At 38.8% G+C, this 1,153,433-nt stretch overlaps 12 protein-coding genes and 3 long non-coding RNA genes across 37 annotated transcripts; 8 read left to right on the top strand and 7 right to left on the bottom strand.

Annotated features, from left to right (window-relative positions):
- Nucleotides 1–13,174: 13,174 nt before the first annotated feature.
- LOC140003191 (PHD finger protein 7-like) lies at nucleotides 13,175–17,491 on the bottom strand. Its single transcript, XM_072042490.1, has 4 exons — nucleotides 17,284–17,491; nucleotides 16,813–17,169; nucleotides 16,440–16,556; nucleotides 13,175–16,235 (listed from the first exon to the last, which is right to left on the bottom strand). Exons 2-4 carry the CDS (start codon nucleotides 17,091–17,093, stop codon nucleotides 15,911–15,913), a joined length of 723 nt encoding a protein of 240 aa, XP_071898591.1. The 5' UTR covers nucleotides 17,094–17,169; nucleotides 17,284–17,491; the 3' UTR covers nucleotides 13,175–15,910.
- Nucleotides 17,492–20,776: 3,285 nt separating this feature from the next.
- On the bottom strand, nucleotides 20,777–22,930 carry LOC140003192 (PHD finger protein 7-like). The gene is made up of 4 exons (XM_072042491.1): nucleotides 22,729–22,930; nucleotides 22,258–22,614; nucleotides 21,885–22,001; nucleotides 20,777–21,680 (listed from the first exon to the last, which is right to left on the bottom strand). The coding sequence occupies exons 2-4, from the start codon at nucleotides 22,536–22,538 to the stop codon at nucleotides 21,356–21,358; spliced, it is 723 nt and encodes a 240-aa protein (XP_071898592.1). The 5' UTR covers nucleotides 22,539–22,614; nucleotides 22,729–22,930; the 3' UTR covers nucleotides 20,777–21,355.
- A 3,298-nt stretch (nucleotides 22,931–26,228) lies between these two features.
- Nucleotides 26,229–28,375, bottom strand: LOC140003193 (PHD finger protein 7-like). Its single transcript, XM_072042492.1, has 4 exons — nucleotides 28,174–28,375; nucleotides 27,703–28,059; nucleotides 27,330–27,446; nucleotides 26,229–27,125 (listed from the first exon to the last, which is right to left on the bottom strand). The coding sequence occupies exons 2-4, from the start codon at nucleotides 27,981–27,983 to the stop codon at nucleotides 26,801–26,803; spliced, it is 723 nt and encodes a 240-aa protein (XP_071898593.1). The 5' UTR covers nucleotides 27,984–28,059; nucleotides 28,174–28,375; the 3' UTR covers nucleotides 26,229–26,800.
- A 3,372-nt stretch (nucleotides 28,376–31,747) lies between these two features.
- SPSB4 (splA/ryanodine receptor domain and SOCS box containing 4) lies at nucleotides 31,748–174,137 on the top strand. Of its 13 annotated transcripts, XR_005267862.2 has the most exons (4): nucleotides 86,398–86,723; nucleotides 108,767–109,622; nucleotides 129,419–129,582; nucleotides 172,833–172,960. XR_005267862.2 is itself a non-coding variant. In XM_038183759.2 (3 exons), exons 2-3 carry the CDS (start codon nucleotides 108,929–108,931, stop codon nucleotides 159,079–159,081), a joined length of 918 nt encoding a protein of 305 aa, XP_038039687.2. In that variant the 5' UTR covers nucleotides 31,748–31,862; nucleotides 108,767–108,928; the 3' UTR covers nucleotides 159,082–159,262. The 13 variants fall into 13 exon arrangements, 12 of the variants coding, with proteins under 12 accessions (XP_038039687.2, XP_071898491.1, XP_071898492.1 ...); XM_038183759.2 differs by lacking the exons at nucleotides 86,398–86,723; nucleotides 129,419–129,582; nucleotides 172,833–172,960 and adding exons at nucleotides 31,748–31,862; nucleotides 158,858–159,262; XM_072042390.1 differs by lacking the exons at nucleotides 86,398–86,723; nucleotides 129,419–129,582; nucleotides 172,833–172,960 and adding exons at nucleotides 43,412–43,432; nucleotides 158,858–159,262.
- A 103,152-nt stretch (nucleotides 174,138–277,289) lies between these two features.
- LOC106017895 (uncharacterized) lies at nucleotides 277,290–494,243 on the top strand. 2 transcript variants are annotated; one of them, XR_011811570.1, is made up of 8 exons: nucleotides 277,290–277,734; nucleotides 282,030–282,118; nucleotides 341,228–341,308; nucleotides 410,202–410,338; nucleotides 411,037–411,264; nucleotides 416,807–416,887; nucleotides 442,073–442,133; nucleotides 442,641–442,998. It is a non-coding gene; the product is annotated as an uncharacterized lncRNA (long non-coding RNA). The 2 variants fall into 2 exon arrangements; XR_011811569.1 differs by lacking the exon at nucleotides 442,641–442,998 and adding an exon at nucleotides 490,997–494,243 and having other exon boundaries at nucleotides 277,291–277,734.
- On the bottom strand, nucleotides 337,038–345,674 carry TRIM42 (tripartite motif containing 42). The gene is made up of 5 exons (XM_013102106.4): nucleotides 345,201–345,674; nucleotides 342,580–343,286; nucleotides 340,465–341,288; nucleotides 339,532–339,759; nucleotides 337,038–337,288 (listed from the first exon to the last, which is right to left on the bottom strand). The coding sequence occupies exons 1-5, from the start codon at nucleotides 345,551–345,553 to the stop codon at nucleotides 337,202–337,204; spliced, it is 2,199 nt and encodes a 732-aa protein (XP_012957560.1). The 5' UTR covers nucleotides 345,554–345,674; the 3' UTR covers nucleotides 337,038–337,201.
- On the bottom strand, nucleotides 402,185–750,746 carry CLSTN2 (calsyntenin 2). Of its 3 annotated transcripts, XM_072042760.1 has the most exons (18): nucleotides 624,177–624,313; nucleotides 623,847–623,928; nucleotides 604,436–604,558; nucleotides 484,255–484,450; nucleotides 482,222–482,430; nucleotides 475,954–476,103; nucleotides 465,578–465,763; nucleotides 461,337–461,585; nucleotides 460,940–461,061; nucleotides 429,888–430,050; nucleotides 418,816–418,982; nucleotides 415,195–415,343; nucleotides 413,572–413,795; nucleotides 410,436–410,606; nucleotides 409,675–409,820; nucleotides 408,165–408,288; nucleotides 406,365–406,549; nucleotides 402,185–405,584 (listed from the first exon to the last, which is right to left on the bottom strand). In XM_072042760.1, the coding sequence occupies exons 4-18, from the start codon at nucleotides 484,413–484,415 to the stop codon at nucleotides 405,375–405,377; spliced, it is 2,616 nt and encodes an 871-aa protein (XP_071898861.1). In that variant the 5' UTR covers nucleotides 484,416–484,450; nucleotides 604,436–604,558; nucleotides 623,847–623,928; nucleotides 624,177–624,313; the 3' UTR covers nucleotides 402,185–405,374. The 3 variants fall into 3 exon arrangements, with proteins under 3 accessions (XP_071898861.1, XP_038039863.2, XP_038039864.1); XM_038183935.2 differs by lacking the exons at nucleotides 623,847–623,928; nucleotides 624,177–624,313 and adding an exon at nucleotides 750,494–750,746; XM_038183936.2 differs by lacking the exons at nucleotides 604,436–604,558; nucleotides 623,847–623,928; nucleotides 624,177–624,313 and adding an exon at nucleotides 570,515–570,658.
- A 13,513-nt stretch (nucleotides 750,747–764,259) lies between these two features.
- LOC106019823 (uncharacterized) lies at nucleotides 764,260–800,916 on the bottom strand. Of its 2 annotated transcripts, none has more exons than XR_005268048.2 (3): nucleotides 800,763–800,916; nucleotides 778,739–778,853; nucleotides 764,260–764,722 (listed from the first exon to the last, which is right to left on the bottom strand). It is a non-coding gene; the product is annotated as an uncharacterized lncRNA (long non-coding RNA). The 2 variants fall into 2 exon arrangements; XR_001194978.5 differs by lacking the exon at nucleotides 800,763–800,916 and adding an exon at nucleotides 799,686–799,968.
- Nucleotides 800,917–865,511: 64,595 nt separating this feature from the next.
- Nucleotides 865,512–895,218, top strand: NMNAT3 (nicotinamide nucleotide adenylyltransferase 3). Of its 5 annotated transcripts, none has more exons than XM_027464400.3 (6): nucleotides 865,512–865,647; nucleotides 874,239–874,340; nucleotides 876,570–876,702; nucleotides 886,434–886,617; nucleotides 890,756–890,865; nucleotides 893,706–895,218. In XM_027464400.3, the coding sequence occupies exons 3-6, from the start codon at nucleotides 876,588–876,590 to the stop codon at nucleotides 894,113–894,115; spliced, it is 819 nt and encodes a 272-aa protein (XP_027320201.1). In that variant the 5' UTR covers nucleotides 865,512–865,647; nucleotides 874,239–874,340; nucleotides 876,570–876,587; the 3' UTR covers nucleotides 894,116–895,218. The 5 variants fall into 5 exon arrangements, with proteins under 5 accessions (XP_027320201.1, XP_027320200.1, XP_038039862.1 ...); XM_027464399.3 differs by having other exon boundaries at nucleotides 865,528–865,639; XM_038183934.2 differs by having other exon boundaries at nucleotides 865,564–865,639; nucleotides 874,271–874,340.
- A 1,700-nt stretch (nucleotides 895,219–896,918) lies between these two features.
- Nucleotides 896,919–914,506, top strand: RBP1 (retinol binding protein 1). The gene is made up of 4 exons (XM_013107826.5): nucleotides 896,919–897,000; nucleotides 897,610–897,788; nucleotides 910,893–910,994; nucleotides 914,243–914,506. Exons 1-4 carry the CDS (start codon nucleotides 896,928–896,930, stop codon nucleotides 914,294–914,296), a joined length of 408 nt encoding a protein of 135 aa, XP_012963280.1. The 5' UTR covers nucleotides 896,919–896,927; the 3' UTR covers nucleotides 914,297–914,506.
- A 16,735-nt stretch (nucleotides 914,507–931,241) lies between these two features.
- On the top strand, nucleotides 931,242–941,381 carry RBP2 (retinol binding protein 2). The gene is made up of 4 exons (XM_005028587.6): nucleotides 931,242–931,380; nucleotides 935,037–935,215; nucleotides 939,270–939,371; nucleotides 941,068–941,381. The coding sequence occupies exons 1-4, from the start codon at nucleotides 931,308–931,310 to the stop codon at nucleotides 941,119–941,121; spliced, it is 408 nt and encodes a 135-aa protein (XP_005028644.1). The 5' UTR covers nucleotides 931,242–931,307; the 3' UTR covers nucleotides 941,122–941,381.
- A 17,942-nt stretch (nucleotides 941,382–959,323) lies between these two features.
- Nucleotides 959,324–973,755, top strand: COPB2 (COPI coat complex subunit beta 2). Its single transcript, XM_027464164.3, has 22 exons — nucleotides 959,324–959,489; nucleotides 960,166–960,303; nucleotides 960,948–961,034; nucleotides 962,993–963,119; nucleotides 964,087–964,235; nucleotides 965,096–965,242; nucleotides 966,329–966,428; nucleotides 966,564–966,706; nucleotides 966,927–967,126; nucleotides 967,699–967,809; nucleotides 968,079–968,167; nucleotides 968,256–968,362; nucleotides 968,650–968,793; nucleotides 969,430–969,560; nucleotides 969,857–970,064; nucleotides 970,296–970,406; nucleotides 971,203–971,417; nucleotides 971,668–971,760; nucleotides 971,841–972,021; nucleotides 972,160–972,228; nucleotides 972,879–972,971; nucleotides 973,410–973,755. The coding sequence occupies exons 1-22, from the start codon at nucleotides 959,487–959,489 to the stop codon at nucleotides 973,503–973,505; spliced, it is 2,742 nt and encodes a 913-aa protein (XP_027319965.1). The 5' UTR covers nucleotides 959,324–959,486; the 3' UTR covers nucleotides 973,506–973,755.
- A 198-nt stretch (nucleotides 973,756–973,953) lies between these two features.
- Nucleotides 973,954–979,459, bottom strand: MRPS22 (mitochondrial ribosomal protein S22). Its single transcript, XM_027464165.2, has 8 exons — nucleotides 979,298–979,459; nucleotides 978,961–979,115; nucleotides 978,204–978,368; nucleotides 976,864–977,007; nucleotides 976,298–976,381; nucleotides 975,605–975,750; nucleotides 974,349–974,457; nucleotides 973,954–974,125 (listed from the first exon to the last, which is right to left on the bottom strand). Exons 1-8 carry the CDS (start codon nucleotides 979,425–979,427, stop codon nucleotides 974,033–974,035), a joined length of 1,026 nt encoding a protein of 341 aa, XP_027319966.1. The 5' UTR covers nucleotides 979,428–979,459; the 3' UTR covers nucleotides 973,954–974,032.
- Nucleotides 979,460–1,065,401: 85,942 nt separating this feature from the next.
- On the top strand, nucleotides 1,065,402–1,126,380 carry LOC106019814 (uncharacterized). Of its 3 annotated transcripts, XR_002406057.4 has the most exons (4): nucleotides 1,065,402–1,065,615; nucleotides 1,094,667–1,094,802; nucleotides 1,113,131–1,113,367; nucleotides 1,113,640–1,117,231. It is a non-coding gene; the product is annotated as an uncharacterized lncRNA (long non-coding RNA). The 3 variants fall into 3 exon arrangements; XR_011811410.1 differs by lacking the exons at nucleotides 1,113,131–1,113,367; nucleotides 1,113,640–1,117,231 and adding an exon at nucleotides 1,125,436–1,126,380; XR_011811411.1 differs by lacking the exons at nucleotides 1,113,131–1,113,367; nucleotides 1,113,640–1,117,231 and adding an exon at nucleotides 1,107,183–1,110,125.
- Nucleotides 1,126,381–1,145,684: 19,304 nt separating this feature from the next.
- Nucleotides 1,145,685–1,148,177, top strand: FOXL2 (forkhead box L2). Its single transcript, XM_027463986.3, has one exon. The coding sequence runs from the start codon at nucleotides 1,146,128–1,146,130 to the stop codon at nucleotides 1,147,049–1,147,051; it is 924 nt and encodes a 307-aa protein (XP_027319787.1). The 5' UTR covers nucleotides 1,145,685–1,146,127; the 3' UTR covers nucleotides 1,147,052–1,148,177.
- Nucleotides 1,148,178–1,153,433: the final 5,256 nt, after the last annotated feature.

Below are 1,153,433 nucleotides of genomic sequence, written 5' to 3'. Positions count from 1 at the left end.
CACTAAGGTAAGAAGAATTTGTTTTCCAGACCCAAGCCTGGAACATATTTTTGTTTGTTTGTTTTTGTTTTGTTTTGTTTTAACTGTTTACTGGTCCTAGAAGTATTTAAAGCAACAAATCAAAGTGTTTCTAACTGTGACATGTTGGAAGGTACCAGGTCATAAAATTCTTTATTTTGACAACTGTTTTTCTTTTCCTTGTATTCTCTGGTTTGGTTTATAAGTCTTACTATACGTAAGGTTTATTATGTAGGCTTATTTTATTGTGTGAGTTTAGCAACTGCTCATTAAGCAACTTAAATTTATGCATTAAACCAGTGTAAAGCACAATATTTTAGCTTTCAGGCAAAATAAAGCATTTGGGTCTAACTTTGAACTTCATTCGTGAGTTATGAACTTTTAAATTATCAGTGCTACATCCATTTATCTTAGAGGCTTTTTCATCATTAGGTCTGTAATCTCAGATTTTAGACCAATAAAACTTGTTAGTCTCCACAGACAACCTTTATGAGTAGTTTTGGATGCCTGTTCCAGATGCTGTGAAGCAGGTGAGAGGGATCTCCAGATCAGAGCCTGTGTCCAGAAGGAATCAACTCCCGACGAGATGCGTCGATCCTGGGGTTTTAGATGGTTTGGCTGAATCACTTTAAATTCCCTCTTAATAAGTCTAAATTAGAGTGGTGTTCCCCGGGTTTATATTAATTTTTAAAGTACAAACAACTTTAAATCCACAGCATGGTACACACATAGGGATTTAACAAACTCACCATTATATGTATTTGCCTAATTAGAAACATTGTAAATTTGTCTACCTAGACAAGTCTGCGTGTTCTGGTGGTGAAAAGGCTGACGCCTGTTAAAACTGATAAAGCTTTTCGCAACTTCCTCAAAGTTCCTGTCTTGAAGCTTGCTTGTTGGCCATCTGTTAAACAGCTGTAACACAGAATTATTTAGGCAATACTAAGTGTAAAGAACAGTTGATTTTACTTGGAACAGGGGTGATGTAAGTATTGCAGTATATACACACACAATGGTTTTGCTTCCTGAGACAAGCACTGCTTGTGTTCAAGGCCCTGTTTTTAAATGTTTTGCTGGGCATGGTTCTTGTTTCTTTCATATTTGTCTTGTAATAATCATGTGAATTTTGTGTTTTGAATGAAGTTACATTTGATCTTCACTTAACCGAATTCTTAAGAGAACTTCTGCTTTAGGTCCCTTTTCTGTGAGGCAGACTGTTAAAATGTATGCAGATACAACTGTGTCTGTGACACAGTTAAGCATGGTGTATGCCTGCGGCTTTTCCTTTGGAAAGCAGGCGAACTGGCTTTCTTTGGTTGCTGTGAAGTATCCTGGGTATGCTTTGGTGCTGTGATCTCATTAATAAAGTAACAGCAAATACCCACTGTGTTCTTCCCAAGCATACTATTCCAATGTAAAGAGTCCTTGTTCTCAAACAACATTAAACCCAGTAAGTTGGTAAGTCTTAATGTCATTTGTAGACCTCTCATTTTCAAGGTTTTGTTTAGTGTGGCCATTGCATTAAGCTGCAGCAAGGAACAAAGATTACAGTAGACTCTTCACAGATTATTCTAGATGCCTCTTCTGGTGCATTTCAGTAGTCTTGTAGCGTTGTATCTCTCTTGACTTTTTTGGCATGCTCTGTTATATGCCTCCTACACTCAAAAGTGCAATTTTTTGGTAAAAGTCTTCTATTGTCTATTTATAAAACTGCCCTTTAAAACTCTGCTGAGAAATGGTCTAGTCACAGAGTACTAGTGAATAATCAGCTTTATAGTCTTCAAATGCATTTTAAACATCTGTTGGACAAAAGAAATATGGAACTCATCAGTTACGGCCAAACATGCCCTAGATATTGCCTTTTTGCCCTTGAAGGAAGCTATCTTTTTTTAGTCTTTCAGTTTTGAGACAAAGGATCAAAATCACTTTATTGGACTACAGTTATCATCTATTCTAACAAATGCTGTGAGTTCCTGAAAGACCAATTAACCTTAATATAAACCGTCTGTGCTGTGTTGCATATTGCCCTTTGGAAGCTTTGTTGAAGTTTGCTAATGTTTACAGTGGCTGCTCACAATGATAATTAGATGCTAAAGTGATGATCCCTGGAGAGCCAAGAGGCTATAAAGCATTCTCAAGGGATCAAGGCCCTGCAGAGGGAAAGATGATAACCTGCAATCTGAAGGTGAGGTCAAGTTGTACTTAACTGATACCTGTCATTTTTCTTTTGCTGGCTGAGAAGAATATCCACTTTAAAAACAGCTGAATACCCCCTGACAAATGGAGAATGCATTTTTAAAAGGTGGTTAATTCAGTATTGTATGTAATTGCTGCTCCTGGAAGAATGAAGGCTGGAAAGATGGGAAAGATTCATTTTCCAGTTGTGTACTCATGAGGCTTATTGTTCCTTATCCTTCTGACCTTTCTTACTGTTATTATTTTTTAATTAATAAGTTAATAAGACAATTGTATGTCTATTCTATTAACAAGGCTTTCTGCTTCTTATCTGGCTTAGTTTGATCAGAGCTTATTGCTTCTGCCATTCATGCAAATGGCACAGATATATTTGTCCTTCCCTTAAGATCTGTTATAACTTCATTTTTTGGTATACGTGTACCTGAACATTTGCTTAGTTCCCAGAAAACGTGCATGAAAGTTGATGGGCCAAGGAATTCAGCTGTTGTCTTTGCTGGCAGGGAGCCTGACCGTCAGGTCAGAAATACAGTCAAGGGTTTAACGCTGGGGGCAGAGTTTCCTGTGAGAGCAAATGCTGTTCAAATCGTGTCTCTTCAAAATTCCACATTATGAAATTACAGCTGTAATGATGTTTACTTCTGCCTGTAAAGTCAAATAACGTGCTATTGACTCTTCCTGAGTAATTCCACAGTTTTCTCTTCCTTTCCCATATCTTACCTAGGCAGCTGAAAGAGTGGATGCTTTATCCAGTTGTTTGCTCTGTTGAAAGCAGAGGTGACACCTGCAGAAGAAAATTAGCTGGATTCACTTTCATCACAGAGAAATACCATCATCCTTTTTTAGTTCCTCTGACATTTTCTGCAGGTAGGTGGGTTTTGTTGTGGTGCTGCTGCTGGTGGTTTTTAATAATAAATGAGAATAAGAAGTTAAATCAAAGACTAAATACCCATATCTGGTTTTAATGTTTTGGTTAATATTCAACACTTGGTGCACGTATCTCTAGTTAAATGTGTGGAAGAAACAAACTGCCTGGGAATTGCCAGGTTTCAGGTGTTTTCCTTCACATGGTGCTGGCTACTTGTGACTATGTGAGCAAGTAAAACTTTTGCCCGCAGCAAACTGTGTGGTCAGTGGATTGCATGTGCACCTTTCAACCTGCAATTTCTTAAAATTGTTTGTTTTACTTTGTTACTAAAGTGTTTTTTTGGGGGGTGTCGTGGTTCTGCTCAAGTGGGCAGCCGAGCTCCACCACAGCCGCTCTCTCACTCCCCCTCCTCAAAGAGGAATGGGGAGAAAATATGATGAAAAGGGCTCAAGGGTTGAGATAAGGACGAGAAGATCACGCAGTAATTATTGTAACGGGTAAAACAGACTCAGCATAGGGAAATAGTACGATTTATTGCTTATTACTAACAAGCTAGAGAAGTGAGAAACAAAGGAAAGAAACCAAAAGCACCTTCCCCCCGCCATCCACCCTCTTCCACCTCCTCCCCCTGAGCAGCGCAGGGGAACGGGGGAATGGGGGTTATGGTCAGTCTACAGCACTTCTTCTCTGCCGCTCCTTCTCGGTCACTCTTGTCCCCTGTGCTGTGGGGTCCCACCCACGGGATGCAGTCCTTGATGAACTGATCCGGCGTGGGCTTCCCACAGGCAGCAGCTCTTCCAGAACTGCTCCAGATATGGGTCCGTACCATGGGGTCCATCCCTCAGGAGAAAACTGCTCCAACCTTGCTCCCCTACGGGCAGCAGCTCCTGCCAGGTCACCTGCCCCTGCGTGGGCTCCTCTCCACAGGCTACAGGTCCAGCCCGAAATCTGCTCCGGCAGGGGTCTTCCACAGGTGGCAGCCTCCATCGGTGCAGGGCCACCTGCTCCACCGTGGTCTCCTCCACGGGCTGCAGCGTGGAACCCTGCTCCACCGTGGTACTCCATGGGCTGCAGGGGGACATCCTGCTGCACCATGGTCCTCACCACAGGCTGCAGGGGACTTCTGCTCCGGCGCCTGGAGCACCTCTCCCCCTCCTTCTACACTGACCTTGGTGCCTGCAAGGCTGTTTCTCACTCCTCTCACTCTTCCAGCTGCTGTGTGGCGCAGCGTTTTTTTTTCCCTGTCTTAAATCTGTTCTCACAGAGGTGCAAAACAACATCGCTTATTGGCTCGGCTCAGGTCAACAGTGGGGCCCTTACCAAACATGGGGCAGCTTCTAGATCCTTCTCACAGAAACCACCCCTATGGCCCCCTGCTACCAAAACCTTGCCACATAAACCCACTACAGGGGGACAGACATTTAATTAGACATTGACATAGCCATCTGTATCTCCATTATTTAGACAGAAATCTCTCTATGTGCGTGCACGCCCACAAAGCCTACATAACATTTATTATATAGAAGCTTTCAAAATCTGTCATTTGTTCTCACACGGAATGTCTGCAAAATGTGTTTCTGTGCAATAGCACCACTTCCTGAGGCATTCCGATACTATTGTCACTGCTCTTAGAAGTTTGGTTCCTCAGGAATCTGTATGTGCTTACATTTAGGCCCAGTGAGATGCCAGAGTGGCTCTGGTGTCTTTAGCGACAAGTGATTGTCAGAGTGTTTGAGTATGGAGTTACGCAGGTATAAATTTTGTACTAATGAAGATAGTAGTAATATCATACATCTATTTATGGCAGGGGAACTACCTGCAAAATAAGCTATTTGTGCACCAAGGTATTACAGTACGTGAATAAAGCTGCTAAAGTCTTGTCAGTTAAGCGTGAGGGATGTAAGAATTATGAGTTAATATTCAGAGATTAAAGTATGTGAAGATTTTGGAGTTCCAACAAATTACCTGATGGTGCATTTAGAGAAATATGAATGTGCACATTTATTTATTCCAGAAATAGCTGAGCATTCAGATGGAAAGGACCTTTCAAAAACATAATATAGAAAAACTTAATGAAAGTAAAACATTCACTTCTGAAAATTGTACCTCATGAAGTATGCGATCTGTAGAACTTTGAACATAGTTTGAAGACCTTTCTGTTGCAGACCTTGCAGCTTGATGTCTGCTGATTAACCTTGGAATGTAATTATTTGACATAAGCAGATAGCATTATATTTTGGCATAGCAAATATGTTAGGCTTTGACTAAAAGGTTATTTCATAAAGGTGAGGCTGTCCTGCAAGCATCTTGTGTGGTCTCTGCTGGTGGCGTAGGATGAGAACTGGAAAAGTACATTAGTTTATTTTTCTTTTTTTTTTTTTTTTTTTTTTTTTAGCAGATATTTTCATCATGTGAAACAGTTGAATACTTTGGATATATTTGGTATCTCACCCTGGTTTTGGCTCTGTTTCTTACCACCTCTTAAAATTTTTAATGAGATTAATTTTGCTCTTTAAAAATATGCAATTATCTTAATTTTGTCTGGATGCAATTTTTTCAGACGCAAGTGATACTTTAGACTGGTATTAAATAGAGACATTAGTCTTACCTGATCTCTTTTCTTTGCTTGTCAGCTCAATTACAGGTTGTCAGTACCAAAGAATACACTCTTGTCAGTGGGGTGAATAGAGGGACAGGTTAGCACCTGCTTGCTGCAGTTCCCGACCTCTTCCTACTGCTGCACACCACTGTTTGGTTTTAAGGCTGATCTACATCAAATATTACTTCCTCCCACTTCTTTAAAACTAATTCAGTTCAATGTATGCACTTCATGCACAGTAAGTAAGATGTTTAATCACAGTTTCATGTATTTTGTTTGGTTGTTTGGTGATGTCATCTTTGTTTTTTCTTCTCATAACATCTAGATTGACAACAAAGTGTACTGAAACAGAAATATTCTAGGAATGCATTTATTTTGCTTCTCCAAAGGAAGTTCCAGTACAGCTAATTTGTAAATGAATATATTTTAAAATTATTCTATTTAAATCTTGCAAGTCTAAGAGCCAAGTCCTTGTTCAAGGTATTCTTTTGAACAAGAAGGAAAAGTGAAGAGACAGTAATTGCAACAGTTGTGATTTGTGGTTAACTTTGAAACACTTCCAAAAACACCCTAAAGTGTTCTGGAAATCAAGGGGGTTTGGGGATAAAGTACCAAAGTTACAGAATCACAGAATCACAGAATTTCTAGGTTGGAAGAGACCTCAAGATCATCGAGTCCAACCTCTAACCTAACACTAACAGTCCCCACTAAACTGAAAATGGCACTTAGGAGCCTGGGACATCTGGAATGCAGATTGCTGAACGTGCTTGTACAACCTTCAAAGTGGTTTTCGCACAGAGTTGTGAAACCAGAATTAATTTAATCAACTCTAGCCTCTAAAATCATTTGTACTTTCCTGGGGGGGGGGGGGGGGGGGGAAGTATAAGATGTACAACGTAAACTCTGTTGTCTCTGTGTGTCTTTGCTTCAGAGCTGTCTAGGTTTGGACCATGGATGCCTTTAAAAACACCAGTGTTCAGTGGCTTTGGGGGGTTTTGTAGCAGAAGGAAAAGAGAAAGGAGTTTACATATATATATATATATATATATATATATATATATATATATATATATATATGTATATATTTTTGGTCATGTTCTCTTGTTCCTCATGAAGCTTCTTTATCTTCCGACAAGCATCTTAAACTGAACATTCCTAATGAGCTGACAGAACCTCATACACTAGGCGCTGCGATGGCTGCTGGAGAGCCTGGTTCCGTTAAGTAGTCTGAAGAAGATAAGTAATCTTGTCTGTGGACTGTGGTGAGACTGCTGTGGGAGTTCATCTTGAGTTCATGCAGTTCATTCAGTTAAGTTCATTCAGCAAAAGCAAAGGAACCAAATACATAATAATTCTGAGCTGTTTGTGGCCCAGAGCTGAAAAAAGACATCATTATTCATTTTTAAAACAAATATCAAATGTATTATTTTATCAGAAAAACAGTAATGTCCTTAGGAAAACGAAAGTGTGTTTATTGGAGATGAGTGAGTCAGTGAAATTAAAGCTAGCTCCATTTCACGTTGTTCATCTAGCAAATTTTTAGTAACTGTTCATGCTCCACGGTGGAAAAGAACAGCAGTGCATATGGTAAGTTCCTGTTATCTTGAGATGCATTTTAAAAATAAAGGTTATTTTCACAAAACTATAAGGTTTTATAATCCATATATTTGATCATTTATTTTTAATGAAACAGATGTGCTGTGAATGCTTTGCTATGAAAGTGGTGATATTAAGACAGCAGTAATTTTGGTGAGTTCTTACACGTGTGTATTAGGGCAGAAAATGAATGTGTTCACAGAGCATGCTGTATCAGTTCCATCTTCTTGGCTACCTGCCTCAGACCACTTTCATCTTTAAAAGCGGGTGAGGGGACTTTGCACAGAGTGTTAAAAACCAAGTGCTGATTTTGGTCTTTCCTTTTCTAGGGCATATATGATAGCTTCTATAGGGTCTGGCCTGTTTCTTTCTTGTGGGTCTTTTCAGTCAGTTTTAAAAATTGTATTGGGAGTTTGGGGTTAACCCAAGTACATGGGAGAGAACTTGAGGATGGGTATTTGCAATTGGGTATGGAAAGACTACTTATACAATGGCTTCAAATGTTACAGGCTTTATAAAGTTATGCATTTATTAACAGAAACAATATAGCAGGTACTGTTTTGTTTTGCAGACTCTTTCATTGATTCTCCTGTGTTTCCTTCTATTCCCTTTGAAACAATAAAAAAAAATAAAATCTGTTACTACATCAGTATCTTTTTTCACTTTGCTTACTACATATGCATTTATTATACCAAAGCAAGAAAAATCCCTGTTGTAGATAAACAGTGGCGTAACATAAATGTAGTAGAAGAAAAGCAGCTCAGTTATCAAATATGTCCTCAGCCATTAGTATTCTAGTGCCTGCCTGTCATTGCAAGACCTTCTGTGGTGAAAATACTGTTCTTTCACTTTAAAGTTATTTTCCCCTCGCCTTCAGTATAAATATGGGCTGTTATTTGATGTAATCTTCTCATTTGTGAATTTATTTTCTCTTCTTAATAATGAATTGTTATCCTGAAAAATCATTAGGCTAATATAGATCCTTCTAAATTCAAGTAAGCCATGCTAAAATATGAATCTTTATCACTTCCAAACTGTCACTTCCATTTATGAAGGAAATCAAGATATCTTTCATTCTCACCAAGGAGGTAACGATATTGAGCTGTACTTGTCTGCTAGCTGAAGCTCTCAGCTATATTTGTGTGAAAATCATTGTGATTGTCCCATAAAAGTTCCTGGTATTTCCAGTAAAATCAATGCATCCAAGACATCCACTACACACATCATTGAGACATGAAATATCCATCCTCTCTTCCTTTTTCTCGTTTTGTTGACTTTATTTAACATGGTCATGAAAACACAAGGTGGGTTGCAAAACTGATTGTAAATAATTATGTAAGTAGCTCAAAATCAGTTTCATCCACAGCAGTAATAAAGTGCTGTCAACCCACTGGACTAACTATTGATCCTGATTTTAGATACCAGACAATTTTCCCTCTTATTTTGAGGCCTTGGAATTGTATCTGCAACTATTTGCAGGTGCAAACAGCACTTATCCAGGAAATTGTTGGTTTTTTTTTGTTTGTTTTTTTTCAGCAGCACTTTGATATATAGGCCTTATCTCAACCCTGCAGAAATCAATAAGACCTTTTTCAGCTGACTTCAGTAGGTATTGGATTGGCCATAATTTACACTTGCAAATATTTGTGGGCACAAAATTACACCTGCAGAAATGGAGGCAATTCCTCAAGTCCAGGCCAATGTGTGCTTGTGAGGTTTTTCAGAAGGTAATTGGCTGTGTTTTTTCTCTTATCCTCGGAGGCTATCAGCAACACAGCAATTTCTGGGCATTGTCTGATCGTGGTGACATGATACGTGGCTGCCTTCTCGACAAGGAAGCTTTCTCTGGTCTTAAGTGGGTTTCTGCTCCGTTGTTCCTGTATGATGAGTCACAAAGTCCTGCAGCAAGGAGAAATTGCTATTTTATGATAGATGTGTGCATTGCTCAGGGCTTGCTTGGGTTTTGTCTTTGCATATTTACCAGTCCACAAAGCATTTGATTCTCTGTAGCAAACAGCAGTATGATTAGCTCAGGTGTGATCAAAGTTTTAAGGCAAAACTGGCTTCTACATGGAAGAGCTTAAAAAGGGGTGGTGTTCTTTCATCCCTCAGTCCCTAAATTCACTCTTGGAAATGTAACTGTGTTGGTGGGTAGTGGGTTTAGCCAGCAGGTACCAAATATCTGCAAAAACAAAGCCTCGGTGTAGTGATTTGCACCTTTGTCAGAGTGAAAATTCAGCCTGTTTCCAGTACATTGTTTACCTCAGTTGAACTGGAAAGTGACAACTTGAAGGCGTCCTCTGGACAGTATCTGAAGTATGTCTTTATTCTCAAGTAGGACTTATTTAGACAGGCCTACTGGTTTAGAAACTTGGGAATTTATAGATGACCTTTAAGAAAAGAACACGGTGTCAGTGCAAGAGAAGAATGATTTGACTTCTCTTACGTGCTGGAGTGGAAGTAATGATAGTTAGACAAGCTGCAGCTTCCCTGTGTGACACTAGTGGGCCTGAAGCTGGAAGGAGGCATTCTGACTGTAGTGGTAGGACCGATCCTTTTCAGGGTACTGCATCCTCTTTTTTAACATTATAGTTCAGGAGAAATTCATAGGGAAATGTTCATCCTCTAAGGTGAACTATGAATGACATATTTAAAAAAAAAATCGTCTTCTAAGTCAGGGGAAAGAAGTTAAAATATCCTTAAAGGATAAATGTCTGAAGTTGTCTTCGTGCTGTCTGCCTGTATTAATTTAGGCAGGTAAGAAAAGTGGCGCTACCCACTTTCCTGTGTAGAGGACAGATAGCTTTGTCAGTGTTACAGCTTTCTCAAGATTTCTTTTCTCTGCAAATACTCAGTGTTCGTGAGCATTTAACTGGAACAATTTTCATCACACTTCGTGTCTATCAGCTGCTCTGTAATTATTACTGGCTAGCCTCAGGATAAGGTCCCTTTGTACCTTTGCTGATGCATCTCAAATTCTGCTTTGCTGTGGACTTTGAGCATTTTTGTGTTGCCCTTTGCCTGTTCACAGCTGTGAAAGATGTAACCTTGGAATTAGTACAGAGATTGTTCATGTTATGGCATAACGTGGCTTTCACCCTGAGCATGTTGGTGAGGACGTTAATACCTACAGAACATTTGATCTGTGACTTCTGTCTCAGCTTTCAAAGGATCAATTACAATTTCATCTATCTTCAGTTGTGGTAATAAGTAAAAATGATATATTCATCACTAATTGCAACTTGTCTGGAAATGTCACTTTTCAAAGTAAACTAGGTAGGAATACCAGTCTATTTAAGTGTTATTAATATGTGAGACATAAATTAAAGATGGCTTCTTCCCTAACTAACACCCAAATGAAGGAAACCAGAGCAGCCCTGCTGGATTGGCCCATGACATCCAGCTCTAACTCTGTCAGGGAAGTTAACTGAGTTTGCCAAAGGAAATGAATTGTTTCCTGCACTGTTTACTTGTTTGGTGGAGGTTGATCTGATGCAGGGAGTGGATTTTTTAATTTTTTTTTTTTTTTTTAAATCTAGTGAGGAGTCATACCTGCTAAAGAAGCAATATTTCAAACAAAAGTACTCTGTCAGTTTTGTCTTCAGAGCACAGCAAAATACTGACTTAAAGGCATTTCTGACAGGTAACTCTACTGTACCCACCACTATCTCCCCCCAGTTTGGAAAAAGATGCTCACCTGTGAGAGGAGAACTCCATGAGACTACTTAATAGCTCAAGAAAACTGAACAGAGCCGATTTATATTGTCTCCTCTTCTATATGCCACTGCTAGGAATAATTCTGGGAATCCATTCATGGATGAAACCAGTGTATCGTTAAATTCCCAAACCATTTTAGACGCTCCTCGTGGTGCTTACAGGAATGGATAAGACAATCCTTGGCTGCCTTTGGAATGGAGCAGAAGAGTTTAGGGACACTCCTGAGCTGTCTCCGAGCTCTCCTTGTAGCTTGTCCTTTGCTGCAGAGAAGTGTGGTCTCAAACACAGACTGCAGCAGTTCACAGAGGGAGCCTGCACTCAGCATTTAAGCGTGCTTCCCTCCCTGCTCCTTGTTTTGAATGGGAAAGTAATCAGCACAACTTTTTCTCTTTTTCTGTTTCTGACTGTGCACAGTTAAGCTCGTCTGTAGAGGGTATGTCTGGCAGGTTGGCTTCCTGGGGCAGAACTAATCCAATAGTTTACGAGTTCAGCAGATGTTTCTGCTTTTTAGGCCAGGTGTAATCTTGTGAACCATTTTTTTCCTTCTTCCCTGGAGTAAATGTTATCTGGGCTGATGGCCAAAAATTTAATTACCTTTTTTTGTTTCCCTTCTAGATGTGTGCAGTGTCACCTTACATCAGACTTCCTCTCTTTTAGGAAGCATATGATGCTTGTGCTCATAATTCTGGCAGAAAATAACCACTGGTTGCTTAACCTTTAGATGTTCAGAGATGCATGAAGGTATTTGGGATATCTGGAACAGCTGAACTGGTGATTTTTGGTGATAGAAGATATGGGTTATATATCCTATACTTATATATATATCATATTTAATTTTATTTATTTAATATATAGTTATTATATTTGTATTGTATTTGTATTATATTTATTATATATCCTTTTAAAAAAAAAAAATAAATCCTGGCTTTACTCTCAAGTCAGTGGGAAACTAAGGCCACAACCAGGCTAGGTAAGCAAAACATTGGGGCTACAGAGACTTAAGAAATACCCTTGTGATATTGCTCTTCCTGTAGGTCCATGTTCCCCTCAGAACCATTTGCTCGTACCCTTCAGGGCAACGTGGCTGCATTGCTACTGAATGACTGTACAAGTAGTCTGACCAAAAAAAAAAAAAAAAAAAAGAAAAGAGTGAAGATAACAACAAAAATATTGAACTTTAAGGAGGCAGGAATGGTACCTTGGGGACCATGGTTAGGTGTGGATTTATGAACTGTCTTGTGACTTACCTGGAAGGAGAAAATGGATTGCCAGTAAAGCTTATAACAGACATTAAACTGGAAACAACTATGCACCATGCAAAGGTTAGAATACGGACAAATGATAAAGTTCCACAAAACTCACAAAACATGAATATGGTGCTGTGGGGGCTAGAAATCCTCTGTTAATCTCCCTCCCTCCACCATACCTTAGTTAGTTATAAAAAATAAATATTAGAGACCAATATCTGTCAACTTTACTGGCAGGAAAAAACAGCCAGTAACATGAAGAACTGTTTAATTTCCTAAATACTGAATGTGAACTCTTTGCTACAGGGCTTTTCTTTCAGAGTTGTAGTGGTTGAGGGAAGGATTTTTCGACCCTGACTATCGTGACTGTGCATGCAGAAGCATTGGATGTAGTGGTAATTACTCTAGCCAAAGTTGGTCTTTTGCCAATACTGCTTATTTTGTTAGAGAGAGGTAGTACATGCACTCTGCTGGCAATGGTATTGCCAATAAAAACTATTACTTTGGCAGAAATAAACAAAAACAAACAAACAAAAAAAAAACACAGTACTGTCATACTGGCAAAATGATTCTTGCACAAGCCTGGCCTTTGTTGGGTTAAGAAATTAATTTTGGGTAATTTGAATCACTGCTATTTGTAACTAATTTTACATAACTAACTGCTGTCTAAATTAAAATCTTAGTTGTTCTGGACACAGAAGAGAGATGCCTTCCGAAGCTGGTTCAGCATTTGGTTGCTCTAGATCCCTCTCTGTTTGTAATTGATGTTCAGCCATGTTCGTTAGGCACTTCAAGATAGGCCATGTGAAAGAGCACATCTAGATTTTAAGCTGAAGATGTGCATACGGTTCATTTTAGTTTGCAGCTGTGCTCTCCTAACCAGCTGCTGTAATATGAGGCAGTGTCAATGCCTGTCAGCTGATGGAGGGCTGCAGCTGCCTGTTCGGGTTAATAAGGGAGGACCAGGCAAAACCATACAGATGTGGGATGGTGCTCCAACACCCGGTAGAGTTTATTCTTATTGACAAGCCTAGTATCCATATTTCTAACATTTTTAACCATTGTGAATCCTAGCCCATATGTTTTCTAAATGAGAACAATTTTGAAGGTGGTTGTTGTTACTATGGGTCCTCAGCATACACAGCAGTATGGCTTCAGGGTGTTTTATATGCAAGAAAATTCATTGCCTGTGCTTGTGTAAATTTGCAGGATGTGTGGCATTTTAAAATGTCAGTAAGTTAAGTGGGGTCTGTAAACATTTCTAAGCAGATTTTGATTCCTTGGCTAAGTATACATTTACTGTTTGAATGCTCTGAATAGAAACATGCATGTGTTTTTATTACATCAGGACTTGATTAATTGCAGCCAGTTGACCACTAAATTACAAGTACTGAGATTCCTGAACATCAAACAGTTTCTAGGAGAGAGAATTCTGAATACTGCCAGGATTAAGTGTTGCATTTTCTGATTAAGATTGTTATGATACGGATGCTAATGCTGCTGCGGATTAAAACAAAATGGAAATAACGCTTGTAGAAAATTCTCTGAAAGTCACAATTGCCTTGCTCGTTGTTTTCATGGCTGTATGTATCCATCTTAAAGGACACTTGAAACCCCTGTAGCTGACAACAAAAAAATAGGAGCTGGAATAAATCACTGCTTAGTCAGTGCCTTCATTTCTTTAGAAGCCAGAGTCTTTAAGTTATGGCATGCTCACAAAATGCATAAGATCCTCTTTTTGTGAGTCCTGACATTGTTTTTCAAAATGCACCCCAGCTTCAGTGAGCATTAGCAGTACCTTTGAGCAACTCAGCCTATTGTCGTAGCTCTGCAAGGGAGCCTGGCGCTCCGTAACTCTTCACCACTCTTTGTTACTAGATCCTGGGCTGTACCTCAGCTGCTACATTCATGGAGAGTAAACATCCAAGTATGGGTTTTATCTCACTGATTGGTGCCAAGTGTTATAAAAAGCTTGTCAGAAAAGTAATAGCTTTAAGCTGACATTTGTTTGAAAGGGAATGAAGATTATGTGGGTGTGTAATCGAGAAAATGTTGCATCATTCCTGAGCAAGAGTCAAAAGAGGAGGAAAAAGCCTCAGGTGTAGTGGCTTCCATTAAAGTCTTTATGTTCTGCATTATCTGATAATTAATGGTTCTGTGCAACTCCCCATACCAAGTATAATTTAGTAATAATAATAAGGTTAGGAGTAAAATGGTTCAGTTTCAATAGCAGCCCTATAAAACGAGTCACTGATCAGGTTAATGTGTGATACTAGTAAACTGTCAGGTGTTCAAATGAACACCATAGCTCTCTTGGTGAGGGGAGTCTTAACCTTTCTGTGGTATATAAATGGTGTCCAACTTTGTGTAATTTTTCCATATGCATGAATCTCAATATAATTTCAGCATCTACGGCCTTGGGAAGTGCAAGGGTTAGCAGTTGGTAGTGGTAGCCTGTGGTGCCTCAAATGCAGAATACAAGGCATGACATGTTCCTTGAAATCCTTGAAATGCAAGGATTTGATCAAGCCCACTGAAATCATGCCAATGTTGAAAATCAGGCTGTAAAGAAACTACCCTGTTGCTGTGTCACTTGTCATGTACTGAGACAGGGTTCTCCACCAGCAACAAACTTCTTGTTGGTTTTCTGGAGTAGCAGAGGCTTAAGATACACTTTAATAGAAAGATAAATTTAAGTCATGCGTGTATGTAGTTGTGCTATTTTGTCTGCCTTGATTCAGGTGTTCCCAATATAACAGTCAATTTTAAGTTTAGTAGAGGTAACAGCTAATGTCTTAAATGCTTTTCTTCCATGAATAACAGCATTGTCACTGTGTTTCTGAAGTTATGAAAATTCTTAACTATGCTGCTTTGATGTCTAATATTATTTTCGTGATGTCTAATATTCGAATTCTGAAGTTATGAAAATTCGAGGGAGAAACCCTCGTGGCTTGTGAGGAGGGCACAGGGAGATGGCTCACGGGCTGCAGGAGAAGCAGAGAAGTGAGAAACAAAGAAACAAAAGGAAACAACAACAACAACTATCTATCCTATCCTTCTATTTGCAGCCAGACCATTGCTGCAACTTGTTTGGCTTGAACTCTCTTTGCTGGAGCCCCTTCACAGGACACCGTATTTCAATCCATAATGCTGAAAGGAGAATATTGCTGTCTTTGGGTGGTAACTCTGCATAGAGCCTTCTTCCAAAGCGGAGGCTGAGCATCGGCTTCTGGTAGGAGAAGGTAGCTCGAGGCCACAACCACTTTTAAGTTATTCTTTAATAAATACATTCCTTTAATGATAGTAAAACCAAAAAAGTGTTGGGCTAAATGTTTGTGCTCCAGTCCTGATTTGGTTGGTCTGTCTCTGCCTTGACTCTTCTCAGAGTTGTTCGAGTGCCCACGTGCTGAGGCTCTGCTTCTGCTCAGCACAGCACTGGGGGTCAGCTTCCTGCTTGGTGGTCAGGTCTGCTTTGTTAAATAGCAGTGCCTCCTTTCTTCTTTTTTCTTTTTTGAGGGGTGGGTGTTTTGCGTGTATTTATGTCTTAGTCTGAGTGTCCAAGAAGCGATAATCATATAGACAAAAAACCAAAACCACTTTATTTGTACAGGCAAATGCAAGCGAGCCGCAGCACACTGTGCTCCCCCTGGAGCATCTGTCCCCAGGCCGGGATCAGGGCTGTGGCCGGCTGTAGGGGCTGTGGCGCTGGGGCAGCACCCTGCCACGGCCGGCTCTCCTCTCCGGTGGTGAGGGTGAGGAGCTGGGAGCTGCAAGGGGAGGCAGGAAGGTCAGCGGATCTGCCCACCCTGCCTGGCCTGCAGAGGGCACGGAGGGCTCTGCCGCCCCGAGCCTGAGCACGCCGTGCCCCTTACCAGTGCCAGTGCCCGGGCCAGCGCAGCCAGCGCACTCCCACTGCTGTGTGGTGTCCCCAAGGCCGGAGCATCGGCGGTGGGTCCCGCTGGCGGCACAGGAGGAGCAGAGCAGCAGCTGCCAGGGCCTGGGGAAGAAGTTGTGCTGGTGAGCACGCAGAGCCCAGCAGGCAGTGGCGCCACAAAGGCCCCCAAGGCTCCAGAACCATTGCTCACGGTGCCCCAGCAGAGGGGAAGGTGCCTGGGCAGAGCCCCAGCAGCCACTGCACGGCTTGCTGGAGATGTGGCTCACAGCCCCCAGCAGCCGGGGAGCTGCTGCTGTGGATGCTCACCCTTCCTCTTGCCACTGCTCGCGGCCTCCCCTGTACAGGCACTGCCTGGCATCGCAGCGGCCATACAGCTGTGGCAGTGCCGGCTCCTCCTCCTCGTCTTGCTCCCAAGCCGGCTTTCTTCAAGAGAAAGTAGGAAAGAAAGGTCACGAGCTCCTGGGGCACTCACTCAGCAAGTGTCAGTGATGATGCTGGGACAGGGCTCAGGGGCATCCCTGGCAGCAGGCCAGCATCCTCCTGTCCCCCAGGCAGGCAGCCCCTTTTGTTGGGGACAGTCTGCCTGGAGGGATTAGGGCCTGGGGCTGTGCCCTCTCCTGCCTTGAGTGGGGTGGGAAGGAAGGAAGGAAAAAAGGAAGGAAGGAAGGAAGGAACGCACTTGTTGGGCACGCGGATTCCCATCTGCAGCATCTCAGGGACGAAGCGCTCCCGGTCCCGGCAGTGAGGACACGCAAAGTGCCTGAGGCCCGCCCGAAGCGCCTGTCCCTGTGGAAGAGAGACTCCCCGTGTGAGCAGGACGCCGCTGCGGGCGCATGGTGTCCCTGCGGGCTGGCAGAGGGAAGGGCCTCCTACCTGGATGCAGCCCCGGTGGAACCAGGCGTGCTTGCAGGAGGGGCACACCATGGTGGTGTAGGAGAGGCTGTCCTCCACCACCTCCATGCAGATGATGCACGTGGTGTGCCCCTCCTGCAGCGTCTCCACGCTCTGCTGCGGGCGGTGCTCCCAGCAGAAGGAGCTGCGTGAGGACGGAAGAGTTGAGTGAGGCCAGGGACCACGCGTGCCACACCGGGGACTCTGCCTGCAGGGCGCAGGCTGAGGGGGCTGCAGCCCAAGCTAGGGCAGCTCGTACCTGTACTCCCCAAAGAACTGCGAGATGCAGCCCCGCTGGGAGCTGCAGGGCAGGTGGAAGCGGCGCGAGCACCGCTTCTGCCAGCAGGCGACGGTGGCCCCCTTCTTGCGGCAGACGCAGCAGTGCTGCAAAGAGCACAGCAGCCCCGTCAGGTACGTGGCCGGGGCCACTGGCACTTGCCCGGAGCTTGTCCTCGAGGATTTCTTTGCCAGGGCTTGGGCTCAGCTGCCACAAGCCTCGTCTGCTCCAAAAAAGCCCTCACCTTGCGAGCTGCCCGACCCGCTACCCGCCTGATATCCGCGCAGAGGAATCCGAAGATTCCTTCCCCTTCAGCGCCTCGCTGGTACAGGCCCTGGGCTGGAAACTGGAAGACAGCAAAGCCCCGCAGCTGCTCAGGGCAAGGAGATAGGGACCATGGTGGGGAGGCTGTGCTGGCAGTGCAGCAGGAGGAGGTGACAGCCAGCGAGCAGCGCGCTGGGGATGCCACAGTCCTGTGGGCTCCAGGTGCCAGGCAAGGGCTTGGGGAAAGGCGCGGGCAGCCGCGGGGAGCTCACCAGGCAGTGCACGTGGGCGCAGACCCCGTCCACCTGCAACATCGGCCCGCAGCCATCCAAGCTGGTGTCCGAGCGGTGGCACAGCACGCACTCTGGGGGAGGCAGGGCGGCAGCCATGGATGAGAGCATCCCCCCACTGAGCACCTGGCAGGTGTCCCTGAGGGACGCCCGCAAGGGCCTGCTCGGGGGCTCCTGGCAGGGCGTCCCCGGGTGTCCACAGCCCAAGCGGCTCTGCACAGCCCCAGGGGGTGCTCAGGGCCCTCCACCTCCAGGGAGCTGCTGGGGCATCTGCTCTCACCGTCCTCCTGTGCCTCAGGGGCCTTCTCCTCCTCTCCGGCAGCCATGCTGCGCAGCAACTCCTCGCCTCGCCTGGCCTCGCCTCGCTGCCAGGAGCTGCTGCCTCCACGCCTGGCGCTCACCAGAGACGCAAAGTCCCCCCCAGACTCGCCTGTGTCACTGGTGTCATAGTGCTCCCTCCGTGTCACTAGGAGACCATGGAGTGGTGGATGATGCGGCAGGGCCCAGGAGCTCCCCCAGCCTCACAGACACCCCCTGGGCTTCCAAGCCCACGGTGCAGCCTCTTCATCCCCATGAATGGCCGTGGTGGCTTGGCCTAGGCTGGCGGCCAGGTGCCCACCCAGCTGCTGTCTCGTTCCCTCCTCAGCTGGGGAAGGGAGAGAAAATTCGAGGGAGAAACCCTCGTGGCTTGTGAGGAGGGCACAGGGAGATGGCTCACGGGCTGCAGGAGAAGCAGAGAAGTGAGAAACAAAGAAACAAAAGGAAACAACAACAACAACAACAACACCTTTCCCCCACCCGTCCTCTTCCCCCTCTTCCCCCCGAGTGGCGTAGGAGAATGCGGGAATGGTGGCTGCGGTCAGTCTGTAGCACTTGGTCTCTGCCGCTGCTTCTCGGTCACTCTTGTCCCCTGCTCCAACGTGGGGTCCCTCCCACAGGTGCCGTCCTTCCCAAACTGATCCGGCGTGGGCTTCCCACAGGCAGCAGCTCCTCGAGAACTGCTCCAGTATGGCTCCGTCCCACAGGCTCCATCCCTCGGGAGCACACTGCTCCAGCCCGGGTCCCCCCCGGGCAGCAGCTCCCCCTCCATCCCCTGCTCTTGCATGGGCTCCTCTCCACGGGCTCCAGGGCTGGCCCAGAATCTGCTCCGGCAGGGGTCTTGCACAGGCCACAGCCTCTGTCACTGCAGGGCCACCTGCTCCAGCGGGGGCTCCTCCACGGGCTGCAGCGTGGAGCCCTGCTCCACTGTGGTACTCCATGGGCTGCAGGGGGACAGCCTGCTGCACCAGGGGCCTCTCCACAGGCTGCAGGGGACTTGGGCTGCGTGCCTGGAGCACCTCTCCTCCTCTCTCCTTCTTCACTGATCTTGGCGCCTGCAAGGCTGTTTCTCACTCCTTTCCCTCTCCCAGCTGCTGTGTAGACATGTTTGTTTTGGTTGCTTGGTTGGTTTTTGTTTTTTTCCCCTGTCTTTAATACGCTCTCCCAGAGTCGTTGCTTGTTGGCTTGGCTCTGGCCAGCAGCGGGGCCCTCATCTAACATGGGGCAGCTTCTAGAGCCTTCTCACAGAAGCCACCCCTACGGCCCCCTGCTACCCAAACCTTGCCACAGAAACCCACTAGAGATGCGAGGCTGGGACACGAAGTAGCAACAATGTCACGTCCAGGCCCAGTCCTGCCCAGCCTCTTCATGAATGATCCGCAGGGCGGAGCAGGCCGTGCCCTCAGCAAGTCTGCTGCTGATCCAAGCTGGGAGGAGATAGGGATGCACCAGAGGGTGGTGCTGCCCTCCAGAGGGCCCTGGGCAGGCCGGAGAAATGGCCTGGCAGGATCCTCCTGGAGTTGGCGCCAGGGAAGCTTGAAGCTGAGGCCCTGGGGAGGAAAGCTGGAGAGCCCGAGGCTTGTTGGAGTTGCCCCAGCTGGAGGCCTGGGTCCAGTTCTGGGCTCCCCAGGACAGGAGAGCCATGGGCCTAGTGGAGGGAGCGCAGTGAATGGCAGCCAAGCTGGTGGCAGGACTGGAGCATCTGTCCTCTGGGGAGAGCTGGAGAGAGCCGTGACTGCTCGTTGTGGAGAAGGCCTGTGGGGATCTGGCTGAAGGACCTCAATATGTGAAGAGAAGGTGCAAAGGAGATGGAGCCAGGCTCTTCTCAGTGGTGCCCAGTGTCCACGTGGCTGCAGGTGGCCCTGCTTGAGCATGGGGGTTGGAGCAGGTGACCTGCAGAGGTGCCTTCCAAGCCCGAGCCCACTGTGTGTCCGGTGGTTTTGCAGGGACCTGAACCAAAGCGCGGCCATTCAGCCAGGCCCGAGCAGCGGGGCAGCTGTGAAGGAGGCTGCCAGGAGGCTGCCGTTCTGGATTTGCAAGGTCTTCTTGCATTGAAGCTTTTCCTCCGTTTTTCTTGCTTCCTCTTTCGTTTGAGGGAAGGAGGGACTGAATGGTTCCTGACAGACCTTTTCTGTCCTCTGCAGACGTCTCTGGTTTGATGCTTCCTTAATCGCTCCACTGATGTGTCGTGTTCTTGTCCCTTCCTTCTTTCTGGGCATCCTCTGCCTCCCTGTAGCATTCTCAAGGGTTAGTAGTGGTGGGAAGAGCAAGAACAGCCTTTTCTGCAAAGACCTGTGCTTGCGATGGGGCTGGGCCTGGCACTTGTAGTCTTGTGAACCTGGTGTGTCTTCGTGGGCACCTGGCCCTTTCCTCTGCAGCTGGGAGTGCTTGGGGGTGGTCCTGAGCAAGGAAGGGGCTGTGGCCTCCTGTGTAGGGAAAGCTCCAGGCTGGCTGGTGACTGCAAGGGAGAGCTGAGGCGAGGCTGACCTCCAGACCAAGCCAGGAGGTGTTGTGTCAGTATGGGAGGCGGGGAGGCTTATATTGATGAAGTACCTTCTATCTATCCTTCTATTTGCAGCCAGACCATTGCTGCAACTTGTTTGGCTTGAACTCTCTTTGCTGGAGCCCCTTCACAGGACACCGTATTTCAATCCATAATGCTGAAAGGAGAATATTGCTGTCTTTGGGTGGTAACTCTGCATAGAGCCTTCTTCCAAAGCGGAGGCTGAGCATCGGCTTCTGGTAGGAGAAGGTAGCTCGAGGCCACAACCACTTTTAAGTTATTCTTTAATAAATACATTCCTTTAATGATAGTAAAACCAAAAAAGTGTTGGGCTAAATGTTTGTGCTCCAGTCCTGATTTGGTTGGTCTGTCTCTGCCTTGACTCTTCTCAGAGTTGTTCGAGTGCCCACGTGCTGAGGCTCTGCTTCTGCTCAGCACAGCACTGGGGGTCAGCTTCCTGCTTGGTGGTCAGGTCTGCTTTGTTAAATAGCAGTGCCTCCTTTCTTCTTTTTTCTTTTTTGAGGGGTGGGTGTTTTGCGTGTATTTATGTCTTAGTCTGAGTGTCCAAGAAGCGATAATCATATAGACAAAAAACCAAAACCACTTTATTTGTACAGGCAAATGCAAGCGAGCCGCAGCACACTGTGCTCCCCCTGGAGCATCTGTCCCCAGGCCGGGATCAGGGCTGTGGCCGGCTGTAGGGGCTGTGGCGCTGGGGCAGCACCCTGCCACGGCCGGCTCTCCTCTCCGGTGGTGAGGGTGAGGAGCTGGGAGCTGCAAGGGGAGGCAGGAAGGTCAGCGGATCTGCCCACCCTGCCTGGCCTGCAGAGGGCACGGAGGGCTCTGCCGCCCCGAGCCTGAGCACGCCGTGCCCCTTACCAGTGCCAGTGCCCGGGCCAGCGCAGCCAGCGCACTCCCACTGCTGTGTGGTGTCCCCAAGGCCGGAGCATCGGCGGTGGGTCCCGCTGGCGGCACAGGAGGAGCAGAGCAGCAGCTGCCAGGGCCTGGGGAAGAAGTTGTGCTGGTGAGCACGCAGAGCCCAGCAGGCAGTGGCGCCACAAAGGCCCCCAAGGCTCCAGAACCATTGCTCACGGTGCCCCAGCAGAGGGGAAGGTGCCTGGGCAGAGCCCCAGCAGCCACTGCACGGCTTGCTGGAGATGTGGCTCACAGCCCCCAGCAGCCGGGGAGCTGCTGCTGTGGATGCTCACCCTTCCTCTTGCCACTGCTCGCGGCCTCCCCTGTACAGGCACTGCCTGGCATCGCAGCGGCCATACAGCTGTGGCAGTGCCGGCTCCTCCTCCTCGTCTTGCTCCCAAGCCGGCTTTCTTCAAGAGAAAGTAGGAAAGAAAGGTCACGAGCTCCTGGGGCACTCACTCAGCAAGTGTCAGTGATGATGCTGGGACAGGGCTCAGGGGCATCCCTGGCAGCAGGCCAGCATCCTCCTGTCCCCCAGGCAGGCAGCCCCTTTTGTTGGGGACAGTCTGCCTGGAGGGATTAGGGCCTGGGGCTGTGCCCTCTCCTGCCTTGAGTGGGGTGGGAAGGAAGGAAGGAAAAAAGGAAGGAAGGAAGGAAGGAACGCACTTGTTGGGCACGCGGATTCCCATCTGCAGCATCTCAGGGACGAAGCGCTCCCGGTCCCGGCAGTGAGGACACGCAAAGTGCCTGAGGCCCGCCCGAAGCGCCTGTCCCTGTGGAAGAGAGACTCCCCGTGTGAGCAGGACGCCGCTGCGGGCGCATGGTGTCCCTGCGGGCTGGCAGAGGGAAGGGCCTCCTACCTGGATGCAGCCCCGGTGGAACCAGGCGTGCTTGCAGGAGGGGCACACCATGGTGGTGTAGGAGAGGCTGTCCTCCACCACCTCCATGCAGATGATGCACGTGGTGTGCCCCTCCTGCAGCGTCTCCACGCTCTGCTGCGGGCGGTGCTCCCAGCAGAAGGAGCTGCGTGAGGACGGAAGAGTTGAGTGAGGCCAGGGACCACGCGTGCCACACCGGGGACTCTGCCTGCAGGGCGCAGGCTGAGGGGGCTGCAGCCCAAGCTAGGGCAGCTCGTACCTGTACTCCCCAAAGAACTGCGAGATGCAGCCCCGCTGGGAGCTGCAGGGCAGGTGGAAGCGGCGCGAGCACCGCTTCTGCCAGCAGGCGACGGTGGCCCCCTTCTTGCGGCAGACGCAGCAGCGCTGCAAAGAGCACAGCAGCCCCGTCAGGTACGTGGCCGGGGCCACTGGCACTTGCCCGGAGCTTGTCCTCGAGGATTTCTTTGCCAGGGCTTGGGCTCAGCTGCCACAAGCCTCGTCTGCTCCAAAAAAGCCCTCACCTTGCGAGCTGCCCGACCCGCTACCCGCCTGATATCCGCGCAGAGGAATCCGAAGATTCCTTCCCCTTCAGCGCCTCGCTGGTACAGGCCCTGGGCTGGAAACTGGAAGACAGCAAAGCCCCGCAGCTGCTCAGGGCAAGGAGATAGGGACCATGGTGGGGAGGCTGTGCTGGCAGTGCAGCAGGAGGAGGTGACAGCCAGCGAGCAGCGCGCTGGGGATGCCACAGTCCTGTGGGCTCCAGGTGCCAGGCAAGGGCTTGGGGAAAGGCGCGGGCAGCCGCGGGGAGCTCACCAGGCAGTGCACGTGGGCGCAGACCCCGTCCACCTGCAACATCGGCCCGCAGCCATCCAAGCTGGTGTCCGAGCGGTGGCACAGCACGCACTCTGGGGGAGGCAGGGCGGCAGCCATGGATGAGAGCATCCCCCCACTGAGCACCTGGCAGGTGTCCCTGAGGGACGCCCGCAAGGGCCTGCTCGGGGGCTCCTGGCAGGGCGTCCCCGGGTGTCCACAGCCCAAGCGGCTCTGCACAGCCCCAGGGGGTGCTCAGGGCCCTCCACCTCCAGGGAGCTGCTGGGGCATCTGCTCTCACCGTCCTCCTGTGCCTCAGGGGCCTTCTCCTCCTCTCCGGCAGCCATGCTGCGCAGCAACTCCTCGCCTCGCCTGGCCTCGCCTCGCTGCCAGGAGCTGCTGCCTCCACGCCTGGCGCTCACCAGAGACGCAAAGTCCCCCCCAGACTCGCCTGTGTCACTGGTGTCATAGTGCTCCCTCCGTGTCACTAGGAGACCATGGAGTGGTGGATGATGCGGCAGGGCCCAGGAGCTCCCCCAGCCTCACAGACACCCCCTGGGCTTCCAAGCCCACGGTGCAGCCTCTTCATCCCCATGAATGGCCGTGGTGGCTTGGCCTAGGCTGGCGGCCAGGTGCCCACCCAGCTGCTGTCTCGTTCCCTCCTCAGCTGGGGAAGGGAGAGAAAATTCGAGGGAGAAACCCTCGTGGCTTGTGAGGAGGGCACAGGGAGATGGCTCACGGGCTGCAGGAGAAGCAGAGAAGTGAGAAACAAAGAAACAAAAGGAAACAACAACAACAACAACAACACCTTTCCCCCACCCGTCCTCTTCCCCCTCTTCCCCCCGAGTGGCGTAGGAGAATGCGGGAATGGTGGCTGCGGTCAGTCTGTAGCACTTGGTCTCTGCCGCTGCTTCTCGGTCACTCTTGTCCCCTGCTCCAACGTGGGGTCCCTCCCACAGGTGCCGTCCTTCCCAAACTGATCCGGCGTGGGCTTCCCACCGGCAGCAGCTCCTCGAGAACTGCTCCAGTATGGCTCCGTCCCACAGGCTCCATCCCTCGGGAGCACACTGCTCCAGCCTGGGTCCCCCCCGGGCAGCAGCTCCCCCTCCATCCCCTGCTCTTGCATGGGCTCCTCTCCACGGGCTCCAGGGCTGGCCCAGAATCTGCTCCGGCAGGGGTCTTGCACAGGCCACAGCCTCTGTCACTGCAGGGCCACCTGCTCCAGCGGGGGCTCCTCCACGGGCTGCAGCGTGGAGCCCTGCTCCACTGTGGTACTCCATGGGCTGCAGGGGGACAGCCTGCTGCACCAGGGGCCTCTCCACAGGCTGCAGGGGACTTGGGCTGCGTGCCTGGAGCACCTCTCCTCCTCTCTCCTTCTTCACTGATCTTGGCGCCTGCAAGGCTGTTTCTCACTCCTTTCCCTCTCCCAGCTGCTGTGTAGACATGTTTGTTTTGGTTGCTTGGTTGGTTTTTGTTTTTTTCCCCTGTCTTTAATACGCTCTCCCAGAGTCGTTGCTTGTTGGCTTGGCTCTGGCCAGCAGCGGGGCCCTCATCTAACATGGGGCAGCTTCTAGAGCCTTCTCACAGAAGCCACCCCTACGGCCCCCTGCTACCCAAACCTTGCCACAGAAACCCACTAGAGATGCGAGGCTGGGACACGAAGTAGCAACAATGTCACGTCCAGGCCCAGTCCTGCCCAGCCTCTTCATGAATGATCCGCAGGGCGGAGCAGGCCGTGCCCTCAGCAAGTCTGCTGCTGATCCAAGCTGGGAGGAGATAGGGATGCACCAGAGGGTGGTGCTGCCCTCCAGAGGGCCCTGGGCAGGCCGGAGAAATGGCCTGGCAGGATCCTCCTGGAGTTGGCGCCAGGGAAGCTTGAAGCTGAGGCCCTGGGGAGGAAAGCTGGAGAGCCCGAGGCTTGTTGGAGTTGCCCCAGCTGGAGGCCTGGGTCCAGTTCTGGGCTCCCCAGGACAGGAGAGCCATGGGCCTAGTGGAGGGAGCGCAGTGAATGGCAGCCAAGCTGGTGGCAGGACTGGAGCATCTGTCCTCTGGGGAGAGCTGGAGAGAGCCGTGACTGCTCGTTGTGGAGAAGGCCTGTGGGGATCTGGCTGAAGGACCTCAATATGTGAAGAGAAGGTGCAAAGGAGATGGAGCCAGGCTCTTCTCAGTGGTGCCCAGTGTCCACGTGGCTGCAGGTGGCCCTGCTTGAGCATGGGGGTTGGAGCAGGTGACCTGCAGAGGTGCCTTCCAAGCCCGAGCCCACTGTGTGTCCGGTGGTTTTGCAGGGACCTGAACCAAAGCGCGGCCATTCAGCCAGGCCCGAGCAGCGGGGCAGCTGTGAAGGAGGCTGCCAGGAGGCTGCCGTTCTGGATTTGCAAGGTCTTCTTGCATTGAAGCTTTTCCTCCGTTTTTCTTGCTTCCTCTTTCGTTTGAGGGAAGGAGGGACTGAATGGTTCCTGACAGACCTTTTCTGTCCTCTGCAGACGTCTCTGGTTTGATGCTTCCTTAATCGCTCCACTGATGTGTCGTGTTCTTGTCCCTTCCTTCTTTCTGGGCATCCTCTGCCTCCCTGTAGCATTCTCAAGGGTTAGTAGTGGTGGGAAGAGCAAGAACAGCCTTTTCTGCAAAGACCTGTGCTTGCGATGGGGCTGGGCCTGGCACTTGTAGTCTTGTGAACCTGGTGTGTCTTCGTGGGCACCTGGCCCTTTCCTCTGCAGCTGGGAGTGCTTGGGGGTGGTCCTGAGCAAGGAAGGGGCTGTGGCCTCCTGTGTAGGGAAAGCTCCAGGCTGGCTGGTGACTGCAAGGGAGAGCTGAGGCGAGGCTGACCTCCAGACCAAGCCAGGAGGTGTTGTGTCAGTATGGGAGGCGGGGAGGCTTATATTGATGAAGTACCTTCTATCTATCCTTCTATTTGCAGCCAGACCATTGCTGCAACTTGTTTGGCTTGAACTCTCTTTGCTGGAGCCCCTTCACAGGACACCGTATTTCAATCCATAATGCTGAAAGGAGAATATTGCTGTCTTTGGGTGGTAACTCTGCATAGAGCCTTCTTCCAAAGCGGAGGCTGAGCATCGGCTTCTGGTAGGAGAAGGTAGCTCGAGGCCACAACCACTTTTAAGTTATTCTTTAATAAATACATTCCTTTAATGATAGTAAAACCAAAAAAGTGTTGGGCTAAATGTTTGTGCTCCAGTCCTGATTTGGTTGGTCTGTCTCTGCCTTGACTCTTCTCAGAGTTGTTCGAGTGCCCACGTGCTGAGGCTCTGCTTCTGCTCAGCACAGCACTGGGGGTCAGCTTCCTGCTTGGTGGTCAGGTCTGCTTTGTTAAATAGCAGTGCCTCCTTTCTTCTTTTTTCTTTTTTGAGGGGTGGGTGTTTTGCGTGTATTTATGTCTTAGTCTGAGTGTCCAAGAAGCGATAATCATATAGACAAAAAACCAAAACCACTTTATTTGTACAGGCAAATGCAAGCGAGCCGCAGCACACTGTGCTCCCCCTGGAGCATCTGTCCCCAGGCCGGGATCAGGGCTGTGGCCGGCTGTAGGGGCTGTGGCGCTGGGGCAGCACCCTGCCACGGCCGGCTCTCCTCTCCGGTGGTGAGGGTGAGGAGCTGGGAGCTGCAAGGGGAGGCAGGAAGGTCAGCGGATCTGCCCACCCTGCCTGGCCTGCAGAGGGCACGGAGGGCTCTGCCGCCCCGAGCCTGAGCACGCCGTGCCCCTTACCAGTGCCAGTGCCCGGGCCAGCGCAGCCAGCGCACTCCCACTGCTGTGTGGTGTCCCCAAGGCCGGAGCATCGGCGGTGGGTCCCGCTGGCGGCACAGGAGGAGCAGAGCAGCAGCTGCCAGGGCCTGGGGAAGAAGTTGTGCTGGTGAGCACGCAGAGCCCAGCAGGCAGTGGCGCCACAAAGGCCCCCAAGGCTCCAGAACCATTGCTCACGGTGCCCCAGCAGAGGGGAAGGTGCCTGGGCAGAGCCCCAGCAGCCACTGCACGGCTTGCTGGAGATGTGGCTCACAGCCCCCAGCAGCCGGGGAGCTGCTGCTGTGGATGCTCACCCTTCCTCTTGCCACTGCTCGCGGCCTCCCCTGTACAGGCACTGCCTGGCATCGCAGCGGCCATACAGCTGTGGCAGTGCCGGCTCCTCCTCCTCGTCTTGCTCCCAAGCCGGCTTTCTTCAAGAGAAAGTAGGAAAGAAAGGTCACGAGCTCCTGGGGCACTCACTCAGCAAGTGTCAGTGATGATGCTGGGACAGGGCTCAGGGGCATCCCTGGCAGCAGGCCAGCATCCTCCTGTCCCCCAGGCAGGCAGCCCCTTTTGTTGGGGACAGTCTGCCTGGAGGGATTAGGGCCTGGGGCTGTGCCCTCTCCTGCCTTGAGTGGGGTGGGAAGGAAGGAAGGAAAAAAGGAAGGAAGGAAGGAAGGAACGCACTTGTTGGGCACGCGGATTCCCATCTGCAGCATCTCAGGGACGAAGCGCTCCCGGTCCCGGCAGTGAGGACACGCAAAGTGCCTGAGGCCCGCCCGAAGCGCCTGTCCCTGTGGAAGAGAGACTCCCCGTGTGAGCAGGACGCCGCTGCGGGCGCATGGTGTCCCTGCGGGCTGGCAGAGGGAAGGGCCTCCTACCTGGATGCAGCCCCGGTGGAACCAGGCGTGCTTGCAGGAGGGGCACACCATGGTGGTGTAGGAGAGGCTGTCCTCCACCACCTCCATGCAGATGATGCACGTGGTGTGCCCCTCCTGCAGCGTCTCCACGCTCTGCTGCGGGCGGTGCTCCCAGCAGAAGGAGCTGCGTGAGGACGGAAGAGTTGAGTGAGGCCAGGGACCACGCGTGCCACACCGGGGACTCTGCCTGCAGGGCGCAGGCTGAGGGGGCTGCAGCCCAAGCTAGGGCAGCTCGTACCTGTACTCCCCAAAGAACTGCGAGATGCAGCCCCGCTGGGAGCTGCAGGGCAGGTGGAAGCGGCGCGAGCACCGCTTCTGCCAGCAGGCGACGGTGGCCCCCTTCTTGCGGCAGACGCAGCAGCGCTGCAAAGAGCACAGCAGCCCCGTCAGGTACGTGGCCGGGGCCACTGGCACTTGCCCGGAGCTTGTCCTCGAGGATTTCTTTGCCAGGGCTTGGGCTCAGCTGCCACAAGCCTCGTCTGCTCCAAAAAAGCCCTCACCTTGCGAGCTGCCCGACCCGCTACCCGCCTGATATCCGCGCAGAGGAATCCGAAGATTCCTTCCCCTTCAGCGCCTCGCTGGTACAGGCCCTGGGCTGGAAACTGGAAGACAGCAAAGCCCCGCAGCTGCTCAGGGCAAGGAGATAGGGACCATGGTGGGGAGGCTGTGCTGGCAGTGCAGCAGGAGGAGGTGACAGCCAGCGAGCAGCGCGCTGGGGATGCCACAGTCCTGTGGGCTCCAGGTGCCAGGCAAGGGCTTGGGGAAAGGCGCGGGCAGCCGCGGGGAGCTCACCAGGCAGTGCACGTGGGCGCAGACCCCGTCCACCTGCAACATCGGCCCGCAGCCATCCAAGCTGGTGTCCGAGCGGTGGCACAGCACGCACTCTGGGGGAGGCAGGGCGGCAGCCATGGATGAGAGCATCCCCCCACTGAGCACCTGGCAGGTGTCCCTGAGGGACGCCCGCAAGGGCCTGCTCGGGGGCTCCTGGCAGGGCGTCCCCGGGTGTCCACAGCCCAAGCGGCTCTGCACAGCCCCAGGGGGTGCTCAGGGCCCTCCACCTCCAGGGAGCTGCTGGGGCATCTGCTCTCACCGTCCTCCTGTGCCTCAGGGGCCTTCTCCTCCTCTCCGGCAGCCATGCTGCGCAGCAACTCCTCGCCTCGCCTGGCCTCGCCTCGCTGCCAGGAGCTGCTGCCTCCACGCCTGGCGCTCACCAGAGACGCAAAGTCCCCCCCAGACTCGCCTGTGTCACTGGTGTCATAGTGCTCCCTCCGTGTCACTAGGAGACCATGGAGTGGTGGATGATGCGGCAGGGCCCAGGAGCTCCCCCAGCCTCACAGACACCCCCTGGGCTTCCAAGCCCACGGTGCAGCCTCTTCATCCCCATGAATGGCCGTGGTGGCTTGGCCTAGGCTGGCGGCCAGGTGCCCACCCAGCTGCTGTCTCGTTCCCTCCTCAGCTGGGGAAGGGAGAGAAAATTCGAGGGAGAAACCCTCGTGGCTTGTGAGGAGGGCACAGGGAGATGGCTCACGGGCTGCAGGAGAAGCAGAGAAGTGAGAAACAAAGAAACAAAAGGAAACAACAACAACAACAACAACACCTTTCCCCCACCCGTCCTCTTCCCCCTCTTCCCCCCGAGTGGCGTAGGAGAATGCGGGAATGGTGGCTGCGGTCAGTCTGTAGCACTTGGTCTCTGCCGCTGCTTCTCGGTCACTCTTGTCCCCTGCTCCAACGTGGGGTCCCTCCCACAGGTGCCGTCCTTCCCAAACTGATCCGGCGTGGGCTTCCCACCGGCAGCAGCTCCTCGAGAACTGCTCCAGTATGGCTCCGTCCCACAGGCTCCATCCCTCGGGAGCACACTGCTCCAGCCTGGGTCCCCCCCGGGCAGCAGCTCCCCCTCCATCCCCTGCTCTTGCATGGGCTCCTCTCCACGGGCTCCAGGGCTGGCCCAGAATCTGCTCCGGCAGGGGTCTTGCACAGGCCACAGCCTCTGTCACTGCAGGGCCACCTGCTCCAGCGGGGGCTCCTCCACGGGCTGCAGCGTGGAGCCCTGCTCCACTGTGGTACTCCATGGGCTGCAGGGGGACAGCCTGCTGCACCAGGGGCCTCTCCACAGGCTGCAGGGGACTTGGGCTGCGTGCCTGGAGCACCTCTCCTCCTCTCTCCTTCTTCACTGATCTTGGCGCCTGCAAGGCTGTTTCTCACTCCTTTCCCTCTCCCAGCTGCTGTGTAGACATGTTTGTTTTGGTTGCTTGGTTGGTTTTTGTTTTTTTCCCCTGTCTTTAATACGCTCTCCCAGAGTCGTTGCTTGTTGGCTTGGCTCTGGCCAGCAGCGGGGCCCTCATCTAACATGGGGCAGCTTCTAGAGCCTTCTCACAGAAGCCACCCCTACGGCCCCCTGCTACCCAAACCTTGCCACAGAAACCCACTAGAGATGCGAGGCTGGGACACGAAGTAGCAACAATGTCACGTCCAGGCCCAGTCCTGCCCAGCCTCTTCATGAATGATCCGCAGGGCGGAGCAGGCCGTGCCCTCAGCAAGTCTGCTGCTGATCCAAGCTGGGAGGAGATAGGGATGCACCAGAGGGTGGTGCTGCCCTCCAGAGGGCCCTGGGCAGGCCGGAGAAATGGCCTGGCAGGATCCTCCTGGAGTTGGCGCCAGGGAAGCTTGAAGCTGAGGCCCTGGGGAGGAAAGCTGGAGAGCCCGAGGCTTGTTGGAGTTGCCCCAGCTGGAGGCCTGGGTCCAGTTCTGGGCTCCCCAGGACAGGAGAGCCATGGGCCTAGTGGAGGGAGCGCAGTGAATGGCAGCCAAGCTGGTGGCAGGACTGGAGCATCTGTCCTCTGGGGAGAGCTGGAGAGAGCCGTGACTGCTCGTTGTGGAGAAGGCCTGTGGGGATCTGGCTGAAGGACCTCAATATGTGAAGAGAAGGTGCAAAGGAGATGGAGCCAGGCTCTTCTCAGTGGTGCCCAGTGTCCACGTGGCTGCAGGTGGCCCTGCTTGAGCATGGGGGTTGGAGCAGGTGACCTGCAGAGGTGCCTTCCAAGCCCGAGCCCACTGTGTGTCCGGTGGTTTTGCAGGGACCTGAACCAAAGCGCGGCCATTCAGCCAGGCCCGAGCAGCGGGGCAGCTGTGAAGGAGGCTGCCAGGAGGCTGCCGTTCTGGATGTGAAGGAGGCTGCCAGTTCTTTGCCGTTCAGGCAAAGAACTGCGAGATGCAGCCCCGCTGGGAGTCTTATGAAGTCTTATGTAAGACTTCATATGTCCATACCATTGTACACACATCTAACTCATGAGTCTCCAAACATCCTAAGAAAAGAAACTGGATTAATATCCCAGGTGTGCCACTGTATTAGGATGTTGTCAACATGTGTTAGTAAATCTTCTTTTATTAGTAACTCCTTTTTCTTTTTCATTTTTATTCATCTTACCCTGGTATAGTTTTATATCTTTAAGTTTTCCAAAACATTAAATTCTAGGAGACACTAACCATTACTAGATTATGCTGTGTTGGTAATTTTCTCTCTCTCTCTCTCTCTTTTTTTTTTTTTTTTTCCTTAAGATATTGCTCTTAGGTTTTAACTAGAAGGGATTTAATATTTTGGTGTTGTTCTTTCACCATGTGGCTTATTGAAATTACTTTACAGGATTATTTTCATAAGTGATCACATGCTGCTTCTAGGCCCAGGTTTATAAAACCCTGGTCTGCAGATTGCAAAGCCATTGCAAATGGTCTGCAAAGACAAATGTTCCACAGGACCTGCTTGTTACGGGTTTGATTATGGGAGGGCATAGTCATTTAGGAAGGACAGAGCTGTCAGAGGAAAATGTTAAGGCAGCACTTGGATAGTTAAGCTAATGCATTTTCTTTATTTGGTTTCCCATGATCAGATAACGTTTCCTTAGCTTCGCTAATGTTTGATAACTTGCTAAGGTATAGTAAATGCCTACCACTGTATGCCAGCTGTTGTGTGTGTGCATGTTTGTTTGTTTTTATGTTGCATCAATCTCTGTTGTAGACCTACCAAATCAATCTGTGAGACTTTCCTAGTACTCTTGCCATGGAAATAACATATTTGCTTCGATGCCCAGATTTGGCAGTTTCTTCAAGGTGTTTCTTTCCCTCATCTTCTTTACAGAAGACAGTCTTAATTATGCTCAACACACTTCATCTTTTTTCTTTTTTATTTGTAAGACAGAATCTGGCACTAAAGTCAGCATGAGGTAACTATTTCAGTGGAATTTTAGTTGAATTTTTGTTATTAGGTGAACATTCCGTTCAGAAACTGCCATGACTTGACTTTCTATTCAATTTTTCTCTGAGAAAGGTAGCTTTAATTTCCAGCTCCTACCATCTCATTTGTCAAGGTTGCTTATCTCCAGCAGGTGAAGAATAGCATGCCAGGCAGCATTTCTGTAGCATGTAGCTCAATGTACATTGCCTGCAACACAGGGAGGAGGAGGAGAACAATGTCTGTTGTACTTCATGTTCCTGATTATGGAGAGCAATGGGAGAAGCACCAACTAAACTGGAGGTGCTTTAGTCCAGTCGTCTGTCACTTGGCAGGTCCAGGTGTATCTTTTATCTGGTTTTATTATTACAACTTAAACTCCCTATTTTAATGATGTTCTTCTACCTAGATGAAATAAAACCTTTGCAAATTCCCACAAAAGCTATAATAGCCCTATTTCAAATGTATCATTTTGGTCTGTTTCTGGTGGCAATTTAGAACATATGTGAGGTCCTTTTATATTTCCCATCCTACCAACTGACAGGAATTAGTACAAGGTAGCCTTTTACTCTGTATTCTATTAACTGCTTTTGCTTTATTTCCTACCTCATTTTTTCTTGAGGTCTGTGATGTGCTCTGAGCCTCTCACACCTTACAGGAAAAGGATTTACAAAACTTTTTCCTCCATGAGAAAAATGGTATACTGCAGCTGCACTTCCCAGGCTTGTTAATAGATCTTTTTTATTGTCTTCTGTGCAAGTGCCTGAAAACTTTTGTCAGGCAATCCATAGTGATTGATTCTGGGGAAACAAAACACCGTTTCTTCCTGTTTTCAGTCTTCAGTCACGTTGTAGCTCTTGTTAAAGGCACAAAGCAGCCAGTCAGGTTGTTTTTTTTTTTCCCCAGCAATTCCAGAATTCCTGTGCTTCTTGTCTACGTACAGCTGTACAAAATAACTGGAAGTAACTTTCAGTTCTGGCCTTCATGACTAAAAAAGATATTTCAGAGACTGAAAGAAACGGCCTGTGATCTTAATGGAATTCATATAGGACATATAAGCCATAGCCCAGTTGATGGAGTTCCTGCAACTCTTTGTCTTCCACACTATTATTTTGATGTGTGCTCTAGTGCTATGTGGAATTACCTTGCATGATTATAATTGTTGATCACGGGTAACAGAACTTGTAGTTGAGCATTTGAAGAGAATATGAGCAATGCTCTTTCTGCTAGCAAAGTGCATAGGACACCGCAATGGTTTCTTAATAGGAGCAGCAGCAGAAGTATTTTTGATAGCAGACCATTGCTCCTATTCACATATGTAAGGGTGTTCTCCTAGTTAACAACATAAAATAAAAATGAGGGCTATGTAAGGGCCAAAGGGCCAATGAATTATATCTTATGCAACTTCTACTTAAGCTTTGCTGTTGAATTTACTACAGCTAATTGTGAAGTACCATATGGAAGTGTAGGAATATAGAAAATGGCTCATGGTAGAATACAATCCTAAAAATAAATAAAATAATCTGGTTCCATAGATATTACAAAACATGGCGTTACAGATTCTTTCATGTCTTCATGCTGTAATGTAAGTACCCGATTATATCATAACTGATTCTTATTTGGCAATTAGCTGCATTACTTAAAATGAAATTGACACATTTTTTCCTCCCTGAAACACTGATTTTTATTTTTATTTTGATGTTCTCGGAAGTTTTCTTCTTGTTTTTATATGACTTCTTTTTTTTTCCAGAGTTGATGCAATTTCACAAAGCTTTCTGCCTATGATAAATCTGTGACCTTTCATAGAATATTGTTCCACTGTGTAATTTGCTTTTCCTATTTGTTAATGATTTGAGATTTTGTAGAGAATTTGTATAACAGCAGAACAGGAGATCAACAATAACCTACATCCTCATTAAATCTTCAGTATTTCTGTTTTGTTGGACTTTTCATTGGGAGAGAGAACTAATCCATTAGTCAATGTTACTGGAATCAGAATTTTCCATAAGTTACCAAATGCCTACTGTACTTCTTAAATTGCTTTTAGTGAAAGCATTACATAGTGGTATTATCTGGAGCTTAGTGTAACAGCTAGTAAGCATTTTTATTTTTTTCCACTTTGAAATGTTTTTTTTTCCTTCCAGGTTCCTCTGATGGGAAGTAGTTTATGCGTCCAAACAGTCTAAGAATAGCCAATCATTTTTTATCAGTTTCGATGTAGCACATTCTTACACCCGTTTCCCGTTGTTAACCCACTATTTTGTCTCTAACTTGATATAAACTGGTATCAGAGGTTTTTAGAATACTGCGTGAAGTTCTGTCCCTTGGTAGTTTTTCCCCCTTTTGGAGTACTTTTTGGATACTTTGTAGTATCTTTTACTGATTTCTGCAGCGTTTTTGAATTGCTGTTTTTCTTCTCCCATGCTTGTTCCCCATACTTTTCTGCCCCCCTCCCCCCCCCCCCATTTTATCTTATAACTTAGTGTTGTTTTTATTCTTGAGCTTATATTATTGAGCTGCTGTTGATCTTGCTTTTTTATATAAGCATAAATATGTAAATTTTTTTTATCCAGAAGTGGAGTTGCTTGTTTGCAGTAAAATCATTGTTTGGGCAATATTATAAAAGTATTGAAATTGATATTAAAATGTCTTCTCATATCATCCCGCACTTTTTAAAGTGAAGTGTCAGACACTGAGAAAGCTGAATTCAAATCTTAAGTGACATGTACCAATGTATTTAACATATGGCAGTAGCAGCTTTGCTTTTTCTGGCTGTTATACACACATTTGAGTCTCCATTCTTGGTTCTTTGCTCATTGAAACTTCCAGTCACTTGGGGTGTATTTAAGGAAAGGCCATTAAGTAGTAAATGGTAAAATAATGATTAGTGTAAAGAAAAGTGCATGAAATATAGTCTAAACTGTGTAGTTAGCTGCTTGCTGGTACTCTGTCTCTGGATCATCAACACCATTCCAGCAGGATTTTTATTTTATTTTTAAATGCAGTGCTACATTGCTTTGTGAAAACAAATGAAACAGTTTTAAAGGTTTTCTTATTCATATCTTAAGAAATCAATGAAACATTGGTATGAATATGTCGTGTGCAGTCACTGTGTAATGCCGCTTTATGATTAGTAGATGTATTGAATTGTTTATGGCATCTAGATCACTTGTAGGATTAGGGCAATGGTTAGTCCCTGTTTGCATGTAACTTTGTTCATGATCATGACAGCATGACAGTTCATAAGTGCTTTCTATTTTTATGAAGATTAATTTCTTTTCTCTGTAAAAGAATAAGCACTATATATTAAAACCCCTTTTTGAAGTTCAAATATTGCATTCCCATTTAGAGTGAAGCACTGCTGTGTTCTTAGGATATGCCCTGTGTTTTTATTTCTGAAGTTTATTTCTCAAGGTCTGTCTTGAGTTGTTGTTTTTGTCTTTCTGTTCCTTAGGCAACGTGTTCGAGCTGCCTGATGCACACATTCACCTCAATCCCAATGTCAAACGGGATTGTCTTAAAAAGATCCACTGACAGAGTGAAAAGGATCAAACAAATCCGTCAGCTTGCTAAAATGAGGGTTAAAAAGCCTGGAAATGTTAGCATTTAAATTAGAAAATGTTGATCTCCTGCCAAACCTCTACTTTCTCTGCTCCATTCTTGGGAACTGGTAGGATATCAAATTAGGCAAGTTAGCCTCTTGAAGCTATTAGAGGGAAGCTGTCTTGTCTCCTTCAGTTCCCTGCTGACTCAGGAGAAAGGAGCTATCAGGCTGAGCTATGAAGTGTGTATTTTAAGTGGGCAGCTTTCTCAAGTTTATTTTTCATTCCAGTTCTGCTGAAAAGATTGAAAAATAAGTTTTAGGTTCTGATTTTGAAATAATTCTTCATGCTATATGTAGCCCACTGCTCATACGTAAAAAAAAAAAAAAAAAAAAAAAATTGCTTCTGATTTATTTAAATGTTTATAAGCAGAGGAAGGTCATTTATGCAGTGTAGGCTGTTAAACTTGACAGTATCAGTATTTAAATAACCAGGTATCCAAAGAACAGGATGCTCAACTGAAAATCATGAGAGGAGAAGCTGTTTGTTATTTTGAGTTGTCCTTTATTTTGTCAGCCATAGGGATTATTTTAAAGCATATCTCTTCAGTCATGAGAGCTACGGGCCCCACTTTAGAAACTGGGTCAGGTAAATGCTTAATTTCTGCATCATGCCGTCCTAGAAAGGCACTTAAAATATAATGAGAACCCCTGCAGTTACTGGGAGCTGGCAATACGAATTTCTAACTGGGTGGGGAGGAACAAGTGCACTTGCCTGCTGGGACAAGCTTTCTGTCTGTGAGAGCAGAGTTTGGTACCTGCTCAGAAACAGAAGAAATTAATGGCCACTTTGAATATGTGGTTTTAAAGACCGTTCCCCTTAAGCTAAAGAATGATTTCCTTTTCTGCACGATGCTAGGATCTGACTGTCTTATGGTCAGAAAAGAAACATCTGTCTTCTGTACAGCCAAAATGGGGCACGGTGAACAGGTAAATTGGTAGTGTGGTCAAGGTGCTGGGTATGTGTTAGTATGTAAAGTGCAGTGCTGAGAGGAGACACTGCAAGTCTGTGATAATGCAATATGAAGCATTCATAGAAAAAATCATATTGCTCTGGAGATAAGCTACTTCCTTCTTCCTCCAGCAAAATAAATATTTCAAGATGTCGCACTTACATAGTAATTTTGGGAATAAAAATAGTATGTGTAATATCAAGAAAAAATGGGAACCTTTTAATGATTGCTTTCTTTTTTACTCTTCAAGGAAATCTACTTCTGTCTTGCAGGCCCTTTCAGCTGCAGAGACCACTGCATGGAAGGTGAAGTCAAACAACAGTGCTTATTTTAGTTATAATTTCTTCTGTCTCACACCTCTTGGAGGTACCTCTTAAGAAATCAGAGAAGGTAAACCAGTTTGAGGGAGAGTAGTAGTACATTTATTCAGAGTTTTGGGTTGTCATACACTTTAAAATAAGTTCTTCAAATGAAATCTATTAAGGAGCAGTCTTTAAGCAGAAAGATAAACTAATGATAAGAAATTTAACTCTGAGTGGAATCCAATTATGTTACCAAGGTGACCTTTTGGCTTTTTAGCAAAGATAATCTGCCATCTTTGTTCAATAGTAAAACCCTTCAGTATATTAACTCACAGTATTATTTCAGTAGCCTCTATAAAAATCATTAGGAGGGAAAATGTAATATGAGTTGCATAATGGAGTTGGTTTTACTTCAGTATAAGAGAGTAAATGAGATGGATGGCTCTATTTTACATTTCCTCAGTTGAGCTCTAGCAAGTTGCTGCTCAGGATGCTGAGTGGGCAAAGCTGCTGCTTCTCTGTGCTGTATCATAGCTCGTTTTGTTCTGTTCTTTCTTTGACCACCTAATTGTGGTTTGCCTGCAGAAGGGAACAGGATGATCTATGATGAGTGTTGTGCCTTTGACAGATGGGCATTGCTGTCATACTCCTGGGCTTTCATTTGCATGTTTCTTCCATCTCTCTGTCAAAGATCCTTAGAATACATGAAAGCTTCAATTATTTGTTACACAGCAAACAATTCTTAAACTATATGTAAGATTTTTTCGCATTTGGTCAAGACTTAACTGTTTTTCATTGTAAATGAGAGCAGCCAGTGAGGACACCCACAGGCAGTCTAAAATCAACCTGTTTGTGGCAGGTTTCTACCTGGGAGCTGCCCAAACTCCCAGTGCAATGAGCACTTTGTCCTCTCTAACCCACAGCTGCTGCAGTGAAGCTGAGACTTTCGCAACTAAAACGTCTCTGAACTGAAACAATGTATGCTGCTAGGTTTTAGGGTGGAAATGGCATGTAACAGGAGGGGAGGGAAGGGTAAAATGAACTTTGACTTGAGTGACTATTCGAATTCTGCTTCAAGGCAAATAAACATTGAAAAGATACGACAAGCTTATTTTAGGAATAGTTTTATTTTCATCTTGAATTCAGTGATGAGAACACTGAGGTCTCTTATTTGTACTTATTTTCCTTTCCCTTCCTTTTGCACCCCTTGTTTCTGCTAAGCCTTGTAAGTCTAAAATCTGTTGTGCCTTCACATCTGTCTAAACACAAATGGTGGTTCTGATGTTTTTAGCGCCCTGAGGGAACGCATAAACTCTGACCCCAAAGCTGATGCTAATGGCTCTGACTGCCGGTGATTTGTTTTGGACGATTTGCCCTTTAAATGGCTGCTTACGGTAGCCCTGATGTAGGCAGCTCAGACACCAGTTTCAATTGCAGGATTTAAGAAATAAGTGGCTTAAAGATGAATTTTCTTTGAAGTTAACAATAAAATAGACTGGCAAGCGCACTGCTTCTATGCATGTGACTATAAATAGCAAATTTTCTTTTTAAACTTTGATAAAGTCTTGAACCAGTTGAAATGCCTGCTTTCTTATGTTCCAGCCACTACTAATGAAATGGCTTTAATATTTAAGTAACTGTTTTTATGAGGCTCTGTTAGGCTTTAATAGGTGTTCCTGGAGTGCAGCTGACTTGTTCTTTATTGGTTAGCTGACAGAAAAAGCTTTTATTCTTTTCCAGCAGGACCCTGAGGGTGTCATTCAACACCCAAGGGCAAGATGTGGAGCCAAACTCAGTAATAGGAGGTGATGATAAAGCTGGATTTGAGGGAAATGTAGCAGGTTACATCTCAGCTGAAAATCTCAATATCTACCTTTTTGCTAAATTCTACTTTTTACACATCCAAAACATAATCAGATGCTATTTCCCACTGCTTATGTTTGGAAGATGTTTACTAGTGCAAAAGAATTTCTGTCAGTGCTTCAGGCTGGACTGACTTGTTTGGAAGATGATTTTGACAAATCATCTTGCTGTACCTCAAAGACAACTTTGTCACTTTGAAAGAAATATTTCAAAGGAATTATGAAAGATGATAACAAAACCAAAACCCATAAAATGTTATGTCTTATGTCATAGTAGGTTTTGTACTTACTGTCCTGCAATCCTAATCCTGCTAAGCATCACCTTCAGGAGTGGCAGAAAAAGATTTTCACATTCAACTGGGAAAACAAAACAAACTGTCACTTTCACTGGTGTAATGTTGAGTCATTTATATTTTATAGTGGCATTCTTTTGTGTTTGCTGATAGGTTTGGAGAAATTAAGAAACTTTTGATGTGTTTTAAGAAACAAACAAACCCCTACCACCTACAAATAAGGAACAAAGCACCAATGATTTCTGTCTCGGGCTGTTGAACCTAGTATTTTATGTTTGGGCTGGTCACTTAAATTCAAGAAGGAAGGCATATTTAGATTCTGTCCTAATCTGTAGGATCCCCATTTTCTAGTTAAACGGTGCAGTCCAGTAAGGAGCGCTGAGACATCATTAGTTCACACTAGGGCGTTGCAGCTCCGGGCCAAAGAGGAGTGCTGCCACCGGGACTCAGGCGAAAACCCCACTGGAGGGAAGGCCCACTAACTCCTCATGCAGTACAATAAGAGGAACTGCCAAGGCTGGTCTGTGTTCTGCTTACAGGCAAAATGGAATTTTGGAGATGTTTATATGTACTGGAGCCTTCTAATAGTATGATGCCCAGTCCTGGGACAGACAGTTGCTTGTAATGAGTATTCAACATTTTAGTCAATACTGTTTAAATAAATTTGTGTATTCATTGGGAGGTTTTCAACATAGGAAATAGGTTAGTGAATAATTGCAAAACCTGTAGATTTTAGAGAAGTATATTTACCAAGTGACTGTTTTATATTCATCATTTTTACCACACAGATGCAATTCAAATGGAAGCTACCTGCAAAAAATATATGCTTGACGCGTTGTTCCATGATCTAAGGAAAATTAATGTAACTTCAGAATTGAAATTATAAAAAATAAAAGCAATTCAGAGGAAAAAATCTCTAATGTTTAATTGCTAAAAACCTAAAGCAGTGAAAAGGTCAATATTGGATGAGAACACCTGATGTGTCTTTGAAACATTTTCTTAAAGTATCTTAAATACATTTACAGTTACAAGTCTTCTTTCAACTGATTTTGTTGAAAATATGTAAAAGAAAAGTACTGTCTTTGACCTAAGATTTGGCAGAGACACATCTGGAAAGGGCATATTTTAATAGAAAGTTATAAGTGCATTAATATCAGGTTATAATAAAGTAACTACAGTATTTGCTGTCAAATTAATATTCAAGGCTATTAAACAGTTCAGAACTTAAATCTGTACATATTTTTCCTCAGTTTTCACATTTTTTTTTTCTGTTGCTTTCAGCAACTACTGTTGTCAGCTGAGTGCTTATGATATTTTTTCTTCTGCGCAGAAGTGTTGATGGGTTGTAAACACTGCTTTAGGGTTAATTTTACAAGTGATGTTATGAAGTGTAGTTATTTTTGTAAGTCACTAGGCAGAATAAAACAGGCAAACTAGCAAAAAGTGAAATATTAGGGTTTCTGGGGATGGATTGAAGGCTAAATATAATTAAATTGAAACAACAGGATGAACAATGTCAAGCTGAAAATAGAACCCATGATATTTACAGTCCAGTTTGAAGCTCTTAGTCTTATTTTTGTGGCTCTAGGACATGGAGCAATGAACACTTAGTGGTTAGTATTTTTCAATATTACTAGAACAAAGTAAATGTAAATGAAAAATGATAAAGCTTAGTATAGAGGGTAAATAATGCGAAGCTCTACTTGCAAAAAGAGCTCTGCGTTTAGCTAACTCCTTTAAAAAAAATAAATATGTTTGCACCAAAGACAGGTGGAAATAGGTTGTCCATTTCAATATAATTGTTTCTAGGAGGAAATCATGGAAGCAGCATTCTGATTTCTGAATGTAATTTCCCCAAAATACTTTCTAATCCCCAGATCATAAATCCTAGTGGCATGAGGGGACCTTTTTTTTTTTTTTTTTTTTTTTTTCTTTTAAAGCAAAATGTCTGTGTGACTTCTCTGGCCTTTGTCTGATTCTGGCTCCTTTGCTCCATGGTACATTGTCTTCTCAGCAGTGGCTGCCTGCCTGTATTTAAGGGATCTCTCAGGTGAGGATGAGATGTGGAGAACATAGTGCCTGGATCCCATTGTGTATTAATCAAAAACTGAAGAAATGGAGAATATTTATTGTTTTCCTCATTCACACATGAGGACAGCTTTTCTCATTCGATCGATCCCTCACTGCAGTACATTACTGTGTCCTGGATGAGGCATTTCACTGCTAGAGAACTGCAGAAGTTGAGCCCCAGCAATGGAGGCTCACGTCAGGTGCACTGTCCCTGTGGCTGAATGGGAGAGAATAAGCTTCAGTTATAAGAGTTGGTATGCTACTATCTTTACTCCCAGAAATCGTTTCATTTAACTATTGTATAGGTAGGCTTTTTTGTTTGTTTTCCTTTTTGTATTATTTTCTTCCAGTTTTCTCAGATTTTTTTTTTTCCAATACTGAAATTAGATGGTATATGAAGGCAAAAAGCAGTTCCTCCTGTGCTAGGTATGGGGTTAGGATACTTACTCTTTTTAAGACGTGTCAGTATTACAGTGTAAATCAGGCATGATCAAAGTAGCTGCATTTGCATAGGGATTTGCTCTTCCTACTCTCTAATGGGGCAGTTGTACGCTGCTGCGACGCATGCAGCCTTGTGTAGAAAGGATGACATACCTGAGCATTTGTTGAGCTTCATCTTTCTGAAAGCCCATTTCTCTCTGGTTCTTCCCACCTTCAGTCTGATCCTCTTCCTAGCTGTGGTGGTAACACAGGGCAGCTGATCCCCAGGAGCTAGGTTTACAGCTGCTTGTCATGGAGGCTTGACTTTCACCAAGCTGTACAAGGAATTTAGGATCATCTTGAGCTGTCCAAAGTGCATTTACCTGTAAATATGAAAGGTGACCAGTATAAGTTATCTTGCAATAAATGAAACCTTTTGCCTACCATTCCGAAGTTAGGAATCTGATAGGTTTTATGTGTGTACATATATACACATAATTATTACATTTTGTGGACATTTGTATGCATATTTGTGTGTGTATATGTATTTGTATGTATACAGTTGTGTTTTTTTGTAAAAGAATTACAAGAAACAGTTGACTAGCTGTTTTAAAAAAAAGGAAATGGATGGAGAAAACTCTAGAAAGTTGGAAGGGTTTGTTTGGCTTTCAGCTAGAATAAACATGTCAAGTTAAACATCCTAATCTAGGCGATTTGGCTCAGCTCTGACATTTTTGCCTTAGGCAGTGATTGGAAAATTGTGGTTTATGTCACAACCAACCAGCTAGACTGCCTAATTTTGATCATGAAATTTCCATAATCAACATGTTTTGCTTTTTTCTTTGAAATTGAAACCTTTTTACTCTGACTGTTTTTCAGCTAATTAATATTTTCCACTTTTCTAAAATGTTTATACTTACTCTTAAGTAATGAGAAATTGGCCCTTCTGAAAGGTAAATGCATTTTATAGTGAACACTTTTTAAGACAATTTTTTCATAAATACTGTAGTTTTTATTCATACTTCCTATTCTAAGTTGAAGACCTCTCCTGGAAATCTGTCCTGTGTCTTACTAACCATTCACAAACTTTGAGGAAAAATAGCATGCCTTTTTTTTATGAGGCACCATGCTTTTCACAATGGTGCAGAGTGAAAAGATGAAAAATAATGACCGTAAGCTGAAACAAGGGAGATTTAGATTAGATAAAAGTTGAATTTATTTTTAACCATGAGGACAGTTAAGCTGTTGCACAGGTTGCACAGACGGATTTTATAGTCTCCATCTTTTGAGGGTTTCAAGATCTGATTTCATAAACGATAAATAACCTGATCTGACCTCACAGCTGACCAAGGTTCAGGCAGGAGTTTGGACTGGAGACTTCCTATGGTCCCTTCCAGCATTCTCATTCTCTGACAAGTCATCCACTTGCTCTGCCAAACATGCAAAATCAGACTTTTTTGTATGTAAGGAATATTTACATGTTATGTATGAAACACTTGGTCTGAAATTTAAAATTGCTGAAAACAAAGGTGTACCTGAGACATTTCACTAGAATGGGCAGTTAAAATTCTACCTATTTAGAAAATACTTCTAGCAGGCACCTTCTTCCCTCTACTGCCATCCACTCTCAGAAGCTTTTCTGCTTTTTCTGCCTTAAAGACAGTTGTCTTATTTTTCTTCTTTTCCTTTCTTTACCAGATGTGGAAGCACCGATCTCAGAATTGGTTGCTATTTGACAGCATATTGCAACTTAAGGCTCCTTTCTTGTTGTGTGAGTATGTTAAATAGATATTCTGGGATATGCCTGAGAAATTAAATGTATGTGTTGAAGCTGGATCTCTTTTTCTTCTGTGAATGTCTGTAAAAGTCTGTTTGAGGTGAAAATGTACAATTTTAATAGCAGAGAGGTTTGACATCTGTTTGTGGAGTGAGCTACTATGTTTATTGATATAGGACCTACTCAGGCATGCACTTCTAAGGAATGTTCTTTATTCTCATTTAGGGCTAAACAAGCTGAATGAGGATGGATTTAGGTGTGTGCAGACCACTTAAATTACCACACAATGGCTATATCCTATCACAATCCCTAAACCCTTGGGGCTTCTGGTCATGTTGGAAGGCAATAGATATTGTATAATCAAGCATAGCTTGGTGTGCTGAGTGGTATCATGCAGCTGCTTCTTTCTTTGCTCTCTTACATCTTCTCTCCTTCCCTTTCCCCAGGTCTGTTGCACAGACCTGCCAGTCTGCTGCTTCTGGCACTGGGGGTCTAGAAGAAAAGAGGCAGCACTGTCATGCTGCAGCCACATATGGTGTGGGCACCAACACAGGAGTGTGAAGTGAGGACCAAGAAGTGAGGCTCAATGTGTGAAAGCTAACAAATTGCATGCATTAACTGGGGCTCTGAACAGATTCTGAAATGTTGAAGGGGGAGGAGACGGGGACTGTTCCTGGTAAAATGCTGAATTACTTTGGTAGCTGCATGCGATTGCTTAGCATTATAAATGTGAAGAGACAACATTTAAAGTTCTTATACCTTGGACATGTATTATTTTATACAGAGGCCAACTGATAACAAAACAGTACCCTGTCTGCCTCCATTACTGACCTGTGCACCCAGTAAGGAAAGAATTACCAAACTCACAGAGAAGGATGAGAGATAAAATTGCATGATAGGATGATTACAGAACAGGAAAGGAAGTAAAGTGAAACTGAAGCTCCTCTTTACTAGGAGGGATGCAGCCTTATTAGTGTGGAAGGGTTCAGCTCTAATTCTTAAAGCTTTGCACTTCTTGGCTTGCTTGGAAATGATGCCTGTTCTATTCATGCAGACCCCTTTCTTCCTCTAAACTGGAGCTCTGTTCAATCCTTTGTCTGTTAGTCCGATGACTTTTCCTCTTCCCCAGATGACTATACTTTTCAGCATAATTGCTGTATTATTTTTTTGAAGTCTCATTTGTGATTGAAATTACACAAGAAAAGTTCAGAGATATTTCTCTGAGCTTTAAACTTCAACTGACGAGAAAAAAAAAAGTAGCCATACCATTTCTTCCTTCATAATGTGATCAAGTTATTAAGTGTTTTAAATAGATTCTTACCTTCCTTTTAAAGTTTAAGAAATTTAATTAAAAAAAAAAAAAATCTCCATAGGAATCTGCCACAGAACCTTTTGGAAAAGTATGGTGACATCAAAAGAGGCTTAAACTTAATCGGTGGTTTTCTCAGCTCTCACTCCTGGGTGTAGGGATACAAAGTCTTTAGCTAATGAGTGTGTGTGTGTGTATATATATATATATATATATATATATATATATATATATATATATATAAAATGAAAATATATTTTCCCCTGATAGAGTATCAAAATGAAATTCATGCTGTGAACACATTTTCTTTAGTTTATTGTTATTGCTTTTACTTACCAAAGAAAACAACTGAAACAAATTATAGTTTACTCATCAGTGAAGTTTGTTTCAAGGGTTTTGGGTGGTCAGTGTTATTTTAGACGTTACATGTCTCCAGTCATTATTTCACAGCAAGGTCCTACAAGCCACCTTTTTCATTGTTCTGGCTCTGCTGCTACGGGGAGAGCTGAGCTAAGGGACGCTGCTGTGAGAAATCCTGTTTCTGAACTTTTCTACAATGTAGGGAAAGCAAGTACATTCACTAGTAGGAAAGAAGATGAGGGGGGAAAATAAGTGTGGTGATTCTGGCTCCCAAGGCCATTTGTTTGCAGTGCACACTTGACAACTTCTTTTTCCAATTAAAAAAAAAAAAAAAAGCTTGAAAACAGAGTTCTCCAACAGTCAACACAAAACCAAGTATCCAAAAAAAAAAAAAAAAAAAAAAAAAAGACCACTTAAAAACAAAACTGTGTTTCTTAGTGCTCTTTTGACCCAGAGCAGCTGCAATGGTAATGAGAAGGCTCCATGGAGGCTTGGCCTCTGACTTGCATGAATGCTTGCTGCACAGGGAATAATACTGAAGGAAACCTGTCCCTCTTCCTGTCTCTGAAATCTCTTGTTTAACTTTGTTAGGACTACATATTTATATATATAATCCCAAACTCAAAGTTTGTCCTAATAAGAAATATTTGCTATTGCACCATGAACAATCCTCAAACAGTGTTGGCATCTCCAAGTAGAATTTGTTGTGTGGGCTATATATGCTTTAAAGTATTTATTCTTACATGAAGTAAGCCTTTGTTTCAAGAAAATCCTGCCCCTCCTCTCACATGCATGTGTAAGGATGTTCTGAACTCTCTTTAATTGCTGAGCAGGCTGAGACCCCCATGGTTTGTTGCTAAGTGCACTATAGAAGAACCTTGGTAGCCTGCAAAATGAAATCTGAAGCCTGGTCGCACAGTTCCGTGAAGTTTTTCTCAGGCTGAGATGGCTTCTGTGTCACAGCTTGTTTCAGCCCCTTCCCATGTTTGGCCCTTTATTGTGGACTAAGTCATCTGCTCTCTTAGCAGAGTAATTATTCCCAAGCAAAAATTTCCTTTTTTTGTCAGAATTAAGTGCTCTTTTACCATAATAAAATGATTATATGAACAGTTGGGAGAGGGAGGCTCTCCAATGTGCTGGAACTGTGTTGAAATAGGCAATCTCCAGCAAGTATAGGCCCTTTCTATACGCCAACTCTGTAGAACAGGGCAAGAGAATTGGGTGATTACTTTAATTTACCTGTTTATTCGATGTAGGTAAATTTAGAATAGAGCAGAACAGTTTGGTTGGAAGGGGCCCTCTAGCCACCTGCCTGACCACCTCAGGGCTCCCCAGAAGCTGACACCTGTCAGTGTGGCACTTCTCCAACGCCAACAGGCCTGGGGCACCAAGCACCTCTCTGGGAAGCCTGTCCCGGTGTCTGGTCACCCTCATGGTGAAGGGATTTCCCCCAGTGTCCAGCCCAGCCCCCCATGGGCCAGTTTGGGCCATCCTCTGGGCCTGCCTCTGCCTCCCCTCCTCAGGGAGCTGAGGGAGCAGCGAGGCCGTCCCTTGGCCTGTTCACCTTCAGCCAGGGACCTGGGGGCCTCAGCCTCTCCTCACAGGACATGTCCTCCTGCCCTCCTGCCAGCTCTGCTGCCCTCCTCTGGATGCTCTTGAGAGCCTCAACATCTTTTTGATGTTGGGGAGCCCAGAATTGCCCACGATATTCAAGGGGAGGCTGCACCAGCACTGAGCATGGTGGGATGTGTAGTGTAGCAGCTCCCCAGTCAGTCCAGATGCAGAGTTCTCTACAGTATGTCCTGGTTCTGTACATAAGAAGCTGAGACTTCTTGGACTGAAGAACCAGCTTTGAAGAAAGCAGGTATTCAAAGTGATTGGAGCTCTGTTGAAAACATTAATCTCAACACACAGTTAATGATTGTAAAATGAAGCAATGCCAATAGTATGGAAAGGGAACATGCATGTTGGATGAAACAGAGTTCAGATCCCTGTATTTCTTAAAATATCCAGGATATCACTGATATATAGCCATATTTGACATCTCAGCATCTTTCAGCTCTAGATAGAACTTACTCTTATGTTTTGAAGATGTGAAGGCCTCACTAAGCTATATTAATGGAAATACAGAAAGCAGATGTATCTGAATTGTCTTCCAACATGTGGGAAGACTAGATCCAGTTCTTCACACTAATGTTGTTACCTGTGTTCACCTGAACGTGTCAGATCCTGTGCCTCGTGTTTTGTTCTCACTTTCAGGGGTGAGAATCATGTTGTACTTTCCATTTCTCTGTTGTGAGCACTTCTTTTGCTGGGTCTCTTTCACAATCCTTTTGTTTTGCCCTTCTTAGGCTGAAGTATTTTATTTTATTTTATTTTTTAAGTATTCAACATAAAATAACGTACTTTATAGAGAAAGAGTTTTCTACTTATTCAAACTTTATAGAGTTATCTCAAGGCCAATTGAAAAGGTCTACAAAAATTTTACAACTGCTGCATCACCTCTGCCTTTCTGTGTGATTTCTATTTGAGCTTCAGGGAAAGATCATCCTTTCTAATCTGTGTTTGCCAAGCACCTCTGGGGTCTTAATATTGTATGGCTGGGACACATAGATAATATGTAGGCTTATTAGGCATTATTATCAATGTAGGCATTATTATCAATGTAGGCTTATTATGTCGTACCAAGGTTCTGGGCTTGGAGTGTGGATTGATGTACAGTATTTCTGTTTTGTTTGTGAGAGAACATTCTTTATGCTCATGTTTAACTTGTCAGTAGTGATTAGACATCTTGTAGGATTTGATCCACACCTTACATATATGTCACTACTGTGGTTGTAATTACATAGAAGTGTGAAGAAAAAAAGCTTTGTGCTGTTTGATTTGAGGATAATTTGATAGAACATGACTAAAGCACAATTGTGCTGGATTTTTCTTATAAACTTCCCTGAGCTGTCCACAGTGTTCTTTGGGAAATGCAGGATGCAACGCTGAGTGTGCCTGAAGAACACAAAAGGGAAATAAGCTATTAATCCTGAGAAGACAGAGAGAAAAGGTTGCAAAATTGAGACTTTTTTCTATTCTGCTTCTTCAAAGTGACTCATCTTTATGCCATCTGATGTAATTTTAGTGCTGGCTTGAGGTGGCGTTTCTAGCAAACTACTTCGCTCTGTGTTTTGTTTTCCTCTTTTTCATGTCTGATTGACAGTCCCACCAAGAAATAACAATGAAAAATTCATGAGGTCAATCCCCAAGTGATTCAGAAAGGACTTTCATGGGATTAGGCAGTGGCAGTTAAATTTCCTGGGGCACAAGTGTGTTTTAAAGAAAGGGATAAAAGTGTGTTATTCTCTGGATAATCCTGGCTGAAATATAAAGGGCCGGTTTTGGTGAATAATTAGAGAAAATGTCCCCAAACCATCTTTAATTGGTATGGCATAAAAAGCAGTATTAATAGTATTATTTCTGTTAATAATGTGTATTTTCCTTCATTTTCTTCCTCTATAGGGAAGGGTGTTTTCTTTCTTTTTGTTGTTGTTGTTTTGTTTTTGTGTTACATAACAGCTGACAAGGAAATATCAGAATGATATTGTTGTATTTGTGATCTGCATTTCTAGGAGATAAAAAGCCTTTTGTTCCTGTCTATTGGGAAGCATGCAGAATTATAGTTACAGAAAAATTAAGCTGCATTAACTTTCTGATTATAATTCATAGTTATGTGCTGGCATCAAATAGAGGGCTCAAGCTAGCAGGTGGTAAACACACATCAAGAAGTGAAATTTCTGTGATGATCTGCTGGTGCTTTTGAAGGGACTTCCTGAGGAGGACAGAGGCAAATAAATTTAAGTGCTGTGGCAACTTGCGCCCAGAGAAAAGCTGGTCCATGAGCTCTAGGAATAACCATACAATCTTTCTCATAATGCATTTTGCTTTCAACCTCTGCTCTCGGATATCGAGAGACCACCTGCACCAAACCTTGCAGCATGCCCAAGGGTCTGGCCAGGATCCTTGCATGCAGGGCAAGGGTGCTGGGTGTTAGGTCCTCACTATGGCTTTAAGATTCCTTTGGGTGGTGATAATGAAGTGGGTTTTGGCAGATCTTTTATGTCCTTTAGGATATAGGTCAACCGTTATGGTGTGAGATTTGCTTTAATCTCACTTTATCCTGCATATGTCTTAAGCTGCCCATTTTCTTGGTTTCTCTGGTTTGTGGTAGCTTTATGGCTGCAGTGTGCCCTGCTGCTGTGAAAACAGAAAAAGAAATTACAGAGGCTGCCTGATCTTGATGCAGGCATCATACTCTGATGTATCCCAGTTCACTGGAAGCAGGCAAATCGTTAAGAGTGCTTAGAAGAAATGTATGTTTGATCATAGAGAATTAAGTTGAATTGTTAGGTTAAAAAGGCATTCACCTCTTTTAAGCCCAGTACACATTGATGGCACCTGTTAGCAGGATTTTACTCATTCTTAATATCTGTAGATTTGGAGAAACTTTTATCAAACCCCGTAATGATTTGGGCAGCTGCCTTGGTGTAGTTGTGCGGGTCTCTGTGCCCAGTGCTCAGTAAGCTGCTGGCATCAGGAATGTTAGCAGAGTGAAGGAGCATGAGGAGCTGTGAAGAATCACTCCACTCTTGCCAAGTCCTCTTTCATCTTCCTGCCTTCATTCATCTCAGCGTCATATTTCAGTTTTACAGTGTGGATGAGATATTTTTAAACAGGAGATGCAATTTGCTTCTTCAGAATCACTGTGATTAGAGAGTTTGTTGCCATGATGGCTGTAAACCTTTACAAACGGCTTTGCCCAGAGGAAAAATGTAGCTTTTATATGGAGAATTCATGTGGAAAGTAAGTGTTGTGTTTTGTTGGTTTTGTTTTTTAGATCTCTAGTGTTTGACAGCCCAAACTAATTTTGAACAGTTAGGATGTAGCAAAGTAATTGCCTGAATGTTAGCACTTTCTTTGCGTTTTACTTCTGTGTATATATACATTTAGTTATATACTTGTTAGAGCAGAAATAGGTTTTGTGTCATTCAAGTCTGGGTTTGTTAAAGAAAGCATTTCCTTGGGGGGGGAGGAGGGAGGGAATTATCCCTGCTTCTGATCACTTGGCAGTGCATGTGCTCTACCCATCTACTTCTCACTAAGAATCATCCTTACTCTTCAGCGTGGCTATTTTGGTTCTGCTGAGGTTGCTTTTTTCAAATAAGCAATATATAAATAACACAGAACAAACTTGCTGGTTTAGTTTGTTTTTTGAAAACTTGGAATATACTGAAAGATAAAGTTACAAAAATGAATTTCTTGTTATCACTCGTGGCACTTAGGGTTTCTACTACTGTTTAATTTAATTAGATCTACAGGTAACATACCCCCTGATTAATTTTTTTATGATGAGTTTTTTCCTTGTAGTTCTCCAAATGTCTGGATTGCCTGCTGTCATTTTTATCCAAATTTATTTTTCACTTTCCATGCTTGCTTTTCATCTCATTCATTACAAGGAAGAGCTGAATACATTTATTTACCTTTCTCGAAAATGAGAGGAAGTGGAGGGTATGAGCACTGTGATACTCATGAACTCAGCTGTTTCACAGAAAGCCTCCGGAGAGGTGTTGGAAGTCTGAGGGGTCCCACAGTTGGGTGGTCTGCAAAACAGCCCACCTCGAGTCTGGGTGAGGTACGAGAGGAAAGAATGCAATTACAGGCTAATTAGAAATCCAGATTCTCTTCTGCAAAATATGAAGTTGCCTTTTCTGCCTCAGAAGTGAAACAGACTTTACCAGCACTTAAAAACAAACTTGCCAGCAAAGAAATGACATAGCCCAAAATACCCAGCAACCAGTGATTAGACTTTCTGCTCAATTCATGTCTGCAATCTCTAACTACTCACCTGCTGGCTGCTCTGATGGGAGAACAGAGCCCTGTCACAAAGAGTCTCTCCCACAGAACCTTCTTAAAATGGGTACATTCCAAGGAAAAAACTTTTTTTCTCCTTTCTCTCCAACCCCCAAAAGTATTTTCTGAGTAATAGACGTTTTTCTGAATATTCCTAACACCTGTCACTAATGTCCACTGAGTACATTTTTTGCTGTTTTTCCTGCACTGCAAAGAGGTGAAATAGTGTGAGCTGAGCAATACGGCAACTGGCCTTTCTAGAAGAAAGGCAGTTGCTTATGGACATGATTAATGGCAAATCCATGCTGTGAGGCTGGCTTTGTGCTTGCTTTGGGTGGTGTCTAAGGATTTTATTAGCACATAAAAACAGTTTGCAGAAAGATCAGTTTACTGAATGGGTCTAGCAGAATTTTTTCTTCAGATTTATTAGATATTTTTGGATTGGAGGAAAGCACCGCTCTTCAAATGTGTCATTAGATTCCTAGTGGAAATATTTGTCAAATGTTCACATTCAGCTTCCATACTCAATTTAATGTCTAGGTAAATGTTAAGTAAATTTTATTGATTATGTTAATTATACAATCAATAACCTTTTAAAATGTCAACTCTCTAATTGCACAGTTCTCAGATCATTTAAAGCTTAAATTGGTGTGTTAATTTGAAAAAACTTCCCTTGATTTAGTCATCTCTCTTGAATCCAACCAATGAATGTAGAAAGCAGCAGTACCATGTGTGTATCATGTGTGAATCATGAACAGGAAGCAAAATTTGACCTTGGGGTAACTTTCCTTCACTTCCTATTTTTCTTTCACTGTCAAGAGATGAATTATCTGAGTCCTGTTAAAACTAAGTTGTGGATAATGAATTTCCAGAATAGAGAATGATTCAGTAACTCCACTGGCTGACAGAATAAAGAGCATATCGAAGGTCTCAGAACAAATGAGGAAGGTCTGTTTGAAGGCCTAATCTTTCCAATCTGAATCAAACAAGTGTGCTTGGCTTGGGCTTCCATGTCAGTATCTTGCAAATTAATCTGTTTTTCTGCCAAGCACCATCCCGTTGATGTTGTTTACAGTAATGTAAGCAGATTGTGTGAGATGGGCCTTCTCAACGAAACCGAGCCATGGAAAGGTCCCAAACTGAACTGAGGTACGGGTCCTACTTTTGTGTATTTCCTTCCTGGAAGTTTTGCAAGAGCAAGTGACCAAATGCCAGCGTTTATGTAAAATATTTTAACTTAATTTCACACACACTATGTCCGTGATTGATATACTCCATATTAGTAACTATTTTTGAAAGAAAATTGAGCAGCTTAAAAAATTTAAAGGTGGTTAATGCACAAAGATGAGGATGTCATGTGGATGCCACCAGGGCAGGTTGGGAACAGAGTAGACGGGAGTCCTGAGCCATAGCAGAATCATGAAGAACGGGGCTGTACAGGACTTTGAGAAGTCATCTAATCCAGTTCTTTGCCCCAGGGTAGGACCGATTGCATTTTGTGGAGTCTCAGACAAAATGTTAAGTAAAATGTTCATTTACACTGCCAAGCATAGTTTCTGTCACCTGGACTACGGAAGAAGCTGGTGTATTTATGGCCTGAGGGAATGGGGAAACTTCTGCTCAGAGAACTCGCCTGGTGTTTGATATCTGCAAACCTAATCCTGGGATCCATCAGATGCTTTTGGTGATCCTTTCTATATATCGTACTGCACAGTGTTATGAAAAGGACTGAACTAGCTGTGAGCACCCCTTAGGTTTGCCCAGATGAGTGGCCACACAAAGGCCAGGAGGCTTTTCATCCTCTGAAAGACAATGGAGTCCTTGGTGGTGTCTGTGGCCTACTAAGGTTTGCTGATGTGACTATGCTGCTTTGTTTTGCACAATACTTATAACCTATGTGTCTTTGTACTGCTCTTTAGATCACAATGCAGGTATGTTTTGTGCAGTATTGGGAAACTCAGTATGACAAGGTTAATAGGATCTTACATCACTTCCATCAGCTCATACATATAGGCACCTATATGCACAGCTCCTTGTTAATCCTTGTAGGTACCCACAGATCCCTACATACATTAAGTCCCTGAACTTAGACATTTAGGGGGTGTTTTTCTCCATTCTGCTGGATTTTTGTTTTATCCAAACAGCTGTCCCACCTGTAAAACTCAAATAGCTTTTTCATGCCTTGTTATGGTGATTGTCAGGTACCTGGTGACAGGGAGTGTAAGGTGACCCCGGGACAAAAGTTTAGAATATCTTTACCAGCGTAAGTGTCACTTGTTGGCCCTTTGCTTCGCCAAAGCTATTCCCGGTCAACACGGTAGAATAATGAAGTGTCGATTGAAAATAGCAGGTAGATCTCATATTGTTGAAAAGAGTCTTGAAAATTCAAGCTGTGTATGTACACAAGCTCTCATACAGTTAAATCCCAGGCAGAGCCATGCAAATTATCACAATAGGAGTGTCCTGTTTCGCTGGTGCCATTGTTGCCTCTCTAACTCATCACTGGATTTATTTTGAAATCTTAGGGTGAGGTTTGAGGAGTGTTTGATCTCTCTTTCAGTGGCCCTTTCCCTAAGGCTATTACTAGAAGCACATGAAGGCATCTGCTCCTCAGTAACACGGGCAAGCAGCGTGGTTCCTTGCTAGTTAGCACCTGTTAACAAGGACAGTGCTCATTTGCATTTCTAAGGGTAAATGGGAAGAGCTGGGTTTGAGGTTTGTGCACTGTGGGGTTTATTTGTTTGGTTTTGAATTCTGTGCACGTAGTAGCCTGTTCTAGCTTCTTTATGTTGTTTTTTTTCAGCAAATGAGCTAAAACGATATCGAACTATTGACCAGGGTAGTTAAACTGCTAAGCAACTTTTACTGTTTTTGATGAAGTCTACTCAGTATAGCCTGAATCAGAGACCTTTCTGTGCTAATTCAAGTTATATTTAATTAATACGTTTTTTTTTCCCTCTTGTATTCACTTGTTTTAATTTCTTGCTAGTAAAGTGTTTTTATATGTACTATGTCAGACCCTATGAATAGCTCCTTTAGCGAGTTTTTCAGAGATGGCATTACAGGTTGAAGCTATTACCTGTAGTATGGCTTAATTACATTTTCCCCTTTTCTCTTTAATAAGCTGTCACGGGATTTGCTAGATGGTCAGTTTAGTGTCACCATTTGTCTAGAAATCTGCCTATGTTGCTCTTTATCCTCTGCTCCTAAATCAGCGAACCCTAATGGAAGAGCTTCTCTTCTGGTGCATATTTAAGTAATTGCCTTTTAAGGGTATTCTATTTTCCAGCATTGTGTCTTGCTTGAAAACAAACAAAAACTAACCAACTAAACTAAACAAAAAGAAAAACAAAACAAACAAAACCAAAAACACAAACAAACACAGTGGTGGTGATGGCCCATTAAGCAATATGGACACCAGTAAATGCCAGCGGTACTGCAGCTATTTCCCATTGTAATGATATCAGGATTTGCTAGCCCCATCAAAACACAGATGTGTGCTTTTCCTGTTATTCACCGGTGCTGAATCCCTTCTCAGCCTGAATTCAGGTGCCTTCTTGTATCTTCTCTCGTTTCATCCTTTTCAAACAGGCACCGTAAGGCACATTAGTAAATGGCTTTCTTTACCACTTCCATTGTTAATGAGCGCAGGGCAGATCGGTGAGTTCCCTAAAAGCTCAGTGGTGAATTGATTTCTTCCAGTCCCATTTGAAAGAGATTATTTTGTTACTGTGCTAACAGGCATCTCATTCTGACAAATTTATGTAAGCGTGGTGCGATTCATGTAAAACACAGATCCTCAGCTTGGTAGATAGATTGGCGTTCGTAGTAATATTATCAGGCTCATTTGAAGTAACTTAAATTCTGATACTTTATAGAACTGTGAGAGAGCAGATTTTGCCCCGGACAAACCAGAACTGTGTGTCACAGCAGTAATTAGTGTTGTCCCCTGCATTTCAAGAAATCACCCATGGATGATGACATGTTGTTTTATTATTTTTTTTTTTAAGTGTACTGTAGAAGTCATTACTTTTGAGCAACATATTCAGATATTCTTTAATGTACCTCCAGTAAAAAAAAAAAATAATAATAATTAAAAAAAAAACAACACTTCTAAGATATTCTGTATGCATACAAAAGGTGTTTATGTGGATCTTGTTTTTGGTGGGAGGAGTCATTTTGTTAATAAATCTGTTAAAAACTGAGACAGTAGCATTTTCTCTTTTAACTGTACACCAAAAGCAAATCTTGGAACTTGAAATCAGAGAGAATTCCCATTTCTTTTGCTCCTTCTCATTAGATTCTAGGAGTTCAACTAATCAGAGTACAGTAGGGAAGCCAGCAGAGAGCACTGTTCAAAACCTAGCTCTCAATATGTCCGAATGAATGAGATTTAAAGTTTTCAACCTTATTTTTTTAATGAGTGAGACTTCAAGATTATTTTATAATAGAGGAAGGTTTTCTATTCTCTATGCTCATAGTATCTTTTTATTTTTATATCAGCACAGTCTTGACTGTTACTTCCCCTTAACTCAGAATTGGTGATTCAGATCATGTTTGTTTGCTTGCAGACCTCATGAATTTAAATCTTTTTTTAAAAAATAATAAAATAGCTCCAGGCTAGTAAGAGACTACGGACCTTAACTATAATAAAAAATAAATGAAAACAGTAAAAAAAAAAAAAAAAAAAAAAAACAAAACTCTGCCTTCCTACTTCTGTGCTGTTGAAAATGAATGATATGAAATAAAAGTAAAAAATATTAAAATAAAATAAAAAGTTCAACTTGGTTGTTTCTTTGTAAAATCTGAATACTTGTTAAGGTCTCATGGAATATGTGCCCTGACTCATAATTTTGAACATCTGGGTTTGGTGGTACTAACCTCCAACACTTGCTGACAAATCCAAAGATGACAAAATGTTTTTTAAAAAACTGTTTTGCAAAGGAGACCAAGTAGAGACTTCCTGCCCCCTAGCTTTTTACCCTGAATATTCGGATGTGCAGTTTGCTGTGGGCTAAACCACATTAGCTAGTAGCTGTAGGAACTTTCACTGAACTTTCACTGAACTCAAATACAGTCAAGAGCAACAATTAAATTCCTGTAAAATACAGATTAATTCTTATTGACTGCTCTAGTTTGAGAGCGCCTAAGGATTGAGGAGCAGTTTTACCCTGTATTCAGTCGTGCCCATGGATATCTTCATCTTATGACAAAAATTCATTTTGTCCTGTGGCTGGGTACAGCACTGATATTTCTCAGCATGCTAAGGTAAGCATCTGCAATATTAATAAGAAAAAAACACATTAATGTAATGGAACAGATTCAGGTAAGAGAATGGTTTAGTCTTTACCACTTTTGGCGTGTGCTAAGGCAAAGCCTGTTAGTTGGTATTTCTTTATTATGCTCTCTCAGTGATTCCAAAGTAGAAGATGCAGAAATGTAACCATCTGTAGTTAAAGCAAATTGTCTTAATTGCTGTTTTGGAATGATACACCTGCAGATTGCTGCTGCTGAGGGCTGCAGCGCGATGATTTAGCAAATTGGCTGTCTACGTGCTGCTGTGTTTGGCTGCGTGCTCATCATGGAAGGAATACAACCACAGACTGGTTATGTACTGTGGGAAAATGTGTTTAATGGAAAGTTTTCAGAGTTACAGAATTTTGCCTTAATAATATATAAGGAGACTTTCAATCTCATGGTTTCTTCCAAGAAAGTTATTTGCAGTTTAAGTCTTGGCATGTATTAAACCAAGGAAAGAAAATGAAGGAATAGGTGAAGGGAAGGTAGGATTTCTTAAAGTAAGGAAGAAAATTATTTTTGTGTGTGTGTGTGTGTATAAACTCTTTGTTTTATTGTTATTTGCTTTGTAACAAGCAGTTTTATAAGAAGCTTGTCCCTGACATATTGCAGGGACTGAGACACTCAAGATGTCGGTAAGAAATGAAACAGCCACAGTGTGCCCTTGCAGCTGAAATCTTACTGGCTAGGTAGAAAACTGAGCTGGAAGTAGCTGTGTATTTTCATATGCTCCTCCACTGCCCAGATGCATGTTTTGGTGATTATTAACACCAGCCTAGCAGTCAGATAAGACATGCTGCATAGCTTTTTGCTTAGTTATAATGCCTTTCTCTGTTGAACAATGCAGTGTCTGTAGTAGTAAATAGCAACTTCCTAATTAACTTTGCTGACCAGTTTGTTCACAAGTTTATTTCCAAAAAGATCCAAACTTCTTCAGTAATTTTTCTGTTACTCAAGTGGGGTATGGACTGACTCCAGCTGTGCCTCCTGGGTTACTCAGCATTGGGCTGTTTGCAGAATTTTCCATGCAGAAGGAACTCAGAGGAAACATTTTCTTCTTTTTTGAACCTGCCTATATCCTAAGACTTGCATGCTTAGGAACCACATATTAAGTGAGAAATAAATGCTAGGAACAAATCTAACTTTAAGATTGCTTTCAAGAATGCATTTACAAACATCAAGAATAAATGCAAATTCTTCCTGAAGGCGTATTAACTTTTCGTGTTAAATTACTGGGGAACTCAGAATTGCTGCGAAAACATAACTGCAGTTGGTGGTGCAATCTACAACTGATAACAACTGATTTGACAGTACATTTAAAGGGACTCTGAGAAAGAAGATGGCCACATGCATCCCTTTATGCACGTAAAAGTGTATAATGATTAATAGTTGGTGCAAACTCTGGATTTGTTGCTTTCTAAGAGTACTTGAGAATATATTTTATAGTAATCATATGACGTTACAATGATTTTTTTTCCAGTAACTGTTAAGAGGAAATGCCTCAAAATTAAACAATGTTTGAAATACTGAAACTGCTACTATGCCCATCCTTCAGTATCAATTTTTCTACTCCTCCTGTTTGTACTTAAGTGATATACATGTTTGCAGGCTCCTGTCTAATGCCTTTATCTTCAGGGGTTGACTGTCTGTGTGTTAGGGGATGAGTTCTGCAATGGAAGACTAATCTTCAGGCAGTTTTCTTTCAGAAAAGTCCTATAGAAGTTGTCTTAATGAAAGCATTATAGTAAGGTTGGAATTTAGTAGGAGTTCCTGATGCATTTAGAAACAATATTGTTCTCTCCTAGAAGTTTAAAATTTTTCCAGATAAAATGCATTTACACTACAGAATCCTAATACTTTCTATAGGATAGTTTTGAAGTAATACATAAATCTACTTTATTTTTGTTCAGTTTTGATATCATACACTTCTCCAGGGTTTTCAACTGATGAATTCAGAGTTATCCGTGTTTCAGATTCATGCACTGCTTGTCCTTTTAATTCATTTAGTATTTAATGTCGTTCTTGCCTTTTAGTGAAAGTAACACAATAACTTGTTATTTCAGCCACAGTTTTAACGAATATTAGCAGAAAATAAGGATCCTGTAAATATCTATGTACTTGAGTCCCCCTGGACCCTGGAAAATCATTTGTGTAGAATTGCTCAGGTAATGTTAATGTGTGAAAGATTCAATCAAAGGGGAAAATAAATTAACTGTAATCAGCAATTGCGCCAAAACCTCTTTTTCTTTTCCTTTTTTTTTTTTTTTTTTTTTTAAACAGTGCATGGTGAACTTAAATATTGTGGGTATGTTGTAGTTACATGACATCATTTAGTCATTTAAAAGTATTTTTAAAGGAATCTTGTAAATCTTTGCTTTTATACCATGGACTTTTAATTTGTTTATACAAATGTTGAAAGTGTAGGTTCAGTTCAGCTGAAGGTGATGAAAGTTGTGGGTCTCTTGTGAAGCATTTCCTTAATGGCCTCTTTTTTTATATGAAGTAGATATCTTTAAATTATTTAAGAATTCAATCTAAAATGATTTTTTTATATATATTGTGAATGATATACAGTGGTACTGATTGTCTAATCTGGGATGCTATTGATTGTACCCTGATGCTGACAGAACTGTTTTGCTTCCCTTTGTGGTTTTTTCACCTTTAGAGCTCGCACAAGGTGATTCTGATTTCTGGAGCCATGTTCAGTGATATAGAAAATGGATGAATTATAGATCACCAAGCACAGTCTTAAACTGTAATTACAAAGAAATGGGTTTTCACCCAAAGTTTGTGGATATTCACAGGCAGTCAACACCACAAGCCTGATTTGTAAAATTCTGCAAAATTTATCATGTCTAAAGAATGACCAAGGAAGTAAGCAACTGTTTAAGCTTTTTCCCATCCTGTAGGCAGTCAGAGATACTGTTCACGGAGAAGTCCTCATTTGGATTTCTTAGTTTGTTGAAAGCAATAGGAGTTATTTTTAGCATTCCCATGTAGCTGCATGCTTCTGGCCCTGCCGGAGCAAGGTACGCACCAGAGCTGCTGGGTGTGCCTTGCTCCATGCGAGCTACCCAGAGGTGCTGCTGCCCAGCATATCCCTGCGGCCCAGCACAGAATCAGGAGCTGCTGCCACCACTGTCATTGTAGGTAATCAATCCTGCTGCCCAGTGTGAGAACTTTGTCCCTTGTGGGAAGGTTTTGCCCCCTGTTTAGTTGTTGGTTTATTAACTGACCTTCAAGGCACTATTTTGATTGAGAGATTGCTTAACTTTTTCTGTTAAGAATTAGAGATCTGTCTTTAGGTTTTACAGGAACTCACGATTTGCAGGAATGCCAGGTCTGGCATAACACAGAGTATACATAACTTGAAAACAAATTCTAATGTTTATTTTCAGGCTTATGCCAATTACTTTATTACTTAAATATATGCAATGTTATTAGGAGATGCAGCCAGCACAGTCTGCAAATATACAACTGAAAATCCTTTACTTGGCCCAAATTTTTAAAAACAACAAACAACTTGAAGTAAACAACCACTTGATCCAAACTCCTACAGCCATCTGCTTGGACTACTATATTTGAGATCTACGGGATGGGAATCACCAGTATTTGCTTTTCAGACTAAAACCAATGTAAGCCAGTGAAGAGATCACTAGCTGTGAATTAATTAAGGGAGTTGCGTGCTTTATTTTTCTTTGGATTTTGTTTTCAAACAGATTGTGGACTTTTTTTGTTTTGTCTTCTGCTTGTTTGCTATTCACATGTTATTTCAGCAAATCATTTCTGGCTGGCAGGTCATTTGAGTCCTTTGCTGTGAAAATTTGTTCTTCATTTTATGGTGGTTTGGGATTCTGTTCTGCAGTCTGCATAGGGTCTCATTTAGTTTAATGTTCTTATGTGGAATTCAGGAGTCATAGAGTGAAGTGGGAATAGAAACAAATGAGTATCTCAAAACTGTCAGGATGGGGGTATATTTTGATGTACATTGCATGGTCTTTATGTAACTTGTACCTTTTTGAAAGAACTTCACTTCATGTAGCCAGTACAAAATTGGAGGCAGGAGTTGTTAGAGAAAAGGAAATGATGCAATAATTTTTCCTGTGTATTATTCTCATTAACTTACAGTCTGAACTATTTTGGAATTGTAGGCTAAAAGACATAGAAAGGCTATAGAAATAAACTGTACAAATGAAAATGTAGAAATGCCATCACAACTCTTTTCTGATCATTTTCTATTTGGAAATTGCAAGAGAATGTTTTACATCACTGTGTCATGGGCTTTACTGAGTGTGTCTGCAAAGAGTGGGGCAGCTGGCACTACAGGTGTTCCAACCTAATAGGTGTGCTCTGTATTGCCTAGCAAGCACCCTGCCTATTCAGAGTGTGATGGGAAGGGAAAGAGCTTGATGGAGCCTTAACAGGCACTACAATGTGTTTTGTAGCCTGCTTGTAATCAACTTTTTTTTTCTATAGCACATCAGGCACATGATCAGTTGTCTTTGCCTTTTTAAGGAAATTGCATTTTATGTTTTGATTTGTAATCTGCTTGCATGAAGCAGATGAGTGCCTTTCACTTTATAGGCAGATAAATATGATTGAAATTATGGTTGTTTTTATTTTTTCCCCTTCTTTGCAGAAGGTATAATTAAGATGTAGCTTTTTCTTTTTTTTTTTTTTTTTCCTCCTACTAATTTATTGCTACCACTTCCAAAAAACATCTGAATTCCTGGGGAAGAAAGAAGTGACCTACACAAAGCCTCTTAAATTATGGGGAAGCATTATAATCCTCCCCCTGGGGATGGTAGGAAGGCATCAATGTTACACTGCAGTTGGACTTGACATAGGGCACATTGGTTATACATGAAACATCAAATGTAAAAAAAAAAAAGATTTCACAAGTCCACTTTCCCATTCTATACTCAGAGATCAGTCAATAAATGGTGTTGTACTGACAATATGTTTTCAGTACGTAGGTAGATGTGTAAGTCGCTTTTAACTGCACTTTGGTTATGCTGTGCAGAGCTGGCGTGCTGTTTGTTTTACTACTCAGGTTGTTGTAGAGCTAAATCCTGTGTTTGCATTTCTGAACTAACCAGTGGTAAGATATTCTCTGCTCGGTATCTTCTCTTACAAAGCCAGTCCAGGTTTCACACTCTTATCTGGGGTGTAGCTGGTAGGGCAGTTTGCATGCATACTAAGAAAATGTTTACATTTCTGAGGACTGAAAAAGTTGTTTAAGACTAAGTGGCTGGAAAAATGAAATTGGTTAATGCCTCTGCAAAGAGTCCTACACTTTCTAAACATTTGAGAAACGAGGATTGGCAGCACTTGCATAGATGTTAAATAGTATGTATGATTCATGGGAAGATCGCTATCAGAGGCAAGGCAGGAGCTCTGTTGTTGCCCTTTAGACTCATCTGTTCGGATGGAGCAGCCACCGAATCTCTGCAACTCACAGCTGCTTGCAAATAGGATTCTTTTTTTCCTTAAGACAAATCCTCATGTTAATGTTTCAGAATTTCATTCTGCTGTTACATCTGAATAGTTAGTAGTAGTGTATGTGTGTGTGTGCCCTTTTTATGGTATGGATGTCTAATACGTGTCCAGAAATAACATTTATTGGAACTGATGAGTAGCTGCTCTGGGGAGTAATAAACAGTGACTAATTTCCTGTTCCACATAGCATAGCAGTGGCATCAGGTTATAAAAAATACTTTGGAATTACCAAAGTATTTACCAATTATCTTTCTATGTCTGTCTTGGTATTATAGAAATTAGCTTATTGGGGGTTGGTTTTGCCTTAAAAACAAAACAAACTAAACCAACGTTAGCCCATAAGGAATGCCCATTATTTGCATTTACCTCTTGATTTTTCAACTCTCTCAGTAGCATAACCTGGGTGGATTTTTGAGGAAACAAATTCCAGCATGTTTCAAGTTCACAAAGTCATGATGGTGAAGGTGAAACGTTTGTAAATAGTGTCTGCAAATATGTCCCATGCCTACAGGTTATGTTAGCATCACCAGGTGTGACCAAATACCATGAAACTTTTGTTTTCTCCCCTTTTTGTGGTGATATGGTATCAGTCTTATGCGTGAGGAGTATTTGTCAGCAGTAAATGTGGCTCACAGAGGCCTCATTGAGTTCTCAAGTAAATTAGATTGCCAGATCTAACCTACTTGTGCCTTTTATTCAATATGTCAGTTGTACATGTTATGTTCTAAAAAACTCTTCTGTGATTATGTGCTCGTGAGTTGAGAGTTAGGTGAAGATTAGGGAGAACATCAAAGCTACAGTTAAGCGGAAGAAAGATGAGTTAAAGCCAAGTCATTAGAGATCCCTTTGAAGTGTTTTCAGATTAAGACCTCTCTTTTAAGTGGGATACTTACCTGCCTTTCAATATTTAAATAATAAGACATGACAGGCAGTGCTTTTCTGAAGGATTATTGTACGCTATGGTGTGTTGTAGAGGCATGAGGCCAAAGGCAAGTGACTTCAGTGGCGGAAAGACTGTAGTAATCCTTTCAGTTGGTGGCTAGGATCTTTCTGCCAGTGCTAAGCAGACATTTAGAAGGTGAGAAGACCACACAGGGTATGCACTTTTAAATGAGTCTTGCAGATGATAATGTGACATTGGCTAGAGATGAGGATGGCTGTGATACTATGTTATGTTTCAGCATAGATAATGGATCTTCCTGTAAGATGCTGTAATGACAGTTTACAAGAAACAGATTTATTATCCCTTAATCAAATTAAAATGCTGCCTGTTCCTGCTACCTGTGCTAATCCATTTTGGCCCTGTCAAGCTTAATACAACATTTAAAACAAGCACGGGAGACCTGGTGGATGGTGATCATGTATACATTAATGCAAATGAAGGCAAACTGAGTTTGAGAGTGCTTTTCTGTATGGAAGGTGACAGCTGGCTTTTTGTGTGTGTTTGTGAATACCTACATATTCAGAGAACTCCTGACATTTCCCCTAGTAATTCTACATATTCATAGCCATACCCAGAATTATTATTTTTATAGTGTGAAATTAAACCTGGTGTTGTTTTGGTCTCTGTACAAAGAGCTTTTTCCCCAGAGAACCTGCAAGACAAAGCTCACGGAATCATGCAGTGATTTATGTTGGAGGGACCTTCTGGAGGTCATCTGGTCTAGCATCCGAAGATGAAATACTGCAGAAGAGACAAACAGGAAGCAGGGATGGAATAGTTAACATAAATGCAAAAAGTGTGCAGTGAGCATCTAGTTCCAAATAGGTCTGCTCCCCGTCTGTGAGCTGGTAGATGCAGTCATCTCTGTATGAGCACACCGTGGGGAGTTTTGGGAAGTCTGTTGAGCGACAGCTGAATTGGAGATGTACTGATCAATGATTGCACTGATAGAGAAGGGTAGGGGAAGGTGCTCCCGTGTCTGTGTTCCTGTGTGTACTGGAATAGGATCTTCAGTTATGTCAAGTAATGACATTTATCAGGAAAAAATAATCATAACAACGGCTGTGCATAACTGCAACAACTTTTCATGCAAACATTGTATCCTAGACAAATATCTTACCTGCAGTCATATTACCATGTGTGTATTTGTCCTTTCCCTTGAGAGCTGTTGCTTATCATTTCTGTTAAGTCACCTCACAGATGGTTGTAGATGGGAATGTGTTAAAGGTGACAGTAATTGGTTTGCTAACAGGAGATTGCATTAGAGAGGCTGCTATCTTAATCTAGGTTGGGGGAAACATGTTTCAGAAATAGTAATCGTAAAGTAAAGCTTGCTGTGTCTGAGAGAAGCTTGAGTATGTGCATCCAGCTGTAGTGGGCAGACATCCACCCAGCTGCTTGTCAGCAGAAACTTGGTTGCACAAGAATCTCTTTTTCTAAGGCTCATAAGCTCATTTTTCTGATGATGCAAAGACCAGGATCTGATGTTGCTAAGCAGCTGGCATGCTCCCTTGATTTCAGAAGCCTTTTCAAGGGAATTTAGTACTACAGATCATTTACCTGTAGGCCTTGAGGACTTGTTCCTCAGTCCCAGGCCTGCTAATGTGAGCTTTCAGGCTCCATTTGTATCTTGTTTTTCTGGGTCACTTTCCATAAAAACCTCCATTACACAACTTTTTTTTTTCTATTTCATGTTTTTTTCAAGCGCATTTCAAGGTATAAACAGAAATTTCAATTTCTCTTTTTATGGAAGGGAAATATTTATTTTTAATGTGGTGCCATTCAGTCCACTTCTGATGACTTTTTTAAATTTTATTGTTTAAGCTGCAAATCATTTTTCTGCATTGATAATGAGAGGAATATCAAATAGCATTTATTAAGGCTGTCATTGTTGGAACTGAGGGTTCTTAATTGTAACGCTTTTAGCGTGATGAGGAGTGGCCCCCCTCCATGGTGCGTTGTTGCCATTTTCTACAAAGATGTTTCTGAATTTATGTCAGGGGCTCTTGAAGCAGCTTCCTAGTTCAGAGAGAGACTTAATATCTTACCTGTTTCATGTTTGTTCTCATATAAGGGAAAGTAAAAAAAAAAAAATTACACAGGAACATGATTAGCAAATGATGTGTATTAAAAGCAGTCTGTCTCTCTGATAATCCTCAAGCTCTCTAGGAAAAAGTCAGCAGAACAGCCCCAGTGACCTGAATCAGCAGCTGAGATGTGCAGGCAGTGCCTGCTGCACACGTGCAGGTTGTGGTGCTCTGCAGAAACTGCACCAGTGGTTCCAGTCACACCGCGTGAGGCTCGTACTGGGGATGCTTCAGGCTCGCTCTCCTCGTGGAAGCCACAGCGCAATGTGTGCACCTCTGTTCCTTTGGGAGCTCTGGCCCTGTGTGGCTGTAGCCCTGGAAGTGTGGGTTTTGTTTGTTTTTATTTCTGGAGATACTTCAGTTTTACTTGAAATTAATATTTTCAGTTTAGTAAATAGTTTTGCTGAAAGGTTCAAGCTAAATTCCAAACCAAATTGCTAAATTGTGATGAACTCCCCTACAGTTTACTGGCATAACAGTAGCTGTGGGATGGGCAAATGCTTTCCTGTGTACAGAAGGTCATTCTTCGGTAGTGTGTGTGACACACAATTTTCAATTTAATGCAGTTTCCTACTTGCAGCAATTAAATGCACAATATTTGGCAGCATTCCTCCAAATGAATAGAAACTTAGGAGATTGCTTTTCCGTGGTTTCTTTACAATTAAAAAAATGTGTTTGGATCACAAGTTAAACAAAAATGTATCTCTATAACCTACCTGTAGAAACACAGATAAAACCCAGACACAAACTTCCAGCTTATTCCTGTCAATGCAAGAGTACCGTGCAGTAGGTTCTGTTACACGAAGGAAGCAGATAATGCAAAAATTGCAGAATTTTCATGGCTGTTTAAAAGTGAATTGAAGTCATTGTTTTACAGTTTTATTGGGTATTGGGGCATCTTATTGTACCTTACGTGAAATGTTTTCCCCTAATGTGAAGATTACCATCTGTATCACATAATATAAAAGCTTATTAATTATTCATGAAACTTTTATTGACTGTTTCTAAATGTACCTTAATTTATTACCAAGAAGACACGGGCAAAATAATTCTGAAGTCAGTAATTTATGGAGAGAATTCCTTTTTTTTTTTTTTTTTCTCATGCAGGTTTTAAGATTGCTGTAAGCTCCCCTTGTTGAATGGACAGCTGAATGTCTATTGGGCCTTTTCCTGACAGGTAGTATTTTCAGTTTCCATTCTTTTTTTTTTTTTTTCCATTCCTCCCCCAAATAGTCAGTATGTTTTGGGGTTTTTGTTTGTTTTTTAGTGGAAAGCAGAAAAGCGCGTGTGTTTTGTTGTGTTTCATCGCTGGGTTAGGTGGGTTGGTAGATGCTCGTTATATGGTATGTGATGAAAGTCCACACGCTGTCTTTCTGGGTGACAAAACTGGAGTCTGAGCCCCCTGCTCTCGGCTGGGATGTGTGGGGGGCATGGGACGCTCATAGCTCAGGGCTGGAAGAGGAGGAAATAACTGGTGAGCTCAGCTCTAATGCAGCGTGGGACAAGGGGGCCTTCCACGTTGGCCCGGCCAAAGTGTTTGGGTGGGAGACCACTTGCTTAGAAGCTGGGACTGTTGGGCTGGGTTTAGCAGAGTTTCTGTTTTAACTTGCTCTTTTTTACTGTTCAATTATATAACAAGATGTAAGTGAGGAATGCTGTCTGTCTGTATTCCAGTTCCCAATCTGTTCGCAATTTAGCTGTTTGGGGAACATACAGTAGATGGTGTTACTTAAATAGAAAGTTTTCCTCCTTTTAGTACCCCGTGTTACTCTTGTTGTTTTGGGACTAATGTAGAATGCCACTTACTGGTCTGGAGCTTTCCCTTCCAATTATATTTTTAAAACTGAGTTTTACAAACATTTCAGACATAGTATATACACAGTAAAAACTGTTCCCTCAACTTACAACTCATACAACTAAAATAGCTGGCTCTCTCAGTTATATTTCATCTGTCTGCCCTATTTGTTTCACTTGGCAGATAGAAGGTGGTAAAAAAAGGTTTTAGGGTAAATCTTTGGATTGGAGTTGTCAGAGCAGCCGAAAGAAATTCAGGTGGCCAAACCCCTGTCCCAGCCAGCAGCTTTACCACTATTTTATTCCTGCCTATCAGCTCATCAGCAATGATGTGGGCAGATTAAGTCTTTCTATTCAATCCGTTTTTGAGGGATAATGTTTACTAAGTGTTTGACACTGAGCCACTGGCTTTTTTCTGCAGCACCTGCTGCTACACCCCAGGGGTTGCCCTTGCAATCCCAGCCCTAGGCAGGCCCCGCTCCGCTCAGCTGCAATGCCAGGCACGTTCAGCCTGGCATATGATTGCCTGTATAAAATACAATGTCCAGAAATGCTCGGGTTTGGTAAAATTGAATTTTCCACTATTGATTTTTATTGTAATGAGGAATTGTAGTACCTAAACACAAGCTGGTATTGGCTTAAATAAACTCATTTTTGTCTGGCTTATATCGTTCAGGATTGTGTCTATCAAGGTTTTTATTGACTAGAGCATTGCCGTTATCTCATTAAAAACATCCGTCATTGCACATTGCCATCTTTATTGTGTAATAAAACTGCAGTGCTACATAATGTTGGATTTTTTTCATCCTAATGTGGTATAAAGCTAAATCCTGCTTTCCTTTTGAAAGGTAGATAAGTAGTTTTGTACTTGGGATATTACTGCTAAACGTTACCAACCTCAGCCACATTCCACAGGGGAAGATGAAACAAAATTCAGGGAGATTGTTTTGAGGTGGAATTCCTCTTTTTAGTTGTAGTCTCTGCCATCCGATAGGTAGTTCAAGGCAGGAAGTCTGTTAACTGACTCAGAAGAAAAAGAACTGGCTGATTTAAATTTAAATTGTATTGTTCAACAATGTTGTGTAATTAGATGGGAAAGCAGGAAAGTCCTTTTATTAGAGATGTCTTTGTAGACAGTAGCCATGAAAGCCACAGTGGTTGATGCTAATTACCATATTTTGTTTAAACTTCCATCTAAATGAAAGGATCATTCAACTCAGAAGCTGCAGCCATACAAAAACCACAAGTGCAGTTGAATTGCTGCTGCCAAGCAGATGGGGCTTTGATCAGAATAAGTTGTTTGCAGCTTTATTGTCTGGCTGCCAGGGTGGGGCTTGCATTGAACCCCCTCGCGCAGAAGGGAAGGGGAGGAAAGGGGCTTGCTGATCCCAGATAAGTTCGTGGGAGAGTTTTCCCATTCTTAGTTTATTTTTGCGGATGAAAATAAAGACTTGCAAAGAAGCAGTAAGGTACACGGTATTGGGCTGCTCTAACGTGTAAGTTGGTTTTGTAGGAATATGTTGGCATGTTTCTTTTAATTACGGTATGGGAAGAGGGGGCACGGGGAATGCTGAGCACAGCTGGCTGCGTATTTTTCCAAGGTTGGTTCTGCCTAAAGTATATGAGGAAAAACTTGCACTAATATACACTTTTATTGGCACCACTCATACTGTTTGTGACAGACAAAAGCTTAACAGCTTTTCAGGACTGAGGTACTTTCTGCATATCCAGTGTTGTAAACTGGCCAATTTACAAAACCATCAGGACAGCAGGATCGAGGCAAGTGAGAAAGGAGGCAGGAGAAGGGACAGCAACGTGTAGAAAATAGCATTGGGTAGCATTCCTGGGATGACTTTTGATTAAGGCCATTTAGACCTTAAGGATTTAACAGCGTTTATTGATGCAAAAACTAATTTCCGACATAGACTGGAGAAGGTAGGTAACAGTATCTGGTTCTGTGTGGATCTGAGGTGAAAAATCTGTATAAATGGGATATACCAAAATCTGTATAGATGGGATATACCAAAGAATAGAAGTAGAAACAGCCACTATAAAACAGCACTAGCCCGAGATAATTTCTTTTCTATTTTTAAATTATGTGGTCTCAGACTTTTCTTCCAACGAAAGTGAACCTCAAAAAGTGAGAATCAATAATTGTTTCTGTGATCTTGTTGGTCAAAAAAGGCTGGCTATGAACATGCTCTTATTTTGACCTGTACCTTAACTGTCTACTTTTGGGCATTGAAGCTTTCTCAGGCATAGGAGGTCTTTCACATGCAAAGATGGGAAGGAGAGAGGGGAAACAAAAGTCAACCACAAATCTGGTAGCACTGTACTTCTTCAGGGCTGCACTACAAACACTGTAGCAGAACAGTTTTAATTCCAGACAAATAAAATTGGGAATATTTGGAGGCTACTTCAGAATAGTTTTTTCTTTCTCTTCCCCCCCAGATGACAGTCCTGTTTGTGGGCATGTTAGCACATGCTGATGCTCCAGCAGTTGAAGTGGATTGGAAATGTGTCTTTAGACTTACTGAGACTGAATTTAATTTTCACTTACTAAATACAGATAAATAAATCACCCCACCCACACACTCCCAACTAATCTTCCCGATATATTTTGCATTTTGGTTTCATTTTCTTAAAGCACTTTCTCTTTCCTTTATGATATCTCTTCTTGTCATCTCTCTGGGAAAAAAATAAAATAAAATCTCCCTGGTGCTTTATACATCAGAGGGTTTCAAAAGAAAGCCAGCAATCTAGTCTTTGTATCAGACTATCTTAACAAAAGCATAGTAAAGTTTAAATGCAAAGGCTAGTTCTTAGCACTTAGAAGTTTTAATGATGTTTTGTAAGTCAAACTTTGCTTTAGAAGCACGGCAATGCAGGTGTCTTTGTTCTAAGTAAATTGAGTGCTCCTCCTAAAATAAATAAATGAAAACAGTTTTTAATACAGTAATAAAAAGAAACGCAGATTTGAAATGCTGAGTTCAGCTGAGCTGGTTTCAGGTGCAAATTTCTAAACTCAGTCCAGAAGACTTACTTCCCTTGTCTCCCAGATGAAACCATAACTGAGAATGTGTATCAATATCTTACGCAGTAGCCTTACCATTAGCAATCTGCTTTTCTAAGCACTGTGAATGTGGAGTTAAAGGAAATTTGAAGAATGTCCCACTGTCATAAGTAGTAGGGCAGTATGTGAATGAGACACCCAACAAACCTCCAGCTCTTCTGCAGAGGTGACATGCAACAAATATCCACGTATCAGTAAGGCATTCAAATATGCGGTCCAAGATTGTATTCTTCAGATTTCCTGAAAGATCTTAGAGGATTTTGGAACCTCTCAAATTATGAGAGGAAAATGTATGGAAAGTCTGTGAAACAGTAGGACAGGTTTTTTGTTTGTTTGTTTTTGTTTTGTTCTGTTTTTCCTCTGAAAGAGTAGTAGAGTGGCTGAGGGAGCTGGGCTTGTCCAGCCTGGAGAAGAGGAGGCTCGGGGCAACCTTATTGCTCTCTACAGGTACCTCAAAGGAGGCTGTAGCGAGGTGGGGGTTGGCCTGTTCTCCCACGTGCCTGGTGACAGGACGAGGGAGAATGGGCTTAAGTTGCACAAGGGGAGGTTTAGGTTGGAACTTAGGAAGGACTTCTTTACCGAAAGGGTTGTTAGACATTGGAACAGGCTGCCCAGGGAAGTGGTGGAGTCACCATCCCTGGAGGTCTTTAAAAGACATTTAGATGTAGAGCTTAGGGATATGGTTTAGTGGGGACTGTTAGTGTTAAGTCAGAGGTTGGACTCGATGATCTTGAAGTCTCTTCCAACCTGAGTGATTCTGTGATTCTGTGGATAAGCAAAAACGTTTTGTCATTTTTTTTGGCAGTAATGTAACTTTTTTAAAAGAGAGAAAAATCCTTTAAAAATCTACTTAGAAGGCATCAGTGGTGATGGAGAAAGAAAGCATTGGTAGCAGGCAAAGAGTAGAGATTCTGAGAGGGTTTAGATTTCACTCACCTGTACCGTTTGGTCTGACAAGAAGTTATGGGTTAAAGGCTTGTGTTTTGATCGTACACAGCTCAAATTCAGCGTCCTGCCAGCATAACGAAAGAGCTTTGTCATGCTGCACTTGAGACACATATGGTGCATGTGGATAAGCAGGCTGTGCTGAGCACTGCGGCTCAGGGGCAGATAGATGTGCTTGAGTTGTTCCAGGAGAGGAGCCTGCTGCTTCCCACTCTGTTACTGCCTCATGCCAGCGAAATAATGCCTGTGGATTGGGGTATATGCACAAGATCTCACCTGTTGGCTCTTGTGGATTTCGTCACAACATCAGAGAGCGTTTCTTTGCTCAGTGAAAACTTTTCATCAGTAAAATACCCTAGATGCTGTCCTGGTTCCACTGATCCTGTGCATGAACCTAAGGATGGACATTGCACTTTATTAGCTTGACAACACCATGAAAGTTGCACCCATTACACATTTGCACTTTTAGGACTTAACAGGTGAAGCGATTAAGGACGTGATAGAGATCATAATCTACATAGGGTAAAAAGGACCAGGACAGAGTTACCACGTTTCATTGGATCCAAAAAAGGCATTTGTTTGGCATGGTTCTCATACTTCAAATGAGCTGAAACAAATGCAGAACGTCTGGGAAAAGCATGTTAATAAACAGAGTGTTTACCATAGATGTGCACTTACCACCAAGCTATGTTATCGATATATGTGCTATAGACCAAGGTACATCTTTTTGCTACCTTGTATCTTTTTCTGTTTGGATATTTTTACAAGAATAAAGTAAAAAAAGGATTAGCTAAAAAGCACCATACTTATATATAGCTTGTTTTCCTTTTGTTTTCTTTTTTGAAAGTTCAAGGTATTTTGTGAACCACTGTTGCAATGGCGTTTTGATTCACAAGTTTCTGTTCTTATTAGCAGATAATTTAGAAATATAAGGTGACAGCTGTGTGGTTGCTATAGTGATGGTTTGAAAATAAGAAGTGTGGAGTTTTTTTAACCAGCAAGTAGTAAAAAGCAAACCAAATTCCTGATCATGTGTAAATAATCTAAAACTGGCAGCAGTTCGGACAAGAACTTCCCAAACTGTTAGGCGTGGATTACAGCCATTTGGCATGTTCTGCTCAGTTGTGCAGTGTCATGTAGTACAGTAGCTGGATGACTTTCCCATATTGGGAGGCTATGTAAATACTTGAAAGCTTTCATGTAGTCACTTCAGTCTTTTCAGCTTCTCAGGAAATAGTTCTATTTTTGAGTAATCCAGTGTAACCAGTGTCTGTGAAAACCATTACGGAGCAGTGAGCTCTCGGTTATGGATTTCTGTTCCTCAGTATCTGCAAAGGAGTTGATACATTTTGGGACGGTTTCTGAGGACTGATTTATTTGGGGAAATGAATGTTCCATAGGTTGAGGGAGAAATTATGCTGTATTCATGCTGTTGTGCATAGTTTCTATCTTTAGCCTTCTACTTTGGGCTCTAAGGTTTCCTGTGTAACTAAAAGACAGACACAGGTAACCCCAGCAGGTGGTTTTTAGCTGTAATTATAAAAGAACTCATTTCTCTGGGGGAGTGTGCCTGTGTCTGTATCGGAGACACCCTACATGTGTCTTGGGGTGGGGCAGAAAGGAGAGGAGACTCCTAACTTAGGTACGTAAAGTTAAATGTCTGGAATAAATACTGTAAATATTGTGCTTTGTGCAGGGCATGTTAAATGACATCATATCATGTTTAAAGAACAATCTCTGTCAGTAAAAATGTTCCTCATGGCAAACTTGCCACTCGTTTCAAAGTGAGCCTGCTTATAAAACAAGTACAGGTGTCATTAAGGAAACGGTTTTAAAAATGCCTTGCCTGACAGATAGCATTAATTGTATCAAGTTTTATTAAAATTTGAGAAAACTTTACAGGGGAAACTTCACTGGGCATCAATGTAGGGTTGTGTGGCAGATTCATGAAAATTCATGGGAGTCTAATTTTTTAATTTTAGAAACAAAACTTAAACTTCCTTGGATTAGGATCTGTTATTTTTCCTTTGTATTACTAAAAATAATTTGTTTCAAAGTGTGTTTCCAGGTGGGTTCACTAGAGAACCGAATAGTTGTAACTGGTCCTTTTTGCTCTGCTCTAAGGAAGTGTACGTGGTTAAAGAATTGCAGTTAACTGATACATTAAGAATTGCTTTATTACAGAGAGAACCTAATTGTGCGCTTGAACAATTTCCTTAGTTAGAGCAGAACTTCACTTTTGCAGAAGTTATAGAAGAGGCTGGAGGGACAGGCTATAAAAGAAGCTGGGAGAGCTTCCTCTGAGTTGTTTTGGTAAGATGGTTTTTCCCTTATAAGACTTATTCATCTCTGTTGGCTTGAGGTCAGCCAGTGACTTTCCTGGCTCACTTGAAGCACAGCAGAAACGAGAACACATTTTTTGAAATGTCTTTGTTGTCTGTTGCCCTTGGAACTGGTCCTTAAAAAGGTTTTTGTCCTTGAAAGTGTGGAGGAGCAGCATTCCACCTCAGCTCAATTTTCACTAGATTCATAGTTTCTAGACCGGGGGACTGCATAAGTTCCCTATGCTCCCCAAAGATTTTTGCCTCATCTCTCCACTCCTTTGCTGACCTTGCAGAGGTATTTTGGCTGGAGCTAGAGCTGCAGTAGTGATGGCTGATACACGTTAATGGAAGGGAGAGAGATAGAAGCCTGAACTGCACATCTATTAAAGCTGTCCTTCAGTATTTGCCAACCTTATTTCTACTGGAGTTTTGCATTAAATAAGACTTCAGTACATTGTCTTGAAGATTAGATAATCCTGACATTGTATTATTGCTGTTTACTAATGCAATTTGCAGGTATTAATTGCTTTTTTCATATATATTTTTAAAAAGTACATTGTCTTGAAGATTAGATAATCCTATCATTGCATTATTGCTGTTTACTAATGCAATTTGCAGGTATTAATCACTTTAAAAAAAACAATAATAGAAATTCCATACTAGCTCACTTTCAAAAGCATCTGTCCTGAGCTATACCTTTATAGCAAGGTCATGCTGAATGTAGCTGTCTGTATAGTTCTGCTAGGATTGAAAAGTCCACCACTGAACTGAAAAGGCTTAAAGGGACCTAAAAATTGATATGAAAATTATCTTTGTAACATCTTCTAGGTATCTGGAGTGAATCTTGCTTTTAAATTTTTGTGTTCTCAAAGTAACACTACTTCAAATTTTTAGTTCATTTGTTGGCAGCATGAATTAATTTAATCAATCAATCTTCCTCTAGATAGTAATTTTCTAGAGACTGCATTTTGCTGTGATGTAATGAAAATAAAGTTGATGACTTACTTGGTTAAATGATGGTGAAGATTTTATGTATGTAGTTTAGCTTTTTTTCTATTTTTCATGTCTGAAATTGGTTATGAGTTATACATATAACGTTTCTTAATTATTTTCCATCAGCATTGCAAGCTACATGTCTCATAGTCTCAATGTTATATAATTCAGATCTTATTAATAAAAAGGCTCTTAAAATTGTTTAATTCAAATTTGGATAGCTATGTTTAACATCTTCGTTTTAGTAACTTCATAAGGAGATTGTCTTTTACTGAGGAACCAAAAAGTATCTGTTACTTTTTTGGCAAACAGTCTGTTTGAATTTGGCATCATTCTTTAGCTAGAATTTTACAGGGTGTTATTTTTTGTTCTGAGGACGTATATATATATATTTTTGTATGAGGACAAATGTCAGCAATTTTCTTTATTTTTCTTCCTGTAGTGAAAATCTATAAATATATGTATTTTTTCTTAACATTTAGAAACATTGGTTGAACTGTATTTAACTTCGATCATTTGGATCCTCTATCAGAAAAGAACTGAGAACATTCTCAAAAGTTCTTTATTCAAAATTGAGTGAAACTACCTAGCAGTTCAGAGAGAAAAGCATTCACACAGAACCATGTCTCAATAGCAAGATTTCAATGTTTCAAAAGCAAAGAAAAAAAAAGCCATCAACCCACAATTATATAAATAATAAAGCAGACACCTGCTCCTTAAAAGTCCAAAGCAAAGAAAATCCAAGAAAACCCCGAAAAAAAAAAAAATATCCAGAAACCTGTTGTTTGGAAGTTTGGAAGTAAATTAATTACTGCCTTATAAGTTTGCTTCAGTAAAAGCTTACCAGTTGAAAAAACAGAGTTATGTTTATAGTGTTTGCTTTAAATAGATGTTCTTTGGTGAGTACCTTTTTTACTGAACATGCTTTTTGCTGTTTCTAGTTTTTTCTGTAGCATCCTTTCATCTTCTAGATTTTGAATACATTTTGACAATATGATATAGGTTTTGACCAAAAAAAAAACCACACCACCAACAACAAAACACCTCTATGCATCTTGTATGTGAGACTCTTTTTTAACCTAAGAAAATTGTAAAGGATATTATCAAAGTTGACTTCTTTGTGTTGATCTAAAGGGCTTGAGTTAAAAGCTTTCTGAAGCGTGTTAGTAATTTATATGGATGGCAGATCAGAGCTATATAATAAATAGCCAGCGGAATGTATATAGCTTCTAAAAGCCTGTTATCTTGTCCATTAAGTAACTTAAAAAAAAAAAAAAAGCTTCTTATAAACCTTATAGTAATATTGTGGTATGATTAAGGGAAGTTCAAATTAAACTTCATTTATTTGCCAATGTGAGTGTTATTTTGGCAACATACTGTTTAACTCCATCTCTGAATCGAGCTTTCTGCATTGTAGTAATATTATTAGTTTAATGATATACCTGCTGACTTGCAAGTTGACTAACATGCAATTATAAAGCTTCCCGAGCAGCCTGCTCCTCATCCCAGCTCCCTGGTGAGAGGCTTCCATGGCCGACTGCCCCGCTCTGTGCTCGTGGTTCACCTCAGCATCCCGAGGGAGAGGGAGGCCTGTGTACCTCACCTATTTCTGGAGGGAAGGATTGAATATTCTGCTCCTTCTCTATTATATTGGGTTGTAACAGGGAATAGTGACGTGCTAAAACTAACAGCAACAGAGGAGTCTTCCTCCATCCCCACCTGCCCTGTGCCACTGCCTCCTTTGCATGCTGAAGACCCGACTTACCCTTTCTCTGTGTTATGCAGGTGGAAAGCAATCACGTTAATCACTCCTTGTCTGTAGGAAAAGGTGCTGGTGAGTGCAGCCCCATGCTCCTCTCACCTGCCTGACTCGCAGCGCTCTGACAGGGCTGGCTCTCCTTCCTGCCCTGCTGTGGCTGGGCCAGTGGAGCTGAGGGGCTGCGCTGAGCTGCTGAAGCCCTGCAGGGGTTAGTGTCTCGCTGGGTGTCTGCATCCAGGTGTGCCAGCTCCTGCTGGAGGTATCTCGAGGTTCTGGTGAGCTTGTGCCCAGCCAGTACTGAGGGTTTCCAGGGTGTGCTACTGGGACAATCCCTCAAGCTGTCTCTGTATCTAATGCTACGCTGCTGAGCGTGGCTATTTCAAGCCATACTCAAACGTGAGCTGTTTTTTTTTTTTTGATAAAGTAGCTATGGAGTAGATCACTGAACATCACCTGAAATTTAGAATTTACAGAGAATCTCTAATTTTGTGTTTTGGGATTGGACTGATTGCTACAGGATATGAGAGGGAACAAAATTGGTTTGAACCCTCCTTTCAGAGGTTGCGTTCAGAATGGGCTTCCTCCCTTAGAAGAGGATTTCTCTTAATTTAAGGGGTTCTGGCTCCCTCAGTATGTCAGTCTCAAAGCTACACGTTGCCATTAACAGAATATAGGTGCTTTACACAAAGATTTGGAAGAAGTTTTACATAGGATAGATTCCTGACCCTTGCCTTTAAATGAAAGAAAGCTCTTGCAGTAGAAGATGTCAGAAGTTAAGTGCTAATTTAAGGCTAAGATTTAGTTTCCTAACCCACTAATGAAATAGTTGTCTTTAATGCTCTCTGCTCAGAGAAAAATCTGACAAAAGTAGTTAAGCGTATGATCTCCAGTAACATACTGGATGTGTAATTTTGGTTTGGCTGATGCTGACGGTGTTCTATCTACTGAGAAAACAAGGAGAGGTGACAAGGTGACAATCTTTCTTTCCATTTACCTGGATGAAGAGGATATTTTTAACATGTGTTTCATAAAAGCCTTTTAGGTCCCTTGTCTTTTCTCATCAAATGTTCAGTCGTGCTTTTTTATGTCTGAAATAGTTTGCATATTTAGTTTGCAAGGAAAGCAACTGCCTGTACAGAGGGGATATGAAAACATCCTTCTGGCAAAAGTGTTCTAGAAATTGGGCTTAGAAGTGTTCTAGAAATTGGGAAATTGGGAAATCTAGAAATTGGGAAAGTGCATTTCTGTGAGTGTGTGCTGGGATATATTTAAATACACACACACACACACATATATATATTTAAAGACCATCAATGATGTACATATGTGCTTTGAAAGGTCTGCTGGTTTGTTTTACAGCCATACAGCTGTTTTACAGCTCGATGTGTAGCTACTGTGAGAGACGAGCGTGGCCTTGGTGGCTGAGAGGGGCCTGTCGGACCTGGGCAGCACTGGACAGAACCAGGTAGCACTGAACTGTAACTTGTTCTGCTTAGATGGAATGAAATGAACCTTTGGGAGTATAGTAGCACTTTTGTGCTGAGTTTTTTTGGTATATGGTACCATACAGGTTTCTAATAAAACAGAAAGGGAGCCTGTAAGTAGTGTCAATTATCTCAATTATCCACAAATATGTTGCCAAGTGAGCTTGTTTGCTTTTTTGTTTGTTTGTTTTTAGAGGGAGATTCTGATGAGTTTTAGTGTTCTGCATGTCTTCAAGAAAGGTTTTATTGTTCTGGCAAGCTACAGTCATGGGTGATGGCTTGAATAAGCTATTATTATCGGTTAGCTTTCTGAACTCAGACAATGAAAACCACAAGTTTTCTCTTACATCTTCTTTTTCCTTTCTTGGCTGAAGCCCAATTCTGTCATATGATAGAATTGGGAAGAAGTTTCTGTTCAGACATAACCATGTTTCTTAACAGAACAGCCTGCAAATGAAGATATTAAATGTTGCATCTCATAATATATGGAATGCATAAGGTTAAAAAGTAAAAAACCAAAAAACATTTCATAATGTATTTTGGAATATATGCTTGGGGTATAGTTCACTTACAAAGCTCAACAGTGATTGATTTGTTTCCATTAAAGTCTTTTCATAAGTGAAGAAGATGTGGCTTCCTCCAAAAACAAACAAACAAAACAGCTGGAAGGTACCAACTACCAGAATGCCATTCAGTTATAATTTTATACATGAGATAGATAATCTTCCGAAGGAAAGGAGGTCTTGGTGTTTCCAATTGCATGTCCTGGCTATGCTTCCCGGTGTCACTGACCTTGGTGTGTGACAGCACTTTTTCCAAACAAGCATGTCTTGTGTTAAAGTGTTTGGATCGTGGCATCCAGGAAGAAATCAATTAGAGGTGAAATCACATGGAGGTAGGAATGCTGTGTTACCATGTGTTGATCCAATTAACTGGCAAAAATTAAGAAAATGAAAGGTTATGAAGTCATCATTAAATGTCCAGCACAGAAAAATGTTATTTTTTCCTCTCTCCTCAGTCTCCATTAAATGTCCTTAGTTCTAGTGAATTCAAGGAAACTCAGACTACTAATCAGCTTCTAGAATGGTGCTTGAAGCACGATGGTGTTTCTCTCAAGCTAAATATCTGCTAAAATTTGGGAAGTGAGCTCACCTGAGAGACAACATATACACTAGCAATAACTCCTAAGAAAAATAGGTTGAGAGGAGATCCTGCCTGGCTCTCATCTACATCCGTATGAACAGTAACGTGTAGCTTATGACTTCATGTTATCCAAAATTGGAGAAAGGAAACGGGAGGAGAAAAAATAAAAAGAGCACACCTCCAGCTGTGTGCACACTTTCATTTTCAATTTTGAGGACTGGAGTACTGTGATAGATATATAAAAGAAATGCTGGGTCTCAAGATATAGGTTTTTTACGTCAAAATGGCTTTGTTTGTTTTAACAAAGGAGACTGTATACTAGTCCTGAACAGCTTGTCCCTCTTTTCCTAAATAAAACTACATAGGTTAGATTGATTACAGTTTTACATCTCTAAGTATGCATTGTGTCTTCTCTGCACTGATACAGCAGTGGGACATTTCTAGGTTTGCTCATCTCAATCTGACTGCGAATAATTCACATGCTTCCTCGATATTAGCTCTCCTGGCTTTATCCGTCCTCCTTATTCTTCTGTGACCTGCTGTACTTGTCTGAGCAGCTGTTACTACTGCACTACCTTTTCCCCCATCTGGAAGGCAGATGGACTAATCCTCAAAGAGCCAGTATTTGTTCATGGATCATTTTCAGAGAGTCTGAAGTGAACAACTGACAGCCTTCCCAAAGATGCTGAACATGTCCATGCCTGGGCAATGTTCTGCAAAACCAGAGAAGTCGTTCAAGAATGTAAATATATTTAAGTGCGTGCGTGCACATTTGTGTGCCTGTATACACATAGGAACAGGACGACAGACCACGGAATTTTTTTTTTAATTAGAAGACTAATCTGTACACACCTTTATGCAAGTCTCTGCATTTTAAAATTTCATTCTATTTTAAAGAGAAAATGTTAGAAACAGAAAAATGAAGGACTCTTTTCTTAGACAACAGCAACTTCAATAGTGAAAGTATTTTACAAATTCAGCAAGGATGTGTTCATATCAGAAGACTGAAGCTTGTCTGTATTAACCTATAATTTGCCATTTTCCAGTTTTCCTACTGACATCCTGCTTTTTATTTAAATATTTGGGCTTTGTTGCCAGGAGAGTCACTATATCCTTGCTGTTTAAATACAATATAAAACTATCTTATCTCCTCTTCTCAGAAACTTTGGAAAAGTGCAAGATGAGCTAAAAGTACATTTAATCTTTCAGAGTTTTGTTAGCAGCAGGATGTATACCGTACTATAGCCGATATCATGTAAACTGTGTATACACTACCATACGGAAAACCTCTGTCCAAGAGTAACTTGTTTCTTTATGCATCCTATTTTTAAAACAATTGCAACTTATTAGATGGACAAATAAGTGAATAATAGTTTTCAGGTATATCTTGTGTGAGTGAAATGATGAGGTCGTTTTCTTTGTCTGCTCAGCCTTTGAGTTTCTGTTCTGAAAGGCAGTCAGTGGGATGTGCTCCCCCGACCGACGATTGCTCCGTGCTGGTATCTCCATGGCAGTAGGCGTTGATTGCCTACGCAGGGACCCGCGCGTGGTCCCAGTTAGCGCAGGTAATGCTTCAGGGGGGAGATCAGTGGTGAGTCTGTGTGTACCGTGTGTTACTGGACGGCAGCCTGTAGTTGTGAGAGTGCCCTAAAGAAAAGGACACGCTCTCACTTCATGCTATGCGCTGCCACAGGAGCTGTACCACGCTGTCGCTGCGGCATGGAACTGCTCGCTTGTATGAAGCGGCCCGTGCGCATTGTGTGCTTCTCACCTTTGTTCGCCATCTGTCCTTGCTGGAGCTGACGTCCGCCATCTGAGGGCTGCCTCCCTGATGCTTAATTCTCTGATTAGATGCTTATGGCACCCTCAAAAAAGCACGAAACCAAAGACAACTGGGTGTCTTTGTGTGGTACACACTTCCATATCCCCATGGCGCTTTTGTGCGTGCACCCTTACGAACAGCCTTTTGTGTGTCCAGACCCCAGATGGTTGCCTGCAGTCACAGCCTTTAGTAGAAGAATCATATTCAAATTGTCTAATGGATAATAAACTGTACTGACTTTGCTTTTGATGTGAATGGATGTTTTCAAGTTGAAGAAACAAAAGATCTCCTGGGGAAAACTGCCAAAGATATGTATCATTGTAAATCTCGAAGGGGGTGGGGGACAAGCTGAATAAATTGCAACTGCTTAGTGGGTTTGCTGAGAAAACAAGCAGTGCAAAGTTAAAAAACAAAACCCAGAAAGTAAGGTATAATTAACAGAATCTCTCTTAAATCCTGTTGTCTAAATTATTGCACCTAAGCAATTAACACAGACTTTTTGCCTGTGTGTTTTGAATTCACACAGGCCATATGTGATGCCTGGAATACTTAGCGGTGTAATTTTACTGAAATGAAATGCTTTCAAGACAAAGACTTCACAGTTGCAAGAGCATTCCCAGAAATTTGCAATAGCTGAAAACCTTTGAGGCTCTCTCCCCTCCCCTCTGCCCTTCAAGTCAGGGAACTGAAATATGTGACATATTCTAAGAGTTTCAGATGGAGCTTCCTGGAGTTTCAGATGTTGGTAATCAGTCTGAGCAGAAAGAGTCCAAATGGATATTAATCAAGCTTAAGTGATATCTTTGAATAAGTATTCCAGGCCTGGGAAGACAAAGGGCTCAGTGGCCTATTTAAAAAAAATAAAAATAAAAAAAATATATAGAAATGTTAATATTTTTTAGCTCTGAAGCACATTGCTAAAACATGATACTTTTCTAACAAGAAAACTGTTGTTTTTATGGAAGTAGCAATTGACACAGTTTTTTTTTCAACTTAGAAACAGTTAAACTTGTAGTTATATCTAATATTTCACAAATATTAGCAATATATAACAAAGTTGAATGTCTAGAATATACTGGGTAACAGTAGTAATGTATTTATATAGGGTGGATGTGAATAAATGTGTCTTTGATATGGTATCGTTTCCAAAAGCTTTAGAAAATGTGGTTACTAAATGTGGAAAGTTTTGAGAAAAAGTGGTTGCTGTGTGAGATACAGATTTTCTGACATGCATCATGTTGAAATGAGGGTGACAGATCTACCTATGTCAGCTCCTCATGACAGATAAGTGAATATTTGAGATAGTATCTAATATGCTATGGATTTGCACTCTACAGTTCCCTGTGATCCAAAGTATGCATCTTTTGGTTTTCCATAAGTAAGCATTTTGGGATGATGTATTAACATTAAGAGATGGGAGAGAAAGATCACTGCAGCTACTTCTTGCTAACTGTAAGGTCAAAGCTTTTCCCAAAGGGTACCATAAAGACCTATTTTTTCACTTGACTGGTTCAACGGACAAGTACAGCTATTATCAAAAGCATCAATAACATCTGAGCTGAGTTTCCTTTGCATATGTCATTGCTGATGCAGCAGAATGTATACACAGTGACCCACTAACTCAGGGAGTTTGGATCAGTCATGATTCAGCTTAAATCAAGCTAAAATGATACTGATGCAGTGAGGAGACTCGATTGAGGAGCTCCTTGGACCTCAGTTCACCATCTGCAAAAACAAAACCAAACAACACATTATGTACTGCAACCTCAGCAGTCTTGTATACTAACTTGGTTTTAGATATTCCTGTGACAGCCGCTGTCCCAGACTCCATATCCATCTCTTCTACTGAAATTTTTGTGCTTGATTTCTCTTTCTAAAGGACTTTTTAATAGCTGCATATGTTTGCTGTAATGTACTCTGGAAAGTGCCATACAGTAATGCCATGTGAAAATTAAAACTAGTGCAAAATATGATTGCATGCATTAGTAGATTTCAAAGCCGAGACTACAATGTCAGATTTCAGTGGTGTGAATGAGCCTCTAGTCAGTTTCAGTTGGGGTTTGTGACATTGCAATGACTTTAAAGGGTTTCATGTAGTTTCAAAGCAAGTTCAAAGAACCCACCTCTTGGTACTGGCCTGCGGCAGCTGCTGGAGGTGGGCTCTCCATGTCCCAAACAGGAACTGCGTCCTCAGAGATCCTTCTCGGAGGCTTCTTCTGCTTTGGAATTTAACCACTACAGTTTGCCCTTTTGGTCTTGCACAACCTGGAATAAGCAAGTAGAATGAATTTTGGATTGTTCTCATTATTGTAACTACTGCCATTGCTTATCACTTGATTCTTTTGTGTCTTCTGAGATGTCTCTGTCTTGTTCACAGCTGGCACAGGACAAGTAGTCAGCGCTGTTTAAGAAAAAAAGCCTCCCTTTTGACTGTCTTACTTCTGTTTTGATGGAAACTTATGGCTGCCTATGTCCAACTAAATTTTGCATGATGTTAAGACTTGAATACCAACTCCACAGAGAAATCAGTTACTTCAGACAGTCCTTGAGACTTGGGGGTGGGGGGGAGGGGAGCTGCTTTCGTATTACATTAAAGTATTATGCTTCTGTAGTCTAAGAGTAGTGCTTTTGTTTTGTTTTCATTTGATGTGTTTGAGAAAGAGACTTGACTATGTTATAGGGTATGAGGTATACAGTAAGCTATGAAAATACATTTGAGAGCACGGGTGGCTCTGCTTTTGGATAGACTGACTTTTGACATTTTAAAATAAGCTGCTTTTGCAATGTTAAGTGTTTCTGAATGTCAGCCTTATTTCTCAGATGGGACATGCAGGATCTTTATCCTCTGTTTAGAATCTTCATCCTCTATTTAGAATCTTTGAACTGAGGATACATTTTTGTAAGTGTTGATTTCCTAACCTCTGTGGGCTTTCATCGTTGTGGTTGTATCAGGTTGTACTCTGAGAAATAAATTCTAACTTCTGCCCAATGACCTAAGAGAGCAGATCTCAGTCTAATGTCTTTTCACGTGGATATCTAAAATCTGTGAAAATAGTTATTCATCATCATTCTCAACTTTTGCTCCACTGTAAGAATGATGGTTCTAGTATTGCCATACCTAAGGAGCTGTTAGAAATATCACAGGTTGTTTAAGCACCTTAAATGGCAAATGTGATGCACTGTTCTTGGAATTCTTAAATCTCAGGTCTGTGCTTTTTGCCATCTTGTGGACTCAGAGAGGGCCTTTGCCCATGCTGTTCCTTCTGCTGATAACTCTGTGTGTGTGGCCTTGCTCATCTCTCCCTTCTTCCCTTCTCTGGAGGTTGCCTAAAATCCTGACCTGCATTTAGGCCTGCATCCAAACAGGAGCAACTACTGGGATATTGAAACGTGTGTTACGGAGCAGTGCCTTTGTTATAGCTCACTCTGCCTGTGCTGCGAGGCCGCCCTGACCTGCGAGCTGGGCTGTCGGCAGAGCCAGCGCCCAGAGCAGCCACTGCCATCCCGAGTGTAGCAGTGCCCAGAAAATCACAGTGAGTCAGCTTGTTATCTTGGGAGATCGTAGGGTCAGGACTCAGTGGTTATTATATGTGTGTAGGAAATGTCTCCTAATTATTTTCAGGTGAAGTTGAGGGTGGGCGAAGGTTCGCCATGCTGTAAGCGTCGAACTCAACATGAAGGTTAAGTGTGTATGGGAAGAGCGAAGTTGGGCAGTTCCCTCTTCGTGGCCTGTATGCCAAGCTCCAGTGATACACCTGGTATAAGAAAAGGTATATAAGGTGTATTTGAAGATACACCTTCAAATTGTGATTCTTGTGTATGATGTAAATAGAAAGCAAAATGTTGCTTTCTCTCATCTAAATGGACTTTATTTACTTTTTTAATTAACTGCACTTACTCCTTCCTGGGCAGCAGCGGGCAGTTTTTGTTCTGAAATGCCTGCCCAGCAATTCCGAGCAGACAGGAGAGGCAAAAGGTTCCTCACCTGCACCTCACCACCTCACAGCACTGTTCCCTGACATTCTGGGAAATCATGTATATTATTCTTAAGCTTTATTCAGCCTTGTATATTATTCTTAAGCTTTTCTTTCTGATTGTGGTTTTTATTTTGTGAGGTAAATCAAACAAGTGGAAGGTGTGGGTAGTGTCAGTAAGGCACGATGTTTATGGCACAGTCTGGGTCCTGTCCTTTGTGCCGTGCGGCTCCAGGAACTGCACCAAAGGGTTGATTTTGTTGATTTTATGCTTCACAGAGTTTATCTTGAAAGGTTCATAATGCTGTTATACAAACCTGTGCCTCCTCTTCTCCTCCCCATTACTGTATGAGATCAGCTCAAAAGAACCTGCCATGCCTATAGTGTGTTCTAACTCTTTTAAAATCGTGTTAGTATTTAAAAAATGTGATTATTTCCTATTGTTTTAATGAACCTTGTGGAGAGGTGTATATATGCATTCTTGTCTACATACAAGTAGCACGTTCTAGCCTTCATTAATCAAAATGACACTTTCTCCACCCTCAATTGTTTTCACATTTGCACATGAAGTGTGTTCCCAAACTTGGTTCTGCCCGATTGATCTTTTCATTGTTCAATTTTCAGCCCTAGGTGTCTAAAGCTAGCTGGAAAGATACAAAAGTCGACTTCTAATGTGATTTCTTTAATCTCCTGTTGTAGAATTAGTATTCCAAACTCTGTAGAAAGACTTTCCAAGTTTGCTTTCTGCATTGAGCTTGGCACAGACGCGAAGGACTGCATCCCATCTTATGCTGAAAAACTTACTGCTAACTGCCAAAAAAAGTGTTAGGAGACACTGCTGCACTGAGAAAGTGTTTGAGAAGTAAGTCTGTAAAAAATCTGAGGAGAAGAAACCAAAACATTCGTCAAGGCACAGGCTTGCCCCCCTTACAAACATAGCCCGTTCTCAGGCTTCTCTCCCACGTGATAGCCACGGAGTAGCTGTTAGCTGCTGCTCAAATCCAGGAGAAGCGTGAGATTTAAATTCAGTAACTTGACCACTAGGAAAGAAGAGCGAAGACGACATGTTCCAAGATTTCCAGTCATGTGCATGTAAACCAGAGCAAGACTGCCTGAGGGTATGTGAAGCTGCAGAAAGCCTTTCTTAGGCTTAAGGAACTTCGGAACACGCAGAAAAGTCCCGTTCATCCTCTTTTCTGTTTAACGTACAGGATGTGTCCCTGGAGGTCTTTAAAAGACGTTTAGAGGTAGAGCTTAGGGATATGGTTTAGTGGAGGACTGGTTAGTGTTAGGTCAGAGGTTGGACTCGATCTTGAGGTCTCTTCCAATCTAGATGATTCTGTGTTATCCCCCAGGCTGAGGGACGGGTGTGAATGCGGGGCCAGGAGGGGGAACTTGAGTTTGGTCCTGTTTCCTCAGTCGGGTCGGCAGCTGTGTGTGAGCCCCAGAGGCATCTCCATGTCCCCCAGGAGGGGCACTGCCATTTTCTGACGCTTCTCCTGCCTGTGTGGCTTGCGTGAAGCACCTGCTCGTTTTACCCACAGCCTGCACCGAGGGTATCTTGACTGAAGGCTCACAGAACCTGCAGCTCCAAGGACTGAGAGAATCTCCTCAGCATTTTTTATGGGGTAGGCATGGGCGTTTCTCCTGCCCAGTTTCTTGAACTTGTTAAAGTCTGAAGACTTCAGTAAATGAAAAATGGTGTAGAAGTAAGCATCACCGTGAAAGCTGAGGTAAAATATCCTTGCCCTCTCCATCCCTAGAAGTACAGTGCGTAGGCAGAGCACTAGAACTCGAGGGAAAAATACTACAGGGAAAAAAACCTAAGTTTTTCACCTCTGTAAGCTTTTACTGCCTCATCCCACGCGAGGCAGCTATTTTATGCCACCTTTACGGAGCGCTGTAAGGTCTCTGTGAGGTCCATCTGCGCTGCTTCCCTCCCCGGGACTGATCTCGGTTTGGGGCAGGAGGAGAGGCAGCGGCTGCAAGGAGAGCGCCGGGGCGGCGGGCGAGGGAACGGGCAGCGTCCGTGTGAGGTGAGGGAAGGGAAGGGAAGGGAAGGGAAGGGAAGGGAAGGGAAGGGAAGGGAAGGGAAGGGAAGGGAAGGGAAGGGAAGGGAAGGGAAGGGAAGGGAAGAGGCGTCGCCTCCCCTGGCGGCTCCCCCGGCCCTTTGGAGTCGCGGCCCGGCGCCGCCATGAGCCCGGCGGCGTCGCCTGTGGCGGGGGGGGGGGGAGCCCGGCGCGCCCCGGCTGCGCCGCCTCAGGCAGCCGCCGGCCGGGCGGGCGGCGCTCGGGGGCCGGTAGCGGGCGGCAGCCGCCTCCCCGGGCACCGCGCACCGGGCGGGGCTCCCGGGCGGCCCGGCCCGGCCCCGCCGAGCAGCGCCGAGCCCCGGCTCCCAGCCCCGGGGCGCCTCCGTGCCGGGGCCGCGGCTCCGGCAGCTCCCGGCCCGGCTGTCCCCGCTCCCGTCCCCGCTCCCTCCCCGCCTCCCGGCGGCGCTTCCCCTTTCAGCGCTGCGCCCCGGCGGAGCGGTGCCGGGCTCGCCCTGCCCTGCCCTGCCCGGCCGTGCCCCCGCGGTGCCTGGCGGTAAGTTCGGGGCCTCCCGGGGCGGGGTTCCGCGGGGATCGGGGCTGCTCCCGGCCGGGCTGCCGGGCGGGGAGGCGCCCTTCCGAAGTGTTTGCCCAGCGCGGCGTTTAGAGAAGGAGATCGCTTCCCCGAGCCGTGGCGGGGATTACTGCTGGGTGTCGGCAGGGCTCGCTCGGGGCTCTGTGGGCAGCGCTCGGACCGATCCCAGACCCGGAGCGGAGCCAGGAGCCAGCCCCGGGTCCGGGCGTGAGGCTGGAGCTGCAACAAAGCCCGGCACTGCCCGGCGCGCCCCCGCCTCACTCCTGCGAAGTCCCCTCGGTGCCCCGGGCAGGCTGCGGGGCCGCTCCGTGCTGCCGCCGGGTCCCTGCCCCGCTCTGTGGCCGGGGCTCGCGGCTCGCAGCGCTGCGGGACAAAGCGGCCAGCGGCACCATCCCCTCCGTGCCGGAGCCGGGGCTGGGGCTGTCACGGCGCTCCGCTCGCCTGCGGTGACAGAAGCGCTCCCTGAAAGCCGGGTCCTCCTCGGAGAGCCCTTGTCCCCCCGGGAGAAACCAGCCCCGAGAGGGGCTCCTGGCGCTTGCGGCTGAGCCCTGCCTGGCTGGCGGAGCTGCTCCGAGGGATGCTGCGTTGTTAGTGCTGGCTCTGTAAGTAAAACAGCCCGTCAGGGCCGCGGGTATCTCGTCGCTATTACATTGTTCGGGGCTGCTGACAGAATAACGCCAGATGCCGTGCGTTCTCGTAACAACAAGTGGGAAGTTTGATAACTGGCATTGGGAAGAGAAGCGTGGGTTTCTTGCTAGCTAACGTGCCTCGGTGTCCCGCTGCCGGCTGGGGATGACCTTGAGCGACCATCCTGTGCCTCGGTGTCTGCCGGGGCTCTGCCACATCCCTGCCTCACGAGAGGACACAACTTCACCGCTCTGGGTCCTGCCGGGGCCCTGCCGTGGCTCTGCGAGCATGGAGTGGCACCGCTGGGCTGGAGAGCCCTGGGCTCGCAGCGATCCCACCTCTGGCCCCAGCGTGCTCACTGCGCTTCTGTTTGACTTTGCAAGTGCCACCTAAGCCAGCTTAGAAACGCCAGGCTTTATATTCAACAGGCTTTGAGTATGTAAAGCCTTGGGGCTTTGGTATAATCAAGCGATGCTGCCTTTTTGCAAGTGGCCCTTCAGGTTTGTGAGGGTTTTGCCCGCTTGGTTGTGGTGTTTTTTTTGTTGTTGCATAGAGGCATCAAAAGACAACCAAACAAGAAAACAGCGAAGTACTATTGAAATATCTTGCTGCTTAAAAGAAACGGAGCTGGTGATTTTTGGTTTGGCCAAATTACAGTCACCTTTACGACTCGTGCTTTGTGCAGCACAGGAATTTCTGAGCGATGGGCTGTCTCTCCTGTGACTCCCCATGCAGCAGCTCATTAACTTGTCAGGCTTCGTTGTTGCTGTGTAAACTTCTGTAATGGATTTTCCATGTACCAAGAAAAATCGAGCAAGCTATTTTTGTCTCCTTTTCCTTTACAATCACCATTTGCCCCTTGTTTGTGGATAGGTCACTGTCCTTTTTCTGGGGGGAGGGAAAATACTTTTCCCAGTGGAACTCAGTGCAGTGCTCCAGAGCCATGTGCGATGGTTACTTTGTGTGTGGGGGGTGGTTGCTGTTTTCATTCAGATGTTCAGAGACTTTTCCTCTGGGGAGCCTTTTTGCTTATGTGTTTGAGGCATAATGGCAGCAATTGAAGAGGAAAGCAGAATGTGGTTTTCTAAGATGTTGTTTATTAAAACTACTTGATTAAAGTGATGAGCAGCAGTGTGTTACATACCCAGCTGTCCTACCCTTGTAATTCTTCCTGGCCAAGAACAGAGTGGAAAGAAGCTGGAGGGATGCCTCTACTGGGCTAAAAGTCTGTAAGTCAGGTTGCGTTGTGGCTGCTCACTACAGCTCACTGGCATCCTTTACTTGCAGCTTTTTGCGCTGCGGCAACATCTCTTCAGTGCAAATTTGAGGCTTTCAGAGTGCTTCTGGGCGCTGTACATCCCAGCTTGAATGATGGTAATGTATAGCAGCGTTGCTAGTCACTTCCATTTCTTCCCTCAGCCAGCGAGGATAAATGCGCTCTTAATAGAATATACATGTAAAGGAAATCTAGATGGGTTTTCTTTTTAGCGGGTCGACCAGGATGGAGGCTTGATGTAAATGTTTCTGGACTTCGTAAGGCTTGGCTGAAGGCCAGAGGTGGTGGGGAGGAGCGCTGGCTGGCATCGCAGCGGTGGGCAGGGCTGGCCTCGTGGCTCGAGCTGCGAAGGGCTCCGTGCTGGAGGAGCTCTGTTCAGATTGCTGTGGCTAATTTTGTTTATTCTCACTGGGCTGTGGTGTAATGCAGTGCACAACTCGAGGCTAATGGAAATGTAGGCCACGCGTGTTGTCCTGGGGTCTTAAAGTATTTGTTAAGCTGGTATAGATCCGTTTTCTGTGATGAAAGCAATGCTTAAGGCTGCCCATTGAATAGCTAACCACATTTTTTTAAAGTCAAAACTCAATGTAAAGTTGCTCTGCGTAGCTAAATATTTGCTGGTAATTCTGTAAATTACTGTTGTTGGACTTGCTGTTTGAAAATAAACATGTGCTGTGGACTGAAACTTGCCAGACCAGATAGGTACCTCACCCACGTGTATTTTTCATGGGATTGTGTACATGCTGGTGAACCTGCATTGCTCCCTGCAACACGCACATCCTTCAGGGATGGCTTTTCCAAAATGCAGTTTAGGTTACTGACAACTCCGGCTAATGTACAGTATGCTATAGGATAAGGTGTTAATGTATCATGCACTTCGTGGAAGAGTTGTTCATGCCTTTAAGCTTTTTTACTTCACTCAGCTTATGCTTTTGTGGGAGTTGTTTGTTTGGAATGTTTTGCTTATCGGCTTTGCAAAGCTGCCTGTGGTTCACTGATGTAGTTGGTAGACCAGGTACTGCAGACACACTAGGGTGCACTCGCCTACGTTCTGCATGAATCCAGAGTTTCGTAATAACTAGCAATCGACTGGTGTCATTTACTGTGAGAAAGCTTTTCCTATTACACTGCTCAAGGTACTGCTGAAAGCAGACAGCTGTGTGCATGCCCTGCACGCTCTCCACAGTACATGGAGTTGAAATGGTAGGTGCTCTTTGAAGTCTGTTTTGAGCTGATGTCCAGCATGATGCCAGGAAATGCCTTTGTTTTGCTTTAGCTATTTGTACTGCTTCATAGCCCACAGTCCTTTAGATTGCATGGTGATAAAATTGGTTTTCTTTTTTTCTTTTAAAATTGAAAGCTGACAGATAATCAGTAGTTTCTACTAGCTACCAAGGAAATATCCTTGCCCTTAGGAGTCTTTATTTTAAAGCAAAGTTTAAAGAAAACAGGGATGTCCCAGCAGCATGGAAAACTCCATTAGACAGGGCAAGAAGAAATGCATTTGATGTGGCAGCGCTGTGTAACAGCACGTGACTTGGGGCTAAGAGCTGCTGTTGGAATCTGATTGGCAATATTTGCTTTAAAGCTAATGGCTATACTTTAGCTACCTCTGCCCTACTAAAGACCGGGCCTGCCCATCGACAGGGTTGGGAAGAGGTCAGTTCTTTCCTTCCTTTGGCTGCTTTTGGACCAAAGATGGAGAAGAGACAGATTCGTGTGTGTATATATATGTATATGCGCATAGATACCTATTTATATATATATATGTAATATATATGGGTGTATGTGCCTTTTTTTTATTATTATTTTTTAAGGGATGTCATCTTTCGCTCAGAGGTGAGCGCAGTGCACCCTGCCTGTTCTCTTCCTTAGTAAGAGGTTGGGTGCCCAGCCTAAGCATGGGTGCTCAGCTTTGACCCAAATCTGCTCACAATGAAGTCACTTGAATTTGAACTAGTGCTGAGCAACGTCTTGTGCAGCTGTATTTCCTTCTCTCTGCTTATTTTGCATATCTTTGGGTCGGACACCGCAAGCAAATCCTGCTTGCTATTGGCAGCAGCTGATGGGTATGACTGTCGCGCTACAAAGCGACGGTGACTTCGCAGCTTTATCTTTGAGGATTTGTCAGCGGCTGAAGTGACAAGTTAGCTCTGGTGTACAGCACAGAACGTGGCAATGTATGAAATCCATCTCGGAGCTGACTGCAAGTAATTCTTTCAGAGCCATGCAGCAGGTTCTGAAGGTGTTCTCTTTCTTGTGCGTTTCCAAAAGCTAGTTCCAGCTAGCTAACGCCAACTTTCCTGTCTATCACCAAAGTCTCGAATGCACTTGTGTGCTCTCAGGCTGGGTAATCCCTTTCCATGTTAACAATTACCAATGAAGATCTCCCCAAAGGGATTTTGGGAGATTCCCCACCTTTATGGTAGGTCCATGTCCTGGGATGTAACCAGGGTCCAGACTGCTCTAGCTCTGTCTTCTGAAGCTTCTTTGCAGGGTACCTGCTGAGCTTTCTCAGCAGCTAGATGCACCAGAAAGCCTGAAACTTTTCTGTCTTATGTCTGTGAAAAAGGGTTGTCATGAGGACATTTGACTTGGACTTTGCTATTGCCATTTCCTTGGCTTTCAGTATGACTGGTTTCTGGCGCTGATGACATCTGGGTAATATTAATTGCAATTGTCTCGCTTCTAATTCAGAGTGTGCTGATCAGTCACTAAATATTTATATAGTCCTTGTTTTTGAAGTTGCAAGATGAAAAGGGTGTGTTTTCTATCATCTTTCCTATTCAAAAGCAAATAATGCATTGAAGCTGCTGATTATTTAAAATGATCAAAATATCAAAAAAAAAGAATTTCCTTTGTACTTGGGTCCGTGCTGACATAACTGTTTCGTAGCTCATTGATGACTTGTGTAGACTGAGATTCAGGGTTGTAAGCGCCGTGATCATCTGCCGAAGATGTGAGAATGCGCTCAGGAAGGATTTGTTACAACATGTGTCGTATCTTATCTGTTGAGGTTTAGATATAACAAGATATATTAAACAAGCACCAGCATGAGACCTGGAATACATACCGGTTATTCCTAAGTTTCTTAACATTCATATTAACAGTATTTGAAGCAAAGCGTGTGGGTGGGGAGAAGGAAGGGGAGAGGAGCTGCCTGTGCAACCAGTCTCTGAGCAGCTTTGTAGTGAAGTGTGGCAGTGGCAGGAGGGCAGGGAGAGGAACCATCGACAGCACACGTGCTTGGATGGGCGCCTGGAGAAAAGGCGAGGAGCTCACCTTCAGTAGGTACTGAGCCCAACTATTCACCAGTATGTAAAAATGAAATGGGGAATGAGAAAAGGTCTCAGGGGCAAGGCACACGTGAAATTATCAGTTGCTATGGGATTCTTGTGCGATGCCTGAGCTCCTTCCCGCGAGGCTCAGCAGTGGCGTGGCAGCGTGCCTTCCTTGCCTGCTGGAGCGCTGGGAAGAGAGAAGGTGCCTGAGATTGCTGCCTGGAGTTCATGTCTAGGAGTAGAGTGGTCTTTGATTTTACAGTATTTTTTTTTCCAGAAGGCCATCTACACCATTGATAATTGGCTTTTGTGCCCTTAGACTCTGTAACAAGAATTAACAGTTACTTGCTCATACTCACCTCGTTCTAGCAAAGTTGAATGAAAGTGCAAGAGAAGAAGAAATCCATACGTGCCAGGACATCACAGTTTGACCGCTGGAAGAAAACACCAAAGGGAAATTCAAGCTGAAATGTATTGACACTCCAGGGACGTGAGACTGACTGATCTGGCTTTTACTTCTGTACTCCATCCGTGTTCTGCTAATTGAGGAGGCTGGAGCAGGAAGTCCTAATGAAGGCAACCCATTCCCTTTGCTCCATTTATTTTTAGGTTTTACTTTTTCTCATGGTGAAATAGCTTGGAACTCAGTGGACCTATGCCCAAGGTGGGTAAGAAATGTTACTTAGTAGTGAGTGCAGACTGGTGTGTAATTATTCAGGAGAAGAAGAGACTATTTCTCTTTCCCTGCAGCTAGAAATTGTTGAGATTGATTGACTGTTGGTGTAGCATCCTACAGTGCTCTTCCAGTGCGTGGAGGTCTGTCTACTCCTGCTTCTGCAAATGAAGATAATGAATTAATGCAGAAGTGTGTGTGTGTATATATATATAAATATATGCACATATATATTAATGTTGGGTGTTAGAAAGGGTGGGTGGGAAGTCTGCTGCCTAAGTCTGGCATGTAAATGTAGATGTCTGAATTAGTAATGCAGGAGCCATAGTAGTGAGTGTAGCAAGTAGCTCAGTTTGCCAGGAGCACTGATGGCAGTATAGACAACCTGGGTGCCTACTGTGCAGGCATCCAAACTGTGCAGAGCAGGCTTCTGTTTACACCCATTATGAAAAATGTGGGAGGGATGCTTCCTCTGGATATCCTTACACCAAGCCATGACTGACATCTAATACTACTTTCTTCACAGAGTTCCCACGTAAGTGGCCCTCACAAGGGATGTTCTGCTTGTTCTTTTTTTAAGCTGAATATTTGTACGTGGTAGTTTTTGCTTCCACAGCTGTTTTCTATTTTGTTTTAAAATGCTGCATTAAGAGATAAAGCAGTTTGGCAGGACCTAAACCCCCTTGCATTCCCGCTTGTCCTCAGATATCAGAGCGTTTGGGGGTGCCTGGGCTTAGATTCTGAGTGATGCCCAGTTCAGCTGTAAAGTCCAATTGCATTCAATCTATTAATTTACTACGCTCATGGCTGCACATTAGAGCAATGCACCTTTAGTCTAGTAGCTTAACGACTGGTGTAGTTTGTCAAATCAACAGAGTACAGGTTCTTTTGGGTTGTCAATGATAAATACACTTCCTGCAAAGCACGTGCAAATACCACGAATATGACTAATGCAACCAGCTCCATGTAAGTTAACTCATGAAACAGCTCTATAGAGACAGGTTTCCTGGGGAAGCACTCAGTATAACTGAGGGTTTGGATCTCACCCAAGAGGCATCCCTGTGGGGAAAGCGAGGTTCAGCCCTTCAGCTGATCCCAGAAGTCAGCAGTCTCCTTCTGACTTGTCTGCAGTGCTATCTTCCCTATCATTTTTTCTCTCTTGAGCTGTTTTTATGCTGTTTTCTTACTTCTAGCTGAAGCTTGAGTGACTGTAGTCATATGTATCTTCCTTATTCTTGGTGTAAAATCTTGGTTTTGCTTTAAAGGTATAGGCTCAGAGAAATGCAGAGCGAATGCTCAGCAAGGGTTGGTCGCATCGTGGAGGTGGGTAGCCTTTGGGACGGAGGTTTGTTTGGCATCATAATGAGATTATCACGAGCAAAGTTCACCCAGAGGTCATCTTTTGTTTATCAGTTTGGCTCAGGGCTGGCCAAGCTGCCTATCAGTCCCATAGTACCATAAGGTTCCCCATCCCTGTGGAGATCTCACAGCCTCGCCGTGGGGTCTTTGCTCCACTCCACCCTCCGTGCTATTTCTCTGAGCACACCAAGCTCCCCTGGTGCTGCCAGCACCTAAGGTTGCAGGTTATGTTGCCAAGGGGACTATCATGGAGCACATTCCTTACATATCTGCTGCATCTCACCCTGGAAGTTTCCTCAGCCTTGAACCTTCTCTTCAGATGTGGACATATCGTTAGTCTCAGTAAGTCACCTCCAGCAATTATTCCCCACCAAAGTGGTAAGAAACGTGGTGTGCCAGAATCAAAGCTGAGCCTGATGGTCTATTGCAGAAATATAATTGTAAGGGAAAATTCAAGCAGTCGCTGTATGACAGAAAAGATGTGTGGGTTGATGAGCTTAGTAGAATGCAGTTCTTGCACTTAGGTCTCTTATAGTGCAAGAAGATATTTTTTATTGTATGTAATAATTAGCTTTTGAAATGAAGGGGATTATCTTTCAGTTTAATCACTCTGCCTTAATAGCAGGGGAGAAAAATTACTGTTTTGTAAGACTTTCAGCTCTGTTCTCAGTGTTTTCTAGAATGACATTTTAATTGAATTTGATATTTATGGTACTGATAATTGTTGTTCTTGTGGCTTCCTACCTGTTCTTCACCATATACTAAGTAGCTGTATTTTTAAAGATTGTGTTCTGCTCATCCTCCCAAACAAATATTATTTCTTTTTGTGCGTGTGAGGAAATTATTACTTTCATTGGTTATTTTTAATGTCTAGCTCTAACATTCAGCTACACTTCTCTCGTTAACACAAAGCATTATATAGTTGCTTCATATCCAGTACATGAATAGCTTGTACATAAATAACAAAAGTAGGTTTAAATTTCATGTCTGTACTTAGCAAAACTAATGGATGGTAATCAGCCTAATGGCTGATGATAGATTGTGCTGTGCCAGCAGGGGAGCTTGCGCCCAGGAAGAGTAACACAAGATCAGGAATGGCTAGAGAATAGTTGGTGAATTTGGTGCTTTTTTAATTCCTTCAATTAACCTGATTAAGCAGCTTAGCTTAAATGAGCAGAACGTGCGGGTTGGAAGTTCTCCCATGTAGTATTTTCCCCCTGCTTTAGGAATTAATTCCTTTAATATTTTGTCTGTAGAAAGCAGGCAGCCTTGGTTGCTTCTGTGGCTTGCACAGGCATGAGACACCCTATGCTTAGTATGAGAGGCACACACAGGCTTATTTTCCTCTGCAATTGGATCTAGGCAGAAGTCATAAATCATAGTGATTTCTGCACAGTGCAGTTGAATGGAGACTGACTACCCTATTTTATTAATATTGAAAGTTCACTCTGCTTACATCACTATTAATTCTTCCTCAGAAAGGAATGTGCTGTTTTTTTCCTTTGCCTTTTGCTCAGCTTCAGAGATGTGTTTTGCAGTGCAAGATCAGCTCCAAATGCCATCCTCTGGTACCTGAGGCTGGTTTGTTAGGGTGTCTGTGGCAGAGCCTCTCCAGAGCGTTGACTGAGCAGATTTTGGACATGGGCTTCTTTGTTCAAGAACGTTTTGTGCTGTGCTCCAGCTATAGCATTGAAGCTGTGTGTTCTCATTGCTCTTGGATGTCTGTGTTGGCTGCAGCTGTGGCAGACTTCAGCAGATATTTTTCCTCCCACACTTGCCAGCCCGTTGCCTGCCTGCTCTTTTGTTCTTCCGACCCCTGTTTCAGGGCAGCGGTTCCCAAATGAGGGAATCCCAGCAACCATTTTGGGACAATACCTAAGATTTCTAGTTGTGCCACCAGTGTACTTTCCAGGTAACCTGGTGCGTCCTCTTTCCTCCCCAGTCTTTATTTTCTTAGTGTCAGGTAGGGAATTGGGTTGGGGCTGTTAGATGGTAGCACAGGGTTCCACCTCCCTTTGCTTCTCCTGAAGATGTCTTTTCCCTTTCTAGTAAGAGCAGTGGCTATGTCAGAATATGGTGTAGTATCTTCTCAGAGCACAGAGAAGCAGCCTCAGGCGGAACCAATTTGTGTATCCTACAGACCCTGAAGATACCAGGGAACCTATCTGTTAGAAACTACTGCAGCATCACTTGGACTGGGACTGACCTGTGGCATCGTGGCAGTCTGGAGCTCAGTGTGGCTAATCTCTCCTCTTTTCAGCTGCTGGCCTAACAAATTGTTGATTTCCTAATTATAGGTCTTTCCATCTACTGCTGGCTTGTCCTCTCAGCAGGAATATGCCCTCAGTTACACTAATATGTGGCCACGGATTATTTTGAACAGTTTTCTGAACAAATTCAAGTATTTTTGCAGTATTAGATGTTGTGATTTCTTACACAGGGTATCATTAAACCCAAGTAGTAGCTTTGGAAATTGGGATCTGTGTTTATATCATGTTTTTCTGAAAAGAATTTCAGAGAAGATATTGACACTATTGTAGCCTTTCTACTCCTCTGTATTATATTGGGCTAACTGAAAGCCTTGACATCAAGTATTGCTAATTACTAGTGAGTCTGTATATTTGCATTGAACCAGGTCAGGTGTCCGATGCCTAAGGAAAGGTTGAGGGGTGAGTGTGGTTCTGTGATCTCTCTTTTCAGTCGTGCCAGGTGGGCTGCACTACCTGTAAAAGCCTGTTCTGTGGTGTTGGAGGTAAACATCTTAAAATGATACTAAGAAATAGGAAAGACGTCTGGTGGTCTTCATATGCATCAGTGTCTTCCCCTTTCTCTTTGTTGATTATGAGGAGAACATTAAATGAGTCGGTGTGTTGGTTCTGGAGCTGTATGAGATGAATTCCTCTTTTTTCCCTTCTAATTGTGGAGAAGATGGACTTTTTTGTTCATTCAAAAATGGACCTTTACAGGCCTTTATTCTATCCCAGTGATGAGCTCATCCACATCAGAGAATCCACATTTTGTCAGGGGAATTCCACCTGTGGGTCAGGTTAGTATTCACAGCTGGCTTTATCATTTGGAAACAAGTGCTGTTTTAGGAGCTGAAGTGGGCCAGTGCCAGTGGAGAAAAATAGAAGCAGCATCGTCTGGTCATTGACTGAGATGATGAAGTGTGTGAAGGGAGCTCAGGAAGGCTCATACTGAGATGTGGGCACAGGGGGCAAAGCTGTAGTTACTAAGAAGGAAAATTCCCGACAGTAAAAACTAACACACAGAGCAGGTCTTTCCCTCTGTTACACTACTGGGATGAGGTTGGGGTAGAATCTTGTCTGAGTGGCTAGTGAAAGCTGGTTAGTTTTTATAAACCCTCTTGTGTAGTTGTAATTATTTTGGGGATAATTCAGCTTTCTGTGACTAGTTGAGTCCTAATACAAGAGCAGATTAAAGTCCGTCAGGAAGGCTGTGTGAGTAAGCAAGCCATTTGGGACTTCCCAGAGCCCTCAGGAGAAGGATGGAAAGGAGAGGAGGGCTGTGGAAAGACAAGGATTGTAATGGCAGGGCCCTTTGCCATAAATCTGTGATGGAGATTATATGCAGTGGAATCGAAAATACCCGGTTTTTATTCCCTCTGTCGGCATAGGGGAAGATACCTGTTAGTGAGAGAAATTCCTTAGGTAATTAGAAGTATTTGTAAACTCCCGGATTTTAACACTGCATTTAACTTTCATACTGGATAAATCTTCATCTTTGTTGTGAACTGTAACAGTTTGAGAGGTAATGATAAATACAAAAATTCCCGACCACTTTTGATCCCGTGATTCTAGCAGCAGTTTTAGTGCCTGCTCGATGTTTTGGGGCAAGGTATATAACAATTTGTCCTTTGAAAGAGTGCTTGAAACCTAAACTCCTCAGATTTCTAGTACCTAAAAAGATAACCCTTTTTTCTTAGCATGTTGGCCAAGGGCTAGCTTTCCTTTACTGTGAAGTAATTTGTACTGTTTGTACAGTATCCGACACAGCTTTACATTCAGCAGCAGGGTGGTTTTAAAGTGACTTCCAAGTCTGTAGGAGTAGTAAACCACAGTTTGCTCGATAAAAGCAAATTTCAGTTTTGCTGGCATGAATACCTGGGCTGCATGTCAAATGATGCTGGAATAACATTCATGGTAACAAACTCGGTTCCCTCCTATCTGTGCTGTTCTTGAACGTGATAAAATAAACCAAGTCCAGCTCTGATAAAGTTGAAAGACTAAATTTCTCGGTATTTGTTTGGGAATGTAGGCTGTATTGAGTGTGTTATGGTTCCATAGTTTGTTTATTTATTTATTTATTTTTCTGTAGCCTCATATTTTTAAAGATATTTCTAAATGTCACTGTTATTCTTTGCTATGCTTGAAATCAAGGTGTCTGCATATCGTATTGCAGTCTAGGGTTTCGCTGATTTTTCCAAAATTTAAAACTAAAAGTGTGGGGTGGGGTGTTCTGTTTTTTGTTTTTTTTGTTTTTTTTTTTTTTTAATATATTGCACCTGTTGCTGGAGTTCAGCTTGTATTTACTGTGCTTTCTCCTTGTATATAGTGCTGCTGAACCAAATTTAGACTGAATGTATTCTCTCCAGGGCAAAACAGAGTCCTGCCTGAATTATTGGAGGACTGGTGTCCAGCAAGTTTCTATGATTGCTTGAAGATTCTCTACAATCATATCAAATGTGTGTTTTCATGCCAAGTTACTGGGCATTTTTGTATAACTTTGGCAAGACTTTTGGAATACGATGCTAATTCTTTTACTTCATTGACAGTACACCTAGACACTGAGTACTGATCCCTTTTTATTCCTATCAGAAATTGGATCATTGTAGAGCTTTCTTCCAAATAATTTGCATTTTTTTTTCTTTCTTTCCTTCCTTTTCCCCCAGTACGTTCAAGTATGAAATATAATCAGCAGTAAAATGGTGCTCAAAAGAAAATTCTCTGCAGAAGGCTACTATGCAGCAGGAACTTAGGTATGAAGGTATTTTGAGAAACGCAGACCTTGCATTTGAGCTTACGGACCAGAGTCTGATTGGGACTCCTGTAGGTATGCACAAAGCTTATCAAAGCTGATTTATTTCCATCCGTACCTTTATTAGGAAGTCTCGTTTTTAAGTACTTCCCTGTGGTTAGAAATATCTGGAATTGTTGGCACTCATAGCATGGCATTCTTTTAGGATGTGTACCGTTAGGTCAGTAATAAAGCAGTGTAAATGCTACTCAAAGTGACAACTTCTTTCACCATGTCTGTTCCTAGCTGGAGGCCCTCTCTGATTTTAACACTGGAAACAGTCTGAGTAACGTGGATGTTTTCTCCTCTGAAAAGTGTTACTTGTTTGCAAAGGCAGAGTTTCTTCTTCATCTGGCTCTAGGGAAATGAAAGATCCATAAAGAAAATAACGCCCTACTAGCCTTGACAACTGTAAGAGGTGTCTGGCTCCACACACACAGGTATTCCCATGTGTCTTCAGGAGTAGCCGGATTCTTGTCTTGGGGACATCACTGACACTGCATCTTTAACTCTTTAAATCCCTGTGGCCTTTCCCAGTTTCCCCAGCATTACTAAATGCTCCATTTCCTTAATTAATAGCAAACACAAACAAAGTATTAACCTGTAAAATAGGGAAGCTTTTATGTGTATAAGGCAAATCAATTTTGTTGCTTGGAGCTCAGGCAGTTTGTTTCTATGTTATTACTTTCTTCTTCATTTCCATTTGTCTGTGCAATTGTTCTTTACTGACAGATGGGCTTTAGCAGAGGCGTGTTTAAAACCAATGAAGTTCACTGCTGTAGCTCAAAGAAATGTGTTGGGATTTTTTGTTTGTTTGTTTGAGAAAATATTTGTTTACGGACTAGGAAGTTGTTTTGTCTCTTTGTTAGAGCTCAAAAGCTCTGTGTAACTGCATTTGTAACCTCACTGGGGAAATACCAAATCAGCATAAATCAGTTCATGTTCTGAACTTCTGATGGTGCTTCCTTAAGATGTGTGAAGTCTGTTTACTTCACTTCTGTTCTTTAAAAGAAGTCACACTAGAGACTGCAGGACTAATGAAGTGTTGTTTCCTGCTCCCTTCAGGTCTTGTGGCTTCAGGTCTGTAGGATGCTTTGCCTGCAATTACAGCTTTTTAGTAAGCTCATTTTCTTCTGTGTTCCTTATAAGACGTGGGCTTGCAGTCCAACCAGATCTTCCACGTGGTTGCTTCCAAGATGAATGTCCTCTCCCCAGCTGGCACGCAGTCATATTGGCGCCCGCTACTGTTCCGTCAGGTCTGGCCGAGGGGAACTGCTGGCTGAAAGAGTTAAGGGGGAAGGGTTAGGAGGGATGCAGATGGTGCAATTGTGTAAGCCTATTTTCCTATTAAACAAAAGAATACGCTTTTGTTTGGGACCAAACTCGTTCTGTGCGCTCATCCCCTCCGTGTCTGTGCGTGCACAATGGCTGCTGCCCTGCGGCCGCAGCCCGGGCCTGGCCGTGTTGTGGCTTCCCGAGGCCTCGCTCCCCACAGCCCGTCCGGCACCGCTGTGGGGGGCAATATCCACGGCTTTCGCCTGTTGTGCTTGGCCTGAGGCACAATATGTTTCTGTCACTGGAGTTTGGCAGCTCTGTTGGAAGCATTAAAGCCATCCAGGTCAGGCCAGGAGCTGCCGCTGATGGGCCGCTTCAGCTGGAGCCTCGGCCGCGTTCGCCTCTGGGCCACCAGCATCTGACAGGTGTTGTTCGTGCGCTGCTGCTGCAGCTCCTACCAGGATTAAGCAGCACAAGGCTGCAAAAGAAAACAAGCAGACAAAAGTAGTCTGGTCGTTCCAGGAGAATTGCAACTTTTAAGCTATCAGTGAATTTCTTTTAATGAGCGGCACAGAGACTAAGAACTTGGCTTGTCCAGTAACTACAAAATGTACGTATAGGCATTGTGAGGCTGGAGAAATCTCTTTTACAGTGCTAAGTCTGCAGCAGCTTTGGGATTAAAAGAGAAGAGCTGCTGTTAGTGGGTGTTCTTCCTTAGTCCCATCTTTATCGTGGTGCTGCCCCTCAAAAACCAGCTGTAGGCCTCGGCTTCATCCCAATTTACAAAGACTCACCAGGCTCGGGAAACATTGACACACAGAGTGACTGACTGGCCCTTGAGCTGAGGGGCTGGGTTTTCACTGGAGCACGTTGTTTTGCTTCCTGCAATTGCAATAAAGTTCTGGTGAAAAGCTGTATTGAGCTAGGGGAGCTCTCGTTTGGCTGACTGTCACATTCTGCCATCCTTGGACCTCCCCTCAGTCTGCGTGGGGAGCAGTTTTGGCTCACCCCCTGTGATCTGTAGCCAGCTACACAACTGGGATGATGCTTTCCAGTGGCCTTCTTCTCATCTCTGACTTCCTAACTTTTCTTCCATTTTGAAGGCCAACTGATTGTACTGCACCTTACAGCAGCAGAAATGCAGGGAGTTGGAATGTATTCGGCCACATCCATGGTCATATTTTTTTCTGTTTTGAAACAAGAGCTTATAAGGGCATTGTTCCTGTACAAAGCTGTAGAGGTAACATGTAAAATAAATTGCCAAAAATGTGTTAGGATGGTTAAAAGTAGCAATGACTGGAAAGAAATTGAGATATTAAAACTTAATTATTCTTTGGGCTTTAAATCTCTTGTGTTCTGACACTTATTGGTATTACTTATTTACTTGGTGAAGCACAGCTGAGTAGAAATGTAAAGTGGCAAATGATCCTGTATAATGCAAAATGGAGCAGAAAACATAATTCTCAATTTGGTGTTAAGCCTTATTCATGTGTTAATTTGCTTTTTTAATATAAGCCTGACACTTGAACATTCAAAATGACTACTTCAGCCATTCAGGAGGGAGAGGAAGGTATTTACCATAATGGAAGGGTGGCTGCTGGATGAAAGATGCATGATTTCTTGTCAGGAGGGTGAGGGAGCTGAAAGCTCATGACTTGAATTTAGACGTAAAGTTCAGCTGTGCCCCTTGGGGCAGCTTGAAGTTACCGTGGAAATTCACTCCACTGTTTTGGGCTGCTGCTTAAATAAATGGTTCTGAATTTCAGATTTTTTTTCCTCCCCCTTTTGCTAAGCCAGAGCAAGTGTTTACGTGACTGTCTGATATGCCAGATCAGAGGGCTCATACACCTGAAAATAACCCAGCAATATGAAATAGTAGATTTTACCCACTTAAGCTTTCTGAGGCCGATCCACCTCAAGGGGCATTAGAATGCAGGTGGCTGCAAGACAAAAGGGAAGGAACAAATGGGTAGAGGTGGTGGAAAAGTGGCAGCTTGAACACGAGTGAGCTTATGGTAATCATGGAATCACATGTATTCCTGTTAAATACCCTGAAACAAAAGTATGTTTTCTTTCAGTAATTTTCCAGTGGAATGTTGCAGCAATAAGTAGGACTTGCATAGCAAAAATAATAATAAAAAATTGCATTGTGTTACTATATTTGTTTTATAAATTACATTGCTATATTCTGAGAAGTCATTATGCAAAAAACATTTACAGAATAGAACTGTTTTTGTCATCTTTAATGTTTCTTTGGAAAATTAATCTTTGTGTCTAAGACCGGCTTTCAGTACCAGAGAGGCGTGTTCCAGAAACCTGCAGAGATATGGAAGGCTTACAAACAAACCGTAACTTCAAAACAGCTCGGCTCCAAAGTACAGTAGATGGAAGTATTTAAAAATATACATTCCACTGTATTCAGAGCTACTCAAGATTCCTTTTGAATTCTTCATGATCTTACTAAACTGCTTCTAACTCTGGCGGTACAGATGGTGTGGTATTTCAGATTATTCTAATTCCAAGCAGCTAAATGCACAGTCTATTTTAACAACAAGCTTATCTTGAGTTTTGAAACAATTACATTTTTGTAACATTACAAAACAAGTCACCCTTTATGGATGAATGTCCTTGGGATTTCCATGATCTGCATTCCTTTTAGGAATTGAAGTTATGACTTACTGCTGCAGTGTTCATCCCACATGTGAAATGTTTGGTAAGTGCGCACGCAGCGCAAAGTTTTATCCGTAGCACACAATTGTATAGGATATCCAAGCATTTCTGGCTGGCTGCATTCTTGCTGCGTATTCCATTTGACAGAGAAAGCCAACATTGTTCAAGATATACAATAAATCAACGATGTTGGATACCAGGACCTATAGTTGAAACCAAGCTGGCCAATCTTTTTAGGATGCCAGGAATGTGTTTAGTTCATTGTCGCCCTCAGAACAGTGTTGTCGTGATTTCATGGCTGTTTGTGCGCTGCAAACATAGGCCCTAGACATTGGGTCTTGTGCCTTTACGTTTTCTGTGTGGAGTTGAAAGTCCTTGTTCATAAATGTGTGAAATGCTTTTCACTGACTTGTCCAGCACAACATGGCCTGCATTTCTCTTCTTCCTATCCCTCCTGAAGAGAGGGCAGGACTAGGGTTCGATTCAGAGTGCTCGAACATTTTGGGTGTCTGTTCTGTTCAGGCATCTGGAGAATGAACAATTTTCCTGCCCACTGAGAAGAGGCTTCTGTGGCAACTCCTCCTTGCTGTTCAGGAGTCCTGGCTGATAGCAAAGCCCATGCCAGCTGGGAAGGTGGCAGCAAGGCCTGGGTGCATGAGAGGAGAAAAAAAACCATGACCAGAGTCGATAGCATAAAGCATCAGAACTGTCTGTTTGAATTGCTCATAGACAGAGGGGTCACCTTCTTGGCTTTTTTGGATGGATAATTACAGTATCATTTGTAGGGAATCACATAGCTTCTTTACGCTTTTTGGTGTCACTTTAGTAGAATTAGCACAAGCCTTAGCATGTTGTTCCTGTAGGTTTGAATTGTTTCTCTGGTATCATTTCTCATCTGTGTTTTTCAAGTTTTCTGCATGTCTGGTTCCTAGTAATCCACAGGGAGACATAACCATGGATGCTGAAAGCTGACTTTGCAGAAAGCATGTTTCTTTTATCAGCAGTTATGTTCTACTGATGCCAACATACTGAATTGCTAAAAATGCACTGTATTTAATTACAATGAAGTGATATCCCAGCAAGCCTTTCTCTGGTAAGTATAATTTGTGTTTTTATTGTGAATAATTTCCCTAAATATTTTGGCAGTCTGCATGAGAACACAGCTAAGCGACGTTGACGCACTTTTCCTGTTTGGAGTTGGCTTGTTCTTGTACAGTATGCTTAATCTAATCATCATACCCTGACAGAGCATGGCATGAATGTGAAACTGTGAGACAGAAATCATTTAGGTCACACAAATTAGCAGTCTTCTCAGCCAGGGCTTCCCAGTTGCTAAAGGACTGCACTAGTGCCGTTTGTTTTCTCTTTCCATGAAAATAATACTTTTTTTCCACAATATCTTTTGTCACATGGATGGATGACTGATGAAATTTAGTGAAATTTAGTCTCTAAACAGATATGCTGAGAGGTTGTGTATATTATGCCAAACTGAAATATTTTCCTTTTTCCTAAGTGCTGTGGTGGTTTGAAAATGCTAGAGGAGTGAAACTCTGGGAAAGCAGTGTTTTCAAAATCAAAATTGACATTTAATTTGCATTCAATGCAAAACTGTGCAATGAAAATGCATCTTCCTCTACTTTCAGAATACTTAGATGCCTGTGTATGTTGTTCCTGATACTGATTTTTAACCGCAAGAAGATGCAGGCAAGGACCTAAGTTTCTCTCAGTAAGGTAGTATGAGTGGCGGGAGTTGAATGATGGTGCTGTGCTTCAGCAAGATTTTGTCAGTTTGTGGGATGGTGAGAAGGCTTTATTTATTTATTTATTTATTTTGACCAAGCATTTCTGTACATGTGTTGAGTACACCTTAATCTGAAAGGAATAATCTTCCATCCTACTGGTTCACCCACAATTTATACTAATCCTGTGTTGTCTAGCCATTCAGTCCTGCAGAGAAAAAGCCAATTTTGTGCTACCTCTGCCAGAAAAATTGTTAGTAAATCCTCTTCCCCTTTTGAGCTTTGTGCTTGGTTTCCCTAACAAGCTCTGGTGAGCAATAATTGCGTATCTCTGTGGGGAGATGCTGACGGCAGCGGTGAGTAGGGCATTTCCAGGGCTTCTGCACTGCAGGTGTGGAAGGGAAGTAGGGAGGGGATGTTTGTAGCTGGAGGGAGCAGCCAGGCATCCTCCCCGCGCTGGAGCACAGAAGGCTTCACTCCTCTGACAGCAGCTTCTGACAGGGATGAAGGACAAGGGGATGCTTCTGCTGCTGTTCTTGCTTCAGAGCTGGTCTCTGCCATCTGTTTGGTGTTAAACAGGCAGGATGCAGACAAGGAAAAGGATTAGACGGTCTTGGCTTTGAGACAGGATGGTCCTGCAAGCAACCAAAGGGCCTGTTGTGAGCTGCCAGGAGGACTGTCTGCATGAGTCGCTCCCTGCGGGGCTCAGGTTAATGGTGCATGGGTTGTGAGCAGAAGGCATGCACCGCAAGCCCTCGCTGCCACCTCATAGAAAGAAGTTTTCCCATCAGCTCCCACTAAACACCAGTGATCAGAGCTGTCAGGGAACAGCTAGAATGGGGTTACACCTGTGTTTCTGTAGTGGTGCAAAAGATTAAGTGTTGGCTTTGTTTTTGCGTGTTCTTGCTCAAGCCCTGTGATAGCTGAAGGACACAGCTGTGGTGGTAGTTGGCCTTCTGGCAGGTTTTTGATGAAAGGCAGCTTTTGAGCGCTAAGAAGCTGTCTTACCTTTAATGCATCAGAAATTGTAAGATTTTACATTACTGTTCAATCCTGTGTCCGTACAAAGCTATTGGGCAAAATGTTGCAGGATGTAATGAAGTTGTTTGGTAGCATCTGTATACAAACACAGGCATTCATCTCTCTGGACTAACATTGTAAGATACGGTTTCAAACCAAAATAATTACTGAGCACATCCCAGAGCAAAGACACAATTGTGCTTGTATCAAGGTGCTTATAATGATGCATTTTACTCTTCTGAATTACTGATCTAGTTATTAGCAACCTATTTCTGTTACAGCTTGGGGCATATTAGCAGCAGTGTTTGTCTGTGGCTTGCCAAGTCACTTCCTTTGGTGTTTATTAATCTCCTGGTAGTTTGCCAGGTAAATCTCAGTGCCAAGATCAGTTTCTTATGTGATCAGGAAGTGAAACATGAGGATGCTCTCAGGACTTCCCCGGCCATCTCCCCTCAGCACGCTAACAGGAATGTAGCGATTGTCTTGTGCTTTAGAGATGAAATTTTCAGAGGCACATAGAGCTCAATCTCGTACAGGAATCACTGGGGTTCCCTTTGAACATCTGACATTTTTCCTCTTCATATCCTTCCTTCAAGCTCAAATAATCAAACATCTTTTTTACAAGGAACTACCCAGTTACTGATCATTGTCCTCCTAGGAAAATCTGATTATCTGATGGTATTTACTCCCTGTCACTTCCCTGTGTGTTTATTAGTGTCAGTGTTTCGTTGCCCCCTGAATAATTAGCGTGGAATAAAGTATTGACCTTGCTTCAGTGGGCCACATTTGCCATCATACCCTGTGAAATGACCTGTGAGCGCTTCTGCAGTAGCACAGTGGCAAATGTCAGGTTAAATGTAGTTACTGTTTGGACTTTCAGATTCTTTTTACTTGGTTTGGAAAGAAGGGAGGAGTCTTTCAAGCTAATTTCAGGTGGGGTAATTTTCAAGTTGTGGCTCTGTTTCAGTGAGAAGAAGCTCCTGGGAGACATCTGGAATCCTCATGCAAGCAAGATATGAGGGGTTTGGGTGCTTATGTTTCATTTTGATTTCAAATTGTTGAAATAGTTTTTTGATTAATATTAGGTGCAACGAAGCTTTTTGGCGTTATGCACTTGTACAAATACACCTGCATGGGACTGACTTTCTAACAGCTACCAGAAAGTAGCATCTTTATACGGTACCTTAATTGTTATATGGGTTTAAAAATATATTTTTACTTCTTTGTTTTGGAAAGGAAACTTTCACATAACACAGTCACTGGTTTGCTTACTCTCCCCACTTTCCCCGTACCCCTTTTGGAAGTGGTAGAGGTAAGATTCGTCTCTGTCAGAGGCACCTGCACGCTTTGCTAAGTTCCTGTGTCTTTCAGGTGGGCGAATGAGTATGGCTGTAACACCAGCTTCATGTCTTCTGTGTCTGGTTTTAGGGGGTGGGGGGGAAGAGGCTGTATCTCAGCATGCTTTTCTCAGCGCCACAGCTTAGTTCTTAAGTAAACTTGATGTATGCCTACAAGTTAACACAATTTTACAGATTTTTTTACAGTTCTTGCAAGTTACATTGAAAGACTGTTATTTGTATGCCAGCCATGTATGAGGAGGTGCTTGTAGATATTTGTCAACCTTGAAGACTGTACCTTGGAATTTTTCAGTAAGATAATTTAGGTTTTTAATACATGAAGGAAACACTTTCTTTAGTATTAGACATTGTAAATAATTTAGAGGCTTTGTTCAATTCTAAAACATGGCAGCATGGATGGTAAATTTTACAGGTGTTCTTTTCATAGGCATGTATTTTTGTTCCTTCCACTGTGAGTACATGTTTCTTGCTCGTATTCTTTCAGAAATGATCTTCGCAGTGAGACAGTAAATTTGGGGTAGAATTTCTTAAAAGAAAACAAAGCTCTGGACCTGTGGCTTACCAAGTACAGTCTTGCAGAACATTTTTTTGCAAGACATTCATACCCCTGCCTGGTTTTGGTGCTTCATGAAAAGCAGCTGTCACTGAGATTGTTCATGCTTTTGCGAGTTTGGTGGGTTTTGCTGCTTCTTAAAACACTTCATCTCTCCGGCAGTGAAAAGCAACAGGGGGGCTGCTCAGCCATAGGTGGGCATGCCAGGGCTAGGCACTTCGGAGGCCTGGCTGCAAAGGGTTGGACACAGCTTCAGAAACATCTTTCCTGGGTGCTTTTGACAACTTCCAGCAGAATTACCATGTTGTCTGTGGAAGCACAGAAATTACACATTTCAAAATTATCTGCTCCCGTTAACATGTCTTATTGTCTTCCAGTCCTTCTGATCAGCCTAACACCGCAATATAGAAAATGTGGGTTAGCTTGCTCTCCAGTACTATGAGCAATCTGTGCTCTGGCAGCAGCTGCCCATTAGAAATGTCTGCCAGAGAACTGAAATTGCCCTTCTTCATTTGTCCTTCCATGCCTCCTATTCTCTCATTTCCCTTGTTTTTTATCTCTCTTATTAAAAAGAAATATATATTTTAAATTACTTAAGGGCAGCGCACACTAAAATAAACGTTTTAGATGTTGCTGTTTTTGCCATTTGCTGTTGGCTGCGTTTCTTCTGCTGGCAGCGTGGACGCTGAAGCCCTGTGTTGCAAGGGTCTGGGGGAGAGAGCTGCTGGGAACGGAGGGAGACGGCTCCTGAGAGAGTGAAACAAAAAGGTGGCAGTGAAAGTGAAGCTACAGCTGAACGTACAGTTTATTGCTGTTGCTGGGGAATACTGTACGCCTGTTTCAAGACCGCTGCAAACCTGGCCAGACAAAATGGGTGGAAGGGCAGAAGGTGGGGAATGTCTGTATCCGATTATGAATTGGAGGAAATGACTGTCTGTGCTCTGCGCGCTGGTGGGCTCGGAGCACGCCGCCGGCAGGCTGCTTAGCGTTGTAGGGTACCGAACAAAAAGTGGTGAATCGTCAGCTTTTGTGTTTAAAATAACTACCAGGCTTACAAGAAGTTGTTCCTTAAAAATATGTTGTGGGTTTTCTGTTGGCTTTCTTAAACTAACTGGAAACTTTCTGCTTTTTTTCAGGAACGTTTTTTCTCTGAAAACATTGCTGCTAAAAAGCTCCAAACAGGAGAAGTAAATCCAGTCAGCTTGTCAGGTCACTGGCTCAGTGTAAAAGTGCTTTCATGAGGTAACGTTGGGCCAAAGTCAACTTTTCTTTCTCCTTTGTAAATCTGCAGCCAAGCAATGGGCCAGAAAATCTCAGGGAGCATAAAGTCTGTGGATGTGAGGGAGCCCCCTTATAGACCTGTTAAACGAGAGCTGAGAGGCCCGGATTTTTGCAAGCCCGCCCGGCTGGACATGTTGTTGGATATGCCCCCTGCCAAGCTGGAGGTCCAGTACAAACACGCTTGGAACAATGAAGATCGCTCTTTAAATATATTTGTAAAGGAGGACGATAAACTGACTTTTCACAGACACCCAGTGGCCCAAAGCACAGATTGCATCCGGGGCAAAGTCGGCTACACGAGAGGCCTCCACGTCTGGCAGATCCACTGGCCCACGAGGCAGCGGGGCACTCACGCTGTGGTGGGCGTCTCCACGGCCGAAGCTCCGCTGCACTCGGTGGGGTACACGTCGTTGGTCGGTAGCAATAGTGAATCGTGGGGCTGGGATTTGGGACGCAACAAACTCTATCACAACTGTAAAAACCAGCCTGGGGTCACGTATCCGGTCTTTTTGGAACCAGACGAGTCTTTTGTACTCCCAGACTCCTTACTGGTGGTGTTGGATATGGACGAAGGGACGCTCAGCTTCATGGTAGATGGACAGTATCTTGGAGTGGCCTTCAGAGGACTAAAAGGGAAAAAACTTTACCCCATAGTCAGTGCAGTTTGGGGGCACTGTGAAATTACAATGAGATACATCAACGGACTTGACCGTAAGTGTTAACGCGTTTCTTCATTGCGTTGTCTCTCAACTCTTCTCATGTAGGATTTATTTTCTTTATCTTTTCATTGTGAACCGAGTGTACTGGAGGAGGACTCTCCACCGTGAGTAAATTGCAACCTGTAGTTACTGCACACAGCTAACAACGGTATGGATTGTATCAAAATATTTTCTGTTGTGAGAATTTTCTGTTTCAGCGAGCAGAGTGGCAGGAAATCTGTGTCTAAAGAAAGTGAACAGACTGAGGGGAAAAAAAAATCTTGAGAAACTTCCAGGGTATATTTAACAGTAAAACTCTCGTTTACTTGAGGATGTGTTTTAAATCTATGGTTTTCAAATAGGATTTGTGAATCCTATAAAACTTTATGGTGGTATTGGGAACTCTTGCATGGTGTGTGCAAACAGGCTTGAATTCAGACCAGTGGGCTTGCTTGTCTGCAGGACCCTCAGAAGCAGTGGTGGATCCTCAAGAATCTGGGAACTCAGGTCAGATACTGTTTTCAGCAGTTTTTCTGAAATTGAGCCCTTCTCCTTGGTTCATTTCAGAAGGTGCTGTTCTTCGGAAACACGGTTCATTGGATAAACTTTAGCTATTTTTGATATAAAGGGACAAATCAAATGCCTTTGGTAGTAAGGAGCAGCATGTTGCTGCTGTGTCTCTAAAGTAGCCCACCAGAAGATGCTCTGCAGAACTGGGTTTTGTGCAGCTCTTCTCAGTGTTTGGGAAGGAGTGTGCTCTGCCAGAGCCACTTCTGCAGCACAGCACACGTTGGGCTGTGCCCAGCTGCCCACACGCAGCTTCTCTGCTGCTGGGCACTGCGGGCGGCATGGCTGAACGAGGTAGCAGGGAGTGGGACCTTGTCAATGCTTTGTTATCTGATCCACAGGATGAACTGGGAATGGAAATACAGAGATTTAGCAAAAGCACATGGCTGGACTAAACTTTCTTTGTTTTTTGGACTTCATGAATGGAACTTGTTTGTATAAAAAGGGACTAATAGCAAGTGTGCAACACCTCTGCCTTTCAGTTAGTGATAGTTAAAGGAATTTACAATTCTTTTCAATTAGGTTGGGATGGTCTATTTTTTTCCCCATCAAATTAATTCTCTGCTCATTAGCCTCGCGTCTGACATACAAAGTAGAAACATAATTAAAGAACTTGACCCTGTTTAAGATTGCTTTTTCATAAGCATCTGTAATAGGCACTGGGGGGAAGAGTCTTTATCCACAGAAGCCCTGCAGGTTATTAGAGCCAAATGCTAAATAGCTTCCTGAGTGCTTTCATACAAGGGAATATCAGAGGATCGTAAGTATTTTGCAATCACTCAGACGTTGCAGAGTTGTGTGCTGACTGCTTGCTACAGACTTTTTTTGGAGGCTGGTGGGGGAGGGATGCTTTTGCAAACTGGGTATTTGTGTGCGAAAGCAGTTTTCATAATGCTGGGAATATCTGCCAAGCTAAGCAAAGTACTGCTCGGCTCGCTCCACCACGTCCTCAAAGGGAGGCGTTCTGCCTTCCTGCTGTACCCTCTGCAGGGCTGCTCGAGGGAGCCCCAGGAAGATGAAAAGAAGGGACGAGGATGTGAATGAGTTTGGTAGGAATTATAAAATAAAAGGGGCTAAGTGGGGAAGCATAGCTGTGGTCTGTGAGACGGCTGAGAGAAAAATTCCCATCCGGTCTCTTGTGGGATAGTTTTGCTGGAAAAGGCAGGATGGCTTCCTTAGATGATCCCAGAGGAAGGCAAAACAGTCGTGCTCAGGCATGAACCCATGGCTAGGAGTAAACTTGTAAACCAAGCTTTTATGTCGGCCTGAATGCTGACCTGATCATGTGAAGAGGAAGTGTAAAGGCACTTTGCCGTGAGGCACTTTGACATCCTGGAGTCACGTCATTTGTTATCACATGGTCACTGATCCCTTGCTGTCCTGCAACAAAAACAGCATTCATAAAGCAGAGCAGCTCGTCTCGCTGGTGCCCCGAAACAAACACCTTCTCTTCTCCGCCAAAAGCCTTTCTATCCAGCCCAGCATATGTGTGCTTGGAGGTTGTTGGTGGTGCTGCTTGCCCACTTCTTAACCTTACAGATCCTCAATTTGTCCTGCAAGTATCTCATGCTGCTGATTGCTGCTTTTGGTAGATCTGGCAGTCGCAAGTTAGTTGTTCCTGAAATTGTGCTGTCCAACAGTGACCGTAGCTGGCTGTTTAATGACTGATTGACACTTCTCAGGGCTATCTGTGTGGTGTCTCACAGAGCACATGGACACCTCGGCTGCGGGGATTTCAAGCATTTTCAGTGCTTACTAATTAAACAGAAGACCTCTCAATACTTAAAGGCCTCAAGGTTAATTCTTAAAGGTTTTACAGGGTTGTAAACTTTGCATTTCACCTTGTTTTCAGAAAGCAATTCAGTGAAAATGTAAGAGATGCTCTGTTTATATGTATTTTAGACTACAGAAGTCCAGAATACAGAATTGTCTCATACCTATTGTGTAATTCTGAAGATCTTGATGCAGCATGTTCTGATGGCTGACTGGTAAATAGAAAACATACCTGAGATGCTGCTGCTTCTTGAGCAGAGTTTTTCAAAATATTTTATCTAAAGTAAAATACTTCTAATGACTCTAAATTGCTTTTTTTTTTTTTTTCCTATTTAAAAAATTTATTATTTCTTTATTTTAGAAGCATAGCTGTAAGAAGTCCTGCATAGCATACCGTAGTGGTTCATAGGGTCTCTAGAGAGCTGGTGAGGAATTCTGCTTTTCTTTCTGAACAGTTTGCATGTGTCGGGTATAAGAAATTGTTCAGGAGGTGAGCGATATTACTTCTCCTTCAATAAACATGAAGTGAAAAGAGGTGTACCCAAATCTTATTCAGGATCTTCAGTTTTCAATTTGACCTTTATCCTGCTTTTCTGACAAATTTTGGAGGCAGCCTCCCTTTTTTTGTTAGCTGTCAAGAAGCGTTGGTACCTTCTGAGTGGTGTATGTCACAGGTAGAACAGTATTTTTGTATCTGTATGCAACCACTTCTGTGGTGACTTAAATGGGTATCAGATCATATTTTTGTTTATTTTGACTGTCGGTACTGCTCCTGTGTGGTAAAACTGCTACTTTGATAAAGAGCATGCCTAACTAAAGAACTGAACATTGTTTTTTTTGTTTATTTGTTTGTTCTAATGAGGAGTGGACAAGTAGAAGTCTTTTATAGCCTGAACGTCTGTAATGTACCTGTTTCTGTGCAGAAACACACTTCCTAAGCAGTCTTACGGGTCTGTGGGGAATCGTCCGAGCCTAAAATAGATTCAGGAGTGGCTTAGTGTTGCAATGAACTCCTTTCTTCAGGCAGTTTTGGGGTGTAGAAGGAAGCGTTGGTTTTGTTTTTAAGTTGTGAGCCTGGAGCTGCAGTAAGGAGGCTGCCCCAGGGTGGTCGTCGATGTTGGCAGCGGCAGTGAGGTGGCCCTGGGACAGAGATGGCTGTGATGCACGGGTAGGGAACAGTGAACAGCAGATTGAGAATGGGTTAGGGGGTGGTGGAAAACTAAGAGAGCTGCTGTTTGTGTGGCAGGGGTGGTTGGGCGGCTGTAAAACACAGAAGGGAAAGCAGAGAAGAGGAGAGGGTTAAGTGCTACGGAGCTAAGTGGTAATTTTTGTGTGCTTGGGGATTGTCTCCTTGATAGTTCCAGCAGTGAAGAATGAGGTCCTGCTGTTTTTTTTAAATCTTCTCAAGGCTGAGGTTCAAGCCAAGAGTTGCACTTGATATGAAACAATAATATTTGAAAATCCATCTGAGTTACTGATGGGTTTGAACAATGTGTGTCATTTAAAAAAGCAACTTTAAAAGTTCTTATTTAAAGCCTTCCACGAGCTTCAGAAGCTACTTTGAGCATCACGTGGAGGCAAGCAGTGACCTTCACGAGACAGTCTTTCACTCCTGTTTGGGAGACCCGGAGCTGCAAATGTGTGTCAGGGTTTGGGAGGGAAGGGAGCAGGGCAGGATGGAGAGTGCTCGGTATAACCATGTTCAGTTCTTCCCTGATCTTTTATCATCTTTTAGCAAATGCTATCAGTATTTATCATGCTGGTGTTTTCTCAGTATCAATTTTATATCAGATTTCTGACTCATTGCTTATTGCTATAATAAAAAAAAGAAGCACGAATGCACAGCAAAGGCAGTCTATGTTGTTTTTCAGATGCTTTTTTCATCAGGGTATGTGTGTGGTTAAAAACCAGCTAGGCTATTTATGTCTGTTGTCTGATGAGGAATCCTGAAGACTATTTATAGCCTGGAACCCAGAAATAGAGAAATGCTTTGTGCACTGCTGATCGTGGCCGATACGTTGATACTTGTGTGTTTCATCAGTGGTGGGAGGACAACTGAACAGTGCTGTGCTGGGAAACCTGCTCATTGAGGAAATGAATTGAGCATGGTGGTTTGTTCTGATCCTTAAAACTACCCAACAGAGCAGTGTTTGAGATCCAGCAGCACGTTACAGGTCTGGCCCTGCCCTGCTCTGTGCTGGTGCGGAGGAACACGCAGAACACAGCCCGTCTGCACTGACAATGCAGGAGCCACGCACACGGAATTGAATTATGTGACTAATAGGTACAAAATTGAGAACTGAATGTCTTCCTAGGCAGAGCGGATGCAGAGAGGCTGCAGGAAGGTTTTCCAGCCATAGCTGCGCAATGCAGAACTGGTGGAAGCAAAACTGTGTGATCCCTGGGGCTGAGAGCCGGCAGGGTGGGTGGGGGAGCAGCTCTGTGTGTCCACGGCAGCACAGCGTGCCTGTGGATGCCGTGGAGAAACAGCTGTGGATGTGCATGAGTGCTGGCCTTCTGGCCACATCTCAAAAGACCTCCTGGTGTCACTTTCAGATTTCTTCTTCCTGCAGAGCGCTCTTACCCTGGCTGCATGGTGCAGGCTGCTGCGGCTGCTGCTTTGGAGGGTGCTCGCTGCTTGGGATATGCCGTGGGATGTGTCCTAATTAGAGGCACTTTCTCCATGTGATCCAGACAATTTTAAAGAAAGCTTCAGCATGTTTAAATGAGCTTCAAAAGTCTTGAAATTGCACATGGAAGGAAAGAATCCTGACATTTTTATTACAACATATTGAGTAAACTATAAGAGCTGAAGATCAGAATCCCACACCCCTCCCCCCCCCAATTTGTATATTTCTAGTTATATATCCTTAAACTATTTCTTGTGATTTGGCAAGATTTGGGGCTAATATGCCCAGCCAGCTGTCTGGTCGTAGTGTCTGATGTTCAGCAGAGCCAGGCTTTTGCTCCTAGAATTCTTCTGCCTTTTGAAGTTCCAGAAAGAATAACTCATGTTTAGATTGAAAAGAGACTGTAAGACTTTATAATAGAAACAACAGTATCCTAATAACTTCTTTCTTCTCTTCTGTTCAGAATTTAGCCGTCTTGTCTTAAACTGATGTTTTCATAGATCCAAGAATTACATTTATGAGACATTTGGGATACTGGCTGCTTTTTATGCCTAAATCTCTTGCTTCTAAAATTAGGAGTTTTTATTTTAAAACAGTAACTTTGGCTTTCCCTTATATAATAGTATAATTGTTTTGAAATATGTTACAGCAGACAGCTAATTTTCCTTTGTGTGGTATTTACGGTTCGTCGTGCTGTTTCGGCGTGGAAGAATGCTTCTGAAGCTTGATGGCCCACTGCAGCTCTTGTGTTAGACCTCATGTAGCCCTTACACAATCCTGAAAACAAGCCTGACTATCTGGAGTTCAGAGAGATGGAAGCATTTACAGCTCGGAAGAAAAGACAACTTGCCTACGAGTGTAATGCCAAGTTACAGAAAACATCAGCGTGTACAAGTGCAGGTGCTGTTAACCTACACGTCCTTGTAGTGATCGGTGCCTGACAAAATGCCAAGGCTTTCTCTAAGCTGTTACTCTCCATTAGCCTGCAGCCTACTACGTTGCTTTTTAAAAAGTATCTCTACCTATTTACATCCACAGATGAAGCAGAAGTATTATTAAAAGTACGTGCTTCAAACACCTACATCAAAGAGGTGACTTTCTGGCTGCATTTAGTGTCGGTGCGGCCCCACCTTGAATATCGTGGGCAGTTCTGGGCTCCACGACATAAAAAAGATGTTGCTGTTGCTGGTGAAGTTGCAGAGGTTTTGTGGCATGGGATTTGTTCGAACCTTGTGCTCCTAGCCTCAGAAGACCATGACTTAACCCTTGAGTTCTTTCCAGACCTTGGCTTGTGTGTTTCCATTGTGCTTTGTGAAACAGGGGACTATGCATCTCAGCTGAAATAACAATTTTGGAGCTCTGGGCTCTTCTTTCCTATTATTTTAACTCACACTGGTTTGTCTGTAACGGATGACAAATGGCAATTATAAATATGGACTCTTCACCACAGAGGCCCTTTTATTACAAAGGAATCTAAGTCAGAACTGCAGAATTAACTATCAGGAGAAATATATAGTTTCTCATCAGATGTGCTGGGTTTTCCCCCAGATGGTTTTCAATTAAAATTTTTAAATGAATATGTTCTTTTGTTTAGATAAACCTGTTTGTTTTATATGTTATTTAAATAATTTATTACTCTGGAGGTTGCGGTGGAAATAATGCACTCTGAAGATGCAGTATTGCTAGATCTTAGGGAGAATTTTCCCTGCAGATATGCAATCAGAGGATGAAGTGGTAGTAATTAAGCAGCTAATGCTGTGAAGAAGGAATCTTTAGTTTTCAAGATAATTTAACAGGAAAAAGCTTTTCAGTTCCTGCTTTAGGAATCAGGTGCCTCATTGTTGGGGCTTTTTGTTTTCCTTGGCATACCTACCCCTTTCCTGGGGTTAAGCACGTTTCTTGTCCTCTAATCCTAATTTGTTGATGTTTTCTAATTGACTCTTAGCCTTTTCTCAGCAGCTTGAAACCACTGCATTGTCACTCGAATATGCCACTCTGTTAATTGGCTTTCTGCCCTGGTTGCCTCCTGCCCCGTCCATCTCTCTCTGAGCTCTTCTGGTGTTTTTTGGTCCTCCAGCTTCTTTTGTCCTTTCCCCAGATAAATTTGTTTCTTCTGTTGTTACTGTGCTGCTATTAAGAATTAATTCTTACCTAACTTTGCTGTTGTTCATAACTTCAGGCAGGCTGCTTTATTAATAACTGTGGGCCATCAGGTGCAGCATCACTCTTCCAAAGGATGGAAATGCCAGATCTAAGTGCCTGCCTTCAGTTGTGATGGTGAATGGTCTTTGAAATGGTCTGTTGGGGTGAATGTTGAATATTTATATATATTTTTTAACTTGTATAAATTAATTGTAATTATGCAGAAAATCCCCAGATTACCTGAAGTTGATAGTAAATAATTGATCAATGCATGTAGATGCAAAGACTGTCTTAAGCTTCTATTCTTGTAAGATTAGCTACATCGTGTTTTATGCAGCTTTGACTTAGTAAGACCTACAGTGATAGAGACTCCCCAGGCAATCTAAGGCACTTATTAGCTTTACAAGTAACAAGGTTTTCTGCTTTGAGGTCTAGTCCAGTCTATTTATTTAGCAGGGAATGCAGTTGTCATTGACCTGAAACATGTGACGGTGTTGGCATAATTTTAAGTTCAGTAGCTCCCTGACTGCCTGTGCTGTTTCTTCCCATTGTCGCTCATGAATGTAGCATGGCAACTGTCAAATCTTCAAGTTTCAAGGAAAAAAGGAAAATTGTGCTGTATTCACATTTCTGCTGATTTCCCTGTGTATCTGGTTTTTAAGGAATAAGAACCTTGAAGAACAGCAACTGCATCTCTGTTCTCAAAATTGAAGTGAATGTTGTAATCTAAAGATACACTTTGAATATTGTATTTAGTACTCTAAAATAGCAATTAAAATTTCAAAGCCTTGCTTAATCCTTTTCTGAATTTGCTGGAGCTGCGATGCTGGAATTGCTCAGCAATGTGTACTGATTCTCACAGGTTTGTATGAGAAGTCGAAAGGACGTTTGTTTTCAGATTTGCTCTATCTGTATTGCTGTCAGGCACAGTACAGCATAAATCCAAGCTTCAGTACAAATAATTATGCTGGGCAGTAGATTATCCTTTGATATATTTATTTTGTTGCCAAAAATGTGTGTGCTTTATCGATGGTGACTATGATTTCATATGAATTTCCTCAAGAACTATATTTCTCCTTAAAATATTACTTTGTGTATGTCTACAGCCTTGGGAGTTTCTTCCCCTCTCTCCTCACAAGCTCTGTGTGCAGATGGCTTTATTTTTCTTCTCCTAAAGGCAGTGTAGATGAGGAGAGGCAGACAGCAACCTGATTTCCATCCGGGGTGGTGTTTCACTCTGTGAATGGTGGTAAGGTCTGCTGCAAGTCATCATTTTGTGTTCCATTTCTCCCAGTACTTTGGCCTTGGGTCTCTTCTCCCCAGTGCTCCGGGGCTGCCAGCAGTGGTGCATCTTGTGGTTTCCAGGGGACAGGCACCTGGCAAAGCCCTGGCAGAGCCCGGGCCCTGTGTTCAGGTTTGGTTCGCTGCTGTCTTTTGAAGAAAGATGAAAAGCCCTGCTAGTGGTGACAGGACTGGATCAAAGCTCCCCCTTGCCTTGCTTGATTCGTGTATACGCAAAGAATGTAAATAACCTTAGCCTTTCACTTTCAACTGTTTTGGGCTGGGACTGGTTAATCAGATCTGTCTTCAGGCCTGTTACCAAAACGGTGATCCATTTATTTGAAAAACCTCCAATACAGAAAGTTCGAAATGAGACATTTCAGTCATCAGCACTGAAATTCTGGGTTAAAGCAGGGGAGATGCGACTTCAGAAATTACTGACACAACTGCACTTCATCTACAGAACTGTGAGGGTTCTTTCAGCTTAAACATTATTTTTAAATGTTAGTTGGTGGTGAAATAGAGAAGATAAAATGCTGATGCTCGTTCCAGGATTTTATATGATATTCTGAGTATTGGCCAGTATTCTGTAGGGCTGGTTTTGAGTTACAAATCTTCAGCGTTGGTGCCACTGGTTCTCTGTTGCAATGGGAGCATTACTCACTAGGAGCATTGGATAAAATGTTTTTGGTAATTCTCATTTGGAGTGGACTTAATAACAAAGCAATTAAGTGAGGCAGGTGTGCAGTGTTACTTTATATCAGCTAGTCAAAGCTATACCTATATTTTCATGCAGACATGCCTAAAAAAACCCCACAAATTCCATAAATTTGTCAAACTCCTGTGATGAATAACATAAGAATATTTCCATGCCTTATGTGAATATTACTTTCTAGAAGTAATGAATTTCCAGACCTGGCATATCTTCAGGGTGTCTCTTTTCTTAAAGAGGAGATTATTTATTAGCTCTGTGTCTGCCAATTTCTTTGCCTCACTGGATGATTTTCTTCATAGTTTTATGTTTGTTTTCTGAACAACACAAGTTGGTTTGATGTCCAAGGCTACAGATGCATTTCCAGTGTCAGCTTCCTGGAAACAGTTGTGCACGGCCTACCAGTGAATGAAAATATAACTGTGTCTCTAAGCAGCAACCTAGGAATGCTGTATGTATGACAACCTTATCTGTTGAGGGAAGTTAGTTTGCACACAGATTTTAATTTGACATTTTTTGTCCGTATCCCAACAGGCACAGCTCCCATTAAGCACGTAATACAGCAGATTTTACCAAAGACTCTAATAAGACACTAATCCTATTCAGAAGGACTTGACTTGAGTAGTCCTGCAGCCTGGGCATTGATATTTTCAGGATCTAAATGCTCTGTAACCAGTGTTACAGAGCAATTTCTCCCTTGTTTGGCTGTATCATTGACTGGCAAACCAAATGATCTTGTTCTACAGAAACAATTTGTATGAAACCAAAATGTATTTCGAGCACAGAAATAGGTAACATTAAAAAAAGGATAATTTTTCTTTGAGGTTCACAGTTATCTTTTCTCAGAACAGGCAATTTTACAGAAGAGCACAGTGCATCTCCTATGCGTATGGATGTTTGTCTGCATGTGTAGTGTGGGCATGAAATTTAAAGAGGATAGTTTATCGTTTGCAATAAAAAAACAACTGTAAATACTTAAAAATCATTACTGGGTATGTCACTGATTTTTCTTTAAAGCCTTCATACAGCATCTTGAAGATAAATTTTTTCCTCTCCTCTGGTTTCAGCAAACTTGACAGCTAAAGTGTATTTAACTAAGGCAAGGTGATTAGTTTCTTTCAGATCCCAGTGATTTTCCTTCTTTCTTGCAGTTACTGCATTTTACTTCTTTTGGCTTTCCCTTAAGCAGAGAGCATGTAACTGCTCTCAAAAAATACATCCCTCTGTCCACTAAAACAAAACAAAGCATAGAGTTATATTAATACCCAGTTCACGCTTCTAAAATCAAAGGGCTTCATGTCCCTGAATTCCAAACCATGCCTATTATGTGAAATATGCTACTTGAAGAGGCTTTTTAAAAGATCTTTCCCTATAGAGGTTTAAATAATTTGAAAGGCTTGGAAATGAAGGATTATTTAAAACAATTATTTTTTAATAAATACATTTTAGATTTAAAGCTAGTGCAAATTACCGAGGAAATAATGCATTTTCATCGACCAAAGAACTTCTTTCTCAGCGTGCTGCCTCTGGTGAGATGCCTCGTCCGGCCGTGGGCACCAGAGCCTGCCTGGTGGTCAAATAAACGCAGCCCACGGCGCGCCTGGAGAGCAGAGCGCCTGCCTTCAGCTGCTCCTTCAGCCTCGTTTTGTAAACTTGTATATTCCTTGCAGTATTTACTGTCATAGTGCTGAAGCTGCACTTAAAAATGTATAAAAACTTGACACTGATGATATCAAAGACTCCCAGTTTTTCTGAAAGAGCACCACTATTGTTGGCGAGTGCCTTGGGTTAGGCTGGTTGGAACATGTGTTTTGGCTTCTGAAGAAATGGCGATTAATTCCTTGCTTCATCCTGATTTTCTCTGCACTGCAAGGTCTCCTGATCACATATGGACTCGCTGTATGTTTGTTATTTTAACTAAAGTAATTGCTTTAATGTGCTTTGTATGGTTGTAGCCTTGACTGCATTTCTGCTTGATGTGTGCTTGCCATATGTGTAAACAATTTGCTGATTTTAGTGGTATGACCTCTTGGCCTCTGCCTGTATAAACAAATGAAGGCCAAAGTTCAGAGAGATCAGAGGGGGAACTTTAAACATCCTGCAAAACCTGCAGTCCATTAAGTGTACATTAGTATTTGGTTACAGCCGTTCTTTTGTGCTTCCAAGTAATTTGTTCATAGCGCATTTGGGAAAGCAAGATAGCTTCGTCTGATGCATGGGTACTTCTGGGAACGTCTCCCCCTGCTTTGCTTAAAGGAGCTTCGTTGGCTGAGTGCTGTTCAGCAATAGTATTTCTGTTATATTCGGAAATACTGTTTTGAGTGCAGGGAGCAGTATTTCTGTGGCTCCAGGAGCTGCGGAGTGTCTGTCCTCAGGCTGAGGATAAGAGGGCTGAAGCCCAAGTCTGGGACTCCCACGTGCTTAGAGGCCTCACATGTATTTGCATTTCCATGTACATTTGGTTCTGGCCCTTTGTTTAATTCTGTCTTATTCTAATGATTTCTGTACCTCTGAAGCCATGGACAGGCAACAATTAATAAAGCAATAAAACCAGGGAGGTTAGCTTAGGTGGAGCGCTTGGCACTGCTGGTCTGCTGAGCTTTGTGTTGGTCTTCATCAAGTTGTTTCAGGTGGCAGCCATTCAGGGCTGGTGAAGGCACGTCTAACTCGGTCTGCTCTCTTCAGACACCGAGCATGTAGCTCTGATGGCCTGGCATTTGTTAAATACAGTTGTGAGTATTGGAAGTAGTTGCGCAGAGGGCAAAAATAATCCAAAGCATTAACTGTTTGTGAAATTTAGCTGTTCTAACACTCACGTTTTTGCCTGATGATGTTGTAATACGCTTTGATTGCCTTTACTAGGAGGTTGCTTTGGATTCTCCTTTTAAGGGACAGTAAAGAAGACTGCATTGCTGTGTCAGCATCAAAAGTCTTACACTTCCCAGCTTGGGAAACCCTCTGATCCTGCTAGCAAATTGAAAATATTTTGCTAATGAGTCACAAAGTTCTTTCAGTTTCTTAATTTCCATTCAGTTTCTCTATCCTGGAGTTCCAAAGGTGGTTTTGGTTGATTTTCTTTCCTGTGCCTAACTACACTGTAGGCTTGTAGAATAAATAATGCTGTATGAATAAGCAGAACGGAAAGAGGGCTTTCAAAATCTAGTATTTTTTTTTTTTCTGAAAGTACTTTTGGGTACTTCTGTAGCCTCTGGACAGCAGTGCTACCAGCTTAATTAGAGATGTAAGTACAGATATACAGATACTCCCTTTGATGTGGGACTTTCCCATCTGTAGATTCCTTGAAAGATGTCAGCTTTGTCAAGTGATGCAACTTCATTGGTGTTACGTTAAGAAACCAGCTTTCAGTGGCTTTTCCTGAGTCAGAAGTAATGCTAATGTGCTTCGCTTTTCATTTAGAGGTTTGGATGTTAAAGCTGGGGAGACAGGCAGTCGGAAGAGGACCTGTCGTGTGCAAAGAGTGAACAATAACACAAGAGACAGATGAGCCACGTGCTTCAAAGAAACGTGTGTCAAGGTAGAGAAAGTGACAAGTGCCAGCAAGATCTAGCAAGAGATACTTGAACGAGGAAAGGTGAAGCAGGCACTGGTGCTTGAAAGAAAGAGAGAAGATGGAGAAGTACAGCATGGATAAAAAGAGCAAAGATGGCAAGATTTTGATGGAAGAAGTCAAAATGCAGCCTTGATGCAGCCAAACAGCACCCAGAAAAGTCAGACTAGGGCTATGCAGGTTCTGAACAGCCCTTCACTTTCTTCGTCAGTTTTTCTGTCAGGAGCTCATATTGCAACCCCAGCTTTATGGGAGGGAGTGGAAATTCACCTGGGTTCTCCTGGTGTTAAGCACAGGCTTGCTGTGCTTTCCTGACCACCAAGAGCCGCTTGGTTTTGTGAGTAGAACTAAGCCTATAAAAGTCAAAGGACTGGACAAATGTTTGCCGTGGTTTTCAGTACACACTTCTCAGGAATCTCTGTGATGCTGTTGGCATGTAGCTGGGTCTTTTGTCATTCATGTCTTTACAACTCAACTTTTCAGTTGGAGTAGGAATGAATGAACTATTAATATCTCTGGATCTGAGAGGATGAATTAACCCTGCAGATTTTTCTGACTTGAAATATTCTTATTTTATTACAAGCTTTTATTTCTAAAGTTCTTTTTTATTAATTTTCTGGAGACTTACTAAAATTTAAAACCTGTTTTTTTCTGTGTAACACAAATTTTCTGTCCCCAAAAGAATTTTATGAGTTTCCATGTTCACCACGTTCACCAGTAAGAAGTTTAAGAGTTTTTATAATTTCATTGACAGAGAAGAATGCAGAAGCTAAACTGTCCGTGACACAAACATTTCCAAAATCCAGCATGTAACTTGATGTACTTCAAACACAGGAGATAAGTTGCCTCTTATCATCTTCCAGGGCAGCACTTCTGAAATGAAACTCTTCTGAATTGTGATACGAACAATGCCTGCACATACGTGCAAACAGTTCCCTCAGAACACAATTTTTTTCGAAGTCACTTTTGCAAAGGAACTTTCAGGTTTCCTCTGGCCCATTTTTTCCCCAACAGCTTTACATGCTTAATATGGGTAAATATATGTGCTGTAATTGTAAAATGTTAACGAAAACAAGTTTGCTTTTAAAGCAGACTGGCGATGAAACACATGCAAACATTTGGCTTTGTACCAAGTAGGGCTGTGCCCTGTCGGAGTTTCTCTGGTTGGGAAGCAGCAGCAGCTGAGCTTTTCCTTGTCATCCATTTACTGCTTCTCTGGTGTTCCGGCCACACAGTGCGGTATGGAGATGCGAGATCTGAGAACTCACCTGGTTGTGAGGGTATGTTGGAGGTGGTGCTCACATGAGCAGTTAGTGCCTGAATGAAAGCTCACAGCTAACAGGAGTTGTAGGAGAAATGTCTAGAGACTGCCTGTTTCCAAAACAGCCTAAAAAAGCATGTCTGTTTTTGCTGGGGGGGGAGGTTTTCCACCTAGAGAGACCTCCCCTGCAACGTTTTGCTGCTGTCACTAGAGGTTTGTTACTGGTGAGTACACAGGTGTGTCTGTGGGCCATCATTCTGCGTACAGGGCTGGTTTCTGAGCAGGAGAACCCCAACACTCGTGGAGGAGGAGTTTCTCAGCAACCCGCCTGAACGTGCTGACCATCGAATCCCAGAGCTGCCGGCAGCTTCTCATCAGAGGGGTGGCTGCAACCACTGCTGGTTTCTGTTCCCCAGATTGCCCTGCTGACAGAAACCTGCTTCAAACGTCAGCATCAGAAAGGAGCGCTTGAGTTATGGAACATGAAGGGACATAAAATCTAAATGTCACTTTTAACGTAGTTTACTAAATGACTTGTTCCCCATAATTCTGAATTACTGCAGTTTTTGTTTAACAGAAATTCATACTAAGTGTACCAGTTCTAATTTATAATTGTCTTAATAAACTACTATATTAAGCATGTTACATTACGGAGGGAAAAGTTTTGCTTTTCCAGGTAGTAAGTAACAAAATACTGTCTCTGGTAAAGGGGGCAGTTTTCTTTCATACAATCTGAAGAGAACAGGTACTTGCTGGTCTGCCCTATTGTATGTTTAGTCACCCTTATAAACAGAATAAGCTATAGATTCAATCCCCACTATTTTTTAATGTCTGGATACATTCTCTCTTCAGTACCCAACTGCCTTTTCGGTATTGAATTTTTGCAAAAGAGATTAGGCTTTTAAATTGGAGCTTTTAGGTAACTCTACATGGTTAATATTTGAAGAAATATAAGGACGTGGGTATTTGAGGCGAGCTGACCTGCTCATACAGCAGGTGAAAATGGCAATCAAAGGTTCTCTTTGGGAAGAGACAATACAGCCGATGATGAAGAAAACCATATACATTTCTATAACCAATATGAGAACGCACATTAAGTGGATAAAAACTTTTTTTGCAAGCTTTTAGGATTAGGATTTCGAGCCAAAGAAGCAGATGGTACGTGCGTTTCCCAATGCTAATCTGTCAGTAATGTCCTGTTCCTCTGTGGAGCTAGCTCAGTAGTGCTGCATGCTTGTCTGACATCCACAGGCTGCTGGTAAAGGCTATCTCCCTGTGCAAAAGGGCTACCTCCCTGTGCAAAGGCTTCTCTGTTGTTCTGGCTTGTGCTGCACTAGCAGCACTAGCAAGCAGGTACGGCTAGTGCTGTCTCCCAGGTTTGTCTGTAGTGAGCATTATAGAGTACAGGGCTTGCTGGAGGAAGGGAGAGAGAGGGCTGTGTGGTCCTTTTCTGGGTGGAAGGTTACGAGTCATTATCTGTGCTTTCATTTTTATTTTTATTTTTCTCCTTCGTCTGTGGATGGTACTATCTCTGTTCCTACAGATTTGAAAAATGGTCTCTGTTCAGCTGATTCAGCCAATTGTTTTGCAGAAACACTGCTGAAAAATAGGCTTTGTGTGTATGTGAAAGAGAGACAGACTTTGAAGAATTTGGGGTAAGCCAAATGAGTCACAAAAATGCAGATATTTTTTGAATGCATTTAATTTTGAATTCATTCTGGGGATGGATAAGCTTTATAATTTCTGTTTCTTACAAAAAGAGTTTTTTCTTTTTCTGTCAAGAAGTCATTAGTTGTGTTTAGTGTTGAAAATTACAATAAAACCAATTTGGTTGTTAAGCACTCACTTAACCTTGCAGATGAAGAAGAAGCCAAAGAGGGAAGGGTTTTCAGCCCAAAGGTGGGGGAGGCGCCGACTGAGTGCCCTGCTGGACCTTCTTCCTGCCAGCACTGAGGGGTGGCTGTTTGGCTTCCCTCTCGCTGTCAAAGTTGGTCTCAGTCACAGGATTTCTTAAGGGCTCTTTGACTTTGTTTGGCAGAGCCTGCATAGCTTGCTTTTCTTCTGCTTTGCTCAGAGTGCAATAAATCGGCAAGGAAATGGAGCATTTTTATATAAGGCCTGATGTTTGCTGTTACACAATATTTTCAAAGAATGAGATGTTCTGGGTTAAGCAGGATCAGGTTTGTAATTTTTCTAGATCTTTACCTGTGTTTTTTTTTTTTTTTTTTTTTTTTTTTTTTAAGGTATTGACTTCCACATTTGGCTACATTATAATTTTACAAATAAAACTCTGCAAACAAAACCAAAGTGTCCATACCCCGTATGGGCCATCCATGACGAATGACTATCTATGTATAAAATGAATTTTTACCCATTTTAGGGCTTACCATGAAATTCTCATAAAACACGTTCAACTTTTTGAGAAAGTAAGCAACTGCTTCACGAAGCACACAGCTGTGTGGTGCAGGCAGCAGGCTCTAAAGACGTTACTATCCTTTTTGCTAGGTAATTGTAGTAGGGAATTCAGGGCCCTCTAGGGCACTTCTGCTATCCGTCTCCTGTTGTTTCCTGCCTCACAGGAAAAGAGACAAACAGTAAATGATTTCTGGTTTTAATTAGCTTGACAAAGATGCGTGCCCTGAAGTGCACTGGAAGGTGCTCTCGTTAAGTGTGGTGTCCCTGCAGGCATTTCCTGGGTGTCCCTTACAGCTGCTTGTACCCAGAGATTTGCTGCTCAGCGGGCTGTGAGGGCATGCATGCCTCTTTTTTGACTCAGCCTTGCACTAAAATGACCTCTCGGGGGTGATCGGTGCTGCCTGCTGGGGGCTGTTGCTCTGGTTTTGAGCCGGGGCAGCCCTGGCAAAGCCCCCGGTGTGCTGCTGCAGGGGCTGGGGTCCCCTCGCTGTGCCCCTCGCTGCTCCGAGGCCGCCAGCCTGAGCCCCCGACCTTGGTGCAGCTACAGGAAAGCAGCGAGAGTGCGGCCCAGAGCTCTAATCCGCTTTGCAGGGAGACAGCAGCTGGTTGGCCCTGAAAGCAGTGTTACATCGACCTTCTCCTGGCTCTTTGGAGTCCAGGGGGTTATTTTTATGGCGTATTTACTGCTAAAATTTGTATTCAAATGATAGTTTTGAACAAAAATAACTGACGGCCGGTTATTTAGGCTGGTCACACAGAGGGCCTTGTCAGCCACTGCGCATTTGGGAGCCCATAAAACTGGAACTTCATCGTGGAGTGGTGACTGCAGCACTTCTGCTGGGAGCTCTGTGCCTGGAGCACAGACATTTCCATGTTACTAACATTACATTGAGGCCTCAGACCTACTTCTGCAATGCTTTTCAATTTATCCAGATGTTCCAGTTGAGAAGACAAGTATATTTTCAATTATCTAATTAGCATTGTGAACAACAGATTCCATTACAGAGGACAGTTTACGTAGTTTTTGTCTCTCATTGAATCAGGCAGGAGATTTAGTGTTCAGATTAAGGTTAAATTAAAAATTTAAGGATTTGGGTTTCTGTTATTAGAAACTGTAATAAAGACTAGAATTATTAGGCAAGAGAATATATATGATGATAATTGCAGTCGTTTCATGGAGGAGAGTTAATGTGATGCTTTTCAGAGCTCTCTGAAGGTGGCGATGCGTGTGGGAATGATGGCAGCCCTCTAAGGTTTGAACACCCAGATACTTCAGAGAACCTTATGAAAGGTTGCCTTCCAAAAGACTTGTACACCATTAAAGTTGGGGAACTTGATTCTTTAGAAAATTGTTAAAAAGACAGGAAACAAAAGATAGAAGCAAATGGTTGGACTCTAAGATGGAAGATTATTAGTAGGGTCTCTGCTGTGATCATTCTGCTCACTACATCAATAATGAACTAGAAAAGAATGTGAAGTAATAATTTATATAAAATTTTTCAAGGTAGACTAATCTAAATTTGACTCCAAGAAGAGTTGTAAGAGTCCTGCAGCACTTAGCAACTGGATAATAAAGTTATAGGTGAAATTAAGTCAGTGATGTTATGTGCCCAGCAATGCGTAGTGAAGGAAATCAATGTGTTTGTACATCGTATGTACAAGAGCTCATGAGCATAATGAACCACTGCCACCTGGGAAGAGATCTTGGGGGCACTGCACGTAATATTATGGAAATACCAGTAACGGGGAGTGATCCAAAGGGTGAACATGTTATTGTGAACTGGAACAAACCAGGAAGCTTGGTTATGTTACTCTGGCCAGCTTATATCTTGAGTATTACCTGCTCTTGTGGCTCTTCCATGTCCTTCTCTTCCCCTTCAACGCAACTGTAAAAATATTTAAATAAATTCTAAGCTAAATAAATACTAAAAACTTAATAGGCTGGATGAGAAGGAAAGAATGGCTTCTGCACAAGGAAAGAATAAAGAAAAACCTGTAAAAGCATCTGTGTTGGGTCTGACCAAAGGTCTACGCAGCTCAATGTCCTGTAAGTGCAATTACAGTTGGCTAAGGGACAGTGTGAGAACTGGTGAGCATATTTCAGCCCATAACCTCTAACCACGCTGATTTCAGTGACTTACTTAGCCACATATATATTTGTTTAGTAACTCTCGATAGTAAATTTCCTAAACTCCCCAGTCTCTTTTAGTGGAGCTGTGTAAGCTTTTTGCATCCAGAGCACGTTGTGGCAGTTTACAAACGTGTTATGTGACAAACCACCTCCTTTGGTTTGTTTTGGCTATATTCTTCAGTCTCTAAAAGAAATTCCTGCAGGGAATATAAAAATAAATAAATAAATAAAAATCTAAGCATTCATAAATGGTATAGGAAGAAAAGACTGTGGAAGATCTTTTGTCGAAATCTGAAAACCGAGGTGTTCAAATGCAATATCGGGTGCCTTCTTTAAAAAGTAAATTTAATACATTGAAAAAGTCTGTCATATAAACCAATGCAATAAGATTATGTGGAAACAAAAGGTATAAATGGGTTTAAAAGGGGATTACTGAGGAGCCATTGGTGTTGGATGAACATGTCTGTCCAGTTGCATCTTTAACAACAGGAAACCTTTACATTGCTGATGGTCAGAAAATTGAAAACAACATAATTTTATTACAGTTCACTTAAAATTATCTGCTAATAAAAAGTTGAAATTTCATATGGTGCTTTCTTACACCACTTTAAAATAAATATGTGATTTAGCTACATTTACTAAAATTAAAATGCTGGAACGTAACGGAGGGAAGTTGTGGCTCAACATGTAATGATCTATGATAGCAGCAAGCTCATATTTAGTACTGTACTTGTATTTACTAAAATGTCAAGTAATTTTAAAGAGCACTGAAGCTCTTCTGTGAGTTACAGAGGGGATTACAGGATTGGTTTGTCTGGTCATATAAGGTGAATTCCATTCCTATTTTGCCTCTATGAATAAGATTAAAGCAAAGTATGGGAATACTAATGTTAGAATTATTTGATATTTTGTTACTCACATGTGTTTCCCATTACCAACTAAATGCTTAAAATAGTTCCAGGAGACTAAAAACACATTTTTGTCAGTTTATAAAATACTTTCAGCAACTTGAAATGGAAATAGCTTAAAAATGGATTATTGTAGTTAAGCCTAAAAACTGCCCTCGTTAAAGATTAGACCATGACAAAGTTCCTGCTGTTGCTCGATAGTGGAGTTAATTCCACCTTTTTCTTGAGCTGAATATGGGTATCTATTCAAATGCAGATAACCTTTAAACCTAAAAATAAGCTGCATGTATTGTTTGCAGGTATCCTTAGAGCCAGTTAATGCTTCGTTCAGAACTGTTCATCACAAATACAAATGTACTGTAAATACAAAACCTCCCTTTTGAGGAAAAGAGCAACTATTTTGCATTCTGTATCTCTACAGAAAGCAGATAGAGCCCAGGCTGAGAAGGAAATGTACCATTTAGAATGAAGTACCGTACTAGAGCTGACCTAAAATCCAGCTGTTACTCAAACCGACCGCCAGTGCATCAGAAAATACTTCCTCCTGACAGATTTTCTATCTGATTAAAGACAACTTTATGAAAGGTATGTTATCAGGTTAGCACTGATCAAGTAACTATTTGGTGCACTATCAAAAATAGAAGTTACATTCTCAAAATGGGTAAAAAAGTGAGTTTGCTGATATGTGCTCTTGAAATGGTTTCCTTTGTCAGTGGGTTTGTCCAAGCTCCCAGCAAACTTGCCCTTGTATTTATGTTGCTGGGTTTTTTATATCCTATACATTTGGTAAATGATAGTAGCCCGCTCTGTCATATTTCTTCATATATTCGGAGAACAGTGCTCTGTAATACGTCCTTTTAACACTACGTGGTATGTGACAAAAGCTGCCTCTGACCTTGTGTTGTGCACTATGAGTGTGAGCACCAGTGCAAGTTTGGTGTTGGTGGGCTGGCTGTGGAATACAATTGCTGCAAGCAGGCAGGAAGGGATCAGGATACCTTTTTGGCAGTCAGTGAGGTTGATGCAAATCTGTTGCAAATATTCACTTCCCCCAGAACATCGATAAAAAATGCGTCACCAAGATAGTGTCCCAGATAAGCTGCCAATGAACAACACTGCTGCTTTATAAAGAGGTGGATTATAAGAAGAAGAAGGCATGCATTTTCTACTTTGTTTTCTTTCTAACCCCGAGGAGTTTATTGGAAAAGATAGTTTTTAGAAAAAAAAATTAGTTACAGATACATTGAATCATTGAACAACCTTGGAGTAGTTCAATTGCAGATTGACTCATCTGCCAGCAAACTTAATCTATTTGACGTGCATTGATCCAGCCCGTGGAAGAAGGTCGCGTTCTCATTATTCCCTGACTTGGAGTGCAACATCACAGACTGCCCGGCTTTGGCAAGGTCTTATGTCAGGTAACCCAAGTTGTCTGCCAGCCCAGAATGCCAGCACCATCACCTCCTGCCTTGTTTCTTCCATGGTGTATCCTTCAGTAGTACCAGGTGGCCAACAAGCTGATGTTTTCTGCAAACCTCATGGGGCTATTTAGTGTAGGGCAATTGCACAGGAGTGGAGGGAAGGTCAGCAGTTGACCTATTTATAGAAAAAAAGAAAAAAAAAAAGGCATTAAGGCATTTAATTTTCCTCTAAAATCGATTTCTTTTAGTGACACATGAAAGTTGTGTGTATTTTTAATGTTTAATTTTCTGTGAGAGAATAAGTGAACCAGGGCTGTTTTGTTGTTGGCATGTAGTGGTAAGTTCTGAAACAAATTAAATTGGCTCTTAAATTCATTGCGTGGAAAAAAACTGCTGTAGCTTCTGTGCAATGCTTTAAAACCATACTGGAAGGTTATATTTTATTTTATATTTTATTTTATTTTATTTTATTTTATTTTATTTTATTTTATTTTATTTTTATTTTTATTTTTATTTTTATTTTTTTTTTAAATTAAGTATTCTGTTCACTTTCAGCTCTAGCACTTTTTCTGCTTCCAAGATGCAGATGCAGTGGGCAGCCCTCTTGATTGCTGTAAATCAGTGTGAGGCCTCTGAAATGAGTGCGCTAAGCCAGCCTCTGTGCTAGGTGAGAATTTGGCCAGCTGTCTGTCTGACTGGTTTTTCTGTTAGCTCACGTTTGTGTAGTGTTGCACAGGCTAGGGCATAAAGATAAATTCTGCTTGGTATCTGGTTCACCCTTGTGGCTTTTCCACTCCTTTAGTTAAGCTCATAAATCTTAGCTTTCACTATTAAGATCTATTTTGGAGCTAACTGTGTTCTTCTAAAGGGAATTACCTGAACTCAGTAGTTTTTTATTTTATTATCTTTGTCTCATAAATGCTCTTTTCTTTCAAGTGTTATTTAAAATACAGGACAGAACTTGACAATATTGTTTGTACAGTCCTCCCACTACGCTCCCAGCCCCTGCTTTATTAAGAGAAATCAACATCTTCAAACTTTGCAGCTTAACAGCACCATGGTGATGTTCCAGCTTTGACATGTTTAATGTTCTTTCCTGACATCAAGGTCCCAGTAAGGTGCTAAAAAAACTGAGGAAGGGAATTTGTAACCTGTTGTGCATAGCAAAGGACTTGGATACGGAAAATGTTTTCCTTTTGGATGTTAATGTTTTGCGTTTATTGTCTGTCTTTTTAGAAATCATGTCATTAGTTGTCTGGGTTGATTAGCCAAGGATTGATGAGGGTTGAATCTGACCAAGACAGTCACCTGCAGCCAGCCCAGGGCACCTTAGCACAGCAGAGGTGCAGTATGATGATATTGCTCTTTTTTCCTCTTTGCCCCCCTTCAGCCCTCATTTGTGCGACGTGTAATTTGGGGTCACTTTTGGTATTCCAGCCATTCTAGTTCATGGTTTTTAGACTTCACAAGAGCATGTGAAACCTCACAGGATAGTTCTTATCTAGAAAGCTCTTGTCCTAAAGTCTGTAGGTGGTGTAATGTGGAATATTTTACTGAACTTGTTGTGAATCCTGTGCTGAAAAGAGAAGAGGGTTGCTTGATAGGATAAGCAGTATTGTGCATAGGATGGTTTGGAGGATAGGCTTATTAAATTTGATTTTATTAAGGAGAGATTATTTGATCTTTAGGTTGGGATTGACTTGTATTCAAATAAACATCAGCACATTTTTAAATGTTCTGTAAGAAAGATGGAAAAGGGCCGTGAGAGTTTGTTGTGTAGGAATTCATTTTATCAGATGTGTACATTCATGTACTTTTAATTTCTGAAGCATTTGTTTGTTGCATAAGCTCTTAGTGCAAAGTTTTATTTGCTGTTAAGTTTTATTACAAAAATCTTTTTACTAGAGTACAACTGTATTAGGAACATACCCTCTATTATTTCACTTCCTCCTTGACATTGCTTTATTACAAAGGAACGTTTTGTGGGGAAAATGGTTCCGTCTGTCTTGCTTCAGGGAGCTGCGATTACTGCGGAGTTAAATGGCCATGTGCTGCTCTAAGGCTTCTAAGGCAAGGGGAAAAAGGTTGGCGCTTTTTTAAGCTGGAGAGCTTGTGTTGGGATGAGGCCAAACCAAACACCAGTACCTCTTTGGTTTATGATTTGCATCTTTTCAGCTGCCGGGTTCCTTGGTTGCAGTGATAGTTGGGCGTCTTGCTGCTCAGGGTCCGCCTGCAAGCAGAACTGCTCCCGTTATTGTGTACAGCAACGGCGTGGGGCACATCCAGGGAGAGAGAAAATTTCTGGTCTTTGACTTTTTAAAGAGAAATTTTACTGTGTATCCCCTGACAAAAAAATTCCTGGAGATGAGTGATTATCGTTTTCCATGAGAGGAAATTTTGTAAATACGTGGTTGTGCTGTCACATTTTCCCAGTACAGTTTAGATGTATGCTTTCCATATAAGATTTTACAACTGTGTTTGAATTCAGTATACCAATGCAATTGGTATACCGAAAGCCTCCTTTGAAACTTACTGAAACTTAGAGAAATTAATATTTTTCTTAAAACCACTTTTTTATATTTGTTTGCTTGATTTTGTTTAGAAATGTTTAGAAACGTTTTTAATCAGAAAATTCCACATCAACTCCTGAATCAGGCTTTCCTGTGTGTGTGTACAGCTACCTGTCTGTATTGATTTAAATGAATAAACCAGGAAATTCTGGAGCTTGGAAGAGCGACCTTCTGTCTTGCCTGTCAGAGAGGAGGCTGCATGGTTCACTGCTCCTCGCTCCCTCAGCTAGGAACTGCACCACGGCTGGGAGCTGGTATTCAGGAGAAAGCTGACGATAAAGAGCTCTTTCAGTTAGCATGCACGGGCCCCAGAAGGATCCCCTGGTTAGAAGGAAAATATGAACTGGAGGTAAGTTGCAAGTTTTAATAGTGAGGGTAATTTATAATCCCTTCGAAGGCTTCACCAGGAGACAAAAATTCCCTTAGCTGCAGGGCTTTTTTTCATTTGGGTTCAGCTGCTGTGATACAGATGTATTCCATTTATTGGATCTGATGGTGGGATTGCAGGGTGACATGGTATGGCTGTCACTCGGCAGGGTTACTGCTGGCTGGTTTTGATCCTGCTGGCTGAACGTGAGAAGCTGAGATTCATTCAGTCTTAACCAAAACGCTGGTTTAGTTTTGTGCCCCTACAATCAGGGGCTGCTCTGCTCCTGGTTTTCCAAAAGCACCACTGAGTGCCTTTGGAAATGCCACCTGTAGTCCCGTGTCTGGTTCTGTAGCTGGGGCAGCAGAGGGTATCACCGCTTGCTACTGGGAGCAGGCTTGTCGCTTTGACAGGCAAGGTGCTCCCTCTCAGGGAAGGAAGAGGCTGGCTTCCCCTCTGCCCTCGGGAGCAGCGAGGCATCCTCTAGTCTTTCCCTTCACGTAAGATCTGGAAGCTGAATGTTTTCAGGAACCTGGATGACACAGTAACCTTTAGTACTTGGAGCTTTACATGGCCAACTGGATAACGCACAGATGTGACAGTTTCTTGGTCTGCACAGCCTCCGAGGTCCTTGAATAATGCATGGCTGGCTGGCTGGCAGCAGCTTAGCAGACTCCTTGTCAAGACGAGGGGCTGGCTGCTCTGAGCGGGCTCCTCTCCGAGAGAGGCACCGCAGGGTTCTTTTCTTTTTGCCATTACATATCCTGTACTTACCAACATTTCTTTTAGACGGCAGCTAATGGGATTATGGATATTTTATGTCATCTCCACATCAATAATGCAGTATGGGCCACATGAGCAATTGATTCGTTTTGTTTGGGAAGGGAAGTGGAAAGGTATCTTAACTCTAGGCAGTAAGGGATTTCTTTTAGGAACTCCAGCTTTGATGTGAGTTCGAGTCGTGACCTTAAGTTGCACCTGGAAGCAAGGAGGCTAATAGCAAAATTTTGTAACTGCTTTGGGTTACTCCTAAATGATAGCCATGCAATGAAATCAGTATTCCCTGGAGCAAAAGCAAGTTGTGCTATGGCGGCAGGTTACTGCATAGGAGCATAGTGGTTGTATTGCTGAGCTCAGTATCAGAATTGTATTGTGTTCAAAAACACAATTTTTGTGTTTGCTTTTTCCTTTGTTGTTGTTTTTTCTCCGTGGGGTAGCTTGTGAGAAATGTTGATTCTTGCTTGTGCTATTTCTGTGCGTGTTCCCCTTCAGTCAGAGAAAATCAGTACTTCTGTTTGCTGGTGCCAAGTTTGCTGTGTCCTCAGAGAGGATCAGTGGAGTTGTCCCAGCTGCCTTCTGGAGGGAGGAGTCCTGTTCTGCCTGCCTGTGCACTGCAGGTGGCAAGGAAATACCGTGAGTTAGCAGGAGTGATCCAGGTCAGGAGCATCTTAAAGAGCGGCTGGTGGTTCCCCAGCACTGCAGAAAGCTCTGGGAACATTTGCATGTTGCAGATAAGCAAGAAGAACCTGCTTGGTTTTGTTTACCCTGGGTGTTAAATGTTGAAATAACATTATTGACACATTTATTTCTGTAATTGGATTTTTTTAAAAAAAACACTATAAATGTATATTCAAGTATTTGTAGCAAACTTGTGTTTGGGGAGATGATGTATCAAGAACTGTTTTTTTTTTAAACATGTAATTACATTTTTATTTATTTTTTAATGAGAAAAGGATCTTTAAATGAAGCTTTTGCTCATCTGTGCGGTACTGGAGGCTTTACGTTTGACATGCAGTATTCCTCTGTAGCAAAATCTTCAAAACTGTTATTACAGTTATTGCTAATCCATAGTTTTAACAGAGTGCTTTGCGTGTTGATATTCCTAACATAAATTGCATAGTCATCTTTATATAAAGGATAATGATTTATAGGCATGGTCTTCCCCTAAAACTGCTAAAGGGAAGCCCTTTGGGCACTTGTTCTCTTCAATTTATGCAATATTAAAAGAAACACATCCTCATTTTCTTAAATCTCTTTTCTTAAGACTCGAGATTAAACCTTTTTTTTTTTTTTCTTGACACTTCAGTTCCTTACACTCTGAAGGAAAATAATGTTTGTGAAAGCTTCTTTTATTTTATGCTTCCAGGCTGACTCTGGCAATTTTTATTGCTCAGATCTGCACCAATCAGGCTGTAAGGTTCCCACAGCTGATGAGAGATGAGTGTGGCTATGCCCAGCAGAACACAAGGCCAAGGGATAATTAGTTGGAAAAAAATTCAAGCATGTTGTTCCTACCCAGCAGGTCATTGTGGAGCATGTAGAAGAGGAAAAAACAGCTAAATTTGTGTAAACTCCTGTTTTGTTGATGCAAGAGATGTTCCAGGTAGCGTTTCCTGATTAAATACCTGGCTTCTCTCTTTGTTGTATAAGGCAAGGTGATGAAGTTAGGAGAGAATTTTTTTACATGTTGTTTTCTAGTGGTTTCTGAGTAATTCCTTGAACTGTCAATTGAGGAACTAAGAAATGAGGAAAACCATTCTGGTGATGAAAAAAAAACACATATATTATTCATTTCAAGAGAGGTTTTTTTGGTAGGCTAACTCTTTTGTCTTGATGGAATAGCTTAGCGGCTCTATTTTGACTTCAGACAAAGGCTTAAGCCATAAACAAGTGAACTTTATGACTGAAGAACAATGTGATCAATACTCATGCAGCGGATGCCTTTTATAGAGCACACAATACTGTATTTTCTTTTATTCTGTCCGATAGATTCTAGTTCCATATTGTGCTTCAAACCACTCTGGTGCTTCCTCGTATTGCTCAAGAAGAATCATACAGAAACAGCTTCGGTGTTTACCCAGAAACTATTCATCCAGTTGTTACAGGCACTGGTACAGTACAGAAAGCAAACTTCAGTGTCCTTGTGTTCAGTTCAGCTAAGGCAAGTCCGGGTAAGTGAGAAAAGCTGAGAGTGGCGATGCCATGGTTGTGTGTTGAGCACCAGTCCTAGTTTAGTAAATCATTTCTATTTAGCAAATTTTCAAATGTGTGCCTAAGTTCCTTTGAAGTCAATGGCATGTAGGCAAATGCATAAATGTACTTGAGGGCCAGGCACCAGAAAGTCTCAATCTATACAAAAGAGAGCAATTTCCCAGTGGCAGAAGTTGGTTATGTGCACATCTTACCAAGGCAGCTGATTCATTAGTACCAACTAAGCTTATGAAAGATTTACTCTTCTGTTAGTACATAGTACATTAAAATAATCAGCTGTGATTATAGAACAGCTCATTTGGTTTAAAAAACAAATAAACAAACAAAAGAAATCCCCCATAGACTCTTTTCAGTCTTTCATCAAATAGTATTTTGCTCATGTTGACAGAAATGAAAGGCAGGCGTGCTATGAATACACTTACTCTTTTAAATTTGTCATTGATAATAAAAGCTCACATCCTTCCCCACTGACACGAAGAGCACTGCAGACAAGCTGAGTTAGCAGTTTGGCTCTGTCACTCTGTCTGTGCTACCAGCCCATCAGTTTTTCACTTCATTCAGCTGGCAAATCTGCAGCATCCAGATAGCTGACGTAAAAAGTCTGGTTTCGATAGTACTTTTGTTCCTACTGACACTTCATCCTGCTATGATATGTATAGGTTTCTGATCATTGATTTTCAATTTCTTGTACTCTGTTTAACTTGGCTGACAAGGAGAAGTGTGCTTGTTACATTGGGTTATTTGCCTTTGCAAGCACACTGTGGTATTATTACATTTACTTCAATACGTGTTTATTGATGGGCTTGCGTACACTGAAATCTTAAATGATCTGGGATTTTTTTTTATCATCACATATGCTGGTAGGGACTTATGTTCCAATGTATTTTAAACGCTGAGCACAGTCCTTGTAGGCTCACCTCTCCTTGTGAGTGGGTTTTTGCTGCAGAAGGGAGCAGGCGCAGGCTGGATGGCTACCCTGCTCCCTCGGACTGTCACCATGGCTCTGTGCTGCTTTTAGTGATTTCAGCTGAAGGGGAAAAAAGGATGAGTCATCCATCAGCTTATTCTAAGACAGTGTAGACAGTTGTAAATATATCCCGTCTGGAGATTTGGTTCCAGTAATCAGCACAAAATAACCATTGACATCACAAAGCGTAACTTGCAGCCCTTCTTGCTGAAAAAAAAACCTTGGGGGGAGAGAAAGGGATTAATGTTGCTGAAAGAGCAAAGCAAAACGTTTGTTGTTTACAATGTGCATTTTTTTGTGGTGGTGTTCATTGCCTTCCGCATCAGTGGAAACAATTAACTCGCAGACTATTGCTCTGGGGCTAATATCTTCCAGTTTAATACAGCTTACTTAAAAATAATAATTTAAAAATCCTAAAACAATACAAAATCTGAACAGAGTACAGGCTCTCAGAGTACAGGCGCTTCTGTGCCTGGGGATAAACTCGTGGCATGGGAAACGAGTTTCTCACAACACATTTCATTGCTGTAGACAACTTGAGGTGAAATCTTGCATTTAGCTTGCAGACAAATTCGAGAAGAATGTGGCTGCAATGGATGCGTATTTAATTTTCCTGAGTATGGCCTTTGTATTTCTGTTGATAAATGCTTACAAATTGCATGTCTCCATTTAAACTTTGGAATAAATGGAAGTGTGTGAAGTGAAGCAGTTTGCCCTGCATATCTTGCGTTTGTTTATTTGTGCTGAAATCTTCAAAGGCGTTAAAGCAGTAAAGCTGCCTCCAAAAGCAGACCAGGAAACGTTACCAAAAGTAAGGAATAGCCTGAAGGTTTGATGTTGTTTTCTGCATGGTTGCACAACAGCCAACAAATGCATGTGGAAGGGTGAATGAGGAAGAGATGATAACACTGTCAGTATACCCATGGCCAGCTGTAGTTTTCCTTCAGAACAGGATTTTAGCAGTTTGGGTGTTGACTAAAGCTCTTTTTTCTTTCTAAACCTGTTAGTATGGTTGGCCTCACTCCATAATAACCCTGTCCAAAACAGCAGTTAACAATGATATATTTTCTTTTATCCAATATTTTGAATTTCTTAATCTGTTTAATATGTTCACAGTGTAAATTAGAGATGTTGAATTTGAAAAAGGCTAATTTGTAATGCCTCATGCAAATCAACTCTTTAGCAAAAAGCCCCGGGGAGCACATGTATACTTTGTTTGCACGTCTTTATCAAATGAACCCGTAGGTTGGAAGCTTTCATGGTGCAGAACAGAAGAGGCAGGTTGCCTCTCTGCCTGGCATATGGAAATGAGATTTAAGAAATAATTCAAACAGTGATGTCTAGATTTGCTGCTTTGAAATGGAAATTGGTTGCAAAACAAAGATGTTGCTTTTACGTGGTCTGTGATAGTCTTGCTAGTGCTGCTGCAGGAGGCAGGGATGAAATGTGAGGCATTAAAATAACAAATCCGCCAGCCCCTTGTTTTTTCCTTTCAGCCTACTTGTACCTAGTCCGTGTTCAAAGTGTAGTTCAGTCTGTCAAAAACTTCTCAAATAAACATGAAGTCTGCGACTCTGCTAAACAAATGTTTAAAACGTTCACAACAAACACAGGCACAGCAGGACCCACGCACGCAGGTCCGGAGGTGGATAGCTTAAAACCCTGCCTGATGTGTGGCTCCCAAGGCTGCCATGCCTTTAAAAGCCCCTGAATGTGGTGAAAAGAGATGAATGGTTGGGGACTCTGGCTCAGGCCCCACGTGCTGAACACGAGTCAAGGCAGGCAGGAAACTGAGGATCCTGGAGTGGGGTTTGGAGATGATGAATGCCACGGAAATAATGGGTGTCTGTGTGGGAGCACGTGAGTTAACTGGTGCTGCTGCACATACGGGTATGTGTTCCCTTGTTCACTTCTAAATTTTTTGAACCTACTGTTGTAAAAGGTAATTTTAGGTGTTGTAGTGGTGTGGCGGGATGTGTGACACAGCCCTGCGTGAAGCAGGAGCAGCTCTGGAGTGCCCCTGAGGGAAGTGCTGGTGCTGGGGATGCACGAGGGGTGACTGCAGCCAGCAGGACGAGTTACACGAGTAGTGCCATTAATAAAGAGCAGGACTCGAACCTGCCAGAGCATCAGTCCTCTGGCATACAGAAAGTGCAGGTAATGAAAAGTTTCCTGCTCGGACTCGTAACAGTATTTTTCAGGCATTAAAATAGTGAGAGGAGGGTGCTGGCTGTGTGTGGTCTCAGGAAATAGAGTCGCAAGTTTAATCTTGAAAGATGTGGGTTAATTGCTGAATCATCCTCTCAAGGATCCCTTGCACTTGAATGTAGCTGAAAAGAAGTGAATGTACTTTTTGGTGCAGTATGCCATAAGCACGGTATCTTTCTCTAATAGCTGAGAATTTAACATGAATTTTGCTATTTGCCCCTTACAATTTATTTAGAAGTTTATAAAGAAGCAGCACTGACCAGTTAGTTGTTGGAATTAGCGTGTGAGAAATGAATGCCGTTTCCCAGAGGGGATTCTCGCCTGGCACGTTGAAGTTTATTCTCTCTGCAGCTACCTACTTTTTTTTCTGACGACCTGAAAGGCTGCCAGCATCTCTGCTGATTCAGAACAAGCTGACAGTGTTCTCACTCGCTGCTGCAGAGATAGCAGTGTCTTTGGTAACTGTCCTGAATGAATTAATGCAATGTTTATGGGTTGGAGTCAGTGAAGCCAGTGTAGAATAATTTTGGGAGAGCCATAGTCGCTTTTGATGTAAAAGGAGACAAATGAAATGCCCGACCCCTGCCTGAAATAGCCAGGCAAGACTTCAGTGAATTCGTAGACAACAGAAAGTGTATTTCATGTGCTTGCAATTAGGAAATTTCAGTGGGGCACGTGGCAAATGTTACTGCTGGGAAAGGTCATAACTGGATGGCGATCAAGAGCTCAGTGGTGTGTGTGTTTCCAGTAACCCGTGCATCAGCTGGGGCTGCGGGCACCGTGTTACCGTGGCCTGTGCGTTTCGCTTGGCTGCTGACAGCCAGTAGTCCTGTATCAATGCCCACTTCTATTCTGGAAACAGCTTTAACGTGCATGAGAATATGCAACAAGTTATTTCAAACAATTATATGAAATTTGAGATATTCCATTCTTCTTTTTCTGGACTGAGATGAGTGATTTACACTGCTGTGGTCTACTTGTTTTAAAAACCCACGTATGAGTTACAGTCAGAAGCACAGCACAACATGTGTGGTTTTGTTTCCTGGTGGTTTCATTCGGGAGGTAATCCTGCTCTCCTGGATGTCAGCAGGATGCAGAGCAAGTGCCACAGATGTGTTTCAAAGCTGCTTTCGTTAATTACTCCACCAGCTCTGGGCCTGGCATTTCTTCTTCCTTGGGAACACATTACCCTTTTGCTTAACGTTTGCAACCCCTGGATCTGTTGGGTTCAGCTGATGTGTTGTAGGTCGCCGTGTAGGAGTACCAGGGGCCAGGGATATCCTCTAGCTCCCCGGGGTGTTGCTGTAGCTGTGGATAGCCATCATCCTTCCGAAATCCCAGGAAATGCATTGAGAAACTTGGAATCGTATCACCTGCAAATGTGCAAATTTATCTTTTTTCAATGTATATCAATCCCTTAGAGTTAATGTAAATCTCATATATGGATTTACAGGATATTTTTTGAAACATATTTCTTTCTGCTTTTTTTTTCTTCTTTATTAAAAACCAGGCTAGGACTGCAACACTCTTATTGATACCTGTTTGCATTTAATTGTTGTGGGCTTTGAAATTTATGACTAGCCAGTCTGTTTTAAAGTGGTTGGTATTTAATTTGTGCTATCAGTGTGCAGTCATGTATGCAACACAGCTGGTATGTATTTATGTTGGATTTGGATCTTCCAGTGTTGCGAAATGATGTTTGCTTCAGCAGCAGAGCTGTGCCCTGCAAAGTGAGTTTGCACAGTCACATGCTACAGAGTGATAGACTTCCTGCAAAATTTGCATCTTGCTTTTTTCTATTCAAATGTATCACACCAGATTTATCAGTGTAGTCTGATAGCAATTCAGGATGCCTTTGTGGCAAGTTTGGAGAAACAAGCAAAGGCAGCAACATGCAACAGGTGAAGACGCGGGTGCAGTCTGTGCAGACAAGACTGGTTCGTGGGCAGCGATGTGCTTTGTGACTAGCTCCATCCAGAGTAGTTGCGATCTTGGGTGGTGGACGCCCACTGCTGTATGACTGCTTTTTTTGTCTTAAAATCCTGGGAATAAGAGAGTGAGCAGCAGGAATCCAATCCAGATCGTACTTGTATCTGTGGATGAACAGTCCTCAGCAAGATGGGCTCAGAGAATAAATCTGTGGTGTTTTTTTCCAAGTTAGCACCTGTTGCTGTTCCTGGAAGCGATAAGCCTGGAGCAGCTGCTGCTTAGGACCAGCGGTGTCAGATCTCCGGGCCCTGCTGCTAGTGCCGCGTGTTTCAGACCCTGTGCGTGGACTCGCTGATCTGCTTCCCATGATAAACACAAGTGGCACTTGCGCTGCATGGTCTGACAAATGGCAAGGTACAGAAGGCTCCTTGGGGCAGCTCAGCAGAAGTTCCTGGGCCCCCTTCAAGAGGCAACATCGGCTGTCAGCAAGTGGCACCTGCCCTCGGCCCAGGCGGGGTTTTCCTGGGCTGGGCTCTGCCTGCTTCTGCCTTTCCCTTCTGAGCTCTCCAGAGGACCACAGATATGTGTTTTGGAGTGAATAAATGTATAGATTTCTTTCTTGAATTTGATTATTAAAACATCACAGAATAGAAAATGGCCAACATGCAAAAGGCTGCCAGTGTGCCTTGGTTTCTCAGGAGCCAGATCTTTGCCACCTGCAGGAAGCTGTACTTACAGGATGCTACCTTTAAAGCCGCAGATGACATAAGGGAGGGGGTCTGTGTTTTGCTTTGTTTTGTTTTGTTGTGAATGGTACTTTCTGTGTGTTTTTTTTGTTTTTTTTTTTGGGGGGGGTATTTTTTAAAAAATCTGGATATCCCTATAATATATGAGAAATCACGTACTTTATCTACATTTATCAGTGTGTTTCTTAAAAGTTGGGAGGGAGAAAAGAGGAGAACAAGCATGGACTGTTACATGATGATGAGCTGTAGCACACAACCATCTCTACAGATGAACAAGCATCTACCCATGCCTCTTTTTTTTTTTTTTTTCTGTTTAAAATACAAAAGGCAATTCTTTAAATTCTTTTTGTTTCTGGCTTTTGGGGGGAGGGGAGGATGGATGACACTAAGATATTGTTTGTGAAGCTCAAGCGAGCGTGGAAAATCCCCTGGCAGGTGCTTGTATTGGACTGCTGGGCAGTGCCTGCAGAGCGCTTAGCTGCGGGGCCAGGCACTGAGCACTGCCAGCCCCAATGAGCTGATAAATCCTGGTAGCCCAGTGGAAGGTGGGTCTGCTTTCTGAGTTTGTGAAGACAATGAATATGTTTATGGCATAAAATGTAATTACAGTATTTTCAGGGATTTAATACCAGTTGTATGAGTTTTCTTATTATGCCTCATTTATTTGTTGGGTTTTATTTGGAAGCTGTCAAAAGAAATCTTGCTAGGTTGTGCAGCATGGCAAATTGGTTTTTCGGAGCACAATTTAAAATTGATGCATGTCTAAATTCCCTGCATTGCTTTGAAAATGGGATTATCTGCAATCTGTTCAGTGGTCTGGTTACCAAGTGTCAGGCACCTTAAATAAAAATGCATAAATGCTATTTAGGTAGATAAGGAATACGTAGCCGCAACAGAAGTAAACACACTTCACCTGTGTTGTCAACTGTCCTTTTCTCCTGGTTGTGTTTCTTGTGACGAGCTTGACGTGCAGATGTTGTAGGGCTCGGAGGAGGATCATGCGTTTGCCAAGTTGGTCATCGAGGCGCTTTGCGTGCAGCAGAGCTGCCAGCTCGCTGGTGCTGAATCACCAGTTCCTGTACCTGGAGGGGAGCCGGGACATTTTTTGGAATTGCTGGAAAAAACAGCGCAGGGTGAAGTGCCAGAAGCTCTCGGGTACTGTTGTTGCTGAAGCAGCCGAGTGTGGGTCTCTTTCTTTCTCGGCTTCCCTTGGTGTCTCTGCAGGGCAGTCGGCACTCGGGGCACTGGCTGGGGCTCTGCGGGGTCGGGCTCTCCAGATGCTTTGCGCACCAAGCGCTGGGGTTGTTGGTCATTGCAGAAGCCAAAGGGGAAAAATTCTTATTCTTCCCTTGTTGCCTTGACTGTCACAATGTGTGTCTTGTTAAGATGGAGCTTGGCATGTGTGTTGATAATGGTATATACAGTACTTCTCTTTTTAGCAGTACAAGTGGTTTTCTGCCATTATTTAGCAAAAGCTAATATTTATAACCAGAATTCGGGAATGAATGTTGTGATTATTCCACGCTAAACTATTTCCTTCCACACTGTAACTTCATTGAAGCCAGCTCAGATGACTCTTGTTTTTGTAAAACATGAGCCAAAGTGTATTCCCGAAGATGTGTTGTGTCCTAACAGAGCAAAGTGCTCTACAATTTGTAATCATCTCTACCATTAATAATACTTCTTGAAGACTGTTTTCTGTGGGGGTTCTTTCATCCAACATCAGTGATTACTCTGAAGCATAAGCAGGATGTAAACTGTTGAAATAAATACATCATTTCTTCAGTCTAAATTGGATGGAAATCCTTGCGTGGAAGTTGGGTGAACCTCAGTGTTTCTGTAATTCGGGATGTAACATATTTGTCAGTTTTTCAGGATGAAGCATACATCACAGTGCCATCAGTCCTAAACAGTGATTGAAACAACAAACTTTGGAATGTGCATAGATGAGTAATCGTAGGCAATGCTCAGATTACATCAGGAAAAAAATAAGATTCATAGTTCAGAAAGTGGAGTACTTCTGGTCAGAACTGGTAGGAAAGACTGTTGTTTCAGTGTATGGAACAAGATCTACCATCACCTTCCTCTTGAGACTTCTAAAAGAAATGGTTGTCTCTGAAAACCCTTTTGAAGAGTTGGCAATGCTGTGGGAGGAAGGAGAAACCTAATGTCCATTCTTATGTTACCAACATGTATTTATTTTTTCTTAAATAGGAATAAGGGGGTAAACCATTTCCAGTGTCTGTGTTGCTGTTGAAATTTTATTTAAGATTTCTAAATGCTCATGGAGGTGATACACAGACAAATGTACGAGACTTTCAAAAACCATCTTTGAACAGAAATTCAGTCTCTTGGAAGTGATCTGTGCATCTCACCCTGTGAGACGTGCCCAGCACACCCTGCCTTCAGCGTGGCCTTGACAGAGAGGACTTTTCTTGTTGGAAAGGTTAAGGGGGTGGGTGCACCTCCCGAGCCTAAGAAGCAATGGAAAGATGAGGCCACTTTTCACACAGCTGTTTTGTGGGTATCCTGGGTCTATGTTTGCAGAGGATAAGCCTTTTTCAGTGTCTGCTGTCAGGAAATTCAGGGGAGTTCTGCTGACTTCAGTAGCAGCAGATCGAGCCCCGCCGTGTTCCTAACAGCTGTGGCACCCATTGCTGCCTCGCTTCTCAGTCTGGCAGCATCTGGTGAGCATCTGCGTGCGTTGGGTTGGAGCCACAACAATGAGGCTTTTGTTGCAGTGAGTATTTTGGAAGAGGAGGATGCTGTGTGAAAGTTAGTTTTGGGTAATAGGTCATTACTGTTAGCGTGCTTCCCATCATCCTGTGGTTGGTGCTGTTGATGCAGCAGTACGTTGCCTGGTGAGGAAAATGTGAGCAATTTTTTCAAAATGGAAATTAAACGGTTTCCCGGAACTGTTTGTGTTACGGAGTTCTCCTCTCCAAATTGGAGAAATACAGGTGATGCAGTGAAACTCTTTCTGCCTTTGATCTCTGGTAGCTTATGATTCAAATAATGTTTTTTGCATTCAGTTAGCTAACGTAGTCTGCTCCTGCAGCCAGGTTTGGAGACATTTGCTGATTAAATTATTTAGTAGTAATAGGTCTGAAGCACTCACATGAATTTACAAGAATAATAAGTCAAATGCTATTCCAGCTGGGAAATAATATGTGGAACTGGTGATTTATAGTAACATGAGCTATTACAGCTTTCACAGAGCTGGAGGAGGGGAGGTAGTCTGGAAATACAAACTCTCCATGCCAGGGTTATTGCTTGTTGTTGTTAATGTTTATATACTGGCGGTATTACCAGGTCCCGTAACTGTGCTGTGCAGTCAGATTCATTCCTTCTGCTTAGCCAGAAGAGTGGAGCATCTGTAGGGATCAGAAGGCAAGACACAAAAGAAATCCATTAGAAGCCTGCATGTGTTTGCTGCCAGCCGGTTGTTGATTGCAGACAGGGCCCAAAACTGTGACCTGTGATGGTACCTGCTTTTTTGTTCTGTTAGGTGGGCAATTTATTTATTTATTTCCCCCAGATCTTACAGTGGAAGGCGCGTACACTATAAGGCATGCAAATAAGCCATGAGGGCAATCGGGGACCTCTGCACCAGCAGGTCATGCTGCTGTCCCCTGTCCTCCCTCAGTGGTTCTGTGCCCACCTGATCCCCTAGTCCAGTGCTCAGTTACAGATGTTTTTGCATGCCTGTCAAAATTTACTCTACATGAATTCAGCTGCTAAGCAGTCAGTACAATTTCTCCATCTAAATGTGATTAACAAAGTTGGAAAAGACAAAGAAATAGTGTTTTTGTGCTGAAGGTTGAGCAAATTCTACCAGAAGTTGAGAAGGTATGATGAGTGATAACACTGCATAATGCATTTATTCACATTTTCCTGAATGTTAACAGATGTTTTTGTTTTGTTTTGCTTTTAAAAAAGGGAGTGACTGGGCAGGCAGTGTGAAGACTATTTTGCTTGATCTTGGGGTTGCACCCTGCCATCACATGAGACCCTGGGGAGGAAAGGATTGATGATTCCTTCCTAGAAAGCAGCTCTGTGTGCTTGGCCAAGGGGGATTTTTGGAAGGATTTTTCTAGGGAGAGACAAGGCCAGAAGCGAGCCTGAGCGCAGCAGGACTTGAACGGCTGTCGGGAGGAGCAGGAAGCTGACACACGGCCAAGGGTCTGTGTCCCTGAAGGGGTGGAAGAAAGCTTCTCCATGGATGTGCCGGGCTTAATTCGTCCTGACCCAGAGAATGGCTGAGTTGATGAGCTCAAAGCAAGCCAGAAGGAAAGGACCTGCACTGCCAGGCCTTGGCAGGAGGGAAAGAAGCTTCTTTACAGGCCTTTTAACTTAAGTTCTGGGCAGTGCCTCACCCTCATAGTAAAGAATTTATTCCTTTTACCTACTCTAAATCTACCCTTTTTTTAGTTTAAAGCCATTACCCCTTGTCTTATTACTACTCTCCCTGACACAGAGTCCCTCCCCAGCTCTCCTGCAGCCCCCTTTAGGCACTGGCAGGCCTTGGTGTCATTTTACCTATGAGCTGAATTCCTTTATTTATTATCATTTTGTTCCAGTTTGTTGTGATGAAATGAGGCATTGAGATTTTCTGTGGTATTTTGGGGGTGCTTGCTTTAGGGAAAAGGTTCGGGAAGATTTTTCCCAGCATACTTGCTGAGTTGCACAGCCTCTTCTGGGGATGACAGCCCCTATTTGAATAACTGACCAAGGGTTTTGCCCATTTAGTTTTGCAATTAATGTTTCTAACAAAGCAAGTATTTCTGGGTTCTGTCTGAAAAATGCCTGGATGAAATTCTAATACTGTTAAGCTCCATGGGAGTTAACTTGGGACCACAAATTGTCCCCTTCTTTGGTCATTCATTTGTTTTTATAAAACTTTTTTCTTTTTCACATGCTGACTATTTTATTGTGTTCTCATACTACCCAGGATTTTGGGTAGTGCAAATGCTTTTTTTTTTTTTTTTTTTTCTTTTTCCCTGTGATAAATTGAAGAACATTCCAGTATTTCTTTTTTTCTAAATAGTAGTGTCAGATAAACTTTCTACATGAGCTAGTCCTGTATATTGCCACTCTGTTTAAAATCCACTCCTTTAATACTGCGGTGGTTTGGAGTAGAACAGGTGTCCAAAAGAAGAAAATAAAATCAGATTTCAGCAGGAAGATATGAGAGCCACTAATTTTTACCCCGAGGTAAAGATGACAGCAGCGGTTGATTTTACCTTCTTCTTTGTCTCCATTATCTACTCTCAAGGACTGTGCTAACACATTATTTATCATGTGATAGCAGTGTCACTTGTTGCAGCAAGGTTGATGGAGCATGCTTACCAGCTGGAGGGTTGCTGGGAGGAATCCCACACTGCCCCTTTCCAAGCAATTGACACTGTACTTCCAGGAAAAAAAATATATATATATATATATATAAAATAAAAAAGGTTTTAAAAGTATTTTGCAATAAGCAACAAACAAAATTTAGGAATGACTAGTGTTCACACTTCTGTTTTTATGACAATAGTGATTTTTTGGGGGAAAGGTGCTAATGAGGAACCAGTTACTGTTTTCAGTCCTCCAAAACTAGATAAATTTTTCAAACTTTCAAAATATTTGGGTATTAGGTATTACTCAGATAATATTCTTTCCTAACTGATCTTTAGGCTCCAAGTATTAAGGAACAAGTAATTTTTTAAAAGCTAGAATCCAATAGCTGGTATACAATCCAATACCCACATCAGCAGCCTTTTGTTTCTTATTTAAATTCAGTTGGTTTCATACATTGAGTAATACATGAGAGATAAAGGATTTACTCCAGATTATGTGAGATCTGCAGAACAGGCGTTGTGTATGTAACAAATCGGTTGGCTTAGCTGGGCTATGGTTGACTATTGCAGAAGAAATTGCAAGTGTGGTGTTTGACTGAGGTCACACTCACTAATGAGTCTGAAAGCTCAAAGTAGAGGTTTGTCATCGGATTTAGCATTTGTGTCCTCCAGAGAGGAGGGCAGGGATTTGTGAAGGCAAAGTAGGCTGCACAGGGAAATGGGAAGGAGATCTGAAAGGTCTGTGGCGGTGCCGTAGTGAGGCAGTAATTCATCCGTCTGGCCGTCAGCAACGAGAGGATTTGGGGGGAAAACTCTTGGCTGAAATGATGTATAGCAGCTGTTAAGTGCAGCTTTTCTGAACGTGTACAGAATAATAGAAACATTTTACTTGAGAACTAACTCTTAACTTTTATATCTTGGTTAAACTTCTTCTACTCCAGCAGCTCTGTGTGGATCCACCAAGGGCATCAGTGGCGTCCTCTGTCTGGCCGCCGTGCTGTGCGGGCCCTTCACTACCTGCAGCACTGTCAGTTCAGTAAAGGAAAGGCTGCAGCGAGGGAAAGGCCAGACAGATTGCTTGTGAACAGTGAAACTGTAAATCTCACTGGTTTTGCCATGAGGAGGCTAAAACCATGACCCAGTCTGGGACGCAGCACACTGGGGTGGCTGCTGGCTGCCTTATGCCTTGTTGGCTTGTAAGCGCAGTGCGGGGCGGCTGGTGGGACTGGAGCTGCTGGTACAGGCAGTGCCCTGGCAGCCTTCGCAGGAAGGAGAACGGAGATGTTGCATGTAGAAAAACAAACAGGCGGAGGCTTGGGCAGTCTCAGGGAGGCTTAGGTATTTTCCTCATCTGGCTGAAAGGAATTGTGCTCGTGGTTTGGAGTTTTTAAGGAACGAGAGAAATCAGTCAGAATGTAGTTGCAGAGTACAGTAAATACTACTGTTGACTAACAAACCAAGCAAGGGCTGAGGGCAGTTTTTCCCCTGCAACTATGCTGTGTAAATCTCAGAAAGCAGGGAGGTTCCTTTTGTGGTGGACTGTTGTAGGGGTGAGGAATACTCGGGGCTGCAGGATCACACCTAGTGGAGGGCAGGAGGGGACAGCAGTGCCAGCATGCAGGAGGTGCTGGGAGGGAGAATCACATCCTTGGCAATGCTCTTTCCATTGCAGAGTGCAGATCAGTGCTGTATCCTGTTTTTCTGTCAGGTACCCACCATGGGGACAGACCAGCAGCTGTTTGGGTACAGAAGGGCATGGCTGAACTGGGGAGGAAGGGTGAGCTTGTGCCCTGCCTAAGGCTGTATAGACAGGGGTATTCAGAAAGTGGAGGAGGGGCATGCATAACCAAAGCAGAAAATGGGCATAGAAGGAAAGAATCAATAGTTCATTAGATTGGTAGAGTGGAAGAAGGAGAAAAAGGATCAATAGTTCATCAGATCTGGAGACTCAGCTTGTGAGATGTGGTGGTTTAACACACAAGCGTTTTACCAGAGTCATTGTTCATGTTCCGTATTTCAACTAGTGCACGTCATGTAACAGCTGATATCAGTATAAAGAATATAGAATAAAAGTACAGTATAAAAGAATAAAGGAAAAGTAGAAATTGAGGGTAGAAAGCTTGTAAATCCTATTTTAGGGGAAGGCTACCTACCCCTTAAAGAGATCCTGTGGACAAACATGAAATAATTCAGAGAGGTTCTCCTTCCCTCCTTCGCCACTGGTGTCTTCCCCATGAATAGCATTGCTCAAAATTGTGAAGTTTTCAATTAGGATTTTAGTGAATGTGAGTTTTGTCTGCAAGATTTGGCTTTGTGGTTTTAATAGTTTACAACCCAGGTGAAAAGTAAATACTGTATTATAACAGACAGATTTCAGACCTGGGTGTGAAAGTTTCTACAAAATGAGCTCACTTATTTAACACGTGTGGGCTAGAAGTAGTGCAGTCATGCAGTTTCCGTGATTACGCTGTAGAGAAATAACAGCTATTAGAAATAAATACACCATAAAGGTGTATTTTTAGAAAGAAGGTTGCAAACGTGCAATATTAGTTTGGCCTAGCACTTCTTGGTAGACGTAAATAGTTTAACTGAAAGGGTCTACTTTTAATACAAAGTAGCTATTTTCTGTGTTCTTATTAATTTAAAAGATCGTGTATTAGCCAACATTAAATGGTAAAGGTTTCATTGGGGTCCATGAAAGCATGCAGTACAGTATCTATAGCCATCTGATAGGAACACAAGAATTCTTTCTTCCATTCAGGAATATCAGTTGGCTTAAGTATTTCTCAGTGTTCCCCTGGGTGTGGGGGAGAGCAGCCCAGTGCTGTGTGTTAGCAGCAGCAGGAGCTCCCACAGTGTCCGCAAGAACTGTAAGCCACCCCTTTGCCTACGTGGGGCTCTGTGAGAAATGCAGCAGTTAACCTGCCAGTTGCTTTCAGATAACATAGTGCAGCCTTCTTAATGGCTACAAATGGCGAGAGCTTCCGATGGGGAGTTCCCTGGAGCACTGAAAGCTGATGGGTGTACTCCTGTCCTCCGTGCATGAATAATGCATGACCTTGCCAGCTTCAGCAAGATACCAGTTAATTCTTCTGACCTGCAAGGGTTTTTTTTTTCCTTCTAATTATTACTTATCTGCCATCCTGTTTGAAGGGAAAGAGTTAACCACAAGTCTACAAATGCCTGTGAATATAGGAGACAATTACATTGTATAGGTAAAGCTGGTGAATATAGTAGACAATTACATTATATAGGTAAAGCAGATCCACTTTTGAAATTCTTCTGCAGATTTGTCTTCCTAGACTTAATAGTCTCTCTTGTGCCATGGGCATTGTTGGTGTACTAATATTCCTAATATTCAGATAATTTTGTCTTTAGAGCTACTGTGTGCCTCTCACACCCCCTGTATTCCCTGTCTTAGGAAGGGAGTTGCTATTTAGAGTGCTTTTTCTTTTTGTGTCTTTCCATGCCCCTTGTGGGGCTAAAGAAAAAAATAATAATTGCATGTTGTATGTTTGATATCATTCCTGAATGGGTCCAAAGCTAGTGTTGAAACACTAATGTACCCTTCCTTGGATGGCAAAGGAACAGAGGCTTGCATTTCTGTCTTTGTTTTTCCTGATTGAATATCCTTTTGAATGTTTTAATTAAAGCTTAAATCTGTTCTTCTTCACTTTATCCTGCACAGCTGTGGAGAGATTTTTGGCATGCTGTTAATTTTAGCAAGATATTCGCTTGACTTTGAGTAGGTAAGGCAAAATTTGAGAATGGCTGCGATTGACAGTGCACCTGCTTAAACAGACTGCTCTTTATAATCTGTAATTCAAATGTTTGTTTTAAAAGAAAATACTTTGCTTGGCAGGCTATATGAAGTGTGTGATGATAGCTGAGTAAGCCTAAGCCTATCTAGAAAGCAGGAGGTAGAACTGGGTCGTGACACCTTGTGCTTTTTCTCAAGGTGCTATATTCAACAATTTTTCAGCTAGTTAACTTGATTTGCTGACCCCCATAAAGAATAACTGAACCCTAACACAATGATTTTTGATTCATCATGACAAGCTGTCGCTGGACTGGAGAATCGGGAACATTAAAATTCTTTTGTAGTATCTAGTGACATTTACGTACAGTCTTAAAATAGTTGAGAATAGGTGAGATATATTGCTATGATAACATGCTAACAGCTCAGTGCTGGATCTTAGTTTTTATTCATTATATACTATATTGCAGCCATTTATCATTATTACTATTATTGGCAGGCACGAGATGAAGGGCTGGCTTCTCGTCTGGTGTGGAACAGTGTAACTTTGGCTTGATCATGCTGTTGCAACAAAAGCTTAGGCAATAAAACTAAGAATTTCACGCCATGTAGTCAGACTCTCTCTCTTGCATCTAGTCTGTCTGAATAGTTCTCAGGCTAATAAATTGTTCTACTTGCATTGCTGCTGCCTTCACTTCTGCTGCCACGTTTGTTACATCCAGGATCAAATCACTCTCTTCCACTGTTTGCTCTCAAGTCGAGGTATTTGTAGACATTGCTCATGTAGAAAGACCACGTAACATCAGGAGCACACGCTGATTTTTAGTAAGAGCAACGGGTAGGATGAGTAGACATTAGGGATGCTGTACTAACAAAACTGTCCCGTGTATTAGATTTGAAATGTGATATTGCAGGTTGGCCATAATTCAGTCACTTTATAATATTCGTCACTATTATGCTAAAAGCATGTAAATAGCAATAAATTATGGCATCAACTAATTTAATAGTTCATAGGTGGTCATTCCTTGGAAATTCCACTTTAGTAAGGCAATGTCGTAGGTGAAATCAGAAAGGGGTGTCATTTACGTTATTTTGTACTGCAGGAAGAACATCGGAGACAGATGTTTGGTGGTGGCAGAAGCAATAATTTAGGCTGACAAAATTATGTGTTGTTTGTTGTGCCTATGCTAATCAACATTTTTTCAAGGAAAGTAGTGTTGTTAGAAAAGATAAGAAATCCACAGGTGCTGCATGCTATATGCTGTATATCTGGTTTAAATTTTTTATAGTTCTACCAATTGTTTAAAATTATTGTGCATAAATTACTTACATTTCTTATTCTTCTCCCTGACAATGTTCCAATGAATTTTGTAAAGACTAATTACTGTGGTCCCGGCTAGAGATGCTTTTTTACATCAGTGTTCATTCACAACTTGCTAGATGCCTGCAGCTACAAATCAGTCATTTGAGCAACCCTGGGAAGTGTTTTGTCATTTATTTTTCACATTATACATCCCATCTGGTAATAGAAGAAGCTAATAGTTACAAGCACATTATCAACTTGAAATCAAGCCATTTTTGAACCGCTGTAATTACCAGTTCCTTCAGCCACTACAGTTGACTCTGAGCATGCACACATGTGTTGCTGTGTGCCTATACAAGACAGGGGCTTTTTCGTCTTCGTTCTTTGCCGCATAAAAGACTTCCAGACGGAGAAAAAGTCTAATAGTGGCCTTCCTACATCTGGGAAGCGCAGTGCCATTTTCTCATCCTGCCAGCTGCAGTCTGTAGATGCAGTCTCGTGTGCACTGCTGATGGTGCTGCTTGTTGAGATGGCAGCGTCAGTTTGCAGTCCCAGAGAGCAGGCAAAAATGGTTTAATAAGCGTCCAGTTATTTAAATGGCCTTTGAGCAGAAGCCAACAAACAGCATACTGCAGAAATGCAGAGCAACTCTTTTCTGTAGGTGAGATGAAGCTTAGGCGGCTCATTCAGTTAATGATATGGCTCAAGCAGTCAAATTTCCATACTCTGATTTGGGAGGTTATTCCATAGCTCGTTTCTGATACTCATCCTAAACTACTTTTATTTCTGAAGTTGTACAGCTTTCTAAGCAGTTGCTCTCTACACAGTTACTGCCTTTGATTATTGCCTGGCCCATCCTCTCCCCTCTACTGCTTTCATTCTAACAAGTCCTGTAGTGTGAGTTCTTTTAATCTATTCTTCCAAGCTAAATTCAGTCAATCTTAAATCAGGCTTAAATGTTGAATTAGTGCATCGGAATGTTAGAAACATTAGAATTGCACTAATGCAGTCTGCTCAGTTACTATATAGTCTAATTGAATGATTCTGTAATAGGAAAATGGATTAGGTATTTAAATTGCATCAGATCTGAGAAATTGAAGTGTGCTTTTTGTTAACTTTTGCTACAAACTGGAAGGAGCTGAAGGTGTGATTGAGCATTTGCCTTTGACACGTGCCCCTTAATTCACTGCTGAAAGACACTTGCTGGGTCCATCCCCTTGCCGCGTTCTGCTGCCCATTTCCAGAATAAGCCATCTGTTGTGTTCTGAGTATATTTCACAGTCAGTTTTGTTCAAGTGTGCTGAAAGCTGCTGAAGGAAGAGCTTTTTTTTCAGGCTCGTAAGTATGACTAAATGGAATGACTGACGTCCAGGTCTCCTTGAGACTGAGGAGTTCAGTCATGGAACCAGGCTGGGCGCATCCTAGCCGGAGCTCCGATACCATTCCTGCCAAGAAGAGCCACTGTGATTCTTTCCAACTTGTCATGATAAACTAAACCAAGAAGAGAGTATTCATCATGAATAATTAATATGACAGGCATTTTTGCTACTAACTTAACACTACAAATTTTGCCAGCAATACTCAGGCTAACTCTTGGTGTTGGCAAGTGAGTAACCTCATCCCTGGGCTTATTTGCAGCAACTGCAGGCACTGAGGTGATTTTAATCTTCGTATTTTAATCTTTTAATCTAATCTACTTCAGAAAAATGTTCCCAAGTCCCCTTACTTTTTTCACTTTTTTTTTTTTTTTTTTTTTTTCCCAGTTATGATTCAAAGGCAGGGATGCTGACAGAGCGATGGAGAATTGTTGGTATATAATTTAGGACAAGGTTCCACTGGCTCTTTAAAAGGCAAAATATGAATAGGGTGAGCAGTGACTGGTAAGCACGGCGAGTTGCCAGAAGGTGCCCACACTGCGTTGGTGCAGAGCGAGGCCGTTCGGCAGCACGGTCACTGCGGTCATCGCACCTGTGGGCAGCATCGTGTGTCATATGCCATCCATCCAAGCAGCCTCACAGGATGAACATCCTAAACTCTGCAGCTCTTCCAGAGGCAATAAGATGTTCCAGTTCATTTGTCCAGCTTAGATATCCTAGCACATTTCTGTGTATTCTTGAGAAATAAAGAAGCATTTGGGTCTCAATCACTCATTTTTGTCTGTAAAAGAAATAAGCGTGTGGTCTTAATGCATCAAGTGCCTCCCTCCCCTTTCCTCCCGAGTGGCACAGCTGGCTCCTTTTCAGAACTTCTTTCCCTGGTGCTGTTTTTTAACTGCACAAACTTTGTTTCATGTTGAAGGCTCTGCAAATGCTCACTCTGTTAATACCTTCAGAGATTTTCTCACTGTGTGAAAGCTGCTGGAATGGAAGCCAGCCTGGCAGAAAGGTCACCTCCTCTTAATGAGTTGCTTTTTGCTTTCCTTTCTCAGTAATAGCAATAGGAAAACCTAAAATTCTTCGGATATTGGACTTTAACGTATGTGCTTTGGAAAGGAAATGATTTTTTTTTTTTTCCAGTGAGGAAGGCAGATAATGATGATGCATTTTCAAATGTTCCTAGCAGAGGTCTGCTCAGAGCTATACATTCTGCTGTCAGTATCTGTTAGACTATATTGCTATACTGCAGTACGCATTTTCTGCAAAAATCCCCCCAAAAAATTGTAAAAACAAGATCTTTTTTTTTTTCTTTTTAAATGTGGCTTTGTGAGGCAAAAATTGTATTAAAGCAAAAACAAAGGGTGTGCATGAGGGGGTTGGGGGTATAAAGACCAGTACAGCTTTCTTGTTGCCATTTCTCTGTCCTTCACTGCTGCAGTTTGGCACCACAGGAACCCTGCAGAGCCCCTGTGAGGCGGAGCAGCCTTGCTTCCTTTGCAAGCAGCGGTGACTTGCCTGTACCACACAGGTTGCCAGTGCCAGAGGGAAATGATGGCTCTGTCTGGACTCAAGTGGCCTCAGGAGCAGGTGATGCGCAGATCAGCCGAGGTCCTCACAAAGCTCTGTGAGGGTGCTGTGTTCAGGACACAACTCTGGACGTACTTCCTATCAGTTGAGTTTATTATGGTAATACATAAACGTGGCCTTTCATCCACACAGGGATTTCCCAGCTAATCAAACCCGTGTCGCAATATTTGGCTGGGGTCTACCAGGTTCTGTTGTGTCATGTCCAGCACTGTCCCTTCGTTCTCAGTGTGGGCCGTAGCAGGACGAACACTGCAGTTGTATCAGCCTTGTGAGATGGATCTCTGCTGCTTTAGCAGTGACGCCTGCATCTAAATAGGTAAAATAAAATCGTCTCAATTCCTGGGCCCTCCAAGATTCTCTTACAAAGAGACGTGGCAAAGACATAGCGCAGCTGATGTAGGGCTCCTCCAAATTCCCGAACAGAGTGCCCTGAGGAACATGTCAAATCTAAGTGCAAAACAAGTGTGCAGTTGAGACGTGGCTGCTTGTTGCCCTGCAGCGGGACGGACATGGGCTGGCTCGGTGTGTACGTGGTGCTTGCACGGTTACGCTGACCTGAGCGATTTGATCAACATCGTGTAGGAAACACATCAGAGGCAGCAACGTGACCTTTGTGATTGCCATGTTTTCACATCTGCTGTGCTTCAGTATTCACAAAGCCTCCAGATTCCCAAAAAGCACTGTGGTTCTTTTAATAGTGTTGAAATTTTTTTTATTATTTTTTTTAGTGTTTTGTAGGCACTGGCTAACCAATCTGGCTAAGTGTTTACACTAGTTTGTTGACTTCCTACCCCAGTGTTGAATTTATTAGTTAGATGCGTAGTTTTAAGTTGATGACACTTTATTTTTTTCTTCTTAAAGATGTGAGCAATAACTTCTCAGTGCTCTTTCATTATCCATGTCATTTCCAAAGAAAGGTATCTGAAAGTTTGCTGAAGTCTCAACAAAGCAGTCTCTGGATCAGAGTGAGCATGGCTCTGCCCTGTGCCTTTCATGTTATTTCCCTGATTTCTGTCACCACTTAGAGGAGACTGAAATGCCCCTGGATGTGTAAGTCACCCCTGGGTGGTACTGGAACCAGTCCATTCGTGGCTGTTGGCCGGAGCTGCTCTGTTTGAGTCTCGGCTGTAGTGGTTATGAACTTGGCATTATGAACTGGGCCTGTGTCCTGAGCTCAACCTCTGCAGAAACTTCCGCTAGCGATGCAGCCTTGCCATCGTGCTTAAACTGCTCCTTCTTTTCTATAACATCTTTCTATAAATACTTCAAAGGCATTTTAATGCATTATTCTTAGCCTACAGTGACCTTCCTGGAACAAAAGGTTTGATTAAGAGTTGTTTATGCGGAAATATTCACAAACCAAAATTGGAGGATGCGTGCATAGGAGAAGCTCTTGAAGGACAATGAGCACACTTGCTGTCTTGTACTGGGGCTCCAGCAGTTTTAAAGGCACTGCCTGTTGTATGGCCGTAGGTCAGTTCTTCTTATATTCAAATAAAAAAAAATAATAATTTTGATGTTATTTGACAAGCCATTTTGCAGCCAAGTGAAATAATCCTTGTATAGCATTTTGATGTATCCCACAAAGCTTGGTTCAGTCCTCGTGATATTTATTCTGTTTCAGATATAGCAGTTTTCCAAAATAAGGGCTAATTTAACTTCCTGTTACCATGGCCTTCAACCCCTCTAACAAATAATTAATATAGAAAAAGCAACATGTAATTTGCTTCTGCAGATAACCCACACCATTTGATTTGTAAAAGGCCAGTAATACTTGATGGTTCACCACTTAGGAACATATCTTAAATGTTCAGAGTCCATGGTATTTCCCCGGAGTGATTTATAATGCAACAAGAAATGGAAAGCTTAAGAAAGGGGAGGAGGGTTTGGATGGGAACACTTAAAATTTCTTGGCAGAAGCTTACTGCTAGGGAAGCTTTGGTGTCTTGTTTTTTTGTTCGATTGTTTTGGTTTGTTTTGGTTTTGATTTGGTTTGTGTTTTTCCCCTTTCCTTTTGGGAATGAGAGATTTCAAGGAGGAAATGGCTGATCCGAGTTCCTGAGAGTGCTTTCTGAAGGCAAGTTGAGAGACCAACCGCATTTACATCACAGACCACATCCCTGTGAAAAATGTAGCATGCACGCTTAACCTGCTGGACTCGGCTGGTGATCCTGGGAGCAGAGCCACAGCTGCTGAACAAAGGCGGCTGGCACCGCAGCCCGGATGCCGCTCCCTCATCTGCACTGCAGAAAGCTCCTAGCTGAGCCGTAATAAATTGCCTTTTTCCGCTGGAGAGAATGGAGTCACATAGGTGCAACCATAAACCTACCTTCTTTCTGAAAGCGAAGATTAAAGGCCTACATAAACCATAAAAGTATTCTGGCATTGCATGAACAAAGCGCTATTGGATGAATATCAAGTTTTAGCAAATTGTAGATGCTAAGGTGGCATCATAGTTGTTACACTTCCCCAAAATGCCAAATTTCCAGCATAATGGGTGTTACTTTCTTTTGAGGAGAGTTTCCATAAACTTGTTTATTGCTGTGGCACATAGAGCTTTGCTGAGACTCCGCAGGATTAAGACCACGCACTGCACTGTGCCTGCGGGGCGACCTGCACAAAGCAAGGGGCGGCTTTTGGGGATCCCCAAAAGAGTCAGAGGCATCGGAGAGTTTAGGTTTGCTTACTTTTTTGTATTCTGTGTCATTCCTTCAACTTCCCTTCTTTGTGGGCTCTAGATTACTTCTTGTGTACACATGTAATTAGATTGGACATCAATAGTAACATTTTCAGTGATGGCCTGTAAGTTTATTACAGATGCTTAATATGTATGGCAATGGATTTAGCTGTAGAGTAGCAGTGTGTTTGTAGCCCTTGTTGTAACTGTTGTGTGCCTTATGTGCCACTTTGCACAAGATGCACGCATAGAAAAATGGGAAAATCAATAGCGTGGCAGATACGGCTGACTTTGAACCCCAAATAAATTTGGTGTTGTTCTTTTGGGACTTTCTACATGACGATCTTTGGCACTCAGCTTTTTCTAGGAGAGGCAGTGGAAAACAAATGCAGAAAGTGAGAACTTTGGCTTGAATTGGGGTTTCAGGAATGAGGCAACCAGCAGCTACTGGGAAGGACAGCGCTGGGAGGCAGGGGTCTGTGGGGAGCTGGCTGCACCCACAGGCATTGGGAACTGACTGAGGACAGAAATGCGTGCGGGCTCATTCTCAAGTCCTTTTCTCTGATGGTTTGTTAAATGCCTTACTGCCCCTTTCCTTCCCCCTCCTGTGCATTTGTTTCAGGAGGAACCTTGAGCCCCAGGCTTGGTCGGAACTTCTGTGGGCAGCGGCGGGGTTTGGCTCGGGTAGCCTGGGGAGGAGCTGCATCACTGCTGGCCGGGGGTACACCCAAACCTGAAACAAGGAAAACGCCCACACAGAGCTGTGTCTTCAGTGTGAACAATTGGGAGCGTCCTGCTATTACAGAGCAGAGAGCTTTAAAGGAAGACAAAGTGTTAGTCAAATAACTTTTAGAAATGGTACGTGCTGAAACAAATTTTCAGAGCAAGCTTTTAAAGAAGATGGGATAGACACCAGAAGATGGCAACTGTATGTGAAGACAACTTTGGTCTGTTCTATGTTTGTTGTTCCATGACTAACAGACAGCTGAACCTTTTCAATTTCCTGGATTTGTGTGGTGTTTTTTTTTTTTATTATTATTATTATTTTTATTATTTGGGAATGTGTTCTCATTTCAGGACTTCTTGGAAGTGGGTTTCTAACTAATAAAATTCTGTAACCAGGGTATCTCCATAAAGCACTTCCTGAAAGGAAGCTATTTCATTGAAGAGAGATTTCCTTCAGGAATCCTAAATAGTGTTAATGCAAGGCAATTTTTGTGAGACATCCATCTTTGAATGGACCGAGCTGAATCTTTCATCGGAACTGGACAAAATCCCTGAGGAAAAATGCACATGAAATGAATTGAGCCCTACATATTTGAAAGCAAGGATTCGGTCCTGCTGTGACTGCTGAGCACAGAAGTGGAACAGACGGTTTTGGAACAGGCCAAATTGTGTGACCTTTTCTGTCAATAGTAATTGCTAAATCCATATGGATCGTCCCAAGCATGAATGTGATGAAATAAGAAATACTATGCACAACTAGCTTTTTAAAGATGTGATGCATCTAAGAAACAAGTAGATGAAGCCTTTTTTTTTTTTTTGTCTTCACATTGTGCTCTGTTATGAAGGTTTTCAAGCAATGATGCAAATTTCTTTCTGTGAAGTTTGCTTTTGCTCTAGTGTACAGCTTCTTGTTCAAGGCTGCACGGCGGAGACAGTGGTCCAACTGCTTTAAACAGTTGTCACTTGGCTTTGATGTTTTAAAGGGAGGAGTGTCCTGGAAGCCCAGTCTTAATTGGTGTTACCAAACAAGTAAAAGGCAGTGATGAATAATGTATAGTCCTGCTTTTGTCTTTGGAATCAACATCAATAAGGCAAATCATACGGAAACATTGCCTGTTTTGATTCAGCTGGGAAGTTACCTCAGAGACTGTGACATGCATATTTCAATCCGAACCGGGATCCCAAATGGGCAAGCCCCAGAATTCTGATCGGGCAACAACACGTATCAGCACTTTGGGAGATGGTTATAAGTGGGTCAGGTTACCCTGTGCTCCTAAGTTGTCTTGACTCTAGGTTTCTTTGGGCTTGGGGGTTTTGACTGTGGTTGAAAAGGACTGCAAACAAGCACAAGGTCTTGATCTCTCCTCCTGGAGAAGGGAATAGAAGCATAACCAACGTATGGTGACTCACCAGCACAGTGGGTTTAGAGAACAGGTTAAATTGAACGCTTCCCGGGAAGTCTGGTCTGGGAGGCTGCACCTACTGCTGAAGAGAATGATTTTGGAAAGCTGTGTGTAACTTTTTACTCAGTTTACGTGATTCACTTAATTAGTTTAGAAATATCTGTGACATCACAACGGCAAGGGCATATTCTTATGCCTGAGGGGTCAGTGTTTATCTCAAAACTGTGAGTACTTAGGGGGAAAAAAGTATATCCATTTAATCTTACGGGCAGACTGACAGCAGAAAGGACTTGGCAACAGGGGGGAAGGCCAAATATCTGTGGATAGGGGACCCCATTTAGCAGTATTTACCCTGGCAAAATTCCCTCTGGCTTTGCTGACAATGCTGATGGAGTGAAAAAGGCTGAGTCGACACAAAGCAGCAGGAATTCAGTGGGAAGCATTCTTTTGGGCTGTGTGTAATTCTGAATGTGTTTTTAATATTTTGGGGTTTTGTACTCTGGATTAAGTACTGAGTTAAAGAATTTGTTTTGATAATTTAGCATTTCATCTGTTGCACCATCATCGTACAGATTTTAGAACAAAAAAAAAGCAAAATATATCACTATGCCTGATGTACCTGGAGGCATAAGGGTATTTCACTATTAAACCCCCGTTTCCTGAATGACACTGTTTGCTATGAGAACAGGAGCACAGAAGAAAGGGAAGGAGACAGCTGATAAGAGGAAAAAATAAGACAGAGTTAAATGGCTTCTTAGGTCAGGAAATTTGGTTGAAAAAACAGTTACGGTGGAATGAACATATACATTAATGAACGTATACCTAAACATATGTATATATGGTTAAACATGCAACAGGTGTAAATGAGACTGACATTTTTCTCACTTTTCTTTTTAAACCACATGAAAATTAGTGTTCAGAATTTGAGGCTGGTAGTAAAGGGACCTATGTCCAGAACATAATGGGAAGTAAGCATAATAAAACATACCGGGAATTAAGCAGCAAAGTGATATTTCACTAACCAAACACACCCACCCACTCTTCCCATTTAGTTGCATGTGTGAAATTTTAGATCAAGTTGTGATTTTGAAATTTTTCTATCCCAAACTGTAAATAAATATTGAAGAAAAAGATGACCAGAAAACAACAACAATAAAAGGCCATCCCTTCGTTTGGGCTGGAAATAGCTTTTTTGTCTTCACTAAGGTCTGCTCCTTGCCTGACAGTGTGATGAATGAAATCCTGCACTCAGGTATCCAAGCATTGGCTTACACAAACAGACTTACTCTTGAAAACCTTAACCTTCACATTTGCCAATTCCCAGATAAGAAAATATATGCTCTTGTAGCTAAAACCATGGTGAAATTAGTTGATATTTTTGTACTGAGAAATTACAATACCGAATACTAGATTTTTTTTTTTTCTGTGCTATTAATCAAAGCACTTTCCTTAGCATACGTAACTTAATTCCAGCACATAAAAAATAAATAAACAATATAAGTAGGAAGGAGAGGGTTTTTCAGATGTTTCTCTGGTGTTCATCTCTGCTTATGTTCTTGGAAATGTACGTGTATACATGTATACGTCATACATATAAATATATATTGTATATATGCACACGCACACAGAGTGGTAAGCTGAGTGCCTCAAACTACTTCTTAAATCTCTTTTGGAAGCTGTGAAAACACCAACATAGAAATTATTTTAAGAATTCTAGTAGAGGCTCTATTTCTTTCCTTCTATTTTTGTATTTGTTAGAGGGATGATGGCATGCTCCTTCCCACAGAAATGAGAGGTGTACAAGTACATAAAGAGGTGTGTGAATTGCTCACTTGGCTTTGTTGTTCCCAGATGCGAAGCTTTTCTTAATTGCCAGCCTTACAAATTGACTTTGGGATCTGAAAATCCAGATAAATTTTTGTTCATTATAGCTTCTCTGCAGGCCAAATGATGCTCACCTGTGCAACTGCATCAGCCAGATGGCAGTGAGGGGTGGAGGGAGCTGGAAAAGGCCGTTTGCAGATGAAGCGTATTTGGTGATGAATCAGTAAGAAGCAATAAAGTCAGGCCCTTTGTGCTGTTTTATAGTTGCTTCCAGAGTACAGCCACGCTGCTTGGTTGGTCAGCAGTACTTGTTTTTCTCCTCATTTTGTCTGACATCAATTATGTCCTGTGCAGATGGTGATCATAAAACCATGGGTGGATAACAAAGCATGGGGACAGAAGGACAGGACCAAATGTGAAGCTGGGAGGTGTGTGTGGAGATGACCCAAACAGAAGTCAGTGTTCACATTTTTGCTGTCCTTCTGTTTGCGTCTTAATTCTCTTGAATAGCAAGTCAACACTACCAGGGGAAGAGGCCTTATGTGGAGTTTGAGACATCCAAAGAAACTGCGTGAGCTGGGCCTGGTGACCTCAAGGAGGATGGGAAAGGGAAAGGGGCCGTGGCTGGTATGCTGCTCACCCATCCCTTTACCCTCAGCACATTTTGTGCTGGTTCTTTAAAGTCTCCAGGTGTGATAACAACCTAGAGCAGTTGTAGGAATGCATAATATGGAAATCAGCTCTTCACACTTATTTCTCACAAAGTGGCCATTTTTAATACTAGCGCTGTAGGCAGTGGCACAGCAGTGTGAAATTTCAGGCAGAGCTTTCCCAGGGTTGGAGCATGGTAACAGGACCTTGTGAGGAGGAGAGCTGAGCAACGGTGAGTAAAGGCAGCCCTGTGTGCTCCACCTGGTCTGTGAGAGCGTGTTTGTCTTCAGGATGAATGCTTTAGAAATGTCTTCAGAGAGCATCAGCTGTGTTTGCATACAAAGAACAATGACAAATCCTAAATTTGGTATGAAAATCATTCAGATTGTCTCTAGTACCCATTTCGTGCCAAAGAAGATTATCGTACTTAAGGAAAAAAAATCAATTTCAAGAAACGGAAATATAAATGGTATTGAAATAACAGGATCAAATTGATATATTGAGCCTAATTTGCAACTTAATTACTCCAGATTTATTTTAATGTAATTCTATTAATATCTAAACTGTTGTAACAAAGTGGAAAATCAGGTCTGTTGTTTGTGGATCTCCCCTAGAGATCATTAGCATGTATACAATTGCATTAAAATTTAAACGATACACTGCTGATACAAATCCTTTTCACTTGGTTTGAGGAAACCTGCATACGTTCGAGCCTCTGGGTAATTGAAATTGAAGCAGTTGAGAAGATGTCATGTAACAATGGTACAAGGAGTGTAGTCAAATTTCATTGTCTCTAAACAGCTCAGCAGTGTGTGTAAATTTAAGCAGGATAGTCATCAATTCTGTCACCCTGTTAATTATGGCAGAACTGTTAAGAAAGTGGCAATGTAAAACTTAACAGTGTTGAATATTAGAATATTCTAATCAGTGTGATCAGGTTTCTCATCAAGAAATCTTGTCTTCTTCTGTAATACTGTTAGGGCAGGAATGTGCCAGTGAATTGAGGGATAGGCAGAGATTTGCTCAAAAACTGTCATTTTTTTTCCAAGAGCATTAAAACTTGTTCACAACCATAAAAGTTGCTATAGGTGGGTACTTGTGCAGGGGTATTTTATATGCTCATTTATGAATAACTTTTCATGAAGAGCTAAAAATGCAAGACGTTTTCAGAATGTTTCAGTCATCGTGTTGTGTATTATTTGCACTGTCTGAATTCCTGTTGCAGGAGTTGTCTGCAGTGGTTCATCCTTGAAACCTGAACTTTCCTTCAACTTTCTCAGTTATTACTTTGCCTATAAATCTGTCCATAACCCCCTGAACAACGTTGTCTTTGAACTCCAGTGCATCTACTCGGTGAAATTCTCATCCAAGCTTTAATCTTCTCGCACCTCGATATGTTTTAAGTTCCATCTTTATGGCCTGGCATGCACAAGCTGAATTTAATGGTGATAAATGCGCTTCTTGAGAGTAAAAGCTATAAAGTGTGCATTAGAGATTAATCTAAGCCAAATCCTCGTTCCCAACATGCTGAACTCGTGTGAGCTTGAACTGGGAGGCGCTGAGGAGCCCATGCTTGTAGCTTAGGCTCATCTCTAGTATCAAGCGCTTCTTTTTGCTGTTGTTGGTTTTAAAACAGAGTGTATTTATGTTAGATGTCTTCTCTACTAGAAAATATTTAGATCATCACTGGAGTTAAGTGTCTCAATTTACCTTCATATTGTGTTTGGGAGCAAAGTGAAGGGTTGTTTTATGGAAGTATTTGAGGGCAGGAGAAGAACAAACAAATCAAGATCAGAAAGCAAATCTTTTCCATCCTTACTATTTATGTTTTCCTGATACCCACAGGGAATGAAATCATAGATGCGCTTCCTCTTTCAGAAGAGAAGTGGCCGTGGTGTTCTCTCTCTTTCTCTTTTTCTCAGAGCATGCAAATCTATCGAGCTGTAACAAAAACAGCTTATTACAGGGCTTTGCTCCATTCATTTGCTAGTAAAATTCATTATTATCTGGATCTATTTTGCAGCTTCTGAATAACAGTGCAGCGCTAATAATCCGTAAGCTGGATGAATAGTGTGTTAAAATGTTTTCAAATACAAATCAGAGCTGTGATTTTTATTACTGTAAATGGAATTATTATAATGCACATGTGCATTTAAATTAGCTTCCCTAATTCAGAAAATGGAGCTTTTCAGGAGAGTTTCCACTTTGTTGTGACAGCGCATCTGTTTGTAGATTTGGTCCAGGTTTTGGCCCAGGGCCAGACTTGGGATTGCCCCATGCTGTCAGCGTGCTTCATCTAGAGCTTTTTTAAGGTGGATCGTAGGCCCACCTGGAGGCGAAGAACTGTGCTGAACTGCTGTTCAGGCAGACGCTGAAGTCATGACGATGATCTAAAAAGGCCCTCGAGGCATGGCTGAACACTTATTTTTGAAGCAGTGTAATAATACTGAAAATTCGGATGAAGATCCAGCAGCTCCACGGACGTGTCTGCTCCAGAAGAGCTCACAGAGCCCAGTGCTGCCAGTCTGGCATCTCACCGGGTCGCGAGGGAGATGGCAGCAGCCCAGTCCTGCTGGAGCTGCTGTGGCCTGCCCTGGCAGCTAGTGCTGGTAACCTACAGGCTGTCTCACACCTCTCTCCTTACATCTGCAAGGTGTTTGTGTTGGTGTAGAGTATTTTGGGTTGTCGCAGACCTGCCAGCATTGTTGTGTTGGAGCCTTCATTTTTACATCTACCAAGTGGGCAGCACGCCTCTTGGGTGCAGTCCCACAGCAAATTGCTTTACCTCAGCTTGCTGTCCTGTCTTTAGCTCCCACTGCTCTCAGTTCAGGCTGGGAAAGAGATCAGTCCCTGGGCCAAGGCATTTGTTCTTCTTTGTTTTAGGGGGAGGGAAAGGGAGGACAAAGGAGCACCAGCTCTGGTTAGGGAGTTCCCTGTGGTGACGGACAGTACGCGCCTGGGCCCTCTCAGCTCCGCAGGGCTCGCCTCAGGAGCTGCAGTGTAAAGTCCTGCTGCAAACTTCCTGTGGAACCTCTGGACAAGGCATTTACCCACTGTTTATCGCTGTCCTTTCATTATTAAAATAAATACTGTGTTAACAGACTGCTTTCTACGTGCAGGGACCAACCTTAGGTTAGTTCTTGTAGAGTTCACTCAGCTCCCTAAAAGAGGGGTGCTGCAGAGCATAGCTGTGCCTCTCAGCACACAGCCCCCCTACAACTGCTGACAGGCAAATTTCTTTCCTAGGGAAAGCACTCCTGTAAACCACGTGCTTCAGGCATCTGTTTAAGACTACTAAATTGAAATCGTTACGAATAATTTTTGAGCTTGGATTTAGGCATGTGCTGTGGTGCTTTCAGAGGCAGGACCCATCGTCTCATCTTCCTCAAAGCAGATTACAAATAGCGAAATCTGAAAAAGAAATTGCAAGGAGGTTCACACTAGTGCTCAAATGACACATTCTTCATCAAACCTCGAAAAGCGGCCACTAGTTTGGGGGAATTTTGTTTGGTTCATTTTCATTATGGTCTGCTTTTCAACTCCTTTCCTCTCAAGAAAGCACAGCTGGAGAGGATTAACTGAAAACAAATGATACTGCAGAATATCTGCTTGTTCATTGCTGCTCTTTCAGCTTACTTCTGCTAATTGATGCCTGATTGAAGCTCTAAGCAGTGTGCAACTGTGTCTTACGCTTCCATGCCAAAGGTATCTGTAAACCAATTCCCCCACCCCACATAAGACAAGGGGGGCAGAAGTGTAACCGCGAGTCATTTCTCTCTTCAGACTTCTGTACCTTCCTTGCCCCCTTCAATATACTGAATTTCAAGTGCCAGGTTTTTGGAGGTTAGCTGAGATACAGGGGTTGTTGATGTTATTTTTGTATATTTACTTCTTTTTGCCCAGTCTGCTAAAAGCAAGGTGCTGATGTGGTGCTACATAAGGCTTTATTTGTCCTAGAAGACAACTGCTGGAGATGCTGCTTATCAGCCTTGACTGATAACAAAATCTCACCATCTGCTGCCCGTTAGGCTGTCAAAGAAGGAGCGCGATAGCTTGCAGCTGTACGTGGGAGCGCTGCGGGGGGGTGAGGTGCAGGCGGCGGGGCTCGGGAGGCTGTCACTGTCCCCAGCCGTCTGCTGGACCCCCTGCTCTCGGGCAGGCCCTTGGGGGAACACGAGAAAGGTGACAACGCTCCCTGGTGCTCCCTCTGCACCAGCAGAACCCCAGGGAGGGGTTGTTGTCCCGGCCCACCTGCGCCGTAAGGAAAAGGCGATGTTCCACGTGCACGGTTTGCAGGGGTAGGCTGCAGAGCTTATAGGCATCTGTGGGAAAAACTGATAAGTGATTTCTTCAATCCTGTTATGCTTTGACTGAATTTTCATTGCTGTTAGGAGATTTATTAGTATTTTTTATGACCGGTCATAGCCTGTGTTCTTTAAAATATTATTTGCAATTTCCTTTCTCTAGAATGTGCCATTTAAGGAACATAAGTCAAATTTTCCATCGGTTGCATCAGGGAAGTTATAAATATGTCAAAGGGGGTGTATTTATGTATCGTATTATGTGGGAGAAAGAATTTGGCCTGTACTGTGTAAAATTAAAACAATAATTAAGCTCTGGCAGGAAGGTTGGAAGGCAAAGTGCTGGCTTATATATATTTGTATGTTTATTGTACGTGATAATTAAAGAGTAGTTATAAATTCTCATATACTCTAATTCCTCCTAATGGAAATACTTAGGTCACGTTACCCCTTGGCAGGTGTTTTCGTATCTGGAGGAAGAGGGAAAAATCAAGAAAAAGATTAAAAAGGAGTGCTTTGGTCTCAAGTACGGTGGGCACGCTGGTGCCCTGATGGGGCAGAGGGTTGTCCCTCAGGACGGGCAGGCAGCAGGAAAGAACTTCAGGGCTGGGACTGGAGTGGTGCTCAGTTCCTGGTGGAAAGGAGAGGGCAGGAGTGGGAGGCCAGCAGCATCCACCTAGTACGTAGCATTTACAGAAAACATGATGCCTAAATTAAGGTATGAATGGAGGCATCCTGTATTTCCTCAGTTTCCAAGATTCTTCTGTGCATCAGGCTTTCGCACAGAGGCTGTTTGCTTTCTCTGTCCGTGAGGTGGTGTGTCTGCACCTGGTTCCTCTTGCAAAGTGACGTGTATTTGAGAACTAGCACGATGATGCAGTGGTTGCCTCATTACTGAGAATTGTTCACTCGTGGCGCTACCGCTAACACTGCGATATTAGGTCTAGGGAGATGCCATCTGCTCATTTTGTGATGTGTGATTGCGTCTGTCTTGTCACACTGCGCTTTTTCTTTCTTCTTAGCCTTTTAAAGCTGCCTATCAGAGTTGGAAACTAACGTGAATTGCTGAGTATAAGTGCTTTTTATTAGTATTTTAAGACCAAAAATATCAAAATATAAGTAATTTAGTGTCATTGGTAGACATCAAAACAGGCTTTAAATAAATTCTTTGTAATTCTTTCTAATTTTTTGTGGCAATGATTCTCACCAAACCTTACTTCGTTTTTCAACCGACTTTAATTTTGCTTTTCTTAAGGCTATTTTTATTTTATAAAATAAAAGTGTTCTTCACAGATCAATGAAAGCCACGAACGCTACGGGTTGGCTTAGCTTTAAAAATTTGTTTCAAAAATGATTATTGTCATTTGGCAAATAACTGTCCTGTGCTAAAAGCTCCTCTCTTGTACAAGCATTATGTAATGTCACAGTTAATAGCATTTAACGTTATTGGATGCGAAATGACTTCAGTATCTCGGCTATAAAAGCCTGTTTACAGAGACGAGGCATTCTTGTTGGAGCGCCAGATTGTTAAGTAGCTACAAGTTGCCAAAACTCAATGAACTTCCAGCCGGTAATGATGTGCGAATTGCTATCAGGGCTGAGGATTTATTGGCAAAATGCTCGGGAGCGCTGCTGGTTCATAGCCCCAGTCGGGGCTTTACCCTTGTCCTGAAACCATTGGCAAGGCCGCTGGGATGGGTACATCCAGGAGCAGCTGCACCTCGCGCACGGCTCCTCGCAGAGAAGGGCTCGGGGGATTGTGGCCCTGCCCGAGCAAATGTCCAGTTATTTATTGATTTATTCGTTTATTTTAGATGGGCCTTCTTTGTAAGCTGGCGGTACAAAATGGGGAGGTACAGGAGCTAACCTCTGCCACGCAAATTGAGCGGTGTTAACTTTCTCACCATTCTGTTTTCCTGTTAAAAAAAGTTTTCTGTGATGTCGCAGCCATGAGAAGCTACCTTTGGATAAAGAGGTTTCATAATAAACCATAAAGGAGAAGATTCCTGCAAACCCGTTCAGAGACGTGACGGGAGCCTGGAAGGAGGCCGCGGCCCGGCCATCCGCAGCTGAGCTCTGCTGGAGCCCGAGAGGAAACGTCGGGCTTCCTGTGCACAGCTCACGGCGGCCCTGCAATATCTCACTCCAAATTTCTTAGCGTGGTCGGGCATTCAGTACAAAGAGCCATTCTTGTGAATCTTGTTTTTTTTTTTGTGTGTGTGTGTTTTTTTTTTTTTTTCAATTTTGTATTTCAGCTTAGTGATTGATTCCTTTTTTTTTCTAATGGACAGAGTGTTACTGGAGTCCACATAACTTCAGTGAAATGAACGGGTGTGTGCTTTTCGGGGGATTGAGTCCCTCCAATTCCCTTCTGTTGTGGGCTATTCCAAAAATACATTTCTTTAGACAAAGGATGAAATAAAATGCATACTGGGTGTAGTAAATACTGTGATATTCTGATTTATTGTTTTCTACTCTTGCTATGGACATCAACCAGTTAATATCCCTGTATTAATATATATATATATATATATATATATCTCCTAGGTAAAAAGTTAGTGTTGTAGAAGAAATATGTCTTGTCAGTAGCCAAATTTACAGATAGCCATGTGGCTTCAGAATACCCACCTTGCCATCTTTTTCGTGTTACAATATCCTCTTCTCACTTTCACTGCTGAGTGTTTGGGAGGCACAAGGTTCTTGGGTGTGCTTCAGGTGGGGTGCGCAGCAGGGCATGCTCAAGATGGTTGAACTTTTCCTTTCTAGAAGGATGGAGTTTCTCATGATGGTTTTTGTTCCTGACTGAATTTCCATGAAAACAAAAAGCATTTCTGGTATTTGCATGTGAGTGAAAGAGGCAGTTGCACGCTGGTGTGCCTTTGCCCTGCCAGTTTCCGAGGTGGGGGACCTGCTGGCACCCTTCTAGCCCAGGGTGCTGGAGCAGGGTCCCCAGCGGTGAGCGGGCCCTCCCAGTGCCAGGCAGGGCTTCAGCCGGAGCTGGAAGGGGTCAAAGACAGCTGTGCACAGTCCTTACAACTTCTCCTGCCCTCTCCCCATATCAGTACAAATGGCACCACCTGGAACTTGCCCAGTTTTCAGAATCTAACTTGTGGTTCTTCAAACCCAAGCTTTCTTCCAAATGATCCTCATTTGTAAAATACGTAATAAAAATGTGAGATGGGAGAGTGCTTGCACTGAGGCACGTAGCAAATGTTTAATGATCTTCTGTTGAGAAACTCTGCCTGAAAATTTTCTGTCTTTAATCTTAAAAAGCTTTACGGTTATATAAACTATTTTAAAACCTAAGATTTCTTCTTCTGAATTTAATTTTTGATCATTTAAGACTATTCACAGCTGCAAGAAGTTTTTTATTTACAATGTGATCATTATAATTTTTTCTTGAGTTCTTAAAGCCAGCACCCCAGAAAATAGAACATCTATTTAATATTGTAGGACAAGCCTGTAATAGTTTTTGTGTGCATGTGTGTGTGGGTATGTTTTTTGTTTTCCCAGTTTGAAGTGCTCTTGAATAGAAAGGAGAATAAAAAGAATAGAGTTAAATTTTCAGGCTGCAAAACCACATTCAGTGTTTGCAATTGAGCAGCTGTTGCAAACACTTCGGGACATTTTCTTTAGCATTTGAACATTCCCTGTAGAAGTGAGAAAAGAGACGCTCACTTAGCATTTCAAACATGAAAAATATTTTAACCTTTCCTTAAATTGTGCTTTAAAGTTTAGAATTAACTCTGTCTGGCTGCACAGATGGCTACGTTTTGCATTTTCCTTTGTCTAGGAGAAAAGGAGACCATGTGATCAGTTAATGGCTTAAAACAGTTAGTCTTTATTTTATACGTTCTTTATGAGACCTCAGGGATTCAGGGAAGATACTTGGAAAGTTGTTGTTTATGGTGTAAGACCTGTGATATGTGTTGTACTCTGTGTCCTGGAAATCATGAGCTATTTTTGCTCCTACTTATTAATCCCGGTTAATGAATTTTACAGCTTCGTCCCTTAAGAATTAACATTCATCATTCTGGTATGTAAAAATTAAAACTCAGATCACCAGTATATAGAAGTTTCTACTTTGTTACTGGAATGTGTGGACTCTTTATTTATTTATTTATTTATTTATTTATTTATTAACTTCTAGTAACCAAATTCTATGTGAACTAGAAGTGGATTTTAAGGAGTGTTTTTAAAGATAAATGCACTTTTTAGTCTTTCAGCATACCACAGAATGCTTTGTAAGCTTTTTCCCTGGACAATTTTGGGAAACAGCTTAACGAACTGTGGACTCTACAAATCAAATGTGGTGCTGGGATAAGTGACAGAAAATCCATGAAGTTAGTGGTGTGTCAATTTTAGTATATAAAACCAAATCTGGTATTTTGTGCCTTGTAATGATTTTTTTTTTCAAGTAAATTTTAAAATTATAACAGCTGAAGGATTGGTAGATTAACATGTAGATGTGCAGATCTACGTATGTGGCACATACAAGAACTCCTGACAAATCCCATGGGAGCTGAAGAAATTTGAGGGCTTGTTAAAAACAAGTTTATGGAATGCTCTTGCTGTAAATATAGGCACGTGATAGATTTTTTTTTTCTTCCCATTTGGAAGTATTAATATGGTTTTAAAGGCTGCTACTGTTTTTATCCTATAAAGATAAAAAGTTTCCTGTGGTCTTTTCTTTTTAGCTCTTACCCTTGTAAAGCAACACATGCAACCAGACGCATCTGGTTGAAGTTGTTCTGGAAGAGGGGCATAACTGGGTAGAGACTTTACAACTTTATTCCCATTCCTGCTGCAAAATGACTTCCATTGCAACCCCCACAATCAGAGAGGTCATTCACGTTGCTGTCAGATGGAAATGCTGCCATGTCCCTGCAGTTCCACGAGATGTGCAGATCAGGAGAGGAGATCAGGGCTAGATGGATCGAGGTGCTGTGATCACTGTTTGGGCCTCCAAGCTTCAGTGCTATCTACCAGGCATTTCTGGCAGATACTTAACTCATTTCTATTGAACTAAGAGCAGATACAGATATTGGTTTTTGTGTTTTGGGAGTGTTTGTTTCTGTCTGAGAACACACACAAAGTGGCTTCCAGTCAGCTGAATCCTTCTCGTTTATTCATGGGGTAAAGGTTGCATTTCCTCGAGTTTTTTTGATGGTGTTTCATTTATTTTTTTTGCTTCCAATGACCTTCCTAGAAAGAAAGGCTAAGCAAGTGTCGCAGGAAACCTAGTGTTTGCTGAGAAGCTTGGTTACCCTTGAGTACCATTGCCGGTTCCTAAGGCACAGAAGGAGCTGGTATGCAAGGTCGGGAGTTGCCAGCTTAGTTCATGTTAACACAACGTGAAGAATGGGGTGTTACTGTGTAGAAGCTCTTTGTCTTGTTAGAAATCTGGAAATGTAATAAACTTGTTAAGCTGCAACCTTAGAAGTCTGAAGCGTGGTTCTGAGTTATTATTTTAAGCCTTACAGATAAGGAAGTTCTGATGGGTGAAACGGGTGAAATCCAAGCACAGAACTCAGTCTTTGCTTCTCCTGAGCATCTTAGTTGCCTCATGATTGTCAGGTTTTCCCAATGCTATTATCTTTTTGACTGCTTAATACAACACAGAATCTATGTTAATAAAACGCTGAGTCTAATTGAAGATGCTGAAAAATTATTTTATTTTTTTTTCCTGCAGCGGAACCCCTGCCTTTAATGGACTTGTGCCGAAGATCAATTCGTTTTGCTCTTGGCAGAGACCGCCTGCATGACATAGAAATTCTACCTTTGCCTCTGTCTCTGAAAAATTATTTACAGTATCAATAAGATGTCTAGAACCCTCTGGCCTCACATTGGACTACATCAATGCAAATGGCAGAAAATTGTTTACAGCAAAATATAAATCTTCGTGATGGACACTCAAGTGTTATTTAATTTTTAATATATATATTTTTTCTGAATCAGTGGAAGCAGATCACTGCGGGGGACTACTAAAGAATGTGAAAACATTGATTTGATCAAGATTCATGTATTATCTGTTGCCTGTTATGTTTACAGTCATGAAAGCCATTATCTTCAGCTGTCATGTATTGGTTTTTCATTGATGTCTCTGATAAATGCCAAGAGAAAATCTGACCTGCAAGATCTCCTGTCATGCAGAACAGAGCATTCTTCAATAATATATATTTTTTTCTTTGTCTCTCCTAAACCCCAGCCCAATAGATATAAAAAGTTAGCAAAGGAAAAAACAGTAACTTTTGGAAAATGCTTAAATCATACCTTAAATCCCCAGAGCTGTGAAGAGCTTTGAGTGCTCTGCACTCAATATAATCAGGCCTACAATATCTGAAAGTTCTGACATTCAACAACAAAAAAAAAATCTAGGCAGATTGTCTAGAAGAGTCTGTGATTTAAAAACATGAGAGGAAAAACTGGTATGTGTGTCTGAAAGATCAACTTTTGGACGTGGTAAGTGAAATGAAGTCTATTGTTTTCAAAACCAAATCTAGTCCCTCCAAAGTTTTGCAGTTTCTAGCAAAGTGCTAATTAGCCCAAGAATTTAGGATATTTGTATTTTAGAAAGCTTGTCACTTTTTTATTTGAATAAATTTATAATTTTTATGTGGTATGAACTCTAAATACTTGGTTCTCTTTTTAATGTATGTGTGGCTATAATGTTTATTTATCTGTTTAGAGTCTGTGGAGTTCTCATTTAACTGTTACCCATCTTGGGGTTACTGATTTTGTTGTTTTTTTTTCCCCATCTCCACCTGAAATGTATTAATTTTTCAGGCTCATCCTGTTTTTAAGATGCTGCTTTCTATTTGCATTTCTTACATGTTTCAAGTTATCTGCCCGATCAGTTATCTAGTTTTTAAACTGGAAGTTGTTGTTATGGCAGGATGTCAAATGTTTAGACTGAGCTGCCTTCAGCATATTTTAATGTGAATTTACTGATGAACGAGGAGAAAATTTCTAATAAAGTCTACTGTCCAAAATACAACTTGTCTCCTTTGATGAAGTGTTAAATAACATAAACTTCAACTCTGTATGCAGTGCTGGTTCCTCCTGCAGCTTTGTAAATGTTTCTGTCCAGCACAATTTTGGAATTGCTGCTTTGGGTTCACGTGTGAGTGAAGACCATCACATCGCAGGCAGTGTCCTGTCCCACTCCCTCTGAGTACACTTGTACTGAAGACTTGTGCTTTTAACACTTTTCTGGCCGGATTCCTCTAAGCAGCACCTCAGCTTAGTGCTGAATTGCACTTTGAGACTCCATGATTGAGGTAAGTTGATGATCGACCAGCACGCATGGGTGATGCAGGCACATACGCTGCCAGATGCCGATGGTTGCCCTTCTCTCAGTCACCTCAATGAGCAGAATTAACAGATTCCATCAGAAAAGAGAAACGAGGTTAAAAAGCTAGAGCAACATAAGCAAGAGTGGGAGCAGCAAGGGCAAGGTAATGTAGGGATGTCAAAAAAGAAATAACAAGGATTTGCCTCTCTGGGCTTAACAATGCAAGTCGATGCATGTTTCAGCACCAACTTATTTTTGGAAATGTTTCAGGTAGGGTGAGGGGTGCATGCTGTATTCCATACTTTAGTCTTACAAAGGGGAAGAAGTTACACCTGTTGTCTAGATTTATTACTTTTCCCATTTGCTTTGTTTAATTTGAACCTTTTGTCTTGCTAGGTACAGAGGAGGAAGGAGGTATAACAACGTACCCAAAATGAAAGGTAGAGCTGTATCAGGTGATCTTTCATAAACCAGGCAAGCAGCTGTTCAGAAATGGCTTCGTAGTCCTGGTATACCTTAATTTTTCTCCTCAGAAATCTATTTTAGGTAAGCATTTCCCAAAATTAGTGTCATAGTGTCTCTAACTAGACTTCATGTTCCTTTGAATAATAGCAGTGGCACACACTGCTGTTGAAGTGTTGTCTTCCCCTTTGTTCTTCAATTGACCCAGGCTAACAGCTTTTTAATGTGACAGTGAGGTGGGAACTGATACCACGAGACACTGAATGGTGTCTCTCTATGTTAATTAACCCAGTTATTTTACAGTAGGATTGAAATTGCAGTTGGTGTCTGTGATGGTGATTCCTTTATACCACATGTCCTTATTTTAACTTCCAAATGTTTTTTCCCTAACAACTGTCACGCAGGAGTACTAGCTTCATTCTTTTCCTGTCCCCTGGACGTGCTGTTGTGATTCTGTGGATGGTAGGTACACCTTTTCACATAGGCGTAGGGCCCTGTTTTGAGGGGCCGAAGTCTTTTTGGTTTAGTTTTCTTGGTCGACAGAAAACTTCTGAAGGAGGATATACTATGGAAAATAATGATACTTCAGTGTTCGTGCTAAACACCCCTTTGCAAATACATTTTTGTCCAAGAAGGCTATAGGGAAGCCAGAGTGCCTGTCTGCATTGCTAAGACTGAGCCAAGCAGAGAGGCTAAGCAAGCAGTTGGCATACCTGCCCACAGAAAGCACCGGGGAAGCACGTGTTCTCTGCCTCGCGGAATTCCAGCCTGGGTGGTGTGTTTCCAGGCTCCATTTTTAAGGCTCACATTACTGGAATGCAAACAGTGTTTACTGTCTGCTTCAGGAGTGACCTGAGCAATAATTTATAAGGCGATGATGCATTGGCTTTCACCCTGAACAGAGGTCATACACTAAATTACAATGCAGTTGGAACTTCTTAGTCTCTCTGTCCTGGAAAGATGAGTGTGCCTACCGGGAAGTCCACCCTCCGGCATACCGAACAGAGAGGATGATTGCTTATTGTAATGCTGTGCTACTTCCAGATTTGCTGTAAGAGCTCTCTTGTAGCTGTGTATTTGGATTTCCAACTGCTTTTGGCTTCCATCACACAAAGAAACATAGGCAGTAGGTGCATGGATTTTCAGCTTTTACGTCCTGTCTGTGCAAGAGGAATATAGCTTTCTGAGACATGATCTGGAAGTGTTCCCATGGCTGATATGCCAAGACTAATAGAAACTATTTAGAGCAAAGCACATGAATCTTTACTGTGGAATTTAAAGAAAAAGGGCATGTGTATGGGAGCCGTAACCAAATTGTGTCCTTTGTGATGGGTACGTGATAATTAGTGCATTGTAATAGGAAGAATTTCACCTGCTGTTGGGCTTTGGGTCTTTTGTAGAGCCCCTTCATAGTTCTGAAGTATTGGTAGTGCAGAATCCTTTACCTTAAAGCTGTGGTTGAGATTGTGGATACCTTCATCAGCTTCTCTTCGTTATTTTCCAAGCATTGCCTTTCTTTATCAGTTTACAATCGTTGTGGGGAAGGGGAATGAAATTATCCACCTAGAGATGTTGCTTTTGTGATCGCAGTTCACAAGGGCTGTAATCTCAGTGATGTTATGTAGCACTTGACTTTTAGACTTAAGAAAGTTGTAATTTCATCATACCTGAATTTGGGGTGCAATTTGAGAAGCTGTTGTCCTTTCGTATAGCAACTGAATGTTGCTACCACTAGCCCAACAATGTCAGTACTGTGAAGGATTTATTTGTACTTCAGATTGACCAAGCAGAATATACTGAAACGTCTGTGTTCTAATCCAGAGGTAATCTAATACCATCTGTAGAAAAATCATAAAGCTTAATTTAAGATTTTACACGTGGTGTTTCTAGTGTTCCACATTTTTATCTCAACGGATTTACTCATACTGTTCCCGTTGAGGTAGGATCTGACTTTGCAATAGCTTCTCAGTGTTCACTTGAAGCTGGGAAAAACTGTTACAGAAGCAGATTTCTATGAATCATTTGGGTGTTTCTGTTAGTTATAAAAGAGCAGCGCGCCAGAAATGCTATAAAATTCCCTTCTCATCCCCTTTACAGTTGGTATTATTAAACTCTAACCATATGTTCTCACGTCACTCAGCGGCAATCACTGTGCAGCAAGCTCTGTATCAGATCCAGCAGCACTCAGTCAGGTACAGTTCCCACTGACATCGGCGGGGAGATCTGCCTGAGTCAGCACTGCTGATTTCGGTTCCCATGTAAAGATCTCCAAACATTTCCAATACATTGTATTGAGTGATACTTTATTATATGTAAGCAATGTCAAGCAGATGGTTTCTGCAGAAGTTTTTCTAATTTGGCAAAACATGCTGGCAAGTGCAGTTAGGTGAATGTTGTGAGAAAGTTGAACAAAAAAATGTGTCTCGTTGAGGCTGAGAGCGATACTCAAAGGGGAAGCTAGACTGTTTGGCTCCTTGATGGTGACTTTCAAAAGCATGTTAGTTTATAAACCTCACAGTGGTTTTAATTCTGCATGCTTAAAGGAATTTAGGGTGTTTATTCATTCCTGTTTATCTCACGTGGGAATGTCTGGTGATCATGAAGTGGAAATCCTACAAAAAACACAAACAAAACCTTCTTCCTTAGGAAATGTTCTTTATAGATATAGAGTCATGAGAAATATACAACACACATTGGCCAAAATGAACCCCCTCACATTTCCCTTTTTTCTTCAGGTTGCAATTTTCCTTCAGAGAAGTTCTTCAGAGAAGAACTGCAGCATTTTTTTTGCAGGAATGTTTAAAATAAGCTGTTTTGAAGCTTCTACAAAGCAGAATGCCATCCAACTGAAGGTACATTAGAGCAAAGTTGATGTACTATGGTATGCTAACTGCATATCATTCATGGGAATTAATAGGATATGGATCCCGCTGAGCTAAATATTCTATTAGGGCTTGTTTAGAAATGGAACAAAGCAAAACCAAGCTCCTCCATGTAATCAAGCTACCTGGGTAAAGCACAGCCTGGCATCAGATGCTGTGGCTATTAAAATGTTTGCCAAGTTCTGCTGCCTACTTGCATAAATAAACCCCCATTGGAAAAATCCCTTTAAAAAAGGAAAGGATGTTTTGAGTATTAAATTGGCTTCCAGAACACCTAAGTTGAAATCCCAGTTCTGCCAGAAACTGTTATGTTGGTGACTTGCTGATTTTTTTTACATTGTTTCCTCATGTACATCCAAAACAGTTGTCATTTTTCTTCCAATTTTATAGCTCATGTCTCTGTAGTTACACATAAATACACAAGGGAACACTACCAGTACCAAATCTGCAATTTACACACCTTTTTACATGCCTGTTCAAGGCCAGGTTGGATGGGGCTTTGGGCAACCTGGTCTGGTGGGAGGTGTCCCTGCTCATGGCAGGGGGGTTGGAACTAGGTGATCTTTAATGTTCCTCTTTAAACCCAAACAATTCTATGATTCTATTAATTTCCTGCATTTTGTTTACCTGTTACATGCAACTTTTATTGGGTCTTTAACTTGGGTCTTCTACTTCACTCTGGGAGAACCATTATGGGTGCTTTGAATTCCTGTCAGCTTAGTTTAATTTGTCTTCTCAGAAGGATCAGCAGTGCTTCAAAAATAATTTGTTTTAGCTTGAAGTTCTTCGCGCTGTCACAAGAGTATTTCAGAATAAATATGAATTTTAATAATAATTGCTTATTGTTGTGTTTAAAATGATACACTTTAGTACCTCTCACATCTTTAACTCTCCCCCATTAACGAATATTATTCAGAGCTTCATCGTCAATGACCACTCTGACACTTAAAAAAAAAAAAGAAAAAAAAAAAAAAAAAGAAAAAAAAAAACTCCATAGTTGCAATTCAGAAACTTCCTCTTGTGTGAGATCCATGACCTCCAGCTTCCTGCTGAATCTAAGCTGGAAAACAGAGGTCTGGAGAGCCTGATGTCTTACATTACTTGGTATTCCCATCACCCACAGAAGTGGAAACGAGAGTTGTTAGTTGTCAAATAAGGGGTGATAAACAGACACCAGTAAGAGAAGCCTTTCCTAGGATGTTGTGTCTTTTGTATTGGAAGCTGAAATGAGTGATGTTTTATTTTTTTTCCCCCAATAAAGCTTCTTCTCTTTGGAAGATCTCCTAAATACATATTTTGCAACCACGTGTGGCTCTTTGAGCATAAGAAGATGCTCCTAACCATTTCAAAATACTAGTCTTCTGGATCAAGGAACTTTTCAACTTGCAAAAAGGAAGGACACACAAGAGGCCTTGCCCTCTTCTTATTTCTTATTCCTTAGTTATTTTTTAATTAAGGATGTAAAGGTTTCTGTTTCCTTTCTACTTCTGGAATTTTCTTATTGAACATAAATGTTGCTGAATCCAGGGGAAGAAGTAATGTCTGTTATGAGACCTTGAATTGCAAAAGAACAGACAAACTTTCAGGTACTTTTTTCATGCTTCTTATTATCTACTGAAGTATAAACACCAGTTTTCAAAGTTAAATTCAGATAAAGAACTGTTTAAACTTGATTATACTCTTCATTACAGTGCAGGAGACAGAAGAAGTGATTCTGCTACACAGCAATTTTAGGATCAATAATTATATTGGTTCTGTGCCATTTTATAATTTTTGATATTCCTAAACCTTCCTCAGTTTTTGTGAGAAAACACACAATTCCCCTCTCTAATAGGAACTAATGAATTTGCAAGTTTCTACTTCTTAGCATTATTTGCCTCCCTCAGTTGCAGGCACAATCTTCTTTTATGGTGTAGTTTGTTAACTTGCAAAAGTTAAGCTTGAATCACTAGTTTCAAGTTATGTTTTACTGTGAGGATCGAAGCTTCAGCCTGCATGTCCTGAAAGCTGGTCTGTTTTTTTTTTTTTTTTTTTGTTTTTTTTTTTTTTGTTTTTTTTTAACACTATAGCATTAGTCCCATTAAAGATACTATCTCTGCCTGTAAATCCACTCCTACTTACATCTTGCAGTGATCACGCCTATATTTACTAGGCAGGTGTCATATATTTAATCAAGATCTTACCCTTTCATGATTTTCCTGTTGAAAGGAAACGAAGATAAATGAGTTCTGAGAATTTCACTTTTCTGTCATTTGCACAGGGCTCCTTTCTGAGTGTTGCCATAGAACTTCATATACTTTGCTCTCAGGGAAAAACATGGTAGGTGCTTGCTATAAATTTCTATTCTAGAGTAAAAAAAAAAAAAAAAAAAAAAAAAAAGGAAGAAAACAGATGTCCAACACTTTTTTTTTTATATAAGAAAATAAGTAGTCAAAGCGCAATTGCTCTCATTCTGTTCTTACCAATGAGGAAGCTGATAGTGAAGCTACAATTTGAGTGCAGTAGTTCTATCTTCCATTCTACCAGTCTTGCAAGGTGAATGCTTCTATGTTACTTGTCACACAGCTCCCTGTTTTACCCACAGATTTTAAAATATTCAGTAAAAGGCCCTTTTCTACATAGTAGTCTTGTTCATGCTAAAGCACCATCTAAAGTCTTGTGCCTCGCTTGACCTGCATAGGCCAACACCATCCATGTTAGACTACGCTTCTTGGCTGAAATTAGTCTGCAATGGAACTGGGAGCCTTCTGCTTACAGGTCCTCATGGCTAAAGCTAATTTCTAACTCATTGAACTCTCTGGAAACTGTTCCAGGATTTCACCTGAGAAGTACTTCTAGATTTATGGTTCTTTCAGTAGAACATGCAGTACTGAAAGCAGCCTTTGCATGAGTTTTCTAAAAAAGTTGCTCCTCATTTTGGATAACACAAAAGAAGTAGAGAGATAGATAAAACAAACTAAAACCTAAGGGTATTTCTAGACCGTACTTTCCTTCCCAGCATCAGTCATGAACAGTTGTGAACAGTTTTTTTTATTATTTGTTGTTTTGTTTTGTTTTATTTGTTTTCATTTGCTTGTTTTCAGTTTAAGCTGGAGTGTTTGGGTTGTCCTGATATCTGCATATCAATGCTTTTATTTCAATCTGCAAAGCTTTTCTGTTAGTCAGCATCCAGCTTTTAGTTAGAAACTATCTCCTGGTTCAAAAACATGCCCTTATTGTTCCTCTCTCTTATGCTGTCAGTTCCTGGAATTTAAACATTAATTCACAATTATTATTATTATTTATTAATTCTTGAAAAACTCCCTTTGTTCTAATCCTCTTCTGCAAGAAATCAGGATAAAATTGTTGCCTCCAGGCTTACATGGAGGTGCTACTCCCTCTATTAGCTGAAGAGTTGTGGGATGGCAGGAAGAAAGCCAGGAGAATGCAAATAAGCCAGAATTTACAATTTACGGAGATGGGTTCTTCAAGTCAAAACCTCTGTATATCTTGGCAGGCTAAGTTGGATCAAAAGTCCAATTTCACCCTTAATAGGAATTGCTAAGCAATACTGAGAAACACAGCTCCAGCACACGTCTCTGAGCTCTGTCAAACTCGAAGCAGATTTTCAGATGTCAGTGGTTCCTAATTCAAGAAATTCTAGGCAAATGAAGCAGCTCTTGGCCACCTGTGGCTCTCCCAAGGTCTCTGTGCCAGATGTTTGCTCTGTCTCTGGAGCACAAGCAGAGCAAGGAGGTCTCAGAGCATTGTTATCTGCAATACACATTAAGCAATGCAAAGAAAAAATGTGGGTTTTGGCAAGCTGTTAAAAGCTGTGCTGCCTGCCCTTGCTGATGAAGGGAGGGATGTTGATGGAAGATTTTCTTGAGAACATTTTTTTTTTTCCACAGTGCTCATATGGAAACAGGAAAAAAATAATCAGACATTAAGTCTAGAAAACACTGTTAGCTCATTTAGTATAATAGTTTTTATAACAAAGGTCATAACATTGCACTTTAGCAACTCAAAACCCTTCCGTTTGACTATGATGCTTAGTTGGAAGACAATAAATGTTTTCTCATTCATCGTTTCTTATTATATGTTGTTCCAATTGCACATAACAACAACAATTACTGCTGAGAAATTAAGACTTCTTTTCCTCAACCTAAAGTGATCTACCTTGAGCTGATAGCCACTGGTGTTCTTGTAACTTCTTTGTTTGGAATTAAAGAACAAGGTAGCACTCAGTTTTGTTTTTTCAAGTTTTGCAATGCATGTGCACTGTAAGCAAGTCACAACTCGATCACCTGTTGCTGAGCTAATCTCATTCGAAGGAAGCAACTCCATCTTCTAAGAAGGCACAGACCCATCTCCTGCCTACATGCCAGACACTGCTTCCTCTTAAAGCTGTTTTTGCAGTCAGTGGTCTACAGACAGGTTAAAAATAATAATAATAATAATAAAAATTTATCTCACCCTGTTCCCCACTTCATTATTTATGTGAGGAACACACTATCCTTGCTTTTTTTCCTTCTTTGTTTCATTTTCTATGGCATTGCTTTGCAAACTGATATTTTAGCTGTATGTTTGTTGTGACCCTTACGTTTTAGCTGCTACTTCCTGAAATAGGCTCTCCCGTCTTAATTAAAACCTGATGTGTTGTTCTTTGATATCTGACTTTGTTTGGTTTTTACATCAGCATTGAGTTTGCACGTGTCTAATTCTTTAAGTGATCTAATTTTTTTCTGTGCAACTGACTGTTTCTCCCTTGTTATCTATCACCCCATCAGTCCTTTTGTAACCTAAAAATTTGACAAACTGTGATTTGATAGTTGCAATCAAATCACTAAGGATGCTTCAGATAGCACCAAAGTTGACTGGAAATACTTTTCCGTAATGGCCACATGTGGACAGCCTCTTCAGGGGGCTGTCAGCCAGCCGGTGCTTAGCCACCCAATGTGCACACTGCTGAGGGTGCTGCCATTTTCTAAAATAAGGCATCATGTATGAGGTAAACTGTTCATCAAATTATAAACGCTGCCTTTGCTTTAGCAGCTTAAAACAAAGTGCAAACTTATATATGAGATTGGTAAGACTGGCAAAAAAGTGCTTGTTCATGAAGAGAACCAAAGGAGAGAAGGTGGTGGGGGAAAGAAGAGAAGAGCTTTCTTACTAAGTAGAAGTATAGAAAAATCTCCTGTTGACCCTGATCCAACGATCTAATGCAGTCATTAGGATGATCTCTGGAAAATATTGAGCTGCAAATGGTTCTTTGAGGCTAAGTGGCAGTTTTAAAATTTTGTTTTCCTAGCAGTTTGTTTTTCACAAATTTTCATTTCAGTCATGATCTTGCTGTCAATGTGCACTTTTCAGTGTTGTCTAGTACATTGATTTATTTCTATTGGAGTATGCATTTTCTGACTGAAACAGTAAGGTATTGTCAATTCACATCCATTTGATGATATTTCATGAGTATCTTTACGAGTACTACACCAGAAAGCTATCTTGGCCAGTCCTGCATTTAGAGATGTTTATATGCAGTCACTAATTGCCAGGAATTACGTGAAAAATAGCCTGCTGGAACCATCTGGGGCCTACTGCCTCCCAAACCCTGCCCAGGCCTTGTCTCAGGAAAGCCATACTTGGATGCTTCCTAACAAGTAACTAACAATCTTAGGAGGTATTAGTGGGAGGGAGGCCCTGTAGTTGTTACCATAGGGCCAGTAAGTTTAACATTGTGGCAAGGGGAAAGCAGGTTATATAGAATCAATGTGTTGATACTCAAATTTAGGGAAGGGAATTTGATGAATTATGGGTGTTGTATGTACCATTTTCACCAATGACCTGCAGAAGAGAGTTAACTAATGTGACCACCTGTGCTCAGATGCTATCGAGCTTTTTCAAAATATCTAAATACCTCTGGCCCCCCACAACACTGGGATAAAAGGCAGCAGGGAAGATTTGGCATGGGTAATCATAAAGAAATTGATCTACGCTAAACTCAAAAGGTTGGGAGGGCATATGGAGTTTCTGGGCCACTGACTATCAGGACGAGGCAACCTGAGGCGGCCTCTGTCAGTGCTGGGGAGCAGGGGGTTCTCCAGAGGCAGGAAAGCTGTCGCTCTGTTGAACCTCAGGGAGGAAGGAAGGGCAGGATTTGCTCCAGGTGTGTCTGCATGTGGGGATGGGGAAAGCAGCCCAAACGGGGCCTGAGTCTTCCAGAACACACTGAGGGGAGCTCCCTGAAGTGCCAGATGGCCAGGGAGGGAAATGCAGCTTTTAAGGTGAAAAAAAAAAAAATAAAAAAAAATGTTTTCCTAGTGAGGAGTAACACTGCAGATACTCCTGAGGTAGAAATTGGCTGGGATTTTTGTCAGGTGCCTGTGAGGGAAAGGCTGCCCTTCAAGCTTGAAAGACTGCTGCAGGGGGTTACAGATACCCCTGTAACACTGTTGGAGACATTTGGCCTCCCCAGGTACGTGTGTGAGTTCTCCCTGAACCCCAGGGAGGGTTTGGCTGAGCAGTGGGTCACGCAGTATAAACCACATTCAGGTTTGGGGTATAATTTGTTCCCTTGGTCTGGTCACACTCCTTGGACTAAGTCAACATCTCAGGACAAATTCGAAGGGCGATCTGTATCCCTCAGCATGGACCAGGCATAGTTTTCATCTGTCCTTTTCCACAGTTGTTTTTAATTTCTCTAATCAGCTTCTTATTGTATTAAATGCATTATGAAGAAGTGGGAAACTGGATGATTGCTTTGGAATACTGCATTTAATTGCTATGTTTTTGTGGAGTGTCCATAGGATCCAACCCATATTGTGGCCAGTGGCATCGTCTTCAAAGTTTTTTTCCTGAGACCATGAACTGCTGTTAAATAATCCTAAATTTACTCAGAATGATCCATTTTAGTGTATAATACCTGAAGAGATCATGGCCCGAGCTAACGTGGCAGGAGGCCACGAGCCCATCGGCCGGTCAGAGGGAGGCCGGCGCTGTTGGCGCGCAGCGCCAGCTGTCGGCCATTTTGGTAATCTGCCGCCGCCCCCTCAGGCAGACTGACAAATACTGGGGTTTTTCTTCTTATGGCGTACTTTTCTAATTTCCCTGCAGAGGCTGAGCTAAGATAATTGTGTGGTATTAATTTTTGCCTAAGTGCATTGCTATTGTGTATTTGGCTTCATGTTTTACAACACACTGTACATAAATTACTGCATCATGGTTCATGTCCTGTTATGTCTGTTGTATTCAGAGTAATTAACTCCAAAGAGGGACAGGCAGCATGTATTCAACGCTTTTTGCACATAAAGTTTGTGAATGCACTGAGCCGCTTGTCTTGGAAGACTGCCTTCTGGTGCTCGATAGCTTGTGGCCTACTTGATTGCAACTTCTCTACCTGGGTGTTTCAGGCTACTCATAATTCAGAATAGTAGGAAAGATTAGAAAAAAATTGGGTTATTCAACGATTTTACTTTCCCAGGTTTTCTATCATAAATTACTTAAAGAGCCTGTAGCTGCTGCTGAAAAGGGCAATCCCATATTTTCCTCATACCCAGGAATGATTGTGCACTGCTTTCCTTGGTGACTAGCAGTTGTGTGGCCATGCAGGCAACAGGAGGAAGACAAAAAATAACTTTCAGCTGTATCAGCAACTTCATCTGGCTTGCCACGTACCAACAATTTCTAGTGGTGACACAAAAAAGGGCAGGGACGTACAGATGTGAGTGTGGGTTCAGATGCGTTTAAATTGCACATAAGCCCACATCTTAAGCAGCAGCATAAAAGGAGGAAGGATTACTCTTTCATGTAGAAATACTGTATCTTGAAAGAGACTTCTGTTTTGCTTTTGTCTTTCTAGCCTGTGGATTTTTGCACCCAGCCATTTGTTACCACTTTTCTGTGTACAATGTGCTGCAACTTCTTCCCTGCTTTCAGATTTTACTTTTTTTTTTTTTTTTTAATTAGCTATTTGCAAACAAGACATATTTTCTGTTTCCACATTCAATTTTTAAAAGTTCCTGTTGTGCTGTTTAAGCCAATAATCCTCAATACAGTGTAGTATTTAACGAGCAGAGGGAAGTGTGCAAACTGAAGAACTGCGAGCTCATATTTGAATTCCTTTTTGGTAACACTAATATTTCATCCCAATGTGTTTTTGTGTTCTTCCTGATTTCGGTTGATCACAGAAGGTGGGTGGATAGGTGTTACTAGATTATGAATGGTAGCCCATTATGTCTATTTTGGGCTCTCATTAGTGCAATTTATATTAGTTATAAAATTATACTATGTCATAATTATATTAAATTAACATTATATACATAATCACATATTAATATATTAACATGCAACATATAAAACAAATTCATATAAATATATTAACATATCCATATTTGTATTAATAATATAACATAAAATTAATATTTGCATTAATATATAAATATCAACACATTACATTGATATTATATTAATATTAAAATATTGTTATATATTATATTATATCACCTTAGTGTAACTACTTAATCTGTTAGCTTGGTTGAAGTTTTCACTTACTTTTTTGACTTGTGTATCTGAAGTTTGGTCTGTGTTTCTGGTATTTAATAGAGGTAATTAATAGTTCTCTATGTCGTTTTTTTTTTTTTCTGTTTTTGCAGCATTATTGGAAAGCTCAAAAAACCCCCACACTTAAGGTTACTATTTGGGGCAATTATTTTATTATAGCTGTATATAACAAACACAATATGTGTTGCTGATATTCCTCAGTTCCAGAGCTTTCTTCAAGAAGATTTTATTTAGTTAGTTATTTTTATATATTCACTTGGTGTATTGAAAGCTGTTGGTGGTGGTGTGTTTTTTTTTTTTTTTTTTTTTTTTTCCCCACAATATCCATCTTACTGACACATTGATTTATGGTCTTTCAGTTTTTCAGGAAAAGTCCTATATAATCTAACAGACAGCCACAAACTTTCTATGAATTTTCTTAAAGAAGCTAAAGGTTTTCTAACCTTCTCTTAAACGTGGTATGTATTTAAGATACATATGCAGATTCCTTACTAAATCCTTTGTATATGAAATACTGTAAACAGCTAACATGGCCTGGACACAGTACAGTACCTCACCACGTGTTCTCTGATAAAACATGTCTTTTGAAATGGGGATATTTGGTTGGAACGCTCATGTAGTTTCTGTGACATTATGAATTCAGCAAAAGACTGCATGGATTTTCACTTTGTTTTTGCCATTGTTTTCCTTACACTGCCTCTCAGTGGTCAGTAATATGTCATCTGGAGATTCCAGCTTCTGATAGCTGAAAAATTGCTATCCCAAATGTTCAGCTCTTTGTTTTGGGAGTTCTTATTTCATGATAGGATCATACTACAACTAAGTCTCAGTGTTCAGAGTAAGCCTTGCTCCATTGCCAGATGAAAGCTTGTTTAACCACAAAGCTTTCAAGCAATGTGACTGAATCTGGTGCCAAGAACTTGCTGTTCGGCCATAGTTAAATAAGACCGTATTCCCATTTAGAGAAATGAGAACTGTGAAAGAGCAAATAGGTTTGCTTCGTTTTTTAATTCTCCTCTTATTAATGTTATGTATGAATCTTGAAATCTCGTCCAAATTAGATAATTAGATTCATCTGCTCAAAGACCAAGGAAAAAATGGGAACATGTAGAGGACAATTCATCCTAGCCTTAAGTCATTGCAGTGAAATGAAATATAAAGGTTTCTGGGAGGTGTAAAATGAAACATTTTTCATATCAAAAAATTTAGTCATGCAGTTTAGAATTGTGATGTTTTGAAATTTAAAAATTCTAATTACAGCTATATTACATAAATATTCTAATTAATCAAATACATTTGAATGGAAAATATTATTTTATAGATACTCTAAGTATTCCAATGTTAACGTTTTCCTAATTGTTTTAATTTTTGGATTAAATACATTGCAAAATGGTGAATGGTTTTGATCAGTAGCCATCCAGAATACTTTGCTCTGCTTTGTTTTCCAGAACTATTTCATCTTCCATATTCATTTGATATGTAGTGGAGACTTTACAGGATGTTGCAGAACAGAAGTAGCAATTGATTTTTAAGGGAAAAATCACAGACGAGGAACTGTTCATCATAGTTTTGGCATGAGTGATGAGATTAGTGGGACCTATCTGTGGTCCGTTTTTGAGCTGAAGATACCTGTGCGTTCTCTAGTACTTTTCTATGAACATTTTTTCAGGCTCTAAACTCTTTGAAGCAGATGCATTTTGTCATTAAAATTCCCGTTCTTTGGTTATCTGCATCTCATGAAATCATTTTCCAGTCTCTGATTGAATAATAGTGGTCATGTTTTACAGCATGTAAATTATTAGCTAGATAACTTGGAAGTCAAATGCATGCTGTTAAAAGATGTTTCTGCAATTAAGGTTGCTTGTGGAAATAATCTGCAGGAGACTCATCAGGCTGGCCTAACAGTAGGGCATATAGCATGCATAGTCACCAATGAGTTGTGCCTGGATTTTCTCTGTGTCTTTCAATTAGGAAAGGTTATAGATGCTTATATAAAGTTTAAGCCCGTGGTGGTAATGCAGAAATGTCAAAACTGTTTTCTCTGGAGCTAAAGGAGCAGTTTGAATGCTTCCATCTCACAAGACATCTTTCACTGGCTACATATTACTGATGGAGTTTGCAGGCTAGGGATGCAGAAGGCTCAGTAAGCAGATATCCAGGGGTGAAAACAGGAGGTAGCCTTCTGACCGAATCTCAGCAGCCAGATGCATCCAAGGCAAGAAAAGTAGCACAAAATTAAAGTGTTTGTAAGAGGAGAGAGATGTTTGAGAAAGTAAAAGTGATGGACATGAAGAACAGCAATCAGTCTCTGACCTGGAAGAGAATGCAATTTGTTGTAGGAAAAAAAAAAAAAAAAAAAAAAGAAGAACATATTTACTATCAGTAGCAAGAGAGATAAAGGGAAGATGAGAATACAGTTTATTGAATTATACTGGTCAAAGATGCAGAGAAAGGACAGAGAAGGCAGCACTTTGTGGTGGTGTGTGCTTATCAGAACTGCTTTTGGCTGCTTCATGACAGGAAGGACACAATCTGTGGGAGGCTGTGTTGTTCAGCAGTTAGGATGAAATCCAGTCCCAAGACATCAAGTTAAAGGAATGTTTAAAAGAAATGCTACTTTTTTTTTTTTTTTTTTTTTTTTTTTTTTTTTTTTTTTTATCCCCTGCTAGACAATATCCTTCAGGGATACACTGGATGTTTATGTTATGGAAGGAGAGGATGAAGCAGGTGGAAGCAGATGGCTTGTGGTGGTTACCAATAGAAATGTGAGAGAAGAAATGTGAGAGCCAGAAATAAATTGGAAGCTTGGACTACGCATTTCTATGCTGAAATAGATGAACAGAATAAGGCTGCAATTCAGCAAAGCTTTTCAAAACCATCTTCAAATCCAGCCTAGTTCAGCAATAGCGTAATTTTTCAAAAATGCCAACCTGCAAGTGAACAACATTTGGTCTGCTAAATTAATTTGAGTGCCCTTGAAAATCTCACACCATAACGTGGAAGTACTGACTGAGGAAGGCATCCTAGTGAGGGCCATCTTTCAACAAGGGGTTATGTCCATTTCTGAATTGGGGCTGTTAATGTTACCTCTGTGACAAATTGGTGTTCACAAAGCTTAACAACATGTTTAAATTTAAAAAAACAATTAAATGGTTGCTTGAATTAGGGCCTTGCTTAGCAAAAGGAAACAGCTGAAGCAAGTAAGAATTCATTGAAAACATCTAGAAAGTGTTTTGGGAGCAATGACTGAAAATCAGGAAGATGAGCTTAAACTAAAAAGGATTGATTTAAAATCTTGAAAATGTGTGCTAATTCAGGCTTTTTCCTTTACCTTTTCTCTTGTGTCATGAGCAGCTACAGAAAAAAAAAAAAAAAAGAAAAATCAGCTGAGTTTTGCACCTATGAGATAGAAAATACACAGGTCCTGAGGACGGGGAGCGTTGTGCAGCTGTCCTTGGAAAACAAGCTTCTTGAGGCCAGAATAACCAACAGGGTAACAGAGTGGTGGTGTCAGTGTCTTAGAATCCTGGTGGTGCTCTTCATTTAAAGCTTTCTTGCCTATTAATCATCCAAATCAGTACAAGCTATCTTCTCTCAAAGTTTAAGCTTTCACAGTTCATGAAAATATGAAGTTAGTCAAGCAAAATAATTCTGTCACCACTCTGTAACAAATCTTTAAGGTTTATTGAATGCATTTGAAAATATTCCAGGAGAACAGCTGCATAGGATTAATCATTTTCAGGGCAAAAGCTAAATTTTCCAGACGTTTGCATGCACTTCGCAGTCTCTCGGAAGAAAAGCCTGTTCCCATTAAAAAGCTGAAACAAACAAATCGGCAATTAATTTTAACAAATTTGTTGCCTCAACTAAGCAATCAACTAACAAGAGTCTTTGGCAATGAGCAGCTGAGTTACATGTAGGACCCTTTTGAGTATGGGCTTTTATTGAATTCCAGCCCCCAAGCCGTACCTTCTGATGGACGTTCGGTCCTGCTGTGAAGCCTGGCTGGGCTCGGTCCCTGCTCTTCGCATGGCAGTCAGCACCCCAGAGCCTACCCAGCTGGTTGGCTTTGTTGTACGTGGTGGTGAAGTGGGGTGAGGACCAAAGGGCTCCCTGCAAGGGCCTGGAAGGGGTTGTGGAAGGAGCATACGTTGTTACTGCTTACCTTACATCGACTGCATGAATTTAACAGATGTCTGCTGTCTCCAGGGTTACCAACTGCGTATTTCTAAGTTCATACACATGCCAAAAATAACAGAAGTAGTAATTTGTTTTTATTTCATCTGCTTTTGTTTTCTTTAAGCAAAGGGAAGCAAATAAAGAGTTTGTGACAGGAGGAAATAATCTGTTTGCAAAAATTCTACGGCCCCAATTGCCTTCTGGTTTACCACATTCAGTCCAGGATGAGAGCTTCCTGCTAGCCTCTTCCCCAGCTCTATCTGTATCACTCTGGGACAATAGGGATGCTGAAGTCTGTGGGGCAAGAGCTGCCATGCTCTTGCATGAAACAGCAACCTTGCTTTATGGAATTGTTTTTCAGCAAGTCAGTGATTTCTCTTCACGTATTAACATCAGTTATATTTTCCATTTCAAATCTAGAAAATTGATTACTTTTTCTCATTGTAAGCATTCTGATCTTGTGTGTGCCATTGTGAGCAGCTCCAGAACTAAACAGGGTGAGATCTGAATGAGAACCCAAACTCTTCTGGTACCATAGGTCTGGAACAATTTTGTGTAGACTTTTTTAGATAGCTGATTTCTGGAGGTGCACAGAGGTCACCACCTAGCAAGGTAATCTACTGAATTTTGCAAAAATAAAAGAGAACAGCTTCTGAATACCTGAGAAATAGAGATCACAAACGTAAATCAAACTTTTCTGACATTTGAGCTTTCTACCTACATGAATTATAATGTTTATTTCACAGAAGCCTATGGAATAGGATATATTTATAAAGGCTGTCTGGTGATGCACACTGATTTTTTAACAGGCATGAGCCAGCAGTTCGGAGAATGCCAGAAGGAACAAGCATTCAGTGGAACATACTTTACTTGTACCTTCTCTTTAGAAAGCTGAATTCCAAGTATCTGATAAACCCAAAAGCATGATGGCTCCCATTAAGAACTTTTACGAATTTTTAAGAACTTTTGATAGACAACCCCTTTTTGGTATTTGCGGTAAATAAGTAGCTAAGGTGCCTAAGAGATAACATGAACCACTTTTGCCAATATGTTTAGCCAGACAGTACAGTGCAAGTAAACTAGCAAGGACAAGACACGGTGGTTAGCAGCTGGTGACATGGTCTGTTATTCTGTACTGCAGCTTGGAGGATATTCAAACTGGAAATGGCATTTCTTGTGATGCAGGTCAAAAGCCTTGAATTCCATTCTGTATTCTTAGTTATTAATAATCAGATGTGATGTACTTTTGCAGACGACACCAAGCTAGGTGCATGTGTCGATCTGCTCGAGGGTAGGAAGGCTCTGCATGAGGATCTGGATAGGCTGGGGCCACCGATGGGCTGAGATCAACTGCATGAAGTTTAACAAGGCCAAGTGCCGGGTCCTGCACCTGGGGCACAATAACCCCAAGCAGAGCTACAGGCTGGGAGATGAGTGGTTGGAGAGCTGCCAGGCAGAGAAGGACCTGGGAGTGATGGTGGACAGTCGGCTGAATATGAGCCAGCAGTGTGCTCAGGTGGCCAAGAAGGCCAACGGCATCCTGGCTTGTATCAGAAACAGTGTGACCAGCAGGGCTAGGGAGGTGATCGTCCCCCTGTACTCAGCTCTGGTGAGGCCGCACCTCGAGTACTGTGTTCAGTTTGGGCCCCTCGCTACAAGAAGGACATCGAGGTGCTTGAGCGGGTCCAAAGAAGGGCGACGAAGCTGGTGAGGGGCCTGGAGAGCAAGTCCTACGAGGAGCGGCTGAGGGAGCTGGGCTTGTTCAGCCTGGAGAAAAGGAGGCTCAGGGGTGACCTTATTGCTCTGTATAAGTACATTAAAGGAGGCTGTAGCGAGGTGTGGGTTGGTCTGTTCTCCCATGTGCCTGGTGACAGGACGAGGGGGAATGGGCTTAAGTTGCGCCAGGGGAGTTTTAGGTTAGATGTTAGGAAGAACTTCTTTACCGAAAGGGTTGTTAGACATTGGAACAGGCTGCCCAGGGAGGTGGTGGAGTCACCATCCCTGGAGGTCTTTAAAAGACGTTTAGATGTAGAGATTAGGGATATGGTTTAGTGGGGACTGGTTAGTGTTAGGTCAGAGGTTGGACTCGATGATCTTGAGGTCTCTTCCAACCTAGAAATTCTGTGATTCTGTGATTCTGTACTCTTCCGGCTTATTTCAAACTTCAGGAAAAGGAAGGATCCTTGAGTAAGAAAGTAGTGTGTGAGCATTGCTCAAGCAAGCTGGCTAGACTTTTCCAACCGGAGTGAATCCAAGAACAGCAGAGATCACATTAGAATAATTGAAGGTCCTGCGTGCCATTCGAGTGATTCTGGCATTCAGTAACCACAGTGCACCTGGCGCCAGACAGTGTCTACATGTTCAGAGTATTTCTCTGGATAAGAATGATCCAGCTGTCAAATGATGAGTCTGGAGAACTAAAAGATGAGCATGATACAGATGTACAAAACTCTCCTGTCAGATTATGTTTCTGAAAGAGCAAAGTTCAAAAGGAATTCATTAAAGAAAAAAAAAAAAAAAAGAAAACCACTATTTTTTCATGACAAACATAAACAAAATCATGGCAGGGGATAAGTCAAATACTAAGTAGGAGACAAAGGCATATCTTTAGGAGTAAAGAACTGAGCTAAAACAGGGTTGCATGGAACTGCACACAAACATGTAAATTATTAAAATCTGTTGCTGCTATTACTCAGATGCTCAGTAGGAAGAATTAAAACTTGCCTGCAAGGAACTAGGCAGGAATTCTTAACCCTACTGCTGCTGTTTTTAGCCTGTGCTCAGTGCTTATGCCTTATATGTCTGGAAAAGGACTAGTATTTTTGCTGTTACATGGAATTTACTTCTAAGGGAAGTGCATTAAATCAGTGACAGCAATTATAACAATATAATTATTATTTTTTAAATAGTCATTCAATCCAGTGAGGAGCAATGTTCTGCTGTCCAGCGTCATAGCCCTTTGTAGCCTGAATCTTGCATAATAGTATCCCACTATTTTATCCTCTGCAACCCACCATCAAAATGGTGCCAACAGAGAGTAAGGCTCTTTCCTTACTCTCCAAAGAGTGACAAATGCTAATGTTCATTCTGATATAGTAGTTTTTATTTGGTACAACTGAAAGTACTTTTCATGGTAGTTACATACGCGTTACGTCGTTGGGGATGTTGTGGCTGGTTGGCTTCCCCAAGGCCAACGCAAGAACGAACAATCTCTTGATAGTTAGCTATTTCCATGCTGTGCTTCTCGCTGAGTAGGGTGCACATCTCTGAGTATGACAGGGGCGTTTCGGGAAGAACTGAGCACATTGAAGTTCTAAAACACAGTTTTACAGCAATAGCAAGAAGACAAGAGAAGGCCGAGGACTATAACAGAATGTATGTGATAGGCAGGTTCAAATTAATTTTCATTCCCTGCTTATCATTTATTCAAATAAAATCTTTGGCAACTAAAATAAGTGAGAGCTGGAGGCACTGCATTTAGAAAATGAGGTGAATTTCATCTAAAAGAGCACAGAACAAAATATTCTTTAAAGACTAATTTATGTGGAAAGCAGATATGCAAACTTTGCATTGATTTTAAGTTTTAATACATACTAATAAGTTTGAAATGTTCATGACTCACTGAGAGATTGCCTTAAATAATTTAGACTAGTGTTTGCTATGGCTATGCCAACCAGAAAATAAATAGACACACAATTTGATGCAGATGTAGTAACCTTTGTCTGGCTATAAGTCTATTTACATTCACAATTTTGAGTTGTGTTGTTCATAGTATGCCTGTAGAATATTCAATACAAGGAGAGAAATAGTAGTGGCTGCATGAAATGCCAGATTTTTGTGTTAACCTTTCATAGGTAGAATATATATCTATATGTATTTTTATATAATGCATTATATATCAATATTTTCTTTATCTCTTTATGTTATTCAGTTTCTTTACAAACCACACCTGGTTTTGCTTTGTTTGATTGTGGTGATGGTTCTTATTTATTTATTTATTTAATTGTGTGAAAACCTGCGGAAGCCATTTGCCTTGTGAGTTTGGAGTGCTACCTATTTGTGATAAAGTGAAACTATGAATATCCCCGCTGGTATGATCAACAAGAGCCTTGCTTTCATTCTTCCTAAATGAAGGCATCTACTCATACCAGCCCTCTAGACTTCCCTTTAACCAATGGGAAGAGAAAGTTAGACCGAATTATGATTTCTCTCACATACCCTATATAACTGTTTTAACGTGTGAATAGTAAATTATTTTGCATTATCTTAGCCATGCTATTGGGCCATGTAGCAAAATGATAACTGGCTCTTACAACAGCCTGTAGCTGCCAATAGAAGAGTGTCTGAGTAGGCCTGAGAGCCCACTTAGAACCACATTATTGGTTCTTTAACATACTAAGAGGTATTTTCCCTGGTTTATTTCAGTTTGTCTGAAATCAATATACTTGGTTTACTCTTCTCTGATTATTGCAAATTAATTTAAAATGTCATTAAATAAGTAAGTATGAGAGTTTCCATGCAGAAAGTAATAGCTTCCATTTCTTTTTGGTATAGTATCCAAGTGATAGTACTGGGAGCTTTTGAATAACTGAGTTAAATGTCTTGTGTTAGGGGAGAATGTGTTGCCTATGCTTTTGTAATGTGTTTTCCTTTTTCTGTTCTCAAAAATACCTTTGTAGTTAAGTGAGTAATAAGATTAAAATACGTTGCAGGATAGTTTCACTGAGCAGTTCGTATGTCTAGATCCTGTGGTTAGCTGTGCACTTCTGACCTCTGAATTATGCATTTAAATATTTGATTGCAGTCTAAGATTGAGCCTTTGCAATTTTAAGGATTTCTGCTCTGTCATCTAAGTTAACAGGAATTTCTTCCCATCTTGTGTGATACCTGGACCCGTGTTTAGAACACAGATGGTAGGAGCTAAATGTACTTTGCTTGCTGCTGCAAATCTCTGGAATGACAAAGCAAGTTTCTAATATGGAATCCCTGTTTTCTGGAGGGTTTTTATTTTCAGAAAGATGACTGACTGTTGGAAGGTAAAGCTAGATTCATGATAGCCAGCTTCAATCTCTTGCTTTCCCAAAGGCATTCAATGTGACCCTGAGTGAAGTACGTCATCTCAGGTGACAAAAGGTACATCTGAGCACGTGAGCAAATTAGGATCGTGTCACGTTCTACTTTATTTCATTGCCTTTCCCATTTATTTCAAGGAAAGGTTACGAACATAAATTAAGTAAAGGTATTGTGGTGCTCAGATATTACTGGAAAGGGAGTTATGAAAGAAAGCAAAATTATAATTCTTTTCTTCACAGCCCTAGACACAATCCTCACCAATTTCCCTCACAGTGTCATTGTGTGTAACTAGTCTCTAATGCAGAGCATTTTGCTTTATTATTTAAAAATCAGTGACGCTTTTCAACTATAGCAGCATCACGAGCCATGCAAACTGTTATCAACATTAGCAAAATGCCACTTTCGTCACATCCCGCCACCCCTCCCCCCCCCCCCCCAAAAAAAAAAAAAAAAAGGCCCCAAACCCAAGCATTGGCTATTAGCAACAACCTGCCTGCCTGCCAATGCATTTAGTGCATTCTCTGCACAAATGGAGATTTGTGCTCTATACGATGGAGACATCCTGGGAATACCTATAAAGGGCTCAGTACAAATGTCATCTCACTGCTTTTCAATGTGATGATAAACCACTGTAGAGATGACAATCCAAGAAAATGTTATCCTTTGCCAAAGCTGTCAAGTGGAAGCTAGGTATTTGTTATTGAATGAGAGGTGATGTGCTTAATTTTTTGTACCAAATTTCCAAGTAAATTCTATGAATGAATTTGAATGATGGCCCAGATGTTACCTCAAGCAGGTGAGCTAACTTCTGTGTCAAAGAAAAGCATAAATCAAACAAGTGTAAAAGCTCCTGAGAAATGCTATGCAACTGGTACTGCCAGTACACAATAGAGTAGCTGTACAGTAGGCATTGTCCAGTATGAATATTTTCTGATACTAGAAAATGAAAGTTTACTTCGAAGTGAATATTTAAGTTGATAAAGTAAAACTCTCTCTATTGAAATTTACTGTCAACAATCTGGTTGTTGGGTTCCATTTTATCCCTTTACAACCACATATAAAAACTGTTACCAGCCCCATCCTTCATAAAGCTGAGCATGAAACACTAATGAAAAACAAGGTAAAGAACTGTTTTCTACAGACATGCTAATGACAAGGAATAGAGTATTACAAGAAAAAAAAAAGGGAAACCAACAAGGTTGGAGGAGGCAGAAAATACTGTTTTGTTTTTTAAATTATTGTTTCTCTTTCTTTATCTCTTCCATTTCCCTGTCATTACTGGTTCCATCTAATGTGGTAACTGGTTATCTGAGGGTATCTGAGAGTCATACTCATGATGTTTTGATAAAGTGTTAATTTCCATAGTAATGTCCTTCATTTTTCCTTCCATATTCCAGAATTAGCTTTGGCATTCTCTGGAGGTACTTCAGAAGTGTGAAGGTTGGAAATGAATCAGTCATGCATTAGTCACATTTTATCCTCTTAAGTAAAGCAGTGGTGGACTGGGCTTCAGGTTCCAGTGCTACAGGTAATTCTCTTAACACATGTAACTAAATCACAGTAGGGTAGTATGGTTGCATGAGAACAGAAAGTGAAGTCCCTTAAGTGACTGAGATCTCCAGTGTATTTGCAGGAAATAACAAAAAAAATAGCTGGGCTAAAAATTTTATTTTATTTTTCTAATAAATTGAAGTGAGAAGTTAGTTAAAACATGATTTTTGTATCTCATATTACATGATATACAATATATTTTTTCATATTCATAAATATGGACAAGTGAGAAGACTATAAATGCTGTTCTTTGATTAGTGTTATGTCATCATCTCTACCATCGGTATTGCTTCTTTGCTCATGCCAGTTTCTGCTGCTGTCGAAATAATAAGCTACACATTTCAATCATTCTGGATTACACTGGTGTTCTGTAGGCTCAAGCTATTATGAAACAAAGTGGAATTCTTGTCTGTAATGGGCTTCCGTACAGCTGAACTTTCTCTGTCGACTTCATCTTTCATCTACTGCTCATATTTACAACCATTGCCTGAGAGGACTGAATTGCTTGCTGTCTGATTTGTTTTTGCCCTTTTATGACACAGATGAGTTCACAGCTGTGTGACTTACCTTTGATTTTCCAAATGGCAAGCATAACACTTCAATTTCTAATAAGGTATAATGGGCGTGAAGTTTGGTGAAAATGAATGCAATAGCAGCTGTTATTTGGTACAAATATTTAGTTTCAAAGCAATACACAGGTTTTGAACCACTTCTGTCTAGCATTATGTTCCAAATATACAATAGAGACATCGTGGGAATACCTATAAAGGGCTCAGTACAAATGTCATCTCACCACCCAACCTGCAGTGGCAATGGGGAAAAGGTGTTGTTGTATTTGCACACTTCAAGGTCGTGGTTATGAAGTTTCTATATGAGAATATATTCCATGACAGTCCTGGGTGAATAGCTAAAAACATGACTAAGGCTAGTTGTAATAGTCCTTTCTTCCTTTAAAATATTTATGCAACAAGTTGCTGTTGCCCTTACAAAACTTTTTTTTTTTTTAATTAATCTTTCATATTTTATTTAAAAAGCCAAGGAACAGCTTTAATACAGATGCATGCATCTTGTTAGAAACAAAATCAATACATCAGAGTAAATGGTTTTACTGAGAAATTTAATCTACAAAACAATAATTTAGTCCAATTGTATTGTCTGATAGCATGATGTATTTCTGTGAAAAGGAGGAAATGCTAATGAACAGGTATATTTTCTCATGAGAGTGAAGGAACATAGTGTAACTGTTGCCTTGTCAGAGCAGTGTAGATAAAAAGAATGACTACCAGAAACTCTTGTTTTTATCCTTCTGGAATGGACATGGGGGACTATCCTACTCCATAGCATGGTTAACATCGAGTTATGCTTTGAGGTTTCAGAATCTGGGAAAGTGTGAATACTGAAGATATGTCTCAAAGCCAGAAGAAGCAAATTCCACGAATCTCTTCCATAAGAGATCTCAGAATCCAGGAACCCTCTCAGACTTTCCATATTCCCAGTCTGCATTTGTTGTGTATTTTCAGATGTGATACCTTTAACAGCTACAAATTCTTAGCATTAAAAATAAATAAATAAATAAATATCTAGTAAATAGTGAGAATGTTGTTTCATAAGGATTAGTTTTCATGCCTTGATTGTCTTAAGATAGGGCAGTTAAGTTGTGGAGATCCCTGCCCATCTCAGCTGGTATGGAAAGATGTGATTTACCCCGTGTTGTTCCCTTGGTCATTCCCTATCACTACTGTGTTTTGTGTCATCATATATGTATGATTTCTTGGACTTTGTTGTCCAAAGAAGGACTTTTCACAGCCAGCTGAGGTTGTACTTCATTGAAAGGAGATTCTTTTGTCAAGCTTTGCTGGGGATAGTACTTTCCTCTACTTACCTCAGGTGCAGACCATAGATTCAGCAGTTTCCAAAGAGATGTTCATTTTATTTCAGTGCTTGAATGTAATTTCTTCTCATTTTTCTCTAATGTTGTAGCCTAAAAGAGCTCTCTAACAAGAATTGATGAAATTCTCCTTGATTCCTATTGCTTTAATAATCTAATGTGCCACTGTGATTTCCAGTGTTATCCCTTTGGGCTTACTACCATGTTAGCCAAGTTCTCCACCATGAAGCTTTCTTTCAACTATGCTTTTAACTATATGTTGTTCTGAGTTCGTTTTAAAAATATTTAGTCATTACAGTGGCCTAGTGGTCACTGTGGCTCGTTGACTCCAGCTTGTTTCAGGATAAGAAAGCCCTGATTTGAAGATAAGAAATACCCTTTCAAGAAGATGAAAATTAAATCCAATTGCACAAAAGAGATTAGAAAAGCAGTAAAATGTGCATACTTGTGCTACCTTGATTTAGCTAAATCTAAGAATAATAGGTTTCTGGCTGTTTTAGCTTCCCCTTAACTAATAAAACAAAGACCATAAAAGATAACAGAATAACATCTATCTTGAACTTGGCTGCTCTGTAGCAAAAGCTTGCAGTGAACTACAGAGAAGGAAGAGATAAAAGTGTGAACTGCTGACCTAGATGATTGTTATTAAAAACTAATAATGTTTGGAGATAGAATAACTAAATAAGGAGAGAGGGAGAAATTGTGTAACTCCCTTGACATGATAATGTAAAGATTTCCTAATGGTTTCCACCACAACTCAAAATTCCAGGCAGCTGGAATTTTGCCATTTCCATATTGCCATATTCCATATTTCCCTGTCAAACAGCAAAGCCTCCATTTAGGATGCTTCCAAAGTAACTTTTCAGGTTTATAGAAGTGTAGAAGAGATTGTGCTGTAAAGCCACCAATTTCTCTTTCTTAACTCTCAGTGGTAATTCCACCTCTCCTAGGAGGATGCACTCAATCATAGAAAGTATTTCTTTAGTGTTTCTACTTCCACTCAGATTTTTGGCTAACAAAATTGTTTATTCCAACACTAAAGTTTTATTGCAGTCTTTACAAGTCAAGCAAACACCCAATTACAGTCATAGTTGAATTAGTATTTCAGAAGCTACTCTGATAGTTCATCTGAATCATTGAGAACCACTGTTAGCTCGTGTGGGTGTTTGGTAAAAGTGAAATGATCTTTCAGACTCACTGATGCTTAAAGGAATCATTACTTATCAAGATTTATATTTATTTATATTTCTAGATCATAGTGTCCATAATGTTCCTCTGGCTGGTTTGATCTATTGACCTAGGATGGAAGGAGAAAGCATTATTCTGGGTTGTTTCTATGCAACATAATTTTCTCCTGTCTTTGAGTTGACTAGTTCTAGGACTGCACTGTTTTATTCTGAAGCTGTTGTAAATTACACATTTCACAGTTTGTTCTAAAGTCCCTGCATCATTTACTAGATTTATCACCACTTCTGATTTATACCAGTATAAATGAAATGAGAGTCAAGCTTCTGACCACATCTTTTCCTTTTCATTTGAAGAAGGTGCTGCTGGGAAAACCATACTCTTTCCAGAGTTCTCAAATGTTCTGAATCCCATCAGTTTACCTTCATGCATAAAAGTTCTCTCTACCCTTTACATGCACACTTTTAGTACTGTCAAATAAAGTATTAAAACATCAGAGGAAGGCAAAAACTGTTTTGTAGAGCAGTTCTGTATCTGTGGTCCTGGCTTGACTTTGTCTTCCTAGGAAAGAGGTCAAAACAAATTAAATAGGATTGCATGTTCTGTGTTACTTTAGCACTTTCTTTATATATATATATATATATATATATAATTTTTCTACTGGTTTAATTAAAAGAAAAGAAAAGATCTCAGAGTGTAATTCAATGTTTATCCTAAGTCAAGTTGTTAAAGTAAATAATCAGCATTTTCCTAAAATTAACATGTATTATTAAAATCTTGAATGAATATAATGTGGATATAATGTGGCCTAGAGGGGATTATCAGCATTGCAAAAACATTTTGTAACAGCTGTGTTTGACATCATACTGTCTTGATACGGGCTACTGCAATGTTATTTTGAAGCTTTGTCTCCACATTTACTTTTGTGGGTAGGGTCACAGGGTGGCAGCAGGGATGCTGTCTGGAACTCATTTGGAAAATGAATTCTATGATCAATCCTGAGACATGAAATCTGGTCAGGAAGCTCTGACGCTGGGGAGGGTGGAAAGGAAAAATATTCTGACGCCTTTGGTGAATACTGGCTATTGTTGAAACGATCCAAAATGAACTTCAAATAGAATGCAACAAGTAAAGATTTTTCAGAACAGGTTCATGTATGGTGGACCAAGGGAAACCAGCTGATGTGATTTTTTTGGACTTCAGCAAGGCTTTTGACACGGTTTCCCATAGGATCCTACTGGACAAAATGTCCACCATACAGCTAAATAAAAACATCATACGATGGGTGAGCAATTGGCTAACGGGCAGGGCCTAAAGGGTTATGGTGAATGGGGCTGCGTCAGGCTGGCGGGCGGTCACCAGTGGGGTCCCTCAAGGCTCCATTTTAGGGCCGGTACTTTTCAATATTTTTATAAACGATCTGGATGTAGGAATAGAAGGCATTTTGAGCAAGTTTGCTGATGACACCAAACTTGGAGGAGTTGTGGACTCGAATGAGGGTGGAAAGGCCTTGCAGAGGGATCTGGATAGGTTGGAGAGCTGGGCGATCACCAACCGCATGAAGTTCAATAAGAGCAAGTGCCGGGTCCTGCACCTGGGAAGGGGAAACCCTGGCTGCACGTACAGACTGGGCGATGAGACGCTGGAGAGCAGCCTAGAAGAGAGGGATCTGGGGGTCGTGGTAGACAGCAAGTTGAATATGAGCCAGCAGTGTGCCCTGGCAGCCAGGAGGGCCAACCGTGTCCTGGGGTGCATCAAGCACGGCATCGCTAGTAGGTCGAGGGAGGTGATTGTCCCGCTCTACTCTGCGCTGGTGCGGCCTCACCTCGAGTACTGTGTGCAGTTCTGGGCACCACAGTATAAAAAGGACATGAAACTGTTGGAGAGTGTCCAGAGGAGGGCTACGAAGATGGTGAAAGGCCTGGAGGGGAAGACGTACGAGGAACGGCTGAGGGCACCGGGCCTGTTCAGCCTGGAGAAGAGGAGGCTGAGGGGAGACCTCATCGCAGTCTACAACTTCCTCGTATGGGGGTGTCGAGAGGCAGGAGACCTTTTCTCCATTAACACCAGCGACAGGACCCGCGGGAACGGGGTTAAGCTGAGGCAGGGGAAATTTAGGCTTGACATCAGGAGGGGGTTCTTCACAGAGAGGGTGGTTGCACACTGGAACAGGCTCCCCAGGGAAGTGGTCACTGCACCGAGCCTGTCTGAATTTAAGAAGAGATTGGACTGTGCACTTAGTCACATGGTCTGAACTTTTGGGTAGACCTGTGCGGTGTCAAGAGTTGGACTTGATGATCCTTAAGGGTCCCTTCCAACTCAGGATATTCTATGATTCTATGATTCTATGACTGTATTTTCATCAGGGGAAAAAATAATAAATAAATAAAACTAAACCAATATGTATGTATATATGTGTATATATATATATATATATATATATATATATATATATATGTATAAAACTTCACTATAAAAAATTTCAGTTTTACAGAAATAGCAGTGAAACTCAGAAGTACTGTATTCTGGAAAGGTTCTTCTGCAGCCTTCTATTACAGAAAACTCCCCTAATTTACACAGCTTAGTCCTTGAGTTCAATGATTAAAACTGATCCTCTTTTTCTGTCATTCTTTGGAAAGGTGAAGGAGCTTTTTCCATGTGGCGAATGGGAAGCAGGTCTGACTGGGATGTAACATGCCATCTTCTAAAGTAACAAGCATTTTATCCCCCTAGAGTCTCCCTGGAGGTACTTTGTTGCATCACCATTAGTCCATACAATTTCTCATCCAAGGTATAATGGGAGAATATAATATGTAATTGACTAATAAAATATAATTAATCAGCAAAATCACTTTTATAGTCTCGAGAAAGAGATTTCCTTCCCACTACCTCACTGTTCAGTTTTCCCACCTCTATTTATTTATTTATTTAGCAAAATGCCCTACCACCTGGGAATTTCGGTGAAGGAGCAGGTTGCATATGTCAAAGAGAGCGAGTTCACTCCAGTCACAACCAATTAATCCCTGTTAAATAAATAAGTGCCTTCAGAGGGAATGAGGAATTCTTTGGGAGATGAAGCTCTTTCAGCAGTGCCTCAGTTCTTGCAGAGAGCAGAATTTAATGTTTTCTGTGGGAAGGTCACCTGCTCTATTTCCCCAAGTGCATACATCAGCTGGTTTTGAAGATCACACATTACTAATTGCTAGTGATTGTCCTCCTTGCAGAAGTAGGTATTAGACAGAGCTTGTTCTTCAGTTTGATCTAATTACTCTATGTTCATTCTATGTCCTACTTACCAGTATGTTAACTTGCAGCACTGATTCATTAAAGGCATAATTGATCATTATATTTATTTAACTACTACGTTATTTTCCATAGTGAATGAATATACTTAGCAGGTGTTGGCAAAAAAATTGTTAATCTGATTAAAAACGACACACATTTGAGGTTTATAGGCTTATTAGGAATGCATAATGGGTTGAGAAGTAAGCTTTTTAAAAGCATCATATTGTTAACATTGACCACGCAGTATTTTTTCTGCAGTGTAACTTCCTCTTTATCAAATGGAAATGTCAGAAATGAACATATCCACGAATCAGGGGCTACTGATCCAGGCAAGCTACAACTGACTTCTTTATAGCAAAGATAAGAAAAAAATGTTTTATTATTTTATCTAAGCATTTCATGTAGACTACCCCTGTGTTTAAATTATAGGAGTTGTGTTTTCCCTTTTTGTTTCTCACGGAGTATCAGATTTTACATTCACTCACCATGAAAAAAGGATTGTTTAATAATATTTAGTACTTTATACAGACATATAATATTTATACTTAGTTAAATAAAAGCCTTAAATACCTGTATCTGTAGGAATAGAATATGCATACCGTGTATGACTACAGTCACTATTTTTATATTTAATATGAAAAAAATGTAGTAACTTCATAACACTGGAGCTTCATACGATTAAAAAAAAAAAAAAAAGGAAGTAAGGAACTTAATTTTGTCCTGCAGCTTACACTTTAATGACTGTGTAGTGAGTTTCTTTTACTGAGGAAAAAAAAGCAAGGACTGAGAATCAGGTGCCATTGCTCCTCAAGGCCTGCAATGCTCATTTTATTTGGTTCCAGTGCTGCAGCAGTAGTATGTTTTAAAGAAAATTTTGAAAATTTGCCTAGAGTTTTCTCATCAGAAAGCACCATCTAGTGTTAGCTATTACAAAAAAAAAAAAAAAAAAAAAAAAAAAAAAAAAAAAAAAAAAAGCTGAAAATATAAAGAATGGAAAAAAAAAAAAGCCAACAAACACAAAACACTCTGGATTTCACTGTAAAATAAATGAAAATAATGACACTGGCTAAATGATTTGCAGTGTTGATTCATGGGACTAGATAACATCAAGATTTTCTTGGCACTCAAGAGTAATAAGTTCACTCTAGGGTCATCCCAAAATGTTTTGAATCACATCTCACCCACGTGTATTTTTGATTTCTTGCATTCCAACATTGATTGGGTTGTTGGGTAGAAATATTTACTTGTTACCTAGAAGCTTGTAGAATGGTTTATTCATTTAGTAAAATGGAGTAGTTCATATGGAGTATGAGGGAAATGACTTCATTCACCAGACAGGATTCTTTCGTAAAATCTGGATTTTGTTTTTTAAGTATGCTTGTTATTGTGATGGTTACAGCTGTTTTATTTATTTATTTATTTTATTTCTAGTTTGTGTTCTATTGTTTAGACTTGAATCTAAACCCACTTACCTGTCTGTGGCACTCAGCAGTGACAGTGTTTGCACCAAGCCTCTCGGGTAGCTTCGCTTCTTTGGCAACAGCAAACCTCAGGTGATTAATCTCCCTAGCTTGTGTGATTCAGATGCAAGTTTAGGTTTAGACGAAAATGAGCAGTAGGGACATAGAAAGGGGATGCTTCCTTCTTTTCAGCTCCTTGTCTTCAGCCTAGGACTCTGCAGAACAGGATGCCTGGTCTCTCTCCTGCCCCAGAGAGCATTTTGTATTTATCCCCATAAAGCATCTCATGTAGGGTGTTAGAGTTTCAGCAGACGCTGTTGAGAAAGAGTTGCCATCGTGTTCCATCTAGCCCCTCTGATGAGGGTGAAAGCTCGTCAGCATGTTTTAGCTAGTAGGGAAACCAGACAACTTTCTGCTGAAAGGACCACAAATTGGGTGAATGTTTCTCAAAGGCACAAAGAACCCAGACTCATCTTACTAGAAGCTCTAAATTGCTAATATAAAAAACATGTATTGTGACTGCTGTAAGGAAAATGTCTTAGACATGCTATAGCAAACATGACATAAAGTTATCTGCTTTGGAAAAATTATAGAATTAAATTTGAGGTTTAGCTGGAAGAAGAACAGAGGAGTGTTTAACCTGCCAGACATGTTTTGAATGTGTAATGTTTAATATGAAGTGGAATTTTAATTTTTAGGCCCCGGAGACTAAACACATACATAGTAATAGTTATCAAGAATCTAATCTAAAACCCATCGGAGTCTAGGAAACATTTTCAGTGGCTCTGCTGAGAATTTTATATCTGTCCAAAATTAATCTGATTAATAAACTGTGTTCTGAAGAAATCAAAGGCTCATAAATAAAGCGCTGTCTAATAGCTAGGGCAGCCTTAGCAGAATTCCTCATCAGTATTTTTATCTTTTAAAGTTAAAATGAAGTCTAAAATTTTAGAGAACCAAAGAGTTGTTTTTCATATGTGGAAAGATTTCGGCTCCAGAGAAAAAGGATGAAACAAACTGATTGATGCCCTATGGAATCTGAACAAAATAAAAGAATCCCAACAGAACAAATGGGCTAGAAAGAAATGAAATATAATGGTTTGACAACCAGAGGCAAGAGAGATGATGTAGAAAATATTTGAATCATGGGGAAAACTCTGTATAATGACATAAGTTTGGAATTTAATGAGTACAGAGAAATTCAAATTTACTGGAGACACTAGTGCTAGATTAATTGCTATTGTTAACTTTACTGTGATAGTTATTGCTTTTATAACATATTTTTTACTCTGGAGCTGAAAAACTTCAGATTCATTTAGCATGTAATAAACTGGTTGAAAAAATATGTGAAAGCAAGTTGTATTGGTTTAGACCAAAACAAAATTGAACTATAACATTGAAATGTAATGGTTTAGATTTTTTATTTTTATTTTTGAACATGAAATATTATCTTGTAGGGAAGAGGAGAAAATGGAACATCTTGTTATTTATCCAGATAAGGGCATCTATTACTAACTCATGGTTTATTACATTGAAAGATTCCTTAACTATCTAGTTTTTGGGGCAGTCCCTGAAACGTTAAACTTGAGCAATACAACATGACCATGTTTTTAAACTTGGTGAGTTGACCCCATATCTCCCAATACAAAATAGCTTTCTTAACCCTACATGTTCATGAATCAAAAGGTTGTATAAGGATCATAGATGTGTTTTTAATTTTCGTTGTTTTCAAGGTAGCAGAAAGTCCTTCAAAAATATGAGCTTCATGTATTTAGAACTCAGAAGATACCTGAAATGCCTGCTCCCCAAACTGTTAATATATTTAGACAACTTCGTGATCTTTGTAGCTGGATTTGTTATTGGAATATTGTAAGTAATGTGTGCAGGGGAAAAAGAAAAAAGAGTCTATTACACCATGTTTTCTGCTTGCTTGCAAGCCCATTCTTATTTTTTATTTCAAGGCTGCAGTTGAATTTTATATATGTATACATGCACATACGTATACTGCTCTACTACATATATATATATATACACACACATATACATACACATATATTTGTGTATATATATAGGTATACAATGATTATCAATATTCTTTGATGTTTTGACCAGTTAAATTTTCCAGGAGAAATGGAGTACTGAATTTAGGATCTAAGACTATTGAGAGTGAATATATTTTTTTCCTGACATTTCTCAGTCCTTCTAGAAATAGTTCATGGACCCACAGACACTTGGGATCCCGATTGTGACCTACTTGTTTAAATACAAATGCATGTGGTTCCGTGGTATGATCACCAGATGGCAATAGAATGACGCTGGAAACATTTCCCTCAGTGTGCTCTTCTGCTTTTAATTCGGTATACTGGAAAAGTGAAGGTCATGCTTTGTCCATGTTGTCTGAAATGTTGGTTCGTAGGAATAGCTATTCCACACAACGAAGTATGATTTTTCTATTGAGGAAGGCCAGAGATTTCATAGATGATAGGTTTTGAGAGTTGAATTAGAAATTGTCTCAGGCGACTCTTTGTTTAAACCTGAAGATGCAAAAATAAAATTCGTAAAGCATCAGTAGCTGCATTAATATTAGTGGGAGACTGTAGACCTTTGCACAGTGTCAGGAAAACATGAAACCATGTCAGCAAGTCCACTCTGCTCATGGGAGCGCAGTGAAGATATCCCTGGTCTGGTACTGTCCTGGCCACGCGAGGTAAATAGCACAGCATGCACAAGGACACCTGAGCAGCTGTGAAAGCAGCAGATGTTAGTCTAGGAGTGTCACTAATGTCACTAGAACATTTCTGGTTTCAGCATTAGCTAAGCAGACTGGGTTCATCTCACACGTCCCGCTGCATAGTATGCATGGATTTTTTATTTTTTTGTGTGTGTGTGCACTTATGCTAGGGGAGCCTGGTGACTCTAGCAGCTTTCTGAAAGAATTAGATTCATCTTCAGTCAACAAGATGCTTTCTGCCAGTGAAAGTCTGAAAAAGCCAAAGTGACACTTGCTAAATTGTTCTCACCATCCAGTTGAAAAATAATTTTCTTTTTCAGTGCTGGTCTTCTAATTTTTGTCTTGCAAAAGATATTTCCTGGTTGTGTTACTTAAAGAAATGCAGGAGAGTTTGGCAACCTCATTTAATTTTTGCTACAGCTAAAATGATTTTTCACCCACAAATCTCATGCTGAAAGTGAAGAAATATGATGTTTTTCAGTGTATCAAAATATGTTGCAGCTGCAAGCTTTAATCAAAACTAGGGTAAAGATTTGCCTATTATTGTATTTAATATTGAAAAAGTAATCAGAGAGCTCCAAGGTGCATGAGCTAAAAGAGCAGAATGAAGGTTTCAACCATGCTGAACTTCAACCATGAATTAATACAATAGTTTTTGATACATGTAGTCATACATTGATGTGTGTGTTTGTGTACATAGAAATAGATGCACTGGTACACATCTCAATGTAGAGAGAAGTGATATATTAATAACTAACGTGAAAAAGTCTGCAAGGTGTTCATATAAAACTAGTAGCAACTGTTAATTGATAACATCTTTTCAAAGGAGACATCTGGGTGCAGTAGAAAGTTACCTTGAGTCTATAACAGCATTTAAGATCTCTGATTTGTTTAACAGATGGCAGACAGAAAGCTATGTGAATAAGAGTGAATCAAAATGCCTAGTATCCCATTTGTTTCCTCTAATAATCTGGAAGACCTTGGTAGAGGTCTGAAAGCTCATTTGATTGCAGTGAGGCTAGGTGATATATTCCCTAATGTACAATAGAGAAGACATTTTTCAGCCTGCCACAACAGTCACATTAAGAAGGAAATAACTAGGCAAACTCTGAATTTGGACACTGGTGTATATTTGATGTACAAAACTCTGCTTTCCTGAAAGCTCTTCTGGCCTAAACTCAAGCTGTAGGGACTTGAATCTCTCATGCTAGGTATACTGCTTCTTATCTGCATGGTGAGATAGGGAGAAAGTGAAATTATTTTCCTTTCTTTCCATTTATACTAAATTTTTTATGCAGAAGATGGAAACACCTGATTTACAGTGAAGCATTCCTTTTTGAAGTTTTAGTTTTCATACTAAACAGTCACTTTTAGTGCAAAAGGAATGAGAAGAACTAAAGGAAGAGAATCCCTTACCTTTTTATAAATCAAGTGTTCCTTGCTAGTTCTGCATGGAAACTAATTACATTCATTGTTTTTTATTTTATTTTTTTCCATTTGGCCATAATGGATTTGACATCGAGGCACTTAGACTGAATAGGGAGAAGAAGGAGGGTCAGATTTGCTGCTCAGTTCTCTCTTTTCATTTTGATTTCTCTCTGTTTTTACTCTTTCTAGTACAGGTAATTCTTGGTCTGTGGATTGATTATTGTCAAAGGCCTAAAAGTTTTCTGAACCCACTGTTACTAGACACATCTATTATCCTTGTAGCAGTCTGAGAAATGTATTTTCTGGATTGTTGGTGATCTTTATTAAATGTGATAAACTGAGTTCAATTTGAGAGCAGAAAGGGAATCCCATTTTTATGGAGTCATTCCATGGCCAGTGCTACTGTGTGAACAATTTGAAAAGTTTTGCAGCGGTTTAGGAAACTCCATTTAACTTTAAAAATGAGGAGGTAAATCTTCACTTTAGCCACAGAAGGGCTATTCTCTCCATGCTCTCCTCAACGGATTTCCAGATTCAGGGCTCTCATCAATGCCTCTTCTCGTCTTCCTTCATCTTCATTGTATATAGTCTGAATGCAAAGAGTTATTTTTGACTTCATCTTTATTTTTATTCTCTGTTTCTTATTCTGACCATTATTCTTATTATTGCTTATTCTGCATTAACTTGTCCACAGTTCCAGCCAATCTCATGGACTTGCCAGGTGACAACAAAGGACACTGGAACAGAAGAGTCATAGCAAATAAGACAATTCAATATAAAACCTAACATAAAGAAATAGAGGTGGACATCATTTCATGTAACAGCTTTACATACAGTGTTCCTTCAGATCTACCTTCTCTCTGGTCTACTTTTGAATTTGTTTGACCTGTGGTGTATCAATACAGTCTGATAGAGATGTACAAGCTAACATGCCTAGAACAGCAAGCTACCCAAAGCATTCTAGATCAGACGACTCTAATTTTGACTTTGTCAAATGAAGTCTTTAAAATCTGAATTTGCAAGGTCCTCTTTTCATTTAGAAAGCTACAATGGCATTATTCTGTCAATATGAAGATCTGAAAAACTTCTGTAGGCATTTGCTGCTCAGGTCGTGGTCATCTTCAAAAAATAAGTATTACTTTCATTTTACAGATGGTAGTGTGAAACAGCTTTCCTAAGGTTGCATTATTAACTGCAAAGCTGGGCCAGAATGTTACATACCTAATGCAAATAGCTTTTCATTTACATAATAGCTGTTCATTTCTCACAGCATGTCTGCTATTTTAAGCATTTCCAATGATACCAAGAACTTGACATTAGAATTAAGAAGGTATTTAAGTACCCAGAAAATCAGTTTGCCATGTTTGCTTGTTTTTCTCTGCCATTCTGTGTAGCTCTATGTTTTGGCACAAAAAGGCTTTACTTCATAACAACTGAGCCCCAGATCATGATGACTCAGTATTTCTAAACTACCACAACACAGGTCTCTGTGATCCGCTCAGCCTTGTTATTTCAAGTAAAATAGTTTTAAGTAAAAATTTCTTTGCATAGCTGTTTTTTTTTTTTTTTTTTTTTTTTTTTTTTTTTTTTAAATAAAGTGTCTAAAAGGAAATGTTTTAAATGATATAAAACATTCAGAATATTTTTTACTTAGTCTTCAATGAAAAAAAATCCAAAAAATAAACCATATTTATTTTCTCAAAGTCCTTGAAGAGAGCATTATTACTGCTTATCCAGTTAACAAAAGTAATATATACATATATATAAAAATATATATGTACATATATAAGTTTAAGGGAATTATATTACCTGAGCATATGTTTAGTAGGTAGTAGGTAATGACAGATACATAAAAAATGTGAAAATTCTAATTACTTGTCTCTGAGGTAGCACAGTTTACCAGACAAATAAGTGAAAGGAGATTAACCTTTTTCTAGGTTTTCCTCAACATTTTTCTTGTCGATTCCTGTATTTGCACTTAGAATACATTAGTTAACAGTCCAGGGTTGGACTGCTCAAAATAAATGTGTTTCCTTATACAACAGCAAAGTAATATCTTCACTGGGAAAAAAAATACGATTAACATTTCCTTCAAGGAGCCACCTTGATCAGTGGCTTTAAGAGCCTTAACTAAGTCAAGGCAGGAGCGTTCACCTGTGCAGGAGTGTTACAGTAACACAGACACTGTGAGTGTTGCCTTTCTGTTGTTGATAGGAAGGTGAATTGTTGTGAAAGTTATGAATTTAGGCTGCACTGCGTTCTTAGATGTAGAAAAAAAGTAGAGCAAGGTGGGCAGGTGCCTTTCAGTGGGGCATAAGGTGTTTGTTAGCCCCCTGCAAAGTTGGGTGTGATAAGACATGGAACAGAGCTTTTATAGGGGATTTCCCCTTAAGGAGCATGGGCCAATGTCTCCCATGCAAGGAGGGATGGCTGAGGATGTACCCTTTGATCCTCAGCAGTGCCTGAAGTGTCACTGTGAAATGCAGCCTTATGTTAGCTCTGCACTTCAGAGACACACTTTGAATTTTCTGCTAGAGGCGAAAGTCATAGCAGATATTCCTTGTGGAACTGTGTATTTCTCTTTTTATCTTGTTTTCATTTCTTAGCATGCCAAGGAGCTCCAATTGTTTAGTTCTTTAAAAATCAGCCATTAGAGCTTTTACTTGTCATCCCTCCCGCTCCCCAAGCTGTTAGTCACAAACACGTTGGTTTCCCAACACTAAGTCTGAGCTACTTTACACATTTCTGCCAAACTCAGCTAAAAATGGAGCATATTTAGAGCCTTGTGCAGGGAAATAGGTATCATTACCAACTAGAATAGATCAAAAAAATGCCTGAGAAGATCTCTTTGCATGTGTTTGCATTAAAATCTGAAGATGTTAGAATTATGCATGATCACCACCATAGAATCACATGGAGTGTGCATGTGTATCTTAACTGTGTTAAGGAGATCAACATAACCAAACACTGAAGGTAGAAGGGCTACTCGAGCTGTTGTGACTTGCATGTTTTGAGCTTTCAGCCCTGAGTTTTCTAAGTGTCTCTCTTATCCCAAAGTATTTTTGATAAATGAAGCACACATGGACTGGATGTTTTCATTGGGACTGATTTTTATTTTTGTCAGGTGTTGTTCCTTCCAGAGGCTTAGTGGTCCATTATCTACCATCTCTTGGCAACTTGAAGGCATTTTGAAAGCAAATAACAAATGCTTCAATTTTTGAGTCAAACATTTTTATGGAGAATGTTAAATTTCTGATAACCTGCAACGTTATCAGTTTTCAGGTGTTGTTATTATGATGACCATTCTTATTGCCTGACATGATCAGTGGCATCACACCACACATAACAATTTGTAGTTTTCATTGATGAAATATTTGCTTGTTAGCTTTTTGTTGTTGTTGTTGACCAGGATTACTGTGGAGGAGAAGAAAAAAATCCCATAATGAATTCTATACTTTGTAGCCAATGCCTTTTATGTGTACCAAAGGATTTATTGTGCAGTTAGATGAAAACTAGTTGGAAAGAATGAGTGAGAAGATTATATTAAGGAATAGAGGGTAAGGATATTGTATCCCAGAGCTAAATTTACAACGTAAACCCAATACTGTACATTGATAGCACCTATGAGTAATGTATGTGCCAGAGAAAATTATATTGCAATATGCCTTGATTACCATCTGCTCGATTTTAATTAATTTCCTTAATTGGAGAACAATGCATTTTCTAATTACACATGAAAACACTGCTAGCAATAGCAGAGTCTTTATCTACTGCAGAAACTCTCCTGGTAGACCCACTCCCTGCCTAATTTATACAGGCCTCGTCTCAGTGAACACGGGCTGTTCAGCAGACTCTTGACAATTACTCAAACTAATCACATGTGAAGCAACATTCCAAACTTGTAATTTAGGTGCAATAAAATTCTAACTGTGAATAACTCATCTCATACAGATACCGGGGTGAAATGTCCACCGGAAATGTAATTAGAAAGCAATACAGTGGGAGCTGGAATCAAATTTAAAGTGAAATGTACCATCTGAATAAATGCATTGGAGATAATGGCTTTGACCACAAGGATGAAAATTAGTTAGCTTACTTTAGACAAAAAAGGTAATGTAATATAAAATTAACTTAGCAGGTAAATAATCAAATACTTAAGCCACAAAATCAAGACATCAGTCCCAGGGGACAAATTTATTCTGTTTATAGTTCTATTGCGATCTAACTTAGTTACATCCAAAATAAAATTGGCTCAGTGATTTAAACTAGAATTTCTTCACATTACTGTCCCTCTCTTCTGCAGTCTAATGAAATAAATCCATCAAGATATGTCTATCTTGCAGCTTAATCTTCTCTGGGATATAGTCCATCGCAGTTCAGTAAGGTACCCTTTCATAGATTTCCATTTCTCTGGCTGAGGTTCAAGAGAGTCCTAAATAAGATCAAGGAGGCTTGGTTCTTATCTGACTTATCACCTGCCTCATTTCTGCAAGATTAATTCTATGCCAGCTATTTGCCTTTTCATAAAATGGGATCACATTTAGCTTTATTACTCGAACCTGTCTTCAAGGGCAAACTGTAAAAAATGGACAGTGCCTGGTCTGGTTAGAGGAGGCAGTGGTTCAAAGACAAAGAATTGCAAGGGTTTCCTTTTTACCTTGGAGGAAAGTACTTTGCAAAATACTGCCCTTATGAAGATATGCTATCTAGTTACTCGTTCTGACACATCCTCTATATGGTCTTTGAGATCAAATTTGTTAAGAGACACATTTCTAGAATTCTGAAAATAAAGGGGAGTGGGGGAAGGGGGGAAAGGAGGGAGCAGATACATTCTTCTTACTTTACAGATCAGGGTCTCTCTTGATACATGATTAAAAAGTTCAGAGTCTCACCCAGAACCCAGCCCTACTTTTTTAGTGTGTTTGACCAGTACTTTACTGGACATCAGATAAAGTTTCCATGCATGATTTTGATGAACTAATGTCTTTGTTTTTGACAAAATACAAGGTGTGATCTTTACATCCATGACAGGCACTGTCAATCTTTGAATTAGGCTGAACAATATCTGTATTTTTACATCAGGCTTTGCCTCAAGTCAAAAGAGTTGTACTGCTAGGGGTCATGGAGTCTTTCTGCTTTAATACTGTGATGAGATTAACAAAACTTGCACAGGATAGGGTTAACTTAGATAAGAAATAGGGGAAAATAAATCTAGTTGCAGCATATGCAAGTGCTGAAAGAAGTATCAGATGAGGTAAGTCAGGAAAATAGGCAGAGGGCAACTAAAAAGGGCTTACTTTCTAAGGAGAGTCTGAACAAGGAATGTGGGAGGAACATTTAAAGACCAAACCTGGTGAATGATTACCACACACCAAGAGCAGAGGAGAGGGAAAGACTGAATGACTTTGTTCTGCAGTTGTGTCCCTGGCTGAGGTGGGAGTTGGGAAAGCTGACCTGTTGTAAACTATGTAAAGTTTAAACAGCAAAGCAGATACTTAAGTGTTTTCCTTCCTTCCTTCCTTCCTTCCTTCCTTCCTTCCTTCCTTCCTTCCTTCCTTCCTTCCTTCCTTCCTTCCTTCCTTCCTTTCTTTTTTTCTACACAAGTATGTTATTTAAAGAAAAAAAAAAAAGAAAAAAGAAAGAAAGAAAGAAACGACATAACGATAGAAAGCATAACAAAAAATCCAGAGCAGTCTTAAGATCATGATCTACTTTGCTTGGGTACAATGTGTTTGGAGGCCTTCCATATAATTCCTGTGCAAGTTTAAATTTCTCCACAAGTATTCTCTTGTCTCCATTTCATGAGATCTGTTTATGTGTTTTTAAGTTTGACCAAAGTTTTGCCAAAGAAAAGTAATGCTTGCTTTGACTCTTGATGTGCTTTTTGTATTACTTTCAAACTATAAAACATTTCATTAATCTGCTCAGCATCTGCTTGCCAGTGACACCAGTCACCCGAGTGCCACTCATTTTAGAAACTTAAATGGAGGTCTTCGAATGTGTCAAAATGTTTTCAGTAGCTCAGTATCAGGAAATCTACAACAGTATATGCAATTGATCATCAGAAAAAAATATCCTGAAGTAAAAAAACATCTTGTGGTCTATTCTTTCAAGTCTCAGGTCAATACCATAGTCACAGCCAAACCTTTTGTGTGATAGGATACCCACCCTTCTGCTAGTACACAGACTAGGCGATAGTAATGTCTTAATTATATAGCTGTACCTAATTTTGGCATTTTAAGGGAGATATAAATGCTTTGGCACATATGGTAGCACTTCCCAGTAGAGAAATTTCAGTCAACATAAATATCTTACTTGAATATGCAAATATGAAAATGAGGCTATTGGAAAACTATATAGCTTTGATATATTTCACACTTCTGAGAAGACAGTAGCTAGTTAATTAACGTGCAATAATTTTCGGTAAATATGTAATAGTGCATCTAGTTGCAGTGTTTATTGTACATCATTAAAATCAAATAGATCAACAGGCAAGTTTTTCAGTTTCTTAGCTGCATAGCAAGCTATGAATCTGAAATGTGGCATCCCTAAATGTGTTTCATCAATCATTAACATGTTTATTTTAAAATCCTAATCACCTTCCAAACTTTGGAATAAATCCTTTTTAAAGACACTAGACTGGGTTTACTTCATATTTCTGCTGGTTTCATTACTCAGAACAATGAAGTTGTGTAAAGTCACTTTGAATATTGTACTACAGCTGCGTAGGAAAGTATGGCCAGGGTTCTCTTTGGGGGTGCTTGCAAAGGATGTACTTTAAGGCTTACTGACAAATAATCACACGTTTTTATGTGAGCTTTTTCATTCTTAGTTAGTGACTAGAAACTGCAGGTTTCTAGCAGCTGTTACCCAGCCTTCTTATTTTCCTTCTATCCTGTAAGTGTTCTGTTTTGACTCTGTTGTTCACGTAAATAATGGCGACAATTTTCTGAAGTCTGAGACCTAATTCCACATTAGAAATGCTCATAATGGTCAAGCAACAATAACCCCTTTAGGTAATTCTTCTGTTTCTGAAGTACAGAAACAGCTCAGGATACAGAATGTTATTATCCTAGCTGTAATCATGTGCCTCAAGCACCACTGGGAACTAGGAAGATACTCCAACTCTCTCCTCTCCTCTATTGCCTGTGAGGATTGCTGTTCAAATGTGTCACAGTTTTCAGGAAGCCTTCACTGGGACAGTGTTAGCTGGTACAAATGTTTCAGTCAGAAAATATCACACTTCATTTGACTGCTACTGATAATATAACTTCCAATTAATGGATAACATTTAAACGTGAGCTCCCTGCAACCTTCTGCGTCGCTCTGTCCCTGCCTGAGCACACGCTCTCACAGACTCGTGCCTTCTGTCCTGGGGCATTGCAGCAGGTGCAGGCTGTGCGTGGGATTCCTGCCTGCCGTGCTGCCTGTGCTTTGCCACTCTCTTGGTCTGTACATGAACGCTGAGGTTTCACCAGGTCTGTTGTGAGAAAGAGTGTCAAAGCTCTGTTACTCTTTCTCCCTTATGGGCTCTGCACATCCCGAACCTACATGGCACAGCTGAGTGAGTGCCGGGTGAGAGGTGACATGGTGTCTGGCACACCAGGAGTCAGAGACTCACTTTCTCTTACATTGGTGTAATATCCTACACTTGTAGGAACATTGGTATAATATGCTATACTTGTAGGAACAGGAGGAAAGTATTTAACCTGTCTAGCTTGCTTAGCCTACATTTCTCAGCAGAATCCTTTCTGCTTACTGCTGAGGCAATTCTACGCTATTGAGAAGTGCCAAGCCTGAATATCCACATCTGGAAAGCAGCTTTTATGAGAATGCAGGTGAAACTCAATGGATGATTTATGCAGTCCATGATCAGAGTGCTATTCTGAGACACTCTTAAACTTGTTATTGGTGTATTGCAAAGGCTTATTTGATAATACTGTCAAATTAGAGCATTCTGTACCAAACTATAAATTAAACTGGGGCAGAAGGCTACGTTTTTTTATACACTTACACTTCTTAATTACACTTTTTATAGCAGTAGCAGTATTCTTCAGAAAAATAGGAATAATTGATCTTAAAGGAATAGAAGTGTGTTTAAGGTGGTCCAAGTTAACACACTGGATGTTAGCATTATCTCTGCTTCCATTCCACTATTTTTTTTAAATTTAGAAATGTGACCAGTGATCATGCTGTATCTGACAAATGGTCAAGTTCTTGCTATACCGTGAATAAATACTCAGATCGAGACTGGACACTTTTTTTTTTTTTTTTGAGCTGAAGAAAGAGGTGGACAACACTATCCAACAATGCTGCTGTGTATCATATAGAAAATTGTTTTAGTTTCTTCCCACAAAAATGACATAGATATGCTTGGGGTACCAATGCAATGTAACACCAGGGAAATAATTTATTTAACAGCTGTGCCTATGATTAAGTCCCTGTGAGAACATTTGAGGGCTGTCCTTTCCCTTAGGATGTTTTTGACAGCATTTGATGGAGTATACAATTTTCTTCCCTTCAGGTGACAATTGTCTTGATGCATTTTTGACAAGATCCTGCTACTCTTTTGCTAATGACTTGCAGGAATACAGTTAGATGGTATTACAGCAGGAGGTTATTGCTAACTGACTTAGATGGGTGGTCCTGAAACAACAGTCTGTAAGTAAGAGCACTGTTGTTTAGAACCATAATACCTTTGATGATCTGTGGGCTTTGGTGAGAGATTTTTTATTTTGTCAGATGGACTTGTGCAATTACCAAAGCCATGCTAACTTTCACAGCAAAATTACAAATAAATATCTCTACATTTATTTATTTATTTATTTTTTTGGATGACATACCAGTGCATCTTCAGGAGAACTGATCTCATGAGATTTAAACTGAAGACAATAATTACAGAGTAGCTATATTTTAAATAGGATAATTCTAAATCACTTTCTAGCAGATTTTCAAGAGTGGTTTTGCAACGTTCAGAATATTGTCTATTCGCTTTTTTCTCTGATAGTGCCTTGGGTTTCGTTTCTAAGGTCAGTGTCTTTCAAAGCTTTGCTGCCAAACTATTAAACTTTCTGACTCATTTCTCTCTGAAGGAACAAAAGATAAAATTCAAGGGTAGACTGTAGAAGGGCTAAATTTCCAGAGAGCAAAGAGTAATGATGAATTGCCTGTAAAATGACACTTGTACTCCTGCACCCTTCCCTCAGCAATTTCACTCAACTGTCTGGAGGTTACTTCAGTTTCCTGAAACTATCCTAATATCAAAAAAGAGGAAACTTTTCCAGCCTGGAGGTATATGATATTTCATGAAAACAACAGAAGAAAATGGATTGACATGATTAGCTACTTTTTATATCCAGCAAGAATTTGCCAAGAAGATTCAGAATGTTATTGATGATCAATTAATCTTTTATTTTTGAAAGCCTAGGATGGGAAAAATCTCTTTAGGGTTGATTTGCAGGAACATATAGGCAGTAAATCCTCTTTTAGATGCCAGTATTTAGATGTCACTAGCATTCACAAAAATCTCTACTCAGCTCTTAACTGACGATGGAGGCAGCTCTCTCAGCAGTGAAGCTTTAGCTTGTGAAGGCCTTATAAATATTATTCTGCTGAATGTGTGTGAAATTAATTGATGATGCTGCCATAGTCCGTACCTGAGTCCTGGCAGTATTCACCAACAATATGTTGTATCTGTATCCAGAGGCTCTTTATCCTGGTGGTGCAATTTCTGCCTCATGCACAGTAACTCATCTGGAAAACAGATGAGAGCAGTCCTGCCTGTGAAGTGGGGATTTACATGTGGATCCTCTGCTTCTGACAATTTCTAATTTCTGATGCAGAGTGTGTTCTGGAAATAATCCCAGTTCTCTGTCCTTCCCCTGCCTCTTCTTCTAGTTTATGTATAAATTTAAACATTACTTAGAGCCTGCTTCCAGCTGAATTAATCACCAAACTGTAAAGTTGTTCTCACTTTGCCACTAGACTCAAACATGTTTAAGAAAGACAGATATAATTTGGGTGGGACAAACCTGTCACATCTCTGCTTTTGACAAAGAAATTTAGAGATGCAGATAATCATTTGCTGTCCATCTTCTATTGAGCCAATTTAGTTGGACGTGGATTTAAGGGCTCATTGGACTTTGTTAGAAGAAGACAGATTATCCCTTAAAAGCAAAGCTGCATGAAAACAGAAATACATTGTAATTGCATGGCAAAACACGGAAGCTGTTTCCAGTTCACTTATCTTGAACAAGCCCATTTTTAATGTTTTTGACAACATTTTGTGGAAGTCTTGCATTATGAAAATCATTTAATAACAAGGATTTCAATACTAAAAATTTTCTAAATGATTTACAGAAAGTTGTATAATATTGTGGAAAGTGTAGTAAATCTTTTAAAATTATGCAATTTTCATCTTGAGAAAAATCTGAACTTATATATAAAACATTTTGGTTAGGTCTAAGGAACTGATACTAACAATGTATGTCCATGGGTTATGATGGGGCATCCTTGTGCTTTCAGAGTATGGCAAGGATTCATCAGCTACTCAAAATAATACAGTGGCTATGGATTGTGGATTAATATGGATTATTATATTATGGATATGAACCTCATATCCATAATTCAGGGAAAGAGTCCTAAGACTTGTATCTGGTATTAGGGCTGGGAGTCAAATACTTTTACAGCTATAAACTAATTATATTGTTCATGTATGGAAGTTGCAGCGCTGTGAAGGAGAAGGTAAGGATGTCTAACCTGAAGGCTAACACTGTTGGTAAAATATTTTACTCAATGTAAATTTAAGCCAAATATTAGGCTTTATGTATCTCTTTAATATTTCATGTTTTATTACGAAAAATATGCATTTCCTTTATGAGAAATGCAGATGGCAGTGTTGAATAAATTACTGGGACTGTGTCTTTGCAGAAAAAGTGACAATTTTAGCTTATTTGAAGGATACTGTAAAGCTGAGTGACTGTCTCTCTTATTATTCAGCCAGGTCGGTGACCACCTCATGGTATTACCATAAATGATTAAGAGGGCGAAGCTTCTGCTAATACTAAAGAACAGCAAGGGCTTTATACTTTGTGTAAATTGAGCACGACTGAAGTGTTTGCCAAGTTGTTAATCAAAGTAAAAGGCTGTGTTTTGAATCTAGCTTTTTAGTTAATCTAAAATGGTGTCATTCTGTGGAATACATTGAAATTACGCAAATTACCTCCACTGGGAATTTGTTTATTGGATTTCTTCCTAGAATGGAAATCTCTTTTAAACAGAATTATTTTGTAATAGTTATTACCTGACCTTAAAACCATTAAAGGAACCGGGTAGCTTCCCGTATATTTAAAAGTAGGGGCTGATACTGCAGCACTGGGTGCTATGGATGTGAGGCTGGAGTAAACGGCATATAAAAGTACCAGTCCCTCTATATGATGGTCTCACTAGCTGTGGCTGCCAAGGGCCCTGCACAATTATAGGATGAATCCTGCTGAGTTCGTGCTCTGAGTTCAAAGGTTGTTATCAGTGCTGTCAAGGAACTGGATGATTTTTTTGAGCTATGAATTAGGGAGCCTGGTTTCTTCTGGATTTGTGCATTGTAGCTGATTTTCATGTTACAGAAACCCTGACTGAAGTCTATACCAAAGTAAAGATAGACATGAAGAGCTTTATTTTGTGTGGGTACTCTGGTGTATAGCATGGTATATTTTTATCTTCTATCATGTGGTTGAATTTCGGGGAAATCAGCCAATGGCTGACGCAGGCTGACAGGTTTTTGTGCACACAGTAGGAAAGACCCAATTTCCAAAGAAGGAAACGGTGTGTGTGGGTGAGGAGAAATGTCTGGAGTATGAGAGGGATCAAAACTGAAACACCTCTGGTACACTGAGTGGCTTTAGCTACAGGGGTAACTTTCAGAGGTATGAGAAGTCTGGATAAGACAGACCATGCTTACAACAAGCATCCCCACAGAAGCGACAGCTTCCCTTCGGCTGGTTTAGGATTCCCATCTCTATCACCACCAGATACAGTTTCTAATTCTGTGGAAGATCCTCCTTGTGTGTTTTGTTGCCATATCACAGGCATGCAGGCAAGAGGCAGGTAAACTAGTCAGTAGGGAATGCCACATGTCTATTACCATCACCTCTCTTCTGATCTCTAAGCACCTTCTTCTGTATGACTGAGATGCTTGAGATGATATAAAATTGAAAGAATTGAATAACTTCTTCAACATAAACAAAACAATGTATTTTCCTCTAATTTTATTTTCAAAGTTGGCTGAAACAATTATGCTAAGGTGTTCCCAAAATATTAATTTTGAAGTGGAGCCAGAAATCATCTGTCAAATTAATGAGGGAAAGTACTGTTCAACTTTTAACATAAACAACATCATTTGCATGTTTAAGAAACGAGTCTAAGCATTTGCAAAAGAAAAACTATCAGTTAAAGGAAAACATGCATATACTTCAGAGACATCACACCTTAAACTGCCATAGATCAAGGGCTTTACCCTGTGAAATCCACAGTTAAACTGGAAGTATGTTAATGCTAGCAGAAGTACAGTACTCTACATTCTGTTCTTCATTTCATTTATCTTTCTCACTTCTGAGCCTATTAGTCTTATCTGAAGAATCTGAGTTGTGCTAGAGTGCCTTATCCTCAGATGAAGTCAAGGAAAAGCACATAATTCCACCTCTTTGTCAGGATGTGCTAAGTTCAGCAAAGTCAGTTCACACTCCCAAGGAAAAGACAAAGAAAACAAGAAGAAACAGTGAAAATGTCTTTCAGTTATGAAAACGAGTGTTTTGTGTTTAGTTCTATAAAGAAAGGTGAGCAGAAAGGACAAGAAAAGGACGAATGTTTTCTGTTTACATGAGGCACTACTGGTAAAACACAAACCTTTGGATTATTTACCTGTATCCCATGGAGCACCTGTCTGGGGAGATATGCACAGATCAAAGCACTGTGATTTTTGTATGCAATGTTTTCTCAGAAAAAGTTTTTTGTTTTCCTTTATAATTGCATATGTTGAATAACACAGTGGTTAACATGCTGGGTCACCAGCAAACACCATCACTGTCACTATCACAGTTAGATAAAAAGCAAAAGGCTTTATTCAAGTCTACAGAAAAGCTTCTTTACTCTGCTCTGGTGTTTTAAAGTTGCAGTAAATATTCTTCAAGTTTCTTGACACCAGTGGGATGGAATAACAAGACCTTACTGTATATGAGAATCTGGCATATAACATCCCCTAAAATACTTACACCTAGGGACAAGTCACATTATGCAGAGCAAGAAAATAGAATCTAATAGGGGTCAGTATTTTTTGTTTGTCTCTATAACGATGACCTTTACCTTCATCTTTAATCTAGATGACTCCTTGTTCTCTCAACTCCTCAGAGTATTTTTTTTTTAATTTTTTTTTCTTCTTCCCCAAGGCATAGTAATAGAAAGAAAGCTGTAGGCTGGCTGTGAAAAATCAGTCAGTTCAGAGGTTGCTTGCTGTGTAAGTAGGAGCTTGGCTGAGGGAAGAGTATGCATGCGTAAGCTGACAAATGGGCAGATGAAACTGGCAGCTATGCCCTTAAAAGTATGCTAGAAAAGTTGCACATGTTCAAGGAGATGCTCTGGGAACTGTGAGTGTGTACTGCTTTGTTTATTCCTGGAAATTAAAATGGAGAAGAAGATGCTATGAGCAGCTGGATATGGTTATGATTTGTGATATGCTGCAGGACTTAAAATCACTTGTGACTGTGACCTTAAGTACTAATGAGTAAATGCTTCCCTTGGTTACACCTGTGCTGCTCCACGGACTCCATGGACCTGTTACCCAAACTGGAACAAAGCAGTTAAAATTCACTGCTGTCACTGAACCACTGATCACACAGTAATTGTTTTTGGAGGAAAAAATGCAAGATAAAGGTACTGTCGTGTTGTTTGTAATGTTGTTTTACTCTCTACTTTTCTTCTTTTTAAATTAAAAAAAAGATAGGTTTAGATTAGATATAAGGAAGACATTCTTTCCTATGAGGGCGGTGAGGCCCTGGCCCAGGCTGCCCAGAGCAGCTCTGGCAGTGCCCAAGCCCAGGCTGGGTGGGGCTGGGGGCAGCCTGGGCTGGTGGGAATTCACCTGATTACAGAGGTGAATTCACCCTTCGGCATAGCTGAAGTTGGCTGACATTGCTGCTTGGTCTCTGCAGAATGAATAAAATGGTTTCTGGTGCTAAATGTCCACAACTCTTGGTCCATTTCTGGCATTATTTGTAACCACTCTGGTAGCAGTAAGGTTGTTGTAATACGTTAGTAAGTAACAAGGTAGTAATGAGACTGTCGTATTTAATTAGATATGAATTAGTATGGTGAGTGAAAAGCTATTCCTGGCACTGGAAGCAGCTGCTCCAGAGCTGGACAGAAGCACAGCAGTAGGCAGGAGCTGCTGTTGCTCTTTGCTGTTCTTCTGATAAAAGAGGAACTTGGATCCCAATATTGCCAGCCTGGCACTTTTTGCAGGAATGAACAAAACAAACTTGGCACAGGGAACATGCCATATTGAAAGGAGTTTGTTGTATTATGCATTTTACAGAGCTGGGGTTGTGGCTGATAAGGAAGTCACTTGCTGAGTTAGTGCACTGTGTACCTGTGCTATTACCGCTCAGTCCACTTGATCTGCTATATCCCCTTATCAGATAATTCCCCACTGAATTGAGTATATTTTCTGTCAACTCCTGGCTTTAAGATAATAAATCAAAGTTGCTTGCAGTTAAAGTAATCACGATGAAATCAAATGGTTTGATGGGCTGTGTAATTTTTTGATGGATGTATTATTTATAAAGTAAAATGCTCCTGTTTGGGGCACCCTGGCATCATGTGAGTGCCAAGGGCACTCTCATTTTCCCCAGGAAGCACAAAACTGAGCTGCCTGAAGTTACAGACTCCCATCTACTCTGGACATTGCTATCCATTTACATTTGTGTGTTACTCTTTGATTAATGCTGCAGGACTTGAAGCCAGTTCTGAGAAAAAAAAAAAAGTATGTGGAAAGAGAAATTCTAGGACTGCATTGCTGACAACAGTGTGTTCAAATTTTGATAAAGAAGCAGTGCTGTATTTCCTGACTCTAGCAGCTTCACTGCCTTTGCAGTTCTAGCTCAAGCAGTCTTAGCATAGGAAAATTTTAACCACAAGTGTGTCTGACAAGCGGAGTGCTGCAACAGAAATGTCCCGAGGTTTATTTCAATACGGAATTCTGCAGCTGTAGTAGCATCGAGTGCAGGTGCAGAACATGTAACAGCTGTATTCATGTGTGCTAGTGCACAGATGCAGTAAGCACATTGCGTGAGCCAGAGTATGAATTCTCCTGAGTGCTGAAAGCAGCAGCAGTGTCTCTTGTACAGCTTCCTTTATAAGATCTTGTTAGCAAAGGGTTTGTTCAGGTGCAGAAATCTTCCAAGGGCACAGTCAAAGGAAAGAATACAAAGAGAGTCAGTCAGGTAGCATGGGATAAGTCACTGCGATCGAAACCCCTGATCCCCAGGCAATGGCACAAAGGTGCACTTCAGAGGCAAGATAGGCTTTCTACAGGAAAGATGGAATGTATCAACTTTGTACATCCCCAAAAAGACAGCTAAAGGAATTCAACTCATTTCTCTCAAGAAAAGATCTTACAAATTGTGAAATGCTAAATGAATACTACTCATAAGAACCTTAGGGGACTCTGCTGTTAAGCTACTTTTGGAGGTGTGTTCTTGCTAGTAGCACTAATGTTTTGGTAGTAGTATTAGGAATCTCATGCTCTAAGGGTTCCCAATTAAGTTTTTAATACTTCTGGTCTGAACTCTTGCATTTTAGAAAGTACTTGAAGTTTTCTTTCTTGTTAGCTTGGAAAGTCCTTAAATTGTCCTTTAGAAGTCAAGGTGGATCTTTACATACAGAAAAGTGCCAGTCCTCAAGGATTTGTCTCTAGAAACACAGGACAACAGAGAGGCTGACATAACTTTGAAAATCTGTGCAAATACTGAGAGTCTTTTAACGATATACAGTAGATTGAATGGGACTAATTAATAGTTATAATAATAATAGTTATAAATTATTATTAACTATTAATTCAAAGTTCTTTTTAGTTCTCTCTGTTTCTAAAAGTTCTTTCAAAATGTAGTTAGCAGGTGGGATTCTCAAAGCTGCTCCAGAACACTCAGTGCTCGGTTTTCATTAGCAAAAACAGTCTCACATCTGCAGTCTGCTTTTCATATACATATATATATATATATATATATTTTTTTTTTCCCCACAGCTGGAGATTGAAAAAGAAATGTTAAAGACTAAGGCATTAGAACAAAATGAACAAGATTTTGGGTATGTCTTGAAGTTTTTATAGTAATATTTGCTCCTTGACATGGATTGTTATGAAGAGTAAAATACAGACCCACCTTCTCTTCCATGCTTATTTGACTTCTATTTCCATCTCACTTTGGGAGATGGTGCATTTCAACTGGTTTCACATATAATTTTGAGTTTAGATGACAGAAGGATACATATTTTACAAGTAAGAGTAATAGAGGCATTCAGATGCTCTGAATGAGCAGTAGTGCTGAAAACTTGACAATACAAAAATCTCATCTTTTCAAACTCTTATGGAAGAAATAATCCTGGTCACTTTCTATTCCTTGCAATAACCGCTCTTCTCTCATTTTTTATTTCAACGTGATTTCCATGTTGAAGAACCACATATTTGGATCAGTGTCTGACACAAAAGACTACTGCAGTTGGAAGTTTTAGAAGATTGTAAATTTAATTGAGTAACTCTTTGTCTTCCCAAGGAAAAAATATCCTGTTTGAAACTGATTTAAAAATTTAGCTTCAGACTTATTTTTACTCTGTCCGCAGAAAAAGAATACCGTTTTTCTTTCAGTAATGAAATAAATTTCCCATAGATGAATTACTAGATCAATATTGCCTAGAAATGATCAGATATCATCCTTACAAAGTTCTTGTTGGGTAGAAGTTGATTACTTCTGAATTGAATCCATTTCACTTTATAGCTAGAACATTTCAAATGCATGTTAATTGGGATATATCAAATGAGCCGTTGGTTTCTGTGAATGTGTTAAAATAAAAATGTATTCAAGAAATAAAATGCCTTATGTCTCCCTTTCTCTGTCATAATGTCTGCAATTTCCTAATATTTTATCCTTTTTTTTCTTTTTTTTTTTCTTTTTTTTTTTTTTTTTTTTTTCCCAGCATTTTTTCCAAAGCTACTACAGATAATGCTGGTGATAAAGGCCAGCCTCTTTTAGTACCTCTAAGTGCCTCTGATGGTAATTTCACATACTAAAACTGTGCAATTTAGGTTCAGAGTGAACTAAGTTACCTTTCCACATTTCTATCACTTAAACACTTTTCTGACTAAAAGATAAATTAATCTGGTAATTAGTGCCTAGTTTAATACAATTGCTTCTGGTATTTGGACTAAAATATTAAATTGATCTCAACTGGAAACCACAGCAGACATGAAGCTGAAATTAGTGCCAGTACACAGAAGTTGATACAAGGACAGATGAGCTCCTTGCAAAGAACTACTACTAGGACCAGTCTGCAGATGCAGTGAAAGTACTCTGTCCCTAGCAGGTGTGGTGGTAAAAGTAGCCTGACTTTAGGGGGAGGACAGTGTGTAGTTACACAGAAGCAGTTCAGCTGTTTCGGTTGTTCTTTTTAATATTTCAGAAAGGAGGCAGTGTGTGCCTAGTTTGCTAGATGGGTAGTCCTGGAGACAAAATCTTTGGTATGTTTTGTGACATGGTTGATACTAGGATTATTATTATTTTTTTTTTTTTTTTTTTTTTGCCATTGTTACATTGTACGTCCCACCAGTTTTCTGATGGCATCTAGAGAAGGTAAATACTTCAGTGGTAGTATGTGCTTTCATTTGTTTGTGAAACTTTCGCTGACGATCTCTCTCTATATAAATGGGAGTGAAGAAGGAGGAGAAAGTACATTTGTTTTTGTTTCTAATATCTGCTAGAACTTTCATGGAAGTAGGTAACTGCTTCTGGAGTCCTCACTCTCGCATTGCTCTGTGTTTCAGTGGTCTTATAACGTGTCTTGTTATCTCAGTTGTGAAATATTCCATTTTCTGCTGTCAAACAGTGCAGGGGAGAAGGAGCATGGGGCTGTGGTCAGCTCATAGTGCTTCAAGTCTGCCACTCCTTCCTCCTTTCCCCTGCTCCAGCACTGGTCCTTCCCACACATTGCAGTCTTTCAGGACAACCCATCTCCTGTGTGGGCTCTCCCTGTGGGTACTTGCAGCCTCTGCCAGACCTGGTTCAGCCCCTCAGCGACCTCCCGGGGGCTGCCTCTGTGTTTTGCAATTGATGACCGGCATGGCACCCTGCAGTTTGGAGGTGCAGTGCAATGTGCTGCTTTATCCTGTCTGGTTTCCCAGAAATTAAATCCTTTGACCACCTACTGAAGTTTAGGCTTGTGAGATGTCCTCCTGCAACCATGGTTGTTTTCCAACCCACTGCAGACAGGATGGAAGCAGACCTTATCTCCTCAGAAGATAACTGAACAGCCAGTCAGCCCCAGTAACAGAAATGGCAACGTTCCCCTTTGGAAGAATTTTCCCTCTTTTGGGGGAGAAGTCTTGAAGTGTTGGCTTGGTGCTTGGAGCACAGGGGAAGCACCCAGAACAGACACTCCGGTTCTTCAGTGCCTGCTGTGAGGCTTTAAGGGTTATTGGGTCCCACTTGCTAAGAAGAATGATGTGCTACAAATCATGGACACATAACCCAGCAAGCTGAAGAGAGAATGCAGTACAACTGAAAACCTGTAACTCAGCATATAAAATACCTTTTTTTATCCTGAGTTCTGGATTAATTTATATGTTCACAGGACAGTACAGGGTAAGGAAAAGGAGTTCTCTAAGCCTTTTGCAAAAAGTAAGGAGTTGTCCTTACTAAATAAGGAGTTAATGTCAGTTATGCATTAAGTTAATTTTTACAGTATACTAGACATTCACTTTTGGCACAGTAATGTTAGAAACACCAGTGTTGCTTACACATCAAAAAGGAAATCAACAATTTCCTTGAAATTAAGTTTTAGCATATTTTTTTTTATGATCGATAAAGTAATGCAATGAGATTTCCTGTATACACTTAAGTTTTATACCTTTTTAGCATATGATGGCCCTCTTTAGATTTTAATTATCTTTGTCTTCGATGCAATTAGTCACAGTGGTGGTTTACTACAAGAGATAGGATGGACTGTTTGGTAGAGTGCATAATTATGTTATTTCTCGGGGAAAATATAAAGCAAACATTTTATATGTTCAAAAATCTAAGACTGATAAAATTTATGCGTGGAATTTAGTGCATATTGATCAAATTTGTAAGAAAAACTTAGGAAGAAAGTGGCAGGCAATACAGTTGATGTTTGATCTTATGATGTAAAGCTGAACAGAGGATTGCTGTATTTAGAAGTATAATTGTTTTTTGGGGGATAGTTCAGCCAAAGAGATACCTGAGGGATTCTGTGGAATAAGAAGACAAAATACTGAGAAAGAAGAACTACTGTACCCTGTTTTTATGCTGTCATTATATCTAGTATTTCACCTTCTTTGGCATTTTTGCTGATGGAGTTGGGATAGAAGAGGTACATATACCAGGTAGACTACTGATTAGGATGGTGGACCATTTTGTCAGGGTATTAGAGCAGCTCAGGGTCTCTTGTCACAAACATTTATAATGACGAGACACAAAGAGAACAATTGCCATTTACCAGGCAATAAGCTGGCAACATTTAGAAAGTGGTAAACAAAAGTGAGTGGAGTAATATATGAACTGGGGCAACATCCGCAAAACCTATCAATGCTAATTAAAGACTTGGTGTACCGGGTGATCATTCAGCAATTATTTGCAACTCCTGTGCTTTTTTTTTTTTTTTTTTCCCTCTGTCCATGAGAATGCAACCATCAGTGTGGGACCACAGTTGTTCCCTTATGTTCTCCTACAATGTGCTTGCACTACTTCCTTTTGCTCACAGATGTGTCTTGAAATGACAAAATACATGAAAACACACGAAAACTGTCTGGTCTTGCAGTAAGCCAGTTGCACCTCATCAGGTTTCCTACAAGGATGAAAATGGCTCTATTAATAATTGATATACATGCTTGTGTTTCTAATAGGAACAATAAGAAACAGTTCTAATAGGGAATTATACACAGGAAACTTGAGATTGGTTCTTAGCTCTGCCAGATTTTGTGTCAATATTGGATAGCCTGTTCATTCTTACACATCCCACTTCTAAAGGGGGTGAATATTGCTATGTGAAGGTAGTGAATGTGCTTCTGATTGAAGCCAAAGACCTCATTTATAAGGTACATATAAATAACAAGAATAGATGTGATATTTTTAGACCATCCTGGTCAGGCTTCTGCTTAAAGCCTGGCTTATTTGTAAAACCAATATATTACAATACATAAATAAATGCATACGTTTTTAATAACTGTTTAAAAAAATAACAAAACAATTTTCAAGTATGATATTGAGTATGGCAGTCATTCTATTAGACCTCTGAAGCAAAACGTTTCCAGAGAACTGAGCACTTCCACTTTTAACTGTTTGTTTGCATTCTCTCCCGTGCAGAAAAACTCCCATGAGCTGTGCACAGGGAAGTTTGAGCACACCAGCAGTCCCACTGAAATCAGAGATCTGCATCTCTTCATCCACACTAGACTAGAGCTGTTAGGAAGAGGGGACACAATTTGTAGAACTCCTGTGGTGTGTGTGGTTTTTTTTTCCTTTGTTTTGTTTTTCTCTAGTTTTCTGGCATTTTTGCAACATTTTTTACGTGGCATTCACTCCCCTATAAAATGGGGAGGATGGTGGCAGTATTGTAACTGTTTCAGATTTGTACTCTTGCATGTGATTTAAACAAACTCATTGTTCAAGAGGAGCATTCACAGGGTGAAAGAAGTATAGTTCAAGCTGGATATTATTTATTTATTTATTTATTTTTTATTTGGTGATTTATTTTCAGACGTATTTCTCTTTAATGACTGCAGTACTGTAAATTATTTCTGAAGGTGAGCTTAATGTTCTCATACTTTAGTACATTTTTTCCAAATTATAGATGTAATGATGCTAGTGAGAATGCTTTATCTTGAAGAATATCAAGTAATACTCTGGTATGTTGCACTTCAAGTCTCATAAAAAAACAGCATGGTGGTCTGAGCTCTGTCATTGTGTAATGCTTCCCTTCTTTTGTAGTCCAAGGCCAGCCTTTCTCCCTAATAAATGCAACAGAGGCTTGCTTTCAGATGTTCCCCTCATCCTTGGCTTTTGTATCTCACTGGAATCTCTCTGTAAGACCATGATCTAATGTATGGCATGTGATGTGATTTGGCCAGTTTCATTACCTTTATTATTAAGCCTAATCCTGGACATCAGCATCTGTAGCACTTACCTGCACAATTTACTGAGGAAGCTGGTGCTGCTGAAGAGCTGAAGTATACTCCTAAAAAGAATGGTCTAGAGGAAAGGAACGAGGGTGAAACCTGGTTGTTTTTAGAAAAGACAGTGAGAGTGTGAAGGGAAAGGAGAAAGTTCAGCAGTGAGGAACACTGGAGTCTTGTAGGACCTCTTTAAACAGAAGCTCAGAAATTTTCTTCTGCTATATTTAGCAAATTTTGTTATGTTTGCACTGTAATTCGTAGGCTTCCCCCACAAAGCCTTGGTGCTGCTGTGTTAATTGCAGTTGTAGCCATCCAGCAGATTAGTCCTGCATACGCCTTGAAAATTGCATGTCATGTCATTAGACGAGTATATGCTGGGCAGTTTGTTGCAGAAAGTTAATCATCTCAGCCTTCTCCAGATCCTTGGGGAGCCATGAGGCAAATTATACTCCTTTACCTGTTTTTCAGACTGTCAACTGCATTTTATTTTTCTGATGCTGGTAAACGTGCATTAAATTCTCATGGTGTTACCTTTTTGCTTTTGATATTCCGTGACCATCACAAAATATGCAGCATCAAAATCCATCAAGAACCAAAGCTGCTAGATTCTGCAAGAGCCGTATTTTGTATCCATAAAAATTTGCTATTAACATTTCATGAACAGATTAATAAACCATCACACAATTAAATATTTCATATTACCAATTGCGGCTGATTAGCAAGCTCATGAATAGTGTGGAAAAATATGATTGGCTTAACAAACTTCAGTATTATAAGTGACATTGGAAGGGCAAACCTATTGCTTTTCTAATTCATGGTTGATGTACTGCAAATCACACATTTATTTTACAAGTTTATTCTTTAACCAAGTCAATCATAAATAACTGTGTAATGCCACTACTTGTCAGTAAGCTTCTAATTAACTTAGTTTGATGTGCAGCAAGTTTAAATTCACAATGGGTTTATTCCTGTATTATTTATTTAGATAATTTTCATTAAATATTTCTGCCAAATGAGGGGATTTGTTTGCAGGAAGATAGTATTTACTACATGTGAAAGCATTTTATTCATATATTCTCTCTTCAGAAGACCTATTCAGAATAAGCCTAACTTTTAAAAGTATTTATGTGTCAATTACATGGCATTCATTTATGCCCTTATGCTCCAAAATAAGGCCAGTCTGTAGATGGCGAGCATTCCTCACCAGTCAGGCTGGTGAGGAATGCTTGCGAGGAGTGGGCTCAGCAAAGACAATCTGACACTGTTAATGTCACTTCCAAAACTTCTCCTGTCCCCCAGTGCTAGAGATTTTTTCCCCTTTGTCTCCATTTGGCTGTATTTTGGCACTGGGAAGTGTCTAGTAATAAAGAGTTGTAGTAATTAAAGCACAAAATACCCGAAGGTAGTTCTTTGAAAAGCAATCATCTGGGAATATCTAAATGGAAAGACCTGTTTGAAAGGGAGGATAAGCAAACATTTACATATGAAATAATCACACTGACTAACAGCACAGTAAGAGGGCTCATCTGCATTTAGGAGATTGCAAGAAAAGAGAAAAAATTTTTTTACATAGGAAAACTATGGTAAGTGCAAACAGAAAGGGCCAGAATTTACTGAATTTGGATGTCAGAAATGAAGTGAGGGAAAAAAAATCAACATTTTTTGAGTGATGCTATTACAATCAAGACTTTCTGTGCACATACAAAACCATGTTTGTATGTGCACATACAAAAATTCATACTTGCAAAAATACAATGTGTAAGTATGTGTTTGTATATGAAGATGTCTGCAAACATAGGAGACCATTTGAAGGAAGGTTTAGAAATTAACAAATTTAGATTTAGGCCTAAAATAAAAATCAGTGAAGATGTATATTCTTTGGTTCTCTTGGGTTTCCAGTCCTACGTAAACTATTTGGATGCTGAGGTAATACTGTCTAGGTGTTTCTTTTGTCTGTTGCCATCTCAGGAAATCAAATATATGCTGAACTTCCAAGAACTTCAGTGTGATTTTGCTTGCACTCAAGCATGTACATGTGCTTCAGTGCTTTTCTGCAATAAGCATGCTTGGTTTTGTCAGGATTTCTGAATGTTTATTGCTCTCTGATTTACAAAGATAACTTTTTAAATATCCATTTGAATAAGTAATAGCAAACAGTGAAGTACCTATAAAGAAACCTTGTTGGATGTTAGAATATCCATGTTAATTCAAAATATAAGGCTTTTTTTTTTTTTAATTTATTTAAAATTGTGGAAATATTTCAGTGATTAACAAGATTTTGAAGCTAATCCACTAATGTTTGTTTCCCTTCTCAAATATATTTGTTAACTGGGATTTCATTAATTTAAAGTGATCTTGTCAAATACACATTTCTTTTTTGTATCAAAAGACACTTTTTAGAGCTGGTTAGAATTTTCTAGTACTTAAATTCTCTACCACCCTTTTATATTCAGTACTGTGCTTAAACCTTTTTTGTTTCATTCTTATCAGAACTAGAGAAAGGCTTTCATATAGCTATCAAGCATTAATCATTTCTTGACGCTGGCAGCCTCGTTCAGATTTGTACTACTGACCTACCGCTGAATGACACCATATCCAGTAGAGCTGGCTAAATGCCTGCAAAAATATTAATCATATAAATGATTGATGAATTTTGCTATTCTTCACTGAATAATTTATTTTCATGACTGGTATTCAATAAACTCTACACCTAGCCTTATACCTGCTTTAATAACTAGATATCATCTATCACCTGCCAATGAGCCATGCAGCCTCTATGCCATTCAGATTCAATAATTCTCCCTTTTAAGAGGAAAAAAATGGTAAGTATGGCTGCTTTTTCTCAAAGTCTTTAAAATATTTTTAGAAGGATGTTTGTGTTAACCCTTATGACAGTTTCTTAGTCTTTGCAATCCAGGTTGCACAATTCTGCTTCAATGGAGACATGGCAGTTAATGCTGCTTGACAGTATAGTTTATCACCAGCTGTCAGGAGGTGGTGCTTTTTTGAGACTGACAGTATTAAAGATGTTTTGATTCAGCCCATTTGGAAGCTGATCTTTGGCAGCAAGACTGTACACCTAGTTACCCTCCTCGGAAAGCTGTATCCTGATGTGGATTTTGCCACTTACTGTATACCAAAATGGAATCCTACTCCTGTATGTCCTGTGTCTGACAAAGTAGAGGTGATCTGAAATTCTCCTATCTGACTTCCAATATAAATTTGGTTTATTTGTGTATTTTCAAATGTCAGTGATAACCCTCATGTAGGCATTCTTTTCAGTATCTGAGACAATGTGTTGTTGAGACTCAAGTTCTCCTATGAAAATTCAGGAAGAACGAGTCTGGGGTGCGTGTGTGGTAGTATTTACCCAAATTCATGATGGTGTATCACTTTGTGCTAATTATAGATTCAAAGACTGTTATCTTGCCAAAATATTCTGAATGATTTTGTGTAGCTTGTTTTGTTTAATTTGTAAGCAAAAAGTTGAGTTCAGTTATAGTCTTTAATTTTGGTTTTCTCACATAATCATCTCAAACAGCTGATGAGCTGGTACTTATAAACTTTCCCTTACTTGAAGAGTTCCAGGTTTTGAAGATATGCAGGTAGATTTTCCATGCTATGTGCTAAGTCATCATCTGGACACAATCTTATGTGATGTACTTTCTTCTCTACTTTGAAATCTCTTTTCTTCTTTATGCCTTCATATAACTGTTGGACATTCAGACCTGGACAGCTAATGTCTTCTTTATAACATGGTGCACATCCTGAACTGAGAGGTGGAAGATAGGATATAATGTCCAAGAGAATCATGGTACATTTGTATGCTTTTCGCTTCTATTTATATAACTTATTTTAACTTATTGGCTTGTCATTTTTAATGTGTTAGTATATGTTGTTCAATTGATAGGAAGAATCTTGACATTCAGACTAAAATGATTGATAAGAATATCAGTTTTAGTATTTGAATGAATGTTTACTTTTTTTTGTGTGTTTTTTTTTTTTTTTTTTTTTCTGTAACTGGCATTTTTAGTTAAAAGTATGTTCCTAGAAATACAACAAGAAAATTTACAAGAAAGATATGTATATATCAAGGAAAGAAGAGTGGTTATATAACACGGTAACATCGTACTAAGACATGTCATTTCTTGTTAAACTGTATGGATTGGATAGTTCTATAATGCTGTAAACAAACTATTTAAAAGCAAGAAGTGACTGAGGGTTACTAGCAAAGAAACCTTTTGAATGACTTTGAGATGCAAGCAAGAATGTGAAAAGGATAGCTGGATAGTTTTTTTCTGTTGCTCTTTTTCATGGCAAGAGAGGATATAAGGGCAGTAACAAAGCCATCACAGTACCACTGCACAGGTGGAGATGGGAATACATTTGATTGCATAGTTTACTAATCCTGGTAGTAATGACTGTCAGAGAATTTTTCCCAGAATGTGAAGTGCTGTTGCAAGTCCACATGTACTTTTCATGATCATGCAGAGCCTGCATTAGATCAAAAAAGGGAGCTGTATAAGAGACTGAACCAAAGTTCAGTGTCTATCTCAGAATCTGTATACAGAATGTAGATCTATGTTCATTGAAATAGTTAACTGTGAGTTATTTCCTCTTCTGCAATTTTTCTTCTTGTAAACATTCATTAGAGTTTATGCTTTCCATTTTCTTTGAGCAAAGTATTCATCAATTTCCAAATGTAATTTCCTCAAATGGAATTTAAGAATGCAGTCCTTTTAAACATATAGTAGCCATTCTAATTTGTGACCCAGTCATACCTCTTGCACATCTTTATACAGGTGTTTTTGATGAATCTCTGACATCTTCCTAAGAAAATGTGCCAAAAAAAAAAAAAAAAAGCTTTATGTAATTAAAAATCTTTAACAGCTTATTATTAATTGCTGCTGGACTGCCTCTGTACCTTCGAGCTGTATCTTAGATTTATAGTTTTACTGCTTTAGTGCAATAGTGCAATTTCCTGCTATCTGATCTTTCAAATGTATTAGAAATAGAAAATATTTCTATTAATGCAAATGCCACTGTTGTAGTTACTACTGGTTTGAAAAGCTGAAGTATGTTGCTGCTGTTCCGAAACCTTTTATAATGAATTCTGGTTCAAACTTCTTGATTTTAAGAATTTTCACTTGACTTAGAAGGAACACCTTGTTAGACCTTGAGGTGCCATATTTACATGATTTCCCCATAGCTTTTGACCCTTGGCCATGTTTCATTTTCAGCGTAGCTTCCATGTTTTCCACTGATGCATTGTCCTGACTTGAAGTGATGGATTCTGTTTCAGGTCTGCCTTTAGCTTATTCGCCCAGCTTCAGAACTATCTTTAATGCAAAGCAGGCTATATTGTCGTCTCAATTATAGTAAGGCCAATCCAGTGTAATTTCAGTAGATTTTATGTTGCCTTGAAATGTTTTTCGTTAGTTATATATCAAATTGACTATCTGGAATGTTTTTATCATTTTTATTGCTATTGCATTTGTATATTGATTTGTTCGTATAAAGAGATGTTTTTGTCATGAAATGTGCAATATCCCCCATACTGTGGAAGGCCATAAACATTTGTTAACTGCTTAGACCAAAGGTAGGTAGTCTTGGAGTAGATCATGGTTCTTTTTTTCGATACAAAACCAATTTTGTTTTCTTCTGCTCAACTGAGTTTTGTAAAGGCCATGAAATGTTGGTAGTACACAAGCTCTTCCTCTTGATCTTGGGACAGCTGGCTTGCTAACATGGGGCTGGCTCTCTTCAGCAATAGCCTGCTGAATGTCCATGAAACACCTAAGGGTATCTGGAACATCGCTCATATCGTTTTGCCATGGGAATGTATGACTTTTATTCATAGATGAAAGTGGAGGTAATTCGCGTGATTGCAAAAGCTCCATGAAGGATGGTTCTTCCATGATACTTCCATGCTTGAAATAACTAGCAGTGTTGCTTAGATGGATTGTGATGCTTATTAGCATTAATTGAAAGGCCCAAAACAGAAATTTGATTTTATTCCTAGGAGAGAGAAAAAAAAAAAAAAGTAAAACTAAAAATATCAGCAACTTTTCATTCCCTAGCTTTCTGAGAAGTCAAATGAGTTCTTTCTATAAAATAAAAATCAAGTATTCTTTTGTGCATTCAGGTGTTTTTGTTTGTTTTTCTCAGGTATGGACAACAGGAATTTGGCAGGTCAATAGGCAGATAAAATCCCCATCAGCCAGATATGAGGAGTCTAGATGAGACTCCTGGCCTGCCCAGTACCTGTGTGAGCCATTAACTGAGTGAGAGGAAAGAGCTAATGGGCCTGCTGCCCTTCCTTAAATATTGTCTTGTTCTGCCATATCATGCAACGTTGAAGTGATTTTGTGTCCCATACAGCTAGAGCAGAGCTGGATCTGACTTCCAGGAACTTTAAGCTACTTTTAACAATAGTTGGCCCTGACAGCTCATTTCTAAGAAGAAATTTGATGCAGCATTAATGTTAAAATGAACTGAAATGACAGGACACGGGACAAAATATGGAAAAGATGCAGCATTGCCCTGAAATATGTTTACATACTCTTTACTCTATTATTCACGATATTCAAATATGACTTATGAAAAACTTCATCAAAAGTAATTCTGTATTTAACTTGGGCTTTGCAGAATTCAGCAGTGATGTCATGCCATATAATACACAATCATATTTAACACTACCTATTTTTTTTTTTGTGTGTGTTTACCATTCACCAAATTGAGGGAAAATGCTGTTTTCTATAAATAGAATATGTTTGTTATATTTTCTCATGTTTTGGACAAAGTTGAAGAAAAAAAAAACACCACTTAAATGGAATATTGACTGCTTTCAAAGGCTTTAATGACTACTCAAATTTACTTTCCAGGATTGTGTGAAACAACAAAGGATGCTTACCACAATTACTTATCTTAATATTCATTGATATCCCATGCAATTATTTCATATTACTCTCACAAGCCTGACACGTTGAATGTGGGTCTTCATTCGTAGTTAGAATACTTTTCCTGGTTTTACTAATAAAGTATTACTTTTCTCATTCTTTCTGTACAAGAACCATACGGTTTATCTCTATCCACTTCAAGAGATTTCCAAGGCAATGACCAGTTTCAGTTAGAGAAGGGTCAAAGCCTCAAAGATAATTAAATTTTACAGATGCCATAGATACAGTTGGATAGACAGAGATAATAGTCAGTTCTGTAACTGCAGAAGTGATAGCATGGATATATCCTTTCAACATCAAAAAAAATCTTCAGAAACATTACTGTGCATTCATACTTAAACAAGTATTCATGTATCAACTGTTGGAAGTACCTCAGGGAGAGCTTGCACTTTGTTAGGAAAAAATAATCACAACTTGACATCGATAGTGATCAGATTTTCAAAGAGATGTCTTGGATTTTTTTATCCCTAATTTCTTTTAACACTCTAAATTAGGGGCAAAATGTTAATAGAATAAATTAAGCTGGAAGGCATGTCTTAAGGCTATTTGGTCCGACCTCTCTCAGAGCAGGGTCAATTTTGAAGTCTAGTAAGTGATAAGAGATAGAAAAGTGATTAGAAAAGTAATTCTAATGTGATTGTGTAGTAACAGGTTTAATGCAGATTAGAGAAGGTGTTTTTGTTTGTAAGATCTTTGTTTTGGATGGTCATGGCATTGGCTTATCTGCATGACTGAGGATTATTAGAATCATACAGATGATCCTTTGCATCTGGTCATATTATGACAGAGTTCTGTAAAACCATGAAGATTGGGAGCAGATTAATAGAGATTGAGTATTCACTGCTCTTAATTAGTTTAGACCTAAGGGACACCTGAGAAAGAGGATAAAGGGTGAGTTTAGAGACTGTTGAATCTGTTAAGGTGGTCAAAATGCAAGTTAGGAACAGACAACGTTATTCTGAATGATTACATTAGAAAAGGGAAGTCCCAAATGCCAAGTGGCAGACAGCAATGGTGCAGGCACTAAGTCACGTCAGGTTGTCAGACAGTGAAAAATTTACCATTTCCATTACCTAATCTTCTAAATCCTTTTCTGATGATGTTACAATCTACAATTCTAAAAAAGAGATGAAGGAAAAAAATGTTGATCTTTGAACGTAACCTTATTCAAAGAATTTCATTTGAAACAATCTGTGTATCCTTTGTTTGCTTATACCTGTATTGGAAGCCAGCTGGCATCGTACCCAAGCATACGTAGATCTGCCACATCAGCTTCGTTCAGTGAATAAGCTTAACTAAGTTAGTGATACCCACTAACGCCTTATACACCTAAGTGTGATCACAGCTGTTTGTAGCATAATAGTCTATGTTATCATGCAGATGCTTTTTGTTTGAAATGTAGTTTATAGCTTGTAAATGAGAAGAATGTATACAATAAAAGTGCTGGCAAAACTTTGTATTCAGGTATCAGATGGATGAAGATCACAAAAACCATGGTGACACGCCCAGCTTGGCTTCACAGGCTCTGAGTGTCAAATACAGTATAAAGTTTTCCCTGATTTATCTGTTTTTAATGGCTTCATCTTGTGGCTTCATACTGTATAATCACATCACATTCCAAACATGATGTAATGAAATTCACTTTTTTTTTTTTTTCTGCCTCTGACTAAATTAACGATGAAGAAGAGGTATGGAAAATGCTCTACAGAATAGCTTAACCACTTTCACCTTCTCCTTTCTTTATTTTTTAAACCTTTGCAAGATTACTTTTGGTTTTCCTTATACCTAAACAGCTTGCTCCCTTGAGCCATTTCCTCAGGGATTTTCTGTCTTTTTGCCTGTGCGTTTATCATTATTAATCTCTTCATTTGCAATTTCTTTTGCAATTTCTTTTTCTGTTCCATTTGTTCTTTATATCTTTGGTTTAGGGTTTTTCTTTTCATTTTCAATTTATTCTTAGTTAGAGTTACCCTTTGTAGATTTAATTATCTTTGCCAGACATGGCAATATTTTATGATAATCGCTCTTCTTTTCTTCTTGGAGATCATTCATGGTAATTCCCATAGCTCCAATCTCAACTGACTGACTAATGTTTTGATCACTTATTCATTACTTTTTTTTTTCTTTATATTTCACTGTATTATTCTGTTCTGATTAGTTTCTGTGTATATCTTTGTTTTGTTTTCCACTACCGCCTCCTGTGACTGTATAGTCTACGCTCCCTCTTGCATGCTCTGTCATTTCTTAAAATTTCACAAAGTAGAATTACTGACCTGTAGCCTTTTAAAAATATATATATCCCAGATGGTAGCCAATTATAAATTCCAAAGTTGGCAGCTGTTAATATGACCACAGTGCCTTCTGCTGTTGTCTGCAGTTTGACACTTCTAACTGCAGATTGATTTGCCATACAGGTTACTCAGCCACACATGCAGGCAAACTCACAGTGAAAATACTGATTACAGATAGACACATAAAAACTTTCTGGAGATTTGAGGGACAAATTTTGTAATGTTTAATAAAATAACTTCTGTTATAAAGAACTTTATTGGTGCTAACACATTTGTTATTAAATTCATATCAACAAGGACCTTCAAATATGCAAGAACTAGTCAAGTACTTGATGAGACTTAATGAGTTTTGTAGCCTTCTGCTAAACTGGTGCTGTAGTACTTGTGCAAGTATTGGTAGCTGCACTATATATTTATGAACTGTTTAGGTGGTGGAGTAGCTTATTTTATTTTATGTTACTTTATTTTATCTGTCTGGTTGGTTGGAAACTGAATCATTTAGAAGTTTTTGGGTTAACTTACCCAGGTAAGTGATTCTAAAAGAATACAGATTTTATGTTCATTTATTCCAACATAATTCAGATTCCCTTGATTTTGCTGATAGAGCTCATAGAACTTACCCCCTCTTTTCTCTCTGAGTTCTGCACTTCCTCTTAGTTTCAAATCACACATAGTCATCTTTATTGTTTTTACTTCTAGCCAAACATGATAATATTACAGTCAACATAGTTTTATGTTCTCCCTCTGCTTTAACAGTATTTCACTATTGCATTAGAAGCAGAGATCTAGCACATCTGAAAATATTTCTGTGAATTTTCTCCCTGACTGATTGAAGATCCTCTTTTCAGCTTGATTAGAAAAATTGATAAATGGGGGAAAATGGAGCTGGGTTTAAGAGTTTAATGAAATATGACCATTAGGTTATTTTAATTTTCTTTACATGACGGTAAGGTGACAAATCATTTTTATTTGTACAGAATATCCTGTTACTTTATTCCATACTTGTCTGTGATGAGTTTTTAAGATATCTGAAATACTAAGAAGCGTTATATTGTGGTGAAAACTCCAGTTGTAGACATGCATTTGACATATTCTGAAGAAGTTACTAAACTGTAAAGGTAATTCTTTATACAGTACCATGATTATTAATTACATCAATGGTCCCTAGTATGGAACAATATTGTCAAAAATTTTCAGTCCATACTGACATTGCTGAATGAATAATCTGAGACATAGACAGTCTTTTCCACTTGTTCATTCAAGGTAATTACCATATTTAACTTTAAGCATGTGAATGCTGTTGACTTCAGTACTCTTCTAAGATGGTAGGAACTATTCATGAGCTTCAGTTTCTTGCTTAACAAGGGCCATATCTTTAGATCCTCAAGAATGAATTTCAATATATACAACTGGATGTCTACACCTGAGACACCTGGTCTACATTTACTTATCATTAGGGATTTATTTCAGTTGATTATAATCACTAGAAATAATCTTTTTTAGATTAAGTGTCAAATAATTGTAAAGAATAATTCCCTTCTTTGCCTATCTGTTTTACAGCACAGATGAAAACGGGAACATGAATTCATGCAGACACCTCAGTTCACATTGCTGGGCATATTTACAAGTGTTCAGTGGCACAAAAGCTCTAAAATTGAACAGACATAACAGTAAAAGTAGATTGTTGATCAAAAATGTAGTTTAATGTACAGCCTTTGTGACGATTCTGCTAAACTCCACAATGTCTCATTGCAGAGCTTAGTTACTTGAACCAAGGAAAAATAATGAATCCATTTCCATTTTCTTTGGTGGCTTCAATTTCTTTTGTAGCAGGTTTCCTGTTTTGTCTTGGTTTTAAGAAGCAAATGGATGATCGTTTTCACACAACTGCTTGCCATATCTAACTACCCAACTGCTCTAAATAATCCTGGTTTGTTTTTAGGACACGTGTTGTGAAAAAAAGGTCCAGGAATATCATATGCAAATGAATAGAGAAAACAATTCCTTACCATTTCCCTTGGACAGTTATACCTTGAAAAGCAAGTGTAGGATTTCTGGTTGCTCATCTAGCTGTAATGCCCATACAAGCACTTTCGTAATGCAAAATTACGAAATAATTACGGAATAATTCTAAAGCTGTAAGATTTCGATACAGCTATCTGAGGTTAGGACAGCCTTCTCTATAAGATTGCTTTTGAAAACTTAGATGTCTTCCTTGGCCTGAAGAATGTTGTTAAAGTCACTTTGAAAAAGTAATCTGTTGCTTATGACTCCTTATTTTCTTTTTAGAAATAATTTTAGAAATAATGGATTACTGACTATTTTCGATTACTTTAACATCATACACTCTTTGAAATCTAGCTGACAGAACTAGTGCTTCAAGTTTTCATTTAATGTAGCCTCCGACCTTTAGAGAGAACTTGGCGGTCCTTCTTTAAACTAGTCTGTGTTGCTTTGGCACAGTTCCCAAACTGCAAGCTGCACTCCCACTGTGCAGTGGGATTTTTCAATAGATGTTAAAGGAAATAGATGCCTTCTTCCTCCTTCCATTGAATTACAGTGAGTGTTAAGTATCTTAAACTTTTTTGAAAATAAATTTATGATGATACTAATTTTTGTAACATTGTTTTTCATCCTTGAGGCATATGTGACCGTGAAGTTCATTTTGGAAGCTGGGGTTTAATTTTTACCCCAGATAGGATTTAATTAATAAAATTCCAGTCTGGGACAGTCTTCTCTGGCCTTAAATTTTAAAACCCAGTGTCCCCTACCTCAGACTTACTGTCCTTTTTCTTACACAGGGAAGTCTAGCTGAGGACTGATCTATGTCAAGTACCCCTATTCTTTCATAAGCAAACCTTTTTGATCTTGCTTACATTTTGCATCTTGATGAAAAGTTAGCAAGTAACAGCATGTAGTTAATCACAGACAGAAGTTATTTTGACAGTGTTTTGAACAAGTGATACCATAACGGTGTTGTGAGTTAATTCTGGTAGGCAGCTGACCCCCACGCAGCCACTCGCTTGTTCCCCCCAAGATGGATGGGGAAAAGAATCTGAAGGGTAAAAGTGAGAAAACTCTTGGTTTCAGATAAAGACAGTACAACAGTTAAAGAAAAAGTTACATATGCAATCAAAGCAAAATATTGAATTAACTCACTATTTCCCATCAACAGGTAGATGCTCAGGCATTTCCAGGAAAGCAGGGCTCCATCACACATAACGATTACTTGAGAGGATAAAGGCCATCACCCACAACATTCTCCCCTCCCTGTCTCTCTCTCACCCCCACCCTTCTTTCTCCTAGCTATTATTGCTGAGAAAAATGTCGTATGGTATGGAATATCTCTGCTCAGTTGGGGTCAGCTGTCCCCCTCCATCTTCTTGCTTGTCCCCAGTCTATTCACACAGTAGTAGACAGCGTGTGAGCAGAAAAGACTTGTCTCTGTGCCCACTGCTCAGCAATAGCTTAAACATTGGTGTGTTACCAGCACTATTTTGGTCACAAATCCAAAACATATCACCATAAAAGCTACTTTGAAGAAAATTAACTCAATCCCAGCCAAAACCAGTACATTTTGTGAAGAAAGGTGCTTCTTCTTAACATCCTATTCCTTTTGTAATGCACATTTGTTTTCAGGTGTTAGACACTTGGTGTATAACAAGGAACTGACATGATAATTATGTATTTTTTTTAATTCTGTAGCATACTCTGTGTATTTTCTAACCAGAGATGAGTGTCTTTGGAGATAAATATGATCCATAGAAGAATTTAAAATCATGTCTTATGTTTTAAAGTCAATATTTAAAATAAGATTCTGTCTCTTATAACAGTATCATGATGACTTTAATTCTGGTTTCAACATTTCTTCTTTCAATTAAGTATTGCTTCTGAATTTTTCTAATCAATGTTCAAATGCCTTTGGAGGCTTTTGCTAATGTGTACATAGAAGTAGAGTAACTTTTTTTTTTCTTCTTTTAATAATATGTGTGCAAGTGGGCATCCTTCATGTTTCTGACCTAGTCCACTTTGTTCCTGACATAGATCCTATCTGAGTGACAATGTCTAGTCCTGTGGATAATTGGTTTAAATCTTTCTGTGCAAATGATGAATTCTTCAAGATGACAAAAAGATTTGGACTTTAAAAAGAGGATCTTTAGGAATATTTCAGAGAATGCTTTGATCATACCAATATAAAATTCAGATAACTTGAGGCATTCTTATGGTTAGCTTGATACAATGAGGAAACTATTAACAATAAAACCAAGGGTGAGAAGAATCATGACAGTGGAAATATAAAACTACTGGGAAATACTGAAAACCATGTTTGTAATCAGGTTACCTTCCTGGATGTGAAAACAGAAAGAAATTCAGTATGATCAGAACAGAATAAAAAACATAACCCAATTTTCAAATAATTATTTTCAGCTCAGAGTACAGTATTGTGCACCCTTGAACCTCAATAACTTCCAGAAGCTGCTTATAAAAAAATGTAGTAAGAGAAATTCTTTGCTTGTAGCAATTTTGCGAAGCTCTCTCAGATTTAATGTGTCTGGGCCTTTTTACATTGGTAGTTTTGTCCATTTGCAGTCCAAGTATTTGCAGTAACTGATGCATGACGTCTATCCTAGATAGTGTGACACAAACTTTAGCTCTGGGATTAGGCATGAGCACAGAACAGAAATTATTACTGATGACCCGCTTTCAGCAATTAAAGCTACCCCCCTGCAAGTACCATAAGGTGCTTATTCCCTGCCTCTCCCACCTCCCAAATATAGCGATAATGAACAACTTCTTTCTTTAGCTGTCTTCAGAAGCAGAGGGACAAGTGCTTTGATTTTTGTTTGTTTGTTTGTTTTCCTGGTTAGCTAAAACATAGGACTTTACTGCAAAAACTAGTTGAATGAATATTCATTGATCTTTGTTTTGTAGCTTTTGCTTATCTGTAGATGTTAAAAGTCCCATATCAGTTCCAGTGAACAGTGGTAGGAACTTTTCTATCTACGTGTTTTTTAAGTTGAAGGGTTTTTTTGTTTGTTTGTTTTTTTTTGTGTGTGTGTGTGTGTGTGTTTTTAAGGTAAATGAAATAATGAAATAAAGTATTTTGATTGTGCATCCAAATATTTCACTTCAAACTGGTACAAGAATGTGTTGCAAGATTTCAATGTGCTTTCCCGGGGCTAGGCTGCCTGGACAAGGCTTGTCCTTCCCCATCAATTAGTGCTGCCCAGTGAGGGGCACCTGTGGCATCAGACACACCTGGGAGCTGAGAGCTCTACACCAAGGAGAAGGGCAGGGGAAAGGCACCATAGCAGGGAGCTGCTTAGAAATAAAGTAAGTTGGGATAATTCAACAAAATATAGCAAAATATATTTTGCTGGGTACAGTACAGATGCTTTGTTTAAAGTGTGATAATGGTTTAGAATATAAATTTATTTTTCTACAAATAATGGTGATTATGATGACTGCAAGAAAACTGATGGCAGCTTTAATGATGTAGGAGTACCTGGAAGAGGAAGATTTATGTTTTTTACATGGTCAGATGGCACTGATGTTTTCCTTAGAAATACATGATTTGCTTGTGGTGTTTGTGAAGCATTTCTACATTTTGCTGTTGCCATAATATGTGAGAAATAACAGCAATTTTTTACCCTATTGGTTAGAAGAGGTGGGAAATAAAAGCAGAATATCTTAATAGGAACTGCCCTATTCTAACTTGCTTTCCAGAATGTTCTGTTACTGACTCAGTTTTATACTTTGTAAATCATGTAACTAATTTATAAATCAATGATATCAGTTATGAAATTGCTGGATAATATATATTTTGTGCATGACTAAGAAGTTAATTATCTGGTCAATAAATTACTATCTTGATTTATATTCAGTCATGTATTATAAAAATAACTTCTGTGTTGTATGTGCTAAAAATTTATAGCTTATAAATCAGAGCGTGATAAACTGGGGCACATAAAAAGAGGAAACCATTGCATGTAAGTCATCCTCCATCCTTGTGTATATTTGTTCAGTACTGTAAGGAAATGTAGAAATGAAAGACAAAGACAGTTACTAATTCAGTAATAGTGTTATGCTGAAGGTAGAACAAAAAAAGTTAGTGGCTTCTATAAGCTGATTAATGGTATGTATTTCAGTGCTTGTTGAGCTGGGTGGTACAGAAATGGCATATGGTCACCTATTTGCCATTCCCCTTCCCCTCAATTTGTCCAATCTTTTTCCAATAGGTCTGCCTACATTAAGTCTTAGGAAATGTCTTTCTTTTTCTGATAACGCTTATTCCTTGCAATGCCTTATTAACACAATTACTTCCTGTTCTTGTTCCTTGAGTTTTTCTGTGACGCTTTCCACTAAAAAGCATTTTATCAGCCTCGCCCATATCACAGATTTCATATTAAAATATTCAGTCTTCCCAGTGCCCAAGGCTCTGGCAGCAGCACAGAGGTTTCTGAGTTCCTGACACATGGTGCATGCTCAGCTCCATTATGCAAAATAGATTCAAGTGGCTCTTTGTAAACTGTAACTGTAATAAGAAAATATGAAAACACGTTGATTAGCACCATCGTGGCATACCAGTAACAGACTAGTATTAAGTGAGAAGAAAAGGAATCCTTAAAGAAAGGGTTGAGGCATGGAACATCTCACCAGCTAGCCCATGAACAGTTTATCCTGGTTGATCTGCAGAAGGACTCAAACCTGCCTACCTTTAGACGTGCAGTTTCAGGCATGTGTAATTGGGGTTACTCTCATTTGTAATATTGCTACGTGTTCTCTGAGCTGTGTAGCTGTGTTTATGCTCATAGCTTGTACGAATGAGGGGAAGGAGGGAAAAGTTGTGAGTCTAAGCAGCTTCAACAAGATTTATGTTCATCCTATGCAAGTTTCATACTGATTTAGGTGAAAGTATTTCATTTGACAATTACATGTATAAGATGGCAATTTACTGAAAATAATAGAAACTGATCTGAAGTATTTCCTGGCTCCTGGTACAGGTGGAATCTACTTCACATAATTTAGGTGAATTTAATACTTCACATAATTTAGGCCCTTAATTTAGGTGGTGAAGGACATTTGGGTTCTATTAGCACCTGTGGGTACCTGTGGTAGGCATCTTCCATTGGATGACATTGGATCATCCTCCAAAAGTACTATTGCATGTAGAGGCAGCCAAGATGAATATCTTTGAGTAGATCCTGACTTTTAGACAGCTGATGTATGTGAGAGGACTTCAATTCTAGAGAGATGAGCGCTGTAGGAACATGTCTGAACATGCCAGCTATAAATAACATTTTTCTTTTCAAATAACTTATTCAGCCTACTCATCTGAAGGAATGCAAACTGGTAAAATACCCTATAAAGAGATCAAGTTCTTGGAGGAAGTCCACAATTTCTGTTTGCCCCTCTCCCCCCGCCCCCCCCCCCCCCCCCCCAAAAAAAAAAAAAAAAAAAAAAAAAAAAGCAGCTCTTAAATGACAGATACAGAAAAAGGTTAAAATCAAACTTCTGTAGAAGTCGTGACTGGCTGAATTGTACAAAAACTCTGAAACTTTTGATCCAAGCATAAGACTCTTACAGAAAGTTTCAAGCAACTTTTTTATGTTCTAAGTGTATGTGAGATGCTATACAATGTGATGTTACTCTATCCCCAGCACATTTTCAGGGGTAGGGTGTATTTCAAAGAGTGTATTTTAAAAGTGTTCCAGTGAAGAAGGTAGCATTGTTAGATTCTGTTAGAAAAGCCAGTTCATTAGATTATTAATCAGAAGTGCAATTGGTCTCTTAAGCTTCTAATTGCACGTGGAATCACAGAAATTAATTTTACACGACTTAATAATAGGAAATGTGTATGTCATTAAACATCCAGAGGAGTCTGCCCAAGGATTTTGACTGATACAAACACTTATTGATGGGATAGTAGGCATCAGGGTATCAATACCCTTCAAATGTTCTTCCAATCACCACTAGCCATTTATATAATACAGAATATCCATTGTGCCTTAAGGTGTGTATGTGTAATGTGTATGCATTTTTAAAAAAAGATACAATTCGATGCATTTCTTCCTACTGTGTTAATGTGTTAATGAAATATTTATCAGAACTCTTACAAGATAAGTGAATTATATAAATACTATTTGAAGTAGCTGTCATCAACTGCATATTGAGGCACATTTTAGAATTTGGGGGTGATTTTTAAGTGTGCAGGTGACTATTTGCTCTTCAGTATGTACAATAAACACAAGCCTCTAAAAATAAGGAACATTCCATGGAAAGAAATAGCAACTTCTTTTCCTCGGATGTAATGGTCAAAAATGGGTAGCAACAAGCAGACAATATGTCAATATGTTGGGTCATATGGAGATGTGATCGATTCCTTCTATAATAGAGCTTGCAAGGAACTGCAGCGAACTTCTGCCTAAGTTAAACTTTGCTTGTAATGACAAACTATTATACGCTCTGCTGGTGTAGAAAATGGCATTTTTCTTTGAGCTGAGTTACTTCTGAAATTATTTAAATAACGGTATACTTGTACATCCAAAATCAATTTCTTATTAGAATAACCCTGTGCTTTTGAAACAAAGTTGTCTTGTATAAACATGTTTAGTCATGATTGAATTTTATTCTCCCATTTAACAAATGCTGTTCAGTCATAGCGTTCTATAGCTAAATTAATTAACGTGTCTTTAGCTCTAATTGTGTACATGTCAATCAAAATCAAAGGAAAAATATGACAATGAATCTGCCTGGCAAAAAAAATAGACTTATTATAGGAAATGAAAATAAATTGAAAAATGAAACAGGATTTTTATCCACAGAAGAAGGGAGTTCTGTTTCTATTTTTTTCTCCCCGCTGTGCTTCAATTAATTTTTTTAAATGAAATGTGCAGTTTTTTAAATATTACAGGAACTCTTCAATGCTTATATTTACTGGTCTATTGGTCAATCTGTGTCTGATACTATGTTCATAATTCAACATTCTCTACCCCCTGATTTCAGTTATAGCAGGGACATAGTCCTATGTTTTAGAAACTGAGGTAATTCTAAATTCCCAGAGATGAGATTTCTTCTCCAACATTGTGTGATTAATTGTACTTATTTATGTATACATCATGGGCAGGGAGAGAACTATAAACAAAAATCTTTCCTCATAAATCCCCAAAAAATTACTTAATGAGGGTTTTCATCAGACTCTCCTAAATCTTTTTTAAATCTTCTTGCATCTCAGTTGAATTTGCTATTTCATATAATTATTTTTTTTACCCTCTTCTCCTGTCTTGTCTGTACTTCAAGGGTGTACTGACAACATGATGCCTATCTTAATACCATGTCTCAGAGACAACCCCAGAACCAGTCATGAAATAAATCCTTATATGGATTTGAGTCCCTTTTGAATATACTGCAGTGGGTTCAAAAAATTAACAATCACATCATTACATTCTATTCACTTTGCTCAGGCTGAAAATCTTCCTCCACAAATAGTTTTACAGAAGTAAGCAAGACAGTTTGGTGTGAAGGATTTGCAAAGCGAGAGGATGAGTAAAGCACCTAGCAGCAAAATTAATTTGCACTGTAAATTATTTTAATGCCTCTGAAAGTTGTCTCACTGTATTTTCATGCGGCCTATGCTAGATTAAATGAAATATCTCAACATAGTGCAACACCCCACCCCCCCATGGTATTGGAACCTGTACTCTTGGTCTTTTCATCATTGTTGATACATGACAGATCCGGGAAGAAATAAGCCAGAAGCATGGGCAAGAAAGCAAGCAGTTCTGCAGAACATCATATTTTATTACTCGTAAATACAGCGCTATATCTTAATTTTCACATTTTGCAATTGAGTCTAAGTTATTTATCGGGCCTGACTACTGTAAGCAAATAGTATTTTTATTTTTTAAATGAGTGTCTGTGAACAGCGTCTCCACCATGCAGAAGAGCTGTGGAGATAATTGTAATTCCATGGAATGTGGCTGAAGTCACAGAATGACTGGCATTCTCAGTTATGGTGACCTCTGTCTCTTGCATAACACTGGAACGTTTGCAAAGCTGCAATAGAGCCATTACAATGTAAATTAGAATCTTTCATGAAATGCTCCACGTAACCTTTATAAAGTCATTGGCAATAACCCATACAATTTATACCACATACAGCCTAATATCGCATATCATTTTAGTGTGAAGTTACCCCGAAAGATGCTCTAAAATAAATTAAGATTACAAACTAAGTAGACAGAAGTAAAGAACCAAAAGGCATGTGGATCACTCAATATTCAGATGTCTTTCACAGAGACAGTGTGCATACTTCGGGTTCTCTGGAGGGATGGAGCTTAGTTAATGCCTAAAAAATATCACAGAAGTTTGAATTGAACTGCAGTGTATAGTGAAGCTTTGCTTGTGAAACTCAATCTTCTTTGGGGCTGATGTTGTTCCATCCACAAGTTAGACTGCTGTTCTGCCACTGCAGCTCTTCAACTGTGTGACAGCTCTCAAGTTCCTCCTGTATCTCACATGGAGTGTGTAGGCACTTCTGTAGTGTCACCATGTGTACAGACTTCATTCTTTTGTATGGGCTTTACCCATGTATTAATTTTTTTAAGGAAATTCAGATTCAACAGCAATCTCAACTATAGCCCCCTAAATCAAATATAACTCTGGATTACCCACTACTGTGGTTGCTTCTATGGAAATATTTGTTAGGAGTATGATAGGATAATGCTATGGAAATATTGGTTGGGAATATTCTAACTGTTTTTGTTTGTTTTGGTATTTCAAAGAAACTCCACAAAAGCTGAGATTTAAACAGACTACTGTGAGGAGGTCTGCTATTTTATTAGTGATCTGTTGTAAATTTGAGCTGTGATACTGAAAACAGATATTTGACTTCAGTGTCTTAATTTCATGTGTATTCTTGGATCCGTGTTGTAACAAGATGATATTTCTACAACAAAGGAAAGTAATTTTGGCATGAGTACAGATTGCCTCAAAATACTATACCTGAGCTGAGGGATTTTTCTTCTGAATTAGTCAATCCTGTGATGAGAAAATACTCATTGCCACCTACCAGTTTCCAACTTCTCCAAGAATCAAAAAGTAAAAATCATCTTTAAGTGAACAAGAGCTAAAATGTTTCATTACCATGGAACAGCATGCATGTAGACAGCTTAGTGAGAGTACTTTAGCCCTGCTGGTTTTAGAATCGCAGGTAATATTAACAAAGTCATTCTGAATATTTGAAAATGTCTTCAGCATTTCCATAGTTCTTGATTTTAATTTAGTTCAGCAACTCCGTCATTCAAACATGGTAAAGTCAGGAACAGAAACCAAGCAAAAAGTATTTACTTCTATGTGTTGCTGGATTTACTTCAAACTTTTCTGTATCATAGCCTCACAACTGTAAGAATGAGGATAGTTGAGGATAATGGCATTTTACTTGCTCTATTTGCAGTTTTGTTTATTCTGTGGTATGTTTCATAATTTTCAGGGATTTAATATATTCCATTATTGTTAATGCACTACTTTCATTGTCATTGGACAAACCTTTGAGAACTGTATTCTAAATACCAATCTGTTTGTTTGTTTTGTGAACTTCCAGGGTCTTTCAACAAGATAAGCACAATAAAGGGGAGCAGAACTAGGTAATGAGCTTACTGGACTTCATTGAGACTGGAAGAAAAATAAGATTGAATGAGTATTTAGAAAGTGATAAGCACGTATATAACAATTACTAGGGAAAATGAAATTGCTATTTATGTGAGGAATTGTATTTGCACTTACCAATATTACTGCTCTATTAAGTAGCTTCTGGTGCAGCCTAGGACAAAAATTCATTTAGTGTCAACCTCTCATTTGGTGACGTTAATACATTAGATCCTCAGTTCATGCATTTTTGGAGTACACTGATATTCAGTATAACTCTTAGTTGAAAACTGTGGAACAAACCTGAGTAGCATATACACGTAATGTATTTATGACACAGGGTGAAACAAAAACAAATCTGGTCGAAACTTTGCATATTAGGAAGTTCTGGTTCAGTTTTTTATTTTGACCACTTGTACATAGTACAAAACTATTTTGACAGAGCTAGTCAAATAAGTTACAAACAAGATGGCCTTGGTAATAAAATCTACATGGGCAAGGTATTCCACTGGTGTAATATTCCCTGCTTTTCTGCACTGTGCCACATAGACCTCCTTTGTGTCTGGGTTTGTATTTGTATTGTTAAATAAAAACTTTATTTAAGAAATGGAAGCTGAGATAGCATTTATCCTGTGTCTATTACTCATAACAGACCAAATATGGATGGTGACTGACTTGAATTTGAAGTGTAATAGTATTTATTCTTCCTAATCATAAAACAGATATTTGCAGTAAATAAAAGATTGTATTCTTTCCCTCTGTGCTCTTACAAGAGCAAATAAAAGTTTAAAAGGTGCTGGCAAGTCCATAAGATGAATACATAAAATGAATAATGTTTAAGCTTACATGCATATCTAACCAGGGCTGCCAGATTGTGAACTATCAGAACTTGATATAACGACCACGTGTCTGCAGCTTTCTATGAATGAAACACTGAGTCTGCATGAAAGACTTACCATATTTTCTTTGATATATTTTTATTACTAATTAATATTTATTTCAACATACTTTTGAAAAGAAGTGGTATTTACATCTCAGCTGTGTAAATGCTAATGTTTTCATCTTTTCTTTGTCATCAAACAACCTCATTGTCAGACCTGCAAAGATAGCACAGTTATTTTCCTTGCTTGAAAGACAGGATATTTTCACTTGTGACAAATAATTTAACTGTGCAATTTCAAAAATAATACTGAAACTGTTCATTCAAGGTCCCCTGTATTCCGGAATATGAGTGAAGTCTCATTATATATTCTAAGGATTTCTTTATTCCTCTCTGTTTTCCAGAACTGGATTCTTTCTCTGTATTGCCGCTATCAGTTCTTGCCCTCTGGCAATGAGATCAAAATGGAAGTGGAATAAAAGGGAGTGGAATAAGAATAGAAAATGTTAGAACGCAGAATAAAAAGAGACTGGGAGAAGGGTAGATGAAATGATTAAAGAAGGGGAAAAGTATGTGACAGATGTGAAGCTGATACATAACCAAGTTATGAATATTTTCACAGGATTTAAAGGATGTAACCAAATAAGTTTATTTTGTCTTCCTTGAAATTGTGTGCATGCATTGATTCAACATATTGAGAGTAGTGAAATGCTCATTATTTTTCAATAAAGCTCACATTTATTGAATTATATGCAGGAAAGTCACAAAATAGCTTCTCAAGGAGGAATATACACATCCATTGCTGAAAAGCAACAGGCTTCAAGGAGCTTCTCTCTAACCGTCTGACTGTCCTGGATTTCAAATGTTTAAAAGATGAATGGGTTTCTTTGGAGGACAGGACAGCATGGTAAAGATATTAGAAATTTTTTGCAGATCTTGGTTGCTGCAGTGAGTGTCGCAGATGATCCCTGCTCCTTCCCCAGAGTGAGCAGACTGGGGGGGCTCAGACACAGCCCAGCCCCGGGGCTGTGACTCACGCATCCCTGGAGATGCAGATGCAGTGCACAGCACAGAGCCTGGGCTCTGTCAGTGTCACACGGTCTGAGTTGAGGTGGGTGTTTCCTGGAGATGGAGAGAGCACTGTCTGGATAGCTAAGGATTTTGCAGAAATTAAGGCAATGCAGTAGCTATTCCTGTTAGGAGCACTCTGAATTAACAGGGATACTGTTTTATGGGAGTGCTTTCTTTGGGTGACATAGTTAATGAATTTTTCACTGTATCAGATTAGTTATATTAATCTGAAAGTGGAGTTGGAGATGTGTTTCTGTGGGAAGGTTTAGACTCTTCTTTAAGACAGCTGATCCTCAGTGCACCACAGAAAAACAGAGAACTCTTCAGAGAGCCTTTCTGGAGATGCAAAGTCTGAATACCAGATGTGTACTTTCAGAAACTTGTAGTTAAGTCATTCACTTTTTTTTTTTTTTTTTTTTTTTTTTTTTTTTGACTGTTTTTTAAAAGATTGGTCCCGGTCTAATGTGAAGTAATAGTTCCTGTATTTTGAGGAATATCACTTAAAGAGTCTGTGGGAGATGACTTCATTATCAGTGCATATTATATTCTCTCTCTCGTGTGTGTGTGTGTGTGTGCTGCTGTTCATTAGGTTCAACCTCTGACAGGCAGCTCTGTGCTGCTGAGTCTGCTCATAGGTAACTATCTCTGGTGAAAGAAATTTCAGGTAAAGCCAGGAGCAGCCATGAAGGATGAGCATAACTGTATTGACAACAGAGATAAAATGGCATGACTCTTGTCTTCACATAGAAAACGGATTTCATCTTTAGGCACTCATTCCTGGTTTAGTAATAGTAATGGCCATTGCAGTGCCTCTTACTGTCACTTCTGGCTGATGTTTTGTAAACTTTATCCGTTGGCAGCTCCTTTGTTCAAGAGGGAGCAAAAGAATAGGATACTTCTGGTGTTTTAGATTCTGATGTGCACAGGCAAACCGGTGTGCTGAAACCTGAACAGCTTTCACATGTGACCTGCAATGCTACAAAATAAGAAACTCTATTTTTCAGCTCTGTTTTACAGACAAAACAAGAACAAATGTATTGGTAACAGCATTACAGCAGCAGCTGAATACAAGATGAAAATAGATGATTTATAAGATTGCAAGAAGCTTGTTAACCCTTATGGATAGCATCTTTTTTTCTTTTTCCTTAAGAGGGGGCTGGTGAGAACAAAAATCAATCAGGCTCATTTTTAAGCCGGTTTACCAAAAAAGAAGAAAGGGTTTGAACGTTTGTTAGCTGCACCTGTAAGCTCAGTACTTGAACATGCAGAAAGCAGTTAATTTATGTTAACGTACAAGTGAGTGTTTATTAAAATATGCACCCTAGATGTTAGTGGTAGAAAAAGCATGATGGACTTTTTTTTTTTTAAATCATGTATTGTGGATTCCCTAGGAGAAGAACTTATTTTAATATTAATTGAGTTATTTTTCTTTTATGTTGTTGTTTCTTTCAGTATACCGTGCAGATTTAAAACTCAGATTTAAATATCCATAGGTACTACCTGAACTGTGAATCGCCAACCTTTAATTCTTTTCTTGCTTATTTGGACTCTTAAATTCTGCTTAGCTTAATTTCTTGAGTCGAATGGAAAAAAGTCTTTTGATGGCAGAAGTTAACTTCTACTATCACAACCCATCAGCAACTTCACACATTCCAGTGTTTGCAAGAACTTGTTGTTCTCTTATGCTAGTCTCCAGCAGAAGTGCTTTCTCTCTGCTGTAAGGCTGATTCCCTCTGCATCTGCAGCTATTTGTAGTGTTTTGTGGGAAGTAAATCCAGGCACACAGGAGCAAATCCAACAGTTTCACTGGCAGAGCCCCAGTAAGCCTGAACAACGGTGTGTAACAGCTGCACGCCTATTACCAATTTTAGTCAAGATGCTGGGTCCTGAGCTTTACCTTCATGACCTTAAAGCAGTGTTATACCCACTTGCTTGTCATTATGTTCTAACGAAGAAACAGCACAATAACAACTGCAGAGAGATTATAAGAGGAAGAAGAATCAGTTATGTCCAGCTCTTCCCTCTGTCACCTTGGGAACAGGGAATTGATAGCTACAGTTAATCAGAGACGTGGCTCATACCTCTGTAATGATGACCTATTAGCGATAGTCCGTGTTTTTATCACACTGAGATAGGATTACTGTAATTTCCTTTCCTGGGGATAATGGTTAAGGGTGCTTGGACTCTAATGTACATTGCTGATTTCTAGGATGGTAGGAAAGAGCTTGTTTCTTATTTTTAATTTTCTGTGTTTCTAATGTCAGTGTTGTGCAGATATTTTGGCAACTATAACCTTGTAGATAACATAGCTAAATAAGTAGGCAATTAGTGATATGAACACTGAAATATGAATCCCTGAGGTGTTTGAGCACCTGACAAATGGTGTAGCTTCTGATACAGCAGGATGGTGTCTGTGTTTCGACACTGAAGCAGTCTTCATTATCTCACATTCTGGCTGGTTTGTTCTGGTGACTACAAGCCCTCTGCAGGAGCCTGTTGTGCTCACCTGCATCACCTTTTACCTACAGCAGTGGAAAATGTGCTGTTCTTTTTCTGAGTTGATACAGTTGGAAAACACAGAACATTACTTTTCTGTTTGTTTTTCACACAGCTTGGCAAATACACTGTTTACCAACCAATGCTTCATTTTCCATTCAAGATTGCTTTAGATGGAAATTAGTCAAGCAGTTCTGAGATGTTGCTCTTTGCAACTTGAATTGATAAAGTAGGAACTGAAAATGGTGTGGCAAATTAAAATTATTTCTATTACTTCTTAAACAGTTACCCACCCCCCCGGAAATAACCCATTTCCTGTGTCCATATGACTTCAAAGAGAAACTCTCTAGGGCTTTGTCAAGATAATTGCATTCTTACAAGAGAAGTCTAGCCCACAGTTTTCTGTACTGTACATTATTTGAGAGAGATTTTTCAAGATTTTTCCCTAGTAATACAGAAAGCAGTTCATTTTTTTTTTTTAATGTTTCTCCAGTCCAGCAAATCAAGGTACAGAACGTACTAACTTCTCACCAGTTATATACATCAAAGATATAGTACCTGTGTCCAGCTCTTATGTCACTTGCAGTTATACCAGTGAGGATGAGTGAAGTTTGAGTACTTGATAGCCAGCACAATGTGATTAGGATTGTATCCTAAGAAGGTAATTTGGTTTGTTATCTGCTCCTGATTTTACTGAGAACAGCAAAGCCTGGCTCTGACAGCTTAATACATTAATCTGTTACTCATCAGCTAATAAGAAGCTGAACGTGATTTCCAGAACTGCTGAACTCTTGCAACTGCAGTTCAGGTAATTTACATCTGAGGCACTTAGTGCCTGTGGAGAAATTAGCATTCAGCTTTTTAATGTTGCTTTGTGGAGGTCTTTAAAAGTTTGACTAGTTAGATTGGAGCAGACCAGTCAGATCAATGGTTCAGTGCAAGCACCAGAACTGCTTGCAGAAGCACTTGTGGGGGTGAGGTGGCTGTTACGGCAGGCCTTTGCAAAGCAGCATCCGTTTCTTAGAAGAGAAATGAGATGACCTGACATTATTTGGTCTGAATAGAGTGAGTGGGCAGCAGAGGTGCCTAAATAGCACAGAGCACAGCAGGTATAAAATATAGGATAGCATTTATTGTAATTTAAGCACATTTTACTTAAGTCTTAGTATAGCATTCAAACGGTTCTTAAAAAGAAGTATTGTTCTCAGGGGAGCTGCAAAATATTTGTCAGAGAAGCATACTGCAATTCTAGGCAGAAGATCATCCCTGCTAGTCTGCATCTAGAGGGAAAACCACTTCACTGTATGGCCACCTGACTGGTATTCTGTTTTACTTAAGTCTTAGTATAGCATTCAAACGGTTCTTAAAAAGAAATATTGTTCTCAGAGAGTCAGGATCCTCACTTCGCATTACCTGGTAAGAATGAGTATGAACACTGAGACACTGACCAGTTAACAGCATAAACCTGGAAAGGCTCTTACTATTTTTTTAGTGAGTTAATGCAATGCAACTGAGTGACATCTGTTTGCAGTCATTCTGTGTCTTGGGTAATGTGTGGACATGCTACAAAGAGTCAGCACAAGCGGATCCCTCCTGTGCCAGATCCCACTTGCCAGCAGAGCTGATCCCTGGTGCTTCACAGAGCGGGCAGCAGGAGGCCAGCTTTTTTTTTTTTTTTCTTTTTTTTAAACTGTTCACTCTCTAAGCTTATTTCTCCTTTCCTATTTCATCATTCCTTCTTTTTATTGATTTTCTTTTCATGCTTTCATTAGTCTTTATTTGATAAGGAAATATATCTTCCAGGGACTCTTCCTTTGTGTATTTGTTCACTCTCTTCCTATGGTTTTCTTCACACACATTCTGTGAAGTCTCCCATTTTCTTTTTCTCGCGACCAATGTTTTCTTCTTTCTCCCTCTCCACCTTCTCTCTCCCTCCCTCCCTCTGTAACACACAAAAAAATAAATTCATTTTCAATCCCTTTTAAAATCTTTGTTGTTCACTTCATTTCAGATTTTTTTTTTTTTAATCTGTTTAGTACTCATGATCTTTTTGTCTCTCCTCCTCCTGCTATGTGCAGGGATGTACATTTATTTAAAATACAGATAAGTGTATTTAATGTTATGTTCATCTGAAGCCTTGTCACTTACCTCCTTCATACTGAAAGTGTGATATATGAAAGCATCAGTCCTATTCATTATGCCCTTAAACAGTGAAGCAGATTTTTCTTCAGTAAAGTAGATTTCTTCATTAGCACGAGTGGAATCTTTTCTCTTTCCACAAAATGCACATAGGGAGCCAGATTTCAAAGGCTGTTATATTGCTGCATAGCAGTAGTCATGAAGAGAGTTCATCCATCTCCAATTCTCTTTATGGTCAGGATCACTCTCGGGGCCCTTTCTAGGAGATACATGACTTAGGTGTAATTTCTTGAATGAAAAAAAGATAAGATGTTTCAATTAACACTAAGTATTGCTTTGAAATAATAATGAAAGAAGGTTAATAGAATCCTTGAATGATCTTACTATGTAGTATCAGTATGATTATGTAAAATCCTTGTTATCACTGAAATCAATTTTCTAAAATATTAGCATAAATTATGCTTCAGTGGAACAGCAGCTGTGCTCTAGGCAGCCATATGAGCTGCCTGTGGGATGGCCTGCAGTAGTCCATAATAATAAAAGCCATGCAGGAACTAACACCTAAGCCATATTTGGAGAAATTCTGTAAGAGCTGGCACATTTTGAAGAACTTTAGGCAAATGTTAAAAGTAAGTAAGTAAATAAATAAAAGCTATGAAGAAACATGAAAAACACTTGCCCAAATAGAAGAAATTGAGCTGCCTTTCTCTGACCTTATTTACCACAGCTTCATTAAGCCTATGAATTTGACAGCTCCGAGCTGTCAATTTTTTTTTCTTTTTTCTCTGTTGGGCACCTTTACAAAAACTTATAACTAGTTCTAATAATTCCTGAAGTACCCTTGTTAAAAATAAATACTAATATTACATAAGCAAGGAACTATACATATGCCAGGCAAACTGTATCTGTAGCAAACACTGGTCATCTTACTGTGTTAAGTAACCTAGGAAAATTACTGTAAGCCACATATTTTTTGGGAGTTCCAAGACTTGTTTCACTGTTGAAAATTAAAATAGATGCTTCACATTTCTTCTTTGCATATTTGTGCAATGATGATTATGGTATGACTATAAAATACGGTAATTTGGCCAGTAGAGAGAATGGAGTGATACATTTAAGGTTGAATATAAGGTTTGCAACGCATCACATCATTTTCAGATTATCTGTTTTCTGCTTATGAATAAATATCTCAGCTTGGTTGGTTTTGGGAGTGTCATCCTTCCCCTGTTTAACCCTGCTCATCTCATCACTCCTTTCTGCCTTCCAGGAAGAGGCCACTGACTTTCTGTCTCAAGGGAACTTCACCATCATCTGTTTTATCTTCAGAACACTTGTGTACTTTGTCCTGTACAAAGACACGCTGATTGTACATTTAGAGTTGAGAGAGAGGCTGTAAAGTCATGCCAAATGTAAATGATACAAGGGAATAAAAACAAGGTCTAATGACTTATTTGGTGTGTTTCATGGAAAGCTGAGCGTTTTTTAATAACTATGTCTTTCAGTGATCCACAGCTTATACCCTTCCTTACTCCCTAAACAGTGAATGTATTGAGCCTTTCTTTAAAGGTAAAATAGAAGGTGCTAAACTGCTTTTGTTCATATTAATATTTCTAAATGATAATGTACTCAATCAAACAGCTGGTGTTTACAGAGCAATGCTGTCTTAGGTTTTGTGCCTTTTATCTTAAACAGAACAATTATTAAAAAACAAACAAACAACAACACAACAACAAATTTGGGTAGCTGCTGTGGTTTATAGACTGAAGGAATATTCTTGCATTTAGCTTTATAAGAAATTACATACTTCTACAACTATATTAATGTTATGAACTTTTTAGAGAATGGCAAAGATGGTTAATAATGTGCTTGAAGGTGAAAAGTTGAATGAATATATTCAATGGAAAAAAAAGGCAAAGCTGATGCTTCTGCAATAAAAAATGTTTTTAAGAAATCTTTTGTGATTTTATAAGGGTTTTAATGTGTCTTTTGTGACTTAATTCACAAAGCAGAGATCTGTACTCTTGCATATTTGAGTTCTTTAATATTCATAAATAGATGCATTTAGACAGTGGTCATGACTTTTTTTTAATTATGACAAAGCATCTCTCCTATCCTATTAATATAAATTCCACTACTCTGAAAAATAAAATTAGTCAGTACTATGGACAGAGTCCATTCTGAGTCATCTGAACTAAGGAAAGCACCTAAGCATAAAAAGAGACAAAGTGAAGACATTACAACATTTTAGTATTGTAGCTGAAATGGGCTAGATGTGTTTCAGATGCCGTTGTTATTACGAGTCTTGTCAGGTGAATAGATTGACCTGGTATGAAGTCCTTTGTTCATCATTAACTTCAGTGCAGGGATGAAGCATCAGAATTTCAAAATAGGGTTCCCATTATGACGTATAGTGATTTTTTTATTTATTTTTTTAGTTCTTTGAAATTTAATTTTAAATTTCTGTTTGGTTTGACTGGTTGGCTATTGTTGTCTATGTTACCTGCAGTTTAGTGAGCATGAGGCATAAGAGAAGAACCTAAATAGCTATGGCAGCAAATGGAATTACAGCATACTGAAAAGGTCAAAGCAATGCAGCTCACAACAATAATTTACAAAATGTATAAGGCATTCAATTTCAAATCCATCACTTTTCTGACAGAAATTGCAAAGAGCACAGAAAATGACAAGAAATGAATCTACAACTGTTGGAATGAAACTGGGTAAAAGTTCAGACTTAACAAGTTCCAGATTAAAAAATAAGAATAAAAATAAAAATAACCGTTTGAGTATTATCCTCAACAGCTGCACTTGAATTACAGGGAGAGTTAGTTCCCCACAGTAGAGCTATATATTTGTCCTCTTTTCAGCGCTAACAGCCTTCCTCCTATCTTGTCATGTTATACTTGAGTAACCGCAGAATGTGTGTGCAGCAAGGGTATTTTAAAGGTGGAGGAAATTGCTCCAGAAGCGTAGATTGTGTTCACATTGGAACTTGATTAATCAGGGAAAACAGTGGTAAACCATTTATTGCTATACAAAGAGAAGAAACTGAGCTCTAAATCCAAGGCTGATAACCAGAAGCAGATCTCGCAGACCATGCTATAATGCTGACTGATCCTGTCATTTCAGTGGCCTACCTGTCCCAAGTAATCTTTGGTATTCATGCTATTTTCCTGCACGGCTCATCTTTGCATGACTGGTGAAAACACATGAAGTGGAAAATGTCTTTTCCTTTTGGGGATACTTAACTGCTACAAACAGGAAGCGATAAGGTCAAGGAAATACCATGAGCCAAATTGTTACAGGGAGAGAGCTGAGAAGCAATGCCGAGTTGGTCTGTCACGAGCCATTATGCTTCTATAGCACATAACATCTCCTGAGGCAGTGAACTAAAGGCTGTTGGCCAGTAGGGACTGCTAACTTTTAAAATATGTAGTGAGGGCTATGTGCAAGCAGAAGTCTCCTTTCAATGTTGTCTAATGCAGAAGGACAGAGTGTTTCAAGGAGCGATAATTGGCAATCCCTTGTGCTCCTAGTGCTTAAAATGAAATGGTGCCTTCGAAGTGAAGCACATCAAAGCATCCCTTTGCATTTAATTCACCTCATCTGTCTTGACTGCAGTTGTCAAAACTTTTGCTATCAATGGCGTATGATTATCAGCTTACTAGTGATATAAAGAAGGCAGGGATAGGTGATGTTTTCTAATCCTTGTCTTTTGCTAAAATTTATCAGATGGACAGCTTTTTTTTTCCTGGGAATACATAAGCACTAAGCATGTGTGCAAAGGTATTAAGTGTGCACTAATATTGCTCATCTTTAGTGTATGATGATGCTATGCTTGACCTGCTCAGCAGCCAATGAACTGATTTTTCTGTGTAGGCACCCAGAGATTGATAGGATGTGGTGGCTGTTGGGTCAGACTGATTTCTCAGGGAAACTTTTCCAGGTTGCTTATTTTCCTAATAAAAACTTTATCTGTTCTGTATTAAAACTTCAAGACTGCTTGTAAGCCAGACACTTTCTGCTAAGGTATTCCTAGATTAATTTCTGTTACTAAAACTGTTGTGTGTGTTTGTTAACTTGTCAGATTGCTTTTATATGCCAATGACTTAACACCTGAATCCATTCTGTGATTTACTATTTGAGTTCTGCTTCCAAATAATGTGTCTTGGAAATGCAGCTAAATGGCATAAGTTTGCATAAGTTTGAAAAGTGCATTCTGTATACACATTTTTTTGTATTGCTTTTCAGTGTTAAAAGTGGTTTATAGAGATGTAATTTTAGATATCAGTTACTTCATCAAACTTGCACTGCTATTGCTTCTATTGGAAAGGCTCCTTCTCCATTCTCCAATTACTCAACCACAGGGAATGAACTGATGCTAAATTGTTGTGTTAAACTGAACACAAAGGATCACCACCTGGAGTACTGTAAATTGCTCAATACATCTCTCATTATTATTAAAATTAATGGCAATATGTAGATAACATTGCATTGTCCTCATTGTTTACTTTTAAAAATATATATTGCAGTCCTTACACCTGAGGTATTAAAATTTGAAAAGATAACTCGATGCTTATTTTACTTAAAAAATAATAATAATAATAATAACATAAGCTTATCATTTTAAAGAATAAAAGAAATAAAAGCTTTACATTCAATAGCTGGAGGTTAACTATACTTATTAGCATTTAAAGTAGCTATTCCTAACAAAGATCAAGACAGTACAAAATGCTGTTGCTGTTATTTTCTAAAGATAAGGAACTGTGGTCTTATGGTGTTTGAAAACAAAGGGAATTTTCATGGCTAGATATCCTCATATGTAGAAAAGTCAATGAGGTTTTCCATTACTGTCCCTAAAGAAAAGAATCTTGCATGAGACATTCAGCACTGATTCAGGAAAAAGAGAACGCTGAACCCTGAGATATTTCCATTCTGTCTTCATTATCACGAAAAAATAATAGGTCTCCATGACCACTATCTTCTTCAGCTTGTCATATATATAAATACCCCTGAAACTGTTGAATTTACCATCACAGAATGAGCAACAGCTCATCATAGCCCACCTTTCTGCCTGCAGGCAGGTTAACCTATACCCAGAATACCTTCTTAAATGATGTTTAGCTAACCATTTTACAAAAATCTGTAGCAATGGAGATGTAGCAATCAAGGTCAATGCTTAAGCAAAAAGTTTTTGGGGGGTATTTAAACCAAGACTTTTCCTCCATAAACCTATTACGTATTGTCCTTTCCCCTATGGACAGAGGAGAACAGTTTATTTTCCATGTTCTTGCAGCTTCTTCTCTCTTTCTTCCTCCTCTCTCTTCCTTTTTTTTTTTTTTTTTTTTTTTTTTTTTTCTTTTTTCCTTCAGGCAAACTGTTAGGAAAAGGAAAATGGGAGTAAGTAGGTGCTGTCCAATGCATTGTGCTTCAAATTTTTTGTTTGAACCTTGTTGGAACTCTTGTTTGAAGCTTGAAATCAAAGTGGATCTTTCTGGTTTTACATCAGTATCATAATGCTACAGGGTTGCTTGAAAGTACACTCTGAAGGGTGGAAATCTTTCCACAAATAACTTGGATGGAAGGTGTATTAAAACTCAAAATTGTCCTAACAGAATTCTCAGATCCAAACCGCCTTCAAACACCTGTCTCTGGGACTAGAATTTAAATGCCATGAAAGGAAGGGGGCAGACCTTGCTTTTTTGTGTCTGTCTAGAGAATAAAAGTAAATTTGTTTGAAGAAAAAAAAAAAAAAAAAAAGGTTATGTTGGCAGCTTTTTCATTAGTATACACAACAGAATTTATTCTAGAGTTACCTAGGGGACCTATATTTTGAAATTTGTCCTGGTCTATCACTATGAGGTAGCACATGATGAACTTTTAAAATAGTTTGTATTTCAATTAATGTAATGGTGAGCAGAGGCCATTTCTACGTTATGTATGGCAGTGCCTCTGGAATACCATCATGGAATAAAGACAGAAAGGAGTGCAGAGAAACTGAGAAACTGGAGAAATTGTCATGCCCACAAGTCAGGATCAGGTCTGATTTGGTTTCCTTAGTTCAGTATCAGAGGATTGTTCCGATCTCTTCAGCTGAGCCAGTACAAACACAGTATGGCCCTCATTCGGAAGATACCTTTGGCAAATAATAGAGAACTATGTATTTCAGTTCAAGGCAATCATCTGACCTTGAATATGGATTTCAAACGTGATTTGTAGGCCTCCTTTTTAATTGGAAGCATCTTTCACTAACATTTATCAGTGGCTTTTTTAGCCTGTCAATTTCCACTTTTTTGTACATAGGTTAGTAGGAAAAGTGAATAAATTATTTGTAACCAAATTGTCTGTTTGTGGACCTTTATTTAAAGGTGATCAGTACATGATTTTGATCCATATACTGCCAAATCTGTCTTTAGCAACTAATTTGTGTCTATATTTTAGGACTTCTTAAATAGCATTAATATCAATTAAAGGTAACGGTGAGATGGAATGCCCATTTACTGACGCATACTTACATCTAAAACTTTGCTAAATATGTTAATAGCAAAACATTCTTCACTCTGTCTTTAAGTTCAGGTGTTTGGGTTCACTCTAGAAATAGCACAATGAATAGGAATGGCAATCAACCTTTATTGATTTTTCTCCTGTTTAATAAAAGGGAAAACAGTCTCATCTAAATGATTTCATTAGAGAGAGACTTGATGCAAGTAATTTTGTTCTCATCGCTCAGTACTGCCAGCTCTCTGTTGAAGAGAGAGCAGCTTTCCTCATAATTCTGCCAGCCAATATCTCTTCTGCTTAGGGAAGTATATGGTCCAAGCAGTTAATAAGCCGAGGGAGCTTACATTGCAGTATCTGAGGATGATGGGGAGCCAAGAGAGTTCAGCTTCATCTAATAAAAAAAAAAAAAGGGTGACAATCCCAGTATATTTAGCAATCAAGGGAGAAGCTGTGTTTTTCCCCATTCCTCCTCACATTACTAACCATGGGTCAACTTTGATTTTCTGTGATTTTGCTGTGCAGATTTGGGCCCTTGTTTACTGTCTATGAAGTCTTGTCAGTTCAGGACTGACACACAAAAATAGTGAAATTATCTCTCTCATTTGCTTTGCCCATCTTATCTGAGTTTAGGAAGCCCATTATGGAGGAACATATTATTTTTATATTATTTTTAATTTCTAAGAGTTCTATGAAAATATCTCATCAGTGCTGGTTCGGGTTCATCTGTCAAGCTGAATTTTATGCAGTCAGTGCAGTGTTCCGTGCAGTGGATGGTCTAAGCTAAAGATACTGCATTACCTTGGAAGGATTACAAAATATTTCATAACCTACATAGACAGAATTCCAAGATAATATATGTTGTTCCCTCTGAGGCAATATTAAGTTTCCTCTTTTAACTGTGGAATGATGGCAGTGGTGACCCTTCACTTAATCCTTTGATGGACAAATAAATGGAGGTAGTTTAAAGTTGAAGAGGCAGGCAACAATGTTTTTTTTTTTTTTTTTTTTTTTTGTGGCAAATGTGGCAGTTTAGAAAGTATGAAAAGCATCAATAGGTCTCTCTGGGCATACAGTGATGGCAGAGTACTCCAAACTCCACGAGGACCATTCCAGTCATTATATCTATAATGCACATTTTAATAGCTGCTAAATTATACATTTATTCGTTTCGGTGAGTATTTAATTGTCTATTGAGTGATTAACTATTTGCTTGAGAGATCATAATGCTTCTGCTAATGGGGTAAATAGGTGATATGGGAGCTTTTGAAAGTATATGTTAGAGGTTATATATATAAATACACACACATTTCTGTGTGTATATATTGGGAATTAAGCAGGAAGGAGGCTTGGCTGCAGAATGCTCTAGGAAATGTTTGTGGTGCTGGGCTCTGACTTGTTACCTGATAAAGGAACTTCAACACAGAAGCGTTGCTAGCAGCCTTCAAGTGCTGTGCAGTTGGATGTTCAAGTCCCTGGAGATGGCTGAAGGCCACTGACTTGTGACAGGGGCTCAGAGAAGCTAGGGTTTCTCTTGGCTGACAGATTTCCATGCCTTTCGTGCTCTTTGGACAGGACAAATGCATCTGTCTCTTGTGGGTCAGTTGCCTCTGTTCTTCATCAGTGCTGTTCTGTAGCAGCAGTAGATAACAGTCCTAAAAGTTACTGGCAGGAATGGCTGAGATTCAGGTGCTTCTGAGTCTCTTTCCTTTAAATGATAAATAGGACACAGCCACCTTTTCCCTAACATTTGGAGTACAGAAGCAAATGTTTACATTAAGCAGCAGATACTGGCCTTTGAAGTGGAAAATTATTTCAATATGCTTTGAATGTGATATTTCAGTGTGCCACAGAAAAGCTCCCTCTTCCTTTTTTGCAGCTTGTTTTGCAGAAATGTCCTCCTTAATATTCAGCAAAAAGTCGATTATTTCAGCAGGGAGTTCCATTTTCCTTGTTCTCAAAAGGCTTCATCATGCTCCTAAAATTGCGCAAATTATCACTGTTGTGGCTAAATTACAGAATAAGAAACTACAAAGAAAAAATCAAGCATTTATTAAACCAGAGCATGACCAAGTTTATGCAACTGTAATAAAAGAGTTTTGTTTAGAACTTTCTTTTAATATATTTAATCCCCTATGGTAAACTTTCTAATGTATATATTATCACCTGTTGTAATGTTTTCACAAGGTTGAATTTGCACCCTGTCTGAGAAAAATCAATGTTTGTTAACAGATGCTATTGTTTGTTGATACTTTGCTTTGTTGTCAGCTAAACAACCTGCATGGAAGCTGGAGCAGTTGAATTTTTATTTTTATATTTTTTTAATTTTTCTTCAGTCTATGCATGAGTAATATCAGTCTATGCATGAGTAATAGTTTATCTAAACTGGGAGATCATAAAAGGAAATGAACAAAATAGTATCAAGTAATGGGCAGCAAAAATTAAAAACAATTCTGAATTCTGTTAGCAATGTGAGACATGCAACATTTTTTGTTTGTTTGATTCATGAAAGGAAGCTCTGAAGCAGTGGTAGAACAGGACAGCCGGCTATAGCATAGCATGCTGAACCTACCTTTTGAAATGCTGGCTGACCAAAGCAATGTTCCTCTCATCCTCCTTCCTGGGAGAGATGTGAGGGAGATTACTAAAGGTTCTTGTTGCTGATAAACTAGTCAGGGACTTGTCACAGTTAGTTTCCATGGCTTATTTCCTGATTGTAATTCTCTGCTGCTGCACATCCTATCTAGTCTTTGCCAAGAAAGACTGCTATTGTCAGACTCATTTTGATGGTTGTCTTTAACTGGTCCAGCACTGTGGTTTCCTTGAATTTTCTGTTTTCATATTTATTGTTAAATATTTTATGCTGTCAAAACACTCCATGTGTTAGATGATAACTTTTACAGAGTAATGGTTATCGGCGTGTTGTCTGGAACAAAATTCCTGTTGAAGACACAGCTCAAATGAGCTGCCAATTGCTTTTCAGTTTGGACTCCCCTAGGCTCCAAACATGGCTTTTGGCTGTCCCTTCTCCACTCTGCTACTTGATGTATTTGACAGACTATTGTCCTACATTCTCCCCTCACTCTTCTGTTTTTGAGTCCTGTGTGTATATTTAACTTTGTACCTGTTCTGTAGTGCTTTCTTAAACTGGTTGCTAAACACTTCTGAATTTCATATTCTTTTTCATTTAATGTTTGTTTGTTTGTTTGTTTGTTTGTTTTCTTAAGAAAGAGAGAGAGGCTAGGGAACGTGCTGCCACTTGGTTTCCTTCACTTTTGCTTACTATTTTTGCTACATAAATGAATGTGAGTTGACTAATGCTTGAGATTGATGTCTATAGCTAATTAATAGGACAAACTGTAGCAACTCATTAGCTGAACTGTTAACTGCCTTTGTGTGTACTACTTCTGCGGTCCCTTTAGCAGTTGCTGTGTTAGTAGTGATGGTCAACAAATGAGTCTTAGCAGGTGTTGGTGTAAATTCGCATACATGCTTATAGATTTGGGATGTACTAGGAAGGATGTACTTTTGTGTGCTATTTTCCTCATCTCCATCACCAGTAAATGTGATAGTATCTGCTTAAATGATTCCTTCATTTGCTAAAAAAATCCTGTGCATCCAAGAATACAGGAATGTTTCTGTGCTTTATCTCACTTAATAGCACTGTGGTGCACGTAGCCTACATACTAACTTGGTGTTGTATTTCATTCTAAAAAGAACATTCATTACTGAAATGCCAAAGTTTTCACTGCAGTAGCTCCAATGAAAGGCATTTCAAGCTGTTTTATGGAGAGGAAATGTGAAATGAAGAAAGATGATAGGCCTCAGCATTATCTTTATTTCACTGACAAGGAAACCTTTAATATTCAGCTACAGTCGTAAATGGAATGTGAAAGTTGCTTCATGAATAAAGGATACATAAATATTCACTTGAATTTGGACGTTAGTTTTTTTTAAACATTGCTGCATGTTTTGCATTTAATGGAGACTATTATGCAATTATAATATAGCTCTGACATCACATTAAAAATACAGTTCAGTAGTAAATGGGGAATGAAAGGAAAGCTGCAGCCTATAACCATAGTTTAAAGTTCAGACAGTTGATATTTCTATTTTTTAAGTCATTTCGTTACATGAGAAATATATTTTTCTCTGATGTTTTTCACAGAGAATGCTCAACAGCAATAAACAGGTTGGGGCATTTTGCCAAACAGTACTTCTGAAATAATTAACCAAAATTTTGCCACATTAACACGTGTGGTCTTTGAGATGTATTTTCACAGTACAGTACAGTGCACCTTAGTGTATTTCCATAGCACAGTACAGTGCCACATAGAACTATTTACTGGATGCTGGAAGTATTTTGTTGTTGTGGTGCTGCAGCTAAAGTTAAATCTCTGATGTATTTTTGCTGATGATGTAATTTTAGTACATCTGATCCCACAACTACAAAGCAAACCCAAACCTCCATCCAGTGTTCCAGGGAATATTGTAGATATGCCTTCAGGCAGAGATTACCTTTTTTTTTTTTTTTTTTCCCAGAGATTTCAGGGTATTCACTGATGTAGCAAAGCTCCTGGTAGATTAAAAAAAAAAAAAAAAAAAAAAAAAAAAGAGCTGAAGCAATTTTTGTAAGCAACAAAGTTTTTCCCAGCAACACTTAGCTTTGACAATCACTTAAGTGAAACAAAACCATCCTGCACCATGTAGAGGTGTTAGCGCAGAGAGGAACTTGCACACTATGAGAGCTTTCTGGAGGGACTGGGATAGTTATAATGAAATGATCATGTGGGATAAATATGTACACAGGTAATGTTTCTTAAAGGTACTGACTTTTAAGTCCAAGTGATATCAGTACACCAGATAAAGCCCTTTGAGTTAGTCTGAGTAAAATGGCTGAAAAAATACAGAAGCTCTGTGTGAAAGCTGCCTTGGTATATTTAGTGATTGAGGAGAAAGAGCCCCTGGATCTAAGGCTGGGTATATTTATGTGGTGGTGATAGGTAGATAATGCTGCTAATGGGACATTTCTTTCTAGTGGGATGCTTAAAAAAATATGTAATATGCACTTATAATGACACTCAGCAGCCAAAGAGTTGAAACTCCACAGTAGCCAACTTCTGGAAGAACAAGGAAACAGAAATTCTTAGACAACAGGAAATTACATAATTAGATTTGTCTGCCAAGACTCATCACCACTTCTGCCTGTGTGTGTGTTATAGTGAAGATTTTTATTCCATTTCTCTTCACACTTCTGCTTGCTCTTAGAGTCCTACAGGTCAACAGTAACATCCTCCATGCAAAACGAAGGTAAAAGATACACAGTATCATGTAGTCTATCGAGTATCCGCAGTTTATTTTTCCCCCTAAAATCGCTTTGAAACATAAGAGTTGAGTCCGTGCCACAGAGCTTCTCATGGTGTGTTATTGCCAAAGACAATTCCAAAAATAAAATTGGACATATGGAATTTGGTAATAATGGATGAGCATCCAGCATTTCAATTTGGTTTCCGTAAGTGCTCAGAAATCTGTGTGTTTGTCCAAAAGAGAATTAGGAAGACAGAAAATGGGCTGTAAATTTTCCCTTGGTGAACTGTATCAGAGATCAGAGATTTTTAATCTTTTCTTAGGCTTGCTAGGAAGGGAGTCTTTTATTTGGAGATCTTAAATAACAATCAGCTTGTGTTTTGATTTTCACTTCCTCTTATTGAACTTTGAGCAAGTTACTCTTCTGTTATCTTCACCTCATCTATTTTTAAATAGCTAATGTATGCTTTGCTTCATGGGATCATTATTAAAGACAAATCTAAAATCTAAGAGCAGCAAAATATACTAAATTTCTGTAGAAGAGAGTGGACATTTCATCTCTAATTTGATACGAATTGTTTTGAGAACATTAGTTTTATATTATAGTATTAGCACAGGTTTCCAAATTCTAGTTTTTCAAAGACTCACACTTTCTAGAGTGAAGTGAAAGAAATTAAGATAAAATAAATCAAGCCACTTCTGTTAAACCTTTTAAGAACCTGTGGCTTATTCATGGCTGACACTTATTTAATCCAAACTAGCTTTTCTTTCTGAAATGTTAGGTGAATACCAATCGAGTGATTTAAAATGTTTTGTTAGCTTCTTATACCATACCCTGTACTTGATGTGGTTATATATCCAGGAAATCCTAATATGCACCTGCATGTTTCCAAAACAGTATTTTAAATTTGATCAGGGATTTTCCCATTATAATGTTCAAAATTATACATATATGATATGCTACATCTCTCTGTGTGTATATATATATATATATATATATATATATATGCACAAACACATTTGGGAATATGAGTAAAGGGAGAAAGAACATAAAAGGTCAGCATCACTTTAGTTTTTCATTCTGTATGAAAGGAATTGATAAAAAATAAAACCAAAGCATGTTCCAAGAGTTTTACATAAATGCATCAAAAGAACTGAGTTGAAAAAAAAATAAAATTACTAACAACTTGAAGTTAGCAGCTGGTCTACCGTATATAGCAAAATATAGCCAATGAATGAGGTGATGAAGGCAAGCAAATATGGATTCTAATTCTCACTCTAATGTATCTCTAGAAAACAGAATGGTAATATCATTAATAATCACTATTGTTTCTTTCTGTCTTTGAAGGATTTAGTTGACCTGATGGCATCAACTAGCTTGCAGTTCATCACAAGGAAAGATCCATTCATTACTGAAACTAGAATCAAGTCCTTAGAGAGCTGTGTTAGCTTTTATAGTCTGAACCAAAATAACCAATGCCATGAATGTGGGGTCTGATGGGAAAAGTAAGATATTAATGTCATAAAAGGAATGTTAGAGAGTAATTAAATTCTGACATTATGAAAATGCTGTTAAGAGCTTGTGACTTTTTTCTTTATGCTAGCAGTGATTTTCAATGTAGGGGTCAGTTGTGGTATTTCAGATTTAGTTTATATATATATATATTTAAATTGAACTGTTGGAGATTTTTCATTTTGCTAAGCTAGAGATGTGCAACGCCCAATTATTATGTGGAAATTAGATCCTGCTCACATCTAAGGTCACAGAACCATGTGAATAGTTGTAAATGCAATTTATCATTAAAAAAAAAAAAGTCACTGTCTTGTTATTTTCCTAGTTATATTTAAGTTTTGATTTATAGAAGCTGTTGAAGGTATTTAATTAGAACATGACTCAAAGTAATGTCAGTTTAAATTGTTAGTGTTTATCAGAAAATCTTATTGCATAACAATCTATTAGGCTAATTTAGAAAATAAAATTTATAATCATCTGTTGTGGCCCTTGGAAGTAGAAATAACCAATAACTGATCCTTCTCAAACCTCCTGCTTAGTTTAAAATATACATCAGTTGTAACTATATTGGCTAACAAGACATTACTTCACAAACACTTAATTCATTGAAAATAGGTGAAATTATGTCGCTTTTTGAAGTGTAATTACGTTTATTCTCATTGTTTTTCTCCGTTTCTTATTAGTCTGTGATACAGAAAAAACACAAAATCTTTGAGGGACAAATGCAAATACAGTTGGCATTCAAAACAGTAATGCATGACTTTTCATTTATCCTAGTTTAGATTCATATAGGAAAGCAATACAAAAATAGAACGTAGCATATCTTTGTGGGATAGATAGTGTTTCTGTGCCCCCTGGATAATTCATTTACTGTCATACGTCAACAAGCATCTGATACTATTCTCAGTAGGGTTTTTTAACCTTTCTAGAGGAACATGACTAGAGACTTTAATGTATAATATTAATCCTTAGGCTTCCCTACAATATGTTGCATTTACCTGTTAACAGATGAGCTTTTCTGCTGTTACCTTACAGTTTCCTTAAACAAATTTACCTTGAGTTTAGCAACAAAATTCAATGGTGAGAGAAGATTCAAAATCGTAGCATACATTTCATATTATCAGGCATCTTGGAGGACCTGCTTGAAGCTCATATATATCATTTTTAAGAATAAAAACAAAATGAAACAAAAATGTGGAACTTCTCCAGTATTAAGTTATAGCAGCATTTTTGGTCAGAGACTTTGTGTTTGTTTGTTTTTGAACAACAGTATAGACAACATTCTAGAAGACAGCGACAGAAACCTTTTTTTTTTTTTTTTTTTTAATGTTTATTATCAATCACACCAAACTGCAAACACTGACAAAAGAAGTCAGGGCTTCACTAGGTAGATCAAACACTTTTCCATCCCATTAGACAGTGGTCTTCTTACCCTCTCCCCCTGCCAGCCTCCTTCAGTGCTAGAGGAAACATGCTATGGAAAGGTTCCAAAAGGCTTCAAGACTAATGCTTTGGGCTATGAGTGTTAAGTGAAATATATATCTTCAGGAATGATACTTCCAAATGCTTCTTTCCAAATAAATTGCATTGAAACTGACCTTTTAAATCCTTGTTTACATTAATTGCTGAAAAAAAATCTGTCAGTTTGCACAGGTCTGTTTTTAGTGAGATACATGACAAAGCCTGTTTTGTATATATGAGTAACGTGTCAATGTGTTTGAAGGAATAATTATTGCACTCAATAATTATTATTTAATATTTATCAATTCCTCAATAATTATTGCACTTTTTTTTTTTTGGGGGGGGGGGGGAGCAGGGGACAGCTCTGTTGAGAGAAACTGTGCCTTTATTCTCTGTAACAGGACATAGCCTATTATCAGTAAACCACCAAAACACTGTAAGAGAAGCTGTCTTAAAAGCCAACAACCATAATAAGATGAAACGCCAGGGGATTTACAGACATAGTTCAGTCAGACATTTTTAGAGTTACAATCATAAGAAATTCCTGAAAAGCAATTATTAAGTTGGACAGTGATTAATGTATGTGACATATACTATGTAAAGAGAAATTAATTAGAAATGTATTCACATCTCATTTCTCAGCTATGAGTCAATGTTATTAGCTTATATAGCAACATAAACTTTGTGTTTTTTTAAGTACTAATTTGCTATTTGAGTTAATTGAATCAAACCAGAATGTAGCAGCCCAAGTTAGGTGAAAGCTGAATATCACTGCAGTCAGTGGGTGCTTCTTAATTTGTATGTGTATGTACAAAAATTCACTCTCTTCTTTTAGCATGAGCATCCATTGTAAGCATGCTATGTACCCAATTAGTAAATAGTAGATGGGTACAATGCTATGCATACAAAAACAGGCCCACTCTCTTGGTACTGAAACAGAATGGAGCAGGTACTTTGCTCTTGGGTGTGCAGTCATATACTTCTACTACAGGCACAGAGTATTGTGACAAGCTCTGTGGCTTGCACAGTTGCCTGGTGTGTAGAGGATACTTCGACATTTCAGTTACTTCTGATATCTGATTATTAAAACAAGCAAAAAAAATGGAGTGGGAATGGAATGCAGTGAAATCAGAAGACAAAAATAGAAGCTCCTTAGACGTAGAGTGTGTTTCAAGCAGTGGAGATCTTATTCCAGTTACAGAACTGTAGTTCCTGCTGCACTAACTCCATCAGTTAGAGGCTTAGCTTTAATTTTTTGTATCAGTAGCCATTAAACTAAATTCGGATGGTTGTGCAAACATGCTATCATTGAGGAAATTAATCTAAAGCAGCAAATAGATGACTTGAATGATTTCTGTAACCAAGACAGTTGAATTCTCAGTTTCTGTGTGCAAGCAGATCTCTGGTATCATCCTGTGGCTAACAAGATTTATTGCCTTTTTTTTTTCTTTTTTTTTTTCTTTTTTTTTTTTTTTTTCTCCCCATGATTACACAAATCAAATAGTTTGCTTGGGAATGGGTTTGTAAAGGAGAGCAAAAGCTGTCAGTATCATAAACTAATGACCAGCACTGCAACAGAACTCTGTTGCAGTAAACACTAGCTGGGTGTTTACCATCATGAATGGATATATCCTTTCGATCTGCTTTTGAAAGAAACCAGTGGAAAGGAAAAGATTAAGGCAAGAACTGGCTTATTAAATCTAACTCCTTCCACTTCATTCTTTGCAATCCACTTAGAGATGAATGCTTTGTTTGCCTTTTTTATTTATTTTTTTCTTCCTACTGAGAAAAGCCACATTTTAGAATTCATTCTATGATTCTAAGACACAACCACACTGGGTAAATAGCTGACAATTTTTTAGGGTGTATTTCAACACTCATAACTCTTTGTAGTAGTGTCTGTCTTTATTTTGTGAATCAATATCTTAGAAATACCACTCCTTTCCATAGCTCCCAAATTTCCTTTTACCAAAGCCTTATTTCAATTACTCAAAAAAAAATTAAAAAAAAAATAATGCAATGAACACATGGGGTTGGGATGGAATACAGGATAACTCACTGGAGTATGTGAATGCACTGAGGGTGTTTTATTTTTTCAGACTCCTACATAAGGGATCTCTTCCAATTTCAGATCTGGAATCTAAGTCAAAATGAGCATCTCAGTTCACAAGTATGAAATTTGCAGAGGCTTCTGATATTTGTAACAAAAAAAAAGAAACAACAACAACAAAAAAAAAAAACAACAGACAAACAACAACAAAAAATGAATTTCCTTGTAATCTGTTATATAAAGGTTAAAGCAAGGGAGAAAATGAAACCACACTCTGAAGACAGCCATTAATTTGGGAGAATACAGCACTCTCCTCAGAAAGACTTGGGCTGGGGCTTTCTGTTTTGTGGCATTTTTCTGCCGCTTGCTGTTCTGAGCTCTGATCAAATAATTGTGTAGTCCACTGTTGGAATCTGCACTGCTTCTTTCCAGTGTGGTCAACAGTAATGAAGAAATATCAGCTAGAAAGCTGATCTTATCTGTAAGTAATAGTAGCAGAAGGTGCAAAATGCAGCATTTAGAAACTCCTTGAAATTTTTGATTTTGCAAAATGCTTACTAGGCTCATTATTTGCAAATCTCCTCATGCTTCTAGGAGTAATAAAGGAAAGAATGACATAGCTGTACTACGTGCAAGAATCCAATATTCTAATTTTCTATTCAGGTTTATAAACTTCATCAACAATGTACTGTGATATTTAATAAATATTTATTCAGGAAAATTTATGGAAACTAGGTATGGAACTTTGCCTATTTTTGAAAACTATCACACTGTCAACTTGAGGTAATTCACCAGTATTTATGTGCTATTTGCCTGCTCCTCCTTACATAGTAGTCTGATGACTTTCTCAGCTATAAGATCACCTTTTCTACTTACTGAAATTTTAACATGGGGGAATTCTGTTGAGAAACAGCTTTCTGCTTCACTCATGTAATACCTGTCAAAATTGTACCTTGTCACATTGAAAAGGCATTGCCAAAAGTTATGCCCCTTTCACATAGCAAACTGTTGCAACTCAAAGAAAGGGTTTCAGCTCTCGGATATGAGAAAACCCACTGTTTCACTGACTAATGGATGGCAACGCAGCAGAGCTTTGTTAAGGCAAATAGTTACTGTTCTGTTACTGTTACTGTAGACAGTACACCATTGTCTACCAGACACAGGATGTTGTGGGAAAAAGATAAAATTAAAATAGAAAAAAAAATATCAATGTGCAATAGTAAAGACATTGACTTCTAAGACATGATGCATTTTTTTCTAAAAAAAAATAATCAAATAAAATATAATTGTGCATAATAAGAAACAATACACAGCAATAGAGACAATACAGAAACCATAGTTTAATAAAAGGTAAAGGCAGAATCTTAGGGACGAGTGTCAGGACAATCATCTAAATGGCTGAGAAAGGTAAGATTATTCAGGTAATTCTGCTTTTTCTTATTGATTTTAAAATGTGTTTTTTTCTTAACAAGCTTCATATTAATATCTTCTCCACTTCTCATTTTCCAAATGCTTCCACTGTCTATCATCTGTATGCTGCTGAGAAGGGTCTCTTGTTACTTAACAGTACCTACAGCTTGAAAAGTTTGTGTTGACCAGGCAGTTACTGGGGAGAATTAGTTAGTGTATGAACTTGCTGATCGTTATCATCAGCTGATTGCTAGCATTTCCTGATACCCTGTAAAACAGAGGAAAGATATCTTCCCTGATTTGTCTTGTTTCTCACATTAAATGGATGATGAAACCGCAAGATAGTGGTTACTGTTGTCCTACAGAATTACCAAGCCATTTTCTGTTCATGACCTGCTCTTCCCTTTAGTTGTGAAGTATGCGTTTGCTTATCCTTAATGTCCCCACACTTCTGCCATTCTCATCTCTTGTCATGTAGCTTTTTTTTTCTAACAGCTTGAGAATTAATGATAGTCAGAAGGCAATTAATGCCATTGCTAAGATTTGTGACTTTCTGCTCCTAAAGCAGCTAACCACACCTTTACTGACTGACTGAGAGAAGAGGAAAAGTAAAAATTTGGGGATATTTAAACTCATTAAGTTTTAAAGACAGCTTTAAAATGAGTTCAACTGTGCTTTTACTGAAGGAAGCTCCTTTTGGTCAATACCGGTACAGTGAGAAATTACTACTAAATACGGCTCTGTGATAGTTTAGTAGGTTTGTGGCAGGTTCACCTTTGCTGGCTGCTGGGTGAACACCCAGCTGCTCTGTTGCTCTCATTCCTCAACAGCACAGGTGGCAAAAATGAGAGGAAAAGCTCATGGGCTGACATAGAGACATGCTTACCAATTACTATCAGGTGAAATAGGCTCACATTGGGGAAAATTAATTTATTTCTAATTAAAATAGATTTTGATAGTGAGGAAAAAAAGACAAGAGAAAACAACACCAACCACCCTCAGCTCCTCTGCCCCCATGCTTATACCGAGGCCCAATTTTGTGCCCTCACAGCTGGGCCATTTTGGCTTTTTCTTGTGTTCATTTTCCTTGAGGCCTGGAACCAGCCAGAACGTTCCGGAACCGGCCGGAACTGGCCTCTCCTCACTGACACCCCACAGCCCCCGCTGCAAAGTTGGTGCCACAGACATCGTGCATAGCTGACAGTCACTTGACAAGATTAATTATTTGGGGTGTTTTAGTGGTGTTTGTGAGGCCCTGGCATGCAGATTAATGGCATGGTGCCAGGTGCCATGCAGGTGAGCCTCACCTCAACACCTCACGGTGAGTGCGAGGAGTTAGTGGGCTCGGCTCACCTGGTGATTTCTTCAGGAGTCACCTGCAGTCTGAGCAGTTGCTGCCTTGGGATTTATAGCCGTGAAGTGTCTCCTACCCATTCTTAGAAATGAAGTTAAATGCTAGTGACACATTGGTAAGTAATGCAACTCAACATTTCTTTTGTCTGCGTTATCTGGTAATTCGTAGCATCATTTTAAGTATCAGAGGAGAAGCAAGGACTGCGTGCCCGAAGGGTTATGCAGCAGTTGGAAAGCACTAGAATGCTTTTAGGCTTATCTTTCTAGCCACAGGGTGCCACCATTGCTCCAGCAGATCAAAACTGTTAGAGCAACAGAGAATATCACCTGGAAATTAATATAAATATGAACTACTTCAGTCTAGTTTTCAAGCTAATGTTTATGCATTGATATATTAAAATCACCCACTACTAATCTTCTACCTTGGAGAAGCTCTAAAAGATTTGCAATCTACTTCATTTAGGGGAAGCAGTCCCCAGAGAGTTTAACAATTCTCAGAAACCTGTCTCCATACTTCCTAGCATCTCCTAGCACTGAACTGTGGCTGTGTCAACCATAAGAGCCACAAGATTTTTCACACAAATAAACAGGAATTTAAGTACATATGTTCTGTTAAGTCACTGTGGTGAAGGAGTAGGTGCATCTCTGCACGTGTTCACATTCCATAGGCAATAATAGCTGCTGGACTTGCAGGAATTTGTTTGAAATTTGTTTGGAAACTCATCAGTGAGGTAAGCTGTAAACAGAAGATAAATATTGCTTCAATAAAAGTAGATCTTCACTGTAGCTGGTGGTATTCTGAAGAAATAAGCATTGTTTTCAGGTGTACTGAGGGCTGAGTCATTTTCCCTCTCTGTTTTAGTAATGTTAATTGTGAATGAAGCTAATGGATCAGTCTAAGATTAGCTTAAAAGGAAAAATTGTTCTATAAGACAATTAAAATTGGAAAAGTGGATGGTAGCAGTGTTGACAGCCATGCAGCTGAAAGAGTAAGGGAATGGAGGAGTTTTTTCTGGATTTCAGAGACTATGCTTAAACGTTTTTCACTTCAAATTCATTGGATTGCATGCTAAAACAGCATAGGCAGCCAAAGTTGGAGCTCAGAACAATTCCAGGGAAGTCTGCTGGAAAAAGCATTTTATAGTTTATTTGGGTTTAGGCCCCTTGAGCCTTCTAATTTCTGGTCTAGCTTCATTTAAAAATAATTTGCTGATAAAGATATTTGGTATTCATTCTATAAATAGCAAAACTGATGCTTGTTTTTTAGGGTAATACATCTGAGAACAAGGTAAAGAAGCACACATAGGTTGGATGATCAGACAGTGAAAATGGTGAAAAACCTTAGGTTTGTTACCTCAGGTTTTATCACATGGTTCATTTTCTTTTCTAATTCCTGATACTTACATTGGAGGATAGTTTTCTAGGAAATATTCCGTACGTTTTAGATACCTTACAAGTTTAAGTCTGCAAGAAGCTTATGTGTTTTATTTATTTATTTATTTATTTTGTTTGTTTGTTTGTTTGTTTGTTTTTCTGTTAGTGTGTGTAGGGTATAAAGTAAGGCGAAGTAAACTGATTAGATGCAAAATAAAACAAATGAAACTATTGTTTAAGGTGTAACATAATGCCAGAAATCTTAATGGCAGAGTTGTACCTACAATTTCAGGTCTGGGATTCTGGGTTCTGTTTAGTTTGCAGTGGTTTGTGAGGTAAATGCTTTGCACAGGCATAAGACTGGCAGAATTGACCGATGAAGCACAAAGATGTAGCAGACTGGTGATAAATTATTACTGGAGAGAAAACTTAGATGACGCTTTAACCAGAAACACTGTAGTGCTCTGACCAATAAATAGCCCCGTATAGCCTCTGAAGGTGCAGTTCAGTCCTTAGCAAAGCTCTCCTCTTAGGTAGAATTCAGCCTTAAAATCCTTAACATTACTGCTGTGCTTCAGGAAGAATTTCTATTTGATTTTGTTCAATCTAAATTAGTTTCTCTGCTGGAGGCAGGAATCGCCCTGCAGGCAACCTAAAAATGAGAAGTTTCATAGCACTCATTTACCTCATACTCAGAAAAGACAGCACTGATGTCAATATTATTATTATTATTTGCTGTTTTGAAAGAATATTTAAGTGCCTTTTCTGCCACATTAGACCACATGTTGGATGGCCTTAAGTTTATGTTTGGACAAATTATGCATAGAAAAAATGTATTAAAAAAATATTGCATATTCTGACTTTTTTTTTTTTTCCCTAAAATTTATGATGTCTGAAGTAACTGTATATGCTGTGTGAGTCTGAAGGAGGAAGTCTTCAGCTCTCTGGTTTGGTCCCACAAATCGTAGTAAGGTTCTGTGTGGATGGGAGAGAGGCTTGGTATGAACATTACGTGCTGAACCTGAGTCTGGCTTTAGAATCCTCAGCTCTGTATCTATCCCACAAAACTGTCACAAAGACCAGTAAGGGTAAACAAAACAAAACAAACAAACAAACAAAAAAAAATGAAAGCGTGGGAAGTTTCTGTTTAGTCTGGTGTTCCTTCAGGCTTACTGTAAAATTTCAGGTTGTTTCAGAAGAAATGTGAAGTGGCTGCAGAAGACTGTTGTGGTCCACCCTGCTGGTGTTTACTATTTGGAGGCAGGTCTGGGATCAAGAAAGTGTTTATGCATTTGAAAGTTTTAAAATGCAGTTATTTTTGGTTGCAGGATTGGTAGATGTGCAATGAAATTTATATAGTTTCTTTTTTCCAAAACATCTTTTTTTCAATTGTATGGCTGTGAAAATGAGATTTTGTGTCAGGCCTATAAGCACTGTATTTTCTGAGTCCAGAGTTGTTTGCATAATTGTGTGTGTAAATTTCAGATGAAGTGAGAGCGATTCTAGAAAAATTACACATTAACAATTTCATTGGTTGCCTGTCTGCTGCAACTGATTTTGTTACTGAATTTCAGTTGAGAAATATATTTTTTTTTCCTTGTAATTTCTACTAATCTTCTTAATGTCTGAACCAGATTTCAGACTGGCAGAGAGAACCTGAGTTTTTAAGTTAAGCCTCCACAGTAAAAATTCAGCCTGAAGGAATTTTTCATGGCCAAATTATAAAGTGCTAGAAAATAAATTTCATATTAAAACTGTGGATTCAGCCTTCAGTGCCACAGTACTTTGCTTTTCCCTTTAATAATGTAATGACCTATATGTGCAAAGTTTCTTAAAGTGTTTCTTGAGGCAAATTTTTTTTCTCCTCTGGGTATGATGGGATTTATTATTTTATATAACTGACTTGCCTTCAGTAAACTTTTTATTTAAAGACTTTTGTAGTAGTAGTTGATGTTCAGGAAATAGAGTTGATAAAACCAGGTAGTTCTAGAATTTCATGAAGTTTAAGCAGATGTTTAATCAATTCTGGTGTGCATCCATGTTAACTTCCATTATCGTTTGTTTCTGTATTTTTTAAATGGCTCTAAAGGGAGTAATGTGTTTTCTGTAGGAGGGGAAAAAAAAAAGTAATCTCTGAATTATGTAGAATGTAAACTTATTTGAGACTTGCAGTGAAGATATAAATCACTCAGTGATGGGATTCACCCCGTGGGAATGGGCTAGGTCAGAATAACTGTTTCCACATTATATGAAAACAAAAGTTAAATTGTTCATTGTTTTCTTCAAGTTCATATGGACTGCAGGAAGGTAAAAATTTCCATACTCCTTTATATGCGTTCATTTATCACCTTACATATGTAGCTCATTGACATCAATAAGAATTTCCTAACTGATTCAACCCGTTATGTTTAAAATAGATGTATCTATTTCCTTTAAGGCAACTCCAAAAGAGTAGGGTGCATGCTGTAAATACAGGGTGATAATGTGTAATGAATTGTTGCAGCTAGAGGCTCTTGCCTGTGTAGTTAGTTAGTTCATCCTGGAAATGATGAATCAAAAATGGAGAAGTCATTTCATTGCTTAAAAATGAAAAGAAAATCTGTTTTTAAAATGTCAAGTTCATGATTTATGAGCAGGATTGTCATAATCAGTCATTCAGAATGAATTGGATTATTTAGGATCTATTTACAGGCAGACAAGCTGAAAATATTTTTACGTATAATGCTGAGGAAGTTTACACTCTCTCTCACATCTAAATTGCTTTTCCACCCTACGCAGATAGAAACACAACACAGATTGTTAGTGCTGAGTTCCCTTATGAATTAGTTATAAACTATGACAACAGTGCAAAATACCAAGAAGAGGGAGTGCTGTGTCCCCCCCCCTATGGTATCGTCAGTGGTTGCAGCTCTACTGAAGATAATGGGATAATAAAAACTTTTATAGAATTGCCCTAGACAACATTTTCCAGCAGCATTTATCACTAATAATAGGCACTAACAAGTTGTCTTATGAGTCTTATTCTTCAATTATTTAGGAATATGGGAATTTTGACATTGGCTTCTGTGAGAGTTGGCGAAGAGAAGGAGGTGGGCAAAACTCAACCAGAAGGATGCATCTGTTCAGGTATGCTGAATTAACTTTTGATGTTTTGTGGAAGGGATTTTTCTTAATTCTGTCTTCTGCATGCAGCAGTCAGTGGGGTCCACAATGGGGATTCCTATGTGCTACTGTAGTGTGGTATAGCAATTAAAATGCATGTAATAAAGTAAATACGTAAGTAACAACTAAAAGTGTTGTAAACTGTAAAAAAAAAAAAAAAAATCAAAAAAAAAAAACAGTCTCAAGCTGCTAGAACATGTACAGCTGCATTGTCTTTCAAAGCATTCTTATAACAGAGTTTTTCCTTATCTTTTTATTATTTATTTTGACCTTTGGCATGGAATTTTTTTGTGAGCTGTGTCCCCAGCTCTCTCTTCCCAGTCAGAGGTTCCCAAGACTGAGGTTTCTGCACCTTAGTAGGATAGGAATTACTACAGGCCAACACAAGGCAGTGAAACAGAATGACAGCTCCATCTATGTTTGTCAAAAATCTGTTTCAGCTTGTGTATCTCACCAACTGATAATTCAGAGATAAAATTAATAACATCATCCTACACACATTTTCTGTGTAAAGAAATTAATGGCACAGGAATGAAGGAGGCCTGAGACAGCAGGGTTGTGATGATGTTATAACTTCCCAGAGAAGTCTATGTGAGGACAATTTTGAGCACAAATTTCTGGCTTGTGTAAGTGGACACTAAATACAAGTTCCAAATCATGTGAAAGGTGAGCCCAAGAAGGGGTGTACATGAATTTGATCTTAATATAAGGCAGGAGATATAAGAGATGAGAAAGCAGGGAGGAGGATGGAGGCTGAATTTGGGAACGTCATATTCTTGTCTGCTTTTTAGATTTAATACTCTTCTGTTTAAAGGGCTTCACTCATTCCTTCTGGAGGAAGTCTGTTATATTCTGATGAAGTGCTCTGTGGCCTGTTTTCTGTTAATGGTTCTTCTGTCACGTGTTTGATCACCCTCATTCCTGAGGCAGTTTGATCCCTTCTCTTTCACTCAGTGATAGTTATCCTAGTGTAAGGACCTTCTGAAGTCCTTCTTAGTTTTTCTTCAACTTAAGGAGACTAAGAATATCATTGTTGAACTGTCTCTTACACCTTATCAAAAAAGTCTGAGTTCCCACTGTTTGCTTCTATTAGAGGGATGCATTGGACTAACGATGTTAAGAAAAAAACAGAATAGCTAAAATGTTCCTGCTTCTACCTTTACTATCCTGTGGGATATCACAGTCAGTGGGCAATCAGGAGAAATTGTTTAGATTTTAGACTTAAAATAATTTGAATTATTCACTCAAGCTATAGTAAAACTGCTCCTTAGTAACAAACTGGGCTGATGCACAAGGCCATCTGAAAGTTGGTGAATGAATTGCAAGGGCTCAGGAAAGCTAATATTTCAACAACAGGAATCACCAATCTTGCTACAGGTTTGAAGGAAACTGTAAAAACAAAACCAAATAGAACTCAGCAGATAAAGAAAAAGTGGGGGGATGGAATCTTGGAGTATCACAGCAGACCTCAGGGTGCTGTCACAGCCTCCTCTTCGTAGGGGAGACGATTGGGAAGGAGATCTGTCTGAAGTGAATGAACTCATGCTGAGGATACGCCTATTCTAAGCTCAAACTGTAGATCCATACAGTAGTCCCTGTCCTGAAGTGACAAAATTCCAGGGCAAATGCTACCACTTCTCCCTTTCTGAAATGGGATCCTGCACAGAAGAAAGGTAAGTTATGTGGCAATGAGAAATAAATTTATTTCCCTCTGTATCATTCAGCACAGCTGTGGACCACTGCGCACACTGTTTCTTTACCTGCAGTCTGTGAGTGTGCTGCAGGTCAGGTTAGCTGTTTTGGACATTGAGTTGCTCCCTTTCTTCCTACTACAAGTGACCTTTGCTTTCCTTCCCTCTGCACCCACAAAACAACAACAAAAAGTGGGAGACTATTTCTTTTTTTGCCACAGAAATATATCTAATGGTTGAATTTATTTTATTTATATATACACACACACACACACACACACACACACACACACATATATTCTTTCCTTCAAAAATAGGCAAACTGATTTTCATTTGTGTACAGCTATGGGGCTTGCATACATGCCTAAACTGCTTTAGAATCAGCCTGCTGAGCAGTCCTTAGAATAACTACCTACTTAAGGCTCCTTTGCACAACTGTTATGATAGTGACTTTTAAGTTCAAGCTCTTTTAGCCAGGTACTCAAACTTTCACATTATTTTTATACTTTTATCCCTTTTAAATTAGTCAAGAGTGCTTGTGTGGATCTTGTTGTGCTGGATTGTTAAAATACTTGCATTCTTCTACATGGATGTAGGACTGTTATAATATTCCAAAGTTTACTGTAAAACCTGGGTTGTGTTTGAAGCTAACAAGCCAGAACTGCAGTCTTGTTGGTTTCATTCTTTGTGAAGAACAGCAGTCAACAATTCTGCATGAATGATGCTATCTAAGACAAATAGTATGTGAAGCTCTAGAGCATCTTATGTTTGTTGCCAAGACACTGACATTAGAAAACAACTGGCAAGTCAGATGCAGTGTATTTAGGAGCCTGAAAGTATGAGCCCATGACAGCAGCATGATGTAGGAGCTCAGTTTGGGTTCATTTGTACTGAGGAACAAAAGACAAAACAGCAGCACCTTGATAGAGCCTTCAACTGAGTATAGGAGAGAGAGGCAGCAATCAAGTATAGGGTGGGAAGAGGGAAGGAATCACTGGCTTTCAAAAGCCTTTTAACCTCTGACTTCAGAGAATAATGTATGTCAAATCTAATGAAACAAGGAGACAGATCTGGAAGAGCCTAATGGTGACACTTTTACAAGACAGCAACTAAAGAAGCTGCCTTTGCTGGATGGAAGCTGACAGTAATTTTTCTTCTCTCATGAAAATGGCAACTTGGAGCAGAAAAAAAAAGGTAATGTGTAGATGTATATACATCCCCAACTCCTAAAGCAGAATACTAGAAAATGCTAATGCCGGTGGCTTCCCATCATTTAGTAAGTCTGTCCACACTTGTTTCTTTCTTTTTTTTTTTTTTTTTTTTCCCAGCTAACTGGTCCCTTTTATGCAGTACTTCCTTGTCATAAACTAGCTGAGCAACTCCTCAGAAGAGAGGAGCTAATGTTATAGAATATATTGCTTGTTTTAAGCCAACAGAGATATAAGTTGGTCATTTAACCTACAGAAGGCGGTCCGTTTACCTATCCTTCACCAGCTGGGCTTTTTCTTCTCAAAAAACAATTTTGAAACTTTGAGCCTTAATACTCAACTATTTTTGCTGCTCAGCTGGTGTTATAACCCAATTTAGTTGTGTAGCTGGAAGGTAATATACTTGGGGAAAATGTTTTCAGTTTGAACTGGTAGAAAATTTCTCAATTAAACAGAAAAATCACCAGAAAACACTGTAAAACCTGAAATGTTTTAGTTGAAACATATCTCAGTGACATGAATCCAAGGCAAAGTTTTATGGGAACTATGCATTTGTAGCGTATTGATTTGCCTTGAAATTCCCTGCAGATATCAGCAACATCAATTTATCTGAACAACTTCATGCTCTCAATAGCTTTGTGTTTACGTCAGCTTTATTTTTATTGATAAGCTGCACTAGATTATAGAATAGCAACAACATTTCTGCTGAACTCAGTTGAGCATCACTTGTTTTTACCTCCTCTGTTCTGGGAAGATGGGCTAACAAAGTCCCATGTAGAAATTAGAAGGAAATAGCATGTGAATAATTATAATTCAGACTTCATTTTTTTATGTGTTGCATATTTTCTAAATAAAATAAAGTGAGATAAGAAGTGAGCAAGGGATATGGTCCTTTGTGATACAACTAAAATACTTTGAGTGTAGAAATGATTGAGCCAAGTTTAATTGGGAAAGGAGGAAGCATCTGGGTATTAAAAGAACGTAGGTAACACTGCTATAAGGTGTACATGTAAATCCACATCCTCGGCTTTTATTTCACTTAGCAAAAATAACAATATATTGCAACACAAAATATGTGTGGTAACAGAAGAATATGCTGAACCAATCCAAAAGTGCTAGACTTCAAAGGAGGGATTTACCCAGAACTGGAATAATGTCTCTTGTTACTGTATTAGAATAATCCAAGTGCTTTAGAGTTTGACATGCTGGTATTCTTTACTTTTTGTTGCTGACTGAACTGTAGAGAAATCAGGCTTCTCCCTCTGGGAGTGTGCGAAATAAGCGGAGAAGCTCCTTTTACTGAGATTTATGAGGAGTTAATATTAATTTGGATACTGTGGCTCTCATACCTTCTTGATTACACCTTCTGGGCTGTATTAGAAGAAGCTTAACCAAAGCCAAACAAGAAGAGGCAAGTGTTATTGATACAGGGATGCTATCAAATTATGAGTACTGAGCTGAGGTATCCACATTCTCAGAAACAGAAATTGGAAAGGGACCACAAGACAATAAAGTGTGTATCTCATGCAAGTCTTCTGGTAGTAGCCTTGATTATTTTCTCCCTTACAAAAGTGAGCTGTAATGTTACTGGGATTCATCAGATGATGCTATTGTTCATTTACAGTATCTTGTTTCTTGTGTGCCTGTTTTAGATCCTGGGGTAAATATTTAATTGTTGCTTATGATGTATTTTTATTATTGTTAGTTTTTGCTGTAACATGCTTTTTTTAATCATAAAATGTGCGTCATAAGGTACATCCAGATGTCTTCTAGTACATTCCCCTGCTCAAGCAGGTCTAATGAGATCAGGTTGTTCAAGTACTTGTCCAGTTTAGTCTCGAAACCTCCAGGGATGACATTATGAAATCCCATAGCCTTTCTGGGCAGCCTGCTCCAATATTTGACTATTTTCATAGCAAATAATGATAATAAAAATCCTTGTGTCTAAATGGAATTGTGTCATTGGAATTTCCCACTTCTGTCCATTGTCGCTTCTTGTTCTGTTGTGCACCACCAGGTGTCTGGCACTCTCAATGCCATAGAACCAAACCCTTTCAGCAAGTCCCTGGTAAACATGGGCACTCTGAGTTGCTAAGAGGATTAGCTCCATCTAACACAGTTAACAGTTACTGCTTCTCACTTAATTAATATTTAGATGCTAGTGTTGTTGCTTTCATCTTGTTTTTTTTTTTTTACTTTCTGTCTTTTATCCTGGGACTGGTTTCCTCTCTTGACCTTTAGTTTCTGTTTTGACTCCTGTTCTTGCACTGATGCCCTGGTACGTATGATGGTTCCAAATCTTGGAAATTGCTGGTCTGTCTCCCTTGCACGTGAGGTAAACAAATATGATATTGAAAAAGTGAATTCAGAGTTAAATGTAATGCTTACTGTACACAAAAGACAGGCAAAGCCTCCATTAACATCTGAAGAATCAAAACACTCTTATTCCCCCTTATCTTGTAGATCTAGTAGGAGTTTTGCTTAATCTTCTTTCTATAGCAAGCTTTCCAACTAAATGTATGACACTCTAATCAGAAGTGTATTTATCTTAAAAAAAAACACTCAAGATTTAGGAAAAAATTCTGAAGACAGATTAAGTAGTCACCACAATCCTGGGATTTATAAACTACATGAAGTCACAAAGTGTTTTTTTTTGTTTTTGTTTTTTTTTTTTAAGTGCTGGAAAAAGATGTTAAGAGAGTTGAGAGGACAAGTTGTCCTCAATTACATGTACACCTGCCTGCAATCAATTCTCAGTAGACCTTTCTGTAAGTGCATAATGTGCTTAAGAGAATGTAGCCTTTTAACTGTCAGCATGAATAAGAAGAAAAGTATCAGATATCCTGTCAATCGGCAGATAGTTTGAAATCCTGCATCCTTTGATCCTCAAGAAGAGAGATTTTTAACTTTTTCTTATTTTAATCTCTCAAATCTCTGTATGCAGATTGGCAATGTAGATGGCAGAATTATCTGATGACAGGATGGTAGGGGTGAAAGATTCTTGGGTATTTATGGATAGAGGCACAATACGATATGTATTCATACAATGGCACAACTCTTAGAGGGCTATCTCTATCAGGAAATATCCAGGATTTGTAGAGCTATGAAATAGTAAATTGAGCATATGGAATAGCAATGAGGTTTTCAAAGCAAGCGAGACTGTTGCATTGACTAAGGACCTAAGAATGTAGCTTGAAATGAGAAACCGCTCCCTGAATGTACCCAGTTAATTGCTGTTGATGTCCCTACCTGCTGCCATTTGGATATGCTGAAAGTTTTGGAAAACACTATCAGCATTTGTTAGTGACAAGTGTAAGTGGGGATTCTTGTCCTGACTCTTGACAATGTGCTTTTGTAAAAACTATTTAAGCTTCAAAGAGTATTGTGCTTGAGGAGAGAACAATGATAATAGAAGCAAAGTGAGGGACGTTGCTCCATGAAAGATAAAACAAGGAAAGAGTTTTTCAAGAATGCTAGTCAGTCTGCTTCTAAATCTCTTTGCTTTTGTGATTTATGCTCCTAAATCTAAACTTCTGAAAATCTCCCCTTCTCTTATATTGCATCCATCATTTGATACATTACCAACTGTGAAGGAAATGAAAGGGAAAATCCTGTTCTGTCAAATGAGTGATTATCTGCTGAGGCAGATAAAAATGTGGGTTTGACTGTTACTGCATAATATGACTCTTGACTCATAGCCCAAGTTGCAGGCTATCTGAACCCTCATACTGTGTATTCAGACATCCTTTCCAATTTTATTTTTTTAATATGTATTAACTGTCTTAAACATTTTGTCTATATAAATGCTTGTTGCCACTTCTGGTTGTAAAGGTCAGGAAATCCCCACAGTGATCAGTTACTCTAATTACACATTCTACTAAAAAGTATTTGATCAGATTTTTTTATATCCTTTTTATTGCATGTTCATTTATTTCTTGCTTTATAAACATACAGAAGAAAGTTCTCTAACACAGCGCCTATGCAATACCCTTCCTGTTTGATTAAGCAGATGTTGTGCCTGCCAGCATTGCAGGGAGTAGAAAAGAAAGATGCAATGACTTTTTTTTGTATTTCCAAGGTGCCATGGAACAGGGGTATTCTAATTTGCTACAGCTATTCTACAACAACAGGAAAAAGAGTGAGGAGTGGAGTCCCTCTTTTCTGTTATCTTAGGCATTAGTATTCATGGCACTTTATGATTTGTGATTATTATGTACTTTCCTGCAAACGAGTAAACAATAGTTTAAACAAAAGACTATAATTACTACTCTTTGATACTTTTTCATTGCCTTTTTTTCTAGTTACACAGGGCAGATTTGACATGATGCTGGTTATTGTTGCATTGGCACTATACTAGTAAAAGCTGCTATTTAAGGAAAATAAAAAATGTGTGTAAAAAATCAGATAACTCATGAATTCTTCATGAAAATAACTTCCACTGTGAAACAAAAAAATGTCTCGTAACACAACTCTTTTCTGTCCTGATAGACACCCCTATTCATTTCCAGTTGACCTCTGTTGTGTGTTTTGTGTATTCAGTATCACAAGTAATCTCTTTTCAGCAGTCCCTCTCTTTATTACAAGATTAGCTTCTAGCAAAACTAAGCTGAGAAAATAAAGGCAAATTTAGAAGTTGGAAAGAGTGCAGTTGACTGTGGCAATAGTGTTATTCTTTTAGGCTATACAGATATACACCTTCAGTCAGCACTGTTCCAGAAGGAGCTCCACGTTCTCCTATCTCAAAGGACCTCATAGTACAATGTCTTACAAGCTCTATTTTAATCCCCACTCTTACTGCAATTTGCATGTGCATTACCAATTAATTTATCTTTTAAAAGAATATTTCACCTAAGAAAGTAGTTTGGTCTGATATTTGGAAAATACCCTGTGCTTTTTTGATTGATATTAGAACCCAATAAGAATGTCCTTGATGGATAGACTAAACTCCTGTTGTCCACACCATGTCCTTCACACTCCTTCACAATGTTCTCCAGCACATGCCCTACATTTTGTTCGATACTTTCCTCTTCTTCTTGTGACCCACATTGTTTTATGGGCAGGATACAGCTGTACTCTGTTAGAGTTATGCATGTGCTGACAGGCCAACAAGTAGAACAAATTGAACAGTTGATCTTACATTTCACATTTCTTCCTTTTATCCATCTGGAGGATTTAATAAAGTTCCACCTTCCCCACCCTGCCCACAAAAAGAATTCTTTGTGTCTGAGATCTCTTTCAAAGTTTGTGATTTGGCCATTAAACTAAGAATGCATAACTGTGTGGCAGATGAACAGATGATGTGGTTTGTACGAGTCTGCTTTCATTAAGAAAACGGGGCTGAAAAGTTCTGGTGGAGACTTCCATATAGCTGACATGCTGCTGGAACTTCTCTTCCACAGCCTGGCTTGGTCTAACAGACTCTAAAGGCTCTTTCAGGCCTCTGACTCTGAGACAGCCAGTTGACCTTTTGTACAGAACATGGAAAAGTATTGAATTTTTATTTTAAATTAGAGGAAAACAATTTTCAAAATTCTCTTTGGAGCCTGGATGTTATTCTGCATGTTTTCTGAAATTTTGTTTTTTGAAAAATCTTTGTTTATTGTCACAGAAAGCAAAGAGATGGGGTACAAATGAAATTCTGCCAGTTTATAATTTTGAGAAAACTGTGCTGAGTTCAAGGTTCTCTAAGGTAATCCAAATAGTGTGTCTGAAATCTCAAAAGAACAACAAATATCCATAACTAATATAATTTAAATGACTTTTTTCATTTCAGAGGAGAATTAGTAAAGTTTAATTTTTTCCTTAATTTTTGTTAAGTGCTTTCTTTTACGCTAGTAAAACTCAAGATAATTATCAATCAAGTAACTCAAGATAATTATAAGAAATCTAGAAGGAATATTTTTAGTTTTACTTCTAAGCTTTTATCAGTATTACAGTATTTTAAGACAGGTCCTGTTACTTGCAGTAGTAATGTCCTAAAAAGAGGTCACGCAAATTCAATCTCATCAAACTTGAGCATAACACTTTTTCATAGATAGTCTTTGGATGGTATCTGGGAAACTTAATTTACCTGCTGGGCCAGATACCATCATTGTGGCCCATCTCTTTTGGGCCTTCTCACTGTTGATATACGTACATGTATTTCATTTTTCGTGATGTGATCAAAAAATTACAATAGGATGCGTAATCTTTACTCCTTGCCCTCTAACACAAATTGCCTTCCATTTTCATGCTTGTACCTCTGAAAGGTCAAAGCATCTATAAGGATGTGAGCACAATCATTCACACTTACCCTGATGTTTGTAATGGAAGAGAAGATTGTGATTTTTTTATTATACATATAGACAATTCTATAGTGCCTGAAAGTGCTTCATACAGGTCGTCCTTATTGTCTCACCCTGCAGTAGTTACCTAGCACAAAAAAAAAGAGCAAAGAAACAACCTCAGATGTCTGTGTGTCGCATCTTACATAATTTGTGATATGTATGGAGTAACTCTGTCATTTCTTCTGCGGCAAATATTATTCATATCTCAGCATCTTAATTTAAAGTAGCTTGCAAAGAGAGCAAAAAATCTTCAGCACAGCTAAAAAGCTTTTTATCTCCCCATAGCTTTATTTTTATTAGTTTTTTATCTCTTCTCCTTATGTTTCTATATATCAGCAGTATTGAATAATAATGGTAAATAACGTAGACCCAGCCAGCACTGTGTTATGAATGTAGATGGTAAGCTCCTGAACAGTAGTGCTGTGTATGTGCGTGCACACAGGTGTGCACATGGGTGCCTAGGAGACCAAGGTACTTTTTTCTAATTATTTACAGGCCTGTTCTACTTCTTGCAGCTATGAAAGTTAAGTCAGTTGTGTCTGATTCTTGGTAGCTGGCTGGTAAAGTCAGCTCTGCTGGTTGGCAAAAACACAGGAAATTAAGGTTTTATGGTAGTGGAAATGACTGGGTTTCGATGTGAGCTTATATTTATCTGTATGATTGCTCTGATTTGGTAATAACCCGCATGTGTCATGTTAATAGAAGCATAGATAATTAAATGGGGATTCATTTAGACAGTGGAAATTGCCGTGTTAACTTCATAAAAGATCTTTATTTTCTGATGTATTTTCTCCCCCTGTAAAAGTCTTTGCAGATGGTGCCTACGAATCACCAAGAGATGATTCTGCAGCAATGGATTTAAATTTTCTTTTGAGAAAACAAAATTCAGCACATGAGGGAAAGCAAGGAATGTTAAAGTCTTTGCCCTCTGTGCTGTTATTGACATCTTCTGTTTATGGACAAGGCATTCGCATTTTCTCACATGATAGCTCATTCAATGACCAGCTTGTGAAACTGGGCTTAGTTGAGCAAATACTGCTAATGATTGTAGTTAAATTTTGCAAATAAGAGAGGAATTTAGCATTGTATTTGCAGAGCACTTAACAGAACACAAGGAGATACATGTATGTGTTACTTTGATTATTTTTGTGTTAGAGAGGTTATACGTGGCCACTGCAATTCCTTCTAGTAGTAAGATTCGGATAATTAAGTCAGAACTGTGGGAAGTATTTGGAAAAGAAAGTCAGGCAAGTGTGGGGTAACATTTTTGTTTCCCTATTAAACTTTAGATTGTATTGACTAAGCTCTGATTAAATAACACAGTTGCTCAGTGCATGATTACATTTCATTGTATCTTAGCCTCCCAGAATTTGTTAGCATATTTAGCAATAGATTCCTTCAATTGCAGACGGGGGGGAAAAGTCACAATAGCTGCACTATGTAAGGATGTCTGAATTCAACATCAGGCAGTAATGAAATGACAGTATTCTTTGGGATTAGCACATCCCCAAACAGTTCTAAGACCTCCTAAAGCATGTAGAAATAATAGTGATTATAAGAAAATTTGGAGACAAATATGTGCAGTGCTTCTTTTTCACAAATAACTTCTGTTTGGTGTCAAAAGTATTCACCAGGAAAGTAGAGAAGACAGATGGCCTGAACTGCTTACTGTTCTATGTTGGTTTACACTAAAAACAATACAGATTTTTTTTCCTCTTTGTTCTGTGATCTTGACTGTACGCTATCTATGGGAATTAAACTAGAAGAATTCCCATAAGGAGTCTAGGATGCTAGTCTGGCTGTTTGGTGAACTGAGATAGGGATTTTTGTCTGCGTATGCTATGAAGATTGCTAGAGTACTCATTATGGATAATGGAGTCACTATATCCAAATTGCTCCTCAACAAAACTTGTATGATCTCCTTTGAAGGAAAGCTTCCCCATGCAGGAGAGAATCCTGCAGTTAGGGTAATACAGGTCCAAGCCACACTTGCCTTTTTTATTCCCGCCTCTCCATTCTGGAAAGAAGAATTTGTCCTTTGATGCTCCGTTCACCTGGCCCCTTTCCGGGCATGATGCCCTCCCCAGGCATTAAATTATTCCCCTCTGCCATAAATGCAGTGCCAGCGTAGGACAAGGATAGCCTGTGAGTGGGTCACTGTATGGATGAGAAAAAACATGAATAACTGTATTGATGTTCAGTCCTTATTTACGCTCCTTGAATGTCAATACATTTGCTCATGGTATTGGATTTGTTATTAAAACGTGGAGCTCTGGAAGTGCTCAAGAATAACTTTGATGTGGTCACTGACATTGCCAAAACTGAAAGGCAGATGCAAAAATTTGTTTGGATGTATTACAAATACTCATCAGAAGCCATCCATGGGTTTTTGTCTGGCTTATAAATGCATCTGATAAGCTACAGCTATAAAATTGGGGGGAAAAAAAATCACTATCAGTGTGAACTCACAGCTTTGTGATTAAAAAACAAACAAAAAAAAACAACAAACCAACTAATTCTTTCAGGATTATTCTCTGAAGTGAAGGTGTTTGTTATTGGTCATAAGAGCAGCAGCAAACTGGACCCAGCATTTTCAAACTCAGACTGTAGTGATATTACAGATTTTGTACGTATACATGAGTGTGTATATATGTATGTGTATAGAGAGAAATTGCAAGTCAGGTATAGACATTTAGTGAAGGATGCTTCAGGTACGCATATCTGAGAAAGGGCAAGAAGTAGAAGGTGAAGGGCTGCAGCTGTTTGAAATAAGAACTGTAAATTCATAGGTGCTTATTGTTCATTCCTCTGGTCACCCTTTTCGCTAGGTATTCAGGAGTTTAAAACTCAGCACCCTCACTTCTGGTGATGCTTGCCTTTGCTTATATTAGGGCTGTGTGGTATATGTGAATCTGGGTTTAATTTGGATCAGGATTTATGTTGCTGAAGAGAATGCCCCAATTATCTCCCTTGCTTTTGTTTCAGAGCAGGGCAGCTGGTTTGCTCTCAGGTAAACTGAACTAGAAGTTTTGCTCAAAGGGCCCCCCTAATGAGCCCCGACCATTAATGAGCATTCAGTCCATGGACTCAGGTTAGAAATATTAAAAAGTAAAATCCCTAGAACACCCATTATCTGGACACTGCATTCTCAAGGCCAACTAGTGAACTCTACAGGCCTTCTGCAGTGATCTGAACTGATATGGACATAGACTAATTGATGGACTACAGGCAGTGAAATTTAAGTGTTCCAGTATGTGAGGATGCAATATGGGGGAAGTGAATCTTTTACTTTTTTTTTTTTTTACTTTTTTTTTTTTTACTTTTTTTACTTTTTTTTTTTTTTTTTTTAATTTAACTAGTGTTTTTGCTTGCAGAGGGTTCCTGTTTTCTTGGTGGGGATGAATGTCTTTCACGTCCAATTAAAAGAGTGTGGGTTGAATGGAAGTATTTGAAAAACAGGAACTTTATTTCTGTCCAGTTAATGTTTGGCTGAATTATGCAGCATGGTTTCTGTGTATTAATTGGATTATGGAGGCTTTTATATTTTTGAGAAATTACACTAGGTTATCTCTTTCTTCCACCAATGAATACAGAGGGTCAAAGTGTTTGAGTATTTCTCCTATTTCCTGCCTAATTTAATCTGCCTAAATGTGTCACCTTTTCAAAAAATTCTTTAAGTTTAATTACAAATGAGAGCTGTGGGGTCATGTTTTGATAAGTTTGAATCTGTCTTAGAGGCAAGTCTTGAAATTCATGATTGCTAAAGTCCACAAAGTTTTGAAATAATCTTTAAACATATCCACACTTATTCAAATTTATTACATTTTAGTGATAATAATGAAAAAAAAAACACAAACGCAACTTCTTCAAATTTAAAGACTTGTTACAAGATTTTCTCTTGATATTTGGCAAAACAGGATTGCCATCATAGCAGTCAATGAAATTTTTCCACTAAATGAAGGGAATATCATGAACAAAAAGATTTTTTTTCTCCCAAATCTTAAAGAAAAGGCCCAAATTCAGAATTGACTGGATTTTTAGCAAGAATTGTTGTATATAGGATGCCACCCAGACCAAGTTTGTGTTTCTTGCAAACATGAAGAGTTTGTCTGGGTTATGATTTTTTTTTTTTTGCCTTTAGTGTTTTGTGAAGGGAGTTGGCAATGCAATGGTAATTTTAGATTAGTACCGAATATGGTAGGCATCAGACATGATTGTTTTGGTTTTAATATTTCTTTCTTGAGTTTTTGCTTATTTTAGTACTGAAGTCGAATGCCCAAGTCTTTTCTGAAAGACTCTGAAAACCAGTGTTCATATTCTGGAATGATCTGCTTGATATTCTGCTTAGTTTGGGTATCCCAGGTTCAATTTTTAAACCCTGAAGCTAACACGGTCTTGTCCAGTCCATCCCACAAGCTTAGCTAATTAAGCCAACTACAAAAATAAGGGAGAGTTACAGAGAGCTCTTAAAAACAAATGAAATTTCACATGAATGAATTCCAGAATTGTCAAAAAGTGAGACTTCATTATAACATTTAAGTGGTAAAGCTTAATGGTGGTAATTAACTGGCTTTTAGAAGTCTCAGTATACCATCACCAATATTATCATGTTGTCATTACCTCCAAAAATCAGAATTATATTTCTAGTTGTAACACATTTTGTTGTCCTGAATATTTATCTTCTAAAAAGAGGCAGCATTTGCTTTTTATGTTTGCTTTAAGAACTTATTTTAGAGTGTGCATATGTGGACTGTATTTTATGGTGTGTACAGCTATTACAAAAGTTGTTGGTTTTTTTTTGTCTCTGGTAAACAATATATTCCAAGTTCAGAGAAAAATATGCTATTCAAACATTTCCCAAATCTCTCAAAGAGTAAGAGTAGAATGAAGTTATAAACTAGTCACCTAAAATAAATAAATAAATAAATAAATATATATATATATATATATTTTTTTTTTTTAAACAAAATAAAGCAACTCCTGCTTTCTTTGGTACTTCCTTACTATTCTGGATTAAACCTCTTTAACAAAATGCCAATTACAGTTTATCAGAATTGCTGAGTGATTGCAAAGTCAACTAATGCCACCAGTAAATATTCAAATGAAATAATAAATGAATCATAGTATATCCCTCCTATTATGCTTTCTTATTAGAGTTGTAACCTTGAATTTTGCTGGCCTATCTGTAACAGTACTGAGAAGGTAATGTGCTGGAGATAGATGCAGTGTACTCTCTCTCCTTGTCAGGCTTAACTGTTGCTTTTTGATTTTCCATATCCTGAAGTAATGTGAGAGGTTCTTGCAGAACACATTGTCAGCATGTCCTAAATTGGTGAATGCTGCAGTTGGTTATCCTTCTCTGATGGTGGTATTATTGCCATTTAGGAGACTGGAAGAAGTCTGTGCATGAAGGGTGAGCTCTCTGGAGATTTTTGTCATTTCCAAATCATTTCCAAGTGCCCATGAAGCAAATCTGTAAGCAAATTCAAGTAGGCAGCTGCAGAGAGAGGTCTAAAACACTCTGTGACTTAGCCCATATTATTCACTCATCCTTTGATAGGTAGTGACTGTTATTTTTCACGCATCCCATCAACAGACAGCATGTAACAGAAGTAGAATCTGAAGGTGGGGAGCAGCCATATTCCAATAAACACCTTGTGCAGCTTTTTACTGCTATCAATAAATTAATTGCCAAATCATCATTTTATTTATGTTATAAACATAAATAAATTCTCTGGTTCATCAGTAAAAAAACTTCTTCTGTCCTTTAATAATTATTTTACATTACCATAACTCCAGTTTAATTTTATGAATGATTGCAGAGAGAGATCAATACTAATATTGCAAACCAGACATAAATGAATCACCCAGATCATTGTTTGTGAACTGAAATTCTTGATGAAGGTCATAACAAAGATAGTCAGCCTCTTATTTTTATTTCTTACTCACTTCAGTATGCAACCTGGTCTGGCAAGGAAAAATTAAATGTGTAGGGAAACCAAAATTACCATATAGATCTTTTATCAGTCTGGCACCTCTCTGATAAATTGGATAAATCCAAAATATCATATCTATTCCCCTCACTACTGAAAACAAGCACAAGGTAGTCTGGTTGAAAACAATCATATGAATTATAAGTGAAAAACCTGCACAGGGATACTTTTAAGGCACTTGAAAACTATAACAATGAAGTAGAAAGTAATATTCTCAGTATACAGCAAGAATGAAGTTAAGCATTCCCATTTCACAGAATCATAGAATATCCTGAGTGGGAAGGGACACACAAGGATTATCCTGGCTCCACACAGGTCTACCCAAATTTCAGACCATATGACTGAGAACATAGTCCGAATGCATCTCAAACTCCTACAGGCTTGGCGCTGTGACTCTGTCCTTGGGAAGCCTGTTCCAGTGCACAACCACCCTCTCAGAGAGGAACCTTTTCCTGATGTTGTCGCGTTAAAGGGGTGTAGCTGATTAACCGTTACGGGCCCGTTTGGATTCAGAGTACTGAACCAGTCGGACATTCACCAAAACTGGGGGTCCGTTCGGACATTCACCAAAAACGTAATAACCACCTGGGGGTCCGCTCAGACATTCACCAAAAACGTATTAACCACCTGGGGGTCCGTTCAGACATTCACCAACAATGCATTAACCGTCTGGGGGTCTGGTTAGATTCAGAACACTGAACTATCACGGATAACCACCCTCTTGGGTTCTAGGTGTGGGTTCTAGGTGTGGGTTCTAGGTGTGGGTTCTAGGTGTGGGTTCTAGGTGTGGGTTCTAGGTGTGGGTTCTAGGTGTGGGTTCTAGGTGTGGGTTCTAGGTGTGGGTTCTAGGTGTGGGTTCTAGGTGTGGGTTCTAGGTGTGGGTTCTAGGTGTGGGTTCTAGGTGTGGGTTCTAGGTGTGGGTTCTAGGTGTGGGTTCTAGGTGTGGGTTCTAGGTGTGGGTTCTAGGTGTGGGTTCTAGGTGTGGGTTCTAGGTGTGGGTTCTAGGTGTGGGTTCTAGGTGTGGGTTCTAGGTGTGGGTTCTAGGTGTGGGTTCTAGGTGTGGGTTCTAGGTGTGGGTTCTAGGTGTGGGTTCTAGGTGTGGGTTCTAGGTGTTCTAGGTGTTCTAGGTGTTCTAGGTGTTCTAGGTGTTCTAGGTGTTCTAGGTGTTCTAGGTGTTCTAGGTGTTCTAGGTGTTCTAGGTGTTCTAGGTGTTCTAGGTGTTCTAGGTGTTCTAGGTGTTCTAGGTGTTCTAGGTGTTCTAGGTGTTCTAGGTGTTCTAGGTGTTCTAGGTGTTCTAGGTGTTCTAGGTGTTCTAGGTGTTCTAGGTGTTCTAGGTGTTCTAGGTGTTCTAGGTGTTCTAGGTGTTCTAGGTGTTCTAGGTGTTCTAGGTGTTCTAGGTGTTCTAGGTGTTCTAGGTGTTCTAGGTGTTCTAGGTGTTCTAGGTGTTCTAGGTGTTCTAGGTGTTCTAGGTGTTCTAGGTGTTCTAGGTGTTCTAGGTGTTCTAGGTGTTCTAGGTGTTCTAGGTGTTCTAGGTGTTCTAGGTGTTCTAGGTGTTCTAGGTGTTCTAGGTGTTCTAGGTGTTCTAGGTGTTCTAGGTGTTACAGGTGTTACAGGTGTTCTAGGTGCGCAGCCTAGAAATAAACACGTTAAAAGGATCAAAGACTCTATAGAGATTTATAAGCAAATATTCAGATCTCACCCAAAGGCGTCCCAATGGGGGGGGAAGAGAGGCTCAGCCCGTCGACTGATCCCAGGAGTCAGGAGGTCCTAAGGATGTTGTATGTCCTTGGGATGGTATCTCCCCTGACGATGGTACCTTCCCTAACATCCCCTCTCTCTTGGGCCAATTTATATTATTTTCTATCTTTTAGGTGGAGCTTGAGTGGCTCTAGTCAAGCATATCTTAGTTATGATTGGTGTAAAGTTTTCCCGTTTCCGTTTAAAGTAATAGGCTCCGAGAAATTCAGAGCGCATGCTCAGTGAGGGGTGGTCGCACCTTGGAGGCGGGTAGCTTTTGGGATGGAGGTGTGTTTTGGTATTATAATGATATTATAATGAGCAAAAAGTACACTAGGGTACAGCATCTGTCAAAACATGACAGGTCTTTGGCTTAGGGTGGCAAAAAGTGCAGCTTTGTGCACAAGAACAATCGAGGCCCCACCTGATTACAGAGCCTAGCCGTGGTGTCTCCACTCCACTCCACGCTCCGTGGTGTTCCTTAGAGCTAGCACACCAAGTTTCCCCAGCGCGATAGCATCTAAGGTTGGGAGCCTAGGGAATGCTCAGATAATGCAGTTATGCCCTACCCTGAAAGCCTCTTCAATGCTGTACCTTTTCCTTAAAAGTGTGAATGTTAGTTTTATTTTCCTAGTTACTTCAGGCATTTACACCACAGATGTCCAACCTGAATCTTCCCTGTCACAACCTGGCTCTGTTCCCCTGGATCCTATTGCTGGTCACCAGGGAGAGGAGATCAGCACCCGCTCCCCCTCATGAGGAAGATGTAGACCATGATGAGGTCTCCCTTTAGCCTCCTCTTTTCCAGGCTGAACAAACCAAGCGACCTCAACCACTCCTCGTATGTCTTCCCCTCTAGGCCCTTCATCATCTTAGTAGCCCATAAAGATTACAGCAAATGGTTCTAAGCATCACAAAAAACAATTCAGGCTCCTTACCTATTTGCTGTAATAGCACCACAAGTAGAAATACCCTATACTGTTTATCAGGACATGTAGTCTACAGATAACACTATCACAAGCAACAGCAGAGATGTATTCAGGCACTGGGATGTTTCTGTATTACATGATCCTGCTATAATACAGGACAACAATCCCTTTAGACTATGTGTGGTAAATCTGTGTAGGAATATACTGATTTGCAGGAATGTAGAGCTTTTAGTCCCTCACCCTATATGAATACTAAACCAAATGCCATGCCTTGAATCAATCAGCTTGTTTACTGAGGTATCATTGCATTGAAGTATTATTCCATGGGTCAGCCAGGATGGATGTGTTCCACTTCTAGGTCAGCTGCATACCCCTATTTAGAAACTACTCTTTGAATTGCAGAATCGAACATGATCATGTCCTTGGGTACAAGCTGGGCTCTCAAATTCAGACTCTTGACTTAGGCTGCCCGCTGAACTACTAAAGAACAGATCAATTGCCCAGAACTAAGGTGAGACACTATTGTGTGGGTGGGGGCATGTTTGCTTTCTGTGGAATGTCAACATCTATTTGAAAGGAGCTGTCATGTCTACTCTTTGTGTTTGTAGAACCCCAGATACATGTGACAGGATGCACCTCCCAAAATTAACAGGGTAAATAAATATATTGGTGGTGGCGTTAAATGGCTTAAGCAGTCATTAAAATCATAAGTGCTGCAAGATTCCAGGCACTTTTCAAATCATAAAGGTGCAGCCCAGTGAAAAGGAAACTACCACAAAGTTTCCATGCAATAAAATATCTCCACAGGACAGAACCTCCAAGAAATAAAGCAAAGAAAATAGTTTAGCCACCTGTTTTTGGTCCCTCTTTCCTGGCAGTTTTTGCCCTGTTGCATTCTATTGCAAATACTGAAATCCTTTCTTTCCAGTGTTTATCACATCTGTCACTCAGAGAGGAATTGTGAATACAGTGCTGAGACAAGAGAATAAATCCTTGAAAGGGCTGGAAGTCAAGATGCAGCTGGGTTTTCGCTATTCCTTAATGTCAGTTTGAGGCTTAGTGTAATATTAGACAAATGTTTGCCACTACTGGGCCCATGCATTCAGTTGCTGAGACCTGAGCACTGCAGCATCCAACATGTTGCTGACTAATTTTCATGCTTTTTTATTGTAAAAGATTTCATGCTCTTGCTTTAGTTGCTAGTACATTATGGATACTTGAGCAAAATGCCAAGTATAATCTAAGAACAAACTTGAATGAAGACATTGCGGCATCATGCTGTTCTTCAGCACGGCCAAGTCTACTGAAGACTAAAAGAAAATATTCATCTGGATATGTGGCAGAAAACAATTAATTTAATGTGCTTCTGAGCTCATGTCAGCTTGCTGTAGTTGAGCAAATTCCTCAATCATTTGCACAGAAGTTCCAAAGAACAGTGACTTAGGTATAGAAAGGATGAGTAATGTGCCACACCTCTATAAAAGGGACACTATTCAATGCTTCTCAGTGGGAGTCTAATAATCAACTTTAGACTACTTCCACTGCAGTGTAAATCAGATTATCTGTTATCAGAAAAATGCTGTGAGGGTACAGCCTCCCAAGGACACTAAAAATGTGTGCTACATGTATATCATTTAAGGGACAACCTTCAATCATTCGTGGCCTGGAAATTTGTACCAGTAAAAAGTTTTCATCAAGGAAACTTCAAAAGCTACAGAATGTTACTGTAACTGCTGCACACGCTGAGGGGGTTATTTCACCCTCCTGCTCCCTTGATGATCAGCTATTCAGATAGCGTCCTGCTGCCAGCTCCTGCATGCGATCGCTTGTCTGCTTTCTCGCTCTTAAGTATTTACTATGTATTCCACTTCCCCAGCGCCATCCATTCAGCAGTGCTGACAAGAAAAATGCTCTACCACAGCAGACATCAGTGCCTTAGGAAATATCCTTTCAATTAACCCGCGTCATGGTCTGATTGTGTTTATTCTAGGTATAAGTAATCTACTGTTGATAAATGGCTTTTAAACAAGAATTCACAGTAAGAAATGACTGGGTGTGGTATTTTGCCTTTAAGCCAGTATCATATAAATAAAAAGGGACATCTGTCCTGAAAAGGTAGGCTAGGCTTCTGGAGAAGAATTTTCTTTCCTCTGTGCTGTTCTCTTGATGAGTTTGAGCAATTACCCAACCAAAGAAGGGTGAGCCTACTCAGAATGTAGTAGGACTGTCCTCTAATACTATGTATAGTGAATGCTAGATTTAATTTTCTGTAATACATTTATTTAAAGGTCAAAACCACTCTGAGTTACGGTACTTACTGAGAAGAATCCACCCTGTGGCCGACAGCTGTGGCAGCTTAGGGAATGGGAAGTGGAGGTCAGCTGCTTATAGCCACGAGTGTTCTGCAGATAGAATGGAAATAAAAATAAATAGAAAAGCATTGGATGAATGATAGACTGGTTATGAAGGATGGCAATTAATTGGGAACAGTCCTGGAAGAACTAAGATATCAAGCACTGATGTGCACTGTAACTGATTTGTTCCTTGATCTTTCATCAGTTTCTGGGTCTGTTTTCAGAGAGGGGGACATAACACTCAGTTGCATAAATTTTTCTGGCTGTTTTAATGATCACATAGTTCTGGGGTCCGTTATATGGACACTTTCTGACTTTCTAATGAAAATCAACAGAGGGGTGTCAGTTTCTTTTGCTCTAAGTATGCACTCAGTATCTCTTAAAATATAGCATATTTGCTATTGCCTAACATTTGCATTAGTAATAATAACCACAACAAACAATCTCAGGCTATAAAACAATTAGAGGAACATCTGCCAGAAATGCTTCCTGTGTGTTCCGTTCTTGTAGTATCAGTAATAAGCACTCCATGGTAACACTGGCTCACAGCAGACACGCTGGGTAACCTGTGATGCACTGTTACAAAAACTCTCAATAGAGCTTTATTTCATAGAGGTTAAAGCATAATATCCTTAGCTTTATTAAGTATGTTTCTCCCTTTAAATTTTTTATTTATTTTTAAATGGAACACTTCCCAACTTGTAGCTCTTTTGTAGCTCTTTTTCAGACAGGACTTCTTTAGATAATCCAGCAGGTTATTTAATGTAAAGATTAATTTACAAGGCATGCTGAAAAATCTAGATCTTGCTTCTTTGCTCTGTCTCATGTGGTCCTTGTAGTCTTATGCTCTCTCCCTAGCTTCACTGGTCAGCATTTTTCACCTACATGTTACCATATTTCTTAAAAAAAATTACTGTGTCTTTGCAACAATTTCTTTCTATATTTTCTGTGTTGAACTCAGAAATGTTTCAACTATGAAATCGTTGAACTGAAAACTATTTCTTATGAGATTAGCGTTCTTTCAGATTGTAAAACAATATTTTATAGCTTGTAGAAGTTATTCGAACAGCATGAGTTGTGCATTTAAAAATTAGTTTCTTCATGTCTATTGTCACACAAATGGTAGCACTGTTTTCACTGATTTGCATCTGAAAACATCCTAAGAAAGGTAGTGATGATGCTTCTGTTTTTGAAGATGTAGGCCAACTTGTAAAGATGAAGTGCTGGCTATCAGCTTTCTACATCTACAGCATGTCAAGGCAGTGACAGGTAGTGCATGTCTTCTACTGTAACTACAAAAAAAAAGTAGATGAGATTCATGCTTTTTCTTTGGGTAAAAGCATGATACAAAACAATTTATACTGACATTTCTTCATGCAAAAGTATTAACTTTTAGATGATATCTGACAGTGATTTTTCTTGTGTTCATATGAGTGGAGAGGGTAGTGTCTTAATACTATTTTGCCTTTAACTGCAATATATAACATTTCAGCATTTGGAATTTTGAACATTGTAATTTCATTTGATATTTCAAAAGGAGCATATCAGCAATATGCTTCCCAGTGACTTCATAGTAAGGTTGATGATTACTTGTCTGTAATTCCAACCATAGCTTAGAAAGGATTGTGTGTATCTCTCTAATATGAAATACTTCATGAATTACTGTATGCATCTTTAAAATCTTAGTACCCTTTTCTCACACGTGATTTTAAGCAGATACAATGTTAAAAAAAAAAAGAAAAAAAAAAGACTGAGAAGTTTACATAGGGTATGATATCTATTAGAGATAAATTGGGGCTAAAATATGAATTCTGTGCTTTGTTGATGACTTTTTTCCCAGTTTCTGCTAAGAGTTACTGTGAAGCGTCATTATCAGTTTTCCTCAATCCAGCTAGAGTGACATTTCACGTTCTGAAGGCTGCATCGTACATTAAGGCTGCATAGTTAAAAGTAGCACATTCAGAGCAGCTGGCTGAGTACGGCAATGTATTCTGATTAGTTCGTATGGCTGGGTTTCTACAGGAATTGGAAGCATTTTATATATATATATATATATATATATATGTGAGATTTAGTTGTGTATTCATATTTAGGCAAACATAGTGCTCTTGCTTTATGACCACGAATGTGCTGCACCTGATCTTTGAATTTCCAGAGCTCCAATCAGAGTATCCAGGTACTGTACAAGAATCAATGCATCATGTTTAGGATAAAGAAAGTTGAGATACAGCAACATAAAGACAAAAGGTGGAATCTAAAAAACAAAAGGAAAACACACTTCACTCTTTCTTTAAAACATCCAGCAGTTTCTGCAACTTTAAATTGTAAGATTGTTTATATATTTAACTAAAAAAGATGTTCTTAATTGCAGGTTTCTTACAGTCCACAAAAATCTGTTTGATTTATAGGACTAGAATTATTTAAATGCAATAAAAATGTAACAATAAATGCAATAAATAGCTATTTTAAATATCTAATAACCAATTCCACCAAGTACCGTGTAAACTATGGTAGAATATTAGGATTTGGCACCTTTATATTATTCTTATGCTTGTATAAATTTATTCAAAATGTAGAATTAATGGAAAGAATTACTTGCTGACAGCTCTGACATATAATTTGTCTTGCACATTATGGAAAATAAGTGTTCTTTTATCTTTTTTAAATGGATTTTATGTCCTTTAAAGAAAGAAAAACTTAACACAGAAGGTGCTTTTTTAATTTATTATCAAAATAACATTACTTTCCAAGGAGGAATTTCAGAGTGAACAGTTCTGCCAAACGAATGACATTTTTCAACAGTCACTGTATAGGAGACACATTTTTTGATGTACTTTATTTTCAGCTTGGGAAAACCAGCATGGGTGAAAAGAAAGAATGTGACTTCTTTTGTTTACCAAATTTATCTCCATCTGACAATGCTTCTGTCATGACTTCTGGCAATGATAGCCTTTTAAATTCACTTCAGTTCTTCTTGGACAGCAGTCCAATCTCTCTGTGATTGAAGAAACAAGAAAAGAGAACTGATCTTCTTAAAGGTTTCTTAAAGACATGCTATATTTAAAGGTTCTGTGCTTGTTAGTTGCAAAGATTTTTGGAACGCACAGATGGAAGACCTTTCAACCCTAATGCATGCAAGTAAACAAGTACACTGACTATAAGGCTACGAGGAGGAAGAGAAAGAAGAAATGTGTGTGTATGTGAGGGGGGGGAGGGGTGGGGAACAAAGACAAAAGAGGAAGAATATTACAAAAATATCCTGAAAATAGAAAACTTGATTAGTGTAAAAATTTCTTCCTGCTCTGTGATCCCTGAATCTCATGGGCATTTTCTTCTTATTGGAGAAGAATATTACAGGGAGGTATCCACCACAGCAGGGTGCCACTCCAGCAGAGGTCTCTCTCTGAACTTAGTGTTCTGGGTAGGCAGGCTTTTTTTTTTTTTTTTTTTTTTTTTTACTTTTTAAAATTTCATCCATTTACTGCTTACTGCAGTAATGTTACAAAAAGAGTATGAAACTGATGATAGCGATAAATTGTCCTGTCTTCTCAACAGAATCTGATTCAAAATTTCTCTCTAACTTACAAGAAAAATAGTTCTTATGTGGTATATGCTCTTTAGTCAAATTCATCAATAACAGTTTGAATCACACAGTGGTAGGAGCTCTCTATTGAATTCCCAACTGGGATTTTTCCTCAGGCATGGATTATTTCATGGTATTGTAATTTTTGTTGGTAGAACTACTCCTTATATTAGTAGAATGAAAACAAAGCTGTTCACATTTTTTTATTTGTAAGACTGAAAAAAATTAAATCTTTTGTATACCTTTTGTGACCTTTTGTGTACCTTTTGTGCATAGAAAGTTGAATCGTCTTGAGTCATATTCACTGGAATCTTATCTGAAAGATAACAAAGCTCTTCATTCTTCTTTTTAAAGAACTTTGGAAATTTGAAGTATACAAATAATAATTTTAACTTCTGGAATAGGAGATCTGTTATCCTCTTGCTTAGAGACATAAAAATAACTCATTGAAGTTAGCACAAGGCAAAGAGTTCTTAAAGAGTTCATTTTCTGATTGTTTTAATTGTGAAATTTTTGTTTTGCAATTTTTCTTTTTAGATGTTGACAGTTTCAGATCCCAGTTATGTCACTGGGCTTTGGCATACATACTTTGAGTGGCAGAATAAGCACATTCTAAATATTTTACTGGATAAACAAAGCCCTCCTTTAGGAACAAGAAACCTGTTGCACTAGACATTGACAAACTTGAGCCAAAAAGTGATCCATTCCACCCTCCCTGCCACAATTACTCAATGAAAGGTGGGATTTGCTTAATACCCTTTATTCATATTTCCTCAGTGAACTAATACTACCTGTCTGCATGCCTACTGCTTAAGTTAGAATAAATAAAGCTTAATTCTAAGGTGATATTGTAGAAAACAGAAACTTCTTGTTTGAAAGGAATTTAAACTCCGTAAATACAGCTAATCTGTCTTCTAACTCTGCCTCCTTGTTCCTAGTCATTCCTAGTCTATCTCTTGTGAGGACTTCTGTTTTGTTTTGTTTTCTTGTCTTGTAATTCCACCCCCACCCTTCTTCCCCCCAGTATAATTACAAAACAGAATTTTACCATCTGGTCCAGCGCAGCAGATCTATCTGTAGCACAGCATGCTGCCACTTGCAGGAACTTTGTTTGAGCCAAGTTTAGTGGTGTCATAAATGGTGTAAATTATATGCCAGTAAATCAGTGCAAGTGGGCATTATGGTAATTTGGATACTAGAAAGTGTAGGTTATAATAGGAAAGAATCCAATTTAGATATATAATAGAAGGGAATGTTGTGTAACTGATGACTTTTTAAAGATATATGTTTAGGCTCTAAAACTATTGTTTGGGAGGCTGCATCCAATGGCATTCAACATTACAAAAGATTTTCCCTACAAAGCCCCTTAAAGGTCCACAGTAGGAAAAAACAGTGACTTTTTCTGAATTATGACTACAATGACAAGCACAAAACAAGGGAATGCAAAGGGAGCTGAATGCTCAGTGTGTGAGAGAGATGGGAAATATTGTTACATATGTTATTTTTAAAATTCAGCAGATGGTTTGACAAAGCTAATTTGCTGATGAGTTATGCTTTTCATTTCTATTTGTGAACTGTGTCTCAGGATAATGCTTTATGCTCTTAACTCCCCCAAGTAAACACATCACTTTGGTGTATTACATGTAAATTAAAAAGTTTTAAAAAAAGTGTGTGTGTATATTTATAGAAATATATAGGTTCAGTTGGTCAAACTAAGAACACAATGTTAGGATTCAACAGTCCACAGTTCAGGTTCTGCAAAAGGTGGACTTATTTCACTGGACTTTAGTTGTCTATTCTTTCTGTCAACCCTGGTGGGAAACACGTGCTTCCTGAGGGTGATGTATTGATGTATCCCTTCCTACTGTAGTTTTCTGAAGCAGCCCTTCATGTGACTGAACCCAGTATTCTCTCTCTATTAGCTAGAAAAGGTGTGATTGCTCCTTAAAACGTGTGCCTGACTGTTTGAGGGGTCTTTGTTGTTGCCAGCCTGGAACAGCCTATGCTCGTTTAGTTTATGATAATCTATTCCATAGCTAATCTTGAAGTACTGGTAGATAACTATGCATTAGAAAGTTGTTAGGCTTGGATTTACTTCATTCAGCCAGGGCTCAGAAGGATGGCAGAGGCTGTGTTCAGCATAAATGTGACAAAGTATGAGCAGATCTGTTGAGTGAAGCTGCTGGTACTGAGGACCCAGCGATCACAGCATATGCCTTTTGTAAGCCTTTCTCTGGCAGCTATTGTGAACCTCAAACACAGTTGGTGAGGGCTGTGCAGATGATAAGGCAGCTTAACAAGAGCGGGTGATGCTGTGATTTGGTAGGTTACACTTAAGATCAAGCAAGTGCATCATCAATGAGTATTTCAGTAGGGTTAGGACTGAAGCTATGTTGTAAATGTCTTCTAATGCAGTGGGGAGCTTGTATAATCCTCTTGATGAAGAAAAGTTATTGAAATTTCCTTCTTTGGATGGTTCTCACTTTGATAAGGTGAATACTTTGTAAAACAGCATTGCCTCCTACTTGTACTCATGATCAATGCTGTTCTTCTAAGTGTGGGTAGCAGATATTACCTCCATTTTGTTTTGTGTCTCTGTTTCAGATGCTATTTGATTCTTGACAAACACAAACTTTGCTTCTCAAGTATATGATTTAGTACTTAGAAATAGAGATAAAAGCCTGCCCTTTCAGCAGCCAGCTGAGAAGGGATTATCCCAGACAACAGTTTGGGAATTACTAACATATAGAAACAGTATTTATTTTCCCATAGTAAATTTTAATGTCACTTATTCTCATCACAACTGTATAGCAGCATAACAGCCCAACTTCAAGGAATTTATGTTAAGTTTTAAATATTCAGCAACTTTTCAGATTCCTTCTAAGTGGTATCTTGAGCAAATTGCTAGGCAGGTACTCTGTTTATGACAAGATGATGGAAGAGGAACATGGTTAAAGCCAAATGACAGCAGGCATCCACCTCGGGTGTCATTGTTGTATGTCTGCCTGGCTACCTAGTCAAAAAGCCCCATTCACTTCTGGCAGTTAGCTCTTCTCTGCGAAAAGTCTGTGTGAGCATTCATGATAAATGAGGCTGAGGTTTAACAAATGTTCACAAGGGAAAACACAATCTTGTGAGTCAGGTGAAGGTCAAGGAGGAAACGTGCTTTGTTCTGAGAGCTTTCATGGGTTGACAAAAAAGCTGTATGGTCTGTAGCAGTTAAACTTCATGATCTCTTATGTGTCTTCCCCTGTTCTGTCTTCATATTGTGTCTGAGGGTGTTCTAATTCTAATGTGATTTAGGAGAGAAATATGGGGTTATTATACAGCAGAGAAAGCATTGCTGCTTAGGAAAACAAACAAACAAAACCCCCACAAAGGAACAGAGAGATAAGCGTGGTTTCTGTAGCACCAGATTGCTTTCTGTGATTCAAAATGAGATGAAAACAGAAGACGACAGCCCTGGACAGAGGTATGATCAAGGTGTTACTGCAGGGAGAGTAACACTGGCTTTAACCACTTGGCCCCATTACTTCTAACTTTACAAAATCACTGAAAAGATCTTGTTTCCTTCTGCGGTACACATGGGCCTGTGATATCTATGAATAGCTATATTCATTTCTTCAGTGTAGCTGCCTCTTAGATAAAAACAAAACATCCAGGACGTAGGGAAAAGATAGCTGGGGTATTCTGGACAAAGATAAGAGCAGCCAGGGTTAATGCTGCTTTCTCCCCAAACCAAGTTTTTGTGTAAAACTGTTTCAAAGGTCCTTGGCAAAATGGTTGTATTTTCTTCCACTGTACCAATGTTTCACCTGCTTTTGGTACCTTTTTTGATACTGTTTTCCATACTTTTTTCTTTAACGTGGGATGAAAATCATAATATCATCAGGAAAACTCTTTTAGATTATGCTGACAGCTTTCTTCTGGGCAACTCAAAATGTATCTTATCAGCTTATTAATATGGAAAATTGGATTTCAGTTATATTTTCAGTCTTTTTTTTTTTTTATAAATATGAACAGTGATTTTTGAATGATTCAAAACAGACAAACATTTTAAACCAATACTACTGTGCTATTTATATCACTGAGTGCTAATTCTGATGTCCTAACTTGTACGTTTATCCAGCTATGTGCCATTCATTATTTCAATAGAAATGAGGTTTGGCTTGAAAAAGATTGTTTAAGTTAGTGGAAGATGCATTTTCAGTGCAATCATAGGAAAAATGGATGCTTTTATAATTTGACAACAAAATTATCACTTCTCTCCCAAAATACGGAATAACAGAATGGAGACTTTGACCAGGGTCTTTCCTTGCTTACCAGACTGCTGCAACTATTAAAACTTCTGTTTTGAATGTCTTTCTGTTCCAGTGAAAAGTCTGTCAAAACTGATAATACTTCCTTGAAATACTTGAAGTTCAATAAAATGTCATATTTTGGTAATGAAATGCGTTGTTCAAAAAGCCATCTATTAATGCAGCAGAAAAATACCCATGATTGTCAGAACTACAGTTGTATTTACAATCTGTATTTTTTCACACTTTCAAATTTGTATACCACATGTTAAGAAGTTGGTGAGGATTGAGCTGAATTTTCCTCTGTTCCATTTCTGATTTCACAAGTCAAGGGTTTAACTGATTTAAATAAATAGAAGGATTAGCTGAAGGCCTCATGCTGTTCTGTAACTTTTCAGAGTTGCTTGTGATTGATCCCTGAAATCATCTCAAGTAGGTCGCACTGGCCTTTATCTTCCTCCTTGTGCTGCATCTGTTGATAATAAAGAACTTATCTGGGGATTTTTATAAAGGAAGTCATAGTGTCCTGCATTTTAAATGTCATTTCTATATCTGACAGTCAGTCTTTCAATTGCTGATCAATATTTGTATGTATGACCTGGACTGAAAAAATTTATAGCCTAATAGAAATTACGTGACTGTCTCAAGGAGAAATTTTGTTTTTCAACTGTGTCAATTCCTGTATCTAATTTTCCGGTGAGGTTTGCTGGAAGATGTTACACTCTATTTATGCATGATTAAAAGCCTAATCCTGTTGCCCATTTTCTTCTTATGCTGGAAGAACGCGGGTTGCTACTGCTCAGATCTTGTGTGTTCAAAGAATTTTACTCCTGAGCGCTGCATAAATGTTGTGAACAATCTGCATTGTTTAAAGGTCATGGTCCAGGGTTACAGTGCTGAATGCTATATATTGTAGCACCATTTAATTTACATTGATTTAAATGGTTTATTATTTATGGTTTATTGAACACTCTTTACACATTTAGCATTTGCTTTTTGGCTTATTATTAATTTTTAGCCACTGTGCTGAAAGGCCCTGTAATTGGTTCAGTCACATGCTGCCATTTACAGAAATGAAGTAAGTATGCAGGACTGTCATGAATAAACAAGCTTATTAGCTTTAGCATAGAATCAAAAGAATATTTTTTCCTATAAGAAGCCTAAAATCCTTTTTTTTGTTTGTTTGTTTGTTTGAGAATCAAGCAAAACAAAACAAAGTCTACTAAAAATGTAGCTAGGAATACATGAGTTCTTCAAGCACAAGTTAAACAGTACCGGTTAGGAATGACAGATTTTGTTAATCCTTTGATGAAAATCATGAAGTAGGTGAACTCTGAGGTCCTTCTTAGGAAGCTACTTATGTTTGATACATATATTTGTGGGTAGGGCATTACACTGATGTTTTAATATTTCTAAAGGTAGTATTTCTGGAGTCTGAAAAATAAGGTTTCTGATCCTATTCTATTAAGAAATATAGAACTCTTTAACACACTCAGAAATGAATTTAAAATGAATGAGCTGAGAGAATTAATCTCTCGTCAGTCCTGTCACAAAATCTAAATATGAGTACAATGGATGCTTTTTTTTTTTTTTTTTTTTGGATAAGGAGATGCAGAAATCAACCCAATGAAATGATATATATCAGATACTGCTGTCTTATGTATCTCTAGTCGTATAAGTAACTTTCTCATTTCTAAATATTTTAGCAGAAAAGCAAAAGCCTAAAGTGATTGAACAGAAATTAACCCTAACAGATTAAGTGTGTGTTGGAAAACAAAATTTTGAATAGATGATTCTCCCAAACATGTAGAGCACCAGGACAGAGAAAAAAGGTTAGAGTTAAGGACAAATTTAAGAACCATTCTTAAATTTATTTCTGCAATTGCAACCCAATGAAGTGATAATAAGAGTTTGCACAACTCTAAAAATTTGCAAGGGGTTTAGCCATAAATGATGTATTCTTCAGACAGTACTTGCCTGTGTACAAATAAAACAATAGTATTTCAACCAAATTAACTCCTTTAATATGGTTACTGCTCACAAAGCCAGATATGCCTTTGGTTTTTATAATGTGAATGTTTATCCAGTAAGGGCTAGGCTGAGGTTGTTAGCTAATCGTATACAATAATTACAGAACTCTGAGACAGTAACAGCTGCTACTTCTGATTTTACCAAACTCTCCACAGATACATGGTGAAAACAGTTTTCTTCCACAAAGAAACTAGACTTTTTGTTTTGTTTTGGTTTTGCCACAGTGTATGGGAAACTTGAGGAATGTTGAAGTTTTAATTATTTTTCAGTGAGCGTGATACCCAGTACTTTTCAAAAAACAGCACTCTGCAAGTCTTGATGATAAGTAAAATTGCTGGCTTAAATTTTGATATGGTGCTACATGTCCAGACAGGTATGTCATTTAAAAACCGTAAATGCAGCATGTATTTCATGTGTTTGTTCATGGTCATTTGGGTAGTCATCATAGTTTACCCTCTCGGTCTCTTGCTCTCTGGATATGCATGGTTTACTTCTGCTTTCAGTTTTTCATCAGTGACAACAGCTATTACATTAAGGTGCAGAATAACTTTGTTAGTTCATTTTGCTTTTCCCAAGGTCTATTAGAACATCACTAGTCTGTGTGTTTGATGCTTCAGTGATGAATCCTTTTCCTGGGAGGAATTTGTAATAGTATCATTGTTATGTAAGAAATGGGTTAGCTTTTCTTGTTGAATACCTCAGTGAAGTCAGATGCTGAGTTCTGGCATCATATTGAAGTGTACTGAGATAAAACAAAAAATCTGACTGTGCTTCTAAGAGAAAAGAACGTGAAAGTAATAGTATTCTACCAACTGAAATATTGAAAGGTCTAAAGTTATAAAAGCTTTGGGGTTGGTACTGGCAATGTGTCCCTCTGTGAAGTATTCCAGAGATGCTGGAAATGATATTCCTGGAAATAACCATACTGTAATGTTAAAATTTTCTTCTGTTTTCACATTTTAGCTCCTTGGATGCCACTGCAGTAGGAGATATGAGTGGTTAAAGAAGGAAGTAACAAAATGTGTACTGCAACTCCATGTTGTAATGATTTTCTTTGAAAGACTTGGTAGTGTTCATATTATTATTATTATCAGGGTTACTCTGGGCAACTGAAATGCACCGACAGCTCAATACCTGAGTAGGACACCTTGCAGTTGATTATGCCTTCTGTCGCTAGTCTTAGCTGCGCTGGTTTCTCAGAGAAAGAATACCGATCTTAGCAGTGGAATCTCTTCTGGTTTTCTGCAGTATGGATGCAAGTCGAGTTTAACACCCTTGATTACCAATTAGTGGTTGAAATACCTTGCTAGGAAGTTGTCAGTGGCTTCTGTTTTGAAGGTGATTTCATTATCTACAAAATAACTTTTAAAACTGGAGACATGGTGACCATTTGGATAGAGAAACTTTATTCTTTCTCTGAGTGTCTGTTTTGCAGACATCCTGTTTCTGCTGCCTGTTGTAAGAGCTGCTGTCTGCCTGAGCAGCAATCAGATTAGGAAGTGTAATACTGTTGTGCTGAGGCCCAATGAGGGTATTTTGTGGAAGTTCCTAGAAGAATGAAAATTCAGCAAACCAGCAAGTTACACAGCTCAAATCACAAATGAACATATTCTCAAGTGCTCATAGATGCTGCTGCCTGGCTTCCCACTGAACAGTGTATTACTCACTGAAATTCTACTTTCACATCACACTTTGATATGCTTCCCTTTTCATGTCTGAATAGTGTTTGCTGTTCCCTGTTTTCTCAGCTGAGCCTAACCTCTGAAATCTTTTATGCAGTAGTTCTCGCCTTTCTCAGGAAATATACCTCCTAGGTGTTAACTGTTAATTCACACAAAGCCCTGGAACCTATCTGTGCTCTCACCTCAGTTGTGTGAATTTTTCTGCCACTATAAGTCTGCAAGTGCCACACCAGCACTGCAATGTCTGAAGTTGCAAATTTACCAGACCTCCTATTTACCAGGTAGTTTGCTTAATTAATAATAATTTATTTTACCAGAGTCCTATAACACCATGCCACTCCAGCATCTTCTAGAAAACTACTCTAAGTGGCTGTGGAACTCTCATCAGATTTGATGGTGTGACACAAACAGCTGCATTCCTTGCTAATACTGCCTGCATTAGTTATTTTTTTCCTTAGGGCTACAGTAAGGACAGTGTTACACCATACACAGCTACAAGAACAATTAACTGCTCACCAGATTCTAGTTCGCATGGTCTGTGAAAACCTTATTCTCTCATCTGCTTTTTTAAAACTTCCAGCTTCTCTATCATTTCTTATCTGGTAGATGAGTTTTGCATATCAGTCTGAAAATATATTTTACAAGGAAAGCTAATAAGCACACGAATGGGCTCATTTATGCTGCCATGCATGAGGCAGAGCAAAGCCATGAATTATCTCTTGAGGACTGTGCAAAAACAATTTATAGTTCAATGTGCTGGGCCTTATAAATAGTAAAACTGAAACTAGTTATAAATGACTTTAGACAAGACACCCCATACAGATCCATTATACAGTGTGAAAAAACATCTTCCTAAAAACCCAGCAAAGTTCAGCAGAATATGTTGTTGATGTGTACTGATGCACGGCTCTGCCACTGCAAATGAAGTCTCCTTCAAAGCATTCAGTCAGCATTGCCTCAGCAAGTTACAGCTTTGAGTTTACACCCTACAGCACTTGAAGAAAGTGAATATTTAGACAAAGACAGAACAGCAAATTCACATAAGCAATTTCATCTAAGGTACCAGATTTGCTGATTTGTTAATACTATTTGCCCATAGCAATTCCATTCTTGGGTTGTCGAGCACATTTGTTACGTATGTTCAAGAAAAAACTGTATTAATGAAAAATACCTTATCCTGCAAGTTTTTCCATCTCTTCAATTCTGCACTTAGAGCTGGAGCTTTCACATACCACCAGTAATCGTTGCCTTGCTTTTAGCATTTTTAACTTCTAGATATTCGAGATTCACAACAAAGGATAGCAATGTTACTAAAGGAAGGAGAAACTAAGGTTGTGAGACAATGGTTACAGGAAAAGGCAGTGAAGGAGGGAAAAATACAAATCTAGGAAAGGGGAAAGCAAAGAGGAATAGGTTCTCAAGTTGGCATAAAGGTTGTGGAGGACATGGGTGTCCCAGTTCATAGGAGTGCTATATAAATTTATAAGAGAAAAATATAATCAAATTCCAATGGCAAGAGTTAAGAGTTTGGAAAATTCCAGATTTTGTGTTCATGAAATCCTAATGATGTCCATCCTTGTATTCAAAATGAAATGCATAAGTTAAGGATCTAATGGAGAAGAAGCAGACTTTTAAGCTAAATTTCATATGGAATTGTATCTAAACATTGGCCGTTTTGAATGTAATGATACATGAGCTAAGCCTTCATTGATGTCTGAGAATTGGTAGGAAAGGAATCCGTAGAGTTGTGTTTAGGCCATCTATTGATGCAGCAGAAACAAGCCAAGATTGTTAGTAATACATTTATGTTTGCAATCTGCATTTTTTTCACATTTTCAAATTTGTATGCTGGATGTTAAGAGGTTGAAGAGGGCTGAGATGAATTTTCCTGTGTTCCATTTCTGATTTTGCAAGTTAACATTGGTGCGATATCAACATTCTTCTAGCAAGTGCAGAGCATAAGGCTGTATGGGCTGCTGTGGGGAAAGCTAACTCCATCCCAGCTGGACCCAGTACAGCCTTTCATCTCCTTTACTGGTACATTCCCAGGGTGCTGCCCTCACAGAAAGTGAGGGGCTTCTGTGGTCATTGTGAGCCAGAGATGTGCAAGGAACTCTACCTATTCCTGTCCTGGCAGTAGCCAGGAGACATTTGTAGAAACACACCTTCTTTTTTTTTTTTTTTTCCAGGTTGGAAGAAGACTTTGTGGAATAGTTTGTTCACACACTGATAGAATTTTTCTAAAACTTGACTTATCCTGTCTAACCTGGTTAATACAGACCATATGTATTTTTTAAAGTTTTTTGTTTTTGTTTTTAATGTCTAGCAGCTAAGTATGGACCTAGAGATAGGTTGAAATTAGTTGAGCTAAAACAAACCTGTTCCACTTAGTTCTACATTATAAACACTGAAAATGAAACAATATGTATATATATATTTAAAAAAGACTCACTAATGGATAAATAGATTCAAGATTCAGGAGAAATTATTTCAGCTCCTTTAGCTCAGTCAATTGCTTCTTTTTTTTCTGTCTCTTCTGCAGAAGTCTTGAGGTTCATACTATGCCAGGAGTGCAAACTGCCTCCAGTATTCAGCACTGAGGTACTTTTACCTTTCAGAAACTAGTATGTGCAAGTAAAAGCCTGCTTTGAAAGCAGATATTGTTACTGACTGATGTTAGTAGTTTTAAACCTGTAGTCTGTACTTTAAATGGCACAATAATAGTGCCACATCTGCAGCAAAGCAGCAAACCAATGTCTTGAGAATCAATGATATACTATAGTCAGTACATTCTTGATGCACTGTTTATTTATTTATTTATTTAGACTAAAATAGCCATTTGAAAAAATGTTGGACCCAATTCTCAGCTGGTGTTTTTAAGCCCTATTCCATTGATTTTGAGCTCTCAAAGGGAATGGAAGCTCTGAGATACTGACAATACAGATCACGGTGTACAAAGAATACTTCAGATGTAACAGGCTGTAAAACAGCTGTATTAAATCTTATATACAGTGGTTAATGATTCTGTTTGAAAATTGCATTGTATCTTAATGTGCTCTCTCCTTTGCTTCTTCCTTTTGAACCACCCAACAGCCACAATAAGCCACCTGTGATTGCAGTCTCATAGAGTCAGGATAATTGCCTAGATCAATAGTTACGGTCAACCTACAGACAAATAAGAAAGGAAGGTGAAAATTTCTGACAAGTGATTTAATGCTTCACCTTTTCATAACTCTTTGCTGTCTGCTTCGTGTGGCACTGGGTGACTGTAGCAGCTTAGAGCAAACTCTGAGGAAGGGGATGGAGAATGGAGGGTGGGGAGCTCTCTCTCTTAGCCTTTGATCTATGGAAGAACATTAAGGCATGCCACAGGAGACAATTGTATAACTGCCTTTTTCTGGTACCATTTAACTAGTCAGGAGGGTAAGATAAAATATTTGTTCAATGCATCTCTAGCACTGCTCCATATGCTGTCTTTGAAGGAGACACTTTTTTTTTTTAGATCCACCTACTTTGACAGTTAATATTAAAAAACATAATCTGGAATCTATCAAATGAAGTGTAAAGATATCTGACATTTCAGCATGTATTCAAATGAGATCCAAACGCAGCTGCCTGAGCATTCATTGGCATGATCAACTGCCATTTTTCAAAGAAATTTGGAAAGGGTTAGAAAATTCTTTCTTTCAGTATGACTAATCATGTAAATATTCTCATCTACAAATGTAACAGGAAGGGGTTTTAAAAATCACAACCCAAGCGATACCGTTTTCTAATATGGCATTAGTGATATTTTAGAATATGAGATAAATGTTGCATTGATCAAGCAATCGTCCAATCTGCAGCCTCATCATTTTTGGTGTGATGAACCATTTGTTTCTGGGTGTAGGACCTACATCAAATGCAATTATCACTTAATCAATCTTGAACAATATAAATACATGAAGGTTTACTGGATCAATTAAGAAGTTAGATCACTTCATCAGTAAAATAGTACAAGATTATTTTAAAAATGGATCTCTCTTGTTTTATACAATCAGTTTCGTATATCTGAGGCAAAGATGAGGGCAGACCTAAATTACACATGCAACTATTTTATTATCAAAACAGCAGTCCTAAGATTGAAATCAGGTTATTACTGAGTCAGTTAAATAAACTGCAACAATATAAATAAATTCCTGGGAACAGTGCCATTCTTTATGCAGTATTTACATCAAACATTTGTTTGTTCTAATTCATAAATAAATTCTAGGTAATTGCCTGGTACTGAAATTCACCTTTCTTATCTAGAGTTTCACCCCTTAATTTGCATAAATGCAGTTTATCAAAGGGTGCTAAAGCAGTCCATTGCTATGGAAACTAAGTATCAATTGTTGGTGAATTAATTGAAAGAAGATATCTACAATTACAGAACATATTATGGAAATTTTCAAGTGAATATAATGTTGGGTGGAAGAAGAGCAAATCATTTTGGAAAGGGAGAAATTTTAAATTAATGTTTTTAGTGGCCTTTGAGATTTCTACAAATAAGTTCTTGAATGGCTTCTGGAATTATTGGCAAGACATGGTGTGTTTTTATGTGATGTGTTAACTGTAGTAACTACTCTTATTTTAAAATCCCCGGATAACTTTTCTGATGGTTCTCACTTTGAAGTAACTGCAATGACACTTTTTTTTAATGATAAAACATTTAATTAAATGCAGTGAAATGCACAGCATATATAACTGAACACATGCACAAATGAACCTGAGGGAAAACATGACAACTTTGACATAAGCTAGTAAAAGCTGGGGTAAAGAATCAGTTGAGCCATCAACAGCTGTTTTCTTGACAAGTAGCATGGAATGAAATAGTCAAAAAGCAGTTTTAGTACCTAAGGTGCTATTCAATGAACGTGATTGAAATCCTATTTATAAGACAATGGGAATCTTTCCATAGACTTCCAGCTGGCTATGAATCAGATCCAGTAAGTTTTGTTATGTTTTTCATCGATTGAAGTGTTCTCTCCTGTGCCATTTTATCTCATTTAACAATTTTTCTGCAATATAAAATACATCTACAATATAAAATATAATTCCTATCTAAATATAATTAGGCCTGTAACAAGTCTAGCACATTTTTGTGTTAGAAAAACCTCACAGAACAAAAAAATTAATAGTAGTAGTATTACAGATAACCATCCCAAATTATTTTAAGATTTACATGAATTCTAGCATGAGTTTCACATATGACCTCTGTAGTCCTCATTTTATTTCAACATATAAGTGATGTAGACAGTAAGAAAATACTTCAGGTTTTTGGATTTCTCATAAAATTTTATTCTTTCATATGAGTATGTAAGGGCTTTTAGTAACTGTATGCCTAAAAATGGAAAGTTTACATAGAGGGTTGCTTGATTTATCTATTTTTATAATTTACAGTAATGTTATCTTTCAGTAAATATGGCAAATGTAGGTGCTTGATCTCAGAATCATCTTGAAAGCCACTCTTTTGGGTGCAATTCCATTCAAAATCTTTTGCAAATAATCATTTACCTGCTCAAACCTGATGACTTTCTCCAAATTTCTACTTTTTTTTTTTTTAAAAGCTTTGAATTTAAATCATTATTTGATCCTCAGAAAACATTTTTTTTTCCTTTCTCCAAAAACAGCTGCAGTGGATGAAAGCTTTCTTCTCTCTTGATTGCTAGCTAGCAAGCAGCTGTAAAGTTCTGCAGCAGGAGGGCAGGGGAAATCATTTAGAAAGAATTCACATATTTGAGTCTTCTTGTAAAGTACAGATTTTTATCACAACTGTTGCTAATAACATAACATCACAGGCACTGCACAGTAAGAACTTGGGAGATTTGCCAAGAGGGGTAAGAAAAGTTGGTTTAGTATGCTACATACCAGTATACAAAGGAGATGACCAGTGTAAGCAACTATATTAATAACTTGTATTTAAGAAGACCTGTTTGTTGTCAGGATGAGCAAGACAAGTAGAAAATTAATTTTATGGTATATGCACTCCCAGGAGAGTGAAGAGATAGTTTATAGTTCCTGTATTTCCTTCACAATTCTGTCTGAAGTGGACGGAAGAAATTTCCTTTATATATGTTGTTGCAGCATATAATGGTCTTTGTATTTAAAAATATGTCTTAGAAGAAAGGAAAAATGGACACAAGTTAGGGGATCATTTGAAAGGTCAGGTGAGTCAAGTAACTCTTCTCAGGCAATATGTGATGCTAAGTGATTTCTGCCTGAGGTATACTTGAAGAAAGTAGAAATGAGCCCTGCTGTCAGGTTGAGATGGGAATGATATTTCATATACTCTGTAAAACAATCAAGTTGCTTTTTCAGTTTTATACCCAAAAACCTAACTTTGAAGCTTGCTAAGTAAATCTCATCTCTGTTTTAGTACTACACCTTTCTGTCACTGAGCTACTCTGTTGGATGAGGGAAGCTGGCCATTCAGAGGTGTGAATTCAGCACATAAACTTGCAGCCACTTCCAGAGCAGAGAGAGCTGGGACTGGGGCATGTGGAGGGAAACTGGGGGTTGATGGTCTTCCTTGTGCAAGCTCAGTAAGCTTATGCAAGGAAGTATAGGTACTCTTTGCTTCCTAGGGAGCCCCAAAACATTGTGGCCCCAATAAAAATATTAGTAATTATTGAACAAGAGGAAGTTGTTGCAAATGTTGGTACATACAATGAGAGCCAGAATTACTGAAAACTTCAATGTGAAAAAAGGTAAATATGTGAAAATGTGAAAAAAGGTGAATATGGCACGTAAGGTGCCATGTAACCATAGTTTGTAGTCGGTTGTATGCACTTTTTATGTGAACAGAATGTTAAAGAAGCTAGGCATATTTGATAAGGAAAAGTGGCATGGCTTTTCTGACAAGGAAACCAAAAGGAGTATATGTAAATAATCACTAATATTAAATAGAAACAGAATTAATTTAAAATAATCTCATGTGTCTGTAATAAAAATATAGTTACCCAGCAGCATAATGCTTCAGAAAAATTGGTATTTCTAGACTGCAGAAAAAAAAAGCCAGTTGAGTTCAAGGTTTAATTAATTTTATATGCTGATTTATGCTTACAGAAATATATTCACAAAAATGCAAAACCCTTTTCTTTCTAGATTGCAGTGAAATGAAAGTATGACCTGCCAATTGATTTGGAAAATTACTGAAGGAGTAGAATATTGAAAGTATCTGTATTTCAGAATAAAATATTTCTCTAAAGATTTAAAATGACAGTAGCTTCATTTTTGAATCATGCTATCACTGCCAATATGAGTCGATTTATCTGTAGATTCACTATTATCAGGAACATTTCAAAGATAAATACTTGGAAGAAAAAAACACCCTGAATCTTAAAATGAGAAATACTACATATTACATTTAGTTTATCAAGGAAATGATAATATATCTTTTTTAGCTCAAAGAAGTAAAGTGATTAAGTGATTTGAACAAGTAGTAGCAATATCCATCCTAACTACTTTCCTTTTGATTACATAGTATTTTCTGAAATCATAGCCTTGCTCATAGCAAAATACAAATGTCATCATTGACATTTTTGATGCAGGACAGCAAAGTTACCTAGGCAAATGGCCTGGTTCCTAAAGGCTGCATTAGAGGTTTTGTGCATGTGTATCTGTTCTTACAGCATCGCTTAGGAAATATATCTTCCTCTCTCTACTTAGAAGAGTCAAATTTGTCACTAGGAGGGATGATTTTTACAGGTGAGTTCTATAGTCACAGGCAGCTTTTGAAAAATCTTTTCTCTTTTTCTCTAACAGAACAGTCGAAAAAAGGGATCAGTAAGGGGATTAGTAGCTTCATGTTTGAAAGTGACATTTGCTAAGCTGAAAAATCGAGGTAGGGGGTTCCTTTTTTTTTTCTTCCCCTATAAAAGCTTCAGGAATAAATGCTGTGAAGGTTGAAGAGCAATTTAAGAAGATTAAAGATGCTGGCATAAGAAAAATGAGTATACACTGCCTGTGAATAACTTTATGGTGGAAATTAAGGAGAACTATGCATGGAATGATATTCTGGAGCAGCCATCCCCAGGAGCAGAGGGGACATGAGCCCATTTGTTGCTAGGATGAAGTTCATTATAGTCAGAAGGAGTTGCTTGATGTGCTTGTCTGCAATAACTGATTGGATGACTCTTCTATGTCTGATGTGCCTTAGCCTATCCATTCAGCTTCATTTTGCCCAAAGAAAGTAGGTGCCTTGGGAGATGTAAGACGGGAGATGGCGGCAATTTTTTAGCTAGTTTGAACTTAATGATCACCACTGTGATGAAACTTTGGATTTAATCTAATATATGATAGGTAAAGGATGACATGATTTAAACATCAAAGCCATGCATGCATTCTGTGACAAGTATTTGTTGATGGGTATGTTAGGATATCAGTCATGGGAAAGATGATGACTTTGATCTTTCTACATAAAATTCACAACATTTTGTAGCTAAGCATTGAAACTTTATCAAGCTTGCTGTCAGTAGTAAATGTAATTAAACACTGAAAATGTTTGGCAATTGAAGGATCCCACAGAAATATTAAAAAATAAAAACTGGTACCAAAGAAAATTTTGGTGCGTTTTTACAGACTTTGTACAGAGAAGGTCAGATGAGACAGTTATAGCAATCACTAGCTCCTATGAGTCTTTAATGTTGCAGTGTTTGTGAATGTTTCTTGGTACAATACATTGCTAAAATAGGCATTTTAGTAGAATTTCTAGAATTTTATCTGGTACTGAGATAGTTATATCCTAATTATGTGAAAGTTTTAAGTTTGGAGATTTGTTTTTGCCTGAGCATTTTATTACCTACTATTTTCACAAAATTCAATAAAAATATTGCTGGAAGTGTATAGAAATTTCAGTATTTTGACCACCTACTGTTGTATTCATGATATAATTCCATAACTTCTTCTAAAATAATAGTGGAATACCTGAAGCAGATTAATTGAATTTACTGATGTCTGGTTTCTTTAAACATTTATAGTGCTATACTCTTCATTTGATTCAGAAGTATTATAGAGAGCCTCTAGGTAGTATACAGCAGAGAAAAAAGCACCAGTCTAAAAAGTATATGGTTTTCAAAAATGCAAATAGGGTGCAGTGAAAAAGTTATTCTATTTGGTAAGTCATGATAGTACTGGCTTCTGTGAGGTTTTGATGTCTTTCTGTAGACCCTGTATAGAAGCAAATATTAGGAGATTATATAGCTTCTACATACTTTCTTTTATTTGAAGCAAGATTTTCACTGAAGGGTGACTTTTCTTATAGCTGTATTACTCTAGGCCTAGTGGATTAATCCAAACTACCTCGGTACGTTCATAAATGTCATTTGAATTGTGATGAAATTAATTAGTACTGCATGTCAGACTGTAATGAATTGCTGTGTTTATCTAAAACTGTAGAATTTCTTTAAGCTTATAGTAAATAGAGGAGTTTGCTTAAACTAGAATTTCCATTGAATTCTTACCATAATTCAGGGAAGTACTCACTGAGGGACCTTCTTTTATGATAGTAGATGGATCCATTGATTTTTATTCAGTGTTATAACCCACTGCCCATGCTTGGTCTATAGTTACTGCAGCTACCATCTTTTACAAGTTTTTCTTCCTATTATTCATGGAAGACTTTAACAAAATTGAGGTCACACACCAAGATTCACCTGGACTTCTGAGAGATCTCATGGGATAGTGCTGGTGGCGGTGAAGAGAGCAAGGAGATCAATTTAGAAGCTGCAAAGTAGTTTATGCAATATAATTAATTTACATACTGCAGATATCACTATTAAAAAAGATACAGCTGGACTATGAGAACATTTGGGAGTATTTTGGTTGCATTTTTATTTGCAGAAATTTGGATTTTTTTTTTATAATCTATTTAAATATGAGACAGGTAAAGTAGAATAATAAAAAAAAAAGTGGTTACTTCGTACTGTGTCAATTGCATATACATGTTGCCATGCATGAAATAATGTAGAATTTGAGACATGAGCTATATGACTGGGTGATTTAATCTATATTCAATAAATTCTCCAAACCCAATTTCAACAAAGAAAGTCTATCTTAACAGGACTTCTATTTGAGAAAAAGGGTAGTGAAGTTATTCCTTTTTATATATGCTATTTAAAAATTGTTGTTTACAACCTACTGGCTGTTAAAGTAGACAGCCCACTATAAAAGTAATGCAGTATGTGAAATAAACTGAGGCAACTTGTAGGTGATACTTCTAAAGGCAAGGTGAAGTTACTAGTGGAGGTTGTATAATTCTAGTTTAAGACAAAGTAAATAAAGAAGAATTAATATGAGGTTATGTGGAATGCTACCAAAATCCACAGTGGCTGGAAGTCATGCAATTGTCCTTTTAATTCAGCAATGCTTTCTAAGGACTAAGATACTAAATTCAGTTAATTTGTAACAGAACCATGTGTGTAGGCTGTAAAATTAATTATGAAAGCCAGTTCTATGAAATTTACTACAGAAATGCATAAATTCACAGTGATTTTTTTTTTTTCTAGAATGAGTTTCTAAAGTTAACGGTTCAAGTTCTTATTTGGCAGCAACCCAGGGACAGAACTAAATGAGAAATTGCTAGATCTTTAGGATGAACTGAAGTGTTGCTGAGATGTATGCAAGCCTTGGAAGGTCTTAGGGATCCATTGGTTGATATAGGTATCATTGTAAGAGTGGGATAGCCTACTCGTCTTAATAACCTAACAAATTACCTAACTGTAAATGCATTTAGAGACTGCAGCTTACGGTACCTGTATAACATCAACAAGCCTTTCCTCCAGCATGTTTGCTCCCAACCTGTCATGCAACAAGATGTGTCCTTGCTCAGATCATGTTTCCTGTGTGATTGAATAGCTACACATTAAGTGGTATTTTGTTACGGATAGAGAGAATTAACCCTTAGTCTAAAGAAGAAGAGAAACTGTATCTCCAGCTAATCAGTAGCGTTCCTGTGTGGCGTGATCTAGGTGTTCCTGCTCCGGCAGGGGGATTGGACTAGATGATCTTCTAAGGTCCCTTCTACTCCCTAAAATTCTGTGGTTCTGTGGAGCTGGGTGAGTGGTTGGTCTGTTCATTGATGTTTGGTGTCCAATTGCTTTCATGTAATATACTTCATAAATCCAGGTCCTGCCACCTTCTCCATTGCTGACTGCTAGAGAGTAGTTTTCCTACCCCTCTCTTTGTATGCTGGTGTGTGCGATTGGTCCATTACATCAATGTCATCTGGCTCTTTGTTGCAAAACAGCTTAAGTATCCAATTCAGTGGTTGTTGCTTCAGCCTTATTTGCTGCTGGGAGTGGCTCAGAGAGGGGCACGTATGGAGCAGTAAGTGGAGCTGGAACTGATTGGGTATCTGGTCAGTATTCTGAATTATACAGGCACTGCACTGAGCTGAACTCTGTAGTCTAAAGAGGACCTGTTATTATATATTTATAATCTCTAACCAGTGAAAAATTTGCTTGGCAACAGAGCTATTGTTGTCTCTGTAAGACCAGTCGATGGCATTACTAGTCAAGGGATAAACCTGATTCAAAAATTTAGCTTTTTGTTCCTATTTTGTTCCTTAAGTTTGAAACACAAAGAAATTCAGCTGTTGCAACTGGCAAGTCCTTCTCTGCCCTCCCACACAGTGCAATTAAAAGCTCTGAATAATATTCTAGTTTGTCTTTTTAAAACTGTTAAAACAAAACTAAATGCTTAGGGTTTGTTTCTCAGAATCATCATGAGAGCAGTAGATACTTAAGTTAGCCAGTAGCAAATGGTGAGGAGGTGGATGATCCTGCCAGCCATGCAAAGAATAAAGTGCCTGATACTGATGAAAAGATTGCAAGTTTGGCTTCTGCCTGGCTTGAATAATTTGTACCTAGGAGTAACTTGGCACCTCAACTCAGAGCTTTTGAAAAGAAAGTCTCTTCAGATGTGCATCTCTGGCAAAGCATCCTTTTCCCTTTAATCAATAAAAAGAACAATTTGATTACATTAGTCGCATCTGTTTTGAGATACTTTTTCTGAATGTTTTTGATTAAGAATTTGAAACTCAATAATATGGTATTCTTCATAGAATGGCTCGGGTTGGAAGGGGCCTCAAAAATCATCCAATTCTAACCCCCCGTGCCACAGGCAGGGATACCACCCACTAGATCAAGTTGCCCAGGGCCTCATCTAACCTGGTCTTGAACATCTCCAGGGATGGGGCATCCACAACCTCTCTGGGCAACCTGCTCCAGGGCCTCACTACCCTCTGAGTGAAGAATTTCTTCCTAATCTCCTGACCTAGAAACTGATCTGCCTTACTTATGCAAAGTATCTGGTTCTTAACTGTATCTAATTAAACTGATGTTTAACCTCATACAAGAATCTTTTTTATGTGGTTATGTGAAGTAAGGCTGCCGAACTGTATGTAGTGATGTAGTTCAGTATCTGGAAACTCCTTCACCTGGGCTTTGAATATTGTTTTTTTTATTATTATTTTTAAATTTATTATCATTATTATTTTATTTTTATTATTATTTTGTTGTATATTATTATTTTCTATTATTATTATTATTATTATTATTATTATTATTTTTCATGCAGTGGAATTAAGAGCAGATGTCATGTTAGCAGGGTTGGTTTTATGTCTCTGTAGGAAATGCCTCATTCTTGAGAGGCACACAAAACACTGCTTCTCAGAGGATAATTACTGTTTTGTTGGAAGAAAGGGTAAAATTCAATGCTGGTTAAACTGAGGTTTTAAAAATAAAATGTAAGACTGAGGGTAAAGGTGAGCTGCTAGTCCCGTGAAATGCTTGTTAGGGGAGCCCTGAGTGCATGGAAAGTTTTGTTTCTTCATGCTTTATCTCCTTCCACTGGGTGTCCCTGATGCTGCAAAATTAATTTGGTTTTAATTTAAAGACTAATATTGAGGTTGAAATGCATTGTGAGCTCTCGGAATTATTTTCCTCCTTGAAGTTATGGTCATTTGCCTTCTAGAAAGGAGTGATGCAATTTGAATTCCAATGCATGTCACCCTGAAATAATGTTGCATGGTAGATTACTCCTATATGCATTTAACAAAGTTGTCACATATCATACAACCTGGGAAAGAGACTATAATAGGAAGGTTGCAGATGGTAGCTTATTAAAACATATTCTGTAGCAAGCCTGGCTAGTCAATGAAACTGAGTCAAGCAGCACTCTTAGATTTTTTAGCTGAAGTTATTTACCTTTGAAAGTACAAAGTTATGGGAGCAAGTAGGTTATGACTACCTCTGGAAAAGAAAGCCACGCGATGCTTTTTTTTTCTTTTTTTTTTTCTTTTTATTTTCTCTTTTTTTAAAAAAATATTTATTTATTTTAAAACCCGGATGTTTTATAGAAGTGGTGCAGGTATTGCAAGATCTGCTTTTTAATTACCCCACGCCCAGCAGTGTATATTCCCCTATGTAACCTATAGGCAGGAATTAAGAGCCTGAGGTCAAGAGGAATTTGTGAAATAGCCAGGAGGTATACATTATACAATAATATATATATTATGCTTTCATCAGGTTTTATGTGATAAAGAAAACAAAGGTCTGCTATCTCATCTCTTTTTAAATGAAACATTCAACATAATGTGATCACTTGCTAGACAAATACAATTAGTTATCAATTACCACTAAATTGTCATTCATTTCCTTTCCAAATCTCTAGTACTTTGAGTTCCTTCAATGAGAATTGTGCTGACTAATCTCACATTGGCAGGAGGTGATAAAACACCCCTTGAAATAAGAATTATTCTTACTTGCTGAACACCAAGGTTGGCATTTGAAATTGGACTAATGGTACAGCATCAGGTGGCTAGAAATTGTTTGTTGATGATGAACTGAATGCTATATACATTATTTTCAACTCCTTCCAGCTCTCTGCATGTTGCAGGTTTTCTAACAGATATGTTGTCCTTAGGTTTGCTCAAGATCTATCTTGAAAATGCTTTTCACTGAAAAATGCTGGGCTTTACAAAATGTCCTTAGCTTTCCAGTTGCATTTCTGTCTCTCCAGGAAAGGAAATTGAAACAAGGGAAATGTGACTAACATGCATAAAATATTTTTATTTCCTTTTTGTATAAAAAGGAAACCAGTAGGTCTCAGTGGAAATTTGTAAACACACAAGTTGTATGGACTTACCTGAGGTAAGGTGGCTATTCCATAATTTTACAGGGTCATATTTGCTCTGCTCTCTGTGGAGATAATGATAAGGAAGGATGTAGAGATCCTACTCTTCCTCAGTAATTGTTTCCACTATAAAGTCTAGCAATGCTTCTCTACTTTTGAAGTCTTGAAATGTGAGACTTTATGGAATGTGTTTCTTTCTTTGTTATGATGAGAAGGAGTAGCATTGTAGAAGTTAAAGCATCCTGAAATAATCAGAAAAAATGGTATTGTAGTACCTATAATTGTCAGGTTTCTCTTTATTATATATTTTTTTTTATTTTATTTTTCCCCAGCTCAGGTCTGGGCAACAAGAAATAAGAAACTCTTGTGTTTTTGTACTATGTATATTTTTCTTGTCTCCATGCTCAAATATGTCACAAGAGGCTTGAGAGAGACAAGGTCTGAGCAGACACAACCAAACTTTGCCATTTTCCATATTAACAAAATGTTGTATGATTGCATTGGCATAATACAGACTCTAGAAAATCCAGTTCACTAGGCTGGTTTGTAAGCCAAATCTTAGTCTTGTATTAACAGAGTGGCTCCAAGGACAATAAGAATAAATGCACTTCTGCCCCAGTTACACACGATTATCAAATTCTGCTCTCTTCTTAAATATCCCTTACGGCACCTTGGAAAGGTGCTATCCTATAGCTGTGTTTTGGCAAGCCCTTAAACCTGCAGTACCTGGGACAGAAAAGCCTTATACTGTAGTCCTCAGCTGACCATATTCAACTGCCACATTAAATACCATGGATGCCTGTGTTTGTCAAATACATTTGCCTGTAGGGAACAGAAAGTGATTTTAGTTTGAGAGAGGGCAAACATTTCCAGCCTTTGGATATATATATTAAAAACTTTTTGGAGTTTTTAAATCAGTCTCTTTCACACTCAAGAGCTCATTTTTTGCCTTTGGGGTAAATGATTCAGAAGAGGCTAAAGAGGGAAAAAAAAAAAAAAAAAAAAAAAAAAAAAGACAGTAGGTGAATTTTCTTTCTCTGACCATCTAGACAAGAAACCCCATGTGGAAACATAAAGCTATGCATTTCTGTTGCTGGACAAAACTTGTGGATTTCTGAATGATATGCAGTAATCTAATCTGGAAGTTTCTGTAGCCCCAGAAAGATTCCTGCAGTGTGTAGCATAGTTGCTCTGTTGTGGTTAATTAAGAATAAACTCAGCTGAGACATGCACCCACCTATCTTCCCTTCACCTTCTGCCCTCTACCCCCAACCCCCTGCCCCATTTTGTATTGTTTTACCTAGTTTTAATGTGTTTAACTAACTTATATTGAACTAACTTGTTATTGACAAGTACATGTTTATTTGTTTGGCTGGATAAGCTTGTGTTGTGTTTTCTAGTTTTATAACAACACTAGGAATTGAACTGTGAGACCATTTAAGCTTTGTTCCTCAGTGATAAATTCACTAGGAAAAGGTTTGATGAGAAAAGAGCACTGCAAGGGAAAATTGTCTTCATCTGCTTCTAATCTCCTAACAGAAAGCACCCTTAGGAGCAAATGACTTTACAGAGCTTAGCTAGGCATTGGTGTGAAACCATCACAAACTGCAGGATATCAGTACTTTGTCCAGCTCAACTCCCTGATGCTGCTCCATATTTTGTCCTCCAGGCAGAACATTACTTCATTTTTTCCTGGTGACTAAAATGGATGATGAATATCATTCACTAAAATAAAACTTTTTAATTTAACAGGTAGAGATAATTTGTATTGCAAAGTTCTAAAACAAAACATTTGCCTAAAATGTTTTCTTTTCCATGAACCTAGTTCAGAATAAACCTTGGGAAGGTATAACTGCCCAAAAGAAAGCTAGGCATATGCTAATATTTAAAATATTTTAATATAACACATGCAAGTGTGCATGGACACAAACCCAGGTAAATAATGGAAAAGCCTAACTCCTAAAAACAGTGTTGTTTTCCCTTCAGGTTTCCAAATATTATCCCTTACAAGTTTTTAATAAGAGTTTCATGTAGATTCACTTGGTGCTACTGTTAAAGATTCTCTTCATAGACGTCTACAGTACTGTGTGAGTTATCTTTTGCAAACATATATAGATATATATTTTTACCTGACTGTAGACATTGATAGAGATGTTAGGCGATATTACATACTTTCTCTGATGTAATGAAATTTTAAACACAGCTGACATGATGAAGTTCTAAAGTCGGGTTTGATTTTACTACTGAAGAGGGTGAAACTCCTTGCCCTGGAGGAATGTAATGCAGGCAAGAACTTGAAAGGGTCTCAAGCTGGGAGTGGCCAAATCCAAAGGAAGAAATAACTGTGAGCTATTGGAGACTACTCATGATTGAATTAACTCTTATCCCACACTTTATGAAGCCCTGCAGAATGTCACAGTTCTTATACTCTTCTATTTGCTGGTGGTCACTGTTAGAGACAGTGGGTAACAGCCAGGGCAGAGCTTTTATCTAACCTGACTGTTCTTGGGTAGATCACTTTGTGAACTGTAATACATGTAGGAGACCATTCAGCACACCTACTGCAGTGGGGTCTCTTCTACTGCTTCTTTAGCTTGAGTTCTTGGACTGCATCGTTAGTTTGTATCATCTCATGAGGTTCAAAAATTACTTTGAAAGATTGATTTCTGGATGGTTAGGTTTTCTTGTGACCCCCATTTTGACTTCTAACCTTCATAAAAACAATCCTGGGAGAATAAGCGCTAGCCCATTCAGAGCTGTCTGTGCACATCAAGAATATATTCAGTAACATTAAAACAAAGAAATAATACTTTCTGTGCAGGCTTTCTGATGAAAAGCTGAACATTTCTAAGGGTGAAATTGCCAGCAAATGCAATGTCATTTCTGCTCAAAGTGTTTGTTGGAAAAAGAAAAAAATAAAATAAAACCAGGGAAATCACAGTGTAAATGTCTGAGGGGTTGTCCAGTCTAGCGAGTAGAAGGCTCTGGGAAGAACTTACAGCAGCCTTCCAGTACCTAAAGGGGGCTGCAGGAAAAGGGGAGGGACTCTTTGCCAGGGAGTGCAGTGATAGGATGGGGAATAACAATTTTAAGCTAAAAAAGGGTAGGTTGGATTAGACATTAGGAAGAAATTCTTTACTATGTGGGTGGTGAGGCCCTGGCCCAGGCTGCCCAGAGCAGCTGTGGCTGCCCCATCGCTGGCAGTGCCCAAGGCCAGGCTGGATGGGGCTGGCGGCAGCCTGGGCTGGTGGGAGGGGGCCCTGCACATGGCACAGGGCTGGAGCCAGGGGGTCTTTGAGGTCTGTAATGCTCTGTTCAGTAGGGTTGCTAAGAGGCATTCCAAGAGACAGAGTGGTACAATGAAGTAATGACACATCTAATATTCAATTACATATGTCTTTTATTTGTTTGCCTTTGTACCCTGCCCAGCACAAAGAGAGGCTTATTGTTCCTTAAATTACACGGGTTCTACAGGCAGGGATATTCCCACTGCTTTGACTCACAGCAGTACAATTAGTTACTTGATCTAGGTTCACTAAGATTTGTTTCCCACCATGAGCTGGTTAAAACAAGTAATGCAAAAATACCATTGTAATGAACACATTTATAAATGCAAGGGCACATCCAGGAGATTTTTATTTGTAGATTGAAATCTCAGAATTTATAGAGTCTGTCTTAGTTACTATTGTGGAGAGGGAGGGAAAAAAAAAAAACAAAACCACAACAGTGAACTCTATTAAAAAGATTGATGCATGGCTGGGAAAGCTCTTGACAATCACGATTTCTCTCGGAAGGGTTGTTTAACATAGGTATGGCAAAAGAAATGCTGGGGAAGGATGCAAATTTTCTTATAAATTTTTGAAGTACTTTGTACCTAGGAAAATAATGAAATGATTGAAACAAATTCTATGTAGCAACAAAAACATCCATGTTTAAAAAGCTAGAATTCATTCTGGGAAGCAGAAGTAAAATATTTCCTAGATATTTCAGCTATAGGTAGTCTGTACCACCATGATAGGCTGCATTTTCTGTGACCTGAACGTACCAGTAAATGTCCTTTGGAAGAAGTCCCTTCTCTTTTCCATAATCTGAAACGTACTTTACTGGATGAGAAACTTTACTACATGAGAAAGTATTCCTCTTAGTTGTTTATACCTTTCAGGTATATTCAGGTATATACCTTTCTGCTATATTCTTCCTTTGCTGCAATGTAGCTCGATATTGAATGCATTGTTCTCTTACATACATTAACATTCCTGATAATATTACTTCTGATTCTGTTTTCCTGTGGCAGGATCAACTACCCAAGACCTTACATTTATGGAGATTTCTCTCTGTCATGCATTTATTAACATCTACCCTGTCTTTTATTATAAAAATATTTTTTAGCTCTACCGATATTTTCAAATTTTCCTTTGTCCAGATAATTTTAACTTCAGAAGTGGGTGACTAAAAGGTGTGCATTTGGGTTTATGAGATATAGAAAGGGCTTGGTTCAAACCATTCTGTGGTTTTTTTGTTGTTTGTTTGTTTGTTTTTTGTTTGTTTTCATTTTTGTTCCTTCTCCTAATTTCAATCGGCAGCCTCGTAACTTTCAGGATACATTTCTCAGCAGCACTACATTACAGTTTTACAGTCCAAAACAGAATAATTGTAACAGGCTACTTTTACATTTGCTTATATTTTGTTATTCTGTTTTATTTGCTTAAAATTGTGCAACTTAAAATAATACATGTAGTTGTGTATTTCAGAGTTTTATATCAGCTATGAAGTAACTTTTATGTGTTGTAAAGAGATGCAACGTGAGTCTGCTTGCATTAGGAACGGTAACAATGTCAAGAAACATTGGGAATACTTCCAGTCAGAAGTGTCCGGTCAGCGTTTAGGCCTCTGTTATAAATGGCTCAGGATTCAAATTAGGATTAAATAAAAAAATAGGATTTATTAAAAGATTATAAAGGAATAGAGGTAAGCAAACAGCGCTGGGTGCACCGGGAGTCTCCGCTCCACCAGGACGCACACCAGTTACATCAAGCAGCTGATTTTTATGCACCTATACTAATACATATTCATTACTACTTCTAAAAAAAGAGATTATTAAAATTAGCTTCCGGGGTCCAGTTCCTCCTACTGGAGCACGCGCATCAGTCTCCTCTGGGGGTCTCTAGGGGTCTTTCATGCTGAAGGCTCGTAGTCTTCCTCTCACCCTTTGTACTTACTTGGCACTATTCCAAGTTTATGGAACACTCTCTGTACACTCTCCACAGGTCTTGTCTCCCAACCGTCCTTCAGCTTCTTTTTTCTTCCTCTTAATCTCTTGGCCCCCCTGGCCAGATACCAAGGATCCTCATAGTATCCCATAACAGTCACTAGTTGTTATCAGTTGTTCTGAAACTCCCAGACATCAAACACAAACAGCTTTCTTATTTGACGCTTCACGAGTAATTAAAACATTCTTCCCCAGCCATTCACAGACACATCTATAGCAGTGTTAAGTTAATCTCGAAGAAGACAGGAAAAAAGGCTGTAACTGTTAGAACTAGAAGTCAGGAATAACAAAAGCAAACAGGTTCATAAATTTAAGGAGTGTTTTCTGAAGACGTGATAAATTGACTGGAATGAGGGGGAGACTGGGGCACACTGCATCTGTGGTTCAAGAATTAAACTGCCATTGCAGGGCCCAGAGGCAGACAGGATTCAAACAGAATTATTCTTTATGGACACGAATTTATGGACACGAATTGGAATTGTTAAAACATTCCTCACACCTCCAAAGCCCTCTTGGACTTGCTGTTTATCAGTCGTGTCTGACACTGAGACCAATGTTCTCCACAGTTCTGTGATCATCTTGGAATTATTCTTGAGGACACCACAGACCAAAGCTCCTTTGAATTATATTGATGCTAATTACTTCCTGATAGTTTATACTATACTATGGATGGTAAAAGTTTGAAATACCTTGACTTACTTTTAGATGCCTCATATCTAGGGGCTTTGCTCTGCAGGGTGGGTTGGCTAGTTGGTTTGTGGCAACAAGCGCTAGCCAGCTACTCCTCCAACATATCTACTGTCTGTCAGCCTCTCTACCATTCAGGAAGACAGAGATGCCACTGGCTCAGTCTGTATTTTAGACTGAAATTGATCTTGATTTTGTCACTTAAAGTGAGTAGCCACCATCCCAGAATGTTTGCTTTAAAATTGTCATTATTTTCTTCAGGCCTGCTGTTTGTTTTGGTAAATGTATGGTTTTAGAGGAGGTGATCTGACAGCCACCTTTATTTTGTGATATTTTGTTCAGCAGGGTTGCTTAGAGATATTCCAAGAGACAAATGGTGGAGAAATGAAATGATGGCTCATCTAATATTCAATTACATATATGTCTTTCATTTGTTCACCCTGGCAACCTGCCCAGCACAAATAGATGCTTATTGTTCCTTAAATAAATTACCCTGGTTCCAAACTGCTCTGCAGTTAGGTACTTACAAGAGTTCTGGGTTTATTTGCTGGCACAGGCTGCTCTAAAGATACTCAGCCTTCTGTGTTTTGGCTTCTGTTACACTCATTACCTTGAAAAGTAATTATGCAAATATCACACAGCGTTAGGTTCAGGCAGGCTTTTATTTATTTATAAACACCTCAAAATTTCAATTTAAGGGCATGCAACTGAAAAATGTCTGCACAGGGTGAGAGATGGTGCTGCCTCCCCACCAATTGCTGCAATTCAGCAGCAAGCAGTAGATAAGCAATGCTGTCCCATTCTTTGCCTTGTCTGCTTATTGAAAGAAGAAGTGCAGTAAATTGGGCTGTAGACATCTAGTCATCATGGGATTTGGCTGTGCTTATAACAGGCAGGCACTGAACTGTATGTGAAGAACTTAATGCATTTTTTTTTTCTCATGAAAATAAAAAGGCAACCCTGGAGAAAAATGAGCTGAGATAGAGATGTCTGAAAGGTAACGTGTTTGAAAAGAAACAAAGGTTTCCAGCAGCCCCACAATAATTAATAAAAACCTTAAAGCTTGCAGGGTGGGACTGATTCTGATCTCTTGGTGATATTGATAAGATATTGCCCTATACAAGTGATCAGAGTCGCTGTTTACTTGAAATGCGAATTGAAGCTTTGCTTAGATGTTGCAGAGAAATGTGTACTGCAAATTGAATCTCTTAAGAACTGCTGGGTACGGAAGGCTGCTGTTACCAATGGGTAGCCAATGTGTGCAAAGGGATTTTATACAGTTGATCCAAACTGCATTCTTATTCATCTACAGAGAAATATACCAAGAGGAATGCCAGATGGGTGAGCTTCTGGGGATCTATAGACCATCAGTAAAAACTCACGTGTCCTTGAAATAGGTGTAAAATCTCACTGTCTGGGGAAGAGTTCTAAAGAGCCATGAGTATTGAAGGAATAATTAGGTTTTACTATCAGGAGAGCTCAAATGTTTAGATTTCTGCAAAAATCAAGCAGAATTTTTTAGACTGTGAATGCTATTCGTGTAAGAAGATAAGGCCTCTTTTAAAGTGTTCAGAATAAGCTTCTTAAAATCAGGTACTCCTATTATTGCTTGAAATATATTTGAAAACTATTTCATAATATGTTTGAAAATGCAGTCCTCTTTTACCTTCAATGGCTTTTGCCCTTATGTAGTGACTTCATCCAAAGAAAAGTATGCTGTCAAGGAAAGACTGCACGGGGATCCTGGCAAGAACATGCGTGTCACTTGAAGCATCACTAACAGCTCAGTGGCTAGCACAAGACAGAGAACTAGGTGCTCTCAGAGTTCAGATTTTGGCTATGTAGCTGATGTTCCTTTTTTGTTTAACCTCTTCCTTTAGCATGTTATCCATCCGTAAAGTGGATAGACTGTCACTACACTGCAGGAATTATGTGAAGCTGAAACAGAGCTTCAGAAATGAGAGGTGCCATAAAAAATATACATTAATAATAAATATACCTAAGTTTTCTTATTTGCCTTAAGGAAAGAAGCAGAAGGTCCAGAAAATCCTGGATAGTACCCATGACGTGTAATTTTCCATAAAGGGTTTCATTCCATGCTGAAGGTAAGACACAAACGTGGATGCACAGCAAGGGCTTAAAAGAGCTAGTAATGGCCCTAATCCTATTTACTATCCCAAGTAAATGCCTTCCTTGAAGGGACTGGAAAGGTAGTTATAAATGTGCTTAAATACTTATGTGTATGTGTGTATAAAAGTATATATGGAGTGAAATGTGTGTAGATACACATACCTGGGTGGTATGGCTGAAGTTAAAGGGACCATGGAAGATCATACCTGCACAAATTAGGACATTGAGTATTACTCTTGATCATCCGAACACAGGGATTTGCTGTGGATCCAGTAACTCCTGCTCGGTGGACTCCTGCTGTGACTTCTAATTTTACATGCAGTCACTTTAAATACATTAATACTCTGTGTCTCACGCAGGGTAACCTTCACAGCAGTCAGGTAAACCTGGCTATCATTTAGTAAGTGCATAATGTTATAAAGTTCTGTCTGCCCTCATTTTTGTGTTTGTCCTGCCTGTTGCATGCTTCATTATATGCATGTATGCATATTCTACTTCAGCTGAGTAAGGCTGAGACCAAAAATGTGTACATACAGAGTAACTAGTTCTGTACTTTAAAAATATGCAAAACCCAATACAGGCTCCTGCAGCTCTCTGTTAACTGGTATTTGAGTGGTCTCAGAGGTAATAATGATTGTAATGTTACCTTACAATGCAAATATCTCATTTATTTCCTCTGAAGCTGTGAAAGTCCTCCAAGTAGACTAACGGGTTTTATACTATATTTTTATGCATGGCATAGCTTTTTTCTTAGGCCTCGCTGCTACATCTGGAAAAAGAAAAGATAATGAAAAGGCTGTATTTTATTTTTTTTTATTATTATTTTCCAGAAAGCAATAATAGTCTGAACAGTTCACTCTCAGATCTCTGGCTGCTGACTTGAGTGGGAAAGGGGGCATTACATAAGAAAGCATTCACATTTTCCAGTTCAACAACAATAGCAACAGAAAGAATCCTGCCTTCATTCGTTGTCTATCATTTCAGTGTATGCAGAGCACCCTGCATACTCTTCTGAATCCCCCATCTGTCTTGAATTATTCTGTGTTCATCTGAAGTGGTTATCTGCAAGTAAAATGTATTAAAGTACAGATTTTGTTATTTTGGGAATCAGATTTAATTAGTGTCTGTTTTCAAAAGAACTTGCTGCTTACACGTATATTTTCAAAGTGGCTAAGAGCCCATTTTATCTATGTTAAGCTTTGGAAAGTCTAAATACTTTTGGAGGCAAAATAGAAATCGAACTCTTCTAAAAATCTTATATCAAAAATGAGCAATTATCTAATGGCTTGCATTGTAACTAATACAAATACAGCAGTACAGTGATTGATACAAAATATCAGGTTTTGGCAAGCTTTTCATTTAGGGAAAGTGTTTCAGATATGACCGCAGGGTTTAGAAGCCCACATCCTATTGAAAGTAATTTTTTATTTGGCTTCCAAAGTGGTTTCGAAAAAGTCTCCTTCCAACAGTTTCATTGACAAGAATCTGATGAAGATTTAAAAATGCCTAAATAACATCAATATTATCTCAGTTTATGTGGTTGACAGTCCCAAGAGACAAGTTAAGGAATGTGAATTCTATCAACATTCATGTCAGGTTACGGAGCAGCTGCAGGCTTCTGCTGTCATTGAGAAGAAGGGGTGGGTATGTAGAGGAGCTCTTCCAAGAGCAGCAATACTGGCAGCAGCAGAAGCAGCAGTTGAAGAGTTCCAGCATTTACCCTTCATGGTTTTCTAACTGCCTCTTTTGTGCTCTTCATTCGTTCTCCCGTGGCAAAAGCAGCCAAATTCTTCATCACTGAAACAACAAATTTTTGCCTACTCTGTTGAGACATCTCCAGGGAGCCATGGATTTCATCATTTGCTTTGTGGTGCAGATCTGCATGGTTTGCTAGGGCAGTTAATGCAGCAGTTCGGTTCACAAGTAAATCATCAGTTCCTGTCATTCATCTTCCCCAACCTTAACACATACTCAGAAATCACAGAATCATAGAATATCCCAAGTTGGAAGGGACCCATAAGGATCATTGAGTCCAACTCCTGAAAAAAAATAATCCACTATATTGTTCATTCCCTTATCCAGGGAGGTATAGTGGAATTCCACTCATTGACTTCTAAACTAGGATCCAGTTGCCCAAACAATGAACATCTTGTGCCAGTTCAACGGTGACCTGCCTTCCTAGCTGCTACCTCTGAAGTGCGTCTTCCAAGATGCATGCCATCTGTCAGCTGCATGCAGTTGTTATATACCTTTAGACACTTTCTGTGGCATTATGAGTTATGTTGAATCAACTGTATTGAACTTTTCTTAGGGAAAAGGGTTGTGCCTTATAAATTCATACAGCTATATATAGTGTTTTCAGTGTTTTGAGTATAGGAGTGGAGCAGTCCAGGAAGGTATTATTTATCATTAGAACTTGGTAAGTGAGTAGGATGTCTGAACACTATTTCAAAGTTGAGATTTTATTCTCCAAATGTGACAAAGAACAAGAGGCCTAGAAGGTGCAATGAATATAAGGAAAAGTCTGTGAAACGTGTTTGGAACCTAAGAATGGCACCTACCCTTCTCAGGGAATACATCTGCATTTTATGCACTACCACTTGGCAGCACACTCTTTACTGAAAGTTTATCAAGGAAAAAGCATGAATTATGTATTTTTTTTTTTTTCTGCAATCTATGAAAAAACTAAAGATGACTGCAGCTAGAGACTTGGGATGCCCAAAGGGTGTTAAATTTAGTTCATTAAATGTCTCAACTTTTGACACCTTTTTGAAAACCTTCCTATTCCTTTTAACTTTTATCTTTTCAACACTTTTCTTCCTCTTCTAAAACCACAATAAAGGAGACTTATGGCCAAAGGTGTCAAAGAATATTCTTAAGTTTGTTTGCTTCCTCTCTCATTTAATTACTGCCTTCTTGTTCTAGCATGAAAGTTTTTGTGATCTGACTCTTCATATTCTTACTCTGTGTGTTCAGAGAGATTAGTACAAAGGCTGTCTCAGGCCTAAAGTAATATGAATATTACAGTGACTTGGCTGATATAATCATAACATAGAATTCCTGCTAGGAAAAAAAAAAAAAAAGAGAGAGAGAGAAACGTTCTACATAGGACAAGCAATTGCAAACTGTGGTAGAAAGAACATGTGGAAAAATCCAGTGTAACTTATTAGCAGCACTTACCTAAATAAGTGAATAGTAATCTTCTATTTAAGTAGTCTTCCTCATAAATAGATGGGGGAGAAGACAAGTGCCAAGGCAAGAAAGTTAACACGACTCTCTAAAAATATGTGAAGAATATACAGTACCTTACAGATTTCACTCCATTCTCCTTCACCACTTCTATTGACAGCACGGACTTTAAAAAGGTATTCTGTATTTGGATCGAGATTACGTATCTCAAGGTTCTGCTGTTGTATTTTACTTAGCTGTCCATCTAGTTGTGTCTGGACAATGTTATCAGAACCAATGCCAACAACTTCATAAAACTCTACCTCAAAGAAATCTACATCTTCTATTGGACAAGTCCAGTAAATCTGTGAAGAGAAAAAAGAAATATGTAGTGCACAATTATATACTCTCTATTTTTGCTTATTTTCATTTTTACTTGTTTGGAAGGCTCCAGTTTGGCAAATTTTAATTTTTAAATGCCAAAACAGATGAAATACCAACCATATCATGAAATATATAAGAAAGGTATGCAATTTAGAGTCTTGGAAAATGCTAAGCTTCTTGCCATGAATTTCAGAGTACTCTCTTTTAACGTGCTAAGGGTAATGCAAGCTGATAACAGTCAGTGCTTTTCAATGTGCACTTTGGATCTTATGCAATTGACATCCTATTCTTGTTAACATCTCTGAAAAGAATAATGAGGAAAATTACACAGACGTGATATTGTCACATTGAAGACCAAGACTAGGATCAAATTATTTGATCTGATGTATAGAAATTTAAATACAAACATAGTACACCTGTTTATTTCTGCATTGGACCTTTCCATATAATATATTTCTGACATAAATAATAATATAACAAACTTACTGAATATGATAGGAAAGCGCGAATCAATTTATGCTTCAATTTATCTAAAAAGGCAAGTTTGAAAAGCATTGCCCGCTACAAATAACGTATCTGAACTGATATTGTAGTAAGACTCCTTAGGTACGAACTCTGAATGAGTGTGAAAACATAATGGTAATAGTAAATCTTTTACATATATTTAGAATTTGTTAGTGTCTTACTTTGGCAGACCTTGGGTAGACAACAGTCTGGTATATAACAACATGTCCTGGCACTGGGACTAATAATTTTTCTATAGGTTCTGGACTTGGAAGGTTAACAAACTGATATTTTCTTTCTTTTGTTGGAGTTTCACACGCTGCATCCCAAAATGCACACATGTTATTACTCTGTGTAGAATGATGGGGAGGCATAGAGCTTGGTTGTCTTCCAGGAGTGTTCTTAATCATCGTGCCTGATTCGAACACAGAATTTAAAGAGGTGCTTCGGAACAATGTTGCTTGTTTGTCTTCGTGAGTGCTTGAAACATGCATTGGAAGCATTATTTCTGGGTTAAAAAGATAGGGATTCTTTTCTGCCTTACCGTCTGATTGGTTTATTTCACAAAGGGATGGGACAAGTCCCTGTAAAGTAGCGAAAAGTTCATCAAAGTTGAGTTGAAGTTTTCTTAAAGGATCTTCCCTGAGAAGTGGACTAGGATGGAAAATGGAAGGAATTGCGTCTTCTATTTCTTTCACCAAGCAGTGTGCAGATTGTAGAAACACAATTTGACTTTCCTCTTTAAGAGCCTCTTCAGCGTACTGAATAAGGCCATCCATATATGACAGCTGACTGGATGTGTAGTTTACATATTCTGAAATTTCCTTCTGTTTTTTAAGTTCAATGTTCTCAAGCAACTCCATCATCTCTTTTTCTTGTTCATGAAGAACCATACGTAATTTTAAGAATCCATTTCTGATCTCCTTCCTTTTGGTGTCCTTGTAGGTCTGGAAATTATTTTTTAAGAGGATAACTTCCATTAGATCATTATCAACCCCTTGGCGTGCTGTAAAAAAACCAACTCAGGTCAGTAGTTCCAACTTCATATTAAAATGTACAGGTTACTAGAGGCAGAATGATAGGTTGTAGTTTAAAAAAATTTCAGGTTTGGTAGAACATGTCACAAGTGAGAATTTTAATAGTTTGCTGTCATCTCTGCTGCTAGTGAGTCCTGAGGGAAGTTGTTTGGGTTAAAATGTTCACATTTGAGTGTATAAAGTTAGGCAGCTCATTGCTACTTTATTATTATTCCCTCATTTACTCAAATTTATCTCCCCCCAGATGGAATTGATGATTTTACCTCGTTACATGGGAAATCATGAAACTTGTAGCTCTATATTATTTTTTGGAAATTTATTATATCAGTATCAAGTTACAGTAATGGTAGCAAATGCTCCTGTATAGACCTGGTTATGACTGTGGCTGACAGTACTTTTCTCTGATGGCCATTATGTGAAGGTGTCATTCATTCTTCTGCCACAAAAATTGAGAACAGTGAAGAAACAGAATCAAAAATACCAGAGGCTGATAGTAAATTTTGTTAGAATGCAGTAACATTTTGAAATAATGTCACATTACAAAGTCCTGTACAAATATTTTCTTTTATTTTCTCTCTTTTGAAATTGAGAATATAACACTTCAAGTTGTTTCTCATTGCATGAGGTTTACTTCTACTTTTCTGAACATTATTTTCCATGCAATTTCATTTTGTCCCCAACGTTTGTGATGTTATATGCAAAGATCAAAATAACTAAAAGAAAACCCTAAATTCCTAAAACCCCAGTCTCTGTTCAGCCACTTAGTTGCTATGGATGAAGTATTAGATAAAAGAAGTGACACTGCTGGGCTACCTGAGACAAATGTGGCCATCTTGCCTCTTAGTCTACATAGACATAAGCATAAAACTGACTGAAGAGAGACTATTCATAATTTGTCTGCAGGGAAAGAAGTTCCTCTTCAAACATGTGAAACTCAGAACATTTAGTATTTAAAAATAATTTGCAGATATATTTGGTGTTTATTTTACTCTGGATCCTGCAGCTTGGAATGGAGTTTCCCATAGCTAAATGTACATTTCTATTCCTATCTCACACAGATCCTTTGTTCCCTAGTAGCTAAGAGTTTTCTCACAGTGCCATGCAATTATGGGCTTGTTCCTTTTGTGTTTCTGCAGTGGGAACACGTCACCTTTCTGACTCTTGTGCTGTGTGGAGAATCAGTGGGGCTTATCAAGCATATGTGCAAGTTGCCTTCCTGAGCGGGCATGGGGAAGTGTGAGATGCAGCATGAATACAAACCTTGTTTAAATTTTACAATTGTGCTGGAGAGGGAAGTGGCCTCTTTTGAACATGCAGCTGCCAAGGGAATAGTCTCGTGATTGTTGTGCAGTGAGTTCTTGCAGAACCTGCAGATCAGTTTGTGGTCATCCAGGCAGTATTCAGAGAGGTGTGAGTTGCAGTGTAGCAGGCAGGGCCACTGTTCATTATCTGCTTGGTCTGCTTTGGTGAAGATGTGGTCTTGAGCATCATTCTCACTATGGTATAAATGCAGACATTCATTGCACATGTTAATTCCGCATGTTTTACATCTTTTGGTTGCCATTCTTCTTCCCTCCCTGCAGATATCACAGTGGACTGGTCTTTCACTGTGGTCAAATCTCCACCTCAGAATGCCGTGTCTGCGCATGTATTTCTTGGCTAGTTTTGCTCTGAGGTAATTCTTCCTCAGCTGAATTTTATTTGTGTAGGGGAGACAATGTGCTTTACTACATACTGGGCATACAATGATATAAAAGTTGTCTGTTGCTTCAGCTTTGGTCTTGCTTTTAGTTATGCACTTCTCACAAATGCAGTGATTGCATGGCAGCATGAATGGCTGGAGAAACAACTGCTTGCACAGCGGACAGGCAAGCTGGTCACGGAAGGCATTGTTAGAGGCATTCCTTTCTGGTGTATTGACGAATGCATTATTCCTAGTTCTGAATCTTGACATGACATCTTTTGACCTAAATAAAATCAAAGAAAAAACAAAGCAACAAAAATATGACATCCGAATGTTAGGGTACCATCTAAGAAACAAAACGGATAGCATAAGTAGTTCTGCTTTGCATGCCAACAGTCCTTCTATTCTGACTGGATATTTTATTTAAACAATTGGGTTAACATTTAAGAATCCATTTTCTTTTCATCTTCATAACTATTTCACTATATGTTGAATGCTGTCACCAACAATGGTGAAAAGCAGACATTTTAGTCACTGCAGGTCTGTCTAAATTTGAGTGGTGGACTATTTGTATATATATAGCTTGGTTTACTATAAACTGAAATGTATTTTGTTTCCTTTTCTTGTCTGATTAATTTTAAAAATGAAAACAACAAATACCTAGAGTGAAGAAAAAATTTTTCTGCAATTCATATGAAACCCTTTGTTTTGTTTCAGAGGGTGTTGGTTTCTTTTACAACGACTTCTGTAAGATTTTTAGAATGTTTTATTTTTAATGAAAACTGTAGACAATAAATGTCAAAATGTTTCAAATGGAATATTTCATCAAGAAAGTAGCACGACTAAGCATTTTGCCACTTCTAAAATAATATTAAGGCCATTTCTGCTTAGCATAGCAACCTACATCTACATACGATCATCCTAATTTTCAGGCATTTAAAAATCACTTATTTATGACTTATTTTTGATTTTAAGAATGAATTAACATTTTTCTTAGTTTTAGTAGCAGCCTTATCATTGATTCTTGTATATTAATTGCCAAAACTTTCAGATGTGAATAATTTTATTTAAATGATTGTAATCATTTTAGAAAAGGACCGATTATTCAGGACATGCTAATCGCTTTTCTCTTCAAATCTTGGTTGTCCTAACCTGCCTCTCAGCCTGTGGACATTATTGTAAAAATACAGCATTACTTTTATGATGGCTTTACTATTTTCTAGATCTTTGGTGTGAGCTCCGTTATTTAGGATGGACCCCTGGTTCTAGGGCACTACACTCTGGCTTTCTGCTGTGCCTCAGTGTATCATATGTGTTGCTATTACTTTCCTTCTGACCTTTTCTTCCCAGGTGTTCAACCATGCTATCTGTTCTTCTTGGCACTCTAACAACAGGGAGAGGGAGAAAAAAAACAGTAGTAAACTAGAGAGAATAGAATTTCCTGTTGATGTGAGGATTCCTTCTGATCTCTCTGAAGTTTACAGTTTACTTAGGTAGGAATGCACTGTGCATTTCCAGAGGTCATTTCTTCTCTGTCTGCTATTCTTCTAATCCAGTGTTCTTTTGCCAATTGTTCTCCCCCCCCCCCCCACCCCCCCACCCCCACTGAATACCATTTTTGTTGAGTGCTCTCTAGTTTAGCATTTCTGTATTTAATAATCAGCCCCTCCCTTCTGATTTTGTCTTCTAATATTACTATGCTCTCTTTCCATTCTGTGCGACATTTCTTGAACTTTTACAATTGTCTTTTGTGTGTGTGTGTGTGTCTTGCTTTGATTAGAACTGCTTCCTTTCGTTGCCAGTTAACTGCAGTTTTATTACTGTTTGTTTTAATCCATTTTTCCTGTGTCCTTGGCTTGAAGCCCCATGCAGCAAACATATTCCCTTTTTCCTCCTTGTTTTAAGGTTCCCTGTATATCCTCCTCCTTGTCCCTACATAGATTTTCACTCTGTGGGAAGTACAGTGATGTTCTGGAGTAGCCTTTGCCCCAGTTAATGGCAAGCATAACATTTCACTAATATCAAGATAAAACTACATTTTCTGATTGTAAATAGAAAGATATCCTGTGTTTTGTGTTGTTTTTTTTTTGTTTTTTTTTTTTTGGAATTGCTCCAATGAACCAATGGGTCGTATGTTCCTAAATGGAAACTAGAAAAACAAAACCCCAAGAAATTAAGACCCCATGACTCCACTTACTGAAAAGTTGCTGATAATCTTGACTGTTCTCGACTGATGGGATTTCTGCAGCATTTGCTTGCATAGTACTGACATGCTGAATTCTCTCCGCTGCAGCAGCAGCATTTGCAGTCTGGGTCATTTGAACAAGAGCAACAGCACCACCAGCAATTTGCATGCTCTGCAGATGAGCAGTGGCAGCACTGATAAGGTTTGTCTTCTTCATATGGACATGGGAAACAGGTGCAGTTCTGCTCGCTGGTAAATAGGAAGCGCCAACATAAGCAGCATTCTTTCTTTCTGCTGTGGCAAGTCAGGTAAAAGCAATTTGAGAAGCATGGGCAAATTGAAAAGGAACATCCATTTTCATCCATCCCTTTATCAGACACCTGGAAAAAAATCCATTGACACTTTAAGCTTCTCTGCAAACTACAGCAATAGAGCTCCAAAAAGGCATGAGCTCTGACTGGTGGGTCAGGGTCTGTGCTGTGGCAACACACGTTGTTCTATATGGAAGCTGACATCACAGCGACATTCAAATAAGGGCACAGGCAGAATTCTATACACATGTACCTGATATGCCATATGTAGCTATCTAATAGTTTTTCTGAAATTTAGCAATTCATTTTGTGTTAATAGGTTAATCTATAATTGGAGCTTACTAAGATGGTCTTGGCGTAGTTTACTGTAACAGCTCCTTTAAGCCTTTTGCTCAGTCTGTTCTAAACGTTAATTAATTGAGAGCCCTACAGACCACAACGTCTGTGTCATTTTATGCAACCAACTGCATGATGAGCTGTAATGGGTTCTTTGAAATGGTTGAGTCTATTGTGTCAGTCAAGTTTTCATTCAGAAGCTCTAGACCTGTGTGCTGAACAGCTTTCCACAGTATAACTTGGACCTTTACTGGATGGTATTTATGCCACTTGTCTTTCTAGTTTAATCAACTGTAATGCTTTTTTTATTGTGCATAGTTAATTTTGGGAGATCAAAAGACTTTTGCATCGATAAGTAGAATAAATGTTTATCTGCTTTTCTTTTGCAAAATGTTCATGATGGCCAGGTGTGCAGTAAGGAGAGAAAAAAGTATTAGGCCTGTGTACCATGTGCTAATACCTTGACAGACTTTTCTTTTTTGACATAATGCAGAGGTTAAATAGCAACTTGTACACATTTTTAGCAACACACAACTTTTTCAAGGATTCCCTGAGTTGTGCTTTTCTATTGAGTACTTGGACTTAGTCTGCACTGCCCCATGTAATTCCCCTAAACAGTCTTTATTGCTCCAGTTTTTGCTTTACCGAAACTACTTGCATTGACAGCCTCATTCCTGTGCTGCTCTGAGTATAGGTGGCTCTCTTTAACTCCATGTGGACATGCAGCCAGTTCTAAGGGGGTCCCATTTCATGAATATGTTTATTCTCCTCTAACAGATATTGAAAGATCAAATCAGACTGGCTGCTAGAGAAACCAAATTAGATGCAGTAGCTGCAACCAGACTTCTAATAGCATTTGCAGACATGTTTCTCCATGCCCAAGCCTATGTTGTGGTTTGATCTGATTGTCACTTTCATAATAGTTCTCATGATAACCAGTGTGTGATGTGTTTGACTTCATCAAAATAAGCCTGACCCTGAAAGCTTTGAGGATTTTTGGACATTTATGATGCGTGGCTATCACCCTAGGAGAAAAAAAGGGGACGCTCATTCTCCCAGCCTGATGTCCAGCTGAGCACTGTGTGTTAATATATAGATAGAAAGGTATCTAAATAAAAATGTGTTCATAAGTTGGCTATGATTAAAAGGAAAAACAGCAACAGAATTCACTCTATCACACTGCTTAAGGGAAGAGGAGAAATGCAAGTGAGGCAGGTCAAGATAGGAAAAAACTCTATGGATTTAGGCATAGTGAGCTAAAGATGTCCTAAGCAGAACTTCCCCACAGATGGGGAAAGAATGAAGTTTCTCTTTTACTCCTAAGAAACCATCTGACAAGGTTTATAATAAATGTAAAAAAATAAAAATAAAATAGGTGCTTTTTAAAGAACTTGTGAGGAGGAAAATTAAATAAATAAATAAAATAAAAATAATTTTTATAAAAACACCTCCTTGCAAGGAAAACTAGAAGTGTAAACACTTAATCTTTAATTGAAATCTGATGACAGCGTTTGCTGCTTATATGCCTCTGCAGAGAAAATGGGGAATATGCATACCCACATGTACTGCAGAGGTGAAAAATCTTGAGCAAATTTGCTTCCTCTGTGTCTGCTCTTGCACATGAATGAGTGCTTTTTATCAAAAATGGAACGATTGCATCACCGACTGCTAACTTTCACTTCTACTTTCAAGTTTTCAGTTGTTTACTTTTTACTTTTCTTGAGGTCTCCACACTTACAACATGCTTACCTCTTTATGAGACTGCCAAAGAAATATTTGTGTCGGGATATGGGACTCATCTTTACCAGTTTTCTCATAAGTTGGAATGTTCAGGACGCATAAGTCCAATGAAAAGTACTTAACACTGGAAATCGTACTTTTTGTAGCCTAACAGACAGTTCCTTATGCTGTTTCTTCTTTCCCCAATTTATTTTTTAGGTATTTTTCTGGCGTTTTGGAGATGCATAGGACTCCTTTATAAAGAGTCTTCTCCTATCTTACATAACAAGAGAGTATAAAGTTTTCTATTGTTAAAGGTTTTCATTCAATTATTTAAGAGAGAGTGAGAGAAAGAGAATTCTTCTGCCTAAATTCTTAGGTTTCTATACCAACTATTTAAATTATTTCTTCCCTAAAGGTTTTTTTATTATTGTATTACAGCGGGGGACCTACATGCATCAGTGCTGTTGCTAAGTGAAAAGTGATACATCGTTTGCAGTCAGGCTTATGATTTGAGGTAATTGTAAAGAAATTAACTGGAACTGCTGTCTCATTGTTGGCTGCAGAAAATCCCATGTAGTTAGTAGCTAGTGGGCTCCATCTCTGCCTCAATGCTTGATCCACAGATGATGCAGACCTTTCAGTTTTGTGGTTGCTGTTGATTCTTGAGGATTTTAGCCTATAAATAGATCAAATGTATAAGATGATGTAAGTCATTCTATGCACTAACAGGGGTTCATATATTGAGATCTAAACGCTGAACTTCCATCCCTTGGAAAATTACTTTGCTTGGAAGTAAACATCAAAGAATTGAGCGTGTTTTCTGAAAGACATTTTACTAGCTTGCTTAAATAAAAGTAGTGCTCTTTCTTAGAAGTAATGGAAGGAATCCACTTTTCTTTAAATTAATTTGTAAGAATTTGCCTAAAGGCCTACACAGTGAACTTCTGTCTATACTATATCCTCGAACTTGTAGCAGGCACTACTTGTGATAACGTATAAGAGTCACTTAAATCATAGTTTGTTATTTTCTCCTCTCTTGTCTGTCTGCACAATTAAATTTTTAAAGAAGGAAAATGAATTTGCCATTTTCTAAATAAATGAATGATCAGTAGCATAAAGTCTGGCTTAAACAGGAACCTGTTCTGGTGCAAAAGGAGGTATTTCTGGAACATCAGGTAAATCACAAACACTGCATTGAATGATAATCATGCATAAAACAAATTTACATTTTTTTTTTTTCCATTTGATTCATACATTGCAAAACCTCCTAGGACAGTTTTTCTGGACTGCCACCATATTCTCACTGAAATGGCAATGATGATAGATATGGCTTCTTAGATGTGTTGACTCATTAAGATTACAACAATAGGAAGAAACTGGGTTTAATTTGATCTCAGTACCATCTACAATATTTTACTAGGAGTACAGTGACACTGAGATGGAACAGCTGAGGAAAATGAATAACAGGAGACTAGTCTTCTGTAAAGCTTTGTGAGTACAAAGAACAGTGTATAGCTGAAGCATTTAAAGAAAAGTACTGGAATAACAGCTGGATTAGAAATGAAAAAATATGAAACAATGATCTATCCTCTTATGGTTAACTGCTCAGAAGTGCAAAATGAGCAATTGAAAAGCAAACTACAGATCGATCCATCATTCCTTCTTTCTATATCTTCATATTCTACATAAATCCCATTAATTGGTAAGAAAAAATAACACAAAAACAAGCAAACAAACAAAAAAAAAATCCACAACCCCACAGGTTTGGGACCAAGCTGAAACTGTCGTGTGAGTTAAAGGGCTAAGTTGCATTCAGTGATATGTAGCATATATCCCAGTTCCTTTCCATGACCACTAGACCCTTTATTTTTAGCAGTGATGATCCTCTCTTTGTTTTCCACTTTTCTTTGTTCATCTGTCTTTTCTTGCAAACAATTGTAAATTATTGGTACGCAATTCTTATAAAGAATATGGCTGATGACAGGAATCCCAAAGGAGCAGAGGATGAAAGACAGTATACTTTTGTTGCTAATAAGGAAAAAAATGTCTCCATGTTCCCTGCTACTACTGAACCTGCAGCTTTGTTCTTACAGGAAAAGTAGCTCTTGGCCAAACTTTTTCATGTTCGCTGACTGATGTGAAAAAATCCATCAACCAGTAATAAATGAGTGGAGATTAAGCAGAAGAGGATAAATAGCATGAAGTTCCCATATGTTGTAGAGTTTTAAGGGGGGGGGGGGGGAGGGGGAAGAAGAAATTAAACCGACAAAAACAACAAAACTTTGGGTAAGATGTTCTGAGCTAAGGGGTTTCTCTGCATTCTAGATTTAGCAATGGTTTGTCACCAAATGAAAAAATACAGTGGTGTTTAGGATGGATATAATTTCTGAACAACAGAAACTTTACAGTTCTTACACAAGTGCAACACTGAATGACATAGGCTAAAACTGTGGAGATAGCTGGGCAGCCACTAGTAAATTCTAGTGTATTTGTGTAGTGTGTGAAACATAAAACAGTCCTTGTGCTAGTGTATTTTCTTAGGCGTTGAGAGTATCCATAGATTTAACTACAAATCTCTTACAACAATGTATGCATTATGCAGGGAAGGCAGAATGTTTTTTTGTTTTTTTTTTTTTTCCCCTCGAAACTGTATAGAGATGTGCTGCTGATTTCTGTGGACTTACAATTTTGTATACCACTTCAGAAAGGTGAACATTTTAACACACTGACCTATGACAAGTCTGTGATAAAGTCTAACACTTGTTTTTCAGCTTTCTGTTGGACAAAAAAAAAAAAAAAAAAAAAAAAAAAGCTAATATTTTATTAATTGAAAACAACAACAGAAAATCTTTTTCTAGATTCCCTAAAAAGAAGGTGCCCTTAGGCTATTGGTAAAGCAGCATTTAAAATAAGGATCTGACATCCCCAAGATGTGTTTCTTTCATTTGATCTCTCTTCAAGCTTTCAGACCAAGGAAGCAAAATGACTTTTTTGGGCCTGAAATATCTTTATGAAAATGTATATTACAGAATTAAGCAATATACATTAGTTCATAAAGAACTGTGATGTTTGTATTGATACAAATGTTTAATCTTACGCTGGGTTTAGTATTTTATTGTTGACCCATTTTTGCAAATAATTTTTACACATTCCATTCATTAAAAGCACTTTGTCACCAGAATAGAAGATCAGGTGTGGGGGGGAACTAAAGTTGAATCAAACCATATGGTTTCCTTTTATGTCACATGAGAATACTGGTATGCATAATAGTTACATGCCAGAAACACCAATGAATTGTGATTTGATGAAAGTGAATCCATTTGACAGTGGCTGATCTGCACAAAAAAGTTTTTATGAACTTGCTGTGATCAGCCCACAGCTTAGAAGAAAAATGTTATCTTTATAGGACCTTGTGTCTTAAAAGCTTGACAGGAACAACAAACCCATGCTATTTCACATACTGCTGTCAGACACCTTTAGGAGATTGAAGACTATGAAAGAAACAACTAGGGAGGAATGAAGCCTGATTTTCCTGAAGCCAATTTAGAAGCATCCAAAAGCCAAAATTAATATCAGGGAAGTGATTACCACTATTTATTACTGGATGTGGTTGCAGGAAGCAGGAAATAACAGATGGTTTGTGTATTTGGAGGTGGTGGCTTTTATTTTGTTCTGCTCTGCAGTTAAAGCCCACTGTTGGGTTACTGTTCTTTCCATGAGCTTGCCTTGGGTATTGATGAAAGGTGAATTCCCAGCTACTGTGATCACAGGTACTTTTAGGGCAAGATTTGGCATAAGCTTTTCAATGAAATGTATTCCAACCATCTGAGAAGAAAATTGCCATGTGTTTGTAACGGAGGAACTCCCTTGCCTGCGATGTTTGCTGGCTTGTCCCACAATGCCTGGGAGCTCACGTTTGCACCTGCTGTAACAATTGGCATGTTGTGTAAATGTCTACCCAGGGTGACAGCCAATATGAAGAGTCAATATAATCTTTTGGCGGCTTAAGCCAGGACCAAGGACAGGGTGCATGTTCTGCTCATTAGCTTTTAATGCTTCATTTATTTATTTACCTCCAGCCCCCTATTAGTGTGGTTAAACTGACGTACATCTGGCTGAAGGTGAGAAAGAACCTGCTTCATTTTCAGATTTAGTCTTTTATGTTCCGCTTCTGACTGAAAAAGAAATTATTTGAGATACTGCACAGAGTATTAATTATTTAACTTCGGGAAAATCTTTTCCCCTGGCAACACCTGAAGATCAAAGAACATCCAAGGGTCAAATAAATCTTCAACAATATTTGTTCCAGTGTTTGAGGCTTAGATAAGTAAGATCTGTATAGGATCAACACCACCTGCCCCTCCCAAACCAGCTCTCAGTCTTAAGTATACAGTGATGAGGCTGGGGTGAAGGAAAGGTAACACTATTTTCCCTGTTTTGTAACAAAGTCGAATGAGAAGTACATAACTTGTACAAGGTTATGTAAGCAGTCTGCAGCAGATCCTGGAATTTAAACCACCTTTACTCAGTGTCAGCCTAAAACCATAAACAGTAGGTCTCTGGAGACCTACTACAAACCACAGTGTTTTATCAAGCAGAAGAGTAGGTGGGAGATTTTTATTTTATTTTATTTTTTAATTTTTTAATTTCTTAAAAACAGCTAAGGAGAAATAGTTGTCAGATCTTAGATGTTAACAGAAGACTTTGGCTTCCTTCTCTCACTTGATCAATCTAGTACCTTAAGGGGAATGGAAGAGACTGAAGCTATAACTATGAAGTTTTTTTCCCAAAATTTTACAAGTGGAGGTCCAATATTTCTGCAAGTAAGGTCTTCTGTTTTCCTTTTTTTTTGTTTGTTTGTTTGTTTTTTGTAGATGTAACTTTAAAATAACATTAGCTCATTTGTAAATATGCTATAGTAACATGTTGTTTTTTGTAATATGTTGGTTTTTTGAAATAGAGATGATATGAGCAATACTGGAACCATGTACTACCAGATGTCTTCAACAACTGACATTTTCAAGGAACCTCATACCTGAGACTTCTTTTGCATTATGATGCTTTGATTTATTTTATTGTAAGGATTTTGCAAAGATTTCCATATCAAGAATGAAAAGCCTCTTTCTCTCCCTCCTTCTTTCTTTTCATATGTGGCATAAATAGATTAATAGGCTCTACAGTATCTGGGAAGGAAAAACTTAGAAGATTTATTGTTTAGGATACAATTTGTAGGGAATATTTTATCATGGTTCGAGTTCCAGTGAAAATCATGATAATGAAATAAATACTGCTTTTGTCTGGATCCTAAACTTCCACATACAGTATTCTTACATGTACATGTTTGCTCATTTTGTAATCGTATAACAATGAATCATTATGTTTAATGAATAAGTTTCAGGACCCTCCTGCTCTCTCAGCTTCTGTCTGCAGTTTTGTTTCCCTGTTCTTAATTCCTCTTCTCTGCTACAATACTTCCATTTAATACATTATGACAAATTCTGATATTACTTTATTCCAATTAAGAGCAAAAAGATTAACTTTCTTCTGAAGCCACCAGCTACTGCTTGTGCCAGACATCTTGGCACTTACATCCTACCATAGAGAGGGACTACCCTTTAAGGAAGTGCAAGTAACTGTGAGGTGTAAACCACTTTGTTTTGCAAATGTATCTGTTACACATAATCGTTTGTATAACAAGAAAGTGTAGGGAGCCCAGACGTAGACTAGAATATTGTATGAACCTAGACTTAATTCAGAACTAAAAGTGAGTAAATGAAATTTGGATTGATTGTGAATTAACAAAAAAACAAAGTTCTGAAGGTCTTGCCAGTGGAGAGGGTGGTAGTGGACTAGTGGTGGTAGTGTCATATTTCATATTTGCTGATGATGAACCTTTTTCCATTCAGAAGTAATGCGAAGTTCAAAGACTTCAGTAATAGGTCATCTGACTGATAAATCCTTGCTGATGTAAAAAACAAAAAATACTGTCCCTAAAACACTATCTGCACACTTTTAATATTACAGTGCAAATAAGTGAGATTACAGGTCAAGTTTTCTTTGTTTTCAATAATATTATGACTTTTTATTTATTTTTCTCAGCTTTATTTAGGAAGATGCTTAGAAAATTATGAAGCCTTTTTAGATCAGGAAACAAGCTTAAAAAGTCTCTTTATTTGTATCAAGGTTGGACCAATTTTGCCAGGTGTTTAAAAATGAGAAGACTGACTTTCCAAAGGATTTGTAATCTAAATATAACTGAATAAAATTAGTACAGGTGGTAGGCAGATACAGTAGGCCTAGAGAAAGCTATTTCTTTGCTTCAGCAATGAGGCAGTTTCATATTTCTGACAGCTTTGATTTCTTGCCCCCTGAATATGATATAAAGGGGTAGGTGACCTGCAGAGTGTTTCAGAACAGTTCATAAAATACAAGCACAGACCCAGGCTCCATTATATCTAGAGTGTCATGGACTCTTCATCTTGACTGCGTTTAGATACTAAGTTGTCTGGGTAGACTGAAGCCTGTTCTAGTAACTTTAAGGGAAGGAAGGAGGCCTAAATAACTGCGCTGCTCTTACTGACACTGTTGGGTCTACTTTTTGACTACAGTATTTGCTTTATCACATACTTTAATTGGAAAGTTCCCACTTTATGAGCACATTTTCTTCTAATGAATTCTTGTTTTGCATTTTATGTTAATATCCTTTTATTTTTATGAACATCAATAACTGTACACTGAACTTCTCATCTTGTCACAATATTTTAATTAGTTTTACTTCTAGGCTTGAACAGCTGCTACCCAACCACCAGAGGGTAGAGCTGTCTGTTGCTGAACCAGATCACGTACCATCACTTCTCCTCATCTCTCTTTTATATTGTCTCAGATAGCGTATAGTACTGAACAGTGAGCCTGGGCATCAGCATCTTACTGATTGCCATCTTGATGTTGCTCATTAAAGCAAATGAAGAATCTCTTTTTGTTTATAGGCGTCATTTGGAAACACCAGCTAACACACACCTCTTTCTAGGAGCAAAACTGATAATTTACAAATTCACTCTTTTGTTATCCTTAATATTTTCTTAAAGACTAGACTGTGATTAGCAGTGAATACCCAATCTCTATATCCAGAATGAATGCTGGTCATCAAAGTAGTGCAAAATCAGAGTAATTCTGTTCAGAAATAGGAACCTGGCAATGAAATATCTGAAAAGACTGCAAGGAAGAAACTGTATGAGCTTTCTGCTATCTCATTCAACTGACTTGAAAGATCTGTAGGGAACCAGAATCAAAGAAACTGAAAATACTGTATTGTGTGCCTTTTCATAACAATCAAGAGGGGAAGCTTGCAAATTACATTTTATTTTTTATTTTTTAAGTGAAATACAGTTTTTAGCCTTAAAATTAGTTAATTGTGTGTGTATGCACACACATGCATGCATATACACATATCTGTATAGTGGAAATACATTTTTAACGGTCCACTTAGTTCAAAAAATGTTAGGGTACATTATGAGGGAAGAGAAAAAAAAAAAAAGAATCCAAGAATAGAAGATTTCAATATTCAGAGTTATTAGTGTGACAGACTTCCTAAATAACAGAGGTCTTAGGAAGGCGTAACAGAACCTATAAAGCATTTGTGGAATTCAGTGGCAGTGAAAACTGTAACTGCTGATATTTCAGGCAGAAGCATACCTTTTTACAGAAGACGACATTTTTATTGCAATTGCAGTCTGTAAACATTGTTTTGTGTAAAAAAAAAAAAAAAAAAAAAAAAGCATATATATCTATAAGAAAAGTATAAGTCTTCATGACTACACTAGAAGATACAAAGCATTATTTTTATCTTACATACTATGGATACAAATATATGTCGACGTAGGTAAGGTATAAAATAAAGAATGGTCTAAATCAGGTTCATTTTAAACTTAAAGTGTGAAATGTTCACATTGTACTGTTCAGTTGTTCAGAAGTTTTCCTGGTACAAAAAAAGAAGTTTGCAGTACAAAAAGACGGGGATCTCCTGGAAAGAGTCCAGCAGAAGGCCACAAAGATGATATGGGCCCTGGAGCATCTTCCCTGTGAGAAAAGGCTGAGAGACCTGGATCTGTTCAGCCTGGAGAAAAGAAGATTGAGAGGGGATCTTATCAATGTTTATAAATACCTGAGGTGTGGGAGTCAGAGGGATTTGACCAACCTCTTTTCAATGGTTTGTGGGGACAGGACAAGGGGTAATGGCCACAAAACTGAGTACAGGAAGTTCCACACCAACACCTGAAAGAAATTCTTCACGGTGAGGGTGAGGGAGCACTGGGACAGGCTGCCCAGGGAGGTTGTGGTGTCTCCTTCTCTGGAGATATTCAAGGCCCGTCTGGATGCCTACCTGGGCAACTTGCTCTAAGGAACCAGCTTTGGCGGGGGGGTGGACCCAATGATCTCTCAAGGTCCCTTCCAACCCTACAATTTTGTGATTCTGTGATTTGAGAAACAGTTTAGAAGAGCTTTTTCTGAGTAGTCAAACAATATTTGTTGATATACATCATTAAGTGATTTTTCACTATAGATTGTTCCTGAAAAATAGCCTCTCTATTAATCTCTATTTCTTACTCGTTTTTTTTTCGGTAGAAAGTGTGTATATCAGTGACAAAAGTCCTCTAAATCATTCAATTATTTCCTGCAAATCCATATATAGCTTGCTCACTGTTGCACATGAACTTACAACCATGAGTGGCTACAATGGCTAATTGCTAATAACTTGGAAACAGTCCTCCAGCCTGTTCCACGTGGAAATTATTAGTGCCTTGTGTGAATCCTGTTCCACCCATGTAGAAAACATTTCAGGAGATGGTGTCAAGATTCAGATAACAGGTCACTTTCCCAAGCTCAGGTGAGGATGGCTATGTACAGTTTGTCAGATTGCTGCTGCTGAACATGTAATGCATTAAATGGCCTGACCCACACAACACTTGCTTTGAGTAACGCAATACTCAGATAAGTGTAGAGGACTGAGTTTCTTGCAGAAGTCTGTTAGCCTGATAATTAAAGAAATATTCATACCCTTCAGGAGAACTTATAAGAAATAGGAAGAGGTGAAGGAGAAACAGTTTGGGTAATGTCAAAGATACCAGTATTTGAAACACAGTTCAGGAATTGGCAAATCATCTTCACCATCCTGAAGCAGCTCCCTGGCTTTTGTCTTAAGCCTTTTTTCTCTTCTATTGCTTCTAAGTTCATCTCATTTCCTTGCTGTGTAAGTTTGCAAGGCTTGTCATTTATTTTGTATTTTCACAATGCCTTATACCATAAAACCTTCACCATGGGTGGGATCACAGTGTACCTCTTAATTTTGTTTTGGCACACAGTAAATATGGCTTTTTTACTGAACAGTACCAGCATGCACCAGAGGGGTAGAAATACAGGGTTGCAAAAACATGCTGATTAAAAACAGTGGACTTTCCTTCCAAGTGCTCTTTTTTCAGGCTTAACAAGAACATTCAAGTCCTTCTACCTCATTGAAAGGAATAGCACAGATTTGGACATGGAAGGTAAATGGCAAAAGTAGAACCAGGAGAAAGTAAAGGCAAATAGGTTACCTAGAGTTGTAGTACTTGGCCATACTTTGTGAAGACTGTGTGGACTGCATAGTTAAAGAAACAAAGTCTGCATGCTCATTTGAGGAAATAAACTGTTAGTTCCTATTTTCCCTATTCCTCTCTCTTCCTCTCTTCCTTTGTTTGTTTGTTTTTGTTTCTTCCTATAAAGAGTGGTAAGAACTGTGTAGAAAAATGGAAGTGCTGACTCTTCTAGGGACACATTACACAGCCTTTGGCTGCCTTCATTGTATTCTTACGTGCCTACTCATTGCTTCTCTCAGCAGGAAATTCACTACAGCATTTGTACAACAGAGTAATGACACAAGTTTTTTGTTTCTTTGTTTTTCTTTCCTTACATTAGAACTAATAAATAATAGCTATTATTTTTAACAGTAAAAGGAATGAAAGAAGGTTGGTAACATCTTTCAATAGTCTGTAGTCTATATCTAGCTGCAACAAAACCTTGAGGTGAAAACTAGGTTATTTGCTCCCTAATCCAAATTCTGTTTTATTTGGTTTAGAAAATATTCCTATTGTTTTGATTTGCCTTTGGTAGCTAATCTATCAGTGGGAGACATGCAGGCAGAAGAAAGGATAACATTGACCTAACCAGGGCATATGCACAATGAAAAGAAAGCACAGAGGTCAGCTTGTGGTGACAGCAGGGGGAAATGATAGATCACACAGAGATGTGCCTTTTATTCTCTAAGAAAATTGTGTCCTTTTAGCTCTTGCCTTCTATTCCTAACCCTCTTGCCCTGTTCTGCTCCCTTGTGCTCCTACTTGTTTCTTACAGTGGCAGTGCAACAATATGGATTTTATTAACAGCAATGTTAATATTACTGGGTTCTACAGCTACAGAGTTGTGTGAACGGGAGGGCAAATAGATCTGGTAATCTGTTTTCTTGCCTTGCAAGGTGAAGGGATACAAGATCTAAATGCAAAATATGCAAAAGAAACTCAAAATATAGTTGAATAAAGCACAGAACACCAAAAAAACATTTTCTCTAAGTGCCTAAGAATTCCAGCATAGAAATATAAAATATTTTGAGTTGAGCACTAATGTTGTAGAATCCATGATGCAGGAGTTCCATAAATTCCATAATTTCATAGGGGAAAAGTATGGAGAAAAAAAAAAGCAAAGAAAGAAAAGAAATCACACTGATTTCTAACATATTCTTTCATGACTAGTTTAAACTAAGATGCACGATCTTGCATCTCAAAGATATAGTTAAACAAAAATCAATCATACCCATTGATGAATTTTCTGAGACTTTCACTATATTTTGATTTATATCAACGTAGCATAACTTGTTTTCTTGTCTGTGTAAAAAAGACCAATGTAAAGTCACTATGACAAAGATTTATTCATGTCTTCACAATAGTTTCTGTCTCCTTAATTAAATCTATTGTATAAAAAACAAATTTCAATTGGTGCAAAGTCTGTGCACAAACTAGCTAGAAAGTGCTGTATCTGCAGTACTGTTTAGTTATAAGCATCTATCGGTGGCATTCCTAAATGAGGTGATTTTGTAAACACACTTCTGAGATTTCCTTAGCAATGATAATGTCATTTCAGATGTCCTTAATGCTGTAATCATTATTATTTTTTTTTGTTTGTTCGCTGATTTCCTTCTTTCCCTGCCCCCTTCTGGGGGTTTTCAAAATAATACAAAGCTGAAAAAAGTCACACACTTTTCTTCCTCACAGCATCGTAGTCTAAAGAAGAACTTTGAAAATAAACAAGATTTGCCTAAAGAAAATTAAAAGGTTGCCTATGTAAAGTCCTTGATAATGAAACAAAGATGAAAGCTTTCAATTTCAATGATTTCTATTCACTTTCTAAAGTCACTATGATTACATGAGTATGTGTTACTATGTAGTGAATCATTTTGCAGGTGAGAGGAAAGATGGGTTAGAGACAGTAGGTGTCATAGTTCCCTGCAACAAGAATTACAGTAAAATGTGCTAAACTTTATTCTTCTTGTGTGTTTGTGTTCTGTTGTGTTCCAATAAATTAATGGTTTTGTATCCAGTTCAATCATTTTCTTGAAGGGAAACAAATGTAGCTAACAGCTGTATACATACCAGACATATATCTATTTTTTCTTTTATTCTTTTAAGAGTATTTTTCAAAGCCCTATTTCTATCTACTTTTTCACTAATCCTGAAGAACATTATGGTGGTTGCTACCCCTATTCTTCAAAAGGATCAATGTGCATCTTCATCTAGTTGATCAATAACTGAGCAGTGAAAGTACAAGGGTATAGCATTTTTAGCAAAATGTAATGCTGCTGCAATTGAAGCAGAAGAAAATTATTGCCTATGATATATGTAGTATATTTATATTTGTGTATCTCAATTTACTCTCCATTGAGTGTGAATTTTACATATATAAATATTTTCTAGGAGTCTTGTAAAGCTTAATACATTTCTTTCTGTATGGGAAAACAAAACTTACACAAAAGTAACTTCTTCAGAATTCTTTATGTATGTATGTGTGTCTTCATTTCCATTATCTGTCTGAAACAATAAATTAGTACAAAAGATCATTTTGGCCAATACACATTCTTAGGTATTCATGTACCCTGCCCACTCATAAGAAGTTAGAATATCCTCACAAGTAGACCCTATCTCCCTGTTTTATTTCACATTGTTATAACGGTAAAGATTCTCCTTTTCATTCTCAAAAGTCAGTAATTACACTTTCTGCTGCTAGTGTATTCAAAAGGGAGTCTCAAATAATTGATTTAAAATGTTCCATTTCAATTAAGTTAGATGTATGAGTATTTAGACACTTTACATGGTTGCTGCTCCCAAAATCATGAGAAGATGACAAACTCTACAAACGTGCAGCCCGGACCACTCATTTAGGAGTTTATAATCTAAGCAAGAAGTGAAGGGAAGAAATGTTTATTACTCAATGAAAATGAGTGGAAAAACTGTTTAATAGCTACATAGCTTTGAGAAATTTCATGTTAAAGGAATACATGGCTTGCCAGTCACCTGAAGGAAGTTAGTGATGTTTTTGTTCCTTACATTAGAGGTGTCTGGGACTAATTGCAAAATTTTAGCTATGCTACAAATCTCTCTTTCAAAATGATAGCATTGCCTAAAACATAGATTACTTATCCTTTGCATTTTTATTCTTCTAAAAGGAAAATGAAACTTCTATTTGATTTCCTGTCCAGAATGTAGAAAACCAAAGTCTTGCCAACACTATCCGTAGTTAAGTATCCACTCCAATTCTAGCCATTAGGCAAAAACCTTCCAGACAACATACCTGCAGGATTTTTTGGTTTGAGTAAGTTCTGTATTGTTTTACACAATGCACAGTCAAACACAGGACTATACTGTTTTGGAAACCAATCTGAGCTTCCTATTTTAAGGATACTTTGGCTTAATTGCAGTGAACGCTGGGATGGAATTAACATTTTACAGCTGTAGCAGAGCAGCACAGTAGAGTATCATGTTTCTCCTTTGCTTTTCAAGTTAAGCTATCTTGCATCTTGAGATCAATTGCTCCTCAGCCTTTCTATGTGTTTTCCTGGCTTATCCATTGCCCTTCTCGCTAATTTCTTCAGGTCTGAAGCAAGGATATATTTTTGGATCTTGATGAAACACTGTCATGCATGATGGAAGCTGAGCTCATGACAATCTAAAGCAGAGTGATTGTGCACAGTCAGTACTTTGTGTAACACAAGTTAGTAATTTGTGTACTGCTACTACAGCAGTGTGAGAAACAAAGGTTGGTGGGTTGTTTTTTTTTTTTTCTTTTTCTTTTTTTTTCTTTTCAGTAGAATGTTTTTGCAGTGGAAAATTCTGCTAACCTTGCATATTCAAATGTGATCGTGCAGGATGACAGTGGCATAGCAGTGGGGAGTATGCTAAGCAAATAAGGGGAAGGTTCCACTGTCCCAAAATAGGGAGGATAGCTAAGAAAAACAGGATGAGCAGTGCGAAATCAGTAAAAACAAAAAATCACGGGCCCTCTAGTCATGATAGAAGAAGGGGGAAAAAAAAAGGAAAATAAGAAATTAATGGTTGGTCAAATAAAATTTTACACATATGGTATAGTAATAAGTGTTGAGCAGCTTGCAAACCTGCAGTACTCAGCCAATGAGGAAATGGAAGGAATCGAGCATAGGTAAGAGGGAATATAAGGTCATGATATACTTTTGGTGGGCACTCCTGTTTGCAGGATGTTTGCCATTGCAATTGTGAATAAAATAGCTTCACAGAAGACCCTATCTAAGAAAATTATTGAGGTATTTCTCACAGCCGGAGACATGATGAATATCCCTGTAGCAGTAGTTAAAACGTTGCAGCAGCAGTATTGAGCAGGATCTCCTGCATACAGCTACTGTGAGACACAAGCTTTCTGCACTGAACCTGAGCGAGGCTAGAGAATTGAGGAGATGAAGCAGTTTCTTTGTGGGCCCAACTGAAATACTTTGTTTTCCTTGTGTCAGCTGCAGCACATTCTGTGGGCTGGAATGTGGTCATTGGCATAGCAGAGAAATACATTTTAATTCCAAGTATGTTCATCCCTTTTCTCAAACATAAATATTTATTAATTTAAGGAGAGGCACACAGCTCTTTTTAAAATCATCTATTACAATTGAAGCTTTGTGATATGAAAGGAATTATTAATCTCCATAAATGTGTCAAGTTTCAGTGTAGGTTAAGGAGGTTTTTGTTGTTGTTGTTGTTGTTTTTTAGCACTGAATAGTTGTCAGTAGGAAAAAATTGAATTTTTTATTTGAGTAAAATCCTGTTTGTGAGTGCAAGAGCTCCTGCCCTTTTCTTGACTACATCACTTGAGATCATAGGAACTGCCATATTGCATCAAACCAGTCATCTGTCTGCTGCAGCACCCTCTTGCCAGCAGTGACCAACACCACATGCTTTAGAAGATGGTGAGGGAAACCTGCAAGGAGGTCAGACTGAGAAACACTGATCTTGAAAAAAGCATTTTTTTTCTTTCTGGTTTTGTTTTGTTTTGTCTTCAACTCAACAGGAAAGGTTGAAATAAAGACCATAACTATTTGTTTGTGATGAGATTTTAAGTTTTCCCTTCTGAAAATTCATAGCAAGACAACAAAGCCTAAATAAGCTGCTTAAATAAGAAAGCAGAGAAAAAAAAAAAAGTCCAGCTGCATTATAATGGGTATCTAATGTCATGTAAAAGAACCTAGTCTTGTTTACACTAAAAAGAAAATGTGTTTTGTTGCCTCTACTTCCTGCTGTGTAGCTTACATTCATCCAGCTGACTTCTTCCACCATTTGGAAATTTGCGCATTTTTCACTGTTCTTTAAAGATACACCAAGATTCTGCTTCCCCTAATTCCCAAAGGGAGATATTTCCAGGAATGCAGTAATCTAGGGATTGTATGTTGCCATAAGTACTAAACATATCTTGTGATGAAGAGCCAGCAGAGAAGGTCAGAAATTTTCCATCAGCAGTGCTGAACTATTTGTTGAAAGGTGATGATGACAAAATACTTGGCCAAAAAAACAAACAAACCATAATTCTCTTACAAAACTTTTTTCTTCCATTCACTCTGAGTTTTTATTATCAGATTTCCAAGTTTTTATGGGACTAAGCAAACCATTGATTAAAATCTCTGAATAGAACCTAAATGACAAAACAGGAACAAACAGCACATTTTTTCCCGGAACAAGTTTCATAAAATTGATTTATAGATGTGGAAGACAGGAACAAAAAGTGGCTAATAAATCCCTTTGGAAAAGGAATGGGGTCTTTGCAGTTTTGATCACTATTATTTCTGCTCTCTCATCCATTACCTGTGGAGCAAACTTTTTTTATTTTTTTTATTTTATTTTTTTTTAACAGCAACTAGTTTCAGGTTAGCTCTTAAAAGATGATATTCAGTTGCCTGGAAAACTTTAGATGAAAACCATTTTTTAATATATGGTTTGTTTCCCTGGATGGTGACTGTGTAGATGGCATCCCAGTTCTGTATGCATCACACTGGCATATTTTACGGTTCTTTGTTGCACCCAGTCTCTGTATTTTACATATTGGGAAACAGTAAAGGGTTTTCTATTGTAGACCATATTTTAAGAGTTGTCCTCATTACTGTCAGTTAAAATCTCGATGTAATACAGTGGAGTTTTAAGTACGAAATGAGCAGTGGAAAGGTTGATTGATTGACTAGATTGCCAGCTAAAGATGAGAAGAGAGACATGACTAAAAGAAGGGGTTACACATGCAAACAGCTGGGAAAACAAACAAAACAAAATACAAGAATGAAAAGCAAAACAATATATTCAGGCTAAAGCACCATAATACAGAGAAATACAGTACTGGTAATGACTTGCATTTCTGCAGCATCTTTCATCCAGAGTTGTCTTCAGACATTACAGAGATCTCATCATTCATCCCTCTAAAAGCCATCATCTTGCAGGTCAAGGTGAGAAAAACAGGTTAGAAAGATATTGAGAAGAAAGCTAAAATCTAGGAAAAGAGAGGCAGAATAGGCAAACCAACTTTTCAAGAAAGTTTTACAAAGAATGCTCCTCAAAATCAAGTCATGGCTCTCCACTGCAGACATGGATATTACTTGATAATATTTTATTCCTTGATGTTACCTTGGGACAAACATGTTGCGCTCTGAGCTACATTTAAACTGGAAGACCTAGCTTGCTCTCAGCTATATTTTGGGGCTCTTAACTGCCACTTGCAGGCATCATCCCCTGATCATGCCCTGGTTTCTCCAGGGAGGACCATGAGGGATCTTTGATAACTAGCTAGTCCTTGTTTTGGACTAGGGTTATAACATACCACAAAGGAAATTCACAGGTTGCTTCAAATAAAAATATCATTTCAGATATAGTTGAGGACTTAAAGCATTGTGGTACTCTCTTTTAAAACAGGAAAATATATTAAGGCAGCACCAAATTCTACCAATTGTTTCCAAGTTGATAAGAAATTTGGCAGACTTCTGGGTTGGGAGATTTAAAGTTGGTTCTTCATGCTGGAAGTTCAGGGTCTTTCCAGTCCATCTGCAGCCTGAAAATGCAGTGAGGGAATTGCAGATATAAGCAGTCCTGTTTTGAAAATAGTGTGTTTATCTCATTGTATGTACAGTCATACCCACAATTCCTAAACACAAGCACTAGGACCCTTATTTTCTCTCCTCTTCATATATTTCATGTTCCTAAAGCATATAAATTTATTTTGCAATTGGGAAGTCAAAGTCATCTTTGACTGTATGAAAGAGAGATACTTCTAGCTCAGGGAATAGCATTTCTCTACATGTCATTGAATTTGATAATTTAATTAGGAGCACTGGCAACTTAATACATATTCAACTGGGTAGTGTTGAATGCAGCTGTGCTGTGCCACATGGTGGCAAAAGAAGGGGCAAGAATTTGATCTTCAGCTTTGCTGATTTTTGTATTCATCATGTGCAGTGTGCTGGGTGTGCGTGGGCAGCTGGAGAAAATTCTATCCGAGTTGTTGCATGGCTGTGTCTGGATGCTGACTGATTGCACCTGCCACATTTCATTTTTAGACTGGTTGATATTAACCTACTATACTTCCAAACGTAGTCCTCTTTCACAGTGCCTCAGAGTTCCTAAGAAGACACCTTGTGTTCCCACCCTTAACAAAAGAATAAAAATAAAAAGAGAGAGAAAAGGACATTCCATAGCAAAGCAATGCCAGAGGATTTGAATCTTCTCCATGTCTACTTGTTGTCTCTTCGAGCTACCATTCTTTCATCATTGAGATGTTCTGGTGTGTAATTCAGTTTTGCGTAGAAGCTGCGTAGTTCTCCTATATCCCTATCTATTGGTGCATGAAATAAAGATCCATGTACAACCCAGGAGACACAGGCATAGTCCTTTGCACCTGAGAAAAGCAAGTAACTTATGCCCATGGAATGATTTAAAAATCCTTACTCTTTCTCCCAAATTTCGTTTCACTCAATGCATTCAGATTGAACTTCTCCCTTCTTGTTGATTCTGTTTGCATAACTACACACTTGGCTTAGGTCATCCGGGATGTTTTTTGGCTGAACACTTTGTTTTCACTTTGCCTTCTGATTCTGAGATTTATTCTATTATCTCCATGCCTTTGGTTTGATAATTGATACTCTACATCATCTAAGCTGGCATTCAATTTCTTTATAGTATCGCATTTTACTGACCATTCTCACCAATGTGTTTAAGTTCTTAACTTAGAGTTTCTATGACAAAATTAAGCCATAACATTTTTTTCTTAGTTATAAGAAAAGGCGACATCAAAATGTGAGATGCAGGTCATCAACACCTGACCAAAGTAATATATGTACGTCTGATGATGGATGCAGGTTCCCAGATGGGAACTACAGTACAGAAAATCTGTAAGAAACTGAAATAGTTATTCCTTGTTTGTGTTTGTCTTGTGAGGCTTCTGTAAAAACAGCAGAATTCTTGTTTTTCCCATGCCATGCACCAAGTCTCTCACTCAAAGATATAGCTTTTGGCTATTTTTGTCAGTGAGGCCAGTTCCAAAGGAGAAATCAGCTTGTCATTTTACTTTTACCCAAACGCAAGTCATTTTCTGTATCATGTACGTCTTCTTAAGTGCAGCCATTACTTGTAATGTAAAGCTACTCTATGATGCAACAGCTATAATCTAAGTCTTTATCCATCAGTTCTGCACAGAATACTGAATGATCTAGTATTCATCTCTGTACTGGGTCTGGCTAGGATGTTAACTTTCCCTGCAGCAGCCCATACAGTGCTGTGCTCTGCACTTGTAGCTAGAACAGCAGTGGTATCACACCAGTGCTGTGTCTGCTGCTGAGCAGTGCTGGCACAGCATCAGGACTCTCTCTAACCTTCCTGGGGGGTGGGCAAAAAAGCGAGAAAAGAAACATCACCAGGGCAGCTGACCTAAACCAGCCAAAGGGTATTCCATACCATATGGTGTCACACTCAGCAGTAAAATGTGGAAACAGGAAGAAGAGGGGAGGGGTGGGCTCTCATTGTCAAAATGTTGGTTCTCCTCCCAAACCCCGGCTACGTGCGTTGAGGCCCTGCTTCAATGACATGGTCAAGCATCACTCATCTGTGGGAAGTAGAGAATAATTTCTTTCCTCTGCACTTCCACATAGCCTTTATTTGTTTTGGTTTGGTTAGGTTTTTCCTTTTTTCCTTTCCCCCCTCCCTTTTCCCCTTTCCCTTTTTTACTCCCTTAGTTAAAATGTTTAGTTAATAATAATCTTTCCTTAATAATAATAATTATTATTATTTCCTTTTAATTAAATTGTCCTTATCTCAACCTGTGAGTTGTTCTTTACTTTACTTCTTCCCCTCTTCCCCTCCTCATCTAAGGAGGGGGGAGTGAGAGAGCGGTTGTGGTGTTTAGCTGCCTAGCATGGTAAAACCACCACAATCTCACAGAGCAACTTGTTGCTATCCTTAGTTCTCCGATTATTACAGTTTTGATTTTTCCTCCTCTCTTTCTTTTAAGTATATTCTAAAGCATATAAGAGTCTGTCCTTTAGAACAGTAAAACTTCATCTTTGTTCTTTACTTACAAACAATTTTGTTCATTCAAATGCTTACCAGGGCTCTTTTTTTAACAAGGTGAAAAAAATGACTGGGTGAAGTTCTCCAGATGTCAGTGAAATGACAACGTTGCTGTGGCAGGAAGAGAAACGATCTCTCTCTACTACTGGTACCTTGAACTAAAATGTATATATATTATATATTTCTGTAGGAAGCAATTTTTAATTATCTTTTATTATCTTTGAGTATAATTTTGTAATCATAAGCTGCTGGATTGGAGGTAGCAGTGAGCATCAAGTTGCCAGCCTTGTCAATGGACTTAATTTATTAAAGGCAAATAATTAACATTTATCAGGGCAGATGGAAAAAGCAGGTGAATATGGTGACAGTAGTAATAATGAAAAGTCAAAAGGAAGGATTGATTCTAGTGTATCTCAGAATATCACAGGAATAATATTGTCTTACAGTAGTGCAAGAGACTTGGTTTTAAAAAAAAAGGAAAATTAGAGGGGAAAGGTATTTTGTTTGTCTGGTTTTTGTTTGTTTGTTTGTTTCTGACAGTCATCAGTCCACTACTCTGTGAATGTGAATTGAGAAAAATCTGATAATTTCAGTGTACAGACAGGGCTTGCTAAATCTGCATAACGATCGAGAATCAACAAATTGTCCTGGGGCAATAAATATTACACCTTAAGAGTAGTTTGTTTTAATTCCTGAAAATCAAGCTGTTTTGTTACAATGCTTCTAGAAAAATTCAAAAATATATCCATCAGGGACTTGCTCCTCTAGCCCATCAAGTCTTATTTGGGCCTTATGGTGATCTTTGCTGGGTCAGTCATGTGTCCCAGCAAAGATCAGTCAGCTTGGCATGTAAAGCTGGCACAATGATTGATATGGGGGCAGAGATGGTATTTTTTACCAGTGCTTATCTGCAAAAGTGCTGTTCTGGGGATCCATGTAGTGGGAAGAAAAGTAATTTGGTTTGAAGCTACATTGTGTTTTACCAGACCTGATACTTATCATGGGGAAAACCTGCTCAATTCACATGGTTTTAATCGAATCAGGTTCAAAACAGTTGATTGATTTATTAATGAGAATAATTAACCAGCAATCAATGAACTATGCATTCAGGATCAGCATTACACCATAATAAAACAATACTAGAAGCTTACAAAATGTTAATTAATAGATTTCTCAATACCCTTCTATATCTAATCAAAGCAATAAGGGAGATGGGAATGCCAGCAGAGCAACTTCTGGTGGTGTCAGTCCAAATTTTGATGCTGCTCTTTTCCCTCTTCTCTGTCCCCACTGTTAAAGATTTTCTTCTTTCACATTTCTTTCCAGGCTGACTCCTCATTTGTTTCAAAAGTATCTCCATTGCTGTTTAACATGGATGATCACTGTCTTTCTCAGTGTTGACAGTTTTAGGGCAAAATGACCTCTCAGACAGCTTAGGCTCTGTTTTCAGACAAACTGATTACACTCGTGCTTGAGATTTACCTGTTTTACCGGCCATTGTTCCAAAAGGGAGGTTCTGTGAATTTGCCCTCAGTGTGCTGTAAGACTGGGTGATACCAGTCCCAGAATCAGGATTCAATTCTACTTTCTGACCCCAGAATAGAGAAGGTACATAGAGAAAGGCTAAGAAAGTATAAGGAACCAGACTGGGTTTTTCCTATTTTTCCTCTTTTTTTTTTTTTTTTTTTCTAAATGCATTTTCACAGCTTTGTCTAATTTATTCTGTGTCAGTGGAAAGTATTAAATATTTTTTTCTCTTTATGATGTGAACCTTAAAAATTATAGATGATTCTATTTCCTGGATAGATATTATTGAAGAGTAACAAAGCTCAAACTCATCACTCTTGTGTAAATGTTCTCAGGGATATGGCCATGAATGATGAGTCTTTGTTGATGACCCATAAAATTTCTGAAAACTAGGGACTAGAGATTTATATTCCATTCTTGTGCACATTGTCTAATTCACTTTTGCCTATAATTCTCTATTACTGTGTATGTGCTCAAATATCAATGTATCTAAAAGCTTTTCCTTCTAAAGCAGTCTTAGTTCATTCCTTCTTTAAAAGGCAATTTAATCTAAACAGCTTCCTCATATTATCAGATTATGAGAAGTTCTCTGAACATGTGTGTGTGTTCAGTGTAGAAAAAGTAATGTTCATGTTTAGTATTTGATTAATTATTAATTAGTTACTTGCAATATTTACCCATATTTTTGAACCATCATGTATCTGACATTTACCCCTATTTGTAATAAACTGGTGTGTTATTGTGTAACAGGATTTGGAGATTTTATTTTTCTGCCTGAAAAAGGAAAACAAAGTTTTCAGAACAAACACACAAGCCCAAATTTTCACATTTGATTGTTGATTTCAGGTGTCCTACTTAAGCATCCAATACAGATCTGGTCTGCTGGGAGTACTGAACAGCTACCCTGTAAAAATTGATTACTTTTGTAGTGACTATGTCTTTTTTTTTAAAATCCCTAGCTCATTATTTCATGATTTCTTTACCTTTCAGTAAGAAATACAAATGCTGGGATGACTTTTAAAGTCTGTCTCCTTCTTTTATTTTTATTGCTTTCCTCTCAGTAATATACTGTCACCCTATTCATTTTTGAAGCTGGAAATAATCAAAATGAAACAGAAAGTAAATAGTAAAAATTCTCTCTGGCCAAACTTTTTCAAAAGGGATGTGTCATTTCTTATCCATTCATTTATCAATGTTTTCACTACCTAAGCTGCAATTCTGTGTTTTGAAATGTTAACAAGGTAAAGGAAAATCCTGTTTCCATTATTCTTAAAGAGGATAGGCTGTTGTGGGTCCAGATATTAAATATCATGCACAAACAAAAAAGTAAATAATGCCTCTGTAGTTGTGGGCAATTTGTATTTGAGGTAACATAACTATATATAAGATGAAAATCACACTCTGGTCCCCATACACATGTAAGTCACGAACTGTACCCAAATATGTACAGTTCTGTTTTTTTTTTTTTTTGTTTGTTTGTTTTTGGTTTTTTTTTTGTTTTTTTTTTTTTTTTGTGTGTGTGTGTGTTTGTTTGTTCTAATAAGGCAAAGACAAGCTTTTTTTTTTTTTCTTCCTGTGTTACAGCCAGCCAGACACATCATACGTTAGTCTCCACTGCTGTCTCCATCTTCTTTAGACAGAGCCCAGATTTTACGGAGACTTTTATAGAGAAATGTGTCTGCAATGTTCCTCAGGTTATTCCATGTACACCATCAAGTTGATGTGAAACTTTTCAAACATTTTTTTCTGATATATATTTTGGAAATAAATATATATTTTGCAAATGCATCCTTATGCATCACTGGAGTCTTGACCAACTCTAAAATATAATAAAGCTTGGGAAACACTTCTCTGCTAAGACCATGTGCTTATCTATTGATCTGTTAATGTATTTATCTATTAAATCTATGCAAGTGGTTTTGCAAATGGCATGGGATATGGCTTGGTCCTGAAGATTGCACTTAGAACAGGAGAAAGCTCTAAAGGTTATAGAGATGCCTCTTGTTGAAGAATAATTTTGGTGAAAAATCCCTAGAAAAACAGACAGTCTTAACAAGGAGGTGACATGAAGTCTAAAACAGGTGACAGCAGAGCACTATCTATACAATGTCTGTCCCAAGAAACTTGTGAAAAGTCATCAGTGTAGTGGTAGAGTATAATAGCATAACTGATTTTGTTGCTTTTAATCAGGGTGCTGACTGGAAGAAAGATTCACACGTTCCTCTCTTATAAAGACTTATTTTTACTGGCAGGGTTGAAAAGGACTCACGTTTCATCTGGCAATTTGTGCGGATATACTAGCTATGTGCAAAGTAAAAACTTCCTATGAATAAGACAAGAAACAGTCATGGTTTGGGAATTTTCATTAGCATTTGCAGGACCAGAAGATTTTAATATAGTAAGTGTTCATCTGATAAATGTGTTTAAAGAAAAAGAGTAGGTGTTTTATGAGTGAACGGCAGAATCAATCTTTCTATAGCGCATATGGAAATATTACAGTTTTGGATGTTGTAACTATTTGCAGTGCTGCCAAACTGCCATGAAAAAAGGTCATAAGTCACATTACAACAAAAATATATTCCTAGTACACATTCCTTGTAGTGAAGGCAAAAATAAGTTCTGAAGCACGTCATACATTTTGTCAGCTTTGGCTGTATACTCAGTGTGAGAGATTTCAGTCAGGAAAAAATTCCTGATTTCTGCCTTGCCTCTGCATTCACTGTGACAGGAGAATATGAGCACTGAACTGAACAGAGAATCAGAAGAGGAGTTTAGCAAATGGACAGTTGGACAGAGAGGAACCTCATGAGTTTCAACGAGGGCAAGTGCAGGGTCCTTCGTCTGGGGAAGAATAACCCCAGACACCAATGCAGGTTGGGGGCTGAGCTGCTGGAGAGCAGCTCTGTGGAGAGGGACCTGGGGGTTGTGGTGGACAAGTTAAACATGAGCCAGCAGTATATGCCCTTGTGGCCAAGAAGGTCAATGGGATCCTAGCCTGCATCAGGAGGAGTTGGAAAGCAGGTCAAGAGAGGTGATTCTGCCCCTCTGCTCATCTCTGGTGAGGCCACACCTGTTGTGTACAGTTCTGGGCTCCCCAGTACAGGAGGGATGCAGAACTCCTAGAGAGGGTCCAGCGTAGAGCCACAAAGACGATTCAGGGATTGGAGCGTCTGTCCTATGAGGAAAGACTAAGCAAGCTGGGCCTGTTTAGCCTAGAGAAGAGAAGATTTAGAGGTGATCTCATCAATCTCTACAAATACTTGAGGGGACCATGTAAAGCAGATGGGGCCAAACTTTTCTCAGTGGTGGCCAGTGATAGGACAAGGGGTAATTGGGTATAAATTGAACCACAGGAGGTTTCATTACCATATGAAGGAGAACTTCTTTATGGTTCAGGTGACAGAGCACTGGAACAGGCTGCCCAGAGAGGTTGTGGAGTCTCCTTTGGAGATACTCAAAACCTGCCTGGATATGATCCTGTGTAACATTCTCTAGGTGACCCTGCCTGAGCAGAGGCTTTAGACTGGATGATCACTGGAGGTCCCTTCCAGCCTCAACCACTCTGTGATTCTGTGAAATGATCACATATACTGAGATCTCCTGGTTGCAAAGAAACAGGTATTGAAATCGTATGTTGGTGTCAATTTGTTTAATGCTTTTAAATACCTTTATTGTTAAGCAGTTGTGGGAAATTTGTCTGTTAGAAGTAAAAAAATGGAAAATGCACTGATTTCATTTACAGTAGGGGGTGATGTCTTAGGCCATTTACTGTTGCACCAGGATGTGTAGCAAGCTCCTAGATGATTTGGGTTCTGCCTCTGCAAGCTACTGTGCATTCATGTAATAGAAATGGTTCATCACCCATTGCATGACAAATATAAACAAATGAGACTGCAGTCCAGCAGGATGAACTGGGACTTTTCACATCCTACAGCAAGTTATTGGTAGTGTATTGTAGAGATCTAGGCTGTTTGTTCTGGTCCTATCTGCCTAGATTAATAACATCAGCATAACTGATTGGTTCTGTGTTGGTAGCTGGCTGGCTTTCTGATATTACAACTGTGAATTATAATGCTTACTAGCTTTGAAGTAACTACTACTTAACTAGTTGTTAGCAGCAACTACCTTAAATACTGCTAATAATAGAGGAGAAGCTACGTATAGATTTCCAAACACAGCATTTGAAAGATATGTTCCTGAAACCTTACTTCAATTCTATTTGTGTAAACCTAGACAAGTCTTTCACTGATACAAAGCAGTTATCAATTATGATTTATAGAAATATGATTTATACTATATATATGATTTATATAATATATATGATTTATAGAAAAGTCAAGAAATTAAGTATTTTTTCCAAGTTGTAGGAGATGTGCTTGACTTTTTGTCCTTGGACAGTAGTGCACCTGGGAGAAGTTAGTCTATTACTGCAGGAAATAAAATTGCAAGCAGAAGTACAGGTCCTAAACACACCAATTATTAAAGTAAAATATTAACAGAAAAGTCTCAAAGTTACTGATGATCCCTCTTCTTGAGTATAAACAGATTTCTGTAGAATGACGGATTTTGCCTTTCATTTAAACTGCTGTTTATCACAGCACCATTTTCATTATCAAATTCCAGCAGACTGCAGTGTTGGCTCATCAGCACATCTCCTGGGTATTTCTTGGCCATGTGTTCAAACAAAGCATATTTCCTAACTTAGCTGCTTTTACATCACCTGAGGTGTCATTCTTTAGAGCTGTATTCTAGGTTGCAAGTTGAGTAGAGAAAGGTTTCAGCAGATGCAGAGCAACATAGCTACCTTGACTTTGGCTTCAAGGATAAGGTATTGACTTGAAACCAGTCAAACCAGCAGCAGTGTTCTCACTGTGCCTTGTCACTCCATTTTGTGTGTAATTTCTTAACCAAGTACCTCCCAGCTGAGGGGAAATCCTGAAATGGAAAGTTTGAAAACAATGTAAGACTGAGTTCACTGCCTACACATATCCTAATGAAAATTTACTTTATGGTAATTTTACTGATCATAAGTTCTCTTTCAATTGCATTTACTTTCTAAGGTTTACAGACATAATTGCTGTCCTCATTTAGTAAAGTGTGTACACATTCAAAGCACTGAAGTAGCTCTATACAAAATAAAACTGTCACAAAAATGTTGACTTCCTTTTGCATTGTATCCACATTCATTACAGTTTACAACTCAAGTAGGAAAGCAGAAATGAAATAAATAAATAAATAAGACTATTAAACTAAACATTATATAAAAGTTTGCAGTCCAGCATAATCATACATGCTCCAAACATATATGCCAGAAAATAAATGCTCCAAAACACTGGCAATATTTGTGTGCTGATGAAGATATGACAGGAAGTTCTTATGCATACCTTTGGGGAGAAAAGTGTAGTTCAAACCACCCTATACAGAGTAGAAATTTGAATTGAAGTAATTGAGCCTATCGTTTCTGTATAATGACATGTTCTGACTATCCAGAAGAGATTTCCTTGTCTGTTTCATAAAACACTATCATAAAGATAACACATAATAAACTACATGGAGCATTATGAAGATAAACCTCCTCATAGAGCATTCAGTCTGTGCATAAAGCAGGTAGTAAAGGGTGTTTTATATAATATTTGCTTGACATAGTAGACTTTCAAAGGCTTAAATTCAAAGAGGAAAAAAAGTGAAGGAAGGAGAGAAGGGAATTGGTTCTTCATAGAATGATTAGATATTATAATTTGTCTTAAAAGATCTTTCCATCAGTTATATCCTATTCATGTTTTTCAGTGAGGACGGCTTGGTTTTGCTAGTTTTTTTAAGAGGTAATTTTGGTCAGAAACTTTGTTTCCATCTGTTCTTGTGTTCAGATCTTTGTACATGCCTCATATGTCTGCCTCATACATGGCTTCTCTGCTTACTCTCATGGAAACATGGATGTGAGAAGCTGGATGACATGCTTTCTATGACCTTGTGTTGCTCTTCTTTAAGTGGAGGAAAGATGGTATTCTTACCCCACATCTGATTCTCTCTATTCTTGTTATCATCTTCTACTGCTCAGGTTCTCAGTCTGTACAATGAAACTGGTTTCATGGAGCCTCAGTATTGGCACATAGATATTTCCTACAAGAGACCAGAAAGTCTGGCTTGGTTGCCATCTACTCTCCCTGATCTGGAATCTGTTCTGTAGTAGAAGGTAACCCTCAGAGATGTGAATGAGTTTTTTACAAATTTTTGAAGATATCAGAATGTTGTACTCTTGTTATTGAAACAAAACCAATATATTTACCAGTCTCATTAACTGTGACAAGCATTAAGCCTTGCAAATTACAGAGAACACCTGCAGATGTCCTCAAAATATAATCTGTCAACTTTTTATTGTTAAAGGAAATTGCAACAAATCCTGAATTGTGTGAGAACCTGCCTGAAACAAAACCAATGAAAATATTTGCTCATGCCCTTGGGAATCAAAACTGCCAGATTTTATGCAGATCCAATTAAAATACTATCACACAACAGATGCTCAGGTTCAAAAAAAAAAAAAAAAAAGTTAGTTTCAGTACTGGTTTAACACAGTATTCATCCTTCAGTGCTGGTGTATTCATGAATCATGGATGTTTTACTTTTCATTTAGATAAACAATGTTGTGTCTGCACCATGTTGTCCTGCTGTTGGTAGAGATTGTGAGATGCCACACATACCACACAAAGTTAAAAAATAATCCAGGTTACCAAGGAATTCTGACATCTGTAAGAATGAATAGGAAAGCTAATGTGGGGAGAGCTTCTGAGGTACATCTGCTTCCAGGCTTTGGGGTTAGCAGCAGCTTTGGTATCACGTAAGTATATTCAACACTTTCTTCTCATCTAGAATCCAGAATTCAAATAGAGTTGCAGAGGAATTTTCGCTCAGTTTTCTCTTTGGTTTTGAAGAAAATGGTGCCTACCACCTTCTGTCTGTCTTTTGTTAAGCTTATGCATACACTCTTTGCCTGCATGCTTTCAAGCTAGAAGTAACATGTTAAAATGGATCTTAGAAGTTCTCTCCTTTTCTCATTGCTCTTTCCATAAAAATGTTAGTGAAGTTGTGTACATTGTAATCAAACCACTTATGAACTTGGAACAAAAAACTTTTTCAGAAACATCTCAAACTTTATTGAATTAGGATTATTGCATGTGGTAAAGTCTTCTACTGTAGAAGCAGAGATGAGCTGTTTGTTTTCCCAGGGTTTAACAGTATTTTTATCAATGTATTTTTAACTGTTTTTGTAAGTGAGAAAGAAATGAACTTGTACAGTTTCTACAGGCTTCTGAAAGCCTGGATTTTGCAGAGGATATGTCTGCAAAGCAAAATGTAGGCATGACTGGAGAATGAAACCTAGCCAGAATTGGTAGCAGTATCAGCGTAGATGTAAAGGTGAGAATCCTAGTGTGTGTTAGCAATTTTGTTGAGAGCGCTGAAGTACAGAGACCATGGTTGCCAATACATCTTGACTCTCTGTTCATTTATCTTTATTGATCGTGTCATATATACAGAGAAGTACAGAGTAAGTAGCATGTGTTACTGTCCATCTTCAGGTTGTTGTGTAGACATGCTTCTGACTGAAATTTTAGGTTTCCTGAAAAGTTTAATTAGTTTGAGTGCAGAATTCCCAGAAGTTTGGCCCAACAATCCTTTGGGCCTTAGTTCTGTGAAACAGGATTAATCACAGCATTTTTTAAACCTAGATTTCTCATTAGTCTTTGTGTCAGGGAATATCTTTAACTGAGTTGTGGTGTTAGTGAAAATATTGAGATGCCACTTAGATAGCTATAATGGGTAATAATAATAAACACAAATGTCTCTTGCAACTTTCTTTTCAGTTCAGCAAGGAAGGCATTCTCTCCCACGTTTCACTATCATTGTTGTGGAAGAGATTATGTTTTCATTTCTGTAAATAAGGGATTTCATTTCTATAATAAGGGCTTCACCACAAGATTTTTTCTGTTACAGTTTTGTTGACACTATTACTCTAGTATATTCCAAACTGCTTATACTTTTTTTCCTTCAGAGAGAAACAAAATCAAGTTTACATGTAGTAAGTCAGAGCAAATTGACTGGAAAATATCAGTTGCTGCTATAGTTAAAAGTAATACTATATTGTTAGAGCAGTAAAAGGTAGAAAAAATATTCATATAACTGAAAATCATGTCCCATAAAGAGCTGCATGAAGTTATGCAAATGGCATTCCAAATATAAGTCTGATATCTTTCTTCAAATGTACATCTGATTTTCAAAATTCATTTTTTATTAAAATGATAAGTAATGCCATGACATACTCATTAAAAAGTGATTTGTTTTCCTAAGAAGCTTGAAATTAATTTTATAGGACATTATTTTTGGTTTTGGTCTGATGCAAACAGGGTGATTCTAGCTTTATACTTTTGTTATACGGAACAGAATGTAGCTCTATAGCAACCAAACATCTTGTGTTCTAATGGAATCGAACAAATATATACCAGAAACATTCTTTTTTGTTATTGCTTTTTTTTCAGCAGTAGTTGTCATATGCAGACATAATTTTTATTTGCTTTTCTCTCTGAAAATTTCTGATCTCCATCTCTGGGGAAATAAGAAATACGGTAAAACAATATCTTCACATTTTAGAAGCTTGGGTCTGTGAGAAAGAGGGAAATACAGATTTTCTTCTACTGGCTTAGCCAGCAAATCTACTTCTTCTGTCATATTTTTTTTTTTTTCCTGATTCTCTGAAGTCCTCTGTTTGCCTGCTGTTCCCTTGGTTTTCTGGCATGGAACCCCCACAAAATCCATCATTGCAATATGGAGGGATCATCTCCATATCCATTTTCTCATGGTGAAAGAGCACAATGAGATGTTCAGGGAGCAGGCAGCATGTTTCTCATTCCAGAAGCCTCACTCTCTTAGTGAGAAGCGTTGGCTTCCTCATTCCAAGGGCACACAAGTAGTTAAGCCAGCAGAAGATGGCTGCAACTGTTGGACATAATTAAGTCAAATGGTACCTTAACTCTTGCTTGATTTGATGAATGCGTATAGATTATTTCTAGGGCAAAACTATGCATGTACAAGTTTAAACTTTGGATTCTGTAAGTATTCATACCAGTGACATTTCATTCTGTTTGACTGCTGGGAAATCCTGTTTTGATTACAAAGGACGTATAAGAAAAGACCAGTAGAGAATTCATTTAAAATATGACATGAATATTAATGGTGAAGTCCTTAATCCACCTGCAGTTGTACAGCACTGCCTTTACATAGGGTTTTACACTTTTTGCATTAATGAAATGATAACTGGCAGTTCTGTTTCTAATAAACACATTTTAAATACTAAGTTCTACTTGCCAGCTATGAATTTACAGATGCACAAGTCCACCTGTAATTATATTTTTCTGGCAACAGAAAAATAGAATAGAAAGAGAAAAAATTGAAAAGGAAGCAAAATATAATCTGGACCTTTGAGCACAAACTTTTTCCACAGCTGCAGTACCTGAAGGGAAGATGAAACTAGCTGCATGTCCTCCATCTTCCATTCTTCTAGTCCAGAATTGGCACTTTGCAAAATATTTTGAATCTTTAAATGATTCAAAGAAGCATTACTTGACTAAAAAGTAAAAATAAAATAAAATAAAATGGTATTGAGTCTGCTTGACTCTGTCAACTTTAGATTGCATTAATAAAGCAGTTTGCTAGGAATAGTTGGTTATAGTAACAGCACTACAGAACACTCCTGGTGCTACCTATAAACAAGATCCAAGGGGAAGCAATCGAAAAGTTTTTCAGTGCAAGCTGTTTAAATCCTAAGTTCCTTTCTAAAATGAAATATAATAAGGTAGCCTAATGTAGTGCATAATAAGTGAATAGTGCTAGTGACAAAAATCCTTACAGTTAGGCTATAGTATATTAGACTCCAAATCTCCTGATTTTAAGACAGTTATATAGCTGAAAATCAAGGAGGTACAAAATTGGTAGGGAGTTTTCCTCCAGCCAGGGTGAAATTAATCAGGTTACTTTGAGAGCTGTTTGAAACCATAGGTTTAATTAATTAATGGCTTAGAGCACAAGACTTCTGATAAAGCAGACTCTATGTGGAAACTATAAAGAACAATAATAAAATGAATTTTTATTTTCCAAAGAGAATTAATCAAATACTGGTTGCTTTTAATGGGTTTTGCCCCTGCTGCCTTGCCCACCCTTACCCGATTTGCTAATTAGACTACATGTCATCAAGACATGATCAAGTCTGCATGTAAAAGGTGTCCCTGCAGAGACTGCCTGACTGCCTTAAGCTGGAATTTTTCAAAAACAGTCAGGGAGAGTGAAGCAAAACAAAAAGAACAGATCTGAGGAGAAATGAATGAGCACAAAAAGGACATGGATTTTCAAGCAGTTCAAGTACTAAGATGTATCTATAAATGTAATGTTTTATTAACCTCCTTACTACATAGTGTGTTTTCTTTTTCCTCCTCTTTAAAGACACCAGTGTGTTCACTGAAGTCAGTGGATTAACTTTCATGGGCCAAATTTGTAAAGGCGTTTTTATGGGTAGGTTCCTGTGGTCATTAAGTTCCTTGATGCTATTGAAAACCTCACTAGGTGCTAATCTACATCCCTAAGCAGTTTTAAAAGTCATGACATAATCATTTTTTTAGGTCTGTGGTCAGGTCTTGGTCATCCAGATGAAGGAGAAGAAAATTTGGAGTTGGATAAAGCACAGAACCTATGCAATTTAGACAGTAAGAACACAGTGAGAGCAAAATGCAGAAAATAAGAATCTATCACAATAATGCAAAAATCCTTGAGCTCCCAAACCCCCAATGCGTTCTGGTTCAAGAAGTCAGCCATAGTGTTTAGTTGGATGATACGTACCAAGATTCTTTGGAACATTAAAATAATTCCATTTCTAAAATCATTCAAGTTTGTTTTCCTGCACTAGTGAAGAACTGACTTAAAATAAACCTGATCCATAGAAATTTAGCACCCACAGTGGCTGCCAAATAGGCTTCCATCTGCAGCAGATTCTTGTGGGCAGAGCATTGGGTGGGAGCAAAGGAAGGCTGAATGCTGTTTGTGCTCCGTCACTCAGTCAGTAGGAACTGAGTATTCAAGTAAGTGCTTCCCATAAGATCATAAAGAAAAGTCATGTGTGAGCAGCGTACTATTTGGTTGTGTGTATTCTGTCTTAGGTATTAGCCAGCACTATAGGGAAGAATATAGGAACAGTGCAAATGCGTGGTTTCTCCTGAATAACCTTCAGCCTGGGGAAATTTACAAACTAAAAAAATTCCTGAACTGAAGAGAGTATTTTTCTAATTAATGGCTCTTGATGAATATTTTTCTATCTACGGTTTGTTGAGTTTCTTTTTGAGATCAGAGTTTTTCTGTGTCTTTGAAAATCTCTGCTGTGGAATTACCACTGGCATAAGCTTTTGCTCTGATAGTAGGAAGACAAAACACAGTGTTACAGCCATCACATGAGTGACCAGGGAGAACAGGAAGGGGCTGAAACATCTGCTTCACATAGGGTACTTGTGTTCTGCAATCTCACAGCAGCACTCTTTGCCACAGACTTCTACTGCCTACGGTTTTCTTTTACTTGGATGCACACTGCACATCCCTCTGTACCACAGTAGAGTCAGAGAGACAGGTCAGGATATAATCTCCAGCAGCTTGATCTTTGTGACTGCTACTAAAAAGAGATATTCTATAGAAGTAGTGCTGGACTTGATCACCTCCTAGACAAATGAAATTAAAACTTTATTGAAACTCCCTGGAAGGTGAGATTAAACTTTTTCTATTAAATTAAATTCCTTGGTCAGAGAAATGGAAGACTTGAAGCAGACACTGTATCAGTGGTTAGAGAAGATAATTATCCTTGCAGTAGTGAGAGAAAAATCATAGCAATTGAAAATTGGTACCCAAGAGGACAAAACTTTTCCTATTAGAAAATCTTTTAGTAGGCCCCTAGAGATTAGAAAAATCAAGTTCAAATACTGAATAAAGATGGTCATCTGTTCCTCTGCAGTGTTTTATTGAAACTTTACTGTGTGATAGTTTGCTACCTTAACTCTTTTTTCTTGTGGGAAAAGTGGTGTATGCTGGTCTGTGACCTGTTATTGAAAGGGACAAAGAAAGTATCAGGCATACAGTTTTAGTGTTCTATGTTCACATAAAAATGTCTGTCCCTCTTTCCTGTAAATCGAGTTTCAAGCTAGTGCTAATGTAACTGACTTCTCATTACACATATACAGTGATGCTTACTGCTCTGAAGCACATATATAAGAGGAATATCAGAGAAATGCAGGCAGTTTTGTCCATGTAATAAAGTCTGCTACCTTTACTTTGGTTAAGCTGTTTTTCCCACTAGAGGTGATCACATTCAGATATGGTTTGAATATACTGGTCCTGACTCTCTGCCTCTTTGTTCTAATTTTATACTGGCAATAACAAAGCGATGCTGCCACACTGCTGGCATGCTTCCAAGTAAACATTCTTGACCCCGTGTTAACCTCCCATTATTGATGAGGAACTTTTACTTTTGTTTCTATTTAAGTTTCTTTGCTGATGACATCATCATGTCAAGTAGCGTCATTTGCATTGAAAGGCTGCTCCTGGTCAAGCCAGTCTGTCAGTTGGTTTCAGTTGTTTCACAGGGCACTTCCATTATTGATCAGTCTGTGGACTGGATAGGCAATTCAATTACTGTAGCTTAAAAAGCTGGCTAAGGTACATGAACATATATCCATATGCATGTTTTTAGCATTTAGCATTCTGGTTATTTTACTCTGCAGCTGACGGCTGGCAATTTGATGGTTGTTCTGTCACTTTGGATCGTGTGACTTAATGCCTAAAGAAAGAAGCAGGAATCAGGTATCTTGGAAATTAATATCTGCAGTTCTGTCAAGATCTTCCTCGACAGGCGGCATTATTATCCTATGAAATGCAAATTTATACCTCTTACTTCCTTTTGGTATGTCTTTATGCCAGGACTTAAAAAAGGAATAACAAAGCTGACATCTGGTCTTCCTGGATATTTTGTTTGGATCCAGAACTTCAGAGTCCTTTTAGGCAAGTCCAGCCCTTTATGGACTCAAACGCTACAAATGGAAGTATAGATCAGACTAAGTTTCAGGGATCTGCTAACAGGGAGGGTGTCTGCCGTTTGAGTTAAACTGTGGACTGGTTGCAGTTTCTGCAGGTAGCCACTGGACAAACTTGGTGTTTGGTTGTCATGAGAAAATAGGAAAAATGATAGTTATTTAATTTTCAGACCAAATTGAGGGAAATATGAAGGAAAAAAAGTGATCTTGGTACTCAGTATAAAAGGGGGAGGTGTCTGCAAGATTCAATTTTCCCTCTCAAAACAAATAGTTCCAAGCAAGCATAATAAAAATGAGTGTGAGCTATGGAAATGATGAGATCACTGTTGAATTAATAAGGAGACTCTTTGCCTGTAAATTTCTTTTTCTTGTGTTTTCATTCTTTCACTTACAAATCTTAGGATGCTTGTTACATATTCCTTCACTTCAAGCACAAGGAGCTTATCAGATACCATGTATAAGATACTTATGAGCTTCTTGTGGTCTTTTCTCCATCTGAGGCTTAGCATAAGAAATGTCAAAAGAAAAAATGCTTTACATTAGACTTAGAGCTAGAAATGTAACAGGTTTTCAGTAATGATGGATGATCAGACTTATGCAAACATGATGAAAAGATCTCAGTGGAATTTTGCTCAAAAAAAAAAATATTTCCCTTATGGGAATATCTTATGAAACCAATTAAAAATAAAAAACAGAGGGTTCCATTCAATTTGTTCCAAACAGCTACTGTATGTAATAAAGCACAATTGCTTTTTTTTCAGATTTTTTTTTTTATATCATTCTTCATAAGACCATGCATAATTATATCTCAGCTAGAAAATCTCAGAGGCTAGTTTTAAAAATCTGCACAAAAGTTCCTGAGAGGAATTAATTGCTGTCCATTTGTTCATTATGAATGTATTGTTTAGGGCAGTTTACTCATTTCTGTGTGATACATTCAAGAATTGAGTATTTTCACATGGGCTAGCCAAACTTTGATGTAACAGAGCCACATGCTTTCAAAATTTGGTTACTTCACGCCTATAATTGAAAAAGTCCCCTCTACTATATTGCACACCAAAAAAATTGCCTAGATTAAATCTAAGAAGATGATGGGCTAACATTGTTTTTAATTGTCTAGAAATTTCTAGTATATCTGAAAAATTGTTTGTATTCATCCCTCTTAGATGTTTGATATAACTTGTGTGCTGTGTCTGTTCTCTTATTAGAATTTTGCACAGAACAGTTCAGATCTATGCATAACATAGAAATTTGTTAATTAGCCCTGTGATGGAAGTTTTGTGTAGGCAAGCTAATTTGTTCAGGCTGGTTCAAATAGCTCCCCACAGCACTCCATTGTGTCATGTAAACATAGAGCTGAGTCGTGGATTGACTTCCATGGCCTGTCACTTGTGGGCAGCAAAGCAGTTTTGACCAGCACAGCAGAACTTGAAAGGTCATTGGTAGCAGCACCTTGTTCTAAAATATTTGAATGTGTAGAGTGATACCTGTGTTTTATAGCATACAGAAAGATGTCCCTGTGCTGTGCCTAAACATTTCAAAATCGATGTGCTTCATAATACAGAAGTCTCATGGGGCAAAAGGGTTAGATGTTTCTCTGATGGTTAATAGTTCTTATTTGGAAATTCAGTAGAAGGAAGGAAATATTTAAGAAGCAGTAGCTCCTTGTGCAGGAGAGGAGGTGATCTATCCTGAAGGGCTAGTTTTTTTCTCCTGACATCACTTCCTGCATATGTTTTTCCCAACTGGTTCTGTTCTGCTCCTTGAAAGTTGCACAGAACTTTCAATATTTGTAGCTTATTACTTCTCTCTGCTGAGTTAAGGATAATTTTCATGTCTCTAATAAAACTTGTTCTTTATACAGCCTGATGTGGATAAAATGCACTATGAGGGGACTCCTGTCTAGCTTTGCTGCAGGGCAACTGGGGTTTTGAACATCCTATACAGTCACGTTTTGAATCAGAGTACTTCTTTGGAAAATGTAGGTAGCTGTAGAGTTAACATTGGAGGTCTACACAGAGAACAAGCTGAATGGAAGACTTAGTAACGTGAAGGGATTGTGGAATGAGTAGCATACTATCATCACAAGACCATCACAAAGATCATAGAGAATTGAAATATTCCTGGACTATCTGCCTCATTCCTGTACAGTGAGGGATGAAGACAGCTGTGTCTTAGAGCATTTACGTAGCTGAGGAGCATGACTGGAGGTACAGGTGACATTTGCCTAACATGAGAGAGGACTAAGTCAAACAGGCACAATCAGAACAAATGCATGATACAAGGAAGACAAAAATATAATTTTGTTACAATTTGGTACACGATAATGAAGCTATTTGGAATCTATGTATCTACAGAGTAGATCAGATGATACTGATCTTTTAGCCACTAAGGGTCAAGAAAACAAAGTAAGACTGCTTTCAGTTAAGTAAAGTTAGAACTAATCTTTCTTTCCCTGGCTTGGAGAAAAAAAAAAAAAAAAAAAAAAAAAAAAAAAAGGACATATCTCATAGGAGTCTCATTGTTTTTCAAACATTTGCAAAATATATTGGCATTTGGATAGCCTCTTTATGTTAGTCCCTAAAATAAGTTACAATTCCTTCATGCCAGAGTTGCACAAAATGAATGCATTTAAACAAGCATCTGGTGCCTGCCATCCCCCATCAGGCAGCAATGATCAGAGTCTTACACCACACAGCACTGGTTCCCATGCTGGTGCAGCCAGTTCAGATGAGTTCATATGCAGACCCAGTCATATGGAAGTTGCACCTGGAAGTGCAAAGCAAGTTAGAAGGACTGTCTTTAACTAGCCATTTATATGCTATGGACTTATAAGAAAAAAATCATGAGCCTGAGAATAGTTGTGTATTTCAGGACAGTATTCATTGTCCTCTTACCTAAGACTGAAACAAGATAAGTTTATTTAAAGAAAAAGAAAAATCAATCTGTGAGGATATTATCATTCTAAAAGAGCCACCTCGTTCTGAGGTGGACAAATGCTCTTTTCCGTCCTGCTGACACCTCTAGGAATAAAAATAGTTGTTCTGTTTGTCCTTCAGCACTTTATTGAACCAGGACTTGAGAGCCTGGTTCACTTCGAATTCATGCTTAATGAAGCATAAGTTGTATTAATAGCAGCTATTAAATCTAGATAGCGTAATAGATATTTCAACTCAATACAGAGAATCTGACAGTGGCTCAAGTAGCAAAGACTGGCAACGCTGAGCTCGTGATGCACTCCAGGGTTTTCAATTCAGTTCCTAATGACACTGTCCATGAATCACTGTCCACATAAGCAGAAGCCTTTTTCTGGATAAGAAAACCCCTTTACAAGAGACAAAGGAGGTTTCAACAGTATCAGGGAGGCACAATGCTTTCAGAGAAGCATGGTACAGATCGTGGAAGAAAAATTTCCAGCTAGTGTTAGAGGCCAGCCTGCCAGCTTAGAAAAGCTAGGAGAATATTTTTAATAGCCTGAGAATGTCAGTACTCCAGGGGCTTGCATTGCCGGGGAGAGCAATGCAAAAGCATACAGAGAGGGGTAATGAAAAGGACTCAGAGGAGCCAATCCTCTCTGACTGCAGACAGCACTGAGCCTGAGCTAATATGCTGTGTGAAACACAAGGTAGCGTGGGGAATGCTGCGTGGAGATACCCAGCCTGGCTTTATACCTAAACCAGCTCAGGCACAGCAGCCTTGAGTAGTCTGAATTCTGCATTCTGCAGACACATCCGCTCTGCTTCTTTGCAGACCAGGGAGTTACATTTGTTTGGCATTGTGCCTGTGTTTTTAAGCCCTGTGCAGTCCAACTGCCTTTGCCTCAAGCCATCATGGGAGCTTCTTCACCTATGGCACTGTTTATTCACAGATAAACTGCTAATAGATAATCTGTGTTGAATGTACTTGCCAAGTCAGAAAGGCTAATGAGTGTCTTACAGTCCCATCTCATTCTCTGTACCAGAAGATCCAAAATACTTTATGGAATTAACTAATCAATATATAAAGTACATTACACAAGCAACACGTGTAGTTTCATCTGGTTATTGATCTTTGCTTGTTTACCAAATGAGAGCCTGTGTTTAACTCTAGATATTTAATAACTATGGGAGAAGGGAGGAGTACTATATAGAGAGACCAAAATGCTACTGATGTAGGTAAGCAGCATCTGCTCCATCCAGCTGATACACTGCTTAGTTTGTTTTTTCATTATTTTTTTAAAGCCCAGAAATCCAGTAGAGAAAAATAAGATTCTGTAATGAACATAATGCTTATATACACATAATACCTGTGTATAGATGTCACATAAATGCAAAGTGGTCTCAGTTGTCACACATAATATATAGTGTTGCCAGTCACTCTGGACTAATGTGTACCAGCCACCTCTCTTGCTCTATGTATAGACTAATATACGCCAAGTGCAAATAATCCCAAGGTGAACAATTGCTTTCTGTGACTGTGCATAGGAGTAAAGCCTGATTACTTGAATATTGCAAGTGGCTGTGACTTGGAGCTGAATAATTGCATTTTCAATTGTAGAAAACTTTCAGTTAATGTAACTTCATATCACCAAAAATAAGTACAAAAGAAGGCAGCAGTCTTCATATTTAAGACACTTTTTTCTGTGACTCCAGAAGGTCCTGAGAAAGTGGAGTCCAACTAGCAAAGCTTATTTTTAACCTGTTATTGTTATTAACACTTGTATTAATCGTCATGCCCAGCATCAAAAGCAAGTCTAACTCTTGTTCCTTAGCTCTCCAGTGAGTCATTCCTTCCCTTTCCCCCTAAAGACTCTCAGTAACTTATTTTTTTTGTTTCTTTCTTTAATGCCCCCTCATCCATCTCCACAATATAGCCATGTATTCAGCAGTGTTCCCTCTGACAGTCTGGATGAAGGGTTTGTAAAATCTGGTCACTGGTCCTGAGTCTTCCTCCAAAGTTCATAGTGCCGCAAGCGGTGAGATAGCAGTGTTGGGGCTGTCTCAGTGTTTATTCTGTATGTTTTCCTCCAGAGTTATCAGGTTTTCTGAGAAAGTAGTAGTCTGTGTGTGTGTGTGCGTGGGTAGTAGGTACTGGTTTCCATCACACAGGTTTTCTGAAGCAGCTGTTGAACAAAGGCTGACATTTCTGGAGGAGACAGGAAAATGAACCTATTTTTTGGAGAGTGGTCGTTCAATATCTTTTGAAAGCCAAACCAGATGGAAGTGCACCAAAATGCAACCCCTTCCAGCATGGCTAAGCAGATGTATTTTGAAATCCTAACTACTTCTTGCTGTCATCCTTAAATGAGAATGGTATTTTGGGTGAACTCTCCCTGTGGTAGTTATTCCACTCAAAAGGGAGGTATTCATGAGATAGTACAATGAACATGTCTTGACTTCACTAAAAGCTAGCAAACAAAATAACTTCTGTGTACTCTAGACTTTGATAGTATAAATAATATTGATGCTTGCATCTTTAATAGACTTTATCTTAACATTTATTTTGGCTAATTCCTCAGCTTTTCCTTGGTATTTACCTAAGCAATAGAGAACTAATACTTTGCATCCTATTATTTTAGACCTCTTAATTATTGTTCTAAATGGAACTGAAACCAGCCATTCAGGACAGATAGCATTTATTTATTGTGAAAAGAAACCTAAAAATGACAATGCTGCCATTAAACTGGAGAAACGTATAGGATACATCCCTTGAACTCAGCTCATGGTAATGTCAGGAACTTCTACGCTGCTTTCCTACTTCCCAGTCTCTCACCAGCTATGTGGTTATTGTTGTCTCCTGAACATATGTATGATGGGAATGTAATGCTGATGGCTGACAGTTTTATTCTTAGATGGAAGCTCTGATTCTTCTGTTTTAACTGTCTCTGGTACTACTGTAGGTCTAATTGAAAAAAAAAAAAATCCCATTCACTGGAATAATGAGGTCTTGTTTGTAAAGAAAATCACCTTGTCAGAGTGAAAGCTTTAGTTAGGATATAGACTTTTAAAAACATAATGTGATACAAGAAGAAGCTATGAGAATTGTGCGCTTCAAAACTCTGATTGTTTTTCTGCATGGATCTCACTGCTTGTTACACTGCTTGATTTTGTCACCCCAGGAGGTATCTCTCCACTAATATTATATTATTTTGAATTCTTGTTTGTGTAGAACTGGAACCTCTGCTATTTATAATGGAATTTAGAACCATAAAGTTAATTAATATAAGTAATGTGGTAGAAATAATGTCTAGTTTGTTAAATATTCTGGGGGAAGTTTGTTGTGACACTTTATAGAAAAGCAGACCTATCATCAGCTGAAATGCTTTATTAATATGCTGGTCAATATTTGGCAAATGTAGAGCAGTGTATTCTATCGAATTTCTACTGCTGTGTTACACCGCTGTAGACCTGGGCATAAAGTTTATAAGATCAGAGATTTCTATAGCCTTGCAGAATCAATGTTTTTTCATATTAAGCTTTAACATGTAGGGATTGCCATATCCTTATTTGTCATCTGCTTAACAGAAAAAAATAATCAGTATAAATAATGAATTTCATTGAGATTTGACTGTCACTACTACAATTATCTTCTTTCCCTTAGGCAGCTGGATGTCACTGTCAGATTCAGCTTGCAAACAAGCACTGGTAGAACAAGATTCACTTACAACAGCAGTATTTATGATCGGTGGTAATCATATTAGGATAGTTACTTTTCTATGTAAGCTTTTATGTGGGACTTAGCACCAGCAGGGTTTACCATACATTAGAAAAGATAACTAGAAAAGTTTTGTTAACTCCATTTTACAGGTGGGGAAAGTGAAGTAGAAAGGAAGGTGATGTGTATTTTGAAGATGGTGAGCAAAAAGGGTAGGAAAATAGTCTAGGCTCACTAACTAGACTTTAGGCCTGTCTCTTTATCTAGTCTACCATGTAACATTCCAAGTAGAATTTAAAATAATAATTATTGTTACCCATCCCATGTGGTACTGTTCCTGAGATTACATCCAAGAATCATCCATGCTACAGGGTACAAAACATACAGTAAAAAAAGTCTTGCAAGCAAAGTATTAAACAGGGGACAACAGGCATCTGAGCACCAGACAGACAATGGAGGGTGATGAGACAAAGATAAGGAACTATCCTAAAACAGCAATTATCTAAGTAACCTTCTGCAATTTCTGTGAAACTGTGGAACACACGGTATTTCTGTAAAGAGCATGTGCTCTGAAATGGTTATCTGCATCCTGGAACAGTCAGGGCAGGAGCATTCCACAGTGTGGCTCAGACTTCTGAGACTACAGATTAAGAGCAAAATTATGCTTAAGATCTATATAGAAAGGCATTGCAAAATAAATTGCATCAAAATCCAAGTCACCCATGGTTATTGGCTTTTTGATGTCTTGAGTACTTCCTGGAAACCTGAAGCCACATTTTAATTCCTCCCCACTCCAATGACTGTATATGATCAAGTAAAGACCTCACCATCACACTTTAGTGGGAAGGATGTTGTATCCACGTGGCCATATAACCTGTGCATTTTCATGGAGGGCTCTGTAAAGTAGATGGACAGGTATGGTGAGAAAATACCTCTCATTTTCTTAATATCAGACTTGAAGGTGTAGATAGAGATAAATGTGTGCTTTGTGCACACACACCTAAATGGTGTTTGTTTGTTTGTTTTAAGATGTGTTTATCTTTGAAGATAAGATTATCTTTCTTCCCTGTGTCTTCTGTCCCAATCTGTCCCACTTGGATGAAAAACATCGGGCTATAACTTCTTACTTGGAGAAAGTGGGAGAATAGGCAGGAAGACTGTGAGTACTGCAGATCTGGTCACATAACACTGCTGGAGCTAGGAGAAAATATTTGGCCATTGCTGTAGTATGGCTGCCACAGTGTTTTAGGAGGCAGCAAACCTCCTGCATGTTGTAGGAGGCAGCAAACCAGGAAGACTCTGGATTCTGCTGCTGGTCAAAGTTCAGCGAGCTTGTTGCAGTTGAACCTGAATAACAGTAAATCACTAGACCACTAAGGCTTTTGTTGGCTCCTGTATTCTGCAGAGTAAACTTCATCATGACATGAATGGAAATACAAATCTGCTGTTCCTAAATCTGGTCTGCTTACTTTTTTGTCTCATAATTCCCTGTGCAATAGCAGATCATTTGACCAACTACATTTTTTAAAATGCATTAAAATATATGAGTTCTTGACTATACATGAGCCATCAATATGTGCCACATAAGAGCGAACTATTAACCTCTGTTACTATTCTGTTTTAGCTAACTTTTAATTTCAAATTTTTCATGCTGGTGTGTCTTGATCATAGAGCTAAGAAATAAAATGCTGGGAATTCTTGTGCCTGTCTTAAGAGGTTTTCAGCTTCCTGGATTGGGAAAGCTTCATTTGCATTATTTGACTACTTGCGATGTCTTTTTGGACTGACTAAACCAGTAAGCTCTACTGAAGGTTATTCAAAGCCTTTCAAGAAGGAAGATCACAGATGCCATAAGAGTTTCCACAGAGACAACAAAGATTTTGAATTATGTATAGAATAAAATAGAAAATATTGCCTATTATATCATACGATAAAAGAGTTTCTTTTCATAAAGAGTTACAGAAACCATAAAGCTACACTAGCAGATATTCACATTGATTTTTCAGAAGCTCTTCAAGAAATCTCTCAATTAAACATGACAACATCATAATTTATTTGTTAGGAGACAATGTTTTCTAATATTTATTTTGGAATACTCACATATGGTGGGAAGTTACAGGTTTTTTTCTGGAGTGCCCATAACTAATTTTGTTTTCTTTCTCTAAATCACTGCAATTTCATTGTGATTGATTAGGTCTAGACTCAGAACTTTGGAAAGGCCCATCCTGAATTATTGGTAGGTGTTACAACCCTTTAAATTGCTAGAAAGAAAACGTTGGTCAAAATCATCAGTTATTTGCATATCTTTTTAGCTCATTGCATAGTAGACCTATATCATAAATTAAGAGAGAATGCCAGCAGTTAGTGGTTACTTTGATTGGAACTAGTGTGTGATATAAGTTTTTGTGGTTTTTCTTTAAATAATAATGATAGAAAAAAGTTTAAAAGCAGATTGCTTTCAAGGATGAGAGGAAGAGAAAGACAGGCAGGAATTGCTCTCTAAGGAGGGAAGGATAATTAGTTTTTAAAAACTATTATTATTTTTTTCTATTAAGAAAACAGGCCTTGGAGCTTTGCAAACTGATGATGGGCCTGGCCTTCCCTGGGTGGTGCAGTCAGCACAGCAACTCCTAAGTAATATCTCAGACCCTCAGGAAGCTTTATTATTAAAAAGTGGAAATGATCATATTTAATTGCATGTTGTGCTAGAGGGAATAATCTTTCAGGAGTGCAGGAAGGATTATTTAAATATATCTTGTTGTCTCTCTTTAGGTAAAGAGCAAAATGGAACTTTATACCAAATGGAACTTTATACCAAAGCCAAGTTGATGTGAACTAGTGTATGAGGGATTTACAAAGCCCTGGCTACTGTAAAACTTGCTCCTCCTGTAGGCTGGTAACAGTGAGGATTTAATTGTGGACCAGTAGACTTTAAAAAGTAAGTGTGAATACTGCTTAAAGTAAAGGAATGAGGCATTTTGTCAACCAGAATAACTGCTGTAAGCCTTGTAAACTATTACCAGCATAGCATCAGAGAAAGTTAGGTTGGGACTGACCCCTGCAGGTTGTGTGGTCCCACCCTTATCATCTCCCTGCTTCTAAGCAGGCCAAGCTTCAAAGTTAGACCCAGCTTAAAAGTTAGGTTGGGCTGCTCAGGGCCTCAACTTTTTGAGTTTTGAATATCTCTGTGGATGGAAATTCCCTAGCCTCTTTGTGTCCCTCTCCCAGTGTTTGGCTGGCCTCATTGTGAATTTCTAATTGCAATTACACTTGTTGCAACATCCATCTGTTGCCTCTTGTCATTTTGGTAGTGTCTCTAAGAAAAAAATTGCTGAGGACAGCAATTAGAACCTTCCTCAGTTTCCTCCAGGCTGAGCAAATACAGCTCTCAGCTTTTCTTGATACATTTGGTACTCCAGATCCCTTACAATCCTGGTGGGCCTCCACTAGATTACCTAGTTTGTCAATGTCTTGTACTGGGGAACCCAAAACTGGACACAGAGTTTCAGATATAACCTCAGTAATGCCAGATACAGGGAATAATCACTTCTCTTAGCCTGCTAGTATGTTCTTACTAATGTGGCCAGTAAGTGGTTGTGTTCACCAACAAAAGAGTGCACTGCTTACTCCTGCCCACCTTGACCACCTCGCCCCTCCCTCCCCACAAGTCGCATGCCAAAAAGCTGCTTTCTACCTCTTCAGCCTCCAACCTGTACTGTTGCAGGGGCTTATTCTGTCCCAGGTGTCTTCATGTTTGCCATTGCTAAAGTTTTGTCAGGCTGTTTCTGCAGCGTGGTGACATCCCTCGGAATGGTAGCTTAGTCCTCAGCTGCTTGCCCCATCGCTTTGCTGTCACTCCTGTACGATGTGCCTGCAGAGTGAGGCAGACCGAACACATACACCTGCTTGCAAGGTTCCTTCTGTGTGACAAAGGGAGACACAATTAGGACAGGATGGGATGTTAATGAGATTTGGCAGGTTAGGTTTTAGTTTTTCCTTAAGTCAGAAAACACTGGCTGGCAAACCCCTTCAGCTAACACGACTGGTGACTGCATTTAGCTCAACTTTTGCAATAACACAGCTATGCTTTTTTGTAAACTCAGAAATTGTGAGGAAGCAAAAGAGGACTAAGTCTAAGTTACTATATGTTTCTCCTCTTATGTGTAAGATGAATTTTATTATGCAGCCTAAATAAGAATAGATCAATAAATGCTAAAAATGAATATCTATCAACTGTTTATATGCAGTTGCTCTGAACAAATCATTACATATTTTAACTCAGAAAAAGGCCACATTTATTAGGTCCTGTAGGCTATTGCACTTATTTACAGATAAATATGATAATGTTTTATGGTATTATATGACATTGACCTTCATAAATGCAGGCATCTTTGGTATATATCTTAATTGTATAAGCAAAGCCATTTTCACAGTAAATACTGTATCCATTCTATATACTATATTAAATAGCATTCATAGAAAATTATTTACTTACTAGTTTTTTGTTTTGTTCTAGTTCTGTATGTCTAAATTGTCTGATGTTTAGCCTTCTCAGTATTGCTGCTTAGATATACCAGATCTGGCTAAACAGTGTGAATGGATTTCTAAGGCTACGGTGACAGGCTCCATTGTCTGGATGTGAGATGCAGAAAGCAGGGACTACCTGCTGCTTGAAATCTGTACATCCGTAATGCTGCTCTGTAGCCATGACAAACAGGGTTAGGCTCACTGCCTCTTGTTCGTAGTATATAGGCAAGATTTTCCCTGAGAGATTTTTCCAAAGCTGAGGGATGCTGTTCCACCGAAACCAAAAGTGCAACATCTTTCAGCATGACTTGTGGATCCAAGTTGGGGATGCCCCATCCCTGGAAGTGTTCAAGGGCAGGCTGGATGGGGCTTTGGCCAACCTGATCTAGTGGGTGGCATCCCTGCCCGTGGCAGTGGGGTTGGAGTTGGATGATCTTCAAGATCCCTTCCACCCCAAGCCATTCTGTGATTTTATGTTGATGACTTCTCATGCCCAGCATGACCCAGCTAAGACTGGGGACAGTGATTAGTGGTTCAGGTTAGGCTTTTACCTTCGCTGAGGCTTCAGAGGTGGGACTTAGACTCTTCTGAAAATTCAACCGAGATGAATTGTGTCTTAGTTTTCAGATGTTGGGTACTTAACTGAGAGCTGCTAATTAAATACATATGTTGAGTTTCTATTGTATTGTGATGCAATTAGTGTATCATCTCGTTAAAGAATGATATTCAGTCTGACGAACCAGTGGTGAGGAAAGCTCCAGGCAGAGCACAAGGCAAAAAGGAGTCAGGCATATTCCTGCCCTCCTGATCAGCACACATGTATCACCTGTGTGAGTGTAATTTTTACTCAGATGACTCCAAGTTATATTTTTCACATTTTACTATTTGACATATTGTGTAAAATATTGTATAACCAGTTTTTTCTTTAATATTATATCATATTTTGTCAGACTGAAATGCAGTATGAAAATAGATGACTTTAAATGTAAATAATAACAAATTTTCAAAAGGTTCCCTTCCCATACTCTCAGAAGAAGGATGAAAAGTTATTTAAATGTTTTAAAACTGCATTGAGTCTTTTGGCACATGACTTATTACTCCCCAGGAATCAGAAAATTTGTGGACAGTTACCAGATATTTAACCTCTGCCACCAGAGGTGTTAGTGTTTAAGAGATCTTGTTCAGGAAATGAGAAAATCTCAATAGTTGGTGAAATGAAGATTACAGAACATTATCTTTTATGTGAAATTCTAAAATTATATTTATTGGCCAATTCACGGAAAGTGCCATAGTGACCACAAAAATGTATCTGTTTTTATACACGTACAGATGTACAGGCCAACTTTTAAAATAACAGATCTATTTCCATTATGCATTTTGCAAATTATGTGGAAAACATCAGGATATTAACAATCTCAAATGCATAAAAAACTGCAAAGTGACATGTTTGTTTTTTTAATGAAATACACCACTATGCCATGGGGGGACAGACGGGAGGAGGGTTGCACACAACTTATTCCCAATCTATGTAAAGTTAACTTTCATGTATGTTACTACGTGTCAACATTTACTGTACATCTTCATAAAGAAAAATTTTCTTTTTAAAAAAGCAGATTTTTTTTCTGTGTTCAAAAATCATTTTAAGTTCATATTTTTATTTTTCATTGCATATAGTCATTTAACTCATCATCCTGCATAAATTGTATATATTCACACTTTCATAAATGTATTTAGCATCTGCAACAAGACATTTCAAGATGTGTTTTATGATTGTTTCACATACACATTAAGGTATTTTATATAATGAGTATCTCTCCTGGACTGAAGAGATTGTTGGTTTGAAACACAGTCACAACCATAGAGCTGGTCATCCTCTATGGTCATAACCATAGAGTATGTGTTCATTTGAATCCCATCTGGCATATTTTTTATTGTCAATAGAAGTGGCCACAATTACACAGAGATCAGACTGTCTGCTAGGAAACGATCCCAAGCTACAAAAGAGACACTACCAAATGCAGTTACTGCTTCTCAACAAGAACTAATGCACTGATACAGAAGCAAATCTGGGAAATGATGAACTACATGTGAAAAGTTCTACATTTTTGCAATTAGATGAAGTAACACTTTTACTGTCAAGCTACAATGAAATGAGAGGCTGAATTGCCCCAGCCAATTAGAGCCCAGAGCTGTTACACTCTGTATGAGATTATTTTTCAGCTCTTCAAATTCTGCAGCTTGAATAACATGTAAGCTATTTCATAACTATCTGGACAATTATAACCAGAAACAACCCCTTTTACCAAGCTCCAGCAACATTGAGGTGAATTTCTGATTCCTGCTCTGCTGCTCATCACATGATAAGCCATATTTCATAGTTCCTTGCTCAGGAAGTCTTTTGTCTCCCTCTGTGTTGCAACCTCAACTTGCAAGACTTAATTGTCTCCCCATGTAATCTATTAGACTTAATAATTTATTGAATTATTCATGCCATGGCTCATTTTTGGAAACGTGGTCTGGGGATTGATGGGCATCTGTAGTGACACAGGTTTTTTAGAGAATGGAAAGACATTTCTGCTAACTTTTCTCATGCCTTTTATTAGCCAACTTCAAGGAAGTCATCTGTTTGATTAGGTGATGGCAATTAACATTCCATATAATATCATCTGTACAGTGCTAGATGATGAGGCACAGAGATGTGCCGAGGGAAGTCAACCCTGGAAGGCAAAGTGTGCCTGCTCTCCTGTTTGCGCTACTTCTTTTAAACAGAGCAAGTGAGGGAGATGGTTTAACTTCACTCAGGTTATAGTGAGATGGTGATGCAAGAATCCCCACAGCCTTTGAGCACGAGGACCTCAGTTATTTTGGCTTTCAGGTACAGTCAGGTGGAGTAGAAGAAGGAAAAATACCAAATAAAAGAGCCAAGCTGACTGTGTACATCCTAGGTGGCTGCCTGGGTAATCAGGCTTCTGAGCCAGAGAACAGAGATTTGCTTGGGGCATGCTTGAAAACTAACCATATAGTCATCGTGACAGCCAGAGACCATATGTGCATTGCAAATCTGAAACATAATGTTAGGCACAGCAGTGCTGAGAAAGGTTGGCACGACTCTGTTTCACTGCAGCAGTTAACGTGAGGCTAGAAATCATTTTAGAAAGTAGGAGCATTCTACCAGTCAGATCTGAGGAGAAACAACATACACCAGTCTGTCTTAAAGAAACGTATTGGTAATGATTACCGTTTAATGCACTGAAAAGCATGGGCACGTGAAAATTTCTGTTTTCATACTAGTAACAACCATTTAAATTTTAACAAATTGCTACTTTGTTAAGTAGGTACTGTTTGTTTGGCTCTAGTGCTTATTGGTTGGCTTCGTTAAATCATACTGACATAAAAGACACTGCCACAGTCATGCTGCATCTGAACTCTTCCACACATTACTGCAAAATGTGTTTAAAATCAGGCCTCGACATAAATTTTAGGAAATAGGATTTTTATTTATTTATTTATTTTGTAATAGATGGAATTCCATGAAAAGTGAACAGAAGATGAGACTGAAGAAATGAATTGGGGGTGTTGGTGAGGTGATTCATAGCCTCTGTAACAAATAAGCAAAGGCAATGAACTTGATCGCTATTTAAAAGTATTGAAAGGATATACATCACAGTTAGAAGAATTATTTTGGGTGGTGCAAAAGGGTGTAACTGGGACTAATGAGATAAAAAATTAGAAAAAGGGTTATTTAAATTAATTATCAAGAAAAGCTTTCTATGCTGATTTTTAGTAGACTCTAGAATACTCTCCCATGAGAAGCAGTAGAAGCCCCAGGCTTAGAAACCTATAAGAAACACTCCTCTCCCCATCCCTAACACTAGAAAATATATTCTAGGGAACAATTCTGCACTCTTAGCTTAATATGCTACCTGTACTACTTTTTCTTTATATCTAATCTTTATTTCTAAGATTTAGTGAGTCTAACAGCAACTTGCACACACACTGAAATTTAAATGAAACAATTATCAGCGGGAACGTGAACCCCAGTGTTTACTAACCTGCAAGCAATAACCCAGCCTGGTACATTTATCCTTGCTGTGAGGACTGTTCGAACAGAACTGCCTGTTGACCATAATCAGGCATTTATTTGAGATTCTACCAGTGCAGTATTTACAATGATATAAAATATTTTGAGATATCCTCTTCATGTTTTGGATTGCTTTGTGGAGAATCTAACAATAAACATGCCAGTGTTTGATTCTGAGAATGGAGATAACAGCTTCAGCTCTCAGAATTGGACAGGGATTACTATTATCCTTGATTTTTTTTTTTTTCATTTTGTGTCTCTTCAAAATCAAGGTTCCTAACTATATGTACAGTTAAGAAATTGGATTGTGACAATACATTTACCTAAGGACCTTTACAACGTGGAGTACAGTCTTTGTTGGGTGTTCCCAGTTCCTCCTCCAATCTATGGAGTATGTTGGTTGCACAAACTCTCTAAAACTTAGCAACACAGTTGTTGTGCAAAAGTTTCATTTCACACTTCAAATTAAAACGTGTGATAACTACCATTATATTTGAGTCACTGCAGACCAAATGCTTTGGCTCAAATCACCATTGGCCAGCCTTAGCCATACAGCATTTCCTACTTAATGCAGGCATGGTGCAGTAATATTTGTCATGGTCTTGCTCCCTTCCCAGCTCTGCTGGAGGTGCTGTAACTAATGAACCAGCTATGGGCAGCAACAACCATTTCAGAATACTTCAGGTTCTAGTTCATTACCACAACTACCTCCATGCTGGGAATGATGAAGTAGTATTAGGCATTTTTTAAATATATATATATATATACACACACACACACACACCCCATCATCTCAGGAACCTGTCAACATCCTGTATTCAGTTCTTCTTGTTGACTGCTGATAACTGTCAGTTCTGGACATGCAGATGGCATGTTTCCATTTTATTACTGTTTGACACTCAAGCTTTTAGTCCCTCTAGTAAATTCCAGGGTTGGTTTGTTTGTTTGTTTTACATCAACTTCAAACCTTAACTCTCTCTGTTCATTATTCATGGATTATTCTTTCTTCCCTCTTTTGTTCACTCTTGTCCAAATATAATTCAGTTTTTAAAAAGAACTGACTGCAATTAATCCAATCCACATTCCAAAGAACATGCCCAGTTAAAACCATCCACCTCCTCATGTCAGTATGTGCACATTAACAGACCATAGGCAAAAATCTGCTGCCAGTTTCAATACTGATTTGTATATATAGCATATAGTAGCAGACTTGGTCAGGGTTATCTGGTCTAATCTTTTACAGTCATTTATACATTTAAGGGAGAAAGAAATATAAAGAAAAGAAGATGTAATTTTAACAATTTGTATAGTTTTTTTTTGTTCATATATACTGAAAAATTAAGCTAGAAAATAGTTTATTTGTTAATAAACCTAAAGGAACCTGAAAGAATTTTATATCTAGCAAGGAAGTTAAACTCTGAAAATGCAAAACTGTATCCAGAGTTATAGAAAGTAGGGCAGCAGAAAGCCTTTACTCCCACAAAATTTCTGGGTTTCGGTAGTATACAGATGTAGTGTTATAGTACTATTGTAAAACTTTTGTCCTACATTTGGAAACAATTTTTCTTTGCCTTTGGCAGGCTTTATGCACCTTGCCTAGTGAAAGCTGCTCTCCTTTATCAAACAATGTACTTAGCTTTGAAAAAATTTCTTCTGCTTCTTTGCTCTCAGCAGAGGCATAAATACTGACAGTACGTGGCCCTGTAGCTTCTACAGCTGATGAATGCAGAATTTCCACGAGTTACAGAACTGAAAATAGGAATGAGGGCTTTTTCTGAACGCTCTTTTAAATGTTGGTAATGTTTCAAACTATTGTGGCTGTTTCCTCCTAAGCAATAACCAAGGAAACAGGAGTCTCAAATTTTTGACTGTAACCATTCCCATTCATTTTGTGTGTCTAGGATGCTCTGCAATGGAGGTCTGTAAGTAGTGCTGCAACAAAATTATTGGATTGTAATGCCAGCAAGCTCTTTGGCAGTGCTTTTCAACTACGGGGCTCATAGTGCTTTGCAAAGTATTTCGCTATCATTATTCCTATTTACAAGGAGAGAATGGAAACTGTAACTCTAACTATTGAATCACTGTCAATAACTACTCAGAAGGCAGCAAAATTTCCCCTTGGGAAACAAGAAACCTGATCTAGAGACATTCATCGCCAGGAATTAAATTAGATATGAACATATATCACCTCCTGGCTTCATTGTCCTGTGTCAACCTTCAGTTGTGTGGGTGTAAGAATATATATATATATGTGTATATATATATATATATATATATATATATACATACATATTTAAATCATTTATTAGACATAAGTTTGTGTAGAAAAAGTCCATGTCCATGCATCCCTTCCCCTTTTGCTTAGTTTGAGCATTCCAAATTTCTGTTTTAAGACTCTCTTCTTTAGGGGAAAAAAATAAATTAAAAGAAGTCCCTAAAATATACCAGGCTTGTACCCTGTTACATATAAAAGGCAATGAAGTTTAGTTACCTGCTGAGACACCTGTAGAGTAATCTTCCTGATATATTTTGCAGAAATATTTTGTGGTTTTGGGTACATTAACAGACTACTTGGTTTACCCTGCTGTAGCATTAGTGTTCATCCTTCAAATGTGTCTTTATTCTCTAATAAAAAAGAATCTGGCTCCCAGGAGAAACTAATCTAAAAAAATACGCCAAACAGCAACAAAAAAGACCCCAGTGCTAAAGCAAACAGTCTGATCTGATCACAGGATACACCTGAATTCATCTGTTGATTCATCTGAGTCTCTCATCATCTCTTTTACCGGGAAGCCGAACACATTCAGTGACCTGAAGTTTTTCAGCTTAAAACACACCCAGCACTGGTTGTTATGTTCTCCTTTCGTCTCTTCTCCTTTTTCTTCTCATTTCTTCTGTTTTCTTATGTTTTTCTAATTCTCAAAGATTGTGCAGGATCACTGTTTGCTTTTGGGTGCTGTAAAAAGTGTAATATCTTATGAAGTATGGATTAGCCAAAAGGACTGAGGTGTTTTGTTGGCAACACCTGCATCACTTTTGACCCTATGAGGTCTAAAGAATCTGGGCTTTGATGATGTGGCCTGAACAAAGCCTGCCATCTTGCTTAGGTTAGCATGAGGAGGCAGAAACCCAGTATTATTATATGATTGTTGATACTGACTGAACCATGAGGAAAATCATATTTATGTAACAAGCATTACATACAATTAGTATTTTCAGAGGCATTTTTACTTTTGATCTATTTGACTGTCTCGCTCTTTTTTTTTTTTTTTTAAATTATTTCTCTCTTTGCCTTAGCTTTGTGTGACTGGTGTGTGCAAACCTCCTGAATCAGATGCTAAGGAAAGGTTAGCAGTGACAGAGATCATGCAGGGGTGCACAATCCTAAGGTGTACCATCAAAAGCGTGTGACACATCAAGCTGAGGCTGCTTTACTACACATTCAGCCCTCCCCCCACCCTCCCGTAGCCAGTATTTCCATTTTTTTTGTTAGTAATTTTACCAGGGCAGAAACAGAGCTCATTGGTGATTTGTCTCTGATTTTCAAGTTTCCAGAAGTTGACTAGTATGAGACTGGAATCCTCAAAAATACCAAATTGGCATATTGTAAGGGCACAGACTCTATGTACTTTGATTCCAGCATTTTCAGCTATTCTTCATCTCTAGATGTGCTGCTTGAATCTATACAGCTTCATAGAAAACCCTGGAGAAAACAAGATGTGTATTTCCAAGCTAGGTAGTATATTTCTATACAAATAGGTTAAATATTTTAAGTCACATATATATGCATGCAATATAGTATCAGTTTGTGTGTGTTTTTCAAACTTCTACTTGTATCACTATGGTTTCTTGCTCTGAAAAACTGTCAGTATTTGTCAAAAAAATTACTTCATTTTTTTTTTTTTTTTTTTTTTCCAACACTGGGATTTTATCAAGAAACAAAAGACAAATAGCTAACTATATTGAAAATACCTTTGTATAAATTATGATACCTTCATTTTTTGTCAAATGAGGTGTTCTCTTACTGTTGCTGTTGAATCTGTGGGGACTTTTTTAGGAGTAGTGCAGAAATAGTATACATCCAGGAAACAACTACAAAGGTGAAACAAATTTGCTGCTAAATAAATAAAATTAAGGTGTTAATCATGATAGTATCTGGCTCCTTTGCTACCAGCTATATTCCTGGAAATATTTCATATGGACGTTGTATTATGCTAAGAGGTGTTTATTGTCATTTTCACTACACATACAAAACCTGGTAGTGCTATACTGGTATGGGTATACTTAATCTAGTCAGCATTCGGAATTAAGGAAAGAAGAGAGGTTTTCAAGCACTGGAGATGTCCTCACAGTTTAATTTCCTCTCCCTAAATAAGTCAATACTAAATAACTATCCACATGCTCCTACAACCCTCCTTAATTTTGGTATATTGTATATTCCAGAACACCAGCAGCAGCTTGTTGGGGCCACCCCATTGGACTTTTACCTGCTGTCACCTCCGTAAAGCATGACATTTTCCTCATCTGCTAAGCATGGATGGCAGTGGAGATGATGGGGGTGGTGCACATGCTGGCACCAAAACTTCCATTAGAGGCAGCATTATCTCACAGCCTGATGGGATCCCCACCAGGTAAAAGCATTAGAGTTGCCTCTTGGGTTAGGGAAAGAGACACAATCAGTACGCACAGGATTCAGAAAGTTTGCTGAAGTAAAGTTAGGGCTGCTACTTGAATTATCTTCTGGCCATTCCTTATCCTGGGGCTGCTAATGTCCTATGGCATCATGTTCACCTTTGCAGAAGGGGCAGCTTGTGTGATGGGAACAGTGGATTCCATTCCTACCACATAACCTTTATCACCCTCTGACCCTTTCTGAGTCTTATTTTCCTCCTGAATGAAGCACAGATGGTGCACGTTCAGAGCAAGCCCAGCACAACACACCAGGAAGGGAACTAGATTGCACCTGTACAGTAGCCCTTGGAAGGGGAGGTTCTCATCAGTTTGAAAGCAGCTGAGCCACCAATGCAGGACACTACTGCTTTTTTGAATGACCAAATATTTCAGCACAAACAACATTTTATTTTAATTAGCATTAAAGATGTCACAAACCTTACGTCTATTTCTAATTTGAACTGGTGTCAGCCAATGCAGTACAGACTGAGATTGATCTCAACAACTGTGCATCTTTAGGTCTGCTTCTGTTTGCAAAGATAAAATATCCATGGAGGGGAAGGAAGTGAAGAAGAAATATGATCTAGTCATCACAAAAAAGCAACTTAGACTGTTACATTAATGCAGATAACAGTGTATCACCATCTTAACGTTTGTAGGTTTGTTTGTTGTTTTTTTTTTTTTCTTTTTTCTCCCAGCCTTGAGTTAATTTTGTATAATTTTGTAATTTTAATCCTGTAATTTAAAAGCATTCCTTAGTCTGATGTCATTTTAAATCTCTGGAGTCACAGATGTCATTTATTACAGGTACCTTTTCAGGGATGTTTTTTGGATGCACTTGTTTACTGCTACTGTAAAAAAAAGAGCCACCTTTCTGTGTGTGTGTGTGTGTGTGTGTGTGTGTTGATAGCACAACCTTGCAACTGGGGTAAGGATGAACATTACAACTTGACACGTCAGACACTGCAGTTGCCCTTTCAGAGTTTGCAGCGTAAACACTTTTTTTCTTTTAATGAAAGTAGAGTATTTTTGGCTTTTAAGGGAGATCTGTGCATGTGCTTGCATGCCTGTATAGATGTATGCGTTCTTGCTTGGTTTCTAAGCACCTAGTTTATGTCCAAAAAATTAATGGAGAGGAGGCAATATTGTTAAAATTAGTTCCAAGTTCCATATTTATATATTATTCTACTAGTAGGCTTTTGCTAATAAAGCCATTCTTGTCAAATTCTACACAAATATGCTAAGGTCCATTTCGTGAAGAAATAGCTTATTCTCACTAACATTTTGGGAAAAGGATTTTTCTGTTCACCTGAATGAAAAATGCTGTATAAGCCACCCCAACTAGCAATCTAAGATATGTACAGTGATACATTCTGAATATTTTGTTGCAAACCAAATTCTAGTGATAACACACATTCTTGTATTACCATGCTTAGGTCTAAAAAGGTAGGTTTATTTACAGTAGAGAAAATACGTCATGTTTGCTTCTTTTGTAATGTACCAGCATGACCTGAAAAGATTTGCTTCCAGTAGTAAAAAGACAAAAAAAAACAAAACACAACAACACACTAGATGAACAAATACACCTATATAGAAACAAATTTATAAAAGAATTAAAGGCAGATGTCAGATTCTAAATTGCTGTTTTTAAGTTGCCCTAACGTTTGCTGTGATAACAACAATAATAATAACTAGGAACAACAGAGACTTTAAAAATAATTTAAGTCCACTTTTAAAACTGAAATTGACATTTACATATCTACTTTTAATTTTAGATCTCTCCTTTTTTTTTTTTTTTCCTGAACAGAAAGATTTGCTAACAAATGTGCTGATAACAAGCATCATGAAGGGCCTGCTTCTTGTCACTAACAAAAAAATTAACACCAGGAAATGATGTAGGGTGCTAGGATGCTAGGAAATGTTTTAACATAAATCTTTCTGTTCTGGTTAGATGGTACATAAACAGAAATTTTAGTTCATTTTATATGATCTTTATTCCTGCAGATAATTTTTTATGTATCTGGGCTCAATTCTGCAAATATTATTTTAATTCATGTAAAAGACCAGTACAAAAATCAAATAGGACTACACATATAAGAAAACTTGTGTATTGCCAGTCTTAACAACAACAAAAAACAGCATAAGGATATCAAATTTTAAAATATATTTAGGGTTCTTTTCATTTACTTTCCAGTTATTAAACTACAGTGACCAGTTGAGGTCCATCTTTCCTTACAGCTATCAGATGCAGAAGCTGTAATTAAAAAACAAACAAACAAAACCAAACCAAAACACTGATGATAAATTAAAAACAAAACAAACAACAACAACAACAAAAAAACAATACATTCTCTATATTCTAAGACCAGTTTCTAATAAACAGAAACTATTGAGGGAGGTAGATACCCTCAAAATCGCTTAGGTTATTCTTTGTGGGATCAGCTACCATTCATGAGTGCTCAAGAACATCCTATTGTGGCAAGACTGATTGCTTGTTTCTTTGGGAGAGAAGAAAAGAGTAAGTAACTCATTTGAAGTAGCAAATTACAAATGCTAAAGTCAGCAATGAAGTAATAAAGAAAAGGAACTACTTGGGAAAGGAGCAGAAAAGCCACTAGGCAGCATTCACTTCCATGCCATTTGTTGTTTGTTTTTTTTTTTTTTTATATGCATTAGAACAGTTATCCTAGCTAGTGCTGCATCATTTGGTATGCAGAGCATTTGAAGATACAAAGACTATTAAGGAAAGGGGACGGAAAACACACCACACAGACTTACCAACACATTTTACGTAGCCTTTTTTTTTTCCTTTAAACAGTGTATAAGAAAAATATGCTGTGTTACCATAACAAACTAAAATACTCTCTCAACCTCTTAGGATTTTTTTTTTCTCTTCTCTTCTTTTGGTTCCAGGTAGGTTTTATTTGTTCTTGTTCTACTCTATAAAACCTTTTGTCAACAAAAATGGCTTCAGGAAGAAGAAATGCGGGCAAATTATGAGCACAAGAGGGCTGATAGATGTATGTTTCTCTTGTGCCACTCATGGGTGGTAAGTGTACAGAAGAAACAGGGCATAATGTTTTACAGAATGAAGCCATACAGGAATTCCAGCTGGCATTCAATAAAGCAAAAGGGAACTTTTTCTTCATGTAAAAATCATTGTTTAAATCCCAACTGTACATACCTGTGGAATAATGGGGTCACTTATTTTCCTCTACTTCAGTAAGATACTGCAGCAAGCTAATGATTTTACGAGACAGACGGTTAAAGCATTGATTTGCTGCAAATTGTTCAATCCATAACTAATGAGCAACTCTACAGGTTTTCAGTATATCAATTCCATTAGAATTTACAGTTTCTGTAAGATCATATTAATTTGTGGATATACAATGGTTTATTTTATTTTTTGTAACCTTCAGCATCCCCTTGTTGCTGGTTTGTTGCTTTTTTTTTTTTTTTTAAACTTTCTTAAGCCTCAATGGGCAAATTGGATAAAGTCCCTGTCTTCAGGGTTCTGACAGCATTCCTGAAAAATACACTGTCCATTTTTACATAGGCGCACATGCATCCCAGGTCAAGTCCTAAATATTCCCTTGTAGAAGACAGTTAATATCCAAGATGGCAGGAAGAGACGACAAATGGAATACAGTCTCTGTCACCTGTAGCACTAAAACTGTCCTAATTTGAAATAGAATTATATTTTTACACCTGTAAAAGTGTGAAGCCAAATGGCTGCTGTGTTATTTGGACCCATATAGATAAATCTTCATAACAAGCTGAAATCTCTCCTGTATGAAAAAAATAGCAAAGGCAAAAACCGCTATGGATTGAGTGACAGGACTTTCGTCAGAGGCCTGTGGTACAGAAACAAGAAATTGAAGCCTATACTTGCTAACAGATCACGTTCTAGATTACTCTATTACTGGTGATGCCAGTATTTTTGCACCATGCATTCTCCAAGCTTTGTAGGAAAAGGTTCAGTTCTATCACCAATTACTACAACAAGATCATTTTAGGCAAAACAACAGTTATAGGCAAGCAGAAGTTCAAATCCTGTCAATGAATTCATAGACTCTGAAAAGCATTGTATTGGTGGTTACAAAAGGAGCAATGTGGCCAGAGTATGTACGTTAGTATGGCAGTGTTGAATCATCCCACTCCAACTGCTCTTGCCTGGTGGCATTCTGTTTGTCTCCCTTTTGAACAATCACGTCTTCCTCTTCCTCCTCCTCCTCCTCTTCACTTTCATCGGATTCAGCACTGGTCGTGTCTTCCTCTTCATCTTCTATGTCTTCTTCCTCCTCACTCTCCTCTTCTGCCTGGTGAGGCTTTTCATATTTCTGTAACATATTCAAAGAAATGGAAGAGACAGTAGAAGAAAAGAGCTATTCTTGCTAGCCAGTGGCTACGAGAATGTGAACCCTTACTCCATATCATTTAGAAATGTTTGCATGCTGGGAAAATCTGCTTTCCACCATTTGTGGGTATTAGACATCAAATGAATACCATTCAGTAGCAAATACTCAAAACCTACTGTAACAGGAATGGAATATTAATAAGTGATACCTTTGGCAGTCAAGTGATAATAATCACTTAATAATAATAACAATCACTTAACAATCATTTATAATAATAATAATACTATAATAATAATCACTTATAATAATAATAATACTATAATAATAATCGCTTAATAATCAAAAGGGATACCTTTGGCAGTCAAGCTGCCAAAATTTAACCCGTCAGTGTCAGTTTCTTTGACTTGATGATCATTTCTCCTTCTTTAAGTGTATTAGTGTTTACAGTTAGAAAGGTTAAAAACAATTTAACTCCATCATCTTGGGTGCCTGGTGTGCAAAGATGGATGGCGAAGTGGTGGTGTACCCAGGAATTCTGCACAATCCTATTTAGCAATTACTTACTTATGAAAACAAATATTACCATGGTGTGCAGAGTTCAAAACTAAGCTGGGATCCTCAGTGTGTGTACACACAACTATTCTGCCAAGCCTAAATAAATGTCCTCTGAAGTAGGCTTTAAACTTACTGCTAAGCAAGCTACCAGTCCAGACAGTATCTCCTGGTATTATCATAATGTAATAATATGCTTCAGTGATGTACCTCCATGGGGTTGACAGTAATAGTCAGAGCAGAATCATCCCAATCCATTTCATTTTCTTTACTTCCTTCATTGTCTGTAGAGCTGTGCTGATGAGCTGTCCGAATTCTATAGATCCCCAAGGCTATGATGACAATAAGTATGCTCACACAGATCACAATAACAATAGTAGCCACACTTGGAACAACTGGAACAAAAAGTGGAAAAGCAATAGGCTTATATCTATGGACCAAATTGCCTACAAAACACTAAACACATTGTCTATTTTTTTTTCCTTCTCAGCACCTGTTCCTTCGGCTTGAGACTCTGGCCATCTTTCTGACATCTGCTTAGGATTACAGAAAGTAGTGACATGTGCCCACCTCCTAGGGCATAGCATACATGAACAGCATTTGCAGACACCTACTAATGAGTATTACAAACCTTTACTAAAAAGCGATCATGCCTAATGTTTACTTTTTGAGCCACTTCATTATAGATGACAGGCAGTCAATCAGTTCAGTATCAGTTAGTTTCAGAACAACTGTCTTTGCAGTTGGGGTCAATTAACCCTACGTTGTCTCCTTCTGATTATAGGTAAGTGAAGCATTAACATCACTTGTGAGAAAAAGTGTATCTCCAAGTTTTTATTTTAGACGGTTTCAATCACTTCCATCACTTCAAGGCACTTCAATCCCCCCAAACTAAAATAAAGCATTGCCACTCTGTTTCCATGTATTACGGCCTTGCTGGGAGACTCTTGAGGATTCAAGATATTTTTCCTCACTGTTCTGTTGCATTCTGAGAAGCCTCTGTCTTCAGCTAGACACAGGAAGGTATCTCTCTGAACTATTCTTATGTTATCAGCTTCATAACTGTATGTGTTAGTGGAGAAGTGCTGCCACTTTTATGTACCTTTGCTACCTAGGCACTGAAGTTCCAGGAGCTACAGTAATTCTGTACCCTATTTTGGTGCCTTGCCTGTAGGAATGCTGAAATCAAAACAAGTAAAAAAAGAACTAGTTTGCAAAATTCATTTTGCAATAGCAGAATATCCATACAAGTTTACAGAAAAAAATCAGTAATTTTCTAACCATAACTATCTGTAAGTACTTATTATTACCTGCCCTTTACATCAGCTTTACTTCCTTACACATGTATCATTAAGCTAAAAGTATGTCAGAATCCAGCATTGAAACAGATAGCTTTGGCCTGGGTTTAACTTCACTGAAAAGGTAGGGCAGATATTTTAACTTAGACAGCCCAAAAATTCAGTTCAAATTCTGTATTTAATGTATACTAATGCTCCCTGTGCATGCCTAGGAGCAATTCTGCATAGAGCTCCAGACCAAGGCCTGGACAGCAGCTAGCAGAAGCACTGCACAAGTTATTGCTTATATATATGTATATTTAGTTATATTTATACTTATATTTATATATAAATTACTTCTATTTGCCTAGGAACAGATCTACAAAAATTAATATGCCATAGAAATACAGATGTATAAGGACAATATAAGCATGAATGTTACCTGTCATACCATTCAATACTAGAAACAAGACACTTTGTTAACTGGGTGGGTCAGACTACATAACCTTTAAAGTAGACTTAAAAATGGAAAACAGTTTTTGATTCCAAAGCACCTCCTCAGGAGGAGAGAATTCAATGTTGCCATCTGTCATAGCTGTGCAATAATCAGGGTGAGGTTTCACAAAGTGTAACTATGGACTTCAGAGCTTCATTTGTTGACTAGTTTGAATCACAAGGGAAATACTGATGTACCAGCATCATTATGAGCAGACTCTGAAAAGGCATCACATACCTGAGTTGTGAACAGTACTTATGCTTCCCTCTGGATGGTGGACAGACTGGAGAAACTGCGGCTGTACTATCATATGGTTTACATGATCCATAAAGTTGGAGTTTGAGCTGTGTAGAATATTAACCTGGCACAAGTGAAGAATAAGTGATCAGATACTAAAAGGAAGAGCTCTGTATTCCAAGACAGCTGGCTCCATAATACATTATATTGTACTAAGAGATTCATCAGCAGATAGGAACATTATTATATATCCCTTAAAGGTCAAATTCATTCTTTTAGACCAGAGAAAAATACTCAGGTTAGCGTATTTCTGATTTCTAGCATTAGTGGTCCTTCAGTTGAAGACTTTGAAGTGGCGCGGAAAAGGAATCTCTTTTTTGAGATCTGACAGACAATATATCAAACCTGTTGAGATTAAAACCAAAGAGAGAACTAAAAGAGGTTTCAGCTATTCCTGAGTCCCTACTTTCAGAGGGTAACTTTCTTTGAAGGTACCATTCATTCTCCTCTGTCTTACTCATAGTTACATTATAAGCACAAACCCTGAAGTCATCGTCAGGGCTGCAGAATGCTGAAGTAAGAAGAGATTTCAATAGGACTTAAGTATGCACAGACCTTCAAAACCAATTGTTAAATTTTAGGCGTATTGGTAAGATGTTCCCTTCTCCCGTAGTTACTTGGTACCTGGGTTACAGGCTAGGTAACAGATTTATTCAGGCTGGGTACATGATTCCTGCTAAGATGCATCAGCAGCAACTCTCTGTCAGTGGAGCCACTGTGATGCACTGGACTTAGTATCAGCAAAAAATAAGCTCAAAAGTGCTAGTCAAATTTTCCTGTGGCAACTGACCGTGTCTAGGTAGTACGAACGACGAAGTCTACCCTAAGCATTCATTACCTGTATATTGACTTTCCTTCTCAAAGGAACCTGAAATCATGTAAGTTACCAGGAATAATCTCCATCTAATGAAGTACAAATTATAAAGCTTATTATAAGGAGGTAGTGCTTGGCAAAAATGAAAAGGGTGAATACTTCAGGAAAGACAAGTGTAATGGGTTAAATTAAAAAATAACTAATGTAAGAAAAATTATGAGGCTGTGATGATTTACTTCTAAGCAGGTGTACACATCTTCAAAACAAACACCCCCACCCCAAACAAAAAAACACCTGTAGGAGATTTCATGTGACAGTTAGGTTATGGAGAACTAATGATGATGACCTTATCCTCCATTCCAATTGAGAACGAGTAATTCTCTCTTAGTGGATTTCAAGAGACGCATCATCTTCTCCTCAAATATGCAGCTAACTAGACAAACCCACACTGAGGAGTGCTGACAAATGTCAATGTCCTCTTTGTACAGAACTTAAAATGTTTCCTCTATATGATTATTGATAACAGAACTTGTCACTCATTCTACAGATTTTAGCAAAAAGTCAGTGTCATTGACGATGAGGCTAGTTCTCAGCTGCAGAGCTAGAAAAGAAAGGCTTAACCTGGTTATTGCTTACCTCCAAGATGAATTCATTGCTGGTATAACGCCCATTTAGCTCAGAGCACTTGACTCTGAACTTTCTGTCAAAGGTGGCAGAAGTGTACCAGTTACGATATCGAATCTGCTGAAGAACCAGCTCATAGTTGTGCATGGAGTCCACACCTGAAATGGTGGCAGTGAAGAAATAATCACAAAATGCTGTGCAACAAATGCTCTGTGCAGTACAGGAGAAATCAAAAAGCCACAAAAAATACAAAATGGTCTGAAAATGGCAGTGAATCAAATATTCCCTAACAGCAAAACTGCTTTTGGAAAAGAATGTAGGTCCATAATGGAGAAGAACAAATGTATCCATAAAGAATTAGAATAAATTACTAAATACCTGAAATAAATAAATAAATAAAAGGCCAGTGAGTTACCAGCACTGAGTGGAGGAGCACTGAGGAAAGATCCATACATCCCTTATCCATACATTACACTGTTATGGTATGCCAGAACCCTCACACTATTTTATTTTTTATTTTTTGCTATTTTTCTTTTTAGGGGAGTAGCAGGAGGAGTGAAGAGATGAGACAAAGCTGTGCTGTATTCATGGAGGACAATGGATAAACACACCACACCCAGAGAGCAAGAAGTAACTGTGCTTTTTGAGACAGAATCTTTCCTGGAATATTTTAAAGGTAGCACACCTCAGCTTTCTTTCAGATTAGTCCTTTCATTCCAAAGATTTACCTGTTGGTGGGAAGAAATAAGGGAAGGCAAAGTCCACAAACATACCATAGATCGAATATCCTGCTGTGGAATTTGTAGCATCTAGATGTTTTCCTTGAAGCACCGCATGATCTAGTTCTAAACACTCTTGTTCAGGATCTAGTTCTGCACCACTGACCAAAATATCACAGAAATCCAAGTTGTGGAGCACTTCCTCTAATTCCACTGGCTTCTTGACTGTGAACACATAGCATATACCAAGAAAAGAAAAAAAAAAAAAAAAGGAAATGAAGAAACTAAGAGAAATGCTCACAGAATCCCAGAACAGCTCATCAGCTCATTCATTTTATGTGCTTTGCATTGGGGCTTTCAGTTTTTGCAAAGATGGCTGAATTTTCTTTACTCAAATTAAAAACAGTGCACTTGAAGCAAATCAAAAGAGAAGTGTTGTGACTGTTCAAATGCTGTCATGATGAAGGCCTACAAATAAATACTGAGATAAAAGATAAATTGCTCTTATAATAAAACACATTCAAGAACCATACTGTAAGCAGAAAACTGGTATTTGACCCTGGAAATAAATTCAGGTTAACAATTCTGATTTTTCGGTACAGTATTGATCCCAGATTGGTACCGTAAGTTCGTTCTTTTTTTTTTTTTTTTCAAGGAAAGTTGGACTGGAAAAACATGTCACAAATACATCAATGTTTTGACGACTCGCTCAGTTATTCTATGACCCATAAAGAATTTGCACTATAGCAAGAACACTATGCCATACATAGCAACACTATAGCAAGAACGCTATGCCATCAATCCAAGAACATGGTATCACCATAAATTGGAAGAGCCTGTGTGGTGTGACTTGGTGAACATGAGTTCTGCACTGACTACTTCAGTAAGTATGACTTTTTAAAAAAAAAAAATAAAAGTTTGCCCCAGAAGAAAAGTACAATATCAATTTATTATTTTTAAGTGGTGGAGTCACCATTCCTGGAAGTCTTTAAAAGACGTTTAGATGTAGAGCTTAGGGATATGGTTTAGTGGGGACTGTTAGCATTAGGTCAGAGGTTGGACTCGATGATCTTGAGGTCTCTTCCAACCTAGAAATTCTGTGATTCTGTGATTCTCTGGTAAATGTAGCCCAAAGGGTCTGACAAGACTGTTTAACCAAGCTCTCTGAGGATACCATAGGCACAGAGACTGCAGTCTTGGAAATTAACACCCATTTTGTGACTTTCATTTTGGGGGAGGGTATGGGGAAGCAACGCATAGCCAGAGAAGTCTTAGGCCCTGGATTACCAACTCCTGGTACAATGAATTTGAGTATCTGAACTCAAGGTACAGCTGGAAACAGCTTTAACTTATGCCAAAAATGTAGAGTCATCTCAAATTTGCAGGATAGGCAAATCTGAATATCGCTAAGCCTGATGAGTCGGACTATTTCTTGAGAAGTTATGACAGGCAAGAGCTGGGTCGCAGAGCAGCTTTGCGGTTCCTTCTACCACTGGGCAAACAGGAAAGGGAGGGATGGCACTTCTGGCTGCTGGCAGGTCACACTGATTTCTCTGCTGAGGCAGGACAAGCAGCACTTTGGCATTGCAGGGGTCCCCTGCAGGTAAAGAAGGCCTCAGAGCCATAGTCATGCTGCTGCCTGTGGCAACTGCCTGCTCTACTTTTGATGAGCAACAAACCTAACTTGTCCTGTGACTGGGGAATACATGGTGACTAAATCAGCCTCCTCAGCCTTGCCATGTCATGTGCATCTCTCCTACAGTTATAATGATCAAGTTATGTAACTTCCCAGTAAGTGGAAAAATAGGCACAGCTAGATACAGGTGAAGATTTATGGCTGTCTTTGTTTTGTACTTTGGTCTGTCAGATAATATCGGGGCTGAGAAAAATAGTTCAAGCTGTATAATGCAGGAATGGAGAAGCAGAATTCAATAATCTTTTGCAAAACACAATTACTCCCCTAACCAATTATTATCTGTCCATTTTAACTACTCTTAGTGGATATAAACAAGAGGTGGCACATTAGGAGGTACCTGACTTCTAGGCAATTAAACAGTAGTTTAAGAAATGCTGCTATGTTCCATCTGAATGTGAGACTCGGGCTTTTTAGATTGCAAGGTAATTGCAACAGTAATTATAGAAAAAAAAATTAGGAAAAATTGTGATACACAAGATTTAAAAACTATACTGAAGGGCAGTAGCTCCTAATTCACTGAGCAGTTTTGGAGTTGTCATAATATTTAAGGACATAGAGCATCATAAATACAGTGCCTCTAAAGTGAAGGACAATGATCACTCTTTTCTACAAAAGAACTAATTTTACATACCTTAATTGTATGCAGTTGATATTGTGATATAATGCACTTTCCAGCCTTCAGAGGACAGATGTATTTTAAGGCAAGCGATAAGCAGCATTATTACAGGGAATACCTTCAGGGAATCTATGCCCCTTCACTTGCACATCATTAATGATTTTATCTTTTCAAGAGATGTACATCTAGTAGCTCCTTATACTAGTCCAAGAAATACTGTTTAGAATGATGCCTCAGATTACTAAGCTTTTCACTTACTTTGCACAGAAACATCCAAAAGAACAATTCCTTTAGACAGTTAAACCTTATTTATATATTTGAGTATTCACCTAGTGTCAAATAATACTACACACATTCTTCAACTATCACAATAAATTGTCATCACAACATCTTTGCAAGTAATTATATTTCCATTATATAGGTGGGAATCTGAGGCACAAGATGACTACATTACTTAAGTATCACCCAAAAGTCTGCAGAAGATCTGGAAATGTAAGAACAGACTAAAACAACAACCATAGTCAATTGCTGCTTTGCTCTGTATTAGTACAATTAATAAAATTCTATTACAAAATCTAATAAAAACACATTATTAAACAGAGTATGTACAGAAGAGCGGAAACAAAGTAGTCCAAAGTACGTGACACTAAATGGGAAAGCTGACCTTTTTGAAGCACACCTTGATCTATCAAGCAAATAGGGATTTATTCACTTTTAAATCTAAGTGAATGTCTTCAGTACAGTGTTAATGTTGCCTAACATGGAATAACTTAATTTGTCTGAAAAGACTTTGTGGTACTTTTTTGCACTACTTTTTCAAAAAAAAGGAGGGGTTATGTTACACAGTAAATAATAATATTTAAAATGAATCCACAAACCTCCATCATTTTCTTTTAAGTCCACTGGATGCTCCATTTTAGTGACTGTGCTGACAATCCTTATGTCAGGTAACAGAGTAACACCTCTTTCACTTTCAAATTGTGCAGCTGGTCTAGCAAAGTGGTCCATCCCACTTATTGTAATCTTGGGCTCATTGGCCTGAAACACCATTACATACGCATCGATATCTGGGATACTAATGCAGATATCTTCACCAAAACATCTGAAAAATACATTATTCATTAACTGCATGTAACACATTACATATCAAAGGTGTGTGACACTTCCACTGTCCAAAGCCCACTTGATGCATCTGATTCTTTTTTATTTTCTCACTTCAGTTTGTTCCATAGTTTGACAATGCCACACATAAGGTCATGCATCTGTATGACCACACACAAAGGCTAGCAGTGACAGTAACAGCTCTATTCCTCTCATCCCCTCCTACATTCACAACTACTGAATTTATGTAGGGATGGCATAACAATTAGCACCATGACAAACTTGATCTTTAGTAAGGTCACTATGAGAATAGTATTTTGATGTTTAACTGACATTTTACAAAGTAGTGCATGGATAAAATAATAATAGTTAGAGGATGACAACTAAGTGTAGTAAACCTAATATTCAATTCTTACAGTCATATCTAATGAACGTAATGGGGTTATCTTTTCACAAGTGAGTAAAAGGGCCTAACTATCCATTTAAATCAGACCCATCATGAATTATTTCTGGCATTCCCTAGTATTTAGCAGGGCCTACATTAACATTTCTATTTGAATCAGCACTGTGCTTTTGAAGTCGACCTCCTGACACTCTACCTTACAGCAAGCATCTTGGCACATACCATAGAACAGCCTTGGAGTGTGCAAACTGATCTCCTTCCATTGAGACTAAATTGGAAGATGCTCTCCAAGTGTGGTCAACCCACAGCACTAAACTAAACCTAGTACTGTACACAGGGTGGATGAGGGATCCTATCACGAACCGTTTTACTCTCAAAATCTGCTCTCACTGCTCTGTACAACTTGCTGTAACAGAGAGGTACCCCTTAGGATGCTCAGGAGTGGCAGATGGTTCTTTCTTTATACAGAACTGTAAACGTTATAGTGTAGATTCTTTCAATATTATTGCATGACAATGGAAGGAAACAGATTTCTATTTAACGCCAGTACTTTGGTAATGACAGCCATATAAGAATATAAACAGACGATTTCAAGCATACTTCAGAATGTAACTGTTCTTGCAGCCATATAGTCTGTTAGAAGTAATAAGCCTCATTTAAAAAGTCATGGCTGTAAGTGTATCAGAAGAAACTATAAGTTTTTAAATGAACATTAAAATAAGAATGCAATAAATGCATATGCTGTCCAGTCAAGTCCAGACTGTGTGTTCCAAACTATAAACAGAATGCAAGCAAATTGCAGTCACAAGAGAAGTTTCTTAAAAGGAGAATAGCAATGCAAAACCTAAAAATAATGAAATTCATACTTTTTGTTCAATAACATAAAAGAATGATTTGGCAGTATAATTTAATCAAAATTATTCTTTTTACTTCCCCAAAGAAAAAAAATAATTAAACATATTCCTAATCTAATCAGTTTAGCTGAAGTACAACTTACTGGACTGTAGATGAGACTTTGAGACGTCGTACGCCTGCAGTAGGAAACTGTCTAGAGTTGATGTATGAGACCTTTCGGAGAGCTTGATTTATATTCTCAATGTCATCTCCTTCCATGACAAGGACTGACTGGGAAGGGTTGAAGTGATACTGGGGGAAATGCATACAATTAGTATTTAAGGTACCAGGTACAGAGTACAAAAAAAGACATTTTAAAGTAATGTTGCACAGACATAAGTTTAAAATCTAATGATTTAAGAAAAAAAATCTTAGTGGCTATTGTTGGCTGAATCCATATGTTGTTCCTTCCAAAATGTCTCATGTCAGTCATCTATTTCATATCTTAATAATTACAGTTATAATTACTTTTATAGTAAATTAATCCAGATATTGTAATTTTTCCCAGTCTTATCAACTTTGGTGATACTATTTCTGCAAATGTAAAGTTCAAAACTTTTACTGTCATCATTATTATTACTGGTTATTTTTTGTTCACATTCCTCATATAAAAATATTCACTTCAACAAGAGTAGTATGCAGAAACATATTTTTCCTGCTTTCTGTTTGTTTTTACTCTGGACTATCTTTCTGAGATATACTTCCACGCAAATGAACAAAACAATTACGACATTATCCTCTTTGGTCTTCATTAACGTCAGACAGAATAAAGGGGATTCTCCTGTCTTTTTCTCATGATCAATAAGAGTGTTATGATATAACATGTAACTGCTGCTTGCACAAAGCCAGCTGCTCCTCTGAGCCAACAACCCTTGCAAAGACGGTGGCTCTTCTTGTAGCCCTGACTGTCCCCTGTCCATTGCATTGAACATAAAACAGTCTTGCTGATGAAGAAAGTTTGCTACTGTATCTGCATAGCAAATGTTTGATTTTATCTTCACCATAATTCATCTTCATTTCTTTTTTTTTTTTGTCTTTTAATTGGTTCAGCAAAGCATCTGCATTGCAGAGAAAAGCAGATTACCCCCCTTGATTTTGTACCATACTACTGATAGCACAGAACATAAAGAAATGCACAGAACACAAATAAATCCACCCTTCTCTCACACTGAAAAGCTGGATATTGATTATATGAGCATATTCTCTAATATACAGACAATGTCTGTCTACGTTTTCTTAAAATGAGAGGTTAAAAAGCAAAAGAGCAAATAAATAAACTGTGAAGAACAAAATGAAACATGGGGTTCTCTGCTGAGAACACAGGGGACTGGGTTCAAAGCTTGTGCAGAAAGGTCTGATGTACTGAAGGGTATTTTTTAACAAAGAGGACTAACATGAGTCACAGCCTGCATACACTTCTCTTTTCCATCTGTAAGCTAGCAATAGTACAAAATAAAATTAGCAGAAGGAGACTCTAGCTAGCTAGTTAACTTAATAGCTCAGCTGCTAGAACAGCTGGAATGCTGCCAAAGGGACTGGAGAAAACCCTAGTCTGAGCCATTTTTGTCTTTCTCATTAAAAAAGGCTAAAAATAGTGACAGTTTAGACAGTGTCTCTGAGAGCTGTTACAGATCTCTAAAAGTTAGCCTGCAGACAGAAAAAGCCCAACACTGCTGTGTCAGGAACTGTATTACAGCTACATTGCTCTTTCCTAGGTGGCTGAAAGGTGAAGCTTCATGTGTCCAAAGTGCCCAGCAGAAATGTCTCCCAGCATCAGTTTGCCAACATTTAATCAGGTAAGTGCCATGTAAATGGTCACACAGAAACTATCAGCTGTGCAACTGTGACACATGTCTGTGTGAGATCAGTTATTTTATTTTTGTCATGAGAAACTCTTTATTAATTTTCAGTTGAAGGTCAGGTGCTAACTGTTCCACTTTCATCTGAGCTTCTTTTTGTAAGCCCTAATAAGAAACCCTACCATTATCCATCTCTGACTGCTCCTTTTGTTTTTGCCTCCTGCTGTTACACAGACTGTTCATCTGTCTGAGAAGGTAGAAATGAAAGCAGCTTTAAAGAATGATGTAACTTTAAAGAAATATTAAGAAAATTAAAATGTTTTGAAGTTTGGTGGAAAACAGAAAAGGGGGGGGGGGACAATCCCTCATCTTAGTTTTTGCCACCCCATTGCTAGTACAGTAAGAAAACTGATCACCTGTGCTAGAGCAGCAGTGGGGGAGGTATAAAAGGTTTTTCCAAGCCCATGAAAAAAACAGATTACTCAAATACTGTCAAATTTCATAATGTGACAATAGGAGAGGTATTATGATGTTTTTAAATACCAAGCACCAATTATGCACTTCTTTAATTCAAGTAAGACCCAGCAAAGAACTTAATGGTATTAATATACAAATTCCTAAAAACCCTAGCCACTCATTGTATGCATCATCCTTTTAAAACAGCTTTTACTCATAAGTGTGTAATTTTTCTAGGAGTGGCAACCATGTGAAGTTCATAATAATGTCCTAGGTACGATAAAGATAAAGAAATAATTCGGGGGGTATATGTAAAGGCTGGAGCTAATAAAGCTCCATAACTTTTCACTTTCAGTTTACATTTTTACCCTTGTTTTCAGAAACACCAGTTATACAATACCACAGTAATTTATCACCTAGACAGGTATCGAGTGTGTTAGGTCAGTCTCCTAAATGGTACAATGAAAAGGTTCAGCTAATAAAATGTAGTACGTGGCCCTTCCACTGCATAATCTAGCTCAAGTGCTATAGCACCAACCTTCTCTCCCCTGAAAAACGTAACACCAAATATCCTGTGTTGTTTCGCAGACTACATAGTCTGCATACAAAGTATCTTCCCACTTATTTGAATCTGAAGATCAACTCATTTGGAAGATGGTATTGTCATTTGTGTACTAGGAAATAGCTTAACTGTGTGTTTACACTTAGGGCAGAAGAATACCTGTCATCTAATAGAAGTATCAGTACAGAACAAATTAAAATGCACTTCATGTAAGCATTCTAGAAGTTATATTGAAGATTCTACAAGTGTATCCAAAAGAACAGAAGTTGTCTTTATGAATGCAAAGCAATCTGGTCACTCACTGTGTCTATTGAAACGGCATTTCCCTCTACATGTTGTTCTCCAGTCTTAGAAAAAGTGTTACAATAAAGATAGTCACATACATAACGTGGATGGATAATATTTGTAAGCAAATGTAAAATTTGAAGTTCTTGACTTTTTGTTGTCCAGTTTTCATGTCTCATAACATTGTTTTCCTCTTGGAATACACTCAGAATTTTTTAGTCCTTCTGCATTGGGAGTTCTTTCTGAGCTGCCTCTAGATGAAAGATACTCTACTTATATTTTCCATTGCTTTAAAGCAATTCAAAATTCAGTAATTCTTTGAAACAATGTCTGTTTCTGTAAAACTACCAAAATGAGCATGAGAACACGATCTGGCAATTCTTACAGACTGTGAAATATCAGCAGCAGCCTACGTTCTGAGCGTCTACCTTTGCAATATCAGAAACATTTTTCTTTGCAATGTCACAGCTCTTCTACCATTCCCCTTTTTCTTTGCATGACTTTATGGGAAATTACATTGCTTTTGGGAGCACATTTGTACTGTGTGTACTCTACCTTGGGCTCTCCACTTCATAAATCAGCTCTACATTTTTATCAAAGATGATGTCAGTTCATCCCTTACCTTTATTCCTTGGCCAAGACTCTCAAGTGAATTAATATCCAGACCTTCCTTGCAGGCCTGCAAACAGGAAATCACTTTCTGGCTCTCAATTTTGCCTGGGCGGATAGTTAGACTGGCTAGGCTGCCGTGGAAATACTGAGCAAACCTGGGCTTGGTGACTTCACCTCCTGTAAGAAAGAGAATACAAAATGATTATTGATACCAATACACAAAACATGCACCTAATAATTCACTTTGTTTTAATGTATGTTTAAAGAGTTGAAACCCATTTTAGCCAAGTACTCTTTAAATTCCATTTATTGTAGTAAGTAGAATCACTTTGTGGGTTGTTGGATAGTAGCTAGTAGCAGCCTGCCTTTAAGATGATCATCAGTGTTTTCCCAGTATTGTACTCATGTATTTACAAAGTTGTGATAACATACTCTGAGATGAAAGATGAATTCCCAAATCTGTGTCCAAGGAAGCATTTACAAAAATGAATTGATGAGATTATTGGAGTGATCAAACATGATTATTTTAAAAAAAGTTTAAGGTCTAATGTTTATGCAGAAACTGCACTTGCAAGTTTTCTACTGCAAAATTTCTTACACAGCCTTTTAATTTCTCCTTCAAAAACATACTACCTGACACTTAGATGTGCTAAGAGTCGTGTAAGCAAACTGACAGACTCTCTGCAAACTATTGTCTCTAAGGATATGGTATAAATTCATAGCAGTGACTCCACACCAACGCATACCTCAATGCTAAAAGACATATAGTACCTTACCCAAACCAGCTTACTTGGTGCTAGATCAGGTCCCATCAGTGTATGTTGCATTAGTCCCTATAGCTGTATTCTATTCAGCCTCACTCTATGCAGATTCAAAGGAAGATTGATCTTTAGAAGTTGTCAATAAAATGTGATTACATACTGCCTGCACCAGTGATCATAACATCTAAATTACTCTTGGGAATATTTAGTGATTTACTCATCCTCCTCTAGGAGAATTTTTTAGAGCTTGTCTTTCCTGTAAGTGCTAGCTGAATCAGTACGTGTGAATTACTGCCTGCCTTGAGCCTGAGAGGACCAAGAAAGCCACGCAACAGTGAAGCCAGGCAGACTAATGGGATTAGTAGCTGATAAGATGCTATAATTGGTAGATAACTCATCTCTACAGTGTTTGTAGCTTTAGTGTCGAATAACCTATATCCACCATGCAAAACAGCTCAACCTTGAACTTTAACTTGGGAGCATGTGTGGAATGGGGTTAGGAGTAGGGGATAAAATGGCAAGTTTACTTTAGGTTGATGTTGCTACCTAAAAGCCTGAAAACCATCTCTTTTAGTCTGTGTATTATAAACACAATGACGAAGGCTCAAGTTATGTTATAGAGTAAGGAAAATCTGCACTGGTGCACTGAGAGAAAAGTAGATGTCTAGGCTTCTGTCCTTTTATGTTAACATTGCAGCACAAACTGCCTCTCTTTTTACCCCAAAGAAAGATCCTCAAAGAGAGATTATTCTTTTCCACTCTTTCATTCGTCCATCAATTATGCAAAAAAAACCTTCCTCTGGGCAGAATTTTGTAGAGCTTTCATAGAAGCGTTCATGTCTGCAGCTGAAGTGCGGGATATGTTCATACTGTAATTTAGGCCTTTCTGATACTTACCCAAGACAATTATTTGGTAAATAGGTAGTGTACTGCAGGGACATTAGATGTTGTTATATTTATGTATTTGCATTGACTTTAAAAGTACATATTGCTACTAATACAACAGCAATTTTTCTGAACTGAAAAAGGTAAGACAAGTTTTTTTTTTTTTTAAAAAAAAAAGGGGAGAAAAAAAAAAAGCAACCCTCTCCCTGAGAAGGAGACAAAAACAGATGAGACCTTACAGAAGAAGGGAATCACATTGTGCTTTGAAGCTTCGTATTCTCATCGCCCTAACAGAATTCTGAAGACAGAAAATTCCAAGGCTAAAACACCAACACTAATCCTGGAGCTTTGAAATTCAGAAACCTGCAGTAAGTCTGCCAGCAGATCTTAATAGTTCTGACGAGACACAAAATGAGAATCAGTCTCAGATAAGCTAATGTATTTAAACATGAAACTAGCTCATTAAAATGTATGAAGGAATATACAAGAAGCTAGAACAAAAAATTAGGTGCTGTGGCTACACCTGACAGTAGCAAGCAGTGTGAAACAGCTGAAATGAGCCTATAGAGCAACATGATTGGTACTTACAGCCATATATAGAAATTTCATAGAGTCATAGAATAGCTCAAGTTGGAAGGGACCCATAAGGATCATCAAGTACAACTCCTGGCACTGCACAGGTCTACCCAAAAGTTCAGGTTTGGAATTTTTGGGAGTTGTTTCTTTACTGTAGACTAACTCTTCTCAGGTGCCATCAACAAAACATTTACTTGCCATTCAAACGTAATAGATGCATGGCTGGAGCACAAAGCCAGTTTAGCTTCATCTAGAAGGAATTCAGTTCATGTACTCTGACACTGGTCCGCAGTGTGGACAACAGCAGCAGAGTGGGGATGATCAGGAGATTGTTAGAAGTACAGTCCTGGTCCAACCTGACATGCTGATGTGGATGCACAAACACAGCAGCTCTGTAAGTGACTATCTTCAGTAGAAAAATAGCTGAGAGTAGCTACTGTCTTGTTGTGTCAGTCAAGAAAATCTACAAAACTATGCCCGCAGTTACAGCAGGGTGATTCAGGATGGAACAACTGCACCGTAACAACTGATAGCAGGGTCTGAAGGCGCACTGGGGTGCATACAGGCTGTCCCCTAGACCCAAGACAAGTGCAGCTGTACTTAACCATTTTTGAAAGTTGCTGTACATATTCTAACCTCTTCTGAAGACAGTGGCTCCTCAAGCAATCCTCTCCATTGATCACAGCTCTTTATAGAGTTGAAAGCTTATTCCTAACAAGGAATGTGAGCTGTCAAAATGTTACCCTTTTCCTTTGCCGGGCTAACCAAAGCCTTTATGTCTTTCTACGTAAAACTGTAGACTCTGATCATCCCTATTGCTGTCCCTGGAACTCCTGCTATTATCTGAAGTACAAATTACAGCCCTAGAGGTCTTCTGAATGTTATGTGTGTCTTACATAGGACATCCCTGCTAATTCAGGACAGCATGAATACTAGCTTTCTCCACATGAATAAACAAGAGCAATTTTATATGCACACTTACTATCTGACACTTTATTAGAAAGAATAGACTGCCAAATAAGTGTTCCATAAGCACCTTTTGCCAGAGTTAAAGACAAAATGATATACCTGCCAATTTTATCCTCTAAGGTGAACAGAAGTCATATCTGATTCTTAGCACAGTGCTTGCAATTGTAGCGTGTAGACATTTTCATATTCTTCTGCCTCAGCATTTCAGAATCTTCTCAGCTCAATGGGTATGTTAGCTTGTTGATGTATTTCAATAGCCAGTAATTACTGGATTGTAAATGGACAAAGTCTGATGCCATAAAAGTGGGAAGCAAAAAAACAAAACTGTCAGTAAAACTGAAGAGATAGCCTAAAGCCAATCTGCTTCATTCCTTTACACCAGCTTTGATAAAAAGGATTATGGGGACAATAGTTCTCCATTCTCAAAAAAGATTGAGGAAGAAAAAAATGTTAGAATAAATTGAAAATCCTCAACAACTGACTGTTTTACTTCTGTCTGTATCAGTGTTTTATTCATGCTTGGTTCTCCTACATTACCAAGTTTGCATGCCATTTTTCATTCTGCTTCAGCAGCCTAATATTCTTCATGTATGTGGCCTCAGCTTCTCAGTATGTTCAAATTTAGCCCAGGATGGCAAATCTCCAAGTCCTAGCCCCTCTAAAATTCTTACTTCCCAAAATTACAAGTGTGTAAGGATGTTTAATCTGGTATGAGAATGATAATTCTGTAGCACATTAAAGGACAGCGTACTTACAGCTAGTGCTAGAAGTAGCAACTTTTTTTACAGAATGTTATCCAAATCCTTCTAAATACTGATGTTTTCAAGTATCATCCCTTGATCCTGAGCACGATACACTTCATGCCTGTGCGGCTCCACAGGCAGCTGATAGGCAGCGCAGATGCACTGCCCTCACTGGGCAGGAGGAAGGCTGAGCTGTGCTCAGAGAACAAAGTGGTGCTCTGGTAATGGTGATCCTGAGGTAATCCAAGTGTCCTAAATTTGTTTCTCTTTCCCAATGTTCTGGTGCAGTAAAAACTACAGTGTTTTGCAACACAGCATCTACAAGTTTCTACCCAGAGGTCAGCCCATCCTGTTAACCTAGATTGCTTCAGCAAGTTTTATGGGATTTTTTTGCTCTCAGAGTCTTTTCGTCATTTCTTATCAGTCCCATACAGCTCAATCAAACAAAAACACCACAAAGATGTTACAGTAGTATCAAGACCTTCATCATGAGAGAATAAAAAACTTTACTCCTCAACTCCATTACATGTTGTGTTTCACTCAGCTCTATGTTTATCGATTATTATGGATTAATATGCTGTGAGTATTAATTCTTGCAGAGATAACTTAAGTAAGTTAAGACTTACTTAAGTGAATAATGCGAAAGATAAAGGAAAACATAACCTTCCTTACAGTCAGCTGGGGGTTAGGTTGGTGTCTGCAACACATGAAAGGCTGAAATAACCTTTTAGAGCAACATTACTTATTCTCATTATAGCCGCTGAATTACAAATCTGAGCTGCTGTTTTTTTCTCCCTTCCGTCAATCACCATTACAGCTGTGAGGAAACACAGGCCACAGTGTTATTCAAATCTGGGTGGTAAAACTGTGCATTACTTTTTCACCTGACGCAGCACTCCCAAAGTTTGGCAGATCCAGATGGATGAATGTTGGCTTTTTGGCGTTAATTCAGTCCTTATAATGGGAAGATGGTGACAACAGACTGTGGGAGGCATCCAGAGGAACTGTCAATGTATATAATTATTCACCCTAATGCTGCTCACTGCTTAGTCACTGTCAAAGTGGTTTGCATCACATTTCTCAGTTGCTAAAATAATAGCTATCTTCTAGACTGGGATTCTTCTTGTTCTGTGCTAGATGAGATCTCTCCTGCCTTTAATTAAATTAATGCAGGGCAAGCAGGGCAGCTCTGGCACTGGGGCAGAGGAATCCATCCCACCAGAGCTTTGCTTGGGGTCACCCTGACAGAGTTTGAGTTAGTTTCCTTTTCTGCTAAGTGTGACTGTGGGGATGACCAGGGAAAGCACACAATGATACCAGGACACACAGTAGAAGAAGGGCAGAGAAGTAGAGAAGGGTCTTCTGGTCTCCCCACTAGACAAAACCATTATAGAAGCTGATTGGGTTATGGTTCCAAGAAAGAGACAGCTTAGGCATAAACCAGGCACTGGGCTTAGAACAGGCTGGAACAGGACGTACAAGTCAGAGGAGGACACATGCAGCAGAAAAGGCTGCACCTACGTGGTAGCCCTCAGTGGGGAGTGATCAAGCTGCCAATGAAAGCAAGACTTCACAGTGTTACTGTATTTTGCATATTCCTTAACAGTCACAAGCACAGGTGCAACTGGTGCTTCAAATTTCAAACATAGATAGACCAAATGTAGAAATAACCCACTAAATTTCAGATGAATATGTTGTAGATGCCTGTCCTACCTGTGTGCTGATCAGTTGGGATGATGCCCTTACACATGGAGCAAAACAAATGCTTCCAACATACACTTCACCTTGTCCTAAACATCTCTCAGTAAGTCACAATTCTGGGGGTTCCTGTCATCTAGCACTTTCTGATCCCAGCCACAAGGATGTTCTATTATATATGACACTGGAGAGTTCAGGAGAAACTGAAGAACTTGAAGAACTCCCAGGGTTCCAGGCTTCAAATTTCAGTGTTAAGGTACAATCATTAATGAAGTACAGGTTATTTTCATGAATCTTTTTTTTTTTTAATTTTGTGTTGATAAAAAGTGGGACCGAATTTGATTACCATTGAATTTCACAGTGGTGTTGCTTTGCCATTGGAGATGAAAAGGGCTGTTTTCATTCACGTAACAATCTCCAATACACAGTCATGCCTTTCAATCAAAAATGAGTCACTTTATTAAGCTCACAGATCTTCTTTTAGGCCTTTCTGCCCTACCTTAATAATGAGCAAGTAATTATCAAGGCAGTCTAAGCACATGAGGTTTTCACTGGAAACGATGAATCAAGAGAATTTCCAACTGCAATGTGATTCTTCTAAGATATTATAGACTCTGGTTTTACTGAGCCAGATAATTAAGGAATGATTGATTATTCAGGGTCCCAACAGAAAGGCTGAAGTGAATCAGGGAGCTGCTGCAAGACAGTCTGGCTCTGAATGCCTCAGGTCCAAGTCCCAGAACTTATCCCATCTCCTTATTAACAGCAGTTTAGGGAGCTGGATTTAACTCCCTGTCAAGCAGATTTGCTGTTAAACAGGAGAAACCTAACATAGATTTCAGGTAAGACATACTTACAGACTCAAGTTTTTATACTCCCTGAGCTTCTTAGTGCAAACACACACACACACACATATTGTAGGTTTTTTGGTTTGTTTCTTTTGCTTTTTAATAAAATTCAGCTAGAAATTACCCAGAAGATTATTGATCAAACCTGGCCCTATTTCAGTCTGCCTCTGCTCTTGGTAGACATCATAACCTGATGACCTTAAACAGACAGCTTTAGGCTTTAAAGCATTATGTGAAATAGGACAAGTACAGAGAATGCTAAAGGCTACCTGCTCTTAAGTACGCATATGCTAATTTTCTATATCCAATATGTCTATAGATCAAAAGCTTTGTTTAACTTGTGCTATTTAAGATAATTTCTCTGAAGATAAGAAAAGCAATCCACCCCCCTAAAATAACCTTTCACATATGTTTGTAGTTCTGCAATAGCCAAAATCCCAGTGAAGTTTTGATAAGAAGAAGATCAATAGAAAGAATACTGCTGCACTAACAAGCAGTAGTATACAGACATTCAGTCACATTATGTTGAAATCTACCTAGATGGTCTTGCATTAATTTGTCTGCTTGTCTCACTCCACTGATGCCCTGGTTTGGTGCAGCCTATGCCAACCCCCAAGGCAGCATCCACCGGGGTTATGCTATGCAGTAGGGAGTAATCTTTATCTGCAGAACATCTTAATTTCTGGGGGACATGCAACACTGAGTGACACAGGCTGCTTCTGCAGTGCCCACAGCGTGGCCCTCAGTGTTCTGATCCCTCTCCAACTTCGAATTCTTACCACACCTCTCGTCTTTAATAGTAAGTAGGTTCTCTGACTGCAACTTCGTGATTGGCATGCCAACAGAGTGTTTAGAAGATAAGGTTATTCCACAGAAGTATTTCATAAAAACTTGGTTTCCAGCATAGATTAAGGAGAGAGGAAAATGACAGGAGGATACAAAACAAAAACAAACAAACAAAAAACAAACCAGAAATTGCTTAGAAACCAGAAGATGCAATAGCCTTCTGCTACATTCACAATAACAGTGTTTGCCTGTTAACAGGCTTCTTCTAAAGATCTTCCCCTGCATATTGTGGCTGGCATAAATTAATTGCAGTGTGAAGCCCTCCAGCACTCCACAATGGCTGGCATTATTAGAAATAATGACTTACATGACTTACAGTCATGGTAAGCTACAGTATAACCTTCTGACAAGTCATTAATTTGTGTCACAGCTTTCCTGACAGGATTTTGGGAATGCTACATTTAAAAAAAAAAAACAAAAACAAAACCAAAAACAAAACAACAACAACAAAAACACTGTGGGAGGGAAAAGGTATGAACTTAAGACCTTATCTTTTCAAAGAATCCTAGAAGAAATCTGTTTGCAGTAGGTGGTACAAAAAAAGATTAGACTACCAAATCATGTAATTTGCTGCCTTTTTCTGACTGCCTTTGCCACTGAATGATTAGCAACAAAAGGATCAGAGTGAGACCATATAAACCATGGTTTAATGGAGGAGTTTTCTTACTCTCTAAAAGGGTTCATTTACTATGTTCTCAGATAAACTGAATCAAAAATAATGAACTTAGAGGCGAAGTTACTAGAGTAAGATCCTGGAAAGTGCAGTTTGAGGAAAAGCTAATTTTAATCTGTTTGTTCACATTGCTTAGAAGAATGAAACAGAACTGCAAATGCTAAAAGGGTGAATAAGAACAATTTGGTAGTCAGTGACCAAGTCTGATTCTGTTCTTGCTCTGATGTGGATTTGTTTTGGGTGACCTGAGGAAAATTCTCCTACCCACTTGATGCAGCATTTCATTCTTGTATAGTAAGAATAACTATAATTCCTTGCTCCAGAACTCTTCACTTTTTGGGAAGTTCCCAAGAATCTAGAGCTAGAAGACCTGATCTATGGGCAAAGCATTATTTTTTATTGCTACAGTAGAAGAGTTTTATGTGGATGGGGCTTCTCTGTCATGGAAAGTACATTCTGATGGCCAGATTAACAATTAATTAATCAAACGTATTGTCTCTAATATGTACGTCCAATACGTGTGTCACAATGTCACAGTTGTCCCAGTCATCACAGGCCATACATGACACCCTAGTCTCAGCAGCATTTGCTGAAGTGCCATACTCTGCCCTTCTGAGGTGCCCTGAAACAAGAGCAGAAGGTGAGCCTTGAGGAGGTTTCTGTGATCCAGATTGACCATGTCTGCTTCAATATCCCTTCAGGGAGGTAGTTATGAGAAGCAGGGCTGGGTTCAGAGTCACTGCCAGGGTCACACACTTCCCTCATGTTCCCTTCCGTGTCTCTTTCGTTCTTGGAAGCACACTTAAAAGAAGTCAATTTTGTCCTTTAAATACCCTTGAGAAGAGAGCAATTTTACCTCAAGTTTTATTTTACCATTAGAAACAGAACAGCACTTTGGACCTAAATAACCCCATCTACTTCAAAGTTGCACCCTTGACAATCATCTGTGAGACCACTGATCTGAACAAGAAAGTCCTTTTAAAGAAAATAAAATTAAGTAAAATCCTCAGCCTTTGGTATCTGCAGCAGAAGCTGTTAAAATCTATCAGGATACAAAAAGGCCTAACCTAAGTAACAGGTGTACCAGCAGTCCACAACACTCGTCCCTACACTCAGTTCACTAAGAGCTCAGTTTGCTTAGCTCTGTAGCAGTATTATTTTTTTTCCCATCCTAGTATCACTGAAATCACAGCTCAGAAGTCTCCAGTTTGGGTCACACATACTATGTATTAAATGGACAGAAGCCACACCATTTAGCCTAAAGATAACCCTTTAACTCCCACCCTCAAATTAACTACCCCCACAAATGTAGAACAGTATCAAGCATGACCTACACAAAATTAAAAACAGGGAGATTTTTGCTAGACATTGTAACAGAACCCTAAATTAATTAGTGTGGTAGCTCTGCCTAGATCTTCCCCTGTAAATTAACTCCCTAAAAAAAAAAAAAAGAAAAAAAAAAAAAAAGAAAGGGCTTTTAAATTATGAAAAAGGAAGATTCGGTGAGAATAACATTTAGAATACCTAATTTTAAGGAGAGAAAAATTCATATTGATAATGTCAAAACAAAATGCAAAAAGATTTTTGTACTGCTTTCTTCTTGCCCACTGTGTCATTAAAGCTGGAATCTAGCCACCAGGGCTGCGTTTAGTTAAGTCAGTGACTTTCTGGGTTGCATTAGACTTTAGCCAGTTCCTGACAGATCCCAGGAAAGTTCTATTCTATCTCCTTTGAAGTCCTGTTCTCAGATTTTTCAGCCAAAAAGAAACTTCATGTAAATTGTGTTGGTGTCTGTCAACTATTTGTCCCAGTTAACTGTTGTCTAAAACCAAGTTCTGTTTTGTGAACTGTTTGGTAGGTGTTTCACCCCGTATTTCTAGCTAAAAAATGGAATAAAACTGCCTTAGCACCTTGGAATAAAATGTATTCTGTTACATATTCAACATTAATGGAACATTCCAATAGACAAAGTTCATCCTTCAGAGATGGAAGCCTGCAAATACCAGTTAGGCAAGATCAGTGGATCAGTGTATATTTGTACAAATGTATAGGATTGGTGTCATGCTGATTAGCTAGCTATCATAATACTTATCTGAGCGATCAATATTTATCAAATCTTGGTTTTAGGACTAGTGTAGCTTTATTCTGCACGTTGTCATTGAAGTAAAGACTGGATCTTTACCCCCAGGGTGTTCATAATCCAACAGCTGAACTTGCTTCTAATATTATGTACACTGAATAGCTCTGTCATAGATAAAATCTCCAAATTTTGCTAATAAAACATTTTAAGTGAGCAGAGATCAAACTAGCAATCAAGGTAACAAGAAGAGAGAATGAGAACCAACATTAAAGAGTGGGGAAGAAATCTTTACGAAAGAATTTTTTCCTAATTGTAGCTTGCTTCACTTCATAATTTGCTGTTGTCTTAAGTGAAAACAAGACAGCATAAACAGAGATCAACACGGAAGGGTAAGGAAGAGAACTCCATGTGAGCAGATGAGCAGAAAAAGAGGACTGCTTCAAGTATAAAGCAGAGAACACACACACACACACACACAAAAACAAACAAACAAACAAAAAAAACAGATGCCAGTCAGATAAAGACAAGACAAAAGAATGAGAAGAGAGGTATTACAAACGCAGAAAACAGGGAAAATTAATACTTAAGTTAAGGCCCATACAAGTATGACTTTGGGGATGTGACTTCTGGCTTTACTTGAAAGGAGGAGATAGGTGGAGTTGTAGGAGGAGATTAAGTTCTTTAGAATAATATTTAGATAGTTTGCTTAAAGTTGAAGACCAAGGGAAGTAATTAAAAATAGTGAAGAGAAAGATAAAGAAAATAGTCTTTCACATTAAATATACAAAATGGATTCAATACTTCTTTAGAAGATGGAAATGCAAAGCCTGCTAACGTCCTATCCATTTTAACCTTGGACTTGATTAGTTATTAACTCTGGATTTACTTCTGTTTTCATACCACAAACCTTTTAGTAACTGATTTACTATACAAGCAGTGAGACAAATTAAGCTCATTGTTCTTAATTCAAAATTATACTATCTACTATCTGCTGACACGTTACCTTGCCAACAAGCACCAATTGTCAGCTGCATGGCTATGTGTGAAGGGTGGATGGGCCAATCGTTGGTCACAAGATAAGGTTCATATGTTGTTCCATCCATATATAACGTAACAACGGGAAACTCAACATTGACAACATAGTAATGCCATTCTTTATCACAAATCTGAAAGACAGAATGCAAGAGAAAAGATTACTTAGCACTTACTGTCTGGTGACTAATGTCATATCTCATACTCTTAAAATTGCATTGTTTCCAAATTTCACTCATGGGAAAAAAAAGCTATTGTAATTTACATATCATTAAAATTAATGAAAGTGTGAAACAACAGTGATACTTACGTTATACATGAACAATGTATTTGATAAATAGAGGCATTTTAACACACATTCGTCAAGAACAAGGCATGGATGAAACAGAAAAATCAGACAATTCAGTACTTGTTCTGTATTTTCACATTTATTAATACATAAGATTAGTTTCCCAGTGTCTTTATTGACATTTAAAAACACAAAATTGCAGGTACTTGGGATGTTTTAGCAGTTACTGGGGATCCTTGTTAGCTTCAAATTAAGAAAATACATAGAACTTAGACATTATATTGTATTATCAATGGTTTGATTCAATTGCCATTATTAAGTATTAGTATTTAGAAAGTCCTGTTCAATGCATCGGGACCTTCACTGTACTAGCAGGATTTCTGTTGTGCTCTGTACACACATACACATGAACTCAGTTCAAGTAGTCTGTCTTCTTGATTTGGGCAGACAACCCAAATCTTCTCCATGCTTCCTGTTTTATTTAGTCTGAAGCTTTTCCCCTGGTATTCTGCAAAATGAGGACCTATATGGTTTCGCTTATCTACATCAGTATTGAAAAGCAACATCCACAGTTACACTGTACTTTCAAGGTGAGAGTATCAGTGTCAAATTCACATGATTTTCTGAGCCAGATAACCAGAGATTACTGTGAGATTGTCAAATTCTGTTTTAGTTCAAAAATGTAGTTAGCTGAATCAGTGTCTCTGAAGACAGAAGTCCAGTGTGTAAATACCACTTCCTGCCCAATTCTTTTTTTCCTTTCTTGTATCTTTCAGATTTAAAATTTCAAATAAATAAATCACAGCAAATTGGTAGGATGGGGAATGTTTTTAAAAATAAGGCAATAGATACAGTCATCCTACTTTCAATTCTGCAGAGATACTTGTTTTGATGTATTAAGAAACTGAAGTGCTTGAATGCAGATATCCTTGCTGTTTCATAAAGGCAAGCAGAAAAGCGACGTTTAAGCATAACACTGTCCTTGGCCAGGTTAAGTGCTATCTTCTGCAATATCTGCCCTTTGAAATCAAAAGCTAATGTTTTGTTCCAGAAGACATTTCAACAAGAACTTAATCACTTTTATTTCAAACGGATACATTTATTACTGCAGACATCACAGCTCCACAGCAAGAGATAAATGCAGTAAAGGGGCTGCTAGAGTCTTCCTGTTGTAAGCAGTAGACAGCACAAATGTTTTCTGAAGGTTAAATGAACTGAAACCAAAATTGAAAGTAAATAAATTGGAAGACTGAAAACTTTATTGAACAAACAGCAATCACGAATACTATTATGCAGTCCTCCCTTTCAAGGAAAAACAGCTTGCCAAGTTTCCTGACCTGATCATTAGACTGTGATGCGTCATAGCCCCGTGTGTCAGACATTTTATATAAAACAAAATGAATGATGTGCCTGAGTTTGAGAGAACTTGTGTGATAAAAACTACAGGGGTTGATATTTCACATTTTTCAGACAACTGTCTCAGAGCATTTCTTTTTGCAACCCTTAACTGCATCAGTTGGTATGTCCCAATTGTTACATGACAGTGAGCAATCCTCACATTTAACCAAAGCAAGAGCACTACTGTGGCATCAACAAACATTCTGGGGCATTATATACATGGACGCGTGGTAACGCGTAGCTAGTTTGATTGCTGTAGTGACTGACCAATAAGGTAGTAACATTTTTCTGAAGAAAATGCTGTCTGGAAACACAAGATTACATAATCACCACAATTCAAGAGTTCAGCAACTGGTCTCCAGTGCTTCCAGGAAAAATGCAGGTGTGCAGCTGCAGATTTCCACAGCTGACAAACTACTAACTGACTTTATTTTTTCTGGTACATCCTAGAACATAAGATACATCAATTCTAAACAGTTTGTTAAAGTCCTCAAAGTATCACTTGTATGTTTTTCCTTAAATTTCAACACATAGATACAGCATTTTAGGGGAATTTAGGCACTTAAAATCTCAGCTTGGTGAGATCTCAGCTTACTGAGATTTCAAAAGCACACAAACCCTTTAGGTTCTTAATTCTATCAAGAATTAAGCTGTCTCTCAAGACAGCTTAGGTACTCTGATACAAGTACATACCAACAGACTGCCTTTAAGAATCTGTACAGAGTCCTGGTGTAAAATCAAATATTCTACAAGGTGGCAATAGAATTATTTAAAAACTCTGGAATACTTCCCAGCCACTCAGTAGGAGTATTTAATGCCTGGCCATTTCACAGGCAACAAAATAATGAAATAAATAATTGCAGAGTGGAATTTGTTTAGCTGTCATTTCAGACACCTTCTTCACCTTGTTAACATAGGAAGCCAATTTGTCCCTTGCCTACATGCATTCCACACTGGCAACAGAATGTAATTATTGCGGTGAAACCATGAAAATAAAAGGATAAAATATACTAGTTTGGCAAATACATAAATTGTAATCATGTAAAGTAAGAACTTTATTAAAAAATCTAATTTATAAAGCTATCTTAATAGGATAAAATTGCTGATGAGCAAGCTTAGCTTTCAAAGATTGCTGGATCACTAGGCTGGTATAATCACTTTATCATGTCAGTGTACCTCTGAAATATATTAATCAAATCACAGTGAATTAACCAGTTTGAAGTCTCAGTGATCACTACAAGTCATTACATGGGAATATGTTTTCAGGAAATAGATACAATATAGTCTATGAAGTAAGTTTCTCAAGACATGAAAACTCTTATCTTCTGAAGAAGAATTTTCTGGTTTAGATTGGAATGGTTAGGAATGGATTGAAATCAGTGTTTCGGTTTGAGAAGCATACAGGAATTAGAAAGAGGCTTCCTTGGTCTGCAAAACATCTTCTTTTATGGCTTTGTACATAAGGGCCAGACATGCACACATGAGAACATGTCCTTTACAGCTTGCGGTCCTGGGCTGTCCTCATTGACCTGTTTGGCTAGATACACAGACAACCCACACTTCAAGAGGTGTCCCAGTGCTTCAGTTCAGCAGCAAACAGCCATGCATATTTGCAAACCTCTGACTAACTTCCTAAATGATCCTTACATTTTAGCCAGTTACGTTCAGCAGACAACTGAGTTGTCCTCACAAACAGCTCTGCACGTCTTAGTGCTACTCAGTGCATGTTTTGGGTGTATCCCTTCAGAGCTGAGAAAGCAGTTATTAATTCCATTACTTCCATCAAATGTATACATCTTTTTTCAAGTTTATACTACTTTCAATCCTTTTTTAACAAAAATATGTTTTATATTTATACCCGCTTTGATAAGGAGAATACAGGAATTTGTGCAATTATTTCAGACTGGCTACTCCCACAGACTTCACAAAATGGAATTTCTAATATGGAGGTAATTGTAACTATACAACATTTTCGCAAATACTCTTCCAAACTAGCTTTATGCTTTTGGAGAAGCTAGATGGAGGTAGAGGCAGAACAAACTTTTGATAAGCAAGGCCTCTTGGAAAACTTGCTATCCCCTACCGCACAGTGTTATTTCCTTTATTCCACTCTCACTTACCTACTGCCAGCTTCCACATACTTTTCTGTTTATTGCTAAATACTAACGTGAGCTGGGAGGGAAACAGAACTGTTTTGCAAAACAGATTTTTAAAAATCTTTACTAGAAATAAACTATCCAAAATCATAAATTCTCTGTGGAGAAAAATCCTAAATTACTTGTTTACATCAGTTATGATACTTCACTGTAAACGTGCTTTAGACTTAAATGAGAAATGTAAAACAAACACACACACACACACACAAAAGGTGAAGGGACTAACTAACACTTTCATTTAAAAATGCAGAAATACTTTGAACCTAGCAGAAGCACTATCCCATCTTTTCTTTCATTGTGATCAGCATAGTTGTAAACTCTTTGAGTTTGACTAAGTTTAACTAATTTGTGTTCTCTGAAAGAATTTTCCCTTTCAAGTATTTGCAAACAGCAACGGAGGAATTTAACCTCTAGGTAACTTCCTCATTCTTAGGTGTCTGTGACACTGTCCTCCCATCTGGCTTTCAATTATTTTTCTTTCCCCTTACTCTTACTTTCAGTATTTTATCTTTTCACCTACTGCCTTGAGTCTATTATATAGTGCCTTAAATATTGATATCAAAACAAAACAAAATCAAACTTTTGGAGTTTTTTGATTTTGCTGTATATTCCCCCTTTGTTTTGTTTTTGCTAAAATATGTTGCTAAAAACCGGTCAGCTAACTGGTTCAGGCTCTTTCACCTACTCTCATGCAAATTGTGCTTAATTCCAGTCTTAATAACCAATTCAAATTTAAATAGTTGCACACCAGAAGAACCTATCTAGTATATTCTGCAAAAGCAAATCCTAAACTAGGTCGAACTATTGGCAGTGTTGTGATGGTGCCCATGCCCAAGGGTGGAATGCCAATGGAAATGTTAATGGCGCTAGTGCATCTCCTCAGAGGAGCACTCAGCTGTACAGCTGGGATGAAGAAGAGACTGACCGCTGACAGTATTTCTGTGCTAAAAACTTGAAAATAAGGTGTTTAGTTAAGAACAGTGTAGTAGTCATTAAAAACAGCTGGGCTGGTGAGATCAGTTCGAGATCTGCTTTTATTTCCATCAAAAACTGGAGATGTTTTAAATGTGCAGCACAGAGCTTAACTTCTCAAAAGTGAATAAAAGACATACACAGAAATTGAAAAGGTGCTAAATTCTCCTCCTCACTTTTCCTTATTATGGATAAATTCTATAGATGATTTCCATTAAATTTTGGATGCATTAATTCCCTTCTACAATTGTATTTTTATCAACAGAGATGACTTATATTGAAACAAGAATGTGCATTGTTGTTTCTTCAACCTATCTTTATATAATATAAATCATCCTGCCTGAATCAATGCACATCTGCTGGAGTGTCACTCCAGGAGTTACTGGCCTTTTACGACTGTAAATGTCTCTAAGACCACGGAAGACTTCACTAGCAGACTGTTCTTCATCACAGATAAATTCTGTGTCCTTTCAATAAAACTATTTTCTGCAGTTTAGTATATTTCAGTTAGTAAAACATTTTATTTAGGCCACTCTATAATCAAGAATGTAGTGGAGAAGGCTTATTATATGCATTTATAGCAAAAACCTTAACACTGGAATTGTTTCCTTATTTGCAAGCATGTCACTATAGATTCATTGGAGGTCATCATTGTGAAAATTTGTAAACATGCAGAGACAACTGAGGCTCTGCATTTTTATCTCATTTCACTTGAAGAGACAACAAATGCAGGGAACCTCCCTTTGATCTCACGCTTAAAGGCTTTAGCAATATCCACTCAGTTACAGCACCCAGATCAAACCCTCTGCCCTGTTCTGAAAGCAGCCCCATGCTTTGTGAATCTGCTTCAAAGCAGGGCACCCCTTACAATGGTTCAGAATACAGAACACAGATGATATCTGAATGGGGATATATGGTTATTATTTTGTGTTTAAAAAGAAATACCACACTTTGCTTTCAATCTCCAAAATAATCCTAAAACAGCTTTTTAAAATTACAAATTTTGCCTTTCATCTTTTTTGTTGGTGACACAAAATAGACATTTAAACGGTTCCAATGTATTTAGATAGAAACAAGATCACATTTTTATAGTACTGAGCAGAAAGCACTGTACTGAATACAAACAGGGAGCTCGAAGCACCTCTCACAAGGATTTACGGAGTACTGCTATTATAAGAAAGAAAGCCTGAAAGTGAAAAATAAGCTATTAATTTGGAAATGTTGCAGTGGAATTCCAGTAAAAGCTAAAATGTTACATGCATTTTAATGTTGTTCCCTCCTCCCCCCCAAAAACAAAACAAAACAAAACAAAACAAACAAAAAACACACTGTTGTACATTAACATCATTAACATATGCCAATGAAAATAAAATTTTGTAAGAACTATAAGCAGTTATGCACAAGGTTACTGAGTTTTGCATGAAGACAGGCCGAAGGCAAGCTTTCTCCTGTCTCACTCTGGGGTTTATAGCTTTGTCTCTGATGAATGGGAATTTAAAAGACGTTGTTGAATGTGCTTTTAACTGTTACTTTAGAAACTCATCTAGAATCTTAATTGGTTTGCTATTATGAGTTCTCATCCAGAAATTTCTACTATTAAGGCATGCTTGTTATATAATATATATATTTTGGGGCATTGCTTTTCTATTATTCTGCTGCTCTCTTGATACGTCTTTGCCTTAAATTCAATAGCAGAGCTACCTGCAAAAGCTGATTAAGTAATATGGGGAAATAAGTTCTACAGTCAACTTATCTCTTTTCTATTGCCTATAAGAACCTTATGATTTCTTTGTGTGCTTGTTGTTGTTGTTACTGTTTGTTTGTTCTATTATTCCACCACCACCACCACAGGATACACTGCTAAAAACATTCTGGTGCAGACTGTAAGTATGTGGTTCAGTATGCAGATATTCAGTATTCAGGATGTGCTTACTTCACTGAATACCTGGGTTACACAGTGCATTTTTGCTTTGTAATACAATGAGCAAAATATATTTCTGCTGTGAATATGCAGGCTTTATAGTCAAAATTTACTTTTGTGAGAATCAACAGATACGCACTTCAAGTTGGCTTTGTCCTACAGTATAATCTGCCAGTTTATTCATTTTGGGGAAGAGCTATTGAAAATGAACAAAAGCAAAGTGCAAACACAGATTAATCAAATTCATCCAGTAATATAAATTGTTATGTCTTGTAGTATTATTTATTCTATCCCAGTAATAGGCTCTTTGCATTAGCACTTATCTGCCTGTTCTCCCTCTGCCTTTACATTTTAATATCCAGATATTTGCCACATGTGTTGGCTTTATTTAATCTAAGAACTGCTGAACTGAAAAGGATTTAAGCATTTGAGGAAATGGGTCAGCATATTCTTGACCACTAAGTGGAGCTGTTCAGATTGCAAATCTGTCCCTAATAAACCCACAACTTCTTCAGGAATTTTTAAATAAAACTCTACAATATTCTTATTATGGGATGGATTTTTTTTTATTATTATTTTATTTATTTATTTTGATAATCTCTTTGGGTTTCCCTTTCTATATTAGTTCTTTAGCAGGTCTTTCACATTACACTTCTTTCAGTCTGCCAAATCAATATGCCCTGCCTCTGAGCTGGCAATAGCTACTACAGTAGTTAAGGCACAATAGAAGTAAAGTACACTGTATGTGGGAAAAGAAGGAATCAATATACTCCCATGAGTTAAATTAATGGGTGATAGATTGCAAAGCAGCATCCCAATTGAAGAGGTCAGTGGTTTTTTTTGTTTGTTTGTTTGTGTGTTATTTTATAAATTATTATTATTATTATTTTCCATAAGAATACTGTTGTAGACTTATCCTCCACATAAAACTTGCAGTTTGAATCCTGGCTTTTATAGCACTGCTCCACTTTGATCACAGCATCACTGAATAAGTTGCGAGATTCTGACAGCTGGTGGCAGGCAGTGAAGGAAAAACAACAACAACAAACAACAAAACAGGTTGCTTTGCTCTGGACCAGTGCTTTTATGCCTATGAGACTAGAGCATCTCTACCAGTTGTTAGCAGTACTGGTTGGTACATGGAGTAATTTGTACTCTGTGAGGAAGCCTTTCTATAGCTATTATCTGTATTAGAAGTTGGATTTCTCTAATACATAAACTGATCTTATGTAAGCTTCAAATATGACGGAACTTGGAAAATGAAATAAACTTTCTTCTATATTTGTTTTAAATGTATGGCTTAGAACTAGCTTTCAGAGACCTTAATACAACATATCTCCTGATATTTATATTTTAGTGCCATGTAATCCTGAAATTGTAAAGTAATGCATACAACTGGTCCTAGAATAAAGACTGAACATCGTACAATTTAATCCCTTTTTTCTGGAACCTCAACTAAGTGTAAGAGGAATACTAGTGACAGAAAGCAGCCAAAGAAAGACTACTCTGCTCCTAATAACTCTTAAGCAAGTTATTGCTTCATCACAGGACTTTCAGTGAGGAAACAGGAATTCAGCTTGTATTCCCTACCTTGGTTGCATGTGCAAAAGGAAGAGAAATCTCCTGAAGTTATATTAAGGTGAGCATGAGCCACAGGAATTCTAAAGGCTCTGTTGACAGCAGAGCGAGTCTGAGCTCCTAAATGAGTCACCAAAGCCACATGCCCATAGAGAGACAATCTGAAACCCTGACCACAATGGCCCTAAAATTCTCTCATATGTCACTACTAATTGACATCTTATTTAGGAAGCTAAGCAAAGCAGAAAACATCTTCCATGATCGCATATTTTGAAAAAAGCGGAACTAAAGGTGAAGAGGAAGCACTTTGCCCTTATCATCTCACTAATTGGAAAGATAATGCTGTTTAATGTTGATTGTACAAAATGAAATTTTGCATAGCTTATGAAACAATTATTTCAATATAAACTATTCTGTGCAAAGTACTGAGTATAAAACTAATGGACTTTCTGATGTACCTAGTTCAAGCAAATGCTATATGCACATAAGTACCTATCTAATCACTCACTTTCCAGACTGGTATTTTAAATTGTTTACTCACTGTCTGGCACATGCTTTTTCTTCTGCTTAATGTTTATAAAATTTAGACATTTACTTTCTCTTAAAACAAGTTTTCACAGGTGGTGTAGGAAACAACGCTAAGTTTTGTCTGCTATCCTTAAGAAAATATTAGTAGATCATGTTATTAGAATACCTTGAGTTCTGGTATTTATTATGCAGTGTGATTTGACATGCCAAACAGTACAGGCTGGATGCCCGTTATATTGTTTAGAAAATATGGTACCATCTTTTAACATTTTTTTCTTCTTGAGAACTACCTCAGGAATCGCTAACTCAAAACTAAACTCCAAAGCAATTTGAGACGAAACTTTTTCATGGTGAGGGTGACAGAGCACTGGAACAGGCTGCCCAGGGGGGTTGTAGAGTTTCCTTCTCTGGAGACACTCAAAACCCACCTGGACACATTCCTGTGTGACCTGATCTAGGTGTTCCTGCTCTGGCAGGGGCATTGGACTAGATGATCTTTCAAGGTCCCTTGCAACCCCTAACATTCTTTGATTCTGTGTGAAAGCCAATTCTCGAAAATACAGTTATGTGACATGCTTGTCAAGTATTCCTCTTTATAGTTACTGTTGTTCACATCTGAAATGCCTTGTTGCATATTATCTGAAATGTCTGTAGTGACAAATAAAAGTAAGACCTTTTTCTTGGCTCTTTTCCCTCCATGTACGTTTGAATGAATGGAGAAGGAAGAGCATGCACTTAAAAGGTGAGTCTGTATTTAGTACCAGACTTACAGCTGTAAGACGTGTTTTAATCTTTGATTTTCCTGAGATAAAAAGCTGAATCTAGCAGAACTTTGAAGTGTAGTTTATTTTGAGGTTGACTGAAACAGCAAATATCTTTCATCCCAAAGAAGGGGATGAATAAAAACACTGCAGACACCCTGTGGCAACTGAGGCAAGTATTTTATTACTGTGATTAAGTTTTAATCTGAATTGTGTATCATCCTCAATTTAAAAGAGCCAAGCATGTAGATCTGACTCCGAGTTTCCCAACATTTATTATTTGGTCTTGTCTAAACTACCTGCCCTGTGTGCTAAAGAGGGGATGTTAATTGTAACATTGACCTCTTTGCTAGATAGATTCTCGGAGTCTCTATTGTGCTGCTGGTGTTCTGCCAGGCTAAGGAGATCACTGTCTTTCATCACTGTATTCTGTGCCCTCTTCAGTAATCAAAATATCCACTGTTACTGCACTGCTTAATGAAGCCAACTTATTCCAACTATATATGACACTTGAGTCATCTGGAAACAAACCTTAGGGTATAAAAACTGAGGAATTAAAATGGAATTAAAAAATTGAATGGTAAGACTTAATTTACTGAAGAATAAGAAAATAAAAGACATCTCACCGCTTCTCATTTTACAGTCTGCTGATAGAATCTCATATGATATCATTGCTGGCCCTTTCCCATGAGATAGCATTCCATTTTGAAATAGATCTGATTATTTACTTGGATAGGTCCTTCTCCTGTCTTACTCTCAAAAAAGACTAGAGTACTCTGTACCATACCTAAAGACTTCTACATTAATGTAAGCTGAGAGGTGAATGGTTGGAAAGGATAAGTTAAAAACTGTTCAGTAGTTCCATACTTCCAATAATAATATAGGAAAATTATAAATATGTATGTATGTGTAATATATATATAAATATGCTAAGGTATACATACACACAGACTTTTTATTATTACTATTATTACAACCAAAAGTCAAATAAATTTAAAAACAAGCTTGCAGAACAGTTATGGATTTCCAGTATTTTCAAATAAGAAGATAATATTATTGCTGTAATGTCAACATGGTATAATCACTGAGATGAATAAACCCTGAACAGCTCATAAAATCAATGAGAATATTTCCTTAGACCCCTTTGCAGCATCCTACCAGTAATCAGTATCTTATTCTAGTTATAAAGACTTCAGGGTACTTTCACAGCATGTATCAGAACAGATCAATTTCAAAACTGTTAAAATAATTTAAAAAATAATAAATTAAAAAAATTAAAAATAATCCAAGGATATACAAAAAATCAGTGATCCACTGTGCATCTGAAGATACACAAAAAGCTTTCTCAAAATAATATTATTAACAACTGAGTTACACTGAAATTGAAAATTATTGCAGTGAAACATAACTAACATAACTCTCAATTGTTAATCATAATAATTATTATTGATATTTTTTCAGTTACATAATAACAAAGTCTTGGTAGTTAACATAAAGTGAAGTAATTTGTGTAAGTAGATCCCATAAGTAAGATCCCATAAGAAATAATCACAGGATTATGAAATAACTTATTATTTCTCACTGATAACTAACTTTTCCTGGTCATTAAACATTGTCTCTCTAATCCCCCTGCCCTCAAGAAAGTAAACATTGGGAATTGTATTGGAACCTAGTGTTTTGAATCAGGCCACCCCTCGTTCCGGTCATTCTAGGCTGGTGGGGGTCTTTGAATGAGAGGACGTAGTGAGTGCAGCTGAAGTGGTGCCCTGTTTCAGAAGCGATACTCCCTACTCATTGGGCTGTCAGAAATCATTTCCTGGTGAAGGAGGCAACACTGATTTCAGCAGAAGTTATTAAGCCACAATGTGAGTAGATCAATTAAATAAGGATTTAGCAACTTCTCTGGTGTTTAAATAAATTTTAAAAAGGATTCCATGTTGATTGGTCTTTGTTCTTCTAATACCCATTACTTTTGATAGCTTCACTGAATACTAACTCAGACTGGTAGAGTTATTTTCCTTCTTTCCTTTTTATTTCCATTTTTTTCTAATTTTCTAATTTTCTAATAATCAATGAACAAAAGGCAGAAGAGTACCCGGATGTAAGTGGGCTGTGAGGTCAAACAGCACTCAGCAGTCCAGCTGTTTGTCTCTGCCAGACATTTGTGCATTTCTGTGTTCATTCTACATGGAAAAAGTTTCCACATCAAAATAAAACATAACATGGTAGGAAATTAAAACAAAAGAATCTACAGTAAATACCCCAAATTCACTTTGCACATCAGTATCACAACAAGCTCTGAGTTCAAAGTCAACTTTGTAGCTGATTTATACATGCTGTCTTTTCCTTCAAAATATTTTTCCAAATATTATACAGCATATATTTGAGATTTAGAATATAGTTGAGGTTTTATGTCTGATGCTCCTATTATCACAAAACTGTAAATCTCAAAAGAACTACTCAAAATGTGTCAATAAATCACTAGCTGAATGATTCCATACGTCTTACAATCCCGTGTCCTTAATAAACCTTTTTTTTTTTTTTTTTTTTTAGGAATACTTGTGAATATTTTTGAATTGTATATTCATTCATCAACAAAGCGGGAAACTAAAAGGTAAATTGTGTGTCTACTGGTGTATATTGGAAGTAGATAAACTGTTGTCCACACCTAAAGTAGATAATTTCTTTACATACTCAACTATAGTTGAGCTTTATATGCTAAATGATGCCATGACTGATTATGACCAGTTATGTGCTTTTTGATCAGAATGGTATTTTTGACCTAGATACTTTACAATTCATTCTCTCCAGTTTTTATGGATCATAAAAATAAGTACACAAGCTACAAGCTACTTGGGGCTAGAGGAAATGACAATGATTTAATTTACCTAATCTAGGTGTTAAAGTTGGGTGTGAATTTTAACTGTCTTCACTTCATTAAAACAGCTATCTGCTTCCAAAACATTTTCTAATTTAAAAGGGAGACAGTTACACTGACAAACTTTTTAAGGGGCTCCAAGATATAGCAGTGAATAAGATGTTTACTGATATTTACTTCCAGACCATACCAACATTCCACACAAGATACTTTCACATATAAAACAATAAATAAAATTTTCAGGTATGATGCAAAGAACTTTGCTTCTGAAGTGCAACATGGTCACCGTCAGCATGGATTTGTCCTTTGAAATCTACTGCTGCAGAGAGCAGGAAAAGAATGGGAAGAAAGAGGCATTATACCCCCCACCATGAAATGCTGCAGATTGTCGGTCTGAATTAAATACTTCTTTGGTCCTATCACGGTTGGAAACTGTTTCTTTCCAAATGGAAAGAGCAATCAATACTCTGAGATGAATGCACTTCCTACCTAATAATGAAACATGGCAACACTTTGTTTTTAAAAGATCAAGTTGAATCAAAACCTTATTTAACTAAATATGAGGAATGATAATAACAATCACCATCACCACCCTGGCAAAACAAACACAACAATAACGAAAAAGCAAGCAAACAGAACAAAAATGAAAAAAAAAAAAAGAAGAGGCTAGCCAGAATAAATATTACAAGCTTAATTTTCTTTCTCTAACTTTTAAGTGCTTTTATAGTATTTTAATTTATTTATATCCCAGATACTGCATTATGATTTGTCGGAATGAATTTTCTGTTAAACATCTCTTAAATTCACGTTATAGAAAATACTATAAATGTTACACATTCTACATACATTTATGTGTGTCTATATATATGATCAGAGATAGAAGAAATGCGAAGATTTAGGGAAATAATGTATTTGAGAATTATTCACAAATTGTACATATTATAACTTAATATATAAGAGTAATGTTAAGGAAAAAAAATGAAAACCAGCAGATCCTTTGACCTCCTACTTAACTGAAAAAGCCCAAATCTCTCATTTGTTTCCTAGTCTGAAATCTGGACTCTGACTGAAGTTATTTGATTGAAGCTTTCAAATTAATTTTTTAATTCTGACTAATTCCTTTACAAAGCATGAAGCTGTTTTGTTTCCAAAAGGCACACATTGTGATCATGAATACATCAACGAAAAGTGACCAAATAGATTTGGGATAACTTATTTGTGTACATGGAGGCCCAAAATGTGCTAGACTTGCATTCTTGCATTATTAATGTGTTCTTTTAAAACCTGATGTATAAGCAAAATCAAACAGCAGCTTGGGCCTTTTGAGCAAACTGTCTTTCAAGATAGTTGAAACAAGCCTTTGCTCTTTGAGTTTATTCCAACCTGAAGGCAGCACATGTCAATTCTGCTGTTTCACTTGTGAGGCCCTATCTTTGAATCTACCTGGAATGTAAACCTTCCATGATCCCTGGGATCTGCCTTCCTCTCAACTGATACATGCAGGGATTCTGCGTGCTAGATATTTCTATTCAGAGATTTAGAATGAACATTTTTTTTTTTTAATCTTTTTGGGGGGTTCAGTAATATGTATGGTCCACAAAAGGGATTTTGCTCATAAACTAAATTAAATACATAATAACTAGTCTCCTAAAAGGTGCATTACAGAACCAAGGAAATACTTCTCTATTTGCTAATAATAATAATTATTTTATATAATAAAATATAATAATTATTTTATTTAATAATTATTTGCTAATAATAATAATTTATTATTTGCTAATAATAATTAGCAAATTAGCAAATTATTTGCTAATAATAATTAGCAAATAATAAATAATAAAGTAATTAAAAAAAGATAACAAATATAATAATACATCTTTAAAGATACATAAAACAAGTCCCCCTACTCTTTGCAATTACCATTCAGATATTAATATACTGGCCTTTGATTTTGTATTTATTTTTTTTTAAACACTGTTTGTTTTCTAAAAACCTGACTGAAATACTGATACTCACATGCCAAAGGTTAAGTCAGGCATCTTGACTGCCTGCTGCTCCAAGGCCTGAGATTTCAGGCAGCTGAGAATTCTGGCCTTACTCCTGAAGGGTATTCAATAACTTAGTATTTCTTTCTCACTGAGCAGGAGGAGGCTGCACTGAGAAAAAGGAGTTAGGCTGTCACGTTTCAGAATAGGATGATATATTCTTCCCTTGCTGTTGGTATGTGAACAAATACAATGCTTGTTTCAGTCAGTTATGCAGAGACATTTTGAAGGTGCAGAGTGTGATTAATGCAAACTGCACTCTGGAGACAAAGCAAACAGGCTAGTCATGGCTTGTTTTCTTTTGAGGGGAAACAGCAGGGTTCATCAGCTCCAAAAACTGTTCTGAAGAGACCTCTTTTCTCTCCCCCCTCCTCCCTATCACACATTCCCATGTACATGCATCACTCACTCTTGTAGACCAATGCACTGACTGCCCATATCTATTCAGACCCAACACAAAAGTACTACGTGTTATTTTTAATTCACGTAATGAATGCCTTGATATCTCAGTTCTCAGCTACCAAGTGTAAAATACTAGGACTCCCAGGTTGGGTTGTCTGCTCATGAAAGAAAGACCACCAGAATACTCCCCCAGGCTACTGACCTCTCTTTTGCTGGAAATGGTGTTGCTGGCTCCCTGAAGATTTTCCATCATCTGGCAAATCCCTCTTCAAAGGCTTGCTATCTCTGAAGGAAGTATTGACACTACTTGCAATCTCGCAAGGGTTGCTTTAAAGGTGCTCACCAAAGGAAGATAGAGCTGACACAGGCACTGAACACTCTTTTACAGTTTCCAAGTTTTGGGAAAGGTGATTTACTTGAAAGATAGTTACTCTATTGAAGATGCACAGTGTGATTCAGAGATAAAGGAATTCCTGCTCTAACACAACTGTTACATTACATTGATAGGAAATCTTCAGAGAATCACTTAGGGGTATTCATATGGGAGCCCACTGCTATAATTTTGAATATTGATGCAGTCTGCGATGGAGGTAGCTATAGCTGCATAAAGACATGTAAGAAATACACAGTCCTTCCCCATACAGATTAGTGTTGTATTTTCTTCAGTTCCAGCAGATAATTAGGACATAATGCAAAGAAAAGCAGATGCTATTCTGTTTTTATTGCAGATGAACGGGGGCAATGAGATGTACTTTGCTACCTTCATAATTTCTATAAAGTGAAGAATGGTTGTTTCTCTATTTATACTCAAAGCTGAGTGAGGAAATTATACAACCAAAATATTATGCATAGTATCTTTACTTAAATGGTAACCACTGGGCCTTTAATTACATAGCTGACATTTTGTAGCAAGAATGATTATATGTTATATACCATACAGAGGTAATTAGGTATCAGCTAAATTTGTGGCTTTGCCAGGGAATATTATTTAGTCAGTAGACAGTTTTCGTTTAGTACTAATAACAATCATGGTTGTAGTGCTTTTATGGGAGGGAGCAAGTTAGCACTGAGGGTCAGCATTCCAGAATACTTCTGGGTTGACATTAGGGACATGAAACAAATATACTGTGAGAATGAATTTTCAATATCAGTGTTGCACAAGCCCTAAAAATTTTATGGATATCATTAAAGTAATTATCCAAAAGTTTGAATATTTATTCACAGTTGAGCTGGCTGAAGTTTTCCCTTTGAAACACTGTTTTACTGATGGAAAGATGGCTGTTGGATTAAAGACATATTCCTAAAATAAAATTACTCTTGCAAGAAATGGGAGAATTGGTTCTTCATGAAAATAAATAAATAAATAAATAAAATACAAACAAACAAACAAACAAAAAAAAACAGACAAACAAAATCAGTAGAACAGTGAAAAGTGTTCCTTTTTACTTTTCATAAAATAATTGAATGACTTGGGTTGGATGGGACCTCAAAGACCCCCGGGATCTAGCCCTGTGCCATGGGCAGGGATCTCTCCCACCAGCCCAGGCTGCCCCCAGCCCCATCCAGCCTGGCCTTGGGCACTACCAGGGATGGGGCAGCCTGGGCTGGGGCCTCACCACTCTCAGAGTGAAGAATCTGTTCCCAATGTGAAATCTAAATCTACTGTCTTTTAGTTTAAAACTACCCACCCAGAATTTCTTTTTTAATTTCTTCAACACCAGTAAGAAACCTGGGTTTATTTATCTGCAGTTTTGTTTCACACTTTGCTGTGATTCTGCTGATGGCAATTAAGAGAAGGAATGGTGGATACGAAGTGATTCAGTTTTCCTTAGGTGTCTCAGCAGTACAGTTTGCCTTCCCTAAATGATATCATGTGATTCTTCTGTAAAAATGTGTTCTTGAAACAAAACACAGACTTTGTATGGCATCTACAGCCTCTCTCTTCTCTGCTTTCTGCACTCTTTTTCTCCTTTTTCCTCTCATCTCTTCACCATCATCCCCCTGTTACCTTCCATTAGTTCTTTCATTATTTTCAAGTTTTCACAGCAAGAACTAAAGCTCTCTATAATATTTATCTCTTATATGAGCTTTATCTCTTACACAAGATCCTCATATTTAACATATCTGTTGTTGCTCTGCTACTTTACTCCTTTCCAACAGTCTCAGTTAGACCCAGGAGTCAGCTTCAGGCTTTTTGAAAGATACTGCTCCTCCAGGAGGGGATTAGATTGAATTTGTAGTGGGTTCTTTTGTGAAGTACTCATCAGTTCAGGATCAACAACACCATTTTAGCGTTTGCTGCTACATTCCATTCAGGGACTGGAAATCACTTGTGACCTATTCAAATACAGTGTGCTAAATAAAAATTAATTTATAAAACAGATTAAGCATGCACAGGGATAAGGAAAAAAAAAAAAGAGGCTATGAAGTGATCATGCACCAGAAAGCATTTTTCAGATTAGATATTAAAAAGTAATTATGACCAAACATAGTTAAATCAAATAAATAGTAAAATTAACTCTGGCCAGTATTTTTTTCTGTGTACCATAAAGTGAACATATATTCTGATTGCATCAATTACTATCAAGGCTGTAAGTCCAATGTAACATTATAAACGTGGATAACTTTAAAAGGTAAGTGCTAACATACATAGGCTGACTCAGATACAGAATTTTTATGCATACCATATATATTCCATGAACTGTGCACATGACACATACATTTTCAGTTGTATGACCTTTTTCTCCTCCTTCTGAACAACAAGATAAGAAGTGTGTTTATGTATATATAGCATGACATATAGGTAGACTACACTCAACAAATGAAGAATATTTGAAATATTAATTAATGATACCTGTGTGTTATCACAGCAGTATCTCAAGATTTGCTTTATTTCCCCATATAAGTGATTGTTTTGTTTGGTTTGTTATTGATGTCCACTGTAGAACCTTACACCACTGAGATACTTTACACCATTGTAAAGGGAAAAAAAAATGGGCTTGTGTTCTTTGCTCATCTCTAGCTTTTATGCTGTGATCAAAAATAATGTAAGATAGTTGTTGTTTATACTCTGCACAGAAAACTTCATGTAAATGAAGTTCATGTCAAAATGCCTCCCTTTCCCTCTAACTTTGATAATAGAATAGATTTATGGATATTAATGGGAGATAAGATAAGACATTGCTATAAAAGTTGTTTTGAGGGGGAATATTTTCACATTTGTCTTTTATAAAAAAATATATATATTGAAAAATTGCAAGAATATATTCCAAATACATATTTTGATATGTAACTATGCATCTCTTCTTTATCTGTACCTGGAGATCTATATAGAAGATATGTGTCTCCTACTGATATTTCTCCTGTATTTAATCTTACTTTTTAAGAATGACAAAACCTCTCCTGAATCATAACCTTTAAGTACTATTTTTTTTTATTTAACACTTTTTATCCTCTCACATTTTAGCTCTACAGGAAAAGATTATGAAGCCCTTGTAAAGTTTGTGTATCCAGTGTTTCCCAGTGATGGCTATATGTTTCTGAATGGTGTGAAGACAGGATGCACTCAGTGCGATAAATCATTTTACTCTGTAACTGTCATGACAAAATCATAGCTGAATGTATAGCTAATTTATTATCATAGAAAAAGCAATTTATCTGGGGCAGACAACTATCAAAATGAACCTATGAGAGGTCAACAGGGTGGGACTGCGTGCTCCCCTCAAGTATACAACATGCATATACCCATCTTTTGGAGCACAGGGGTTGCTCTTTTTTAGGTAGCATTGCAACTGCTGGTTAGGTTAAGAGGACAGCCTCACTGGCAGTACAAATTAATAATGTAATTTTAATTAGAGTAAAGCATAATAAAAGAAAATACAGAAAAGAAACATTGGCTTTTTTTACTCTACAGTAAAACTCTACCTAAGCATGTTTCCATAGAACTAAACAACTGTTATGTGTGACACACAACTGAAAGATATGTGAGAAAGGCATGGTTATAGTTTAATTAGTCAGTGATTAATGTATGTGCAGATTTATTTGCTGGGCTGACCCTGGATGCCTAAATTCCTAAACAAAACAAACTGCATTACATGGATGGAAACAACACCTAAAACTTCAAATCAGAATGGTTGTAATACGTAACGGTTGTAGTACGTTGACAATGAAAAGCACTGTAACCGCTTAAATATCTACAGACAAGTCCATAGGTAAATGGTATGTCAGCTTAGGGCCAAGTATTTCTGAAATTAAAATGATTGGTCCTCTTGAGCTAGAAGGTGACAGTCAAGGAAGAACACTAACGTAAAGAATCCAAGCATGAAATTCAGAAAGATCTCTAACAGCGGTTATCTGAGGGAAACTGGACATTTTCTGTTATCTCTACATACCAAGTTGTGTGGTCTTCTATTGCATACACACTGGAGTTAGATTAATGAAATCATTTTGTTTCAATTGCAATACACTTTTAACTGTGATCCCAACTCTTCTATTTACTTTAGCTGAGCACTGAGAGCTAAGTTACTGCAAGAATATTCATTAAATCAGCTGTGTTCAGTTAAATATTCAGCATGCTCAGAAGAGTGAAATTGAAATTTGGGTCTCCGTGACAGCCATGAAGCATTACAGCGTGCCCTCACTCATGAGTGCATCCAAATCCAATATCTAAACAGAGATATTGCAGTGAGAGTGTGAGGCCACTTACACAAAGAATAAAAAAAAATGTCATGCAGGATATAAATCCAATTATAACAACAACAATAAATTGCTCTGGAACAAATCTGAGTCCACAGGTTAATTGGTGTAAAGAAAATGAAAGGGAAAAGGCTGTATTTGCAATAAAACAATTGTTGTAAGATTGGAAAGTAAGCAAGATCCTGGATGATGTCAAAATGCTTGAAAATATGCAGTAAAATTCTTCAGTGTCTTGCATACCATTAATTGTCCATTGGGAAGGATATTAGCTTAGGGCTGGAAAGAACTGTGCACTATCAGCCTCCAGCTTTTTGTGTATTTTTAATAATGAGTGAATAAATTGGGGTTGATAAGATCTTAACTGGCTGCTGTGAGGATACTTTAAAAAACATACGGTATGCTATAATATGATAATGAATCTTTGTGCAACAGATATGTCATAGTGATGGCATTTTTGGTCCTTGCTAATGTAGGATTTTTATGGCTAATACGTAAAGACACACAGAAAAATATTAAAACTACCAATAATAGTAATACTAAACCATGCCTGTAATTTCCCTGCAATTATAATTCAAAAAAGTTGCAATTTTCTATTTTAAAGTTGCCCTAGAAACTTTCAGTTTAATTGGAAAACAACTTCTGATAATGGAACTTCTGCTCTACTCTGCTCTCTTGAGACCCCAGCTGCGGGGCTGCGCTCAGCTCTGGGGCCCCCAGCATAAGGAGGACATGGACCTGTTGGAGCAGGTCCAGAGGAGGCCACGAGGATGATCAGAGGGCTAAGGCACCTCTCCTATGAGCCAGGCTGAGGGAGTTGGGGTTGTTCAGCCTGGAGAAGAGAAGGCTCCGGGGAGGCTAAAGGGGGACTACAGAAAGTCTGGGGAGGGACTCCTGTCACGGAGTGAGGCAAGGGGGAATGGTGTTGAACTGAAAAAGGAGAGATTTAGATTAGATATTAGGAAGAAATTCTTTACTACGTGGGTGGTGAGGCCTGGCCCAGGCTGCCCAGAGCAGCTGTGGCTGCCCCATCCCTGGCAGTGCCCAAGGCCAGGCTGGATGGGGCTGGTGGGAGGGGGCCCTGGCCAGGGCAGGGGGCTGAAGCCAGGGGGTCTTTGAGGCCACTTCCAAACAAAGCCATTCAATGATTTTATGATTCCAAAATCCAAGTGAGGCTATTGCTTTTGAATGCCTAAAAAGCTTTTGTAGGCTTCATTTCCTGCTTATAATGAATATGCGTATCTAAAGTAAAAAATGTTTTTAAGACATGAAATTATTCATGAGAAAGGTTTCCATTTTCTACTACTACTAAAATATAAATGGATTCACAATTATGTGTAACATAATTAGAGCTGAGATTCTGTTTAATGTTAACTTTTGCAGTAATCCTGGCTCTGTCATGCTCTGGCAATGCTCACAGATCCAAGCACATTTTGAAGACTTCATTTCTAATCGGTGGCATTGAACTGACAACCCGCACAGTTATTCTGATCTTATTTAAAAGCTGCTGGCATCCCATTTATCCTTACAGAGCACATGGTTCTGCAGGAAAGCCAAGGTATAGATTCTCAGCAGTAGTCACACTGAGAAGCACAGGGCAGATTTACATGAGTGGAGGTACTGGATTATAAACCTTAAAAATGTTTCATGTAGCTCTCAGGAGTTTTTTGTTTGTTTGTTTTTTGTTTACTTTTCTGCTGCACATAAGTCCACTATTATCGTAATGGTTTAATATGGAAATAGATCAGTATCTCCTGAAAGCCTGGTGAATACAGGAAGTTTTTTGTTTGTTTTCATCTATGCCTTAAGACAGTCTGTATCTTAAAAAAGTAGAGCTCCTTCAGAAAAGTGACATTCATCTTTTTTTCAAAATCTTGTAAATTGTAAGCATTTGCTTTACCTACCTCAGTCATTCCTAATACATCCCAAGAGTTCTGTATATAAGAAAATTGTTTTTGATGATACAGGGAGGTAGTATAGTGAGAACTGACAAATCCATAGTAAAGCAAAATGTCTCCTACCGTTTTAGCTGTGGAGTTATTATTATGGTCACTCTCCATAAAAAATGACCAATTTAAGTTTCATTAAACCATTAGCAACCATAGTAGTAGTATTTTTAAAACATTAGTCATTAACTGGAGAGTCAGACATGACAAAGCTGGAAGGAACATGTTTAAAGTTCATATCTCTATGTCGATGCACCAAGTACATCTAACAATCTGAATAATAAATATGAGAAGAAAATAAAATTGAATGGGTGAAGCATAAAAAGGGGAGATTATTAGATCAAGATCTACTTCCCTTTTAATGTTTTTAAAGCAAACACTTTAATTGCTTTTGGTTTCCTAGTTGAATAAGAAGTTTGATTTACGGAAAACAATACAGTGGGAAGATTTCCATTCAGTTTGTTAGGCATGATAGACTAAATTCACTGGCATTTGTGTCTGACCATAATGTGATCTATTAGATTTCATTTGCCAAAATGTCACATTATTAACATCCTCTTCTCAAAACTAGCACTTGTTCTTGGACTCTGCAAAAGATTCCCCCTTGTCATTACCACTGTTTTGGATATTGGCCAGAAAAGGTTTCATTGTAAGACTACGCTATTTCTTACTGTCTACCAACCTCTGCTCCGAAGAGACTCCATTAACCTCGCAGAAACACATCCTGGGGTCTCTCTTGAACATAGTCACCAACCTGCCATAGTAAACAGCTGCAAGTTCCAAGGTCTAATGTATTTCAAAGATCAGTAATGAATTTCCTGATACTCACGTGCTACATCTAGCATTCTCATAGCACAACAAAATATTCCTAGAATTAGATTTTTTTTTATTATTTTTTTTTTCCTCATTGGGTGCAAGAAAATAACTGCATTAGAAAATAAGGTATTTCATTTCCAAATAAGAACACTGCTATATAATATACATTCACTGTTACATTGTGACAACATTGCAGTGAAGTATGAGTTTGCAAACGTAATAATCATGCAAGCTGTGAGCCGCTTTTCTAGCCTTAAAACATGTAATGTGTAGTACTTATATTCACAATAGGTTCAAAAATATGGATGGCTTAATTACAGCTTTAAATAATGAAATTGCTTTATCATATTGACAATAAAAGCACCTAAAAATCCTGTTTATTCCTCTAACTGCAGCACGACTTTTTGTTGTCATGTTGCAACTTCAACGTGTCTTAGTAAGTCAGATCCATAGTTTGTTCACAATGAAATAATTCTATTATAATCTATCTTGTTGCTAAATTGCATCAAGCAAGCATGTCAGTTCAGTAACACTTGATGACTAGTTAGCGTGCTGTGTTTATTTTCTTAACTGTGCAACTGGAAAGCTGCTCAGTTACCTTTTTTTTTTTTTTTTTTTTTTAATGCAGTTGCTCATCAAGTGCTTAATAACATGCATTTCTAGGCTTTGATATTGCCAAAAGTCTATCCAGATGTGGAAAGTAAATCAATGGAAAATCAATACTATTCTTGCTGAACTGGGGACATCCAGAAACTATGTCACCAAGGCTTGAATGAACAGCTCATGCACATAGATAAATGACTTCATTGATAACACACACTATTTATCTCCTAAGCTGCATTTCTAAGGATAAAGATTTTGGTCCCAACTTTGTGAAATGCTTCAGCTTCCCCTGAGTGATCAAAAGTCCACCTGCTTTACTTGAAAGATAAACCACTCAGCAGTCCTAGCAAATTACCCATGTAACAGATCTTTCTCATGAGCAATTTTTTCAAAAAAGTTGTGCATGTTTTCTACAAACTCTGTTGGTATAACTGATAAATCTCAGAAAGAGTAAAACACAAATATTAAAAATAACCCTGAAATAAGAAAACAAATGTGACAATTCACCTTCACATGCCATTCAATATGTAACTTAGGAATTTTTGTTCTAGATTTCCTTGTATTTCAGGAGTTACTGGACAACTGTAGAATACCAGGCAATTTAACTGAGTCTTTAATACATCTTGTTTAGGTGTATTAAAAAGTCTGTATTGATATTTTTGTTACACAAGAAATTAAGTTTATTTGGGGGCCTTGCCATGGTGAGCTTTAAGAGACTAATATTTTGCATTATTTCATGGTGCTACAGACAATTTTAAATTCTTTTTAATTCCATACCAAATTTCTTTCTTTTTTTTTTTTCTTCCTCTTTTTTATTTGATCAAAAAACGTGTGTTTCAGTCTAAGTGGCTTGCTGTTTGCAACAGTTCTTCTGCCTTCCCTAGGAAACAAGCATAACTACGTATGTGAATATGTAGTTTCTCACGTAATAAGGGCTGAAAGACAACACATAATAGGTATCTCTTTCAGAAGAGCTGGCCTATCTCATCTTAAGTTTCTGGAAAGAGTAGTCCAGTATAAAAAGGCTTGAAAATCATATTCCAGGGTAATAAAACTATTATGGTACATAAAAATTAGAAAAATCACAAAACGTAGAATACAAATATGTATTTCTACAAATATGTAGAAACACATCCTAATAATCTAAAGTAAATGCAAATAGTTAGGTTATAGAGTATTTTCTGCAAGCAGTTCAGTTTCTTCTTAAGGGTCATAGAAGATTTGCAGAGGTGCAGAGGCACACTGCATTTCACACTAGGCTGAACTACAGAAATCAGAAGTTCACTAAACTAGGTCAATTTACAGGGAATATTTCAAAGCTTGGCCAAAGGAATATTTGTGCGTCATAAAGCAAGTTCTTTGCAGTCACCGTGTTTTGTTTTTCAAGATTTTGTTGTTAGAAATGATATTTCAGTTGCATTAAAAATATATCTTTAAAAAGCTTCTTTAAATTGGAATCTCAAAGATTATTTCAGTATTTATCAGTACTGCTGACTCATCCTTGTGCTAGTAAAGGCTGTTTTCAAATAAGATACTGAATTAAAAAAATATCAAAGTAGCATTTAAAGATGGAAAATGGTAAATAAGCTGTGTCAGATAAGGCAGGGCTAAAATGTAAAACATGTGGGGTGCTCTGAATGCTGCAGCAGCATTTTGAGTCCTGGAACGATTTCATCACAGTTACAGGATTAGCATGATTCATATATCATTTATCTCTTACTGGCTTTGTAGGATGTAAGTTTGGTGTTTTGTAATTTTCCTTCTGTAGTCTTATCAAGGATGTATGCATAGATTAGTGCAGCTCTGCATATCAATTTGTAAAGAAGTGGTTAAAAGCATGTGGAACTCTTCTGAACACCAAATAAAAATGGACAACTAAACTCTGCAATAAAAAAAAAGTTAATTTTCAATGGGGTACCATGTTGAAAAGTATCAGACTGACAAGTCTGAGGTCCTTTACATATAGGTGCATAGTGATGGGAAATGTTTGTGTCTTCCTATCTCCCCAGTATACCCTTAACCCTCTGGGCTTGAGAAGACTATGTACTTTCCATAAATATTCACTTATTTTCTATCTCTCTGAGCCCATCAGTAAAGAGTACACTTAGGGCTCACATAATGTGAATGATCATCGCAGAACTAGATGCATACAGCTAACCAATTTTGAAAAATCCAACGCTTAAGAACAGCTTTCACTCATAACTGCTGTAACTTAATGGGAACAGCTAATTTTACTAAGACAAGCTACAGGTACCAAATTCTTTTCATTTTGCCCTCTAACCATAGAATTTACATTTCCTCAAAAATCAGCTACTGCTCTATCGTACTCTAGCTTATTTTAAAAAGTAAATGGAAATGAAGTGCTTGACTGCACAACAGTGCTTTCTACAGGTGGAAGACCCCATTATGTGTAGTCAGTCAACTGGTTAAATGCAAATGGAACCTTGCCTTGCTCCTTCAGCATCTATGTGCATACAGAGATAGAATGCATCATATTCAGATTTACCTAAATAACTTGCTTTCTCTAGTTATGGAAGCAATTGTATGAGGCTTTTCCACTGCAGGCAATTTTGGATTATTCAAAGCAATTTATCTCATCTTAAAAAAGAAACAGTAACTTTCTGTATCTGTACTTTTTGCTGATTTAGAGTGACTCCAGACCATGAAGTTCAGTCCCTATTTTCAAGGGGATAGATACCAATTTTGCCTGTGGGTTGGAAGACTATCTTCAGGGTGGTAACATGGGTATAAAACAGAATTCCCCATTGTGAATAAGAATAAATGCATAAAAACATGGATTTCTGGCTTAGAGGCTTTCCCATGCTCAAAGAAATGTTCCCATTCTGCTGATTTCAGGAAAGGAAAAAAATCTCTTGACTTGACTGTCCTCAGTATCAGCACGAGAAATGTAATATCCAAGGCGAACAGAGTGTGAAATACACTGCGCATTGGCCTATGTAATGTTATGTTTTCCACTGTCACCAAAGGCTTGAATGCCATGATTCATTATGCAAACTATTATTTGGTTTTAGTCCCGTGAGGGTTAGAGAAAACTGTTTAAACAGATAGAAATTGAGGGACAAAGTTCTCACTCTATTGACCACAAATACAGAACACATGAGAACTGTCATTTATTGCAGAAGTTTGATGACCAGAAGAGTTTTTGCTGAGGATGACAATGAGGGGAAGGAGCACTAATTCAAACTTTCGTGATAGAGCTGTTAACATAGTTCCCTGAAGTGCTTTCAGAAATATTTTTGCATTGACAGGAAGAGAAGTGAGAAGACTTCATTTGCTTTGTTTGTTTTTTACATCTCTAGGGAGAAATTCTGCCAATGTTAAAATTATTCCTTCACTAATTTCAACAGAACTCAATTTCTAATATATGTAATCTATTATAAACTGATCTCTTTTGCAGTTCTGGTATACTTGCATAAAATAATTTAACCGAGGCCAGACAGAGCACCAGTGGCTGAAAGGAAATGTGATTAGTGATGTGAGTTAAGAAGCTGATCAACTCCCCAGTATCCAAGGGTACTTTTGTGTTGTCAAGAACTCTGAAACCTCTGTCCCTAACCAGAACTATACCATATGCAGTTATTTCCTGTGTGCAAGAGAAAGCTGTACAATATGCCCATTTTATCAAAAAGAAACCCAATAGCAGAGATCCCTAAAATCACTCATCACAGCTTTCTACAAAGAAAAAAAAATCACCAAGGACACTTTTTATATTTCATGTGTTATTCTTAGATGGCCCTAACTTATACCTACTTAAATCATTCACTTAAAAATATACATATATTCCTACTGATCTCAGAAAATTAGGTGATGATTTAGGTGTGTTTTACTGACTTTGTTGACAAATTTTTGTAATAGGTACTCAGGTTTGAACAGTCTTATTATAATTAAGCATGAGAAAAGAAATGATAAAAATGTTGACAAATACCTCATGATACTCCATTTAAACATATGCATGGTAAACGTAGAAAAAAGGTCATGATTCTGCTTACTGAAAAGAAGGATTACATGCACTTCCAAGGACATGGGAGTGAGTAAAAGTGAACCACCTCTAACTGAGCATCTATAGCAGTTGCTTGGGAAAACCATGCAGTTGTATTTTTTTTCTTATCATCCAGCATGCATTTTTACTTAACACTGAGTTTTTGCATGGCTTTTTTTTTTCCACACCTTTCTTTCCAAAATACAACTAATGCACTCTCACAACTAAAATGACAGATATGATTAGTTTCCAAAAGGATGAAAGTGGGAAAAAAAAATCAATTTATTTTTGATATCCCCAACCCCTCTCACATTTCTTATAAATTACAAGGACACTTTCAGTTTAAAGTCTGTTAACTCTGCTAATTAGAAGTTTTTGCAGGTTATATCTTAGCAGTTCAATCCTAAAGGGACATACGCACAGGGTTATGGCACTTGCAGGTCACGCATGCTTAGCACAATAAGCAAAAAATTAGTTAAGTACAGTAAAATCCATTCAGTTTAATGTAACAAGTAGGGCTAAATACCCTGAAAGCCATACTGAAAAGAAATGTTTGATTGATCTATGAACTGATTTAAAGACATGATTTTTCCAGAGCTAACTCCTCAGCCACTACTGTGTGAAGGTTTGAGACACTTGTATACATCACAGTATCATATCACAACGTTTCAGAGGCACTGCTCAGGTGTAGCTATAAAATGTTACATGACACTTTGTATTTGGCCAAGAATTGAGTCTGCAACTAAGCTGTGTGCTACGCTTACCCACCGCAATACTGCGATCTAAAGAATTAAATTAAATTTGGAATGGTAATAAAGTCACATTCTTGGTCAGTGCCTTGAAATAATAAGTAGTCTTGGGGGCTTGGTAGAGCCAAAGCAGCTGGTATTATAAATTTTACTAGTCTGCTGTAACAATGATAAATGATTTCACTAGTTTATGCTTCACCAGATCCAAGGTCACCAGATTCCTCTCAGCATAAGCAAGCTATGGATTGTTGTCACAATCATAAAGTGAGCTCAGAAATAAGGTACTCTGCCACATTTCATAGTACTGTGGCTATGCTTTGTACCAACCATTGAACTATCACAGTTATATATTCAACTTGGTCTATAGCATTGCATATCACAGTGCACTGCAGATGGTGAGAAACTGAGCAATGGTTAAATACAGCTTAATTCCCATACTTTTCTTCAGGAAACAAGGAATCTGAAGATTTGCCACTACAGAATAGACACTTCTAAAGGTGAGATTTCCAGAGGTATTGCAGAATCTAAATATGCAAAAAATCAATTGATAGGATTTTCAGAAGTGTCTAGAGCACTTCATCTACTCAACCTGGCTTCTTTTCTTATTGAGATCAAGGAGTTTGTACAGGAACGTTAATTCCTTTTTGATATACATTGTAAATTACCCAGTGCTTTCAGGGGAAGACCATTGTAGCTAGACAGACAAAAGCTGACATAAATAATTTTACTACTCTGAAGTGAAGTTCAGACTAGCTTGTTTTCAAAACCATACAAGCTCCTTAATAGCCCGTTATTCATATATTTTACAATTCCAGTTAAATTACTATATAAGGCCAGATAGAGAAGCACTAAGAGGAGATAAAGGAGCAGTCTTTACCAAGTCCATTAATTATTACAAAATTCACAGCAGTACCACCATGACCATACAAATTAATCATCATGAAAGTCTGGTCACCCAACCCATAACAAACTTTATTCATACTTTAATCTTACATTTTTTTCTCAGCTGGAAAGAGTAGTTGAAAATGTACTGTGGAAATCAATTGGCAGTATCTGAATGAAATAAGATGAAATGAAATGAATAACGTGACCTAATCAATCTTTTGTATCTATCTCTAGCTTCTGTCATCTAGGAGCTTTCAATAATAAGATTCTCCCTTCAGTGCCCAACTGCAACTCAACTTTTCTGTAGTGCTACAGTTTGAAAGCTTATTTTAGGGTACACAAATGACAGACAATGAAATACACAGTTTGGAATCACACAGTAGAAATGAAAAAAGGTAATGTGTCAAGTGCTACTTGGGACTACTTTAGTATATGCTCTTGCTGAGATGTCTTCAGCATAATAACTTCCCTCCAGAAATGTACCTCAAGAGTATGATCAACTGAATGTGAAACTATGTCCAAGGAGTTATTCAGTCATCCTTAGTTAGAATCTTTAGATTCCTCTAGGATTTGTATCACAATGTGTTCTATCAGCAGATATTTGGGACTCTACTTAATTTTGGCTGAAGATCCGAGAAGGTGTCTCCTAGTGAAACTGTCTTAGGTTTATTGATTTAAATCAAAATCTGTAGAATTTCCCAAGGCATTCTTTTTTCCTTGTTGGAGAAAAAATAGCACTTCTACTTAACTACACACACTCTTACTTAACATGTTGTTTTGAAACAATTTACCTTCAAATTCATACAGATTTCCCAAATCAAACAAAGAAACAAACAAAAAAAAACATAAAGAAGGAGATACTTTTGGTAAGCATCACTGTCTGAAAGAAAATAAGGCTGTCAAAATATAAATATGAAAAGCATGTATTGCTCATCAATAACATCAATGTTACTCAAATTCCAAGCACACAGAAAAATCTCTATATGAAAAAATAGTTCAGGATATATTTTCTTTATGTGATAACGAAAAAAGTAATTGGAAAGATATAAGATTAAGCTAATAATTGGAAAGTAAGATAATAATTGGAAAGATACAAGATAAGATTTCTGTAATTCCCAATTTTTGCCATTTAAAAAAAGTATGGAAATCATATGGAGAAAGTAGAGTGTGAATAAAGTAATTGTAGATGGTAATAGAGATGAAAAAGTTCTTTCACACAGTCAAATACATCCCTTGTCAATGGAAAATTGCCCTCGACAGTACAGTTTCCAGTGTTTTGTCATGGCTAAGTTACAAGTGTTATATACAAATTCCAATTACTGAGAGGACACTGTTACTCTCCCATTCTGAGGCTATAGAAGAGAGGCTGATTGCATTTAGCTTTCCAAAGTCAAAACACTTTACATAAACTTTGTAGTACCATTGAATATTTTAGATGTTTAGTACACGGCCAATTGAAATATAAATCTATCTTCAGCAAGTAGAACGGTATTTTCTGAGGTTACACTGGTCGCTCAAGACTGGTAATCTGAAATATGTTCTAATTTAAATTTAACCCTTTCTAGACACTTTAAGATTTCCTATAATGTACAGCAGAAACCAGTTCCAAATTAGTTAATGGAAATGAAAAGCAAGCACTACAATAATTATATGGTTTTATCATTGCATTCATCTGATAATCAGGACAAAGGTGGTAATTTATATGCATTTTGAAGTTAAATTAGGAAAGTTACCATTCCTATATCTACATCTTTGATATTACAGTTTGGGCCCAAAGACACAAAGAAACTCGCTTTGAGAAAATAACTACTTTGATGAAATATTTCCTCTTTCACCCAAATGATCCTTATCCTGTTTAAAATTAATAAATCTTTGAAAGACAACTCTTATCTCTTTAATAATAATTTCCTTGCAACATACTCTTAATAATAAGGAGAAATTACATACAGCACAGTAGATGAAAGTAAAAATCTACAGATTAGACTTAAAATATATTACAAATAGCTTCCTGTATGTCAGCATGCTCTTTATTGTAAAGGCTCCTATCATTTCCTTTGTGCTGATACAGCCATTTTTTTTAATGATAAATGGAAAGCTTTTAGGGAACTGTATGCAATGTCATGATTCTAGGTTCTCCATTGCCAATGGATATAAACCTCTATGTACTGTTAAAATGACTCAGATGAAAAACCTACTATATTAAACGACTCAACTAAGTTAACTAATTTATCTCTTTCTGTGGATCCCAATAAATAATCACAACAGTCAGAATTTGCAACTTAACTGAAATAGTCTTCTGATTCCTCAAAAATAATTATGCCAGTATTTGGGTTGTTCTCTATGATTTCTAAAGCAGATGAAGGGAAAGATTAGGTATGGGTGTGTTATAGATAAGAACAATTACCTGATCCAGTTTCCAATGGAACTCCGCAGGGCGAAATGTGTCAGCCTGATCGAAGTCTTTACGCAACAGAAACACTAATCGACAGTTGTGCACATACAAGGCATAGTGATGTCGGTTCATCTCTGAAAGGAGGGAACAAGATCAGCACTCTGAACTATCATCAACGCTTTTGTTTGGGTGAATATGCTTCAAAGCAATATACACTCAGAGGACAAAAAAACAACCAGTCCCCATCAACAGTCCTCTCCATAAACTGTCAAATCACCAACCAATTCTCAGGATGGCACCAAATCCAGCTCATTATTTGTTTTTCAAACTTCTTTAACTGAGAAGAAATGGTAATATTCTACCAACTTTGTTATGCCCTTTGTCAAACATTTTGTCAATAGACACTCACCTGTCTTGTCTGAGTTGCAGAGAATAGTCTCTTTCTCAGCTCTTAATCCTGGGCTAGGTCCATGTTTCATCCACAGAGTTATGGTGAATTGATCAGTTAAATTCTTTGGGACTATTCCATCTGGAATTTTGGCTCCTTGCTTTCCATCAAATTTAAAAATTATGTCATTGTTATCCATGAGAAGCCCAGCTGTCCAATTAGTTGTTGCACTGGGAGATGGTAACAGGTCAATGGCACCTGAGGATGCTCCTGCAAATGATGCATAATGAGAACACAATGAGAAACTAATAAAAGAGCTGTTCAAATGAATTTAGTATAGGCACAGGGCCTGATTCATGCATTCCTCTTTAGATTATTTTCACCTCCCAAACAGTCTTACTACTTTCACTCTCAAATCACATACATGCTATTTAGTAGCCAGTAAAACAATTCCATAAGAGCTTGGTAGACTATACGTATTGCACAGAAACTGTAAAAATATTTTAAAGTTACTTCCTTAGAAATTTCTCATTATTTTATAAAATCCATTAATGTCATATCTTCAGTTATTCTGAGAAGTGCTAAGACTAAAATCAAGTTCTCTACATCCGGATAAGGAGAGTTCATATCTTCTCTCTCTGACAGCATGGAGATATATAGTATACGGAGATGATGTGTTGCCAAATTCAGTAGAGTGGGGATGAATGTAGAATATATATCCTAATGTCTAGTAGTCAGCCATATATAATGTTGGTATGAATATTAGTGCATACAGAGTATTCACCCTAAAACCAAAAATATCACTCTAATTCTGGCTTCTGTCAGGTACATGATGGTTGTAACTCCATGTGTTCTTGTCTAATGATAGATATAAGACATGTGCTTCTCACAGCTCAGATTAGCTCCCCTACAGAAAGTAAGTTGCATGTATGAACAAGTGGTCCACAGCTACACTCATTTATTTGTTAAGGATCTGGGAGTGATGGTGGACAGTCGGCTGAATATGAGCCAGCAGTGTGCTCAGGTGGCCAAGAAGGCCAACGGCATCCTGGCTTGTATCAGAAGCAGTGTGACCAGCAGGGCTAGGGAGGTGATCGTCCCCCTGTACTCGGCTCTGGTGAGGCCGCACCTCGAGTACTGTGTTCAGTTTTGGGCCCCTCGCTACAAGAAGGACATCGAGGTGCTTGAGCGGGTCCAAAGAAGGGCGACGAAGCTGGTGAGGGTCCTGGAGAACAAGTCCTACGAGGAGTGGCTGAGGGAGCTGGGCTTGTTCAGCCTGAAGAAGAGGAGGCTCAGGGGCGACCTTATCGCTCTCTGCAGGTACCTTAAAGGAGGCTGTAGTGAGGTGGGGGTTGGTCTGTTCTCCTATGTAGATGTAGAGCTTAGGGATATGGTTTAGTGGGGACTGTTAGTCACAGAATCACAGAATCACAGAATTTCTAGGTTGGAAGAGACCTCAAGATCATCGAGTCCAACCTTAGACCTAACACTAACAGTCCCCACTAAACCTAACCTAACACTAACAGTCCCTTAGTGTTAGGTCAGAGGTTGGACTCGATGATCTTGAGGTCTCTTCCAACCTAGAAATTCTGTGATTCTGTGATTCTGTGAAAATTAAATTGTGGGGGGGTTGGGGGGGAGGTCGGGGAGGAAGCCAAACAAACCAGAAATGGAAAACACTGTGGTACCAAGATCTAATAGAACAGCAAAGTACTTTAGAGCTCTGTATTATTTTTTTTTTACAGCTTAACAACTGTCAGGCACTTTTTATAAACATGTAATCAGGTATCCAGAGCCTTTACTTAGCCTGTGAAAGATAGCATTTAGCAGAAAGTATGCTTGCCAGAGTAAAAACAATCTGTGTATTCTTGTTGATGCTTTGACAGGTAAAAATATGATGAAAAAACACAAACTGAATTAAAAAATCCCATACTAGTATGAAATCTTAACCTCCCTCCAGTGTCCAAGGGAAGATCCCACCTCTCTGCAGGAGTGTAGAATGTTATGCCAAAAATGTTTTGGAAATGTATCCTATATATTTTTAAAAATATATTATAGTGATGATGTGAAAACATTCATATTCCGTAACTGCATTTCTTAGACAATAGTTCAAAATGTGTTCCTTTAAAATTAGGTTATTTTGAAGTGATAGTAATATCAAACCTAAGCCCTCCACATTTAGAATTGAACAAAGACAAATTTTAATTTTGAATAACACACCACAGTGCATTGCTTAATACACAGATGTTTCAATGGGAAAACACTGAACTTGATTTTATCCAAACAGCAAAACTTAGATAAACTTATTTTAAAAAATCATAATGTTAAAAAAAAAAAAAGTAAAAATAAAATTACTTGCATGGGTGTGGTGGTTTTACAAGTAAAAGCATAATTCTCTCAAGGAATTCCTTTTGCATTCATTTTTTATATATATATATATATATATATATATATATATATATATAGTGAGATTTATTCTGAATATGTTTTGCAGTCCAAATTGAGTTTTTCATACATTCTTTATTTTTTATTATTGTTGGATGACAAGGTGAAAAAATGCTTCCTAAAATGCTCTGAGGCAAAATACTAATAGCTCCTTGACTTTAAAATGATTCAAGTGTAATTTAATCATTAAAACTGCCCATCTTTACTGTCAAAGTGACTACAAATCACTGGGTTATTGAAAAGCAGAGTTAAACCATCAGTTATATAAACATATGAATTCTAATGCCTATTGCTTAGCATCTGAATTCTCTTTATTTCCAACTGATAAATTAAGAAATGGGCATGGGATTTATAAACTGGATCCTTGATTATAGAGAGAATCTTGCATTTTATATGTAACTGATGAATGTGTGTCTGATCATTCAATTCTGCACTCTCTGCAATCATAAGATGATTCACTGATAGAAAAAAAAAAAAAGTGCAGGGTTTTCTTCCTTCACAAAGAATTTATTTATCCAACCATTAGATACAATAAGGTCATTTCTGGAAGAAAACTTATTTCCAGAAATAATTTAACCTGCTATCATAAGATAACCGCTTCTCTCTACAGTAAGGATGGCAATAAATACCAAATACCAAAACAAACTTGTCCTGCAATTCTATTGTAAAGTTCACTTTCATTTATAACCTTTTTATCAAACTCCTATTAACAGTTTCTACCCTGCCTATACTTCTCTGTGAAGATATGGTAACCTTGGAGAAAAAAATATTCTTTCATCAGTGAGAACTCACCCCTCCCCCATTTATATATGCTTTCTCCATCCTGTTTTCTCAAGTGCTTAGTATTCTATTCCTTCGCAGATATGCTAAGTTCAAATCATAAGTTTGGCAGTACTGTTAGACACTACATCAGCCCACCAGCTCACATGCAGGTTGAAAATATTTTATGAGAATTCTACTACTCTAATTCATCTTTACCTCACTTTCCCAATCTCCACAGGTAGTTGCTAATCATAAGTGCAAACTCCTTTCCCCTGGGACTGGCTCTCCATTTTAACAATTTGGGAACACTGGCTGAAAACTTTCATTTGCAAATTTATTTCTTAAAGATTAGTGTATTGATCTCATTATGTTTGATACACTGTCGTGTGGTTATCAAAGCAAACATACATGTAAGCCAGACAGTCGAGCATCCCAAATCAAAAGCCACACAAGTAAACGGCGGAAAAAAAAATGCACATTTGCTATTGCAGAACAGAAAGAAGCCATGAAAGATGTATTTTGGAGGAGAGGAGACAGAGTAGATTTCAAAATGCAAAAGTATTTGACTTAATATATGTACGTTGCATATGTACATGCATAACCCTTAAAGTCATAAAAATACAGTAGTATCTTCAAGCATTTAATCTACCATCCAATATGAATTTGTATCTTTTAGACCAAGTTACCAAAAGCAGGAAAAGGCAATAAAATAATTAGGAAGCCTTTCTCCATCAGGATGCCTCTTTTCTGGAACTTATGTTTCTTAAATATTTTTCCTTGCATGACAGCCTGTAATGTGCCTTTATTTTTGTTTGCTTTTGTTCTGGCACAGTACCTAGCAGCAGAGCAGAAAGCAGAGTGAGGAAGACTAAAACACAAGACAGAATACACAAGAACAGAGCACCAGTTAAATATCAACAATCCTTTGATTTTCATTGCTACAATCAAAAATGAACCAGCTGAGATAAATCTGTGTATCGCATGCTTCTAGGTCATAATTGGTTCTTTATGTGGAAAAATATTATTGTTATATTGATTGAAAGCCATGTACATACCACATAGTTTCTGCAGAGATTTTTCTGAGTATGTTTCACGATCACAGCCCTTCCCAATGTAATTGGTCTGCAATTCAATGGTTGTATGTATGGAGGAAACTGGTCCATCACATGTTTCTAGATGAATGCTGGGAAACAAAGGTATGCTGCCAGAACCAGGCTTGTATTCAATACGTTTGTTCCAGTCTGGAAAAACACAAGAGATCCAAGAGTGATTAAAAAGGTGAAAAGAATACAATTTTAAATTACATATTGCTCTCAAAGTCCCTGGCTAAGATAAAAATCAATTTTTTTGAACTTGGCGTCAGTGAGTTACTGTTTTAAAAAATTGGTTTTGCTCCTTTCTAGAAGAACATAAAGCTCCATTAAGTAATATCACTAAGTCATGCCAACACAGGCTACATATCCTGACATAACTGCTAATAGGTGTCAGTCTGGGTCTCCAACATCCATGTCCCCATGACAGCCTACAAGCTAGGTCTACTGAGAGAAAGCTGTTGGCTCCACTAGTTTGCTAAAATTTCATAGTTTTTTGATAAAGAAGAAATATCTCCAGTGACCTGGCTATATGCATAAGTCCTATTCGACTGTGTCCAAAAGCTAATATAACACATCTGTAATGCCACCTCTTGTCTTCAGATATCTTCTTAATTTTGTATACTATATGTGACCGAAAGCTACAGATGAAAAGACTACCACGCTTTCAGCCAGGTCTGGCTAATCTGTGTTTTTTCAGGTGTCTTACAGCCCACGGCATTCAAACAACCACCTGCCCTAGGCAGCTGCCTGGACATGGCACGAATGACGCTATGTTTCTCAACAGAAGCATTTAATTTTTAAATCCAACTAATTACAACCAGCTTCAGAGAAAACCCAAACAAATATCATCAGTTAAAACCATGAATTTCAGGTATCTTTCCTGTTTATGTTTAGCTAACTGTAGCTAGCTTGCTATGAAATATAAGTAAGAATACTGCATCAATACAGCGATATAAGTAGTTAATTATTTTGAAGTCATAAAACTATATTCAGCTCTGCTACCTAATGTGTACATCTGTGTTAAAGTTTATTTATTTTTTTAGTCCTAGGTAAAAGAGGACTCCATAAATGGAAAAGTTCTAGGTTGTGGCAGTCGATGAAATCTCTTAAAGCAAATGTACAGAAACATTCTTTCTAAATACCACTGGAAGGAAAACTAATCATATAGATATATTTAGTAGGTGGAAGAGTTAACTGACTTCATTTTCAGAAAGTTTGAAAAAGAGTGCTCTTTAAATACCCCATCATCTTAAACTGGATTAAAAATTTACAAAAACATCTAACAGTCCAGGCAAACGTTTTGAAATGAAGACCATTCTTAAGTCCAGAGTCCAGACAAAGAGGATGGGATGCTGACAGTCTGAATCTCAGAACTTGGACTCTCAGATTTTCTTTGTGATTTGTAATTCAAATGGTAATGACATCGCATTTTGTTCCCATGTGGAAGCTGAGACTTCACAGAGTATTACATGTAATTTTATTAATATCTTTAGGGCATGTACATCATTGACTAAATGACAGGTATGACTACTTCACTGCCTGTGCATACATCAACTGAGTTACTAGTTTAGTAGCAATTTTCAGGTAATAATATTCCATATAAAATTAGATTTGATGTGCAGTATTGTATACATTTGTCTGTAATTGTCAAATTAAATGGTTCTCATAAAATTTCAAGTATCATATAAGGTACATCATTACAATAACAAATTTCTTTTTCCTATCTATTCCAGAAACTTGAGGTTAACATTTTTCCAATCAAACAAGAGCAGATTTTTTTTTTCAAATACATAAGATAAAAATAATTTTCCATTTTGAACAAATGCTAATGATATATGAATTATTGCTCTTAGTCTCTTATTCACTGTGTTAAAACATTATAATCCTCTACCCAGAGAGAAAAACAGTGTCTTATATGTACCTGAAACATTTCTGACTACCTCAGCAGCTTTCAGGTTTTCAGCCACTTTCTTGCTTCTCACAAATTAACCAACACTCAAGCAAAATATTCATTATTCTATGTGAGATATAACTGAAATATTAACTGTAACATATCTATTTGAAAATGCACACAACTGCAGTTATATGAAGAATGTCTTACATAAAATGTGCTATATAAAATGCCACTACTGATAGGGAAGAATAACAGTAGACCTCTGTTTCTGCTGCATGAATTTTTGGACTAGAAGAGCCGTTTCATTTCACAGTATTACCTTTCTACTTGGCAAAAGTGATAATTTGTACCCAGAGATCATAAATCCCGAACATTCTAAACCACCTGCGTTTTTCTCAGCTTTAAATTGTAAAATATCAGTTACATTTGAACTAATATCATTGTATATTGGTCCTTTGCAGCATTACAGACTAATCCTCATCCTAAATTCCACTTACACTCCTTTCACTGGAGGAAATGGGCCTTCAGTGTGGATTTAGGAAGTCAGCCAAGGATTCCACCTCCATGCAGAAGGCATTCCCAGGCAGGCACAGAGTTACAGTAGAATATAATATTTGCAATAAGCTGGACAGTCCATAAGGTAGTTATAGCTGTGCTACAAAAAAGTGCCTTATTTATACAGAATGTGTGCCCATAGCATTTCAGCATCCCGTAGTGTTGAAGCTGAGGCCAGCACTCTCTATATCTCACCACTAGTGAAGTCAGTAAGAAGCTGACAAATGCGTATTTGGAGGTGGGTAAAGGCTGACGTGAGGAGCAATATTGGTTTTATGTTGGAGTGAAACTTGCAGAGACTGCACCACATCTCTCCCAACACGTCAACCCAAATCTGATGGGCTCTTAAAGAACTTCCCATTCGGGGAATGTTGACAGTCCACCTAATATTTTTATCTGCAAACATTTGTTGTGAGACAATAATATGTGATCTAAAGATGTGCTACTCATGGTATCTTTGTGCAGAGATTCTGAAAATGAATGTATTCTTCAGGATAAAATTTTTTTTTGACTACATAGTGCCAGCACTTTTCCCTTAGGTAATTCACAGAAACTAGCAGCACGATGCTGCGGAAGTTCTTAGAGCCTTGTTAAGACCATATAAGCACTTTAAGGCTTTACTTTTTTATTTTATTTTATTTTATTTAGGCTTTGCTTTTTACTGCGATCTAAATATGCTGACTTGGATTTTATTTGTGGTAACGTTAGCGGATTCTCAAAACATTGCATAGTCAGGTACCTACTATGAAGAAGAGAAAGGATTCTATGATCAAGGAAAGGAGCTACATCTTCTTTGAAACATCTTCTATGACTCATTGAAGTTTAACTTAAACCTTGGTTTGCCATTAATAACAGTTTATACATTCACAGACTTGATCTACTGGCATGAAACAAAGGGCTGTTTCTCAAACTCTTGATGTCTGGCACAGATTTTTCTAAAAAAAATTATCACCACCTAGTCAAGATATCAACATATGAAATGTGTTTCTTTTAAATAATTGCATCAAATACACAGCACACATCAGCTAACCAATAGCACTCCTCCCTCACATCTGAGCCTGTGGCACCAGATCGGCTATTGTTCTGCTATGCACATTTCAGCTGATGTATTGCAGACTTCCATAAGGAATAATGTAAATGTATAGTTTGTGTGGGGTCATAACTCACAAGCAGAATGTATTGTTTTTTCTTTTCCAGTTTCAAACTGCTAGGCAATGCTTTGTACCTGAATTGCCACTTCAACCTTTTTTTTTTCTTCCTTTTTAGTAAAACAAACATGGATAACAGCTCCTGTGCAGTTTCTCTTGGACTGCATTTTCTCTATATTTATATATACATGCATATAAATATATATACACATATAAAACGTGCCAATTTAAAAAAAATAAAAAAATAAAAAAAATCCAAGGATTTTATTTTCCTATTTGGAAAAAAATGCGAAGACACACAAGGCAATCATCTTATCTGTCCTACTTCCTGATTAACCCTTCTCAAAACTTCTGAAAGAGGAAAATTTTTACTTGTAAAAACAGGAAATGTCAGCCTTGCAAAAGATTTTTCAAGAAATTCTGAATGCTGTTTCCTGACACAGATTACGGGTGAACAAAATTTTGTGGAAGTTATTTTAATTTTAAACATATCATTAGCATTAAAACAGATCATCTGCTATGCTTTGTCATCTCAGAAGAAAAGTTAGAAAAAAGACCAATTGTGAATGCATGCCTGCCCCTTTCTTAAATAACTTCATTTCTGTGAAGATCCTGAACTACTAAACTAACCAGGTCTGTTCAGGCTAAGCAGTTTCCCATTCATGAGATCAATCATTATACATATGAATGAATTTGGTAGGTTGTTATCTAGTTACTTGGCCAGAAATCAGCTAGTAAACATCAGCAGAATACTATTTCCAGGATCCATCAATGTCACTGTGTTTTCATTCCCTGAAAACCATTTGCTAAGTTTTAAAGGGTCAGACAGTCAGACAGATAGAAAGAACTGCTTTCTCTCTTGGGGATAAAGTAGGCAGCTTTGCAAAGGCTGCCACAGCTCCTATAACTGCTTCCACACATATATTGTGCTAGGAAAGTTTGGAAGAAATTATGCCAAACCAAAGCAAGATTTAATTATCAGCTAGGACCATGCTTCTCATGCTGGAAAAATGACAAAACTTTCCAAGAGCTTCTTCAAGATAATCTGGCAGAAAAAGATGTGTTTAGAAGGAACTGAATTTTTGATTAATGGTATTTTCCTCTGTTTTAGCAAACATGTTTATATAATATATATATGTACATATATAAGAATAAATATATGAGTAAATATATACATACACTAGCATACATATGTATGAACACATAAAATATGTACAATTTTAACCAACACTGCAAAATAATATTTAAAGTTCTGTTACTCATCCAGCACCATTAGTGCTATGACAGAATAATAAAAAAAAAAAAAATAAACAAATCTAGTTTTTACAGCTAATATACAAGCTAGCAACATATAAATGACCAGACCACTAAATCTGATGGCACATACAAATTTATGGATGTTAAATACAAGTGACCTGTTACAGAAATGATAATCAGAAACCCTGACCTAGTTAAAGCCTCTCCATATCTAAAGGAAGACAAACTAACTTCCATGGTGCTAAGGAACCATGGTTTGCTAAGACATTTGAGTACAGAACTCATAAGTGTAAGTAAACAATTAAATACACCTTATCTTTCTGCAACATGCTGATTTTTATTTTTTATTTTTAAACAAAGTGAGAAAGACAGAAATTTGAACTAGTGCGGGACAGTGGTAAAATTTTCTCTTGCAGGAGATAGTAAACCACAGTGAAATAACTGTTGTGTCTGAACTGGAGATACATGATACTGAATACACTGTTGAGTGATAAAACAAAAAGTCCTAACGGTGGGGACTTGGCATAGCCAAATAATCATATGAGAAAGTAAATACAGGAAAAAACAGCAAAAAGTTTAAACAATTATTTGGTGTGACATTTCATTTGAATAATAATAAGTATCTGCTGCAACAACCCAGGTATCAGGGCCCAAAGTCTACTAATAAGCCCTGATGAGTGTACATTAAGACTCACCCGGGTTTTCCACTAGCACCCATGGGCCCAGGAGCTGACACAAAGTGCCAGTTCATTCTCATGAGCTTCTTCAGTGAACTGATGTCACCACTAAAGAATGAGACATGGGAAAAGAGCTGATTCCACCAAGTTAACAGCATGCCCATAAAACACCAATCTGATATAGCCAGGAAAAAAAAAAATAAAAATCTGATTATATACCACACTGTTTTTCTAGGAAAAGGTCATGGTAAAATAAACATGAAAATCCCTATCTGGAATGTTCATGGAAGATATATTTAGCTGTAATCCGTATATAGAATTAGCTAAGAAAAGATATTTCCATTTTCAAAGTGAGATTGAAATAGATATGATGGCTTTCTCTATGTATGTCTGGTAAGCAAACAGAGCAAGAAGAACAATATGAAAGAAGTACTGCAAATGAGTATAAACCTACGTAAATTTTGAGCCCCCAAACTAGACATACTCACTAATTCAGTTAATTTTCAAATGCCTGAAACAGATAAGACTGAGTATTCCACTAAACAGCGTGATTCAAGTTAACAGCTCAATATGTGCATTTCGTTATGATTACCCAGGTTTAAGGACATACGGCTAATGAATGCACAGCAGCTCCAAGACTAGAGTGGCATCAAGCAGTAGCTTTTATTCAAAAAAAAGGGCAAATATCTAATAAATATTAAGATGACAAAAGCGTTGCATTTTAAACTGCTAGGTATGTGCACAACAAGAATGGAAGTAAATTTACATTTACTACAGAAAATATTTGTGTCTTTGAAATTGTTCCTAAGGACTAGGAATATTATTCTCGTGTATGGTTTCTGTACTTGACCAAACCCCTCTCTTTCCCTCACAATAACCAATTGCTTTATTAATCATCTTTCTCCTTGTTAAGAGCAAAAGCAGAGATGGTTTTGCTTTTTTTCTGTAATTGGGTTTTACTAGAAAGCCCACATGAATACTGTTTTAAAAATCACTCACAGTGCCTTCTGAAAATATTATCTATGAAGTATGTGGATTCACAAGTGATCTAAGATCACTCCACTACTAAAAGAGAAGCAGCCCTTCTCTGAAAAAAGGAGACTATACTTCAGCAGGAGAAGCAAGCTGTGAACTTTTCATGGTCTCTGAATGACTAGTCAACATGAAAGAGGTGGTAGGAATGTGCCTTTTGGTGGTGGCAAAGCCCTACATCCCCTTAATGAGTCCTACATGCCTTAAAAAGGAATGGGCAATATCTTTATAAAAACATCTAGCAAGAGTAGTTAATGTGTCAGTTTATTAGGTAGATAAATCGAAATTTTCAGCTTCCTTAGGACACCAACACCATTTTGGAATAGTCTGCTCAGAATGGCCAATGTGAGTTCAGGTTTATTTCTAAAAGAGCTTGTAATTTACTGACAATGCCTGCGTGAGAATGGTTGTTGATGGTAGATTAATGTTCATCTTCATCAAGACTAGGGAAATAGATGCTAGAATGCTGTGGTTTAATCTGGCTGGCAGCTAAGCACCACACAGCCCTTTGCTCTCCCTCCTCCCCTCTCCAGGATGGGGGAGAGAATCCGAAAAAAATGAAAGCCTGTGGGTTGAGATAAAGACAGTTTATTAGGACAGAAAAGAAAGGAAAATAATAATGATAATAGTACTACTAATAATAGTGTGTACAAAACAAGTGATACACAATGCAATTGCTCACCACCTGCTGACCAATGCCCCACCTATTCCCAAGCAGCCAGTCTTTGCACCCCAGCCAGCCCCCTTCACATTAGTTGTTCAGCATGACACCTTGAATGCTATTAGAATTGTTCTCTGTCAAAGGGAAAATCATTTAAAGGATGGCACCCAGGCCTATTGAGTCTTATTTGCTCTGCTATACATTCTTGTCATATGGACTTGTCATCTAGAAACAGGAATAATTTTGTATGTTGTTCTGCATACACCAAGTCTTTGCTGTCTCACCCTTATGCAGTAGAGGTTATCAAAAGAGTGTCTGTGATGGCACCGAAACTTCTAACATTTAATTTATTAGACCATCTCTATTCATGATATTCATGTGAAGAACTGCACAGTGTTTCAGATTACTAAAGCCAATAACTTTTAAGAACTGCCATTGTTATAAAAGTGAATTTCCAAGTATTTATTTGCTCAAGCTAACACTGAAGAACAAGAAAAAATCATATTTCATCAAGTTTTATATTATAGCCAAAGGCTCAGAATATTTCTCTTCTGTCAAGCAAAACACTATTGTACCTTTCCTAGTCATCTAGTCTTCAAATATATCATTATTGCAAAGATGATGGGGCATACCTGCTAGCTGTCTCTCTGTGGAGAGGTCACAGAGTGACAGATGCAGGGAAGTAAGAACACTGTAAGTGTAAGTACTCTCTAAGTACTGGAAATACTAAAGGTTTTGTTTATTTATTTATTTAATTTATTTATTTTTCTAGTGACAGTTAATTTTTACAGATGGTTCAAAGTGAAAAACACCACAAGCTATGCAACTATCTTTACCTTTAAAAATAAGTAGGCATAAAAAATTCTCTAAAAGCAATGTACACATTTCTGTATACAAGTATTTAATTGCATCTTTCAAATTATAATTAATGATGTGATGATTAAGAACTAATGCCATATACTCAATAGTTTAATTAAGGACCTTATACCCTGAGTAGGCAAGTACTGTCCACTTGCACTGTGTGTAATTCAACATGGAAACATGCCAGTGAAATGAAGCAGGCGTCTTTCTGACAGATAGAAAAGTACAATTCAACAAGCATGGAATAAGCCAGAGCAGAACCTATTTGATATTTATGCCCTGCCTACGATAAACTTTAAGACATCGTAAAACTTTGCCAGACCAGTAGGAAGAAAAACTGTGCCAAATTGCCACAGAAGTAAAAAGTCCAAATTCAAGCACAATGAAAGCCCAAATTCAAGCAACTTTAGACAAGCTGCTTGAAACTTTATCATGGATTACATTTTTATGTTTCTTTAAAGAGATGTTGCTCCCTGTTTGCTGTTTTTTTTTTGTTTGTTTGTTTGTTTGTTTCCCTTTTTTACTTTTTTAACCCAATCAAGATGAGCAGTCTATTTTTCAACTATCACATATTAAAAATTACAACCTGGCAGCCCCTTATATCAAATACCTGAAAGTTTGTCTAACAAACAACCAACATACAGCTGACTTCTAGGAAAGTATAATTTTTGTATGCATAAAATAGTAGATCAATTCCAGCTTTTGCATTAAAGCCTTAAATGGCTTGCAAAGACTTCAGATAATTGAAAATAAACAAAGCATAATGAAAACGAAAAACCTGATGTGAGTTTGTTTGCATTACTTTCATTGGCAACCTGTTATCTATATGTAACTGATGGGACCATCAATATTCATCTATACTATATTTGATGCTGGAACTATGAAGTAAGTATGACAATAGTGGGTAGTATAAATGTATCATTAATGAGGTCTCTTTGCAGAAATTATCCAGTTAATAAAATATTAACGTGGAAATTATGTGGAAACTACAAATCAACAATTGCACCGATTCTAATGCAAATTCCAACCTAGAATGTATATTTCATTCATTTGCAATGACTCCATAAAGCAGGAACAGAACATTTCCATCGTGTAAAGATACTGTATTGGTTTTATAGCATAAGTCATGAGTTTTAGAACAATAAGATCTGTTTAAGATATGCAAATAAGTTGTGTATATATATATATATATATATATATATATATACACATATATATATATTATTTATTTTTTTTTTAAATAAAAATGCTCTTCAAAATACTTGGGGGGTGGAGGCAGCTGATACATTCCTGAGAAATTAAAATATTTTAAATGAAGACTCTGAAAATTAAATTATATTATAGATTTATGCCAGTGTGAAATCCTTTAGACAGGGGGGTGCCTTATTTTACAGAGAAAATGCTTTTTATTTTTTTTGGTGTTTGTTCACCAAATTTGCCTTCATGTGTAACAACCGAACTGAATTTTTTCCTTCTAATTTGTTCTCTTTAAAAATTACAATTTTGAAGCTCAGGTTAGTCCCAGATAACATCTGCATCATAAACCCTCATAAGGGTTATATCAAGTTACTTTTTTTCTAATCCAGCCTTCCTTTTCATCTTAATTCCTTATAATTTGTGGTGTATCTGTCTTCTCAGTATATCACTAGTTGGGTTTTCACCATTTTAGACAGTAGACTGCAGCTCCTTAAAACCCCTTTAAAAATAATAATAATAAATAAATATATATATACATACACACACACACACCTACTGAAATTTCTCAATACAAAGACAGTAATCTGGATAAAACATGCCTTTCATACCTACTGCTGGCTGAGCATGCCTTGACTCATACATTTGTGCATGCATACAGAAGACATTTCCATATTGGAATAATATAATCTGAAATCTTCTGGTCCAGACAGGAAAAGTACTTTGTCATGGTGGCTCCAAAAGGTTTATTTAAAGGAGCAGTAGGAGAAAGGCAAACCAGTAACATTTTTTAACCTTTCTGTATATTCAGCCTTCTTTGTGTTTGGCTTTTGGTTCTGACTAAAGAAATACTGCAAATCTAACCAACTATGGGATTGTTATACACATTTTTAACAGTCTCAGAATAAAGTAAACAAAAGAAATAACAACAGTTTTCTATACCATTGCAATATACACCATAGTTTCTCCTTACTGTGTATGTGAGGGGAAAAAAACGGCAAAGAAAAATACTTAAAAAAGAAAAATAACTTTAAAATATATAAACTATAAAACCTTACCTTGCCAGCCTGGTTTGCACACTGGTTTTACATTAACGCGTACTAAGACATCATCTCTTGCATGTTTTTGCCCACAGTCAAATGCTGTTACCATTATCTCGTACTGATGCTGCTTGTCATAGTTCAGCTTCTCAGTGTTTCTGATGTTACCTATAGAATCAATACAAGACAAATTCAGCAATTCTTGGCTAAGCATATACAGACTATAATAGCTGATTAACCATGAATGTTGTGTAATCTGAAACCTCTTTGGAGCACATTCACAGGCAGGACAATTACAAGGAGTGGGTAGTACTTTCTTTCTATCCAGCAGACAAATGAAGAAGTTATTAGGCAAACTATAACATTCTTTACTAATGCTAAGGATTTACATGGGCATATTTGAATTAGAACACATCTGCACAACAACATTTTCTGAAGACTAGACTATTTAGTAGTTTCATCTTTGCATCTAAAGTATGAGTAGATGCAACCTTATTTTTCACATCTTCCCAGAATACACTGCCTTAATGTGGCAGCTGCATTTGCACTCCTGAGCTGCATTGGTGAATGTATTTCCAGCCTAAGTATATTTCCTCCCTAAAGTTGTTACCCTTTAAGTCAGAGATATTTTTAGTCCTTTAACCCCTTTCCCTGGGTTCTAAAACTAAGGTGCAGAATCACCTTCCAAATAATGCTCAGCTGTATTTGATATGACAGCACTGAGCTACCACATGGAAAACAGAACTCAGAAAAAAAACAAATTATCTGCTGAACCTGACACATGTGTGAAGGTGGCAAATCACCTGTTTTAGGATCAAAGAAATAACTTTCACAAGGAAATGTCTTTCTCGGAGTATTTCTCCAGGCTTGGAAGATTACTGTGCACCTGTATGTTCATGTAATTAACAAGTTCAGCATTTTAATTATGTTCTTTTCCACTGAAATGCAGTTATTGTTCAAACCAAAATCTGAGACTGTTTAGAGTATGTCGCATGCTTGCGCTGGGCTGCTATACCACCTCTCTGAATGCTTACTCTGAACAAATGCTCCACTGAACTGCCTTTAAGTACAGATGTGCAAAATCAGTTGGGCCAAATTTGGAGTGAGGAGCACCCAGATCTTCAAATTTAGTAAAATACAGTGGTCTGATTTCCAACAGGTGCTGGTCAATGTCATTGACACTGCTTTCTTTCTCATCTAAAGGAATACAGGCTGGACACTTGGGTGGAGAGGAACCTCATGGAGAGGAACCAACAAGGGCAAGTGCAGGCTCATGCACAGGGGAAGGAATAACCCCAGACACTAGTACAAGTTGGCAGCTGACCTGCTGGAGAGCAGCTCTGTGGAGAGGGACCTGGTGGTCATGGCAGACAGCAAGTTAAACATGAGCCAGCAGTATGCCCTTGTGGCCAAGAAGGCCAATGGATCCTAGCCTGCATCAGGAGGAGTGTGGAGAGCAGGTCGAGAGGTGATCCTCCCCCTTTGCTCAGCACTGTTGAGGCCACACCTGGACAGGGAACAGCGAGGGAAAAGCCCTATCATCATTTCTGTATCTCAAATGGAGAAGCAGAAAGTCCTGATGAAGGACAGTATGGAAACAGTACTATATCCTACAGCTTCCTTAATTCTCTTTCACAGGCACATTGCCAGGCATTCTTAAGTCTGCCATGCATCTTCCCAACACAAATCCAACTGCACAAACGGTATCAACTACTAAGTTATTTTTGAGTTAGTAATTAGGAAAACAACAGAAACCTAGTCTACCCATTTTACTGTCTTGAGTTGCTTCATTAGTACCTGCTTAAGAGGATTTGGTGCAGAACTGGCACTACATACTTAACTATTCACTTAGTATCTGCTCAGTTGTTCTTAAAGAGCTTAGGGATGTGGTTTAGTGGGGACTGCTTGTGTTAGGTTAGAGGTTGGACTCGATGATCTTGAGGTCTCTTCCAACCTAGAAATTCTGTGATTCTGTGATTCCTTTCTGCATTTTATTTTACATGACTCTTTTATAATTTCCTATTTAGTTTAGTTACATTTCATTAAATCTATCTTCCAAAGTTTGTACTTCATTATGGTCTTTTATGATTTGGTCTACAAAAATTCTGACTATTAGGTGTTATTCTGGAAGGTCATTTGGATGTCTTGTATATGCTACTGAATAGTTTATTGATTTCCTAATTATTCCATTTTTCTGTTACCTCTGATACTTTATGCTACTTTATTTTACAATTTAATCAATATGATTAAAAAGTAAACGGACGATGAGTACTATAAATACAGACTAATTAATGTTTTGGAGATGACAGACTGAAAATTCCCATTTGCATCTCATCCACAAATAAAAGGGTAATCAATAAAAAAGGAAATTTTAATGGGGGAAGTAAGTACTTCTCTACACAGTTCACAATTACCCTGTAAATTCAATTTTCTTCAGTCCTTCTAAATCTCTGCCTTTTCCTGGAAATAGCCAGAGGTATAACAGCTTTAAAAACAAAACAAAATCAGGTAAGCAACAACAGGAATATCAATATTTCCATATGAGGGCACACACATCTACACTTCTATTTCTTCATGGTCAGTCTGGGGGATAGTTTAATGCAGACATTCCTATTTTATGGGTGTTTTTCATCTTATTTCGGAGCAGTTACAAGAACGGGGGAAAGACTTGACTAGTTTACGAATGCAATTCCCTTTTGAATTTCCTGCTTACTTTCTGTAAGTATAGGAATGATAAGACAACCCCCTAACCCTTACAAGAGACTAGGACTAGTGCTGGTGCATGAATGGCTTCTTGCTTCAGCCTGCTCACAGAAGCAACAGTTCAACAGCCCCAGACGCCAAGAGCCAGCAAGAACTGTATTGGAGCATTCATCAACTGGAGGATTAGAATGACTTCTCAGAGGTGTGCACTTTTAATAATAGATAGATAATAGAAAGAAACTGGCTTAAAAACAAACAAGAGCCACATGTAAATTCTTAACTATAAATTTTCAGGTTTCTCGTAATACCAGATTTGCAAGGCTCCTGACACAGATCTCAGCATTGGAAAGGTGATCTTGAGAGACTGCTCGGGTCTGCTTTCAAAAAATATCTTTCAAAAGATACATGATTTGACAGAACCTGTACTGACTGGACAGATAATTCAGTAATTCATCTTCATATAGAGCAATCTGAATATGTATTTCTAAATGTTTCCCAGTGATAGACAAGCATTGTAATACCCATTTTAAAGATGAGGAAGCTAAGTCATAAACAGATATTAAACATAGAATTCTCCAAGACCAGAGAGCAGGTCAGAGCCTTAAGAGTATTTGTGTCTACATCTGAATTCTCTAACCATTTGACCATGTCCCTTGACAAGACAGAAAATATATAAAAATGTTGTTCTGTTGACATTACAAATAAGTCCAGGAAATGTGGCTTAATTAATCTGTTACTTGAAAAAAAAGCCTAGGCAATATGGATAGGATGATAACTGAACTGATGACAACTGCTAAGACAACTAGACAGAACTGTATGTAAAAGTCTCTTAAAGCATATTGTATCTTATACCCTTAGTCCTAGTTCTCTGCATAGCAAAGCATAGACTTGTCCTTTGCTATTGCATGAATGTATTCTACAACCAAGAGTTTATTATCTTGCATGTTGTGCGCACCATATACAAAAGGGTCGGTTGTGTGAGTACTGTGCTTTTTTAAAGCAATTTTACTCACATGCAAAGCAGCAAAGTTGCCAAATGTAAATGGGAAACGTTATGTTACCTAGCTTGAAATGCGTAACCTGCTAAGGTCTACAAAATCTACACTGGAGCTGAATGCTGCTTTCTGTGCCTATTAATTCACACCTTGAACAGTTTGGTGATGTGAAGTAGACTGTGTACTGCTGCAGTCCAAAGGGTTCTCTCTTTCTGCAAATGCTGCCCAATGCACAGTGCAATTTTTCATGACAACAAAAATGTTCACCGGATTGAACTAGAAACAAGAATTAATTTTTGCCTAAAAAGGGAAAAATGTGCCAAAAGGCAAAAGCTGATGAATAGCATGTTCATCTTTTTCAACGTCTGTGTTAATGATTGTTTTTTTGGGTTGGCGGTGAAAAAAAAATCCCACCATCTGGAACTGATAATGGCATATTTTCATTACCCCTCACCCCCTACTTCTGGGGCTCTCTGCAATATTTAGATTTGATTTGAAGCATCTGATCAAATACTCATTCTGGGAAATGAAATTCTACATCTATGTTACTGGAAAGTGAGAAAAACAATAAATTCCAAATTACACAATGACATGACTTTCACTAGAAGAAAGACCCTAGATTTCTTTTTTTTCATGATGGTTGAAAAACTATAAACAAAATCCTAATTAGCACAGCATTAACAGCCACAGTCCCAAGCATCTCATACATCTATTTTAATACATCCCATAGGTAACAAAAATGGGAACAATGCCAAAGAAAAAAATCAGAGAAAGTTTGTATCTGCTGGCACAGAGAGATATCTGAGCAGTGATGTGTTGGAACTAGGCAACATATTTCTGTCGCAAAATAAAAGTGCAACCATCTATTCTCTGTCTCTAGTCCCAGTGGTCTTAAGCAATTACCATTATCTAAAAAAATTGCAAATTAGACTGCAATTAGTGTTGATTGTGGCAGCAGTGTTCTTTTAGTGAACAAATAGATCAAAAAGTTATTAATTGAATTCAAGACCATAAAACTGCAAGGTTTTACAACCTCATTCCAATTATTCACTTTTATTCACTGCAGGCTTTAAAGTCATCTTTAAGTCAACTTCTCTTTGCCTTTGCTGGAAAGCAGGTCACAAGCACATAGGGACAAATATGTAACCAAGAACTCCTGACGCTTCACATGCTTTTGATCATGCCTCCAACTGAAAGGAAGCCATAATCACACATGAGCCACCTGCACTGTGTGATAACAGCTGAAAAGGCATAAACAATTGGAATGTTCCATATCATACTCATCTCTTTTACTTAACTATGATAAGTCACAACCCTGTTTATGAAACTGCCTGCAATTCCTGTAAGTAACCAGCCCCATACTGCAGAGTACCTTGGACCTTTGGAAAGAGAAGGGTTTCAAACAAATGTAGAGGACTGCCTTTTATGACAAAACAGGAAATCTCACCATTAGCAAAAAAATAAAATAAAATAAAATAAAATAAAAAATCCACAAATAGGAAAAGTTGCAAGGGAATGGCACACAAACATCTACTTCCAGATGCCTCACTTCCTGGATAAAATCATTTGTGCTATTGCTCTGACAAAATATTATTGTGCCAGCTGACCTCATTTACTTAAGCAGAGATGTATTCATTATGATCACACCCCGTATATAGTATAAAGAATGCTTGCTTCCGAGTGACAGAAGGAGCTTTTTTTTTCACAATGTCATTTATATTTTATTGATGCTAACAGGTTATTATCTTTTGAAGCTCAACTGTACATCATGCAAAAGCTGTGCAAATAAAGTTGAATCATTTTTGAGTAGGTTGAATCATTTTTTATAAAAGGCTTTTTATAAAACATCCCAACATGAAAATGACTTCTTAGATAAAATGTAGCTACATGCATGTTTTCAATTTCCGAATTGGACAAAAATCAGATTTAATTTCCAAAAAGTGTTCTCCTCCTAGATACAACATGGATTAAATGATTCTGTTAGGAAAGATAAATAAGAGAATTGCTGGGTATATACATAGGGTGCTTGTTTGGGGGAAACAAGTTCTGTATGCATAGGAATTTACATTTTGAATTTCTGCACAAGTGCACGCGTGAATATCATTAACAAAGGACAGTAACATGAACTTTTCCTTTGATACCTTTTTCCTTTGATATAGTGTGCTGCACATGTAGCACAACTGTCCAAGGTAAATCATGGGTCTCTGCTCCAGGTATAGAGAAAGCAGCACTCATATCTACAAAGTGAAATACCATCTCTTGGATGGGAAAGTAGATCTGAGACAATTAAGAAAACAGCCTGAGTGGCAGAGAAAGATATTGTTCAAAACCTTTTTTTTTCTTTTTTTTTTTTTTTTTAATTATCATGATAAATTACTGTGGCACTTTCTAACCACGTCATATATAAAAGAAATACAATTTTCCAGTATTACAGTTCCTTCATTCTCAAAGATGAGAACAGGTCTATTTTCTTGAGTTAGAATTCAAAGAGCCAGATTATCAGCTGGTATCAAATGCTGATTATACTATTTACAGAAATTACTGTTACCTGTCCCAGAACTTACAATTGGATATTTCTCCATACTCACCATTTCTGTCAATGGCAAAAGGAACATCTGTCGTGACAATTTCATAATTGCAGATCTGGCTATACTGTGGAGAACAGTCCTCGTCCATAGCTTCTACCTGCAGTATGCTATCATAGATCTTTCCTTCCGTCACAGTGGCCTTATACACACTCTCCTTGAAAGCTGGTGAAAACTCATTGACATCCTTTACCTGGATATGGACCACTGCCCTAGAATAGGTAAATAATCAAAGAGAAAAATCAGATTAGCATGACTTTAAGTAAGAACATGTTATTAACACTTTGTTTTCATAACAATTGATAAGACTAACAAAAAATATCTAGAAACCCATGTCAACATTTGCTAAAATGATGTATTTTTGATTTTCTGTTTAATTTACCCAATTTAATATCTTAACTGGCACTAGATAAAATGCGCTAGAAAGTGGAAAAAGAAGTGGATTACAGTACTATTAAAAATTCATTAAAAATGGTCAGTTTGTGAACACTTCATTATTAAATAAGCCTTTCACCTTCTGCTACTTATAATTACCTAACGCCTTAATTAGCTACAATATTTGCAATTTGCCTTCTAAAGGCAAGAGTAGTGTCAGTATTCATAACTGAAATGTTTCATGGCTTTTAAAGAGGCAAATTATGCACCATGACCCATGCACTGATGTAGGCCTGAGCTTCTCTGGTAAATCCCAAGACCCTCATTTACAAACAAATCTAAGGATTGGATCCTTGCTGTTGGCATCTCTCATTAAGATAATAACCATGCCACATTATCAATATGTGCATTGTGGTAAACTTTTGAGGGTCAAAAATAAGAGATCTTCTGCATTAATGTACAAACTCTAAAGGCTTTCTATTGAATGAGACTAATGCCTGGTTGGATAGGAAGAATAGAAGAGGGACAGAGAAATGAAGGGACATTCTAGATCAATGGCAAAGCCAGGAATAAATACTGGGACTCAAACAGCATAGCTTAACGTGTGGTTTACTACACAAACCAGAGAAAATATACAAATGGCTGGTCCCAGTGGGACAGATTTCATTTTGGCCATCATTAGACTAAAATATTCCAAGTCTAACTCTTTCTAGCTTGTTACTGACATGAGGGAAAAACACAATAACATTTAACAACATGAAAGAGAAACTGTTTCTGAGACTTGATGTTTATTTGATTTTGTAGACTTCCTTCTAGATGTGTACTCTTAAAATACCATAAAAGAGTTTGGAATGCATAATAAAACTGATTAGTTTTTTTAATTGTCATGTATCCTGGATGAACAAAAGGAAGAACTATTACTACTAATCATTTATTTAAGTGGCTCTTAGCAAAATGAACAATCTGTATAACAGTTATGCATCTATACGTGATTTATTTTAATCTTTAATGACAAATGGTCTAGAGCTTGGTTTCATGAATTGAAAGGGGAAAAGGGTACTGTCTTACTTAAGGTTATGAAACAAATTGGCTCCACAGTAAAAAGTGCCACCTATTAACCTTTAATACTCTCTCTTCCAGGGGATTTGTATTCCTCTGGGACTTGCTGTTCAAAAGCCAAGGTTAGAAACACACTGTGCAAAGGCAACACTGCTGTAGCTAATACACATACTAAACAATGGGCAATTTTCCCTTTTCCTACCATTTGAAATGAGATAAACTGAGAGAAAACCTATTTAAAATTTATAAGTATCAATTAAAACCTAGCTTCCATGTCCTGACTGATCTGTTTGGTCAACGTATTTAATGTGAAAGCAAGAATGGAAAAATATACAAAAACTTCTCGACTTGAACAGCGATCCTATTAAAAAGTTCAGCTGGAACCAATGCAGAATGGGTCAAACTGCAAGAGGCAAAAAAGAAGAATATTTTCTAAAAGGAAATAGGAAAAAAGAAGTGTATGAACTATTGCAATGATGAATCATTTTGGTTTGCTTTCTTTCTACCTGACTACAATACAAATTGAAAGGGCCCTTTAATCTGATCTGTACTGCAGAGCGAATGCATAACTAACAAACAAAAAACAAGTCATTTTCACCCACTTGTGAGATTTCTTCCAGTTTGTTCCACTTGGTCCTGATCCACAGTCATACGCCTGTATGATGAATGTGTATTCCTTCTGCAGTTCACAGTCAATAGGACTTTTTGCTCGAAGACGACCTTCTCCAGATGTCTTGTTTAGCACAACAGCCTCAAAGGGCATTTCTTGTCCATGGATTTTAAAAGCACAGATCTCACCTGTGAGAAATAAGATAAATAAGATAACAGATATATTCAAGTATTGTAACATAAATATAAAAATAATATAAAACAATCACAACAATGATAATCTTATGTATTAGAGTGACACTGGAGATATTAGCATTCATTTGTATTTCATGCACTGACGGGGTAGTATAGACTCAGGTATCAGTTTATAATGTATCTAAAAGGGATGGTGGCCACGTACTTGTGGACTGTTACGTGATGAGTGCAGCTCTGGTCATGTCCTTTCCTCTTCCCCTGTCATTTCAAAATCGTTTCTTAAAGCCCTACAGACCATTCCCTAGATATGGCACAAAGCTAATTTTTTAGCTATATTAAGAAGACTGTATTTACTTAAAAGAAAATAGCAGAAAGAAAAACAGAGTATTTTAGAGGTGGTATTTTCTAACTGCTGTCACTCCTTCCTTGAGACACTTGAACTGGCAGGTGGTAGCAGATGTTCAGATTCTTGCAGTTTAGCTCCCAACAGTGAAAAAATTAATGATGCAGAACACAGGCACGTTCAAAATACATCTTGCTTTATTTACACACATATATCATCTTTGAAACAGAAGTAGTAAAAAGAACACAGACAAGTGTCCCTTTTGGACACTGCAGTCACCCACCCACATTCACATACCCATACATGAATGCCTTTTTGTCAGCAACTCACTCTGCCTCCAAACTACCTTCTAACATAATAGATCCATAGCTTCTCTCAGAGGAATACTATGTAACCAAACAGATGATATAGCAAGGACTAAAAAACTGATCTGGACACAAAAGACAACATAAAAAAAATGATAAAATATCTCAAAGGAAAAAAAATATACAATTTCTGGTGATGCTTTTATTTTTTCACCCTTCATACTGATGGCAAGGGTATACATGCTGAATTCATTTTTAGCCACTCAAAATCCTACTTTAAAAATGAAGCATTTCTACAAAGACCAATGTGGCTAAAATATTTTTATGACACATTAAACACATGCTCTTTTATGAGCAAGTCAGTCTCAGGACATGCATTACAGATTCAAAGCTGTCTCCCACTCATGTAATTCTTTTCCATTTATTTCCAATTTACAGTTGCAGCCTTTTGGAAATCTCATTGCCAATCATATCTGAGTCAACTGCCAAATTCTGAATAAAACCTGAGTCTGTGACCTCTAATGCAAGACTAACTCCTTTCTCTCTTTTTGTATTAGAACATTTTTTGTTTGTTTTTGGAGAAGAGGCTGTCCAGTTATGTTATAAAATTGCTGGAGTTCATAATTCCCATTACACCTGAGAATGAAAAAAATGGGACAGATATGTGTGAGCCTGTGTTTTTTGGGCACAGAGGTTGGGGGTGGGAATTAGGCATATCTGAAGTATGAATACAGGCCTTAAGTATATTCCCTCAATACTTCCGCACAGGTTTCCCTTGATTATGATGGGAGCTGAAGCTGTGCTCAGCTCTATACACTGACATTTAGGCAAATGAATCCCCCACTTAATACTTGTAATCAATCCTGTGACTGTCTTTACAGGATCAGCACGCAGTTGTTTTACTAATTACGAGGCACTGGGAAAACACATCAAATATTTACTTGAACATTTGCTTGCTCCAGCCTCTCACTCAAATGGCATGAAAGGTTTGTGCGGTACGTCAAGGTAGATGAAGGATGTGCTCTGTTCCAAGCTCTTTTTAGCTCATCCTCAATGAGCCCAAATATTTGAGCTATAGAGAAAAGAATGAATTTTATCCTGAGAATCAGACTCTGAAAAAGACTGAGTTTGCATCTCCATAAAAGGAAGCTTCATGATAGTTATGAACTGTTTCATAGGAAACAAAGCACTAAGAGGAGGCTGAAGTGGAGCAGTTTGTATAGTTTTTATCATGTGCACTGGTCACTTTGTCACACATCTCTAAAAAAAATAAAAAAACGAATTTCCATGCAACTTCAAACTGTAACATTCATCTAAAATGATACAGTAAGATTTCAGTTTTATTTTAATACAAAAATAACAGTGTATGTGAAGTTTAACAGAAAATTTTTATTTGTTGTGTTCTGTAATAGCAGCTTTTATAATTTCTTAATAACAGTTTTCCACAGACGCACAATCCATCGACAGAAGTCCTCACTTAAGTGTTTTGTGTTTATTATTTTATTGATCCACTGCTGGATTGTAAACAGTACAGCATTTGCAGACACCCAAGCCTACTGTTCTTAAAGCCAGAAATAGCTCCAGGCAGACCAAAAAAAAAAAAAAAAAAAAAAAAAAAAAAAAAGTGATCTCACCCTTAGTCTAAATGTTTATCATTTTTTTCCTTTCCAAGCATAGAGGGCTGATACAAAGCAATCAGAGGAGCAGGACCCTAATTAGCTCTCAGCAAATATTTTGGAAGTCTCTGTATCCCATTCCTATCTATGCTAGATACTCCAACTTTATATATAACTCTAATTTTGTCTTTTATGCTCACATTTGCCAAAGACAAAATAATGACAGCTGCATGGATACACAGAAATATTTGTAAGCACACTACGAAAAAAAAATCTTATACTTGGAGATTTTGGTTACAGCAACCTACTGATGTGAAAATAATAGCACATGACTTTAAAAGTGAGGTAAGAATTTTCAGAACAAGGGTTCTACTACCATTTCTAAATAAATGAGTTAATGTTGGTGAAGACTGAAAATGTATAGTAAAAGCAATGATTCTAAAAAGGTGGGCTAATGAAATGACTATTGAAAATGGAAACAACAGAATTGTATCAGCTGTAACAAAGAAAATAAATGAAGTCTATCTTTACCCTATGAGACTAATGCACACAGATATATGGAACCACTGCTAGGCATTATAAATATTCTCTTTAAAATAAAACAAATACTATTTTTCATTATAAAATGGAGCCACAGGGTTTTATTTTTAAATCCAGCTGAGCTAACCTCATTCCTACCTTGATGCCTGTAAGAAATGTACCAAGCTTGTGTTATTTACTGGGTTCTTAGATACCTACTGTTAAGTATCTCATTCAAGGATAAGGACACATGATCTGTCTTATTCAAGCTCATTATTTAAGCTGCCTTCCCCACCTGCCTTCTTTGTTGTGAATTAGAGTGCACACAGAGACAGTATCTTCCTCACAACAGACAATGCAGGAAAAATATTAATATTAATTTCATTTGAATAGGTTTGGGAATAGGTGCATATTGGATTTGTTGATCCAAGCAGTGGTGGCAGTGAGTTGATAAACAGGTATAAGTTGATGATACCACATTCATGAAATCCTATAGCAGTTATCTCCAGGGTAAAGAGAAAGTATTTCTTCTCCCAGTGCCAAGAGTTACGTCCTGAACGTTTTCTGTTAGTTTCCTATAAAATCTCCTGGTTGCAGGGTTTAACTTTACCAGGAGTTGCTTTATTTCAATGAACATTTTAATTCAATTCTGGACATAGTATTTTTTTCTTCATATCATTTGGACTATTAATAGCCAATCACTATAAATTTTGAAGCCTATATGATTTTGAGAGCTCTGCTAGAGATTCATAGGTTATTACCAAATAAATATTAATCATATAATCATTTCTTCTGTAACAATTACACTAGGCTGAAAAAGCTATTGGCGGTTTATCATTACTGAAATATAACCAACAAATTCTTGCAGCATTTAGAAATTCTTAATGACAATGTTTCCTATTCAGCAACATTCACGTAACAGATCTAATAATTATAAGCCTTAATCAAAAAATTGTATTATGAATTACTGCCTTTTATACGAAAAACAAAACTCCTTATGCTTTCAAATAATAAAAAAAAAAAAAAGAGAAGATGTTACTCCTTTAACAACTACACAAAATTATTGATTTGAGCTCAATTTCAGAAGTTAGGAAAAAAATTGCAAATTACTTTGCCTTTCACAGCAATCTTTGCTTTTTCTTTAGCTTTCATTACACCAAGAATGCAAAAGACTTGCCATCAAAAGCTGGGATCCCTGATATTTGATCATTTTGACCATTAGTCTTTAAAAAGCAACAGTTGTATGTGAATCGTAATTACAAAATGTGTTTATGTTTCATTAACTCCAACCACAGTTCTTTGCATGTTCTACCCTCTCTAGTGGCCTTTTGATTGCTTATGGAGTAGACTGTACATAACTGTATTCAGGGTATGTCTGTATGTGAGTGTACACACGCATATTTGTTCCCCCCATTAACTTCCAAACCATTTGCTAATTTCAACTAAATTTTAAAAAGATGAGTTTCCCGCAAGATAAGTTTCCCATAACCACTATAAAATTATGCAGCTGCACAATACAGAGATAATACAGAAGTAGTGTAAGGGTGACAAAGAAGTCACATCTCAGTAGACAGCAAACAGCCCACAGCAAGACCTTATAAAAGGCCAACAACAACAAAAAAGCTTCAGTTCTATTTTGTACCTTTTTGATAGCAATAAATCAAAAATGAGGCACAAAGCTGAAGCAAACCAGGCTCCATTAGTTCACTGCTGACAAAATGACTCATTAATATTCATATCCTGTTCTGATGTTATTACTCTCTAGACTTTTATTATATTTCTACGTGTAATTTCCTCAGATGCACAAATCAGCATAGCTGATCATTTATTTAGAATTAGGGATGTGGTTTTATACATCTTAAATTAAGCACGGTCTCCCTGAAAAATCCCCAAGTGCCTAAGACTCAAACTCATATATCACACACAAATCCTCTCGCAATTTAGAAGAGGCGAATACTGTTAGAAGAGACATACCTCAAGTTTCAAAGACCAGAGACAGGAATAGGCAGTTGGTATCCATGACCAAAACATCACTGCAAACTCTGAAGACTTGTGTACAAACAACGGTAACTGCCTTTTCCACACGTGTGTCCTTCAAAAACTTGATTTAGCTACATGGCACCAACATATTGTAATAGAGGTATTTGAAAACCACCAGTAATATATCATTTTATATTGATATATATCAATATATATATATTGATATAGCTATAGCTATTGATATAGCTATAACTAAAGATTTAAAATGACTTCATTGGACAATCATCAACAGCATGAAGTTCAACAAAGGGAAATGCCTGGTTCTGCAAGTGGGATGGAGTAATGGCAGACACAAATACAGAGCGGGAGATGTGCAGCTAGGGGACAGCAGCTCTGCAGAAAGGGATTTGGAGGTGTTGCTTACCGCAGGCTTAACATGAGCCAGCAGCGTGCCCTGGTAGCCAATATGCCATAGTGCTTTTTGGTGGGTACTAAACACAGCACAGCTGGCTGGGCACCAGAGGTGATTTTCCTGCTATATTTAGGGTCAGTGCGGCCTCACCACGAACCTTGTGGGCAGTTCTGGGCTCCACAACATCAAAAGGATGTCAAGGCTCTCAAGAGCATCCAGAGGAGGGCAGCAGAGCTGGCAGGAGGGCAGGAGGACATGTCCTGTGAGGAGAGGCTGAGGCCCCCAGGCTCCCGGCTGTAGGTGAGGAGGCCGAGGGGCGGCCTCGCTGCTCCCTCAGCTCCCTGAGGAGGGGAGGCAGAGGCAGGCCCAGAGGATGGCCCAGAACTGCCCCGGGGAGGCTGGGCTGGACACTGGGGGAAATCCCTTCACCATGAGGGTGACCAGACACCGGGACAGGCTTCCCAGAGAGGTGCTTGGTGCCCCGGGCCTGTCGGTGTTGGAGAAGTGCTGGGACGGTGCCGCACTGACAGGCGTCAGCTTCTGGGGAGCCCTGCGGTGGTCAGGCAGGTGGCTGGAGAGCCCCTTCCAACCAAACTGTTCTGTTCTATGGTATTTTAACTTTTCTCAATAAAATTAAAGTACTATTAATCTGAATCAAATTTTATTTTTTAACCTTTTACATGTGCTCTCTCCACATAGAGATGTACATCCAATGTTCTTTGAGCACTGAGCATCACAGATCTGTGTCGGCAGTTGGAAGGAGATCTGCAAATAAGCAATGCACTTGGGACCACTTTTCAATTCAATGTCTGTTTTCTCAGAAATGCAACATGGATACAGTAGATGCAGTTGATGTTTTGTTGTTGTTGTGTTGTTTTGTTTTTCCAGTAAGTTTGGTTAGGGGTTTCTGTTTCCTTTTTGTTGTTGTTTTTGTTTTTAACCCAGCCTCCCAGGATAACAACGATATACAAGTTTCTCTGCTGGAATCCTGCGAATACCTCCTGCAGTGCACAGCTGCCGACCTTTTGAGTGTCTCAGTGCCACTGGCAGGGTTTACTGCTTTGACAAGTTTTTCTATGATAAGCTGTAGCTACTGTTTAAATAATTATGGAACACAAAAGGTTGGATTCTGAGGGAAGAATGGGGAAATAGTGAAAAATAATAGAGATGTAACGTATCTTTAAGGATAGAAAAATGCATTATTAAGGCAGTAACTACTGTAACATGCTTTTCCAGCTCATTGAAGTCAATCCTATTAAATGAATACTGAAATACTAAAATCCAAGAAGCTATACTGAAATCATAAGCAGAAGGAGGTGCTGATATCCTAATAAAATACAAAAAATATTACTTCTTCCTATCTAGTTTTACAGGCAGCAAGCTCCACAAAGCAAGAACATAAATCCACTGCTACTCTTCCTATTCTATTCCTATGGATTTCAGATTGGAAAATGGAGGAAACTGCACTTGTACTTCAGGTGATTCATCGTTGCCATAAACCCACTCCTAACGAACCAGTCTCATTCTGCTGATGCACGGACCAATCCCTCAAGATAAAAAGACAGTTCTGCAGGTAGCATATAATCACAGCCATATCTGAGTTTCTTTCTGCCTCCATGATAACCTTCCCAGGGAACTCACTCGAGCCAGGAAGGCACTCAGCAACAAAGCACCTGGAAAACCTACTATACACGTTTGTTCAAAGACGCTTGTTTAAAAAGTGTAATTTTTATGGACCTGCTCTGACTATATCAAGACAACCAACCATAATGCTCTGCAGGAAATCAGACCACCACTGCTTAGAGGCATAACATATCAAGTTGTACACTTAAATCTGCACAAGAGATCCTTGATCTCCAGCTTAAATGATGGAGAATTGATAAATGCCTATGTGAAACCTGCAATAAACAGTCAGCTGGGTCAGAAAACATAACAAGGAGATAAAGGTTCTTACAAATAAAGATGTGCTTAATTAACTTATGATTATACAGTTCTCCAACATCTTCTACTCTAAAGCATAGAAACATAACACATTGTTATTCATTCCTGCCACCATTCAACACATATCAAATTAGCATTCTATTACAAGCAACATCAAATATTTCTTTTCTTTTTGAAATCTGCTTGAACAGAGGAAGAAAGCAATACCAAAGCAATGCCAAAAAGTGTACTACTGCAGGCAATATGTGGAGTTCCATTCCCACCTGTAAATGAAAAGCTTTTTGTTAAGCAGATGTTTTATGCTTGCAAGTATCCCGTGGATTCAGCAGTGCATTCAAGTATCACACAGACATTCAACACACAAACAGCTGTCCAGTTTAGTTAGAATGCTGTAAGGCAGAGCATGGTCTCTTTAACAGTTACACAATCATTACTGAAAAATATTTGCCTTGCCACCTTTTAAAATACCACATTAAAATGTATTATATGAAAAATAATCCTGCAACCATACAGTTAAACCTGCAAAAAGCACATTAAATAAAAGGAACTTTATCGTACAGGAGTGAATGGAAGTGTAATTCTCAGTTCCCAGTTGGGTCATTTTCTGAACTACTTTTTCATGTGTGTCAATGCCAGTCATATATACGTGTGCTGGTCATTTTCATCTTCACACAAGCTACCTGAATTATTTGATTTGTGTTCACTTTCAGCAACAGTGTTTGCAACTGTGATTACACATTTCCTGTTTCCATACCAGAAGTCTGCCACAGTGGAAACATCACTTTGCTTCAGACTGCCATCTTTCAGTAAACACAGAAGCCCCAGTGCTACCTCTGCCCTAATTCCACATCTGTGTCTGAAAGATGGATCACAAAACTATTTCACCTCTAGATTACTGAGGTCTACGTTGAGAAAAACAGGAGACAACTGGCACAGTGAGGCACTGACCCGTTTTACTGTATGCATCCTTTGAAAAGGATGGACCTATTTTTATAACAGAGATGTAGAAGACTTCACACATGAGATTAAAAAGGTTATTACACTACTAGCAAAGTAGCAAATGATGCACATGTATAATGCAACTAGAATTTAAAATTAAATAAAGACCTAGAATTAGCAATGTTGGCTATTAAATTTGTACTGCTTACAGAATTCCTACAGCATGATAGGAAAACACAACAAAAATATTTCCTCAGCAGGATATATGCACCAACATGACCTGCTAGCTTCAGCTCCCTTGTGAGATATACAGAGACAAATACGAAAACTAACAGCAACATGTTACACTTGGATTAGAAAATCAGCTGTTTAGTCTATTGAGGACTCAGTGGACTGATAGAAAAGCTTATTTTTTAATTAAAGCATTTTCCCTTGGGCCCTATATCAAGGCAGACAATTTCTGAGATAAAGAAGCTTGGGAAATGTTGCATCAATTAAAATTATTATTACATATGATTTAAAATGTATTATTTGGGGGTACAGTTGGCTAATTCAAAGCACACAGTGGGTGATCAGTTCATTTTTCTGCTTATTTGTACTCAGAGACATCACTCAGCTTTAATCTGAGATTTTGTACCAGGAGCACTGAACAGACTGGGACATAACATAAGCAGTGGACTCAACCATGCCAGTCAGTGGAGAGGCAGGTATGAGGAGCCAGGGCACTCCTCCAAAAAATTCAACACCATAATTCCAAATACGCAGACAAAAACAGTAATGACTATCACTAGATTTCTTGCACTCAAAGTATACATGACCTTGTAAACACCTCATTATCTGGGAACAAAACAGGAGTCATTTCTTCACCCTCTGCCTCAAATCAGTGTCCAAATAAGCTGTTCACAGCAAACTGAAGCTCCCATGCACACACTCAGGAATGACTGAAAACGGGCTGAATTCAACTGAAGGATCCTAATGGAACAATTCATGCTGCAGATACACATCAGTTTCATCTCTACATCAAAACATTCTTTGATTTATTATTGGTTTCTTTAAATCACTTACAATCTTTGTTGCTTTGGCATAATTTGCATCTCTAAGAGTTAAGGCTTTTCTGGAAGTTTTGAGAAGTACGAATTCAAGTATAGAAGTAACTTTGCAGAGACAACTCTTTAAATATTTTACAATGGGAACCCCCAATGTTTCTGTATCTGTTTTTTGATACAAGGTAGAATACATTTTGTGGAACTAGAAATTAACACAGTTCTCACAGTTACAGGTGATTTTTTGAAAAATCTTTAACATAAAAAAAAAAAAAGAAAAAAAAAGAAAAATCTTGCTGAGAGAATAGATCATCTTTCTACTAAATCTGTATTCCATCCCCAGTTTCATTTTGGAAAGTAAAGACCAAAGCTTATTTTTTATGCTTTAGGATCTACGACTGAACTTTCATTGCAATTTAATGTTTAATTTCAAATTAATGGAATGAAGGATGCAACTATTAAAACCCAACATGTGCAATATAAAGCAATAAAGATGTAATGCCATGAACATTGCACAAGAATAAATCATTTCAGCAATTTAAAAAGTGCAAATAAATATCTATATAGTCTCTATCTAACTGCTGCTCAATAAGTAAAGAAACAAATTGTATTTGCAGTTTATGAAGTAAATTATAATTTAAATTTGAGTACTTCTGACAGGAAATTCAAACAAAATATTTTATCAAGATGTGAAGTTGATTCAAAGCCATTGTTATGGTTCACATGACACTAGTGGTATTTGCACTTACACCACCACAATTGGACAAACAGAATCTGCATGGCTGATGCAGTACTACATTGTGAAAGCTTACCCAACTGCTTGCTCTAGCCTTGGGTAGCATATGCTGTGTTGACACAGCTTTTGGAATAGCATTTAGAGACTTGGATTTTGGGGTGACAGAAGGTTTTCTGGAAGGAGGGGGTTGACTAACTGTTTGTCAGGCATCTGCTGAAAGCAGCTGCTCTGTTACCTCTGTTATTTACCAAACAGCTGCAGAGGAAGTTGCACACCAAAGCTTTCCAGAGTAGAGCATCATTTCTATGTGCTGCTGAAGCGGGCTCCCTGAGGAGGACAAGAGCGGCTGTACATGTATTTCATCAACTTTAGGCAAGCCAATGTTCCCTAGGCCACCTCAGTCCTTTGTTCTTAAGGATCAGCAAGCATCACTGTGTTTTCAGACTCTCAGAGTTCATAAAAAGGGACAGCCATCACAATCGGCTTTTAAGTAAGATGAAGCTGGAGAGAAGATTTTTCCTTGTCTTTCTGTGTGGGAAAACACAGACCACAGGGCAATGGCTTATGAGATTACTTAGTATATTCAATGTTCATGAATGGATACTTCTGAATCAAGGTAAAAGAAACATTAAGAAACTGAAGAGATCAGACAACTAAATGAGGACCTCAATATTGTATACTCAATATTACTCTTCCCTGCCCTGCCACCCCACAAAAACAGTATACAAGATCAGGAAGTATCACTCAGCAATAACTATACCTATTAAAATCATGTTTTAAATAAAGCTATATATCTTGAATTACACAGGCTACAGTCTTAGTTATAGTATATTGCAAAAAGTGCCCTGTACAATAACTTAAAATACTCTTCAAATACCGTTTTTTATGGAAATTTTAAATTTAGTTAAATGTTAGATTAAGTGAACCCTCCCTCATATGTATACTCAGTAATTCTCTAACATGTAACTAGTCTGATCTGACAGTTGGGTTCTTTTTCTGAGCCACAAAAATACCTCTGTATTTGAAATTCCTGATGTCACTTAAAAACTGGTATTTTCACTTTATGAATATGTGCAAAGTTGTCTTCTAGAAAGGATTAATGATGGCAGTGGTATCTGTACTGGACTGTTTTGTTTACTCAAAAGTCCTATCTGCTTGCTCTCCCAACACAAATAGATGTTTACAGTTCCTTTTCCTATCAACCCCACAGCACATAACCAAAATTGAGTGAACTGGATCATAGTCCTTGCACATAATTAACTGACTCGCTTACCAGAAGCCTGATTTTCTGGATATACTCAGTAAATGCTGATACTCCGGACTTCATGGGAACTGCAGCTGGCTGCAGAGCCTAAAGACCAAACCATCTGTCATAGCTGCACTTGTGCAAAATAATATGACTGCCCTTAAAAGTATAAGGGCACAGTCTGAAAGCAGTGGGCTCAAACAATTGTCAGTGAGAGCCTTAGGAACATTTACTCCCAGTAAATCTAGGAACGCAAGTGTTATAAAGCATTTTGCCTCTGTAATACTGGGCTGAGTTAATAGATATAAAAGAATACAATTTGTTTGCAAACTGAGTACTTAAGAAAGTAACAGAACAGAAAAAGACAAACCATGCACTTCTGAAAGGACTCAAAGTTGTTGTTCCCTTAGGACAAAGTTCTGTTTGCGATTAAGCATTTTTAGCAAAATAGGGACTAAGGCAGTTCTCTCACAGGTTAAACTGCTGTTCCTGTAAGACATCTGTACCTGGTCTCACTCTCCCAGTGACCTCTGTCCCTCAAGAGCCTCTCCAAGGTCCTTCTACCAACATGAAGAGACCAAGAAATCAAGATAAAAAATTACAACATGGTCAGATACCTTACAGCTGATATAGTATAAACTCACTTTAGAATAAAACTTGTGGTTAAAAGTTAGCAAGGACAAAGTAAACGACATCTTGTTATCTGTAGACCTTTTGTTATGTTTAAGCATCTTGTTATTTGAAAACATCCCAGTATCTGTTAACCGTTAGTCAGGCTGAGACTTGAGATAACTTGAGTCAATTGTCTTGTCTTGTTAACTGAGACTTCCTGTTATCTGCCAACCCTCAGTTAAATTGAAAGCCAACTCAGCATTTTTACAGCTTGGAAAACAACTGATTAAGCAAAGGTGAAAAGTGCATTACGAGGAAGACCTACGGCCTTCCTCCCAACGACCACTGCCCACATCCTGAAGACCCCGGCCCACAATTCTTGGAAGGCTTTGCGCAAGCGCAAGGACTGATAAGCTAATTAGCATACGAAGCGAGGGTAGGCGGGGTTAGGTGATGAATATGTGTGCATGCTAATTGAATATTCATTGTTTTGCTGTATAAATATGAGATATTTTGTCACTTCGGACATGCACGATAGGCGGAAGGATCCCCTGTGCATCCAGCGCTGCAATAAAGAATATACCACTTAAGGAAATTTCGGCTTTGATCTTTAAATCACAGCAAAGAAAGAAACCTAGAAATTAAGTAATACAAGGAAACAGCCATACTAGTGCCAAGGCTTCTGTCTATAGGACAGAGATGCACACACAGGGGCCACCTGCACAAAGCCTAGCAAACACCTGGGAACAACTTGGATTCAGGACCAAAAATTGCCCACTTGCACACCCACGCTGTTTTATGGGGTTCTGGGCATGGCCCTGTCCTGAGGACAAGGAGCCCAGAGAAGGGTGTCTCTCTCTCAAGCAGGTAAATTTCTTCTCAGTGAAGCTCTTTACGTATTCCAAAATGCAGTAACAGTAATGTTGTGGTAAAGGAAAAGTAACCAGCCTCAACTGGCAAAAGAACCAACTACAACCTTCATCATCCTCTCACTGTCCTTACATAAATAGAACATTGACTGTCCAAATTACTTATTACCCAGATACTATGATAGCTCACTTAGCAGATCATGACGACTTAAGCAGTCATTTGTAAGGAGATATGTAGTCAAGTAACCTTGCAGGAATTGGAATATTGTAGGACTGATAAATGAGATGATAATTAAAGGAAAGTTATTGAAGCACTCATCATTTTTGACAAGCTGTGATTTTCAAATTATCAAGTATGTCAACTTTTCCATCTATAAACCATATTCTGTAAATTGCGCAAAAAGCTTCCCAGCTGTGGCACTGGTACAAGGTTGTATGACAGTATCTCAAAGAAATCCATTTTTGACACATTTCAGGTAATGCAGCAGCTCCATCTCCTCTTCACTAGAATTCTGGGGAAGTCTCAAAAGAGTGTGTGTGTGTGTGCATGGCAGAGAGGACGGGGAAACTACCAGTAATTAAAAAAAAACACTACCATCAACAAAAATCCTCGCTCAAAACCAGATGAACCAGTAGTAGCTGCTCATCAACATCAGGTAGGTCACTGACACGGAGGAATAACTAAAATAGTAATTAAATATGTTCCAGGTTTGGTAGGTCTTTTGAAAGAATTTCTTATGGTGTACTTCTCATAGTGGAATAAACATGTAGTTACCCCCCATACCACCCTCCTTTTTTTTAATGGGGGCACATGGTGAAGGGATAAGAGTTTTTTCCTTGAAAAATCAACTTCAGAATTTTATTTAAATCAAAATATGTTGTTGCTTGTACAACTCTCAGCTTCACATCCAGGTACAGGGCAATCTGGTAACAGAACTAAAAATTGCTTTTTTGGTTTTGATGATGAAAGAAATATCTCACTTATATTGGTTTATTCATATTTTGCCCCCCGACCTCAGAAAGCTGTTCTCTATTTTTATAGCTGTAAAAGAAAGAAATAAGCACAATAAACCCCAGTAACAGGTGCAAGTGATGCATTTTGAGTGAAAATCTCACAGTATTAATACCTTAATAGTACATATACATAGTAAGCTTACAAAACTCTGCAAGAATCTTGCTGTGTAAATTCACTGGAGACCTAAAATCAAAGACGATTAAAGTTACTTTTTACCACTAATCAAACAGTAGTATGTTGACCTATAAGTCAAAGACAAACTCACATGAATAAAACCGTCCTGTTGGCCATAACAGAGGTATATACAGATATTTTTACACAGTAATCACACTTTCTCCTCCTGAAGAGGAGGAGAGGCTATCCTCTTAGCTTGAAAATAAAAGTAAAATGCCTTCATAGAAAATATAATATTAATATAGAACCACAGCATTACATTTATATGGGCTTGGAAAAGATCTTTGACAGACAGGGTTATTTGTGAAGGAACAAGACATCACATTTGCTTTTTTGTTTTGGTTGATGACATAAAATACAGCTCCCCTGACTGCCCCCACCCCCAGGAGAAGTGAAGAAAACCACCATTCATTATTACATGAATTCTTAATTTTCCAGAGATGATGGTAAAGTTCATGAGCTCCATGAAGTCAATGGCAGTCAGCCTACGTTTTACTACAAGACTGCAAACATTTATTTGCAATCATCCTCATGGTTGGTTTCTTCTACTGAGTGGCACTGTTGGTAGAAAAACAAACAAGGCTTACAGCAGAGACATCAGTGCTGGCAACAATTATTCTGAAGATACTCCGTGTAATTTCAACTCGGCTTGGTTTCATGGTGACTTAGAAAAAAATCAAAAATTCAGAATGGTTTTCTGGGTTCTCTACTAAAAATGCTACTAGTGCTGGAGAAACAGACATTTTATATGATTAGAATGAGTTCCTTCCTCGATCTGTTTTAAAAGCATTCTGTCTACGTGGAATTGCATCAGAAAGAATAGTTCTGCACAAGACAGAACAAGAAACAAAATAATGATGAAAGAAAACCTTCCAAAGAAATACCTGAGGGGTCTTTGAATGAACACTGAATAGGTTATCAGTGAGATTCCTGCTTCCAGCCAGGGTTAGTGAAATTGTAATTCCCAGGCTGAGATCTAAAACCAAGATGACAGTGAATTGTTAAAAAATCCCTGCCCTAAGAACAGAGGAAAGGACAGGAAGCACCAGAAAATGCAGCATAGTGTCAAAAGACAGATCTACTATGAATAGTGATCAGAAGGATTATTATTCCCCAAGACAGGTTCAACAGTCAGGCACAGTCAGGTTCAACTCAGGCAAGAGACTGTGAGGGGCTGGCAGCAAACAGTGATTGATTCAGTTTGCAAAACCCTTCTGGAAATAAAGAAACCAATAGTTTATCGTACTGGTCCTACCTCACACAGGGTAAATACAAGAATGTAGTGCTGGTAAAGAGACTTGGGAAGCATCTTTAGTGAAGAAATTAGGGAACAAATACACACGCAACTTACCCCTGAACATCACACCATTCTTAATAAAAAAAAATAAAAATATAACAAGACAATAATTCTGTACATGTCATGATTTTTTCAATTCAGAGAGATGTTTTTGGAACTAAAAGTTCCATAATTTTATATCTATACATACACACATTTTCATAGCGTTATAAAACCCCAAAGGTGTGGGGAGAAGATTTATTCATTTTGAATACAATACGGCCATGTATGACCAATCCCATGAAAGGATTACCTGAGGCATTGCAAGAGAAATGAGATCCAGGTATGCTGTGGGGCCTATTCAGGCTAGGGAATATGCACTCCCTCAAACTCTGTGGATATGCACTCTCCTACCTCATGGGCATCACAAAGAACCAATTGCTATGAGATGCTCAGAACACCATTCAAAAATATTGAAGGCAAAGTATTGTGCAAAAATTACAGACATCAGCAACTAGCCTGAAAAAATATTTAAGGAGAGCAACTCTGCTCACAGACTAGTAATCCACATTTTAAACTTCAGAACACAAAACTTTACTTTTTACATGCTAAACTAAGCATATTTAAAACGGAAATTGCTGAGCTGCAATAAACACCAGAGCCACATCTCCAGTTTTACAATGTGATTATTCATGCAATGGCTTTCTTTTAAAATACTTTTAAAGAGGCACCTAGGCTGGTCATAAAAATCTATGTGTTACAACCACAGTATTTCTTAAACAGTAATTCCCTTTAATGTTTAAACTTGCGATGTCAACAGGATGATTAAAAATGAAACAGATTTTGTTGCTCATGTCAATTCAGACAAGTTCCCATTATTTGAAATCTCTGTAAAGGAGATTTTCTAGACACTCTTTTGTTTTGTTCACAACTTTATTGTTTGGTCTCTGAGTTTCCATTGTGACCTCTACTGTGATCTCTTTTCCAAAAACATCATCACAATTGGATCAAAGTCACACTGGCACACAAACTCTGTTAACAGCAGATCTGCACTCCCTGTCCCCACTCCCACGGTTATTACAGAACGTGCTATGTTACAGCATTTTATTGTAAAATGTCTGCAGAAAGAGCATTCTCTAACATGTAAAAGCAAGAAGCCTGAACTAATCACCAAGTCTGTACACATCGTTACCTTTTTTAGGACTCTCATAAAAGCATATGTTGTCATATGGGTAGTCTGGGAGCACGTGAAAGACCATTCTTTCTTCCAGTGGAGAAGAAAGATACCAATCATACAGGCATATTATTCTCTCATTTGGGTAATAGGACAATCTCAGTGGCCTGTCAACTTCATTCCCCATTAGCAAGTGAAATGTTAATAAGGTATTCCCATTATTTCATAAAAGGTTTCACAAAAGGACAATCACCACCACCACCCATCCAAAAAAAAAAAAAAAAAAAAAAAAAAAGTGCTCTTAAAATAAAATGGGATTAGAAAAATATGTTAAAAACACAGGGTAGTGAGAAACTAACCATTCCCACTACACCTATTCAGTCTCAGATTTTTTGTATGATCGATTACTGAATCTCACCTCAATTTTATTATTTTTTGTAGTTCTTTTGATATGTTTTTTTGATTTGTCAGCTCATTCCTCTCTGCTCCAGCTACTCAGTTTTCTGCATCTTCCATTCCTTTGTCTGATGTTAGGCAAATGATCAAAAGACTGACAACAAGTAAAAGAACTGGAGTGGCCGATCATACGCAGTGCATTACATCTAATTATTTCACGCAGTTTGCATAAAATAGTCAAGCTCTTCTTCAATTTGCAACCTTGCTTTCTTCCCACAACAGTTTTTATGATACCTAATTTGAAAAGAGTAAAAACAAATAATTGGGTGATGTAGTTCAACTGGGGATTTAGTTGCCTCTTTCAGAGAGCATGACTCCGTACAGTATATCATATTCCATCCAGTGTTCTAGCTGAATTGAATAGAAACAGAGTCTCCCCTACCAAAATTACTGAATCAAATTACAGTGGTATTCACTTGCTTACTCCAAAATGGTATTATTCTCTGACAGCATTAACTTAGTAGCTGGACCTCACCATTAGGTTTCAATCTGCTCTAGCTAACAAAAGTTAAAGGTGTTAATAAAGAAGCAAAAGTGGGTGAAAAACACATGGGATATAAATCAGTCACAGCTGAAAGACTCAGACTACTCATTTTCTTCTTCAACAAGTCTCTCCTGCTTAGAATATGAAGTCAAGTGCTTTATGGTTGAAAATGAAAAAGCTAGCTGTTTTTTAACTCCTAAAAAAGGGAGGGGGGGAGGAAGGAAATATGAATGTAGTAGGAAAAAGGAAATTAAAACATGCACAACATTCATAGCCAAAACATATTATGAGGATATGAAGTTGCCAATCATAATAAAATGGCATGCTTTCTTTTAGAGCGCATTTCTGTTTCTTTTTCTCCACTTTTTTTTTTTTTTTCTTAAACTCTCACTTTGAATTTGTTTTGAAAAAGAATGAAAATTGTTCACATACAACTGCCCACTGCTAAACCTCATATGATGGAAGAACTTGATACGTCTGCTTTGAGCTACCTTCCACTCTCTGGGCACTATGAGGTTAGAGAGCTGTTGAACACAGAAATGTTCCCTCTTAGATTTTCCGACAGTTATTACTATGATGCATTCTATGGACTAAGAAAATTGCTTCATAGGAGCTTCTATCAGCCTAGCTTTTTAGCCTAAAAATAGGTCCTAGATTTGGAACATCACTGAAAAATTAGTATTACGTTTATTACACATAGAAAGCTTAGACTTGTCTATATAGATATGAAGAAGACCTTCCAAGGGAAAAATCTGTGTCCCTAGGAAAGATTATTCCTCTTAGGATTTCTTTTTTTTTTTTTTTTTTAACCACCTTTTAGCAAACTAGTGTGGACTTAATGTGTTCTTCAGTATTACCTTAGGAAGAACAAAATATATTGAGAGCTTTTCTTAAGGTAGAATACAATTACATGTATATTCTCCCAAAAATGTTTCAATACATTGCTATAAACATAGCCAAACTAGCATTAACGCATCTTATCACTCCAGCTACTCTGGACTCATTCTTCAGAATATATTTCTGTTTATAATATTTATATCCTCATTCTCCATAAACTTTGCCAGTGAACAGTTTTCAGATTTGGATCCATTTCTCTGTACCAATTCCCCATAAAAGAATGTAAACAATATTTTGCAGATAATGAAGTGAAATATAGCAACAATGACTTAAAATTAAATGCAGCCACTGGTCAAACAGTGAATTTCATCTGAATCACTTCCATAACAACTGCCTTTTTAAACTGCTGGTTATTTGCTATTTCAGAACAGGTGCTTATCTTTTCTTGTGCTTCTCCCAAGATCTTGGTCTCACCTGCTGTGCTATGGAAATCTGTGAAGTCAAAGTAAGCTTCCTAGGAAGATAAAGTCCTTCCTAAACACCTAAAGCTTCCTTAGAATACTTATGGGATGCTGACTGGAAAGAAGGAAACAGTACAATTATAACAAAGAGATTCTTGACCCAAGAAGTCTGCAGCCATTAATATGGATCACATAGTTCTGAGACTTTGTACAGTAGACAGTTAAAAAAGAAAAGAAGCCCAGAAAGGAAGTTTGAAAAAAATAAAATGAAACAAAAAAAATAATCCCAAGCCCAATTCAGAATGAGCAGCAAAATCACACAGCAAACAAAGAACCTAGAGGAAAAACTAAAATATAAAAACCGTAAAGTGGGCATTAAGTTATATCAGAAACCATTTCACAGCATGGGGTCGGTTTGCATATACAGATTAGGAGCAATTAAAACTGGAACAAGCATACCACAAACAGTTTCACAGATAGGGATCCTTGAAAAAATGGAAACAATGTTGATCGTTTCTATACCTCAGAGAAATCTTGTGTGGTTATGGTTGTACAAACTACGAAATTTCTGTCTATGCTGGGTGCTGACTGCATGGATGAAATCAATACCATAGTAACAGCCATACTATCACAGGAATGGCTGAATAGATAAGAATGACATATAAAAGACACTGACGTGTGGTCTTCCCATGCTAACATACTGGTGAGGACAGGAAAAAAATCAAAGATCACTGAAGATTAGAAGAAATTAAGAAACTGTAGCCTAATTGTAAGCATTGTGAGCTTCAGAGCATGGCTCAAAGTCTGAAGCAAATGGGCCTGCCAGGACAAGGGTACAGACTGCATCTTCAAAAAAGCACATGGCAATGAAGGTTAGGTGCAGCCTTCAGAGCTAGGCTTCAGGAGAACTGAGTATTTTTCACTCCCAGCCTAAAGCAATTCTAAACTGGAAGAAGTTACAGTCTCAGAGACTGTACCAGTTTGCACTTTAGAGCATGGCACCTCCTTGATTTGATAAAGTATGCTTGAATGCAATTTGGTCAATATAAGGAAATATTTGAGTCCATGCTAGTAAATATACTCAGTTGAACTTAGCACATCTATTGTTCTCCCAATGATGGCTGCATTTTCTGGGACATACAATTGCATAGTGGTTTAATTTTTAAACATTTCTAGTTGTTTAAGACATTTACATAAAATGGGAAGTAAAGATTGATAGAGTTCTCTGTCAAAGTAGAAGAGTTCAAAAAGAAGTATTTTTTTCAAATGAGGAGTGATTTTTACTTACTGAAATTTAAAATGCATCGTAAAACTCTGTTCTCAATTGTCCAGTTCATTAAGTTAGGGAAAAAAGGTAGTTTACAAGATTAGTACTTAACACAAAAATTCTATAATATGCTAGTTGCATATTTTTATATATACTATGTGTTACACACTTATGGGTTCTGTTCAAAAGAAAAAAAATAAGGAAGAAAAACTTCCAAAGAAGTTGTGAGAAATAAAAGTATGCAGAGAAAAGGCAAGAGAGAAAGTAAAAAAAAAAAGTGCATTTTGAAATGAGCATGGTTTGATTTTAATTTATTATTTAATTACCTCCTCGAAAATGGAGGGGAAAAAAAAAAAAAGGGGAGAGAGATGAAATATACAGTGCATTAGAGGGAAACTGTCCTCAGTTTTAAAGTTACAGTTTGGAAAAAATTAGATTTTTTCCAACTCTTCGCAGTTCAGTCTGCACAATAATACATATTTTAATATGCCTCACTATTCAGCTTCAAAGGAGTATCCTTAATGGCAAGGTCCAAGGATTTTCTGGAAAGACAGATGAGAGTAGATGGAATGGAAATATAATGGAAATTTTGCTATGCCAAAATATGTATGATTCAATTAGCACACATGGCCGAAACCTCAAATGAAATTAATGAATTGCAATGTCCAATATGCCTTTAAAACTAGATTTAAACTAAGTAATGATTAATGGAATAATTAATGTTCCTAGTAATTGACAGGCTCTGCTTTAGTTGCCATTAATTTGTTCATTTACATGACAAATTGTTTTTTAGTATATGGAGACTGATTCTTATATGTGGTTTTCCATTTGCCAAGCTAAGGCTAAGCAGCAGTTGTATACAGATATCTGAAACCGAATTATGTTGCAAATAGGATTTGCCAGCTACTGATTTTGTTAAGAACTCTACTACACAGTTTCACCACATTCCTCTCTTGGTGGACTGTGCCTGGGAATTATTCACTACATTTTGCAGCTGGCAGAATGGAAATTTTTTGATGTTTTGACAGCTTGATTCATAGAGTTTAATATACTGAAAAAAAAAAAAAAAGAAAGGAATATTTATTTGGAAGATGAGCAGATAGAGAATCACAGTTAAATGTTTGACTTGACTAAGACATGGATAAAGCCACGAATATTTCACCAAAACTCCTCAAGTGTGGAAATACTGGAAATACACAGGACCCAAGGTGCGTTTTAAAAAAAAAAAACTGCCATAAAAAACAAGTTAGTCATTGATGGCAGTGGGAGCTGAGTTTACAATTCAGCCCTATATTTTTATACTACAGAAGTGTCAATATATATGTTAAACTTAATGGGAGAATGAGTCCCCTACCTAATTAAATGCATACAAAGCATCTGTCTGCTAGTAATGGAAAACCTGTCATATTTCCAGCAGATCTACACCGTGAATCAGATTTGGATATAATTTCTTTTTAAACAGATACATATTCTGATGTATCTGTTCCATAATTAAATATAGCATTAAGAGGTCATATGTCTTGAATAAAACTGGGTGGGAAATGATGATTTTAATACTGCTAGGATCTCTTAAATTCAATATATGAAAACAGAGTATCTAATGCCCAGAAATTTTAAAAAAATGTATAATTGTTGTAAAATAAATGTCAAGACACAACCCCAGAAAGTGGGAAAAATATTTCATCTGAAATTCATTAGCTCCTGAAAAACAAGTGATGTAACAATATTCATGTCTCTCCAGATATTTAAAGGAAAATCCACAGAAATAAACCAGTAATACTTTTATTGGCTTTTGGGTTGCCAGCTGCAACTGAAGATGAAAAGTACATGGGAAAAATTATTTAATGCCAGTAAATTGATCATTTTGGCATGGCATTGTAAGTCTGCAAATCCTTTTAAAAAGCAGAAATAAAACTTTAAATAATTCTTTGAAACTTGCGATTTATGGATTTCACAATAATCTCCTGAAGTATTTGTTCATTACTCAATAACGTACAGCACTATGCAGACTGAAAATTGCAAGCAAAATAATCTTTTGCTTTTGCTTATAAACTAAAAAAACATAAAGTTTATTCTGAAATGGAGTTTGTATTTTGGTTCACATTCCCCAATTGACCAAAAAAGACAGCTAAGACCTTTTCCAAAGTAAGGAATAAGAATTCTCTTCTTTCATTTTATGGAGACACTTAAATCTCTAAGCAAAAACTGGTATTAACAGCAATCTTCACTTGACCCTAAGGTTTTCTATGATTTTATTACAACAGAGAACCAAAACAGACTTTATTTTACTTAACTGAGGAGAGAAATCTTGTGAACCAATACAAAAACCCTGTAAAATGATCCAACAAACCAGCAATTTACTATGTGAATAAAAACCAGAAAAAAAAATCAGTAAAATGATTTATCCATAAAATGTGTCCCCTGTATTCAGGACTGATTACTTCTTCCCCCCCCCTTGTTTAGATTTTCTTTCTTCCTCCTGCATTTAAAACAATATGCAAACATATTGGTATTTTTGGTATTTCTTTAATGTGATCATATTTCCAGCTCCAGCATGTAGGACCACATTTGACAGCACAGTCAAGTCAGTGAAGGAAGCTCTCTCATTTTACCATCTTATTTGCCACAAATAAATTTTTAACACCAAGAATTTATCTCCTAAATGACCTAGTGATGTAGAAAGGCCCTTCTTAGATGACACCCACTTACAGAGCTTTCCAAATAACTCCAACACACAGCCATGGCCCCTCTTCTCACCACCCATTCTCACCCCGTGCTACAATATGCCTCTCCCGCAGTTCTTCACAGAAAAATACTAAAGGGAATGTGTTGTGAAACAGATTGTGAACTGAACCAGGTTAAAAATAACTCGAAAAAACAACCCTAAGTCTTCACATTTTGATGTAACCCTCTGGGGCTTAGAAGAGTCTTTCTAACGCTGTTTTCACATCCATAACCAGCCCACCCATGCAAAAGCAAATACTAGATGGGATTTGACTTTAATTCTTATGCTCAACTAAACTTCAGTTTCACGAAGAACTGTAGCTCAGGTTTTTCACTAAAGACAGATTACATCTAAGTAAAGGCAGAAAATCATTAGTGGTAAGTTTGAGGAACTAACTTAGCTTGACTTTCAGTTCCCAGGCTTAGAAAGAAAAGTTTTGTTTGGTTGGCATATATCTGTATATAGATAGATAGATAGATACACACACACACAAATTTATTATTTGGAGGGCATAGTTTGCTCTTTTTTGTTTTTGTATGAACTGAGGACATTTGCTGGTGATGCAAATGAAACATGTCCCCTTTTAGAGCAGAAATTATGCTTAAGTACTGTTTCCCATAAGACAAAAACTTCAGCTGAAGGGTTGCATCATTTTATAAGTGAGGATATGTAACTTGTCCCTCTCTCACATTATAAGGGTGATGAGATTTTTTCCCACTTCTACAATCATGGTCAAAAAGCAAAGTGGGAATATCAGACAGACATTCTTTAGGGAATGAAGACAGGTGAGGGGGAGAGCAAGAGGCTGTACAGTCAAGTGGGAAAAGGCTATATTGAAATATAATCCACAAAAAGTACTAATCATAATCATAGTAGGATAGTTCAAGATGACTTGGGGACACAACAGTAGGTGAAATCTAACTCAGGAAATACTGCTATTGTCATAAACCTCGCTCATTTTTATTAACAAGTTTAATTATTTTTTTTCCTGAAATTGCTCATAAAGTTCTGAGTGTGACATGGAATAACCAAAGCTCTATCTATGAAGGAAAATACCTATAAATCAGTTCCAATGGCACTAAATAAATAATCATTGTGGAAACAAAGCAGAATTACATTAAACTGAAACCTCTAAAAGCTTTTAACAAGGTTGTTTGCAGATGAACTAAGCAGAAAGCCAAGTACTCAAGTATTATGCAAAATGATGTCAAGTACACAAGAAGGCAGCACAGGCATTTTAAGAGCACATACACAGCACAGTCACAGATCTTAGGAGTCTTGGTTTGGTTTTGAGAGTAAAATGGAATGCTAATAAAATGCTTCCAAAAAGCACATAAGAATGAATACTCATTAATGCACCTTCTACTGAAAATACAGAAGTTCTGCTAGGCCAGAATCTCTTCTGTCACTCACGTGCAGGACATTAAAAACACACTAAGAAATACAAACTCAGTAAAAATGGGGGGGGGGGGGGGGGGAAGTAACAGCCCAGACAAATGTATTGCACTCTGATATGCTTGTTGTCGTTTTATAGATTTCTAATTTTCCATGGACTTAAAACATCCACAAATTCTAATTTAAGAACTACCTCAGCTGAATGAGAGCAAACACGAATGTGTAAACGGCGAAAGGATGATAATGTTACAGGGCAATCTGTGCACACTGGTAGAGATGAGTGTTATAAAGTCCATGCTCATCCTCAGCTACATGGTTTGTGAAGTTCTGTGTAATTTAGCATTACCTGTGTCAGCAGTGCAGTGCTCCAGTATTCCCTCCAGCTCTGTAAATTTCAAGTGAACCCAAACCAGTCTCCGTTATTTTCCTTTTTTTTTTTTTTTTTTTTTTATTTTTAAAGGTTATGGAAATGCACAGTATATGAAGGACTAGTGGACTCACAGGAAAACTATAGCAAGTAAATGCACAAAAATATATATGTGTGCGTGTGTACCTGTCTCTCATAGGTAAAAGCAGCATTTAATCATAGCAATTCTGCAATCAAAAGTAGCACTTACCTAGGGACCATACATTAATTTGATTTAAAAGGAAACCAAGGATGATTTCTTGGAAATATTAAGAAACCTAATTGGGCTGTGATGATGGCATAAAAGTTCCTTTAATCCATTTTTATAACAGCAGCTCCTAGCAACCAGAGTTATTCCAACCTCACACTCCTACCTGCCAAGGCCCAGATATGGGACACAATCTGTGATAAAACTCATAATATCCAAGCAGGACATTACAAAATTATGGGCAATTCACTTCCTCTGTGTAAATAGCCCTATTTCAAGCATCTGTAATTTTAAACCACAGAATGATGGGATGTTAAATTGGTGTCAATCACAGGTAATTTTGAGATTAAATAAGTAACAAGGGCCTTAAAGGCAGGCATAAGTAGTCTAACAGGTTAACACAGTTTCAATTTTAAATGTTAAACCATCAGATATTTTATATGTGAAAAAAAGCAACAACCACAAAAAACATTTCAACAGTATTTTGAAGCAGAGACATCATATTTGTTACAATTTGAAGAAAAGATATATTCTTTATAAAATTCTTCTACCTACCATGCTTTTCTAATGAAAGAATTATTAGGTTTTGTATTATCTTTCTAATCCTAAATTCTTACAATTTAACATTAACATATTTGTTGTCTAACGTGATAGAGAGAATCAACAGCAAATCTTCTCATTTCAATAAGCAAAATAAGCATCTACTGCTCTATTTTAAAAAGTGTATTCTAGCATTCTAATTTTTCACACTGTCTTAATTCTGTGCCAGCTGGCCCAATTCCACTACCTTCGACATCCTCACAAATCCTCACACTGTTTTTCCTTCCATCTCACATGCTGTCATAATCCCAACAGACCCTTTACCCTCCTGTCTTCCACCTCTTCCATCAGAGATCACAAAGCCAAGACATTCTCCCTGTCAGCTCCCCGTATCAGTCCTACTCCTTACAATGTAAGGGCACCTTACATTTCCTCACCTCATCCAAAACAAAGTAAAATAAGATCCACATCCTTCCCAACAGTGGCCTATCTGTATCTTTCCCAAGCTACTTGGTGGCCCTGGTGATTCAATGCGCTCTTTCTTAATGTCGAAGGTCTTTTAAACATTCCACCCCAGCCACTACCAGCATTCACTGAGGTCTGCAGAAGACACTGCATCAGTGCTCATTACAAACATGCAAGGATTTGGTCGGCAAGTCCTCACGCAGTGAACATTTGAGGTTCTTCAGGCTTGTGACAATAAAGACCTCTCCAGAACCTACACTACAACACACATTCAGGTTTCAGAAACTTAAGAAATTCCCTGTGATACAGACTTTGAGCCCCTACTAACTGTTTACATCAGGACAATATTTTTAAAAGCCATTGTTAGGAGACTGACAGGCAGAGAGAAATTTTGGTCTAGCTGAAAATGAAACTCTTCTGTAGCAACTACCCAGAAAGTTATGGAGACACTCATTAGTCATACAACTGAACTGGCCGTTTATTAAAAGGGCTTGTCATGTATCCCACACAGTTTAAGACAGCCCTCCAGCTCTATGACACAAACTGAATTCCAGTGCCTTCGCAATTTTTTTCTGCCTATACATTGTGTTTCTTCCACATACATTGCTTAACACTGAACTTCCAAATTTAACTAGCATTTTTGGGAAAGAAAGACAATTCAATGTTAAGGCTACTTTGGAGCCAGCCTGTGAACAAATATGACTTTGTAAGTCTGTAAATTTACCACTTGCTCTTGTTTAAAGATGCAGCACTGTGTTAATCACACACCTGCTGCTGTCACTGTGCCTGCTGATTTCACGACTGCTGCTTCTGATAATGCCAGTGGCCCAGCAGTGTCAGCAGGAAAGCTGCTGCTGGTGTGTATGTTCAGTATTTAAAACGCAGTCTTAGTTTTAGGCATCCTTTTCCAATTGACTAATTTGCAGTGTGTACAGCTTAAAACACAGTAATGGTAACCCCAGCAAGATATAAAATTTAAGACTAGGATAAACTGTAACTACAGAGCAGAAAACTTGTTCACTGATCATGTAGCATGGAAGCATTCAGGGTTAAATGAAAACAAAACCAGTGCTAACATCTCACTGTCCAACATGTGCAACAAAAAAAAATACAGATGTGGAAAAAAATCAAGAGCCAAGAGAAGTGCAGACACAATTATGGCAAATAAGTGTGCTTTCACAGTATAGAGATCAGCTATTTAAGTTTCATCTAGCTTTTCACCTTCACTGAGTACACAGAATTCCTATTAAATTGTTATGAACTGCAAGGAGTTCTCTTAACCCTCTTAACTTTTTCTTGAAAATACCTTAAATTTGCACACAGATTACACTGCAATTCGGGGTACTGCAGTATGATACTGCAGTGCATACTCTGATCACACTGTTAAAACACTGAAGGTTGGCTCCTCAAAGTGTCAGTCACTGCAGCTTTGTGTGGGGATGATGAACCAACTTCAATAAACAGACAAAAAACAAACAAACAAACATTGCTAATCTTTAGCCAGTTGAAAGATGATCATGGAAGAAAACTACAGCTGATGAATAGTTCCAATCAGATACTCAAGACATGAGATAGCTATTTTCCTAGGCCACAGAAGGCACTTGAGATTTCTCTGGAAGGCAACCATTATCACCCAGCCTATTTCCTAAGTGTAGACAAGAGGAGAGCAGTAGACATTATTAATCTTTGACTTCAGGAAGGTTTTTAACACTGTCTCCTATAACATCCTCATTGACAAACTGAGGACATATAGGCTAGATAAATAGTGAGGTGTATTGAAATTTGGCTGAACTGCTGAGCTCGAAGGGTTGTGATACATGGCTTGAAGTCCAGCTGGAGGTTAGCCACTACTGGGGCACCCTGGAGGTAGACACTGGGTCTAGTGATATTCAACATCTTCATTAATGACCTGAATGATGGGACAGAGTGCACCTTCCGCAAATTTGGAGATAATACAACACTGATTAGTGGCTGATATATGAAGGTTGTGCAGCCATTCAGAGGTCCCTTGACAGGCTGAAGAAATGTGCCAAAAATCTCCTGAGGTTCAGCCAAGTTTTGCCCTTGGGGAGGAATAACCCAAGGCACTAGAGCAGACAGGGGGCTGGCCTGTCTGGAAAGATGTTTTGCAGAGGACCTTTGGGTTTTGGTGAACACTATGCTGAGTGTATGCCTGAAACGTGCCTTTGCAACAAAGAAGGCTGATGGCATCTTGGGCTGCCAAAGCACTATCAACAGACTAAGGGAGGTAATGCTTACCCTCTATTCAGCCCCAGTGAAACAAATCTGGAGCTCTGTTTCTGTTCTTGGCTCCACAGTTCAAGAGAAACATGAAGCAAGACCAGCAATGAGCTAAGAAGATGATTATGGGATTGGAGCACCTGACATACAAAGGAATTTGAGAGAAATGGGATTTATCACCCAGGAGAAGAGAATGTTCAGCACAGGGGGAGGAGAAGACGGAGCCTGTATCAGTGGTACCCAGTGGAAGCATGAGAGAAAATAGGAGCAGACAGACTGAAATACAGGGAATTGCAGTTAAACACCAGGAGAGAAGGGGAAAAATAAAAAAAATGCATTTCACTGTGAGGGTGGTAAGCCCTTGAACAGCTTAACCAAAAGTGTTGTGGAGTCTCCATTCTTGGAGATACTCAAAACCAAACTGGACAAGGCCCAAAGCAACCTGACCTAGCTGACACTGCTCTGAGCAGGGGTTTGGACTAGATGATTTCTAGATTTCCAACCTTAGCCAGACTGCAATTCTATGAAACCTTTGACATAGAGTCAGAATAGCAGTAAAAAAGCAAGAGTTGGTCTCAAACATTACAGATTGCAGTATTCAGGCTTATATTTTAAAAGAAAAAAGAATGTGAAAAGGGCATGCACAGAAAACTCTCCTCTCTTTCAGTGTCACCACAGGGTAGATCTTGTCTTTCAGCCTTGCACTTCATTTAGCAACTTTCCACTGGTTTTCTGCATTGCGAAATAAATCTTCATCTTTTCTTATCCTCGTTACTTTGTGTCTAATACTTGTTCTTATCAAAGTAGTATTTCAAAGTCTCCATTTTTACTGCATGCCCTACCATGCTCTCTAAATCTCCTCCAGCACCAGATATTCAGTGACTACACCAGAAAAATCTACTCAACCTACTGCAAGACAACTCTCTGTTCACTTCCAAAACCCTTTCTTGAAAGAACGTAACTTTGGTTAGCATGCAGTAGGGATTGAACATCTCTTCAACTGTTACTCAAACTGTAACAAGCAGGCTGGCTGTTAAAGCTGCTTCCTCTGACCTACCAGCAGCTCATGATCCCTCTGCAGAACTGGAAAGTGAAGTGAATCAGGAGCTATATGGTGATGCTGGAAAACTCTAATAAGGTTAAAAGGTCAAATTAGCTCTTATTCTGCATGAAGTTTATTTTCCCATATATATATATATATATATTTTAGAATGTGGGTTCATGCAATTCTTATTAAATGGTTCCCCTTAAAAAGCAGACAATTTCAGAAACATTGTATACACAAAAGGCACCATGAGCCTTATCATCTTTCAGCTTCTGATGAAAGATCTGTTGATTTAAAAAAAAAAAAAATTGCAACCATCTCAGTAAGAAACCAGGCTTAGAATATTTGGTTAATTAACCAAATATCTGCAGTAAACATTGTCTCTTCAAAAGCTTCTACTGCTTTGACTACTACTATAAATAAACTCAAAAGACATCCTACTCATCTGTGGTGGTCTTCGAAACCACATGAATTTACAACATTTCAGTCGAAACCTTTGATCTCAGATGTTATTTAATACTGCAGAGAGAATACATATTTACATACACACACAGAGTTTGAAAGGAAACAAACATATTCTGATATTTGGTGAGTTGATACGTTAATTAAACAGTTAACAGAGAAGAAAATTCCTGAAAAAACAATATGTAATAGAAAACATCAAAACCATGATGTCAAAAATGATCACCACAGGACAGACTCCTGCTAAGAAATACTGGTAATGTGCAGTTCTGATTTAGACTGCCAGATTAAAGACTGCCCCGAGCTTCTAGATACCTCTGCACTTCTTCAACACTGAAAGTTGACAACTTTTTATTTAATATTTGAACTCTGAGTTTGTTCAGCATTATAATCAAGTTACATAGCTTAATTGACAAATCAATTCCCTTGTACCTAATTCCATCTCCCATCTCTTCCTGTTCAAATTTAGTTTCAGTACGTGAGAAATAAAATACTTGAAATGATCACTCTAGGCCTGGGATTCATCCTACTGTCTGGCTAACATTTTACATCACAGAGAAAATATATACCTCAGAAGAGGAATATTAAGGAATTAAGGAATTCCCTAGAACAGGAATATCAACAAGTATTAAGACATTAAGAATAGGCAGAAGAGAACCAAATTTTCAGGTATGTTGAGAAGACTTGTTTCAGTTTTGGGACAGAAAGAAAGCAATTAACACAAACCAGAGAGTCAAACAAAGTCAAGCAAAGAAGACAACAAATAAATACTGCAGAGCTCCTCAGCAATGTGCGATGGGTGCATGCTCATTATTTAATAGCATGATTTCTCTGAAAGGCATTTAAGTAGGAAATGAACCACATACCTTCTTGGACTTGAAACACTGTAATACAATTCAGTATCTTATATAAAATATGGTACTAGATATTTGGAAACTAATGACCCCACATACCTTAAAATATGAAGACATTTCCTGAAAGAGGAAAAAAAGGGGCTATTTTACAGAGGAAAAAATGGCTATTTTAAAGGAAGTCTGAGAAGAAAAACGGATAGCATAGCATATTAACAAATATTATTTTTAATATTTAAATTGGTCCATTATGAGCAGAATGATCCCTTTCCAGTACAATTAGACTACCATCTGTTCATTCCAAATCAAGATAAAGAATTTCATTTTGACGTTTTTGTATTTTCAATGTAAAAATAAGAAGGCAATTTTGTCACATCTTATGGAAAAGTGGATCTGAGGGGAGGCAAAATTGCATGAAATAGCAAACAGTTTAGTGGGGGGAAAAACTTCAAGGAAACATTCTGAACAGTTTCACACAGCTCTGATGAATGCCATAATGAAAGAAAATGAAGCCAGGCACTACAGAATTGAGTTATCAAAAATCCAGATGAAAGCATATATTGTCTTTTTGTTACTGCTCTCTGAGGAAGAACATTCATTTACTAGAAGGAGGGGTATTACAGATCCTCCTTTTGGGAGTCAGAGGTCATTCAGAATGACACTGAAAAAGCATGTGTAAAACAGGCAAGCTATCAGGCTGAGAAACAATAAAAGCAGCAGTATAACAATGTATTTCAAAGTGCTTGGTTCGGTACCAGTGAACAATCGGGTATATGGAACAAGATATTGTCTGTATCAATTTTGCAATTGCCTGTCCTGGATCTCTACAGAAAGACTAAAAAGAGATTTTTTCAAACATGTGTTGGGAAAAAGAACATACCGGACCTGCCTTTATCCTATCAAATATATTCTTAGAATGCTTTTTACAAGAATGTATTTTGAAGGGATTGCTGGGTAACATTTAAACAGTACAGCCTATGATGTTAAAGTTACAGAATTGTTAAAAAATGCTTAATGTTAAATTTGAAATAAACAGGCTGAAATGTAGTTCTACTCCAGCTATATCATTGCTTCCTTATATGTATTGTCACTGTAATATACTTCTTGTTTCTTGAAAATATTTTTGTCTGATGTATACACATGGGCTTGCTTTTATCCTATGTACTATCATCAGATGTGGAGTACTTATCTCAGTGTTTTCAGAAGTTAATTCAGCAACCAAAGAGATGAATATGTATAACTGATTTTCTTTTGTCAGCTTCTCTCTAGTGATTTTAAACATTCCTTCACTATCCCTCCTATAAGTTTATCTCTATTTAATACAGAAAGGAAAGGCCAAAGAATTGTAAGGTTATGGACCTTAGAAAGTGTCAGAATTGAGATAAAGTTACTTTTCCTAGCATAAATAGCTCCGTCTCTGAATTACAGAGCAATGCAAATATTTGTTTCCACACAGATATTTAGTTAATGCTCCTTGTTTCTGTCTATACTTAGACATGAGTATGTTTATTAGGCCATGAGTTTGAATGCTTTGCTACTGGATTAGCTATTTGCTAATGGACAACCGGCATATATACATGGTACAAAACACTTCTGCTTTGCTTTCCAGATTTGAAACCCTGCAGTGCGGTAGGCCAAACTATGCCCTACAAAATCTTGTCTCCTTTTCAGAACAGTGTGAATAGAAGGTATAACTGTCTCTCTCATGCACAAAGAATTCTCTAGCTTGCTTTAAGCAGTATTGCAAACACCAGTCAGGCGACCTGTCAGGAACATGGGACAAGTGCTATTCAGACTAAGTCAGAAAGAGTTGTCTTCTAATATCTGCTGCCAGCAAAACATGTTGTGTTGTATATGCCACCATCCTGTTATTCAAGTGACACTTAATAAGATATGACAGTTTTCAATGAAGCAAGGCTGATTCAACAAGGGTCAACTTGAGCAAATACTGCAAGGAAGACAATCAGGACAATCATACAGAGGAAAAACGTTCTCTAGTCAACAGGACTAAACTTACAAATAACTGCTCATTACAGGCTGTAACTCAGGATCTCTCCCCCTCTTTTCTGTTCCAATGCATTCTTCCACAAGGACGTGACATTTTGGATCTTGCTCTACCACATAAATATCTTAGAGTACATCTCTGTTTGCTATCACCTGCAGTCAATGCACTGTATTCTGTTCATGCACCCATCATTTAATTTGAATTCCCTGTTTAATAGCCTCTCTATGCAGAAGGAGTAAATTACACTATATCAAAAGAAGTAGAAAAAAAAGCCTGCTTGAACATAAATAATTATTTAATGAAAAAATTAAAAAAAAAAAAAAACAACCAGCAATGACAAAAGCAGCTGTAGACAGGCTTGCTTGGTAGATGTAGGAGAATAGATTTTGTGAAGACTTATTATGCTTTCACTTCATTTAGCACAGGAGAGCCATCCACAATAAATGACAGCAATAAAAACCTGAGAAGGGAGTAAGCCAGTTTACCATTGAGTAAATAAAGCAAACAGCTCCCTGATTTAATTTACTAAAAAACACAGGGAACTATAAATTCTATATATGAAACACTGAGCTGAGGCAGGATGCAATCTCCTGCTCCTGGGATTCCTATCAGCAGTATAGAGTTTCAAGTTAAGTTTCTTCTCCATAACATTTAATGTGGTGACATTTCACTTCCTCCATAATGGTGTGGAGGAAAAATGTTGTTAACTTTACAGGCCCTATGCAGTATTAAAGAGGGAGTAGTAACTTTCTCCTGTCAGTGCCCAAGACCTATATTTTGCATCTCCCAAGTCTAGGAAGCGATCTATACATTTACAAAAATACCATCTTCACATTTTTTGATCTATCTTACAAATATTCATTCTCCAAAAACACCTTTGTAACTTTTTATTAACTAAATTTTTAAATTTTTTTTTGAGCTAACATTACTTTTTTTTTTTTTTTTTTTTTTTGGGCGGGGGGCAGGTATCTTACATAGGAATTAAAAGCATATCGTAAAAGCAACATATAAATTACCTTTTTGAAAGGAGCAGCTACTAATATCTGAGCTCAGATGACATAATCTTAATAGGGTACTGAGTAAAAACTATGTTATCAAAAGAGTGAAGATTGAAGGGATAAACCAAAATGAATCCAGCTGTGGTGCCACCAAATCGCTGTGGTTATTGTGTGAAAATAAATAAATAAATAAATAAATGTTTTTCATGGTCTCAGAATTAAAAAGAGGTGTTTTTTGTTTTTGTTTTTTGGTGACAGCAGTGGTATGTAAATTAGAATCTATTTGTAAACACAGATTATTTTCATCTCTCTGAATAATTCACAATTTCAGATGTATTTCCCCTTTGTGTAGGATTTTCCTACAAACACAGCAGTTTGCCCTCACTGGGCATAAGCCCTTCATCTCTTTATTTGCTAATGATGGTACAGGTATAACCAGAGCAAAGGGTAATCCCTGAGGTAATGATACACTCATCAAGACACACTATCTTTCCATGCTTGCTTTGTTCCAGGTGTCTTTAGCTGACAGCCTGAAGTGGGCAGTTCTGCTAGGACAAAGGCCTCTTGCCAGTGCAGCAAAAGGGAGCGGCATCAGGCCAGCAAAGAAAGGGAAGAATAGATACAAGAGAGGAGTGATGACAAGCTCAAGCTTTACCACAATGGTGTGCATTTTTAAGCACCACAGCTTAGATTCCTGTAGATGAATGCAACAGACAGACTGACAAACACACCTTTACAGTAATTGACATGATCAGTTGAGCGGAGGAGAAAGCATTTGAGGTTTTTGGTTTAAAAACAGAGTAGAAAGCTTTTAGATTAGTACTTCAAATGATAAAACTCAAAAGACAGACATCATATATAAAGTACTGACTGAACAAGAAAAATTATACAGACAAAAAGTACATCAAAAACTATTAGGATAATAAATAAATCTTTTTGTATTCCAAGAATTTCAAAGACAGTTGTACAGCAATTTCTGCACAGTGTTTATTTCTAAATCTGAAGATGTGAGTTGTATTCAGTGTTACTCCACTGGCAATAAGTTACAGCTAAAAATATAATAAAAGTATTTTTTGCATGCCAGCGTGGCAGTACCAGCTGTATTTAAGGACAAGAAGACTTAAATGAATACATTACCCAAAAAGCAGTTACATTGCAAACACCAATTGCTGAGGAAACAAACTTACATTCTTCAACAGCTACAATGTTGTAAATTTTTTCCTGCAAGGGCATAGTTTCTTACCTGAAAGCGACATTTTTTGGCCCTTATCAGGCAAAGCATTTTATACAAGCTTTAGCTTATATATGAGAGCTATACCATAGTTGACACTGCTTTGCAAAGAGAATGCAAATAGTAATATATTTGTCTTTCTTTGAAAACACATTATTTTCAACTCTTAAATGAAGCAAAATCTCATTCTGCAATTCTGCTTAAAACCCTGACACAATTTCCCAGTATATATAAATATGATTTCCAGCTATTTTACATGTGGTATTTCAAATCAAAACATTAAACCCTTTTGGTACAACAGATAATCCCATTGAGACGTTAAGGTGTGAAATCTTAGATCTTATACAACCAAATTTCCAAACTAAATAAAAGAATCAAATAGACTTACAGAGAAATCCATCAGATACATAAAATCAGTGGTTTGTTTCCCCTTAAACATGCAGAAGACTAGAAAGAGCAGGAAAGTACACTGATTAAGGTACTTTGCTAGTGAATAAAGCTTTTTCTTATTTGCATTCCCTAGTCAATACTAAAATGCTAACTTGCATTCTGTAAATTTCTAATAGCATAATTACTGTGTACTGATCATTAAACCTTTGAGCAAAATTTTAAATTGAAGTTTCATTATTCATACATATACAGAATGAAAGTCCTTTTCTATAGGAGTCATCCTACAATCACTCCTGAATCCCTCCCCCTCAATATCTAAGAAAAACATAGGCAAAGTACTCCTACAAGAGTAATACATTCTCAGCAAAAACTATAAAATATATCTAAGATGGAAATGTACCTGAGTGTTCAGGGAACCACAGAACATCTCAGGTTGGCGGGACCCATAAGGACCACTCTAACAGTCTAACTCCTGGCTCCATACAGGACCACCCAAAACCCAAACCTTATGTCTGGCAGCGTTGTCCAAATGCTCCTTGAACTCTAGCAGCTCAGAGCCATGCACACTGCCCTGGGAGCCTGTCCCAGGGCCCAACCACCCTCTGGGTGCAGAACCTGTCCCTAACCCCCAGCCTGACCCTCCCCTGTCCCAGCTCCATGCCATCCCCTCGGGTCCTGTCGCTGTCCCCAGAGAGCAGAGCTCAGTGCCTGCCCCTCTGCTTCCTGTGAGGGAGCTGCAGGCCACCACGAGGCCTCCCCTCAGCCTGATCTGCTCTGGGCTGAACAAACCAAGTGTTATATATGGAGTGGTAATTCGTGTCGAGCAAATGGTTGATATTAATAAAGAAGGGGGAGATGTGGGAGTGTGGCCATGGGGGTTGGAAAGCCCCATGGTTGAGATAACATCAGACTCTAATCGATGAGGCCATCAGGAATATGAAAGAGTTTAGAGGGAACAAAGAAGGGTGATTCAGGAGACTCCATACAGTCTCTGGTTTCTTGTTCTCCAGCTGGTCTCTTCTTCTCCAGCCATTAAGGCATGGATGTTTCTGGGTGTTTGCTGTTGTTGTTACCAATGAAAAGTTGTTTTGAAAAGAACTGCTGTGGAGAGAAGGGTATAAGAGGGGAGCCTGCCCTCAAGATAAAAAAATGAAAGCAACACGATGTGATGAAGTTATGATCAATAAGGAAGCAGGAAAAAGGAGTGAAGAGGAACAGGCTGGCAGAAAGGAGACCAGGACGGGAAGAGGCACATTGATCGTCTCATGAAGACTGGTTCAGCCAAACTCAGCAAATGGCTCAGAGAAGCTCGTACTGAAAGTCACTGGAAATGGGCGCACCGGAGCTGGAGAGAAGCTCGAGCTGAGACAAGCGGAGCCTCACACACAGCTGCCCCTCGCTGGTCAGCAGTTGCTCATTATGGGGAATCATACCTCCTTAGAAACAAAGACTGTCCTGGTCACCTTACGGCTTATTCTCCTTCTTAACAGTCGGACAGTTTACGATCCTGAAATATGGGACCAAATTGAGGTCAAGGTGTGGGACTCTGCAACTAAAAATGACAAGGTTGCAGTGGGATTGCTCAGCACCTGGCGAGCAGTCTCTGAGGCCTTAAAGAGCCGTGTGGGACCACAGTCAGACCCGTGTGGGTGGCCAGGCAGTGAGGGAGCTGCAGGCTCCTTTACTGATCTGACTGCTACGCCATCGGCCCCTCTGCTGCTACAGCCATCAAAGGCCTTTGCTGTTCCGCCCCCTGGTGACCTGGACATGCCTTTTGACCCAGGCCCTATTGGCCTTGAAAAGGAGATGGATGTGCTTTTCTTCGATCTGGGAAGAACAGGATACATAAGGCCCAAAGACTGAGTTGCTTAACAACTTAAAGCGAGACATATTGCTCCCACGACTAGCCCTGGAATTCTCCGGTGTTTGTAATCAAGAAAGGGAATGGAAAATGGAGACTGTTAAGTCATGGAACTTAAAGGATTGTTTGTTACCTTTCCTGATTGTACGTATGTATAGGCAGACTTGGATTTAGTATGTAAAAGCAGTGTTCTGTATATTTAGAATTTTTGATGTTCGTGTGTGCGTGTTGGTGGAGCGTAGACTCCCCGCACACCCAGCACTGTTTACTTGCCTTTTATACCTTTTATAAATATTCCTTTTATAAATAATTACTAAATTCAGATTGAGTTGAGACTCCATTTATAACAGAAGGAACAACCGCATGTATCAGTAGAGGCTGGGGGATGACCTGCAGGAGAGGAGCTCTGCGGAGAAGGACCTGGGGGTCCTGGTGGACGACAGGTTGGCCATGAGCCAGCAGTGTGCCCTGGTGGCCAAGAAGGCCAACGGGATCCTGGGGTGCATTAAAAGGAGCGTGGACAGCAGGTCAAGGGAGGTGATGCTGCCCCTCTACTCTGCCCTGGTCAGGTCTCACCTGGAGTACTGTGTCCAGTTCTGGGCTCCCCTGTACAAAAAAGACTGGGATCTCCTGGAAAGAGTCCAGCGGAAGCTCACAGACAGGATATGGGAGCATCTCTCCTAGGAGGAAAGGCTGAGAGACCTGGCTCTGTTCAGCCTGGAGAAAAGAAGACTGAGAGGGGATCTTATCGATGTCTATAAATACCTGAGGTGTGGGAGACACAGGGATATGGCCAACCGCTTTTCAGTGGTCTGTGGGGGCAGGACAAGGGGCAATGGCCGCAAAATGGAGCACAGGAAGTTCCGCACCACTACGCGAAAGAACTTCTTCACGGTGAGGGTGACGGAGCACTGGAACAGGCTGCCCAGGGAGGCTGTGGACTCTGCAGATATTCAAGCCCCATCTGGACGCCTACTTGTGCAACCTGCTCTAGGAAACCTGCTTTGGCAGGGGAGTTGGACCCGATGATCTCTGCAGGTCCCTTCCAACCCCTACAATTCTGTGAAACAAGCCCCGCAACGCCTAGGTTTCTCTATCTTCTGTTTAACCTATTGGAGTAACAGCTCCATTAATACAATGTTTCCAGAGTCTTCTAACACTTGGATTATCCCTAACACCTGAAAAGAGGAAGATGCAGTCTTTCTAGACCTGGCTTGCATCGATAAGGACCCCTGGTTTTGAAGACGACATCGAACGGCGAGTTGCATAGTGGGGCCTTGGTCCTTCCACAGTCCACAGACTCAAAAGGTTGCAGAGCGGAAGCTTTGCAGAGCTGTACGAACACTGAAGATCCAGTTCTGCAAGAAGCTGATGCAAAAGCTACCTGGCAATGAGCAGTTTGGGTGAGGAAGAAAGAGACTGGCGTTCTCACAGTGCGTGGTTTAACTGAGTGTAGTCCTGTGGGCTGCGTCAACAGAACTGGCTTTGGTTTGTACCCTTTCAGGACACTGAGGACCCAATTTCATGTCTGTGGGCAGCACGGCTAAGCGGGCAGCGTACTCTGTGTCACCGGGGACAGAGGAGGGATTGCCTGATGGGCAATGTCAGTGTGCCCTGCACAATGCTGCCGCCACCTTGCTGGAGCAGTTTGCGTGCTCCTAGCGCCAAAATGAGCCTCTTGGAGGGCCGGGGGCAAGGCGAGGCAGAGCTGGAGGTGGTGTCAGGAAAGCCTCATTGCTCCCGCCAGGCACTGCGCCAGGCCTCAGCCCTGGGAGGCCAGCCCCGCCCTGCGGCCTCCTGGCGCCCATCGGCTGCCACAGCTCCATGCTGCCTAGCAACAAGCGCCAGCGGCCTCCCTATTGGCTGCGCCCAGAGGCGCCAGGGCAGGCAGCCAATGGGGCAGCGCCTGACTATGATGGAGCAGAGGTGTCACAGGGCAGGGTGGGTGACATGGTGCTGGGTGTGCTGGGGCTGCGGCACTCCGGCGATGGTGGCGCACGGGCAAGGCGCAGCCTTTGGGCTGCTTGTGGCCCCTGAGGAGTGCTCCTGTGTGCAGCTCTCGGTGTGGTCTTCACTGTGTGACCCCGCAGGAGGGTGTCGTCGTGCAGCTTTTGGTGTTCTTATCACGGCAGCCCTGAGCAGTCCTGCATCGTTCAGCTTTTGGTGTTTCTCCACTGCAGCCTCTGAGGAGTGTCTTCTTGAGCAGCTTTTGGTGTTTTCTTTACTACGTCACTGAGGAGCTCTTCATCGTGCAGCTTTTGGGGGTTTTCCCCACACCACATTTCCCCTGAGGAGGGCTTCGCTATTCAGCTCATCGTGTTTTCTTCACTGTGGCACTTGAGGAGAAATGCTTCGTGGAGCTTTTTGGGGTTTCTTCTCCCTGTGGCCCCTGAAGTGTGCTTCCGCATGCAGCTTTTGGTGTGTTCTTCACTACAGTCCTGAGGAGTTCTTCATCGTGCAGCTTTTCTGGTTCTCTTCACTTCGGTCGTTGAAGATTGCTTTGTCGAGCAGCATTTGGTGTTTTCTTCATTGCGGCCCTTGAGGAGTTCTGCATCGTCCTGCTTTTGGGGTTCCCTTCATTACGTTTACCCGGAGGAGTTCTTCAGCGTGCAGCTTTTCTGGTTCTCTTCACTTCGGCTCCTGAGGAGAGCTTTGTAGTGCAGCTTGTGGTGTTTTCTTCACTGCAGCCCTGAGGAGTTCTGCACCACCCAGCCTTTGGGGTTCTTCACCATGTTTCCCCTGAGGAGTGCTTCATCGTTCAGCTTTTTTGCGTTTTCTTCACCGTGGCGCTTGAGGAGTAATTCTTCGTGGAGCTTTTTGTGTTTTCTTCACCTTGTGGTCCCTGAGGAGTTCTTCATCGCGCAGCTTTTGGGGTTCTCTTCACTTTGGGACTCCGGAGGAATGCATCATCGTGCAGATTTTGGTGTTTTCTTCACTACGGCCCTGAGGAGTTCATCGTGCAGCTTGTGGTGTTTTCTTCTACTCGGCCCGGAGGAGTTCTGCACCATCCAGCCTTTGGGGTTCTCCTCACCATGTTTTCCTTGATGAGAGCTTCATCATGCTGCTTTTGGTGTTGTTATCACCTTCCAGCCCCTGAGAAGTGCTTCATCTTCTAACATTTGGTGTTGTTTTTTCTCATTCTAGGCCTGGAGGAGTACTTCTGCGTGCAGCTTCTGGCGTGTTCTTCATTGTGGCCCATGACGAGTTCTTCATCGTTCAGCTTCTTGGGATCCACGTTTCTACTTTAGGAGAGCTTCATCGTCCAGCTTTTGGTGTTTCTCCACTGCAGCCTCTGAGGAGTGCCTTCTTGAGCAGCTTTTGGTGTTTTCTTTACTACGTCACTGAGGAGCTCTTCATCGTGCAGCTTTTGGGGGTTTTCCCCACACCACGTTTCCCCTGAGGAGGGCTTCACTATTCAGCTCGTCGTGTTTTCTTCACTGTGGCGCTTGAGGAGAAATGCTTCGTGGAGCTTTTTGGGGTTTCTTCTCCCTGTGGCCCCTGAAGTGTGCTTCCGCGTGCAGCTTTTGGTGTGTTCTTCACTACAGTCCTGAGGAGTTCTTCATCGTGCAGCTTTTCTGGTTCTCTTCACTTCGGTCGTTGAAGATTGCTTTGTCGAGCAGCATTTGGTATTTTCTTCATTGCGGCCCTGGAGGAGTTCTGCACCACCCAGCCTTTGGGGTTCTTCACCATGTTTCCCCTGAGGAGCGCTTCATCGTTCAGCTTTTTTGCATTTTCTTCACCGTGGCGCTTGAGGAATAATTCTTCATGGAGCTTTTTGTATTTTCTTCACCTTGTGGTCCCTGAGGAGTTCTTCATCGCGCAGCTTTTGGGGTTCTCTTCAATTTGGGACTCTGGAGGAATGCATCGTCGTGCAGATTTTGGTGTTTTCTTCACTACGGCCCTGAGGAGTTCATCGTGCAGCTTTTCTGGTTCTCTTCACTTCGGTCGTTGAAGATTGCTTTGTTGAGCAGCATTTGGTATTTTCTTCATTGCGGCCCTTGAGGAGTTCTGCGTCATCCAGCTTTTGGTGGTTCTCCACTGCAGCCTCTGAGGAGTGCTTTCTTGAGCAGCTTTTGGTGTTTTCTTCACTGCGATTTGAGGAGTGCTTCTGCATCCAGCTTGTTGTGATCCTTTCAATGCGTTTCCACTGAGGATGCCTTCATTGTGCAGCTTTTGGGATTCTTCACACCACGTTTCCCCTGAGAAGGGCTTCATCATTCAGCTTTTTTGCATTTTCTTCACTGTGGCGCTTGAGGAGAAATGCTTCATGGAGCTTTCTATGTTTTGTTCACCTTGTGGTCCCTGAGGAGTTCTTTGTCACGCAGCTTTTGCAGTTATCTTCACTTTGGGACTCCGGAGGAATGTGTCATCGTGCAGATTTTGGTGTTTTCTTCACTACGGCCCTGAGGAGTTCATCGTGCAGCATTTGGTGTTTTCTTCTACTTGGCCCGGAGGAGTTCTGCACCATCCAGCCTTTGGGGTTCTCCTCACCATGTTTTCCCTGAGGAGAGCTTCATCATGCCGCTTTTGGTGTTGTTTTCACCTTCCAGTCCCTGAGAAGTGCTTCATCTTCTAACATTTGGTGTTTTTTTGTCTCATTCTAGGCCCTGAGGAGTGCTTCTGCATGCAGCTTCTGGCATATTCTTCATTGTCATCCATGAGGAGTTCTTCATAGTTCAGCTTTTCGGGATCTCTTCACCATGTTTCCTCTGAGGAGAGCTTCATCGTCCAGCTTTTGGTGTTTCTCCACTGCAGCCTTCTTGAGCAGCTTTTGGTATTTTCTTCACCACGTCGCTGAGGAGCTCTTCATCATGCAGCTTTTGGGGGTTTTCACACCACGTTTCCCCTGAGGAGCACTTCATCATTCAGCTTTTTGTGTTTTCTTCACTGTGGCGACGCTTGAGGAGTAATTCTTTGTGGAGCTTTTTGTGTTTTGTTCACCTTGTGGTCCCTGAGGAGTTCTTCGTCACGCAGCTTTTGTGGTTCTCTTCACTTTGGGACTCCGGAGGAATGCGTCATGTGCAGATTTTGGTGTTTTCTTCTACTTGGCCCTGAGGAGTTCTGCACCATCCAGCTTTTGGGGTTCTTCGCCATGTTTTCCTTGATGAGAGCTTCATCATGCTGCTTTTGGTGTTGTTTTCACCTTCTAGCCTCTGAGAAGTGCTTCATCTTCTAGCATTTAGTGTTTTTGTTTTGTTGTTTTTTTTTTTTTTTTTTTTTTTTTATTCATTCCAGGCCCTGAGAAGTTTTTCATCGTGCAGTTTTTGGTGCTTTCTTCACTAAGGCCCTTGAGAACTTCTTCATCATGCAGCTTTTGGTGTTTTCTTCTAGTCGGCGCTAAGGAGTTCTGCATCGTGCAGCTTTTGGTGTTTTCTACAATGAGGCGCTTTTTGGCATCTACCATGTCTGCAGCCAGACCAACAGCTCCGTGCCCGATGTGTGAAGAAGCACATTCTTCTGTTTGTTTTCAATCTGCCAACCGATCATTTCATGTAGAGCTGTCTTTTTTGTACTAGGAGGTGCCATGTTCTGTCATGCTGCTATAAATCTCTTTCAAACCATTTCCGAGTTCTCTTGCTTCATGTACTAGGTTTGCGTGGCAAGGTTTTAGTAGTGGGGGGGCCATCAGGGTGGGTTCTGCAAGAAGAATCCAGAAACTGCGCCATGTTAGAGAAGGGCCGGCTGCTGGCCACAGCCAGGCCAAGAAGTGCTGTTTGTGCCTCTGTGAGGCCAGATTTAAGAAAGGTTAAAAGAAACAAAAAAAAACAAACAAACAAAAATTTATGCGGAAGAGCAGCTGGGAGAGAGGGAGGAATGAGAAACAGCCTTGCAGACACCAAGGTCGGTGAAGAGGGAGGGGGAGAGGTGCTCCAGGCGCCGGAGCCTGCAGCCTGTGGTGAGGACCACGGAGAAGCAGGCTGTCCCCCTGCAGCCCATGGTGTACCACGGTGGAGCAGGGTTCCACGCTGCAGCCCGTGGAGGAGACCCCAGTGGAGCAGGGTCAGAGAGCGACCGAGAAGGAGCGGCGGAGACAAAGTGCTACAGACTGACCGCAGCCCCCACTGAGAGGGTGGATTGGGGAGGGGGGGGGGGGAGGAGGGAATCTTACTGTCTCCCTACTCTGAGTCTGCTTTGCCCGTCACAATACCCGCTGAGCGATCTCCCCTTCCTTATCCCAGCCCTTGAGCCCTTGGCATCATATTTTCTCTCCCTTTCCCTTTCAGGAGGGGGAGTGAGAGAGCGGCCGTGGTGGAACTCAGCTGCCCACCCGAGTAAAAGCACCACACTGTAACACCTAAACTAAAGTCCCTTTGCTGCATCTGAAGTCCTTTCTTCCTTGTCCTAAATCTATGGCCTGGGGAGGAGTTTGCTCGCTTTTTTGTTGCGGCATCCTTCTCCACATCTCGGTTCTGCCTTCTCTTGACATTAAAGCCTTAGTCCATTAATCCAATGTTTAATCTTTCCTCAGAGACCATGTTTCCTAAGAGTCTGATCCTAAGAAGGGTCGTTCTTAGCATTGCTTCCTGGGTTCCTTCGGTGCTTTCTGCTTGGTGTGTGTGTTCCTTGAAATACAATCCTCAGAATTGGACACAATTTCAGTGGAGAATTTCACAGCAGACCCCACACTCTGGATAGAGCAGTCTTCCATCAGCCGCTCCCTCTCACCTTCTTCAACCTGCTGATGGGAGCACAAGGTGGAGGGTGTCGCAGGCTTTCTGAAGGCGACACATGGGGGTCTTCCCTGAGCAAGGTGTTCTGCTGTCAGAGAAGGAAACGGCTTTGTTGTTTGTTTCTCACCATTGGCACTTTGTGGCAGTTTCAGCTGTGATTGCCTCACTACACATAACCTATTGGACTATTTCTTAGAGTATTTTTGCAGGAATGGACATTTAACTTATTAATTCAAATAGTGAGGGCATGTTCATGTCATTCACTTACTTTTCAGCTGAATGCAACTTTTCATAGAATTTGCTAGTGTTGCAGGGGCCCAGCCATGACCACTCTCCTCTTAAGGCACCTCCAGTGCTAAGGAGACGGGGAAAGACTTTGGGAGTGCATTTTGTGTCTTCCCAGTGGGATGCTGATGTGCTAAACTTTTCTATCACAGAGTGTGATGTGAATCTCCAAAACCAAGCAACAACAACACAAAAATGAAAGGCTCTTGCTACTGTATCCCATGATATCCTGCTAACAAAGCTGACAAAGCGTGGGACAGAAGAGCGGACACAAGGGACCTCAGCCACTCCTCATATATCTCACCCTCTAGACCCCTCAACATCTTTGTAGGCCTCCCTTTGGACATTCTCTAGTAGTTTTATGTCTTTGTTATATTGGGGCACCCAAAGCTGCACACAGTGCTTGAGGTGAGGCCGCACCAGAGCAGAGCGGGACAATCCTTTCCCTCACCCAGCTAGTGTTGTTACATGGATTTTACACTTCAGTTCATCAGCAATTAAAGTTATCTAATTTTCCCATCAACATCAAAGGACAAAAGCCAACTTTAATCAGCTTATTTGACCTCTCTCATGCACACCAATGAAAGAAGAGAGAGACCAAATGTCTGTGACAACAGTAAGAAGGAAAGCCCAGCAGTGAAGGAGAGAATTTCTAGGTGCTTAACTGCACTGTGATGCCTTTATGCTGAGGAATACATAGCGAATGGTTCCAAGAAGATATTAATTACCATATATTTACTTTTGAAGGTAAATTTATGGTAAAACTATATATATGTATATATGTACACAGTATGCAGGAAGGTGAATGCAAACATACCCACGACAGTATACCACTTAAAAGCATCCGACCGTTTTTTGTAGCCCTTTAGGTAAGTGCAAACTAATGAGACTCCTGCTATTGTGTAGATCCAGTTTAATCTGTAAAAGATCACTTAAGACTATGTCCTGACTTTTCTGTCTTAACTGAACTTGAGTTAAGAAGGCCATTAGCAAAACTAAGGATGCGTGCAAGCTTAGAAGTTCTGAATATAATCTTACATATGCATACAGTTGCTCATTCACGCAGGTTGGTATCATTTGATAAAACAGCTCTGAGTCCTTTTCTTTCTTATTAGATGTGTGTATGTGCAGAGTGAGACAAAAGCACTATGTATTTTTCTATCTCTACTGCCTTCATATTGCTTTTATGCATCTCCACTATAACTACTTTTACAAGACAATGAATTTTTACAGACCAATTCACAGACAGCACAAAACTCCTAAATTATTTACACTATCAAAGTAATGACCTTAAACTGTATTCCCACAGTGAAACACTTATGTGTTTTATTGAACTTCAGAAAGTGGAAGAGTCTATATGCATGTCCATTAAATTGTCTCTGGTAACAAAAAAATAAATCCATAAAAGGAACAAGAGAAAAGACAGGAAAAAAATTATTTGATTTTAATAATATTACACTTCAGACTGAAGTCCCTGGTGTAAGAAAATCTGTGGAAAAGATTTATACTGTTGCTTCAGTATTATGTTACAGAATAATGTCTGCTTTTTTTTTTTTGTAGATTTTCTTTCTGTATAATTTTGATCCAGACAAGATAAAACCTACTCTCTCTCTCTCTTTTTTTTTAATTTAATTTTATTTTATTTATTGGTTTTGCAAGTCATGGCTGGCATTACAAAGTTATGCAACCTTTGAGGTATTAAGGCAAGGGAATTACTAGCTCCTGCAATTTTTTTTAATTATTATTTATTTCTATTTGTTTATTTTACAAAATTCAGTACAAGAAAAGCCTCCACAAATTAAAAATGAATCCAACACAGCATGCTAAACTGCTCGCATTGCATCTGTAGATTATAAATTTTCTGAAACCTTGTAATTTTCATTCTCCCTCTTTTTTAATTAGATATCAGAAAATGAGTTGGACAGTTAGGATTGTGAAATGATTTAATGACCTTTTTCCCCTATAGAAAATCCTATGGAGCTGCATAGTAATACCTCTTTTGCTCTAAAACAGGGAGAATTATTTCTTTGGGCAGATGTGATTAAGAAAAAAGCAAAAAAGTGAAAGCAAGCACATACAGCATGATCCTGGATTGAAAAGGCTTTAAGTTGCGGTGTAGAAGGAGGTTGGAACAAAACTCTAACCAGTAAAGTAAAAACATCCAGGGTACAATTTGTAACAAGACAAAATAAATAAATAAAACATATTATTACTAGCTTCAGAAAGGTCATCACAGCACCCATCCATACTGCTTTTAAGAAAGACCTTGGGAGGTCATTCATTCATCCCTGGATACCAAAGACAAGAACCTCTAATATTTTATCTGTAAGCAACTGTTGGGAATTCGTTTCTTTGAACTCAAACCACAGAAGTATGGTTTCGAAGAAAGCTGTCAAAGTGCAATGCTTTCATTCATTATAAATTGCAGAAAGAAAAACTACATGCAACATTAAAATTTCCATATGTTATAATATTCTTCTAGTCTAATCCTGTCAAGCTGGATGAATGAAACTCAGATGGAGGAAATTAAGGTCATATTTGGATTCCATTGGTCCATTTAGATTTTTTTCAGTAATGTGCTTAGACAATGAGGGATTTTCTGACTGATTTGTAACAAGTATCACCCACCTTCACCACTCCCAAAACCACAAAACACAACATGGCAGAACTTGGAGAGTTAAGAGGTATTGATAGTTTTTTGATGCTCTGAACATTTATAGAAAGGACTGCAACAGAGTCACTATCAGCTAGAGCTTCCTAGCAGTCATTTGGCCATTTGGAAATTCTGACGCTACTATGAATAAAACAGATAAACTCTTATTCTAAAAGAGATATTCCTTTAGTCATTTTACATCATACAATTTAGAAGTACTATTCTACTGCAAAGCTCTTTGGAATAAAGACAGTCTCTTCCTATACCTTTTAGCATGACTGGAACCTAGTTTAATCTGGGGCTATTTTAGAAAGGTAATTTATTTATATAAAATAAACAAACCACCATCACCAACAAAACAACAACAAAAACAGCAAAAACACAAGCACAAAAAAAAAAAAAGCATGTCATGGAGGAAAACACAAACTGAAAAACATAAGTTTATATGCATAAAGTAACAATTTAAATCCTGTATTAAGGAGAGAAAGCAAGCATAAGCAATAGAGAGAATGAAAAGGTTTATTTTACAGCCTGAACACTTATTGTAAATGACACCAAATACAAGAGTACTTAATTCTTTAAACTCCTCAACAAAATGAGAGTTTCTTGGTGAAAAAGGAGGCAGCCTCAGCTACACAAGACTAATGTTCTAAGCAGAGTCCCCTGTGGAGTTTTACTCTTCCTACAGCCTTTCTTGTCCACTGTCTATGCATTCTGCCAGTCAGTGTTGCACAACTGGACCTTCCAAACATTTGTTCTGTTGTCCTACCATTCCGTTCTTATAGACAAGGGAAACAAAGTTCTGAAACATTTAAAGGAGAGCCTCTGAATTTGGAATTTCTTTGATCATATAAAAAGAACCAATTGAAACGCCTTTCCTGAGCTGAACTGGAACCCACCAGTACTGAGATGTTAAGCTAGCTTCAGTAAAACACAACAAAGTCTCGATCTTTGGAAAACAAGCAATGGGCTGCAAACATCTTGGTTCAGTCATTTAAGGTTCTCTCATGAGAACCAATTAGCCCATTGCCCTGCAGTGTTGCAGGCTACATAAATTATCTAAAATCCATCTATTCCATCACATTTTTGAGAACTGATAGAGACAACCTATCACAATGTTGTTAGATTAGTTTGGGGGGGGGGGGGAATGGGGCTGGGATATGCGTGTGGTCTTCTTGTCTGAAAGCATACCTCCTCGCTGTGCAGAGATTACAGACTCACAAATAGAAATGCCACCAGACTAGCTTTGTACAAAATAGTTTTGCAAAAATTATGTTTTTCTCTTTTTCCTTAGACCCTCTCTTTCCCTGTCATCATAAATACAGAATAAAATTTGCTGAGTCTCAGTGCATTATTTATTATCTAATAAATGACTACCTGGATTTAAAGACAATAGAATAGCCAAGATCTCTTTAAGAAAACATTCTGTATTCCTACTCTTAAAGTTACTTTTAGAGCCTATCATTTTGGGCAGGGCAGAATTAAGGATTTTTATTCTTTCTCTTAGGAGTTGATACTGCACACTTCAGTGCTAAACCTTAGGATCCAACTCATGGGTACCTTTTCTTAAATACATGCCCAACAATCTACTAGTACTGAGGAGGTAAGAATCTTACAAAAATGCTGAAAAAATGCATAACGTGAATAAAGAATGCTTTTGTTCAGCAAATCACTGTTGCTACAAAACAGGGAACACACGTGCATGAAGACAATCCTCATTTCTGCAAGATGAAAATTGTTTCTTCAGCAGCTTCCATCATGTTTCCAACTTCCTACTCTAGATATAAATGCTCCTTACAGATAATTAATTTGCCAGCAAGGCTTACATTGATTTAGGATGCTAATAACGTATAACATTTGAAATTGGTAAATATATTTTTTTTATTCTCAGGCATCTTAATATACAGGCTGGGTTCATGACAATTTACCAAATGGACATGTAGCTACTTCACTGATGCATACCTCAGCATGGAAGAATAACATATATTTGGATTTTTCTCATGTAACAAGATCTTGCAGTTATTTACTGCAGCTTGTTTATCTCTGTAGCAGGTAGCAGTAAGAAGCACATTTGGTTCATTAAAAATATTTGATTTTTTTTTTTGCATTATATCAACAATGAGATACAGATTTAAAATCTGGAACTAGAAATGCAAACTAAATCATGTGCTTCAGCCAAATTAAAAATATGAACACGTTATCTAGGTTAACTAGGTCCTGTAAGTTTGTAGAGGTCCAAAGCACAGCTAACATGTCATCCTCACTTGTTCTAATAAACCTCAAGCACTGAAAGCTCTGTGGTATTCCTAGTGTCCACTTACTACTTGCCACGTTCAATTTTGCAGTCAGCATTTTGCCAGTCATTGTTAGTATAGCAAGGGCAGACTTCCAACCATTTGCCTTAACAAAATCTATTCTACATATTTATACATACACCTTGTTAAATCTCAGATGCCATATCTCACATGCACTTCAAACTTGTGCAGTTCTATGGGCACTAACAGTAGGCTGCACCATAAATGAGTTATGTGGGAATTAAATTATAACCATAAACAAGCAAGGTCACTAACAAGCCAAAAACAGAAAACAGAACTGCTGGCTGCCTTTCAAGTTTATAGGACTGTTCAAATGGGTATGTCACAGTTGAGACCAGAGAACCAGATTAGTGTAATAATGAATTCATTGTTTATTTGAAAGTTGTTAGAAATTTCAAGGATAATATCCTGAAACCAGGAAATTAGAAGCTGTGTCCATCCTGTGAAACAGTATTTATCACAGCAAGAGACCCAAAAGCTGTTACTGAGGTCACAATTGGACATACAAATGTGAAGAGACAACTGTCTCTACACAAAGAACCATTACACATTAAAATCTATTGCTAACGCATTGGAAACACAATGTCATGTTAATCCATGTGTAAGAAAATGATTTTGCTGCCCAGAAGTTGTCTTTGTCACCAAGGGGAACTGCAAATGGTGTCCTGATGACATTTATTTCTGTAAAAAGAAAAATCAGAGGGGACCATGGCACATGATCTCTACTGGGACAAGTTCATAGGGAAGGATTAAAAAAAGAAAAAAAAAAAAGCAATTATATTAGCAGAAGTGTTTTGACAGATTAGTAACATTTCTCTGTATCCTGAAGCAGTACTCTTAAAGCAAAATCTCCAAACTACTTTTGCCACATCTACTGGATAGTAGCAGGCTATGGAAACATGAATGCACGACCTTCAGCTTCACAATTTCAGACCGACAGAAGACTGGTTAGTTGGAAATACTGCAGAGCAGGCAGCTGTTTCCCATTCCAACACCCAATAAGTGAATGGAAAATATGTATTTGCTCCTCCTCATTATTCAGAACGAGCTTGCTCAAAATAAAGATAAATAATCAGAAATCTAGGCAACCTGGTCTAGTGAGTGGCATCCCTACCCACGGCAGGGAAGTTAGAAGTAGGTGACTTTTAAGGTCCCTTCCAACCCAAGCCATTCTATGAATCTATGATCTATATTGAGATCAGAAATTTATATTCCTTTACGAAATAGTGCGCCAAGTCAGTGTACGGGCTCTTTCAAAGGGAGAAATACGACACTGCCTTCCAGGAATTGGGACAGGCTTCTCAAAGAAAGTAAATGGTGGGAGACATTCTGTCTCAGTTACCTTCTTCTACAATGGACAAACATTAATCAGAGCTTTTGACTTCCTCTGTGAATTGAAAGACTGAGCCAACTGGTTGACCAAGTCTATCACAACCAACACTTCAAATTCCATGTTCCACTCTTCTACACACAATACAGAACTGCCTTGCCAGTCTTTGCACCACAGGATCTATAGGCATTCAGATAGGTTTTAATGAAGTCCACCAATATTTAAGATAAATACCAACGGGACCCTTGCTATCAGTAACGCACTCTTTAACAATACATATATATTCTGAGGTTCTATTAGCATTTAAAGAAACAAATATCCTTTTGATATTTTTCTATTTAGAGAATTGTTGAATAAATACCTTGATAAATAAATAAGCATGAGGTAAAGTAGGGCTTACTGGAGTAAAATGAATAGAGAATATAAAAGAATCTACTCTTTAAACTTGACTTTAATATTCCTGCTTACTATTTTTCTTTTAAGAATTCTCCCTTACCATAAATGCAAAAATCGAGGATTCAGAACATGTTATCATTTGAGCTGTACAGCAAATGAGGTCATTGGGAATTTGAACTGCCAATGATTCTAAAATTGAAATAGCTGTATGTATTTTATTAGACAATCAGATCTCAACCATTGCTCACCTTCAAATAGGTGTAATGAGTCCATCATTTCACATTAGTGATCCAGGCATCTCTGAAAATCTAGTGCTACTGTATGTTTTATGCTAAGCCTGATAATGTAGGTCTGTTGAGTCCAAATCTAAACTTCACTGAAAAGTTTTGTTGGTGGTGGTGGTGGTTTTTTTTTGTTGTTGTTGTTGTTTTTTGTTTGTTGTGTGTGTTTTTTGTTTTGTTTTGTTTTTTTCCTGATAGTGATGGTGGTATTTGTTTTGTTTTTGAGATGTCTGATTTAGCACTTCGCTATTTCAAGATTATTTTATCTAATGAGTGGTCAAGCAATCAGAGGTAAAATTTCATTCAATGTTTACAAATCAGCTTCAGTATTATTGCTTCACCAAACATACACAAAGTTGTATGGTGCTGCATATATAATTCCTGATTAAAAAGATGATAATCAAACTTGGGGAACTTGATCTCAAACTAATCAAAGTGCTGCTGACAATCTACTGTAGCCTGTAAGGGAATGGGGAGCACAACGGCTCCCCAAAGAGGCAAAATAAGAAACAAGTGCTTGGAGAAACCTGAGAATTTAAGTAAAAGCCAAAAAGCTTTATTTTTTTTTTTCCACAAATTTTGCAGTTTTCACAGAAGATATATCTGTTATCCAGCTCTAGGAAAATCTAGGGTGCAAGTCATCACAACTATAGGGTCAAACAAAATTCAAAATTCTCAAAAACCTCAAAACAAAATCGTCTGCCACTTAAATTCCAAATTAAATATTCCCATTTATGCAAAGTTTAAAAGTTCTATAATGCACACCAGTTGCAACATCCAATCCTGAGAATCAGCTGTTTCTGAAATTATTATTTCAGATGTACTTGACTTACACTGCTGTATTAAATCAAGACTAGAGGTAATTAGAGAACTTGAAAGAAGATGAGACCTCAAATGCATTCTTCCCTGATTATCTTTATGTTTCCCAACTATGGTATTTTAAATGCCCATGTTCAAGCTTTAAGTTTCAAAACTGATGTTACACTGAAAACAGCAATTTACAAAGAAACGTGCACAGACCTTGAACAACAGCAGTTCATAATACCTTCATAATGCAACCTGCTATTGATTTGAGGCTACTATGTATTCTGCTTAGCTCTGCCTCTTCATTTGAGTTTCTTGTATTATCCTCACTAATTAAGCAGTTTTTTGAGTTAATGCAGTGACAGCTGAGCAGTACCTTTTGAATACCTCATTACTGCGCCCTCTTCTATGGCTTGTTTCCATGACTGCTAATGATCAAGTTTTGCTGTAGTGGATACTTTCACACTGCTACAGCACAATTGGTATAGCTGCTTTCAGCACTCCAACATATAATGCCTTCAATTGCCATGGTGCAATACACTAAGGTGCTCACAGGAATTTGGTCCTCAGTGGAGTTCAGTTTATAAAGGCACTTTTGTTATTTTGACATTTGAAAACAAATTAAATGTTTGTAATGAGTTCTTTTTAGCAGCCTCACAATACCAAGATTGTTTACAATTCCAAGGCACAGTCATAGGAGACAGATAACTGCCTGCTGTGTTCACTGACAAGATGCACAGTCTTTCCATAGCAGAGTATGGACCATGAACCAAGTAAATGACTTGGGCTTATCTTATCTGGTGCTTCTTATTCCTCTAGTCTGCTGATTTCGATTTCATCTGCCTGAAACATGGAATGGTTTGGGTTGCAGAGGACCTTAAAAATCATCCAGTTACAATCCCCCTGCCAGGGGTGGGTTCACCTCCCACCAGATCAGGATGCCCAAAGCCCCATTGAACCTGGCCTTGAACAGTAAGGATTTTATTGTATCTAATTTAAATCTACCTTTCCTTAGTTGAACACCATTACCCCTTGTCCTACAGCTGCACTTCCTGACAAATTAAGTCATTCCCCAGTTCTCCTGTGGCCCCCTTTAGGTACTGGAAGGCCACTATAAGGTCTCCCTGGAGCTTTCTCTTCTCCAGGCTGAACAACCCCAACTCCCTCAGCCTGTCTCCATAAGAGAGATGCTCCAGCCCCTCAGTGATCTTCACGGCCCTCCTCTGGCCTCATTTTAATAGGTCCACATCCTTCTTGTGCTGTGGGCCCCAGAGCTGAATGAAGCACTATAGGTGGGGCGCCACGAGAGCAGAGCAGAGGGGGAGAATCCTCTCCCTCGCCCTGCTGGCTGCACTGCTTTTGGTGCAGCCAGCTTTCTGTCAAGCTTCTTGACAAATCTCTTTAGGACAATGAGGGACACTAGCAACTAGTAAGTAGGCTGAAAAAAAATAAATCAAAATTAAAGAATTTACTTACATTTGGACAAACATGTTGTTTAAGATTAGCATTTTCAGTTCTTGTTTTGTGGCAATACCTATAACCACTCCAGATATATGTTTAAGAAACAAAATGTACTTTTTCCAGCTTCTTTATTTATAGTAAAGAGTTGCTGCCCGTATACGATTTAATTTATTATACCTGCCTCCCCCCCCCCACACACACAGTCAGCCAGCAAAACTTCACAGTAAAGGCAAAAAGCCTATATTTATGAAGTAAAGATAATCATATAATTCGTGTAAAATACTGAAAATGAGGAGGCTGAAATTTTCTGTATTTTAATAATTAATGGACTTATAATTGTGGATCTTTAATAATAGGACCTTATTCTGAGAAACCATTTGCTAAAAGATCTATTCTCTCTTCACAGAAGAATTAAGAACTTAGTTTACTAAAATCATTACAAATTTTTAAAATAATGAGCAATAAGAGCACAATATATATATACACACACATATATATGTATATATGTGTGTGTATATATATGCATGTATATATATCACAGAATCACACAGAATTTCTAGGTTGGAAGAGACCTCAAGATCATCGAGTCCAACCTCTGGCGTATATATATTGTGTATGTGTATATATATATACACATACATATATATATATATGTGTATATATGTATATATATTGTGCTCTTATTGCTCATTATATACATATAAGGCCATTATGTATATATTTAAGGCCATTTACATCATACCCAGAAGGCATAATCCTACTGCTGGAGAAGTTTTGACTGGCCCTGATGGTCTTGTAGAAAACTACTTTCAGCAAATTTCTGTGAATGCACAAAAGTTTCTGTTAAGATGCAGGACTGGAAGACCCCACAAAGGTTTTCATTCCTGAGGTAATACCAAATATCTTAATGACACCAGGAAATTAATGTCACGGAGCGCTTTAGACTTCACTCGTAAAACCAGTATCAGAGATCTGTATAATAACAACCTTTGTGTGTCAACAGTAGGGCATTTAATTATCTTGATGACTTAGTGATGAGTTATCATAAGATATCTACCATGCTTGGACCAGAGAATTTTACAGAGATAGTCAGAATTCTATCAAATAAAATTTTAATCCCCATCAATGATTTCTATCCCCAGCAGGATACATTACATATGAAGTTAAAGAAAGCGTATAAGTAGTTTATTTCCTGATTTGTTTAGCAGAACTTCACTTTGATGAAATCAAGCTACTGAACTACAATCCACTCCACATATGTATATGATTTCTTTAAAAATACAGATGTCTATTAAATGTCTAGAAGGTGAAATTAAGGGAAAAACACAACAAAACAACTACAAACCCACTTCAGAAATCTACATTTCACATCTCAGAAGAAGGATTTTTTATTAAATGTGGAAGAGTTCACACAGCTAAGCAAGATGATCCTTAGGAGTTCTGGTATACTTATAACTACTTTTGTTCAACAGCCCAAATCAGCATAAATGCCAATTTTATCTCTGGAAATAATATTGCTAAATGTAATGCTACTGAGAGACACTCTATATTTGTGACAATCACAGTTTTAGATTTATTACAGTGCAAGAACACACAGCTTATATCTAGCAAAAATTCTGGAATCTGACACATCTGGCAAAAAACAAACTTACTAACATTAATGTTCAGCCAAAAAGTAGTTTTTAACATAATCCTAGTAGGCACAACAGGGCTTTCTGAGGTATGTCCTGTAGCCATCTATTGTTGTAAAGTTATAAAAGCTATTCTTGGACTTTTTCATTGCCTATATTTATATTCAAGAATAAGAATCTCCAAAGTGCCATTTAAAGGTAATGTGGCCATGAACACATCTCAATATCTAAGCATTTATTCTCCACTCTAATTTCTAGTTAGTCTTCTGTCCAAATTAATAAAAACTGCATGGATGCCTTTTTTTTTTTTTCCCCAACCTAAATGTCATCACAAAACCAGCTTGCTTTTACAGAGAATTTTCCACTGCTATGCTATTCTAAGAATCAGCTTTTATTTGCTAAATGTCCATTTTGAACATCTGAACAAATCTTGAAATAATCTACAGTTTATCCATGGTAATTTGGAAAGGTTACAAAATGCAAAGCTTTAGGTATTTACTCTTGTGTTTATACAGAGTGGAGAAAGTATTTTATGGCAGTTCCCATTCCTCATTGAACATTTGTTCAGAATGGCCACTAGCAGGTAGGAGGCCAAATATTTCATAGAAAAGCACCGAAGAAAGCCTATGAAAATAGGCACATAAAAACAACAGCAAACAGGTTTTGTGGTAAAGGAATGATGGAGGAAATCCCTTCTATATTACACAGCACAACAAACTGTTACAGACAGCAGAAACATTAGGCTAAGCAAGCAACAAAGTTCATCTCCCTTTGAATTGTATCATATTGTATGTGTAAACATACTGGCTTCTACCTATGCCACCTTTTATACGTTTGGAAACATTATCAATCTACCTTTCAAAAACTTGTAAGAGCAACAGAATACTCTCTGAAAATAAAATACACGTATTTGAAGTTGCTTCTACTGTCCTGTTTGTAAGAGATCTACAGTTAAGCAGAGACACGGGGGCTAACAGCAAGTTTAGACTCCACAATGAAAGTCTTCATAAACCAGAGGTAGCAGATTATAAAATAAATAGACTGATCATACCATCATTGTTATGGATACTGTGGAAGCTAAAAAGAGAAGAAAATAAAGACATGAAAGTCACAATGAGAAACAATAGGCAAAGTTTTTGGCACCTGTATTGCTGAAACACTGTAAATTAGAATAGTTGTGTTTTAAAGATTCTATTTATAGAGTGGAACTGATATAATGAAAGTGAAATAAAAGGCTGGGATGCACCAAACACTAGCAATTATAGAAGCTACCACACTCACTGGTCCTACCCTTCCTTCAGGTAGCAAAGCTTTAGAGCTCCGCATTGCAGATATGCACATCAGACCATAATTGCTTTCATTGTTTCATACTTCTCCATACCATCATCTCCAAAACATTGTGTGAATGAGAGCAAAATGAAGAGTGACTTCACTACAGAGAGAACCCCAAGAAGAAAATCATCGCCAACAAGAACAAAAACAATCAACCCCATAAACAAACAACTGTGACCACTAACAAACACTTGTAACAAACCTCTGAGAACTGCAACTCTAAGCTATGTAATATAACATGAGCAGAGGAGAGTACTCCACGGAAGGCTGTATGGGAAAGTAGCCAACAGCATTATCATATTATTGCTGTTAGCATTACTGTACTCCTCCTCTCATCTGCTGAAAATCAAGAGGAGAGGTAGGCCTAGCTAGTCTCCCAAAAATAAGTGTTATATATAAAATATATATATATATATTATATAGTTCAATAGAAGTCCTCTTAGCATCTGTACTTTCATCCCTGACCATATTAGTGGCACATGCAATCACAAAGTGAAGTACTGAACAAATTGAATCCTGCTGACAAGAAGGTTCTGGGAAGGGTGAAGAAGACAGAGGATACACTGGCCTTGGTATTGAACTAAGCCTTACAAAAGCTTTCTATACATAGCTATTGTTCACAAAAACAATCTGGAACATAAAATCAAGATTTTATTATTTTCACTTCTTTAACAGTGAAATCATTCTACCAAGCCTGCAAGAACAGACCACAGATGTTTTGGACAGGAGTAAGAAGTTACATACAAGCACTACTTTGGGACCTTTGAATTCAGATTTCTGCCCAGCATTGTGATGTGTTACACCATGATACCAAGCTACAGGGCACTGTTTCCAAACTGTCTACTGCATTTGTAGTGACGCACTCAGAGACAGAAGCCATGCTGGATTCTCCATGAAGATGGAGAAGAGCTCTACTTCCAGACCAGGAAGGAAAGAGGACAACCCAGCACTTGCATAGTATTCAGAAAAAGGAATCTTTCACCTGTACCTCTCTGTGTTCCCAGAGAATGACAGCCATGAGCACAAAGTCCCCTAGGAGATGGTGCTCTGCTTCCTGTGTATCTAGAGGTGACTAAATGCTACCAAAGTTTGTCACAGAACATCCAGCCTGGTGCCACAATGTCTTCAGATAGCATCCTGTTGCAGCTTCTAGGTGTAGATGGAATATCATTACTTGAACAGTGTTCACAGTGCATGGCTTTGCTCAGCACAATGCATACCCATTCGCAGTGCATACCCATTATATTTAATAGTGCACCCAAACAGACTGCCAGTATTGCATAGCTTATATTCGCAGTGTCACAAAAGCTCCTAATGCAGTTTATACCCATCTTATTCTAGCATATACTTCTGCAGCACAAAAGGAGGCTATATTTTCTCCACAGAGATAATTGGGGATTTGTAGAAATTACAAGATGGAGTTTCAGAGCCTTCCTTTCTAGTTTTCTTTGCAGCTGACCTTTAGATACATTTCCCTGTCAATCTGTGTCTCTTTGCCACACTTTAAAGTTATATAATTTTGATTAGTAGGTAAAGTGGTTTAAACACCATATTATTAATAGGAATAGAATTAGTTTCATTACTGCCATGAAATTGCCTTTGCTGCAACATAACATTTCAAGTTCTGTGGATTTAATTCCCCCCAGTAATGTAGAATAATGAAGAGAATGAGGGGCAGCAAAATAGTGCTCAAGCAATAAACGTTCTTCAGTCATTGATCCGATAAAATAAAACAGCTGCTAAAAGATGCGACTTGCACCATATCACTTTTCTTCAACACAATGAATGCTCCAGTTTTAGCAGTTTTAAAATACTGAATTCTCCTTCTATATAGTTTTGTTGGTATTAAAATGGGATTTTATTTTTTTTCCTGCAAAGCCTTTGAGTGAAGTTAATTCATTTTGTTAGAAGTTTAAAATATATGTATATATCAGACTCTTCTGTATGAGGAGTCTTCCAGACATTCAAATAATTTGGTTTTATTACATGCAATTTTCACTGAATACTAGATGAAAAAAGCACCTAGTTATTTAGCTACTTACCTGCCTGATTTTATCTCCAAAAACTAGCAGAAAATGAGGATAAAACTTAGCTTTTTGCAGAAGTTAGTTTCAATTAGTCTACTCTGCCTGAGAATTTTACTATGTGGAAATGTACCTTACAAAAGACAAAAATGCCTAGAACAAAATTCCATAAAAGTTGTCCTGGCAGCATTTCAGAAAGTGAAGCATTTAATTCTTTAGTGGTATTTTTTGTTTGTTTTCATTTACTATTTTAGTTTTACATTAACACTTCAGCTTCAGTCAGGAGTCTGTTTTACAAGGATTTCCTAATGGCCACACCTTACTAACCTTTGGTTCATGTCACAAAGCAGTTTCAGAACCTGTGACCTGGATTCATTATGGATTAAATGAATCTAGAGATGAAGCAAAAAGCACAATGTATTTCAACCTCTAGTCTACTAATGTATATCAAATATATTTCAACACAGTCTATAGCAGCATACCAGACTCTTAAGTTGTTCTGAATTCTTAAACTTGCTCTAATTAAGCCACTGCAATATCTATTGCTATTGCAAATAATTTCTTGAATACAAAGGCAAGTGTCAAAACCAACGTTTGTGCCATAGTGTCACTTATGACGCCTCAAAATAATTTTATGGTTCCGTCTATTTCAGAATAATTCTTTTATAATAGTTTGTCTCCTTTACAGTCAGCGTAAGATTTGCAGCAATCAAGACTCAGGACTGCCCTCCAAATATTCACAGCAGGGGATCCAGAACTACTTCTATTTACTGAAAGCTATATAACACCAATAGTTCAGGTGACCCATTTTTTCACTAAGGTAGTCTCAAAGGATGCAGAAGTATCAGAGCTGTCATTTCAATAAGATTGATCTTCACTTTAAAGCCATTACTTTTTTTTTTTTGTCCCTTACAATCTACTTTCTGTAATTTATTAATTTATTTTTAATGTAGGAGGACTAAGGGGAATGGAAAAGGGAAAGATCACTGCAAATATACTGAACTACTACTAAAACAAGGTGGTTGTTAAAGCCACTTTATTTCAAAAGGGAAGCATTTCTGCATCTGAATGTCAGACCACTCACCCTGTAACCCTACAATGTATAGTCTGATGAAGAAGGTTTAGTGTTAGCAGTACAATTTACCCTGCTTTGCCTAATCCAAAAGAGCAAATCAAAAGGTGACACTATGACTAGAATACTGAAAAACAAAAAAACAAAACAACAAAAATGAAGTATTTATAGTTACAGGAAGGCTTGAAGGGGGTGAAGGAGAAGTAATAAAAAATCACTTATCCTTCAGCCAGGAAAAATTTACAATTGTGTCAGTAAGGTCCTCTTTCAGCAAAGCATTCAATTATATACATTAATTCAAGTGCACATGTTCTGCTGAACTAGGCATTCCATCTCTGCAATGATCACAAGGTCAGTAGGTAAAAGGAATTAATGTTGTATAATCTCTTTGTACAAAAAACAGGGCTAAGATCTATGCCATTTTTACAAGCCCCAAGTCTTTCACAAGCTTTGAGATGCTCAACCCTTCAACTATTAACCTTAAGAAGGTTCTTCCCTTAATATCTTCTTCCAAACATAACAGCATCAGAATCAATATACTTCTACAATATAGGGAAGAGATTCTCTTTATTGCATTTGCTGAAAGTCACCTGCTTCATTAAATGTTTTGTGAACCACTCTTAACCAGGTCATTTCAGGCTCTTTTAGTCTTTCTCCTCATATGCTGCTCACGCTGACCATATCATGTAAGGAAAGTAGCCCTGACTGAAAGTGATACCATCACAGGATGTATTCACATGATAACCTGTTTGGACCTATTTGCAGAGTAACACTGATGAGAAGAGCAAAGACACTCAAACAGAATCCATCACTATCAGCATCCTGGTGCATAATGTCCTAGGCAAGAAAATATCAGCATGTCACAGCTCCAAGAAGAGGGCAGCTGGAAGCTCCTGAAGATGTGTAATGTAAGTGGGAGCCTACTGAGAAGCTGTTTCATTACACGTGAAAATGTGACACTGAAGGATTCTTCCCCAGCTCCACTAGGGAAGGGTCTCCTCCTTTCATAAGCACGAAGATGCCATGTAACAGATCAAATTCTCCAAATGCATGGACACATTAATTTATTGCATAAATAGTTCAAAAATACAAATGTCTCAACAATGGGGTTAAAAAATCATCAGATCTTCAAATTGGTGTTAAGATCTGCTGTGGTACCTCTGATATGTGAGGCCACAAGGTCTGACTGTGTCAGAGGCAGGACTTGCTGTACTGTGCAGAAGAGGACTCCTGGGGTGGGAAGGCAGCACTCATGGTTGCCCACAGCTCACCCACTGAGAAGCACAGATTGTGATACAAGGTCTTGCTGCACAGAAAGTGCATATGCCCTGACCTGGATTAAATAATCAGCTAACAAATTGTCAACTGTGCTGCATGTTCTGTTTCCTTAAATCACCCTCATATTAAACAGAACAAGTGGGAAGGAAAATCTGCACTAAAATCCATAAAAAGACTTCCTGCCATTTGGTCCCTCCTGCCAAAGGGAGAGTTGAGCTTCAGATTTGTGTTAGATATTTTTATTTTATAAAGCTCATCTTTAATTAGTGTAATAGACTTGCCACAGTGAAGGATGCTGGAATCACTAGTAAAAGCACCCCTATCCAAAATATGCTCATATCAAAGAAAGAACAGATGGCTTAATAAAATAAACTATTACTCAGCACAAAGGCTTTCCACAATATTATGATTCATTTTACTATTAGAATTACTAATTTCCTGGCATGTTACTGATCAACTCTAGTTACCAATTAAACAATTGGTTAGGGTAAGCACCTGTTTCCAATAACAAAAAAAAGATTGTACCTTTTATTCAACTAATTCAAAGCCTATTGCAATAATACAACCTAGCAATATTTTTCTAGAGGACATTTCTAATTTAGTATCGTAGCTTTAATATCATGGCAGGAAAAGTAAGGTAGCTGCATTCACTAGTAACAGATGGAGAACACAGTCCTACAGTATATTGCTTGTGGGCAATCTCTTTAAGAGATTCCTCTAGGATGGAAAAAAAATAGTTATTTTTAGAGGTTGTATATTCTAGTTTGACATAAGCCTTATTCCTGAAAAATCATAATATTTAGTTCACTGGTAACAAGCCCTCAGTTCAAGTGTTTAACAGTTCAGGCCTTTGTTACCACTTTCAGCATTACAGTAGCACTCCCTGGGATTTGAAAATTCAAAACGAATTTTTCCTCTGTCTCCAAAGCAACCAGGAAATAGCAGGAACTAATGGTTGCCCCCAAAGTGAAGTCCTGTGAAGTAACGTATTAGCTTTTATACAGAGAAGAAAAAAGTTCATTAGGAAATTATTTTTTAACTGCCAGATTTCCTTCCAGTCATCTTTTATATCATTCTTTAAATCAAATTGAGAAAGTCTGAATAAAGATTAGCAATGAGCAACTTTTTGCGCTTGGTTTAAACCTAATAGCGTAAGAATATACTTTTCTTATGAGACATGGACAATGATGACATGCATATAGCCACACCTGAATCTATCTGGAAGCCTAAGAACATCTCCAGATGGCTGTCATGTGAATTACCTGGGAGTTCCTGCAAGGACCTAGCAGGACCATTTTTCAAATGCTTCTATCAAAACTTCTGGCTGATTGCGTATTTACAGAATATTAACACTAAATGGACAGTAAATCCTACATGTCCATTTCATTCTTCCATCAATAAAATCCTCTAAGGAAGTAGACTAAAATGAAGAATAAAAGAAGTAGGCTATTTCCCTTCTCATAAACCTGTGTATTTCCAAATGTATCCAGTGTCAAGTAGTATTAACTGTACTCCGCTTTCCACTTTCTCAACTGCTGAGTTTTCCTCAGTAATGAAAGGATCCCACCAAAAAAAAAAAAAAAAAAACAAAACATATTTTTGAAGCTAAATAAACAGATGACCATACTTGCAGCAGACAGAATTACATCAGTCTACTGGAATTTAAGTAGACTTGCTAAAAGTTGCTATCTTAACATTCCATCTGGAAAATCTGCATATGCCTACAACTATCTTTTGTACTTCCCTGTGCTACCTATTAAAGTAAGAATTAACCAGTGAGCAAGTGCTGTAGAAGATTTATTTTTTTACAATGCGAACTTTTTTGTTTTGTAAATGGGTGACACTGAGACAAAAAAGATGCCCTGTAAAAAAAGATTGCAAACACTATATGAAAGTTTCCTTTTTCTTTTTCTTTCCAGTTTTACAGATAAACAGAAGTCATATTACAAGAAGCTAACCTCATCAGACACTGTAAATATTGCTATCTAATCTGTATTTAAGACATAACCCTGGGAAACAGCAACAGCACAGAAGAGGATGAGCCATTAATAACATTTTCTTATGAGAAACTGCACAAAAATAGAAAGAATCAAAGAAGGACAAAATACAACTTGTGGTTCAAATAAAGTAATTTTACTGATTGAGCATAATGAAGCTGCACTGGTAGTTACAGTATCAGGCTGAAGAATATGCGAATTTTCCAGCTTATAGTAATACACAGGGGTCAATTGGATTATATCCCCCAAAAAATAAGAGCCATAAATAGTCATTTGGAAGACAGTGGCTGCAGAGGCTTCACTTGAATCATCACCCATTATTACAGAATGTAACTAGGTGCAGTTCCTGAGGATGTCACTACAAATATTAAAAATCTTAAATTGTATAACAAAGTATCAGCTACAGACTATTATACAGAGAAAATGACTATGACACGGCAAAAACTTGAAATATCCAACAGAAATCTCTCTAATAAAGGCATTTGAGGCTGCACAAGTTCACAAGATTTAACAGACGTGTAAAAATATTGCCCCATATGAACATGCTTTGTTTGTGGATAACACATAGAAAAGTAAGAAGTTCCTTCTACAGTAACTGAAAAATATTCTTTAAGATGTTGGTGTTTATGTCCTCCCTCTACCCACCTCCCAAACACTTTTTTCTAACTTACTTTGCCCTAGGCAGCCTATAATGGCACAGCATACTTTTACTGCAAGTATTTCAATTAATACAGTAACAACTCAGCAGTGCTCACTTTTATTTAAGATCAACTGAAAGTGTGGAAACTAAATTCACTACAGTGGACCACAGTAAATGCATTAATTCTACATCCATGTAACATCCATGAGCTTTATAAATAAATGTCATTAGTGAAGATAGGTGTCTGTCCAAATATTGGTGTTCGAGCCAGTTCATTACAGTTTCATTGCTTTCAGTAACCACAGCCGTTACAACTCTTGAATGGCATTTGATACATCCTGTTTACTCAGTCTTGAAACAGAGTAAATCATCTCTGAAAGCTGTGACCATTTTATAAATATATATCCAACACAATCAGTCAATGCTGATTTACTGTACCCAACTCTGGTCATCCGCTTTGGATTCACTTCTGAATAATAGCAACTTAATCCCTTATGCGATTATTATTTTTTAATTCCTGAAGCGCAATTATCAGATATCTTTATCAGATAACTTCCTCACCAGACTGTTTACCTCAGATTTTCTTCCAGAACTTTATGGTGTTGAGAGTCTCTCTTCATGCTCCTTCAATTTTCAAGTTCACGTAGACCAAGATGTGTTGCATACCGTGAGGCTTAACACTCGAGTTCCTTCAAACTCCTTTAGGCCCCACCCAAAGCATTACTTTTCATCTTTCAAAACTGAAGCAATCCTTCTCTGTCCCCAGTCAAGATGAATAAAAGCAATCACAGAATTAGGATCAGATTTGCACTCTGGTTATGGCTAACAAAATGTGTCTTTTAGAGGAATGTTGTAAAAGCCAGCTAACAACATCAGTATGGCCCCTTACAATACCATCCAGTTCACAGCATCCCTTCTGTCTCATCAGAAGCACTTCATAGTATTTCTCTGCTCTTACAGAGAGCAGAAACTACGGAGCTGAGGCTCTTCTAGAAATGTCATAACCTCTGTTGCCAACACTCAAACACTCCAAGGGTAAGTGAAAATGAAACTCCCACAATACCACCAGTGCAGCAGCATGGCAGACTTCTTACTAAGTGAAATCGATTCTTCTACAAACGCCATCAATCAGAAACACAAAAAGAACAGAAGCAAAAGATGACGCCCTAAGGCTCTTATTACTGAAAGCACATTAACAGAAAATAGAGTTGCAGCTTTAAAGAAACAACACAGGATACTTCAGTTAAAGAGAATAGTCTTCAAAATTTGTCTTATCTTCATTTAAACATTGAAGCTTAAGAACGAGTCTGGATTATGGATTCGTATTTAATCTACTAGCAAATTGTTTTCAATAAAAATTGCTAATTAACCATAACAGAATTTATAAAGCAGAATTGTAATTGTAGCAAATTAAGAGTCCAAAATATAACAAAGCTTATGTGTCCAGATTAATGAGATTTGAAAAAATAAAAATTAAAGAGAGCTGTTAGTACAGTGGAACGAGACCCTATTATACGCCATAATTAGACACCAGTATAAATTTTGTCAGTTTACATGATAATTTTAATTTCTAGGGCAAACTCTATTATATGTTTGGACATTTAAACTGATGCTATACAGTTTAACAGTACACTGGGATGAGTATCAGACCTGAAAATTAGCCTTTTTTGACAGGCTATTATTTAGGAGTTTGATTTTGCAGCCACAAGTGAACCAGGATTGGATACAGCTGCGGTTTGGATGAGGAGGATGTTCAACAGCTTTTCTGGCACATGAACAGAAGCTGTACAGCGTAGAACAACTATCCAAACATCCCAGGTTAGTTCTGCTTGCTTCACTGATCTGCCTGACTTCATGGACTTCAAGTAAGAAAAGTCAGGCAAAGTCAAGTGACTAAACCATGTGCTTGCAGGATCACATACCACAAAGGCAAGTCTGAGGCTAGAATAATTTCTATTTGGTGCTAATAACAATGTGCTAAGACTGAAAGAAAAAGAAACATCCATTAAAAAATCCCCAAAATACTATAGTGACCCCTGTTAATTTTAGTAAGTATATCAACCAATAAAACATTACTGACATCCATTATTTTGCAAAACATTGCATCCTACTGCACCAAAGTTTTTATCTTGAGTGCTAAGAGGATTTGTTCTTATTTGTAGAGAATGGAGATCTATTGATTAAAAAAAAAAAAACACAACATACAAAAAAGTCTTTTCTTTCCTTAAACTTTCTACAAAACAGCTAACAGCTAGAATTCACACAAATGCCTACAATTTAAATTCACCTGCTGAATGAATAGGAGACAGTAAGTGATAGTAATTTGACAGTAGATGTACTTGTCTCTTGTAAATATTTGATATTGGATACACATTCATTAAAACAAACAAACAAAAATCATGACAACCTATATATTCCTACTGGATCAAAACAGAATACTCCTACTACTTGCACTGGAAGCCAACCAAGGACAAACTCTCTGACAACAGGATGTGCTGGCAACAAACAACTTGTGCTGGCAACAGTGCAACAACGAAGGGGAAAAATAGGTATTAAAATAATACTGGGAAGTAAACATGTCTTTGAAGGGAAAACATCCTGTTCCAGGTCTTCCAGACACACGCTCCAGTTCTTGCGCTTAACAGCGTTGTAACACATGTAGAGTTAACCCTTCAAAATGGAAAAGTAGATAATACTGAATAAAAGGGTGAGTGTATTTATGTTGCATTATGCTTTTCCCATGTACTTAAATTGCATATTGCTTACTCTGTAATGATGGAAATTTTTAAGTAGATGACTCATGGTTATTAATTATCAGGAATTCTTTTCAATCATATTGATGCTCTGCACTCTCTTCTCTTGGCATCTTTGTCCTTGCAGATCATTAAAGAGCATTTTGTTCAAAATCCACATGGTGGTATCGGTTTACTGTTATCTTAGACCACAGGCATCAAGCCTGTTCCACAGGAACACCTCATTTTAAAAAGCATCCAAGCATACAGAGCATAGGAAGACAATTCTGAACTGAGATGGAACATATTAGGATGTTGAAAAGCCATCCTTAGAACATTGGGTAACAAGTAAGCAAAGAGTTGATTTGGTAAACCAGGAAGTTACTGCATCTTAGTCAGCTTCTTGAAAACTTCAAAGAAACTACAGAAATAGGACATAGGTTTGAGTTATAAAGCACAGTTATTAAAGATGAAAATTTTCATCTCCCATAAGAATAAGGATAAAAAAAAATCTAATCTATTATACAAATTAATGCTAAATGTGGAAATACATTTAGAACAACAGCAAATTACTAAAATGTAATGACTGTTTTACTGTCTGGCATTGTAAACAGTGCTATTATGGACTTGCGGATGCTTTTCATTTCTTTGTGCCCCGTAGTTTCTTACAAACCTGGCATAAATTCTTTTTATGAAATGTTTACTGAAGACATATACAAGCATCTTTGCACTGTAATCTCATTTAAATATCTACTCATATAGAGCAGTTCAAATTAATGGGGTACTTCATTTGTAATGACTGTTATGGGCAGATCTCTAGATCAAAAATCTGAAATCACGAATGTCAAATTTAAGTCAGTCATACAAAGGAGTTTTTGCTGTACTCATGCATAGAAAAATCTGCTTCTATAATTGCCAAGTCACCCTGTCTTTACAGGGGAACATTCAGCCATACTGTCAGATAGACACAGAGAGTCCTCAAGATTAACATCAGTCTTTGCCCCGTTTTGTGAACAAGTGGTGGCTATGTTTTTATTACAGTAGCTTTTTTTTTTTTTCAATTTATTTAAGATATCTTCTGAGGCTAACTGAGCAAAAGCCTAATAGACACTCTTCCACCTGCACTGAAGACAAATAAAGATGTTCATTGGTTTGTTTTCTTAACTTGTGGAAAGATCAGAAGTTAAATTCACAGGTACAATTGGAGTTTCATGAAAATGTAATTTATGTGAGTCCTGGCAAAGTCACAAGTCCTTACTATCTAGTAAGCACAGAGACCAAACTCAACTCATCTATGGAACAAAGAAGCTGTCTTGTCATATGCCAGGAAAGTCTAACGTGCATCATGAGCAAAAGTCGATACATGGCGCAACTTTTTGTTGTTGTTATTTTTTGCCTTTTATGCACTTCCAGGGTAAGGGTGTGAGAAAAAAAGCTACAGAAAGTTGACTGGCATTATTCAAGATTTCAATTTTTCTTTTCAAGTTCTACTCAACGCAAACACTGCCTCCACCCACCCACCCCCAACATCCTCCCTGTTAACTTTGTTTTAATCTGAGCATTTAAATCCAGTGTCTATATATTACTCAGAATTAATTCTATGGGTGACTATGGTTCAGTTTTCCCGATGTTAAAAAACACTGATGTTGTTGATTTATAGCATTACAGAATGAAAAGATAGTCTGGGAGGATGGTTGAGTGGCATTTTAATTTCACACACACACACAAAAAATAGGAGGAAAATTAAATACAAGCAAATTATTACCAGACATTGAAAGATGTTACAGTACCATATTCATTCACACTACACAGATAGGAGTTTAAAATAAGCCTATTTCTGTTGTTAATGCAAGCATATAACAAATTAATTTTAAAAATAAAGTCCTGAATTTTAAAACAAACAAAAAAATAATTATGGACATTTCATAAAGCAGAAATCAAAAGGCTGTTTAAAGCTTAGAACTCTACAGATTGTATTCATTAGAACTTCACAAAGACATTAAATAAAAAATGCTTAATCTGGTTAATGAAAAATGCAATTGATAAGCTATAGACAAAATGTTTTTATTAAAAAAAGAAGTTATTTTAGTCAAAAAAAAAAAAAAAAAGAAAACATTGTTTTAATGGGAAAGCTCCATGAAAAATCAGACCCTCATTCAGTGTTCATTAAAAGTTATTCTTGGCTATAAGCCTGAAGAGATGCCCAAATACTCCCGTCATCAACCCCTCATAACAAGGGCATTACTCAACTAACTTCAGAAGAGGACTCTAAATGCAGATCCTTGTGAAACAGTAACACCAAACTACTGACCTCTGTGCTGCACAAGCACTCCCACCCCTAAGGTGTTTTTTGGAGGCCTCTTCCCCAAGGAGCAGCCTGCTAGCTAAAGCAATCACTCCCAATATAGTGCTACAGCCATGACAATCCCAGTGGCAGGTCCAGTGACTGCTCAGGCAGCAGCACTACCTGCTCCAGGTCATACTGCCACAACCACCACACTCCTACAGCCTCCAACTATGCATTCTCAGCTGTTTCTTTAGTATCAGAAACAAAAACAGCCACACAAAACAATCCACACACATCCTCCTCTCATCTCAGATGGATGTAGCATCAAAATGACAACAGCTTCTCCAAGCTAAATGATGCAACAGCCAGCAGCTATGGTCATCAGGCACTTCAGAGCCCTCAGAGTAAGCTTGTTAGCCGTGGGGAGGAAGGACGCAGCCTCCACAGCATCCATAGACTTTGGGAGGAATCTGGGGGGTGACCATCTCAGCTCAGTGTTTTCAAGCTTGTGTGTCTGCACAAGCAGCAAAAATTCACCTTTAGTATTTATTGCAATAGCTCTGGAGAATCAGGACCATTATGGAAATGCAAGCTGGATTCCATCCCCAAATAACCAGCAGACTGCCAGCTAAGTGTCAGTTCCAGAAACATTTTATTGGCAATGATGCATGAACCAGAATGAACACAGCTTGATTTACATCTCAAGCTGTGCTTGTAGCATTGGCAAAACAACAACGAGAAATCCTGAAGTGCTTTACTTGTAAATTAAAAAAGGTTATCCCAGGAGCACTTGCCTGCATCATACATTGAATACTATAATGCTTCACATTCAGTTTTAAGTTATTTAATCTTTCATCTTAAGAAACAGTATTTCTTACACAGGAGATACACATTTCCCTTCCAGAATATGCAGAACTTAAAAGCAGACAACTAGTCTACAATGATGGCATTTGCCTGTTTATCAAAAAAGGATAATTTTTAACAGATAATAAAAATTGATGATGGCACAAGCCACACGTTGTTGTTTTATTTCTGAACCTAACTGGAAGACAGAAGAGCAGAACAGCAAATCCAAGAAGTGTACTTAAGAATATAAGAAAGAGAAGACAGAACAACAAAGCAGATCCAGTTTTCAGTTCACATGAAGTTCAGATGCATTTCTGGCTTAGTATGCAACCTAAATTTGTTCAAGCTTGGATTGTTAAGAACTGATGTTCGTACAGATACATTTCCTATTCTTCCAAGCAAACATGGAATCCTTCCCAGGTCACCATCACTGAAGCAAACATTCGACCATGCTCTTGGGCAGACAGCTACTCTTTAAGTAAAAGTTTCAAAAACAAAAGTCAAGAGCACTGATCTGTGCTGGAGTTTGAATATCCGAACAAACTATTCCATCAATACAGCTGTGGAGCCAGTAACCACAGTCTGAAGAGCAAAAAGGAACATCTCAACAGCAATAATATTTTACAGTGATTGTGTAGTCTGATCAAGAAACAGGAATTATATGTCAGACAAATCCTCTAACCTCCAGGGATTTGTTCTGATTTAGGATGAGGAAGAGACCTTTCCTCTTTCCCTTCTGAGCAATCAGCATAAGTCTTCCTTTTGTCCCTGTAGAGGGTGGCAATATCTCTTATATCTCATAAAGGTTTGCTAGGCACAGCTATATTGCTCTGGCATTACTATCTTAACTTGGAGCCCTACTGAACAGTCTCAGAGAGATTTCTCATCTCTAGCAGATTTATCTAATGATATAGCTGCTGTTTTTAAATTAACTGTTATTCTGTACTATGAGTAACAGAATATGTTTTTAAAATGCTGTAACACAAATTGTTTCTGCATATAACATTAAGGGAAAACTACTTTCATTACTTTGGGACACTTTCTTCTGTATCATTATGAGATTTATCTTATTATGTAAATGTTTTGCACTGAAGCTTTAATCCATCAAGGATCTCTAGAGTGATATTGAAAGGAATAAATAATTAACTACCAGCCAGAAACGTTACAGAATGAGGCAAAAATTAGAAGTTCTGGGAACACATTCTCTAAATAAATAAATAAATAGATCACTTCAAACAAAGAGTTTTTCCTCTCGTCTCCCATAAAATACAACTTGCCCCACTTAGAACTTGGAAGGGGGGGGGGGGGAACAGACCTCAAAGCATTAAATATTAGTGTTTTTCTTCTGTATTTTATATAACATCTTACCAATTCCACACTGATTAGACATTAAAAACACAATAATAATATAAAGTTCTCAACAGAAAGGTAGCAAAGTTAATAATTAAGAGTATGGTGACTATGAGATTTTTAGTCCCCATCAAGCTTCTCAAACACCAACACAAACAAACAAACACATAAATCACAACGTTGTGTGCATTGTTCTCCTAATTCCTTATGGGAACTAATGTTTAAGGTTATTTTATACCAGGCTGGAATCAAGTTCAACAAAACACAGAAATAAATATTAATGTTTCAAGGATGGTACTACAGCATATCAAAAACTTGCTTAGGAGAAAAAAAATGCAGAACCACTAGCAGGTTGTTGGTTTAAGCTGAAAAAACGTACAAGAACACTTGCCATGATTAGGGTAATAGATGGTTTGAAACTACTGTATACAATGTATAAGGAAATTCCTTGATTTTGACACAAGCTGTTTTGAACTCCATGGAAATAGTGGGTACATGCTCACGAGTTAATTGAATAAAAACTGTTTTACAGTAGCAGAAGAAATGGCAGATAATTATGTTCATTTAATTCACTCGGGATTCAGCTTGTTTTCTGCTTCCTTGATATTAATGAAAAGAAATCCAATTTGTTCTACATGGCAAGATATGTAATTTAGATGCTTATTAATGCACAGTTCTGGTATCAGCTCTTTGAGAAATGTATCCTTTAAAATGTTTGTTTTGAAAGTCAAGGAAGCCATAAGTGTAACAAAACAACATGTTCTGCATGGAAGTATAACCAAATTGGAATAAGCCACTCTTTCTCACTGTGAGTGGGCAAATATGTAGAGTACGGTAACTTAACAAATCTTTGGTAATGGCACAATTTTTACAATATACATGTCAATACTTTAAGATTTCTTTAAGATTTGTTGTAAATCATTCCTATGCTTAATCTATGAAACATATGACAATGAAGTCCACTTATAATCTTCACCATTACATAACACAAACTAGATACACAAACACAACCTACTTTGAAGAACTGTCACGACCTCAATTTTTTGTTCTTAATTGCTTCTAATCTGTTCTAATGAGAACACTTATGACACTACCTGCATTCTTGCCACACTAAGAATATTCCTTCTGTCACTACTAAATTTTTTTTTGTCACACCTTTGACAGTAGTGCTACAAGCACCATACCTATTATGGCTGCACCACAGGTTTAAGTACAGGGAAAAAAACGCATCATCAAATAGTGCCCTGAAATTAAGCAAGTGGCTAATGACCACAACTGCAGAACTAGACTGCGGTCTAACCAGCAGAAAGACAGAGAAAACATGAGAGCTCCTAGATCATTCACAGCCTCTGGCTGAAGGTGACCAAGCCCAAGGAATGAAAAGAAATAGATTTCTTAGGCAAAGCTTAGTTCACGTGTTCATTTTTTACTTTTAACATTTAGAGGAATAGGAGGTTGCACTATGCAATAAGGCAGGAGAAAAAAACAAAGCATCCCTCTAGGTACACTCAAACACTACACTAGCTGACATCACCAAATAAACAGATGTGAGAATACCAGCATGACATGAAGTAATTAGTCCTAGTTGCTACACAGAGGAAGATATGACAAGAAACTATCTCTCACTAGTATTTGACTTACATAATATCACTTACATCTGTACAAAGTAAATGTAAAACATGACTGCTGGGCAGTGCAGAATTCTGACTGGGAAGAGGGTTGCCCAAGTGCAAACACAAAGTGCAGGTCAGCGAGGAACTAAATCATTTCACTGCAACTTTGCAAGCCTCCATTTGAGCTGAGCCTAGCAAATTAACCTGCATACAGTAAAAACTAAGAAAAACTTCACAATCCTTAACATTTCCACAGAGCATGGTCCACAGAACTGAAAAAGTCCGGAGACACGACAGTGCAAGTGCTTACTGATTACCACTGACTTTATTAATCCACACAAAAAAATAAAAGGTCCACTGACTTTATGGCACAAGGCCCTCTTGATAATCACTGGTAAACCCTGCCACTCCTCACAAAAGAGAAGTGAAAAAGACAAACGATCACAGATCATATCCTGTGTGAGTACACATTTAAAAAAAATCCTCCAATTCTTCCCAACAATTAACATTTTCTCACTTAAAGTCTCTCTTTAAACATATACACATTACTCATGCTTCTATATCCATAAATGAAAAATAATAAGACTAAACGCATAGAACACCCCCATAAGGCTGACAAGCTGATATAGTTCTATAAATAGTTTGTGAAATACAGCATACTTGTTTTTAAAGGAGCTACAAATGTCACTTAAATTTTGTTACTGAAATTCTGTTCCTAAACTATTTGGCTGGTCTGCTAGCTGCCAATTAGCTGCAGGTTAATCTTGTTTTTATCCAACAGTATTTGGATTTCAGCTATAAAGCAATGACAATTCTTTTCCACTAGCGCACCTTACAAATTCTTTCAATTAACTGCCTTTTATCCTTATTTATGCCTGTGGGGTGGATACTTAAAATCCTCAACTTTATTTTTTGCTGTGTGTATATATCCAGCGTTATTTTCTAAAAGCCTATTTATGTTTTCCTTTATAAATTGCATCTAATCAGTTTCCACTAGGTTGGTTGCCCTTATAATGCTAAGTGATTACTATCTTGAAGACTGTTTTATATTATAATTTAATTTGAAATAATTAAAAGGTTAAAAAAAAATAAATTGCTCAATTGCTGTAGTCATATATTTAAAGGCATTATGCCTGGATAACAAAATAATAAAGCTGTCTATAAATGTCTTTCCCTTAAAAGTAAAGAACTAACATGTAACCTCTTCAAAAATAAAATACAAACATAGTATATTTTAGAACTGAAATATAATTTAACTTCAATCCACACTTTAAAACAGTGCAAACAGAAATGAAAGCAGTTTCACTTCTCTTTAATGCTTTCTTTTTTTTATTATTTTTTTTTTTTTAAAGAGTCTTGGTAGGACAAAATGATGCTAAGAATTCACAGAACCACAGAATTGTAGGGGTTGGAAGGGACCTTCAGAGATCATCAAGTCCAACCCCCCTGCCAAAGCAGGTTCCCTACAGCAGGTTGCCCAGGTAGGCATCCAGACAGGCCTTGAATATCTCCAGAGAAGGAGACTCCACAACCTCCCTGGGCAGCCTGTCCCAGTGCTCCGTCACCCTCACCGTGAAGTTCTTTTGCATGTTGGTGCAAAACTTCCTATGCTCCATTTTGTGGCCCTTGCCACTTGTCCTGTCCCCACAAACCACTGAAAAGAGGTCGGCCAAATCCCTCTGTCTCACAAAAATTCTCAAACATCTGAAATACTGAAGTTAAACATAAGTTGGTAACAGAAAAAAAAAATAAAAAAACAAACACTTGCTTTTTAGATTTCTTGCATCGTTTTTCCACCCAAAGATTTTGCAAAAAAACACCAGAAAAATACACTTGAAATATTTTTATAAGTATAAACACACTGGACATTTATTTTTAGTACTTTTTATCTTTATGCATCTAGCTAACATTTGAGAGCCATTTGCTATTGGTTCTTCTGAGGAGAGGAGAGTTTTTAATGGGATAATATTTTAGATATTCTGACTAGCCTAGTTGTTGTGCCCTCTTAGAAAATGAAGTACAAAAAAATATCGTTATCGTTTCTTAGTATGTCTCACCCTAGGGTATCTGTAAGCTTTGCTGAAACAAAATACTTGTGTTTCACAACGTGCATGCACAGCGGGGAAAAACAGGCTGCATTTCACCTGCAGCTCTGGAGTGCTTCAAATTGCTATAGAAACTAAGGACTGAAAGGGAGCAAGGTATGATTTCTCCAGCTGAAATGCAGACCAAACTGAAGCAGTGGACCAGTAAGCTATGCCTTGTGGAAAATGCACTCTAGCAACCAAAAACACTTAGGATTTATGCTTTATCCAGCAGATACCTCTCTGTCTTCAGCACACTTCCTAATACCATTATAGATTACTGAACCAGAACCATTTGACTTTTGGAGACATTTACTCTTTCCTTTGAGATTTTTCTGGCCCAAAAAATAGAACTGCACAAAGTAGAAACTGATGATTAAGAAACTGAAAGGAGAAAACAAGCTTCTGATTTTTCCCAGGCAATGTTTCCCTTATCTCCTGGGTTTCGACCAAAGCTTAGGAAAATGTATGCAGGACTGAGCAGTGTGACAGGTCAGGGTGAAGGGAAGGCAGGCAAAGGTAGAGTTGTGTTATTGGAGGTATTAACTCTCTATGCCTGGTAATATTCAAAAACTCCCAAACATTAACACAGACTAAGAAAATCAGTTTTCCCTCAATGCTTTTGTCACTGAACTCCTCCTTTTCATGAATTACAGCAGCAGTCTATTTCCATCAATATCTTACAAACTTCCTCAAGTCTGTTTCACTCCTTTTAGAAACAAAAATATTTAGGTAGCTGTGCTCCCATTCCAGTCTTGTCAATGAGCCTCATAAAATGGTGCTCATTCACTCCAAGCAGCAGCTAGTCTGGGTCACTGACTGCAGCTACGTTGAGCTGCTTCCTGAAATGTCGGTCTTTCATGTTTTACAACTCCATTGGAAATGGAGCATTCTGAAGGCTGCATTTTGCATCCATTCAGGACAGACACTTTTCCCTGAGATCAGCTGCCACTCCAACAGAAGTGAAATTTCCCATGTTTCTTAAGCTACAGAAAAGTGAGATGTGGAGAAGACAAAACAATTGGTTTGGGCCAACATGAAACCTTACATCTGTCTTCGTATACGCTCTGTCTTTGAGGAAACCAACATTACCTTCAGCACTTTTACACTCCTTCTTCTACCACTGAGCCACAAGTTATTATAGCAAAATACTTTCCAGCTAGATCCAATAAATTCAATGGACTGTGTGTTTGAGGTGGAAGAAATAAAAGAACATTTTATTTCACTTAACTAGCTTCTTTGTTTTAATGGCTTATTTTGAGGTTCCACTCAACCTCAAAGATGCTATGCCATATTAAATACACCCCCAAACTGGAAATTTCCCTTTCAGCACTTAACTGTCCACCTTCATGCACCTTTAAAATGTAAACTGGGTTACAACCAACACTGTTTCCTCTAGGGTAAAGGTCTTCTCCCCACCCAACCCCCCTCAGATACTATCTCATATAGCTCAGCAAGGTTTAATTTATCTCAGTCATCCTCTTAAGTTAAAACACAAGTTTGTAAAACATGCCTTCTGATCAGTGCCTTAGATTACTCTTACTATTAGAGTTAGTGGCGGAAACAAGAGTCTTGGCATTCAAGTTATGACTTGTTTAGGAAATTGATATTGGCATTTTCTGCATCATTTGCTTTTTCTCCAGTGAATTACTTTCCTGTCTTTGATTGTCCTAAAGAATTTTTAACCTTATGGGAGAATAAAACTAATTAAAAAAACCTGCCAAATTTAACTTCAGGCAGAGAGTCTGGGCTTCCTCTTGAAGTTAATGTACCTATTGATCTGTTAAAATAATAAACTGGAAGTTGCAGTCTATCACAGAAAATAGATGTTGGAGGTCAAACACTACTTTATCCTTTAAGGATGAGCATAATGGTTCTCACATCTATAGGCTAACCTGACAATTTTTTAAGACAGAATGGTGAAGAACAGAAAGGAATTAGGTCCTATAAAACACAAATGGAAATAAAAAGTAATGCAAAAACTATTTTTTTTCTCTGCACAGTCCCTGTAATATTATTTTATCCATATAACAATTATATAATTAAAATATTACATCAATACATATACTTACTAGTATTTAAAAGTTTTGTCCCCAATCAGAATTAACACTATACAGTGACACTTTTTTTGGTCATTGTTTTGGACCACAGTAGTTAACAAGTTTTGTTTTAGAACAGTAAAGCAGCCTTAACTCAACTAAGATTTGTGATTTTGTCTTCTCTTCTTTAATGTTTCTTGACTGCAGATGCTACTTATTACACAAGTCAGGAAAAATTAAATTTCAGATTTTCAGTATCAAAGACAAAACAAATCAATTTTAATTTCTCAAGAGATGAAACTGCTGATGCAGAAGGTCATTAAATAGTGTTGCTGTTCAGTAGCACTGGAGTCCAGAATAAAGGGACTTACAAAATGACAATCATTGAAGTTGAGAAGATGAAGAGAAAAGAAGAGCTTCTGATTCCTAGTGTGATACTGGGGCTTTTCACAGCGGTAAGGAAGGGGGCCCCATAGATGATTAAAAAAAAATCCTCCTCATTTATTGCATATTACTGGATATATCAACAGGATAGCCAGGTGCTACCTTAGAGATACCAATTCTTGCATGATATAAGCATATATGAGCAAAATTACAACATCAAAATAGAATTAATCTTTGATATTAGTTCTTCTCCATCATCATTGCTCTGTGCATTAGCCATATGTTTAAATTAAAAAAAAAAAATCAAGCTGGTATTCATTTCAACCAGTTCATTCACCAGTTTCCCTCTAGTACTTTTTCCTAGCAAATCTTTAAAACAGTAATTATCACAGAAACATGTTTAAAAATATTAAAATTCACTTATAATATCAGCTGGAAGACAGGAAGGCACCATATAGAAAGAAAAAAAAAAAAACAACACAAAAACAATGCTAAATAAGAGAAGCATGGAATCTGAAATTAGAATCTGTGATCTAGGTCCAACGCTGAACCACAGTACACAAAGATGGTGCTGCATTTTACTGATTCCTTCTTTCTGAAATCCTTTGGAAAGTGTCATCAGCATAACCACCATGATCACAGTCTCCCTGAATCCATCACAGTATCCCACAAGAAACTTGAGCTATATCATAATATTATGATAAACCATACCAAAATATCCCCCTATAAACTTGTATTGTCCTAGTCAAAGAGCTTGTGTGAATAGCTTACACATTCGTCCGAATTTGAAGCCAGAAAGACTTAAAATAGATTTTTTTCATCTATTTTTACCTTCCCTTTTTGTCCTTTTTCTTTCTCTAGCTAGCTTTCTCTAGCCTTTTATCCTTTATTTGCCTTTTGTTTAGCAAATGTCAGGTTTATCCAGGCAAAATCATCTCTCACAATGTTGTTCTGAGCCTGTGACCAATGCAGCAGTCAAGAGTATTTACTTAAAGCAATTCAACATTCATTCAAGTCTGTCGTGTCATGAAATGTCTCATAAGACCATGAGCTGAGCCTATGTTTCTCCATACTGTTTACTGTGTACTTCTACTACAGTAAAAGTCTGAAGGGGAAAAAAAAGTTCTTTTTTTTTTATTGCCTGCATTTGTCATGTTTCCTCATAAAAGGAGGACTGGTTGGCTCCAGTCCTTCTCAAAAAACTGTCTATTAATCCTCCATCACTCAAATATCCCTAAAAGAATTGGTTGTTGCCATCTCAAAATATATCAAAAGCAGGTTGTTACTGTTACAGACCGTTATTCCTTCTTTTTGCATCTTTAGAGTTAAAGTATCTTCAATCACTTATTAGCCTTGATATTAAACTGGCCAAATGTCTGTATACTTGAAACAGCAAAAAAAGTGTAGCTGGTTAGTGTCATAAACAGACTACCTTCAACTCTCTTCACCTGTTACTGTATTTGTATTCAGTATTTCCCTTTGAAACAATGCTGCTCCTGTTATGCAGCATAGCTTAAATTATTTTTAAACATCTACACATTTTAACTAGGTAACGTGGTTTATTTTCCCAAGATCTGTTGGTTCCATAGCCTTTAACTAGAAATTATTTAGCCCTTTTCTCCTAATATCTACAGTGATCTTACATAAATAATTTATCTGGCTCATTATTCATTACACATATTCACTTCCAAATAAATGCATGGAAATTGGTGTGCAAACATGGACTGTAAATGAACTGATCTTCAAACACAGAACAAATAATGAAGGAATATTATCCACACTGCAGTTGTTAACGCGGATGTAATTAGGATTTTAACAATCACTGTTACTAAGATATCATGTCTTCTTCTTACAGTTATAAGGATAACATCACAAGGTAAGAAATACCAGAACCTTTCACTGAATTATTAGGTGTTTTGTTTTTAAGTTGTCTTTCCTTCCTGAAAGTTGAAAAGTAACCTTGCTTAAACAATTTATATATTTTCAACCTTATGTAATTTTGTAAACACAAAGAATAATTTTTACATGTCCAATATTTTACCCATGTATATTTCTGCAAAAGCATCCTATGGAGTCCTTGAATGAGTGCTATGGCAGACTTGCATATTTGGCCTTCCATCTAAGAATATATTCTTAAAAACAAACAAACAAACAAAAAAAACTAAGTGTACAAGTTCTGTAGGCCACCTTCTATTTAAAACATCCTTCTTTTGTAAAATGTAGAATTGAATGTTCCCTTTAAAAAGTTATCCAGGGTATAACAGCCTATCTAGCTCCCTCTGAATTGCAGCCCTGCCCCTGAGCTTAATGACTGGTTCCATCATTTTGGCATCTGCAATCTCTGTGCAAGTGCACACATTCACCTCCAGCAGATCACTGTAACAGGAGAGGAGTCAGGACAGACAGCAGCAGCACTTGGTGACTTATCCAGGCAGGATAGGATGAACTCCCCCCCCGCACTCTGAGCTTGGCCATACCCAGCCATTTGTCCATCACCCAGGCCGCATGAGAACTTGGACACAACAGTGCTGAGCACCTTGCTAGAGCAAACATAAATGACATCCACCACTCTCCTCTTAATTCACAGAGTTATTTTACCATAGAAGGTAGTCAGATTGGTGAGATGTGACTTACTCTTGATGAATCCTTCCTGACTGTTTCCAATCACCTCTTCTCCTTCAAGTACTCAGATCATGTCCTATGGTTTTCCTTGGGACAGAAGTCACGTTGAGATACCTCCTGTTACCCTCCAACATCACTGACACAAGCACACAAACTACACCTCGACTGGGATGTCACTAGTGTTATGTAGCAGAATATGGCATGTCCAGCTCTGAAGTCAGCTTCAGATCTCACACAGCCTGATGTCCAACCCCAGCTTTGCTATAATTTTTCAGCTACGAGTGAGTGCTCAGGCTGTTTGCAAGCTACTGAAAACTGTTACTGCATTAACTGATTGGAAATCTCTATGACATGCTACAGTTATATTAAATATTTCTGTTAGTCATTAAATGGCAAAACTTTGATGCTTCTAAGTAAACTTCAGAGTGACAAATATATAGAATTTTAAATTTAACGTATTATGACAAATAAAGTCATTTTGAACAGCTAAAAGCAAAAGGCAAGTCTGTCATCCAAAACCATTAGGAAACAACATTTCTCTAAGTACCTATGCATATTTTGCATAAAAGTCGCATAAAGTTCAACTGTCATTCTATGAAATATCAACATCCATCAAATCATATGACAGCATCTTCCATCATGAACTGTTTGGTATAATGGAAACAGAGTCACTGGAATACAATGCTTTATCAGGATAAATCGCTCCCATTTCAGAAATAAATGTCTCAGCTTCACCTCAGCGTTTATTTCCTATGAATGCCAAGAGGATGCTAAGACATTCATCTAGCAGTGGGAGGACATTATCCCATAGCAACATTCTATTCTGACATTCACTCTTAAATCATTCAAAGCCTATTATTGATGACCCTGATCTAATTTCCAAAATTCTTACACCTCCAGACTAAAGACTTGCTTCCATGGCTGTAACATTATGACTTCTAAATAGCACACAAGAAGACTCCAAGATCAGAATAGAAAGGTTACACTTTCCGCATTGCTTTAGATAAGGGGACATGCTGAAATGCAGAGCTTTATCTTTCAAGATGGGTACTGAGCATGCTAGGGTGAATCCTTTTAGAAGACGTATTACCTCAAAAAGAATTGCTTTCCTATTTCAAGGCCCTCTGTCCTTATCCAGAATCAAATATGAGAGGAAAAACTAGTCACACTTTTAGTTTTTAATGTTTGTATCAAATAATAGCCAACATCAATTTTTGTATCTGTTTGGTAAATTTGGTTTTTGAAGGCTGATAATTGTGCCTACTTTAAATTCATGAATGTAAAACCCAAGATACTTGTTTTAGTGCTGCAGAATTATTTTAACTTAGGAAGTCATTCAGTGAACTCGTAATAGTGCTCCCATTTGCAGGGAGATGAGCAAAAGTACTTGTTTTTGTAGCAGCAAGCATATAAATGAAGGCTTTTTTCTGATATAAAATGCAATTAAGTAGCAGAATGTTGAAAGTATCCTCAGCACGTACAATGACATTACCCATTTCATCTGCAAAAAACAAAGGCCACTGCCCTTCCCTTTCATACCTGTCACTTTCAGATTCTGAGAATACAGCCAAAGCGTTCTTCTAACCCCCATCTATTCAGAGTTTCTCCGCGTTCATGCTCAAAGTGATAAAACGAATGGAAACAAAAAATCTGTATTCCACTGGATATTGCAAGATACAATACATTACATTTCAGGAGGTGTGTAAATGTATAAAAATCTATAGCAAGTTGTACTGGGTCTGGCTGGGACAGTCCTACGCTTTCCCTCACCCTCCGGGGGAGAGAGGAAGGATAAGAAGGGAGGGGAATCTTCTTACAAAGAGCAAGTGTTATACAAATTGAGGCCCTGCTTCCTAGGAGGTGGAAGAATATCACTTGCTAATGAGAAGTGGAGAATATTTTTTTTCCTCCTTTTTCTTCTTGCAGCCTTTGCCTTTTCTTTCTTTAAACTGCTCCTACCTCAAACCCACAGGCTGATTTTTTTCCCTCCATCTCATTTTCTGCACAACCCCAACAACCCCTTCTGCCGAAGGAAGGGAGCAAGGGAGCAGCTGTATGGTACTTAGTTGCCAAACCACGACACCTGGCAGAAATAAGAACACCCCATCTCAAGTTTTGATGTTGACAAACAGGGACAACAAATCCTAAAAAGCAATGAGATGTGCTGGATGATAACATGTCAACACCCAACTGATGTTCAAAGTGGTACATGACAAGAAAGCTGGACAGAAGGGGCCATGTCTTTTGATCCACAGACTGAAATATGCAGCACCTATGCCACTAGAAAATCGTTAAAGACTAACATTTTAAAAGTGCTCTTCTGCATAGACATCCTTTTATAAGCTTTTTACAACACAGTCATAAAGTATTGATTTACTTTTTTCCACCCTCAGGTTTCTATTGGGTTTTACATAAACTCAACACTTTCAGTGCTAATATTCATTTTTAACATTGTTTACCAATACTTGACACAGAGGACTACTATACTGAAGAGATCTACGTGAAAAACTGTAAAGAATTGTTTTAGAACCCCCGCTGATACATTATACTTGCAGGTGTCTCTCCACCCATAAGGGCAGACAAATTTCAGTTCTCTTATCTATAGAAATCAGTTATGCCCTTAATACTGCTTGCTTATTTTACCCCATATATTAACAGCATATACTTTACTATTTTGGGCAGCATACAGCCACAACTACTTCATAAGCATAGCATCAAATGCATGCAGTAATGCTTATTTCAAGGAACAGCTAACACATTTTTAATGAATATGGAAATTCAAGCTTATATACCTTTGCTTTTTAAGTTTTAATTCTAATTTGTAACAAAAATTAGACTTTAAAACTATAAAATGAAGATAAAAGTGAAAGCAATAAATGCTATTTGGGACAATAGGATAATTTAACCTTAGACATCTTCCAAATCATCTTAAGCCCGATCACACAGCAAAGAATTTGCTCGCCCTGAAACCAAGCAAAACCCTTAAAGGTGTTGTGTGTAACCATATTCTCCTCTGCAATACCAGGAAGCAGACAGAATCTATGGAATATCTCCAAGTTACGTATTTATATAAAATCTTGTTAGTAATCCAACAAATGCAAGTTGTTTTAAAGATCTTTTGTAAATGCTTCCTCCTAATTTTAAAACACTGCATAGCAGTACAATGAATTATAATGGTAATTTTGTACTATACCTCAAGGAGAATAGACAATATGTTTGTATAATTCTGTTCAGATCAATAAGGTTTGAATAATAACTAAAACCATAAGAGACATAAAGAGCCTTCAGGGAACCTGTTTTCACCATTAAGGAAATGCTTTTGCACCTAATTTAAACATAAAATAGACAAAACATCATGTTTCTGGGATTCTTGTTAAGTGCTCTGTTGTGTATTCTACATTTGTAACCAATCTCACAACTACAAACTTAAGCATCAGTTATCCATTCTTAGGAAATGACCTAAAGATATGGGACTAAGGTATACAGTGTGTTCATATACATTTGTTTCCTTGTTAATTAAGTATATTCTGATGTAGAAACACCTTCATTTTCATATTCAATATTCAGTCTGAGATGAAGAATTAGGCATTAAAATCAATAAGAAAAAAAAATCTAGATAAATAATAGCTCTTACACTGTCTCCTGGTATTACCACTGTACTTTTACAGCAAAGAAGTATATTAAAAAAGGTAGATTGCAAACAAAATAATTAAAATTAATCATGTAAATCAGTCAGCTATGTATTCCATTAGGACTCTGTAAAACTCTCTTATGTACAAGAGAACTAGATCTAGCTTTCTATTCTGCGTAAGACTTCCTATTTTTCAAGGTGAAAGTTTTCTTAAAGTAGTAACAGGATTTATTTACAGAACAAACACTTGTTGCCAAATCTGTTGTGCTCAAATCCTCCACAGTTTCAGAGACTAACTATATTCATGACTGCACTTCATTGTGCATAATAAAAGTAAAAATTGCCAATAAGCATTCAAAAAAAAATAATATACTTGGAAACTTGCTACATTTTGTTGCTTTTATTCTTACTTCTCCCTCTTTATCAAGATTCCACTTTTCCCTCTCCTCCAACTCAGATTATGTGCTTGCTTATACCAGTCTCAGTATCTGTTTTCTTTTCACTTCCAATCTCACCTCCAAGTTCACCCAGTCTTTTCTTCAATACAGTCAACCTGCTGTATGTTTGTTGTTCTTCTGAACTGTTCCTACAATTCTTCTCTCATTCAAATATTCTGTCCACACTGACACCCAGATAACTAACTACAGAAAAGCAAAGCAGTCATCTGCTACTCAAAGGAAAGCATCTGTCTTGGTTGGGCTCTTAGTCACATGACTAGTCTGATGCTGTGCTGCTTTCATATACTAAGGTTTCTTAGAGAGAGCCTGTGATCTTAGTCTTTAAGATACATCCCTCTAAGTACTGGCAAAGTTCAATAAATCTTTCTAATTGCTAACTGAGAAAGTGCAAATATTTTTATGTTTTCCTTCTTGCTGCAGCGTCTGGGGATGAAGGCAGCCAGCTTTTCATACTTGTGTTCTTCTCTGAGTCCTCCTCCAGTACATCCCACAAGCTCTAACACAGATAGGGTTTTTCCAGGTAACAACAGAATGAAGTCAAGGTGATTTCTGCCAGGTTCCCTTGCTCTGACAGATGTTTCCAAAGCCCAATTTATTTTGACCAGTGACAACTTTGCTACAGGCAAATCAAGGCATCCATTAAGGAAGCCTACTTAGCCAGTATCACATCAGGGATGTCAGGTTCCTATTTGCAAAACAAGGGATGAGTCCACATAAGGGAATGGCAAGTGTTTGGAACAGGCACCTCTTGGGCAACATACACTATCCTTTCCTCTACAGTAGCAAAACAGCATGTCTAACTTTCCCACATTCCTGTTCGTGACACGTAGCTACCTCCATTTTTTCAGAAAAAAAAAGAACCTCACTCCTCATCAAGAAGGCTGTAAAATTCATTTTGGACAAAATTTTTGAAGAATCCTGGGCTGGCTCTGACCTTAGTCACACTATGTCTTGAACAACGAGCTACTGTGGCACTGCCCATCTGCCGACTCTAAATGGAAACACTGTACTGGGTACACTGAATTTACCATGTAAGTTTTTCTGTCCACAGACTACAAAATTAAAACAAAGCCTATAAGCATCATTAGCTTCTTCAGAAGTACATAGTGGAGAGTGTCTTTTGGAGACTTTCATGTTTAGTCTCCATAAGCCTCAAATCAAACAGGAGGCCATCAAGTTTCAGCGAAAGAGTAAAGAAAGAGTAAAGAAAGAGTAAAGAAAGAGTAAAGAAAGAGTAAAGAAAGAGTAAAGAAAGAGTAAAGAAAGAGTAAAGAAAGAGTAAAGAAAGAGTAAAGAAAGAGTAAAGAAAGAGTAAAGAAAGAGTAAAGAAAGAGTAAAGAAAGAGTAAAGAAAGAGTAAAGAAAGAGTAAAGAAAGAGTAAAGAAAGAGTAAAGAAAGAGTAAAGAAAGAGTAAAGAAAGAGTAAAGAAAGAGTAAAGAAAGAGTAAAGAAAGAGTAAAGAAGAAACAGTCAAAAGGAAAGTGCAGAGCAGCAAAATCTTGCCCTCCCTCTATCAGTCTTCATTACTGAAGAACACTGATAAGAAGTGCATAGACAAAATGTCAGATGTAGTCATGTAAACCAAGAACAGAGAACTGCAAGTCTGCGAGCATAAGGTTGTCAAATACAGCAACAAATGCTGCAGGTTGTGATAGAGAAAATCAGACTGCAGGTTTTGATACTAAATTTCTATCTATTTCCCTCATTTTATTAGACATAAAATGCTGGTATTTACTTACACTTATCACTGCAGGTTAGAGGTATTGAGAAAAAGCATTTGAGTGTTCATATAACAAAATATCTTTGTCTGAACTTGGGTTAAATGTTGATCAAAGAATGCAAAAGCTTATTTTGTTATGCACATGCATCTGCTAGCTTTTAATTTAGTTGGTGAGAGAGGAAGTAAAACATAAACCAGGTCACAGTGTTGTTGATCAAGTTTTTTTTTACAAATAAATGACTGTAGCACCTCATGCAACCAACACATACATTCACTATAAGCACAAGAATTATCACTCCAGGGTACCTTCTCATTTAGTGCAAAGTAATTATTTCAACACTTGTATTGTTCTGTATTATTTGTATTACAACAGAACTAAAATTTAGGCCATGTGAAACTACAAAGAAAATTTCTCTAGGTAACCATAGAAGTCAAATACACCAGCATTCAGAACAGACTTCTTGGTCAGCATCCCAGTGTGGAAGCTTCAGTTGCTTAGCACCCCATGTAGCTGAATCTATACTTCTGTTGTTGCCTAAATCAATGTATTAAATGGGCTGCAAATTACATTAAAATTTTTATGACCATTTTAAATGATTCTCCCTCCTTCTCCAATTAAACATGAAAGCATTTAAAATCCACCATACAGCTCTTCTCCTTAAAGTATGTTCATCTATAACCTAAGGCTGGCAAGACGAAGAAAAGCTTGCAGAAATTTCAGTTATAACATATTTCCCTTTGAAGCAATTCAAAGGTTCAGATATAGTACTTCATCCATTTTAATAACAGCTTTAGGAAACTGAAGCAAAAGTAAAAAAAAAAAAAAAAAAAAAAAAAAAAAAAAAAAGCTTTTAAAACTTTCTTATATCCCACAAAATGTTCCTATTACACAGCTTTTTCCCCCCATGGAAGACCCCTTCTCACCTTGATAAACACAAGATTATGGAGAAAAAAAAAACACTAGGAAAAAAAAAAAAAAGAAAAAAAAAAAAGACATTCACCCCTCTTTCACTATTTGACTCTCTTTGTGTGGAGCATATTACTACTCGCTAGCTTCTCATCTTCTGAGGAGAACACTATTCTCTCATTCTTATAACAAGGTAAGATCTATGTTCAAATAAAAATCCCCAAAACACAATGGCAGTTTTCCTTGCATTCTTAACACTGCAGAGACGATCTAGAAAGTGAGCACATTAAGGGACAGGCTTGGAGGAAATGCTGAGGACCAACACTCACCCCAATTTTTAACTTCACACACAGCTACCATAGTTTGTGCTTTTCAGCTCCCTGCAGAACGACATGTACAGCTCTCTCCTCTCTTCCCCCAGACCAGCCTCCCCAGCATACTCACAGCCTGGCCAAACAGAAAAGCCCACAGGCATGAGCAGTAGGCACAAAGCAAGGTGTGAGGTGCCCCAGCACTCAGAGAGGACACCTCACCTCCTGCCACAAAACGGAGCTGGTGATACCCCAGGGCTCTGTGAGGCAGCCACAGCCACCCTGCACTCAGAGCCCTGCTCCTACCCACTCCCCAGCTCTCCTCCTAGCCCCCCGTCGCCAAGAAGAAAAACTCTAAAAAACACATGAAGACTCACCTGAACTGAACGTGGTACACTAAAAGTCAGGTTCCAACAATGCTCCAGGCAGCTACGCTGCTGTGAGGGTAAGGAGATGCTCCAGCAAGCACAGCTGGCCTCAGGAGGGCCCAGGTGGCCGAGACACCACTGCTGGCTGCAGCCACTCAGCTGACACTCACCTGCAGTTGATACTACTGCACCCAAAACCCTCCCCTGAAGATTTTTTGTGGCACTTATTTATTTCCACCAGAAAATAAAAAATAAAAAAAAAATACCAGAACACTTCACAGTGGTCAGTCACAAATGACAGGTGAGATGCATATTAAGTAAGTCTTCCTTTATAGTCAACTTAATTAGCATAAATGCTCTTTTTGCTTCATTTGCTACGGCAATGCTTTACAGAAAAGCCACAAGTAATGGTTCTTCAGAGAAGAGAGCTAACACCCTGCCCACCTGGAAATGGCAGCAGGGTTTAGATTCACTTCCTCCACTCTCCTCCCCCCCAAAATTAATAGGAATTAAGAACTCACTACTCACATTTTGCAATAAATATGTTGATAGCATTAAATAGGAGGCTAAACTGTCCTACAAAGGTTTTAACAGCCCCAGGTGCACAGTGTGAGCGAAGTACTATGTGCCCCAATCTCTTCAGCTCTGCCAGCAGGAAGCCAGCACTGAGGGCTGATCCCCACAGCCACACATCTTTGGTTTACTCTGGTAAGAGCCAGGTATATCTAATTGCTTCCAAAAGGGATACACACTGAGTTTTATTTTATTTTCAGAACTGCCGTGTATGTACAAATATAGCGATTTTATTCAGGCTTCTCAGAAAAGACCTTTAAGCACATTTCTAACTACTCTCTAACTCACCACTCAGTGAAATATGCTGGGTGAGATGGAAAACACAGGGAGATCACAGCTGGAATGCATTTTATGTCATCACAGCAACAGTTTACTAAACTCAGCTGAAACAGGTGTGCAGTTGGGTATTTTTAGCCAAGATTGGATGGTTGGCTGACCAAAGCAGGGCTATTTCTACCTAAATGATCATAAAAATGTGTGTTTTTTCTTATATATCTATTCTTGCAGGGCACTTGCCCTCCTGCTCAGAGACTATGTGTTAGGTTGTTACTTGGTACTTTTGGCACAGGATACTTTCTGCAGTGCTTCCACAACAAATTCCTTAGAACTTGTATGTTTTAATACAGTTACAATCACCTCAAGAAAGGTGAGGGAAAGGATCCTCAACTGAGTATACAAGCTACCTGTAGCCAATACCAGTATGTTTGCAGGACAGAATCTTACTTCCTCAGAGGTTAAAGCAGTACCTAAAGGTTTGTTTCTCCTAAGCCCCCCTTAGTGTGCTAGTCTGAATGCACCAAGAGAAAATCAGGAAAGGTAATAATTCCCCCCACTCCAAATACTCAGTCACACTCTGACAATCTGTTGGTTTTATACAGATATAATGTCCACCTCTCACCACAACTCTGTATTTAATGATATTTTAGGTAGGGTAAACTCCTACCTTTGTCTTCATTATATACATGGGCCAAATTAATTTAACTTGAGTGCAAAGTGAAGAAAAGACCTCTAAAATATATATACTGTCATTTAGAGGACAACTAAAGCAGCACAGAAAGGCAGATGATTTCAACAAACTGCCTACAGGCCAGCCAGTTTTGGCATATATGAAGAAACATACCTCAGTCTCCGATAGAGCTTAGTATACTTTTGCCTACTGCTCACCCAATTTCCCAGGAATGATTCATCCCAAACTCAGATATGACCTACTGAGGAAAAAAGAACACCTTTTGGATGTAGCCTTTCACAGTTGACAACTCTGTAAAGGTAAATACCACTTATTTAGAGATACTCCTTCTTCACAAATCCTGATGCGAAGATTAGATAGCTTTCTGCTTTCCTCCTTTGCAACTTCCATGTTTCAGAATGGAATAGCTGATAAGACAATGTTAGCAATCATTTAAAAGTATTATTTTATTACATCAGTGACCAGAGAAGTTAGGTGCTTAGAGTTCTAGGTAAAATAAAGTTTTCCTACTAAAAATGTTCAGTGACAACTTTACATATTTGGAAAACAAAAAAAAAAAAACAAAACACGCAGAACAAACAAACATACACAAAGAGGGTTAAAGGTCAGCAAGACGGCTTCTTAAAAGCAACATAAAAAACTCTGCAGGCAGACCAGTAACTAACTCCCCAGTGCACGCTTTCAAATACAAGACCACGCAGAACCTGAATAAAACACAATGATCTGTTGGAGTTTAGCCTTGCTATCTGACATTAAAATTATATGATTCTTTGTCAACAGTCATTATTTTCATGTTCTAGGTGATACGAGAATGCTCCAATTCTTAGTTAGAATAAATAATTGATACTACTCTGTAAATCTCTCTAATCTCTTTGCAGCATCACAATAACTATCATGAGACATCCTGCTCTCTTTCACATAGGAAGCCTAGAATGTATGTGAGCTTTGGTTCTCTAAAGCACATTTAAATTCAGAGGGGAGGAATATGCCGGAGTGTGGCTGCCTTTATGATCTGACAGGCACCTCCAGTCCAGGAAATTGCAGAAAAGATTTGACAGAAATTAATCAACCTTAAGCTGTTAACACAGTACTTTTGTGACTCGATTGCTCTCTTTCAGTCCAGCACTGAATCAGGTTTATGTCCCTAGCTTGGTCTAATGAATATGGGCTAACATACACTCCCAATTAAACTGGAAAAGCCAACAGGAAAGAATATTGATTTTATTTTAACCCTTGCTCTAAACCATTTACAGAGGAGTAAGGCCATGCTCCACACACGCCCCAAACTTTGCCTTTTCAAATTCTACGCATCTAAATGAATGCACTGGGGACTGTGGCAGCTATACAATAGGGATCAGACCACACAAGCACATTTGACTTCTTTAGGATTTTTCACAGCCCTCTGCTTAAGGGCTTCCTCCTTTTCTCCTCTATTTTGTTGAGGAAAGAAGTAAGTATCATTGGGTACTATGTGGAACAGGATTCTGCAGTATCTAGCTAAAGATTCCTGCCTTTCCCTGCACTCACGACCCAGAATAAACACTGTCATTATTTTTTATTTGGTTTAGGCAACAAAGCTCATATCCTTTAACTGCTAAAGAGACTGAGAAAAAACATGCTTCAAATCAGTTTCCAAAAGACAGTAGAGCTGCTATAACACCACTTCAAAAGGTCTGGCTAACCTTTTGTAGCATTAGCTAAATTTGGATTTGCTCTCACGATTTAAGAACTTTTCAGTTTGATGTCTTTTCAACACGCCATTGGTAGAAATAAGCTGTTATAAAGACAAAGGCTGAATTTTTCAAAACTATACAGGAACCTGGACTCCATTTTTTAAAAACTGCTCACTCGTAGGAGCAAAATTCTCCCTGAAGTCAAGGGGAGCTGTAATTCATTTAGACACCTCTGGCTATCTTACAAACTCATTCAAATTAAAACGAGTGAAATTTCATTTAAATCCACAAGGCTTTGTAATTTTCATACTAAAATATGACAAAGATTACTTATTTTCTCTGACATGAGGCTTCTTGGTTGTGCTATGGTCAGTTTACAAATTGTGCCAAGAAACATAACCTAAGATGGCACAAATACTTAAAACTTCCAGTTTTTAAGTATTCAAACTGCTATTTATTTTGAGTAGGTTACTTGACCTTTTCATTATTTAGGAAGTGCAATACATATTTTATAATATTATTTCCATTAAAAAGTTTTAGGAAATGAAAGCATAAATTATGCCTGGTTTGGAAAAAGCTGTGTTTTTTTTTTTTTTTTAAGGGAATTTGTCTGTTGGTCATAGGCTCCAAGGAGGCCTTCATGACCAATGTTGCTGGGATTTCCTGTGCTGTTACCTGTTACCTAATAAACAGTGTTGCAGCCTAGAAACTATGACTTGTTCTTGTGGTTGTTCTTTGGAAGAAATATAGTATCACCACAACTGGGGAAAAAAAATACTTTTTTTTTTTTTTTTTTTAATATTTTTAAGTCTTATAAGTCCACTGTACAAGGGGAGAGTTAGCCAGGTTTTACAAAATATTATCATTCCATCTCCTTATTCTATTCAGCAATAAAGTAATTAAGCCCTTTTTGGTACTTCAGTCTATATCCTAAAGCATGTTTCACGCATATTCACTGGGGTGTGGGACCTCTGAACATAGTGAATAGCTTATCCTAAAAATCTCTTTCATGTAAAAAATACACCTAGTACTATTGTCAGCTTAAAGACACTTCACAAAACTCCAGTTTTTCTGCTGATACTATTGTTGAAATGTATGACTGCATATAAACAGAAGATAATTTAGCTGCAACGTAAATCCTAATTCATGACCTATACGAAGATATCCTAGCACCCATGTCAGAGTATTAATACCTCCTAAATGACCTCATTGTTGGAGTTCGTGCAGCATTTTCTGTTTCATTTCTTCATTTCCACGAAGGTCCAATAGAAAGCATGTCAGCCCAAACAAGAATATAGTATGGCAATAGTCAATGAGATCTTGAGAGACAGGCAGGAATCTTTTTCCATTCTGTTGAATAAATGAAATGTGTGTTTGGTTGTTTTTTTTTTTTTTTTGCATCTCAGCTCATAATGGTATTCATGTTTTAACTCTTCCCTCAATAATCTTCACTTCACCATTTAATTCTGTTTTCTTCTTGATTCTTTTCTTTCTGCAACATCTGTAATTTACAGTCTTTCACCCCCAAAGCAAAAGTTCTTTGTCTGTCTCCCCTTTTCTGGCAGGTCTAGTATTAGAAAGCATAAGCAAATGGGAAGGATCATAATGACAACAACAGGCAGATGATTTATCCTTAAGATTATATGCCAAAACGTGTAACAAAATGTACGACACAATCTCTGTGTTAATGTTTTAGTGAGCTCAAATGTCACATTAGAAAAATTATGACAGGTGATAACTGATAGTATTAGAATGGTGATAAAATTAACTGTTTATGGGATGAGATTATACTTTAAAGGTTACAGAAGACGAAAAATGTGATTCAAAGAAGATAACCAAACCGTCTGGGACCAGTCAACACAACAGAATTCACCACAGCAATATTCACTAAAAAACAAGGAGTCCTACATCAGGTATTGTGGCAAGCAGGCAGGTGAGACTGTGGTGGTTTTACCTTGCAAGGCAGCTGAACCGCTCTCTCATTCACCTCCACAGAAGAGGGGAAGAATCACAGAATCATAAAGGTTGGAAGAGACCTTCAAGATCATCTGGTTCAACCATCATTCTGCTACAAATGTCACCCACTAAACCATGTCCCTAAGCACCAGGTCCAACCTTACCTTGAATACCCCTAGAAGAAGAAAAGGAAAGAAACAACTCACAGGTTGAGATAAGAATAATTTAATTAAATGAAAAATAATTAAGGGAAAATTATTACTAATTAAATAATTTAACTAAAGGGAAAAGGAAAAAGGGAAAATAAAAAGGCAAAGGCTGTGTGGAAGCATAGAGGAAAGAAATTACTCTCTACTTCCCACCAATGAGCAATGTTTGACTACGTCCTTGAAGCAGGGTCTCAATGCATGTAGCCATTTTTCAGGAGGACAGTCTCCTAAAAACCTGGCTGCTCCTTTTTGGTCTTTTAGGCTCAGATTTTCTTCATTTTTATTACTATCTTTACCTCTAAACACTGTACTCAATGCAAAATAAGAGGAAAATATATAGGTTAGACTTAAGTGTTAGGCATCTTCGCCTCTGAAAGTATACAGAGACCACCCCCAAAAGGAAATCTTTTAATGCTTCAAATAGAGCTGAACCGACCAATACCTCCAAAAATCCTGCACTGAATCTGAAGTGGGAAATAGGAAGCTTTCACCCCCTGAATATTATATTGCAGGTGTCTGGCCTTTGTCCCCTGATTTTCTGGTAATTCCTAACAAAGGATTCGTTGTTCTGTAAACCTAACTAAATGAACACTTAACTGGAGAGCAGCTGGAGAGTATTTTCAGAAGCTTTACTTCAGAAAAATAATCATCTCCACAAGAAAGAACAGAACACCAAGCAGAGTAATTGCAATGTACATGAATGATGCCATGTTCTACTTCTTCAAATCTCTGAAGCCCAAGCTTATACTTCTATCAAAGAAGTTAGATCGTGAAGAGGAACATCTTATAGGCTTGAAAGCACCATGTTTGTAAGTCTAGCTCACATTTCTAACATCAGACTATTACCAGATTCAAAACTTTATCCTCTGTGAGATTTATCAGATCCCTGGGAAGAGAACTGAGATTTCCCCCCTTTGCAGCATAGCAAAATATTTTCCTAAAGTCACAAGGAAATCCCCCACCTAAACAGTAAGTTGTCAATGCCCTAAGAGCTGTTACCACTTGAGTCTGCATGGCACACAAGCAGGATAGCTTCCACCAGAAGTCTGTAATGTTTAATATAGTACTATCATCCTCAACATGTGCACAGGAACGCAACATAGAAGATTAACAGAATCTCTAGCTTTTCTTTCCTTTTCTCTCTCTCTCTCTTTTTTTTTTTTCCTCTTTTTCTTTCCCTCCCTTTTAAATGAGGCTATGAAAATGAGACTGGCACTGAGCCAGTGATCTGAAGGGCTAGCCAGGAAAATGAGGCAACTGGATGGAATAGAAGACAGTGACAGTTGTGCTCATGTTCAGCCTTCAGTTTGCAGAGCCAAGTGGCTTGAGCCCCTTATAGCCTTTAGAGGCAACAAGGAGTGTGAGATAACCCTTCCCTGCATTTATTGGACATTTGGTTCACTCCATTCTAGACCAAGATTGCATTTCAGGACATCAACAGCGTGTAGAGGGCTACATTTAAGCTTTAGTCTCCACACTGCATTGTAGTATAAATGGCCTCCTGGGCTTGTAGAAATGGTGCATGGTACGATTACCACACAAAATATATTTTAAGAAAGAAATAAAAGACCTGATAGTTAATAGTGATCTGAAAACAGAACAGAGAAGGGTAGTTATGTGTTCATTGATTTAATTTTCAGCTACCTTAAAAATAATTAACTTAAAATTGAACATCATATAACCCACAAACATAAGTGATGCAACTTATTTCTGGGACTCTAAAATGTTTCTGCTCAATAAAGAAAGGCTGATATGACTCATTTCTGTAATACACAGTATTTCATCCTTTTTGCTACTTTGATTTTAAGTACTCTTATTTTGGTATTTGGTGCTCACTACCCAGCTTAATATAAAGTCAAACTCCAGAAATATGGTTGAACCCATCAACCTTCTTGTTTTTATTTTTCTTAATATCTGAATTGAAAATTAATTAAATTCTGATTATATTAATTTAATGATTTCATAAAAGGGGATTAATTGTTTCTCAGATTAATCTCCACTGAACTCATTTGCTGCCACATCACCAAGGCTTCAAGAGTTCATAAAAGCAGCTGGAAGTCCTTTGTAAACAATAGCTGTTCATAATAAGACCACATTAAGCTATTTCCCTAAATTAGGAAGCAGGAAATAATTTTAATGATAAAAGTTACAATTTAAACAAAAACTGTAATGCCAGCAGTTTCTCTATCAGGGATCTCTTTCATCTAGTTTCTGTTCCTACAGTCTATCTACCATATTAAGGAGAATCCTGATGTTCAAGAGATGCAATATGAAAATGCAAGGCTTAGCAGAAATGAAGAGAGAATTAAAAAAAAAAAAAAGTTGCTATCCTAAAAAAAATAGATTGCAGAGAACTAGCTCTCAAAAACAATTGCAATACAGCATTCTAGTGATGAAATAAATTCAAGATAAACAGAATATAAAACAATTGCAATCACTGCCATTTATTCTTCTTAAAAAATTGTTTTGTTTTTAACCTCTATTCACTGATAAAACAGCTTTAATAAAAAAGAACAGTAAATCAAGGGTTGAGGCTGGCTACATAGCATCAAACATTTAATTGTAGCAATACTGTAAAATATATCTATGTTTCAGTGACTGTATAAATGTATCCACAACATATAAAAGTCATGAGAAACAAAAATTCGTGAGAGCACACACCAGTGCATGATACTTCTGTGATGGGTGGGTTGCTTGTGTATCTGCTGCAAAGCTTGCTGAGACTAGTCCCCATTTTGTCATGATTCCCCTGCTTTCTTACCAAAATCCTGTTATTTATTTGTTAATTAGTGATGAGAAGGATACAAATTAAATGACAGTATTTATTCTCAGGAGTTTACAAACTAAAAAGCTAACTAAACTTAAGTTATTGGAATAAAAATACATAGAAAACAATTAGTATAGTTGTTAAATACTAAAAGCTTTACATTCTTCATGTATTATGAATGGTTTTGAAGCACTTTTCATCAGGGGGCAGTAATCATCAGAATCTCATTACTCAGGCAGTCACCATCCTGATTACTATCATCCAACAATTTACGAAATCAGAAATTAACATTTAGTGAACCACTACCATGTAAGTGGGAACCCTCAGGGAAACTACCTATATTTACAATATACAGAAGATATTTTTCTTGTATAAAATATGCAATGGTTCTGAGCCATGGGTTTATAATGCATTACAATTTATAACCAATTGGGTTGGATGGCAGCTGCCGGAAAGATTAGACAGTTGCATAATCATAAGGAAAATCTTATCAGCTCCCCAACTAGTATGAAGTAATATCAGGAAGAGTTTAAGAAAAAAAAATAACGTAAAGGATAAGATATCGTAACAGAACAGTAAGTAAAAAGATCAGAGAAGACTGATGGTATCCTGAAAGACTGCTGATCTGAATCTGAAAGATTCTGCCCCCAGGGAATGGTTTTTAGGGTTTTCCCACTGCACCAGGGATTACTTGCTGTTGTCCTTACTAAGCAAGGCTTACGCTTATCTCTGTTTTTAAGTCACTCAGTTTTTAAGTCACTCAGTTTTTAAGTCACTTTCTGCTATTCTTTAGAGCTCTAACTGCTCTGTAACTGTTTTCTTTCTAAAAGTAACTTAGTGCAACGTCCAGCTAGCCCTTACGCAGCAGTCTTCTAGGGTAATTCTCTTTTTCTGTCACCCATCACCATTTACATATGTTTCAACTCTGTTAAGAAAATAGATACTGAAGTAAATGTACAGTATCACTTAAGAAGTTATCTAATCAAATGCAGTTATGCAAATGCCACTCTCTGAAGTCAACATAATTTGAATAATAGGTCTTAATTGCCAAGTTAAGGACAACATCCTTGTTACAAAGCCTGTAGTCTATAGTCTCATTACTGCCCATCCTGGAATAGAAAACCTAGCTACTTGCCAGCCTGACAGAATCAGACATTTCTCTGTTACTCACCAAATCTCAGGACACATACAAAAGAGGTTAGTCTCATCCACTATCAGTGAAGAGCTTTTCAAAAACACCAAATTTTAACTTCCACCTAGAACCAAACCAGACTTCAACAGTTACTAGTTTCCAAAGGAGCTGACTGAAATGCAGACTGATATTGGGAGAAAGATTTCAGAATTATCGTGTCCTAGAAATTTAGCAAGGTGTTTCTCCATATTGTCTGACTTATTCACTGACAAATTCATCTTATCAGATCAAAGTTGTAAAATTTGATATATTTTGTCATCAAATGATGGACGGTATGAGGACCATGAGGCAGTTACACTCTAGTCCTTGCTCAAATTAAGAGAGAATAAAGAATAGCTTGGAATTCAGGTAGACATATACATGTAAACGTCCTAATGTCAGGTTAAGTTCTCTGACACCCATATCAGCAGAAATCCCTGTATTTACATGAAGCAACATTTTAAATTGTGCAATAAGGGAAAATACACTGAACTTTTCTGTGCTTTCTCTGCAATGACACTTTGTAAAATAATTCTCATGGATTGCCTTTTCCATGCTTATGGACAGTGCTATAACCCAGTGCCTTCTTTTTGGAAGAATTACTGTTCTACCCCTCAGAGGAAAACCATTCACAGCCTAAACAAAATGTGGAGATGTGGTGGACCAACAAAAACAGCATCTTTCAAATAGGATACCAAGAAGTTTCCACAGCTGAAAGACATAAAAATAAAGATGTTTTAAAATTCTGACACTTCAAAAATCAGCCCAGTGAAGCTGATACACTCAGTTACATGGAGCACTAAGAGCATGTCACACGGATGTTTTGTTCTGCCAGAAGTCCTCCTCTGAATACCTTTAAAAACAGCCTTTTCACACGTAATCTTCCTCAGAAAAAATTATTTAAAAATGTGTGAAGTCTTGAACCTACACATCAAACCACATTGAATACTTTGAGTGGCTCTGTGTGCATAGGAGTATCAAATAATGGGCAAGGCTGGGAGTAACTCAAGTTCAAGTAGTCAGAAGCTCCTAACAAATCACTGCTTTACATGAAAGACAGCACAGGAATTTGATAATTTACCATCCTGAAATCAGCTGATTTCCAATCATACACAAGTTAGATAAGTTTTACAGCAAGAACGAGCAATATTATCCCCATGAACCATTTCAGCAGAATGCCTGCCGCTCCTTCAGGACATGATTTGTACACACCTCTCAGTGAAGTTTCTAATTAAATAAAGATTGATGTAATCAAGAATGCCTGATTGGCCATGTTTGTTTGTTTCCCAAAAGAGAAATATGTCCTCTATTACAGGTAAAAGAATCTGATGTGATTTTGGGGGGGGGTCAGCTTGGTGTTCTGCATTAGCACTAAGAAAGAGATGCAAGACTATATGGAAATTATCATTTCTAGAGAGCATTTTATTCTGTGAACAATTCATTAAATTGAAGAACTACTTATATTAGGTTGTATTCATCAATAAGAGTAACACCCTACAGTGGTGCTACTCATAATGGTAGTGGTAATTCTCTCCTGTTTTTGACTTCCCTACACTCACAACTTTATTTAAAAGAAAAATGTGAAGGAGGATTTATGTTGCTGTTTGCCCAGAGCTCAAGCTGCCAAGCAATTCCTAGTTTATGTAGCTGTTGAAACAATACTTAACCTGAAAGAATAATATAAAAATTTGAATGTATTGGATTTTATTTTCCAACAACATACCATTTTTATAGGTTACAATGTAGCAGATTATCTTAATCCATTTGTGACCACATATGCAATCAGAATATCTTTTTATTGCAAACACAAGTATTTCAAGCATTTTTACAAAAACAGCTACAAAATCAAAACCTTTATTTAACTGGAAGGGGGAAAATGATTTTTCTATGGGTGCAGGAAACTTCCTCACCTAGAATTATTCTTACTAGGTATGACAAATTCATCAATAGTAGGTCCAGACCTGCACGGTTGCAACTAAATGCTGCAACCTAAAAATTATTTTCACATCACTAAAACATATCTAGAGTGTGTTCATATCAATATTGCAGCTTTCATTTCTTAAAGGCTCACCATCTTTATCTCACCACAGATCACCATCTTTATTTCATACCGTGAGGCACTTATTACTGAGTACTGACAAAGTAGATTTATAATGCTTATTACTTTTTTCACATCTCATTCATATACTCACGTACAAATAAGCAGTGATACTGATTACTTAATGAAAGCACTTAAGTGAATGTTCAGAACTATCCTACAGAGTCAAGAGCCTTAAATATACATAATTTCACAAGAATGTACTTATTTGTAAATCCATCTATACTACTTTGTATATTCAATAATTAAATTAAGATTATGAACCAGTAATGCCAAATTGCTATGTCAAATTTATAACAAGAATTAATATGCATATTTAAAAACAAATACTTCCTGCAAACATTTTATTAAGCAAATAATCACACAAAGAGCAAATGCTAAGAATACCCGCAGAATCAAGTTCAAGTTAAGTTGAACTTACTTCATTCTTTATGCTTAAGAAGGTGAAGTTCAGACTATATACAGGTATAGTCTGTTGACTATTTATGTTGCTTTTCTTTAAGAAGTTCTAAACCACAAACATACATATTAGTACCACCTACATTTAATGATTCTTCTCTTCAGTACATTTCAAGCAGCAACTAACTCAACCTTGCCAAAGCTCTAAAAGTTCTATGACTAGGAAATTACAAAGATTTAAGTACAAAAATTAAGAAATACTATCTTAGGCTTGATTTTTATTTTTAATTCTAGCAAACTGATTCCAATCTATTCTGAATATTTATATAGATGCGCAAGTTTAAAGATACAGAGCGATCAGCCTACAATAAAGTAGAGACATGAGATGTCTGTAGTTTCAACTAAGATATCGGAATACATAAATAAAATAAAAAAAGAAGAAGAAGAAGAAATGGATGTTTAAAGCTTCTATTCTGCTTTAAGGCTTTCATTTTTCTATATATTAGCCATTTATTTCTAGCAGCATTACATTTATTAAGGATATTCATATTCTGCTCCTTATTTAAATTAAGAATAAAGCTTAATCATATTGCACTTTGATTAATATTTCTCAGGCTTTATTCTGTTGATTATTGTTTTCCTATTTCGGCAGCTTGACAAATATTGCCATGTATATTTAAGGAAAAAAAATCAACTAAATGAGCTTTTTTTCCCTTCAAGAACTAATTATGGTTATATGCTTGCTCCCTGCAAATCTTAGCCATAAATGGAAACATTGCATTTATCAAAAAATAAAAATAAATGTTGGCACTAGGAATTGTAAAATATTTAGATATCACGGTAGAATGAATAAGATGTTAGCTCTGTCTTTTAATAACACAGATTATCTATTAAAAGTGCATTTGATAGTACAGCTCTTTTTTTCTCTTCTCCTAATGTGAAAAAAAGCTGAGAAACAACAACAAAAAAATCCTAGAATATTGCTAAGTTGAAAACCATGTATAATTCAGCACCTACATTGATTTTTAATTTTTATAATGTCTGGCAAAATATTTTGTGGTTCTGAATACTAAGGGAGATAAAGAATATTACAAACAAAATTATTGATTTTATGTGCAGAGAGAAAGGACAAAATAGTTGACAGAAACCAGATCCTTGAATCAGTGGTAGCAATAGAAACACCTTGAACACTAGAGATTTGCATCTAAGTCTACAGGATTGGTCGAGGAAATGAAAAAGAAAAAAAAAAAAAAAGTGAGGAACTTGAGAAACGTTTGACCACAAAAGGGAACACAGAGCCCCTTTAAGACTTTAAATAGAGGAAGGATTGAAACAAGGTGCCACTCACCAGTAGATCTTGCTGCATTCTCCTATCTTATTCCAGTGAACTACCTTATAACTATATACATACATATATTTCTCTCTGCAAAGTAGTTGTGAATGCCTCTTACACTGCCTCACTTTGCAGAAGTCAGTTGTCTCTAGTACAGTAACATTTTCTCTCATACCAAGGACAAAGGGGATACTCAGTCTGAAAGATGTAAGGGATAATATTCCAAAAATGCTGCCATTAGGCTTGGTAGGAAAACTAGCACAAAAACACCCAAACAAAATGCTTTACAGTTGGTATCAACACCAAGAAAGAATCCTGCAGAAAGAACCAAGACTGACATTGCATTCACACTGTGAAAACACAGCATTTCTTTGGCACTGTAATAAAGATGCCCTCCTTACAGTCGCTTATTCTGTAACATCAGCCAAACCACCACAGAACTATCCTTGTGTATTTATCAAGGACTATTCTATTCACAAGTAACCCTACACAATAAATTGCTGCTTAATGTGGCCTAACAAGTCTACTGGAATCTGTAATTAAAAAAAAAAAAAAAAAAAGTTAAAGCTTTATTATGGGAGGTAAATATACTCTCTTCTCCCCTGTCCTCCTAAATTTCATAACTTTGAATACGTGCTTGTTCTCAGTTCCTTAGTTACTTTTGTACTGGAGTCATTCATTTATACCCAAAGCTATTCTTGAACAGATATGACAAGTCTTTAGCAGCAGCAACAGATCTCTCTCATTTTTTTCCAGTGACCTAGGCATTTTGTGAGGTGTCTGATGTCCAAGCTAACATACTTCTGTATATCGTCTCTCTGGGAAGACCTGTGTTCTATCTTTTGCAGTATAGCTTGCAGATGAGTGTGCTAAGTTCAAAATTTGTTAAACCTCACTACATACCAGCAATGAACTACAAAACCAGGATACCTAGTTGGATTAAGAGCATCCAAGATCTCCGTGCCACGTGGGTGCCATTCATCTTGACGCAAATCCCAACCCAGACTCTCTTGGATATTACCACTGGTTTCAGCAGATGGTTACCCATTCAGAAGAATCAGTCATGGTGTTAACAGAGAAGAAAATAGCACTGAATTTGCAAAGAACATATTTATTTCTCTTTTACTACTACTTTTGCTCATTCTCAGTTGCATTGGAGATACTGTTCTCTTATCATTGATAAAGATTAGCTGTTTTGATGCAGCCGTAGATTTATTTTGCTATCACTGGATTTTATTTGATATTCCATTTTTCAGTTGTTCAAGTGCTAGCAATTAGGAAGATAAGGCCTGTCAGGAAAGGACCCACATTTGCTGAGTACAGGAAGAAGGTTATGCATTAGAAATATACCATTTTTACAGAGGAGATTGGAAAAAAGCCAACTTGCTGCTGTCTTCATTTCACTAGAAGAAATGACAACTAGATCCAGGGTTTGGGTTGTTATTACCAGAGCAGTAGGTTCAAATAGCTCTTTAATATTTTATTTTGTATGTATAATTTCAAAGCTATCACCCTTTTTAATATTTGCTGTTGTAACAGTCATCTATTTGCTGCAATAACACAGCCACAACCATAAAACAGAAGATGCAGAGCTCTTCCAGCAAAACTGGAGAGGCAGAGGATGAGGTTGGGATTTTTCCTCAGATTAAATGTTTAGTTGTTTATAATTCTCTGTAGTAGTTGGGTTGGTCAGATTTCCCCAACAACACTATTTTGTATAATACTCCCCTTAATCAAAAGTGAGCATTGACATTTTATTTTTTAAATTTGCTAATGTTCTAAAACAAAATCTGTTCTGTCCCAGAAGAAAGAACTAAAATCTGATTTCCCATGTCCTGTGGGCTCTATTTCCTCTAAAGGACAGTTACACATACATACGCTGGGTCAAAGAAGAAATTACAAGAATTTATAGTTTTTAGATTAGAGCAAGATAAAATGAGCATATGAGAAAATTGGCTGACAGATGAGTTGTGAGGTACAAAAATAAGCAAGCAGACCATGGCCTTCCTAAGTCAATTCAAGTTTTTGTTGACAACTAATGGGAAGAGAGGGAAGGCTCTCCTCTTTCACTCCTTTTCTAAGTTGTTTCCATTGTCGTCAGCAAAAAAGCATGTAATGCCTTAAGTGCAGAATACTAAAATATTAATTCCTTTGCCCTAGTTTCATGCTCTGTGCACCATCCTGAAGTGTGATAAGTTACTTATTTTGGTAGCCTGATAAAAAATTGATTGATTCTGATCAGTGCAAACCTCTTAAAAAGCCTATTTTTACTCAAGTATAAACTTAAAAGCCAGCACAACAAAGGTGTAAAAAAAAAAAAGTTTTCATAAGTTATATGGAATAGTAGCATATGAAGACTACCTCTGAGTAAGTATACGAATGCTGCATTCACAAAACTACCTGAAACATACAACATCTATTCCCTTTTGTGTATTCAGACTTCTACTTCATAAAGTTTACCTACTGACTTATCAACCTGAAAAAATAATTAAAAATTAAGATCAGCACAGTTTTTCAGTGCCTTAAATTATTTCCCATTCCTTTTGGGAACGACTCAGTTTTCACTTATTTATTCAAAGCTAGAATTTCATTCATAAAGCTGCTTTCACTTCTCTTCTGTTTGGATTTTTGCATCTTGATTATAGGAATATCTTCAAATTCTCACACTTTCTTAATAAAATTAAGCCAAAATAATTTAAAAGTTATGATTTATTTATCATACCGACAAGTCGGTATCCAAGATAACTTTTGTATGTCATGACACACCGAATAAACAGATTACACACAGACTGTAGGAGAACAGTAATTATAACTTTTCTACTGTGCTTTCACATGTAATACAAAAACTACAGTTTCCAGTAAGCAGTGTCTTCCTATTTGTATCTTGTAGATTGAAGTGTAAGACTATTTCATTTTCTATACTATTTTCAACACTTACATCAGCTGAGTGTTCAGCCCTACACCCAACAGCCCTCAGTGACAACAGCAGCCTGCCATGCATGGTATATTCTATAGCAGCTCACCCCTAAAGGGGCTGGACGAAGATCACCATAACATTTTATAAAGGGCATTGAAAAGCTGACAGATGGCAACAGATGGGTCAAATCTGATTTGAAGAGAGACTTTTTAATCAAAAAATTTATACAAAGCTTAGGGGGCTTATTCTTTTTCACCACATATGATTTCTGCCTTTCATGATGCTGCTCCTAGTAAGGAGTTCCAAACACCAGCCAGTTTCTACAAATAAGACCAGCACTGTGCTTGCATAAATGGGCAAACATCCATGGAAGCCAACAGAGCTGCAAAATTTTCCCCTGTGGCCTTCATATACTCTACTCAGACACCACAGGAGTGAAGCAACAGGGAAAGGGCCCATCCGAAGCACAGCCCTCCTCCTCCTCCTCCTCCCCACCCCCCCCACCGTAGAAGTTTTGCTGTCCTAAAAACAAAGTTCTTGTCCAAAAGCACCTGGAAGTTGATATTGATTTACTTTCATCATTTCAATTCTAGCATACTCACTAATTACAGTGTTATATTTCATGTAATTTCTGTAGTCCAGATTCCTCATCAAATGTTAACTGTTCTTGTCTTCATTCATAACTTTTTTCATTAGTGCACCTGGAACGTCTCCAAGGCAAGCATCTCAGTAAGGAGCTCAAACCTTGTCAGAAATATCCATTAAATTTGTCAGACATACTAACAAATCAATCAGCCAACCAATAAGCCTTTCAAATATTTCATTTTTAGCAGCTGATTAAAGAGGGATCCACCCTGACTTTATTACAAAAAAAAAAAAACAAACACCTAAGCCTAAAATATTGTGGTTTTTAGTTGTATCTACTACTTCAGAATAACATGCACTTACATGTCTTTATAATGTGATAGAAATAAATTTAAATGTCTAAATTACATTTATTTAAATAAATTTAAGGAATTAAAATTTATTTAAAATAATGTACTAAATTGTAAAAGCAACTCTTACTGAGATGATTTCTATAATAGGCTGGTTATTGCTCCCATTCATCTATCCAAACTATTTCTCCTGTTGTTTTGAAACTTATTTAAAAAAGAAAACTATATATATTAGGATTTTTTTAAGTGAGTTAAAAATAAGAAATTGAAAACTCAATTCCCTCACATGTTCAAAGATAATATAAAGCTGTTTTGCAGTAGGCATATCACCATGTTAATTTCATGCCAATAAGCTAGAGCTACACTCAATCAAGTAGCTAAAAAGTCATTGCTTCGCAGAACTAGTGTTTTTTCCTCTCAATCCTTGTATTATTTTCTAATCTAAGCATATAAGGTAATGTTAAAAGTGAAGGAAACTAACCTGTGATCTGAATTACTATATTACCAAGACAGTGTAATGTGTGTGTGTGTGTATGTATTTTAAATGTATATGCAGGTTTAATTTTGTCCAAAGGAGAAAAAGAGAAATTTTTAAAATTATGTCTGTCATAAACATGTGCAATATACCTACCTATTTTTTAGTTATGCATGCTTTCATGGGTTTCCAGTACAAAGAGAATGTCCCCCAAGTTCAGTGTTATGGAAGCGCATAAAAAAGTCAAACCAATTTACAATCCATTAGACTGAAACAAGGAGACATCAAGAGGGAGATCAACTATCCAAAGAAACGGATTAGGGCACCAAGAAGATGACTGAAAGCTGCATAAATAGTAGTACTTAGCAATTTCACATCATTTCAATACACTAGCATCTCCTCCTAAATTACACTCTGCTGAGCCAATTAGCTGGGCAGCTCTTGTGTTTGACATCACAGCAGGAGCAGATGGCAGTGAGGGCTTTGCAGCACCAGTGATGTGGCTGAGTGTAAAAGACTGCAGAAGACTAACACTAATGATATATTCACCAAATTTCTGTTTGACCCTCTCCCTCATGATGAAGGTGGCAACCAAATAGAAAAGTTAAAACTTCTATAATCAGGAGTGGAATTAGGACAATATAAAGCACTTCAAAAAAGCCTCCTGGCTAGTACTCCATATGAATCTTTCCTGCCTGAAAGATGTCTGTGATGTGAGTGTAAGGTATCATTCCTTATTCCAACCTACTTCCTTATTTTACCCGTTTATTATAAATTCTTGTTTAACAGAGCCTACATTATGGCTTTTTATTACATTAATGCTTGTGCAGCAATGCCAAAGAAAAAAGGTATTTCAATTTTGTATGCAGTTAGCTCTTACTCTTTATAGAAAATGATTTTGTAATAATAAACGAGATGTACAGAAAACTTGCTTGGATATTGCTTTCTAACTTCTACATTCTTCACACAAAACACATTTGTCTCTACTTGTCTTGCATAAGAGTATTTCAAGTAAATCAACAGAATACTTTCAGTATGAATAGCTGCTGACTCCAAGCAGCAGAAACATATGTTTGTGCTAAACATTTGTGTTTATCCCTGCTTAATTACTTCCAAGGTATTTCTGAAACCCTGTTTGACTCTCATAAATTTTCATCAAGATGTAATTAAGTGTTCAATGCATGTTAACTAGATAAGATATAGAGAAAACTATAAGATAAGAACTTACAAGATAAGAGCTATATATGACCAAGTATTGTAATTCAAAATAATCTCCTCCATTGCCAAGAACAGTCTAGCAGATACAGATCTTCCTGGTGGCATAATCAGGTTTGCTGTAATCCTACCGCATTTCATTTATTTCTAATGGCACAGTATTAATGCCATGTTTTCCCTGCTCAGAATAGCAACAATGGTACATAATAAACGAACAAGTGACTTACTGGGTCAATATATTCTAGATTTTCTGTCCACTACAGGGTGAATAGGTATATTGCACATTGAACCAGTTATTGGCACAAAACAAATTGTAAAGAAAAATTTGCCTTTGAAGGGCAAACAAGAAGCACATAGGAGATGAGGATTATGTTGAGCAGTGAGCATGTCTTAGAATAGAATAAATACATTCTCACAAAAAGAATTTAAGAGCTACAGATTCAAGCAAGGAATGCATCAAGGCTCAGGAACATTTGATGACTTGTCAATACTGCAATAATTATCAATTACAAGAGAATTGCCACGTCCACATCAATTGTGAATAATGAAATTTTTTTCTCCCATACCTTAAAGTATTCTGAAAGCAATATAATTTTAAGTTGATTATATTTTAATTTTAGAAATAATTCTTTTTTTTTTTATTCCATTCCTTTTATTCCTCCATGTAAATTCTCTTACCAGTTTTATGTAGTTAGATAGCAGTTGCTAGTTCATGAAAACATAATCTTCATTCAAATAAATTCCCCAAATTCCCAATACAACCACAACCAAAGGGAATCTTAAATCCAGTCCATTTTCTTCTGCAAAATGGTGAGTATTTAGGTCATTTAATTTTAGGTATCACATCAGAGAAGCTGTGAGGAGCTCACTTTCCCCACTCAGTGAATGGAGCTCTCTCCAACACCCCACTGCCCAAAAACTGGTTAAGTTCCAGCTCAGAAACTGTCCTCCCTACATCACCTTTTATTCTGAGAAATACGAGTCATGCTGACGTCAGAGAACATATTTAAAATGGCACAACAATTTGATCCATTTAATACAAATGCATCCATCTTCATTTATATGGAGAAGTTGATCCCAAATCATAAAGCAAAATTTCCACACACCAGCCTATCACCACTGATAACAGTGAAGACTAAGAGACTCTCTAGGTATCTAGGGTAAGGTTAGGTATTTCTAATTGTGGGGTTCTTTTGGCTTTGAATTGTTTCTTCAATTAAAAATGGCTTAGATTTGATATTAAATTAATATTGCTAGCCCATGTATAGCTTAATATCTGTTCGGAATTTTGAAACAAGGCTTGTCAGAGGCTAGTCTCAGCAACTCTGGAAACTAGCATCCTACAATTCTAGTGAAAAGCTTTTTTTTTTTTTTTTTTTTCCCCTTCTGCTTTCAATTGCAAAACATAAAAAGCAAAACAGATCAAGTCATAGTCCCAGCAGCAAGACTGTCAGCATTGGCTCCTTTGTTGTTTGTTTTGTGGTGGTCTTGTTTGTTGTATTTTTTAAACTTTTGCTGTTCTGCCACTTCATAATCTATAATTCCTGAAGATCAAAGGAATATGAAAAAGCCAGAAGGGAGAATATGTGCGGTAAAAAGTCCATTATATCTGGTAATAAAATCTTTCTTACCAAAGCTGTTTAAAATTAAAAGTAAATGAGTATATTGCAATTAACCTGAAACAAACACAGATGTCCAACAGCATGACAAGTTTGAATCCCTACCAATCTCTTTCATAATCTCACCTCTAAAAATTTGTTCACAAGAACAATTAACAAGAAAATTAAATCTCACTGAGAATTGAAAGCCCTAAATGAATCAAAGGCAAACAATGCAGCTTCTTCCTAAAGTGGCATTAAACTATTTAAAGACTGTAATTTAAATATTTTAGCAAGTATAACTGTATTATATATGCAGATAGCATAAGTTGTCACATTTAAAAATAGAAAGAGAGGTCTGATATTAGTGTCTACTTATTTTTGATATACTAAAAAAAACACTGAGATAATGACAAAAAAAAGTACTTAGCCGATATTCACTGTCAAGGTTCACAAGGGACATCTGGCCTTTCATGACTATTATGTGATTACAGTCAACACAGAACAAGGTAATGCAATCTGGATATGAACCACTGCCAAGGTGTTCACTCAATACAATCTGGACATTTTGCCATAAGAGTGAACTGTAAGAGCCAGTTTACTGTCAACTGTCTTCAATGTACTTTCTTCTGAATTTTATATGAGTCCATGACACACAAAGGGCATTTATGGCTCATAAAGAAGTTAAAAAATTGACATTAGGGATTTTTTTTTTTTTTACCATATTTTTAGGCCTCCATTTTTGTGTGTATTCAATGTAGCCATACTAGTTAAGAGTAAAAAGAACAGTTTACACAGAAAACTATGGCTCCTTTTTAAAAGTATGTTATTTTGAAATAAAATTATCATTTCAAAACAAAGAAAGACTTACACAGTACAGTGAAGCTTGTTGTCCTCCTCTACGACTAAGTTAAGAACCAACTGTAAGGTAGAGAACATTGCTAGCTGACTTCAGCCAGGTCACTTCTATACAGATGTTCTGTTTCCTTTCCCTTACCAAGCGGCCTTGTCATTGCCAACACAGACATCCTCCACAAATTCAGAGAAAGTGAGCACCCTGTATTTTCAACAAAATGCTACCACAAGCTCCAATGTCTTCCCAAAGCCTGTCTAGCAATTTAATTTCTGAAAACAATAAAGTAAATTAAAGTAAAAAAACATCCAGCATCATAAAATCACAGGACAATTCAGGCAGGAGGGTACTCAGACAATATCCTGCTCAAGCAGGAGCAGCTAGGTCAGGTCAGACCAGGTCACTTAAGGCTCTATGGAGCCTTGAATGTCTATCACGATGGAGATGCTCCAACGTCTGACTGTCCTCCTGGTGAAAAAGTTCTGCCTTATGTCCATCACAAACCTTTCTAGCTTCAATTTGTCATCTTTCCTTCTCTCACCATAAAGAGCCCAACTCCATCTTCCCAGTCCCTTCCTAAACAGGTGCTGGAGGACTACTGCTGTCTTCCCACAAAGCTGTCTATTCTGCAGGCTGAACAAACTCCATTCCCTCAGTTTCTCTTCATGGAAAAGCGTTCCAGATTCCTAACCAGAATCATTATGATGACTTCCATATAAAAGCAGGCCCAATTGCCTGTGTACATTTATATGTAACTTCTCTTTTCCAAATTAGGACACAATTTTTATCATGATGGCCATGATTCAACTTTCATTTTGCCTCTGTTCCTTTAAATTCTTTGTTTGTTTGTTTTTTACTAAGTTTGCATAGTGCAGTTACACAGTTACCTTCATCCAGGAAAAGTGGAATAAACAGAATAGTCTACAAGGAAAAAGCCTCAAAGTACAAAAGCAGAAAAAGAGAAAAGCAAACCTCACCTCAAGACTCCAGTTATCTACTACATTTTGCTTGCAAACTATCTGCATTAAGTGCGTATCTATTTTGTATACCATAATACCTAATGGGACATGATTTAATTTTTTTTTAAACCAATTTGAACAGTCTTTTATGTGGATAGTAAATTCAAGATGCACCACAAAAAATAATAGGAGCTAACCATTTAAGAGAAAAAGGCAGTTTACACCTCCTTTCTGCCAGGGTCCTTCTCATACCCAGCACAAGCAACATAATGGTGACTGAAACAGCTGAAATAAGGATCCCAACAAGTGAGCAGATCAGCTGTATTTTACCAGTGTTAGTATTTCCACATGCTGTGGCTACATTAGGGCCATCCACCCTCTGAGAATTAGCAGGTATCTGCTGATATAGGCAATTTCTTTTTTTGAAGTCTCTTGAGCCCTCCTATAACAAAATTCCAGAAGCATGAAAAACTAGGTTTTATAGTAGTAGCCCCATTGTTCTTAATACGTGTTCTTAAAAAGAACAACAAATCCTTGCAATATTGCCGTCAGCTTCTTGCTGTCCCCCTGTATCTCAGTGGGATCAGTACCTTTCACAACATCCCAGTGACACTTCCCTATGCATTTAACATGAGAAGAAAATACCTTGAAGTCACTTTTTTGTTTCTTTACATCATGAGCTCTGTTTTCATAGTAAATAAGTCTGTTATAACTCTTTATATTAAATCTATAAAAGCCAAGAGTAGATATAAAACTACTCAATGAGTTTATCTTATTTATTCCATGTTTTCAGTAAAAACAAATGAACGATACAAACAAACGCATGCATAGAAGAAGCTTATTTTCTTCTACACATTACAGAACCCCAAAACTAAGCATTCGCGTAATGAAATTTCTTGGTAATTTGCCTACCTCACTGCCAGGGAGCTGCTAGTGCCCATGGCAGCCATACAGACAGAGCTGTGCAGCCACCATGATACACATCTCTAACAGGATTGTTAGCTCAGGTTCAGCATCCACGCTAATCCAATTGCATGGGCTGCATCTACTCCAAACATGGTACATACATATCATAAAAGATTATGGGAGGAAAAAAGAGTGACATCTGAGGAGAGTAAATCCTTCTTGTGCTTGGTGTTGCAAAAGACTATGTTCAGTGCTGCATGGTTTTGTGACACAAGCATTTATAACTTTTTTAATAGTCTAAACACACAGTAGAAAGGACAGCAGCAGAAATCCTAGGTCAAGAGAACAAATGGGCTTGATCCATTTCACACAGCCAGAAGCAGGAGATTTGAGTAGAAAATCAATGCCCTAAACTACCTGCCCAGAGTTGAATTCTTTGTACTCTCCTTCCCCCTCTTGTTTCAAAAAAGTAGCATCACATGCATTTTTCAGGCTAGCAAGGATGGGAAGCAGCTGAGCTTACAGACTATTGTGAGCACTTATTCCAGTCCAGTAAAGCAACACTGATGGAGCTGTGATTGGAAAATGTCTGGGTTAAAGGAAAGATGGTGAGAACATCTGAGAAGGCCCAAAGCCAATTGCTGACCAATAAGCAAAATGAAGTCTAATGTCTAATAATGACCTACTTAGGCTGGTGTTTTTTTTGGTTTACTTTTAATATTTAGAAACCACTTTGAACAAACTGCATGTTCCTCTTCTGCACTGCATTAACTCCAGTAGTTCCACTCTGGGGACTACATTTTAACATGTAATTTTTCCAACTAATTTAGCCTATTGATTTCATTTTTAAAGCAAACTGGAATCCTGTAGTGCCAGTTTTTTTGTGGTAAACTTCTAAGTGGTGAAAATTCCAAATCCACTTTGTTACGTTACTGAAACTTCACTGTATTATAAAGATCATTCCAAGCCTGCATAACTAATACTCCATGCCTTTATAAATGATTTATTTTTTAATTCATAATTCTTCACTTAAGGATATGACAACATAGGAAACACAGAAAGAACTGAAGGAGGCAGATGTAATTGCATTATTGTTCCAACCAAGGAAGGAATGAAAATGTAAAGAGAGATTCAAGTGGAAGTTGTATTATTAGACTCAGAGTAGTAGCTTATTCCTTCCCTTGGGCCCTCACACTACTTATTTCAGCCCTCCCTAAGAGTCCTTTATGTTATTGGAGTACTAGAAGGAAAGATGGCCACAAATTTTTAATGCCCAAATTGACATACCCCAGAAAGCAAAAATGGAAGGATCAAGATGACTACTTGACTACTTAATTGAATACCAAATAATAAAGAAAAAAATTAACACTAGTAACATTCTTGTTTCTTTCAACCTTTTCATTGCCATGTTACATGACTCTGAGTTATGTTTGCTATTGTCACTTTTCAAGTAACTCAATTTATGTCAACAAATGCTTAAAAAATGCTTGTTTGCACCTGAAATTGTCACAACTTATTCAACTATGATATTCACTGCAAGCACAATAACAAAGACATCTAACTACAGTGGATTTTTGTAACTTTATTTCCATCTACTTACACATACTTGGCAAGCATCGATTTTAATAAGTTATGAGTCTCTTTTAACCCAAGGTAGCCCTCAGTGTCACTCATGCTATAACAACAAAATTATTCCTCAGCATTTTTAACCCAAAACAGAGAAATTAGAGGCCAATATTTATTTAACTGAATTATGTGTGCTGTAAATCAGCATGAGACTGTTACTACCAAATAGAAATTATATTCTTAAAATCATAAATTCACTGACTAATCTGTTACATGAACTTAGGAGTGTCTTTAAATCTCAAAAGTCCCACTTTAAAATGTTTGAAGTCATTCGACACAGAAGGCAAAATGCTACATATTTTCTATGGTACTTTACATCTCCTGAATCTAAATTCAGAGCTGAGAAAACACCACTGATTTTAGAGAGCTAGGGAAGCGTGTAAAATCCATGCTTAAGTACATAGCGAAAATTACTTTGCAAAAGCAAGTCAATCTTAATTCACATTCTTGTGAAGGAAACATAGGTTAAAACAGTACCTCAATGAAATAAATGACTTTCTGCATCTTTTTTTTTTTTTAAGGCATAATTCATTGAAATAACTTCATATTTCATCTGCAAATTTAGATATATTGTTTTAATATATATAAATATAAGCAGATAATTGGATTGGTTACAGACATCGTATGTTCCTGTGTCCTTACAGATGGACACTGTCAGCACAGAGGACAAATTGCTACAGTACCACTGAGTTTAGCTCTACTAATTCAAGATTTAACATCTATTAGAAATGTCTCTTAAAAAGGTGTTTTAGTGATATTTTTATATACCCTGTATTATCTTCAGAAGTTTGTTGAGATACAGCACATATTTTTATCAATTCAATTACTTGTTGACAGTTTAAAAATTTCTTGATGTTTCTATTTAACTTTCTAATAGTCACATTAACACCTTTATAAATAGACAAGTAAAATGTAAACAAACTTTGAAATTCCTGGAATTCCATAACTGAAGCATTGGCCAAAACATTTAGTATTAAATGCGAATGTTCCTGGATGGATACCTTGCTTTTCAAGTCACAGTCAAATGCTATGGTCACCGAAGAAAAAGAAAGTGCATTAAAATCCATGGCCCATTTCTAGAAAACATAAATTACTGTAATGTCAACAAGGTAAGTATACTATGACTAACAGTATAATTTCATAGAAATAATGGGTCATTGTGAATGTGGTTTTCTGGAATTTTCTATAAAATTTGTCTGATAAATTTTGTCTGATTAAGAAAATTTATGATTCCTACATTAATGCATTAATGTGTGTGTTGTTTTCTTTTTTTTGTTTGTTTTTTGTTTGTTTGTTTGTTTGTTTTTGTTTTTTGTTTGTTTTTTTAGGATTTAGGAACCTGCAAGGTGTTAGGAACAGCAGAAAGAAAACTGCATCTCTCAGTATCCTGTTATGGACAGGGCTGCAGGAAACAGTAATTCCCACAATTCATTTGAATTTGACAGAGAACTTTGCTACTTTGAATAGAATTGTTTGGCTTTTTCATTTTCTTTAAGGAAGTACTTTTTTGTTGTTGTTTGTTTGTGTTTTGTTTTGTTTTGTTTTTTTTAACTGGATTATCTTGTAATCACTAGCCATAGTTCTGATGGTGACATTAACAAGCTGCTAAAATTTTGATTTTTTTGATTAAACCTAAAGGTATTCACACAACAAGGCTTCATTAGTTTCAAAGGAGGTGTGTGATAAAATCTATATCCATAGTTACAGCCTAACAGTACCTACCGATTTTGGGACCTACAGGTCTATTGGTTCTAGCCCAGAACTTTAATGACAGATGCTATTTTCCTGGCAACTTCACTAATAACCTGTTTTAATTAAATAGTCGATTAATTAGTTAGCATGACACTGCAGCATCAAAAAATGACAAATTCCTCCTCTGTCTTCATGTACACATTTGCACATCCACTGTAATATTCTGCCCAAATTTTACAAAGATCAAGTTTTATTTATATTAAAAAGATATATATTCAAAACAGTTCCAATTTACTTCAAAGCAATAAGCATAAAAATTCTATTTCTATCCATAAGCCTAAAAGCCCAATTGAATATGATCAAAGCATAATTACTTGGTTACTTTACTTGGTTCTTTCTGACTTCACATAATTTATCATATTTAGGTACAGTAAATACAGTCTATTTCCACCATTCTCATTCATTACTGTTTTTGTCTGCCAGAAGCATCTTTCCTTACTGTCCATGCATTAAAGACTGAATTTCTTCCTAGCCACATACTCCTACAATGACAGACCACTCAGCAGCTACTAGGAGTTTTATCAGAACAGCCTGAGTTCTTGAACCTTTAGTCTTCATTTGAAACTTGTGACCTACTTTTTTCAGTACTGTCAAAATGAATATGAAAGGCTATTCAGCCTAATTGGCAAAAACTTCAAGAGGAAAAAACTTCAAGAGGAAAAAACAAAACTTTCACCTCTGAATTTCATGGACTAACCAACAGAGGTCACTGTCAGAGTGATATTTTTTGGTGTGTTCTTAATCAGAGGTCTGAGCATCTATCACCCTAACTTTACTGGATGGCAAACAGCACCCTCAGGTCAAAGCTGAGCTGACTGTGCTGCTGCCAATCTTTTTTTTACCTTAGGTCATGATCACAATGATGAGATTCTATTTTTGCTTTTAAAGGCTACAGTCTTAGCTAATTAAACTGCATTAATAAATCACCTGCTGAATTTTTAAACTTCTGTTTTTGAATTTTACATTCATTACAAATGACAGCAATACTCCATGGGTTAACTTACAGTTCAGATTTTTTGATCATGCATCATCTTCACAGTGAAATATTTAACACCAACAAATTCTGGGCATTATGAAACTGACAGCATGTTTTACATCTTGCCAGCAGTGAGATTTAAAAAAGACAGTATTCCAAGACACAATTTGAACAATAATTTCCCTGTTTTTTGTACCAAAAAGACTGTTTATGTTATCAATGCCACTGCTTATCAATAAAAGTAAATAAGCAAACAAGAAGAATGGACGCTGCACATTTTCAAGCAGAGAAACAGGATTTTGCGTTCAAGCCCCTGGGTGTAAGCAGACTGATAACTAATGGATTTTGCTGTGGTGCTGTTCAGAATACACACTCCTATGAGCTGCCAAAATAAGAAAGATGATTCGGAAGAGTTTGTGGATGTAATCTGTAGCTTAGTGAATATTCAGACATCCTTCTTTGGTGGCTTTATTGTCTACTCATCCTTTACAGTGATTTTAGCAAAGCCAAAATGGTTGTCAGAGACTGGGACTCCATCTGCAAAAGAAGTCTGATTTGCAATTGTTTCTGAGATAGAGTACCTGTGTTTGCCCAGTAAGACACTGGCCTTTTTCAAAAAGGCTGTCTGTAAATCTATCTAGAACATAAGAGCAGCTTCAGACTGAATGGGTCCAACTTACAGTGATAAAATTACCCAGTTTATACTTGGTGGAACACACTTCACTCATGCAATTGTATCAGCTTAATAATGGTGATACAGTGAAGAGTTAGGCTGTTCACTTTCAAGGTGAAAAGGGCATTCATCATCTCATTGCTCTCAAAGTCACCTCCTATTTCTCTGCTTCCCTTCTCTATCAGTAACACAATGGACAGCTGAAGCTCCTGTGCTGTTTAAGATGCTCACGGTGCTTTCAGGGAGTGACATAAAAGGTTGTTGCTGCACAAAAGAATGGCAATAATCTCCTCTGCCTATCCACGGTGGATAGGACAAAAACTAATGGGCTAAAATTGCAGCACAGAAAGTTCAGGTTAGGCATCACAAAAAACTATGAGCACAGTAAAGTGTGGAATAGACTGCCCAGGAAATCTGTTGCATTTCTGTCACTACAGATTTTTATGGTTAGGACAGAAAACTATCAGGAATGACACCGATATAATAGGTCCTGCCTTGGGTAGGAGGATGGACTGAAGACATCCTGAGGTTCCTTTTAGCTCCATTTTTGCACAGTACTAATGAAACGGTGTTGCTGTAATTAAAACATAGACAGGTGTCCTTTCCAAATAGCCTTCCAAAATACTCCAGCATTCTGTGAGGTTTTCTTACCATCACAAAAATGGACCACTGTCAAATCAGCTCAGCTGATCTCATGATCTCAGCATGATCTCATCCTTGTTTCTAGCTAAACCACTCCTAAGCCTGAAAGTCAAATCCTAGAAGTGATTTCTAGCTGAACCTGCAGGTTGGTGCAAGTCTAATTAAATTTATGTTCCTTCTTTTTAAGAGTTCTGTTTAATTTTTTATTTTTTTTTTTTGTTTTACTTATTTTACGATTCATCCAGTGGATTTTGCTAGAGAGTAACAAAGCTCATTCTACAGTTAATGCTATACTGCTTAAGAAGACAGACTAGGCCTAACCTGTATCTACAGGACTTGTAGTTTATTCATGGTTATTTTGTGGTACCCTGCATACGGCTGCGTCCCGGGTGTTAATGGCATTTAGACATTCACAACAGTATTTTTAAAATTCCCTTTATAACTAGAATCCAGCAAAAATGTGCTTGCATTAAAAATAAAAATACGAAATAAAAAATGAGCATACTAATTCCATGAAAATTCCAAGAACTACAGTTTTACATGTACACTGATTATTGTGCAATTCACAATAAATTCTTAAGACCAAAGACAGTCATTGCAATATTGTGAAATTCTTCATGCTCCAGTCATGAAAGAGGCTGATCGTATCAGGTAACTAGCATTTTCACAGGCCAGCTTAGGAATTTTCTAAATCTCCTGTTAGTCCTCCCTGGAAACACAGACCTGCTGAGGTGGCAACTACACAGATTTCTTTCTCCTGTCGTCACTCTTGATTTCAAAAATATGACAAAGGAGAAAAAAACTGTGCTGACTGAAGGCATTTTCTTTTGTGACCACTCTGTGAACAGGGACTTGACATGCATGATAATGTGTGTATTACCAGAATGGATTGACAAGATTTACCTCAGTAGCCTTGGAGAAAAAAATGTTAAAATATGTTCTAACTAAGTTAAAGCTTCCATAAAGGAAAACAGAAAAAGACCAGGTCTATGCCACAACTAACATTTTAACTAAAAACTAAGAATATAAGAACTGGTATAGAAAGCAAACAGAAGCACTGGGGGGCAGATAAGAATCACAGATGAATATCAAATGTGTCTTAATAAATTAGTTCTGCTTTTGTTCCTAGTAACTCAGCAGCTATCAGGTGAAAGATACTTTGCTTAGATGCAACATATGAAGTGTGTAAGCCACCTGTGCACCAGGGTAATGGACAGGAGCAATGCAATCTGTACTTTGCTCAAAGGATCCTTGATAATAAACAGCTCAGAACTGGAAAACCTGCACTATTTCCAGGCTCCTATTGCTGAACTAAGAGATCTTACACTGAGTGGTACAAACAGCCCTTCCTGGTTCCTTTAAGCCAGGGCAGTACAGTGGACCTGTGCTTTCTTTTGCACAAAAAATAGCATAATCTCATTCTCCACTGGCACCTGTTATTGGTAGCACAAATCTTTATATCATCATTATAATCTTAGACCACTGTGTTGGCATATCCACAGATATCCCATATAACTTTGTTTTATAAAGCAGAATGCAGATTTAATTTGGAGACAAAACACAGCAAAGTTTATATTCTCTGACCTGTGGCCCCAGTGCACTCATTTTGAGGCAACACTTTCTGCCTCAACACTTGTGCACCTCTTTTCTGAAGCTGCCCTTACTTTGGCCATAAATGCAAGGACTTCCACACTTCCTTACTTCCACAAGTTTGGCAGAGTCCCAAAGGACTATGCCCTCACTGGGAATATATATAGATATATATAAATAAATATGGAATATATCATAGAATCATATGTATAAATTAAATAAATGTATAGAATAACTGTGCATTTTACCTACTCTGACCTGTCACCCTGTAGTGATAAACCCTGTAATTTGCCTGTCATTTATGGAAGATGAACACTTAAAAGAGAAAGCATGAAGAAAAGAAGAAAGATTATATTGTCCATATAACACCTGGCTATGCACCTACAGAGGTATTCCCTCGGAATATCAACTTGATGGCTAACAGAGCTTTTTTTTTTTTTTTTTTTTTTTTGTCAATAGTTGACTTTTATATTTCTATGGAACTTATACCCGGATGAAATCTGAAAGGATAATATAGCAATTTGGTAGGCAGTTTGTTTCTTTACATACATACTGGTATTACTGAGAACAAATGCCTCCTTATATAAGCCAACACAAGTATTGATGAACAGCCAAAACTCTGCAAGTAAACTATTGCAGCAGCTGTAGCTCTAAAGGAAGAAGACCCATACATTTAGGCTTAATATAGTTTATCCAAGGAAGTCTAAGTAGGTATCCAAGCTTATAGGTCAGAAACTTTGCCCTGATATGATAAATTCTTAAATCTGAGACCATTTTTAAAAAACAATTCATGGAAAAGTCTTTTGAAAGATTAAAAATTTAAAATTTTTTTACAAAATAGGTGGATAAAATACAAAAAAAAAAAAATACATTAGTAGGGCAATGGGGAAGGAATAGTTGGAGCTCTGATTCTCTTGTACCATTGAAGACCAATATATTGCATTGTAAAAGTTTCCCACGCCTAAAAAAAATATGGCCATAGAACAAACTCCAAATTAAAATACTATCAAATGTAGAGCTCGTGAATACTATTAATGTGTACAGCTGTGCGCATTTTCAGTTTGCTCCTACTAAACACATTACACAAATTGAATTTTACTTAAAGAGCTATAATAATGTTATGGATGTTATGAAGCCAAATAAAATTACCTGATATTAAATAGTAAATTTAAAACAGAAATAAGAAGAAATGTTACTCCAACAATTAAAAAGGCAAGAACCTTTAAAACAAAAACACACAAAGGTATTTCAAAACAGACAGGGAATCCAGGTCCTTTGAGGAAATTAAGGGTTCAATAATTATTATAATGTTACAACTGGATTGCAGATCATGAGGTCAAAAGCACATTACTACCTGGAAATAAGTTGAAATATTAATGTCAGTGATACACACCAAGTATTTTCCATCCCAAATCCCATAGTGCTTCTTAAAATATGAATAGAATTAATAAATGAAGAAGTTAAATTAAAAAAAAAGAAGTCAGTAAACAGTTTGAAGAAGTATCACTGGAAACAGCACGATTAACATCTCTGTAAGGTTCCCAAGGGAATGCAAATGAAAGAAGCAAATGAGATGGACTGCAGACACACGAAAAGGATATCTTTTCATTATGAATTGATCTTTATTCCTAAATAACTGTAGCTGAAGATTTCACAACGAGATGAAATCCTTGCTGAAATAAACTTACGTTTACTGTGTTTCACACAAACATTTGGAAAAATGAATTGCATATAAATGTGAAAGTTAGCATTAAGGAAAATAAATAAAAAATTACTCAAATACATTATAGAGCAATAGAATCATCTAGGTGGGAAGAGACCTTCACAGAATGTTAGGAACAGGAAGGGACCATGACAGATCATCTAGTCCAATCCCCTTGCCGGCGCAGGAACGCCTAGATCAGGTCACAGGGAAACACATGGAACCCTATCATTGGATGTCACCACGAAGAGCCTCGCTCCATCCTCCTGACACTCACCCTTTACATATTTGTAAACATTAATAAGGTCACCCTTCAGTCTTTTCCAAGCAAAAGAGACCCGGCTCCTTCAGCCTTTCTTTGTAAGAGAGGTGCTCCACTGCCTTAATCATCTTTGTGGCTCTGCACTGGACTCTCTCAAGCAGTTCCCTGTCCTTGAACTGAGGGGCCCAGAACTGGACGCAATAGTCCAGACTGTGGAAAACAGCTTATCATTTGAAGTCCCATTCCACAGTTTTTGTTTTAAAATATGGTAGTTTCTTTATAAATGCATAAAAAAAAATTTGGAAAAATATATATATATATATTTTTCCCCTTTGCTTAAAATAATAGTTACTGAATCACGAATCAAGATACCTTATCCTGAGAATCTTTCTATGAAACACTCCTGTCCTAATTATAATTAGCATGTCCCAGATAGGGGCTTGTCTACTTACCTCTGAATGCACATTGATTATGCCTCCATTAGCAAGTAATTCGGTGCCATAGAAACTGATATGTGGACAAAAGTCTTTGGTGCTCAGGTTGTGTCTGTGTATATATGCTACCTGAGGCTTTCACCTCTGACTGAATTTAGTCAAGTCCTCTGCACTGAATATCCCCCCTGCACATATGTTTGAGGAAAAAATGTTCTGCAAAACCAAGAACCTGGGGGGGCCAATCTTGATATTAAAATTAGGTTCAGTATATAAAAACATTTGTGAATTCCTGTCTTGCATGGAATGAGTTTATGCCAGTATATGCTTTATGCCTGTATATGCCAGAAAATAGCTAATAACAATACTGAGATGCTGCTGTAAAATGCTTTTTGGACCAAGTATTGTGACTTACTGCTTACTGATTATAACTGTATTCCACAAGAGCATTCTAAGGATATTAATCTTCCTCAGTTCCTTTCCTTATACAAGATGAACATTCTTAAACAATTTTTTTTTTTTTAAAGCATCATTTTAGGATCTCAGTACAGCTGTGAAGCATTAACATTTTCCCATCTCCTTAAAATAAATATTCTTAATGAAACAGGGAATTTAAGAGAAAATTTGTTTGATGTGCAAACGTACTCTTTGCTGCTTAAGTATATAGTATGACAGAATAAGTATCAGGAAAATAGGCTTTATAAATGTCTGTAAGACATTCATCTAGCATACAGTAATCTTCATACAAATCTTCAAAATCTCCATTAAATTTTCTGCCCAAGTCTTGACAGTTATAAAGTACTAATGTAGTTAACATAAGATTTCAGCACCTTTAAATAATTGTCACATAATTTGCCTATAGCCAGGTTTAGGTCATGGAGCAGAACAGGAAGAGAAGAACAAATGCTGTTATTTCTAAACAGAACTAAATACATATTATTACTTTAGGCAATTGTAATGATTAGTTTCTATAAAAGTGAATTCAAATTTAATTATATGATTCCTGTGTTTTCATTAAAAAATGTTGATAGTGCATGCCTGGTGTTTTACACTGTTTATAATCACTTCTGCTTAACAACAAATGAGCAGACACATTCATTGTAAAAGACATCTCATTGCTGGGTCTATGGTTAAGTCCTGAGTACTCAAATACAGCCTCTAAACACATCCTTCAGATTACATTCTTCCTGCACCACAGATTAATTCCTTAATGCTAATAACTTTATAATGCAGTCCATAAGCTTAAATGCTACTGCTAATGCATATTCCTACCTGCAAAGGGAACAGGTGCATCTTTATCCAAAGCAACAAGAGGAGGATCCAAAATTACAGTGTCATTATTTTCGGTTATGATTCCATGGTATGATGTCTCAATCCAGGGTTTATGTTTGTTCACTAGAGAAGAAAAAATAGTATGCCTAATTAATTTGATTAATGTTTACATACAATTAGTTTATTATTTTTTAAAAGAGAAATCATTTAATATATATCCAATATTACTCTAAATCTGCTTACTAGATCCCAAGATTTTAAAAACATTCAAATACGAAAACAAAATGATACGTATATTGTACCACAATCCACTGACAAGAAAACAACACTTACAGACGTCCCTCCAATTAAGACATTAAAAATATTTTGAAAATTGGCTTTTTATTTTTGATGTGTTCCTAAGTGTCAGACGTAATTAGGGTCAGAGACACTTTTGACGGAATTGTTTTCAGCTGCAAAACTAATGCAAGAGAAAGAATGTTCAAAGAAACACAACTCTTGTCAAGAATCAAGAGGTAAGCAGAACAGATGTGAGAATATTGTACTCCCAGTCGACTTCTCATTCAATGTTTGTGGAAAAAAATCTAAAATGACCTGCATCTTGTAGAGAAAAAAAAAAAAAAATTTATTAATTTTAATCACTAATCAAAGTAACCACCTCTTTTCCCTTCAACCAGCTCTAGCGATACTTAAATGGGATCTGAATTTTAACTGGAACACCTGTCCCTCAAACATTGCTGTTGAATGTTAGGTTATCTAGTTCTGAAGTACATAATAGGATCACACAAAAACTACCTTCCAAATAGGGGATACATCAGATTGTCTTATTCCTGAACCCTTTCATCATGCCTCCCTCTCACCATCTATCTACTACTTATTGCATAGTAACAAGATGATAATGCAGTTTGCTTTTCTGTTTTATTTTCTAACAGGCATAGCTTCATCATGCTTATAAATAGCATTTTGTCCCAACAGCCATAATCTGAATTCTATGTTTTTGGAGCTCCTACAGAAGTAATACAATTGTGCTCACCTAAACAAATTGCAATTTAAAGAAAGTTCTACAGCAGACACCAGGGAACACTGCACTGTCAAACACATTTTCACCGAGTCCGAATGCAAGATAATTTTTGTACATATTTTTTAGGTGCGTGTAGCAGATGCTGATGAAAATATCTGGTGAAGTAACAGAAATCACCTCAACAAAAGACAGAGGGTTGACACTTAAAATCAAATAGGACCAAGTGGGATTGTTTACAATAATGCCATTTAAAAAACAAACAAAAATACACAACCTCCCGCCCCCACACACAACCCCCACCATAAACTTTGTCTTCTGCAGAAATCCTCAGACAAGAACGAGTAAGAATATTCTATATTACAACAACTAAAATGAGAACTTTCAGTTAATTTATATGTTAGAGTATATATTGTTCCAGAGGAAGGTATACTCATCTTCCCAGTGTTTCTGCCCATTTTTGCAATAACTAGGCAATGGGAAGATTAAACTGGGGATGTGTCACTGAAAGGTGAAATGGAAAACAGGGAACTCAAATCTCTTCATTTTTGTAACGACTATACAGCCAAAAGAGAGATTGGCAAGCTTATGTAATGGGATGAAGGTCAAAAGTCTTGATGTTGAAATATGAGAAGTGATGGGCGCAATTTAAGAGCTTTGTCTGGGATGTGGGATTCCAGTTTGCAGGGCAGTTGAAGTATTCTGTACCTGTTATAGGCGAATTTCTTAACAGAAACATTCATACACAAATATGCTCCACTTGCATTCTGATATGACTGAGTTTGATTGATATATGCAGAACAAAATAACAATCCATCTCTTGATTGAACACAGATATAATTTAACAATAAATGAATGAGTAAATAGGAGTTTATTAAAAGCAAAGTCCTTATGCAACTAAAAGAACCAAATCCAGATTTTCTTTCCTGCTGGTTTTGTTAATTGCCTAAGATCTTACAAAACAACAAGAAAAAACTCTTTGCTCCTGCAACATATTATGCAGAATAATTTCGTTGACACTTTTGCTTAAGGAAGAGTCACAGTATTTAGCAACTGAAATTCTGCAAGTCTTTTTTCCATTAGTATCCCTTGAGCAATAACAACAGTCAAGGGAATGACAGCAACATAATTCCATAGATGATGTGATGATGTTGGGGTAGGAAGAGGAGAAAGTACATTAGGAACAATTGCTACAATTTAGTACTACACCCTGGGGAGCAGTTCAGCAGGAAAAAAAAAAAAAAAAAAAAAAAAAGAACAATAAAAGGAAAATACAATGGAAGTTATAATTATTTACAAGCTTTTACTATAAGCATCTCCAAATGAACAGTTATGACTACACAAGCTTTGTGTATCGTGTGGTAACTGGATTTTTTAAGTGTTTCGTCCTGTCCTGTTCTAGCTACTTAGTCAGACTTCAGGATACTTTAGAATTAAATGCATTTCAATACAAATTAGATATTTTTCTAGCAATACCTGCTTTATAAACTTGAAATTTCTCCTCTTTCTCTACTTTCATAATGTTGGCTTACTGAAATAAAAACAGCACATGCAACTCAACCACTTAATAATTCTTCCTTAGAGCAGGATCTGTTCAAAACAGGACTTCCTGTAAAACGTAAGCAGAATTTTCTTTTACCCTCCAATTTTCTAGCTCTGACCTTCAAATAATTATTTTTAATATTGTAGGAAAAAGAGTTTAAGAAATCTGAGATAGGCAGGCATTCATAACCAGGCTATATTCATGTCTAGGGGAAGAATTTGTTTTAGACAACGTATATAAAATAGGTAGAAAATTACAGAAAGCCCATGAGACAAATGGATCATTTAAGAATTTTACCTTTATTACAGACACACAAAGCCATTATCTGAATATGTTTTTATATGCGTACACACACACACACAGAGTTACACCTTTCCTTGATCCACGTTTAGTTTAAAGTGTCCCCCAATCTATGTTAAAAGTCTATTCTTTTCTCAGTTAATGTAATATAGCCAAAATTTTAGGTTAAAGTTACAGCAATGCCACACTCCATTTACTTAAAAAACAGAGCAAAAACATTTTAGCATGCTGTCTACTTTACAATACATGAAATAGCATGTTTAAATAGAAAATAAATTTAAAATAAAAATGAAATTCTTATCATGTAAGAGATTATATAATCCCTATTATACAAGGTGTTTATTAGAGACAAAGATTAACATCAGCATTTTTGCAATGTTTATAAACTTTATATAAACTAAAGGGAATTTTGCATTTTATCTTAAAAATGGAAGCGGTAACAATTGTTACCAAAATAAAATATTTCAGAGTTTCTCAATAGTGCATACAGTTAACAGCTATCTATAAAAGAAACTGACAGGGAAAATGAATTTTTGGATTTGCGTTTGCTAAAGATGATTGCAGAAATTTATATACAGGTTCATATGCGAAAATTTAAAGAACTGTGAGAGCAGTGTACTCTATAGCAAGCACAACTCATGAGCAAACAAGTGAAAAATTCAGCAGATAAGAGCTAGAAAGAAAATCACTTTTCCTTCTAAGCTCTATTAAGTTGCAGCACACCCTTAAAATAACTCTAAAAATAAATATATATATATATATATGTTTGTCTTTTATTCATTTATTTGTTGTTGTTGTTTTAAAACAAAAGATCTGCAATCAAAAAATGAAAGTATTTGACTGATATATGCAGTATGTTTAAGAAGTTCTCTCTTGATTGATCAGATATCTTTTCCTTGCATTTGTCTACTTGGGTAAAAGGTGAAATCAGTACCATGCTTTCATGTATTCATACAGATATTTAAGACATACAGATGACATATACCAAAGCTGTGTTGTTTTTTTAAACTTGCTTCCCCTTCCTATACTTTGTTAGTCATCCATATAAAATAGTAATGTAAATAATTTGTAGCATCTAGGATAACGCAATTATCTTTTTGCTTAATTACAGTTAGAGGTCACTTCATTAAAATTTGCATGCACCATTTACACTGCATTTTCATAGTCTGTCCCACCAAAGCTTGTGATTACAAGCTTTTAGATTTAATTAAACCCATCTTGGTAGAAAACTGCCACTCTGTGCTGCATCTGCAAATGCAGGTGGCTTGAAAAAGAACAAAGCAAAGAAAGGCAAAAGAAAAACAAACTCCTGAGTCTGCAGGAACTTCCATGCCCCCAGAAACATGGTCTTGAAAGTCAACTCAAGGACAAAAGCCAAAACAGAGTAAGAGGAACACAGAGAACACCTGGAAGACACAAAGAATCTGAAAAAAATATGCCAAACCCCCTCATTCTACTTTGGTGCCTTTTTGCCATGCTCTGTGAAGTGCCCTGGGAGTTGGCCCCTCCAGGAAGCCCACTCAAAAACCCACCCTGCTACTTGCCACCTGACATCTAGTAAAAAGAACAGCCAGCACCATGTGCCAAAATCACTCACAAACAATTCCATCCAAGTACTTAACACCTGCACCAAACGTTGCCCAGGAAGCTCTGCAGAAGAACCCAAGAGAACAAAATTACAGATAAAACATTGATACATCAGCAGTAGGAAAAACTAATACCAAGTGCCTTCCTCAAGCTCTTTTGCAACCTGCCTAAAGACCTTTCCTATGGGTATGACTCCAGGTACACAAACTCCACCCTTGCACACCCACAGAGCTGAAAGACAACTACCTGGTTTATCACACAGCAAGACGTGTGCAGGGATTTCTAAAGGCAATCATAGTCTCTAATAATCAAATCTTCCAAGTCACAATGCCTGTGAACAGAGCTGCAATTTGTCTGTGCAGAAGTATTATTAACTGAATCATAATATGGACAAAATGTGTATCTTACAAGGAGCGACAAGATCTATAACCCAAGATAGGCACTTCTGGCGTGGGGGGAGGAAGACAGCAAGAGTACAACGAATGCAGTACGTTTCCAAATCTTAGATGATTCCTAACTTACAATACTCAGAAAACATCACTGATCCAAAAATAACACCTTAAAAAAGAACTATGACAGGAAAACAAAGCGAAGACTAGTAGCTACAGCTACTGACACTAAGGTAGAGTCAATATTGTCTAGCTGAATTAAATGCTGATTTCCAAACTTTAGGAGGCTAAACCTTGAGGAAGCAAATTATATGCTTTAAAAACTGTTTTATTAATGCAAATGTTTTCTTTTTTCCAAAACGGCAGATTTATTTTCCATACATTTAAATGTACCAATGTGTTCTCTCATCTCTATCTTTAGCTTAGAGTTTATTGATTACATTAAAATCAGCAGAAAACTCGCACTTTCTTATCACTCAGATCAGGTTTTTTTTAATTCTTTCATCTGCTATCTTCAATGAGCCCACTGGAATCCTGTGTGACAAAAGCCTTCCTCTAAAATCAGCCAAAGTTGAGGAAACTTCCAAAGCCTTTTAAATGTATACTTAAAATCCCATTAATCTTTCATGCCTTATGGAATCTGCAATACAAGTCCTTATCTTGTACAGCAAAACAGAGTGCTTCTAACGCCCTATTAAGAAAATACTGAATAACAAAAGTTCCTAATGATGCAGATGACATACTGGCATCTGCAATGAGCAATTATACCCAAAAACCCTCCTTCCCAAGTCTGAATGCCATCAGTTTTGTATTCCACTCCTCCTGCAGGGTGATAATTTGCTGTGTAAATGCCTCAGGAAGACTTGTGGGGTAATAAGGGCCAGAGCTCTCGCTCACTATTTCTGTTTCACATAGTTCAGATATCAGACTGGATTGTGCACATGTAAATTCATACCGTGGCAAGCCTTAACTCCTCCAGGATAGGACTAGAGATGCAGACCTGGATTTCCTGCATTGCCTACTCCAGAATGGGCTGGAAACAAAATCAAAAATCTCACACAGTAGCAGATGAGGACAAATCGTTCAGAAAATATGCAGATTTGTGGGATTGGGTCAGTGAACAAATGGGGATTAGTAATTTGGTAAAGATTTGAATTAAGTCTTCCTCTAGAAGGCAGAGAAGGCAGGGAGATGGATTAATGTGCTCTGAAGGAAAAGAAATTAAGTTAAATACTGAAAATCACTGGGAAGTAGGAGAAGTAAATGTTTGTGATTCCCAGGGTTAAATCTTCCTCAGCATTAGAGAATGAAACGCTGACTGGTTATTTCAACAGAAAAACAGAATGCTATGGGTCCCTTACAAACAAAAGAGACTCAACATAGGTACACTTTCTGTATGTTTTGCCAATGATAAACTGTAAAGAAAAAAAATTCTTCTGTCTCACAACACGCCTAGTTCTCTGTGTGATGCCACTGCCTGAATTACTCAAACCCCAGTAGTTACGTTCATGATTTACTTTTTGATAGGTTTAAATTATACTGTTCTATGTGTTTCTAAATAAAATAATAATGTGAAATTCCTATCCCAATTAAGGCAATGTGAGTTTTGACACTAAATTCAGTTAAAGCAGGATTTATGTAATATATGAGACATGATTCCCCCAGAACTCTTTGTGGAACATTTTAACTAAAGAATACATTAACAGTGCATCTCAGCAACATTACATTACTCATTGGAGATCCAAAGATAAGTGGCATTGGTTTGATCATACTGCACAACAAAAGCCTAATTTGCACGAAAGACTGCACAAGAAAGTATTCTGCGATTAGCACATCTTCTGGCCCCCCAGTGAAGGCCTTCCAGTAATAAGTCCCATTAGAAAAAATTGTTCTTACATAAAAACCTGAGGTAGAACATTCTTTTGTTAGCAGCTCATTCCTGTTACAAACTTATTTGACCAAAAGCTGCACGATGGTATCAGGCTGTAGTCTATACACTATTTCTAAAGTAAAAAAATGTATTCTATATTTATTTTGACATGCTATTTTTTATTATTATTATTAATTATACATTATTCTTAAATACATGCTTTTTGGGTTGCAGAAGGACTATTCTTTTTAATAATGACCACATCAATATAAGCATTTAATAGGAACTTAATGAAATGCGTTGGTCAACACCAAACTCTACATGGAAAAAAAATATTTTAAGCTACAGATTTCATAAAACTCTACCCACAATATTGATATATAAAACTATAATCAATATTTTTACTTGTGATCACTATTTCTGAAAAACACGTTTGGAATTTACATATACAAATAAAATTTTACACTGTGCCTTACCATTGTCTTTTAGGTAATGGACCACACCATTGCGCTCTCTGTGCCTTAAGCTACTTCTAATCTTACAAGTTCTTTTTTATTAATAAAAGAGAAATTTCATCTCCTTGATTTAGATGTCCAGTCCTTACACATTTATCTATTAATATGTGTCATGACAAATAGATTAGTGTGCAAAACTGAATTCTGAATCACTGTCTGTATGTCTAAGAGTTCAGACCAGGGAGTTGCCTGTGTACCACATATGCAGGAGCAGGACTAGAATCACACAAGCCTGTCCCACAATGAGCCATGGCAACTCCAATAGCACGCATCCTATTAAAGCCTTACACATGGAGTCAAAAATCTTGAAGAAAGTATATAATAGCATAAAAATGTTTTCTCTAGTGTTACAAGGAGAGAAAAGGTCATAAACAAATTAAGCCGTGTCTTTCTATGTATTTAGTTGTACTAAAAAAAACCACATTTAATATATCTTGCTTAACAGTGTTGACCTTTCATTCAACATTATTCTGAGCAGCCAGATTCTCACTTAAACATATAAAACTTGAGATTCACAATATTGTAAATATTTTTATTTAACCCTTCTTTATTATCAACTTTCTTTTAGTACTCAATGACTCCACCTTTCCCTCACTCTTACATGTTTTACCTTTCATTGGACTGCATGATCTTCAGAACCTGGATCTACTTTTCTGTTATGAGTTTACAGCAAACATTTTGATTACACCTGACACTAGTCCTTATTCGTGAAATAAACTGTAAATGTCCACTGAAGATTTTTCCCAGATGATACCATCTGAACAAAGACTCAAACACAGTTGTGTCATGGCCTGGACATCAATGCAAGTAATCCAGCAATGCAAAGAAACATGAATCACTAGTAAACAGGTGTTTTGTTTGATTGGTTTGTTTCATTTTCGTTGTGTTGTTTTGTGTTTGTTTGTTTTTTTCTTTTGCTTTTTGTTGTTTTTGTTTGTTTCTTTGTTTGTTTTGGGGGGGGGGGCAGATTAATCTAGACAGTGTGTTGCCAGCATAACCCCCAACAGCACCAAAGATAGATCACTGAGGAGTTACAGATCTGCAGGGTGCCCTGGTTAACTAAAGAACAAATTTGCATATATAATGCCTCTTCCAAGGCCTGTAATATTAAAATCAGGGAACTCTGACTGTTGGCATTTCTTCCTATGGTCTCAATCATGACATCTCTAAAATGAACACTGTAAGCAGACATTATAACATTTCCTGAGCAAATTTTCAAAGATACTAGTTTTTCTGCACCTTATCATTTAGGCAAGGAACAGTTTTTCTTAGTAAATAGTGACTCAAGTTGGAAGCCTTAAAAATGGAGATTGAAGTAATTTAGGCTTTATGCAGTTACATGTATGTCTGCATAATTTCAGAGAGAACCTCAGAACTGCATCAAAGTTCAAAATGGTGTTTTGAAAAATTCAAAATTAAAACAATTTTTCATGAGGCTAAAATAAACAAAAAAAATAAGTCTATTAAGAAATTGTAACCTTTACAAAATACATTCATTTTGTGTCACACTATTTTGATAGCACAGATTCTTGAATGTTATATAATTTAAGCTCACTGAAATGTCATGCTCCAGCATGTAAACCTACACATTTGAGACCCTGGAAAATGAGCTAAATCATAATGCTTTCGATTTTAAGGAATCATTTAAAAAGAGCATACTCTTTTTAAACACAGAATAGAGTGTCAATGTTCATCTTTCCATTATTTGTTCAAAACTACATATTTTCATGCAGCAGGGTCTGAAGGTTATTCCAGTAGAGAGAACCTCAATATGTAAAGGACAGGTATTGTTTCAAAGCACCTGTCCATTATTTAATCCAGAGAGATGATGGCCCAGGCTTATTAGCTTTTATTTATTATGGACACCACTCTTTCCCAAATTAGCCATGTTGGCTTTGAAGTAGTGATTGCATTTTTGAAAGAAAAGCCTTTGTTATGAAAACCAAGGAACTCAAATTCCTCAACAGAACAGGGAAAAATAGGAAGAGAGCAAGAAACTGGGAGATGCTGACAAATTCAGTTTACATTTATGTAAGCAAAGGCTTGCGAAGCTGAAAGGTTAAGGGAAAGATAAAACCATGCAGAGAATCAGAGGCTGAAAGCATAAATAAGAAACTTTTACAGTGGCTCTGTTTGCTGCTTGGTACTGTTTTAGGATTATGGTTAAACCATGAATGGATTACACTATGTCAGAATCACTTTTACACTGCAATAGTAAACACATGTAAGATTGTACACATCCGTTATACGCAAATCACAGTTTCACATTAGGACTTCCTGTCTAATATTTATGTACTGAAAACCATGAATGAAACATTTAAGCGTAAGAATAGCGATAGGGTAGGCAGAATAGTTCAACAGAGAAAAATTGAATAAAGTTCATTTGCAAGTATTACCATATTTTGTGTTAAGATGTTTCTTAAATTTAAATATATAAAAATAATGTATCATCTGATTCTCTGTCCTCAACTCAAACCTTTCTCCAGAATGCGCACTAAAATATTTACATTACATAATTCTATGGTCTAAAATATACTGATTACATAACTTTTACTACCATGAATGCACCATATAAATAATAATCAATGATGCTGCCTGTCTCACAGGAGAAGGGAGAAATGCTGTAAATAATGCACAGGGAGTAAACAACAAGGAAGTATCTTCTGATTTGTACGGTGAGGTTGTATTCATGACTGTGATTTGTTACAGATTGTCTGCTTTCTCCTAAAGAATGAAATTATGTGGGGACAGTTTCAACTTCTTTTCACTTTCATACAGTGCCATTTATTAGTTTGTGGTCCTTGGCTTCTTCGCTCTCCAAAATAGAACAAGAAATCCATCTCCCAAACAAAATTAATATGAATGTGGGACTTCCAAAAATTGTAATAGTCAAGACCTATGTGTTTCAGTTATCCAAGATGGAAGAATGAATATAATTACACAGACTGTATAATCGGTATGTCAAGCACAAACACATCCTAGTTTTCAACAATGCTGTATTTTTCAGCCATATTCTATTCATGCATAATTTTTTTCTAGTTCATTTTTCTTTTAACAGCATAGTTTAGACCTAGGGACTGCCTGAAATAAATATTTCTTTAAAGCTTTAAGACTGTTCCTGATTATAAGCAGCTCTGCCATTATACAGCAATGTTTGAAGTAATTCGGTCTTTTATGCTCCTGCTCATTATCAATATAGCCTTCATTTTTTTTTCAAGGCAATCTTCTTTCTCAGTGTATTGCTGACAGTTTTAAAACAAAAGTTATCACTTACCCTACTTTAACGTTTTATTCCTTCCTCAAAACTCTCTCACCTCTCTTTTTTACATTTCAACTTGGAAATGGCCTCTCATTTTTCTTTCTCTTCTTTCGCTCAACTTCCTCAGCATGTCTCCTAACTTCTAGGTGATTTCAAACACATCAGTTTATTTACATAGAAATTAGGTTGCCAACAGCCTCATTTTAAAATGCAACATATACAATAGCAAATACTTCCTCCTCGCTTTTGCATTTATGGATTTAAAAAATACGTTTTGAGTACCATTGGTGCTCACAGTGAGGAAAGTGGAGAAAATTGCCTGTATTAGGAATCAGAATTATCCAGCCCTGTTCTGGTTAGAGCTAGCCATGTGGTTGCACCAAGTAACATATTTCTGTCCCCATGTGTCTCCAACCATAGCACCAATAGGCTTTTTAGGAATGACTGCAATCTATCAACTTCCACAATGAATTAAGACAGCTTTCCTCCCCTGTGCAATTGTCTCTATCGCTTCAGCCTCATAATACAAATGACTGAGGAAGGAAATATCCAAATACAGGAGGAAACCTCTAGATCACCGGAATATATGCATTTCCTTTTTTCCTCTGTTATTAAACAATGGAAGTCAGTATTCTGGGCTTCGCAAAGCTTTCCAGATGCAAAAAATAAAATAAAATAATAAAAAAAAAAAAACAAAGATTTTCTTTTTTTTTTTTTCCTCTCTCAAATATCATTAATTTCTATTTCGTCCTACACATATAATGCCAAAGTGCTTTCAGACTTGAAGTACACTGAACAAGGAACCTCGTGGACCAACCTTCCTGACTGTACAGCAAAAACAGTAAAACCACCTCATCGGTCCAAACTACAGAGGGTCACCTATGGGAGGTGACAATGTGAGCATGGTCCTCTTCTCTGCTGTGGGATGGGAGGTTCACTCACTTCCATGGCAACCAAATGACATCTGCCACAGCGACTCCTGCTTGGCACTTTCTCCCAACAACAGGCATTACAATCAGCCACCTCTGCCTTGTCTGGCATGGCCCTGCTGCTTGCCATTTGATAAATGCACTCTGGGAGCAGGAGTCTTACACATTCCATGGAAGTCGCATGTGGCTCATGAGTTACAGGCCAGCCCCTGGAAGGTCTGCTGACAGGACTGAAACAAATTAACATGAAATGAAAATGACACTAGAAAACTGCTGTTCTAAAATTTTGATCTAAAATATCATATTGGGTCAAGATCCATAACAGAGGCCCACCAAGCTGACAAACAAAATAATCACTGGGCATCCAGCCCTCAGTCACCCTAGCCGCCTCATCTGCATAATATTTAGAAGTTGACAGCTCAGCTATATTTCTTCACCAAAACCAAAACATGCTTCTCAGGGAAAACACATTTAATATTGAGAAATACAGAAAGACTGAAATCAATCAATATTTTTCCCTCCAGATAGGTTATAATAAATTGCTCCAGAATAAATTGCTCAGAACAGTTTGACACGAGGACTTCCATACGATATTCTCTTTATGACTACAAATTCATTCAGCATTCATTTCAGTCTACCTAATCTTAAAAACAGATAAACTTCAATTCATTAGTTATTAGTATTCCTTGAGAATATCATGGATTATCTCAATTACTGCTACCTACTGTAAAATGAGTTAATAACCCAGGGTTTTGGCCAGCACAGAAAACCTACTTATGCATCAGAATACAAAATACTAGAAAAAGTAAGAAACAAGATCTTCTGCACACATATATACACTTTAAGATATTTTTTTAAGTCTCCTATCTAAGTACAAAACACTACTTTTTCAAGCGTCATCACTTTGTCTTTAATTATCAACCAGATGTATGAATTGTTAATAGGGAAGACTGATTTCAACTCATGACGTATCAACCTTTGTCCTACAGTGATGCAGACCGAACACATTTTATTGTAAATTTCATTTTATACTTTTTCTTGCAAAAGGCATGGAATGGTGAATGATTGTCTATCTTACAGTTCATTCAGTTCAAACAATCGTTTCATATTCTTTACTCCAGTGACAGACACATCCTGTCAGTTTTACCCCTCATTATGCATATAATATCTGCATTTGAGCAGGCAATAGAGTTTTGAAAAGAGACTTCAACTAAGTTTCCACTTAGAAAAAGAAAGACGAGAAGCCAGTTTAACTTGTTACATTAACTCTACTGGCTGCTGTCAAAAGAATAGTTGACTAAAATCTCATTTTTGACATTTCCTATAACCTGGTTGGAAAACTAGGTTTGGGCATAAAAAGAGATAAATATATAAATCATTCCTATGAAAACTGAAGAAAAGGTTAAAAGCACCCAGACATGTTTTCAAGAAATAAACTTTGACTTCAATTTTCCCCAGTTATTTCAGATCTTACAGATTTTACAACACAGAAATCATTATTTTTGGTATTTCAAAAGGTTGCCCTGGTGATAGCCAATGATTACTTGAAAAGGTAGGTAACAAATGATTACTTTTTTCCTGGCCTTCCTAAAGCAACAGCTACAGTCAGTTTCTACTTATTGGTTTCAAGTAAGAGCTACAGGATACTCTTCTTCTGCAGATCCTTTCCTCAGAAATAAGCACTGATAATCAGAATTTCTTTTTCCATTGCTTGCATGTTCAACAATAGAAACAAATGTCACCCTGCCCTTGAGCTGCCAATAGTAAAGTCCGATCTTGTTTTTAATTTTAGTACCCATCTGAACAGGTTATCGCTCCACACGTTATAATAAAAAGTAAGAAATATGACATGTTAAATATAAAATACCTGGGAACAAGTGAGTTCAAAGACAAGCACACGTAAAAAGCCATACCAGAAAATATAACTCAGTACCCAAGCAATGGAGGATAAAATGAAGCTTGCTGATAAGCACAGATGAATCCTATCAATAAATGAGCTTATATCCTGGATGCCAATAAAAGGGAAATGATAAAGATAATACTTAAGCTTACTAGCCTTATAAGATAATAAACTCCTCTCTACTCATTTATGCAGAACAGGCTATGGTGGGCACCCATCAGATCAGTCATGTTTTCCTAACAGGAATCAAGACCGCTAGGGAATAAATAAGCAGCAATGTAGCAGAAACTGTCAGCGTAAACACAGAAATGATACTACATCATAAACAGTAAGGCATTGAAAGACGTTTTTTCTGAGTCAACATTGATAGTTGGGTATTGCCCAATTCAGAGAGACCACTGTTTGAAAGATAGAGAAGGAATGAAGTAAATTACAAGTATTAATTTTGTTTACCTCTCCCTGGATGTAGTGTCCACCATGCAAAGGCAGAAATGTCTGAATACACTCATGTGAAGTGTACAAGTTTTATTTCAGTAAGAAATGACCTTGTAGTTGTCCAGAGTTGTACCTAAAAACCATGCAACTCCATTTTTTTTTTTGGGGGGGGGGGTGACTTTAAAACTTCAAGATCCACACACAGTAACTTAACAGTGAAACTTCAAAGTACTGAAATTATCTGTAAAGGTATAACAAGAACAGCAGAATTAATTGAATGTTTGCATCAAGCTTGGGAACCCAGGAAACTGCCTGCAGCTACATAAATGTGAAAATCACACCACATCATTACATAAACATGCATTGAACAAGACTGATGCAGTGATCTAGCAATTGTCTGTGTTTACATCAGCACATCTTCAACACTGCTCATCAACCTTTACTGCTATTGCACAGACAAAAAAAAAAAAAAAAAAAAGGCAAAGAATTAGAAGAACGCAATTAAAGGTAGTTCATGTTTCCTAAAGCAAATAAGAGTAAAAAAAGTCATCTCTGTTTTTCCCCTAGGAGATTAGGTTAAGTGAGGAAAAAAGAAAAAAGACTAACTTGGCTCTATAAAATAATATATTTACAGAACTGGTATCAGGAATAATATCTACAAGCTCTATTCACTTCATGTTTAAAGTAACTGAAGACAGCTGCCTGGCAAAGGTGAAAGGCCAGCTATGTTTCAACCAGAACAGGCAAAAGAGGACCACTTATACTTGAGTAGCCTCATATATCATTAGTCTCCAAGTGCAGGGGAGAAAAAAATGACTGTCAAAAGCAACACGTAATCTAGAGCTGGGTTTGGCAACCTTTCAAAAATATCTTCTTTTTCAAAGCAAAATTGAGTGCCTTTACATCAAGGATGCCAAATTGAATCTACCAACGGCAGCAGTAGCTCAGTGCTCCTAGCCCCTTCTGGGTTTGATAGGGCTTGGAAAACAGCTCTCACAGATCATGGAGGGCAAACAGCAGGGCTCACATATGTGAGATCTTAAAGGAGCTCTGCAGGAACAGGGCGCTGGGAGACCATGCCTCTCACAGATACACATCAAACAAGATTATTCAAACGTACAAAGCGTCTTCATACATTTTAACAAGATGCACATGACAGAGGGAAATGATGACAAGCAAGCTGCCCTAACAAATGCTGCACATATTTTCATCAGTCTTACCACTAATATTAGAGAGCACATTTGCATAACAAAGTGGTAAAAACACATGGGTCTTATGTTTATATCATTGTGGAGGTGTACAAAAAAAAAAAAAAAAAATCTCTTAAGTTCCTAAGCACAGCCCTTGCTTGTTAAATACTACCATAAATCAGAGACACATCAACAAAGTAACTCAGCAGCTCTCTGCTACCTCACACCAGCAATAATAATTCTGCCTTCCACTGCCTTCTGCTAAAAGTAAAGCTGAAGAAAAAAGAAAATGCTAAGATGACTGTGCAGATCATATTTTTTCTGTCGAAACACTACATAAAATCTCAAGAGCTTAAGCTACTAATTTAAAAGTGACAAATCCATAGGCACTATAAGCTCGAAGGTTTACCATACTTACAGGGCTAGGTTGCAACTGAATGGCTGAAAGTTCTTGTGCCCTGCCGTTTGTCCACTTTTCTGCCAGATGCCTTTCACCTTGGCTTGGTTTCCATTCATGGATCAGTTCCTGAACTACTTCAGCGTTCATTTCAGCGCATCAAGGCAAACAACATCTCTGTAGGAAGCGGGTGTTTCAGCTGCTCTCCCCATTCCTCCCCTTGACCACAACCACCCTATACTACCAATCATTTTGCTATCTGATTTTTTTAAAAACACTCCGAGGGCTCCTTGGACAAAATCTTTTTTTTTTTTTTCTTTGATACTGTTTGGTTTGTTTTTGTCTGCTAAGCACTGCTCGCAGTAACAAAGCCTGTCTAGAAGCCCTAATGGGGTAGTTTATAAGCAGAAGCACCATTCTTTCACAAAATCCTTAAGGAGCAAAGTGCAAGTTCAACTGCTGTGATCATGCCTGGCACACTTGCAGGGGAAGCACTGCCAAAGGAAAGTTATCCTCTGGCACAACCTTATGAGGTTCATCACCATATAATCATTCACATGGCATTGTGCAAAGGTGGTGCCTTACCAGTGGACAGATCCATGAGTACCAAGCAAAATCTGAGGACAGAGGACTAGGGGGAAAAGCACATCATTTTTTCCACACAGGCAGTTTTTAATCTTTGATGCCCATGAGCAAAGGACATTGTCAAAAAAATGGGTTTAAAGGAAGACAATGAACGTCATGCATGTCAAAACAATTCTAACCCCCTGGATTTAACAAAGAAAAAAAAAAAAAGAATTGATCTGCAAAACTTATATATGGGGGCTTCTAAAAAAATCAGTTATATTCTGTAGAGATTTGTTTTAGTCATTTTTAGTCTCATCTTAGTCATTTTTTTCTCTTTATTTGTTTAGTTTTGATTTTTAATGTAGAATGAAGTCAGATGATCAATTTAAGATGAATTTGGATTTATTTAAAAAATACCCAAATTTATTGATGAAATGCAAATTCCTGAATATCCAAAAATCACTGATGTAACACCAACTGATATGGCATAACTCAGTAATGCACAAACATTCTCATGTAAAAATATTATGCTGTTAACATGCACTATTAAAAAATGCTTAACTAGAAAATCTCAGTAATTTCCATGTCAAATAACTTCTGTGTTGTACTTATTTTTAACCTTTTCTAAGGAGTTTTCAGCTAGCTTTTGAGTTTTTCACCAAAAGTAGGAAGAATAACATCATGCAAGTCACAATTTCATGGATACTTGAAACCAATGCAAGTCAAACCACTGTCAAAGAAAGCACTTCACTCTCCTGTTGACATTCATACAAACCCTCTCCCCTAGGCTGGCAAGGCTGCTCTGCAGTGACAAACTGTTTTGTTTGTGAGCTGGCTTCAACAAGATGTGTTTTCCCTTGCTAACATGAATATGGGCTGCATGACATAAGGAGCGCGTGGCTGCAGGGAGAGGGGCAGAACTATGGCTTCCTTGTGGCTGTAGTGCTTGTACAGCTACTGTTTTGCACCAACACCACACCCCAAACGCAGGTTAAGGGACTGACAGAAATATGAAGTCTCACACACGCTCCAATGATGTGTCTGAGGAGTCTGACTTCATCTGAAGGGTGTAACCTAACAAGTACCTAGAGAATCCAGAAAGCTTCTGTGCAACAAGCAGTGCCTCAAATTCCACATTTCAACTAAATTAGAACAATCTAAAATATTATCACAGATTTCAAAGCAATTCCTCTAGTTCTAGGCCAGTATACCAGCCTTGGTCATGTTTTCACACAGCTAAGCAATATGATTGAAATCTTTCATGAATTAATCCCACTAAGACCCCAAGACAATGTCTAAATTAATTTGCACATTCAAATCTGCGTTCCTCCACCTTCTAATAAAAATTCTGGTTTTATCCTATGGTCAGCTTGCTCTGTTTGCAGTGGGAACAGCAATAAGAAGCAGTCCACAAAAACCTTCACCCCAAGTACCCTGTTTCTGCTGTATGCTTTCAGAACAGATTGCCATCTTGTTCCACAAATGTTCTCCAGATTGAACAGGAACAGCGGTTCAGTGGCTTCCTCTTCAGAAGACAGCACAAACAGAAAGCAGGTATCATTTTATATTTTTCTTTTTACAGGCCTTCCCTTTAGCAGCTGGAGAAACAGCATACACGTGCCTAGTAAGAATGCGCAAGGAAATAGTTTTACAATTCTTTCTCAGAATTTGACACTAAATACATTATGGTAATTCTTCTAGTCCTTGGACACAAAATCATTAGGTATGGGCTATTACTTGCATTATCACTACATTACTAGATCATTATGAAAAATAAAAGTTTTAATCAGCATGCACGTTTACGAAGCACAGTGATTTGAAACTACCCCCCTACAACAGCTTTAGCATTAGCGCTAACCAAAAAAGTAGAACATTTTGCTAGCAGAGAGACCAGCAGACATAAAAAAAATTACTACTACAGTGAGTCTCGCAGGGCTGATTGTATGGTGCACTGCCACGCTGGGATTTGTCATTAACCAGCATTTACATAAAGCTATTAGGCAAGTTAAAAATCTAGTGAGCTTCAGGTGGCTGTTAGATGTTTTATTTTTTCTCCTCATCCTCCCTCCCCCCTTTTTTTAAACCTTTCCCTATGTAACATTTTGATTGTAAAGGCAGCATTTTTTTCCCTTTATATCTGTCATTGTCCCTTTATATCTGTCATTGTTTGTGTTTATTTTTGCTCTGTTTCTGATATTGATCACAGCATACTGTCCTCTATTATTTTTTAGATCCATATTTACAATTGTTGCTTTTTTTTTTTTTTTTGTATCAGTTTTGGCATAACTTTATATAATGACCACAATGCATCAATAGAAATTTACTTCTTCACAAGAGATTGTGTACACACAGATGGTTCAGGCTGACACATGCTCGGAGCTACGTTCAAAATACAAATTAGACAGCCAACAGCTATGAGTAAAATTTGTATGCTTTTAAAGTACCTCTGGTAACCTCTCTCTGAAACAGCAGTTGCCACCGGTGTCCATGTGCAGACAGAAGAAACCACGTTTGGAGTCTCCAGTTTCTTCGGTGGGCATTTTCTAAACACTTCCCAATGCACAGGTATATAAGCATGTCGTAACAAGCTTGCAGTAAGCTAACACACCAAGCATTCTCATGGCAAATACTGAAATGAATAATGCAATCCTGCTTTCATGAATACGTATGCTTCTAAATATGACTACAATTAAGAGCCGATTATGGTTCTCAGATTATATTGTACAATTTATGGCATCCAAGCAGGAAGGATCTGAGCTGTAACTTAGTTTGTGAACAGTCCCAGCCCATTCCAGTGCAAAGTAAAACCTTTATCACAGCCAGTTTAACCATGCAACAAAACCATGAATATTCCTGTGGTCACTTAGGTCTCTGCACGGAGGCAGTAACTGCAACTGAAAGGCAGAAGTTTCTAAACTACTCCCAGATTTAGTGCTCCCAATTTTGGAAGATAACAGTACAGCTATGGACCTGAAAACCTGCAGAGCAAGGGGAGAGATGCTCTAGACAAAGCAGAAGCCATCTCTCAATGGAATAGACCAAATGCATCACCTAATGTGGATTTCACAACAGCCTAACGTTTGGCAAACCTCCCCTACTCATGTAACAGGAGTGTGGTTGTTTATGTGGCCTCAGACTTGAAACCTGTCTGTTTTGAAATAGGCAAAAATCTGTACCAAATAAAAATTCTGCAAAATAAATAAATAAATAAATAAAAATAAATAAAATCTGATGCCTCACAGCCCTCATGGCATGCCCAGGTGCCCATCACATCTGGCACAGGGAACCCTTTGCAGGTTTTGTTCTGTTTTAAAGCTCTTTAATGGCTTACAGGTGCTCTCTGTATACTCTCTATTCTCAAAGCCCGTAACTACATCTGGCCCAAGCAATATGAAAAAAATTGACTGTTTCTATTTAAGCATCACAATACAAATATTTTGGATGAAAAGTGATCAGATCCTAACCTTTGTAAATCCTACTTATAAAACAAAGCTGCTACAGATCTTCCTCACCTCTTTGCTAGCCCCGTGCTCCCCACTTTCAGGTCTCAAGCTGGCGTTTAACCCTTGCAGAAATCCACAGGAAACTGCAGCTCTGGAATGTAGGAAAGTCATTAAAATTAATCCACCTCAACCCACCACTACATTATTTCCTTCTTAAATTGAACTGTGGCAAAACCTTTCCTAGGAAGGTGCCGCAGACGTGCTACAAGGAATCATGGAAACTCCACCTGCAAAGGCGCGAGGCGGAGCTGCCCTGAGGCAGCGCCTCACCGGTGAGCAACACAGCGCGAAGCAGGCACGGAGAAACGCACTTCCTCCTCATCTCTCCCTCAGTTTTACCTTTATTTTCAAACGTAAATGTCAGGTCCAACCACTATTACTACTGAAGAAGCCCAATATTGATTTTTTTAATTAAAAATAACGTAAGAACAATAGGTAGTTGCATTGGGTGTGTGTGGCAAGCTGCCAGCAGCACGGGCTGCAGAGGTGTCGGGGAGGAGAGGGCGTGGCTGCCCCAAGCCGGTTCCAGCCAGTTCCAGCTCCTTCTGGAAGGTTCTGGACAGTTCCTGGAGGTTCTGTCCGTTTCTTCTGTCCGGTTCCAGAAGGTTCCGCAGCAGGGCAGGGCTCAGCCAGTCGCAGGCCGTGGCACCTCATGGGAACAGATGTAGGGAGAAGCAGAAGCCCCCTGCCTGTGAGGGAACGAAGTCGAGCAGTGGCAATTCCGGCACCCCAACCCGCCGTCCTGCTCGGCTGGGAGGGCGAGGCAGGTCCCCTGGTGACACAGAGAGCCCGTTCCACTGAAATAGTCCCAGATTGCAAATTCGGGTGTCATCATGCCCCATTATACCAGCTTCAGAATTAGCTGGCGTTCTTCATTATGAAAATTCAAACGCTAGCAACGTTCCTGGTAAAACTAGGACTGTGACGTCTGTATTTAAAAATGTCAATAAAATCATGTCCATGCAGGTGTTCCTTTTACGCTCAGGAAACACACGTAAGAAAACACATCAAAAAGTCTAAAATGTGATACTGGTTTTCAGCTTTTCCTGGAAGTGTCCAACCAGTGTCTATCCCCCGCTCAGTCCTGCTGGCACTCACAGTGCTTCCACAAAGAATGGGAGGAGGAAAATAAATGTATAATAATAATAGTAACTTCAATACTATTATTATTGTTAAATTTATAACTATTATTCTGACAGTTTAAAATGAACAAATTGTGGATATAAAATCATGTTTAATATTCTTTCTCTGCATAGCCACCTGATTTGAACTCAAGCATACTGTCAATGTTCTTTCATTTGAAAGCAGTTTAAGTAGCTTTGTAGCTCCAGTTCTTGCTATTCTCAGCAAATCTCCTCAAAGCCCTATACTTCAAATATTGTTCTTTGCACCTTTAGTAATAGTGAAACCAGAATTCTGAGCAACACTTCCAAAATTATTTTATTCACACACAATATATTGTACAGCTTTAATTTGTAACAGGAAATGTTACAGTCATAATTCTATTCCTCTAAGTGTTATGTATTGCCATTTCCTTGATTTCCAAGCAGGTGTTATCAAATGATGTTTTGAAAATTAGAAGTACAATGCCAATCAGGTTCCTAAGATCTAAACTATTCTGTATCTATGAGAACATATTATGCATATAAATATGTATTTTTCATACTGACTTCTTTTATACATTAAGCAGATGGAAAAACTAATTCTCCTATTTGCAATAACATTGACATTAAAAAACAAAACAAAACAAACTTCTAAAATTAAAAAGGATAGAGAATAGATTTGTCCACTTGTATTCATTTCTATCAATAGGAAAAGAGGTAGAGCTGTCACTAGTGAAGAAAAAATCTATTAAGATGTCAGTTATGGTATCATTTACATTAATAATGTGTAGCAGCTGCAAGCTCAAAAAATGAACAGTGCAAAGATTTGTCACAAATTAACCACAGAATGGTAATTAGCGTGGAATAAAAGTACTTAGAGTTGAAAATGAAGAGGGAGATCAAATCCCTCATATATACACACATGCTCTATGTACATGTAACAGACAATACTAGAAACAATTGTGGATGATTTTGTAACCATTGTTTTGCCAGTAGGTAAAGAACCTGCCTGCTTATTCCATACCACAGACAAACTACTCTGCTCTTATGAGGCCCCACCTGCAGTGCTGTGTTCAGCTCTGAGGCCACAAGGATGATCAGGGGGCTGGGGCACCTGTCCTATGAAGACAGGCTGAGGGAGTTGTTCAGCCTGGAGAAGAGAAGGCTCCGAGGAGACCACACCATGGCCTTCCAATACATAATGGAGGCCTACAGGAAATCTGGGGAGGGACTCTTTGTCAGGGAGAACAGTGATAGGACAAGGGGTAATGGCTTTAAACTAAAAAAGGGTAGATTTAGGTTAGAAATTAGGAAAAAATTTTTTACTATGAGGGTTATGAGGCCCTGGTTGCCCAGAGAAGCTGTAGAGGCCACATCTGTGGAAGTGCTCAAAGACATGCTGGATGGAGCTTTGGGCAACCTGGTCTGATGGGAGGTGCCCCTACTCATGGCAAGAGGGTTGGAATTACATGATCTTTAAGGTCCCTTCCAACCCAAACCAGTCTTTGATTCTATGACAAATATGAGCCTTTGGACTCCTCAGGCTATTTCCTGGTAAGGATGGTGTTATTTTCAGCCCATGACAGCAAAGTAACATAGAGGAACTAGATAGACACTAGCCAGTTTGCTCCTGGAGGAGTCCAGTCACACTCCCTCCTGGAAGGAGGAAAAGGTTTCTAAATAACACCGTGTATTGAAATTGTATGCATAATCAATTATTGCTGGGACTATGACTCCTTTCTTTTCACATTCAGGGTGACAGTCATGAGTACATTCACAGTAGAAGCTTTTGCTTTCAAAAGTAACTTGACAATTATGCAATAAATGAGAAAACAAATACTATTATCTCTGTTAACCTTATTATAACATCTCTGAAATGTGTGAATGACAGAAATAAAAGTAATAACTTGCCTTTGCAGAAATTTTTTAATCTAAGTTAAGAGGCAAGAATAATGGTGTGTCAGCATTAGGTTTCATCAGCCTCTAAGCTAAGTCTTTCCTTAGAAAATGTAATCAAAGTAGAATGAAATGTCGAACTGACAAGATCTGACATCCCCTTATAAGACAGGAAACATCTCAGCTAGAAGAAAAAATGACCACAGCATTTACCTTCTTCTGAAATTAATACAACTGTCCCACTCATTTTGAACTTACTGATGAATAGAAAATATTCAATCTTAAATGTACAATATAATACAAAATATTGACATTTTTTCAAGTTAGCATTAAATTGCTAGTTTGAAAATTAGCACCAGGCTAAGTTGAAGAACAGTGAGACAACAGAACAATTCCTGTATCTGCTACACATTCCAACGGAACTGATAAACCAGTAGTATACGGGGGGAAAATAAGGAAAATATTGAATCTAATCTAGGGTCTATACAACAAGCATTAGATGCCATTAAATAAAATAGATGCATATTTAAACAGCGTTGGCCAAAGGGTATAGAACAGAGTCAGTACCGAATGTTCCAGTCTAAAGTCTTTTGTATGAGTTAATTGACTTATGGGCACACATCTGTTTCTTCTTCCTGTAGATTTTCCACATATTAAGACAGATGAATTTGCTGGATCGGTATCTCTGCAGACTATCTGCTATGTAAAGTGCCTGTCTGCCAACTGAATAAGATAAGCCTGTCAGAGGCAGCTCTACTTGCATCAAGGGTAGATACAGAAATGTCATTTGCAATCATTCATACTGGTTGTCCTTTTTGCTAGAATTGTTTTTCTTTTTTTCTTTTACTGAAGTCAGAAAAAAAAAAAAAAAGACACAAGGAGCATACTGAGGGAACTTTTGAAATAGAGATGAGATGGACATACAAAACACGAAGGCTGTACCAGTCAGTATTTCAAATTGCTGGTGGTATCCTATAAATTCAAAATTACATAGTAACTTTTTTTTTTTTAACCTAAGTTGTGGTGGATCACAGTACACACTTATAGCTGGACAAACAAAAAAAAGAAACAAATGATTACCACAAATTAATACTTATGATGAGTTATGTCAGACTATACACTGGTTACTTCAATTCTCTTTCAAATGCATTAGTTTAGCTGCTCAGATCTTGTCATATGAGATGTGATCCTAGTGATGTACCAATAAAAAAGATGACCATAGCCACAGTAAAACCTACTTCTTTGTAACTACAGTGGTAATGGGATGACCTGAGGACATTTACAAAAATGATTGCTTCTAAAAAAGGAAGCTCTTTTGTCCTCAGTAATGAGCAAACATTATTATTGCAATCACCTTTAGTAATAGATTGAATTGTCCGTTCAATTATTCAATTAGATGCAGTCGCACTTCATTGTTATATTTCCTCAAGCAGGGTGATGTTGGCTTTGACTAAGTGTACTCCACATTCACTTATTTTTCCCCAGTGACAGAACCAAGTGCATATCATACTCAGTTTGCTCACCCCAACAGTGAACTGTTTATCATGCTCTATTTGCAAGGTCACACTGTAACATGATCACTGAAATCTTTCTTGGGGGGAAAAAACATGGTGGGTAGAAGTGTTATTTTCACCTGCAGCATTTTAGAATCAAATGGAGAACACAATTTTGTGTTGTATTTGTAAAACAGGTAACTCAAGGAAAAAAAAAAAAAAAATATATATATATATATATATATATATAATTTTAAATAGCAATGGCCAGGCAGGAAAAAAAAAAAAAATCAGTTCATTATCAAATGTTAGAACAACCCAATGAGGTTGTACAATGAGGAACAGCAAAGTGACGAAACGCAGGGGCATGAAGTACCTGCCCAGGATGGGAACCTTCTTAAGCTATACTGATAAAACATGACAGAATTATTTCTTTTGTAGATGTTGTGCCCTCAAGTACCATTTATACTCGGTCTGAGGAGACCAACTGATTGCAAAACCGTACTGCCAAGACTTTATGTCACAGGCTCTTTAGCACCCACGTAAATCTCTCATATACCATCCTTAGACCATGGCTATTGACCAAACAGCATCAGATATTCTCTCATTCCTATTAAGCATGCTACTGAGAGCTGCTGTGTATCCATCATCTTGCTTCCCTTCTTTCTTCAAAAACAAAGAATGTAGATATTTACTTTTTTGTGTGTGTGTGCTTTTTTTTGTTTGTTTGTTTGGTTTTGTTTTTCCTTAACACAAGGCCAAGGGCAGAAAATCAAAACATTTTCACAGAATCACAGAATTTCTAGGTTGGAAGAGACCTCAAGATCATCGAGGCCAACCTCTGACCTAACACTAACAGTCCCCACTAAACCATATCCCTAAACTCTACATCTAAATGTCTTTTAAAGACTTCCAGGGATGGTGACTCCACCACTTCCCTGGGCAGGCTGTTCCAGTGCCTCACAACCCTTTCAGTAAAGAAGTTCTTCCTAACATCTAACCTAAAACTCCCCTGGCGCAACTTAAGCCCATTCCCCCTCGTCGTGTCACCAGGCACGTGGGAGAACAGGCCAACCCCCACCTCGCTACAGCCTCCTTTAAGGTACCTGTAGAGAGCGATAAGGTCGCCCCTGAGCCTCCTCTTCTCCAGGCTGAACAAGCCCAGCTCCCTCAGCCGCTCCTCGTAGGACTTGTTCTCCAGATCCCTCACCAGCTTAGTCGCCCTTCTCTGGACCCGCTCAAGCACCTCCATGTCCTTCTTGTAGCGAGGGGCCCAAAACTGAACACAGTACTCGAGGTGCAGCCTCACCAGAGCCGAGTACAGGGGGACAATCACCTCCCTAGCCCTGCTGGTCACAGTGTTTCTGATACAAGCCAGGATGCCGTTGGCCTTCTTGGCCACCTGAGCACACTGCTGGCTCATATTCAGCCAACTGTCCACCATCACTCCCAGGTCCTTCTCTGCCTGGCAGCTCTCCAACCACTCCTCTCCCAGCCTGTAGCTCTGCTTGGGGTTATTGCGCCCCAGGTGCAGGACCCAGCACTTGGCCTTGTTGAACTTCATGCAGTTGACCTCAGCCCATCGGTGCAGCCTATCCGATCCTCCGTAGCGGTCACCAACCAGTTCTTCGTGGATAGTGAGGGCCACATCTGGCTCCCCATCCCCTTCCACCAGCTCAGGGTACTGGGTATCCAGAGAACAACCGGTATTGCCGCTAAAGACTGAGGCAAAGAAGGCATTGAGCACCTCCGCCTTTTCCTCATCTCTTGTAACTGTTTCCCCCCGCATCCAGTAAAGGATGGAGATTCTCCCTAGTCCTCCTTTTTGTGTTGATGTATTTATAAAAACGTTTTTTGTTATCTTTAACGGCAGTAGCCAGATTGAGCTCCAGATGAGCTTTGGCCTTCCTAATTTTGTCCCTGCACAGCCTCGCTACATCCTTATAGTCCTCCCTAGTGGCCTGCCCACTTTTCCAAAGATTATAAACCCTCTTTTTTCTCCTAAGCTCAAGCCACAGTTCTCTGTTGAGCCAGGCTGTTTTTCTTCCTACGCTGGCTCATCTTTGGGCACATGGGGACAGACCGCTCCTGCACCATTAGGATTTCCCTCTTGAAGAGAGCCCAGCCTTCCTGGACCCCTGTGCCCTTCAGAACCGCCTCCCAAGGGACTCCACCAACCAGTGTCCTGAGCAGCCCAAAGTCAGCCCTCCAGAAGTCCAATACAGCGGTTTTACTGGTCCCCTTCCTGGCCTCGCCAAAAATAGTGAACTCCACCAGTTCGTGGTCACTCTGCCCAAGACAGCTCCTGGTATAAGTAATAGTCATTACTTATGACTATTTTATAGTCATAAGTAATTTTAACATAAAAAACATACATTTTTTCGAAATAATACTAAACACAATCGGTTACAATTTTATGATCAGCTTAATGCCAGTGGTCTATTAATTCAACAGAACCAGAGGTAGAGATACAACTAGACAATCGTTGTAGTACTTGTCTCCCACAAGCACCTTAGTTCCTCCCAGCGATATTCCCTGTATATTCATTTTACACCTATCTGCAAGAACTACGTTGAATGAAAACTCTAGTTAATCAATCTTGGGTGAGAGACCTACCTCTCAAAACCTCACTTCTTTATTCTAGTGAATAACTTTCTCTAATATATAAGCTATGAAATGCTCTCTTGCTGAGACTGGTTGAGAGCACCTTTTGACATCTCAGGCACCTTTACAGTGCATACGTTATAGTGTTCGTATCAATATGACTTGATGCCTACACGCCAAAGCTGAAAATGCACAGCACTGAGATTATCTGTATCTAAGAGCAGTCCTTCAAAATAACGGGTGTCATACATCATCCTAACAATAGATCCATAAGGAACTGTCATTCAGACAAACACTTAATTGGAGTGGATAAAGATTTACTCTTCTCATGTTTGAGGTACTGCTTACTGTGCTTACCATAAAGACTAGTTTGTCTTCTCATTTTACTGTTTCCTGCATAGAGATGGAAGTGTCACACAGACAAATCCCTTCCCTGTCATGCTAAAATGTCAATGCAAGAAACCCTGAGCACACTGACCAGGGAAGAAAAGCCTTTATTCTCCACAGCTGTGGGATGGAAACCCTGGCAGCGCACAAGCAGCTTGTGAAATAAGAGCCATAAAAAGACGGAAAAGAAATTGCTTCTTGGCTTTGGAAAACATTCAGAAATATTTTCTGTTTTGTATCACGATTAAACTGAGATATCTCAAGATTATGTAAGTTATTTTATTTTTTAGATAAACAGCAGGCAAGAGGAGCAGGTAACATTGGGAAGACAGTTTTGGTGTGAATGCATCTCCAGAAAAAATATTTGGGATATGAACAATTCAGATGAGCCTCCAGATCATATAAGGCTCCACATATAAGGCTAATATATTAACCTCTGGGCTATGAGTTTGATGAAAATCTCTCTTTCAAGTTATCACTTTCATCAGAGACCTGAGAAAATGCTCTTGACAAAAGGCTTGCTGAGGCTGGAATACTTCCTTGTAAATTTTAAGAGTCAATAAATCAGTTTCTGATAAAACACATCTTGCTGAAAAATTGTAGCCTATGCTTATGAAACAATATTTTTGCTTCCTGCTAAGAAAAGGATCTTTTTTTTTTTTTCTCCTATAGAAAAGGACTCTCTTTATGTGTACGTAATTTTAATAGAACAATGCTTCCATAGGTACTAGAAGGTGCTAGAAAGTTATAGGGTGCCAGAAGTCTAGCACCAGCATAGCACACAATCACCTGAGTACTAGTTTTGTGAACTGCAAAACAAAACATTTAAAATACTGAATATTCAAATTCAAGATACATATTTAATGATTCTGGTATGCAAGAGATATATGGATAGCATGGTTCTGCAGGCTCACAAGTGAAAGTGTAAATGAAGACAATCATTCTCCCAGAGTAACCACTACATTCAGGTAACTGTACATTATGGATGAGTTGGCTCCAGTTTAAAAACATCCCTACATTTCCTTAGGCCCACTATTTTAAGAGCCAAAAATCTCAAAGCATTGAATTCTATTGCTGACAAAGTCTAATTTATTGCCCACCTGCCTGCACTCTTGATTAATGGCTCAACCACAGCAGTTAAAAACTGGCAATGGAAAGAGTTGCATGAAAATTGAAAGTGATATTAAAAATGTTTCTTGAGAAAGGAGGCCGTGTTTGCAAACAGGTAATTTAATTTCCTTGCACTGCCTTGTACACTTAAGTTCCTTAAATTAAAGTGAGATTTGTTTTCATGCTAGAATCCACTGGGAAGATGATTATGCTGAAACACACTTCGCTAAGTGTTGGAGGTACAAAGAGGAATGCAGAGAATGTTTCAATATATGAAAACTGCATATTAAGTAACTCCATGATTTTCCTAAATGAATACACTAAAATGAAGAATATTTCTTATATATTCAAATGAAGATTTACCACAGAGTAACAAGTAACTGCAGGCAAAATTATAGCTCTTTAGCTAGCTCACTTTATTTTAATTTTATTGCTAAATACTTTGAGGAGGATTTCTTATGTAAGAATTGTATTACTGTCCTTCAGTAAGGTAGAAGCAGGTAGATTCATGCTGCGGACCACGCATAAGTCCCAGATAAATTCTTATTTTTATTTCCACAGTAACTTGCTATTTTCCTTTCACCAGTTCTCACCCCAGTCATTTCTCTTTCACCGGTTTCATCCATGGATATAAACTGTCATTGATCAGATCACAGAGACTCTTGAATCTGGATTACAAAGGACCTATCAATATTAAAATGACCAAGTTTCAAAGATTTCTCCCCATTTCTACTTCGCACATAAACAAGAAAGGGAGACAGGAAAATAAATAGCAAGTACATGTTTCTCAGGAGTCTGTGCAAGTCTTCTCTATTATAAAGATACGCAAGTTTCTGCCACTGAAGTGTCAGGGAACAGCTGTTCTTCCAGTACCATCTTAACATCTGTCCTCAAAAAGTTCCACGTGGAGATCAGTGCCAAATCAGGTGCCCTGAAACACCTAAATGAGGACGCTGGCCAAGCGCAGAACATCCCCTGACAGCAGGAAGATGCGTAAATATTGGCACAGAAAGGTTCTTTGCAATTTTGATCTGTATGGCTGCAACACATTTCCTTTGGAGAAGTGCTGTTGATATTTTTGCCCCCCAGATCAGACACTGAATTCAAGGATATCATGAGAGATTGTCTTTTCATGAGCTGATATTCTAGCTGATTGCAAGTATCAGCCCACTCCTGATGAGCAGGACATAGTTTAAGACTGAATGGAGCCAAGTGAGTCATGAAATCTAAACTGCCAGAGGTCAGGCAGTATTACACCCTCAATATTGACAGAGATCAGGCAATATCACAATGCACTTCAACAGAAAGCTCTGCAAAGTTGGTACTGCACGTACCCATCCTTAGAGCTCAAGACAAACAATATTGCCCAGTTGCCTCTAACAGCTGGTAGCCCTGGTAGTAACCCCCCCACCCTGGCACCATACCAATAACTACTCCATAGCACAAGAAGAAAGCAGAACAACTCTGAAATCACCATCATGCTACATTGCTTTGTGATAGGCAATTTGTTAGGAGACTCCAAATTAATCCCAGATCTTCAGTGCTACAGGACCAAAACACCACAAGACTCTTTGCTAATCAGACTCATGAACATTTCCTTGCTGACCCCAAATTATTAATACTGTGCTTTAACTCTGAGTGAGAAAAATACACCGACTGGGCATCTACAATGAGTTAGTAATGCTGCAGTAGTGTATCCTTACTTCAGTAGTGTGTCCTGTGTGGAGCTATGGGTAGTTCTTATAATGTGGCCAACTCCATCCTGGCCAAAGCCCTTTTTTCCCCCTCCATCTTTCTATTACAAAGAAGAAAAAATGATCTTTCCTGATCTCTTAAGCATGTACTAAAATCACATCTACATCAGTGTATAACAACCCTACACGATCTCAGTTACTTATGAAAGAAAATTGTCCTTTTTTTTTTTTTTTTTTTTACTAATTTTTTATAAAAGATTTATTTGTAGTTTTAGTACAGTACATTTTTTTTTCCAGGAAAATTTTCATCAAGAAATATTTATAGGCAGTTCAAATAACGAAATAGCAGGGATGTCTCACCCTCACAGAGCTGCAAGAGCTTCAGTTGAAGGTATTTACTTTTAGAAATTTTTAAAAATTTTAAATGAATTAACAGAAGAATGGTACAAGCATAAGCCTGCTGGAATTCTGCACTGCATAGGTGCTTCCAACATGTCTGCAAAGCCTGCCCTCAGGAATCTTGTCACAGCAGATGGATTTCACTCAAATGGCCCCATCTGTCATTTTCCATTCGTATGGCTGTAGCTTGAACTCCAAGAACACCTAGGGCACATTTTCATCAAAATGCCTTGCTAAGCAATCCAAGAGATGAAAGAGATAAAGAAGATAATGCTCCAAATCTTGCACTGGGCAGAGAATGTGACCCAAACAAAATGAAAATCTGGCAGATTCTTTCAAGTTAAGAGATGGGAATAAAATACTGCCTACCACCACCCAATGAGCTCCAGAGGTATTTAGCAGAGTGAGCATTTCCCTTTCCATCTTTTTTTTTTCCTCCAGTGTTTTGCCATCTGTCCACTTTTACATCCCTTTGAATGAAAAAACAGTTTGGAAGAATAGAGCCATTTTCACAACTGTTCTCTTGCAGGGCAGATAAGGACAGAAAGGGATGATTAAAACTTTTACTGGTTAAACAAAGCAGGAGAAGAAAAAAAAGATGATCTGAGTCTTGTATGATGGAAGCCAGTTTCAAACTACTGTTGTACATAATTAGTATATCCAGAGGAACAAAATCTATCCCTCACTTGGCAGCACAGCAGCTTAATTTTGTATTTACAATACCTGGGGCTATTAAAATATTACCATTTAAAGCACATGTAAGTCAGAATCAGAAGTTCAATTTCCAGTAAGAGCAGGTGAATAATACAGATGTATTAGCAGGTGATGGTGCACTCAGCTACAGCAGATAAATCTCTATCTTTTCCTAATAGGGCACTTGGTGCTTTTATCTCCTGCAGCATTCTCCTCTTTGAGATGCAATACACTTGCATCTAGCATAGAGCTGTTCCCCATCCTCCCCCCACCTTTTTTTAAAAAAAAAAAATAAAAAAATCTTCCTCTCCTGAGAGTTTCATCAATATCAGTGGAGATATTTATCAAATAAAGATGTAGGGAAGAATAATATAAGTTTTCTGATAAGGCGATAGTCACATTGTCTGTATCAGGATGGTCTCTGGATCAAAAATGTATTGCACTAGTGTAATGGGGAAAAAAAAAAAAAAAGAAAAAAACATTTGACTGAAATAAAGGCTGTGCTTTTTGAAAAGACATGAAAGACCTAAAAAACTGTTCAAAAACATGTAATTCAGAGCTCATCTAACAATCAGATTTGTGAGTTGTCAGCATTACCTGACCAAACTGTGCATCTCCATAAATTGAAAGTAAACCTCCATTGTCCAATATGTGTCACAGCAATCTGCAAGATACAGAAATACATCAACGGGTAGGAACTCCAGGAAGTGGTTTGTGAAGCAAGCTAACCCTAAAGGAGCCCCGCTCGCTTCCTCTGCAAAAGGGTTGACAAAGAATAAGACAAAGAGTGTAGGTGCTGAATTTGCACACAACAGCAGAGAGCTCTCTCCTATTCAATACTGAGAAATTGGACGTGGCACGTTTCAGTTTATTTTCTTTGCAAAGGTCAACAAATTCTGAACAATTTCCTAGTGTCTCTCATGCTCCCCCACAGCTCTGAGCCCCCTTTTTCCTCAGAAAAGGGCCAGTTCAGATGCACAAGATACATTTTGACACCATTCTCTACCACTCTTTTCTCCTTGGGCATTTCAGACCTGTGTCTTAATCACCCCCTCAGATCTGCATCTGCACATTAAAAAAATAAAAAAAAAATTAAAAAAATCAGTGGGATGGTGCAAAAGTTCAGCATTTGTAAAGTACTTACACTTTATGCTGTAAGAAAGTTGTACCTTGGAGCATAAACAATTAAAAGAAATTTATAAGAGCTATCAGTGGAACAATACTCTCACAGAAAGCAATTCCAAATCCACTGTATTAATGGGGAGAATTGCTTCCAATAATGACATTTCTGTTGGCATTTGAAAGCTATTTTTAATGTAGACAATTTTATAGAGCCAGATATTAGACTACAGTCAAACCAATGCCAGTAATACTTTAGCCTGCCAAGATCAATCACAGGGATCCAACAGCTCAAGCAACCATTCTGCTGACTCCAAAGAACTGAAGAACTTGATGGCCGCACTTCTGTCCAGCTTTTTATCTCTATGCCACAACAAAATGCAAAATATCTTTTAATGCCTGTTGGAAATCACTTATTTATAAATGGGAGAAGCTAGCTCAAGAATGGGTAGAGCGAGAATTAGGAAGAGGAGATCACAGGGTACCACTGGAACTGTGCAGAAAAGCTTGCATAGCATTTGTCTGTACTAAGCCCAATGCCAGCTAGTGGTATCTCAGGTATATGAATAGTAAATTCCTCGCACAGAGGAGAAAAAATTACACAAGTCAATTAAATACATCACTCTAAATTATGTCTATATATACAGATGCAGTATATGTGTGTATTTTATATTTAAAGAGATCACTGACGACAGCGAGAGGCATGAAACAGAACAGAGGCATTCAGAACACAGACTAAGGTGAACCACTTTACAAGATACACTTATGCGAGCCCAACAGGGAATACCGAGTGGTAGGTAATTGCTTGTTCCTTCAATAGTGCTGAATTTAGAAATGAACAGCAGTAATAACATTCATAATGAAAACCCCATAACTGTTTAGAGACCACAAATCTAGATATACTGTACGCTGAATACAGTATTAGTGATTTTTCATAAGACAGGGGATTCCACAAGCATAATTTGTAAGAAATGCTGCAGTGCTTAACCACTCAAAGGCTGTTTTCCTGTCCTCTGAAAAGTGAAATCTGGAAAAGGATCCTATGGAAAAGTTATGCTAGACGCAAATTCATTCACCATCCTTTTTTGTCGTAACACTTTCACATCTAGTGCACCGTTCAAGACCTTCGTAAGAAAAGACAAATTGAACAGTTGAAAATTCTGGGCTGCGACTGAAGTTATTGGACAGATTCAAAGCAGCACTGAGACAGGGATAAATTGCGGACAAATTTTGCAGACTTTTCTGCAAATTCTTATTTTTACTTGGGGGAAATAAATCACCAGATTTATATGAGTTATGCTATGTGTTTCTTTACATTCAGCCTAGGAATTACAAAGCCCAGACACAAAATTTCTTCCCATCCCATGTGCCTACAAAGGAATGCCAGCTCAACTTAGCTCTTGTAGAAAACAGAGCTTGCTCTTAATGTTGGCAAATACCAGGAAAAAAAAAAAAAGAAAAAAAAAAGAAAAAAAAAGAAAAAAAAAAAAGATTTTTCCCTCTTTTGGGGCTGATTTAAAGCTTACTGCAGTCAAAATTACCTTGCCCACTGACTTCAGTAGACTATAGGCTAGGTCTCCCTTGTTCACTCCACTCATTAATATGAAGATTTTAACTGAGTCCTATGCACAGAATTTAGAATCTTCATTAATTACAGAATCCAGAGCCATTTGAATTAGGACTCGTGAGACAAATTTATGTTAGTACAACTATTTGAGCTAGGGTGAAAAGGCTTGGCTGAGGGTGAAGTTTGTGCCTTCCTGATTCTCAGTCCAGAATTCCATGTCCAAGGCGATTCTTGAGGAAAAACAGGTCTAGGCAAGCAGCATGTTAGCACAATAAGGTTTGTTCCAGAAACTGCATGACTTTGTGATCCAACCTTATTTTGAATTTTTGCTTCCTACTTTGTACATATTTTTAAGCCTACATAAAAGTTATAGATAAGCCAAGGCTCCACGTATGCACTTCGCAAAGAAGTCTACAGCCACCCTCAACAGGATACAAAATCTATCATTCAGGACTAGCTGTACAGAATGATATATTGCTATTTCCTTTATCATACTTTGAAAACCACCATTTCAATCCCTCATGTAAATGTATTTTGATTCTCATTTATCAAACAGCAGCAATGTCCTCTTCTGCTAACTAAACCGCCTAACATGCAGTGGATATCAGCTCTCCTCACTGCATACTGAGCAACCAAGTGAACAAACTCTAAAAGACCTGATCGCAAGAAGGATAAAGTGTTTACCTCTGACGTTATCAAGGTAAGACTGTTTTACATTACACTCTGAGCTATAGTAAATGGATAGTTTTGCTTATACTGTTTGTTGTCTCCTTAACATTTCTATGGACAAGATGCAGAACAAAGCATATGTTAATTGGAAAGGAAATGATCGAATGCCAAACAACATATAACATTTTAAAGCAGATGCAATTTCAAAGACTTCAGGATACTGGTCTAAGTTTTATGCAAGTCTATGTAAATAAAAGTAATACTGTATTATTAGAGGTCAATATAAAGCAGCTTGAAATCATTTTCATTAGCACAATACTAAGCTGCTATCAATACACTTTTTTCAATAAACATCTCTTTCATATTCACTCTCTCTGTCTTAGAGGCATTTAGATGATTTCTTTCAATAAAACAATTTCATTTAAAGGATTTTATCCACATTTCACAGTCTGCTCGTGACCTACTTCTTTGTATTTGAACGAAAACTAATCATATTTCCCATGCGCTTTACAGAATAATAAGATGCAGGAATAGCATTCTGGAGAGAATGGAAAAATATCTCAGAAGATGCTTCCCCACCCCTTCAGACAACCATGAAACAACCCCTACCCTAGTATTTCAGCCTGAAATACTGAGTTTCTGCTTTGGTGTCATTTTGTACCTACACTGTATACCTCTAAGAATGAGCTTAAGCTGAGAAAGACTGAAGCCTTTTCAATACCTACCCAAGGGTATGTCTACCCCAAACAACACAGTGAGATGCCCCAGTTAGTTTATTAATACAGTTCAGCAGAATGCACTGCAAAGAAACAGCCTTGAGTTTTGAAAAACTGCATAGTTTAATTAAAACAGAGCTGTGCCTAAGCAAATAAGGCTGCCAGCAATAGGAAAGCAGAAAGCATTTTGTAAATATCATCACTTGTAATCAAAACAAATGGAGGAGGCAGAGCCTTGTTAGCCTTGTGCAGTCCCGCACTGCGTTCCCAGCACCTCTCCCAAGGCTGGCTCTGTGCTCTGGGCAGTGCCAGTCCCTGGCAGCACATGCCTGAACTCCTGAATTTGTTCTTAAATAAACTCAAAGAGTGAGGACTGAGCATCTGCACCAGATGCACCATTTTCATTCTATCCATGATATTTATAATCTAACCGTGCTATCTTGTGATTCATTTTCCTTATTTACCCAGTCAGGCTTCTGCACAAAGTATTACACTCTCCCACTTTCCAGAGAGTTCAGTAGTCAGAAAAATTAATCCTAGGAGTACAGTCTATTACAGAGAAAGATAATTTGAGACTAAAATCTTGCGAGGAATGAAACAGCATTTCCCAGTAGGGTACACTGTAACAGCAGTTTCTGTGTTAAATATTTAAGTAAAATAAATTATGCAATTATGTTAGAAAAAGTAGGAAAGATGCAAGAAATATAATTTACAATGCAGTTTTTTTCAAAAATAATGTCAGTGGGAAAGTGCTCAGCTGAGCACCTTAGTTTCACTAACATGAATACAAGGACAAAAATAAAAATGCCTCTAAAAAGCTGTCACTTTCAAAAAAAAAAAATTAGCATCTTTTTTTTTTTTTTTGTTTAAAGTAAACAAAGTAGCAAGCAACAAAATTTAGATATAGCTTGTGCCAAGTTGAGAAGAAAAATCGTCCAGTTTTTGGTACTTAGTACTGCTTTTGACATGTTAAAGTTGTATGTGCTGAAGCCACTTTGAAAGGCTGTCCAAACTTTAGGCCTTTAAAAAGAACTATCAGACATTTAATCTTCATTTTGTACATTTTTCAAGACCAGAATGCAGGAATTCTTGATTCTTTCAAACTTTTTACTCATGGGAAGTCATACTACTAGCCTTTTAGTGCTATGGTGTTACAAACTACAGCACAAAACCACAGTGGACTGAATGATTTATTAATACCCCAGGCTCTCTTTTTTGTCCTGTATCTGGCCACAACCCAATCTATACTGGATTGCAAATCATAGTGACCGATAAACAAAACTCAAGGGCAATCCTGTCACTTCTAAAGATACATAAATGAGTAATAACTGACAAAAAAATAAAGAAACACATCCATTACTTGCTATATTAAGTCATCTTTCTAACAAATGTTCTATTTCCGGGTGGGACATGTAAAATCACAGAATACACAGATCTCAGCCTGGAATTTCTGCAACTGCAGTGCAAAATGACAGCAGCCCACAGACCCGCAAACTCATGGCCACCACACACATTCCCATTTTCACCAGGCAAAAGGAACAAATCCTACACTCTCCTTCACAAATACCTTCTCCTGCAAAACAAGATTCTTAGTAAGAAAACTAACAATTTGTTTAAACAGAAGTTAAATGCTTAATGAGGTTAAAAACCTGTTGTCTCAAATCAGATAAGCCACCTTCTGGCTATGCAAAAATACATTGCTCTCCATCTCTATTTCACTTTTATTATTACGAGCCTGATTTTGTCTGGAAAAGTAAATTACGTGCTGTATCCATGAGCCAGGGAGCACCTCCTGTCTTTTTAGATCAGCACAGATGTGACAGCTACACTGCTGGAGGAAGTTATATCATCAGGGTTCCCTATTTAGAACCACTGTGTGTCATTCCTGAACAGATTGTACAATACTAGCATAAAGTAGTGCATTCAAACCATTTTCAAAATTTCTTAGTGTTCACAATGATTTGTAAGTTATTTCTCCTGGTTCTGTTTCAGCTTTGTGTTCAAACAGCAGAGAGCTAACAACACAGAGCTACACTGGTAGGTTTTTCTACTGCAGTATGCTACCAGGATGCCTACACAGATGCGCGACTTTTATACCTGCAGTACAGAAGTCTGAGCTGTTCCATGCAAAGTGCTACCTCTTGAAATCATGCATACGTATTTAAATCTTCTTATGGCAACATTGCTTTCAAACAACGCAGGTATTCTATTCTGCACAGTTTATTCAGTGTAGGCATGCAGGTACACAAATTCCTCAACAAAATCAAATAAACCCAACAACATCAAATGGTCCAAATTGCCAAGTTCAAATGTTCAAAACCACATTTTCCTGGAAAATATGACTGTTATGGAAACAGAAAAGAACTTCAATTTTTAATCACTTCTGTTTGGGTGATAACTGACAACAGTCTTTACCACTCTTGCAACAGATAACGTGGCACTTGCTGGGCTACTTCATTACAGTTTTCTCCAGACTCAGCACAGGCTACCTTCAGCAATAAATTGTAGAGCTCGCATCCTGCCGTTCACAGGCGGGGACTGGGGAGCAGCATTTACACAGAACAGAAGATGCATGAGCTGTCGCTCCACTAATCAGTGCAGGAACATCATATTAATCAAAAGATCAGCAACAAAGCATGGATCAGACAAGTATCCAGATGGTAACTCTGCAAAATTTCCAAAATGCATTACCTGTTTACAGGATAATAGTGCAGTATTACACTCAGACACACAATTCATTAAGGACAGACGTGTAATTCTATGCCAAGACGAATTAAAAAAATAAATAAAAGAATTTCAGGGAAATTTCTTGTTTTCTTTAAAAGTAGGAAGACAAACAGAACAGTGGATTTATACTTGACAGTCCTGCTCTTTCTTCTGTACTACCCCCAGCTCTTCTACCCTGGAAGAAAAATCAATTCAATCCTACAGTGTGGCATCACCAGCCAGGTATGAATAGATTAAGGCTACTATCTTCATTTTCTCCAACTATCAATTAGCCTCACCTTCAACTGTAAACCCCGAACAGTAAACGTAGTTAGGAAAAACAAAATAATAACCTTACGTGACATGGGAGGAGATGGAGAGAACAAATGTAAATAAAAATCACGAACAATCTCTTCTCAATCCCCTTTAGCTTCCTAGAAGGTCATTGAATGAAAGAAGATAAGACGGAAAAGGGAAAAAAAAAAAAAAGAAGAAGAAGAAGAAAAAAAGGAAAATCCCTACCCAGCCATGTGACTTTAGGAGCCCCTTTCCCCAGTACAGCCAGGTGGGTGGGCTGTATTGCACTCCTTATCACGTGAAGGACTTGGCCTTTGCAGAGCCCTGCAACCATCTAGGGAAAATTTAGCGATTATAAGGTTCTTCTAAGATTTTGTCTGGGAATGCCTGTCTGCTCAGAAACCCTCTCTGCAAAGCTGCTCTGACTCCTTCAGCAACTGACAGGGGATCCCCCATGTGCACACCATACCCCCATCGGCTCCACATGATGCTGCATGCTCTTTGAGCACAGTCCTCTTTCAAAAGCTTCTTGCTGTTTCTCAGAAGTGTTTCCTCAATGAATTCTACCTACTTCAGAGCAACAATGCTACCCTCGCCTTTTGCAGCTATGACTTCCCAGAACAGTGATATTCCACAAAATAGAGACAATTCTGATTTCAAAGGACTGAAGTTTCAAAAGCGCTAGCTTAAGACAGCAAAGTTCAGTCCCAGATGGGATACAAACAAGCTGAGCCAAATTCTGAAGCTAAACTGGAAGTCCACCACTCCCTCCTCCACCTCCCACTCCCCCCCCCCCCCCAAAAAAAAAAGAAAAAAAAAAAGGAAAAAACACTGTACAGGAAAACACAAGCATATGAAATTGTCCCTCATCTGACATCAGCTTCCTGCTGTTTTCTACACTTAGCTCTGCAAGGTATGGTAGGAGACTCATTCTACCCCGTGCATTTGTGACTGGCAATTTAAAGATCATCACAATGACAGCAGGAGGTCCTACTGGAGACCTCAGGCTCAACTACTGTGTTTTTGTAGGTATTAAATCATCTGTTACCAATACCATCCTTTGTACTTCTTTAACATAGCATAAAAACACAGTGACACTTTCCTGCAAAATGTGGATAAAAGACAAATCCTTTTCAAAATGACCACAGTCATACATATCAGTGATTAAGTGATAACAGCACTCACAACCTATCTTGGATGGGATGTTCGGAAGGAGAATTTTAGAAAGAAAAAGCTGTTTCCACTCAGTGGAAATGGATGAAGTTTCAGAGTGCCGAGAAAAACAGCCCTCACAATCAAACGTTTCTCTAATATTTCACTTTGAGCAGGAATGCTGGAAGTTCATTTATACCCCTGAAAACCTGATCCCTTGTGTGCACGCTTGTCTCACTAAATTAATTCTAGCTCTCCCAAGGTTAGTACAAAGTTGTGTGGTACATTTACATATATTGTTTCAAATATACAAAACCTGTACTTTCTCTTAAACAGAAGTAGAATGTGTAATTTTAAGTCACTCTTCCCACATAGACACTGACTAGCCAATATCAGAAATACTTCATTAGTACACGAGATTGCTCTAATTGTGCTTTTCTAAAATAATTAAATGAGTAAAACAAATAAGGCCCTAAAAAATGATGTTAATACGTGCTTAACATTCCATCACCACTGATAAGAAAAAATTTCAAAAATAGATCAGAACTAGAGACACTTGACAGCTTACCTTTCCACTCAAACAAAACACTAAGTATTCACTTTATTTTCATCAGTCATTTGTAGTCATTTCTAGTTGATGCAAAAATTTTTAAAAGCAATGTAAAAAGTGCATTTTTCATACAACTATCAAATGAGACATTTTGCTACCTGACAAATATTTCTATTTTCAGAGTCTTTAATGCACAGACTTTCCCCTCAAGTGGGAAGACAGAGCTGTGCACAATTTGCACCTACAGATCAGGTTCCCAAATGCCTCCAAGCTAAACAGCTGACACCAATAAATAGTAGTCGTATCAGAAAAAACAAACAGATTTCTCCTCCCAAACAGTTGTCACAATCTATATATGCATACATATGGCATTATCCTGATGAAAACCATTACGGGTACATGAGGCTGTTTATCCTATACTAAAGGGCTAAAAAAGGAAACTGGAACCTTTATATGGAGCAATTTACTCACATGAAGAAGTCATAGCGGAGTACGCAAAATGCTTTTATTAGATAAAACTATATGCTATAGCCTGTATTATAACCAGTAAAGAATTACTAAGTTTATAATGTGCTTTTTAAAATTACAGAATTAAAACAAACAAAAAATCATTATCTACTGATTGCTCCTTAGTCTATCCACCCAACCATACCAAGTGTGCTGCTGCAGAATTTATTATTATTGTTCAAACAAATGGAAGATGATTTCTCCAGATCAATCCCACATCTATTATGTGGTGCTTCAAATAGTCCTATTACACAAATTACACATAATGCAGAGCTTTAAGCACCTGTTTTTGTTGTTGTTGTTTGTTACGTAGTCAAAACAATGCATGTATACTCGTAGCATTGGGATTTTAAATACTATACAGAATAAAGCGTCCCCTTTATACTCTCCTCGTCTGCTTATTTTACACAAATGAATGTACTCCTCTGACATACAATGTATGGCCATCCCAGAGGAGCACATGTAATTCAAGACAAAATGCTGATAGCTGGTGTTTCCACAACAAAATTGTCGTTTGCATTGTTTTTTGCAACCACCCTTCTTGTGTCTGCCAGCATGCTCTGAACTGAGCACACAGAGAACATAGCATTGCAAACCAAGGTGTTTCAGTCCTATGCTCAACTGGGAAAGATGTCATAGCCATGTCCTATGAAACCTGAAATTGCTTATTTTCTGTTTCAGACACTGACATAAAGGAGTTAGTCCCATGTTGGGCTGCCAAAAAATTCAGGAGGTAGATGAACAGACCTATAAAAAGCAGCTCAGAGAGATGGGTTTGGTCAGGCTTGAGAAGAGAAGGGTGAGGGGGAAAAAAGCAGAAAATACACTTCAGTGCTATCACTCACAGTCCTCATTCATACTTTTAATATAAACATGACATATGAATTTTATATAAGCTATACCAATACCTTTAGATCTCGATCCTACAATGAATATTCTTACAATTTTTGCAGGACTGGAGATTTGCATAAAACATCCAAAAGTGCTGATCTATTTTAAAAGCCTAAGAGTCATCACTGAAAGATATTGTGACACTTGCAAACCCATTAAGAAACTTAGGGATCATTATAAGTCATCAACATATGCCTGGAGTTTAGTATTTACTTACACTACACAAACCTTAGTTTTTCAAATTTGCATTTTTCCTTCACTCCCAAAGAAATGTAATGTACGCTTTCAAACCTCTGATCATTTATAATTCAAATGATTCAGAGCATGCCAATAATAAAATTAGGCTGTGATTTGCAAAGACGCTTAGCTCAAAGGCACAAAAATGCAGCATTTGCAATGATTACTTCTTTAATTTAAAGAAGAGTTTTGCAGAATTGGAAGTTGCCATGAGATGGGAAAGCCTTTCACATCAAACAACTTAAAAAGATAACAGAAAGAAAGGATTCTGTGAACAGTTAATAGTGCAGGGTAATCACCGCTAATGAGTAATCATGAGAAGATGCATTCTAGCATCTTGAGGGATCTCAAGCATCATGAACAGAAGGAATGAAGTGGGAAGAAGATATTCATGGAATATGGATATTCCTAGGAATAGGGAAGTGTAGATAAAATGCTTTTAGTACAGCTAGCCTACAAAAAATATAGCAAACAGAAAATGTATGCCTTTGCAAGTTCCATCATTAACTAGCTTTTATGCATATATTATGACTGGAGCATGCTGTATCAGCTGACATCTGTACAAACCAGATCAGTATGCCTTAAAGTAAAAATATCTGACCAGCTCCAAAACCTGCATTGACTTGCAATACAATGCTAGTGGCTCTTATGAAGTGTCCTTTATATCGTGCGTTGGCCTGAAAGATTTGTGCAAAAAAACAGATTTAGGTTAATTAATACCAAGGTCAAATGAGCAGCGTTCCTAGTTTCTTTTTATAAGTAGGTATTACACCAAATTTCCTAATATCAACTTTGATAAAATTTGAGCTGCAAAATTAAATTAACCCAAAGTTTACAATTATTCAGTGTCACAGAGAGGTTAATATCTATTTAAAGGAATGAGAAAGTAATAGCTGCTGCTACACTTCCTCCTGAACTTCCTACACTATATTTGAGGTTTCACAGCTTCCTTAGCACATTGTTCTTTTCCCTCCATTTGTAACAAGAATTGCTGATAGCTAACAGGAAAAAAAATATTTGTAGAAAACCATACCATGAAGACAGACCAAAAAGTAAAATATTTACATTTTTTTTTCCTCATCTTGACATACTTGAAATAATTACTAAGCGGGAGGAGAGGAGGGAATGCTCCAACAAAACTCTAATGTAAGGTGACTGGCTGCTTCTTACCTCACCATGCAAGAAGGACTTATACTTTACAGCCTGGTTTTATTTCTTATTCTGGGAGTAAGGGCCCACAAGTCAACCGAAGGTATGCGAAGTTCTTAAATGGCCTGATCACCGTGGGCATCATGTCATGTCACTTTATCGTGTCATGTTCTTACTGAGATAGCACTGAATAACCCCAAACTAATGAACTTCGGAATTTGGGGAAACTATCTCTCCTTTAATAGATTTCACTTAATATAGGGTACCTGCCTTCTACAGATATGTCAATTTACATCTCTTTGAATTTGCTATGGATATTTCTAAAATCACCTCCGTTTTGATAGACTTGTACCAAACCCCATTAATGTGTTTCCCACCTACAATTTTAAGAGCTTGATCCAGGCAGTATTTGCACAGAACATTTAAAACTTTTCTTGCATTACCTACAATAATAGTCTCCAGCCAAAATATCAGCAGTTGCTGCAATTTCCATATATTTGAGTAAAATAAGCTTCTTTGAGGCATCCAAATATAAGAAAGAACTTAAAAATTACTTGCTTTCATATTATACTCATTTAGGGAAAGAAAAGAATTATGGCCTCTGCCACTTTTCTGACTGAGACTTGCTTTATTAGCATTAATGAATGATATTTAACCTAGACATCTACAAAAAGAAAAAACAGCATATTTTTCTAAGAGATTGCCCTTAGTGACCCGTTTTGGAAAGATCTTCAGTATCCTTAACTTAAAATCTGTAATTATAAAAATAATGGTCCCTTGGGGACTACAAACCTGGCAAATGTATTACATTTGTCTTAAGCAAATGCTCATGATATGCTAAACACTCACAGCAAAGAATGTTCCTCCAGCTGTATCTACATTATCCTTGGGAGGTTGCCGGACTTGTCATTTCAGGGAAGCCAAGGTAGTTGACCTGTATGCCAGTCTAGGATACTTACAACAGTTTCAAAACTGAGTTTTCTATCCTTCCTCAAATCTTTCTTAACCACCTTCCTTTCTTTCTGCTTTAAAGGTTTGTCTATAGCTTATCATCTTTCCCTTAGCCCATTTGAAACTCCTGCAATCCTAAAAATATCAAAAAAGACACAATTTGCTCTCCACCTCACATCTCAACTTTAATATATATATATTTATTCTTCCCCCAGAAAAACTGACAAGTTGGTTTTGAGGTGCTGTTCTCAAAAATGAGGCATGGATCTTTGTTATCATTCAACACAATTTAAATTCCCTAAATTCACAGTCCAAGGCAGATGAATATGAATATATTGTTATATGAATAATCTGTCAATGTTCCCCATTTGAAACTCATCATTCCCAAAGTCATATTGAAACCCTCATTCTATGAGGGTTCTTCATGGCTCTTCACTGACTTCAATTACACCAGTGTTTGGTTTCATCTCTCACAATTTTTCCATAATCAGGTTACTTTCCAAAGTAGGCATCAGATTTCTCTTCTAAATACATAATCCTACATAAGACTCCACATTCAGAGCTGAGGCTTTAACTAGAAGAGAAGCCTCAGTCTGAAGTTATTCCAGAAATCAGAATAATCATGAACAACTTTCACTTAGTCTTCAGAATAAGTGATCACACAGCAAAAGCTGTCAAAGTATATTGTGACCTATTACATCCACTGTCTGTGGATGTGACCTTGATAAACAGCCAGAGCTTTCTGATAACATTTATCTTTGCTTTAATTAGAAAAATTGAAAAACAAGAGTAGGCATGGATGTGTGACTGTTCCTGAACACCTACTTAAAACAAGAGCAGCTGATAGCATTGCATAAGGCAGATGTCACACCTAGGAGACTGCTTTACATTTCCTAACCCTGATTCTTTGGTTGGAACTTGCTGCTGTGTTCAGCATCAGTGTTCATATTTGGTAAGCCAGGAAACAGATGCAAGTTATATATGATTTAATATTAATTAATAACAATGTCATAAAACAACACTCAGAAGACCAGCAAAAGCATACATGTGCAAATTAAATTCATTGAAGTCACTAGGCAAAATTAAACCTCTGAGCATTCTCAGTACTACAATAACTGATCATTAAGCCAAGCCACGTGCACACGTTGAGCATCACTTTACTGGGCATAAACTCATCCATGGCAGCCAGCAGAGCCATTGGCACTAATCCTCTTAGCCCACAGCAAACACAAGATGACCTGAATGAAAGGGCCAAACTCAGATTACTCTGTGTGTCTTACTGCTCAGGGCATCACATCAACAGCTGCCAGTAACTAGGAAGGTATTTGTTTGCATACTTGCATCCACTGCCCTCAACGATACAATGATGTGGAGTTCCAGATTGGGATCTTCCACAGCTGAGCTTAGCAGGGCTTTGAAATCCTCTCTTTTACTCTCTGTGAAAGGACAAGGAAAATGACAAGGATGTCTAGAAACAGTAGGTACATAACAAATATTTTGCTTTCAGTCATCTGAGTAACTGAAGTCAGTACTGTTATGCTGCGTAATAGATGTTCAGCAACAGCTATAAAAGTCATTTTATTCAGTACATCAAAATCTACCTTCAAAATTAAAGAATTCAGAAACCAAATTCGTCTTCAAAAATGAAAATAAGTTTTTTTTGTCAATTTGACCTATTCTTACTTTTTAAAAGTGTCTAGTCTAGTCTGTCAAAGCGTATACCTTTTCAGTATAAGTGAATAGTCTCACTGCCTTCAATGTATAAAGCTAATAACATAATTAATCCTTTACAGAATCAGAAAGTCAATTCTAAATTTAGATTTCAATTTAAACACTCTAGTACTCCGTTACACAAAAGAGATGCAAGATACATAGCCAGATACAGCATTCAAATTAACGTCAAAGTAGAGGATCTTCAAATCTTTGTTATTTGTTTCTCTGGTATGATCTTGTATTTCTGTAGTTACATAATTGGATTTATTGGACTGAATTACTGAAGCATAAAATATGAAATTGTCTGCAACTGTAACATTCTTCAAAAAACAAGTGTTATAAATTAATTGTTAATAAAACGTGTTTAAAATGCGTTTTACTGTGAAAATCTTAATAAAAACTACACCAAAACAACAAAAATCATCTTCCTCAGTAGGTAAGAGCCACCAAGAGTAACAAGGGAGCATCTCAAAGATGTATTCATAGTGGTAGTATGGTATGTCTACTGAGAGAGTGAACATAGATTTGGAGAAAAAAAAAAGAAATACTAAACTGGAAAGCTTCCTGATATTATTATATACTTAAATGAAACAATATTTTTCCCTACATGCACGTCTTTCCTGATAGGCAAGAAGCACTGTCCCTTCCTATGCCCTCCTTTATCAAAACTTAAATGCAGATTTAAGAAACAAAGAAAGTATACAGTGTTTCTTGTCACCCACATGAACCATGGGGTGGACACTGAATTTTCTAAGACTATCAAGGATATACTGCCCATTTTCATACTGACTGACTATGCTTTTCCATAGTACTGAGAAAATCAGTTGTTACCTGGCTCATTCAGGTAACCCTAAAAGTAACATTTCACTAATTATTTACATACAATCCCAAGTACTATGTATTATAAACAGACTTCTTCCAGCTCTGACAGCACTAAGCACATCAGTTAAAGCCAAGACCTTTGTCCAGCACTACCCTTGTTTGTACCCATACGTGCAAACAAGGTTTGTGAATTGGAAGTATTTGATGTGCACATACCACTTGACCATCCCATTGATACACTTTATGAAGAGGAAAGTCTGCTTGTGTATGAAAATTAACATTCAGATGTACCCCCAAACCTGTGTTTCTTTTGAAACATTTTTCAGACTGGATTCTCAAATAACTAGCGAGTCTTCATGTCTCACAAGCTACCTCAGCTTATACTGCCTATTTTTCTAATGGAAACAGGTTATGTGACCGAACCTGGTACTAGTTTTGAACATCACCTTTTGGAATGATCAGTCCTTAGGGTTTGTAGGTCAAAGCACATTTTGTATGCATCTGTCTTTTCTTGTTGTCAGCAATTTGAAACGACAAGTGACAAATGCAGAGAACCAGGAAGGATTCAGCTTGCAGCAGATGCCCAGGCTACATAAGTAAAGGATAGACTTGTGAAAGCTTTGTTTCCTTTAAGGGATAAGATGTAACATACCTGCAGGTTATTAAGATGAAAGCCATGTTGCTGACAGACTGGTGTACTGTAGTTCTCCCAGAATCTCAGGAAGATTAAGAGGTTTTCAGGAAGATACCATGGAGTTGTTTTCTTTGATAAAGATTTTACAGTTTGGCTAGGTTGAAAGAAATATCAACCATAAAAGAAGTCAATGTTGTTCAATATCAATTCACTCTGTTTAGCAGCTTGCTTAGTCTCTAAAAATAAAGGTAAGCAGCTTAATTCATCTTTGTAAAGTGCCAAGCAAATATTCTTTGACAGTATACTAATTACAAAGTTTTTAGAGCTATTAAAAATAAATCTATGAAGATACACAGCCTGAAAATGTAAGTTATTTTCACATACTAAGTCGATCGGCACATTTACGCTGAGTTCAACAAAAAAAAAAAATAAATAAAAATAAATAATACAAGAATTGGTTAAAAACTTTGCAAGTTATTTTCATCAAATAACTGATGAATGCCTATGAAACTTTAAAACATTTATCTTTACTTCTTCAGTATACAGTCAGATAATGCGTAACAAATGCATTGTCTGAAAAGAGAAAAGCTCTTATAAATCATCCATGAAGCTAGATCTATCTAAAAACTCAGATGCTCGTGCAGTAGATGCATTTAGGACCAGAATGCTATGCCTTTACCACGTCACCTTCTATCAAAAGCAATCTTCCCAATAACAACTCAGGTAGGGATCACTATGTACTCTTAGTAATGTGTTTTCTAATATTTAGAGGTTTTTTTCTTACTGAAACTTCATGGAAATACACAATTCACGACAGTGGAAGTTTTGAAAGATATAGTAGAGAATATAGCAGAGGATGTGATAAATCTGCAGTCACATTTTGGTGTTGGTTTTTGTTTGTTTAGTTTTTTTCCCAAAGCATACCCCACCATGACAGCATGTAGGACAAGATTGGTCTTTGGAATGACCCAGTACATTTTCATGTCAGAGCAAAACAAGACAGTTTCTCAAAGGAATGATAAGAAGGTTCAGTATTTATGAACAGGTAAGTACAGACTGTCGTCCTTCATACACACTCCTGAGGTACACGCTTGAAGTGCCAGCAGACTTAAAGAAAAGAAAAAAGAAAAACATTAAGCCTAAAGCTACAATAGTGAAAATCAGCTCTAACAAATGCACAGGAGGATTGTGTTCTTAACTGATTGAGAACACAAATGTAAGTGGATGAGACTCCACTATAAGCATAGTCACTGCTCAAACACTAATTTAAAAATATTGGGAAAAGTGGTGGGCTCTGCTTCTTTCAAACTAATGCTCTACACTCACTATTTCTAACTTTCAGTTCTTTATATGCACACTGTTAGCAGTAAGAACCTGACTTAATTCAAACCCCTCCCAGTAAATATGTTAGTTATAAAACAGCCAAATTCAAAACTCATTTATAGCAAGATCTTCCCTGCTGCTAAACCATACAGCTTAAAATCCCTAGGGTGAAATTTGGCCCCACATATGCTTCTGTGGAAAGAAGAGGACTTTAAGAGTCATCTGTTGAATGAAGGAGACTTGTTTGAATATCTGAGCAATAATTGTTCATAAATTTCATGCAAACAGCTCAGAACCTACTGTCTACAACCAGTGCTGTGCAGAATATAACTAAACCAAAAACTAATAATTTCAGCAACGCAGAAATAATATTTTACTTCTTTTGGAATCCTCTCTCTCTCTTTTTTTCTTTTTTTTTTTTTTTTTTTACAATTAAATTTAGGTTAGTTCTAAACTTCCATCGGGATGTGTTCTTATCTTTCAGTGCTGACTGCTGAGAAGGCCAGATACTAAAGCTAACTAAACCATAAGCCACAAGTAAATACTTGAGAAGCACCCCATTTGGATATTTGGCATTGCACATCTATTCCTGTTTGAAGTGCCCACTGCTGAGTCAACCATGCAACCATGTGAACTGGGAGAGAAAAAGAAGAGGGCTGGAGAGGAGCCATACCACCCCAACCCATAGATGGCCAACATCTGTTACCATCAGTGCCCCTTCCTCCACCTAGCACCTCTCCTGGCTACATTACAAGGAATGTAGACTCCCTGATTACTCCCTTCCCCTTCAAACAATGTCTGTGTCTTTTAGCAGCCCCTCTAAAACTTCATATTCACACATGAAACTACTTTACAATTCCAGATGTCCTCCCACTTGCCTGCTGGGTGCAATTTGGTTTGTTGATGTCTGCCTGGGAGCCCAAGAAGATGCAAGTTCTTACCGTGCGAACACTTCATTTCTCAGTCTGACTTTTAACCTCTTGATTTTATCAAAATATTGTTAACCAGTGCAAGATTCCTAGTTTTTTAATAAAACTGATTCTTTAACAAGTACTTGGAAAATCAAATTAGTGTTTCCAGCTTATATTCAAAACCATTTTTTTTTCTTGCTAAATGCAGTATCAAGTAGGAAAGAGGCAGCACCCTATTCAACAGCTTTCATCTTACATGTAACAAGGGGCTGATTAAAACCAGTTTAATGGCTCTGTAAGAAGGGAACCTGAAGTCATTTCTTCTGAATCATGCTATTTAAATGACAAGAGATGTGCAGACCTTTCAGCCTAGGAGCTGCAACAGAAGAGTCCTACTTACACAATCATTAACAGGTTCCCAGGTTGTAAACAGAAATAAGATGTTAGCAGTGTAAATTGCTTGTCTTTTCCTTTTTTTTTTTTTTTTTTCTCCTGCTGCTGCTAAGACACCTAATGGATGCTCAAAAGGAGTAAAGAGCTTTCAGAGGGAATTGGAATGTTTTCTAACACTGAAGATGATTCACAACATGGTTAATCACAAAATACACAAATGTTTTGCTTTAATATCTTGCAGACCAAGAGTCTTTATGCTAACTATACCCTATGCTAATTACAAATCAGCATTATTTAAAATCTTGACATTCAAACTACTTGCTTGTCGCACACATTTACATGATTATGAAAAGTGTATTTATGTCTCACAAGGCAAGTATGTTTGGGAGAAATTGTGTTTAAAAGCATATTCAAATTTATGCACACAAAATGCTGCAATTCTCCATGTACTAACTATCCCACATAGGTCAGAAAGCCTCACTTTGAAACACTATTAAGAAAAATCTCACATCAAATAAAAAACAGCACTGCTGTTTGTTAGTCAACAGCAAAAATATGATTGCAAATGCAGTATCTTATTATTTACCATTTACAGTTTTATGCTAAAATCCCATGATTAAGACAGCCACTTTGAAAATGATCCCCTATACGGTGAGGAAGGGTACTTTCTGAAGCTAGAGACTCTTCAATCTTCTGTAAGACGTGAGCATTTTGCTCAGCGACCTTTTGCAACATTGTCTTCATCAGCTGTAGAATTACCATTCTCTTTTCTCTAATATGCTCTTCTATGTTATAACTTCTGAAAAAATTAAACAATGAAGTGAGTTCAAAAAAAGGAATAAACGACCACCTCTAAATATCCTTATTATTCTTATCATGTTGAAGAACCGCTGCTTTCACAATTACCATACTGGAGCAACCACAGCTACACTTGAATATTTCTTTTCAACATAAAATAAGGAACAAAAAAAGCTCTGGTTCCATGAAATTCAAGTTCAGCTCTGAGTGTTCAGATTGGACAGAAATCTGCGCAATTTGTTGATATTTTTAAGCATTTCATTTTCACAGTTACAAATCTGAAAACAGGGAGGAAACTAAGATCCCCGTTTCCCCAGGTCTACAACACTGCCAACAAGGGAGAAACCCTTCAGGTTTCCAGAGGATGCTTTTACGAATAAGCCCTGATAGAATGCTGGGTCAGCATCTCTCATGGAATAAGACTGTAACAGAAAAATTCTACATAATTCTATTAGCTGGTTCTAATACGCCTTCCTCGTTTGAATTTCTGTAACTTCAACTTCTAATAACCGAAACTTCTTTTTTTTTTGGTTTGGTTGGTTTTGTTGGTTTTTTTTTTTTGGTAGATTAAAGAGTTGTCTACTATCATGAAATCTCTCCACCTCTCCCTTGCGTTGGCACTTGTATAATCAAGTCAACCCTTAGCTTTCCATGGAACAGAACACCCAAACCATGATGATTATACATTTCAGTGTGAAGGATTTTCCCTACATCATCTTCATAACTGAAAGGACGTTAGGCCTGTGCTCTGTTTTACAGGAGAATTGTTTATCTGGATAGCTTATGGGATCTAGCCACAATCTGAAAAACAGAAGGTTAAGGACTCAACATAAGAAAACTTTAAAATGCTTATATTTTTGTAAAGTCTTCTGTGACTTCTGTGAAATGGAATAAAGTTCAAACCACGCATCATGCAAGTCAAGAAATCTCTATGCTGATAACTGAATCAGCTATTAACCCTCAGGAAACTGATCCCGATATATTTTTCTACCTTCAGTTAATATGTACTACAGTTAAAAACAAACAAACAAAAAACCACAACAAACAAAAATCAAAAACAACCAACAGATTAGAGGCTTAAATGACACTTCTCCTATGAAGTGACTTAAAATATTGTTCATGCACCAAGTATACCTTAGCTCACCCCAGAGGAGCCTGAAATAGGGTATTTTGGAATGCAGTTCACATGTATATAAAGTACCCCAATGGCTCTTACAATCTCTGAACATTTTTGTTGCTCAGTTCTGTGATCCCTTACTGCCATCCAGCAGAACACGACACAGATGCAGAATCAGGAACATTTATTACTTTCTTTTTGTATCACATCAAGTTTAATTCAATCCCTCTTTTTTCCTTCCCTCACAAAAAATAATAAATAAATAAATAAAGATGCATACCATCAAAAAGCACTTTTTGGAACAATCCTTTTTAAATTCATTGAATGCCTGCAGGCAGCTCAGTGCACTGTGTCAGGTGTGGATGTTGTGGGCCATATTCTACATAGGTTTAAGTTTGCATAAGGTTTCCAAATGCTGATTTATTATAGACTAAATGAGCAACTGAAAGCACATGTACTTCCAGTTATTCCTGCAACTACAAGCCTGCAACTTTTATCATGTATCTTGAAAATGAAAAAAAAAAAAAAATTAGTCTTTTCACAGAGCAGTTGCTGGTAAAAACAGGCTACTGGCAGGGAACTGTTTTATACTTCTCCAAAGATCACCAAGTGTTATCAAGAAGTCTTAATTTTATTTTTTTTTTTGTTCATTGGCTTATTTTTTTTTTCTGTAGAGCAATTAAGGAAATGTTTGATTGTGAGGAAAGCTTAATTTGCAAAACGTAATACACATTTCATGAAAGCTCTGATAAAGTGCTTCCAACTTCAGAAATCATATAATCTCCAATAAGTGCTGTACTTTTTTTCTTTTTTTCTTTTTTTTTTTTTTTGGGGGGGGGAGGGGGAAATGATAGATTTTTCCATATGCTAAATACCCATCTCTGTTGAACTAACTGGCTGATGATACAAGAAATTAGATTCCACCCGTCAGGAATCTACTCTCAAAAAATTAAAAAAATCTGCCATGCTATGCTACCTCACAAAAAATAACTCAAATATAACTCATTGCATTTCAGTAAATTATGGCCTTGAGACCAGTAAAGTAGTCATTAAATTACTACACTATATGTATTCTATCCATTTATGAAACTTAGGAAATGCTGAAACACTGAAGGGGTTCCCTGTTCAGGCTTTTTCTATATTATTAACAAATAAATGTTTGTTTTGAATTTGAAATTAGGTAACAATTACCACAGTAATTTTTACAGGTTTCTAGTGACATGTTAAAGAAAATGATTTAACAGAGAAGTGAGCTGGCACTTGGCTTTGGTTTGAACTAGGGAGTACATTAATTCCACTGCAAACATCCTGAGCCTACAAAGGCTTATGCTATTGTTCCTGAATTATCCTCAAGCTTTGAATTAGCACACAGGGGACCTCCCAGAGGGCCCCAGAGCATCGATTGTGCCCAGGCTATTCTTCAGTGTGTTGATCAATAAGAGACATGTTCAGAAGGTCTCAAAGTATTGTAAATCTGTAATCTCTATAGCAGCATATAAAAATAAAAGAGTCAGGAGGGATTTTAAAACAACAGTCTAGCTTCAGCTTCTCAAGACTTCTGTTCAGAAACATCTTCCTTCATCATTGGTAGCTGGCACTTCCATCCAGAATTTTCCAAATAAAATTACCTGAGGATATGGATATTCAAGACTTGAAAATACATTTGTGAATATCTCTATTTCAGGGATAGAAAATTGAAATAAAGAATATCCTTTAAAGATTTTATTCTTTTTCAGAACTGGCAAATTTCAAAGAACAGGTCTGTACAAATGAGATTATATATTTCATACAACACATCCTGATCTTACTGAGGAATAAGAGTTTTTAGAGGAATAAATTTTCCTGCCACTGCTTTCTCAACATTAGGAGTTTATCAAAAACTTGAGCTTCATTCAGATGGCACACAGGATATGCCACTAATGTCAAAGGGTGGAAGGGAGCTGAACCCCTACTTCCACACCAGCCTGTGCCACTACCAACACTGCTAGGATGCTAAAATGAGTGTTTTAGTGGAAAGATGAGCTGCTTCTGAGTTGATAGCCAGTTTTCAGAACAAACTGTACAGGTCCCACCAATGCTGGGATGACATGCCATTCAGTCTCATTACATCTCCGCACTGTTTCTACACAAGGAAGAAAAAAAGGTGTGGGGAGGAGATTGACATTTTGTTTTCTGGATTTACTAATGGCTGTAGTTTTGACAAGAATATCTCCTGTCAGCCTCACTTAAAATATTGCTATTCAGCATCTTTTTGTTGCTGTTGTTAGAGCCTCAATTCTTTCTCAAGCAGATCAGGCTACTGTCATTTGCTTGAATACAGACCTTGATTTGAAGTGGGGATTAATTGCCAATGAAAAGACTGCACACTAAGATGGCTCGTTACATGTTGAAGCAGTCTGACAGGAGAAAGAAAAATCTTCCATCAGAGTGCTAAGCAGAGGATGGATCAGGTTTTATGATTTGTCACGGTGATGAATTAATATTTTTTTCTGTCCAAGGGGTGTCATCAGAAGTTAGAGTACTAAAAATTACATAATATACTTGCTTTCCCAAAATACTTCCTGTACAAAATGATGCTCTCCTTCAATTGCAAATCCATGCTGGCAAGAAAATGAAGGAGGTTACAGCTGCTACCATGAGCAGCCACCACGCTGACCCCTCTGCCAGGGCTGCACTTGTAGTCAAGGGCCTGGAGGGCAGCTGGGGGAGGAAAATGCTTCGCACCCTGCACTGGGAGGAGCAGAATCTGTGTGGGAGGGGCATCATCTGCAGGGGGGTATGTTTCTCAGCTGTAGCATGGTGCAGCACCCTGCCCTGTGAGAAAAGTGCTGCGAGTGGTCTGGTCTGAAAGCCTTTTCTAAGCTCCCATCACAGAAGGTCATAAAGCTCTGACCTTATTTAGGAATAAGGTTTTTACATAAGAATAAAAAAATAAAAAATAAAAAAAAAAAGAACGTTCACCCCTCCATACAAATAGGAGCACAGGATTGAAACATGGGGCACCACAGCACAGTGGCTTTAAGCCCTTGATAAATAAAGCTTTCTACAAGAGTCCGTGGAGTGGGCAAACTGCACTCCAAGGAACTATATACAAGAGCTATATGCTAACTTCATATCCACCAGAAACAAATTTGGGACTTCATTCTGCCATTCATACTGAAAAATGGATTTCTCCCACAATCCCATGTAAAATAAAACAATTGTAATGCTGCAGGGTATTAGTCTATTTTGTGGTAAGCATATTTCTGTTTTGATAAGAGATTACACTAATTAATATTATACACGGAAAAAGTATACCTTGGGATTCATGAAACACCAGCCTCAAAGAGAAGGTCCAAGTGCGGTTTTCTTTTGAAGGTTTCTGAGATTTGAAAAGTATTTTCAAGAGCCTGAAAATTTTTCCCATTAGCAGAAATTACCTTTGACAGAGAAGTGAATGAGGGAGAAAGAAATAGCTTTTCAGAAATGTAACTTCTTTCAAAACCCATTCAGAAATTTAAGTGTTACTTAAAAATAAACAATCCATATTCCTGGTTATCTTCATTCACATCACTCTTCTACCATTTGAGCTGCTGATAAGCCACCCTTTCTAAAAAAAGTTGTGTCAAACTTGCAACATATTCTACCCCATTCTAGCAGTAGGACTCCAGAGTATTTTTTAAAAGGGCCACAAAACAGACAAGCACTTCCAACATCCCCAGAAAGAGGAAAAACAATCCATCATCTTCAAAGTTGTTAAATGTTAGACCTAATAGCATTATTATTTATTTATTTTTAGAACTAACCCTCTGCAAATGGCATTTCTATGAGCTGAAACGAACAGCTTAAAACACAAATACTGACACCCAGTACTCCTGAATGTTTAACCATCCTAAAGTATGAGGCAGTCAATAATGCCAAGTCAGTGAGTCTTGCAATAAGAAGGAAAAGAGAATTGGAACGGGTACCAAAAAAGTCAAAGGAAATACCACCTTTTTAATGCAACTATGATGATTCATTTTAAAATATTTATCAATAAAAGGGTAAAAAAAATATATATATAGTCCAGTTTTAAGTTATCTTTGAAACTGCATACATATGATACCTTTATATTTCCCAACAAAAATTTTATTTAGCCACTAATGTCATTTTACGGCTTTGCTCTCTTTGATAGCTTTCAATGCCAAGCTATTTAACTGTGACAGCTGTCGAGAAATCAGCTTTTAGTTTTCTCATTAAAAGTAATGCTGCATTAGTAGCCAAATACGTGAAAATGTGAAATGTTAAAATTTAATGATGGGGAAAAGACTTGGTTTAACTTTAAACAAAAAATAAAAAAGTCAAATTTTTCTGAAGTTGCTAGAAATTGCAGCTTGTTACTATTAAGAAAACAAAAAGTTTTAAGCGTTAACACATTTATTGAAGGTTTAATTAATTACCAAGAAGCTGAAGGATTTAAAATTGACATTGATTTGCACTCGTTTACTCTTCAACACTCAGGACAGACTTAATGTGGGGGCAATGGGTGCAGAAGGACGTTAGACAAATAAAAACACACTCATACTATACCATGTGAAAACATTATGACAAAGTTTATGACCAAAAAAAAAAAGTGACTGAATATTGGTTCCTTTAAAAAAGAAAAATGCAAGAAGCCTTCATTGCAGGCAATACCACAAGCCTACAATGCCTGTGCAAGGAGCAGCTGAGATCATTATTAAAGCCACTGCTGTGTGATATTATCTAAAATATGTGGAAGCTTAAACCTACCAGCCAGTTCAATCTCCTAGCGCATCTACCATAACAGTTAGCAATCATGCTCTATACCTTTCAATAATGAAAGTTATTTAATGAATGAAATAAATCTCTCTCTGCCCAGGTCATTAGATGGGGCCATAACTCAGGTATGCAAGGTAATGTGATGATAAAGAAGGGGCTGCAATAGACACTCTCTGATACAATCTAGCCACTTAATTCGGAAAAAGGAAAAAAAGTAATCTAGATGTCAATTTTACATCAAATCAAAATTGGAACAAGTGAAGCAGGCATCTTGAACACTTTACAAGAGGCAGGTAAGGAAAAACAAAGAAATGAGCCTGATATTTTCATAAAAACAACACCCTTGTTAGCCAACATCTCCCTTTCCATTTCTAAGAATCTTCAGTAAAACAACATGAACAAGGAAGTAGCAGTATTTTGAATTCTGCTATTTCTGAAAACAAGCTGCCATTTGTAAGTTGATCAAAAACCTTCTAAACGATCTTATACTACAAGTAGACAGAGGTGTAAGTTCAACTAGATTCAAGATTAGAAAAGCAAGTTTCTGAGAAAAAAGTCATGAAAGACATACTGAAGTTTGTATACATATAAGAAAAGTCTTCAAGTATTTGCTTTGTAAAAGACTTGTGAGTATAAGCGTGCCTGGAACTCACTGCCTATCTATTACCGGAAGGTATCCCATCCTAACATGTATTCACTACATCTTTCACTCTTAATGGAAAACACTGCCTATGGGGAGGACACTTTTATGACAACAGTATCTCTTCAGAGATAAAAGACATCTCATTTTTACTTTAACAAAGCAATTTCACTTGTCTGATTTTCTTCCGGGAAAAGAAATAAAAGGCTGTGAATAGGCTACTAAAATATCCAAATCAGTAGGAACAACTTGATGCAATTAGTGCTAATGAGACATACACCAACCCATGCAACGTTCCTTATCTACCCACCGTAAGTAAGATCATCCTGTATTAACTATGCCTCTTGCATCCAATATTAAGAAGCAAGAATCAGGGGAAAGCAGGACACAACTCAGGTGACCTGAATTCAGGTGGCAGAGTCAATAGGTAATATTTACTGGTCAGCACAGTATCAGCCTTCACTTTAGGACCAAAATCAAAATTATTGACAGCAGCCAATTCCAATTATTTCACACCTCCCAAGCATTACCAGAACTTTCTCTACATTTGCATCAATTTCTTTAACGGGAGCTTTGGGAGCTCTCAAATCCAGATGGCTTACTTAGGTGTTTAATTTTATGCACCTGAACTTGCTGTGGTGCAAGTTTTGAGATAGATTTATTCATGTTTTTCCCAGTTCACTGAACCTACCCAGAGTAACAAGGAGAATACTTTCCAGCAAGTGTTTACAGGGACGAGCTTTGCACAAATATATTCTTACTCTGCTTTTAAAAGCTGAAGTTGCCTGCATAATTGCCTCAGTACGGTAATCTCAAATGATGATAAGATGATCTTCATTACATAGACATCAGGATTTTAAATTGAGTTTAAGTGAAAGACAATTGTTAGGAGATTCTCAGTGCCCCATCTACATTTTTTCTCGGTTTCTGATTTAACCTCAGTCCTAGTGTGGTTTTACCATCAATAAGCCTTCAGAGAATGCTATCAGACATCACACTTGCATTGAGTTACTGATGCACGTGATTTCAGCAAATCCATCACTGATGCCGAAAGGTTGCCTTTAATTTTCCAATGTCTTTCAGTTTATCTACTATTGCACCTACATGACTGAAACTGCTTCTGCTTTTTTTTTTTCTCCTTCCTCTTTTGCTTAGTACATACCCACTCCCATATGCCTCCTATTACAAAAATGGCATTACTTTCATGTACTCTGGATGACAGAGCATTCATTCAGAAGGTTCTATGTTCAGATGCAGGCACAACAGTTATGCATCTCAACAGAAGCTTGATTATGTTACTCCTGTTGCAAGTTTTGTTTCCTGGAATTCATTTACCTGTATTGGATTACAGGAAATAAAACTTGTAACAAACATAAGGTAAACGGACTCAGATCACTCTCACCAAGAAACTACATTGTTCTTGCTGTGAAGGAGTTCTCAGGTCTTGAAAAAGGAAATATTCATTTTGAATACTTCATCCCATTCTTTGCCACTCTTTCCCTTATGGCAGATCCTTCTTCAAAGCACTTTCAGGTGATTATGTCCTCCCCACAATTCTCTCCATTACTGAGTCAGAGTTCACAAAAACACACATGCCTATCTGTCTTCATTTTTACTCCAAGGTGTTTTTTGTTGTTTAATTGTTTTAAGATTTCCATCTACATCATATCACAAATTAATTATATAATAATAATTAAACTATAGAATTTACCAAGTATTATCCCGATTAGAATCCTCCTTGGTGGTATCAAGATGCATATATTTCCTTAGCTTCTTAATTAACTGTGCTCACAAACCACTACTCCTACAGGAAAACACAATATAGTTTGGATTTTATACACTTTATTACTCAACAGCATTACTTTAAGCTATTTTTAGACTAACAAATTCTGTATAATGCTACATAGAAACTCCTACCCCATATTGATGGGTAAGTGTAGAGCCCCATAAGTCCAAGATCACCAGAAATGGATATTTCACCAGGATGAGGCCCTTTGACGAATATTTATGTGCCACGACATACTGCAGAGCCGTAGTCTAATATCTTGCTTTGAGCTTGCACTTTAAAGCAAAATAACACAACAACAACAACAAATAAACTAAACACAAGGACCTAGATGTCTGGCTAGGTACTACTAAGCACTACTGCTGCATTTTGACATATTCCATACACAGAGCTTGCCACTGACTACAGCTATATAAAATACATGGGATGGAAAGAGAGGGCATCAAATTTCCCTGCAGTACAAAAGCCTACAGAGGATCTTCAGTGCTTCACAAACCTTTTCCTGCCACACAAACAGTTATGGATCCTCTCAAACCATTCACAGCAATAAGCTTAAGTTTTGTGGACTGTGGTATGATTTGTTGCTGCTGCTGGTGCTGAAGAAAAATGTAGCTGTTATGGAAAAGGATGTAAGGCTCATGAAGCTGAAGTTTGTGCTGAGTTCCACATTTCAGCTGTAAGTGAACTTTTTGACAGCAGTTCCTGAAGCCAGTTACTTCCCCTGGAAGAAGGATCACAGCACTGTCTAAAATCCACCAGACTACTCTTTGTAAAGGGCACTACCAAAAACAAAGCAAGGACGAAGAGAAACAACCAAATTCATAAGAAAAAGAAAAAAATATGACAACAAAATTCCTCTGCCCCTGGGAGATTCATGTCCTCACTGACACCTTTCCTTCAGCATTTTGGGGTTGGGACACATTCCACTACTTGTTGAGATTTCACACTTCTACACTAGAGATTGTACATTGAGGTGCAAAGGCATACGGTGAAAAAATAGAAGGATCACAGCTGTTCTTCCAATAAGGGCGTATGTCTTGGGCTGGGAAGCTGGATCCCAAATCCTGTAAATTGAATAAGCCAATCATCAGATAAACGCAGGAAAAACTACTGTGATTTACAAAAAGGGAATCAATGCAACAAAAGCAGAATTCTAAAGTGCTCAACACTTCTATCACAAGTCCTCAAAAGGTGTTTTGGATGCTCAGCAAGCCTAGGAGAAAAAAAAATAAAATAATAAAAAAAAAGCTCATCAGCTGGTTTAAAGCAGGACATGAACTCGTGCAGGAAGTAACAAAGCCCAAATTCCAACCGTTAAGTTTTAACCATGAGAAAATCATTAGTCCTTAGTACACAATGCCATAGTCGCTGCTACTTTCAATCATGATTTGCAAGCATTTTCTTATTGTTAAATTAACACTCTGTGCAGCGTGCCAATGTGCACACATGGCAATGCAAAACTTACAACAGCTTTGAGCAGTCTGCACAATTATGAGATGAAGTGCTGATTATGTTTTACTGTAATTGCTCTTTATAGCAAATGCTTCAGCAAACCGCAGTCGTGCAATTACAATATGTTGATGATCAAGTCTATAGCTGTAACCCTACCTTTTAGGAAGATTCACCCATTCTTATTTGTTCTGTAAGGAAAAATTTGAATAACGTGATTATTTTCCTTCCTTTTGTCACTTCAGTATCAAATCAACCTTTTACCCCTTAAAGAGTCCCAAAGACACACTTCAACAAAGAGAAGGTCTATGCATCGTGCTTTCTTGTTTTCCCACTCTTCAGCTCTAACTGATGAGAGATCCCACAAAGAATCATCTTCATTTCAAGAGAACAGCAAGACAATCAAACTAACTCCACAGAATACACTTTCATATCGGCTTCCACTAGATATTAGTGTTACAGATTTGATCTTGCCAGCTCTTAGCGTAAATGGCAAGGGGCTACATCAATTCGACATGAAGACATGCTGTGGGAGTTGGGGTTGTTCAGCCTGGAGAAGAGAGGGCTCTGAGGAAACCTTACAGCAGCATTCCAGTTTCTAAAGGGGGCCTACAAGAAAGCTGGGGAGGGACTCTTTGTCAGGGAGAGCAGTGGTAAGAGCTTTAAACTAAAATAGGCTAGGTTTAGATTAGCTATTGAAAGGAAATTCTTCACTCAGAGGCAGTGAGGCCCTGGCCCAGGCTGCCCAGGGGAGCTGTGGCTGCCCCATCCCTGGCAGTGCCCAAGGCCAGGCTGGATGGGGCTGGGGGCAGCCAGGGCTGGGGGCAGGGGTCCTTTCCCATGGCAGGGGGGTGGAACCAGATGGTTCCTGAGGTCCCTTCCAACCCAAATCATGCTATGATATATAGGATATATCCAAAGGTATAGGATATAGCTAAGGCAAGTTTGTAAAGGAATACAATTTCAGCTGGTAGTATTTTACTCACAGGATCACAGAGTTATAGAATAATTTAGGTTGCAAAGAGCCTTTGGAGGCCATCTGGTGCAACCACCTCTTCAAGTTAGGACCAAATCTGTGTTAAGTCTGCTTGCTCAGGGCCTCACACAACCTAGTTTTAAAGATCTCAAAGGATGGGGACTCCACAGCCTACTTCTTCCATCTCTATTGCAGATTATGTCATGCCCCCCCACCCCTTTGGCTTTACTTTCCTATTAAACACTTACGCACTCATTTGGCCTAGGACTGTATGTTAGAGGCCCATGAAATGCTTGAAACTGCTTACCCCTACAGACTGCCACTGCTTTGTTTCTGTTTCAACAGACTTAAAAGTTGCTTTAAAGTTTGATTGCAACCTTAAATCCCCAAACCAAAGAAAACGCTTACGGTAAATAGAGCAGAAAATAGATACCTGTGCAGTAATAAGGAAGACATAATCAATAGTAGTACAGTCGACAGTCACAGAATCATCTAGGTTGGAAGAGACCTCCAAGATCATCTAGTTTAGCCTCTGAGCTAACATTACCAAGCCCTCCACTAAACCATATCACTGAGATCTGCATCTAAATGTCTTTTAAAACCTCCAGGGATGGTGACTCCACCACTTCCCTGGGCAGCCCGTTCCAATGCCTCACAACCCTTTTGGTAAAGAAGTTCTTCCTAACATCCAACCTAAACTTCCCCTGGCGCAACTTTAGCCCATTCCCCCTCGTCCTGTCACCAGGCACGTGGGAGAACAGGCCAACCCCCACCTCTCTACAGCCTCCTTTAAGGTACCTGTAGAGAGCGATAAGGTCGCCCCTGAGCCTCCTCTTCTCCAGGCTGAACAAGCCCAGCTCCCTCAGCTGCTCCTTGTAAGACTGATTTCAAATGAATTAAAAAGAAAACTTCATTGTATTTTCCAAAAGCGGTTTATATTCAGCCTTTTTAAATTAGCACACTGGCTCAAAAATTTCTACAAAGGCTGGAAAAGAAAGTTTCAGCATAATTTTCCCCACAGTTTTACTATGTCTTACTCATCTTCCAATGCTGAACACACGCTATGTTGTAGTTACAGAACAAGATTTTGTGCACCTCTATAAAGCTATGGGATCTCATCACCTCTCTTCTCTGTCTGGTGGAGCATATCCAACTAGTAATGGATGTGTGGAGGGAAGTATCTACAGGCTTAGGAATGAAGCATACATCAAAGTGACTCACTATGAAGCTGAAGGGAATTAAGATACTAAAACAGATTCAAAATCTCAACAACAAATCCACAGAAGTTCTTACACTTTGATGTTACTCACTGTGGAATCCTGAGGACCTACTCTTCAGTTCAAGAGACCAAAAAAAAGGACATACTCCAATTAATATGGGCCTGTAACATGTAGCAACTATTATTTCTGCAGCATCCTGGACCTTAATTTTATGGCAACAAACAATTCAGTTGCATTAAAATAAATAGAACCTAAAAACAAGAACTATGAACCAGTTATTCATGGTTATTTACAATTTGAGATCCTGAGATTACACCTTTTCTAGAGGATACTGAAGTCAAAAATCCAAGCCAAGATTTACACTGGTTTTCATTTTCTTCTCTTTCCTCAACGTTTTTTTGTTTTGTTTTGTTTTTTCATGTGCAGCACCTTTCCACACCATCTTAGATTTCATAGCCCCTTTTTCAGATGCATGAGTAAACATGGTTTGTAATCTGTCCCACTACAAACACTTTATTTATATTTATATATGTATATGTATACATATATATGTATATATATGTGTATGTGTGTATATATATACATATATAAATATACGTAATCTTATATCCTCTAGGATATAAGATGTATCCTCTATGGCAAACCTCCAAACAACTGTCTTAGTCTGTCACGTCCAATGACATGATGCACGGGAACGGCACAGAGTTGCACCAGAAAAGGTTTAAACCAGATATTAAGAAAAATTTATTTACTGTAAGAGTGGTCAAACATGGAACAAGAATCCTAGAGAGGTGATTGATGCCCATACTTGTCCGTGTTCAAGAGGTGTTTGGATAATGCCATTAATTATATGCTTTAACTTTTGGGGAGTCCTCCAGTGCTCAGTTGGACTTGATGAGCTTTGTAGGTCTCTTCCAACTGAACTATTCTACTCTATTCTACATACTACCTCTTCTTGCATCCCCTATGTTGCCACAATCCAAACCATATAGATGAGTTCAATTTATGCTGCACCACATTTTGAGTTTACAATTTCTCTCAGATCCCTTTAGTGATTCTGAAGTGGAGGACTCAATAACTGTATAAGGTCTGGCTGGACTAAGGAAGGTTGGATCTAAGTTCTAATTTTGTTTTATTTATGTCTATTAGTCTGTCAACAAATACTAAAACCTGATGCCAATTTGAATGTGCATATTTAAAGAACAGATGGCAAAACAACCCGAATACTTGAGATTTTTAATTCTGAGCTGCATATTGTCGCCTTTTGCTTTTCAAAATAATCTTCAGACTGGATCAGTTTGTACAAAACAAACAATTCATATGCATCAGTTTACCATATGGATTGATCACAGCTGGAGTTCTATGTTAAACTATAAACACTCAAAATCTATTTTTTTCCTCCCTCATGCATAAAATTCTAGGATCTGCACCACAATTCCACTGCAATAGAATGTTTAATTACATAGAAAGCCAGAAGCCTCAATCATTACACCTTCCTGCAATAAATCCAAGCAAGTTTTATAAATATTTCTCAGTAAAACAGCAGCAAATAGCACCTAAAATTAAAAAATCATCATTCTATTCAAATGCATGAAACAAAATTACTTGAGTTCTTCACGTTCATAATTTTAGTTTTAAAAACTCAATAGTCCATTTCCTTCCACCTCATCACCACCAAAACCAGGATGAACATTTTTAGATAGAAGGTAATTTAGTCTTATATTAGAAAGGTTATTTTCTTTTTCTAATAAGCTATTTTTAGAAGTCTTGGTAATAGAGAAAAAAAGAATACTTAAATCTTCCTTCAGCTGAACAAGTGCAGACTGGTATGATAACAAGTAAAAAATAAGTGAAACTACTTCAGCTGAAGCAGGTCCTAGTATGATAAAACCTTGAAACATAAGTGAACCATTTTCATCATGCAGTTGTAGCAGGATTTTCTACATTTAGAACTCAGTTGTTAAAAAGAATGAGGCTCTTCAAAGTCAGTCTTCCACAAGTCATCATTTCTATACATTACATAGTCGCTCATATCAAGAATAACTATCCATGACATATTTGTCTGAATTATTTGGAGTTATTATGAGAAGAATTCCCGTTACACCTGCTTAGCGATATTTTTCCAGGCCATATGCTCTCAAAATAGCCTCTTCTGTGTCAAGACAAGTATAGCATAATGATTCAATAGAAAAGTGAATCAATGTCTACTTGAAATTTGTTGTGCACATGTCCTCCAGCCATCAGGATCTCTCTATTTTGGAAATATTAATTTATACAACTTCCTAGGTAGGACAGTAGTGACCAAAAGAAGAGTCTCTTTCGACTAAAGTTGTTTTGAATTTTAAAATTCAAAATGAAAAAAATTACAGTATTCATTGCAATGCTTTCTTTAGTGTAAGTATATAACATACCTGTTCACATGACCATAATAAACAAAAGCAGACTCCCACATATCAAAAACTATTGTTGCTTAGCTAGGAAAATATAACAGACAGCATTTCCTTCAAACATTGGATTTGGGTAGCTCATTAAGAATCAGGCAAAAAAATAAAAAATAAATTAAAAAAAAATAATCATCAAAATCAGGTTTATCAGGACTTCATTAGTGCTGGTTATAATAGCTTTCCCCCAGCCTTGGAAAACCAACAAAATCAAAACTAACATAATGCTTCAAGTACAGAAGCGTGATGTCTGTAACATGGATCTTCCCCCCTCTTGTTTAAATGGGTGTTGAAATCCCTCAGTGTCGGAAATAGGCAGTTAACAGATCTGCAGCACTGTTTTGAACCTTCTGAAATTCTGGGAACAGCCCTTTATTGGATCATTTTTCATTTTTTGATTATTACAGCAGTCTTGTTTACTTGGTAAAAGCTAAGATTCAGAAGAACGAATAATATTAATCTGTCAACTCTGTCAATTGTTCCCCTGATAAGAAATGTTGGATTAAAATTTACTGGGTCAGTTTGTTTATTGTTACTTCTTATTTGAAATGGAAAAACAGACACAGATTACTACTTACTAAAATTCATCTCAACTGTGAAATAAAGTGCATTTTACTTGCCCTTGCAAACTGTGAATTATCTAATTGAGGGTTTCTTGCAGTCAAGATAATAGATATAACCATAAAAAGTGGCAACATTAACATTCTTATCTTTATCTGGCTTAGCACAAGCCAGATGTGTAACAGCAGAAGTTTTAAGTAGTTGACCCTCTCGTAGCAAATGTGAAATTGAGAAAATTCCTGGTACAGTTAGCAGATAAGCATTTTCATTTTTGCCTGCACCTCTCTGTCTCCCAATGACCAACATGATCCCATATCTGGATTTGGGCTAGCATAGTGACCAAAGGAAATTATACAAATTTTTCCACTACTGGGACATGCTTTAGGTTACAGCTTCTTTTATATCTACTATTTTCATATAGTATAAGAATATCACTGAAGTGGATTCCAGTGATTCTTTAGAAGAATGGATGGGTTTTTACCCTATTACCCATTTTAGCCTTCTTACAGACAAGAATTACTTTAGCAGTTGCATGAAAAAGGGAGAGATATCAGGGTGAAAGAAGTTGTTTAAATCCATACTTATAACCTATTATCCCTTCCACCTAGACCCAGTCAGGTGCACAGCCCAGTGGATGTCCAACTACAAAAAGAAAAGAATCAGATACTCGGTCTTGCTTTATTCCTTACATTCTCTTATTATTTTTTTTTTTTCATGCACACATAAATATAAGGAATTTCTACATTTATACAGAAAACATCATTCTGGTAAGTGTAACAACAGATATTAGGTCCACCCCAGGTATCCATACCCAGGAGAAAACATCAAGATTTACTCAGAATACTCTCACTATTGACAAAAATAATACTGCTATAAAATGTAACCTGTTCTCAGCCACAAGAATAATATTGATATCATTCAGGGTGAAGATACAAGAAAGGTAGCAAATGGAGGTTTGCACCACTACTCCATGTGAAGTTCATCTCCTCAGTTAGATAAAGGAACTCAAATAAATCACCGTGGTCTCTTTCAGAAATTTAAGAAAATCCTTTGAACCTTGCAGATTTATATGGAAACAAGAAATCTAACTCACTAGAACTAAAAGTATTATGTAAGAATTATTCTTTAGGATGATGTGTAGAGTGTCTTTACATGACAGTGTATTAGTTTCAAAAAAACAAACAAAAACCACCCACATTGCTGGACCATAAACAATCAGAACACATGTAGATGTAATAACTGATAGCCTCCAACTGCAAGAAGCTTAAAAACTGCTAAGGTGGTCAAGCAACTGGTACATTATACCCTCTTTATGCATATATTTATCATATCTACCCATTTACTGTTTAACTGTTTTAGAAGATAGATGCAGTTTTGAAAAGCTTGGTGTATATTTCACAGACCCTGCAGTAACAGCTCTATAATCTTAAATCATGATGACAGTACTAGCATAAGAGACTATTATTGGATCTGGCAGGGATGGAGTTAACTTTCTTCCTAGCTGACAACCAGTATGGTGCTGTGTTTTGAATTTGTGACAAAAACAGTGTAGGTAACACCCCTATATTTTGGCGGCTGCTGAGCACCACTTGCCCGGCATCAAGGCTTTCTCTTTTTACCCACTGTGCCCCCAGCGAGCAGGCTGGGGGTGGGCAAGAGTTTGGACACAGCCAAGACAGGTCAACTGTCACTGCAGCTGACCAAAGGGATATTCCACGCCCTGTAACATCATGCTCAGCAAAAACAACCAAGGGGAGGTTTTTCAGGAAAGGTAGCCACGCCTTGGAGATTGGCTGGGCATTGGTCTACCTGTGAGACGTTGTGAGTGACTACCTGTTCATCGCTTGTTTTGGTTTTAGGGTTGTTTGTTGTTGGTTGTTTTTTTGTTTGTTTGTTTTTTGTCGTCTTGTTCTGCCCCCTTTCTTCCTCCATATTCAATTATCTCCATCCCACGAGGCTTTTGGTCTTCCCATTCTCTCCCCAGTCCAGCTGGAAACAAAATAGTGAGCAAGCAGCTCCAAGGTGCCTAGCTGCTCACTGAGATCAATCCACCAGAGACAAATAGCTTAGAGGTACATTTCTTCATTCCTACCAGAGAAAGGTCATTTTTAATGGCCAAAGAAATTAATCAGTTAAAATCATATTCTGGTGCAGCACACCTTGCAAACTGAGAGCAGCAAAAATTGCCACTTAAAAGAGCATGTTCAAGTCTTCTGACCTTTTTTTATTTTTACTTTTTTTTTTATATTTTAATAGGCAACACATCTCCCTCCAAAGTTTTATGTAAGAGTCTCTTCCAGTCAGACTTTGGTTATTTAAGGTAGCAGTCCAGTGTTACTAAAACACTTGCAGGATTTTCTAGTAAAATCAACAGAGGAAGCTTCATCCCTACTATGACTTTTAGACAATGTTCACAGGCAAGTGGAGACTTTGATGTGTATAGATTAGATAAATCCCAAAGAAAATGACCGTGGGTACTTTACAATTAGAGCTGTGTGTTTATGCAATATATGAATATACAGAACCATATCTGAATCAGGCAATTCAAATTGGTTTGAGGTTATATGAAGTCACACTGAGCTGACTGTCCTGCTTACAAAACTCAAACTGTCATTTAACTGTATTTTGCGCATCTCTGCCCTACACAAAACAAACACACCCATGGAGAATGGTCACTGTATTCCTATGAAGACAACCTCTTCGTGCCTGTATGGTCAGCAGGTTTGGATGAAGCTGGACTGAGTCACACATTCACATACACAGACTGCTACTGGCTTCTTTGAAAAGGGTGAGTTTCTTAAGATGAGCAGTTTCTGGGTGGCTGCCTGTTAAAGCACAATGACACAGTTACCAGAGCAGTGACAAAAGGCATGAAAGGAAAAATTGGAGTTTCAAGTCTTTCAGGGCTATTCTTGCCACTGGTACAGCATCACTTTCCAGAAAGATTAAAAAGAGAAAAAAGCCTCCAAAGAAAGCCTGTCCCTCCACAACTCAGTACTTTCTTCTTAAAGACAGGGGCAGGAAGAAAGATTTTCTCCCCAGCATCCCATAGGTACATCAGCTTCATCACTTATTGTTTCTTTCCCCTTTCCCCTGATATGAGTGAAGTCTTTACTCCCAGCAGTCTTGGGTAGAAGAAAATGGAAATTAATAACTGAACTGAACTTGCTACCTCACCTTTCCCCTACTCTGAACAAATCAGCAATTCACACCTAACACAGATGCTGTTTTCTGCTAAATCCAAGAGACAAAACACTCTTGAAACCAAAGAGCCAAAATGTTTTGAACTTAACACCACCAGAAGTAGTTTTCATATTCATATTGTCTTTAACAGAAATTCATTATACCTTTAGAATACTATAGTAATTTCTGTGTGTATTTGGTAGATTATACTTCTGGAGGATGACTTCTCCCACCATTGATCTTTGACATTAACTCTCCTACTGTGGTAAAACTTTTAACTTGAATTCATAACAGCAAATTAACATTTATACTCTGGAAAGTCCTTGTTGTATTGATGTAGAACTTTTCTCACATAGAATATTCTATGAATATGCATTATTAAGAGAAATGCTATTTGCAAAATTCAGAAGACGGAGCAGAGACTACAGAAAGTACTGATTTTATTTTTTTTTATGACTTAGTACATTCTTATGCATAGAACTTAATCTCAAAATGTGCAGAGGTATAAACCCTAAGGAAGGAACATCACTATGAGTTATAGGAAGAAAAAAAGAAAAAACTTATGTATTAAGCACATAATTCTGGATCTGCTAACAACTTCAATCACTTCTTACCACTAGGGCTCTCATAATATGTTTTTGTAATATTCCTTCTTAAAGAAACAATGAAATATGTGTTTTAGGAAGTGCAATGCAACGAAGTTTAATTCAAATTAACTGATTTTGCCTTCCCAGCAGCTTTTCAGTGACTAATGCACTCACCTTTTTTGTCTCCCATGTATGATACAGTGCAAATTACTAAACAGAGCCACCCAAAAGGCACATCTTTTATACATATGGTTACCTACAGACTGTACAAGGTTGAGGTTTTTTCTCTGCCTTTTCAGGTTCATACCCTTTAAAGTACTTCAGCAGTACCAAACATGTAATGCTAAAGATCTCAAGCCTCACATTCCAACATTCAGGAAGAGCCTGGCCAATGCAAGCCATGAGAAGTCATTTTCCCTTCCATGCAGATGCCACGCATAGCCTCAAACACACTGGTGTGATGAGCTCCCAAGGTGGCCCATGCAACTTGGTGACAAAGCACATAAATTATTGCCTAAACGTGTGGATATACACAAACCTCCCTTGTACACAGGTATATGGATGTGTGATCCTTGTGATACATAAACTGTTATGAACTTCAGATGATGCTGGGCGTTCTCAACTAAAGGGATGGTCTGAAACCTCTCCCCACCCCATCCTCCCTTGGTAATGTGTCTACATCAGAGTGTTTAGAAAAAAATGACAACATTTTGAAGCAACTCAGCATAGGCACGGGAACACACCCAGTGGGGATGGATTAGCTAACAAACATTTTAAAAGACATAATAAATACAATTTAGGACATTTGTCACTAATATGTGGTGGTTGTTTTTGTTGTCTTGTTTTGTTTTTAAATGTATTATACAAACACCTGATGAACACATGTGATTAGTGGTATCACTATCGTGCACTTCAGCCTGGTAAAAGCTCTAACTTTGAAGACTCTACAAAGAAGCTGGCAGAATGCCATTTGCAGATTATAGCAGGAGGATGTTCCTTAAGTGAAGGGCATTTCAAAAGGGCATTTTCTGTCTCCACTTAAAAGTGAACGATCTGACATATAGGAGTCTTTCAAAAGGTATGTGAATTCCTACGACATCACTGACTGACAGAAATCTAACAGTAAAAGGCCAAAAATGCAAATCTGTGATAGATGGAAAGCCAGGTTCCCCATCACCCTCATCTTGAAGATAGCGTTCAGCTATTGGTACAAAACTATTCCTGAAGTATCTCAAACAAAGCTATTATGGAGCCATGATTTATTTCCATAACTTACAAGGTTAAGAAGGAACTGTTTGACTTCGGATGGGCAGGATACAGTTATTTATGTTTACTTTACATATTTTAGATTACTTGCTTGAAGGAGAAGACATGAAACAGATGGGAGAGGAATAATATCTTCAATGCAAAATCCCTTCTATATGGAGAAAATTCCTTTGAGGTGCCAAAAAGAAACAGCAAGCAAGGCAAGAAGAGAGTTGAGATACAGCTTAATGAGAGAGAATGAATGGAACATTAACACAGCTGCAGAATAATTTTAAACTATCTGCAGGAATCTGGAACTTATTTTGGCAACTGGTAGGATTACTCCCTGACCTGGACCATCACTGCAGCAGAAATAACACCCAGAGAGACTAAATAACAAGAAATATAAAAACCTTGGCTCAACAAATATCAAGATAAACAGAGATCAAGGTAAACGAGACCTAACATGCAACTAGGGGATAAACAAAGCAAATGGAAAAAATAATAATAATAATAAAGGTACCTCTGATGACCATAATTTTATTTCAAAGATAAGCCACTATGCCTTGAACAACCAGTACCTAACAACAAACCAAATCATGTAGCTATTACTGTCTACATAGTTCATTTAAGTGGATCCTAAAGAAATTATTTCAGTGGAAAGGTCTTGGTATTTCTCTCAGTGTTTTCCTATAGAACAAGCTTAAGGAATACGCTCATACAAATTCATCAAAATATAAAGCTGAATTTTACATTAGACTAGAACATGTGACCAATACCTAAAAAAAGGGACATCCACTGCACAGTGAAGTCCCAAAGAACAATAAAACAAAATTGCATGTTGCCTCCTGTAGGGCTAAAACAGAGTACTTTTAGAAGTCATTCCAGTTTAAAGGGATTAATGATTTAAAAATACCATTTAATCTCAGCAATTATACGTGAGGTGTATTTTGCATTTGATAATTAGTTTGTAACTGCAATGATAATTAGGCACTTCATTATCCTAGTACAGCTTATTTTTAAGAAGGCAGGGTACTTTCAACGCATTCTGATCAAGACTGTGCTTGTTAGTGAGTTGATGAAAGCATGAACTATAATAAGAGGGAACTACCAAATAAATTTTCCTCCAAAGATCCAATTAAAAAGAAACATAAATATGACTAATTCAGTCATTAATATTTGTGAAAATATTATGCAGATAACATATCACTGAAATGTGCAACTTCAGCATGGGGATCTCTTCCCTATGAACTTGGATGTGCAAGGCGGCAGCAGCATTTACTAACCTCTTCAGCCAAAAGAGAAGACATATGGCCCCTCCAGTAAGTAGAGCAACTCTCTCACTCATCTGTTTCCAAATTATCTGCCAGCTGAGCATACAAAAATTACCCTCAAAAAGAAGGCTCACATTAATTTGTTAGTGCCCTAGAGTGGTATTTTATATAAACAGCAAAACAATTGAAACAAGTGCTGTAGGGCAAGCAGTTCTTTGACAGTGGTAAGCAGGACCTTTGTTAGATCACCTTTTTATCTACCATTTTCTTTTTTTCCATTTCTTAATTTAAATCATAAAAATTGGGAAAAATATTGCATTCTGCTTACCCAGGCTTCTTCCTTTATTTTTATGGGGTGCCAACTTTTTCAAGACATCATTAGTTCTCCTGATAATTGACACAGAAAAGAGCACTAAGGGACAGCAACAATACCTCCCTGACTACATCAAGCCACGAGCTCTGCGAACAAGTGGCTGGAATAGCATAGAAAAGGAATTTGTGTGTTAAAGAAACCAAAGGACTTCTAAAAACAGTTTTTAAATAAAAAATAAAAAAGAAAAGATTTGTTCTAGATTTTAACAATGATAAATATGGCACTTAGCATATACATTATTGGCAATTGATAAGGCAAAGATTATCAACTCTCTATAAATAGCATAATATGAATACACTAATACACTCAATATGATAATTTCAATAACCTGACCTTTACTAAATAGAAGCCTTGATAACAACTTCATTATCAGTAGCAATATCCAGATACTTTGGAGCAAATCTAAAGGTGACATTTCAACTTCAGTTATTTCATAAAGCTTTTTTTTTTTTTTTTTTCCCCTGCTACTATATAAGGTTTGTTAATATTTTGGGGCAGATCTTCTGTGGACCATGGTTTAAAGTAACAATCTTCTCATTGAATTTAGACAAGTTACGACACCACCTAAATAAATCTGACCACAGAAACTGCAGTTATATTGAAATCGGTTAACCCTAAATTATAACAATAATAATAGATAAATAAAACATTCTTGAAGTTAGTTCCTGGATAACTCTAGAAAATTGATATAGCACAGGAAAACTGGGACTTACCACCTAGAAGTTCCCACACTAATTTTTAAAACCAACAGAGTAATGAGGGGAGCAATATAATAGAGGAGACAGAACAAGTTACAATTGGATGTACAAAAGACAAGGTTAACACATCCAGAAAGAAATTTGGAAAGAAAACTGAGTAGAAGAACTGTAACTGAGATGGATCTATGAGACCCATAAATACAAGAAAGCACTGACACAGTAAGAAAAGAAGTAACAAAAAAGCTATGGCAGAAGCAAGGTGCTGAAACAAACTTGTACATTTTCGACGGCTGCTGAGACCTCGACCAGAGAAAGGTGCAGGTACAGAAGTACAACTTCTCCTGAAAAAGGAACTCACCTTTCTCAATTACTCTTGGAGATTTAAAACAGCCTATAATGACAGTAATAAACCAGTATTTTCTTGCATTAATGTTTCTATTTTTCTAGTTTCTAAACTTTAATTTTAAATGTTTGGTTAATATAGATAGATAGATAGATAGATATGTAATTAATTTTCATGTCTGTATTCTTTTAGGTAACTGTCGCTACACAAGAATACCTCTCCCTTACAGAGGGAAGTTCAATATTTGTTTTTGCATTCACAATCCAAATGTGATTTAAAAAAATAAATAAATAAAACCTTGAGTTGTTCAAATACTTAATCTCTGTAAAATATTTTTGATTAAGGCTCTCCTGAGACCAGAGCAGGATTACAGAGTACTTCACAACCAATTCATCTGTTATTTAAATAGACCAACACTAAAATAAGTTCTGTCACAAAACAAAACAAATAGAAAAATATACATAATTTGAACATCATTTCTGGTAAAACATTTATTATTTGTCCTGTTTTCACAAGTGTGTTTTATTGATTGTATGAACTATTTTAACTGATTTTGGTCAGAGGCAGTTGGATGAAGGTTGAAGATATGAAATACACTATGTAAACAAAGCACAAGGTTAGACATGTAGCACACCAGTTGCAATTAAAGCTGTGAAAACAAAGATGCGCAACATCACTGCTGAGAGGCAAAGCCATAAAACAATATAATGCATATCTAAGAGACAGGGGAGGAGAAGTAGTAGGGGAGAGGAGACACTGGAAAATAATTTGGCTTTATTATGATTTAAGTAGGAAATCAAATTTGTTCATGGATTATTTATATATATATATATATATATATATATATATATATATATATATATATATAATGTGTTATGCTTTTCTTGGAAATTAGGTTTATCTGACGTCTAGAATATCATTTAAGTTGCTGTTTGCATTTGAGCAGATCTGGCATAACTTCAAGCAAAAGAATCATCTGTAAAAACAAACAAGAACAGAATAAATATACCAAAGTGACAAAGGACATACACCCTTCTGTAGTGAAGACGGCTGCAACCTGCACTCCACAAAATAGAGTACAAAGTAGAAGGTGACTTCTTGACAATTATTAAAAAAATATATCCTATCCAGGAATTTAATTACTTCTCTAGATATTACCGGAACCTTTTCCACCTTAAACATTAGTCACAAGTACAGAAATTCACTTGATAGCTTATACAGTGAAGACCCTGAAGAGCAGGCTGCTGAAGGCAGACTTGCCAAGATTCAGCATTGAAAAAGTGTCAGCCTGCGTATATATTACAGAAGAACAGGGAGCAATTAGAGCTCAATATCACTTCTAAGATGTCTTAATGATATTGGATGAACCTGAACACAAAGGTGACAATCTAAACCCCTTTTATGTATGTGAGGCCACACGCAGCTTTTCCAAGATGACAAGAGAGCAGCTGTTGCCAAACGAGAGCAGCCCAAACCACCCTTTACTGGTGCGCCCTGGGAGGCTGCCAGCTCGGGCTCTGCTTCTCAGCACCAGCCCCACGCTGCTCTCTGCCTGCCTGCATATTCCCACAAAGTCTCAGAAAGAAATTTTGGTAGGCAAACATCACTTAACATTTCCCCCCCCCAGCACATTCTTATTCTAACTTTAGCAAAACAAACAAGCACACACTACAATAAAAACACATCTTTTTAAAACATGCTTTAGCATTTTATCATTTGTATTGATGCCTGAAATTGTCACCATGCCTTTTGGTATGTAAAAGCTGCCCTGTGGGGGAAATATCCATCAAAACAGGGAGCTGAAATGCTACAAAAAAATTTAAAAGCAGGATTTGACATTGCCTTTGGCTTTTCAGAAATGCACCCTGCACAGAGCTGTTCAATGGCTTTTCTAAGCAAGGAATTCTATTAAAATTTTGCAAGACTTGCTCAGGCACTTTTGGTAGCACAGGATGGGATCATGTTAAGCAAATAGAGGTGACAAAACTAAACTTAGTAGGTTTTGTTTGATTTAAGATTACAGGAAGCCTTATCTTAACCATACTTTCTGAGCATGCACTATTGGCTTTAGAAGTCTTAGAAATCTTTAGAAATTTTGCAAATCCTGAGATTCTAGTGAAAATGATGAAAAATAATGAAAACTTAAAATACTTTAGAACATGAATAATTTCAGTTCTAAGTGATATTAGAACAAAACTTCTGTTCTTGAGTGTGTTGTTAAGCCACCCTCCCGCCTTCCCCATTAGAAGTGAGTTGTGAAGTGAGCTGTGGAGCGCCTTGTCCCGTTTGTCTCTACCAGCTACTGCAGAGCTACTAGCACTTTCAGCCCTCACTTTTCTCCTCGATCACACAGCAACAAGCTTCTCAAAGTGGGTGGGTACAAATCAGATCATCAGTACCCTTTATTTTCCCAGACTTAGAACATGAGATAGCTGGCTGCTGTCCTAACACTTGTTTGAGATCTTTTCAGCTTTGTCTCCAAGGAACTGTAGGAAGGAAGAGGCAATAGGTATGCTCTGTATTGAATATCTGACAGGCTTTTGTGTACTAACTCAATAGGACTAATTGTCTAATAAGTGTTCAAAGGATAAGGATATCACACACCACTGAAGTGTGTGATTTATCCTGATGGGAAAAGGGATGAGTACTATGACGAGTTCTCCAGCAAACTCGGTATCCAGAGCGTTTGAGCCAAAGCCCAGCATGATTAGCTACACTTCCTCCTATTTACTTTGATAGATTACAGATCAAATCCCACCTATAGCCTTTGACAAGACTGACATTCTTTGAAGGATTAGTTGATCCACAAAAGGATTTCAAACAATTTAGACCAAGCTTCAAAAATACAGACATGCTATATGCATTGGGTTAAGCTAGCTTATAAAATCATTCTTAACCAGATCAAGACAACAAGTAAAAGAAACCCTAAGTACTCGACATTAATTTCACATTGCAGTACCAACAAGAAGATGGGGCAGCACATATGAAGATTTGCCTTATTTTTACCAAAGAAGATAAAGTTAATTTAAAAATTATAATAAAGTCATGGCTTATATCTCAAAATGACCCTGCAAATGTAAAATATTCCCCTCACTCTCAATATTCTCGTATTACTTGATAACTGCATTACTGATGATTACTAGAAACATTTATATTATTAATTGCTGCAACAAGTGGCCTTATAAAGACAGCGTTTAGTTCTAATACAACAGTGGCTTTAAAAAGATGGACAGTCAAAGTCCTCACTTCTATGTCCACTTAAAAGTAATAGTATACTAACCCTTTGAAATAGCACTTCCATTCCACTAGTTTTTGTGCCTTTCTAAATAAGCATTATCAACCACGTTATCAGTTCTTAGCTTACGCAGGAATTTTAACAAAGACAAAGAATCAGAATCAAAATGACTTGCTATGTGCCATAATTTATAACATAATAAAACGTTTTGCTTAATACAAAATAAAATCTGAAGTTTCTAGATTAGAATAAACAAATAAACCCAGAATTTCAAACTCAGTAATACTGAGAATAGCAAATGGCCCATTCCATAATTGTGTTCCAAGAATTCTATGTAGCAGGTTTTATCTTTTTAGTTCTGTTTCACAAAACTTTTGGTAGTAGTTCCACAAACCACCACTATTATCCTGGATAATTACATCATCAGCTGAAAAATCACAGTAGTTGCTTTTCAGATAAAAAAGCTACATGACAGTAGTATTAATTCTAAAGCTTGTTTTCAGCAATGTGAAATTTACTATTTACTACTTATGTTTTGGGGTTAAAATATTAATTTAAAGTACTACATTTTGTTGGTATTGCAACAATCACTTCATCCCCAAAAGTGTATTTAAAACAATGCATCTTAATTAGCTAATCCTAATCATATATACAAAAAAAATAGGTCTATTTGTCTGGTGTCAATATGATAAAAATGATGTTTCCTTTGCATTACGGTAAAAGATATGTCCTTTATTCAGCACATACACTCCAATCATCACAAGACTTCAGTCACAGCCAGGGCAAATTCAAATGCTCTTCAGCTCTTCTGTTCTCTCTGTTGCTATCCATCAAAACCTACCTAGGAAGATAAGAAGCAGCAGAAACCCTTACTGTAAAACGAAGGTTGAGAGGGCTGTTCAGGATTCAGGCTTAGATCTTTCGTTGCACTTGTTATCTACAAGAGGAGCAACCAGTAAAATGAAGATTTGCACGGTACTTTTGTTTAAGGTAATTTTGCAGTTAAGGCTTTATAGTTGGTCACAAAGAAGACTGAGAAAATTTTAATAAAACTGAATAGGCTTTCAGTAGATAAATCTGAATTAATTTAATAAAAGCACTTTGAATGAGAAGTACTTCAGATATATTTCTTGTTGCACAGGGTTCAAACAGGTTTGAACCCATAGATGGAGGCTGGGAGAGCAAAGGCCAACCAATATAAGTGAGGAGCAGGTTTGAGACCACAAGTACAAGTCTATGGGGCCTAATGACATGTATCACAGGTCCTGAAGGAATTGGCTGATGCAGTTGCCAAGCTTCTCTCCATCATATTTGAAAAGTCCTGGCAGTCAGGAGAAGACCCGGGTGACTGGAAAATGGGAAATATCACTCCCATTTCTAAAAAGGGTAGAAAAGAGGACCCAGGGAACTACAGACCAGTGAGCCTCACCTCTGTGCCTGGAGAGATCACAGAAAGGATCCTCCTGGATCCTCCTGATGTTGCTTCCATGATGTTCCTCCTGGAAGCAACATCAAGGCAAGACAAAGAGGTGATCTGAGACAACGAGCACTGGAACAGGTTGCTCAGAGAGGCTGTGGATGCCTCATTCCTGGAAGCATTCAGGATCAGGCTAGATGAGGCCCTGAGCAACCTGGTCTAGTAGGTGGCATCCCTGCCCATGGCAGGGAGTTTGGGACTAGGTGATCCCTGAGGTCTCTTCCAGCCCAAGCCATTCTATGCTTCTATGACTCTAAAGGTTATTTAAAGAGTTTGACAAAATTTTTATATTCCTACAAAAAAAAAGTGGTTGTAAAACAGAACGCAGAGATGTTTATCCTAACTGCAAGAGTAGGATAATTTTAAACAAAACGGAAGAGATGCCTTGAAATACTCATATGAAGATATTTTGATAAGACCAGGCAAGCATAACAAAGACCACAGGATTTTCTTCAGCGATTTCCTGTCTGACTGGAGCATGCCTTTGCATCAGATGAATGTTAACTGAGAATTCAGTCTTAATCATTTCCCCTTTCTTGTATTTATCTTGTTCTCCTGAGTTTGCTGGCTGCTGTGTTTTCTTCTATAAGATTTCATACAACTTCTTAGGTGGAAGATTCCTTTTTCTTAGAGTTATCCTTTCATGAATAACATGGAACAACAACATAACAAGGAAGTCTTTGTCCCTGTGGACAACAATTTAAAACCAATCAAGCTATGTTATTCTTTTAACTAATGATCTGTTCCTATTTCCTTTTGGCTAAGCATACAATATATTATGATCAAAAATGCTGGAAATATTTTTTACAAAGTCTCCACAGGTTTCTCTAGAATGAAATACAACACAATGCCTTTGTGAAAATTCTTCTTTGTCCAGAAATGCACTGGTCATTTGTGTCACCTCTCTACAGAATTTGAGTGCTGGCTCTTGATGAATATGACATAGCTGAAATTATTCTGCTTGTACTGCTTACAGGTGTATGTTTCAAAGAGTAATTCTGAGAATAAGACTAAGCATTTCATATGGAAAATAATAATAAACTTTCCTTCATGCTTGCATATCCAATCTAAAATGAAAGCTCATCACATTTGGGTTCTCTATGTTCCATTCAAATATTCCCTTCAATAATACCTACGATTAGGACCATACCATGCTCATGCTTTGTATTACAGGAAGTAATTACATTTTCAGTAAGCACAAACACCCAGCTACGGTCAGTGCTACTTTGGACTGTCAGAACTGCCGACTTCCACTAGTACAACTCCTATGTGTACATGGTTAGTACCAGGTATGTACGCTCTACAGTTTAAAATAATAACACTGCGCCCTCCAGAGCTTTCCAGTGTTTGTATGGCCTACAGGCAACTAGATTTTTTGTTGAGTTAAACCAAAAGCAAGCAGAAGAATTTGAAGTACTGCATGAAAAACTGGCATGTACAAGGAAATTCTAGTATTGGTCTGGATGCTGTACAGGAGATTTGTGTGTTACAGTTATCTAGCTTCACTACCAGTGAAGCTAGCTGTACTACCAAGTTACATTACTGCTGCTGCAAGTACAGTGGCATGACAGATTCTTCATCTTACTCCAGCTCCAACTCAACTTTAAAAATCAATTATATACTATCAGTTCTTGGTAGATCTGAAAGTTAGCAGCATCGCATAGCAAATAGCATTATTCTTCTGTGATTTCAACACCTTACCTACCCCTTTGATCTTCATAGACCAGCATAGTGACTATTCAAACTTTAAAAGGCAAACGAGCAAGTAAATGTATGTTTGGCTTTACATCTAGCTTTGTGCATGAATAACAGATCCCCTTACAGGCATTTAGCTTCCATTTTCAGATGTGCTGATGGTCTCATTCAAACCAATAGAAGAGGACGTTTACAGTAAGTGAGGTAAAGATGTCAAGAAAGTGCTCAAAGTTAGAGATGTCAAACCATTTAGGTTGTGCTCTGTGTACAAATAAAGCATTTGAATCTCTTAATAATTTTAAAGGCTTGCATCTGTAATTTAAAAATATACTATCACTAGAAGGTACTGATCATCACCAATCTTGCTCAGAGTAAAAAATTTGATGAATTTCTGTAAACATTTTTCAATCCTGTTGCTATGATTTAAAAACAGAGTGATCAAAACCACAGCCAGTCAGCTGCCATTGCTTTTTCATTAAGTAAAGCATTGGGATATACACACCCTGCTATAGGGATACTGGACCCCAAGCAATGTTTTATTAATGATATGAACTTACTCCAGTACAGAACCACCATGGCCAGACTACAGTGGTTATCATCTTCAATGGAGTACCTATGGTGTAAGCTTTGTAGTAACAGAATGTGCAGGTCATACAAAAGGACACAGTAACAGGGGTAGCAGCAAGTCACAAGAAGCCTTACTTAATGTCTTACATTTCTCATAGGCAGAAAGAAAAAAACCATAAACGTATTAAAGCCAGAGCTGGATCAAGACTGTTGCATCTGTGGGAGAAAAGCAAAAGTGACAAGGCAGAGAGAGAACTATGAAAATAACAGTGTCTGATCTACAAAAACAAGCTGATACCTTAAAAAAAAAAAAAAAAAAAAAAAAAAAAAAAAAAAAAAGCGAAGATAGCACTACAGGCAGAACAGATCTGGAGATTTTATTTATTAGCTACACATTCCATTTAGGATACACATGGCTGAAGTGACAGCAGAAGAATTTTATATAGCAACAAAGATTGAAGATAGTCAAGGAAGACATAATAGATAACATGTTCCAGAGATTGACCAAGCAACAAGATAACAGAAGAAAACAGGGTTTTTCTTCTTAAAACTGTATGACATCCTAGATAAATTCAGGCAAGAAGCATAGTTAAGTACTGGAGCTTCTTTCCTGGGTAAAAAGGACAGCAAGGCTACACTTCTGGCCCATCATGAAAAAAAATAATAATAATAAAGCACAGATCTCTTCAAGATTGACCTTCTGTAGAATACCTACAGCAGTGGCAAATAAAAAATTGAAATCATAATCAGCTGAATAGCCATTACCATCTTCTCACATATTGCTAAAGCTTTTTCCAACGCTTTTGGATTCTAAAATGAGGGCTCCTCTTCATTTCTCAGACAGATGTCACTGAAGATCTGAGGTATTCAGAATTCCCACTCAAATCCCCAATTCTATTACGGATGTTGACTGATTCTGACACTGGTTTTGAGAATAAGGAATAGGTGTCAACTCCTGATTAAAAGTTTATGTACCTGAAAATTCTTTATTCAATTATTTCTTCTATTGATAATTTAACTTATCAGTGACCAATTCCACAAGTGGATTTAGCTTCTCATGTTTTTCCTTGTTTTCAGTAGCCATTTGTGATAGTGCTCGGCATCATATGCTACATCTCACAGTTTTACCCTTTTCTTTCTTACGAGATACCAAGATGGAATCAATCATTTGATCAGCCGAAATCTAAGTTTTCTGTGATTCACTGGATTGAACAGATAAAAGAGTGTTCCTTTAAGATCTCTTTAGGTACTTTCTCAGACATCACACTGGAAGAGGGAACAGTTGAAAATAGTCTGTTCTACAGGACAACATGGCCTGGATATGTCGGAGAGATACAAAATAGGAGGATCTAGCTATTTCATCAGTTTTATCTACCACAGGCTCAACAGCAAGGCTAGCAGCTGTGGATAAGGCTGAACCAGCAGAGCATTCAGTCAAAGGGACAAACAAATCAGTAGCAGCTTGACATGCAATGAAAAGCAACAAACAAGAATACAATCAAGGAACTAAGTAGTTTCACATTTCCTGTAGGCATAATCAAGGTAAGGGGCTGAGAAAATGCTTTAGAGGATGCTTGGGAAACAGAAAATGCAGCTTGCAATCAAGAGCAACAAAACAGAAAATGTAGATCTACATATCTTGAAATACATCTCAATTTGCTTATTGCATGCCTTGATTTACTTAATGATACACTTCATGATACTGGAAAGGGACAGATAAGAATCTTCATTGTGGTTCCAGCTATCAAACCTTTGTTTTTGAACAAATCCAAAGTAACTTGTGGAGAGGTATACTGATTCAATTCTCCACTAAGGTAAAACTCCAGAACCCATAACAAACAACTAATTCTCCTTAGCTCACATATGGAAAACTTGCTAGGATGTGCTTTCCTCTGCAGCTGTACAGTCCAGCAGGCTTTGGTGAGTTTTCTAAATGAACACCCAGCATCACCTATTTTCATGTTGTGACACAGCTTACAGCAGGCAAAAAACTGCATTTTAAGTAATAATGAGAGATGATAATTAAAAAACAATGACACTCAACATTATAGGGCTGAATAGCCTCGAGAGTTTGATTATTAAGAGTTATGTTGTGGGCAGGGGGCAGAATATAAAACTTCAAAGTGGCAAAAAGGGTAACAAGAAAAAAAGATGGCCCATAACATCAAAAGAAGCAGGACCTTTACTGTAGTCCTGCCTATATCTTCAGATATTTAGTGATATTTCAATGATGGGATTTTGTTATACATGAAATGGATTTCATCAAGAGGAAAAATGAATACATGTGAGGTACACTAGATACTACAACTAAATTCTCCCCTGCTAAAACAGTTTGGTACCAGAATGTGCCAGTGATTCTTATCTGAAATACACTGATCCCCAAGAGGCACATCAATGTATGCTTTTAAGCACTAATCATCACAAGCAAGACAAGGTAATGACAACACATGCAAGACAGTTTTTTCTAAATTTCTGATTTCCATATGCGCTGCTATGACTTAAGCTGGGCAAAAATATTTCTGAAAATAGCGAATTTACTAGAAAAAAAGCACCTGGAGCTATTTACATGTTACAAAATGAATTTTCTACATGGTTGGACAACAGGAAGTGACAGTAGAAAATCCGAAGAGTCAAAATGCAGTATTTGATACCTCCTGACACACTACAAAAACTCACTATAAAGCACAGTATACAAAGTACTGTATTTACAGAACTAGAAGTCAATTTTGCTCAACAGATCTGCATTTAGGATAGTCAAGACTAACATTCAGCTTCCCTCACAAGTTCCACATTTGCTCCAAAAAGTTAAATCTACACAGTGCACGCGCGTACCACAACACCACTGTGTAGTGAAGTGGCCTAGGACATGTTCTTTTTTCTCCTGGTGACTCTGTTCCATCTGTAAGCAGCTCATAAACATTCACTGAGACAGTAACAAATCTTCTATTATTGTTAACTGTTACATGACAACACTATAGTCTACCTTGAACTGAGTATAAAATAAATGAAACCCTCCAGAAGCCCCAAACACTATTTAAAATGCTTTTTTTTCCCCGTACCTTCTGACGGCGCAGAAGGAAATGCACAGTGGTCTTCTGCCTCCAGAAAGGTCCCTACATTAATTTTCATACAAACCAAAACCCTTGAGATAATGAATAATAACAGACAACAAAAAATGTACATAATTAGCAACTTCTGAAATCTTTACTTCAGAGCTAAGCACAGGGCTTCAAGGCGAAACAGCCCTTCGGGACTAAAAAAAAAAATAAATAATAAAATGTTTTTGCTCAGCTTAAGATACTCCAAATTGGAAAAATAGCTTGCAAATGTTAGATCAAAACATTTGAGAAATTTGACCTGAAAACAATGTCAGAATCATTCTGCCCTGTTGCCACAGCATGCAGTCCTGAATCATAACACCAACATTTCCCCTAATGAGCACTTGCCAGAGCAACTTGGTCATGGGTTACCTAGACAAATTTCAGTCTAGTGCATAATTGAACAAAGGTGAATGTGGTTATTAGAAAGAATAATGGGTTTTATTCAGACCTGAGCAAGGGCTGTCTCCTTGGAGCTCCATAATCCCAGTCCTGGACAAGCAATAGGGCAGAGCTGTGGTGGCCAGTGTGACAGGGTCATGGTATATACAGAGTACCACGAGCCAAACAGCTGCCTTTTTTTTTTTTTTTTTTTTTTTTAAGGCTGTATGTCTCACCACTTATGGGCACTTTTGTTAGGGGAAGGCTTGCCCCTACACAAAAAAAAAAAAAAAAAAAAAAAAAAAAACAGTTTAACAATTTTTCATCAGGATAACACTGAACAATGCTCTACATCAGTACACAAAGATGCTACAAGCAGCTTTATTCTGGCTCCTGTGATTGCAGAGCATTTGTTTTCTGATAACATACACTGCTGTTTTAAATAGATCTTTTAAACCCCATTTATTTAAATATACTCACATTGCTATGTAAATATATATGGCCTACACGTCATAGGATTTTGTTCTTAAGACATTTCTTTTTTTTCTAAGATTAATCATGACAGCTTTGCTGCTTTTCCCAACACTACAAAATACACTAGAGAAATTAAAAATGTGCGCTCCGTTTATGTCAAAGAAATATGGCATGTAGTTACTGAGCACTTATTAGACCTATGGAAGTGCTGCACAAAGAGCTGTCCCTCAGGCGTACAGAGCAAACAGACTTAAGCATATACAAGCCTCCACACACCTCATGCCTTTCCTGCAGTTGCCACATCTATTCCCTGATGTCTGTGATCCAGGGATTGTGCATGACAAAGCTGTCTTTTCATCACATTCTATGGAACAAAAACAGGCTTAGTTATTACTGCTATCTTATGCTGATCTGCCAAACCCTAAGCCAAGGTTTTTATGCCTGCCCTGTTACAGAAGTCCTTGAAGACCACTGAGTACTGACTTACACAACCACATTTCTAAATTTAAACCTTCCAACTTATTCCTAGCAATGCACTTCAGACTTTTAAAACTCACTTCCTTATTGTCAGGTAACTCCTTGTCATATTGATATCCATTATTCTTAAGCCTGCACAGCAGTTTTGCTCACCACTACCTGTTACAGCTCTCCATGCCATTCAGTGACCCACATACTTGAATTATGTACCAACTTACTGGTCCTGTTTCAACATATTTGGTGGGTGTGGAATGGAGGTCTTGCACTTAAACCACAAATCAATGGGACATTTCACAAGGCAACGTGAAATATTTACTATCTATTTTACAGGGTTTGCGTATTTGCCTCTTAACAATAATTTAATAGCAGCATATAAAATTCAGCTTTTGGAAATACTTCATAATATTCTGAAAGGATTTTAGTTCACGTTACGGAGTAACTCAAATCTCCAGCTTGACTTCATACTTAAGTCTCAACACCCTCCCTCTGCTCTGAAATCCTGTGAAGTCTTCCCATTCCAGACCTTCCTCACGCACAAAACTCCTCTCAGCACGAGTGGTTCAGCAAGCAGCTCACAGAGCTGTCACCAGTAACAGGGCTGACAAACCGCTGGGACCAGTGGCAGCCACAGCATCTGTGACAAAACATCCCAGGCCTTACTTGTGGCAACAGCTGTTAAGATCTCTCAAACAAGGCTTGCTTAGTGACCAATATTATTTGCTTCTATTCAGACAGGCTTTACAGCCAAATAAGCAGCTCGCTGTGATCTTTCACATTAAAAGGCCAACAGCTATTATTTTCTCATAACTGCCTGAATGGAATGCAATACAACATGCTAACAACGAATTGCTACCAATCGTCTGATAAATGACCCCACAGCACTCTAATGATCTATCCATCAGTCAAAATCAAGTCATGAGATATGCTGGCTTTTCAATGAGGTACAAAAGCCACATATATGAGCCACATGAAAGTTGTAAGTAAACAGCTAAAAGCACTGGCTTCTACCTTCCCCCTAACATTTTTTTTTTCTCCTAAGTCATAGATGAACTTAACTCCAATTCAACCGTATCACCTTTAACAATCACAACCTGCTGAGTGGAAGAAACACCATCTCTGTGAAAAGACTTCAGAGGTATTCTATCCATTAATGAACTTCTCAACAGCCTACTATGATGGGAACAATCAGTATTCGTCCCTTTTTATTGCAAGAAAAATGGAACTGAGGAACTAAAAATCTACCCAGGTAAAGCACTGGAATATGGTTAAATAAAGAAATTTAGGAATTTCTACTCTAAAGAAGTATTTGAGTACAGAGAATTAAATAAAGCCATAATCACCGCATACCCTCAGTGCTCTTCGCTTTTTAAAGTGTGAATGCTGACCACGGATTACATCCTACTAAGCAGCAATGAACAGAGGAAGTTAATACTGACTGAAGGGATTTTTGGTGGAAAAATTATTACGTGTTTAGTCAGCTCAGCTATGTCAAGCAGAAGTGTGACTATTATCTCATTTCAAAACAGCATAACTGTTCTAACATGATAACCAACTTTACCTATCTACCCTTTTAAAAGGTGTTAGCATTTAATTCCTCTGATAATGCGATATTCTTACCATTGGTATAAAATGGTGCTACCATTAAGGTCAGCTTACCTTATTGTTTTTCAGGTGTGCATAAAACACAATGAGATGGCCAGCACAGAAGTGGCCTAACAACATATTGTCACACCTTTCTGTATGGTGGTATTTTTAGCCAGCAACACATCATTTCTGTCTGCAAAAGATACTGAGTGTAGAGTGTTCAGCACTCCTGTCCAACAAAACTCTTCCCTATAAATCTGTGTTCCATTATGTGACTAGTGAAAACACTATTACAATACTTCATAACAACAATATTTTTCAGCAATATATTCTCATGTCAAAAATACTGAAGATGCACAACTTCAGCTCATCAAATAGAATCTATCAATAAAGAATCTTGGTTAGAAATCCAATTTATTTCATGCATCAGCTGAACACTGATGGAAAAGGGGTTCACCTGTATGAATAAGCCATTTATTTTGTAGTACATAAGAAAATAGAGTAAAACTAATTCTAATCAAAAATTATATATTCTTCTGCTTAGACATCAAATTGTCCACTGATTGGAACTAAAAATTCCTACTAGTTCTGCCTTCTGTGCGTCTATGAAAACATATGCTATTATAACTAAGCTGCAAGATGCACAGACTGGTTGTTAAAATGTTCCATTTTTTCATAGATCTTGATCTAGTGAGAATTGCACTCTTTTCAGCAAAAAAATGGGGAGTAGCACTCTATGTTATGAAAACAGGCCTCCGTGTAACTTGGAGTACAACCCAATTTCTACCACAAGTTCACACCGCTAACACGAATGTTATCAAAATACTCACCTTTGATTCAAAACAAGTTTACAAAGACTCTTCTCTCAGGTCAAGTTTTTCTTTACCCACAGAACCACAGCGGAGGTGGGGGAGCAGAACATCAAAAATTGCTGGGGTCTCGCTGGGGAGGGAGTTAACTCCCTCTGACCAGGCTTTTCAGTGCACCTCTTCTGCTATGTTAGCTGGGAATCACTGAAACTAAAAGCCTGTGTTTTTTGTCAGTGTAACTGGGAAGCTGCATTTCTATGGGGTTACTGCTCAAGTACTTTGGTTGAGTGACTTTTAATTGCAACGCTTTTGTCCTGTGGAATATGCTGAGGCCATGGTGGTGGATCCAAGTTCACCTCCACTTAACTGCTGAAGCTGACAGGAGCTCCTCACCTCCTCCTATAGCTCAGCCTCAACGGGCCAACGTGTTTCAATGACAGCAAGTGTTACAGAAATAAAAAGAACTGGGACAAATTCCCAAATGCCGGGACAATGACACAGATGTCCACAGCCATATCACGTAAATACTGTACAAAAAAAGCCACCCACTACTTTCAGGAAAGCCTGTGATGAGGCAAGCAATGCTCCAGGGAAGCCACCTGGGAAGCAGCAGGGCAGCTCTCCTCTGAGAGGGTCTCTCCGCTTAGGTAAACACAGTTGGATGTGTTAATCAGCCGCATCTGGGGCTACATTTTTAATGGCTAGAGAAGTGCTCTTGTATTTCTACTTTATCTTGAAAAGTGGCACCTTGAAACAGACAGAATAATCATTTTACTCATCTACCCTAGGGCAATAGGCAAGATAGAATTATTTTCAATAACAGAAGAAGCTCAGCAGCACATTTCAACATGACTAGATCGAGAGGCAGTGGTTAAGATGACCAGGAAACATACGTCTGAACTAAGAGGTAAATAAATACCAAAGATTTTCCTCACAGGTGGCTATTTTGAATAAATAGGCTCCACCTAGCAGATAAAACTTCACAATATCAAAAAGTCCCAAAGATTTTGAGTAAAACCCTAAGTCAACATTTAGGCACTAATGATTTCCCTTCGTTTTATTTTATTTTTCCAGTAACGTTTGTATATTACATTTTTAAAAATTCAGAGTTAATATCAAAGACTCGGGAAAAATGTTTCCTTCAGAGAAGTGTTTTGCATCACACATTAGGGCATCCGTGGTCTTGTCTCTGGATATCCTATGCTTCACTTGAATCCAGGTCACAGAGGATATCACTGTAATCTCTCTTCCTTTTTAACTGTCAAATCACTGTATGAGAATTTTAGTTTTAATGGTCGGTAGTAACTAATTTGCCATTGCTTTCTACCGCAGTAACATATGAATGCACCTTTCATGCAGGACTGCAGCTGCTAGCACAATTTTTTTCAGAGCTCAAATAAAATCTCTTGGGAGTAACAATATGGAGTAATAGATTTTAACTGTGGCAAAAAGAAAATGTATGGTGGACACAGTACCGATGTGTCCTTGTGGGAATGCTAGGAAAGACACATAACGAAGATTCTACTGAGGCAAGCTTTACTTATGGAAGTAATTCAGAAATACATCATCTGTTAGAGATGGTATGCAGTTACCATTTCTAGTTTTTCCTACCTAAATTCCTCGGTTTCCCCATCATTGAGCAAGTTATTCAAGCATTCTTTTATTTTAACACTAGCGAATGAATTGTTTCTTTCAGCTACAGCCCCAAATCATGCATTGCTTTTCTTGATGGCTTAGTAAAACCAAGAGAATTAATATAGGTTAATGCTGTGTTATCCAAGGTTTCATCTTTCCTAGACTAGAGCTTCCCCCACCCCTCCCAAAAAAATAATAAAAAAAATGTTTATTCCATCATAGTTAAAAGTTTTATGTTAATCACTGAAGAAACCATATAAAAAGTAGAGATGTTACAAAATCTTTGTTACAGACATACTAATCCCACAACCTGATTCCATGGTATTTCAAGCAGACTAGCACTAAAATTGAGTACTCTTGTTCTACATTAAAATGACCAGTAGCAACAAGATAAATAATCTCTCAAAATTTTGCAAGAGCTAGCTGTAGTGAAGCTGCACACAAGTTAACATACATGATCGCATCCTTTCTGCGGAGATACCAGTTACATTTCCTCGATTTAAATTACAGTGCTCTTGACATGATGATCCCAAAGCCCATCATACTCAGCTGCACTAGAAGACTTCCCCAGTTACTTTTTTTTTTTTTTACTCCTATAGCTGTCCCACTAGGATGAAAAGATCACATTTCCTAAACATAACTCAAGTACTGAGATTTGCACAGAGGACTTTGGGATTCTCACCTCTCCTTCACTTCAGTCAAGCACTGGCAATGCTGGATACCAGCATGGGTAAATGCTCCAGCAGCAGCTGATAACACTGAGACCATGGTCTCCAAAATGTATTTTACTAAACCTTGTAACATCCCTTTTTTTTTTTCCTTTTCCAAGAGGCAACTATCCACACACAGAACAACTTTCATTTTTGCCTCCTTCAGAGTCCACACGCCAAGCAATGTAGAAAGATATATTTCTTTGTATTTTAAAGATGCTTCTTCGCTTTGTTTTTAAACATGCACACCTTTATTCTGAATATTACTAACAGACATTAATTCCTTTATTTTAAACCATTTCTTTTTCTTATTTAGACTGTAACCTCCCAATCTCCTTTAAAACACACTTCTCTAAATTTATAGGACTTGCCAGTGGACTACAAATCAGCGAGACACAAAAATTTCCTTTACTTTACTCTATGAAATTTACTGCTTTGTCTCCAGGAAGTCTTGAAACGTCGCATGATAAATGGTTCATGACTTAATGGCATTTTAACATACCACAAGGGTTCAAGCTGAAGGTTTGAAGCATTGCTGAGCCAGCCCATAGCTGCATTAAAGATTTAGTAATTCAGAGCTGTAAACCAGTTTATTCATTTCTCAGTCATAAGTTAAGCACCAATGCCTGGTGCTTTGGAGTAAAACACCAAAGCAAATAATTTTCATTTTATCGTCTGAGCTGTTTATCTGGTGCTTACATGTAAAATCGCAATCAAATTCATTTCAGAAAGTTCATGGAAATGGAATAAGATAGCTTGAAAAATCAGCATGTTTTCTAGTGAAGCTGAAATCCTTCCAGCCTCTGAAGAGGAGTGTGTTTTGCTTTGCTTCAAGACCAGCCATTCGTTTTCCATTTGAGCAAACTGCAAATATAGAAACATTTAACAGGAATGAGCATTCACGGCACTGTGATCCTGTTAGCTAGCTACAAATTATACAGTTCATAAAAACAAAATATGAAAATGGTTTGGGAGCCATGCACACATTTTGTCATCCTCTTGCTGCAAGTGGTCAAAAACAAACAAACAAACAAAAACAACAACTACAACTCTATGCTAAGTTAACTCCTGTCGAACTTCACTGTGTTAACAGTACTAACGCAGGCACTACTCCCAAATCTGTGATAAGCAAACCCAGAGCTAGCACAGATGATGATTGAATTGCTTAAGGTCTACAGCGCAAGTGTAAGGTTGAATGATAGCTATGGGAAAGAAGGATGGATTTTGATTACAAGAGAAACCCATGCACACTTTCCTCTTCTGCTGGAATTGTCTGTACAGGTCATTTAGAATCTTGGTAACTCAGATCCTGCATCTGCAAATGGGCTTTCTGAGATATAAAATGCAGGCTGTGTAGACACATAAAACAACATTAAGAGAAACTAGCTCTCATTGCAATGAGTTTATATAAGTGCCATGAAGCAGATATATTGATATTTACCACTATTACCATTCTAAAGATTTGAAAAGAGATTACATACATACAGGAATGCCTCATCTTCCTTTATTCTCAGATTAAGATGTGATAAGCGTTACAGAGAAACAACACAGTCAAAGATCAGTGCATTATTTTGCCTTGTATGTATCTTCAAAATATTCTGTGATTTACACACCTGAGGTTTACAAACCTAGGTTTTCCACAAGGATCTGAAACAACTAGGAGATAAATTACAGCAAATCCCTCTGCATACAATTAACCTGAACAAGTCAAATCCTTACTGACTTCTAGATGATCCAACAATCTGTGATCCAATTCACATGTTAAGAAACAAAAGACTACTAAAATTCCCTCCATGCTAACTATATATAATAAAAAAGACTTAAATTTAGCATTTAAATTTATAAAATGCTAACCCATACCTTTAGAGTGTGAAGATCTGAGATTTATTCACAAAATATTTATTTTAAATTAAATTTATACTGAAGCATGACTTTGTAAATAAAAAGTCATCTATGAACAATACAACTGACAAGACCGACTGAAACACGCCAACCAGCACCAAAAAAAATAAAAAGAAAAAAATCAGAATCTACCTGACACACACACCCCCACCCCCACCCCCAGGATAGCAGTTACCACATGAATTCCTATGTGATTATGCTCCTAAAGCACACAGGTACCATTTTCTTTGAACCATTACTACAAAATGCACAATGCAGCCACATAAAAGTGCTTATTTATGGCATAATGTGCTTACATACTGAGACAAAGCACACTAAGGTAAATGAAAATTCTTTGACTCTAAATGGCATCAGAGCACAGGTGAAATAGAAGCATACTAAAAATCAGGAAAGTTGAGGAAGTCATGATAACAATGCTAACACATATCACAAAAGATTAACTACATTTTATATGTGCAATAAGCTTCTAAATTAAATCACTGACATTCAACTATGAGACTGTTTTGTCTCATGAGCATTATCGCTGGCCACAAGATAAAAATAATGCAGAAAAAAAATTGCTTGAAATTGAAAAATATAACTTCACTCCTTTGTTGCTTTAACTTTCATTCCTAGTGACAAATTACATAGCAGAATCATCTGCCCACTTTCTTATATATAGAAACATACACCTACATGAAACTAAATGATGCATTTTACATACACAAACAAAACCACTAGTTACGTGCAGCTGCACCATAAGCATTAGTAGGAATAAAAATGGTTATTTCAAAGACTGTACCTATTTCAAAAACTTGACATCTGTTTATTTAGTAATAAGTCATAAATTGTGTAGCATGCTGAAATATGTGGCAGCATACATTACTGCATCTACAAAAAAAAAAAAGGAAATAGGAGCAAAACTGGAAGTAAACCTACTGCTAGAGAATTTGGCAGAGTATCTGTGTGGATGTGGTGTGTTAAGTGTCATGCTCTCAAATACTGTTTGTGGGTAGAAACACCACAAACACGTCATACCTGGCACCTTAGCAGCTGTGGGTACATAACCCTTTTGAAATTAGAAACTGAAGTTCTACCAGAAAAGAAAATGTTCTTAGAATATTACCTTGTGCCCACCTTTGAATGAATAATACCAATCACCTGACAGAAGGCTAATTTCAAAAGACTCCTTCAACAGGTATCAATCCACTCGTATACGACAGCCCACTATTTTTTTATTTTTAAATCTGAATGGCCTTTCCATCTGCCATCTGTCACGGTGTTGCCTGGGACTGAAATAATTTTTCTTTGTAGAGGCTCACACAACGCCATGCATCATATTTTTGACGAAAATGGTGGTGATAACATCGTGATGTTTCAGTTGTTGCAGAGCAGTGCTCATCCAGAGCCAAGGACCTGTCAGCTCCTGGTGCTGCCCTGCCAGCGAGGTACCTGCGGGTGCCCCAGGTGCAGGGATGGGAAGCAACCAGGACAGATGGTCACCCCTTTGGCCAGCCTATGCCCATCGTATGGGGCCTTGTGCTCACTTGTAATGCCGGGGTAAAGAAAGAGAAACTTGTGAATGAAGGCAGCAGAATCCAAATTTTGAGCTTTATAAAAAATACTAGTGTTTAATTGCACTGTTGCTGTCCTCCTAAGTTGTCTATGGGACAGAAAACTTGTCCTTAGTACTTAAATAATGCAGAAAGTTCTGCTATTTTGCTGCTTTTTTAAATGCCTAGATATTTTAGCAAAGCAGTCATATATATATATATATATATAACACACCTTTGTTTAGCTTGCTGTCATAAAAAAAAAAAAAAAAAAAAAAAAGCTGCTAACTTTCTCTGTCTGGAAAAGCTGTCAGCGTAAAAGCAGAAAGCAAGCCTGATACTCCCCTGTGAAAGGGTCACAAAGCAAATTTAGTTTCTTACTCACTTCAGTGGTTATTACTGGTCACTAAGAGCATGGAAGTGCTGAAGCAGGAGGCTGCGCTGGCTGCACATCCATGAGGAACAACGGGCAGCTGTGGCAACAGCATGGGCAGAGCTGTTTTCATAGTATAACCCTGAGAACTTTTTGCAGTGAAGAACTCAGGTCTGGTATGATAGGGTAAAAGGCAGTTGTAAGTTCAGTTCTGCCTGGAAACAAGAACCATGGGACAGAAATAAGAGAGAAAAACAGGACTGAATACTAATGAAACTGTGATAACGGAATATGGCCATGAGTGGTACTAAAATCTAGCTACAGAAACCTAGTTTTATTGTTGAAGAAACCATCCAATTATCGCACACCTTGGTAAAACTTTATTTATTTATTTATTTCGCCAGCAATGGTGTCTCTCATTCTTTCACTTGTGGTGTCACCAAAAAAAATAAAAGATGAAAAACAATAAAACATTGTAGAAGTCAAGGAACTCTTCATAACAGCTCATTTCACATTATCTTTATCATAAGATGCTAGGAAAGCAGACCATTAATACTCTGTAAATAGGACTGGGTGCTGTTTTATTACGGGACGCTGTTCTAATTGTCCTTGCTGCCAGAGCTATCATTCATATTCGAAAGCACTTAGCCCAAGACTAAGAGGCAGTTGCTTTACCAAGAACTGTGAAAGGTTTCCTTAATATGTTTCTTTTAAACAAAGTACTTCGATGAGCTAATGCGTAGCAGATGTTTCTGAATTACCCCAGAGAACAGAAGACCTATTTCATCATTATGTGAAATAAGATATTACCCAAGGCAAATGCTGGTAATAACATTTTCCCACAGGATTCCTGTTGCTGTTAGGGATATTATCTTACCCTAAATATAACAAGATCTTGATTTTCATAAATGAAGTACACTAATTTGCTAGAAGGCAATAGCAAAGACATAAAAGCATCTTTGAAAAACCAATAGGTTTTCTACATAGTTTGCAACTTCCAATGGTTTCTTTAAGTTCTTAGAACAATTTCCTTAACAATTTCCAAATTCAAGGATTTTTTTTTTTTTCTAATTTCATAGAATGGCTTGGGTTGGAAGGGACCTCAGAGATCATCTAGTTCTAACAACCCTGCCATAGGCAGGGATGCCACCCACTAGACCAGGTTGCTCAGGGCCTCATCTAACCTGGTGTTGAACACCTCCATGCATGGGGCATCCACAACTTCTCTGGGCAACCTGTTCCAGGGCCTCAGCACCCTCTGAGTGAAAATTTTCTTTCTAACCTCTAATCTAAACCTCCCCTCTTTTAGTTTAAAAACTTTCCCCCTTGTCCTGTCATTATCTACACAAGTAAGGAGCCCCTCTCCATCCTTTCTGTAAGACTCCTTTAAGTATTGAAAGGCTGCAGTGAGGTCACCCAGGAGCCTTCTATTTTGTAGGCTGAACAGCCCCAAGTCTCTCAGCCTTTCTTCATAGGAGAGGTGCTCCAGCCCCTTGACTGTCTTAGTGGCCCTCCTCTGGACGCACTTAACAGCTTCCCATCCTTGTGCTGGAGGCCCCAGACCTGGACGCAGGACTCCAAGTGGGGCCTCCAAAGGGCAGAGTAGAGGAGGACAATCACCTCCCTTGACCTGCTGGCTGCTTCTCTTTTGATGCAGCCCAGGATGCAGTTGGCCTTCTGGGCTGCAAGCACGCACTGCTGGCTCCTGTCGAGCCTTTTGTCTACCAGAACCCCCAAGTCCATCTCTGCAGGGCTGCACTCAATGAGTTCTTCACACAGTCTTCACTCATGGCTGGGATTGCCCTGGCCCAAGTGCAGCACCTTGCACCTAGTGTTGGACCTTGTTGAACCTCATTAGGTTCTTAACCCTCCTCTCCTACGAGTATATCCAGTTAACTATTTAGTCCAAGTAACAATCCAGCATTTTTGATGCTGGATTGTGTGGGAAATCCAATGAGAATTCCACATCCAGACAGGTCGATGTGAAGGAGAAAAAGACCATAGGAATACTGAGTCAGCAGTTCGATATGAACACTTCTACTAAGGACCATACATCTTTGTTAAAACATGGCAGCTCCAGGTGAGGGCACTGCCAAGTCCACCAGCCTCTCTGTAACAGCTCCAATAAATTCATTTAAAAATTCTATGTAGGAGAAACTGATCCTCCCTTCATAGCTGTAACACACAGCTCATTTAAATCCACCTGGAGTAACCAAATGAGCTATGCTATTCCCTTCCTTCCCTGAGCACATGCCCAGCAGTCTGCTGAGAAAGGCAGGCAGTTGGTATGCGGTCATTTCCACCCAGATGACATTACAGTTACAGCAATTCGCACACTGCTTGGGCACAAGTGGGTCACAGCTCAGGAACAAGAACCCACGAGAACCGTGAAGATGATTACCTCACTTCTTTCCATTTATACTGAGCACGTCTGATGCAGCAGACAATGCCACCAAGCAATTATCCTTTAAAAAGGGACAAAGCATAGCAATGAATACATATATGATCCATATAAATCAGCCTTTATAGTTTTTATTTCATACTTAATCTCTAAACGGTCAACAGTAACTTTTTGCAATGTCACAGGAGATCTCTGAAGTTCTTTTCTCAAAGCCAAGCTTCTCGTGAGGCTGTGATTGTACACTTGTCTTGCAGGCCCAACATAAAGAAGTAGATTTGGGCTAGACAGCACTAATATATGCTCATTTAAACTACATATTTCAATCCACTTACAAAACTGGTATTTAGAAAAGCAAACACTGTGATGAGGCAAGTCTACAACCAAACCATAATACCCATCAACATAAAATATCATTTGTAAAGGAGATGTACACAGAGTTCTGATTTTTCCTGGGCATCAAAACCCTGCTTTGCTTGGGCACCTAGCTCATTATCTGCTCTTCCAGTTACTTATAATTTGAGTGGATTCTGATCCTTAAAGCTATCAAAGTCCATGGAAGCATTTTGAGTCTGTATGAGATTTCCTGAGGGATTTAAAACATAAAAACCTCATTCAAGAACTAGAACAGAAAGCCATTTCCCTCTTTTCTAAATGACTAGAAAAATATTTATTATTAATATAGCTTAAATACTTAAATGTTCTATGTCCATAAAATATGAGAAAGTATCATCCAGTATAGGATAAAAGAGCATTCAAGAAAAATACACTACTGCCAGATAACTATTTATGATGCAATGTTCTACTCTACATTTTCTGGGATATTAATACAACATAGAAGAATGATTGCTGCTATATCCCTGCAGGAAAGTTTGTATGAAGAACACAACTCTGTTTTTATTCCTTTCTGCTCATCTGAAACCAACAAATTCACTTTTTCTTTTTTTTAAACACTTTTTCAGCTGAAAATATGAAAAAAAAAAAAGTGACATTCCCATTCCGAAATTAATGGCTTCACATTTTTGAACAAGCATTTCTAAATTTTAATTTGAATGTTTCAATGCATTATTTATATTTAGCCACTTGAAATCCTCCCTCTCTCCTATCCTAGCATTTTCCTAAAACAAAGGAAAGTAATACTTTAGGAAGTTATTTTGTATTTCTAATAAAGAAGCATTTCCATATTAAAAATCCAGGAAACACTAGCATTTACAGCAACCATAACAGAGCACATGGTTTCAAGGGAATATTTGTTGTTACAGTGAAAAATTAATGAACAAGTTACCATTAGAACCACATAAGCTAAAAGCTTTCTTTGAACAATGAGAAACTTATGACAACATAGTCCAGTCTCATTGCTCTTGCACACATAAATGTTGATAAAGATCCGATAGGATTTTTATGAGGAGCACTGACAAATGTGAAAAAGATGCTTAAATTTTATAAACATCATCTATTTATTGCATGGCTTATGAAATACTCACATTTCTTTTATGTTCCCTCAGACTGGTTTTGAAACTCAATGATCCTTTAAATCATTACTTCCATAGCACATAAAAGCTTAAAAATATAAACACGCAGAAACAAACACGTACTACTTTTCCTTCATTTTATGGACTTAAAAAACATTCATGCCATGGGATCAACTGTTTTATGCATTGTTAGAATCATAGAAACACAAGGCTGGAAAGGACCTACAAGATCACCTAGTCCAACTGTCCTCCTATCACCAATACTACCCACTAAGCTACTAAATTGTGTCTCGTAGCACCTTATCCATGCACTTCTTGAACATCACGAGGGATGGTGACCACCACCTCCCTGGGCAGGCCTGATCACTCTTTGAGAGAAAAAGTTTTTCCTGATATCTAATCTAAATCTCCCCAGGCACAACTCGTGGCCATTTCCTCGAGTCCTATCCTTAGAGAGAAGACGCCAACCACCTCCTCATCACAATGTCCCTTCAGGAAGTTGTGGAGTACAATAAGGTCTCCCCTGAGTCTCCTCTTCTCCAGACTAAACGATCCCAGCTCCCTCAGACACTCCTCATAAGACTTCTTCTCCAGACCCCTCACCAGTTCTGTTGCCCTTCTCTGGACATGTTCCAGTGCCTTGATGTCCTTCTTGTCTTGAGGGGCCCAAAACTGAACACAGTACACTTGAGGTGTGGCCTCACCAAAGCTGAGCACAGGGGGACAATCACCTCCCTGGTCCTGCTGGCTACACTACTTCTAACACAGGCCAGGATACCATTGGCCTTCTTGGCCACCTGGGCACACTGCCGGCTCATGTTCAAGCATTAATCAACCATTCTGCCCCAAGCCTATAGTGCTGCATGGGGTTATTATGACCAAAGTGTAGGACTCAGCACCTGGCCTGGTTAAACCTCATCCCATTCACCTCAGCCCAACAGTTAAGCCTGTCCAGATCCTTCCAAAGGGCCACCCTACCCTCAGGCAGATCGACACTACCTCCCAACTTGGTGTCGTCTGCAAACTTACTGAGGGTACACTCAATCCCCTCGTCCAGGTCATCAATAAAGATAGGCCCCAGTACCAACGCCTGGGGGACACCACTTGTAACAGGATGCCACGTAGACTTAACTCCATTAACCACTACCCGCTAGGCATGGCTCTCCAGCCAGTTCTTTACCCAGAGAAGAGTGTACCTGTCCAGGCCATGGGTAGCCATTTTCCCCAGAAGAATACTGTGGGAGACCATGTCAAAGGCTTTGCTGAAGTCTAAGTAGACTACATCAACAGCCCTTCCCTCATCTACCAGTCTGGTCACACGATCATAGAAGATGAGGTTAGACAAGCACGACCTGCCTTTCATGAAATCATGCTGGTGGGGCCTAATCCCCTGGATGCCATGCATGTGCTGTGTGATCTCACCGAAGATTATTCGCTCCATAACTTTCCCTGGAACTGAGGTCAGGTTGACAGGCCTGTAGTTCCCCCGGTCCTCCTTATGGCCCTTCTTATAAATGGGAGTCATCAGCAAGCCTCCAGTCCTCTGGGGACTCTCCAAATAACCAGGAATGCTGATAGATGGTGGAAGGCAGCTTGGCAATTACTTCCACCAGCTCCCTCAGCACCCTAGGGTTGAGCTTGTCTGGTTCCTTGGACATAGGACATTCTAGATGGAGGAGCAGATCTCTAACTGTCTCTTCCTGGATCACAGGGGACATCCAGGTTAGGAAGTAAAGTACCCTGAACATAACTGATCTGACTATTAAAGACAAATGTAAAGAAGGTGTTAAGAACCTCAGCCTTATTCTCAGTGATCACATTTCCTGCTGCATCAAGAAAAAGATGGAAATTTTTATTGGTTCTTCTCTTGCTGTTAATATATTTGTAAAAGAATTTCTTGTTCTCTTTTACTGCAGTGGCCAATCTGAGTTCAAGCTGGGCTTTTGCCTAACTTCCTCTCTGCATATCTTAGTAACTTCCTTGTAGTCGCCCCAAGTACTGTCCTTTCTTCCAGGAGATGTAGACACTTTTTCTCCTGGAGTCTCAGTTAAAAGTTACCGGTTCATCCATGCCAGTCCTTCTTCCCCTCCAGCTCACCTTACAGGACACAGGAATGGCCTGCTCCTGTGCTTTGAAAATTCCCTTATTGAGGAGTGTCCGGGCTTCCTGGACCCCTTTGCCCTTCAGGAGTCACTCCCAAGGGACCCCTGAAACAAGTGTCCTGAATAGGTCAAAATCCTCCCTTCAAGAGTTCAAGACAGCAGTTTTGCCGGTTACCCTTCTGACATCACCAAGGATAGAAAACTCTACAACTTCATGGTTACTCTGCCCAAGACAGTCCCCAGCTTTCACATCTCCCACTAGTCCTTCTCTGTTAGTGAAGTGCAGGTCTAGCAGGGCACCTCCCCTGGTAGGCCATAGAACCAGCTGTGTCAGGAAGCTATCTTCCACTTTAAAAAACCTCCTGGACTGTTAGGATCATCAAAAACAAGTATGTCAGCATTTTAATATAAATGTGCAAATCAAATTAAGTGAAAACAACGAAACAATTTCATGCTAATTAAATATACTGAGGGCTGCAAACCTCTTAGAATAGGGTTTTCTGTAGGAAGAGGCAGGTTATATGCAACAGAAAATCTTTTTTTTTTTTTCCCTCAAATATTTGTTGAAATTCTAAATATTTATCTTTAGTTCCAAATTAAAAAGAGTTTTCCCAAATTCTAGAATATTTTTTTTTAAATAGCTTTGTTTACTTCCAGGTATGATCACATTTCCTTGTAATTGAGAATCATATTCACACACTGAAACTACATGGGGAGAGATTTGTTTAGCACTGTTAAAAAAGCCCAGCATAATTATATATTATTTTAGGTACTACAGTGCTGTATTTTACTGAAATTTTTCTATTTTAATATTATGACACCAAGCTGTGTGGTGGGGCTGACACGCTGGAGGGAAAGGATGCCACCCAGAGGGACCTGGGCAGGCCTGAGGCCTGTGCGAACCTCATGGGGGTCAACAAGGCCCCGGTCAGGGCAACCCCAAGCATCAACACAGGCTGGGCAGAGAATGGGTGGAGAGCAGCCCTGGGAGAAGGCCCTGGGGGTGCTGGTGGATGAGAAGCTCGACATGAGCCAGCAATGTGTGCTTGTGGCCCAGAAAGCCACCCATACCCTGGGCTGCACCGCCAGCAGCGCAGCCAGCAGGGTGGGGAGGGGATTGTCCCCTGCTCTGCTCCTGTAGGGCCCCACCTGCAGGGCTGCGTTCAGCTCTGGGGCCCCCATCATAAGGAAGACAAGGACCTGTTGGAGCAGGTCCAGAGGAGGCCACGAGGATGATCAGAGGGCTGGGGCACCTCTCCTATGAGCCAGGCTGAGGGAGTTGGGGTTGTTGAGCCTGGAGAAGAGAAGGCTCCAGGGAGATCTCACAGCGGCCTGCCAGTGCCAAAAGGGGGCTGCAGGAGAGCTGGGGAGGGACTCTGTCAGGGAGTGTAGTGATAGAACAAGGGGGAATGGCTTTAAACTAAAAGGGAGCAGGTTTAGATTAGATGTTGGGAGGAAATTCTTCACTCGGAAGGTGGTAAGGCCCTGGCACAGGCCAGGCTGGATGGGCCTTTGGGCAGCCTGGGCTGGTGGGAGGTGTCCCTGCCCAGGGCAGGGTGGAGCCAGGAGATCTGTTAAGGTCCCTTCCAACCCAAGCCACTTTACAATTCTATGAGTATTTGAAAGAATTGTAGAATTCGTTGTTCCAACTACATAAACTAGATTTAAGACATGGGAAGAAAGTGCTATTTTTTCCTCTATGAAGTTCAGAAAGAGTAAGATAAAATAATGAGACAGTGTCTAAATGTCATTAATTGAAAACTACCTTGATATTACAACTTAAACTTCAAATAGATAAGCAATTCCATTACTTTTTTAGATAGTTGTACAATGCTTATTAGAGGAGTTGGACTCGATGATCCTTACGGGTCCCTTCCAACTCAGGATATTCTATGATTCTGTGATTCTAGAGCCTTCAGAATAAAGTCATCTTACTTCATTTTAGATATATGCAGAACAATTACTTGAACTTTACTCTGAAAAACATGAACATAAAACACCAAAACTAGCTTGTCAAGAAGTTGCTATCTACAATTTATTTATTTACATTGTGAAAAGCATTTTCTTGTTCCAAGTTGTCACTAGTGAAGGACTTTGAGAACTATTTTTTTACAACAACTATTATGCCAGGCCAGTTTTGCTTGCTGTCTGCGATTACACCTCATGGCTGCCCATTTTTCTGTCAGGGCCCAGATGGGCACAGGGGCCATCTGTTCTCATAGAGAGCTGATCCTGGTGAGCAGGGCTCACTCCAGTCAGCACCCGTGCTGTTACCAGCAGTCCACTCCTTAGAGTGAACCTGTCAAATGCTGACACGGGGGGCGGGGGGGGGGGGGGGGGGGGGTCTTACCAGAAAGCTGTTTAAAATTAAGACATCTAAATTCCTACTGATTAATTACCATTTTCTGTGAATAAACAGGAGGATCGTCAGTTAATTAAGATACATGTTCAATTAATCTAGCTGGTGTCAGGTGCACTACCTCATATCAGAAGGAAGGAAAGATGCTTCATTGCTTCAGGACACACAGAGCATACACACAGACTGTGGTTTTATCTGTCAGTAGCCATGCAGATAAAGCCTGTGCAGAAAATCTACATTCACGCTCACAAACCACCAAATTAAGCAGTGGACAGGCTAAATTGATCTTAACTTAACTCAGATTCAAAACTTCTATTCAAATGAATTTGACCCAATCTTAAAGGACTCATATTACAAGCAGAATCAGTCGAACACGAAAATTCCTGCTGAAAAATCCTACTTGAAATCAAAAATAACACTTCAAAGCTAATACCTTGAACTCACTGATACATTAATGACAACAGACCTATCTTCTATGAATATCCATAGCCTGAATCATTAGGAAAAAATAGGAAAAGTTACTTTCAGTCTATCTGAGGCCTTCGGCATACCCTGGAGAAGCTCCTGCTACAATCCACGTGTAATAGCTGATCAGGTGGCAGAAGTCTCCCCTGCAAACACAACTTCTGGTCGCTCATACTGCTCCCATGAAATAGGCAGGAGTCACCCACAGCTCCCTTTGCATAGCTCATTGACTGCTCAGGCTTTTCTTCTCACACTATCTTTTGTCTTAACACTGGCACTCATTCCACCCCCAAAATCATTCTTTACTATTCTCATTCTATTCTGTGCTGACAGGTGTCAGATAACTACTTGATTAGTATCAGCCCTCTTAATTTTGAGTGGGGTGTGTGTGTGTGTATATATATATATATATGTATTTATATATATATATTTTTGGCATTAAATCTACAGTGTTTCTGGAGGAAGTTCACCATTTGGAAAAATACTTTCAGAGAATTTCATGAGGCATATCAGAAAATGACAAACATAGTGTGAACTGAATAACCAGGGAGCCACGTCACTTTTCCTATAAACACATCAATTTTTTAAGCTGGTCCTTTCACAAAAGACTCAGGGGTAGAAGTTGACAGTAAGGAGAGCTATAAACATTAGAGTGAGGAAGTCAGCTTGCAAAGCAGAAGTTGAATTCTAGATCTAAAGTTATGACAGCTTATAAAATGTGCAAGTTTCAGAAGAGGTCATTGTACATCATCTCAAGATCATTAGGTTAGGTTATAGGAATCATTTCAGCAAGCCTCATATTACAAAACAGAAGATATCACTGTCATGACAACTGTCAAAAAGACTGAAGGAAGCAGTCAATATTATCAGAAAGAAAATGATCTCTATATAAAAAGATCAAATAGAATTTTCATCCTGGAAGTCTGTAAATGTCACATTCCCATAGACATTATGGTTTGCAGAGTGGAACAGAGCAATGTTTTGACCAGTTGTGTGCTCTTTATTTAGTACAGAGGTTGTTATTACAATGCTTCCTTGGCTGCAGTTAGAGATAATGTTTTCTGAAAACATTTCCAAACTATGGGACTGCTAATCCAGCTTTTGCTAGGTCTCAATGCAGCCCTGATGAAAAAATACACCTTTGTATCTGGTTTAGTCAGGTACAGACTGTTTGTGATGAGTCAAAAATATAAATCCTGCGTTTTCAATTAGAACTTCGCAAGTTGCCAAGAGTGGGTATCTTTTAAATTGGTATTCTCAGAGAAGCAAAATAATCAGTAAGATTGAATAGTATGGATTATTTTCTATTTTGAAAATTATGAATAGCAACTTGAATCTTTCTGTTCTGCTAAGATTTCCAATCTTTGCCTCATGCTTCTGCTCATGAAATGACAACTAAAAGCCATGTTTCCAGAGAATTCCTGTGTATTTGAATTCTCCCTATCTTCAGCACTCTGGACACTGATGGTAAAGTTTGCTTACTAAATAAGAAATTAAGGAACATTAAGTATCATTTTCTGCAGCTAAAAGCATATTTTGAACTATCTTCATAAAAACATAATAGTATAAGTACAAACATAATAGTATCAATACAAAGGCCCTTCAAAGTGTTAAGTAATATCATTGCTTTCCCATAGTTAAGGCAGTGACAAATAATTTGTTTTTATAGTTACACACAGCCTGTTTTAAGTGTCAATACTACAAATAAAATCTTTTAAAATGGCTGCTATATTTGAGGTCAGCTAAAGTCAGTTTGTTGCTCTTATCGATCTTAGCATCTTCCAGGTGATTGGCTATATGCCTGCATTTCTAGCATTTGCATGGGCAGATAAATATTATTTCTCTAAAACATTGTGACTTCTTGTTACAGAGCTGAAAAACTCCAAGGACATATTGCCTCCTTTTGAAAAGGACATCTGCCTTGCAAAGAGGCACATAATTCTTTCTCATTAGTACTTCTTCCTTCCACTTTCTTCCAACTACAAAGCAGCCCTCCCTCTGCCTCCCTTCTGTGTTGCTTCCCAGTGCTGCTACTCCTCCTCCAGCCTTTCCAATTATACATTTATCAGCCTCCTCTCTCCAAGAAGCACACAACCCTTTTCTCCTGCCACATCCCAAGTCCCTCCTTATTCTCAAATACCCTAATCCTCCTCCTCCTCAATAAAGCTGGCATCTTCGAATGAGGTCCTGTCCTCGTCTTCTACAGACATCTGTGTTTTGATTTTTAGCAAACTGAAGGACCTGACAATCACCTGAGCCAGAATTTGCCAGAGCGTATCTGCCTCAAGATCCATTTTGTATCTGATCCCCTTATCTTTTACAAAGCCTGCAAGTGGAGAACAGCCTTGTCCAATCCACAGACATTTCAAATGAAAACTGAAACAAGGTCAAAGGAAAGAGGTCAGTACTCCATTAACTATCTGTGTCCACACTTGGTGGCATTGGTCAGCTTTTTCCCAGCCTTACCTTCTTTGCTTTGTCGAATTCACAGATTTAATTTGCCCTCATACTCAACTTCCCCCAGGAAAGATCTCAATTTCTGAACTCCTGAAACACCCACTGAAAGCAGTACTTGAGAAAGGCTACACACACTGTGCTTCAGGTACAGAGAAGAGTGCTCTCTCTCTAGTGTGGTTATCTGGGCCTCCCATTGTTAGCTCTAGTTTGACTAACAAAATAAATACATTCACTAAGTTACATTAATATTTACCAGATGAACAGAGTTTCATGGACTGAAAGGAAAAGAAAAAACATGCAGAATTCCTCATACAATTTTTATAAACAGGAAATTCTCCTATCTTCAATGAATTAAAATCAGGATCTCTGCCAATAAATTTATATTTTACATACACTGCTTTTACATGTCAGATGTCTTTTTCAACAGTACTGAGAGTTATACTCATGATCTGGTGAAGGCTGAAGAATGAAGAAAAAAATTAAATTTTTAAAGAGCATTACTGCTTCAAAAATCCTATTTTGAGTTAATAAATCCTTTTACCATTTCAAATACAATTTCTGCAAATACCTTATGAAGTAACATTTGAAATTTTTTGTATATGCTTTTTGCAGTTGTGCAGAGCAATTCAGTATCTGCTTATTCTTTAATCTTGTTAACTTCTGGCAGTAGAGAAGGAAATGTTCATCCGAGAAGAAAAGGTTGTATGAAAGGTCTTTTTGGTAGCTTTTGAGTTTAAAAAAAGTGTTTGAAAAATTGCACCTACTTATTCATGAGAAAAAAAAAGCTACGTTTGCAAAAAATAACATTCAAAGTCAGGTTGCTAAAAATTCGTGGTATTAGGTAAAAATTTAATATCCTCAGCTGGAAACATAAAGCCTATCCATGTGCCTATATATCATTTGTCATTAGTACAACACTAACATTAAACAGTAGAGTGGAACCATGCTTCACTAGTGCTACATGAACACAGAACAGGAAGAGCTCTAGATGCTTACAGTTTACCGTAAACATTGTTTAGGTTTCTCATGTAAATATTTCAGTTTAAAGATTTGTGCCCATTACTCTAAATACATGCACAGAAACAAAATGGGAAATGCATCTTTCAGCCATTCCTTTGCATTATAAATCTCTTATTTCCGATTGCTATTACACTAATAAGGTCATACATGCATTTATCAGCACCGTATTCGCTGATAGTTCAGTCTACACAAAGAGCAGATTAATGGATGATATTTGATTTCTTTATACTGATTATTATTTGTTCATATTAAGATTATCCCTACAGTAAGTGCACAGAACAGGTTTACCTTATATCAGAAAAAAAATAAATAAATTGTTGAGACTAGACTGGGTGTTAGCATAGGTATGCACATATACATGTATCAGAAACAAGGTACAGAAGCATACGGATAAAGATACAGGTATGTATGCATGCAGCTATTTCTGGCTTATGAGCCTATCTCAGGCTTTTGTAGTAAATGGCTTTTTGAACAGAACCAGCTAAGAAATCTGCTCTGTAAGAAGTACCAGCAGTTAGATGTACTTCTGTCATAGTTTCACAACTCTTGGCTTTCCTCTTAAGATTATCTGGAATTGTGAAAAATTGCAGGAGAAGAGATCAGCAAGGTGTCAAAAGAGGTCAGGAATCTCTTGACTGACACAAGAACATAATAGTACCCTCAGGACGAGATGGAGATCATCGTGAACCACACGGGAAATTTCAAAATATTGGTCTGTGCAAGCCCCAGTTCTTAAGAGCCAAGCTGTGAGGTTTCTCTCACCTTCCCCCCCCCCCCCCCCACCTTTATTTTAATTAAATGTACAATTGTCATTTCACATAAAATCCATTTTATTATTCTGACCATAGATATGAGTTTCACTTTTCCTCCCCCTTCAAATGAGAGGGGAAAAAAAGATCATAGTGAAAGGGTATATAGATTCCTTTTTTTTAGCTGAAAAGAAATGTCATGATTTGTTCTACACAACTAGAATACAAAGGCCCAAAAATCCTTGAATAAAGAAGCAAAGCACATCTCAGAGTGGGGCAGCTGCAAGCTGAAACTTAATTTGAGGGCAGAGGAATTTTTACCACATTTTTGTTAATATGGTGAGCTCCTTTAACTGCCTGGACAAGTTTGAAGTCTGAGTTGGAAGCTGTAAAACCCATCGCTTTTTAAGCCAACTCTCCCCAGTGGAATTCAAGTCTTTTAGACAGATTCCAGGGCCTATTCACAAAAACTCATTTCACCTCCTTCAGGTGTGGTTGATGGCATTCAAACACTTGAAGAGCAAGTTATATTCCTTCTTCCTCCAAAATTAATGTGAAAAAATTCAAAAGGCTTCCCAAACGGATACTGCTCCAAGCTTCAGAGCACAGCAATTGGATATAGCAGCACAGGTGTAGAAGAAAACTGAAGAGCAGAAAAATGTAAATGAATGCACCGAAACATGCAGGTCAAACTCAAGCAACAAAAGAAACAGAAGCAAGATACAGTCTCTGTAGTGCATGGCACAGGAAAATGTGCATAATGTATGCAAGCTCTCGAGAACTTCATGGAAAATAATCAGCCTATTAAATAAAAATGGCAATAAAAATTCAGTATTGAGTGTGGCTGATGAAACAACAGAAAACCTAAAGCCTAATTCTAATACCTGCCTCTGCATACATAGCACACAAGTTCTCACTCATCTTGACAGACTACATCGACAAATCACTTCAGGAATACTGTTCTTACTACATTATCCCCAAATTATTCCTAAGACACGAAAAAAACTGACAGCCTAGAGTTGCCTACAGGGCTTGGTACACTCAGTCTAGTTGATAGAAAGGTAATAGATTAGCCTTTAACAGGCATATGCTGAATGTTCCTCTTCCTGTTGAACAGCACCCATGATCCTCGGGACTAAGTCAGGTGAGGAAACATTTATGACAACCGTACCATTAATAAGAAGACTGATTTCCAAGTTAATATACTGATTTTTTAACCTCTGCTTTTAGATAAAGGCAAATAAAAATTGAAAAACATTTGGGAATTTAGTAAAGCACCAGAAATGAAATCAGTGAGAAACAGTAACACAACAGACTGGTTACTCTAATAGAGGCAGCAGTCATCTATGTTCAGCTCCACCACTGCTGATAAAGTCAGGTTCTCTAACATAGAGCCATGGTGGAAAAGCTCCTTGCACAGTGAGTTAGAGCCCTGGTTTATAAAGTTCCAAATGAAGTAGAGGGATAATATACTTGATGACATAAGCAATGAATTTACAGTTATGTGATAAAAGCACAAAGCAAACAATAGAATATCGTGCTCTTAATTGCACTTGAGGCCTTTTATTCTTCAGTGAACAGTTACTCCAGTAATTGGGGTAAGGGTGGGATAAAAGACATTTCCAGCATTCTTTCACACACACAACATGTAAGAAAAAATATACTGGATGCTTTCCCCTTCTCCATTTTCTCCTCTTTCCACACAAGATTTCAAAGGAAAGAGAGGCACACAAATTTTTCATTCAAAGAAAGCACAGTAACAGACGTACTTCTCCAGCATGCTTATAAATGAAGTACAGGTCTTTAACAGCCTCTTCTAGATCAGATAAAAGGCTCAGAACTCTAATTTGGAACCAAAACATTTCAGGTTTCACTGAAATAATCCTCAGGACACAGAGAATGCATCCATTTAGTTGACATCCCTACCCAAGGGGCTCCTGTGATTTACATTTATTCTCTGAACAGGTGTGCAGCACAGAGGCAGTGCTTAGAATAGACATATTGACAGACTTCTCTGTTCTCGCCTAGCCTAACAAAATGCCTCCATCAATGTAGCAGTCATTCTTGAAAACGTGTTTTCAAATTGCTAGGATAACGCCTCTGGGGAAAAAAAAAAAAAAAAAAAAAAGATAAAAGAAGGATAAAAGAGAATATGACCCTTAACTATGTTCAATTTAATAAAGCTAACACTAAAAATGAAGTGCTGTGTTACACACAGACTACAGTAAGGGATTGTTTACTTGGAAGAATTTTCCAATATAAAAAGAAAAAGCAAATGAGAGAAAAATTAAAAGAACCTATCTTGAGAATACAAAGTACAGGTAAGTGAGTTACATTACTAAGAACGCTCAAAGGAAAATTTCCTCCAATTTAAATAAAAGAGAGGAGTTAAATACCTTACAATTTTCCAGTTGCATCAGTTAAAATACTTGAAAGCACATTATGAGAAAGGACATAAAATAGACAAATTGAAACTAGTGTTTTCTGGGAGATGAAATCATGCCCCATAACAAGTAATCTGTATAAAATGGTCATGCAGCCAAGGAAACAAGCACTGTAGAGCCCTTACACTGCTTTGATTTGTTCGCATTCAGCCATCCACCCATTCTAAAGCAGAGAAACTGAGTGGAGTCTTTCTGTAGGGCCCAGCATTACCCTCACTCTATTCCTACTGGAGCTGGCAACTCCTGATTTGAGTGAGAAAAGTAGGCAGCAATGACTTGTCTCAGGTATAGGTCCTGAAAAAAGCATTTCAAGCATACACCCACTGATAGATTTTATTTATTTATTTATTTTTAAGTTTTGTTCATGAGGATTTGAAAAACAGTGGAGAGCTGTCTCCTTCTCCTATCAAATCACTATCCTTACTAAACCACAACAAAAATATTGGCAAATGTTTAATCAATAATTGAAACAACTATTGAAATTTCAATTCAAATAATTGATATTGTAGAAAATGAAATAGTTTTACTCTGTGAAGGACAAAGAGTACAAAATGTTATCCATCCAGTTTAACCAAATGAAGCCTTACATATGTTACCAGCTCTAACTAATAGAGAGTATTTTCATGACAGGCTTTAAGTAACACAGAAGTGGACGCAAGTGTCTCATATGGATAAATGCACTTCCATGCAAGGGGAAAAGACATTATTTCTTTAGGGGGCAGAAAGGCGTACAAACACAGCTGCACATACTGCCTACATCTTACTTTGGGTAAGAATTTACTAAAAAAATTCTATTGTCGTTATACAGCTGAAATAAAGACTGTTCTGAACACCCACAGCAAAACTGCAGTCTGTGGTGCTTGCAGCGGTAGGATTTCATTTGGCCTTCAGAATTTACAGAAAACTCATTTTGGAATGAAGACAGGATATATATTTAATCCAGCTCTGACTGCAACAGCCAGAACAATTCTCATAAATTGTGAAAAAAAAAAAAAAAAAAAAAAAAAAAAACCACCTGTAGGTATACGCTCAGTTCTATTCACTGTAGGTCAGTTATATTATAAGCAAATACAGGTACATGCGCCTATATATGGGGTCTTTATCTCATTGTAGAAGTTTAAATAATATGGAAAAAGCAAACATTATTTCAGAACTGAACTAGCAAACAGCAATTAGAAGAAGCCTGACAAACCCACGAAAGCAGTTACATCTATGGATGCTCTAGAAGTCCAGTCTACCTCCCTACCAGTACTTACATAACTGACAAACTTTTAAAAAAAATTAGTATTTTACTTACATCTGCTCTGTTCTTCAAATGGGTGAAAGTCAGTGTCATTTTTTCCAATACACTAAGAATATAAACAATGCCTTTTAGAGAAGCAGATATGAATACGTTAGAAGATATGAAAATGCAGACCATAACCCAGGAAAAAGAGGATATCCAAGATTCTTCATGTTGCCTTGAAGACATTAGCTACTAAGCGTGCTGCCTATCAGAGCACAAAACCTTACAGATTGTACAAAGGGAAGAAATACAAATAACTAAACACATCACCTGCCTCTTTGTATCTTCCCTATCAACTATTGGGGAAAAAAAAAAAAAAAAAAAAAGCTTTCTCTTCTCATGCTCTGTTGCCTCAATGCCTCAACTCAGGTGCCTCAGTGCAACATCAATGCCGTACTTGATGAGGAGACAGGGAGCAGAACAGAAGAGACTTCAGCAGATGGGAAGATGCAAGACTAGGCTCGTGTACTCCTTTTCGTGGTTGAGAAGACAACAAGAGGTAGGGCACCATCTTTAGAGATTTTACCTCCTAAGTATGATAGAAGATTTGTGTAACTCACTGACCATTGGATGTCTATTCTCAATTCATAGAGAGGGTGGGCTTTCAACAACCTTGTTCCTCACCTCTCTCTTCTCTCAAAGGTGAATAATTAAAAAATAAAAAATAAAATAAGAGAAAGAGAAGATCTCCCTTTCTTCAAGTGAAGAAAATAAATTTCAATTAAGAGCTGTAAACAAAAGGCTAATCTTTACAAATATTTAAGGTGCTGCACAGCTATGCCCTATGAAAAAAGTTACTTCAGGATTTTGATCAGTTTTTCATTTTAGAAAGAAATGTTTAAAACGTAATTACTAAATGGCATCTTAGAATATATTCTTCAAATGAATCCTTCATAGGCATTATTTAGAATGACATTACAGAAATGTTATGAATAGATGCCATAACATAGGATACAAATATTAATTAAAATGAAGAGATGCAATTAAATTGTTCTCTGCACTGTAACCAACCTAAGCAGCAGGTAGTCTCAGTGTATGTGTACAGCTGGTATCACTGCAGTGATTTCAGCTCAAGTGGAAATTCCCAACCTCACTTCTGAACCCGTGGCTTGATGGAGCAATCTAACAGTGGGCATCCAGTGTTGCCCAAGATGCCCTACAGCACCCGCAATTTTGGCACAGCACCGGCAAAGGCTCCAAGGGACAATGACAGTAGGAGGCCAGGAGAGATTCACAATAGCATATCACAACATGGTAGACAGCTAAGTCCCATCCCTAGAAACACCTAAACTAGCTTGCAGATACTAAATACAATTCAAAAATACAGAGGTCAACTTCGCTGCAAAATCTATTTAGCAGTTCAAGTACATGCTCAGGCAGTTACCCATGCTGAGTTCAGTGCTGTCAGAGCTACACCCCTACCAGTTTCTAGAAACCATGGAGAGATCTGCAGAAGCTGTTTTAACACCAGTGACAGCAACAAAACCACACAGACCCCCCCAGATACATCACAGCTGTAGGTGTGCTATGCCAGATGCTGCTGCAGAAAAGAACATCTTCCCGAGCTCACGTCAGCTGTTCCCGTGTTTCTCATGTGAGACTGGAAGGAAATGTAGCTGTCTTGTCCAGCTGCAGCCTTCTCAGAGGGGAAAAAAAAAAAAAAAAAAAAAAAAAAAAAAAAAAAAAAAAAAGTGGCTCAGAGCCAAGGGAAAAAAAAAAAAAAAAAAGGTAAACCACTTGGAGTTATTTTTCCCCCTTCATCTCCTCATTTCTGTTACACTTAAAAAAAAAATATTTTCAGATGTTTCTTTTATGTCTGGCTTATGACTTAGAAAAAACTCGGTTTTGTAAGCACTAGAGTGAGGTAAGCATAGTGCATCAGCTCCCTTACTATACGTTGACAGACCATTCATGATAACACGTTTCTTATGGGTCCCAAGATAAGTATTAAAGTTAAGATCCCCTGAATTAAGAAAGTGACAGATTGTCATCTTTAATATTAATAAAGTTAATTAGGCAGAAAAAAGACCAACTTTGAGCATATTAAGGAAAAAAAAGGTCTTTAGTGGTATATTTTGTCTAAAAATCCAAGCTCACATTTCTCATTCTGTGTGAAGCATTTCTTTTCACGCATATGCTCAGGGACTTTATTAGCAAGCTATCGCAAATGTAGGAAAGATAGTGATAAATTTGCAGAGACAAATCTAAAAGCAATCTAATTGTGTTGTTTCAACTAAAGCCAGTTCAGTGTATAAGCTCTGCAAGGACATGGAATATAAAGCTTCTTTCTTTCTATGACCACAATTCAATTTCTGCTACTGTTGGTCACCTAAGGAAATCCCAAATGGCAAAAGCTTTCCAGTTCTAGCAATAATGGATAAAGGAATACAAGTCTTATCATTTGAGTTGAGCAAAAATTACAATAGGCATGAATTTAGCTTTTTCAGAGTTTTATTAAGGAAATAAAAGTTTTATTTCTAGTCTGGTATTTTCAGATTTCCTTGGTTCAGTAATAGCCATTGCAGCCAGAATCCTGTGTCCAAATGTTGCAGGCAATAAGGTACCACGTGAGAGCTAAATCTGACACAGACCCTAACATTTTAATACTATGAGATGGCTTTTCCCCAGCTTCCACAAGAATCACCTTGGCCATAAAGAATTTTTAATGGATTTTCAGTCCAAGAGAACTAAAAGGGTTTGTCTCATATGATCTCTATTAATTTATTTATTTCAACAGTGAAAAGACTAAATCTTCCCATTATAAAGACAACTCAACTGCTAAGCTTTCATTTGAACCAGTATACAATATTCAATGATACATATTCACAGGTCAAAATACCGTGCATTAGCAAGTACATTATGTTGTTTAAACAAGTTTAGGCAATGTGCAAGGTGTTTTTTCCAGTGCATTCTCCCAGCCCTTTTGCCTCAAGAAATCTATCAAGTGTTGATTACCCAGCTTTGTGTACGTAAGACCATTCAGCATATCCCAAAAGGCATGGAGAAGTTGCATTGGTTTCTGTGGCCCTCTTTTTATAACTTTGGTCTCCAAAACATCTTTTTGCAATGAATTCTGTGATGAAACATTATGAAGAGCCACATAAAAAAAAAAAAGATTCCTCCTCTACACCATAAACTGTGCCTTCTTTTGTCTCATAAACAACGATTCTTTCTTATTTTTCCTATCCACACCATTCACGTTATATCTCTGTTCTAAACTGATGTCTTCAAAGTGTCTGTCCTCAACATTTCTCCAGTATATTTTGTGATCGGTAACAGATAACATCATGATACGGTTTGTGAGTTTATCAACTCTTGCATGTTTCAGTGGAATTTGCAACCTCAGTAAAATTCAAGCAATATACCAAGCACAATTTTATTGTATAGGAGATCTCTCATCTACCACTAATATTATATTCCATCTCTGATCTGATTAGGAAGCTTCTGCTTTTTCAGGAGACCAAAGAGATTTTTAGAACTACATACAGGTACACCAGGAAGGATATTTACCAAAACAGAAAGAATCCAATAACCTGATCTGAGTTTGCGTGTGACAAGTTTACAACCGTGAAAATGGACTCTGATTCTTATAATTAAAACAGATGGTCAAAATGCTAGTTAAAGATTTTATCTAAAAATACTCTTCAGTATTATATAAACACACAGAATACATGCGTGCTGAATTGCTAATGCTTGCTCCTACACCCCGTGTAGGAGTCTTCCATCCAGACCCTGGCAGAAAGACAGTACTTATTGTCTGTGCACCACAGCAATACTGTTTCAGATATAACACAGTTCTTCACAGAATTAAGAATACACATAAATGGAGGGAGGGGAGGAGGAGTAAAGCACATCTAACAATGCTTCAGTTGTCACAGGTTACTGCTACTTAGAAACAATTATAGTGTATCTTACAAGTATCTTACACTAGTATTAACTAATCAGTCTTAAGTGAGTGTATTTGAAGATAAACTACCTCCAGGAAAAAATTGCTTCTTATTCCCCGAACAATCCAGCAAGGTTCACAAAACTACTGTTTCCAAACATTCCGGTATGTGGATAAACAGTGTTCTGGTGACATGTTCTCATATGAGTTCATTTGTGCTGTACAACAGAAATTACCAATGGCATAGCTCAGGGAAGAATTCCTGATCTCTCTTCAATAGTACCATTCCTTTCAAGTTTTATTTTGTCTTGTCTTTGATGCATAGACAGCTGGCTTTCTGGTCTGGAGTTAGCAACTGATCACTGCTTCATTTAGAAAACATACTTTGTGCCTGACCCTTCATCCATGAAGTCAGTTCCATTTCACACATCCTTCCCATAGCACACAACAGGATTGCATGTTTAGGATGACTGCATTCTGAGCCCTGACACTGACATGAATGCCTGTCAGAGCAGCAAAGTCATAATTATGGCAAAAATCTTCCTTCATCTGAAGAATACTTCAGAGTTGGAGTACACTAAATAAATCATTTGGACAAGTTTCTATTACAAAGACCTTTCCAGCTCTATTGTTAACTTTAATATAGTTCAGATATGAACAATAGCTATGATTTTTCTCCCTGTTTTTCCGCTTCTTCCTTCCAGGAAGGTAAGGACACTTTAGTATAGTTTGTTTCGACTCTCCTCAACAGCTTTACATATTCCTGGAAACTACCTGAAGTGCTTCTCTGTCCATGATTCATGCATCAGGAGATAGGTTTCTCTTCTGTACTGGGCAAACAGGGGTCAACAGCTTTGCTTTTAGACTGGTCTCTGACGAAACACCAAGCCAGACTGCTCTACAAAGAAACCCACACACACCAAGAGCACCATGCAATTATTAATCCCTTTTATGCTGGAGTGAAAAATAAACCCAAACTATTTAACTAGAGAAAGCCTTAGAATTTAGCATCTAGCAGGAAAAAAAAAAAAATGTTTTATTAAGAAAAGGGGTACCTCCATGTTTGTGATGCACACTTTCTTTTTACATTGAGGCAGGAGAGAGCAGTATAAAAATCCAACTACACACAGAACTAGTTGCATCTAACACAAGAGGCTACTACATTACAAGAGTGACTCGGTTGCATAACAAAGCACTATAGATGTTTCAGCAATAAGGTTTTTTTCCTCCCTCACTGGGCATTGGTAACTAAAAATATACACTGAAAACAGTTCTGTAAGAGCCAGTGTCCCTTCAGGCAAGAAAAAGAAAGGAGCTTGCAAGAAAGAAGGTAACCACAATGTATCTACACACACGCACAGATGACACTGATACCAGCAAGCAGTGTTGCTCAACAGACGACATCTGATGAGTGAAAACAGTTGGACCTAGGGACCAGAAGTCATTTCTGCACATATCTGTGCTTGAGTCCATACTAACAGTGGGCAGACTCAATAGGCTGAGAACCCACAAGCAGCTGGGACAGATAGCACTTCAGGTCAGATGCTTGGTTCTGGGCCACTTCCTAATCTGGCAGAGTGAGTGAGCAATAGAGTGTATTTTGACAGAGCCTTTAAAATACACACATAACGTCTCAGTCCATTTCAGATAGGGTAACCGAATATATTGCAGTCTTAAAACCATCTTACCAGATGACACAAATCCCTTGCTACAGTCCACAGACAAGCTGGATGAAGCAGCTCTCTCTTCATTGACGTAACAAAGCAGTAAGCTAGATCCAGAACAGACACGAAGTAAAGCACATTATGCTGTGGTTCTGAGTGAGACAACAGCCATGTAAGGGTGAAGCTTTTTTTTACAGAAAATTGGATCACCCAGCTGGCAGCCAACTCTCAGTTTATAAAGCTTTACATCTCACAAAAAGCAGTGAATCTCTCAGCTACAGAAAAGCAAAGATACCAGTTTGCTAAACATCCCATACTATGAGGCATCCCAGAAAGCTGGCTAGAATTTCAAAGATCTACACAAAGTTTGACTGACTTCAGTTCCGCGCCATGAAAAACTGAACTGAGGACATTCTTACAGAGGACAAGGTATCATTTAAAATGAAAATGGGAAATCCATAGCATTATTTTCCTTACAACTGGAAGACTGAATACTCCATGTTTCACATGTTCCTTCAACGATGAATGACTGCTAAAGAAGCCAAACTACTCTGGGCACCTGTAATCACTCCTACAGCAAGCTATTATGTTCAAAGTGTACAAAGACACTGAGATAAAACATGGAAAAAAATGTAAATCTGTAAGAGTAAAAATAAAACTGGCAAAACTGAATATACACAAAGAGCAGCAATACTAAATCAAATTTCTCCATGAAAAGGAACTCATGGCCCATTTCATCACCAAGCAAAAAGTTAATAAATATCTCAGAGGAAGAGAAAAAAAAAAAAAAAAAGAGTTAAAGAGTTATTTTTATCTCTGCTTGGTACCCTAAGCTTCTACTGTAAGGCTTTTATTTAGGAAGTAATTATTTCCAACTACATTTGGACCTCCACACATACTAAGGGGGGCTTCCTGGAAGAAAGGCTCTGTATTCACTTCTGCGGCAGGCTGAAGGAATGAAATGCTTCCTTCACATCCTAGATGTTGCAAGAAGTTGGAACGAGTCTGACTGCTGCCACATAAGTGGATTGCAGCAGTTGGCACAATAATAAAAACTCGCTAATTGTGCAATCAAACTATAACACAGACAAATGCCTGCCTATTAAAGCTTTGCCAACTTCCCATCTTAGTCATTTTACTTGTCCCAGTCAGACTCCTTTTCCATCTTGACTGTTAAAACAAACGCTCAGTTTGGTTACATGTTTTTTCATAACTTTTTGTCATCTAATGTAGTCTCAGTGGATTACAATCTGAAGGGATGTTAAAAAACATCTAGACATTATACAAGCCATACAAAGGCTTCTTTGCTTGCACCTGCTCACCTAGCTGGTTTGAGCTGCACTGTGCTTGTAAATGGCATAATTTGGCCACATCCAAACGGAACCAAAATAGAATTCAGCCAAATCTAATATCTTACTATTCTGAAAAAGAACTAAAGCTGAATTTCAAAAGAACCAAGATATCTTTATGATTGTTATTAAAACTGATTTGGAAAATGCAAGAACACACATCTGAAAGTGAACCAACACTGTTCTTTTATTTAGTCTCTCTAAGCTCTCTAGCCATTTAATTCTAATTAGATAAGAAAATTGAATTGCAATAGTCATTGACATTTCATTAATGTCTGGTGTTCCCTTAGCAGCAAAAAAAAGCCAAAGTAATAAAGGTTAACATATTTCCCAAACAGTAGAAAAAGTAACTATTAAAGAAATGTAACAGACATTTCACATGATGGCATATCTATGAACAGAACACATTTTACTCCAAGACGTAACTTGGCAACATTTCCTTAACTTTTTAGATTTTATAGACCATGGCCGTTCAGTAGCCATGGTGCTCATGAAAGAATTTTCTCTTGGTACAAGGTCCCTGTGGCCTGCTACCACTTCACAAGGGAAAGCAGGCCTGGGGACACCACCTTCCATGCCTCGGGTGATGGTGTCAGCACACACGCACACAATACTGCCAGATTCCAATGTTGGCTTAGAGGAAGTGCCCGGTCCCTAAAGCAGCTGAGTGATTTACATGCGATACTCTACAGAGTGGTTGGAACAAGATGAGAGTGGGAACTCTCCTTTTTGAAACGTACTGAAGGACACACTGACACATTCTGCTAACATCTTAGATTCCGTTATTGCATCTAGAAGTACACAACTGGAACCAAAACTCATAAAGCCAAATCTAAACAATCTGACATTGTTCCAAGTTCTTCCCACTCACAAATTACTGTGAGGGAAGAAGCGATTTTCTAAGCCAGGCTTCCTCCAAATATCTGAATTCCTTTGTTTGCTAGCTGCCACATTTTCCTAAAGCAGGCATTATTTATGAATCACTCAGGTTGGAGACATCAATTTCATGCACTGCTGGAGTTGTAACTGATCAACATCATGCAACCCAAGTTTCTGCTCTGTTTCCAGCTGGTCCTGGCAAGCCTCAGTTGGACCTGTCTGTAACATGACAGAGCAGTCAAAAAAAATTCCTTCCAATATTTATCTTCTCATACCTGGGACTGCAAGGCCAGGACAAAGCTCTGTTTGCAGCACATGGAAGCCAGTAAGGTTTTCAGTGATGTAGCAGTGCTCTTTTTTTTTTTTTTTTTTTTTCCCTCATGTCCAAACAGTGCATTTCCCCTCACTTGTTAGTAACTTCTCCAAAGACAGAGGAGACATCCTTACGCAGGTGCAAGTTTTAGGCTTTCTTTATTATTTTAATATCAGTAAAAAGACCTCTGACAAAGAATGAAGGTAGTCATCTGTGAACAGGGTTTTTGGTGTCTATTAACTAATGCATATATAATGGTGAATTATAATGGAGCTGTGAATTATAATGGAGCTACTATCCAAAAGTATTCCTAAGGAGTGGATACTCAATGTTAACTAAACTCCTTAGTCAGGGATAACACTATGAAAAGACAATTTCTTCCACCATATAGTAAATAATTAAAATCTTACAGTGAACATTTATTTTTCACCTCTGTTAAATCTTTCATTATGGAAAAAGTAATAAGATTTTGAAGTTAAATATCTTCCACTGCAGCAAACTGCAAAGAACTCTTACAGAAAAAAAAAAAAAAAAAAAAAGAAAAAAGAAATCTTTCCATAAAGACAGTTCAAAATCTATTAAATTGAAGAAAAACCCTTTCACTTTAAGGGCAAATGTGGTTCTTTATCTGAATGCTGGCTGATTACTTTAAAGAAAGCATTTTTCCCGCTTTGAAATACGGATCTTGCATCTGGAATTCACAGAGCTGTATGTCACAGGCTGATCTTACAGACAATCCTAGAGATGGGATTTGCTGACAGTTTCACTGACTACACACAAAATATTTAACTTAAGGTTTATGTATAGAAGTTTCATTCACTGACCACCTCCCTTGTCCTCTATCCTCTCCTCACCTGTGCCCTGTTCACTAGCCCAGACACCCACACACAGTAACATGCAACGCCCCACCTTGCAGAAACACACTGAGAGTGCCTGTCTGGGCAGAAGGAAGAACTCATTTCCAGTTTTAAATCTGCTTTAGGAAGTGAAGCAGAGGGTTCACAACCTTCCCACAGAGAGGAATGATATTTACTTCAATTTAACACAAGCTAAGTTTATTCTCTCACCCCATTCCACTCTTAAACCCATGAAATTGAAAAAAAGATGTGAACCCTTCTAGATTAATAAAATAAATTAGGACAGGGTTACCTAGCATTCTCTTCCTCATCTAGGCAAGCTCTCCATGAAATCCAGCATCTCACAACAGGCCTGACTTTCTGAGGTACCCAAACTCCAGAGCTCAGTTCTGTGTTTTAAAAGACAACGTTACCACACAATGGCTGACTTTTATAAAAGACCAGTACAATAACCATGTTCCTTTTAAAGCTTATTGAACAATTATATCCTACCATCTAACAAGATGTGTCTATCTAACACAGACTAACACAACGATTAGCTTCATGCCAGACACGCAGCTATAGCGTAGACTGCAGAATATTTCTGAAGAGGAGGCTGTAACTGTAACATATTGCCCAAATTCTGCTACTGAAGAAAAAAAAAATATATTTTTCAAAGGTAAACATCACTACCACTTCAAGAGATTTTTAGAATATTAGATATCAATTGCTATTGAAATCAAACACTTGAGAAATTACGACTAGTTTTTCAGATCACTTCAGATTCTAGTCTGAATTCCCAAATGGTAGTAGCTCAAAATCAAACAACACAACCATATATGCAAGTGAAATACCTTGTGCAAGTTCCAAAACTACTCCCTGGTACCAGCACTACTTCACACTGTACTTAGTGGTTTTCCAGTTACATGAAGGCTATTACACTCAGCTGAAAGAATTTTAGATTCTTAATGCACTGTAATATGGCAGCTCACACAAACTCTTTCCTGACTTGTGGAAGCCGTACACAGAACTTGAGCAGAACACAATCTGAAGGTACTTAAAGCAACCCATTACTTTCCATACCAATAATGGAAAACTCAAGGCTTAAACTCAACTTCAGCGATTCAAATGTAAATTCTTTATGAAATGTAAATAATTTAATGCTTTCCTCAGTATAAGTGAAACACATACCACAAAGATCTCTTTTCACATAAGAAAATTTATTATTTCCTGGGACACTGGTAAATATTAAATACATAAATAAATAATCAGAGTAGACGCTCTTAACTTCTTCGTAGTTTCCAAAAGAGCACTAAAGCGATACCTTTTAGAGTCTTAGGACATTCAACAGTACAAAACAGTTCACACCTTAAAGTTCTGTGCTCAAATTTGATAAGGGTCAGTAGTGAGCCAAGCTGATGGCTCTTCAGTGGCTAATTACACTGAGTAATTCTGCTCAGTGGCACAGGTCACTTTACTATGATTTGTTCTGTTGTTCCTTTGTTAGTGGTGTTATCAGAGAGTTAAGGATTGAATTGGAGTTTAAAGAATAATTATCAATACTACAGTAATGAATACTGGAACTACAAATTTCATCCTAGCATAGTTTTTTGAATGGTGACACGGTAGCTCCAAGGACTAATCTAGCAATCATCTACAAAGCTGATTCCCTCTCCTATAACTTACAGGACTGCATTTAAGATCCTTCCTTAAAGAACCACAAACCCCAAGAGGAAACCTGTAGGACACCTCGCCATCTTCACAAGGATTAACTATAGCTGCTCTGAAATAAGAACTTGCAGAGAGTTTTGTTTGCAATCATCTGGCTAAATCCACTTCATTATTTGAATGGTTGGGCAAGAAATAGGTCATACAGATATTCTCAATTAACACCAGCAGTTTATCTGGCATTCAGCCCATTACAGAAAATATATTCAGTTTTCTGAACATTCTTTCAAGTTCAAAATTCTTTTAAATTCATTAAGTTTCAAAAGCTTAATTAAAATTACGGAAATAATTTCAGCTAACATCTTTTCAGCTAGAAGACTATGACACTGCTCTAATGATTGAAGTTTGGCACAGCAGTCTGAAGGCTTATTTTGGTCTCCTATTATGCTGCGTAATTATTACAGTCAAGGCTTTGCTTTACCCTAAAAGTAAACATTTAAAACTGTTGATAAAATACAGAAAGCAACGTGGGCTGCCTCTAAACTGATTTCACAGCACTCCAGCCAGTCAGAACAGGGACCTTGGCCCTCCAGCTCTAGCGATGCCAGAGCCATCTATTCCAGGCACCGCCGTGTTTGAACAGGTTCTTTCTGCCCTTTCTTTGCAAAAAAGGCTTTAGTCTCTCACATCTGAAGTTAGATTTATTCAGCTCAGCTATCAAAGCTGCAGTTACAGATTTCTTCAGGTGGCTCTAAAGGTCAAACCCATGCCTCTTCTGCTCAGGTCACCCTTGCTGTTCTTGTACTGTAAATCAAGGTCAAGAAACTTAATTCCCTCTCATGAAAGAATGGAAAACAGTTAATTTCCCCACTGACAGCAATATTGTATATAGTGCAAATTGCAAAAGGTGGAATTTAGCCAGTTTGGCATCCGCTTCCCTTCCCACAGATCTCTTCCAGCAGTTAAAGGAAATATTCAATATCGTGTTACCTTCTTATACCACATAACTGAGGCCAATGTAAACAGAAATAAGCATTTTTCTTTGAACAAGAATGGTTTCAGTTTGTCAATGTTATATGAAAATACTTCCACATGCTAATTTGCGTGTTTTCTTATGTGGCCTTTTACCTACAGCAATTCAGTTTGCCCTTCATTATACATAAACAAGTAATGCATGGGAATTAAGCTCTCCCTCCCTCTGAAAGAAAATCAACCTGAACAATTACCAAGACCATACCAACCTCAAGAGTTTTCAAACTCACTATTTCATAATCTAAACTTATGTCAGGGTCCAACTCCACTTACTTTAGCTGTCAAAAAGAACAATTTGTTCCATCTTCTCTAGATAAGCCTTCCTCCCTGTATAATTATTGATTAGAGAAGAGAAATAGCTCAGAGACGATTTCTAGACAACTAAAGTTTATAAAAATAGGTTCCTGCTACAAAGCACACTGCCTGGAACTGCATACTATATGTGGTTTAGACTACAAAAACTCAGTTGGAAATGCGATAGACTTACAGATTGAGGATCTGCAGGGAAAACCAGTCACGTAGCAAAGGCGAAGGAGCAACACTAAATGCAGCACTGAATTTTTCAGCTGTGCAGACCTGCTCACTCCACAAATTGTGTATTTCATGGGCAAATCAAAATAGCTGTCCCAGCAACAGCGAAGCACACAAGCATGCAGTGACTAGTCTAGCCTACTAACAGAGGGGACCAGATACCAGTCAGGCATTGAGGATATCGGTAGATTCACTACTGCACTGCAGACTCAAACTCAAAGAGCTAAATCTTTCGAATTAGATTATGTGACAGTAACAAATTTGAACCTAGATTTATTGAAATCCAGCTAACATTAATGTATTGCCCTATCCAACTGCATCAAACGGGATAACAGCTTAAAATGTCTAATGAATGAACACTGAAAACATTATTTACAAAACAGAAGATGGTCAAGTGTTTCTTTGTGACAGAGACTGAAGGCCAGCATTGAAAAGCTCACCAAACAGTAGTCAGTACACAGAAGGGCCTGGACTCTACAACGAGATCAGGACAGACGAGGTCTCCACCCCACTCAGAATCTCCCTGACCACCACAAAGCTCCCAAGGGGAGCAAAGAGATCACTCCACAATGATCAGCATGAGATCTCACATCAAGTAACCTGATTTTACATATTCAACTCTACTCTCTGAAAAGCTGAGCTCAAGTTAATGTCGACCTCTTTCCAGGACACCGTTTGATGATGGAGAAAAAGAAAGTTAACTGCTGACAAGACTAGTCATTTGATCCTGTAGCATAATTTACAGCAAAATACATTAAATTTAGTGGAGGAAGGTAATAGATTCTACAGTCAATTTAGTAGCTGAAGAACACTGTTACACTTTTCCATTATAGCTATTTTTGCTGCAAGAACTTATTCCTAGCTCTTATAAAATTAGGTTCTTCCACTGATGAATTGGTTAAAAAGCTTTCTGCTCTATGACTATTTCTTAGTCATAATACATTAGAACAGTTAATAATGCTTCAGTAAGGAAAAAACTTGTTCTGTTGATATATCTGGGGTACTTTTCATACACACAGATGTGTATCATCACATGATCATCCATACACGTAAGATCCATGAGGAAGCATGAATGAGTTGTGTTTGAAGCGGAAGATTCATCTTCACAGCTCTGGTTACCATGCTGCACAAAGCATGCATGCAACCATCCCATGGTAGCTAATGGAACAAGGTCTCTGGTGCGTCCATTACACACCGTTGCCCCCGATGGTACCGGTCACGCTACCTCCAATATAAAATCGCCTCTCAGCAGAATGCAAGGGAGCACAGACTCAGCATGAGATGCAACCGTATCGTTAAGATTTGGTGTGCATGTTTTCATAGCATCTCAGAGCTTATTTCATATAGAATTCAGACAAATTAAGTAAATTAACAGTATTATTTCAAAGTGGACATAGAAATGTATGTAATAAAGCTATGCTAAACTATTTCCATTTCCCCTCCCCTGCAATAAAACATCATGACCTTAAAATGAACTTTATGCACAAGAATTTTTAAAGCATTGTACTGATCACAGAAAACAGCCAATTTTGGCTAAAAAAAAAAAAAAAAAAAAAAAAAAAAAAAAAAAAAAAAGGTGCCTCTCCTCTGTAGTTTAGAAAAATGATTTGCTCTATTTAGAATTATTGCAATTACTTAGGAGAATTTGTAATTACTTCTTTTGTTCTAATGTTCTTCTATTCCTTTTGATCATGTCATAGCAAAGTAATTTCTGATCAATAGATTACCCAAGAGGTCAAAAGAACCCAAAGCAAAGGGTTATGTAGACATATCACATACCCATTAATCCTGTAAAATTACTGCTTTTTTACTCACCAGCAGAGATAATACAGGAATAGGTAGATCAAAATTGAAAGAAATCATTAGTCCCTAGAGTTAATTGCTTTTCCATACTTTCTATCTGCTATTTTTTTCTTGCTACAGCTGACCACTGATGGCCTCATTATTTCGCATGATTAGAAATGGTATTTAATTTTATGAACATTTTAAATGTTTAAATTGTTAAATTTTAAGACTTTCACGGTTGCCCTTCTACTTTCCTTTAGAAAGGTTCTGAGACTAAGAATAAGATTTGCTCTTGCAAATAACTATCTAACTAGGGAAAAGTTCATGCCAGTTCATGAATGAGAAAGATGAGACAGGATAAATCCTGAAATTCCCAGACTGAAGTGTTATCTCTCTCTGAACTTCTTTTTATCTATGAAGAACATTATATACTTCTGAAATTGTTACCAACTTTCCAGGAAGCCCCACAATGCCAAATAAATTTTGACATTATGAAAAATATTAGTTCACAGCTGCAGAGAAGTAATAGCTGTAGCTATTTGTTTAAAAGAATGACCAAAAATGTGTCTTTTGGAAGAATACAGACCTAGCTCTGCTGTGTGCTGCACTCGGCACAGCCAACAGCCTGAATAATCCCACAGAAAACAGTGGGGCAGTTTACTGTTTCTTGAGCTAAGATCAGCATTTCCAGAGTGCCTAAGCCCTAAGAATGCTTCAGACAAGAAGATTCAGAGAAATTCCCGCAGGTGCCAAGATGCAGAGAACACACTTCAGGCAGAAATGCTGCAAAACAAATACTACATCAACCAGATACCACAGCAACCACAACACAGAGCACTTCAGGTGAGCTCTCTGAAGATACTTTCCTTCCCTTCTCACATTCAGTCATGACTCAGCATTACCCGGAAACATCAGACTGTGGAAGAGGGAAGAGACAAACCAACAAAAAGCAGCAGACCACAGTCAGCAGAACATGGAAAGCTGGATTTGTTAGGCCACCCTTGTTTCCTAGAGCAAAAACCTTCCCTAACAACTTTCACTAGCTTTTCTGTCCCTACCATATTCAATCCCCAAATCCAGACCACCTGAAAAGCAGAACACTGACAACAGCACTATTTTCTTCCACGTTATTTCAGGGCACAAACTATGATTAGCATAAAGCTATGCCCTCTCCTCTGTTTCTCCTAAGCAAAGAAATCTTCAGGACCACGTTTCATTTGTGCTTTATGTTGTATGCTATTTGTACAGCAAGAAGGATGGCTTACAGACAGCTGTACCTTAGCACAACCTAGAACATCCCTTGAGGGCAATGAAGTCACATCCATGCTGACAGTCTCTGTGTATTTCCCAGAATCTCTCCTTGCTATCCCCTCCAAGGAATTCACAAATTCTCTTACAACTGATTCAAAGGAAAAACCTACTAGCACATCTGAACAGAAGTACCAATGGATACAACCGCAGAAACATGCATAAAGTGTTGGGACCTCATACACGCAATAGATCTTTGCTTTGGAATAGCTCAGCTGTCACCTACTCCAGCACACATTGCCTATTCCACTGAGCCATTTAAATTCAAGTCCCACTTATCTGGGCTAACAACAGTCAGTAAATACATACTGCATAGACAGAAAATTCTTCTTTCTATTCTGAAATCATATTTCCCCTGCCATAAAACTTCCCTCAAGAAACTACCAATTTCCTTTCTTTTTCCTATTACCTGTAGTACCTTTCTACCCCTGAAAACCTCGTGTTTACTTCCTAGCGCAGCTTCCATGCAGAGGACACTGGGGTTCTGCTCCTATTTTAACAAGTACCTGAATTGCTGGCATGAAATTGAGGAGTGTGCTTCCAAGAGAGGCTTTCTGTTGTGATCCATGACGCACAACTCCGCTGAAATTAAACTCTTCCTTCAGAAACTGCAAGTTCTGCTTGAACGAGGACTACAAGAAATCCCCTGTTATATTAGACAGTACAACACAGGGCACATAGTATCTCCAGATAATTGCTGGGAGGACACAAATGAAGATTAATCTTTTTCCCTTTGATGTGAAGCAAACAACAGCTGGAGGTTTATACTGTCAGATTCACCAAGATGCTAAATGCTTAACACTAACACCAACTTCCACTCTTTAAGTGAAAGAGCACGTAGTCAGTATAGCACTAACAGATTTTTCACGATCTAGGGAGAGATGCAGTAATATCTCATGCTTCGCTCTTACTGTGGAAGTTTTTTTTTCCTTAAAACCCAACTGCAAGTGTCCCTGCTCCCAGCCCTTCCCACAGAATGGCCATGCTGCAGGAAATGGTTTGCTGCCTGTAGTTAGTTGAAGAAAAGAACACCTAAAATCAAAGGATTCATATGGGGACAGTAGCTAAACAACTACACATGGATTTTGATTACCATAGACATTTACTTTTATTAAAAACATCGTTCAAATTTGAACATGGACTGAACATCTCACACTGTGTTCAGTCAACAGCAGTGTTCTCACCTCCCGGGGGGCTATCTGCTAAGCTGTAACTCCATAGCGCACTGCATGGCAGAAGAATTTAACCACAAAATTATCTCATTCATCATCCTAATTATGCCTCAGAAGTTGCTGCATTAACATCGATATCTGCATCCAGCTCCAGGTGTCACTACAAATTCTCAGGCAATAAGCAGTGTCAGCATGTGAAAGACAGAACTGCCCAGGCAGAAAACAAGGGAATTTCACTTTTTTTTTTTTTTTCTTCCAAGATCCCAATTGGATGAAGAAATACGTTTATTTGACCCTTAAAGAACATCTCATATTGACAATCTACATTCTCATGAAGTGCAAAATGTTTCAGGCAATATTTTAAGAGTTATGTGAAAGGAGCAAAGAAAGATCCCTTACTGGGTATGCACTGTAGCAAGTATATTTACACAGCTAAAAGAATAAACAGAAAAGATATTCTGTAAGATGTGCCATGGAAACATAGTTATAATATGCTAAGATAAGGCTGGCTGCATCCAATGCACTAAAAGAAGTTGATGATGACTAGATCACGGAGTTCAGACTGCCCCCAGGGCTGGCAACCACCTATTGCCATCATAAAATAAAGACAACAATAAGAAAAGGTTCATAGCAAAGCTTGCTTTTAGAAAAGCTGTCCCATAAAGTTTGAAAGCATCCTCGACTCCAAATGCAAGTCTGTGGTTTTAGCGTATTTTGCCTTAATAGTGTTGCAACATGGACACTGGCATAGAAAACCAGTTATTGAAAATGAACTTATCAGGTATCTTATCAAGAAATAGCTATGAGTGACCACAAGGAGATTAAACATCGACCCACGTTCTTCAATGACTTAACTGTTTATTCATATAGTTTGAACAAGACCAGTGTAAAATCCTGCAGTTCCTTACTGTGCAGCTACAACTGCCTGAAGCAGAAAAAAAGGACATTGGAACCAGTAAAAAAATATTGATTATTGTAAATAGGAAAATATATCTCTCTCCCATAGATTAAATAAGTTCTTTGATTCATATCTTCAAGAGACCATTTATACTTAAGGGCAATAGACTTCCCACTGAATTTATACGAAAATCCTCAGAAGGGAAGCTTTGTTGATTAAACATTCAATTGCCATTGAATATCACTACTGCCTTATTATCTAGTGGTGTTGCTTGAGAATGAATCAATTCCAGCCTGCTACTAGACCCTGTAAATCTTTGAGTGAATTTGCTATTCCATACTTGTGCAAATGACTAATTCACTCAACAGTAACACTTCTTTGCCCACTATAATAAAGCACACACCATAACCAATTTAATCAAAACTGGCATGCCTTTCAGGTTCTAAAGTGAATGGGGAAGCTACAGGCAAATGATTGGAAATTGAAACAGCATCTTTTTATTTATATACTCTGTTCAGTTTTGTTTACTTTTGGATGTTTCATTACAATTTAGAACTTCACTTGAAAAGTGATTTGAACTGTGACTATACTTGATAGAGACAAGTTGGAAATATCACAACCCATCAAATAATCTATAAAAAGACATACCTAGGAAAGACCTCTCAAATGTGGTATTGTCCCACTGGTTAAACTACTACAAATCTTGAATGTATTTATAGTACCACAAAGTACTGCAGAGTTAATTTGGGGTTTTGTTTAGTTCTGCTCATTCTTATTTAACAAAAGCTAAACCCAACAGCATTTTGTTTGGGGAATGACTGTCTACATGGAGCTAAAAATATTGTGTTGATATTAAAATGTGCAGAATAAATAACCTACAGAAGCCAAACAGAACCACAGGCATATTTATTATCTAATTTCATGGTATACAAAACACTGCACATTAAGTAGCAAAGATGACTACGAAGAGGGCAATCAGTGATGTTAATTTAAGGGGAAAAACTGGTCTGTTCACAGGCTTGCACCAGATGACAAAAAAAAAAAAAAAAAGATGTTACATTAGAAAGATTTATTTTCAAAATAAAATATATAAATGCATTTTGAGAAGATGGAAAAGACAGGATGGGAAAAAACACTTCCAGGTTAATAAAAATATGCATTGACTTGATTTTATTCTTATGAAAGCTAAAATAACGCTTCATCTTAATTTCATTCTGTGCCCTCTTCTCAATTACGAAGGAATTCCTCCTTTTTCCACCCATGGCTATATTACTGCCCCCTGTACTTTATAAAGAAAAGATAATTTAGAAAGTTATTTTTAAGAATAGCTTGCAAGTTTTCTTAGATCCCTCTTTTATCCACCTGGAATACTACCTACCATACTTGATTTGACAAAGGGATATAAAGGAAGAAAAAAAGGATGGTGACATTATCCTGGTCCATATTTTTGAATAGCAACACAACCAAGTAAATTATTTGCAATGTTTTATGTGTGAGCTACTCTTGATAGAGCAACACAATACTTCCATCTGAGCAGTAGTTTCTGCTACTCATTGCTTTTCCCACATTAATGTTTCATGATATTTTTAAAAAGCAGTAAAATAAGAGACCAAAGAGTCATTTCAGGCCTCATTTTTGATTCATCGTGTGTAGTTTAACAAATAACGTGTCTTTGTTTGGTTTTATTATAGTACTGTGTGACCTGCAGAATCTCCAGAGACCAGCTAAGAAAAAAGATGAACGTCATCCTATTAGTGCGAGAAGTCAATAATAATAGTTACAATATGCAGTCCTTCGCAAGACTTCTATTTTCATAAAGCATTAATTCATACCAAATCTTAGAGAAGAGAACACAAACACATCCTTAACTTTCCCCAGTCAAAAAAAAAGCGAAAGAATACTATATTTCATTCAGCACCAAGGCCAAAAGTCTCGTTGTTACATGTAAATACATGAAATGCAAATGTAAGCAGCATCTGTATTACAATGTAGGGTTGTGTCAGGGCTGGTGGTTGGGTTCCCCCATCTCCCCCCTTCAAACAATTCTTATCTATAAATTCATAATTATTAGGAATAGCATCCACATTTTACACCATCTAGAAATGCTACACTCAGAAAACCTGCACAAATGGAAAACAGAGATAAGAGCTGAGTGTTTTGACTGGAAATCAGGCTTCAGTCTGCAAGCTTTTCTGACATTCCTGTTTTCTTCGGCTTCTTTACTTCTGCAAGAAGAAAAACTTCGCCATAAATTGGGGCAATAGCAAAGCTAGCAAAACCCTAAGAATAAAGAGGTTCTTAAAGATCTGAACGCCAGTTTCCAACTACTGGATGATCACTGCATGGCAAACTGCACGTTTGTACCAGAGGAACAACGCGATGCCCCCATGACCAGTTGGAACCCTGCTGTGTTAGATGAAGGCTAGCATATTTGTGACATTCTAATGATAAAATATACAAAAGTCAATGTGTTAACCAGATGCATATCATGAGAATAACTTGCAAATGACTAACAGTGATTATTTTTTTTTTACTATATTTAAATTATTTTTGAAATGTGCACTAATATTGCAACTTGGTTTAAAAAAGAAAGTGTAAATATTGTATTTGAGCAAAACTAACAGAAGAACACATTTCTCAGAGTTCTGTAATAATGAAAAATCATCCTGTCCTTATGAAATAAACTGCACAGGAGAAAACATGGAAAACTGCAGAAAAAAAATACTGTGCCAAATGCTCTACTACCAGGGGCTGTGAAGTCACTCACTCAGGACTGCTCTGTTTATTCCCCTAATTATTACTCTTCCATACCCTGTTCTGTTCATAACCAGAGTACACATAACCTGTTTCATTATTCATTGGTTGCTATGACACTATATGAGCAAGCTGACAGAGGCCTTTTTCTTTGCTGAACACAGAGTTAGAGCATTCCCAGTCCTGTGATAGAGAAGCTGCAAAAGTGCTCCAGGAGCAGCTTTCATCCTTTGGATCCGCCTGGAGAACAAGCCAGAATGCTGCTCAAATGCTGTAACAAAGGCAGCAAACATACCTTTCAAACCAAGCACAGAGGGAGCTTCAGCAGCCTCCAAAGAACAGGCTCTGAAAACCATCGCAGGAATGCTGCAAGTGGTACTGTTAACCACCCAAGTGCTGTGCACAGAGCTAGCACGCTCTCTAGTCCAGAAGAGGGATGTAGAGGGATGTAAGGCAGTATGAGCACTCTCGTCTTGAGGTAATCAACATAAACAAACTCATCCCTACCAGTTTCAAAAAACAATGTAAAAGGAAAAGAATTCCTTAGATGTTACCTGAAGCAGAGATGAGTCACCAAAATAAACACAAACCAACCCAAAGAGAAAAAATCCCAATTGGTTTCTCAGTAATAGTACAAAATCCCAATGGAAAGGGTGGGAAGAACTGGAGTCTGGGACTAAAAGACCCAGTTTTCACATCCATGTTTAGAAATGCTATTTGATTTATCTCACTTGAAAGGGAAAGTCTCCAAAGTGCATCATTAAGGGCAGGTTGTAAGCCAGCAAGAGAAAGTGTGGAAATAAACAAAGAACATACTAGTTGGAGTACCTGCAAGCTAACTAAACCTTTTGGGATAAGCATTTGGGCTGTGGAAGCTGTTCTCTATAAATTTTAGTGGAAAATAATAAAGAAAAAGAAAAAAGCTTGCTTTATAGCGTAGTGTGATGCAAAATGTTTTTTGTTTTTTGTTTTTTTTCCCTCCACATTTACTTTAACAGCATAATTGAGAATGAACATATTCATTATACCACGAGCACCCAGTTGGTTTACGATAGAATTCAGGGACCATTTTGCCTACTCACAAGAACTGAAGGAGTCAGGTGAAGCGCACGTTGTGGCTCTATACAAGAAAGCAGGCGTTGCTTGCTTTCCCTGCACACCTCTCATTCCTCACTCCACTGGCTGCAAAAAGTGTAAACATCCAGAAACAGCCTGGCAGCATAGAGCAGGTGACAGGCCGATATTCAGAGAACATCACTCATCTCTTAAAAAGCACAGAATTTAAAACAAACTGCATCACGTCTCTCACTAAGAGCATGCAGCAAAGCAAAATCCTGCCCATGGAACCACACAGAAGCAGCAGGACCAAGTAGGAAGCACGACGAGCAGGGACCCCGTGATCTTTCCTGAGTGATGTCTTTCCCCTACAGCTAGAGCCTTCTTCCTTTCTGGCACCCCATTTTGAGGCAACTTGTGATTCGAAGCCAGCTTGTGAAGTAAGACAGGTTTATACCACCCCCCAAAAAATCCAGAGCTTACCACCATGGAGCCCAGTCTCACCCCGCAGAAGATCTTTAAGAACTGAAGGCCCAGTTTTGATCCCTTTACTTTCAACTTCATTCACAAGACACCCCACTGATTTCAATGAGGAAAAAAAGTTGCAAATGTGTTTGAAGCCATAATTAAAGGGATTAGAGTCTGATGCATATTGATCCCAAGAGCCCTTTGATTATAGAACAAATCACAAATACTGTATAACAAATTAAGAAGGAAGGTCTTTTCACCAAGTCATTGATACATTAGACATATCTGGATTGTCTGCACTTCAAAATATTTACATGCCTTGCCTGTAAGAATTTCAAATGAAGTATTAACAAGCTATCAAAGCCATCACTGTCTTTTACAAAAACATTTTTCAAAAGCTAAATTGGGCCAGTGCTCCGTGAATCTGCCAGATCTACTTCAAAATGGAACAACACTGTTGAACTCCATATACAGGGATTTCTTATATTCAGGATATGCAAGGTATGTACATACATAAATACAGGATATGTACTAATAATACACAATGTTTTTGCAGTAAATTTATTTGCACTCTCAAAGCACATTGCATCTTATTTCAAGTAGACAACTTAAAATGGCAAACATTTTCATGAGTCACTCTTCCAAATGTATTTCAAAAAGAGCTAACATGATGAAAATCCTTTTTAGAGTAGAATTTTTATAAAAGACTTAGCAAATGCATTTAAATTCTCATCAGCAATATATACACCTGAAACAAACCTAAGCCTTGGACTTGGTAACTTCCCTCAGTTGCTGGCACAATATTTTGTATGAGAGGTTTTGAGTTACAACAAAAATGCACAAAGCACACAGAGTGAGTTTTGTCCTCTTATCAGCTATGTTCAGATGCATCGGTGATCCTTTTTTAAATCCATCATCTCTTCAGAAGTGGATACCATGCTGAGAAACCAATGTTGTCCATCAAACAAACAGCAAGCATCTTGTTCTCACCATGTGGATCAAACCATGAACTGCCCTTCTAGTCTTAATAACACAATAATAAAAAGCTTTTGCATAAATCCCAGTCTTAATGCCTTTGCCCACTGTTTCACAACACAATTTACTTTTTCCGGGATACAAAAGTCCACTGGGATGAGTTAGAAGTGACAACTCTTGTGCAAAATACTTTATTGCCTTTTTTTTTTTTCCCCTCAATAAAAAGGGATTCTATTGCTGCCTGAAAGGAGTTGGCAATTCAACTGATAGCCTGGTTAGGCTACAGGCATCTTAAGAACAAGGTAACAGCACAAAGTCTAGGTAGGCTGTCTCACACAGTGGTCTTTTGCAGAAACATGGGAAACATTTGAGACTAGGACAGACATAAAGCAATGCTTTCTGGTACACTTCCACCCTCCAACAACCTTCGTCCCAAAGAGCAATATCACTATGGCCTATTTTCCTTGCAATTACAATGCATTTGCTAAACCAAAGGGTGGCTGGAACTGATGAAACAACAAGGCTTTCTAACACATTACTAGCAACAAGACATAACACACTGGTGTTTCAGCTGACCAGGTCGTCAAATGCATGGTTTATATGCAGATTTACAGTGAAGATAATAATTAAAAGTCAATTTTTTTTTTTCCCTAAGGTTTTAAAATTCAGATTTCTCTTTAATCTTAAGAAGGCATGAAATACACAAAAGCTCTCGCATCACACTGACCTGCTTTACAAGGAGGGTATAAGTCAGCCCCAGGAGACTTCAGGCACCTACCCTAACTGTCTGTGGGAACAGGTCACAGAAAGAAGCCCTGAAGCTCCCTTGGCTGTGCACAAGGCAGGTTCTTCTTGAAAAGTGAAGACAAAATGCACCTTCATAATCTGACTGCAAAGAGAAACATTAACTAGAGAAAGGTGAATAAAGCCCATTATGTTTTTTAATTAGCTTTCCTGCTTTTCAGTGAATGTTGGTACTCATGAATAGCAATCAATACTGCATTCTAGTGGTTTGTTATGTAAATAAAGCACTTATTCAGCAGTATTATCTCATTCAAAAGTTAACACCCTTAACGAAAACTTGACAAAGTATCTGTTCGCACCTCCTCTAAAGGAGAAGGAACCAAGTAACAAGTGAAAATTCTGCCAGTCGCACAGAGGTATCTGATGAGACGCAGGAATGCTTCCCCCATATGACTGGCACGCTCTGAAGCACAAGCTGAACACCAAAACAGGGAAACCTCAATCTAATTCCTGCTACAAACACTGGAATAGACAAGATGGGCCACGAGTCCTTAGCTGTTTCACACTTGTTCTATAAGGAGAGAATAACAGCTGCTCGGGCTGCCAGCTCGTAACTCGCACAGGCACACAGGGCACGATTTCAATAGAGGCAGAAGCGCAACGCCAAATTTTACATTTCCATGCTATTTTCACTGATATGTGGAAGTGTAACATAAGCAATTACATGCTTAACATAATGTACATAGCAATCCATAAGCAACATTAAATTGACCCTAAGACACCGCAGTCAGGAGCTGATGAGACCTTATTATAAACTAACCCCATTAAAAGCATTCTTTATTTCTCTCCTGTTCAGCTGAAGTCCACAGCGTTAATTGAAGACGTTCACCTCCAGAAGCAGTCAGATATTTTACTTCTACTACAGAGGTTTCACGTCATACACACACCTAGACATACGGCAAATATTACTGGTAAATCCTCTCCACCACTTCTGCAAATGCAAAGGATCATAATCCCACATGGTTTGCTGGGTTTTTAGACATACCACCTACTATATTCCTATTTCAGGCCACACAGCATGTGGAACATTGTTTTCTGTAAAGGCTATGAAGTGTGGCTAACAACACAATTTCTCCTTCTACATGTATTAGCATTCTGAATGGATATATGCAAACTTGCACATTAACAGATCTCTGTACATAGGGGCTGATCCTCTAGTTAGTAGAAAGATCCACTGATTTCAGGGGGAGCTAATGTAACACCTAAGTACCATGAGAATAATACTTTCCACTTCCAAGAGGAAAGCAAACACTATTTCCACCACCACCCCCTGCCTTGATCCAAAATACGTATTGCATTGAAACTCTCCCAATCCAAAAGTCTCTTGAGATAAACAGAGCAGCAAGTTTCCAGGGTCACGTTCTTCACAGAACCTGTTCAGACACAAAGGCAGACAACTCTGCTCCCTTTCTGCAGCTCAGTGACCATGCCCACTCTCCATCAAACACCTTTTACGAGAAAATACTGGTGTAAACACCTGACCCAGCAGCTCTTGGGGAATTTGACCGACCGATGTTTATGAGGACTATAAGGGAACTCATTATCCTCTCAAGGTTGGTCCAGCTGCTGTTCTGAGACGTGCACCATGGCAAGCACACGTAGTGCCTTCCACCTGAAGGACTGAAGCCACCCTCAGAGCATTCCTAAGTAGAAAACAATGCCCTACATGCTCCTGTCACCTTGCTCCCTACATAAGGGACTTCTTGCACAGGTGGTAGTGCCATACAGCAACAATACAAAACAATTCACAATTAGCAGCCCACTGAAGTTGTTCCACTAAATATTCCTAGCATGCATTTCCCTTCCCCCCCATCCGGTCATCAAATTTCTCCTCCTGCACATGCAACAATAGCCAAGATAGATGACTGTACATTATACACACAAAAAAAACAGCAAACAGCTCCTTTTACATGGATTATAGCCAGCTTTCTCCAGGTCCCAGATGATTTGGCTCTCCTGTACAATATTTGGCCTACACTTTCCTCTCTTGTTCAACATGGTCATTACACTCATTGCAGCAGAGAAGTTAAAAGGTCAAAAATGTATTCCACGATGATTATAATTTGTATCAGCGGAATTAAATACATGGAATACTAGTTAGGTCTCTAACGTGGAGTCAGCCTAAAAGAACCAGGACAGACAAATCTGTAAAAAGATATCCAAGAAACATTTTGCAAGGATGAACTCAAAATTTCAAGAATCCTCTCCAACAGAAATCTCTTCATAGAAGGTATTTCAAAATGATAACAGGTCAACAAAGATGTATTTGGAATAGCTACTGTGAAAGAGTTCCTCATACACAGGCTTACTCTATTCAGAAGCCTTTATATTGTTCAGTTTCAAATATTTCCAAAGTAGGTTAAGTTCAACTATGTGTGGGTCTAGCTCTTACCGCACATTCAAAAAAAAGTTTAAGCTGCTATTACTGCATTTTAAAATTTGTCTCCTAGTAAATTACACTACATCCTAAGGAATATATGCCCTTTGGCACTAGGAAACTAAAGATGCAAGCTTTCATTTTCTGGAGTGTAATTTTGGTGCTAGAAAATAAGTAAATATTCCACTGAAGTCATGATGCAATTGCCTTTTTCAGGATCATTCCAAGACAGTAGTTCCCAAATAAAGGCAACTTTTAGTTGCACAATCAACTCAGGTTCTCAGAAAACTGCACAATTTAATCTTTCATCCTTGGTACTGTCCATTGTTTATCTTATGACATCAGTCTTCCCTCACTAAACACTTGTGTGCATACTGTAAGTGTCCTAACTCCCCCACAAGCCAGTGACGTGTTCTGCAGACGCTAACACAGACCACAGGCACACATGTGGACATCACATTTTCCTCCTTGCTCCTTTAGCCAGCAGGCACTTTGCATGCCAAAAGATGCTCCCGTGCAGAAAGGAAAGGTACACAATGAGACACTGGTACTGCAGCATAGCTGTGTTTGAGGGAAAGTATCCTTTGAAAAACAAAAGAGCCAGAAAGAGGTCTTTGTAACATTATACAAGTTGATCACACGTGTGTCACCTGTGTCCTAATGCATCTGGTATGTGGCTAACTGATCAGAAAACAAAGCTAGTCAAGGGATGAAATGGGGTGTTAAGCACAGAATCTGAAAACTGCAGAAATGCAACCAGCGGCAGCCCCAGATTCTGTTTCTATTGCCTAATGAAACATGCCACCACTGTTTTAGCTCAACTGCTCAGAATACAGTGGGGTTTGATATCTTTTGAAGCAAGTTTCATAAGAAAAGGAATACATATGCACCTAAAAGCTCCATACTTGTCTGATCATCTGATCAGGTGTTTTGGCAAATGCTCAGTCCAGAACCAAGACAAATTACACAGAGCAAGTTTTCAGAAGCTTCTGACAAATACATAAAAATAATAAATAATAATAATAAAAAAAATGTATATCCATTCATATCCTTAAAAGTACACAGCCTTATCTTGTTTAAAGCTGCACTGCTGACTTAGGCTGCCTGAAATGTTATCCCTGTATTCTGCAGGTGCACTTGCCCAATCTGTTAATGAAAACACAAACACCACCCAGTGGATTTAGGAGGCTTTGAGTATTGAAACCTTCAAGAATTTTTAAACATTTGGGAGAAACAGAGAATAATTTAAATTTGCAACTTGAAGTGATCACTATTTATTTACTAAGACCGACATGTAGCATCTTGAAATATTTTATATTCAGACTTACACAGAGAAAATTCAAGTTCTAAAAGAAGAGATTCATACTGAGCAAAATACGTTCTACTATTAAAAAGTAAAATAATCAATGAACAAATTGACACTTTTTGAGGCCATGCTGTTTCCACCAGAAGTATTCCTTCAGTTATTTTTGTTAATCTTCAGAAGTGGCTCCAATACTTTTGAATTGTTAGTCTCTACAAATTTAGAGATGGACAGCTGAATGGTAATATAAGCCTGCTGAAAATAGGCTTTTTTTTGTCAGTCTTTGAAAGTAGTCTGCAGACCCCACAAAGACTACAGTTATATAATTACTGCAGAGGAGAGAGGGGGAAAAAGGAAAAAAAGAAACAGCTTCCCAAAATAAGCCTTGAACTATTATCCTTCAAATTAGTCACAAGAACTAATTGTCTCACCTTGCACATTTAACTTCAGCAAAGCATAATAATTGTACTTTGTCTCTCCATTTTATGCATCTGTACTGTTTATACTGTTTTTGAGGAAGAAAGAGATGGAAGCAAACCACAGTATCCAGTGCCTTTTTCCATTTATGCCACCTACTCTACAGTGTATGAATCCACCTTAGTTGGATTTGTAGGCTGCTGTCATAATGCAGACTTATATGCAGCTCAGCATATATCACATTAGTTAAAATGTCTCTTGGTTTTATTTCTCAACATGAATTTAAAGTTCTGTTAACCAAGATCTTAAAATATCATTTTTTTTTTATATTTTTTTTATTTTTTTGCTAAGATTGACAACAATGGCAAATGCCATCTGTTCAACTCTGGATCAGAAATTTTAAAAGCAGCTTTCAAAAAGAAATGGGGAAAAAGCCCTTCAAATATTATTGCCAAGCAGTTACCTCAGAATTGTCTCAAATATTATTACCAATGTATTGTGCTATATTTACCTCTGCTAGTAACTTCCGTGAATAACTCCAGAACAGACTGTAGAAAAAGCCAATATCCATCACACAGAAAACCATGAGTGAGATCTCACAGACTTAAAATTTGTTCCACCAACTCATATTTTGGAAGTTCCACTTATAACTAAGAGATTCAACCCAAATAAGTACTGCTATTTTGCAACACAGCATAGACCAGACAGAGTGATGTTCTCCAGCTACACTCAAATTTTTATTGTATTTCACAAAACCAGGTGTAAGAAGAAGAGAAAAAAAAAAAATCAGAAAAGTGAAGAAAACATTAATTACTTTATTTGGGTTTGTAAGCTTTTGTGATACATCTACATTCCCTTTTCATTTCTCCTTCAGATATGACAAGCAGAGCTTACCTTTTAAGAATTAAAAGCTACCAGTTTCTTAGTCTCTATTTCAGAAGCCAGGGCTTTGGAGGGTTGGGGGGGGGGGGGGAGGAACACATGCACGTTAAAGTCTATAAAAATGTCGTGAATCATTAAATACTTTAAAGTTGATAATGGCCAAAAATATAGGCAGCAGTTACATAAACACACACACAGTATTTTTGTGTTCACATTTCAATGAGTAAAGAATCTACTAAAGTCAAAAAACAATAATCAAGAGATCAATCTCTAAGTAGAATCTAATCTCTCTCACTTCACTTACTCTTGTCTGCTATCCATCAGATGGGGGAATGAATGCTAGAAGACACCACCATAGTTTTAATATTCACTTCATTTTAGTCATCATACAGTAAATACAGGAAAGTAGCAGTAGGGTATACAAAGTGTCTGCTTTTCTAATAACTAGTAAGAATGACAAGTGCCATCTGTATTTGGGATACCCAACTTCAAATGATTAGTCTGATTAGATACAGCAACAAATCTATTTGACAAAATGAGTACAGTTAAGAACTTGTGACACTACAGCATTGCTTATCACAATATTTAACTAGGGATGAACGGAATCAGAGGCACAGAATGGGAGGCAGTCAAAAAAAAAAAAAAGATGTCTTTTTTACAAGCGTTTTGAAAGTCAATATAGTGAAGAACTAACATACTTAGATCTGTAGAATAGCCCATCTTGGTCAACACTTCACTTAATAGTTTTAAGTTGTATGAAAAGCACTTTGAAAATAATTAAATACACACACAAGAATTGTTATATTGATTCAATGAACGAAAGTATACCGTAAGAAGCCATAAGGTGAAAGATTAAATCAAATATTTCCCCCTTAGGATGAAGGCAGCTATTAGTGGAAGAACATTAAAAGCTTTGAAAGAACCATTTACATTTGCCCTAAAACACACAAAGGATGAAACTGATTCTATCGAGATAGAATTCCAAATCTTGCATTGATTTAACCAGGCTGAAGATTTCACCTATGAAGACCAAACATCTAAATAACAGTATTAACTGTGAGGACTGCTATTCCACACAGGGCCATCTTTATAATCAATCCTGAGAGAAGTCACATTAAAATGAATGGAAATGCCTCACATGCTTCTCATATCTGATTCCAAAAAAATGCCTTAAGATAATAGACAAAATTCTCTTCCATAGTCCAATAGTCCTAAATGGTACATTGCTCAACTTGCACTCAAGCTGAATGATTGATCTTGAGGATATTCAGTACCATACACACACACAGAAAAAAATAATTTTACAGTACATTTCATTGCTGCCATGCTGGAACATCCTATATAAACCTTAACTACATCAAAAAGCCAAAAGCAGGGATATTTTTTCATCAAATAGAACTAAAAGACAGGTACACAAACCAATGAGTTCTTAAAAGACAGCTGGAAGAATCATGCATCTCCCACTTTCCCCCCCCCCATGGGGGGGAACAAATCCCATTTAGGTTCAATATGTTTTTAACATTGAACTTTTTTTTTTTTTTTTTTTTTTTTTAAGATGCCGTTTAATGAGAATTACAAATGCCAAATTGCCCGATATATTTATATACATTTATCTACATTTCTCTGATGAGAGCATTTGTGCTGTTTTTTTAATCAAGTTGCTTGTAGTTTTGATGCCATCTTTTAACAACTTGAATCGTAACAATTGTAACAATTCACTCTTAATAACTCAACAGCTGTGAGCAGCCACTGTATTCATTTTTACTGGAATACATATGGCAACAAAATAGAAAGTTATTTAGAGTGCACTACCCTACAATACACTCTAGAAATCTACACTTAAATCTTTTACATGTTTCTATTCCCCTCATTAATCTAGTCTATCCAGCAAATGCACAGTTCGTGGAAGAAAGCAAAACACTCAAGCATCACAGGCATCTTGTAGTCATCAGCTGGAAGCCCCACAGCAAACGTGCAGAATTCCGTCCAACTGGGTATAGTTGTTACCATACTTCAATACCATGATTAATATAAAGCTAATAACAACACAGAAGTTTTCATTCTCTACAGTTTCACAGTCACTAAGAAGCCAGACTACATGAACAGAGTTCATGAAGATGTAAACATGGAAACAAAGGCTCACTGTTGCTTACTTCCAACAATGGGGGTTACTGAAGAAGTAACTGCATTCAAGCATCCTATTCACCGGTTTTGGCTCGCTCTGATCCTACACTGCATGCCCACAAGACACGTGGAGTGCAAAGCAAATGATCAACTTTTCTTTCAGGTTTATATCATTTCTGATACCCCAATGGCTGAGTGTGTAAGAGCACATACATGTGTGCAACATTAGCTCTGCTTAAAACAAATACAGAGGATATGCATGCTTTCGTGTACACGTGTGTTTTCTGAGTACTATGTAAATCATACACCAGACATCCTGTTTTTACCATTCTGCAAAAAGTAACATGGAGTACAGGGCTGTGTATGCTGCTGTGGAAAGTGAAGTGACAGACAAGTAACCCAGCCTCTACATACAGTGACAGATATAGCAACTCTTCAAATCAGGACACAAGTGTCTCTTGCAAAATTCCTTCTGTTATATTTTTACAAGCACCCTTTCTGAATCATGACAACTTTCCTATTTCAAAAATAATCATAACATACTTAAGCTCTTATATAAAAGAGTAAGGAGATCAAACCACAAATTAGTCAGAATATATTCCTTTTGATATAACAAACGGCTTTCTCAAGTTTGACATTAAGTTTCCTCTTCCCACCTCTAGTTCTTTTCAAAGTGTCTTCCCTTTCTACCCTTACTACTCTGACTCACATTCTTCAAACTATAACAGGATTTGCCCATTTGCTGAAGTTGAACAGACCTAGCAAGTACAGTAATTTTCTAAGTCATCACTACCTGTTCACCAGGCTTTTTGGCAAAGACCACAGGAACAGCAAGGCTATAGGAGAACCTGGAAGAGGTGAAGCTAGCTCCCTGTCTTTGACAATGGTCAACAGCAAGTGCCTATGAAAGAGAAAAGACACACAGTACTGCTCCTGAACAGTCCCATGGCCTCCACCAGTAGGCTGCATAAGACTGCTTCAGCAACTGGTTGTGCCTTTTGTATTTCACACACCTTAGATATCTTTCTGTCTTTCATGAAGCTATACAATTATTTGGCGAATCCATCTGAATATTTAGCAGCTACCACCTCTCCAGAAACATCAACCAGTTTCTACCATATTGAAGAGTTTGGAGGTTAGCTGAATGAAGTTGCTTGCTTGTTTGGCATCAAAGATACGAACACCCTCTGTAATCGATTCAAGCACGTGTTGTTAGTTATGATTCATTGGATTACTCAAGAAAAGGCAGAAGAGGAGATGCAACTCTGCACAGTTGTTGAAAACTATGCCCCCTGAAGCCAGGCAAGGCTTATCTAGAAGAATACTCAAATGAGAGTGCAAATATCCCCAAGGGGGTTGGCTGCAGCAGCTGCCACTCAAGGAGGGCTGCCAGCCTGCAGATCTCTAGAGAGACCGAGGAGTAGTGCGAGGTGCCTGGAGCACTTCAGGTGTTGAAATGTTTTGTTAGGTGGCTGCATTGCCTCCATCTCCAGTACCCAAACTGATTGGAGGGTTTTATGGGTAGTCAAACTTGTGTGGAGCGTGGAGGTCATTGCATCCATTTTCCTCCCAACAAAGAGGTTTGATCAACTATAACTGCTAATATTGTTCCAAATGGTCCTTAAATCTCTCCAGTTAAAGGCTCTGTAATATCCCACCAGTTTTCCCTGAAGTCTAACCTAACTCTGTCTTGTTCTCTTTACTTTTTGTCCTACACACAACAAGCACAGAGAACATGATTTCCTCTTATATAAAGCAGCTTTTTACATACCTGAAGCCTGTCTGCACATTCCTCAATTCTTTTTCATTCAGCTAAACAGAATTCCTTCAGCATGTCAGGTCACTTTTTCTAGACTTAGCCTTGCAGTTTTCTGTTGAAATCTCCTCCGCTGGTTCAGATTCTATTCAAACAGCGATACCCAAACTAAATATTTCTAGGGCTAAATCTTGAATAAGGAGCATATCTTCTAACTCCGTTACCATCCTCTAAAGTATCCTGTTAAAACTGATGGTGCCTTCTGGTTGTGTTTGAATATTTTACTTATTTTTTAGATAAATCAAACAAGCCAAGACATTTCAGAGACTGAGAAGATGCCGTTTGAGCATGATCACTGGAAAAGCCAGAGGTAAGACCACTTGGTATGTATCCCCTACCCAACGAACCCAGCAGCTGCTATTTTCAGACTGCTCTTTATGAGCAGCATGCTGAAGTAGAGTCTCGGAGAACAGCTCCACTTCGTTTACACTGCTCTCCACAGACAAACAAACCATAAATTTGAGTCAGGCCAAATCTCACTGCTATTCAGTTTTACCACTTGTCTTTTAAAATTACACTATTGCAACAGTAAGTAACATCAATCACGTTATGAAAGTTAGGACTCAATTATTTGCCATTCTTGCTAAAAAAAGGTTACAGACAACAGAACTACACTTGACATTAGCAATTAGCTTGCTATAGAAACAATGCATTTTGTCTTTCATTTTCCCATTACTTATTTCACAGTAGGGAAGCTCTCTGTACTAAATGAAGTGCTAGATACACCACTCAGACACTCTATAGGAGCCAGGCAAGCTATTTTCTGCCTTCTAATACAGCCTTCTTGGAAACCAAAGAAATAAGTAAATCATTTTGAGGCAACTAAGCCAACACTAGGACCAAAAGAAGGCCAATAGTATATATATGAAGGGAGGATAGGAAATGTATTTGAAGCTGGAATAAGACCTTTGAAATTACTTTCCCCAAACATCCCATCAATCTGACACAGGAAATTACATTAAAAAAAGCATATGAGAAATTTTACACTTTTTTACTAGACATTAAATAACAGCTTCATGAATTTTTATTTTCAGAGCCCTAAGAATAACATGTTTCATAAAAAAAAAAATAAAAAAAAGAACTATAACTACATAGAACTAGTAATTTGCGCTCTGCCTTTTCATTGCCTAATGGATGCCCAGGAACACCACATCATCAATACATTCCTCCAGTTAAACTGTAAACAATCAAAACAGGACGACAATGCCTCTGACAACCTCTAATCAGCTCCTCCAAATCTATAAAAGGCACAGAAAGAAAACCGAGGCCGCTTTCAAACGTGCAATTTGGCCACGACAGGGGCTGTCCAGGTACAGACACTGCCTTTGAACTCTGAGGGCTGTCACTTCAAGAAAAGCCAAGTGACAAAACCATGACTCCACACTGCTCTGAGGCCATTTAATGTTTGCTGACAAAGGACATACTTTCTCAGGGATTTTTGAAGTGACACATACTTTGCTTACAATTGAAATATGCTTTGAAAACTCTGAAGCTTCTAGGTTCTCAGCTTTGTTAGTCTTCCAAATAACGCAATTAAAAATGGTAACAATATGATTATGGCTGACAAACACTCTTTGTCTTGATAATGACAACTTAAATATAGTTGTCAGTCATCTATGCTGAAATACCTAACTACTAAAGCAGTTATCAAATACTCCAATCTTTGTCTTTTGAGACCTCTGAATCATTTCATTATCTTGACACCCAGGCTTCAATCAGATGAATCTTTTATCCTAGGAGACAAAAGAGTCAGTTTTCATGAGTACTTTTTCAATCAAAACACTTAAAAAAAAAAAAAAAAAGTATTCCTATCTCCATTTATTGATTTGAAAATGGAAATGTGAAATCATATACATCTGTGGCAGGGTTTCTTGGTGAGCTACAGAAAGCAAGGTTTCTTCATCTCCCATCTTCTGGCCTAAACAGTGTGCCAAACATTATTACTTCAGTGTTTTGGATGACGATGAAAAGGAAGATATTACTTTTTGTATCTCTCTCCTTTGAGCTGATGAAGTATTTCATTATTATTTACTGTGGGAAAAAAAAAAAGAAAAAAAGAAAAAAAAAAGATTTGCCAGTACCCATGGTATTAAGAAGAAAAAATCAGACATTAGGATCTGTCTAGCATGCTCTCAAAGATTTTCTCTTAATTTCTTCCCCTCAAGGCTTTAAGCTTTCTTTTAAGCAGAGTAAGCTGTCTCTGTCTCCGTGGGTTAGTTGTTTTTCTACTGCTGATAGTCATATCAGCTGTATTCACATAATAGATTTGCCAAGTGGGACTGAATATTCCATTGATTTGGAAATGTCCTGAATGACTAAGGCTTCAAGTTTTGCCCATGTAATTAATTTAATTGGTATCAAATATTCTTAGTTACTCTGATCATTGAGATACTTTCTGCTGTACTTAAAAATCAAGATTAAAATGATGTTTATGTTAATGATGAAGTTCAAATAAAGTCAGACTTGAAAGGCCAACTAATTGGGTCTTACAAGTGTGGATATGTCAACCTTTTCAGGACTTCACTGAACAGTTTAATAAGGTACTAGGTAATAGGTAAACACTAGGATGAGGCAGTAAGTCATTTAAGAGATCAGCCTTATGCACAGACCTGCAGAGAGACAGAAAGGAAGGAAAATGCAGCAGGTAGTAGCTCTCCCTGCCTGCAACCTATGAATTCTGAAAGTGCTGTAAAAAATAACGAAGTCCTGCCTTTCAGCAGATTCTGTTTTACATATGAGAGTCTGTCCACAATCCCCAGACAGCATTAATGCAATTCCAATAATCCAGGAAGTGTGTCTCTGTATTACCAAACAAAGCTGTCTGAAAATATTTTAAAGAAATCATTTTTTCCTGCCTAAAACAGTGATTTTATTGAACTTATGGTACAGATCCCAGGGTCAACAACCTGCCAGAAAGCTAACAGTGCTACAAATTGCACGTGAATATTTAATACACAGGTTAAGATCCCTAACTGAGTGCCTACTAACCATTCTGGCACTCTCTCTTATATTTCCACACAAAATTTCAGTCTTGTTTTTTCCTCCTAATGGGGAATATATATATATATATTTAAATACACAGTCTAGATTATTTTTGTGTGTGAAATAAATTATTATTTTTCATTGAGCAAGAGTGGTGAATGGTGAGAACCCTTCTCCAGGTCCCCATGATCTTGCTCCCCAGCCTCAAAAACAGCAGGGGAGGAATTAAGGGGGGCAGCAGGGACGCCTGTTGGGTTTGGGTTTGTTTTAAAATCAAGCAGTAGCAGCGACAGGGAGATGGGAGAAGACTTGCAGTCATTACCTGGGATCATCCATCCACCCCCTGAAGCAGGATGCTGGAGGCACCACTGTGCTCATCGCACCCCACCGCCGACCAGAACGCAACGCCTCCAAGCTACAAGTCAGCTGCAGTTACAGCACCAAGTTATTCAGCCTCGTGAAATACCCACAAAATGCCTAGGGAATTAACATTTTCCTCCTACAGCAAAATAACACAGAGCAAGCAGAAGGCAGCATCACCTCATCGATGCGAACTCTTTTTCCTATACAGTACTGACAAGGTGGGAGAAGGAGTCCACAGGTGCAAACAGATCAGACATCGACTGCACACAGCGCTAAGGTGTGTCAGTTCGCCTATTAACCCCGCAGTACAGGCTGAGGATACTTGACTACAAACAAAAACAAGAAATGAAAGGGGAAACGGATGTAAAATAATAAGGGAAAACTTAAAACGCTTAAATACCAATACCCTTCAAACGTCGGTTTCTGAAGACCGATTTCGGAATTGCTATCGGAATTGCTCTTTGCAGCCCTCCAGTGGTCAAACACAAGGTAAAACCCAAGCCAATAAACAAACAAACAAACCACTAACAGCAACCAACCCAACTCGGATGTGCCTGCCGGACTACCTGCAACTTCGGCAGACGCCGCCCCGAGCTGCGGGCACGGTCCGTGGGGGCGGTGAGGGCCGGGGCGCTGCCCCCCAGCAGCTCCGTGCTCGGCAGCGGGGCAGGGGCAGGGGCAGGGGCAGGGGCAGGGGCAGGGGCAGGGGCAGGCGGCTCTCCGAGCTGGGATGCGCGCGGTGGTTGTAAGAGGGCAAACAAGGCAAAAGGGGAAGGAAAAAAAAAAAAGCAAGAAAAAAAAAAAAAAAGCCACACGACGGCACCGGGTACGAAGTTTTCCCGATACACGCGAGGAGGAGAAGGAGCCGACAACTCGCGGACGGCAGCAGGAGGGGACGGGGTGCCGGGGCTGGGCAGCAGGAGCGCAGCTCTCCAACTCCGCCTCGGGGCTCGGCCCGGAGCCGCGGGGCCACAGGAGGACACCGAGGGGGCTGCGGGCTGCCGGGGGCAGCGCTTCCCCAGGCACGGCTTGGGCTGGATGCTCGGGGATGCTCGGCTCCAGCGGCACCCCCGCTCCCCTGTTCCGTCCCGTCCCGTCCCGTGCCGTGCCCCCCAGGGAAAGTTGCAGGCGAGGAGCTGCCCCCCCCCCCCACACACACACCCCCTCCCCGCTACCTGCCTTTGGCGGCGAGCGGGCTGCACAGCCCCGGCAGCAGCAGCAGCAGCAGCAGCGGCGGCAGCGGCAGCAGCGCCGCCGGTCCCCAGCAGCGCCGCCGCATCCCCGCCGCGGCGCCGGCCCTGCCCGCGTCCTGCCCGCCCTGCGCGGCGGCTCCCGGCTGCGGCTGGGGCTGGGGCTGGGGCCGGGGCTGCCGCCGCCGCTCCCTCATCCGCCCTCACTCACGGCCGGTACCGGGGCGGCTCCGGCCCCCGCCCCGGGACCGCGGCGACGTCACGGGGAGGGGAGCGGTGAATATTCATGAGCGGGGGGCGAGGGGGGGCTCCGGGCTCGGCCGCCCAGGGGGCAGCGCCGCCGCCCGCCCGGCCCCGAGGATGGGAAGGGAAGGGAAGGGAAGGGAAGGGAAGGGAAGGGAAGGGAAGGGAAGGGAAGGGAAGGGAAGGGAAGGGAAGGGAAGGGAAGGGAAGGGAAGGGAAGGGAAGGGAAGGGAAGGGAAGGGAAGGGAAGGGAAGGGAAGGGGCAGCACCTGGGCACGGAGCCGCAGCGGGGGCAGCCGGGGGGGAGGAGGTGGAAGCGCAGGGCCCCGGGCTCGGGTTTAGGACTGGGGAGGCAGCGCCGCCCTGCGGGGCTGCCCCAAGGAGGGGTTGGCCGGGGAGCGGAGCGGCACCGAGCGGGCGCTGGGAGCCGGTGCTGGGAGCCCTCCTGCACGGGGCCAGCCGAGCCGTGCCCGGGCAGCGCTTGCACAGAAGGCACCGCGCTCACTGCGAAGAGCAGAGGGGCTGGGGGCTTTGCCGTTAACCCCTCGCATCGCCCCTCGCTCGCGCACTACGTGCGGGGCACGCTGCGGAGCTGGAGCTGGGTTCCCGGCTCCCACCCGCACGGTGAGCAGCAGGGCTTTGGGGCACGGCTGCAGGATCCCAGGCCCTCTCCGGCCCCGTTCCCACACTGGGAATGCACGTTTTCTGCTCCACTTCACCCAGACAAAGACTCTCCAAGTTACACCGGTCACGATAAACTTCTAATGCCCGTTTTGCTTGCTCCCTAATTAGTAAACGGCTCTCTTGTAGTCTCTTGTAAGGTGGAACAGAACAGGCACAGAGGAAAATGAGGGAAAGTCAGCAGTGAAATAATTTGGCATATGAGCCAGCTATGCAGGGAACAATTTTTGCTTGCATCCACTTGTTTCTTGTATTTTTCAGAGTGTTTTTTTTTTTTCCAAGAGGAATGTGTTTGTTACAAGTCACACCTATCGGTAAAGAGGTGGCCCCTCCATCCCCACTGCATTACCTGTGTCAGATAACAACTGGGGGCTCCTGCAAACAGCTCAGTAGTGCCTTCGGGTCGTGGCGCAAGGCCGGATCCTGCTTCCCAGTGGGCTTGTGGCAGTGCGCTGCTGCCAGGCCTGGGAGACCTGCCCTGCACGCTGCAGCTCGCTTCCTGCCTGAGCCCAGTGGTGCTGAGCTCACACACCTGGAGGGAATTGTTAAATGCAGTGCTGGCAGGTTTAGCTACCAACAAGAGTGGAAATCAGAGGGTAAATCCATGTGGGCCCGGCCACAATTGTCCGCATTTATAGCAGACTGACAAAAATTGCAAAGCCATAGATGGAACTTTAAAATCTTTAGGATTTTGGTTTGTTAACTCAATAAATATATATGTTGCAAGCAGCACCAGAAGTCTGTAATACAACATCCCACTTGCTGAAAAGTTAGACATATGACCTATGGATTAACACATCAATGTAAGTCTAAACACAGAAACAAAGAAACAGCAAGACTTAGAGGAAGTTAAATTGGTTAGTAATCCTCTTTAAATATTGGTCTATTAGTCTTTATTATAATTGATTTGGTGGTGATACCTGGACAGCAGCTTTGCAAAGTAGATGCTGTACAAGATGACATCTCTTTTGTCAGGCAACTTAGAGTCCAAATAAGCGGAACAGATAACTGTAATGAGAAGGGACAAGTGCTGCCCCATTCCTCAGGCAGGGAGCTGAAGACAAAAGATGAGGAGGTTTCACCCATAGATATCATCATATTGGCATCAGAGTCAAAAACTATTTCAGATCTGGTACCCAACTGACGTTGTTCTCTTTACCTTGCACTGCCTTATTGCAGTGACAGCCTGGGAGCTGCACGGTCATCTTGTGGTGTCATATACCAGTGATGGAGGCAGATGGATAGAAATAATTAGAAATGATGATGGTATAGCACTATGCAAAAGCTTGAAGTAAACCATTGCCATTAAGGCTTGCACTTTATGCTGCTCTGCAACCAGGTCTGTCCATTAACTCCTACTGCCTTTACCAGGGCTTTAAAAAGCAAAAGGTCAAGTAGGAAATCCTCTGTTCATTCTGCTCTTTCTGTCTAATCATTGTGCACTTGAAGGAGTGTGCCTTTCAATTCTTGCTTATATGAATTTGTGACACTATCTATATTTGTGTGTAGGAAAATGTGTCATTTAATCCTAAACAGGACACTACTGAAGGGTTACCTCTGACCTGAGATGCATCTGTTCACATTCACACCACCTCTGAAAATCAAGAGCCTGCACCTATAAGTGCAAAAACTCACTTTGTTCTGACATGCTTTATTGGTCTTGTAAAATAGAAATTATAAAACAAAGGGGAAAAGGTCGTAGTCATGCATTCACTGAGAATTATTGACACAGACCTGGCATCAGAGGCAGTCAATCAGAAAGATCCATTTCAGTCTGGAGGTGTAAAGATTATTTTTATCATAATTTCTCCCGTGTGGATTCAAGATACTGCTGGAGGAAAGGATTTCACCCCAAGAGACAGTTTGCTGAAGGAACCAGAGTAGCTCCAAGGTCAGGGTCAATCCTATCTCATTACCAGGACATCTAGCAGGAGTCTTTCACCATCATGATGATCGCATTTTCTAAATAAAAGTCAGTAGCATCATGGTGAATATCGGTTATTCTAAGTAATGAGGAAGTGACAGCTTAGGAGAAATATTTAAGTAACATTCAGGTACAAAGTGGTATTGCTGTATTGTTATGGGTAAGGCTGTTAATTTCATTGTAAGGCTGTTAATTAAAAAAAAAAAAAAATGAAAGCATCAGAAATAAAAAATCTTGAAAGAAGATTCTTTTTCAACATTATAAAAGTCACCTTGCCATTCTGGCCTGTGATTTCAGTGCATAAATATACACAGCTCAGATCCTATTGCAAGCCCCGCTGTAGTGTTCCTTATAGGAGCAGGGTCTTAGGTTTGACTGTTTTTTGTTGCTTCATTTTAGGACATTGCTCTGTGTTTGCATAACATCAGAATGGGGAAGCACACAATCTCACTGGGTGCCTAAAGCCATGATTTAAACAGTGTTAAACCTAATCTATAGTTAAAAGTAAATAAATAAACAACCCACAGGAATCTAGATTTGATTACACTTATGAAAAGCTTATTTATTACTAACAAAAATGGCAATATGTTTTCCTGTTGGGAAAACACAGGGAGAGGAGAGATGGGAAGGGCAGCATACACACTGTTTTAAAGGAGAAAATAGATTTTAAAATATAGCATTATGGAGTATGCATTTTAATACAATACTTAAAAGTCTGGTTTTGCAATTGCAGCATAGAGAAATAATAAGCATCCACTTTTGTGACAGAATGGAAGTAGGATTTGTTTCTGCTACTCATATAAAGTAACGCTTTCTGCATGCACCAAACTCTGCAGCAATGACACTGATGTAATTTTTTCTTTACAGCAAGTTCAAACTAGGCCTAGGGTCTTCCTGATTGTGCTTTTGCTCCATGGGTTCAAACTCTCCTCAAATGTCAGTGGAACTGAACGAAAAGCTGCAGCGTTATGCTATTGCTGCCATGGGTTCTGCTGCTTCTCTGGAAGTTTGCAGGCATTTCTCTACAGACATACTCAGGTCAGTAGCTTTTCATAAATAAGTAAGGTGGCTATCAAGTAGAATAGAACAAACAGCCCGAGAAATGAGTTTAAATACAAACATTGCTTTCCACATATGCTGCAACTGCTAATGTGTTAACTAAACAGAAGAAAATATATTTAAATTATTTATCCTTAATAAATGAACCATCTGAATAATAAATGTGCTCCGTAATCCTTGGGATGTTTATTTAAAAAAATAAAAAAGGCTCTTTTGCAAAAGGAAGAACTACATGGAGGGTGGAGAGAGAACCACATCTACTAAACCAGCACTAAAAGCCCAGGCAAGGCCAGGCAGCTCCAGCGCTGATTTCCACCACCCGTCTGCATTGCCCCTCATTACCAATGTATAACATTGTCATTCCCATTTACGAATGCAGGCTGGAACAGAAGCCTACATCTTCTAACACTTAGAAAATATGCAAGTAGTTCCTCATCTCTGATATCTGAGGTTTTAACAGTGAAAGCCCCTGCTTTTAAACTCCCTGCTTTTGTTATGGTCTTAAATTTTAATAGACATTGGCCTTACTTTGGGCTCCATGAAAGGCTCACGATTTTACTTGTTATTTCAGAAAGCAGTATTTTTTTTAATGTATTATGAGCCTTGCTTGTTTTTTATAACATGAGATCACTAAATAAAATCATGTTATATGCAAATTAAATCACACTCCATCACATAGAAGTAGCCCTTTGATGGACATGTGTATAAAAGACTTGTGTCTGGCAGAAAATGAAGAGGGCGATTCGGGAGGAGATATGACTCAGTTCCAAGCTAGCGGCCTGTTACGGTCGTGCTCCTGGCTGCGCTTTCTTTAGCATGAATTATATAACAAGTCGTGACAGCACATTCTCTCCAACAGTCCTGCAGTACTTTTTGCAAGATAGGGATCTTCTGTCTGAATTTCTTCCTGACTGATTAGATACCACCTACCTAAATTCCCCATAAAATTTGAGTTGGAGATTGCACTCTTCACTCATCACGGACACAATGATTTTATGCACAGCAGTGTGCTGAATCTCCAGAAAGATAAAGAAAGCAACATATTCAGGTCGTCTACTGATAGAATCCACAGCCAATTGCTCAACTCTTTATCAGTGTGTTTATTGTTTTCCTTTTAATGAAAGTAGGATTCTCACTCTGTTTTAACATTTACCAATGAGATAACACCTGCTAGGTGTTTGCCTTTTCATTTTCAGTGGTGAGATGAAATGCAGAGTACTATTATCCTTCTTTGGTGCTATCTGTTTTGGATCTTTCATTTAATATATTATTTTACGTGATTAAATTAGAGTTTGGAAGCAGAGATCTTTTTTTTTTTCTTTTTTTTCCCCATAGCAATAATGAGATTGTCAGCAGAGTACAAGCAAATGAGTGTGTATCTCTTACTAATTTTTAATGAGTGTAGCACAGGGTTTTAAATTTGACATCAGGTCTAAATTGGGAAAAATACAATACAAGGTAAAAATTAACATTAGGAATGATGAATAAATATTTTGCTTACATCCAAGACTTAATGTCAACAAACTTAAACCAGGAACACTGTGAGTAATGTCTGTTTATTTGTTTAACTCTTGATCTACAAAGGAATCCTAGTTTTAAAGCAAACAAACAAAAACATCACTATTGTGAAAGATTTTCTTCCTAGCCCAGATAATTTTGCAGATCCAAGGCCAGACATGGTCAGGCTCAGTCACCAGTGGGACACTCAGACCAGCGGGACAGGGTCTCTCATAAAGGGCAGGAACCGGTAGGTAGGGAAGCACCAGTAATGATGACTTGTTAACTCAGCTCATTAACAGCCAGGTTACTGAGCAAAATGCAATTGTGACAGCTGTCAGGAAGTGTTGGCAATCTCATATTTACATTTAAATGCTTTGTTGTTTGTTCAGGTAAGATGCCATGTTCTGCCATTGCCCCCTTCTTCCCCTCTGCCCCCCGGTCTCTTTGTGAGAGTGTTCTCAGTGTCGTTGAAGCTATTGAATAGGTAACAATCCTTCTCAGCTCTCCTATTCTCCCACATTTGAGCCCCAGAAGCAATAAACCAGTTTTATTTGGCTGTTAGTAAGAGACTGTATGACCAGAGGTGCCATGCTGGGCCATGGGGCCTAACTCAACATATGAGATGTGCAGCCTTACCCCGTCAGAAAGGTGACAGATCAGCACCTGTACCATGGCTTGCATCAAACGGAGAATGAAAAGTTAATGTAGGGTGCCTGGCATGAGTGTGTAATGCTCTCTTCGGATTATTAGATCATGAAATTGGTGCTGCTTTACAACCAGCTGAACTAGGGTCTTTCTTTGTGACCAATTTCTTCCATAGTCGGAGATGCAAAAATGTGGTCTTCTGGGAGGGACACTGCGTGAGCTCTGCATGGCACGGACTTCATGCTTGCTGAACTTAAATGGCAGCACTTTAGATAACCTCAAATATACAGAGGAAGTAAAGACGTTAGCACGCCATCCAAACTGCAGCAGTTTCAGTTTTGGAAGCAAATGCCATCACCTGAAGACACCGTAGGCAAATTCTCTAACTCTTCAAAGCATTTATTTCTTTTTCCTCATATTTTCTCCTTCAAACCAACAAATTTTCTGCTAAGTTCTATTTTACAGGACATGCATTCTGTAAGCAGCATGGTAGAGATGGAAATTGGTAGCCCTTTGTGAGGGTTATAGCCCATGTTAATTCATGATGCTTTTCTGTCAGCTTTGTACAGACTTTAAGCAAGATGTGAATCCCTGTAGGGATATGAATATAGCAATTTTAATGCGTGGAGGGGGAAGAACATTAAATATCTAACATAACCTTTGAAGCCTAACTAAAAATGCAATTTGGCAAATTTTTACAAGTACTGAAGAGAAAAATGACACCATTTCTATCTATCCTGAGTGGCCTATAGGGCCACTCTAGCCCCCATAAGACTGCATTAACAAAACTTGCACAAAATCTGCTTTTCACGCCCTTTGTCTTCTTTATAAGTTTTTCAATTCTCATACCTTCTCCCACGAAGTTTTAAATGAACAACTAGCTTTTCTTCTTCACCCTCAGTATTCTCCATATGAGTCAATATGCTCCTACCATTCTCTAATTTCTGTACATTTTCTTCCTGAAGTTCTAAAACAAAGTCTTAGGTTCTAAATTAAGGTAAATTGGCATACAACTTGTGAGTTTGTAACAAACACATGTCATTGTAAACTAATGCTTAAATACCCTCTATTTATTCATCAGAGCCATCACAGATTCCCATTACCAATTCACAACCTTCAAAATGTAGAAAAAAATAAATGTAGAAAAAAAAAAAAATTAATTAAAACAAAACACCTCTTCAGGAGGCTAATATTCTAACACACAAATACAGTCAAAGCTTGGAATCACTATAGGGCTACTAATATCCTTGTAGCTGCTGCCTTTCCAATTATTCAGTTGCTGGTTTATACTAGACTGAACATGAAAAATGATTTGGATAAAGATTTTCCAGTCACTATAAACTTTCCTCCTCAAGGTAAATTTGAACCAGATACTTTCTATTATGTTCTTTATTTTTTGATTGATAATATTTTTTAATTTCCCACCTTTTCCTCCATGTCTGCTTTCTCTTGATTATTATAATCAGATAATCTTATACATTGTATATTTTGTTTACATTCTTCTAACTTCTTGATGGTAACCACTTTAGATTTTATTGTTTGATTTGAGCTGCAGAAGGCTCTTGCATGTAGACTGATCACTTAGCAAAACCTGATATTTACAGAAGGTAATCCTTTCAGTAGGAACCTAGATGAAGATTGCCATCCAGACATACGGAGCTTGAGGCACGCTGGAAAATCAGAAGAACCTAGGTGCAGTGAATCAGAGAACTTATGCTGTTAAGTTTTTGTTTGTTTGTTACTTTAGTTTTGTATTTTTTTCACCCTCCAGATCCTAGGAATAATATGAAGAAAAAGATCCAGACAACATATCTGCATCACAGGAAATCGAAGTAGTTGGATACTCTTTTCCAGCAATACATCACGTTGCACAGTTGCATCATTCATGGCTTTTACTGTTCTAAACGTATTGGTTTCCTGTGCACTAAATGCACTCTTGTATGTAGGAGGGAAACTATGGGATTTCTGTGGTTCTAAACAGTGACCATATCACAAAGCTGAAGAAAAAATGGATTGGAAACAAGTTGTTGCTGAAATACAATGATTTCCAAAGATGATAAATAATGGAAAAAATTACATCAGAGAGATTCAGTGCTGAAATACATCCACATAACTATCCACATGAATCTGAGAGCTTCAACTTTAACAAAAAATCATCTGAAACCAAACAAATGAATTGCAGTCGAGTCTTTATGAAAAATGATTTTGAGAGGCCCAGAGTGACTTCAGAGAGGAATCACATATACAGGACAGAGATAGCAGATTTATCATTCCAGGAGGTGAGATGAATTCTTAAAAATATAACCATATCCATCTGGCTTGCTGAACTAAAGGAAGTAAAACCACTGAAGAGTTCAAATCCTAGAACAATTCCAAATGCAGCAATATCCCTTCAGCATAGATTTAGGTAAAACAATATTTTTCTTACTCACAGGAAACTGTAAGACATCCAAGGACAAATAAGCAATCATTTTTGCCAGAGAGAAAAAAAAAAAAAAAAGACCTTCCAATCTGAAATGTTCACAGTGTTGCTTGATAACCGAAATGGTAGCTAAAGCCATATTCTTCATATGTGTTGTTTCTCCATAAAGGGTTGGAATTTCCGTACATATATTGTAATCATTCTCAATTTCCCAAAATGATAAGTTTTAGCATAGAACTTGAGCAAGAAACCTTTTCCTACACATGAAGCAGTTCAGGGCAAACATCTGAAAGGAGGCAGAAAGGATTCCACTAGGTGCATTTTCTGAGCAAAACCTGCCTGCCTGACCAACACTAATGTCAGGTTAAGTGGTCACTACCAACAGATGCCAGTAACCTGGAGAAACAGTTCATTGAAGCACAATGCATCCGACCAGTCCCATTCTCTATCACTCTCTTCACTTCTAGAAAATGTTTATTAGCTGCTGCATAAACAAGGTTAAAGGACTTATTATTCCCTTTTCATCCACTCACTTTCTGGCTACACAACACAGGATTTTGGATTAAGTGTATTTATTTTTTCTATAGAATATCATTAGTGGAAATGCTCTGGTTTGGAAAATAATGTTTTGCTACAGTTTCAGGGAGCGTGTTAGCCTTCCGAGTAATTGAGAATTTCCTATTCTGAGGACTGCAGGTTGCAGGCAAAGCTTGTGCTAGGCAATGAATTCAAAATGAATGTATTAGCCCATTAAGTGCCTCAAATACTACAATAAATAGACTAACAAAATAAAAAGGAAAAGAAACAGAGCTTCTTCTCAAAGAGCTGCATTTTCTTACTATCTCATTAGAGTCTTGCCACAGAAACTGCAAATTTCCCAGTGAAATTTCTTATTACCAATAATCAGTAGACAAGTATTACTTAGCTGTAGCCTAACACAATTCGCATTTGTATATCATCTATCACTGGCAATGACAAAGCAGCTTCTATGTTTTAGGAACTTAACAGTTAGGAAAGGGCCACAACTTAATTTTGATAATATGAAAAGGTATTGTCATACAAACATTATTATTCTTCAAAAGCTCTTAGACTTTGATAGTTACAGATTCATAGATTAAGCAAAAGATGTGATTAAATTACCAAAAACACTAAGCAGTATGAAATTATTTCAGGTGTCCATGAATCAATAAAGAGCATTCTGTGCCTTGACTAGGTTAAAATTGCCTGTTAATCAATAGCAATGATTGATTTTCCTAAAATGTTTTTTAATAAGTACATTGTTATTTTTGCCTACTGTGGTTGGAGGTTTGAGATGCCAATAATGCTCCTGATAACCATGCTCTGAATGCAATTCCACTCTGAAAGAGAAAGCAAGCCTCACAGCTCCTGTTCGAGAAGGCCACCAGCTCCCTCCTGTCACAGCAGCTCCTCCCATGTGAGCCCCTAAAGCATCCACAGGACGCCTTTGGGCAGCACCTGCAGAAATGCACAGAATCATCACCTCTACGACGCTCTAGGAAGGCTGCGTAGAAAAGGAAGTTAGTGCACAGCAGCAACAGAACAAACTCTACTCTGACCAAGGTAAGAGGCTGTTTTCCATTCCGGTATTGAGACATTACGGTGCTTGGGAGGCAATGTCTGGTGGGGATGCTAGGTGTAGAGACAAGAGTTTGACCACACACAAATTACTTTGGTTTCATCTGGACTCACTGGTAAGCAAGTCAAAAAGCACCTCTCCCAAGTTTGTCATTTGGTTTAAGTAAATAGCATCACATCCCGTTGGGCCAAGCAAAGGGAGCAATTGAGGATCTAGAACATTCAGCACAAGCTTTCTATTTGTCAGCTGTTCCTGCCTTTAAGTAAACCGATTAGTTTTATGTTTTTATGGTTTTACTGCACATCAATTACATCGAGTGTTTGATTTTTTTTAAATAAGTGCAAGATCAGCATCAAACTAGATACTAAAATCATTAAAACAAAAAAAAAATTAGATAAAATTGAGTTAAGAATGAAAAAGAGCATTTACATTATCATTTTAGTTTGGCTCAAGTGCACTTTTCAAGCAAAACTGTCGTCCCAGCCTGCCATGCCTTGTTCACGCTGCGGAGCAATTGCAGAGTACCTGAACTGGATTCTTGACAAATGGCATTAAAACAGAGGACGTGGTCCTTTGATGGGTGACCACACCTTGTACACTCCAGCTCTTAATGGTTGTTCAGTCCATAGGACTGGGTCAGGGTAAAACTGAAGACCAAGCTATTCATGGACTATGTATCATGAACAAGTAGACAGAGGTTTCTCAGCAGCACAACTTTGTTTGTTAGACCTCCTCCTATTGCACAGCATTCCTTGCTACTGTATGTAAAACTCAAATGTGTTTTACGGGTATGTAATTGATTTCACATGTCTCTCTGAAAATCAGCACCAATCTGGTAAGTGTTGTGCATTTTTCTTGAAATCAAATAATTTAAAAACCTGAAAGTAGACAACTAGGAAGTGTAGGCATTTTTGCTATTCTAGGATCATTGTTGGAACTGTCCATAGACCTCTTTCCCCCATTTTCCTTGCCTGAGGAATTATTTCTGGGGGTGTCATGCAGAAAGTCCTACTTCTTGGATGTTGAGTTTGCACTTACATTTTTCTCCTTACATGCACAATAACAGTTGTGCATGTTTTTGACCCTTGCTGTACAAGGTGCTGTCAAATATTGGTCTGATTTGTTTAATTGGTTTTGTATCTTTGCTCTGGCACAGGGATTTAGTAATCACATGGTGACAAGCATTTCTGCATTCTGTATAACTTAAATACCTTCCTAGCACCTGGACAGTTTAAATGTGTACATATGAAGTTCACACTCTGCAAACCTTCAAGTGATTAAAACTTAATTTCCAAATGTTTGCAGGAGTTAAATAAAGTCAACCTGAATTAAATTTTCAGTCCAAATGAATAATGGTAAAAGAATTTTTCTAGTGCTTATCCAGCTTTGCCCATTTTGCCTTAGTGAACCTCAGCAGGTTAGCATGTAGGCAAGAACTCTGCTATCAATTTATTGTATATATTTTATGTCCTACATAAACATAAAGGGATTTGGTGTGCATTTGCAGAAGAAATTAATCTATTGGGGAAAAGAAAAGAAAAGAAAGGAAAAGAAAAGAAAGGAAAAGAAAGGAAAAGAAAGGAAAAGAAAGGAAAAGAAAGGAAAAGAAAAAAGAAAAGAAAAGAAAAGAAAAGAAAAGAAAAGAAAAGAAAAGAAAAGAAAAGAAAAGAAAAGAAAAGAAAAGAAAAGAAAAGAAAAGAAAAGAAAAGAAAAGAAAAGAAAAGTTAAATTAATTATGAAAAGGCATTATTAAAAAAAAAAAAAAAAATCCAAGCTTGCAATAACTTGACCAGTACCATAGCCTTTGTTTAAGAAATTATATGCAAGTCACTGTTTTGTTCCTATCTGTATCTGGTCATACAAATTACTCTTTGACAGAGAGCTGATATCTCACCAAAAACCATTATAAAAACATAATTACTACTTCTGCATCATTAATCTGAAAGCAATATGTTTCTGCATAAATGGAAGTGAGTTAGGAAGATCTGCCAGTCCACGGTATCTCAGATGTACAATAAAACTGTTAATTAACAGAACTGAGACCTTTGCGAGGCCTACATAGTGGTGTAATCTCCATAAAAAATAAAAAGCAAGAACTGGGAACAGGTTGTAATTCTGGACGTGCTACCACTTCTCTGGCAATTCTTTGAGCACAAGGTATCCTACAGCATTTTCCTGAGATAGCTGTAGCTATCAGTTTCCTGCTCTTTTCACTTCTCACTCAGGTTAACCTGAAATGGGAAGAACTCCTTGCCCCATTTGTTGTCACTCAGATGCTCAGTTTTCAAGCAATGTGCTCATGACTGAATGGTTTCCAAGGAAGACTAAATGCATATTTTTCCCCCATTCTTTTTTTTTTTTCCTTTTTAAAAACATTTCTATTATCCAGTATCTCCACAGTATTTATTGAGCAAGTTATGTATAAATGTGGGTTTGTGATTAGTCTTGAATGTGCCCCAATTGCTGACTTGTACATACAGCATCCTTTGATGGCATTGCGCGGTTCTGTGTTTTTCAGATTAACAAACACCCTAAAAAGGCATCTGATGAAGTAGCGCAGGTTAACAAATCAACTATCTGAAATGACAAATCGGACAGGAATGAGAGGAAAATTTAGGAAAACTGAAGCCAAGGAAAAACAGAGGTGAAAGTTCTGCAACATTTTCCAGATCAAAGACATCTTTATATGTGAAAGAGCTGTAAAATTTGACCCTGAAGAGAGTAATAGTACACTAAGTTTAGAAAATAGCTGAGAAGATATAATATCGAATGTTGCCAGAGTCTTCAAAACATTTGTTCTGTGGAAAAGGTGCTGTGCTGCTTTCTCTGCTAAATTATTGTCTATAAACACATCAGCTGTATTGCTTGTAGATCCTTGGGGATGATAATCTTGGGCACAAGTTAGAAGGAAAACTATCCAAAGATGCTCAGATCTCATGCACCCATTGTTACCAGGTATGTGAGAGCTCTAATCGAGCAATAGGGGAATTCCTACTGAAGAAACTTGAGCTGATCTCAGAATTAAGGGGAGTTGGGGCAGGGAAGCGATGCTGATTCCCCACAGCAGAGCACACACTGCTTCATCTCGTGTGTACCAGGAAGGGGAAATTGGTTTGAATTCGCTGGGCAATCACACAAGAAACACAAGTGAGACTCGCTAGATTATGCAAAAAATAGTGACAGCATTCATGTTAGAAATTCTGTTTTGCAAAACTAAGCATTGCTCATTTAAGGCTTCTGAGGAAAAACTGCTTTTTTGATTTTAATGAGAACTATATTTAATTTTTAGACTTTAAATTCTCACAGCACCTCAGAGTAGGATGAGCAGGACAGAAAACTGAATGGTACAGTCCCCCCAAAAGTGATAATCCTGTTTTTGCCCTCCAGTTACTAATATATAAACTATATTTTATCCCATATTATTAATTACTGTCCTTACAAAGAGCTCTATTGTAACAAAACCATTTAATCTGTAGCAATAATTTATTACAGCACTATGAGTAGTTAAAAAAGAAAGAGTTCATTTCAGACAGAAAGAATCAACTACCACTGGTTTTCTTGAGCTTTGCCTTAAAACCTAGTGTCCAAAGGCTTGGAGTAAAACTTTCGGTGAGTCCAAATGGGCCAAGAAATCAAATCCCTAATCCAGTTTGAATTAAGTCACGTATATGAAATACAGAATAATAAAGTTTAAAACTTGGTTCTCAAGACCACTTTTATTTTTTATTGAACTCATTCCGTATATTAACAGCAATACTTGGAGCTCTCACTGGACAAATTGGTGACTTGGCCTTCTGTAAGAAGTGTTGCCATGAATCATTTGTAACCAGGTACTTTGGGGTGCAAAGACACAGACTGAAAAGCTGTGCTCTTCAGTTCAAGCGCAGAGTGAGCAGGGGATCTCAGTGTTCTCAGCTACGGTCCTAATTAAAATATGTTCAGGAAATGAGCTCAGGCGCTGGCCAGCTGGTCAGCCATTTGCTTGACCACTTGCTTGCTCCCTGGCCCCTTGCTGGCTGGTGCCAAGTCACAGTTCCCCAAGCTGTGAGGGCACAGTCCCAGGACTACCTTGTGCCAGGGATTGTTCTCAATAGCCGGTAGGGACAACAGCTACAGGTGGAGCAGAGGAGATGTAGAGCCAGCTGCACTGTGGAAGGAATACGGGTATTTCAGATGTAATCACGGGATTTTGATTTTATTTTAATTTTTTTAATCCAGAGAGATCTTGGCTACTTGCTATTCTGTAACAAAAGATAATAATATATACAGCTGTTTTCTGGCTTACACCATATTAAGAGGTTTTTCTTTTTCTGTGTTTAATCTGATCTGATACTTCCTCTGAGTTTAAGCCTTTACTAATTTGCTCAGTGTTCACTATGCTTACTGCAGCTAACGAATTGCTTTGCTCTATTTTCCTTTTATCTGTTGCTTGCAGTGCTTTTGTTCCTTGTTCAACTGCTTGGGCTGTACATGGTATGTTCTTTTAAAGATATTCAAATCACCAAATATGAATGTTTTTCAAAGCTATTTACTGTATATGTAACAAGTTAATTATTTCAAGACACAAAAATTCACAATTTTGGCAGAAGAAAGGAAGATTTAGAAAAATAATATATGAAATGTAGATGTACATTATTGAGAGGAAGAAGCGTAGGCATGTCAGCACATGGGCTGCTAAAGGGGTTGGTAGTGTTGGGATGGATTTAGAAAAGAAAGTCCCATTCAAGTTGATTACTTTTTCTCCTTTGAACAATCTTTACATTAAAGTCAAAATATTGCCTACATTATAAGTCACGGATCAATCAGAAGAAAGAAAAAAAAAAGAGATAAGAGATCAAATGAACAAAAACTATTTTGAAAGAGAAGGGGGAGACATGAATTGCCTTCACAAAATTCTAACAAAATCAGTGAACAGTCTCAAAAATCAATGATCACACTACAGTCAAGGTAAAAAGGCACATACAGACTGGAGACACATTTCTATCAGCAAGGCCCACTAATACAATGCTAATGAGGAACTTTTGTACCTAATTGTTTAAAGTAAAATACATGTAAGCTATGCATTCAAAGATGGAGAAATCTTACAAGAAAATCCTCATCACATTCTTGCCCTTACAGCCTGCCTCCATAAACTCTTTAGGGATGCAGGAGAATCTGAACCACATTGTTTATTAATTATACTACGGTATTTTCTACAGAAAGATTTCAAAACATCTTGTCATTTAATTAAGTCTCACAGTAACTGTCTCTCCAGAAATGTATTAATAACTTTTACAGAAGATTTTTTTAAATAATAACAGGTTTCAGTGCCCTGAGCATTATCACACAGCACACTCACCATGGAACAGAAAAACTGTTCCCAGGGGGAAGAGGAGCAGGAGGGCAGGAGAGCCACCCCACACTGCCCCTTTTTTTTTTTTTTTCCTTTTTTTATGGAAAAAGCTACCAGAATGTCTAGAGAACTGAAAAATATGTTTTGCACAGACCAAGTAGAAAGTTCAATCTATTAATTTTGTCAAAACACATCAAGTAAATCTGGAATCAGTTAGATAGAATCAAGATAAGTAAATTCCCAAGCCATTTAATTTAGCAGACAAAAATCATGAAAAAGTGCCAGAAGCTGACACTAGAAATAAGATGAATTTTGTTTTTATTGAATGAATTAGTTATTGGAGCAGATTACCAAGAAAGCTGAGGAATTCTTCAACAGACAACATCTTTAACATGAGACCAGCTGCTATACAACCAAAAAGAAACAAACAAACAACAAAAAACCAGCCTACTGGAAGCGGTGTATAGAAACAGAAGGTAAAATATTTAGCAGTTAGCTCAGCTAAATGATCATAATGATTTTTCATGACCTTAAAGACCATGAATTGCTACAAAGCATGTGAATTTTGTGCAGATGCCTCCTTATCTTGAAAATGCTAAATTGCATGGTTCTTTGCTCAGCCCTTCCTTTTTCAGAAGTAGCATACCTCACAGAAATGACATCTAAAGGAAGAGAAACTTCACATTAGGGGGAAAATTGAAATTCCTGCTCTCTGGATGATATTTTTGTTTGTCTCTAAAATTAGTCTTTTTAAGTACTTTTTCTTAATTACCTTTTCTTTTTTTCTTTGCTCTAAGTAATTAAATAGATATATTCCCTTGGTCATCTTATTAGTCACACTGCTTAGCTCTGAGACTCACCCAGAAGAGTATGAATTTCTCAGTCCTCATAGCAAATCATTACCTGCATGACCAGTGAACGGGACAGCTTTATAAATAAGTGATGGAAAAAGTGAGGGATTAGAGCTTTCAGTCAAGCCCATATGGTTTAGAGGAGAAAACTGTGATGAAAACTGTGGTATAAGAATGCCAGTTTATTACCAAAGGTCATACGCTCAAGAATTCTCACACTGGTAGGTGGATGGACAAGAACATGAATACTCTGAGTAATGCTTTGTGTGTGTGTGTGTGTGTGTGAAGTTGGATCAAGCCTTTAGACAGTGCATGCAACAGGGGGGAAAAACAGAAAAGAGAAAACAGAAAAGAGAAAGAAAAAAGAAAAACAAAAGAGAGAGAGAGAGAGAGAGGGAGAGAGACCTTTACCTTACCATCAGCAAATATTTTCAAGGTAAAGAGCTGCATTTGGTAGTCTCCACAGACCCCTGGGAAGTCAAAGCTATAATCCTCCTTAGCTAATGACTCTCCTGGGTACCCAGAGAGGTAGGAAATGGCACCATGAGCACAGAAAGTGAGAATTTAGAAGAATGGGACAAAATAAAAACTGAAAAAAATAAGTGAAATATAGGTAACCACGGATCATGTTACATTTTGTTTTGCCACAGTTTCTCTGATTAAAAAGGTAAGAATAATATAAGGATTACCTAATAAAAGTTAGATTAAAGCTTCTGCTATTTTTTGCCCTCCAAATCTGCTATTCTAAAGGAGGTGAAGTGCTGATAATTAAAGAGTCATCTTATCCAAAGCTATGATGAAAAGCTATATACAGATTTCAATTTCACATTATCTTTTTCATGTGGCAGTATCAGACTTCCATGCTGTGGGGGTGTCATGAATGCATATTAATAATTCAGTCATTTTTTATTCTCTGTGTTTTAATTTTGGTTAATATGATAATCCAGAAGTCAATTTTCTTTTAAATAAAATATAGGTGTTACAAATCTAAGATGATTGCAAAGAAATATCCTAAACCAAGCTACGTACAATCATTCAAATGCTTTTTCCATTTCCTATTTCTGAACTAATCTATCTAGAAATTATCTTGAGAAGACGGAATAATTACAGTTCCAATTTCTTTGTATTCCTGTCAAATACACAGTATACAGGTGATACTGCCCAGGAAATTAACTGTGGAAGTCTTTGCAGGTTCTAGCTAATGAAACTATTCCCCTTGAGCCCTTGTGAACTTTGTTTTACGGCACAAAACCCAGTCTTCAAAGCAAACAATTTTGTGGTTTTTCTTTCTTCAAGAAACGGTCAGAAACTTTTCAGTGTGTGTCAGCAGCAACAAAAGCAATTGATTGTTTTATCAAATAACTGGGCACAGCACAATAAATAGGTAAGGGGGTTCTCTCAGAGATGTACAGATGCACAAGTTTTTGGTAATGCATGAGCACATCATCAGAAGTACGAGTGACCTAGGCGCTTGTCACGATATATTAGTGATATCCTGAGGTACCAGGTTTATAAGGAGTAGGTGACTAAGGGTGGCTGGTGAGCTCTAAGGCCCTCTCCCTGTTTGGACTTAAACCACTCTCAGAAGCGAGCCAAAGGATACTTGCTTACTGGGTATTTCCTTCAACTTCATTCTACGCAGGAGAGAGATGCTCTTGTTTAGAGCTCAGCTCTCATATGGAGAGAACTCAGACCAACCTCATTCCCCTTAGCTGAAGGCTTACCACCACAGGTAGCCTGATGTAAGAGAGCTTTGAGGAAAATATCTTCATAACCTGTCTTTTACTGCAGGAAGAACTGGAGGATATATCAATAAGGTCTACATAAGGAGGAGCCAGAAGGCATAGATGGTCAGTTCCCGATACTCCAGAGTCACCACATTTCTTTGGTCTTACCTGGATGAAACACAGCAGGAAAATGGAAAGCTTCATTTGACTACTTGAGAAGACATTAGTAAGAGATGCAGTAATGCGATTTGAGAATAATGAAACTTATTGTCAAGGTGCATAACATATCATGACAGCTTTCATACACGGTACTTTTATGTTTATAAAATGGCCATTGCCCCTTGGCCTGTGTGACTGTCTCAGGTGACTTTTTGCACCAAATGATATGGGGATTCAAATCAAGAGGAAATGTTCAAATGACAAAGAGGGAGAGAAGGGGGAAGAATAGTATAGTAGTAGAAGGGAGTATTGGTTGATAGTCAGCTGAATATGAGCCAGCAGTGTGCTCAGGTGGCCAAGAAGGCCAACGGCATCCTGGCTTGTATCAGAAGCAGTGTGACCAGCAGGGCTAGGGAGGTGATTGTCCCCCTGTACTTGGCTCTGCTGAGGCCGCACCTCGAGTACTGTGTTCAGTTTTGGGCCCCTCGCTACAAGAAGGACATCGAGGTGCTTGAGTGAGTCCAGAGAAGGGCGACGAAGCTGGCGAGGGGCCTGGAGAACAAGTCCTACGAGGAGCGGCTGAAGGAGCTGGGCTTGTTCAGCCTGGAGAAGAGGAGGCTCAGGGGCGACCTTATCGCTCTCTACAGGTACCTTAAAGGAGGCTGTAGTGAGGTGGGGGTTGGCCTGTTCTCCCACGTCCCTGGTGACAGGACGAGGGGGAATGGGCTAAAGTTGCACCAGGGGAGTTTTAGGTTAGATGTTAGGAAGAACTTCTTTACCAAAAGGGTTGTTAGACACTGGAACGGGCTGCCCAGGGAAGTGGTGGAGTCACCATCCCTGGAGGTCTTTAAAAGACATTTAGATGTAGAGATTAGGGATATGGGTTAGTGGAGGACTGGTTAGTGTTCGGGCAGAGGTTGGACTAGGTGATCTTGGAGGTCTCTTCCAACCTAAATGATTCTGTGATTCTACTCAGGAGAACAAATTAAAAGAAAGTAAAGGCAGATCAGAATAAATCAAAACTTTAACAGAAGATTTTAAGATTTCCCTTATATTCCCCAGCCTTGTTTTTCACTTAAAAGGATATTCATCTTAAACAAATGGGGAAAAAGAAAAATGTTTAAAAGATTGCTACAAAATACAACAGCAGTGTTCTGCAGCAAGCACAATGACTATAACACCAGTCTTTGCGATAGTGCTGGGACTTTCTTCTCTGATCTTTGTATTACATCCTTAGGCAATGTTTTCTGCAATTGGCACAGGAAGATCAGAGTATTCTTCCTTCAGTGACAAAGTTGGGAATTTAGTTTCTTACTCCCTCAGCCTTTCCAGACAAGACAGCACTACATTTAATATGATCAATTCAGGAGCATCTCTGAGGTTCCATTAGCTTCAAAGGTTGCAAAACAAAGCACATAATCTGCCTACGTAATCTGTGGGCACCGACCATACACTGGATGCTATGAAGAGGTAATAACTCTCTGGTACTGCAACTTTATGGCTTCTTTTTCAATAGGACAAAGTGTACTATTCCCCTATTTTTAGGGAAAGCCAAACCTTACATCCACTTTGAGAAATGAGCAATTTTACAAAGACAAGCTTAAAGTAAATTCATGATAAGAAAAGAGCATTACCAAGCCCTGAAAGCGAATGTCATTCTCACCTAAATGTATTTTATCAGCCTAGGCCACAGCAGAGTTGATCTTTACACAAGCACACTGCAGAAGTTAAGAATCTCTAAAAATGACACTTCCTATGTGCAGGAGTCCAAGATGTTATCCCTACCTAATTCCCTGGGAGATGGGAAGAAGGCAAATCCAGAGCCCCATCCCACATGTCTGCGCCTTGGCTTACCATGAGGATAAGCACATGCTGGGGTCTCAGCCTGTGCAACAGCCCTGCTCCCAGGAGCCAAGAGCAGCCTGCCTCCATGGAGCAAAACTCAGCCCAGATCTGCAGAGGGAGGTGCCACCTTCTAGACCCCTCCAGACTAGCTAAAACCACCAGTGGAGCCTGTTAGGCAGCATTACAGCAGTGCCACAAGTGTTTCCATTAACATTTTTGTTTTATAATTAATGTGTGTTTTCCTGACTGCTCGTTTTAAAGTTTTCTTTCAGAACACTTCACATCTAAGCTGCTAACAATCTCTTACACCACAGCCCAGTGGAAACCCACTCAAGCCCATGACTGGGCTGATCCAGAGACACTCTGATCATATAGGCAAACTCCCTGGAAATCCGTGGGGAGCTCCGTGCACAACAGGGAGAAGGAACCACACTAGAGACACACAGAAGACAAAATCTGCTGTTTTACCAACTGGTGGGCTGTTGACTGACGGTACAGGATTTCTCATTGCCTGTAACAACATCCTACAGACTCAAAGATTTACTTTCCTGAATTTCCTTTTTAATTTTGTGTTCTTCATTCTAACTACACTGACTCCTATTAAAACTACAGTAAAGGCAATCACTCCTGTAGTGGTTACTAGAAATCATTATTTGCATTCAAGCCTCTTAAGGGTCTCTAGATTCTGCTTTGTGCTATGAAACCACAGCTGCAGGGAAGAGGTAGATGTCTTGAAAAGTAAAAGTACTGAGAGACTTTTCCCTTTTCACCATAACTAATGGTTATGGTTATTTTCACCATAACTAATTCAAGGAAGACAGAAAGATGGAAAGATGCCTGAAAGAGAAAGATCTTTCTGATATCAAAGACACAGAAATGGCTAATAGATATTTTGATTTCTGATAGAGATTTAACATTGATACTTTGCTCCATATGAACCCAGATATTCACACAAACGTCAGCCCTCCATGACCACCAGGATCCATTACTTAGTGAGCAGCAGAGAGGAAGCAGGAGCCTAACCTGTTTGTCAAACAAAATAATTACCATGTTTAATTTTTTCATGGTTTATAAGAATGATAGCCGTTTCAAGCAATGTGATAAACCTGCAGGGGTGTAAATCTGATTCCAAAGAGTAAAATCCAATAGGCTGCAAGTATCAAGCTTAGGAAAAAATACTTGGATAGAAATACATATCTTTGTTTCTTTATATTAGTAGCAACATTCTTATAACTGAGAATACTGAACAGTTTCAATCATAAAACACCATTTTTTACTAGATGATCTTTAAGGTCCCTTCCAACCCAAGCCATTCTATGATTTTGCTTGTAATTCCCAAAACACCAACTAAACTTCTTGGCTTAAAGTTTTGCTGGGATTCTACTTCATACGAAGTTCCAGCAAAAACTCTTCAGCCTTTAAAGAAATAAATCCAAACATTATTCTATTTTTTTCTTCATTTTAAAACTTTCTCATATCTGTACTGTTCAGCCTCTGAGCAGTTCTGTCTTGGAGCATTTGAAAAGGGTCAGAGATGTACTTTTATTCATCTCCAATGAAATTTACTCAAGTCCATTTGAGAAACAGCCTCTGTAAAATTTCACTTTGCATGCGGGTGTTTTATACTTGTCATTAAAGCATGTAAGTGAGCTCTGAAGATTAAGCTCTGTGTACTTTGAGCAAGCTCTATCACAGCTTTTCAGGGGCTGACAAGGATTCCGCTTGCTTTGCCTGTAAGAGCAGTGCTGTGCTCGGCACGCAGCACAGAGAGCAAGGCCCCTTGACCCCTGTGCTCTCCAGTCCGCCCCTCCACTGCGGGCACAGAGGAGGAAGAGATGGAAAACCCCGAGGGGAGTGCTGGGGAGCTGGCTGGGAGCAGGGGCTGCGGGGTGGTTGTGGTGCCCAGAGAGCCCTGAGAGCAGTGATTGCTAATGGTTTGCTGGCGGAGTAGAGAAAAGAAAGATATATTGAGATACCTTGTAATTAAAGCTATACTGTAATGTGTAGGAAACGAAATGAAACCCAGGCTAACCTAATTCCAGCATGTTCAAGCTTATTAGTGTTTGACTTGGAAACCGTAGGAGTGTGATGGGCACATGTGGGAGCTTTTCTGGGAGCAAAAGGAACAAAAAAGGGCAGAATAGGAAGGAAGAAAGATATGATTGTTATTTATTAATCCTTAGAGTGGCTTGAAAGTTGCTAAGCACTGTAAAAACTCAGAATAAGTGACAATTCCTGTATACGCATCCTTTAAACTCTAAAAACATATCACAAGCCAAGAAGTAAGAGGCACAGCGCTTAGCTCTGGCTGTGTCAGTGGCAAAGGAGTACTTTGATTTGCTTTATGGGCAATAAATAACAAAAACCCTAGAAGACACAGTAGGACTGACAAGACTGAGCAATCCTCACCAGACAGCACACACGGCTAATGAAACACGTTGGCTCATTGCCTCCCGAGCTCCTCCACTTTACAGTGCTCTCCTGCACCTGAGCTTTCTTGGTTGAAAAAGGCAAAGGATGAAGTTATAAATCATAGGAGAAATATAATGAGTTTGGCACATCCTACATATTAATTCATGCAAAGCTCTTACAGAACTACTTAAGTGCCTAAAGAAATGAGCAAGCAGCATCTGCAAATTAATATTTCTTTTGCTGCAGAACATAACTTACATTGCCTTTCCAAAGGCAATGAGTCAGGAAGGGGCATGAGGCATGAAGGACGCGAATAATTTGGTCTCCTGCTACTCTCAGATGCAAAGGCATCTCCGAGCACAGGTCACCATTACCAACAATAGGAAGTAGAAAGCACGAGTGAGGTAATGTTTGTTGATCTTGATTCCCCCTACAAGGAAAAGAAAAAGAAGATTTTTGCAATGGTCTGAAGTGCACAGAACTGCATGCTCCCTTTCCCACTATTCATTCATGTTCCTGAAATAGCAACTAAGGTGAGTCTCCTGCTATCCTGAAAGGTAAATATACTTCCTTGTGCACTACAGCAGATGAAGAGCCATCACATTTTACTCAAGTTAACAGAAAAAAGTGTGGGTCTGCATAACAAGCTGAAAAAGTATTATACATGGCAATATAATTTTCAGTGATGTTATGTTAACAAACACCAGGCAAGCTGACAGATACATCTGTTAACAGTATAATTAGACTCGATAACTTGTATTGGTGACCCCCTCTGTTAAACAAAACAATGGGTTTTCATTCAGAGGGGCACCTTGGAAGATTAATGGTAATAATGAAGCGTGAAATATTTCCTTTCTAGGGCAGTTAATCTGAGACAGAGGAAACAATCATTTCACCCAGGAGGGATAATCCTTTGAGGAAAGTTTTCAGTGAAATAACTTATTGCCATATATCATCTCACACATGTTGACAAAGAAACTCTGGGCTTAATACAATAAAGGCCAACAAGCACAAGAAATGGAATAGATACAGCATAAAACCAGGTACATGGTAACACCAGCAGGGGATAGTGGAGAAGACAAGAAATCAGTGACAGCAAGCAATAGGATTAACAGCAAAGGAGGACAGAGAGCAGAAAGTAAACAATGGGCAGATAAGATGGAAGTAAATGTTCAAACCAAGACAATGGGAAAAGAAAATGAGTATTTTGGGGTCAATTTTTGAAGCCTGCGCTGCCTCAGAGCCTGCAGCACAGTGCAGCCAGCTCCAGGACAGGGTGGCCACAGGTGTTTCTTCAGCCATCTGCGCTTTGAATGGGCTCTAACAAGTAACACAGCAACAGGCAAGTCCATATGGATGTGTGTATATATGCAGAAGAAAAAGTAATATTCAAGGAGAAAAGTATTTTTGTTGTTTTAGTTTGTTTTCAGCCAAACCTTTTCAAACAAACGCTGCTGTCCTTAGGGGAAAAAACAAAAACAAACAAACAAAAAAAAAAACCTTCATATCAACTCACTTGCAAACAGCCCTTCAGAATCTTGCTACTAAACCCATGCTCCATCTTCAAAGAACACTCACAAGCCTTTCATTTTTGGCAGATAAGCCATTTGATCAATATTTTCAACATTAATCAAGGCTAAGAGCAATTTCATTTCTACTCTCTCCCTAAACTGTGTTGCGATCTACACAAGTGCATCCCTCTGTTATTGTGCTCAGGGTAAGTGGGTTTGGTTGAAGGGGACAGAAGCTTTCAGCAGTAACTAGTTCTGTTCAACCAGTAATGCTTCATATTTATCTTGCCTAAACGTCAGTACAGGAGGAAATGCTAAATTTTCTCTAGAAATATAGTTATTTAATGGAGCTTTTTTTTCTAAGTTGTTTTTTTAAATTGTAAGTGCCTTTTCATTACTTGAACTGATGACTCGTGTTGTCTTGATAATTCTTTTCTTCTGCAAGGTTTTATGTTCACAATATGCTCAGCCTGGAGCACTAATTAGAATCAGAAAACAGCTATACTCATTTTCTTTTCGCTGTCCATATTTATTTCATGAAGCTTCTTTCTCTCACCTAGCTCAGCATTGGTAACTTCCTTTAAGAAGTGTACCTAAGACAGTAACAGTGTAATGCTAGTGGGCAGCCAGCACATGTCAGAGGCCAGTGCAAAGCTGCCCTCAGCTCCACGCTGTGCCCCACACCAAGCAGGGAGCAGAGCGCTCACACACCCTGTGCCTCTCTTCTGCTTCCATACACATCGCCCCAGGCCTGGAGCCAGACTGAACAAATAAAGCCATAAAGCCTTATTTTTATTTATTTTTTTTGTCTCCTTCACAGAAAAATTAAAAAAAAAAAAAAAATGGAGAAGGAGCCATGGCTGCTTCCTTCGCTTTTGACCTGGAAAGCTGGGTGAGCAGTGGGAGAGTCACTTCACACTAATTCAGTGATACCAGGAGGAAGGCACTTCTACAGCACAAAGAAGGGGGGCTGTCTTACAAACTGAGCATTCCCAAGAGTTTTGCCTACAGCTTCTCCTTCCACAGCGTTTTATTTGCTGCAACCATATCGTACTTGTGATTAGATACTGTAGAGCTCAAAGGCAGAGCAAAGCCCAAGAGTTGAGGAAGCAGCAGAGCTGCAGTGACTTAAGCTTCCTTGGCAGCAGGTTCCAGGTATTTCTAATTGGACTGTCTCTGTAGCAAGAGAGAAATCAATTTAGCAGCTAGTTTGTTCTTTGGCCTTACTGACAATCTTAGCTAAATGTGGTTCTGGCCGTGCTGTATGAACAGCTACAGGATGTTCTCACTAGCCCACTTCCTAAATTCGTGTCATAAGCAGTCAGTACTTCGTTACTGCTAAGTAAACAAATATGGAATCAAGTGTAGAAAGGATCACACTGGGTATCAAACTCATTACCATATTTCCCTTCTTGAAAAAACAATGAGGCTTGACCACGGCAAGCTCTGTAGCAATCCCACAGGCTTACCTTTGTCTTTTAGAGCACCATGTTGGCTCTGTCCTTCTGCATTAGACACTTAGAACTTCACATAACTGTTTTTTTACCCTTTGTTTCTTTCTCTGATGTTACAGCATAAACAAAAATTAAAATAAAAATTGAAAAAAAGTTCCCTTTCACAAACCTCTCCAGAGCTAACAGGACCTTACTGAATGCTATCTGCTGTGCAAACACAAATCTAAGACAATTTTATAGGGCCTGTTATTTATTGGTATAGCAGCTTCTTTGTTAGGAGATGGCATTATAATTATCTGCTTTTATCATTAACACTTTGAGGCAGTGGTTAATGAAGGGGTAACAAATCACTGAAAAGACCACCAGTTTAGGGCTTTCAGCACTAAGGAATGTCTTTTGTATTTCGTATCCCTTGCATGCATCATATTTGCTTTAGATGTCTTCTGTTCTCTTACACACACGCACATCCATAATTGAACACATCTGATCATAATTTATTCACACAACCAATCTCTGTTGTTTAGTGTTAGTGCACATTAATTAAACTTTGGAGAGTAGTGGAACAAGAGACAAAATTCTAAATATCGTAGTAATATCTTTGTTTATTTATGTCTGCTCTGAAGAATCATTGAGCAAATAAAAACCGTAGACATCTGCTTAATTTTGCCAGCCATCACAAGAGCAGGGGTGAACTGCCGGGGTCCTCAGCTAAACTACAGAGAATGGAATCTGAAAACTTTCAGGCCAAAAATGAGAAAAATGCTCTACTTTAAATAAAAGTTCAAGTACCCAGGTTTTGCTGGCATTGTGTTGCAGATGTGCAGGCACATCTGCAAAGATATCTCACCAAATCCAAAGCAAAGCATACACAAGAGCACTGCAGACCACATTCCCCCATCCTGGGAGGTGCTGAGCTGTACCAGAATGAAAAGCATATTGTCAGCATTAAACTACTGTTCTTCAACAAGGAAAACAGCCAGCTTCTGACACCATTTACATAGAGAGCCTGTCACCACATTGCGTAAGTTTCACCCCATAGATAAGCATTATTCATCCCATACAGTTAGTTTATTTATCTCACCCTCCTGCTCCCATGCTCACAAAAACATACACAGCTTGGAGTGAAATCTAGTGCACACCCCTCTTTTCTTTCTTCTCTTAAAAAAAGACCATCACTTTTGGAAGGAATGAGTAACAACTGTTAAAACAAAACAAACTCCCCTTCAAATCCAGCGTGAAGCAGCAGGCCAAAAGAAGAGTGAAGCTTAAATGACCTGATCTATAACCAAGGCTAGTTAGGATTCCTTTTGAGTAAAAAATAGAGAAGAACAACTGGCAAATGTCAGCTTCATTATCATGAACTCATTTTAGCAGTGAAACAAAAATTAGCCCTTCGATCTTTTTTTAACAGACCAGACAATTCTCTACCCTCTTCCCATTTCTTTTGAATAACTATCATATTATGAGAACACCTCTTCCTGTTAGTATTAAATGCACGTTTCCATCTTAATGGCTATATGCATGCTTTGCACAAACACTTGATGTTTAAATAGTTTGGACATAATGCTGTGAAATAGTGAGTAGAACAAGGAGAAGCTGAGCAAAAAGAACATTGAGTTCAGAGGTAATTACTTCTGCAATGCTTACAATTTTTCACATTCTTCTTTAGAAATACTCAGAAAATGGAACATCGTGGTAGATATAAGAAATTCTGAAACACTTTTTTTTTCCAAGTGTTAGTGCCGCTGTTTAAAGCCAAGGTAGTATCTTTCAATCCAGAGTCTATAATCAATGCTACAAAGAATACTGCTGTCCTCAACCCAGTAAATCCCAATAGGGGTTTTCCAAAATAATAAGTTAGTGAGAAGTCAGATCCTAACCACTTGCAAATTACTGAAAATAAATATAATTAAATAATAAAATACTCCAGAAAAGTTAACAGAACTGTGCCATTTCATGCCAGTTTGGGCTCTAGCACAACCCAATTTGACCAAGATACTATCCGGCTATCTTTCTAGCCAACAGTTTATCACTAACACGATTTTTTTTTAAAAAGTCTCTTGGCTAAGACACATGGCCATTTCTCATCTTTTTTGTTTGTTTGTTTCCTCTCTCTCTCCTGTTTCTGGCACAGTTTTGGTCATTGGTTCTTTGACACCTTCCAGTAACCCCTTTCAGGCAGATCCTGAGACCAGGGCTTTAAGGCTGCTGTGGTCGTGGCAGTCTCTCCCAGACATCACCCAACAGTTACGGCTCTCTGGGATAGTGACTGAGTACTGCACTGCCAATCAGCCAATTATCCCTATTAGTACTATCAAATTTAATATTTTACTATTTATGGAAAGACATATTGTTTTCATGTTCCCAACATCTACAGGTAATACTCATAGGAGAGACTCTGACTGATCTCATCTCAGGATTAGTTTTCTGAATCCTTCCCCACATTCATTTGTTCAGTTTTTTGGACAGGAACAAGACAGTATAGCTCTTAATCATGCTTACCTGCCTAGGGATTTGCATTGCTTATTCACTTTTAGTGAGCCAGGACTACAAAGACATCCCCATCCTTACAGCTGATATTTATTGCTTCCCTAGTGTCTGCAAATATAAATACGAAGCCAAGTCTTTGAAGATTAAGATCTGACATCTACCATCACTCCCCAGAATCACACAGGGATGTACCGGCTTTGTGTATCTCACGTGAGCTTCCCAGTTTACCTAGCTGTAAAGGCACGCTTCAGCTGGCTTGAACCTCCAGTATGCAGGTTGGGTTTAGAAATTCAACTCCACACAGATGGGAAAAAAGATAGGAACTAATGTACATATTTCTGGCAGCTGACCGGTAGCAGAGAGAAGGCATTCTGCCTCATACCTCATTCAGAAAAGATCCCTTGGTGTCAGTTGCAGTCAGCCAAGGCCATCAGTCACGTTGCTCATGACCCCCAGGAGAGCAGCATGGACACTAAGCATCACATGAGGATTTCGTCCTGCAAAGGACACAAGGATTCCATTCAGTGACAAGTTTAAGATAGAATACATAGGATATATATAACAGCCCATAAGATACACTAAAATGTTAAATTTCACATCTGATAAAATGGAAATAATGATACTTTCTTGCTCCATAGGGATGTTACGAAGCTCAGTTTATTCTTAATAAAGTTAAATGTGATTCGCTGATGTGCCCTATCAATGCCAAGTACTATTACCTCTAAATAAAACAATCCTTCAATGTCTGTTGCCAAAGTATGATTTATAGAACAAGCCACAGTGCAAGACAAGGGACAACTCTGACAGATGTAGATCACGGCAGCCTGTAGAGCAAAGGGTGTTGCTGACACGGAGCTAGCAGCCTGCAGAAGCAGCTCATTGAGAAGCAAAAAGCAGCAATGTATTGCTTAACAGCTGTCCTAACTTTATGAGCATGCTGCTGGATGCTAATAAGTATTCCAACATCTATCTTATTGTGCACAATGATTATCTGTGCTACACCTTGAATTCTTGCTGTAAACAGATGCTTCCAACAACAAAACACTTCTCACTTTCCCTGGACTTGCAGATGCATGGATTGTGCTATTCCCCCCTCTCATGACAGCAAAGGAAGTCACAGCAGAACTCCCCAGAGTTTCTTGAAGTTTCTTTTCTTCTGGCTTTAGTTCAAGGCAACAGTAGATCATTCAGGTGATCTCCCTTAACATTCTTTTAAAAATATTATTAAAAACATGCAGGACAACATTTTCCACTGCTTCTTACAAATCCAGGAAATACAAATGAGAACTGCTTGCTGGAATATATCTTATCATCCTAACACAGTCAGTTCCTTGAATATGATGCTCAAATTGCAGTATCAAGATAGTTATAGCTGATATTCTATAAGAAAACAGATCCCTGATCCATCAAATACACCTTATGACAGAAAGAGAAAGGCTCACAATGATGATACAGTATTTATAACTACTACTAGAAATGAAAAATCCACAGTAGCCTAACTCATGATGACACAGTCAGTAATAGCCCAATTTCACTGCTAAGCAGAGACACTATTAACTTGTGACCCAGTAAGTCAGCAGCTGTGAAATAATGTTTCCATTAAAAAAATGGAACATGTTGCTTATAAAATGTTTACACCCAGTTTACCAATTTGTGTAGTAATGATGCTTAAAGTATGTTTCTCCTGAATAGCTTTGAGATGCTAAATGCAAAACAAGAATTAGAGGGCTAGAAAATAGAGAGCAGATAATTGCTAACAAAAAAAGACAGTATCGGCATATTGCGCATACCCAATGAAATCCATATGGCCACGGCTATTCTCAGCTCTCTCTGTAAATTCCACTTTGTGCTTTCTTCTGAGTTTGTATGTTCATGTTTTTAATTAAATATCCTGCAACTGTTTGTGTTTCGTGGCACAAAACTAGGCCACTGGAAACTCTGGGATAAATGAAGTCAATCAGCAATTGGCAGCTGAGAGCGTTGCTGCTGCCTCCAGGAGGAAAGGAACGCAGCTCCCCTGCGCGTCCCAAGGGGGCAAGCACAAGAGGGCAGCTAGGAGGCAGGGGGCATAAGAGGCAGAAGGGGGCACCTGAAGTAGCGTCACTTCTTTATGGAAACACAATAGAAATATATTCTCCAAAATTTCTGTATGCAAGATTTCTTGCATTTCAAGATTAGAGAGGCCTAGCCTGAGGGGAGTTACCCAAGCATGCTTAGCATGCTTCTGATTTAGTCGTGGGCTTCGCGGTACATTTTAAGTCATAATACACACAAGAACTCTTCTCATCTTTTCTTTTATTTATTATGTTCATGTCCAGTTCCTGCTCTGGAAACCTTATTTTCCCAAATTTGCTTTTGTAGCTCCTGAGAAAGGTTTAGCTTCACTAGGAACTAAAATATCACTTGTCAAAGACTAAATAGAAAAGCCTCATTACTTTACTGTAGGAGGACAAAAACCATACATATAAATATTTGTTTCTCCTGCCAATTTTTCCCTTACTTTTTCCTTACTGAAAGAAATTAATCCTAGTGTTTTCTAATATTTCAAAAATCCAGAAGACCCAGGACTCCACCCCACCCTCAAAATAAATGAGCATCATACGATTGACTTAAGTGTTGGACTCCCCACTGTCTAAGTAAACCTTCCTATTTACTTCTGTATACTACAGAAATGTGGGGACAGGAATACAGAAATCTGTGCCTATAAAATTAAAAAAAAAAAAAAAAAAAAAAAAAAAAAAGATTATAAATTGCTAACATAGAAAATACTGAGAACATGGGCAGCAGAGGAACTCCTACAGCAGAAGTTTGAAAATGAATTTGGGAAGAGCTTTACAAATGCTTCATATGTAAGGCTGGATGTAACTATCACCTGACTGGGGGCACTGTACACCCACTCTGTGCTAGACAATAGGGAATGCTTAACATAGCAAAAACCCTGATGGAGAAACAAGAAAATCATACTGCCCTTTGCCCTCCCAGGAAATCTGATTCTCACTGTATGACTAACTGCAATGAACTTGGAAAAGAGAAGGAATCTGGATTAGATCTCCCCAGGGCATCTGTTTTGATAGATCTGGATGGAAACTCCCGCTGATACCTGATGAGAAAGGGAAATTAGAAGCGTGCATCCTCTTGTAAACACAGGCAAAATGGAAGGTACTTGGAGTGTAAGATATAGTACTCTGAAGCCCAATAACGTGAGCAAAGATAAAAACAAATTGTCCCAAGAGCAAGATTTATTAGCTGCTGTGAAAATTGCTAGCAGGACCTGAACTTCCTCAGATGAAAGAGGACTGAGAAAAGGTGTTGTTCTCCTGATCTTTGTCTGAGTTCACAGTACTGTCCGCTAATGAGGTTCAATTTGGAATTATGTGCCTGGCAACTTTTGAAGGCAAAAGCACAGATAAGTTTCAGGTAAGGAGAGTGTTACGGGTAAGGAGGATGTATAGAAGGAACTTTGAGATCAGCAAAAGTCTTCCAATAAATTCTAGATTTATAAGACTGAAAAACACTTTTTGGCATGACATCTGATGGACAGTGATAATAGAGCAGAAAATCCACCCCACTCCGTCCTCCCCTGTGTTTCCTAAAGAAGCTTCTCACCTAGTATGGCTTCTTGGCCTCAAAAGCCTTCTACAGGCACAAAGACAACCCTGAAAGCTTGACATTTGAACACTAGAACACCATTTGCTGTTCTTTAGGCCCTTGGATCCTACATGCACATGTACGAAAACAAGCATTACTCACTATAATCATAGAATCATAGAATATCCTGAGTTGGAAGGGACCCTTAAGGATCATCAAGTCCAACTCTTGACACCGCACAGGTCTACCCAAAAGTTAATTGTTAATAATGTCATATACATTGCATACAGAAGAAATCCTATTAAGACACTGCCTAGAGTTTAGTGCGTTAATAGCTCAGTGCTACAAGATGGAAAGCTTGTGAGGGTAATTTGTAGGAAATGGCCACATGCCAAACTGCTGTGCAACACGTGACTAATGTCTTTGCTGATATCCCCATTTCTCTGCCAGTTTCCTGCAGCAAATCCCGCAGCAAACTGGCAGCTCCACTCAAGTGAATGAGGCTGAGATCATTGAGATCTGCTGGGAATCTGCCTCTTCTCAGCTCTGTGTTCTCTGGGCTGCCACTCACATCTAAAACCTGCTGGCTGAGAACTGATTTAGCACCAATCCATGTGTGAGTACAGCCAGTCCAATTTCTCTTTCTGCCCCCTAGCCCCAGGGTACAGGAATATTTCAAAACAGAGTACCCTTGAGTTTTTTTCAAGCCAAAGAAATTATGTTTCTATACAGCCTCACATACAGCACCAGAAGGGACTATTTCTTCTTGGAGTAAGAACTTGAGGTGTCAGTATCACAAGGTCTTGATTAAGACACAGACAGAGGAAACAGGCCTGAGCAGAGGAATTTAGCTGGGGAAGATTTCTATATCTACAGTTACACAGCAGCTTCATGGCAAAGCTCAAAGCCACACACAAGCACTCTGAGGGAGGGTCCAGCCTGCTGCTCAAACCTCCTGGAGCCACATTCCCCTCTGGTCAATCCCTGAGGCAGCCAGGAGCAAAATCTCAGCACCCAACTAGCAAGACTCTCACTTCCTGAGATCTTTCTGCTATATGAAACTGAAAAGTTTCTATCTTTTAGCCACTGAACATCTGTTTAAAGACCACGCTAAACAAGAAATATTTCAGAGGAAGATGAAAGGATGGAATGAGCAGCTCATCCTAGCAGCACTAATGCAATTCAGAAGGTGCAAGAGCAGCTAAAAGTACTTCAGAATTATGAGAATAAGGATGAAACTGTGATGAAGATAAGTTTCCATCCTACTTCATGAAGCATAATTCCTTATTTATCTTGTTTATGTGTGGTAACATCTAAAGAGAAAGCATTGATGTTATTGCTTTTATAGCATGTGAAGTGTATTCCAAGTACATGAGCTGTGCAACACTTGGTAGGAGAACTTGAGAAAATCAGAAGGCTAAACCATAAAGTATGATAAAAGTATGGCTTTTGCATAGATATAAAAATGTTTGCCACCATTTTCAGGTGCAGGAAGTTCTGTAGCTAGAATTCAAAAAAGGTCAGTCCCAGCTTTGAGAAACTACTTTATAAAACCCTTCATAAAAAATTAACCTTACCATAAAATGATATTACAGCTATTGCATTAGTTACAACCGTAGATCTCGGTAGAACTAGAGAACCCAGACCATCTGCTCAAAGTGCCAAGGAGACAACCACTTTACTTCAGCAAACAAATAAAGACATACCATAAAGACAGCCCCACTACAATTCAGTAGATTTGCTGTTAAAAAGTGAAGCCTGTTAGTTTTGCAAGCACCTGGCTTCTGCAGCTTTATAAATTAAATGAGGGAGATAACAGTATTTACTGATGAATCCTCACCACTGATTTATTTGTTTGTTCTTCTTGATATTTATTAACATGATTACCTCTGAAGGGAGAGAAAAAAGAGTATTTATTTTTTATCTAAACATTTTACATGGGCTTGTGCCAACTTTAACAGTTGCCAGCTGTAAAACAGCTGAATATTTACTGCAGGCTCCAGCAGCAGCAGCCCCAGCTTATGGAGACAGCCCCTGGCAAGCTGTTGGAGCTTCGCCTTGAATGGGCCTTAGCTAGATTGCAATGGCAATATTCTAGCATAAAATCATACCTTCCATGCACAACAACCTGCTTTTATTTATTTTTTCTATTTTAGCTTATTTTACCTAAATGCAGCATTTCAAGTTCTTCTATTGAATTTTTACAAAGATCAGAGAGAAGCATATAAAACATCAATCTGAAAGATTAAGAAAATACACTCTGTTTCTATGGTTATTTTAAATCAGTTTTATGTGGGCTTTGACAGGGGTCTATTAAATCAAAAGCCAAAGATTGAAGTGGCAGTTCCAGTAGAACTGAAAGAATGCTAAAATAATGGTGGTCAAAGAAAGGGTCAAAGCTGATGTTATAAAGAAAAAGTTGTTCTTAAAGCAATATGATTCTTAATCCGCTGGGTATTCTCGATGGAGAAAGATGCAAATGAAAGGCTCTAGACTAAGGCAGAATCATTGAGAAGCTTTCCCTGGTCTCAGTGCCTCTACCTAGCCCCACATCACACTCGTATAGCCTCAGCAAAGAGTTTTCACTAGAAGTTGCCTTACGCACCACTACATGTGGTTTCAGCAAGAGGTTAACATTCATCTCCAGGGAGGCTCTGCCCTTCCCTTCAAATTGCACTCTTACGAGCAGAGCACGAGTAAGAACATAGAAACAGCCCCATCGTGTCAGACATGGCCCACTTAGCCAGGGAGCCTGTTTCTGTAAGAAAACAGGAAAGAATATGAACCCTGGAAAATATTCCCATGAGTTCCAGCATTAAATAATAGCAGTTTTATCAGATAAAGTTAGATACACACAATGGCACTAAAAAGCTATTGATCTACCTGTACTTTATGAAGGATACTTTCTCTGTTTTTCTAAGACTACTGCCTGATAAGTCAATGGGAAATGCTCAAAAAAAAAAAAAAAATGCTGTATATATACTCCTAATTTTTAATTCCTCATACCATTACTGATCTTAAAGACCTCATAACCTCTTATGCTGTGAGAACTGAAAGATGCTTGTGCAAGAGTTTCTCAGTGAAGAGTTTCTGCAAGAGCACAGGTTTTCAGACTAAAAAGGCTTATACATGTATATATCAGAAGTACCCCCCTGCAAAGTGGGAGCTTGGTTAGAGTGCCAGTGATGGTTGTACAACAGCCAGTGCCAGCCTCTGGAAGTGCCTCATCACCTCCATGGGGTAGGCCTCACAGAAAACCTTCATTGAGATTAGTTAGGAAAAAAAAAAAAAAGAAAAACGAGAAAAGACTGTCTTGTTAACAAAGATATTTTGTTTGGTTTTAACATCTGGCTTATTTTTCCAGTTCCATAAAATGTGACATGAAACCAAACAGATTTCACGTTGCACCTGTCACCAAGAATTTAAGACTTTCCTCCCTGTAGGTGTTCTACAGCAAACCCCTTCACTGCTCAGATGGACATGTTGGCCATCTCACCTTTTTAACCAAGAGCCAGCCACCTGCCTCATGTAGAGACTGAGTAACTTGGTTATCTGACCAAGACCTTTAATTACTGATTTAGATTCACCTGCAGTGACTCTGTAGCGATCTCATTCTAACGGCTAAGAGTACAAGAAAGCAAGTCAAGCTACTTGAGAAAGGGTCTGGGATCAGTGTTCTCCTGCTTTTAACTAAGCCTCCCAGTTTTCTGACTTCGTTTATTTATTTTTTGCATCTCAATCTGAGGAAAGCTTCCAGCTATTGCCTATTTTGTCATACTGGAATGGGGAAGAGGTAAGGAGAAGGGAGTAGAATAAAGGAAAAAATCGCGAACAAGACAAAACTATTTGGCATTAGAGAAAATCTGGAGAAACAGGAGGTTGGTGAGACTACCCAGGGTTCCAACAGCCATTTAATAACAAAGCTACTTAAAAGAAAAGGCCATATTGTTATTCAAAAAAAAAGCATTAGATAAAAACATCTTTACATTGCCAGTTAAGGGATTAAATTCTTTGGTGATATTGCCCACCAGATCCCTCTTTAGAAGCTTGTTCATGAAATTTCTATAAAAATACACCTTCACAAGACACGAGTAAGTCAGCTGAGTAATAGACAATTTCACCAGAAGGAACAGACAGAACCAGCTGACCAGGCTGCACTGCATGGCAATACAGAGGAGCTTCAGCCAGGTTTTATACCAGCCTCCTGTGGAGTCACTCGATACCTTTCATCTAGGAGTTAAATCACAGCAAACACACGTTGGCTGTTAGGGGCAACTCAGCTTCAGGGCCAACTCACACACTGCCTTCACGCAGCTGGAGTTCATCCTCCAAGGCAAAGCAGGGTCTGCAGCACAGAGCACGCAGTGTGTGAGCTGCCAGGCAGCTCCCCCCAGCTGCCCACGGGTGCTGGCAATGCTGACGGGGGACGAGCAGCTTTCAGAGCACAACAGGTTCACAGCCACCTCCAGCGGCTGCTTTCTCTCTGTTGGACAGATACAGCCTCCAAGCAGAGGATGTGGCGCGTAGCTTCCTTCACATGCACATTCGTGCCAGTGTGCGTGTCAGGAAGGATTGTGCCTTAGAGGAATCATAAAACAGATCTTTGATGCTTTAGCACACTGTCTTTCAGGCCAGAACAGCAAAGATGTTTTCAGAAAAGCTTCTTAGCAATAGCTCTTCTCTTTTAGGACCCCACAGAACAAAGCAATTGCATGAAAACAAGACAACTGAAAAAATACAAAAGCAAAAAAGGGAAAAAAAATACCTTCTCAAGCTGATGGGGGGGGGTTCCAGAGATAACACTGGGGCAGAGATGGTAAAGCAGAATAAGGTGCGACAACAGGGAGGGAAAAAAAAAAAAAAAAAAAAAAAGAGCACAGTTAAGTAATTTCCTTGAGGTTTTAATTGGTCAGCAAATCGGTAGGGTTAAGTAACAAAAGGTGTGTTACTGTCAGTGACAGAGAGAAGACACAGGTATGACACAGGTAACATTAGGGGAATTTTATCTAGGACAGGAAAAGATTTTTCTTTTGCCTAGAAATTTAAGAAACAAATAAGACATTCTTTTCAATCTAAGCCAAGAACTCAACTGCATAATCCAGCTGTAGTGTTTTTATAATAACCCACTGTTACTGCTTATGTTGTAATGAAATGTCTTCCCTTTTTTAAAATAAAAGGAAAAAAGAAAGAAAAAAAATAAAAATAAGACCGTGTGTGGGTAAGGACATGTCTGTCAAAGTTTTCTGTTCAACACAATATCCCAAAGGTAATAGCAGCTGTACATGGGTGTCACCATGCTCTCCAGTTCCCCTCATCTTCCTCCAGGATGACCCAGAGGAGAACAGCAACCAGAGAAATATTTTCAGATGGAAGAGTCTGCAAAACCACAAATGATGAGTATCCCCAGCCCCTCCACTTTTTCCAATGTACATCTCACAAACACAATCACACTTGATGCCACTTGCTGTGGGGCACAACAGCACATGGTGGAAACAGATGGTATTTTCCAGACCTCTTAGTTATGGCAAGTAAAGAGCCTAAATAATTGTATGGGGAGACTAGCACACCTTGTTCAACTAAACACAAGCTGGGATAAGAGTTACTGCTCCCGAAATAACTTCGCCTTTTTCATTATTATAGTTCAGTAGGATTTTTCCTTCAACTTTGAACACATCTATGCTTTCTCTTTAAAGAGTTATTTGGGAATGCACATTATGACTGCTAACACTTTCTATTAGAACTGGGAAAGAGCTTCAGGCTGGCATGTAGCCAGGGCCCATGCAGCAGTCAGCATGAGGCAGACCTTACCTTAGCATCCCCTATGTGAAGGCAGCAGAACTAGGACACTGCATGCCACAGACAAGACTTTTCAAGTTCTCCTTTCTGAAAGAAGAGTGATGCACAAACCTGCTGGATAGGCTTGGGGCTTTCATGCTGCCATTTAGTCCTTTAAATCTAGCAGGACTGTTGTGTCTAAGTGCTCGAGTGGGAGTTTTGAGACCAGAGGGAAAGGAATAGAGACCAGCCTGGAATATAGGAGTAGTAAAATTGTTCTTTCAAACCCTCCACAATCTCCTTTACTTCTGCTTTAAAGAGCAAAATATTTTGGTAAGAATCTCCACAGGAACATCTGAAAGCCAAGTCCTGAGTTAGTGTCCTAACTTTGCTCAATATGTCCGTACACAAATTGTACCCAGAGACATTTTTTGTGCAAATATTTCAACACAATTTATCAGATGCTATCACCTCCCATTTGCATGTAGCCCAGGAACAGAGTTTTGCTTATGTTTGTTTTAAATTCAAAATGAACTAAGATTATTTTTTTTTTTAAAGATTTCTTTATCTAAAATTTAATTGGACAAATGCAGAGCACAATATGCTCCCAATATTTGATGGTTATGAGCAGAGATGTTTTATGAGGATATTTTCAGGAAGACTTCACCAGAAATCCCATAACTTACTGGATTATTTGCAGAAAGTAAACACAGGGGAGAGCGACAGAAAGTGAATTCATCAGAAGATTAAGCTGCACATTCATAATTCCTCCAGTGAGCTCCAGCACAAACAGTGCACTCTGTAGCCAGCAGGGAATGCTGATATGCCCCTTGAACACCGCTTATCTTCATCCTCAGTGGCTCATTTAGATAGCAACCATGTTGCCTGTGCTAATTCTGCACCACCTGACAGTCCTCCTCACACAGAAAATGGACAGTTGAAAAGACAGCAAAGAAGAGAAAAAAAAAAAAAAAGTGTTCAATGTTCAAGATAGCAAAGGCCTGAATGAGCTGCTCCAAATAAAATTGTTTGGATGTGCACCAGGGGTACCAGTTATTTGAGATATGCATTAGTGAACTTTGGGCATGTCTAAAATCTATTTAGAAGAATCTAAGTAATTTTATCTTATTCAGAGTACTGATGGGGTAAGAAATCCCAGCCTAGCTGAACAGAAAACGATCAATGAGGAAGAGGGGAAGGGTGTGGGAAAATCAGCAGATAAAATTTGGATTAAAAATACAAGGCCGTACACTTAATTTCCTAGCTTATTCAAATATACTGTCGGCACTAAAAAACAGAGCTCAGTGGAAATAGTGCTGTTATGAACCTGGCCAACAGGACACTGCTGAACAGCAACGCAGGGGCTGATATATGCAGGGGAACATGAAGCTGCTTCAATAGCAGGCCAGGAGGCAACAGAGAGAGCACCTGGGCCACTGCTGAGGCTGAAGGCTTCCCTCCACCCTGCTCATTTCCAGTCTCTTGATCATCCTAGTCTCTGCTACACATGAGATGGATGAAGCGTTTCTAGCACAGATGAAAAAGATCAGTCAGAGAGGAGGAAAGAAAGAAAGACAAAGATTATGAAGCACTTCAGAGAATTAAGCACAGGAGTGAACAGCACACTACGTACAGACACGCATGGAGCAGAAGCAAGGAAGATGTTCTTCGATTCATCTTCTCTTACCAAGAAGAACAACCCCATGAAAATGAATGCTGAGGAGCACAAAGCTGTCATGGAGCTCAGTGTTGAAGACCAAGAATCCATGTTCTTTACAAGCCAGGTTAGTTACAGACCACAAGGCAAATCACGAGCAAACTGTTTAATCCTGTGTAAAAGGTGCAGTGATATTAATGGAAAACATTAATTCTCAGCTGGCTATCAGAACACACAGATGTCCGATTATTCTCACCTCTGGTTGTTTCCATGTGTTTCTAAGAGAAATTGTCTGCTTCTAGAGATCAGCCAGCCTCATCCAGTGATTTGGCCAACCCTTATGAGGGTACCTCTATTGCTTATTTCTGTACTTTACGTATAAGAAAAAATATGAGTACTCAAAACTAACATATCCTTAAAACTCCAGATTCCCTGAAATAGAAGTGCTATTTTTAAATAAGACTCACAGCTTTTTGAAAACGACCTTTCAGAGACCTTGATACCTGCCATACAAACTTAGAAAAGCTTTGATACAGTAGCCTTGTAACTCTACATTAATAACCAAAATCTGTTTTGTAAGGAAGTCAAAAGTGAAAAGCTTTTTGCCTTCCATGGATCATTCTGATTGCATTTCAGTTATTTTTCAACCAAAAACTTTATAACCTTCATTCTTTTAATAGCACACACTGAAAACTCGTGGTCATTTTCTTTCAGTAGTACAACAGCACCATTTTTATTCCCCTGAGTTTAACAATATATCTGCATGCGTCCTTCTACTGCTTCAGATCCCCACTACTGATGGTGTAAGAGAGGTGGATTGTTGCAGGTTGTGTTCTTGTTTCTCCAATTCGGGGTTAGATCAGACAGGAGGAATAACTACACACTTGTCATCCTTTTTCAGACACTTATTCCTTTTATCCCAAGGCCCAGATGCCTTTCGTTAGATTATGCTTCTTCCAGAGCTTTGATCTCCCTTTACAAAAGGCAGAAAGCTGTGCTGTACAGGAATGTGAAAAAGTCCGCAAGCAGCCTCCAAAATATTGTATCTTCCTTCCATACTTCTACTTTTTTGTATCTCTTATTCCTTCTGTAATTTGCTATAGGGTCACTCCTAAAAAATATGGAGGGAAAGTAAATAATTTCAAACCAATTTCTCACACTGAAAATTCAGTTTTCCTCAGATAACCCCAGGGCACTAATAGGATCTTTTTATATATTCCTGCTTGTCTTCCCTTCCATCCATTAAATCTCTAGATCAAGGGTTCTTGGACTCAGCTAGTGCAATCTTATCATGCTGTTTTTCTAATTTAAATGCTTGTCTTCACAGAATCTAATACTTCATCTGTTCATTGCAAGTCCCCTTAATTCACTGAGTTGATTAAACACTTAAAAATATATGTATTAAATATTCATAAGAATCATTTTTGTCCCCCTGATTCTAGCCCTGGAGAAATATAAACAGTCAATAGGGTTGTGCAGTACAATCACAAAAGAATCTTCCTTTTACTCTTTCCCTCCATCAGATTATTTTTTTTCCACTTTTTAGTGAGTCACAGGAAAATATTTGATCACTCCTATACTGTTGTCAATCCTTGTGACTGGGTTTGACTGTGTTTTTCTCATCCCCCAGAAGTGCCCTGGCATCACTGTTCCTAAGGCAGTCACCCTGCTGTACATCTGCCTCGTGGCCGCAGTCACACGCCTTGTTCTTCCTTCTGAAGAGCCGCTCAGTTTGTGTGCTGGGTAAGCCCAGCTATGAAATGGCAGCGTAATGCAGTGACACTGCTTTAACCAGGACACTTCTTTCTCCTGAACACAGACTTGCACGAGTTATTCAAAGTGGATGGACATTCAGAGAGAAAAAAATATCGACCAAATCTGAGCACTGCCTTCACACAAAGCACTGACAGAAGAGGAGCACAAGCCCAGGCTAAGCCAGGCAGCTGAGCAGCGGGCACCACCTTCTCCTGCCCCCAGGGGCAGCAGCGACAACTCCAGGAGAGGGGAGCAGGGAGCACAAAACATTGCTCCAGTTATGATCTGTCAGCACTAGTGGATATTTGCCACCACTTAAAATCTGCTGTGCTGTCTCACCCAGTTGCTGCACACACACTGGTGGTAGCGTTGAGTAGACTAACAATTAATTAAAAACAAACAAAAAATACAGCATATTTCCTCATGCTTTCATGAAGAAATGAGAGTACTGAGAAAAGACGGCACCAAAGATTATTCAGCAACCTCCACAGTTTCCTATTCAACTCCAGCACTGTTATGTTCAAGAAAGCTTCAGCAAGAGCAGCAGAGCTAAATTCAGCTCAGTCACATCAACGAAAGGTGCAACCAGAGAAGCTCCTTCTGGAAGGACTGACCTGTCCTGAGTGCACACACAAAGCACAGCTCCAGCAGAAGTCAACGGGAGCTTTGCCTTCAGAGAGAGCATATTTTCTCCTCAAGCATTCAACAGTCTTTGTGACCTGCCAGACAGCTGACCGACCGCTCAGTTGCTACGGCTCTGCTCAGCGAATACCTACTGAAAGAGTGGGCAGTTTGAGGCTTTTTATTTTCAGATGTCTACAGCTGCAATTTTTGTTTTGGAACAAAACACAAATGAACCCAAAGGCAATATAACCTCTCTCTAGGGAGGCAGCCTCATTTCCTAGGCAGCTAGCACAAAGCCATGCTCCCCATCCCTTCTGAGGCCCGGCAGGAGACACCGCGCGTGCCTCTTTCATCCTAGGGCTGACTCCTGCAGTCCAGTCAGGTAACTTAGATATAACCATGTTCTCAATTACCAAAGTCGAAATCCGCCATATTATACTTCCACAAAAAGTGGCTGTAAAAAGAGTCTGCCTTAAGACAGAAAACTTCAGATCATTATATCTCAGCTTCCATCTCAATGTTTTGTTCTAATTGGAAAGACTTATTTCCAGCAGAGAAAACTATCCTAAAAGAAAGTGCAATTTTTTTCCTCCTGTGCCGAAGAGAATTACATGTGTTTAAGAAGCTGGGTATAAAAGAAGATTATTTGTATTGAAATTTCTTTTATTGTGGCATTGAACCCCCAGTTCAAGAGGCCTGGCTGCCCCTTACAGCTCCGAACAGCCTCCCATATCCACCTCCCTGGATGGGTAGCAGCACGCTACCTCACCCTGCTGCTCCGAGTGTTCTGCGATAGTGTCCTGCGTAGTGCTGTGCTACAGAACCCCACATTAATGGCAAAATTATTCAAAGCCTCCTGTGAGGTTCAAGCCACTACTACTGCAAACCAGTGTCGTATTTACACGTGCATTAAAGCAGCAAGCACCTTTTCATTATTTCAAAACTTTTAGATATTTTCATGTTGTAACTGTAGCTGTGCCCCAAACACATAATTAATATTTCCCTTCCACTGGCACCTTCTCTTCCTTCCCCTTGTCACCCTCCTGTTGCTGTAATTCCTTCCCAGCTGCTATCCCACACAGTTCCCTCTGATTTGAAGCCACCACCTGACAGAGGCAGGCTTTAAAAGCCGAGTTTGTCTTTATTTCCATCAAGAGCAATCACAGCTGCAAGTTTCAGTACCCACAGAGGCTTTTAACTGTAACTTTTTATTAGCACTGCTATATTGGGAGTAATAAAAATTCCCAGTTTAATAGTTTAATAAAACCAAGAAGTTAAAAGCCAGCATGGCTGTGCAGGAGCAGCACTGAGACCGGAGGTGCCAAATATTTGTGTTTTAAATGGCTCGGCTTTCTCCTATATTTTATGGTTATAAGGAAAGGCTCTCCAGTGAGATGCTCTAGGCATAGACAGATTTCTGCTTTCAGCTGAAGAATACCACTGTCTTTTTAAGTACACCCATACAAACATTGAGGCTAATACGCACTGCGGCTCCCACGCACTGGAGCTGCATACCGGCACCTTTTGCATAGCAATTGGGAGCAAAACGTCCTTTTGGTGTCCCAGCTAGGATTTCTCTAATGTGTTCTGAAACCAGACCTGCTGCCAGATGCTTTGAAAGAGCAAGAGATTTCTCTATTAATAAAGCTTTCTGGGCTTTGAAAAAGCACCCCTTCACGTTATATCCATTGAAAATCTGACCCTTATTTCTTATAAGAAATTTTGTTGTTGTTGTTTTGTATTTTAATCAGGAACAAGGTTGGTTTACAAATTTGTTATCAAATACCAAGGGACAACCATGAAAATCCAAGTAAACTGCAACTGTAAGACTACAGCCAAATAGCCAAAAGCCATCGAATGGAATATAAGAAGGCCAGAACTCCAGGTCTATGTATTGCCAGATCACCCTGACAGGCAGTTTTCTTTCATTATTTTGCACTGTCATAAGTACTACAGGGACTTAATCTAATTTTCACGTGTCAGAACTTAATCTGAAAATTCACCTTATCAGGAACTGGATTAAAACCAGTAATCACAGCATAAAAAATAGATTAAAAGTCTCCACGTGAGGGAGTCACAACAGACAACCCTCTACTAGGGCAGCTCTGCCGCCCATCTTGGCAAATCCCCCTTCAGGGAACAAGCAGCTCAGATGTGGTTATCCCTTCCAGTCACTCTTTCCCATTTAATTGTCAAAATCCTCCAAGACTGCATTCTCAGCACTCCTCTCTGAATATGAGGCTATTCAAGTGCATACACGTATTTGTTACTTGATTCTTCTACGCAAGAACATTTCCATCCAGCCCTATTCCAAAGGATGTTTCACCCATTTTAGCACTCGTCACTTGAGCAGTTTCTATTCTCTCTTCTATTGGCAACTGTCCTAGACCTTTATTAGTTCCCACCCTTTGTGAATTCCTTCTTAAATGACCTCTCATAGGGCAATGAGGGCAGACTATTTCAAAACATGCCATGTGCATTAGCAACACTTACGAAAGCAGAGCAGTACCAACTGCCGAGATGAAGGAGGGAGAAGGAGGTAGCCCAGATTGTGTATTATGGGAAATGTGGAGCTTATATTAATTAAAAGAAGCAAACAGACTTCTGCCTGTTCCCCTTACTCGGTTACTTTCATATACTGGTAAATGAACATTACCCTGCTTCTTACAATTTTTATAAAGCCTAATTCCTGAAAAATACTACAGTTCCTGTTAAAGTGATTTTACATAAAGGGAGTTTATGAAGGTTGTATTTTCATAGACTTCTTAAGGTAAGATATTCTGACATCTGTTTTGATGCATTTTGTTCTGTTTTTCACTTGGCTCTGGGAAATTTTTGCATAGCCATTTTGGACTAGACACAGTTTTTGATAGCACAACAGGTATCAGTTCCATTTTGGTAGTAGATAAATACATTTTCAGTAGAAATTAGTTATTTACATAATCCCTAACCATGTTTATTTATTTAAAACAGGTACTTTTCTACTACATTTTTCTGCTAAAATTTGAATGAAAAGCTTTCAGAATGTCAGGATTAAATTAAGCCCCAAAAATAAGAAATTGTATAGCGGTCCCTGAATAACCAACTCAAATTTACATTTATACAAGATTTAGGAAAATGAAGTCAGTAGTTTACGGGTAAAGACACTCTCTGGACTTCTAGATTTTGGCCTTTGCTCTCAGTGAAACAGGCAATATACTTGCAATCTGGGAGCCTAGAGTGATGCTTAAAACCAGAATGACAAATGTCTTTGTTGTTTTGAAGCTCCCCCTCCTCCCCCAAATAACATCTGAAGTTTCCAAGTTTCAGATTCATTTCAATCACAAGTGGAAAACTTTTAGAAACTATAGCTCTTTTATGATAATATTTGATCAACTGGAGCTTTTCCACTACCATCTTGCCCATCTACGCATAGTGTATGCCCAGGTTCCTTTCCTCAGTTATCCTTATTTCCCAGTGATGACGTGTTTCAGCTTCCCATTTCTCACACAGGCTGGCCTGACTCCCAGAAGGGTGGTGTTGCCTACCGTATCACATTTCACAAAGCTTTCTCCACAGCCTGCTATAAATGGCAACTGCTGGATTTCCATCTGTAAAACTCTGCAACCCTGGCAAGACCATTTAACTGATTTGTGGTCATGGCTGAGGTGCCAGGTGGGTCTGCCTGGACCAGGATCAATCCCATGGTACTGCAAAAGTGTAAAGACAAAAGAAGCAGGGACTGGTAACCCTACATCAATAATTTCAAGGTCATCTAGAAGCAGCAGTGCATAATTGTAACACTGGCAACCTGATCTCAGTTAAGCATCTGAAGATTCCTCAAATGAAAAAGAATGAAGACAACTGTTTTTTAAAATCATACTCTAGAGGTATTTTTAAGGTCTAGTCAAAGGCTATCCAAAAGCATGATTTTCCAACTGTGATCCCTTCTGTTATTTACGGCTCAGGCATTTTATTTACACATAACTACAACCTTCCCCCCCACCCCACCCCCGAAAAAAAAAAAAGCCCCTAGCATTTAAAACATGTATTATAGGGATGGTAGTGGGACTTCAAATCTATATTTGTACTTGTAAATACTGCTTTGCTCAAGGGAGTTGCACCATTTTGGAAACCAACTTTATTTGGTATTCCTATTTTGGAACATGGATAGTCAAATGCCAGGCATAACGTCTGAGCAAAGCAGGAGTTCCCTCCCAAAGCACACCACAAGTATCACGCTGACAAGAGTTCTCTGCACACAGCTTTTTGAAAATAGTCAACTGCTGTTACTGATGTCTCATGAATATTAGCAACGCACCAGATGAAAGGCAGCACAACAGGCTTCTTGAGAAAGGTATACCTCTTGCTCTTCTAATACCTCAGTGATTTACAAAACAAAAAAGTTTCAGAGAGATAACTCAGTAAGAGATAAATATCTTTTATGGAGATTTTGTCATTTCCTAGTACCAAGGGAAGGTAAATCACTGTTTATTTATCTTCTTTCTGTGTCTAGACTTCTACCGAAGGGCAGGTGAACTTTGAACTGGCTCCCCACATTTCTTCTTTGTAACAATTATCTCCAGGTGAGGATAGATGGTACCGCCTGTCTCCACTTTCTCCTTGCTTCTCCTTGTGAAAGAATATTACCATACAAGGGAACTCAAAAGGCTTTACTCACTTTTCACTTCAAAGTTCTCCAAATGAGCTTTTTCATCTATTCCCACGTATTTTCTGAACATTCTCATTTGTCCTAAATATCACCAGACACAGGGAAGTATTTTAAATAAAACAGTATGTGCAAATGCATGCAAATATATTTCTTGGGATCCACTTTTACTCCCCCACCCCCACCCCCCCCCCGTAGGTAAAGCACAACAAGATTTAGGAGGAAAACCCAAATTCTGAGAAAAAGCTGAGTGCTCAGAGAATGGGTTTGGAAAACCTGATCATCCTGAGAAACTGGAGGAAAGGTGTGAAATAAACCAGGTGTCATTTGGTGAGGATAATGGTAAAGTGTTACAGTTAGGAATAATCAACTTCCAAAAAAATAAAAACCACAATATGTGGGAACAGTACAATAAATACAATTTTCAAAATAATGATACCAGGGTTATGATAGCTCACATTGTAATAAGTATTATCACATTGCCGCTCTAAAGTGAGCATCGTATTAGGAAATGCATGAAATAACTCCTGTATCCACCTTGATAAGGTCTCACATGTAATAATACATCATCGAAGCACTACTTTGGAGAAAGATTCAAATCAACTACATAAAATCAACGGGAGAATAATAAAAAGTACCAGAGAACCAGAAAATTATCACATAACCATAAGTCTTCTGAAACATCTAAGAAAAAGACTGAAAGAATTAGGACTGTATATTTTGTGGAAGGGCTTTTCTCTATATGCAAGATAAAAAGGGGAAGAGTTAAAAAAAATTTTATGTAAATAAATTGTTCTTCTGCCCTCTGAGGGCAAAAGAAAGAATAATGGGCTAAGCATTCAGCAAGAGAGATTCATGCCACACACTAAGAAAACTTCTGTGCAGTGAGAATAGAGGAGAACAATAATAGGTTACTTCAGCACTGAAGACTTCTGAAGAACATGTTGCAGAAACATTTGTCAGAAAATCTTTGTAGAAGTGATCTTTCCTTGTGGAAAGGCATAGACTAGAGGGTCTCTCTTTTCTTTTTTTTAAGCCATTTTTTCCTATAATTTACTATGATTTTTTAAAAAGCTGTTTGCCTGCAAATATCAACATTCATTCTCAGCCACATTAGTGAGATACAGTGGTAGTTTCTTCTTCACTTAAATCTTCTCTCTCAAAGCCCTGTGCTGTAGTCACCCATCTTTATAGCTGATTAGAAAGCTGTTTGGGCACCATAAATATTTGTCCTTCTAGACTGTGCCCAGCACCCCCACAGGAATCCCAGCCTCCGCAGCACAAGGAGTAAGAAGCTGTGACTGGAAAGCCAAGCAGACACAAACCTTCCACTGAGACTGGAAGCTATGCTTATTTCTGTGAGTGTTACTACAGCAATAATTCACAGCTACGTTCAGTAGCACTCTGTAAAGCTTCTTGGCTGCTTTCAGGGTTTCATTACAAAAGTGCAACCAGTACAAAATGAATCAAATGTTTCAGCAGACCAGAGTGTCTGAGGGACTCATTCCTAATACTAAAACAATCTAAAATATATATGATTTTATTAAAGAATTAAACAGACTGTGGCTTGATGTGTAACCACTTCAAAAAAAAACAAACCAAACCAAAACACAAAAAAACTACAAACCACATCAATAATATCCAACTTCCAAGCCTGGCCTTTGCTCTCATCCAGAGGATAAGAGAGTTAACAGTTTGTGTTTTGCAGTGAACAATGGGAAGTGATCAATCACCCACTACAAAATGTATTTAATCCACATGTGTAACTTTTGTTTACTACAGTAAGAGATACGTGGATGTTAAAAATGAGACTGCATACTGGTGTCATTGTGCTGTAAGACAACTGGATACATGTTCACCAGGTACTTCGTATGAATTAAATGATGCTATGTTATAGATTAGGTAATCTTGATTTTTCCAAGACTGGAGGATGTATACTTAATAGGATACAGCACAAGATGAGGGAAGCTAGTCGAGCTTGCATCTTTGTGGTTGACCACAAGGCTTTGCAAAGGTCTATCTATGCTCTTCTATTCATGGCATTTTCACTTCCAACTGACCTCCTTAACTTAATCCAAATTCAGTTTTAAGTATAAAGAAACTCTTGGCCAGTCTGTAAAATAAGAGTATGGCTTCCCCAGATCAAATTGTATGTAAGGATGCACTCAGTAATTCTCTAAAGCATCCATGGAAGTCCTGGAGAAACGCTGCTCTATGCAGGCAGTGAGTCACTTCCCTAGTGGGGAATGCTGCAAGCTGAATTTTTACATGAGACATTTGATGCTCTTTTAAAACAATTTCCAGTGAAACAGATATATTGAATTTTGTTATTTACATGACAAAAGTATAAAGCTTTACTATTCTTCAGAGCCATAACAGTATTTCAAAATAGTTGTATCTGAATATTTTCCAACAATTGATTTTTCTCATATCCAAGTATATGACTATTTTTAGCTCTTTTACTTAAATAATAATTGTTTCATTAAAAAATATATAATCAGAATGATTACATAACTCTCAGCTTCTACTAGGAAAAGGCATTTAGAGGAAGCTGAGAGAAACTTAAGTCATCTTGGAAAGGATTTATAACCAGCAGAACTAGCATATGTTCTTAGAAATTGGATTAACTGATTTTCTCTTGAATAAAGACATCATATCTAACTCTTGGCATTTCTACTGCAAGCATCTAATTCTACTCTCATATAAAATAACTAATCAGATTAATAAAGGTTAGGAACAAGTTCTGATGATACAGTGCACATCAAGTACTTTATGTATTTTATGTATTCATAACAAATTAAAACTGTTTAAATAACAGCTTTACACCAGACGCTAGCTCTGTATTAGCCATCATTAGAAGTCAGAATATCACATTAAGTAATGCCTTAGAGAAACGAAACCAGTTGGGAATTAAGACATAACAGAACCTGATAATAAATGGAACATATTCCTCATTCTGTCATCGTGGTGTATCTAGTTCTGTTGTCATTTCACTCAGAAACTTAGCAATGGGAATACACTGCTTTATCCCTGATATCATGGTTAGATTTAATTGGTGCAATTGCTTTCTATTAGAATTGTAACTCCAGTTTGCTCTAGGAAATTGCCCTTTACTACTTAAGAAAAAAAAAAAAAATGTATCGAGTAGGGAATCTTCCTAGCACTCAGCAGAGACTTTAACTTGTCCCCCATGCCAAGGTAGCAGAAGTAGGCAGTAGCATCTTGGTAAGGCAGGCTGACCATTTTACAGCTTTATATGTCTAGCAACATTTCTTCGCTTACCTTTCAAACTATGCATGAAAACCGTATTTCTTATGTGCTCTGGGGGAAACGTACTGAGAGTATGCCTTAAAAGTCCAGGAAGGAAAAGCTTCAGAAAATACTTGTGAGTCTACAGGATCCATTCTTCTGCCACTTCCCAAGAGAGGCTTTAAGCCTATACCAAATCGCAGCCTTTCCCAGTTAACTCTCTCACACCAACGAGACGAACACCTACTACGTGACTTCTGACCAACCACATCTACAACACCTGAATTACATCCCAACTATTTAATACCTCTAAACCCAATTTTTAAAATAATAATAATAGCAGCATAAATGAGTTAAGCAGTTGTAAATCATAATATGAGGAATCATTCCCCCTCCCCCCCCAAGATTCTTTAAGCAGAGAAACAGGTAAACTCACAGTCAGCAATGATTAAAAGCAGAGATATAGCATATTTGATGTCCTTTGCAAAACATATCAAGAACCTCAATACTTTTTCTATTAGCTTTCCTTAATACATCCTCTGTACCTTAATAGCTGCCTAGATAGATCTCAAGTGTGAGTCTTGGGTGTTCATGCAAAGTACAACCAACTGACTAAATTAAACTTACCTTTAAAAAAATTCAGAATTTGGTTTGATGCATTAGGCCATAACAGCAAGCTAAGTAAACAGGAAAAAAACACCACTGCTAGTTTACACCAGGAAGGCATTCTTAAATTCACAAAAAAGGGAAGAAAAATAACGAGTTATTGTACCAGTATTTTAAGAACCTGTTACGTAATCCACACAAAACCCTCTATTAAAGCTCAACTGGTCAAGCATGCTTCTTCCATTTATTGCATTTTTGTCAAAACAATAACTCTTTGAAGAAAAGGATTACATACATTTCTTGACTCAATTTTTTTTGTGTTCCATTCTGATTTCTAAATGAAAACTACTTATTGAATAATTTTCCCTCAATAGAGTTATAAAAGAAAATTAAAGTAGTTAATATCAAAATAATTTGTTTTATTTTTGCTTCATGACAGTCAGAAATAACTTAAGAATTCATTGCAGTAAAGCACGAGTAAGTTTTCTTAACTGCTTGCTTTACCTTCAGAATTGAAAATGCCATTCTATACAACACCAAATTAAAATGCCCCTGCAGCTTCCCACACCACAATTGCTGTGTCCCTCAGCCTAATTTACTTATTCTCACACCGCTAACACGGAGTAAGGAAGTGCTGCAACGCCTGTAGTGCAATTAGTCACTGCAGGTGGGCTTCTGTGGCCTAAGCCCAGGCATCTAATGCCATTGCTGATGCCATTAAGATGTTCTAGGCTAACCCGCATACCTCCTAGCTGCCACCCCAAAAGACATGGTTGGAGTTCCTACACCTCCCCTGTCATTACTGACTTTAGCAGCCTTTAATTGCAGTGAGCAGCCTCACATGGGACTGCTACTGTGTAGCCTCCAGCTGTGGGCCCAGAAGCCCCATATAAGCTCCAGCCTGGGCATTTGGTCTTGGTTTAAGCTGTGTTGAGGTGTTTGTTTCTTATTCCTATATGGCTTCAAGTTAGTCTTGATTCTAAGTTGTTGCCTTGCTTTTGCTTGGTGCTTGCTAACAGGAGCTGTTGCTGCCATTTTCCTGTCCTGTGCCTCCAGCCCCAGCACTGTGGGGCCATCCCAGCAGACAAGCAGTGGGCTGGCCAGTGCTGTGACTGCCCTTGTCTCTGATGACCTGCCCTTAGGCTCTGTTCTGGCTGTCCCTGTACACTACTAGCTCTATGCCTTGTCTTGGATAGTCCTGTGTACATGAATGCTTTCCTATGAGCTTTATTTTATTAGAAGAATGTAAATATTATGTCCCTACTTGCATAATTTTATACTTGGCTCCAAATGCCTACTTCATTACTTCTGCTCAGTTGCTGTCTAGCTAGGGAGATAACAGCTTTCTAACAGCGAATTACGTCTTCATTACTGGAGCCCTCTGGCCTTCACAGACTGAGAATCTAGGCACTTACGGGGAAAGTTAGCAAGTACCTTACTAGAATAAGCTATCATCCTACCACCATTGCTTATGGGGTTTCTTGGCTGCTTTCTCCCTCACTGGCATTTTAGGCATCCAGCCTGCCAGGTACTGCAATAGGGCACATTTGTGTTTACTCCAGGGCTGTGGGTGGCTGTGTGTTGCAAATCCTAGCTGTTTTTTGTAGTCCTTAAATTGCATTTACCCGTGACTGTGCTGCAAGTGATAATGTAGAGAAACTGAGTGTTCTCCCTTAGGTAACGGGGTGTACTGATTGCTGACCCATGCTACTGTTTACCTTCCTTGGTAGGAAATAAGTTTTGCCTTTCCTTGTCATTAAGTCTGAAAAAGACAAAAAGGAAAAAAAAAAAAAGATGGGGAGCAGGGTAAGAGTAAGGGAATCTGCTGGAAGTCACAGCTTGGGAATTGTGCTGTCTGGTTTGTGTGTTATACTTGAGCTCACACTGCAGAATGGGAGGCTCTGGGGGCTGGATAATGGGTCTAACAGCACTGGGTTGCTGCTGTGAATTCAGCTCAGGTCAATGTTGCCCATGTTAATTTTGCTTGTGATTTCAGTTCAGATCTGTAGAGGATCAATACATGCAAATTTGCCCATTAAATTTGTCAAGAATATTAAGAAATACCAAACAATGAACCTTATTCTCACTAACAGGCTCCTTGTAAGGCTGCATTAGATCTAAGCATGTGGGTGTAATTTGTGTAAGCAGGAAGAACATATCCTTGCTCTCACCAGTGTACCTACAACAGATAAGCAGTTAGTATTTCATGCCTTCAGTTTGGATGTATGTTTGCTTAAAGCAAAGCAGAGTTTTACCTTAAATAGGCAAATCTGACTTTCTTTTCTGAATATTGTTATCATTTGAAAAATGAATGAGTTTTCTGAGAATTTGTTAGCCTTAGTTTTAAGTTTGTTAAAGGCATTGCCGTTAAATTTAACATGTCTCAAGATTTCTTTGGTCTTGGATAAGTTTTAAGGTAAGAAATGCATAGCCAGGCAATACTATGTCAGTTAACAATAACGTGAACAGAAGAATATGTGGAAATAAGCTCTGTATATTTAAGAGTGAGTTTCAGGCTATCTAACACTACAAATACTCAAATTCTTTAATCACAATCATAGATCTATTAGATCATGACGGTGCAAAATAAGTTGTATAAGCACTTCAGCTAATATTCAGAGTTGTTTTTCTGTCTCCTGAACATAGCCTTAACGCTTGATCTGTAGTACTTGTTTAGGCATATGGATAAACCTTTGTGTTTAAGCTATCAAGATGTACTCAATTCTAAGAGCAGCTTCTGTTTCAGAACACATGGAGTTCCACCGGTACAAGCTGAATAATGGTACTACTCTCATGCTATGTATGAATATAGGAAAACACTGAGTTAAATAAGTTAAAGAACAAAGTTAAGGTTGAATACTTAAACCTTCAACAACTTCAGTGCCTTCTTCAGAGTACGAAGAATGTATTATGTCTTTATCCCCCTGACTGCCTAAACCAAACACTGGGAAGGCAGCATTAGTGGTTCCAAGGGGAAAAAGAGCTTTGCACTTCTGCTAGAGTGATCCCATCTGGCCTAATTAAATGATCTGCATTGACAGACTTCTGGGGGAAGTCTTATTGTGCTCTCCCAGCTGGAGGATGAAAATGCGATTGCGGCCTGCTTGAGGGAAATAATATGGAAGTGCCTCCCAGGGAGCTGGGATATGCTTGAAGCTTTTAAAAATGCAGGAGCAGCAGGTGAGGATAAAAATCTAGGGAAACTATCATCCCCGGCTTTATGAAAAGCCAGTGACCCACTTTCTGCTTGAGATAAAGATATCACCTGCAGGTCTAGTTTCTCCTTAGTGCACAAGGCCAATGAAGAACTAGAAAGGAAGATTTCCTACAGAAGGAAATGGTACTGGAACAGGATCATGAAGCATGGACTGCAAATAAGCTATGCCCAGTAATATAATGAGTGGCTGAGAAGAGCAAAATGAGCAAATGATAGATTAATGACATGAACTGCCACATCATGCCCTCAAATACTGTCAGGTTCCATGAAAATCATAATCCGTTTAAATGTAGAGTCTCTTCATCTGCTGTTGTCTCTTGCTGAGCCCTGGAATTTGTTTGCATTTTTTCCCTAACATGTAGAAGTGTTTTACCTTGGAGTATTGACTTACATTTCTTATATAGTTCTGTGGTCCCATGAAGGGAGTGTTCAAGCTGAGATATTTAGTCCCAGTTAGTGGTAAACTGTTTCTCATTCTTGCTCTTCCGGAGGTGTTGACAGCTGTAAAGAAGTCCATGCAGTTCATACAGATGGGGATGTTTCTGGTTTTGTTGTTTAATATGCCCCGATTTAGTTAAAGGATTGGTATAGGCATCTTGTCTAGTGACGATCCCACCTATTTAGTTGCAATAACATTCAGTAAGTCTGAATGAGTGAACTGAGGCACGAAAATGTGGGTGGTCTTCTGTATTAATGTCTTGTTATCAGTTATGGTATCAAGACCCATTTGATAGGCATTTTAGAAAATACCAAGAGTACCACAAACTCTTCAGAGAGAGATCAGCTTGTAAGATGTTGCAAAAGGCTGACTTTCCTGCTACATGTACACTAAATAAAGTAAAAATACTCTATTTGAGAGATGTGAGCTGAAGCAGTAGTGATTATTGGGGTACTATACCAAGCAGCGCAAAAGTAAATGATTCCGGTGAATCAATTCAACTTAAAGGAACATCCTTTAAAACTGGAAGCATGGAGCTCTAATCACTCAATTCCATTTGTCAGTGTCATGGCACATCACACAAATAATGCACAAATCACATAGCATGTTGCCAATGATCTTTGCGTCTATACAGTAGTCTCAGGGTTTTTATTGCTCAACATTCTTATATTCATTGTGGTGTAACTCAGAAATGGATTTATATTAAAACACAATCATAGACCTGGCTCAGGCTTCGCAATCTATAATTCATGTGCAATCCTGAGGTCTTCTGTGTGAATTTCAAATGAACAGCATGATGTTACACTTGGTAACATTTTTATCTTGTGCTAATATCACACTGAAACATAAGCTTCTTCAAGAGGTCAGCTGTGAGTTTTATCAGCTGTCAAAATTCAAAGATCAAACCTCAGTACATATGCAGATTCCACATGTTTAATGACATTTCTTTTTAACTGTATTCTCAAGTAACTGAGTAAAGTTCTAAATCTGATTACATATCTAGATTGCAGTATAATCTAGATGCTAGGCATATGCACCCCTGGCCATCAGGTTATATATTCAGTCAAAAGAAATCTGTGCATAAACTTCAAGTGATGAATAAATGCCATTACTCTTCAAACAAAAATGTGGAATAAAAACATTTGCATATGTATATGATGCTTTGCCTCGTGACTGCAATCTGTAATCACAGGAAGCACATGAGTATCTTTTAAAGGTCTTTTTAATTTGTTTGTCCAGTTAATCACAGTTTGCTGTTAGCCTTCCTTTCTGTCTGCTTTAATGAGTAAACTAATTCATTTTAAAAACAGCTCTTTCCCAATGAAGATGCACGTTCTAAAAACTGCAACAAATGTGTCATTGGTGCAAAAGGACATGAATATGATTAATGACTAGCTCATTAAACTGAAGATGACAGGACTTGAACAAAACTCTAACTTCTGCTTCTGCATTGCTGCACAACCTATAGTAAATCACATCCTTTCTCACTCTCTCTTTTCCTATCCTTTATCTTCTGTCCTGATGTGCATTTGCAAAGTTTCTGCCAGTCTTTGCACAAAGTGCATGGGGGACTAAAGGACCCACACAGTATAACAAAACTTGGACACAACAAATACAAAGCTACTTATTTACTTATTGTCCACAAAGTCAAGGGAAGCAAATTGAAACACTCCTTCCTCGTTCACTAGGTTTTGGTTCAAAGGAAATCTGAAGTAGTTTTGGATGAAATACAGATCAGAAGAATGAGATGCACCTTTTCATTGTTCCAATGCACAGTAGCGACCAGAGCTGAGGGCTTTCTTTTTTCAGTGCTTTCTTTGATAGCCAAGACTTTTAAAAATTATACTTACAGTAAATTTCCACTAGATCACACTAGTTCTGGGCTTATTTAATAGATTTAGCATCTTCACCAGCTACATTGCCATCAGTGATTTAAAGCTTATTCTTCCCTGTTCAGACATTCTAGATGTATAGGCACCTCCACTGGAAATGTGATGACTGTTGGTGTCAGCACCACTGGCAGCTCAGTTTCCAGGCAGCTAGCCTTCCATAGCAGTCTTGGTTGGTTAGTGCTAAAAGGAGTAAGATATGAAACAAATGTGCCTAAGTGTGCACGTGCCTGTGAGTAGAGTGCAGTTATTGGTGGGTCAGAACTTACAGCAAGTGGAATAGTAGTGTAGGGAGATGCCATCTGACATAGCTGATCTTCCAACTAGTGTTACACCTGAGGGCATAAAACTTAACACAACTGTAAATTTAATAGACTCCAGAAAAGACAACCTCACTTCTGCTAGTGTTTTTGCTCTTTAGTTACTAGCAAAAATTCAGAGCTATAAACAAAAATCCCCACATGATGATGTAATACTCAATTTTCTCACATTCAGTAAGAGTTGTATTATTTCTCTTTATAATGACAATAATGAATTCCAGATCAGACACTTCCTATCACTTAATGACCAGCCAGGTTAAGTACCTCAGGCAATGCCAAGAGCATCAACTCCTCCAGCCGGTCAGTAACTGCCAGGAAATACCTGCCCCCAAGAGTCGTTATCTTTAAGCACAACAGGAGAGAGAGGCTGGAGATGCATTCTGCAGAACTCCAGCTTTGAGTTTCTGACCTGCTTGATTTAAAAATTACCATTACACAGACTAGATGGGCATATCATAAAATTACTCCCTAGGCACAGGTAGCAGAGAACAAAGTGTTTGTATTGGGTAATTGTTTGTTGGGTGTGACTTAGAGTTACGGTGAGACCAAAGTCCCTGTCTCCAAAATGCTGAGATTGCTGTCGAAGAAATATTAGAGTTGTGACTTTGACCTTCTCAGATTTTGTGGGTGAAGAAGCTGGTGCTGGTTTTAAGCTAAGAAATATCCTTCTTTCAAATACTGTAGTTCTAGTCTGTAGAAGCAATTGAGCTGCAATTGAGCTGGAGGTTCTTTTTACCATCTGTGTGGGGTGTAGGGAATAACATTCTCCTGAAAGATTTTCTAACTCAGATCTGGTCTATCCTTGCCTATAGGTTGCATGAAATAACCCAATTGTATTAATATTTAGAATGTACTATGTCAAATTTCTTCTGTCCTTGCCCAACTGAGGAAGATGCAATTTGAATGGATCATTTATGGGAGAAGAATATCTAACCTTCTGTTGCATGTGAACAGCTTAGCTATGGATTTTCATTTTTATTATACCCAAGATTTTAGAATTTCCAAGTATTGAAATCCTACAGTAAATACATGAAGTCTGAAAAAACTAATTTATTTAGCATAAACTGCATTAATAGAACATTTTTATAAAATTAATGAAATATAGGAGTTTGCTTCTAATTTAACAACATGAAACATTAATATATTTTAACAAACACTACTTTTCCAAAGACTGAAAATGCCTAATTGAGATATTTACAGTAGCTTCCCACAGAAGAACAGCTGCTAGGTAGCATCTGATTACCTATATTCACAGCTAGGAAGTAGATCCAGCAGTTTGTGGCACAACTACGTGAAAATGAAAATAACTGCTATTTTTTGTTGTTCAACACAGGCCGCAACACCAGCTATTATAAAAGGGTCCTGGATGGCTGCTCGTTGGCTCTGCAGTGTTCCAGAGGGGCGGCCTAATCTGCAGGCACCCCAGAGCAGGGATGAATTTGCAGTCCAGGACTCTACACCACCATCTGTTCAGCATTCTGAACAGCCAGGCTCATCTTCCTCCAGCCCCAAAATACATTTTTTATGGCACAAATGTATTTTTCTATGAGCAATTAAGGCAGCTCCAGGAGATGGATTATTATAAGATGCACTTAAGTCACTGAAATGTTAATTGGATATTCTGGACCAGCCAGAAAAAAACAAGTCAATTTTCCAAAGTTTAACTGATTTAGAAGGCCTGGTGAAAGCAGCCCAACCTACTGTCCCCAATAATACAAATCAAATCCTGCTCGCCTAGTTCCACAAGTATGCACTTTATCACACTATGTATAAATGTGCATGCAGATTATAAAATTACTGGTGTATGGCAGTATAAGGAGCAGAATCATTTAGCATACATCATGGAGAAATTTTCTATAGACCTTGCCTACTACATCTTGGAAACAAAGAGGAGGTTTGGGGAAAGAAGTGGAATAATACAAATTGTGATAACAGCATATTAAGAGTAGAATTTCTTTCCAGTTTAACTAGCAGGGTAGTTGAGCATACTTTAAGTGCACCAGTAGAGAGCACATCACCTTTGTTAAGTGTGATTTTACACAGCATCTGCTGTACTAAAACAATATATATGCAGCAAGTTTCTCTATTTTTGAGAATATATGGTGCTGTTTGGTTTAGATGATACATTCTTTGTATTCCTGTGAATATGAAGTCACAGTTCCTATTGTGTATAATATGCTATTTAATAAGCATGTATAGTTGTGCTGGTCACAGCACACCACCACTACAACTTTTGCACATGGCATGCTGTTTGTTATTGCAGCTGAGACTGAGATCCATTTCACTGAGTTTTTTAGTGTGTTTACCTGGTTAGCTGGCTTATGTTAAGCACTCATTTTTGTTTTCTCAATATATGTGGATCAGAATTGTGCCCATTTACCATAGAATTGTTCTTATGAGATGGTAGAGACTGATGGCACAATTCTTTCCAAAGCATGTAATATACAAATGATTCTACATAATTCTTGAAATGTTTGGTGTATTTCAGCAACAGATTACACACTTTCAGATTGTGAACTAAAGCTTCCTGTAAACTAGGTTACTTTTGTCCACACAAAACATGCTTGGTCTTCTAATAGTAATGTGGTTTTGGTACTTTTTAAGCACCAGTGAAATTTTATTTTTACCGCTGCATATATGTACACCCTTTCAGACTAAAATAAATGGCTAAACAATATTTTTTTTTTTTGTAAGTTAGGGTGGATATTAGAGCTTCTGCTTAATTTCTCCATTGTATTTGCAAAGTCAAAGTTAGATGTACTCTGAAACAATTCAAATATTAGTCAAAGACAGATCATGGTAGAGTAAACTAACTGTCAGGAAGACAAGTCACATCTCAACTCTGACATAGCAATCGTGTTCAGTTTGGCAAGGCTCACTCTACAAACAAGCAATGCAAATTAACCCTTCCTATGTTGCTACCTTGTATATAGTCAAGTGACGGGCAGGGGGAATAAATGTCTGGATATAATGACATGTCAAATGAAAAGAAGATTCTACCCTCTATAAGCACAAAGACTGTAGTTTCTCTCTCCTTGAGTCCCATCTTTTCCATACAGAATCCCAGCTGCCTAGTTTCTTACAACTTTATTCTAAGTAATTTGCCATGATGAAGCTATTAAGCCCTCAGGCCACTTTCCACATTGCTGTGCTGCCAGTGAGAAGAACAGACTTTGCTCAAATTGCCTCCAAAGCACAGGTAGAGAATGAAACTTTTTTGACACAGCCTGTGACACCCTCACTGCCATACCAAAAGCAGGTACCTCAGTCCACTCTAGATCTGGTTGCTCTGCTAATTGTGATGCTTGTTCCTGGCTCTCACCTACAGCTATGACTCCATTAGTCTGGTCTCCTCAGTCGATGTGACTGCCCATTTTCTCTAGCTGTCTGATCTGGAACTTCAGTCTCTTCTCTATAACCAGACAAACATCAAAACCACTGCAGTGGATAAGAGCTTTCAGTAGATGTAGAGCTGAATAACACCAGTTCATATACCATCAGCATCCTACCATTATTTGGTAAGTGCCAACAGTAATGTAGAAAAGAACATCACATGCAGGTACCACACTGACAAATGTTCATTTTCTGTACTTTATTCTGCACCTCTGGTCTAGGACAGCTGTCCCACAAGGACTCTCTTGGAACCCCATGACAGGGCCCAGCTCATTCCCCAGGGGTCAGGGGTAGGCAGCTCCTGCTGCCAGCTGCGTACTGGTGAGGAGCCACTGGTTCCAGGACTGCTCACATGGCAATACACAACTGCAACAGCGACTCCTAGAAGCAGTGGCTTTGGAATAACCTCCCAGCCAATGGGGTGGACAACCACACAAGATTTCCAGTAGAAATATGTCAGCAACATGGAAAAAAATATTTCTAACCTGCTGTGTTTTCAAGAAATAGATAAGTTTTTAAAAATTGGTACTTTACAGTAACCTCATACTTACCTGGAAGATAACAGAATCACAGAATCACAGAATTTCTAGGTTGGAAGAGACCTCAAGATCATCGAGTCCAACCTCTAACCTAACACTAACAGTCCCCACTAAACCATATCCCTAAGCTCTACATCTAAACGTCTTTTAAAGACTTCCAGGGATGGTGACTCCACCACTTCCCTGGGCAGCCTGTTCCAATGTCTAACAACCCTTTCAGTAAAGAAGTTCTTCCTAACATCCAACCTAAAACTCCCCTGGCGCAACTTTAGCCCATTCCCCCTCGTCCTGTCACCAGGCACGTGGGAGAACAGGCCAACCCCCACCTCACTACAGCCTCCTTTAAGGTCCCTGTAGAGAGCAATAAGGTCGCCCCTGAGCCTCCTCTTCTCCAGGCTGAACAAGCCCAGCTCCCTCAGCCGCTCCTCGTAGGACTTGTTCTCCAGGCCCCTCACCAGCTTCGTCGCCCTTCTCTGGACTCGCTCAAGCACCTCGATGTCCTTCTTGTAGCGAGGGGCCCAAAACTGAACACAGTACTCGAGGTGCGGCCTCACCAGAGCCGAAAAGCCACACCATAACCAGGTGTGGCTTTTCATCCCTTCAACTACATTTCCCAGTAGAGAAGAGCAACTGGGCAGATGGCTTCCTTTTGATGCTATGCAAAAACTTTCAGACTTTATACCTCTCACAAAGGTAGTACACCACCTCTTGTACACCCTGACATTAAGCATGGTTCACACTTTTGGTTTGGGAGCCAAGTTTTTATATCCACATATTATTATATTTTTTTGACTTTTGATGTGTAAACCCATTCTTCCCCTCCTCGTTCCTAGTGGATATGTGACTTGGGATGTGGCTGGTTGGAGCTTGCAGGCAATTGCAGAAGCCATCATTTGGTGCTAGTTTTCTAAGAGCATGTAACATTGTATAATTGCCATTTTTGTATATCATGTCTGAAATCCAGCTCGGAGCAATTGGATGATAATTGGCTCCCACTCTATGAATATTTTTTTTCAACTTTGGAAGTCAAAATTAATGTCTCCCCCCGAGTAATATCCATTTCACTTCTTTGAATACATTATGGCTTCATTTTCATTTTTAAATCACTCTTTGTCAGTTCTTGCCTATCAGGCCTTCAAGTATTCAGAGATATGAATCAGTTTCTTTCATCATTTATACAGCGCTTGTTCTAGAAGCCATTACTGTTATAGTTTAGAAGTCTACTTTAAAAGTATTTTTTTTCAGTCTTAGCAAAGGAACTTCCTTATGGCTTCCAAGAAGTCTAAGATCACTAATGTGAAAAAAGTAAGGAAAGAAGTACAAAGAGGCAGAACAGTATATAGCATGCTGTACAAATATAAAGTGAACAAAAATAAGGAATAAAAAATTATAAAATAAAAAATAAACAAAAATAAGACTTATTATAAGAGCTTGTTAAGTAGAACATCCTCCCCTTCCTAAAATCCATTTTAAAAAGCCAAGTATCACAGAATAGAACCAAATGCCACATTATTTTCACAAAACCTAAAGAGCTTTGTACCTACGTCAAATCCTTGTGCAAAATGTAGCTAATATCAAACCTATATAGTTAGGAGAGAAAGTCTAATGTGCTTTTTCTCAACAATTTATTTTTTTCATGTTCCATCCTCTCCATTACAATGGTTTTACTGGCTGAAAGAAACTTTGGGACGCTAACTCTGTCATTCATTTTAAAAAAAATAATTAAAAAAAAATATGATTAGCTGTATCACTTGTACTGAAAACAAAACAAAACAAAACAAAACAAAACAAAAAAAACTTGTAATATTCCTTTTCTATTACCAGATGCCTGAAATGAGAGATGGGAAAGTGGCTACCCTTCATACTATCCTTCTTTTCAGTGCTCCAAAACAATCGGTATTGTCAATATATTGATGTAATGTTTATCAACAGCAAAGCAGAACTTAAAGGACCCTTTAAGCAAAATAGCTAACAACAAAGATCCATAGACTCTTTTCCAAATCTTACTATATTATCATCTTAGCCCAGATGGGCACTCACTTGTGAAACCACTTGTCCTTAGGACTAAATAAATAGTAGTCTTATTCTGTATATATTAACCATATACAACAAATGATTACCAAAAGATCTCATTTCAAATTATGCTGAAATATGCTGAGGGACAGGTCAACAGCTCTTGAAACACTGACTGGTGGCACTCGTGAAAGACACTCTGGAGTGCTTTTCCCTCATATCAAGACGAAGTTTACTGTGTGAATACCAACAAGCTCAGTTATATGATCTAAATGCCACCTTATCAAAACCCATGAGCAAATTAGTGAATGTTTTCAAAGATCATTTTTTTCAAAAATTTTTAAGCATCTGCTGTTGGAAGTTCTGTTGAAGCAGTTGGAAGAAGGTGAGGGGATGGGGGAGGAGGGAGGATGAAGGGATCTCCATTTGTATCCTCCTCTCAATGGACAACCAGGTGAAGATTTTTAGGTCCCTTTTTTTTTTTTTTTTTAATGATCTTTTTTTTAACCAGTTAATTAACAATGAATTTGTTCTTTCAGGTTTCTACAACGTCTATGACAATTTCTTTCACTCTAAAATTACAATTACTAGAGTCAGGAAGGGGGAGCAGCTTGTCAGTTACACTAAAACTTTCAGATTTCAAATTCTTCCTTTCCACACAAAGAAAAAAGCAATGCCTTGCAGAGCTTCCAGCGAGGTAGCAGATCTCTGGCCCACTGCTGAAGACACTCACTAAGACTGTTCCAATAAACACTCATTACCAGTATCAAGTTGGGCAGGTAACCCAGGATTCAGTGTTTGCTGAATTTCAGATGTCCAAATGGCTTCAGGTTCTTCCAAATGTAGATTAGACTGCCCACTATTAATATACTAAGATTTAACTAAAAACAAGAACAAAAATAAACAAACAAACAAAAACTAAACCTTTTCACAAATGCCTTTGTTTGTTTCTAGCAATTTAAAGAAATTGATTTAAGGCAAATTGAGGAGCTGCTCCACTAAGCTAAGATTGGGGCTTGGTGGGAGGGTTCTTCAGAATAGCAATTGTTTCATTTCACTTCTGCATTTTAACTTTTCTATTTGCATAGATGTTGCACTGTGAACACAAGGCATTAGGCACATGAAATTGAAGGAATCCTATGATATGCAGACATGAGGTTTGGTATTTCCACTGAGTTGTCAGATGCATGCTGCAGAATTGTTCTGGGACCTGTAAAAATGATTCTGCATATCTCCTGAGAAAACTGATAACTCTGCGCAGTATCTAGGGGAATGAAAACTTTCTAAATGGAAAAGTAGATCAAAGATCAAAGAAATGGCAGAGGAAACAGAGAGCAAAAAAAGATGATTAAAATGCACAGTAGCAGATTGAGAGCTGAGAGACTGTGAGAGAAAAGTAGAAGCATTGATCTTTTATATAGCAAATTAGTACAAAAATGATGGAGAAACTACATATCATAGAATCAGAGAATAACCCGCATTGGAAGGGACTCACAAGGATCATCAAGTCTAACTCCTGTATCCACATATAACATGTAGCATTAGTAATACTATTTGATTGATATTAATAAAGACACATCCACATCTGAAATACCCACCAACATTTTTGTTAATTAGTACTACTCATAGTATTTTGCCCACAAATATCCTAGGTGTCTTGCAAGCAACATAAAGATTTGTGAACTCTACTCAATAACTCTACAAAGCCGAGATGATAGACAGTTGGACTTGAAATGTCAAAGTATCTTACTGATAAGACTTTCCAGTTTCTGTAAAATCATGAGCAGTCTGGTAAGCAAAATTATTCCATTGAAACATTTTGATTAGTTTACTTCTTCTAAAGCTTTCTGACAGATGTGGATTTTAGAGAGGGATTTGATGGAGAGTACAGTATCTGGCAAATACATACTGCACCTAATGAGCTTGGAATATAACATACAAGAGTTTGCCATAGGACATAAGCTCCTGAATCACACTGCAAAATTCAGAAGCAGTGAAAAGAAACTTGGTGTTATTTTTTAATATGTCCCTACTTTTAAAAAACTGCCTTCAATGTCTCAAAATCAACAACGGCTTATGCACAATTCAGGTATGTAACTTCTAAAATTATGGTATCAACAAGGTGTTATGTGACCTTAACACCCCTGCACAGAGTTGTGGCTTTGTGCCAGCTTCCCATAAATACCTCCACTGCTCCTTCTGGTCAGCTGAAGGCTTCTCTACCTAGAGACTGAATCATGCTTGGAATCCATTTTTGCAAAAGTAGAAGCTACAAATATAGGCAAATACTGCAAATTCTTTTCCCAAACACTTGAAAGTGTTGCCCGTATTTATTTCTTTAATGAAGAATTGAAAACTAGGTGATTTGACAGATTCCCTTCTCTGACTTCTATAGATTACTTTTTTTTTTTTTTTTTTCTACTTTTCCTCCTCCCTATAGACTCACCAAGAGGAATACAACAGGAATCCAGAAAAACTGGCACTAGGTTTATCTTTGAAACCTCAGTGGTGTGTGGATTTCAAATTGTACAGTTATTTTTTCAAGAGCTGAACATACGGTGATACAGTTGTAAACATGGGTGTGAAGACCAGGCCTGCTCTCTCTACCAACAAATGGGAGGATTTTGAATGTTCAGAATCACAGAATGGTTGAGGTGGAAAGGGGCCTATGGAGGTCATCCAGTCTGAGGGGCTATTGAGCTCCCTGCTGAAGCAGGGACACCTCAAGCAGGTTGCCCTGGACCACATCCAGGCAGCTTTTGAAAAGCTCCAAGCAGGGAAGCTCCACAGCCCCTCTGGGCAACCTGTGCCAATGCACTGCCACCTGCACAATACAAGAGTGCTTCCTGATGTTTAGTCAGACCCTCTTGTGTTCCAGCCTGTGCCCATTGCCTCTTGTCCTGGCACCACTGAGCAGAGCCTGGCTCCATTCTCTTTGCACCCTCCCTTCAGGTATTTATAGCCATTGATGAGACCCCCGCCCCCCGAGCCTCCTCTGCTCCAGGCTGAGCAATCCCAGCTCTCTCAGCCTCTCTGCACAGTAGAGGAGCTCCAGGACCCTGATGATCATGGCGGCCCTCTGCTGGACTCTTTCCAGTATATCCAGATCTTTTTTGTACTGGGGAGCCCAGAACTGGACATGGTACTCCAGATACAGCTGAGTAGAGGGGGAGGATCATGATAATTTGCCATTGGCCTTCTTAGCAGCAAGGGCACGTTGCTGACTCCTGTTCAACTTGGTGTCCACCAGGACTCCAAGATCCTTTTCTGTAGAGCTGTTTTCCAGCTGGGTGGCCCCCAGCATGTCCTGGTACTTGGGGTTGTTCCTCCCCAGGTGCAGGACTTTGCACTTCTTGTTGAACTTCATGAGACTTGTGTCAGCACACCACTTCAGCATGTTTAGATCCCTCTGGGTGGCAGCATGGTCCTCTGGTGAATCTGTCACTCCCCTGAGGTTTGCATCGTCTGTGAATTTGCTGAGAGTGCGCTCTAGCCCATCACCCATTAATGCTGTCAAACAGGACTGGACCCAGTACTGATCCCTGTGTCACTCCGCTTGTTAATGGCCTCCAACAAGACTTTGTACAAGTGAAATACTCTTAAAAAATCCTTCTCTTCTCTTTTCTTTTTAAAACATACCCTTCTTAAATTTTCTTAGAGGCAGAGATATGATATATATATATTCATAATAAACAGTTTAAAACCACTTCCCCTTTCTCAGATCCATAGGCCTCAGGGTGCTCTTGGCAAAATGATGTCTTTCAGCTGTCACTTGGTAGCTGAATGTGAGCTTGGCAACTGGGAACCTAACTGCTCTGTTACCTGCTGCTGTTGCAATGAGAACAGTTGTCAGAGTGCAAAAACTAAGTGATTTAAAGTAATAATTGTTTCCAAACTGTCATTTACTCCATTTTCAGCAGACTGATGCCTGTTGCCAAGGAAACAGTCACAGAGAAGAGTAGCAGAGAAGTTGGATTCCCCATTTGTTCGTACAGCTCTGTACAAGAGACAGACTGTGACAGTGCAGCCTCCGATGGTCCCTGTTCCTTCCCAGCTGGTTCCCTGTGTGAATCCATTCTCTTCCCAAAACAGTCACCCAAGAAATATAAGACAATTTTACCCAGAGGTCCTTCAATCCTTGAAGAGAGGACTCTTCAAGTTATAACAGTTTCTATCACATAAAAAGAAAAACAATAAGTATCCTCTCTATTTATTGTATCTTTAGTAAGAATCAGCAATATGTTTATTTACAGAGTCATTAAATTGAGCTAAAATGCCTGCTTCCTATCTTCAGGTTGGACTTCCAGTCCCATTTTGCATTAATGAATTTTAGGGTATACTTAGGCAATCTAATATCTTCAGCACAACAATTTTCAGGTGAGAGCAACTTAAAAATTGCTGTGTAATGCAGTAAACTGGATAAATATGCAGAAAAAATGTCTGATATAAAAAGCCACGAGAAAACATCATGGGACTGTGTGGGAAGACAATGTGTGTACTAGCAACTGAAAAAGAGTTCATCAGTGTTTAAGTCAGAGGGAGGAGGGAATGCTGCATTTAGACTCCTTCCCATATGTACAGACTGCACGGGATGCTGTAGAAACAAGTGTACAGAATAGAAACCTGGGTGAAGTCTTCAGCTGTGACATTTACCTGTACAACCAACATTTCCTGCCCACGTCCTGTATGCCAGCCCATCCACTCACTAGGGCCATTTGCTGGACGGCTGCAGGCTCCCTGTAAAAGCAGCTGCATAGCCACCACCTCCACACAAGGCTGGAGGAGTATTTGCCTCCACCGGGGATTCCCCCTGCACAGCTTACTCTGACTCTTTTGGGAACTCTGCATGTAATCATCTGCTGCATTTCATTATGCCCATTTTGTATCATTAAGAACTGAACAAGTTGGCAACTGAGTTGAGCAAACAGAACCAAGTAGTTTACAGGCTAGCAAAAAGGATGAGAGCTGTCACAGTCACCAGGGAATGAAACAGATGCAGTTAGCCAGAGCACAAATTAATAGGCTGGAGTCAGACCCTGACCTGAAATTCAGATACCAGCCCTGGAACAGTTTCTGCTAAGCACAACCACTTTAATATCAAAGGCTTTAATATAATTAAATATTCATTAAGTAAATCTTAAATATTTTAAATTCTATGTGACAGTAATTATTCTGTTCTTTTGATCACGACCTTTTATTTTTTTTCCACTGTATTTCCATAAAGCCTCCAGAGCTTTGTACCTACGCTTTCGGTGCTCAGTGACTACTGTGTTGATTTAGATCAGTGACACCAGAGGCAGAACCCACAAGGCTCACGGGAGATGATTGTTTTCCTTATGGCTACTTGTTGGTGAACTAACACTGAGAATTGATTGGATTGAAAATATCCTACAGGCAATTAAAAATACATTACAATGTCCGATAGACCTAAAATTATACGTGGTACACCAGTCGACACTTGAATAACAGATTGTCCATACATCAACAGCATGCTTTCATTCAGCACTTGTTATAAGGGCAAGAAAGTACTGAAACACAGAGCCCCTGCAGTGCAATACCACACATGCCTCAGCCCTTACTCAGTACTCATTAAATATGTCAATTAGAATACAGTAAACAATTCAAAACCAACAAGTTATTATCCATTGGTTTCAATACATGACTGACTGCTTGCTGTAAGCCTCTTCCAGCTATGAAGCTGTATGGCTTAGCTTAAACTATCCTCCTGAGATAACAAAGAGCACATATGGCAAGCACGCGACCTATAGTGAGCGTGTCCCTGTACAGAGGCAGTGTGCAGTGGGCAGACAGCAGCTTGTGTGCCATGGGAACTCATCTGCTTTTCATTGTATGTCCATATCCTGTGTAGCATATTGACCTCTCTGGACCAAACAGGGGGAGTAACAGAGACATTGCTGTATGTACTTTGGACAAGACACCAAGAAATTTGCTAGTCGGGCAGAGATTTTTGATACCTGGACTACTTCCATTCTGATTTAAATCAATGAAAGTTCAATGAAAGCTTTGTTAGGTGGCAAAGCTTACCCTGAGTTTCCTTTGGAATATTTGACAGAGAAGTAGGCAGACTTTTTTCTCACATCCTTTTCTCTTCAATATTCAAGACTAAAAAAGGTTTCTGTAAAACGCACCTGTGTTTTCAACATGGATTATATTGTGCACTTCACAGGCTTTTGCTGTGACACGTTCATGCCGCCTGCCAAATGTTTCAAAAGGTCTCTGAGTTTGTGAACTCAGGTTCAACTAATTAAAGCAAATGGAGAATTCTGAAGTCATGAAAAGCATAGGGCATCAATAAAACATAAAGCCTAGTAGGTCAGTCCAGAAGTCAGCAAGTCTATTTTGCCATCCACTGAATAATGACAAGGATGGGGAATGCCAAGTAGCATTGTGGAGCTCATGGCAGTAACAAGAAGAAAGGTCCACTCACCCCACATTCACTGCCCAACAGAGAGAGGTATTCAGCCTGTCCTTTGTCACTGAATAATAAAGACTAAAATCATCCCCCAAATGGGCATTTCTGACGTGTCATCGTTTTCTGTGCCATTCTGCACCTATCAACAAAGAGTTTGCTGCAGTCAATGGAGCAGTGGGCTGGCACGCAGGAGGCTGGGGATCCATTTATTCTTTTGTCCATCCCTGTAGCTGAGTAACTCTGTCTTTCTCCAAGACCCTGTAAAACATACAGATCTTTGCAGAATAAGACTGGAAATTTTGCAAGGCTGCAGCTTTCCTGCAGTTCACAATCTGAACACATACAATACGAATTAGGAACAGAATAGGCTATATTATTTCCTAGTTCTTCAACACAGCTACTGAATAGAAAGGAGGGGAACAGTTCTTATATGCTCTGCAATAACCTCTCCAACTCTGCCTGAATCAGTGCAACCCACATGTGGGTGTGCATGGAAGTACATCCTTTTGTCATACAGAGGCACTGTCATTTTACATAATCTTGCTATAAATTATGCTCAAGGAAGCCATTAGCATGAACAACTGCACCTGGCTTCCTTTTCCAGTATTTTGTCAGCAATACAATTCAATTGCCTTTCTCCGAACATAGGCTTCTCTTTCCCATGAAGCATTTTGTATTGCTATTTATGTTCTGGTAGTTTCTACAGGTTGTAACAGAGAATGGCTCTTGTTCCATTATATCTAATTATTATCATGTCCAGACATAGCAAAAGTATTAAGGCACTCCTGATCGCTCCTGATCAAAAAAGTCAAACAGCACATAAATGGAAAGGAAAAAACAAAACAAAACAAAACAAAACAAAAAACACTTCTTAATTAGAATTTTTATTTAAATTTCCTATCTCTGTGTTCCCCAGATCCCTTGGGCAGGATTATGTCAAAGACTCGAGTTACTGCCAGTACATCCACAGAGCAAAATGCAGCACCTGTGTAGCTACACTCACTTAAGACCCACTGCTGTACAGTTACGCTGAAGTGAAGGCCAGCAAGAGAGCAAGTGTTAACACAGGGCAGTACTTTCGCTTTCTAACACACTTCTGTTCTGCAGCACCTCAGAGTTCTGTGCCTTGTGTGTTGGTTTTAGTACAAACATGGCCAAGGGCAGGAGCAATTCACCCACACACTGACCAGTATCCAATCTGAACAACTAGTCACCAAAATAACTACGAGATCAAACTTCAGATATTCAAAAGAACTAGGAAATAACTGCCCACAATAATCTATAAAAGAAAAGAAAAAGACACCAACAGAAAGACAACAATTTAAGAGTATGTTAGTTTCTTAAAGCCACCTGGATGAGATGACAAAAATCACAATGTATCTGGATATTACCAGATTAAAAAGAAGTCATTTTTGTAGAGAAAATGTTGTGCTGTTAATTTAGAAGTTTGTCTTTATTTAGCCTTTAAAACAGTTACTTGTTCTTTGTTTCTGGTACATTATAAAGTGATTCAACAGGAAGAATTGTTATCTGTTAGGAAAGGGTCATAGATTATGAGGGGGTAGAAATAAAAGAAAAATATACTCATCACATTTCTTAAGAATAGATCTTCTTGGGGTCAAGACCACGTATATGCACTTTAGCTAGTGTCCATAATGACAGGCACGAACCTTTCATACACTGCCATAACATGTCACATTTATTTAGCATATGGAATTCAATAGATGTAGGTCATTAAAAGAACCCATGCAAGGAAGCCCAGTGAGATAAAAACCTGCACGACAAGCTGACAGAAGACAACACAAGGAAAGCTGTGCAAGGAACCAGCAAATAAGCAAGAACTGTGGTGGAGCAGAGGGAAGGCACTGTGGTTAGCTGCACTTCCATGGTTTGCATCAAGATTACACCAAGGTGAAAAATGGCCTTAACCAGGGCTTTGGGGTCTGTGTTTGGCTCTGTTATAGGTCTGTTCTGTTGATGGTGAAAAAATCTTTTCACCTTGCTGTGAAATCAAAGTGTGGGGTAGAAACAGCAAGATGTGTATCTTAAAACCATAATTATGGAGACACTTCAGGGAACTCTTGGCTGATATAGTCGCCAAAGTCTTGTGTCTTAGTTCTCTCACTGTAAAGTGATCAGTCTCTTTACAAAGTGGTAATAACACAACCCAATATTATTTTTAAAGACTGTTCCAGATACAGTAATGAAAAATGTATTTAATATTTTATCAAATAAAATCTAGAAACAGTGCACATTTGCTAAAAAGGTGTTTAAATCTGATGCTGTTTCATTGGAAACAAATGATGATTTACTTGTTGTTTAATCTCTAAGAGGTATCACAACATAGAATCATAGAATCATAGAATATCCTGAGTTGGAAGGGACCCTTAAGAATCATCAAGTCCAACTCTTGACACCGCACAGGTCTACCCAATTATCAGCTGTTTCTAATTTCTGAACACAAACCAGCAAAAAGCCGCCTTCTTCTGTAAGAGGCATTCCATAATGGGAAATAGTGTAGTGTAGTAAATAAGACATTTCTCTAAAATCCCCAGATTACAGGTGGCCTGCTTGTCTGAAGGAACACTTCACAAAAAGGATCTCACAGTCAGTGAGCTGTAGACTTTTCCTACATCACCAGTGGCTAAAAATGTAATTCTGTTTTGTTGTTTTGCAGTGGAAACAAAGCAACACAATGCCAGATAGAGGGGAGCCAGATGACACAGGAGAATGGATAGCCTCAACTAGGGGCATCTAGCCAGGCTGCTTCAAGTACTCAGCCAGTCTGGCAGCTTGACATATCCATCCTGGATTAGGCCATTATTCTGGCAGGTCTAAATGTTTGTCCTTAGCTGCCAGAAGCACCAAATATTTCAGTAGGAGATAAATCCTTCCTCCTCAAAAAAGCTAGTAAATTGTCCTTTTTAGATTGAAAATCCCACACCTGATTCCATCCCCAAATCATCAGGGCTTGATTTTTATACTTAATCTTCCATAACTGTGCATGTTACTGATCAAAGGATTCTTAAATCCTTTCAAAATAGTACTACATTACTTGTCTGAAAATGAAAAGTTGCACACTCAACTTTCCACACAGAAACTCTATCTCATTTATTCTGGCAACAAAAAATATTGACTACCCATAGCTTTGTACAAAGCTACAAGGATTTCCAGTCATTTCTTTAGTATTGACCATCTTTCCTTTAATATTGACCATTTTTCAGATTTCAGGGCCCTATTGAAGACAGAATACAGGTTTCCAGAGAGGTGTCTGCATGGCCCCTTTGAGAAAATTAGTGTGCAGTTTTGTAATTCCTCATGTGCACAGTGATAATGCAAAGTAAGGACAGGCAATTCAATTATCTTTTAAAGAAAACAAAAATATCTGACAGCAAGCACTCAAAATCCTGGTAAGATGAAGGGAATGTCCAGCAAGGTGGTATAAGGTGGCTAATACAGTTTGAATTTCCAGTCTATTGTACAGAACACAACGTTCCAGATGAACACAAAACTCCAGACACTATAGTCAATCCTCATGTATCAAATCACCTATAAAATCAAGAAAAGTATGAAAACAGAGGATAGTGAGCAATTTTCACCATTTGTTACAGACCAGGGACTATGGAATATCAAGCAAAGCAGTATTAAAAAATAAATAATAATAAAAAAGGAGGTAGTTTCTTGCCCAACATATGGTTAAAATATAAGACTGCTGCATGGCATTGTAGGTATCAAAATGGTTGAAGAAATATTTAGATAAATAATAGTAGAAATAACCAAAGATTATCAAACAGCAAATAATACAATGGAGTGGGTTTCCATGGCAAGGCTTTGGAAGTGGGGGTCTGCAGGGGTGGCTTCTCTGAGAAGGCCCCCTCAGAAGGCTGCACTGGGCCTTGGGTATCTCAGTCTGAGGACAAGAAGGCTGCCCAACCAGAAGGTGCTTGAAGACGAAGTCATGCCCTCCATGGCAGTGCACAGAGAACAGCAGCAGATCAGTCAAAACAGTGATGGACACTGGAACGAGCCCAGCAGAGGGCTACAGAGATGATTGGGGGTCTGGAGCATCTGTCATACGAGGCCAGTGTGGCTGAGAAAGCCAAGAAGGGCCTCTTTCAGGCCGCAGAAACCCACTCCCGACACAGCCATGTTTGGCCTCGGGCGTGGCACGCCATCATGGGGGCCTCCTGATGTCACAGTGGCATCTGCCCCCCGTATTGTGACAGGGCCCTATAAAAGCTGCTGCGCCTGGCCCGCCACTCACTCATCTTCCAGACCCTCTAGCGATCGCCAGCATGGCTGGAATGAAGAGGCCCTGGGAGATGAGCTGCCCGCAGCTGCGTGCGACTCGCTGGTTCATGGAACCACAGCGTAAATGGCGGCGGAGGAGTGCCGATGGATACGGAGCGACCGGGGCAGCTGATGTGGAGCCCATGGAGGTGGATCCAGCTCCAGAGGTCGACGAACCAATGGAGGTGGATCCACCTCCAGCCCATGTGGTTTGGCACAACGTCATCGTGCCAGGGCTCCCACCTGCAAGAAAACATCTACGTTGCAGGAGCGCCCGGAAAACTCCGTATCCACGGCACAGCCTCCGCCGCCATTAGCAGGGAGAGGCCATCCAAATACCATCAAGCAGGCTTGCCTGTGGGGTGGCCTCCTCCCGCATCCCCCATCCCCCGTCCCCACCTCTTGTTCAGAGGTGTCATCTCTTCTGCTCGGAGTCCCGAGGAGTGGGCAGGAGTGGACTTGGCTTCCTTTGGGCAGCTGCACCAGGGTGACAGGAGGCCCCCTCAGAAGGCTGCGCTGGGCCTTGGGTGCTCAGTCTGAGGATGAGAAGGCTGCCCAACGAGAAGGTGCTTTAAGACAAAGCTGTGCCCTCCATGGTGGTGCACAGAGAACAGCAGCAGATCAGTCAAAGCAGTGATGGAGACAGCTGCTCCTCTGAAGAAGCAGAAGGCTTCAGATCTGCCAAAATGGTGATGGAGACAGCTGTTCCTCTGAAGAAGCAGAAGACTTCAGATCTGCCAGGAACAAGCACCGGAGTGCAGCCTGAAGTCCACTCAAGATGCTTTGTTACCAGTTCTTCCCCAGACTGGGCCACAAATTGCATTAATAACAATAAAAATCCTACAGTAAAACAACTTTTGTCTCTTATTTGGTAGCATTTTTGCGACTCTATGTGGTCTCCTGAGTCCCTTCTGGTCTCCCCAGTACAGGAAGGGTACTGATGAGTGTGGTGTGGTCCCAGCCCATGGTATGTGAAGGAGTGAGGAGCCAGGGTCCAGGGCATACTAGGGCAGTCAGAGGGATCTCCTTTGGCCAGCATTAAGGAGAGAAGGGTCAGGGGTGGTCCTGACTGCTGACTACAGCTGCCTGGTGGGAGGGAGTAGAGAAGATGACACCTGCATCTTCTCAGAGGTGCTCCGTGGCAGAAAGGTGAGTGGTACCAAGGCCCACACTTCCACATGGAGACATCCCAGACAGAAAAAAGGAGAAGCTTCCCCACAACAGTGTTCAGGCAGAACAGGTGTCCAGAAAAGCTGTGGCATCTCTGTCCTGGGGGGTAGCTGGCCTTGACAGAACTAAGGCTGAATGTTAGAAGCCCAGAATCATAGAATGTTTTGTTGTTGTTGTTGGAAAGGACCGTGAAGATAATCTGGTACCAATCCCCCTGCAATGGAGAGGGACACATCTCACTAAACCAGGTTTCTCAAAGCCCCATACAACCTGGTTTTGAACACTTCCATGGATGGGGCACTCACAGCTGTAGTAGGTTTACGTGGCAAGGCTTTGGTAGTGGGGGGCTGCAGGGGTGGCTTCTGTGAGAAGAATCCAGAAGCTGCCCCATGTTAGATAAGGGGTCCACCACTGGCCAGAGCCCTGCCAATAAGCAATGTTGTTTGTGCCTCTGCGAGACCATATTTAAGAAAGGGGGGAAAAAAACTGCTGCACAGCAGCAGCTGGGAGAGTAAGGAGTGAGAAACAGCCTTGCAGATACCAAGGTCAGTGAAGAAGAAGGAGGTGCTCCAGTCACTGGAGATGTTCTCCTGTGGTCTGTGGAGAGGACCATGGTGCAGCAGGCTGTCCTCCTGCAGCCCATGGTGTACCATGGTGGAGCAGATCTCCATGCTGCAGCCCATGGAGGAGACAATAGTGGAGCAGGTGGATTTCCCTGAAGGAAGCTGTGCCCTGTGGAGGACCCCTGCTGGAGCAGATTCCGGGACGGAGCTGCAGCCCATGGAGAGGGGACCACACCAGAGCAGGTGACCTGGTACCTATGGGGGTGACTGGCTGCCTATGGGGGCCCCAAGTTGGAGCAGTTTGCTGCTGATGGATGACTGCGTAGTACGGACCCATATCTGGAGCAGATCTTGAAGAGCTGCTGCCTATGGGAAGCCCATGCAGGATCAGTTCAGGAAGGACGGCATCCTGTGGGAGGGACCCCACATTGTGCAGAGGCAGAGAGTGACCATGATGGAGCAGCAGATAAAAAGAGCTGTAGACTGACTGCAACCCCTATTCCCCCATTCTCTTGTGCTGCTCAGTGGAGGAGAGGTGGAAGAGGGTAGATGGGGGGAAGGTGTTTTTGGTTTCTTTCCTTTGTTTCTCACTTCTCTAGCTTGCTAGTAATAGGCAATAAATCTTACTAATCTCCCTACTCTGACTCTGTTTTGTCCGTCACGATAATTGTTAAGAGATCTCCCTGTCCTTATCTCAACCCGATAATTGTTAAGAGATCTCCCTGTCCTTATCTCAACCCTTAAGCCCTTTGCATTGTATTTTTCCCCCTTTCTCTTTGAGGAGGTGGAGTGAGAGAGCAGTTGTGGTGGATCTTAGATGCCCACCCGAGTAAAACCACCACATACAAGAAGCTGGGAAAGTGAGTCAGTGAAGAATTACTGTATTCTTGTTATTACAATGTTTTATACAGAGCCACTGGCTGTATAGAATCTAACGTGTTACTCATACATTTGACCTGTCCTCTTATGGGTTCTTAAGCATACCTACTGTGCCTTAAGGATGTAGTTCTTAAACTATGCTCTGTGAGGCTGTAATAAGGGATCCTTGACTCATTTACAAGTCCCACATTTAAAGCTATCCTTCCTGCTAAGATATTTCCTCAGTATTTTATGAAAAACTGTGCTTCTCCCTTGATGAGTGACCCAATAAAGTAGACATGACCCCAGTACATAAAAAACCCTGCAGTAAGCTCTGCTGCTACATAATGATTTACACACATACACACACGCAGAAGGTTAAAAAACAAACAAACAAACAAACAAACAAACAAAACAACAAACAAAAAAACCACCAGCCCACACAGATTTAAGGCACCATAACTATCCTCCTTGACTATTTCACTCCCTTTTCTTTAGTTACTAGCCAGCTTCATCTCTGACTGTCACCACAGTTGTACTTAAGATCAGTTTTGCTCATCAAAGTCCATATATATCTGTACAAGCAGAGGAAATAGCACCAAAACAGCAGCTTATAATACTTGAAAGAACCATTTCCACATACATTAATTCTTCAAAATAATGAGAAATATAGGTCAGGATATATCTAACTTGCAAGACCTATCCTATGTCATAATTGACAATGAGGACATATAAGTCTGGACATACTACCAGCTGACTCTAATTTTTTTTCCCCAATTTAAATCACAGGACAATGAGGTTAAGTCCTCATGACTGTCGGTTAGAATTTGTAGTCTGCATGCTCAAAAACATTTGAACTCTCCCATTGCTTCTCTAGTGTCTATTTAACCTCAAAACCTAACTGCAGGTGGGAGATGGGCCCCAAATGGAAATTTGTCATTCCATGCGCTAGAGACTTGGCACCCTGTGCTAATTCAGAACTACATGAATGTTGTCAGTAATTTACTAAAGTGCCCTACTTAAAAGCTATAATTTCCCTAGCATATGAAATCCTGTCTTATATCACCCCAAGATATTCCATGTATGTAAAACACTGTGTCTAAAGGAGTTTCTTGAGTTGGCACTACTTACCTCTGTTTCAAATCCAACATATAGTCAATATTAAAAATAAATGTGGAAGGATATGTGTGAAAATGAGCATTAGCATTGTATTAAACGGTAGATAATAATTGCTACCATATATATATATATATATATTTAATGAAAACATAAAATCAACAAATTTTAGACCAGCATTCTCAAATCCAAGTGACACAGAATAGATGTTTAAGCCAATTGTAGGTCTTGAAATATAAGAATTGATTATCAGGAGTGCTGGACACTCATGACTGTTAGTGACAAAACTGGCCACTAGAAACATGCAAAAGTCTGAAACTTAATCCCAATGAACATCTGACTAGTTATAAATGCCTAATGTTGGTCAACAGTCTTTTTATTAACCTATAGCCTGTAAGAATAAGAATAACCTGTGTCATATACTAAGGTTTTCATTGACCTGTCCCCCAGTAGTTCATTTTTAACCATCTATGTCTTTCTTTGGTTCTTCTACTTTCCCTTACATTATAAATGCCTAATGCTAATAAAGTTACCAAAAGGCATTTCAAATTTCTTGGCAATCAAAGCCAGTTTTCTTCAAGTATTTACAAATTTAATCTAGGGTAGTATTGCAGCCAAATATTTCCAAAATCCTGATTTAGCTAGGCAACAAGCTTTCTTAATTAGCTTTCCTCTCTTTTCACAAATTATAATTAATATCTTTTATTTTTCTGATATTTTTTCTCTTTTCAAAGCCAAACAAGCTTTTTGTAATGAAGCATAGAGGGTTCCTTTTAATAGTACATTGCCTTAAGCAAATTAGTTGGCCTAGCCGAAATTGAACTGAACTGTACACTAGCTAGTGGTACGAAAACAAACAAACAAACAAACAAAACCAACAATGTGATCTCAGTTTCTCTCTTCCTGGAAGCAGAAAGTCTAATCATTGACTTTTTAAAGCAATAAATAATGAACACAATTGATAGGGCTAAAATATTGGGGATATCTTGCCATTCCTTCTCTCAGATAGTCTTTCCTCACATGCTCAAACCACATACCTGATGGGCCACCCTGTAGTCCTCACAGATCTTTGAGCATGCACACACATTCCAGCTTTTACAGGAAAGGCAGAAGATGATGCAGATCAGCTGTTTTTTGGCATAATCTTTTCCCCCAATTCAAGGGTAGACTCAAAGAACAAAAACGTTCCTTTGAATCCCAGAAATTCATTGGTTGTGTCTGTGCGGATTGTTAGGCTGTGGGACACAAAGCAAGCTAAACCACTAATTGCTACACAACCCACACCTACATATCCATGTTTTTAAGATGCTGTTCCTCAGTGTCACATGTCCACAGTTTTCTAAGGCCGAACGTGAATAAACTTCATATCCCATTAAACTGTGCTGTGTGAGAATTTTGACCCCACAAGGAAGAATTGTCACAGCCTTGTTTGCCTGATATTTATTACTGATGTTACCATTAATTTAGCATGGCACACAGAAGGAGCATAGTCATTTCACCTACACTCCAATTACAAGTATTGTGTTTGCCCTTGAAAATGTATAGGACAGACATCAGTCTCCTCCCTTACAATGTTCCAGGACTTATTCACAGCACCACATGGAGTGTATTTAAGCAATCTGGGCGCAGGGCAGAGAAAGACTTATGCATAAAGTTAGACTTAGGCACAAAGAACAGATTAGATGCTACTGAAAAGTGTATTTAAATCTTGCTGTCAGGAAGACCAACAGAGTATCGATTGCGGTGAATTTCCCAACAGCCAAGATTTAGGTCTACTTAGAGGAGAAGCAATTACTAAAAAAAGAATGAGATCAGAGTTCATGAAAAGCACTGAATTAACTAGCAGTGGAAACTCTCCAATGTTTAGATTTATCCCCATGTTATACACTAGGAATCCATACACATGGCAGTGAAAGAGCTGTACCTACAAAAAAACCTTCAAAATTAAGAAGTGTCATGTCTGAATTGGTAAAAACAAAACAAAACAAACAAAAAACATATTAAGTATGACTTTTAGAGAAGACAGGCTTTCTTATGAAAGAATAAAACTACAAAAGTGACCTTTCTGTTAAAAAAGCAAATATTAGTTGTTAACTTTTTCAACTTGAAGCAAAAGCTCTTGAGAGTTGGGCTGTCTGAAAACACCACAAGAAGATCAGAAATTCTCTCCTTACCAGTGGTTCTAGGTATATACCATATTTGTCTCATGGAATTACATAAATAGTTGCTCTAGTAGCTCAGCTTCAATGCAAGTCCCATTAGTAGTATCACAGAATCACAGAATTGTCTAGGTTGGAAGAGACCTCCAAGATCACCCAGTCCAACCTCTGACCTAATGCTAACCACTCCTCCACTAAACCATATCACTGAGTTCTACCTCTAAACATCTTATAAAGACCTCCAGGGATGGTGACTCCACCACTTCCCTGGGCAGCCTGTTCCAATGCCTCACAACCCTTTCAGTAAAGAAGTTCTTCCTAACATCTAACCTAAAACTCCCCTGGCGCAACTTAAGCCCATTCCCCCTCGTCCTGTCACCAGGCACATGGGAGAACAGGCCAACCCCCACTTCGCTACAGCCTCCTTTAAGGTATCTGTAGAGAGCAATAAGGTCGCCCCTGAGCCTCCTCGTCTCCAGGCTGAACAAGCCCAGCTCCCTCAGCCGCTCCTCGTAGGACTTGCTCTCCAGGCCCCTCACCAGCTTCGTCGCCCTTCTCTGGACCCGCTCAAGCACCTCGATGTCCTTCTTGTAGCGAGGGGCCCAAAACTGAACACAGTACTCGAGGTGCGGCCTCACCAGAGCCGAGTACAGGGGGACGATCACCTCCCTAGCCCTGCTGGTCACACTGTTTCTGATACAAGCCAGGATGCCGTTGGCCTTCTTGGCCACCTGAGCACACTGCTGGCTCATATTCAGCCGACTATCAACCAAATAGTACGTCCCATATTAAGTCCCATAGTAGTATGCAAATGCTAAAAATGCTGATGGCTGCCTTACTGCTTGAGATGTGACCACAAATCATATTCTCCTCATGTCTAGCACTCTAACTACATTTTTGGTCATACCAATAATTGTGACTGAGGGTATGTTTTAAATTAATTAAGTTAAATGACTTAAATTAAATTAAATTTTAGTTTCAGGAAGATTCAGCACTCAGACAGTTGAAAAATTCCTAAGGCCACTAGAAAGTGGTCTTTATTAACAACTCTTCCTAACAGGAAAATGGTATCTGAAGCTTCTTCGTATGGTTAGATCTTTTTTTATTATTATTAGAGAAAATCTGTATTTTTTGTGTTTTTTTTTTTTTTGTTTGTTTGTTTGGTTGGTTGGTTGGCTTGGTTTTGTTTGTTTGGATGGTTGTTGTTGTTTTTTAATTGCACTAGTTTCAAATCACTCAAGACTGAAAAATTTCTTTGCCAAATTTCAGTAAGTACAGACTATTTTATTTCCAATTTACAAAACTTCACAAACACAAACTAATGCATGCTGACAGTAGGTGTTATAATAATGGAAATTCAAATGTTACCATTGCAATAAAATATTTTCCTGTTTTCAATGGGCATCAGATGAAGGAAAAGATGAAAGCTTCAAATATAACCATTTTACTAGATCTATCAACATGTGATAAAGGAATTAATTCTCAGTTTACATACTGTAATGTTTCAAAGAAGATGTAGCTCCTTTCCTTGATGAAATGACCTGGTAGGATGGGCAAATTTATGTTTAGTGTACAAAACAGAAACTCAAGCTATCTGAGTACAATGTTTACCCTAACCACTAGCGTAGTATAATACAGGGCAACTTATTTACTTCCTTAGCTCTGTTTACTCTTAGAAACGTTTAGCTCTTCCTACTGGTTGACTCACCCACATAATTTCATTGTCTACCATAATAAAGTCTTTTCCTAGTAGGTGCTCCTATTTTGCAAATCACAATAGTAACTGTGAAACAGAAGGAACCGCCTTCCCATCTTTCATTTCATTTCGAAGTGCAGAATTCAAACAGCGCAGACCAAGAAAATTCATCCTACATTCTGCTTAAACCTTCGAGCCTTTTTTTTCCAAATCATGAGGCACCTGTGAAGACGCAGAACTGGACCATGAGAATAGCTATCCATAGGGATGTAGCTGGAACTTAGTCTGGAAAAATCTGAGCTCAAATCACAGTAATGATGATCAGGGCATGATACCCTCAATCTCCTGTTCAGGATTTACATTGTCAAGGCAGTTTGGCGAGAACCCCATCTAGATGGGGAGCAAGGCAGAGACATTGTTGTGACCACATCCTGTAATTCAAGAATCCACGCCTCACAAACCAGTGCTATCAGGGAGGCTACACTTGCTCTGTGTATTAGGTCAAGGTATACCTTAGCCAGGTTGTTCCATGTGGGATGTTTCTGACATCTGTGCTCTATCTTTGCCCTGTCTGTCCACTTCTATGATTTCTCTCCCTTTGATTGGCCTAAAATGTGCAATGTGTTCCCTGTCTATTTCCAAAAATATGCTGCCTCTCTAAAGCAGATTTCAGCTGTGAAGGCCATGAGGCCTTCAAAAAAAAAATTATTTTTTGCCCTTTATCAAGGGATTTGACATCCCTTTGGAGTCAAACAGTCTCCAGACAGGTATTTACAGACACGAGATAGAAGGACTGATACGTAATCAACGTGGCCAAACATACGTGGCATATTTTAGCTGCAGGAACACCACATTCTCATCACAGCAACTCAAATATATATGTTTTTAAAAGACTGGTAAAGCTTCATACTAACTATTAAACAAGATGAGAAGAGAATAAATAGTCTATGAGTATAATCTGGGAGATTTAATGTTGCAGCCAATAGCACTTTGGTAGTTGTTTAATCATTTTAAATAGAGTAGCTTTAGAAATGAAGCAGGTCATCCCTTAGGGTTTTTTGAATTCTCCACTGTAGGTTCTCCTCACCTAAGAATATAATGTCAACTAAATTTAATCTGTCAGGAAAAAATGCTTCGAGTTAACTGTTGTTTTTTTTTCCTTTCAATTTCCTTTCAGCCAGTTTAGCTACGCTTTTGAAGTAGAGGTGAAATATTGTTGGAAAAACCACACCAGGCCCACTTTTCAAACTGACTGCAATGTGTATAGCATACCTATGGTTGCAGCTTTGCAAAATTTTGATAAATGAGAGAGAAAATACAGGCAAACATCTCTGTAAAAAATACAAGGAACAATATTCTAAAGATCATTTTAAATAATAAAATATACTTGGCACTGCTATTGAAAGGAAAAAAACAAAAAACAAAAAACAAAAACAAAAACAAAAACAAAAACAAAAACAAAAACAAAAACAAACAAACAAAAAAAAAAATAAAAGCAAATACAGAGAGGAATTGAACCCAGTGCTGTCCAAACTGTAGCGCTGCTCACCCTTGCATTTCATTTAAAAAAACATATTTTTGCCTGTTTAGGGATTATTCCTTTTTACCTAATCCTCTTTAAGTACCACAAAGCCAACACGAGAATATGAAGCCCGCAGTATCCCCTGCAGAGGCTGCAGCTGTCACTTCCAAAACAGCATTTCTTTGGAAACCAGTAAACAGCCTCACCTTTAACAATCTGTTAAAGATCATATTCCCAGGGTGCTATCTATTCTGTTTTATGTGTGATCATTGCCCAATTTGTACTTAGTATGTTATTAGTGCTGCAAGATATTTTCCATGAGAGGGTGCAAGCTTTCAAGCTCTTGCTGGATAAAAGATGAAGTTAAAGGCTTTCAGCTCTTAAGGGAGAGATATTTGTAAATGTTTGGTTTTTATGGAACAGATCTGTTTTTGTCCAATCATAAAATGATAGAATCGGAAGGGACCTCAAAGACCTCTAGGTTCACTCCAATTTGGCTATTCAATGGTCAAGTTTGTGTGATTCAATGTGATCCAAGTTTGTGTGAGCAGATTTCAAAACAGAGAGATGTAAATATTACAGAAGTAATCGTCATACTTAGTACCTGGATTGCCAGGCACATTCAGCAAGTCAGACATTGACAAGCTGTGGAAAGAATCTCTTTTTATATCTTACTGCAGCTCTTTTGTTTTGAGATCTAAGCAAACTAGCTGATGCTAGATGCTACCTCTGACATTCTTTACAGAACTGTAAGAGCCTTCAGCTCTTCAGACTTAATCTGGCATTTACCATGGAATGCAAATTAATAAACTAAACAGAGTTAAAATGTATGTCATTATCTTGCTGAGGAATTGCTTACTTAAACCTTGAGATATCATTTTATTTTAATTAATATGGAAATAAAACCTAGGAGTGGATGCCAACGTCTTTTAAAATAAAATAGTTTGTACTTTAGGGCATATTTGGCGCACGCATCCCCAAGATTTACAAAGACAAAAATTGCCACATTTTACAGATAGCAGAGGAAGTGAGGTGACTGCCCAGTACCACTCTGAGTCTGTAGAAACCAGAACTAGGACACAGATATCTTAATTCCTTGTTTTTCTGCTGCTCTCACAGTGGTCAGCCAATTTGGTAGCATTTTTGTAGAATGAACTTTCCCATCAATTGTTAAAATAAGCAATTGTAAAACATATAAAATTCTACAGGCAAAATACTGGTTGAATTTTATGCTTCTATTGAGATACATGTACATATCTGAAAAGAAGCTCAGTAAACTTTTTCTGCTTCTAGTGACAAGAATTAATTCTCTTTAAACACTAGTACCTTTGCTCCCAGAAAACTGAGACCGGTATCACTGAATTGGAACAAAACACTGTGCACAGATGTGGATACTTCACTACATACGCCCCACACCTTGCAGGGGAGACTTAGCTACCCTGCTGTATCCCATACAAAAACTGTCAACTATGTTGTCTTCCATATGATGAACACAAATATCACCAAGGCATTGCAGATTACATCAAAGCAATTCTGTGTGTGAAAACATCCAATTATGAATGGGTATTTCTGAAAGTATGAAGCTGTTCATATCCATTAGAGCCCCAAAGTGCTTCTAATTCCCTCCTGAAAAATATGTTGAGAGGAGCTATGACAGTAATAATAGGAACAATCTGATGCCTTATCTAACTCTAGTTTGCAGGCACATGAGCTTATGCAGTTACACAAAGAAATTATATTTCTTTATATTATTCAAGGCAACTATCTTTATCTATTTGATATAGGAATTTTTTCTTCAGTGTCTTTACAGAAGGATTTTAGTGGATCAAACTGAGTTAGCAAAGAGCTATAATTTTGGAATAATAACCAGGGGAGAAAATGTCACAGATATTAATTCTATACATAGTTTTGTTTTGAAGTCACCGCTTATATGTGTGATTTTAAATGTTTTAGTATCAGCTTGAAGACATATACTTTATGGCGTTCATGTCTCCAGTAAGTATTTCATATTACTTGAATTGCGTGTTCCCTCACATGCATAACTAAAGAGAAAAAGAACTTGAAGAGGTAATTCATTGTTTGTAAGGTGAAGCCCTAGACTCCAAAACTCTCAAAAGATCAATTTAAAATAAATCAATAGCTCAACTGACTTAAAATAATATATAACTATGAAAATCTATATTTTTATCTTTAAAAGATTAAACCAGTCACAGTCCACAGTTCCTATTCCTAATTCAGACAGCAACAGCAGCTGCTGAAGTGCAGGGAAAAAACTCTTGTTTTTGTTGTCCCTTCCTACCACACCAATATTTGGCTCTGGTATTTAGTTAGATTGGCCAGTTCTCTACTTCAACACACATGTGATTAACTGACTTGACTAACCCCAGTAAAGAAATGTGATTAAATTTAGGCAGATGACAAGAATGTCCTAGTGCTTACCTGTATCTACAACTGCAGCAAAAAGTTCTTGTGTGAGCATCCTTTTTATCTGACAGTAGAAATGATTAATAGAATCATTGTCTTTTAAGAAAATCCTGTAAGAGCTCAGAGGACAAACTGATTGGCAAACTTTCCATGGATGGGATCTGCTTGGAAGCCCACTTGATGTCACACAACTTGCTGTTCCCAGCATGTGAAGGGATTTAAGACTATAGTATCCTTATATACAAGGATGTGATATAATATATCCTTATATATCTATGATATATGATATATCATAGATATCCATATATATATATATATATATAAGTGGTATATATATGGCATTCTAAGTGATAGTTTACAGATTCAGAGTCCCTTTTTTACTGGGATCATACTGACCCATCACCTCCAGGTGCAAGACAGTGTACCTTGAAATCCTTGAAGGATTTCTTCCAAAATTTCCAACATCAAAGTTCTCAGTTTGGCTCTCAGCCTAGCAATGTAAAGCATACTCATAACTGCATGGGCAGTTTGAAACAGTGGCTGCAACTACTAACCATCTTTACAGAAAGGCAAGTTTAAATGCTTTGCAACTTATATATGTGAGAAAGCATTACGCATTTCATTGCTGATAGTCAGATCTGAAATATGCAGTGAGGAGCTTCAATTTAATTATGAGAAAGGATATATTCTATTTTCATATTCAGAACTGAGATTGGTTATGAAAATATTTTTCTCCGGCATTCATTACTGTTTGTTGTAATACTCTATGAATACTGCGATATGAGGAGCCACTGTTTGAACTCTGCCTTGTTTCAAAACACTTCAGCTTGAGACAAGAAGGATGTGTTGCATATGGAGAGCCTACAAGGATGGCTGCATGGTGGACAAACTCATAACGGGTGGAGGCATTCAGCACAAAGAAAACCCTAAGTTCCAGGCAAAAATGAGACCAACATGGTCACTGACTAAAAAACATAAGGCAGGAAGTATTTACTGGAAGAAATTTAGCAATTTCATAGCACAAATTGCTAAGGTCAAGTTTTAAATTTGGCATTATCTGTGATATCTGAAAAATCAGAGAGCTATGTCAGTAGATCATGCACTTATCTTCGCATTCCCAATACAGATCCTTTTTCCTATTGAATACCTTTTCCACCTTAATATCATATTAGATTGCCTTTATCTCAAAAGATAAAGGAAGTTGGATTCATTTTAGCCTCAAACTCTGATCACACTGATCTGTGTATTGTTATTTATGATCCAGAAGGAATTAAAACATAAAAGTCTGTGAAAATAAATACTTACCTATTCTTAAATGTTCCCAAATAAGTATTTTGATATACTAATCCAATAACACAGTATTTTTATTTTACTTCCTAGAGAAATACAGAAACAGCATATAGAAGTATAATACAGAAACAGAATAATAGGTTAGAAAATAAAAATAGAGTAATAGACCGTTCATACCCAAACTATAAATAATTTCAATGCATGAAGCACAGCAGGAGATTAAAATGCAATTAATTATTCTTGGGCATGTATGATGTACCACTCTGTAAATTTTACACTCTAAACAAATTGAGCGTTTAGAGATAGATGAATACTGGGAAATGGCCTACAAATTTCCCTTGCCAAGCATAAAATAGACTGAGCAGTTTTGATACTTCTACTGCTGTCTCTTCAGAGTAGATGGGGAAAAAATGTTTTGGCACTTGCACAAAGTTACTTGACAGTTACTGAGCCTGAGATTTGTCCCTAGTGCTGAGACTCTCTCGGTGCCTGCAGCAGGGAATGGCAACCCGTGCAAAGCAAGCAGGGGGTTGCTTTTTAGTGCGAAACTTTCTTTGAGGCAATCCTGCCTTACAAATCAGGTCCCCTTCTGGCTGGAATATCTGAAAGGGAAAAGGGCATTTTGTCCTATTTTATAAGAGTTACATTTCAGCTTCTCTGAGTCTAAGAAATTCCTTGGCTGTTGTCCAACACAACTGTTCAACATCACCAGTATTCCAAAATACTTTCTAGAAGGTATCAATCTACTACGCTGTTCTTCTGATGAAAGAGACTAAACACAATCCAAAATGTACTCTACTACTGCACAGTTCCAGTAATGCTCTCTTTAAAAATTCGCGTTTCTCATCTTAATTAACTACCCCAGCAATATCAAAATCCTTGTAATATAGGAACTATATTGTGATCACATTATTGACCCTGACAAGCAGTTACTCACTGAAATAGTTCTGTTCAGGTCAGTAGAAAAGCTTGTGTGAATGATTTACCAGACTATAATCTAACTAAATATCTCAAAAAGCTTTGAGAAGCAATAAATTTGTTAATATAACACATGAATACACAATAGCTAAAAAATTATGATGCAGAAATGCAATACACCCTGTCCAATACCTACTTCTTAATATGTATATTCTGGTAATGGTCTAATTCAAACCTTATAAAAACTTTTATATAACCAGTTAGCATTTATAATAGTGTCCAATACATTGCTAACAGTGGTAATGGCCTGTGCTATATCATTATAGATGTTTGAGATAACTTTGTCAGAGATTACTTAGCCCTTTTCATTATCATATTTGGTCTACCAGTACAGTCTGAAAGGTTAAGCATGTAGAGTGAAGTTTTCCATATCTGAAATTTTCTTCAAATGTAAACCTCTGAAAACTCAAAGGTCAAATAAAACATGGTCTTACCATTTCTGTGAACATGTTCAGGAAAATCTACAGAATTTTTATTTGCCTTTAATAATTCATGTGGAGGATCCCGAGCAATGCCATTATTTGGAGCAGGGAACTGAAATTCAGCAAATCAGTAGTTCTGGCACCAAGACTTAGCCTAGTTCCATGGAAAACTGTAGACACTTGATCAAATTATGATTTATAGAAATATCTCAGTTTATACACTCTCAGGTTTCACTTAGGGTAGTTGTGGCATTATTTAATTCCTCAGTGTTTTTAGGTAGACCATTTACTGATAAACGTATTGCAATTGTATTGCATATTATTATATTGCCCTCACCCAAATACCATGTCTTACCATGAGTCTGAAAGGGAAAGTGTGATACATTTGCTAACATTAATTCCTGGCAACATATGGTGGTTGTTTTTTTTGTTGTTGTTGCTGTTCATTTGTTGTTTTTTTTTTTTTGTAATAATGTAATGTAACCTTCACATTGGCACTTGTTTAAGAAAATCTAACCAGATAGAAATAATACCACAAAATCATTACTGAAATGAAATTTTATTTTTCAAAAGCTGCACTTTTCCCTAATGGGTGAAAACAGGTCACCCACTGAGGTCAGCAACTATGACACCCTGTTGTTAATACGGATTTTCTTATTTGAAAAAGCATTAACTTTTTTTTCTCAGCTAAGTCTTCAGGATTGTGAAAGTAACCTCTCAAAAGGCTATGAAAGAAAGGAAAAAGAAAAAAAAAAAAAAAGGATACATGCATTATGAAAGACTCTAACTATGTAAGACACAGAAAAGAAAATCAAAACAATTTATGATAGAATAGCTCAGTGCAAAGACCTCACCCAGCCCTCCAGCCACCTGCCTGACCACCGCAGGGCTCCCCAGAAGCTGATGCCTGTCAGCATGGCACTGTCCCAGCGCCTCTCCAACACCGACAGGCCCGGGGCACCAAGCACCTCTCTGGGAAGCCTGTCCCGGTGTCTGGTCACCCTCATTTAAAAAAATAAAATAAAATCCAAATCTTCAGTCTGATGATGATAACAGTCATTATGAGGTTGAGTAATAGCTTAAATGAGCTGTAGCTTTCTTGTGCTTTTTCAAAAAGCCCCTCCAAAAACAAAAGTATTTGTGATAAGCTTGTGCTGCTTTCAGTCCCACTGTCAGGGTTAGAATATTCAGAACAAGGTCCTCTTTGAATTGACCTTCTCCAGTTACAGTCCTGCCAAAGTAGCCAGAGTTTTCATTTTTGTAATCATCACCTATCCCAGAATAGGGTTTCTAGTCCATTTTTACTTGATTATTTCTCACTTGTGGCAATCTATAGGATTAGAAGGAAGATCACTTCACCAGCTGTAGGACCTTAGCATCATACACAAAAACAGACATATAGTCTCATCATCTGTCTCCAATATATCACAACCAATTAAATAGCTCACTTCAAATGATAAGGTTCCCTCTCACAGCAAAAGTTATTGTAATTACTCTCTAAGTGTTTGACATTGTACAATTAAACTCCATTCCATTTCCATTAGTCAAGCCTACAAGGTCATATAAAATTTGTGGATGACAAAATGAGAAATTACTGCCAGGATTGGAGGAAGACTGGGTCATAATTCAGAAAGATTTTTTATCCTAAATTCATCTAATCCTTTCTAAATTATGACCCAGTCTTCCTCCAAAAGGGGTAATACTTTCAGACTTTGTGTCAGCCACAGATTTTATAATTGCACCCACCTCGCTCTTGTAACAAGGCCACTAATTGAAATGTTAGACAGGACTATTCTCCAGACCCAACCCTGAGAAACAGCATTAGTAACTTTTCTTCAGTCTGGTAACTTTCCCTTCAGTGTAATTCACTGAAGCTGCTACTACAGCAAGCTCTTTATCCACCCTTCAAATGAATCCCCATGTTCTCCTTTCTTAATAATAATTTCCCTTGGGGAACTATATCAACTGCTTTGCTTAAATTTAGACAGATTAGGTTCATTGCATTACCCTTGTCTAAGAAGTCAGCTTATCAAGAAGATAATAAATTAGCCTGATACAAACCCTACTCGATGAAACTACATTGCACATTATTCCATGTCTATTTACCCTGAAACCTTGATTACTCTTTCATTCAAAATCTGAAGACTTTCGCGTGTCACTGAGTTCGAACTCAGTGCTTATGCATTTCTTAGATCATTTTTGCTTTTTGAATGTATTATCTTTGTCATCCTCCATATTTTAATATCAATATACGTAGTGGGCCACTGTGGAAGACATTATAACAAGTAAACAGTGGTTTCAAGCTGAACATAGGCAGAGCTTAACCATGGTTGTTTATTGTAGAGACCTGCACCTTAGCAGGAGTGATTGCTACATAACCATGATATTAGTATGCTCTGCCTTTAACAACAGCACCTGTATGTACATGTACTGCTTGTAAGGGCTTGTTCCTATGGAGATGTGTAAGAGCTTAATGCTCTCAATGAACCTTGGTGTACCAGAAAGTTCAGCATTGCAAAGGTCAAAGACTGGTAGCTTTGTTCCCTTGGAAGAATTGTATAAAGACGTGAGGAACAGTGAGTGTGGTGAACCTCCCGACAGGCAGGATGTGTGCAGCATGTCATGACCAACACGAAGGGTCTCCTCCAGTGCCACATTCACCACTACAAATATTTGCCTGCTGACGTTCTAGAAATTTCATAAAGACTGTGCAGATACTTGTAAGGTCACTCAAATATGCTTTGTTGCAATTTATTTTAATGCAATCATACTTATTGTGGTGAGGTTTTATTATCCAAATTCTTTTCTAATGAACAACAGCATCCCATTTACTTCATTTTTTTTTCTTTCAGTATATCTTGTTGCCTTTCTTAAGGCATATTCAACTGACATTATACATAACAAATGTTATGACATATACATAGACAAAACTGTTTTCTCAGCAACAGAAGTATGACATTGCTGTAGGAAATGTACTGTATTAAAGTGACTTCAGAGAAACAACCACCACCTCTTCCTTTGCTAAACATAACATGCAATCACTGTAGGCACTGCAATATCCAGAGCTGCATGGGGAAGTCTAACCACTATAAACCATATAATGAGTGGTCTCTATTTGGGAAAAATTCTACAAGCTCAAGCCAGGATTTTTTATGAACTACAGTTTGTTAAGAACAAGTCACCAAGAATAAAATGGATTTAGCCTGCATGAGCTCTAGAGCTCAACAGGTTATTGATATTGATTTGGCATTCAAAAGAGCAGTACCCGAGCTCTTTCAAAAGGACCTAACTCAGCAAGAAATACAGTAGCACCATTTAAGTCAGTTTTTGAATGGTATAATGATGGCAGAGTTCGAGATATTACAATTCCTGTCATTGTCAGCTTGAAGCATTAAGCATACAGCTGGATAACTGAGGGGGAGAGAGATTTTTAACAGATGGAAAAACTAGAGTTACTTCTTGACATCAGCCCATTCATTATTAATTGGCCTTTAATATACTTTAAAAGTCAAATTGAACCAATGATCAACTCAAAGCTTAAGTGGATTTGTAATGGTAGTATCCTAGCCCACAATCATTTGAGAAAAGATTAGAAAACAAAAAGTAGACCCAAGAGAATGAATTAATCCTAATGATGACATGATTAATTAATTTATATTCCCACATGTAGTAAAAGCGATCAGAGATATCATACCTTAATAAGGCCCAGCTCCCCTTCTTCCCCTTCCATCTATATTTTCTTCCAGTTTTTCATTACTTATATTTTTAAGCATGCATCAGAACTACCCTAACAAAACAAAACAAAAATTCCATGTTTTCTGCAAAGTATTTCAAGATGTCTTGCCTCAGTTACATATATGATGGTTGTAATTGATGTGTATAAAATAATGAATAACATTGTGCTCAGAAGATGAACAATAGCCCTTAAAACGTTACAAACAAATTCTGCTTTTTTTTTCCTTTGTCCTTAAATAGATGTAGTGAGATACCATATAAAACAGGCTAAATACAGATCTCTTCTGTAATGCTTGACAAGGGTAGAAATCAACATGCATACGATGCCAACTGTAGAATACAACTAATATTTTAATTTCAAAGGAAACCTTAACTTTCAATTATTGTATAAAATGAAAATACAAGAGAATACTCTTTAGGAATAGAATTTAGCCACTGTCAGACATCAAAAGACTCAGGCCAGAGGTGGTGACGATATATGCCACAATGAAGGAAAAGGAAGATACCTGTTTTGACAGGAAAGGTACAAAATCCCTGATTCTTGAACCTCAGAGCAGTGCAGTGGGGCCCATGAATGCTAAATAAACTACTGCTGAGCACCCAGTGTACAGAACTAGAGTTAGCGTAGGATCTGTTCATCCCAGCATAAAGCCCCTGCCACAGGCAAGTCGGAGGTGGATATCAGTTACTATTCTAGTCCCATCCAAAACATATTATTTTTGCTTTTCATTCAAGTCCATTCAGGAACAAATATCTCCTTTGTCTCCATGATGCACCTTTCAATGCTGCATCAGCCTCAGTACTGTCTAGTTCTCCCCATCTATTCAAATGCAATCTCTGCCTAAAATTTTTGACACTGACATGATTTGTTTGCTGTAAGATATGACTCAAGTCAAAGATGGACACAGGGAACAGTCACTGAGACTTAGCCAAGAGCATGTCATAAACTTGCTTTGAGTATCTGAACTTTTTGAGTACTACAAAACAAGGTGGTAAAATCCTCTCTGAATAACCTTGTGACGTTATTTCATATCCTTGCACAGCAGATACAAGATGGACAACTAAAAACCTGCAAAGATATTCCTTTCTTTGTACCTAGTATATCCTTGTCCCAGTGTTTGTAGATGAATTGACCCCAGGAGGAGGGAATGGAGGAAATACAGATTGACACAGTGGTATCCTATTGATGCCACAGTCAGACGAGTAGCAAAGAAAAACTCTTAGAAAAAAGTGCTAAGGTGAGATCAGTCCTTCCCCTATCTATCCCCCTGTCTGTGCTTATCAAAGGTTTGATAAGGTATGGGATATGGTCACAAGACCGATTAAGCTCCCTCCTGCTGGACCTGCAAAATTCTCATGTTACAAGAATTACAAGGTGGATTCTTAGATTGTCAGATTAATTTAGATTGGATTGACTACAGATTTGTTTCTTTTGCTATCCTCTCTAACATTTTCTTGGCATAAGCTTTTTTCAGTTACACTGTCACAGAAAAAAGCCCTCATATGCTAGCCTCAGGGAGGACACAGGCACTCCCATTCCTGAGGCTTACACCTACCAGTCCCACATTCTTTGTATTCATGTTTTTGAGACATGAAATAGTAGAAACAGACTTTTCTTGTATGAGGTCAACAGCTGATCCCATCTTCATTCAAGAGGGGTATGCACATGCCAGAAAAAGCACCAGAACTATACACATTGCTTAACCTCAGTTTTCTCAATACTCATGAGAATTCATTGGGTTTAGACCAAATACATGTATGCTTGCACTCTAGATGCAGATACTGGGCAGTTGCAGCTGCATCATGTGATTGGAAATGTATCAGTCATCTAGGCAGAGCAAACACAGGGGCAGCAACCTGATTACCACTTCTTCTACTAAAGCCTTATCTTCTAGAAAAAAAAATCACCTACTGTTCTATATAAGGATTCTTCAAAAAACAAACAAACAAACAAAAAACAAACCACAGCATTGCTGTATTTTCTCTCTTTCTTCTCCAACCATTTTTTTCTACCTCATCTGAATTCAAAGAACACAAATTCCATAGCTTCCTTTCCTTTGAGAGTTCATCCACTGAAGGCATAGCTTCATGTTGCCAGCCAGTTGCCAAAAGAGCTGTCCCTTTCCATCCCCCAATCCTTCCATGGGCATATGCATGCAGCTTCCCATTTCCTTCCTTGCACTGGTCTCACAAGTGGGCAGTTGGTGTTTGGTCAGTGAGGTCATGTCATTGATCTGATGGAAATCACTTCACTCTTTTTCCTAGGCTGTTTTTCCTTAGGAACAACTAAGTGATCCGCCTCACCAAGTGACCATGCAATCACTAGACCCGAGGGGGAACAGACCTCCCCCCCTTCAGTAGCCATTTGAAGCATAATGTGAGACTGTACGTGGTGACCTTCATACCTTCTCATTTTCAATTCCCTATATTAACATCCAATGCTTTTTGTTCTGCCTCCAAACAAATTACTTTCCTTAAAATAGTAGTTGTCCAAAAGGAAGATAAAAATTAGATCTAGTTTGCAGTTACTCCATTGTTCCCATATAAAATACTACCTGGATGCTGATAGATTTAACAAACAGCCTCGACTAACACAGACATTCGTGTGACACTCATGTGCCCTTAGCACATGTAGTATGAGACAACACAAAGTATAGCTATACAACACAACACAAATACAGCTATAAGGCACAAGGACACTAGTTCCTTTATAAATTAAACACCACAAATAAATGATTCACACAAACAGATAATGTTAAATATGCTGCATCATTTGAAAGATTTTGCAGTGTTTTTGTCTTCACCATAAATTTTGCAGCCCTTCCACTCACTATTCAGTGCCTAAATAATAAGGCTTACTCCATAGCAATAATCTATTCAGGCTGTTGGTATTATAGGAACAAACTTTCCCTATGGCTGCATCTGAACCTAATGGAAGCTATCTGTCTCACGGGCTCAAACAGAAGAAACTTTAAAGAAAGACTTCTACAAACCCAATGATTTATGGTGCAAGTGCTGGCCCATTTTATTTATTTATTTATTTCTCTGGAAGTTAATAACATGAATCCACCAGCAATTTAAGAATTTGAGAGAGTACTTTATGAGCACAAGACATGCTTTCATGCTGCTGTGTCCTATTTAAAATATATATATAATTAAATTATATATATGGAAATATCAAAAAACCTGTGAAGGTTTTTCCAGTGTATCCTGCATTTTCCATATTGGTTTGGATAAATTCCTCTAGTACAAAACTGGCAAAATTTTAAATCTAAGAACATTTCCAAATTAAAACTTAATTGATTGATTGTATGGAGCAGGGTGGGCAGAAGCCAGTATTCCTCCTAGGAAGCATATTTGTATCCATCAGCTGGGACCAGGGCTGCTCCAGCAGCAAAGAAAATAAGCAAACCTTTCCAGCAAGATAATGAGAAGTTTTGAACACTCTCATCTGCACTCTAATGAGAGCAATTTGACATTTATGAACATACCAATCACAGGTTCTTTAGTCCTGCCTGACATATTTCTACTTAGAAAAGCATGTAACTTGTGGAGACTTGATTAAACCCACATAACGTTGCTGTGCCAGGGGAATGCCCACACTTCCAGGCAGAGAGAGCCCTTCTCTTGTAAAGCCTCCATAGCGTTAAAACAAGTTGCCTTTTCATTAACTCCTGTCTCAGGTCTACATAGGATTAAAAACAAAACAAAACAAAACAAAACAAAAAACCAACCAACCAAACAAACAAACAAAAACACTTTCTGATCAGTTTACCAACCTAAATTTTTATATATCTTCAAAAAGAAATATTTTGCTACCTGTTTCATGCCATAAAACTACTGAAACGGGTGGAAATTCGAATTTCTACCGCTGTAACATCTAACACCTGATGTGAGACAGGTTAGCTTCGGCTCTTCTTGCCAGGCTCCCTCTCCTGGCGGATACAAGGTAGTTTCGACACTTCATAAGGAAGTTGACTTCAAGCTGCATTTCTGCAACTCTTTCATTCCCTCCTTCACATGAAATCCAAATTCCTTCACTCTGAAATCACTGTATGTCATAAGTCAGATAAATTTAAGCAGAGTCATAAAATATTTTCTCATTTTTTTAATTAATAAATGATTTATTACTCGAAAGACGATGTCTGTGGGAGAGTTTCTTCCAGACATCTTTATCACCATGGATGTCTAGCTGTGTTCAATTTGTGCCTTTTTTAAAGATTTCTTCACATAGGAAAGAACTGGGAGTTCCATAGATGTAAAGGGAAAGGCCAGTGTGGCAAAATTGAGCTGAAATTCTGTACACAATGTGGGGAGAACACAGGTCAGGCCAGCATGAAAGACTGAAATATATACTGCTGCATGGTGGAAGCGTCCTCTTAGGATCCTTAGAGGCACCAGGACTTGGGGCAGGACTGAACGTGCTGTATCCCACATGCAGGGAATAGAGCTGACAGCAGTAATCAGAATGGTGACTCAAAGCACCTCTCACTCAGATATTAAATGTAGCTGTATGAAATTCAGTGGTCTGTTCTGCCATCTTTTTATATTAACTTCATTCACTTTTGAAATAAAAACAAAAAATCGAGACTGTAAATGGATTCATTTTCAAGTGCTGTCCAGTAAAGCTGGGTATTGTGAAATTGCTGATTTCCATCTGACATAAACCACCTACTTATGGGCTATCATTACTTAGCTCCTATCACTAAATCATCCTGTGCAAGTTGGAGGATGGCATCCATCAGTCCCATCTGGTCTTCAACTTTTTCTGTCAGAGGAACCAAGAGTTACAGAAATCCTCGACAATTATCAAAAGGAACATGAGGCATGAGTTAGTTAGTGATATAAAAATAAAGATATCTATTTCTGGGTTTGTTATAGCTCCAGACACTATTTCATGGCTAAGGACCTTCATTTCCATTTCTAACTTGTGTATGTTTTCTGTGTCAAACTTAACTTTTGCATCGACTCAGAGCATAAGAATTTTTCTGCCCCAGTTCTCAAAGGCAGGAAATTTCCATCGTGTTCTGTAGGTGTTTTGGCTCCTGTAGAATCAGCAAAGGGATCCATTTCCCTGACATAAGAAATGAGAATTTCATAGTCAAATCCACTGCAGTCCCTCAGATCTAGTGGACAGGAAGACCCCAATAGCTGACTGCAGCCTCCTGGGCTGAAGCTCTCAAGCCCTCCACCATCCCACCCAGCCCTAGGTTAATTATATGAGCAACTGTTAGAGCTCAGCATCCCAATCTCTCTGGAAAGATGTTTCCTATCTCATCATTATGTAATAGCATTGAATAATGAATGATATCACATAAAAATCAAGTTTTAATGTTAGAATTAAAGAGAAACATAGTAGCAAGAGAAAGACTTGCATAAATGATGGCTTGAAGGAAAGATAGCGAGCAGTGCAGGATATCGTAATGTAGGTGAAATATGGGATGCAAAGATAATTCCCTAACAAAACCTAAAAGCAGATATGAATCTGAGACACCAATCTTCCATCACAGGAAAAAAAAAAATTAAAAATCTCTCATTCGACCTGCCAGGATTTTATCCAGCTCTTGTTTCTGCATGTAGCATTTCCCTCTTCCAGCATTTAGTCATCCAAGCTAACCAGAAGGCCTGTGGCAATAATACCCTATTTCTAGGGACCTGTTTCATTCAAAGCATTTTGACACAACACAGTGAGGAGCAGCAAACGAATGCCCAATTTCACATTAAGCACAATTCTGTTCTCTACCACCAGCTGCTCAGAGGGAAGAATTCTTCCTGGCATGGCACAGGTGGCACATACAAAGTGCAAATTAAAACTGGGGTTTCCACGCAGCATGGGTGGAAGACAGAGTCATTGTGCTGGCCTAGTGATCTGTGCACCGGACCTGTACACATGAGGGATGGGTTGGGATGGGATGGGATGGGATGGGACGGAACGGAACGGGAGAGGAGACAAGGGATGGGCCACAGAGCACGTGTGTGCAGCAGGATGTGCTGCAGCAGCAATGCAGGCAGTAAACAGAACCCAGGCTCCAATTCAGAAGCAAGTTTCACTGCTGCAAATGTAACCTGTTTGAAATTCATTTAATCTTTTAAAATCTAAATGCTGTAGTTTTTTGTTTATCAGCATTATTTTAATATCTGTGATGTGTACATGTGTAGAGCTTATTGTTACTTTTAATATTCATTATTCCCCTATAAAAGCAGAAACTGTACAGATAGTTCTGTACAGCAATGCCAACAAAATCCAATCAATATCCAAACAACTGCTTCTCACTTCAGTTGTACCAGGATAACTCAATACAGGTGTGTTTATGCCAGCTTCCTTCTAACAGAAGAGACACAGAGGACTGGATCTGCTCACATATTGCAATGGTCTGAGCCTGTGGCAACACAGAGCTGCCACAAGCCCTGACCCGCTGAGTAGCAAGGATTCTGGCTCCTCCATTTCAAAGAGGAGAAAAGCTGCAAGCAGGTACTGCTGCCTCTGAGATAATGAATTTCCTCAGCTATATTATGGAAGTGAACACAAGGTGCAGTGCGACCTTTCCCTTTTCTAACCACGATTTTATTTATTTATTTATTTATTTGGACTATAGCTGGAACATTTCTTCTATTTTCCAGTTTGGGCTGTTTACTCTTGTAGGTTGTCTCATTATGTGCAATTGTTTTGTTTGCTTCTTCTTTATTTCTTCTGTGTCAGGAGGAATTTAGTCTCAGTGCACAACTCTCAGGTAGGCACAGTGATATATGAGAGAAATTGAGAAAAATACAGATTTTCAAAATATGAGCATGGGAAATATCTTAACAGGAGTCCCAAAAGCCAAGATTAATCTTAAACTCCTATGTGCAGAGGATTTAACACTTCATAGATGTGACGTCGTTCCTTCTTATGTACAATGAGCAGTAATATCCGTTTCTATGGATCAGAACAGGGACAACTTCCCACTTCAGAAAATGAACTGCTTCTAATAGTATATCAAATATTTAGAACAGGTAAATGTAACCAGATATGGTAATTTTCCCAGAACTAGAAAAGAAATTTTTGCAGGTAAAAATACCTATTTTTGTAGGAATCTAATAGCTTTAGATATTCTCAGTATTTTATTTCACAAAGACAATATTAAAAAGCACAGGTCATTATATAGAGCCTAAGCCTTCCCTATATTTTGGGTAATTTCTCAGTTAGGATTAGTCTCAATGTTTTCAGTAAGAAATAACCTGGAAATAAAAACCATTATGCTGTGAAGAAACTCTGACTTAAAAATCCTGCAATACTTTAAGCATAGGGCTTTTTTAGCATAGTTCATAGATGGACTTTGCCTCTCCATCTTTCATAGTACTTCTTACAGACAAGGTCCTGAGAACTATAGAATATCCCGAGTTGGAAGGGACTCATAAGGATCATGAAGTCCAACTCCGGGCACTACACAGGTCTGCCCAAAAGTTTAGACCATGTGACTAAGAGCACAGTCCAATTGCTTCTTAAATCCAGACAGGCTTGGTGCAGTGACCACTTCCCTGGGGAGCCTGTTCCAGTGTGCAACCACCCTCTCAGTGAAGAACCTCTGCCTGATGTCCAGCCTAAACTTCCCCTGCTTCAGCTTAACACCGCTCCCACAGGTCCTATCACTGGTGTTTACAGTGAATAGGTCACCTGCCTCTCCACTCCCCCTTGCGAGGAAGTTGTAGACCACAATGAGGTCCCCCCTCAGCCTCCTCTTCTCCAGGCCCAGTGACCTCAGCCGCTCCTCATACGTCTTCCCCTCTAGGCCCTTCACCACCTTCGTCGCCCTCCTCTGGACACTCTACAACAGTTTCACATCCTTTTTGTACTGTGGTGCCCAGAACTGCACACAGTACTTGAAGTACTGCAAGTACTCAAGTACAGCACCAGCACAGAGCAGAGCGGGACAATCACCTCACTCGACTGACTGGCAATGCCGTGCTTGATGCACCCCAGGGTACGGTTGGCCCTCCTGGCTGCCAGGGCACACTGCTGGCTCATGTTCAACTTGCTGTCAACCACAACCCCCAGATCCCTCTCTGTGGGGCTGCTCTCCAGCGTCTCATCGCCCACTCTGTACGTACAGCCAGGGTTGCCCCATTCCAGGTGCAGGACCCAGCACTTGCTTTCGTTAAATTTCATGTGGTTGGTGATTGCCCAGCTCTCCAATCTGTCCAGATCTCTCTGCAAGGCCTTTCCAACCTCATCAGAGTCCACAACTCCTCCAAGTTTGGTGTTGTCGGCAAATTTGCTCAAGTGTCAGTGCTTCTTGTCAGTGTTTATCACAGCTGTTGCAGCAGCTCTATATACCTTTGAAATATCTTCCAGAAGCTTTAAGACTAAAGCACAAGATCTCCAGTTGGATCTAACGTCAGACAAAATGCCAGTACAGCACAAGGAACATTGCTGTGCATGTTTTCCTTAATTCAGCAGCTGATCCCAGCTTGTTGCGCTTGTTATTTTCATGCAGTTTTCCTAAGAGCCAAGCATCCAGCAAAATGCAATGGTAAAGCACAAGTGGTAAAGGGAGAGTATTTCTAGACAATATGACCAGACAGATGGGAAAGAGGTGGAAACTATTTGTCCTCACTAAATAATGATGCTTGTTAAACTGCTTTGGATATCTGTATTTGCAAATGTCAGCAAGAATCTGAATGAATAAAGCAGACAATGACACAATGAGCACATTCTAGCTCACCAGATTCAGACAGGAAGAAGGGATTAATGAGGTCAAAAGGGAAGAGACAAACCTATCCTACATACCTTAAGATGGGACCATGCCACTCATGCCAACTCTTTGGTTGCGAATACCGACTTTTAAGTGTCAAATGTGTCTGAAGTATGATGAACGTTCAGGGATGTTTATTAGTTGGAAACACAAGGTACCATTTGCCTGTTGGAACTAATGGATATGTGAGAAGGACATTGACAGCTGTAGTGAAGGAAAACACTGCTGGTAACTGCACAGCTGGGGAGAAAAGGCGAAAGACTATAAAACAAAGAAAACATACAATATAAACTTGGTGGTGTCTAGGAACTTTCTGTATCTTTAGTGCAGATTAAAGTTGCAGATTAAAGTCCTCTCACTTTATTTTTTCATGCCACTACCATTGGATATCCAATGAGTTCACCTCTGCCACTGCCACTGAACTCCACCAGTTCTATGTGAAATGCAAATCTATGACAAATAGAAAAAATGGGACGACTATGTTTGTCCTACTTATTTAGGCAGCAATAGTTTTACCCAGCTTTTGATATTATATTCTTCCACATGCATGCACTAGAAATGTATCAGGGAACAGTGCACAAATGTCCCATGTGGGACTTCATTCTGGAATACAAAGCACATCCATAACATCCACACCAGCTAACACAACTGCCCACAACGGGGAAGTTAGCTGTGTGCTTTCACAATTTGTGCTGAACTGGAGGCTAAATATTATCTGCAGAAATCACCTCCAGACAAAGTAAATGCAATTTTCAGAGCTGGTTTTCTCATTAATTCAGTCTTCTCTCTGAAGCAGCTTATTATTGTTCTGTCCACCAGTGCGTGAAATCTAGCTTTTCCACACCTCATATTTTCTTTAAGTTATGTGTGTTTTTTTGTTTGTTTTGGTTTGGTTTTGTAATAATCGTATCTATTTCCTATCAGTGGTGCCAATGTTTCATTTGAAATATTGCTAAAGAGAATTTTACTCTAGATGTATCAAAATCAAATGATATAGCACTTTCCATGCCAATCCAGTAAGCGTATCTGAGGAGGAAATGGTCACTCGTGATACCTTCTGTGGAAGCTGTGCTGCTAGTGCCATTTCAATGCAGAAAAATATATTGCTTTTTATGTAATTTTAACAAAATTAGACATGCATTTCATTTCAGACTCTAAAAAGAGACATTCATAATATTCTGATTTTTTGGGTGGTTTTCATTCATTCTCCCTTTCAGATGCATGAACCAAATTGTTTGTTTCAACAATTCAGTCTGGTAGGCAGTACATAAAGCCGAGGGGGTACCTTTGTAGAAAGTGACTACTTACAAACTTCATCCTGCAACTGTTTGGTACAATTTCCTACCAATTTTTATACCAATTCTTTTAACGTGTCAGAGCTTATCTTCTTTTTTGGTATTAATTTTAGGTGTTGCACACTCCAGAGCTCAGGGATGAACATTGAATGGTATAGATCAAGATTTTGTTGCCTGTTACTACTGCTAAAAAGTACTGAGTGACTAGGTTCTTCCTTACTGTGTTACATACTTATCCTCTGTATCTGTCAGTCAAGAACTATTTTAACTATTTTAACCCTTCCTTTGGCATGCCAGGCTGCAGCCATGGTTTAAAATATTTACATTAGATTTTCTTAGATTCATTCTTGTTTCTAAGCCCATACCAACACAGTTTCTTATACAGATGGAATTAAAAATCACAACTACGGTAAGAAATTCTGGCTATATTCACATTGTTTACTAAATAAATACTTCAGAGCAAAGTGTGAAAAAAAAATATTTCTTAGTGAGTCTCAGAGACATCTGTTACTGGATAGCTGTAGGACTTGAGTTCTGCAGTGCAAGGATGCCCAAAGTCCATTGCTCGGTGTTGGCCAGAGACTCAGATTTGGATTTCCAATATCTCACAGATCTTCTATTTTAACTTTGGCCAAGTCACACAAACCCAAGCCTTCAAAGGTTATCTAGATCCTATAGATAAATTTGGGGTTATCTACCTAAGCAGTTTTATGAATGTGTAGCCATGTTTTACCTTTAAAATGTAGACAGCATACACCCTTGCCAGATATGGCTGTTAAGATAATAAATGTTTTAAGGATCATCAGTTCCTCTGTTAAAAGTGCCAATGATTGATAGGAGGAAAAGTTACCTAGGTTTTTTAAGCACCTCATTTGAAGAATTCTTATTCTAACTTAAGGGCAAATTCATTTCTTGAATAAAGCAGTACCACTGTTATTAACCTCACTGAACTGCAAGTCCTGGCAAGAAAACACCTTTCCTACTACTGCTTTAATTCAAATTATTCATATTTAAAGAAAGCCAAATTAGTAGGAAATGTGAATTCAGTCCCATAAAGCAACTTCAGAGATAATGAGCACCTGCATCCTCACTGCAGAAGATTTTTATAAGAGGAGCCCTTTATTGCCTATTCAGAGTTACTATGTATGGGCTCAAGAAACTCCGGAGGGGAATAAATTAAACATTAATTGTGTTCCCTTTAAACTAACTCTCCTTTAATATACCAGCTTCTAGGAGTATCAGATCTGTGGATGGTTGAACTGTTCTTGGGTTATGATGCTTTATTTTAGATGTGAAATGATTTAAATCACGTATTACATTCCCTAGACATCCATTCTTTATTTATTTTTCCTAGGAGTTTTGTTGGAATTTTAGACTTCTCTTAAGGAAATTCCACTATTTTTGTAAGAACATCAGGCATACCTTTTCTTCTTTAATGCAGTTCACCTCACTGTGCCATTCCTTGCAAATTGCAAAGAAATGGTGTTCTAAATATAGCACTCCTCAACTCACTGCATTTCAATTTTGACATACATTAAAGTTCAGGGGTTTCTTTTCCCTTCTCTGTACTGTTATTTTCTTCTGTGGAGGCCTGCCCCTGCTATAGTTGTTTGGCTGTCTATATAATACGCATAAACAAAAATTAGAGTGTAAAGACACAAATGTTTTTAACCTTTTTGCGTATGCAAATAATATTTCCTCTAAAGAGATGCTGCTTATCTCATGCATAATCACAGATCTATTTTTAACTAGTTCTTTATTCAATGTCATACTTTATCTTGAAGGTTCATAACTTCTATCCTACGTAGAAATCTGTCCTTGTTTCCACTGGGGTTTAAAGTACTAGATTCCAAAAGACCAATAGTCCTGCAGCCAGTATTGAAGTTGGTCACTTACACAATTGTTAGGGCTCTGGGCTGGCATCATATTCTGCTACCAACAAATACTGTTCTGGGATGCATGCAGAGAAACTGAACACAGGAAAGACTGAAATGCCAAATTTCGGTGATACATGAGGGGAACTATTTTAATACATTATTTTCTTCTCTTTTTCCATAACACAGACAGCATTAAGAAAAGGCCATTAAATGCCACTCTGGTAATGTTACATTGCTCTACATTTTATAGTATTAATCTTTGACCATGCAGGCAACAGGACCCAGAGACACATGTGGCCCTTGCATTTGTAAAAGGGATCACATGGGACCAGCAACAGGATTTAAGCTCTGCTAAGGTAAAGATACTGCAGCCTAAAAAAGCTGAAGGGATGATGGCCCAAATGGAATTACTGGTCTGGGATTTTTGTCTCTTTGTATTCCTGATGTCCAGAGGGGCGAAATCAAGCAAGTTAACTAGTCTATTCTGCACATCATTAAGAATATTTTCAGCAGGATTGTTTTTCTTCACCCTCCTCTCCTTTTCTAATGTAAACAGCACAGGGGAAATATCCTTTGAAATGGGCTGAATTTCCTTCCCTTACTGCTGAAACAGTTACTAGAGTACACAGGGCTTGGCTTAGAATTTTGACAAAGTATGCAAACCCTGATTTTTATTTTTTTGTCTCTTTTGATACATTAAACAAATCACATCATTAAGATTTTATGGTTGAAGGACTGTTCTTACAAACACCTTATAGATTAGCATAAGCAGTCACCTGAGGAAACGTTCCTCAGTAAAGAAGGAAGAAAGTGAAGCTGCAAAGAACAGGTATGTAGGTAAGGTAATGATTCTAAAGTGGACAGGCAAAAGTATAAAGCTAAGCGAACAGACTTGGTCAAGTTGCAAACAAAATGACTGTCAAGCAGAGGAATAAGAGTAGTACTTAGTAACTGGAGCCACCATGTGGAATATTGTGCTGCTTAAGCAGGAGATACTGCAGTATCTTTTTAGACTCTCTTGTTCCCCTGGAAAAAAATTTTGCTGAGGGGCAGAACTGTTGTATCTCAAATATCAAACTTCCCCAAGACTCAAATTAGTCATCATCAAACACACAGAGTTTACGTGAAGGTGGAGGGAAGTAGCTCATTACATCTTCCTCTCCTCTTTAAATAGAGGGTGACAGAGCTATAGCTAACATGAGGACACTGCCTCCAAACATCTGACCTATCTCCAGGACTTCAGGTATTTCTCAGAGAAAATGAATCTTTTCTTTCAGAGGACACGATAGAATTATCTGTTGAGAAAGAAAGCTTTTGGAACAGTATTCCCCTTCTGAATGGCTTTTAATACAAGATATAATTACTGCCTGAAGTTCTGCTAGGCAGATACAGGCACATTCTGAGGTTTACACCAGCAGCTACAAAATTATGAGCAAAAATCCCATTCACATAAAGGTACCCTACCCTCACACCAGGATAGTTTTCTGTTCCATACAGTTCTCACCATACTCTGATCACATCATTAATCATAAAGGCCCCATGGCCAACAAAATAGCCTCCTCTTTGGGAAGAACAAAACAATAATGAAAGTTCAATAGAAATAACAGCATGAATAATAATAGCAGGCAATTATATCTGCTGTGGTATCAAGAAGGTACTCAAAAAATGGCATCAGAAGTTGCTTGATCAATGACTGGAGCAGAAGGATAGATGAGTTTATCAGTGAAGGGCAAGCTGACTGACAGCTAGAGCAAATGCCTTGACTAAAGGTGCTTGAAGTTCATTAATAGTAATGGCAGGGTCCTGCCATTGGCCTCAGTTAAAGGATCCCTAGTGGAACGAATGGTTGGTGACAAAGATATTTCTTCTCAGAGCTTCGTCACAACATTGATGCTTTGAGGGTTAGGATTTAATGCTGCATTATATGTTGAGGATTTGGACTGATAATTTTAACTACGCTCATTTGCTGAGTTTTTGTTAAAATGTTTTGTTAAAGTCTATACCACGGGAGTTAACTTCAGGAAGTTATCACAAGATTTGGTATTTCAGATAGTTTTAATCCATTAGGATGACTGTGGGAGATTTTATAGCACAGAGAAACACGATATATCAGTTTTTTATATGGCTACGGTATGTTGTCTGTGTACTTTACTGCAGTAAAAGCTCACACTTGCACTGTTCGCTTGGAGATGCATTTAAACACCTTATGCAGAAATGGAGGAAAGTTATCCTACATTTTTTGTAAGCTTTGCTTCTATTCTTACATCTCAAGTAACTCAGCTAAGATCATTTTTTTGCATATAACTGTGTAAATCACTGTGGTTTTAAACATATTGAACAGAACAACAATCATGCAGTGAGAGTCGGTATCTGTATGAGAATATCCCAATGAATTACAGATTGCAGAATCAAGCAATAATTTTTGTGTTCAATTTCTAGCAGAAATGTCTGGAAGAAAAAGTATCTAGGAAAGCACTATACAGTTTCCACTTCTGAGATTCTGTCTCTGAATTTATCTGTGCTCATAAACATAAATTAGCATTTGTAATCTCATTGGCCAGGAAATTCTTGCAATGTCATACAAACAGTTAAGCAATTTCTACTTTGTGTTTCTGTTGGATATACCAATTTACACGTATAAAGCCCCCCATCACACATGTTTTTGTTTAATATCACACAAATTTTCTGTTTAATGTACACAAAAGGTCAGTAATAGTGAATATTGGCTCACATACTGCCCAGGTCTTTTTAGGAAAATGAACTAACAGAAACCTGTGGAATCGTGTTGGATAGATTTTGCAATTTTTATTGGAACATGCAAATAAGTATAATTAGTTATGCTGCAAAAACGTTAAGTTCTAAGAAATAAGAAGTGGTTTTGAAAGTCACAGATAAGGAAATGAAACGTAATTTTTTTTATAAACCCTGAAAATACATACAGTAACATCTCAATTAACTATACATAAAATTACATGTAATGCAACTGAGAATAAAGTTCTATTATAACCCACTTGAAGCGATACAGAGAGCCTTCTGTGTTGATTTAAATAGTGCCTTTCAGCATACTGCAATAAATCTGCAACTTGCCTAATGTTAATCAAAAATAAGCACTAGACCAATGATCCAAAGCATTAAACATGGTATATAATTGCAGTAAAATAATAAACAGCCACAGCTTGAATAATTTTTATAGTTTGTTGACAATGCTTTTCCAGTCAGCTGTTAAACACACTTTTCTTTCCCTGAATAAAATCTTTACTATAGATTTAGGTGAACAAACAACACTTAAAATCTCACGCAGGTGACATTCTTGAGATATTTTTCTCATCATTCAGCAAGAATTTATTCACTTATTTCTTAATTTTATTCAACCAAATTGCTACCAGAGCAGTTGCCAGGACACTTATGTTGTAACATTTCCCTTCATGTGCAGTTCTCAAAAACATTATTTCTCCACAGAATGGAACATTGGAAATCAGATTATTTCTTGAAGGGAAAGAAAATAATGTTGCTTACTGCTATTTTTCTAGGTTTGTACATATAATAAGACTCTGAAATTAGCTCCTTGGGAGGGTAAATGAAGGAAAGGGAGCCCATCCATTATAACGCAGTAGCAATAACCCATTCTAAACCCATATTAGTATAATTTTGCCTGTTTTTTTATCTAATAGTCTGATTCTGTCCCATTCTGGTGCAAATTATGCATCCTATGTACATTCTGAGCATGCCTTGATAACCTCAGATTCCAGTATGTGTTTAATAATTGACTATTCAATAGAGCATTGATGTGTTTTTGTCTGGAACTAATTCACCTTTGTCTGTGTATCAGCAGGAATGTACACTGAATTACAGATATGGTCTTGAAATGTCATAAAGGCCATATGCTTTATTCATCTCAGGTTTTTTAAACTGCATATTCATGACAGGCAACACTTGGAAATTAATATCCTAGCTTGTATATGCTAGTATAGATACAAAATGATTTATTAGAGCAGTGATTCATTGAAAAGCACCTTGAACCTTTATCTGGAAAACAGCACCTCGTGTAACAGGCCTGACCTCGAAAAATGGAATTACACTTTGCTGTATTTGCTGAGATATGTAAGCCATGACATATCAACAAATAAAAACAGTAGTTACAGTATTCAAAACATCAAGTTTAAAAAAAAAAAAAAAGTGCAGAGGAAATTGCTATTACTCATACATATGAATATCTCTGTGAAAGAGGAAGCATTAAGCAAGTCCCCGCTGTTCCTTGCAGACCTGTTATCCCACCGGTACAAACTCAAAAAAAAATGGTTTGTAACAAAGTGCTTACTTACAAATATAGGATGTTCTGTCTCACTGAAAAGTAAGCATCCTTCATCACCTCTGTTCTCCCTGACCATTGCCAATCAAGGTCAACCAGCCTTGGTAGTTATCAGCACAAAGTTACTGATCTAGGTCACACAACCCCCACTGAATTCAGTCATAGATGAGAAAGGAAAATAAGACTGAATAAAACAACCTCTACAATTTCCAATGAGTGACATTTAATCTTAAGGAGAAAAAACAGTAATTTTTCTCTATTGGGAAAATTTCTCTCTTAGCTATACCAAAACCAAGCTGCCCTTTCATCTCTGGAAGCTGTATTTCTAAAAGTAAGTTGGTCCATAGTATGTCAGTCAAGCCAGCACCTTTAAGAGCAATAAATTCACATAAAAACTATTCACGTCACTTTGCTGTCATATGTGACCTATTGGTCCTTTGTTGCCTTTGAATTTCCTCCAACTATAACCAATACCAAATGCTTCAAAAGTAAAACCTTGAGCAGAATTAATGGGAAGTAAGTTTCATACTATTCCTTGGAAAAACTGAAATTACATCCTGAAGTAAGACAGTTACTTTTATCCTGGCCTGTAAAATCACTAATGTTACATCTATCAGCCCATTACCCAGTTCTTAAAAGAACCTTCCTATCTCCCCCCAAACACAATGATAGGCCAGTGATATACTATGGATGACTACGGACTATAGGAAGTCCTACTACTTTCACTTACTTGTTTCACATTTGGTCATCTTGAGTTTCATCTTGGGTCATCTCTGGTCCCTAGGTAGAGAAAGATGAAGTAATCAGTAAACACTTTGTTGTTTTCATTCCATCAGTATATCAGTATTCCATCAGCCTGTTTATATCTAATAATTTTATCTGTTACACCAACACTATCTTATAATATATTCAGACTGACATATATCATCCTATATACTACAAAAATGGTAATAGTTAATTTAGAAAAAAATAAAACAATGCAATGTCAGTTACAGAATGTGCTATTGCTTTATCATTATTATTAGCAGCTATTTACTCTCGGATGACTGCAAAGCATACTACCATTTCAAACACCTCTTGGTGAGCTTGCCATAATTCTTGCTGTCTCTCCATGCATTCATCCCGATGCTTTACTTTTAGCCTTGTGAGGTGTTTGCTTAAAACATAACAGACTTTCTTCCCTTACTTTGCAGTTATTTGCTTTCCCTCTGAGGGTTTATGGAATGCTACAGACTAGGAAGATGAAAGATTTTTTGAAAGATGAAAAGGATGTTGTGAACATTTTTATCCACTAATCTATAGATGTATCTTGAGAGGCATTGTATTAAGGTGGATCAAAGTTTTGCCAAGGTTATTACAGAAATCACTATCATAGCTACTCTCTAAAGCCCTTGAGTGAGCAACTGGATCACCTCTTCAGAAACCACACTCAGAGGAGCACAGTCTTCTGGCAACAGCCCACACTTACAAATTTAAGGCATATACACTTTCATGCATTTTTTTTAAAGTCCATTTTGGGGCTACCTACAGATGTCCCACTTGCTCAGTTGGAACAATGACTTCTCAACTCTGCCATTAAGCCACCAATGTGAAGTGGCAGTGTTCTGTTCAATAAGTGTTGTATTTCACCTACATGTGGCTGCTGATGGGCAAAGGATTTAAAGTCTTACCAGCTGCCAAAATACTACGTTAGCTGTGGCTAGCTCTAACTCCAGGGGTACTCTTGGGGTACTTTATGTCATCTTTTGAGTGTGGATCCCATATAGAAGAATGATCTGAGTCAGCATTTTTAGGAATCTACTTTCACTGACTTATAATACACTTGAGGTGCCTAAATTTCATTTCCTTAAGGACTACTGGTTTGATTATGCAGCTATCCCAGCATTAAACAGCTTCTTTCTTGATTATTTGTGATAGTGCCCCATCTGTTACTGGTGGAGCCTTCAACAAGGAAAGATGATTTGGCAAACAGTTAGTTACATGCCTTGATTCATGCTCCAGTTAAAGTGTCAGGAATCTCTCCACTCATTTTCCTAAATATTTAATATGGCCCAGTTGTGCTTAAGAATATTTGTGTTCTTTCCCACCTTTGATGAGAGTACCTTTAAAAGTACCATTGATTCCAAGAGATTTATTTAACAATAAACTTGATGTTCATTACCTACTCCTATGACACTACAGCCCTAACATGTTGCACTCTTTCACACCTGTACTCGCATTGCTGTTGGGACTATGACTACATATGTATAAGAAACAAAGATACTGCACATTAAGATCTTTACTACATGGTCTGATTTCTTTTTTGTCCCTCCCTCCCAAACAATTGTTAGTCATTTATAAAACAGAAAGCTGTTTTTCTTCTGTTTGCAAATAACTGTCACTGCATTTAGCCAAATGTATCAAGGGAAAATGCTTTGAATTGAAGACTTTGGGAGATAATGCAGGCTCTGCATTAGCTAGAAAATTACTGACACTTCATTGTATGAGGGATGCTGTTTTTTAAGTGGATACTTCACCTTTTAAAGGGCTCATTACAATGTTGGCTATACACTCTACCATTACCCAGATTTTGTCTGTCATCAACAACAATGAAAAGCAACAATACTGTTCTAAAGCTCTAGAGACATTTCAGCTGCTGATGGCTTCTAAGTAGTGAAAATAAAACAGCAGTTTCTCATTCCTGAATAATTTTATGCTTTTCATTTTTGGCTCTCTTGGTTCTTTGTCTGTAGTCTAAATAATTTGTCAAATGTCCCACCCAGGTCTAAAATGAAAATACACCCATAAAATACGTTGGAAAGGAATGCAGCTATTAAAACATTCCTATATTTAAAGAAAATTAGACCAAGATCTATTGATTGTAGTTTTGTCTCTTTCTTAGCATTCATATATTGTCAATTCAATGTTAGCAGATCATAGGCAGCTACTCTATTTTGCAGTAATAACTAACAATGACAGTAACACAAAATTTTATGTATCTCCTGAAGAAAAAAATATTGACGTGGCAGTAATGAAAAAAAAAAAAAAAAACCCTTAGGTCTCCTTTTTGCATAGCTTCATATAAAATATTCTTCACTGTAAGGGTTTATTTCACCAGTGATCTCTGCAGGAAGAACAGAGCTACAGATGAAGTTAGGCACTACCATCAGATTTTTAATTGCTTGTGTATGGACAAGCCAATTAGTGACTAGCAATAAGTCATCAGGTGCAATTGAAAGGAATATGCAATCTGGCTTTCCCTTTCTCAAGAGGCAGTTATCTTCTCGTCTATTGCAGCTATAACTTGAAACTCCTCTGCAGTTGCCATCTGGCATATAAGTGTGGATCTGGGCTTAAATGAGAAACAATAAAGATAGATGAAAGCCTTGATGCTTTGCACTGCACAGTGCTGCTTTTTAGAAGATCTTTTATATTAAATTATTCTGAAATCAAGATTTTGAGCATTATATTTATGCCTCATCATATCATTTTTAAGTTTGTATAAAACAGATTAAATAATCCTCTAGCCAAGTCATCAAAAACTAGACTGGTGAGGGCTGAGAGAGAAATCCCTTGGCTGGCAAAATGATAAAGAAACAAAGAAAGAACTTTGCTTAAAAATGGGTAAAATGTGATGTTTGTATTGCATTTAATGTTTATGCTTTAAGGCACATCACTGTGTTTTTAAAAAGTATACCATTTATTATTATTATTTTTTTTTTTAATTTAAGCAATATTATGTATCACTGACTATTGGGACTATGAGAGGGATGGCAATATTAGCTACAGAGGAAAGGCATCTGTTTGGCATTAAGGTGTTGCAGCTGACCAACACCTGCATAACACTTTCTGCTTCTGATTTCTGCTTCTGATGACACTGTATGACTTTGTAACAGCATGGGTGCCATCACTGCAGGCACAGAGAGGATGTTCTTGCAAGAAGAATGATACTGTAACGCATACTCAAAATGCAAAACAAAACCAAACCAAACCAAACCAAAAAAACACACTGCTGATCACTTTTGTAAGTTTCCCCCTTGTTTGTCCGCAAAAATCCTGGAGTACTAACTGTAAGTTCAGTAACGAACAGGAGAGAAGAACAAAGGGAGGTCACCTGGAAAAAAAAAAAAAAAAAAAAAAAAAAAAAAACTTTCTAGAGTTTTCTCCGAGAAAATGGCAATGAACTTGAGCACTTCAGCAAACCTGTGTGGCTATGGCAGCAGGAACCAAAGTCTGCATTACCTCCATTACTTAGAATGGGAAAATGATGAGCCTTCATAGCAAGTCCTCTCAGATAAGGCATAGTGAAACCCACATATTATACCCATTTTTCTGTGTTACAAGACTCTGCGTTATGGAAAAGCTATTCTAAAAATTACAGAGCTCCCAAAAAGATGACAGCTCTGTCTCACAACAAATCTTCAGGTTTTGAAATTATTCTTTGTTCCGCATTGAAAGAACACAAAGTCCTTTTGGTATCATTGTAAAAGGGAATTGCATCAGAGTTCCAATTTTATAAAAACCCATGCTTTCTAGTAATAGACTTGTTTTCTTTTCTCCCTGCCCTATCTGTGCAAGTGAGCACTGTACAGTCGAAACTTTATCAGAACAAATATGCCACCATGATAGAATTCCATTTTGACTGATGATGTATTTTAACTTAGAGTAACTAAATTAAAATTACTCAATTCATTACAGGACTGTTCACTGCACTTTAAACAATCTTAATGTCCAAAGCCTAGTAATTCCTCCCAGATATACCAGTGTAAAGTTAGAAGGGTTCTGCTCAAGAAGGCAAAGACGCAAGTTACTCTCATTGATGAGTATAGAAATGAATGCTTCTTTTGGATCCAATTTCGTTCTTGGTAAACAGACCTAAAGTTTATGCTGTATTCTCCTTACAACCTGTTTTACTATTGGAGTTCCCGCTCTACTGGGATGACTTAGGCCTCCCCATTTACTGTTATTCTCACAGCAGTCTCCCACCTCCTCTCAGCACAGGGCCATCTGCTGGGCCACACCAGCACGCAGAGATGCATGCACCACGTCCCAGAGATGGGCCACTTCATGGTGAGACGCTTTTCCTCTGCTGGTTTGCCCTTGTACCACAGTGGATACATTACAGCTATTACATATCAAACTTCCAATGATGCAGAAACTTTATGTACTGACAAGCCAACATTTGACAAAATGATGCTGTGGTTTCCAATACAATAATTAAAAATACCTGCTGGAAAGACTCTGTAGATTACAGAGGAAGTAAACAGTAGCATGTTAACACTCAGCATCAATATTCCAATGTGTAAAATTAAAGCAAAGGTCCCCAGTACCTTTATAAAATCCACTTCAAAGAAACACTAGGTTACTTACATTGAAAAACGGACACTAATTCTCTTGGACTGCATATATGGTGTTATTTCCACACATGATCCTGCACAGTTTTTTTTAAGAGTTATTATCAAACATAATCCCAATGCTGAGATTATATCAACAAATAATACCAGTGTGCTGGAAAGATAATTCAGAGTGATATCTGAAGCGTTATGAAAACACAAAGAGCTATTACAACTTTCCTAAAATTCAAAATACAAGGATGCAAAATCAATGATCAAAAGCAAAAGACAAAGCGAATGGAAGACAATGCCCTATCAAAATATACTGATGAATACTGACAGAATTTTACAAACAGTGAAGGATTAGGGGGAGAGAGAAAAACAATTAAAAAATGCATGGCATTCTCTAATGAAAGAAAGAAAGAAATGAACGAAACATTAATTTTCTGTTCAGTTCACCTGTGACAAAAAAGAACACTTTGATGGTCATAGAGCCTAAAACAAGTGAGAAATTTTTATTTATCTGCTTTTCAGCATTTGTATTTTGTCTTTCAGATAAGTCTTCCATGCAGCCAAGTAAAAAGTTTTACGATTGTTCTTCAAGCCCTTTTAAGTGTTGTTTCCCCCCCCCGCCCCCCCTTTTTTTTTTCCTTAGCTTTCAAATAAAGCACTGTGTGCTGTTCTTTACTGTGGCTCATTTATCTTCTGCTGCTTCAGAGGAATATAGTACATGGGAGTTTGCATTGCTTTGTTTCTATACTGCATTTTAGCCCTTTGATTTCTACTGTTTGCCTCAGTAATAATGGATTTGCTAATGTTTGCCTTTAATTCTAATAGCAATCAAGTAACTGAATGATTTTCATTTAGAGGAAGTTAACATTTTCTTATCCACCCAGTTTGTAATATTTGATGTAATGGTCAAGCTAGCTGTAACTGCAGCATTTAAGTAATTTAAAAATAAAAGCTCGAGTATTTACTTCATAGACTAAGCTGAGTGAATGATTGCCTTGTTGCCCGAGCCAAGAATACAAGCTAATGCTTTCCAATTCTGTTATGGAGGGCAAAGGTTAATGAACATTTCTCTCATGTTTCTCTTCTCTATCTCTTCCCAACTGATTTTTTTTTCAGACCTGAAATATGCATCAGTAAAGGCCAGGTGCCAAGAACTAACAGATTATGCTGACTTGTCGTGTGCTCTTTTGGCAGATTTTACAATTACAAGGCCCAGTCCTACAGCCTTGATGCGTGCACAACTCATGTAAGACCCTGGGAGCTTTGTGTCTCAAGAGCTGTAGCTAATGACGAATTTTGGTACAGCCGCTGATTCAGAGCATCAGGGGCAACTTTGGCTTGGGATTTCATACTCGCAGTTTTATACACAGATGTGGGTATTCTAAATTGTGTTTCACTTAAAAGTCATAGAAGAGTAACAGAATGGTATTGTTGCTCCAAGCTCCCACTGGAACTGGCCCAGAATTGAAACCCATGGAAACACAACAGCAAAATAAAGAGCAGGACCTGGTCTGGTGAATACCATTCACTTTGAGAAATTGTAAGAACACTACATGATTCCGTACTGGTAACTTTGTCTTCATTTAATTGCTGGAAGACAGGTTGTAATTGGTTCATCTTTCATAATTGTCTTGGAACTTTCTGTGGTCATTTGTACATCCCTTACAACGTGGCATCTTAACGCTCCCACTCGTGCACATTTTCTGCCTGATACTCACCTCTTCCCATATCAACTCTTTTACATGGCTGAGCTTCAGCACAACTTGTGATTCCATTGACTTCAGGAGAGGGGAATGGAGAACATGATTTGGATCAGATCTACTGCTCTGTGTGTTTACCATCAGCAAATTATTCTAGATACAACTCAGTTCTGAAAGCATTTTTAAATAAAAAAGTCTCTAAAAATTTAATTAGAAACAGAAAGCTTATATTTAAAGGCCACAATCAAGAAATGCGTATTTCAACAGTTATGATTCAGCTTACAACATAACTGGTGAAGGCCAGACCCTCAGCTAGTGTAGTTACCCCTGCAGTCACTGGAACTGCACTGTGTCAGATCTGGTGCTTGCCCTTAGTGTTCAAGCTCAATGCAGAGGATTTACTCTTTATTCCTTTCTCTTTTCTTTTTTCTTTCCATTTATTTTCTTTCTATTTCTTTTGTAAACAAAGCACAATATTTCCTTTTATAGGAAATTTTATTTATTCCCAAAACACATGACAGTAATTTAAAATATATAAAGCGGAGGTTTTAATTCTAGCTATTTAGAATAAGCTTTATATGTAAGCCTGCTCAGCAAAAAATAAATGATCCATTTTGGTCTGGGATGTCAGCTTTATGAAGTTTTTAAAAATGGTCTTTTCTCCCTCAAAGGAAGCTGGGAGAATTAATGTTCCTATAACGTTGTAGATTTAGCATTAGGAAGAAAGGCCTGGAAACACTAATATTTATATACGCTCTAAAGCAAAAGACAAAACACTTTACACGCTTATCTGCATTTTTTAAACTTGTGCCTTGCTTGGGGAATTTAATTTATGATTTCAGACTTCCTCAAGCTGTGCCTAGTGAATATACCCTGCTTCCAGTCACAAGCTGAAGATCCAAATGCTGAAACCATCCCTTGGCCAACCAAAGGTCTGAAGGACAGCTCCTGTCCTCGCTGCAACAGCGAACAGCATCTTTTACACGTGCATTTCACACAGCAAAGCTTAAAATTCACAATCCTATTCTCTCTCTATATATGTATTGAGTATAACGTCAAGTAAGAGGAATACTTGTGTTTCAACATTATGATAACTAGGAGATTTGGGGTAGATGACAGAACTGACCGGTGTCATTCTGACACCTTGAGGTGCTGGATTTTACATTGCTGAGAATTAAATGTAATATCCAAATGACCTGAAACTCTCCGGACTCCCCTCTCCTCTAGGATCCCGTTAACGACTGCTTTACACCGCCGGGGCACTTTGCAGACATTCAGAAGCCGCTGCCGAGAAAGGTAGCCGTATGGTGCCCGCCCCCCCCAACCCGAGAAAGCCGAGCTCGGTTACTGCGGGCCCTCAGAAGCCGCCACAGCTCCGAAGCCCGGCCCGGCCCGGCCTCAGGAGCAGGAGCACCCCCGGGGCGCCCCGCGCCCCTCTGCCAGCCCGCCTGGCCGCGCTGCACTAAGGGGGCAGGGGCAGGGGCTGGAGTAGGGGCAGGGGCAGGGGCAGGGGCAGGGGCTGGGACAGGGGCAGGGACAGGGGCAGGGGCAGGGACAGGGGCAGGGGCTGGGGCAGGCTGTGTCCGGGGCCGGGTGGGGGCAGTCTCGGGCCGCCGCCGCTGTGGGGCCCCGCAGGCGGGGCCGGGAAGGCGGGCGCGCTGCCCGCGGGTGCTGCGGGGTAAGCAGGTACCCGGGGCCGCACGTGTCTGTGTTTCTGTATGTATAGAGCTAATTCAAGCTAATGAGGGAGTTTGGGCTTTTTTCTTTCTTTTCTTTTCCTTTTTTTTTTTTTTTTTTTTTTAACACTTGCTAGAATGTCAGCGTTAGGACAAGAGGCCGGCCGTGGTGCCATATATGTGTGTGTGTGTATATTTAGGCTTTGGCTTTGCTGTGAAACTGCTCATCTGTCTCCTTCACGTCAGTTTCAGAGGTCGTTTTCCCCTCTCGTGCAGCAGCTGGTGTTTGGTTTTATAATGATCCCTGGTGCAGGGTTATTCCGGGGTTTCTGCGGGCGCTGGGCTGTGTCCCAGCTGTGTTTGTTCCTGTAGGCGCAGTAACAGTGCAGGCCGTGCTTTGCTCATTCCTCAGGCGTTAGTTTGCTATTTAAGCCTAGTTACAGCGCTCCGTTCTGGCAGTGGATTAGCTGTATGCCTTTAACTACAGAAATGCAGGCTGTAGAATTGAGCTTAGGTTCAGTAAACTCGTTAGCGCTCAGCTCGTCTGCGAGTGTTTGTGTAAGGCTCAGGGGTGTGCAAGGGGTGCTGGGGACACAAGAGGTGGGTCCTGTCAAAGGGGAGTTTGAACTATAGCAGGCTCTGCCTTTTTAATGCTGTTGTTTGGTATAGTGCACCACTCCTCAAAATGCTGTAGAAGTCTCTCTGTTCGTCAAACATTCCAGGTTTTTCAAAGAAAGAAACTAAGAAATTAGCCTTTAAGCTTACAAATATTATGGAGAGCTCAAAAACCATAAGCAGGGTCAGACAGTCTGTCCAGCCTGTGGTTTGTCTTGGACATCAGAAAGCAGAGACTATTTAGGGAAACTGGCCCAGCTGCTTGTTTCCACTTGTGTTCTCAGCTGACAGCCCCATTTCATGAGGGAAGCCATACACGCAGGTATCCTCTGCGCTTTTGTCTGGCTTAAAGTTTTTTGTTGCTTTCACCGACTGCTTCCTAGATCTAATATTGCAGGAAAAAGTTCTGCTTTCAACTTCGTAATGCTCAACTGTGTCCTCCCTCAAGCTCCTCTCCAAGCCAAGCAGCTGCAGGCATCAGTTTGCCTCCCTGGAGCAGCTGTAGCCGGGCTCACTTGATCTGAATTGCCCTTCGTGAGCTGAGACCAGAACGCTCCTAGCAATGAAGATGTGGGCCCTGCCAGGTTTTCCTAGTGCTAAAACAATGCCCTGTGATGGTCTCAGTACCTTTCCTCATGATGCCCAGCATTCGTTGGCTTTTTGGCTGCCACTGAAAAACAGAGATGTGGTCAGGATGTTTTCAGGATGATATAACTGCATGGTTATTAATGCTGACTTCAATGATTCTAAAAATTTACAAATAGGGTGATAATTGCTATTATGCAAGGGGATTTTGAAAATCGGTAGTAAGTAGGTAACTCATTTCTATAAAGCTGTTTCAGAATCTTACTTTGTTCTTTGTTTAGATAGAAATCCTTGTACAGATGAAATATTCTTAAGGGCAAGCAAAGCATTTTGGATGATAGGCGAGCCACATACATGTTTGTTTAATTTCTTTGAATTTTTGATTGTACAGGATAGAACAAGTAGAAATTTGAAGTTGATTACCTAATACAAAGACAACAAGCTATGTGATCTCCTGTGCCTGGAAACCATTTACTTAAACAGCCTTATTGCTATGCAAAATCCTCAGTGTTACTAGTCAAATTCCTAAGGTAGCGTAAGAAATGCATGGAATGTGTTTCATTTTGATGGCTTAAGTGTTGATTGCAGATAGCCTTCGTACTGTCAGCTGTGCTCCACTTAGGGACACCTGAATGATACTGAATTGGAGGTGGGGTGGGATGGGAGCGTTTCATTTCAAACAGCAGCTTTCTGTACTTGGTATTAACTGCAAAATGAGAAAACGTATCATGCTGTTAACAAAGTGAGCAGTTCTGTGTGTTGCAGGAAGATTCCTTCTTGCTGCCCGCAGGTGGTCAGGTAAACTTCGAAGTATAGGTAGAGAGCCTTCAGTTAAGTTCTTCATTTTATTCTAATTCTTTACTTTGATAGAAGATATCTTCCATGTAACTGTAGAGCCACTGAAATGCTCTTTCATAACTCCCCAGACTGTGCCGTGAGTTATTTTCTTCTGATGTACTAGACAGCAAATAGTTATCCCTTTTTGGAACAAGAAAGTGAGCAGTGCAATTATAGATGTTGTTTTACTTTTGGTCTTGCTGGATGTTCTGGAAATCCTGCATTACCTTGTAGTCGCAATAAGCAATTATTTCATGGCTGAGTGTTTTACAGTAGTGGATTTAGGGGCTCCATTTATTTCCTGCCTTTTAAAGCCCACTTTTGGTGATTGAACATGCTTTCTTTGCCACTTAAATGTCTACCATTTGTGAGCAGCTTGTATTTTTGTTACTAAATTTGCCTTAGGTCCTGATGAATGTATTTTGCTAACTGTAAGAGAACTCCAGAATGAGTTGATAGGAAAGAAATTACTGGCTTTGCAAAGGGAATTGTTGAAGTCGTATAAGAATTTGTTGTGACAAACAAGCCAGTGCTTCATCTAAATCAGCAACTTATGCACTTAAAATTAGTCATTCCAGGTCACAGTTCTGCATATATTCTCTTTTTTGGAAATTAATATATTGTTTCTTGTGGATAATTGAATCATACATGTAAATGGAAGGGTGACTGTTGGTTGCATAAAACAGCAGTAGAAGAGGAAAATCAAAACTTACAGGCTAATGTGTAAGGACAAGGAATGGAGAAGTAGTTGAATGTTAGGTGTTGAGAGATCATTAGGGGTTGTTGGATAAGTAACTATAAAGCCCACACTGTACTGAGTCCAGGAAGACACCTGGATTCAGTCACAGTCTCTTGAGCTTGTTGAAACGCTGCTTAAAGGATGTACTGCTGCTGTGCAGTGCATGCTGAGACCCTACAGTACCCAGCAAGGGCTGAATGGATGTCGTGGGTAAAGCTGCTCTCTTTTTACTTCTTTTCTGTGTAGTTCTGGGCTAGCATAGTACTACTGGGTTTGTCAAGTGATTGTACAACCAGGTGCAACAGCTGCAGAGCTACATGTCTAAGCACTGTTGTGTATTGTATGGGCAGTTACAATGAAATGCTTTTTTTAAAAAAATATATATATACTTTAACAACTGGGCAGTGTTCCCTGAGAATATAGAGAAAGAGTGTAATAGCAATATGCAATGGTTTGTCCTTACAAACTTTTTTTCTTCTGCTTAAAGAAGAGTAGATAAGTCTAACTACCAAAAAATACTGGGTAAAATGCACTGTATGTGCCTTGTAACAATACGTGAGCTTGCTGTTGATGCGTGTGAGTGGTGTTTTTTATGGCCACATTCCTGTTCGGGAAATGGGGCCCCTATGAATATGAACTGTACAGTATGAGGGTCTGAATTAAGAATACAGAGAAGAAAGTGTCCTACAGAATCCTATTGTGGGAGCACGTTTACAGACATCTTAATGGCTAAATTCTGTGGACCAAATGCTGGCATATCCCTGAGTGTATTCATGGTTATAAACCTGCAAGAATTCACAGGCCTTTTTTTTTTTTTTTTTTTTTTTTTTTTTTTCTTAATGGAAATAAAAGGACAACTTCTCAGTTATTCTCTATTCTCTAAATTTGGGCCACAGACACACTGCAGTTTTCTTTTATTTTTTTTGTCCATGGTTAGCTCTTGGGTTACTACCATTTGCTGGGGAAATTACTGCCTGGATAAGCGTATTTACTTTTTAATGTTGTGGTTGATTTGAATTCCCTGGCACCATCTTGTGGGTGTTGAGATTAATGTTTGTTTTCTTAAGGCTACACTAAGAAATTCTGCTGCCCCAGTTCTTTGCACTTCAAAGCCATTTAAGCAGTCACCAGATTCAATTTTAGCACATATTTTAAACTGGGTGATTCCTGTGATCATTTGATTATTTTTCATGTTTTGTCCACGTGTGCTTTTCACTGAATTTTAGTGCCATTCAGTTCCAGTTTCTTATCAGTGGAGTGGAAATTGGGAATGGAAGTTAAATACAGAACTAATTTTTTCTTTGGAAAAAAATATTAAAAGGGCAGAATGAGGGTAAATCATATTTAAGGTGATTTCAGAGATGTAACTGCACCAAAAAAAAACTCTAATGATTTGCACTTTCAAACTGAGCTACTAGCTAAAATCTGAGCTAAAAAAGGCATAGATTTATACTTAGAAACTTTTTTTTTTGGAAAAAGAAAAGTGGAAAAAGAAAAGGCAGTATTAAAAGGTTTTGTTGGCTTTTCTGGGAATGGGCATTTCCCCACTGATACAGCCTGAAATAAAGCGATTGCAAGAAGAAGGCCTCATACTGTGATGTGGAGGATTCTAATCTCAGGAAAGGAAGAGACAATTTGGCAGAGGCTGCTTTCTCTATTAGCCCCCCAGGCATTTGGGATTCAGGACACGGACTCCCTGCAGTTTTCTGTGAGGTTTCCTGTGCATGGATAGCTTTTTGGTCACTACCATTTGCTGGGGAAATTACTGCTTGGACAAAGCAGAAGGAAAAATGGCAAGTACCCCAAAATTCAGCCTATCTAAAGCAAAAGAGCCCAATGCACTACTGAAGACAATATTTGAAATGCTTTGGGCCCCTTTTCACAGGTATATGTAGGGGAAAAAGCTGATTTCTGTGAGGCTGTATAATCTGTTGCTCTGGTGGAGCCTGCAACAAGCTTGAAGTTGGTTAGGGTTGCTTATTTTTTTAATCTGATTTAGAAACTGTGGTGAGACTTGCATTTTCTAACTGAAAGTCGGGCTTTAAAAAAAAAAGAGGCACCTTCATCCTTCTGATGTGCTGAATATGATAGAAAATCATGTGTTCTATCATGTACTTTGTTAATGGCTCTACAATGCAAGTTATGAAAGATTTCATGAAATGAAGAAGAAACCAAGTGCACCTGAGTCATTGGAAATAACAATAATATGATCCATCATGTGGCCCTGAAAAAGCCATTTTAGAGGATTAGAGTGTCATATTAGGCTATGCAGAATATTTATAGCCACCTTATGAAATTCTTCATGGCTTGAGTGAGTAACTTTTTGATAAGTAAATAAAATATCACCCTACATTGTGCATTTTTCATCTTTTCTCTTACCCAGATATTTACCTGTATATCCCCACCTTCCACTTGAATAATGAGCATAACATAAATATGTCACTGCTGTGGAGGATTGCTTTTAGTGAAAGCACGCATTGGGAATGTAGTGACTGGAGTAACTTCTGTTAGAGCAACAGCTCCTTTTAGTAACAGCATGAGAATCTTTGGTATCTGGTCATATTTTTAAGGGATATTTGTGTGCTGTGGTTTGCTATGATTTGGGTCAGCTAGTAAAATATGCTGTTATTTTCTGACTTTGAGAATGTGTCTTACAACCATAATACCCTTGACATCACCTTGTGGAACTCACTGGGCTCAGCTAAATAAATTTCTATGAGGCAATGAGGTGGCCTAGTGAAAGAATGAATTTGTGCAGCTTTAACTTGTTTGAATCTAAATTTCATATAAACTAGTCTAGATTTACCCTCGTGGGAGGAGATAACATTTTTATCCTGCGCTAGAATTTGATTTCTTTCTGCACTTTTCAGAAATCGTACTCAAGGGTGAGTCTGCATCGCAGTGTGCACGTATGAGTGTCTTGTCCTCCAGTTTACTAATTTAACAGCTCATGAATCAGACTGCACTGCTCAGCACTCCATTGTGCTCCTGATAATTAATCAGATATGGCTCTAATTACTGACTTTCAGCAGAACTTAACTGTGGTCATCTGTAATGTCATCTATTATTGATGTCTTGTAGGAATGTAAGCAACAGGAAAAGAACTTGCATTAATTTTCTAATGAAAACTATGTGGGTTTTTTTCCATCATCGTAACCTCTATCATATTGCTTAAGTGTGGCTTCCTCATTTGAAGGTATTTGTTCTTTTAAGTATAGCTGCATGGAGCCTTTCTGAGCTGCAGGCAGTACCCCAAGCACATAAGGTAACTGGCTTTGAGCAAGAAGACAGCTGCTTGGCCAAGGCTACCGGTGCACCTTGTCAGGAGCGAGCGTGCCCAGCCCTTGTGCAGAAGTGCTCACCAGAGGGAGCCATGCGCACTTGTTGCATGAAACGTGAACCTGCTGCTACAATTTATCTCCTGCAAGCCCTGGTCTTTAACTCATCCCTTTTGTCATCAAAAACAAAAGCTGTAATGCTCTGAGGTGGCATATCTTCATGCGCTCTGTTCAGAGGTGTGCTTTTACTTGTTGCCGTTATTTGTGAATTTTGAGGACAGACAGCAAAGATGAGAAAAGGTGTTATATTTTGCCCTCATGTCAGGAGGGAACATGCATTGTCACAAGATGTATTGATAAAATGTACTGATTTTATGCAAAAATCAAATGTGGTTGTTTATTCTAAAAAAAAAAAAAGCTTTAAAAAGAAGTGAATTACTAAGCTCAAATATACAAATTAGTATACTACCTGATAAGAGTGACGAAGCAGAAGTGTTAAATGACTTGCCCCCAAGGTTTCTATTGAATGATTCAAAATGATTTGAAAATAGGTGAGGTCTTACTGTAGGAATAGCATAGGAAATAAAAAAAAAATGGCATATCAGCAAAAAGGAAAAAAAATGAAAAATTTGTTAAAGCAAGAGATACAGATGAAAGGCTGAAATGTAAAAGCTTTTTTTTCTTTATCTCCTAATGCACTTTAAGTACTTTCTTTTAGAATTCTGAAATGCGGATTTGTGGAAGATGTTTAACTGTATGTAGCTTGTAAACAAAAGCAGTAGTTTGTCACAGAAGTAGTAATTCCTATGAGGGCGAAGATGTGCAGTAGATCTCTACAAATCAGGTCGCTTCAGTTTTGATATATATGAAGCTAAGTCCAGCCACAGAAATAGTTGAATGTTATTTCCTGTTTCACAGTTGTGGAAGTGGAAGCACAGAGATAAGGACCTGACTTCTAAAACATGCTTAATAATTGCTTTCTGCTGATTAATATCATTGCTATATTGAAGCACTCCTAAAATTTGGTTACCTAGGAGGTACTAGAGAGCTTACTTTCTATGTTGCAGCCCTGTTTTAGATGGTGTGCTCTGTCCTTTCTTCCCCTCCCAATCTAAGGGTGTTGTGCGTTTTCCATAATTCTACTCTGTTTGAGGTCAAGGTACATATTTTGACTTAATTGGAATTTCTTTTTACAGTCTTGCCATGAAAATGAAGCAGTTGATTTACCCATATACACCTTCCGCAAAAGTACTTGGTATTTCAGCTAGACTTGGGAGCAGCAACAGGAGGAAACACTTCAATTTTATGGGGCACCATTAATGGAAGATGCATTATGTAGGGACAATTGCTAGGGAACAAATTCATCCGAGATTATTTATTTAACTAAGTACATTATTGATGTTACACCTGGGTGACTTTGTGCAAACACATATAGCAACTAATAGGTGCAAATTGGGATTAGCATATTGAAATTGATGCAGGCTTTTACTAACTACTGCTTTCTTGGTCTGAAGGCCATTTGGCAATGGAAGACAACTTATCAAAGTATTCGGGGCTGGTTTAATGGCTTACTTTTATGGAACACATGGAACAAATATATTCCCCTAGCACGATGTGCACACTCCGTAAATGCCTGATAATGGCACAGTCACCTACTTCCTTGGTTGTTGCTTGTATTCAGATGGTGAAATTAGTTAAGGGCATGTTGCTTCGTGTGTAGGTAAAATGCATGTGACTGATTTGAATGGTTGGAGGCATTTGTAACTGTAGGAGCACAGTGGTGCTGCAGCACGTAGTGCAACTGCCACTACAGCTCATGAGATGAACGGGTCAGGAGAACATTATGGTGTTTAGAGTTTTCTTCTCTGATTGATTTCTCAAGGGAGCTTAGCTGAAAAATCAGTTGATGTGAAGCACTCATCGCTAGCTATAAGGAAGCCAGAAAACGTAATGAGGATTCTACTAATAGAATCCTCTAATACTAATAGAATAAATGGAGGAAGTGTGAAATGAAATAACTTTTCTTCACTTCTTTAACAATATGCTATACTTAATTTTGCTTGGGGAATTGGTATCTTAAAATATACTCAGGGAGTATGCAGAATCTAAATAGCATTCACTCCAGCTGGAATCCTTTACCAGAAGTCTTCCTTCTTAATCCAAAAGAGAGGCACACACAAAACACTTCCCTGGGGATGCAGCTTTCCACCCTTCCCAGCTTGGGGTGATCCCAAACTGATGGACTTCCACGTGGTAGAGAAAGATTTACCTATTTTGAATAGGAAAGAGAGAGGACTCTCTCTTGAAAGCTTTCTTTGGAACCTTAAAAGCTTTACTGTACCTGCTGAGTAACTTTAGGTTACAGTACATAGGGATACTAGGAATAAAAGTACTGCTGTTTTGATTTTTCTTTATATATTTATATATGATGTGTACATATAAATAAATATCTTCTAGAATGCCTCTTTACTACCTGTTTGCCATTAGTGTATTTTTATTTGATCTTTTTCCTTTTTTTTTTTTTTTCTTATTTTTAATTTCCATTAGCTGTACTGTCTGGTTATCATTGGGAATTACAGGTTGAAGTCCTTCCCTAGAGGTATAAGTGAGTCAGAACTGCAATCAAACCATCCAAGGCATCTTTTTCAGGTGAGAAATAAAGAAGAATTAAACGTGTATAGAGTTAAAAGTGTCTTTAAAAAAAATAAATAAAATATAACTTTCAACATGGCAAAGGAAAGCACAGCAAAGGAAGCATAAGCTACATTTCAATAGAACAGAAGAGAGGATGCCAGAGGCCTTGCTAGAGCTGCTGTTGATAGATGAAACTGGGAAGACTGAGTATATATTGGCCCTCTGAACAAGAGAGTAAGAGGAGTGCTGCCTACAATCTGGATGGAGCTGAATGAATACTACTGATTTTAGTTTCTCATGTAATACTGTCCAAGCCTACCTGCAAGGCTGGATGCTGAGCAACATCATTATAGTTATTACTGTAAAAAGTTTGTGCTTCCAGGAAATTCTTAGTCTAGAACTAATTAATTTCTTATTGGGAGTTCAACATTGACTAATCTGAGGCAACAGAATTCACCCAGCAAAAAGCTGGAACTGTAGGAGAACACTTAAATATTATGGTAACAATCTGGTTTTCAGTTCATCAGATAGCAATTTTTTTTTTATCTTTTTCAAGGCAGAAGGATGTTTCCCAATAAAATGAAGATCTGCTTACAGAATTCGTGATACTGAGGAAAATTCTTGAGTTTGCTTTTGTTCTGAATAAAGCAGCTGTAAAGCTTGTATACAGCCCTCATGTATGAGCACGTTAGTGTCTCTGCAGGGTTAGTGAACCAAAGTGGAGGGACAGATTGCTGTGAAATGCGCTTTCCACAGCTACTGCAATTGTAGACCATAAAATTGTTGCTCACTTTGATTGTTATCTCCAGCCAGTGAGTCTTCTCACACCCCTGTATATTTCCGTTAGGCTAGAGGGGGGATCTTACTATGTGTACTCAATGCTAGACAACGAACTCATAGTACGTATGCTTCAAATAATTTTATCTATTAAGAGTTTGCAAACTGCCAACATTTCAAAAGTGGAAATATTAAAACTTGTTGCTGGGTGCACCAAATGCTGTTAAATGGTGCAGTCCAAGTCTTCAGAGTTAAATCCTACAGTAAATTCTATAAATGAACTGATAGAATTTGCAAATATGAAACATAAACTGGGCTTTATTTTAACCATTATTGTGAAATTGTTCTAAGGAAGTAAAGGGGAAAAAATACGTAGGGGGAACATAAGGACTCAGACCAGTGAGCGGTGGGCTCTGAGCTACAGTGCTTTGGTAGGCTGCAGCTCTGGAACAGAGCTGTGCTGCGCAGGGCACAGAATCCGTACCAGGTTTGGTCTGTTTCGGGCCAGGGCTGGGCTCTGATGCTTGGCATGCAGTAGTTTTCTGTGCTGCACATGGGTGTGAGCATTGTCGGGATAATTTCAAGTGCCAAGAAGACAGCCCATCTAAAAACCCTGATCACAGACATATGTAGGACACAACTGTTTGAATCATGCCTGGTATATTTTGGACCAATTGTAAAAAGAGGTATGCAAATAAGGAGCACCAAGCACAGTAACTAACTCAACCCAGTTCCTACTGCAGCAAGGCTCCCAACAGCATTGCTCCCCACCTGCTATTCCTATATCCATAGCTTTTTAATGTCCCCTGTGTTTTCTTGTAACAGCCATAGTTTCTCTTCCCTGCTGTTCCCTATCGTTGATCCACCATCACTTGCTCTGCCATCCAATGAAGAAACTGAGGAGGCAGTTGCTGATAGTGTTCAAAGTATGTGCAGACTGGCTGCCTGGCCACCAGCCACTGCCTGCCTGCCTCTGAGGAAGCCAGACCTGTAGGTTTTGGTGTTACATGTGGGTTTTCGCCATATGCTGCACAGGTCCCATTTAAGAACTTAATTAAAGGAAAAAAAAGCGCTTTTGACAGGCCTGCAGGTTCTAAAGTTATTAATAGGGGGCTGACAGAAAGACAGCATGAAGATGTTTTTTGGTAAGAACAGATTAAAAATAAAAACTCAAAATTCTGACAGTTTTGTATAAATGACTACATGAATTTCTAGAAATGGTTTCTAGCTATTTATGTATATAGGGAAAAAACCTGTTGATGATCTCCTAACTAGTATAAAAGTATGTGTGCTTCTGAGCTAATACTTTGTGTGTTGTAATGATGCAGCAAACTGAACTTTTGATACATTCCCAATGTTTCAAGAATACATGGTTCTGAGAACAGCACTGCTTTCATTTTGAGGGACAATGGGAAGACTGCTCTTTTGTCAAGTTTGTCTTTTTTCATCTTTTTTTTTTTTCTTTAGGCTGGAATTGTAGTTTTGATGTCAATGAAGAGCAGGATACCTCTCATTCTTCTAGCTTGTGGCTCCTTTAACCCCATCACAAATATGCATATGCGTTTATTTGAGCTGGCTAGAGATCACCTGCACCAAACAGGTCAGTAACGGTTTGTTAGGATCACACATACGTGGTGTTTTCCTGGGAAAAGGAAGACACTTCTAACACTTATTATAGCTAAGCTGTCACTTCACAGTTGGCTTAACTTTATTATTTTTTATTTGATGACTTGATATGAAGCTTTTGTGGAATGTTCAATATAGAAATTCTAGCATTACCTCTTCCTTTGACTTACTGCATTAAAAAAGGTATCACGAGTGTCTGTGCAACTGAACTGAGAACTTTATCAGCAGTTTTAGAATCCTATGTATGGAATAGACTGAATCTTGTGAGAGACCTTCAATAGTTTTCAAACTGAAAAAAACATTTATGTTCAGATTTCATTCTTTATGATATGTTGTATTTTAAAATGAAGAAGTGTTAGAGCTAGCAGCTTTGACAACTGGGTGAAACTGGAGAAAAGATGAAATGTTAATTATTCATTATCCATCTTCAGTAAGAGGTACAATTTATCTCCTCCAGCAAAATAACTTCTTCAGAAAAGTGATCATAAAAGCTAGATGTCAGCAGGCTAGAAAGTTTCAGCATCAAAGGAGAAATCTGGGTAATACCAAAAACTTAAGCAAGACTGAGAAAAGCTTTGGAGGAGCATTGTGCTCTAAGCTTGATAACTGCTTAGTTGCTGAGGCTTTTATCTTCCTTCTGGCTGCTAAAATGTACACATACCTCTGGAAGAGGTTGGAAGGGAATCATAGCTTACTGGAACTTGACAGGGATGTTTCTAGGTGGGTTGTGCAATAGGAACATGCATAAAAATTTATTTGGTTCTTAAATGTGGATGGGGTGGGTGCGGGAGGGAATCTGGTAAACCCTCTGGTATAGCTGTGCGGTAAGAGCTGCAGCTACATACTCACCATATAGTGTGAGAGTTGTTTGCTTTTTCATGAGAAGAATTGTACAACTGGCTCTGAGAGCTGCTTTTATGATTTTGTGTTTTTCTGAAACAGTAAAATGATACTGTTTCTCCTGGAGGACTAGAAATAAAGGGTTAAGGGACTTGCATTAGCTTTTCTTACTGTAATTTTTAACTCCTTTGGGTTCCCAGGTGTGCAAAGAGTAGAAAGGCAATGTGAGACCAACCGGTAATTCTCTTACATCATGTGTTACAATCAAGTAACTTTATTTCTTTACCTTGAAAGAAGGGTTGATTTGGGAAATGAATTATGATTCTGCCTGAATTGCAATTATGCCCTGATCTGTGCCAGGGTCTCTGTAACAAGGCTCCAACCTTTACTCAGAGAAATTTATTTAAACAGGTCTAGTGAAAATCATATTAAAAATAAAATTTTGAATGGCTGAAATGAAATTTGTGCCTTACATCGTGACTAACGTCAGTCCTTTGTTCTGGATAGGGTATGACTTGCATTTTGACTTCTTAGTTCAATGTACAGGGATTTCCTGGTATAAGTACTTCTTACACTGAAGAAAGTGAAATTTATTACATCTGGGCTGCCTACAGTGTAATCCTTGCGCCTTTTGAATGTTTAACCCAGTAGTTATGCAAAGCAAGAATCCTCAATTAGCTTGTGGGAGCTTTAGTTATCTCAAGCACAGGTAACTTTATGTGAAGTAACTTTTGCTCAGAAGGAGCCCTAGTTGCAGGCTGGGAGCTGACAGTGGGGCTGGGAGACAGTGGTTATACACCTCTAGAGCTTGCTTGTAGAAGTGAGGCAGTGGTCTGCCATGTTTGCGTTGACTCCCTTCAGTCACAACAAATACTGAACGCTTGAAAAAGTAGCTAGCATGAGTGCAAAATAAACGAGCATGAGAAGCAATGTTGCCAAGGCTGGAGAAATTACTTACTGCTGGTGCTAGTTCTGTGTTTCTATCGCACTGCTAATCAGGCAGAATTGATGGGTTGTGCAATAGCTTGGCTGGACTTGACTTCCCAGTCAAGTTTTACTGTGACAAATGACATGACTGCCCCAGTGTGCATCCTGACTGACAACTCCAGTCATTCTCTCTGCCAGCTTTTTGCCCATCATTTCATTTTCAAATGCTGTCTAATCTTATTTTATGGAGTTTGATACTTCAAGCAGCATCTACAGTTTCATTGCCACAAGTCAAGTAATTCAACCTTTTTGTTAATATCAGTCACCAAATCTTGTAATGCCACCTTCTAAATACAATAGACATATCTACACGTGACAGAATAACTTAGTTTATCTGAATTTTGTTTCAAGTCCTATCAGTTTGAGTCCTCACACACAACTAGAACTTCCTCAGATTTGATTCCTTGTTTTAAGATATTCTTGAAATTTGAAATGATTTTGCCAAATGCCTTTTCATTCATAATACCTAATGTCAGATGTTTTTTTTTCTTTGGTGGTGTTTCTTAAATGTGACCATTAAGTCCAAAGTGATAGAATCAGCCTGCGTAAGATGTTCAGAATGTTGTTTGCCAAATATTGCCAGCGGAGGATGCTTACATCACCAAGATAAGACCAGAAGGGATGCAGGGCAAGGGAGAGGGTGTGAAAGACAAGATGTTTCTGGCTGTGACAAAACAGATTCAAGGAGGAGGAGAAGGAAAATCAGTTACTATCTTATGAGAAGGTGGGGAAAAAATGTGAGACATTGGTTGTCAGATGCAGTTCTGGGCAATGCAACTGAGAAATCCAAGGAGTCACCAGCAAGTCCTGGGAATTCAGAAGCTTATGTTCAACCCAATACTGTCAAAAAAAGAATGAGATCAGATTATAACTGCAGCATGTCAACTGGAAGTCAATGTGTTCATGCTGTTTTCTTGAAAAAATTTTGATAACCAGAATTTTAACACAACACAAAAAAAGGCTTTGATTCTGCTGCTTGTGTAGTGTGTATAGCAACACAGCTATGATTGGTCTAGGATCAGATCTGCAATAGTTACCCATTGTCAATATTTATTGTACGTGCAGACATTAGTTAGGATTAACTGAATGTGAATTAAAGGAAACAAATCTTTAATTTTCTGTGTTTTAATGAAAAGGCTTACAGCAGTACTTGCTTAAATAGAGCAGTACTTTAATTATACTAGGCTGTATCCTTGAAAGATACATGGGGAGATGTGCGCGTGGCTTAGCATCCAGAAGGAATTTAAACTACTTTGCAGAGGTGCAAATCAAAGTATAAATCTTAAGACATCTCAAGATAAACTGCATCTCTACATAAGAAGCTTCCATTACATAAAACTCAATTTTCGCAGTCCTTATTAGTGCATACAGTTATCTCCTAATCTTTTACTGAGTTTAGGAAATTCAGGATAGGGTGTCCTGTGAGCAGAGTACTGTAACACGTTAATATTCATCCTGTTACTCTCACAATGCTGACTTTCTCCTTCCCCTCTGTAGGAAATGCTCATTTGCATAGCTGCCAGGATAGGGTTGGTGGTCTTTTTTTTTTGTTTTTTTTGACAAATCCAGTGAACTCTAAGAGAAGTGATATTTTGAGGTCTTAGTAAGAAATGTTTATTCTAGATGTGATATGTGGAGATCATACAGTGTTTGAGGACTGATCATTGTGTATCCCCAGGAACTGTTCTCCAGCAGAGGAGTAACTGAAGCCACAACTTGTTTGAGAGTGGCTGGTGGCTGTCTGACTGCAGAGGTAAATCTGCATCTTCAGGCCCTGTAGTTTGCTCAGCCAGGTGGATATGATTTATGTTTGTCTAGGTACTTATATGGCATCTGTCACTACAATCTTTGCACACCTCATCTATTTCAGTGAATGCATCTTTCAAGTACTCTGAAGTGGTGAAGGTAAAGCCATCCATCCTATGAAGAGCTATTGCAAAAGATTGTCCATTACTGTTCTGATATATTTGTTGTTTGCTTTGACTTTCAATGCAATGGCAGCTAAATTGTTTACCCTTTGGTTTTCCTTCTGCTGAATCCTCACAGGAGGTGACTGAACATAAAGTAAAAAGTCTTGCCTATTTTCTTTTCTTTTTTCATGCTTGACAATCTCTGCTTACATGTCGTGGGAAGGTAAGCATAGGATGGTGTCCTTTCCATGTCTTATTTGTAAGCAGTTTTGAACAATTCAGGTGTTTGGGATTTCTTGTATCTAGGCATATGGTGCTTTCTTTTTGTTTTCCTACCCTTCACAGCTTCAAAACAGTTATCTATAAATAAATTTAATATCTTGATTTAAATGGAACAATAAAAAAGCCTTGTATCTGTTTTCCTAACATTAATAGGCTGAGAGTTCTGGGAGGATAACTGCTGATCTCTTGTGGGTTCAGGGGAAACCATTCCTGTTACTTTCATTCAGATTTTTTTATGTGATTTTAATGTATGTGTAGTCACAGAGGGCAGATTAAAGAAATAATCCAATGGACCATATTTTGAAATACAAGTGTGAGAGTTTTGTTTTTTTTTCAGTAAAGAAATGTAAGCTTATTTTAATGTAAGCTATTGGTGCATCTTGGAAAGTTAAAATGTGAGACTATTGTAAATATTTTCAATGCTTCACTTCTGATAGCAAGTTTTACATCCTTTTACAATGTTTTGAAATAGCTGCCACTTCTTGTCACATAGCAGGACTGATTTAGTAATCAGTGATTTTCTTTGTTTATGTATTTAATGTTGTGCATGTACTGTGCAGTAAAATTCAAACTGCTTATCAGACTCATTTTGTTCTTAGATACATGGGTAACCTTATGCCCTTAGAATAGGATTAATGAAGCAGATAAAATGCTTGTTCCTGGACTGGAAGCTTTTAGAAAAGCTTCTAAAACCCAGTCCAAAGATTTGCAATCCTGTGTCCTGCAATTGTTCACAATCTCTCTGAATATCAGTCTCCACTGATTTCATAGTGAATTGGCTAAACCCACTTCCTAGTGAAAACTGGGAATGGTTGGCCTCATTCCAAGGGAATTTACAGTACAAATAATCACATTACTAACTTTATACAGGCAGTTCTAAACCATCTTTCACAACATGTGCTGTTAAAAAATGGTAGGAGGTATAGAACACTGCATCATTCCATCAGGCAAGGCATTTTGAAATTGGTAGAGCCTGGGAATGCTCAGGTTCTTCTGAGCTTGTCAGCTCCATGCAGCTGCTCACCTTTCCAGATGTATCTATAACGATCTGTGACCACGGAGCATTGGTTCTGTCACCCACTCAGGCTGAGTCCTGCCCTTTGCACTGGTGGACAACACTAGTCAGATCAGTCTCTTCAGTGTTGAAGAGAAAACTGGGGCAGTCTCCAAGGAATGTGGGGGTAAGAAAATAAAAAGTTAAAGCCCAGGGAATTTGGTTTGGCTTATGCTTGTGGACTTTGAATACAGGACAGAAGCCTTGGATAGCTGAATTAAAAGCTGTTATCTTAAGACTATTTTTTTCTTCCTGTACTTAGAGCTATATGGTCCTTAATATCTGTTATCTACAGGAAGGGAAAATGCATGTGTTTCTAGGCTTTAATTTGTGATTGTGTTTTAAAAGTGTCATAGAAGCTACCAACAAGTCTTTTTTTTTTTTTTAAACTTACTATAAAGTGTAAACTGGGAGGGGCAAATACTGAATGATAAGGAACATTGTAACCTACAGATGAGATTGGCATTAGTCGAAATAATGTTATGTACGCCTACATCAGCAAAACTTCTAAAGCTTTATAGTTTAACAAGAACATTAAAATAAGAGTGTTGGTTCATCTGTTCTTTTCGCTCATGTGGAAGCATAAAGCCTTAATGTGTAATAAACTTTGCATGGAACATGCATCTTTTGTTGATGTTGTTCCTTACAATTGTTATATGTTGGTACTGCCTGTTTATAGTGTCATACTGTAAATCTAAACTCTTAACTAGAAAACTTGGGGTAGTTAATTTGGTGTAACAAATCAGGCAGATAAATGAATTGGTCTAATGCTTATGGTAAAAATGCAAAAGAGGCCTAATGTTTTTCAGTCAGTATTCAGCAGGGAGTAAATGTTTCTGGAAACTGTTAAAATAGTACTGCCTCAGAGTACTTATTAAATAGGATTCTGGAAGAAGGAATAAATTAAAACAATACTCAAGCACGAAGTCCTATTGCAACCTGCTCCGGAGATGACAGAAGGGAGAACAGTGTTGGGGTCATTCCTGCTAATTGGGTAGGATAACGCTACATCTGCAGAGATTCCCTGTCTGTCATGGATTTTCCTGTGACACTGAGGGAAAGATGGATAATAATACAGTTTTGTAGTCCCTCCTCAAAAAAATGTTTACCTATATCCATTTAGCAAAGAAACATTCATAAATGACCTCTTCTAAAAAAGAGAATAACAAATAAAACTGTATGGGAAGCAAATAACAAATGTGCTCAACTCTGATGATAGGAAAAAAGGACCAAAAGTCCTGTAAGGATTAGAAGAAAAACAAACATATACAACAAAAATATCTGAAGTCTTTACAAGCTCCTCCTTGAAAGAACAAAAAAGGGGAAAAAATCTGGTGATATATGGAGCCCAAAGAACTAAGGTTATTGAACCCTAGAATAAGCTACAAATTCTTCTCGTCTAGCTTGTATTTTGTTTAAAATGTTATTTTAACTACAAAAAACAATTTAAAAATAGTTTGGAGTTATTACCCAACAGGACAAGCAACAACAGATTTCATGATGACAACAAACAGCATTCCAAAGAAGCAGAATGGGAAGGCAATTCTGAAGCAAGAAAGGCTTGAAACTACCTATAATTTATGGAGTAAGAAAGAAAATATCAGAGGAAATCTAAAATAAATTTTAAATAATAACAATAATTTAAAAAGAAAAAGGAATTTAATGATTTCCTCTTTGCTTGCCTACCAGGATTGAAGGATGTATTTGAACATGTGAACTTCTGAATTACAGAAGAGGACACAAGTTGTTTAGAGCCAGTAATAAAATATTCTCTTGTATTTTGAGCCATAAACTCATATTTTTAGGTTGTAGCTTCTTATATGCGTTATGGTTGTGTAGTGCTAGGTTGCCCAGTGGTTGTGAATCACCTCAAACTGTTACGGCATTTGATTTTACGTATCTTCAGTGTTAGCAATGATTCTTTCAGTTGATTTCATTTCTACTTTAGAACAGGAAGATATGACATTGGAAGCTCTCATCTCATCCAATTTATTCAGCTGTAGGCCAAACTTGAGACTGAAATGTTTACAGCTCTCAAGAATATGGCAGAGCTTACTCATTCTTGGCTAGCATGACGATGCAATTTTAGTTTTTACGTTTAATACATCTGTTTGAAATATAAGGGAACAATTTTTCTATGTACAAACTGACCAGTAAGGAACTAAAATGTAGAAGAGAAAGTTGTTGTATAAGAAAAAAACGTTAATGAGGGTAACTAATGAATGCATAGTGTAATTGCTTTCCCCATCAACTGAGAATTTACAATATCGTTGTATCTTATCAAAGTGTCAGAGAATGGTGGTTTTTCATATGTCAAGAGGAAATATTTCCAATTTCAGGTCAACAGATGGATTTAATTATATACACGTCTTTGCATGTTCCTGGGAAATCTTAACTTGCGCTATTGACCATTTTGCCTATGCTGAGAATGTTTTAAAAACAGAGGATAGGTTAGGTCGACATTTGCACGGGAGATGGGCCTGTAAATAGCATTGAAATTTAATGCTGTTTTTTTAAACTTCACATCCCTTACATAATTTTGAAAATTTACTCCTGTTATATTAAAATAATTGTTACATTACTAAATTGCTATTTAACATTATTAAACTGTCATGTGCTAATATCAAAAATTATGAGTCCAAGGCCAGTTGTCCAAGTTCAATTTTCATTACAAAGCTCTGGAGGGAATTTGCTGCATTCTGTGAGTTTTTTTGTTGAAACAATTGAATTTTTAAAAATATTTTTTTAGTCATCAGTATCATATTTAACATAGTTATTTAAAATGCATGTGTTAGACTAGATTTTTTTTTTTTCATTTTTGTTTATTTGAAACACCTTTGCACTCAGTTTGAGGGATGCAACTCATATCAGTGCTTTATTTCTCAGACTTGTTAAAATGAGTATTACATTTTTATCTAGTTCTGTTTCCTGATATGAAACCAAAACTGCTAATTCTTACAAAAAGAATCACAGAATCACAGAATTTCTAGGTTGGAAGAGACCTCAAGATCATCGAGTCCAACCTCTAACCTAACACTAACCAGTCCTCCACTAACCCATATCCCTAAGCTCTACATCTAAACGTCTTTTGAAGACTTCCAGGGATGGTGACTCCACCACCTCCCTGGGCAGCCTGTTCCAGTGCCTAACAACCCTTTCAGTAAAGAAATTCTTCCTAACATCTAACCTAAAACTCCCCTGGCGCAACTTTAGCCCATTCCCCCTCGTCCTGTCACCAGGCACGTGGGAGAACAGGCCAACCCCCACCTCTCTACAGCCTCCTTTAAGGTATCTGTAGAGAGCGATAAGGTTGCCCCTAAGCCTCCTCTTCTCCAGGCTGAACAAGCCCAGCTCCCTCAGCCGCTCCTCGTAGGACTTGTTCTCCAGGCCCCTCACCAGCTTCGTCGCCCTTCTCTGGACCCGCTCAAGCACCTCGATGTCCTTCTTGTAGCGAGGGGCCCAAAACTGAACACAGTACTCGAGGTGTGGCCTCACCAGAACCGAGTACAGGGGGACGATCACCTCCCTAGCCCTGCTGGTCACACTGTTTCTGATACAAGCTAGGATGCCGTTGGCCTTCTTGGCCACCTGAGCACACTGCTGGCTCATATTCAGCCGACTGTCCACCATCACTCCCAGGTCCTTCTCTGCCTGGCAGCTCTCCAACCACTCATCTCCCAGCCTGTAGCTCTGCTTGGGGTTATTGCGCCCCAGGTGCAGGACCCGGCACTTGGCCTTGTTGAACTTCATACAGTTGACCTCAGCCCATCGGTGCAGCCTATCCAGATCCTCCTGCAGAGCCTTCCTACCCTCGAGCAGATCGACACACGCACCTAACTTGGTGTCATCTGCAAACTTACTGAGGGTGCACTCAATGCCCTCGTCCAGATCATTGATGAAGATGTTAAAGAGCTCATATGTAATGTCTACATTACAAGAGCAGAAAGATACGGGCATATTTTTCAAATTTAATTAACATCATCAGGCAGATAGAAGGGGTGCTTAATGGCAGCTCAGCTGATGTTTGGACCATAGTTTCGTAAGTCTAATTTTAGACTCCATTACCCATCTTTGTTCCTGAGTCATCTTAATTTGTCGGACTTGCATTAATCACAGCCACAATAACATGCTATATTTCTTGCTTTAGCACAATGAGAAGCACACTGATTCTGATAAATAACAAGCATGAGACACTTAAGAACAACCCAGTGGTCAGTTAAGTCATCCATTATTCTGTCTGTCTAAAAGCTGTACTGATACAATTATTGGAATATAAAATTTCATTATATCTCGCAATTTTGATAGCTTGCATCATAAATTATAAATATCTCTCCTTGAAAATTGCATGTTTATCCAGATCTTGTTTTTTGAATCATCTAATGATACAAACATATTGATAGTATTTATGAGTGGTTCAGAGTAACAGGAAGGTTGCTTTTCAATTCTTTTAAGTTATTATTATTAAACATATTACCTAGATGAAAATGTTACTAAGTGGATTGTGGCTTCCCATAACTTGGAAGTTTACCATACTTTTAGCAGGAAGCTGGATTAGATGAGCTCCCAATATTCTATCTACCCTAAATTTTGAAGATCCTATGAATATGACGATTTTCTTTTTCCTTCTGAAAGGAAGATACCAAGTGATAGAAGGCATAATGTCTCCTGTCAATGATGACTACAGAAAGAAAGGCTTGGTTCCAGCAAGGTACCGGGTAGCAATGGCAAAACTAGCACTGGAGACATCTGACTGGATTCGAGTTGATCCGTGGGAGAGCGAGCAGGAGACGTGGACAGAGACAGTAACAGTGTTAAGGTAATTACATTGCCTTTTCTTTCTTTATGAAGTTACTGACTGCCAGAAATCTGCCAGGCTGATGGATCAGTGCACAGAACTCACCCAAGCAAAGCATGTCTGTTTATGGCATCTTCTCCTACAAGATACAGTATTATATCTGTGACGATAGAAATTCGTGTTGCTGTCCTCTGAGAAATGTTATGTAATCAGCATTTCCATATCTGGAGTCTTTAATTTCCCAGTGCAAAGCAGAAAGGCTTCCCCCAAACCTGTGAATTGGTACTGCACTGCATAGTGATGTGCTTGTGCCATGTAAGTCACTAGGTGCCATGTGGAAAGCCTCTTTGACAACAATGTGCCCTGGAAAGCCATAGTCATTGAAAGAGTTGGGCAGCAAAGGTCTTGGTTCTCTTGTTATTTCTCTAGTTTTTAAGTCACTAAGCAAGTAATAGAGAGATCTCCATCAGAAACTAACAGTTCAAAACAGCTCTATTTGTCAGGAGCACGCTTATTCTAGATCAGCTATGTTGGCAGTATTATACCTGCAGGTTTATCTATTCACACTTCCTTAAAAAGCTTTTTTTGTATTAACTCTAATGGCAAGTTAAACCCAAGCCTATAATTGCTGAGGTTCTCCACAAAATCACTGAGTTTGCTGTTATTGTGCTAGAAGGAAAAATAAAACAATGTCTAAAGCCTGCCTAGAAATGCAACTTTTCCCCATATGCTTGCCGTTGATAACAAATGCATTACAGTGCAAGGTATAAAAACACAAACTTCTTGTGCTGAGCACCTTCTGGAAACATAGGGACTACAAAAGTCTACAGGCACCATTAAAGTGAAAGACTTTTTGGATGTCTTTCAAAAAAGAAAGTGTGCTGTAAGAAGTATTAATTATTTCTTATTCCTGCTCAGATTTTCTAACTTTCTAACTGAAAACAGTTGTTTGTATAGCTGAAGGCTTTAGCATGTGCCTTCCAACAACTGCCCAAAAAGCTCTTAGGGCTTTAGGTGAAAGCCATTATTTAAATAAAAATAAAAAAAGATGTTATTTCACAGAAGCATGCATAAGAACACCTTGTGTACTTGCTAAACACATGCAGTGTACAAAACAGCTAGTGCAGCCTTTTAGTTCAGCTTTTCCTTGGTTTACTGGGTGAACATAAACATCCAGTTGCTTCTTTCCCTTCCCTCTAGCCAGCAGAATAGGAGTAAAGTGTGGTGAGGGGACTCAAGACACCCTGCTAGTCTGTCTTACGCTGTTTTGTCTAATCACATTGGTAAGTGGTATGCACCAGTGAAGGAAATCACCAACAGTTCTGTCCTGCGACGTTAGCTGGGTATGGGATTTCTCCTCCAAACTTTCGCTTTGTAAAACTAAATCCTTGCAGAGAAGGAGCCACAAATCCTACTGATCAGGTGATCCTACTTACAGACTTTGATCTTGCACAGCTCCAGCTGAATTGAATACTACTTGCAAAATTGGGTTTGTAGATGGTAAAGTTAGGATAAAATGTACTGCATATAAAAATTAGGATAAGAGGTACTGTAAATAAAACCTCTATGCATAACTTTTTCCTTTGGAAATATAGTATCAACGTGGCATGAGCAGCCAAATTGCCTTTCTGCCTAGAAAGTAAGCCACTAGCTTCATAAATAAATTGACAAAATGTTGAAATGTATGCCTACGAAGGAGAGAAATTACTTTGAAGCGTTTTTTTTTCCAAACAATGACCTATATTAATGATTTGAACCAATGCCATAACTTAATGCTGAACCCTGTCCTTTGTAAACTTTGTCCCTTGAAAGGGGAAGCAGCATCTTCATGAAACGGCACAGGTTAGTGCTTTGGTTTTTACACAGTAACTGTCACATTTGAATATTAAAAAGAAGAGGTGGTTTTAGGGCTAGATCCTTACTAAGGTTCTCCCCTAGTTAGAACTTAAACTCGTTGCCACCTGCATTGTAAGCCCCCTCAGGCAGGAAATGTTAGTAGCAGTAGGAAGAGATTTTGTTACTGCAAGGCAGTCAAAACCTGTTGTACCTAGATGTCTCTTCCTTCCGGTGGTTTGAGTTGTAAGCTTAACTGTAATAGGACATTGTGCCCTGAAGGGGAGGCGTGAATGGCCTTGTCCTCCAGTATTTCTTTTACCTGTGTGTGCTGATGTTGTCATATTTTATCAGAAGCTGTGGATTATGCAGAGGATTCCAAATAGTTACGGCATAAAGGAACTTCAAACAGCAGAGCTGATACCCCACTTGTGGTGATGCCATTAGTTGCCTCTTACATTGAGTATGGAAGTTTTGAAGACTGTCCCAGTGCTTGCTGGAGTGGTTTATTTTCATACAATATTGTCAGAAGAACTACTAACCAACGAACTACATCATTCCTCTTGTAATGTAGATTTAACTGTAGTGCAGGTAGAAATTTGCCAATTCTAAATTAAATCATGGTATGTCTTACCCAACAAGATTTTCTGAATTGTGCTTGTGATTTTAATTATATAGATACTTGAAGCTTCATGCAGAGTTCAGAAAATGCTTGATAAACTGACAAGCCAATCTGTCCTTTTTGGTGTCTCTTTAAAGTAACATAATCCTCCCTACCCCAGCATCTGAAACGTCTGCTGAACAGACCTTTTGGCAGCTAAGACTTTGCATTACTTGTGCTGTTAGTCCTGCAGTGAGTTCTTTGCCAAAAGAGCTTATTTTTGAATCGAGGCCCAAGAATGTCAATCCATGATGTGAAGTTAGTGTACTTGACTATACATAGCATCAGCCTGTTTACAAGAAGGCAGGATCAAAAATAGAAATGTAGGAAGGCACAGGCCAAGCTATTGCTACCTACTCTCTCCTGCCATATGTCCCGCACCCCTTGTCTATACAGTTCCTTTAGACAGTGGCTGAGCACCAAAAATGACTGGAGATAATTATGCAGCCTGGCTAGGTGTATATTCTTGGCACTTGTGCAACTTATTACTGTGGCTTGAAGTACTGAGCGTGATTTGAAAAGTGTATATTTATAAAGTCACTAAACTATAAATTCATTCCTTAGGCAGATGTTCAAAAGGTTATCTATGGCTTTGTATAAATTCTGAATTTGGACAGAGTTAAGGGCAAAACTTTACCTTGTCACCCATAATCTTTGCTCTGACACAGTTGTATAAGACCCTGCAGTCATTTTGCTTATATATTTGCTGGACAGACATAAGGTGCTGGCTTTCGTACTCAGCTGTGACCGCACTGTTTAGCAATATGCTTGCTTCCTGATGCGATGTTGGCTTGTGCCAATTAATACAAGCATTGCATAATCATGGCTCAGGATGGTGCAAGACTGGGGCTGTTCTAAACAGGCAAGGCTGTGCTTGAAGGAAGAAAGCTGAGGTGTATGGATCTAACGTTGCCACTTGCCCTCAGAGTCAAAGAAGGAGCCACCACCATGAGGAGGCAGTACCAGCGTACAGTGGGGCACCAGTGATGCAGAGCAGCAAAAGAATAAAGTAATTGAAAATCCAGAAAATGACAAAATAATTCTTGCATGTCCTCATGGATCTGAAATCAGTAAAGTTAGAGGCATAGCAAGTGTGCAAAATCATACAAGAAATATGTATTTTGAATTTCTGGGGATTGTGATCACTTTAATTAAAATGAAAAGCACAAGGTGAATGCTCAGGGAACATGCTTTTGTGGAGAACAGGATGAGAGGAAGCTCGTGAAAACTTTTAAAAAGCAGGCATTATAGAAACATCGTTGTGTCTGAGGGATTCTATTTAATGAAGAAATTAAATATACTGATTGAAGTGTGATTGAAGTGTGCTTTTTTTTTCCTAGCAAAAACCTCCATAAAGTTTTAAATATAATGTTGCTACAAAATTCTCCCTAATAGTAGAATTTCAAAAAGGAACTGAAAAACAAAATGTCATTACACGGATTGTTTGCAGTTGTGCTAAATTTAACTACATTTCCACTAATCTTGGGGTAGAAGGAATATAGTGTGTTGGTGGTTTTTTTTTGTTTGTTTTTTTTTAACAAATTATATTCAAATCCAAAGTGCATAAAAGTAGACTGTGTTCCTGAATCTGAAAGCACTGGGTAATCGCTTTGTGCATCTCTGAGAGGATTATCTCACACAGAAGCCTTTATTTTTTAAATGCAGGCACCATTACAATGAATCGCTCAGACTGCTGCAGTACAAGAAGGAATTCATAAAGAACAAACAGCCCTTAGAAGGATCTACAGAGAATTCCCTTTCTTCCCACTACACAGGTTGGTTCGTAGGTCTCAGCGTGACTTTGTTCGTTAAAACAATAAAAACAGCATTAAAAACCATACAACTTCACCAGATTGAACAAATTGATGAAGTTGAACACAGTCGCTGCTAAGTTTTGCAGGTTGGAGCTACCTGCCAAAAACAAGCCATGCCAAATGCCAGCGTGACTACTGGTGCAGTTACTTTGTAGTAATTTCCACGCAATAAGGAGATTTCCACAACTCTTCTACAATAAGGAGACTTATTCCAGGGTTGTATTAATTTTTGGTTTTATAAGCATCGGTTTAGCTGTGTCAGAGATGTATGCTGTGGCCTTGCTGGTTCTGCTAAGTATAAAGTATATTATGAAAGAATATCAATAAATACGGAGATTATCTATAATTGTAATTCTTATGTTATACAATGAACAAAGTATGTGGATGGCAAATCTTTGCTAAGGCATTGTTTTGTTGGTTTGTTTCACTGCATTTCTGGATAGAAAAGTCTCTACTGGCATTAGAAGTATGACAGATTCTGGAAACACCGTCAGCTTTTGGTTTCCTATTTTATCATATTCCCTAGCTCTGTGTTTTGCTAGGGTACTGGTGGATTTCTGATACTTTACATATTTCCTGTGGTGTTGCAGCACTGCTTGTACATGAATGATCCATGTAAGTTATGCATGGCTACACAAAGACTTCCAAAGTATGGGCTGTTCTATCATTAGAAATGGTAGAGGAATAAGCTAAAGGAATAAAAGTCTCTGGTATTTGGACTGCAGTTGAATCTTGTCTGATGGGGTTTATCGTTGTTGACAAGTGAGAAGTCACGTTTTTCTCATTACCACATTGAGGAAAGTGAGTGGAAAAGCAGGTGAGACTGTTTCAGCTTTCCTTGATGTAAAATTTCTCCTTTGGGTATTATTTTCTTTAGCTTTTTCAAGCTTTATGGCATTTTCTGTTTAAAAAAAAAAAATAACAGAAAATTTTTGAACTAGTCTTTCTTTCCTGTTAAAGTTTCTTAGTATAGATTCAATCAGTCACCAGCACAGGTTTCCCCTAAAATCAAAAACAAACTACAGCAAAAAGTGGGTGAAAAGAAGGACTGACAAGAAACAGAACTCCTTGTCTAGGACATGGTGGCTGGATTTTTACTATTCATATTCTATTGGACAGCTAATCCCAAAGAACTTCCTGTTGTTGTGGACAGGAAGAAGTCTAGCAACCTGTTGCTACTTACTTTTTCAGCCTTGAGCACTTTGTCAGACAGGGCAAAAATATGCACATGGCCCACCAGGAAGGAATGGAACAGTTTTTCCCCTTCATTTGTTCGCTAGCATGCAGTGGAATGGAGCACAGGGAAAAAGATCGAGTGCTACTGAGAACGCCAGATCAGAATATAGTTCCTTCAGTCTCTGAAAAATGTATGTTGGTCAGCACAAACTTTCTAACAGGAGGCAACTGACACTCAGTTTTCCCTCCCAACACATCACCCTTTCAACCAAACCAATGAGGAATTGATTAAAACTCTTGAGTCAGGATTTTCTGTGAAGCTTAAAGGAAGGCTCTTCCATATAATGGAAACTTTCACAAAGTTCGAGTTGGATTTAATGGTACGAAATTCCATACTATTTTTCTATTAGATGTATGTCTACTAAACTGTAAGATTCCTTTGTTGCTGACTGTCATAAAGTTGTTTCAAATACGAAAATCAGGTCATTGTAGTATGCATTGCAAATAAAAAGGTTCATTAAGGAAAGGTATTGACAAATATTGTGGTTTTATTAAACTTAGAATAACTTATTTGTGCTATCCATTTAGGATGTAAAAGAAAAGACTACTGGGTCCTTTTGTTTGGTTATTAGTGTCCAAACTGTAAGCATCAGAAACAGCTAAAACAAACTTATTCTCAGAGACTCATTATTTTTCTGTACTTGATAGCTTGTAATGCTTACAATACCTTGGAAAAGTCTCAGGATAGCTCATAGTTCCTTGCCTGTGTTCTGAAAATTTTGTCATTATGGTAGCATAAATTGTAGGTAGTCTTATTGAAAAAGTTAGATGAAAATCTGGAGCTGCCCTAACATCTGAGTTCAACATTTTTATTCAAAAGTAGCATCCCAATCAGTGTAAAATAGAGCAAGTCAGATAAAACTAGTGTGTTACAGATGGCTTTGAAAGGACTTCCAGAATCATTAACATCTAATGTTTCTTAAAAGTTCCTCTCAGTCCCTCATATACTGTTCTGCTAGGATTTACTGTCCCTTCGTTATTCACCAAGCATAGCTTCACATGCCCTGTTTCTTTTCCTGCTTACAAGTGATAGATGATTGTCTTCATTTTGCTTTGAATTGAATTCCCTGCACTTCAGGTCTCTTAGTTGCCTTACGCAAACAGCTTTGCTGTCACCTTTAAAATGTTTTTTTCCTGGAGTAATCCAACAACAGCCATCCTTCATTAGGCCTTGCTAATTCTTAAATCCAGCTACTTCCTTTGTATTACTTCTCCTTAGCTTACCCTCTCCTTTCTCTCTGCACAACACTGCAAAAAACTAGGATTTGTTTGCCCGACTATTGATTGAGCTATGCTGATCAGAAACAAGCAACAATTTCCCTGCTTCAGACGTGCCATAGCCTGAAATAAGGGTTATTGCACTTATCAGAAAATGGAGCACTGTAACATTTGGATTATTTTAATTATTTGGATATTATAGCATTACAGTTAGTGGAAGCTGCAGATCACTACTTAGCAAAGTGTCCTTGAAGGGCCAAAGACACATGCTTCTTATTGGCGCAGATCTGGGGATGTGTGGAGATGGATTTTTTTAATGAATCTCTCATTTATTTTTCTCTTTACAGTTCTACCAGAATTAAAGCTGCTTTGTGGGGCTGATTTTCTACAGACATTTCAGACACCCAATCTTTGGAAGAAAGAGCATGTCAAAGAAATTGTGGAGAAGTTTGGGTTGGTCTGTATAAGCCGTGCTGGCTCTGATCCTGCTCAGTATATCAGTGAATCAGAACTTTTAACTAAATTTCATCACAATATCTTTCTGGTGAAAGAATGGATTCAGAATGAAATAAGTGCAACACAGATACGTTATGCCTTGTGCAGAGGATTAAGTGTAAAATATCTTGTCCCAGATTCTGTCATATCCTACATTGCACACCATAATATCTACACAGAAGAAAGTGAGCGGAAGAATGAAGGTGACTTGCTTCAGCCTCTTCGGTTGCATAACACAACAGTAAGCCCACTAAATGACTGATGCCGGTAGTGTGTGGAGAGGACAGACATTGCATTTTTTTTTTTTTTTTCCATGTGAAATTTTGGAAAGATGTTTCCCCTAATAAGGGGAAAATACATCAGCCCAAAGTTTCTTGAATTCATGTGGTGTTTTAAATTGATGTTTTCATTTGTGGCAGTGCTTTATCCAATCAGCACACTCAGTTGAATATATTAAAAATAGAAGGAAAAAAATCTTAGCAATAAATAATAATCTCCAGTAATACTTAAAGGTCAAATATGGTACTTTTCTGAACTGTAATTCTTTAATCCTACAGGCAGTTTAGAATGAAGATGCCTTACTGTTCTGAAGCAGCAAAATTAAATGAGCCATAACTTTTTCTTACTTATATATATATATCTTTTTACATATAAAAATGTGTATATATATTAAAATGTTTGTGTATATCTATAAAAAAACACTCCTAAGCTTTTGACTTTCTGGACCCCTGAATAATTTTTGCTTCTGATGGGTACAAGTGGTGTTTTGGCAGTTAGGACAAGAGATAGAATAGAGCCTTTTTTCATGCAAGTGCTTAAAAATGCATGCACAATTCATGTCAGTTGTATATCTCCTGATTTACAAATGAAAGACAGTCCTTATCATTAAATGTAAAGTGTTTCTTTGCCTCTGTGATCCAGAATAAGTAATTCGAAGAGTAAGTAATTGCCAAAGCTGTGGAATAGATAACATATCCAAAAGAACTGGGTCATTAGCAGCTTTTTTGCTGTTGAAAAAGTGAGTTAATGTTGTCAGTCATATCATAAAGTGAATCAAAATGTAGTTGATATTCTCCATGGATTAATTTATTTTCTTAATTTATCTTGTATTTTCTTGTTCCTTTGTCATGGTAGCAATGTAAAAGGAAAAAAATGTATTTTTGTTTTTCAGAGAACCCTAAAAAAAAAAACTTTTTTCATGAGTAATACTAAAACATGTCCAATCTTTACTAGGCCAGAGAGTCAAGCTCAAATTTTTGTTGTATAAAAAATGTAAGTTATGTTGTCTTTTTTTTACAGGTGTATTTACTTTTAAGTAATAGGAAAAGGTGGTATCAAATAAACAAGTAAGGAAAAAAAAACAAACACTCTTCATTGCAGTTTAAATATAACACACTAAAGTTTCAATAAGTTGTTCTTTTCAGAACTGTTACTTAGACTAGGTGTATCTGTTTGTAAAGAAAACCATTAATTCAGCATAGTCCTCTGTATTGATGAACAAATAAAATGGAAAAGATACTGTTTTTGTGCCAAAATAGAGAAGTACTGTGATGATAACAGCATGGAGTTTAAACTGTACCATTTGAAAAGACATGAGGGAAAATATATTAAAATAGCTAAGAGGCTTTCTCAGTATTTGAGCACTAAGGCTAGCTTGACAAATCTATTCTTTTGTATGTTGATTGCCTATTTTTCTGATCCAATCTAGCTCACTTTTAACAGAAGACACCTTCAAAGAATATCAGGGGGATAGCTATTCAGTGAGCAACAACGAGCATGTGAAGGTTGCTATAAAAGCACTGCAGTATCTTTGATTTTCTGATACTCAAGGAAGAGGAAGGAAAACAGCCAAAAACCTGACTTGAGGCCTTAGAAAGGTGTAGTTCCTTTTTTACTTCTTAAACAGATATGCATAAAACCATGGTGTAGTAGAATACACACTACTGCAACGGACTTTATGTTGAAAACTAGCTACTGGCTTGTCTGAAAGCAAATTGCTGTTACGTCTTGTCACTGAGTGATTGCTAGCATTTGACACTTTCTGTAGTGGCACTAACATGCAAATTATTTTTTGACATAAAAGCACACGTTTGATTCTGAAGGTTCCTGCTCTACAAATTACTAAAATGTAGGAGAGTTATTCCTTTGCACTGCCAGAATCAGGGATTGGAACTGCAAGGACCTTTGGTGTAGTGCATTAGAATTGTTTGGATGTTATCCCTTTGAAATAAAGAACTCCGCTCACGTAGTATAACGCTGTACTGGGTGAGGGTGGAAACATGGGCATACACAACTTACACAACATACACAACAGTGACATTAGGGAACTAAATTTGGCTGAAAAAGGCAAAAAAGAAGTGAATCTCTGTGTTCCAATGTTTAAATTAACTGAGAGCATGCACTGTGTTGTGATGCAGCATTTATTACGAACGGTGTTAACCACAGCTTCTTCGTGCAAGATTCCACCTAACTGGCCTGTTTTGAGCCCTCAGCCGGCCCTACAGCTTCTATGGGTAGAATTAAAGAGCTTGTGGAACAAGTTAATGCCAGATACAGGTTGCTTCCACTGAAAGGGTCTTACAATTGTTTTCCAAATAGAAGGTAGCATAAAATAGCTGGAACATAAGTAAGTAGGATGTGCCTAAAAAAAAAAAAAAAACAAACAAATACACTGGTGCATACCCTCTGTGAGTTTAGGTAATAACTTAAACTAAAGCCATTTAAAAGATCTTACTTTTGAGTGGCTTGAAAAATGAAGAGTTAATATGGTTAAAATGGATCTCTAGATAATCAGTGGCCTTACAGAAGCTATAGGGAAGGTAAATGTTTCATTCTGTTTATATCAAGTTATCGTGGTGTCATTAGAAATCTCAGAAGTTCAGCTTTGTGGAAGGATTTAAAGGCAACACTTCAACAATAATCGGATTAGAAGGACTTGCATAGCTACATGGTCTAAAAAAACAGATAAAAGAAACCAGAGTTCAAACTTGCCACAAAGAAAGGCAGTGAGCTGTGAGGTGCAGAATCAACACGCTGTTCTGAGTCTTTGATTTCAACAGTTACCCAAAGTAGGGATGCCTGCAGATTTCAATGGTTACTGGAAAATGATCAGCAATGACAATTTTGAGGAGTATCTGAAAGCACTGGGTAAGCTTCCTTTCATGTTTCTTTGATAAATAATCAATAAATGCTACCTGTCTTAGTCTTGACATGAACCTATTTTTCTTTGTACAGTAATAAATCATTTTTGCAATAAATATTTATTTTGGGAATACACTGTAAAAATTGCTGTATGCAAGATTGTCTTAAGCAGTCTTTACTTTTTAACATCTTGACGATTAATTTTACAGTGATTAAACTACCTAGCTGAAAGAGGTAAGAGGCAGATTTCAAATTTCAAACCCAACCATAATCTTAAAGTTTCACGTGTGCTAAGGAGGTAATGATGTACTTGATGCTATTCTGCATGTTTACATTTGATGAAATATGCAAAATGCTAATAGTTCTACAGAAATACTGATACCCTTAGTAACTGTGAAATGCAAGTGGTGTTTTTTAGGGTTCTACATAATCAGCAAATCAAGACAAACTTATTTAAGCTAAAAGAATTAGGCTATGGATTTTTCCTTTTAAGCAATCTGGCCTGAAAGATCTGGATGTTTATTTATCCATGTTCATTTTAGTCCTTCCAAGAGCTACAAGCCTGCTTTTGTGGTAGACTTTTTCTGGATTAAAATAACTCTTTTTCTTTTTCAGATGTAAATGTTGCTGTAAGAAAAATAGCAAACTTGCTAAAACCTGACAAAGAAATCCTTCAGAATGGGGATCATATGATCATTAAAACGCTAAGCACTTTTAGAAACTACATCATGGAATTTGATGTAGGGAAGGAGTTTGAGGAGGATTTAGCTGGGGTGGATGATCGCAAATGCATGGTAAGCATTAGAACTGTAACAACTGACCAAAAAAAAAAAAGACTATTAAGACTATTAATAATCCAAGGCCTTTCACAGACAATATCTATAAGCCATTTTATGTGTCTGTTCCTAAAATTATTCCTGTGACTTTTTTTCAATGAATTAATAGTAATTTCAATTAAATGTTACTCAATTACATGGGAATATCTGTTGGACAGAAAGATGTTTACATTTGAGTTTTCAGAATCTCTTGGTAGACTAATATTTTACGGTACAAGAACAGCTGCAGGTCTAGGTGCTCTTCCCCATGTGCAACAATGGCCAAGTGTTTAGAAACCTGCTGCTATTCTTATTCTTGTTTTTGTGTTCCTTCCTTTCTGTGCGTATTTGGTAGAGCAGATGCGTTAATTAGCTTTCTGGAACAGATCTTTGTAGTCAATAAGCAAACACCAACAACTCTGCCTTATGAGCTCTTTTTGCTTGCCAGAAAGACGGTGTTTTCTAACTTGTGACTGATAAATACCAATTAACAGAGAAAACTTGAGAATACAAAGTTCTTTAGGTGAATATGACTGGACATTTTTTTTCCTGTTAGTTCAAGAACATGATGCTTGCAATATCCCACGGTGAAGAAGTTGATAAGCACAAGAATTATTTCAGGAGAGACTAGAGGAGTAATTATATAAAATGGAATTAATAGGTTTCCATTCACAGATAGATACTGCCATTTACAAAGTACTGTTCTCCAATGTTAGGGTATATACATTTACTTTTGCTCTGGTAATGGTAAGGCAGGAAATGAAGGATCCCAAAGACCAGGAAAAAAAAAAAAAAACAACCTCTAATCAGCAAGCAAGGACCTCAGCTAATCCCTCTGTGTTCCTTGTTAGAGAAGGTAGAAACGTGATAAGAGTACAGAATACAAAAGTCACAAATGGGAGAATCAAAGTATATTTGTGTAAAGGAAAGTGGCATAATGTCATAATGCATTTTTGATTACTGGAAAGCTCTTCACCAAGGTGATGAGGTCCAGATCCACCAGTTATGAGCCTAAGGAAAAATTTAGGTGGCTAAAGTACTGTCAAAGATAGCGATAGCAATGTTCAAGTCATCTACTCAAGTGCTAAAAATGTCTGAGTCCTCCATGTTTAATTCAGTGAACTGTTGGTTTGTGTGAGTACAGAACTGTTTTCAGCTAAGCATTATCTATACTTAAACACCGTTGAGCTCCAGACTAAAACATCCTCTACTTGGCAGAATGAAGTAATTGTGCTAGCATATACCTGCAATGAGTTCTCATAAACTGTGTCAGACAACTGGTGTGCTGAAAAATCTGATTCAGAAAACATGAAAATGTGGCCCTTGACCAGCCATGCTTTTGAAATGCTGAACAAATACAGCACAACTTCTGGTTCACTGAAAAATACCCTTAACACTACACTATTTATAACAGGTCAATATTAGCTACCCTATTTTGCTAAATTGAGTGATGGGGAAGAATTCAAAGTGCTGAATCAGAAAGAAGAATGTAGAGACTATTCTAGTAACTAAAGCAGGTATTAGATTTGGGGTGGAACCTAGATCACCCTGATTTCATGTGTTGCTTAAACAATTTGTATATTGATTGTTTAGTGCAAAATCAGTCAGCCTTGGAAAGAGGAGGTAGCTTCATCTTCTTGCCTTTTCAAAAAAAAAAAAAAAAAGTGGTCTTGCTAACCCTAACCGGTTGTTTCTTTGTTGAGAATGACTTAGACATACAACTTCACTAAAGCTTTCAGAAGTCTTCAGTATCTCTTCATGACCTCCCACATCATAAGCAGATACCAACTGCAGCCCTAAAACTAAGGTCACTCTTAGTGACTGTTGCCTTGTAGCAATGTATCATACTTTATAGTTCAATTTTCTGACTAAAGATTTATTTTCTTGGTGAAACCACAGCTTTTCCAAAGGAAAACAGTACAAGGAGCTGTTTTTTGGAAGCCACTTCAGTCCAAATCTGATAACTGTACCGTCAGGCAAGGCTTGCATTTTGCAATGAAATAACTCCAGTGGGCTGGAAGCCTTGTTAAGGAAGGATCATGGAGGTGATGCAAGAGATACTGGAACACTCCCTGACTGGTGTTATGAGGAAAGCCACCATAAAAACAAAGGTTGAATGTGATTCTTAATGTTTCGTTTCTTCATCTATAGCTTGTGAAACTGCACACCATAAATGGCTTAATCATTAATACTCAATCTGTCTAATGGGAGAGATTATGAATCGTTTATCTATATTATGAACTGAGGAGACCACTGGGCAAGTTCTCTCCTTGCTATCCTGCTGTTCTTCCAAGAAGCTCAACGTGTTAGAAGTACAAAGTAACATGGATAAGACAAATTACACATTAAACATTAGTTTTATAAAGCAGAGCAATCATCATGAGACTAGTAAAAATAACCTTAGAAATCATTCATGGATCATGTTTCTTTTAATGAAAAATATATTTTAAGAGTCATCTAACTAGAGTTAGATGTAAAAATAATAGTAGCACAGTAAAAATAATAGTAGCACAGTGAACACATTGGATCTTGTTTGTAATTCACTAAAACTTTGTTCACCTTTCAGTTGTAAAATGCACCTTTGAGTCTGTCACGGTACAGTATAATTACAATAATTCAATAATTCCACGTAAATAGTCTATGATGAGTAAAGGCTAAAAACTTTTGCTGATTCTAATTTTAGAAGAAAGTTGAAGTTATGAGAATAGGGATTAATTAATACTCCTGTGATGGTATGGAATTTCTCCTTGATTTCACTTTGGATTTTTTTTTTCCTTATTGTAGTTGGTCACTGCTGGAAACCTCTGAACTTGGAACAGGGAGTTAATTCAGCTGGATAAACCTTAGCAGATTCAGTTGTTTTATTTTGTTTTTACCTTTAACTGTCACTTTTTTCTGACACTCATTTTTAGGTGATTCTGTTTTCTTAAGGGATATAAATAACATCAGTTGGTGATATCAGCTCCTTTACAGTTTTATTTCTCTAGGGAAGTGAAAATTAGCTTCTTTAGAACCTAGATTTTCTCTGTTTTGTAAAACCAAAGATTAGGATAGTTGACCATACAGGAGAGAGCACTAATGACAGCACAAGGTGCTGCCTAAAGGCAGTTGATTCTCCACATGTTCAAAGCACTACTGAAACTGTGTGTGGGACATGCTGCCGCACAGCTTTGTCTCTTAGGAAATGCAGACAAGATGTATCGCTCCTGATGCTATCATACTTCTCCCAAAGATGTTCCCTAGAGATTTTATCTCCTAGGTGGAAGTTAGATTTTCTCTGTTTGGCACAAAGAAACACGAAGATGTGTTTCTGCAAGTTTAATCGTTATACTTAAGGGTTGTTAAAACTTTTTGCAATTTGAACTACAAAAATAAAATAAAAGTTTGCTTACTCAGGAGCATCTTCTTTTCTTTGCAGACATTACAAGGTGCAAATTACAATATTAATGTTCTGGCCTTCTTTCTACACATTGTATCACATTATTTCTCATGTGATGTGATATTTGAATTGGACCATGTGCTAAAGTTACCACTACTTTCAAGAGTTTGGTTTTGGTTTTAACTGGTAGCATATGTTAGGTGTTAGTGTACAAAGACAGAAGTTTGAAGTTTATATGTAACTATGACTTAGGTATTGCCTGAAGTGAGTATTTCACTGTGCTATCTTCATTCTCAGTGAAATCTCCAGCCCTATCATGAAATTTCCTCATTTTAAAGATAAATTCCATAGTCTCTAGTTACAATTACTTTAGCAAGCATTTTAGCTATTACACTAACGATAAAACCTTGTTTCAAGCATGTGAGCTTTACTGTGGAAAACTTGCGTTGTGCACCAAAGAGGCAAAAGCTTGTTGAAACAATAATTAGTTGATATCTGTCTCTAAAAGCATGTCCCGTTCATCCTCAGATAATTTTACTTCCCTTTCTCACAGTCAGTAATAAACAGGGAAGCCGAGGAGATGCCTACGATGTAAAATATGTTAACAGTAAATGTAAGAATGGGAAAGGATCTGACATGAAACAGAAAAGTTAACTTTATGCACCTTCACAGCACATTTGTTTGGTATGTCAGTCAGAAGTAGGGTGTATGGGAGGTGGGGGGATTTGGAATTCACTTAACAGATCAATCATACTTGTTACCATGTGGAATAATTTCCTGAAAGTATATAGTCATTTAATGTTCAGACAGCCTCATAAGGATTGTCCACAGGCATCTGAGCAACCATTCTGCCAGTTGCACGTGCCATATCCTAGTGAAAGGTCTTACTTGAGGCAGGGTCTTTGAGGCTGATCAGGGCGCTGTTTTAAACAATAAACATGCCTGATGTGAAACTGATTCCTGTCTAGTTTATATTCAGGGAAAACACAATAAAGTTTAGTTGGTCTGGGTATAATTTGATTTACACTGCTGCAAGGTCAGAATAAAGCCCTATTATAAAATCACATGGCTCATTAAACTTTTTTAACTGTTATTTAGGCAGGGTTCCTCTATTCCACAAATGGAATTCACAGCTGTTAATCTAGTTTAGAATAGGTATTGGAATGATTACTTTGCTGTCAAAAAAGCAATCACCAGTGATACTTAGAATTTCACTAGGGATCCTCAACAGGATGAGAAGACTCAAAAATGAGTTGTCTTTCTAGTAAGACGCAAGATCAGCAGTGTATGTCTTTACTTGATCCTTCTGATTCAAATCCTTTGTTTCTTCACATCTTCAAATGTTTTCGTTTTCTTTTTAAAAATTACTTCAGTTTATTGATTTGGGTTTGTAAGTGTTTTCTCATATACTATAATGGAAAAAGCATTGTTCTAGAATGATTATTGCTGGGAGATGTGTTTATGATTGCCTGTACTTATGTGTGTATATACATACACACTAGTCTTCTCTCAAATCTACTGCTCCCTCTCTCTGCAGAAATGTGAATTCCCCAGTTGCTTCTTGAAATAATCTCTGACTTCTTGTGATTTTATTTCAAAGGAAGTAGTCTTCATGTAGTTTTGTGTTGATGCTCCTGACCTTTTACAAACTACTGTCTCCAGGTGAGGAAGAATGGTTCTCCAGTCAACCGGAGAACAGATTCCACTCTTGGATCTGACTCTGCCTCTCTCGCTCCCTGAGGCTCATTAATGAGATGCTATTCCCATTTTTCTTTTCTGTCTTGTTTTGTTGGTTTTGTGTTTTTGTGGTGTTTTTTGTTTTGTTTTGTTTTTCCCACGTTACTTGGCCTTTTGGCAGTACTGCTTGTTATCCGTAAGTGATCTGTTCAGCACATTTACACAATGATGTCAGATGAGATCTCTAGAACATTTTGTCATATGCATTAAGATATCGTTAACTTCAAAGCTTGCAGTCCGGGATTCATACCGAATATCTGAGGCTAACCAACAGTTTGAGCTAGTTACTCACAAAACAATGGCTAACGTTCTGAAAGTGTTGTGGGCAAGGAGGTTTTGGATGGGCATAGTATTTCAGCTTTGTGTGCATCCAGAAAAGTTCAGAGAATGATGAATGCAGTGTGTGCCATCACAAAGAATCAGGTGAAAACTTGAGAACCCAACTTATCAAATTGGATTTTGAATGACAAACCATTAGTGTTATGTACAATTGCATCTTGCTAAATTTACAGAGGGTAATTCAATTATACACATCAAATTAAACAGTGAATGTCTTAGAATTGATTCTGATCCTTGCACAAAGTGAATTGGATTTATTGTTTTGTAGTTTCTTCTGATGTAGGATATAAGCAAGTCATCCTATTTTTGTATGGATTCTTACAGTTTTATTTCAGTAAGAAAAAAGATTACCATTCCTAAGAAATAAAACTTGATGTACTACCCAGTATACTTATTCTACTCTTTCTCCCACATGTTGTCACGTGCGTAGCCTGGAGCCTGGCATATGTCTCCAGTCATTGCCTTCCCTCATTGTTCTTATGAGCAAGAATTCAAAATAACATTTAGAACAACAGTGTTCAACATTTTAAGACCCTGTGCTACAGCAGCTTACTCTTTGATCTAAAAGTTGTCATTACAATTCTGTTTGCTAGCAATGGAGATGGTGACAATCACAGAAGCAAAACCCTGCTTATACAAGAGTCTGATTTTTTTTTTTTTGACTACAGCGAACTTCAGTAAGCTTATCAGTCAGGTACGGAATGCCCACATTATAACCAGCTTGTCTTTCAGTAATGATCTGAGCAAGTTCAGAATGGCACAGGCATATTTCAGAGTCCTATAGCTACAGGAACCCGTTATGTCATGCACCAGCCCCTCAAAGTAATGAGAAATGTGTTGTATTGTGCCACCATCCTTTTCCTGTTAGCTAACTTCGGGAGATCTGTTGCTGCTTGGCTTAAAGCAGGAAGGATTAAATGGGAGGTTAGATTTATTGGTGCTTCTGCAGGGTTGAACTGAAGTTGTTATGGGAAGGAAAGATCTGTACAGTCTTTACCATCCTCCCCAGCTAAAGGATAGCTAAATATGTATAGCCTTTGTCCAACAACAATATCTTAAGATGATGTGCAGGAATCCTACCACTAATTTTTCTGTTGGTGAATGTTTGCTAGATATTTTCCTGTAGAAGAGACGTAATTAGTCCACAGATATTCTGTTTAGAGACTTGGCTCTTTGGGAAACACCACATTGAACCCTTATTTCTGTTAGATCTTTTAAAACTATGATAACTTCGTATCTCTATTTTCAATACTACTAGAATAGGTTCTGTTAAATTTTGAAAAGAGCCTGGAGTGTGTGGAATGGTTATGAACAGAATAAGCAATCAGTAAGTTTGTTTCAATAGAATAAATTTCATGGCTAATAAGAAATGCTTCTGTAGTTTGTATGTGATTTTTTTCAGATGGCAATGCTGCTTTTTTAGCTGTTTATCTGTATCATCCTAAGCTGTTTTTATGTTAACAAGAAAATTCGATACCTTCTTAATATAATTAAAATAAGTTATGAGAAGTAGTGAGATGTAGGCCGTTTATATTTTCGAATCAAATTTTAAGATCATATATATTTTCAAAGGATTTATACTTTACAACCAATTGACCATGTAAATTGATAATGTGTTGTGAAAATTAGCAGTATTTCCATTTGCATTCTTAACTATGATAGTGACCTCATAGGAAGCCGTTTATTTTTTCCAGTATAGCACCACCTTGATCTCAGATATGGTATCTCAGAGCCCAAACACTATCAAGAATCAGGACAGTTCAAAAAAAATATGAGAAATAAAACCACCAAACATTACTGGGCTACTAGGAAAGATGAAGAGGCCTTTTCCTAATGGATTCCTACTCTATTTCCTAATTGATTCTCATTTTTTCAGTGCCTGATACATCTCCATGACTGTATCTTCCAGGATTTTTCATTCAAGGTCTGTAGTGTGGTGTAGCTCACACATTAACAGAGCTGTTACCATAGCACATGTAGGGAGCAAAGAAAGTACCTAATTTACAGAGACTTACTTAAAAAGTTTGTAAAAACAATGAACAGCTGAAGTAAACATAAATTAGAAAGTCTACTTTGAAAAAGTAATTGTAAGAAAATGGTGGACTTCTTTAAATAGACTTACAAAGTAGACTGAATGTCTTAATGGTAAGTTTACTTTTTCAGCTCTGGAATGTCTAAACTTTTCTGGGTAGATAATCTTGTTTAACTTAGGTTTCATTGAAAAATTACCTATATTTTTCATTCCCTCATTTGATTTTCTGCATGTTCCCAATATTCCTGGATCTGACTTTTATTAGAAATAAACTTATTTACCTAATTTCAATTATGGAATTGGAAGAGAAATAGAAAAATATTAGTGTGAGATCAAGTATTTTTTTGCTTGAATCTGCTCTTTTCTCAATAGTTTAACAATCTGTCAACAAGCTGCAGATACAGACTTGATGTGATAAAAGGACTTACAGGCTGGAGAGATGACAAACTGAACATGTTTGTAGCCCTCCCGTTAGCAGTGTGCAGCATGCCTCTGACACAGAAAGTCACAGGTAGCGACTATGACCTTACTGAATGCACTTTCACCATTATATTTTATTGTTTGTGTTACCAACATTTTATTCCATCAACACTTCAGTTGATGAAAAATTCCCCCTGAAAACTACTTATCAGATGTTTTTATATCACTTTGATACTTAGTTGAGATGTAAATACTTTATCTTGAGCATCTAATAAATATCTAGTTGGATACATAGCTATGTTTGACCAAAAATACTAGAGTATTTCCTTTGGTGTTACCTAAAAGCACACTACAGGACACAGCTTGAACTGGATTTTCCTGTGTCATCTGACCTAAACAGTTTCTTTTCATTGTTTGATCTTTCTTAAATCATAATTGCAGTTGTAAATGACTAGTTATTCTCATAAACACAGAATTACTGGATTGAGAAGGAAAATGGCCTATGTCATGCAGTTGTAGGGCTGTGCGGTCATTTGCTGCACCATAATACAGAGACAGCACTGTGAAGGGAAGTAGAAGAAAAATAGAACTTGTACAGCTGTGTTTCTCCTGAAGATAGAAAATCAATAACACATTTTTGATGAAGGGTGGTAGCTGCAATTCATATTTGTAAATGCAGTGTCAAAAATCTATGTAGCATCAGCAAAAATATGCTCATGGACTATTTAAAAAAATATTATATTTCATTCATCTGTAAAATGCATTAGGTATCTTCAGCTGTATAGTGCATAACACCAACAAGTACGTTAGGAACAGCTAACATGGGAATGAGAAACATTGTGCAGCGCCAGTATCAGATGTTCTTGCAATTAGACCTAACTTGGAAGTGCAGAGTTTTCTGATAAATTAGTTTGTTTTATGAGTATTTCAGTAAATTACAAGAGTCAATATCTCTGTCTGTGGGTCAATATGATTTACCACTAGAAGCTGAAAGTAATATCTACTGTAATTCTGCAAGACTTCACTACTGTTACTGCAACTAGAGAAAATGCAAATACATGCTTGATAGATTTGTTTTATTTTTTCTAAATATTTCATTTAATAAATCTCTGTCTCATAATTGAAAACAGTAATGAGAGTACTTTAATTTTCATTTATTCTACTTTTTATTTCAAGGACTACAGTGTTGTAACTGAAATCTTCATAAATCACTAACAGAAGTATGTGAGGGGCCAGGTAATAAAAAGAAAATACCTAAGTGCACAATAGTGTAAAACCATATAAATCATATCATAAAACCAAAGAAAATTTAAATAATTACTGTATTCTCAGGCTTCAAAGATGATAATATAATTAGTGAATTCAGTATAATTCTTTTTTTTTTTTGTAAAGTAATCCGTCTCTAGCTAGCGGTGCTCAGGCAGAAATACCATCAGTCTTTGGGACCACTGGTATGATATTGGCCTCTTCCCTCTACTTAACAACAATGTTTAATCCAGTGGAGCCTCATAAGATAATTGCCTTGGTTTGTCATCCTCACCTCCCAGATAAGCCCCATTATTATACCTCAAGAGTATATAACCAAGTACATAATCCCAAAGAGGTACAGTATTGTTGGTTAGAATTTTTGAGACAAGTTAAATTGAGGCAAGGCTAACTTTATCTCCTGAAGGAACGCAAGGAAAGTTAACAGTACTTTTTATCACACTGTCCACTAATCACATTAATCACCATTTTCTGGTGAAGTTGCCTACAGAATTACAGCTATTTCACTTAATGTGTATTCGTCTTAAGTTTTAAGTTTGATCAGGCAGTAAGAGACTCAAGAACATGCGTAAGAAACCCTTGATCAATATTCTCCTTTAATTACTGCATGGTGCTAGTGTTCATGTAGCTCAGTGAAATGATACACAGACTAATGACACATGATACATTTCTAACACTCTCTTTCACACTGTCCATCTTTTGGAAATGCAAGGGAAAAGATCAGTCTGGAAGAATAAAGCTTTTAAAAAATATATCAGCACAGTACAGTTTTTCAAGGCAGATGTTATATCTAAGGGAATTCAAGCACTCCATGTTGGGAGATTTTGATTGCATACAGTATCTCCCCACCTTTTTTTTTTCTCTTCCAGACATATTTTTTTTCTTTGTTGCCAATATACTGTCATTAGGTTAACACAAAAATGTAAGGGGTCTTCCTGAAGAAAGTGGAAAATGGTAAGGAAGACATAAATAGTTCATTTTCTCACTTAAGGTATGGAGCATCTGGGTTCATCTGGGTATGAACCCAGAAGATAACCTACATTTTTGAAGCTACAGTATTTCTCCCAGTCAGTAGTCACTGAACTGATATTCTGTATTCACAAGGAAAGGAGAGTTTATACACCAAATGGTAAACTCTAAATCATTGCTCTTACATACAATAAAAGGGCCGATATTTACCAAAAGTTGCCCTACAATGGTATTTTTAGAATGTTGTTATTATGTTCTGACTCAAATATTTGGAAATGCTGTAAGGCAAGCTTTGTTGTATCTTGGCTGTTTGTAAAGAGTGAGCTATTAGCCGCACATACACCAGCTGTAACAATTCCATCCTCTGTGTGTCTCTATAGAGATATTTGGAATTGAAGAGCATATTGTTCTCTTTGATTTGAGGTAAAAGGGGAACTTCTGTCTTTTGTATTATTTGGGTTTTTTATTATTTCAGACTTTAGAGTTTGACCTAAAGAAAGAAAAGATAAAAATGCTACTGATTAATCTTAGTGTCGTAAAATGGTTGTTTTTGCTAACAAAGAGAAAATGTTGTGTTCTCTAGCACTACTTTCTGTCCTTTATAACCTTCATAGCAAAAGAGCCACATACAAAAATCAGAAACTGTATGGTTTACTCACATCCCTTCAGTATTTATATGCCTGAAAGGGAGGGCAAATGATGACAACTGGGAATTCTGATAAAACAGCTTGGTTAACAGTCTGTGGTATTTTACTCTTCATGACTGTCACCAAGTCACCAAAAGCGATATCTAATCTTGATTGAAAAAACAAAATGCAAGAGAAAAAAAATGTTGTTTCCTGAGATGAAACAATTTTTAAAACCCTTAGAGGCTAAAAAAGTTAACATTTTTTTGTGTTGCTACAAACGTTTCTCTATTGCCCCCAAGTGTACTAAGCTAGTGAAGTATTATCAGGCCTAGTAACTTCCAGAGCTAACTTTGCATGTTAGTATTGTTAATAAAGTTCTTATTTTATGATGGTATATTGCCTGTGAATTCACGTATAAACCTATGAAATAAAACTTCACAGGTAATCTAATGACTCAGCTATGCTGAGCTAGTACTCAAGGGATAGAAATAAGTACTGTTACTAAGCAAAGCTACACATACAACTGATTTATTCCACAGTATCCCTTTTGTCTGTAGGTCACTGGAAGAAATAACCTTCACTTTCTGATATAGTAGTGATACTGAGAATCATCAGAAAGTCTTAGATGTTAACTAGTGTTATTTGTTTCCTTCCACTTTACAAATGGGCATGCATAGAATCAAAACAGATGTGGAAAAGGATATAAACTATGGCGATCACATTAACTCTCTTAAATACAGCTTTGCCACAATGTGTTGTCCCTTCCTGCGTGAGCATTTTAAACATTAAAATAAGATAACATTTTAAAAAAATGCTATCTACTACTAGGTTTAAATACATTATTTTACAGGAGAGACAGAACAACTTGGCAATGCATTCTACAAATGAGAGATTTTTAGCAAGGACAAAAAAGTCTGTCTTTAAGAAACCCCGTGTGGTGCAAACAGACTGTATAGGAGTACTAATAATGCCTTGCTTATGATTATCTATGCTGGCACTCTTTCTAGTGGTTCATTTTCCATGCTTGTTTAGTCTAAAGCTTCCCATGGGTGGGGACTGCTGGCTGTACTCATTTATAGATGGTGGCTCTCGTGGTTATCATTTAAGAATTAATTGTTTGTGACATACACAAATTTAATAAATAGCATTGTGCAGTTCTTGAATGCTGAACTTGTAATTCCCAGAATAACAAATGTAGACTGACTTCTCTTAAAAATCAAACAGGATATCTTGTCTCCATATTTGGCTACTTACAGAGGTACTGGCTTGAAGACTTTAACAAGGTAGACAGTAATTCTGTAGTTAGTCCTCAGATTCACTTCACACAAGCTGATTTAAAAGCAGTGTGCTAATATTGATGCTCAACTATTCTAAGTTTTTGCAGCACCAGAACTGCATTACAAATTGCCACTGCTCTTGTCTTCACTTCTTAAAAAAAAAATTAAAAAAAAATTACAGAATATTGCTCTCTTTATTTTAAGGAGGGGTGAAATCAAATCATTAGTAAATACTAACCGCAGCAACAAGCTGAGAGATGCACCCTCATACATTCCAGTATTTTTATTAATCAATAACTCAGGGCAGCACAGGAGTTCACAAAAGTGCTGTGATGAATCCTGCAACACCTTACTCTTATTCTGCCAAACCTGGCTCAAATAGTTCTCCAGCTACTGTTAGGCAAAGCAGGATGATGGCAAAGTTATCAATTTACTGATACTTCCAAATCACTCTGCTCTATCATGGATGACAAATTAAGACATGGGGGGAGAATATATGTATATGTGTGTGTATATATATATACATATATATAAATATATGTATATATACATATATTAAAAAAAAAAAAAAAAAAAAAACGCAGTAAAAGCCTTTCTTGTGCATCCCTAGCTGCCAGTATGTGGGTATTATGTTTGGGTAGGGCAGCTGGACAATCTTTTGTGTGGTGGAAAGAAACTGAATCTCAGGTTTTTAGCTCCTCTTACAAATACAGCTGCACATCCCTTTTGATGTTGTGTTTGTTAGCAAGGAGAAAGGAGTGCACTTTTGCCCAATGATTTTTATGTTTGTTTGTTTTCTTACGGTTAAACAGTTTATCTCACCCTTCTGAGTTTTGACAGGCAGTTGCACAACAACTTGCCATTTAAGCTCATATAATATATAATATATAATTATCCTAATTATTATAATGCTCTGCAATTATTCTTATGAAATTCATTAATCTTTTATTATAACGTAGAGTAGGTTTTCTTTAAAGAAACTGATCATAATATCAGGAAATGCTACAGCAGCACTGAACATGCCTGTTTTGTTAGACCACAGTATCCTGGGAGGGAGATAAGCTTCTCTGTGTACAGAAAGGAGAAAAAGAAGATCGTGGCTGGACTCAGTGGATTGAAGGAGATGAAATGCACCTGGTAAGATCATGTAATAGGTTTCAAACGCCATCCTATTATTTATTCAAATGGCTAGATGTAATGCAGCAAGCTGTGTGCTATATTATCTTGTCTTTCTTTGACATAATTAAGTTGTTGCTGCATTTGACTTCTTTATAAAGCAATCGTTTCATTTGGCACCATTATTCTTCTATTCTTCTATGTTCCTTACAGAGATTGCCTCATTTCAGAGTAGTACTCTTTGTGTTAACTGTCTGTCTGAACAGAGCAGTTTGAAATGTTTATACTGAGGAAGACATTCATTGTACATTTTATAAAATACACAGTATGGGAACTTGTGAAAGTACACATCCAACAGTAAGCCATAAGGGGGAAATATACCATTGTTCTTCTAAAATAATTACAGGCTAGACTGTATTATAGCCTAGAGAACTAAAACAGCAATTAAGTTTTCTGACATGTCATGTTCTCTCAGATCACCATTTCTATCTTTTCTAAGATAACAGGATTTGAAAGAAGACGTCTATTCTTTTCTTACACAGCTCTTCGTAGTATCCTCACTCTCTCATCAGTGTGGGTAAAATGAACTCTTCCTGCTGAGATAATAAAATCCAACTTCAATTTCATTCCACTGATCAGTACTATTAGCACACAGCATTTAAAATGAATGTTCTCTTTTTCAAATCAGTAATGGAGTTATAAATGAATCTTTGTGAAAGTTCCCAAAGCCCCTTATTACTACACACAAGTTTCAGGAAGTACTGGAAGTCCCAGAAAACAGTTTGGAAAATGAATGTATGTGATAGACCTTGCCATCTGATATAATGCAGGTAAATAGGGAAGTAACTTTACAGCTGCAGTCATGGTCTCAATGAAAGCAGAGGTGAACCTGTGAAAAAGAGACTCCAGAATTTTCTGCATATATGCATTCCCTCTTGTCTGCACACAAACAGGCTACAGTAGTTGCACACCGCCTGCCAAACTCACAACAGTCAGGGCTGTGACGGGAGGCAGCTGCCCTTCCAGGTTCTCTGCTGGCACAGGGGTTGTAATTAGCCCCACACTGTCTGGCCTTGAAGCTCAACTTACTCCCTGCAGCACTCAACTCACATGAAGCGATGGCACTAGTTGCTCTTAGATTTTTTTTTGGCCCCCGTTTTGGCAAATCCTAGTCCCTGTCCCTTGACAGCTCTGCACTCATTCTCTCTTCCCACTCGCTGCCCCCAACACCAATTTCTTTCGCCCAGATTTCTGTATCCTTACTCTGATTCATGCTCTAGCCATGCAGCCTGGCCGTGGACCTCCAGGCCAGACTCCTTTCTATGCCTGAACCTGTCAGGGGGGTTATTTTAGAAGTCATAAAATGAGATTCCATTGCTCACACATTGTTGTCTAGTGCCCTGAGGTACCCTGAGGTTACCTGACAGATCTGAGGCTGCTGCTTCAGAAGGCTGTGGAGAGTTCTGTCTCATACCTGCCAGCTTACATGGGCATCACTGCACTAATTGGCACTTGAACAATTTTCCATGATCTGTCTGTACACAGAAGTCAGTACAAAGTTACTTCATGCAAGGGAAGTACCCAAGTATTTTAGAGACCAGTCCCCAGTATTTCAATTTTATCACTTTTTATGTTTCATGAACTTCAAAAATGTCCTCTTTATTCCTCTGAATTCTCATTATGTAACTTTGTCCATTAAACATTCAGTAAAAGAGTCCCGTTTAGTATCTTATTTTTGACCAGCTAAGATTACTAGGTCCTGTACTCTTGAGAGTACTTTGGTACAATGGACAGTTACCTCTAAAAAATTGATACTTCGATAGTTTTATGATCCTATTGAACTTTACACAATGAGCCAAGTGTTAATTTAATTCCTTCCATGGTTCTGTAGAAAGCAGTACCACATCCTTTAGTAGTTTATCGCCTCCTATTTTCACCATTTCATTCTATGGTCTGTACTTTGTGTAGTTCTTTTTCCTCTTTAGATTCTGTTTTATGTGAGTGACTTATTTGACCATTCTCAATTTCCTTTTGAGTTTTATTGCCATTTTCTATTGTATTGATTGCTTCTGCTCTGTAGGTTTTTATCACTGTCAGCAGATCTCTTAGCACTTACAGCACACTCTTTCTTCTGGGTTACCTATATATAAAGTGAACAAAACAGGTCCCAGCTAAAATCACTGTATCAGTCTGCTTGTTTTATCAATGCACCATGAAGCGCCTTCTCTTGCTGCAGGCTAGCAACATATGCCAATAAGGTTATTGATCCAGTGTAAATTCTTCTTAATAAGTCATTTTATCAAAGTCGACCATAAGAAAATGGGCATAACTTTCCAGTTAACTTTGCTCCCCATTTCCTCAAAATATTCTGACAGCTTAATTAAAAGTCTTATCTTGAAATACGAAGTGCTACCCTACTTGTAGGTCACACATAATCTTTGTCTTTATGTCCCTTAGGAAGCCCCACCCATTTTCTTTTTCTAGCAAAACCAGTCAACACCTCCACAAATCCCCACAAAGATTGTGTGCAACTCTCAGGTCTAACTTCAACAATTTCAGTAACAGAGAAAAATAAACTGCATCTTCAGCAAGGCTAGGTGGACAACAGTAAGCCTCGCAAATCAATGTCCAAGACACAAACATCAGTGTATCTGCTTATGTGCAAGTAACTATGACCTGATGATTAGCAAGTAGAGATTTTTAAAAAACCTGTTGTGGAACACAAAAGACAAGTGGAAAGCATTAGGCATCCAGTATGGCCAAGGTCAGTCAAAACTCACTGCCATGCTGGGATTTATAGACCTATACAATTACATGTCCTTTCCTAGCTATGACTGCCCTGTTGCTAGACCGTGCTTTCAGCTGTTCTCTAGTTTTGTAGGTTTGAACTACCAATCATCAACATACAGACTCAGAATTTGTTATTCAAATCCATCCCCAAATAACTTGTTCATGTGTCTAAAATACGGAACGCTCATTTCAAAGACTTAAGCAGTTGCACACACAAATAGTGAATAATGCACCAGGAACACATTTGGACCTTTAAATTCTGGGATCCCAAAATAACTTCTCTTATTCCACCTTTCTCCAGAAAGTAAACCCAAACCTGCTGGTTTATTTTATGATTAAAAAATAGGCTAAAATATGTACAAGCTATACAATCTAGTTTGATAAGAAATTGCATACTCAAGCTGGACATATATGTGAATTTATAATGCATGTCCTATGTAAAAGTTGTATTTTTTTTTTTAATTATTTTCTCTTCCTAGGAAATAAGAGTGTGTGGAGTCAAGTGTAAGCAGGTCTTTAAGAAGGTACAGTGAGCCTACTGCTGATACAGAAATGAAGAACAGTAGAATTTACAGACTTGCCACCAAATCTCCAAGCACAAGTAATGACCGTCAATGACAAGAGAGTAAACACAGAGATTAAGATTACGTTAGAACAGTATAGTTGGAATAAAATATTTTTAAAAAATTATTTTAAAGAAGTAATTGAAAATAAAACCCATTAAAGTTTTTGAACGTTTTAAATGGATGTGCACTGTAATTCTTGATGACACCAAAATGGAGGCTGTTTGGTATACAGCAAGATACTTGTGAGCACATGCTTTACTCATAATGGAAATCACCCTTCCGTAGGTTTAGCAAGGGACCTTAAGGTAGTCTTGTTTTCAGGTAATGAATTGTTGTAGGGAAGTGAAAAAACTGCAGTATGTGGCTTATGGGAAATCCTGATTTCACTGAGGTCAGTGTGAATTTTAGCATCAGCTCCATTGGAACAATACTTCACTGAAAGTATTCTACCAAAAATGAAGGTCTGATTTCCCAAATTAAGTAAAGATATGGATCAGCAGTCTAGAAAAATAGCACTTAAAGAACCATGGCCAAGGGGCAATTGCTTTCTAAATGCTTTAGCCAATGTCGGTCCATTCTTTTTTTTTTCTTTTTTTTTTTTTAATTTATTTATTTATTTTTCCATTCTGAAGAAACAAATAGTAAGTAATAATTGTACACATGCCAAACAAAAGGTATGACTAGCATTGCTTTCTATGGTATCATTTGCAGATTTTATTAGGACACATCATTGTGTTCATGTTCTTATGCAGCATACATGTATAGCAAAGCACTGGCCTAGCAGTTTCTACCACTGACTTAGTCACTATAAACATTCATAGTGATTTATAAACCAAAGTTGTATTTTCAGACTGTCAATACACTGGATATACAGCTAGCACCAGCACCTCACATCATGTTCAAAAAGACTCAAGGATGCAGGATGCCTGATGGATCAGACCTCTAGCAGAAGGCACACTATTAAAAGTGTGTCCTAGAACAACTGTTATTAGACATTTTCAGAGACTTGATCAGTGGGGAAGATGCTATGGCAGCGTCCAAGATGTTCCGAAGTGCTGCAACCCCTGGACATAGTATTGCTTTGGCCTGCTTTGGGAGCCCAGTGCTAAGACTTGAGAGAAATCTTAGACATTCATTGCACAAATGTGAACAAGTTACAACATTCTCTACTAACCAGAGACAGCTCTAAAATATGCAGTATTATTAAACTTGTTCAGAGATGTTACCAGTCTGATCTAACAAATGAAGAAATGGAGGTCCAGAACCATTTGTTGTAAAAAAAAGGTGATAAACTTTCTGAACTATGGTATTTCAACTGTACTATATACCGTAAATGTGGCACCAGATGTACTGTAATATACATCTAATTTAATTTTGTAAAGTTCTGTCTTTTACATAAGGAAGTACACAGACAATATTATCTATGATAATCACACAACCCCATGTGATGTGTAACAAAACAGGTGAAAAATACTCCCTCCCAGGTAAATTCTTGTGTAACTATTGCAACAGATGTTCATACAACCTAGAATTACAGACATATGTAATGCAATTGTCTCCTTTAGGTTCCCTTGTAGCATATTTCTTGGCAATATACATGTATAGCACTGGGAACTGCACTTGGCCCTAGTCAACCAGATATAAGGAGAGGCTACTCATGTGTTAGCTGTCTAGCTGTTCCTACAGTTAAATGGATATCTATCCTGACTGATACACAGACCAGCAGTTAATTGTGATTAAGTTCTCTTGTACTTAGAGTGGGAAAGGTCAGAACTGGTTATGGTTAAATACCATGGAAAGGTTCTAGGGGAGGGAGAAGGGTGAGAAACCTGTATATCTCAGGCTAAAAATACAGCTCTGTTTAAGTCAACTTGCAAAAAGCTGTCTATTTAAAGTGTTAATCACCTTACACAAGGTTGAGGATATCCCGATTGCCAAATCTCAGTGCATCAGTCATTTGTTTTGCTTGAAAGGACACCAAAACTTCTTGCCTTCGAGTTTCTAAATTATTGATTTCATAATCATGCACACCCTCCAGATGTATCTGCACTCTTCAACCCCGAGAAAAGATAGCAAATAATGGAAAATAAGGAATCAACTCTAACTCTTCATTTATAACAGAACTGAATTTGTTAAGGCCACCTTTATTTCCCTCTCATGTGAAATTTGAAACTACACAATAAAAAGATGATTCACACCACTATCCACAATTAAACTTTGCATAATTCTTTTTTATGTTCAGTACTGACTCAGACCCTTTTTTAAATGTGGTTTTCCTCCAATAGCACTTGGCAGTTCATAACCCTTAATTCACCAGATATCTTCTAATTTTTGCCTCCAGCTCCTTGCAATCTTGTGTAACATTCATAAACTCTTTTTGCAGAAGGTTGTAAGTGGATCAATTAACATCTAGCTAAGTAAATCCAATTGTTAAAAACTATTATTATTGTAGTCAAACAGACAGCTTTATTCCCCTTTGGGCCATTTGGTACGAGGGCAAATTTAGCGCTGTAGTTAGTAACTCATTGCTTCTCAACCAGAAGCAATGTAACCTGCCTCTAATTACAGAGAAGAGGCAGGCTTGGAAGTACTTCTGTAGTTCACATACATCAAATATAGAAACTTCAGAAATATTGAACTTGGAATATATTCTGTTCAAATCATCTAAATTACTTGTCATTATAATTGTAACCTCTTATCTCTACTGCAGCAACCAGCTCGTCTGGAAAAGGAAATCCTGTCTGTTCATTGCTTCCACGATGATGCCCTCCAAATACTACGTATAATATTAGCCATGCTGTTTCCTTAAACCCTTAACAACATGTTATCATACACTGGGATTTAAAATTGCCTCCATAAAATAAGTGCTTACTAAATGCATAACATTCAACTACTTGACAAATATCAGCCTACTTTCAAAGCTTACTATCAAAGCTACTTTGAAAGCCAAGTGCCTTCACAGTGAATTCATATCCAGGCTTGCTCAGGAATCAAACTTCATACTCATTTTCTTGGTCTTCCACAGAAATTCAGTTATAGTTTTATTTTAACCTTTGTTGTACTAATCCAAGGTTGCAATGACATTAGCAAGTTTTAAACATACTTTACACTAAGCATTCTTACAGGTTTAAGAATTAAATTGTCCACTGTCTCACAGCAGATTGGGCAGATGAGTAATGATTTAGGAGGCTCCTCGCAGAAGGGACACTTGAGTCCTATACTTCCTCTCATCTTCACCGGATTTTCAACTTAATTTAGCAATAAACTTTTAGTGGGACCTTCAGCTACTTTTTTTCATGGTTTGTGAGATTATTCACCATCTGATCTACAGAGAACTGGATGGTCTTTTAACAGTAGGAGAGAGAAGGGTGGGAAAGAGAGAAGAAAAATTAGCACCACTAATGTTTTTGAACATGTTGATTACTTAGCCTCAAATAGTGTAATCTGTATAGAAGACATTTTCATTTGGGAATTGATTTTTATATCAATAATTCAAAACATACATATTAATTTTAGTGGGTGCAAATAAGTGTATACAATATTTATCTCAGCACTTGAAGACTAGATATTTGATGTGAGTGCAAATCTAATCTGATGTATGCAAAATACATGTATATCTAAGAAAGGACTATTAATTTCTTATTTGTTTATTCTAGAAATCCAGGATTTCTTGCTGGATACCAAAATATTTTGCATGCACAAAAGAATACGAATCAGATTCCATTATATAAAGAGGTATTTTTAATATTAAGTATTATGAAATTAAAGTTAATTAATTGTGAAATACCTTTAATGTCCTACAGCATTTCATCTTCAGATATGTTCTTTAGTGACATGTATGCAGAACACCAACTTCTGTGATTTTCACATGCTATGAGTAAGATTATACCACAATGTTTTCCTACGTTTTACTGATCTGTGACCCAAGCCAGAAGATGCTATCTGTATTTAATAGTCTTCACCGTATTTTTCTTTCCTAAAAATCTCAAGTCATTTTGGGGATCAATGTAAACATTTAACAAACACCACATCCTGTCAGCTGTTGAAGAAACATCTTGTTTTGTTTGCTTGAACCTGCTGCCTTCCATTACCATGTAATTCCTCCTAATTCTTGTACTGCAAGAGACATCACACAGTCATTCCCTATTTTCTCCATGCCACTCAGATTTTCTTTACCCCAAGCATCTTGCTAAAATAAGTGTTCTAAAAAGATCAGAGTCACTAGGCTGATTCCAGTGTTTCAACTTGAATGCTTTATTCCTAGAGGCTTTTGCTTAAAGCACCAGAAGACCACAGTGCTCCCATTTCAATCCAAAACATTGAAACACTCCACGGAAACACATGTAAGAGCACCTCTTACAGCCTAATCCATGTACGCAGCGCTGGAAAACCAAACAGAAATGTGAGTCAGGGCTGCAGTCTACATTTATGCAACTGTGAAAGATAGGAAGGAATTGCTTAGTGTGATCTATGTAAGATTTTGATTTTTTAATAAGCATGAGCTGGCTGAATAGCAAATACCCTATAACAAGAAAGTGCATGAGATTCCTAAAGAGTCTCTTATGAGACTGAGTCATAGAGGGTCACTGTCTACTAGCGTGGCATGAATGATGTGCTGCAGTAGATACATCTACTTTCATCAATGCCTAACATTTGATTGACTCCACTATACTAAATGTGCTAAGTGGTCAGTAAAGCATAAAAGTTCTTCAGTACAACATAAAACTTTGCTAGCATGTATCATATTGTATTGTATTGTTTCTTGGACAGTCTCATCTGTAACCACATAAAAGATTCATGGCCATTCATTCTCTATTAGTAAAACATTTTATCTTGGTATAGTACCTATATGCTACTGCTGCTTGTATTTTAAGAAAATTTTCAACCTCAAAGCAAATGTTTATTTTAGTAATTTACTCCTGTCTGGCAAAAATGCACACAACAGTGGAGTCCCTTCAGTACCCTGTAGTTTATTACCAAGACCCACACTCTTCTCAATATTAGCAGTTAATAAGAAGCATCCACACAGAACACTTAAGCAGAATAGCTTTTCAGTTCTTTGCCAGTCCTTTCAACAGGACTGCTAGAAGATTAAGTTTCTACACCACAGAGGCAGGATGAAATTCCCTCTTTCAAGAGCCACATTCTTATTAAAGGAGGGAAGGAAAGAAGGAAGAAAAAAGCCTGTGGTTATTGACTCAACAGTAATTTACATAACTGGAGACCATTTATCTCATTGTGCCAATTGGTACAGCACTGTTCTAATGCTGAGCCAATTAAAAGGTCAATATAGTGATAAGAGCATTTCAAGTTTAAAATACTTTATTTAAATGTTCAACTAATTGAGAGTTCAAGATTGGAGCAGAAGCACAAGCAGTCAGCTATGGGGGCACAATCATTGTGGAGTAGCTAACATTTAGAACTTGTGCCTGTGAGAAATACCTACAGCATGATTATCAGCAGTAGGTGCAGTTCTTAAAAATGCTTTTATCTACATTGTGGAACCACTTTAACAGCTTTTGTGCAACAGTTTCACTTCCTTTCTTCCCCCCTCCACTTTTCCCCTCCCCTCCACCCTCTCCCCCCCATTCAGCTACACAAAGCAACACTACAGAAGTGCAGAGATAAAATACAAGAAAAGGAGAAAGAGGTAATGCAAGATTGTACTAGAATTTAAAATGAAAGGTCCCTCTCTCCTGATGTTCCCACCCAATTTTTCTCAATTGCGATTCAGTGCTCTTATAGTAAAAAGGAGATACTTATAATGCTATGCAGGGTTTGTTAGGGTTCAGAGCCAATGCATATGGGATGAGCTTACTGAAATTTAACATTAAATCAAGTGCAACAAGACTCACAGCAGTTCATTGCTTCCCTTCTCTAATTTTAAATCAGCATGATTCAATTCAATCTTTTCTTATCAAGATGCCGATGGTTACTATCCATAACCATTACAACTTCCAACGCTTCTCTCCAGCTGGGCATGTTAAGGGCAGGCAGAAGTTAACACATTTCAGTAATACTTCTGTGAAGTGACTGTGATCTTCCACTCATCCTGTCAAGAAACACACTGCCATTCTTGATGCTGACATTTCCAAGTTTATTTTTGGAGAAGAAAAAGGAAGAAAAGCACCTTATATATATGTTAAAGCAACACAGCTAGTATTCAAACACACTACCGAGCAGCTCCTGGAGACGCCATATTCAGGCACAACTATGTAACTCACTGCAATGTAGTCAGTCCTCTCCACTGTATTGATGATACCTGGTTCATTAGGGACACTTAATTACTCAAGACAATCCTTAAGAGACAGATGTGGTGTAAAATATCACTAGCTAGAAAGCTAGTCATTCTTAGTCCCCTATTCCAACACATATGTTCCATTATTTTATATATAAACACAGAGAATTTCTCAGCTTCTAAGAGCTACTGACAGATTGTTCTGAAAGAATTCTGCAAGACTAACTGGTAAGTCTTAGAGCTATTATACCTAAGAAGTAGCAGAAAGCACAGAACACACTTTTACAACACTGCAGCAGTAGCACATCATGCCAACTCTGCGAAGAGCAGCTTCAACTAATCTCAGACACGGGGGCTGACAGGAGCTAGACAAACAAGATCTGTAAACTAGATTTCACACTGTCCTATATGATGCAAAAACAGATGACTCATTCCCGAGCAATCAAAACAGAAAATAAGAAGAACATCAGAGTTCTCTAGGAAAATAGTCTCCAAACTGTGTGGATGCAGTTCTTTAATCATCATTAAAAAAAAAAAAAAAAAAAAAAAAAAAAAAAAAAGTTATCCTTGTCAACTTTTGGGCAAAGCAAGGCAAGGAAAATGTCTCCCAAAAGCACACATACAAGATTATTTCACAGAATGTTTTTCTGCAACACAAGTATGATCCTTTATCATGTATTTTTCTCACACAGCAGGTTTGCCTCATAGACATCAGAAGCATCTCATTACATAACATTCCATTTCTGTTTCCAGCTCCCAACTTGGTGGTAGATATTTTTTACTGTATTTCCAACTGTATTTTGGTGACTAAAGAAACAGAAAGGTGCTTAACCTGCTGAAGGTCACTTAAAAACCCTACCAGGTGCTTAACAATTAGTTGAAGTTAACAAGGAATAAATACCTATTTGTTTGAAAATCTTGTGGCTTTTTTAGGACAACCTTGTTCCCTCTTCAGTCACAAAAAATACTTTGAATATCTGAATATCTGGCCCAGTGTCATGCAGCACTTCCCACTCATGTTTCCATAACTTCAGGAACAGCAGCTAACTGCCTTTTCATACACATATTCCCCCAAAGTAAGGGAATGGTTTTCAGTATAAAAAATAAATAAATAAAAGCGTTGTTGAAATTAGGCGTTCTGTCACCAGACATTAAAGATTTGAAGGAGGAATGCCTAAATCTTTATGGAGGCATATGAAAAATATGTCCTGAGCTGAAACAGGTCCCCCACTTCATAATTAAGAAAAAAGCCCTACCACAACAAAATAATGAATAACAAAATAAAATTTTATCATTCTTTAGAATAGCTTTCAATGACAGAGCTGACCGAAGGTTCTCTGCAGTTCTCCTCCAAAGCACAACGGCTCAAGACACTGAATTATGTGCCTAACAAGGAGGGATTATAACATGAGACAGCTGTTACTTAGAAGCAGCCTTTAGCAAGGTTCCTTCATATCCCTTTCCTTTCTGGTAGAAGTGTTCCCTATGTTTAGAAGATTGAACCATGTAACACTGTAGCCATGGGCCACTTCAGTCCTTATTTCTGATAATTTTATTTCTTTGCAGTGAAAGTACTTGCTTAAATAATAACTTTTTTTTTTTTTCCCCATTCTTTTTTCCTTGAAAGGGCAAATAAAAGCTACCTGTAATTGCACTGAGGTTGTCAAAAGTAGATATCTGCATGTTCATGTTTAATGCAAATACTTTCACTTGCTGCAATTAGATACCTAAATTCAATGTACTGTCCACATCACAAATGCACTTGAATGGGATTCTGCAAGGTACTGAGCTCTCTACCTTGATACAAAACACAATGCTACCTACTGACCAAAAGAAAAAAGTTACGTAGATGTGTTAGCTAGACAAAAGGTAGATTGCTCAGCAGCCTGCATGGTCAGACAGGAATGAAAAATGTATCAATGGGGGGAAGAAGAACAGTTTTGGACAGCTTTTGTTAAATCTGAACTTTCAAAGAATCCTATTACAGACTCCATTTAATGAGTGTTTGTTTAACTGACACCATATAAAAGGTTGTAATAATGGTATGTTTGAAACTGCAGATATCTCAGAGTGCCACGCAGTAATATAACCTTTACTCACATGAGTGAAGGATATGTTGTTGAACAGAGATAGCAAATCAGCCTTCAAAGGCAATGAGCATATTCCAGCAGAATGGTAGGCATAAAGCAATTTACAATTGCCCATTAGTAGGGCCTTCCAGCCACTTTGTACTTTGCCACCATCTCTGGTACAGCACAGTGCTATTTGAATCCTTAGCACTGCTGGCTGAAGATGAAGTTATATAATTAGTAACAAGGAGGAAAGGGGATTTTTTTTTCTCCTTTCAAGCTCAATAATGTTATAGCAGGTATTTGGTTTTCTAAATGCCTCCCTAAATTATTTGCAATGTAGTAGCAGAGTTACGATAGCAGAGCTAATTCATGCAGCAGCCCTGTCTCCCAGAATGTTCACCCTTTGATTGGGAACTGATGGAGCAAAATCCCCTGACAACCAACACACTCTTTTCCTTGGCAGGGTTGTCTTTTGCTAGCAACAAAAGCAAAGATAAACATCTTTTGACAGATATATAGCTTACCACAAAGTCTTTTATGTACGCTTAGCAAGTTACAAAAACCTAACCAGATATACATTTTTACAAGTAACACATTTAATTTTAATGAAGGACTTTGTTCTCTCATAGCCGTGAAGAGAGACTCCTCAGAAGGAGAGTAATGGTCCTGAGGAAATACTTCTCAGCTCACGCTCTTTTATTTCTGTCCACTGTCACACATTCTGCATCTGTGATCATAAAAAAGCCATACTTGTTCCCGTAGTGGCACTTCTCTGCTCAAACCTCAGTTCATCTGGAAATTCCCATTAGGTATAGAACAAGAGTGAAATGAAACAACTAATAATGATAACTACAAATACAGTCTGGAAGGTGCAAGTTGGTCAAATCTTTAAAGACAGGGAAGAGGTTAAAAAAGCTTTAACCTCTTTAAAGTTTTCATCTGCTTTAAAGAAGGAGATATGGTTATTGTCTTTTTCACTCAGCTTCCTAAATCTATCTTTTTGGCAACATTCTAGGCAAGCTGTTATACTTATTATATAATGAATGTCAGATAAAAATAAACTGCTGTGTCCATCAATGAGGACTCCTTCCTTCCTTCCTTCCTTCGTTCCTTCCTTCGTTCCTTCCTTCCTTCCTTCCTTCCTTCCTTCCTTCCTTCCTTCCTTCCTTCCTTCCTTCCTTCCTTCCTTCCTTCCTTTCCTTTCCTTTCCTTTCCTTTCCTTTCCTTTCCTTTCCTTTCCTTTCCTTTCCTTTCCATAAAATTTCTTCTAAAATACACATTTTAAGAAAGTTTATTTTCATTTGTATCACATTCTACATGAAATGTACTTGGTACTTTTCACTCAAAGTCTGAAAGCTCTATATTTATTAATTCCCTGTTTCAATGTAGACGTCCAGGGGCAATGTCAATAGCTATGTGGATACAAATGAACCTTACCCCTGCTTCACATGCACGGACACGTATATGCATCCAGTTCCTGGAACTACATGGCATCACTGCTATTACAGCTCCGTCGTGTCAGATGTCTGGGACAAATCTTAACTTCAGCAATGTATCCTGAGTTATATTCTGTGGCTTACCGTCAATGATCTTAAGTTGCTTATACACATGCTTACATATCCATTTGCAGTGTCAAGTTGCATTTTACTAACATGGGGTATATGGATTCATTTAACTATATCAGACAATATTTGGATTTTTCAAATTACACTTTTTTTTACATATGACTATAAATTTCCATCTTAAATGCTATTTCTATCAAATATCTGCAAACATAAAGATGGAAAGTCATCATAAGGACAGGCAGACATCTAAACACCTCTGCTACTACATAAGATTATTTCCAAATAAATTCCAGTATTCATCAGGGAATTAAACACTGCTTTCATTTTTTGAGCAGGATACGTTAGAATGAAGCCAGAGCCTTTGGCACCACAGCAAGAGTGCTGCTGTGGAGCTAGAGATGCAGGCAGAAAAGAGTAACTACACAGCACCATGAAGAAAAAAAAAATAATAATAATAATAAAAAAAAGAGCTTTACAACACAGAATATCCCTTAATCAGCAGGAAAAAGAAAATCATGCCAAAGTTCTCAGAGAGATGCAACAACACAGCATAAAAACACTGAGTTCCTTGGAAGAGATTTTGCCTTTGGGGTTACTGGGCAAGAATTTTTTTTTTTCTAGCTGAAGTTTTAAAGCTGATTTATGGCAACAATCTTTCAGAAAATATTTAGGAAACAGGTACACTCAGCTATCTAGTACTTTTTTTTAGAACTAGTGTAACAGTTCTGTAAATGCCCTATTCTGGTAGTACCACAGTGAAAGAAAACAAAATGAAAGAATTTTATTGTGTATTTTATCAATATACCTGAGCCTAATTTACAGTCCTTCTGGGACAGTGCCTTTATGTCCTGATGATTATGACAAGAATGGTTTTAATCTTTTTTTAAATGGCTACAGTGAATTCAAAATTGTATATTAATTACAGCAGATGATATGGCTTTATCTGTTCATCTAGATTCTAGAATGTTAAGCAAAATGGGATTACATACTACAAATCGTTCCATCATCAAATTATACCAGTTATGAGATCCATGAGAACTTGATATCTAAGGTATTTGAAAGTATATTTCTAAAGTGTTCTCCAGATAAGGCAAAAGAACTATTTCTCTTTGGCAAAATGGATTCTTTAAAATGTTATTTTAATGGATGAGACCCTTCATTAAATTGAACATGATAAAGGAGATGCACATTTTCTTAGCTAAATTATGCTTGTCATAGAAGCATCAAAGAAAAATAAAACACACTGCTTTCTATAGATTTATTTAATTCAAAAACTATCAATCAGTATTCCAGTTCAATGTCTGAGTAATACAACCTTTGTCTGATGATGATAAGAAGTGGCAGTTGCAATTACAAAACTTTGCCACAGAATAAATACAATTAAGTTATAGATTACAGTTACAGATATTAATGCATAGCTCATGCATGGAATTCAGATCCTGAAGAAATCTTTGGAGAGAAGATTTAAGCAGCCTTAATGTCAATGACAAAGCACTTAAACTGGGCTCAGGTTTTCAATCAACATTACAGTCAGCCCAGAAAGAAGTACGCTTTAATGGATAAAATAAAGGATTGTGCTCTACAGCTTGCTCTAACTAGTGGCTTATTTCATGACCTTGACAAAACCTAAGTTTTTATAGTTTTACAGAAGTTACATTTTTTACCTGCTTCCCTGAAATCTATGGGTAGACAGCACAGAAAAACTGCTAAGCAGAATTAAGTAAATAATAAATTCAGTATTTTCCATTTATTTTAAAAATCAAGATCAGTTTTATAATTAGCTATTATGTATCTTAAATATACTTTTTCAAAATACAAACCACTTTTATTAAAGTAAGTTTTCAATCCAGTAGCATCCACAAGATGATTTCTTCTTAAAATAAAACTTAGTGACAAGTTCATGAGTACATTATGAAATCTCTAATACCGAGCCAAAGCCATTAGTAAGAAAGAAGGAAGGTTTCTAATTAATAAAGAGCATAATACCTATATTTTAAACTAACAAGATCAGATGAAGTAGAAGAGAAGAGGCTGAATGAAGACAGTCATTGATCAAAAACAGAAAAAATATCCAATGTCAGAAAGCCTATTATTTTATTTCTAGAAGATTGATTAGAAACAGATTTCTGTGCTTCTTTGTTTAAAATGAAGCTAGACACTGGCGAAACGTACCAAAATGGCATAACTGCAAGCTATGTGTATGTCCTCACCCTACCAGAGCATTTGCATACAGTCATTATTGCTTTGTCAACAGACGTCAGACATGTTCCTCTATTGAGATGTGAATGCTGCTCCTCCTACCTTTTTTTTTTGGTGTCAACAAACCTTTTGTTGCTTCAGATTTCTGTTTTGGCATGATCAGCTAAGAATTTTCATTAAATAATAAGTGTTTAGTCAACAACCATATGTGCAACTGGCCAAACTTCCTATTCTCTGTAGGGTCCAGACCTGAACAGACAAGCAAACTTAGAAGTAGAAGCCAAGACTCTAATTAAGCCTGAGAAAGTGAGGCAGGCTTGATTATACCTGGTTGTATCAGACCTGGTAAGAAAGCTCGTGAGCTAGGATTATCCAAGGTAGTTTAGTGCCCTTTGATATTGGGTGATAGCAACCATTAATAACTGGGCAACCAGTTGCTGTTTGCTGAGCTCATTTTGCAGATGATGCCTTTAATTTGGTCCTCTTCTGCTGTACTTCTCTCTCCTACTGCTCCTGCCATTTCTTAGCAAATTTTCTGCCCCATAGCTCATGCCTGTCTTAATCCAGCTGAATCCCCAAGGCCTGCTAGGCATTTTGCATGCTGACAAGAAGCGGATTGCCTCCCTCCAAGTTACTTTTAGTTGTCATAATGTGACCACTCATGTTTGTCCTAAAGAGAGCCCCAAGCCTGGTGAGATAGCACCTCTGACAGTTTTTGCAGTAGCAGCCATCACTGAATACATTTCAAGCAATTAATTTTCATAAAAATGAAAATAAACATGAGTCCACACGTGGTAGCAAGTTTAAAATAATAATAGGTGTCTATGACGATGCTCCTGTCTGAATCTTTCAGGGGAATTCAATTGCTGAGAACAACTTTAGCAGCTTGCCATATTTCTATGTGCCATAGAGCAACCAAATAACCATAGGCAAAAGTCTCTGCTGTCAAGCATGAGGAGCATAGGGCCTGATCAGTGGAGTACAAGGCATTCCTTCTCCTGTGATACATATACATATTAGATAGTTTTAAAGGAAAATGAAAGTGAGGTAAGGACAGAGTGGAAAGCATACTACTGTCTCTTCAAAATGACATGCCCAGAAGTTGACAGAAAAAAATCTGTTTTACCAGTATCCTCTGTTCCTTCCACAGTTCTCTTAAAAGTGTCTTGCTGCATAAGCTTTCTCAAGGACAGTGCACCACAAGCTCTTTCAGCTAGCAAGACGGCTGAACGCTTTCAGACACCATTATAGGATTTTTCATTCGGGCAGGACTTGGATACCATCAGAGGAACTGAAGGCAAGTGTTTGAAGTGGCTTTCATGACTGCTGTCTCATTCCACAGAAACAAGGTTTGGGCCTCACATCTCAATCCTGTCAGTTCAGGCTTTTTTATGAGATGTTCTGTCTCAGACTGCCACTAATCAATATTGATTCGTAGGACAAAAACAAGAAAAGCCATCTTCATTTCTTCACACACAACTAAAGACTGTCAAAGTTACTTGGGTTTTAACAATGTACAGTCTTCTGTCTCTTCATTACATTGTTTTATTTCCAAGTTCTTATTACTCGGCCATAAAACTTATCCCTGGTTGAAATCTGACACACAAACTATGAGCCTAGAGCTTTTGTTTTTCACATACATACTGGAAAACATGAAAAAATACACCTAATTTCTCCCATTCCCAAGATTCTGTACATGCTATACATGGCATGGCACCTGAGTTTACTGGTGATCTTTCAAGGAATGGGTGCTGAGAACATGATTATCGTGACAAGTAAAAGATAACACCTTTTCTTCATTTCCATAAATGTGTACTCATGACTTAGGAATGAAACGCTGTTTTGTTATTTGTGAGTTTTTCTCTATGTATGTGCTGCATAAACAATAAACACAGAGAATAATTCTTAAGATTTGAAGTTGATGATAAGTCAGAATTTTAAAGCTAAAATGCAACAAGAGGCTGCCCAGTATAACTGGCAAGGCACGGTCGCAAAAGAACACTGTCAATACTGTGGGTCAGTGATCTGCAGACTTAAAGTTATCCACATGGGGATTTTATAAATTTGTGTTAACAACATCTGCACTATTAGCTCCGTATGATTTAGGCAGGCATTTATATGTGGTAGAGGTTTTATTGCCTATCAAGATATTGATTCGTAAACTAAAAATTCTCTTTGCGGATCTTAACACAATGCTCTTTAAAAGCTCATGAAGCATCACAGAACTCTGTCAAGTCAATAATTCATGTTTTATTAATTCCCTACTTAGATGTTTCTTTGATTGGTTAAATTTAGTGTCTGTAAGCCAGTTGCTTATTTACCTGATGGGCTCACAAGAGCTATTTCCATTCTGTTGAATAAACCTGTGCTTAGAGATGTCCTAATAGGGAGTTTACAAAATGCACGCATAAAAAAAAAAAAAAAAAAAAAAAAAAAGTTATTTAAAAAGAAAATGGGATGGACACAAGCAAAGCAGAATTGAGAAAACCTGTACAATTATATGTATATGCTATTAATTAATTAAGGCCTGATACATACAGGATGATCTAATCTCATAATTTGTGTTCTCTGAATGTGGCTAGCTTTGCATATGTAATGGAACCATCTATTTCTTTTGTAGTTCATAATATATGTTAATTATTGATCATCACATCACATGATACAGTTTCAGTCACTTCCACATCTTGTCAAAACGACTGTTATAGAGGAAGCAAACTACCTCAGAGCTAAAATCAATGAGCATATAAAAACTGTCACCATGAGCTTCTAGCATATGCTCAGATTTTAGAAGGTGAATGTACACATTCAGTTTGATTCGTTCCTTCTTATACATCCACCACCAGGTATTCAGAGATATACTGAGTACCTGCTTATAAATTGATCATCCCTTTAGTGTACTGAAGGAGGGAATAACTTCCAGCTGGAAAAACAGTGTGATAATGCACTTAGAGATTATTATGCGTGTGCACAAGGCAACTGAAGTGATGTTGCTTATACAGCTGATTTTGAGTGTTTGTGAGTGGCTGACTTGGGAGCAATAACATTTTCTCTTCCTTGTTGTTAAAGAATCTTTTACTATCTACATAAAATGCATAAATAATGAGAATGTATTTATGCATGTTGATGTAATGTGTAAACTAAGAAAGAAAGTACACAGAGATAGGTAAAGTCAAGCCTATTGCATAAGTATTACATAACATCATGGTAGAACAATGTTTAAAAACAGTATTTCAAATTTGACTGTCTGCATATCATTCATAGTGTCTCATCTCAAAATTCTTACAATGGAAGTAAATACATATGTGTTCAGCACAGTAACTTGTGCTTGAAACGAGGCGTGTTTTAGAAAGTAATCTTCTGCACTGATCTCAAACAGTGATTAGTTTACCAATTTCCATGGGCAAACTGGTCTGTAGACAAACTACACGGTTACGAATGCAGATATCGTCCTACACGCATTCATGCAGGAATTCATTGATCTTTGGCTTTCAGTCACTGCAGTTTCCTAACCCTGTGTCTTATTGAAAGCCCTCTTAATATCTTCTGTAAGTAGGGATCAAGATACTTCTTCTCTTAAATGAACTCTTTAAGTATCACTCAAAGGTATTTTAAGCACTGAACTCCCAGCAACTCTTAACTTTTATAGTTTTTATTTTTTAACCTCTGTACAAATTTTCAGCCTCTGTGGAGTCCTAAAGTGCCTTCTGTGGATAATTAAATTTTAACAAAGTAAAAGCAAAAGACATTGCAAGAACAGTAACTTTTGAATTTCCTTATTTCTGGGTTGGAGTTCTAGTTCTTTATATTTTCTAGCAATAATTTTAATAATATCCCTGTTAAAAAATAAATAAAAAAGAGAGAAGAAAGAGAGAAAAAAGCAGGGAGCACTGGACTCCTGATCACTTCCAGTTGTTCCATTTGTACAGCTGTCTATAAATTACCTTGATTAATTAAAGCCAAAGAATTTAAAGCCTTAGCTCATATTAAGTTGCTTTTAGTGCTTACTGTAATCTCCTATAAAGTTCTACTGCACATTCAAAGTCTCTATTCAGACACATTCTGAATGTGCTTATTTCCACAACTTACATCTGTGCTTTTCCCCACAATAATGTAGTGCTGCTGGATGAAAAATACCTTCCTAATAGAAACTGCTATGTTTCAGGGTAATTAAAATCATTTAATTTATAGGGTAATTTATTTATAGGGTAATATTGAGATTAATATAGGGTAATATTGAGATTAATTATGATTTACTTTGATTTATTGTACATTTGCTACAAGTTGTACATTGTACAACTTGCTACAGAGTGGTCAATGATTTTGTTAAATCAAAGTTGGTGTAAGCACAGCTCTTGCTATATAAATATATGAAAATCAAAGGAAAGAAAATATATTTTCAAGAGAAATATTTCTTTTTCTGTCCTATCTTGCATTTGCTACATTTTCAAGACTTCCATCAATTTTAAATGGGAGTTCTGGGTCTGTCAGTTCTGTAAGGTTGGTTCTTCACAGGGAAATGTCACACCTAGAAAGGAACTGAAAAAAAAGAATTCACCTTGGGAACTTTAACTGTGCTGTACAACTTGCCACTGTGTTCAATATATCTCAAAGGTATCCCATAATAGCTACTAGTTCTTTACAAAGGTCACTATAAAATCATATCCTGTATTACTACTTATTTCAGAAGTGATCCTTGTCTGCCAGCTGTTCAACTGAACTTTGTTAATGAAGGCGAAGTTTTCTAGGGTTATCACTCTGACCCTTAAACTGTATTATCTAGAAAACCATAAAGCTTAAAAAAAAAAAAAAAAAAAGATATGAGAAGGTTTATAAAATGCTCTCCTAACAGGTCCTGTTTCCAGATTCACCTTTTGATCTGAAGTTGGTTTTAAGCTCTTGCCACCATGCCTGCAGATTACAATGGGACGTGGGAAATGGAATCCAACGAAAACTTTGAAGGCTACATGGTTGCTTTAGGTAAAATAAAAAATATTAACTATATAGAGATATAGATAACATGTTATTGTTATATGTAAAATCTTTCTAAAAATTAATGGAAATAATTTTATTTCTGTATTGTGCCTTGTGGCATAAGGGTTTCTGTCAATCACATTACAAATGAAGTAATTGAAATGTACTTGCAATTACAGTGATCTAAGTATAAAACATGAGAAAAATTTGTAGCCAAAGATATTACTCTATATTTAGATATTTTATTTTCATGCTTACAGTGGACAGCCCTCATGGGCCCAGTTGTGCCTATGCATTTCTCATTCCCAGCTGTTGTCTCTTTGTTTTCTATCTAATGGTCATTGACATATATCTTCTGTTGAGCATTTGATCTTCCTCTTGTTCTGACTTTTTACAGTACCTGATGCCACTGTAAGAGTTATAATGATAAAAAAAAGTTTTTTCAAGTCAAAGTACATTGTACTTTTTGTCCAAAGTCAAGATCAGATTTGTGGCTTCCTTGAGCTTTGTCCAAAAGTTTTTGATTCAAGTTACTAGAGCACTTGTTTGCTCAGATACAGAAACAGCTACTTATGTAGATAATGCATTATCTACAAGCTAAGATAATGCATTTGTTAGGAAGAACAGTCTAATACATCAGGTAATCAGGTAATGATATCTAAATCCAACAATCCTGAATGTCTACACTAGTGATTGACTTAGGGATAAATACCAGAAAATGCTTGACTGAGATGAAAAAAATGATGCTTTAGCTGAATTTTTACTAGTTTTAGTCCCATCAAAAAGTCCATGTCTTAATTTATTTATCTGTTTAGATGGACAGAGAAGAAATACATGCAAACTCATAAAAATAAACTCTCAGGACTTACCAACAACTACTGAAAGTATTTATTATTTCCTCAAAGCTTCAGCTCATATAAGAAAGGCAGGTTTCCCTATTCTGAGTTTTTAGCTTTTACATTTACAGAGAAAAGCCTGATGACTTCAGGAGAGTCTGTAAGTACTATACACAAACACCTTAGAGGTATATTTATATACATATATATATATATATGAATATATATACAAATAATAATAGTTAAGATAATATCAGGAATCTCAGGAGAAAGATACACACTAATCGATGTCATATGAGAGAGCTGGGATTTGACAGTTACTTGTAAAGATATGCATCTTAACAGCATCCTTAGAACCATTTCAGTCAGTGGATAAATTATCGCCTTTTTGTTATTACATAAAATAAAATAAATTATTACATTAAATAAAATGTGTATTTTTTATCCCCTTCTGATCTTGTATTTCCCAATGGAAACTGGAAGAAAAATGGATGGATTCAGCCTACAACAGAGTCTGGAGTACAGACATCTGATACTGAGAAGGCTGCTTAAAAAAACAAGTAACAGTTCACAAGAATTAAAACACTTGACCTACTCAATAGCCTAAGATAAAGGAGAAAGAATGTGTTAGAATAAGGAATGCAATATAGATTTATTCTTCCTGGGAAATACTTTGATTCATTGCCTACCCTGGGCACACTTTAATGGAGACATACTCCCTGAACTTTCTGACATTTTCAAACTACTTTCCCAATAAGAACATCAACAACTGGTTGGGATGAAGGAGTTGTTTGCACTAGTATGTCATGATTTTCTGTGCATACATGCATATATGAGTTATATGTTATAGTAGTGACAAACTGCCACTAAATTAGTGGGGGAAAATTAAAAAATAAAAATAAATTAAAAAAATAAATAAAGATGCATATGACTATAGGTTATTTGCAGACTACATTCTTCATTAGCTTGTGATCAGTGAAAGGTAATGAATTGGAAAGGGTGAAAAGATATTCTTCTGCTTTGTTTCTCCCAAATTTGCATGTGGTTGATATTTAAGTATTAAAATCCTCAGGTTCAAAGCACTCTGAGGCATTTTTTTAAAATTCATCCATCCTTATAATTAATAAATATGTATTTCTATACTTTAATTAAAGAATAGTTTTGCCCTTTAAGCCAGAAACTTTGGTTTTGTCGTAAACATGTTACAAAGTATTTTAATCTACTATAATAGAACAATATATCATCTTTATCGCTTGTATTGTTCAACATGCAGTTATGAAAACCATGCTTTAATAAAACCTCCCAATTTTTCTCCAGGAGCTACAAGACTAATATATTAGTCAGAAATAGCATTTCTTTAGAAGTCTAGACAGTTTTTTTTCCTCAGAGAGACCTAAATTTTATGCTACCTGGTTATAAATCAGACCCAGAGATACTTTTAATCCAACATAGAAGATAAAATATACCCAAGAAGTCTTGAACATAAATACTGAACCAGAACATTATTCTCCATGTTAAAAAATTCTTCTCAAACCAATGCTCTCACTCAACTTGATTAGTACTTCACAAGTAGTATAATGAATCTACCAAAACAGAAAGGACTCCATTAGTATGTGGCGTTGCTGAGCTGACAATGATTAATTCATATGCAAAACTACTAAAGGATGGCTAAAAAGCCACAACCATTTTTCAATCTCTTGCAGAAACATGTGAGATTATTTCATTTGCATATAGCACCTTATTAAGATTCATTGCCAGATGTTCAGAAATATTTATTGCAGCTGGCAGTGCAGCTGGCAATAGGTGGATTGTCTGGGGCAAACTGTCATGATAGTACTGTATACTCTCCTTTAGATAACTTTCAATGTATTCAGTTGCAAGCAGTTGTTTACATTATGATGTTAGCCTTCATCATGAACAAAATAAGGATGTCAAGGAGATGAGCACTGCATAAAATGCAGACAGAACATTAAAGACAAATTGCCAAATGCTGGAGTTTGATACTTTTTCAATTTTTTACTTTGAATCATTATTCCTTTAACATCTATCTACAATTTACTTCTGTCTCTGCTGTTTAACTATAATAGATATCAGTTATGTGATTGTTTCTCTTTCATTCATTATTAAACTTCTGCAATTTTTTAATTAATTAATTAACTTCTTGTATACTTCCACAGATTATAGGTTCCACTTAAAAGTAACGTGCCAAAATCACATCGATTATATAGCCATTTTAACATGCTTATTTTCTGAAAAGGAATATTATTCTGAGGGCCTCATTTTGGGAGTGGCCAACATTTGTAACCCTGCAGGACACATATCAGTATCTTCATATGCCTAAGAGCTACCTGATTTATACTGCACGCTTGGAAGAGGGAAAAGCTCTCAGGCACAGGATGATAATAGCACTCCTGGCATCCCACAGCTTCATGCATGAGTGAGGCCAAAAAAGAAATGTAGATCTTGTTATTTCACTTCCAAAAAATCTTGAGATTCAGATAATTTAAGAAGCCAGCATGTATTAACTGCTGGTTGCATGTTGTAGCTCTGCTCATTATATTCCCACAGCTACCCACTTAATAAGAAAATGCACAACTGGTGGAAGATTTTCAAGCTGAAAGCCTTGCAAACACAAGTTGTTGTTTTAAAAAAATCTTTTTCTCTGTGAAATATTGCAGGTAAAGAGGTTATTTGAGAAATTAATTTATCATTAAATAAAGTGCCATTTTTATGACGTGTAAATGTAAATGATGACTGGTGACTTTTTTATTTTTAGTAACAGATGTTGGAATTTTGTGTGATACTCCCTTTTCTGTTTTTTGGCAGATATTGATTTTGCAACTCGTAAGGTTGCAAAACATCTGAAACAAACAAAGGAGATTATTCAAGATGGAGACAACTTTAAAACAAAAACACTCAGTACTCTCAGAAACTACGAACTGAACTACACTGTGGGAGTGGAGTTTGAAGAACATACCAAAGGACTCGATAACCGAGTGGTTAAGGTATAAATGTAGTATCTGATTCATCTTAATACCACAATCCGCACCAGCAGTTCCAAAAAGCAGCTGAATAAATGATAAAATTATTTGCCAGAACTTTAGAGACATTAGTGGATTTTTATAAAGCACAAATAATTTGCATTTTGAGACAGTTTTCTTTCCTGCTACAAGCATTTATATTAAATACAAATTAGGATGCATACTCAGATACATGAGGACAATCATTAATAAAATATTTTTCTGATGGGGAATTTTTTCAGCTTTTCTATGATATGCCTTAATTTAGAAAGTAACAAAAACAGTTTATTATTACCTATGTACCTTCCTTAAAGAAATTGTAAATTTATCATTTTGGTTTTAGGATACTCTGTGTGTCAATATAGATGTTCAGCTCGGAATGGCTAGGTTCATATGGGACTTGTAGTCTGAGCCTGCTCAGCCTCAGTTGGACAGTTTAACAGTTGGACATTGTTTAAAATCAGGTGCACGCAGCTATTAAATTTGGGTTAGTTTGGAGAAGTGACAAGAAGAAAACGTGAGCCAATGTTACCCTTGGTACAGGTGCAAATGCAGGCCTGCAGGCAGTGACAGGCAAGAAGGCCTCGCAATGCACACTTTGAGCTTTCAAGGACTGGAGGAGTAACCCAAGCTCAGAGTTCCTGAAGGAAACAGGGGGGTGGGGGGGTGAGGAGCATATCTTCAGACACCTCTCAGTGAGCTGTGTGGACAAGGAATGTTTGGATCAAGGACCATATTTTGTGTTAGCACATCCCTTATCTGCTACAGCAGAATCAGCTAGTAAATCTTGTGAGGCTTTCAAACCAGTCCATGTCAGGGAAGTCAGTAAGGAGAATAGATATGATTGTTGGTTAAATTCGCTTACTGAATTCAGCTCCATGCTTCTGTTTAATTTCTGTTCTCACACCTAAAATACTTAAGCAAGATTTTTGAAGGTAGAAAGGGTGATAGATCTCAAATTTCCATTGACTGTCCCCTTCAGGGTTTTGAAAATCTCCTTGCACCACCTGCCTGTCTTGGCCATCATTCACTGAATTTACCCCTATCAACGCTTCTGACAATTACCACATCTTCCACTCAGCAATCAGCTCTCCTGTTCTTCTCCAGGCTGCCTTCTGCACCATTACCACTATTATCTTCCCAATAAACAAAGTTTCAGACCTTGTTGCCAAACTCTCAGTAGCTCAGATCAACACTCACTGCCAACAAGGCCCATCTTGCTTTGGCAATTGCCACAGGAAAGCGGCAGCATAAAGAACGTGTTCATGTTTGAACTCACACAATCCTTTACTGGAGTGGCACAGATTTAACAGAGTGCATTGCTTATTCACTGTGGATCGCTTTTCATTCTTAAATCAGTTTTGTGCAGTGTAATTCCTATGACTTCTATGACTTCTTCCAAATTATTTCTCAGTCACAGTACTGCAAGCCATCAAATAATAAGACCCATTTTCCAGTATCAAATATCTCTATGTCTATTTTTTTTTCTATCACTTTCTCCAGTGAGCACTGGGTGGGACATACTCCTGTGATGGGGTTTGTGCTTTAAACCTTTGCCCCCACATCTCTTTAGATCAGTTGAAGGCATTGCTAAGGATCTAAGGAATCATCAGTTACACCACTCCTTAAATCCTTAAATCTTTGCCACTATTAAAGCCATTTTCTCTCTGTCTGTGCAAAATCAGTTCACTTGCAGACTTACTGATTTCCTCTTCATTACCAATTATTTGGAAGGAAGGAAGCACAGCTTGTAAAATTGTTACCCTACCTGGTTTAATCACTTTTGCCTAATATTCTTTTCTGAATAAATTATATTATTTGTTTCTAACAAGAGGAGGAGGAAAGAGGAAACACACCATGCCATTAATCTCTGGACTGCTCTAAAATAATTTTCTGGTCATTTTATTAACAAAACAATGCCTCAAACACACTGAAGTTAGATAAAGGTAATAAAACTGCTAGACAACATTTAAATGTAAAGAGGGCATAGATAATTTAAAGACCATGTAGCTTAAAAATACCGTGAATATGAAAGAAGTTAACTGAAATGGAATGAGTTTTGTCTAGTTATTAATAGAAAGCTCCCTCATAAGAGAAATAAATCATCCAGCACTGAACCAGAATATGAATTAGGCTCCCAATACTCTTGGAGATTTTTTAATAACTGAACTTCCACTGACTGCAACTGGTCTGATGAGGATTTGCCTACGATACATGGTTAAATGTCTCCCTAATTTACAATGGTTCAAATCTAGAGCAATTTAAAAGAAGTTCCTCTGAATTTACTGTAGCATATCTAAGTAGAGAATTCATCCTGTAAAGAGAACTTTTCATTGCAGATATGATCCTCTTTCTCCTGGACAAGAATCAGTGTGTTCAATACCCTGTTTATTAGTGACAGACTCTGAATCACACAGAACCACTGAATGGTTAAGGATGGAAGGGACTTCCTGGGGTTGTGTAGTCCAACCCATCCACTCCAGCAGGGTCAGCTGGGGCACATAGCTCAGTGCTGGGGCCAGTCAGGATTTGACTGCCTCTACAGACGGAGACTCCAGAAATTCCCTGTGCAACCCCTGCCAATGTTTGACCACCCGCATAGTTAAAAAGCAATCTCTTGTGTTCAGATGGGATTTCATGTCTTTTAATTTGTGTCCATTGTCTCTTGTCCTGTCAGTGGGAACTACTGAGAATAGTCTGGCTCCCTGATCTTCATTCTCTTCAATTAGGTATTTACACACATTAATGAGATTCCACTCTGAGCCATCTCTTCTCAAGGCTGAACACTCCCAGATCTCTCAGCCTCTCTTCTTACAAAAGATGTTTTTGAGAAAGACTCCCCCATAGGGGAAATAATCCCCCATAAAGAAAATAAGACGCCCCCATAAAGGAATAATCAAAAGATGAATTAACCTCATAGTGCTCCTAGAATTTTTGGATACCAGAACTTCCAGTGGGTATTTTCCCAATAGTTGGGATTTGTTCTGATAAGATGGCACTAGCATTAACAAGATCCTTTAGGTCAAATAAACCTTTGTATGGGATAGCATATTTGAGGAAGCTACCGTTGACCTCTTTGAAGGGAGAAATTCAAGTATAACTACTATAACGCAGAGCAAGAAGTAGTTTAAACTTTATTCACTGTAGGTTTTAATCCTTCAGCTTCATGTTGCCCACAAAGCTGCAGCTATCTCATGAATCTGTACACTTTGGCAAATCACATTCTACAGATTCTTGTGGACTAGTCTCCAAATATACCAACCTCCTGTTTTAGTTATTTGTCATCTCTGAGCACTAGTACTGTTATGTCTTTCTGACCTCTTATGAGTATGTTCACAAGCTGAGTGGTGCTGTGCCATCCACATGCATGGTTAGAATGGAGGTTAAGTCACACAGTCACTCCTGCATCTGTCACTGTTCCACCTGGAGCTCACATCCAGACCCCTGTCCTTCACCTTTGATGCATCAGTGACTCAACTAAAATTCCTCTGTAAAAGCTTCTTTCTCTCTTTGGGTCATGATATCTCTGTTTAAAGCCCTCTTGTGAAAGTGCAGGAAAGATGATATAAAGTAAATAAATGTATTGTACAAGACTATATTAACATATACTTCCTCTTGTTATTTTATGCAGAGCTAGAAGAAGTGCTAGCACAGCACTATCTGGTATAAGCTCATGAAACCTTATGATCTTTTTATTAGTGACTTTAAACAACAGAAAAAAAAAATTCTTTTTCATTAAAAAAAAAAAAAGGCTCAGCAATTCACTAGGTGATATGAATTCTACCTTAGTGTATGTGAAGAAATATATGGAAATTCACTACAAAATACTGTAAAAGCTCAACATCAAAACAGTGATGTCATCTTGAAAGCATTCAGAGTTTTGGATGACTGGTTGATTTCTATTTCCTTAGGAGGAAAATGAGGAATGGTAGGAGGAAACTGTAATTGTTTCTTCTTGTTGTTTGATTGAATGAACTTATTTTCATGTATTTGTAAGTTTCTTGTTAACATATCTGAGCTAATTACTTGATTCATGCAGACACTAGTGACCTGGGACGGTGACAAACTGGTATGTGTTCAGAAAGGTGATAAGAAAAACCGAGGCTGGAAGCACTGGATTGAAGGAGACCAGTTGCATCTGGTAAGGGCTGATATACAGACACATAGTGCATAACAGACTGCAAGAAAGTACATTTCTTCTATTTCAAAGGTTTTGTTACTTATTCTAGTTAGAAAGGTCTTTATTTAGACAGCTCTGATCTCTGAACTCTAAGGAAATCCCCCCTCTGCTACATCTCAGGAATGCTCAATTTCTTTCCAACTGCTCCCAATTAAGACAAAATCCCGCAGTGCCTTTTTTGCTCCAGTCCGCTGCCCTCTGGCTATTAACCCTTCTTGTTACATTGCACCTCTAACGTCTTCTCATTCTCTTTTAATCACTGGTAGAAAAGGGAAAAAAAAAAAAAAAAAAAAAAAAAAGGAAAAGAAAAAGAAAAAAAAAACTATAGGGAAAAGATTGCAAGAAAAATGTTACTTTTGTCCTGAAAGAATGAAAGTACTATGCAGGAACTATGCAGTGATCCAGATCAGAAATCACTCTCTGGATACTCAAGAGGATCCTGCAAGCAACCTACATTGCAATTATCTCATGTTAGGTGTTAGTACAATAAAAAGATAAAACATTCAGACATCAGAGATGGTAAACTGGGGCCCAAAAGACAATCACAGTGAGGCCCAGAGAGGCCAGAAGGGCCATACAGGAAATGAGCACTCACTGGAGCATGGAAAAAAATTCAAAATAACAGAGTATGTAATGAATATGATTCCAGAGTTTCTTGGGAGAACAATCAAGAAATGGACAATACAATGTTGGATGGTGCAGTAGGTGGATGCAGAAAGATTATGGAAAAGAATGTATTAATTTCTGTCTCATTATATGCATCTAGATACCTACGCCTTAACAAGTTTACGCTGCAGGTAGTTGGTACGGCTAGACACATTGCCTGAAGTCTGTATGCTTGAAAGGTCGAGGCAATGAATTATAAAAACCATCTGTCACCTAACTGAAAGTCAACTGTCCAGAGCACTTTTTCAACCCTATTTCAATACATATTCACATATTCAAAAGCTGACCTAACAAAGATGCTACATGCTGGCTCCAGCATTCAGCCTAAGACTGGGGGAAGCAGAGACACCAAGCAGATTCTCACAGGAGTCTTCACAAACTCCATGGCAGGTCAGGGCTGGATAAAAGGCCAGCTTCAGTTCACCTCCGAGTTGTATCTGGCACAGTCAGAAGGCTAACACAGCTGAGTGCATTGCAATGTGCAGGTGTGTGCACTGTGTGCCACACTTCAAGAGATCAGCTGCAGTACCGGGCAAAAATCCTGTATTGATCTAGCCACTGAAATACAGCTGGGCATATCTCTGAAGCAAATGTCCCCATCCTTTTGAAGCATCCTCTTTTTTTCTGTTTGTTTAGTTTAAATTTCCCTGTTTCAGTACTTCTCATGAATTATGAAGTAACGTGAAATATAAACTATTACAGTATGTTGTTTTAATAATTGAACATGAAAACCTTGCATTAAAGAGTAATTTTTATGCATTTTTCAAGTTCTTTTTTGTAGAGCTCAATTCACGTGTCAAAATCTGATTACTGCAACGTGTGGTGCATGCCTGCTGATTGGTCACATATAATTCACTGTTCTTTCCTTGTGTTCGCTTCTTCATAAGCATATCTTTGTAATGCAGTGGCATAGTTGTAGTAATTTCTGGGGAGAGCTGCTGGGTATGCAACTTGTACCACTATGTTCTTAACAATTTTTTTAATACTACAGGAATTGACATGTGAAGACCAGGTTTGCCATCAGATATTTAAGAGGAAAAAATAAAACTGACCAGGAAACAACAAAGATCTTCATCACACTATTGTGCTGTTAAGTTTTGTTTAAAAAACATGCAAACAAACCAGATTTGCAATAATTCTTTGACACTGCTGTTTGAATGCATTTTTGTGCACATTTATGGAGAGAAGCACTTTTTATGGAAATAACATCAAACAGTTATAAACTTTTTTTTTCTTTTTTGTTTTTCTTTTTCTTTTTTCTTTGTTTATCAGTCTGGAGTTAAATAAAATTGTCTTTCAAACAATGCTTTTCTACAATCCCTGTGATTCTTTCCAGAAGAACATCCTTTGGCAACAAGGCTGAAAATTAACAGTCACAATGATCTCAACTACGGTATATCTCTCCACTGTGCTATAACATCACAATATATTTGGATAATTGAGTAAAATTGGGCATTCATTGGACTGTTTTTATTTAATTTAGTCCTGGATCTCTAAGTCCACAGTTTCAGGCAACAGGATGATGCACTGAACAAGACACACAGCCTTCCACATAATGGTTATTCATATCAATTTGGCCCAGATCTATAGCTGCTAGACCTCATAAATGTCTCATGGTCAACACAAAACATGATCTGGTCCTAACAGATCATTGACACGTTGCTGACCTCCAGTTAGAACTGGCATCCTACTAATAATCCCAGTGAAGAAGTCAGCTGTTTGAAGCACACTCTCTTTTCAAGAGTTACTCCATGAAGTTAATACTAAGCTGTACATATGGCTGTCAGAGGAAAACTGCAGAGTTTACACAGACTGCATGAGGAGTACCCAGCATACTGCAGTCTTCACCTTGTAGCTAGCTTTTAAAGACTAAAAAGAAAAGTCATTTCCATGCAACTCTCTTCAGTTTTATTTGTTTATTTGTTTTTTTTTTTTTTTTTTCAAAAGACTTCATGCTGTTTGCTATAGGCAAATTTAAATTAACCATGGCTGGTGAGAACTACTTCAGTAGATGGAAACTGAAATTATTCAATAAAATGTGCATGCACGATACACAGAACTGAAGAAGGATTCATCTGCCCCAAGCTCATCTGTTTTTTCCAACTGTATCAATCATTTGCAAAGTCCAAAGCTGATTAATACCTCACTAATACTTACATGGCCACGTGCATATGTGTAAATACATATGTAGAGACATTTTTATGAACTAGACCTTGCTTCTGAAATAAATTGGATACCAACCTGGTATCAAACTTGTTGTACCCTTTTGTTGAGCATTGCTCTAATGGTAGCTTACAGTGCAGAAGCTGCACTTGGAGTTAGTAAATTCCTTTTTTTTTTTTTTTTTTCTCTTTTAGCTCTAACCTGGACTTTCTGATAGAAATAGACTTAATTCCTGCTTCTAAGTCTCTACTAGTTACTAGGCTTAGGAGGACCATAGTTAGTTAAGCATTCAAAATGTTACCACAACTAAGTAATTACCACCAAAAAAAACATGTGCATGATGTAATCAGTGATATTACTCACATTTGGTTCTCACCAGGAGAAAGACCGCACAGTGTAGGGTTTCGTAACTTCATGCAAATCACAAAACAAAGGAAAAGTTCTCGTATATTAGGAAGAATTGTCATAAATATAGAAATGTTTAGTTTGAAGATGGAAAATGAGCATTCTTCATTTGTTATGGCATTTACAAGTTCTGTCTATTGGATATGGATGGGAAGTAAATGAAGTAGGCAACTGGACACTTGAGTAGACTTTGATTAGGGAGAAAACTACATCTGACCTTATTCTTTCGCAAACATAGAAAACAAAAATTCTAGACTTTTTAACTGGGGGGGGGGGAAATGTTAAAGGTTGTTTATGCTCCAAAACAAAATTTTCTTCCTGCACATACTGATATGTAAGACCTTGCAGCATTCTTTATAAATGTACACACAGAACTAGAGGAAACAGTAGACAGAGGAAATATTCATTATGTTGCATTATAGTTACTTCTGAAGGTACACTCAATTGCATCTTATTTGTGATGTTAGATTGGTCTCTAAGCTGTACAAAGTCCCTTATCTCCTTGTCAGCAGATTAAATACTTGCACTGAAAGAACAGACTTCGCTGGTAAATCACAGAATGCTCATTCACATTTTTTCAGCCCTCTGGCATGCAGTACTGTCTCAGCTGCTTTGAAGGATTACCATTTGCATTGATTCTTCTCCTCATAGTGAATATTACTCAAATGTAGCTAACAGAAAGGGAATTTACCAGGGGCCTTCTGATCCAGAAAGCAGAAAAGCCTGTATTATAACAAAAGCACTTGCTAGTGAGTACTGTACTGACAAAGAGTCAATACCATTGCTTGTCACTGGACTCTTCAAATGACAATGAAACAGGTATGTGTAGGAAATGTTTATGATGAGATTTCTAAAAATTCTCTGCATCGAGCCAATTTTGCTCCCTCAAAGCCAACTGGTTAAAAGAAGACAGTACTGTTGTAGGATAATGTTATAAGTGCTCCTACCAGTAATGCTCTGTGGTTGCTCTGTAAGATCCTATCTTTCTGTTAAGTTCTGAAAGTTCACATAGGTAGCATGTGCACAGAATGGTTTTCAAGTTTTCCATGAATAAACTACCCACTCTGCTGATTTGCTGCATGTGAAATATATCTATTCCACTGCCATCTGTCGAAAAGTCTGAGGTTTCTAAATCAGCATTACTTTAACATCTGACAAAGACAAACAGAATTTAACAAAAAAAAAAAAAAAAAAAAAAAAAGTTTAATTACATTTGTTTGTGTTCTTTTTAACCAGGCATGCATATTTTGCTTTAGTGGGAAAAAATAAATAGAAAGGATGGAAGCATCCAGATTTATTCTGAAGATTTTTTTCCACTAGAGCACATTCTTTTCAGGTTTAATTCCTGATTGATTGGAAGGGCAGAGGTTGCAGATATTTTAATTTCAGCTTGCTGATTATACATGTTATGCAGATGGTGAAGATTAGAAGAAATAATTTGGTGTATCTGATCAGTTGGTTTTTGTTTTTGTTTTTCAAAATTTGCTCATCTCTTTCCACACGTGCAGGGAAAAAGAACTGTAACAACTGAAGAATAAGTATGTTTTTTTCTGGAGGTACCCTAAAGCTAAAGATTGCTTAAATTTGCAGCGTGACCAGACTGAAGCGGTGTTCTTCCAAGACACCTTCCAACGCTGTTGTTCTAAAACCCAACTGAATACCTAAATACAACTTTTCAACAAACTGAAAAATATTTTTACTCCACTTACAACATATTCTAGCTTGATCAGAGAAAGTCTATTGAGCTTTAGTCACAAAAGCAGGTAGTCTTTGTAAAATTCAGTTGGTGTGACAACTGAGCCAAGTGTATACACTTGTATATAAAATCTAATTTTATATTTTCTGTGTGCTTTTCCTATCTACATTTCATTATTATGCATAATTATACAGGCATCAAACTGTAGATTGGAGTGTCATTTCACCAGCAGTTCTACTTGAGTCAGAGCACTTCTGTGGAGTCATTCATTCCATTCAGTCAGATCAGGTCCTGAAATCAGATCAGGTCCTGAAATCAGGTCATGCACATCTACTGATAATATAGACTATAGAGACTCTGAAGCTGCAGGATTTAATGCATTTGGAGTTCAAAGTATCAGTGTCAGGAAAATGTGCATTACCATTCACTGTCAATGGTATCTGCTTCAAAGATTGAACAGGGAGACTGCAATAAACTTCATGGAGATTTTAGGAGCAAGGTTTTTAAGCCAAACGTTTCTCTTTACACTAAGATGCTCAAAGCACACAACAGAAAATATTAGCATGTTTTGTATGTGGTTGTTTGTTTTTGTTTTTTCTGTTGTGCTATATTTTTTTCTGTCCAAAAAAAAATATTTGAGATCTGACATTTATGTAGATATATACCATGCTGTATTTTTCTAAATATATTACCAGCAACTTGCTCTAAATTTGACTCCCCTTTGCTAAACATTTTTGAGAAGCCAATATCAGTAAACCAGTCAGGAATAACACCTGGAAGATAAGCTTTACTGGGTAGGGGATTAAGGCAGAATTGAATGACTCCCTTTCTGAAAAAACAGCCTTGCTTCTCTAAAAACACAGATTGCTGTTTGCTACTAATGGGTGCCTTGAGTAGCATTACAGCAAATTGCTTTCCTTGATGGCATAAACTGAATACACAGCAAACATGAACACTTAGTTAAAATGTTAGCACATCAAAAGTCACTAAAGGAAAATAAGTGTTTTCCAGAGAAGGGCTTTTTATGATCATAATTGAACTATTTCTGTTTCAGAGAACTTGTGCCATTTGAAATGGGAAGCAGAACCAAAGTTTCCACTGCCATAACTGCATAGTCATTCCGCAGCCATGAAAAATGAGTGTTAACTGCAACCAAATCACAATGGTAGGAATAAATTAACTGTTGGCCACCAGGCCACAGGATCCAGTGTGGTCCCCAAAGAATGTCTGGACAGCTACAGTCCCTGTCCCAGTTTGGAACTGCAGATACAACACCCGATTACAGCAGCAGGCTTACAACCTGCTGCAGTGACATCATCTTCCCCCCAACTCACCTTGATTAGCTTGTGTTATACTGAAACATCCCTGCACTATGAAATTCCACAGGGGCACTGCAGAATTACAAGAAGGTAATATGTATCAGTAGGTGATCTTATAACTGACTTAAATTTTTGAATGGAACAAGTTAACTCAAAGGAATTGCAGGACATATTTTAGTAGAATAGTTTAGCCCTCTATAATGTTCTACTTGCACAGCATGAAGTAAGTGCAAGGCAATGAAGATTCAGATGGCCTTGAGTTCAGACTTGGCCATGCTTCATAAACTGTTTTTGTTTTGTTTTGTTTTTCCTATAAGGAAAAAATCTGTTTATTCTATTGATACAGATTAAGTTTGCTTTTTGATCCAAAGCCATAAAAAACAAACAAACAACAACAACAACAACTGTTCAGCTTACTCTAGATCTCAATATAGACAAACCATAAACTAGACTATGCATGAATACGTTATAATAGCTTCACATATGTGTATCTGACAGAACTCTGTAGCTGTCCTAGTGCAAGAAATTAGTATAGTAGGAGACACAGAACACATAAGGAATATGTTTCTACTGGAAAGCAGAACACATTTGACACCTTGGAATTGGGATTAAAAAAGGTCAAAATAATCCACTTCTCATTGCAAATTTGTTTGTTAATACAAGTGGACACTGATTAAAATTATTTTGTAGTATAAATCACTATTGCTGTACTAGATGTAACAACAGTGCCACAAGTAAGATTCTTCTTACTGAAGAATCTGGTATTCTGCAGCCATGTATTTGTACAGATCCACACAGAGCAGTCATGTTCACCTTAATCAGCATACAAACCAAAAGACTTTCTTAAATATTAGATCAATGCCAGAGCACTTGGGCTGCATGTTTTAGTTACTTAGTTGTTTTCTGGATTTGACTTGGACTGAAGAACAAAATATGGAAATTTTTCAATCAATTGGTCTCAGATTCTTAGAAGATTGCAACTCACCCTTCTTCCCCTGACCACAGGTTTTGGTAATGAAAACCATTACTGCTTCTATCCTTTCCTGACAGCTGCAGCAACAGCAATTCATCTCTACTGACCAAAGGCATAAATGTAGCCTGGTGTTTTTATCACTTTTTTTTCCCCTCCCACATTAAAAACATGCTAAAGAACATCTTTAGGTAGGAGAAGACTAAATCTGTGAACTTCTGTACCTAGTTCAATGCCAGTTCATCTTATCTGGCAGTTTTAATCATACTGAGAATGAAAACAAAACCAAAAGCAACCAAACAGAAGACCCTTGTTTTAGGTAGCTCTCCTGAATGTAAGATTACATTTAGCCATCTTCAGTCTGGTGAAATAAGCAGCAAAGTATAGTATGCCTGCCCCAGTGCTTGCTATAGGTAAGTTTTCTTAAATACTTATTACTAACAGGCTCCATGGTCCTTCAGAGGCTATTAAGTCAATGGTTTGTGAAGCCAAAGAAGAATCTGAAACATCCACTCTGAAGACATATGTTTTATTTCAGTGATTTTTTTTGCACTCTTAGGACTAAGTTATGAGGGGTGAAAACTGTGTATTGTGTCCTCTACATCTTTCATGGTCAATGCCTCATGTAACTCTGTCCATTTCTGGTTACAAAGAAGAAAGCATTACGAACTTTGGAGTTGGTTGTTCCTACATGTTCTGTTCAAAGCACTTAAAGATTTACTATCTTCCAAGGACATCAAATATGGTAATTTAATAAATAACAATGCTTTAAGAAAGGTAATAAGGTAGAGTTATAAAACATGTTTTAATAATAGAGGAGAAATTAATTAGTGTTGGTTTTGTGTTTTGGATTGTTTTTAAATGAGCCATACAATGACTTTTTTCCATACTATCTTGTTCAGCATGGAAATTTCTCAGAAGACCAGCTTACACTACAAGGGCTTATTGCCAAATATTTCCTTTTATCGCTAAAGGTATACGTACAAATCTGATGTAAGCTAGTAAAGTCCGGTTTTTGTCTTGTCCAAACCAAATCTACTTTCCCAAACAAGAGAATTCTCTCAGCCAACACTCAGGCACCAATAAAAACACCACTGATCCAATAACCCTGGCAGCTACAAGCTCCTAGCTTCTATTTGCAGAGTTAGTCTTCCAAGTTCCATCTCTGAGAAACTTCTCACACATCTCCATCTCTCAGTTCTGTTACATTTAACATAAAAATATTCCTCAGTTACCATGAAATGGTTTACATATAAAAATCAGGTAATATTTTAGTTAAAATTGATATTTAAATAATATAAAATTTCCGAATTATTACAGATTAGAACAAGTCTGTATCTTGTAATTGCTACAGGTGGATATCTCTTGCAGATACAAAGTCATCTAATGAGGCTGGATTTTATCAGCAAAATGGTTTAATAGCAGTGTCATATCATACAAGATCTGGTAGAGGAAGGTTTTGGTTTTTTGTTTGTTTGGTTGTTGTTTGTTTTTTTGTTTTGTTTTTTTTTTAAGTATGGCCCAATGTAGCCCTTTCACACACACCAAATATATTATAAAGTAAATAGTTCTTGATGGTCAACTTCATGGCAGTAACTGCTTCTCTGCAAATGTCTACATTGAAATACAAGAATAAAAAATAAAAAATAAAATCCCTGTCTTTCATTCAAAGAGAGGCTGTTGTGATTTTCCTTAGGCAGAAACTGCCAGGCAGAAGCATGCGCACAGTTTACTGTCATCAACTGACCCATGGTAATTTTTCCTACTACAGTAACTTGTTTGTGTACCACAGACTTTGGACCTGAAGGTAATTAGTGCAGAGACTGATGAATGAGGAACAGTAGCTACAACACTTGCCTTGCCACAGTGACTGATCTGTGATCAAACAAGGTTTCATTCACTCTCTAGGCTGCTCTACACAGGAATTATTTATAGGTATAAATATGTCAATACCAGGATGAGTGATTTTTTTTTACAAAAGTATGAGTACTCAACAAAAAATGGATACAGTTATGCCTGCATTAAAATGTGTTGCAGATCTATGGTTTATTCCCTCCCTGCCCTCCTGGGAAGGGAGAAAAGAAAAAAAGAACTGAACCAAATGAAGCACATATATACAGGCAATTATTTTTTAGCCTTTTTTTTTTTTTTTTTTTTTTTTGTCCAACACAAGCAATTATTTAAATTAAAACTTACTTACATTATTTTTGATTAATAATAATAATTATTATTATTATTACAAATAGTTATTTACACTAGCAATTATTTAAATTTCAAGCAATTAAAAATTCCACTAAAATGGAATAAGAAAATCCAATGACAAACAAATAAACATGATACTGGATTTAAAAGCAGCAGTGAATACTATATTCAAATAATTTTATGTAAGTCAGTAAAAGGCATTAAAGACTATCATTTAAAAATAAGCGACCATCTTCTTAAGCATTCTTCCCCAGCAGGATTTACTAACGAAGCAGGTTCAGGAGCCCAGGAGCAGGCAGCACCGGGAGAGAAGTGCGCGCTGAGCAGGGTGCAGGCGCCACCTCGTGGCTCACCGCTCCTGAGCATGCAACTAAGGGGGCAGCAGAGCTGTTGGCTGAGCTTACAGGCCCCTTCCCGAACTCGAAACGACAAACACGGTCTTAATCGCAATTTTATGTCTCCATAATATATTAAATAAAATCATATAAAATCAACTTTTTTTTTTCTTTTTTCTTTCTTTCTTTCTTTCTTTTTTTTTTTTTTTTAAGAACAGAACCTGACCTCCTTCTATGACAAAGTGACGCGCTTGGTGGATGAGGGAAAGGCTGTGGATGTGGTCTACCTTGACTTCAGCAAGGCTTTTGACACCGTTTCCTACAGCATTCTCCTCAAGAAACTGGCTGCTCTTGGCTTGGACTGGCGCACGCTTCGTTGGGTTAGAAACTGGCTGGATAGCCGGGCCCGAAGAGTCGTGGTGAATGGAGTCAAGTCCAGTTGGAGGCCAGTCACTAGTGGCGTCCCCCAGGGCTCGGTGCTGGGGCCGGTCCTCTTTAATATCTTCATCAATGATCTGGACGAGGGCATTGAGTGCACCCTCAGTAAGTTTGCAGATGACACCAAGTTAGGTGCGTGTGTCGATCTGCTCGAGGGTAGGAAGGCTCTGCAGGAGGATCTGGATAGGCTGCACCGATGGGCTGAGGTCAACTGCATGAAGTTCAACAAGGCCAAGTGCCGGGTCCTGCACCTGGGGCGCAATAACCCCAAGCAGAGCTACAGGCTGGGAGATGAGTGGTTGGAGAGCTGCCTGGTTGGAGAGAAGGACCTGGGAGTGACGGTGGACAGTCGGCTGAATATGAGCCAGCAGTGTGCTCAGGTGGCCAAGAAGGCCAACGGCATCCTGGCTTGTATCAGAAACAGTGTGACCAGCAGGGCTAGGGAGGTGATCGTCCCCCTGTACTCGGCTCTGGTGAGGCCGCACCTCGAGTACTGTGTTCAGTTTTGGGCCCCTCGCTACAAGAAGGACATGGAGGTGCTTGAGCGGGTCCAGAGAAGGGCGACGAAGCTGGTGAGGGGCCTGGAGAACAAGTCCTACGAGGAGCGGCTGAAGGAGCTGGGCTTGTTCAGCCTGGAGAAGAGGAGGCTCAGGGGCGACCTTATTGCTCTTTACAGATACCTTAAAGGAGGCTGTAGCGAGGTGTGGGTTGGTCTGTTCTCCCACGTGCCTGGTGACAGGACAAGGGGGAATGGGCTAAAGTTGCGCCAGGGGAGTTTTAGGTTAGATGTTAGGAAGAACTTCTTTACTGAAAGGGTTGTGAGGCATTGGGATGGGCTGCCCAGGGAAGTGGTGGAGTCACCATCCCTGGAGGTCTTTAAAAGACGTTTAGATGTAGAGCTTAGGGATATGGGTTAGTGGAGGACTGGTTAGTGTTAGGTCAGAGGTTGGACTCGATGATCTTGAGGTCTCTTCCAACCTAGAAATTCTGTGATTCTGTGATTCTGTGAACTATTAAGGCAGCGTGTGTACACTAAAACACATCACAGCTTTACAAGTGCAGGGGACTGCAAGTGCACCTTGAGGGGGTTAAGTTCCAGCTACATATTAGTTACATATTGCTAAAAAACATCAGTTTTAATTCGGGTGGCCATGTAAAAATATTCCATATCCATTTTGGATAGGAGAATTCACTTAGCCTCTTCACAAAGTGAAGGGTATAAAACCATGCCTAGGTGGTAGCTCCTCTTACTATTTGCACGCCGGGGGAGTTGACTGCATGTCTTAGGGAACGGTCGCATCTTCAAGAGGATAACATGCAGTTCCACGACTGCTTATGCCAGTCTTACGTGATGCTCCTTCTAGGCCCTTCTTCCTGAAATCTCACAGCTTGACCCTATGTGCTACATCAGGGCAGGTATTCATCTAACCCACAGAAAGATAATTCAGGGAGCTAAAATTAATTCGTCAAAAAAAATGAACAGTTCTCTATTAAAAAGTTTCTGGGTTTTGTTACCTACGTCTACTCACTACACAATCAGAGAAGCATCACTGCCACAGGGTAAAAGAAATAGTAAGATTATGCTGCAAGATGAATCATTCCTTACAGTAATAAACTGTCTGGAAACAAGCAACTCAAGAATTTTAAAGTATTTAATCATTAGCAATGCTTGTAAGACTAATGGAAAGAAAAATCATTCAGAAAATTAAAGCAGACATCGTATGGTTATCTTTTGCCTGCTAGAAGACAAGTCATATAAAAGCAGTTTACCAATTTAATGATTAAAATTATCTACATTATTTTTAAACTCTCATTTTTACCAAGGGTTTTGTACCGCATGTTCTTTACCATATAGCATATTCAAGATAATTTATAACAAGAACACAAGAGGGTTCGTGATTGGATTGCTATACGGATATTTGAGATCCAATTCATTTCACTTACTCCACGTCAGTGAATTTCTTGATACTAAAGGTTAAAAAGGGACATGTTTTCAACATACCATGAACATAAAGAAATGTTTTATTACACTCAAAATGGAAGTACTGCATTGAACCTCCATTCTTCAAAATGTTCGTTCAAATGTATTTATCATCTAACTCCTGGTGTTAATAAGCATCTAGCCTTACTCTGACTACATACACCTTAGGATGTTGCATAAAACCATGATGACTTAAAAAAAAAACAAAACAAAAAAAAAACTCCGGTTATCCTAGCAACTGTTGCTGCCAGCATAGAGAAAAGTTCCTGGGACTTCTGCAGGAAAGGAACAGAATCTGTGAAACAGCTCAGCTGAACTCATTTAATAATTTTTAGTAAATCTTTCCAAGTGGTATTCAAGGTCCTTCTTAAGCCTAAAGCCTAATCAGTCATCTTTCACACACCTACCAATCCTTCTGCCTGTTTAGACCTAGATTTCTCATTGATAGCAAGGCTAGTGGCTTTGACTGCTAAACAAATTGCAGAACAATGCTTGAGACGACAGGTTTTAAAGGTAGATTGAACCACTGCTTTTTTTTACATAGACCAAAAAAAGTTATTTACAGAAAATCAAATGCAGGCTTTCCTATCACCTTGAGCCACTCACAGTGTTGCCCACCTTTGACATGAATAATATACTTTGTTTCCTCCTTTAGCTCAATTTTCAGCTTACCTTCAAACATTTCTACTAGCTGTGGAGCAAAGCTGAGGCAAAAGCAATCGGTATGAAAACTGTCTTTCAACAGCAGATGAGGAAAAGCCATGACTGGCCATGAGAAGCATAAGAGTCACAGGTTTTAGCTCAGCATTAGAGCAAACAAAAGTGACATAAGGAAAGAATTAAAAGCCTAAACTTTCTTAGCCTGAACTAAGACTTTATATTGACTTTATATTGAGCCTCATTCCTCAACAGATTGTATACCTCATCTTTGCAAGTGAATTTGTCCAGAAGATCTGAAGCCTGGAAATCCCACACACCAGGTTCCTTTTATGTAATATATTGCCAAAGGACTGAAAAAGAACAAAAGCTAAAGGCATGAACTGATACAGTCTGACTTAAAAACACCGGACATGGATGGTTGTGATAGCTTGCACTACTCAGAGTGGATGAAGAGGGCACATAGCACAGACTGCTGCTATTGAAGTATATACGTGGCTGTATCTCTGTCCATGGAGAACTTTAACAATTCATGTTCTACCACAAATGGGAAAACAAAAGAAACAGAGCTTGTGTTGGACTTGTGTATATAACTACATCTTTACATTCATCTCAGCAGTGAGAATGGCAGCTATTCTTTAACCTCAATTTCCGTCCCTTTGCTTGTTGAGAAAATACAGAGCTGAAAGATTTCTTGCTGTTTTACATGTATATCACCACAGATCCTTCAAAGTGGTTTGACATCCACTTTGACGTAGATAATAAAGTAGGATAATTTAAGACATTAATACTGTCTGGTTCATTTTAGCCAAATAAAAATGTGCTCTGAGAGTTTGATTTTGTACCATCATGTACATTGCATAACCAAATGTTACATCAGGGACTGAGACCTTATCTCTGTGACTGGAAAACACAAAACTGCCTGGTGTGGAGAAAGCAAACAACTTGGTTCATTCAAAAGCTGCAGTCGATTACCAAAGTGTCCATAGTGCTGTTCTTAAACTTGCTTTTATTCACGCTTTATATATGCATAAGATACAACTCTGTGTCAATCTTGTCTAGCATCAATAGAAAGCAAATGTGATTATTTTCCACTTTCTGGTGCAACAGATCATTCTGATGACTGGTAATATTCAATAAATATTGTGTGCAACCTTATGGAAAACCCTATGCTGAAACATTTCCTGAGCACATTCCATCTCTGTGGTCACCAGTCATAAGGTAATACAAGATAATAGCAATTAAAAGTGAGGACAAATTGGTATTTTTGTCCTGAATTCATGAATATCACTGAAATTTTAAAGTAAGCTGGAGTAGGCTGAAACTTCTAAGTAGCTATTGGACTGATACTCCTCCAAGAAGAAAATTTTGTCATTGTTTTAGATTATGTTATCTCAAGACTATATTCAGGGCAAGCTAAACTGCTCAGTGAATCAGATCTTTGAAACAGTTTGACAAATAGATGTAAAGAACAGCTGAGAAAATGGAATACGTTTATCTGAAGCCTCAAAACTCAATAGAAGAACATTAATAGCAACATTCAGCTATAGTGGCATTATGAATCTGATAAAAAAAAAAATAAAAAAATGATATGCTCTAAACTTGGAATACCTGGGAGGATATATACTGCTGCAGTCTGCTTCTGTGATTTCAAGGCCTGCCCTTTTGCCACTGATTTTAATGGAAGTGGACTCGTGCCAAAATTGTGTCTATGGCCTCCACAATATAAAATGTGAAGAAGCAAGTGTTAATAAATCAGAAGCACTAGCAGGTCAATCAAGATCATTCCTGCTAAGTGATTATATAAATGACGTAGACATAGCATTTATCTAATGAATCAAACGCACTCAAAGAAGCTGTAGCACAAGAGGGTAGGCACTTGTGTCTTTATATTATGTACCAGGGTTCCATTTACTCTCAGTTACAACCTATATTTCTGTCAGTGCTCCTTGTTTATGGACATCTCTCTCCACATTATTACCATGTGAGCAGCTTTGCTATCACTATTAATTCCTTACATTATATTTTCTGTTTAAATTCTAGCATGCTCAAATTCTGCCTAAATATCAGATGCTGCTAAAAATATTGATGACTATCCTGTTGCTGATTTAAGGAAGATGGCATTTTGAGCTCCCTTAATACCTTTTTTAAAATGACTGAACGTTTCTACTGGAACCTGAAAATACACCTGGCATAGGTGCCTTGTTCAGATGAAGATATCCAATACAAAAAAAAAAAAAAAAATCTAAACCCACATGGCTGAACTTTGGCAGAATTGTAAATTGAAAAGGCAGGCCTGTAATGAAAGTGCCAGGTGATATTAATTTAGGAGACTTCAGATACAAAACTTCCAATCCCTTCTTTACATACTGCAATATCTATTTTCTTTGCATACACCACATACACTGTTGCATTTGAAATGACTATTTTTTGAAACTACCAGTTTATGCACCATAAGGCTGCTACTGAGAGGCAGCAGGTTTTGGAAAGGATAATTTTTTTTCTAACATGAACACTACACTCATGACAGTTCTGCTAAAAGTTCTGATTTCTTTACAGTATTTTAATTCCTCATTACCTGAGTGAAATTACTAATCTGATGCCTGTACATGAGACAGGATTGCATACGCTGGTATCGTGTTTCCAAGAGTGAGAAGAGACACAGGCTAGACACGTCAGACTGAAAGAGACAAACTCATTCCACAATGATGTAGCCTTGACCTGCAACAAACTGAAGCAGTATAGTTTCTAGGAAGCTTTTAATTCAGATTTACAGTGGACTTTGTCTCACAGCTCTGCCACCTACATGTTAATAACACCTTTTCTTTAAACCCACTGTGTTCCATCAGTCTTTACTACCTTCTCGGTTAAGGCTGCAATGAGTTTTACTTCAGCTCACTGCACTGCAACTATTAACTCCTGGCAATGAATGGGATTTCACATTTATTTTGTATATGAAATAGATACTTTAAAATACGATGGAGTTGCTCTAAATATATAAAAGCCTCTATATATTGGAAAAGAAAAGATCTAGTCAGAATAATACAGTGATTTAGGTTACAAAATAACTCACAGAATACTTAGAGAATTACTAAACGATCCATCAAGAATACCTCAAGATAACAGAATTAGTCAAGTTCAGGCATGCTAGAAAACTGAGTTGCAAAGTGAAGGGCAGTGATTCTGGGAGATGCTAAACAACCCCATGGAGAAAAATAAGCAGTGGTTGAAATCTGGTGAAACAGAGGAGAATTTATCTAACAGTGGTGGGGTGGTGTCCTGGGGCAGAACAATCAAGGCAAAGAAATACATGTATCAAACCCTCCTCTGGACAGAGCTGCCACCTGTGACAAGTAGCAGCACACACTCTATTCGGTAAGCCATATTTGGATCTCACTATGAACACCAGTTAAATTTTCACCTGAATACGAATTTCCAAGCCTATAAAATGAGCCATACAGCTCTATTTCCAGACCTCTAGTCTTTATCTGAGAGAAAAAGAAAGTGGACTGGTGTTTTATTGTTAGTCTTCCCCTTCCATGATGTTAAAAAACGTTTGGTACACTGAGGATAAAGGATAGGTGTTTGTGATCAGTATTCCAAACTACTTTGATCTTTTTCTTTGGAAGATCAATAATGCAAAATTTTATTTCTTAAAATAGTCTATCCTGTTCCCAGAAAACTTTTTTTCTTTACCATAGAAACTCAACGCTTGCCAATAATTTAATAGCCAAAAGGATATAAACTGAGGTATCAGAAAAGTGAGCTTGAACAGATTGGGTATTCTGAGCAGCAAGAGCCCTCTACAGAAGAAATTACCAGTAGGCCAAGACAATACCATAGTGGCTTCCTTCTTACAACAGCTGTATCTCCTGCTGAAATTCCATTATAACTGCAGTGTTTTTAACTAAATCATCTATAATAAAATTGGGGAGAATTCCACCGTTACAGAACCCCAGCACATTTTTTTTTAATTTTACAGAATTTAATGTGTCAGTATGTAATTGCTTCAACTACCAGCACTTGGCTGGCAGTATTATAGAAAATATCTTTCCTTTAAATATGAAAAAAAACAACCAAACAAACAAACCAAAACAAAACAAAAAACAGAAACAAACAAACACAAAAATTAATGCTTTGTGCTGAGACTGTCAAGAAATTTCCAAGTAGCTTTGCAAATACAGAATGTGTCCTGCAATGCCATCTTACCGGTTCCTTTATTACACACTTCATTACCCGCACATATCCGCACTTCACAGAAATGCTCTTTGTGCTTCTAACAAGAAGACAGTTGTAGAATGGCACTAGACACTGCATTGTAAATATTCCTGTACAGCTTTATTCTGGTTTCTTAAGGAAGCAAGGCTTATTATTGCACTCTGCTGGTCTGCGACAATTTCGTCATCTGCCATATATCATTCCTCCTCCCCTTCCCTGTCCATGGTGTTAAAGATGCCAAATAGCCACAAAAATAACGGCAGGCAGATAAACCCCAGTTTGTGCCCTTCCTCCAAGATAAAGAAAATGCTGGATTATTTTTTTCAGGCCTGTGAGGAAACAGCCAAGTGCCCAGCACACGTATGTGTTGTTCCAAGCAAACTGCAGTATTATTGCATAGGCAAGCAGGCAGAGATATGAAAGGGGCAACAAGGAACTTCAGAAGGGGGATCCCTCTCAGTAAATTGGCAATCAAAATAGTTGTTGGGTTGCATCAAAGAACACAATGAAGAGATTTGGGGGTTATTTAATGTCTTTGCATTGAACATCTTTCTAAAGATATCCTCTGGTTCCAGCTGCAGTGTATATAACTGGAACAGTGCTTGGTACGGGATATATAGCGAAGAATAGGAAAGGAAAACACATCCATCATAGTATTTTCTCTGTATACCCATTTAATTTCCAGCAATTTGTGGATCATTTTCTTCTTGATTCAGAAGTGTTACCCTTGTGTCTAACAGCTGTGAAAGGTATTTCTTATTCTTAATATATCAAATTATTTGTTTCTTTGGGTTTTATTTCATTGCTTCTCTCCTACTGCAAGGTCAGCCTTGGCTTATACCTCATGTCTCGTTTCTGCACTTTGCTTTTTACGTTATTACAACTTCCCAGAGGATGCTAACAGCAAACTAATTTCTTCCTTTCCCTGCTGTTGTTTTCCTGACTAACTAGCTCTTCATCTTTCACATATTTCAGTCTACAACTTCCTCGTAAGGGGGTGTCGAGAGGCAGGAGACCTTTTCTCCATTAACACCAGCGACAGGACCCGCGGGAACGGGGTTAAGCTAAGGCAGGGGAAATTTAGGCTTGACATCAGGAGGAAGTTCTTCACAGAGAGGGTGGTTGAACACTGAACAGGCTCCCCAGGGAAGTGGTCACTGCACCGAGCCTGTCTGAATTTAAGAAGAGATTGGACTGTGCACTTAGTCACATGGTCTGAACTTTTGGGTAGACCTGTGCGGTGTCAAGAGTTGGACTTGATGATACTTAAGGGTCCCTTCCAACTCAGGATATTCTATGATTCTATGATTCTGTATTTTCCTTGTCATCTCTCATTCCCCTGTAATACCTGTATCTCTATTTGGGCAGGACCTCGTTGAGTTTTTCAGGGAAAAATACACAATGTGTTGTTCATCCCCCTCTACCTGCATTCTCTAATAGGGATATCTTTACCCTACCTTTCTTCTCTCAGTGCTCCAACTTGTTTCAAACACCTCAGCTGTATAAAAATCATGAATTAGATTCACATACCTTAAATTTTACTCAAATCATTACATTTAAGCAAGCTTATCTAGATTCTACATCCTGGAGTTCTGTACTCATAGGTTTTAAGCATTATTCCACAATCATTAGTATAACAAAACTAAAGTGAAAAGAAAGCCTTAAATGAAGGCTGAAAGTCTAAACTCACCCATAATAGTTGACAACATTGTGCCCCTCTTCTTGCTTCAGGCATTTCCCTTTTCACTTATTTTCATTAGGCTCCTGTTTTTCTAATTTTAAGTATCTGTCTGTCTTTGCTCTCTTGGAGTGAAAGTAACAAGAGTTGAAGCAATCTTTCTGTCATCCTTTTGTTTGTTTATGTCCTTCAAACTGTAAACACTCCAGGGCAATGTAATCCTTCTTACTGTTTTGTTACATAGGGTCTCCTAATGGCCAGGTGAACACTTGTATCAAAAGAAGTATTTTCTTTATCCGAATCCCAATGAGTATAAATATCCTTTGTGCTATTTCTCTCCTTTGTAGAATTAAATTTGGGGTTGCAATTTTTAATTAAAGATGGGACTTTTTTTCTGACAGCAATGCCAGGAGTTTTCTCAACAGTGACTGCTCGTGCTCTGATGCTTCCTGAAATCTCACGTTCACCATGGTGTTTCTACTAAACTCTAGTAGACAGCTCTGTATGAGCCAACAAAGTGTCCTGGTGCCCAAAAGGGACAGCTGTAGCCCGGGTTGCATTAAGCTGCACAGCTGTTTGAAAGAAGTGTTTGTCCCAACATATTCAGCACTGGTACAGCCTCACCTTGAGTAGCATGCAGTTTTGAGCTCCACAATATGAGAGGATATAAAGATGCTAGACAGGATGTTTTCCAAAGGAGTCCAACAAAGATGGTGAAACTTTTAAGAAGCTGAGGACACTTGCTTTGTCCAGCTCAGATATAACTGAAGGGAGGCCTCATGGCGGCCTGCAGCTCCCTCACGAGGGGAGCGGAGGGGCAGGCGCTGAGCTCTGCTCTCTGGGGACAGCGACAGGACCCGAGGGGACGGCATGGAGCTGGGACAGGGGAGGGTCAGGCTGGGGGTTAGGGACAGGGTCTGCACCCAGAGGGTGGTTGGACACTGGCACAGGCTCCGCAGGGCGTCGCTGAGGGCGGTGAGGGACCTGGTTCAGCTCCTGTTTCAGCCGTGTCAGCAGCCCCCGTTCCAGCCGTTGCAACCGTTACAACCGTTACAGCCGTTACGACCGTTACCGCCGCCCTGAGGTAGCAGCGCGCGTGCAGCCTCCTCCGGCCGCCTACAGCTCCCAGCGTGCCCCGCGCCGCCCAGCACGACGCGTCCCGGACTACACGTCCCGGCACCTCCCGCGCTCTTCCGCCCTGCTCTCGCGAGACTCGGGCAGGGCGAGGCTCACCTCTCGCGAGAGCGCCGGGCCCGGAAGCTCCACGTCGGAGGGCTCGGGGCGGCCGGGACGGGGACGGGGACGGGGACGGGGCCGGGACCGGGACTCGGCGGCGCCGCGCGGGGCCATGGTGCGGGGAGGGACAACGGGGGGGCGAGGGGGGGCACGGAGAGGGGGGGGAGGCCGTGGTGGGGGCAAGGGGGCCGGGCGGCGGCCGAGGGGGGCCCGGGGGGCTGCGGGGGGCTCCCAGGCCGCTGCCCCGTCAGGTAGGCAGCGGCAGCGGGTCCGTGGCGGCCCAGGGCCTGCCCTGAGAGCTCAGGGTTCGAGACTTTGCGTCGGAGTTGTGAGTGGAAATGAATTTGTAATGCGCGGATGTTTCCTGTGGTGACAGCTGTCCTCTTTGCTGTGTAACAGGATTCATTTTCTGTTGTTTGCTTTGGGTGGAAATTCGCTTTACTTTAGTAGTTCAGGGGCACCAGGGAAGTGTGTGTGGAGATGGGCACCGCATCTTCTCCTCTGCCTGTGCTGGAGATGCTGTTTATAAATATAAGCATATAAATGTCATTAATTTCACTGAAGTAGATTAAGCAAGCCTGCTGCCATTGGTAGAGGTGTGCTGTTACCAGAAATCCCTACACACACCAAAAAAAAAGCAGATGGATAGAAAAGAGTAGTTCCTTGTCTGTCTGAAGAGCAGAATTGACTCCATTTATTTCAAGGTTTAATTTCAGGTTTTCTTCCTCCATTGTTTTCTTAGGCAATTGTATGTTGACGAATCTACCATTCTCAATTTTTTTTATCTCTAGCCTCTCCGACTTGATATCAAGCGAAAGCTAACAGCCCGGTCTGACCGGGTGAAAAGCGTAGACTTGCATCCCACAGAGCCATGGATGTTGGCTAGCCTTTACAATGGCAGTGTTTGCGTTTGGAACCATGAAACACAGGTGATGACTTTTTGGTTTTCCTTTGCTATGATTTTTTTGTAAGTGACAGATATATTAATTCTGTTTCAACACCATATATACAAGAGAAATCTTAAAGTACTGCTGCTGGGTGACTGTACTCTCCCCTGACTTGCATACAAAAGTCCTTTAAATAATAGATAAATAATATATTGAGCAGTAGCCGTAATGACACTTCCTACACATTTATTTTTAAGTATGAATCCTTTCTGCATTTCTTGCATACTAATGCCTTTCCTTCTGAGAGATGAGAGGATTCTCTCTTGTACTTAACATTTGTATTTTTGAAGATTGAAGCATTAGACCTTTGCTTCTCTGTCAAGTATGGCTGAAATCGGGCAGCAGCTTTAAAAATTATGTGTGAGGAGTGGGAGGTGTCTGGGGAGAATGGAAGGAAGACGTAAAGGTGAACAAACAGGCAAATATCTTCTTTCTTGAACCAGGTATCCTGCTTTAAAAAAAGTGTGCACGTAGTGTTGTAAGATTCTGTGGAGTGTTTTGAATGACAACATTTTGGACAGCGTTAAGAAAAGCTGAGTTCAAAACTGATATTCTCTCCAGTGCTATAAACATGTTTGTTTGTGGTTTGTTTGTTTATTCATTTATTTATTTATTATTGTTTTTAGACCCTTGTGAAGACTTTTGAAGTATGTGACCTGCCAGTGAGAGCTGCCAAATTTGTGGCGAGGAAGAACTGGGTTGTTACAGGAGCTGTAAGCTGTCATCTTCTTGTGCTTTCCATATGCAGTACTAGGTTCTCAAATTCATTTTCATGCTACTCCTTTGTATGTCAACTACAAATATGATTTGATATGAATTTGCAGAAGACAGAAGAATGCTTTACTACAGTTCCCCTAAAATTTTCTCCTTTAAGTAAATTTAGAACCTCAAACTTGCCTTTTGAAATGAAAGTAACCTAGTATTGTGGCTAGTGCAAGGTAGGTCTGGATTCAACTTTTACTGTCAACTGGAGTGCCTCAGCACCCGATTTCAAGTAAACTTGTAGTGCTGCTTTAGCTAAGCTGAAACTAATGGCTTTTAAAGGTAAGATGACGTAAAAGTTGCTTGCTACCCTTGTTCCTGGATTTATTCAAAGCACAATTTTCTAAGTTTTGTTCACCTCTGGAAAAATACTCTAATTTTATTCAGTCAGTCTGCTTTGAGAGGAATTGTTTTATTCTAATCTTGCTAACATTTTACTCTTGATGGAGTGAACGTTGATTGGTTCTTAATCTGGTGTCCAAATTATTGCTGTATTATTATTACAGCAAATTAAAGTAGGAGATACGTGTCAAAACATGAAGCGTGTGTTAATGCAGTAACCTATTGCTGAAGGGCTCTTCTATCTATGAATCAGCTTTCAGCTTAGACATTAAAAAGTTGTATGTGGAAAGTATGGGTAATCTGTTGAAAAGTCAGATTTCTCTCAATGTTGTGTTTTGTTTTTTTTTTATCTAAACTGATACCTAATGCCTGAAATTTTTTTGTCACTTTTTTTTTTTTTTCTAGTATAGTCATTTTACTGTCTCAAGCTGCCATGACGTATTTAGTTCAAGTGATTGGAAGTCAGGGCTGTTTCCCCAGAAGAAAAACATTTGCCAGCACAAGAGTTCAGACATGCATGGGAACTGGATTAGGAACTGATGAAATTTAAAATCTATTTTTATCAGTTTAATTTCACCTGGATCAATTCCTCAATGTGATTCACTTTGGAGCCATATCAGCCTTACCTTTCACAAGGGAGGCTACAGTGCAGTGGCAAAGAAATGATGGGGAAAAATCAGGACAGCTGCTTTTAGCAGCAGGGTCAAGTCTTCATCAGAGTGGATATGAAAATGTGACATGGGTCCTTGCATATTGTTTGTGTTGCACGTGCATTGTGCTGAGTGCCTTGTTTTCAAAGGAGCTCCTGTTCTTTTCTGCCATTCTGTAAGTTTTCTGTAGGTGTTGTTTCTTAAACAGGCGTGTGTGAGAAAGAGAAGGGTAGAAAAGAAAATACTTTGGATAAAGCAAGTAATACAGAATTTATCAAAACACCAAAGTTTCGTTTACTCATGCTCTTGTATGTCACAGTCACTAGTGAAAGTTCTACAACATGCCCTATTCCTTGTCAGACAGTTTTTCAGAATTGTTTTTTTTATAAAAGGACTTGGGAGTATTGCTTTTAGGAATACTGAGTCTGAAAAATCAAGTTTTCTTTTTTATATTTATCTTTGACCCACCCCTGCCATTCAGTTGAGAAGCAAGTTGAACTCACTTTCCCATTTGTTTTAGTGTTACAGTTTATTTTCTCCTGGCCCAACAACATTACTGTTATTGTAAAGCTGATGTTGGAGAACCCTGCTTTTAATTTTCATACTTGCATTAATTTTAGAAGTGTTTTTAAATCAATTTTAAATCAAAGACCATTTAAAATACTTCTTTTTTAAAATGGAATCTTAACTGATTTTTTTTTTATTTTAAGTGCATTGGAATTGGATTGGGTAATTTATAGACTTTTGTACGAAATCTTAATTTGTCTTGTGAAATAGGTATAGAAAATTTTTCTTAAACTTATTGTTATTAGAGACTCTTTAATAGTGGAGTGTTTCGTCTAGCTACCTTGCATTGAGTATGAGGTGTATGATACAAAGAGCCCTGTTTTAATTGTTGCTTTTCATCTCTTACACAGGATGACATGCAAATTAGAGTGTTTAATTACAACACCTTGGAAAGAGTTCACATGTTTGAAGCGCACTCAGATTACATTCGTTGTATTGCGGTGCATCCCACGCAGCCTTTCATACTGACAAGCAGTGGTAAGACTTCTTTGGTATATTTTGATATTTTTTTAATCATCTGTTTTTAGGCTTCTTTTCTATGCCTAATGAGGAATTGCACATTTTTCCCAGTTTCTGATGAAGTAGGAATCCTTGAACAAGTAGCCAGCACATCAGTTGTTATTTCTTTGCCAGATATATTCAAGTTGTTTTTTTCCTAAATATTACAGCTTATGCACTTGTCAGAGGAGACCTAATAACCTTGTTGCTGAATAACTGCACAATGTAAAGTTTGTGTACCTGCTAATTACCTGCTATTTGAGAGTTTGCCATACTTACGTTCCAATTTTTAAAAATATTTGTATAACAGCTTGGAGTATGTTTTCAGTTGGCAATCTGAATTGAAGCAACAGGTAACTTCTGTCTGTTTTCCCAACATACATCAGAGCTCTGTTATTTGAGACAATCTATTTTATTTCAGAATGAAAAGCAGTAGTATTCCAGCAAATCTTGCCAAGAACATGTACTATTTCGTGGTCCTTAGTCCTTTTCACTCCTGCAAATCTTGCTAATGCAGTCAGAGCTCTACTAGAATATAGAGTGTTTTGTGTTAGAAGCACTGTAGTTATTTCTCTGCATTTTGTTGTTGAAACTAACATACCTACACTTGAAACAAAGATACCAGAAAAACAGGTTGGTCGTTTCTCCTGCCTTTTTCTTGATGATCATGACAGCAGATGCTGCGGAAGGCAGCACAGGTCTAATTCTTCAATGTGATCTGAAAAGGAACAGGATATATAGATGAGCTGGGCAGACTCCTTTTTTAGTTTTATAACGATTTTACCAGAGAATCTTTTAGGTGAACCTATATTCCCTTGTATTTACAGATCTTAAAATATTTTTCTTGAGTTTCATCTTGAGTATTAGCAGTGCCTCCTTTCAAGGAGAAGGGATGAACGAACTTCAGAATACGTTAAACTAACTGAAGCTTTTTTTTTTTTTTTAGATGACATGCTTATTAAACTCTGGGACTGGGATAAAAAATGGTCTTGTTCTCAGGTGTTTGAAGGACACACACATTATGTCATGCAGATTGTCATAAACCCAAAAGATAATAATCAGTTTGCCAGTGCCTCTTTGGATAGGACAATCAAGGTAAAGAATTTTTTTTCACTCATTAATTATCAGGCAGATCACACAAACTGATAATACAGTTGGAAAGTGGGGTTAGAATTCTTAAAAGCAGGTGCAATAATAGATTTTTGTTGTGCAAAGACCTGAACATTGATCGAGTTACTATGCATGTGCTAAGTCATTCAGTGTATTTGCAAGTTTACCTGTCACCTCTAATCACTGAAATACGGTTCTCTAAACTTTGTCATCACTACAAAAATTATATATAAATATTAAATATACATAAATTATCAGTATATTGGCTGTAAATATGCCAATTTTGATTTCATACATCTTCAGATGCTGAGATTAGATGTGTAGAAACATTGATGTGATACTTGTGGGAAAATGTAAGTGTATCTACAACTTGATTTGATTCATTTTGAGTCCTCATTTAGAAAGAGATTTGTCTTTTACTGTAACTGGAAAAATGTAAAATTGGGTGCAAACATGGAACTATTGTATGCATAAAAATTAGATTGCTTTTTCTTGGTCTTCTAGTTGGTTTCATAAACAACTTTTTCTGCTTATGAATATTGTCTTATTTGGTTGTATGTCCTATAAGAAAATGCTGAAAGAAACCAGTTTCATTGCTTTCAGATGTGAGGCCAAAGTGTGCAACTCAGCATGATTTTTCTGTTTATTTTGTTTAGGGATCGGTAGTTTGATAAGCAGTTGTTCATCTTCTTCACCTAAAGGCATCAACCGTATCTTTGGAATTCTAAATTCCAAACATTAGAATACATATTCTGTTTGGCAAGGTTGATGAGAGAACCTTGATGAGAAAAGATCAATAAATTCTTATGGTTGTGTTTTGTTTTATTTTTTGTCTCCCTGGGAAGGTGTGGCAGCTTGGTTCTTCTTCACCCAATTTTACTCTGGAAGGCCATGAGAAAGGGGTGAACTGCATCGACTATTACAGTGGAGGAGACAAGCCGTATCTCATCTCAGGCGCAGATGACCGGTTGGTTAAGATTTGGGACTACCAGGTATGTGTTCAGCTTTCCATGAACTCTTGTACAGACTTTGCCATAGCAAAATCATTAATGAAGAAATAGGGAAGTGGACTTGAAAACATCAACACGTTTTTCTCATCCTTCCTTGCAAAGAAAGAATTGGGGGCAGTATTTCACAGTACCTTTTCCAGATCTTGTTTACCAATTAGAAAATATGCTGTGAATTCTTCAAATTAATTTAGAGATTATTTTAAATAAATTTTGACATTATCGTGTTGTAATCAGTGTTAGCTTTGTACCCCTCCCTCTTTTTGTATGCACACATGCTTGTATTGACAGTTCACAGGGATCATCAGGTCAGTCATTGCATTATTGCCTTATTTGAATGCTCTACAGGAAGAAACAGATTGAATCCAGGGACAATTGCTGGAACCTAGAGCTCATAAGTACTTCCTGTGTACAAATGCATAAATGGCCAGAAGGGCAAGGTAAAAATTGTGAGATAGGAATCTCAGGTTTTTGAAGTGTAGTGTCCTAGAGCAAATTGAAGCTCAGAAGTTAAAGCTATCAGTGTTAATTAAACTACACATTGTAGTAATGACTGTTAGCTAACTGTGCTCAGAATTTTGCCACCCTGTACAGCTGTATACTCCTTGTTGCCTCAAGCAGAGGAGACTTTTCTTTCACAGCTGTGAGTGATCACCCTTAACAAAGATACAAGATCTTTCTTCATCTATACATCAGATACATATTTTGCTCTGATGAAGTGAACTCAGCTCTTTCTTGCTTTGATCTATAGTGCTACTGAGCTCAGAGAAAGGGATTTTTTTTTTTTTTAAAGAAGAAACCCATCAGAAAATAGAGAACCCATCAGAAAATAGAGAGAAACAACAATGTCAAGGGAAATAAATACTTTCTTCTGGAGAAGAGATGTTAACTCAGCATGATTGTAGTTTTGTAATATGTCTAATGCTGGTGCTTTGCCATCTTGGAAATGTTACTGGAAGAATTCCAGAAAAAATGTTTTCAGGTAGATTTTTAATGTTTTTCTTTAACGAATGAATGCTTAAGTGTAGCAATGTGTTTATTATCTGTTGCTGTCCTTGTGACTTTTTGCAGAATAAAACATGCGTACAGACACTGGAAGGACATGCTCAGAATGTGTCGTGTGTCAGCTTCCATCCTGAATTGCCAATCATTATCACAGGCTCGGAAGACGGTAATTGGATATTTTCTGGTATATGAAGGAAAGGGGAAGAACTTGTGGGAAACTTTTTTTTTGTGGTGTTGCTACACGTCTCCTGCCCTTGGATTGAGAGAAGAGATAAAGTACATGTATTTCTTTTTTCTCTAGGAACTGTACGTATTTGGCATTCAAGCACCTACCGGCTGGAAAGCACACTCAACTATGGTATGGAGAGAGTGTGGTGTGTGGCCAGTTTAAGAGGATCCAATAACGTGGCTTTGGGCTATGATGAAGGCAGCATTATTGTTAAGGTACCATTAATTATTTGAGATGAGTAATGATGATTCATCAATGTCCTATGTGCAGAGAAACTTGTTTTCTGATTCTTTGAGAATAAGTTAAAATATTAAACGCATAGCGTTTTAATTGGCATTTTTAGACAGAGACAGAGTATTTCACTAGATATGTTGAACTGAAAAGAAAAAAAATCTATTTTCTCCATCTGCTGAGTTGTTATGCTACATTTCCTAGCTTGGTCGTGAAGAACCTGCCATGTCCATGGATGCAAATGGAAAAATTATTTGGGCTAAACATTCAGAAGTGCAACAGGCTAACTTGAAAGCTATGGGAGATGCTGAAATTAAAGATGGAGAAAGATTGCCGCTGGCTGTAAAGGATATGGGGAGCTGTGAAATCTATCCTCAAACAATTCAGCACAACCCTAATGGACGGTAATTAACTTCAGGAAAAAAATACTTAAACGTTTCTGACTTCTCCTTTTATTACTTTTTTTCTTTTATACTGGAAAACTTTGCATGTGCACTGATTATAGCTGAGAGCATATGAAGATCAGGTGTCTCAGAGCTAGGCATTGGAAAATCAGAGTAGTAGATGGCCCTCACTTCTAAGAACTCACAGCTAAATAGCAAAGTTGGACATTGTAGACAGGAGAAGGAATATTAAAAAGGAAAAAAAAAAAAACAACTAGTAGGAAACTACGTTGTTCTATCACTTTTTTGAATCACTTTTTGTTAACAGTTAAAGAGATACAAGGTAAGAACAGCAGCAAAGTGGAGACTAGAAGCAAGAAATGATAGCAAGTAGCTAGCAACATGAAGCAGGGAAATCCGGATGTGATATTTTTGGAATATACCAAGCTTTTTTATTCTATCTGCATTTGCAGTGATTGTATTATCACATATCTTCATTAGTTAAGAGACTTGATACCTTTTCAGATAATTTGTGTGCTTCATCTGTTGAACCAAACGCATCTCTGACAACTTTCATCTTTCTCTTGCTCTAGGTTTGTAGTAGTGTGTGGTGATGGTGAATACATCATTTACACAGCGATGGCTTTGAGAAACAAGAGTTTTGGTTCTGCCCAGGAGTTTGTATGGGCACACGATTCTTCAGAGTAAGTGTTTGAAATTTTTCCTTTGTATTAATTTAAATTTCTTGCTGCTAGGTTTCAATCAGTGCAAACAGTAAGTCAAGCTGGAGACCAAAAATCAGTTTGATTAATGAACTCTTTGTAGCTGTAACACTTAAAGTTTTTCTGTTCATCATACTCCACTAACTTTTGAAAATAAAATGCAAGGTGCTTTTTTTGTAGCAGCGTATTTTAGTAGTTTGCTCTTTGACAGAAGAATAATTACTTTTTTTTACAATGCAATCTCTGTTTAGATACGCAATCAGGGAGAGCAACAGTGTTGTAAAGATATTTAAGAATTTCAAAGAGAAGAAATCATTCAAACCTGATTTTGGAGCAGAAGGTGAGTATTTACTTTCAGAATACATGTGTTAATGCTTTTTTTTTTTTTTTCCACAATGCAAATTTGTTCCACCTTTGTTTTCTTGCAGGTATCTATGGTGGATTCCTGTTGGGGGTCAGATCTGTTAATGGTTTGGCATTCTATGACTGGGAGAACACAGAATTGGTTCGCAGAATTGAAATTCAGCCCAAACACGTAAGTTATGAGAGGGAACTGAAGATATTTCCATGTCCGTGTTTACTGAGTTTTGACTGGACTGCTGATTTTCTTTAATGAAGCTAAGCTGTCAATCATAAATTCTTAAATTTATCTCTGTCTTGTATCTAAAGGGGGAAAAAAAAATCCTATATATACGTTGGCTTATCAGTTTCTAAAGCTGCTATGAGGGTTTGTACAAATTACAGTTTGTACTTTTTCCCTTCTTAACTTGGGGGTCTCTCAAATAGTGCCATTATTGTTTCTGATTTCTGATTTCAATACAGATTTTCTGGTCTGACTCGGGTGAACTTGTCTGCATTGCTACGGAAGAGTCATTCTTCATCCTGAAATATCTATCAGAAAAAGTTGCAGCAGCCCAAGAAACACATGAAGGAGTCACTGAAGATGGAATTGAAGATGCTTTTGAGGTACCTCCGTTTAAAAGCTTAATGTGACTGAGATTAGAGACTACTGAGGCAACTCTTCCCTGAAGATCACTGTTAAATCATTTTATTTGGGATGCTTTGGGTTATCCCTGGGGAAAGTAACTGTCTGAAACGCAGTGTTGACACATGCCTAGATTTATCTTCAGTCATTTGTTAGCTACTTGCATAATGATAGAGGTTATTTTTAAAACACGCGCTTGGGTATTATGTTCATGTAGTTTAAACTCTTTCTGCAATTTTCATGTTTTGAAATGTGATTGAAGATTAAGTTCAAAAAAAAAGAAACACAAAACACAACCATCACTATCTGTGAAGTGTCAGAAACAAATTTCATGAGGAAAATTGACTTGGAGTATCTTGCTTAACACTTTGTTTGGTACTTCTTTCCTGGATTTGTGTTTTAGTTAAGTATTGAGGTAGAGATTTCTTACCTCACAACATTTTTTTAGAAAACTAGATCTATTACTACAATAATTCCAATCTGTAGCCAGAGTTCTTTGCAATTTGCCCAACTATTTGTTGAACCATAGAATATTACCTTTAATTTGAAAACACAATGGTTTCACTTATGTAAAAGCAGTTTTTTATATATCTAATTAAATCAATTTTACTTTGCAGGTTCTTGGTGAGATTCAGGAGATAGTGAAAACAGGCTTGTGGGTAGGCGACTGCTTTATTTACACCAGTTCTGTGAACAGACTCAACTACTACGTTGGAGGAGAAATTGTCACTATTGCCCATTTAGACAGGTAAGTTACTGCATTAGGTTGTAAGCAAGCTTTACATCTTTTTTTTTTTCCAGAAGAAGTAGGTCAAGGTGAACCTTATCTCCCACTTGACCTGAAGTGTTACTTTTTATTACACATCATGCTAATAATGTATGTTCTAAGGCAGAGAATAAACAGTATTATGTGAAAGTGTGGAAATACAGTAAAAGTTAAATTTTTCATGTTCATATTCTTGTTACTCTAAGACCTATTGTTTTTTTTTGTGTTGTACTTGGTAGTAGACTTATCCAAGATGAATATTTTTTGTTTTGTTTCAGGACGATGTATCTTTTGGGGTATATACCTAAGGACAACCGACTTTATTTGGGTGATAAAGAGCTGAACATTGTTAGCTACTCTTTGCTGGTCTCAGTGCTTGAATATCAAACTGCTGTGATGAGAAGAGATTTTGGTATGGCTGACAAAGTTCTTCCCACAATTCCAAAAGAACAGAGAACCAGAGTTGCACATTTTCTTGAAAAACAGGCAAGAGAACTATATTTTTTTTGTCATCAAAAATGTAATCAGCTTATTCACATTTCTATTTGAATTTCTTAATCAAAAACAAATGCATTTTTTTCTGTAAACTCTTGTTAATCATCCATATTTATTTGATAACACTGTTATTAATTTTTGATTCAGAGGGCTTTTGTTAAAACATTTACGATGTTATTTGACCAGACAGGTCATGGTTTTACGTGTGGACTTTTATTTTAGGGCTTCAAACAACAAGCCCTTGCCGTATCTATGGATCCAGAGCACCGCTTTGAACTTGCTCTTCAGCTTGGAGAATTAAAAATTGCTTATCAGCTTGCTGTAGAAGCAGAGGTAAGCATACAATTTTTTGTGGTTCATACTAATTCTGAATATGAGTGAATCAAAGAGGCCCTGTAAGAAAAAGCAATGTGAGGACACAGTACAGCTCTCTGAACAGTGTACATGTATGTATGTCCCCAACTTTCTCCCTCGAGTTCTGCCTGTAATTCAAAGGCATCTGAGCTGTGGGATGTTGAAGAATGTTGTTTGCTCAGAGAGATACAGAAACTCCTCCTGGAGCCTTCAGATGCTTGCCCAAGAAGAACAAAGCCTTAATCTTTACTGTTGAACAGAGAGAAGAGGAATGGCAGGACTGAAGCCTCTGGGCCTTTGTTCCAGCCTTAGCAAACTTGGATAATTTCTGATGTACTAGGAAGGCTGAAGGCAGTGATTTGTCCTGTAGCTATTATTAAGATAAATGATCTCAATGTTCCTTTTGCAAAATAATGGAGTAAATGATAAAGAATTAGTTACAAACGCAATGCCTTTCATACGTATTGATTGTTAATTTGGGAACTTTCATTAAGGGAATATTACTGTCTAATTTTCCAGACTAATCTCTACATTTAATGTTTGTCATCAAACATGGAGGGAGAAGGAAGGAAGTTAGGGTTGTGTAATGATCTGCATGTAACAGTGTCATGCTGTGAAGGTGCAGTATTCATTGTATCTTAACGGGAAGACAAGTGTAATGATAGAGTACGGTACCTTAACAGGGAAATTTGATTGCTTTAATCTTTAAATGCTGTTCAAAAATGTGAGCTTTTATTTTTCTTTACCTCCCTCCCTCCCTCCTTTCTGCCATTAGTCAGAACAGAAATGGAAGCAACTTGCTGAACTTGCCATTAGTAAATGCCAGTTTGGCCTAGCCCAGGAATGTCTCCACCATGCGCAAGACTACGGAGGACTACTGCTCCTGGCCACAGCTTCAGGAAACGCTAACATGGTGAATAAGCTGGCTGAAGGAGCAGAAAAAGATGGCAAGAATAATGTTGCATTTATGAGCTACTTCCTCCAGGGAAAGTAAGTAGCAAGCGAGAGTTCTCATTGGGCTTTATCCAAATGCCTCACTACAGCCGACTCACTATACGTGCAAAGATAGTGGCACATACCTTTTGATAAGGGCTGATTCTATTTTGTGATGCCTACTTCTTTTAAAATCTGAAATGAAAGCACATTAGCTGTTTTATTCCATGACAGTAATAAATCTAATGTAATGCAGAAGTCAGTCTTCTAAGCTTACTGATTAAAATCACATTTTAAACTCTTACAGGCTTGACTCATGTTTGGAACTCCTGATTAAAACTGGGCGTCTCCCAGAAGCTGCATTTCTTGCACGGACATATTTGCCAAGCCAGGTTTCAAGGTAACATGAAATCATGTGCATAGTATGAATAGTATTGTCAAAACTAGCCATGTACAAAAAAATATGACTTACATTTCCAGGGTCGTTAAATTGTGGCGGGAGAATCTCTCTAAAGTTAACCAAAAAGCTGCTGAGTCCCTTGCTGATCCTACAGAATATGAAAATCTTTTCCCTGGATTAAAAGAAGCTTTTGTTGCTGAAGAGTATGTTAAACAAAGTCTTGCTGACCTGCGGCCGGCCACAGAATACCCCCTTGTCACTGTAAGTAAGAAGTGGGAGTTCTTCTCAAGAAATAAATACTTGATCTCGAATAAATTCAACTTTAATCAAATCAGTTAAACCACTTAAATTTCATGAATGCATCATTAGTTTTTTTGGTTTTTTTTTTGCTTCTTTTAGCCCAATGAAGAAAGAAACTTACTTGAAGAAGCAAAAGGTTTTGAGCCTTCTGGAATAATGGCATCTCAGGTCAGTGTTACTATTAACTGATGAAATCTAAGAGGCAACTCTGTTGTACAGTGATATCTACCTTGGAGAGTATTTCACCACAACGGGCAAGCTATTGCTCTTGCTAACTGGACTACAAGCACTGCAGCCCAGTTCCATGTTCTTTTCCCTCAGACTTGACTACAAAAGTAGATTAAGAACAGCCATCAGTAGTTACAGAATGAATTCTGCGTGTATGCTTACCTTGGTTTATCTTTTGTTAGAACTTTGTGATAACTTGCACTGTTATTTCTGAATGTAATTTGTAACATGTTAAGTTAAAATCATCTTGTATTAGAAGCTGAACCCACAGCCACCAGTGTTCTTCAGTTGTGCTTCAGTTCTTGAAATTAACTGACACTTACTGCAGGCTGTTTTCATTATATCAGTTCTATCATCAACTGCTTTGAAGTAATAGAGGCGAAAAAAAGTCATAGGTTCCAGTGAAGTGAAGACTAGAGCACTTGGTAGCCTCAAGATGCGAGTCCAGGATTACGGAGGGAAACTTTAGAAGATACCTAAGGCTTAGAGGAGGTGCATATGCGTGCTTATGGGTCTGCTGTTATTTATTTACCTGCTTTTGTCCAAAGAATTTAAATTCAGAAGAACTTAAAAGATCTCATTTTCATTAGAAAAAGGCTGAAGAACCAGTTCCATCTCCTAAACCAGAAGTGATGAATACAGCACTGCAGAATTCCGATCTACTTCCAACAAAAGATCAAAAGGTACTGCATTATGTTTTAGTAAGGGAAGGAATGTTGTGGCCTAAAGAGTAATAATGTCACTTTCTAGTTTGATATGAAGCAGACTCCTGAGGTCTAGTAGAGGATGCAGATCCTTTCCTGTTGTGTGCAGAAACTACACAGCACTGTAGACCCATCCCTACAGCTTTGTGGGCTTACAAGCAAACAAAGTGGATGCAAAACACAGTTGGTTAGAGCACGGTAACAAGTAGCAGCACTGAAAGCTGCTTTCTTACCAAAGAAGGCAGCTTTTTTCTACAGGTTATTTTAGTATTTATGCATCAGCTGCATTGCCTCAGGCTTAGTGTTTTGCAGAATGTTCTAATACCTCATATAGAAACATAGAGAATGCAGCTCCTGCTATTAGCTGCCTAACCCCCAACCATGTAAGTATCCCTGTAACCTGGACTTTCTTCCTAGACACTTCTGGACTTGGAAGATGACCTGGATAACTTGGACCTGGAGGATATTGATACCACAGATATCAATTTGGATGAAGAGATCTTAGATGAGTGAATACACTTCTTAAATGACCAAATCAACTACTTTTACTCCAGATAAAGGAATGAAGTTCTATGGACTGCATCCTCCATGTTAACTTGATTTTTATACACAAGATGGACCATGTAGTGAGAGGGGAAGACCTAGCAACTGTACAAAAAATCAGTTTTCAGGGTGGTGAAATTCAAGATGTAGGCCTGTTCTAGTGCATATTGAAAATGTTTTCATTTACAAACCAATTCAATAAACCCTTTTAAATACTCTATTCCCACTTTCCAGTATTTCGAAAAGTAAAATGAATTACGGCCAATGTTTTATCCTCAAGATACATCACTAAAGGAATCTAACGCAGTTGAATTCCAAGTTTGAGAGAATGACTGTTGTGAGTTCACTTACTGTATGTTTGAAACTAGCAAGCTTGTGTAATGATTCCCATTATGTTTTGGTACAGAGTTCTCTGAAACACAGTTTTCTAAGGTATTTATTGTGGAGTCCTGTACAGAGGTTTGTAAACAGTTTAAAGTGATGAACTATGGTTTATTTCATGAAGCTGTAGAAGTAGCCATTGCTTCCTCGTAAGCCTGGAGGGCCAACTGTATATAGCCTTCTTTTTGTGATTCAGTTTTCGCAAAGACCTAGAAACAGGACGGAACATATTAAGGTACAGTTAAGAGCATAGTTGCACACAGACTTCATCATTCCCATACTCCATCCACCAGCTCTAACTGAAATCATGGTGCACTTTTTTTAAATGCAGGATAGTTCTAGTTAAATAAGGGGGAAAAAATAACCTCACAAAGCTGCTGGTGTTTAAAAGCCTTTTCTGTACTTAAATAGGTTTGAAGTAGAAAAGCATACCTTGATCAGATCAACTCCCTGAAGCTTCCTTTCTTCAGCTTCTTTTGCTGACTGACATTCCGGATGAAGCATATGATACAGCGTGATTAAACTTGTAGCATCATCTAGCCTAAAACAAATAAAGGCTTGTTTGTAGCAATTACTTCATTTAAATACTTCCAGTTTGTTTGCACACCCACAGGCATTCATACACTCACCTAGTATACAGTCATTAGAATATAGGTACCCCATAACTTAATGTAACAGCAACCTGTTTGTGAGGAGACTTGAAGCACATGAACACTAACCTGTGCTAGGTAAGGTACATAACTAATTCATCCTGATGCACTGTTCAGTAGTAATAAAGCTGAAAGCTGTTTATGTAAAACAGAACAAACTTGTATCAGCTGTTTAGCAGAACAACTCTACCAAGAAGTCTTTTAGCAGTGCAGTAACTGGCATTACTGCAGTATTAGAAATCTTGTCACACCTAGCCTGTGATTAATTTAAAACTGGAAAAGGGGATTTACTTGCATAAACCTAAACAGTTATGGCTTATATAAAGAGTATGGCAGATAAAGATGCTCCAAGGTTTGGTAGCTTAAGTCCAGATATTTTAATTTTCTCTTTACAACTTCAACAGAAACTTCCCTCTATTTCTTCATATCCTGAGGTTTTAAAGTAATATCTGACCATTAGAAGTTTTTAACTTCAACAGTAGGAAATAAAATTGATAAAGATCATAGCATTCGAGTTCTACTTTCAGAAGTTTCTCCTGGCCCTAGAGCCCTTTTGAACTGCTAAATAAAACTTATTTTACTAAGCTTATCAGCTGTTATGGAAAACCATCTATTTAAAATGAATGTGTTTATCAGCTACTCTTGTCTTACCCAGCAGTTGCAGTCAAGAAGAAAAGCTACTTAGAAATTGCTCCAAAATCCAGATTATGTCAGTCTTAAAAGCCAAAAGTGATAGCAGTAGCATGTGGTTATAAGATTTTAAGATCGGTAGTGCCAGAAGTGGAAGTGTACAGCAGAAATAAAAGAAAAAAAACAGCAACTGTAAAAGGCTTATTTCTGCAGAAACTGACAGCTTTGCTTATACTGTAGTTGGTGTTTCAGAATCTATATAGATAAAATCACAGCTAGCCTAGAACTTCATGCAAATAGAACTTTTATACATCTTGAAGAAATACTGTTTTTCTTTTCAAACACTGGACCTTAGTATTTTCCATTTGTTTAGATAAGCAGAATTAATAACTAACAAACAGCACTTACAAGTCTCTGTGGATCATATCTATTAGTAAGCCATCTGTTCTCTTTCTGTTGACTAGGTACCAAACCATGCCTCCAAAGTGCCTTGTTGAACGGAGCAGATCATATTTGGCATGTTTCTCAATGTCATCATATGTCCGATGATGAACCTACATACAGAAAAGGTTCCAGTGTCAATACCATATAGAGAGCTTAATGACAGTTTCTCCCTTACACCTCTTAGGAGTATTTCTTTTTAATTCATCTTCAGGCCTCTCTAAACTGTGGCAGTAAGCCACAGGCTCAACAACATTACTTTAAAGCTTTATGCATGTAATAATTTGGAGTAACACTAGGATAACCTAGTTCTTAGTACTCCTGTATAGATACTTGTTGACAGAAAGCTAAGTATTAGCTATGTACTGGCAATCTGGGGAGAGAAGGAGGAACATAACCTCTGAACCTTCATTCAACTGCCCTCAAGTTATAATCCATTCTTTAGGGAAAAAGACGGTGGTCTTCTAATTATGATTTAAGCAGGTCCCTATTCTGGGAGAGTTAAGAACAGCTCATCGCAAAGATAATGGGTAATCCCTATGAGGATAAAAAAAGCACACACCTTAACAACTTTGATCCCCAGATAACACTTACGCTTACAAAATCAACCTAAGTTCTTCACTAATGTTATTTTATTAGAAAAATGAAATATGAACTTACTCTAATATAGTCAGCTGAATCTGGCTCAAACTGAGCAATGCACATGTTAAGGATATCCTCGTGACGGTCTTGCTGAAACACAGTCTAAAACAACAGTTCAAGTTCAGAATAGATTCTGTATCACACCATTCCATCTAAAATTAAAATGGCAAAAAAAAATATTTCCAGACAACACAGCAAGCATCCCCTTAGTCACATGACAAAACAGCAGAAAGTGCAGTAACTGCCTTGATAATATGAATAAAATTTTTCCTTAATTTTTTTTTTGTGGAACACCAGTTCACATTTTCATATTTCAGTTCCATCGATGCATAACAATGTGGATTTCCAGTATGACAATATTTACAACTACCCTTGATGTATCTTGTTGCGACCTGGAATTTTATTTTAAGTATTTTAAGCAAGTTACACTGATTAGTTCAAACATCAATACTTCAAGCACCTTGAAACAGACAAATCAACTGGCTTATTCAGAGCTACTACTCTGTTCAAACAGCACAGCATCACTATCACAGCACAATCAAATACATAAAAATGATCAGTTTTCAAAACCAGGATGACCTTACCACAAGGTGTTCATCCTTGAATACCGCTGGGGGAATAACTCTGCGCCCTTCTTTTGGGAAGAATATCTGTATCATTCGGTCTCTTTCTTCCCAGGTTGCTTTGCGTAATACACCATTTGGTTCTCTAACTACAATGAAACGTTCCTTGAAAAAAGATAAAAAGGAACGTTATTTCTCCCAAAGTGTCCTCAGCATAATCAGAACCATTTTAAGTAAGATTCTTGTTGGACAAAGTGCTTTAATACCAAGATGACACCAGTAATTACAGCATCTTTTTGATTGTTAGCATGTGTTAAATTTATAATTTTTCCCCTCTGTACCTTATACATCTACACCTTTACTGTATGTCAGCAACTGCGTATGCATATACACTAAAAGCTACAGCTCTGCAAAGTTTAACAGACAACATAACTAATACTCAGAAAAAGGAGTTAGTTTTGTTTCTGGCCTGATTTTACACATTTAATAACGTGTACTAAATTGACAATGCAAGTGCTTTTGTACTTTTTCAACTTCATTTCAGAAATAGAGGCCAGAATCACGTAAGGGCAACTTCAAAACAAAAATAATGCACCAAATAAAACAGTATACTCAGATCCATCCACAACTATATTTGATTTAGGACTGCAAACAAGTAAGAGTCTGTTGGGATGAAGTTTTCAATACATTAAGGCAGAGGAATTAACAGCAGGTTTCTTGAGAGAGCTTTTAGATGGAATAATAGATAGGAGACTTGGCAATTCATTTCCAAGAATTTATAGGCTGACTTCCTAGAATCATAACTATTTGTTGAGTACCTATCCAGACTTTTCTTACTAATACTTATGACAAGGTAGGTGTTTCATTATACAAACCAAATGAAAGGAAATCTAATTGTCTTTATCGCCATACTCCACAGTTCTACTTTACAACTGTTTCTTCACAGCTTTCACATGAATTCATTTACCTCTTCTCTTGTTTTCCACCAGATCCTCTCAATCTGGAAGTAGCCCTGTCTTTTGGTCTATGTGCTTACACCTTAAGTAATTCAAGTCCACAGAAAGCTTCTAAGAAGTTTGGATACACTCAGCACTCCCAGCAAATCATAACTACCTGCTTTTCACCCCCCTCCAAAAACAACCAAACAAACAGAACACCTCTTTGTGAGTACTGGAATGTAATTTGTCATCGGTTAGAAGTAAACATTTTGGAATATGTGTCTTTGTATTGCAGTGTATGAAAGACCAAGTTTACAACTCCTCGTCCTTTTTGCAGACCATAATAGATGTTATAATAAAACCTAAAGCTAATTCTGTAATTAAGAAAAAGCTCTTAAAATAAGTTAATGGATTTTTACTTACACGATGTGGAATCGAATAAGTTAAATCTGTAAATATATATTTCGTAGTTTCAACTCCATCAAGGATTTTGTCTTCTGCTAACACATCATCAATTGGCTCTCGTTCATCCAAAACAGGGGGCATTGTCAGCTTTTCTTTAGCTTCCTTGATAGCTTTTTTTGTGGCCTTTAAAACAAAAAAGTAGTTTAACTGATTTTACAGTTTAAAAAAGAAAATCACCATATTGGAAAGGTAACACACAATTTTGGGTCAAATGTTTTCATTCAGAGAGAAATTTAAAGTTTTTTTTGTTTGTTTGTTTGTTTTGTTTTGTTTTCTGCAGTTATGGAAAAAGCGAGACACGGATTCCATCCCTGTGCAGAGGGATCACATCAAACCAATGTGCCATTACCATCACTTAGGCATGCTGCTGGAAGAAGTTCTAAAATTCAAATGCACGTATACCACTGCAGACACCAAGTCATTTTTTCAAGTCACATTTCAGGTATTTTCCACCGTAAATTTCCGCCAAAGTATAAACAGCAGTGAAGTGTTTATACAGTAGCTGTGGTTACTGAAAACCTGATGAGTGAGGCCCCAGGAGCAAAGGGCAGCCGGGTGTTCCCAGGACTGCAATTTAAACCTCACATAAATGCACTTAGGTGATGTAAGGAGAAGTGATGATAAAGAGATGCTGTCACTCAAATACATATATATATATTTGTATATATCTGCTGCCATTGCCCAAGGAAAACAGGGCCAATGGCGCCTTCCCCACCTCCTGCAGCTGCTTTTCCGTCAGCAGCTTGTACTTGGGCGGCTTCAGCTCCTGCTTCACCGGCCTGAACACCTTCTGCAAGTCCAGCCCCGTCATTCTGTAGAGCAAGTCCTGCACCGCCTCGTCCGTGAAGGAAGGCTTGCCGTCCCTTTTCTCTGCCGGAGGATTGTACACACGCCATTAGCCGGGTGCAGGGGGCAGCGCCGCGGGGACAACGGGGGGGGGGGATGGCGAAGGGACCCTCCGCGCCGCCTCCCACAGCCCCGTTCCCTCCTCCTCGACCGCCCCGGGGGCAGCAGGCAGCCCCCGGAGGCGGAGCGGGGCTCCCCTCACGTACCGCCCGCGGTCCCCGCGTCCTGGCCGAGCGCCCGCTGAGGCTGCGGCCGCCGCCAGCCCCACAGCGGCCGCGCCGCGCCCCACAGCCGCCCGCGCCGCGCCGCCCGGCCCCACGCGCCCAGCGCCGCCATCTTGTGCCCGCCCCTCGCCCCTCGCCGCGCCGCCGGGCGCTCCGCGTCGCCGCCGGGGCACGCCGGGAAATGGAGTCCGCCCGCTGTGCCCGGGTGGCAAAAAGACACTGTCCCCACCTCCAACCTCCCCATTTACCGCCTCAGTGACAAAAAGGTGCGGTCCCCACCCGGCCCGGCCGCCCGGGGAGAAAGCAAAAGGCGCTCCCGGTGCGCTCGTGTCGTGAGCGCGCCGCTGAGGCGGAGGCGGGAGCCCGCTCCTGGCAGGAGGCTGCGCTCCTGTCCCGTCAGCAGCGATCTGCTCCGACCCGCCTCAGCGCCACAGCGGCCTGCTGGTGGCTTACACAAAATAACGCCCCCGAGGCTCTCTCTGCGGATTTGGCACTTTTGGGGTGCCGGGAAGGACAGGTGGTGGCAGATTTTCCCTCAGACCGTAGCCCAGGGGACGCCGCGGGCAACCCGTTACTGTCCGCCAGCACTCGCTGAGGTGGCGCTGTCCGGGCTTTGCTTTGCCGTTCTGGTAAAGAAGGGAAAATAAATAACCATATTCAAGCATCAGACCAAAATAAAGCTTTGTATCCAGCAGATACAGCAGATAAGATCTAATGGCTGTGAAGAAGGGGCCACACGATTGAAACCAGCATATTATTTCATTAACACAAGGCTGACATGCTGTAACGGAGCATGTTGCAATAGGTGTTACTTGGAGTTTATTTTTGCTGGCTGATCTCTATCTTTTGTTGTGTATTTCAGTCTTATGGACAGCAGTTATGGGCGTGTGAAACAGAAAACCTATCACTAGAAGGCAAGTGTCTCTTGAGAAGCCCTGAATGCTTCAGATTTTAAAATGTTCAAAGCCACACATTGATGCCAAGTGTCTGGTGACTCCCTGTCAAAATAGGAAGTATTTCACCTCCAGGAGGGAAGATATGGAAACACGAGTAATATGCTTAAATTCTGGAGATTTACAATTGTTTTAAAGTTTAGTAGGTTGCCCATTGCTGTGTCAAATCAACATCTAAATTCTAAATAATTTCATTTGAAAATGGAAATTGAAATCCTGGAGACTGAAGTCTTTGGGGAAAAAGCAGACTTTATAGCATATGTTGATTTTAGTCAGAATGAGGTTAAATGTCAGCTGAAATATTTATTTGTTTATAATAATAGATCTTCATTGTATTGGGAAGTATTCTTATTTTACTTAGCCTTATTCAATACACAAACACATGTGCTGAGTTGAATTTTGTACTCAAGTTTTATCTTTCAATATCCTGGCCTTTGCATTGTCAGAAAGGCTGCAGGAGGGCATATTCTTCTCATATTTGTATTGGTATAATTACGTTGACATCATTGAGAGTGCAAACGAACCCCTAACATTATTTTAATGTAATTTTGTGCTTAATTTATTTAAATAATGCCAAGAAAATTAAAAATAATTTTGAGGTAATGGAGAAGATGTTGTTTTTCAGTTCTTGCTTGGAAGATCTCTGGAGTGAGAGCTATACCCTATAAGGGAATTGGGAAGTTATTTGGCGACTTGCCTAAAAGCCACTTCAGACCTGTTCATGAATTTGGATGGCAAGCCAACGTCCATTTTAATTCACAGAAGTGCTTAGAAAAACAAGAGAATTTATTAGGCTATATCCAAGAGAGGTTAAATTCACATTCATTCTGTACTGGAGTAGTAACAGCTGCTGTGAGGATTAGCCTTTTGGCTGCTGGGATGAAAGGAAATATTAACTAACTGTACTGTAGATAGAAGTATAGCAGGTTTACATAATTTCTCAAATAATATAAATTTATGTTAGATAGACTGGTTATATTTTATTTATAGTTTATTGCTTTACTGAAGTAACAACTTTAATATTTTTATATTGGTATACTTAAAAATACAACACCAGATTGAAGAATAAGTGTTGTAAAAATGTATAATGATATAAAGATACAATGATATCTCTTAGCTTTAGTTACTATTTCGAATACATCCCAGGACAGTTGCTGTCGGAAAATTACAACCATCTGATGACGGGTGGATGTCCCCTGTGAAACACATTGGTGGTCTGAGTCTGGATTCTATTGGAAAAGTGTCAATACAAAATCACCTCCACAGTTGGCATTAATTTCCTTTTTGTTGGTAGTTTCAGGAGAGCAAAAGGATCAGATGGCAAATGAGAGTGAACCAGTTTGGTTAAGATCTCAGGGAAAAAGAAGGCAATGGGGAGCCTAGGAGCTTGCATCGTTGCTTTGCCTATTTAATAAATAAAATAAGGGACTGTTTTCTAGCTTTTCTGAATAGTAAATATGGCAAAATTGTGGTAGGACATTGATAGGAAGAAAGAATTTTCTTGGAAAAAAATACAACAAAAAATACAAAATGCAAGGTTTGGTAACTGTGCACCCAGCTGCAGTAAGAAGAGACAGCCTGAGCCCAGTCAGCCTGTCTGCATGTCCACAGTTGATGACATGACCTTTTTAAAATTAATGGTTGGCTCTCTTCTTCCTAATAAGAAAGAATCTGGAAATCCTGTGGAACATTTTTCTGAGTGACACAATGGACAGGACTGGAAGCTGGTTTCACTAAATCTGCATGGATTAAACTAAAGAGAAAATAATTTTTTAATAGGGAAAGCAGGGGGTGCTGAAGCAAGAGAAATGACACAAACCTTATTATACTGTTAGGTAAAACATTAAAGGAATAACATTACACATGGTTGGTTTTGGTTCTCTATCCCTAGATGGAGTGGCTTTTTTTTTTTTTTTTTTTTTTTTCCCCTGTAAGTGTTGGGGTTGTTGTGTGTAATATTTCAAAATGTTGTTTGCAGTTGTCTATTTTCAGGCATACTACCTGTAAGCATCTTATTTGCCAGTGTCTTTTCTTTAAGGTACCGAGTATTATTTTCTCTGGAATTGTCTTTCAAGCTCTGTAGCCATGGATTTGCGTTGCCATCCAGAGCCCTTGGTAGCTGCCCCTGCAACTTCCACCCGAATCCAATGCTATTATTTTGGTGGTGACAATGAAGGTGATGATGCACGAGCCTTTGCTAATACATCAAAGTGGTCATTTTTCATCTTAAAGACCATACAGATATCATACAGATATGTGAGGCTGTTTTATTTTCAAATTTCATTTTGATACTTGGCAGCAGGGACAGAAGATGGCAGCTGTAGAACTCAGTCCTGGGCCACAGGGCCAAATCTACCTCCAAGGGCAGGGCTGTGGTAGTTCTGCTGGGCAGAGCACAGCTTTACAAGGAACAACTGAGATGCCCGCAGAAGTTAAGCTCACCTGAAGCCATTATCACCCTGCATGAACAGCTGACTTCTGGCTTCTTAGTGAGAGGCAGTGGGGGAAACTTTATGACTGCAAAAGTCTACCAAGATTTTTTCTTCGGTACTGTTAATTTAAAAAATTATCATAGTGTATATATGTGGAAGAGCAAGTATCCCGTGCTTTATTTGTTATTTTAAATTTGAAGGAAAAAATACAAAACTAAAAAGTAGTTTTGGTTATACATCCTCTTTATTTTTAATTTCGTTTAGTTTCAGGCAAATTTATACTACTTCTTATGCACTATATTTTTCTGGGCCACAAGGGGGCGAGATTGAGTTTTTAAACATCAAAAATGACAGTGCCCGAGTAATTATAGTGGATAATGTAAACGAACTGTTTTCAGTAATGACCCAGATTTGCCTGTCTCACATAAAGCTGCCATAATCTCACTTTAATAATGATAAATTAGATATATACAAATACTGTCTGCAGTAATTGAGATTACATACATTATTTATAGTAGGGATATAAATCCCACTTCAGTTTATATTGTTTTCTTTGCTACACTATAAGGGCTTGAGCCAAAGCCCATTAAAACCATTGGAAGTCCTTCCCTGACTTCAGTGAGCTCAGAATTAAGTCCATATTTTTCAATAAATCTTATTCTTTCTTTTTGCTCTTGTAATGCTTATCTTTAAAAATATTGTCAGGCGGAGGGGGAAATAGTAAATATTCAGTACTATTCAAAGTAAGAATTTGAGTAATTGTTGATATCTACCTTCTTAATCAATATTTAACCTCTTTCTCATTCCATTTCTATTTAAAGTTCTGTTCATTTGAATCCAAGCAGGGCATCATGAACTAAAGCTGGTGTCCAGCGCAAATTGTTATGTATTCTCCTGGTTATAAGCTGTTCTAGTACCTCTTCAACAATAACTGCAATATGTTTTTTTCTTCCATCCATTCCTAGTAACAGCAAAGTTTATTAGCAGACACAACCACTTCATTCTTCAATTCTTTCAGAAGTAGGTGAATACCTTTTTCTGCCGATGACGTTACTGTTAAATAGATTGATTTTTCCCAAGACTGATTTGTTCTCTTTTTTTATTTTAATCCAGTTAAAAGAACAGCTTTCTCAAAACAGGCCTTCTTACTGCTTATTGATGCCAAAAAAATACTCTTGACTCCATGCCATTCCCTTTTTGTGTTCTTTTTACCTCTGACACTCTATCTGTCTCTGGAGTTCTTTCACAAGTTGCCTTCTTCTGGTGTATGCAATTATTGTTCTTTAAATCTCTTTATTGGTCTTCATATTGGCTGTAAATCTTCCTGTTTCCATCTTATATTGCTTTGAGTTCATCTGGATTTTTTAGGATTTGTTTTGTCACCTTGTTTTCTCCTTCCTATTTCCCAAAATTAATCGTTCATGGAAATGAGCATTGGTACTGTGCTATTTATTAATATTCAACTTTCAATTTATTTTCTTCTTGTTGTTTCCAGGAGCAAAATATGCCCTTGGTTCACTATTATATGTTTAAATAGACTCCGTGATGGGAGCAGCTTCTTTTAACCACAGCAGATTAACGGGCTATTACACTATTTAACATAAAACACCCTGTCTTCTAAAGGTGTTGCTGGAGAGTTCTTTTGCTGTTTGTTTTTTTTTGTTTGTTTGTTTGTTTGTTTTTCTTTGTTTGTTTTTTTTTTTTCTTTTCCTCCTTTCCTTTGGATTCAGAATTTAATACAAATTAACTTTGCTTAGGCAAAACCACCGTGCAGTCTGTGCAGTTAAGAAAGTCATTACAGAGACAGGATCCTGAGGGTCTGACAGAAAAGCTAAAACAGCTGTGCTCTCCAGTACAAACAACACATAAATCTACAGTATCTTCTCTTCATGATCAAATAAATGAAAGAAAAGGCTCAGAAAGTAAATGATATTTTTATCTCAGAATAAAAAAATAAAAAAAAAATAAATCTTGAGCAAATCTAAAAGAACCTAGCATCAGTTTAAATCTCAGCTATTTCTCCATTAGCCAGATAAAATCTATCATTTTCTCATTTTTTTAAGCAAAAGTATTTCGACTTGGCAGCCAAACAACTCCATCCACCTGTTTGATATGAAGGTTGTCTTTAGGCACGGGATTAAATGGTTATTTAGCTGCTTAGTGAAGAATATATCTCACAAGACCAGTTTCCAGTTGTGTTTATTATTGATCCTTTCTTTCTAACCAAGCAAATAAATAAACTCCTAAAAAATAAAAATAGGCATAATATTATTACAGTCCAATAGTCATTGGACTGTTTTCACCATTTATTTCCAAGTGAACCTCTTGACATTTATTAAGTTGCCCACTAACATTAAAGGGAAGACTTAACATCCATTTTTGGACAAACACTCCGAGTAGGGTACCAGATGTCACTAGCTGATTTCTAGAGCAGCACCAAGAAAAAGGATTCAGTGGGTGCTATAGCTGCTTAATCTGGGGAAAAATACCTATGTTCTTCCTATGTTCTTTTCTTTACAGACTGTTTTAAAACTGTTTGGTAAATAAATTACTCTTTTTTTTTTTTTTTTTTTTTTCAGGGGGGGAGGGAGCGGGGTCAGAAAGTATTTATGTGGGCAGAAACTTGTACACTTTTTTTGGCTAATCTGTTCATTTACTGATTAGTTACCATGGCTCCTTCTCCCATGTATTCATAATCCTTGTATGCTTATTCATGCCGTTCTACAGTACATGATATGATCATTAACATATGTCCATGTTTGTACATTTGGAGCGGAATAGATAGCTTAGATCTTCATGAAGGTGCATATTACATATCTAAATAATCTGGACAGATCTGGTAGTGTCGTTATAAAATGTTTCAAGGAAGAAAAAAAAAAAAAAAAAAAGGAAAAAACAAACAAACAAAAACCAGCATGCTAGGAGAAATATTAGTGGCAGAAACATACGAAACAGCAACCTAACCGCCCCACGCACTGTATGCAGCAAGCCCCTGTTTGTCAAAGGGATGAGTGTACAAAACAAAGTATGGAATTTTTTTCCTCACTGAGGAAGGGACAAAGAACAACCTTAAAGCAAGCACTGAGATCAAAAACTAAGAGTACTGAAAGTGCTCAAATATTTGTGTCTAATTAGGTTTGTGCTTTTTTTCCCCAGCAGCACAACAAAAGGGGAATGTCCTGGGCTTCCCTTCTATTTAGCCAATTCTGGGCTGCCTGATTCTGATTCTGTTCTTTGCAACCACCCCAGCACAACTCATAGCTTTTTCATAAACTCTTTTAGCTTATTACGCAAGTAGAAACAATGAATAATTTTCTTTCAGGTTATTGAGCTGAATGAAGTCACAGAGGGGTCTAATGAATGCCAGAGCCTCTGAGGAGAAAATAGAAGCGGGATCTTCTCATTTCATTAGCAGCAAGCCTCCAGATTGTGTCACAGTGTTTCAGGTAACTATAGCCTCAAGATACACTTTTACAACTGGCAAAAACTGATCTAAGACCATTCTACACCTTCTGTTCAAGCCCTCACTTGGGTTGTTTTGCTTGCTGGAAATATTTTATTCTTCATGACAGCCACTAAAGCAGACTTGATGTTTTTCTTCTGAATTTTGAATAAAAGTACAGTAGTTTGGACCTCATACAAACTTAGGATCCGACTCTGAAAGGTAGCTTATATGCTGCATTATAAAGCAAACCAGAATCTGTTCCAATTGCGTCTCTGCAACAGTATGAAGCTTTCCTAAACCTTAGAAGGTATTAGTGAGATGCAGCCAGTCCACATGATATTTTATAACAGAATGCTGCAGCACTGAGATCACTTTGTTTTCCTGTCTGTTCCAATGCTGCAGAATTACTTCCAACCCCAGTACCATTTCATTTGTAAGTAAGCAGTGGAATTCTTGATCGATGCTTACAAATCAAGCAGGCTATTGCTTGGATGGTTTTGTTTAGATCCAGAACCAAAAAGGACAACGAGTGCTGAGGCTACAGAAAATTAGTTCTGATCCTGTGAGTAACAGAGCAGTATGGGATCAGTATAATATAGTTTTGGAAATTCTGTCCAAAATTAACTTTGCAGTTACTTTGCATTTTTTAATGCTAAGGGTGGAATATTTGCCATTAGAGGAAGGCATCTTTTTAATTAATTATTCACTTCTCCCTCTCATCTCATGTCTCTTTTTATGATCTAATTTCTGAATACTGGTACAACAATGTGCGTGGTTCTGTGAAACCTGCTGCATGCTTTAAATATGATTATATCTCCCAATTATGACAGAAAAAAATGATGCTTACTTTATAGTCAAACATTCTTTTGCTTTCTCCTAATAATTTCCCCACTGATACTCAGAAAAAAAAAAAAAAAAAAAAAAGAAAAAAAAAAAAGATAAAAAGATTAATATCTTTAGTGTCTTCATTGTCAACTATTAGATGTGATTGTTTTATCATGTAGTACCTTATTTCTTAAAATAAGAACTAAACAGAGTTTATTATTGTTTTTTATTATTATTTTGAATATTCTGTCGAAGTCCTTAATATGTTATTCCCTGTGTGGCCACGGAACACTAGATGGCACTGTGCGGCCTTGCGTCAAACAGAGGAATGACAGTAGCAAAAGTCTCTCTCATGAAAGAATCTCCATCTTTCAAAAATATTTGTAATATTTTGTCCTTTTATTATGAAAACAATTAAAAAGTGCAAATTCTCGATTTTTGCACTCTGAAACCATTGCATGCCTTCTTTTTCCTGCACTATGATTACATGGGGAACATTTCTTAATGTTAGATTGGTGAGTACATTTGCTCATTTTTTTAATCTACTGTAAAGTTCTCCAATTGATTACTTAAATCAAAAGGAGGAATTTTCAGTCCATGATATCATCATCAGGCTCCTTACTATAGAACAGGAAAGAAGAAAGGGTAGTTAGCATGCTGCCCTTCTCTATCTCCTCTAATAACCTTTAACTCGTCTCATGGCATTGATGAGATTGCACTTTTTTACTATTAAATAACAGCAGAAGGTGTTAGGTAACAGCAACAACCTTATATCTTTATTTTTAGCTGAAGAAATATCTTGTAGACAACCAGGGTAACAGTTGTTACTTTTTCAGTATTAAATTGGTTTTGGGTTACTCCAAAATAAATGGTTTTAAAAAAGCTTATCTTACAAAAGTAACCTATTACTCAGAGCCTGATCCTGCTAGGGTCTGTAAGAAAAAAATATTGAGTGTGTTGTGGCAATGTAGTTAAGTTGCCCGTAGTGTGTTATTTTCTGTATCATATCCTACCTCTCCCACTGCTTTGGGTCTCTCTCTTCCACAGTCTGCACGGGTCATTTCTTAACAAGATAAAAGCAATTCCTAGCTAGGAGCTGTGTTCTGTTAATAACTGCCACAGATATCTTGGTGACTCTAAATCAGTCACTTTCCCATTTTGTGTTTCTTAATTCCCTTTGCTTTAAAATACAGATTGATTGGATGGATAGGAAAAAATAAGCATTATGTTTACTCTTACTGTCGTTTTAGTTAGGACTAACAGAATACATAAACAGAAAAATTATTCAAGTGTTTCATGAGTTGCTGCCATGTTAGGCAGACTTTTGACAAAGCATTATTATAATTTCTAGCAAAATCTTGTATTAACCTCACAGTGCCCTTTTAATTTTCTCCAAACAGCCCTATTTTTTAAAATGCTTCCTCTCTATCTGGCATCATTCTGTCCTATACCTGTAAAATTAATTATCTCACCTTACAGGGATGGAGGTAGAAATAACCTTTAGATAAATGAGATGATGACAGAACTTTAATGTGGCTCTGTATGATTTGGCTCACAGGTTATTATTGCTCTACAGACAAGAGGGAGATTTTTAATGGTGAGGATTCTTCAGTAGTATTATAGGTGGAAATTATGCCTAAAACAGCAGAGAATGTTCAATTCCCTCTCTCCGCTGGTGTTTTCTTGGTAGGGCAAGAAGCTTGTGTATCTGCTTGGGCCCTTGGGGTAGGAGAACTTAGGGCCTGTTTCATATCCTCTTTCAGTGAATCTGATTGAAGAACTGTCTGTGGCTTGTAGCTTCTGTTGGATCATAGAGTCGGATGAATGCATCACTAATTCTTTCTCTTGCTATCGGCAATGCTGCTTTCCATACTGAAAAGAAGAGGTGTAACGGACCAGGCTTCTTTTTTCCAGTTCCTGCCTATTGCCTTTTTCATCCCACTAGAGCATCCAATGCTGTCTTATGACAAACACCAACAGCCTTTCCGTTTTGGAAACATGTCTAACTGAGGAGGGAAGAGTAAGGTATTCTGCACGGGAAGAATAAGGTGTTTCAGAATTATATTAATGACCCTTCTCCACTCACGGTTTCTTTTTCACTATTCACTTCTCCATGTTCCCCACTGGTTCTTTATTTTGACATTTTTGATTTCTCATGGGCATCCCTTTTTCCTCCCAGTGCCCCCCCCCCCCCCCCCTTTTTTTTTTTTCCTAGTAGAATGGCATACCCTTGGGGCATTTAGTTTTGTTCAGTCGGGTCAACACCTGTCTCCATGGAGAATAATTTCTTTGAGTACTTTTAAGCATTGTGTGTAAGTGTGAACTGTTATCTCTGGAGGCCATAATCCTTCATTTACAAATAAGGAACAAAAAACAAGGAAAGCCTTTGCTCAGTGGAAATGGGATACGGGACTTTTTACACTTTGAAGGCTTATCAACTGTAAAATTTAAACTGAACATTTTGGAAAGCGGCACTAAGGCAAATATTACCAATCAATCATGAAAGAGTTTGAACTCATTGTTTGCCTTTCAATAATTTAAAATAAAATTAAAGTCCAATTGAGCCAGAGAGCTGCCTCCATCCTCTTACAAAGCAACCAATCTCTTAAAGTAAGAAAATATAGATTTTAAGATGATGCTAACCCCAAATGATGTCTCTATACTTTAGAAGCCAAGGACCCCTGTTTCTTCCCTCTGAGAGGGGAGAGCAGCATGCATATCCCTTGCTGGGTCAGAAGCTGATACCTGCTCTGACCAACCAGGTCACTCAGAAGCACCACTGCTTTCTGCAGCTGGCTAGGCCAGGGGCAGAACTCCAGCCCAACCACTCTGCTGGAATGCCACTGACAGGAACCCCTAGAACCTGGCTAGGCAGGATTAGGGTTTGGACTGAGACAACCAGGGACTCAGATATTGCTTGGGAACAGCAGATGTATTTTCAGATTACGCCAATGACCAGAATGTATTCTTTCCTACAGAACTAATTGTTTCTCATTGACAGCAACAGGAAAGAGGATCCTAAACTAAAAGTGTTGTGTCTGAGGAGGTGTCCATATCTCAGAAGTCTCAGATGTTGGGGAAAAAAACCTTTAAAACACCCTTTCCAAATCAGATTGTTTTGGAATAAGTACCAAGATTAAATGCTTTCCAGTCTTCTACCTATATTTTCAATGATAAAATGGCCAAGCAATATCCAAAGCCCTTCACAGAAACAGGACATCCTGAGCTGTGGCAGATGGACTTCCTTTACAAAATTTTAATGAAAGTTTTCAACAATAGCTCTATGTACATGTGTAGGGGTTGAGTGAAATATATTATTATATTTCATACTGTGAAATGCTACACATACTTTTTGAAGTAACTTATAACATACTATGGGATGTGCATGTTTTGCTGGAAAAAAAAAAAGTATTTTGTAAACTAAATAATAATAATAACAATGTTATATGCTCTGTTATGGCGTAAGTTAGGATTAGGTAGGGGGAAATTTTCAGGTTGTGGGTGGCCACAGTTGAAGGTCTTACAGTAAGTTTTTAGTAAAATATCCTTGGAGTATAACATTAAAATAAATGAAGAATTAACCAAACCAATGTATTAGTGAATGTAAACAAATCTTGACAGTAAATAAGTATTCTGAGAAAACCAAAAGGTAATAATTAGAAAGGAATACTTAAGCCTTCTCTCTTCCTAGAAGAAACAGATAAGATTATTATTTTTTTTAGTTTCATAATTACATAGCAAAAATAGTTAGTGCAAGAAGCTAGTGAAAGAAGACAAATTTCTTTTGAAGTTTATGATATGCGGTTATTTAATGTGGCCGAAGGTCTGTTTCATGATAATAAATATAAAGAAAAAGGTAAAAATATTTTTAAAGTTTTATCTACTTAAAATATTTGGGAAATGTCATATTTAATAAAGCAAGATAGTGACTACACTGCAATTTAGACACCAATAGTGGGAAAGCATATTATCCAAATATTGATCAAGTCAAATAAATTGGATTGGATTGTCTTTAGCTCACCACTTTTCCCACAACAACGCGTTGTGAAATGCAAGGGGGAAAGACAACTCATTAATGCAGCTTTTCAACAGTTTTTATTTGTGTCTTATATCTGGGTTTCAGCTCAGGCATCATTTGCCTGCTGTGCCTTCTCTTTGCCATAGAAGGTCAGAAAGCCCCATGGCTGAGACAAGTTAGCTTTCCTGGGCCATTTAGTCAGCTTTTGTAGCAAAAGTAGGGCTGCTGAAACAACCAGCACATCTGAGCATCTGGACTTGTGTCACTAGATAGTCAAAGCGGTGCTTAGCCTAATTGTTATGATATATTCTAGTACCTTTCCTCAGCTCTCTGTCTCTCTTTTTTTTTTTTTTTTTTTCATCAGAGAAATGGTGTAACTCAGTGAATAAATGTAAATGACAGCAATATGTTAAGGGCAATGCATACCACCTTTTATATACAAGGTAAAGGCTAATAAGAAAGAGGACTTTTAGTAATTGCCACAGAAGCTTAAAAGCATTTAGAGATTGAAAGAAAAAAAAAAAAAAAAAAGAAGAAAGATTTCTTTTATTCCATACTTCACACAGTTCCAGGTAATCTGACCATGTCATGTTTCACATGGAGTAGTCACAGTTCAAACTGAGTACCTTCAGCAGCAACCTTTAGGGTCAGCACTTTTGGTTGAGTGTGGCTTTTGGTTACTGACCTGGCTCTGAGACAACGTGATCGGCAGCCACATTCCTGTGCACAATATTTTGCTGTAACTCAATTTTGATTGTAAGGAATTTCATCATGGTTCATCTCTGGATAAAGTTTTTCGGAACAGGTAAAGGTGAATACTAAAGAAAAGAAAAATGTTGTTAAGATCAGGTCATACAGGAAAGATGTTTAAGCGTTGTTCATCCACCCACGCATGTGCTTAATATATGTCAGTTCTTATTGGAACAAAGTCAAACTGACTATCCTACTCAGGTCTGGCTTCATTTTAGTGCTTAGAGTAATAAAGCACCAATAAGCAAATCATACCAATGAGATCAGCATGTTTATCACGTTCATTTTGCATTACTGTTAACACATATGAGGTTGACATGATCAGAATCTCTTGATCCTTTTAGGGTAAGTGTAATCATTTTATTTTGCCTAGTAGTATTTCAGAATGCCTTACAAACATATATAAAGTCTCCTCTGTTTATTATGTAGACTCCCAGGAATTACTTTTTCTTTTGCACATAACCTTGTCAGAGAATCCTATGTTCAACTGCAGTTAAGCGAAGAGAATCCAAAAAGGCAAAGTGTAAATACCATAACTGGAATTTGGCCAGAATCTACCCCCTTATACCCAAACCTCATTTCCTTATATTAAGGTCAGTCTGCAACCATACCCACCCCAAATCAATATGAAAGACAAAGACTGTGAGTTGAACACATCAGATAAGAAACAGGCACTGCTAAATAGTTGTCCTGAGGATTCCAGGAATCAGATTTGCACATAGAGCAATAGTATGTTTGGTTGTTTTTGTTGTTTTTTCACATTCATGATCATTGATTTTAGTTTATTTCTGAAGTGTCAGTTTTCTAGGATGGACAGCAGATGGACAATATTCTGATGTCAATTTTCTGATACAACTCTGTGGAAGTCAACAGAGTTTGGCTTTTCAAGGGATGTTGTGAGATAATAAACTATTCTTATGATATTTTAACATAATGATATTGTTGTCAAAATCCACTAACAGCATGGAAAGATATTTATTAAAAACTTCTCACGTTTTTTACTTATATGGTAAACAATCTGGCTTTCTAATCCCTTGTGAATGAGTTTAGGTTTGTGTCTGTGCTTTGAATACCCCAGTCATAACCACAGTGGCACCTTCATCCTCTCTGTTTTTTCATCTTTGTGCTATATTCACAGAAATCTGTGTCAGAACTAGAGGCCCACTGTTCTGTATGTTTTACAAAAATATATTCAAAAAAGATGTGTCCTAAATTTAACTACTAGTATAATTAAGACAGATTCTTCTATTGTTCCTTTTTTTCACAATGTATAGAAGCCTTCCCAAAACGCCTTAGAGAGAATGATTTAAGCTAACAAAGGACAGCACTGAAAAGAATGTTTGATTTAGAATTTTTGTGTTGTTATTGAAACTATAGTAAAGACTTTTTTGTTGTTGTTGTTCTCTTAAATGAAGATGTGAAAAGTCTTTCTCATTTTATATGTGCAAACTGGAAGACAGTGAAATGTGGGCAGGAAATGTTCTCTCTTGAGGAGAGACGCTGTGGTACACCACATCAACCTGAATCCCTAAGCCCAGCAGGTATAAAACCAGACAAATTCCACTTATTGTAAGCCAATAAGACCAACCACAGGTACGATAAAATTGCGTGTCATAGACAATGAAGTAAAGTAAAATGGAGAAGTAAAAGTGCTAGTTCTAGAATACACAAATATATGTGAATAATATTTGTGTAAAGATAGATGGATTTGAATTCTTGAAAACAGAAAATAAAAACATAAAACGCAAAACATACAGAAGAAATATTTCATAATCTTTTACTTATGAGATATTTTTTTAGAGATTTGACTGACTTGCATCCCACATTCTGCAAAACAAAACAAAACAAAACAAAAACCAACTATCTGGGAAGATTCATAAAGATGAGTATACAGCACCAGAGGAAAAAAAAATAATTGGAAAAATAAATGGCAGTCAGACATTTTAGTGGAAGAGACTATTACATGATCCAGTGGGCCCTTCCAGCTCAGGATATTCTATGATTCTATGATCAATGCTGTGTCCATCAGCAATAGAACTTATGCTGGAAACATCAGAAAGTTGTTGGTTTTATGCCTCAGGTCTGAAATCTGTTTACTGTTGACCTTTTTAGAGTTACTATGCATTAAAAGAGAAAAATTATGTCCAGAACATTTTTGTTAGTGTGTCCTTGGAGCCCATATGAAATCTGTTAAGGAGTCTGTAGATACCACGCAGTCCAGAGACAATATACCAGAGAGCCCAGCAGTTATCCCTGTTCTCCAATCCCTGTACTTGTCATTTGGGCCAGAGAAAGGAAGAAAAAAACACATTGTCAGTTATTATGCTGTGTTATAATGCTGTATCTTTTGGAGGTCAGTGGAATGTTTAATGTCATCTGATAGATAATTGGACCTGAGTCATTACTGGAAATGTCCCAGTAGGTATACATAGAAGCTAGTTAAGAGGGCTGAATGCTGAGTCCAAAGCAGTCGGTGGGCCTTTGGTATGGCATGGTGTTGGAATCTGCATGGTGACTGGCACCTGGAGGCTGGCTGAGCTCTGGGAGGATCAGTTTGCACATGTGGCTAAGGAAGAAGGCAGGATGAGTGTGAGCAACAGATCCACCCCCTGCAATGCAGTGAAGGAATTTGTAGGGATGTGTTTTGCTTCCACATCAGAAGGAGAGGACTTATAGTGGACAAAAGGAGTGTATGGCCCTGTATCCTGAGCTTCCTGTTATGTTTTAAAGCTTTGATTTTGAGGTTTGCATTTACATCTCTACTCAAATCTTATTTCAGTCCTGAGCCTGAAGCTCAGGACACAAGCTGTTATCTTGCTTCCTGGTGCTCTTTTTTTTTCTTCTCTCTCTTTTTTTTTTTTTTTTTTTTCATTTTTTCTTTTTTTCCTGGAGTTTGCTGCTTATGGGCTGGAAGAGAACTAGCATTCTGTGTCTGTTTTCTCAAAATTGCCCACCAGGTCCAGTTGGGAACAATGCTGGGAGAAGAATAGCAGCTAAATATCTCTGAGAAACCACGTGCTTCACTTACTGTGCTTAAATGTGGCTTCAGGTCTCCTAGAAATTTAAATATGGCTTATAAAGACAGTTTGTTAACAAATGTTGTGATACAGGGATACATGGATACAGTCGTATGTTGTCACATGCGTTTCACTTTTTAAGATAGTTTAGGAGATTGGGACGTAGTATTATGTTATGACACTACAGTCTGATTCCTGTCTTCTCTTTCTCTGAAAATGAAAGTTTGAGCAAGTCTATCTTCAGTTTAAGATTTGGAACACATGCTAAGATAAATCATTTTCTTCTCTTCTTGAAAAGTTTGGAAAAACCTTCTTCACATAAATCAAATCAAAAATAATGTTTTCTAGACTGCATTTTCTGTTGCCCAAGATATCTGTTTTAGTTGTTTATTGTCTATTAATAACTAAAAGTTGTATATGCATTAAGTGCTCTCATCATCTGAGCATCTGCTAGCATCACTGAAACATAAAAATAGTTACTTTCATTTAGTATCATTGGTTGGCACATGGAAAATTGTATTGAGTAAAACCTTGTTAAGGACGTTTCAGTGAAGCTGAGGACATCACTGAGCCATCTTGCTGAAATTGTATTTCCCTCATAGATTGAAAGTAAATAGCTCAGAGCATAATAGATAAAACCAAGTGACCTAAAACACAGGATGGTTTTTTGTTGTGGCTTGTTCATTTTAATGTTACACTAGTCCTGAGAGTATGGGTGGGACCCTTTCTGCAGCCAAAAGAACCCCAAAGGATATGAGCTCACGACAGCAACATGTAGTACTTATTCCATTTTGCTCAAATCTGAGACATTAAGCTACACAGGCCTGCTGAAATGACTCTACGACATTTACTTTGTGTAACCAAAAACTGTGCTAATTTTGTAAAGCATGGGGAGATATCTTATAGAAGAATGAGTATCTCAGATTCACACCCTTGGAAGCTAGATTTTGTAAGGAGAATGTGCTGTGTGTGAACACTGCAAAGGAGGTGTGTTTTAAGAAATGGCAAGTCCTATATTTTCCCCTTTGTTTTTCCCCTTGAAAGGAAGCAGGAATAAGGAGTGTTGAGTTCCACTTAAAATAAATTGCTTCTTCCTGATTAACCTGTATAGCACCCATATAACTACTGACTGGCACAGTTCGTTGCCCTTCCCCTTAGGTCCTGGGAAGGGGTATGTTGTCTGCCTTAATATTTGTACTTTTATTGCCTAGCCTTCTGCTTTTGATCGTATTGTTTCACCTGTATTAGAGCCTGATTTTACTGTTGTCAATGTACACAAGTTGCACTGGTAACATCTCACCTTTTGTGTTGATTAGCTCACACTACAGAGCTATTGTCAAGATATAGGTACAAGCTGCTCTTAAGGGAAAGAAAGGCTCAGATGGCTGAAGTTAACCTCGGAGGACTTTTTCAAAGCCACACAGGAAATCTGTGACAGATCCCAGAATAAATCCCAGATTTCCTGTCTCCTCCATTTGTGCTATAACTACAAGGCCAATAATTTCTTAGCTGAAGAAAGTGTTGACTAATATTATCTTTCTTTTTCTGGTATTCTCTTGCTTCAGTTTACTACACGCGTTGCTGCCATGTGTTATGCTGTGGCAGCTCAGATCTACAACTGTTTCTTTACTGTATTTTGTAGAGTACGCATCGTATTGTACAGTGAACAGTGCCAATGCTGAATGCCAATACTGTTCAGCATTGAGAAAATAAAAGCTCAATAAAAGCAGGCATTATATGTTAACCAAAGGCTATTTACAGATAGAGATAATTTATTTTATGATTCCCTCTTCAAAATTACCTGCTTTTGCTTCTTCAAACCAAAATTGCTTTCAGAGAAGCAGTTTTGGTATGGATCAGCAGAAAGCTGCGTGTGCTAAAAAATACAAGAGACCTTTATAGTGTTAAATTATTTGAATAAAGTAATTTTCATATTTCAATTTACATATGCAAAATGATGTATTTTCCATCAACTGGCATTCTTAAGAACCAGTACTCTTTAGTGAATTACAAGTTAATAGATACAGCTTTTTCAAAGGAAAGTAATTCTTTGTGAATCTGTGACTGCATAAGATTCTATTAAGATTTTATGAACTTTAACTATGGCTTGATAAATGGAAATTAGAGGAATTTTGCGAGCATATTAGGTATCTTAGAAGTGCATGTATTCATATGTACTGCTGAATGTCTACTCTTTATTTAAGTACTTTGCCGCTAGGTTAAACTTTAATAGTTTTCATTCTGTGCTGCTCAATTTGCCCTCATATGGTTCTTCTTTAGATAACATTACTTGTACAAATTCCAACTGAAGCAGAATAAGTAATCTTCAGCCAGTCTTGACAGCATTTCTAATGCAGTGCAGCTATGGAATTTCATTCTATCTTCTTGTTTTCTAAATTATATCTAAATAACTGAGCAGAAACAGGAACAAATAGGTTTTGCTAAACACCCTTTTCTTTATTTAAAGTATGAAATTTAGAGCACTTGTTAAATGTCTATTCTTTTAGAATGTGAAACCTTTGTAGACTTCAGTAGGAAATTCCACAAGCAATGAGATTGCTTTACAGATGTTTAAAAGTGAAAAATAACTCCAGAATATTTCTAGGTGTAAGCATTATCTCTTTCTTTCTAAAAATAAAATAAAATAAAATAAAATAAAATAAAATAAAATAAAATAAAATAAAATAAAATAAAATAAAATAAATAATTCCATGTCAGACATTGTCACATGCAGAGTCTGTCGTCTACCTTTAGACGAAGAAGAAGATTTAAAATTTTCATTTTGCCCAGTGATGTCAGTTTTCTTAATGGATTTGATGAGAGTAAGACCAGGTTCTAGAGACTTCATCTTACCAAGTTTCTTAGGTATACAGAGCACTTGTAGCATATGTGTAGTCCGCTTGAAGTGATAATATGGTATACAATATAAAAGTTACACATCTGTCCAGGTCACAATCAACAGATACTTAACACAAAACAGTCTGTAAAAACATTCTGGGGGAAAAACATTGAGTTTAAACTAAATAGAAACATAGAACAGCTGTAGCTTCTAAGCCAATTTATTGTTGATACCTTTCTTGCCTTTTATTAGGATTTCAGGTCTGTTGCAATGTGAAGTAATAGTGACATAGTATTAGTGTTAAAACTTAGAATGCATAGGTGAGAACAGCATCACCCAGCTGCTGGATTCCAGTGATCAGTGGGATATTGAAGGCTTGACAACTCTCAGTAGAGTTGAGCTAACATCAGCAAAATTGGGCACTAAGGAAAGGTTTCAATGGCATGTGTATACAGATTAAAAGTGACTCGAGATGGTAGTTAGAACATGATTTTCAAAGAGGACAGAGACTATCAGAATAAGCTGAAGTTTGGCAATTCATTCCTGTAGCTATCTTTGAATATCCTACTCAAGAAGTTTAGTCTGCTAAGTCATTCATCAAACACACAAGAGTAAAAACACTGTGAGTCTATTAGGCAGAAAACCTGAACTTAGAAGTTTTTATATGCTTCTGTAAAAATCTGTGGGCAAGGGTGTTTGTTTGTTTGTTTGTTTGTTTCACACTATACTATACTATACTATACTATACTATACTATACTATACTATACTATACTATACTACATATACTATACTATATAGTATATAGACTATATACTATACTATCAATAGAGAAGCAGAAGAGTACAAAGTTAGCTAGGCCTTTGCAGAACACACAACATGGTGATCAGGGGTCCAGAAGTGTAGCTGTACTTGCACAACATACAGAGTTGACAAGCTGTGCAAACTGGAGCTGGCTTTGTACAGAGCCGGTCTCAGCACTCTTTCTGGAACAGTCAGCCCTGTGAAGAGCCAAAATGCTCTACATGCTTTGCAGGAATCCTAGGGGACCATGAGTTTGTTATGCCCACCTCTGCCAGACTTACGTTGGCTTCTGGTGCCAGGGAAAGCTGAGCAGCTGTCAGGGACTGATCTGAGAGCATTCAGCACTGAAGATTCAGCAGTGCTAAACCAGTGCATATAATAAGCAGTGCAAAGTCTGATGCAAATGTCTGCAGCTATTCTAAGCATAAGCTAGCTATTGCTGTTCCAGGGACAGCCAAGGAGAGCTGCCGGGGTATCTGTGCACTGTTCCCAGTATTACGAGTGCCAGAAAGCTTGCCCATGAAGCAGACATGAGGCCACAGGGGGCTGGTGCTCTGCCACATCCACTGGTTCCTTCCACCAGGAGCACTGTGCACTGTTGTGCAGAGAGACTCTTTCCTCTGCCAGAATCATTTCAAACCCAGAGGCACCTCCAACTTATCATCATGTCTGTTGGATCTAAACTGGATCCAAACAGCTGTTTCTGCACCAGGCAGTCAGGTAACCATTTTACCCATGTTTTTTTTCCATGGCTTTTACTGTCATAGCTTCCCATTGCAGTATATAATGGAGAATCAGCGGTATTGCTGCTGTTTTAATGTAAGACTGGTTATTCTTTGGGGTTGGAAGAGGACTTGGTTCACCTACGGTGGCAACAAATGCACTGATCCTGAATTTACTGCCTTGCAAAATAAAACATAAGATATTAAATCGAGGAATGACAACACTCAGTTGAGCCCTTTACAGAGGCAGAAGGCTAATGAAGAGTTGGAGGACAGTGGTGTGCATTTCTTGCTCCATGAAGAGCTCTGATGAACATGAAAATGAAGTAGCACAGATCCTGATATTGAACTCTGGCTTGAATCAGAATCAAGTTGAAGGCTTCTAAGCTGTGAGGTTATCAAATTATTAGGCTGTAGCAAAGCATTAAGAGAGTTATCACACAAAATATAAAACTTTAGCCTGAATATGCTTTTGCAAAAGGATACAGTATTTCTAAATTAATTTTTAATTGCATGAGATAGAAATCTGTACACATCCTACCTGCTGTTCCCTGACTGGTGCTTTATATTGATCTCAGTATTTGCTATTCATGATGTATGAAGAGTTCACAGCAGGCTCCAAATAAGGTGTGTGTGAACTGGCACCCAGTCTTTGAAACGTTTTTCCATATCTGCTTCATTTCTGAGCTGGGGATCCTAGACTACATGAGCTACAGCAATCTAAATCCTAACGGGCATGGAAATAATCATGTTATTCTTTCAGTCATTCTTATTAGGGTATAAATGAAGTCCATCCTGAATAAGTGCACAGTGCACAAATGCTGAGTAAATGGTTCTGCGTGTTGAAGTGCTTGCAGCCTGTATCTTCACATTGGTTGTAGTTGGGAAAGAGCTGCCACTCCTCACACTGCAACGGTACATTACCCCCCAAAGTCATGCCAACTTCTGATAAGACCCTGTAATCTAATAATGAATAACAGGAAATAACCTGCTCATGGCTGCTCATGGGTAATCTTAAGTAGATAAATAATTTTCAGGGATGCAATGGTTTTCACTGACATGTATCTGAATCACTCTGTGCCCATTTGACCCTCTAATCTTCTTTCTATCTTTGTAGTTTAAAAAGACAAATATAGCTCTGTAGCTGCAGAATTGTTCTTAAAATTGTACTTTATAAATCAAGAGTAATATCTATAGAGATCTGATTAGCATTTAACATTATTTTGATTACTATTAAAACAAGTTAAAGATCATATAAAACAGCCTTCATTAGAATCTTACATCTTTTACATTAAGTATTCCACATTTAATCTAGTTGTTTACAATGGTTCTGTCTGGTTAATGAAAATGCATTCAACAGTGGTGCTACCGTAAACCATTAGGTCTTTTCCTTCTGTTGTTTTTAGTAAGTCTGATTTCTTTGTGAAGAGCAGCTGTTATGTACTTGGACTATCTGAGTTCAAAGACATACATGTAATCAAAAAAACCTCATAGATCTGTAGTCAAGAAAGCCGTTTACTTCTGTGAGACATTTTTACTGATTACAGAATTGGATATATCCCTGATGACAGCTGGGGACATCTGGAGAGTTACACAGCCACATTTTCTTTCTTCATAATGGGAGTTAGTTTTTATCCTTTTAATTTCTTCCCAAATTGATATAACAGGGATGCAAATAATTTTTTACATTTCAATTTAATTTCCTAAATGAAATTTGACTAAGATGCTTTTCAGGAATAAGGATAGAAATAAAAACATCATGTAGCCATACACACTTTGCAAAAGGAAACTCAAATATTATTTATTTTGGATAGGTGTATGGAGGTATACACATAAAGCATTAAAAATACATATCAAATTAGTAACAAATCGGACAGCAAGGTTTAACACAGGAAAAGGCGCTTGCTTTTACACGTGCAGTGAGGGATGTACAGCTTAAATTAGTAGTGTAATAGTCACTTCCAAAATTACTGCACCATGTAGCTAGCATACACAGTCACAAGCATTGTCCTTCTAGTGCATTCAGTCATTTAGATGCCTATTAGATGCCTATCCAATAGGCATCTAAGATTAATTTATCCTCTTGTTTTTTATACTCTGCAAACACCTCCCTGATTTGCAGAGACAGTTCTGCTGGGTGTGATGGAGCTGGCTTGATAATACGTTTCTGCAATAAAAACAAATTAGTTCATAAGCTGTAGCAGGTGATCTCCTGAGGAGCTGTAAAACCAGACTTTTATCTGCTTACAAATAGAGCAGGGGGATGGAGAATCACCTCTAAACAGACCATTCCACTTTTACAAGACATACCTTTCCTACGTGAAAGTATGGTATGGTATGGTATGGTATGGTATGGTATGGTATGGTATGGTATGGTATGGTATGGTATGGTATGGTATGGTTATCCTAGGTAAAGTTTCTGTCCTTTGCAGGTGGGTGCAATCACTGAGCTGATTAATGTATTTGGCAGCAAGGAGGGAGGCAGGATTTGAGGCAGTGCAGCTGCAGTGTTTTATCAAAAAGCCCGATAGTCTACCTATTGGTCAAGTTTACTAGTTTGTGGATTTGTTCCTATGTCAGCAGCCCTTACAGTTAAGGATTCTTCAAGTCCTTAACAGCATAAACTGTATGGAATCACACTAATTCTACGTCCCCCACCACCTCCCCCCCCAAAAAAATACATTCAGTTCTGTGATCTCTGTAAAGCAATCACCTGAAACTGGCAGGTAGGATCTCTTTTCCTTGAATGAATATATCTTAATTAAATGCTAATATGTAGCCAAGTCCTTTAATTGCTGATCATTTTTCTTTATGTTGCCTAATAGCAATGTGTAAAGCTAAGATTTTAGTCCTAGCATTTATCGTTAAGCCATATGTTTGATGCTTTAATGTAGGCTGATAATCATTAATGTAGGATTTGTTGAAAAGGAAAATAAATCACTGTCTTTCTAGAGAATTTTTATTGTGCTACTTTGTGAAAGGAGTTAACTAATTTATTTTCCCAGAAGGTAAGGAAAGATAAATGTAAAATCCTCTTTCAGAAGTAATGCAAGAGTTACTTTTTAGTAAGTAAATGAAGAACTGCTCAGTTTACCAGCTGTATCCCAAAATACTTCAGATAGACAACAGATGACTGCTTTGTTTGCAGAAATTTTGGCCTAACCTCTTGATAGAGAGATATAGAAGCAGGAACCCTTACATTTATCTGAAATAGGTAAGAAGTACTCTGTTATTCTTCTTCTTTGTGGCTTCAAACAAACAAAGAAAACAAACAAACAAAAATATTCTACCGTTGCTTGACTAGATGCTTTGGAATCACAAAAGGCATTTTTAGTTTCATTCCACTGTATGTTTTATTTTGGCAAGGATTGTTACTTCTAGCTGACTGAGCCCTTCTTATAAAAGTCTTCCTGGAATGTTCTTGATGTAGACTTGGAGTTCAGCATTTGTGCTCACTTACAAATCAGTGTTCACAGGGAGCGCACCCAGCCGTAACAGCAGCGTAAGTAATTTCCAAAAGACTATCCCTTAATGGGAAGGAGCAGCCCTCAATTTCTTTTTGTGTCCCTTCATGCTGTCACTAGTATCTCAGTATGAGTGAGAAATCAGATGAGAAGCAAGGTAACAAAGCTACTAAAAAACTTTTTTGGAAAATATCCTTCCCCCTGAATCCACCATTCTTGTTTACTAAAGGAGAAACTACTTTATACAGCATCCCCTTTCTCTAAACTTATTAAAATGATAATGGAAAGAGCAGGGCATATCTGCTGAGTCAACTGCTGCTTTATTATAAAACCAACTGGGGGGGCGGGGGGGGGGGGGGGGGGAAGTAAAAATACCATAATGTAGAGAGTTCATTGCAGAGTCAGTTCAATAAAACTTGTGCTTCCCAGTTCTGGCAAAGCTTTTGGACATTTCAAAGGGCTTGATAAAAAGCAATAGCCTTGTCTCCCACACATTAAAGCTTCATCAACGACATTATATGAGAAGAAGAAAAACCTGGCAGAACAGTAAAGCAAAGGGTAAGGTGTTCCTTAGATGGGTCAAGGTGCTCTAAGTTCCTCTTGCTTCACTGAAATAACAGCATTTTTTCTGGCAGCAGAACATCTGTAACCTCCGTCTGTGTCGAAGAAGCACATCTGTTCACAGTTATGGGTCAGTACCCATACAGGAAGCATAGTTGTACTGCACTCAGAGATGCTGGATCATAGCTCACAAAAAGCATTTTTAAACTCTTTAATTAGTGAAGGGACAGAAGGATAAAGTGAACACGAATCAGATCCATGAGACTAAAAACCCAGACAAATGCTTTCAACCTGATGAACATCTAGATGGATGAGGCAACAATAGTAAGGTTTTCTTTCAATCTTATATCTTTTAAAATTATATACTTCAAAGCTCTGATTCTGGGGAAAATAAATAAATAAATAAATAAATAAATAAACAAGGAATAAAAATTGTGTCAATAAAGCAGCCAAGCACATGATAAGCATGGTAGGCTATCTGATCATATGGAGTTCATAGCAAGACATGCTTGCTGGAGTCATTTCTAACCTGTCAGCCCACAGCTGTCAGGTTTTCCCCTCTCGTCTGTTAGCTTCTTGTGAACTTCAGAAGTAATAATGAAGCATACAGCACACAGTTTGCAATAACATCAAAATCAGTTTACTGTTCCTACAGTAGGCCTCATAAAGATCACATGTATTTCTTTTGGTTCTCTTAGCTCTTTAAAAGTATTTTAAGACAATTAACTTGTATAGTCAATCCTAAATATGCAATCTTATGTAAATACAGTTGTCTAATTGTAGTATTTGCCTAGAATAAAGTTATTCTCAGTCTGCTTAAATTGAACAGTGCAAATATTTCAGAAGAATAGCAGCATCAAAAATTTTTGTCCCATGGCAGGGAAGACACAGGAAAAGACAATTTTAAAAGCTAAAATTTAGAATAACTTTGTATTTCATAACAATTATTGACTTGGTTCAAAAGAAGTTACGGACTTTGCTTGAAACTTATGAATATTAATCTAAAGTAGACAGAGCTGATGTTTTCACTTGGAATAGTTCTGCTTCTTAATAACTGGAGGTGATCTTTTCCTCTTTAAACCCATTTAATTTAGATTTATTTCTGTGAGAAAAAATATCAGCTGTTAAACATCAAATTATGACTATAAAATGTCCCACTACCCAGATGTTGGAAGTACTGTGTTAATCTGTCATTAGAAAGTAAATTTTATGTCCATTTTTCCCTCTTTTCTCTAACCATAAGAATTTCAGCATTTAGAAGCAATTTGATAGTGTCTTTTTTGTGTACTCTAAATTCCATTGTGAAACCCTTGAAGAAAGGTCACTGCTGTAGAAAAACAGTTTCTAACACATCAAACCTTGCAGTTGCTGGAGCAAATTGATCTAGTGATTGATCCTTCATTCTTAATTGATAATGGTAACTCATGCAACGTCATGGTGAGTATTTTTTGTTAAATATTAATTTGTGTGGACAGAAAGCACTGTATAACATTAAGGACTAATTTATACAATATTACTAGGATGTGAAAATGTCTGACATTTACATTAACCCATGTGGGAGTTTTATGTACACATTCCTGGGTTAACTTTCTTATTTTCTAATTGTGGTTAACAAAATCTCTTTGCCACCCAACAATCTAGGGGCAATAATGTTCCTGGAGATTAAATTATAGCTGAATTTCTATTGAAGAGTTAGGTAATACACATAACTCTTGAGAGTCAGGTAGTACACTATGCTGCAATGAGAACTTTGTTCCTTTCTATGGTGTAGCAATTTTGTCTGAAATGTCTGTACGCTGTCCAATTGCCTACTAGACATCAGAGTGTCACTACATGGCATTAGACAAATGCCTGCTCTGACATAACAGAATTTTGATATTCCCTAATCCGTTTAGGTAGTCAAAGAAAAATGACATATTTGAGGCAGTTTACTCAGTCATCAGGATATAACTTTATGCTGATCTTGTGGTCGTGGTTTATTAATGACAGGTTAGTAAATATAAACATCAGTCTCTCTATCTAAATATTAATCCTACACATTCAAAGACAAGGCAATACTCTGTCTTCTAGTTTTTTTTTGTTTTTTTTTTTTTTTAATGTGTAATTATATACTATTTGTGATGCTTTCCTCTCCATCCAGTTCTACAAAAACTTGAGCTCTATATTTATGCAGTTAGGAATGGAGAACTTGTTCACTTTTCTGAACTGCAGAACTCAGTCCTTATAAGATGCTTGAGTATCACTATTTTGTCCTGGGTAAAATTCTGGATATATTCAAAGATACATTGCAATGAGACACAGTATAAAAGCAGAAAGAAAAAAAAAAAAATTATAGATAGTATTTATTTGTAAAAGTAGAGAACAGTTTATTTACAAGCATTTGAAAAATAATTTTAAGGTTTCAATTGATGATAAAACTTTAAACACAAAACAGTAGAATGAGAGGGAAGAGTCTTCAGCATGTGTTCTGTTATGTTGCACGCATTATGTTTCAGAAAAATCTTCAGAATTTTGTCAGTGAAAACTGGCTTCAAACATCACTTTCCAAAGATCTTAGTGCACAAGCCTGCAGATCCTATATATGGGTTGCTAGCTTCCCCTGAAATGCATGCTCCTGCATCTTTACTATTTGATACAACACACCATTTTTTGAATCTCAGGCATGTGGTGCAGGCATGTTTCTGCAGGCTTAGTTGTACATGCATTGCTGAAGTCACAAGGCTTTCAGCTGTTAATGCTAACCTAGGCTTAGGCATTGGGAAAAAGTAGGTTGAATCAGTCCACTTTTCCCCAGCTCTCTACAAACAAAGGTACAGAAAGATGTTTTGAAAGTGGACACAATCACATTTCTCTACTTCCCAGTGTTGCTTTGAAGGTAACTACATTAAGACTGCATAGAGAACCAGAGAAATAAAGGCTATACAAAGAAAAATGTTATATACTTACGTGCTGGCCATGGTCTAGAGAACAATTGCCATGACAGGTAAGTTTGGTTTTGAGACAAGTTGCAGAAGCACAAGTATAACAAATGTTTTATTGTATTTGTTTCTTATGACAAAGGTAAGGTTGCATTACAGTAGTAATTGCAAAGTTACAGAAGAGTTCTATTATTTTTTTCTGTCCTCTTCAAGTTGAGGGGTAGATGAGACTAGCAGTGATCCCAATAGGAGTAAAGCCTACTGCCTATTAACAAGCTAATTTCAGAACTGGCAAATGTAAAATTCCTGTGGTAAGTTAGACAAGGTTGATCATAACATATTTGAAGGATGTGAATCAGTCTAAAGAAGGCTTTCTACTATGCAGACTCAAGACTTGTTATAATAGCATATAGCTCAAATTTCTTCTTACTTTAATTAATTTCACCTTTGAATGACTAAGTGCGTTGTCTGACAGAAGATATCAAAAGCTATCAAAGTATATTATGAGTTGCAGTGAGTGCAACAAACGAGTAGTACAGTGTTTCATTTGTTGGTTCCAAAAATATTCAGAGCAGGTAAGTCTTCACACTTGCTTTCTTATTTATTTGATCTATCATACCAGTTACTGACAGACATTTAGCAAAGTCTTATTAACAACGTTTACCTAATCACCATATAGCACAATGGTGTGGATACTATTATAGGAGTATTAGGCAAAGACATTCAGAAAATATGATCATAAAGTTTCACATGGTGAAATATATGCCCATATGGCTTGTATGTGGTTAATGCTTCTTGATCAAATACATTAAGGAAGCTGTGAAGACTACTGCAGCTTACATGGCAGTGCACAGAAAAGAAATCTGGCAGAAGTGTTGAGAACAGTTAAAAACACTGTAGGATAGTGTTTGTGTTGATGTTTAAGGCTGGAGGGAAGCATATGATTGTCCTACTGAATGTTAGGAGTTTTCCCAGAGAAATTTCACTGTTTTTCTTGATAAGTGGACAGCTGACCAGTTGCTTTTCTCTCTAGCAAATTATTGTGTTGATTGATAGCTCCGTTAATTTCAGAAGTAGCCTTCTCACTGCAGACACAGCTGTGAATTCTAATCAACTAAAGCAATTAACTGCTATCTCTGTGGTTGCAGAGGAGCCAACTGCAGAACCGAATGTACTGAAAATGGTCAGTTGCAGATAACTAGGAAGAGTGAATTCATGCCTAACTTTTACTCCCTGCAACATTCCATCAGGTTGCCTAAAGTTCCAATATTTAGTAACTGATTTGTCTCTGTTTTATTAGATCACACTTTCTATTTTCACTGTGCTTAGTTGTACTTATCTTAGCAACAGGTAAATGGGATTAAGAAGGAAAACATCATGTTTTGATTAAGCAAAATCAAAGGCTTTAACATTCACAGACTGCATACAGTCCAAGTGTTCCATCCTGTGTCCTGGTGGAGTTCGAAGGAGAGTCTGCAACAGGCTTCACTGAGAATAAACTTGGTACTAGAAAAAGGTAGAGTAGTTAGTAACAAAGAAAGAAAGGAGCAGAGAAACACATGTTTTAATGCTTTTGTTTTCAGTGAGGAGGGGAACGGTGTCTGACTGCAAGTGGTCACTATATAGCCCCTGGCATTTTTTATGTATTTTTTTGAAGCATAAGGGTGTTAAACCCAGTGTCCATATATATTAAATATAACTTACCAAACTTAAATTCCTTTGTAGTTTCAGCTGGTTACAATTATTTATTTATTTATTTATTTATTTAATTCCCCATCCTAGGCCTTTAAACTGTAGCCATACAGTTTTTCTTTTTCAATGAAAGGTAAAAAGAAGTGATCAGCTTCAGGATTCTTTATGATTTATTTTACTAGGAATTTTGATTGTCAGAGATCTTAATAGGCCTTCACCTCTTGAGAATGATTTTAGATCATCTGGTAATTCCCTGGCTTTTGAAAGGTTTTTAAAATGTGTTATGAAGCCCAATGTAGATATATCAGGTCATACTATAGTAAAAATATTTCAGCATTAAGCATTAATTATTTGGTGTTCTGGTACAGAAGTAAAAGTTCTTCACAAGTAGTAGCTGCTGATACAGAAACTCGCATGAATAGGTAATTATCTGCAGAGCAAGAACAAGGGAGAGACAAAATAGAAAAACTGCAGCATAAAAATAATACCACTGGGTAGACCATTTACCCTGGCTTATGATACTCTACTGCACAGGATTTTTCACATCAATACTAAGTGGTTATTTATTTATTTATTTTTAATAGTCAAGGATAATTTTAGGAAGTTTTCAGGTATTTTGGGGGAGAAAATTTAAGAATATATTCACTGACATCCTTATAGATAAAGATGTTCAGTGTTTTACTATAACTGTTTCTCAAATACATGTTAGATTATTTTGCCTTTTTTCAGAGTAGTGCAGAGTTAAGTTTAATAGGGGTATTTCTACATGCTAAATGAACACTATCACTTGGATATGTGGAGCTAAAGTTGCCTTTGGAATAGAATTGAGAAGAAATGGTTGTGATCTAAACACTACTTTTGTATAAAATAAAACATACACTTCGGTGATTAGACTATACCTCCTAATATAAATCTAGTTTAGGATTGCTTTAATGCAAACAAAGAATTGAAGAACTGTTGGATTCCGCTTTGTACAAAATGTAATCTTTCAAGGTTTTAACCTGAATGGAGCTAACCACTTTGATCCAACCAGGGACTGGGCTATGCACATTCTTCATTAATGTCAGGGGGTTCCTGCATATCCTTAGCTTCAAGAATTCAAATGAGTAATTTTCTTGATCATGTATAGCTATTCCCTTTCAAAATATCTTAAATCTCAGCTTGTGCATGATACATGACAGTGAACATGATGATTCCATGTAGTTCACAGTTCCTTCCTCTCAGGGTCCTGAGGGCACTGGTAGGTATTAATGTCCCTGACCACCTCTCCCGGGGCCTCCAATTACCACATGCGCACCCCTCATCTATGGGACAAGGTGCCCCATTCCAATTCAGATATATGTAGGAAAGCAGGCAGCATGGGAAAAGACAGACAATGAAAGGTTGGTAATTTTAGTCTTCATTTATCTGAAGTTAAAATTAACTGTTGTTGGATCAATACTACATTATTTGTACAGGTTGTTTCTCTGTTTTCATCTTTTAAAAATCAAGACAGCTTTCCAAGGGCTGACTAATATATGCATCCCGCTCTTTAATTTAGTCCTCCTTGGAAAAACTTATGCAGGAAAGACAGAATTATACTGGGAAGTTCCACCAATGGCCAGAAATTTCCCTTGGTGCACATCTGACCTAACACTGGAACTGTCCCTTTATAGATGGTTATATGCCAGCCCTCTAGCAGGTTTACTGCTGATAACCACCACAAAAATGGTCTTTTCATATAATTACTTATAAGTGAAGAAAACACTAATGTTTTTAAGACTCATAGAAACTGGTAATGTTTATGAGAAATTTTGCTGCCTTCTTGCTGTGACTGATGTTTACTTTATTGTTTGTTTAAAAAAAGGCCAACATCTCCCTTTTTTCTCCCTAAACCTATTACGTATTATTTACTACCAATGGCATAGAAAAACTTTCAAGAGTGTAGAAAATTTCAGGGTAACAGAGATGCCATTATTTATTTATTTATTTATTTATTTATTTCATTTCATCCAACTAAAAGAAGAGTATTTTAACTTCAGAACATTTGGTCAAGATGTACTGCTATACCCCACTAGAATTCTCTGTGTTTGCCAAGAGAAAAAAAATGTAGAAGAGAAAATTTGGAATGAATAAAAAGTCAGATTAGAGTAGATACGATCAGAACTGCTCGCTTTTTTTTTTTCTCCTTTTTTTTCTCCTTTTTTTTTTTCTCCTTTTTTTTTTTTCTCCTTTTTTTTTCTCCTTTTTTTTTTTTCCTTGAAAAGAGCATGAAAAACCCTTTCTAGTGTTTATATTAAACTCAGAGGACACTAGCTGCTCAGAAAAGTCCTCCTGTTTTTAACATAGGTATGCATTGCTCTTGACTCCCAAAGTGAAACAGGCAGTGATCACTGTCAAATGTTACTGTGCTTTTATGATTTATGGGAAAATTTTGTGGTACTAAGTATGCATGGAGACAAACAAATCTTGAGTTGTAATCTTGAAAATATGTTCCTTTTCCCTTTAGATACTTCTTTAAAATGATCACCTGTTTGGAACATAATTATGTCAGTCCTTCACAGATTAGACTGACACTTTATAGTTATCACTAAATTAAATTTCCTAACATCTCTCTGAACTAGAGGACTGTTATCCTAATTCTAGATGGATAAACTGAAGCACAGATAGTTAAATGAGTTGTCTGACACAACTCCAACAGGAAGAACCTAGGTCTCAATCTTAGTTACAACCTAATGCCTAAACCACAATATTGTTCTTCATCTTTTTCAGAGGTACATCCTAGCAATTAATAATTTTAAATATGTACATCATGAATCTTGGGTTTGGAAAATACATTTTAATAAAAAGCTCTAAAATTAAAACCAAAATATTCTTATTGCTTAAAATACAAACTATACAAAGCCAGGTTATTTTTATTTTTCACAACAGGCTGTAGGTAGATGCCAAGCTTAACTGAGCTCTTTACTAAAAGCAGAAGCACATTTGGAACTGTGTTTCTGATGTAAAGACAGCATAACACTCAAAAAATGTAATCACTCCTTCTTTCAGGCACATTGTGTAGCCCCTCTTCATTCTTTTAGATTGCTCTTGTCAGAACAAACACAATTCAAGTGGAGCTCAGAACCTACCCCAGACTCTGCTTTGTTTGATTTTTCTCTAAGAGAATTCATTTTGGTGGTGGCCTGGAGCAATTCTCTCCGGGTCTCACATCTGTTCCAAGCCTCACTTATCATGAAGAAATGAGATATGCATGATAATAAATAGGAGAAAACCTACAGAATTTGCAAGTTTAGGTCTGAGCAGACTAAATCCAGTCAGGATAACTAATGCAGATTCATTCTGAAACCTGCAACACTAATTTGGAATTTAGCTGTTAACACATTAATATATAACATACATCACAGCTCTTCCCAAATAACCAACATGGAACCAAATCTCTTCATGCTATGGACAGGATAAATCTCCTTTCTTTGCTTGAATTTATTTTATCTGTTTATTTCTTTAAGCCCAGGCTGAATTTTGCGTCAGAGTTGTCATTACAGGCTGTAACAGATTATTAGGGTGGGTATCTTCAATTTATTTTTACTGCATGATGATTCAATAGACAACTACATTCACATGCAGTTACTACTTTTTTCTAGTGCAGCACATTGTAAAAAGCGTGTTTAACTTTTCACATTCATTTTTGATCCAGAATTCTGTGACATATTCTGTATTGCTTTATTTTTTTCTGCTCTTTCTGATGTCTTCTGTATTTCTCATATATTTATTCTTTTGAAGAACTCCATGTTTATAATAGTGTTTGGTTAGGTATTTGTGTCATACATTACCTTTGTATGTCAAACATAAAACGGTAGTTTCAGTAGACAATATTGGTTTTGCTCTGTATAATTTGTATTCCTAATATAATTAATACCAAAGCCTGAGTTCTAATATCTTTCTTGCAAGCACTGTAACTGAAAGTAGAAATTTTAAAAAATTAAGAATTTGATTGTCTAAGCCTTACTTCCCCTTCAGGTCAATGAAGTTGTTTATACAAGATCATTCACAACCGCCTATTGACAGGAGGCAGTCTGTACACAGACGGTCCTTGCCCCTGTCCTTCTGGTCTGTAAATACTTCTGTTTTATTTTGCTCCGTCTGTATGTTACAGTAAGGGAAAGCATAACATTCTAGTTTTCACATACCTTCTTAATTTTTTTAGCTTAAAATTTGGGGGACATATTTTAGACTTGATTCAAACAGGTAGTTAAGTTTAAAATGTCTTATATGGAGCCCAATAAATTCATTGCTTTGTCCAGCTGAGGCAGCTGCAATCAGAATTTTGGTTGTCCTGTTGTTCTCAATACTTTTTCTTCTCTAAAGATAAATCTCTCTGCTTTTTGTTCTTTAGAGAACAAAAACAAAAAAAAAATCTGATATTCTGATTAGAAAAAAGAGCAATCACGGGGTACATTTTTTGCTCAGATGGTTGCTGTAATTCTTCTGTGCTTGTTATTCATCCAGTTTCTTCACTGAAATTAAGCACTTAGACATGCTCAGTAAATAATACAATCCTGCTGTGGTGCTAGAAGGCACCTCCAGAGTTACAGAGTCCAGTCATCTTCTATGACAAGTCTTTCAATCTGTCATAAACCAGCCCTGCTTTGCTCTGTCTTGAATGTAATTTGTTTTGTTCCTTTCTCTGTTACTTCTTTAGAAACCTACTTTCATCTGAAACATATTCACAGCTATTTATATGCAGATATTCCAGAACTGAGATTGTCTTGTGATTTAAATAAGTGCTTTATACTGTCAGCTTTCTAAGCTGCTTATGAAGTTCCATAATATCCCTTTTACCTTCTTCTTAGCTTCCTTTTGAAAGTAGGCTTGCCTTCTGTTGATTGTTTCGCCTTCTAGATTTCTTTCAGATGGAAATCATCTTTCTTTCTTACAGATAACTGCAGCTGCTCACTTCATTCCAGATACAGTCTTCCCAAGGACATGTCTGAAAACATTGTCTTACCTTCTCTAGAATAGTCTCCTAATACATTGCAGTAAAATCACCCAGGTGACTGCATTATACTGTAGCCCACTGGAATACTACTGTTTTTTGTTTTTTTTTTTTTAATCTTATGCTCTTATTTCCATCATTTTCTATTGCTGATCTCCCAATTCTTAGCAGAAAGTCTCTGCATGATAATCATAACTTTTATTTTTATTTTTAGTGTAGCCACACAACGCTTGTGTAATAACCTATTTCTTGCATCAGTGAAAGTCAGATTTCATTGGCACCTTTTGAGCTAAGGAATTAATGAAACTACTGAAATCAGTTCTGACAGCAATCCTTATAGGACTTCAGTAGTAACTTTGCTCCACATTAATGCTTCTCTGTTCAAAGTTATTATGTCCCCTTAAGCTATGTTCTTACCCACCATACAGTTTTCTAGCACTCCCTATTTTCTACAATGGTAAAAAATTCCCACGTGCTGCCACTTGGCTTTTCTCAGATTTGTGTTCATAAGTAACCTTTTTCATTTTTCACAGTTCTTTTAAATTCAGTAGCTCTTAATGAATTCAGCTACTTTATGTGCAAAGGTAATGAATTTCTCTTTAGCCTCTTTTTTCTAGACATCTGGATCTGGAGCGCTACCTATGTTTTCTGTGGTTGAAGACCTGCTAACAGATATGTAAAAACTCTGTAACTTAGCTTCTAATGTTCTGAGTTAGATTCTTTTTTAATAATGAAAGGCTTTTACATGTTCTGAATGAATATTGACATCTGTTTTGACAGTATTGGTTGAGTGTTTTCATAGTAATTATTTTTGAAAAAGGAAAAAACAGTTTGAAATGCTACTCTAGGCTGAGTTCCAATGAGGATAAATACATGCTACCTCCTACTAATGCCCTTCCAGCATTGCTGCTTGTAATATTCCTTGGCTGTTGTCTTTAAACTATTGCTCACTGCTGCTCAGTAGAAGCCACCCTTCCTTTCAGAGGTGGGTATGCCTCATTGCTGAGTGACAAAGTCTTTGTATATTATGGAAATGAGGTTGTCCTGGGATTTCAAAACTGCTTGCTTCCCATCTCTATCCCTTCAATCAGATCACAAATGATCTGGAGCAGGTCTGCTTTCACAGGTGGGTTTTCCTTTTTCTAGAGGTGAGAAGAAACTGGAGTATGCTCTGCCAGCTTTATTGAAGCAGTCTAGATATTTCATCCATTAGCTGTGGCCACTTTATGTAAGCTGAAGTCCTCTGAGCCTGCTTTTTCTCTGACCGTGCTGTCCAAGAAGCAAGACCAACTGCTAATAGCTAACAGCATCACTGAATGGAGACAGGTGATACAGTGTGATCAGAGAACTGATTTGTTTTGCCTAGTCAAAGAAAATCATGAGCTCTCACATTCTTCATGAGTCTGGCCTACACATGAAATGATCTCTTCTTACCATGCTAATAATTAGCAGATTTTGAAGAGTTGCCATATTAATTCTAACTAGAAATTTATAATAGTTCCTGTAGAATTAATGTTCTCTTTAAAAAAAAAAAAAAAAAAAAAAAAAAAAATTAATTTGAATTTTTGATCCATGAAGAGTGCAGAAAAAAAAAAATGAAGCAAAATGAAGCATCTTTCTTTCCCTAACTATGATTTACCCTCTGTATCAGTAACTGGTCCTCCAGAAGCTACAACATCCTTGGTTCTGTGGCATCCCCCATTTGTTTCATGGTTGAGATGAGAGTCTTGTAGCTATCTCAGAGTGGGAAACGCTGTTTTGTTTTCCTTAGCCAAATCAGTAGCCTTGTTTTCAGAACACAATGTCACTGATGGGAATAACAGTTCTTTTTGGTGAGAACTGAACTGGTTCACAGTGTAACGATTATGATAAATGTCGCCTCTGTGGTTTGACTGAACCAAAACAACTTGGCAATTCCAAGCAATTAAAATGCAAGCAAAGAAGATTACATGGTTAGAAGAAAAAAAAAAAAAAAGAAGAAAAAAATTGAATGTGGATAACTGAGTTGCAGCTGGGGCAGGTCACGTTCACAGCATAAAACCTGGGCCAAAGTCCCACGTGAATCTAGAAGGGAAGGGCTAGCAGTTGATAATGTAGAGAAAAAAGGGACACAATCTTCCTCTTCGGAATTTTGGTCCCATTGATGTGGCATGGGCTCGCCTCCTTGTCTCTTCCCGAAAGCTGGATCACTGATATCTTTTTACCCTTACTGTTTACAGACGGCAAGAGAGAACAAAACAGACTTGTGAATAGTATAGCAAATGATGTGTCGGAATGTGGAGGATTTGCTGTTTGAGTTAGCAATATTTAATTCCTCTCTAAATAGGCAGTGAGTTTAGACACACACACACACACACACACACACACACACAAAAAAAAACTTGTCAATACATTTTTACTGTCTTTTGAACCCTTCATTGTACTTGCTGGCATCCTACAAGTTTGTGAAATCACCTGATGAGGCTCTGCTACATCTTAACACAATAATCAGTGTTATAAGGTTCTGCTTCATCTTTCTTCCTCTATTTCCACTAGTTTTTGCTGGGATAAGGTCTCACATAGATTGCACTGTAAAGATGGGAATATTAGTATAAACATTTTTATGTTCCAGAGGCTTCCCTGCAGTTATTTTGCTTTTTATATTGGTGGAGAGCCTGGTCCACAAAGGTGGTAGACACGGAAGGATGCAGGATAATAATCCAAGATTTTCAGGGGCGGAGAAAAAATAAAAATGGGAAGGAACATGGAAATAGTAGTTCACTGCATTTTAAGCATAGTTGATTGAAGAATCACGTCTGGTGATACTGAGAAGGGAATTTAATATGCTCAGAAATTACCAGTGAAAAAGTCTAACCACATTAGTGGGCAGATTGCTGGGCTGTGTAATAAAATGAGAATTTAGCAGCAAATGTGCTGTCAACAGAGAGGAGAAGCTAGCATGGACTAGGAGACAAATACAGTTCTTCAAATGAATGCCAAAATACAAAAAATCCTTGGAGAAAAAGACTAAAAATATTACAAAAACATAAAATGTGACAGAGAAAACTGTCAGGGTAATAATGCTCTCCATCAATTAAATGAGTGTGTGATGACTGATTCGATAGCTGTGAAGTTAGTGACATAATCTAGTAGTAAAAAAGCCTTTAGCAAGTTCCTGGTATATTTACATTTGCTGTATTTTCATGCATTAGTTTGATGTGTAACTTAATTCTGCTTTACTTCTATCTAATTTAAGATGTTAACAAGCCCCAACAGAAATTATGCAGAGAATGCAAAAAGATTTTTGTTAGTTCCAATTGCAATGACTCATATGTAAACAAGCATAAAAGCTTAGAGAAATACATACATATTTTTAACAACAATGGTAAAGTTCTTCAGGATTTGAATATACTTACTCTTTAACCATTCAGTTTATGTAGACTCAGAACCTGCAATTTTCAGCCAGGACTTTACAGGAAGTGTTTTAACAAAAGGTAAAGCCGGAAGAATTTCTGTTTAAGCACAGTGAATTTTATATGAAAGGCATTATAATCTTCATTGCAAAATACATGGTTCCTCAGTCTTTGGTTCTGTTGTTCATCCAAAAAAAAAAAAAAAAAAAAAAAAAAAAAAAAATTATTTTTGCTTCTAATTCATTCAGATGTTCATGTGTTTGAAATCTTGGTGAACCAGACCAAACTTAGCATCAATAGATTATTTTGGTGTTTTGTAAACCACTGTCATTCTTTTTATTTTTAAGTTGCTGTTGTAGCTATTGATTCAATTAAAATAGTTTAGTATCTGTAAAGAAACACCCAAATTTTTATCCTAAATTCACGAGAAACTTTTTCTCAAAATTCAAGAATTGTCTGATGATAAAAGGAATTTTCCTACCTACTCTTAGTGTCTGTTTTGAAATCATGAAATGCCATGTGATGTGTTGCCCTGTTCGGCTATAATAAAACTTTCACAATAATTCCTTTAATTTCAGTGTTATGGGAGATAAGTCACTTAAATGTAAGTCCTTAGTAAGAGTGTAATATCCATGATCTACCTGGTGAAGTAAAATCAAGTATCACTAGTACATCTTCTAATAAGATAACAAAATCAAGACACCAGAAATAGTATTATGAATTGTTCCTTTATATTATCAACTTCAGAACAGAAGCCCTTTTACCTGCATCTAATATATTTTATCCTCTGCAAAAAACATGCAAACTCTTCTAGTCATCAGAATACTGTGAATACAGAGAGCAGTGCCAGACTAATTTGAAAATGGACTACATTAAGTGATTTGTTCCCTCCCATAAATTGACCGGGTGACAATGATGAACTGTTATCTTGTTAATCCTGATATTTTATCCTTCTTGTTATATATATCTATGTATGTAACAAGGAAATGGTACCCTAAGAGCAATAATAAGCAGGTAATCATAAGAAGCAAATGTAATTCCAACAAGAGTTCTCAACTGGAAAATGACTAAAAAGATGTACAAACTAAAGATAATTTCCTTTTTTTTTTTTTTTTTTTTTCTCTCCAGTGTTTTTTGTTAAATAAAAGATCTCCATGAAGGATGCCAATTAACAACAAAACTAAAAAAAAAAAATATTGCATTATATAAAAGAGAGAAAAATTCTAATTTGACTTTCTGGAGTCCTATATCAGCTGCCCTTAGCTTGTATGGGATATCAGCTATTTACACAGTTATAATCTTTATGGGACAGTCCCAATCCCAGTGTAGCCTAGAGTTTAGCTTTTGATTTCCTTGAGGTGATTTCAGGGGACCTCTACTGATCTAAATCATCTACAATCTTATTTATCACAGGCTTTATAAAACATTTACCGTTGGTAGCATTCAGTGCTACATATTCCAGGAAATACTGGTATATCCTGGGAATATTGGACTGGGTTCCTGGTGTCTCCAAAACCTTTTTGTGAAACCACTGTGAAGGCTGGAAGTCCTTGGAATGCAATAGCTGGCCAATTTATTTCCATAGTACTGTCCTAATTTTTCAAGTACAAATAGTACTTTTGGTTGCATGACTTGAAATAAATGCGGTTTTCAGCAAATACCAAGGAGCAGCATTGTGCTATAGATACACCAAGAGAAATTGTACTAATCCCACAGCCCATTTGGCAGGCCCATCATATCCGAAAGGTCTGTTGCTTTCTGTATGATTTGAGCCACTGACTTGAGAACTGAAAGAAGTCATTGTAAAGCCCAGAAAAAGGGACCTAATATTAACAGTGTGAGTTTGGGGAGATGTGGTTTTGTTTTTGTTTCTTTGTTTTTTGTTTAGTTGGTTTGTTGTCTTGTTTTTGTTTTTTAATCTTAGGGTGTGTTAATAAAATATGAAATATGGAAGAAAAAAAAATCTAAAGGTGAGTTTTTGAGACCTCCTGGGTAGTTTATTTCTGATCAGATGAAACTTCCATATGAAAATAAACAGATATTTATCTAATATCAGTTATCCACAGTTTCTGGTATTTTTCTAGCAGCTTTTTTCCTTTGTGATTACCTATATTATTTTTTTACAGATACCATTGTTACTGAAAAGATGGAGGAGCATTGACTTTGGCTTATTTTGGGGGGTTAGCACACAACAGGCACACTGGAGATAGGAAGGGGATGTCCCAGGTGTTCTTTTCCCAGTAACTGTTACTGTTGATCCTGAAAGGTAATACCAGGAGAATTCAATATCCAGTGTGCCAACCCATTCTGAAACTCTAGAGGTAGCAATTTTCTGGTGAAATACTGATGTTAGTGAAGGGACATAGGCCAGCAGAGACAGATGGATCAGCAGAATGCACAGAAGGTACAAGACCAACTATTTAGAAAAGATGCCAGCTGTAAATATAACACATTGAAAGTTGCTTTACAGTGTTCAGCCTGTCCATCCCACTTTTCTGTCTGGGACCTATGTTAACATTGTACACTTAAGACATTATATCATTATTCTCGTTTTAGTGCATTTCATGCCTATAGATTTAATATAAACAGAGGTGCTGACAGGAGCTTCAGTTTAAACAGGTTTAAATGTGAATTTGACTTTATGATTTTCATCAGGGAAAAAGACTAAACAGTTTAAGTTGATTAAATTTTCTTAAAGCTGTAGCTAAATATAATGAAAGCCATTTGTGCTTTTTTTTTTGTAGGAAAAATGAGTGTCTCGATGCTAGTGACTGACAGCTTCATGCAATGAATTCTTTTCCTGTGAAACAAAGTCAAAACACTTTCCATTTTTCATAAACTTTTGCAAGGAAGTTTCAGTTTTCTTATTTTTAGAGGAAGCAAAGCTTTCCCATTTAAGTGCTAGCTTACTAGAGCAAACTGTGTATGTCAATTACTAAAAATACATTCTAAATAATCATTCTAAATAATCTTCAAAAATTATGTTTTCCCATACTAGGGACATCACGGCGATCTTTTCTTTCCCTTTTTCATTAAAATTCTCCTCTATTATTGTTATTTATGAAAAGCTCTATGAAAGCAAAACCCAGAGCTCTGATTCAGTTGAAGTACCTGTTTAAGCATGGACCAACTTCCAAGAACACAAAGTCAAATGAAAAAAAAGCTGTTTTAGTTTTGAACTTAGAAATAAGTAAGTCAGGTCCTTGAAGTTAAGTGTTTGCCAGGAGTATTCTTTCATGCAAGAAATGGAAAGTCCTGGGAGCTTTGATTAGAAAGGGAAAAACATTTCTCTGACAAACTGAGATGAATCTTGGTAAACATCTTGTCAAATTTGCAAGTATGTATGGACAAATTTTCCTAAGTGCAGTACTTCAAACACTGCATTGTTCTGCCTATGGCCAATACTCATCCTCATAGGTTTTGTGGGCAGAACAGATTAACAGTGGCTCTTTTATATTTTTAATGGTTACCTTAATGTTTTGGGAAGTCATCTGAGAAATCATAGGTGCACACTTTTCCTCTCGAGTCTTAAAGCAGTCTAGGATTTTCTGATAGAGAAATACAAGGCAATTTAGTTAAACATATAAGGGGCTCTAGGGAAGAGCTAAATGGAAGAAGCTGTTGCAAGCTGTTGTAAAGCCGCCTTTGAACTTCTCCAAGAGTTCTGCAGCACCTCTCTGAAATAGAATGATATTGCGATATAGAGAATTCCTTTCTGTAAAGATAACATGGGCTGATGTTACCTGAAACAAATACTGATTTTTATCCACTTATGCCTTGATGTTTGAGCTCCTTTTGCCTAAAGGCTCCATTTTCAGGGAGTAATACTTACCTACACATCAAAACTGAGAACCATTCGGAAACTGAAATATTGATTTTATTGCCAACTTGACCAAGAAGCTGAGGTATTGAAGGGAAGTTTGTCCAGAGATTTGACCTGTCCCATGGAACATAGACTTACATTACTATGTGACCAATAGCAAAGAAAAAAAAATAATAATTTGATAAAGGCAGAGCTTCAGTGCTCATATAAATAAACCTTAGAAAGAAATATTGTTAATACTAAGGCTTTCTGACTAGCAAAGTGCAGCTGATAATGTCTATCATAGCTATTGCAAGGAAGTGAAATTTGGGAGTATTGAAAGTTTGAGATGGATACTGTAAATTAGGGGCATAGAGCTCTGAAAACTAACCTGAACTTTGTACAGATTTGCCTAAAGGAGCCTTAGAAAGATGTTCTGATGTCAAAATAAGAAATAATGTCAAAATGATGTCAAAATAAGAAAACTAGTGCACAATATATCAATGACTAAAGTCAAAGAAAATATTTTGGCCTGAAGTATTTTTGCTTGTAGTTTTTGAGTGTAAGTATCTTCAAGTAAAATGTACCTATCCATTACATGTTGCTTTCCTTGACCATGGGTTGTGAATGGATCTAAGAACCTTCAGGTTTGAGTATGCACTGGTGATTAGAGTAGATTTATAGTACTGCAAATTGTCACTGACAGTAAACTGCAAAGAATAATCATTTAAAATTTCATTGCAATATAGTTAAAACTAAGGTTTTTGTGTCTTGAGTGTCTTCAGTGTCGCAGACCTGTAAGGTCTGTGAACTGCAACTAAGCAATTCAAACTATATTCAGGGGGAGTACTGTACCCAAATGCAGACTTTTTTTGTCAGCTTGTCACTTAAACAGGTGTTTGGGATGCTTTTTGAGATAGACACATTTTGAATGTCATTGCTTTCAGAGTCATTGCTTGCCACTGAGTGGAAATAGTACTTTCAGTATTCACAGTTGTACAAAATTTTCTTATTGTTAATAACTTCCTAATTACAGTGAAAGGACACCAGCTCTGAACAGAGGTAATTTGGGGACAAAAAATGAGATATATCTGTTCAGTATATACATGGGATGGATAAGTGCCGATTGGTCAAATCCAACAGATCCTAGACAGCATCCAACCAACACAGGTCAATTTTCTTAGAAAAGCAAAGCTATGAAAGCTTCAGCTTTATTTTGATTCTGAAAGTGATTAATCCTCTTCCTGTTCTAGCAAGTTATAGAAATATGCTTACTCAAAAAAATCAATCCTTTCTGATATGTTTTAGGAATTATTTAGTAATCCTGGCTCCGGTGTGATATTCCATGGGACAGGAACTCAGAGACAAATGCTGTGTGTCAGTGCAAGGTTGTTTTTTGAAATTGCCTGAAAAAATCAGATTAGACATCATAGACTGTATCAGTTTTCAGTGCACATTGTCAAACTCACACGTTTTTGTTGCAAGCTTATTTGGCGTCTTCTGTGCTGTTGTTTTTAGAAGTCATGCAATTCACTGACGGTAACTTCGAAGAAAAAAAAACTTTCCATAATCAGTTTAAATTACAGACCTAGTTATTTCTTCTGCATTGTAAGTGATAACTTGGATAGCTGGTGGGTTTGAATATTTGACCATTTATTCCTTCTGGCATCATGAGAAGTGACATAGCTGCAGTGTGCCTCAGGTACCATTCACCTCCCCACTCCCCATGAATTGATTATGCAAATCTTGTGTTTAAAGCAAGTTTAGAAACTTAGAAAAGCAAAATAGGTTTGTATTGAGTGTATACATATCAGCTGTAGAAAATGAGAGAGAGAGCGATTCCCAGATCTTGTGTGTCACACTTACATCTGTTACCAAAAGTCAGAATAGAGGTGGACACTGACAATTCTTTCAGGCATGTTTTTCAATTTTCCACCTTTTTTTTTTTTTTTTTTTTTTCATTTTTCCCCTCCTCAGCTACTTCTCAGCTATTTTATTTTTTTTTTTTGGTCGGTTTTTGTTTGTTTTTAACCAGATTAAAAACTTATGATTAGCTCTGTCATCCTTTAATATTTTAGGCCATATTTTTGGCACCATTTCCTTCACTCCTTGAACATATTTTGAGCATAAAATAAGATTATTGCAGCTTTCATACTTGCCAGGCCTGCCATAGGAACAATCCTTGGGGATAACTGTCTTGCAATATTTGGAAACATATCCCTCTTGTGTCGCTAGATTGCAAGTTTCCAAGGATATCTTTGGATAGCTCCACTATTAGATTTGTTCAGAAAGTTAGAGAGGTCAGTGAGTGCATGGGAAAGAGGATCAGTAGAGGCAGCAAAGGCAACCATCTGTAATGATTCATTCCAGTAAGAGATTTCATCCTAATAAAAATTACTCTGGAAGCAGTGCTTGGACTGTTGCCATACAACTCTTTCAGGTATTAGAACTACGTAACTAACAAAGCTTCTTGATCCCACTATGTATCTAATGCCATATCCACCTTATTTTACTGAAATTGGTGCATTTGATAAACAGGCTTGGAGGAAAGATTCTCGTGGAAGCATCAGGCCCTGAGCTGGCCCAGTGTTTGGTTGGGTGGCATACAGGCTGCAGGGCTACAAGGAGCAGGCAAGTGCAGATTGCCTTCCTTGTTGCTTTGCTTGAGAGTTGCCATGAGACTTACGGTTAAACATTCGGAGACATTGTCTAATATGCACCAGTTCAATAGTAATGTGTATCTGCTGGAGGATGGAGATGATAAATATCTATACTTAAGATAAGACTTACTGTTTAGTAATAGGATTGGTTTATAAGTTTGGTTATTACTGGAGACAGTGTGAGAAATCTGGCAAAGTAACTTAAGTGGTAAGTGGATTTTCTCTTGCATAAAATGACCATCTCTCTGTCAGCTATCAAAACTGTGAAAGCATGCTTGGAGACGCACCAAATATAACATTGCTATTAACTTCCTCTTAACTTAGCCATAATTGCTTCATGATCTGGAATGTACAACTCAGATTGGCTTACTTAGGGAACAAAAATCTTCTGTTCTTGCCATGTAGAATAAAATAATAAGGAGTAAATAACAGAAACTTTTCTAATTATAAGAAAGTTCCTCTTTCTGTGAAGACTTTCCAGTGGAAAGTAATAGATACAGGTTTAAAAAAAAAAAAAAAAAGATCACCAGTGTCCTGTGACAATACATTTACTGTTGTTTGAATCCAATCCGCCCACTCATTCGTAAAACATGCAGTTAACTAGATCTTAAACAAAAGGCAGTAAAGACAAATAGCTGGACACTTAACAATTAGCAATAAAATTGGTCATGAATACTTTTTTCCCATTGTGTGGAAAATTATTTGTATTGTGAAACAGAATCAGAGTGGCTTTTTTTTGTTTGTTTGTTTTGTTTTTAATGTGCATTCACAGGAACATGCTACACAAAAATTCTTTGGGCTACATCATTGCACCTGCAGTACCTTCAGTGAAAAGCAAAGGCCATAAATACTGTTCTGGGGTATGGAGCCTTTGTTTCTAGATTTTTGTTTCCTCCTTTTAAATTGTAATGTGGGTCTTCGGGTCTTATCTCTAAACCTGTGATATACATGGTATATCACATATAAGATTAGAAGGACTGCAGACGGCATGGATTTTTAAATGACTTAAAGCTCTCATGCTCATGCATTTTTATTTGTACATGTTAGTACATAAAAAGTACAAAAACAATTATGAAATATCTTGGATGTTTTTGCTCATGGTCCCTATAAAGTAGCATGGCAATTAATGCAAAGACTCCATAAAACTTCAGCAGAACTGGATCTGATTCCACGTCCTTCACGGGGGAAGCAGTTGGGGAGCAGTTGCATATACCTGCAATACTTAGGAAATTATGGATATTTGAACTAATCTCAGGCTTCACCACAATTTAGAAGTCCCATGCCCTCTGCCGAAGCCAGGCCAGATGTTCTATACTCAGAAAGATTTTCAGAATCCCAAAAGACTTTTCTACTATAATGCATAAATGTATACTACAGGTTGCTTTTTCCTAATTTTTGTATGACCTGGGAGCACTTGCTAAGTTCCACATACATCTCACTGCAAAATTAGCCATCCCAAACAATGGTAGTTAGTGTCTGCACAAGGTGGAATTCGTCTAAACTGTGTTTGAGTGTAGAAGGTGTGGATGGGGATGTCTGAGGCATTCATCTGTGTTTCCTTTACAGTCAATGGAGAGAAATAGGGGAGCAGTCCATCTGTTTCAGATGTCTAACTCAGTTTGAGAGGAACTGTGACCTAAAAATGCCTGATTATACTTGTTTTGCTTCCAAGCATTCTCTTTCTGAGGAGGAAGATGTTTTTTGTTGTTGTTTTTGTTGTTTGTTTTTGTTGTTGTTGTTTGTTTTCTTGTTTTAAATGACAAAAGAAAGAGGAGGAGGATGGGACAAAAAACTAGATTTCTGATCAAGAAATATATCTCAGTGTATTGATACACAGCACTCCTTAATCCAGCAATGAAAGCTGCACAGGTATGCAACTGTGATAATAAAGTTATGATGACAGCAGAAGTGTCACAGACATTATATAACTGAACTTTAAGATCTTCCATTACTATGTGGCCATGAGTCACAGAATCACAGAACTGTCTAGGTTGGAAGAGACCTCAAGATCATAGAGTCCATAATAGTATTAAAAAATAAATAAATAAAAAATGGGAGGGAACAATGAAAACAGTTTAATAAAATTGTTCATATTTATGCCTAAACTGGCATCAGAGGTATAGTTTATCACAAACTTCAGGGAAGAAACCTTATAAAAACTGCAAGCTCATATGCAGGCATGTAACCATAGGGTTTTATTTTATAAGCATTCATTTAACCACTGCACAACAAAAATGTAACACTCCACTATTGCTATTCTCGCATTTCATAACAGCGCACAGAGAATTCCATTATGATGTTCTCCAGAATTTATGCAGTGTCTACATTTAAGAGAATATACAATGCACTCTTCTGCTGGCATGAAGTAAATTGTCACTTTCATGTTTATTGGACTCGGAAACAACTTTTTTGAAAGGGATCCCATGTTAACACTTGTGCTGAGTAGAGACTATATCAGGAAATATGCTGTTACATCTTGGCTTGAAAAGAGAAAGCATGTGCATTTCTGGATCTGCTTTTTCCTGCCAGCAGTATTTGGTGTGAGATTTTCTAATGTCCTTTTAAAGTAAGAAAACAATCCTATTGTAATCCTTTCTTATTGACTTAATGCCAGAGTACAACTCAGCTCCCCCACCTTTATGGGTATGGTGAAGATTAGGAGTCATCTTCTCTCATCCACAGGGTATGATAATGTGGGATTTCGAGAGAGGTTTAAACTCTTTTCATCTACATGGGCATCCCATACCTTCCATACCACAAACCATCAAAAGTTTAAATTCTCAGGCATGTGGCTATCTCTAATCAGATAGATTACATTTTGTTGTTTATAAAGCCCTCTTGAAAGTTTGCCCTTTTATAAAGATTGTTTTCAAAATAAGCTACTTAGATTTCAATCGTAAACTTTGATTCAGCCAGACACGATTAGCTGCTCATCAGCTGTTAGTTCTTACTGAACTACGCTTCTCAGCACTGTTGGGAGCCAGCCTTTCTGTCCATGTAGACAACCACAAGTGGTTCAGAGACTTAAAGCGTCTTCTTAAGTTTGACTTATGCTAAACATAACAAGAGGTTTCTTGCTTCGAGTGTCTACTGAAATGGTTGCCTATACCTTTAATCAAACTCTACATTCATTTAGGTTACTTTCAATAATAACACATATCGAAGTCTTTAGCAGATTTTTATTATTATTTCATAATTACAAAGGCTTTTAAGCATACATCTCAAGCTAAATTCTGTACAGCTAAACTTCTTGTTCACTAATTTAACTGAGCAAAAAAAAAAAAAAAAGGCATAAGCATACTTCTCATTCTTGTCTTCTCTGCATTGTAACTGTGCAGCCTCAAATTTCCTTGTAAAATAGAATCCTAGAATCATTATTGTTGGGAAAAACCTTCAAGATCACCTGGTCCATCCATCAGCCTACTACCAGTGTCACACACTAAACTATGTCCCTAAGCACCAAGTCCAACCTCTCCTAAGCACCCTCAGTGACAGTGATCTCACCACTTCCCTGGTTAACCCATTCCAATGCCTGAATGCTCTTCTCTGGACACATTCTGGGGCCTCGATGTCCATCTTGTACTGAGGGGCCAAAAGTTGAACACAGGACTCCAGGTGTGGCCTCACCAGAGCAGAATACAGCGGGACAATCACCTTCCTGGCCTTGCTGGCTGCACTATTCCTGATACAAGCCAGGATGTCGTTGGCCTTCTTGGCCACCTGGGCACACTGCTGGCTCATGTTCAGGCAAGCGTCAATCGGCACCCCCAGATAAACACATATCAAAAATTTACTAGATGTGTAAACAGCCTGTTATGGTATATGTACTTAATTTTAATCACAGAAGCAATTCTGCAGAAAATTCATCTAGGCGTATAAGCCTAAATTCAGATAAAAATATCCTTTTATGCTTATGTTAAATTTCCTAAATGAAATCCTATGAGTGTTATGTCACTGGATGCGCAAGTATTAGGTCATTTCATGTTAGATTGTGAAAACATTCCCTTATTCCTACAAGTCTGATCTGAATACTAACTTAGCAGTGTTATAAATATTGATTGCCTCACTAAAGAATTGTACATGGTAAAATGTGAATAATTGTGACTTTCATTAGATCTGTGGGAGCTAGCATGAGTTTAAGTATCTCCTAGATGGAGAGCAGATCTGTAGATTCATTTGTAATAGTGGTTTCTGCTAGGACTTTCTTAGTTTATACACGAAGCTGAGCTGAAAATAGAATGGGAGGAAACTATCAGAGAATCTAGATACATTCAACCAGAATGAGTAAAAAAACACTTTGCAAGCTGAAAGTGTAAGTGTACTTCAGTATGTTTGAATACACCTGTTTATTACCTTCAGGTCTTCCTAAATACAATGGGCTTCTTTGTAGGTAAATCCTTTTTAATGATCAAAGCTTAAATAACTTGGAATGTTCATATTCGTTCTACTAAATAATACAGTAAAATGCTTTCTTACCAACGTGGAATGCAGCCTAGCACAGCCTTTGATGAACAGCAGAAGGTTGTTCAACACCACCATTAAAGAGCTTCTAGCATAACATCTTGTGCCTACATAAGCAAACAATTTGTCAAACAGGAAAGAAGAATTTTGGTTCTGTGCCATCTGCCCGTTTAAAATCTTGTCCCACTTGCAGCACAAAAGGCTTAATTCTGCACTTAACAGGGCAGGAGAAATTGTTGCCAAAATTGCTATCTCAGTTGCCACGTTATTTGTTTTTATTACCATAGTTCTGTAAAGAGGTTTTACATCTTTATACTCTCCAGAAAAAAATATATATGTAGATATAAATGCAGGCTGCCACAATAAAGCAGGCCCAAGAAATTTGAGAAGACTGAGGCAAATTGTTCTCATTTGCATATTCTTATTCTGAAAATCTGCATTTCCCTTTTTTAATATAAAATACCAGTGGGGAGGAATGTGTGCAAAGTTATCAGTGGGTTCTTCAAACAGAAGCATGGAGAGAGACTGAAGAGAGATAGAGAGAGGGGTTTTGTTGCAGTCAATAGAAAACCTCCCATTTATAAAAAATTAATGCTCATTAATTTATGACCACATCATTCATGGTCCGTTGATCAGGACCATTGTGTGAAGCAGTGTACGAACAGAGCATAAGATGTTCCTGGTCCCAAGGAGCTTTCAGTTAAAGTGGTGTAAAAGAAACTGAAGCATTAAAAAAGATGAGAACGAGTGAAATCTGCTGAGTCAATATGGCATGCAACTTACTTATAATTTACTTTTCACTTACTTCAATGAGAAGCTGAAGTAGCCCAGTGTGCTCAGCAGTTCAAAAAAAAAAAAAAAAAAAAAAAAGTTATTGCTAAGACATTAATCAGGAGTAATCTCAAGTTACAAGAACCTGTTGATGTCAGACTGTCCATGTCCATCCACTGGAAAAAGGTATGCAGCCCCTGTACTATAGGAAACAGCATGAGTCTGTTAACAGCCAGCTTTGTATCATCTTCTTTTCTCTCCTTGACCCATAAGTATGGTTAAAAAAACATACTCACCTAAGTTGTTTCTCAGGGTCACATTCATTAGTTTTTCCCTCCCTTGAAATTTTTTCTTGCTAAAACTGCTCAGCGATCATCTTTCTCTTGCTCTCCATTGCTTACTTTCCTGATCTGTTCATATTTCCCTACCCTCCTTTCTTATTAGCAAGCAAAAAGCAGTGGGCAGTGATTGAGCCAAACATTTCTGCAAATGGGTGACCCCTTCCTTGGCACTCTGCTCACAGAAGAGATTGAAAGGACCTCCCAGACTGTGAAACAGGGAGACAGTAGAGAGACCCCTGGACTTCATTATGTAAGAGTTTGACTATAGTCTGATTGTAAGGAAATAAAATAATGGTTCTTCTTATAGACTATACACACTTCAAAAAAGTTCATAGCACCCCTTATTCCACAGCACTTCTGCAACTCTTCTAACTTGGGCTTGGCCTTGGAACACACTTGCAGCACAAGAGATTTTTACAGCTCTGGTGCTTTGATACTGCATAGCCTTACTGAACCACAACTGCTATCTTAGCAAGGAGGTTGCACCTTATCCTTTTGCCTGGTAAGACACAAGACCTTGTGCATACATTGAGACTGCCCTCCTGCTTCAAGGAACAAGTGTTCTGCTCTTCTAATTGCAGACCACCTGTAGGGCTGCACAATGGTTATCTGGTTCGAGAAGGACAAATCCCAGAATGTGGTTTTCTCTTATTACTGTGACTCTATGAAGGGAGCAAAATTGATTTAAACTTCAGGCATTTAAGAGGCTTACACTTCACTAATATTCTAATCAAGTTCTGACTCCATCTTACTTCTTTTGGGCAAGCAACGCATACTTTTCTGGTGCTGGTAATGCTGACTTCTTTGGACCTTTACAGTCTTTTATTCCATCTTTAGAGATCTATTACTTTTTCCTGGGTGTGCATATCATTTGAAAAGTCAAAAATGATGAGAGAAACTCTGAAATGGACAAGGGCTCTAACTCAAACCAGCAAAGAAACACTTGTTAACAGTATTAAAAAGATCCAGCATTTAGAAGTCCTCAGTTTGGTACTTAAAAAATGGGAAGAGGCTTAATGACTGGGGCAGTTTAAAAAGTAGTATTTTGTATTTATTTGACTGTTTTGAATTGCTTGAGTACATAGGGGTCATACCATTAAGATTTTTTTTCCCCTACAGCTATGAGTGTAAGCAATTTTATTTATTTTTTTAACCAAAAGTGTATAGGACTTGTTAAATTGCATACTTTCACAAGCTGAAAATATTAAATATTGTGCAACTCAAAGTAAAATACTGGGAATTTACAAAGCTGAAATTAAGATCAAACTCTTCAGCTCAGCATTGGCATAGATGGAATCACTGCAAAACAAATCTGACTGTGTGTATGGGATATCTGTAGTCATTACAGTATGACTACTGTTTGCTGCACATTGGCTTTCTGGAACAATCTGTATTCACTCAGCTGTTTTAGTAGCCTGATCATGATACCTTAGTAGCAAAGATCCCTCTGGCAGATTCCTTGTGGTGCTTCTTGCCTCTAACAAGTAGGAAACTTTATGCCAAAAATTGTGAATTTATATGTGTGTTGATGACATTTCCTCTTTGAGAGAATTCTGCCAAATTTCTCTGGGAGAAGGTAGTAAGAGCTTTTGTGGAAGAAGCCTCATTGTTTGACAAAGGGGCTGGAAGAAGAATCATCACGTTTTATAAAATAAATGGCTACTGCCAAGACTCAAGCCAGCTATTTTTACTCAGACAAAGGATTCTGAAGTTAAAAAATTAATTTTTAATACAGAGCTGAACTTCAACTGTCAATCTGTCAGAGCTCAGTCCATTTGAATTGGAAGCAAAGCTGCAGTACATACATTAATCATTTTCTCCAATACGTTGTTTATTCATTTTCATTCTGCCACTGCTGGGTAAGAGATTTTGGCAAGAAGCAATTATATTTGGCAAAAAGCATTCTTCCACGTGTTTTTTTCATGTTACACATAACATACATGCAACAGTCTGCATAAACACTTGAAATTGAGTCAGTCAGAAGAAATTTAGTACTACTGGTAATTTAAAAAAAAAGAAAAAGTTGAATTTTCAAGCAAGCTCGGCATTCAGCAGTTCCCAGTGAAATGTTTGCTAAAGGTGCTAATGGTAATTAAGTCTTGCCACTGTTGTTGCAATCTAGACATTAACATTGCAGTAAACTGGGGATATAGCTTTACAAAAAACAAACAAACAAACAAACAAAAAGCTCAATACCTGTACCTCTCTAATTTTTTTTTTTCCTCCTTTTATTTGCAATTTTAGCTTTCTTCCAATACATTGGACCAGAGTTTTCAGAGTTTCCTCTGAATGTTTGCATAATGCAGGACAGCACCAAAGGCCCAAATTTGCCTGTTTTACTTTGACAAAATACACATTCAGAGGGAACACTAATATTATTTTTTCAGACTAGCATTTTACATTATTTTGGCTATTGTGTTTCTTTTTAACACGTGGCCCATTAGAAGTACCCTGTGGCCATATTTATGATATGAAGCAGAACAAATAGATTTGGTTGTGTGTTTTGTAACTGAAGCTAGACTGATTTCTACCTTGTTGCTTATGGAGTAACATGATGTTTAATTTGACTAATTTAATTTCAACCCTTAAAAAAAAACAAACATGGGGAAAATGCAGTAATTGACAAAACATAAACGATTATTTCCCTGAAGCCAAAGTGTCACTATGTAAAAATTAAGTTATTCTTTGATTAGAGATTCCAGGATTAGGTTTCTCTTTCTATCTTCTGTATTCGTTCTTTTGTTAATTTTTGTTCTTTTGTAACTTTGAGGAAAATATCTCTATGAATACATTGAATTTGCTTCTTCACAAATACAATCAAAAACCGTCTGTTTCATTAGAAATAAAATAGGAGATCTCTTAAATTTTGTGGGTCTTTTTCTGTAAATTTTATACAAAACAGGCAGCTCTTTCTGATCAAGATATGGCCAAGCAAGAAAATAAAAATATATTGTAAGTTCTCTCATTTGCAGTGGACAAAATTAGTAGAAAAAAAAATAGTTTTTCTTTAGAGAATCTTTGTACTTTTTCTTCTCTACCGACTCTGCTCTGTATCTCTTTTTAAACAACACAGAGTACCAAAGCCTCCCTCTTCAAAATCAAAATATTCCTGTCTAAACCAAACACATGCGAATACTTGGTGTGAAGCTTTCAGTTCTTAAAACATCATCAACAAACAAAAATATGTATCTTTGGGGCTGGAATAGGAGGTACAGAACTGTGCCATGGAGTTCTTCACAACTTTCCCAAGAAATCTTAACATCATTTTGCCTTTTACTTTTCAGCGGCTGTGTTTTAACCCCCTCCCTCCCACCCCACCCCACCCCTTTTTTTTTTGCCACTGTGCAGATTAAAGTCTTCCTTCAAAAACTGAAAGCTGAAATTCTCAGGTAGGACCTAAACCTGGGAATTTAAAGAATAAAATATTTGGCACCACTGCTATGGCTAATCACTCAGATGAAGGAAACTGTTTTCATTGATCTTTAGTCAGGAAGACAGCTCCCAAACCATCCTTGCTGTACATTAATGGACAAAGCTACAAGAGACCACTTTGCTTTTTAACTTTTAAGACTGATTACAGCACCTGATCTTCTCCTCTCTGACATGATACACTTGTGGCTAGTTTGAAGGGTACTTATAATACATGCTGGCTGAGGGACATGTCATGGGATGTCAGTATCACAGTTTGTATTAAAATAAATGTATGTTTGTGGGAAGTGAGAGACCTTGGCCTGTTCCCATTTCTGTCACTGATGCCTTGGTGACCTTGGGCAAGTCACAGACTCCAGGCTTCCGCTCGGCTTCTCTGTGCAATGCTGTCTGAGTACCTTGCGTTCGGGGATACTTGTACAAGGTCAGATTATTCTTTGAGAGTATTCTGGAAGTTAATTTTCTACTCCCCTTTGTCCTGATGTCCATGCACTCCCTCCCAAGATTAAACAAACCAAAATACCCACGCGAAGTGTCTGAATAGGTACAATTTCAGTATTTCTTCAACAACTACAGAGAATAGATGTTCTACCAACAACCAGAATCTAAATAATCACATGCAAAACTTTACTCGAAATGCAAAATTGATGTTGGGTGCATGAGGGAAGAAAGCAAGAAATGTTGAGAGGCATAAATGCTGGTTAAGTGACTGCCTTTCTTTCATAGTCACTGTCTTCTGTTTAAAAGACAACTGGTAAAAGTTTCCATGGTTCCTGTCCTTTCTGTGCTACATTCTCTGCCCAGAGACATTTTTTTCTGTTATAGGCATGCATGTTTGGATGTGGAAAGCTCCAATAAGGAACGAATATGCACAGCAATGCCACAGGCAATGACAGAGGCTGCAACAGTGATTTAACTGATTTTAGGCTGTAGTAGAAGATTCAGAATTAATTTTTGTATTGAATTTCATTTTGCCAGACTGCCCTTCTGAATTAACGTTTGTTTTTCTGTCTTTAAAAGGAGGAACTGAGGTTCATCCTCTATAAAAAAAGAGGTGCATGAAACTCTTAGGGTTTCACAGAGTTTATCTTAAAAAAAAAAAAAAAAAAAAAAAAAAAAAAAAAAAAAAAAAAAACTCAAGGCAGACACCTGAGGAAAGGCTTAGAAGATGATATGGCTCTCTTAGAAATCTTTCTACAACTGATTGGTGGTTCTGAATGTTCCTGCCTGCCTGCTATCTAACCCTCTGCCTCTGGAGCGGTAGAGATCTTGCCAGGGGTAGCACAGTGCTGAGAGGGAATGTGGTTTTGTTCTTGGGGGCTGCTCAGTACAAACCCTTCTCAAGGAGGGGAGAGAACTTCTGCATGTAACGGAGAGGTAAACAAAGGTAGAACAGGAAGGATGGTCTCTGACACGAAGACTTTGGAGCTGGAAAGACTGAGCTTCAGTGTTAGCCTTTCAGTTTCTGACACTAACTACTTCTCGCCTAACTTCAGCAGTCACTTAGTGCGGGATTCAGTTGCATGTCCCTACAGTGAAGCTGATACACAGCAGCATTGAAGAGGAATCTGTCCATGTGATGTTTACATCAAAACTAATAGATAAATGCAGAGTTAAGTAGCTCTAATAAGAAAAATGGTTGTAAAGTCTAAATAAACATCTGAATCCTGCCTTTTCTCCCTTTGATGTTATCAGCTTAATGGGGCATAGCCATATAGCTAGCTATCAGGAAGGTCATTTAAAAGAATCATTATTCACATGTCTATTATACATTGCATCAATAAGTCTTTGGTATTACATCAGAACTATAAATGGCTGCATGTATAAACAAATTAATTATTCTCTCATGAAGCTTATCTGTGTAAACATATAAATGAAAGCCAAACATACATATATACATCCACAATTTCTAATATTAAATTGAGACTCTCTGTGTATGTATGTTACATTCTATGTTCTATGTTCTATGTTCTATTCTGTGTTCCTGGTACTTAATTCAGCCATCACAATACTATAACTATGTATAACACATCGCAACGGGCAACTATAAACCTTTGGTAAGAATTCTGTTCTGCATCATTTGGAGCTGTATCCCCTAACTGAGTTATAACTGAATTTTCACTAAGGTTTGGCTAATTTTTATAGCCTGTTGTGTAGGCAACAGAAGTATTGTGGAGGTTCTTCAGGCCAGCGGTTCCTTCTACTGTTTATTCTTCTTCCAAAATTTCTACTAAGGCTGAGGACTTTCCTTTGCATATTTCACGACAGCGAGCACCTATAACAGTGGCATTTCATTATGTCAAATGTAAAAGAGGTCAGTGATGTTTGTCTCTGATGTATTTTCTTTATGCTACAGATACGTTTTGCAGCTTACTGTGTTTACCAGGGATCCTTCTATCTCCCTATGTGCAAAGTTGAATAAGTTCAGACTTTCTTCTAACACAGTTCATATTCAAGGACTGCACAGTCTGTGAGAACTCAAATTATCTGTTACTTGGGAAAGATCTATTTATTTAACTCGTGGTGGCACTGAAATCAAGAAATGTTTTGTGTTTCAAAAAATTGGAAAGTAATTATTTAAAGTAATATATATGTGTATATATATATATATATATATATAATGGAGCTATAGCTTTAAAATAAAACAGTCTCCCCCAAAATAACCAAAAAAAAGGAACTTAAAAACTTTGCTCATTGGAATAAAATGTAATGATCTCCTTGATCTTGCAGTAAATTGATATTATTCCAACTTTTTTTTTAATCTGACACACATTCACAGAAACCTATTCTCTCAGTATAGCCCCCCCTGACATAGAGTTAATTTAGAGAAGATTTGAGAGTATGATGCAATATCAGCTGCGTTTGCATAACTCATCACTGTTTTCATTTGAAATCTCTCATTAGGACTCATATTACTGTTTGGAAAGTTACTCTGTTCTTTCCTTTTCAATGGCTGAGTCGATTTGGTAAACTTCTAAGTCTATCCAATATGCTGGCTATAAAAAATAAGCTGAAGAACATACTGGATATAAAATGATAACTTTATTCATATCAAAATGAGGACTTCAGGCTAGGATGCTAACTGCAAATTCCAGGTTTACAAGTAAACAAAAACAGATTTTTGCACACAAACAAGTAAGAACTTAGTGTCCAAATTCTATTCTGATACGTTTTTCAGGAATTCCGTTTTCATGAATTCTTTCTTAATTTTTTTGAACAAAAATCTTAACAATTAATTGAGCTATGTCTTTAAATGCCACCTAGAATGTGTTTGATTATCAATTCTGTGTTTTAAAATGTGTATGTTTTACAATATCAGAGAAAAGCCTGAAAAAAAATCACTTATAAAAGAAAATTAATTTTTTGCAGTGTTTTATTTAAAAAAGCTCATGTGCCTAGTATTCCCAGATTGTCTGCAAATAGTTTTGTAGTTGAATTTGTTTCCATACATTATTACATTAAATTTTATTCTAGTTAAGGCATAAACCACCCACTTGTTTCCTATTAAAGCTATTGTACAGAGAAAAGTGAAGTAAATTAAATCATCCTTTTATGCTTTTTCTCCTTAAATCTATTCAGCAAATCATTTTAAAATCAGTATGATCCTGACACTCAACAAACATTTCCCAAAATGTTATTGATATTCTTAAAATATGTTTTCTTACCATTTACAGTAGTTGAAATGATTCAGTTACACTTAAAAGATTTTTAAAGGTCCCACAGAATTCTGTATGAAGCATTATTTAGATCTGTCAACATGATATACAGACTTCATAAAATACTACAAACCCAAACTGGAAACACGAGGATTACATTGCACTTGTTCTCTTTATATATTTAAAAAAAAAAAAAAAAAAAAAAAAGTTAAACGACCATGCATCCAAGGAAAAAAAAAAATGAACTACAGCATGTGCAATTAAGAATTTCTTGTAGTTACCAAACTTGCTGACTGCTAAAACTGAGTCAAGAGAGTTCATATTAATTGAAATTTGGCAGTGTCTAGGGCAAATGTTAAGTTGAAATAGACAGTATTTTAAATCTGTTTTGCCATTCAGATGCATATAATCCACTGAGTTCTGACAAACGTGGGCCTTGTAGACCTTACAGATTCAGCCCAGGGTTCGACCAGTCAGGTTAAATTTCCTGACCCACTTCTGCTACTCTGATTGTGACCATTGCTCAGAAGAAAAAGAAAAAGAAAAAAAAAAAAAAAGAAGAAGAAAAACCCTACACATACACACACACACATAGACCTCTGAAAGAATCATCATGGAAGTTTAGTGCATTTTATTCCTTCAGTGACAATTCTTATAAAACCTGTTAATAAAGCAGATCATTTAAAAAGAAAAAAGAAAACCTGAACCATGTCTTCAAGGTTGATTTAAAATAATAATAATAATAAAAATAAAGAATGGAGGTGTTGAGAATTAAATCCTTCTAAATTAGGTAACAGTACTGAATTTTGTTTGCATTGATATAGATTTGATAGTTTTCTTCCTTGACCAGAATTATTGGCTTACGTTTTCATATGAAGCAAGAGAAAAGCAGTGATAAAACATCAAGTTAGTTTTCAGAGCAGAGAAGTTATAGAAATCCATGTAAAAAATGGAAATGTGTGCCAGCATGAACGCATGTGTTGTGAGCAACCAGTGAAACAGGACTGTGTCACTTCAGCAGCGTTCCCAAACGACTGTGCTTGGGGTACCAGTCAGTGGTCCTATCCAAACGTCCCGCTGTTGCAACAGGGAAAATGTGCTATGGTCCAGATAACCTTACTGAGTGAGACTCTGTGGGTTACATACATCAGCCCAAAAGGAAACAAAATCTACTTAATATTTTCCTGGGAAAAAAAAAAAAAAAAACAACTAATCTCATATGAAACTTCCATATTTCTTCACCTGACTGTTTTTAAATACATGTAACATACATATGGGATACCTTTGTTTTGAACATCTGTTGTGAGATTAAAATAAGATCTTAATTTTTGGTATGCTATTGATGTTCAAAAAATGTAAGGATAGAAAGCATTATTAGCTATCTGCTGGTTGACAAGAGGGCAGGATTAGGTTTCTTTAAGGGAATTACACTTTTGATGACCCCGCTACATATAAAACATGTTAGCTAATGGGGGTGCAGAGGGGGCAGATTTAAGTGTTTGATCAGGAAATCCTGCATGAGCATATTGGATGGAAATTTGATTAGTAACCTTAGTGACAAGGGGATCAGATCCACTCTCTACATACAATCAGATCTGGCAGTACATGCTTTTTTGTCTCTTTGAAGGAAGGGAACATTTGTACAGAATCAAGACAGCGTATTGGATAATTTAGAAAGCTGTTACATATTGAAACCTGGAAAATCACCTTTTTTATTTTATTTTGGAAATATGCTCGCAGTTATCCTGGTGTGTTGTTTCTTTAGGAGGGAAAAAAAAAAAAAGACAGAGAGAGACAGAAGAAGAAAAAGAGAAGAAAGTAAGGCTTTACGGTTTACAAGAAATAGTTTTCTGAAAAATAGGCTTTTTCTAAAAGTTATTTTTTTACCTCACTGTTGTAAAGAATATTGGAAAAGGAACAGGATGACAAAAACAATAATTTTATCTATATTTACTTTATATTTGTGCAACAGTATCATTGTGCTTTTATACTAGCTGTAAGTATTACATCTATCAAGAAAGTTGGTTTAGTTTTGAAAGTCTGTTTATTTTTTTAGATCATTACAGAAGGCTATCATGTTTTTAACTAACGTGTTAAAAATAAATATTTCCATGTTTTGATAGCAGAGCTATTTTATTTGTATTTGATTTTTGAGGACAGCTCAAACTAGAAATCAAAAGCCCTCCCTTTCTCTTTGGTGAGAAGTGTAAATTGAGGATGATAATTTGGCAACGCTGGTCCGCACTGGCCAAGCATCTGGACTCAACTGTTTGTTTTATAAAGAGAGAGGGAAAAACAAACTACCTCCTACTCTCAAATACCTTGTGCATGAAAAAGACCAATATTGCATGTAGCTGCACAGCAACTTTAAGTGTAGAAGTAGCGTGGTTGTATTGTGCTTTCCCTGCTGCCTGTACACGTGGGGAACAAAGCGGTTCAGTGAATCCATTTAGGACCCTTAGCTGTGCAGAGCTGAGTCTGAGGGAAGAGGTGGTGAGGTCTGATGGAGCATTGGCACACGAGGGAGGAAGTCTTGCTGACTGTGGGCCGCCATACAGAATAGAAGAACCAGGTTCAAATGCTGGCTCTGCTACTGACCTCAAATAAGTCATTTCCTATGTCTTTGCTCCCTCTTCCGCTGACCTACTCTGTTGTGATTTCCAGTTATTGAGGGTTGGGATGAGGGCTGGGAGCATCTACCACATGTCAGTACAGCATTTAGCATCAGCGGCTCTCAGGCGGTGTTTGAGCGTCAGGATGCTACTGTATTATAAATAAGATTCAGTTATCACAGGAAATCCTGGCACCTGGCAAGGCAGGCTGTTCCTGTGCTTAAAACTGGGTGTAGACTTCAGCTCTCAATTACTTGGGGTTTTCATATTTTTAAGGACAATACTATGGAAATTCAGGATGTAGAATCAGCTTTTGAGTTTGAAAAGGAAAAACACGTCAAATTTTCCAGTGTGTTGTGGAAAAAAGTACTCAGAGTAACCTTTTTATACAAAAGTCCACTGCTATAAGTAATTAAGTAATAACATCTGATGACACAAGGACTGTCATCTGTTTAAACTCAAAAAACTGGAAAGCTCGAGGAGCCTAGATATCAGATAACAGGAGTGCCTGAGTTGTAGAGCTCCTTAGCGACTCCAGACTTGGGGTGGTTGAAAATTAACGATTGAAAATACTAATTTTTTAAAAAGCCATGCATTCAGGAAAAAATAGGCAAACAGCATGGGAATGGTTCTTAGCAGCCTCAGATCTTTAACCAGCTTTGCTCCGCTGATAGCAATGGGATATCTTTTTCTTTGTATGTACGTAAACTACAGGAGAGACAGGCCCTGGGTGTATTATCTGAACCCAGATGTAGAACAGTCTTCAGACATGCTGAAGAATTTGCAATTTATTTTCTAAAAGTAGTTAAATGAGTATTAGCCTTTCCAATCAGTCTGATAAAATTATTTTACATTTTGTTTATACAATAGTCTCACGAGAACACCAATACCTTTCATTGTAATTAATTCTTCTAATAGTTAAAAATAACACGCCCAGCAGTTTAAGGCCTTAGGATATGATAAATGTTTGGGGTTGTGTTTTTTTTTGTGTGTGTGTGTTTTTTTTTTTTTTTTACATTTTACTACTTGATGTCAAAATACTTAGAATTGTTTTCTCCTTATAGATTTTTTTTTTCTCTTTTTAATATTATGGTCCTAATTGCAGAGAGTTATAAAAGAATGACAAAATATAGTGGGAAAAAAGATTCTGATCAGATTATAAAGGCTAACAACTAACCAGCAAAGTAGAACTTTTTTTTAACACCATCCAATGATGTCACCAGTTTGAGGTTTCTCTGGGACTTTATTAAAATGTTTGTGACAGAGCCAATGTAAACCATCCTAAATCTAACACAGAGCTGAAAGGACTGATTTTAGGGAATGCAAAGATATGGATCATTGGGTCTGTCGAAGCGGCATCTTGAGCCAATTATTGGTGTCATCTTGAGCCAATTTAATCAATCCAAGGGGGACTCAAAGGGGGTGGGGGTGCAGGGTTGCAAGTGTTGGTCAAACATTCTGGCAAAAGTGCATTTGTTGTAACAGCAGCCAACCTCTGGTGTGTTGATTTACTTCCTATACATCTTGTTTTGCACATACTGTAAATAACTGATCGATCATTGGAACTTCTTTTAAGTTTTTAATTGCTAGGTATTTTTTAACATAATGTGATTGTACATGTAAATATGTGAGCTTAAATTTATTTAAGACACTTCTGAAGTGGAGGTAATTTACAGTAAAAGAATCTGAAATACCATACAGTGTTATTTTCAAAATAGTAAAAGAATACAAACATATTTCTAAATAGTAACATCTACTGACATTATCTGAGCCTAGTCTAGTACACAAGTAAGCCTATGGCTTGTAGTTAATATAATATGAAATACTCACCCAGTGTAAAGGTTACTCAGTTGAGTAAAGCTAACCCACACCAAATTACTAGTAAAACAGAATGTGAGGATTGCCATTCTTAAAGATTAATATCGTAATTTTGCTTTATCTTGACAGATCTGTATTAAGTCTGCAATCAGAAAATATATGTGAAAAATAATTTAATTGAAATTATATTCAAAATTATACTAAAGGGTTTTGTTTTGCTTTGTTTTTGTTTTAGAATAACATAATGTTGTTGTCCGATTAAGAGAGTTATATGAGTTAAAACCCTGCAAACTCTCCCTTTTCATCATTCAGATTTTTCACCTGGATGAATCTTTGCAAGTCAGGCTTTGCAAGTTATTGTACATATTCTCCTGTATTATTTATATGTAGTTTCAATTTATAATACATTGGTGCTTGGAAATTGAAATTTTAGGTCAAAAATTTTTCCTGATAATTCTACACTTTGTGTCTAGCATTATTTAAAGACAGAAACATGGTTAACTTCTACAAATACATGTAGGTAACAATACTGACAGACAGTAGAAACAGCATACAAATCCATGCATATTAGGATTAAAGATACATTTCTTACATGTGATAAATGTAGTATGTGTATTTTAAGTATGTCTCATAAAGATTATCTACGAATATTCAAACTAAATTAGTGAGAAAGGGATATTTATTTTGGATAAGATGTCTTGGAAAAGCAATTCACATGTTTTGGAACTGTTAACACTGCACCAAGTTATGTCACACTGCAGCACAGAAACGACAATGCAATGAGATGGAATGCGAGATGAGACGATAAAACGAAAGCTAAAATTTAAAGAAGTACACACTCATCTTTACTATTGCATCTTTGCCGTTTAAAAAAAACTGACTATTTGCTTTAAGATATCCCAGCAGATGAAGAAAAGAACACTTAGGTAAGTGTCCAAAACAATCTCTTCTACTTCTCTGCATTCCCTCATTTGGGCCTGTTTTCCCTTCAAGACATCTTTCTTTCTTAATTCTAAATGCACACGGCAAAAATAACAACAAATACACTGAAGAACATTCACAGTGTGTTTACTTATCTCGCTACCTATGCTGATTCTTTGCATGCCCACTGTTGTAAGTGTGTATTTCTCTTCAGTATAAAGAATGAAAATCTTCACATGGGTAGAGAGGCAAGAGGCCAGCTACTCCACAATGTTGAGGGTGTTTCAGAATAGGTACTCAAATCTCTGCAGCAGGATCTGCTTCTTGCAGTAGAGCAAGAAAATGTATGGCAGTAGAGCAGCAATCTTAATGGGGGAGGAAACATAAGGTGAATCAGAACTGCAGTACTGAAGTAATTTGAAATTTGATTTTTCAAATAAATATCTTCTGAAAAAGTATTAGCTTGTTTGACAGTGAATTAGTTCTGTGTTTCAGCAGCAGAAAGAAGTTGAATTTTAAATTTAAGATGCAAGGCATGGCAGCTTACAAGGATTACATAAATTCCTGTTCCTCATTGCATTCACAGCTCTGAAAATTTTATTAGTGTTTAATTTGTCAGTAAAAGAACATTTTTATTATATTTATAAGTGGTAGTATACTTTTTAATCACTCCAATTCAGTATATATTTTCATCTTAGATTTAGCAATATATTTATGATGGGTCAACTTCAGTTATAATCTGCTGGCTCTAGGTCTGTAATTTATTATTTGCTCTAAAGGATCAGGTCCAGAGTTTAAATGTCCCTTGCTGAAAGTTTATACCAGTCAGGACAGAAAATTATTCTCTATGCCTAGGTTGAAGTACATTACTTCTTTATTGAATTAATTATGATAAGGATCATAACTTTAAACTAGGGGTGAGGTGCTGGCTTTCTACTAGGATTGCTTGAAGCAATTTTCATCTGAACATTTTTGTAGAGTTATTGAGTCTGGCAGGTCTGAACTTTACGAGTGAGTAACTTTCTCCACAACTTAAAAGAGGTTGGACATTGATCCAGGCAAAGGTTTACCGTATCCCATGTCTGTAGCCAGAAAAATTTGCACTGCATACTGAACAAATAACTACGGAACCAAATTAAACACATCTTATGAGCTTTTAAAATAAAAGCAATGCTGGCCCTTTCCCTGAGGGATTGATCAGGGAACTGAATTAATAAGACAGCTTTACTTCTTTTTTCTTTGTTTGAAATAAAAGTCTAAAATGATTTTTGGTCAAGAAAGAATTAGTCTACTATGTCTGTTTAATCATATGTATTTAAACACTAATTTTATATCTCTATCAGCTTGAAGAAAGTTGGACTTCAAAAGCAGGTAAAGATGTTAATCCTACCATGACTGTTCCCTCCCAATTAGACTAAAAGGCCTACGAACAATGGAAGTAAATTACTAATCTTTGAAAGATAAAAAATTACTTAGGAAAGAAGAAAACCAAACAATTTCAGAAAACCAGGTTCCAAACACTGTTCTGTTGTCTTGAGTCAAACACTCAGAGTTCATGCCAGACCATAAACAAGAGACCCTCTGGAAGAACTATGGTTTAAGTGACTTACAGAGTATCACGTATGAATTCTGTAGCTCAGATTGGATTAAGAATACTTTATTTTGGGTAAAAAGTGACTATTTTTCATCCACTTTGTGTTGCTTTACCTATGTTACACCTACTTTTTCAGAGTAAATGAGACAGCAGGCTCATCTAACAACATCATTCAGATAACTGCTCGGGAAAAATAACAAGTAACTCAGTAAAACAGTTTGAAATTTCAGAGCTGTGTCTATTAAAAGGCTGAAACTCAATTGAATTGTTTTAGAAATTAGTTTGTAATAACTCCCTTTCAGTTCTATAGGCTTACTGAATCTTATGCTGCATTATAAATATAAGTCAATTTTGTTTGATATATATATTTTTACCTTGTGTAAATCAGTAAATGTTTTAGTTCTGCCCATTTCCCATTATTCACTTCCTGTGCAAAATAAGGGCAATGCAAATGCAAAACCTGTGTTCCACAGGGTAGTGTATCCCGTAAACTACACTGAACAAAAGAACTAAAAACATTAAATGGTTGCTGTGCAGATTAAAGAAAGACAGAAGAAAAGAATATTCATGCCACCCCTATTTGGGGGTCTTTCTGCCAATTTTTCAAATCCTTAAATTTAATGGAATACCCTGACAATGTTAGCTCACTGCTAGCTGGAATAGGAAAGACAACTATAATACCAAGCAAGGAACAAAAAGAAAGAGAGAGAGAGAAAGAGAGAGAGAGATTTTACTTTTGTGATGTGGTCACTTCTTAAACAGTGCATACAGGTTTCATCATCACAGCTTGAAATTGCATAGCAGATCCAGATAAGATGTGCAATGGAGCAACAATTAAAATGAAAAGCATAACACATATTCCATCAAGGGAGATAAGCAGTGTAGGATTCTATCCTGAAAGAAGTGTTTGCTCAGGACACGTAGAATAGGGCAGAGATCAATATAGAATTTGGAAGTGTTAAATAAATGCTATAAAGACAGTTAGAAATGTTTCTTCATTGTTTTTCCCCAAATGGAACTTACAGACTGTCCAGTGAATTTGTCAAGCAATAGATTTAAAACTTTTTTTTTTTGTATGTGAATAACTAGACTATGAAATTTGCAGCCATCAGATGTTTGAGGGTAAAAAAAAGGGTCTTAAAAAGAAGTTACACAAGTTTCAGGAGTGTAGTCATCAATGGCTACTAATCAAAGTATCAAGGGTTCAAACTTCATTTCCAGAAGCCCCTCGTGCACTCATTACTAGATGCTGGGCAGTTATACAAAAGAACAGACGGGTCCCAGCTTGTTTTTCTTCAAGACCATGCTGCTGGCAGCTATGAAAGACTGTAGGCCAGGCAGTCCAGTCATGGATGTTTGTAGCTCCTGCCACTAGTTGTAGCCACTGCCATTCTTTCCTCCAATACCAACTATACTTTGGGGAGTCAGATGTGTTTGATCTTGACTATATTTTCTAAAGGTCTTTTTTATTCTGCATCGTGTTCCTATTGACTGTGCAGCCTGCCTGGATTTTCTGCATGGAAAACCCAGATTGTAATGGCACTGCGTCCAGTACCACATTCAGTGCCAATATATGTACTACTAATAATACAAGATAGAATGAAAAATATTTACAGTTTTTAAGAGTGTTCATTTAGTATTGGAGATGCCCTGAACAATTATTCAGACCAGAGCTTCTTTGGAACATCAGCACTAACAAGCTGTAAGTCCTGTTGATCTGGTTGTTTCATGTCCTCATGCCCTGTTATCTCAACCTTTTGAGTTCGTTTCCTGCCTAAAGCCAGCAGGAAAAAGGCCAGGGGCACCATGCTTGGTGCCCCCTTTAATCTTGTCTCTTTTGGCATCTGCACAAGCTATTTTTTCCTCCATTGTAGTTGCTCTTCAGGACTAATAAAGTAGATGAGCAAACTCTTAGGCTATCACCATTTGTAACCAGATTTCCACCACAGGGAAATGGATCATCATTTATAAAAGGCAGTGGAGCATCTCAGAATCCTAAATCACATTGACAACTTCTATTTATTTCCCTATTATTTATGGGTTGGCAGTCCTTTGTGATTTTGGCATCTCTTACATACATGGTGCCATTTTGATTTTTACTTTTCTTCCTAAACAGTGCTAATTGGTTTTTGCTCTTTTTCCTAAACAAAGCATGTATTGGTAAAAAGCAATATGGTGCTGATGTTACTTATGATGATAGGACCATATCCAGCTACTGTCTGATCTTCAGTGTCCTATTTAAGAAATTAGCAATTTTGGCAGTGTTTTCTACCAACCCTACACAAGAGAGACAACTGGCCTCATATTTCTATTTCTGCCTAATGGGATAGGGTATAAATACATCTTAGGCCTTTTAAATTTATAGTATATTTTAAGAGTCTCATTTCTGGTACTGAACATAACTGAAATAACATTAAAAGCATATGATATCTTCCAAAGAGAAGACTGGCTGTGCATAAATGGAAGCATCGGGTGTTACTTATTTATCCTTCTTTATATTATATCTAAAAACATGTGACACCTTATTTATTTATATTCATTATTTATATCTTCTTTGATGAAACATACCTTTAAACTCTAATAACTAGTTAAATGGAAATAGTGTTTTTCATGCTTTTCTATTGCTTTCTCAGTCATTGCCTACAATAATGTTGTTCATTACTCAAAAAAATAAAGTTGGCTTTTCTCCTTTCTGCCTAAGTAGTGCACCTCGTACTGCTGCTGAGAAGCTTTTCCAAGGTAAAGTAATCCACCAAATTTCTTCCACCTTTTTTCATGCAGCCTCAGTTTGAGATGATTGCTGCAATGCTGTTGATGTGTTTGGGTTAGTTTTGGTGAACTCTGCATTCTCCCTTTTCTCTTACAGTATTTTGAATTCTGTTTAAGAGATACTGTATCAGAGTTGGCTGCTTCCATAAACTTCATTCTTGGACAGGATGGCTTCCTTTATTTGGCAAAAGTTCATTTCCGGGTTTTCTTGTGTCTCTTTCCAAGAGTTTTGCTCTGAATTCCAATAATTATCATATATTTTGTCAGGGACCCATCCCTTCCCCATAAGCTTCTTAGCCAGTGTGATTTATGCTGTGAATCTTATGAGTAGCAAAGTCTTTTAGCACCACCTTTTTCTATATGCTTAACATATCTTTCTTTGGTTTTCTTCATATATATCAGCTTAGGTCTTCTCATGCTTCTTTAATGCAATTAGTTAATAGCTAGCTTACTCCTCTTGATTAACTCAAGCACCTTAAAGCACTTGCTATCAGAAATACAGATCAGTTCTCCCTGTTCTCCCTGTGGCTATAGCCCAGGGTTTGCAGATTCTGAGCACGTCTGTGGGAACATGTGCAGGCTGATTGCTCTGCCTGTGCTCCATGCTAGTCAGGGGCTGTGTTGTAGCATGGAGCTGGACCTGAAGGAGGAAGCCCTGTTGATGCTGAACCATACCTTCAGTCCATGTTTTTGGCCTTTCCAAAACCAATTCATTGTTTTATGAGAGTGATTAAAACAACAAAAACAACTACTATAAAACTGTTCTGTTCATCAATCACTTGTCAAGATTTGTCTTCTGTTAAGTATTTAGACATGCAGGGTGACTCTCTGAGAACTTAAGGGAGCAATTGAGTTGATAAAAACATTGTTTTTGATAATAACAGTAATAATGATAATGTGTAGCTATGGTAGAAAATATTTCCCATGAAAGGGGAGTCCAATTCTTCTTTTTCTCCATGCTCAACAAGCGGTGCATCTGGCCAGATGGAGAAAGCTCAGGGCTCCGCACGCTGCTGAACAGCCCTGAACATCCAGCCTACATGTTTTGATGACAGAAATGGAGTTGCCCTAGTTGCCAGTTGTGATCATTACTGAAAACCAGGCCGCTTTAATTCTGCTTGCTAAAGACAGCCAGAGGCTTCCCCTGCAGCAAATTTTCCTCAAAACATTTTGCTTAGGATTTTCCTTCCCCTTATGCCTGGGCAACTTGTCCAGTGCATATGCTGAAGGGAGAGGAGATTAAATCAGGACACTACCTCTTGCACTCCAGTAATAAGTCTTCTACTTCCTTGGGCCTCTGAAATAAAGGCAGGAAAAAAAGAAAAGAAAAAAAAAAATCATGTATATTTCCTTAAGGTAACAAATGAAAAGGAATAACTAAAGCAGTTAAGAGGAGAATGCTGGTTTCTGTTTTTGTTGTTGTTGTATTTTTGTTTTGTTTTGTTTTCCCTCTCATTTATTATTTTATAATATTTTATAATAAATGAGACACTGCACAGGCTGCCCAGAGCAGGTGTGGCTGCCCCATCCCCAGCAGTGCCCAAGGCCAGGCTGGATGGGGCTGGGGGCAGCCTGGCCTGGTGGGAGGGTGCCCTGCCCATGGCAGGGATTTGGAGTCAGGGGATCATTAAGGTCTCTTTCAACCCAAGCAATCCTATGGTTCCATGATTCTATTGTTTTGTAACAAATCCTTTCCATCATAACAAAACATAAGTTTTCTTTTAAGGCAGTTGGAATGCTTTTCTCACAGACAGAACAGCAGCTCAGTCCTAATGTGCAAAACACTTCAAAGCCTTGCAAATGCTGAATTTTGCAAGTGTCAATATTGCATCGTATTTTTTTCACATAAAATAGACAAAAAATATTCTGAAAAGTTTTCTAGCACCTTACATGAACACTTTTGGTGAATGTGATGAATATGCATTGGCTCTGATAATCAACCTGGTTTTATGCAGGCCTTTAACATTTACATTCTTATTTTGATTGCCCATAGTTAACTTTGCCAATAAGGGTTTTTTCCTAGCACCACCATCTATTTTGTAGAGTGCAGAAATGCTAGTTCTTCTTTTAACATATTTGTTTATATTTATACACTTTATAAAACACTATATTTTGTTATTGCTATTTTTAAGACTTTTTCATGTTTGGAAGTTGTCACTGCATTTAATTTTTTTCTTTGTTGTGGTTTTTGCACTCTATTATAGATTAATGAAGTGTTCAAAAGAGATAGCAACCTACTTTAATGACAATGCTAAGCCTCAGGCCAGATTAATTATAACACAATAACATTTTTTTTTGCCATAGTAACAGCTGAAGAAGGTTGTATCAACAGGATGGAATTTGACTCAGGTTGTTGCAGCCCTTTTTGGGACTGCATGTAAATTATAGGTACATTGAACATGCGGACAGTGAGTATGTATTACTGTGAATTTGACTTTGGATGGAAAACATCTGCATTATTAATAATCCTTTGAGACAACCATCCAAAAATATGCCTTTGGAAATCAACATTCTTGATTTCTTGAATTAGCCAAAGTAATTAGTCTGTGACAAGTTGATTTCTAGTCAGCACAGAACATTGTCAGGATGGCCTTGCATCAGCTTGCAAAACATGATGGAAACATATTCCACCTTTCACAGCATTTCTCAGTATCATATCACAGGCTTTCACACCCAAGAAAGCAAGTACTATTTATTTAATCAAAACTCCAGTGATCAATCTTTGAACATTATTGTTTCTTATTATCCTTTAAAAGGTAAAAATAAGATCAGTGACCCTAAAGTCAAATAATAGGTTTCATTCAAAACAGCAAAGCATGGAGAGAAAATACTTGTGACTTACCAACAATGCAAATCCCTGGCACCCTATCTATCACTGTTAACAGAAGATCCTGTTCGAGGACATTGCAAAATGATCCTACTTGTTTACATTTCTTGTTAAAAACAACTGATAGAATGAGTTTCAAATTTATCTTGCATGCTAAGGACAAGCCTCAACAATGTCAGCATGTTCTCACATTTAAAGTCTTGTGAAAAAATAGTTAGAAAACAATATGAACTTCTAATGCATCAAGTATTTAGCTTTCATATCCAGATCAAATTCTTCTTGATACCAATTGTAAGGCTGCAGTGCGTACTGAATGGCAGTTGGTCAGACACAATTTTCTTGATGTCAGTAAGATTTTTCAAGTACACGGAAAAAGGCTGTAGTCCATCAGAACTCAGGCTTAAATCAGCACTGAACTGACTGCTCAATACTAAATGCATGTTTAGATGCTCTGCTGTGGGCGAGCACTGAGCAGAAACCTGTGCTGCTGTAGAGTTTGGTAAATAATGAACTTTTGCACCAGGCTAGAGATTTTCTTCATTAAGCCAAAGCCTGTTCAATGCTGTCACAGTTTTCACACTTTGCTCTGTAGATAGATACTTCTACTATTCCACTTCTGATGGCAAAGCGTAACATTGCTGAGAATGCTAAAATAGCTGTTTTCAAACACAGATTATAATATTGTAGTGGTGGATATTGTAAAGAAACAGAAGTTAAAGAGGAAGGTCAAGGCTGAGGCTGTCCTGTGAAAACAGCTGATCTTAAGAAATTGTTTTACTAACATGGCTCTGAATCTCATGAGAACAACACATAAGTAAATTCTAAGTTAATAAGGAACTGATTATTCTTAACATATAAGTAAAATCTGTTCAGGGTTTATAGAAGTCTGAGGAGAAGCTGTGACTCTGGCTTGTGGTACCAATTGCAGGGAGTGTCCGAGACAGCTCTTTTTTAATCCGTGATTTTAGTGGAAGGTAACAGTGAACAATTCAAAGAGTGCATAGATTTTGATGGTGTCTGAACAGTTTCTGTGCCAGTTGCATACTAAAGGGCAAGCCCTCTCGTGGTACAAACTGACAAAGCTTTACTCAAGTCCCTCTGGCTCTAATTTAACATTTGCTTCAGCAGGAGCATTAAAACTGGGCTTTTTATTACCAGAGCTGAGTGCCCAAGGAAAGAGCCCGTGGATCAGAGAAAACCAGCATATCTACTTGAGATCCCTGTTTCTTTTAAATAGAAAAGGCCCTTTGGGGAGATGTAAAAATAAAGACAGAATAAAAGACCCTCAGATTCAAAATCCAAGATCTTGCTCTCAGCCACAGAGAAGGAAACCTGTCCCTGTGTTTTTATTTTCAGTATCAGAGTGTGAAACAATTCAGTGGTTATTTGAGGTAGAGCCAGTATAACTTTGTTAACAGATACCTGAGAATAAACCAGGCCCAGGTTTTCTGCAGGAGTGCTCCAAGTGAGTGATGGGAACACATGGCTGTAACCCTAAACAGCATTGTGGAGGCCTTTATCCAGAAGCCAAGTTTACAGATTTTCCAAAGACATTAAACAAACACTGTAACTTTTAACATAAACACAATTAACTAACATAAATATTTATGCAATTTTCTTTTCATTTCACTCAATGCATACGCCACACATGATTAAGAGTTTCTCCATAAGCAGTTGGCTTTAGGATATTACTATCATTCTTATCAATAATTCAGCTCTTCTGGAGCCAATGATTTCCTTGCTTAACACAAAGACATCTCCTGAAGTTAGTACTTGCTCCAGAGGATTTCAGGATTTATTCATCTTCATAGACCAATGATCTGTTAGGTACAGACAGCTTCCTTCAAGGTTCAGATATACAAGACTGTTTTCTTTTTTTGACTGTGCTGAATATCCAAATGTTCCAACAGAACAATAGAAATCTTGCCACATGAAAGTAAGGACTGAGTAATAGATGTAGAAATGTATGCTTCAACCAGCATACAGCATTACTATAATAGCATCAGTGTAGCATTGCTATAATCCCTGTAGTTTATAGTAAGAGGTCTTGCTATGAGAAGCAGTTGTACAATTGGCTAGAGGCATTGTACAGATAGAGCCCTTTTTGTACACACATTCTAAACACAATACGTGACCAAAGTAACTGCTAGTGTCCCAACAATCTGGAGTCAAAGAAAAACAATTTCTGACTCCACTGAATTCGATAAAGACTTTCCAGTTGCATATCACTCCTACATGAGATTCACCAAGGTTGCAGAGCTGGAACCGAGCCTTATAAAGACCTATCTGCAGAAGATCTCCCTCAGAAGAAGATACCTTACCTGGTAAACCTTTTTGAATTTAGTTTAACAAAAAGCAAAATGTTCCCTTAATGAATGTAGAAATTAGGGCACAAACTATACATGTACAACTCAGTCACTCCCATAAAACACCACCAGTTAATAACCACAGTGCCTTTTATATGGTGTTTTGTTGTTGTTGATTTTTGTTTGTTTGCTTTGTTTTTTTGTATACTATCAGCTTGATGAGAAGAAATCTAAAATTGGAGCATATCAGGAATTCATCTCTTTATTCCACACCTACCAGAGTTGTCATTTTTTCCCGTTTTCCTTACCCTGCCAGGCAAAGTGGCTATTTCATTTACTTTTATCATGGAAAGACTTCTCTTTTATTTTTACATGCTATCTGGTTATTGAATGTCTGTGAACATTCTAGTATAAGGTTTTGCCTTCATCAGAAGAAGGCTCACTGCTGAGGAATGACAGAGAAAAAATGGAAGTCACTGGCAAAACATAAAAACAATCCAGCATCCTACCTTACATGGATCTAATAGTCAGCTGTCCTTAAATAGCACTATACATGGAGAGTTTCAAAAGTTTTCAAATCCATAGCTAAGTAGCCCTCAAACTGATTCAACAGAGAGGGGTGTGATCTCTTCATTATGAGTGAACATAATGATAGTCATTTCTTGTGGGAGTTAAATCAGGTAATTTACAGGTTGTCTGCATTCAGATCACTCCAAAATTGACTGATGAAGCTGAGAAGAGGAAATGACATTCAGCTTTTGCGGCCGTTCACAACCTGTCATTATTCAGTTGTATTCTCAATCCCATACTATCAAGGAACTGAACATCTTTATTAAACACACACACAAAAAGCAGAGTTAGAAGAGTGGGTTTTTGTTTGTTTGTCTCTTTGTTTTTTGTTTTGTTTTGTTTTGTTTTTGTTTTTGTTTTTGTTTTGTTTTGTTTTGTTTTGTTTTTTATTCTAGCATTAGTTAGAAAATGCCAGGATTAAGCTTGCCTCTGACTTTCAATCATCCTTCTTCGTATACACATTCTTTATACTATTTTAAATTACCTGATTTCATACTGCTTTTCCCACAGTGCCCTTACATTGTTCAGCAGCAATCTTGGAACTGTGTGGGATGGCTCAGGTTGATGAGTGTAGTCTCTAGGCTCTGTTACAGCAGCTGGAGGACATGTAGTGAATGATGATGATAATCAGATAATAAAGAATCTGGAACTGTTAGTATATATCATCGCATTAACACCAACAAGGGTCATCAGCAGACTATAAAATAAATTCAGGCAAGCCAGGAATTGTTTTTTATGGAAATCAATATTTAAAGCTTAACTTTACCCCAAGTCATTTTTGTGACTGCATCAGCAACTTCAAAAATATTTTCAAACTATGGAAAACTGAAAAATTGTCCAACCTCTGTAAACTTTACACTGCTCATATGACTCAACCTTATTTACACAGGCACACAAGCGTCTTTTTCACCCCACATGACACACATGACTTTTCAGGCTGATAAGAGTATTTGATGGAGTTTCTCAGATGATGGTGGGCTGGATATTGATCAGGTTAGGGTAAGAAGCTCTCTTTCTTCTTAGGTATGTATATGGCCTACACTGTAATGGCAGCTGAGGCTTTGTTGTATATTTCCTTGCAATCCTAAAGAAGTGAATATCAACCTCATTTTACAACAAGCATCAAGTCTATAAATGACTCTTATAAGTTCACCCTGGAAGTCAATAACAGACCGAAATCTGGAACTAGAGTCTTCCAAGTAGCAATGTCACAAAACCCATTTTTCCAGTAATCATATTATAGGAAATCTGTGAAAAGTGTCCCTTGTCATTATAACTTGTTTAGCCTCCCAAGTGAAACATAAGATCAACTGTATTGGTTTGAGTGAGATGAAAAGTTGAGTTAGCCCACATTTCTATCTTAAATTCTAGAGAAATTCAGAGAAAAAGGATGAGAACACAGCATTTCTATTTTGTAATACTTCTGCAAGATACATTTCTAGCTAAAGGCATACAATATCAAGGGGAATGTAGCTGATTCAACCTCTTCCCTCTGATTTGAGCAGATTTTGATTAAGCTGGAATGTATGTACCCAGTCCACTGATGGAATTAATCCCTTGTGCATAAAGCATTTAAAATTTATACAAGTAATACAGATGTCCAAGCCCATTCCTCTACTTCATTAATTGGCAGTATTACTGTACAGCCTTTAACATTCATATACATAGTTATGAGTGATAATCTCCAGGATTTAAGCTATGGTTCCATGAGTCTACCCATGTGATGTCTTGTGTCTTTTCAAAATTATTAAAATATATTTCATAGAGAAGCCTCACAAAACATTCAGATTAAGTCAATAAAGGGGTGATCAGTGAGGAAGCTGTTTTGGAAAGGAAAGGAAAGGAAAGGAAAGGAAAGGAAAGGAAAGGAAAGGAAAGGAAAGGAAAGGAAAGGAAAGGAAAGGAAAGGAAAGGAAAGGAAAGGAAAGGAAAGGAAAGGAAAGGAAAGGAAAGGAAAGGAAAGGAAAGGAAAGGAAAGGAAAGGAAAGGAAAGGAAAGGAAAGGAAAGGAAAGGAAAGGAAAGGAAAGGAAAGGAAAGGAAAGGAAATGGAAACAACTTTCAACTTTTGTGGTTACAATGGTTCTCTTGCTTTTGAGACATTGATGAAAGAAATTTGATGCTTAGAGCTTAAAAAAAAGTCTTTAGGAGCTTGTAAAAAGCCTACCCTTTCTTTAGGTGACTAAGTATGGACATGAGTTCTTATCCAGAGGATAAACATTCTCTTTTAATATATGTATCTACTTATTCATTCCAGTGAATTGTTTGGTGAAAGATACGAAGAAAATGTGTACTTCCTTCTGTACCGATAATATCAAGCAGTGACTTAGGAAAAAACAGCATACAAGGGCCATTTACATAGTAGAAATTTTTCTATTGGTTTCAAATAATACTTGACTAGGTGTGTAGAGCAGTAATGAGGAATTATACTATAAATAGAATTAAATCAGATTATACACACTCAAAACGAGTCTGTTCACTGTCCATGAGGATCTTTGAAAAGAGTTCTAATATAGACACTATTAACTTTGCTTTATCTTTGCAACCTATTATGTTTAAACAGGTTATTTTTGTTGCAGAAGTACATTTGAATACTCTGTGCAATTGACTGGAAAATAAATTATTTAAGAAACATATCTGAAATGCTGAAAACATACAAAATCCCTTAACTGGTGAAGGCTTCCAGTATCTTATTACAACTTTAAAGATAGGGTTGGCTGGATGCATTTTGGCTAGGTGCAAATGAGGAAATAAAACTTTCTGGCATCACTTAAGTTTCAGATGTAAAACATAGATGTGAATTTGATCTACCAATCTACCTGTAGCCTGCTGTCTTCACACATCTTTTTAAAGACAGTTTATTAATCTATGAGATTGTGTGCAATACTTAGCTGGACTACAAACCTACTCTGAGAGATGTATTTACAGTAGTAATCGTTTGAAGCTCTCATCAATTATTTGGGTAAATTTTGCAATGCAAATTTAAATTATTAAACTGATATACCCATTTTATATAGACCAAAATATCATATGTTCTTTCCAAGCATCTGCAGATGCTGTGAAATACATATGCTTTAATTTACTTCTACTGCATTTCCTTGTTCTCTCCAAATAGGCCGGACTTATCGCATCCTAACTGTGAAGGCTTATTTTTACTTATTATTAAAGAAATTTACCCACACTGTCACAAGATGTTACAGTTACTAGGCAGTACATTTAGAATCAGAGGAATGAATGATAAACAATGTAGAGGATGAGAAATATAGAGAGTATCTACTTTTAAAAACTAAAATATATTTGTATTTAATTGCACTGTGTTTCAATCTCGCGCAATACATAGTCCCTCCAAACATGAAAAAAAACATGCTGGAGTACATTTAAATGTGGTGAATGGTGTGAATGTTTTAGGCAACTAATATCTACCTTTATGATTACTTTCCATTCTCCCAAGCCATTTAATATTGCAGGAAGCAAAACGGTTTTGTGTAGCTGTAGACTATCCAATATCAGCATGTTACTGGGAAGTTAAAATCTCATCTAAGCCAGAAATGTAAATCTGCCAGACCTCCCAAGAACAATAAAAGCTTTTTTTTCCTCTTTCTGTTCTTTAAAGGGTGGATGAGATAATATCGCTTCTATCTGGGACATCAGTCTTTCTGCTTATTCGTAAAAAGTTGTTCCTCTTTCAGCTCCTCCTTCAAAGTACTGTTGTTTTTCTGGACCCTTCTGATTCCTTGTGATTTATCCTGTCATAGCTGTATAAAAAAGTAAGGTGTGCAGACACAGAAATCATGTAGGATCCTGTTTGATAGGATCGTTTTATATGAAGCCTTTTAAAAAGTTGTATTCAGCTAATGACCTTTTAAATTATGTTTACTAGTGAGAAAATGAAAATGTCTGAAGCTTTGTTTGTTCTTTTTTTTTTTAGTAAGTAAGAAATGCACCTCTGTTTACCCAGGTGATGTTACTCTGTGTAGCTTTACAGAGTTAAATTAAGAAAGACTGGGAAGGAGAAATCAAAGCATGGCAATGAAAAGATCACATCATAAAGCATGCCTCCATGCTTTGGTAACCCATGTCTAACCAAGCTAGCAAGACTTGTGACACTCAGAATGGAGTCTTTGAGCAAAGAAAATGCAAAAGCTTTAAAGCTACTGTCCTAGGAAAGACAAGGAATAAAGAACTTCCCAAAGGAATGCCAGGAGCATGCTACATTAAAATAGTTTGCATCTTCATAGAAGCTTTAGCATAGGTGCTCTAGCTTATCAAGCAATGCAAAGAAAGATTAAGGTCTAGCTTAACACATTCTGTATGCATACTTGTGTTGTTTTAGTCTGATCCTATGTATATTTGGGTGAATAAACAAGGTGAATAAATAGTGAAGAAGTTATTTCTCAGTCATTTTAATAGGCCTCCAATTACAGAGTGCCTGCAGAGCTTACAGCTGTGTGTTTGTCAGGTAGAAGCTCACTGCAAAACAGATAAGCCCCTTGGTAAAAGCCACAGATAACATCTTCAGAAGATGCACTTGAAAGACTCTGGAGGAAATGTGAATCTTACTGTGGTGGCTGAACTAATCTTGGCTCTGTAAGGGCCAGCAAAGATCTCTCCAAGAAAAATGATAAAACTTCTTGGTGATATGTATCATTTCTTTGTATCTCTTTAGAGAAAATTTCAGCTTGCATATGGACAGCCACAGCATTAAGGTGCCTGAGTAAACTCAGGGAGGAGAGCTCTCAAGCTATTAGGAAGAAAAAGTCCAGCTTTCTCCCAAGAACACGGGGTCAAGTTTCTCAAGTAAATTCTGATTCAAGGCATAAACTGTCCCTGAGCATGCAGTGACTCATTACTGCTACCTTTTGGAAGAGCAGACTGCATGGGCATGGGGCTTACCGGTGTAATCACTGTGTTTAATGCTGTGGTTCTCTGAACCAGTGAGCAAATAACATATTCTGTGACAATGCCATTACAGGCTTTTTTTTTGATAAATAATGGGAGGCAAAGGTCATCATCCCTTGGGAACTTTGATTTTGAGCTATTTTGCTTGTGACTCCTGTATTTAACTTTACTGTTAGGATACTACAGACACTGCATTTCCTTTGCTTCAAGTTTTGCTCTTTTTCCACTGCACCTTGAAAACATCTCAGTTATTTATTTTAAAGAATTTAATACAGAGAATCATCTAATCTATCTTTACCCAATCAGCAATTATTACGGAGAAAATATGAACTGGAGTAAAAACTCTTTGAGTAATCTACATGTTTTATGTAGTAGGAATGTTTAATATAAAGACCTAAGTCACTACCATTGGTGAAAGCTTTGGAATTGTGTGCATTTAAATAATTATCTGAGAAATCTGTGTTGGAGAAATATCACTTAAAACCTGTCATTTGAGTATTTTATTCATTGTTCCCAAAATATAAGTAACTAATTTTCTTTTACAATGGTGATTTCTGGTCTTCAGAATGCTGGCACTACTTATTTGCTGACAGCTGGGATAGTTCCAAGGTAATTCCTGAGACTTACCTCTACTTGCAGAGGTAGGTCCTTTCCCAGGGAGCTGTTATGACAAAGCCTTAGTCTGGCTGGAGGCCGTGTGATTTAAGATGATATTTCCGTATACCACGGTATATATTTATTTGATAGCTAATCTGCCAGCAGAAAACATGCTTGACAGCAGAGTGCGAAAACTCTGTTATGAGGTGAAATTTTATTTGAATGTGTGGTCCCAGGAAAACATAATACCCCTGCTTAACAGTGCAGTATGGACAAACAGACAAAACAGTTTGTTGATATGGAAATACGGCACTTTATTCACAGCATTGGAAAAGCTACAAGAAAAGGGTTTTTATAACAGTATAAGTTGCAACTCCTTAAGGGTTCAAATGCATTTTGTTCTTGAAGTCAGCATCAGGGAATTGTGGCAGGGCAGGGAGTTGGCTGGAGTTGCTCCCTTTAACTCTGACTTTAAAGGCAAGAACCTGTGTGTCTCAAGCTGAGAAGGATGAGCATTACTCCTATAGAGGTAGCACAGCTCTTGGGATGAGGATAGGGAAGCACAGCAGGTCCCCGTTAGGCAACCGGGAATCTGCTTACAGGAACCAACTGCCATTTTAACAGCTTAAAACTACATGACTAAAACTACAGTCCCCAGCACAGCCCTGTCCCTGGGGACTGGACAGGGCAGTTTTAGCCCTTTTAAGAACAAAGAAAGCAGAGCCCTTACTGCTAGATCTCAGTGCCCTTTCACAAAGTTCCTAGCACAGACACGGCTTTTTATTTATTTATTTTATGTCTTCAGCTCCACTTTGATGAAAGGTGCCTTAACTCTTCTGTAAAGGCTAAGTTTCCTGTCTGAGATAATATTTAAGATGAAGACTGACTCTTTCTCCTGTTTCCTTCCTACAGACCAAAAGGAGGTCCTTTCAAATATACAGCCTTTAATCTGGAGGCAAATATATGTCCAGTTTGTAGCCCTCATCGCTTCTACTATGACTAGTGTTGCTGCTTACAAGTAAGTTTTTGAGCTTATTTAAACCTTTTCAACCCCTTCCTTCGCTTGTTTTATGCCGCAGATGAGTTACACTTTTTATTTTATCCTTGTTTCTGCTTACATAACGTTGTGTCATTGTGGATAACTAAACACACATTTAAGCCAGTACATTCCCATCACTTCTGCAATGCCTTCATTTACTCAGTTCAGCAGCAGTCTTATAGCTTTTTCCTTTTTAAATGGAAGGGTGTTTCAGTACCAGCCTTAAGATGTACAGAACCAAATTCCACACGTGATTTTATTTGTTTTACTTCACTATTATATTATTTCTAATACTGCTACTAGTGATAATAATAATGATACCACTATTCATCCAACATGTATCTCAAGGTATATGTTACTAGGGAATTATTTCACTAAAAAATAATTCAATGCTTATTGCAACTAGTGGAAAAGATGTTTAATACTTCAAAGGATGCTGGACTAAGCCTTTATCGGTCATACTCTGCATTAAACAGCTGTGCAATAAGACATTCTCTAACAGAATGATTTGCATGTGAGAAGCTTTATATGATGAATAATCACTATCATTGTGTTTATTGCCCAAATGTTAGATTGATAATCCATAATTAAGAAAGAACAGATAAAATAAAAAACAGCAATTTAATATGTCCTTTTCCCTCCTGCATGCTGAATAACCCGTTTGTTCACTGGCTTGTTTAAAAGTGTTTTCCCCTCCCATGGGATTGTAATTTTTCTCTTCTGGTGATTTCTTTGTTTGCCTTAAAGTTGTGAAAGCTGAGAGTTATTTATCTGCATTAGTTTCAATGCGAATTATACCTGCCAAATTTATAGCTTTGGAATTACTTGGTACATTATTTATACTTTTTAAAAATTGTGCTCCTTCACCTGTAATCTTAGTAAAATACACGGATGTTTTGGACAAGAGTATTTTACTGTCTCTTCTGCCCTCTTATGGAACTGTTCATACACATTAAGGACTTAATCCAGTTCCCATAAGTGGGACATTTGCCACTGATTTTAGTAGCAGCTGGATTGGGCTCTTCATTTGCAGAAAATGGATGATCAGTGCCTTGTAAATAAATGTTTTGAACAAGTGAATAAGGTATAAGCAACTGAGTGGAAGAATAGGAGTGGCCAGCTGTTAATCTTGCACCTGAATAAGAACAAACAAGTACAATTTACACATGCATGATCATGGGTAGATGCATTAGGCTGCTCCATAGTTGGTATTATTTCTACATATTCCCAGGTGGGCTTTTTTTATTTAATTTTTGTCAAGTTGCTGTACAGTGCTCTGACTGTCTTGGTTTATGGAAACAGATGTTTCTTTGTGTCACTGTTTATGAAATTTTGGTCATGGAGCTCAGGTCACACATATCTGCCAGTTTCCTAAGTGCTAAAAGCATCAGTATTGTTTCTTTTGCTTATTGTTCTATGAAATATGCTTCCCTTCCTCCTCAGTCCCAATTTACAGAGGGAAAACTGAGTAAATCTGTTGCTGTTTGAGCAGCTGCTTCTGTTTAGATTCACCTGCTTGTTAGAAGATGGAGGCTGCAATGGATAGCATTGCTTTCTAAAAATATGCAGGCTTCTGATGCTCAGACTGCCTCTTGCATGTTTTACATCTGCTTTCTTTCCAGCTATTTTCTCTTCCCTTCTACAACTTATCTGTGGCAAATCCATGGGGTAAATCTTTAATCAGACAGGACAAAAATACCCAAGAATCTCCAGTGGAAAAATAATGCAGTATACCAAAGAAGTAATATTATTCATAAGGAGTTGCTGGAGAAAACTTCCTGTTGGTATTTTCTCTTGTGAATAATACTTAGAAAAAAAAAAAAATGCTCTTGTGAAATAGGTACTGCACAGCTGAGTACCATTTTTAAGAAAATTTGTTATGAAATATTGAGCAAAAACATGTTTATCCTTCTTTGTTCACATATATTTGAAAGCTCATTGAAACCTAAAATGATGTCCTACTCATGAGGGAATAAAATGAAAATCTAGCAGAAGTGTAGGTCAGCATCCCTGCCACATCCCATGGAGGAGGGAGGAAAGTGTGGTCTTAATCATGGGAAGAGAAAATGCTGTAGAATCTACGATAGATTAAAATATAAAAATTTATAGATATCCACAGACGTAATGTTAAATATTTATAAATTATAATAGAGAGGTGATACTTTTCCAAAGCATGTTTTCTTTTAAGTGTCTCTTAGAATTCTGTTGCAGGGTTATAAATTCTTAACAGTACAGAATGTCTTAAATTGGATGTCTTAAAGTCTTCATATTAGATTTCATTAGACTAGCACAGAATTGCTTGCTGCTGCACCTTCATATTGTGTTGTCCAGAACTGAACATAGATGGTGATCTTTTTCTGAGCAGACATTTACAGATCATTAGATAGCTGCTTAACACTAGTCATGCAACTAATTTGAGTTTAGCTAAGCTAAGTATGTGCATAAGCTTTTGCAAGATCAGCAACTAAGATTTTAATACTTCTACATAGAGTTTGGTAAGCTTAGAAAGCGGTCAGTAAAATTAGTTCTTTGAATACAGCTGTAAATCTGTGGTGGTTTCCTGTATATCATCTCACAATAGCTTTGATTAACCACAAATCCCTGCAATAACACTTTTGTTCAACCAAATCCTGGTCCCACCCAAATGCATGGATATTTTTCTTCCTGGTTTGGTGCACTAGGATGTAGTGCTTATTGGAGTAACTAATGTAAAGATTTCTCTAAAAGAAAGGCATGTTCACTTCTTTTATATTCAAAGAGTCAAGAATATGATGATTTCTTTAATAAATAATACTGTATCAAAAAAGCACCTGACTCCTGTCACTGATTTCTCATACTCGTGGCAACAGTATAGCAACATCATGAGGACTCACATAGGAGCTGCCAATGCAAACACAAGTAACAGGGTGCAAATAGGAGCAAGAGAAGAGACTTTTTCTGTAGTGAAATATATTGTTGATCCTTCTAGAATATCTTCAGTTTTTTTCTCTGTGCATGTGATATAGAAAAAAAGGAGCATGAAATGAATGTGTTCTGTTTGGAAAAGCTGAGGATTCTGTTTGATAAACAGGATTAAAGCATTCATAAGACTTTAACATTTCCTTTTTGGGTCAATGCCTTGTCGTTTTCTTCCCTCAGGCTAAAATCTTACCATTCTCTCTGGCGCTCAAATCATGACCTGAACTCACATAAGAATGAGAGGATGAGTTTGATAGTATGGTAATTCTGTTTCCTCTGTCTACCTGTCTTTTTACACAGTTGTGTCTTCCACTTCCAAATGCTTGCCCTTCTGGCAAAAGACCAACACACATCAGGTGTTTTGCTCCCTTTCCTTCTCCTATGGGAAAATGAGATTAGTCCCCTCGAAGCTGTTGGATTCATATTAAAACCTTAACTCCCATATTGGTTAAAGTTGTGGAAGCAAAAGCAGTCAAACAGATTGTCCTCGTCCTTCCTTCCTTCCCACTACCCTCCCTCTTCTTCATACTCGTTCAAAACTTTTGGCAGTGGCCCTATCCAAATTCGGACATCCAGAGAAGAAAGATGGAAAACAATGTCAGTTATTACAGGCATTTTATCCACTATGGATCTTTGGCTGCAGAACAGTCTGTGAAGAGGACACAGGGCTTCAAATCCAAAGGGTAGGTCAGATTAAGGCACAGTGTTTTGTCCCCCTCCTCTACACTTCACACAGCACAGCACTGTGGGTTTCTGCTCCCTTTTGTGATAATGTTAAGTCCACCACTCCTTTAGGAGCAGTAGCTGAAGAAAGGCCCTTACCTGCAGCAGCAACTTTGTTTAGGATAGAAATATGGGGTTATAGCTGGAACTCATGCCTATTATTTTAAACTTCTCAGGAGAACCTAATTTACAAGCACTTTCTCATGGAACCCACTGTTTTGGGGTTATTTTGATGTATGTGGGATGGTCAACAGGATGCCCAGTGTAGTCTGGGACCTACCAAACTCAGTGGGAAGATAGTTTGAGCTCCTGCTTTGGTTTCTGCCACTTCCACCTGCAGTGATTAGCAGCATACACAGACAGCAGTACTAGTGTCTTCCCGGGGCAATTTGTAAAATATCATCTTGTTCAGCATGAATAGAAAAGAGCTTCAATATTTGATCTTTAATTAATTGGAAGGGAGTGAGGTGAAGAGAGAAAGGGGAGAGAACTACAAATAACATCCATTAATGGACTCAAAGTAAATATCTCCTTCCCTGAAGGCATTCCATAGCATAGAATTAGCAGTGAGATCCTAAACTGGTGAGCATCAGCAATTGGTCTTTAGTAACTGATGAAGCTATGTGCCCATCATGGCTGGCTTGCATGATCTGGGTGTAGCTGTGATAAATTTCCAAGCTTTGCAATAATCTGACATCAGTAGGGTGTCTGTATTACGGATATTTTATCTAGATGAAACTAAATTGGTACTTACCGAATGTAAACAAGTGCATAATATGAACAGCACATAATTTATATAATTAAAGATTGGTACAAAATACAGTTAGAAACTGTTGTCATTTTCATTGATGCTCTTATCATAGTGAAACTGAGCTGACCAATCTCCAAAATTTTACAGAAACTCACAAATTTTTTGTCATTTATGGATATTAAATTATGCACAATTTATTATAAATAATTCATCTTAGCCCTGTGGGCTTTATTTTATTACCTGCCCTTAGTTAGAAACTGTTTTTTACAGTCATGTTATGCAGCAGATTAAGTGTTCATCCTTACTGCCTGCTTTCAAAGCAGTCTGTCAGTTGTGATCAGACATGCCGTATGCTACAAAGCACAAAACTCGACCTGATGCCTTCTAACCGGGAAAGCAGTCGGCAGGAAGTTCCAGCTGAGGTTCACAGTTCCAAAGTCTGTAACCTTCTAATATTTTCAAGGTTTCATGTGTTTTACACAGGTCAACACATGGTCTGCTTCTCCTAAAAGTTCACCAGCAGTTTAGCAGCACTGTGAGCTCCAGGGTTAGAAGAGAGAGAAAAGTACATTGATGTAAAATACCTATTGTTATCATAATTTTTTTAGCCTAGATGTTTAGGTAAAATCACACAAGGCATCAGATTCTTGGCTGTAAGAAATACACAGGGTTCCATGTGAGTCAATGAAATGGTTAATTTACATCAGGTGAGGATCTGACCTAAATTTGTTTCAACTCTGAGTTACTGGTGCATATGCCGCATTACTCTCACATATGGAATCCTATCACCGCTGTATCAAAGATGTAATTAAAAACCTGCCATAACAAATGTGCACTATGCCCTACCAAGTTCTTGCGTTGACAAACTGCCAGAGGGGAAGAGTTTGATCTTTTACTCAATGTGGCTTGCCTCTGGTCCTAAAGGTGCTATCAAAGAGCTTGAGAGAAGCGGGCCATGGTGGAGCAGTGGGGAGAGGCTGCTTCGAGCGGTTGGCTGCCAGGCTATCCAGCCTTCCTGAGTACAACTTGCACGCTGTTGTAGCACCAAGCAAAAGATAGGCAGAGCAAAACACTGAGCACAGTTTGTTTTATGGTGATAGCAGCTCCTTTCTACTAAGAATGTGAGTAGCAGAGTTCTGCACCAGCTGCTACTTCTGGGTGGTCTTCAAGGCTAACTTCAAATACTGGCCTGTGCAGTAAAATAGCATGGAAGTGTCAAAGACATAAGTAACTCTGGTAAGGTCTTTATCAGCCGACAGGCCTCCATTTTCTGGCCAGCTATGTGCTGAGGAAGGGCATAACAAGCCACCATTCCTGCCTAAAATCCTAGGGCAAGGATGTATATACAGAAATAAGAGTGGGCTGGGTGTTCCTTTGAATAAATGTGTTCTCAGACTGAGCTCCCAAAACTAATGATCAAATGCTAATAAGTATCTCCATCTACTTCCCAAATTCATTAATCTTGCATGAAAACCTAGCAGATAAAACTATGCTGTGCTTGAGTGGTGGCAGGCCAGAGGATGGCCATAGAAGTTGTTTACATATATGAAACATCTAACTCATTTCTTCAGTTCTTTTTTGTTTGTATTCCTGTAGAAGTTTTCAGTATATCTCTTAATGCCACCACTCAAAATAAATTCCTACATAACCATTATTCACATTATTTAATAAACAAAACTGAAACCAAACCTAATCAGAACAAGTAAAAAGAACCCTTGATGTTAGCATGCAGGACAATGTGATTCCCAAATGGCTACTTCAAGAAAATGCTAAGAAACAGTTGTGCCTAGGGGCTATATCCAGAACCCCCAGAATTCAATGGGAATATTTTATGATTCACTAGCATTTACATCAGACCATAAATGTGCAGCATACTTTACAGAGCATTTCAGTTATTTACAGCAGGCACAGACCCTCACTTTCTTTGCATGGAACTAATACATTGTTTTAAAAGCACATGGAAGAAGATGGCTGCTCTTTGTTTAGAAAACTTAAAAAGCTTTAAATCCATAGAGTGGTTTTCTACTGATTTTACTCATGAGGAAATGGGCATATACATGGGTATATAGACACAAGAACAAATATTGTCTTGGTGATAGATATCTAAAAGGACATTAAAATGATTCCATTCAAAGAAGGCATATGAAATCTAGGTATTTTATCATTTATTTTGCTGCCGTTGCTTTGTAATCAATCAATTTTATAAGAAAGACTTTAAAAAAATATTAATGTAATTAAAGGTATTTTATTTTTTATAATTGCAGAACTTAAAACATATAGGGAGGTGTCAGCAAGACCCTGTTACTTGTGATACTTTGAAAATCAATATAAGAACAGCTCTCATTTGAAGGTGCTTGAAGTTCAGAACTTCAGTGTAAAAAGCCTAAGTTCTTCATTAGGAAAATAATGAGAGGTCTATTTATCTACAAGTTCTGGAAGTCCAGATTTCTGCACTAAAGGCTAATATCAAAAAATAATAATAATAAAAAAAAAAAAAAAATCACCTGGGAATGTTAAAATTCAGAGACCTATATGTATCTATGACATATTCCAGCTGTACACAAAATGCACTTAATCCTGTACTGAGAACTTGGCATTCAAACCAACAGCCTTAATAAACAGAACTACATGTTTTCATTTGCTATTAGTGCCCTTCACTTTTGTCTGCTGAGGGAAAGGTTAGTTTCAAGACAAAGCTTTTGTTGGGCAGAATAGCAGAGCACACTCTGTCAGTGTTATCAGTGTCTTTAAATGGGGAACATATTTAACTTGACACAGGAGTAAAAGAAAAATAGAAATAGGATTTGTGAAGTAAAAATATTGAGCTCTAATATATCTCACAGGAACAGAGAAGCAGACAAGAAGCGATGGCACCTTCAGCATCCCACATTGTGGAGGAAAATGTACTTTTGTTAAAATATATAGGGGCAAAGCCTGAATTTTTAAACGAGCCAGGGTATGGTGTCCAGAATCTTTATGCAACTGAAGATTGCAAAACCCAACAAAAATCTGTACCAGCACCAATGGCTGACAGAAGAGAGAAAATCTCTAAATTGACAGCGGATTTCAGTTTTCTTTTGAGAGACCTGAGAGACATATTCTGTTTCCCCAGTGGATGTTGTACTTGTGCAGCCGTACGGCAGCACTATGGTGGTCTCCCAGATTTCTCTGATATTTGTAGTACTTTCAGTATCCAAATCTGCTCACTGAAAAGACCATGCCTCTTTTTGTTTACACACTGATTACCAAAACAGGCGAAGAAAAGTAAAAATGCAGTTTTCTCGAGAGTATCAGGAAGAAGCAAGACTGGAGCTACTCCATCAGGAAGGACAAGCCAGGAGCTAGAGTCATCCACAGGACAGGCAGTGCCCTTCCTGACCACTGCACAGGCCCTCAGCAGGCTGCTGGTGACAAAATCCATTGGCAGCCCCAGGCAGGCTGAGGTTATGAACCAGGTCCAACACCTTATGGGGAGTCAGAGGGAAGGGAGCCAGAGAAAACATGTGAAAACAGCTACAGTTTGGGTCTAAGATCCTTCCAGAAGGTGGGACAAAAGATCAGGCTCCAGCACAGATCCGAGGGCTACGTAGGAGCGAACAGAGATAAATCCAGACTAGGTACAACCACAGCATAGCTCAGAACAAGACTTGAAACCCATGGCCTGAGCTGAAGCGGGGTTTGTGTAGGAGTGGGTAGGGTAAGGGAGTGGGCACCAGGTGATTCTGATGAGGGCAATTTAGGCCAGTTAGCGTGGTCATGACGCTGACAGATGTAAGCATCTTGCCTGTGTTGGTCAGAAGCATAGAGAGGCTTGGTTAATTGTCAGTTTATCTTACAGTGAATTTAGTAAAGGTTTCAATTTTTCTGGTTAGTCATGTTTATGTAGTGGAATATTGTTCCTTTGTTGAACTGAAGAAATTCTAATATACAATATGAGTGGTTTTTATTGCTGTTTCTGTAAGGTAGTAAAAGGTGTTCAAGACTCCTTTCCAGGTATACGGTTCTTTTACTCTTTTATCTATGCCTTTAATGTATTACAAGACTCTATGTGGCTTTAAGATCTATGAAAAATGTTTAATAGAGCTCCTATTTTTTGTTCACCTGTTTATTTCTTGTGTAGCATAGGAAACTCGATTATTTCTTTAGAGATATCAGTTGAAACCCCAGGAAAAACATAACAGGTTATCAAGTCATTATATCTATTTTTAAAAAGGCAATTACTGCCAAGAGGATGTTGAAAAATTAGTTTCAGAAGTCTAGTACCAAACAAGTGTGAAAATCAGTTCACAGTACTTTACAAATGGTCCTTAGTCTTCCTAGTAAAGATGCCCATGCTTCAAGTTGATACCAACACCGTTGCTCATGCTGCTATACCAAATGAAGAAGCAAAACTTTATGCTACTCTTCAGACCAGTAAGGAGTGCTAAGTTGACTTAAACCTTAGCAGTACAATTTCAAATAATAACTAATCCTTTAAGCTTCTGTAGTTTTGTTGTATTTTATGAATGAGGCTGGATGTGAGCTTCAGGTTTATCAAGTATTTTGTTTGTGCCAAGTGCTCTTCCTGGGGTTCTGCTATTGTTGCTGACATCTACTGTGGTGCTCCTGTCCTAGTCCTAGTGTCTCCTGCTAGCTATGGGCTTACAAAAATTGTTCTTTTGGATGCTTTTGAAATTGCTTTGCAAGTCCTTCTTCAGCTAAACAAAGCATTTTTTGGCGCGTCGTGTCTGTAAGTAGCACTTAAACATTTTATTTTTTTTTTTATGATATAATCAAAAGGGTATAGTAGCACTTGGTAAAAAGGAAAATTTTGCAATGTGGGAGATCAGCAAATGAAAAGTGATAAAAATTCAAATGGAACTTTTTAGTGGTTCTGAATCTGTTTCCTATTGGAAACTTAGCAATTGTCATGGATAAAACATGGAAAAAATATTTTTATTTGATGATGAAATAAGTGTAATTGTCATCTGAATGTTCTTGGAGGTACTTGTGAGCAGCTTGTTTCTTGCACTACTAAAATGCTGTAAGCAAGCTCTTCTACCTCAGGTGCAAGTTTGCTGCATGGAGGTGAAATAATTTACAAACTGTGCTTTACTGTGCTGATGCTTGTAAGTGACATAAGTATAGAGTAACAATTAGCAGTGGCCAGAGAAGTGCTGACACCAATTCCTAGAGGAGATGATTTACTCTTAGTGCTGACCTGCCAATAAACAGTGATAAACTTCACCAAGAAACAACAAGTTTTTACTGTGTAAGTGCTTTTGTTCGTGAATGCTGCTGAATTTTACTTTCCATCTGGCCCAGGTCCTGGGGGCTTTATGGTTATGCCTAATGATAAAGGCCAGGTGGTCAAGTTTTGGGAGCTGTCTGTCACTTGTTCAGAAATGGGATGTGGCTGTAGTTGAGAGAAAATAGAGAAACAAAAGGCAGTGGCAGCTGGGGTGGGCAGGGAAGCAGAATTCCTCTCATTCTCAGCCCCTTCTCCTGTTCAAGCTCAACAACACCTGGATGTTCCTTTGGTAATGGCTGCTCTGGGGATTCGGTTGGGGCTGTTCTGAAAAGCAGTAGCCTCTTTTATCAAGCAGTATCTTGAGAGTGCTCGCTGAATGCACTGCACCACTTCCATTGCTCTGTGAGATACTTTGGGTAATTGAACTGCCCTGCCTGGAGAGTTTGGATTTTGTCTGAGAACCTTGCTCTAAAATGCTGTATTCTCCTTTACAGGAAAGGATGTTTGTACGATGTATGTAGTTAGTGGCTGTACAATCTTGTTAGTCTGGTGTCTGTAATAACATTGAGACACATCTATTACAGCTTGGTAAATGCATTAGCTCATTTTTGCATAAGATGCATTCCTACCTTGTTACTTCTACCTAATTGAGATGAATTGTGGAGGACAGAAGACACCTCATGCTCTTTGTCATACAAAGTGCATGTAAAGCTTCAAAACCTGTAACGAATATACAGAGCACAGGCACCTACGCTTGTGATAATTTTCTGCTGTCCTTCTTATAAGCCTTGACATTAGTAACATCTATGTGCTCTTGGATTCCCCTCCCCCAGGAAAAAAAAAAAAAAAACAACACTCCAAGACATTTATAAATATAGTAGTAAAATGTATGAAGGCCTTTAACAGAATGCTTTAACTTCAGCGAAGATTAGAGTATAAATTTAGTTAGAGCGTTTGCAGTCAGAGAGTCACTTTTCTAGGAAAGTAAGTTTTGCTGAGGCAAATCAGGTCAAACCAATTTTACTGGTGTGGAGACAGTGTAAACGTAATTGAAGAAGGTTAGTTGGTATTTAGCTTTCTAATGTCACTCCAATGAACTGGTGGCCATTTACCACTGTGTTTGTGAAAGGGGTACTTTAGGATAATATTTACTAAGAGAGCAGTGGGGAGAGAAAGCAACATGTTTTGATTACTCTGGAATTCATCCCTTGTCAGCACACGAGGGCAGCGGTCTTGGGGAAAGCAGGGTGGCTGCCCCGTTTGCTTCCCTCACAAGCTTTCCTCCTTCAGTTCCTCCCTGAGAACAACTGGTATCTTTTACTCTAACTGTAATGAGTAGATCCTTTCCTAATTAGCTCTGCTGGAAAGCAGATGATCATGTCTACTGATAGTCTTACTGAAGCTTCACTGAGCTTAATTTCATACTATTTATACATTACAGTGATCCCATGAAAATATATTGCTAGTAATTTCCCTTTCTATATTGAATTGCATAAAAACAAAACAAACAAAAACAAAGATGTAGCAAAGGTATTGGAAGTAAAACTGGAATCTGTGTGTGTTTATTAATGCTTATGTGCATGCTTACGAAAAGCACCTTAAAGATCTAATTTTTTTGCAAACTTTAGCGTGCAAAATGATTTTAAGGCTTATTAAGGGAGCCAACAGAACTCATTTATTTCTTTGGTTGTGAAAACAGTTTTGAGACACTGGCTCATTTTCTTTCTTCAGTGGGAATAGAAGTGACTGATGTATTGCATATCACCAGAGTATCATGATTATTAGCCTTAACTCTAGTTTTGAAAGCACATCTAAACAGTCTCTCCAGGTTCATGTTTCCATTTTTTTCTTCTTTGATGAAAAGCACAGATTTATATTTCATGTTTTCTGTTTAAGTTTTGAATGTTCTAAAAATTTGCATGTTATTTTAATGTTTTGTTATCTCGTCTTTATTCCGTGCACTTCCAGAAACTGAAGTGTTTCTTTACAGTGCTTGATGCAGAGCCTTTCCAGTTTTCTTCAGGAAGAGAATGAAATCTATACTCTGCATTTTCACTTCCTCTGAACCTAAAGGATTTTCAGATTTTGATCGCATGTGGGACTGAACTGAATCAGAAAGTTCTGATTGGGTGACTAGTCAAAATCATTGACTAGAAGTGCTTACCAGGTGTCAAGATAGAGGAGCTGTGTATCAAGTACTTCTGAAAAAAATAATCTCAGCCAGGACCACTTTGAGGTTTGACCATCTGGGTATTCCTTTCTTTATTACATCAATATAGTGAATCTGTAAACAAGTTTTGCTTTGTGGAAGATGTGACACAGTCAAAGCATGCAGTCTTGGTAGTGATAATTGTCATATTTTGGAGTAATATAGTCAGCAAGTCAAGGGAAGGAAAAAAAAAATACAACAGTAACTGTTTTCATTGCTGCTTTTGTTAAGTAGGAAGAGTAATTCAATGAAGAGCACTGTCTGGCAGTCTTAATTTTTTCTTGAATAACTATGGCTGTTCTATACCTTGTACACAACAAAAGTGTCACAGCTGCTTATGAGCTTGATGATTTGAAACTTAACTTACAATAACCCAAGATAAGTTGTGAAGTTTATTTCCTTTATAAAAAATGTGAAAATTTAATGGATATATGCTGAATATACAAGTTACAATTTTACTCATAATCTGTTCTGAGGTATGTAATTGTGACCAATTAAAAAGGAAGATAATTTGATTAAAACCTATAGGTTAAGGCTGTACCATACAGGCACATACCCAGAGCAGACCTCTGGAATCAATTGAAAGGCTGGATAACACAAGAGCAGCTTAGGAATGGTTTGCTCTCAATTAGTTCATATAATTGGCTAGTATTAGAGAAATACCATAAAATACTCATAACATGACACCTATGAATCAGTAGATCTACTTTCGATCTTAAAAACTAACTGAGGTAAATATAAATATAACTGTAAAGCGGTGTGAATTAGGTTCTGCAAGGCAGATTCTGCATTTCATTGTAATAATTACATAAGCTTACCTGTTACTGGCTAGATCACAATTTTCCTGGGAAAACAAAAGGAGGAATGATAGTCTCTTTAAATAAAAGCTATTTGTTAAAGTAAAAAGAGAAAAGTCCGTTTTACAAAACCTGTATGCAAACTATTAATTACAGTTTTGTGGGTTTTTTTGTTTGTTTGTTTTGTGTGTTTTTTTGTTTGTTTGTTTGTTTGTTTTTGCGTGGGTTTGATTTCAGTTTTGTATTTATAGAAAACAAAACAGAACAAAAAGCACAGTGTGGTATGATGATGTGCACATTGCACATGGCTACACATTGTCTGGTGTACTTACTGAGAAATGTCATTGCATTTTTAAGATAATGCATAAGTAGCCAAGCCTGGCATGTAATAATGTGGATTGTATTTTGCAGTTAATTCAGCAATTTTCAGTGCTCAGTAGAAGTCAAGCTGTTATATGCATATAGGTAGTTACAAAATAGACATGGGGAAATAGCAGTGAGCAAAGCTTAGTTTGATTAGGAACAAAGTAAAATCAAAGTACACAGGGCAAAACAAAAAGCTTATTATTCCCTTACAGAGTAGCCATTTCTTTAATTTCATATTCATAATAGAATGGTGATGATATAAATATCTACAGTGCTTGCTGTAGGAACAGGAGACTTCCAAAGACTTCAAGGATGGCATTATTTCTGTTAAAATTGGGGCAAACCTACAGTTCACATTAGGAGGACAAAACTGGTTTGGAAGCAGACTCCCTACAAGATGAGGATAAAAATGAGAGACTACTAGCAAATGTGAAACATGCTGTTAGATTCTGGACCTTTCAAAGCAATACATTTTGAGATAAATGTGCAATAAAGCCTGTGTTTAATCTAGGAAGAGGAGCAGTATTCTACTGGTAAAAAGCAGAAGGAAAATAAATTGCATCATCTATAACCTTTGCAGTCATAGGCTCAGTGAACAGAACATCAAAACCAAATGTAAGGAAAACAAGCCTCTGTATTCAATTTACCTAGTGATATCCGGCCTTACAAGAAGCTTTAAGTATATTCATTCTTCTAGCTGCAGTGTGAAAAAATCAGTACTGAGCTCAGTCTTCAATGGATGAATATATCCAGGGGAAAAAAATCGCTCAGAGCTACATCCAAGGTCTGTCAAAGTGATTGGAAGTAGTCCCACAGACTTGAAGGGCTGTGGATCCAGGATCTTAAATATGTAAATGAAAGTTTGATTGCTTTGGGTGAACAATATTACTGCTAATCATCCAGCAAGATATATCTGATTATTTGGAACAGCAAATAGTCATTTGGTTTCTGACAGAATACAATGTGTGTTTAAGCATATCAAATGTGTTTGGAGTTAGTGAAGGAAGAATCTCAAGATGTTTGGGTTTGGTTTGGATACACATCCAAAATGTGCATGCTTAGCTGAAGCTCTTCAGTCTGCAGCAAGGTTTTTCTTGAGAAATGAGCAGTCCTGCTAAGCTTTTTCAGTGCCAGAGAGCCAGAAGTGCCAGAGCAGCCAGGCTGATTGGCAAAAAGGAGAAACTCACAGGCAGGGACAGAGGCTGGTTTGAACATGCAAGTGCCTTTTAAAACAAACAAACAAACAAACAAAAAAACTCTGTTTTCTGAAGTGCTTATGTAAAGATAATAGTTCAGCATCAATCTTCCTGCCTTCATGCAGGAGGGCTGGCTGAGAGCATTACCCACCTCCAAGCCATTGCCCTATGTTTCCCTGAGCAGGCTTGGCCCTCCTGTGCCCTGAGGTTCCTCTGGGTCTTTGAGCTTTGGTGGCAACACTGACATTTCCTTTTTGGAGTAATATGTGAAAATCCTTACAAGTGCCTTTCTCCACTGTTTCTCCTCTTTCAGGTGTGTGTTGGGTGGGGGTGGGGGGGAATGAAACGTCGAATTTTCTGGAGTTTCCCAATCCTGTCCACTTCAGGGTCTGCTTTAGTGGTGGCTTTATAGCCACCATAGCCATGGTGAAACCCAGGGGTGTGAAACTGATATACTGACAAATTTCCATGCTATGTTTGTTGTGTGTGGGTTTTTTTGTTTGTTTGTTTTTTCCTGCTGGAAGTAAATCCATTTGTGCTTTGCTGCTCCTAACTGCTTTTTCCAAGGAAGACTTTGAAATAAGGAGAGTCTTTACTTCTACATACTGCACTGGAATTGTCCAAATTGTGCTTTATTTTGTTGTCAGTGATGTACCACGTAGCTTAAGCCCTGTTTTCATGCAAAATACCAACATTTTCCCACTCTGGAGATACCATAGATATCTCATAGGAGATGTTACCTCACACACATTATGTTGATGAGATGTTTGAACTACTTTGACTGAGATAAAACTGACTAACTGGGGCAACTGACATACCTTGACTGGTAGATTATGGATAACATTGACTGTGTGCTTTTACTGAATTTGTCATTTAAAGAGCTAGAATGTGTCTGACATTTCAGAAAGTTGCCATGGAACTCTGTCGCAGTAGTTCAAACCTGACCTATAGAAGTTTTGCTCTTCTGAGCATTTCTTTCTTAAACAGAAACCACTGAATTAATTTTACTTAATAGCTAAGCAAAAGGAGAATATAAGCAGGTAAATACATTTCTAACTCTTTGCGTCATGGATTAACCTGAGCAAATTAAAGACAGAATTACATTATCTTTTCTGTTTGAAAAGGACCATAAAAAGTATTGTTCTGAAGACAGCTGTCATCTTTTATTGGCCTGGGTGCGTGTGTGTGTTTTTTGTTTGTTTTTTAAGGGAAGGAGTAGAAGTCATCCTTGGCAAGGTCTCCTTTTCTAAGAATCTCTGATTATGAATGTTGTGCTTTAGCTATCCTCTGTCTTCAGTTCTGTGCCAGGATTTATCAGGATGGAAGATGTTCTCGGTGGTGGTGCACTTTTTGCCACTAGCAATGATTTTCCCTAATAGGGCAAGTTTATAAGACTCATTACCAAGAAGGGAATAACGGGAAAGGAAGTTTCAGTGCAATTTTTGTTTTCCTTTTTAAAAAGGAGACGGAGGCAAAGGATGGAGTTAATATAAAATCCTGCTCTCCAGTTAGCTAAAAGATGACCTGCAGTTTTTGGAATTACGGTATGTTCAAAGATATGTCACTGAAATAATGTAATGCCACAGACATTAGGCCATAATGACCTAAAAAAGTATGTGTTTAGTAGTTTGCAGCTGGAGTCAAGGAAGGAGCAAAACCGCTTGAAGTGAGCCAGACCCACACATTCTGAAAACCATTATTACATTTAGAGCACTGGCTAGGAAAAATATTCATAGCTAGCAGTTTGTCTTTGGTTTAGATTAAATGTCACATGATTAGCAGCTTGCAATGGTGTGAGAAGAGCTTTTAGAGAGGTTTTCTGAATTTTTATGTAGCTATCAACTGTGATCTGAAAGATTACAACTGTGGTCCCAATTCCAACTGTGGTCTGGAATTTCAGAGGATGGAGCTCTCATTTTTCTTAGGCAAAGAGAAGGAACTTATGAGAAATGGGAGTAGATAAGGACCACCCAGATCAGGTAGAGGACTTTCTGAGTTTCTTGAAGCCCTTTCTGATCACAGAAGCTCTAAACAAGCAAGATATCTAAGTATGTTCTCAATAGAACACTGAGTAAGGGAATAATTTGTTAGGAGATTAACTTTTAAGAGTCTAATAACACCTTACTACTATATCGTTAATCTTGCCTGTGCACCCACTAACCTAGAGTCCAAAAACCAGCAAGAAGAGGTAAAGTCACTGTTGATACAGACCTAAATTTCATACTGACTGCCTTATAGGTCTACAGAATTTGTACATAAGAATATATTGGTTGTTTTTCATCTAAATGACAAATGATGATAGTCATCAATCTTTGAAGCATCCCGTAGAACAGTACCAGCAGGTACTTTAAAAAATGAGTAATGATTTTATCAGCATGGGAGAAGCAGCACAATCCTAAAACCGTTCTTCAAAAGGAGTTTTAAATGCCTGTTCTAACACATCAGGCAGACAAATTCTGCAGGTAAACTGGCCAACTTCCCATGTGTGCAGTTCTACAAATACAGCAAGCAAAATACCATAATACTCAATATAAATATTCATTGAAATGCAGAAACAAAACACATCTGCACCAGTAGTGATAATTATTCCCCTCTTTTTTCTACATAAACATCCAGATACATACTTATGTATTAACAAAATTTGTATTAGAAGTTAATCCTATCAATATGTACTGTTAGCCTGGATTATGCTGGATTTGTTATCTATTGGATAAAATATTACCTCATGTAACTTGGCCTGGTTACCAACTCTCTTGGCAGTCCTCACCTAAGGTAATTAGGCAGGCTAGGTACTGATCTGATTTCACTTTTGCAACAAGGACTATCTCTTTCCTCCTATGAAAATGCTAAAATGGGGAAAGGACTTGGCTCTTTACTGTTTGTTTTTAAAGTTTCTATTGTAATCCTTGTCATCTTTGCACTAGAGATTAATGCCTTTACCATACTTTTTGGTAAAATGTTTTCTCCAAAGTGAAAGAAGCATGGATATATTTATTTATTTATTTATTAAAAGTGGTGTTAATATGACTAGAAAATGTTCACTTTGATCTCTTTTTCTGCAATGTTGGTGCTGTGGTGTTGGGTGTTCTTGTACAGAAAGTGTTTTTTTTCTGCAGTAGCCTGGTCTCCTTATGTTAAGCAATTCCTTGGATAGTTTGCTCCAGAACATCTTTGGTTAATAAGAAAACAAAATATAAGGCTTGTGATAATTGATAGGTCATTAGCAGGACTCTAGTACATCAGATAAGGCAATTAATGATTTCACATTTCCTAAAAAGTATGGCTGTGTTGGGCTGAGTCAGTTCAAGATGTAGGATGTGCTCTTCTGTGACATAGTTTGAATGACTGGGATTCACCTGGTTGCATTTCTTTTCTGTAATACTTACTTTGACTTTGCAATAAATTTTATTTATTTTTAATCTTTAACTGGTAGCTGAATTCTTATGTTATTAAGAATTGGCATTTTAGTCACTCAGAATTTTTGTATACCAGAGCTGTCATCTGATCAACATATGTAAGGAAGAAATGAGAGAATTAAGTGAGCTTTGTCATTGGAAAGGTATTTCACTTTTTCACTGTATATGTATTAGAAATGTTAATTATGATTTGAACATCATGGAGTCAACCTTAGGAACAATTCTTTTGGAATAATTTCTTTCCTTTTCAAATTTGAAAAAAAAAATAGTAATTTCGGCTGATTGCGAACAGCTACTTGTAATTTCTTACCTGATATGGTATAAAAGCTCAAGACATAATAAACACAGTTACATATCATAACCTAGATATTCAGGACTCTAATATTAGCACAAGAGACCTTTGCTTTGCTTCAGATATGGGCATATTGAAGTGTTAAATCTTTGAGATAGTCTTTGATAAAAGAACTGTCTTTTTTATTTTGAGGCATGGGTGCATGAAACTGAACTGTGAAAGACGTTTTTGATGAAGAGTTTGTCTTGTAATAGTATTAATAAGAAAAGTCACTTTTAATGAAGTGATGAACTAAGTCAGGAGTAAGGTCTTATTAGGGTCAGTAGGTTTACTGGTATTAACTTTGTGTAGCTAAGGTGCCATCACAGACACTTCAGTCTTGCCTTATGCAGAGGGACCCCAACAGTGCTTACTTCCACTGACATAAACTGTGGTGGAAATGCAGCCTCTTTTCTCTACTTCTGAAGTAAATGATGAGTAGCAGGATCTTAGGTTACTTCAGGATTTTTTTCACTCTTTTTGTGTTGTTCCTATTTGCAACTGGAACTTTAAAACACTGCTGGTGACTGGACTTGAACTTCAGTCTCCCAAAGGAGAAGTCAGAATCGGTGGTCTCTAGCAGGTCCCTGTCAAGTAAGGAGCTGAATGTTCCTTGCTGTTCTCTCTCTCTAGTCCTTCTTTCTTCTCTAGATAAATGTTCCTTAATGTTTCATGCTGGTTTGGATCAACTGTTTTGTTTTCTTTTTAATATTGAATAAAACACCTATTGTAAAATTTCCTACTGATTTGTAGTCTAATATTAGATTTTTGGAAAACACAAATAATACACCACCAAATTCCTGACAGTGAATCAAGGGAAGACAGAGGAGATAACATCCTAGTGCAATGAAGAGAGGGGAGTTTTAATGGTATTGTTGTTGAAAAGCAGGTGTATTTTTAACCTCTCTCCAACCTTTAGGGTAAGAGCATGCTTGATCTAGCAAGGATTCCAGTACTGTCGTGATATATGGCACTGAAGGTTTTATCAGTTGCTCAGAACCTCAATTAAAGACACTCAGGTGTTCTGTGAAGCAGTGGACAAAATATTTTATTCAAATATTAATTAGATTTTGCCCAAAACTATAATGGGTTGCTACTCATAATGTGAAGAGATTCTTTGGGTATAGAATAATAGTACCATGCTTCATTACTGGAGCTACTTTAGATGTGTATCAGAGTAAATGTTGCATCTGTTATGCATGAAGGTTGAGGACTAAGCAAGTGAAACTCATAACATGCAATGGAAAAGCCAGTCCTAATGGCACAAAAAGATGTAAAGAGGAAGTGTAGACTATGTCAGCACATGACTGAAGGAGTTAATTGCAGCACTTAAGTGAGCCGATAGCATCTCAAAATAGTCTTGAAAGTGTTGGAGGAAGAATAGCATTAATACAACCAATTCAGAGATGGGATCACATCCTCTGCTGATGTAAGCCAACATCCATAGAGTTGCCAGAGTTCAACCTGATTTGTGAGGTGACTTCAGAAGCTACTGGAGAGAACTGTTTAAAGTATATCATAGCTGGATCCCACTGATTTATGTCTAGACTTGTGGCAAAGCTCCCTCATGATTTGATATTGAAGGCACAGCTATTACATAAATAATGACTTATATTTATAAATACCTTACTCCTGAGGGAATACTTTCAAATTACTTGGAACATCCTAAAGAAATATATAACTGAAAGGTAGCAGAATCTGTCCTACACTTATGAAATCTGAAATACAGTTCAAAAGGTGAAACTCGATTTTGATATCATTTTATCTGTTAAGCATGTTGTGTGGAATGTAATGTAATACATTTTCATTCACCTTAAATGATGCATATGAAGTCATTTGTGCTATGTTGAAGGCATGAAGCTTCCTAGTGCAGCGAATGGAAAAGGCAGAAGGGAGTGCAGGCAGGAGTAAGGTGTTGATGTTACTAAATATGTCTCAAGATCTGTCAGGTCCAGACAAGTCACTGGGAAATCTGGAGGTAATGCTTTTTGGCTGGTGATTAAGGTTAATTCAACTGACAGACAGAAGTATAAATACTGATTCTTAACTCTTCATGGAGTTAAAATGTATTTACTGTACTCACAATTTAATCAGAGAGAAAAATAGTATGAATATAGAGTAAAGTACTGTCCTTTTCATAAAAGTAATTTTCTAACAGCCACTCTTGGGCAATCCCAGTTTAATGTCCTTGTGCTGAAGCATGGCATTATCACTGGCCCGTTGCATCAGTACCTGGCTGCTTTGTCCCTCTTTTCCTGGAAATGAGGAAGGTGTATCACAGTCAACTCTTTCCCAGACTCCTTCTCGGGCAGTACAGCTGTGTACTGCACAAGGGTGAGCCAAAAATGCTCAGTCTCAGCCTATGACAGAAGAGCTATAGCTCTGAATCTTTATAATCTTCATTAAGATAACTCCTTCATTTTTTAATCAAGCACTTCATAAGAATTTCGTTTAGCCTGTGAATATGTTTAAAAAAAAAAAAAAAAAAAAAAAAACATAAAAAATTGAAAATTCTCTGAAGTGCAGACATTTCTAATTTGCAATAGAAAAATCTCCTTCGTCCTTTTTGCCTCCACAAACTGAATTCCTGAAATTTCACCTTTATTACTCAGTGCTTTAGGCAGTGATTATTCACAGTAACTTCGCTTTTTTCTTTCCATCACCCAGACCTATTGTTACAGATTTGTTGGAGCACTGTTGACACTGTTTAATCCACACTATATACTTGCAGGAAGGTAGCAGAAAAGTTCACAAGCTGTCTTTAAAAGATTGTCACTCACAGGAAAAAAATTGTCAGTCTTTATAGCAATTAGTGACAATAGAGGCATGCACCTGTGCTGAGGAACTTTGACTCAAAGAAGCTGATCTAAAAACCTTTAAGCACTATGGATTCCCAGTCTTAGATTTGAAGAACTGACAGAATTGACCTGTTCACCTCTGAACTGGTGACCTACAGGTGGGAAGAAGTATTGTTAGAGGCATGTAAGCAGAGCGTAAGGCTGTGTTGTTTTGATGTTTAAGCTATCCATTTCATCTTGGTGCAAAGAATAACAAAGAGGAGGTCTGGCTGATGAAAGGTAAAACTGCACTTAACTCAGCTAGAAAGTTAACTTTTGCAAATATTTTTACAATCTACATGGCAGAGATGTGTTAGTTCATTTGTACTTAAAAACCGAAGTCAAGGATTTTCAGACTCTAAGTGTCCTTAACTATATGTGCATTCGGCAGCATGTCTATGTTGTTGTGTTGTGTTGTTTTGTTTTGTTTTTTACTGTAACGGATTCACTTTAAAAATTAGTGATGAAGAGCAGTTTGGCATTGACTTCAGTCATGGGAGTTTCAAGACATAGTATTGTTCAAGAAGCTTGATTCTTGCAATTCCCCAGTTCTTTCACCAGGGGAGGAAATACCTTGTAGACTGTGGTAGCAGGGCACAGAGTGGGATGATGCCAAGGAAACCACACAGCAGTGAAGCACACCATAAAACAGTTCATGGTAGGAGCTGTGTTGCTCATCGGGGAACTAATGACAGCCAAAGGCCAATGAAGTCAGAAGCCATCTTCTGACAGGAGCTGGGAGCAGCCAGCTGCTGCAATACGGCATGTCCATGCTGGATGTGAGTATTAGTCCAGAAGGCACAAAAGGAGAGGTGCAAACAGTGCGGTGTTGCCAGAGGATAAGGTAAGAACCGTAACTATTTTTCTCAAGTGTTTGGGACTGTCAGAAATCTCTTAAGTGGTCTCTGTTGCAAGATTTAAAGTTGGGTGAGAGGAAAGAGGGAAAAGGAGGTGTATGATAAAGGGAGACTATAAAACAATCAGGTAAATGTGAAGTCATTTTGTAAATGCTATTTAGCATGTTATGGTTACTATTTGAACATTTAAAGAGACTAAATGCTGTTTAATGTTTTCAGTAATATATCCTTCAAAAAGGAGCAGAGGTATCCTCTCCTGATGCCCTCTACTATCACGACCTTCTGTTCCAAATAGAAGGTGCATTTCCATAAGTTATCTTCTCTGTTGTAAGTAGAGAAACCATGTACACTTAACATCAACAAGGATCAGTCAAAACAGTTATCCATAATGTTTGCTTTTACACCTAGGGAGAAAAACATGATGAACATGGCTCAATTGCTTAATGAAGTACTTAGATGCTTACTTAAGACTGATTGATGTTCATATAAGAAATGCATGAAGGAGAGACCTTATCTGAAGTAGTTTTGAAGTGCTGGAGTGTCCAATCATTGCTTCACACCTACTCTTACTTACACAATGCTTCTTAGAAATAGCAAGTTAGATGTCCTAAGCATGAAAGAAGAATATCTAATAATAAAGAAGAAAAAAAAAAAATCCTGTTTAGAATATGCTTTCAGTATCCAGTATCTTTCAGAACTCTAAGCCCTCAGCATCTTGCATAAAATATGCAGCAAGGGAGCCCATGTATTTCTAGGTGAAAAATCACTGGAAGGGATAGAAGGTCCACAAATGGCTATGTGTATTAGTGAGTGAAAATAAATTTGTGTGTTAGCTATCAAATCCCAAACTGAGTTAAAATGGCACAAAAGTGCAGCACCTGTCTTCCCCCAAATTTACCAAGTTTTATAGGATATACAAGAAAAAGTCACATGAAACTGGAGTAGCTCATTTCAAAATCATTTTAATAATGACTGATCCATTTGAATTTAAGCAGATGAAGGATAAGCTGAAGCAGGGATAAACTGAAAAGGCCATGTGCTGAGTCCCTTCATTATCTACGTGACTAGAAACTACTGCACTTTATCATCTGCTGTCTCTTTTTGCTATCTCCCTCTTTAATTTTCCTAAATGGCTGGTGCACTGCTGTTGAGATAAGGTATTTAATAAGGGAAAGGATTTAGATGTTCCTACAAGACCAGTCTAGGCTCCTTTTTTTTAAATGTCATCTTGATTTGTGCTTTTTTCTTCTCTAAGTAATAGGCATAGGGATTATGAAATGAATCTGGAAGCTGAATTCCACTAACAAAATCCTTGTATCCACTGGTAACATAAATAACAATTGGTTCATGGTATAATAATCCCAGATAGTAACCACTAAGAGAAGACACAAATTGAACCTCATCTTAGGTGGATTACTTTTAAAATACAAATGTCAGAAGCCATGGGACATATATTTCATTTTGAAATAAAGTCATCTGATTTAACTTAAGGCTTTAAAAAAAAAAATGTGAAAGGAAAAAGTTCAAAGGAAAACATGCTTTAATGCAAAGAATTACCTGTAAGGGATAATACCTACTATTTCCAGGTCTTAAAACCCATCCTGTAGCAATGCAGTTGACCTAATCAATTATTGCAGTTCAGTTTCTATTCTGAGAGTGTATTTTAAGGAATTAGTCCTATTAATAAACCATATTCGGGCATCTTTACAAGTGCTGAGCAGCACCTTCTTCCAAATGAGTTGTGCACATGGTTAGAGGATACTCCTGCAAGAGGTGGCCTGCAGCATTAACATCACCAGTCTTTGGAGCTCACCAGTAATGTGTGGACCAGAGCAGAGCTAGTTTGAAGTAAGACCCTCAGACTGAGCACACCATTAACATTGGGTCATCTGCATCAGCTCCTTCGATCTGCAGGTCTGCCCTGATTGTACAGCACAACCTGAAAATGAGGACATAGCTTAAAGGTGGCAGGAGACACTGAGCCATTACTGCAAAGTGTTTACATTCAAAATAGCACATGTAGTTTTAACTCTAGCCCCTATGTTTGTGTCTCACGTTAGTCTTCAACATCATGATTGCGTACTGAGCTGGTTGGCGTGAGGCATGATTCCTTGCCTCAGTCAGTGCATTGAGCTGATATTTTCCATGGGGAAGGAGACAAATTCATTATTGCATTATCCATTTCAGGAGACACTTAAAATTCACATAAGTTTCTTGCTATATAATGTTTTTTTCTATATCTTCTTGCTTCACTAATGGTGAGGAGCATTTTGGCATTATCAGCCTCCATGTATGTCTATGGGATGTGCCAATGGACCTGGGCCAACCCGGAGCCATAGCATAGCAGGCTGGGCTGTTGCAAGCCAATTTCCATGAGGATTCTCACTGCACATCTGCACTGCGCAGTGCTAATGCTATGAATAAGGGAGCCCAGGACAAGCTGCCACTGGGCTGCCTGGTGCTGTCCTGTGCAGGAGGCTGCAGAAGTAGCCTACCTGTGTTCATCATGCTGATCCTGGGCTAACTGGCCTGGCATGGTGTTTTCTGGTTCCTCCTGACCTACTGGGTCTCTGCATGGTGCTGTGTTCAGTCTGATTTTGCTCTCCCTCTGTTCTGACCCACTCGGTATCTATAACCTGCGAATAAAAGCTTCAAAAGCTTGCCCAGATGACCAGCACCAAGTGAAGCTGTGCACAGCAGGAGTATTTAAATAGTCATGTGTACACTTGAAACTCCAGAAGTTGAATCTTGTGATAAATACTTGAACTTTTCTGGTGTGAAGCATAAGCCCATAAGAGAATTACTTGTTGCATATACATGGCAGATGGTAATGGCCAGGGAAGGTATGATCCCTGAATGAAGCCAGGAAGGCTGAGGGAGTTGGTGATAGGCAGAGAATTATTTTCCAGGACACTAGTACAATCTCAGATCACATAATATAGCAGCAACATGGTGGCTGATTTTTCAGAATCCTTGGCTGAGGGCAGAAGAGTTGCCCCACAACAGGTTTTATTTCTTCCTGACATCTTTAAATTAACAGTTTAATTTAAATTAATTTTTAAAAATTAATTTTTATTAATTAAAGCAATTTAAATTAACAGTTTCAGATACTGTTTTGCTATAGAAACAGCTCTACTAGCATGTGAGAAAGCATAAACTTGCAGCAGCCTCCTCTGGAAAATCTCTGCTATCTTTCCTTAGCTATAGGAAGGAAATTAATGGATGCAACTGCTAATTCCTACATATTATAATGGAAACTTAATTTTTATTTAAACTACACTTTAAGGGCCTCCTGCTTGCAGATAATATCTGATTCATTAAGGAAGTGTGAACAGGGAGCTAATTTCAGAGACTTGACCTGAAGGAAGGAAAAAAGTCCAGCCCTGGAAACTTAAAAGTTGAGTGTTACAAGCAGATGCCATTGATGTTTTAATGTCATTTCATGAGATTCATGTTATAAAACAATGTTGTTCTCACTACAGCGTCTTGAGGACTTTCGTTGCTGTGTCCTGATTCAGTGTCCTTTATGTCATACGTGATCTACCCCTCACAAGTCTTTTGGGAAGTACCTGTTTGAAGGATGCAAGCCATTCCTGCAGAAGCACTAAATGTCTGCAAACTTGTGCACAGTGTTACATGAGCTTATCCTTACTTCAGGAGCAGGACAGGGGGACCTAACTGTTATTATATCTATATATTGTAGTGGAATTCTCGTTTGCTTCACTAAATTGTAGTCCCCTCAGTGCTATCTGCTCCTGTAGCCTGTTACCTGGGAAGCAAGAAGAGTGCAGCCTGAGTAATGTCATGGGTAATGCTGAGACAGAGTAACGGGATCCTGCAGCCAGCTGAGGACAGAGCTGGGCAAACAGTCCAGGTCCTTTCCTTGTTCGTTGGACCATGCTGACTCTTGTACTTCCCATGTTGATTTTTTTCTTTATACAATACAAAATAATTTAATATTACCTCTTCACCTAAGGAATATTGGGTTTATGTTGTAGTTCGTGCTATGTTAATGGAATAACTAAAGAACTTTGAGTTTTACAGAGTGGAGACCTTTAGCTAGGGTTAATTGTAATAAGGTAAAATGCTAGGAACCAGGTTTTTCTCAAGAGTTTTTGATCAGAACTCGGTGTTTTAGATGTTAGATACTAAAAGGCTGCTCAGCTACCAGTGCTTCTACAAGTAGAGCAGATGTGTAAATAAAAAAACTTTTTAACAGGTAGTCTACTATTCACAAACAAGTTCTACTGAAAAATACACAGGAGAGGTGGACCAAATTGTTGACTGAAATTGCTACTTATTGTGTTAGTTTGTGAGAAGTCATCACAGGCAATGAACCTCCATCTTAGCTTTAATGACTGTTTTGAGGCAAGTATCAAAAGACAACTCTGGAAGCAAGCACTGACATAGATCTCATTTATACTCGCCTTGGAGCTGCAAGATGTGAGTGCTCTGAGGATAGCAAAGAAAGGAAAGCAGAAGAAAAGAGGGGAAGGTAAAACACTTGTTTGTTAGAAGAAACTAAATAAGTATGGAAGATCACCTAGCCAAATCTTGTGGTTCTAGTATAATACCACAAATAAGAAGCTCTGAGCATTCAAAAGCCTCCTTTGTTGTAATTCTACACCGTGTGCTGAATTGTCATTTCTGTGGGTGAGAGCTCTTAGAGTCATCATACCATGATCTATTTCACATCTTTACCTTCAATATATGATGTATTTTGGGGGTATCTTTGCTTTTTATCACCCTGTGATGATAGAGATAATGCTGGCAGAATACATATGAGTTAACACAAGCTGTGCTCTCAATCTCTCCGGAAATTCCAGTCACTTGCAGCTTCTGCTGCAAAACAGTGGTGGAATCAGCCAAATAACAACATGCAGGGCTGAATGTCTTTAAAACAGTTTCACCTTCTGTTGAATCAATAAACAAAGAAAAAGTAAGTATGCTTATAATTTTTCTCATTGCTGTTAATTCTAGGACAATGTTAAGTTGTATATAAATAGGTAGAATAAATTTTCAGTGAAAGAGCAGAAAAAGTCTATGTGACGAAAATATTATAGTTCAAATTTGCTTTGAAAGTGTACATAGTTAAAGAAAACCAAGTGTAACATAAGTGTTTGAATCAGAGACTTGTGCTAGATTCTCTGAGGATGTATGCTGTCTTCATGCTATTTGAAACAGTGAAGCTGGGACAATTTATACTAGCGGAGCTTCAGCTTTTCTTTTGAAGTTTTAAGTATTCCTCTGTAACTACCAAGAAAAATAAAGCATTAGAATGCTTCTTGTTATTAAAGTTGTTGCGTGGTAACTTTGGAAGTGCATCTCAAAAGAAGGCAGCAAGATAATGTGTAACGGGATAGCTTTAGAGCTTTCAAAACGAATACTGTATTTTGCTTGTGTTAGTGAATTGCAGTTGCAGTGTCAGCCACTGTGACCTTTTCTAGCTATAGTAATTAGTATAAAGACTAAGTAGGAAATAAAGAGGGGACATGATCAGTCTTGTTTACTCGGTTAACCAAAAGCTGAAGGTCACACACAAAAGGGGTAAATAACAGGGTGATTAAAACTGGGTAGGCCTGGCTTTGGTTATTTGTTTAAATCTTCTGCTTTCAGGAGTCTTCTCATAAAAGTATATGAAATCCTAAAAACCTGAATAACTTACCCTAGAAGTACTACAGAATAACAGTCCCTTTTTCCAGACAAGTAACTTACTATACTAATGGAGAACAGAGAACAAGGGTTAAGGTGGAGTTGTTCTAATGTTCTGAGTGAATCCTGGAAGTATTAACATTTGTTTCTTTGGTTACATGACAGGCTACATCAAATCCTGCATGTTTTCTTGAATCTGTTTTGTGACTACTCTTGAAAAACACAATATTAATCTTTCTTTAAACTACTTATCCATAAAGTTAGAATAAATTCATCGAGGGGGATTCCTGGGGATAAGCTAAGGTTTGTAAGCCACTCTTTTTCTATATCACCAATATTTTTAGAAAGCTGTTCTCAGGGGGATTTGGCTGCAAAATGCTGCTTGTTCTGAGAGCTTTAGTTTCCTAGCATTTGTTAGCATGCGAATTTTCAGAATGCACTGCAAAGTCAGACAAGGGCAATTGTTCTTCAACTGTTGCTATTATCTTACCTGAGATTTCCCATTATGAAACTCTTTTAATTGTTGGAGGCTTATGTTGAAGACTTATATTAGTGCCTGATTAGATATGTCAAGTTTCATCTTCCAATGTATTTTGTGCCAGATTCAGATTTGAATACTTAAAGTATTAGAAGTTAATGTATGGTACAATTGAAAGACTTGTTGTGTAATTACACTTTTCATTTTGAGTTTGTTACCCTAACAAGTACAGTAGGGCACGAAGGAAAGGTTCTAATATTAGAGGATTTACTATATGATGTCATGTGCTGCATCCCTCCCAGAAGAATTCATGTTAATTGTCACACAGGCTTGCCAAAATCATGAGCAGTGTGCAGTAATGAAATCCTAATAGCAGACAGCTGGCTTTAAAGGCACATACTCAATGGCTTTAAAACTTCGCAAAGAAAAACATCTCCCCTGCAAGGACAGCTCAGGGAACCCACGCTTGTCCCATGTGAACAACGGAAGGGAAGGGGTGCCCGGCAGCTCTGCTGAGCCGTGAGGTCTCTGCACATTCTTCATGTGGCAGGAAAGGGGCAGCGTGCACATCTCTCTCCCAGTTTCTCCCAATGCTTGGCTGAGCCAGAGCCAAATGTCTGTCCCTGTCAAACTGCGTCACGGATTTCTAATTATCCCTTACCTTCAGCGCCCTCGCAGATCTTCTATTTTCCCAGGCTCCAACCCTGGGAACACCATTTTTTGATGCATGTTTATTTATTTATTTATAATTGGGTCATTTCCATGTGGCTTTGACCTCTCCAGTTAGCTTCAAAACCCATGTTGTGTGTGGAGGAGTCAATTTTCTACCTCATGGCAGACATATCCATTCCCTCTATTTCTTAGAGTGGGGAACTCTAAGGAAGTTCCCTACTCCAAGTGTCCTCCTCTGTAAGAAATGCACTTGTGGATCTTAGTGAAATTCATGAGTGCAGCTTTCTGCTAGTCAGATTGTTCAGGTTCGTAGTTGAGTCATGGACAAAGAAGTGGGGCTGAGACCTTTATTCTGGGATTCATTTCCACTCCATGCCTCTACCACCACCCTCTGCCTCACCCCCAAAAAACAAAGAGGACAGCTTCCAATTTTCAGGTCAATATTTGTTCTCAGGTTGTCATTCTGAATTCCCTTTGCATGATCCAAAACAATGCAGCATCCCATTTCGTCCACTGGTGTGTTCAGACTGTAGGAGGATGAATTGCAGGCAGGTGTATTCAGTGTCTGAGCATCATTTCATAGATCATCCACCACATACAGACAAATAACTGACTTCTCACCACCTGGGTATCGATGGAGACTATCAGATGACAATCTTTATTAGCATCTATAAGCAACAGTCCAGAATACACTTTGTGAAGATCCTTGTCTATTTTCTGCTTCTTGCACTTCTCATCTATTGATGTTTTTTGATTGCACCGTGTAGAACTCTAAAACCTTGCACTGTCAACCCCCTGACATGAGCTGTCCACCCAAGACGAGTGACAGCTGTCACTGAAGGGTGAAGATTAAGTGGAAAGGCATCTCGGTGTGTATATACACCAGCTGCATACTTCTCCAGAAACAGAACAAAGCTGTGGCAGAAGAATCTTCTGTTACAGTAGGCCATATGAGTCTTCTGTCTCAACACTCACAAATGAAGGGTGCAAATGGGCCCTGTTAGTGTGGTGGGGATCTGTTGAGGCTGTTTTGCCATGGGGAGAAGTATGCTGCTGAAATCATGGGTGGGTGGTATTGGATAGAAGAGGCTGTCTGGGAATGAACAAGATTTCACTAGGTCCGTTAAAATTTTTGGAGAGCTATAGATAGATGTTTGGGAATAACTGAGGATCTTTTTTCAAATTTCTTAGAAGTAGGTGAGTATACTGCAGCATTTGTATTGGACAAACACATCTCGTCTACACCTTGCATCCTAGGGAAGCTTCAGCTTTATGCATTGATATTTAGAACCTATTGGCTGTCTTTTGTTTTAGAAGCTGGGAAGTACGTCAGCTTTGAGTGATACAATGCTATGCTATTGTTTCCAGCCAGCGATGGCTTCAGAATTTTATGCTCTTTAACAAGGTAGACCATCACAGTTCTGGTTTTCATCAAGACAGTATGGTACACGCTTAATGTAATACAATGCTAAATCAGCTGAGCTGGACTTTTCTGTTACATCTTTCTCTCTACAATAAATAGTACTGCAGACCTGCCGTGTTGGGCTTAGCTATGCACATTTTCATATTTCACATTTTTCCTTTGTCATACTGATAAATGCTTAATGAAACAATATTTGAGCAGGGAACACAGAAAACATTTAAATGAAAATGAAATCACTTTTAAAGAGAGATACCCTGAAGAAAATAATAAAGCAGCCACTTCATTGCCACAGGTTCTAGGCAATGTGTGTAAACTGAAGTCAACATTAGACCCTCTTCTGCAATCTGTGGAGGAAGAGAGTGGTGAGATTGTGCTGATTTTTTTTAAACACGAAACCACTGTAATAACTAAGAACAGTATCCTAAAAGAATGAACATGTGTGTGAATAAAGGGACTGATTTTCAGGGAAGTGCATGATAATAGAATAGAAATGAAGAATGTAGTTCATTCAGCAGTGGAGCTTAGCAGCCAACAAGTGGATAGAGAGTGTAGAAAGGTGACTGCTTAACAGAATTAAGCTCTTTTTTCCCTTGTTTTGCTATCTATAGAGATAGATATAGATGTTAGGATGAAACTTGTATTTCCTGTGAAAGCTCAAAACAAACGTGGAAGTTGGATGGGAGGGATGGGATCTGGTCCTTGAACTCCTGCAGAATTTTCATTAATTGTGTGCTGCCAATGCTGCTTTCCTCCACTGGGTGCATGCTGTATGACAAACTAGCAATAATAGAGATGATTTTTTTTTTTTCTTAAAGAGAAGTGAGACCAACCACAGTATCCAGTTTATAGTACCTGTGGAAAGAGGAAATTACAAAAATGAAATATAGGAAATTTAAGCAATGACAGTACACCAGTACTTTTCCTAGTATTTTTGCCTTCAAATTAAATAATGCTTTGCACTATTTAATGTGAAGGATATCTTTTCTGCTTCCATAGCTGCTCTTTAGTATCTTTGTATCTGTATAATTAGTGGTACTTTTGGTAAATGGGTGAATACTCTGACTGTACTGTGATTCTATATCTAATGGTTGTGGGTTTACAAGCCAAAGCAGGGGCTGGGCAAATGAAACAAGCAATTACTTGGAGATGTGAATGGTGGAGAAGTCTCAGCTCTCCACCAGTCCCTGACGTGCAATATCCAGCTGTCTGTCCATCTTCAGCCTTTAGATGATGGCAAATACAGGAACCCAGCTCCATGTGCTGGAGTCCAAACAATACCCTGCCTGTGCTGCACATGAAAGGCTAAGTCCATCTCATTTTTTAGGCCTTCAGAATAACTGAATGTGGGTAAATTCAAAGCCTTTTTTCTGTACACTTCCCACCTAGCTGACCGTGTGTTCAGTCATGTATTTATGCAGAGTAATTTTGTGACTTTTTCTTTGATCAGGTAGAAAGGTTGTCCTCATTGAAATGCCTAATGTTATGGAACAACCTTGCCACATGAGTTCAGACATTAGTCTGAATCTCTTCTTCATTGTGGGCTGCAGCATGTCCTTTTTCCTTAATAAGCCAAACATCGCCACCTAGAATTGAAGGAGTGTTTCTAATCGCCCTGCTGTTAGGAACTGGTGTAATGAGAGGGAACAGAAATGACCTCTGGAGTTCTGTGCAGCCTGATGAGCTTTCATGAGGCTTTCAAATGCCATGAGTTCCACACAAATGACTATAAATAATTGCCTAGGTTGGCCTGACCTCGGGTTGTCTGAGAAGATGATCTGATAATGGCACAAGTGACTCTGATTCTGTTCTGAAGCTGAGATCCCGTTTAGGATTATACTTATTTGAACTCTCTGTAATTTAAGAAGAAAGCTTTCTGCATGTTCCAGTACTGGAAACACATTCTGAACACAGAGGTCACTGATGTGGCAGTTGAAATCATCATGAAATAAGTCACTTGGCATATAAGTTTAAAAAATAAAAATAAAACTGAAAACTTGCCTTCTGCTTGACAGTGAAATTTTCTTTCCCTGGTCTCTCAGCCCTGCTCAGGGTTGCCATGATTCATATCCCATCCTCTGTTCTGCAGACTATGTAACAGGCAGATAGTTCTTTGCAGGGCCATCGACGTGGAGCTCTGAACATTTTGCAGTACGCATCAATCTGAGAGCAGCTTGCAGACAAGCAGGCTGGGTACCACATCTTCGCTGTCACGCATCCCTGCCTACTTTCCCTATCACTGGCAAGTGGTGAGTGGTAGTCTCCAAGAATTATTATCCCATTTCATAAAATGTGGTCAAGAAAGAAGACGCTACTAATCAAAACAGCCTTTATCATAAACTTGCTAAGTCACTCCTTCCTTTTTTTTTTCCTGATAAATTATGAGCAAAGCTAACCATCTTTTTCTTACACTACTGTCTTGCAGAATGCATAGCACTAAGAATAGTCCCATTACTTGCTGCCAGTCCACCCCAAAGTGCTCAGAACCCTCTGGATTTCTTCAGACGTGATCTTGGTCTATAATAATGAAAGCAAAACAAAATCTTCTGCTTGACCTGTTACAACACTTATAGTCCCAACCAGAATTATGTGAAGTCTGTATTTTAATGAAGCTGTCAGAATTTCTTAGTTAAGATACACTTTAAAATAAATAAATAAAACTGTTTTCAAGGGAGACAGAAAATAGCATTAAAAGAATTGGCACTAGTTTCTCAGCACAGCCATGCCTGTTACTTGGTGTACTATTGCTGCATTTTTTTCAGGTTTTACAGCAAATAATAATGTCTAGATTGCTGCAGAATGCAACAGCTTAGATAATGTGGTGAGTGTTCTACTGGGAGGGGTGCAAACCACTTCAAAATGGGAACTGGTGCTGCCAGGGAAGGTATTTGCTGTTGCTGATGGTTGTACGTGTGGCAGAAAAAGTTTGGGAACTCCCTGGCTTGGAATAAGTAACTCCCTGCAGGTAGATGGTCTGCACAGATTAACTGTGGCCTTATTAGGCCAGGCTGTTACTGTACTGTTCGGTTACTGGTACCAGTAACAAAAAAAAATCTTTAAACCCCATACAGGATGAGAAGAAATCTCCAGAGAAGTGTATGAATTATTTATATATCTTATTTCTTCTCAAGTATCTGTAAAAAATAACTTGATATTACTGTTTTGAGGAATCTCTGAAGAAGTTCATGAAATCTTTAATTCTTCAACACCAGTGCCTTTTCTGAAAGACTGAGCTTGGTATGCCGAAGTCAGAGCTCGGCTTATCCTGTCTCTCCTTAGCCAAGAGGAATCCATTCAGGGATGAAATGATGTATTTGGGGAAGCCTTAGGGCTGATTTCATGTTGGCTGTAGTAGTAATATGAATCATAAGTAAATCAGTTTGCAGTATCATAAACAGAACCATTTGGGAGGGATGCAGATTTAACTTGGAAGGCTGTGGGGACACCAGGGTGTTTATAGGTCTGGGAAGGGTGACAGACAGGAAAAGGGCATTCCACAGCCCAAATTTCAGCTCTTTTTTACTGTATGTTGTTAGCAGTAACTTGTAATCTATTAGCTAAGATTTTCAAAATACCAGTATGATTTAGTCATGACTTCCACTGAGGTGTAATGGACAATAAGATTGAATACCATGTATTTAGAAAAAAAAAAAAAAATATTTTCAGTCATTACTGAAGCATGCTATAGTATATTTGTGTGAGGATAAAGAAAAGACAGGTGAGATCTACTGTGTGGGTAGGCGAGCTTCCAAGAGCATTAACGTTTTATTTTAAGAGATGAATAAAAGCCTCAAAATTGCTTTAGACTTGGCAGGTAAGGATTGTTATGCTTCATCTTGCCTCTTGGCCAGAAAGCTCAGTAAGTGGGAGCTTGCCAGATACGGCAGTCTTCCCCACTACCTGAATTTAATTTAAACCATTCTGTGCAGCCCTGATTTTAATCCTTTCATTTTGGTTTTGAGTTACCGCATATATGGCACAATGGAAATATTTTTTCAAACTTAAATTAGAAACATATTCTAGGAGACAAAAAAAAAAAAAAAAGTGCCTGTCTTCTGTGCAGAATGACACATCTTTAGCTGTTGGATGAGGTATAACCATAGTAACTTTTTACTTGAAAAGTTTGATTATCAGTAGAGAAACGTGGATTTTCTGCGTTGTGTGTTTTTTCCTTCTCATCACCCTGGCAGGTTGTACACAGCACAAAAACTTTCTTCAGAATGGCCAAACTCTGTGAAAGATAACAAAAAAAAATAAATAAAAATAAAATAAACGTTTCTAAAATAGCTTGAGATTGAAGTGTGATGTGTCAAATGTAAAAATCGGTGTGGCATTCTTAGTTCTTTGACAGGTGATTACAGATGTCAGAATACTGCTGCTCTGGCCAAATTGTCCAGGAAGAAACATAACACAAACACCTTCTACACTTCATATCTGAAATACTGGTGGTTTGATGTTGTGCATGTGTGTGTTTTTGTTTAATTCTACTTAGAGGTTTTTTTTATTCTCCATAAAAGATGGCAACACTGTCACCTCCAAGACTGTGTTTCAATGATATGCTGACTACTTTTGCTCTAAACAGAGAACAGAACAGGACGTATAAATGCTCCATAAAGATGGAGTCGAGTAACAGTAGTGGAAAAAGGATGAGTTGCACGTTGATCTTGAGTTTTGCAGTACAGGCTGGCCTTGTTCCTTCCACAAGGAAAATAGTAGGCCTTGAAGATAGAAAAGAAAGATTTTCTGCAATGTTTTCATAAGGCTTGGAGTATCAGACCTTCATGGAACGACTACAGCACATGTGTGGAAAGCATAGTGCAAACCTTCATTCCAGGAGGTGTTATTAGTGGTTCGTTGTCAAACAAAGGATGTGTTGGGTGGCCTATCACAGAGAACCTGGGCATGGTGCTTTTTGACACATTCGTCAAAAACACAATTGGAAAATTAGAGTAGGGGTTATGAAGGTGACAGTTATGAACTGGAATTTAAAAAAAAGGGGGGGGGATTTTGGTCAAGAGGGACAAGTGTGAGGTACTGTCACAGGACAGGAGTAACCTGCTGCATAACCAATGGTCAGTGGCTGATCTAACATCGGTTATTGCGATTCCTTCTTCCTTATGTTGCACTAAAAGCATTTAATACATTTACCCATGAAATAATCATTTTATTCAAGTAGCATTGGAAAGCACCAGGCCTAATGCGTCCTAGTCTGGGCACTGCATCTCAGAGCAACTGAACACCAACAAGGAGAGTTCAGCATGGAGCACTGAAAATACACTGAGGTCTAAAAAATCTCTCAGGGTCTAAGTCACTGAGATGATGCTTGATGACTTCTTATAAATGATTACGAAAATTTGATTAAAATACCAAATTTTTTGAAGAAGGGTTTTAGCCTTTTAAACAGCCAATTTTTTCAGTAAATCAGGCATGTATCAATATAATTTCTGCACATGCTTCCTGTGCTTGCAAGTTGGCAGCAGAACAGGAAAAAGAATAGAAAGGAATAGTTGATATACAGTTGCAATTAAAGGAATGTGAAGACTTTGTTCTTCAAAAGACCATTTAGGGTCTACTTCTGAAGACAAAAATGCCCGTACATCATGTCTGTGTGGACATAGCATGATGATGTATTGGGACTGGGACTACTGGAACGTAACCTTTAGTTAATCAGTTTGGTTATCTAGATGCCAAACTATTTGTTAATATGATTGTCTCACCAGGCTGTTGTCTGAAATCTGCCTTTTTCAGAAAAAATATAAGCAGCGTTTGATAGAGCTTTAGAAAGATCACTTTGAAAAGTGTCTCAATTAATTATTACTGTAAATTGTTGATGAAATAGGCATCATTTATGGACTGGTTTGGTAAATGAAATTCACTTATTAGGTAATCTTACTAGTGCTGATTCGGGGTAGGGGGTGCAATTATGTTAACGAGATCACTGGAAAAACTGCTTACTTCTGCTGTGCTTAGAAAACTGTGAAGTTAACTGTAGCTTCCCTGAGTGCTGGTGTGTGGAGAAGGTCACTCTGTCATCCTTTGGTGTTGGCCAGGAGTCACAGCTGACATGATTGTTTCAAGACCAGGTGGATTGAAAGAGAGGAAGGGACAGGCAGGGTATCACCACTGAGGAAAGCTTATCTGCGACATGCTAGCTACCCTGGCAAAGTGTAAAAAGGCCAATTAGCTCTCTGCTTGTCCTTCCCTTCCTGTTGTTCCCTGCCCAGATGTGAGCCACTCACAACTTTTTCCTAAGGCTTTGAGCAACAAGTTGCTTAAACTAAGGACTGGCAGGAAATCATTTAATAAACTGGGGGTAGGGAGAAGTTTCCTGTCCTACTTACTCCCTAAATAATTCCTAAGTTAAGAAGAGAAGACAGTTCAGCAGGCCAAGCCACTAGCCCCACTATCCTTATCTGTGTTCCTCTGACAGTGAAGGTCCAGCCAAGCTGACCACATCCCTGTGGATTTGGCCTTCATTCCAACAGGGACGCCAAAAAACTTCAAATGCATTTTAAAAGCATGTTGGGGTTTAAGTACCAGGTTAGCATAAAGGGCGTGCTTTCAAGGCCACAGCTATGTGATCAGCTCTGTGTAGGTGGGCTGGATTGGAACCTCAGGACCCTCGTGGGATCCTTACCGACATTTAATGATGAATCAATCTGTGTGAAGCCTATTTTGCAATGCATGTAAAGAGCACAACTGGGATTGATTAGGTATTTGTCTTGTCTTATACCATACAGTATTAACACTTTACCACCTTGGTCTGTAAGTAAAAGGGCTTTATTACTTTTAATCCTAAAGAAGCTAAGAAAAGGTGAAGATGTTCATTTTGTGTGTGAGAATGGTGCAGGCCTGTGTTACACCTAAGGCAGTGCAAATCCCTATAACCTCTTCCTGCCTGGTGGGCAGCTGCTCTTCACCTCCCAGCCCCGCACTTGTTGCTCACAGGAAGGCTGCAAGGAGTTTCCTGCACCCAGTCATGCTAGGGTAGAGGGGAACAAGTTCATATAAGGCTAGATCCTGCTCTAAAGGTCCACCACTATCAGATACCTAAAATGCATAAGGCATTACATAAATCCTACTTACACTTTTGATGTGGATATCTCCTGAATATTTCTTGTCTTATTCTCCATCCCAGTAAATGTGAAAAACACTTGTGTGTTTGCTACAGAATGCATGCACTTGTTTAAAGTAGTGTAAAAATTATCATTTGAGTGTATGAATAATAGGCTTGTAAATTCTGTAATAAGCACATGGCAAGTTCAGAGATTTAATACTTTAACAATCCTACTTAAGAGCTGCACTGAAAGTGTAGCATATTGAAAATAACACAAATTGAAAACTGCAACAGTTTTGTAGTGTGCCTGATAAGTTCTGTCAGATTCAATAAAGAATGTTTTCTAAGTAGCTGCCATATTTAAAGCACTATTGACTACATCTGTGCTACAAATGAAAAAAAAAAAAATAAGCCTTGCTGTGCTTCCAAGTATACAAATACTATTATTCAACACCTGAAGACAAATTATTTACTAAAGACATGACATTTGTTTTCAGAAAGATGTGTGTATTTATTTCTCAAGCAGACATCGTCAGCACAGCTGAAAAACCTCCTGGAAAGCACAACGCTGCAGAAGGGTCCTGAGGAAGGTTACAACAATGTTCTGCGAGATGTGGGATCTGGTGGGCTGCCTGCTTCCAGTGACCTGGGGACCCTGTCAGGTACAGCAATGAGTTCAGTTTTATCAAGGTCTATAGCAAACTTCAGGTAAACAGATTAAAATCCTGGATTAGAAGCTTTTGTCCATACTGGGAGTTAACTTTTCTGTGTTGTAGTGGGCAGCACAGAAAACTTTAGTTCTGGTTTAATTTTCTAATTGTCGCTTAATGTTGAAATATTGCAAATTTTCTTCTACACTTGAAAAAAAAGTTTAATATGCCAGGGATGTAGCATATATCTTTGCACCATGCTTGCACTCTACTTTTTAGGACAGTTGTCATCAGCCTAGTCTCATCCTCTTTCTAGCTGTAAATCTAAATGCACTGTAATTTTATTGTCATGGTCTTACATGCCTACACTTCTATTCAGCAGAATTAGCCACAAGTTTAAAAGTCCCCAAAGACATGATATTCACCTTTCTTCAATGTAACACTCTACTGCATTTTTATTATTTTTACTTTTAATTTTCATCTGCAGCCCCAAGAGCTAAACCCCCTCACCTTTTAAGTGAAATAGTTGAGAATTTGTAATGTAAAAGTTGTGGTCTCCTGTGCCTGCAGGAGGTCAGACTTTCTCAGAAGTACTAGAAATTGCTAAAACGTAGAAAAATTGAGTTTAGTAAAGTTCTGTCTGGTGTTCTTTAGTAAGACCGGAACTGTTAGGCAATATGTGCAGGATTAAGCTGGCTGTAGGAGAGTTCAGTTTCAAAAGAGGCTATAGGGTACAGCTGTGTGCTAATTGATCATTCGTTAAAAGCCAATTCCAGTTTCACTGTTCTGACTGTGCTCACAGGAGCTACAGGAGAAACAAATGGGAGAATGCATTTTTAAAAGCAGATATCTGCAACCTGACATTGGGAGTACAGATGGTTACACATGCTGGACAGTTTTGTTTGGTATTATGTTTTGCTTATAATTGCTTTGAAAGTGAGTTAAGGAAAAGTTCTTTTGTTTCTGGTATTTTTTTCACAGATCATAATTTCTGCATAGTTTTAGCTTTTTCTCCCTGTAATGCCATAGGCTTATAGTCACCTCTCAGCTCAATCTGACAGGCTGAAATCAATGCGAAATTAAAATCTGCTAGTTAAAGGGAAAAGCATCTCGAAAATCAAAATGTATCAGTTCAAGTGAAATCCTTCTGAGCCTGTTTCTGTTACCTTACTTTCATACACTGCCTTGAATATTCTGTTTGGAAGTCCTTTGTGATTTACCTGAAGTCATTCCAGTAAATTTTCTCCCTAGTTCTTTTTCATTGCTGCACTACTTAAGTATGGGAAGGCTTGTTTGGTTGTTTGTTTTGTTCCTTCAGTGCTCTGCCTGGAATTTTAAAGCAAAAGAAAACTTATGTATATGTGCAAATGATAGAAACCTCAATTTCAGACAGCAAAAGTTTGAGTGGATATTTCAGCAAAGGCATAATTATTAGTAGTCATAAGGATGTATCAGTCTGCCAATAATTGGGCTGGGGTGCAAGTTCTCAGGCAGGCACATTGAATCGTCTGACCTGAGCTTTTGTATCCAGATCTAAGTTGTCGATTGTCTCTCATGACACTGTCAAAATACGTTTACTCTGAATATGCATAACCTGTTTTCTTTCACCACACTTTCCATATTTTTTCCTGAACTGTGCTCTTGTAGGCTGTTCTGTTCTCCATATAAACGCAGTTGGTCTGTCTCCCCCCTTAGCCTCCAAGGATTTGGTCTGTGAGGGGGAAGTGTTTAAAAATAATTCCAGTTACGGTAGAACAGCCTGTATCCTTTCTATAGAGTAGCTGATATCAGACTTCTGAGTTCACAAAGTAGTCAACAAAAGATCCATAAAAGCATCTAAGGATTCTGAAGGACGAAGACTTTTTTTTCGTCTTCCCTTTAAAGGGAAAATGGGACTTTCCAAGCAGGAGTAGACTTTCAGACTTTCTGGAAGCCTGAATGACACATACCCCTTTTTAGAAGAAGAAAAAGAAGAAAAACTACCCAACTTATTGAAAGCTTTCCCTTGGAGAATACAGACAGCTCTTCTGCAATACCTAGTAAAAATATAGATGGAATATTAAGGGGTCCTGAATATGAGTGGAGCTAAAGAGAGAAATCTCTCCTATTTTTTTTGACTTGGTGTGAGAGAGATACACATGCATGCCAGCTCCTAGGAGGTGGGTGAGAGATGTATTTTGCTCACTCGATCACAGTAAAGCTGGGGGAGGTGAAGAGATGCAACACAAGGCTGCAGATGGAAAACTAGACCAGGGAGTATGCGCCTCCAGGGAAAAGCCAGTGACTGCCTGTGGCTACCAAATAACTTCCCAGTGTGGGAGGGCTTAAAGCAGGGGCCAAATTAGGAGATGCAAAATAGAGAGTGAAGAGGAGTTGGGGGTACAGGAGGGAATCAGCTAAAACGGAGAGAGGGGTAAGTAACAGCTCCATGACTTGCTCCCCTCCCAGTACCAGCAGCACGCTGAGGCATTACTGCCACCCAGCAAGGAGACAGCAGGAGGATGGGTGTCCCACTCAAAGTCACCTTGCATGATTCTCACTGCAGCAGAAGGGATTTAAAGCTAGCATCTGAAGCACATGGATAAAAAAAAAAAAAAAAAAAAAAAAAGAGGCCAAATGGTAGAGCAGAACACTGCCTTAGGCCTTGATTTGGTAGCCTTTGAAATTTCAAGGCAGAAATTCTGCTAGGAACTAGAGAAAAGCATAAGCATAGAGTACATGCTCAGCGTTTCATGGCTGGTCACCGTGTTCAGCAGCACCAGAGGCAGGAGTCACAACAAATGTTTGTATTTTAAAATGTTCATTTACTGCTGTGGTGCTATCAAGAGTTAGACATGCTCCAGTAAGGCAGGTTTTTCTCAATCCAATGTTTCATGAACTTTTTAAAAAAAAATCTTTAAAAGGGGTTTTGGAGACTTTAGCACTAATTTGAAAACAGCATTGGACTATTCATAAAAGTAATGATATTTTTAATCCATGCACATATAACTGGAAACCCATTTGTTAAGCTTTCTCACTCTCTACTATCTATCAAAGTCAGAACTTCTTATAAAGTGGTATCTGTTAGGAACAATATTTTTACACTCCCCAAATTTGTTGTGTTACTTCTGACAGGCTAAATGTTGAAATCATTTCCTTTACATACAAATTTAAATTTCTCTTTTTTTCTGGCATATAAGATTAAATGATGAAAATAATACACACTTTTCTTCTCAGTATTAGCTACATTCAGAGCGCCATGCAAAACCTTTCTCACTATTACGAGCATATTATTTCCTCTGTTGAATGCTAGTAGGTAGTGCCTTCACTTTGTTTATAGAGTGTAGGTTCTTTGGGAAGCCCATGCAGAAATGTCTCACTGGGCTCCTTGTCCTGTTCCTCAGATGCTGTTATCTCTCTGGAGACGGCCTCTCTTCAGGTCGTCTTCGCTGCTCCGCTGATGCAACTCTCACTGTTTCACTGATGCCCCCTTCTGCCCTCCTTGCCTCATATCAGGGGAAAATCTTAGTTCATGGCTACGTAGAAACTGCATGGCCTATGATGTTCAGTCTGGGTTTGAGTACTGCTGGTACACCCTGGGACAGGTGCATCCCGATGGTTAGTGGAGGAGTTGCATGCGGAAGCAATTAGCACTTTCTGCAAGGTCCTTATGAAGGCCCTGGAAACACTCCAAAGGTAAATCCGTTAGGAGTCCTTATATGTAAGCGTGACCAAACCCACTCTGAAGAGCACACTTGGCTACACACAGTTCTAATTGTGTGCTCACCTGTGAAATTTTAGCCAATGCACTGTATCTGAAATAAGCTCCTCTTTACAAAAAATGTCAGAGTATCTTTGAAAAATTAGGGCCAATCTCTATGGCTGTTCTTGCTCACATAATCCTTTCCACTCCAAAAAAAAACTTTACTGCGATACAAGACTGCACATACCATTTTCCTTCATAGCTTTTGTTTCCAGACCATTTTCCATGTCACACTGCTCCTGGGTCAGTCAGCAAAAGGACCAGATTCTGGCTCTAAGGAGCAGTTCTTCTTCCTGGCCAGAGACACCCAGGGAATCAGGTGGGAACGACCCAGACCCGTCTACTATGCTCGTGCAGCCCCAGGGGTTTGGTTCCAGTGGGTTGCATTCAGGCAGTGCACACCTTGCTAAGAAGTATTGAAACTACCAGTTTCCGTAAGTTTTTCTTCAATTGGTCTTGGGATGTGACCATGGCACTGAATGACTTCAAATCTGAAGGCCTGCCTGCCCTAGGAAATCTGTTGAGGAATGGCTCTTTGCTGGGGGTCCCATGGGCATGCCAGGGACGCTTCTGGAACTGGTCAGGAACAGCCCCTGTAGGAACCACCCCCGTACGGATCAGTCCTTGGGCTGGGAGGCCTGGCCTCCCAGGGGGTACCAGAAAGCTTGTTCTGGGGGAGGGGTGGATTTTAAAAGCTCAGAACTCTGAAATTCCCACAGTGTGGATACTTCTGTAATACAGACCCCAAGTCCAAAGAGTACAGGTGCTGGGCAACCAAAAAGCTCAAACTTTGTGAGAGGTTTTGTCCATTAAAAATAGGGGTGAGAGGGTACAGGCTGCTTTAATTCAGAGTGAGAAAGGGGAAGGGAACATGACCCTTTTTCTAAGTGGAATTTTTAGGGAAAAGGTGGCTGCAGCTTACAGAGTTTTCAAGTGCAAGGATTGTAATGCTGTTCCCAATGCCAGCTGCAGTTCTATCACGCTCCCGTGGAAAAAAAAATCAGTCACTGTGCTATCATTATTTTTAAAATATTAAATGTGGTTAACACTCAGCCCCCTGGTTTGTGTTGCAGTGACAGTTTGACATACAGCAACTTCATAGCTAAAACCAAAACCGGTACCATGTTTCAGTCCTCACATCATGTTGGGTTGGTGGCAATATTGGTGTCTTCAGAAATGAACCAGTTAGAAATTAAAAAGCAGGACACTGATGTATTATTCAAAAATTCATTAAGATGAACTTTTCTCTTCCTTTTAAGGATCCGTTAATGCTGACATTTCAAATGAAACTTCAGTTTCAGAGGAAAAAAAGCACACATGCTTTTTAAGAAAAAGTCCAACAAAATTTATGTAAAACCTTTGTGTATTAAGCATTCTCCTACCTCCTGATACAGCTGTCCCTCAAATAAAACTCCTGTTTCTCACTGTAAACAGCAAACACCATGACCACGAGCGTGCCTTCCCTCCGCCTTCTGCTCGAGAGATGTTGACACATAGAAGTGGCAAAGAGGAAGGTGCAAACAGATGAAAATCCCAGCTGAATGAGTGGGTTTTTAATCTTCTTGCACCTGTTTCCAGGAGGGGAGTGTGACAGTGATAGGGTGCAGAAAGGAATGCCACAACCTGGGCAGCAGGATGGGGGTGGAGGCAGAGGTCCCCTGGGAGTGGGGTGGGGGCGGGAGGGGCAGCAGTTTGCATCATACCACAGACCTTGCATTTGGACCAGCTGTGGTATTAAAGACAAAAATATTAATAAAGCAAGCCAAATAATTTAAGGGCAGCATTTAGGTGTGGAGTTTACGTAGGGGAAGAAATGTGTTTACCTGCACAAGGATCTAGCACAATGTGAAAGTATCAGCTTTTGAAATAATTTTGAAATCATTTCCAAAAGAGATTTTTCTGACAAAATTGTGATGACTCTGCTGCATGGATTTCATGCACAGCAGAATGCATTCCTATTTCCCGAGGTAAGTGCCTGTGCACAAAGTGGGGTGCTAAGCGGTTAAAAGGAGTGCACTGAAAATGCAAATTGTCCCGGTAGGAATTGCTGTTGGAGTTGAAGAGGACAGTGCAGCCTCTGCAGAGGGGTCTGCCCTGAAGAGCTGATGTGCTCTCAAGATGCAGAGCAGGGAGTGCAGAAGGAGTTGTCTGGAAGTCTTTTCAACACCATTTTATATATCTCCAGCAGTAAATCACTAACGTCCTCATGCTTAGCAAGCCTGAACCCACACTTCAGAAAAGAGTCTGGTTGGAGTGCAGGAAGACACCCAGGGTTTCCAGCTGCTCGTCCCCCAGCACTCCTATACATAAAAGTGACAGAGTTTGCAAAAATATTATACTTCACAATGTTTCTGGAAACTTGCAAACCTGTCCCTTTGTAGCAAGGAGCTGGATCCTGAGTCAGCTACTTTACTGCTAGGGATGGAGACTTAAGGCAGGTACGGCTTAGTTCTAGTCTAGTTACATTTACAGTCCTTCAAAATGATGCAGACCAGAAATTAATTTCAAATGTTGTTTAAAATTCCTTGTTGTTGCTATAAATCCTTGTGTTTTTTTTCCCCATTCACTCTTTTGGGTGGACTCCTAGTAAGTTTGACAGGAGCACAGGACATTTTTGATATATGGCATCAGGTCCGTTAGTTCAGAAACCCCACACAGAAGCTTGTTTTTAGAAAGAGAGAAAATAAGATTAAACAGGACAGGGAATGCTGTTATGAAGGAATGAAAATATTTTCATTACTAGAGTATTTGTATGTCAACAGCTGATAGGGAATGATGTGAGACATTCCCAGAAGGACTCCCAAAGATTTTTCCTTGTACAGTAGACCAATTAGCAGAGCCCAGATTAAATGAGCAATGTCACAATGCCTCTTGCATTAAGAAGTGTGACATTCAGGCTCTTTATCTAGTAAATATTTGCTCTTCTTCATCCTTGTGACTTTCATTACACTCCTTTCAACAGCTCTCTGTTCCCAAGTAATATAAGGGAAAATATTAGCTTGTCCAACACAGCTTTAATACATACAGATATTTTTTTTTTTTGTAGTGTATATTTTAAAATATTAAGATGTTTGGTATGCTTACAGAGCATGCACACTTTAAAAGGAGGGAGAGATTAAACTGTTAACCCAGAACTAGTAGTATTTCTAAGCTTACATTGTGAGTTAGTAAAGGAGGAAACGAGCAAATTATGTTTCATACTCTGCCCCCCAGCTCTCCTGATGCAGCCCTTGAACTGGCCCAAAAGAAATTTTTTGAGTTATAGTTGTTTCCTTATGTGGTTTGGAGAGTTGTTTGTTTGTTTGTTTTTTTCCCTAGAACAAACAACTGAATAATTAGATCAAACATAGCTGAAAAACTAGCACTATGAAAAATAAAAATATATTCCTTTGTCTTAGCTTCTAGATTCTACTGCGGAAGTGGCTGTGTTCAGGTGACAGGACTGCTTGCAGCCTCTCCCTGGTTTAGATTTTGTCCATTAGTTTGTCTGAAGAGGCTAGAAGAAATATGGCTATAGACTTAGAGAGTTAGCATTTCACTACATTTAGTTTTAAGATATTTTTCTTATTTCCATGTTTTAAAATTTGCACAACTTATTAGCTAATTGCTTCAATCTTTCTCGGATAACAGAAATAACTGCACCAGGTCATAATTCAGAATCAGATGGCTCATTTGAAAGAGTTGTCTGCATGGCACACCATGGCATTCATTGGAAAAAAGGTAGAAACAGTGGAACTGTACCCGATTATATATCAGCACCTGAAGGACTTGCATTCCACAAGGCTGTTCTCCATATCATTTCATTTCTATGTACTCATCTCCTGATATTTTCACCTCATCTTTATATTCTCCCTTAAAATTGTTTCTCTGCTAATTGCCCTTTTTACATGTGAAGCATGAGACCTCTGTTTCTCAGGTGAGAGGAACACAGAGATGAACAGTTAATTCCACTGGTGATATTTATTAATATTACTGTAGTAAGCCCCAGAATGGGGCCACGATCCTACTGTCCAGGGCATTCTGTGTACACATTGCCATCCTTCCCCTGAAAAGCTTACAATAGCATTGGAGCTGAGAATTTCAAAAGGACTTAAATGTTTTGGGGGTGGGATGAAAAGAAAAAGCAGATGAAATTGTGTCCCTCAGTTATATGTGCAACCTTGTTAATTCCTATCTACATCTCTTTATACAAATATCAGTTGGTTAAGAGCTTGTTGTTTGATAGGATCATCTGTTAGAACCAACATTTTTTTCTTTGTTTTGTATTTATTCTGTCTTCACACAAGCTCTGTGGGACCTTCTTTTGGAAATACCAGCGTTGCTTTAGGAGTAAATGTAATTCATTCTCCAAACGTTTTTTTTCAGATTTTCTTCTGAAATTTATGGATTTCTATTTCAGTATCACAAGTCCTGAGATTCTAGCTGACCCCTTTTTTGGAAGTTGAATTCTGTTTTGCTGAACCACTGGCTATGAGATTAGTGGGATGATGGGAACCTCTACCCTCTGTGAAAAGAATCATAAAACGTGTATGTTAAAAGGGAGGATTGAAATGTGTCAGAAGTCATTGATTCCCTGCATTGTCAGCTCTTCCATATAGGCATTTGCTGTTCCTTATGCTGGTCTGGGAACGCAAATTTCAATGTGTATTTCTTTTGCAGTTCTGTTGTGTGCATGCATATAAATGCATTTAGGAGAAATCATTTTTCTTCCACTATTCTTAAATTGGTTTTAGTTTGCTGTTTTTGGAGATTACCTCCCTTTAGAACAAAGCTGAATATAATACAAATAGAAAAAGCAGAAAAGTGTTACTACTCCCCTTCCCTTTCCTACTCAAAAGATCTCAGAACATGAGGGTACTTTCCCAGAACTGAGCTAAATCCCCTGAATATCGCCTGCGACAGGGGAAAGGGAGCAGGCATGTCGCAGGTTCCTAATTAAAGGACTGTTCCTCTCCATAAGGAGGGATGAGTGTGAAAATAGAGAAGTTAAATCAGCATCTAATGTTGATTATCTAATAATCAAGCTTGAGATGGGCTATTCCCACCCCTAACTATTGCTGGGGTCACTTGGAAGAGGAGCGACTGCAGGGAATACACTAAGGGTGGGGATGCACTAACAAGAATGCAATGAATAACTTGACAAAATTGTGCAGCACTTTACCCATTGCAAAGAAGCCTTCACCTCTTGCTGGAGTTTTTTGGCATCGAGAAGAGCTTATCTTCAAGTAACTTGCAGAGTGTAAGGTGAATTGCAAAAGAGGAATGCAGACAGCTTCTCATATCAGCACATTGTTTTGGTTAAGACTCTACTGGAGTTTTGTAAAATGCATTTGGGGGAGGGGAAACAAGACAAAGTCAGCATGTCCTCTGGATTTTCTTAGTTAATTGAACAAGCTTTACAAGAAATTAACATTTCTAAGTGTAGAAAACAATTGTCATGTTACTTAGTTTTCATATGACTTCAAACATTGTACCAGGCTGTCTAAATAAGAACAAGCCAACAAAACATAAGCTTTGCAGCTCTGGCTGTAAATACAAAGGTGAGGTGAAAGATCCTGCCTCATCAGCAACTGTATAGCAGGTTTATTTTTAGGTCTGTCTTGTTGGGAGTGGCTGTGGATCTTGCAGAGCTCTGAATGTTGGCAAAAGCAAAATTCTTGGTAAAATCACCATTTCCATTACTACTTCTTCTTTCTTTCTGGCTTGTCTGATAACATGCAAAACTATTAACTGCACTTTTCTGGCTTGCATATTTTAAGAACTGCCTATTCATAAGGCTAGGCATCTTGTCTACCTCTTTCCTAACTAAGTTGGTGGGACTCCTACAGGATCCCTACTCCAGAGAGCCGCCTTTTTCATGAACTGAAAATTCAAATGTATTTTCAATATTTGATTAAAACGTACTCATTTCCTTTTACCAAGAATTAAGAACAACAACAACAAAACATTAATGTGCCTGATGTGCTGGCTTTAAATGAACTGTTTCACTGTTCCAGCACTGAAAATCCCTATTGGCTTTGGGGATGCTGTCCTTTGCATTGGAGACACTGCATGTCTCCTGCCAGCATGGTGGTGCTGGTCTCTGCCCAGCATAGCTCTTCAGCAGTCACCTTAATCTTTCTTTGGCCAGGCTTGCCACCATTCTCTGTTGATCTCTTCTTCCTATTGCTTTGCTCTTGTCACTTCTCTCTGTTCTGTGATTTTTCTTTACCACCTTTTGACCACTGAGAAGTTCAGTGCTTGCATTTCCTCAAATGTTTTTTACTTTACACTCTTAAAGGCCTTTATACTTTGTGGTTTTGCAGTTTCTTCTCCAAGAAGTAGGACCATATAGCACTTCTCAGGTAACTGAAGCAAGCCAAGCAAAGCCTCTGATTTAAAAATAATTTAAAGATGAGTTAAAATATAGGGCTTTGGTGATAAATCCCACACTTGAGGGTCCCAACCAGTCAGTGGGAGAGTTCAGTGTTCTGTGCACTTACCTGGTTCCTCAGAGAAGGGAGTGGATTGGGGAGGTTTCACTTTTTTCTTAAAGAATTGAGATTCTGGATAAGAAAACAAGTGTCAACATTGCTGGGGAAGGGGCTGTAGGTATTTGCACTGGTTCTATGGTGTAGAAATCACTGAGCACTTCCGTAAATGCTTGAATAAGGGGTGCCATGATCATAGAAGTTCTTCCTTCCTCAGAAGGATCCCACCTATCTGCCCTTTATCCATGGAGATGATCACAGGTGCTTTGTCTCGATCTTTATTCTCTTCTCTCGCGTGTTCATACTGAAACAGGCTCTCAGGCTCGCAGTGAAATGAGTTTTCTCATCTACTGTGGTCCAGTGCCTTTAATGAAACTATTTGAATGAGTAAGGGATAGTGTGTGGGGTATGAGTCACCCTGGAACTGCATGTTCCCTCCAGGACAACCTTCGGGAGGAGGGGGCGGGCAACATCTGCAAGGATACTGGGGAGAAGGTTACTGCAGGCAGGCCTGGTTATTTGAGCACGGATGGAAAGACAGGGAGACAAACTCTGAGCTCTGCAGACTGGCAGTTCCTAAGCAGGTACATAGATGATTATATCTGAGTAATACCAAGGACCATTGCAGTTGTTAACAAGATGAGATTTGCAAATTCCTTGTCAGCAAATGCCTTCAGGAAGTGTACAGCAGGAAATAAAGAAAGGAGTCCCTGTCTTGTAATCTACAGCCATTTCTGTGGTGTCTGAAGACCTTTCTTTTACCCCGTGCAGTTGAGAGATATTTTCTTAGTGTCAGTGTTGCTTTTGGACTACTACACTTGTCTCATTCTGAAATAACAGGAAAATAGATCTCAGTGTCATGTTGTAGGAACGTATTTAATGTGCAGGTTGCATCTATAGCTGTGAAATTCAGGGAGCTGCTAAGACTAAAAAATGTAAGTAAATATATAAATAAAATATACAAATATTAGACATTTTTCATATAGGCATTATTCTAGGATGACAGTACAGTGGAATGGTCAGCAACGAAGTAAAAACTTTTTTCCTACTAGCTGTTTTTAATATCATTCCATATATACAAATGCATAACCCCATTCTCTCCCATCATGGATTTTTTCCTCCTGAAAATAGATTGTTTGCTAGTGAACCTCTCTTTTATGTACTGTAAGCAATGTAAATCTGTGCAGTTTACCAAGGAGCAATTAAAACGCAACTGAACGGAAGGAACATTGGGCTGAAGCAACGTTTGGTTACTCTGTGGAAAAGAGTAGATGTTTCTGATGCACGTTTAGAGCAACTCCTGCATAAATCTCATGTGATCTGACACACCCCTGTGGCAGCTGGTGATGCTGGATTAAGCTCCCTATCTTTTCTTTTTCTTATCAAAAATTATTTTTTGTGTGTGAGAGAATTAACAGAAATTGCACAGTATGCCTGCCTCTACCTTCAGAATGAAAAAGGTTTCGCTTCCCTTTAGTTTGAGCTGTTAGCCAAAAAGGAAGTTATCTAGTGGCTGACTTTTTTAATGTCTTTTCAACCCTGTACTAAACTCTCTGATAGTCATAGTTTGCTAATAAAAATTATAATAATAATAATAATAATAATAACCTTCTGATTGAACTTCAGTTCTTCACTACAGACTGATCTTGGAGGGTCTCTAGACAGGACTAGATAGGTTGTCTTAATGCCATTAACAGCAAATAATTAGGGGGAGTTAACTAGCAATAGATAGAAAAGCTCCAGGACTGGCAAGCACTTTGCTCAATCTTTTTCTGTTTTCCCCACTTCTTTGTCCCTGATTTTCCCTTTTCTTTCATTTGATGGATCTAGTTAAGTGAGGCTGTTAATTGGCTGTTTTCATAAATTTGGTCCTGACTAAACAAATCCTCTCATCCAGGGCTAAATGAGAGCTCTGTGCAGACAAAAGTAAGAGTGCACCAGTCCCCCTCTGCTTCCCCATAACCACCTTTCCTAACTGCCCTGGCCAGTAGTACGTCTACTCCAGAAAGCTGCCCTTTTCCCATGGACTATAAGCACTTGGCTATTTTGCAAAAATCGACATTTCTAGAGTTTATCGCCAGTTGGTACAGTGACAAAAACGAGGCACAACTTAATGCCCAATGCTTCTCAATTTCAGTTACAATTTTGACTTGTGTACATTTTCCTCATGCCTTTAACAGACAGCAGCTGTGACTTTTGTTCTGACCACCACTCTGTACATCTCTGCTGCCTTCCAGTGTGCCTGTGGGCTGCCCACCATGTCCTCAGCTCCTGAGGGGCCAGGGCAGCGTGCAGCCCTGCTTTGGTGAATTCCAGCAGAGCCATGTTCAGGTTGGTATACGGCAGCACCCTTGGCAGAGGAACACCGCACAGCACCTGAATTCTGACAGAGCTGCTTTCCAAATGAAGAGAGTGGTTTGCTGTCATGAAAGTCCTGAGGTAGCCAAGAAAGATAATGGACACAGAGAATGTGGTAATGAACAGTGAGAATTTGGTCAGCATAATAGTGGCAGTTCTTTCCAATTCAACTCCTTTGACAAGGGGAAATATTCTAAAACCCCAAAGATCTAACAGTGCTACTCTTATCAGATCACTTCAGCATCCCTCTTGCAAATCTATTTTCTTCCTCATCCTCTGAATAACCTGACTTAGAACAGCTGGTTGTGGAACAAGTCCATCTTACAGATGCTGCAACTCAGATTATATTTTATTAAGCTGAAATGGGAGACACAGCAAACTCTCCTAGGGAGTTCAGAAGTTTCCACCCTCCTAGTAATTGCATACTGTACAGGAAATGGAGGTTACAAAAAAAATAATAATAATACAGAAAGTCATTCAGGGTATCTTCTAATAGAGTCATTACCTTGAAATAAGTTCTCATCTTGGAAATTCTCTGAAATGAGAGAATCAGGAGAGCCTCCGGCAGTTCTTGGTATTTGTCAATAAGAGTGGAGGAGGATGGTGGCTGGTTCTGGTCTCCAGTGCTGCCTCTATTAGACTTTTGCCCCTGTGGAGACTTGGCGTTGCGTGCCCATGTTTAAAGCTAAACTCTCTAGGCCTCTGCCTGCTCAAATTCCTTCACGGATGTATTGCTTTCTTCTGTTATCACTACTTTCCCCTGTAGACACCTTCTTTTGAAAAGTGCAATATTCACTATTCCTACAAAGTCAAACTGAAAGTATTTCGTATTGTTAATCCTCCATACAAACAGACGAGCATTATAAACGTGCTGCTTTCATCTCACTAGAGTGATGTAAGATAAAAACTCAGCACTCGCCTGAAACCAGAGATTTCAGGTCACTCTTGAACATACCAAATCTTTCTCGCTCTGGGAGTACAGCTGTGCTAGATGCTTCAGTCCAGCCACCTGGACTCAAACTAAATCTTAAAGGGAGAGCAACTTTTTTCTCCTCCTCCCTCTGTCTCCAACAGCTATGTAAAATTTTAAAAAGCAACAACAACAAAACAACTCTCAAAAGTACTGGCTCTTGAGAATAAAGTCGTTTTGGCAGTTGCAGATCAAGACAACCACTATAAAAGGGATGCTCTATACTCATTTTATACTTTGGGAAGTAACCCTCCAGAAACTTTACCAGAAACTTTACCGTAATGGAAGTGTTTCGTCCACACTAATGCCAGACTGATCAGTTTCCTTTCTTGAGTGGGGAACGAGAATTATCTGGGAAACGCAATGGTTCTTTTTTTTCCTTCAGTGTCAGTGAGTCATAAACAGGTATAAGGCTGAGGATCAGAAGGCCTGTACCATATTCTCATTTCTTCTAACTGCCTGTAGTCTACGTCAAATGCACTATATTAGCTTCATGTACATTAAAGAAAGTATCACATAACCTCCCCAAATGAAGGAAATAACAGATTGCAATTCATTGATGAGGTACTTTAAGCACAGGTTTAATTTAACCTGTAGAGATGCATAAGGAGGCTCCCCAAGAGCTGATAAACATGTTTTGCCCACTGGACTATACTGAAATTTCTTCGTGCTTCTGTGGGAAATTAAATTTCTTATGTAGCAGGGATACCAAGACTTCATCAAGTGCTTCATGACCTGTCAGTGGAAAAAAAGGTTTTATGGATGCCAATTTTTAATTTGATCTATCTTACAGAATAACTGCAGGACTGAAAGTATTCCATTAACATACCCATATTTGGGTTTTAAACTATTACAAAAATATTAGAGCATCGTGGAAAGCTGTAAATTGTGACATTAACTTGATTGTACTTCCTTGTGGGGCTCCATTAGAATAATAAACTAGTTAGTGTGAGTGCAGATGCTATGTGAAATATTTTCTGCAGGTCTGTCTACGTGGTATGCCAGCCCAAACTGGTCCATGATAGTCTTATGTATTATGTGTTGTTCAATTTTCATGAATTAACCAACATAGAGTACTGGAGGGATTACACTACTATAAAGTACAGTTATGATAACTCATGCAGAATTAGTGTCTAGAAGGTTGTTCAGGACCACTTAATTCATGCAGGATTTAAGGCATTTTTAGTATATAATAATGTGGATTTCAGATTAATATCCTGAAATGTCCTCAGGTTGACATATATTTCTGATTTAACAATGTCACTAAAAGTAATATGGATCAATAATTATGTGAATAATTCTCAGCACTTATTCTATTTCTTTGCTTCTGAAAATCTATCTGTAGTTGCCAGTACTATCACTGACATAATGTGGAGGAGAACTTGTTCTTATATAAGTAGTATTACAAGAATTCAGATCTGTATTCGTAAGGTTATTTTTTTTTCGTCAAAAATGATATTTGGAGATTGGTTGCATGACGAAACATGTCAAACAGGAAATAAAGTGGATAACTATGTCTGATTTACCTACCTAAGCTAGATAAATGGGAAATGCAGAAATAAACAGGTTCAGAGCTGATAAATGCAAATTCATGTGCAATGGCAGGGGAAAAGAAATTGTTTAAAAGGCACTAGGTTGACTTGGTTTATATTTTTGGATTTGAAGAAATTGTGAAGAAGTGTAAACCAGTATTTATATAAAAGATGATAAACTCAGATTTGAATTTCTGTGCTTCAAGAAGATAACTTGTGCATTTCTATTTTCAGACTTGAAGCAAGATGCATAATAAATCATATTTACAGTATGCATGTGTACATTATATTTTCACCTTTACTTTTAATAAATTTAATTTTAATTGTCAGGTAAATATCATTAAAAAAGTATAGCCTGCAGTTATGTTCAATTTCTCTGAGTACATTCTTTTCTTGCTGCTGTTTTAAGTGTAAATAGTCAATAAATGTTAAAGGAGATTTGTATCATGACTTTAGTGAAGGCTTCCTGTCAATAAGTACAAACTGCCTTATTTAAGTACTTGGAGCTTTTGTGCTCCTTTGACGTGCAGCCAACAACTGAATTCCAAGGGACTTCACCCTGGCCCTTCTGTCCTCTTTGAGTGCTGCATATGGCTAATATAACATTAAGTTGAAGTTAAGTCATAGGATACTACCAGAACAGTGCATTCGGTCGTGTATCTGACAGAAATTCAGCAAGGGAGACAGATTTTTTGCATCTATATAATGAATCAAACCTGATGGGGACAGAAACAAGGTTCTGGGGGAATGGATTTTCATTTATTGCACTGCTATCTTTGGTGTACTTAAAAGCACATTACAGTAAAAATGCAAAAACATTGTTTGTGGGCTAGGACCTCCTGATTCTTGTGTCAACCAGATGTTTGCTGGCCCTGTCTGTTTAGACTGAGCGTGTCAGTTTGGCACGTGTGGAGGAGAGGAAATGGTTGACATCAGTGAAAATGTTGCCTATAGTGGTCTGCTCACTATCTCTTCCATCTGAGGCTGCTTACCCTTTTAGAAAAGCTAATGTGATCCTATGGCTTGTTCTGAGAGACTGATCTGGAAAAGGCCCAAGCTGTGTGAGGAGGAGTCCTTTTCTGCCTCCTAAGCCAGCGGAAGACTACAGGCTCTGTAGACCATGACCCTTAGATCATGGCCCCTAGATATTCCCTTGTCCCTCGCATTCATACAGGATGCTCTCACTGATGGATGATTTACAGTACAGAGGGTGTTGCAAGCAGAGGAAGAGTGGTGACTAAGTTCACTGTCTCACAGGAAGTCCACAACCCTACATAGTGCTTTGTGGAGGGACAGCATGATCATTTCCTCTGTTGGGCCAAGGCATGCAAAGATGTGACTGGAGCTGCTTCTGATGGTACATGCCAGACTAGTTGGATGTCACCAGATTTCAGTGTGTCTTCGCCTACTTCCTGGGAGAAGATTGGTTATGCTGTACCTATATTTGCTAGAGATGTAGGTACACCATTATATCCAACCTTCTGGGACACTTTCACCCTTAGAGACATCCCTTCCATTGTAAGAGCCTCAGGAGCAGAGGAGGATATTTTCTAACAGCCAGGCAGTACAGAAAAGCAGTTCACTGAAATTAAATTCAGGAAGATTGAGCTGTACTGGAAGGTAAGGCATAGGTTACTGCATGATTCCTGGGAAGTGCTAATGTTCAGATGAACAAAGAGATTAGAGGGTAGCAAGGAGGTGACTCAGGCTAGATACACAGGGCAAGTTATGCTGCAAACAGCTTGTACAGAAAGATTAAGATCTGAAAAGTGAATGAGGTAGGAAAGAACTGAACTTAGAAGCTACTGAAGTCTTAACAGTCCTAGTCTAGAACCTGGAGCAGCTGGACAAACAGACTGACAAGGGGTCAGGGAAGAATGGCACTGGCCAAGAATCTAAGACTTACCTTGCTTACCTTCTCCATGGTGCTCAGTTTTATGTGATTCCTGTTGTGTCAGCTCAATGGTTGCTGCCTGACAAGTCCTGGTCTATTTTGTGATTTTATTTGTGAAAGAAGTTCCATGCCTTTGATCGTTCCTTCTGCTCTTGTTTATGCCCTTTCTGAGATGGGGCTAAGCAACATGGTATATTCAATATATGGGTGAACTATGGATTTGTATAATGACATAATGTTTTCTGCTATGTTCCTGACTCTTTTCCTAAGTCTTTTCCTAAGCATTCATAATATTCTGCTTGTTTTTTTGGCTGTTGCTGGTCCTTAAGTTGGTATTTTCACAGAACCACCTACAGTAATTTCAGAATACCTCTCTGACATGGTAATACCCAGAGTCCATCACTGCACATATAAAGTTAGGACTCGTGTGTGCCACTTCACACCTGTAAAATCTTGAGTTTCATTTGCTATGCTATCACACAGTATAATATTTTCCTGCGTCTGTGTCTGGCTTTTGTTTTTACTACATCAAAAACCGGGTATCACAAGGAAATCTCATCTCACTCTTTTTGGGGCAGGACAAGCAGGGAATATGAATAAGATTTGTGTTTGTTGACTCCTGAAAACAGATCTTAGATCAATTCTTTAGTATTATTTCTAACAATTTTCTGGTAATGTCAGATTCACAGGTTTGCACAAACATCTGTTTGCACTGTAGATGCTGTCATAAGAATTCATTTAGCATTCTGCTTTGTTCTTGACACAGGACTCACAGACTGAGACTAATGGTTTCGTTAGGAATATTTGGAGCCCCATGCTGTTCACGGCTCAGCAATAAGTAGAGAATTGCTACTGTTGTGTTATATTCTGACCACTTGCCCTATGAAACTGGGGGGACAGGTGTTTTATTCATATGTTGAATACAATAAAACTTTGAAATGTTGTAACTAAAAATATAGGGTGAGATTCAATAGAGGTCCTTAGAAACTGTGTGAGAAGTCATATTGCTTATATGTGGACTTACATGTATTTGTAACTGGAAAAATAATACGTTGAAAAAGACCTCACAAAAATCAAACCACATAATCCCATGTGAACCAACGACTGATTTTCATTTCATGTGCTTAAATTTTGTGTGTGTGTGTGTTTGTATTTTTTTTTTTTTTTGGCGTGGTCAATTAAAAGAAATCCCAACAAATTATTAGCATCTTTTGTTACCACTCAGTTTGTAGTTCTTCCCTTTTTCTTCCTTTTCCCCCCATCCAAGCATAATCCACACCTCCTTGAAACAACTTGCCTTGATCCTTTCTTAGGTTCTGACAGAGGTGGAAAAACCCAAATGACGCTATGAATTCCCCATCCTCTAAATACCAGGTGCCTCCTGAAGGGCTGCTGTGCAGCAGATAGCTGCCCTCGCATCCAGGGAGAAGGCAGCTGCTGACTACTGGCATGTGTGCGTCCCAGGAGCGGTGCCAAAGCGGGTCTCCTTACCACAGAAGCAGCCTCAGAGGCACTAGGTGGCTGCACAGCACGGCGCGGCTGGCAGGCAGGATGAGGTGGTTCGCCTCAGAAAGCATCTGGGGAGCTGGTGGTCCAACCACTGATTATGAGGTGCGCGTGGGAGTGAGTAGCCACTGAGTAAGTGCTACTAATGTGTGGTTTTGGTACGGCTCCATTGTGTTGGCTTACTTTCCAAAGCCAGTTCTTTAAATTCATTAAGCTGTTTGAATATAATTTCTTTTATTTGTACAATGATGCTGCCTTCTCTGAGTGAAACAATGATATAATTAATGTATATCATTAAGATTATATACATATAATGATATAATTAATGTATATCATTAATACTTAGAATTTTCTCTTCATGTTTTTTTTATTTCCAGTCACGTTCTGCTTCCAGATTGAATGGATGTTTTATTTGCTTCAAGTCTTGCATGTGGCTCTTGCTCTTTTGATGGTGTTTGAGAGAAAATGGCCAATCAGCTCTTCTGTCATCTGCCACCCCTTCGATATAGCATTAGATAAACATGGTTGAGATAGTTTAATATCCTCTCTGCAAAGTTCCTCCTATATTGTATGAAAGCAGGCAAGTTTCTCAGGAATGACAACTCAATGACCAACATCACCATGACAATCTGTTGTCACGCAAGTATTGCATCTCACTAAGAAGTGAATTAAGCAACTGATGGAACCAATTAACAGCCTTAAAATGTAAGAACTGGCATATAAACTGCTGCCTGACAAAAGCAGCATTGCACCATTTTTGGAAGAGCAGAACTTCTTCCCTCTCCCTGCTAGTTCCACTTTATAGAAACCTAAAGAAAGACTGGTAATACCACTAGAGAAATAAGGGATCCATCTACTAAATTTATTTCCAGAATTATTCTTAACATCATCTCCACAAATCACTCAGAGTCCAAACCCATACATGAAACTAGGATCAGGAGCAGTGCCTGTCCTGGGCACTGCACATCTTGAGTGGACGCTCAGTCGAGTCTCTTCCCTCACAAGCTAATCCAAAATAACAGTGTTTCAAAGGGCCTGGGGGAAGAATCCCTTTTCAGATAATTAATACAAAGTGTTCAAAAAAAAAAAAATCCCTTCTCTTTACAAATGCCATCCCATCCCCCTCCAGAAAGCATTACTCTGACATCTGCTACTGCTGCTACACTCTGCCTGTTATTATTTGTCTTAGAGCCTCTGCCCATTCTTTTGCTTCTACAGCTGCTGCTGGTGTTTCCTCTTGGTGTTTCCTGCCTGCCTGGCCTAAATTCCATCTGACACCCTCTTGCCCCTCTGGCTTTCTGCCCGGCTGGTTAAGATGGCATTCAGTTGACTTGCAGTGCTCCTTTCTGCAGTAGGAACATAAAATAATATTTGGGTTTAATTTGCTTTTTGAAGAGCTCTTCAAGATCCTTTCATGAAGGTAAATACATTATTTCTTCATACTGACCCTTCAGTTTGATCTTTGATCTGTGGAGAATCCTGTACACGCGTGAGAATTGTCAATGACTGTCAGGACTGCAAAGAAACTTGTGGTAAATTTCCTTCTTCAAAAACCATGTCAGGTTGGGCTGGCAGGGGGAATTGTCGGAGTAGACAATTTTGTCCTTTCTCTTCAAAAGTATCGCAGCCAAAATGACAGCACAATCTTCCTCTGGCAGCATCACTGGTATCTCTGTGGTTTATATCCATTTGCAACTTGAGTGAGAAACAAATTGAAGAGTCCAGGCTATGCGTGCTTGTTCTTTGTCCTTGGTCTATCTCTTAATTTCTTAGGGGCTAGCAGTTGTCTGGACCTTTCCATCAACAAAGACAACAGTTGCAGACTTATAAGGGAGAAGAGGCAAGTAGCTGAAAATGCATTGTTATTCCCCTTTGTCACCCTACATTTGTCAAATTTAAGGCATTTCAAAATATAGTACTCAGTTTAATCACAATATGGATGACATGGACAAGATCTTTGGGTTTTTAGAACTGACAGGTGAGCAATGGACTGCTCAAAGGTGAGGCACATTCATATGTGTTCAGAGCTCATGGCAAAAACTTACCTCCATTCTGCTGCTCACTAAGTTTTTCCAGCATTATTAGATTACCTAGGAGAGCATTCTTGCCTTCTGTACTAGAACTGGTCTCTGCCAACTGGCTGTAGGTGGGGAACCTACTGAGCTAGACTATTTGGGAATTACAACTTTTTCTTTCCTGTTCTGAAACTGCCACCTGTTGAAACTGCCACCTGTATTTTATTCACGGAGAAAATAGCCTTCTAATATAATATTATATTTTCAATTGCAAAATAGCATTTATCACATCTATTTGTTTTAATTTGGAACCAAAATAAATCCTGGAGGAAGAATTAACCTAACTACACATCAAGCAGTATGATGTTAGCTCATGCACAGAAAACAATAGCTTTCTAAAATGGGGTGAAGCACTACATTCATGATTTGATGCTCCCCACTTGTCTGTCGTCTAGATGCTGAGTATCTGTTTGCACTGGATCGTTAAAGATGATATCTTCTGAAACAGATAAAGCCATGCAGTCTATTAAACTTTTTAATAAAGATGAAAGCATTTCCTCTGCAGCACACCAGGACCACTAGTACAGTACAGTAAGTGTGATTCCAAACGTGAAGAGTGATATTCTGGTTGATGCATGGAGTCACAGAACTACGTTCCACAACTTTGTGGCCAAGGACGTATCTCCCAAACTAAAAACTGAAGACTCAAAAATCATAGGGAAATACCTGTGAATGAAAAGGAAATGAGCTGTTACCTCATTCCTTTCGCCTGAACTGCCAAAACTACTTAGCTGTGTTGGAGGAGCTGAATGCAAGAAAAGAGAGGGATTTGAAATGTGCAAATACCAGATTCTATAAGGCAACTATTTCCAGGTGGAGGGAACAGTCTGTTCAGAGACACAAGGTTTCTTTCATGTACCTGGCCTTGAATGACTATTCCTTAATATTTTGATTTTATCCTGCCCACACCACAGTTAAGCAGTACTTAAAACGTTCTTAAGACTAAGAAAGTAATGAAAGAGAAAAATAAATTTGAATTTAAGGGGCAAAAATTTGTTGTACCTTCCAAAACATAATCAATATGTAATTTTGGGTCAATACAATGTACTGGAGAAGAGAAGGGGAAAAAAAAAAAAAAAAAAAAAAAAAGCTAGACATTAAGAGGACCAGGACTGCTAAATGCTGTCTTGTCGCACAGTGCATATTCCTTAAATCCACATCTGCCATAATGAGATTTCTAACACTATATAAGAAAAACATATTGCAATGAAAATATCTTAGGTTTTAGGAACGTTGACTAAAAACCTGAAAACGTATTGTTTGATAATAGTGCACTGCAATCCTAGAGAGATGCTTCTGGTGAATTTTCACCAAAGCATTTCTTGGTGACTTTCCTACTCCTTCATTTAAAGTGCTCTTGAGCAGCGTTATAAGCATCAGAAGTAGATGCTACACAGAAACTATTTTGTCTATTCCAAATAAGTAAGAACAAGTATAAGAGGGGTTAATCTGAACTTTTGGTTCATTCTTAGCTGGTGTCTTGGGAGAAGGCTTGACGATCTTAACTTGACACCTGTATATATATTTATTTTTATTGGAACATAGAATTACATTGGATTTTAAGTGATTCCGTTTAGTTTGTAAAATGATATGTTGTTTACATTGATTCTTCTGGTTTATTTTCAAAATGTTGTTACAGTGAGTTCTTAAATATTTTAATTAGCAGCACATTAAAAAATACTGTTTTCAAGGAATTAAGTCATTTAGAACTAGTTAATGCCCTTCTGTATCACTTTAACCTGAATCTAGGCTGCTAATCCCATTGAATAACAAAAATAATGAATTTACCTCCCTCGTTGTGCACTCAGAAAGATGCTCTCTAGTAGAGTGGACCTTGAATGTCAGTCAAAAAAGGAAAATCTAACTTCTAATAAATTCCTAAAATGTAAATTAACTCTGCTAAAGTGTCAATCATGTAGACAAGTGGAATATCAGAAATTCCTCTGATTTCTGTTCCTTATAACATCTCTGGTGATGTCCAATAACATACTCTAAGAAAGTCCCTGGCATAGTATTAAAAAAAAAAAAAGGCTTTTTTTTCCCCCATATTTCTAAAAACATTCAGCTTTCTTAATATTGTTGCATGGAATTTAACATGATTTTTAAAAACTAAAAAATGTCTCCAAACAATCCCCAAAGCCTCAGCTCTTTTTTCATTGTTTTTATTTAACATATTATGTCAGATTTTTGAGATCCCAAAAGCATGTCGGCATATAAAAATGCATAATTTACAGCACTGTCTGCAGGTGTGGCCACTCAGAAATCTCTTTCAGAAAGCTGGGCACAATTTGTACACAGAGCTGGGCTTCTGTCTGACCACATCATACTCTGCCTTCTGGGTAGAGGTCCTTCTTCTTCCATTTTCTCTTCTCCATGGCTTTCCCCTCATTGTCCTTGAGCTCAGTGCAGGTTTTGCCTCTCCATCCAAATCTGTTCTGAGCTGCACCCACACCTGTATAATTGCCTGGCTTGCTCCTTTCTTGGCCCCACAGTTGCTGGATTCTCTTTTTCAAGTTAGTCCTTTTATACGCTGAACATCTACGATGTGGTGACTAATGACTGCAGTCCTTCTTCGTGTTTGATCTCTAAGCTGAAACCAAGCTGTGATACTGATTGAAATCCTCCTCTCTGCCTCATCCTCCATTCTTAGCAAAGTGAACCTGTGGTGTCAACACAGGGTTTCTAACAGAAATGTTTGAAAGAAGGAATGATCGTGAACAAATGAGAGCATCTTCTGTTGCCTGTACTGCTCTCTGGCCTCTTCCCACCCTCCTCCCTTTGCACAGAGAGGGATAGTCCCACGCCTGTGGGTTACAAATTGCTCCCTGGCACAGCCACTGTCTCCTTCTCCTGGCACTGCTGAGAGCCAGGTGACTGGTATTCGGCATCAGATGCCTAAAACCTGTTGGTCTTTCACATCACCTAGATCTGCTGAAGGCTTGTTCCCTGTTTCAGCTGCTTGCTGATTCTTCCTCTGTGGTCCCAGTGGAAATGCAGTTTTCCCACCCAGAGTCTCCCAGATTAGGAAGCACAGACTCAAAGCTCCCAACTTCAAATAGCTCCACTATTTCCTGCTGCAATTCAAAACTGCCCTTCTTGTTTGTAAGGCCTCTCCCCAGGATTTCTTGAGCTAACTCCAGCCTCACTAAACAACCTCCTCTCTTTGCTCTCCTCTGTTCAGCTAAAGTGGCCTTCTCTCTGACCCTGTTGCTTCTGCCACCTGGAGCAGCCTTCCTGTGTCTTGCTGCCTTTCTGACTCACCACCTTCTTTTCAAATGCCATGTGAAAGCCTATAGTTTCAACCTTGCCTTGTAACAACCTGGAGCAGCTTAAGGAAAACAACCTCTGGCTGTTATCCAAAGAGGGTTCAATAATTATTTCTCTAACCCTCCTAAAATAAAAAGGTTGGCCACCAAAAACAAACAAAAGGAGGACCCCACACACATCATTGGCTATTTTTGATCGGAAAAGTGAAAATTAAATAAGACCTTAACAAATTACTCTGCTGTGTGGCAAATAGAAAAGTACAAAAATACAAAGTCTGTCCAAGAAATAAAACACTGACTTGTACATTGTTGCTTTTTTTCCCTAAGGTTCCTATAAACTCCAGTTTCTTGACAACCAAGTTGAGCATAAGTGTGTGTCAGGGGGTAGAGAGATAATTCTTCAGGTGGAAATTAAGTTAAATATCCACCAACAGTAGGATGGTTGGAAGGACTGACTTGATGTCAGTTTACAGTTCTGCACTGCTAAAATGTAATGCATGCATTGCTTTAAACCTGCTGCCCCATGGTAGTGAAGCTCTCCCCTGGGGCATCACCGCGTGGCATGGACACTCTGCAATTTAGTTCCTAAGGTAAAGTGTTTTCCTTGTGGTCCTCTCTGACTGCAGCTGTAGCAGGGCCGGGACAGGGTAGCACTGGACAGGCTTCAGGCTTCAGCACAGTTGCAGCCAGTTCTGCTAAAGCAAACGTGGCAGGCAAAGAGCATTTGAGAACCGTTTTCTAGCAAAGCCTGTGTTAACGCCCTTGGGGCAGGAGGGAGAGAACTGCTTTCCTGAAACATACCCTGCAGAACACACATTCCTCCTCAGTGCTCATGTCCAGCATCATTTTTACTGACTGCTTGCTGTTTTCCTTTCTTTCCAATGGGCCTACTTTCCCTGTAACTTCATATGTTTTTCTAACTGCTGCTTGTTGCTTTGCTCATGAATGCTCATCCTTAACCAGCCTCGAGCACCTTCTTTCTGTGTGCTTGGGGAAGGCAACTCCCTGCTTCTAATTAGCAACACAAGTTGGCTGCAGAAGCCTCTTTCTAACTAGAAACACCTCTGATGCTTATTATTTGTATTTGGTGCCTACTGTCCCCAGTCAAGCTCAAGAGATCGCTGTGCTCAGAGCTAGATGTACAGATCTTGTCTTCATTAGGAAAAAGATGGTTTAGATGTCTCACTGAAGTGTTCCAAAAGACTTGAGCTTAACACAAATCAGTTGCTGTTTTACTAAAGGGGATTGTTAACTTTGAATAGCTGAAAGAGATTAAAGCAGCTGCTGTCTTTGGTAAGACTGCAGCACTGGTTAGAATCAGGAAATAATTGTTATGTGGCCTAGCCAGAAACTGCCTGACAGTGACTCTGTAGGCAAGTCATGTAGGCTCTTGTTTCCATTAGTAAGGCCAGTAGAGACTTATTTTTCATGCGTGCAGAGCTGCTTCGTGTGAGCACACCAAGGTAAGCTTACTTCGTCTGATAAACGTTGTGTAAGCAAGTAAACTGGTAAAATAGGACTTGTAATTTTGAGCAAGATCCTTATTTTTCCAAGCCTAATTCTTTGCTGCTATTCACCCTGCGTGAGCGCACAATGGATAGGAAATTCTTTCATGACTGTTGACACAGCCACGACTTCGCCCTTAGGCCAGCTGGCAGAGCTGCTGCCGGCCTGCTCTGGGCGCCCTTCGGCCCCCACCATGACCTGCAGCTTGGGGCACATCTCTATCACTGGCTCAAGCCCGGACCAGTGCTGCAAAATTTGACTATTGTTCACATTTCGTATTTGATAGTTATTTGATTTGATATTACTTTGCTAGTAATTTCTCACGTAAGCAGGAACATCATCTCATTTCAAATGGAAACTTTCACTTACTGGACTTTTTTAATGAGTGCAACTGCAAAGGGAGAGGAGAAAGGTGTCGTCAGGTAGATCTGAGCATTAAAATGAGGTGTGTGCTTTGCCCATGGTAATCAAGTTATTTTTCTGCAATGGGCTAGCCAGGTTTATCCAGGTGGTTTATTTCACTAACTGTCCTTTAAAATATGGCACTTCTCCTGTTATCTTTTATTACTGTGAGCTTTGCAGCCATTGATGTGGGCAGTTGTTCCTCTGCCATTGTATCATGTATGTTATCAGCTGTAATATATGCTAACCCAGCTTCCTGATCAGCCTTAACATTTCTTTAATGTTTTCTTTAGATAGTTCAATTATTCATTCTCTGAATCAGAATTAGCTCGTATACACTGCCATTATATTCAAATACATCATCAGCGTCTCTGTGGGTAAGTGCTACTTTGGTTGCAATTACTGCCTTGCAAGCCTGAGGCAAGAGTGAAGTTATTGCTTAAATAATATATGAAATGAAGGAGACCATTTGCCTTGTTTTGTTAAGAATCCTGGAGCGATCACTTGCATAAAACCACCGAAGGCTCATACAAATGACACCTGTATAAGCTCCAGGGAGAATGCTCCTCTCAGTCCATGCTAGAAACCCCAGCTGGAGAGTCATTAGTGAAGTAGCAGAATCCCAGAAAACTTCCCTCCTAAACCTCTAGGCAGAGGCGCAGCGATAGCTGAAGCAGCTAAGAAGTATCACTCATCACTGCTCCAAAATCGAAGGGCAGTGGGGGGGTTAAGAGGCTCTTGGAAACTTTTGAAATCACTGTTTTCATGCTTTAAGGGTTATATTTAGCCTTCATTAAATGTTCAAGTAAGTGAATATTTTGGTGTATTTAGTGGGGTTCAGGTTGCAGTACAGACCACCACTCATTACTGCTTCAATCTTGGCACTTGTGGAAAATGTTTACTAAGTTTAGACACTATTTAATATCTTCCTTTTAAGTCTGTTATCTTGAAACAAGGGATAAAAAAGCAAACTTTAAAAGAAAGCTGTATTTACATCTGATATAAAACAAAACTGTGTTAATATTAGCATTTCAGAATACCTAGGAGCTCATAACCTTCTATTTTGATAGATAGATTGGACACCGTGGGCTGGGAAAATTCCCAGGGCATTACTGGATTCCTGGCATGGCTGGCATGCATGCAGCAGCTACCTGCAGGATGGGCCTGAAAAGCAGCCAGCGCCACGCAGCACACAGATCACGGCGTTTCTCTCGAGAGGGAACTTGGAGTGGGGTTGTTGGCAGTGGGATCCCTCAGGGGGCTTGTCCTAGGGTAAAAGCTGAACCCTACGGTGCTGGTCAGGATTTCAGAAAGGCTTTCTTTCAGATCTCTACCTGCTGTAGTAGGATTTGATGGTGTGAGCTTGCAAACTGGGAGATGTGAAACAAGTACCGGTATTCTTATAAACTAGCTAAACCAGCTCCTGAATAGCTTGCCTGGTGTTTTCGTAGTGCAAGAGATTGAGAGCTGCGGAGCTATGTATTTTACAAGGAAATGACAAAGCCATGATTCCTGCCCTGAGGCAGCTGCAATCCAAGAAGCCGGTCCTGTGATCAGGCTGTTGCAAACAAGCCACAAGCCCTCGGAGGGCTCTGCACTAGTACCGTGCCCTGCGAGCACGCTCTCCTTTTTGAGACCGGGTGCCAGAGCCAGATTTCTCGAGGTATTTGGTGCTATATTGCCACAGGCTGAGAAGACTACACGCCACTAGACCCTAGCTGGGAGTTTCTGAAAATAAACCCTGAACTCTTGATTCAGAAGTAACATAATCCGCTCTGCAAAGTTTCCTTTTAGCCGGTTAGAGCTGTGATCTGCCCTCTGCACGCACAATGGCTGGATTGGCTTCAGCAGGAGCCAGCACGCTCTGGCAAAGATACCGTGCTGGAAACAGCATTCTGCTCATTCTTCCGAGTATTCGCATTAGTGATATTTTCCAAGGTGAAGACAGTCTGTACTAATAGAGAGGGAAAATATCAGGAGAGGTTTTTTTGGCCTGTGTTTTTTTTTTAGGAAGTCAGACTACATGATACATGATCACCTGATGATCTATGAAAATTAAATAAAGTGCTAGGGCTAGTGGAGCTGACTGTCATGTATTTATTGGACTATAATAGTGTGCTTATAACAAGCTCTAGTATATACATGTACGTACATGCTGCATTTCAGTACTGTTATCCTCCCTGATACTCAAGTCTCCCATTCTACCATGCGTCTGATTAGGGTCTGGTCTCTGTAATGTTCCCGTACTCCCCATTAATTACATGGGTGAAGTCTGAGGAGCTTCCCTGGAGCAGCCTGGGAGTGTCACGTTCAGCTTTTGTGTGAGTGCTGGCAGGCGCTGGGAGCCACTGGCTGCGGAGCCATCCGGAGTGCAGCGATGTGTGGATGTAAGACACATGGCAGGGAGGAGACACAGCAATGCTGTAGAGCGAGGCATGAGGGCGAACCTCCGTAAGCAAGCCTGTGTTCATAACACAGAGCTCTGCTAGGGGCAGAGAGAATAGGATTTCACCATTTTTTGAGATCCTGATTTGCCCCTACAGCTGCTTAATTTTCCACTCATAAGAATGGAAATCACATCCAATAAACTAAATCATTCCCTGTATAGACACAATGTTCTGTCTGGCTTCATCTTCAGTACCTCTTCTGCACTTCTAGAAGCAAGATGTTTGTGATTTCTTCCTTGATTATGAGCAGTGTTATAAACTATAGTTGGGTAATTCATTTCAGCTTACTATCATTATTCACCAAAAATGCAAGTTTCAAAACACTTTATCAAGAATAAATCTTCTAATGAATAATGAATAATGAATAATGTGACAGAATTAAAAAACAAACAACAACAACAAAAAACTCACTTTACATATTTAAGTAAAGTTTATTTTTTTTATTGGAAAATAAATTTTTATTTTAACTCCAAAATTTCAGTTTAGATACCTTAGAGGGTGACAAAGGCTACAAAAATTAACCAACACTTCATTTGGGGTCAGAAGAAAAAGGATTTATTTAATATGCTAAAAAGTTCTGCAAAACAGGAATTCATTTCCATGAGAGCTTAATTTTTTTTTTTTATTTATTTATATATATATATTTTTAAAACTACTTTGCAACTTTTTGTTTAGTGAACAAAATTTCTTTTGTTCTAGCCATCAGTCTCTGGAGCTAGTGAGGTGATAAATCTTCATTTTGCTTCTGTTCAAATAATGAAGACACTTACTACATATTTCATTTCCTCGTCATACAGCAGCTCCACTTTTACCTATTCTACTTCAGGACTCATAAGACTGGAGGCAATTAATTCTAATGTAATTATTTGTTAGTGACTGGAGATGACTAATAATTGCACAGAGTAACAGGTAAAGTTCTTCATAAAGCAAGGCTGGAAAGAATACACCAATTTTTTCAGTTTTATTCATAGTTACTAATGATTTGAACAGGGACTGCAAGTCAAAATAAGCTCAGTTCAGACAGGAGTGGCCACTGGCTGCAGCGAAGGTATGCTGGTTTCCACCATGTGACAAGCTGTGGAGATTTTCAGGGTTCTCTACTGCAACAGAAGGGACATTGGCCACTCTGCTATGAATTTCAAGCAAATTCCTGTATGTGGGAAGAAATCTTAACAACCCAAGTATTGTGCAGAGTCCTGAACTCTACCCAGAGCCTTGCTAATGCCTGTGCAATCAGTGAGCTGCTTATTAATTGTTGTTTCTTCTTATATAATGCCTATTTTTAGCAAAATTGCCAAGTTGACAAAAGCCTCAAAAATACCTCTAGTGAAGTAGTGCTGATTGTACGTGAATCCAGGCTCCTCTTCTATAACCTTTACTTGACTTTGAAATGTGCATACCATTGCAGGCGGCTTTTGAGTTTAATGCAATCTGTTTCCACTGAAGGCAAGCAACACTGGAAATATGATTACAATAATTGTATTATGAACATGGCATTGTCATGATCAAGTGAAAGGCTCCAAAATGTAACTGATAAAACTGTAACTTTGACCTTCATCTTCAGCTTAAAAACTTGATCAGGTCAAATATCACTCCGTATTAGCCTTGTTAGTGCAAAACCAGGCCCAATCCTTGCTCCCATGAGTCACTTCACAGACAATACTCATGTAAACAAGAGCTTGTGGGAGGGGAGAAACAGGATCCATCTTTTGATGTTGGGTTAGAGCGAAAAAGACTAAATCATCCGCTGTCACTGTTCCATCCATTCCCCAGAGTCGGAGCAGTGGAGAATTCAATTCAAAATTCATACGTAAACATACTGGGGTAAACTCATGCGTGACGTAAACTATTGCAGCTTCCTTGACTTTATGTGGCTCACTGAAACCAATGGATTTAAGGCAGTTTACACCATGTGAGGATCTGTCCCCTTCATAAATATTTATGGAATGAATGCGAAATGTTACAGTAATTTAAAGAATATTTTGATATGGCGTTCCAAATCTAACAGAACATAGACCCTTTCTACTTTATTTTCTTACCCACTGACTTCGTTCAGGTCCCAATTTGAACTTCTCAGTTAGACATGGAAAGAAATGTGTAAATTCTACCAGACCTGCCATTAGCTTTAGCTTGCAGAAGTGTCATTGATATATACTTCTGCATTTATTTTGGGTGGAAAGTGTCTATTTAAATTGTGAGATCAATCATCAAATTAGATGTGTGACTGCACACATCGTTCCAGTGTTTATTTTCCTTTCTGGCACACTTGTGGCTCTTTGGGTTTGAAGAATGTAACTCAATTGGAATGAACCTCAGTGATAAAATGGTCATCACATAAGATGTCTTTGTGTTGTTTTGAAATGTACTATTACAAGGCATTTTAATAAACTTTGTTTTTATTTTCCTTGATTAATAACACATTTGCTTGTGAATTTTCTGGGATGTTTGATTCATGGTCTTTCCTTTCTTTCCCTTAGAACTCCTTGGTGGCAGCAGCCTACAGGAGGCCTTGTGGGACTATCCCATGGCGATCTGACCTGGTTCTGGCTTTGTCCAAGTAATTTTAGTCGCACTAACACTTTTGACCCCTGGTGTCATTGATAAGCTCCAGAGCACCAAGTCCTGGGTCAAAAAAGTTTTGAAAGATTTACAAAAAACTAAATGCTTAAAGCCATGTGATTGATATTTATTTATTTTAATTATAAATATAGAAAATATTCTGACACTTTCTCTTTTCTGCATACTCAGGCAGATGGAAAAGCTGTTACATTTACAGTGGATTCGTTATCTCTGGACAACATTTAATATGTATGTAAAGGAGGCTAGCTCTACTATTTCATTCTACTCTGTTCAATAGCTGATATGATTTCTACCATTTCCTCAACTGCATGAGTTAGTGGGAAAGAAACTGAGCATTGTTTAAGGCATTAAACAACAGTAGTCGATCATTTTGATTAATACGGTTTCATTACAAAATGCTGCCATCTCTTCCTGATTGGCATTTTCCTTTCACAGAATTGTTTGGTTAATGTAGTGCCTAACAGTTTCATTTTCCTTTCTTTCTTAATTTCTTTCTTTTTTTAAAGTCAAAACTGGCTTTTATCTTTAAACTGTTTTTATAAAGCACAAAACTGCCTCACTTTGAACTCATCCTCTGATGTCATCATAGCTGGGAGCTGGGAGCTGAGATAAATTACCATGTGGAAATACCGACATTGAGCTAGGTACCGACGTGTGGTACAATACAGTAATGCCTCTTGTGTTCAAGAATATTTTTAACATACTATTATTAGTGTCAGACTCTTTGGTTTGAACGCCTTTGATAAGTGAAATTAGCACGCTGTTTTTCCAGTCTATGTATGGTAAATTCTTTTCCCTTTTGGGGTCAAAAAATATAAATATTAAAGGAAACTCCAAGTGTTGCTATTTGCAAGGTTACAATGTTTGTTATTAGAACTGGGGAATACGTTCAGTCTTTCAGGCAAGATAGTACAAGGGACCCATGAAGGGACAGGAAACATCTATATTTGCTGGCAGCGTGCCCATTTTAAACATATTGCTCACAGTGCCATCAGGATGGGGCACTGTGGGGCATTTGAGGAAGGACAGTTCAGCTATGCAGTATGAAAACATGCCATCATATCTATATTTCATAACATAGCAGGAGTAAGTCAGTCACGAGTTTAAGTTAATTAGATGAGGTTCTTTGCAGGAAGCCTGTTCTGCGGACAGCTAGAAAAACTGAGGATGTTCAGTGGAATTAGGTCCCTAATCTCAGTCCCCTCCTGGGAGAAGCAGCCAAATGCAGGAAGCACTTTGCACAAGGCTTCCTCCGGGTCCCCCCAGAGATGTCCCACAGAGAAGCCTGGTTTTAATGCTGCATTCCTCAGCACAAATAAAGCACAGCTTTACATCATTACTTGCACAAGGCTTTGAAAAGAGACTCCTATTGTACCCTATGACATAGGTATAGTGAGGCAGTAGGGACAAGTGTTTTCCCTTATACTTTCTTTTTATTTTTTTTTAATAATGGAATTACGCCACACGTGAAGACAGGGTGGACTTTTGAGCTTAAATAAAGTAAAAAAACAACTGGTCCCAGACTGCTGTGGTTACTGAAGAAGAGGCTGAATTCAGCACCATTTATTTCCACATACATACTATAGTACAAGTGCTCTAACCGTTGCTTGTATAAACAGTTTCAATTCCATCAGGCAATTTCATTGATTGTGTTAATAGGGATTACTCTTCCCACAAGTATATAGAAAGCTCCGAGATGCTTTTAATCTCCCTGTTTGTCTTATCCCAAGAAAAATCTCCAACCAAAAAGCCCCCAGCTTCTTATTTTTTTGAATCCAGGCCATAGCTCCTGGAACTAACTAAAACAAGAGAAAAAGAAATCCAATGCATTTGTAAATAATCCCAATTAAGAGAAGCAGATTTGGCCAGCAGAGGATGCCTGGGCTGCGTATGGAAGCAATTCGCCTGGCTCCGTCCGCTCCCGTCCAACCCCGCCAAACGCAGGCCGTGCGGGCCGGGCCCCAGGGCCCCGCGGGGCGGGCAGGAGGGTGACTGGCCGGCCTCGCGGGGACCCTCAGTGCTGGTGTCCCTCACGCAGGGCATGGCTCTCCTTGCCTTGGGAACCACACACGCCACTACACCCCTTGGAGAGTGAGACGTGGGCTCTGTGCTGTTCGCCTGGAGATACTGATGGGAGCCCACAGTAGGGGGCCCTGCTGCTGACTGCCCCACAGGTCTGAGGCAGTCCCGAGGCCTTGAGCACCACAGAGAGAGAGGTGGATGCCGACGTGTGAGGGAAGGAGCAGGGGGCAGCAGCTGGAGCAGCACAGAGAGCGTCCGAGCCTCCTCACAGGGCTGTGTGGCACCGGTGGCCTTCACCTCGCCTGCACTGGCACCGCTGTGACCTGAGGTGAGCTGCGCCTCTGTGCCCCCGCACAGCAGCCTTCTGCAAAGAGGAGGGTGTCTTGGGGCATAGTAATTAGAAATAAGCATTTAAACGGTAATTGCACAAGCACTATCAGTCATCTTTAGCAATTGCTTTTAGCCAGTAATTACATTTGATAAAGATTTTTGCTATTTGGAAGCAGGCCTCGATTTAAAACCACAAGATAAAGTGATTATATTCAAAAGAGCCTGTTGCTGCTGAAAGAGCCTATAAAGGGAGGAGGGTCTGATGCAGTGTTTTGGTCTTGTTTCTTCTCCACCCTCTTCCCCACACCACCTCGCTCCTGGCCAGGCTGTCCTCCCCCAGCAGACTACTGCAGGCCACTTGAAAGAAAACGCTGAGAAAGTTTTGCTCAGATCAAAGAATGGTGCTCTGTTAAAAACACTGTTTATTTTCAGTAGAGTCTTTAACTTCTGCCTGGGTTTCCTAAAATTTCATTTCAAAATAGTGTGAGAGACATCAGAAATGTTTGTTCTTTTTCTCCCAAAATAGAAAAAGAAAGGAAAAATTGCTGTAAGAAATAACCAAATCCAGGCAGATCCACTTTTCCTTTGAAAAAGGAAAGGCAAAGAGAAAAGTTGTCATGTTTCCACAGAAATGGACTAATTGGAGGGATGTGTGTCCGTAACGCTCTGTGGTGCAAGGAAAGACATTTACACAGAGGCGGTTGGGTGCAAGGCACAGAATATAGAAAGGAGAGGAAAGGGTTGGAAAGTCAAGCCAGAAAGGGCTGGTAATAAAAGAGCAGTCAGAAGAAACTGATGAGAAAGAGGTTAAAGGCTGTGAAGAGCCCTGAAAGTCGTAAGACAAAGAAAAGTGGAAAGGTTTTGCAGTAGAAGCCTGTGCCTCTGCTACTTTTTCTTTACTACTCTTACCTTTTGACTTAGAAAAAAAGAGATGAGCTTTCTGAGTAGGGCGGGTTTGTGTTTAGGTGCATATTGACAGCTTTCAATTTAAGAGTGGGGAAAAAGTTAATAGTATGTAAACAGCCCCCAAAACAATCAAATCCAGCTTGCACTCATGCATTTCAGAGAGCATCGCGGCAGGAAGCCCATTTTCTCATTCCACCAGGTAAATTTTTTGGAAGTGAAGTTTACAGCATACCTGGAGCAACACTGCCCGCACTGGGTTCTCTGTTCTTTTGACGCCCAAAATTACCCAAAAATCCTTTCCTAGTATTTTCTGCATGGCAGATGGGGGCTTAAGCCTTCCCTGGGTAGGACACAGTGCTGCTGACTGCAGCATCTTTCTAATGCTCTGAGGAGTTTTAATGTTGCGAGGAGGCTTCTCGGTTGCCTCCTCTCAAAAACCAAAGCACCATGGCTCGCAGAAGGGTGGCCACAGGCTCTTCTTGGGTGCCAGGCAAAAATTTTATCTAAGGCAATATCAGAGGGAATTTACCAAGGAACATGGGAAGAAGGAGAAAAGTCTGAGAGGTAAAGTGGGACCACTAGAAAAATGCGAGTAATGGGTTCCTGCCAGGAATCCTGTCCTCTGCTGGAGCATGCAGATGCGCTGCACTCATCCATCCCTTGTGCATGTTGAAGACATCCATGGAAAAAGAAAAGTCAGTGAAGGGAAATAAAGAGCGCTGCTGGGAACAGCTCACTGGGCAGAGGAGAGAGCCAGGGCAGGGGCCTTGCTGTCTGAACAGGGGTCTCTGGGACCTGGGGGCTTTTTTGTTACGATTTTGAAAAAGTGTATTGTGTAAAATTGCTTAACACATACTTTTTGATTGATTTTAAAGTGGATAATCATCACTGAGCTTTAAATACACAGAGACTTGTTGGAGCTACAGATTTTCGTTGTTAATACTAACATTAAATATTTATTCTGGATAAGAATAATGTAGTAATATGGGGAAGCACCTGTGGCTGAACTGCTGCGATAAGGATCTCTTCTATATGCTTCTACTGCCAATATTTTCACAAACCTCACTGTATTCAGTGGTAAATAATTTTAATTCATTTTCTACTGGTTTTGTCTCACAAATTTGAATGCATTTGATGCACGACTCTGTACAATAGGTCATAAGCGCTAATTCCTGCCCTTATGGACCTATGCTAGCCAGTTTAAGGAGTTCTGTCTGGCAGGAGCTCCTTTTTTCCTCCAGCACTAATTGGGTGATGATAATTGGGTCGCTCTAGGAAACAGCAGAGCAGAACAAGGCAGCTGGAGGCAGTGTGAGAAGAAATCCAACACCATGCACAGATTTAAAATTTTATGAAGCTACAGAAATACACTTTCCCATTTCAGTGAGTGTTACCAACCGGCAATTCCTTTCTGTTTGTTTTGACAGCCTCTTTGGTGTGGCTTTTAAAAGCTTTATAGGGGATAAACTTTTTAATTAAAAATTGGAGAATTAAGTGATATGTCTCGCTCTCTGATGATGATATACCCAGGGAAACTGACAATGAATACTTTTGTTATATATATGTGAATGCTACATACTTCATTATTTAGTGTTATATGTTATATTTTTCAGTAGGAGTTATATGATAACTGTGGGTTTAGATGCCTTCAGATGCACCACAAACAAACTTCATTAATTTCAAGTAGTATTAGTGCTCCAAAGATGATTTTGTGTTTTTAAAAAAACTCTGTGGAAGCGAACAGTTTTGTGACATTGTTTTTTTTTTTAAATGATACAGCCTTTTCCCAACCATTTTCATACATACTTGTAAGCACCCAGTTAGGTTTTTAACTACATGAAACTACTGTGCTTCAGTGAATTATTCTGAGCTGTGATTTTTGGAGTAGCAATTTCTTGTAATTTTAGTTGGGTTCTGTTGTTAAGACCTCATGTTAACCTAGAGATGTGCTACTGACCTTGTAAAGTCAATGGTAAATTTCCATTTGCTCTAGTGAAGCTGTGGTTTCAGGCTTGTATAAAAGCCCGAGTTAGCAAATGAGATCTGTCAGGCAAGCTTAAAGCTTAAAGCAGAAGCAGGTGAACTGCGGTCCCAGCTTGAGTCCTCTGTATGTGAGGGACCTGGAGAAATGGTGTGTAATAAAAAGAACCTCACTCTTTAATTTTGTCCTTATCTGCATGATCAGGAACTGCACACATACAGAATAATTTCAACCCTTAAAAAGCGGTTCCAGTCCACATGAAGGGCGAAATTTCTGACGGAGCCAGTGCTGCCTGACACAGCCTGCGTGCGTGCCCAGGTGAGAGCTGTGTGCTTTCAAAGAGCTGATGCTGCAGAGCAGATTTTGCAGCAGAGCACATTTAACCTCAGATTTACACTGGTCTGATGGCTTTCAAGTTACACAAGTATCTCCAGCCTTCTCCCCTCTTGCGCTGTTTTGTGCTCTTACATGGGTGCAGTGCAAATAACAGTTACCTGCTGCCATTCAAGCAGTTTAACACACACTGGAAATAGCTTTGTAAGGAAGTCCCTGCCCTGAATAGGAGTAATGCTTTGACAGCAGAGACTGAATAGTTCTATTTTCCATGTCTGATAACCACATTATGATCCCATGACGTATACAAAGTGCTGGGAGGCAGCAACTAGTTTCATTACAACATAACCAACAAATAGCACTTCCATTATTATTTCTGCTGTATGTTCGATAGCTATTTGATAGGATTACCTTTATTTGAGGCAAAAGAAAAACTAAATTACTGTTTAACCTACAGAGGCTCTTGTTTTGTTTCAGTTTGTCTTAATAATGCTTTGAAGGCTCCAGTGAAATCTTTCTGTAGACTACTGACTATACATGCAATGCAGTATATCTTCTCTACCAACTTCAAACCTGGTTATGCTTTTTTTTAATTAAAAAAAAAAAAAAAAAAAAAAAAAAAGCTTGTCTTGCTAGAAACTATGGCCAGTAAAAGAGTGGTTTTTGATGTATTAAGTCCATCTTTCATGTGCTGAACTGTATGGTAACCAGCATTTTTGTAACTGAGAGGTGCAGGCTCCCGGACAAACATTTTCTATTTCTATTTCTATTATTTATTCCAGAGTTGTGGTGGCTGTACGTAGCTCTGCTCTCAAATGAGGAATAGGCAGATGAAATCTAATACAGAGATGAAATCTGATAGTAGGATGGGGGTGGTTCTTTTTCAGTTCACTGAATTACACCGTAAATGGGCTTTAAGTAATTAATTTGTCCTGTGTATCTAGTGGGCTATAATGGAAATAGAATATCAAGTCAGTAACAAATCTGCTTTTTCTGTGATTGTTTCTAAAGGGTGTGTAAATCTGGATTATTTTATTATTATTATTATAAAGCAATATTCTCACAGACAAAATGTGCATCTCGTCTTGGAGTTGTTGTTCCGTGTGAGTAGAGGGCTGATCTGGTTGCTGGTCACCTTACGGACAGGTCTGCTGGAGGAGGGACAGTGAGACGGTTCCCACAGTAGTTAGAGCAGCAGTAATTGGAAGCAAAAGGCACCACAGCTTCACTCTCAAAATGAAAGTGGGAAAAAAAAAAACTGCTTCAGGGAATATCTAGATCGTGTTGGTCTCTAGATGTCATTCGTTATTCTTCAGGTACTGGTGACAGTTCCACGTGAAGGAACATAAGTTAAAACCAGCTGCTTCTGAGACTTCCTCTGGAGGCGCGATCAGCATTTATGTTGATTATGTTTTAATCTAAGGAGGACTTCAGGACTGCGCAGAGGTGCTGTGATCAGGTTTCAGAGAAACATCCTGCAAACTTTGCTCTCTGTATCCGAAGTGTGTGAAGCCTCTCACTGCCCGCTGCTCTGGTGGTGTGCTTCTGCACATTGGCATTGTTAATGCAAGCAAGTATGACACATATTGAGGTCTGAATAAATAATTTACTTCCCATATACCTTACTTATGCTTTTAATTTTGCAGCATTTTGCAATAAGAATTGAGGTTTTCCTGTTGAGGTGTAACAAGGAACCATAACATGAAGCCAGCCAACAAGTAATAGACCCTAATCAACACAAACCACTTTTTTAAGGAACAAGGGAGAAAAGAGAAGCAATGAGAGATGCATTTTTATAGTAAATAAAAGTTCTGACACACACACACATACAAAAAAGCTGACAGTAGTGAAATCAGCAGACCTCAGCAACTGTTGAAGGACCTGTAGCAATAGGCCCGTTTTCCTACAAAACAGATTCCAGAAGAACAGGCAGGGAATGTCCAGATCACAGATATCACCAGGTGGAAACATACAATTTTTCACCTGCTTTCAGCTGAAAATCAGGAAACCCAGGCTGGAGAGGCTGCAGTAGGAACCCTGTTGGTACAGGGTTGCTGGCTCCTGCTTATGGCCTAACGCTGGGCTCAAGTCAGGGGCTTGTGCTCACACAGGACCAGCCCCACAACCGTTCCAATGGGAACTTTCCCACCAGCTCCAGCAGTCTTTGATCAAAGCCTCTTGAGCATCAGAAGTTGTTTTGGTGGTCCCAAATGGATTTCTGTCTCTGCGCTGGGCTTGGAGACTCAAAGTCAGGCCTGCACTTGGGTAAGGACCCGATGACATTAAAATCCTCTGACTGAGTTCTTTTCAGTCCAGGTGCTCTAAACAGGCTTTGACTTAGGTAACTTGAAAGCATTTTGATTGTGAAAAAGTTGGGGGTTGAAGCCAATTAGTTAATCCATGTTAAACCTTAATTCAGTGTAATTTCCTGAGATGCCTGTGTAGGAAGTCCTGAGAACTACAGGCTGCAGAAATGGAAAGCAGTGTGGCGTGTACCTTCTTTCAGAGGCCTTGGGTTGCCATTTAGGCCTGGTACTAAGCAGCTGAATCGGGAAAGAGCTCAACAGTTTAGATTTTATTTTTGGAGTCTGTTCCTCAGTGTCATGGTGGTACAACTGAGTGCTGAGCACTCCTTAAAATATCCTTTTGGACCTATCTGTGTGTGCTTGGCTCTTTGAAACCTAGCCCTGAGCTCTTTAGTTTTTGCAGTTACTGCATTGCTGAACAGCTGGGTTTATTACTGTCCGCTGATAAAGTCTCGATAACCTCCTCATCAGATTTTCATTAAGCATTTCACTAAGAAAATAAGTTCATTGAAGTTGTCGTACATCAGACTTCCCAACTATTTATTGCAGTTTTTTGTGTGTGTGTGTTTTTTGTTTTTTGGGGTTTTTTTTATCCTAATGCAGTGGAATTTAGAGAAATACTGAGAGCTTTGCGTTAAATCTTCAAGGGAAAATTCTGTTAGCAGAATGCTGCGTGGGCACCAGACACTGATGGAAGATACTACTTTGGTGCAGCCCGTGCTGACCTTAATAGCACAGAGAACGTGGCTTAGTGGCTTTTTGCGCGGTCATAGAGGCTGTGCACTGTGGTGCAGGGCTGCGGCGCACCCGCTTCCTTCCAGCAACCACTTAGAGCCTTTGAAATCTTCCCTTACCCTTTTCCAACAGTGTCATAGCATCGCTGTTTTAAAAACCTCTTGAATTTATACCAAGTATTTAATGGCAAAATCACAATTTTTTATTCCACTTAGCAATTTGGCAGTGGAAAGGCCCTACTGTGTTCTTTCTTTGAAGTCCGAAAAAAATCTGGCCTAGGTTTGTTACTTGGGGAAAAGAGATTTGCCTTGTGTAACAATTATTCTCCTAATGCCACGGGACACTTGGGGGTGCACTGTGTTTTCCTGATACAAACATTTAGCTCTGATGAGACTTGCAGAGTTAGGCAAGAAACCGAAAGTACCTTCTAGTAAGGGTCATCTTGTCATTAGACCAATGGATTTTCCAAAAGATTTTGCTTTGTGTAATGCATTATAATTATGTGACAGGAGAACAGTGGAGAGTATGGCATAGCATTTCCCATAGGTTTCCTTTCTGAGATAAGAAAGATAAACATTGCGCTTTGCTTCTCCAAGAAGAAGGAAAAAAAAAAAAAAAAACCTCCCCCTGCGGTTTCCTGAGAGGCAGTTGGATGCAGGATGGTTTCTATAGCTGAGGCTTTTTGCTTCCAGACAATGATACGAGCCGAGTGGGGAAACTGGGCGTACAAAGTGAGGAAGCCCCCTGGACTGAGGTGTGCGTCCTTGGCTTCCTGAGAAGGCGGCTTATCGCCCGCAGGTCCCTGCGCACTCACGCTGCGCTCCGGGCAGCTCCGGGGGGCCGGGGGCTGTTTGTTTTCGCAGGGCGCGCTTGGCACTGGGGGAACTGGGAGGCGTTTAATTGGATCTCGCTTTTGTTCCTGGGCTGCTGCTGCTTCAACTAAATCGGGAGGTGCAGGAGCAGCACTGAGGTCTGGTTTAGGGTATGTGCAGCTTGACTCGAAATGACCCACCTCTGTTTCAGCCGTGACACCCAGGCCAGGGAAATATTTTGCTTAGACTGGCTTTCCTAAAGCAGGGAGGGAATCTCTAGTTACAGAGCTAAGCGAGCAGCAGCGGTGCCTTTCCCTCCATTCCACCCTGCAGCACTGCCACGCTCTGAATTGTGCAAAAGAGGGGGGAGAACTACCCAGGCATCGCTCTCCCCTGCTAGCTGGAAAGCGTGAGCTGCCATTCCCAAAAAAACAGGGGGGTAAAAGCCTAAGAAGGGTTCACCAGGAGAAACTGTGAAAATGGCAGTAATGCCCTCAGTTAGTGCCCGATGGGGTAGTGTCAGCCTCTGAGGGATGACCCCCTCGATGGCTTCAGGACTTTGCAGTTCCCTGCATTTTTGCTTCCGTGTTTAACTCTCATTTGTAACTTCTTTTATTATTCGCAAACCAAGTTTTGTAATGCACTGACATCTGCTGTGTGTTTGACTAATGCAACCACTAAAGGACTGAAACAAGCCTTGCTGCCTACGCATAACGGGACTCTAGAAATAAAATCTCAGAAAGGGGGTAAGAAGAGGAGGTGAACCTATTCGGTTATTATTGGTACAAGGAGGTAAGAAGGAGCATCCACCCTCCCTGAATCTTCCAGCACAGTTGTTTTGTTGGAAGGACTGGCACAGAAGTGTGCTGACTTAATTCATGCACACAGCAGTCTTGTCGATTGGTTTTGGTCGCTGCAGGTCAGGAAGAGTTACATTCGCCCGTTTTTTCCTTCGTTTGGTCTCATCAGGAACTCAGTGATGCAATGGCCCTGACATGATGGACATGTGATCCTGATAAACAGCTTTTCTGCCAATTTTCAGAAACACTGAAAAATCAAAATTTGGAAGAAAGGAAACAACCAGTGTGACTGAGTAACCCCACTGCCTGCACAGGAAGCACTGCAGCTGCGAGACGGGAGCAGCCTCTAACCCAGCAGAAAGTATTGGTTGGTGCTATAGCAGGAGCCGCACAGCCACATCGTTGTTAAAATACCGGGCTAAACTGCCAAAAGGACCTTCCAGGTAGATAGCACTGACATCTGCTGATGAGCTAAAGCCCCACTGAGATACCTTCTCTGATGGCTGAATCCCTCCCTCTCCATGGCAGCAAGGGACAGCCCTGTGCTCGTGCCCACCACACATTTCCACCCGGGACAGTGCTCATCAGGAGCCCAGTACCGAAACACTGACATGAGAAACTGACCTACATCCAAAGGAATAGTGGGGAGGTTCTGCTTTTTGTCAAAATTCATGGGATTTCTGATGGAAGTCTGGAACCAAACTAGGATTTTTGATTATGTTGTTACTGAAAATAGTTGAGTAGTTTATTTAAAAAACAAACAAACAAACAAACAAACAAACAAACAAACTTTTTTTTTTCCTTTTTTCACAACAAAAGTGTTTTAATAGCTTCAAGGAAGAATCGCTTGTAGAACAAAGATTCAAAACCTCACAGTCTCTCTGGAAAGGGGGGAGCCTCCTAACAAATGATTTCTCAAAACACAGGCTTATAGCAGCTCCACGAATCACAAGTCAACAAGGCATGATTGTCCCTCACCTCAGTCCTTGCACAGGTAACATTAAGGTGCTTGCCGTGCCTCTGATGTAGTAGGCAAGACCCTATAGATACTCAAGCAAGGAAGACAAATGCCCTTTCTTTTTTTTTTTTTCTTTAACTCCAAAGCTGGCTGTAAAAAAAAAAAAAAAAAAGTTTGTAAATGTATAGCTCACTAGAAAAAATAAGTTTCAAACATGCCATAAAATGTAGTTTCTTCTTTTGATAATTCCTAGCAAATGTGTGAGATGGCTGCAAGGCCATGGCAGTGCTGGCTTAACACCTCACCCAACCAGAAGGACTGAAACAGAAAATACCTTTTCACTATGAAGAGTCTTAAACAGTAGGGGAAATCCTGCTGCTCTTGAGATCAACAGGGAAATTCCTTTTTTAGCTTTAAAAGAACCAAAATTTAACTTCCTATTATTCTGAAAGCCTTCTAAAAAGCCCTGGCATTTCTGCCATTTCACAATCTTCCCACAAGCAGGGAGAAGATACCTCTCTTACACGGAGTTGCATCTCTTTACATCTGGACAGCAGTTTTACACGTCAGTACAGGTGGTAGTCAAGAACATTTTTTTCAGGGTCATTAAATGATTGCTGACTTTCTCTCTTTCTTTTTCTGCTTTCAGTGGCAGCAGTGGCTTCCTTGAAGGCCTATGCCAGAGTGCCTTCAGTCTTGATTTTCAAAGCGTCTGATGGCCAAGCTCTGAATTCTACATTTTCAAACCAAGCATAAGCAAACATGACCACTATTTAGACACACAAATTCACGGGTACACTTAACGATATTGTGTATTGCCTAATTCTGAAAAAAACACATGTGGAGAAATGTGAGATTAAACGACAAGTGAAGCATCCGGTAGCAAGCAAAACTCTGCTCCTACCTTCCAGCAACAACACTCTTTGTAACATACTTGAAGTGCCCAAAATGTGACTTGCTGTCTAAAAGCCACGTGTTATCCCAGTTTGTAGCATCAACTAACAGAGACTCATGCTTTAAGCAGAGTTGTAATCATTAAAAAATTAATTTATCGCATCAAGCTAAGCCTATTTTTCCTCATCAGATTGTAAGCCACGTATAAGGCTGCATTTATTCTTTGATAGGCACTGCACATTTTCAGTGCTGCTCTCTATAAGGATGCTAGCATACACAAAGCATTAAAAGCTAACAAATCACTGAAGGGAAAAAAAAAAATTAAAAAAAATACAATAAAAAAACCCACAGCCAAACCCCTTCATTTCCTCTGCTATTTATTTAAGTCAGATAAAATCAAGGTTAAAAAAATCCAGCCTTTCACCCTGCCCATTAAAAAGGAACCACAGGAGGAAAAAAAAAAAAAAAAAAAAAAAAAGTTGTAATTTTTTGGAACTTGAAAATGATTCCAAATATCTGCTGAATATTTTAGCATACATTCAGTGCAGTGCGTGCTTCTGTAGTGGGCATTGTGAGGACTAAGCTGCACATGAGGCCATTGAGCAGAAGTGGCTCAGTGTTCAGTCACGTGGCACACTGCCTGCTGGATTTCTTATGCAAATAATATTATTTCATGCTTAATATTAGCCCCCTGAGGCACCAGGAAGGTGGAGATGAATGGTGTGGAGCTAGTTAAGTACCAAACAGGGTGTGCAAGAAGCGAGACAGAGATTTACTTCGGCAGTGGTTGCATTTTGTTGTGAAATAACACAAGTGATATTTATGCTCTGCCCCCCCTGCAGGCACTGTGATTCCTATAAGTACTGAGGGCTGCTCTCCCCCGGGGCACCCACGTGTGGCCAGCTCCTGCACAAGCGGCTGTGGCCAAGGAGCTGGGCTGAGCCTTTCAAACTCCCCCTGCCCAGTCAGCGTCGTCCCTGGGCGCCTCAACAGCCAGCCCCGCACCTCAGCACACCGCTGGAAAGGGGTCAGGGGCATGTGGCTTGTGCCCTGCCTTCTGTGCCAGCTTCACCATCAGCCCAGTCTGTGCTGCCTTCAGCAGGACCTCTGGCCTGAACTCACGGGTCGTGGGCTGGAATTACTTATGCTTAGTATCGCCTGTGGGGCTTAGCAGCTTCTGAGAGGTATCCCTATAATGGCTGCATCTCCTTTATTTGTTGCAAGGGATAGCTACAAAATCAGTGAAGAAAGGAGAATAAGTTAAAATGAAATTATAAGTAAACAAACTGTAATAAAATGAACAGGGTGAACTTTTATCTATGTCTCAAACTGGATTTGAACCAAGCCCCCTCTGAGATTCTAAGAAAGTTTGGGATTTTGTTGTTGTTGTTTGGTCTGCTCTGCATTTCCTTGCTCTCACTGTGACCAAGAGTAGAAACGCCGGAAAACTGCAAGCAAGTCTGATATGCTGATGTTTCTGGCCAGGTCCAAAGCAGAACAGGCTGGAAATGTCATGCATGCTCCCTTGTTTGGTAGATTTCCAGTTCAGGTTTACAAACTCCAAAGGTTGGACTAAGATTGAGATAAACAAAAGGACCTCGGGGTGACTGCACAGACAAAACTCTATTTTCAGAACTGAGGTGGCTGAGCTTAAGCTGGAATATTCAGCTTCTTCGAGGTTTCTGTTCTTGCTGTCAAGGAAATGTTAATGTTTTGGGACTGGATTGTGCTTGCAAGGCCACTGGTTGGCTGGGGCAATGCAGGAGCTTTACAGGTGTCCAAGGGTCAGACCCGCCATCCCCTGACATCACGACCTGTGTTTCCAATGGTAGCATGCTTTAAAGTTATGCATTCAAATTTGGAGGGAACTGTATGTAATCTGAAGTTAATTTTGGCCAAAGCTTAACTCCTTTCCTCCAGAAGGAAGAAAATCACTTCCACCACATCACTTTTAACCTGATTCTCTAGAGATTGAATGTGGTTTGAGCCAACAAAACAGACTTGTTCTCAGATCAAACCTATTTATGTAATTTCAAATCTTATAATCTTTTAGTAGCATGGTAGTTATATTTAAAAGGAAACTTACCTGTGCTTCTGATTGTTTTAAAGGGTAGCATGCACTCAGCAGGGCACAGCTAGAGCCTGGGGCTGGAGGTTGTCAAGTGCACCAGTTCTGACCAGGGAGCAGAGAAAGCAGAAATGGCTTCAGGGCTCCGGTTCCTGCAGGCTGCTTGTACGTCAGTGTGGCAGCGCCACGTACTGCTCCCAAACATGGGCTGCGTGTAACACGTCCAGTTTTTAAGAGGAAGTGATTGCAGCCAGGTGCCTGGTAGTCCTTTCTCACTGCTGCTCTGCCCTCTGCATCTAGCAAGATAATCTCCGAGTGCCTCACTTGGGGCTGCTGTTCAATAAGAAGCTTGTGTGTCTGTGGACTTACTCACAAGTTGTTAATGTAGGTAGCACAGACATAAACGTCAGTTGTGGGCAGTCTGATGTTAAAACCAGGCACCCTGTTCCTGGCTAGCCTGGCCCATTCTGCAAACTCCGGAAGAGCTTGGGGCATCACTGCATAGCTTTACTAAGTCCTGTTGCTTCTAGTGGCTCAGAAATGGAAAAGGAACATGAATAGCGTGGTCATAGTAATATAGATGATAAAATCGCAGTGTACAAGCAGGCTGTACAGCATGTTGGCATATTCATACATACAGCTTTGCTCCCAGGGCAGCACTTCCCCTGCAGGAGCCTGCACAAAGAGGGCAGAGAGCTCTGAGCATGCCATCCAAGTTCTCACGGAGCTGCTAAAAAGAAAACTCGAATTCTCGGCACACAGGTACGGTGCCCGAATTCAGCAGCACAAATGAGTCATTGTGAGCAACTCTCTCATACTAAAATTAGCCTAGCTGCAAGCATGAGAAAGCATGTCCCCATCTGGCCAGGTCTGCTGTAGGAGCGGGAACCCCCCAGCCCCAGCCTGAGAACGCCTATCCCCGTGTACCGCAGCAGCAAACCCTCCCGGCGTGGACGTGGCTGAGGCTGCCAGCTCCTGTTGCTTGTTGCAGCCTCAGGCTTGCGAGAGGCAAACAGCTCTGCCAGCACGGCCGTGTGTTTAAGAGGGCTCCTGTCAGCAAAGGTTTAGCAGGTGAGGGAGGGACTGCTCCTCTCCCAGCAACTAGCAGCGCAGTCGTGTTGTTATGTTGCAGAGCTCTGCCTCCTGAATTTAGGAGCTTCAGCTTGCCACCTGAATGACATTTCAGATGTCATTTCCTCAGAGCAGTAACGTCTGAGGCTCGGGGTGAAAACGGGCTTGAGTAGGTTACATGGGTTCAGAGAGGAATCATGGCTGTAGCTGGGGACCCGCGTGCTCTGAGAAATAATGGAAGGCATAAATTCTCTTTGATGTCCCTAGGTTGTTTGGAAGATTTTTCCCTGAAGCCTCCTTTTTCAAATAATCTGAAATTTGTACCACTTTCCCTAGTTTGATCTTTATCAAACACTGCAATTTTTGAAACAGTCTAAACAAGCGTGCAGATTTTTGATTGCCTAAAAGCAGTGGTCTGTTAAACAGTGTGTCTCTGTAGTAACAGTGGGAGAAGGCTGACTTGGCTTTAATTTTGTTGTACAATACTATTAATTTGCAACTTCTGGGTGATCTGGACATAAGTGGACTTGTATTATTCTTTTCCTTTTTTTTTTTTTTTTCACCCGTGCTTTGTAGAAAAACAAGCATCGATTTCTAAGTGCTAGAAAGAGCAGCTTGCTTTGGAAGTTGTCAGCCTGATACAAACGATCTTTGCTTCGAGCTTCCTAAAGAGACATAATTTCTACTTTGTCTGAAAAGAGGAGGCTGGCTTGTTTGTTTTTATTTGCAGCATTCGGCAGCATTGCTGTAGGCCACTGACGGCAGGATGGCAGTAACACAGGATTATCCTGCAGAGCCGTAACTAGTGAATCCATAACAGCCAACCTGAACTCTGCTGCGGGCTGCCATTTAATACCACGAGAAACTGTTTGCATTTCATCATGTAACCGGTTGTGTGAATTCAGGAACCTTCCCTGGATCGGGCTGTGTTTTCAGATGAAAGGGAGAAACTACCAAATGACAAAGTGAAATATATCGTTTGTTTTCCTGTGGGCCTGTCCTCTGAGCATAAACAAACACACCGGAGTGAGGGCTGCGGCTCATGCTGCAGGGAAGGAAAGTGGGGAGAGAAGGGGTGGAAAGGAGGAACGCAAGGGGGGAAAGGTTGAAGGCTCCTTTCTAACGAGATAGATTTCTTTGATATGCAGGCAGTAGGAACAGGCTCGAAATGAAAGAGACCGTGCAAAGTATCTCCGCGGTGTCAGCTGAAGGGTAAAATCCGCTCTGCTGATCTTCAGACCCTTCCTTCTAAAATTCCCGTTGGAAGCAGTGCAGAATTGAGCCCGTTTGTGACTTTTCCCTCAGGCCCTGTTAGATCAGCTTTTATTCAATGTGATTGCAGTCCGGATCATAATAAAGTTATTCTGTTCCTCATGAAGCTCACATTATGGATGTGCAGCCATCATGGTCTATGGACTGCCTAATTTTTCCTGTAAAAACAGAAAGCCTTCTACGGCTGGGAGCTTGTAAAAACAAGCCCGAAGCTACCCGAATTTTTAGCTTTGCCGTACAAACGAGAAACTCAATTCTGCGCTGCAGAACGTGTCTGCACCTACACGCGCTCGGGCGTTTGACAATGAGACTCATTCATGCAGAAGAAGACCCTGTCCAGGTGAATGTCCCCTTGTCCCGGCGCCACCCGCCTCCGAGGAGCGGCCGGGGAGGGCGAGCAGCGAGGGCAGCGGCAGCCGCCGGGCTCCGAACGAAAGCTGCGGCCGGCACCGCGGCTCCGCCGAGCAAACCGCGTCCCCCGGCCGGGAGCCGGCCCCCGGGCCAGGTGCCGCCGCCGGGGGCTCGGCAGGCCGGGGCCGAGCGGGTGGTGGCGGAGCGGGGCGCGTCCCCCTGCGCGTCCCCCTGCGCGTCCCGCTGCGCTCCGCAGCGCCGGGTGCGGGACCCGGAGGCGCCGTGCCCTTGTTTTACACAAGGTTGGTGCGGGAATAAAGAGTCAGCGATCTTAAGGGCTTTGGGAGAAGAACAAGGGGAAAAACAAAAAGCAAAAAAAAAAAAAAGAAAAAGGAAAGGGAAGAAGGCAGAAATGCTTGCGACGGTGTCACGGTAACTCCCCTTTCCCGGATGCTCCGGCAGCAGCCGCGCCGAGGAAGCGGCCGGTCCGGGGGCTCGGGGCTGGGGCCCACCCGCGGCCGTGCCCCCGCCACGGGAGCCCGGTGAGCCCGGCCGAGCCCCGCTCCTGCTGCCGCGGCGGTGCCGAAAGGGGCCGGGGCTCGGGGCTGGGGCTCGGGGCTGCGCGGAAACGGAGCCCAGCGGGCGGCAGGAGGGGCCCTGCCCCGGGACCCGCTCGGGGGAGTTCCCCGCCGGAGGCTCGTTTGCTCTCCAGGAGGGAAAAAAAAAAAAAAAAATAGAAAAGAAAAGAAAGAAACCGTTCGGGACACAAAGTCTGCCACGTTTCCGACCCAACCAACCTCAAACCTTCCAGGTAGCGATCGGCTCCGCTGCCCGCACCGGGTGAGTAGAAAGGCGGGGAGGGGCTGCCGGGCTCTCCCCGGGCCGTGCCCGCTGCCCCCGCCGTGCTGCCCGCCGCGGGGCTGGGGCAGGGCAGGGGTGGCCGGGCCGCGGGGCTCTCGCCGCGCTCCCCGCCGCCTCCCGTGCTTCGCTCCGGACTCGGCACCGGCTCCGGGGGCACAGCGGAGGGGCCGATCGGGGAGGGGGGCCCGGCCCGGCTCCGTGCCGGAGGAGGAGGGCGAGGCCCCGGCGCGCAGCCCCCCTCGGGGGCCGTCTTAGCGGCGGTGCGCGGCCGGGGCTGAGCCGCGCTCTGTCCGCCGCCGTCCCCGCCGTGCTGCACCGGGAAGGGGCCGCTCGGCCCCCGTGGGAAGGCAGCGGGAGCCCTGTTCCCGCTGCCCCGTAGGGACCCCCGCTGGACTCTGCCCCTCGCCGCAGCGGGGCGGGCACCGGGCGCCGGCGCCGTGGCCCCGCTCCGCTGCTCGCCCCCCCTCGTCCTCCCCGCGCCCCGAGGGCAGCTCCGCCGCCGCCTCTTGCACTCCGTTAGCCCGGCTCCGTTACCGGCACCGTTACCGGCGGGCAGCCCGCGGGGACCTTCCCACCCCATCACCGGGCCAGTGCCCGCCGCCCCCCACCCCTCCTGCTGCTTGCAGTGCTCCCGCTGCCACATTGCTGGGGGCCGGGGAGACCCCAGCGCCCGGCTCAGCCGCAGCAAAACCCACTCCGGGCCGGGCTCCAGCGGCGCTGCTGCGGCGGGGCCCCAGCCGGGACAGGGAGCAGCGGGGCGGCCCGGGGGGGCCCGACGGCATCGCCTGGCGGCGAGCTCCCGTTCTGCCGGCATGTCCCTCCGTGGGGCTGCCGAAAGGGAAAAAAAAAAATAAAAGAGAGGGGGGAAAAAAAAGCCCCTTGGATGTCAAATGTCCTGTGTGAGCGAGCGGGCCCTGCGGAGGAGCTGCGCGCCCGGTTTGGGAGCGCGGAGGGAGGTCGGAGCCGCTTGGAGGAGGTGATGACACACGCGGCCGTGCTGTTGCACCTGCCCCGGCTCTCGCCGCGGAAATGCCTGCGAGGAGGCCGCCGAGAGCAGCCTGGGTGGCCGGCAGCGGGGAGCTCGGCCCGGCCCTGGGGAGCTCGGCGGGCCCGGCACGGCGCGGCCCGGCACGGCTCGGCACAGCTGGCCCCGGCTGCCCTGCGCGGGGCTCGCCGCCGGGAGCCGGGCAGAGAGCCGAGGAGGGCGGCCTCGTCCCGGCCTCGTCCCGGCCGCTCGGGCTCTGCCCGGGGTTGCCGAGGGGGCTTCGTGCGCCCGTCCCGGCTCTGCGCGCCTCGCTGCCACGGCCACACGCACGGAGTTCGTTGTTTTGGGTCCACGTTTCTCGGCCGCCGTGAGGCAAGCCATCAGCCTACACGGCCGCAGGCGAAGGTGCGGAAAGGTGTTTTAACCGAGACTGTAACAGCGCCCGCGAAGGGCACCCACACTGCTCCGGTAAAATAGGCTCGGGCACCGTGGGCTGCCCTCGCCCCGAGCGGCCTCTCCCGGCGGGGCCCGGGTCCGGGGGGTGCACAAAGCCCCTGCGCGCCCCGTCGGGAGCCGCCGGCTGCACCGGGCACGGCGCTGGCGAGCCGCCGTCCCTCCGGGCTTGGCTGCGGTTACAGAAACCGATGCGGGACGCTAAGTCGGGTGGGGCGGGGGAAAGCGCTGCGCTGCCGTCCGCGCTCCTGAAAGCCAGAAGCGGGGCTGGGGGCCGGGACCCGGCGGCCGCAGCCACCGAGGCCGCGCCAGGGGCTCCCCGGGGTGTTCTCGGCCGAGCGGGGAGACGGGGCCGGGCTGCGGGCGGACCCCGGGGCAGGGCAGAGCGGGGCCCCAAGGCTCTGCGGGGCTCGGCCCGGCCGCCGGCCGTGCCCGTCGGGGGGGCAGCAGGAACCTCGGCCCCTTTGTCCAGCACCCTCGGGCCCGCCCGCCCGCTTTGCCACTGCGGGCAGAGCCGCCCCGTTACCCACTTGTGGTTAGGGGACACCGCTCGTGCCCGGCCCGCTTCGCGCTGCCTCTCTGCGGCTCGGGGGGCGCTGCCCGCGGGCAGAGGAGGGCAGCGGGGGGCGATGCGCGGACAGGCGGCAGCGCGGCGGGTGCTGGCCGTGCGCTGCGGCTCCGGGCGGCGCCCCCGCGACACGGGCGGCGGGGCCCGGCGGCGGGCAGCGCTAGCGGCCGCCCTGGGCTCCCCGGGCGCGCTCGGGCGGCGGGGCCCGCTGCCGGCACGCATAAAGGCGGCGGCGTGTGCGGCTGGCCCCTGACAGCCCCGCGGCAGGGGCAGGGGCAGGGGCAGGGGCGAGCGCCGCGTCTCCCCGCCGCCCCCCCGCGGCGGCCCCCCCGCGGGCCCCGCCGGGCTCCCCGGGAGGCAGAGGGCGGGCGGCGGCGGCGGGGCTCGCTCGGCGGCCCCCGGCCCCCCCGGCGGCGAGGCAGGGCCGGGCCGGGCCGGGCCGGGGCGGTTCCGCCGCGCTCCGCTCCGCAGCGCTCGGCGGGGCCACGTCGGGCCGCGTGTGCGCGGGGCTGAGCGCGGCGCCGTGACTGCGGAGTGAACTCGGCCGTGCCCAGCGGCTCGGCGGCGATAGGGGAGCGGGCTCCTGACGAAAGCGGAACTCGGCCGGGCCCATACAAATCAGAAAAGAGCCCGGCCGCCGCGGCAGAGGGGAGCGGAGCCCGCGGGGGCAGGGACGCCGCCGCCGCCGCGCTGCACGGAGCAGCGGCGCCGCGAGAGGCGCCTCCCGATCTCCATCCCGGCCCCGGCTCCGGCCCCGGCTCCGGCCCCGGTCCCGGCGAGCCCCGCACGGGACGGCCGCCAGCAGCGGGCTCGGCGCAGCGCGCACCGGCAGCGCTCGGCACCGCGCAGCGCTGCGCGCCCCGGGCGGCGGGCGCGGGGCACCATGATGAGCAGCTACCCGGACGCCGAGGAGGACGCGGTGGCGCTGCTGGCTCATGACAGCGGCGGCAGCAAGGAACCGGAGCGGGGCAAGGAGGAGCTGGGCGCCGACAAGGGCCCCGAGAAGCCGGACCCGTCGCAGAAGCCCCCCTACTCCTACGTGGCCCTGATCGCCATGGCCATCCGGGAGAGCGCGGAGAAGAGGCTCACGCTGTCCGGGATCTACCAGTACATCATCAGCAAGTTCCCTTTCTACGAGAAGAACAAGAAGGGCTGGCAGAACAGCATCCGCCACAACCTCAGCCTCAACGAGTGCTTCATCAAGGTGCCCCGGGAGGGCGGCGGCGAGCGCAAGGGCAACTACTGGACGCTGGACCCCGCCTGCGAGGACATGTTCGAGAAGGGCAACTACCGCCGGCGGCGGAGGATGAAGCGGCCTTTCCGGCCGCCCCCGACCCACTTCCAGCCCGGCAAGACCCTCTTCAGCCCCGACAGCTACGGCTACCTCTCCCCGCCCAAGTACCTGCAGTCCACCTTCATGAACAACTCGTGGCCGCTGGCGCAGCCCCCCGCGCCCATGCCCTACGCCTCCTGCCAGATGTCTGGTGGGAACGTCAGCCCCGTCAATGTGAAAGGACTCTCGGGCCCGGCCTCCTACAGCCCCTACTCGCGGGTGCAGAGCATGGCGCTGCCCGGCATGGTGAACTCCTACAACGGCATGGGCCACCACCACCACCACCACCCGCACGCCCACCACCCGCAGCAGCTCAGCCCCGCCAGCCCCGCGCCGCCCGCCGCCCCGGCCGCCAACGGGGCCGGCCTGCAGTTCGCCTGCGCCCGCCAGCCCGCCGAGCTGTCCATGATGCACTGTTCCTACTGGGAGCACGACAGCAAACACAGCGCCCTGCACTCCCGCATAGACATCTAGGGAGGCTCCGACCGGCCGCCGCCGCAGAGTGCCCCGGCCCCGGCCCCGGCCCTGCTCCGCTCCGCTCCCGCCGCGTTCCGTGCGCTGTCGTGTGCCTCCTCCTCCTCCTCCTCTTCCTCCCTCTCCTCTCTCTCTGTGCCCGAAGCGTGGCGCTGGGGAAAAGCCCCCCCTGCTCCGCGTCTGCCTAAGCGCGGAGCCCGGGCGGGCTGCTCCCCGCTCTGTCTGTCTGTCTGTCTGTCTGTCGCTCTGTCCGTCCGTGTGTTCGTTCGTTCCTCGGGGCCTGGGGCTTGTTTTCTCGGTGCTTTTGGGGAGGGGGGGCGCGATGACAAGCAGGCCGGCTACCCCTCAACTCTCTGCCCCGTTCGAAGCCGGCCTCGGCGCTCTCGGGCTCGGAGCGCCCGGGGCTGTGGCGGTCCCGGGGCCGGGGCCTAGGCGCCGCCGTGCGCCGCCGAGCTCGGCCTCCTCCTCCCCTTCGGCCTCTCTTTCTGCTTCCTCGGCCTGCAAAAACACTGCGCTTCTTCCGAGCTGTGCCTTCTCTTCGAAATAGTGCTGATGGGGGGACTGTCGTAGCCGCAGGAGAAGTGCGATGTCGCTGGTTGTTAGAAGCCAACAAACAAAACCCGCCAGGGTCACTCGTGAAACGTTTCGGCAGCGGTAGATGTATTTTTAAAGGAGACAATGTCCTCTGAGGTCTTAAAAGTAATTTTATACAGGTCTAAAAAAATATTCTGATGTTATAAAAAGAAAAAGAAAAAAAAAAAAAGACGGTTTCCTATGAAATTTGAATATTTTTCCAAGCGCATATTATTATTAATAATGAAAGTTTAAACTATCTTCGTATTTTTCGACCCCAAATCTGGCCCAAAATGGATTTTCGGTAGGTTCTGCTTTTGAATGCTTTTTCTTGAAACGTTTTGATCCTTCGATTTTACATAGATTAATGTGAAAAGAAATAGCGTTTATAATACAGGGGCCAGTTCATAGCGATTTTATAAGTGTTTATGTAAGCTGATAGATGCTGTGGCATAGTACCATTTTGGGACCAACTTTTCTAGAGCGAACTAGCACTTTTATTGTACTTTCTAGCATTGTAAAGTCTCCAATAAAACGCTTTTCTTTCTCTCGATACCGTTGTCTTTCACTCCGCTCCCCCGCGCTGCTGCTCGGTCGGGAGGCGGCGGAGCTCCGCGCTCCCGGAGCCGCTCCCGGAGCCGTCCCGGAGCCGCGGCAGGCGCGGGCCGGGCTCGGGGCGCGGAGCGGGGCCGGTCGGAGCCGGCCGGGGCCGCTGCCAGGCGGCGGAGCGCGGCGGGACGGCACTGCCCGGGGCACCGGCGCTGCCGCGGCGCGGCTCCGGGCTCCGCTTTCGTTTCGGCCCCGCTTGCTCGGGGCCGCGGAGCCGCGCCGCGCTCTCCCGGCCCGGGCCCTCCCTCGGACGCCGGGCCGGGCCGGTGCGGGGATGCGGGGGTGCCGCTGGGTCGCCACCACCCCGGGGACCCCCCCCCCCGGCGCTCGCCCTCCATCCCGGGGCCTCCTGCAGCCTCCCTGCTCGGAGGACCGGGGCAGCCCCAGCCCGGGCTCCGGAGCCGCAGCGTCCCGCACGGCCGGAGGAGCAGCGCCGGGCCGCCCGGCCTCGCTGCCGCCGGGGGCTTCGAGGTGCGGCCGGTCCCGGGCCCAGGGACGGCGCCGGGAGCGGTGCCGTGCCCAGGCGGTGACCCCGCAGGGACAGAGCCCGGCCCGGCGCTGCGTGGCCCGGCAGCCGGCTGTGCCCGTAGCAGGAGCCAGGGAGCCGCGCTTTCAACCCGCGGTGGGCGGCGGGCTCCCCGGGCGGCACGGCCTCCTTGCCCCGGGGCTCCCGAGCGGGGAGCGGCGGGGAGCGGGCCAGGGAGGCCCCGGGCTGCTTTCTGCCGGGTGCCGGGGGAGGGCCGGGCAGCGGCGGCTCGTCCCGCCCGGGCCCTGCTCTGTTCGCCCGAGCTCCCCGGCCCCAGCGCGGCCCGCGGTCAGCCGGTGCCGCCGTCGCGCCCGTGGGGTGTTTCTGCGGTCGTTCTCCGTGTGTTACAAACAAGGGCAATGCTGGATGGAAACCCGCGTGGTTTATTAAGCAGCCACCGTGTCCTGGGCACGGCCGCGGCTCCGCCGCCTCCAGCTTTGCCTCCCCGGGGGCGGCGGGACCCGGGCCGCGTCCTCGGCAGCGCCGCCGCAGCGGGGAGGGGGAAAGCAGCCCCGGAGCCCCGCCGGGAGCCGAACGGGAGCCCCGCCGCCCCCGGGCCGGGCTGCCCGCTCTCGCCGGGTGCCGTTGGGCGGTGGAGCGGGGCCCGGCTCGTCCTGCAGCTCCCGGAGCGTCCGCGGCTCCCGTTCAGCTCCCGGCGGGACCTCTCCGGCCTGGGTCAGCCACGGTGCTGCGCGGGATCGGGCCCCAACCGAGCCGTAACCGGCTCCGGTGCCGAGCAGCCTCGTGGCCACGAGCCCGGGCCGGGTTTGCCGCCGGGGCTTTGCTCGGCGCGGGGGGGTGAGAGGGGACGGCTGCGGCTCGACGGCGTCTCCTCGCCCCGGGAAGAAAGCGGCCGAGCGCCGGCCTGACGGCAGGAGCCGGCTCTGCGCGCAGGGCGAGGCCCGGGCCCCGTTACACGAAGGCCGCGGGCGGGCGGCAGCCACGGGCCGGGGGCAGGGGCCTTCGGGGCCGCCGGCCCTGCCGGAGCGGCCCCGGATTTGTGCAACGCTGGCGAGAGATGAAAGCAGAGGAGCGGGGACTGTTTTCTCCCTGCACGCAGCGGGCGTGGAAGGAGCCTCCCCGAGGCTCCCACCGCCCCCCGGCCGCCCCAGGGGCAGTGCCGGGCCCGGGGCGCTGCTGTGCGGCCGCCGCTTTCTCCTTCCCCGCCGCTCCTTGGCGCAGCCGTCGAGCCCCGGCGGTGCTCCGCGGGTGGCACAGCCCTGGGCGCCGGGAGCGCTCTGGGCACGGCCCGGCAGAACCCGGCACGGCTCGGCACGGCTGCCCTCTGCCTGCAGCCGGGGCAGCTGAGGAGGACCCCCGGGAATGGGGTGGCCCGGGGCGCCCCGGCCCCTGTCGCCGTGGCCGGGCCGAGCTGCGGGGGAGGGGGGGGGACGCAGCCGGCTCTCACCTTGCGGCCCCCTCCCGCCCCGGCCGCTGCGGCTGTTTGATACCGCCTGATTCCTGGTATTCTTGTCCGTGTTTTAAGTCGTGAAAAAGTCATTTCCAGTCCCATGGTCCGCGTTTCACCCTGAACTCATTGAAAAGAGAGTGCGGGGTCAGGACTGTTTATTATACAACCAATTAAAACAGGAAAATATGCAAAGGCTTCATTCAGCGAGATCCGGCTATTGTTAAGCCGAAAACGATATTTTGGTTTCAGAAATAAAAAGTACGTTTGTTACTTAAAAAAATCTCCGCTCTGCGTGTGTGACGGCCGCGGGGACGGGCGGGCAGCGCCGCCAGCCCCGGTGCGCCCCGCCCGGCCGCCGCCCGGGGCCCCGACGGGCGATGCCCGGGGCCGGCCCCGGGGCGCTCCGCAGCCCCAGCGGCGGCCGCAGCCCCGCGGCTCGGAGCCGGGGGGCCCAAGGGGCGGCCGCCAGGTGCCCGCTGCCCCCGCGCCTCCTCCTTGCCGGGGTGCGGCCCCCCCGGGCTGGGCTCCCAGCGCCGGGAGCGGGCGGGCGGCGGCCGGGGGGGTCCGCCCCAGGTAGCCCCCGGGGATGCGCTCAGCAGCGGGCCTGGGAAGCGCTCCCCAAAACAATCGCTCGGGCTGGCCTAACCCGAGGAGTTTATTTTAGTCCCCGAGCTGTATTGAAAACATTAGCTCTGCTTCTTGTGGTTGTTTACAGCGTGTTGGGCTCGGCACCGCGGCCGCCCTTCTGGAAGAGTCTCGCAGAACTGAGGCGGAGGGAAACCAACACAGAAGTGGCTCGAAAAGCGCGATGGCAAATGATTAATCAAATCCGAGCCAGGAAGGCGGAGGTAATCAATGAGTTTTCACTTATAGTTTACTCGGATGGACATCTTTCTCCTTTTTTGCCTCTAAGTTCGGAAACCACACGGGGGTTCATTAGCCAAACAAGCAGCTGCAGGGCTCGCCGGGCTGGTGGGAATTCCTTCCAAATGAGCTCCGTGCTTCTGAAGCGGAGCCCGGCTGTCGATAAAACCGCGTGCTCGCCGCAGCCCGGGCACACGCAGCCTCGGCGGGCACCGAGGCCGGGCTGCGCCCCGAAAAGCCGAGCCCCGGCCCCGCTCCCCCGGGGCTGCCGTCGAGTACACGGAGCCCGAGCGCACGGCGCAGGGGAGCGCGCCCGGGCGGCCCCGGGCGTTGCAGGGCGAATGCCGGGCTCCTTTCGGTAAGCCTGGGCTCACCCAGCCTCGGCTGAGACCTCGAGGTGCAGCACTGGCTCCGCCGGCTCCGCTTTGGGGGCTGGAGCCGCCCCGGGGCGCCCCGAGGGCGCAGCCTCCTCCCGCCACCGGCGGAGGCTCGGGGTGCCGGAGCGGAGCCGTGTAAACGCCACGGCCCTGCTGGCACGTGTGTTTGTCACCTCCCTTCGTTTAATTGACTTCTCTCTGGGATTTTTTTCGCACACAAGGCGAATAGCTCGTTCGGAGCGGTCACACGGTAGCGGAGCGGAACGTCCCGTTTCCCTTTTTACACCGTTTTCGATTAAATTGGGCAGCCCGGCGTTGACGCCGCCAGGAAAGCGAAGCGGAGCAAAGCGCCGCAACCTGCGCTCCGGCCCCCGGCAGAGCATCTCCCAACAAATGCGGGCACCTCTGGCTCCCGGCGGGGGCGGCGAGGGCACCGAGAGCCGCGCAGCAGCGGGGAATTGTCCGTGGGAGCCGGCGGGGAGCCGGTCCCTGACTTGGAGGCTGCCGGGGAGCTTTCAGCTCGCTGGGAAAGCGACGCTCGCCGAGAGCCTGCCTCCGGGTCCCGCTGCCGGCTCAGCCCAGCAGCCAAGGTAGCGCCGGGCTCTTGGAGATGCGGCGCCTGTTCGCCCGCGTTGCCCAACGATAACCGTGATTTTTCAGCCCCCTTTTTCTTGCTATCGTTGTGTTCCGTGAAAACCCAAACAAGCAATAAAGGACAGGGGGGGAAGTCGAGTCCAGCATGCGGGGTAATGCCCTGAATTATCAAAAGGGGGGAAAAAAACAGAAAGGAGTCACTCGCTAGGTATCATCTTTTTCTTTTTCTTTTTTTTTTTTTTTTTTTTTTTCAGGTGTTGCTTTTAACAAAATGTTCGGGGGAAAAAAAAAAAAGACAAAAACAAACGGGAGGCAGACTTGGCGGTGATGTGCTCGGCTCCGTCTGTTCCCCGCTCCGGGAGGCGATGTCCCCCACCCGAGGACAGCCAAATGCCCCGCTCCGAGCCGGGCTCAATGCCAGGAACCGGCGGCACCGGGCGAGGCTGGGAAGGGCTCCGGGCGCCGGGCTTCAGGAGCCTAGGGGCTGCCAGCCCCAGCCCTGCCTCCATTCGTTTGCAGCGAGGTTTCACAGTGTTTTTCAGAGGTTTTTTGTTTGTTTGTTTTTGTTTTTTCTTTTTTTCCCGGCGGTGCTGGCCCCTTGTTCCCCGCCGTGCCGGGGAGGATGGCAGCAGCCCCCGGCCAGCCCCGCTCCTTCCCGGGGCTCCCGGCTCGGACCTCGCAGTCTGGCCGGGAGCAGAAATGGGAACCACTTGTTTAAACATGCCAAGGTCCCCAAATCTCTGCGAGCCATCGCAGAAAGGTTTTTTCCCTTCCCGGAGTGGGAAGGGAGTCAGGGGATTACGGGCAGGAATGTCTGCTCAGCCTGCTGCAAGCACCGCAAGAGCTCGCCTTGCCTTTTTCTTTTTCCCATCAGTTTTTCCATTCCTTGAGGAAAATTTTTCGGTATCTGAATCAAAGCGCAGTATTCCAACTTTTGCTGTTGTTGTTTTGTTTTATCTTAGCCCCTTTTCATGTTTCCAGTTAAAAAGTGACAGATTCGGTGGAGCTCTCGGCTGTTTCCCATTAGAGGCGGGGAGTTCACCGGGGTGCCGGCCCGATGCTCCGCAGCCCAGAGCACAAATAGGGCCGGGGGAGCCGCGGGGGCGAGCCTGAGGCGGCAGCAACAGGAGCAGGGGGCGGGAAGGAGCCTGCGGCGGTCCCGACCACCTCGCCCGGCTCGGCACGGCCCGGCACGGCTCGGCCCGGCTCTGCACGGCTTGGCACAGCTCTGCACGGCTCGGCACAGCCCGGCCCGGCCCGGCGCTGCCCCCTGGCGGAGCCGCGGCCCCGCGCAGCGCTGCTGTCCCGGCTGCCGCCGCCGCCCCCCCGCGGGCCCGGCCCGTGCCGTGCACCCCCGGGGTCCCCCCCGCGCACCGGGGCCTTGCGAGCCCCGCAGGTCGGGAGGGCCGGCGAGGGGGGCGCCGAGCA

The sequence above is a fragment of the Anas platyrhynchos genome, chromosome 9, assembly GCF_047663525.1.
Source record: "Anas platyrhynchos isolate ZD024472 breed Pekin duck chromosome 9, IASCAAS_PekinDuck_T2T, whole genome shotgun sequence".
Lineage (NCBI taxonomy): Eukaryota > Metazoa > Chordata > Aves > Anseriformes > Anatidae > Anas > Anas platyrhynchos.
This window is presented reverse-complemented; position numbering and strand designations above follow the sequence as displayed.

Coding starts and splice junctions, on each gene's coding strand:
- LOC140003191 (XM_072042490.1), bottom strand. CDS start 17,093: ATGGAGGTGGTGGAGGACAGCCTCTCCTACACCACCATGGTGTGCCCC. Junction 16,557..16,812: donor GGAATCCGCGTGCCCAACAA/GTGCGTTCCTTC, acceptor TTTCTCTTGAAG/AAAGCCGGCTTGGGAGCAAG. Junction 16,236..16,439: donor GAGCAGTGGCAAGAGGAAGG/GTGAGCATCCAC, acceptor CTTCTTCCCCAG/GCCCTGGCAGCTGCTGCTCT.
- LOC140003192 (XM_072042491.1), bottom strand. CDS start 22,538: ATGGAGGTGGTGGAGGACAGCCTCTCCTACACCACCATGGTGTGCCCC. Junction 22,002..22,257: donor GGAATCCGCGTGCCCAACAA/GTGCGTTCCTTC, acceptor TTTCTCTTGAAG/AAAGCCGGCTTGGGAGCAAG. Junction 21,681..21,884: donor GAGCAGTGGCAAGAGGAAGG/GTGAGCATCCAC, acceptor CTTCTTCCCCAG/GCCCTGGCAGCTGCTGCTCT.
- LOC140003193 (XM_072042492.1), bottom strand. CDS start 27,983: ATGGAGGTGGTGGAGGACAGCCTCTCCTACACCACCATGGTGTGCCCC. Junction 27,447..27,702: donor GGAATCCGCGTGCCCAACAA/GTGCGTTCCTTC, acceptor TTTCTCTTGAAG/AAAGCCGGCTTGGGAGCAAG. Junction 27,126..27,329: donor GAGCAGTGGCAAGAGGAAGG/GTGAGCATCCAC, acceptor CTTCTTCCCCAG/GCCCTGGCAGCTGCTGCTCT.
- SPSB4 (XM_038183759.2), top strand. CDS start 108,929: ATGGGCCAGAAAATCTCAGGGAGCATAAAGTCTGTGGATGTGAGGGAG. Junction 109,623..158,857: donor ATACATCAACGGACTTGACC/GTAAGTGTTAAC, acceptor CATTTGTTTCAG/GAGGAACCTTGAGCCCCAGG.
- TRIM42 (XM_013102106.4), bottom strand. CDS start 345,553: ATGGATGAAAATGGATGTTCCTTTTCAATTTGCCCATGCTTCTCAAAT. Junction 341,289..342,579: donor AATTGTAAAATTTAAACAAG/GTTTGTATTCAT, acceptor GTTTTTTTACAG/CACGCCAAGGGGTTGATAAT. Junction 337,289..339,531: donor AATGGAGTGAAATCTGTAAG/GTACTGTATATT, acceptor TTTTACTTGCAG/ATAACCACTTCAGATGAACA.
- CLSTN2 (XM_038183935.2), bottom strand. CDS start 750,701: ATGAGGGAGCGGCGGCGGCAGCCCCGGCCCCAGCCCCAGCCCCAGCCG. Junction 604,559..750,493: donor CAGCCCGCTCGCCGCCAAAG/GCAGGTAGCGGG, acceptor TTTCTTCTCTAG/TGAACAAACATAAACCCTGG. Junction 409,821..410,435: donor AGCAGGATATTCGATCTATG/GTATGTTTGTGG, acceptor CCACCATTTCAG/GTGTGGACTCCATGCACAAC.
- NMNAT3 (XM_013107825.5), top strand. CDS start 866,109: ATGCCTTTAACTACAGAAATGCAGGCTGTAGAATTGAGCTTAGGTTCA. Junction 886,618..890,755: donor GAGACAGTAACAGTGTTAAG/GTAATTACATTG, acceptor TTTTAAATGCAG/GCACCATTACAATGAATCGC. Junction 890,866..893,705: donor CCTTTCTTCCCACTACACAG/GTTGGTTCGTAG, acceptor TTCTCTTTACAG/TTCTACCAGAATTAAAGCTG.
- RBP1 (XM_013107826.5), top strand. CDS start 896,928: ATGCCTGCAGATTTCAATGGTTACTGGAAAATGATCAGCAATGACAAT. Junction 897,001..897,609: donor GGAGTATCTGAAAGCACTGG/GTAAGCTTCCTT, acceptor TTTCTTTTTCAG/ATGTAAATGTTGCTGTAAGA. Junction 910,995..914,242: donor AAGGAGATGAAATGCACCTG/GTAAGATCATGT, acceptor TTCTCTTCCTAG/GAAATAAGAGTGTGTGGAGT.
- RBP2 (XM_005028587.6), top strand. CDS start 931,308: ATGCCTGCAGATTACAATGGGACGTGGGAAATGGAATCCAACGAAAAC. Junction 931,381..935,036: donor AGGCTACATGGTTGCTTTAG/GTAAAATAAAAA, acceptor GTTTTTTGGCAG/ATATTGATTTTGCAACTCGT. Junction 935,216..939,269: donor TCGATAACCGAGTGGTTAAG/GTATAAATGTAG, acceptor TGATTCATGCAG/ACACTAGTGACCTGGGACGG.
- COPB2 (XM_027464164.3), top strand. Junction 966,429..966,563: donor TATCACAGGCTCGGAAGACG/GTAATTGGATAT, acceptor TTTTTTCTCTAG/GAACTGTACGTATTTGGCAT. Junction 966,707..966,926: donor AAGGCAGCATTATTGTTAAG/GTACCATTAATT, acceptor TACATTTCCTAG/CTTGGTCGTGAAGAACCTGC.
- MRPS22 (XM_027464165.2), bottom strand. CDS start 979,427: ATGGCGGCGCTGGGCGCGTGGGGCCGGGCGGCGCGGCGCGGGCGGCTG. Junction 979,116..979,297: donor GGACGCGGGGACCGCGGGCG/GTACGTGAGGGG, acceptor ATCCTCCGGCAG/AGAAAAGGGACGGCAAGCCT. Junction 974,126..974,348: donor AGGGAGTTGATCTGATCAAG/GTATGCTTTTCT, acceptor TCCTGTTTCTAG/GTCTTTGCGAAAACTGAATC.
- FOXL2 (XM_027463986.3), top strand. CDS start 1,146,128: ATGATGAGCAGCTACCCGGACGCCGAGGAGGACGCGGTGGCGCTGCTG.